Source organism: Aotus nancymaae, unplaced genomic scaffold (genome assembly GCF_030222135.1).
Source record: "Aotus nancymaae isolate 86718 unplaced genomic scaffold, 86718_ANA_hifiasm-v0.15.2.pri h1tg000062l, whole genome shotgun sequence".
Classification (NCBI taxonomy): Eukaryota; Metazoa; Chordata; class Mammalia; order Primates; family Aotidae; genus Aotus; species Aotus nancymaae.
In genome coordinates, this window is record NW_026988476.1 from 16,908,443 (window position 1) to 18,061,875 (window position 1,153,433).

The 1,153,433-nt window shown below is 35.4% G+C and overlaps 1 protein-coding gene and 3 pseudogenes across 4 annotated transcripts; 3 read left to right on the forward strand and 1 right to left on the reverse strand.

The window, feature by feature from the left end:
- Nucleotides 1-34,415: 34,415 nt before the first annotated feature.
- On the reverse strand, nt 34,416-903,213 carry MDGA2 (MAM domain containing glycosylphosphatidylinositol anchor 2). Of its 4 annotated transcripts, XM_021668181.2 has the most exons (17): nt 902,100-903,213; nt 512,843-512,982; nt 433,141-433,315; nt 364,398-364,594; nt 349,798-349,930; nt 320,146-320,415; nt 277,188-277,517; nt 252,135-252,428; nt 166,102-166,371; nt 122,457-122,605; nt 79,766-79,943; nt 75,577-75,597; nt 71,153-71,308; nt 70,530-70,688; nt 55,447-55,577; nt 43,217-43,322; nt 34,416-39,920 (listed from the first exon to the last, which is right to left on the reverse strand). In XM_021668181.2, exons 1-17 carry the CDS (start codon nt 902,377-902,379, stop codon nt 39,832-39,834), a joined length of 3,078 nt encoding a protein of 1,025 aa, XP_021523856.1. In that variant the 5' UTR covers nt 902,380-903,213; the 3' UTR covers nt 34,416-39,831. The 4 variants fall into 4 exon arrangements, with proteins under 4 accessions (XP_021523856.1, XP_064221909.1, XP_021523857.1 ...); XM_064365839.1 differs by lacking the exon at nt 70,530-70,688 and having other exon boundaries at nt 902,100-902,173; XM_021668182.2 differs by lacking the exon at nt 902,100-903,213 and having other exon boundaries at nt 433,141-433,310.
- On the forward strand, nt 166,710-191,682 carry LOC105719903 (small ribosomal subunit protein eS8-like; annotated as a pseudogene).
- Nucleotides 903,214-1,032,645: 129,432 nt separating the features above from the next.
- LOC110567769 (large ribosomal subunit protein eL6-like) lies at nt 1,032,646-1,033,512 on the forward strand (annotated as a pseudogene).
- A 20,500-nt stretch (nt 1,033,513-1,054,012) lies between these two features.
- Nucleotides 1,054,013-1,081,188, forward strand: LOC105719912 (mitochondrial import receptor subunit TOM40 homolog; annotated as a pseudogene).
- Nucleotides 1,081,189-1,153,433: the final 72,245 nt, after the last annotated feature.

The window sequence follows — 1,153,433 nt, forward strand, 5'->3', positions numbered from 1 at the left end:
GTAAACACAAGTCATGGAGTTTGATTGTACATATTATTTAATCACCCAGGTATTAAGCCCATTAGCAAATAATTATCTTTTCTGCTGCTCTCCCCGCTCCCACCATTCACCCTCATGTAGACCTCATTGTCTGTCATTTACTTCTTTGTGTCTATAAGAGCTTATCAATTAGGTCCCACTTGTGAGTACATGAGGTTTTCTGTTTCTACATTAGTTTGCTAAGGATAATAGCCTCCAGCTTGATCCATGTTCCTAGGAAAGATGTGATCTCATTTTTTTAAATAGCTGTACCATATTCCATGTTATATATGGACCACGTTTTCTTTATGAAATCTGTCATCGATGGGTATTTAGGTTGATTTCATGTCTTTGCTATTGTGAATGGTGCTTCAGTGAACATTTACATTCATGTGTCTTCGTGGTAGAATGATTTATATTCCTCTGGGTATATACTCAGTAATGGGATTCGTGGGTTGAAGGGTAATTCTGCTTTTAGCTCTTTGAAGAATCTCCATACTATTTTTAACAATGGCTGAACAAATTTACACTCCTACCAACAGTGCATATGGGTTCCCTTTTCTCCACAACCTTGCCAGCATCTGCTAGTTTTTGACTTTTTACTAATAGCCATTCTGACTAGTGTGACATAGTATCTCATTGTGTTTTGGAGTTATATTTTTCTAATGATCAGTGATATTGAACTTTTTTGTTCATATGATTTTTGGCCACATGTATATTGTCTTTGGAGAAGTGTGTATGTCCTTTGCCCACTATTTAATGGATTTTTTTCTTGTAAATTTGTTTAAGTTCCTTATTGATGATGGATATTAGACCTCCATCAGATGCACGGTTTGCAAAAATTTTCTCCCATTATCTAGGTTGTCTGGTTTTTCTGTTGAGAGTTTATTTTGCTGTGCAGAAGCTCGTAAGTTTAATTAGATACCACTTGTCAATTTTTGCTTTTGTAGTGATTGCTTTTGGTGTCTTCATCGTGAAATCTTTGCCTGTTCCTATATCCAGAATGGTATTCCTTAGGTTGTTTTTCAGGATTTTTATAGTTTTAGGTTTTACATTTAAGTCTTTAATCTATTTTGAGTTAATTTTTATGTATGGTTTAAGGAAAGTGTCCAGCTTCAATCTTCTGCATATGTCTAGCCGGTTATCCCAGCATAATTTATTGAATAGAGAGTCTTTTCTCCATGGCTTGTTTTTGTCAGCTTGATGGTCTCAAATGTGCAACCTTATTTCTGGTCTCTCTATTCTGTTCCATTGGTCTTTGTACTTGGTTTTGTACCATGTTGTTTTTGATTACTTTAGCTTTGTAGTGTAGTTTGAAGTTAGGTAAGGTTATACTTACCACTTTGTTCTTTTGCTTAGGATGGCTTTGGCTATTTGGGCTCTTTATTGGTCCCATATGAATTTTAAAATAGTTTTTTCCAGTTCTGTGAAGAATGTCCTTAATAGTTTGATAGGCATAGCATTGAGTCTGTAAGTTGCTTTGAGCAGTATAGCCATTTTAATGATAATTGATTCTTCCTGTTCATAGCATGGGATGTTTTCCATTTGTCTGTGTCTTTTCTAATTTCTTTGAGCAGTGTTTGGTAATTCTCATTGTAGCAATCTTTCACCTCCCTGGTTAGCTGCATTCCCAGGTATTTTATTCTTTTTGTGGCAATTGCGAATGGGATTGCCTCTCTGTTTTGGCTCTTGGTTTGGCTGTTGTTGTGTATAAGAATGCTAGTCATTTTTGTACATTGATTTTGTATCCTGCAATTTTGCTGAAGTTGTTTATCAGCTGAAGGAGCTTTTGGGCCAAGATTATGGTGTTTTCTCTATGTAGAATCCGGTCATCTGCAAACAGAGAAAGTTTTACTTTTTCTCTTCCTATTTGGATGCCATTTCTTTCTTTCTCTTGCCTGATTGCTCTGGCTAGGATTTCGATACTATGTTGAATAGAAGTTGTGAGAGAGGGCATTCTTGTCTTGTGCCAGTTTTCAAGTGGAATACTTCCAGGTTTTGCTCACTCAGTATAATGTTGGCTGTGATTTTGTCATGGAAGGCTCTTATTTTGAGGTGTAGTCCTTGAATACCTACTGTATTGAGAGCTTTTAACATGAAGCAGTGTTGAAATTTATCAAAATTTACATTATTATTGAATCAGATTATTCGTAGAAGTATCTACAATACATGGCCTAACAATCCATTGTAAAAATAGTCATTGCTTTTGTTTATTTCTTGACAGAGTATATTGAGGAAGTTTTCAGCCTTGTAAATTAGTAGTTTCTGAGTTATTGTTTTATTGTTATTAAGCACCTATCAAGTTCTAGAAGTAATACGCATTAGAGTTGCAAAGATTTAAACAAAAGAGAGAGGGAAAGAGACAAATTCCTGCCTCACAAGCAGCTCACAGTCAGACACAGTAAAATCATGTAAAGTAAATTATAAAACAATATGACAAATATGAGATAAAAATATAAATAAGTATAAAGAGTACTATTCACTTTTGCTTTCAAGAGTGTCAAAAAACTTTGGAAGTTTTTAGATTAATAAAGCATTTTAAAAAATAAATTTATTTAAGTTAATGTGTGAGTCTACTTAAAATTAAGGAAAGAGAACAACTGAAAATTTAGAAACACTGTAAAGAGCAAAAGCAAATATAAAAGCCCATGCTTTAATACACAGCAATTAACTTAAGATTAATCCATTGGAATTCCCTCAGACTTGAGATGGCCTTCTTCAGTCTTCCTTCTTGAGTGTAAATCTTAATGTGCTATTTAAGGTCTCTAAACTCTGCACCTGTTACTTTCTTTCTAGTACTACTTTTACTGCAATACATTTTCAAGACTCTTAAAGCACTGGCTTTGTTCATCATCCTCTTTCTGTATTATTGCCATCGCAAACTTTTTATTCTTAAATCTGTGTTTGCTGATCTTTGGGGGAAAAATAAATGTTATGTTTATTTTAGAAATGTGCTGTAATATGTCTGACATTCCTACATAGTTTTCTGTTTTCTTTTTTTCAGTTTCATGAGGAACAACCTTAAAGATGCTATCTCTTCAGGGCCCAGCGCTTCCTTTAGTTTGGCTCCTTTCAACTCAGAGACAACAACAACAACAGAAACCCAAAAACAAAACAAAACAACTGTAAGTTATGTTTTCTTTTGTGTATATTTTATCTACACTTCTAATATTATCTTCTGGTTATGTAACAATGTTAATTTACATTGTCATGATGATTAATTGTTACTTGTCTTTTTTTTTCAGTTTCCTATTCTGTCCCTATTTTCTGTAGATTCATTATTAAAACTTAAGATTAAAATTGGAAGAGGCTCATAGGAAAGAATGAGTTTTGTTTGCAAGTGCAAAGACTTGACCTGAGATGTCTTTGATGAAAAACAAAATGAAGGAAATAGTATATTGTTGCACATAAGAAAATTAAGGGAAAGATAATGGTTATGAGAACTTCAGATTAAAATGGATTCAGGTTTTGCTTTCTAATTCTTATTTCGATATTAATCTGTATTCTCTTTAACTGTATTTCTTGAAAAAATGAGAAGCATTTACTTTTGTATCACTAGGATTGCATGCTAGGCAACTCTGATCTGTGATAAAATCCTGCTTTTCTCCAGGCTATCATTCAACAAAAACCATGGAGGTCTTCTTACATCTCTTGCTTTTACCTGCTTTTATTCTACTTATCTTTCTCTTCCAGTACTTTGCCAAAGGTGAAACAGTTTCCATGTTCCATGTTTCCCAATGAAAATATGTCACCCTTTGGAATTCAAAATACTTATTGCTACATGACGTCATATCTCTGATTACTTTAAAACAAGCAACACTGTTTTGTATGTTGTTTAGCTATTTTTTTACTGCTACTGGAATGATGACATTTTCTTGGGGCTATCCATGTCCTAAACAGAGAGGAACTATTATCTTTACCACTGATGGATCTTTTTGCTAGATGTAGAATTTTCCTTTGACAGATTATTTTTCCCTTTGAAAATTCTAAGAATAGCTTTTCATATTTACCTTAATTGCATCATTGTGATAAGCAAGATTTTTAAAGTTTTACCTCTTTTAAATATATCATATCTCTTTTTGGCTGACTTTAAGATTTGCCTTTTTACTTCAGTTTTCAATGGTTGATTATTATGTACCTTGTTATAATTTGGGTGGGGGGCTTATCATGCTTTAAATTTGCTGAACTCCTTGGACATATGAGTTGATATTCTTGAAAAAATTGATATGAGGAATTTATTTCTTTAAATATTCTTCTAACCCAATTTTTTATCTTCTTTAGTTTTCTTCTTTTCATTATAATCTGTTAGATTTTTTGATATAATCTATTTTTTAATGGATTGGTCTTACATGTGTATTTATGTGAAACACATGAAAAAGGAAAAAGTGATTATGAAATCTAAATAAGTTTAGAATGATTTAGACTAACTGTCTGCACACAAGCTTTCTCTGTGCTTCAATTAGGATTATTTCTATATATTTATCATTTCCTCTGCAGTACCTAATATACTGTTAAGCATATTCACTAATTCTTTTATAGATAATAATTTTATTATATAATTTCTAGTTCTTTTTTATATTATTTCATTTCTCTGCTGAGATTCCTATGTCTTAACTTACCATATTCATCTTTTTTTTCATTAAATCATCAACCTCATTTATAGTTGGCTTCAAATTCCTTGTTGGCTACTTTTGACATGTGTGTAAACTATTATATGCTATAAGTTGTCAATGCTATGTTCTGACAGCCTAGAATTTATTTATTTATTTATTTATTTTATGTTAAAGGGTATTAACTTCTGTTCTACGAAGATGTTTAAAATAGTAAATAAGCTGGTTGTCCCCATACTCTGTTTCGAGATTTTGAAGGAAGTTCAAGAATAGTCAATTAATAGCTTTATTTTTAAAATATAGTTGAGTTTTAATTTATAATAACTTCAGGCTGACACCTCTTTCAAAGAAACTTTTGCGTTTCTTTCTCTAGCCTTGCTTTACTGTAAAATAAAACAAATATTTTTCCATGATTGGCTGAGTCATGGTGTCATAGAATCAGAGGGTTTTGTTTATGCTGTTTTCCGTTTATTCTATTTTGTACTAATGACAATTGGTGTAGAAGAGTAATAATGTGAAGAACACTGGTCTAGTGCTTACTTTTATCCAATACTCTTTCATATGAGTCTTATAAAACTAATCAATTTGCAAACCATTATTACTTTTGGAATTGCTCCCAGTTGAGAAAAAAGTAACAATTTTCTTATTTCATCTTCTTAAGAGTCACTCTTTCTTTATCATTACCCTCATTTTTGCGATAAAATTAATTTTTTTCTTTCATAGTAACAAAATTTATGGCATCAGTTTATTAAAAGGTGTGAAGAAGTCAGCTACATAACCAGTGCTGACAGCTATAATTCATTTCCTCAGCAATCAATATGCTCTAAAATGAAATCATTTATAAAAGCATCTCAGAAAGCAATTTATAGGAATCAGTTACTACCACATGATTGAGAGGTATTATAAGCTGTTATCTAATAATAAAGAGAACAATCTATCAAATATAACTGACCCAGAAATGATAAATTAATGGAATGATGATCAAAAGAATAGCAAAAGGCATTACAACAGGGACTGTAACTGTATTCCATGTTTTCAAGAACCTAGAGAAAGATTGAACGTGTTAAGTTGTATTAGTCCATTTTCATGCTGCTGACAAAGACATACCTGAGACTGGGCAATTTACAAAACAAAGAGGTTTAATTGGACTTACAGTTCCACATGGCAGGGGAAACCTCACAAGCATGACAGAGGGCAAGGAGGAGCAAGTCACCTCTTAAGTGGATGGCAGCAGGCAAAGAGAGAGTCTGGGCAGAGAAACTCCCCCTTATGATACCATCAGATCTCATGAGACTTAATTGCTATCATGAGAGCAGTATGGGAAAGACCTGGACCCATGATTCAACTACCTCCCACCAGGTCCCTCTCACAACACGTGGGAATTCAAGATAAGATTTGGATGGGGACACAGCCAGACCATACATAAGTGGAAACATAGAAGAATCAAAAAGACACAAATCAATTTCTAGAAATGAAACTATGTTTAAGATTAAACAGTACACTTGATGGAACTAACAGAGGTTATGTTTTGTAGAAAAAAAGTAATGAATTTAAAGACATAGCAATAGAAAGTATCCAAAAGGAAATGCGTAGAAAAATGATCAGATTATCATTGAGCTATGGGACAACTTCAAGCAGCCTAATATGTGTATTATTAAAATAACTGAAGTCTCCACAAGAGCTGTGTATGGTGGTTTTAAAATATAACCACAAATTCATTGATATTCCTTCTTTAATATATGGAGCCTTGTATTAATGCTCTTGAATGTGGAGATGGACTTATGACTTGGTTCTAAAGGATAGAATAAAGTGACAGTGATGGAGTGTGACTTTGGAAAGTAGGTCATAAAAGGTACCATAGCTTTCTTTTCAGTCCCTCACATTTGAGAAGAAATTAGCTGCCATGTTGTACAAATAGGCCTATGTGGTAAAAAACTAACACCTTTTGCCAACAAGAATTGAGGAACTGAGGCATCCTGCCAACAGCCATGTGAGTGAGCTACCTTTTAACACATTCTTTAGTCCAGACAAGCCATTAGATGACAGCAGCCCTGTCCAACAAATGACTATAACCGCATCAGAGACTCTGGTTCAGAACTATCCAGTAAGCTTCTTCCGAATTCCTGCTCACAGAAACGATGTCGTAATATTCAGTTATTAAAGCTGCTAGTTTTTAGAATAACATGTTATACAGCAATAGATTACTAATACACATTTTTGTGCCTAAAAGATGAGGAGCTGCCAAAAAATAATCCTATCCTGTGAGAATGACTATTAAACTGAACAGTAGGAAGAAGCTGGGAACACTTGAGAGGGTTTATAAAAGCTGAAAAAGCCTTGGATAAAGTGTTTGTAGAAGCACCATGGACTTTTGGTAGGCTGTAAGTGAGGACTTAAAAGAAAGTGAGAAAAATGTAAAATTGGAGGAGAGTAGATACTTGTTATGTAGTGGGAGTTAGAAATACTGTCCCCTCTGATAAAGTTTGAAATAAAAAATACACCTAATGAACTGGATTATCTAGCTAAGGATATTCCCACCCTCTGTGTTGAACATGCTGTCTGGTGGCTTCTCACTGCCTACAGTAAAATGTGAGAGGAAAGAGATGAACAATGGAAATGCTCTAAAACATTAATAATTAGAGGTTTTATAGCATTGAAAATTATCAGAATTTCCAAAAAGCAAACCATGTTAAAAATCAGGTAGTGGCTTCCAAGAAATGGTCAAATAAAGTTCACTGTAAGAAAATCATTGTCTTCATATGAAACCAAAGGCATGAATGTAAAATCCTTTGTTAAGATCTCAGAAATATCAATGGGCTTACCTCAGACAAAAGATCTGTTCAAGAATTTAATTAATCATCTCCTGGATCCTCCCAACCAAATGATAGGTTTTCAAAGAAGTTTAAGGCATTGTCCTTGCTGTCACAGTAGAGGTCCTATGTAGAGAAGTCTCATCTTGATGAAATTCATGAATATAACTTTTGAGAATGGGCATGCTTGGATCTGTCATGGCGCTGGTAGGTGTGATTTAGTATGGTAATAAGCACGTAATTAAGTCTGGGATATGGCATGGGTCAAACCCAACACTATGTTGGACCAATTTTAACCAGCTTATGCCCCACCCTGTTTTGTTAGGATCTTGTCAGCCCAGCCTCATCCTTGTCCTTGTAGCTAATGTTAAGAACTCCTTTCTTGCTGTTATGTGAAATTATTGCTTGATGTTTTCCCCAATTCTCCTGTGACCACCCAGCATTCCTATTTTATAGATGTTTCTTTAATTAGGGGGTGGAATAGTCATTAGATACTCTGAAAAAGGAAGGATTTCAGGAACCATCAGTTACTGACCCCTTTCCCCCTTCTTTGGGTTTGCCTGAGCCATGGACATGTCACCCCAATTGGGATTTTAGCCATTATGTCTCCCTTATGTTGGGTTTTCTGTTATCCTGTGATTTCTTTGCCTAGTTCTTGTTTTAACTGTTGGATTTTTCCATCATACTGTTACCACATAGTGCTATTCCTACATCATATCCATCTCTCCTCCACCAGTTAACCCACTTTGGAAGAAGCTGATCCCACCATAACCTATGTGACTGGACTTTTTTATTTAAGACTTTAGATTTCATTTCTTTAACTTCAGTGGTTATTTCTGCGGTAGATATATGACATACAACTAGTAATTAGGATGAATGTTAGATATTTAATATTCTGTAAGAATAGCTCCCTCTTCTCTTTTGGATGATGGTATATGTGATGTGAAGCCGTAAAGTGCTGCAGTAATTTGGTTATCATGAAGGAAAGGAGTCTTATGCAAAAGCGAACCATACAGTGAAGAAAATAAATAGAATTCTTTAGTGACCATTTAGGCACTAAATTAAACAATTCCAGAAGCTCACTCTGTATCTGCACTTTCAATGATGTAAGCCAACTTTATTTAGGTTTCTTGTTACTTCTAAGTATTTGCATCCTGAAAGAATAATGTTTATGAAATTATTTTATGAATTTGGTTATGACATTTTCCTCGATAAAGCCATTTTATAATTTCCAATTGTTTAGGGGGTAAAGATACAGTTTATAACATAGCCGGTCACTGCCTAAAGTAAACTAGGAAGGCCACCCTCCCCTTCACTTTCTAAACTTCAGCCCACAGTTCTTTCATTCTTTCAAATACACCACATCCTGTCCTGCTTGAAGATTTTGTATATGCTATTTTCTCCACCTGGAATGCCTCCACTTGCCTATTCATTGAGCATATCTCACCCTGACCAATAATTCTTCTGAGACTCCTTTACTTATGACCACCCAACCAGATTACATATTCTGAATATTATTCCTTTTTTTTGGCTCAGTTGATAAATGTCTGCCTCCCCAAAGGATTTCAAGGCATCTTCTTTACAGCTATTTTACATTCAGTGCTTATATTAAGGATGTAACATAATAAATCTTCAATAAATATCAATAAAATTATATTTCATATAATTACATATAATTGAAAATTATATATTAACAAAATTATTAATATTATTGTGCCATGTCCTATGGCATTGTTTTACTTACAGCACTACTAACATCAAATGCATGGATTTTTTCCATACCAACCTCTTCAATTTTCTGGACCACCAACTGGATGGACCACAATTCAATTCAATTCTCACATCAACTACCCAGAGTAATTGCCAAACTCTACCAGTTTAAGGGATCCATGCCACAAGATTGTTCTCATTACAGATACAAGTTACAAGTATTGTGAGCCTAGGGTACCCACACTTCTGTCTAAGCCGGTTACAATGATGAGGATCCCTACAACCTCCTCCTTCAGGTTTGATCGTTTCTAGAATGGATCATAGAACTCAGAAAGACATTTTACTTAGCTGTCATTGGTTTATTATAAAGAATACAATAAAAACCAGCCAGATTAAGAGGTACATTGGGCTAGGTCTGGAAGGATCCTGAACACAGGAGTTTCGGTGTGCCGCCCTCTCAGCATGTGAATGTGTTTGCCAACTCTGAAGTTCTGCAAATATCCTTGTTTAGGGTTTTCTTGGCTTTTTTTTTTTTTTTTTGGAGTTTTTATTATAGACAAGGGGTCCTGATCCAGATCCCAAGACAGAGTTCTGAGATCTTGCACAAGAAACACTTCAGGGCAAGTCCGGAGAGCAAAGTGAAAGCAAATTTATTAGGAAAGTGAAGCAATAAAAGAATGGCTCCATAGACAGAGCAGCCCTGAGGGCTGCTGGTTGCCTATTTTTATGATTATTTCTTGATGATATGCTAAACAAGGGGTGATTATTCATGGCTCTCCTGTTTAGACTATATAGAGTAACTTCCTGACATTGACATGACATTTGTAACCTGTCATGGCACTGATAGGAGTATAGCAGTGAGGGCTACCAGAGGTCACTCTCATGGCCATCTTGGTTTTAGTGGGCTTTCTCCGGCTTCTTCTATGCAACCTGTTTTATCAGCAAGGTCTTTAAGACCTGTATCTGGTGCTAACCTCCTATCTCATCCTGTGACTTAGAATGCCTTAACCATCTGGGAATGCAGCCCAATAGGTTTCAGCCTCATTTTACCCAGCTCCTATTCAAGATGTGGTTGTTCTGATGCACAGGCCAGTACAGTTTCAATACATAAGCATGATTGATCACATTAATGGCCATTAGCTATTAACTCAATCTTCAGCCCCTCTCCTCTCTTTGGTAGTTATAGGATGTGGCTAAAATATTTAAGCTTCAAGTCAAGACTTGGTCTTTCTGGCATCCAGACTCCATCCTGAAGCTATCTAGAAGAACCTCAGTCAAAAGTCATACATTAGCATATGAAAGGCACTCAGCACTCAGGAGCTTCCAAGGTTTTAAGAAGCTGCCTGCTTGCCAGTAAACAGCAACTAAGCCCAAATATACATTTTTTAAAATTTTACCACAGGCATGGAATTTTTTAATGTGGTTAGAATGGTTTATAATAAATGCCAATTACTAGGAAAGATGTTTTTATTTTATAATATGGTCATAAATGAGGGAAAGTTCGAATAATAAATTTGTCTTTAAATATTGAACTATACCAGTTTTTGGAGGTAATAAAACAAGAAAAAAAACTCCAGTACTTGTTTCCTAAAACAGAGTTGACTCACTTCCTAAAATATCTGTTGACTATTATATATGTGAAATAAGCAAACTTCCAAAATGATTCTAAAATTATATTTTAAGATACATATGACTTTAGCTTGCTTAATTTGTTTTTGTTAGTTTGAGTCTTGGCAGAAGAGATATTTTGGGTTTCTTTTTCTCAATTTCCAGATAGTGAAAAATTTATAATTAAGTAAAGCATTACTATTATTAATGAAATAATTTATACTTGTATATTATTATAAGGTTTTTCAATCAATTATGTGGTACATGGTAACTGTTACATATGTGGCTGTGATTTTTTTTACAGCTGTGAATGCTGGATTTATGTAATATTCTTCTGTATCCCATTTTCTCCTTGGAAATCTGCAATGTTGAAAAATGCATGGAATTTAAGACTGGACTGTTTTAGCCTGGGAGATGTTGAAGGCACAACATCAGTTTTCATGGCAGTTGTCTTATTCTTCAACTGCTGGGGAAAACAAAAATAATGAATAATGAAATAAACAAAAAAATTAGGTTCTAATCAGGCGTCCAAGAAATCTGTTTTGTCTCCCATTTCAGAAGATTGAGAAGAAAATGGATAAAATAAAATGATTTTACAAATGTCTTATGATATTAATATTTCTTAGGCAACAAGCTGTTGAAATGCTAAAAGCTGCTAAAAGAAGGGGATATATTTGGGAGCAGATTACGTTGCCAGTTTTTCCATTGCACATTTTATAGCCCTCCCTAAAGAACATGGTGTGATAACGCTAACAAATATAATCTGACATGGGCCAAAGAGTAGAAAATAATTTCTGCTAGGATACAGTACAATTATTAAATATAATCAAAGTAATGCCCTGATCATGTTCAGTGATTTGGGAATGCATCAGAGATATTGATAATGAATGGCCTAAATACCTAATTTGTCTGAAATGAAAGAAAAAGTGACTCACAATAAGAGTCTTGGATATGCCCCTGGCTGAACAGAGATGATGTGTGCGTCCCTTGGAGAAGCAATGAATCCTCATTGAAAATGGGTTAGGATATCAAGATTACTGATACTACACACATACCAAAATGAATCAATAGATTTACCCATAACACAATGAGGCTTTTGAGAGAAGCAGAGAAGGCTCCCAAGCATGTTCTAAAATGGCTTGATATAGCAAGGAGAAATGACTAGTCTAGGCTTTCATTGGAGTTAAGTGTGGGGCTGATGTGATGGTTTCCTCATGAAATCCAGGTACCATGTGATTTGAACTTCTTGCCAGTGCCACAGGAGACAGCATATAATTTTCTGACTGGTTTGCCCAAATGTGGGACAAGAAGAGAAGAGGGAGAGGGGGAGATTGAAATTGTCTGCAGTTTAACATTTAAAATTGAGTCAGCCCTTCTATTACAATAGGTTTATTTGACAAGTCTTGTACAACAGAGTCCTGCTTAGGTATGCAGTATACCTTATCCCCAAGGGAAGGGTCCTTTTGTACTGACCCCACCCTGTGTACCGCCACCACCATAGCCACTAATGTTCCGGTCTGGAAGAGGAGTTTTGCTACTGGTAAAAGGAGAGGAGACCTAACTGAATCTTAAGGCTCAGATGCACATATTTTTAAGAGAAATAAATAATTGTAGGGCTCTTGCTTGTAGTGCTTTTGCTTCCTTGTGGGATATAGTGAAGGCCTCAGTGAGACATCTCTTTTAGCCGTTTTAATTTTTTCTCCTTTTAAGCCTTTTTTTAAAAATCATATTCTCTTTTCTGGCCTTTTTGCCCATGTCCTCCTTCTAGATATCTTCCTCTGCTTCCTCTTTTTATTTTGGGGAATATTTCTTTGTCTAGACTCACGTAGCTGTTTGTAATCTTATTACTAGTGGTACCTCTGTTTATAAAGTGAAGTGAAAATTTAAATAAGGCCTTGGAGAAAGTATATATACAGTATGTTGGAATGCCTATTGTTGCTAACATATTGTCCTGCTCAGTTCATATGATAAACTCTCATCATAACTAGCACAGTAAACAAGACTGAATAATTCTCAGTCACATATATTTGATAATATTCTAAATGAGTCATTGGATGTAACTTAGCACAGTGCCAGACATATAGCAAACCTCAGGAAATGATAGCTATTATTATTACTATTATTATTGAGGGACTGTGTTAAGGGAAAAAAAAAAACTTCTTGAGTCCACAAGGGGCGTGAGTTCAAAGGCAGGAGCTTCCCAGCACCACGTCTCCATCCACACCCTCATCCGGGAACCTAGAGTTCTGTCTGACTTTCCCTAGCTCGGACTAGGTAGAGGAATCCAGGTGGGCCTCTTTGTTCAAAAAGCCCTGGGAAAGTTCTGGGAGGAGGGACCTCTGTTGGGCACCAAGTAGCCAAACTGGTATCAAAGTCAAAGATCAATCACTATAGCAGAAGTCTGAAAGAACTCATCTCATTGGATGAGAATATGAATGGGGCAGGAATAACTTCAGAGTTAAAATCCCACAGCTCCTTACCTATACAGATACCTAACTTGGATCCCCTCCCATGGCAGCGTGGGAGCTCTCTTCTCTCTTTCTCTCTTCGCCTAATAAATTGTACTCTGCTAAACTCTTTGTTCCATGATATTTATTCGAATGGTAAGCTCATCACGCCTCCAGGGCCCTTTTCCCCATTCCTGGGGTAAGAGAGGCCAAGGAGCTGGGCACATCGGAGAAGGGAACTGGGGAAATCTTTGGGATATCCCCCACTCCCTCCCCAGGTTACATTATTATAACATAACTAGCATATATTGTGTTCTTGATTTCATGGTTATGAGAATAGAATTAGGAAAATCTTGGTTTGCTATCAAGGGAAGATATATATGTATCCTTTCCATATGTGTATCCACATGATTGATAGGGTTTTGTGACATGTTATGCTATAAACCTTTTGAAGAAGCCGTGATAATCTCTCAAACTCTCAGAATGTTAATGTGGACTTGGGAATTATGGCAAGAATTTATTTTTTTCCTCATAACATATATCACCATCTAACATAATCTACTTTCAAAATTATATTGATTGTTTATCATCAGTCTCTCCACAACTAAGATAAACATGCAGGAAATCTGGCTATGTATCTGTTTTGTTCAGTGACATTCAAGTTCCAAATGCCAGGAACAGAATCTGGCACATAATAGGCACTCAGTAAATATTTACTGCATGCACAAGAAAGCCAATTGGTAACAGAAAGAGGAAAATAGATTCAAATAGAAATAGACATACAGAGACAGCTGAGGCACTGTAAATGGGGAGATATATCGTGCACATTCTTAATGTTCTGTTGCTTATACAAACCTTAGATTTGAAAATAATTCTGTTCCCCAGCCAAGTAAAAGTTCCTCCTCACTGACGTTGTTACAGTCAGGGTCTCTTAGACCGAGGCACTTCCTTACTTCTACCATACACTGCCTGAAATAACCTCTTCCTGAGATCAACAGTGACTAGCAAAAACACAAACAAAAAATATCCTAGACTATGAAATGAAGCATCTACAAAATGCATTTCAAAATCATTTTGCCTCTCAATATACCATGGGCTTTTTAGTATCTATAACTGAGTAGTAGTCATATAAGAGACTTGATTATTAAATCCATTCATTAATATTTATCAATTATAAAAGCATTTTAAAGTAGACCGGCATAAGATAGCTAGTTGCAAGATTCAGAATCAATAATTCTTAGAGTAAGCTTATTTTTATTTAAAAAAGCAAACTCGGGGGCTGCTGTATGTGGTGTTTCTTTTGAAGCCAGAGCTGAAATATGAAAATAAAATGAACCAATTGATTAAAACTTCTTTAACCTTTAAATATATATACCACATTTATACCCTTTTGTTCTTCATGTCCTTATGTAATTTAACATTATATCTATAAGGTCAGATATATTTTTCGCTTCTTAATTGAATAACCTTGAATAATTAGCTCTCTATTCAAGAATGGGCGTATTTTCCCCTTTTTCCTTTGAACAGCTTCACATTACAGTGTTTAGCATTTGCAGTAAGATTTCAGGATAGTTCTTACTTTGAATCTCAAGTATTGAGAGAAAGCTAACTTTGTAGACTACAATTTGTCACATCAAACTTAATCCATTTAATATTCCGAAAAGGCTCTTAAAATTTCTAACTTCTTAAGAACCTGCAATTCTTAAACTGCTTATGTTATGGTGTATTTTTCCTTTTTTCATTTGTAATGATAACTTTTCATTCCTGCAATCCTGCTCTTATTGAATATACAGATGATCCAAATGGTAATGAAGTGATTGAGTGCTTACCTTTGTGGGGTGCATTAGCTCTTTCAGACCACTTAAGTCCATTTAGTAAATTGCTACTCCAGTGCATTAAGTGGAACTCCAGTAGCCTAAAATTGTTAATGCACTTAATAATTTGGCACTTGTAATTGCCAGTGATGGTCGTACATTTGCTTTCAGATTCTCATAGTAATGATTATAAAAAAAGAATTTGTGCCCAAAGAATTACATGGTTGGCCATTAGAATTATATAGGCTCTTTAAAATGTGTAATAAACCCTTTGCCATCTAATATTAAATAATGGATACTTCAGAAGATGCTGCCAAAGATTTTTTTCTTCTCAAAATGCAGAACTTGTTCCTCCGTGCAGTAAAAGAAGCCACATGCCTATCCTCCAGTATTTCAGTGCTATATTTTCATTTTGTCCTTATATTTAACTGCATCGCCACTGTAAAGAACCTCATGTTAAAGTAACATAATATATGTTATGGAGGGAAACAGAAATGTCAGGATACAATGTTTCAGTTATGTAGCATGAAAGAGTTCTGGACACCTAATTGGCAGCATGATGACTATAGTTAATAATACTGTGTATACCTGAAAGTTGCTAAGATGGTAGATCTTAAATCTTCTCAACACACACACACACACAAAGGTGATGAATAGGTTAATTAGCTTGATAGTGGCAATTGTTTCGCAATGTATATGTATATCAAAAAGTCACAGTGTTCACCTTAAATATATACAATTTTTATTTGTCAATTATAAGTCATTAAAGGTTAGAGAGAATGATATCACAGAATGACAGGGAATTTGGCAGATTCTGATAGCTGAAAGACTATACCTTCCCATCTACAATGCAGAATCTCACATTTAAAATGCTACAGGGATTTCTTTTCTTGTAAGCATAATTTTTTTTGTATAAAAAAAATGGTTAGTTTTTATCCAAATTGAAGGCATAATCGCATATTTCTAATTTTCTATGTTGCACAAAATGACTACTCAGTTATTAAAGGCAACCATGGGTAACAAGTAATTAGTTTTAGTCAATAGACTTCCTTTATGGCTCATTTAAAGCCACCCATTATCTCTCACTGCAGTGTGGCTCACCTTTGTCAATGTAACAATCAGAGAAGCAGCATCTTTAAAGTGATGCGCTTTCCAAAACATAAGCAAATGTTATGGAAGATCTAATTCACCCTCCATGTTTCAATTCTAAAAGTTCAGCAGAATTCACCATGTGTTTTCAGGCTTCTTAATGTCTTGGTATTCACTTCTTAATTAGTTGGTGGGAGGTAAACCAAGCTCTATAATCCTAAGAGGAATCCATGTAAGGGCAGTGTTTAATTGGAGGTTTAAAATCATTCGGAAATTGTTATCCTTAAATATATGGTGTCTCTCCATCAGGTTGGTGTCATTAAATGTAGCTGATATAGATCATGAGTCAGCTTATAAGCCAGAAAATGAAACTACTTTGTTTATGGTTTGCTTCTGTAAATTTTTTTGCCGTACTCTGTGAAGAGTTTAGTCTCAGTCAAGTATAAACATAAAATGGCTTTATTTTACCTGTAACTCTTACCCACTCTGTTCTGTTACCATTTTTTTTTTTTTTTTTTTTTGCTGAGTATCAAAATCACTTTTGAATATTTTAGTCTGATTCCATGACTTGATATTCACCTTGGGTTATTACAACCATGTGATTAGTTACCGAGATTCTATCCTACAGACTTAAAAATGTAGATTCATGTTTACTTAATGTTCTTCCCCTTCCCCCATACAGGGTCAGTAAACTTGTAGGGGGTGTAAACTTGCTCTGTTTCTCTGAAACTGGCCTTTCCACTGTCCTTGCTCTCAAGGGGTGGGATAAAAAGGAAGAGGGAAAGATGACTGTTTTTTAATGCCTGTGGCAATTTATATGATTCCTATGATCAGTCACACATAACATAAGCAGCCACACAATGGAGATGATAAAGTTATGGTCCTTTCTATGTCGGTCATCATCTTGAGACAGTCAAGTATAAAGGGGTCCATGGGGAACCTCCCACGGGCCTGCACACTGGGAGAACGGGGTGGAGCCCTGGGAAATTTGCGCCCTTTGCAGTGGGGAGGAGCCTGGCCGCTCCTGTTTCACGATGGGAACCTGGGATTCAATCTGTGAGATGAGGGCCTGTTAACAGGAACCCCTCTCTGGCTTGCTGTGTTTTTTCCATTTTTCTTTTCACCCAGTAAATTCTGTTTCTCCCACCCTTCTCTGTGTCCGTGGGCCTAATCTCTCCTGGTTGTGGGACAAACGCCCAGCTTTTAGCTGAAGTGTGGAGGAAGGCATCCTACGACAACCTCTTGTGTAGTTTATAGGAACAATAAGAAAGGCAAAAGTTTCACTGAGAAGACGCTTCATTTTAAATAGTCTCTCTAGGCATGGGGAATTTATTTTGGCTTGGGCTACATCTTTCAGTTGCCTCCCCAGCTTGGGGGCTTTACTCTGCATTCCTCTGTGTGGATCCCCTTGCTCTATGTTGCAGTAAGTGAGGCAAACTGGCTCTAGAAACTTCACCAACTTCTTATGTCCCAGATCTGGGGAGCTAGAAACACCAGAGATCTGTCTTCACTACCTTTCAGGAACCTACAGTGGAGAGATGGTCTTTAGTCAGTCAGTATTACTAAGTTATCCTGGCTGAAATGGCACCTGTAAGGTATATTGCTGAGTTAAAATGAGGAAACTGAGGCCAGTGTAAAAAAATGAGAATCCAATTTATTCAGCTCCCGGGCGAGGTTCTGTGGTCCGGGAAGGGGCCAGAGAAGTCGCAATGGGCTTCTCAGGGCGTGGGGTTTTATAAGAAGTGGAGGTAGTTGATTGGTCATTGGGAAACAAAGAGCAGACAATTTCATTGGTAAGAAGATTTGATTGATTGTTAGGGAAACAAAGAGCAGACAGTTTCATTGGTAGGCTGACTGGCTGGGGAGGTTAATGTTAAACTGCCATTGGACAAATCTTCCGCGGCCTTTTTAAATTTTGAAAGGGTTGAGTGAGGAATGCAGGAGTGGGCGTGTGGAGCCTGCATGGAGAAACCAGATAGGAGCAGGTGTGGGGAGCCAGCACAGAGAGATAAGTGTGTCCATTTGGCTCTTCAGCAAGGCAGCCAGCCTTACAGCACCTTCCAGCCCTCAGGTGTGTGCTGCTCTGGTTGACTGGATGCTTCTGAACTTTTTAAGTATTCACTCAAACTATTTTGTTTGTTTGTTTGTTTGTTTTTTAAGAGACAGAGTTTTGCTCTGTCCCCTGGCTGGAGTGCAGTGGCCCAATTGTGGCTCACTGCAGCCTCAAACTCCTGGACCCAAGCAATTCTCTCATCTCAGCCTCTCTATTTCCTGAATTACAGGTATAACCCATATACCTGGCCCTATTTATACGTCAACAAGAGCTGTGGACGATACCTTCATGTTATGGTTCTCAAACTATGATGTTCATGTTTCACTTGGGGAGCTTTTAAAAATGTAGATGATGGTTTATTTTAAGAATATGTACTGAGTTAAGGACAATTTATAAATATGGGCCTCACTTGGATGAACATACAGTGAAAAACAAAAAACTTGAAAATACAGACTGCCTCAAAGCAGACCTCCTAGTTCTGGTTGAGATTCCAATGTAGCTTAGCAGAAATCTGTGGGGTTCTATGATCTATATGAGACAGCATGTCTGCACATGTCTTCTCTTCTCTGAGACATTATGAACTACTTTTTCTTTACCATCAGTATTTTCCCCAACTTATAGTTTTTAGAATACTTGCTTCTTATATTTTTTAGAATACCTGCTCTAGATTGTCCCTTTTTCTACAATAGAAAACAACCAATTGTAAACAGCCCCATCAGAAGCTAATATTAGACCAAAGGATTTAAGGAACCCTGCCTCAAAATTTTGGGGCTCAGCCCCAAGTTAACATTCTTGGCATTTGGATCTTTGTTTTTGCTGTAATTTAGTGAAATTTAATTTAATAACCAATTAATTGGTAAATGCTTTGTACTTGACACTGTTTATGTCCCAGGAATAAATTTGAATAAGGGATTCATAGTGTGAGAGAGAAGACTAAAGAATACTTATAAACAAATTAGGTACTCACAGTATATTTTGGGAAAATTGAGGAAGCCAAAATTAACTCAACTGAGAAGGTGTATCATGGAAGAGGGAATACATAAATTGGGTCTGACAGGGTGATTAAATTTTTAGTTGCTAGATTGAACTTTGACTCTTTCAATAATAGCTGTCTCCCCCAATGCCCACTCATCTTAGAGGACAGGAAGAATTCTAGGGCTTTATTTGTCTAATATTGAATTAGAGCAAGACAATATAATATAAACCATGCTAATAAATGATGAGGGAACAAGCCCAAGTGAACATAAAATAATAAAGAAATTTTAGTGGAAAACAGCAAAAGATAGCTAATTGAAAAACTAGAACTTGAGAAAACACTGAGTAAAGTATGCATGAGGCCATTTTGTGCAGAAATAAAAGAAGGTATCTTGGAAAGGAAGATGTCATGAGCAAAATTATATTGTCAGAGAACAAAGGATATATTAATAAAATCAGTAATGCAAAGGGATGGGAAGAAGAATGTATTGGTAGAATTTACTGACTGATCAGATTCTAAAAAGATATTGAAACAAAGAAAGATAGGAGTTGGATTCTAAAATTTTGGATGTTTTCTCTGGAAATATAGATTGGAGAAAAGTTTAAAGATAAAGACAACTGACTTCTCTATTTAGAAGTCAATTAGAGTTAAAATTATGAAACTTCTTTTTCATATGTTTGTGTCTTTTAGAGAGAGAGAGAGAAAGAGACAAGAAGTCAAAGTCAGAAAACACTAGTCAGATTAAATAAATAATCAGAACACCCAGCTTTGAATTGGTAAACAATGTAAAACAAAAACTGAGTTAATTTGGAAGTAACCTACACAGAAATATAAAGATCTAAATATTCTAAATGTAATTATTTGAATATTAACTATAATGTTCAAGCTACTTATTGTAGATAGACAGCAATTCAATTTTCGATTTAATGATTTTCTTCTTTCTAAAGGTATTCGACATATCAGAAGTTGTAAATGATAATAAATATATCTCTAATTTTTTAATGTCCAAAATATGAGAGCTTACCTGAAAATAGCCCCTTTCATCCATCTTCTAAAACAAAATGTGGTGCACAGGAGAAGACAGATGTGTATAATAATCAACACACCTCTTAGAAATTTTAATATCATAATTTTTATATTTAAAAATTCTATTAAAAATCAATTCTAGCTTTCAATCCTAGCAGAATTGTTTGACAGATATCTAATGTCTAATTAATTCTATACATGTGTGATTCTTGGTTTTTATTTTTTCTATTCCCCATATTAGGGAAGAAAGAAAGAGAAAAGATGAATTTTTAGGTAATTTTCATTACTAGTTTGATACAAATGAATGCTTTTTTCTCTCTATTTATTTATCATATAGATAAATACACCTTTTTAAATTTATTTCCTTAGCTGTTCTTAAACCTATGAAGAGCAAATGATCTTACAACATCCTACAATTCCAATGCTTCCCTTCTCCCTGTCTTTATTTTTAATTTTTATTTATAGTACTTGTCACAATTCAGTGTATAATGAAGTTTTTTTTTGTTTGTTTATTTGTGGTCACAGTGGTGGTGGTTGTGTTTATACGCCTATTAGAACATAAGCTACATAAATGTAGTTATTTTTGTCATTTATGCTGTTGTGTTCTTAATACGTAGAACAATGCCTGGCTCATAGATGTCACTGATGTGTTGTAGTTCTTATTATCAAATGAATAGGGAGGTAGATAGATACATTTATGAACCCATCACCTTAAAAAAGCCCATCACATTTGTGAATAGAAACATTTTATTACAACTTAGAAACCGATTAAACAAAAATGAAACAACTTTGACTATAATATCACTATGAAAGTTGTCACTTTACAGAACCATTCAATCTGCAGAAATTTCTATAGATTGGGGACAGAATATGGTTAAAATAAAATACAGGTAGTCCTCTAAATCCAGTGATTTTATTTCTAGGTTATTCTTCTTTTATACTTACAACGCAGCTCTGGAAGGTTTGCTTACAATAGCTAATCAGGTAAGTACTAATTTACTTGAGGATAAAGAAAGTCAGGCTTGTAACAGCTTCTTTAGAAATGGGCATATTTACCCAAAGACTCTTAAATATAGCTTGTTTCTCAATTGACTGCGTAGATCACAGATTTTGATAAGCTCCAGATAAGGATATATCTTTTTTTAAATTAAATTTAGGTTTTAGGTCAGAGTTAACCTCACACAAGACAGTTTGCTTGTGTTATACCTCCAGAATTTTTAATTCACTTGCTTTATAGCTGTAACTAATAATTTTGCAAAATATCAGATCTAAGAGAAGTCAGGGCTCTGAGCAACTGACCTTGACAGAGCCTCACAGCATCCTTTCTCTAGAGCGTCTGCATTCCCTCCATTCACGATCACCATATTTTGGTCGCTATAGCAGTTTCACAAAACAAAGGGATACTGTGTTCATGCACTAAGAGTAGTTTGTAGAGATAGAGTATTGTCTTATTTTAAAGGTGATTCTCCTTAATTTTTCGATGCAAAACCAAGAGTGGAACCAATATTCGCAAATACTGGGTGGGATATATTTAAGAAACATTTACTGAGAACTGAATAGAGCTACTGCAAGTATGCACGTAAATATTTCACTCAAGATTTATTACTGTTTCCTACCAAGAAGACTGAGACTAGATTGCCTTAAATATAAAAAAGCAAAAGGTCACTTAAATTGATGATATTAACTTGAGAACGGGCAGTGTTGTACATCTTGTTCACATTGCATTCCCAGTTCTAAGCAGTATGCCTAGCTTGTAACAGCATACTATATAGTTCTGTGGAATTCATGCATGCTTCAAGAAATGAATTCAGAAGTAAAAAGAAAGCAGAATAGTCTAATTCTAGGAAGACTGAGTTGTAAGGCCTATTTCTAAGAGCAGGCAACCCATCTGCCTTTCCCTCAATACTAAGCACTTAACCAACTCACAATTAAAAGGAATATAAATCCAAATGTAGAAAAACAGACACAAAAAAAACCCCAGAGAAATTGGACACAACAAATATTATCATTTAAACTGTTTTTAAAAGTTTTAAATATTCTTATGCCAGCAAATATTTCCTAGAACAAATTATTCCTTTCTAACAGAAGACATTATATTTCATATAGGACACTGCTCTTATACTATCAAGTTTCAAAATTAATATTTTTCTAAGCTTATTCTTTGAAACAGAAAATAAATTGATTGAAAGAAATTAGCAGTAGCAGTACTAGGAAATCTTTTCAGAAAAGGCATGACTTTCTTCTTTGTGTCTTCATTATAAATATAAACATTAATCCTATTTCTTTGATTTACTTATTTGAATTCTGCCTTTATGAAGTTTATCTCTACTCAGTTTCAACATAGAATTAACAGTCTAGAAATTCCTATTTGATATGTATAGCCAAGTAGAAATAGTCATAGTACTTCTTAACAAACTCTTGTCCGTGAGTGAAGGGGAAATTACAAATAGATTTTCCTTACAACTAAGTCATGTCATTTCTTTAGCAATATCAGTGCACTTGCACTTAAACCTCTTAGTCACACCAAGTACTCAGTGTGTCAGAAAAGTCTTTTATATATTTTTGATATCAAAACATTTCATATCATTACCATGAAAATTTCAGTTCTTCTCTTGAGCCTGCATTCAGTGCTAAGGATGAATGAAGGAGACTATTGAAGTTTAAACACCATGTCTTCCTTGTACAATTTTCAACGTGACTCTGAATCCAAAATGCAGAGTATCACAAGGGATCTGAATTTGGCTTATTCATGTGAAGACTGCTGTGTACAAATAACACTAAAATAATTGAAGTGGCTGCAGTTATATGAACCTGAGTTTATGCTGATACGTTACAGATAATGTCAAACTAGGATGAACATGATCAAATTTTGATAAGAATGTAAATCTTTTTTAATATTTTATCCTTTAAACTTTTATATTATGTACAGATTCATGATTCCTTGTCAAAAGATTAGTTTAGCTTCTGAAAGATCATCCCCATAACATTTATTCTTATAAGATGTTTGGGAGAAATAATTCTCTACTTAGAATTTTCAATCATATGCTATATACGTATATGTGCTTATCTATCTGTGTATCTACACATATAACAATTGTGTGTGCATATATATTTATATACACATACATATACATATATGTATATGTATAAACATGTATTCATAATTTTATGCATGTGTGTCTGTAATTATAAATAACTAATAAATTCTAATTATTGACATTTCTTATTTTTGCATTAAATAGTTTTGTCAGTCTTCCCAACATCGTTAAGAATATCCATAATATGTTCTACATATATTATGCCTTTAAATTTAAAAATTAAACTATCAAACACCATTAATACATTAATTCACTTTATATCTACAAATATTGGGATTATGAGACAGTATATTATAGTGATGAGCGTTAAAAGACCCTGGTTTTAGTTCTAGGTGTGTTATGTTATGGGGCCTGAGTGGGTCAATTATAAAATCTCTGCACTCCAGTTTACTTATCCTTAGAATGAATATTCTATTATTTATTCTATCTCACAGAACATTTGGAATATCGCATTAAGATTTTATTAGATCATTTCAAGACAGTTAATTCCTATAAGCATTAATAATATTAAATCTTATAATAAAACAAATGATACAACAGGAACAATAAAGTCTTTATTCTATACATTCTGATGTACAAATTTTAATGATTTTTTGAATTTTTTCTATATACATACATTGTTATTAGTTTGATTTTCTACATATTTAGTTTAATTCAACGAATATTAATTGAGCACCTGGTATATGCCAATTTTTGAAATTGCATGAAAGGGAACATAAAACTAATAAGAAATAATGCCTGCTCTTAAGGAGCTTACAGTCTCCATTAAGGAAATAAGACAAGGACCTAATAGTTTGATATAAAGCAAAATATCATAAAAGAGGTGCCAAAACATGTTATGAAGTTCAAGAAGGTTATCAGAATAATAAGTAGCATTTGACATGAATGTTCAAGAATGAGTAGGACTCCTACCTTAAGACCGTAAGCTAGAAGTCACTTAAGTCAAGGGGAATAGTAAGATAAAGCTTGAAGAATTTAGAAAGTGTGAGTATGTTCTAGGGAGAGTATGCTTTTCAGTGAAATTGCAATGCATAGTAATCTGGCAAGATATATTATAAACATTTAAGAAAAATTGTGGGTACATACTCCTTAGTCAGCATACAATACGTAGATACTAAGGATCCCTGAGCAGGGGACCAAAATATTTGAGGCTCCACATTCTTGTGAAGAAGTACAACTATCTTTAGGAAGACAAATTTGACAGGGTTATGATGATGAATCTTGGGTACAAGAGTAATGACATGAGTTAGTATGCTATTACAATGTCAAGAAAGATGAAACTGTCTGAATTTCTGTGAAAGCAGAATGAAATTTTAAAAGGGTTAGATTTGACAGAAAAAGGAAGCAATACTGATTAAATTCTGGATACAACAGATGGAGACAAATATGATTCTATGGGTTTTGAATATACTTGAACATAGTTGATTGGAAAAATGGGAGCATAATACTGACCAAATTAACGAAGATAGAGAATTCAGAAGAATTTCATAATTTAGGAGAAAAAACATTTTTTTAGGGATGAAGAGGAAGCTGATTTCTGATTTGGTCTGTAGAGTATATGATTCATCATAAATTTTGAATCTATATAACAAATATAGTCTGGGAGATTGAAGTCACTTTGGATATCATCCATTGAGATGTAATTCTTGTAATGGGTAGGATGAACATAGACCTATGGAAAACAACTACTGTTAAAGATAAAAGAAGAAATAAGTGGTATGTGAAGCAATAGATAGTACTCAAATCAATTAGGAGAAACCAGCAAACACAGTAACACCAACATGTTTTACTTTCAGAATTAAAAATTGTTATGAACAGTAGCAAAAAGAATAAAATGACTGAAGAAAATAAATATTTGGGGAAATCTTTGGACTTGGCTTTTAAGGGATCAATAGATAGGAAATACAGTCATTTATTGTCATTTAACAAATACTTGAGACCCTCCTATGAAGTTTTTTAAAGGTAAGCAAAACAAGCCTATTTCCTCTGGCTTCCTAGAGCTCACAGTGTGATAAGCTGATAATTAACTGACAATAATAAAACACACAAATATTCAATTAAAGTTTTGAGGAATGTTCTAAGGGAAAGGGTAAATAATAGAAAAAAACTTATTTGGCCTAAATGATAAAGAAAGGACTTTCAGAGGATTGCATGCATAAGCTGAGACCAGGAATGAACTGGATGAAGGAAGAGGGGGTTAGAGCATTAGAGACAAAACAGAAGCAGACACAACCTTAGTATAGCGGTGGCACTGGGGAAACTAAAAAAAAAAAAAATTCTGAAGCAATGAAGTTCTGAGTGAGGGTGGTAGGATAATCACTCATTTCTTTATTTAAGTCTGATGATAGATTACATTATGTGATACGTCCTGGGAATACCAATGTCCATCAAACAGGAGATATAAGGCTGGATTGGTGAGAAGGAACTAGGTCATGCAGGCTTTATGTCCTACTTTAAGGGATTCTGTCTGTATTTGGTGAGCAGTGGGAAACTATTGAAAGGCTTTAAGAGGGAGACTGCATATAGTATTTGCATTTTAAGACAATCACATAAGCTATAACATAGAGAATGACTGGAGATGGCAGGATTGGATGTAAATGTCTACAAGAAGAAGTTATTGCAGTATCCTAGCAAGAGTACATGGTAACCTAGTCTAGGGTAGTGACATTTGAGATGACAGGAAAGATTTGAAATATATTCAGGAGGCAAAACAAATAGATGTGGTGATTGATTGAATAGAGGAATGAAGAATGTGGAGGTATCAAGGTTGATTCCCAGGTTTCTGGCTTAAATTGTAGTCTGTTGTTGTCATTCTAGACAAGAGGAGTACTGGAGAAGCATAGGGTATTAATACACCAGTGAAAAATACAAATTTTAACATTTTTATTCAACAATGATAATGAAACTGTCAATTTAGCTGCACAATCTTAGTCCCATTTCTGACCGATAATAAGCATTGGTCCAGTGTTTTGCTGAGAGTAGCAGGTTTGTCCATGGAGCTCCTCTCTCCATGTACAGCTAATTAGGATCGGGTTTGAATCTACACCACCGGCCTCGTTACCACATGCCCAAATCAACAGAGCTAACTAGGCCAGAGAGATGAAAAGAAATGCACTCACTGTGATGGAGATTACTTTCATATGCAGTGTACTATTTTCCAGAACAAATAAATACAGTTGAGAGACTATAATTGAGATCAACAAATAATTAGTGTACTGGAAAGAAGAGATCAAAGTGGGAAAATAGTCTTAAAGCACATGTCCATTATATTCTAACACAGAAATTCTGCTTCTTCCAGTTTTTAAACTTGTCATTGTTACCCATCATTGATGCACATATTATAGTTTTCATGAACTCACAATCAAGATTTTTTTTTCTTCCAACTAATATTCCCAACTTAAACTTTGAATTAAGTATGCTTCACCGAGTAGAGCATATTTGGACTCTTCAACCCACTTGATTTCCTCTGCCAATGTGCACCATTAAGTGATATTTGCCTTTGATAAGTATCCTGTTTTCAGTATCCCAGCATATCCCTAGGACTTCACTAGGCAGACTTGTGGTTATCCTTACTGTATGATACTTCCAAATAGAATGCCTAAAGCTTTATTTTCTAGGCCAAATCTAGAAAAGATCCACTTTTGAAATATAAAAACACCAAATAAAACCTTTCCTTGCACTGAACCATTTTCTTCCTTTTCTCTCATCAGGTGTTTTCTTTTTTCTTTTTTTAAGACAACAAAATTGACATATGTTCAATGTAAAAATATACCCAGAAAGAAAACAGTAAATGAATAAAAAATGAAACTGCTTAGCTATATCTACCAGACAGGAAGAATCCTAGCAGTTTGGGGTATTCATATTTTTATAAATATGTCAGATGACATAAAACTTTATGTATTTTTTTAGCCAAGCAATATATAGTGGACATATTTATATGTTAATACGTATATCCTATGTTACGTTTGCACCCATTGTCTTAAACAAATTCTTGCTTCTCGCCTCTATAAATGAATCATTGTCTTAGTTCAGTTCTTTCATAACTAGTGTTTGAAACAAGGGTTTCAATGCAGTATTTTATCTGGATGGTGATGCCAGTCAATTCTAAGAAAGATATGAGGAAGTGAGAAAGGGAAGTTAAGGGAACCAACAGAGGATTGCTCTTAATCCAGGGACCTTGGTGAGTAATAAATTTGGTCCCACTGGAGAACTCTCTGTGTCTATAAAACAGGCTCCTCAGAGCTATTCTCCCTCAGGGATGGAAAGCTGAGGAGTTGATCCAAGGCTGCTAGTGTGCAGGGTGGGGAAACAGGTTAGTGTCTGGTTGTGGTGGTGTTAAATGTCTGACACCTTTGAATTACAATCATGGATAGGCCCTGGCTCCCGAAAAAATCTCTCATGTAATCAGCTGTCTTCAGGATGCACTGTGCTATTAAACCTGACGTAGAATTAAGAGCACAAATGCTTTATGTCATGCTCCCTTTCTGATGGGCATTTAGATCGTTTCCATTTCTTTCACCATTATAAACTACCACAATATCCTTATACATGATTATTTGTATGGTTGTCTGATTTTTTACATGATATAATTCCTATTAGTGATGTTAAAGAGTAATTCAAAAAAATCAAGGTTGTAAGTTGTGGGTATGTTTTGGGATAAAGAGATGCAACTTTCTTCTGCTTAAATGAATGTTTCTGTGGAATGTCAGATAATATATAATTAATTTTACATTTTACATTCTAAATTTAGATTTAATACTTAAAATAGCTTTTAACCACATTTATTTGATAATTTTACATATTTCATCGTTGTTATGAAAAAAGCCAGTAATTTGAGCTAAAATAAATATACCTAACATAATAGCAAGTCTAAAAATTTGTTTTATTTTCTATTTTAAGATAAGGTCAACATTGATTTGAAAAGAACAATGAGGAGAAAATATTTAGTAGTTAAGCCTAGACTTAGACTTTACATCAAAAAAGCACAATCTATAAAAGAAAAAAAATAAATTGAAGTTTATCAAAACTGAAAACTTTTTCTCTGCAAAATACCATGTGAAAAAAAAAATGATAAGACAAGGTGAAGTCCAGGAGAAAATATTTGAAAGCCACATATCTGACCGATGAATTTGATGTCAAATATAAAAAGAGCTCTCAAAACTAAATGACTTAAAAATGCAGTTATAAAACAGGCAAAGGACATGGCTAGACATTTCACAGAAGAGGATATTCAGATGGCAAATGAAAAGATGTTCAACTTTATTAGCCTTTAGAAAATGCAAACTGAAACCGCAATGAGATATCACTACACACCTATCAGAATAGTTAAAACAAAAACAAAACAGTGACAATAACATATGTTGGTGAGAATGTACAGAAATCGGATCACTCATACATTATTGGCAGAAATGCAAAGTGAAATACTCACTCTGAAAGCAATTTGGCAATTTCTTATACAACTAAACATGCAACTACTATGTTGCATGCCGTTACATTCCTGAACATTTATCTCAGAGTAATGGAAATCTAAGTTCACACAAAAATGTGTACAGGAATCTTCATAGCAGCTTTATTTATAATAGCCCTGCACTGGAAACAATCCAGATGTCCTTTAATGGATAAATGGTTATACAAAATGTATGTGCATACTACACAATATTACTCAGCAATAAAAAGACACCATCTATTGATACATACCACAACTTGGATTAATCTCCAGGAAATTAGGCTGAAAAAAGCAACTCCCCAATATTTATGTATCCTATGATACCATTTATGTAACATTCTTTAACTGACAAAACTGTAGGAATGGAGAATAGACTAATTGTTGCCACTAGTATACGATTGGCTGGCCTAAGGGAGATGTATTGTCAAAAGGCAGCACTAAAGGGATCCTTGTGGTGATTGAACTGTTGTATGTTGACTATGGTGATGGATACATGAACCCAGAGATGTGTTTAAAATACATAGAATTAAATACACACATACACACAAACAAATAAAATAGGGAACAGTATTAGTGGACTGTATCAATGTCAATGTGTTTATGATATTGTACTACAGTTTTAAAGGTTATCATTGAGGGAAAATGGGTAAACTGTGTATGAAACCTTTGTATTATCTCTTACAACTGCATGTAAATCTAATTATGTCAAAATAAAAGGTTAAATTTTTACAAATTAGCAATATTTCTCTCTAGAATATATGTACATATATAAATATTAATGGTTAACTTTTGAAGAATGCCAAACGTGCTTATTCACTAAAAATGTCTAATTTTTCTATTTTTTTATATTCTAAAATAAGCATAATTATTCAAAATCATTTTTATTAGAAAGTAATACCAGAGGACTTACTTCATTTGAGAGCTAATATAATTTATGTCAGTTAAATAAGAATATTAAAATATTTTAATCATTAAAGTATTGTAGAAAATTCTTACTTGTCTGTCCTCAAGATAAAACAAGATTTAAAAAAACACAAGGGTTTTTCATGAAAAAATTAAAAATTATTTAAGAAGATAGATTACTACATTAAGTCATTATTTTGAAAAAAAAAAAAAAAAAAGATTTCTTTGCTAAATATTATACCTGATATATGCATTACCTCATTTAATCATCATTGTGTTTTGAGATAGGTAGTATTATTGCTGCCCCCCCCTTTTTTTTACGGGTGAGTAAACACTTATGTAGCACTTCTTATTTACTAGTAATGTTACAAGCGTTTTACTTATACTAGCTCATAAATTAGGCAATGTACTACCCGCTATTACACATGAAGGAACTGAAGGAAATTGTATAAGGAAGAACCCAGGTAGTCTGGCTCCAGGCCACTCTACGGTGTATCCAGGGAAGACTGAGGAACAGAGAATTTAAACCATCTACATAAGGTCACACAGCTACTAATGATAAAATTAGAATTTGAATGTATGTTCTTTCCACTACATCAATGTTTACCAAATTATGTTGCTTTGATCACATGCATCAGAATTATTTAAGCAGCTTGTTTAAAACCCAGGCCCCATCTCTATTGAATCTAAACCTCTGGTGCCAAAACCTTGGAATCTGAATTGTCAACAACTATCCTAGGAGATTTTGATTAACATTAAAATCTGCATCTGGCTGCATTCTAATACACAAAACAGATTTCCTGTGAGGTTCAAATAAAATATCTGGAATAATTATAAGTGATGTCATATTTTATCAATTTTAATGTTTATTTTTATTTTTTTGAGACAGAGTTTTTGCTCTGTTGCCCAGGCTGGAGTGCAATGGTGCGATCTTGGCTCACTACAATCTCCACCTCTTAGGTTCAAGTGATTCTTCTGCCTCATGTCCTGAGTAGCTGGGATTACAGGCACCTGCCACCACACCCAGCTAATTTTTGTATTTTTAGTAGAGATGGGGTTTCACCGTGTTGGCCAGGCTGGTCTTGAACTCCTGACCTCAGGTGATCCACCCACCTCAGCCTTCCAAAGTCCTGGGATTACAGGCGAGAGCCACCATGCCTGGCCAGTTAATGTTTATTTTTTTAAAAAAACACTTTAACATCTCTGAAATAGGACTGACTGTTAAAACTGGTGGTTCTTATAATCACAATAAAAACAGATTTTTTTTCTTCTTCATGCTATGTAAAATAATGTTGCCTTAGATTTGTTAATGTATGCGGGTTTACTGGATATTAAAATACAAGAGAGATTGCTTATTAAGCACTATTTTTTTTTTCCTCCTGGGTCACATGTGAAAGGGTGCCCTTCTACATGCTCTGAGAGTCAGGGATCTGGAGAAAAAATCTTAAGTCTTCCGTAATATGTAGAGTCACATATACTATGCATAAATCACTAACTCATGAGCAGATAAAATAATGAGTTTGAGAACAATTTGAAAATGATAAATCATTATGTAAATGTTGTGTGTGTGTATGAATGTAAGTGTAAGCATGGGTTTGAAGTAGGATTATTAGAGAAAGTAGAAATAACTTGATAATGCTCATTTTCAAACTTGGCATATGTGCATTGAAACAGACATCATGATTTTCAACATTCTTCTTTTTCTTTCTCTAATAATAGGAAGCATATCAATAATGAGTTAGTGCTCCAATGCTTGCTGTGCTCTAGGAAATTATTTAAATGCTTTTCTCAGATTATCTCATATGAGCATCCCATCAATCCTATGAAATACCATATTATTACTATTGCTGTTATCCCTACTTTACAGGAGAAAAAAAAAATGGGTTGTAGGAACATTGAATAAGTTGAATAAAATTACTTAATGAGAAAGTGCTAGAGTAAGAGTGTGAGCAGAAGCACTTTGAGACAGGAACTTCCTTGTTGAAATACATCTTAAAGTAAAATTTACTCTAAACTAACCTACATAATGTGACTTCACGTATCACGGGAAGAAGAAAGTAGGCAGAGAAGCCAAGTTCTAAATAGTCACTGAAAAGGACAGAAAGCAAGAAGAACATGTGGTAAAATATTTGCAAATGTGTTTATTGCAACCTCTTTTCAAACTTACTTGATTTGAATACTTTATTTTCACTTTCTAGATTTTATGTCGCTACCAAATGCATTTGACTATGAAATTTGCCTTTCATCTCTCTTGTACTGATGTGAGCACTCATTTAAATAATTTCATTTTAAACTACATTATCCATACCTATTCATATCGTCCCCATCTCTGTGACCTCATTGTCTATGTTTCTGTTTTATAAACTCTACCACTCTGCTCTTTGAGCCACTGCATATATCTGACAGCTGGACATTCTTCTCAATCTATCTACCTTTTCAGTATTGGGTAGGCAATCTGAACCTATTCTCAGAGAAATTATAAATTTAGTCTTTCAAGTCCTATACTCAGAGAAATTATAAATGTAGTCTTTTATTCTCAGAGAAATTATAAATGTAGTCTTTCAAGTCCTATACATCTGAACCTATTCTCTGAGAAATTATATATTTAGTCTTTCAAGTCCTATACTCAGAGAAATTATAAATGTAGTCTTTTATTCTCAGAGAAATTATAAATGTAGTCTTTCAAGTCCTATACATCTTCTTTTAGCATGCTTCTCCTTCTTCTTCCTAGTCCTTTCTGGTAAGTTTTCTCAGCCTATTATTCTAGTTATTGGAAGATTTTGATCTGATACAATGTACCCCATAATATTAGGGACTAATATCTTTCTCTCATGTGAAAGTATTTGTAGTTTAAAGGAAGACTGAATGGAAAAAGTAGTGCTAAGGAGGAAGGAATGGATAACTGAGTAAGAAATTGCAGAATGATTGGATCATATTCTATAGTGGGGGATTGATTCAGAATGGATACCCTTCCAGTGCCCCCAGATACAACTGCATTGGAAAAGCTTTTTGGATACATTCAAAATCTCAGTCTTGTACATGATATTGTCAAAATCTGAAAAACATAAAGATGTATGTTTATGTCATTAAAAATTACAATATACATTGTAGTACTTATTTTTCATTTACTTAATTATTATTTGCCTGGCGTATGTTAACACCATATCATCCTTATATTTTGGACTAATTGGCCTGTTGAATTGTGTTAGTTTTGAAAATTAAAACATGCAATTCAAAGCAGAAACAAGTTAAAATAATAAAAATTGATAGTCTCCTCTATTCAACGCTGTTTCCAATTTTGAAAATTAATTTGTTTCTTATTATTTTGTTCCGTTTGTAAGAATGTAGTTTTTGCTACATAAACTATTACCCACAAATAGTCTTAACTTAAAAATTTTGTTTTACAATTCAAATTATCATACAACTCTGAAAAATACTTGCATGACTAAATATACTACACTTCAATTTTAAATTCCAAGAAATACATTCTGCAACAAACTCTAGAAAGGAGCTAAGAGTTTGAATTTAACTGGAGCTTATATGATCCTACTGATGTAAAATGAAGCATAATATTCTATAATTAGTACATTTTAGTTATCTAGATTCCCTAAAGTATTATTATCATGTATAATTCTGATATCTAACATAAAATATGCAGTATCCATCTAATTTTACTTAAACATATAATGATTTTGTTTGCAGAAACATTAACAGTTGCTCTTTTATTAAGAAATACAGTTGTTTTCTGTTAAAGTAAGAAATGCTAGAAAATTCTGTTGCAAATGGTTTAAATTGTTGCTTCAGTCGGCTTCTCATTTTTCTCAATATAAAGGAGATCTCTTCCGGCTATGATAATTTTCATTGATTTCCTTAGTGAAAGATAAAGTTGCTGCTTATTTCTAGGTTCACTGAATAAGTTCTGGTCTAAATATGGCTCTAAATCATAAATTATTTCAATAATCATTAATTCAGTAGTCTCCATAGAAGCATGACTTACAATTTACCTAGGTTCAATAGAGACTACTAAAGATGTAAAAGGCACATCCTTGCAATGGAAGAGGTTACAGTTTCATTTGGGATGTATATATGTAGACCACTAAAGACTACAGAAAAATAGGTAAGATCCTTAATTCAACTATTGTACTAAAACAGCATATGAAAAATAAATAGTAATTAACACATAGTTAGAAAGCAGTTGGGGAGCTGACCTTTGAATACTGTTATGGTTCTGTTAATGTTAATTGTCACTGCATTTCCAAAATTTCGTAGATTTGTTTAGCGATATAATACTAAAAATAAAAACAAAATTACGCTAAAATGTCAGTAGGGAAACAATGATAAACAAGTTTATTTTCTGAACTCCCTTTATACTTAGGTTCATTTAATCATTGTCAAGCAATATTATTTGTTTCTCCCAGAAAACTCACATTTAGCCAAGTGTCCCCATGAACTATCTTCCTGAATAACATTAGCACCATTAAGCCACAATTATTTCACATATCATACAGAAGCCTAGAGTTACTAAATTGAGTTATAATTCTTAAATCACATTCATTCAGGAAGATTTTAGTGCCTGCTTGTTTAACACAATCTTATAAATGATCCCTTAGAAAGGATGTAAAAATCAACACATATCTTAATGGGCTAATTGTGCTCACTGCAGTGTTGAGTCTATAAAAGCTTTTCAGTAGTGAGAGAAATGATGGCATTTTCATCTTAAATTGCAAACATAATTGGTGTTCTAAATATCTTTTTGTTTCTAACTTAAGTGCTTATTGACAGCAGAAATTTCCCCAAAACACTAATACAGTATTTAACATAATTTCATTTATTGAAAAAGAAATCCAAGGGAAAATAACATACAGCTATCTGAAACTATTTAGCAGGAGGAAAATATCAAAAGGAAAATGTAATTAAATCTAAACTTCAAAATTTCAAATGTAACTAATATTCAATATAAATTTAACACAATGTATATTTGATTAAACTTACACATTTAAATATATTGATGAGACTAAAGAAATAAAAATGATATCCTGGAAATCCAGGACAACAATTAAGAGCCATACAAAAACAAATTAAAACTAACAAGCTAATCCCTATTTTATAGAATTTCCCATTTTTTATTGAAAAATAAGAATACATTTTAGCTCAGCTCATGGAAAATTAGTACAATTGAAATTAAATTCAATCAGTTGTAAATATTTCCTTGAGAAAACTATTTCAGTTTTTACCCAGAGTTTAACCTCTGGCCTACTCAACATTTTGAATTCCAGTTCCCTAATTTCAATATATTCAATGTAGATTCAGGGTAGTGATATCACCATTCGTAATTTATTAAGCTTTAATTTAATATATGTTAATAAAGTCATCCATATACAAATATATGTAATATTTCTCCCTCTCTAAACCTTGCTTCTTTTTCTAAGCAGACATGAATGTATGGATTGATTCAGAACTGACATAGTTGACATTAAGATTTCAAGTCTTTAGTCTTTCTTTTTCTACGTAATAACAATATACATGTTTATTGATAAATATTATGGATATTCAGCAAAGAACATGTTATATTAGATTTGAAAAAAGTTCTGATCATTCTGTGGTAGCTTTTCTCCTAAGCAGAAGTAGAAAATGCCAGACATTGCTTTTTAAAAATAAGCACTAAGAAAACTAATAAACTGATTAGTCACAAAGGGAACATTGTAGGAAAGGAAAGAGCTTGGGATTGAACCCTATGGTTTTATTGTTTTCACAGAAAATGCAATAACTCCTCATTGACATCAACTACCCAGTTGCAAGAAGAGTGTACCTTCTGCTTTGGTGAGACACAGATGAAGCAATTAGTAATAAGTAGTCATCAACCAAGAAGCAAATTAATTTGGGGTAAAGTTTTTCCAGTTTCAATGCCTGTTGATTGGCCCTGATCTTTGAAAGGCACATTAAAAAAGAAAAGGTTTCTGGTAAATAATACGCATTATAAGAATACTTGAAAATCAGCCTATAAAAATCAGATTATTCCGTCACCATCTTTCAAATCACTAATCAGAGCAAAGAAAATCAGTCATGAAAAACACCACAGCCAGGTTCATACAGTCTTAATTACATAACTAAATGAATTAATTGTTCTTCAGGTTACACATTTTATTGACATATATGTTTATTATAAAGTCTTTAAAATAAAAATGCATGTTTGGTGAAAAGTTAATACAGTTGTAATTTGTATTTCATCATATTTTAAAATACAAAAGAATGGAATTATTTTTACTCTATTACATGATGTAACTGACTAGCTGGGTTGTAATTCTCAATATTATAATATCATAATTCATTGCCATGCCAAAGTCAATTCTGTGATATTTGTGAAATGAAATACCTTTAGGTTAGCCTATTGCATGACATTGTGGTATACCATGCATCTTTCAAATCTTTTAAAGAAAAGTTAATGGCAGGCCAAACTTGTGGCAAAATATTGTCAATAACATGAAGGTGGAAACATTTTAAACACGTATATATAGCATACTGTGATTTGTGGTGGAACTGAAAAACAAGTAGCAGGAAAAAGAAAAAAAAAAAGTGAACCTAGGTATGTGTATCATGTATTTCAGAGAAGACTCAGATTTTTAAAATGGACAAAATAAAAGTTACATTATTTTTAAATACTGCATAGTCAATGAGCATTTGATGTAAATCTTACAAATATGGTTGGGTGTTTTTTCTCACTTTAGAGTTTGTTGAAAAGTAGTCATATTAGGCATTGTTTGGCACTTCTGGCAATGTTAGTGACTTTAGTGAATTTCATTATATCTATAATGCATTTTATATATCACTACAAAGAAATGCTGCCAATTGCAATTAAAATAGGCCCGATTGCAGAGATGTGAACATGTAGAGAGACAAGCATTCTTGAACTGATGAAATAGAATAATACTCCTAATTAATTGGGATGAATTACTGGCAATAAGAGATTACATGGTATATTCATTCTCCCAGAACATTAAAAACTCCATTGCCTGGTTCCTTTCCTTAAAAGAACAAAAAATATTGATATCAATTACACTTTAAATATGTCATCGAAATGGAAAAGGAAAAATATGTTGGTGAGTCCAGTTCATAATAAATACAAAAAATATTAGGAAAAGGAAGGTAGTTGCTAAGGGTGTTTTGAAAGTTTCATTATTTTTACTAATATTAAAGAAGAGGCTACTTAACAAAATTTACATTTCACTTATCCCAATCTTTTAAAATTTCTACATTTTTATCCATTTACTTTCAATTAAAGCAACTGAACATAAGATCTGAAGTGAAAAACGTTGATTCAAATTGTTTGTTGGTTTACATGAATAATCCAGAACCCACTTGAGATATACATTTTATTACCATCTCAATAAGTCTGATTGCTTCGCACTTCTGATTGCCCCTTTGTTCTTCACATTCATCTACAGCTTTTAAAAAATTTAAGCAAAATTAATTTGTGAAGTACCAGCCAGTTCTCATCAATTTCTGAAGCATTGTGTATTCTTACTGTTTGAGAGGGTAGGAAAGATTTTAGTATTTTATAAATGCTTAGTAGTAGGATCGAAACTTTTTCTTACAGTAGTTTCTTTGTGCATAATTATTTAGGGTAATAGGACATTTGACTCTTTACCTGAAAATGATACATGTGTATTCAAATATTCTGAATATAGACTTTTTAAATTTAATTTTTATGTTTTATTGCAAAAGCCTCACTGAAATCAACTTAAAGATCAAGGAAGAGGGCATTATGTTAAGATCTAAAACATTTTCATGGCCATTATTGGAATGAAAGTGAAGAAAATCAATTAAAAAAGGTGATCTACTGATAAGAGAAAGTGGAGAAAAGGGTCTAGTTGCCACAAAATAGAAATTAAGGTGAAGGGAAATTTTGTAAATAGTAAAATAAATGCTCCAGATATCGTTTACTTGAATCTCTTTGGTCTGATAAAGTATATGGGTGACTGTGAAACTCTGAAAAAAATTTAATATGCCTAATATATTCAAATAAGTTATGAAACTCATTTGTTTATCATGTTTAATTTAAAGGACTTGATTCAGATCAATTCCAACACTACCTAAATTCAAGCAGGTCCCCTTTTGAACTGACTTAAAATAGGCATTAAATTCCAGGTTCATATATATTTCATATTTTACCTTCAAGGGTTTAACTGTTTTGTTGTTTTCTTTTTTTCATGTATTACAAATATAGGAGAGTGCATTAGGGAGTTCCTATTAAAATTTCTTTCTGCAGACATTAAGGTATGTGGAGCACTGAAGATTTATCCCATGGTAACCAATAAATTGTATAACTAATTTCATTTTAGTGATAAGTGAACATTGCTCAACAAACACACATACTGCTTGTCATACCTTACCTGGAAAGAGGCTTTATTGAACATAGCTGTAAAATTATACTTTAAATTGAATTACTGAATTTGCACAAACATTTCTACAGAATTGTTTTAAAAAAATCAAGCTTTGTCATTTTCTACTACATTTTGTTGTGCTTTTATATTAATATTTGCAAATGTTATAATTTAATACTTATATTCCAATTACTTGCATAATCAGTTTTTTTTTAATCCTGGGGTGTTGAAAGAACATATAATAGTAATACTCTTCTTAGACAAAAGTCTTTTTAAATGCAGTTAAAAGCTGAGATAATTTAAGGAAAAGGATCTTCAAATTTTCATAACCAACAGGTTTAAGTGAAATTTACAATGCATTGGAAAACTGGCTGGTTAAAGATATGATTTGTCCTCAGGTAGCTCAAAATCATTTTTACAGGTTTTTGTTTTTTTGTAAAAGTGTTTTTTAATCTTGGTAAAATAATAAAATAATATTTCACAATTTGCACAGAGTCTGACTATAGGGCAGAGGCATATTACCCTCAGAGTTTAGAATAAAGCCAGATTTTTCAGGCCCAGTTCCACTGTAGAGTTAGTAATGCACTGCAATCCCAAACATTTCCTTGTTCCCTCTAAAGCTAGGGCCAATTTCATTTCAAATAGAGGTTAGAGTAAAAAAAATCATTTTTGTGTTTTACCACCTTCTGCACTAAGTATTCTTAATAAGCTTTTGCTCTGGTTGACCCATTTAATAACCTGGAAGAAAAAAAGTGTTGCTCCATGTCTGGTCTCAATGGAAGTAATTTTCTAATGGACAATAAGCCGAAAGGCCATGGCTGTCTAGGAGGTTAAACAACAAATATCTTGTCTGCATGGGCTTACGCAGCAGCTTCGGTCCTGTTTTCTTCAGAAGCGGCTTTGTTGTCTTGCCTGTAATTTGCACATTTAGGCTCTGTAGTTTGTTTATAAAATAGTTTTACACAAACCACTGTTAGCAGTGCAAGCTTCTGAGTTGAAAATTATTCAGGCTTGTTTCATTGAAGGCACTTGGTTTCCATGGCAATTTATAAAAGATGGTGGTTTGGTTTCTTCATTGGAACAGATGACGTAGTTTGGGTGTTCAAGTGGCCGCAAGCAAACTCCGATAAGCCTGTGTAATATGTAAGCCCAGGTTTACCGTCCTGGATAGTAGTGCATGCAAAAAGAGACAGCATACAGTTATCTAGCTTAGCCATGGGAGAAAAATAATAATAATAATAAAGGTGGGATGGGGTTAAGGTGGGGAGGAACGTGAATGCTTTAAATAATTATGAGTTCGGGTTATTTTCAAGGAAGGGTAACAGCCAAAGGTAAAAGGGCCTACATTTATTTAATTCTCTGTGAAAACCTTCTTGAAAGGAAAATAAATGCCAGCTCTTCACGTACCCTGTTTACAGTGAGGTTTTTGTTGGCAGGCCATTAGGTTTCCATGGTAACAAGCAAACTATTCATTTGAAACAAAACCAGCCATGACTTTGTGCTTTGACAAGGATTTCTGTAGCTCTTTTTTTTTTTCTTATTTTCTTTTTTTTCCAGAGTTCAACCAGATGACGCTGTAATCTTTTTAGCCACAAAAGCACCTGAAGGTCTCTTCTCTACTCAGGTCAAGATTATCTTTTACATTTAGGTTGGAATAAGTTATACTTCCATGATGTCTTTTTATCCCCAGTGCTTAAAAAAATTTTGTTTTTATTGTTTTATTTTTGAGTCAGTAGTCAGTGGAGGAATCTTTGGTAGTTTGTTTGTTCAATGTCCATTTACAAAGACTCTTTCTTCGTGCCAGTGCCTGGTGAATCTTTTATAGCCTCTGCCAGGATAAGGTCACCTTCGAGGACTTAAGATAGAGACGAGGACGATAATGGGAAAAAGCCATATATGAACCAAAATCCCAACAGCACCATCAACAGAATCTAAAAATAAGGAAAATAAAGGCAAAAAAAAAAAAAAAGAAGAAAAGGAATAAGCATTTCACATAGCTACTAATGCAACCTTGGTGAATAATAAAACAAGTATATGACAACATTTCAGAAAGATATTTATTTTTATTTTGTTTTATCAGCTTCATTGCTAAGGGAAGTGAACAGGAAAATGAATATATGGTAAGGCACTTGATAAAAAGATTACAGATTTTGAATTGATATAATATGCTATGAAAACTCCTTCATAAGATATTCACTTAGGTTTGAGGTTGAGCTCAATCTTAGAGTTCTGCTAGGCATAGGAAAGCAGAAACATGGTGAAAATTCTCAGAAATCTTCAAAAAGTGAGGGTTTTTTTTTTTTTAAACTTCCAGAAGTGGATAAACTTGAATACTGACAGAAAATCTCTCTTAATGAAAACTAGAAAGGGATGGTTATGTGTACAGAAAGTAACAATTGCAACTAGTAGATTATCCATGTTTAGATCAGTCTGTTATCTATAAATTGTGCACATCATTTTTTCTTTAGTTTAACTTTTAGAGGTACTATGAAGACTATTCTAACTAAAAAAAATTCCTTCCACCTATCTGCCTGGAAAGTCCTACTGTAATTGGGATTTCTGTTAAAGCCTGGTGTCCAGGTGATGCCTCTTAGAATGCATGCCTTACCGAGGAGGGATAACACAGGCATAATTCATTAACCTAGCTAAAATTGCAAAACGGCTTGCATCTAGGGGAGAGTTGAGTTTGAAAAATAAAGACATACAATCATATCTGGATGGTGTGGGACATGGTACCATTTATTGCCTGGAAGGAACTGGTAGCCTGAGGAATCAGGAAGAGGCTTTCAGACTTCAGGCTGGTCTATACTTAGAATATAACATTCATTTAATAATCATTAATCAAATGCCAGTCATCAGAATGAACTTAATAAATGGTAATTAAATGACACAAATGTAATAGAAAAATTTCTCATGCCAAATAGATTATTTTTATTCAATTAATATTATTTATTTCCCCTGATTTATAGATTTTAAAGAAAAATACTCCCAGTATATATAGGGGATATTTTCGTATTTAAAACTGCCACACATTTCTTAAACTTGCTAGTTTAACAGAAAAAGAACTAATTATAAAAATGTTCTATTATAATAGGCCTTGTACAGTAATGAAATCCCTATGGGCTTTCACAGCATTTAACTGTGGCTACTTTTATCGGTTACGATTTCTTTCTGCTCGAGGGAGTAAATAATTCCCTTTGCTTTCCTCCTTTGAAAAGTTTAAATCAATTACTTGAATATATTTATAATATTTGTGCTTACATTATGAAAATGTTAAATTTCTGTATAAAGTTGTAACTACCTTCAGTTAATAAAATGTTACTGTCACTCAGTCACACTATGAAATTCAAAAGAAATCCCATTCTCCTTTGAGGAGAATGCACGTTTTCCTGTGCATTAGAAAAACTTTGTTCTTTTGAGCATAGCTACTGGCTTTCTAAAGCAGAACTAGACAGATACAGAGATACATTTTTACTAAATATGTTCTTTGAAATACTAAATTTAATGACAAGATACTATGAGCAAAATGGCTCATTGTTATATGCAATTTTAGTTTTTGTTTTTTGACAATACTTAAGAATTGAGGCAATTCAGTTCATACGAGCAATCAGTGAATAGTTGTATAAATTTGACTTTCAACATCTATACTGATACAGTTTCTCACCAAATACAGTAACAAAGACTGATTTGCTCTACACTTACACAACATAGATTTTCATGCTTTTGTACGTGCTAAATAATTGATGAGTAATTTGTGTAAATTTAGTTTGATTGCTTTCTCTATACATGATGACAAAATGAAAGATTCCAGATGAGTATAAGATAATCCTTCAATTGCAGTCATTTTAACAGGAATGATTTTTATTTCATAGCTTCAAATGTGAAATATGGAGATGAGGATTTTAAGAAGCAGCTAAACATCCAATTCTAAATCTTTTGTATTATTTATCATGTTTTATTTATATCCCTTCTATTATAAAATGAGACTGTGATCAAAAAATAAAATTAAAGATATCATTAAGCCATAATATTCAAAAAAAGGGTATAAAGTGAAAAATTATTAAACAAGCTTGTGGTGCAGATAGGAGAGTTTACCAGAAATATTAGGGCTACTTCATTACTTAATATATACATTGAAGCTCTTTACAATGCTGAATTTGTTAAAATGGTTAGCAAAAGGACGGGCACGGTGGCTCATGCCTATAATCGCCTGAGGTCAGGAGTTCCAGACCAGCCCGGACAACGTGGTGAAACCCAGTCTCTACTAAAAATACAAAAAATTAGCCGGGTGTGGTGGCAGGTGCCTGTAATCCCAGCTACTCAGGAGGCTGAGGCAGGAGAATCGCTTGAACCTGGGAGGCAGAGATTGCTGAGTGAGCAGAGATTGTGCCTTGCACTCCAGCCTGGGCAACAAGAGCAAAATTCCATCTCAAAAAAAAAAAAAAAAAACGTGGCAAAGTTAGATTTAGAAAATATATTCACAAACTGAAGGAATAAAAACATCTATGCTGATATGGTAGGCTTTGTGTCCTCACACAAATCTCATCTTGAAATATAATTCCCATAAGCCCCCTGTGCCAAGGGAGAGACCAGGTGGAGGTAATTGAATCATCAGGGCGATTCCTCCAGGCTGTTCTCATGATAGTGAATTTTCACGAGATCTGACGGTTTTATAAGCGGTTCTTCCCTCTTCTCTCAGCAATTCTCATTGCCGCTCTTGGGACGGAGGTATCTTGCTTCCCTTTCACCTTCCGTCATGATTGTGAGTTGCCTGAAAGCTTCCCAGCCATGCAGGAACTGTGAGTCAAATAATCTCTTTCCTTTATAAACTACTGGTCTTGGGCGGTTCTTTATAGCAGAATGAAGATGGACTAATTCAATTTACAGTGTAAATATGTGCGCCGTATATAGATTTATCACATATTTTAATAAAAGTTTTTAAATCTTCTAGAACAAATAATATCAAAGTGTTTTAAAATCATAATTAAATATCAAAGTGTACTTGCTTTACATAGCTCTAAATTAAAATCTCACTTCTGTTTTATCTCAGGCAAAATATGTCTACAATTGAATTTAATACTTTAAAAATAACTGAAAAAACCTAAGAGTGTTAGATATAAGAAATTTTTAAATAAGCCAACTAAAAATAACTTAAAAATTAATTAAATGTTAATTTAACAGTAATATTACTTTAACATTACATTAAACCAATCTCAAAGATACTTACTCTTAGTTGCTAGGTCTTGTTTTGCACATTCTCCTTCTGCAATTGATACATCATCAATAGCAATGTCACCTTCTATTCCAGGACCTCTGATACCTTCAAAAATGAGCTACAAATATGAATGAAACAAACCTAAATGTGGAGCTTTGATTTTCAGATTAATTTCTTTTGAGAAATCAAAGTGACAAAAGTAAACTTGTCAGTAATCCTGGCATCTTTTATATTTGATGGCTTTCAAAATTAAAACTTGCAAAAACATAAACTTTTATCCCCAAACCAATAATTGAATCTTCCTTGCATAGTATTAGTTTTTCACATCAAAAGCTCTGTGTTGTTTTTAAATCAAAACTAAATTTAATTAAATAATACAATAAAAAAATGACTACACATCCTCTTTTAATTTTTAAGGATAAGGAAAAATGTATTATTTGAAAAGTCTTTCTCTGAAATAGATTATTTCCAGTTTTATATAAACATAACTCATAACATTAGTTTCATAGAAATACTTTAAAAAATGAATCAATTCTGGATTCTTTACAACAGTAATATGTTTATTGAAGCCCAGAACAAAGTTGTACCATCTCTGAAATTGATTTCTCACAAATAGGTTGAATATTTTCCTCATATTCCCTTGTTGACTTTATAATTTACCTCCAGCATTTCACTGCTGATAATCTATTTTTTAAACTTGAAGATACTTATCGGTCTATTTATGTGGAATATCTCATGGTATACCTTTGAGTTTATGGTGTCTATAACAATGGTGGTCACTGAGGCTCAGTGCATGAATATTGAAAGAATAAATGAATAAAATCAGAATCATTTATTACTAAATCCTCAATACAATGACAATAGAATGACAATTAGCAAATTTATATTTTTTATTTTTACAGAAACAAGACTTTATGAGAATTTTCTCTATAACTCCCAAATTATTCCTTGCTTTCAGCAAAATTGTTTAATCCCTTTGAATACTATGAGGCAATTCATGCATTTAGTGGTGGGTTTATAGTTCTAGAAAAATACATGTTAAAAGGAAATACCTACTTTGGTCTTTCCAAAGAATAGTTTAATAAAGAGCTGTTTCTAACATTAAACTGGTAATGTGCACTATTAATGACATTTCTAGACTTATTTTGTCACAACAAAATTGACAAAGTTTATTTTTATCAATGCCAAAGTTTTTGTTTTTATTTTAAAACATATCCTCAAAGGCAAATCAGAGTCATTCCTGAACTTTTCAAGGCTGCTGTCCTGGGAAAGCCATAGTTTAATTACCATGATTTTGAGAGAAGTTGGGCTACTTTTTAGAAATTGATCCAGTGTTCTTTGATATGCTCTCATAATTTTATCAGTGGATATCTCCAGGTGGTAAGCAGAGGCATCAGCTGTCAACTTTTGTATAGAGACCTGTCCCTCATTAAATGTAGTTCATCAAACAAAGAATAATTTTCATGATTTGATAGCACAGAAAAATTTGAGGAGTTCTTACTGATAAATTAATATGATAAATGTGGAGTTTCCTGCTTAACTATGTTAAGATAAGCATGTTCATAAAGATTATCTAAAGCCATCTCTTTGAAAAACATTTAAAATGGTCTGTGCCACTGAAGCCAAAACAGAATGTCAGCTGGAGTTCAAATATTTAGAACCAAGTTAGCAATTTAGCAGATTCTCAGTCCTCGGATAGAGGTCTGCTTGCAAATGATGACTTGCATTTGAGATAGGATGGCATCTGGAAAGGTAACTGGGAAGTGGCTTAAAAAAGTCTCAAGACTTTTAAACAGTACTTTATTTAAAAGGTCTATGAGAAAAGATTTAGGAAAAACATTTGAGAGAATTGAATATAGAGAAAGGGAAGTCATTTTAATGGTGCAGAATATTCCACGTTATGGATATAATTTAACTAGTACCTTATAGTCGTTGTTAGACATTAAAACTATTTTCTCCTATTATGAACATGGCCAAGGTGACTACATTTCAAATAATTATTATTCATACTTATTTAGAGCACAGTGTTCTTTGAGGTCTTTATAAGTTGTCCCTCTGAGCAAACTACCTGTGAGAAAATATTTCCGATTTTCCAAACAGTAGGTTTTTAAGTCTTGGGGTATATTTTCCTCCTTTGATATGTGTTCCTTACCTGATAGAGAGTCAGTGTTAGAGCACATTAATAGTTAATATTAAATACTGCGTGTAGCATACAATACAGGCTTTACAATGTAGAAATGGGAAACATCAGGGGTTTGCATTCTCATGTGCTTTATGTGGGGAAGTGAGATGTGGGGAAGAGTCTAATAAAGGTGGGTTAAAATGCTCCGCACCTGCTCGCACTTGAAATTTACACAGATGAAGGTGAAGTCAAAATCCTTTTATTAGGAAGGATGTTTGAAAAACATTCAAAATGTTCTGTATCACTGAAGCCAAAACAAAATGGCAGTGTATGGATTTCCTATCTTAGCGATGTAAAGGTACAAAGTTTAAAAAACTATCTATACTTATTCAAAGTACACAGGTGCTTTCACTTAGTAAGTTGTTGTTACTTCCAGGCAGGGGTCACATAAAATGGTGAGATTTCATTAAAAATCAAAACCACATGTCATCAAAGTCATTCCTGAATTTTTCAAAGCTGCTGTTCTGGGAAACCGAAAGTTTAATTACAATGATCCTGCCATTACTCAAAGCATTTCAAAACTTACTCTGCTACTGCCTTTAAAGGATTAAACAATCCTTTTTTCATTTCTTTTTTCATTCTTTCTTCCTGCCTCCCTGTGCAGCTTGATCAAAATCAAAAGATTGGACCTAGGCTTGTGCTAAAAAGAAAAAAAAGCCCCAGAGCAGTGAAATTGTGAAAGACAGACCTTTCTGTAGTCAGATTGAGAGAATGTGTGGGGAAACAATCTGTAGTAAACATCAGGAAGCAGATTGACTAATGCAATTTAATATGTGTGCTACCTACCTACTGGCAATATGTTGACTCTAAGTCTGTGGTCTACTGAACAGCAAAATTAGAAATCAACAAAAATCAAAGTGTCATGTGTCCAGAGGGCTTCCTATACCTAGAACATTACCTTATATGAATATTTCATCCCTTGGTGATAACAAATAAATGAAGTGGTACAGTAAAAACAAGTAGGCTGATTTGCAAATATATTTACATTTACTATTATTGATAATACATTTTGTCATTGATAAAGGAAGGTAATTTCTTTAAGCACAGCAGGAATTTTAGAGATTGTGTGTAAATAAAGTAAGAAATTAGTAGTTATTGGTATAAAATTCTAGCAGTAAAACTCAGTAGAGTAATAATTTGTATTTTTAATATTTATTTATAATCTTGTGATGATAAAGAATCTACTTCAATAGGCCAGATAAATATTGCAGTCTTCCACAGGGTCGTTTTTGAACAGAAAGAAAGAGAAAGGTCCTGTGTAGTATATTTGTTTCCTTTTAATTTCTACAGTTTTGCTATTAGGAAGATACAGATTATTTTTTAACTGGTTGACTTTCACAAAGAAATATTTACTGCATTTTTTTTTATTATATTTTAATTTCTGGGGTGCCTGTGCAGAATGTGAGCTGTCATCTATATTAGGTATTTGTCCTAATGCTATCCATCTTTTAGTCCTCCACCCCTCTTCTAGCCCTCTCCTAGTCCCCCACCCCCCCGACAGGCCCCAGTATATATTGTTCCCCTCCCTGTGTCCATGTGTTCTCACTGTTCAACACCCACTTATGAGTGAGAACATGTGGTGTTTGGTTTTCTGTTCTTGGATCATTTTACTGAGAATGATGGTTTCCAGCTTCATTCACGTCCCTGCAAAGGACATGAATTCATCTGATTTTATGGCTGTATAGTATTCCATGGTGTGTATTGCCACATTTTCTTTGTGCAGTCTGTCATTGATAGGCATTTGGGTTGGTTCCAAGTCTTTGCTATTGTGAACGGTGCCACAGCAAACATATGTGTGCATGTCTTTTTATAATAGAATGATTTATAATCCTTTGGGTATATATGATATATAATCCTTTGGGCATTGTTTTTATGCTCTGAGCTCTTGACTACACTTATATTGCCAAATTATTGAATTAAGTTTTATAAATTTGAACAGATTCATAAATGACTTCTAGACTAAGATCTTGACAGCATGTTTTACTTGACAGTGTTTTTGTGTGAGTTAGATTACACAAATATAATGTGTAGATATTAAATAAGTGCCTTACCCAAACTTTTAAGCATTTGTAAAAATCTTTGCTTTTTCTAGAATATAAAGATGAGAAATTTTAATAACAGTCCATTAAAATGTGATATTCTTTGCCAAAGAGGATACACAATAACAAAAATGTTAATTATATTTATTTGGAGAATGAAGACTCCCAAGTTAAAAAAGTTAAATTGTCATATTTTTATGAATTTCTGTCATTATTTTGACTACTGTTACATTATAGAGATAAAATCATTTTCCTTTCATCTTCAGTACTGCTGAAATGCATTTGGTTTAACCGACTTGAATAAGGAATTAACAGTATCTAGGTACCCCTGGAGAAAATGTTAAACTTTAAGTCTACTAAAAGAGAGATAAAATTATGTAAAACTTGTTCCCTCACACAATAGGAATATTATTTTAACTTATTTTCCTTAATTGAAATGATGAGTTTAAAATGGAAATGTTTTCACAGTGTGTTCATGCAACTCAGCAAACTTAACATATAAAAAATACCGTGTAATCAGAAAATTAACTTTTGGTGAGTAAATTTAAAAGAGAATTTTTAAAAAGTATGTGGATTTATGTATTAGAATTATACCTGACAAAATTGTTTCAATTCATCAGTGACAGTTTCTTACACGCATAATGCTTTAAAGCATATGAATATAAATGTCAAAATAAAGATACAGATGATGCTATAAAAGTGTGTGTTCAAATGTAATTTCTCATCAAGAAAAGAGTTACATGGATCAGTAATGAGTAAAAGTAGATAGGGGAATTAAAGAATATAATGCACTTCTGATGATTAGCCTTCATTGTTAATAGTGACTTCTGCAAATATTTACAACGTATTTTCTTTCTGACAAAAGACACATCAGTTCTAATCATTAATGCTAAGGCAAATGCAAAACTCTAAGACTGCATTTTGAAAATTGACAGTATATATCACTTTGAAAAACTTCAGTATATAAATACATTTAAAATAACCATTAGTGTTAATAATGTTGCCTTTATTTTATTACTTGTTTAGCAAACAATTGAAGTATCCTCAACTATTATAAAACAAACTTGGAGACAACATAACAGACCTAGTGGGTAGCGTTGGCTTTTTCCCTGGGGGAACTTCCCAAATAACTTCACAAAACTCTGCCAATTCAACTTGTGGGAAAAATGTCAATTGGTTGTCAAAATTTCTAGTGTTAAATAGTACCATGAGATTTGACTGTTGGGAAAGACAAAGAAATGCATCAGCTTGTGAGCTGCAACTGGTAAATATTTTCAGTGGTTAACTCAGGAGCCTCCATTGTGTCTGTATAATTGCCCTGGAATTTGGCTTAGAATGGCAGATATGCTATATGAGCATATAATGTCTACTAATGAGGACAATATTTTCTAGTTTATTATTAGTTGGAACATAAGGCAGCATGATGTAAGGAGAACACTATAGTCTCTTTTCCAGTCCCTGTTATAGTATTATTTGTATTTCAGTATTCTCAAAAATTATGTCAAAACCTATTTCTAAGTCTTTAAATGAATATGTAAAAGTAGGAGATTTCCAGAATCCCTTTCACTGAATCTAAGAAAATGTAAAGAGCATTTTGTGTCTTACAATGTATTTATATACTTTACCCCTAGAAAACATTTGAAATATACTATGAAAGAAGTAAAGCATTAAAAGAGGATTTTTAAATATTTTCCTTGGTATGGGATGTGAAATTAATTGACATTATAAGAATATATTCATTTTACTTTGTCAGAATTGTTGCCCTAATTTTTCTAAATATGGCAAAATGTATTTTCATCTCAAGCACTGAACATGCTAAGTTAGTTCTAGTAAATGAACCCCAAAATAAATTTCAGTAGAATAAAACTTCTATTTGGCTTAAAAAGTACTAAACTATAATTGTATTTTCAGCTAAGCAAACTAGTTGGACACAAAGGGACTGTGCAAGTAATTTTGTAAAGGATTTATGGATCAATTTAAAGTCATGCAGCTCAAAACAAATAAAACAACATAAATGTTAGTGAAAGAGACTCAAAGTCACTTATATTCCATTTAAAATTTCAAGAGGTAAAAGTTGTGCCTTCCACTTGAAGTAAATACATCTTCAAAGGCTGGAAAGTTAAATTTGAGTAATATTAAAATTTCTCACAACTTAATTTATATGGTAATATATTGATAGCATTGTTATCATGCACTCCTAGAAGATGTTACCTGCTGAAGAAAGTATTTTTGAGAAGCTTGACAAGTTATAAAAGATTTTTGGGTTAAACAATTCAAAATAAATCATCTCTAAAATGAAACAAGACAAGAACAACAAAAGTGGCATGGGATTATTTAGTTGTGTTTCACATTTCCTTGAACAATCAAGATTAATGAAATAAAGTGCTTTGCAAATAGACCTGGAAATGTGTTGGGAAATGAGAGAACATAGATCAAAATAGAAAGATTACTTTATCTTTATTTTCCACTGGTAATTCAAATAGCTTAAAAAAGTATCAATTCAAACTATTTACTTTTTTTTTCTTTTACCAAGACAGAGCCTTGCTCTGTCACCCAGGCTGGAGTACAGTGGTGCAATCTTGGCTCACTGTAGCCTCTGCCTCCCAGGTTCAAGCAGTTCTCCTGCTTTAGCCTCTCCAGTAGCTGAGATTACAGGCATGCTCCACACACAGCTAATTTTTGTATTTTTAGTAGAGATGGGGTTTCCACATATTGGCCAGGCTGGTCTCAAACTCCTGACCTCAGGTGATCCGCCCGTCTCAGCCTCCCAAAGTGCTGGGATTACAGGCGTGAGCCACCGTGCCCAGCCTATTCACTTTTTCAATTTGTTTCCACCAAAAATAGAGTCACAGGAACCAGATCTATCCTTCTACTTCAAACAACCACATAACTGGGCCACATATATGAAACCACAGTATTCAGGATACTGGATATCAGATAATGAAGAAGTGTGATCCCTGAGAAATGAGAATCAAATAAGGTGAATTCTATTATTGACCAATACCAAGTTTATAGGCCATGGTGCAAGTAGAAGAAAAAAGGGTGAAGCCTTGTAGAAAATCTGAGTTAAGGAGATGAGAGTTCAAAATAACAAGGGAAGCTAGGATGTTCAGAGCAGAATACCAGAGAAAAGGGTGGCAATAGTAAAATGAGAGAGAAACAGAGAACACTGCAGGGAGTCCCCCTTGAGTATTTAGCAGAGTACTGACCAGGAAATGAAATGAGGAATCTACCCAATACCTGGGCAAGAACCAGAGGGATGATTTTGAGTTAATAGTGCCCAGCCTTCACAGGACTGGGAATGGTGACTGTTCCCATCCACCATATGGAAAACCCTCATAATACATGGGACATTGGGTGGAGGACTCAGAATATTCTTGCCTCAGTCATGAGAAATAGCCCCATATAAAATATTATTTTAACCTAACAAATCTTAAAAGCAAGCCCTAAAATAATCAAACCGTTTCAAAGTAACTTAACTACCTTCCCTGAAAAAGCTCAAGAATATTTATAAGAATACAAAAATATGCAGTAGAAGATTTATTCTTATAAAAATATTTATAAGAATATAAAAATATCAAGGTAGAAGTCACAATGTCTGGTACCCAATCTAATTACCAGACTTGTAAAAAAAAAAATCAAGAAAACAACAATCCATTATGAGAAGAAAAATCAATCAACTGAAACCAACCAAGAACTTAAATAGATGTTAGCAGCAGCAGATAATGATTTAAAATTGTTATTCTAACTAGATTTCATACATTCAAAATAATAACTAAAGCCATAAAAATATTTTCTAAAGAGATTCAAATTGAACTTAAAGATGTAAAATCCACTGACTTAGACAAAAAACAGGCTGAATAAAAGTAGATTAGACATTGCACAAGAAACTATTGTTGAATGCGAAGACAGAATAAAAATTATCACAAATTAAACATAAATAGAAAATAATGAAAATGCCTTAATGAGCTGTGTGACACCTTCAAGGGACTTTGTGTATGTGTGACTGAAATCTTCAAAGGAGAAGAGGACTTAGCAGAAATACCTCAAGAAACATTAGTGAGAAAAGCCTCAAAATTTATGAAAGCTCTAAATCTACAGATCCAAGAAATTCAATGAACACAAAGCACATGTAGGAGGAAGAAAAATATACCAAAGCACACCACAATACAATTTATAAAAACAAATGATAAGGAAAATCTTAAAAGCAACCTGAGAAAAAAGTCGCATTATATACAGTAGGATAAATTTAAGGCTATCCACAGATTTATTCCTGGAAACAATGCAAACAAGAAGACATTGGTAAAATACCTGTAAAGTTCTAAAAGGAAAAAGTAGGATGCTATAATCAGAGGAAATCTTGCAAAAAATGAAGGTGAAACAGACATTTCTCAGAAGTACAGAATGTGGAAATAATTCAACTGACTCACACTACGAGAAATGTTAAAGAAAATCCCTCAGGTAAAATAACACTCATAAATGAAAATATAGACCTATAAAATAACACAAGAACACCAGAAATGCTAACAACATTGTGCATCAATTATACAAACCCAGTCTGATTTCTCAGTTGCAATGGGTAGAAGAGCTGAGTACAGCAGGGACATTCTCCAAGGTTTAGACCATTATGAATAAACTTTTACTCATTTGAACACTCTTGAGCATCTCCTTCAAACAGTATGGTACATGTCCTTTTGTGAATTTAATATGTCAACCCCAGAGTCTGTCAATTGTAGTGAACTGTAAAAGCTTACTGCTCTGAAGGTACAATGACTTCATTCTTCCAGGTAACAAAAGATAATTCACTTCTTGAAGTTCCTTCCTCTAATCAACAATTCTGGGGCCAGGATTCTATGGCTAAGATGGGCCAAATCACAAAGAAAAGCTCCTTTCTATAAGATTGCAATGTATATTTAGAGCTGGCAAATTTGGGTTCTTTCTTTTTGCCTATGAAATCCCTTTCATTCCTTATATTTAGGGGGACACTCTCTTCAGGATTCTCCCTGTCACAACATCCTGAATAAGGAAGCTGATTCCCTTGCGTAACCAATATAATTCAAAATAAGGAAAATCTGTACTTTTGTGAATGTGAAAAAAGACATAAAAGAACTATTCGAATAAATCACATAATAATTTAATATCTGTCTATATGTCATTCTGTTCTGAAATGTGAAACAATTTTAGTTAAGATGGTGATTTTTTTCAGTTGCCTTACTGGCTTATTCAAATTTCTCAAGAGTAGACACTCTGTATCCACATATGAAATGTAGTTTCTGCTTCTGTGACTCAACTGAAACCATTCTGTTTACCAGTTCCCTTATAGTGACTATTCCCTTGCACTCAACCTTCTTTGTAATTTGAATTTCACTGTCTTCTTTAAATTCCATGAACATCTAGATCTCTCTCCTTCTAACTTTAAAATATATTACCTAGGACTGGGCTCACCTTCCAGAGTTCTTTTTCTTAATTTATTTTTTATTTTTAGACGGAGTCTGGCTCTGTTGCCCAGGCTAGAGTGTAATAGCATGGTCTCAGCTCACTGCAACCTCTGCCTCGTGAGTTCAAGCAATTCTCCTGCCTCAGCCTCCTGACTAGCTGGGATTATAGGCATGCACCACCATGCCCGGTATATTTTTGTGTTTTTAGTAGAAACGGGGTTTTTCACTATGTTGGCCAGGCTGGTCTTGAACTCCTAACCTCATGATCTGCCCACCTTGGCCTCCCAAAGTGCTGGGATACAGGCGTGAGCCACCACGCCTGGCCTTAATGATTGGTTAATGTTCTGTATGGTACCATCCTTTAATCGACACTTATTCATGTATACTTTTCTTGTTAATAACAACTACCCTTACAGTTTTAGGTAGCATATATAATCTGACTCATAAATATACCTGTCCCCAAAACTTTGGATGAACATATACAACAACCTTCTGCACATCTTTAAAAAGATATTCCAGAGACATTTTATATTAACAAGTCTAAAATAGAAGTAACTATATTCATCCCTGAAATTCATATATTTTCTTCTTTTGTTATTTAATGTAATGTGTAGTATAAGCATTATTCAAGTCTTCCTAGTTCATGGCATTCATGGCTACTCCCCAAACTAAAATGTTCTGCTAAATTTTACAGTGAAGCATATCTTGAAATCATTCTGTTTTCTTTACACCACTTCCCTGGTTTGTTCCTTCATCTTTCATGTGAATTTTGCAAAGATGTCCTAACACATTTGCAGAGCCCATTTTCCTTCTTGAACTTGTCTTCTATATAACAACCTGAGTGATGTACCATTTCCTCCTGAGTAAAATATTTTGATGTTGTCCCATTGGCAAAGGTCCTTAGGGTCCTTAGGGAACCAATCTTTGACTTATTTTTGTGTGCCAAATTTCACATTAACATCTGTTTTCCTAGAAAATTCTGTATATGACTTGATGTTTTTGTTCATTGGGAACTTTGGTGGATTTGTGTTGTAGAGGCAGTTATGTGGGAAGTGAAAGTATATCTAGAATAATACCAACTTTTAGGAAAAAAATGACTTTTAAATGCCAATATCAGTATATGCATTTTAACACTAAGGTTACTTCTATCAGTATTGCTTTGGAATTCTGTCTTCCCAGTTTAATTTAGTTTGATGATATGTTGCCATTCATTTTCACAATTGTATTGTACTTCATAGAAACCAAATGATTCTTTTATTTTTTAGAATCATATGGGAATAACTTTTATGTATTTGCATATAATTGGCTGGTCTTACTCTTTTATTCTTTATCATTGTGAATGACTATGTATTTTTATCATCCTGGTTTGATTTAGATTAGATTACAAAAAAGGTCATTCCACCAATTAAAAATTGGCATGATTTTTATACCCTTACAACATACGCCATGAAATGCATCCAAAAAAATCACTAGTAGAAGGAACATTCAATGCTCTAAATAAAATTTCATGAAATACATCTGAATTCTTTGAAATAAGGCAGAGCACTATAGAAGATATATGTCATAGACTTTGAAGATATTTTATTATTTTAAAATATAAAAATATTTGGATATGTAGATATATATTTATATATGTATATGTGTTTGCACACATTAAAATCATGAAAAAGTATATTAACTCCATTGAAATAATTTCATGATCTGTTGTCTCTAGCTATGATGGCCAGTGTTACAGTCTTCAAGGTTCTGTATCTTTACTTGTAGCTCTCTTAGCTAACCCTCTAAGCTTTACTTTTCTATATAAAAACAAAGAAAAGGCCGGGCGTGGTGGCTCACTCCTGTAATCCCAGCACTTTGGGAGGTCAAAGCGGGTGGATCACGAGGTCAAGAGATCAAGACCATCCTGGTCAACATGGTGAAACCCCGTCTCTACTAAAAATACAAAAAACTAGCCGGGCATGGTGGTGCGTGCCTGTAATCCCAGCTACTCAGGAGGCTGAGGCAGGAGAATTGCCTGAACCCAGGAGGTGGAGGTTGCAGTGAGCTGAGATCGTGCCATTGCACTCCAGCCTGGGTAACAAGAGCGAAACTCCGTCTCAAAAAAAAAAAAAACTTATTTAAAGTCATCTTAATTTTAATTACCAGTGATCAATTACTGATATGGTATTAAAGAGGCACATTTTGCTAAACTATATAAAATTTCATCAAGAAAAATTCACATAGATTGAGAACTGATTACCAAGATCCATTATGGTAGAAACTTATCTATATTTTTTTTTTCAGGAAATAAAATATAAGCATGTTATTTTATAGAAATGGATTATATTTTTTTCCAGGTGAATCATTTAAATTTTAATAGACTATTATTTAAATCTATTACTTAATGAGTATTAACGGATAAAGGAAAAGGGCATTTCTCTTTACAAAACAGGTTTCAGAACTAAAGCACAACTTAATCATGTAATTTTTGTGATGCTTATATAATGGAATTTCTGAATATTCATATTTTACTATTTGCTCAAGATCCACCTTTAATGTTATGCTCATATACAGCAATTAATTAGCCGAAATTACTTTTCTTACCTGAAATGAAGTAATTGGGTATATATTAACATGAGCCTCATTCCATCTTTGTCCTTTATTCCCACTTGAAGACCACAGTGGATTCTCTATTGTTGTTTGCCCTTTCAAACGTAGATAAACATTTAAGACACCTAAAAATGACAATGACATTTTATTTTGCATATTCATTTTCACCTCAAATTTGTTTTTCCTTTACCAAACACTTGTAAACTTTTTAAACTGAAATTTTACAGAACACTCTAGTGACTTGTCCTCTCATCTCCTCTCATTTCCTATCTTGCTCTTACGACATTTGACATTTGATCCAAAAATAACCATGTCCTAAAACCCTAGAACATGTGAATGTTGCCTGATATTGGAAAAGGGATTTAAGGATTTTGCAATGGGGATATTATTCTAGATTACCAGGGTGAGTCTTAAATGCAATTATATGTATCCTTATAAAACAGAGGCCGAGGGATATTTGATATAGGAAAGAAGGCAGTGAGAGAAAGACATGTTACATGGCTGGTTTTGAAGATGGAGGGAGGGGTCAGTCACAAGGACTACTGGCAGCCTCTTGAAGCTAGTAAAGGCAAAGAAAAGGTCTTCTCACCTAGTGCTTCAGAAGAAGCCTGTCCTGCTGACATCCTGATTTTAGACCCAGAATACTTTTATAGATTTCTGTTCTCCAGAATGATAAGAGAATAAATTTGTATTGTTTTAGGTCACAAAGTTGGTGATCATTTCTTATTTGTTACAGTGGCAATAGGAAATTAATATAGCATGTAATCATGTACTAACTTTGTCAGAATTTGACTCTAATTCTATTGTCTTTTATTATCACTTAGCATCTCATTTTTTCAGTTTGGTTTATACCCGTCTCATTTTTCTTCCAAAAGAGGTATTAGAAAATAAAATGAAGATAGCTTTTATCTCATCATTTGATACCTCCCTTTCAATAGTGTGCTGTACACAGTAGTGATACTAATGATGATAATGATATTGATACAATAAAATATATTGTCAACACTTATTCCAGATGAAGAATTAATCCTCTCAACAATCCTATTAAGTACTTATTATTCCCACATTATAGATGAGAAAACTTAGAGGGGTTAGATAATTTGCTCTATGTCATACAGTAAGAAAATAGCACACACAGGATTTGAAATCAGAGTTTCAGAGTCTTGCATCTTAATCATTAGGCAATCAGTATTTTAATAGATAATTTTTTAAAAAAATCAATTTCATTGAGGTATAATTTCCATGCAATAAAATTCATTTCTGTGTGTACAGGCCAATAATTTTAGACTAATATGTACTACAATGTAAATACTTGATCAAGATACAACTAGTGTGTCTTGATTGTATCAATGTTCAAGATACAGAACATTTCCATTTCCTCAAACAATTCTCTCACTTTCCTCTGTAGTTTATCTTCCCAGCAACTCTCACTTTGGTAGCTAACTAGTGATCAGTCTTCTATCACTAATCAATGATTTCTTTTATAGAGTGTCATATAAATGGAATTAGGCAGTGTATAATTTTTGTGTGTTTGGTGAGTTTCCCTCAGCATAATGATGATGATATTTATGTTATTGCTTGTATTAGTCATTTTAAATTCAGTGCTTAATTTACTTATATTTAATGTAGTTATTGATGTGTTTATACTTAAATATACCATCTTGTTGGTTTGCATTTCTTTCTTCTGCTTTTCCTTCTCCCTGTCTTCTTCTATTCCTGTTTTTCAGGAAAGGCTTTTTTTCAGGATTTATAAACAAATAAAAAAATTTTAAGATTTCAATTTATTTATTGACTTCTTAACTATATCTCCTTTTACTATGCATTAGGGATGGTTCTACCAATAACAAGATAAAACTTTTCAGAGTCTAATTAGAGTCAATATTTTACTCCTTCATACTTACAACTTGTAATTCAAACTCCCTTCACATGTTCCACTATTACCTTATCCCGTTCATTTGACATTCAATATCTCCACAAATGTAACAACTTTATACAACATTGTAATTCATTTATCTGTCCCATTTATTTAGTAAAATATATCTTTTACTTTTGTTTATATTATAAACTTTACCTTACAGTAATATTTTTTAAGATCCAGATATTAATATATTTTCTATAAATTACAAGAAGAAAGGAAATACTGCATTTTAATTTCCACTTATTCCCATTTCTGGTGGTTTACATTTCTACTTGTAGATCTGAGATACTATCTGGCACCTGTGGCCCAAAGGGCATCCCTTAGCATTTTTGGCAGTGGTGAGCTTCTCGTTCTCTAGACAAAATTTCTCTGATTCACATAAGTAAAAATATTCTCATTTCTCTCATGTTTCTCATAAGGTTTAGAATTGAGGCAGGGTTTTGTTTTTGAGCACATTAAAGATGTTTCATTATCTTCTGCATGCTATTTCTGATGTGGGGTAAACCATCATTCATGTTTGTCCATTTTCATAGTATGCTCTTCTTTCTCTCTCAGGTCACTTTGGAGAATTTTCCTTTGTCTTTGGTTTGCAGTAGTTGATTGTGATGAACGTAAATATGGTTTTCTTTATATTCATCTTCCTCAGGGTTATGCTAATTTCTTCTAAGTCTTTTCCATTAAATGTTTTTAAAATTTATTTTATATTCTTTTTTTTTTAAGAGATGGGGTCTTGCTCTGTCACCCAGACTGGTGTGCAGTTGTGCCATCGCAACTCACTGCAGCCTCAACCTCCTGGGCTCAAGGAATCTTCCCACCTCAACTTCCAAAGTAGCTAGTACTACAGGGGCACCCACCATACCTAGCTAATTTAATTTTTTTTGTATGGATGGAGTCTTTCCATCTTACCCAGGTAGATCTCCAACTGACTTCAAGGAATCCTCCTGCCTTGGCATCCCAAAGTGTTTGGGATTACAGATGTGAGTTACCATGCCTGGCCCTATTATTTCTAACAGTATTTTCTGCCATGGGTCTCTTTCCTCTCTTTTGCACAATTGATTTATATATAAGTACATAAATATATATATGGAAAAATATGAAAGCACATATATATATAATGCTACTTATTATTCTTTTATAGGTCACTATGGCTCTGTTTATTTTTCTTGAATATTTTCCCCTATTTTCTCAGATTGGAAAATTTTATCTGTCTTGAAGTTCATTAACTTTTTTTTTCTGTCAACTCCAGTCTTCTGTTAAGCCCATCCAGTGAATTTTTTTTATTTATTGCAGTTTGTAGTATAATTCTTACTTAGACCTTTTGTATAGTTTCTTTTCCTCTGCTGAACTTCTTTATTCACTCATTGTATTTCCTTTGATTCTTTTAGCACATTCTCTCTTATTTCATTGAACACATTTATAATACCTTATTTAAAGCCTCTATCTGCTAAGTCCAAAGTCTAACTTTCTTAAGTTTGGTTTCTATGGACTGATGTTAACATTTTATGGCTGTAAATCATATTTTCTATCTCTTTGTACATCTAGTGACTTTCAATGAGTAATGGGCATTGTACATAGAACATTATAGAGACTCTTCAGCTGTCATCTTTCTCACAGGGCTATTGGCTCTTGTTATAGCATCTTGTTAAATTATAAATTGGCCATGCTGAACTTGTATAGCATTGGTTTTACACTACTAATGCAGATCTATGAAAAGCCAAAATTGTTTCCTGAAATCCTCTAACTTTATGGGACTCAATCTCTAAATCTGTCTTACCTATGGATCTTATTGGTGCTGGCATTTAGGCTTTTTTATAGAATGTCTAGAGACGACCTTTCTCCCAGGTGTGATTCTAGCTCCTAAAGGAAAGCCTCTCTAGTTTTCATTGTGTTGCCAGGAGTTTTATGAGATCCCTACACTCTCATCAAGTTTCATAGTTGAAACTTCAATATTCCATGCTGCTCTCCTCCCAGGTCTCCTTGCCCTCACCATCTTTGTGCCGTCAATCCCACAAAGGTTGCTATATTATAAGTCTTGGTTTTTCTAGTCTTCTTCATGTACAGTCTACCCTTCAGCAAAGACTCATGAGGAAACCCCATACAGATTTCTGGATTCAACCCTGCATATCTCTTTTCTTTCTGTTATCTTGACCCACAGATTCCAATGACTTCAATTGTACGGTACGCTAATCTTTGTTCCCTGACTGAGTGCGATCTTCACATTCTGCTTGAATGTTTCGGATCTGTGGCAAGGTCAGGAAATTGTCCTCAGGCAGATAACTTGACTATCATGGAGATCACTCCATTAGTTTCTCTTTTCTCATGCATTGCAGTCTTACCCTGTTTTTTGGTCTATTCTCTACAAATGGTTTCTAATATATTTTGCCCATTTTTTATACTTGTTTAGGGCAATAGGACTTATCTGGTATCATTTACTACTCCTTGGCTTTAAGACTATCTCCTTTTGATAACAGAGAATCATATAAATTATTAGTAATATGTTAATATGTAACACTTTACAATATACATATACATTTTCCATATAATGTAGTATATAAACTTATATGAATATTGGACATAAATACTAATGAACAGAAAAGACAGTATAACATTATCATTGAATCACTCAGAGAGTAGCCTTCTTAACATTTTGGTGTATGTTGCCTTAGCTTTTAAAAAAAATTTACCTACATATGTGTAGTTACATGATGTAGTTTATCCTTCAAATTTTTAGAGAAATTTTCTTTAATTCTTTACACATAAGATCACATGTATGCATATAAGTATATAAATATGTGTGTCCACATTTTAAGCAAAAACTGCATTCTTTGTATCACAATTGGATGACTCTGGCTTCATTTCTAAATCCCTCATTCCCTCAACTTCCTCATCAGGTAACTGATGATAACTAAATGACGATATCTAGCATAAGTTTTTAGTGAGAATTAAAGTATGTAAACCATATATTATTTCTCATATAATCAGCACTACATTTATCATTATATATAAAGATATTCAACTAAGATTTTTCTATTTCTCTATTGATGTGTTAGACTATATCAAAGCTATTCCATAATACTGAATGAATATTACATTACAGGAATAAAATATACTTTATAATAGACCATTGACTTTTTATTATAAGGTAGAATCAATTTGCTAGTTTTTTATTTTGGAATAAAGCACGCATATTTATCCATATGGTTCTCAGTTTTCTTTTTTGGTTTTATCTTTCAGTGTTGTATTTTCGCTTTCTGCTTCAAAATTACCTTCTATCATTTTTCCTCTTCAGGGTAAGAAAGAATGTCAAACCTGTCTTCCACAGAACTGACTTTAATTTTCACAGCATATTGTTTTTTCTGTTGTTTTGCTTCTAGTGTCATCTTTATCTGCTATTATACTATTTAAGGTGCATCACTCTTTTGTGACCTCATAGAATTCTCCTTTATATCTAGACTTTATCCAGTTCCATCTTTTTCTTGGTCCACTGTTCTCTTACATTCTTTCATAAAGTTCATATTCTTATGTGTTTTATTAAAGATGGAAAGCACATGCTGTACACATTTTACTTTCACCTGAAGTAAGTCAGTAAGTCTTTTTCACCAGTTTATGCTGCTTCTGCTATATGCCATGTGAGCCTCATTTTATTCTATGGAATCTACATTAGAACCTCATGTTTTTCTCTCTTCATTTTCTTCCTCTTTATTCATTCTTGAATAATAAGTAATCCTTTGGCATTTTTCACCAAACCGTTTTTGAGGCTTCTCTTATGCCCTTTCATATAGAGTTTTATTTCTCTTGGGTTGCATGACCTTTTATTTTGATTTAATTGACAGAAAATACATCCAATCAAGAAATTGACTTTTTAATAAAACATTAATAGAATATTTATAAGACCTATTGTAGTTTGCTAACAAAACAGTGCATACTATATGTCTTTCAGAATTCATGTATTTTAATAAATATATAATTTAACAACATATTAATATGTATGACTTATCTCTCTTATATCAATAATGATAGGGTATTGTGTCAGTACTGAATATTGTTTCTCACTAAGGGGATTCAGTTTGCCTGTGATTATGTTTACATTTCTTAACATTTTCTTTTTACATATGTAATATAAATTCAAACTTGAGTTATTTCTATTTGTTTGTTGAATTCATAATATGTAAAAACTATTTTGCCTAGGTTTAAAAAAGTCAGGTCTGAATTATCCCAGAGTTCTTATTAGGTTTGGGAATAGGCTAAATAAGGTGCATTGAATTGTGGCTAGATTTTATTTAAAAAGGCAAATTTTACTGGTTTTATAAGAAAAAGACACAGGAACTACAACTTATTGAAATAAATCTTTCAAATATAATTTCAATGTCTTACATATAGAGTAATAATTATGTTATCCCAGTTAGTGAATGCAAACTACTTATTTACTTGTATATTTTAGAGGGGATGATAAAAGCAGTGTTAATCAACAAATAATTGTGAAACTTTTCTCCCAGTAAGTTAACAGTTCTTAAGTTTATACATGATAAATAAATGCCAAAAGATATTTAAACTTATGTCAAATCATTTTGGTCAACAAAACTAGAACTTGTGAAATAGAATAAAGCTATTCAAGAGAAGTTAGAGTCAGCATGCTGATTCAGCACATTATAGTATTACAGTAAAAAAATTCTGAAGTGAATATGATGGATTGTGTTAATACTCCTTAAAAGTAAATTTAAATCCTCAGAGACACTGTGTTCTTGCTTTAGTAGACATCAGATACCAAAATGCATGAATTTAATCATCCCCAAGGATTTTCAATTTTATAGGATTTTTCAAATTCTATTTTTCTAAAATACAAGTTTGAAGAAGCTAAGCGAAACTCAAACTTTCTCTTTTCCTTAGTTTCTTAATTCCCATCTTTTGGTCACCACTCTTAAAAAATCAGGTGCTAGAACTTAGAGGACTTGGTCATCTCTTATGTTGAAAGATTGCAGGCAAACGGCTAAATGTCGTAACACAAGTGCTGTATTATCTCAAGAGTAATGGCCAAAACTTTGAGGTTATTCATGGAATCATGCAATAGCATGATTATTATTTTAATATTATTTAATATATATTATAATGTAAACTATAATTTGCATAAATATCACTATTACCTAGTTCTTAAGTTAACATAATTTTACTTTTATTAATTTTACTATAAATATGTATTATATATAGTTTAGATAAATAAATATATGTCCTAAAATGTACATATATATTCCCAGTGGATTCTTGAAATTGCCAAGTTCACATGAATTAATTTGTAATTTGGTTTATTCTGAGTTCTGGAGATCACTTGCATACAAATCACATTGTTATTATAATCAATAACACAGACTTATTAATTTGAGTTTCATATTTCACGAAAGATGAGGATGTGCCAAAATCATCCAGCTCTAGGCAAGATCTATGTATATTGATAGGTAATTGCTAGTATCATTTGTTTTATACAAACATAAATGAGAAATTATAAAATCTTTATTTTCTGCTTGAATAGAAACAGCTGCACAAAGTCCATTGATATTATTTTTTCAAAATATGATTGCAGTGCTATCCTAAATGAAAAATGTCAGTTAATTTTCTACAGCTATTACCATTCCTTCTGGTACACAGGTGAATTTGTACATTAGAGTCCAAAATGTTTCTAAATTGTAGCTTTCCTTTCTGTTTCTGAGGTGAGTCAATCTCTTATGCAGACCTTTTTCTTCTTTGGTTCTGTCACTGTCTCTACTCTCCCATAAGCACAGTATTCTCCATTGTCATACCTTGGCTCTGTCTATTTCTCATATTCTTTGACCTTTGTTCTCCACCTCCTATATAATTACCTCTTTTGGAAGATGCTTTATATTTCTTCTCTTTCATAGATACTTTTATTTTAATCCTGTTGTATTCCTCAGCGTTCGCTTCCTTGTTCACCCATGCCATGGGCTTGTCCTACATTTTGATATATATTACTTTCTGATCTTTATTTTATTCAGAAATGTATTACCTCAAAAAGGCGATGAACTATTTGATGAATACGAAATTTTTATCATATTTGTCTTTCATCCTCTATAGAACCCTAAACACTGTTAGATACACAGCATGTGCAGTTCATCCTACTGAACAGAAATGAGCGAATTCAGAACCGAAGGGTGAAAAATACCCATTACAATAAATCCTTAATGTCAATAAAATTTGTTTGAAAAGTTTGGTACACTAGATGAGAAACAGAAGTTAATTACCATCAATTCAATTGATGAAATATTTTCTATTATATTGAAAATGAGACTCAGCTTTCTGAGATAGTTCATTAATTTTGATTAAACACACTAGATTTTAATATAGATTGTCTAAGGAACCATCATCAATGAAGAATTAAATAGAAAAAAAATGAGTTTAGAAGTAGTTAGTGGTTCATACCTGGATTCTAAAAAGATAAATGTATTAGAGATTACATATAGTTACTATATATATATATACACACACACACACACACACACACACATACACACATATATGTACAGTAACAAGTATCTGTAAAAAGAGTTTTACTATACACTGTAATAAAGTCATGGCTAGATTCTATCCACCTCCTCCATTTTAAAATGCATCTCATTTAACAAAGCAGTTTACTGAATGAATGTCTTCCACCTATAACATTATTTTCCTTTTGAAAGCATCGGCATTATAAATATGAAACACAGACAGGACTTCACTGAGAGCATTGACTAATTCTTAACAGAAAGCGTGACTTAATATTAACTATTATCAAACAGCTCACAGTTTGATAGCTACTCCCTAATATCTAAATGGAGAACGCTAAGTAGCCTTATCTATCCCCTCAGTCACCTAAGAGTTGTCTTCTGCAAGGAACTTAATTCTGAGAATTTATCATAATGCAAGTATCTTAAAATTTATATTTATTCCACCGAGATTCTCCTAGAGTCAGTATAATCAAGGTTCTAAAATAATGGCTACTTTTTGTAAGATTCTTTCTCATATGGTGTTTAACTCCAAGGGGAAAAAAAATCCGAGTATATGAGCTGATTTCCTATTTGAGAATATATTTGATATGTAAGCAAGAATCTTGACATTTTAAATTCTAATCAGAAGAAATATGGTCTTTGACCAAAGTAAGAATAAAAACCAAACTCATAAAATCATGCAAAATATCATCACCTTTGCTTTCTCAATATTTTGTATAAAAACATTTTAAGTTCTGAGTTTAAAACCCTTGAATGTTAGCATATGTGTTAGAAAGCATTAATCTATTCTTGCCAAACTTTTGCTTAATCTAATCTATCTTAAGAGAAACTTAATGAGTAGTTAATTTCAGGTTCTTTACATTCTATCTCTACATTGTTAGATGATCATAAAGTGACATACCTGGTCCTTAATATTTCAGCTCAAAACAAAAATTTGATTTTATCCTGTGTTATGGTTTATCAATATATTAAAATTTTATTTGAACAAGTTTTATATCTTTATATGAATATCTTACTAAGTAAAGATACTGCTGATTACATTATTCAAATGTACTTTTATAACATGCATTTCTCTTCACATTGTTAAAAATATGTGATGCTTTTGCTTTTCTTTTTGCTTTAGTTGCCAGAGCATGTAGATGAAAAATCAAGTTAAGTCAATAATAAATGTATTCTTCTCTCTTTTTTTTTTTGACAGTCTATAATGTCTTAATGAAACTACCTTCTGTTTCCAAACTAAAGTCCACACTTTCAATTCCTTTGTATCGTTATTCTAGTATATCCAGAAGCAAAAGTATCTAGTTTGGATCATTCTTTAAATCTCTTGTGTAAATTTTGTTTCAGATAATTCAATATAAATAAATCATGGTTACTGTTCTCAAGGAGTTTACAATTTTACAGGGGTCAGTGTGATAAACGTTATGATAGGTATGCATATCAGGAGTTTTGGGAACAAACGGAGCAGAGAAAATAGAGAAGAACTTTAGCAGATGTCTTTGAATTGCCTCTTTAAGGAAGATTATGCATGATTTAAATGATTAAATAGGAGAAAAAGTACTTAATTAGGTAATTAAACAAATATTTATTAATTTTTGGGGGGAGTACTTGACTATTTACATGCAGAAGAGACATCATTTCTACTCCCATCAAGGCTACAGTTCAGCAGGACAAGAGAAGGAGCCTGTGAAGAGGCTCCAGGCACAAGAGAGCTTGACCTAAAAAACTCCAAGTATGATTGGAATAGACTATGTAGCTACCCCAAGGAGAAGCCAGAGGGGCATATACCCTTGAGGTCCTTACTGCTTTTAGAGAAAGATCTTTACCCTGGAAGCTATGGACTAAAAAGATGGCAAGGAAATTACTTAGCAAGCAAATCCTGTACTATACAGAGATGGGGACTCAAACTGACCATTATTTTCCAAAATGCATTTCAGAACCCTAAAGACTGATGTCCTCATCTCCAACCTCTTCAACTGTCTCTATATTGTCAATTACTTTGTGCTCCCATTTACTACTCTCCTAAAGCTATCTCTTTGAACATGTAACTATTTATTTTGCGGAGAAAATAGAGACAGGGAGGCAACTTTCATGTTAGCTTGCTGTTTTTGCAGGTAGAAATCTATCAGAAGCCATGTTACTATTAATACTTAATTTTTTTCCCACTTTAGTGTAAATGGAATCAGTTTCTCTCTTCAAGTCTCACTTCCCAACCAGAGCTCTAAATTTATTGATTAAAAAATCATCCCTATGATTTATCTCTAAGCTAACCCTTTTTATTACCTTTTTTTCTCTTAAAATAAGCCCTTCTACAATCCCACATCTCTCTACTTTATCAGTTGTTTTACACTTTCCTGTTTCTTCATTAATGAGCTACTTTTCCTTTCCTCCTGTTTACATCATAGTGGAATTAGGTTTCTAGAAACACAACTTTATTGAAGCATTCTTATCAAGTACAATGAATGTATTCATAAGTGCCTTAATTTCCTGGTATGATATGATGCTTACATTGCACATCCTTTTTTAAAGAAATGAATGATGTAATTAACTTGTATTTAATAAGCTTTTTTCATTTCTAGTGATCTCATATGAGATCCCCCCCCCTTCTTTTTTTGCAAGAACATTAGAAATTCAGTGAATTCATTGATAATTGAAACGTCCATCAGTAGTCACAGGAATGCTGAAAAAAATCTTTTATTATTATCAGTGGCTGGATTTTGTATCACATATAAGTCAGCAGGTACTTTAAGGATAACATTATAGTTTTCATTTAAAAACATTTTTTTTATTCAATCAGTTTTGATGAAACATTTAACTCACAAGAAATTGTACCAGTGTGACAGGGCCAACTCAGCCTTCTAGCATGAACTCTCTTGTGCAATTCTCTCCCCTTGGGTATGGGCTTGAATTACCAACTCAGTCACATTAAATGGAACAAGATAGACATGACGGGATATCACATCAGGGTTAGGTTACGAAAAATCCCGGGCATGCATTCGCTCTCTCTTCTTAATGGATTACTTCCTTTAAAGAAAGCCTGCTGCCATGTCATGGGACAGCCCTGTAGAGATGTCCAAATGGTGAGGAACTGAGGGAGGCCTCCAATCAACAGCCAGCAAGAAATCAATAGCTAGTCCAATCTCTTGAGGGAGCAAAGCCTGCCAAAAAATCAAGCAAGTGGGCTTGGAAGTATATCCTCCCCAAACTGAGTCTTCAAATTATACTGAGGTCCTTTTACGGAAGTTTGACTACAACCTTAGGAGAGACCTTGAGCCAAAGGCACTCAGCTGAGCTATACCTGTATTGACCCACAGAAACTGTGTAATAATAAATATTTGTTTTAAGTCCCAAAAGTTTGGAGAAAATTGTTACACTGCAATAGAAAAGTAATACAACATATCTGACTTTAGTTCAAAGAGGAGTCTTTCTCTGTAGCAATGTATTGCTCATTTCTGTATTAGATAATTATGACCCTTTGGTATACCATCCTTTAGTCACAGTTAAAAGTGCAAGATGTATTTACAATTACTCAAGAAGTTACAAATTTAATTAGGCTATTAGAAATTCAGGACAGTCCTCTTTGAATCTAGATTTTCAAAAGAATGACTAAAACAGTTTGTAAAACCAGTGACTATAAATGCCTCCTGAGTTTACAGATGAATGAAAGTCTGAGAATCATACATGCAAAGAAGGAAGGTTTTAACTACTGGCAGATCTGTCTAATGAACTGTCTTATCTAGTTCTAACTGATTACACAATACCTGAAACAGGTATTTTCTCCTAGATTTTAGCAAGCAGCATGCTTGCATCTTGCTGAGAGGAACCCAAGTAATAAACCTGGTACCCAGCCTGCAACCTTCAGTCTGATGAAGCAAAGAAATGACACAGGGGTCAAAATGTAAATGTTTGCCAAGAAATAGAGAACTTTCCTCCCAATTTCCCCTGACTCCAAAATACTCAGGATAAAACTAGCAGAAAGTCAACTGGACATCCATTGACAATAAAGAAGCATAACAGCTATTCAGCTAAAAGTGTATTACAGAGTATTACAATGACATGTTAAAAGTGTTTTTAAAGTATTTTAAAAATAAAGCCCTAAAAAACTAGTCTCTTAAATAAGGTGAACATATTTTATGCCTTAAACTAATTCAAAATATTGGTCTTAGAAATATTTATTTAAAAATCAATTAGAATATGTGTTCCAATGTAAATTGGAAAAAGAGAAAAAAGTCCATGAAATATATTCAAAATAAAAGTAAATAGAATGCACATTATTGACCAAAAGGAAGAATTAGAGTTGAGCTAATCCTACATTAGTAATAATATAGTAATCTCACAATAAATAAAATGGTTTAGCAATTGTTAGATTTAGATTTGTTTCCTTTCATGGCTTTTTAGGTACTTTTCCAGTCTAGATTGTTTCTGAATGATTTTACCTACTTTTTAATGTTTATTTTCTTAAGTCACATCTCATTATGCTTCTTGTTTGCACAAAATCTGTAATAACTTACACCACTAATAAATAAATGTCACATAGTTAGCTAGGCTTGCAAAACCTTCCAAGAGGTGTTCTTGCAGAGTAATAAAACAAGCAGAATCTGTGTCCAGCTTCCCATGTTTGTATGATGGCTTCACTACTTAGCCGTATGACGGGCATGGGAACTAAAGTTCTTTATATTTCAATTTTGTTATCTATAAAACAGGATAATGATTTTAATAAGCACAAATGTGTATTGTGAAGATTAAGAGAAATAATCCACAAAATATCTTGGTCTATGATGAGTACTTCATAAATGTCAACTATTACTTTATTATTGGTAGTATTATTGCTATTTGAGATTCAAAGTAACTTAAGATTATGAATGTCTGCCTTCTGGTTGAAGATACTATGTATGTTGCCTAATTTAACCCAAACTACAGTTTTCTGAAATGAGAATTACTATTCTCATTTTACAGATAAGGAAACTAAGTTTCAGACATTTTAAATGACTTCTCGAAAGTATTACAGCGATTAAGTGCTACAGCCAAGTTCCAGCCCAGGTCCCCTGACTTCATGTTTATAGTAGTTTAACTTTGCAGGAGCTTTCTGGCTGGGCACGACGGCTTATGCCTGTAATCCCAGCACTCTAAGAGGTGGAGGTGGGAAGATTGCTTGAGACCAGCCTGGGCAACATAGCAAGAGCTTGTCTGTATAAAAAATAAAAACAAATTATAAAACAAAACAAAAAACCCAAATGCTATCCTTTTAGGCTTGTCACATATTGCTCTAATGTGAAGAATACTAGTTAATCGTGTTGGGTATGAGTTTGAATCCCAACACAACCATTTACTTGGCAGTTCATACAAACTTCTTGAGGTTCAGTTTTCTCCATGTACAAGACGGACAGTGACATTCACTTTTTACAAACTTAATTGAGATTCAGTTGAGACTCTTGTAAAGTGATTGACATTCACTTTTACAAACTTGATTATTTAACTTAAATAATATGGTGGCTGGCATATACTATGTGCCCAATTGTACCAGTTTATATCATATATATTTATACTATTATTTTATTAACTTATATAAAGACACTAATGTAATCCTAACTTCTCACATTTTACTTCCTTATTACCAGTGGCTTAACCCTCCCTGTGCTAATCTCGGCTTATTGAAAACATACCCTTTTTGCATACCCAGAGAAATGTTTTCTTTTGTATTGATGCATTGACTCATTCTTTACCTAGATTCAGATCCACAATCCCTGGTTCAAGCTCATTATTCAGACTTTTGTATTATGTTAGAAAGGTGAGAGAATATATCACTTGTATTATATTATGTGATATCTCCTGGAATGGTCTGGAATAGAATCCTATTAATAAGCACAGTAATATTTTTGCAGCAAATGGTATAAATGCTCACACTCTTTTGGATAGAGACTATAAATAGGTTCATATTGGTTCAGGTTATATATCAGGTTAACATGAAATTCCAAATTATTTAAAAAAATTGATAAGCAGTTCAGGATTTTAGAATTGCACATAAAATGGTAGACCTGCATGATCTTTTCCCTCACAGAGTTCACTGGGTCTACCCTCAGTGTAACGTAGTTCTTTGTAGAGCACAGTTATGCATCTACTCATCTTATCCTCTGTTGCTATACAAGGTCTGCAAGGGAAGGAAATGTATCTTTATCTTTGTATACTCTGCAGGATCTAGAATGTTCTTAAATCTTGTCAGGTGTGTTTGGCATACTTTAAAAACATGAAAAAAATCAGTATTTCAAATATGTGGATGGTGCTAAAAATAACTACAACATGGCAATGTTACTTTTCATCATGATTAATCTGCATTGAGTCATTTTTGAAGCAAATTTTTTGGAAAGAAGCAGCCTAAGTTATGCTGTGTCAATTCCATGAGATCTTGTAAAGAATTTAATTCACTGAGGGTCTGCCTAATTTTGAATTTCAAAAGAAAGTTGGTGATGCTCTAAAATGTCAAATTCTAATCTAAATTAGATGGTGGGGAAAAATTCTTAGTATCTCATTTTGCAATTTGCAGATAAGTCATTGAAAAAGTAAATTGTAGCATTCTTTGACAAAAATTATTTTAATGCTGTGTGTTTATGAACTTTTTTCTTCTTAGTTATCGTTAACTTTATAAGAATCAGTAATTATTGCTATCTCACCTATATGTTGTCCATACATGTGATAAAAGAAGCTGAAACAATATGCAGTGTTTGTGGGTCCATAAGGGTTTTTGGGAGCTATGCTGAAAACAGGGCTGAGAAGTCGAGCCTTTTCGCCTTCCAATCTGGGTCGTGATGTCTCAATGTACATATAAAAACCTTAAAACAGACAAAATAAAGTGTTTAAACACATTAGTCTTAGGCAAAATTAAATTTCAAATCACTGAGAAGTCTTATAGTTTTCATACAAAATAAAGATGGATAGGAAGATTTGCATCTCATTTATAAAATCTGTATGTGTATATATAGCTAATAGTAGTGTTAACATAAAGAATAAATGATCTACCAAATTACAGATAAAATGTATAAAAACTTGAGACCAAATTCAAAATTTAGACTTGAGTTATCAAAAAATTCCTATTCTCTCTGCTATACACATCAGTGAGTTCTGAAAAAAAATCATGTCTAATAAGTTTTGTAAATATCTACATTGATACTGTATAGGAAATTTAATATTTTATGCCATAATCTTCAAATACGTGGCTAAATATTAGTATTTCATATTTGTAACAGTTTTTAAAATTCTCTGATTGCCACGAACACAACAGTTCATACCCTCATACCTTCTTTGGAGCCACTGCGGTCAGCATTAGGTCCTGTATTAGGAGTATATTTTGTATTTCTTGTTGCAGTACTTTGTTTGGTCCAGTCAAAATTATCTGTATCATCTTGAGTGAACAAACAAATATTGCCATCTTCAAATCCACAATGAAATTCTCCTGTTGATAAATTTTAATTAAATTAATACTGAATAAATTAATACAAATACTGCAATATTTTCATAAGAAAAATGTAAACTATTATGCAGCAAAATAATGCAAGATTGTGATAATGGCATGACAGCCATAATAATGCAACTGTTGCACTATATGCACTATCTATATACAACTGTATAGATTACAACTAAACATAAAAACAATCCAATTTTAATGAAAAACTAAAATAATTTTACATATAAATTAATATCTTACTGAATAATTAAGACCCAAACAATTTTTCTCTAAAACATCCAGATAACTGAAATTAAAGAATACAATTCATGCTTGAATTATAGCTGAATAATTTCCCCAACTTTCATTTTGTTAGTATACAATCAATCAAAACAAAACTGTCAATTGGAAAATTACCTTTATCAATTTACCCGATGGGAGTTTTAAATAGGTATACTTTAAATTTATAATTTTTCATGCATGTCTACAGATGCTTTCTAATACCCACTTGCATAAATGGAAGTGTGCTTAGGGCAAGCTAATAGCAAACTATTTTGAAAAGTACTCATCTTTCATATTTTATCTGAATGTGGGTTTCCCGGATACTTGAAATTCATTTGAAACGAAGTAATTATAAGATATTTTAAAGATTTTTTAAGAAGGACTGTGATTTCTTGGATGCCTAATGTATGTTGAGTTCAGACCCAACACAAGTTGAGACAAAGACTTTTCATCTATCTCTGAAATGTGGGTGGTAGTAATATTTCCAGGTATCAAAGGTTTTCTTACTGGGATGTACCCGGCTTGAAAAATAGGTGTAAATAAAAAAGTTGATAAGGTCTGCTAGATACATTATTAAAGAGTGTGTTGTTTCCTTAAGAAAAAAAATAAACATAATGTATATTATTTCACTCAGCCTCATAACAACTCTATGAAATCACAATAATCCTTAGGCAAGAGGCTTACAGAGGAGAAAACTTTGGCAAAGGTCAGCTATTAAATGATAAAGTCAAATGGAAACCAAATTCCCTGGAATTCATGGAGATACAAACACCTAAAGAACAAAGACTTCCATTTTAGTCTCTCTCCAACCTACCCAAATGGGGTTAAATTTATTCGATATCCTTGGAAATGGAGCCTTGGTTGAGATTATGTACCTGAATTAATTAAAAATTATTGGTACTTACAAATAAAACAGAAGCCTTTCCCTTTAAATTTAGGGATTGAGTTTATGTTTTCTTTTTTGTTTTTTAGACTAAACACTTGCTTTATCTCTTTGTCTTTCTTTATATTCTATATTCTGGGTTGGTAAAGTTATAGGAAATATATGTATTTAAGGGAGTCTAATCAATAAATTAATTTCTGAATAAACAATATTCTACATAAAATATTTATTAGACACATTTATGTCACAGACCTTGTATTAAACAAGACATGACCTTTTGATGCTATCAACTGGAAAAATAAGGTTGGTGACAGCAGTGTAGCAGTGTATGCATTTATATACGTGCATGTATTTCTTTAAACATATTTTAGATATGATAGGAGATTTCAAACTGCTTTGGAGTTTTGAATCCCATAAAAGCAAAGTTTGGGCCGGGCGCGGTGGCGGCTCACGCCTGTAATCCCAGCACTTTGGGAGGCCGAGGCGGGTGGATCACGAGGTCAAGAGATCGAGACCATCTGGTCAACATGGTGAAACCCCGTCTCTACTAAAAATACAAAAAAATTAGCTGGGCATGGTGGCGTGTGCCTGTAATCCCAGCTACTCAGGGGGTTGAGGCAGGAGAATTGCCTGAACCCAGGAGGCGGAGGTTGCGGTGAGCCGAGATTGCGCCATTGCACTCTAGCCTGGGTAACAAGAGCGAAACTCCGTCTCAAAAAAAAAAAAAAAAGCAAAGTTTGATTTTGAATGTTCTCAGTTATTTAGTTACATATTACATATGCACAAAAAGATGTCACAGAACAAATGTGAAGACTAAGGATTTCAGTTTATACATCTACTGCCAAGTCTTACTTTTTATGTTATTTAAGACTATGTATAATGAATTTTTATAACACTGTTAAACCACATTTTTTTGTGATTTAAAGTTGTTTAAAAAGATAAAATACCTTGTCTTCAAAAATCAACAAAATAATTTTTGAAACAAAAATACTTGTCTTTCATAGTAAAATTAAGCAATAATGCAGCTTCTGAAAACTACAAAAAATGACAGTTGTGCCTAAAACTTCATAGTTTAGGTTATTATATATGGTGTAAGTTGTTTACAATATTATAACTAGTGTAACAATTCAAATCAAACAAAGATACTTAAGCAAGATCAATAGTTCTTCATTCCTTCTAAGGACATATATCTTTACAATAAATAAACCTATTACTGAAGAAAATTTATAAAAAGTTGGCAGGTAAAATGAAAATAAAACTCACCGGTTAAAACCCAATAATTTTAATTTTTTTTATTGTTATACTTAAGTCCTAGGGTACATGTGCAGAACGTGCGGGTTTGTTACATAGGTATACACATGCCATGGTGGTTTGCTGCATCCATCACTCTGTCATCTACATTAGGTATTTCTCCCAGTGCTATCCCTCCCCTATTCCCCCAACCCCTGCTGTCCCTCTCCTAGCCTCCCACCCCCACCCTGAGACACACCCCAGTGTGTGATGTTCCCCTCCCTGTGTTCATGTATTCTCATTGTTCAACAACCACTTATGAGTGAGAACATGTGGTGTTTGGTTTTCTGTTCTTCATGACTAAAACACCAAAAGTAATGGCAACAAAAGCCAAAATAGAAAAATGGGATCTAATTAAACTAAAGAGCTTCCGCACAGCAAAAGAAACTATCATTAGAGTGAACCAGCAATCATTTAAAAAGTTTATTAGAATACAGGATATCTGATAAAGAAAATGCAATGAGCTGTACAAACTTTTCAAAAGTCAATGTAATATTAAATAGTAAAAGAGCTTATAAAATAGGAAAGTAATAAAGTCCAGGATTTTTACAAAGATAATAGAACTGAGAATTGAATGAATCTTGAATTTTCTACTTCTTTTTTTTTTTTTTTTTTTTTTTTTTGAGACGGAGTTTCGCTCTTGTTACCCAGGCTGGAGTGCAATGGCACGATCTCGGCTCACCGCAACCTCCGCCTCCTGGGTTCAGGCAATTCTCCTGCCTCAGCCTCCGGAGTAGCTGGGACTACAGGCACGCGCCACCATGCCCAGCTAATTTTTTGTATTTTTAGTAGAGAGGGGGTTTCACCATGTTGACCAGGATGGTATCGATCTCTTGACCTCGTGATCCACCCGCCTCGGCCTCCCAAAGTGCTGGGATTACAGGCGTGAGCCACCGCGCCCAGCCTTTCTACTTCTTTTCTAATTACAACATGATTTTGGCAGAGTTTCAAGAGCTACACAGAAATGACTAAAGATGTTTTAAATATTCTCCATTATATGGTCTTCAAAATTTTGCTTTTTTGGTCTGCAGAAATTTCCCTGAATACTTCTCAATATGATGAAAAAATGAAAATAAAAACTCAGGAATAAGAAACCTGATACCCAGTGGTCCTTTTGCACCCACAGACGCTCTTTAGTCCTTCTTTAAGCTTTTAAAAATCTACTCTTAAAAATAAATAGCTCTGATTTAAAATATTTCTTCACGGTAAATCCTCTGTTGATTTAAAATTATTTTCCAGGGACAGGGAAGTTTTCATATATGGGAATATTTTTAAGGTAGATACATATCATCTTATAATGTTTAAATAACTTTTCAGAAGTCCCCAAATTTAACAATTTTACAGAATTCATAACCTAAATTAGACCAAATACATTGGAGTGGTACAGTAGTGTTCTATAAAAGAAAGTCTAAATTAAACCCATCCAATACCAACTTTCTAAGTAATCATACTCATATAAGTGGAATATAGAAATTCAAAGAAGGAAAATCAGGAAATGCATAACAACAATAAAAATAATACGCAATCCCACACAAAATCCCACAGCTGCAGAAAAAGCAAATATTGAGAAGGTTGGCAAATGGCTCCATATTTCAATATTTAGGAAAATCTATAAACCTCAATTATCAGTATTAAAAGATGTGTTTTTGTATCCCTATCCTTTGTATTTTAAAATCTACGTTTAATGCCGATTTTACTGATTCTGAACAATTGTGTTTTAAACCAATCTTTTATACAAAGATTTCTAAACAATCTTTGCATAAATGTTCTATTTTCATATTTATTAAATATAGTGCCATTTTGTAAGTGAAAATATACTTACTCAAATGAGGATTTACAGGAGCTACAAGAAAAGGAAAAGGAACAAACAAAAAAACAATGTTAGCATGGCTTGAATGTCTTTTATTTATTAAAGTCTAATCTGTGTCTCATAGTTCCTTACCAAAAGTTAATGATCTTTCCCACTGTGACCATTCAGATTTATTTCTGCAATCCATTTTGTTTTAGAGGATTGAATACAATCTGCTTTGGAGCTCAGCAATGACAACTTCAAATTACCAAAAAGACCAATTCTCAATAGCATGGGAAATTTTCCTTTTTCAAGGTATAGAGTTTCTCACCTCTTAAATATTTTAACCAGTACTAAACAAATATACTCAGATATCAAAACTGAGACTGACAGTAGGCCAAGCTATAATCTAGATGATTTAACAATGAAAACAATTATCTGGCAGAATTTTGGCTTTTGGTTTTGTTGATTTCTGCTTCTGCTGAGAGTAAAGTAGAGAGCTCATGACATATATGAAAATAAAGCCATCCTGATACCATGTTGTAATATGTGTACTAAAACTAATAGCAACATCAATGCCTTTTTGTTTAATTACATTCAAATACGCTCATACACACACATGTGTGCATGCATACAGAGTTAAAATGATGAGCAACACATTTTGTGTTTTGGAGTACCAAAAGAATTTTTTTCCAAAAAAGTAATTATATCTGCAACACAAGTACCAATGAATTTCCACCCAAAGAGTAATGAATACTTGAAATATTACTAACACTTCAACAAAAATATCTCTCATCTAAGAGACAAATTTATATCTGTATGTATGAATTAACCACTTATTACTCTGTGAGAAAATTCTATTCTGGATGATGGAGAGCATTGATGTAATTCCCCAAGATTACAATGGGCAGAATGTAGTTTCCCAGGAGTACAATGGGCAGTTAATCTATAGTGCAGAACTTGTCTAATTTGTCATTTTCTTAGTGTTTGTCATTAACTGCCTTTATTATACTTGTGCAATACTAATAAAGTATTATGGACAAAAATGTTCATAATTGTAACATTAGTATAAAAATGATGAATTTTACCAGAGTAAGTTTTTCAATTATTTTCACTATTCCTACATACAGAAGACAATTCTCATTACTGTAGTTGTTTTTCTGATTCTACAATCCACATTGCAAATTATGAAAAGAATAACATAGAAAAGGAACTGAAAGTGAACTTAAAATAACAATTTTATTTTATGGCAAGATATCAATGTATTTTAATTTTAAAATTAGTAAAAATTAAAATTATTCCATAGGTAATATAAAATTAAAACAATTATGTGCTATCTTTCAAAGATGTAAGCATTCTTGAATTATAACTTAGTTCTAAGATAGGTTGTATGTACATGTAAAGCTCTTACTAGACTGAGTTTTAATGGAGTCTTCTCCTCCAACATTTTAGTCATCAAATTCACTGTACATAATGCAGTTAACTTTGTGGAAATTTGCAAGTCTAACTTCTAAATATTGCAGCGAGTTCATTTTCTTCTTTCATTTGAACTTGCCTGAATAATTTTTTGTACATGCATATTATAGACTGTGTCCCCACAAAATTCGTATGTCAATGCCTAGTCCCCAGTATAATTGTATTTGGAGATAAAGCCTTTAGGGAAGTAATTAAGATTAAATTAATCTTGGCCCTAATCCAATGGGATTAGTGTCCTTAAAAGAGGAAGAGGAGACACCAGAGAGCCCTCTCTGCCATGTGAAGAAGACAGGGTGAAATGGTGACCATTTATAAGTTAGGAAGAGAGCTCTCACTAGAAGCTAACTATGCCAGTGCTTTGATCTTGGACTTCTCAGCCTCTACAAGTGTGAGAAATAAACTTGTGTTGTTTTAGCCTCCTATGGTATTTCATTATGGCAGCCCGAACGGACTAATACAATGCCTCTAAACCATTAAAGTATAGGTTGCCCAAACCTGTATTACATAAAAATAATTCTAATACAAATGTTGGAGGTCTTAATATGTATACCTGAGTATGTAAAAACAATTTGGAAAACTTAGTATTAAAAGTAATACCATTTTCCACATCTATTTTTCATTTTATTTTGTTGCCTCAGAGTTTTCAGTAACAACTACTGAGCTTATTAACTTTCTAAAATCTCTTTAAGTAAAGTCATAATGATCAACTCACCTTAGCAAGAAAGTAAAGATCTCTAACGGAGCGGGGAACCCTAAATCTAGTTAGTTCTGTCATTTCACAATTATTTAACTATGCAGGACACTGAAACTTTCTGAGTCCCAACATCTTCATCTTTTAAAGATACTGATATTAATGCACTCTATATTATACATCTTATTTTTTTTTTGGTATAAATTGTAAGTATAAACAACTTTAATGAGTTTTTAATAGTTTTACTTAATTTTTCACATTTTACAATATTCACTACTTCCCCCTTTAGCAGGAAACATGTATTTAAGGGTAAACACAATGGAGAACTTCAGCTGCAAACAAAGCATTCTATTATCTTTTAAACTCAAGCTCTGATAATCAGTGATAAAAAGAATCACATTCGACTGGGATCTGTGGCTCATGTCGGTAATCCCAGCACTTTGAGAGGCCGAAGTATGTGGATCACCTGAGGTCAGGAGTTTGAGACTAGCCTCGCCCTGAAGAAACCCCCTCTCTATTAAAAACATTAGCTGGGTGTGGTGGCAGGTGCCTGTAATCCCAGCTACTAGGGAGGCTAAGGCAGGAGATTCACTTGAACTAGAGAAGCAGAGGTTGCAGTGAGACGAGATCATGCCACTACACTCCAGCCTGGAAGATAGTGAGACTCCATCTCAAAAAATATTTATAATAATAATAATATTTCACTGAAGCAATACAACAAATAGGAACTGTTTTAACAATGATTTATTCAAACTCGAAAAATACATTGAAAAATCTAGAGCTAACGCTGAATATTAAAATTATAAAATGCACAAAAATTTCAATTTTTAAAATATGGATCTCTTTAGTATACGTAAAATAACATATCTAATTGCCATTGTTTCTCTTTGAGATATTAATTCTAGATAAAGGTTTTAGATCCACTTTTAACTTTTTGAAAATTCTACACTCATTTCTATTTTTGTCCAAATAGGACATTTAAGTAGTGAAGAAATATTTTATGCATATAGTGATTAAAAATAAAACTATCACTAACACACAAATGTTTAGCATTTTTTAACGTTAGCAATATGAAAAATGAATGGCCACCAACAATCAAAACCAAAATCCAGCAACTAAGATGTCTTTTGATATGTAAACAAATATACAAACTGTGGTACATTTATGCAATGGAGATTATTCAATGATTAAATGCGCTATGAAGTCCCAAAAAGGCACACAGAAGTCTTCTGTATTTTAAGTGAAATAAGGCAGTCTAAAAAAGCTAAAAGTGCTACATGCTGTATGATTCCAAATTTATAACATTCCCGAAAAGAAGAAAACATACAGAGAGTAAATGTGTCATTGGCTGCCTGGACTGGAGAAGGGAGAGATGAATGGGTAGAGCGTGGGGATTTTTTGGGCAGTGAAACTATTCTGGGTGATATTGTAATGGTAGAGAAATGATACATACCTGTCTAAATCCATATAAATGAACAACACAAATAACTGTAATGTAAACTATTGATTTTAATAATAATGTCTCTGTATTAATCAGTTTTTATAAACGTACCACAGTAATGTAAGATGTTAATAATGGGGCTATTGTTTCAGGGAAAGGGGGCTCTCCATACTTCCTGCCAATTTTCTGTAAACCTTAAACTACTCTAAACCTGAAGTCTATTAATTTTATTTAAAAAAAAAAAAACCAGAAAAAAACATTTTGATAATTTTTTTTTTACTTTTTAATAACAAGTTCTAAAGTCATCAAGAATTTGAAAAGATAAAATGCAGACAAATATAGTATCATAACTTGTAGGATCAAAAATAAAGAAACGTTGCTTATATCACATAGGTTCAGAGTTAACTAAATTAGTCTATATATCTACATTTGTAATCAAAATGTCACATTTATCGTGATTACGGTTTTGGCTTTTGTTTGTTTAGTTAACAGGCTAATGATCCAGAAAGTCAATACACTAAATTTTACTTTGTGTCTAAATTTGTTAGATAGCAGCAACCAAAATTTTCCATATAGTTTGACATATAAATAATTTTAAATAAAAGACTACTTACCACTATATTTGATCACACGAATTGTTGAATCTCCTTCACCAAATTTGGTGAGAGGAGTCAATCGGACTTCATAAGCTTCTGGCTTAATTAGCTCTGTCAAGTTATATGTAATTAATTCTCCCTTTTGAATATTCCCATTTATTTTAATCTCCTGCTCCCACCAACGCTGCTGCCCAGCCTGAAATCAAAACAATTATATAATAATGTTCACAGACTGTTCTTCAGAGGTACCAAGAAAATTGAAAACAAATTCTGAAATTTTATTAAATGAAAAAATATATTAATACATATTATTAAAGATCAGTTGTCTATAATGAGAAACAAATTTTGAAGATGTTTACATGCAGATGTTTGCAGGTAATTGCCAAATGATCAGAGGTTCATTAAACAGATTTAACAGATTTAACATATCATCTAATATTTAGTAAGAGTCAGAAATTTCAAAAGTGTCTCTGATTTGCTAGTTGGGAGATATTAAGTTTAGCTACTTCTTATACTTAGAACTCTTTATCACATTAGTAAACATATGCATTCCATATATAACAGTTCCTATATCTTCTGGGCATTAGAAACATAAAACAAAGTCTAAATCCTTAACTTTTTCAAGTCTATTAAAAAGACAGGCACAAAAAAATGTATAATATAAAATTTCAGTTATATGTCCAATAAAGAAAAATAAAAAATCACAAGGGAATTGAGTCATAGTGGGAAGGTTGGAGAGAGGACTCTTTCATCTAGTTAATCCGAGGACATCTCCATAAGAAGAATGTTGGGAACTTAAGATGAAGGCTAGGAATTTTCCATTGATTGGGCAAGAGGGAGCAATGGTCACCTTGAAATAATGGTGTCACAGTAATGAAGATGAAAATGTGATTGTAATATATTAGAAGAAGAATGAGTTTCACAGTGCTTTTCCCACACTAAAAAATCACAATGCTCAGATAATTTTATAGTACAGTTATCAAAATGTTCAGGAAACAATTCTAATCTTTTATAAAATCTTGCAGGGATTTTTAAAAAGAAAAACACTCTCCAGCTATATTACTTAATTTAAACCAAAAAATAGGATGGTATGAGAAAGAAAAATTATATGTATACAAAGTAAATTCATTAAGTTTTAATGGTCATTTTATATCCAGTATTGTTTCTCTTGCAAGGATGCAAAGATTGCTTAACATTAGAAAGTATATTAACATAGTTAACTGGTAAAAGAAGAAGAAAAAACATATTTCTACTAGATGGAGAAAAATTTGGGAAACATCCACTCATATTTATAATAAAACTATTAACAAGCTAGAAATAGAAGGGAACTTGATAAAGAAGATTCAACAAAAAGGTAGATGATGTTTTATTTTTAATGTTTATATATTAGAATTTGTTTAGAGTTACAATTGAGAAAATGTTCAACATAATCTATTTAAAATTGTACTTCAGTAACAATAAAGTATATATAATACTTGGGAAAACAAAACCAAAATAGATCTATAGAGTTGTCTGTGTAGGAATCTCTCTCTGTTTCTCTCTCTCTCTCCTTTTCTCTCGCTCTATCCTTCCATATACATATAACACTTGAGTGTCTTTTACAAGCACTCTGAAGCTTTCTTTATTAAATTTGTGCATCTAATTTATTAGATGAGATAATAGGTAGCCCACAGCTTTGTTTACTATTATAAATTGTGATTTTAAAACTATTAATATTTTAATGACTTATACAATAGTGATTTTTAAATTGTCCTTACATTCATATATATATTTATATATAACAAATACAGTCCTCTTTCTATATATATATATATATATATATATATGCATAATACTCCTTTGCCTTGTAATATGTGCCTGATATTTTTCATACCTGAAATCTATGGTGTCCTTTTTCATGGGGCTTTTCTCCTTTTATTTGCTTGGTTATTTTTCACTGGGTGCTGATAATGTGGCTTAAAATTCTATTATTGGGGGTTCTCTAAGGCCTGTGACAAACACATATTCTATAGATATACTGTTGTTTCTGACATGCTCCTAAGGGCATCAACCATATGGTCTGCTTTTACTTTGATTGTGAAACTCTTTGTTGTCACAAATTAGAGTGGAGAAGATCCATTGGTTGGAGAAGGCCTTGAGTTTGCATTGTTCTCTGCCTCAGTGCTGCCATACACATCAACATGGATAAATTTCCCAAAATGAATATTGAACTAAAATGAATTTTGAAGTAGAAATGTTATAAAATTTAGTTTTAAACTATGTATTTTAAAGAGGATGTATAGATATATATGTATTAAAGTATAAAGAAATGAAGAGAAATAATAAACAGTGAGTTCAAGATAGAGTTTAAGTAGGTTAGGAGAGTGTCAAGGGAAAATGATGCAATTGTGAGTGGTAAAGAAAGGACTTCAACTCTACTGGGTGATTTTTGTTTTGTTTTAGATTAATGGTAGATATAAAAATTATGATTACATTATTTTGTGTAGGCCTGAAATGTTTCTCTGTTTTTAATAAAGAGACTTAGAGAATAAGAGAGAGAAGTAATTTTGAATTTTCTTAAATCTCTTTCTCCCTTGAATTCCATGATGGTGCTGTCTCATATTGCTTCCCACATCTGCATCTTTGGCTACTCCTTATTTTCTTTTCCTTTGTTCTAAATGTTGATGTTCTCTACACTTTTAAATTTGGTGTTTTTGGTACTTTGCATTAGTGGTTCTCATATTTCTGCAAGCATGAGAAGCACTGGATGTCACTGTTAACCAAAATTCTAGGTGCCAAGCATCAGTAAATATGGTTCAGTGAGATCTATAAATATAATCTTTGAAAAGCATCTCCTCTCCCACATAGTCATTTGGATACAGATAATCCAGAGGCTACCTTTGGTGAGGCACAGATTAGTCCTGCTAAACCACCTCATCACTAGTAGTAGCTTCCTCTAATATCTCTATGTTGATAACTCCCTAACTTGTATATTAAGCTCAGAAAATTAAGAAAAAATACATCTACTAGTCTACCATGTGCTACTATTTTAACTGTGTTATGCTTATCCTTATATTTAATATACCACAAACCCTAGTAGTAACTATCTTAGCCCTATTTCATGAATGAAAAACTGAGGCAGAGAGAGATAAGGTAACTCTTTTAAGTGGCAGCTTCAGAATGTGATTAGACCCAAAATGACTCTTTTAGGCATCATTTTCTCCTTTGTTTTCCCCGAATTTATTGCTCTTTTAATTGTTTTTAGCAGAGTTCTTAAATATTTCGTTAAAATACACTATGTCTGGTCATTAATTTGATAGAAATGTGATGCGATTAAGTGCCAGCATACAATGTATATTTAACTGGCCTCCAAGGAGTACAGCAGAAAATCCAAGTTATTTCAGTGAAAACTGCATACAGTCACTGAATTTACCTACAGTGGTGAATGATAAAAAACCTAATTTCACAGAGAGTACTTATCTTTCATAAATAAGCAATGCATAGTTAATACTGGTTATTATGAAGCTTCTTTCAGTTACATAGGCTAAAATTCTATAACATAATATAAATGACAGTACTTTGACTGTTTTAAAATTTTAGATATTTATATATATGGATAATAGACAAAGTGCTATGATTTTTAAAGATAGATAAAAGCAATTTAAACACACAAAAATGTTACAGAATAATTTATTTGACATTTTACTGTTACCTAAAGACACACAAGTTTAATCAAGGTGTACTTTTCTGGGTGTTAATATAAGTTTAAATAAGAGTTTACTGCCACTGAAAATTTGAAGTACATCATAAAGGAGACACTGCAGGTATTCTCTTCTTATAATGAGTGTTCTAGTCAAGTAATTTTAGTCAGCAGATACACTGATGTTGTTACTTATTACAAACTCCAATGTCCATAACTCGATATGTGTATTAAAAAGCAATAACTTTGGTTCCAAGTCTCTAATATAAGTTGTAATGAAAACATATACTTCAGCAGTTGGCGGAATAAGCAATTAAATACTTCACATTGTATCTCAGTGAGCTGTGCAAAATGTAAAAATGGAAAACTAAATGCAATGTTTGCACATACACAAAAGGAAATGCAATATTATTCCACTTACTGAAAGTAATACCAGAAAATCCTCAGAGAAGATAGATTCTAAACCATACTGCAGATAACAGCCCCAGATCATACTTATAAGCATGATGATATGTAAGTGTGAAACTATTTTCTTCATGTCAATTTAAAAAATCCATTTAATTTGTCTTGTTTCCCCAGAAGATCTATTCCATTCATATGATTTAGAGGTTAGCCTAAAAATCCCCAAGTGCCCTAAAGTGAGGCTTTTTATTAAATGCTGTAATTTGTTATTTTTACTACAGAGGATAATTAAAAAGCTATCGCTGAAAAGATCTCAGGAGGAAAAACCATGTTAATTTTTTCTCCTAATTATCTCTTTTCTAAGAAACAAAATTAGCTCATTTAAAAGCAGAAGTATGCAACAGATTCTGAAATGTGAAGGGAATCAAAGTGACCCTGTTTTCCTTTTTTTTTTTTCTTGGACTGTAAATCTTTTTAACCACTAGAATGAGCTCCATTGAAAAGTACCAGGTAAGTGAAAACTAAAACAGAAGAAGAAATACACCTGAATACAAGGCATATATGTGTATTTATTTCATTTATTTTTATGTAACTCTGTAAGAGAGAGATTGAGATATCCATTTTATAGGAAACTTCCATTCATGTTTAGCAACCATACTGATAATAAAAATAATAGCTGACATTAAAAATCCAGGTACTACAGACCCTAAATCATACACATGAATGATTATCCAACAGAATATGAACTCATTAAGATGACATTTTCGTGGATTAAAATCAAATTGTCTTATAATTCCAATGTAACACTGATTTTAAGATAAACTACTGTTTTAATAACCCCTTTTAGGGGAAAGGAGATAGTAAGTAACATGGCATTAAATGAATCTTATTTTTCTTCTAACAATAGCAAACATTTATTCAACTAATTATATGTCTTTTCTTCTTTCATTACCACAAATTTGACTGTTACCTTCTTTACATTCAGCAAGAATTCTTCTGAGTAGGAACTTTGCACATCATGGAAATATTTTGCTTATCATACTTTGCTTATGCTATTAACACCTTTAGAAGTGAAGGTGTATCTTTTAGATATCGAGATGTTTACAAATTTTTATTTGCCATTGGTCTTTAGAATCTTGTATTGTTTTTCTTAATTGAATTATGTCTACATTAAAGTGAAGAGCTTTCCTTGAAAGCATCCTGGCATGGTAGAGGAGAGAATACTTATTGTTTGAACTGAGTCAACTTCATCTGGTCTTTCTAGTTGTGTTGTAGTGTCTAGCATCTATAGCATTTATTGTTTATGTCCTTGGAAGTGTCTTGGCCTTTAGTCACTAGTTCTATTCAGTCTGCATTTTTCTTGGGCAAATCACGAGTTCCTGAGTTTAACAGTATTATCTTTGCCTTTTCTTTTGAAGAGTTGTGGGATTGGTGAATCCTGACAGCTTCCCCAGAACTACAGTAAGCAAAGAATTAGCCTAAAGAACTAACCAGGCCCCATTCCTTGGAAATCTGACTCAGTCTACCTTACTATGCTACTTGAGGGGTCCTCCAAGTGGGACTCGGATCTCAGATCTTCTAGGCAAGTCTTGCAATCTTCCTCAGCTACATATTGGGAAGTGAGCATACATCCTTTCCTATTCTGGTGGGTTGTAGGTGCCTTTTATCAGGGAATCTCTAGGACTGACTCTATTGCTATTCTCTTACTAATGCTAAAATAATCCTCTTTATCATGCCTGGAACTCTGTATTTGCATAGGGAATTGCTCCTGATATTTTTATTCCTGACATAAAGCATTTCAGAATGCTACGCTGTTTCTCCCCAGCACCTCCCACATACTTCCACCACCATGATCTCTATTTGATTTAAATACTAGGCTTTCAAGGCTTGTTTTTGCTTGGGCTTTATAAAATCTACTAAAAGTTCACTTATCACCTTTCTTGTTTTGTGCAGGTGTGGGTTGGTCTTCCCATTTTGTGCCATAAACCTTAGCCTTCTCTGTTGTAATTTTAAGTAATGAGAGAGGCTTTATAAAGAAAATTACAAGAATAGGAAAATTCATTTGTTAATTTGTCAAATTCTCAACTGACCTTTTCCACCAAAGTTTTTAATAGCAAACTACTATAAACTTGCATTTAGCTTTGAGTATTTTGAAAATCATTCCCTATAGTATTTGTTGTTTATATGTCTTTTAGCATCAGTTACTGATTCTAAAAACAAACACAAGCAGCCCTCAGGTAAAGACAGCACTGAATGTGTCCACAGCATTGGTGGTCTCTGTCTTTCATGCAGTTTAGCAAGCTTTCTTCTTTCACCTATCTTAGTGAGTTGCTGCTGTCTGAAGAGATGTGAACTGGCTATGCAAGCAGAGTCTCTGGTAAAGCTCACCAGTAAATAAATGAAAGGCCTTGCAAATATATTTCAAGGAATTTTTTTTTAAAGAAAACTAAGCATTAAGCAGAGAGAACAAAGTCTTTAGTGACAACCAAGGGAAATACTCTTGCTCAGTGATCACAGAAATAGAAGAAATAGAAAAAGTAGAACTGGAAGTTGAGAAAACATGGAGTCTAAAACTTCCTCCATGTATTAAGTGTGTTATGACAAAGGGAAAAATGTAGTTCCAAAAAAACTATGACAAATATTAAAACAGAACTTTGAACAAAAGTAAGTTCTTTTAGTACCTTGAAAAAAATTACTGCTCACACAGTAGCTAAAATTGAAGTGAAGATTAAAACAAAGACTGGCATTTTACATAGTGTTTAATATGTAGTACATGTTTTATGTGCCTCTGCATTCCTAATGTGACAGTTTAAAGTATATTAAAGGGATATGATGATACTTAGAACATAGCCTATATTTATTGAGCGATTGCTATATTCTTTTAGTTAATTTAATCCCAAGCAAATCAGTGAGACAGCAAATTAAATTGTTTCTATATTTTTATCTTTTAACCCTTTATATTAAAGTGTATAGAATTATTGTTTCTAAATATAATTCTAGAAAAATAAAATGCTAAAAATGAAAAAAGAATAAACATGGTATCTCAGAAGACATACAGAATAATGTTCAGATGAATCTCGTTAGCCTTTCTTATTCCTGTCCCTTCGTAGTATTTGAAAGGTAATTGCTGACACTTACCTTAGAGAATGATTAATTTTTTTAACTTGCAAAGCAGATTTATGTTATATTAATATAATTTGTTGTTTTATATAGTTAGCAATAAGTTTAATGAATTATAATCATGATTAAATAATTATATTGAATAATACTGTTTAAATTCATGATTTGGTAAAGTCTTGACATTTGATGAATAGGACATAAGGTGAAATTTAGATAAATGTGGTTTTTTTGTTTTAGTTTCTAAAAGAATAGGTTATTAAAAGATAGCAGATATATAAGAGTCTAGTAACTACAACTTCATCACCAAAGCATTCCCTTATTGGACTTTTTAAATTATGAGATTTACTTTATAATAATTATAATAAATATCGTAATAAATATTTTTTTGTTTCCTATCTAAACTTAGAAAAGTAAATGTGTTATGTAGTAGAAGTTAATATGAGACATTCTGGCTCATGATGTCACTTTGGTGACAGTCATGTTAACATAGCCCCATCTGTGGGGAAATGAGCCTCTTATGGAAGACATTAATCCTTAAGATACAATTGACAACTTTATTAAAAATGCTTTTTTAAATAAGCTTACTTAAGAAAAATGATATAAAAATGTATTTACAAAGCAAAACAATATTGAATTAGCATAAAAGCAGACATATAGACAAGTGGAACAGAGTAGGGCCTAGAAATAAACTTAAGCATCTACAGTCAACAAATTTTTGACAAGTCCACCACAAAGACCCAATGAAGAGAGAGAATAGACTCTTCAGAAAATAGTGTGGGAAAATGAATATCCACATGCGAAAGAATGAAACTGGCTCTTATACCATACACAAATTAATTCAAAATAGATTAAAGATCTATGCATAAGACCTGAAGCTATGCAGTCCTAGAAGAAAATGGGTGAAAGCTCCTTGATACTGGCTCCAAGAAGAAATTTTTGGATATTTAACCAAAAGCATAAGCAGCAAAATAAAAAATAAACAATTGGGACTACATCAAACTAAAAGGCTTCAGTACAACAAAGGAAGCAATTAAGAAAATGCAAAGCCGCAGTGAATTGTAAAAATCATGTGTGAAACGTATTATCAGATAAGGGTTAATATCCAAATTATATAATGAACTCACACAACTCAACAACAAAAAAACAATCCAGCCCCGCCAAAATGAGCAAAAGACAATAGATATTTCTTTAAGGAAGAAGTAAAACTGGTCAACAGGTAGATGAAAAGGTGCTCGATATCACTAATCATCATGAAAATGAAAAACCCATAATGAAATACCATCTTACATCTGTTGGCATGACTATTATAAAAAAAGACGAGATAACAAGTATTGGCAAGGGTGTGGAGATAAAGGAAAATTCTACACTATTAGTAGGTATAGAGATTGGTTCAGCCATTGTGAAAACCAGTATGAAGCTTCTTTAAAAATTTAAAAATCAAACTACCATATGACCCAGAAATCTCTTTTCTAGATATATATCCAGAGGAGATCACCAACTTATAAAGACAACTGCACACCCATGTTTATTTCAGCATATTCACAATAGCCAAAATATGGAAACAATCTAAATGTCTATAAATGAATAAATGGATAAAGAAATTGCAAGGTACACAGTTGAAGAGCACCCAGCTTTAAAAAAACAAGATACTACTATTTGCAATAGCAGATGGACCTAGAAGAATTATGCTAAGTAAAATAAAGCAGACCCAGAAAGAAATATAGTCCATGATACCACCTATATGTGGAATCGAAAACAAAACAAAACTCAAATACACAGAAATAGAACATGGAAAGGTGGCTGCCAGGGGTAGAAATGTGAGGAAAATGGAGAGATGGAGGTCAAAGGGTACAATGTTCAGTTATGTAGGATAAATAGGATAGAGACTTATCACAGAACATAGGCCCACAGTTAACAGTATTATAAAATAGAAACTTGCTAAGAGAGCCAATTTTAGGTACTTGTACCACATACAGCCACATACAGACAAAAGAGAACTATATAAGATAAATAAGTTAATTTGCTAGACTGTAGTAATGATTGTATGTGTATTTATATAAAAACATGTTGTATACCTTAAAAATATACAGTAAAAATAATTTAAAAACATACTAACAGTACATTGACATTTTAATACTATAATTTCTAGAAACAACTTTGACAACTACATTATTCTTTACATAGGAATTAAAAATGTAATCAGAGACTAAGCTATTTTAAAAATTATCTTCTGTGTTTTTAGTACAAATTGTACTGTCAGTCTGCCTTAACTGTGATTTCAGCCAGTAGTGTGCTTAAATATGAAATTTATAATGTCACCACTGATATTTTACAAGATTTTTAGACTTCTATGTATTATGTCCCTTAATTCCACCACCAGACATCAGAGAGGCTGACCCTTTAATGGCACATTTGATTCATTTTCACAATTTTTAGAATTGCAGTTTGGGGTGATAGTTGAGAATACACAACAAGAGTATTTTTGTTTACTAAGAAAAATAAAAAAATGTAAAATTTTTTGTGGACTCACTATTGCCAGATATTTTGCTAAATATTTCACACATTATTTTAATTTAAATCTTATAAAAATGTCTATTGAGGTTAGTATTCTTATCTTTATTTCCTCAGTTGAAGTAAGAGATAAACCAATGAACTTTCTCAGGTCATACAGTTGGTAAGAAGCAGAAGATAATACAGAAACCCAATATTGTCCAATTTCAAGGCTACTCTCATAATCTTAATCACTATTCTCCATTTCTTCTTCTTATATTAAATTTGTTGCTTTCACAGGCTTTCCTGACAGACTTTCCTGTATTCACATTCCCGTAGAAATTTACAAATAATTTTTTTCACCATTGGGAAGGCCTGATTATGTTGAACTTAATTATATAGCAAGGGGTGACAGAGGAGGAAAATAAATCTAGCTTTTATCCGTAAGACAAAGGTCAGTCATACAAAAAGCTTTTGATTTTGTGAGACCTGACAGTTAAAGTGAATTCAGATTCTGCTTTCAATTTTATTTAGAGACTCCACTGGATGTGTGCTTTGGTTGTGCTGAGTTTGTGCTCGTAACTGTTACATAAATCATTAAATGACAGGGTATTTCATGCTGCCTCAGGAAAGAATTTATATATATTACTGACATATCCCCTCTACTATGTATTTATTACTTCCATCTGTTAAAACAACAACACTGAAATCCACCTAAGAGACCATGTGTAACAGTAAAAATAATCATTCTGTAGCAGGTGCTGATAAATTACTATGAAAGAATAACTTGCTTCTATCAAGTTTGAAAATGACACTTTCTAATTATTTTCTTGTCATGCTTGGATCAGCAGGTGAAAGGACACCTCAACCTAAAAATTAATTTGTTATAGATTCCAACCCTGATAAATTGGAATTAAGCAATTCAGTCACTATCTTTTGTTAAGTAGGTTTTTTAAGGAATACTAACAATTTCTCCAGGAAGTAGAAATAAATTAGGGGTTGAGTTTTTAGTTTTTATTCATCTTGGCATCTGATATGGTTTGGCTGTGTCCCCACCCAAATCTTATCTTGAATTGTAGTTCCACTAATCTTCACATGCTTTGGCAGGAACCCAGTGGGAGGCAATTGAATCATGGGGGTGGTTACCCAAATACTGCTGTTCTTGTGACAGTGAGTTCTCACAAGATCTGATGGCTTCATAAAACGCTTTTACGCCTTTGCTCAGCACTTTTCTCCCTTGTAAATAAATACCTAGTCTCAGGTATTTCTTCATAGAAGCATAAGAATGGACTAAAAGTATCTATTTTATATAAGGGGAATCATAATCACTTCCTTCAACTATTTGTAAGAATAGCTAGGTACACTTCTATAAATCTACAGGATTTTTTTACTATTGCTATGTTCTGAATTTATTACTAATAGTCTTATATTTTGATTATGCAATGCCACCTGTCCCTTCCATGTATCACTGACAACTTCCTTTAACAGTCTTTCAACTGAAGTTCTTGCTTCTGTTGAGTACCGATTACTGTCTAGGTTACATATTGGTACTAAAGTTCAATCTTGTTCTCCTGCTTAAATTATTTGAGTCATGACTCTTTTGTAAAGTTATTTATAATAATAGTTAACATTATTGAACACCTACCGTATACTTTGATGAATTCAATTTAACATGGTTAAAATGTATAATGTCACTATGGATATTTTCTAAGTTTTGTTAGGCTATTTTAGCTTGATGTCACTTAAATATTAATTTAGGCAGTCATTTTGGTTAATATATTTTCATAGACTTTATACCATAGAGCATATTGAAATATAAATTTAAACATACTGCCATACTGTAGCTTTAATTCAATTATTGACAATGATAAAAAAATTAATTCTCAAAGTGTCCTAAAATTGTACACATAGAAGAACAAAGGTTAAAAAGGACAGGCAATGCTTATGGTTGTGAATACTTACATAAATGTTTAGAGATTAGCATTGCTTACTACACTTTGGATTCAAAATGTCAATAATATTTTCTTCTCATCGAAATCACAAAACATTGACTGATACATATATTCATTCATTTAAAATCATCTAATTTTTGTTGACATGATAAACAAAAGTAATGAGGAACCAAGCAGAGTGAACTCTTTTTATATTATGCATTACATTATAAATGTTATAATCCAAAGTTTAAACATTAAAATTGGGAGTGTAAGGGAGAACAGACAAGAGCATGAGCATGTTATCTACAACATATTCACACATAATTTAATATAATTTCAAGCTCTGTGTACCTTCCCTTTGAGCATTAGAAAATTCAGAATTAAATTACCTGAATTACAGTGTTGTTTTTTAGTGATTTTATGGCCAACGAAACTCAATAACTTTTTCTTAATGAGTATATAGGACAGTATGACAAGAAATGCTACTTGCTAATCTTTTCCCAGTCCACATACTCATTAACAAGAGAACCCAATTTTTAGCAGTGCTGCATTTCTGAGCATCCCTCTAATAGATGTGGTCATATGACCTAGCCTTGGCCAATGACATGTAAGTGGTGGTGCTGTGTGAGGCTTCTGGGAATGCCTACAACTTTTCAGTAGTAACTACTGAAATAGAGATTTATCAGTAGGGTTCTTTGTTTAAAGAAATACCATAAACGTGCCTCCCAAATGGCACAAAGTAAATTGATAATTGAACCAACCAATGACAATTTAGAATACATATTTTAAATGTTTTTCAGAAAACCTTAATGTGATATCTATATTTATTCATATATGAAATCTATATTGAGATTATTGTTCTCTACTAACATTTATATTTACTAAGCATCTAATCTAATATCACTTGCCACTGAAGTATGCCTATGTTTACATATTATTTAACTTAATATCATCCTCATATCTGTACTATATATTCCTGTCAGTTTCTAGAAACATATTTTTTAATAATCAAAGATTTCTTAATGCATTGCTTTAGGAAATTAACAGAGAAACACACAATGTCTTATACAAAGATGTATATTAAGGTCATTTGATATTTTGAAGGGCAGATATCCACAACATTCTATTTTAATGGGAAATGTTGCACAATATCATAGATTAATTCAGACATTGAAAGCCATCTGTTGAGAGCCTATTACTTAAACAAATTAGACAGAGTCTTTGTTCTCCTTAGAGGTTGAAGTCTAACCTAGTACCTTTCTCATTGTGTTATTCTGAGGATTAAAAGAATTAATACATATAAAGCACTTAAAAATGTTTAACAGAAAGTAAACATTATATAAGTGTTAGCTAACACAATAATATATTCTTTAAGACTCTTTTAAACCCTTTAAAAAATACTGGGTACTGCAATACTAATTGCAGTAAAGAATCCAACAGTTAGGCTGAATTGAATTGCAAAATGGATATAACTTAAGAGAAGGTTTTGAACCAGATGATGTCAAACAGTTCTCTCAGAAGGCATTAGTAAAGTATGATTTAAAAATTACAAAAGGAGGTCAAGAAATACGTAGGAAATGAATGTGTCAATATCCACATGTACTTAGGTAAGAAAAAAAGTAGTCACTACTTGAAAATACAATGGTAGAATTTTCTAGAATATTACCTCATATTTTTCACATTGGGCAAAAGACATGCATAGACATTTGTCTGAAGAAGATATACAGATGGCAAATAAACATCTGAAATATTAGCCATTAGAGAAATACAAATTAAAACCAAATAAGATATAACTACACATATATCAGGATGGCTGAGATAAAAATAGTGATAACAACCCCTGAGAAGCATATATAGAAAGTCACTCATTTATATATTTCTGAGGGGAATGTAAACAATAAAACCACCTCAGAAAATAGTTTGGCAGTTTCTTTTAAAACTAAAAATTGACTTATACACCACTCAGCCTGCACTGCTGAGCATTTATCCCAGAGAAATAAATATTATTTTTCACAAAGGACTTGTACATGAATACTTATAGCACCTTAGTTGTTAACAGCCAAAAATCTTGAACAGCCCAAATGTATTTTAAAAGAAGAATTATTAATCAAACTGTAGGACATTCATACCATTAGAATACTACTCAACCATGAAAAGAATGAACTGTTGATACGGGCAACAACTTGGATAAATCTCAAGGAAATGATACTGAATATAAAAGTTAATTTCAAACAGATATTACATGATTCAATTTATTTAACAACTGTGAAATAATGTAATTATAGGAATGAGGATGAAATTAGTGATTTCTAGGGATAAGTGTAGATAGAAGAGTAACATAAGGGATTCTCTGGTGATGATACAATTGAATATCTTGTTTGCATTATGGTTACACAAAGCTATGCATATGCAAACACACACAAACAAATGAGTGCATGTACAATGAGTGAATTCTGATAAAACTCATGGATTGTACCAATGTAAGTTTCTTGGTTTTCATAATGTATTTGTGTTTGTGTAGGATTGTGGCTTGGAGGGAGCATAGTGGGGGAGGGTTTCATGAAACTTTCCTGTAAATTTGTATGCAACTTACTATGAATCTATAATTATTCAGAATAAGTGTTTTTAAAAAGAAAAAAAACCTCCATATTGAAAGGCTTTTAAAGAACTGAAGGGGATATGTAAGGGTAAGAAAAAGATACAAACATGACACACATGAATACTTACACACAAACTTGTTATAGTAAATTTTAAGAATATCAAAGAAATAGAAAATACTGGAAAATCTAATAAGCATGAATATTCAAAACCAAAGGATGGAAAATCAGATTTGGCATGCTCCTTGAGGGCATCTGTGCATACAAGAGACAATGAAGCACTATTTTCAAACTATTAAAGGAGAAGACAATCAAACCTAGAATGTTCAGCTAAACCATCCCACATGTACTTATTCATTTACTCAGCAGATATTTACTGTACAACCACTATGTGCCAAACAGTACCAGACATCGAGGATAATGCAGAAAATACAAGAGAGAAAAATCTCTTACTCCATGCTACTGTAAAAGCAATTCAATTAACCTGTAATGCTCACCACATGTCTCAACCACTCTGGAAAGCCTTGTTCATACCTTTTCCTTTCCCTTAATAACCGAGGCTCACTGCTAGGGCTTCACGATGGTGAGCTGAGCCTGTGACCAAAACAGCTTTCTCTGAACCATATGGGCATCGCAATCTTAATTGAAGAGCTATGGGCAAATCTGAAAGTAAACTCAAAAAGGAGAACTGTGGTTTGTGTGGAGATCTTAATTATTCATCACCATGAGCAATGTTGCTTGGGAATGAGGATGACTTTTAAGCAATTACTTCATAAGGCATATCCAGATGCCACTAGGTTTAAATGCAGTTGTCACTGATGAACCCCTCTTTCTTGTTCCATCTCTTTTAGGGATATAAAAGCATGACTTACTATTTGCCCTCATTTTCCCCTTGTTTTTCAAGAAAGAGTTTTATGTAAACCATATGCCACTGTAGAATAGGTGTGGTGTCTTCATATAAATAAACATAACTATTTTTAGTTTTTTTTAACAGTACTACCATGACCTCAATTTTGAAAGTGTTTGCATTTGAATTATTACTATTTTTGTTTACTTCCCAATGTCAACATAAGCGATAATTAGTGGAATTATATATTTGCCTCAGAGCTCTTTTCAAAATAAATAAAACTTTGCAGATGTTGTAAACCCACATTTTATCTTTCCTCAGACCTATTCCCTTCCTCCCTCACTACAGGGAAGAACTATATACAGTAGGTACTTTTCTCTTTTCCCAAATACGGTTTTATAACTTTCTGGCATATATCTGAATACATAGAAATTATACTATTTGAAGAATAAAAATCTTATATCCTTCCAAAATCTTTGCTTTTTTTTTTCTATGCTAACAAATTTTTCTACAACTAAGATTTTGTTTTGTTTTTTGAGCAACCAAAATAAGATAAGCATGGCATTGTATTGATGCAGAATGTATATAACACAAGGACTACAATGAGTTCCTTCCCACTATTCGTCTACTTTTATTGCTTTGTATACAGCCATGATATTTTCATGCTTTCAGCTAGTAATGACTAAGAATTTGCTTTATGTTCAAGGTACTGCTATCTAGAATTTTGTGGTAGAGAAAATAAGCATTTTCTCAAGAGTTACACTACTTAATGTTGCAATACTTCATTTGCTGTAATTTCTAAGGTACCAGGAATACACAGACCTAGTTAAATATACAGATTAATCAGTATTTCTTTTCTTTATTTTACAACCTAATGATAGCTGCAGGAGGCAAATAAGGGGGAGGGGCCCAGAGAATCTCCCACGGGTGCACACTGAAAGAATGGGTTGGAGCCAGGGGAAGTTTGCTCTATTTGTAGCAGGGAGGAGCCTTGCTTCTTCAGTTCCTGTGTTGTGGCCTGGCATTTAATCCATGAGATGGGAGTACTGGCAGGAACCCCTCTCATTTTGCTAAGAGTTGTTCTTTTTTATTTTTTTTCACCCAATAAATTCTGTTCCTGTTACCCTTCAATGTGTCTGCATGCCTAACTTTTCCTGATTGTGACACAAGAACCCAGATTTAGCTGCACTAAGGAGCAGAAATTCTGCAACATTAATCTCCCTTTTAGCGTATATTTTAACAGACAATGAAGGGCATGGGGTTTTTTCACTTCAAGAAACACATTCTTTTAATTTTAGTGTTAGGGCAGAGTTAGCCTTGTGTAACCTTTATAGGTAAGAATGACAATTACTTATATACCTTGACTTTTTACTACCTAAAAACAATGAATTTTATTTGAATGATTCAAAAGTTTTATGTTAGAATCTTAACCAAAATGTCTAATCCTATACTTGACTTGGGAGAATGTCATTCTGTTTCCAATAGATGAAAGCATTTCCCCTCCTCACCTTGATTATAGAGCCATTGTATCAGATCATCAATATATTTGGATTTTTCTCCTAAAATCCCAGTTGAAGTTACTATTAGTCTAATATATGTGCCAGTTACATTATTTTTAATATGTGGCATAATGGTAAACCTGTTTTACTCCATGGCAAAAAGTTCCTACTTTATTTTGGTTTGTGGCTTTGCCCATTTACTAAACATGACTATGTGATTATTACGATAGCCTGATTTCTAAGCAACAGTTTTTTGAAGTTGAAATAAAATTGAATACTTAATATATAACAATTTCTTCACACGTTCTCTGTGTTCATCAAATACGAATTGTCAAATCCAGATCATGTTATTATAAAATTATCAACCAAAAAGATTTTTAAATAATGTTGAGTCAGTTAGAATTGCTTTATAAACAAGGGTGTTTTCAATGTATCCATTTGTTATTGAAAGGAAGATATATAAAAATAGCCGAGTTTGAGCCAGGCATGGTGGCTCATGCCTGTAATCCCAGCACTTTGGGAGGCCGAGGCAGGTGGATCATTTGAGGTCAGGAGTTCAAGACCAGCCTGCCCAATATGGTGAAATTCCAAGTCTACTAAAAATACAAAATATTAGCTGGCGTGTTGCCACATGCCTGTAATCCCAGCTACTCAAGAGGCTAAGTCAGGAGAATTGCTGGAAACTAGAAGGTGGAGGTTGCAGTGAGCAAAGATCATGCCTGGGAGAGAGAGGGAGACTCTGTCTCAAAAAAAAAAAAAAAAAAAAACCAACAACAACGGCGGGGACGGGTGGCAATTTTATTTTATTTGAAATATTTTGTTAAGGAATGATATTTCATATGGCTATTACTATTGATATTAGCATTAATAGCAGAAGTGCTAATTAGGAAAACTGGTTCAAAATTGGGTCTAATCTACAAAAGAATATGTAGCTATCCAGAGCTTTGATAAGGCTAAGTACTTTTATGTGCCCAATACAATCCACCCGTAAGCAACCCCAAAACAGCTGCTAATTATTCATGATTGTTCAAATGTACTAAGAATATTTAAGAAAATTCATACCAAAGCCATTTTTCATCAAACATTTTTATGTCTGTATTACACAAGCTAATGTGTTCAGTGTTCATATCCATGTTTTCTTTAAAGAAATAGAGGTCTATAAATAATGAAAACATATATGGTTCTTAATCCTTAAACTCCTAAGATGAAACTTGACTAGAAACTCCAAACTCAGGTGGGTTCTCTTTGACATATCCACCTTAAGGTTCTCAACATCCTTGTTTCTTAGAAAATTCACACTTATACCGTTAGAAGACTACCTCCAGTTTCTGAAGTTGTATTACCAGGATAGCTATGTGGACCCACTGGAAATAAATGGGAATCTCTGTAACTATAAGAAGGGATGTGGAAGTCACACTCTATTAAAACAAAAGTAATGCAACATGCAGAGACAGCCCTATTCAAACCAGACAACCAGGCAAATTTCTAATGTTGCACAAGACTCTTTTATATACCTACATGATTATCTTTTATTTATTTCTTTTTTCTTTTTTTATTGTACTTCAAGTTCTGGGGTACATGTGCAGAACATGCAGGTTTGTTACATAGGTATACATGTGCCATGGTGGTTGGCTGCATCATCACCCCATCAGCTACATTAGGTATTTCTCCTAATGCTATCCCTCCCCTGGCCCCTCAGCCCCTGAGAGGCCCTGGTGTGTGATATTCCCCTCCTGTGTTCATGTGTTCTCATTCTTCAACTCCCACTTAGGAAAGAGAAAATGAGATATTTGGTTTTCTATTCTTGTGTTAGTTTGCTGAGAATGATGGTACCCAGCTTTATTCATATCCCTGCAAATGACATGGACTCATCCTTTTTATTGCTGCATAGTATTCCATGGTGTGTATGTGCCACATTTTCTTTATTCAGTCTCTCGTTGATGGGCATTTGTGTTGGTTCCAAGTCTTTGCTATTGTGAACAGTGCTGCAATGAACATACCTGTGCATGCGTCTTTATAATAGAATGATTTATAATTCTTTGAGTATATACCCAGCAATCGGATTACTGGGTCAAATGGTATTTCTAGTTCTAGATCCTTGAGGAATTGCCACACTGTCCTCCACAATGGTTGAACTAATTTACACTCCCACCAACAATGTAAAAGCATTCCTAGTTCCTATTTCTCCACATTCTCCCCAGCAACTGTTGTCTCCTGACTTTTTAATGATCACCATTCTAACTGGCATGAGTGGTATCTCGATGTAGTTCTAATTTGCATTCTCTGATGACCAGTGATGATGAGCTTTTTTCATATGTTTGTTGGCCTCATAAATGTCTCCTTTGGAGATGTATCTGTTCATATCCTTCACCCAATTTTGATGGTTTTTTTTTCCTGTAATTTTGTTTAAATTCTTTGTAGATTCTGGATATTAGCCCTGTGTCAGATGTGTAGACTGCAAAAATTTTCTCCCATTCTGTAGGTTGCCTGTTGACTCTGATGATAGTTTCTCTTGCTGTGCAGAAGCTCTTTAGTTGAGTTACATCCCATCTGTTAATTTTGGCTGTTATTGCCATTGCTTTTGGTGTTTTAGTCATGAAGTCTTTGCCCATGCACATGTACTGAATAGTATTGCCTAGGTTTTCTTCTAGGGTTTTTATGATTTTAGGTCTTACTTTTAAATCCTTAATCCATCTGGAGTTAATTTTTGTATAAGGTGTAAGGAAGGGATCCAATTTCACCTTTCTACACATGGCTAGCCAGTTTTCCCAACATCATTTATTAAAAAGGGAATCCTTTTCTGTCAGGTTTGTCAAAGATCAGATGGTTGCAGATGTGTGGCATTATTTCTGAGGCCTTGTTCTGTTCTATTGGTCTATATATCTGTTTTGGTACCGTGCTATTTTAGTACTGTAGGCTTGTAGTATTTGAAGCCAGGTAGCATGATGCCTCCAGCTTTGTTTTTTTCTTTGTTTTTTTTTTGTTTTTGTTTATTTTTGTTTAGAATTGTCTTGGCTATTCAGGCTCTTTTTTGGTTATATATGAAATTTAAGGGTTTTTTTCCAATTCTGTGAAGAAAGTCAATGATAGCTTGATGCGGATGGCATTGAATCTACAGATTACTTTGGGTAGTATGGCCATTTTCACAATATTGATTCTTCCTAACCATGAGCATGGAATTTTTTTCCTTTTGTTTATGTCTTCTCTTATTTCCTTGAGCAGTGGTTTGTAGTTCTCCTTGAAGAGGTCTTTCACATTCCTTGTTAGTTGTATTCCTAGTTATTTAATTCTCTTAATAGCAATTGTGAATGGGAGTTCACTCATGATTTGGCTCTCTGTTTGTCTGTTATTGGTGTATAGGAATGCCCGTGATTTTTGTATACTGATTTTGTATCCTGAGACTTTGCTGAAGTTGCTTATCAGATTAAGGAGATTTTGGGCTTAGATGATGAGGTCTTCTAAATATACAGTCATGTCGTCTGCAAATGGAGATAATTTGACTTCCTCTTTACCTATTTGAATACTCTTTATTTCTTTTCCTTGCCTGATTGCCCTCGCCAGAACTTCTAATATTATGTTGAATAGGAGTGGTGAGAGAAGGCATCCTTATCTTGTGCTAGTTTTCAAGGGGAATGCTTCCAGGTTTTGCTCATTCAGTATGATATTGGCTGTGGGTTTGTCATAAGCAGCTCTTATTATTTTGAGATACACTCCATCAAAACCTAGTTTATTCAGAGTTTTAAGCATGAAGGGTTGTTGGATTTTATTGAAGGCTTTCTATTGGCACACATCTGTTGAGATAATCATGTGTTTTTTGTCTTTGGTTCTGTTTATGTGATGAATTACCTTTATTGATTTGCCTATGTTGAATCAGCCTTGCATCTCAGGGATGAAGCCAATTTGATTGTCATGGATAAACTTCTTGATGTGTGGCTTGATTTGGTTCACTGGTATTTTACTGAGGATTGTGGCACTAATGTTCATCAGGGATATTGGCCTGAAATTTTCTTTTTTAGTTATGTCTCTGCCAGGTTTTGGTATCAGGATAATGTTGGCCTCATAAAGTGATTTAGGGAGGATTACCCCTTTTTCTGTTGTTTGGAATAGTTTCAGAAGGAATGGTACCAGCTCCTCTTTGTACCTCTGATACAATTCAGCTGTGAAACCATCTGGTCCTGGATTTCTTCTGGTTGGTTAGTTATTAATTGCTGCCTCAAATTCAGACCTTGCTATTGATCTATTCAGGGATTTGACTTCTTCCTGGTTTAGTCTTGGGAGGGTGTAAGTGTCCAGCAATTTATCCATTTCTTCTAGATTTTCTAGTTTATTTGTGTAGTGGTGTTTATAGTATTCTCTGATGGTAGTTTGTGTTTCTGTGGGATCAGTGAAAATATGGTCTTTATCATTTTTTAGTGCATCTATTTGATTTTTCTCTTTTCTTCTTTATTAATCTGGCTAGTGGTCTCTCTATATTGTTGATCTTTTCAAAAAACCAGCTCCTGGATTCATTGATTTTTTTTTTTAAGGGTTTTTTTATGTCTCTATCTCCTTCAGTTCTGCTCTGATCTTAGTAATTTCTTGTCTTCTGTTAGCTTTTGAATTTGTTTGTTCTTGCTTTTCTAGTTTTTAATTGTGATGTTAGGATGTCGATTTTAGATATTTCCTGTGTTCTCTGTTAGTGCTATAAATTTCCTTCTACACACTGCTTTAAATGTGTCCCAGAGATTCTGGTACATTGTATCTTTGTTCTCATTGGTTTCGAAGAACATCTTTATTTCTGCCTTCATTTCATTGTTTATCCAGTAGTCATTTAGGAGCAGGTTGTTCAGTTTCCATGTAGTTGTGTGGTTTTGAGTGAGTTTCTTAATCCTGAGTTGTAATTTATTGCACTGTGGTCTGAGCGACTGTTATGACTTCCATTCTTTTGCATTTGCTGAGGAGTGATTTACTTCCAATTATGTGATCAATTTTAGAATTGATGTGATGTGGTGCTGAGAAGAAGGTATATTCTGTTGATTTGGGGTGGAGAGTTCTGTAGATGTCTGTTAGGTCTGCTTGGTCTAGAGCTGAGTTCAGGTCCTGGATATCCTTGTTAATTCTCTGTCTTGTTGATCTAATATTGACAGTAGAGTGTTAAAGTCTTCTAATATTATTGTGTGGGAGTCCAAGTCTCTTTGTAGGTCTCTAAGAACTTGCTTTATGAATATGGGTGTTCCTGCATTGGGTGCATATATATTTAGGATAGTTAGCTCTTCTTGTTGCATTGATCCCTTTACCATTATGTAATGCCTTCTTTGTATCTTTTGATCTTTGATGGTTTAAAGTCTGTTTTATCAGAAACTAGGAATGCAACCTTGCTTTTTATTTATTTATTTATTTTTGGTTTCCCTTTGCTTGGTAAATATTCCTGCATCCCTTTATTTTGAGGCTATGTGTGTCTTTGCATGTGAGATGGGTCTCCTGAATACAGCACACACATGGGTCTTGACTCGTTATCCAATTTGCCTGTCTGTGTCTTTGATCCACTCTTTGGTAGTGGATCTTAGCTTGCTGGTCTTCATGGGGGTAGGACCCACCGAGCCAGACCGCTTGGCTCTCTGGCTTCAGCCCCCTCTCCAGGGAAGTGAACAGTTCTATCTTGCTGGCTTTCCAGGTGCCACTGGGGTATGAAAAAAAAATCAAACAACAACAACAAAAAAAAACTGCAACTAGCTCAGTTTCTGCCCAAACAGTGGCCCACTTTTGTGTTGGAAGCCCAGGGCCCTGGTGGTTGTGTAAGTACCAGAGGGAATATCCTGGTCTGTGGGTTGTAAAGACCATGGGAAAAATGCAGTGTCTGGGCCAGAGAGCACAGTACAGTCCCTAATGGCTTCCCTTGGCTAGGGGAGGGAGTTCTCCTGCCCCTTGCACTTCCCAGGTTAGGCAACCTGCTTCAGCTCACCCTCCTTGGGCTGAACTAGCTGTCCAAACCATCCCAGTGAGATGATCCAGGTACCTCAGTTGGAAATGTAGAAATCACCCATCTTCCACATCAGTCTTGCTGGGGGCTGTGCACCAGAGCTGTTCCTATTCTGCCATCTTGCCTGGGGACCCACAGTCCTCTTTTATTTCATTTCATTCTCACAATGTCATTAGTAATTAAGTTCCCATGATATAAGTTCTTAAGTCCTTAAAAACTCGCTTTATACAAGAAGAGGTATGGACAGAAATTATTTCAGATATTCAGTGAAATTTGCAATGGTGTAATTTTAAGATTAGAAAGGCTATTTTCAAGCAGTTGGGATTTCTTGAAATCTATGACAAATATAATTGCAGGAGCACAAATAAAACAGTTTCTTTCTTTGTTATTTGTACTTGGCAAGTGTATTTATTCTGCTTCCAAATTCCATTTTACAATTTTATTTATGTTGTTTTGAGATTGCATGCAGATTATCTCATACATAATTATTGTACCAATTTGTGGTATTATGCATATGCTCACTAAACAATGAACATATTGAAATACATGCAAATGCAAGTAGAATGAAAAAGACTATGTAGTATTTCTTAAATCTTAAAATTTATCAAGTTATCTGGGTATCCAATATATTACTAAAGTCTTGAAAATTGGTACTTTATTGCTAGATGCTTTGAGCATCAATATGACTGATGATCTACATGACAGAAAAAAAATTAAATACTCATAAGCGTAAAGTTCAATTCATGATGACAAAAAGAAAAAAAGTCATATTTGTTGAATTTTTTGAAAATTAGATAACAGAAACAAACAAACAAACCCCACAAATCTCCTCTTTGGTGAGCAGTCATAGTTAATCATTGTTGGAAGTATTAAAAGTAACCAAATTAAACATAAATCCCTGAGGGTCAACAGGTATATAGTGGGGACTGAAAACATGCATAGTTGTATAGATAAAATTGTTGAAAATTTAAATAAAAATATTTTATTCACTGGGCATGGTGGCTTACACCTGTAATCCCAGTACTTTGGGAAGCCAAGGTAGGCAGATCACGAGGTCAAGAGATCAAGACCATCCTGGCCAACATGGTGAAAACCCATCTCTGCTAAAAACACACAAAAAATTAGCCAGGTGTGGCGGTGCACATCTGTAGTCCCGGCTACTCAGAAGGCTGAAGCAAGAGAATTGCTTGAACCTGGGAGGCTGAGGCTGCAGTAAGCTGAGATTGTGCCACTGCACCCCAGCCTGGGCAACAGAGCGAGACTCTGTCTCAAACAAAATTTTTTTTTGTATTAATAAAATTCATAAAATGTTCAAAATTTACAATGGCACATTGTCATTCTATAAAACAGTCATCAATAATTTATTAATATTATATAATTAGTACTATACAATTAGTATGGATATTGCATATTAAGCCACTCTGTGCTGGATACTGTACTACAAAATAAGCAAGGAGAGAGGGTGATGTATTTCAGAAAGGAGTGACATTTTTCTTGCTTTTGAAATGATTTCATTTATCTGTACAATGTATACCCCCAAAATGAGTGCATAGGCATACTTAAAATGAGATTAGTCCTTAAAATAAAAATAAATAATTTTACTGAGAGTTTACTATGTGCTACTAAATTCATAGTCTTAAAATATTTAAAATATGAAGTAATAGTTGGGACTAGAATTACTTTACTTTCTTTTTATGAGTAGAAAGGTGCTTAAGAAATGCTGAATAAACCTGGATATTGATAGAAACACTGAGCTTTGTCATTGTCTTGTTTTATAAAATAAAATATCATGGTCCTTTATAGTAAAACCGTTAATAAAAAAAAGATAATTACTTTTAAGGAACATGTTCTGTTTAAAATTTTGTAAGATTTCACTATTCTATCACTGATGTAAACCAGAACAAATATTTACTTGCCATCTGTTAGCTAGAACTCTGCACTCTAGAACAGTCTAACAGTGGGTTAATTTATCCTTTATAATGCAACTCTATGAAGGGAGATAATTTTCTTTGTTTGAATCACTGTAATCCACAGTCTAGATTAGTATTTATTGAAATGATGTATAGTCATAGTAGTCAGTTACTCAGTAGAGAGATGTCTTTCTAGATCAGAAGGAAGTCATTTTGCCCACCGTGACAAAATGTGCCATTATTTAAATTTAGTGACACATTAAAAATGCATCCCTAATATGCAGACTAATTACCAACTGATTCCCATTAAGCAATTCCAATTACAACACTGCATTCTTTGCTTCTCTCGCTTTTTTTTTTCTTGGAGATGGAGTCTTGCTCCGTTGCCCAGGCTTGAGTGCAGTGGCACAAACTCGGCTCACTGCAACCTCTGCCTCCCAGGTTCAAGCACTTATCCTGCCTCAGCCTCCTGAGTAGCTGGGATTACAGGTGCACGCCACCATGCCCGGCTAATTTTTGTATTTTTAGTAGAGAAGGGATTTCACCACGTTGACCAGGCTGGTCTCAAACTCCTGACCTTAGGTGATCCGCCTGGTTCCGCCTCCCAAAGTGCTGGAATTATAGGTGTGAGCCACTGCTCCTGGCCTGCTTGTCTTACTTTCTCGCAAATCAGTTATGGATTTTGCATTTTCATCTCTTACTAACAAGTGTTCTTCAGTCCTCTCATTCTAAAAATTTGAGAATACCTGCTGATCACTCTTCTAATTTGCAAAATGCTAATTCTCTTCTGTTGACATTTATTTTATTCTAATGATTAGATTCACCCTACATTTTTGAATGTAGACCTCTGTTGTTCTCATAATATACCACTATAAATTTTGTCCAAGAGTCTTTTGATGATATAATGCCTACAGAAATAGGTATTATGCATATTTGATTTACATGTATATCATTTACATAGGCTTTTATTTTCCTATGATGTGTGTTGCTCTTCTTTCTTAGCTGAATTATTTTGTGACACTTTTTTTTTTATATCATTCATGTCTCTACTCAATGCTGACTTCTTCGAGAGGCATTCCTTGACCATACTATCTTGTACAATAGCAATGTCACTCTTTCTCCATTATCTGACTGTATTCTACCCCCCCAAAAATTATTAGTACCTGGTATTACAGTCACTGTTTATTTGTGTACAGTATTTGTATTTCTTTCTAAATAAAAAGGAAAGTTTCACAAAGTAGGAGTTTTTCCTAAGTATATTAGTAAGGTTGTTTCTGTCTTTTCATTATATCAGAGTGAAAGGCACATCTTTGTCCTAGGAATTAGAATATTATGTACCAATTTAGAGGCAACAAAAAGAGTTTCAGGCACCATCATGATACATTGATATAAGTCCTCACGAAGAAACAGTAACTCACACATAACATCACACCACTATCATAAATAAAGAAAAAACCAAAATGATCCTTAAAATTATAATTTCTGGTGCCTATTATAAAATATGAACTAAAAATTTGAAGTGGTATGAACCTCTTTCAAAATTTCAGAAGCTAAAAATATAAAACAAAAGCTATGTGCAGTGCCTAGAGCAGGCTGACTGAAAGGGGATGGAAATCGCTAAGGCTCTGTCTCTTGATTTCTAGCACTGCATATGCTGACTGGACCACCTCTTCCCTTCAAAGTTTTATGTTCTGTCACCTGCCTCTTAGCTCTTGTGGCACTAAAACCCCAATCAATTCTTTGGAGCTATTTGGGATTATTCTATCCTATTTACAAATTGTGATTATTGAGATAGAAAATTCAAAATAATTATGTAAGTAAGCATGAAAATGTAGTGTTGATTGAAACATTTAGGAGTCTTAACCACTTTTAAAGCAGAATTAATTGCCTCCATGGCAATGCCTCCTAGATACACTCGTAAGTTCTTATTCATCAAGAGTTTGTTGTGCAAGTGATCTGTCTTGTAAATTCTCCATAGGTTTTTACATATCCAGACATAATACATCCTTAAAATACATAGATCTAAACTGTATTCCAACTCTGAAGATTTTTAATTTCTTATTCCTGAAGATAACTTAGGGTTATAAATGTAGCCACTAAATTTTTAGGTAATTTAGCTTACCTCATATAATTTTTAAGAATAAGTAAAATGTCAAATGAACATGAGAATTCACTGCTTCATTTTAATTAATTTTCTTGATTATTCGAAATTAGATTCCTTCTTTCCCCAGATTGAAGCATAAGTCCACTCTTCATCAAGATGTTTGAAAATTGTCCCAAAATAATGAACATGTGGGAAAAGTAAATATCAGCCTCTGCTACCTTCTCAAATTTTCAGTCATTTGGCATCCAGCATGAATATTAACAATGCCAGTTTTCCCTCTATCTCTGTTTTATTTGTTGGATAGCATTAATTGCTTTCTGAAATAATTCCATTAATTTTTTGTCTGCTCTCTACCAAACTAGAAGCTTCATGAAATCATGGATATTTTCTGTCTGGTGTACTTTTTATCCCATGTACACATAATAGAATATAATGCATCTAATTGCAAAGGAGAAATCAAAGAACATTATGGCTTTGGCGGATTATTTACAGGAGCTCCTGTCATATTTTATTGTTCTCTTCTATACTTACATAAGGGCATGTATTTAAAAATTTATTCATTAACTCAGTCACTCATGAAACATTTATTGAGTCCTTGGAGCTCTTTGTAAATACTTTCATTATTTAAAATAAATGGGTCAACTTCATAATGCAATCTTTACTCTTATTACTGTAGTATTCTACAAAAAACTTTAAAAGTCGATCTTTTTGAGGTTATATTTTTAGAAAATCAAATGTATTAATACATTCAGTCAAATATTGCTAATAGAAAGGCAAGACTTAGTAGTATTTAGAGCTCTTCACAAGTACTTGGTTCTTTTATTTCTCGCAAGTTCAAAGAGGAGCACTTTTTTTCTTTTTTCCATTTTAGCCTCAGTCAAGTGGCTGCTTTGGTGAAGAAAGTGTAAGCAGAAGCACTGCATGTCCCTTTCAAAAGCAGGAATTAAGACCTGGTGTATGTGTCAACATGCTCCCTCCAAAATACAAGTGACATTGCAAGGATCATTTTCTATCAATACACAGAAGCACTTAACCTAGTTCACTAACATTAATGGGATACTAAGATACCTTCTAATTTGAGGAAAGGATAATCTAAAAATTACAGAGAAGATATCGCAAAGAAAAAAATACATCTAAATTGAAAGTATTTTAAAAAATTCTTCCTTTTTAAAAAATTTAGGAAGAAAAAATTTATGACCTATCATTACAGTACCTTATGTTATAGCATAAACAAATATATCTTCAAAATTAGCTTAACTAAGCAGAGAAGCTGCTTATTAACTATTAGGAAATTACCTATGAATTTTGTATTGTGTCATTTTGCTAAGATATGGATCTCTAAAGGAAAGATTTTAGTTTAAGATCTTTAGAACACAAAAACAAAAGAACTGCATGGATATATTAGAATATTGCAGATATTTTTATATTTTAACTTAAAGTCTTCCCCAGATTTTTATAAATGTGACAATTTTTCATTTCCTTGAAAACATTCCATTAAACCTGTGTCTAACACCCATCTCAATGACAGTTAATTTTCATTTTTATTGTAGACAATCATGTCAATAATATGTTCTTCATATATAGAATTGAGGCAAATATTTACATGAATTGACATAAGGTTCTCTAAAGACAGCAAGCATGTAAGTAGTGAACATTGTCTTCATCCCTGCCCTTTTGCTTTTTCCCTTCCCCCAGCCTCCATTCAATCATCAAATCCTCCAGATTTTGCCACATATATTTCTCTCAAATTTGAGGCCTTTCATGCCTCAAAATAATAAGAACCATCTATGACAAAACCACAGCCAACATTATACTGAATGGGCAAAAGCTGGAGGCATTTCCCTTGAAAACCAGTACAAGGCAGGGATTCCCTCTCTCACCACTCTTATTCAACATAATAATGTAAATCCTGGCCAGAGCAATCAGGCAAGAGAAAGAAAGAAAAGACATTCAAATAGGTAGGAAGGAAGTCAAACTATCAGACTTCATGACATGATTCTGTATCTAGAAAACCCATGGTCTCAGCCATCAATGCTCATCAGTGGTAGACTAGATAAAGAAAATATGGCACATATGCATCAAGGAACACTATACAGCCATAAAACAGAATGCAATTATTTCCTTTGTGGGGACATGGATGGAGCTGGAGGCCATTATCTTTAGCCCACAAATGCAGGAATAGAAAACCAAATACAGCATGTTCTCATTTTATAAGTGGTAGCCAGATGATAAGAATACATGGACACATAGAGGGGAACACCACACACTGGGGCCTATTGAAGGATGGAGGTTGGGAGAAGGAAGAGAATGCGGAAAATAACTAGTGGGTACTAGGCTTAATACCTGGGTGATGAAATAATCTGCACAACAAACCCCCATGACACAAGTTTACTCAGATAACAAACTGTAAGTGTACACTTAAAAGTTAAATAAAAAAGATAAGCAATGTCTATGATGTCTAAACTATTACCTTCAAATTTCTACTCAAATTCTTGTTTCCATCTTTTTATAATGGTTTCTAAAACTTGAAATATGTTAAAGCAATTAAAACACTCTATGATCTTTTACATTTCTTTCTTGAACATTTTAAAACAAAATGGAAGCTTGGAAAACAGCAATCCATTATTCAGTAGTTGTACAGCAGGAGTTATGTAGTTTTATTGACATCTGTCATGTCAAGCATATATTATTCAAAGATAAATATTGTTTCAACTATTTTAGTTAAATCTTTTAAATGCTGTAAAAGAAATCAGGTTTTTGGTATAAAAGCTGTGTAAAAATATGGATGACTCCATACTTCAAGATAACTTAAGAAACTTGAAATATAACTGAAAATGATGACGCTAAACTAATAGTCATTTATCAGAAAAGGAGCAATTGATAATAATGATTCAAGTTTAAGTAAACGACATGTAACAAAACCAATTTTACCTTAAGCTAATTGATATCTAAACAAGAGTTAAGATCCCATGGCATATTCCTGGTCATAAAAAATCACTAAACTTCTAAATAAAGTCCCCAAAACTTCTAATGTTAGACATAAAATAAATGTGAGCTATACATACATTTTAAAAATATTAATAAAAACAAGGAAGATAATTTTTACCCAATTATTCCAGTCGAGGGTCATGGAGTGGGGGCAGGGCTTATCCCAGCAGCCAGGATGCAAGACAGGAACGGATACTAGACAGGACTCCATTGTATTGCAGGGCACACTCAGACACGCACTCACTCTCACTCAGACTGGGAGTCACTCATTTAGACATGCCTATTCACCTAATGTGCACATCTTTGGGATGAGAAAGGAAACTGGAGAAAATCCACAGACAAGGAAGAACATGGAGTCTCTAAACAGACAGTGGTCCCAGCCTGGAACTGGATTTTTTTTTCTCATCATCATTATAACCATATGACCTTAAACAAATGGTGTTATTCAAGGACCTCCAGTACTTTACTCATAAGCAAATTTGCGTTTTCATCTTTTAAAATTTTGTTTGTAAATACAAGCTCACAGATGCCCATTCACACATTCTTCATAGTTTCCATACAAATATCAGATTTCTCTACCTTGCAGTTCTTTTTTGCTGGAAATTCTATGACTAGTGTCTTCAGATGAGAAATTTATGCCTAAATTTCTGCCACCTTCAGTTCTCATTTCTAATGCTTCTGACTTGTAAATTAACATATTGAAGGAAAAGTGTTCACCTAAATTCTAGTAGCATGTTTCTAACTAGGATAACTGTTTTATGCTCCCCTATGAATCCAACCTAACAAGTGTATATCTAAAAATATGGGAATACTTGTAAACATGGATTTAAAATATTATTTATGTCAATAATTTAACCCTCTTTCACTTTTTAAAGTATTTTTGAGGTGGCTTGTTTCCCCACATTTCTAATTAATTTTTTCAAACAGTGTTTCTGAACAGAATTAAATCTATACAAAGGCAGTAGACTCAGAGAAAATCATCAGGAAGTATTTGGCATTTTCCAAGACAAGGTACCTTTATTTTACAGATCCTTCTATATCCATCAAGGGTCCATCCCTCACCCAGGCCTTTCAAATATATCATTTATATATTCCTTGTAATAAATACATTGTAAAATTGGTATTTGCAGGAATTAACCAGATATATATATATATATATATATATATATATGTATAAAATATCCTTCATTTGGAAGAGGAAGATAACTTCACTTTTTACAAATGACATATGGCTTATTTCTTTTCCAGAGCCACAGAGACCATTTACAAAATGGTTTCTCTATATTTCTCTGAGTCCCTGATTCTCTCTCATCTCTATATGTTTAATGGTTTCCAGAGCAGTCACTAAAGAAATTGAAGTGAATGACAGAGAAATAAGATCACTATCTTTTGCAAAATTATTCCTCAAAACAAAGTCAACATTCAAGTTCTGCCTATTTCAGCATTTTTAATCCAATTTTTCTTCTCCCCTTTTAATATTCTAATCTAAATCATCAGTATATAACCCAAATATGTGCCTAACTATTTTATCTTTCTCTATTGTAATAATATACAGTATACTCAGTATGGTATTATAAGATTAGTCTATGGAAGATGTCATTTTATTCATGATATAAGAACATACAAAGAATCCAGATTATCTATCAAATCTCCATAGATTTTCCTGGGCTGGCATGAAATGGTTTCTCTATTTCATGGAGCTGTTGCAATAAAAATCTATCTAAATGGTGTAAGTCAAGCACACAGATTATCCCAATTTCATTCTCTTTTAGCGTCTGTAGACTGTACAATCTATTATGCCTTTAAGAAGCAACAATAAGCAAATGTTCACTAAAATAATTTTTGAAAATGTTTTAACTGGAAGGAGAAATAAGCAATAGCTCAACCATTATAGTCACATCTGCTGAAGACCAAAATTTAATTGGTAAAGAAAGTTATCCAACAATCAATTGTATCAAAAATATCTTTTTTGCTTGGTAATTTTTGATTAGTAATTAGTGATTACTAGTGGTCATCGTTTAAGAAGAAAGTTTGGGGATAAACCTATAGAACTAACACATAAGTGAAGTTTGCACATCAGTGATGGGACAAACCTACAGAACTAACACATAAGTGAAGTTTGCACATCAGTGATGGGATAAACCTATAGAACTAACACATAAGTGAAGTTGGCACATCAGTGGTTACGTCTCTTGGCCTGCGACCTGGCAGCGCTAACTGCCCCCATCAGTTTCTGTAGCACTTTGCGTTTATTTCTATTATACTTACTTTTATAAGACATTGAGGATAAAAATTCTTTGTTTTTAAATTCCTGGAAGTTACCCCATATAATTTAATTAAAATTATATTGCTTGGGAGAGCAAACAAGTATGATAATTCTAAATATTTTAATACATCATGACTTAAGACAGGAATGGGTCAATTAAGGGTTTTTTAAAGATAAAATCTCCTACTTTGCAAAGATAGTCAAAAAGTCACATCATTGTGTATTTCTGTGGCTGAATATAAAAAGAAAACTGTATAAAATCACTTATTTAAAACTGTAATTGTGTACATTTCAAATGAAGTCAAATGATGTTTACATTGCTTGGTATATTTAGATAACTTAGAAATATTTTTCTTGTTTTTTTAATTCCTTAGATACCAAGGAAAGTAGACATTCAAATAACCTTTTTCTCTTTCCTGTTAAGCAACAAATGAAGCAAATAATTGGAGGTTAGTAGCTGTCTAAGGAGATTAAACAATTGCTTAGCTGAGCCCAAAAAGTACAACTTCGTTAGAGCATAACAATTCTGAGAAAACTTTTATCCACAAATTAATTTTTTAGCTTCTCATTATGTATTGGTTCTCTTTTTAAGTTTATTAAAGCAGTGATTCCAGAATTTCAGTGCTTTTTGTTACTAGATATAATGCATTATTTTATAAAAAAAAAATGTGTAAGTCAATACTAAAATCTGAGACAATTTTCCTAATCATATTTTAGTATAGACCATACAGCTTAAACACAAGAGTCAAGGTAATGTTACCAGAAAGCTAAAAGGAATGCTGGGTTCAGTTTATCAACACCATACATATATGAGTTTAATAACACAGCAATGGTTTTCACAATCCTATTTAAGAATCAGTAATAAGGTTTCTAAAGATTTCTGGATTAAAAACAAGGTCAAGTCTTAAGAACTGAATTCACTATTAGCATTAAAGAATCTAATTTGTTTTCAGACTTCATCTCATATACAAATGCATTATGTAATTAAGGCAATGTTTGATATTAGGAGGTGAGATATTTTCTACTAAGCAACCCAGGTATTTTATGGATAGAAGAAATTATTTACATCTATAGGCTAAAAATAGAAATATTACTTAAAATAATAAGACTTTAAAATAACGAAGATGGCCACTTAAGAGGAAGTCGGGATTGCAGCTCCGAGAGAAGGCGCAGAGGGTGAGTGGACGCCGCATTTCCAGACGGACTTTTACTGCCCACAGACCAGGAGATTCACAGCAGGAAAAGCCCCACGGGTCTCCAGCGCCGCTGGTTTGAGCGGAGTGGCCGCTCAGCCTACGCCCTGGAGCGGGGGGCAGTGGCTTCTTGCGCAGAGCGAGAGAGACAGAGTTCCCTCTGAGCCAGAAAGGGGAGCTGAAGCAGGGAGCCAAGCCAGGAGACCCCTGGGCAAGGGAGTGCCACGAATCTCAGAGCCGCTGCTTCGGCTGACGCAGCGGCACACAGGGCAGTGGATTTTAATTGCGTGGAGAAGCTCCCCGCATTCCCAGCGCCGCTGGTTGGCCCGGAGCAGCCGCTCGGCCTGCACGGGGGGCGGGGAGCAGCGGCTCCTTGAACAAAGTGAACGAGACTGTGTCCCCTCTGGGCCAGCAAGGGGAACTGTGGCAAGGAGGCAAGCCAAGAGATTACAGGACAAAGAGGGCCCCTCTAGAAACACGGCTGAACCCGGGACGGTTCAGCTCTGTGGGGGAGGGGCGTCCTCCATCGGGAAACACCCTGCAGTTCCCGGGGAAATTTTCCGTAACCAAGACAACCCGCCACTACAGAGACTCCGTCACTACAGGGGCGGGCCAGCATAGCGGAAGCAGTTCTAACTACACCCACAGGACTGCTGGGAAGCTCACACGGAAGCTGGGCGGAGCCCACAGCAGCTCAGCGAAGCCTCTGCAGGCTGAGTGTGACTAGACTGCCACCTTGTGGGCAGGGAAAACGGTAGCAACACAGCTGAAAAATATAAAGTGCTAAACCCCTGGGCCAGAACACCTGGGGAGAAGAAAAGGGGGTTTATGAGTTCAGCTGCTGCAGACTTAAAATTACCAAAATCAGAAAGACAGCAACTACAAAGTCAATAGGCGGATAAATCCACAAAGATGGGAAGAAACCAGCGCAAAAAGGATGAAAACACCCAAAACCAGAACACCTCTCCCCCTACAAGGCAGCATAACTCCTCACCAGCACGGGAACAAGACTGGACGGAGAATGAGTGTGATGAAATGACAGAATCAGCTTTCAGAAAATGGATAATAAGAAACTTCTGTGAGCTAAAAGAACATGTTCTAACCCAATGCAAAGAAACTAAGAACCTTGAAAAAAGACTTGACGAAATGCTAACGAGAATGGACAACTTAGAGAGGAATATGAATGAATTGATGGAGCTGAAAAACACAACACGAGAACTTCGCGAAGCATGTACAAGTTTCAACAGCAGAATTGACCAAGCAGAAGAAAGGATATCAGAAGTTGAAGATCAACTCAATGAAATAAAACGAGAAGGGAAGATTAGAGAAAACAAGGTAAAAAGGAATGAACAGAGTCAACAAGAAATATGGGACTACGTGAAAAGACCTAATCTACGTGTGATAGGTGTACCTGAATGTGACGAAGAGAATGCATCCAAGCTGGAAAATACTCTTCAGGATATTATCCAGGAAAACTTCCCCAACCTAGCAAGGCAGGCCAAGATTCAAGTCCAAGAAATACAGAGAACACCACAAAGATATTCCTCTAGAAGAGCAACCCCAAGGCACATAATCATCAGATTCACCAGGGTTGAAATGAAGGAGAAAATACTAAGGGCAGCCAGAGAGAAAGGTCGGGTTACCCACAAAGGGAAACCCATCAGACTCACAGCAGATCTCTCAGCAGAAACCCTACAGGCCAGAAGAGAGTGGGGGCCGATATTCAACATCCTTAAAGAAAAGAACTTTCAACCCAGAATTTCATATCCAGCCAAACTAAGCTTCATAAGTGAAGGAAAAATAAAATCCTTTGTGAACAAGCAAGTACTCACAGATTTCATCACCACCAGACCAGCTTTACAAGAGCTCCTGAAGGAGACACTACACATAGAAAAAAACAACCAGCACCAGCCACTCCAAAAACGCACGAAATGGTAAAGAGCAGCAACACAATGAAGAATCTCCATCAACCAATGGGCAAAACAGCCAGCTAGCATCAAAATGACAGGACCAAACTCACACATAACAATATTAACCCTAAATGTAAATGGACTAAATGCCCCAATCAAAAGACATAGACTGGCAAATTGGATAAAAAGCCAAAACCCATCAGTGTGCTGTATCCAGGAAACCCACCTCACATGCAAGGATACACAAAGGCTCAAAATAAAGGGATGGAGGAAGATTTACCAAGCAAATGGAGACCAGAAAAAAGCAGGAGTTGCAATTCTCATCTCTGATAAAATAGATTTTAAAGCAACAAAGATCAAAAGAGACAAAGAAGGACATTACATAATGGTAAAAGGATCAATGCAACAAGAAGAGCTAACGATCCTAAATATATATGCACCTAATACAGGAGCACCCAGATACATAAGGCAAGTTCTTAAAGACTTACAAAGAGACATAGACTCCCACACATTAATACTGGGAGACTTCAACACACCGTTGTCAATATTAGACAGATCAACGAGACAGAAAATTAATAAGGATATCCAGGACTTGAACTCAGACCTGGAACAAGCAAACCTAATAGATATTTACAGAACTCTCCAGCCCAAATCCACAGAATATACATTCTTCTCAGCACCACATCACACCTACTCTAAAATTGACCACATAATTGGAAGTAAATCACTCCTCAGCAAATGCAAAAGAACAGAAACCATAACAAACAGTCTCTCAGACCACAGTGCAATCAAGTTAGAACTCAGAATTCAGAAGCCCACCCAGAACCGCACATCCTCATGGAAATTGAACAACTTTCTCCTGAATGTTGACTGGATAAACACTGAAATGAAGGCAGAAATAAAGATGTTCTTCGAAACCAACGAGAATGAAGACACCACATACCAGAATCTCTGGGACACATTTAAAGCAGTCTCTAGAGGAAAATATATAGCAATAAGTGCCCACATGAGAAGAAAGGAGAGAACTAAAATTGACACCCTATCATCAAAATTGAAAGAGCTAGAGGAGCAAGATCAAAAAAACTCAAAACCTAGCAGAAGACAAGAAATAACTAAGATCAAAGCAGAAATGAAGGAGATAGAGACACGAAAAACCCTACAAAAAATCAATAAATCCAGGAGCTGGTTTTTTGAAAAGATCAACAAAATAGACAGACCACTAGCCAAACTAATAAAAAAGAAAAGAGAGAATAACCAAATAGATGCAATAAAAAATGATAAAGGGGATATCACCACAGATGCCACAGAAATTCAAACCATCATCAGAGATTATTACAAACAACTCTATGCACATAAATTAGAAAACCTGGAAGAAATGGATAAATTCCTGGACAGTAGTCTCCTCCCATGCCTAAACCAGGAAGAAGTCGAAACCCTGAATAGACCAATAACAAGGTCTGAAGTCGAGGCAGCAATTAAGAGCCTACCACCCAAAAAAAGCCCAGGCCCAGATGGTCTCACAGCCGAATTCTACCAGACATACAAAGAGGAACTGGTACCATTCCTACTGAAACTATTCCAAATAATCCAAAAAGAGGGAATCCTTCCCAAATCATTTTATGAGACCAACATCATCCTAATACCAAAACCCGGCAGAGACTCAACAAGAAAAGAAAACTACAGGCCAATATCCATGATGAACATAGATGCAAAAATCTTCAATAAAATACTGGCAAGCCGATTACAACAGCACATCAAAAAGCTTATCCACCATGATCAAGTAGGATTCATCCCGGGGATGCAAGGCTGGTTCAATATACGCAAGTCTATAAATGTAATTCACCACATAAACAGAACCAAAGACAAAAACCACATGATTATCTCAATTGATGCAGAGAAGGCCTTCGACAAAATTCAACAGCCCTTTATGCTAAAAACCCTCAATAAACTAGGTATCGATGGAACGTATCTCAAAATAATAAAAGCTATTTATGACAAACCGACAGCCAATATCATACTGAATGGGCAAAAACTGGAAGCATTCCCTTTGAAATCCGGCACTAGACAAGGATGCCCTCTCTCACCACTCCTCTTCAATATAGTACTGGAAGTTCTAGCCAGAGCAATCAGGCAAGAAAAAGAAATAAAGGGTATTCAATTAGGAAAGGAGGAAGTCAAATTGTCTCTATTTGCAGACGACATGATTGTATATCTAGAAGACCCTATCACCTCAGCCCAAAATCTCCTGAAACTGATAAGCAACTTCAGCAAAGTATCAGGATACAAAATCAATGTGCAAAAATCACAAGCATTCCTATACACCAATAACAGACTTAAAGAGAGCCAAATCAAGAACGAACTGCCATTCACAATTGCTACAAAGAGAATAAAATACCTAGGAACACAACTAACAAGGAACGTAAAGGACCTCTTCAAGGAGAACTACAAATCACTGCTCAACGAAATAAGAGAGGACACAAACAGATGGAGAAACATTCCATGTTCATGGTTAGGAAGAATTAATATTGTGAAAATGGCCATACTGCCCAAAGTAATTTACAGATTCAACGCTATCCCCATCAAGCTACCAATGACCTTCCTCACAGAACTGGAAAAAATCACCTTAAACTTCATATGGAACCAAAAGAGAGCCCGCATAGCCAAGTCAATTCTAAGCAAAAAGAACAAAGCAGGAGGCATCACACTACCGGACTTCAAACTCTACTACAAGGCTACAGTAATCAAAACAGCATGGTACTGGTACCAAAACAGAGATATAGACCAATGGAACAGAACAGAGACGACGGAGGCGACACAGCATATCTACAACCACCTGATCTTTGACAAACCTGAAAAAAACAATCAATGGGGAAAGGATTCCATGTTCAATAAGTGGTGTTGGGAAAACTGGCTAGCCATATGCAGAAAGCAGAAACTGGACCCCTTCCTGACACCTTACACTAAAATTGACTCCAGATGGATTAAAGACTTAAACATAAGACGTAACACCATAAAAACACTAGAAGGAAACCTAGGCAAAACCATTCAGGACATAGGCGTAGGCAAGGACTTTATGACCAAAACACCAAAAGCATTGGCAACAAAAGCCAAAATAGACAAATGGGACCTAATCAAACTCCACAGCTTTTGCACGGCAAAAGAAACAGTCAATAGAGTGAATCGGCAACCAACAGAATGGGAAAAAATTTTTGCAGCCTACCCGTCTGACAAAGGGCTGATATCCAGAATTTACAATGAACTAAAAAAGATTTACAAGAAAAAAACAAACAAGCCCATTCAAAAATGGGCGAAGGATATGAACAGATACTTTACAAAAGAAGACATACATGAGGCCAACAAACATATGAAAAAATGCTCATCATCACTGGTCATTAGAGAAATGCAAATCAAAACTACATTGAGATACCATCTCACACCAGTTAGAATGGCGATCATTAAAAAATCTGGAGAAAACAGATGCTGGAGAGGATGTGGAGACATAGGAACACTTTTACACTGTTGGTGGGAGTGTAAATTAGTTCAACCACTGTGGAAAACAGTGTGGCGATTCCTCAAGGACCTAGAAATAGAAATTCCATTTGACCCAGCAATCCCATTACTGGGCATATATCCAAAGGATTATAAATCGTTCTACTATAAGGACACATGCACACGAATGTTCATTGCAGCACAGTTTACAATAGCAAAGACCTGGAACCAGCCCAAATGCCCATCGATGATAGACTGGACAGGAAAAATGTGGCACATATATACCATGGAATATTATGCAGCCATTAAAAAGGAGGAGTTCACATCCTTCGTAGGGACATGGATGAACCTGGAAAACATCATTCTCAGCAAACTGACACAAGAACACAAAATCAAACACCACATGTTCTCACTCATAGGTGGGTGTTGAACAAGGAGAACACATGGACACAGGGAGGGGAGCACTATACGCGGGGGTCTGTTGGGGGAGGGGGGATAGTGGGGGGGTGGGGAGTTGGGGAGGGATAGCATGGGGAAAAATGCCAGATATAGGTGAAGGGGAGGGAGGCAGCAAATCATACTGCCAGGTGTGCACCTGTGCAACAACCTTGCATGTTCTTCACATGTACCCCAAAACCTAAAATGCAATAAAAAAAAAAAAAAAAAAAAAAAAAATAACAAAATATGTAACATAAATTAATCCTTCAAATAAAATTTGACCTTATAGTAAAAGACATGAACCACAGCTATTAGGACAGAAATCCATGTATTTAAAATGTATATTGAAGGCTACATGCCTAACTCATTTAATTTAAACCATCCAAGTTACGTTTACTGTGTTCAAAAGCTCATTGATTTAGCATTCTGAAATAGTTTGGGAGACAAAAAAGGCTACATATGTGTAATATAAAAATCTTCATGAAAATAATAAACAGTTCTGAATTCAAGAGTGATATCTTTATCCAAAGGTGATTTTTAAAAGTTAGTATCCGATTGTGTCCTAAGATAATATTGATATTTAAATGTAAAGGAGAAATTTAAATTTTCTGAGATAATATAAAAATGCACCTGTTTACATTAATGCCTTTGCTTCCTGTTACTGAAAGGGGATTCTTTAAAAAATTACATCAATTTTATCGTATCTAGAATACTTTTGCCCTATCATCCTAAACTTTTATGTGTAAGTGAATCTTCAAAGGCAGTGTTGCTCACTGGGGCCATTTTGCATGTAGAGATGTTTTATGCAGGAGTTCAGTGCAGAGGATATAGTTGTGAAAAAAAACGAAATGTGTATACATGGCTCCTTCTCTTCTTACACTCCATCTACAAACAGCAACACCTTATTCACATTGGCAGAATGGCACAAAGTCATTACTCTTTATTGAAACTTCCCTGAAAGATATATCAAAGTTTTCTCTCCTATGGAAAGAGTAAAATTACCAATTAGAATATAGCATCATGAAAAGCCCCCTAGAAAAATATATTTATTTCTAAACATAAAAGAAAATCCTAAGAACAAAGGAGCCCAGAAAAGAATATATACAGTTGCAGGTAAAAAGTTACCTTCAAAAATTGAGTAAGGGAAAGATTTGTTTTCCAGACCATAGTTTATTACACCAGAAATATGTTTTTTTCTCTAGTGGATAGCATGCATATTATAAAACCTGGAAATCACAGTATTAGCAGCAGATTTACTGCTCCGATCAAGAAGGCTTTAAATGAAGACTCAAAGGGGGAGAGAAAAATGTGAATCAATAAAACAGATCTTACCGAAGACAATAGGTTTCAAATGAGAATAAGACTTAGTAAAACATCTAGAAATTATTTTGTGAAAACTATGACTTGAAATAATGCTTAGGCCTAGGATATAGAGTATCCTAAATAAAACTAAAATAATAAAAATATTAGATATGTTCAACTCAAAATGTACTCTAAAAAAATCCATATACGACACTGACAGATGAGTACAAGAATTGCCATAACTGTTTGTACAAGGAGTGCCCTGCACAAGAGTACCTGGCCTGTGGAACAAGAGGGGGACATATTCCACTTCACACTCCAATTGCCTGACAGGTGTGATCTTCAATTTACAGGATAAAAACCCAGGCTTAGATATGTTCAGAAACATGCTCAAGGTTATGTAGCTATAAAAGTGTCAGGCTATATTGGCTAGAATTGGAAGCCAGGTATGTCTGGAATTCATTACTAAAAAAACACACAGAAAAGGAAAATTTATACATACCTATGGACACATAGATAATTTATTCTAAAGAAGGAGAGTAGGAGAAAATTTACTAATTTGTTCAAAAGGAACAATACAATGACTGAGAAATGTGTGTCACTGCATATCGGAGTTACACACTAGTTTCATGATTAAAAATATAAAAAATAAATTTGGAGATATTCACATTAGGAAAGGAAAACAGAAGAAGAATGTATCACTGGAAAATGGTATAGCAATTCTAGCCAAAAAATATTACAGAGGATAGTTTGTGAATGATTACAAGATATGGATGACAAAGAGAATTTTTTGAAGGTGGGATCTCTCTTGGGAGGAATTCTAACTCACTAAAACTTGGCTTTTAGATAAGGATTTTGATTTGCATCCATAACACAGATATTGAGTGGAAACAAAGGTTTGAGATGCATAAGAGTACAGGAAGAAGATGATGAGCAGGGTTGGGTAAATTCTATGGACTTAAAACACGCAGCTAGTAATGGGAAGTTACTCAGACTCCAAGAAAATAAATATAACTGAGGAAGAAAGTGAGAAACTGAAGATATGCTTATGACTCTATCTTGCAAATAAACCTATAACCAGAAAATAGCACAAAAATCACCTAAAGAAAATAATTAATTTTACAAATGAAAGTTTAGTCATAGATTTAGATTTTTTACAAAGCATGTACAAAGAAAAAAATGAATGTGAATGATTAAACAATGTAGTAAGGAGTTTTTTTTTAAAAAGTAGGGATGTAAAGTCAAGAATGCTTATAGATACTCCAAATATGAAAGTTTATAAAATATTAGCTGTGTAAAGAAAAAAAGAAATAACCCACAAACAGAGAGAAAGAACTGCTAATTTGTTTTGTTGCTGTTGCTTTATATATTCTCTGTTAAAGAAAATTACCAACTTAGAACAAGTAGAACAATATTAATATAGATTTTGGTTTTGCTCCAATTTACCTGCAGACCTTTTTCAATGAGGGATAACCAGAGAAACATCATGAATGAGGCACTATGGTCTGCTGTATCTGTAACCTGTGAGCACTTAGTCAAGAATCCAGTAATTATCAAAGGCCAGGATGTTTTCGCTAGGAAAAGCTCTTTCATTTTGTTGACATTCTTAAACAGCCATACTAAGAAGATGCAATTTACAATGTATCTTAATGTGAGTAATATATCATACAGGTATTTTATTGTAACCTTGTGAGCAAGATAAAAAAAAAAAAACAATGGTTTTATGATAGAATAGCTGAATGAATTGTTGGAGGTTGATCGGTCTTAGTCCGTGCAAATTTTATCCTTTCTACCATCCCAACTCAAAAGATTATTCTGTGATTTAGTTAAGAAAGTGGAACATACACTGCCAATCTAGGGATAATACAAAGTTTTGGGGAGAGCTAATAGATTATGTAGTGATCAAATCTTCAAAAATGTTTTGTTATGCTGAAATTCATTCAGATAATATGCTAACAAGAAAAAATGTAAAGACCTACATTTAAGTTTCAAAAGCATCATTTATACAAAGTTTACATGAATTTAATATTTAACTCATTGAAAAAGATAGAATGTTTTCCACAAAACCCTTGATCTTTAGCCCCCTTAAGAAACTATCATGCTTTAATTTCTTCTCATTTTACTAAAGTATTTCTATTTCTCAGACATATTAAATTAGCTTATGCAGCATTCTGTATATACCTTGAACTCCTAAAGTAAAAATACATCTGACTTCTCACTTCTTAGGAACCAAGACAAATGATTACACATTATAGGTGAGTAGGAACACATCTGATTTAAGTTCCTTTTATAAAGTTATACCATGTAATTTATCTTGCATATCTAGTGATGAAGGATTTTAGAAGGCCCAAACGCTGTCACTTCAGTATGTCTACTGTCATAGTGAAAATTGTGTAAATTAATTTCAAAGATGACGTAACTCAGAACAGTTTGTGTAGACTAATATACACATGATGAAAACATATATATACATACATATACATAAAATATGTTTTGGAATTCATGCAAAACTATTAGAAAAATGACAACAAGGTCTTCACAGAGGTGTACAAAGAAAAAAGGACATCGATTAGGTTTCTCACCTGCCTGATACCCAACCGATATGCAACAATCCGATCCACTGCATCAGGATTCATCTGTGTCCACTGTAGACTGTAAGAATAAACACGGTGTCTGTTCTGCCATACAGGATTGTAGGTATCATAATAGAATTCTGGAGCATAGGCCTTTCCTGAAAACAGAAAGTGTGCTTAAATTTGAATGATGACATATTGTAGTGTAAGCATATTTAATCCCTTTAGCCCTTTTACCATTTCTACTATATCTTCCATTAGTAATTATTCTATGAGAAAAGTCCTATTCTTAAAATCCATTCACTTCTCTGGGTATGTTTTGAGAACAGATGTGAGAATTCCTGGTTGATTGAATGAGCAGTGTGAGAACAGAAGAAAGATGAACACAAAAGTATTTGGCCTAGGTGATGGGAGAAATGGGATTTTCATCAAGTAAAATGGAAATCTATGGGAGGATGAAATCTGGAGAGAGAAGATCAAAGTCATTTTTAAATAATTTGAGTGATCTAAATGGATCACCTAATGCATACATCCAGTATGCAGTAGGATATAACTAGTCTGGAATATAAGAGAGATCAAAACTGGAGATATAATCTCGCTAACCATAGGCATGCAGATAGAATTTAAATTTAAAGCCATGAGACTGATAATATTACCAAGGGAGTGCGAGTAGACAGAGAAGACAAAAGTCTAACCACTGGGGCAATCCAAGGTTAAGAGTTATGAGAGGAGATAAAAACCACACAGAAGCCTGAGAGGGAGCAACTCTAAATTTTGGGAAAACTAAAAATGTGGTATCCTAAAGGTCAAAAGAGGTATTTCAGGAAGTGAGTGATCCACTGTGTGGAAAACAATTAGTGGACATGAAAATTTGTGTTTGTATTACCTGTAGCTTTCATCAATAAAGTGAACTTAATAAAACTTAAAACAATTACTTAATAACAAAAGATGTGGTCAATATTTAGCTTATATTTAGATTTTTAAAGAAATGTGAATTACATATATATATAGCACATATAAACCATCTCATTTTTTTTAATTGCCCAACTGAAAAGTTTACATACCATTTGGAGTTATAGATCCAACTTCCCAATATTCTGAAGTATACTTTTTCTATTACAAATATCATATTTAATAATACAACAATATTCAATGAGAACCTATTCAATGCAAAGTATTGTCCTAGGTAGTAGGGACATAATGAATGAGGAGGTATGGACTCCTCATTAGTTGAAATTAATAAAAAATTTTTTCCAGACTTTTCACGCAGCTTTGCGATTCTTAATAAGTTGAAAAGCTGTATTTTTATCATCACTTAACATCTTTAACATCATTTAACATCTTTTTTTTTTTTTTTTTAAATTAGATTAGGCCGGCTGTGGTGGCTGATGCCTATAATCCCAGCACTTTGGGCAGCAGAGGTGCTTAGATCTCTTGAGCCCAGTTGTTAAAGACCCACCAACCTGAGCAGTATAGCGATATCCTGTCTCTACCAAAAAAAAAAAAAAGAGCCTGGCATGGTGTAGTGCGCCTGTGGTCCCAGCTTCTCAGGAGGACCTACTTGCTGAGGTGGGAGATTCACCTGAACCTGAGCCTGGGGAGGTGGAAGCTGCAGTGAGCCAAGATTATGCCACTACACTCCAGCCTGAGGGACAGAGCCAGACCCTCTTCAAAAAAAAAAAAAAAAAAAAGTTCCAGATTAGAGGAAAATAACATATGCAGTGAAGGAATCAATAATCAAAACATTCTTGATAATTTGTATTTGAAACAAAATTTTTCAAAATGAAATTAAGGAGGTGAATTTAGTAATAGGTGAATCAGACAGCTAGAGGTTTTAACTAAATATACACATCCATTTTTAACTAAATATACACCGGGCGCGGTGGCTTACGCCTGTAATCCCAGCACTTTGAGAGGCCGAGGTGGGTGGATCATGAGGTCAAGAGATCCAGACCATCCTGGCCAACATGGTGAAACCCCTTCTCTACTAAAAATATAGAAATTAGCTGGGCGTAGTGGCATGTGCCTGTAGTCCCAGCTACTCGGGAGGCTGAGGCAGGAGAATTGTTTGAACCCGGGAGGTGGAAGTGGCAGTGAGCTGAGATCGTGCCACTGCACTCCAGCCTGGTGACAGAACAGGACTCTGTCTCAAAAAAAAAAATACACATCCAATACCTACAAACTTACTAAAGAAGTAATGAGCTGCTTAGATAAGTAATATAAACCTGGAGTATTATCATTACAAAGTAGTTATCTAGATGGAACTGCAGAAGTAAAAGTCTAGTGTTTATTTTCTATGAGGATTGGGGGGTTCCTTTTGTTATTTAACCAAGGAGGAAACCTAAGGGTAATTAGATTCAGTTCTAAGTAGCACATTCTTAATAAAATGAACAACTCATTCAAAGAGAATCAAGAAGAGATTACAGGCACAACTAAGGGTTATTTAGCATGGAAAACAACAGGAATATCTCTCAAAAATGGGCAAATGATTTTCTAAAAGTCGAAATCAATCACAGATAAAATCAGACTGAATGTTAACAAATCTATGAAATAAGATGAATACCAGTGATTGCCTATTAAAAGGGTACATGTTTTGACTTAGAAATGTTATACCAGTGGTCTTTGAATATGGAATGGCCTACCTCAGTAGACTATAAATTTCCCTTTACTTGAGGTATTTAGTCAACACTTGAACAGCCATGTAGCAGGGCTGAGATGGGTAGCTGCCCACCAGATGGTCATTTAAAATAATTTTCAGTCCCAAAACTGAACTGTAGGCTGCTATAAAATGTTTGCCTGTCAAACTAGATTTGATATGTTAACTAATTTTAGATTAAATCTGGCTTAAATATGGAGGAATTGGCACTTCAAAATTATCTCATAACATTTAAAAAATATTCCTCTTGAAAGGCCATATATTTATTGTAAAGAATAATGTCTTTCCAAATATAGTATTCATAAGGATGAATTCATCTCTAAGGTGGTGACCAGGAATCCAGACATTCTCAAATACCCTAGGTTATTCTGGTGCAAGGAAATACAGACCTTACAATTTGGAATGCTTTAAAGAGGCTGAAATTTGTCTCCTGAAATTACCTCCAAATCTATATAACAAAAAATGTATCCGAAATTGTAAGAAACGTCTCTTTGGTCTTCTGCCTCCTCTGAGACTGGCAGCAGCATGCCTGATCCAACAGCCAGAATCTCTCTGGGGCAAGACTGAGAGACATCAGATAATGGGGATGGGGCGAAGTAGGATAGAATAATGACAGGAAATAATCAAAGCATTTCAGGAAGTAACTATCCTAGTGTAGTTGACTTTTGTTGACTACCACAAGGATAACTGGCTGCATGCCATGAATGCAAATTGTCATTATTCTAGGAACATTATTTATCTAAATGAACACCTTAGAGGTTATTGAAATAGTTTTACCCTGAAGTTAAAAAACAGATTCTCCTGATCTTGTAAGTAATATGAATTTGTTTGTCATGATCTATATTCAAGGTAGTAAAAAATTAAGCTCCAATGTAACCCACTTAAATTGCAAATAGATTAAATTTCACTATAAAATTCCACCATCATCTTTATATTTAATTGCAGACTGTTACAAAAACTTTCCAATGTACTTTGTTTAATGCTTTTTCTGCATTGGGTAAATCACAGGCAATATTTTTTCATGGAGCATTAGATTAGAAAATACTTGAGAGATTATTTCAGTGCCTCATAGATAAAGAAATTAAGGTACAGGGTGGAGATGGGAATAACATGTGGAAGACCCTGTAAATAATCAAATACAATAAGATCCATTACATTTTTTTTTACTTTGAATCATGAGATTAAAAAAATTAGAGAAAGTTTTATTTAGTTGAATAATCATATTACCTTGGAAACAAAAGTAAAAAGGCATTTTTAGATAGTGCATAAATAGTAGTGATTGGTAATAAGTAATGGCTAATCAGAAATAATTTTGAGTTGTTATGATTAAACATAGGCATGCTTGCTTATGTCTCAGAGCATAGTTTCCACTTTTCCTAGAGAAAAGCTTTAAAAAGAAAAGTTCTCTGATTTTGTTGAAAAAGGGCATCTTAAGAATTTTTGAAACCAAAGACACTTAATTTTCTCCTCTAATTTCAGAGCCAATTATACTTTATGCTTATATACTCATTTGTAAGAAAGACAGTGAAACCAAGGAAATATCCGTATAATAATCTTGGGCTTTGACATCCAAACATGACATCTACTGGTTAAACAGGGAAAGAATTCATAAGTTTTTTTTTTTTTTTTTATACCTCAGGCATTTTGATTCTTCCAGTAAGTGTATCAATAAAATTTTCTGGGAGGTAATTTTTGGAATCATTAGGTATGATTCTATATAAAACTTGGATTAAAAAAAAAATCCCTAAAATATCTATATGGAAAAAATTGTTTTTGAAAATATTTTATGGATTTGTATAAAAATACAGATATTTTATTTTGCAAAAAAGGTTTTGAAAAATGATTATATTGAGATTGAAAAATACAATTTTATGCATAAAGTTCAAACATAAATTAAAAACAACTATTCCCATTATGAACACTTAAAATGTACTTGGATAAAGGAACTGATTTTAGTAAAGTCAATACTGTTTTTGAAATAAAAACAAAAGAAAGTATATAATAGTGATAAAGACCACACATATCTTGCTTTTGAAAATAATTCACATTTTGGAAAATAGGCTGTAGGAAGATAAAAGAACTACACAGGTTTATAGGACATGTTTGCAAATTTAGGGGTATCTATTAATTTTTCACTTTGTAAAGGAGACATTATATAGCTAATTTTGCTTTCCTACGAAGCGCTGACAAATCTGGATAAATAAAATGAGCTCATTTTATATCAGATTGCACAATCTCAGAAAAAAACTCGTACAAAACAAATTCTAATACGGTTGTTGGCATAATTGACTGAAAACAACAAATTTATAGCTTTCATCTAAAAATGCCAGATGAAATTATACCAGACATCTTTTTAGATGTATGTTTGCAAGCAAGAAAAGGAAGTCTCTAGGGATCAAAAAACACTGCTGAAAACAAAACACTGAATAAGAGTTTGGGGAGAAAAATAGAGTGCTGTTGGTCTTTTGTACCCTTGGGAGATGGATTTTCAGGCCCATGGGAGATAAGGTTAATACGCTACTGCTAGATGAGAAGTTGGTAATGGGCCACCACGTATAACCAAAATCTATAAAAGTTATCATTTCAGACACAGGGTATACTAGAAAAAAAAACTGACTCTCACCAGTATAGGAAGATGAGAAAAAATATTTACATTGCCATAAAAGAATGTTTCTGACTAGTGATACTGCTGAAGTGCTTGAAAAGAGCCAATACCAAATTGATCTTGAAAGACATGCTGTCAATTTAAAGTGCATTGAATTCCTCTAAATCCCAATGATTATAAATTCATAAGTATTTTGAATACACAAATACAAGAAAACATTCCATTGTGAGAGATTAACATGGTGAATAAATAGAAAGAGTAGACTTCAGATAATAGAAAAAATAAAATAGAATTTAGGGCCGGGTGCGGTGTTTCATGCCTATAATCTCAACACTTTGGGGGGCCAAGGTGGGTCGATCATCTGAGGTCAGGATTCTGAGACCAGCCTGACCGACATGCTGAAGCCCCGTCCCTACTGGGGAAAAAAAAAAAATACAAAATTAGCCAGGCATGTTGGTATGTGCCTGTAATCTCAGCTACTCAGGAGGCTGAGGCAGGAGAATCACTTGAACCCGGGAGGCAGAGGTTGCAGTGAGCCGAGATCATGACAAAAAAAAAATAGAATTTAGGCTGGGCTCAGTGGCTTACTCCTGTAATCCCAGAACTTTGGGAGGATCACATGTGGTTAGGTGTTCAAGACCTGCCTGGCCAGCATGGTGAAACCCTATCTATACTAAAAATACAAAAATCAACTGGGAGTGGTGGCCGGCACCCTTAATCCCAGCTACTCTGGAGGCTGAGGCAGGGGAATTGCTTGAATACGGGAGGCAAAGGTTGCAGGGAGCCGAGATTGCCCACTGCACTCCAAATTGGGTGACAAAGCAAGACCGCCTAAAAAAAAAAAAAAAAAGAAAAAGAGAATTTATGAGTATAATTCATGATATTGAAACCATACAATAGAAAAATATAAACACCATGGAACATTTCATGAAAGAATAATTGATATTCTCTATTGGGACCAATGAAAGGCTTTGTCTGGCATTTTAATTGATTTTAAAGAAGAAAAACATCAAATACCTCAGACAAAGTTGGTTCATGAAGGAATAATAAAAGAAATGAAACATGACCTTAGAAGGAGAAAAATGAATATATTATCAACACTTTAGAAACGACTATAGGATATGGTACTGTTGAAACATACAGTGGCCATCTTTCCTACCAAACTCCGCACTTCTCAAGAACAAGGATGATATCAGCTCTTACTACAATGGCTGACATAAGACAGGAAAAATATGTCAGTGCTAACTTGTGAAGTATCTTAGTGATACATTAAGATGTTGAATATTTACTTTAAAGTCCAATTATTCTGAAATGATTTTAACCAGTCCTCATGTAACTAGGAGAAAAGATTTTACAGTGAATTCACTGATACTCATTTTTTAGTATGAAAAGAATTCAGTGATGGCAAAGAATTAAATAGGAACCAAATCAAAATGGTGGTAAGGAAAGAATTTCACAAAAAACACACTTGTAAAGTATCAGAAATAATAAAACCTAATTTAAAACTTCTCAAATGTATAATGAAACCGAAGGTAAACTTAAACACCGATGATACACTGATGTGGAAAAAAAAAAAGCCTTCTAAAAATCATAGAAATCACAGCTCTAAAAGCTAATCAGTATAGTCAAATGATTTGAGAGTCAAAGTCATATTGTGTTTACATACACAGACTGGCTAAGGCAGTAGGTTATGTATTCAAATGTTAGGAATATATACAATAAAAATATATGCAGCTCTCTGTCATTCCTCCATAGGGCAAAACACAGAACATGCAATCATTGGAACCAGAATTACATTCTCTTCAAATTAATGAATCTTGAGTCATGTTAATTAGAAAAGAAGAGATAAAACAGAAAATGTTTCTACAGAAGTAGTGATTTTTCTAAATTTTTAATCAGGGAAATGATACGCATTTATATTTTACAACAGTAACTGCTGGGAAAGAAGCTAATGGATTGAATGGGTGAGAAACCTGAGGCAGGAAACTAGTAAAAAAAAAAGATACTGCCTACAAAAAAGAGATACATGATTTGAGAAATGAAGAAAAGCTGATTAATTCAAAAGTGATTGCACATAAACTACTGATCAACATGTGTCTTCTGACTGGATCCTGGGCACAGACTCCTAAATTTTCGATCTTGAGGGGCTGAATGGGCACTAGCATCTCTAACTGAGATGGAAAATGACTGTGAGCTTCTCATCCTGGAAAAGGGAGTGAAAAATTTCATTACCTCTTGAAATTCTGTCCTTCTGAAGGCTTATTGTTTAGATTCAAAGCCATATAAAAGTACGTCATGAAATTGAGAGCATAAAGAGTAATTGAGGACAGTAAGATTTAATTCTGTCAAGTCAAAATACAATTTTTAAAAACAGCAATATATTCATCTCTTATCTATATTTGGCATTTAGTTGTATGGTATTTAATATTAGGTCTTACCATATTAAAAGTAAGCAATACAGGAATTATTACTCATTTGATGGTTTCTACCTATTTCTTTAGCTTGAAAGATACTAAGTTAATAAGAAGGAATTTAAAAATGCTAAACATGCCAGTACTACTTAACAAAATAATTGTATCTGATTTTAAAACAATATCTTGGAATTAAGATGAATGTCACAGCAGCAATAAAACTGAATGTCATTAATAGTTTGTTCAACAGTGATAACTTGTCAATATGTGTGCAGGAAATAAAAACATAACTAATACAACTGTGAAGTCAATGATCACATCTCTCAGTTAAAGATTCATTTTTAAAATGAATGCAAGATGTGTGTAACAATTTATAATCCAACTAAATAATTTACATCAAGTGCTTTTGTACTTGAGACAGAGATGTGTTTATCAATACTGTGTCTCCCATTTAGTAACAGCGAATATATTTTTCAGTGATGAGTCATTATCATGACGTTATTTTTAAATTGCAGTATAGCTGGTTTATTTATCCCTTACTTGAATTCATTTTCTTCTGCTGGAAGCAGAGCTGTACATATCACACTAAGGCAGACTACACTGTGACTACACTTTAGCACTCAAGAACTTCCTAAGAATTTATAGCTCTGGAAATCAGGTTTACTGATTAGTTAAATAATAAAACTACTGATTACAGTGTCAGTCTTTACAAATCACTGGGATCTTTATAGAAAGCCTTTAAATCTGCTCAGGCATAAGGTACAATTGCTTTAGTTACAATATTATGATTTCTCTTGTAGGTCGTGTCTCTTCAAAATAAAACTGCTGAAATAATACATTTCTCATTTCCCAGAAATGATTTTATTTAAAACATTCCGTGTGAAGTTAGTATTCCTATTATTAATCTGGACGACTTGTTTATAAAAATCAGTTTTAGCATAATTAAAAAAATTTCATTCACAAAGACAATACTTTCAGCCAATATATGAATTTATGAACTGATAAATTCATACTAATATATCTAAAGCATTGTTATGAAGAACATATACCAGGGGAAAGTGGGAACAAGCTTTATGGAATTTATGGATAAATTCACTTATAAAAGGAAGTCTTGCCTACTCATCTTTTTCTGTTTCCTCTCTTGCATTTACAGATTGATCTTTTAGACTGTGTCTTCTTTGTAACTATTAGAGTTTACTGTAATAACATTGAATCTCACTCATCACTTCACACCAACAAAAGCTTTGTAACTGAGTATTTTATTGAATAAATCAATCAGCAAACTTTCCACATGATTTCACTTCTACTCACTTTCTAGTGACTCAGCATGCCAATAACTGAATGTTTCTAAAGCCCCAGTTTTTATCTTCACACACCTTGATCCCATAAACCAAAATACTTTCCTCCTGCAGTTTGTCTCTGCTTTTCAATTATCTATCTTTAAATACCCAAATCATGACTATGCTTCCTTCCTTTAGTAACTCTTTGTTCTATAATAATTATCTACATCATAGGACTTAGAATTTAATTAGGAAAACATATCATAATGTTTTCCAAAACGTAAGAATTCCAGAAAATGTTTTCTATAAAATTATTTTTATTTCTTTTTGAGGCCCTTTCCCAGATTTAGACATAATATAATTAAGGCCAGTAAAGGGTACTGAACAATGCAAGGCAACCACACCATTTCACATGTAAAAATAATTCTTAGTTCATGGGACATATAAAAACAGTTGGCTGGCTGAATTTACCTCTGGGGTCACATTTGTGACCCACAGTTTCTAAACTCTGTTCTAAATCATTTCAGGGATGTGACATTTGCAATTTATTAACTACTAAGTTCTTATCTGAGAGTTTAGAATATACTACGTTTGCATCTAAAAACTGCCTTTCTCAGGCTTGACTTGTCTACCAAATTGCTTATTTTAAACAAACATGCCATTTATGTATGTAGGAACCATAGCTTTGGTGAAGAGTGAAAGTTATCCACATAGAATCTCTAACTATATAGCTAGCAAAGTATAAAAACTGAAAGACTCCAAGCCTAGATTCCCGGTGCTAATTTGAATGATGTATATTTAACATTACATCAAATCCCTAAAAAGGGAAAATGAAACATCAGTAAGTTGCATCTGATGGATTTGGGACCATTCCTAGATAGGAATGCTGGGTCTTTGGAATTACTTGCTTGGAAACTTAGCTAATTATTCCTCAAGGTGAAGGTTACAAAAGACCTATGATTTACGTGATCTAATTTTGACAATATAGTTTTCTTGGTAGGGCAAATGTCTAATTGAGTTATAGAATGCCTGAGAATACACAAATGACATTTTAATTTAGCAAGTTAACTTGGTAATTGAGTATAATAAAGGCAATGATACAAGTATTTTTAACTTTCAATCGATATATATTTTAAATAATGTAAATATATAAATAGTATTTCACCTGATCCATGCTTAAGACACATATTTTTAATAAATTCATATAGTCCATGATTCATATAGTCCATGATTTTTTTTGAGGGAGTCTCTGTTTCCCAGGCTGGAATACAATGGTGCTATCTAGGCTCACTGTAACTTTCACCTCCCAGGTTCAAGTGATTCTCCTACCTCAGCCTCCCAAGTAGCTAGGATTACACACCCAGCTAATTTTTGTATTTTTACAGAGAGGGGGTTTTGCCATGTTGGCTAGACTGGTCTAGAACTCCTGACTTGAGGAAATTTGTCCACCTCAGCCTCCCAAAATGTTAGGATTACAGACATGAGCCATTGTACTCAGCCCGAGATTATATAATTTGAGAGGATAACAAATGCAAAATTCACCTAATTATGCAATGAGTTGACAGGTTATTTGTGCTCCTATTTTTATTTTCAGAATTGACCATGTCATTCCAATTCTGAGTATTCATTTACAACTGACAACTACTTCATGACTATACAGCACCCAAAGAAGAAAAAAAAAAATTAAAAAACCTGAGAGGTTCAATATTTCTAACATGTAATACTCAAATGTTAACAAAACAAAGTCTAACAGAATTTGTCTCCCACAGATAACTAAAACTTAGTATCAATTGCACTTTGTAGATGCAGTACAAGCAATACTTTTTAAAAGTTCTCTAGAACAAATTGAAAGAGATTTAACATGTCATCAGTGTATTTATTATTATATTTTAAGTTCTGGGGTACATGTCAGAACGTGAAGGTTTATTACATAGGTATACACGTGCCATGGTGGTTTGCTGCATCCATCACCCCATCATCTACATTAGGAAATTAGGTATTTCTCCTAATACTATCCCTCCCCTAGTCCCCCAGACCCCTACTATCCCTTCCCTAGACCCACCCACAACAGGACCCTGTGTGTGATGTTCCCCTCCCTGTATCCATGTGTTCTTGTTGTTGAAAACCCACTTATGAGTGAGAACATGCGGTGTTTGGTTATCTGTTCTGTGCCAGTTTGCTGAGAAAGATGATTTCCAGCTTCATCTGTGTCCCTGCAAAGGACATGAACTCATACTTTTTGATGGCTGCATAGTATTCCATGGTATATGTGTGTCACATTTTCTTTATCCAGTCTATCATTGATGGGCATTTGGGTTGGTTCCAGGTCTTTGCTATTGTAAACAGTGCTGCAATAAACGTATGTGTGCATGTGTCTTTATAATAGAATGATTTATAATCCTTTGGGTATATATCCAGTAATGGGATTGCTGGAACAAATGGAATTTCTAGTTCTACATCCTTGAGGAATCACCACACTGTCTTCCACAATGGTTGAACTGACTTACACTCCCACCAACACTGTAAAAGTGTTCCTATTTCTCCACATCCTCTCCAGCATCTGTTGTCTCCTGATTTTTTAATGATTGCCATTCTAACTGGTGTGAGGTGCTATCTCAATGTGGTTTTGATTTGCATTTCTCTAATAACCAGTGATGATGAGCTTTTTTTCATATGCTTGTTGGCTGCATAAATGTCTTGTATTGAGAAGTGTGTGTTCATATCCTTCACCCACTTTTTGATGGGGTTTTTTCTTCTTGTAAATTTGTTTAAATTCATGTAGATTCTGGACATTAGCCCTTTGTCAGATGCATAGATTGCAAAATTATTTTCCCATTCTCTTAGTTGCTGGTTCACTCTAATGATAGTTTCTTTTGCTGTACAGAAGCTCTTTAGTTTAATTAGATCCCATTTGTCTATTTTGGCTTTTGCTGCCATTGCTTTTAGTGTTTTAGTCATGAAGTCCTTGCCTATGCCTATGTCCTGAATGGTATTGCCTAGGTTTTCTTCTAAGGTTTTTATGGTGTTAGCTCTTATGTTTAAATCTTCAATCCATCTTGAGTTAATTTTTGTATGAGGTGTGAGGAAGGGTTCCTGTTTCCACTTTCTGCATATGGCTAGCCAGTTTCCCAACACCATTTATTAAATAGGGAATTCTTTCCCCATTGCTTGTTCTTGTCAGGTTTGCCAAAGATCAGATGGTTATAGATGGGTGGCATTACTTCTGAGACCTCTGTTCTGTTCAATTGGTCTATATTTCTGTTTTGGTACCAGTGCTGTATGGTTTTGATCACTATAGCCTTGTAGTATAGTTTGATGTTATGTAGTATGATGCCTCCAGCTTTTTTTTTCTTTTTGCTTAGTATTGTCTTAGCTATGTAGGCTCATTTTTAGTTCCATATGAAATTTAAGGTGTTTTTTTCAATTATGTGAAGAAAGTCAATGGTAGCTTGATGGAGATAGCATTGAATCTATGAATTACTTTGGGCAGTGTGGCCATTTTCATGGTCTTGATTCTTCCTAACCATGAGCATGGAATGGTTTTTCATCTGTTTGTGTAGTCTCTGATTTCCTTCAGCAGTAGTTTGTAGTTCTCCTTGAAGAGGTCCTTCACATCCCTTGTTAGTTGTATTCGTAGGTATTTTATTCTCTTTGTAGCAACTGTGAATGGGAGTTCACTCATTATTTGGTTCTCTGTTTGTCTATTATTAGTGTATAGGAATGCTTGTGATTTTTGCACATTGATTTTGTATCTTAAGACTTTGCTGAAGTTGCTTATCAGCTTAAGGAGATTTTGGGCTGAGATGATGGGGTCTTCTAAATATACAATCATGTTGTCTACAAATAGACAATTTGACTTCTCCTTTTCTGATTGAATACCCTTTATTTCTTTTTCTTGCCTGATTGCCCTGGACAGAACTTCTAATACTATCTTGAATAGGAGTGGTGAGAGAGGGCATCCTTGTCTTGTGCCAGTTTTCAAAGGGAATGTTTCCAGTTTTTGCTCATTCAGTATGATATTGGCTGTGGGTTTGTCATAAATAGCACTTATTATTTTGAGGTATCTTCCATGGATACATAGTTTATTGAGAGTTTTTAGCATAAAGAGCTGCTGAATTATGTCAAAGGTCTTCTCTGCATCTATTGAGATAATCATGTGTTTTTTGTCTTTGGTTCTGTTTATGTGATGGATTATGTTTATTGATTTGCCTATGTTGAACCAGCTTTGCATCCCAGGGATGAAGCTGATTTGACGGTGATGGATAAGCTTTTTGATGTGCTGTTGGATTTGGTTTGCCAGTATTTTATAGAGGATTTTCACTTTGATGTTCATCAGGGATATTGGCCTGAAATTTTCTTTTATAGTTGTATCTCTGCCAGGTTTTGGTATCAGGATGATGTTGGTCTCATAAAAATGAGTTAGGGAGAGTCTTTCTTTTTCTATTGTTTGGAATAATTTCAGAAGTAATGGTACCAGCTCCTCTTTGTACCTCTGGTAGAATTTGGCTATGAACCCGTCTTGTCCTGGACTTTTTTTTGGTTTGTAGGCTATTAATTGCTGCTTCATTTTCAGACCTTGTTATTGGTTTATTCAGGGTTTTGACTTCTTCCTGGTTTATTCTTGGGAGGGTGTAAGTGTCCAGGAATTTATCCATGTCTTCTAGTTTTCTAGTTTATTTTCATAGAGTTGTTTGTAGTATTATCTGATGGTAATTTGTATTTCTGTGGGATCGGTGGTGATATCCCCTTTATTATTTTTTATTACATCTATTTGATTCTTCTCTCTTTTCTTCTTCATTAATCTGGCTAGTGATCTATTTTGTTGATCTTTTTGAAACAACCAGCTCTTGATATTTTGGAGGTTTTTTTGTGTGTCTCTATCTCCTTCAGTTCTGCTCTGATCTTAGTTTTTTCTTGTCTTCTGCTAGCTTTTGAATTTATTTGATCTTGCTCCTCTAGTTCTTTTAATTGTGACATTAGGGTATCAATTTTAGATCTTTTCTTGTTTCTCTTGTGGTTATTTAGTGCTATAAATTTCCCTCTACACACTGCTTTAAATGTGTCCCAGAGATTCTGGTACATTGTGTCTTTGTGCTCATTGGTTTCAAAGAACATCTTTGTTCCTGCCTTCATTTCATTGTTTATCCGTAGTCATTCATAAGCAGATTGTTCAGTTTCCATGTAGTTGTGAGGTTTTGTGTGAGTTTCTTAATCCTGCATTCTAATTTGATTTCACTATGATCTGAGAGACTGTTATGTATTTTTTTTTTTTTTTTTTTTTTTTAAAGCCAAATTATGGCCAGGCATGGTGGCTCACACTTGTTATCCCAGCACATTGGGAGGCCAAAGGTGGGTGGATCACGAGGTCAGGTGATTGAGACCATCCTGGCCAACAGGGTAAAACCCCGTCTCTACTAAAAATACAAAAAATTAGCTGGGCGTATTGGTATTTGCCTGTAATCCCAGCTACTAGAGAGGCTGAGGCAGGAGAATTGCTTTAACCTGGAAGGCGGAGATTGCAGTAAGCCAAGATTGGGCCACTGCACTCCAGCCTGGGTGACCAAGGGAGACTCCCTCTCAAAAAAAAAAAAAAAGAAAAAAAAAGAAAAAAAAAAAAGCAAATTACTCTCGTATTCCTTTTGGTATTCTATGCATTATTATTTATTATTCTTTTGTATACCAACATCAGTAAACAAGCAAACTTCGGTAAACAAAAACAGTAATATTTAGAATATTTAATGTACTTTTTAAAAGTCACAAACTTAAAAACCCTTAGAAGAAAACTTCAACTAAAATAAGCACTTATTTTTCTTGCTTAAATAATTTTATATAATACCTGCTTTAATGACAAACAATGACTAAGAAGATTCAATTTATCACATATACTTGAAATGAGACAGAGTTAATCACACTGTCAAGTAATCACTCTGGCAAATCTTTTCGTTCTTTAGGATTATTCATAAAATGCCTATTCTTATAACTACCTTCATTTTGGTAAAGTAACTGCTGTTGTAAACTATATTACCTCCATGCACTCCCCACATTATATTTTATCACCCTTTCTATCATTGTCTTAATTTATCTTCTTGTTTTTTAAATAAACTATAAGCTCCCTATGGCAGATATGTCTTCTTTATATATTGTCCCATCAGCTGAGGATCTGAAGGGAATCAATTGACCTTAGACTAAAACTCTCTTTAAAAATTTCAAAATCGTTTTATTGAGATAGTCATTTCCAGATGGTATGGAAGAGGGAGTAATTCAGGTACTGACTTCTTACAGAATTGTCATCAAAATTATGCTAATTTAAATTTTGTCAATTGAAAGGATATTTTTAAATTTGTTAATAATATTAGGAAAAATATCTCCCCTGAATAAAGCATTCAAATACGTACACGTTCTACATGTATTTCAGTAGAACCTTGGAGAACAATCTATTTTATAATTTTCAGTTATAATTTAGAAAAAAAAAAACATGTTTCATTCTAATTTGTTTTAGTTTATTTTACTTTTTTTTTTTTGAGATGGAGCCTTGCTCTGTCACCCAAGCTGGAGTGCAGTGGTGCAATCTCTTGGCTCATTGCAACCTCCACCTCCCAGGTGAATAATACATGTCATTTTTTTTTTTCCAAAGTAAGCTTAGTTAAGCTTAGTTAAGAACCTTGTCCAAAAATTCAAAAAGATGATTGAAATTTGATGAAACAATAGTGTCTACACTTGGCATGTAAGTAAGATATTGCCAAGGACTTAAAAATGGTTGGGAAAGAAAAGCTCTAATTTCATTTATATTATAGTTAGAATCTTCAGATTCTCTATCTTCTTGTTTGTCTATTATACAGCTTTCCAAGGGGACTTCATTCATGACTACTGTAGCAAGTATTTAAGACACATACCAGAATTATGGTCCTGCACTGCTGTTTATAAGTTATTCTTTTATAATTTACCACTAAAAACATGGACTTATGAAGCAAGAAAAACCTTGATAAATGAAAATGGTATCTCAAATTTATATAGGAATTTACAGTTCACAAAGAACTTGCACAAATATTAACTTAGTTCAGGCTTCACAGAGCTGAGGAAGGTCAAATACACAGAGGCATATTTCTTGGCTTGAACTGCAAATCTTAAAAGTTAATAAGAGCATCCTAATTACTGAACTGACATGTAGTACTGTCCTGGTCTGCTCTGCAGATCTTATCTCAAAAAGATGCAATTGGATTTTTTTTTTTTTCAGAAGAAAGAGAAGTTGCATAATTCACCTAAACAAACAAAGGAAGTTGGCATTCAAACTGAGAGCTTCTGAGTCCTACCTTCCTTAAAGTATATCAGGAATGTTATGGTAAAATGAAATTATCAGAAATCCCTCCTTATGGAAATATTACATAAATGCTGTAAGAATGCAGAAAGATTACAAATCTACTTTTGCTTAATTTTATATTTTAAAAAATCATTGCATTAATACACGGTGTCTGTCAATTGTCATTACTATTTTTTTGTCAGTGGGTGAGGAAAGCACAAGGTCAGAATAGCTATGGCATGCTGCATTTGGCTTTTGTCACAGTTATGGCTCTGGGTCAGTTTTGTGATTCTCTTTTGCTTGTACATAATGCTCTGCAAACTACTGATTTAAGAGTTATGCCACTTTATCTCCAGCTGGATAGTGTCAGAATTAAAAAAAAAACAAAACGACTTATGCCACTTCTTTCACATATCACAACCATATGTTTTACTGAACCCGCTGTGGAGTATATATATGAATTGGTGGCATGGAGAGCACAGACATTATCAGGATTGCAGAAGAAATTCCACAGATGTTAATTTCACAAGATGGAAGCAGAAATGGAAGTAGAAAATGATTAATGTGCATTGTGTTCAATTCCTGAGATCAGCACAAATCATCCATTTTGTAGTGACTGCACCCTTGTTACAGATCTCACACGTTAAGAGTCACCGTGAGCACACTTTTGTTCTCTTACCAATCTAGCTCACCCTGTATATCCTGCACCTAAGAAATACTACTTGATTCTCTGCTGAAAATCCCTAAAGTATCTAGCAACCATACAGAAACTCAATTGCTTATTTGCATGTGGGCCATAAAAGAAACATAAACATTATTTGTACTCCTTCTAAATACACAAGATATACAAGAGCATTTATAAGCCAATATGGAAAACAACCCAAAACGCTGTTTATTTAGTAGAACCCATATTCATAGAAGCCCTAAACCTTTTCCTGGCTCTCTGGGAATCCCCAAGAGATTTTCCCATGTAATCACAAAGCCAATTACATCAGGCTTTCCTGTCCTTCATTTCTTGCTCCATCTTCCACCAGTCCATGGTAAATGCCCACAGAACCAGCTAGACAAAGCTAACCACTGCCTTCACCTTTATGATCACCATCACTACCAAGTATTTTATGTCCAGAGGCTTCCAACACTTCCTTGAGTGTAGAACGCAGGGAGGAGCTTGGCAGAAAGTGTCTGGGTTGACATGGAGAGTTGAGAGAAATTGTGACACTTCCATTTTACTTGATAGAACTGATTTATTCATTAGGCACAGGAATCACTGTGCCTAGGACCTATGATAATTTAGAGGTCCAAGAAAATGTTTTAAATTTAACTCATTTTAAAATTGGAAGAAAAACGAGCAAAATAATAATAAATAATAACAATAACAACTGGGATTGTAGATCCTATTTATATAAATGCAGTCATAAATATATAATTTTAAATTTTGATGTATTACTTTATTTTTTAATAAAGGAAGTGGTCCACAAAGATGAAAGTGCCTGTAATTAAAAGTCATAATTTGGCCCTGCCAGTCAGTCACTTGAGCTCCTCCTGTTCATGTCTACAATTTTTTTCTTGAAAAGTTCTGTAAACTTCTGACACAAGCCTATAAGATAGGGGCAAATCAGAAGCAAAGGGACAATGAAAGAACAGATACACACCTTACCCTTACATCATCTTTACTCTTCTGCTCGGCCTTCTCTCCTTCGAACAGGAGCTGTTATTTTTCACCTCCCATTATTAAAGAAAAAATCTTGATTGATGGGAATGGAGGCTCATGTATATTGGTACATGTAGGGAAATGTTATACGAATCTGAATTATGTAACTAAAAGAGTATGTGAAAAATACCAACATACAAAATTTGAAGTAGAGTTTATATCCAAACAAGGGGAAAATCTCACAGATAATATATTAGAAATTTATTTTGTTCATCTTTGTAATATCAGATATTGAAGGACTTTTATCTCCATATACTGTGGTATGGATAACTTCTCATATATCACATTAACAGGATAAAGGACCAGAAACATATGATTACCTTAAAAGACACAGAACCAGCATTTGATTAAATTGAACATTCCTTCATGGAAAAAAAAAAGCTCTCAATAAATTAGGTGTAGAAGGCACACAATACAAAAAGGCTCAACACAATAATGTCTATATATGACAAACCCACAGCTAATATCATACTGAATGGAGAAAAGCTAAAAGTGTTTTTTTTCAAAGAACTGGAACAAGACAAGGATGCTAACTCTCACCATTCTTGCTCAACACTGTACTAGATTTCCTAACCAGAGCAATTAGGCAAGAGAAAGAATGAAAGGCATCCAAATTGGAAAAGAAGAAGTCAAATTGTCTCTGTTTGCAGAAGACATACTTTTATATGCAGAAAAACCTCAAGATTCTACCAAAAATCTCTTAGAAATGAATTCAATAAAGTTGGAGGACACAATATCAGCATACAAAAATTAGTAGCATTGACATATGCCAGCAGTGAACAGTCTGAAAAAGAAATCAAGCAAGCAATGCCATTTACAACACATACACACAGCCCTGAAACAAATGTAACCAAGGAGGTAAAAGATTTTTATAGGGAAAACTATAAAATATATATTAAAAACTTGAAGAAGATACCAAAAAATGGAAATACATCCCATGTTAATGTGCTGTAAGAATACTGTTACAATGACCATACACAAAAGCAATCTATAGATTCAATGCAATTACTAATCAAAGTACATTCTTCACTGAAATAGAAAAAAATCCTAAAATTTGTATGGAACCACAAAAGACTCTAAATAGCCAAAACAATCTTGAGCAAAAGAAACAAAGCTGAATGCATTACATTACCAGATTTTAAAATATACTACAAAGCTATAATAACAAAAGCAGTATGGTGCTGGCACATAGACAAATCGAAAACAATAGAGAACCCTGAAATTAAGTGATATTTCTACAGCCAATTGATTTTTGACAAAGGTGCCAAGAACATTCTTTTGGGAAAGGACAGTCTGTTCAATAATGATACTAGGAAAACTAGATATCCATATGCAGAAGAATGAAATTAAACCTCTATTTCTCACTCTATCTAAAATTAATTCCAAACATATTAAAGAGTTAAATGTAATATCTGGAACTATAAAACTACTAGAAGACAACATAGGGGAAATGCTTCAAAACATTGGATTGGATTTTATGAATGACTTCAAAAACAAAGGCAACAAAAGCAAAAATAAATGGGATTACATTAAACTAAAAGGCTTGTGCACATCAAAAGAAGCAATCAAGAAACTGAAAAGACAATGGAAAATGGCAGAAAATATTTGCAAACTATTCATATTACAGGGAATTACTATCCAGAACATACAATAATCTCAAACATCCCTAGCACAAAAATAAACAATCCGATTTAAAAAATGGGCTAATAATCTGAATAGACATTTCTCAAAAGAAGACATATAAATGGCCAAAAAATATATGAAAATATGCTCAACATGGCTAATCATCAGGGAAATGTAAAGCAAAACCACGATAAGATATCATCCGGCTGGGCATGGTGGCTGATGTCTGTAATCCCAGCACTTCCGGAAGCCAAGGTGGGTGGAATCACCCGAGGTCAGGAGTTCGAGACCAGTCTGGCCAACATGGTGAAACCCCATCTCTACTAAAAATACAAAAATTAGCTGAGTGTGGTAGCGGGAGCCTGTAATCTCAGCTACTTGGGAAGCTGAGATAGGAGAATCACCTAAACCTGAGAGATGGAAGTTGCAGTGAACTGAGGTCATGCCATTGGACTCCAGCCTGGGTGACAAGAGTGAAACTCTATCTCAAAAAGAAAAAAAACAACAAAAGATATCATCCCACCCCAGTTAGAACAGCTATTATGAAAAAGCCAAAAAATGACAAATGCTGGTGATGATGGGAAGAAAGAGGAACTCATACATTGTTGGAAGGAATATATATTAGTATAGCCACTAAAGAGAACAGTATGGAGGTTCCTCAAAAAACTACAAATAAAAGCACCATATGATTCAATAATCCCTCTTCTGATACTTATCCATAGGGAAGGAACTCAATACAGTACAGAGATGTTTGCACTCCCATATTTATTGCAACACTGTTCACAATAGTCAGGATATGAAATCAACCTTAGTATCCATTAAGAGATGAATCAAAAGATAAAATGTAGTATATATACACAATGAAATACCATTTGGCCATTTAAAAAAAAATGAAATCCTGTCATTTGCAGCAACATGAATGAGCCTGGAGGGCATTATGTTAAGTGAAATAAGCAAGGTGCAGGAAGTTAAACATTTCATGATCTCATGCATTTATGAAAGCTAAAAAGGTTGATCTCATAAATGTAAAGGGTAGAACAGAGGTTACTAGAGCCTTGGAGGGTTAATTGAGAAGGAGAGAATAGGGAGAGATTTGTGAGAGAATACAAAATTACAGGTGGGAGGGAAAAATTGTAGTGTTCTACAGCACTATAGTTTATAATATATATTTTCTAATAGCTAATAGAGGGGATATTGAATGTTCCCAAGACAAATAATAAATGTTTGAAATGGCATATATGCTAATTGCTGTGATCTGATCACTACATATTGCATGTATCAAAACATTGCTTTGTACCCCATAAATATGTAAAATTATTATATGTCACTTAAAAAATTTATAACAAGGTTCACATGAAATGCTTTCCACTGAGCTCTTTCTATTCATGACTTTGTAAACCTGCTTCCAGTGTTCTACCACAGAACACTGTTCACAGAAAATACTAAAAATAGCAGTTTCTAAGGCATTACTTGGAAGCTTAATCTTGGATAAAACAATTATTTCTAGGCCTAAGGAAGAATTGGTGCTTAATGTCTCCCAGGCAGAAAAGATGTTTTAAGGCACTTTTGTTGTTCGTTGCTGTATTTGTCAGGCACCATGCTAATCAACTTGGATACATATGTTTTTTAAATATTCATAGTCTCATGCAAGATGGCAGTATTCTTATTTTGTCCTTTCAAAAGACAAAAGTGAAGATTAGAGATCTTAAGCCACTTGTCCTATAGTAAGCAGCCATCGAGTAACAAAGCTACATTTTGAACTCAGGCTGTCCAAAGTCTGTTTTACACTAAACTCCAATACCTTTGGGTATGGTTGCTCACAACCAAGTCCATCCCTGGCTGAAAGCATGAGTGAGGCTGAAATCCAGGCTGTATTACTCTTGCTACCACTTGTGCCCTGGTATAGGAACTACATCTACTTAAACAAAGGAGCTTGTTCTCTCCTCCTAGTTTACACAGTTACTGTATAGGCCAGTGGACTTTCTGATAGGGTGGAGCGCTTGTTGCAAAAGATCTCCACTTTGCTTCTGTGAGTATAGAAACTTACAAGTTTATCCCTAGGACTCATCCATATTTGCCATGTTATATCATTATTTGAAAGTATTGTCGACTCAGGAATTTATAAAGATAAGGATTGACTAAATCTCTAGAATAAGAACTACAAGTACTTTGTTAAATATTTAACTCAGGAACAATAGATAGAGTACAAGCTGCAAATAAATATATTTATTCTTCACTAAAGCTATATATTTCCTTAAAACTTAATAGTTCCGGCAGGATGCAGTGGCTCACACCTGTAATCCCAGAACTTTGGGAGGCCAAAGCGGGTAGATCAGCTAAAGTCAGGAGTTCAAGATTAGCCTAGCCAACATGGTAAAACTCCATCTCTACAAAACTACAAAAATTAGCCAGGCATGATGGCAGGTTCTGGTAATCCCAGCACTTTGGGAGGCTGAGGCAGGAGAATCACTTGAGCCCGGGAGGCGGAGGTTGCAGTGAGTCAAGATTGGGCTATTATACTCCAGTGACAGAGCAGGATGCCATCACAAAAAAAAAAAAAAAAAAAAAAAAAAAAAAAAAAAAAAAAAAAACAGTTCCGAAAATATCTAAAAGCCTTGTATTCATTTAAAGGACCATTGGTTGAGTGTGTGCATGGAGGGAAACAGATGGATGAACTGACCCAGCGACTCTCAGGCTGAAAGAACTGAATGTTCAATGGTATACTTATAGACCACATTAACTTCTTGGCAAGCGCTGCCGCTGCACTTGTAGGTGGTCCATGGCTGAATATGAATGTGCTGAATATCATTTGGGCAGGGAGCAAGAGGTGTTCAAGTGAGTTGGAGAGAAGCCCAGAAGGTATGCTGTTTATCTTCTAGGAACATTTATTTTCTCCAAAACATATAACTTGAGTTAATAAAGTAGATTTAGATGTGAATAAAGGGAACTGGCTATTGAACCTGCATCACTGTGACTCTGTAGGAATAACTAAAAGTCTTGAATATGAATCCTAGAACTGGAAAAAGATTAGACCACAAATAACTGTTCTTATCACCTTGCAAGGAGGCACTGGACTGGATCTGACTGCAAAGCAGGTATCTATCTGCCTGTAGTCGGATCCCGAGCTCCTAGTAACTGTCATTGTGATACATTCTTTTAAAATAGACAGTCATTAGAATGATAAGAGAAGGAGATTTCTTAAGTAATGAGTGCTTAAGTAATGTGAAATTACAAGACTTTGGTCATATCCTCTGGTCTGAATCCTTGAAAGAATTTATAAAAAGTAAACCTCTATTGACTTTCTCAACTTAGAGCCCTGTCACAAAATCTTTCTTGTGAAAAGATGCCAGATCAGAATGTGGGCTATCATCTGTGGAATCTCTCCTGGCCACTTTAAGTCTGGTTTCTGGCATGCCCTTGGAACACACTCTGTACTGTTCTCATCCATTCATCATTCCTTCAGGGTGATGGACAGAGGCCAGGTGTTTAAACAGACACCGGGATGTTTGAGAGATGGCTTTGATTCCACTGAACTAAACAGTTCTGTGATTCTTTCACAGATTGGTTTTATTACCATTCAATATCTACTGAAAAATCCAAAGGTGCTAAGAGCTAAATAGGCCCTTAAGAATAACAATACTAAACATAGGATACCAATATACATATTTGTGCTTTTCTATATTCAGTTATGTTTTATTCTTCTCTAGTGTAAATAAATATAAAGTTTCTTTTCTCTTAAAGGAAACTGTTTGAAACTTTAGACTGTTTCTTATTCTTTACAAATTAGATCTAGTGCAGACTCCATAATAATGTGAGGCAGCTGTAAGATACAGTTTTGCAACCCTATACGCTAGCTTGTTTGATATTGATATCACTGTCTTTCCATTATTTTACCCAGCAGTGACTGTCTCTGCTTACAAAATGGTAATACTCCAAAACCTGATTGATATCTTTCTGATTTAACGTTTATATATAACTTTGCTACCAACAAATTGGATCATTCTATATTTTTGTTGTAACATTCGCTGTCTCTTAAGCAAGAAATATAGTAGAGAAACAATGATATGGAGAGGGGAAACACTGTGAATAATAACCATTTTAGCTTCCCCAACTAAAAGAAGTTAGAAAGCTAGTGGAGAAGGAAAAGGAACAAATCATTCTTGAGGAAAACTAATTTTGCTAAACTACTTAGCATATGCTAACAAGAAAAAATAAATATACATTAGAAAAATTACATATATTTTAACATGGAACAAATGCCATTCACATTATGAAATACTTCCTATTCCCAAGCCTACCTTAGCTGGCAGATGTTTTATCCATTTGCACAATAGTACCTTATTAAGATATAATTTACATATAATAAAATTCATACATCATAAGTGTGACTATTGATGCGTTTGGAAAAATATATATTGCTATGTAATCCCACCATAATCAAGAGATGGAATCCCATCTCTGCAAAAAGTTACCTCCTGACCCTTCATAATTAATCACCTCCACCCTTGGCTCAGGCAAACAAAAATCCACTTTTTATTACTGAAGATTAGTTTTGCCTATTCAGGAAACTCATAAAAATGAAATCATAAAGTATGTACTTTCTGTGTTTGGTTCTTTTCACTCTACGTTGTTTTTGAAATCCATCCATTTGCATGTATCAATAGTTCTTTCCATTTGTAACACTGAGTAAAATTCCATTTCATGAATAGATGACAAGTTGTTTACCTGTTGATGGATGTTTGGGTGGTTTCGAGATTGAGGCTATTACAATTGAAGCTGATATTAAAGTTTGTTCATAAGTCTGGTGTATACGTATGCTTTCATTTCTGTTGGGTAAATTAATTTACTTATTAGTATGCTTAAAATCTTCTAAAACATAAGTGATTTTTTTGTCTCCATATTTTATCAATCACTGATAAATGGGTATTAAAATCTTGAACTGTAATTATGGAATAATGTGTTATTCCTGGTATTATTTTTATTTAAGAATTTTGAAGCTCTACTATAGATGTTCACATAGTTCAAACCATTACGTCTTTCCTAAAACTTCCTGTTATGTTATTATTGTGTCCATCTTTAACTCTTGTAATTATTCTGTTTTGAAGTCTACTTTTACTGATAATAGTATAGCCATGCCAGCTTTTTTATGTCTTCCATTTGAATGCTGTGTATACCCCCATTTCCTTGCAGTCTTTTTGTGTCTTTGTATTTGAAGTGCTTTTCTGGTAGAAAGCAGTGTGTCTTTTAGAAAGACACATAGAAAGCAATGTAGCTAGTTTGCATTTTTTTTCAATCCAGTCCTACCATTTCTGACAGCTAACTTCATTTGCATTTAATATAATTATTAACATGACTGAGTTAAAGTCTACCATCTTGCTCTTTGTCTCTTCAATATTTCATTCATCTGTTGCTCATTTTCTGAGGTATTTTGACTAAATTCAAATATGTTGTAGTTCTTTTGATGCACCACTTAGAAACTTTTTAAAGGTTTTTCTATGGCTTATAGTATGCAACATTCACTTATCGATTCTACTAGAGCCAATATTGTACTACCAGTGAAAATATACTTTAAAATGTCTATTTTAAAATGTGCATGAAATGTGATACTTTCATTTCATACTTCATGTTTCTCTGAGGTCCCTATTTACTTCTCACTTCCCGCATCACAAATGTTATACATTTACAACAGTATGATTCAAATTAATCCCATTACTTGTGCTATGGGCATGTTTTAGCTCTAAATATGCTGTGACCCCTAACTTACAATGTTATTATTTTTATTTCAAACCAGAGATTGATTGGCAGACTTGTTTGTAAAGGGCCAGACAGTAAATATTGCAGGCTTGAGCCATTTGGTCACTGTTGCAACTACTCACCTCTGTGGTGGTACTGTGAAAGCAGCCATAGACAATATATAAACAAATCAGGAAGACTGTGTTCCAATTAAACTTTATTTATGAAAACAGTTTGCTGACCTCAGGCTGCTATTTGTTGACCATCATTTACATAGATGTTCATTAGGGAAATTGAAAGATAAAAGAAACATAGTCTTTAATCTTTACCCACGTGTTTACTATATCTAATCCTCTTCATTTATTTTTATAGATCCTGGTTTTCACTGATAGCCTTTCCCTTAAATATAAAGGGTACTCTTTCACATGTTTTTGTACTGCAGTTTTGCAGACTACCAATTCTCTAGCTTTTGTTTTCCAGGAAAAAAAAAAAAGTGTGTGTGTGTGTGTGTGTGTGTGTGTGTATGTATGTATATATATTTGACCCTAAATTTTAAAGTATATTTTCACTAGACATGAAATATAAATTGACAGTATTTTCAAAAGATATTTAAACATTTAAAGATGTTCCATTGTCTTCTAGGCTGTATTGTTTCTAATGAGAAAGTAGTTGTCATGTGTATAATCAGAGTATCATTTTTTTTTCTGACTGCTTTGAAAATGTTCTCTTTATGACTAGTTTTCCACAATTGGACTATGGTGTACTTATGTGTGGTTTTCTTGTATTTTTCTTGCTTTGTGTACCATGATATGCTTGGGTCTGTGGGTTTGCTTCATACATTTGTTTTCTGCCCCATTCTCACTCTGTTTTAGAACTTCAAGTGCAGTTGTTCTCAACTATTTTATATTGCCCCCCATGGCCTTAGGTCTCTTCAGTCCCTCTAGTTTTTAATCTATCAGGTTGCATCAGCTCTTTCAATTTGTTTTCAGTTTTACCATTCCTCTTGCCTTTTCAATATACTATTAAGCCCATCCGTAGAATTTTTCATTTCAATTATTGTGCAGTTTTAGTTGTTCAATTTGCATTTAGTTCTCTTTCAGTGTTTTTGTATGCTAAAATTTCTTATTCATTTGCTCATAAAATCTGCCTTTTTCTTTAATTCGTTGAGCATATTTTCCCGCAATACTTTCAAAATATTTATAATAGCTATATAAAGGTTTTTACTAAATCCAGTATCTGGGCTACCTTAAGGTTGGTTTTTAATACGCTACTATTATTCTTGACCGTAAGTAACATTTTCCTATTTTCTTTGGATGTCAGGTAATTTTTTGTTGTTTAATGAACATCATGATAATATAAACAACTGAACCGTGCTCTCTTTCACCCTGTAAAGAGTGTCGAGTTTATTTTAGTAGACAGTTAAATTATCTGCTGTCCCTTTTAAACTTTGTTTGCCGGCTTTTTACGTTTTATTAAATATAACCAGTGGTAAATCTGTGGAAGTCCAAGGATGTTCCTAAACTCTTCTAAGTTGGTGGGACTCACCATGAAATTCTGTCTTCCTCTAAATTTTAGCAGAGCTTGGTGTTAGTCTTTGTTAAGTAGTACTTAGAATAGGTCTTTACTCTGACATCATTTTTATTCCTATGACTTAATCCTTTTGGAGTCTCATCAGGATGTTTAGAAGTTGAGGTATAATCTATCCTGATGAACTGAAATTCTGGCTTCCTTTAGCATTGCTTGAACTCTATTATCAATTTTCTGCTTGCAAAAATCCCATAGAAAAGAAAATGGTAAGGAGGCTGAGGCAGGAGAATTGCCTGAAACCAGGAGGCAGAGGTTGCGGTGAGCCGAGATCGCGCCATTGCACTCCAGCCTGGGTAACAAGAGTGAAACTCCGTCTCAAAAAAAGAAAAAGAAAAGAAAAGAAAATGGTAAATCATAAGTAGTTTCATCTCATCCTTGCAGAGTCTGATCTTTAGGGAAGGATCCACACTATCTCCTATAACCCTTCTTCCACAGAGTTCTTTACTATACAGTATTTTGTCCTGCAGATAGATACTTTTGCTGCTTTGAATTTTAATATATGTTTCTTCAGCTCAGCCATAAATCCATGCTCTGCTTGGACTCTACCTCACTATGCTGATATATGGCAAATTCCCCAAAAAGGAGAGCTGGAATATCATGGGGCTCACTTCATGGGTTTCCCTCTCACAGGAAATGCAGTCTTGCACTGTCTGTTTTTATTCCTTAAAATTTTAACCTCATATAGTTTGCCCAATTTAATGGTTTTTTGTAATAGAAAGGTTGGCTTCATGAGTATTAGCCAGATGACTTTCCAGATTTTGGCAAAGCTATAACACAATATTCAAATGCTTTTTAAGGAAGACATGAGTTATATAACACGTGTCTTTTTTTTTTTTTTTTTTTTTTTTTTTTTTTTTTTTTTGAGACAGTCTTGCTTTGTCGCCAGGTGCCAGGCTGGAGTGCAGTGGCACAATCTCAGCTCACTGCAACCTCTGCCTCCCGGGTTCAAGCAATTCTCCTGCCTCAGCCTCCCAAGTAGCTGGGACTACAGGCGCACGCCACCATGCCCAGCTAATTTTTGTCTTTTTCGTAGAGATGGGGTTTCACCATGTTGGCCAAGATGGTCTCGATTTCTTGACCTCGCTATCCGCCCGCCTTGGCCTCCCAAAGTGCTGGGATTACAGGCGTGAGCCACCGCGTCTGGCCAATGCGTGTGTCTTAAAGATATGGTTAAATAGATAATGTTGCTTAAATTAGAAATAAAAAAATAGCATAAAGAAAAAGTATGCTATAACACAGATAATCTGAGTCAAAGTGAACAAAAATCTTTAAAACTATAAATGATGTTTCAGTTTAATTTGAATAAGAATGCAGCTATGAGACCTAAATTTCTACATTTTCTTTCTCTTCCTATAGCTTCACTCATTGAACGAGTATTCGTTAGTAGTGTTCTATGTATGAGGAGTTCCTACAGATATTGGAGGGGAAATTGTAGGCAGTGAGCTCAATATGATATAATCTTACTGTTTGATTTTGCATCTGTGCTGCCAGTTTATATAATAAGTATTGAAACTTGGTACATTCTCCCTTGTTTACTCACTGAAAACAATCTATTAATGTGCCTGCAAAAAAATTACGTTTTAAAAGGTTTCTATACTTTGAAATGAATTACTGTATTTTCTTGTGAATTGATATTGGAGTTGTATTGCCAATATAGCAGTAAATCAAAGGCTAATAAGCAGGTGTAAGTGCTTGTTAAGAGAAATCTTAATGGCCTGAAATATTCATTCAATAAATGGACTGATGTTTGCTCCCATGGAACATACATTATGATGTCGAAGTAGTGCACAGTTACATAATTTCTGGGTTTGACAATATTAGGAAGACAATCTCTGAGAGAAGACATAAATTAAAACTTGTATGACAAGAAAGAGTTAGTCATACTCATAGCAAAACTAGAGAATAGGTTTCCAAAACTAGAATTTTCTCTTTTACCCCTAAGTTCCTCCAGCCACCTTACTTACACTACAGGCCCAGGGATAACTGTCAGTACAGTGAAGCACTGATTTTTCAGCGTCAAGGACTCCCTACCATGACTGATAGGTCATAGGAGGGATGCCAAGTCCTTCCCCTTTCATCCTTATAAGACCTGTCCCCTTATGTCATTGGCATGGACTCAAGTCTTAATACTGAATTATTATGAATAAAGTATTTTAAGCATTACTAGTTTACAAAAAACAGACTTGATTAGGTTTTTACTCATCCTTTCTTCTTCCTCATATTTCATTCTTTTCCCCCAAGATTCATCTCTTTCTTGCTTAATTTTAACAATCAAAAATTATTTTTAAAATAATATTTGTACGATCAACTTTGAGAATAGGAATATTTTTATTGTGTTCTCACAATTAATTAAATTTACATTTATTTGGATGCAAAATTCTTTGTTCTAGATACTTTTTATTTACTATTTTGAAGACATAACTCCATTATCTCTCTGCATGTCAGGTCGCATGAAGTTTAATGTCTATATAATTCTAAATCCTGTATAAATGATCTGCTTTATCTCTATAAGCAGCATTTTAAACATTTTTGTACTTGATATTTTAAAATTCATTTAAATTTATCAGAGCATGTAAATTGTTCCCCCAACCTATTGTTGCTGTCATTCCATGAACCACTTCACTCAGAAGTCTAGCTGATACTGTTTGGCTGCGTCCTCACCCAAATCTCATCTTGAAATCCCATGTGTTGTATGAGGGACCAGGTGGGAGGCAACTGAATCATGAGGGCAAGTCTTTCCCATGCTGTTCTTGTGACAGTGAATAAGTCTCATGAGATCTGATGGTTTTAACGAAAGAGGAGTTTCTCTGCACAAGCTCCCTCTTTCTCTTTGCCTGCTGTCATCCATCTAAGACATGACTTGCTCCTCCTTGCCTCTCGCCCTGATTGTGGAGCTTTCCAAGCCACATGGAACTGTAAGTCCAGTGAAATGTCTTTCTTTTGTAAATTTCCTAGTTTCCTGTATGTGTTTATCAGCAGTGTGAAGATGGACTAATACACTAGCCTTTTTTACTTTTAATTAAAAAAAAAACTTAGTTATTATGTTTTCATTTAATTTTATTTCTGCATTTGGTCTTTTATTTCTTTATGGGTTTTCTGTTAAGCAGATACTTAACTTTTGTCTACAGATCTCTTAAGACTTTACTTATCTTTTTGTCCTCTACTGGGAGAGTTCCTCAACGATATCTTTCAATCTACTTATTCTTGCCTGTGCTTATTTCACAATTTAATTTAGTAATTTAGTATTTCAGCTGTTATATTTTATATCCATTGTCATCAGTTTCTTTTCTGCAATGCTTTTTTTTATTCATGTTTCTTATATCCTCCCTACTTTGAGGAAGACATTTTGTGTATTTAAAAATCTTATTTATTAGTGCTACTTAATGTGAAATAGATTATTTCATTTGTCTTATTTCTCTCATAATTGTTTTGCTCCTGATTGATTTTGCATATTTTATTCCTATGAGAGCCCTAAGTGCCTTGTCTAGCATTGTCATGAGAGTAAGGATGACCTAGGCTCTTGCTTGTGTTCCTTAGATAAAGAGAAGGAGGGCTTCGGGACAGAGAAATCTGGCTGCAGTATCAGTTTTATCATTCTCTCTCTTCCCTTCCCTCTACTCTTCAGTTTTCTCCTCTCAATTGTCCCAATTTCAAATACTCTAGCTCCAGGCACTGCTCTTATCCTAGGTTGGCCCGCCTCATGGGTCTGGTCTAGCTTGAGGGAGTGTGGATGGAGATGTGAGGAGAGGAAGAACAGTAGGAACTCCCAGAACCAACCACCCCAGCTGCCCTCATTTCTATACACTGTCCATTCCAGCTCTGGTTCTCTCTGTTTTTCTTCTAATATTTCAAGTTAGAATTGCTGCTTTCCTACTCCTTGGTAATGTCATGCAATAAGCCACCCAGAATAATATAGAGAGGGGAAAAAGCTGACCTAAAATGCAAAATTCTCTCTCCAACTGGCCACAGAATATTGTCACTGACCTCAATGGCTTCGGCCTAATAATCTTACCACACTTATCTTCCAACCAAAGCTCGATTGTGCATTGATTACTTACTTTATCTCAAAAATCAGTCATCCTCCGCATTTCTGCCTTTTTGGAGGGGCATTTTCAATGCTGTGTTACTGAGGAAGAAAGTAGCTTACCTATGGCTAAATCTGGAAATCTTCCCATCTTGCTTTTATATGATAATACTGCTTTGCTTTTAAAACGCTTTCACGTTGATTAACTTATTTGATATTCCTAAAATTATGTGAGTCATGGGAAGCAGATTTATCATCTCCCATTCTACAGATAAAGAAACCAAGACCACAAATAATTAAATGGCTTGCACAGAGCTAAACTGTTAGAAGACGTTAAAATCTTTCATTCATGGGAGAACATCTTTATATACTGACCAAGAATAAAAAACATCCATACCCACAATACATTATCCAGAAGAATTCCATGTGGACTACAGGAATTCACGTAATTTGCTTCATAATTTGATACTGTGACTTCTTTTTAAATTTTTTAAAAGATGTTTTGGGGCCCACGTGTAGGTTTGTTACACGGGTATACTGCATAATGGTGAGGTTTGGGCTTCTAGTGTACCTATCATCCAAATAGTGAGCATTGAAATGTTTACTAATGTGTAATTGTTTAACCCCCACCTGCCTTTCTCTTCTCCAATTTTGGAACCCCCAGAGTCTATTATTTCCATCTTTATGTCCATGTGTATCTATTGTTTTGGCTCCATTTATAAATGAGAACATTAGTATTTGATTTTCTGTTTCTGAGTTATTTCACTTAGAATAATGGCCTCTAGCTCCATCCATGTTACTGCAAAGGACATGATTTCATTATTCTTTATGACTGTATAGTATTTCTCATATATATACCACGTTTTTTTAATGAAGTCACCTGCTAATGGATACATAGTTGGATTCCATAACTTTGCTATTGTAAATAATGCTGCGATAAACATACAAGTTCAGTTGTCTATTTTATATAATGATTTCTTTTTCTTTAAGTAAATACTCAGTAATGGGACTGCAGGGTTGAATGGTAGTTGCACTTTAACTTGATCTTTAGCATTGCAATGGTTTAGTTTTAAGAGAATCCAATAGTAGATTTTTGATAGTAACATTGCTCTGAATCTTTTATTGGAGAAATTACATGATTATTTTATTTTATTTTATTTATTTATTTTTTGAGACGGAGTTTCCTCTTGTTACCCAGGCTGGAGTGCAATGGCGCGATCTCGGCTCACCGCAACCTCTGCCTCCTGGGTTCAGGCAATTCTGCCTCAGCCTCCTGAGTAGCTGGGATTACAGGCACGCGCCACCATGCCCAGCTAATTTTTTGTATTTTTAGTAGAGACGGGGTTTCACCATGTTGACCAGGATGGCCTCGATCTCTTGACCTCGTGAGAAATTACATGATTTTATAATGAAGAAAATGAATAATGCAAATAATTTAAGGAGCCACCAAACTGTTGTAAAAATAACAAAAAATTTAATGGACGTGTTTAAGTATGATATGAAATACAGATTCCTTATTATATGTTTAGTTGAGAAAAATAAATTGAAAAAACTATATGAATTTAAGTCCAATATTAAGGTATATATTTAGTAATAACTGATAGCACTAACTTCATTAAGTGATACTTACATTTTTATTCCTAATTTTCAATATTTTGCATGGACTCCCCTATATTTCAACTAGCTTGATTATTCTAATACTCCTTTATCATCACTAATAAAAGAGTTACTGAGGTGTGTCAAAAACAGTTTGAACTTGGTTATTCTTGGCTTCTTGAACCTGTTAGTTTATCCATCAGAGGAGGGTGATAACCAGCCTTTCTGCACATGTAGTAGGGTTATTGGAGATAAGGATATGTGTGGAATCACTCTGTATACTACAGAAGGCTATACATTGAATTGTTAGGACGTATTATGTGCTTTCTGCTTAAGGTTATTTTTCAGCATAACCGTAATTCATAAACTGGCTAAAATATTGGGATCCACTAGTCCATCTGCTATCATCTATAAATAAAATTCTAATAAATTTAGCAAAATTCTGGTCTTGAAAAACTTGGATTTGACGTGGCAACTTCTTGCCTTTTAGAGTTATCACAGGCAATTTTACTGGCAATTATTTTTCATTTGCAAAGTATGTGTAGATTGCTCTTTTTTCTGATATTAATGAGTTTTCAGCAATATTATGTTGTTTATTTTTAGACATTAAGAAGGGAGTACCTAGCTGAATAGCAAATAAATAAATAAAATACTGCCAGAGACTAAAATATATTTTCTATCTGGTCACTATTAATTCAATCCAAAATTACAAAAAAAGGGTAAAATACTTTATTTTGATGTAGAGTCAAATCTGCTTTAGTAGTTGTTTCTTCCTATTTGTTCTTCAGGACTAAGAAATTCTAGATTCCTTCAACATCTTATCTTAGGTGATATTAAAATCCTCAGTCATTTTCAATTTCTTTATGTACTGAACATAGAGAAATTGGTAATTCCAATATGTCAGTATGAATACGGTAATACGCCAAAAGGAAAATTCAGGATGTGAAATCCTAACTCAAATATTTCCAAACTAGAGGTGAGAGTAGTAGTTAGTTACAGGCAAAATTTTGCTTTGTAAAACCCTATTTGGCAGGATTAAGGAAAGGGATTAAACTATGAAGGATTTCTTTCGTTAATATTTCCGTAGATATAGCAGTTTCATTTCTATGTAGACTACGTTTAAAAAGGACTCCTAGTGGCAGGAAATGCTGGTACTTGTGGCAGAAAGGCCCTAAGATGACTCCCAATGAATCCTGTCTCTTGGTTTTTACATCTTTGTGTAATTCCTTCAGTGTTAGGGGAAAACTGTGACTTCTTTCTGATTAACAGAACCTAAAAAATGTGACAGAATGTCACTTCTGTGATTGTGTTATTTTATACAAGATTCTATTTAAGCAGACTGGAGCTAGAAATTCTTGTGGATTTGAAATAAGTAGCCATTTTTGAGAAGCCCTTGGGACAAAGTAGTGCAGGTCGCTTCTAGGACATGCAGGCATATTCTAGAGTGTCAGGGTAGCCCCAGCAAATAACCAGCAAATATCAAGGCCTCTATCATACAACACAAGGAAATTAATTATTCCTATAACTTGAATAAGCTTGGAAGGGATTTTTCCTTGTGTTTGCTAGATAAGAACACAGCCCAACCAACAGTCTGATTGTAGCCATGTGAGACCCAGAACAGAGGATCTAGCCAAGCCATGCTTAGAATCCTGACACATAGAAACTGTGAGACAGTAAACACGTTATTTAAAGCTTTTGACTTCTTTATGCAGAAATAATAACACAGCACCATCAATTTTATTATGTTTGGCATTAAAATATCTTGTCAATAATTAAATCCCATATTATCTATATTTTAAAATTACTTTGAGACTTTAAATGTCCATGGCTCCTGAAAAAGGGGTATAATAGTAATGGTGCAAGGTTTACAGAGACAAAACCATAGTTTAAGGATTTTCCTTGGCAATCTCATTTTAATTTCATTGCAATATTTTCAATAAAGGCAATTTATATATACATAAAATACAATGTAATCTTCTTAAAATCTATACCCACAACATTTATTGACAGGGAAGCAACATGATTAAGTTATTTCCAATGAAATCCAAGCAGAGAAAAATAATGTCTAAAATTACTGGGAAGTGTCCTCAAAAAGAAGAAGCATGCTTTATTTTTGGATGAAATGTGGAATAGCTGAAATTTAAGTAGTCAGAGTTATAAGATGTGCCTTTTATTGATGGTGGTTGGGGATTAGAATAGAAGAAGCCTGAATTCCCAAGGACTTTGTGGAACAGAACCATTGTGTTACTTTCTGAAACGATACATCGCTTAACCTGAGTGAAATAATTTTGTAGACTGTTTAAATCATGGTTATATGGGGTTTACTTACACTTTCAGAGAGAAGTGGTTACAGCAGTAATCATTAATTTGTGAATCATAAAATATTATCACAGCCTGCACTTATCTATTTGGCTGAAGAACAATGATCAACATAACCCTTCCAACTGCAAGACTGCCTCTTGCAGTTGTAAGCTTGTTCCAATTAGCTCTTTAGGTGGCAAAACAATCCCTTCTTACAACTTTGCTGAGTGGTAAGACAAGTGTACCCATGTCTCCAGGGTCTAGCCTGCTTCACATGATAAAAATCATCATAACTGTAGCATAGAGATACACAAAAGGCTAGTATTTCAGATTAAAGTAACATGTGAAGGAAGGAAGATTCTGACAAATGTGTGATGATTTGGGGGAAGGCAGCATAATCCAATTTGAATTGAATTTGGAATAACTGGTAGAACTGAAGTGGAGATGATGCTATATGTTTTATTTAAGATATTAATGAATGCTTTGATGATGAATTATGACAATGAAGAATTTGCATATCATCCTATAGGCAATGAACAGAATCAACCTTTCTCACTTAAGATAAGCTAGGTTTTCTAGAAAAATAAAGCCCAACAATATGAAAATTTCAGAGATCAGGTAAAAGACAACTGCAGTGTCCCAGAAGAGAATATAAGGCTTAACAAGAGCAATAGAAATAAGAACAAAATTACTTCAAGACACTATGCAAATGTAAAACTGGCAAGGTTTCTGAGAGAAAGGTTTTATTGTTCTCTTTCTGGTGTTTAATCTTGTACCTCATATTTAGTAAGTAGACAGTGAACAGTTGTTACATACATTCCTGATTGTGAAAAATAAATCAGAGTACCTATTGGTGGTTTTATACTCAATTACAATTTATAGTTATGCAATAAAAAATCTAGTGTGTGTATGTATATACACACTTATCATTTGGGGAAAAAAACCATACACACTGTTATCATTTGAGGAAAAAAACACACACACTGTTATCATTGGGAAAAAAAACACTCCTTTAGTATCTTTCACTTAAAAGAATCTTAAAACGTCTCCACTGACAAAATTCCTGAATGTTGTACAAGTCTAAGTATATGTAACTGAGTAAATGCACTTTCAGGAACTTAGGAAGGGCATTCTACTTTTATCTCCTGGATTATATAGGGAACGTCAATTATTTTATTTTGCTCTTATTTTTTACATAAAACCATGTAATAATACATATGCTTAGACTATTACATGAGAACTTTCACATTTTATGTAAGCAACTAGATGAAAAAGCTAAATAGAAAAATTATGCTTTTTTTCACATGATTTATTTCCTTGCCTGACTTGTCAAGAAATCTTAGTCTCTTGACACCCATAAACATTTCGATGAAAACATAATGTCAGAAGCAAGTCTATTAAAGGGAAGAAATATGAAGAAAGTGTATTTAGTGGGAACATACTTACAATAGCTTAGAACTAACATGTTGATTGCTAAATATTTAGGAATATCAATTAGAACAATTTGAAAGACATAGATGATAATTTAAAACTTTATAAATAGATGCTGCATTTTACTGCAGATTTCTTGAGTCCTAATGCTCAAAAAAAAAAAAAGAAAAAGAATAAAGTTGGATCTTTATTCATCTCTGGTACTGTCAACAGAGATTGCCAGTAGATCCTGTCATCTGGTTTCCTGTACAATGAAGCTGCTGGAAACATCTTTTTTTTGGCTATATCGTATAATGGGTATAACATTTCAATGTTGAAGCATCCCTTGGGGTTGGTTTAAGCCAATGTGTAGCTTAAACCTACAAAGCCTACTGATGTAGGGGACCTGAGACCTCCCAGGTTGATTCTCCTTACTGACTGCCTCTTGCAGTTGTAAGCTTGTTCCAGTTAGCTTTTAAGGTGGCAAAAACAACCCCTTCTTACAACTTTGCTGAGTTGTAAGACAAGTGCACCCTGTCTCCAGGAGCCTGCTTCATGTGATAAAAGTGAGAACAGCTGACAGAACAGTTCTATTCATCAATTTTTAAGAGAGGGCTTCTTTGAAATAGTTGTAATGTGTATTTGTTATCTAAGACTGTCATAACCGCCACAAACTGGGTGGCTTAAACAAACAAACAAAACTATCTGCTCACAGGTCTGAAGGCGAGGAGTCTGAAACCAAGGTCTTGGAAGACCCCTACTTCCTACTTCTGTAGAGACTCTGGGGGAGAATGTATTCCTTGCCTCTTACAGCTTCTGGTTGCTCCGGGGTTCTTCAGATTGTGGATACATTACTGCATACTCACGTTGCATCCTCTTCTCTCTCAGAACTCCGCTGATTCTCTAAGAATACATGTTTTTGCATATAAGGCCCACTCAGATGATCCAGGATAAGCTCCTTCTCTCAAAATCCTTAACTTAATTACATATTTTGTCATGTAAGTTAATATCCACAGGTTCCGGGGATTAGGACATAGACATATCTTTATTGGGGTTACTAGCTAGCTTCCTAAAATATATATGATGTATTTTCAACCTAAGCCATCCTTTGCCTCTCTCTGTATTCACTTTTTTTCTCATTCAAAAATTTTCAAAAATTTTCTTTCATTGAATCATTAACTCTTTTTCATCCTCCATCTATTTAATCACTCTAGATTTACTAGGTTTCTTTTCTAGATCAAGCAATGTGATGGGACATTCTGCTCAAAGCAGAATGATATTCAGTCATGCCATGAATAAAATAAGCCTAGATATTTTGAAGTATTGAAGAATATGCTTTTCCAGAGTTAAATATTGATCCTTTTTGAATCTTTGATAAACTGAAATGCATGCTCTAGTTAAATCCTTTTCTATAATATTACAGAACTATTAAAATAGAAATACATATGTCTACATATTAATATATAAATACATCTAGATAATGCTTGGAATTTCAAATTTACAAATGGGTTTATTCCAATAAATCAATGTGCTACATTAACCTTTAGAACTTGTAAAAAATAACCCACAGAAGATGAAAAATGGCATCTGGGTTCCTACTAAAGCTCATGAAGCTCATTTAAACCTCATCGAAGTGCTATGACTTCACCATTAAAATATCAGTATAAAATATATGCAAATGCACGGTATTTTTTAGTATTATAGTTAATTTATTTTATTTTTCATTATACTTTCAGTTCTGGGGTACATGTGCAAAACATGCAGGTTTGTTACATAGGTATACACGTGCCATGGTGGTTTGCTGCATCCATCACCCTATCATCTACATTAGGTATTTCTCCTAATGCTATCCCTCCCCTAATCCCACCCTGGCTATCCCTGCTCCCCACTGCCCAACAGGCCCCAGTGTGTGATGTTCCCCTCCCTGTGTCCATGTGTTCTCATTGTTCAACACCCACTTATGAGTGAGAACATATGGTGTTTGGTTTTGTGTTCTTATGTCTGTTTGCTGAATGATGGTTTCCAGTTTCATCCATGTCCCTGCAAAGGACATAAACTCATCGCTTTTTATGGCTGCAGAGTATTCCATGGTGTATATGTGCCACATTTTCTTTATTCAGTCTATAATTGATGGGCATTTGGGTTGGTTCCAAGTCTTTGCTATTGTAAAGAGTGCCTCAATAAACATACGTGTGCATGTGTCCTCATAATAGAATGATTTATAATCCTTTGGTTATATACACTTTAATGGGATTGGCGGGTCAAATGGTATTTCTAGTTCTAGAGCTGTGAGGAATCGCCACACTGTCTTCCACAATGGTTGAATTAATTTTCAGTCGTACCAACAGTGTAAAAGCGTTTCTATTTCTCCACATCCTCTCCAGCATCTGTTGTCTCTAGATTTTTTAATGATCGCCATTCTAGCTGGTGTGAGATGGTATCTCAGTGTGCTTTTGATATGCATTTCTCTAATGACCAGTGATGATGAGCTTTTTTTCACGTTTGTTGGCTGCAAAAATGTCTCCTTTTGAAAAGTATGTATTCATATCCTTTGCCCACTTTTTGATGGGGTTGTTTTTTTCTTGTAAATTTGTTTAAGTTCTTTATAGATTCTGGATATTGGCCATTTGTCAGATGGGTAGATTGCAAAAAATTTTTTCCCAGTCTGTTGGCTGCTGGTTCACTCTAACGATAGTTTCTTTTGCTGTGCAGAAGCTCTTAAGTTTAATTAGATCCCATTTGTCTATTTTGGCTTTTGTTGCCACTGCTTTTGGTGTTTTAGTGATGAAGTCCTTGCCTATGCTTATGTCCTGAATGGCATTATCTAGGTTTTCTTCTAAGGTTTTTATGGTGTTAGGTCTTATGTTTGTTAGGTCTTATGTTTAACTCATCATGAGTTAGTTAATTTTTGTGTAATGTGTAAGGAAGGGATCCAGTTTCAGCTTTCTGCATATGGCTATCCAGTTTTCCCAACACAATTTATTAAATAGAGACTCCTTTCCCCATTGCTAGTTTTTGTCAGGTTTGTTAAATATCAAATGGTTGAATATGTGTGGCATTATTTCTGAGGCCTCTGTTCTGTTCAGTTGGTCTATATCTCCATTTTGGTACCAGTACCATGCTGTTTTGATTACTATAGACCTCTAGTATAGTTTGAAATCAGGTAGTATGATGCCTCTAGCTTTGGTTTTTTTCACTTAGGATTGTCTTGGCTATGCAGGCTCTGTTTTCATTCCATATGAAATTAAGGTGTTTTTTTTCCAATTCTGTGAAGAAAGTCAATGGTAGCTTGATGGGGATAGCATTGAATCTATAAATTACTTTGGGTAGTTTGGCCATTTTCAAGATATTGATTTTTCCTAACCATGAGTATGGAATGGTTTTCCATCTGTTTGCATCCTCTCTTATTTCCTTAAGCAGTGGTTTGTAGTTCTCCTTGAAGAGCTCCTTCACATCCCTTGTTAGTTGTATTCGTAGGTATTTTATTCTCTTTGTAGCAATTGTGAATGGGAGTTCACTCATGATTTTGCTGTTTGTCTGCCATTGGTGTATAGGAATGCTTGTGATTTTTGCACATTGATTTTGTATCCTGAGACTTTGCTGAAGTTGCTTATCAACTTAAGGAAATTTGGGGCTGAAACAATGGGGTCTTTTAGATACACAATCATGTCATCTGCAAATAGAGACAATCTGGCTTCCTTTTTTCCTAATTGAATACCCCTTTTTTTTTCTTGCCTGATTGCCCTGGCCATAACTACCAATACAATGTTGACTGGGAGTGGTGAGTGAGGGCATCTTTGTCTTGTGTCAGTTTGCAAGGGAATGTTTCCAGTTTTTGCCCATTCCATATGCTGTTGGCTATGGTCTTGTCATAAATAGCTCTTACTATTTTGAGGTACGTTCCATTGATAGTTTAGAGTTTTTAGCATAAAGCGCTGATGAATTTTGTTGAAGGCCTTCTCTGAATCTATTGAGATAATCATGTGGTTTTTGTCTTTGGTTCTCTTTATGTGATGAACCTATGTTTATTGATTTGCATATGTTGAACCGGCCTTGCATCCTAGGATGAAACCTATTTGATCATGATGGATAAGGTTTTTGATGTGCTGTTGGATTCAGTTTGCCAGTATTTTACAGAGGATTTTCACATCAATGTTCATCATGGATATTGGCCTGAAATTTTCTTTTTAGTTGTGTCTCTGCCAGGTTTTATTATCATAATGATGTTGGTCTCATAAAATGAGTTAGGGAGGATTCCCTCTTTTTCTATTGTTTGGAATAGTTTCAGAGGGATGATACCAGCTCCTCTGTACTTCTAGTAGAATTTGGCTGTGAACCCCTCTGGTCCTGGACTTTTTTTTTTGGTTGGTAGGTTAAATCTTCCTCCATCTCTTCATTTTAAGCCTATGTGTGTCTTTGCACATGAGATGGGTCTCTTCAACACAGCACATTGATGGTTCTTTACTTTTTATTCAATTTGCCATTCTGTGTCTTTTTATTGGGGCATTTAGCACATTTACATTTAAAGTTAATACTGTTATGTGTGAATTTGGTCAGGCCATTTTGATGCTAGCTGGTAGTTTTGCCTGTTTGTTAGTTGATGCAGTTTCTTCACAGTCTTGATGGTCTTTACAGTTTGCTATGTATGTTTTTGCAGTGGCTGGTACCAGTTGTTCCTTTCCATGTTTAGTACTTCCTTTAGGAGCTCTTGTAAGGCAGGCCTGGTGGTGACAAAATCTTTCAGCATTTGCTTGTCTGTAAAGGACTGTATTTCCCCTTCACTCATGAAGTTTAGTTTACTGGATAAATTCTGGGTTGAAAATTCTTTCCTTTAAGGATCTTGAATATTGACTCCTCACTCTCTTCTGGCTTGTAGGGTTTCTGCTGAGAGATCCACTGTGAGTCTGATCATGCTTCCCTTTGTTGGTAACCCAACCTTTCTCTCTGGCTGTCCTTAGCAATTTTTCATTCATTTCAACCCTGGTGAATCTGATGATTATGTGTCTTGGGTTTGCTCTTCTTAAGGAGTATCTTTGTGATGTTCTCTCTATTTCCTGAATTTGAAAGTTGGCCTGCCTTGCTAGATTGGGGAAGTTCTACTGGATAATATCCTGAAGAATGTTGTTTTCCAAATTGTTTTCATTCTCCCTGTCACTTTCAGGTATACCAATCAAATGTAGATTAAGTCTTTTCACAAAATCCCGTATTTCTTGGAGGCTTTGTTCATTTCTTTTCACTCTGTTTTCTCTTATCTTGCCTTCTTGCTTTATGTCATTGAGTTGATCTTCAGTCGCTGATATCCTTTCTTCTGCTTGATTGATTTGGCTATTGAAACTTGTGTATGTTTCATGAAGTTCTCATGCTGTGTGTTTTAGGTCCATCAGGTCGTTTATGTTTTTCTCTATGCTGGTTATTCTACTTAGCATTTCATCTAACCTTTTATTAGCTTCCTTGCATTGGGTTAGAACATGCTGCTTTAGCTTGGAGAAGTTTGTTATTACCCACATTCTGAAGCCTGCTTCTGTTAATTCATCAAACTCATTATCCATCCAGTTTTGTTCCCTTGCTAGTGAGGAGTTGTGATCCTTTGGAGGAGAAGAGGCATTCTGGTTTTTGGAATTTTCAGCCTTTTGGTACTGTTCCTTCCAATCTTTGTAGATTTATCTCCCTTTGGTCTTTGACATTGGTGATCTTTGGATGGAGTCTCTCCGTGGATGTCCTTTCTGTTAGTTTTCCTTCTAACAGTCAGATCCCCATGCTGCAGGTATGCTGGATTTTACTGGAGGTCCACTCCAGACCCTGCTTGCCTGGGAATCACCAGTGGGAGTTGCAGAACAGCAAAGATTGCTGCCTGTTCCTTCCTCTGGTAGCTTCATCCCAGAAAGGTACCCACCAGATGCCAGTCAGAGCTCTCGTGTATGAGTTGTCTGTCAGCCCCTGCTGGGTCCTCCTAGTAAGGATATGCAAGGGTCAGGGAGTTACTTGAAGAGGCAGTCTCTCCCTTGAAGGCAGTGCTGGGAGATCTGCTGCTCCCTTTAGAGCTGCCAAGCAGGGACATTTAAATCTGCTGAAGCTGGAACCACAATCACCCCTTTTCCCAAGTGCTCTGTCCCAGGAAGGTGGGGGCTTTATTTATAAGTCTCTGATGGGCTGCTGCCTTTCTTCAGAGATGCCCTGCCCAGCAAGGTGGGAATCTAGTGACACAGTCGTCTGTTGCAGAGGCCTTGCTGAGCTGTCATGGGCTCTGCCCAGTCTCTGTGTAAACTTCCTGTCAACTTTGTTTACATTGGTGAGGTTAAAACAGCCTACATGAGCCTTGGCAATGGCAGATGCGCCTTCCCCCACTGAGCCTGAATGTCCCAGGTGAAGCTCAGACTGTTGTGCTGGCTGGGAGAATTTCAAGCCAGTGGATCTTAGCTTGCTGGTCTTTGTAGCGGTGGTTCTGGGCCAGTGACAGAGTGCCAGGAAAAGTCCCTAATGGCTTCCCTTGGCTAAGAGAGGGAGTTCCCGACACCTTGTGCTTCCTGGATGAGGCAACACCCCACCCTGCTTTGGCTCCCCCTCCTTGGACTGTACCCACTGTCTAACCAGTCCCAGTGAGATGAACCAGGTACCTCAGTTGGAAATGTTGAGATCACCCGCCTTCTGTGTTGCTCTTGCTGGGAGTTGCATGCCAGAGCTGTTGCTATTTGGCCATCTTGCAAGCAATCCAGTTAATTATCTTTAACTTCGATAGTATACTATAATTTAGGTTCATCACAGTTTCCAAAATACCTTGACTTACTTTCTTCTTTTTCCTAGCAGGAAACTATTCTCACACACCTTCTGACATCTAAATAAACACAACCTTACTCTTTTAGCCCCTTACTCTAACATACATCATAAACATATTTTTTTAATAAAGAGGAATAATCATTTCTGTACATTTTGGTGTATAGTTAAATGAAGTATACTTTGGGATGACTATACAAAATTTACAGTAAGTGGAAGAGTGAAATAATTGTAAAAGTTAAAATTTAAAATGCTTTAAATTAAATTTAAGTCTCAGCAGTAAACAGCGTTATTTTGAAAGATTTGTTCTGTGCATTACAAATATATGGATCTTTGTATACTTCTGTTCCCTGGCTGTCTCCTGTTAGATTCAAAGTTTCGAGTTATGAGAAATTCATACAGTAACCAACCTCCTAATTCTACTAGAATTCAGATAAACTTCTATGTAATTTTATAGGCCCATGCACTATTTTAACTATTAAAATAAACTTGCCTTGAAAATAAATGTGTAGGAGCTCAAACTCGAGGACTCAATCTGTTCTATGCTCCATTAATTTATAAAATGTTTTCAATCTTATATTGACATAGGTCTAAAATCTTTTGGTCTAAAAAAACAAAATATATAAAAAGATAATATCTCGAATCCTACCTGTAACAAGAAAGCTGCATCTCCCAGCTCCAGCTTCATTTATGATGCTACAGTTATAAACCCCATAGTTTTCATTGGAAAGACTCTTCACAGGGTACTCTGTGTACTCCTGAGAGTCAAACTGACCGGTCCGTAATAATTTATTGCCCAAGCGCCACTCATAGGTCAGCACCCGTATTGGATAGGCTCTCAGTACTCTGCAGCTCATAGTGACACCTCGGTCTTGTCCTTGCCGGATTTCCAAGAATGCTGGTTCCACTGCAGGGGGATCTGTAGAAAAGATATGTAAAAACAGACGAAAGATGTGACTTGCAATAAGCCAACAGCTATTCTTAGAAGAAGTCATTTTTAATAATAACACATGCTGCAATAGAGGAGGAGTGTAAGAGGTGAATGAAGAACATAGTTAAGCCCAGAAATTTTAGCTTGGGTTGGGAAATGTGATTTCCAGAGGGTAGAAAGTAAATGAGCCTCACTGCTTTACAAATGTATTTGCAGGTGAAACTAGTGGAGCTGACTAATCCTTCTTACTACTTTCAGAAAATATTTTTAAACTATCCTATTAATTCTAGTATTATCAATATATTTCTTTTTTAGAGTGAAGAGACAAGCTGTAAAGAAAATTGCATCATTGGTGAAAGCCTGAACTAAGGTGAGGTCAGTAGGACCAAAAATAATGCCTTAGGCAATGAAGTGGATAATAGTGCCAGTCATGAAGACAGGAAAAGGAGAAATAGATTGGAATATGTTGAGTGTGTCAATTTCATGCACCTTTCAGTCCCCATCCAGAAGCAGTGTTTCTTCATTTCCAAACGTATGGGTAATGTTTTATTTTATTTTCTCTTTGCTTTTGATTGTTTTTCTTAGATGAATTATAGTCAGAGAAAATAGTCACGTGTTTTCAATCCTCTGAATTTGTTAACACATGCTGTATAGCAGAATATATAATAGATTTCTGTCCTGGGTAAACCCACTAATAAGGAATAATGTGTGCTTGTGAAGTATGATATGTATCTATGGGGTCAAGTCTAATACCTAGGAATTGTCCAAATCATCTATATAGTTGTGTATTCATTTTTTACTTTTGCCTAGTTATTCCAGTTGAATTAATTCAGAAGAGTATGTTAAACTCCTCTAAGAACGTTATTAGTTTTAGATCCTAATTTAAAAAATACTCCTTGTAGTTCTACCTCCTTTTTGCCTTGCCTATTTTGAGGCTATGCTACTCAGTACATATGAATTTAGAATTCTTTCATGTTGTCTATGAATTGAATATTGAGTATTTTATCACTACAATCTCTATCACCAGCAATGCTTTAATATATATATGAAATATATATGTGCATATATAGTCTAACATCATTATTATAGCTACATTGGCATTTGTTACTAGTTGCATGTGATATTTTTGCCATCATTTTATTCTTAAACTTTCAGTATCTTTATATTTTACAAGCATCTCTTTTAAACATCATGAGCTTATTTTTTATTAAGATTTTTTAAGAGTCTGTCAATTTCTTTTTTTTTACCCAGAGCACTTAGCACTTTATTCATTGACAGACATTTACTCTATCTACTTATTATATTAGATTTCTGCCTTAAATTTACTGTAACTTACTTTGTACTATTTGTTTTCTACTATTTGTTATTGCCTTCTTTTAGATGGATGGATTATATTATCATTCTGATCTTTTTATGCTACTAGTTGACAACTTATTTACTCTGTTTCTATCACTCTGATTGTCCTAAAGCTTGCAACATGCCTACTTAACGTATCTATCAATACCCTTACATATCACTGAAGAAAACAGTAATCTAAGGATAATTTATTTGTTCCTTTTATTCTCATTTTAACATGTGTTATTGAGTCATGAATTTCAATTCTCTTTTTTTTTAATAAAATGTCTATTGTGCATTATAGTCAAGCGTGGTGGCTCACGCCTCTAATCCCAGTACTTTGGGAGGCTGAGGCGGGCAGATCACAAGGTCAGGAGTTCAAGACCAGCCTGGCCAACAGAGTGAAAAGTCTTCTCTACTAAAAATACAAAAATTAGCCAGCATGCCTGTTGTTCCAGCTACTTGGAAGGCTGAGGCAGAAGAATCACTTAAACCTGGGAGCCAGAGGTTGTGATGAGCCTAGATCGTGCCACTGCACTCCAGCCTGGGCAACAGAGCAAGACTCTGTCTCACAAAAAAAAGAAAAAAAAAAGTCTATTGTACATTATATTATTATAGTATAATATTGTATATCTATAGTATTTTAAAAACCCAGATATTTGCTAGCTTATTTGCCCTTCATTCCTTCTTTCATTATAGACTTTCCATCTGTGACCACTTTGCTTGTGTCTTATCCTTTAGATCTATCATGCCTTTAGTGAATTCTCTGATCATGATTTTCTAAAAATTGTATTTTAGTTTGTGGGGCTATGAAAGCAAGCGCTCTTAATGCTATGGCCAGAGACGACTGAAGTTCTCTATAGGACACCATACACAATAGTGCTATGTTTTCCTGAGGCGGTCCAACACTTAGCTACTCATAAGCATGCGAAAATAATTCATAATTAGAGATGTGGGGAAGTAAATAGAGGGCCCACAGTATATGTATGTATATATGTGTGTATATACATGTATATATTTTTATATACACACATATGTATGTGTGTATATAAATGTACATGAAAATTTTTCATTTTTCATGTGTATATGTACATATACACATAAATGGACATATCTGCATATGCATATGTGTATATATGTGCATATACACACTTAGAATTTATGTCCTATATAAAAGACATGTATATATCTTTTAATATTTTATATATACACATATATCTGTCATCTACATGTATAGATATTTAATGTTTTATAGATAGATATATAAAACATTAAAAGGAATTTTTCTTATGGGTTGGCAGGCTTTGTTCTTTCAGCGCATCATTATATAATTAATTCCACTGTCTTCACATGGCCATTGTTGGTGTAAAGAGATCAACTTAAAGTCTTACACTTTGATGTCAATGTCTTTTTTTTTTCCCTCCAGCTACTATTAAAATACCTTTGTCAGTCATTGCTGTCCTGCAGTTTCAATATATGGTACTTAGGGATGGGTTTCTTTTCACTTACGGGTTTGAAGTTTGTTGGACTTCTTAACAACTGTGGTGTCCTTCATCTAAGGAAATTTTGGAAAATTCTCATCATTAGCTGTTTAACACCTGTATTTCCTTCTTTATATCCTCATTAGATGACCCTGTTCATTCTGGTTTTGGTGTCTTTTAACACCTCTTCCAAATTTTCTACTTGTTGTTGGTGTTTCTGCACTACATTATGAATAAATTCTTCTGAGTAAATTCAGTTCATTAATTCTTTCTCCAATCCAGCTTAATCTGCAAAATATATACTATGTTTTTAATTCAATTTCTGTGTAGCTTTTTGTATACCTGCAACACCACATTCTTTTGTATGTTTTCACTACCTGAAAAGGTAAACTTGTCTTACATTTCTTTAAACAAAGTAATTGTTTTATACTGCCTGATAATTTCAATTGAAGTTTTGAGGAAGTTTTCCTGTTGGTTTTCATTCACAGTACTGTCTTCCTGTATGTTCTTGATTAATTTTGACAAATTCTGTACTATTTATTGCCCTTTAAAAATATTTATAGGCTATTTTGATGCCTAAAATGATGGTTTCTCTCTCCAGAGAAAATTTGTGTCCACATGCAACTATGGACATCACTGTCTAGGAGCACATTAAATAAAGTGTATGACTTAAGGCTTATTTGAATGATCAATTGAGTTAAAAAGCCAAATCAGGAGTGAACTCCCATTCACAATTGCTACAAAGAGAATAAAATACCTAGGAATACAACTAACAAGGGATGTGAAGGACGTCTTCAAGGAGAACTACAAACCACTGCTCAAGTAAATAAGAGAGGACACAAACAGGTGGAAAAACATTCCATGCTCATGGGTAAGAAAAATCAGTATCATGAAAATGGCCATACTACCCAAAGTAATTTATAGATTCAATGCTATCCCAATCAAGTTAGTTACCATTGACTTTCTTCACAGAATTGGAATAAACCACCTTAAATTTCATATGGAACCAAAAATGAGCCCACACAGACAAAACAATTCTAAGCCAAAAAAAAAAAAAAAAGAAAAAAGCTGGGGGCATCATGCTACCTGACTTCAAACCGTATTACAAGGCTATAGTAATCCAAACAGCATGGTACTGGTGCCAAAACAGAGATATAGACCAATGTAACAGAACAAAGGCCTTAGAAGTAATTCCACACATCTACAACCATCTTATCTTTGACAAGCCTGACAAAAGCAACAGGGAAAGGATTCCCTAGTTAATAAATTGTATTGGGAAATTTGGCTAGCAACATGCAAAAAGCTGAATCCGGATTCATTCCTTATACCTTATACAAAAATTAACTCCAAATGGATTAAAGATTTAAACAGAAGACCTAACACCATAAAAACCCTAGAAGAAAACCTAGGCAATACCATTCAGGATATAAGAATGGTCAAAAACTTCATGTCTAACACACCAAAAGCAATGGCAACAGAAGCCAAGACAAATGGGATCTAATTAAATTTAAGAGCTTCTGCACAGCAAAGAAACTATCATTAGAGTGACCTTGCGACCAACAGAATAGGAAAAAATTTTTGCAATCTACCCATCTAAGGGCTAATATCCAGCATCTACAAAGAGCTTAAACAAATTTACAAGAAAAATAAAAACTCATGAGCAAAGGATATGAACATACACTACTCAATAGAGGACATTTATGCAGCCAACAAACATGAAAAAAGCTCGTCATTACTGTTCATTAGAGAAATGCAAATCAAAACCATATTGAGATACCATCTCACACCAGTTAGTTAGAATGGCAATAAGGAGACAACAGATGCTGGAGAAATAGGAATGCTTTTCAACTGTTGGTGGGAGCGTAAATTACTTCAACCATTGTGGAAGACAGTGTGGCAATTCCTCAAGGATCTAAAACTAGAAATATCATTTGACCCAGCAATCCCATTACTGGGTATATACCCAAAGGATTATAAATCATTTTATTATAAAGACACAGGCACATGTATGTTTATTGTGGCACTCTTCATAATAGCAAAGACTTGGAACCAACCCAAATGCCCATCAATTATAGACCAGATAAAATGTGGCACATATATACCATGGAACACTATGCAGCCATGAAAAATAATAAGTTCATGTCCTTTGCAGGAATATGGATGAAGCTGGAAACCATCATTCTCAGTAAACTGACACAAGAACAGAAAACCAAACACCACGTTCTCACTCATAAGTGGGTGCTGAACAATGAGAATACATGGACACAGGGAGTGGAATATCACACACCAGGGCCTGTTGGGGGCTAGGGGAGGGACAGCATTAGGAGAAATACCTAATGTATATGACAGGGGGGATGTATGTAGCAAACCACCTTGGCACATGTATACCTCTGTAATAAACCTGCAGGTTCTGCACATGTATCCCAGAACTTAAAGTATAATAAGAAAAAAAATCTATAAAAAGGTCAGCTTGTGACTATAATTTCAAGAATGGATTACCACAACATCCCATCCTGTTCATTTCAAAGTCACACATTTCTTGCACTTCCTTGGGAGTGGGAATGTGTAGGTTGGGTTTAATTCTGCTTCACTCCTACCCTACAGATATAATCATTTGGGTTCCTAAATCTTGGGAGAAAGTTCTACCAACAGATCTCTCCCCCAGTGAATACTCTGGGTTTTAAGATCTGCACCTCTTGCCTAAAGATGCCATTGGAATTGAAGCTCAAACTTGCGCATGTTCAGCAAATACCCTCAAGGCAAAAGTAACCTCACTGTACTTCTTTCATTAAATTTGATAAAGTATTTTTCAAATAAATATTTTAAATTTTTAATATTAATTTTACAATATTGTCTAGAATTTTTAGTTGTTTAAATTGGATAAGTTTTACATAGTATTTTGTCTGTTACATGCCCAGAAACATTTGGCTGATTGTCAAGGGAAAATATGGATCTAAAACTCAGAAGAAAGGCCTGATTGCAGGTTATAGTTATTGAGCTATCTCAGAGTGAATATAGACAAAAAATAAGTACCAAATATGGACTTTACTCTTGAATATAATCACTTATGGGGTTAGAGAAAATTAAAGAAGCTTTTAAGGAGAATAATCATAAATAATGAGATGTGGGGATCCTTTCTGGGACACGGACACAAGTCTGGCAGTTCCACTTCCTATCTTTTGAAATGCCTACTCTGGAAGCTCTGAACCCCATGTAAAACTTCAGCTACTCCTCTGCAGAAACCATGTGAAGAGGCCGGGAGACAATATGGAGAAGGAGAGGGCAGAGTTTAGCTTAGACTTCCCATTGTCCGCTAACATGGTTCCAGACATATGAAACCATCTTGGACACTGGAGACTAGATCAGCCATCCACTAATTAGAATTACTATAATTGGATATAATAAAATGTGGTTATTTTAATCTCTGAAGTATCGGAGTAGTTTGTTATACATCAAGAAGTAACTGAAACAATGCCTTATATCCTTAAAAAGTCAAGAGTCTGACACTATGAGTAGAGTCAAAAGGACAAAGAGGAAAAACATTGAGCAGGCGCAGTGTAAGGGACAGTCTAAGCTGGTTCAGGAAGAAAACGATTCAGAAGGAAACTCGTGGGAGAAGACAGCCAACAGATTGATTTGCTAGGACAACTTGAAACTTGAAAAGCAAATACATTGAGAACCAAGGCATCTGGGAGCCAGGACGTTGCAGTCAATGAACAGGATATTGTTGGAATTTAATAGTTCACAGGTAGACAGGTTTGGAATGTAATCCTAAAGTGGAGTGAAGATTCCAAACAATACAAAAAGAGGGAATCCTTCTGTAAGGCCGGCTGCCTCGCTGAAGAGCCAAATGGACACACTTATCTCTCTGTGCTGGCTCCCCACACCTGCTCCTATCTGGTTTCTCCATTCAGGCTCCACACGCCCACTCCTGCATTCCTCACTCAACCCTTTCAAAATTTAAAAAGGCCGCGGAAGATTTGTCCAATGGCAGTTTAACATTAACCTCCCCAGCCAGTCAGCCTACCAATGAAACTGTCTGCTCTTTGTTTCCCTAACAATCAATCAAATCTCCTTACCAATGAAATTGTCTGCTCTTTGTTTCCCAATGACCAATCAACTACCTCCACTTCTTATAAAACCCCACACCCTGAGAAGCCCATTGCGACTTCTCTGGCCCCTTCCTGGACCACAGAACCTCGCCCGGGAGCTGAATAAATTGGATTCTCATTTTTTCTCACTGGCCTCAGTTTCCTCATTTTAACTCGGCAATATACCTTACACCTTCTTAACTCATTTTAGAAGACCAACATCATCCTGATACCAAAACCAGGCAGAGACTCAGCAGAAAAAGAAAACTTCAGGAAAAAAACACCTTAAACTTCATATGGAACTAAAAGAGAGTCCACATAGCCAAGTCAATTCTAAGCAAAAAGAACAAAGCTGGAGGTATCACGCTACCTGACTTCAAACTAGTACTGCAAGCTACCGTAATCAAACAACATGGTACTGGTACGAAAACAGAGATATAGACCAGTGGAACAGAACAGATGCCTTGGAAGCAATGCCACACATCTACAACCATCTGATCATCTTTGACAAACCTGACAAAAATAAGCCATGGGGAAAGGATTCCCTGTTTAATAAATGGTGTTGGGAAAACTGCCTAGCCATGTGCAGAAAGCTGAAGCTGGACCCTTTCCTTACACCTTAAACTAAAATTAACTCCAGATGGATTAAACATGTAAACGTAAGACCTAACACTATAAAAACCCTAGAAGAAAACCTAGGCAAAAGCATTCAGGACTTAGGCATAGGCAAGGACTTCGTGACTAAACCACCGGAAAGCATTGGCAACAAAAGCCAAAATAGACAAATGGGATTTAATTAGACTTAAGAGTTTTTGCATAGCAAAAGATGCAATCATTAGAGTGAACCAGCAAGCAACAGAATGGGGAAAAAATTTTGTAATCTACCCATCTGACAAAGGGCTAATATTGAGCATCTACAAAGAACTAAAGAAGATTTACAAGAAGAAAACATAAAAAGCCATACAAAAGTGGGTGAAGGATATGAACATACACTTTTCAAAAGAAGACATTTATGAGGCCAGCAAACATGAAAAAACGCTCATCATCACTGGTTGTTTAAGAAATGCAAATGAAAACCACATTGAGATACTATCTCACACTAGTTAGAATGGTGATCGTTAAACACTTTTACACTGTTGGTGGGAGTGTAAATTAGTTCAACCATTGTGGAAGACAGTGTGGTGATTCCTCAAGGACCCAGAAATAGAAATTCCATTTGACCCAGCAATCCCATTACTAGCTATATATCCAAAGGATTATAAATTATTCTATTATAAAGACACATGCACATGTATGTTCACTGCGGCACTGTTTACAATAGCAAAGACCTGGAAGCAACCCAAATGCCCATCGACGATAGACTGGAAAATGTGGCACATATACACCATGGAATACTATGCAGCCATAAAAAATGATGAGTTCGTGCCCTTTGTAGGGACATGGATGAATCTGGAAACCATCATTCTCAGCAAACTGACACAAGAACAGAGAACCAAACACCACATGTTCTCACTCATAGGAGGTGTTCAACAATGAGAACACATGGGCACAGGGAGACGAACATCACACACCCGGGTCTATTGTGGGGTGAGGGGCTAGGGGAGGGATAGCAGGGGGTGGGGAGAGAGAATACTGGGAGAAATGCCTGATATAGGTGACGGGGGAAGGAGACAGCATATGTGCATACTTATGCAACAATTCTGTAAGATCTGTACATGTACCCCAGAATTTAAAGTACAATTTAAAAAATAAAACTTAAAAAAAAAAGATTAATGATACTGGAGTCAAATGCTAAAAAGTGAAAACACATTTGGTCTCAGGTTATATTTGTATTTTCCTAAGAAAGCTAAATGTGTTTGCAGCTACTTTTTTTCTTCCTATGAAAGAAGAAACTTCGCTTTAAGTGGAAGAGTTTATCAGTGTAATAAATTATGCCTAATGGTAAAATCTCCCAAAATACATATTTACTTTTTTATAAATGATTTTTGTGAGAATTTTTGAAACTATTTAAGTCAATGAATTGTTACCAAATATGGGGTTTTTCTAGACTCTCTCTCTATATGAATGTCATTTGTCCACACCTGAAAGATTCAGCCTATCCAATTTTCAATGGCCTGAAAGGAAGAATGACAATGTTGGGTTAAAATTCTTCAAACACAGTATATTTTCATAAAGTTTAAGAGTCTGAGTTGGGAAGCATCCCTAAATTAAAGGCTATTTAAAAGGCCTTTTGTTTAAAAGACTTCCCACACTACTTTGATTCCAGGGTAGTTTCTTCACCTCAAAAAAGCTAAATTATTTGAAACCAAGCACACTCATTATAGTGCACTCAAGTCTGCCAGTGGAAAACATCTCCTGATAAGAAAGTTCATTTTAAGCATACTAGCTATTAACAGTTTGACATTTCATTCTTTGCAATATCCAGTGAGAAGGATAGGCCTTTGCAGTTATGATTAAATGTATAGTGTGAAAACTTCGAATATGATGAAAGAAAGCTTCAGGTGTAAAAAAAAAAAAAAAAAAGCTCACTATTCTGATAGAATCAGTTTTTTATGGTATAAAATTTATTCTGAATGTGTTATGAAATATTTAACATGAAGGAAATGAATTACATGAGGTTTTTCACTTATACTAAAATATCTGGTTCAAAAGTCTATTTATCAAACTACCACACTGCATGTATACTAAAGGAAGAAGAATATAAAAATAAAAATAAAATTATATTTCTTGACACTGTTTACTAAATGCTAGATAACTGTGTTAAGATATTCACACAGATTATGTTTTTGTAACAACAATAACCCATTTATAGAAGAAAAAAAAGAACAGAAAAATTAAGCAAAGTCGTCCAGCTAAAAAGTAGCAGACTAAAAATTCAAATGAGGCAATCTGATTCCAGAATGTATGTTCTTTAAAACAACCTATGTCACATCATTTCCAATTGCAAATACTACCAGTGGTTCATGACTAAAAGATGACTTTGAAAATCTTGCCTTACTGGTTATTTAAAGTTATCAATTAATTAAAATAGAGGTTGACCTACTCACACCACCATTTAGAATTCACAAACTTGCAATGGTAATAAGTAAGAGTCATGCTTTACGGAAAGCATCAAAGTATTAGAATAAAAATAGTAACTTGAAGAAAAATGTTACAGAATTTTAAATCAAATTCAAATTCCAGTTTACATGGCAATGTACTTCATGTACATTAATTTTGGCATTACCCATGTATTATTCTAATATATATAAGTGTCAGTAGTAATAAAGCCATTAAGTAACAAATGCTCAAAATAAATTCTGATTTTGGCATTTTCTTTTTGTATCTACTGGCTCAAGATGTCCGGCAAGGTTTCCAAATACTTAGTCCTAATATTTAAATCCATATACAGATGTCTACCTTATTTGGGAAGAATAATGCATGAAAATACAAGATTATAGGAAAATGTATATTTGTGTCTATTTCTTATTAAGGGGATCAGAGAGTAGTTCATGTATTTTTTGGCACTATGATAAAATTTTGCCTTTATTTCGTGAAAACCAATCACCAGTTTCAATGAGTTGCCAAAACTGTAGGCAAAGCAATATTTTTAATTTTAAAAATAATAAAAGATGTTTAAATAATAAAACCTTCAAATGACTATTAAGGAATATTAGTATAGCCTGTTTTTAAATATGGGGAGTGTGTGATCATGGATGTTAAATATGCATCGGGCTGTCTTCAATCACTTACAGTTGAAAGAGGAGTTGAAACAGTCTTGTCTATTTGGAGGACTTCATGTAAGTACATTCTTAATTATTTAACCATTACAGGGGCACTGAGAAATATATACTCATTAGAGTGATTTCCTCTTGAGCCTTGTCTTCCCAAGTCACAAGCATGCCCAACCAAATACACAGGTTTCTGAGGCCTGGGCAGGTGCAACCAAATACTTGTTATCTGTTTCTTTGCTGGGATTAAAGTCATTTAAGGAAAAACTGTGCTCTAGATTATTTACAAATGCAGTATTTATAAAAGAAAATCTAGGAGTTAGAGTATCAGGTCAGTGAATCTAATTCTTCCATTGTCCATTAAAAAAGGTTAAATTGCTACACTTAGTGTATGACAACCTCTCTCTCCATGAACACATAGAAATGTTGGCAGGGTGGTGTGCCTGAAGAGTGCGTGTAAGATCTAAACCTCACCTACGTCAGTCCTTACCCACTGCGTCTTTTCTATTTGGCTGTTCCTGAGTTTTATTCATTACTGCTGTTCCCCCTTATCCATGCAGGGTACATTTCAAGACCCCCAGCTGATGACAGAACTTGCAGATAGTACTGAACACTATATTTACTATTTTTTTCTTATACATACACACCTATGATAAATTTTCATTTAATTAGGCATAGTAGGAGATGGACAACAATAACTAATAAAATTTAACAATTATAATAATATACAGTAATAAAAGTGATGTAAATGTAGTCCCTCTTCCTCTCCCTCAAAATACTGCAATAAAGGAAGAAGCTGCAGATGCAGGAAAAGTGTGAGCGACTGACCCCCCAGGGCTTCACAACCACACCAATGACTTCAATAATCCTAGGCATGAGAAAACCCCTTGACTCTCTAGGGGCCTTAAGACTAACACAGAAAGCTGCCTTGATATTATGTAGAGGAATTGCTCCAGAGAAGAAACTCATTCTGGGTTCCACAGGTTTCTGAGATCTAGGCAGGTGCAACATGGTGCCATTCTGAAAGCTCAGTTCCCAAAGAACTGCAACCTGCCCTGGGGCTAACACCACCTCTGGCACAGCTGGCCAAGGTGGGAGGCTTTTCATACACCCTGAGGAGAAATCTCTCTGCTGCTGCTGCTGCTGGTGCAGACTATTATGGGACCAAGACAAGGGGAGATCACCTGCCCCACAGGTGCCTGCCTAAGTTCCTCCCACTGACAGTGGTTCCACCATCCCCAGAGTCAGGCTCACAGTACAGCAGGCCAAAATCCCTGAAGGTAGATGAAAAAATCTCCAACAAAATCCTACCAAATTGAATTCAGCAGTATACCAACATAGTACTGGAACTCCTAGCCAGAGCAATTAGGCAAGAAAAAGAAAAGGCATCTACATTGAAAAAACAGGAAGTCAAAGTCCCTCTTTGTTGATGATATGATCTTAGGTCTAGAAAAATAGAAAGACTTCATAAAAGATTCCTAGATTTGATTAATGAATTCAGTAACGTTGCAGGAAACAAAATCAACACATAAAAATCAGTAGTGTTTCTATATACCAATAGTGAACCAGCTGAGAAGAAATCAAGATAACAATCCCACTTACAATAGCTACAAAAAATAGGAATAAATTTAACAAAGGAGGTAAAGATCTCTGCAAGGGCAACTACAGGACTAATGAAATAAAGAGGACACAAACAATTGGAAAGACAATCTGTGTTCATGAATCAGAATTATGTCATTAAAATGATTCTACTGCTCAAAGCTACCTAAGGATTCACTATAATCTCTATCAAAATGTTAATATCATCTTTCACAGAATTAGAAAAAAATCCTAAAATTTATATGAAACCCAAAAAGAGCTAGAATAGCCAAAGCAATCCTAAGCAAAAAGAACAAAGATAGAGACATTAAATTACCCAACTTTAAAATATAATACAAGGCCATGGTAACAACAGTATAGTATTCATATAAAAACAGATATAGACCAATGGAATGGAATAATGAGTCCAGAAATGAATCCACATATTTACAGCCAACTGACTTTCTGTATAGGTTCCAAGAACAGACACTGGGGAAAAGATACTATCTTCAATAAATAGTGCTGGGAAAACTGAATAGTCATATGCAGAAGAAGAAAACTGCACTCCTGTCTCTACCCAGGTCCAAACCCAAGATGGATTAAAGACTTAAATGTAAAATTTAAAACTATAAAGCCAGTTAGAAAACAACATAGGAGAAACACTTTAAGACATCAGTCTAGACAAAGATTTCATGGCTAAGACATTGAAATCACAACCAAAACAAAAATAGACAAATGGGACTATATTAAAGTAAAAAGCACCTGCACAGCAAGGGAAACTACAGAATGCACTGACAAGCTGTTGAATGGGAGAAAATACTTTCACACCATTAATCTGACAAAAGATAATACCTAGAATATACAAGGAACCCAAATAACAAATTTTTTAAAATCTCATTAAAAGTGGCCTAAGGACATGAATAGACATTTCTCAAAAGAAGACATACAAATGGCCAACAGGCATCTGAGAAGCTGCTCAACATCACTAGGATGTTAATCATTAGGGAAATGCAAATCAAAACCACAATGAGATGTCACCTTACCCCAGTTAGAATGGCTATTAAAAAGACCAAAACCAAAAAAAAAAAAAAAAAAAAACAGAAACAGAAAAACAAAACAAAACAAAAAACAGATTCTGGTGAAGACGCTGAAAAAAGGTAATTCCTGCACTACTGGTGGGAATGTAAATTAGTACACCAACATCATGGCAGTTTCTCAAAAAACTAAAAATAGAACTATTACAATCCACCAATCCCACTGGATATTTATCCAAAGGAAAAGAAATCGATATATCAAAGTGATATGTACCCGAATTTGCACATTTATCACAGCATGATTCACAATAGCAAAGATATAGAATCAACCTATGTGTCCATCAATGGATGAATAAAGAAAATGTAGCATATATACACAATGGGGTGATATTCAGCAATAAAAGTGACTGATATCTTGTCAGACAGTAACATGGATTAAACTGGCAGACTTTATCTTAATATGACATAAGACAGTCACAGAAAGAAAAATACCACGTTCTTTTTCATATGTAAGTGATAAAAATTAGATCTAATGGAGGTAGAGGATACCAGATATGTTAATTAGTGGATACAGGTAGATAGAAGACATAAACCCTAATACTTGGTAGCAGATTAGGGAGACCATAGTTATCAACAATGTATTATATAATAAAAATAGCTAAAAAGAGAAGATTTGAAATGATAAATATTCATGGTAATGGTTACCGCAGATATCCTGACTTAATCATTACACCTTCTATCCATGTAACATGTCCTCACATGTACCTCACAAGTATGTAAAATATATTATCAATAATTTTTTTTAATCCTGTAGTATTTTTGGACCACTGTTGACTTTGGGTTGTTAAAACAATGGAAAGTAAAACCTCCTTAAGTTAATTTACTCAGTATGATTGTGCTATCATATTTCACATACTTATTACTTCATTTAATCCTTACAACAAATTTGTAAAGTATTGTCATTATCTACTTTTTATAGATAAGGAAATTAAATCTGAGAAGTTAAATTTTCAAGCAACCCACACATTTCAGATAACAGGTTTAGATCCAAATCCAAATCACATGACATCAAAGTCCAAAACTACACAACTACTACAAAATAACGTAGAAAAAAGCTAGATGACCTTGGGCTTGTTGATAGCTTTTTAGATATGACACCAATGGCATAATTACTGAAATAAATAATTTTGAAGCTGAATAAAGACCACTGTCAAGAAAATAAAAACTATGGACTGGGAGAAAATATTTGCTAAGACACATCTAATAAATGATTGTTATTGAAAATATACAAACACTCTACAAACGCAATAACAAGAAAATAAATGACCTGATTTTCAAAATGGGCCAAAGACCTTCACAGATACCTCACCAAAGAGGACAAACAGATGGAAATTAAGTATTTCAAGAGATGCTGTGCATCATGGCATCAAGGCAATGCAAATTAAAACAATAAAATACCACTATACTGCTATTAGAATGGCCAAAATCCACTACACTTGCACCACCAAATGCTGGTCAGGATGCATAGCAGTGTGAATTTTCATTCATTGCTGTTGGAATGCAAAACGGCACACCGACTTTGGAAAACAGTCTGGCAGTTTCTTACAAAAGAATACATACTCTTACCATATGATGCAGTAATCATAGACCTTAGTATTTACTCAAAGGAGTTGAAAACTTATGTTTACAAAAAATCGACCAACATCACAGTGAAGTTCAGCTGGTAATTTTTTTGAGAAAGTCTTTTTCAATAAAGGAAGTTGTGCATCAACTTATATTTTAATAGAAACAATGTAATCCTATCGTGTAGCTTGTACAAAAAGTTTGCAGATCAGCCGCTTTCCGAAACACTGACCCGGACTCCATGCCTAAATCAAATAATTGGTCAATGTCTAACAGACAATGCAGGAAGCTCTATATGGAAGGCAAGACTGTCATGACAGGACTCAGATTACTTTGAAATAAAATAAAAAAGCAACAAAGATTTAGAATATATGCATTCAAAAATGCAGCTATCAGTGAAAAGTAGGCACCTTATTCTAAAAGCCAAAAGATTGTTTCAGCTAAAGGTGTTTCAGGTACAATGAAACAAACCCCAAACTAATGGCATCCAAATTGTAAAGGACAAACTAAAATTACCTCTGTTTGCAGATGATAGAAAACCATGTAGAAAACTCTAAAGATCCCATGTTAAAAAGCTGTTGGAATAAATGAAATCAGAAAAGTAAGCAAGCAACAGAGTCAACACACTAAATCAGTTTCTTTCTTTTCTTTCTCACTATCTTTCTCTCTTTCTCTCTCCTCTTCCTTTCTTTCTTTCTCTCTCTCTTCCTCTTTCTCCTTCCTTGCTTCCTTTCTCCCTTCCTCCCCTTCTCCTTTTCTCTCTTTCTTCAGTTTTCTTCTGTCACCCAGGCTGGAGTACAGTGGCATGATCATAGCTCACTGCAACCTCAGATTTCTGGACTTCAGTGACCCACCTCAGTCTCCCAAAATGCTGGAATGAGAGGCATATGCCACCACACCCAGCTAATTAGTTGCATTTCTATACACCAACAATGAACATTTTGAAAAATAAATTACAAAAAAAAATCCATTTATAATAGTATCAACAGTAATAAAATAAATAAGAATTCATTTAAATACTTAGGAGCTAATTTAACCAAGGAATTAAAGGACTTGTGCAATGGAAACTATAGAATTTCTGAAAGAAACAAAGAAGACATAAATAAATGAAAATACATGCTATGTTCATTAATTAGAAGACCTAATATTTTTACTACATCAAAACTACCCCAAAACACATGCAGATTCAATGCAATCCCTATCAAAATCCCAATGGCATTTGTTTTTTTTTACAGAAACAGAAAACCCATTCTAAAATTCACATGAAACTCAAGGGACCCTAAATAGCCACAACAAATCTTGAAAAAGAAAAAGAACAAAGTTGGAAGACTCACACGTCTTGATTTCAAAAGTCACTACAAAGCTCTAGCAATCAAAATAGTGTGGTACTGGTATAAAAATAGACATATGAATCAATGGAAGAGGATAGAGAACCCAGAAATATCCCTTGCATACAGGTAAAAACATTTTGTAAAAGGAGGCAAGCCGATTCAATGGGGAATAATCTTTTCTATTGGTGGTGCTGTGAAAACTGGATATTTTCACGCAAAAGAATAAAGTTAGATCATTACCTTATACTGTATACAGAAGTTAATTTAAAATGGGTCAAAGATCTAAATGTAAGATTTAAAAATATAAAACTCTTAGAAGAAAACATGGGACAAAACTTTATGACATTGAATTTGGCAGTAATTTTTTGGGTATGAGACTAAAGGCATGGATGACAACAGAAAACAAATGGAATTCATAAATTTTTTTCAAACTGTGCATTAAAATAGCAACAGAGTAAAACTATAACCCACAAAATGAAAGAAAATATTTGTAGCTCACATTGCTGATAAGCAATCAGTATGGAGAATGTATAAAAACTCCTAAAACTCAACAAAAAAGCAATAACTCAATTCAAAAATGGGCAAAGAACTTGAATAGATATTTCTCCAAAAATATTCAAATTGCCAATAAGCAAATAAAACTGCTCAACATCACTAGTCATTAGTAAAATGCTAATTAAAATTACAATGGGATAACATTTAATACCCATTAGAAAAGCTACTACTTAAAAAAAAAAAAACAAGTGTTGGTGAGAATGTGGAGAAATTAGAACCCTTAAGCATTGTTGGAGGGAATGCAAAATGGCACAGTCACTGTGGTAAACAGTATAGTTGGTTCCTCAGAATTAAAAAAAATAAAATTACTACATGATTTAGGGATTCTACTTCTAAGTGTATACCTAATTGCAGCAGAGTCTCTGATATATTTGTCCATCCATGTTCATATCAGCATTATTCACAACAGCTAAAATATGGAATCAAAGCAAGTATTCACCAACAGATGAATGGATAAGCAAAATGAGGTCTATACATACAATAGAATCAGTCAGCTTTTAAGGGGAATGAAATTCTGACATATGCTACAACATGGATGAATTTGGAGGACATTATGCTAGCTGACATAAAACTAGTCACAAAAGGACAAATACTTTATGTTTTCATTCATATAGAGTACTTAGAGAAGTTAAACTTTTAGAGACAAAAATAAAACAGTGGTTGTCAGAGACTGGGGGAGGAGATTTCTTAGTCCAATTGACTTGCTATAACAAATACTATAAATTGAGTGGATTATAAACATTTATTTCTCACAGTTCTAAAAGCAGGGAAGTTCAAGGTCAAGGTACCAGCAGATTCAGTGTCTGAGGAAGGCCAGTTTCTTGCTTCAGACATCAGGCTCCTAGCTATGTCCTCACAACCAGAAGGAGCAAGACAAAAATCCTGAACTTCTCTTACACAGGCTCTAATCCCATTCTTTAGAGCTCTGCCCTCATGGCCTAACCACCTCCCAAAAGGACCAACCCTCTAATACCTAACCACATTGGTGATTAGGTTTCAACACATAAATATTCAGGGAAAATGGAGAGTGATTTTCTAATATATTGAGAGTTGCTGTTTTACAAGATGGAAAGTGTTATGAAGACAGATAGTGTTGGATACACAACATTATGAATGTATTAATACCACTAACCTATATGCTTAAAAATATTTGAGATGGTAAATTTTATATTATGTATATATATATATATTTTTTTTTTTTTTTTTTTTTTTTGAGGCGGAGTTTCGCTCTTGTTACCCAGGCTGGAGCGCAATGGCGCGATCTCGGCTCACTGCAACCTCCGCCTCCTGGGTTCAGGCAATTCTCCTGCCTCAGCCTCTTGAGTAGCTGGGATTACAGGCACGCGCCACCATGCCCAGCTAATTTTTTGTATTAGTAGAGACGGGGTTTCACCATGTTGACCAGGATGGTCTCGATCTCTTGACCTTGTGATCCACCCGCCTCGGCCTCCCAAAGTGCTGGGATTACAGGCTTGAGCCACCGTGCCCGGCCTATATTATGTATATTTAACCACAATAAAGAAAAATGAACTCAATGGCTTTAAATAAAAAGCATAAAAACACAGTGGCTTAAAACAAAACAAAAAAGAACAAAACAGAACGTCAATGAACCACTGTTACAGAAATTGAACGAAGATTACCGCAAAATTTAAAAAACAGAACTGAAAAAGGACAGCGACATCATTCTTTACTTCTAGAACCAATGATACCATTTAATGTGACTTCATACTTGTGAATCAGAAAGTAAAAAAAACCAGCTTGGTTAGAGCAGTTTTCTCTAACAGGTGGTTAGACATTCAGGCAGAAATTTGCTTTTGTTTTATATTATGTAGCATGCATAAAAACCAATCTATGAATAATTCTTTGAAAATATAAAAAACGATCCCAAAACAAAGCTATCATATCAGTTATTGGTACATATAATGCTATTAATTGATATTGAATTGAGTGTGTTGTCTTCACTGTTTTACTTAATGACTGTAAAGACCTTTCATTCTTTCACACATTTCTTCAGTTATTTAACATATTTTTCTCCTATTTTGCTAAAAGTAATTCTTCCAGAATTGAGTTTTCAGGAATATAACTTCACAGACAGAAACTATGCTTTTCTTATTCATCTTCTCTCAGTTTATATGCACCATTATTGAAACTAATGACTAGATAATTGAATAGTAATTGTAATTTTAGCAAGTTTATGCCTTAGAATGGAAACATACCATTTCATATTATTCAAACTTCATCATTCTCTTGGAATTTAAGACCGAAGTCAAAAAATACTGTCTATGCAAATTATGTCACTAATAACATGGAGACCAAATTCTCATTTACATTTTTGTTTTATAAAATAGATACAGAATATTAGAGTATACACGACTATATGCCATATGTATCATCAAGCTCCAAGAATAAAAATTAACTCTAGGAATTTCATATCAGAAAAAAAGCCAATTTTCAAATTTCTTCTTCTTCTTTTTTTTTTTTTTTTTTTTTTTAACACTTTTACTAGTCACTCTAGAATTCAAGGCCCTCACTTTTCTTAAAGGATTATATGAATGGAATGGGTTGAAATAAGAACAAGTTAAATTTCTAATTTTTTTTTCTGTCACAATGGTTGACAAACATTAATGCAAAAAACAAAAAAGATGAAAACAGAGACTTCATTTTCTAGAATAAGTAATCCTAACTATATTAGTAAGTAATCATAATTAGATAATCTATTTTATTTTTGGCCACATGACAGCCATAATTAGGTAAATATTGGCCTCCCAGAAATGTAGTTAAAATGCTGCCTTTTACACTAGGAAGCCTATTATTACTAACAATTTTATAAGCTGATAGTTCTAATTAAGTCAGAATTTTACTTAAGAAGACAGATGCTTAGTTTGACAAATGCAATATAAATTGATCATCCTTTACAAACCAGCTACAGATATAATATTGATCAATAATATGGCAGTAAACTAAGTAGGTATAAAACTTTTCAGAAATAAAGGATTCTTTCACAACCATAGAAGTTGGGGATATAATGTAGGGGGGCGCTCAGCAAAAGAAATATCCTTGAAAATCTTGCTGGTGAAATTGTGAAGGCTCATCATAGGCCAAAAAGGTAGATAATGTGTTGCTTTAGTCTCAGTAGTTAGGAACTATAAAAATAAATTTCATTACCAAAAATGTGAGTGAGTAGAGGTGGTTTGGTTTCCAGTTCTTGCTTATGGCTTACAATTTTTTTCAGAGTGTTTTTATATTTAACAAGTATGTTATTTTATTTTTCTTAAGCATTAAAAACACTTTTTTGTGTTCTAGGTATAATAGTTTCAACAAAACAACAAACAAAACAAGAAAATAAAACAAAAATGATTATAATTCCAGTAGCTGTAAAACTGTATCTTAACAGCTGGGCATGGTGGCTCACGCCTGTAATCCCAGCACTTTGGGAGGCTGAGGTGGGTGGATCATGAGGTCAGGGGTGCGAGACAAGCCTGACCAACATGTTGAAACCCAGTCTGTACTTAAAAATACAAAAAAAAGCTGGGCGTGGTGGCACACTCTTGTAATCCCAGCTACGTGGGAGGCTGAGGCAGGAGAATTGCTTGAACCCAGGAAGCGGAGGTTGCAGTGAGCTGAGAGCGTGCCATTGCACTCCAGCCTGGGTGACAGAGCAAAACTGTCTCAAAAAAAAAAAAAAAAGATTGTGTCTTAACAAATATAGTGATCACATTGTCTTAATTTACTCTATTATAAAAAAAATTCTGATGAAAAATATGTTAGGAACCATTCATATATAGAAAATATTTTAATATATCACTGTCATTAGGTTTCATAATTGGCTTCTTTTATAATTTAAGGAAGATATTTAACATATATGCTAATATTGAAGTGATACATTAAATGAAGAAATGAAGAATATGGGCAGTAATTTAGACAGCAATGTGTTTTGCTGCTGATATTAATTACCATTACCAGACATTATAGTGGAGGCTCTCATGATATACTTCAAAATAATAACTATAAAAATATTTTTTTCACTGTATTTCACATACAGGTACTGACAGAAAAAGCAATGAATTTTTAATGTGCCATAAATCCCTTTATATCAAGCAACTGTAAATACGAAGTTTCTGCTTTTGGAGATTATTGTTGGTAGCAGGAAAAAACTGTTATCATTGGCTCTGCCAAGTCATAGTTGCTGCATTTAGAAACATTGAGAGAATACTACAGAATCCCTATTATAAAAAATGCTATATCTTTCCTGAATGACTCAGAGAGGCAAGATAATATTTATATCTCCATTCACATTGAGTATTTTGGTAACTACATTTTTCTTAAATACTGAGTTTGCAAAACAGGTCATTTTATAGGCTTTCAACATATAGATGAATTGACTGCTCATGTAAACACAGGTTGCTATTCAACATTGTAACTATGTAAAAATACACCTTGTTGTATTGTGCTACACTTTACTGTTTCATCAATGAATTTTCTACAAATTGAAGATTTGTGCCAAACCTGCATTGAGCAAATTTATTAGTGCCGTTTTTCCAACAGCATATTGCTCACTTTCTGTCTCTGTGTGACACTTTGATAATTCTTAAAGTATTTCAAACTTTTTCATTATTATTATATCCAAAATGTGAAGGTTTTATCGGTGATCTTACTATTGTTATTGTTGTAATTGTTTTGGAGTGCCAGGAACTGTGCACATTTGACAAACTGTGTGTGTGTGTGTATGTGTGTGTGTGTTCTGACTGCTCCACAACCAGCTGTTCCCCATCTCTCATCTTCTCCTTCTCCTTAAGCCTTCCTCTTCCCTGAGATACAACAATATTGAAATTAGGCCAATTAATAACCCTACAATGGCCTTTAAGTGTTCACATGAAAGGAAAAGTTTCATATCTCTCACTTTAAATCAAAAGCTTAAAATGATTAAACTTAGTAAGGAAAGCACAGTGAAAGCTGAGATTGGCCAGAAGTTATGTCTTTTGCTCCAAATAGCCCACTTGTAAAAGCAAAGAAAAAGTTTATGAAGAAAATTAAAAGTGCTATTCCAGTGAACACAGAAATAAGAAAGCAAAACAACGTCATTGCTGATATGGAGAGTTTTAGTGGTGTGAATAAAAGATCAAACCAGCAACAACATGCCCTTCACCCAAACCGTGATTTAGAGCTGGGTCCTAACTTTCTTTAATGGTATCAAAACTGAAAGATGTGAGGAAGCTGCAGAAGAAACGTTTGAAGCTAGCAAAGGTTGATTCATGCAATTAAAGGTAAGAAGCCGTCACGGTAACTTAAAAGTGCAAGATGGAGCAGCACGTGCTGATGTAGAAGCTGCAGCAAGTTATCCAGAAGATCTAGGTAAGGTTATTGATAAAGGTGGCTACACTCAACAACAGATTTTCAATGTAGCTGAAACAGCCTACTATTGGAAGTAGATGCCATTTAAACCTTTCATAGCTAAAGAGGAGAAGTCAATGCATGGCTTCAAACCTTCAAATTACAGATTGATTATATTGTTAGGTGCTAATGTAGCTACTGACTTTAAGTATAAGTCAATGCTCAAATACCATTCCAAAGTCCTAGGGCCCTTAAGAATTATGCTAAATCGACATTGTGAATCATGCTACAATCTACATTTGTGATTAACAGGAGGAGGTCAAAATATCAACACTAACAGGAGTTTGGAAAAAGTTGATTCCAACATTCATGGAAGACTTTGAGAGGATCAAGACTTCAGTTGAGGGAATAACTGCAGATGTGCTGGAAACACCAAGATAACTAAAATTAGAAGTTGAGCCTGAAGATGTGACTGAATTGCTGCAATCTCACAAAATAATTTCAGCGGATAAAGCGTTGTTTTATACGGATGAGCAGAGAAAGTGGTTTCTTGAGATGGAATCTACTCCTAGTGAAGACACTGTGAACATTGTTGAATTACCACAAAGGATTTAGATAGTACATAAAGTTCATTGATAAAGCAGTGGCAGGGTTTGAGAGGATTGACTTAAATTTGGAGAGAATTTTTACTGTGGGTGAAATGCTGCCGAACGTCAAGACATGCTACAGGTAAATCTTTCCTGAAATGAAATGACGAGTTAATCTATGTGGCAAAATTCATTATTGTTTTATTTTAAGAAATTGCCACAGCCTTCAGCAACCAGCACCTCATTGAGTCAGCAGCCATAAACATCAAAGCAAGAACCTCCACCAGCAAAAACATTATGACTCGCTAAAGGTTCAGATGATTGCACATATTTTTTAGCAATAAAGTATTTTTAGTAAAGCTATGTATACTTTTTAGACATAATGCTATTGCATACTTAATAAACAACAGTATAATGTAACTATAAATTTAACATGTACTAGGAAACTAAAAGACTGTGTGACTTGCCTCATTCCAGTATTTGCTTTATTGTAGTAATCTGGAACTGAACTCCAAATACCTTTGACTTACGCCTATGTTTCAAATTCTGACTTTTGACCATCTTTGATTTTCAAGAGCATTTACTGTTTGTCTTCGGATAACAACATATATTTATGACAATAAATCTCTATTGAGATTGAAGACTACCATCTAAGACATTTTTTTACCCTTTAAGAGGCTTTTTCAGAGTCTATACCAGGATATAATAAATTAAAATATGAATTTATGCTCTCAGTACTACGGTAGGCAAGTAAGCATTTCAGGCACTGTGAGAAATAATACAAGGTCCCTCTTTTCATAGGGCTTATGGTTAAGTTAAAAAGATAGGGCATAAATATATAAACATTTAAGTAACATAATGGATAAGTTTAATAGTTTAAAAATGTCAAGTGGTAGCTGTAAGTTTTCACAAAAAGAGCACATCACTGTAGGATGGAGTGATCTAGGTTATCGTGACTTGGTTTGTAAATAATCTTTTGATAACACAGAGAGAAGGAAGTCAAGAAAATTGTGAGAAGGTAGCATTCACAGTAAAGAGGGCTGGGACTAAAAATCAGAACATTGTACAGTTTCTGAATGTGCATTTTTACTTACTATATTTGGGTCTTAGTTAACTAAAAGATATGGACTGACCACAGAGGTGAATGATTCTATAAACAAAATCACAGAAGTGACAAACCAAAAAGCATATTTGCAGAAGTGATGGAGGGGAGGACGCCATCAGTGCAACTTAGAGCTTCAGAAGTTGAGCAATATGTGTGTGATATGCATAGAATCCAATTTATGAGTCCAGTCATTCATTCAAAAATATTTGAGCATCACCTAAATATTAAATACTCTTTCAGACATAGTATTTCGGAGTGATGTCAGACCCACGTGCTATAACAAGAACTTTTCAATTACCCTCAGCAGTTCAGCTGTATACACAAGTTATTGCAATAAAAGACACCGTATGACATACGGACTAACATGAAAAGACCAGTAGAGTAACCATATAATTTATCTTCCAAACCATGTAAAGGAGGTCCCTAAATTATTAAAATGGTATTATACTATGATTAAAATGGTGTAATAGTATTAAAATGGTATATAATCATTAAAATATTTACATATTGACAAATAAGTTTTAATATATTGGTATAACCAAAAATTAGTTCCTCTAAAAAACTAATGCAAAAATATTTTTAAAAAGTAAAATACATCATGTATCTATGCATACTCCTAAAGAAATATTTTTAATTATATTGGTTAAAGGAGCATTACAAATAAAATAAAATTGTTTTTGGAAAACAATCATGTACCTTGTTCAGTTGCTTAGCTGAATCCAATATTCTCATTAATATTTTTCTGATAAATATATTTTCTAGTGTGGTCATATTACTTTTAACTTTTAAATAAAATTTTCTGAAATTTTCTTCACAGTTATATTTTAGGACTTATAAATTTGAAATTAACAGAATCTTGTAATTTTCTATTAAGAATATAATATGTTTGCTCTTTCCAGCCAGTGCCGAGCGATGGGCATCTCCCAGGACAACTGGCGCAAGCGCTGCAAGACCCGGAGCAAGAGAGAGCCCTACCACAAGAAGCGGAAGTACGAGTTGGGGCGCCCGGCTGCCAACACCAAGATTGGCACCCGCCGCATCCACACAGTCCATGTGCGGGAAGGTAACAAGAAATACCATGCCCTGAGACTGGATGTGGGGAATTTCTCTTGGGGCTCAGAGTGTTGTAATCGAAAAACTAGGATCACTGATGTTGCCTACAATGTGTCTAATAATGAGCTGGTCGCACCAAGACCGTGGTGAACTGCATCGTGCTCATTGACAGCACACCGTACGAACAGTGGCACAAGTCCCACTATGCGCTGCCCCTGGGCCGCAAGAAGGGAGTCAAGCTGACTCCTGAGGAAGAAGAGATTTTAAACAAAAAATGATCTAAAAAAATTTTTAGAAGAAATACGATGAAAGGAAAGAGAATGCCAAAATCAGTAGTCTCTTGGAGGAGCAGTTCCAGCAGGGCAAGCTTTCTTGCCTGCATTGCCTCAAGGCCGGGACAGTGTGGCCGAGGAGGTGGCTATGTGCTAGAGGGCAAAGAGCTGGAGTTCTAGATTAGGAAAACCAAGGCCCAGAAAGGCATATAAATCCTCGTTTTCTGTCTTCACCCATGTAATAAAGGTGTTTATTGTTCTGTTCCCCCACCCCCGAAAAAAGAATGTAATTTCTTTAAGTATGCTTCCAGCAAAGCATCATCAAAAAATTTATACCAAAAGTTGAGATATCCCAAGTGCCACTGGAGAATTAAAAATTAAATGTCATACATTTGAGAACTTGTTTAATTTGTTCAGTCTCCTTGCTCTGTAGGGATGACTTTCAATATTTTCCTGGTTGCAGGCCTGGTTTTCAGTAATATCAAGGTGCTGAAGGTGTCAAAACTTAAAGTTTTTGACACTCCACACGTTAAAGGAGAATAATTTCAGTTATTTGGTAACTTTTCACTAACATATTTCTTGTTTTTGCCATTCAAAACAGATGGGAGAGGGTAAGAATTTTGATTAATTCTCTTCCGCATCCAACAAACTGCTAACTTCATAATATTTACTGGGACCCTCAATAAAATTAGTTTGAATATTAATTTATGTAAATGTATAGAATATAACTACCATTAATAGAATTCATATTAGAATTACATTTATATATTAATATGTAACAATATAGTATATATTCATTATATTATAAATAATATGAATGTAAGTGCAAATATAGTGCTGTAAGTATATTAGTAATAAAACATAGTTATATTACTTAAAGATATGTCAAATATTTTATATGATTCCACTGGATATCTCAGAACTCTAGATTCTAACACCCAGGGCATAGCTACTGGTCCCTATATCTGCATCATCAGTCTTTTTTCTTTACTTATGTTATTAAACACAGAAAATAATACTCAGTATTTCATTTTCCTGGTATTCCAGATGAGTATCTGGTGTAAATTTCAACTTCCTCAAACTGGGCTACTTCGTCTTTCTCAATAATGTTTAGTAAAAGTGTTCCAATTTGTCATACAAATATGGAAGCATTTATTTTTATTTGTGTGTGAGCAGAAAGTATTTTCTAATTGGAAATATGAGTGTTTCAATTATTTTTGAATATTTTATATAATTCTATTTTTGATTATATTTTATATAATCAAGGCACCCATAATATTTCCAATGAGAAAATAGATGCTTTCTGTTCACACATCTCTAACTGGAAAATCAATATAATTATATCAAGATCATAATAGTGGTTTCCAATGGATTCTTGTATTCAGCTGTTCCCATTAAATTTTTCAAGAATACTTACCTTGTCCATCAGTTCACCAGTTATAATCTTACATGGTGGATTTATAGTACTAAAGTCTGTCCTTAACTGTTTAACTAGATGTGTTCTGGCAACCATATCAAAGTACTGATAGATTAACAGTTAGTTGCAATTGCCAATTTGCAAAAGAATTAACAATTACTTCCATGTTCTAATTTTCTGTTAAGAAAAATGCAAAAATTATACTTAAGTTTCCATTTTGCCCTTTCATACTTAGCACCCAGTTTTGCTAACACTGGCAAAACTTAAGCTTAGACCTAATAACAGTCAATCTGAATTGTACTTAATCCTGAAATTTCTAAGTAGGCATTTGCTGAATTTCCCTTAAAATACCTTTAACTAGTAATTGTTCTTCAAATATCAGTAGTGTACATTTTTTTCCATAATCATATTCTCCCTTAAATCATCAGAAGATAGTTATACAGCAATAAGAAAAGAAAAGAGTAGAGCTACAGACATGGAAAGAGAAGTCTCTTTCAGTTCCTCAAGCTGATAGCTTCAGTTACTGGAACCAACCTACTGACCTTCCCTGTGATTTGATTTCCTAGTTTGCATTTTGTGAATATTAGATATAGATTTCTCCTGTCTTTATCAATGATTTCTTATAAAGATTAACTGAAACAACATGTGAAATTGGCTAGAAAAAATAAAAATGTAAAATAATACCTTGACAAGGAATAAACTAGTAGTATCAATTTTGTTTTCTACTACTAATTTGCTTGATTTATGTAAGGAATCCAGTGCAAGAACTTAAGTATAAGTGTTTCTCAGTAGAAATCTGTTGAAAAGAACTGAACCGACTCTAGAGGATTATGTATTTTTATATAATCATACATTTAATTTTTTATGTACCATGGGATGTTGAATTGCTTTATCCTGTTTAAACTCCTGCTAACACTTTCCTTCTTTTAATATTTATGGGTATATGGTATCATGATTTATAATATGATTAGAACAAATAATTTTTGGGAGAAGAGTCAGTTTCATGAGGGCATACTTATTTCTCACCTGAGTTACTGCTACCCAAAATACTGTGCTGTCAAACAGCTATTATACACTTAAAAAGAATCCAAACAATAGTAGAAAAATCTTCTCTCAAAATTAAGCAATAGAATACGGCACTTATCCTGACAAGTGAACCAACCTTTGCCTGAATGGTTTACTGTGGAGCTGTTAAAGAGTTGAGCATCAGTGAGTTGCACATTCGAGATGGTAACATATATTGATCATGAAAATAACACAAAGCAAAGTCAAAGAACACCTTCATGGAACGTACATAATTTCAATGAACAGGTTAATCAGCTGAAAAGAGTGTTAAGAATCACAGATCTCTTCTACTTATCCTACTTCATTAACAATGCTCTTATTCACCTTACTGATAGTCACCATTGGCTAGTAACGACTGAGTCATTTTTTCCAGGAAAAGGACACAAAACTTTGAGCATTCTAGGATTTCAAAGGTTGCTGCATGAATATGATTCAGCAAGAGGCAAACATTAGGGGTGTTATCTTTGCCTACACAAAAAGTGTCATTGTAGTTTGTTAGCCTTAACAGCCTGAAGAATCTTGCTAAAATATCAAATTCCAAGTGAATGCTAGTAGCTAATACACTATAGTGCTCACAGACCACTGTTTTTTGCTGGTATTGTTGGCACTTGGCACAGACACAACATAACAGATGGCACAAAGATATCCATTGTTCTCAATTCAAGAACAGTGTCACACACAGAGCTCAATTATGCACAAATGGACACAGAAGCCCTTTGTACAAGAAGTTTTATCAGCTACCTCTACATCTGTGCTTTATTATTTATACCAACAAAGCTTCCTCAGGGATTCTTTCTGAGGTAAAGCTACTCCCTTTAATTATAAAGCACCAAGGTGCTTTGCTCAACACTAATAACCACATAAAATGGGAAAACAATATTGAAGGCTGACAACATGAGCATCTGCCAACCCTGATCCCAGAATATCCCAACCATATTCCCCCCAAATATTGATGTTAGATCTTCTTTCTGATTCTCATCTACAGGCTGATTAAATTCATAATTAACTTTGCTGGGTTCCAGATAGTCTCAAGCAGGCTATTGATGAAATTTCCAAAAGATAAACATCTTAAGGAAATTAGTTTCAACAAAAATCATCTACCCAAAAGCCACAACTAGATGTTTAGCATGCTGTCTTAGTCTTCTTAAAAACATATTGGCAAATCGTTTGTCCCAGAGCATCAAGAGTAAGCTATATTTTATTGCCTTGGACTGATTTAATTATTGAAGTCAGTTGAACTGACTTATTCTACACTTTTTAGCATAACCTTTCAAGTGTGTCTGATTTTCTATCAGAAATTACTTAGAAAGCTTGGTTAAGAATGCTTATTGATTTTCATGACCATTCTGAGAGGGACTTTCTAACTCATGAAGGTGACTTTTCACATTTACTCATAGTGGTCCTGGCTCAGTTTCATGTCATTACAGCAACATTCACAACTCTGTCCCCGTTTTATGTAGGGAGGCATGTAGGTATGCATGTGTGTATGTATGTTTCTACATATCTGTAGTAATAATAGTTCATGACAGTGACACTAAGACACCTGACATAGAAAGTGCATTTACCTCAACTTATTTTAATAAATTGATTGACAGAAAGCTTGTTTTCAAATGATAGTTCTCTCAAGTAGATGATGAGCACTAATATGACTACAGTGAATCTTTGGGATAAGGTTGGTCAAGCAAACAGGGCAGGGATTTTCATCACTGATTTGTTAGTCCATGTGGTGAGTGAGTCCTCTTGATTACTACTGAAGCACTGTCACAGAATATTTTTGTGATTTGCCCTCCCAATTAGACACAAAAATGTCTAATATGCAAAATGTTGTTATTCTCTATTTATTCAATATCCACAAGTGCTACTCTTTATCAGAAATCATAGAGCAGCTTAACAGATATTCTCTCCTTTACACAGGGGGGTAGAAGGCCTGTGTTTCAAGTGTTCTCAAAGTCAGATGCAGCCACGTGTCACTCACCACACTGAAAAACTGAGAAGGAATTTACCTTGGTCATATGGAAACAGAAAATCATGTTAAGGAGCAACACTCATGCATCTAACCATTTTTGTTTTATTAAACTCCTAAGGATGCATAAGACTAACAAAAAGTTAGAACAATGCCTCCCTGATCTTGAAGAACAAGAAATGACAGTGAAACTTACAACTATGTGAAAGGCAACTACTATGTTGCTTCTATGTGCCAAGCAATTTAACCTGGATTAAGTGAATTGAAAATACAGTAATATAACACTGTTACGGGCCTCAGAAGAGGACCTCTTCCTTACTAATAAACTGTTATATCTAGTAAGGTAAGGGGACTATATATGGTGATGGTGAAATAAACAATGAGTAATATTGAAATAAATACTATTAAAGTAAATGGTAATACAAGTGGAGAACATGGCTTCTTAGGATAGTCCTAGCTAGCAGTGCCACATATGAGTGTATGAGAAGGGTTGTATTTTTTTCCTCTCTCTGGTTTATTATTGTGCCCTCAGATTCATAATGGGAGAATCATGCTGATTATTCTATAAATTATGAAGAAGGAAATGGGAAACTAGGGTCAAATAAAAAGAAGCAGAGCGGTCTATCCAAGATGGCTGATTAGGAGGAACTCGGGATTGCAGCTCCGAGAGAAGGCACAGAGGATGAGTGGACGCCGCATTTCCAGACGGATTTTTACTGCCCACAGACCAGGAGATTCACAGGAGGAGGAGCCCCATGGGTCGCCAGCTCCGCTGGTATGACCAGTGAGGCTGCTCGGCCTACGCCCTGGGGCGGGGGGCAGCAGCTCGTTGAGCAGAGTGAGAAAGACTGAGTCCCCTCTGAGCCAGCAAGGGGAGCTGAAGCAGGAAGTCAAGCCAGGAGATTCCTGGACAAGGGTGCACCACGAATCTCAGAGCTGCTGCTTCGACTGACGCAGTGGCTCACAGGGCAGCAGATTTTTACTGCCCACGGACCAGGAGATTCACAGATGGAGGAGCTCCACGGGTTGCCAGCGCCACTGGTTGGACTGGCGCGGCCGCTCGGCCAACACCTGGGGCAGAGGGCAGCGGCTCCTTGTGCAGAGTGAACAAGACTGGGTCCCCTCTGGGCCAGCAAGGGGAGCTGAGGCAGGGAGTCAAGCCAAGAGATTCCCGGGCAAAGAGGGTGCCACAGGAAGCACGGCTGAACCTGGGACGGTCCAGCTCAGTGGGGGAGGGGCGTCCCGCACCGGGAAACACCCTGCAGTTCCCAGGGCAATTTGCCGTAACCAAGGTAACCCACCACTACAGAGACTCCGTCACTACAGGGGCGGGCCAACATAGCGGAAGCAGTTCTAACTACACCCATATAAACAGGACTGCAGGGAAGTTCACACGGAAGCTGGGCGGAGCCCACAGCAGCTCAGCGAAGCCTCTGCAGGCTGAGTGTGACTAGGCTGCCACCTTGTGGGCAGGGAAAATGATAGCAAGACAGCAGGAAATCATAAAGCCCTAACTCTCTGGGACAGAACACCTGGGGGGAAGAAAAGGGGGTTTATGAGTTCAGCTGCTGCAGACTTAAAATTACCAAAATCAGAAAGACAGCAACTACAAAGTCGAAAGGTGGATAAATCCACAAAGATGGGAAGAAACCAGCGCAAAAAGGATGAAAACACCCAAAACCAGAACACCTCTCCTCCTACAAGGGAGCGCAACTCCTCACCAGCAAGGGAACAAGACTGGATGGAGAATGAGTGTGATGAAATGACAGAATCAGCTTTCAGAAAATGGATAATAAGAAACTTCCGTGAGCTAAAAGAACATGTTCTAACCCAATGCAAAGAAACCAAGAACCTTGAAAAAAGACTTGACGAAATGCTAACGAGAATGGACAACTTAGAGAGGAATATGAGTGAATTGATGGAGCTGAAAAACACAACACGAGAACTTCGTGAAGCATGCACAAGTTTCAACAGCTGAATTGACCAAGCAGAAGAAAGGATATCAGAGGTCGAAGATCAACTCAATGAAATAAAACGAGAAGGCAAGATTAGAGAAAACAGGGCAAAAAGGAATGAACAAAGTCAACAAGAATTATGGGACTATGTGAAAAGACCTAATCTACGTTTGATAGGTATACCTGAATGTGACGAAGAGAATGCATCCAAGTTGGAAAATACTCTTCAGGATATTATCCAGGAAAACTTCCCCAACCTAGCAAGGCAGGCCAATATTCAAGTCCAGGAAATACAGAGAACACCACAAAGATATTCCTCTAGAAGAGCAACCCCAAGGCACATAATCATCAGATTCACCAGGGTCGAAATGAAGGAGAAAATACTAAGGGCAGCCAGAGAGAAAGGTCGGGTTACCCATAAAGGGAAGCCCATCAGACTCACAGCAGATCTCTCAGCAGAAACCCTACATGCCAGAAGAGAGTGGGGGCCAATATTCAACATCCTTAAAGAAAAGAACTTTCAACCCAGAATTTCATATCCAGCCAAACTAAGCTTCATAAGTGAAGGAAAAATAAAATCCTTTGAGAACAAGCAAGTACTCAGAGATTTCATCACCACCAGACCAGCTTTACAAGAGCTCCTGAAGGAGGCACTACACATAGAAAAGAACAACCAGTACCAGCCACTCCAAAAACACACGAAATGGTAAAGAGCATCAACACAGTGAAGAATCTGCATCAACCAATGGGCAAAACAGCCAGCTAGCATCAAAATGACAGGATCGAATTCACACTTAACAATATTAACCCTAAATGTAAACGGACTAAATGCCCCAATCAAAAGACACAGACTGGCAAATTGGATAAAAAGCCAAAACCCATCAGAGTGCTGTATCCAGGAAACCCACCTCACATGCAAGGATACACAAAGGCTCAAAATAAAGGGATGGAGGAAGATTTACCAAGCAAATGGAGAGCAAAAAAAAGCAGGAGTTGCAATTCTCATCTCTGATAAAATAGACTTTAAAGCAACAAAGTTCAAAAGAGACAAAGAAGGACATTACATAATGGTAAAAGGATCAATGCAACAAGAAGAGCTAACGATCCTAAATATATATGCACCTAATACAGGAGCACCCAGATACATAAGGCAAGTTCTTAAAGACTTACAAAGAGACCTAGACTCCCACACAATAATAGTGGGAGACTTCAACACACCATTGTCAATATTAGACAGATCAACGAGACAGAAAATTAACAAGGATATTCAGGATTTGAACTCAGACCTGGACCAAGCAAACCTAATAGACATATACAGAACTCTCCGCCCCAAATCCACAGAATATACATTCTTCTCAGCACCACATCACACCTACTCTAAAATTGACCACATAATTGGAAGTAAATCACTCCTCAGCAAATGCAAAAGAACGGAAACCATAACAAACAGTCTCTCAGACCACAGTGCAATCAAGTTAGAACTCAGAATTCAGAATCCAACCAAGAACCGCACAGCCTCATGGAAAATGAACAACTTTCTCCTGAATGTTGACTGGATAAACAATGAAATGAAGGCAGAAATAAAGATGTTCTTCGAAACCAACGAGAATGAAGACACCACATACCAGAATCTCTGGGACACATTTAAAGCAGTCTCTAGAGGAAAATATATAGCAATAAGTGCCCACATGAGAAGAAAGGAGAGATCTAAAATTGACACCCTATCATCAAAATTGAAAGAGCTAGAGGAGCAAGATCAAAAAAACTCAAAACCTAGCAGAAGACAAGAAATAACTAAGATCAAAGCAGAATTGAAGGAGATAGAGACACGAAAAACCCTACAAAAAATCAATAAATCCAGGAGCTGGTTTTTTGAAAAGATCAACAAAATAGACAGACCACTATCCAGATTAATAAAAAAGAAAAGAGAGAATAACCAAATAGATGCAATAAAAAACAATAAAGGGGATATCACCACAGATTCCACAGAAATTCAAACCATCATCAGAGATTATTACAAACAACTCTATGCACATAAACTAGAAAACCTGAAAGAAATGGATAAATTCCTGGACAGTTGCCTCCTCCCAAGCCTAAACCAGGAAGAAGTCGAAACCCTGAATAGACCAATAACAAGGTCTGAAGTCGAGGCAGCAATTAAGAGCCTACCACCCAAAAAAAGCCCAGGTCCAGATGGGTTCACAGCCGAATTCTACCAGACATACAAAGAGGAACTGGTACCATTCCTACTGAAACTATTCCAAATAATCCAAAAAGAGGGAATCCTTCCCAAATCATTTTATGAGACCAACATCATCCTCATACCAAAACCTGGCAGAGACACAACAAGAAAAGAAAACTACAGGCCAATATCCATGATGAACATAGATGCAAAAATCTTCAATAAAATACTGGCAAGCCGATTGCAACAGCACATCAAAAAGCTTATCCACCATGATCAAGTAGGATTCATCCCGGGGATGCAAGGCTGGTTCAATATACGCAAGTCTATAAATGTAATTCACCACATAAACAGAACCAAAGACAAAACCACATGATTATCTCAATTGATGCAGAGAAGGCCTTCGACAAAATTCAGCAGCCCTTTATGCTAAAAACTCTCAATAAACTAGGTATCGACGGGATGTATCTCAAAATAATAAAAGCTATTTATGACAAACTGACAGCCAATATCATACTGAATGGGCAAAAACTGGAAGCATTCCCTTTGAAATCGGGCACTAGATATGTATGCCCTCTCTCACCACTCCTATTCAATATAGTACTGGAAGTTCTAGCCAGAGCAATCAGACAAGAAAAAGAAATAAAGGGTATTCAATTAGGAAAGGAGGAAGTCAAATTGTCTCTATTTGCAGACGACATGATTGTATATCTAGAAGATCTCATCATCTCAGCCCAAAATCTCCTGAAACTGATAAGCAACTTCAGCAAAGTCTCATGATACAAAATCAATGTGCAAAAATCACAAGCATTCCTATACACCAATAACAGACTTAAAGAGAACCAAATTAAGAACGAACTGCCATTCACAATTGCTACAAAGAGAATAAAATACCTAAGAATACAACTAACAAGGAACGTAAAGGACCTCTTCAAGGAGAACTACAAACCACTGCTCAATGAAATAAGAGAGGACACAAACAGATGGAGAAACATTCCATGTTCATGGTTAGGAAGAATCAATATTGTGAAAATGGCCATACTGCCCAAAGTAATTTACAGATTCAATGCTATCCCCATCAAACTACCAATGACCTTCTTCACAGAACTGGAAAAAACCACCTTAAACTTCATATGGAACCAAAAGAGAGCCCGCATAGCCAAGTCAATTCTAAGCAAAAAGAACAAAGTGGGAGGCATCACACTACCAGACATCAAACTCTACTACAAGGCTACAGTAATCAAAACAGCATGGTACTGGTACCAAAACAGAGATATAGACAAATGGAACAGAACAGAGGCGTCGGAGGTGACACAACATATCTACAACCACTCGATCTTTGACAAACCTGATAAAAACAAGCAATGGGGAAAGGATTCCCTGTTCAATAAGTGGTGTTGGGAAAACTGGCTAGCCATATGCAGAAAGCAGAAACTTGACCCCTTCCTGACACCTTACACTAAAATTGACTCCAGATGGATTAAATACTTAAACATAAGACCTAACACCATAAAAACACTAGAAGGAAAGCTAGGGAAAACCATTCAGGACATAGGCATAGGCAAGGACTTTATGACCAAAACACCAAAAGCATTGGCAACAAAAGCCAAAATAGACAAATGGGACCTAATCAAACTCCACAGCTTCTGCACGGCAAAAGAAACAGTCAATAGAGTGAATCGGCAACCAACAGAATGGGAAAAAAATTTTGCAGCCTACCTGTCTGACAAAGGGCTGATATCCAGAATTTACAATGAGCTAAAACAGATTTACAAGAAAAAAACAAACAAGATATCCAGAATTTACAATGAGCTTAAACAGATTTACAAGAAAAAAACAAACAAGCCCATTCAAAAATGGGCAAAGGATATGAACAGATACTTTACAAAAGAAGACATACATGAGGCCAACAAACATATGAAAAAATGCTCATCATCACTGGTCATTAGAGAAATGCAAATCAAAACTACATTGAGATACCATCTCACGCCAGTTAGAATGGCAATCATTAAAAAATCTGGAGACAACAGATGCTGGAGAGGATGTGGAGAAATAGGAACACTTTTACACTGTTGGTGGGCGTGTAAATTAGTTCAACCACTGTGGAAGACAGTGTGGTGATTCCTCAAGGACCTAGAAATAGAAATTCCATTTGACCCAGCAATCACATTACTGGGCATATATCCAAAGGATTATAAATCGTTCTACTATAAGGACACATGCACACGAATGTTCATTGCAGCACAGTTTACAATAGCAAAGACCTGGAACCAACCCAAATGCCCATTGATGATAGACTGGACAGGAAAAATGTGGCACATATACACCATGGAATATTATGCAGCCATCCAAAACGATGAGTTTGCGTCCTTTGTAGGGACATGGATGAACCTGGAAACCATCATTCTCAGCAAACTGACACAAGAACACAAAATCAAACACTGCATGTTCTCACTCATAGGAGGGTGTTGAACAATGAGAACACATGGACACAGGGAGGGGAGCACTATACACTGGGGTCTGTTGGGGGGAGTGGAGGGGACAGCGGGGGGTTGGGGAGGGATAGCATGGGGAGAAATGCCAGATATAGGTGAAGGGGAGGAAGGCAGCAAATCACACTGCCACGTATGCACCTATGCAACAACCTTGCATGTTTTTCACATGTACCCCAAAACCTAAAATGCAATAAAGAAAATAAATAAATAGGCCGGGCGCGGTGGTCAAGCCTGTAATCCCAGCACTTTGGGAGGTCGAGGCGGGTGGATCACGAGGTCAAGAGATCGAGACCATCCTGGTCAACATGGTGAAACCCCGTCTCTACTAATACAAAAAATTAGCTGGGCATGGTGGCACATGCCTGTAATCCCAGCTACTTAGGAGGCTGAGGCAGGAGAATTGCCTGAACCCAGGAGGCAGAGGTTGCGGTGAGCCGAGATCACGCCATTGCACTCCAGCCTGGGTAAGGAGCGAAACTCCGTCTCAAAAATAAATAAATAAATAAATAAATAAAAATAAAAAGAAGCAGAGTTAGAGAATTTATATTTACCTTATAGAATGCACAGAAACAAGAAGGGTTGTTGGAAAAAAATCAAGTTAAGAGTAGCATAATTTTGATTCGACGACTGAGACAGCCATTGCCATGAAGTTTAATATGAACATAAGCAACTTAATAAAAACTGAAACACCAGGGAAGCAAAGATTAGATTCTGCCATGTTGGCTGAGAGGAAGCTGCTGATGTGGTGCATGCTGACAGCTGTGTTTCAGCTTTCAAGATTTAGTGTAGCAGTTTGACACTGGGGTAGGGGTATTATGGTCAGGAAGAAGCTAACGAGTGGCAGAAGGACTCGCAGAAAACCAAATATTAATGAAGAGAATAAATAAGTGCCACTGTCATATGCATCACTGATGATGCCCTTTGTGAGCTGGAAAGAGGGGTGGATGGAGTAGAGCTTTAAGGAATCTTAGGGAGATGCCATTTATCTATCTCTTCTCAGGTACAATTGAAATTCATGTTCTATAATGATTCTACGAGTAGGAATGAGACATATTTCAGAATATATTCTTTTAGAAGGGTAATTTTCAACTGTTTCTCCACTATAACACTTGGAAAATAGTCCTGTGCACAACAGAATCCTATGTGTTCTCAGATTAGAGGGAAGGATTATAAAAACCTATGTGTCAGGTACAGTTTCTGGACTGCTAGAGAAAACTACATCCTTCATTTTAAAGAAAGCATATACATGGCATAAGCTCAAATGTGTACTAATCTCTTTTCATTTATACTTACATAAACAAACCCAGTCACAGATTTTAGTACCTAACATGAATAGAAAATTACTCATTACATGCACCTATAATTCTCTGCTCAGTTATCACTTTTCTTTGTATCTGTCCACACAACTCTGAGTTCTAATGCCATTTCAAACTTCCACTTTCTGTGTCTATGTAGTTTTTCCCAATTCCACTAGTAGCTCCTAGTGGCTTGTTCCATCTATACGGGCTAGGAATACTTGCCGTATAGTGGAGGGAAAATGGAACTCTCCCCACACATATCAGAAAAGGATAGCTGCACTGGGAAAAAAAAAAGTACCCTTGTGAAGACAATAAAAAAGACAGACTTGCCTTGGGGAACATGATTTCTTATCAGAGAATGAACTCAGGGTGCATTTAAACACAGAGTGGAAAGCTCATGATTTTTCACCGTGGCAGGCGACGGTAGGTGACTAATCCATCTTTTTCTTCATGGCTAGAATCACATAATGCTAGTGCTGTCATAGGAAAGACTAAATATTACATCAACTTGAATCTTCTGTTGGCAGTTGCGACTCAAAAAGATCCAGTAAACAACTGAGTAACTTGCCAATGGGAAAATAAAATACATAGGTAATATGAGATAATGGATTGTTTCTACTTCTAAAATAACTTCCACATAGATTGCATTTTTTGTTTTTTTTTCAGATAGAACTATATACAGGCACTTATATATATTCTACATAATTAGCTATCAAGGCAGGACAACAGCAGATGGCAGAAGAGACAGCTGGCAGGGACCACCAAGTAAATCATGAATATTTCATAAAATCCAAAAGAATTCTCAGAATTTGAAGGAACAATAGAGGAGGCTAGCACTTCAATAGCCCATTTAGTTGAACTGAAATTTCTGCTACTAGTATCCCAGCATTCTATTTGTCCATATTATGAAATTAAAATAACAGCTCCAATTTTTACGCACATGACAAAATATTTGCTGTTGTCTTTCATGGGACCGACTGTTACCAAACAATAGTCTTCTATATATTATAGTGTTCCTAAGAGTTCACAGGTTCAAATCCAGACTTTATCACTTGTTAGACATGTGACCTTGAAATGTGTTAACTTAATTTCCCTTAGGTTTCACTTTCCATATTTGTAAAATGAGGATAACAGGGCTTAAGTCCTAGGTTTGTCTTGAAAATTAAATGAGAGAGCACATGCAAAGCACTTAATTATAGTCCCTTACTCCCTTCTCAGTTATTATAAAGTTTTGATGGAATATTAGTCATAAGAGACACTATAGTTTACTGTGAGAGTAGGATTTGTTAAGCTTTGTTTTTATAGTTATTCAAGTACTCATTTAATATTTCTTAAATTACTAGGTATAAATCATGAACATTTCATGAAAACCAAAACCTTCATAATAAAATTTGTTTGAAAATGCTGCTACAGTTTTTATTCTCCTCTTGAAAATCCATGATATTCTTTAACAAAAAAAAGTTCTGAGAAGTATTGCAAATAGACACAAGAAACATGTAAAGAAAAATGTTGAAATTTGTTATGCATTTTTCAAAAAAAAAGTTAACCACTTCTTTTATCTCCTTTTATTTTTGAGGTTCTGCTAATGTCTAGTTATACATTAGAAAATAGGAGTTTTTGAAACATTGTGTAATTTATAAAAAAGCAAGATCAAAGATTAAAATAACTTATAGTAAGGCTCCTACATCTGGATAATAATAAATACAAATTTTGCTTGGATATGTCGAACTTCACTTTGTTGGTTATAGTAATATGCTTACTAATCTGATTAAGTACAAAAAGTTACAAACATCAAGATTCTAGTTACTGAATAATCATATATGGAATCAAACACACACACCACACACACACACACACGCGCGCACACACACACGCGACAGAGCTAGAAAGTACAGGAGCAAGAGATTGTGTTGATTGCTTCTTTAAAGAATTATGGGCTTATAGTGCAAGCATCACTCTGAATTAGGCTTTATCCTCAATGATTTTTTTCTGACTACCATCTGGTCCTTCAATATGAAATAAATAGCGGTAATACATTTAACTTGTCTTATTGGGGTCATATAGCCAGACATTTTTTATTATTATGAATGTACTTCCTGTTCTGTCCTTTCATATTTCTATTTAAAGTTCTGTGGAAATGTCACGTAGTTTGACAGGAGCATCAAGATACAGAATAATAAGAGGGAAGACATCCTCTGCTTTAGAAAGGTCATTTCCTGAGGATTATTTAAATCTTTTATAGAATGTAAAGAAGATCTTATAGTTTTCAGAAAGAAAGAAATATGCTCATCTTGAGACTTAGAAAACAACTTCTATTTTTAAGTACTGACTTGTCCATTCTATTTATCAGTGAGAACACTTATTGAAAAGCAATACCAGGCCAGGCGTGGTGGCTCACGCCTGTAAACCCAGCACTTTGGGAGGCCGAGGTGGGCGGATCACAAGGTCAAGAGATCGAGACCATCCTGGCTAACATAGTGAAACCCCGTCTCTACTAAAAATATAAAAATTAGCTGGGCATGGTGGTGGGCGCCTGCATTCCCAGCTACTCAGGAGGCTGAGGCAGGAGAATTGCTTGAACTTGGGAGGTGGAGATTGCAGTGGGCCGAGATCGCGCCACTGCACTACAGCCTGGTGCCTGGTGACAGAGCAAGACTCTGTCTCAAAAAAAAAAAAAAAGCAATACCAGCTGTCACTTGATAATATGCCTTAATAGTCCCTAATACTATCTTTTTTTCATTTGTGTCCTAAGAGTCAAAGCAGCAAAGTTTAGTCATCTATGGCTTGGACATTAAAATTATTTGGAAATTTTTTATCCACTAAATGATACATATGAAAACAATACTTTTTATGGAAAAAGTTAATGCTGTCTGTGAGAACATTTCCAAATGTAAAGCAATAGTTACTCAGTTTTTCTCTACTCAGACTTGAATGTTTTTATGGGAAAAATATGAAGTTTCTTCATGCCTTGAAACTAAGTTGGTCATTTTCCTTAATGTTTGCAAGAGAAACAAAATAGTTAACACAACTGTGTTTTATAATAAACTCCTAAAATTAAAAGTAAATGTTTAAATATTTTTGTTCATTCAATACACTAGCTAGATCACTTGGCTGGAACTTGGCTAGATCACTATCTGTAATAACATAGAATTCAGGATAAGACTCTTTGGATCCCATCCAAAGGTTGAAATACAACAAGAGACTTGTTTATAGGTTAGCATTTTGTCATGGACTCAAAAAATTGTATAGTTATATGATCTCAACAGGAGGAGAATAATTGCTTCCAACTCATAATTTCATGATTTACTAAGAAAAGCTGGTCCTAATAATATACTTTCTGTCAAAAGATCAAAACTAGCAGGTACTTTTAACAGTTGAGGTATACAACACGACAATCAAACTGCTTCCACTGAAAATGCCTAAGAAATTCTCAATTAAAATCCATCCACAATGTGAACATAAACAAAAGAAAGTTTGATAATAGTCTATAGCAAATGTAATTTGGAATTTTAAATTTGGAGGTGGCCAACACTGTTAAAATGTCCACAGTAAAATTAAATCTGTATTTGTATTCAAAGGAAAAAATAAAATGTAGATTAAAATCTACCAATGTTACCAGAAGAAGTTCAGGACTATTTCCCATTTAAGTGATAAAAGTTTTGAATAAAATTTTTAAACGTCACAGTTTTCTTCTTCCCATGAGGGGACAATTATCACAGCTCCATATTTGTTGCAATGAAATGCTTCAGAACAATTTACTAGTAATTTATATACTATAGCAATTGGTAGAAATCATTTATGCTTAAATTTATTATGCATTAGAATAGTACAGTTTAGTGACTTTTATTTGTATAATGTTTTCCATTCAAGAATAGAAGATTCTATCATATCACTCAGATCATTTGTTGGTTTTTTTCATAGTAATTTGACAGAGACCAGAGTTCTCCAGGAAGCATATACTTATTTGTACTTTGCCAAAAGATACTATAAAATGAGCATAGCTATGTAAATTATTTCACTTTGATATGTAGGAAATTAAATTTTGAGCTCAGTGCTACAGAAGGAATTGTGAGCAAAAATAGCATCCATGTCTGTCCCAATGATTCCTGAGCCATGCATGAAGTCGATTAATAGCATAGCAATATGCCTTGACTAAAACTGATCACTTACATATCATTTAAGATTGACAAGCAGAAATGAGTGATGTGAAAACATTTTCAACCTAAAGTACTGAAATTGTGTACTTCTATCCCCAATAACTATAACTTATTCAATCTTGAGCTTTACTTGGCTTTTTATTCATTGTAAATAGTTATCCTTAAAAATTTCTTCTCATATACTAATAACCTCTGATGAAAAAATATGTTAACAGATTATTAGAAATAAATTAATATATTTTAGTATTCTAGCATTATGATTTGAGGCATGCTTTTAATAAAATAGCATTTTTTATTAAGCAGATTTTATCCCAGTTATTCATAATTGAATAGGGATTGCTTGAAAACACCTGGAAACAATTTACCTTCTCTATCAACATTTTACTTCCAGGAAGTTTATTTACTTCCTAGATTGGTTTTCAAATATAGTTTGGTTCTCAATACTTCATAATTAATAACTATTTCTAAATCCTGAACATTCACACCACTGATGAGAAATAATATTTATCATACATCTGACACAATTTGTCACTTTTTTCTTACGATTTTTATTTTTTATTTTTTTGAGACAGAGTATTGCGCCGTGGCCCAGGCTGGAGTGCAGTGGCGCAATCTCAGTTCACTGCAACCTCTGCCTCCATGGTTCAGGCAATTCTCCTGCATCAGCCTGCCCAGTGTCTGGGATTACAGGTGCATGCCACCGTGCTCAGTTAATTTTTGTATTTTCAGTAGAGCCAGGTTTGGCCAGGGTGTCTCAAACTCCTGGTCTCAACCGATCCACCCACCTCAGCCTCCCAACGTGTTGGGATTACAGGCGTGAGCCAACGCACCTGGCCCCTATGTTGTTCTTATATACTAAGGTCCATACTGTCTATCTTTTTATTTAATCTTTTTTTGCTTTAAAAAACTATGTAGTATAAAATGTTGTCTTGCCCAAAGAAAGGTATTGCCTTTGTATTCACTTTCTGGGAGGTATCTATGTTATACTTGATACAAGTATCTTTGCTTAGGTTGGGAACTGGCCATACCCAACATGCCAGAAGGACCAATCATGTGTTTTAGGGAGGATGGTTTTGGTCCGACCATATCAGGTGACCTGAAAACTAAGTTCAACCATGGGGCAATCAATCAATCATGCCTATATAATAGACCTTCAAAAAAATATCTGAACACAGAGGCTTGGATAAGTTTCTCTTGTTGGCAATACTCTGTGCATATGGTCACAAATCAATGCTGGGAAGGTAATGCATCCTGCTTCCACTGGGAAAATGATGGAAGCCTCACACTTGGAATCCTTCCAAGCTCTGCCCTGTATGACTCTTCCTTTGGCTGATTTTTGTCTGTATTTTTTTCCCTATAATAATCCCTAATTTTAAATACTGTTGCTTTCAATGAGCTCTGAATCCTTCTAACAAGTTATCAAACCTAACAGTGACTTTCAGAACTTGCAGTTGGTGTCAGAAGTGAGAGCAGTCTGCAAAGGACCATGCCCTCAAGCTTTGCAGTTGGACAAACTCCTGGGCAGAAGTACTTGGATGACAAATTAACTGAAAGACAAACATGCACACATACAAACACACACACACTCACACACTCAAAACATTCAAATACATAAACACAGAAACTTAGTCCACACATAAAAATGAACATCAACAGACCGAACTGTAGATTAATAAATATATTTTAATAACTTACTGTCAGTGCCACGTTACTTCCTCTCATGCCTCTTGCACTATAAATGGAATTTAATAGTCAATTCAAGTGTTGATGCAAAACAGCCTTAAATATAAGAGCAAAACACCCTTAAGTATAAAGCTTCTAAAATTGAAAGTATTAAATCATCAATTGTTTGTCTTGATGGAAAGGATATAACATAGGATACTAAAAATGCAATTAAATATAACTCCCTATAATGTGTTCCTTTTTTAAACACAAAGGATAGCTCATTTAATCGGTTTTCTGAAGAGATCATTTTCAGACCTTGCTTCATTACTTTATCCACAATTATCACTCTTGTGGATACACCCATATTGGTCAATCTTTAGTACAGAGTAAATCATTTTTGATCAGAGAAATGCTATTTTACTCTTATTAAGTACATAAAAAAACTTAATAAGAGTAAAATAGCATCTCTCTGATCAGAGACAGCAGACCATTATATGGTGATAAATATTTTATGAAAAGGATTTGAGGCATCAAAAAATAATTTAAGTAAAAAAAAAAAAAGAAAAATTATTTCTATTTACCTTAATTTCAATTATACTATATTACTACTACTGGGTATCAAATCAATGTCCATTAGAACCAACTAGGGAGTTTGGTGATTCTTGGATCCTAATTAATGACATCCCAAATTGACAGACTGGGCAGAATCCTGAGTTTCTCCATTTTAACAAGCTCCCAGATAGTACTGTTTCATAACAAAGTTGAAGAACTACTGGTAATATACAAGTTTAAGGATTGGACCTAGCACACTGCTTTGCATTAAATAAATATGGCAGAATTTAAATTAATTACATTTTAGAAATTTAATGAACTATACCTTTTTAATTAATTTGAGATTTTTGTCAGGCAATCAATGTGTTTAAACTATTTCATAGATATTGCTTTTTTTTTTGACTACACGTTTTGCTTAATCCATTATAAGAAATTATGCCCGTTGTTACTAAATGTTTCAATGTTTCGTTAGACAAAATTTAAATCAAATTGTTTTTCAGCAGAAACTTCTTCAATATATTTTTATAAATATGAAAATTCAGTTCTTCACATATTTAAAATAAGGAAAATATTAGTATAAGAAAATTTTCAAATGTTTTTAATAGAATAATAAACATTTATATTTCTTTAAAATTATTATTCATCTAACAGAATAAAAGTATTTACAATTAAAGTGAGTTCACAGATTTCTTAAATTCTGTATATTAAATAATATATTTTGTGTAAAGGTGACATGTTTAATTCAGTAGGTTGGAAAAAAAATGAAGACCCCATTTCATTTTTTACATAAAAAAAATAATAAGTGGTCTATATCCGTCCAGTGTCTATTCAATTCTAAGCCTGTGGTCATAAGAGGAGGAAAACCGTTAAATGTATGCTAAGAGTTTTGTAAAGTCCTTAAGCAGCATCCTGGGAGATCTGAGATAAGCATCATTATTTTCATAGGTTTTAGGAAAAGCTTCTTATTGTCTAAGTTTGCCATTGCTTTCAAAGAGCACCAAATTTCTGCTGATAGGGAATTAAATTCTTACATACTTGAATTATCTTTCTAAATCTCTGTTGACTCAACATTATTTGTATGCAAATTGCCAAGGAAAACCAGTGAAAGGTAGACTGCTGCAGGAGCAACAGGATTCTGAAGTGTCTTGGAAACCCACCAGACCTGAGCCTTCTGGGCCTCTTTCCTGAGGGAACCACAACCAAGATGTAGAACAGTGGCTCTGAAATCCACAGCTACTCCAGCTTTGGAGGAGCCAGTGGTCGTGCAGAGTCCTTGGGGCTTTGGAATGCTGATGTTGTCTCAGAAAAAAAAATCAAGAGCCCAAGCCCAGAATATTGTACTCTGTACCATATCTCAGCTGCTTGTTGCCATTCTGGTTGGTGAAATATTAGAAATTTGGAATGTTGAGATTTCTCAGGTCACTATTGTGGAGATCAATTAGATACTGCAGACAGGACTGCAGCCAATATTGTTGATGAAATGGATGACACGACAGTTGTACCAATGGATGCTCACCCATGATTTGATGCAGAGGATATCAGTGATGAACACACTGCGGTTCCTTCAAAAACATGGGAAAGTGATGGCCATCTGAGATCTTTTCAGAGCAAAAACGAGCCTGGTAGCTCTGAACATCATGCCTCTCAAGGATATGAATGAGTTTACACACACATTCTAGAAGTAGCCAATGCATATGACGCTGAGCAAATCTAACAGCAAGAGAGAGAGCACTTAGCAGCAACCCGGGAATGGGTGAAGTAGGAAACTTTGGTGGGAATAGCTTCATGCCAGGAAATGGCTTCACTGTGGCCAAAAACCAGATGCTGGATTTGATTAAGTTTTGCCTAAGATTTGAAAGATTGAGCTTTCAGGGTCTTAAGAAACAGCTGCAACACGTCTATAGCCTCAATCAAGGAAGCTGTGAATTGTCTTGAATACAGGGATACGTTTATTCCACTGTGAATTATGATCATTTAAAATCTATAGACACCCAATAACTGAATTGGGTACTAGAGATATTTTTCCAGCAGGACCTGTTTTCAGACTCCATTGGCTACAGCTGTGTACATGTTTGACCAGCTGACTTCTAAGAAGTAAGTCTCATAAAAGTTTCAATTGACATCCCTTTGAAAATTCTTCTGTCTTCTGTTTTTGCTTTGTTGTTGCTGATTTTTTTAAGCTCAAAGGGAGATGGACAATTGATAGAGATGTACATGCTAGGGTGGAATTTCCCGAAGAAATTACAAATAAGCTAGTTCTAACATCAGGTTAGATGGAAGGTAAGTATTACCAGCAGAAGTAAGTGGTATTACTTAAGTAACACTTGGGAGTTTGAATTCTTAAAATGTTTCCTGTTGAGAGAAAATGGGTAGGACTAAGGCCTGTGGTTAGAGAGCTAGCTAAGAAACCCACTAACCCCTGCCTGTTTGTGTTTCCCTCTTTGATCATTTAGCATTACAGTCAGAATGGGATTTTCCTTCACTTTTTTGTTGTTACTGCTGCCAAAAATGAGTTTATTGGAACATGAGGTTCTGGAATAATGGCCTCAAGGGGTAGAGGAAAGAAAGAAATGTGACTACATTCTGTACCAAATAAATGCATCTATATGCTTAATAAAACTGTTCTATTATAAAAAATGCAAAAGAATATGAAATGTGTGTTATATTTAAGAGGATTACTAATGAAATTCTATTAAAATGGGAAGGAAGTAGAGTGAACAAGTTTTGGGTGTGACAGATTTCAGTATCATAAACAATCAAATCTTCTGTAGACATTTCAAGTTTAAAAGCCCATGAATACAAGTATTTATGTATATTATGTATATTGCTGCTTTATCAGGAAAGTGGTGGTTTTGTTATTTAGAGATTTTTGAGTAATAGGGATTCCTATCGAATATCATCAGAAAAAATAAGAACCAAGAGTCAGAAATTTAGACCAAGAAATAAATGGAAGAGAAGGAAAAAAGAGTTATTTTTGAAGAGCCCTGAAGGAGAAAAGGGAAATGAAGTGAAATATCATGAGGCTTAGAAAATAATTTATCTAGACCAGGCATGGTGCCTCACACCTAAAATTCCAGAACTTTGGGAGGCCAAGGCAGGAGGATTTCTTTAGCCCAGGAGTTTCAGACTAGCCTGGGCAACACAGTGAGATCCAGTCTCTATAAAAATGAATGAAAAGAAAAAAAAAAAAAAGAAAATGCATATGTATGTTTATTGTGGTACTCTTCACGATAGCAAAGACTTAAAACCAACCCAAATGCCCATCAATGATAGACTGAATAAAGAAAATGTGGCACATATACACCATGGAATAATATGCAGCCATAAAAAAGGATCTAGCACCAGAAACATCATTTGACCCAGGAATCCCATTACTGGATATATACCCAAAGGATTATAAAGACACATGCACACGTGTTTATTGTAGCACTGTTCACAATAGCAAAGGCTTGGAACCAATCCAAATGCCCATCAAAGACAGACTAGATGGCATATATACACCATGGAATACTATGCAGCCATAAAAAGGATGCGTTCATGTCCTTTGCAGGGACATGGATGAAACTGGAAACCAACATTCTCAGCAAACTGACATAAGAACAGACACCCAAACACCGAATGTTCTCACTCATAAGTGGATGTTGAACAATGAGAACACATGGACACAGGGAGGGGAACATCACACACCAGGGCCTGTCAGAGGGTCGGGGGTAGGGGAGGGATAGCAGTGGGTGGGGAGTTTGGGGAGGGTTAGCATTAGGAGAAATACCTCATGTAGATGATGAGGTGATGGATGCGGCAAACCACCACGGCACGTGTATACCTATGTAACAAACCTGCACATTCTGCCCATGTACCCCAGAACTTAAAGTATAATAATAAAGAAAAATAAATAAATAAATAATCTGTCTATGAAAAATGAGGAAACCAAGCCAAATGTAAGAAGGGTGGAGCTAATGAAGCTATCTTGAGAAACCTAGGGTTATATAAACATACGTATTAGAGAAAAGTTTAGAAATATATTATCTGGACGTGTTTGATAAAGCTAAGTAGGCTAAATATAGGTTACATAAACTTCTTTATTCAATCTTAAAACTCCAATATCAAGCTCTACTGCATTTCTGAATCCAATAAGAAGTTGAAAGTCAGTAAGACTGAGCTACAAAAGGAGAAAAGCTCATGGAAAGTCAGATAGTTGGACAAACATCTCTTTAGTTTAGCTACTCTTTGTAAAATAAAAATAATGAAAATCATTTTTCAAACCTCCCAGAGAATTTTTAAGTATATTTTGCTAATTGTGAATAAACACTAATTATTCACCACCCATCATTATTAACTAAACATGTGTATGACATTATGTAATCTTAATTAGTGGGTCAACTTTTATTTGAGGTACTTATCAATTGGACAAGGAACTTGGTGCCTTCATTTCTAACCTTGACGTCCCTTGCTCTGTTTTATCCATACAATGTTAAGTTGTTCAACTACAAATTGTTCTGTCAAAAGAAATGTCAGCAACCTAACCTTCCCAGTAGGAAACAGTCCACTGTATACTAAATTACCTGTCAATAAAATGATGAAGTTGATTGAAATGCAGAATGGAATTCAGTAGATGAAAAATATTACATCTGGCATATACTGGTTATTATTATTATTTTTAGTCCCCAATTGAAAGTGTTGATTTCTTTGTCAAATTAAAAATACAGCATCTTAAGAGATGATTTAAGTATAAATTACAGAATCAGAAGGCAAACATTCTGCTGTTGTCACAGCTGCAATGCAATACAGTCCTATTTTGAAATACAATGCTAATACAAGTAATTAAGGTAATAAATGTTATCTTCAGTATTTAAAAAAACTTTTTTCCAATTATTGAGATCATAAGCATCAGTGAAACTTTTTAAATAAGGTCAAGTATTTGGAAAGGTTTTGCAAAACTAGATTGATCATTACTAGCCCAAATAGGCACAAAATTACTTAATTCTAAATGTGGCATAATATCTCAAAAAGAAAATATATTTTTGCACTGTAATTGACGAGTAAAAAAAAAATTTCCCCTGATATTCCTCTTTGCAATTTATTGATAGATGTATTCACAGTGAGGTAAACTTATTCTCATAAGTATTAACTGAATAAACATGAATCTATCATTACTTAAATATTTAAAATATTGTCAAAGAAAGAAAGGGGCTGTCAGGGAAATAAGGGCAGCCATATCTTCCATCTTCTGACAGCTTGGAAATCAAAAAAGAAGGCACCTCTCCACTCTTTTTTCTCTGGATTATCTTTGTGGCTATCAAATCTCTCTTCTGAAATTTTGAATCACTGTGACTACTATTTCAATTGTTGAAGGAACAGCCTGGAAGGGCACACGTACCTAACAAATTAGGACATGTAAGGTCACCTGCTCCGTCTACATGCACACATTTCTAAGTGGTTGGGTTTCATAAGAATGATACATGCCCATTAGATATAACACATAGCATTTAATCTTGGTGACGTTTGAAGGGAATCACCTGGACTGAAATACCAGCACTGCCCCACTGCACAAATTTTACAATTCATTTCCCCTTTGCAGCTTTTAGTTATCTTGCCTAAAAAAATAACTGCAATCATATGTATAAAAACAGCAAAGATACTATAGCTTAAAAGTTAGACAAATATTAGTGGTTGCCATTTATCTGATACTTACTATATGCCAGGCATATTTAATTCTCACAACACTGTGAGTTAGATATAATTATATCCATTTAATACACAAGGAAGTTAAAGGGTAGAAAGCCTGATTTCGAAGCACGTAACTGCTCTAAGGATAGATAATAATAGCTTTCTTGCTTAGGTTCCAGACAGTTGTGAGTATATAATAATAAAAAAACAATGTGCAAGATCTTTGCAATTTAAATTGCTAACTGTGCATCGTTAGCTATTATAGCATAATACTTAAATATAAGAGGAGGTTTAACTCCCAAATTCATAAGAAAATAGTATAGAATGATTATAAAGTTTTAAGATCCAATATAAAACAAAATCTTTCAAGATCTTTTAGGCCTCTGTAATCCGTAAGTTCAAATATTAGATATAGGGCAGTTAAGTAAATTCCCTAAGTTCATGCAGTGAGGTTGCAGCAGACCTGGGAAGAGAACTGAATAGCTTAGATTCCTAATCCCATGGTGTTTTAGCCTCCAAAAGGAAGCCTTGCTTTGAATATTTGACTTTTCACAGATAATGTTCCTTCAAGTACCAACATATAGAAGAAAATAGTATTTAAAATCTAAGTAATCCTTGATTGTTAAAGTAAGCATAGTTGGATTTTAAAACTAAGAAAACTACATATTATTTCAATATGACACATAAAGAAAATAGGTTAGCTTATCAAAGTATTTTAGGTGAGAAAAAAGTACTACATCATCAGCCCATGATGTGGACAGAACATAAAATGCTCAGACTTTGAACACTAAACTAGGGGAGGAAACAGTGGAACTACAGATAGGAAGTCAATTGCTTTATATCAGAGCAAGTAAAGTGTCTCTTTTAACCTGCCAAATCAGGAACAAGATGGAAAAAATTTCAAGCCATTTATGCAGCCAGATCAGGAATACTAAATATAAGCAAAAAATTTAAAAGGAAAGGAATAAGAGGTACAAATGTGGACAAGCAATCCAGCTGAGTAAAAAAGAAATAATAACAATTGCAGGAAGAGAAGAAAATTTTACATAAGTGCTCTATGAAATGGGATATCTTAATAAGAAATTGAGTTCTGTAAAATAGATGTTCAAAAATGAGGAGATAAAGCAACAAAACAGATGAAAAGAAACACTGAGAACTATGAAAACAATTTGAGGACCAAAACAACCTCAAAGAAGATCAAATAGAAAGAAAAGGGAACAAGAGTTATGTGGCTAAAAGTTGCTACTAACATGGTAAAAAGACCTGATGTAACCAGGGTACAAGCATATAGAAAAAGAAAGAGACTTTTCAAATGAGAAAGGACTAATAAATAGAGAAATCAAACACTATTGAATATAAAAATAAAGTATTTCTGAGGTAGTAACTTGAAGAAATGAAACTGCAAACCCAAAATGTAAATTTTTTTCTTTCTTAAAATAAAGAATACACATTATCCCAAGAGAAAAACAAAATGATATATAATACTCAACACTGGTACATATCCTGGTTAGGTTATTGAACTGCAAGGATAAAGACATAGTTCTTCAGCAATTCACAGGGACAGAATAAATTGCCTGGGAGAAGTATTGGCGGCAGCAGTGCAGGTGTATACATTCTAGACATTTTCACAGCAATAATCAATGGAGTGGGGGGAGAGAGGGAGAGCACAAGCGAGAGAGATCTTCAGCCAAAATGCTGCTAAGCTATAAAAGCAAGGATTCAGATTTTAGACTGTATATTTTTAAAGGCAAAATATATTGTATCTGTTATCTCCATGTTGTGGAGTGAGGCAACTGAACTGAAGATGCTGGGAGTACAGAAGTGCTGAGTAAACAGAACTGGTGGTGGACACTAAATTAATGTAATGCAAATATTAGGCCGATACTAAATTTAAACAATAATTATAAAACGATGTAAACTTCATAAACCTTCCAATGTAAAACTAATGACAAAGCTTACAAACACAAGGCTAGTAAAATCAGTTTGAAGAAAGATTAAGAAGGCTTAAATTCATGAATATGGTCTGAAGTTTTTATATAGTTATGAAATACATAATGGTTTCAGTGCTTTAATTTTTCTCATAATTTTTTAATTTAGAGAAATGTTTTAGAAGAAAATATCTATTGTGGTGAATAAATAATCCTGATGGATTAAGCAACTCAATAACTTATTTCTTACATTAAATTTTTTTAGGCTGGACACAGTGGTTCACACCTATAATGCCAGAACTTTGGGAGGCCAAGGCAGGTGGATCACGTGAGGTTAGGAGCTCCAGAACAGCCTAATATGACAAAACCCTGTATCTACTAAATACAAAAAAAAAAAAAAAAAACTTAGCCAGGTGTGGTAATGCATATCTGTAATCACAGCTACTTGGGAGGTTGAGGTAGGAGGTGGAGGTTGCAGTGAGCTGAAACTGTGCCATTGCACTCCAGCCTTGGCAACAGAGCAAGACTCCATCTAAAAAAAATTATATTTGAATTTAAAATATTTGATAAAGCATATCTAATGATATTTTTAGATAAATATATGCATTTTGTATAAGCCTGTCTTAGCTTTGAAGTATAATTGACAAAAAATAAAGTACACATGTGCGTAATTTGATAATTATTGACATATATTTTGACAAACCTGTGAAATCATCACCACAATCAAGTGAGAGAACATGTCCATCACCCCCAAGTTTCTTCATGCTCCTTGGTAATTCATTCCCTTCAACCCTTCCTCCTCACCTTGTCTCCAGACAAGAATTGATCTACTCTCTCTCACTATATATTAGTTCGCATTTTCTAGAATTAATGCAACTGGAATAAAGCAATATGTTATTTTCTTTAAAAAAATCTGTCTTCTTCCATGAAAGAATAACTGTTTTGAGATTCACCTATGTTTTCTTGTGTCTATGATTCATTCCTTATATGGACATACTGCAGTTTCTTTCCTTCACCTATTTGTGGATATTTGAGTTGTTGCCAGCTTTTGATTATCACGACCAAAGATGCTATGTACATTTGTGTACAATTTGTTAAGTAGACTTATGGCTTCATTTTTCACTGGTAAATACCTAGATGTGGATTACAGTAAGTGAATGTTTAATATCAAAAAAAAGAAACTACCACACTGTTTGCCACAGTGGTTTGTACCCTTTTACATTCCTCAATAGCCAGAGTATGTTAAGTTCTTTCACCTATTCATAACCTCCAGCACTTAGTACAGCTAGTCTTTTTAATATGAGCGATCCTAATAAGTGAGTAGTGCTATCTCACTGTGGTTTGAATTGCATTTCTCTGATGAGTAATGATTTTGAGTACTCATTCTGCTGATTATGTGTCATCCATATATCCTCTATGGCAAAGTATCTATTTAAATATTGCTCATTTTTTATCATCTTCTCAATGAGTTTTGAAAATTCTTTACATATTCTAAATTTGCAAGTATTTTCTTCCTAACTGTGGCTTGTCTTTTCATTCTTTTATCAGTATCTTTCAAACAGCAGAAGTTTATGGAGTTTATTCTGTAGTGTCTAATTTATTATTTATTTCTTTTGTGGATTGTATTTTGGATACTACATTTGAGACATCATGAAACCATAAAACTTGTAGAAGAAAACATTTGTGACCTTAGATTAGGCAAAGATTTCTTAGATACAATGTCCAAAATAAAATTTATAACAGAAAGAAATGATAAATTAGACTTTATCAAAATTAAAAATAACATAACTTCTGGTGAAAGATACTTAAGAGAATGAAAATACAAGCTACAGACTGTGAGAAAACATTTGCAAATTATATATTTAATACAAAGTATACATTCAGAATATGTAAAGGTGTTTCAGAACTAAAAATGAGGAAATGGCTTAAAAATAGAAAAAATTTGAATGACACCTCACCAATAAAGATATATGGATAGCTAATAATCATGTGAGAAAACACTCAACAATATCAGTCCTCTGAGAAATAAAAATTAATGATAAATTTTTGTTAATTTTTGTATATAGATCAACAATTGGATCAAAGTTACTTTTTGGTATATGGAAATCCAATGGTTATGGTATAATTTGTTTAAAACACTATCCTTTACCAGCTAAACTGCCTTAGCATTTTTTGTAATAACCAGTTGTCCACATAAATGTGGGTTTATCTATGGATCCCTATTCTTTTCCACTAATCCAAGTCCATCTATTCCAATACCACATTCTATTTTTGTAATAAGCCATCAGACAGTATTAGTCACCCAACTTTGTCGTTCCTTTCCAAAGTTACCCTGGCCATAGCTCCTTTATATGTCCATCTAAATTTCAGATCAACTTTATTGTCAACTTGTGACAATTTTTGCCACGCCAAAATCCAAAAACACAAAGAAAACTTCTAGAATTTCAAATGAGCTTGTTTTGAAAATATAGATTCAATTGAGGAGAGTTGAAACCAATATTCAATATCACAATTTATGGATACCATATATCTCTCCATTTATTTAGGTCGTTGTTAATTTTTTTCTCTCAGCAATATTTTATAGCCTTTAGTGTGCAGGTCTTTTCACAGATTTTTCCCTGATAATCATATAGTATCACATTTTAAATGTTTTTAAAATGGCATTCTTTCTTTTTTTTTTTTTTTTTTTTTTTTGAGACGGAGTTTCGCTCTTGTTACCCAGGCTGGAGTGCAATGGCGCGATCTCGGCTCACCGCAACCTCTGCCTCCTGGGTTCAGGCAATTCTCCTGCCTCAGCCTCCTGAGTAGCTGGGATTACAGGCACGCGCCACCATGCCCAGCTAATTTTTTATATTTTTAGTAGAGACGGGGTTTCACCATGTTGACCAGGATGGTCTCGATCTCTTGACCTTGTGATCCACCCGTGTCGGCCTCCCAAAGTGCTGGGATTACAGGCGTGAGCCACCGCGCCCGGCCCGGCATTCTTTCTTAATTCTAACTTCTGTTTATTCTTTGGTCATATATAGAAGATAAACAGAATATATCTGGTGAATTACAATTAAGTTTTGTATGTTAATATCTTATTCTGCAACCTTGTTAAACTCATTTATTAGGTCTAGTATCTTTTGTAGATTCCATCAGATTCTTTACATAGATGATAAAGATCATCTACGAATAAAGACAGTTTGATTTCTTTCTTTGCAATATAGATGCTATTTATGTTTTTTCCTTGTCTTATTGTAGTAGCTAGAACCTCTAGTAGATTAGTGAATAGAAATAACAAGGGAGACATCCTTGCCTTTTCCTAACTTAGGTGGAAATCATTTAGTCTTTTATCATAGAATATGATGTTAACTAGGATTTTGGTATTTAGTTTTATCAGACTTAGCAAGTTCCCTTCTATGTCTAGTTATTTAACAGGGTTTTTGTTCTCTAAGAACTGTTGTTGGATTTCAACAATTTTTTTTGCACTTACTGAAAGAAGTATATGAATTTTCTTCTACAGTTTCTTAACATGATGAATTATACTACTTGACTGTTTAGTGTTAAACCAACTTCGTATTTCTCAGGATAAACTCCACATCATAATGTATTATTATTTTTATATATTGCTTGATTCAGTTACTAAAGTTTTATTTAAAACCTTTATGTCCATGTTCATGAGGGATTTTCATTGGTAAGGTATTTTTTTCTTGTAATGTTATTGCATTTCTTGAATATATCTGGGAATGTTGACCTAATAGAATGCTCGGGAAGTATTATTTACATTTTGGTTTTCTGAAAAAATGTGTGTAACATGATCTAATTTTGATATGAAAATTTTATACAGATATTTTTCTATTTTTCCATCTCCAGATAGATAGATAGATAGATACCAGTCTAATACTACTGATACTAACTGCTAGGTGGTAGTAATTATGGTGCTTTGTCTATATTTTTATTTATATACTTATACATGGATTGTACGTTTTATAAGTCACATGTAGTAGTTTTAAAACTATGTGAATCTATGTGTTAAAATTTTTTTAATTAAAAACTGTATTATACATCCTGGTCAACATGGTGAAACCCCGTCTCTACTAATACAAAAAATTAGCTGGGCATGGTGGCGCGTGCCTGTAATCCCAGCTACTCAGGAGGCTGAGGCAGGAGAATTGCCTGAACCCAGGAGGCGGAGGTTGCAGTGAGCCGAGATCGCGCCATTGCACTCCAGCCTGGGTAACAAGGGCGAAACTCCGTCTCAAAAAAAAAAAAAAAAAAAAAAAAAAAAAAAAAAAACTGTATTATAATAATTTGCAATTATAAATGGATGCTGTCAGCACCTTAAGCTGACTGCCAGAGGATCATGCTTCTCAAAATGTTTTCTGAGAATCACTGGTTTATATGGTTAATCTCATTATCTTTCAGCTGTCAAGATGCAATTCATCTCATGTTATTTTCAGAATACTGAGGTATTAACGTTTACAGTAGCTAAATTTGAAATAATGTTCAGTCTCCACTTCACACAAAAAAATGAAGATCCAAAAGTGGTTCATTATGACATATATTAAAAATAATGGTATAAATGCTTGAAAAACAGAAAATACCATTAATAACATAAAGAGTGAACAGAATTCCAGTTTGAATATAAAATGTGAATTTGTGAGCACACAGTCAACTATTCTATCATATCAGACAACTTAAATAATATAAATCAAGTATACAATAAGAAAATAAAAATTCCTTTAATTCCCCATTGTTAGGGAAGCTGATGTCTAATATTTAGTTTTTTCTCAGAAATGACTTGCTTGGATTATCACCTGATGAGGAAATGGAAATGGACCTTTTATTTTCTATTATTTTTTAAGCTATAAGAATTCCATTTAAAATTTGCTAACTTTTTTCCTTTAAAAGGCAAGATGCAAACTTATCTTTAAACGGAGTTCCTGTGTCAGAAAATAACCCCCATGGTACCTCATTTTAGCTAGGTAGATGTAAAATAGGAAAATATGCATTACTCTGGGAGAATAGTATACAGACTATTATTGTCCTGGAGCAGTTTAGAACTTAGATGAACTTTTTGAAGGCTAATTTAAGCAATGTTCATTCTCATTGCAACTCATTGCCTCCACAAATTTATATATATATATATATTCCATAAAACTTTAAGGAAAGAATATATCCTTTTAAAAGTTCCAAGTTTACTCCCACCAACAGGGGAAGACAGTGTGGTGATTCCTCAAGGATCTAGAAATAGAAATCCTATTTGACCCAATAATCCCATTACTGGGTATATAGTCAAAGGATTATAAATTGTTCTATTATAAAGACACATGCACATGTATGTTCACTGTGGCACTGTTTACAATAGCAAAGACCTGTAACCAACCCAAATGCCCATCGATGATAGACTGGACAGGGAAAATGTGGCACATATACACCATGGAATACTATGCAGCCATCAAAAATGATGAGTTTGTGTCCTTTGTAGGGAGATGGATGAATCTGGAAACCATCATTCTCAGCAAACTGACACAAGAACATAAAAATCAAACACCCCATGTTCTCACTCAGAGGCGGGTATTGAACAATGAGAACACATGGGCACAGGGAGGGGAGCATCACACACTGGGGTCTGTTGCGGGGGGGCGTAGGGGAGGGACAATGGGGGCGTGGGGGTTGAGGAGGGATAATATGGGGAGAAATTCCAGATACAGGTGACAGGGGGATGGAGGGAGGAAACCACCTTGCCATGTAAGTACCTATGCAACAACCCTGCGTGATCTGCACATGTACCCCAGAACCTGAAGTACAATTGAAAAAAAAAGTTCCAAGTTCTGGGTAACTGATAAACTGTGGTAACATCCATGGAGGATACATCAAGGACTTTTATATAGAATTTGTAACATATAAGAGTGATAAACTGATTTTACAGTGTAATCCCAACTTCTGGGTTAAGATTTTTAGAGAAAGGATGGACTAATGAACAGAGATACCTGATAGTGGATAATATTATATATTGAACAAGCAGATTAATAAATATCAAATACAAATGCTTAAGAAAAAAATTCAAACATCCAGTCATAAATTGCTGCCCTAGAATTTTTCACATTGATTCTACTTAATGAATTGAAGTTTGAGAGTTTATTTTGGGTGTCCACCATGGTTTAATATGTTTGCTGTAGGGTTACATGAATCTGGTAAGTGACTGTAACAAGAATGAGTCTGGTTGTTGGAAAATGCCCACTGTACACCTATTCATATAGGCTATTTTGGTATACATTAAAATTGCATGGTATCTTCTTAGGTGGGAAAGGAATACAGATCACTTAATGAAGACACTGTAATCCTGACCCTGCTACTCTGAGAACTAAGGAATAAAACTTTATGTAGCCTGTTTAGAATGTAACCATCATTGTAGAAGTCAATTTGAATTTCCTCTAAGATTATAAAACTATAGAATACAGGTAGGAAAATTAAATACATTGCAAAGGTACTGATACTTTTCTTTTCTTTTCTTTCTTTCTTTTTTTTTTTTTTTTTGAGACGGAGTTTCACTCTTGTTGCCCAGGCTGGAGTGCAATGGCATGCATGATCTTGGCTCGTCGCAACCTCCGCCTCCCGTGTTCAAGCCATTCTCCTGCCTCAGCCTCCTAAGAAGCTGGGATTAAAGGCATGCGCCACCATACCTGGATAATTTTTTATTTTTTAGTAGAGACAGGGTTTCTCCATGTTGGTCAGGCTGGTCTTGAACCCCCAACCTCAGGTGACCTGCCTGTGTCCAGCCTCCCAAAGTGCTGGAATTACAGGCATGAGCCACCATGCCCGGCCGGTACCAATACTTTTCAATGATCACTTAGTCATTGCTCTTGTTCCTCAATTATCTTTTTACTATATAACATACATAAATATTATATATATTATAATATATAAATGTGTATCAGATTTGTTTGACTATCATGTAAATGATACTCATTTTAATGCCATGTGTTGTTTCCCTTGCTAGCATCATATTAAATTTGAATGGAACAAATTCTAAAAGTACTCAATTATATTCATTTCCAATTATGATCTAAGCAAATAAAATGAGCACAGAGTATACAGTAATGATAAAAATTATTTTGGAAAGCATGAAATTTCCAAATGCATTTCTTTTATTTGTGACCTTTATTTGTTTCTACAATTCTAATTTCGAGTTTACTAAGCATCAAATGGCAACTAGTAGTCAACTACTGGATAACCATGAGTTTGAATATCCCATAATGGATAAATATGTTCTGAGTCTCAATCTATATATAAATTATGTGTGTCAGGGGACCTGTGTTTTAGAAATGTGTATGTTAGAGAAACAAAAACATTTCAGATGTCCTCTGAATAAACATGAAGAAGGGCAAAGGTACTACGAGAAAAACAAAAACATAAAGGGTAAATGCAATCTCAAAGCTAAAGGTGGATAAAAAGACACATAACAGGGAGTGCTGGCAGAACAAGCCAATGCCTAATGTTATTGTTCTCCTAGTTGGCTCATGAAAGCAGCTAAACGATATATCTGGCATGTGGAAGTAAGTCTTTGAAACCAAATATTCCCTGGACCACCTTGCTAAGCAAGCTGGAATTTCTAAGACTCATATCCCTTGGTTTCTACAGTTAAGAAGCATGGTGTATTTTACATTTCTGCCTAGCAAAGCTATTTTACACAGACTTAAATATTTAAATCTTTTATAGGATCTGACAGCATGAGTGAAAAATGGCACTGGTCTAGGAATTTTGGCCCCAATTCTGTCATTAATCAGGTGTGTGATTTAGTTAAGTCCCTTAACCTCTTACGCTATCATGTCATTATCTATAAAATATCTGCCCTGGAAGTACAGATAAAATAATGTGCTTGGAGGGGTTTTTAAAAATTAAAACACTATACAAATATAATTAATGATCATTCTATCAGATCTCACACTCCAGTACTTTATTTTTGCAATAATATTTATGCAATTTAAAAATAGGTAAGATCCTTATTAAAAATTCATTCAAATGTTTATTTCTCCCTGAGCACATCTTAGCTGTTCAATCATTAACTCTTACTCAGCAAATTAGTGATTATCCTTTCTTTCTATTTTTAAAATAACAGCATGGAAGTATAAGAAAATATTCCCATTGCCCAACTCATAAATAAAATAGTGTGTATTTGTTCCTAGTGAGTAGCACCAGGTTGACAAAATTTAATTAGCCAATGCAATTTAACATAGCTCTATTTGATAGATAAATAAAATGGTACAGTATAGCACTCCAAATAGTCCTATAGTATAGTTTACATTTTTCACATAAATCAAATTGGTACTACAATCATTTTTTGCTTATATATAAATTTATTCTATTCTCTGGAATAAACAGTAAAGCAATAATACATGATAGAAATATTCAAATAGATATGGTCTAAAAGTTAGCCAATTTAATATGCTATAGTTCCTCCTAAGATAACTATTATGAGAATAAAACATAAATACAGCTGATTTCCATTTGACTACTCTTTATTAATCAGATTACCTGAACCTTTTTTTACCTCTTTACATAATTATGGAATATTGACATGCTGTCTGGCCTCTATATCCCATTGGTTCCCAATTGTTAAAATCTAATCAATATCCACTTTTCTCTAACCAAGCACATTTTAAGTTCTATGAGCAATATAAACTCAATGGGGAAAAGAGGCAGACTATAGCAACTAGGATGTGAGAATTACTTATTTATGGTCAATGTAATACAATGAATGAGCACTATGTATACAACATTAAATTGTGATTCCGTCTTCTCCCAGTGAGGCAGTGCACTTAATTTCCTCAGTTGGACATACTTACTGAATCAGATTAGGTGTAAGTAAGAATTTTGAACTTTCAGTCTCTCAGAGAAAGAGGGCAGCAGTAGGAAGAGACAGCAACACTTTCGCATTCTGTGACTTGACCCCTACGTACCTCTTCCATCCCAGTTGTGCCTTTTCTGCCTTTAATTTTCACTCTAGAAATGCTGAGCCTATCTCTTTCATCCATATACATCATGCTATTTCTAGCCCTCTGAATCCTCATGCATGCTGGTTTCTCTGCCCCTTACCCACGTTTCCTAACCTATTAAGTCCTAATCATCTTTCACAACTCAGTTTAGACATCACCTTAAGGAAGAATTCTGATTACTCCTTCTGCTATGTAGGATTGAATCTGCCTCCACTAATGATCTTGTGAGATCAAGTCCCTGGGGCATCTTTGCCTTTACTGACTGGCATGGAAATGATCCATGGCTATTTCTGACTTCCTGGCCAGTTGGAAATTTTGTATTGATGGAAATTAGATAGTAATAATCTTTGTATCCTCAGCACTTAGTCCAATTGCTGGCATGCAAATAGTCAATATATGCTTTTTGAACTGATCCAAATAAATCTTAGAGATAATGTAAGTGGTAGCTTAGAGATAATGATAAGGATTTAAGATCTTAGGAAAAAATTAAATTAGACATGAAAAAATAACATGAAATTCTAGTTTATTAAAGTTGAATGTATACATGCTGAGGAAAATTTGGGAAACTTACCTGGTTAAAATATGGGTACCTCATTCACCTTTCTGACATATTCCAATAAACAAAACATTTTGTCTTTAATGATGCCTATTATAAAATGGATTATTTCAATTCATAACTATATCTTTATTTTCCAGTTTTGTCTCCTGCCCCACTTCAAATATTTGGTGGGAACGCTTAAGGGAGTCATTAACACGATGCAAAAAACTTAAATTTTGCATTGTATTGATGACTCCCCTAAGTGTCCCCACAAAATCTCATTAAGATTTTGCACTGTATGTCCCCATGTATGTCATTAATACAATGTGCAATTTAAGTTTTCTTAGTCATTGAATATAAACAATTGCATAGAAATGTCTTCATCTAACTCACCCAATGCTTTGAATGTCTAACTTCTTTTTGTTAACCAACTAAATACTGTATTAAACTTGGTACCTCATTATAATTAAGTAAATATAAATCATGGACAGATGGACATGAATTAATTAAAAGAGATTTTCTATTAATATCCATTTGCAGTAAGAGAATGGAGTTTTGTTAACTCATAATTCATATTATGTTTATGTACATAGAGTATTTGAGGTTAATGATTAGAAGTTTACTTTGGAGAATAAAGAACGTAGGTAACTTTTTAGCATCATAGGGAAAAAGTGAATTTGGAGCTGAGTAAAGATAATCAGAAGAAAGGCAGAACAACTGCAAACAAACATGCTATGTTTACTTAATCTATTGTGCAATTAGAGCTCAGAGAAAAAAAATTATTTCCCACATAACATGAAATTACAGCTATGACCTTGGAATAACATTGTTCTTGCTATAATTCATGAATATTACATAAATCTGTGGTATGCCATAAGAATGTACATACCATTCATCGCATTATTTATTTTCTATGTGAATGCATGTTCTAAAGTTTAAAAAACTGCCTTATAAGTGAACTTTCATAAGATAATCTAATGAATTTCTTTTCTGCTCATATGACGGGGGAAGCAAAAGTAACAAGTTCAGTTGGGTGGTTCCATTGAACCTATAAATTCTACAGATACAATGTTTCATCAAAACATATTTCATAGTTGTACACTGGGAGTTCTAGAAATAAATCTTTCATAAATTTCACTATTTGTATAGAGTCTATTAGTTTCACACTCTAGCATATTTTTAAATTTATTTAATGTCATACTGACAAAAAATGACACTTTGTTAAACGAATATTTGTAATAAGCTGCTTCATATATACACAGGTTATTTTACAGCTTATTTCTGATACTGTGTAACAATTAGGACAATCTATATTAAGAGATCCAAAGGAGAGTAGAGAATATTAGCATGTAGATAGCTCTGATATCCACTATGGAAAACAAAGCAAAACAAAAAGCCAAACCTAGATAATAATAACATTTACTAGCTTTAATTATGATAATTTCATTATAGGATAAATTACAATTAATTATAATTCAATGTTTATAGATATGGGATATAGTTTGCAGGTCATTTAAAGGGAGAAACAATGAAATTATATACAATTTTTCTCAGCTTATTTCTCTGCTATTTTTCTCAATTTTAGTCTTCACTGGTAAAGAAGAGTTATAAAGTCAGGGTATTCATTTGAATATATGCTATTTTAATCAGCAAAAATGTCATTAAGTTTTCAGTGTCAGCCCTTTCCTGAATTGTGTTATCATTAGCTTTTAGGCATTTGTATTTTTTTCATTAAGATTTTGATAATTTCCTTAATCTCCATGTATGCCAGGACTATCTTAATTAATAGTGTATGATAAGATCAGAGAAAAAAATGCAAAAGTAAATTAATTTAAAAATGAAAGATTGGAGTTTACAGGAATCAAAACAGCATGGTACTGGTACCAAAACAGAGATATAGATCAATTGAACACAACAGAGATCTCAGAAATAATGCCACACAGCCACGACCATCTGGTCTTTGACAAAGCTGACAAAAGCAAGCAATGGGGAAAGGATTCCCTATTTAATAAATGGTGTTGGGAAAGCTGGCTAGCCATATGCAAAAAGATGAAATTGAATCCCTTCCTTACACCTTACACAAAAATTAACTCAGGATGGATTAAAGATTTAAACGTAAGACCTAAAATCATAAAAACCCTAGAAGAAAACCTAGGCAATACCATTCAGGACATAGGCATGGGCAAGGACTTCATGACTAAGACACCAAAAGCAATGGCAACAAAAGCCAAAATAGACAAATGGGATCTAATTAAACAAAAGAGCTTCTAGATAGCAAAAGAAACTATCATTGGAGTTAACAAGCAACCTATAGAATGGCAGAAACTTTTTGTAATCTACCCATCTGACAAAGGGCTAATATCCAGAATCTGTAAAGAACTTAAACAAATTTACAAGAAAAAAAAAAAAAACCATCAAAAAGTGGGTGAAGTATATGAACAGACACTTCTCAAAAGGAGACATTTTTTTTAGCCAACAAACATATGCAAAAAAGCTCATCATCACTGGTCATCAGAGAAATGCAAATCAAAACCACATTGAGATGCCATCATATGCCAGTTAGAATGGCGATCATTACAGGAGACAACAGACGCTGGAGAGGATGTCAAGAAATAGAACCACTTTTACACTGTTGGTGGGAGTGAAAATTAGTTCAACCATTGTGGAAGACAGTGTGGCAATTCCTCAAGGACCTAGAAATAGAAATTCCATTTGACCCAGCAATCCCATTACTGTGTATATACCCAAAGGATCATAAATCATTCTATTATAAAGACACATGTACCTGTATGTTTATTAGGACACCATTCACAATAGCAAAGATTTGGAACCAACCCAAATGTCAGACTGGATATGAAAATGACATCAATGCCATCAATGACAGACTGGATAAAGAAAATGTGGCACATATACACCATGGAATACTATGCAGTCATAAAAAAGAATGAGTTTGTGTCCTTTGTAGGGATGTGGATGAAGCTGGAAACCATCATTCTCAGCAAACTAACACAGGAACAGAAAACCAAACACCACATGTTCTCACTCGTTAAGTGGGAGTTGAACAATGAGAATACATGGACACAAGGAGGGAACATCACACACCAGTGCCTGTCAGGGGGTGAGAGGCTAGGGGAGAGACAGCATTAAGAGCAAAACCTAATGTAGATGACGGGATGATGGATGCAGCAAACCACCATGGCAAGTGTATACCTATGTAACAAACCTGCACGTTCTGCACATGTACCCCAGAAATTAAAGTATAATAAATTTTTTTTTTAAAAAATCAAAGATTGGTATAAAGGATGGAGATTCATTCAAATGTCTCTTGAAAAATACCTTCTCTATAAGCTGAATATACTTGTTTGCATAAAATGATTTGATTTGTCCATAAAATAGTCAATTGAATCAACTTTCATGATGCAAATGATAAATAAGTTCAAACACACACTTCAGGTGCTGCATTCTCAGAGTGAACATTTTCCATTGATTTATTACACTGTTTAGTAATTTTATATTAATATGTGATTTTCAAATACCAATTTAGTGTCAACTACTAAACTGTCTATAGCAGAAAATACCAAGATAAATCAATCACAACTTTAGCTTTAACAAACTTAATAAGCTTAGCTACTCAGTTAGAAAAGATAGAAGGCTTAAATAAACACAAAACCAAATGAAAGTACATTTGGAGAGTTACTTAAAGCTTAAAGCAAATAGTGCATATAAAGCATTTACTATAGGGTTTAGCATATAGCGAGTGTTCTACAAATATTGCTTCCATTGTTACTGACGTTAGGTTTGTTAACCTGGGTGTAGAGACAGGAAGTCATATTTCAGTGGGAAGGTTCAGTACAGATATTTTGACAGAGTTGAGATGTACACCATACCTCAGAGATATTGCAGTTCATTTCCAGACCACTGCAATAAGCAAATGTTGCAGAAGAGCAAGCCACCAAATTTTTTGGTGTCCCTGTGCATATAAAAATTACATTTACACTATAGTCTATGAAGCATGCAATAGCATTGAGTCTAAAAAAACAATGTACTTGCTTTTTAAGGCCAAAAAGAAAAAAAGCTAGTGATTATCTAAGCCTTCACTGACTTTTAATTTCCTTCAAAATTTTCCTTTGCATCTCCAACTTGGCTGTTTGGTGCAAGAGGCCTACCTTTCACCTTCTCATCTTTTGACATGCTTTTCACACTAAGCTTAATTATTTCTAGCATTTGATTTAACATGAGAGATGTGAGACTCTTCCTTTCACTTGAACACTTAAAAGACATTGTAGGGTTATTAATTGGCCTAATTTTAATATTGTTGTGTCTCAGAGAACAGGGAGACTCATGGAGGAGAGGAAGATAGACATGACAACAGCTGGTCAGTAAAGCAGTCAGAACACAATGTTTAACAGTTAAGTTTGCTGTCTTTTATGGGTGTGGTTCATGGCACCTCAGAACAACTAAAATAACATCAAAGCTCACTGATCACAGATCACCATTACAGATATAATGAGAAAAAGTTTCAAATATTGTAAGAATTACCAAAATGTGACACAGAGACATAAAGTGAGTGCATGCTGTTAATAAAATGGCATCACAGACTTGCTGGACACAAACCTTCAATGTATGAAGAACGCAGTATGTACAAAGGGCAAAGAAGTAAAGGGCAGTAAAACAAAGTATGCCTGTCTTCAGATTTAAAAAGCTATGGAGAAAGGTAAACCAAATAGACATGAAAAGAAGGCAGAAATATGAAAACATGGGGAAGTGAAAACTGAGCTATCCAATGTGACTGCAATGTAGAATACATGTGGACAAGTCATGGCTGGGAAGACTTGAGGCCAACTAAGTGGGGCCAATAATCCCAGGCTATAGGATTTGCAATTAATTTGTAAGAGGATGAGAATCACAGAATCCCAAGAGAAGAGAATGTCAGAAAACGAATCCAGGAATCAAGAAAGGGTGGGCAAGAGCCAAGGAGGGTCTGAACTAGGACTATGGAAGTGAAAACAAGAATGTAACAAATGCTTCCAAGATAAGGAGTCTGAGAAAGATACTGATAAAATTAGAGAAAAAATAAACCCTCAAAATGCAGAATTACAGAAAGTCAAGGAGCCCAGATGTAAATAACAAAAACAAACAATGTAATAAATAAGATTTTGGAGCATTTTAATGCCCCTCAGAAAAGGTAAACCACTTGGAAGTAGTTTCCCGTACTAACCACTAAAGCCTTAAATGATCCTGCTTGTTTATTTGGTAGGGACATAACATTTTTAGTGGAATAAATGCAAAAATACATTTTACATTTTTAAAATGTATTTCTTTAATTCTGTGTTTTTACAAGTCTGCAAAGTGTCCTTTGGATTCCATCTCTTTTAGTTGCTTCAATTGCCACCACTCAGTTACAACATTTGCATGGCTTTTAATGGCTTACTCATTTAAAAAATGGTGAGTAGGTACGTGTTCTTCCTAAGATTACTCTGCAGAATAATAGTAAGTCCTTCATAACATAAAGCCCAAATTATATTAAATCATTAATAGCACTTCAAATATTTTCCTAAATAATGTAGTATTCTTTATTGTATTGCATCCTTAGATCTGCTAGATTTTTTAAGATTTACAAAGAAAACTAGCTGAGATCATTTATCATTCACAATGTGTTCTTTATATTTCACTTTGTATAATAAACATAAAGTTATAACTTTATATAATTTCTAAATAAAGTGAAAAAATAAATTCACTGGAAAAGCTATGGTAATATGAATTTCCATGACTCACTCTGAATATCTATATATGAGGAGGAAAGAGCTCAAAACCTTCATTACTAACTTGGAGCCTATGATGATACAATTTGACCACAGCTTTCGGAACTGTGAAAATGTTTTACCAAACAACTTCAGAGCAAGTATAGCTAACATGAGTATGTTTTAAAGCAAGGTTTATTATTTATTATAAACACTTATTCATAATCAGAAAATTAAAGAAACAAAATTAATATTCTAAACTATTTTCTTTGTTAATCCACCTCATATAGATCCAAGTTAATAGGAAATTACCGAGAGTTTATACAACTCAACTGCAAAAGCCTCTAAAACATTTGCTCAAATTATTTCTGCATCTCTTATTCATAGTCATTTTTATTATTTTCTTCCACATTCTATCTTATTTTCTTTTTCGTTGTTGTGTTTCCAGCTTGCAAAATACTTGCATTTTATGTGTAACCTCCTTGTCCATTTAGAAAAAGTATATGATATTGCATATCTATTTATGCCTCTATTTCTCCTGGTTTCCACTTCTGTTTATCTGGTCTGATTGACTTTTATCAAGGTGCTCTATCCTTGAAATTGACTTTTCAAGCTTATCAAAGGAAAGCATTTTCCTGACTTCATGTTCCTTTGCTGTCCAGAGAGACAGGTTTTATTTTAGATCTAGAAAGGGAAGCTTTGCTCCATAAGAATCTCTGACCCAGAGGATCAAAAACAATTCATCAAGGTGCACATTTAAAAAAAAAAAAAAGAAAATTTAAAATTAGTTTTATTTTGTATTGCCTTTGGTAAGAGGTATAAAACATTCCACTGATTGACATTTAAACTGCATAATACATATAATAAGAAATAAAATACATTCCAATTCTATATTATATCCAGTTACAAAGAGATAGAGCCATAAAAAGGGAAATGAGAAGTCCAGAGGAAAAAAAAATATATGACATAGTCTCAGGATTTAACCAACGTTGAAATCAGAGCAGGAACATTTATATAAATATATGCAATCTTCACCATTTGGGGGAAAAAATACAAGAAAATATTCGCATAATTTCTTAAGAAAATTGCTTTAAAATTCCACATAGGCCAGGCACCATAGCTCATGCCTGTAATCCCAGCACTTTAGGAGGCTGAGGCTGGTGGATCATGAGGTCAAGAGATCAAGGCCAGCCTGACCAACATGGAGAAACTCCGTCTCTACTAAAAATACAAAATTAGCCGGGCATGGTGGTGCACACCTGTGATCCCAGCTACTCAGGAGGCTGAGACAGGAGAATTGCTTGGTGGAGGTGGAGGTTGCGGTGAGCCAAGATCGTGCCACTGCACTCCAGCTTGGGCAACAAGAGTGAAACTCTGTCTCAAAAAAAAAAAAAAAAATTCCACATAAAACTGAAAAATACCAATTAAAAAAATTTTTGCCCTCATTTACTAGAGAGATAAGCCCTGTCTTCCTGCTCTAGTGGGTGAAAAATGTATGTTCTAAAATTTCAGAGTTCCCATATAAATGGATCTATGCTACCATCTAATGTTTTGAATATTGCCCAATGATCTAAAACACGTTACATAAAATGAGACTTAAATGATGTCAAACTCTTAAGAGGACTTCATGCACAATGTCTGTTTGCTTAGGTATTTTTCTTTTATCACTATGCTGAATTTTAGACTCAATATTTATGGTATTTACTGCTCTCTGTTCTTTGTCCCAGTGCATTCTGCCTGTTTTATCTTTGATATTCCTTCCTACAGATGCAAGAGCACTAGTACATGGAGAGACATATATATTCACACACTATACAGAGAAGTAAAAAATGTACTTTTTTAAAGTCCAAGCTGACTCTGTGTTGTGGAAATATCATAATTTTTTTTTTTTTTTTGGCTGGAGTAATTGACTTTTGTTTTCCCTGTTCTTTCTTTCTTTTTTTTTTTTTTTTAAAGAAACACCTTTAGTAGTCCATTAGATTTAGATTATGACAGGGGTCTAAATAGGAGAACATTACCATGAAAAATCTAAATTGCTATATATGGTAAGATGTTTATAAATTGTTCCTCCTGTTAGTGGCTCGGGATAAAGAGTTGTAAAGATCTCACTCAGATGGGAATTAACAAGAGACTTACCAAAGAAAAGTTGCTTATGCAGAAAAATACTAATGATGGCTATCTGGGAATATCGATAATCATTCAGAGTATCTCTTTCCTTTATTTACCTCCTGTCTTAGTTTCTAGAAATCGTCAATAATCTGTTCTGCCTCTCAGCCTTAGATTAAAACTGCTTTGAAAAAAATTATAAAAAGAGTTTAAAAGAGTCTAATAAGTAAAGTAATGTGAGGGGAAAATTATAATTACTAAGGGATTATAGCAAAGTAGATACTGAGAACACAGAAAGATTTCAGAGTAAGAGATTCACAGGAGACTTCAGGTTTCCAGAAATTCTCAGAAATATTAGGAAGGCAGGCCAAGCAACTTCCCAAATTGACTGTGGGGCACACACACACACAAAGTTTCAATTAAGAAAATCAGAACAAAGTGAGAAAATTGGGGGAAATCTTTTTACACATTCACATCTATATCTATTGATACTGGTGAACTCAAATGTAAAAATATACACCAGACACACATGGCTCTCAGGACAAAGCATAATTAGCCTCCACTACCCCTCACCTGTGCTCACATGGCACCTCTGACACCTAAAGGTTTTGCCTGCTTCTACATTAGATTATAACCTTACCTAGTGCACAGATAACCTTTCGTTCTTATTTGAATTTCCTTTAATCTAGCAGAGAAATTGGCCAAATTGTATTGACTGAATTAATATTTATTGAATGAGTTAACTGAAATATTTATTGACTAAATTCCTTAAAGCTTTCCAATTTGAATACTGATTAAAGTGAAAAAATACAAAAAAAAGTTTCATTATCTTGAAAAGAATGAAGTGTTTAAAAATAAACATCTCTCACCCAAGAATCAAAACAATGCCGATGTCTTGAATCTAATGTAGGAAGAATCGTCATTATTTTGACCAAATTAAAGGAATATGTAAGTACACAAAACAATCATGAGACACAGAGGATACACTATAAGTAGATGTTCTTTTATAATCTAGTTTAAGTCAGTTCATTGTTGTTATTTTTGTTGTTGTTGTTTTATTAGATTGGTACAAAAGTTACTGTGGTTTTTGACATTAAAAGTAATAACCCAAACCGCAATTACTTTCACACCAACCTAATAACAACATGTAAAGGGATTTGGAACAATCAACATTTTAAGTCAAAATATTATCTACCTGGTAAAAAGAGAGAAAACTTTAAAACTCAGTATTATATTTAAGCAAATTTGTGTAGCATTACTATAGCTAAAAGGAAAATAGTATGCATTTATATTCTATTAGTTTTAGTGTAATTGGATGGATGCAGAAACTTTACTTTCAGCAAGATCATACAAACATTTTATAGACATATTGTGCACAACTTTACAGGTCCCTACTCAAAACTAAAGCTGAGAATTCAAGGCAGATATTTTGAGATCAAGTATCAACAAAGAGAATGTAAATGCAGATCCTCAATCTTTTTCCACCTATTTCCTCAATCTCTTTCCAACCTCTATCTAACAATGAAGGTGCATCAGTATTAAGGAATTCTATGGATGAGCTAATTAAAATATAAAAATGTGAAATTACTGGAGCCTACATTTAAGATCAGATGGGATTCTTGGTTAAATACTAGAATATATTTATTTAGTCATCAATGTCAAAACTCTAGAATTATGGTCAAGCTACAATTTTGGACCAAACATATTTCATAGGATGGTGCCCCCAACCTATGCACAAAAATTGAAAAAGATCAAAAATTTCTTATGTAGAATTCTAGAGAAAACCCAGTCTAATTGTTTAAAACAAATAAGTGACTGATATGTTCCATCTTCACACAAGAAGCAATAGATTCAAATTACAATCCCCTAAAAGTAGGTATGAACGTATGTGTGTGTGTAGTAAGAAAGAGGGAGAGAGGAAAGAGAGAAAAAAACTTTCTGAAGCTAAGAATATTCAAAAGTAGCCTAAGAAAATAATCATATTTTCCTAAGACTATCGAAGGAAACCTAACACGCCTACTGTAGCATTCTCACATGACTTATTAAAAGTTACTTTGTGTGTTGCTGAAGATCAAAATGGCTATTCTGATTCAAACGTCTTTCTACTCCAGACAAATGTATTTGTGTGTGCCGAACAAATTAGTTTTTCTTATCGAATGAACTAATATATGAAAACATTGGAAGAAAACCTTTGTGACAGAGTACTTTGAGGAAAACAAAAATTAGAAGGTTTTTTTAAAAAGTCACTAAAAGAAAAAGGAAATAATTTTTAAATTAGGCATTTGACATAAAGTAACTTTTGAGAGAGAAATATAAATTTTCAGGCTACTATGTTTTTCCATTGCTTTGTAAAACTTATCTTCTTTACACACAAACTGCAAAGAGTATCTACAAAGAAACAGACATGCAGATAAAAATAAAATAACTTAAGCTGATTTATCAAGCATTATGATTTTTTTTCTTTGTATTTATGTAAATGTTTGGCTGTATCAAGAGGAAAACATATAGTAGCATCCTTCATAAGACAGCAGATCCACAGTCTCTAAAAATAGGGAATTGTAAAATAACGTATGTTTAGATGCATGATACATGGACTACTAATATATGGATCCAGTAGTGTATCTAGCAACCATCCTCATTCTAAACAGAAGGTAACCACAAAACAAAGAAAGGGAAAGATTAAGGTAAAAATCACAAGAGATCATGCTTTATAAACTTTGAAAATTTTAATTCATTAGGCAATGAAATTTTGTCATTACATATAGCAAGAATTTTTTTTAATAAGATTGCAAATGCACTGTATTTTCTCTAGATGCAACAAAGCCAACTATAAATAATTATGTATGTCTCTTGCCTTCAATCTCTTTATTCTTTTCTTTCATTATAACACATATCTGAATTGTTTTAACACAGATATCTTGTTGCAATGACATATCGTCATCTATGCATCCTTTATTTAATTCAAGCATGTAGTTTCTAGGAGATTCCTGAAACAATTAATAGAGTATGTGATTTCTGTTACATATGCATTAAATATAAATCAGAAAATTTTGTTGGTAGCTATTTTCAAACTCAAAGATTACTTAGAGATCATCATACTAAGTCCTTTATTTGCATAGAAAATTTGGTGGTAGAAACAGACACAAGTCACACAATTAAAATTCTAGCACTGCTAGAATTAGAATCCAGAGGCAGACTTAGAATCTATCCATAGGGAGGGGAACATCACACACCAGGGCCTGTTGGGGGGTGGGGGTGCTAGGGGAGAGATAGCAGGGGGTGGGGGAACAGGAGAGGTATAACATTAGGTGAAATATCTAATGTAGGTGACTGGGGGCCGGTCATCTATATTAGATATTTCTAATGTATGCATTAGAATGCATACATTAGAAATGTATGGGATGGATGCAGCAAACCACCATGGAATGTGTATACCTATGTAACAATCCTGCATGATCTGCACATGGGAGCGGCGGCTCATGCCTATAATTCCAGCACTTTGGGAGGCCGAGGTGGGCGGATCAGGAGGTAAGGAGATCCAGACCAGCCTGGCTAACACAGTGAAACCCTGTCTCTACTAAAAATACAAATAATTAGCCAGGCATAGTGGCACGTGCCTGTAGTCCCAGCTACTCAGGAGGGTGAGGCAAGAGAATCGTTGAATCCAGGACGGAGGTTGCAGTAAGCCAAGATCATACCACTGCACTCCAGCCTAGGCAACAGGATAAGACTCCATCTTGAAAAAAAAAGTTTTGCATTTTATTATTATTTTAGAGACAGGGTCTTACTATGTCACCTAGGTTGAATGCAGTTCAAAAAACTGTATGTGTAGAGTTACGTCTTCACTGACAACACTATAGCTGAAAAATATAATCAAAGTTCAAACGATTCACTAATTTGAATTATTTAAAAATAAAACAATTGAATCTAAAATAATTTATTTTTTGAGACAGGGTGGAGTGGAGTGATGTAATCATGGCTCACGGCAGCCCCGACCTCCCCGGGCTCAGGTGATCCTTCCACCTCCACCTCCCTAGGAGCTGGAACTATAGGTGTGCATCACCATGTCTGGCTAATTTTTGTAGGTTTTTTTTTTTTTTTTGTATCGATAGGGTGTTTCCCAAGCTTGTCTTGAACTCCTGGACTGAAGCGATCGGCCCACCTTGGCCTTCCAAAGTGCTGGGATTACAGTTTTGAGCCACCACACCCAGCCTAAATTGGCTGAAATAAATTGAAAAAGAAATAAATGAAAAACATAATCATATTTCAAATAATTCACCAATTTATGTATTTATTGATCTAGGCATTTTTTGGAGGATGCAATTATGTCATGAAGAAAAGAGTTTATAATCTCTTATGAAAGAGACAGAAAGAAAAAAAGAAACAGGGAAAATGCCTCTGTATATCACTTAGGAATAGAACTGAAATTGCTAAGTTCAGAAATTTAAAAAAAGGTACAGATTTAGAACTTAGAAAAATTACACATAGCTAGAGATTTCAGGGGATAGCATGGGAGAAATGATATTTGAGTAATGTGTTGAAGATTGTTAAGAGTGGGCTCATGATTATTTTAAGAATATTCATGACACTGGATATGAAATGACAAAAAGCACTGAGTTCAAATGTGCATAAGCGAATGAACTGTTCACCTTGACTGGAACATGAAATGTGATCTCACAAAGGGTAGAGAATGCTATTTGCCAGTTTAGGATAGCAAACTTTTAATCACAGGTAATGAGTAGCCATAGAGAATTTCCAAATAGAGAGATCAATGCTTGTATTTCTGCCTCTGCTATGGAGTGCGGTTACCCAAGCCAAACCAATCACGTCTTTCTAATCAATCTCTGGGTGAGAGACAAAGGGGCAAGCTTTTCAGGTGGACTGGAAATGAGAACCACTAAGTGAAGCAAACACGGGAAGAACTGTGTTGATAGTTGAGAAGATGCTAATGCTTACTGGAACATTAACTACACTTTCCTGCTTACAACAGTTAGACAAGAGTTTTCCATCAATGCAACAGAAAGTATTCCTACTCATAAAAAAAAAGAAAAAAAAATGTTCATCTGACAGCAATGTTGCCAAGGGAAAGAGATCAAAGTTTGGAAAAATAGTAGAAATTTCTTGCAGGAGGTAAAAGGGTCTTACCTTTGAAAAAAAGTTGGAATGGAAAAGCAGGAATGAATTCAGAGGATTCTGTACCCTTAAGGAGTACTATCAGCATGTCAAACACTAGGCTAAATGCTTTATAGGCATCATCTAATTTAATCCTCACAGAAATCCATGATAATAAGATTTCTTTTTATCATGGCAAATAAGAAAGTGAATAGAGAAATTATGAATAAATAACAAAGCTGGAATTCAAACAGGTCTTTAATTCAGAATACAATATACTAATTTGAAATTCATGATGGGAAAAAGGAAAGACAGAATGACTTTGCTCTTGGTAGAGAGGAGAGGTATCTTTTGGTAGAACAGGAAATTCAAGAGGAGAAAACGTTAATTAAAAGGAATTACTATATTTTTAATTTTAATCACATTAGATTTTAGAATTCATACAGAAGCTAAGTTGACATTTTGTAGTAGCTGACTTTCTCTGATACAAATTTGGGGAAGATATGCTTAGCAATGACAGTTTAAGTTATTATATTGCCAAGCAAGAGAGTGTAGAGTAAGGTAACAATAGGATCAAAATCTGATTTACAGATAGGAAGAATAAATACCAGCCAAAACAAGACTGAAAAGCTGTTGGGAGAAGCAGCAATGGAGGAAGGGTTCACTGTGGCTACATAAACACAAACTGGTTATATGTATAAAAGAAATCTGGAACAATAAACTGCAGAAGGCTGCAGGAGGCCTCTGGGGAGGAAGGCCTCTCCGTGCTTCATGTTCCGATGCAGGGTGACCTCGGCTCTGTTACCATAAACATTGTGCTCAAGGACTAAAACCCCTTCATAGCACTATGACAAAGCCAGACTTGTAGGCTCCTTGTAAGACCCTGGTTCCACCAGCTGCACATAGATAATAGGCTAAAGATAACCACGTGTTCTTGTTTTGTGAAACTCCCAAACTGCCACTGTTATCAACTTTTAGAATGACACACCAGTTCTGGCTCACCGATTCAGTTCCGGCTCACTGATTCACTCCACCATCATGTCACCCTCTCCCCACCATCGCTCCACCCTTACCGTATAGATCAAAGTGATTGTAACCAATAAATACAGTGAGAGATCAGAGCACAGGGCCTTCACTGCCTCCAATAATAAGTGATGGCTCCCCGGTCCCGCTTTCACTCTTAATCTTTTTCTTAAACCTTTGTCACCACCAAACTCAGGGTACCCAGGGGTGATGTGGGGGCTAGTTCCCTACAAAAAGTAAAAACAGAACAAGCATGTACAATATCATAAAAGACAAGGACGAAAACTGCATTAACAGGAATGAGTGTTCACTCAATAAATATGCCCTCTGCATGGAGCCAACATAGACATAGACAGATACAGATAGGCAGGTGGATAGACAGATAAGTAGACAGAGATACATCCCTGCATTCATACATATCTCTCTAATTATCCACATCATCTGCATCTATATCTATGTGTATCTGTGACTGAATGATTGATTGTACCTTAGAGCTTCAAGTGAGCACTTAAAGTGAAAACTCTTCGTACTCAAATTACTTACATCTTTTAACTGAGCTATAAAGCACTATATTCATCATTTTATGTTGTACACAAAGCAGTCATGTTGTGTTTATGAAAATATGGCTTCAAATACTGGATAAACTATTGACACCGATGGGCACAAAGAAACAGAACACTCAAGAAACATCTGATTGCTTCTGCAATTTCATCCATATGTTTCAATGCAAATAATGTAAATTATAAAAATTAATACTTCCTATTTTTCTTAAATACATTTCAGTTTCCTGCTTAGCTTTTAATAGTTTCCTCCCTTGATTAATTTAGTATAATTATCTTCTTAAAAAGGAATGCTACTCAAATTAAATAATCTTTTTCCAAGAAAAACATTATAAAACTTTTATTTCCTTGAATGAGAAACAGTATAAAAGAAAACAGTACACATATTAAATTTCAAGAAAAGTATTTGACTTCTTTTTGAAAATAGTTTGAATTAAAAAGAAAGAGTAATTTCCACATTTAAAATAAGTCTTGATGGTATATAATCAATGAGAATTTATTTTAATGTTATAATGCATGGTCAGTTTAAGTCCTGAGGTATCCTTCTGAAGAAACTTTATTTTTGCTTTCTAGAATTTTCAACGCTTCAAGAAAATATTCATTGGCTAGAAGAAAGGAACTCACAAGGTAGACTGAAATGATTTGATGGAACAGCATAAAATACAGCTACTCCCTGCCAAACCCAGACGCAAAGCCAAAAGGCCTATGAAGGAAGAATATAGGCACAGCAGTTCATAGAAGATAAATCAAAAGGCAAGTCACAAAACAAAAACATATACTGGAAACACACTTGCTTAATATATGAAACTCTAACTATTATTATCAAATGCAGAAAAATATAGGACTAAAAGAATTGCTAAGATTCTTAGTATGGCAGACGAAAAGAGTAGGTACAATTAGAGGAATAAAGCTTTTCCCTACTATATGAGAATTTGGCCTTCTTTTAAAGTTCTAGCTCTGATCCTCTGATAAACCGACAAGGGAAGAATGTCAACTATAATTTTAGGTGACATTTCTACATTAAATTGCTTCTGGATTTGAGAGGAATGCTAACAGGAAGCCATGGCTTTGAGCTTAGTGCGGTGACTCTTGTAACTGGCACGTCTCTTCAGGGACCCTGGAGATTATGCCTAGAGATTTGTAAAAAGAGACATTGGCTCCTGTGGGGCAGAGGATTCTGGCAGAGTTCTCATCTCCAAATTGTGTAGACCTTGTCTCCTTGTCTATTAGTCCTCATCTAGGCAGTGGTTCCTAACCTGGGGTGATTTTTGCCAGTCAGGGACATTTGGCAATGTCTGGAGAGTTTTTATTGTCATGATGTTGGAGAGAAGGACATATTACTGTAATCTAAAAATCACAGACCTAAGATCCCTCTAAACACCATAAAATAAACAGGCTAGAGCCTCCTACTCCACCATAAAGAATTACAGAATTATATTTTGAGCAAGAAAACTCTGTGTTGGAAGACTGCCATATGTGTTTCAGACAATTAGCAATAGCCATGGTCTCTACTCTCTAGATGCCAGGAGCACTCCTTTTCCTCCACTGATTCAATAAAACCATGTTTTTAGACATTTTCAAAGGTTCCCAGGAGACAGGAGTGGAAGGACATGCTGGCAAGCTATTGGGTATAAATTTCGTCTTATATCCTTGCATGTGAATTTGATACCAGATATGCTTCTAGCAGTTCATAAGTTTAAAAGTAGTGGAAAGACCCTTGGTAGATTATACAATAGAGGAATTTGCTGCAAAGTTATTAGCATCATATAATATAACCCAACATAATATACGCAAAACCAAAAAATGTGTGGCTGGTAGTAAATATTAAAATATGATATAAATTAAACAATTAATAATAAAGATAAAATTGCAAACAACAACATATAAACTAAAATTCTACATGAATAGTGCCTGGAGGTGGATTAACCCCTCTAGTAAATGTATATCTCTTTCTCTCAAATAGTGTTTTTGATTTCTCACTTTCTGATTGGCTTTGTCATGCATTAATGAAAGTACTTTTTGAAAATCAGTTTTTTACATTGTTACCTAACTTTCTGAAGTTCTTTGAATATTTATTTTTTTTCTAATCAAAGACCTAAAGACATTATACCCTTGTAAATTAATTTGATAGCACTTTATATTTCCCTATGCACCAAGCATACTATTGCTGGTATATTTAAAATAAACTGATAATATCACAGGAATGTTCATAGGATTTATTATTGTTCATCTTTATGTTTGGTTTATTATAATGATTTATTATTATTACCTTTGTGTTACAGGGGAGATGATCATAGTATGTATGAAATGCCCGAATTCTGTATTTCAGAAGAATGAATTTAGTTTTTGGAAGAAAGAGAAATTCCTTTTTAATTAAGAAAAATTATGAAAGCACCAAACTTTTTGGTCACATACATATATTTACATATGTGTTTAAGTTCATTTTTCTTAGAAGAAACTGTATTTCCAAAAAGCAAAAAAGGGAGGAAAGAAAAAAGCCCCCAGGAAAAGAGGCATGTAAACTTTTTTATCAAAAATTTAACTCAGTGCATAGTGGCTCACACCTTTGATTCCAGCACTTTGGAAAGCCGAGATGGGTGAGACGCTTGAGGCCAGGAGTTTGATTCCAGGCTGGGCAACATAACAAGACTCTGTCTCTAGAAAAAAATGTAAAAATTAGCGCAGCATGGTGGCTCACACCTGTAATCCCAGCTATTCGGGAGGTTGAGGATCCCTTGGGCCAAGGAGTTGAGGCTATAGTAAGCTACGATTGTGCTACTGCACTCCAGCTTGGGCAAGAGAGACCCTGTCTCCAAAAATTGAAAAAAAAAAAACAAACAAAAACCTGTATGATACATTTAACTTAATCACACATCTGAAGGGTTTCAAGGTGGGGAAATATCCTTACAGTATTATGGAAATGATATTATCTAGTTGAATTCACTTTTGCACAGTTGGGATGGAGAGAAGTATCTAGCTGACAATACCAATAAAAATGAGTTTTGCTTGGCTTAATTTGCACACTTAATCATGCTGTTAAAACTAGCTGGTTACTCTCTCACTTCTTTGCAGAGATGCTGAAAAATAAAACTTTTAATACATATGCTTTGTCTAAACATTAAATTATGGTTGTACTTACATTAAGGCACCAGCAGAAAAGAAACCAGAAAAATAAACTATACACTTAACTTTCCTTACATGAGCCACATATTTGATAAACTGATCTTCTTTACAGGTAATGTGTAGTCAGTCGCTCTATCTGAAGATATTATATATGTGCCATGTACTTAGTCCTCAAGAGAGGGAGAGTTTCTTTCTATTTTCTTGGACAATTTCTTAGATGGTTATTTGCCCCTTTATTATCTATCATGCTGTGCTCTCTTGAAGATACAGAGAGCAAAGAAAATGCCGAGGATGGCAGGAGTTGTTCAACTAAAGTATATCCATCCTAGAAACATTTTGAAAAATAAGATTTATTCTTGGGAAGTTCAATTTTCAAATATTCAAGAGTAATGTAAGTCCATGGAAAGATAAAATAAGATGCATGTTGACTTGAAATAATAATCCTAGAGCTTATTTTGTACAGAGTTTAAATTGGACACTATCTTACAATACATTGTTTCTATATATATTGTTTCTTCTAAGATAAGAACTACAGGCAGGAAGAAGATAATAGAATAGGATAAAACAGAAATATTAATGTAAATAAATGATAAAACTAACATTTGATAAGTCAAAGAAAACCCTCCAAATGAAGGTTGTCTTTGAAGTCATTATCCTTATAGTGGCAGTGGATATATAGTCTTGATGCAGTCATCACCAGAAACATTTTGAAAATAACTTTGAAGTTACCATTAATGTTTCTAATAAAGTATTTTGAATAATCTCAAAGATAAGTCTTCAAACATTGAGTATAAATTTATTTTATGGAAGGAAACCAAAGGCTGTTAGAATCAAGTCACTTTGGTATAAGAAATAAATCCAATTAGAGAACAATAGTTCAGTGTAAACCTACACAACCAATAGAATTATTTATTAAACGATATGTATAGCCAATGTTACAGGAGAGCTCTGAGAAAGGCAATTGTAAAATAAAACCTAGTGGCTTTGAAAGCAATATATCATCTAATGCACGTCATCAAAATGAAGTTTTACTTTGAAGCTCTGAATTGTCTTCTACATGCTAATGCTAGTGTCCATGGAACTATCAATAAAGATCCTTTGACATCACCAAGAGGCAGTATAGAGAGGTATGACTTAGCCAGGACTTAAATGGTAAAAGCGGTTGGAAGAATTGGTATAAACAGAAGAGGAGCATAAAAGCCTAGCCAGAGAGGCAACGCTGAATTACCATGCTCGTGGAAAAGAGAAGAGATACACTGAATTATTATAGAAAATAAGAAACAGACCTGGACATGTAAAGCTTGTTCAGGCTACTGAGCTGAAAGTCATTATTACCCTCCTAATAAATTTTGTTTACTCATTTATAAAATTTTTGGATAGCCTTTTGGCCTGGCCTAGAGCCTCTGGTATTTCCTCTTTTATCAATAATTACCTTGTCTTTGATATCAGTTTTAGATAAATCCCTAGTCATACTGATATTTCCATAATTTTGCTTTTAAAAAAATCAAAAAATAGTTACATTACCTCAGTACACTAATTCTATCTATCTCAAAACTACAAAATATTACTCAGTAACTTGTCTAACAATAGGGAGCATATGTGTTATAGCACTTTCCAATCTATCTTTAATTTTCTTTTTCTTTGTAAGTAAGGTTCATGAAATTTTGCTTTTTGTTGAACATTCATTTTGATTAAAAGTAAGTGGCATACTCTCTTCACTAGGTTTCTTGAGAAAAGGAGTCATATTAAATAAAACCCTGATCTCTGGCTCTCTCTCCTTTACCTAATTTGGTCTTGCTTTGGAAACTGAAACAGGTGAGGAACACGCGTTTATCAACAGCCCTGATTATTTTTCTCATAATTTTTCTTTGCTTGGAAAATACAAATTATAAGGGTTGTATTAATTAGATTTGGAGTTAGGTAAAAGGCAGTTACTTAATACAATCTAACACTATTATCTGTCTTCAGTTTTTAGTATATATTTTATACTTCTTTTTTTTTTATCGTCAATTCTCTTTATTGTAAATGCCATACAATTATAACGTCAGGGTGACTTGCTATTTCTTGCAAAATCCAGTACCAGTTTTTATTTCATTTTTTAGTTTTTATGTTTTTTTGATTGCATTTTAGGTTTTGCGGTACATGTGAAGAACAGGCAAGATTGTTGCATAGGTACACACATGGCAGTGTGATTTGCTGCCTTCCTCCCCATCACCTGTATCTGGCATTTCTCCCCATGCTATCTCTCCCCAACTCCCCACCCCGCACTGTCCCTCCCCTATTTCCCCCCGACAGACCTGTACTTCTTAACAGAAATATCATCTCATTAGTTGTAGGTACAACAAATGAGCATACACATGGTGGAGCCTTAACAGCAGAAGTGACACTCAATGCAATATATATATTCTCCAGTTAATTTTCAAGGAATTATACTTGGAAATATATTCAAGTTACTAAAAGACTTTAATAGTGCTTTGAGATGAAACTAAAGAACAGCTTACATTAAAAATAAAATGTTATAGTTTATCAAATAAAATTATAGCATATAGTTTTGTAAGTATACTTACATAATACAGATATAAAAATACTTTCTTTTAGGGAGACAGTAAGCATATCCTAGTTTCTTATTAATATATATTTGAAAAAATATATAATAATATATATTTGAAAATCCAATGGAACTTTTATTTAATCAATATTCAAGCAATCAGGTACTTTGTTTAGAAAGTTGTTTTAGTTTTGTTCAGTAGCTCAATATATACTACGATAATACTATGAATAAATTAATATATATAATATCTTTATTTTAAATTATGCTATTCTAATGCTGCTTCAAATAAAAATGAGCCAAATATTCAAAAAATAATTGTTTTACCATTCAAAAAAATGGAAATAAATTAAGCAATGGATAAAATATTTAAAATATTATTAAAACTTTACATTATATTTTGAAGTTTTATCTGGAGAAACATTTTAGATTTAATTTAAGGATACTTTTTTTTCAAAAAACTTGTACTTTCAATTTCATATTCTGGTCCATACTTTGTGTGGTAACTAGCAATTGTAGAAGTTAAAAGTCATTAAAAAAACCTTTTGCTTTCTAAAAATAAGCAATGTGAACAAGAATTAATCTAACTATTTCATTATAGTGATTATGTTACTCTTAACAGGATATAGGATGTACTAAAGTATCTCTAGGCTTCTGTCCCTCCTATGTACAAATTTTTACAAGAGGCAAATTAATTAGTGATAGTAATAATTCAAAAAGTTTTTATAAAGCTTACAGTTTTATAAATTATAATGCTTCCTTTTAAAGATAACATTAGCTATGAATAAATCTCATTTGGATATTTAGAACCCTAAGTGGAGGGTTTCATTATTTATACTACTTGAAAATACATACATATACTATTTTCTTTTAGGGATAGATGACCTACACTCATCAATGTCCTACATACAATTCATTCTGTGTTCCTTTAGTTTTTCTGAGTGGTTATTGTTTAACTGGACACAAGTAAAACTAAGAAAGTAAAAAATGTCTTGAAAATACTGTTTTTCTTATTTATTATGACCTCTTTTTCATTCTTTTGTCTTAAAACAGATAAAATTATACATGTGTGTGTGCTTGTGTATAAAATAGGCAGTTTCAGAATTTGTCAATGTAGTAAACATCTTAAGGAAGAAATCTGTATGCAGCAAATCCTCAGATATCCCTGAAACTTAAGTAATTAAAAAAAAACAGGTGATATAGTTTGGATCTATGTCCCTGACCAAATATCATATTGAAATGTAATCCTCGGTGTTGGAAGTGAGGCCTGGTAAAAGGTGATTGGATCTTGGTGGGGTTTCTCGTGAATGGGTTAAGCACCACTCCCCCTTGGTACTGTCATCCGACAGGATAGTGTGAGTTCTCATGAGATCTATTCATCTAAAAACGTGCAGCACCTCCCAGCTCTCTCTCTTGCTCCTACTCTGACCATGTGATGTGCAAGCTCCCGCTTCGCCTTCTGCCATGGTTGTAAGCTTCCAGAAGCCTCCCCAGAAGCAGATATCAGCATCATGCTTCCTGTACAGCCTGCTAAACTGTAAGCCAATTAAACCTCTTTTCTTTATAAATCAGCCAGTCTCAGGTACTTCTTTATAGCAATGCGACAATAGACTAGCAAACCAGGCATGCTTCTTTTTGTGTGTTATTGTGTCTTATATTTACTCAACAAGTTTACTGAATAGCTATAATATAAAATATATTATGCTTGGAATACAAAATATATAAAGCATAGCTTGTTAGCTGCAATGATGGACTTAATTGCTAAGGATGATATAAAATATGTACATTGATGTATACATATGTATGTCTACATATGTATGAGATAACTTAGTTTTTTATATTCCATATTATTTCTTACATGTAGCACAGGCATCCAAGATAAGCAAAAAATAAATTATTTTCAAATTTTAAAAAATCGAGATGAACATGGTGGCTCATGTGTAGTCTCAACACTTTGGGAGAGGAGGGTAGGAAGATTGCTTGAAGTCAGGTGTTTGAGACAAGCCTGAGCAACATAGCAAGATCCCATCACTACACAAAATTTAAAAATTAGCCATATATTGTGGTACACACTTGTAGTCCCAGATACTTGGGAAGCTAAGCGGGGAGAATCGGTTGAGCCTGATTTTACTGAGCAAGACTGCAGTAAGCTATGATCATACCACTGTACTTCAGCCTGGACAACAGAATAAAACCTTGTCTCTTAAAAAAAAAATCACTATAAAAGTTAGAATGTTTATCAATTTAAAAACATTATTAGATATCCTGTATTATTATTTTTGCAAGAATAAGCCTTAGATAGTCATGTAGGTAAGATCTGGCAGGGATTATATGCCTGGAAAATGAACCTTTGATGTACTCAGGGATATTCTGGAGTTGATACGAGTTATTTGTACCTGGAAAATAGTATATATAACCAGGTTCTCCAGAAGAGTTGGAAATATATGGAAGGGACGTCCTTGAAAGCCATGATAACATGATACTCACCAGGAACTAGCAAGACTGCCTACATCCATTTGCCTTCCAGGGCAGGCCAGGGAAGCTTGCATCTGAGAGGAAATACTGTTGTATTACATCCCCCACTCTGGGAAGTCACCTTGGGATGCACATAAATTTCATCTTTTTACCTACCTTAAAATAACTAAACTTTGCCTTTGTCTATAGGTATTTTTTCCTCAATTATGTTCATCCCTGTCACACTAGAGACAACTATGCAACTGTTTATTGTCATTCACTATTTTAGAATTGAATTCTAAAATCTTATGCTGAATTTATATGTTCTAGGGGACTAATTAAGAAGAAGAAAAAAAGAAAAAAATATTAAGTGTAGTTAATCAAGAGAATTCTGGATTTAAGTATATTCTATGGAGAATGGAGATTCTGATTTCTTAAAACTTTAATTTGAAGTTCTCTAGAGCCACTGGATCTGTAGCTTTTATTAGTATCAGAACTTCTGCAGAAAGGAGTGAGCAGAGTGAAAACTAATTGCACTAATAAGTGCAGGAACACCGAAGCTTTGTGCATAACTCGAAGCAGCTCAGAATCCTGTGCTTACCAGCAAGATTGAAGTGTTCCAAATTATATCAAATTCCTTTGTGGTCACTTGAGGGTATCTCACTTTTTTTTTTAGAAAATGAGAAGCAGTTTCCCTTTCTTTTTTTTTTTTTTCTGAAACTTGTTTTCACATGATCCTCATGCCCATGAACATACTGTCATGAGGATAGAGGCCAGTGAGAAAAAGGCAATATTAAACTGCCGAATGCAACTTGACATCTAAAACCTACCTTATTTGGAGAAAAAGAAAAACAACTCATAATCAATCAGAAATCAGCCAAGTTATTTAGCATTTGTTTGCAAATATCAGTTTGCATATTTACAGGACAAATAGCAAATCTGGAATCTGAGATTCTATAGATGAGGGGTAGGGAATAGTTAAGCAGCACCCAGAACCCTGTGTCTCACCCTACACTCATACCTCATGTATAAATACATTTGTAGCTAAATAGTCCCATACATATTTTCATATTTTAATTATTCACTCAAATATAAAATAGTTAATTCACTCTGCCAACAACTTTAAGTCTAATATAAAAATAGACATTTTTGGATTAAATTCTATTTTCAATTTCCTGAGTTACGAAATAGACAAAAATGACATAGTTTTACTGAAGTGCATGGTTTCACCTAATTCATCTGTTTAATGAAAACTTTGTACCATGTACTTAACAAACAGTATATCAATTAAAATTTACAGTAGCCCTATTAGAGACTGAATAGATTGTGTTAGTTTTCTTCTCTTTCAGCAATGTCTTTACCATTGGGCAGTTCAGTTACCAGGGCATTCTGTAATAACCCAACAATAGTAACACTGGTACATTTTTACTGACCCCTAAGTGTGTGGATTTTGATATTTTTTAATATGGAAAGCCGATATAAACTCCATAATAGCTATGGTTTTAATCAGTACCATAACTAATTTCAGTAAAAAAGTAGTTAAAATGTATCTTATTCAATTTTCAGTAAAACAATTATATACTATGACAAATCCAGCAAAAAATCAGCATCTTAGACTTCCCTGAATTATCAGTATATTACTAGATAATTATGTAATTCACTGTTACAACTTCAGGTATGCAAACATCGCATTTCAATGATTAGAGCTCCATAATTTAAGCAAAGAGATGCTTGAAATAGGTAGATAATTTGGAAAAAGGACATGCAATTGCCTGAAGTAAAAACATGGACCGTGAAAACAAACATGTATAACAACCCGAATTAGCAATTACTTCCAGTCTCCACTTTGCTTATTGCACATGAACAGTTTCTCACCATTAGGTTTGTTGATTCTTTGGCATTAACCAATCAGTAACACCATCATAATTATTACACACACACACAACTCTATTAGTGTGTATAAGCTCATGTAAAAAGCAGATTTAGGGTAAATTATACTTTAAATTGGGTAGCATTAATGTAGAAATAGTTTTCCTAATCCAATTCCAAAAATCACCTCATTTGACTGGTAGAATAATGGTAACCCTTCCTCCCTTGTCCCCACACGGAAATGCACGAAAAGGGAATTTACTTACACTGAACGATGAGCTGCACCAAGGCCTCCCTTGGTTTCACGTTGAATCCATTGTATTGGCTGGTCTGACATCTGTACATTCCTGACATTTCCCTAGATACATTCACAATCCTCAGTGTTCCATCATAACTCTCCATTTGCATGGATCCATCAGGCATTGCAACTTCTTTATCCGCTCTAGACCAAAGGATGATTGGTTTAGGTTTGCCAGTTACTTGACATTGCAGTTCTATTGTGTCTCCTTCTCTGGTGACCAATGGTGATTTTTCCTGTGGAACAGTCAGATTGGGTGGAACTTGAAATGGGAAAAAGAAAATTTTTCAAGGTTAGTATAAACTGGTAGAGCATATTCAGATACAGTAAATCATAAGGAAACAATTTCTGCTGGTTGAAGAAATGTGACAATTCAGATGACCAAAAACCTTGGGAATAAATGGAACATAATCTCACTTAAAATCATGTTTAATTGTTTTCACTGTATATTTTTAAATCAGGACTTCAAACATCAGCAAAGTAATTAAGGCATTGAATTGAAAAGTGAATGGTCAACATAAGAATAATCTTCTCAGTGACCTGTCATTATTAGCCATTAACTGGGGCTTTAACATCTCCATTTCATAGAAGAGTAGCATTCAGCTGTGTAGACTTAGTAGTCACAATAAGTGCAAGTAGTCAGAAAGGGAAAAAGAGAAACCTCTGATAAAAAATCAGTTTTAACTGGTTTAAAAACTTGCCAAATTCTAAGATTTAGGGTTTGTTTCTCCCCGGTGGGAGTGAAATCAAGCAATGTGACAATCCATTCTATTCTCCTTTTTTGGACTTTTTTTTTGTGAATTTGAATTTCTTATTATTTCATTTCAAAATATTTTGAAGTCATTGTAAATAGTTTGCCATAATGTTGCCAATTTTTCTAAAAAATATTAAATAACTACAAAATACATTTCAACTAATATAAGAATTATAATTTTTCTCAAGTAAAGCTAATTTCTGATTTACAGAGAATATTTATAAGAAAGTTAGATTGATTTTACTGTAACTTACTTTATTGTGCTGAAATATATTTATGTTAGGATTTAGTGAACAGTATTAAGTGATATGAGGGAAGTACTATACAATGATTTTTCTTATAAACATTATCATTAGTTCCATTGGAAGATTCTTATTTCTTATACAATTGTATATGAATTCAAATGCATTTGTGCAGTAGAACATCTATCAAAAAAGCACAAGCTAAATAGAATGCTGTAAATAAAAATAACCAGAAACATGAATAATTCTATCCTTCTGATAAATGTTATATGTTCCCTTTGGAAGCAGTACTGCACATGAATGAAAAACGAAAGGTTTTATTCTTCCTTTCAGTTTTATTATGCACCAGTGCCCAGGTACAAAACTCAATATAATTACGTTTAAAATTATTTTTCAACTAATTTTGAAATGTTCCCTTATTACTTATAGAACAAATAAATTCAAGTTCAAAGTGATATGAGAATTATCTTCCTATTCAGATATCTTCAATTCACTTTTTCATTTAATTCTTTCGCTTACTTATTGTTAAAAAACTGATCACACAATGCTTAACTTCTTAGAATTTAAATAATAGGAAATACTAACCACCATCATTTTGAAGTAGATATACACATCCTAGAAAGTGACATTAACAAAATAGATGTTTAAAATGGCTGCATTTTAAAAACCTAAATGGCTAAATAATTTGTTCTTGTATAAAGAAACAAAAAAATTTGTCAAAGTATTTGTTCTTTTTGAAGTGAACGATGCAATTAAAATCTAAGTAGCATCATGTAACAATAAGATTGGAATGGAACTGTGATACTTATCACCCTCCATGAGAAAGGGTGAAGAATAACCTCAGCACTTAACATTTATTATCCCCCTACTCTGTGACAGGCACAATTAGGGATTTCATGTTTTCATCTAAATCCCCTTGATAATCACCAGGGCCAAATACTTAATATTAAAATATAACAACTGAGAACATTAAGAATAAGAGATAATAAATACTTCAATTTGAACAGAATACAAACAAAAACTAATTTATAGCAGGTAGCCAATGTAAGACATGAAGACTGAAGGAGGGTCAATAAAATGGTATCTGGAATTAATAACTTTTGAGTGTTAGCACTAGACTCCTCTCTTTCTGCTCATGACAAATTGGACACAAATTCCTGCGTGTCACTTGGTCACTGTTTCAGGGACAATATAAAAGAGTCGAGATGAATGTGAGGGAGTATATAAGAAATATTTTGTAAATTATCTTTTATTTTTTCAATCATCATTGTTATCACAGTGGATAAGGCCAACATCTATATTCCTTAAATAACCGTATCAATTATCAATCTATATCTGAACATTTTTCATGTATGTCAAAACTCCTTATAAGATATACCAACCCCAAAATAAATATCCAGATTTTGATAAATCTGTGTAAAATAAATGAAAAAAGTTTATACTTTAAAGACTAATAGTGTGCTATTACTTGAAATATTCAATCCATATCTATTCCAAAAACAAGCTACATGACCTTAGCCAACCACAACCACTGTCTGTATTAATTTTATTTTCAGTCATTGTTTTGAGATGGAGACTTGCTCTGTTGCCCAGGCTGGGGTGCAGTGGCAGGATCTCGGCTCAGTGCAACCTCCGCCTCCCGGGTTCAAAAGATTGTTCTGCCTTAGCCTCCTGGGTAGCTAGGATTACAGGTGCGCACCACCACACCCAGCTAATTTTTTCATATTGTTAGTGGAGAAGGTTTCACCATGTTGGCCAGGCTGGTCTCAAACTCCCAACCATAGGTGATCCACCCTCCTCGGCCTCCCACAGTGCTTGGATTACAGGCATGAACCACTGTGCCCAGCCTTATCATTTCTAAAACGAAGAATTTGTACTTTATTAGTCCCAACGTTACTGATGTTCTGATTATAAGAATGAATAGTAAAAAGTTAAAAAGAGAAGTGGTGTCAAAATCGTGTTTATTTCCTAACTTAATAAAATGGATATTTAAAGATCTTTTTACATTAGAGCATTCAAATTACAATAGATTCTTGATGAGCTATATTTTTTAAATGTTGCCATGCTAAATAGTTCACATATCCCTTTTAAAATTTATTTTATTCATGTATTTAGATAAATTTCCCTCCCTGCCAAAGTTACAGAAATATAAACCTCAATTTTAATCTTGATAACATAAAAATTGATTTTCAGATAAATTATCCCAGGTTTTAGAAAATAGCAAAACCTAGCTAGAAAATTAATATCTATCTCTTCCTAGGCCAAGCGCGGTGGCTCACACCTGTAATCTCGGCACTTTAGGAGGCCAAAGCGGACATATCACGAGGTAAGGAGATCAAGTGCATCCTGGCCAACATAGTGAAACTTCATCTCTACTAAAAAAAATTAGCTGTGCATGGTGGCTTGCACCTGTAGTCCAAGCTACTCAGGAGGCTGAGGTAGGAGAATTGTTTGAACCCGGGAGGCGGAGGTTACAGTGAGCTGAGATGGAGCCACTGCACTCCAGGCAACAGAAAAAAAAAAGGAAGATTTTAAATCAGGGTCAATCTTTCCCTAAAAGTCTCTTGGCCAAAATAATTGTATAATTTCTCAAAGCTGTTATATGCGTCTCTATCTTTCTGTCCCCACTAAATTTTCTATCCATAAGAATTACTCAACTCTCAATTGTTTTTTATAAATTTTTCTGTTTAGAGATCTCATTTGTTCTCATAGACTTCTCTCTGTTTTATGTGTTGATAACAAATTATAACTTTATTCCAAAGGCTCATGATTGCAGCCTATCTTTATATTCCAAAAGCTTTTCAAACCTCCAAACCTAAGCACCATTTTATCGCTTGACTTGGTTAATTTCAATGGATTCCATCTGCTAATTGAAAACCATACAGCATTATTTGTTTCACCATTTCCTCTCATCCACCATTTCAAAACAGCAATCAAATCTGGTTATTTTTTTATTTGAAACTATGTTTCATATCTGCCTACTTCTTGTCCTGGCCATAGGCAGTTTTCTCAGAAGTCATCTTTTTATTTTCTTGTGACAGCATCCTAAGTGGCCTCTCTGTCACTAGCCTCATTCTTCCAGGCTTTCTGCTACCCTGTCTAAGCTTTATCATAATAAACAGTTTTGTTCATGTCAGTATAAAGACTACAAGCCTCAATGAGAGTGCTCGACACAACACTGCTTTAATTTAAAAAACAACAACCTGAAAACAGCCTAATGGAGTTGTTAAATAAATCATAAAACCGGTGAACAATAGAATATGACATGGACTTTTTAAATGATGATGCAATAGACTTATATTTATTGATAAGACATTTATATTATTAAGTGAGAAAAGCATGTTGGCAAGTAGTATAAATAGCTGTGACTACTATTATTCGGTCTGTAAAACATGTTACTGTACAGTATAGACAGCTGCATCTAATTATATTTTAAATAAGTAGACATTAGCTGCTTTTTTCGCTCACACACACACACACACACAAAAGTAACTGTGAGATGACGAATACGTTAACTTACTTCACTATAGTAACCATTTTACTATCCGTATGTATCCTGTAATATTATGTTATAATCCTCTAATGTATACAATAAAATTTATTTTTTTAAATGCCAATGAATGTTAATAGGAAGCTTCTTGAAGGGTAGACTATACATGCTCTGTCATTATACTGTTACCAGCCAGCACACTGTCTCTCACATATAGAAACACAGTACAAAATTTTACACCTAATGTATACATTAAGTAGCAAGGTAATTGGGCACTAATTCAGGGAAGAGGAGACTTTCATGGGCAAAAGCCTAGAGGAAAAGAAATCCTAGAAAGAACTGTACCAAAACACGAAAAGTGGTTCTCTCTGGGATTACTGATAAATTCTTATTTTCTTTAATTCACTTTTTTTTTTTTTTTACTATTTAAAAAATATACTTAACACACATGAACATATTACAGAGCCTAAGAAGCCCAGAGAAATTTAAAATGTTAATTCAATCTATTTCCCAAAACTCATTCATTGAAAACTTCACATTTTAGTAACACAAATGTATCACTCTGGAAGTGATGGTCTGAAAACATAGACTGAGAAATGCTCTTCTGAAATCATGAACTCCTGTTAACACTCTTAGTGAAGTTTCACCAACTAGTTAACCTCTGCACCCTTCAACAAGCTGTTCTTTTCCATGCTCAGAGTGTCTGGCGCTTGCTGTCTTCTAGCACCCCCTGTCTGCCCCATGTGTTGAAACTCAGTTCAAATGTTATTTCTTTTGTGACCCCAGGCTGACCTGGTTACTTATTCTTCGCCACTACATACCACATTGCATGTTTTACCCATTTAACCTGTCCTTGTGACTTTGTCCTGTATTCTCTTCTATGTTTATATCCCTGACCAGGCAGCTCCTTAAGGGCACAGAGTCTTAATCTGCCTCTAAAGCCTAGTATCTTGCTTTCCTGCTTGGCACAGATAAGACAGTTGTTAAATAATTGAGAAAGAAAGAAAGGCAGAGCTGAAGATGATGGAGGAACATAGGAAAATAAAAAGCTATCAAAATAATCGATAATAAACATAAGAGATATGAATCATGCATATTTTGGAAAAAAAAAGATAAATTAAAAAATATAATAATTCTATAATTAGTAGCCTATACAAGCAGCATAATCTTATGCAAAATATATTGTTAGAATATATTTCTGTGCAGATCTTGAGATGTGTGGGTGTGTGAAAAGTTAAGGAAGTCAAAGAAAAGACTCTTCCAGGTTTCTTTTTTCTTTCATTTAAATATTTGAACAGGTAAGTTATGAATTACTTTGAAATTTAATTTTATCATTTGGTTTTTAGGTCTTTAATCAAATTATTTCTTAAAAAAATAGTCTCATGCTGAAAACATAAAATTTAGCACAAATATTTGAAATTTCTACACCTTGTGAGATCCACATTCATTCAACGTACCTGCTAGAAAAAGTCATTCCTAATAAAAATGCAGATACATTCTCTATTGTATAGTCTATACATAGGCTTTGATTTTTTTTTTTTTTGCCTGAAATGCTACTGTAGGAGATGTTATAATTAGAAAAATTTGGAAAACATGGTATGACACCAAAGTTTCTCATTCCAAATGTAAATAAATAGACAAACAATTTGAACAAATTGCTTTTTGTCAACTTTTCCACTGATCACAGACTGTAAAATAAAGCAAGTATAGAAAAAGAAAGTATTTTCATTTCTCCATTGGGATGGCAGCTGAGAAAATTTAGTCTTCACTTAGAAAATGGCTTTAAAAATGCGGAAGTTCCATTCATTTGAACTATGCGAAAAAAATATCACGTCTGAAACCAAGACATTTGATTGTGCTTTTCATGGAATTATTGGTTTAAAATATATTACTGTAGTAAACTTTAATAGCAGATATTGCAACAAAAGCTATTATTTCTTTCAATATAAGAATCATAAGAAGCTCAGTAATAGAATTTTCTTCTGAAAGAGAATCAGACTCATATTTTCAAGAATCCTAAAATAAGCATGGTACTAACTGAATTAACCTGAATTTTGGAGGGAAGTACTTTATAAAAGATATGTATGTTCTAGAGTAGAATGTATAATCTATATTTAACATATAAATAAAAACTTCACAGATATTCTATTTAGGAAAGTTACCCATAGAGAACAGATTTCAATAATTCTTATTCTGACCAGATATAAACAAATGTAAAAGAAAGAAAAACTAAAGTAAGCAGTAAATTTGTAGATGCAAATAATCCAAATGAACCAAATATTGTGTGTGTGTGCGCGCGCGCGCACCTGCACGCACACGCACGCGCACACGCCAACAGATGGGTTAAAAATAGTTGCTGTAAACTTGATGAGTTTCATCTTTGGTGATCCGATTGAGACTCCAAGGTAAGCAACAACTTTATTTCAGAGCACAATTTTAAAGGCAAGATATTCTATCATACTTAATTGCTGTTTCAGTGTTTAAGTCAGCAGTCCTCCATCTCTTCTTTGCTAGCACATTTACAGATTGGCTCCATAAGCATGGGACATGCACATGGATATACTTAGATTTTGAGGTTTTGAGAAGTCGCAAAGTAGTTTTACATACAAGCAAAGAACTAAATAATTTGCGATTGCACCAACTGTCAATGGCACATCAATAATGCTAGCTCATGATAGGATAAGTAAAATAAGCCTCTGGTTAACTGAAATTGTCAGTATGCTTGTTTTAACTCCACTCATTTCTTCTCCATTCAAGAAAGTATATTCAGTGTAAGTGAGAATAATGCCAGGATTGTAATCTGTATTTTAAAACCTCCAAACATTAATATTTGAAATATTCTAATTACCATATACCTCACAGCTGATGTGAACACACCACTAAAATTTAGAAGAGTTGTTTTAAAATATAAAATTTATAAGAATGTCAATTTTCAGTGGCCACTGGAAAGCATTCATATAATTATACAAGGCAAATTTGTGAATTTCATTCAGTTTAAAAATAATTCTATTCCAAGTCTGAATAATACCTTGTAAACTAATATGCCTGACCCATTTCTAGTATAATTATAACTGTGTGTCAATTTTTAAAATACAGTAGGGTGTGCTTGAGAGATGTTCAGGGTGACCAAAAAAAAATCCAATGTGCTAGACATTCTTCACTTATTAATAAACCTGCTGATATTTGCTTCCTTTAGAGATCATGATTGATGAAAGGTAGCTAATTTCTTATTAAAGGAATAAAGTCTGCTATTAGATACTTCCTAGAGATAATTCCTAGTATATACAAATGTGAAATTAACATAGTGACTTATATAATATAAAGCACCTAATTTGTGTGTGTGTGTGGTGGTTGTTTGAACATATGCAGAACTTCCCTGAGCCGTAGGATAATATGTTATATTGTTACACTTCCTTCTGGGTTGTTGTATTTCGCTTATAAATGAATACTAAGATCTGATTGACTAATGTCTCTTCTTCATCTAAAAATGTATTATTTGCCATTTCTGAATTCATCTTTCTTAAAAATCACGTCACCATATTATTTAAATATCTACAGTAGTTTCTGATTTTCCAGAACAGAAGCTCTAAATCCCACTGCTTACTTTCCATTTTATTTGTCAAACCTTAGTAAGCCACAGTGCTTCTGTGAAAAGCTCTCTATTCAGTTGAGGCTGGGCTTTTCATCTGCTTAACATACTTGACTTATTCCCAACCCCTCACCTTCCTTCCTTCTCTTCAGGAATGAGTCTGACGACCCATCCAATGATTGTTACATTCCTTAAGGTCCAATTTAAGTTTCCTGTTCTGTTTAGTCTTTCCTGATTTCTGCATCTTTTATTCATCTTCTATGTCTCTGAATTAGAGCATGTCCAATTTATTCTATATGGCATAACAAAATGTGCACTTACATATGTAATTAAAGTGTTCTGATGTCATTATCAGGGTTTTCCTATTTCTTCAGTAGCTGCCACATCATGTAACATTTTAAAGTTTTTTTTTTGAGGTGTTTAATAAGTTCTTGATCGATTGATGGAGCACCAATCAAGGTTACTAAGCAACCAAGTGATTATCCAAGGCTTAATTATAAAGCATATAAATTTCAGCATCATTTTTCATATATGAACTTTTTCTATTCTTAATTTTAAACATCCACCAAAAATAGATTTTTATAATGTTAGCACTTCTACTAGATTTTGATTTTGATACAGTAATTTCTAGGGAGGTAGAAGTAATACACTAAAATAGTGGAAGCACTTGGTAACATTGGGTAATCTGTCCATTCCATGACTTTCTTCAATCAGCAGTAAAGGAAAGGCTAGTTGGCTCTACGATAGAATGTCCATGTGGATCTATAGTCTAAGACTTGTATTACTTGCAGTTCTGTGTGTAAATCATATATGAAACATGCAGTTATTTATAAATATGTCTTCACACCAGATGGTATGCCTACCGTTTTTGTCCACAATATGAATAAGCATAATACATCTCTTATCACACTCTGTAAATAAAAACTGCCTTTTTCCACACTGACGCACACTTTTAAGCACTTCACCCGTAGTAAATCAGAAGATGCTAACAAAACAGGATTGACAATGTTTACAAATCTAGCAACAGAACGGAAAGCAAGCCCACATTAAAAACAAACATGAGGTTAAAATACCACAGCATGTGCATTTGGAAGTTCTAAGGGGAAATGTCCATGCATACACACACATGCACAATGATTATTTTTGAAAGAAATGGGGAAATCTTATTAGAATGGCATTGTTAAGTATTTGAAACATATGGAGAGAACTAGGTTCCTGGAGGGTAGCAACTCTAAAAGGTTTGGTATTGGAGATGGAGCGCATGCAGTGCCATTCAATCAGGAAAACAGGGTTGGCAGGCAACAGTTGTGGCTGTTCCAACTTCCCTTACCCAGCAGGTGTTGCTATGGCATAAGAATAGTCTCTGAGGGATTCAAGAGAACACAAAGTGTAAGATGAAAGGACAAAATAGAAAATCATTCTCTGCGTGGCATTCATATTTTCCTTGCTACTCAAGCGACAAGACCAGCTGCAAATAAACACAGGTTCTATTCTTGCTGCCTCACAAACAGATAAGTGAATGGGACTTCAGCTAAAGTTGCTAAGGTAGTATTTGGTTAAGATTTCAAGTATCTTGAATTGTTATGATTTCCATATAATTTGGTTTTCTAACTTGAGCTTATATTAAAATATTTTTTAGAATAAAACAAATCTCTTATGAGAATGTCCTAACCTCTTTGGAAATAAATATAAAAGCATATTTCTTCATTTTTTTAACTTCCCTTCCCTGACTTGTATCTGTTTCTCATACACTAATATACATAAAGAAATAATGGTCACTGATTAAGTATGTAAAGTCTCATTTGCAGAAAACATTTTTTTTCCTGAAACAACTAAGTAAACAGGAGCAAGATATTTCAGCTTGTTAAAGATTCAAATTAAGTCAAAATTTTAGTAAGCAACAAATATGTATTAGATTGAGAATGTTGGAAGGAATAGGGAGTATGTAAAAGAAACACTTGACTTTTTTGCTACAATAAGAAAGGGGGACCAGGTACGGTGGCTCATGCCAGTAATCCCACCACTTGGGAAGGCCAAGGCAGGTGCATCACCTGAGGCCAGGAGCTTGAGACTATCCTGGTCAACATGGTGAAACTCCATCTCTACTAAAAATACAAAAATTAGCCTGACGTGGTGGTGGGCACCTGTATTCACAACTACCTGGGAGGCTAAGGCAGGAGAATCACTAGAACCTGGGAGGCAGAGGTTGCAGTGAGCCAAGATTGTGCCACTGCACCACAGCCTGGGCAACAGAGTGAGACTGAGTCTCAAAAAAAGAAAAAAGTAAAGAAAAGAAAGGCGATATGGTAAGATGCAAAACATCAAGTAAAGTGCTGAGACATTTATTTACTAAGAAATGATTAGGTCATTCGACAAAGAACTAGTCAACTTATAAACATTTCTGAGAACTAGAAACCAATTCCTCAAATTAACTCTCTTAATCAAGTTTTAGTTCATGTTTGTTATTTTTTAAATAATGCAGAGTAAATCTAGAAAACTATAGTTATTCATGTATAAGCAGTCAATAAAGAATTTTTTTTTTTTTGAGACGGAGTTTCGCTCTTGTTACCCAGGCTGGAGTGCAATGGCGCGATCTCGGCTCACCGCAACCTCCACCTCCTGGGTTCAGGCAATTCTCCTGCCTCAGCCTCCTGAGTAGCTGGGATTACAGGCACGCGCCACCGTGCCCAGCTAATTTTTTGTATTTATAGTAGAGACGGGGTTTCACCATGTTGACCAGGATGGTCTCGATCTCTTGACCTCATGATTCACCCGCCTTGGCCTCCCAAAGTGCTGGGATTACAGGCTTGAGCCACCGCGCCCGGCTCAATAAAGAATTTTAACATTAAAAGTTGAATGCTGTACTCCAAACGGTTTATTATACAAACTACAAATAATAGGCAGGAGAGAGTCCTATAGCTAAAAAGCCAACTAAGATTTCCAAATTCCTACAGTTCTTATAGTTCATAACATATTTGCACCCTTGCCTACTTGCTCTTGAAAACACATTTATGTACATGTATACAAAAGCATTATCCTTTAAATTAACAGTAAGCACTCTGGGAGTAACAAAAGCAGAGCCACATATATTACAATTTGTACCCAGTGTTAGGGATAAAACCAATGTATTTTAATGCACATTTTTTATCCCCTTCAATAGACAAATACACCTAGGACTAAGGGCAAGACTAATAATAAATTTGGCTCTTCACTATCTTCAAGAATTACACTATGTATTATGAAAATATGTATTTCCATTTATATGTCATAAGAATTACACTTCACAAGAAGTAAGTCTTCCTGTAACTGGTAATTGCTAACAATTATTTCTAAATCAGAGGATGTTTCTAAATAAATTTGGAGAGTTTGGAAGACTTGTCAATATGTAAGATTAAAAATTTTGACTTCGGCTCAGGTTCTCATCCACATACTGGCCATGTAACCTTGGCAAACAGATGTCTTAGTTTTAGTTTTCTTATCTGCAAATTAAGCTGATTCAAAGAAGAATTTAATGAGTAATGATAAAATGGAACAATATTCACTAAAGTGTCCTCTAAACACCTTGAATTTTGTCATATATTTGTAAAGAGCAAGGCTCAGGTCTGGCTGCCTAGATTCAGTTCCTAGCTCTATCATCTACTAGCTGGGTGACCTCGGGAAAGTTGGCTCGTCTGTACCTTTCAGTTTACACTAAGTGAGCATAATTGTAACTACTTCACATTTTTTAACACTCATAACCTCTTAAGCCAAGGTATAGCATAAACTCACTATATTAATATGTTAGTTATGTTTTATTAGCACTGTACTTTGAATAGTATCAATAACCATACTTTATTATTATGCACACATTTCTAGAGGGCATAGATTTTTTTATTCATACTTATGATGTTTCAAGTACTGAGCATAGGTATATACAGGGTCAAAGATTTATATAATTAAAATACATAAATATATTTATACATATATAAATAAATTTCATTGCCACTGTCTGTTGTCCAGGGGACATATATGCATTTTAAATGAGGATATGATTTGAAGAAAATGACATTTTAGGAAAGACAGGAGTAAACCTTTTCTAATCTGAATAGTCAGAGGCATTTCCCCAAAAGTATCCAGGGAAAGAAGATTGCATTTGTCTCCCATTAGACATAATAATATTATCTATTTGTTTGGCTATTAAAACAAAATGGCTCATAATACACATATCTCAGCTCTCATGGCATTTGTATAAAATAATGAGTTTTGGACATCCCTATATACATCTACTCCTCCCTTACAAGGATAACAAAATGTCAGTGCTGTCCATTTTTACAAAGGTCAGGGTGTTGCCATGAAAACCAGGGACTAGTAAGTTATAAGGAGCTGTCTGATCATGTTAATTATGTTATTGCTTTCTGGTAGATAAAGGAATTCTAAATTAAAAAGGAAGATAAGCTATAAATTATATATCAAAGGCATTTTATGAAAGCATTGAAAAGAAAGATGCCTTAAAGTAATTCACAATTTATTTTACTTTGTAGAGCAACTGTTGCTCACAGTGGTAAACTCTACATTGCAGAATGGCCAGAAAAAAATCAATTTTTTATTACTTCTGCAATAAAAAAGGCCACTTGTCTCCTTGTAGAACCCAGGTGACATTGTTATCCCTCTTATAAATGATCACTCTGGACAATGCCTGTTTTACAAATTCCCTAATTATACCACTGATTGTATACAACTGAATATGCCTTATCCAGTGGAAATAGACACTACTGCCACCTTAATAAACATTTTGACATAAAACAAAGCTGGCTCTCTCATTCTTTGTCAAAAGCAAAATGAAACAACCAGTGAACACAATCTTCCATCAACTGATCAGGGTCACAGGTTCTTTAGAGCAAATGAGGTTTAATTAACAGATAATTAAAAAGGAAGTGGAGTGTTTTCTTATAGCTGCATGAAGCCCTTATTAACAAATATTCTACTGAGGCAAGATTGCATTTTATAAACCATTCTGCTAGTCTATATAAGTATATAGAAATCTACAATAAACATATGGACCTAATTTTAAAACCACATAAAAACTTATATAATATGATTCATTGGAATGATAGATAACTAATTCTGTGCTAATATGTGAGTGTGAATAGAGTTTAACACAATTTTAAAAATATGCTTTTACATTGCATTTCATTCCAAAGAACAGACATTTCTGTTTAAATGTCAAACTACATCTGTTTTGTTTACAAGTATTATTTAGATAGCTTTGGTAAAAGTGAACTACTTATGTTTCATTTATATGGACTGTCATTCATGTTAAATGCATTTTAGACACAGACATTTAAGCTGCTTGTCATTTTACTGTTTCTACTTCACATATTTAAATTACCAGCATACAGATAGAATTCTTCCTTGATATTCATGGGACACGAGAATTCTTCCTTGATATTCATGGGACACAGACATGGAGGTGGGGGAGATACTGGTTCCAGACCACCTCAGATACCAAAATCTGTAGATTTTCAAATCCCTCATACAAAATAGTACAGTATTTGCATAAAACTTATCTCATCTTCCCATACACTTTAAATAATCTGTAGATTACTTATAATATAATAATACAATGTAAATGCTATTTAATAGTTGTTAAACTATATGAGTTTTTATTTGTCTAAGTTTTATTGTTGTATTTAAATTCTTTTTCTTCTGAATACTTTTTTATAATTTCAACTTTCATTTTAGATTCAAGGGGCACGTATGCAGTTTTGTTACATGGGTATATTTGGTGATTCCCACCTTTGGGGTAGGAATAATTCTGTCACAAAGTGAGCAGTTCAAGATTAGCTGAATGCATGGATGTAGAAACTCTATATATGGAGAGCTGACTGTACTTCCTTTCATATTCTGCATAGAATCTTCTCATTTCACATATTTTCAATCCAGTCATTATTGCTAACAGAATATCTATAAAATTTGGGAAATTCTGATTTCTTTACCCATCATATACGTGGAGAGGAGTTTACTGTTCTCAACTCTTCCCCTCCCCTGCAAATCATCATTCTGCAACCTTTTCTAAAGCTTTCAGTCCTGATTCTTAGTGTTCTCTTGGGCTAAATTTCACCCAACAGAACTTTTCAGGCTCCAATTCCCTAGTCTAAGAGGTCAGAAGGCAGACACAATGTGATTTGAGGTTTCTAAAATGGATTCCCTCATCAAAAACACATTTCTCACATGTATCTCCAGAGCCTAAAATCTCATTACTTGAGCCCATTCCATTGAAAGACTGTGTGTTCTGTGTAAAGAATTCAGGTTCTTCAGCCAGAATTGACCTATGTTCAACATTTTATGTCACTACTTAGTAACTGTGATGTCTATAAAAGTCAGGCCTAAGCTTTCTACAGCTTAAGCTTCTCATCTGTAAAATAAATATAATCACAATGTCTGTTTTAAATGGTGCCCTGAGGAGTCAATGAAGTACCAACTGTAAAGTGTTTAACCCAGAAACTAGACTATAATAAGCACTCCACACACCTCAGTTTTTCTGTGTATTTGTAACTTTAATACTTCAGCATACGGTAACACTTTGTATCTTAAATTGGGTGTTGACACATGTGTTCACTCAACTGCATGCTTTCAATGTAGGCACTTTTCTGTATTTCTGTTATACTGCAGTAAGAGTTCAAAAAATAAGTTACCATTAACAACGTACTCTTCATTTTTGTGCTGTAAGTTTTATTGTATATTCTAGGGATGCTATTGATATTTAAATTATGCTACTCATGATAATGCAATCCGGTTGCAGCTAGATAGCAATTTAGAAAGCTAAACCATGGGTCCTGTATTTTCAGGCAGCTAGGAGAAGACAAGTATCTTCTTGAGCTGAACTAAAGAAATGTTAACGTAGAATGATGTCGAATATGATCTTCCGTGATGAAATAATGCTATTAAAGATATTTGCATTGGCTGGAATAAATAAGCTCTCTCCCAACTTTTGCAAGCCGGATGTGGGACTGGCAAGCAGAACCTAACGTCCTGACACTCTTCGGAGTGGCATCCTTGGAATATGGCTCTGACAATCTTGTGCCCCACGATCAAAAGAATATGTAGACACTTGTTCCAACTAGAATGTTACCTGAATCACCTCTAGAATATTGCAACACCTGTCTACAATGACAATTTCTTGCAAGGCCTTTGTCAAAGGGGTACAACTGAATATTTGAATTACCTGAGATAATAAAGGGAAATATTCATTTAATCTAAGATTTTAATGCATGCTGCAAGCTTTCACACTGGATTTGAAATCTGAGATTTCAAGCTCAAGTCAGAATAAAGCTTTAGGAAATAAACACAGTATCTACACTTCTGGGCCCTATTTCCTTCTCTATAAAATGAAAGGCATTAGGTCAACAGCAAGCCCTCAGTATTTTAAATCTACGCCAATAATTAAGACATTTAGGGATCTTTTAAAATTGTTTTATGAAACAAATATGTGGGGACCTGTGCAGTAATCTTTTCTTTTTTTTAATTAATTATAGATATTCAGAACACACAACATATTCCATAAAGGTACCATCAAAACTCAAATTCAATGATTTTCTAAATTTTTCTAATCCCTTTCCAAACCTCACTGATATCTAACAATGTTGAATTAAAAATTAAAAGATTATGAAAATTAATTAGGTTCTCTTTAAAACTAAAAATATATGTATCGGCAAGCAGATTTGAGGGGAGAAGTTCTTTGTATTAATCATAGTTCTAGTTTCGATTTGGAACCCTTCAAAGAAAGAGCTTCAAGACATTCTGAACTGTAAAATGAAACTTAAACATGCCACATACAAATTAAGTCACTTTAATAACTGTTGCTGCTAGGAAGTGTAGAGTTCTAGAGCTTTTACTACCATATAGAAGAAAACGGTGATGAAACTGTTAGCCTATGGATCCAATCACCATAAATATTTCTATTTATTTTTCTTTTCGCCAGTTGTCAATGGCAGGTTGGGAGTGTCATTCGTGAACATAAAAATCTGAAGTGTGATCATAACTACATTACTAGTGAACATATCATTTCCTATACCTCTATCTTCTCCTCTAGTAAAAAATGTTACAGTTGGTCTTGGTATTATAGCCTTAAAATAATATGCTGTAATTTACATTCCATTCTTAACTATAAATCTGATGGAGGCATTTATTCTTTATCAGTGAATGGAGACATTTGTCACAAGTGTTTTTTTTTTTTAACTCAATTATTACTATTATCATTTTAAATGCAAATTTTAAAACTAAAAAATGATTTTCAGTCCTCACTGGGTTGAAGAATTCTATATCCAGTCATTTAAAATGGAAATAGTTTCTATGTCCCCATTGCTTGCATTAGAAAAGAATGAAGGGTATAGGAAGCATAAACTATATATACTTTCTTATTTCTCATTGATTTGCTCTTATTTTCATATCACCTGAGAATTTGAAAAAGTATTTAATTTTATCAAATGAAGAAAGTCTCCAACACATGGGACAGTAATTAGACAAAAACTAATTAACCATCACTGTTAAACTGTAACTTGTAAAGTCAAACCTTTGTTCTGATAATTGGGGCAAAAAATTGAAATATTTTCAGATGATAATTGGAAGGAAATTATAAATCCAATGTTCTTTCCATAGTAATACAGATTCAATTTTATATAAAACATTCTAAAAACATATATTTACTGAACAATTATAGGAAACAGAATACTTCCCATTTTTGTATTTATGTCCCTCAAAATATAATAAAATATTGATATAACTTATGCTTCTCAAATCAACTTGCAACTAACTATGCCTTAAATAGTCCTTTTCACTCCTTTAAATGGTATTCTTGAAAAGAGGATTCATGTAATTGTCACCTTCTATAAGTGTCTATAATGCTACCTGTGGCTTAAGAAGATGCCACATAATCTGAGGATAGATGTTATTCATACCAAAATTCTCTGTTTAAACTCACCTCTTATCTTGACCTTCCCCTTCTCTCATCTCCTCTCTTCCTCTTACTTCTCTGTCTCATTCTGTCTCTCTCTTTCATACTTCCTCACTCTTTCCATATTGAATCCCTTCACTTAAAGGAAAATAAGAGCTCACTTCCATTATCAAAATCCATGCATCAGTATTATGGTTTCTGGGACAAATATAATCATTCACATTTTTTTCATGTGGAAGTGAAGGCTGTGAAGATGCTCTAAGTACAAACGGGTTTTCACTAGGTGGATATTCTATTTTTCTACACATATTAGGGAGCTTATTTTCCTTGATTTCCATTGCACTCATTCTCATTTGCTTCAGTTTCTTCTTTTTTCCATCATCTCCTTGGACAGTTTTCAGTTTTGCTTCTTATTCGCGTCTTGGGTGAGCTCATCTGTTTCAAATTAATGCAATTACTTGTAAAGTCTATGTTTTAGTTTTGACCTTTTCCTGATCGTCAGAACTGATTTTCTAATTGCTCACCAGAAACATGAGGGTTGTTTCACCATCCCTACAGCTACAACTAATCTCAAACCACTTTGCTCTCTCAAACTCTTCTCAAGAACATAAATCCTTTATGTGACATTACTGTATTCTAAATGACCAAGGCATAACATTTTGGGATCCTAGAAGCATAACAACATATTCAAAAGGGATGGAAGAACTCATCTAAGCCAATGGTTTTCAACTATGAGTATTTAATACTCCTAGTGTGTGTATGTGTGTGTATATATAAATGGGAATCAGAATCCTTTGTCCAAATATAATCTTACGTACAAGTCCTATGTATACAAGAGAAACATATTTTGCTCTGACTGAAGTTGGAAAGGGAAGAAATGAGTAAAATTCTCTGTTGCTATTTCCCTTCTCTCTGCGGTTAAAAAGCACTTGCAAATATTCCAAAAGATTTTTTTGTTCCCATTGAAACACTATTTGGAAATCAGTTCTCCAGCTGATCCCCTTAGTCTATAGATGAAAACTTTTGAGGCTCAGCCAGACCAAGGTCATAAAGCTACTAGGAAATAAATTTGGGCCTGGACTCTGCACTACATTAATCTGCCTGATGTCAATCAGCCTCTTTTTTAAATTGCCCTTAGAACATTGGTCATTGACTTAACTGTCCCTTAATGAGAGAGGTTGTGAGTAATCCCCAGCACCCTATCTGATTCCTATCTATCTGTCCACCTAAGTGGTACCCTTCACACACACTCCAATCTGCAGAATTTTTTCTTATGCTCCCTTTCATTTATTCTGTTTCCTCAAACTTGCCCTTGTAAATATTCCAAACCTGTGAAGAGATAAGAAATCTAACATGCAAAGAAGTGAACTGAATTATCAGATGTTGTTCCTGAGTCTCAAAGCGTTTTTTTAAGCTTTTTGTATCTTTTCCTGTGTTACTGAGCCACTATTCATAAAATATTACTTGTCCCCATTGCCCAGTTTTTTTTTCCAACAGGGTCTCACTCTGTCACCCAGGCAATTTTGCTCTTAATAAAAGTGTTTTGCCTCTCTGTTACATTATCTCCAAATAATTCACTGAATACTGGGTCACAATGCAAATGTAGTCTGTTTGGGAAACAGGAAAAGCTATCTTTGTCTGATTGCTAAGCCTTAAGAATGTCTTTTGAAACTCTCTTATTTCTCCACCACCATTTCTCTAATTGTCTCTTTCTGAACCCTGCAGATTCACCAACTGAATAGGTCCCCAAAGCACAAATCAGATCATAATGCTCCCCTGATAAATGCTCTGGTCATTTTTGATTGTGTGAATGTGAGTTAATAAGATCTAATGAGATTCATTTCCTTCTAAGATTTAGTGCCTCATTCTTAACCCAGCTCAGATGCTACCTGCTCTATGGAACTCTTGCTGACCAGATGAAATAACATTACCCTGTGTGCTTCCCTATAACTTTTATGGTTTATTGAAGCACATGCTAGATTATATCTGTTAGTAAGATTTTGCCTCAATCTTTATAAAATGTATAATTAATATTTGTATAGACAAGTAACAGTTATATGTGAGTTTAATTTTCTAGTAAGCCCATGAGGTTCAGCTTTGTTCAGCTTTGTTATTATTTTATTTCTGAATTAATAGGATATCAAAAGTGTAGGTTTGAGGTCAATGCATTATAGCCTGTGGGCAAAATATGGCTACCACCTGTTTTTGTAAATAAAGTATTATTGGAACACAGCTGTGCCTATTCATTTATTGCCTATGGCAGCTTGCCCATTATCATAGCAGAGTGGAATAGTTGTGACAGAAACCATATGGCCAGGAAAAGCTGAAAATATTTACTATACAGCCCTTTACAAAAAGTTTGCCAGCCTCTGATGTTCATTATTAATTGAGAGGTTATGGATTGTACTTCACAATTTTGGATTCAAGTTTGAAAGAAATTAATGTTTCTCTATCCAGTAACTCACATGCTAATTTCATGTAGCTTCCTCAGATCAAAGGTTTGTCAGGGTATTTTATGTTTTAGTCTTATGACTTCTACTTACATAAAATAACCTATTCCTTACTATAGCCATCTGTAGAACTTCAGTTTTAAACTGCAGAATTTCTTGAGTTTCTATTTCTCCTTAACTAGAAAAGGACAAGGAAGCAAATTCAGGTAAGTGGACTTAGTCATTTTTTTTCTGTTGCCCTCCTGTTTATTAACTGTTCTTTCTTATGCACTATAGTCCTGTGTTATCAATAACTTTCATTTTGCAGATGTGAATACTTGTACAGGCACTGGTTAAGATAATTGTAGTAACTAGATGAGTGGCACAAAACTAAAATTTTGAACATATTTTCTCAGTTGGTCACCACTGTGCACCTATGCTTACATTTCAGCATCTCGTTTAAACCTCTAAATTTGGCTCCACTTTCCATCTATAAAATATCCATGTACTCTAACGAGGTAGAAAAAAAATCATCAAAATCTGTATTGAGTCTTCTGCTATATCTGCCCACCAGATGTCTCATCATGGGAATTCCACAGATCAGCAGTCTCACTGTTTAGGTTTTTGAGGTTGAGTTTACTACAAACCTACAAGTTTGTCAAGTCATGCAAAGAAATAAATGCAAGTTAATAAGCATCCAAGGATGCTACTGTGGAATAATCCTGGAAAAAGCAATGAAATAACTTGCAAAAATGGCACTGAACATTAAGGCTACTGCTGTATAATGATTATATTTTTTCAAACGAATGACAATCAAGTGACAATAATTAAAAATTTGATTTTAAGTTTTGCCAAAATTTTAGGCTAAAATTCACATGCATTTTTCAGCAAGTATGTGAAGAGTTTTATTGTATAAAATTGAATTATAGCAGATAAAGTTTCAGTATATTTAATTTTTTAATTGAAACAACTTTAAGTTACCTCCAGTTTAGCCAGATAAAATATAGCTTCAGGAATAAAAAAACTGTAAAATGTAATAAACCAATATAATTTGCTTATATTCATGTCAATAAATATCAATCCTACAATAAAAATAAGAATTATCACTTTAATATTCCTGGGGCTTTCTTCATCCTATATATTCTGCCAAATATGTCCTCCTTCCACTGTCACTAGCACAATGCTACTTTTGTCAACATTTAACTCAAATGTCATTTCTCTGTTAAAGTTTCTTATACTCCCATGAACAAAAAATTCACAAGTTCTACAGAAGTACCATCAAACTTTAAGCATAGTGTGCATCCACTATATACTGCCTAGTTTCTATGTAATCTGTCTTGACGGTTTAGATTGTAAGCACCTTAAGAGAAAGGCCCATTTGTACTATCATCATATAACACAGAGTGTGTATGTAGCAATAACACAGAAAATAAATCTAAAAGAAACAATAATTTCAAATAAAAAAAAACCACACAAATACTCCCAATGAAACAATTTGCATGTTTAAAGAATTAGGAGAAAAAAAGTATCTAATATTCAATTAATGTGAAAGACAACCTATAATTATACATCATAGTTTTTATCATTCAATCAACTTCAAACTCCAAAATATATGAGGTCTCTTTTCTTTTTATTTGCCTTTCCTTTCCTCCTTTCTGTCCTCCTCTCCTCTTGTCTCTTCCTTTCTTTTCTTTTTTGAGATAGAGTCTTGGTCTGTCTCCCAGGCTGAAGTGCAGTGGTGCCATGATAGCTCACTGCAGCCTCAAACTCCTGGCCTCAATGATCCTCCTGAGTCAGCCTCCTAGAGTGCTCGGATTACAGGTTTAAGCCACCATGCCTGGCCCTAAACTGTCTTCTAAAATCAACTCATTGTCTTTAAAATACATGAGTAATTCTGTAAACTAAAATTTACTTCCCTGTAATATTTTATATTTCAATTTTAAAAATCACCAAAAACGTATGTTGAAATGTGGCTCTATCATTTAAGAAAAATGATTTTCTGTCTTAGGTAAAAATGCCTTGTGGTATACATTAGCCTTAAAAAATATCACTATATGTCTCTTAAAACACAGTAACATTCAAATTGAATGATGAAGAATTAAAGAGAGAGGAAAAACTAACAACACAGTAACAATTGAGATTCAGTGTAAGATTTTTGTACGAACTCTAAAATGCCCTACATTTAACATGAAGAAAATGCTTAGTACATAAGCAAACTACTGACCATTTGGTCAATGCTCAACTTCCTATAATAGAAATAATATAACTAGTAAAACCAAGAATCTAACAGATCACCACATATATATTTATGTTTTAGTTGTTGCTTCCTTTTCTTTGACTCACCCAACTTGTGTAAGTTTCCTCAGTATCCTCCAGGGTTCATAAAATTGATATAGTTCAATAATTCCCTTCATGCTATAGCTTATTCATTTTCGTTGTTGAAACTATATCCTAGAATACATCTATTTTCATATTAAAGCACTTTTGTCTTCAATAATGTTGGGATAAAAATCGCTTTTAATGATGTCAGTTGAATGATACAATCTCAGATTTATAGAACTTTATATTGCACTCTAGTATTTTACTCTATGGTAAGCAAATTGGAACATCAAAGGTCAGTTTCAGCATAAAGACAGAATATGTAATCCTCTTCAGTAACTCATTCTTTAGGTTGAGCATCATCTTCTCTAGGCCTTCTATCAGTATAATCTCCTGGGCCATCCAGCCTCAAGAGCCTGCATCTGTGTAGCCACACTTAGAAGAGCCCCAAATTTTCTTTAATGCTCTGATGTTGCCATAGTGAATTTATTAATTTTTGAAGAAGGGGCATGCATTTTTATTTACACTGGACCCCACAAATTGAGGAGCTGCTCCTGTCTTTGGGAGTGATAGAACGTTAAGTCACTATAAATTTGTCTATCAAATGACTTGAAGTCAGTATGGAATTACAACAAGGATAGTAAGAGGCACAGCAAATGTTTGTATTACAGGGACAATGGGAAAAAAGAAAACCTAAAATGAAAGGTGTATGCATAAATTAGCCATTTTGTCAGCTAATAATTATCTGTTGAGTACCTCCTATGTGCCATGTATTGTTTCGGCCATTGAGATTATAGCAATGAGTGATGCAGACAAAGTCTCAGATTTCGTGGAGCTTCAACTCTGGAGAAACCACATCTATCCGTAGTAAGCAGGGGCTTTCCAGGGGTAGTGTTTTGCAAGAAGACCATATATTTATTTTATCCCCAATACTGTTACTTTTGGTAGCCAGGCAAATTATTGATAGTTAAGAAAATTTAACAATTACAACCAATCTCTTATTACTAATGTTGAATTTTCCCTAAAGGATTGTTGGAAATTTCATAAATCAATGTTAGTCATCTTAACTATTTTGTCATTTATAACACATAGTTTCAAACAGGCAATATAACTAACACCTTGGGAGGCTCAGGCGGGTGGATCACAAGGTCAAGAGATTGAGACCATCCTGGCCAACATAGTGAAACCCCATCTCTAGTAAAAATACAATTAGCTGGGTGTGGTGGTGCACGCCTGTAGTCCCAGCTACTTGGCAGGCTGAACCTGGGAGACGGAGGTTGCAGTGAGCCAAGATCACGCCACTGCACTCCAGCCTGGTGACAGAGCGAGACTCTGTCTCAAAAAAAAAAAAAAAAAAAAAATTTACGGCTCATTTTGTATTTCTTCTTTCTATTCTGTGCTCTATCTTTTGTATAAGTTTAATGGTTTATGAACTGTTCTCCCATCAAAGGAGATCTTTTAGATAAAAGCATTGATTTGTTGGATCTGGGCTTTGTGTCACTGGCTCTGTAAAGGAAACAAGCAAAAAAACAAACCAAATAAAACAAAGCAAAAACATCCCTCAGAAAATAAGGACAAATGATCTTGAATCTTGAAAAATCGCTCTTACTCTCTTACAGGAAATATCATATGTGTAATGTCATATAGTACAGTGTCACCTAACACAATGAGGCAGGCAGACAATGGATATTTGTTGATTGAATACATAAATAACTGTGTTTATCAACATCTTTCCCTCAGTTACCCTAAATAAATCCATCTCTTAACGCTAGCACCAATGTTTAAATATCAGTTAGATTTAAAAAATACGTTTTCATTGCTTCTAGCTTGTTTTTAAGCTAGAAAAGAAATAATATCCAAACACGAGTACTTTTCTTCACCCTAATTTCCTTTTGTTTTAGTTGTAGATGATGGAAATTGAGTATCTTTTAGGAACAAAGTACAACTGTGCAAAGTTAGCACATTTTTGTCAGCCTGAATCATGAACTTCTATTCTTAAGGAGTAAAATCAATCCAGTGTGCACTGCAATTTGGAACCATGAGAAGGCACAAAATTATAGGTGAATACCTCAACGTACAAGAGACAAAATGATGCCTGATCATGTGTCTACCACATTCATCTCTATGTTTTCAACACATATTATTTATCTCGCATGATGTAAGAATCTTCCATTAAATTCATTTTGGTGACAAGTTGGCAAAACAAATACAGCTACTCTGGAACTCTGGATGCGTGCTGATTGTGCCTCATAGAATCACAGGGCTTTAAAGCATCTGAACGGACCCTCCGCTACCAAATCCCTGTAATTTTCCTTGCCGACAGATGTATTTTTAATCAAGAAAAAAACTAATAACATGTTTTCTTTTTTTTTTTTTTTTTTTTTTTGAGACGGAGTTTCGCTCTTGTTACCCAGGCTGGAGTGCAATGGCGCGATCTCGGCTCACTGCAACCTCCGCCTCCTGGGTTCTGGCAATTCTCCTGCCTCAGCCTCCTGAGTAGCTGGGATTACAGGCACGCACCACCATGCCCAGCTAATTTTTTGTATTGTTAGTAGAGACGGGGTTTCACCATGTTGACCGGGATGGTCTCGATCTCTTGAGCTCGTGATCCACCCGCCTCAGCCTCCCAAAGTGCTGGGATTACAGGCATGAGCCACCGCGCCCGGCCACATGTTTTCATTTTTAACTTTAAAAGAAAGAATTTCACTCCAATATATTTTCGTACTTAACTATTTTCATTATGAAGAGATTTCACCATATGATTCTGCAAAAAAATCACACCTAACTACAACTTTCACATATCAGTTTTTGTTAGTAAAGGGTACATTTCTTATATATTTTGTATTTGAAGACTCCTAAACTCTCTCTATTTTCTTCTTAGCACTATATAGTTATGCTTTAAAATTTCTGATAATTGTCTTAACTCTAGACATTTGTTGTTTAACTTGTTTAATATAATTTTAGACCCTTCAGAGTATTTTCATGAAATATTAGGATTATTTAACCTAGAAGCCTATATCTATCTTAGTCAATGCTATTAATTTTATTTGGATGATTTCTGTAAAAATCTCATGTAACTCTAAATCAAAACAGATGAAACAGTGTTTCAGAACCTAGTATTCATTGAGCATTCAGAACATTAAAATTTTGTTTTTAAGAAACTTAAAAGGAAAAAAAAATATTTTTAACCAAAAACTATTAGATCTCCTAAACTTCAATTATTCTAAATGTGCACATCTTTTACAACATAAATATATGCCTCTTACCTGTGCTGCTGGATATATTAACATCAATACTGATATCAGATATTCCTCCTCCCTTCAGAGATGCTACACATGTGTACGTCCCAAAATCCGTGAATTTTAAATCAATGATGTCCAAGTTTGTTGTTCCAGGAGAGACATCAGGATCAGTCTGTGTAATAACCATCCGCTCAGAACTTCTTAATGGACGACCATTTTTAAACCAACTAAATGTTAGCTCCTCAGAAGGAACAGCTTCTACTTGGCAAGATATTTTCACCTCACGGCCAATCTGGATGTTGTCATCTTTGTGATAAGGATCTGGTGTGATCCAAAACCGTCCTTTTTTTAACGCTACAACATAAAAATTCCATAAGGAGTTAGTGCTACTTTCATAACTTTAGGGGTTCATTCTAGATCATTCTAGATCATTCATTCTAGATCTTCATCTCTGAGCTGAAATAAAGTAAAACCAAACGAAGTGTACATATGTTTCTTTGTTATATCCAAGTAGTGTGCATACCAGTAACTCTCATTCAGGTAATCCAGAAGTAATCTAAAAAACCTAAGTCACTTAAAGACTCTAAACACTGATTTTTTTAAATTTGGTAATATTTTCCAGTGATATCAAAAGTAATACCTTAAGTCTATGTACAATTAAACACTGACATTGAATTTTGAACAAATGACGGGCTCTATGTAGTCATAGGGTATTAAAAGTAAGACTATGGGTCTCATTTAGCCTAACTCTTTCCCTATGTCACTACTTATCATATAGTTTTTCAAACAACTCAAATATTACACAAAGGACATATGAACATTCTCCTAAGGTTATATCTACATGTTGACCAACACTAGTTTGGCAATATTTGAGTCCATTCACATTCATGAGACACTGTCATATACTGAAATAATCTGAACTTAAAAAGAAAACCTGGGGCAAAAAGCATTTTCAAAACATTTACCGTGATCTTTTCTATTTTACCATACATAGATGTTTCCAGTTAAAACTGTTTGTTGGCTCTCTAATGCAGATGTCCAAAAGAACCTCTCCACAGATAGCTTACAAAACATGTGAGGTTTGTACACTAACAGCAGTGTTTTCCAGGTCTAAGAGCAGTGCTGTTTTCACAGAGTGTCATTCGTAATGACTACCAGAAGCCTGCCAAGGGAGCATCTATAGGCCTTCTGCAAAGGGCCTGAACTCTGAATGATGCCACGGTGCTCACTATGGAATAGCATTTGCTCTCTTTTGTGACAGTGATTCTCTTATATACACATTTTTCTTTCTTTTTAATCATCTTCCCCATTTCCCTCTTCTTTAACATAACTATCTCTTCATGATGAAACACATACAGTGAAACACAATTATCAGGATAAGATATTCATCATTCACTTTTACCATTAAGCCTAAATATGTAATAATATTGTCAAAACTGCCATGAATTTAGTGGACCTGCAGACACTAGAAGGCTGATAACAGCATTCTGGATAACCTCTCCATCATTATATCAGTTAGTCCAATAAAAACCAGCAAGCATTGAAAATCTATAGAATCATGCAGAATGAACTAGAGCTGAATAGACTTTTAAATCTTAAAAACTTTTCTAAGTTTTTTCTCTTTAGCCTCAAATATTTTCATCTGCTTTCTTGTTGGCATCTTAAGAAGAAGATACAAATGAATATTAAAAAACAATGTTTGTGTCATTCTTTTTCATTTAAGATATATTTGTAGGGATCCTCCTCAAAACTAGCCATGCGGCTAGGTTTTCTGATTACATGAGGAACCAAACAGACATAACCATGGTCCTCATGTACTGCAGCTGGCGTATTCATAGATTAGAGGCCAACTTAGGCACAAAACACTTATGACACTTACGTCTAGAGAAACCACAGACATTTACAGCTATGAAATGTTTTATATGCTTGAAGAAGTTTCAATCTCAGAGGAGAGCCTCCCTAAATTATTTAGAAAATGCACTAAGTTTTAATCTTAATACAAACATGAGAAGACAAATACTTAAATCACATTCTCATATTGTCATTTGTTCCATTTTTCCATAGTAAAATGCAATTTATGACTCTTATTTATCTCTAATCATATCTTTATCAGTAAGTTACTCTAGGGTGAAATTAGGATACATTTTGGTATTCTGTTACCAAGAATCATATATTTATATTTACACAGGCACTGAAGTATGACTTTACATTGTACTTGGGAAGGGAAATGTGATGAAAATGTCCATATCTGGCTACCACATTTGTTATATAATAATTGTGCTCACACAATGCCAATGTAATTGAAGTTTTACAGTACAAAGCAAATTATATGAGTATAAAATATCCTTTTCTTTTAAAAACAGATCTAAAAATATGTGGAGAGCATTTACTTTTGTTAGCACTATAACTTAAATGAGAGTTTCCCTTCACTTGCTAACAATTTTCTTTAGCCTGTTTTTAAAGAGAAATAACAGAATTTTTGTCATAATTTTGAAAATGTTAATATTGCATATATTAATTTATTAATAACTATATGATTAATATCAGGGTTCAGATGGGATACTTTTTGGAATAGTTTTCATTACAAAGATATATGTTGGTTGTATATATAAACACACATACACAAAACTGAGATGTTTAAGTGGTTGTCATTTATTTACCATGCAGCTATGGTTTTCTACTTCTGTGCTCTGCGTAGCGACATATTAAAGAGACACTGAGAGAACTGCAAACTCACCAGCCAAATTAGATTTAAAATACTAAACTCAAAAAACAACAATAAAAATATGAAATCAGTATCTGTATTATGTGTTATAGACTATTTATTCATAAAAAACAACTTTAAAACCCAAAGTAAAAATATTAGAGATTGTAAACCCATAATCGAGTAATAAAATTATATAATATACAATTATACAAATTAGTAGAAAGAAATATAATCAAGTATGCCTTTAAGAATGAATTGACAGCGAAAAACATTAGTTAATCTTAGTATCATATAATTCTATGATTTGTCGTAAGTCAATTGTACTAGTGTTTTGAATGACACAGAATCTAAAGGGAAAAAGTGAAACAAGTAAGTCTGCTAAGTGAGCTCAAGTTAAGGAATATCAGAGTAAGTAACACAGATTATTTAACAGAGAGTCATTTCTCTGTTTATGTTGTCCCTATAACAAAATAACATGACTAGTTTTGCAAAAAAGAAATGTTCAGACACAAGTGTGTATGTGAACTCACATATAATAACACAGGACAGATAGATTTTGTTTTCTTACTCAGTTGGAAAAACTAAGAGCGTACTTCTGTAAACTAGCTCTGGGTACACTGAGAACTTGCAACCTAATTCCAGCTTTTCCTGTCTACATGTCCAAGATGGGCAAACTAATTTTTATGAGTCAAGTGCATCATTTATAAAAATAGAAGGTGATAGAGTTAGGCTCCCTTAGAGACACATTGTGAGAAATAGCTTATTAACAATTGTGCCTGAGTTTTGAAAATATAAAGTGTTTAATATAGTTAATCAACTGGGCAGCAGGTCCCTTCGTTTATAATTAAACACTCTCTTTTTCAATGAACAATTTATAGTAGTTCATGTAATGTTAATTTAAAGTCATTTCCTGCTACCAGTTAAGATTTCAAACTTTTAAAACAAATCAGCGATTAGGACTGGAGTATATAACAGAGGTCCAACAGACTTAACGAGGCTCTATAGAACTAAAGAAATTCTATGGAAAAAGGAGAGGAGAAAGCCCTTTCCCCAAATGCAATTTCTCAGTCTGAATATTGAAAATCCCCTAACACCAGCCTGAGAGAAGAACAGATTTGGCTTAATGTGTCATAAATCGTGATGGATGAACCTTAAAGAGTACTTGTTTAGTCTGGCAGTGCATGTAAAAGATTGGCATCAAGCTGAGCCTCTGTTCTGGATAATCTCTTTGGAAGCATTGCAACGTAACTATATCCTCCCTTTTTTTAATATTGTGAATTGAATGCAGGCATGGCCTGTGTTTATTTTTTTAACAGTTTATGTGCAAGGATATTCTAATTGCACTTACTGAAGTCCCTCTACTTCAGGCTATACAGAAGTGCTCTGCAAATGGAATGAAATCCATGTATTGAAGCAGAGGCTACTCACTGCAAAAATTTGGGTAGGGTTTGCTGCTGACCTTTCCCTAGATATAAGAGTCCATACCTGTGAATGTGAATGTCAGTGGTTCAATGGAAGACTTCTGTTATGTAAAACTAGATTACATCTTGAGCTTATGCTTTAAAGGGGGAACACTGCCTTCAAAGAACTCTAGGCTTGTGGCTTCCACAAAGAGGAGGCTGTGAGATTGTATCTTGACTGTAGTTGTAGATTTAAAGTCACAACATACATTGTTTTGTCGGTCAAATGTTCCCTGAATTATGCAATACACAGTCATTCAATAATAAACTAAAATTTATTGACAGAACAGAAAAAGACAATAATCTTAAACTTTAATGTAAAAGCATCTCTTTGGAGATAATAAATATGAGGTGTCAGCTTTTAAACTTCCGTTAAGCGTCTGTTTCAGAAGAATAAGACACAGAGTGACCACTGATCACCATTTCTGGTTGATAAACTAATGAAAAGACTCTAAATAGATCATGTCTTATAATCAGGTTGTAGGATTCTGGAAAACCTGAAGAAATGACAAAACCTTGTTGAGATCTGGATATAGAAACCATTAATAGTGTAATCAGATAAAAATCAATTTCCTATATACTTATTATTTAGTGAAGAAAATAAAAATATCAGTGTGAAAGATGAAGTATTTTCCTGACCCACCAAAAGCCAGTTAGATAAGCAGTTGGAAATAAGTTGCATCAGCAAAGCAACTTAAACGATAGTAAATGACAGTATGTATGCTCTGTGCTACTATAATTAGGCACCTATCTTTCTCCTCAATAGGACTGTGAACACCTGCAGTTGGAGGGGGCACACCTTAATCCTCTTTATTATCTCCAAATCCTGACCATGGTGCACTGATATAGTTGGTACTCAATACTCTTTATTGAATTTAATTATAATTGACATTTCAAAGCATTAACTTTACAGATGCCAACTGTTTCTGTTCAGTATAAGTTCTTGTTAATTTTGATTTTGTCTTGCAGTCTTGTGTTCTGAGATGTGTCTAGGGAAATAGAATGGGAAAAGAAACTGATTTGATGTCCTCTAGGATTCAGTGATTTTGTTGTGGGAACAGAATAATACTTGGTGAACAAACAGCATCAATATGGGAATATATGTGAGGAAGAGAATTCTGCACAGAACGCAAGAAACCTCCTTCTAGCACATCCACTAACTAGAAGTTATGTGTATGGAACACCAGCTATCAAACGACTCTCTTTGTAAAGGAGGATTTCATCCAAAACGGCTTGTTTATATGCTTCAGATAATAATCATTTCTGAGGAAATACAGATAATTTCTCAACTGATATAGTTGATAATCATTTCTGAGGAAAGACGGAAGAAGGAAGACAACCGACATCTAAGGATGCTGACAGTGTCTGAAGTAGGATTTGCCAAAACCTGTTCCAGAAAAAGGTGAATAGAGGTTACATTAAAACAAAGTGTAACAAATAAACTTTGAAGATTGACTATATGAATAAAAGTTTGCATTTCTCCAGAACTTTTAAGAACTTTGAAGGTGCTAACATGTACATTGTCACATTACCAGAGAGGCTGATTGTATCTACCAAGGGATCCTGTATTTTTGAACATGTCTGAGAACTAGCATCCCAGAGAATAAAGTTTGGGAAACAATGACCCGAGAAAAATCCATCAGTTAAAGAGAATAATTGAAAAGACTCTAAAATTAGGATCCATTCTTAATACTGTAAGCATTTTCCTTATGAGCATCACAAAATAATCAAGATGTGACTCTCCAGTGAAAATAATATTTATTATTTAAAGAGCCAAAGGGCTTGGGAATGACCTTAATTTTTTAAGTTAGTAAGTAATGGTACGTTGAAGTTATAAAACTATATTTCAGAGTCATCTAATAAACTCACCTAAACTAGGGCAGCATGCCTCTTTCCCAACCAACAATTTGAAAAACAAAATTAACTTATCAGTTCGTTCCTGTCTCTGAAATGTACATTTTGCAATATGCAAATAGCATCAAAAAGCAGTTAAATGCATCAGCTTTTGTACAACTCCAACCACTGATAAAAACAAGACTTAATCTCATTTGCTTGAAGAAATAATTTGAGTTAATTTATTTATAACTTATGTTATTATAAAAAGTATATGCAATGTTATTATTAAAAGTATAAAAGGATTAAAGTTTCTAGAAAATGGATATAAAAAGGGAGGTCTTTTAAATTTTCTTTCTCTGATACGCTATTATACTCACTTCTCTGTATCTAACAACTGCAATTGCCAATGGAGTCTGAATGGAAGTTCACTAATAATGCAAGAACAAAAATACAATACACCCTTTCCTGAAAGTGGTTTAATATAGCACCACTGATAATCTAAATGCAGAATCAGATGATGAAATGAAGTTGTGTTTCTATTTAGTCATAAACTATCAAAGCTCTATTTATTTTGTGAATTTACTCAAAGCTAATTAATACAGTTAATCATTCAAATTGTTTAAGCATAGGATGGCTGAATTGTAATTGTCTTTTTATATCCTTTCTCAATAGAACATCAGCAGGTAAGTATCTTGACTAAGAATTAAAGAAGGAAAGCATGCTTTAGGCAGGCACAAATGCTTTTTGGGGTAAATTCTTCTTTAAGAAGCGGGGACAGTGGACTAAAATAATAATACAATGATTATCATTATTATTTAGCCATTCCTACTATTTTAGCCCCATTTTAAGTAAGGAGATAAATATATATTGCTGATAAATTACCAAAATGTCTATACAGATGTCATAAATAAAATCATTTACATGTGGCTGCCATGTAAATGGTATTTTACTTAGCATGATATCTTAGCACCAGTTATTTGAATAGAGAATTATTACTTTGTTGGTCCTATAATGTTAAAAATTAGTGGGTATTTTGAGCTCACCTTTTCCATCAAATTTAATAATACTTTTCACTATGAGAAATGAGAATGTGTTCTAGTATATTATATTTTTTATTAGTTGCTAAAGACCTAGGACTAGAAACAGCTATCAGATGAGCCACAGCTTAGAAACATTGGTGCTACAAATAATTCATCTGAAATCCTTTTGAACATAGTACATCCTCAATATTTATGAAATTGATCATGCACTAGTGAAAATTGGATGAGATAATGAGACTAACTTAATCTAAAATCTTTCATCACCTTTCTTGAGCTTTTTTATTTTCTGTCTCATAAGCTGTGCCCTTTCCCTTTCCAAAATGATTCTGCCCCTCTGCCAACCTCTCTCAAGGTACCTTGATGTCCAACATTCACTTAGCCACCTCTTTGGAAATACCAATATTTCCTCTTTGATATTCTATTCCCTCTGACTGGAAATTTGTTTAGGTCATATCTAAACTTATAACACTCCTCTTAGCCCCAATAATCCCTCAAACCATTAGTGGCATATTTCTTGATAAAATAGCGAAATACCAGTTGCACTCACTCACTAGGACACTTTATATACTGCCTCTCACTGGTGCTACTCTGGCAGTGAGGGCTGAATGCTTAGGAATGATCTCTTAACCAATTATGGCAATATTTTCTAGTTCTCATTCTTTTTTTGTATTATTCACATTTTCTACTTCATGACACTTTACATTATTGGCTCGTCCTTCTTGAACCTCTCTTTTATACTGGCCTCTATGACTGGCAGGATATAACATTTAAGAAAATAAATTAATGGACTGTTTTCATTCACATCACAATTGTCATGACATTCTCCCTTGTTCATCTGAGTTCTATCATTGGAACAGTAGTTGTAAAGTTAGTCTTGTCAAGAAAGGGAGGATTTTTCTAAATTATTTTGCCACAACTGGAAACCATGTAATTTTCCCTTGATGTTCTCTCTTCCTTTTTGCTGCCTATGTTGGAACATGAGATAGTTGTTTGTTTTGTTTGAGATGTAGAATGTTGCAACCAGATCCATGCATATCTCAATTTAAAAGAAAAATGTGTTAAAATCATTTATGTATTATGTTTTCATTTTAACATTACAGGGCAAATAAAATAACAGATATACTGAATGACTAAGTGAGGAATATCTTTAATTATTAAGAATTTGTGTAAATTCTCTAAATTACCTTATCTGATAAGAAAATGAAGAGTCTGAGGATGATCCAAGATGATCAAATAGGAACAGCTCTGGATTGCAGTTCTCAGCGAAAACACAGAGGGTGAGTGATCACTGCATTTCCAAATGAATTTTTACTGCTTATAGACCAGGAGATTCCCAGGAGGAAAAGTGCCATGAGTCTCCAGCATGGCTGTTTCAGCCAGCACAGCGGGTCTCCACACAAAAACTCACACAAATCCAGGAGCCATTTCAACTGGCAACTGGGACACCTGGGAGACAGTGTCGCCCATTCATCTGAAAAAAAAGGGAGCTGAAACAGGCAGCCAGGTGATCTGGCTTGGCTGGTCCCACCGTCACAAAGACCAGCAATCTGAAACGCTCTGAACTGAGAGTTTTACGCAAGCACAGCCGGACCAGAGACATCCAGCTCTGTGGGGGGAAAGGCATCTGCCAATACTGAGGCAGTCCACAATTACTGAGGCAGTCCGCCATTACCGAGGCAGTTCTAACTATACCCCTATAAACAAAACTGCAAGGAAGTTCACAGAGCAGCTGGGGAGAGCCCACGGCAGCTCAGCAATGCCTCTGCTGGCAGACTGTGACTAGACTACCTCCTTGCAGGGCAGGGCATCTCTAAAAAAGGCAGCGGAATGACAGGAACTTATAAATAAAGCCCCACTGTCCCAAGACAAAGCACTTGGTTAAAAAAAGGCGGTTATGACTTCTGCTGCAGCAGACTTAAATGTACCTGCCCAGCAGCTCTGAACAGAACAACAGAGCTCACATCTCAGCACCTGAGCTCCTATAAGGGACAGACTGTGTCCTCAAGCAGCTCCCTGATCCCCATATAACCAAAGAGATACCTCATAAAGGAGAGCTCAGGCTGACATCTGGTGGGTATCCTTCTGGGACAAAGATAACAGAAGAAGAAACTGGCAGCAACCCCTACTGTTCTACAGCTGCTGCAAGTGATCCCCAGGCAAGCAGGGTCTGGAGTGGACCTCCAGGAGTCTTACAGCAGGGGGGCCTGACTGTTAGAAGGAAAACTGAGAAACAGAAAGAAATAACTTCATCAGCAACAAAAAGGACGTCCACTCAGAAACTCCAACCGAAAGTCACCAACCACAAAGACCACAGGCAGATAAATCCACAAAGATGGGAAGAAACCAGCACAAAAGATGAAACTACCCAAAACCAGAACATTTCTCCTCCTCCAAGGGATCACAGCGCCTCACCAGCAAAGGAACAAGGCTGGATGGAGAATTAGTCTGATCAATTGACAGAAACAGGCTTCAGAAGGTGGGTAATAACAAACTTCTCTGAGCTAAAAGATCATGTTCTAACCCAATGCAAAGAAACTAAGAACCTTGAAAAAAGGTTTGACAAAATGCTAACGAGAATAAACAGCTTAGAGAGGAATATAAATGAAGTGATGGAGGTAAAAAACACAACACGAGAACTTTGCGAAGCACACACAAGTTTCAATAGCCAAATTGACCAAGCAGAAGAAAGGATGTCAGAGATTGAAGATCAACTCAATGAAATAAAATGAGAAGGCAAGATTAGAGAAAAAAGAGTAAAAAGAAATGAACAAAGCCTCCAAGAAATATGGGATTATGTGAAAAGACCTAATCTACGTTTGACAGGTGTATCTAAATGTGATGGAGAAAATAAATCCGAGCTGGAAAACACTCTTCAGGATATTATCCAGGAGAACTTCCCCAAACTAACAAGACAGGCCAACATTCAAGTTGAGGATCTAGAACACGACAAAGGTACTCCTCAAGAAGAGCAACCACAAGGCACATAATCATCAGATTCACCAGGGTTGAAATGAAGGAAAAAATCCTAAGGGCAGCCAGAGAGAAAGGTAAAGTTACCCACAAAGGGAAGCCCATCAGATTCACAGAAGATCTCTCTACAGAAACCCTAAAAGCCAGAAGAGAGTGGGGACCAATATTCAACATCCTTAAAGAAAAGAACTTTAAACCCAGAATTTCATATCCAGCCAAACTATGTTTCATAAGCAAAGGAGAAATAAAATCCTTTATGAACAAGCAATTGCTCAGAGATTTCATCGCCACCAGGCTTGCTTTACAAGAGCTCCTGAAAGAAGCACTGAACATAGAAAGGAACAACCAGTACCAGCTACCCCAAAAATGTACCAAATGGTAAAGAGCATCAACACAATGAAGAAACCATGTCAACTAATGGGCAAAACAACAAGCTAGCATCAAAATGGCAGGATCAAATTCACACATAACACTATTAACCTTAATTGTAAATGGACTAAATGCCCCAATCAAAAGACATAGACTGGCAAATTGGATAAAAAGTCAAAACCCATCAGTGTGCTGTATCCAGGAGACCCATCTCACATGCAAGGATACATAAAGTCTCAAAATAAAGGGATGGAGGAAGATCTACCAAGCAAATGGAGAGCAAAAAAAGCAGGAGTTGCAATTCTAGTCCCTGATAAAATAGACTTTAAACCAACAAAGTTCAAAAGAGACAAAAAAGGGCATTACATAATGGTAAAAGGATCAATGCAACAAGAAGAGCTAACTATCCTAAATATATATGCACCCAATACAGGAGCACCCAGATACATAAAGCAAGTTCTTAATGACCTACAAAGAGACTTAGATTCCCACACAATAATAGTGGGATACTTTAACACTCTACTGTCAATATTAGACAGATCAACGAGACAGAAAATTAACAAGGATATCTAGGACTTGAACCCAGACCTGGACCAAGCAAACCTAATAAACATTTACAGAACTCTCCACCCCAAATCCATAGAACATACATTCTTCTCAGCACCGCATTGCACCTACTCTAAAATTGACCACATAATTAGAAGTAAATCACTCCTCAGCAAATGCAAAAGAATGGAAAACATAACAAACAGTCCCTCAGACCACAGGGCAATCAAATTAGAACTCAGAATTCAGAAACTAACTCAGAACTGCACAACTTCATGGAAACTGAACAACTGGCTCTTGAATGCTGACTGGACAGACAATGAAATGAAGGCAGAAATAAAGATATTCTTCGAAACCAATGAGAACAAAGACACAACATACCAGAATCTCTGGAACACATTTAAAGCAGTGTCTAGAGGAAAATTTATAGCAATAAATGCCCACATAAGAAGCAAGGAAAGATCTAAAATCGACACTCTATCCTCAAAATTGAAAGAGCTAGAGAAGCAAGATCAAAAAAACTCAAAACCTAGCAGAAGACAAGAAATAACTAAGATAAGAGCAGAACTGAAGGAGATAGAGACACAAAAAAATCTTCAAAAAATCAATAAATCCAGGCACTGGTTTTTTGAAAAGATCAACAAAATAGACTGCTAGCCAGATTAATAAAAAAGAAAAGAGAGAAGAATCAAATAGAGGTAATAAAAAATGATAAAGGGGATATCATCACAGATTCCACAGCAATACAAACCATCATCAGAGATTACTACAAACAACTCTATGCACCAAAACCAGTAAATATGGAAGAAACGGATGAATTCCCGGACACTTACACCCTCCCAAGCCTAAACCAGGAAGACGTCAAAACCCTGAATAGACCAATAACAAGGGCTGGAGTTGGGGCAGCAATTAATAGCCTACCAATCAAAAAAAGCCTGGGTCCAGATGGGTTCACAGTCAAATTCTATCAGATATACAAAGAGGAGCTGGTACCACTCCTTCTGAAATTACTCCAAACAATACAAAAAGAGGGAATCCTCCGCAAATCATTTTATGAGACCAACATCATCCTGACCAAAACCCAGCAGAGACTCAACAAGAAAAGAAAACTTCAGGCCAATATCCATGATGAACATAGATGCAAAAATCTTCAATAAAATACTGGCAAACCAATTGCAACAGCACATCAAAAAGCTTATCCATCATGACCAAGAAGGCTTCATCCTAGGGATGCAAGGCTGGTTCAACATACCCAGGTCTATAAACATAATTCACCTCATAAACAGAACCAAAGACAAAAACCATATGATTATCTCAATAGATGCAGAGAAGGCCTTTGACAAAATTCAATAGCCCTTTATGCTAAAAACTCTGAATAAACTAGGTGTTGACAGAACGTATCTTAAAATAATAAAAGCTATTTATGACAAACCCACAGGCAATATCATACTGAATGGGCAAAAACTGGAAGCATTTCCTTTGAAATCTGGCACTAGACAAGGATGCCCTCTCTCACCACTCCTATTCAACGTAGTAATGGAAGTTCTAGCCAGAGCAACCAGGCAAGAAAAAGAAATAAAGGGTATTCAATTAGGAAAGGAGGAAATCAAACTGATTATATTTGCAGATGACATGATTGTATATTTAGAAGACCCTATGGTCTTAGCCCCAAATCTCCTTAAACTGATAAGCAACTTCAGCAAAGTCTCAGGATACAAAAATCAATGTGCAAAAATCACAAGCATTCCTATATGCCAATAACAGACTTAAAGAGAGCAAAATTGAGAACGAACTGCCATTCACAATTGCTACAAAGAGAAAAAAATACCTAGGAATACAACTAACAAGGAACGTAAAGGACCTCTTCAAGGAGAACTACAAACCACTGCTCAATGAAATAAGAGAGGGCACAAACAGATGGAGAAACATTCCATGCTCATGGTTAGGATGAATCAATATCGTGAAAATGGCCATACTGCCCAAAGCAATTTACAGATTCAATGCTATCCCCATCAAGCTACCATGACCTTCTTCACAGAACTGGAAAAAACCACCTTAAACTTCATATGGAACCAAAAGAGAGCCCGCATAGCCAAGTCAGTTCTAAGTAAAAAGAACAAAGCTGGAGGCATCACACTACCTGACTTCAAACTATACTACAAGGCTACAGTAATCAAAACAGCATCGTACTGGTACCAAAACAGAGATATAGACCAATGGAACAAAACAGAGGCCTTAGAGGCAACTCCACACATCTACAACCAAGTGGTCTTTGACAAACCTGACAAAAACAAGCAATGGGGAAAGGATTCCCTGTTTAATAAATGGTGTTAGGAGAACTGGCTGGCCATGTGCAGAAGGCAGAAACTGGACCCCTTCCTGATAACTTACACTAAAATTAACTCCAGATGGATTAAAGCCTTCAACTATAAGACCTAACACCATAAAAACCTTAGAAGAAATCCTATGCAAAACCATTCAGGACATAGGCATAGGCAAGCACTTCATGACTAAAACACCAAAAGCATTGGCAACAAAAGCCAAAATAGACAAATGGGATCTAATTAAACTCCAGAGCCTCTGTACAGCAAAAGAAACAATCATTAGTCAACCGGCAACCAACAGAATGGGAAAAATTTTTTTGCAATCTACCCATCTGAAAAAGGACTTATATCCAAAATCTACAAAGAAATAAAACAGATTTACAAGAAACAAACCCATTCAAAAGTGGGCAAAGTCCATGAGCCATTGCCCCTATCTCCCATTCTCTGTGGAGGGTAAGAGCCTAAGTTTGAAATGTGAAAAGAGACAAGTAGCAAAGACAGATGTCTTAATCACGTTGACCAACCTCTCCCACAAAGTCTTCCAGTACTTGCCTTTTTCTTTTCTCTTTTTTCCCCCCCACACATAGTCTCATTCTGTCACCCAGGCTAGAGTGCAGTGGTGCAATCTCGGCTTACTGCAACTTCCGCCTCCCAGGTTCAAGCGATACTCCTGCCTCAGCTTCCTGAGTAGCTGAGACTACAGGCATGTACCACCAAGCCCAGATAATTTTTGTTTTTTAGTAGAGACTGCATTTCACCATGTTGGCCAGACTGGTCTCAAACTCCTGACCTCAAGTGATCTGCCCACCTTGGCCTCCCAAAGTGCTGGGATTACAGGCATGAACCACCCCACCCAGTCTCTTCCAGTACTTTCTATTAGTTCACCCCAGCATTTAAAAGTCCTCCTGTTTTTATTTCATCTGAGTTAAATCTCTGTCCCCCATTGGAATGGTTTTAAATATTCCTTGCCATTTTTAACAAGCATCCAATGAAATTTTTCTTTTACAACATTAAATTTAGTCATGTGCATGATTAAAACAGATGAAAGTAGGATTAGTCTAGGAAATTCATTGCCACAAAATTTCAAATGTCAAAGAAACACTGATGGTTATAACACATATACACACACACACACACACACACACCCACCCACCCCAATATGTTGCTCAAAGATGGAATGTCATACATGTACAAGGGTATTTGAGAGTTAAAGAGGTTAATTTAATCCCTTTATAAAGCTATCTTCTCCATTGCGGCAAGCTCTATATCTTCTTTAATGCCCTGTAAGTATAGAGTTTCTGATAATAAACCACAAAACAAAGATCTGGATGGTTACTTAAAAGATGGTAGGGCTGCTGAGGTGTGAATAGACTCAAAACTAAATAAATTTAATATGCTACAGCATGTTACATGCATTATGAATACATTTCCTTTTTTAAAAAGTATACCCTACCTTTCTTTACGTGTGTTTAAAGTAGATTTCAAAAATACAGACTATACTCTGTGTGTGTGTGTGTGTGTGTGTGTGTGTGTGTTTTTCTTTTTAAGGAGAAAATTCTATCAAATAATCAAATAAGGTAAGGTCAAAATGATGGTGGTATATACACAGTTTTCCATCCTGTACAATTGTTAGTTGAGCCATAAATTTGCTTTACTCTTTACAGGAAGAAAGGCAAAGAGGGAAATACTAATTTCACAAATCACAGTATCTGGGACTTTAAAATACTCTAATTTCTCAAATAAACAATAAACAAAAATTACTATTCCTGTTTCACAGATCTGAACGGAATTTATCTCCTGTAGCTGCATAAAGGGGACATGTGACAAACAGCGTTTTTACCCTCTTCTTTATAGTGATCATAACAATGAAATTCAGAATCCTATTTGGCAATCTATACCTCAAGGTAGAGAGCTAACTACTGTAACTTAATACAGGAACCAAAGGAGTATGTTACCACTGTAGAGTTGTTTAGGATCAATTTAAGAAAAAATCCAAAGACACTGTCTTGGTAAATATTAAAGAAGAGTGAATACAAGTTTACATTCTATGAAAATGATCCAGGAAGGTTTCTGGTTGTTGTTGTTGGGGAGGGGGTTTGCAGATATATGTTTCGGGTACATGAAAATATATTCATTAATAGTTAACTGATAAGAAATATGAGTCACATATTCTTAGAAAGGAGAAAAGACAACCTAGGACCTCTTAGTGAGGTAGATAGAAGAACACGTGGATAGAGACATTATAGAAAGCTTATATTGTACCTATACACAGTAAAAATACAATTTTTAAATGCAAAACTGTGAGCACCTCAAGAAAATATTTTGCATTCAATTGTCTGTATTTCTTAGAGACTTGTTGGACATAAGCCAGTCTAATATTAAGACACATCTACCAAAAACAATGACTATTGTGTTAGAGGAGTTGATCTAAACTTATTCTTAAAGAAAATGAGTTGATGGTAAGACCGGTAATCCATTAAAGTTATTCTGACTTTTTGTAATTAAAACTATGATACAGATAGTTTAAAGCAGTGGTTCTGCAAGTATAAACCCTAGTTCAACAGCAACAGCATCACCTGAGAATTTGTTAGGAAGGCAAGTTCTTGGATGACACCCCAGATCAAATCCTCAGTTTTTGGGATAGAGCCTGGCCATCTGCATTTTAACAACCTCTCCGAGTGATTCTGATGTACTCTCAGGTTTGAGAACCTCTGTTGTTGAAAACATTTATGCTGCCATCCTTTAGAAATACAGGACCAGAAAAGAGAAGGCAGGTCACTGGCTCACCTAGAGGATTACTGAGATATTATAAGGCACAAACTAAAAAATGCCATAGGATATTTTTTACTTTACAGGGTCCTCAAAAGCCAGGTCTTCCTAATTATAACATTTGGATTGCTATTAAAAACAGCTCCCATAAGCATCAATAACAAGAGTCACATAGATTAACATGGAACTACTTTCTTTCCACATAGCCAAAGCTTGAGAGAAGTTTCACAAAACACTATTTCCAGATTTCTTCAGAAGATGATAAAAATGTTAAGTGCTCAATATTAAGCACCTTAAAGTCCCTCTTCTTTACCTATGAATTTCTAACACTGAGTATTAAGATGTAACCAACCCTCATTAGGGAATATCTAAATAGCTGATATAATTTAGGAATAAGCGATTCATTGCCTATTAACCTTTTTCTGAGTGGCAATGGTTTCTGGGAGAGTCAATATAGAAAACAGTGAAGAGCAAGCATTCTGGGGTCAAACTGCTTGGTTCTAATATGATTTCATCACTTATTGGCAGTGTAATGTTGTACAGTTAGCTCTACAGAACTTCAATTTCCCAAATTTATAAAATGGTAGTGATTATGAAACATACAACTGATCCATGAAGCGCTGAGTATGGTAATTCCAATGCAGAATAAGCAAATACTAGATGTGAGCTGCCTTTTATTCCGTGTTTTTGAGCACTCACAACTTGTCTATCACTATTCTTGCTGCCAAGAGTGCACAGGTGAAGAGCCTAGTGGTGGGGAAAAGCGTGGAAACCAACAATTTTATAAAGGCAAGGACTGAGAGTACTTTATTATAAGACAACTCATTACGGTGAAAGGGTAAGAGAAGCCTTCATGTATTTGGTGGTGCCCGAGAATTCAGGGATAAAAGGAAGACAGACAGTTAAAGATGCTGATAGGTCATTCCAGAAAGTGGAAGCTTCATGGGTATTGGAATAGCAATTTTTACTATACCAACGGTTGGTTTTAGTTCAGCTTTCAATAACTAGACAATCCTCTCATGTTCCTTCAAAATGTGTTTCTCTATGATTTCAAACATTCACTTTCATTTCCCTCCTGTCTCTGAGGATGCAGGGTTGATCTTCTTTCTAAAGCTGACCTCTTAAATTGTGCTTCTGAACTCAGCTCCAGCTTTTCACTGAACATCACTCACACATCATCAATTTTCTCTTAAACCTTTTCCTCACTATAAGGTCTTCCCATGTACTTATGAAATGATCAGAAGCTCCTCATTAAGTAAACCAAAGCAATAACAACTATGTAATACAGAAAGCCTTTCCTCTATGCCTTTATCTTCTGAAGCTACTTCTTATTTACTCTCTGTTTATCTCTTACTGTCAAAATAGTAATAGATAAACCACTCACTGTTAACCTCTTTCAATAGTTTTGATTCTACCCAGTAACAGAGTTTTAACAATTGCCAGCGAGAATATGTCCCAAGGAGCGGCAGCTCAGTCCAAACTCCTGCTACATTTGCTGTATACAACCTATTCTGACCTTTTGTTTATAGCTCTCAGACCAGTCAGACTTTTCTTTCCTTTGTCCTGAATCTGGGCACCTCTTGTGTCCTCTCTGTCTACACTATCACTCCTTTATAGCTTGCTTTTACATCAATAGTTTCTATCTCAGCACAGAGGCCACTTTAGTAAAACCCTCTGGTCTCAACTCTCTGAGATACAGTTGCTTATTTCCCATTGCCTGCTTGATTTTTATGTGATGCAGCACTTCAGACTCAATGTTCCTCAATTAATTGTCTTGTGCCATTACTTTAAGGTATGCCTGATTTTTTTCCTTCTTACTCTTTCATTGATGACACCTTTTCCATATAGTCAATCCTTTCCCCACCTTTTCCTTTCCTGTTTTCAGTCTCCCAGAATTTGCCGTTAGTGTTAGATTCACCTTGTGTGACACCTTGTCCGTGTTCTCTGTCCACATTATCCCATCACTAAAGCCCAGATCCAACGTCATCTTTTCTATAATGCTTTCCCCAACTCGGGTGATGAGTCTGAAGAAGTGCCACTATGTTTTGTCTATAAGAAAACCCTCTTTGGCCAGATGCGGTAGCTCGCGCCTGTAATCCCAGAACATTGGGAGGCTGAGGCAGGCAGATCACGAGGTCAGAAGATTGAGACCATCCTGGCTAATATAGTGAAACCCTGTCTCTACTAAAAAAAAAAAAAAATTAGCTGGGCATGGTGGCACTTGCCTATAGTCCCAGCTACTCAGGAGGCTGAGGCTGGCAGATCACGAGGTTAGGAGATTGAGACCATCCTAGCTAATCCAGTGAAACCCTGTCTCTTCTAAAAATACAAAAAATTAGCTGAGCATGGTGGCACGTGCCTGTAGTCCCAGCTACTCAGGAGGCTGAGGCAGGAGAATCACTTGAATCTGGGAGGTGGAGAATGCAGTGAGCCGAGATGGCATCACTGCATTCCAGCCCGGTGACACAGAGAGACTCTGTCTCCAAAAAAAAGAAAGAAAGAAAGAAAGAAAGAAAGAAAGACCTTCTTCCAGTTATTTTGTATTCTCTGTACTGTCAATGAGGCTTCTTGAAAACAGAGGTACTTATGTTGCTGTCTTCCTGAGCACCCTCTCTTCCACATAGTAATCTGTCATAGCACTTAGGTTGGTAACGTGGAAGATACAACACATGTAAAGTTTTTCACACAGAGGAGACACATCTGAGGCTATTACCTTATCAGACAACTGACAAATTTGAATAATGGGCTATCGATGAAATAGTATATTGTCAAGGTAAAATTTCCACATTTTAATAACTATACTGTGGTTATACAGGAAATGCTCACTGAAGTATCTTATGTAAAGGAGCACTATATCTCCAAGCTACTCTCAAATGACTAATAAAAAATTTATATGCCTATCTATAAAAAGAATCATAAAGTTAATAGATAAACTCTTAACTAACAGTGAAGCTGGGTAAAGGTTGTATATAGGATTTTTCTGTACAATTCTTGATATTTAAAAATATTTTTTCTTAACAAGTTGAGAAATTAATAATAAAAATCAGCTGGTTTATTGTTATTTATATCTGCAGATACAAAATCTGTACTACCCAGTGATAAGAGTGGAGTATGCATTTTGCATTTCTAGACTATATTCCTCCTATTAAACTATTCTTCTTGAATTAAGCTTAACTTTTATGACTCTTTGAAAATTATCATCAATATAAATATTAGTATCAAATGCTGACAAAAACCCAAAGAATAACAAATAAAACTAGTGAAGAAAACTGACTTTTTCTCAATAAAATATTTGTCAAGCAAATAAATTGATCCTTCTTATACAAATGGATACAATTAGTGAAGGTGCCTGATAAATACTATATGCTTTGTGTAAACTACTTCTCATTATCTCATAGAAACTTGTACAGTATTTTTTAGTTTAATTAAAACAAATAAATTGTCATTCTGAAAAATATGCAGAGGAAAAAAAACCTAATACTCTCTAACAGTAACTTTCTAAATATTTTGAAAAAAAAATCAATAAAAATATAAAATTTGTAGCCATCCAACATATACTATATGTAGTATTTTTCATTAATAGTCATAATTTCTTTTGGTTAAAAATCAAAATGATACATTTTTCTCATGTTTTCCCACACATATGCAGCCACATATGACTCTGTGAAAGCTCAGTTAAGCCAAATGAAGATGTATAAATGGGGCTGCTGAAAGTAAAATCCCATGTTGCATCACATTTTATCAGGGTAGGATGTACTGCAACATATGTGTATGAGTATGTGTATGTGTGTATGTGTGTGTGTGTGTATGTGTGCATTACCCAATCAGCATTATTCTTTTAAACATCTTTAATTATTCTGACTCTCCTTTTTCACTATTTTATCTACATATTTGATATTATACTGTATGAACCATGCACCTTTATTTGCAAGTCCACATGAAACTTGGGAATAAACTAATGAGAATCTTATAAAACTATTATTCTGAAGATCATATCAAAATTAATTATCTTGACTCAACCCCCTTGACCTGGGCAATGGTGCAATACATTAGCTTCATATGTTTTATTTCATCATTATTATTCATGGTAACAAAATAGAGTCATAACTGAAATTTATCTGACCTAGAAAACATTTCCTTACATGAACATCCTGCACATTTCTACTCATCCATTTTTTTTAAAGATAATCATTTCTAATTTAATAGGGCTTTGCAGTAAAGTCAAAACTTACCCGCTTGGCAACTCATACTGAACTTATAAAAAGATTCTTTTTAGTATACTTGAAAACATCACTCTAAAACCACAACTTTAAACATTAAGCACTTTGAGGCAATAGCGTCATAAATTTACACTACTGAACAGCACAGTTAGGCGCTGGATTCCTTCTGATTATGACAAAAACACTTTCTTTTCTTCACTAGCTGGCTACAGGCAGTCATGCATTTTTTAGTTTGTGCCAGTTGCTTTTGGTTTTGGTCACTTTCTCGACTAATAACTATCAGCTCTATTCCTTACAATCAACATAGGGTTAGTACAAAAACTTGATTCCTTTCCTAATTTGCTACGCTGCCTCTTTTGTGAGAGATGTATATGAACTTTATCACATGCAGTTGCTGTCTCCCTTTTCATAGTTATATTACTGTTATTTTTTGTTTTCTTTTGTTGTTTTCCAATTCTTAGTTGTGCTCTACTGGGCTCAGTATGACTGTTATATATGAGTGATGGTATTTTACATTTTCCACATAATGGGAGCTAACCCAAGTTAGAAGCTGTAACTAATTTACTTATACCTAACCATGTTCTAAGAACATTTTACCAAGCTTTCATATTTATTGTTAATACAGCGCATCCTCCAGAATAAAAAACACAAAGAAACAATGATAATATCCAGATAAGAAAATAAGACAAAGCCACAACTGATACTGATGAAAAAAAAGCACAATAATTTCTATATATTTGACAGTGGTAAGTCATACATTACACACTAAACGTTACAGCAACCAAAATAATAAGGAAAACATGGTCAATTATAAAACTGACAGTTTTTGCAGATAAAAAAAAAGTTGTACAAGAGAAGTACAACTGTATTTTATGGTCCTCAGAAAAACGGTGTAAGACAGAGTATTGAACAGTATCTTTAAACACTTTCTTACAACAAACGAAAAAAATTTGGAGGACTATTTATTTAAAAATTGCTTGGTGTAAGCTTAAAACATCAGGCCAAGAGAAATTCAGCAAAAATAATTTTAAATATATGAGGGATGAGGAAATATGATATAATATGATAGGATACGTCAGGGACAGATTTTAGTGCAATGAGGCCAGTTATTAACAAAAGGTAAGCATCAGACCACAATGTCTGAATTATAGTGATGCCAACTATGTTATTTTAGAGTAGAGAGTGGGAATCTAGATTTTTCAGGTATATTGAAGATTCTGATTCATGTTTCAGAATGAGATCTACTGACCTAGAAGCATAGTTGAAAACATATAGTACATGCTCTCCTCCACATATACTGATATTCTGAATTACGGCTTTGAAAGATATTTGTAGCAATAACTGAGTTTATGCTCCCTGACAAGTAACTATAGGGAAACTAATCTGAAATGACAATTAACTGCAGAACCATATGCTTCAACAGTCAGTCAAGCTGAGACAGCCTCCCATAAAAACCACGAAGCTAAAATCTCTCACAACCTCATTAGAATGGCAACATGTCAAAGAAAACATCCATATCCAATTTTTGAAATATAAATCCAATTTAGACATCAGGACAGCACAACCCACCAACCCATGTACCTGTTTTTTCCTTCACAAATTTAGGGAAAAATTATTAAGAAAAAACTGAAATAACTTCATTAACACATTTTTCTCTAGAAAAGTAAAATAATCTTTCAAAAATAAATTCTTGGAAAAAAATGTTGTTGACTACTCACCACAGCAAATATATAACATTTCCATTTCTACTTTCTATACCTATAACCACTACTGAAAAATGATCCTAACAGTCCTTCCTATCCAGGCTTGATAACACCTAGAATTTATTTTGGACATAGTTCTCCAGGAAGCTACTTGTATTTGACCAGCACTCGACATGCCAGAGACCTCTCTGGGCTTATTCCTCCAATCTAACTGAAATTTTATATCCTTTGACCAACATCTCCCCCGTATTCTCCATGCCCCCTTCTATTGTAACCATCATTCTACCTTCTACTTTTACAAGCACAGCGTTTTGGGATTCCACATGTAAGTGAGAAGAAAAAAAAAAAGTAAACAAGGATGGAAGAAAGAAAGGAAGGGAGGAAGAAAGGGACAAAGGAAAAAAAGCTCTCTGAACATCAACAGTTAATAATCTTCACTTGACATAAATATTCCTTAATAAAATACCCTTAATCATTGACAGATTGCTTAGGTGATATTATTAGTCATTTAAAGAAGACATAAATTGGGGTAATTTATCATGTGGATAATTTCTCATTAATAGATTGAGAGATCCACAACTACTTACTTCTCAAAACACGGAGCCATACATTTAATTTTGTCCTCCATTTCAACATTTCTGTTTACAAAATTGAGCAAAACCCAAGCATTGCAGAAATGTCATTACTTCAATCTTTTACATATCAGAGAAATTCAGAATGGAATTATATTTTTATTAAGTATTTCCTCATTCTGAACATTACTTGAGGTACAAGCTAGGAAGAAATAATATTGAAATGCAGGCAAATCAAATATAAAAAATTCAGATAACTTCTGATAGCATTGTTTAAAATCTGGCAATAAATTTTAGTGATAAGAACAGCCAAATTATCCCTTTGCACTTACTTTTACTTTAGAAAGACATTTATTGAATCCAAATGTCAGTAGTTATATGGTAATAAATAGTTATAAGCTGTGTTGACAAAAATATGAATGTTGTCAAATAAACTGTGTTACTGGGTTCGGCTGTTTTTCTCCTAATTTCTATTTGCAGCCCACCTGAAATTCAGTAAAATAGAATGAGGAAAGTATAGGGAGGTGAAAGGTAACACTTTGTCTAATTCAATTTAACAGATACTGAATGTCAACTACATAATTCAGGCATTAGTGGGCTATAGTCCTGTCTTTACAGATAGAGAAAAAATGATTCTAAAATAAAGTTGGACATGTTAGAGACTAAGACTAGTAAAAATAAGTTTATATTTCATTTATGTTTAATTCACTTATTTCTGGACGACATGTCTATTCAATTTATAACACAAAATCAAGCTAATTTTCTTCCATAGAGACTTCGGAAAGGTTTTACTTCAATGAGAAAATATAATTTTTGGCTGTCAATTAAAGGTACTTTCTATAAAAGAAATCTTAAGATATATATGAGGTAGTTTTGAGTTATTTTGTTATTACTGAGTATTAGTTAAGAACATGGTCACTTAATATGCAACAATCTCTCTGTTGCTCTGTGATGCTTTGTGTATCCTCCCTTACATGCCTTTATCTTTTCTTCCAGAATCTGTTCTTCTCATCCTCAAATCTATACCTGAGCCTACTGGTCACACTCAGTAAAAGCTATGGCCTCTGACTTCACTAAAACAGCATCAAGAATAAACGCCCAAAGTGAATTCCAAACCAAGTCACAGCTCATTCAGAGTTTTCCCTCTTTCTAACCTTGCCATCATGTCTCAGAATGAGCCATTCTTTGTCCTATTGCTATTGTACCTGCGCCTGGATCTATCATGATCCAGCACTCTGCCCATTTCCACTCTGATTTTCAATCTCCATCTTGTTGCTGATTACTTAACTCAAGCTTTTGCAAGTGCTCATGTCTCTGTCATACCAAAAACCATTCTTTCACATATCCTACTTTTACTTTTATTCAGGGTTGAATTCTTCAAATCGTCCATCTTCAGTCTTTATTTCTCAAATACTAGTTTCTTCCACAGTCTGCTAAAATGTGGCTTCTTACTCACCTCTCTATGTGAATGTTCTCTATGAGAACATTCTGGTTCTCATTTTACTTCATAAACACCTCTTTCTCAATTAAAAATAAAATTGTTGTAGCTCTTAAATGTATACATTTTTCAAAAGTTCATTTCCAGGTCATTTATACCATATTATCTTTAGCCTACAGATGATGAAACAGAAACACAGAACAACTTAATGAAAAGATGTTTCTAAACATCAAAAGTATCAAGCTTATAAAAATCAACTATTTTCCAATTAAGTAATATTTTAAATATGAGGTCATACAACTATTTTTGTAAACCTATATATTACCAACTTCTAAACTTCTGACTTCTAAACATATGACATCTATGCCTTTTTTTTTTCCTCCAAGGTCAGGGAAACTAGGCAGAGAATTTGGACACAAATGCTTTTAGAAAAACAAAAGAAAAACACTAGAGTTTATTCATCTAAGAAATACTACTATGAGCTTATTTTTGGAAACGACATGTTTCCTAAATAAAATGGCTGAATTACACACAACCATATATCATATATTAACTGGTAAGTATGAATGGTTCCTAAATTATCACTGGAAAAATACATATCCATTATCATATTATTTTTAGTGTGCAGTGACTGCAATTAAGAAACAACCAATTAGGGAAGAAAGAATTGTGAATTTATTGCTCAATTTAAATTTCTTCATCATTTTCTGATTGAGTCATTTGTCAATTATGGTTTCAGTGCTGTTGATCATTATGTTGTAAAATTATGCTACTGTTAGCACCTTTACCATGTAAATATATCAGATTATAAGTCTTTTCATATTTTGTTACTTTTTTGCTCCTCAAAATTAAGAGATAGCAAAAGCTCCTTTAACTATAGGAGCTCAAGGGAGTATCAAATTTAGATTGGAAAAACAAACTAACCTAAGCTATTCAGTTATGTTTTATTTTACTCACTTATGAAATTTGAGTTCTCTGTATTCTATCATCATTGTTCTTCAAATACTCATACAAAGCTAGTCTATCTTAGTATAAAAACATTCTGTTCAAAGTATAATGAACTGCATTTCCATTTCTGACTTTTCTGGGGTCACTGGCAGCTGATCAACATTCCCATAGAGAGAAAAGAAAAACCAATGAGATCTTTTTAAGTCCTTTTTGAAAGTGTCAGATATCAGTTCAGGCACCCTGAATTTGAGAGATCAAATTCCAGGGAAAGAAAAAAAAAAAGCTTCACATATTATAGCTACTTTTCTTTCAAGTCATTGCCTATTTCAGGTATACTGAAAATCCAAGCAAAAATCTGCAGTGAATGGCCCAGAGTATTTGACTGGAAACACTGTACGGTTATGTCCTAGGAATAGGGCAAATAGCAGACAAATACAGCATTACCACGCCAGTCTTCAATATGCTTAGCCCCTGATTGGAATGAAACAATTAGACTGTATTTTGTCTGCCTAAAATAAAATAAAATAATATAAAAAAAAGAAAAAATTTCTGAAGAAACATAACCTAATCCTGAGCCAGTTTTTTCATACAAAATAATGGCAGTCAGTAAAAAATTAGACTCGTCTAGAGAGAAGGCAAGGAAAAATACAGCAAAACCAGCAGACCACAGATGATCAAAACAGGAGTTCTCAGATAAAAATAGTAAAATAGCTATCAACAGAAATGCTTAAGAACATAAGATACAAACCTGGGAAATACTAAATGAAAAATGAAAAAATTTGCCAGATAATTAGAACCTATAAAACTAAATCAAATGTGAAGTTTACAATGAAAAAAAATTAAATAAGTGAAATAAAGAATTCAATAAATATGTCTAGTAGCAGATTAGAAGCAACAGAATACAAGACTGGTGAACAAGATGATGGGACAATGAGCAATACGTAGACTGAAGCACAGATAGTGGAGAACAAGGAGGAAAAATTAGGAAAGAGCTTAAAATATATAAAACTCAGTGAAAGGTCTAACATAAGTAAAAATTGAATTATTGAAGGAGACAGGAAAAAGAATGAGAAAACGTTAATATCCTCAGAAATCCCAGCCAAAGATTTTCTAAAACTTACACAACTGTAATCCACAGATTCAAGAAGCTCATAAATATCCAAGCACAATAAACACACAAAAAACCCACATCTAACCCCTTACTATAAAATGTCTAAAGATACAAAGAAACTCTTAGAGAAGCAGCTAGGGCCTAGCTGGGTGGTGTGGAGGATATAAAGCTATATAAAAATATACACTTAAAAATACTATAAATAAATCAAAATGTAAACCTGAAAAATGCAGTTATACTTAGTGAAAGGAAAAGAGAAAGCACACTACACCATATTCTAGGAAGAAGTTCATGTTCAACTAATCCACAGGAAGTCAAGATAAAGAAAACAGAATAAAAAACAGAGAATATAAAACAAAAGGAAAGTTGCAGACAAGCTCTAATATTTCAGTAATTATACTCAGTGTAAATGATCTAAAGACACCAATTGAAACACGGATTGGCAGAATGGATTTTAAAAACATGACTCACCTATATACTATCTATAAGAAATTCATTTGAAATATAATGATATATGTAGGTTAAAAGTTAATATATATATAAAACATGCAAACAACCATCAAAAGTAAGCAGGGTGGATAGATAATGTAGACTTTAGAGCAAAGAAAAGTGCCAGATTCAAAGAGGGACATATAAAATGACAAAAGATCCAGCCATTAAAAAGTCACAGCAATTCTAAATCTGTATATACCCTCCCCACTCCAAAAAAAAAAAAGTAGAAAATATTGAAGCAGAAACAGAACTGAAAGGAAAAATAGACAAATCCAAAATTATACTTGGAGATTTTGGCATCCTCTCTCTTTTTTTAAAATACTTTAAGTTCTGAGGTACATGTGCAGATTGTGCAGGTTTGTTCCATAGGTATACATGTGCCATGGTGGTGGTTTGGTGCATCCATTGTCCCGTCATCTATATTAGGTATTTCTCCTAATGCTATCCCTCACCAATGCCCCAATCCCCTGCTATCCCTCCCCTAGTCCCAGAACCCCCAGGCCCCAGTGTGTGATGTTCCCCTCTCTGTGTCTGTGTGTTCTCAATGTTCAACACTCACTTATGAGTGAGAACATGCGGTGTTTGGTTTTCTGTTCTTGTGAGAATGGTGGTTTCCAGTTTCATCCAGGTCCTTGCAAAGGACATTAACTCATCCTTTCTGATGGCTGCATAGTATTCCGTGGTGTATATGTGCCATATGTTCTTTATTCAGTCTATCATTGATGGGCATTTGGGTTGGTTCTAAGTCTTTGCTATTGTAAACAGTGCCGCAATAAACATATGTGTGCATGTGTCTGATTTATAATCCTTTGGATATATATCTAGTAATGGGATTGCTGAGTCAAATGGAATTTCTATTTCTAGGTCCTTGAGGAATCGCCACACTGTCTTCCCCAATGGTTGAACTAATTTGCACTCCTACCAACAGTGTAAAAGCATTCCTATTTCTCCACATCCTCTCCAGTATCTGTTGTCTCCTGATTTTTTAATGATCACCATTCTAACTGGTGTGATGTGGTATCTCAATGCGGTTTTGATTTGCATTTCTCTAATGACCAGTGATCTCTTTTTCATATGTTTGTTGGCTGCAAAAATGTCTTCTTTTGAAAAGTGTCTGTTCATATCCTTTGCCCACTTTTTGATGGGGTTGTTTTTTTCTTGTAAATTTGTTTAAGTTCTCCATAGATTCTAGATAGTAGCCCTTTGTCTGATGGGTAGACTGCAAACATTTTTTCCCATGCTGTTGGTTGCTGGTTCACTCTATTGATAGTTTCTTTGGCTGTGCAAAAGCTCTTAAGTTTAATTAGATCCCATTTGCCTATTTTGGCTTTTGTTGCCTTTGCTTTTTGTGCTTTAGTCATGAAGTCTTCGCCCATAGGCAAAGTACTTTGCCTAGGTTTACTTCTAGAGTTTTTATGGTGTTAGGCTGCATGTTTAAATCTTTAATCCATCTAGAGTTAACTTTTGTATAAGCTGTAAGGAAGGGATCCAGTTTCAGATTTCTGCACATGGCTAGCCAGTTTTCCCAGCACCAATTTCCCTTTCCCTATTGCTTGTTTTTATCAGGTTTGTGGAAGATCAGATGGTGGTAGCTGTGTGGTGTTCTCTCTGACGTCTCTGTTATGTTCTATTGGTCTATATCTCTGTTTTGGTACCACTACCATGCATTTTTGATTAAAGTAGCCTTGTAATATAGTTTGAAGTCAGGTAGCATGATGCTTCAAACTTGTTTTCTTTTTTTTTTTTGCTTAGGATTCTCTTGGCTATGCAGGCTCTTTTTTGGTTTCATATGAAGTTTTAGGTGGTTTCTTCCAATTCTGTGAAGAAAGTCATTGGTAGCTTGGTGGGGATAGCATTGAATATATAAATTACTTTGGGCAGTATGGCCATTTTCACAATATTGATTCTTCCTAACCCAATACAAGAGCACCCAGAGACATAAAGCAAGTTCTTGATGACATTCAAAGAGACTTAGACTCTCACACAATTATAGTGGGAGAATTTAACAACCCACTCTCGATACTAGACAGATCAACGAAAACAGAAAATTAACAAGGATATCCAGGACTTGAACTCAGATCTGGACCGAGTGGACCTAATAGACATTTACAGAACTCTCCACCCCAAAAACAGAGTACATACATCCTTCTCAGTACCACATTGCACTTATTCTAAAATTGACCACATAATTGGAAGTAAAACACTCCTCAGCAAATGCAAAAGAATGGAAATCAAAACAAACAGTCTGTCAGACGACAGTGCAATCAAATTAGAGCTCAGGATTCAGAAACTTACTGAAAACCGCACAACTACATGGAAACTAAATAACCTGTTCCCGAACGACTACTGGATAACTAATGAAATGAAGGCAGAAATAAAGATGTTCTTTGAAACCAATGAGAATGAAAACACAACATACCAGAATCTCTGGGACACATTTAAAGCAGTGTCTAGAGGGAAATTTATAGCACTAAATGCCCACATGACAAGCGAGGAAAGATCTAAAATCAATACCCTAATGTCACAATTAAAAGAACTAGAAAAGCAAGATTAAACAAATTCAAAACCTAGCAGAAGACAAGAAATAACTAAGATCAGAGAAGAACTGAAGGAGACAAAGACACACAAAAAAAAACCCTGCAAAAAATCAATAAATCCAGGAGCTCATTTTTAAAAAAGATCAACAAAACAGATAGACTGCTAGCCAGACTAATAAAAAAGAAAAGAGAGAAGATTCACATAGATGCAATAAAAAAAGATAAAGGGGATATCACCACCAATCCCACAGAAAGACAAACTACCATCAGAGATTACTACAAACACTTCTATGCAGAGAAACCAGTAAATCTAGAAGAAGTGGATAAATTCCTGGACACTTGCACCCTCCCAAGACTAAACCAGGAAGATGTTGAATTCCTGAATAGACCAATAACAAAGTCTGAAGTTGAGGCAGCAATTAATAGCCTACCAACCAAAAAAAGTCCAAGACTAGATGGGTTCACAGCCAAATTCTACCAGAGGTACCAAGAGGAGCTGGTACCACTCCTTCTGAAACTATTCCAAACAATACAAAAAGAGGGAATCCTCCCTAACTTATTTTATGAGACCAACATCATCCTGATACCAAAACCTGGCAGAAAGGCAACGAAAAAAGAAACTTTCAGGCCAATATACATGATGAATATTGAGCAAAAATCTTCAATAAAATACCAGCAAACTGAATCCAACAGCACATCAAAGAGCTTATCCATCACCATCAACTCGGCTTCATCCCATGGATGCAAGGCTGGTTTAACATCCACAAATCTGTAAACGTAATGTATCACATAAACAGAACCAAAGAAAAAACCACATGATTATCTCAATAGATGCGGAGAAGGCCTTTGACAAAATTCAACAGCTATTTATGCTAAATTCTCTCAAACTAGGCATCAATGGATCATATCTCAAAATATAAGAGCTATTTATGACAAACCCACAGCCAATATCATACTGAATGGGTAAAAATTGGAAGCATTCCCTTTCAAAACTGGCACAAGACAAGGATGTTCTCTCTCACCACCCCAATTCAACATAGTATTGGAAGTTCTGGTTAGGGCCATCAGGCAAGAGAAAGAAATAAAGGTATTCAAATAGGAAGGGAGGACATCAAATTGTCCCTGTTAGCAGATGACATGATTGTATATTTAGAAGACCCCACTGTCTCAGCCCAAAATCTCCTAAGCTGATAAGCAACTTCAGCAAAGTCTCAGGATACAAAATTAATATGCAAATATTACAAGCATTCCTGTACACCAGTTATAGACAAACAGAGAGCCAAATCATGAGTGAACTCCCATTCACAATTGCTACTAAGAAAATAAAATACCTAGGATTACAACTAACAGGGGATGTGAAGGAACTCTTCAAGGAGAACTACAAACCACTGCTGAGGGAAATAAGAGAGGACACAAACAGATGGAAAAACATTCTATTCTCATGGTTTGGAAGCACCCTCTCTTTAAATAGATGTAAAAACTAGATAGTCAATCAACAAAGATATTATAGAACTCAACTAATAGTACCAAATCAACATTTATAGACCATTATCCCCAAAACAGAAGAAAGCTTACTCTTCTCAAGTGGCCATGGAACATAAAAAAGACCATATGCTGCTTAAAGCCAAATATTGAACATATTTTTTAAAAACTGAAATTGTACAGCATGAGTTCTCTAACCACAATAGAATTAAAAGAGAAATAAGTGACAGAAAGATTACAGGAAAATCTCCAAACACTTGGAAACTGAACAACACTCTTCTAAATAATCTATGGGTCAAAGAAGAAGTACCAAAGGAAATTAAAAAACAAACACACTGAACTGAATGAAAATAGAATATATCAAAATTTGTATGACAGCTAAAGAAATGCTGAGAGGGAAATTTGTACTACTAAATGCATACAGCAGAAAAGATGAAAAGTCTCAAGTAAATTATCGAATTCCCACTTCAAGAAGCTAAAGAACAGCAAAATAAAACTGCGCTGAGTCATAAAGTAAAAATAAAAGTAATTCAGTGTTATGGACTGAACACATGGGTTCTTCCAACATTTCTTTTGTTGTGACCCTGCTTCCCCACCCCAACCCATTTGTGATAGTATCAGGACATGGGGCTTTTCAGAGGGAATTAGGACTAGACAAAATTATCAGAGTGGAGAACTTGCGAGTGGGATTAGCACCCATCAAAGTGTAACAGAGAGAGCTTGCTTTCCCTCTCTGCTTTCTTGCATGAGAGGATATGAAACGTTTGCAGTATGCAGCCCAGAAGTGTGTCCTAAGCAGAACCCAGCCATGCCAATGCACTGATCTTAGACTTCCAGGATCTAGAACTGTGAGACATAACTTTTTGTTGTTTATAAATACCCAGTCTCTGGTATTTTTGTTATATGAACATGTGCTAAGACATTCAGAATCTAAATTCTGATCCAAATGAAATTAAGACACAGCCAATAACAAAAATATCATTGGAAAACCCATGTGTTTGAAACTTAATAAAATTCTAAGTAATCCTTGGGTCAAAGAAAAAAATTACAGTGAAAATAACAAAGTATTTCGAACTAAATAATAAACATTACATATCAAAAGTTTTGGGATATAGTTAACAGTCTATCTAAAGGAACATTTATAGTCTTAAAAATCTACATTAGGAAAAATAGAAAAGAATGAAATCAATAATCAAATCAGTGCTTTAAGAATAATCAGCATTTGAAATCTAATGATAGGGAGGGAAGGAAATAAGGACTGAAATCATAATAGAAAACACATGTACAACAAGAGGAAATCAAGAAAACCTAGAATTATGTTGGTTCTTTAAAATAACTAAGGAATTTGAATGACCTCTAGCAATATTAATAGAGAAAAACTGAATGATATTGACACAGATGATCAATATCACGGTCTGGTCTCACTACAGATTACAACAGTGGTTTGCTGGAACCACCTCATTCTTGCTCATGACAGCAGATTACATGCATGTCTTTCCAATGACAAAAATTGGATGTTGACCACCATCTAATTATACACACCATGAAAATTGGTAAATACACTAAATCAAGTCTTCCCCCCTGCAGAAAGCTGGTTTACCAGAACACCCTGGACCTCCTTTCCCCAAAAATTAAAAAGATAATTACAGGAATTATAACAACTTTATATTAATAAACTTGACAACTTAATTGGCATATTCAGATTCCTAGAAAAACAAAACTTAGATGTAAAAATGTTTATTTCTAAACATTTGACTAGTATTTATTATAAAAAGGAAATCTAAAATTGCCAATCTTTGTACAAAGCAATCTGTAAGCCCAGATGGCTTCTCCTGAGAGTTATTTAAAACAGTTAGAGAAAATAACACTAATTTACATAAACTTCAAGATAGCAGAAAAAAATATATCCCGATGTTTTTAAATTAATTACCCTTTTAATACTAAAATATAGTTTGTATACATTGAAATGTTCAATGTACTTAAATTCATAGTTTAATCAGTTTTAACCATTATGATTATAAACTTTCAATGTGTAAGTTTTTTTTAAGCAATCACTAATTCATAGTTAATCTTAACGGATTATTTTGGCTAAGATGTATTTGAATTACTGGGTTGATGATTTTCATTCTCATACAGTTTTCAGATAAGTATATTTGTTGAGTCAACAAGGTAAAAAGAAGAGAAGATTCTTTGATAACTAAAATAAGAAATTATCCTATGGAATCCAGAAGATAAACAATTTAAGAATTATATTTGATTAAATCTATTTAGAAATAATTGGAAGCATTCAGAATGAGCACTGACATTGGAAGAGTTTGGACAGAATTCAAAGAGAAACAAAAATACGGCAAACAGAAAATTTGTCAGGTTGCTAATTCAATTAAAAATTTTATGTAAAATGTCATGCAACTCAAAATTGCAAAAATAACTTCTAAGCTTATATTTAAACCATAGAACAAAATGTATACTTATTTTTTGAAAAGATTCTATTATTAAAGACAGAAGTTAAACATAGATTTTTTTACTTTAAAGCATTAGCAACAGTTTCTAATACTTCATAAATAGGAAAATGAAGTAAGTTGAAAAAAACTAATTAATATCACCATTTGGGGCAGCAAATGAAAGAGGCACTTTATCTCTGAAGACATAGAGACCCATTTTTCAAAGCCCAGCAAATTGGCACCTTCCTCTGAGGAATTTTCTCTATCTCCCTAATCAGAATTAATTGTTTCCTCATCTGAGATTTGAACAACACATTGCCTGTGATTCTACTGTGAGCTTAGTTTATGTTTTTGTATGCCATATGGAGAGAGTTGCCCTGATTGTTTGCCACATAAGTGTTATGAACTCTGTGGCCTCAGGGACATTACCCTTGTAGCAACTGACACAAATCTAGCATAGAGTAGAAATTTTAAAAATACCTATTTTAGCATCACTCACATTTATTTTCCTGGTTTAATATCCTGAGGTAAATAACCAATACATAATTTTTTAGAATACAACTTCATTTGGAAATTAGTGTTCTTCAATAATTATATGTTAATACATATAAATCTGTAAAGATATATGTTCTCTTGTATTTGTAATGGGCATGGATCAAGGAGCATTTTGCTCTTACAGAATTATAGATGGTTGGCTGGGCGTGGTGGCTCATGCCTGTAATCCTAGCAGTTTGGGAGACTGAGGTGGGTGGATCACTTGAGGTCAGGAGTTTGAGACCAGCCTGGCTAACATGGTGAAAACCTATCTCTACAAAAAATACAAAAAATTAGACAGGCATAGTGGCACATACCTGTAATCCCAGCTACTTGGGAGGCTGAGGCATGAGAATAACTTGAACCCAGGAGGCAGAGGTTGCAGTGAGCCAAGATCATGCCACTGCACTCCAGCCTAGGCGACAGAGTAAGACTCCATCTCACAAAAAAAAAAAAAAAAAAAAAAAAAAATTATAGATGATTACAGCAAATCTGTCTCACAGTTTATGTACTGCAGTTTCTTAGTATTAGAGAGAAGTAAGCAGAGGCCTATTTACATATCCATGATGTGAGAACTAATTTAAAGCAAAACCAGAACCAGATCACAGATATCTTACCCTATAGATCATTTAGCCCAAATTAAATGTGGTAAGCCTGTGAATCTTGGAATTACATACCTGCTATAACAACTGTAAAAATTTTTAATTATGCATTTTCATATTAGAATCCATTATCTTGGTACTATTTTACAACTGTAGGATATGCCAAAAAAAAAAAAAAAAGACTACGGACTGTCTCAAACTAAAGAATTTAGAAATGTTAATATTTGAATAAAATCCCTTTTTTCTGGACACTAACCAGTATTGACTTTCAGAGAACTACTATAATTTTCAAAATAAAATAGAAACATTTCCTTTGGCTAGAGTAAATATGACATGGGAGACTCCATTTACTACGTACGAAAATTTGAAAGTTTTAATAAAAGAACCATATATAACTAAGCTGCCTGAATATCACTGCATAAAATTAAAAGATTTTTCAGTATCTAGATAAAATTTTTCATTTGAAATTGTATTGATAATTCTTCAGATTATTTTAATGAACAAAGATAAATTAGATGTATATACAAAAGGGAACTGAGCTACCGAAATTCAGATGAGAACTACTGAATTTGATAATTTTTAGATTTTAAAAGATAATAATGAAACCATTTTTGAGCTACAAAATAATATAATAAAATTCTCTCTGGTGCTTTGGGGAGGTGTAATTACTACAGAATATTAAATTAGGAAAAGAGAAATAGAGCACTTAATCTGCATGAATAATTGGGACACCTGCACACAGCAGACAGTTCTGCTTTTGGGGAATGTGAAGACACTGGTTTTCTACAATTTTAGCTATCATCATTATAATTTTAATAATGAAAGATTATGTAATGAAACTACTGATGACTAAAAATTAAATGTGATAAATCTAAATTCTTGGGAAAAACTACACTGGCCCAGTAACTGAAAATTCACCACTAATTTATATTCAGAAATGCATCATGGGCTAAATTTGATCAATTCATTCCAGGAAATTGCCAATTAACTCTGATTGACAGTCTAATAGCTTAAGATACACACTTTTCAACAAAAACAGTGAACACACATTTATAAGTATAGATTGTTTTTTCTTGCTTATACTGAATGTTTTAGTTTTACAAATGTTTTGTATCTCTGTCTTTAGCGATACCAATGCTCTCTTCCAGTAACTATGAATTCTTTAAAAGTTTTATACACTCATTTTTTAGAAAGCCAATGAAAGCCAGTCTTATCAAGTCCTTCATAATATAATGATATTTAGAAAATAATAAGCTGTAAATACTGTATTAGTTAGAACTTGACATTAAGATATGTCCACCATTATTAGAGGAAAAATACTGATTAAAAAAACAGAATTTCCTCCAATTAAAAGATACTGTGTATTAGGGATAGAAAACAACGTTACTAAGAAAAATGTCTGAAGACTCAGTATTGTTGAGATTCCTTTTCATGAGTATAAAAAGAAGGGATTCACAATCTAAAAAGAATCCCTAGTAAGTCTTTGGCAATGCAGGAATAGAGGAAATAGTCAAGGACCATTATTAGTTCAAATATTTGGGAGAAAATTAAATATTTGTAAAAATTTGGCTAAAATTTGAATGGCTCCTTGCCTAAGAAAATGGCCCTGGAAACTTACTGTGTGGTCTTTGAATCCCAACTCTGTTATTCAAATAAGGCTTGCTTTTGGGAAATTACTTAATGCTCTCTCTTCTGCTTTACTTTTAAAAAATGGGAATAGTAATTTTTTACCTCATAACTATTGAGATTATTAAAAAGTTAATGCATATAGTGTTCCCAGTAGCCTGGTACACAGTAAGAGTTCAATCAATGTTAGTTATTACTGCTGGTACACTCAAAAGCTTTTAATCATAAAACATAGGAATTGTAAGTTGTTTTGTAATAAGCATGAAGATCACTTATAAATATTAGCAGTGCTAATATTTGATGTTTCAGTCAAATAAGTTCAGAAAAAATACTAAAATTCATATTTTAAAAATACAGTCCTTTCACATTGATAAACTAGAGTTAGTTAAATCATCACTTTTTGGAACAGAGTTATGATGTTCCTGGAGCATATTTCTGCAGTTTGGAAAGTGTAAATTCATGCTTCACTGAATACATATTGACTTCTTCCACAAAGGTTAACTGTATTTCAATATTGACATACTTCTTTACTTCTTTATATTAGAACTCTTAGATCATAGCCAAGAAAAAAATATGCTGAAATAATGCTAAAATTAAAAAAGAGCACATTTCATTGATTCTAAAATCATTTCCAGTGTCATTTTGCAGAGGCCACGGGTTCAAAAAAGGAAAAAGTAAAGGCCTAAATGAGTACCAAGGCATCATGGGAGCATGATGTGAAGAATATAATTTAATGAAGTATACTGCACACTACAGTGGCTTTAAAACGTGTCTGTAAATTATGTGACGCTTCTTCCATCACAGGGTAGAGACATTTGACCCTTCCTGGGACTGGGCCAGGTTTTGTCACTGCATTGAAGAATGGACTACAATGACGATACTGCATTTCTTCAGGAGCCACATTAGAAAAGCCCATGCATGCAGTTCTTGGAAGACCTGGTCTGGTAGCCTTGAGAAGCCTGACTACCTTGAAGCTGCCATGTGAAGAAATCATAAGACAAGAATGAAAGAGAGACAAAGAGAAGCGACAGACTGACCTGAGGATCCCAGCTGTAAGAGCTTCTTAGTCCAGAGACTAGATAATCTGAATAAAAAAGCATTGAAGATTATTGCAGAACTAGCCACCCTCTAGCTGCAATTATATGGGACAGCCTGAATTTTTTAGCTGAGCCTCTCAACTTCCAGATTTGTGAGGAAAACAAATGATTGTTATTGTTATAAGCTATTCTTTTGGGGTGGTTCCTTACATAGCAATGAATTATCAGAGTAATGTGGCCTTTCAAACAAGTTGACCACATCACACACATTAATGATTGAATATGAACATAGAATTTTCTAATTTTCCTTAACATCTTTTAATACATACGTACACTATCAAAGAGTCATATCCAGAAAATAATCTAATATGAACTGATGAACTTAAAAAAGAGACTCTCATACTAAATATGTTTATTGAGCATCTACTATATGCCAGATAATATTCTTGGCTCTAAGACTACATCACTAAATAAGAAAACAAACAGACAAATTCTTTACCCCTGTAGTCCTATTAAAAACATAGACAATAAGTTAGGAACTATGGATAAAATAATTCCAGGAAGTTATGTGATAAGAAGCAATAAATCATGGTATGGAAATTAGAGGTAGACTATTTAAGATAGGTTAGTCAGAGAAGGTGTTTACCAGAGGGTAGTGTTTGAAAATTAACATTCAAGGCAGAAAGACCAATCTGTCTAAAGTAGAGTGAGTAAAAATGGGAGGCATATGAAATGATAAGGAATTTAAATCCATTTTGGGTGAGATGAAAAGCCAAGGGAGTAATTTGATCAGGAAAATGAATTTTGTTTTATTATTTCTGAGTGCATAGTAAGAATTTTCCAGTCTTCAAGTCATTGGGTATGGGTATGTGTCTGAGTTCTAGTCAATAGACTGTGACTGACAGGCAGATAATGTGTATCTGCACATAAAAATCTCATGTGTGCCCTTTCAAGCTCCATCCCATTTCCCGATGACAGGGATGGAGGCAACACTCATAGTAATCTTAGCAGTCACAGACTGAAGATGGCAGAGACATGATCAGCCTTGATGCCTGAATGACCACATGGAGCAACATAAATACGCACGCACGCACACGCACACACACACACACACACACACACAGAGTACACCCAGCAGCATTAACAACTAGTAAACACTCCATACTCTTTCATCAACAAAATCCGAAGTTTTTTTTCTTTTGAGTAATTATGTGTACAGGTTTATTTATTAACTTAGCCCAGGCTCCTTTATCTAATTTAGCAGATGAATTTCTAAAAGCAGGGCTGCAGTGGAAATAATAAAAATAAAAAGACTATTTTAATCAATTAGGAGTGATGTATCGATGATTTGGTCATGTGTGGTAGCAGTGAACATGGAAAGATGGATCAGATTAAAAGTGTATTTTGAAGACAGAAGCAGAAGGACTTGCTGATATGTCACCTTCAAGAATGCCAGCTAGAAAATTTGAAAATTCCTCTAATCCTTCTACATTTTTGTAAAACTAGATGATAGAATAGACTTTTCCTGTCTCACTTTTGTCTGAAAATAGAACACACAAAATTCCACAGTAAGTGGAAAAGAGACCTCGTTTTTATGCATAATTTTTGGAGAAAGTGGAAGAAATTTCATTCCATGATTCTTAGACTTTGTAGACAATTAATGGTAAAAGAAGAGTGAGAAACCAAATTTAATTAGAAGGATATCTTTAAAACTGTGAGAAAACTGTGAGATGCAACTTCTTCCAAACCCAAGGTGGAGAAAGAGAACCTGTCTGTTTCATCTCAGTCTTACTGGGGAGCTTTCCATGGGACCTGTCAGCTGTGAAATATTTTCCCCGCAATGTTGCCTGACTCATATCTGAAGAAACTAAAACCTGTGTGGCAAGAGAACAGAGGGAATACACTGAAATTTATGAGCTCTCATAGGTTACTGGTAAGCATTTCCACCAGACAGATGTGAGTCTCACAGGGCACATGGCCATGTCTTGGGCTCTGTTTAGTTGGCTGCTTAGAAGAAAAAGAGAGAAGCCATCAGCAGAAAGGGTGTGGGGTACAGCAAAAGATGCTCAGGAAATGTGGCAAATTCATGAACTCAGGGAAACACCCATCACTGGACACCTCTCTTTGATCTGTGTAGATGTATATATTTTCTAGGTAGAGAAACTTTCTAAGGGTCCATTAACATGCCACCAAGGAATTGGAAAAGCTTTATATAAAGAAGATCTTCATAGCTCGCTCTGAGCCAGGGTGCTCAGAACCTAGCTATCAGGCTGGGATTGGGTTAAGTGGAAAGGTAGGTGGAGAACTCGCAGGCAAAAAAGGCAACTATGCTTCATCTCTCATCCTTCCTTCAGGTCTCCAGCCCAAAGTGAACCCAAGTTGGGGAGGGGAGAAAATTTTGCATTAAATCAGGTTTAGAGTTATTACTATTTTGGACCATGCATCCAAAACACTGAATAAATATGTGTTTGTGGTTTGAATATACTAAAGAACATTCAAGGAGGCCACAGTACACTAAAATACAGTAATGTCTTGATCATATTTTGAACAATACATGTGCAACACAGTGGTTTAATTCATGACAGAAGAGAAATGTAGGTATTTCTGAATAGAGTGAATTATGAAAACAGAGACCTTTAAATGGAAGTGACATATCAAACAGGAGTTTGAAAAGCATTGACCTCAGGGCATAAAACATGTGGCTAGGAAATCAACATAACATTCCTTTCAGGTGTATTAGGCAACTGCTTCTTTCCTAACTTAGAAGAAATGTAGCTCAGTCACTGCAAGTTCTTAAAGAAACGTAAGAAAAGGCTTTGATGCTACATTTATAAATATTCTCCCAAAGTAGTAAAACATGTGAGATTTATATTCAATTTTGTACTTCTTATCTACGTAGGGTGTTATCTCCATTATTTACTCTACACTGTTCTCTGTTTTTTAAACAGTAAAGAATTCAGAAATGTTTCTTGAATTTTATTTCTATCAGCACCCTACACTCTTATTCTGTGCATGGATATTCTTAAATGAGGATGGCAATTCCATACACAAAATATCTTTGTGCTTACTCAGAAACCTGGTCCATGGATCCTGATTTAATTACAGAGAAGAATGAGAAAAGATAAACCTAGATTTCTATTTCTACTGTATCCATGACACAGTTAATTTAAGACTCACAGAGGTCTACACATTCAGAAGGCTTGAAAATAATTTCTTTGATGTAATAAAAAGAAAACTGTTCTTCTTAACTGAATTTCTTGACTTCTGTGGACCAGAAATCAGATGCCTCATATTATTATAGTAGCTTTTCTCCTCCCAGTTTAATCTAGGACCCTTTTAAACCACGACTATTTCTACATTCAGTAAGACTACATACAAACTTGATTTTATGAATTATATGAATGCCACTGCTGAGAAGTCCCACTGGCAATATAATATGATTATGCAAATGTACACTTCAGATAAATTAAAGCCATAAAAAGAAATCATAAGATTGAATAAATAAATTTTTAAGGCTTTATTTCAGGTCTTTCATGTCAAAGTTGGAAACTTTCTTTCGTAAGGATACGGATGAAACCTGTTAAGGAGAGAGGAGCAGATCATTCTCTAAGCTTTTATTTGCTGTAAGGGTTAGTCCCTTACAAAGGGTGCACAAGCAACACAGATATCTTATACTGGACATTTTGACAGTTGTACATGGATTCATATAGTGGCAAATGATCCCATTATGAAAATTAAATTTAATGCATCATTTTTCTTTAACAAGTTATTGTTCTTGATAAAATAATGGAATAAAAGATTCTGCATTTTATCCATGGTACTTAAGGATAGATGTTGCAATACTTTAATATTATACTTTAATCATTTTACTTCAATACTGGAATCATACTTCACTACTTTAATCATTACAGCAAGATTTGGTAGATTATTTTATGCCTACTTAGAAAAGCAATCATTTTTAAAAGCAAACAAACAAAAAACAGAAATAAAACAAACATCGATGACGATACAATTTTTCTATGTCTTTTTTTTTTTTTTAATTTGGGTAGAGAGAGAACAGAATCCAGTTGCTTATTTACACAAGGCTTAACATGAGCTCCATTTCTCAATACTAGTATTTTTTAAATCAAAGTTGGATACTTTCATTGTGAATCTTTGTTTTCTAAATATTTCCATGTATAATTCCTTTCTATTTCTATATTCCATGAGGAACTGTAAACTCCTTTTACGGCAGGCATTTAGTGACCTTTGCAGTCACACTCACGCATTCCTTACATTTGCTGAGCCCCTAGCATATGGTAGGTGTGCAGAGAAGATTGTTAAACTACTGAAATAAAGAGCACTTTTCATTGATTCTAAAATCCATCTTTATTTCTACATTTTAACAATTCTGAGATTAGAATGCATCCTATATTAAATAGTCTATCATGGTTGCTATTAATAATCATGACGACACAAAAGAAAATCTCAGACAGTATTTTTCTATAATTCAGAATTATTAATGTTCTTAATGACACAAGAACAGTATTGTGTAGCAAACTATGATCATCAATGACTCTGTAATAAAAGCTAATTTAGAAGTTGAGTTCTCAGTGTGAAGTATTAGGAATGACTTAATTAGTTTGTTTTGCTTTTATTGTCTTTTTATGTAGGCTAATGATTGACATGTTTTAAAAGAAAATATAAGTATAAACAAACTTAGAAGAGCTTTTTCAATAATGTTCTATCTTATAAGACATTATGGTAGTTTAATTGGAAGTATGTTTTATTTTGTAATTATACATGTTATAATTACTAAATATTATGTGATCTACACTTTTGTGGCAGATAGTACACTATTCATAGTGTTTTGATTTAAACTATACCTTGAAATATTTTGAATAGAGTGTACTTTTGTCAAATAGAATATTTCTAATAATTTGTATAACAGATAACTAAAACCACCACAATCTATATTCACAAAATCACAAATGTTTACTTCTATGGACTTGATTATGTTTTGCTTCCATCCTAAGTAATTTTCATTGGTGTGTTCAAAAGGTCATCTTCAGCATACGGATGTCTATTTTAACTTCAGAGGCATCAGTGTCCACCCTCCACATCCAACCCAGGACCATACCAGGTGAAGTGAGAAGTGAAGAAATATGGCCTCTTTGTACATTTGCCTAGGAACTTCCATCTTCCAAAATGGAAGGAAACCTGCCTGTGTAGTGCCAGCACACTAGCTGGTAATGGCCACACTAGAACAGCATTGGTACTTTGACTTAGTGACTAACATTTTGCTTCTGTTCCTCAAATAAGTATTGCGTGTTCTATCTTTGACTTCTCTTTCTCTTCCCAATTTCAATCTGTCAAAACACTACTCAATCTATAAGACCCAGTTCAAATGTTATCAGAGATTCCCTAATAACCTCAGCCAGAAATGGCTATGTAATTTTTAAATTTCTTTGTTTTTTTCAATGAAAATATCCCCAGGATATTTTCATTATACTACACCCCAGGAATCATGACTACATGCATACGCTTTTTGACTTTTCTGGATGTAAACTTAAACAAATTTTTCTTTTCTTTTTTTGAGACTGAGTCTTGCTTTGTCACCCAGGCTGGAGGGCAGTGGGTGATCTTGGCTCACTGCAACCTTTGTTTCTGGGTTTGATTCTCCTGACTCAGCCTCCTGAATAGCTGGGACTATATTTTTAAAATTTCTATATATTTTGTTTATTCTTTTCAAACACCATATCATATGACTATTGATATATACATTTTTTCACTATATGACAATAGAATCCTGAGTACAGGGATTCTATATAACCTCACAGTATGGTTGTAATAGGGGCTCAATAAAAGTTTATTAAATTGATAAATTTACTGAATTCCTAAATTAATATACAATCAGTGTGTATTTCACACAGTGAATGTTTTATGCTATATGCCACATTGTCTTTCAATCTTTTTTTTAACTAAAAATATACTATAAAAAGCATTCAATGGTATCACTAAGAATATGTTCTGAAAACTACTCAATGCAAATATAAAGCAATGTTATTAAGCTTTAAGCTGTTTAAGTTCCACTTATAATTACACATATTATTTATACATGATTTTCTCTGTATTTTACAGATATATGCAATATTTGAGGAGGTAATGTTATATCAACCATTATTTGCTTAAAAAGAGCCTGAATAACCTATGTTGTAACGTTCTCTCAGCAAACTTACCTCTCACAATGATGTTGGTGGACTTTTTTGCAGGGTTTCCCACATTATTATTGGCAATGCAGCTGTAAGTACCAGCATCATCTGAGGTGATGGCAGGTATGGTCAAAGTTCCTCCATTCAAAACAGTCTTTTCAGGCAGAGTCCCAAAGGACCTGACCCAGGTGAGAGAAGGTGCAGGCTCTCCTCCTGTTGTAACACATACTAATGTTATGGCCTCTCCAGGATTTACAACTATAGGGTCATCCACCAAGAGTTTAATTGACGGTGATGCTAAAAGACATAAACAAAGAACATGCACCTATTTAGATATGCTACAACTAGAAGTCAACAGCATGCATTATATTGGTTCATTCAAAAAATTAAAATAAAATATTGTCCTCGTTTGCCAAAATCATACTGTATTACTCAAATTTAAACAATGTTTTATTAAATGGCATAAACATATAGAATGGTATTGAAACTCTTACACATAGAAAGGGGAATTAAAATCCATGGTTCCCGGGCTATTGTTCTGAAATTGGAATGAGAGTGATAAAAGTTTTAAAACGAAATATCCCTTTCTTTTTAATGCTGACAATCATCTTCTGTTCTTGTCATTCCCAGTACAGATAGTGCAGCTATTCCGTCCTTGTATTTTGATGATGAAGATGGTTAATTATTTATTTTTTGGATCATTCTGAGATGAAATAATAAATTTTTGCAATCTGAATCCAACCAAGTGACAGATAAAGGCATAGATCATCCAGTCTTTTATCATTCAGTGAGTCTGATTCTTGTTTTTGAAATAAATAATAAAATCTAATTCTAATGCAGTGCCATACTTCATCTCTAAACTCTTCACTTACAAAGGTCTAGGCAGTGAACTCCTATAAACACGGCTTTAAACCTTAGAAACATTTGAGAGCTCAAACAGCCACCAAACTATGCTTGTTATTACTGTTTGTGTTACAATAATCCCTTACTGAAAACAAGTCTTTTGTAATCTTTTAGGTTAAAAAATACAAAGATTTGTATTGGTACTAAAATTCATTCATTAGAAAAAGCTGTGTCACAGCCTTTTCATCAAACAATCGAAACAGAAACTGTACAAAAATTATATTCACATATAGCACTTTTTTTTTGCTTACACCGCAGTGCTAGCCTAAATAATGCACCCCTAAATAAAAACAGGGGAAATACATTATAATGACATTTCAAGTCACACATTCAGAAATATTTTGTCAAAGTTAGAGCTGTATTGTATGAAATCAATCTACATTAGAAATAAACTGTTCAATTGTACTGTATGACTCTTTTATATATTCAGCTTAGACTTGAGAAGTGTTTTACTCAGAATAAAAGCTTGACTGCTTGTGTCATTCAAAATTGTCTGCCTTGTTTGAAAAAAAAAAAAAACAGCCAGAAGAAACAAGAAATTAATTCCACATTATAGTTCTATGGGAAAGACATGAAGTGGCTGTATGACCTTTTTAAACATCAATGTTACATGTTGACTCTTCTAACACCACTTTAAATAACATGGGAATTTTTTAAACATCATACTATTAGCCCATTTGAAGAGTTAATGTGAAATGATAAAGATTTATGATTGAAAATCTGTTGGGAAACGTACTTCATGAAAGCAATAGGCAAAAGTTGCCATACTTTGGTGGAAAAGAAATTTCAAAGAGTTATTTAATGTTGTTAAACTGATGGAAGACATTACTAATTAAATATTCTGAAAACAGATATTATACTTAATTATTAATATGTCATCATCAAGAGGTAAAGGATATCTTGATAGCCTGACTTAAGGTAAATGGCATAATCATATAAAAGTATATGAGTAAAATATAAGTATAGAGATCCCAACATTTATTTCATATTAACAAAGTTTAATTTTGTTCACATCACATTTTAGTAAAATTAAAAGGCCCAAGGGCTAAAGGCTATTAATAGCATATATTTGGACTATGGACACACACAATGGTGACAGTAAGTCAAGGAATATTTGCCCCTGACATTGATTTATATAAGATGAGTTGTTTTCTATTAGACATTATTTAAAGAAAAAAGCTTGAGATAATTTCAAAGTGCAAAAATAATGCCTACATAACAAGATCACTGTTTAAACTATAATACATTTTAGAATCACATTCACAACATTATTAAAAACGTTTTCTTCCCAATTTAACTTGAAAACACAGCGTTGCTCAAGTTACTTTTATTGATGGTGGCACTTATTTTATCTGATTTTACCTGAAACTAAAAATAACCCAGGTAGACTACAAAACAGCTAACAATTTCAAGACTTTAAAAATATTCATATATATTTTAATGCTAAAATTTGTTAGCTATAAATTTTGAAACAGAAAAAAGTTGAGATCATTGTATTTTGTTCTAGTCTCTTACTTTTTTTTCATAAGTATCAGTATTTTAAAACTATTAGGCTTTGCTTAAGAAACCAAGACATTAGGATTATTCAAGCTTCAATGTAAATCACGTCCTTTGTTAAAACCTAATATGGGAAAAACATAAAAAGGTTTTTGTCTATTAACGTATTTTAAGGAAAATATTTTATATTGGATGAATCATTTGCTAATTTGGGGGTATACAAAGAGTAACTTAAAACATTCTGGGTCATTCTCTGTTTATAGGTTTCCATAGCTACCCCTGCCAATTTTTCTTTCATATTACCTTCTATATTAGACAGGCCATCACTATGGCTCTTCAGCCAGATGAAAAGTATCATAATTGCATTCTCTGAAGTATTATATAAAGTGACAGTTAAGTGATAAGAGTACGAATTCCAGAGAAAGGTACCTGGGTTCAAGTCTTGACTCTGTCATTTAATACCTGTGTGAACTTGAGCAAGTTCTTTCTCTTCAATTGAGGGCATCAATTTCCCATTTTTGAAATAGGAGAAAATAATTGTAACTATCTTGTAGCATTGAGATAATTTAGCATGTGTAATCTAAAACCCTTACAATGGTACTTAGCATGAAGAATGCACAAAATAAGTGTTTTGTCATTTTTTTTACCCTCCATACCCTGGACCAGTACTTGCGAGTCAGTTAATAACTATTAGCAACACAAGGCAGCAAATGAAACAATTAATAAATGAGTGACTACTATAAAATATGTGGTCACTACCAAATGCAATTATTCTGTTGGATACTGCAGAAGTATCTTGACCATTTTGATTTTTGAAAGTCCTATACCATGCATCATCAAGACAATCCTAAGCATAAAGAACAAAACTGGAAGCATCATGCTACCTGATTTCAAACTATACTACAATGCTACAGTAATCAAAACAACATGGTACTGGTACCAAAATAGAGATATAAACCAATGGAACAGAATAGAGGCCTCGGAAGCAACACCACACATCTACAACCATCTGATCTTTGACAAACCTGACAAAAACAAGCAATGGAGAAAGAATTCTCTGTTTAATAAATGGTGTTGGGAAAACTGGCTAAATGGAGAAAGAAATCTCTGTTTAATAAATGGTGTTGGGAAAACTGGCTAGCCATGTGCAGAAAGCAGAAACTGGACCCCTTCCTGACACTGACACCTTACACTAAAATTAACTCCAGATGGATTAAAGACTTAAACATAAGACCTAACACCATAAAAACCCTAGAAGAAAACCTAGGCAAAACCATTCAGGACATAGGCATAGGCAAGGACGTCATGACTAAAACACCAAAAGCACTGGCAACAGAAGCCAAAGTAGACAAATGAGATCTAACTAAAATGAATAAAGCTTCTGTACAGCAAAAGAAACAATTGTTAGAGTGAACCAACAACCAACAGAACGGGAAAAAATTTTTTGCAATTTGCCCATCAGACAAACGGCTAATACTCAGAATCTACAAAGAACTTAAACAGATTTACAAGAAAAAAAACAAACAAACCCATTCAAAAGTGGGCGAAGGATATGAACAGCCACTTTTCAAAAGAAGATATATATGAGGACAACAAACATATGAAGAAACGCTCATCATCACTGGTCATTAGAGAAATGCAAATCAAAACCACATTGAGATACCATCACACGCCAGTTAGAATGGCGATCATTAAAAAATCTGTAGACAATAGATGCTGGAGAGGATGTGGAGAAAAAGGAACACTTTTACACTATTGGAGGGAGTGTAAATTAGTTCAACCATTATGGAAGACAGTGTCGCGATTCCTCAATGACCTAGAAATAGAAATTCCATTTGACCCAGCAATCCCATTACTGGATATATACCCAAAGGATTGTAAATCATTTTATTATAAAGACACATGCATATGTATGTTCACTGAGGCACTGTTTACAATAGCAAAGACCTAGGACCAACTCAAGTGCCCATCAATGATAGACAAGACAAGGAAAATATGGCACATATATACTATGTAACACTATGCACCATAAAACACGATGAGTTCAAGTCCTTTGTAGGGACGTGGATGAATCTGGAAACCATCATTCTCAGCAAACTGACCCAAGAACAAAAAATCAAACACCGCATGTTATCACTCACAGGCGGGTGTTGAACAATGAGAACACATAGACACAGGGAGGGGAGCATCACACACTGGGGTCTGTTTTGGGAGGCTAGGGGAGAGACAGTAGGGGGCAGGAAGGTTGGGGAGGGATAACATGGGGAGAAATGGCAGATATAGGTGATGGGGGATGGAGGCAGCAAACCACATTGCCATGTATGTACCTATGCAACAATCCTGTATGATCTGCACATGTACCCCAGAACCTAAAGTATAATAAAATTTAATGAAAAAATAAAAAAAGAAAGTCCTATACTATATGTATATAACATTTTAAATAAAAATATAAAACAAAATTAATAATTATAAACTGTTGTATTTCAAGATTCAACATTTCCCCAGGACCTTTAAAAGCTCATGAGCAGAAGGTACTATACCTATGTTAACACTTGTTGTGTAGGTAAATGCTATTTTTCACAATATTCTAAAACTGCACAACCACTCTGGGTCTACTTATTATAAGCTTCTTCTTCTGCACTTATATGAGTATAGAAGACATAAAGAAAGATAACATTCATTTCATTAAATCATGTACATAGCTGCATGTTTAGTGTACGTCTACAGCATGTGTTAATTGAATATTCTCATTACTATGTAAGGATAAACATGGAAGGTCATAGAGGTCACAAATTCCCTTATTACTGAAAAAAGTGCACTGTTCTAAAACAATTACAGAATCTAAATGTCCATTGATTCATCACAGCCACATGGGAGATAAATTATTAGTTTATGCTCATTGTTAAGTAATAAAAAGTTAAACATGAAGGCTAAAATGGGATAAGAGAAACACTGGATGAGACAGTATAAAATATTTATTAGAGATCTTTGTCAAACCAAAATGAAAAGGTGCAATACATAAAAAAAAAAAAAGGAAATCTTTCAGATTAAGCATAGCATTTATATTCTAAATCATAGATTATTTTAAACATTTTATAGTTATTTTCAAAACATGGCTCCAATTACATAAAAATAATTCCAACTACACCACCAGCTATAAGCATTCTCTGTGTATGCAGTGCTGAAAAATGACAACGGTGCCAGAGGATCGACCCGAATGGTGGTCTTCCAATATGTAATAATGGACGGCACAGATCACAATAGTCATTGTCACAGAGATTTTAGTCTCCTCATCAAGATCAGCATGCCAATGTTCTAGCATGCTTGATGTGCTCTGCAGTGGAAATACTTGATAAATGGAGGAAGGAAAGAAAGAAGGAGAGAGAGAGAAAGAAAAAGAAAAGGAAAGAAAGAAAAGAAAAATTCTTAAATCCAAAATCATAAATTCTTAATAGAGCTTCAATAACTGCAACAAATAAAGTATATTTTAGAAAATACATTTGAGAAAAAGGAAATCTTCCTATGTCTCCTTAAGCATCTCTTCTCTTGGCCAACAAAGTTTTCTTGGACTGAGCAACAGATACTTGAGTGGGTCCAAGAGAGGAATAACTGGCCTTTTGATTCCCACACCAAATCCCATTTGGATATTCAAAATCATAGGAGATCAGTTTGCCCCTTCCAATTTGAGGTCACTGAGTATGACTGCCCATACAGACAATGACATAGTCATCTCATAGAAAAGACTCCATGTCCCAGGGAAACAGCTCCCAGCCCTGCAATGGTGGAATGGAGGGAGCAGAGAGACAAGCTAGCATTAAAAAGTGCCAAAACAACAGGAATGAGAGCAGCCTCAAGAAATGTATGCCGGTCAAAGGGTTCAGATCTCATGCTCCAGGTCTTGGTACAATAGCATCTCCTAGAATTTAAACTAGATGGTAATTCCAAATTGATAACATTTTTTTTGAGGTTATGGCAGAATAGGAAGTTGAAAGAAAAAATAATATTGAATTATGAAATAGTAGAGACAGACATATATTTTTCAACCCCAAGTCTGTATACTGGGGTTCATGCCCACTAAAAATTGTAGTAACTCAATTCCTCATGAGGTATTTGGGTGAGTGTTGCAAAGATTTAATTTGGCGTTAACTAAGAATACATTCTATAGGAAGAAAATACTATTTTAACCGAAGTCATTTACTTCTTTGTTTTTGCTGCTACCTAAAATAATAGGTAAATATGAAGATAAGCACATTTTTTTTTAATCTGAAAGCAGAATACAGTGTTCATCATCTTTACATTCTTACAGACTTTGACTCTCTGTAGATCTGGAGCATTTAATTATGAAAAAGGAGCCCAGCTTTCCATCTAGACTCTGAGTAAACTGGTATGAAGTAGTTAACTACTATAAAAACCTGCCAGTTGCCTTGAATTAGAGATATTCTAACTTAAGCTGGAGACTTTTTTTTTGAAGGGAAATAATCTGAGTATTAGAAAGTAACCTGATTCACAGAGAACACTGTGAGGAAGCAGAAACACACACAAACGCGCGCGCGCGCGCACACACACACACACACACACACACAGAATAAACTCCAATTTTAAAATGCTCAGAGAGGAAGTAACTGCTTAGTTTGAATCCCCTTAAAAGCAGGTCCTTGCACAGCAGTTCATTTGGGCTGGAATCATAGGAAACATACTGAAGAACCATAAAAGGGCAAAACAAGGAAGGAAGAAAAGCCAGTAAAGGGGCACTAATGAGCAGGTTATCACTGTGAGAAACCTGGCTCCCTGCTGCTAGAAACCCTCTGAGAGATCAAGCCAAGGACACCTCAAAGCTCTCTAAAGAACAAGGAGCCTGGCTCAGGTGTGTATCCATCAACTGCTGTCCCTCATTAATTGGGAATTATTCTCTGGGCCTTAACTTTCCAATCTAATGCTCTGGCTGAGCACATTCTTGCATTCAGTGCAAGTTCTCAGACCGAAGAATAAATATGCTATCTGTCCAAAGAAACTTCAGTAACCTTCAGCCAGGACAGGAGAAAAAGCAAGACACCCATGGTGTCTGCTATGACTTTGTTTCTATGTAAATCTGGTGATCAACGCGTGGCTACATGGAGACAATGTGTAAAGGGTAAAGAAAGAACAAGAAGGGGTAGGTGGTAAGTGAAAGCACCACTATCAATCAAGATATAGGTGCAAAATGAAATAACGAGAACACAGTATGAATCTAAGAGAGAGGAGGTAAAAATACACAATTCACTTTCTGCTTCTGTTCGATGAACCTACATTACTGAAACCACAGAACATATACAGATGATTAAAAAAATTAAATCAAGGATTTATGTAGAGAAACATGTTTAAACTGTGCTTACAGTTTCAAAGAATAAAACATTTCTCTTGGAAGAACGAGTCATTTCACTGAGATGAAGATATCACTGTATTTTCATGTATTTCATTGAAATTCATTTTCAACATGTATTTCATTGAAATATAAGTAGCAGTAAATATTTCACAAAATAAAGATGAGATATTGTAAGTTGATATGAAAACTCAAAATAATCTACCCATTTATTTGGAGTTATTATTCAAAAATACTATCATCCACATATGGATTGATTCTCATGAAGACCAAGATTGGTATCTTGCTGGGAAGTTCTATTTAAAATGATGCTCCAGGAAATGACAATATTTGAAATACCATTCATAAATAGTTTTTAATGTAGGAATAAACTTTTGCTGCAAATATTGAAGCCAACATGTCTTTCTCATTACTTCGATACTCACAGGACAGACATTCATGGAAATGACTGAGAAGGCAGAGTAACTGTTACTTCTTGGAAAATTGCGTAAGTTTTTAGGAAGGGACGTGATTCCCATGACCATGGGTCCTAAATCAGAGATTTCCCAGATGAGTTTTGTTTGCCTGGTACAGTATCTGTTGTTGTTATCAGCAGTGAATGAATGCCTTTAGGTATTGCTTGTTCTCCCTAGTACAATAGGTTCCCTATCCATTCATTTATAAGTATTTCTACAGCATCTACTATGTATCAAGCTCTGTGATAGTAAGCTGTGATGTATCAGTGAAAAAAAATAGTCAAAGAATCCCTGCAGTCAGAAGCTTACAACTTAACAAAAAGAGAAACAGCACCCTCAGCATGACTCTCATTGTCTTAACTGACTTTGTATGTTTACTTCACCTGCCTGTTCTCTGAAGTCATGGGCATTTATCATGCTTGACTGGGATGTTTATGTCATCAGAGCACAGCGATCAAAGAAAACTGCCAAAAGGTCCATTTTTCAGTAAACTAAGACTTTACAAAATACAATTAAGTGACACTTACACTGAAGTCTTGTCACTGAACAATACAAATATAAAAGCTAGAGAAACAGAACTTGTGCTCTAAGGTAAGCAAAAGTCAATGAAGCAAAATAAGATGATCCCAGTGCATAAGCCATACCAATAGTTGGGGTATTAATACCTAGCAGCTTGTAAGGCTTTATAAAGATTGACAAGGTATCATGAAATAAAAATTTAGCACTACACCTATCTCCTTCCCTTGATCAACAATTCCCTACTGTTCCTTCCAACAGGTGAGGTCCTGGCAAACTTGGTCTCATTCAAGTTTACAGGAAGCTGAGCATTCACTTGCTACAGAATCCCAGAGGGTCATCTCTCTTAGAAAGAAAAATCCAAGCAATGCATTTCCAACGGAGGCATGTGTTGTCCACAAAATTTTCTTTTCTTTTCTTTTCTTTCTTTTTTTTTTTTTTTTTATTGAGACGGAGTTTCGCTCTTGTTACCCAGGCTGGAGTGCAATGGCCTGATCTCGGCTCACCGCAACCTCCGCCTCCTGGGTTCAGGCAATTCTCCTGCCTCAGCCTCCTGAGTAGCTGGGATTACAGGTGCGCACCACCATGCCCAGCTAATTTTTTGTATTTTTAGTAGAGACGGGGTTTCACCATGTTGACCAGGATGGTCTCGATCTCTTGACCTCATGATCCACCCGCCTCGGCCTCCCAAAGTGCTGGGATTACAGGCGTGAGCCGCTGCGCCCGGCCTAATTTTCTTGTTATTAATGGAAAACACCAGAATTTTAAGCACAGTAATAGATTATAAAGACGCTTTCATCACAAGATCAGCAGAGCATGAACTTTCTATTTCGCCTGCCTGGAATTCTCTTTCAGTGCTTGTCCACTCATTAAACCAGTCATCAGGCAATTTAACATGCTCAAGTAACAATAACAGTTCTTCACCAAAATTTCCAGCTTTTGTCCAGATCGAGTTGCTTCTTTCTTTGTGTGAGAATAGCTGTTTATAATACCCCCTCATTAGAACGTTTGTCCGTACGCTTTCACTGAGATTCTTAGGAACAGGACATCAGACTGGAAAGGGTGGTGTTTTTCATCTTTGTGCTACCAGCACGGAGAGAAGATCTGAGAAAGAATAGGTGCTCAATAAAGTCTAACTGAATAAAAGAAAGTTGAGTTTAGAAACTAGTAAACCAAAACTCCACCTAAGCTCTGACTATTCATCATAAACTTAATTTAAAATGATACAAAGGCCAGGCTCATGCTTGTAATACAGGCACTTAGGGAGGCCGAGGCAGGCACATCACTTGAGGACAGGAGTTTGAGACCAGCCTGGCCAACGTGGCAAAAATACATCTCTACTAAAAATACAAAAATTAGCTGGGTGTCGTGGCACAGGCCTGTAGTCCCAGCTAATTGGGAAGCTGAGGCATGAGAATTGTTAGAACCTGGGAGGTGGAGGCTGCAGTGAGCAGAGATTGCGCCACTGCATGCCAGCCCAGGGCAACAGAGTGAGACTTTGTCTTAAAAATAAAATAAAATAACACACCAACAGTGTGAAATAATGTGGCGGATGATAAGAATTTCTTGAGCCATTTATTGACAAATTCTAGTTATGAAAACCTGCAAGTTCTTTCATTGTTGTACCTGTTTGGAGTCACCTATGTTTTATATTACTAACAAAGAGATGAATAAGCATTAGCTATCAAAGTGTGATACACCACTCACAAAAAGATAAATACAGCATATTATTTGCACTCCTTTGTACTTACTTGTTCAGTTATACCAATGGACATTATTTTTAATGAGCTATATAACTCAGCCAAATCTTGACTCTGAAACCTAAATAAAGGGTACATGGCCCTTCTCAGAACAGGGCCAATATGTATGTACTTCAACGGGAATTTAGCAAATTAGTCAAGATTTAAAGCTCTTTTCTGTGTGTGAAATATCAACAGCAGAAGAGATAAAAACATCACCTCTAAGACCATCTGGTGTTGATCTCATAGCGATACTTTTTTTCATTTTGTACCATATGGAAAGGTACTTTCCTATGAGAAAGATTTTTGTCTAATAAAGATTAGTTTTCTTTTTCATAACCCATTCTGGGGACCCTTTATTGCAGTGTAATATTTTGAACACCTTTATGACTCCATAACTTTATTTAATAGACATTTTGGCTAACATTTATTTATAGCCAATCTTAAAGAATAATGTTGAATAAATTTAATTCTGCTGGGCCTCTGTTTGCTCTTCTAAAACATGAGAAAATTCTGTTAAATAGTTTCTAAAGGATTGCTTAGAGCAAGTTTTTATCATGATTAGGAAAACACCTGGGAACATAGCCTCTTAATCTATGATATATCTATGTGTGGTTACTCAAATGTCTATATTGGTTCCACGATATAGCAAAGATTAAAAGTCACATCAGGAACTTAATTAGCTAGGCCAATGATTACTACCAAATAAACTGATTGCAAATTTAGGAATGTACCTATGTTCTATTTTAAGAAAAATTGCTAATTCAACATATATTTATTAAATACCAATTGCATACCAGGCATTGGAGATAAATGCCAGTTAGAAATAAACAGGCCAAAATCCTGCCCATGTGGAGTTTGCAATTAGATGGAGACAATTATAGCCCTTAATATGTTCTAGACATTCTCTAAAAGCTTTACACATATTAACTTATTTAATTTTAGGAGGTAGGTACTATTATTACTTTATTTTACTTTTTACCAAACTGAGAAACCATTCAGAAACAGTTTGGGTAACCCCTAAGTCACACAGCTAGTGAAAGGTGAAGCTAGAATTCTATTCTAAGGACTCTGGCTTGAGACGAATGTAAAGGGCTGTAGATAAACTCTAATGCAAAATAAACAAAGTTCATAATTTCCAAGTTTGATTAAATATCTGATGATATTTAGGCCAGGAGAAGAATTAGTGCTGCCTGTTTCACAGAAAGAAGGAAGAGCATTGATGCCACCTAGTATATTATGAAAAAATTGGGTAAAGTAAAAACAAACTTGGTTTGCTAGTCAGAATTCTGGAAATACTCACCATCCAAAATAGAAGTTGAAAAGGATTTGTGAACCACCTAAGTCATAATTACAAAGCCTAAATTCTGAAACATCCATGGAAGAGGTTCTTAAGCCTTTGCTCAGGATGTGTTCACATCTCACACATACAAAACTTTTTAATTGGCTCAGTGATTTAAATTCTCAGGATCTAAGAGGTAATGAGGAGAAATTTAAAAGAGAAAGACTTCTTGAGGCAGGAAAATGGAAAGCAACAGTGGCAGTTGGTAATCTGCCAGCAAGAAAAGGGTAAAAGAAACAACTATGTAATATAGAACAGCAAATGGGGTCACAAAGAACAATATTAACCTACCTTCCATCTGTTTCAACTATCACCCCCAAAATGCCAGATTAAAAAAGGTAAGAGGTAATATACTTGAACAGCTAGATGTTGGTAATATGAAGATTTTTGAGACACAGAAATTACATAATTCTCCAAGGAAGATCCAAACAAGGATGTAGATTGTCCGACTCCAGAGCTCATGCTCTTACTCTCTGCCTAGGCTAACTCTGTGGCATGGACCTAAAATATGAACAATGAATGGACTACATTGAAAGGACTGAGATAAAAAACGTGGAAGGCAGAACAATGGCAAAGTTCATTCAACACTTGAAAAAACAAGGAAGGAAAATGACAGAAATCAGGAGAGAAAAGAGAGAGAGTGATGAGCAAAAGAGAGACAGAATGAGAAAACTTTTTGCTTATGCTTCTTTTAAAAAATATTATTTTAAGTTCTGGGATACATATGCAGGACATGCAGGTTTATTACACAGGTAAACACGTGCTATGATGGTTTTCTGCATCTATCAACCCATCACCTAGGTATTAAGCTTGGCATGCATTAGCTATTTATCATGATGCTCTCCCTCCACCTGTCCCTCCATGATAGACACTAGTGTGTGTTGTTCTCCTCCTGTGTCCCTTGGTCCTTCTTGTTAAGCTCCCATTTATAAGTGAGAATATGTAGTGTTTGGTTTTCTGTTCCTAGAATTGTTTACTGAGGACAATGGGCTTTGAACTTCATCCATGTCCTGCAACAAACATGATCTTGTTCCTTTTTATGGCTGCATAGTACTCCATGGTATATATGTACCACATTTGCTTTATCCAGTAATCACTGATAGGCATTTGGGTTGATTCCATGTCTTTGCTATTTTAAATAGTGCTACAATGAACATATGCATGCATGTATCTTTATAAGAGAATGATTTATATTCCTCTGGGTATATATCCAGTAATGGGATTGCTGGCTCAAATGGTATTTCTGGTTCTAGGTCTTTGAGGAATTGCCACACTGTCTTCCACAATGGTTTAACTAATTTACACTCCCATCAACAGTGTAAAAACATTGATACTTCTCCACAGTCCCATCAGCATCTGTTGTTGACTTTTTAATAATAAGCATTCTGACTGGCATGAGGTGGTAGCTCATTGTGGTTTTGATTTGCATTTCTCTAATAATCAGGGATGTTGAGCTTTTTTCATATGCTTGTTGGTTGCATATGTATCTTCTTTTGAGAAGTGTCTGTTCATGTCATTTGACCACTTTTTAATGGGGTTATTTTTTCCTTGTAAAATTGCTTAAGTTCCTTGTAGATTCTGGATATCCACTGACCCCACAGAAATACAAAAATTAAATATATGGGACTAAGCTTAACTATGGAAGCAAAAGGCTTGTATACTAAAAACTACAAAACACTGGTGAAGGAAGTGAAACAAGACACTAACAAATGAAAAGGCATCCCATTTTATGAATTGGAACACTCAATAACGTTAAAATGTCCACACTGCCCATCAGAGAATACTATAAACACCACCACTCAAATAAACTAGAAAATCTAGAATAAATGAATAAATTCCTGGACACATACACCCTACAGGTTGAATGCTTGAATACAGTAATAACAGGTTCTGAAATTGAGGTAGTAATAAATAGCCTACCAACAACAATAACAACAAAAAAGCCCATGACCAGACAGATTTATAGCTGAATTCTACTAGAGGTACAAAGAGGAGATGGTAGCATTTCTTCTGAAACTATTACAAACAACTGAAAAAGAGGGACTCCTCCCTAAATCACTTTGTGAGACCAGCATGATCCTAGTACCAAAACCTGGCAGAGATACAATTAAAAAAAAAAAAAGAAAAGAAAACTTCAGGCCAGTATCTCTGATGAACATCCATGTGAAAATTCTCAATAAAATATTGGCAAACTGAATCCAGCAGTACATCAAAAAGCTTATCCACTGCAATCAAGTCGGCTTCAACTTACAAGGTGGGTTCAACATACAGAAATCAATAAACATAATTCATCGCATAAATAGAACTAAAAACAAAAAACACTTGATTATCTCAGTAGACACTAAAAAGGCCTTTGATAAAATTTAACATCCCTTCATGTTAAAATCTCTCAATAAATGAGGTATCCATGGGACATACCTCAAAATAACAAGAGCCATTTGTGACAAACCAACAGCCAATATCATACTGAATGGGCAAAAGCTGGAAGCGTTCCCCTTGAAAACCAGCACAAGACAAAGATGCCATTTCTCACCACTCCTAATCAACATAGTATTAGAAGTTCTGGCAAGGGGAATCAGGCAAAAGAAAGAAATAAAGCATATTCAAATAGGAAGAGAAGAAGTCAAACTGTATCTATTTGTAGATGACATGATCCTGTATCTACAAAATCCCATCATCCCAGCCCAAAAGCTTCTTAGGCTGATAAGCAACTTCACCAAAGTCTCAGGATACAAAATCAATGTGCAAAAATCACAAGCATACCCATACAAAAACAGTGGACAAGCAGAGAGCCAAATCATTTATGAACTCCCATTCACAGCTGCTATAAAGAGAATTAAATACCAAAAGAATACAGCTAACAAGGGAAGTGAATGACCTCTTCAAGGAGAACTACAAACCACTGCTCAAGGAAATCAGAGAGGACACAAACAAATGGAAAAACATTCCATGTTTATGGATAGGCAGAATCAGTATCATGAAAATGCTCAGTGTAATTTATAGATTCAATGCTATTCTCATTAAACTACCATTGACATTCCTCACAGAATTAGACAAAAAACTACTTTAAAATTCATATGGTACCAAAAAAGATCCCATATAGCCAAGATAGCACTAAAAAAAGAACAAAGCTGGAGGCATCACACTATCCAACTTCAAACTATACTACAAGATTACAGTAACCAAAACAGCATGGCATCGGTACAAAAACAGACACATAGACCAATGGACCAGAATAGAGATCTCAGAAATAAAACTGCACATCTACAACCATCTGATCTTTGGCAAACCTGACAACACAAGCAATGGGGAAAGAATTCCCTATTTAATATATAGTGCTAGGAGAATGGGCTAACCATATACAGAAAATAGAAACTAGACTCATTCCTTATACCTTATACAAAAATTAACTCAAGATGGATTAAAGACTTATATGTAAAACCCCAAACTATAAAAATGCTAGAAAAAAAAATCTAGGCAATATCATTTAGAACATAGGCATGGGCAAAGATTTCATGACAAAAACATCAAAAGCAATTGCAACAAAAGCAAAAATTGACAAATGGGACCTAATTAAACTAAAGACCTTATGCACAGCAAACAAACAACAACAACAAAAAAACTATCATCAGAGTCAACAGACAGTCTACAAAATGAAAGAAAATGTTTGGTTATGCTTTTAACGTGTGCTATAAAATACAAGAAGTGGACAAAAGAACAACAGTGATCAACATGTTGCTGAGTACACTCTAAATGGCAGATAAAAGAAATAAAAGCATTCAAATTACATATAAATTCATACTTAACACATTCAAGCATTACAATTATCAATTACTTTCAATTCCAGAAGCAATTTTATTAAAAAATACAATAAGAATATCATATCTTGATTGCTTCAGTCGGGTCACAATTCAGGTACAATGTCATGTATACCTTAAATCTTATCAAATACTCTTTACTAGCTCAAGTCTGGGATTGCTGGTCTACCCTCTGATGGATCTGTGTGCATTGAAGATGCTGGGATGAGGTATCTAATTCTAGAAGGTGAAGGTGTCTCAATAAATTAAGTCTTTCCCTAAGAAATCCAAGAAATATATAGATTTGTCTTATATGTTTGTGTGAGACATTGTCTTTTCAGGCACAGATCTATCAAGTTTTTTTTATTTTTATGCTTATATTATATGCCTTCCCCATGGTTAGTTAAATAAAAACAGAAAAAAGAAGAAAGACAAAGATTCAGGGCATCATTTGTTAAAAAGAAATGTATTATTCAACATAAGAAAATCAATAATGTGATATATTACAATAATAAAGGATTAAAAAAATCACATGATTATCTTAACAGAAGGTAGAAAAAGCATTTGACACAATTCAGCACCCTTTCATAACACTCTCAACAGACTAATAATAGTAGGGAATTACCTTAAATTAATAAACATCTATATATAATTCCCACAGATAATATATTCAGTGTGAAAATCAAAAAGGTTTTCCTCTAAGATCCGGAATATTAAAAAATGCCTGCTTTCACCACTTCTTCTCAATATAGTACTGTTAGTCCCAGCCAGAGTAAGTAGGCAAGAAAAAGAATAGGAAGCATTCAAACTGGAAAGGAACAAGTGAAACTGTCCCTGTTTGCAGAACATATGATCTTATTTATAGAAAGCCCTAAAAACTCTATGAAAAAAAACACTTCAGAAAAACTGCAGGATACAAAATAAATGTACAAAAACCAATTCTGTTTGTACTATTAACAACAGTTTTCTTTCTAAAAAGAAAATTTGGACAACAATCACATTTACAGTAACACAAAAAAATTAAATATATGGGACTAAGCTTAATTATGGAAGCAAAAGACTTGTATACTAAAAACTACAAAACATTGGGGAAGGAAGTGAAACAAGACACCAACAAATGGAAAGACGTCCCATTTTATGAACTGAAATACTTAATATTGTTAAAATGTACACACTGACCAAAGTGGTCCACAGATTCAATGCAATCTCATTTAATATTCCAATGGTTTTTTAAAGAAATAGAAAAAAAATTCTAAAATTCATATGAAACCACAAAACCCTAAATAGCCAAATCAATCCTGAGAAAGGAAAACAAAGCAGGAAGCAGCACACTTGCTGATTTCCAATTATATTACAAAGTTACAGTAATCGAAGCAGTACAGTGCTGGCATAAAGACAGACATACAGACAAATGCAGCAGAACAGAGAGCCCAGAAACCAATCCACAAATATATGTTTGACAAGTGGATCAAGAAAACACAGTGGGAAAAAGATAATCTCTTAGACAAAGACAAGTTATCTTGGAGATACTGGGTATTCATGTGCGTGCATAAATGAATAAATAAATTGGATCCCTAATTTATACCATACCCCAAAAGCAACTCAAAATAGATTAAAGGCTTAAATATAAGACCTGAAATTATAAAACTCCTTTAAGAAAACATAGGGAAAAAGATTCATTACACTGATCTTGGTAATGATTTGATAGATGTAACACAACAATCACAGACAACAACAACAAAAATAAACCAGCAGGACTACTCAAACTAAAAACTTTCTGCACACACACAGACACACAAAAATCAGTAGAGTGAAAAGACAGCCTATTAAGTGGGAGAAAAAATTGCAAACCATATACCCAATTGAGTTTAGTCTCAAAACATTTACAGAAATCCCAAAACTCAATAGCAAAGAAACAAACAAAAAACAAATAACCTGATTCAAAAATGGGATAAAGATTTGAACAGACATTCTCCAAAGAAGACATGAAAATGGATAAGTATATGAACAAGTGCTCAGTGTTACAAGTCATCAGGGAAATGAAAATCAAAATCACAGTAAGACACCAACTCTCACCTGTCAGGATGACTCCTACTTTTAAAGAAAGACAGTAATTGGCAGCAAGGATGTGAAGAAATTGGAAGTTTTGTACATGGCAAAATGGTGCAGCTGCAATGGAAAACAGTATAGAGGTTCCTCAAAATATTAAAACTGTGTCTACCATATAAGCCGGTAATCCTAATTTCAGGACAGCTTATTTTTCCAAAAGAAATGAAATCAGGATCTCAAAGATATATTAGGATTTCTATATTCACTGCAGCTCTGTTCACTATAGTCAAGAGGTACACACAACCTAAACGTGCATCAACTGATGAATATAGAAAATGTCGTATGTACATATAAGGGAATATTATTCAGCCTTAAAAAAATAAGCAAAATCTGCAATATGTGACAAAGCAGATGAGCCTTCAGAACATTATGCTAAGTGAAATGAGCCAAAAACACAAATACTGCACAATTCCATTCATATAAGGTACCTAAAGTAGTCAAATTCATAGACTCAAAGGGTGGAAATGTGGCTACCAGGGGCTGGGGGAGGAGGGAAATGGGGAGTTACTAAGCAACAGGCATAAAACTTAAATGAAGCAAGAAGAATAAGCTCTAGAGATCTAAGGTACAACATTGTAATTGTAGTTAACAATAATGTACTGTATACTTAAAACTTTAGGAGTATGTATTTCATGTTGAGTTCTTACTGTAATTAATAAAATAAATTTTTAAAACCATATTTTAAAAAATAAATGTGCCAAGGAGAGGGATTTGGTCCAAGTTTTGCATGCCGTTAGAAGCCCATTTACTGAACTGAATTACAAAGCCATATAAAAGTGTTTTACCTGAAGTAGACGACAATTTTAAACTACAGACCGTGTAGTAGGTGTCACCACTTATTGACTTACCATAAATACTTAGTTCTGCTTGATACTGTTATTACAGATCTAATTTCAACAAGAGCCAATTCAAGTCTAATTGTTTAGCTACATTTCTCATCAGGGATTTCAGACATTAAGAGCAGATTGTTGCTACATGATAAAGGAGGTATTTAGTTTTTGAATAAGATAATAGTATAATGGAATACATGTAGAAGAACTAAATAAGTTACTAAACAAAATGCAATATTGTTTAAGGAAAGATTAAAAGGCAATAAAACCTTTTTAATGCTATTTTTAAATGAAAGATAAAACATTGAATCACCTCTGAATTCACTTCCTATCAATATTTCATTTCTCAAAGCTACTGAAAATACAGCTTTCCAACTCTAGTTCTGGTATTTTCAATATAGATTTTGGTAATATTACATTTCTCCTTTTTAATCTGATTAATAAGCTACTGAAATACCCTTGCAGAGCAAAAACAAAACCATTTATCAATTATTTGTTTTCAATATAGAATTAATTTATGTTTTCCAAGTTCTTAATGTGCATATTGATTTGCTTACTTAAATCTCCAATGAATTGAAAGTTAGATACATATTATATACACTTTTTTTTTTTTGAAACAAGGTCTCTCACTCTGTCGCTAAGTCTGGAGTGCAGTGGCATAACCACAGCTGACTGCAGCCTCCACCTGCCAGGCTCGTGATTCTCCCATCTCAGCCTCCCAAGTAGCTAAGTATGCACCACCATACTTGGATAATTTATTATTTGTAGAAATTGGGTCTCACTATGTTGCCCAGGCTGGTATCAAAATCCTGGCCTTGAGCAATCCTCCTGCCTGAGCCACCATGCCCAGCCTACATATTCTTTAACTATGGATCTGTATGCATACAATAATGCTCTATTAAACTTATATTCATATGTAACATTTTACTTAAACATGCAATGTTTAGCATGCGGACCATGCATATTCACTGAATATTTAGGTTCTTGAAAATGTAGTATCTTTGTACAGTTCACAGTATCATAAGTTTATATGGCTATCACATCAGATTACTTTTTGCTGATGTTTCCAAAATGAAAAACAAAGCCACAAACATTACAGTTTTCATCACATTGAACAAAGTTTAAATTTGAAAGACAATATGCAGTAAAGCAGGACTTTATTAAATATTCCTGATCAAGAGAATTAGAAAGACATACAAAGAATTGAAGTAATTTAGTCTCTTTTCCTTTCTTTTTTCTCTTCAAGAGAATTGTCTTAGCAGATTAAATCCCCAGAGAAATAAAAAACCCATATTATCCTGCTTGCTTTTCCAATAGTTTTGTTTATGACTTTTCTGTGGTGACTAATGCTTTTTCTCTTCACCCTGGACATAGCTATTTTAATTTGCACTTAATATGTGACAATCATTTTCAAGGACTCTCATCTACTGTTACCTGTTAAATCAAGCTACATAAAATTACTTCTATTTGGTCATTTCAGAATGACAAACATTTGCCAGTAAAACAAAAAAATTGGTTTTGCTGTTTTTTCTAAAAAGACACAACACTACCCAGTGATGCTTCACCGGGAAGACCACAAATCCTGCCTTTTGCTTGGTTGAATACAATGTCATACTGCTAAATCACAGTAAAGAACTTTAAGAGTAGCTTCTTTTTTTTTTTTTTTTTTTTTTTTTTGAGACGGAGTTTCGCTCGTTACCCAGGCTGGAGTGCAATGGCGCGATCTCGGCTCACCGCAACCTCCGCCTCCTGGGTTCAGGCAATTCTCCTGCCTCAGCCTCCTGAGTAGCTGGGATTACAGGCACGCGCCACCATGCCCAGCTAGTTTTTTTTTTTTGTATTAGTAGAGACGGGGTTTCACCATGTTGACCAGGATGGTCTCGATCTCTTGACCTCATGATCCACCCGCCTCGGCCTCCCAAAGTGCTGGGATTACAGGCTTGAGCCACCGCGCCCGGCCAAGAGTAGCTTCTTAAAGTAAAAACTTGAAGAGGAAAAACTTTCATCCAACTGTCACACCTATTTATGCCAAAAATCCAGTGTCTGGTTTCTTGATAATTTCCATACTTGTGAAACCAAGGCAACAGGTACTGAGAACATGTGGGCAAGGTTACAATAAAAACTTCCTGTGACAGGGTGCCTATCAAAAATCAACACAGCCAACTAACTGCAGATTTACTGGATAGAATGTGATTGAAAATGCAGTCCGTAAATGATTAAAGAGTAGAATACAGCAACAAAAGCAGAATGAGTAAAAGGAGCTAGAAGAAAGAAATGTCTGTGAAAATACGAACTAAAGCATATTATAAACAACTGCATATATCTGTTTTCTACAGCAACAGAACATTAGCAAGAAGAGCATGCTGTTATCAAGAGAAAAAATAAATAAAAAGGCAGCTCTTAGCAGAGACTTTGCAGAAGCTGGAAATTGAAGGAACAGCTGAAATTACTGTGATGCTTTGGAAATAGTTGCCACAACTGCAGACCAAAAGTACATGCTGCATCCAGACGTACAGTCAAAGGCTGATGCTAATATATCTCTGAGACTCTGCCTGTTCACTATTTCCCAGCCTACCAATCTTCTGCTCTCCTGTTAGTCCCATAGTAATGGACTGAATACACTATCCCTGCAATATGGGCTACCACATAGAGTCCTTTTCTGCCGAGCTAATTAAATGCTCCACATAAACAGATGTGGATGTTTTACATCATGCCCAGTTGTGGTACACATGCCTCTGTAATATTAACAGTGGCCTCAAGGCTACATTGAGCTATACCACATTATTAAATCCTATGAGTGTAGCTAAAGTCAGAAAATGTTTTGAAAACACAAATATTTTAGCATGAAGATTTAACAAAAATGTGTGTTTCATCATAGCAGAGTATCAGGGGGAAAAGCCCACTCATTTATGACTGAGCCAAAGGAAAGCTGTTTGCATTTTGCCTTGTCTATAACTTGGAGAACATATCATGTGAGTGTTCTTTAGTGAGATAAAAATCGATTTCTATTTTCCTACTGAAACATTTTTAAAATTGTATTTACCTGGCACTAATTAGTATGCTTGATCTTCAGACTCTGTAAGAACATGTTTAGGTTTCTTCATTATGGAAGTAAATAAAGAATATTCCAAAAGGCTTTAGAAAATTCAGCAGAACTAATGTAATAAAACTACTCACTCTAATATGCATAATAACAATATAAATTACATTTAATGGATATACAATATTTTATATTTACTTATTTTGCCAACTATTGACAAAATTTTGAAATTTAGCTATGATTTAATATTACTTCTGAAACATAAATTAGTAGATAGATTCTATCATTGATACTTTTCACTAAATAAGAAAAAGAAAAATTGATGAGCTAGATGAGATTTTAGAAAGCCTCATCACTTTCTTCACAAAGGATATTTTCAGTACACCCACTATCACCACCATAAATAAGAGCCTACTGTTTGCCAGGCACTATATACATATAATTTAATTTTATCTTCACAATACCTGTAGTGAGGTGAGAACCTGGGAAAACTGGTACGCTAAATGCTTTACAGCTTGGAGAAGAACAGTGGCTAGGTATGCATCTTCTCTTAAGTTAGGATAAAGTTTTCCTGACAGTGACTTTTTCTATCATAAATATTGGTAGCACAAATATTTGCAAAGATTCCCTCAAATATGTGCATTAGGTCCAGAAATAACTTGTCAGTTAATTTTTAAGAACTACTTGTGTAAGCCCCATGTATAAAAGGACAACAGCATAATCAGGTATTAATCTTCTCAAATTCTGTAAGCATGAACTTTGCTTGTATGGACCTTGGGGCTCAAGGGCAGCTGTGTACTTATGGGCTGCATCTGCTCCTTTGTAGCAACCTCATTTCCTCTATGTTTCGTTATTGTCATTATTTTGCAAAATAAATATGGTATTTTATAGTAAACCTTCTCTTCCCATCAATATGTTACCCACCTTAGAGCACATCATAAACATGATTTAGCAGAAAGCAAATTCAAAGAGCTGAAGGAATTGATCAAACTACTCTACTGTAGAGAGAACCAGAATCCACACCCAGCTCTTGTTCAATAATGCTGCTTTAGGTACAGTTGATTAAGGCTCCATATGGACCAACATTAACAATTGACAATTAAGACTTGAATTTTATATGGAGGTAGGCTGGAGAGTAGATTAGATCACTGAGTGATCAATTGTTTTGTTTTGGGGGGACTACTGGGTTTCCCAGGATGTGGGACTTCCACTGAGTCCAAGGCAAATTGGGATGGTTGCTCTGCCTAAAGATGACACTTTGACATAATTTACCCTAGGATTTGGAGTGAATAAGTAATGTGACTGGCTACATGCACTTAAGAAAATTATTGCATTTCCTTCATTAGAGCCAGTAATCTCTAACAGCAAACTGTCAGTAAATAATCATGAAAATATTCTAAGCCACAAATTATATGTGGCTAGCTCAAAAACCACGAAGAAATTGTAAAATGAATTTCTACCGACTGAATTATTGCCTATGATAATGCAGTTCTTAGCAATTGCACTAGACCGGTAAAACTCTGAAAAGAACCAAGCTGTGGTGTACAAATCCATAATCTAGGAGCAGTTTGAAAATTAAAAATTAATTGTTCTTAAGAGTATAAAAAAATTCTATTACTTTATTTTAGCATATCCTCAACCCAATCTACTGAAATATAAAATACATGGTCTGAACTTCTGTAAGATTTTCTCAATAACTATTCTACATTTTGCAATTATAATTAAAATCTAACAGCATATTAAATATAATAAATACTTAAAGTTGGAAATATATAATCAATGAATATCCTAGATGTTTGCTAAAACACAGTTATTTGACACAGTCCAAAGTATTTGTATTGTGAGACAGCTTTTCAATAATTTGCATCATTTTCAGTAAGTATAATAGTTTTACCTTTCATTTGACTAAGGCTGTTATTTCATCTTGTGTTTTTAGCTATTCATTGTATCTGGATCATGATCTCTTCTGGGAGAGTTAATAGTTTTGGGGCATATTTATGTAAGAACTCATAGTCTCAACATACATTTGAATAAAGAAATTTGAAAATTTCATTGCTAGGACAACAAAATGCACAGATGTAGGCAGCTGTCGGCAACACACAAACTTCCTTTTATGATAGTAATAGAATTTTGAAAAATCTGGATCATATTGCTCTGGATACTGCTTTAGGAAAACCGAAATTGAAATTTCATAATAATCATTGCTTCTGTTGACAGAATTGCTGCCTCTTCATCATCTATATTTTTACATTTCTGAAGTTACATTAGTTAAAATAGGTCATATATATGCTTCATTACTTTAGAAAATGACAGAACACTGAAATGAAGAATCTGTTGAATATCAACAACCTTGCAAGTGAGGAAAGGTGTTCTCCTTCCGGGTCCACAAGGGGGCGTAGTTTTAAGGACAAGAACTTCCCCGTGCCATGCCCCCCTCCCATCTCTTTCCATCCAGGAGATTTAACGGTTTTTGTTTAAATTTGGCGGGCACGAAAGAAACTAAGAGTCAATCACCCCGAATGGAAATTTAAAGGAACTCCTTTCATTGCCCAGAGGAACTTGGAGAGGTGGGAATTTCTCCCAGGATAAATGCCCCTGCACCTTCACCCACACTAGATTTCCAGCTCTCTGGAATCCCCTCCCACACAGTGGGAGCTCTCTTTCCCCTCCTAGATTTCCCCTCTGGAGTCTCCTTCCACATTCTTCGTGGAAGTTTTCTCTCTTCTCCTTTTTCTCTTTCTCTACCTCAATAAAATCACTTTCTGTAAACTCTGTTTGGGGTACAGTATTTTACTTTACAAGAGCACCTGCTATGGTCCCCTCTCTCATTCTTGAGAGAGCAGGAGACAAAGAACCTTGGAGAAACGTCCTCTCAGGGGAAATGAGGACTCCCCTGAACCCCAACACAAGTCTCTTCTATTTCCTAACAAACCATTATCAATTTCATCAAGCATATTTTGTATTTATGTTAAACATTTTTTCTCCTAATAGGTTAAATATACCTAGAATATAAATCACTTCTACAGATTTTAGTGGGAAATAAAAATATATAATATTCGCAATGACAAAAGCAATACATAAAATGATCATGAACTTATTTCCAGATTAGTCATTCATGATTGAAACTATACACTGTATACTAGCAAAAATCTGAGATTCTTTCAACTTACCATGATTGCTGATAATACAAACTTTATTCCTTATTTATATTATCTAGCTTTACAACCCAATTATAACTATTTACTGAGTGTTTACTGTGTGCTACTTTTTAAAGCTGTACACTGAATAGCATTTACTGCCTACAAAATGAAATAATGTGGGTCTTTTGTTTTCTTCATTTTTAAGAAGGTGAAAAATAAGTTGAGAGAGGCTGACATCCTAAAAGATTTCAGAACCAAAATTTAAACCTTAGACTTCTGAATGTTAATGACTTTCGTTGTATTCCATTATTGGCTGTAGTAGTAAACACTGTTGTTTGGATAACCTGATTATCTATGATAAAAAATTATTAAAGCACTCATATTTCCAGTATTTCAGTGCATGAAAGGTAAAAAGTCCAATTTCTTTTCTTCCATTTCACATACTAGTTGTGCCCTCAGTGAAAAATATATACAAATACATATATACGTATATATACGTACATAAACACATATATACAAATATATACACATACATATATACATATATACATATATAAACACATATATACTTATATATATACACACATATATGTGTATATATATCTTTATATACACACATATATATACATCTTTATATACACATATGTGTGTATATATACATATATACACATATATGTATATATACACATATATGTATATTTGAAAAATAAATGTAAAAGAATTTACCAATCAAGAGTTGATATCCCTTTTCATCCAAATACCAGTAGGGAAACAACCAAAACCACTTCTAGACCCTCCTAAGCACTGTGTCAATTCATCAGCATGCATGGCAAGAAATAAACATGTCACTTCATCTTTTATAAAATTCTATGAACTGTCCTGATAAGTTTTAAGACAGCCAGATTAGGTATGATGCATAATGACACTTCTGTGGCAGGAGACATTTTCAGAGCACGCCAAACAAGAAATGGGAGCCAACAAATTAATTAACACTTCCCATGGCGGATATACAATTATGAGCTCTACCACAATGCCATTTCATAGTAGGAAAGTTAAAAAATCACATCACTGGTAATGCTACAGATGACACTGACTTTTACAATGACACCTAGACACTGCCTTTCGAAGCAGTTCTAGTAAATGTATTTCTATTAACAAAAGTTCCTATTCACAAAATGGAATGGGCTCAAGAAAAACAGTATAATAACAAGAACTATATATTATCTTCTGAAGCAATTATTTAAACTGGTTTAAAGTGTATACATTTCCAAGCCATCTGTGAAAGTCTAATTCAGCAGGTATGGGATGGAGCCAGAAAACTTACTCCATGGTGCAACTGTTCCGCAAGATCTTTATAGAAATTTTTACTTCTAGTACACATTGTTTCCATCTTTACACCTATATCATTTGCGCATTGTGCAAATCAGGTCCATAGACTGACTGCAATTAAAAAGTTGATGTTACTGTGGAGATGTTCCAGTGGTAATCTGTCTCTATCAAAAGTACATTTACTAGCCAATTATTTGACATTCATTACAAGAATAATTTCTAAAGTTAAGTAAGACTTTAATAAACATATTGGTTTACAGAGAGGATTAACAAATCATATTACAATATTTGTAATTTTCTCCTCTCAATAGGCACACATTTTCCTTGACATTTTGCAAACCAAGAGCTTAAAATACGGTAATTTTACGTATATCACTTAGAGATGCAAAACAGTAAGAATCACTAGGAGCAACTGACTTTCACATTGATTATGGCAATGGTAACTTACGTTCCTCTTCCACTATTAAAAGAGCAATGAAATATCTTGCATGAAATCATTTGTAGTTTATAGACCTATTTGCATGAGAATGCACTCAGCTTAATTTATACCCTATGTACTTTGAAAGCCACCTCAATGATTTCACCTATTTGAAATTTACAAACCCTTCCAACTAAAAGCACCACCAGATGGAAAAATTTCTGAAGTGAACCCAGTTTAAATGTGTAAAGTATCAGGTCTATGACATGTCTGATTACAGTTACTGAAGAGTCGAATATGCACTAGCTTATATTTTTAAACTCAGTAATTTACCATAATTCTGATACTCATTTTGTAGTAAACATCAATCAAAAATTTTTTGTGAGATAATTTATAAAGGAAAGTAACAGGTTTTTATGTTTGCTGGGTCTAGATATACATTAGCTGAAAACTAAAGAATGCAACATAAAGCTGAAAGGTTAAAAAAAGTATCTCTGGTTACAGCACTCCTGTGCCCTCCATAGGACAGGTACTCAAAGACTGCTTTCTGGCCATGCGTGGTGGCTCACGATTGAAATCCCAGCACTTTGGGAGGCCAAGACGAGGCGGGTGGATCACGAGGGCAGGAGATGGAGATCATCCTGTCCAACATGGTGAAACCCTGTCTCTAGTAAAAATACAAAAATTAGCCAGGCACAGTTGCACATGCCTGTAATCCCAGCTACTTGGGAGGCTGAGGCAGGAGTATCACTTGAACCCAGGAGGCAGAGGTTGCAGTGAGCAGAGATTGTACCACTGCACTCCAACCTGGTCGACACAGTGAGACTCTGTCTCAAAAAAAAGACCGTTTCCTGAGCCAAAAATTGTTCAAAAATAATCACAGAAATAAAGTCATCCAGCTACTTTAAAAGATTTCAGGAATTCTATCGCTTTTCATAGAAGTGATTTCAAGATTCACTTTTTTCAAGATTTTCAAGTAACCTTCCCCTTTTGGCTTTAAGGTATGAAGTCCTTCTTCCCAACAAAACACCCTGGCTGAGATTTCAGTTCATTTTCTCCATCTCTATGAAAACTAAGAAGAGGTGTCAGTCTCCTATTTAGACTAACTCTTCAAACACTGGAGTCAATCTCGTCCCCATTCCAAGGATACAGGCTTGTTGGTCACATTTATGAATGCAATATTTAAAGGAGCTATAATTTTGTATGTTATACACGCAAATATATTACATGGAGTTTATTACAATGACATCTTATTGTGAGCTATGGAACCTTGGAAAATGATAAAATCATATTTACAACATAAAAATATTAAATCATAAAAATATTAAATCTAATTTTAGTGTTTCTCTGTGTCTTTAAAGAATTTTTGCATACGCCAATTTTGTTCATTCTCAAAACAATCCAATGAGGATGCTTTAACTGCTGCAGGATAGTTCGTTACCTGTCAGATGATAGAAAAAGACAGGACAAGAAAAATCTACCTGTTTAAGTTCCTGTAGTTATAAAGATAAACTGAGATTTAAAAACAAACACTAAAGACTTTAAAAATTAATAAGGCACTGCTAAAGTGCCAGGTGGTAATTTAAGTAATAATATTCCTAGTGGTTTTTCTTCCTCGTTCCATAGTAATGCTTTTATTCATCCCATAGCCTTGTGTTCATTTTAGTTTTCTCTCTTAATCATATGTATTTCAAAAATATATTAAATAAGCTAAGAAAAACAAAATTAGTTGTAAGTCACAATACATTTCATGCCAAGAAGAGTAACATACTTATAGCCAGTTCTTACATGTTAACCTCTTTACTTCTGTTTCTCAATATCCGATTTCCCCTTTTTTAAAGTCAGATAAGATTAACTTTTATAAGACCAAAGTCCACTAAGATTTTATATTTCTGTTTTTTTCTCAACATAATTTCCATCAACTATTTCTTATGCTTATTGATAAAGTTTACTTTTCTCTCATTGTTCTTGTACTTTCCTCTACTTACTTTTAACTTATACATCCTAACACATTCTCTAGTTTAAGACAATTTAAATCTTAGCCAAAATCCGTGTTCCTATCATTGCTGACCCCTAATAGGAGGGTCTCCATAAGTTTCTGATGAATAGAAAAATAAACATATAAAACAATGAGCATTTCAAAATCTTGGCAACTCAATGGAACATATGTTGATGAACCAATGCAGTAGCAGACATTTTAAAATACATTTTACAATAAGGTCCTAGGTTTAATCTTTTTACCAATTGACTTGGTTGGACTTTGCTGACCAGCTCTTTGTTGGAATAACTAATGAAGTGTGTTCCACATGCTTTATACATATCCACTCATTAATTCTTCCTACAACTCTATGAGTTTATGAGGAAATCAGGCAAGGAAGAGTGAAGTGATTTGCTCAACAAGGCACAAAAGCTAGTAAGTGACACAAGCAGAATCTAGAGCCAGACACAAAAAAGTCCATACTTTTAGAGATTTTTGCTAATGGGAAAAGGGTCTTTAAAACTCTTTAGCTTAATATAGTTACTTAAAAGTAAAAATTCCCATTAACTGTCATGAAAAATTGGAGCACCTCAAAACCAGTTCAAATGTTAATTTATTAAGGTGATTCTTTATGCACAATCATAGAAAATATGTTTTCCTCACATGCTCTCTCTTTGCTGTTTCATTTATCAATTTCTTCTTAATATGTTTACCATTATTTTGAGGTCTGCATTACTCAACACAAGTGAACTTAAGTTTCAATCTTACTAATGTTTTGACATTTTCTACAAAAAATACTGTTCTAAAAACATCTATCTGAAATTACCTATTAGTGTTCTTGACGTAAAGTAAAAGGTTCTTTTACTTAAATTTGAAAGCACAAAACTCATTTAGCAACTTAAATTTATATTTTATATAATCTAGTATTTCACAAGAATATTTATGAACAGGATATAGGCTTGTTGGTGACATTTATGAGTGCAATACTTTAAGGAGCTATAATTTTGTATGCTATACACGCAAACATATTACATAGAGTATATTACAATGACATTTTACTGTGTCCATGTACGAAGCTTTTCAGATATCCCAGAATTTTCTAGGAATAAATGTGCTTATTCCTACATACATCATAGAAACCATTTGGTATTTAAAATAATTAAAAGGAATTTTTTAAACATTAGTTGTAGATAAGAGACACGTAACATAACAGAGATAATTCCATACCTGTTTTATTGGACAGTCTAAATGACACCATCTTATCAGGAATATTACATACATTCCTCACTGAAGCAATGCAGCTATAATTAGCATAGTCCTGAGGTCGAAGATTCTTTAGTTTTAAGATCTTTGTTTCACCCTGAAAATGTTAAAAAAAAAAAAAAAATCATAAGAAAAAGCCAACACAACCAGAATGAATAAATGAAACATCACATTACATTGTACTAAATCCTATTATCAGAATATGCCAGACTGCTTTTTTTTAAGGAAAATGCCCCAACTTTAAAATAAGTTATAAATGCACTAACTTTAAAATAACACTGGATTTTAAAATAATACTGTAATATTAAGTATGCCTGGAGATAAAAACTAACAGACTACAATGAAAATTCATAACATTTTCTTTGCAAACTAGCTTCCTAAGGGGAAAAAATCTATTTCTGGTGGTAGTTATGCAAATTATTATGCAAAGATCAGAACAGTGTACTTAATAATAGAGTGCATTCAACAAACACTGCAATCTATTCAGACATGGATGTGAGAAGATAAAAGAATCTGAAGAAAGCCAACAAATGAAATACAGTTGTTAGACCAAAGTTAATTATGTAAATCTAATGATAGATAATTAAATTTATAAACATAAATATTTTGTATATGGAGCCATGACAGGTGACAGATCTAAAACCTGAAGGAAAGCAGCATTCATGAGTCTTTTTTTACTATTATTATTTCATGTTCAAGTGTTTAAGAGCTAAGGGCTAGGTCTCTAGGTAAATCTACACAAGTGTAGATAGATCCAAATCAGGCAAGTGGCCAGAAGTATCTAACAAACTCTTGATCAGCCTGGAAAGATTTTGTAAAAACAATAGATTGAAATTGTTGAAAGGACAAAAAAAAGAACAAAGAACAAAAATTAAATTCTCCTGCCCAATTCAAATTGGGTCCCCTGGACTTTCTTTGCTTTCTAAAGTCATTAATGCATCTTTTCAAAATAATTCTTATAAGTAGCTTACTTATTTTGATGGCAAAACAGTGATCCAATGATTTTTATAGTATTAGGGATATATAAAAAAATCAAAATGTTAATTTTTTCCAGATAATCTGTATATGGAACAATGTGTTTCACCACGTTATCGGGGTAACATTCGTTGAATTTTAAAAATTGCAATAATTTCATATGTTATTGAGGAGGACTGAAATACTTAGTGCCTTACTACATAAAAACAATGCTGTTCATTTGCAAGAAAGCTCGCCCAGACAGAGGCATACAGTTTTGCAAATGTGTCAAATTAATCTCTATTCCAGTGTGCACGCACATTGTGGCCGAATTTTCATTCACTGTCCAAATTCAGTCTTAAATCATTCACACCCTTAGCATTTTCATCAGTGGAATAAAAAAAATCTACCTTTAATTTTTCTTTAGAAAACACACTGAATTTTTAATATACAAGCAAATATAAATGTATCCCATACAAATATACAAAGAAATCTATGAGTTTCCAGAGTTTATATATAAAAGTATTCTCTTGTGTTACAGAATTCCCATGTTACATAAAATACCTAGAAAATGTGCTTAGTTAGAACAGCTGAAAGAAAATGATATACTAGAATTAGTCAACTCAAAATTTTTGAGTAAAGTGATACCTCTTACCCGTCCTACCTTTGTGACACTTATTGCTCAAATTTCTTTGCATTTCTTTCTCCTCTCAACCTAATTAGTGTTACTCGCTGGGATTCTACTTATCCCATAGTTAACCTCACTTTATAAAATGTCATTAGGTGGCATTATCCTTGCTGACGAACTTCTACTATAAGCTCTATTTTCTTGCCCCCCTCCCAAGTCTGAGCCCCTATTCCAGAATTCTCCCTTAAGTTTCAGATGCACTATATGTATATATACACATATATATGTATATTTGTGTGTGTGTGTGTGTGTGTGTGTGTAGATATATATATACAATTACTCCAAAATGTACCAACCTCTAATCATTCTGAAAGATTTACTATATGTAGTCAGTATTCTAAAAGCATATTGTGTGTATATATACAGACATAAATATGCAGTTGCATGTATTATATATTATTTCATATTATCCTATATATGTAACTGCATGTATCTGTAGCTATTGTCATTGATATCTACATCCATGTCTTTCTTTCAGTTGCATTTCTACTGATTTTCATCTATCTACCTATATTTGAACTGAAGACAAATTATCAAATTATGTATAAATATAATGTGTGTGTGTGTGTGTGTGTGTATACACAATTGCTCCAAAAAGTACCAACCTCTCATCATTCTGAAAAATGATATGTAGTCCATACTCTAAAAGCAACCATGGAGTGATACGGATTCTCAAATATAAACAAATAATGAACACTGTCATTTAGATGTATATTTAATAATAAAGTCTCTTTATTCACAGAGAGTTAATTAAACTCTGTCAGTACTTCTTGTTTCTGTTTCTACCAACAAATTCTTTTTTAATTTGCATTTTCTGAATAATACGTTTCTAACATTCCACTGAAATAGTATCCACTAATTTCATTAATGGTGATCTCTTGTTAAAATTCAATAAACCTTTCGTTTGTATGCTTCCATACTTCTCTGCTTATTTCTAAGACTTTAGATCACGTTTACTCCTTTGACAGCCCCTCATATATAGGCAATTAATTACAGATATAATAATTTAGTCATTGCTTGGTTGCTTTACCATTGAATATTCTAGCTACTGAAGTCTGCAACTTTGTACTAATATATACCTAGTGAAATCTGATCTTTTATCACAGTTTCAATTAGCACTTATGTATTGATAACTGACAAATGTCTAGACAAAAAGAAAAAAAAAAGCACACTTGCTGAAAATCACCAATAGTATTATAATGAATAAATTCTCGGTTTTCCTAATGTTTCTTGTCCTTTGAGTTGCAATGTTTACTGGCACACTTAATAGGACATACTTAATTTTAGTCTCTCCCACCCAGCATTTTTCCCAAGAAGAAATGTAGTCTTTTATCCTTTTGGTCTCTTAAGATAATCTATCCTGCATTTCTAATTCTCTTTTCTTTTTTCTTTTTTTGGGGGGCAGGATTAAGGTTTAAGGTCCTGAAAAACTTAAATTGCTCTCCTTCACTGAAAAAAAAAAAACAATTAAAAAAACCCTTAATTCATCATTTGAGACTCTATGCAGTCTCAGCAAAACTACTTTTTCATTATTCCTCACACGAACTCTTCATTCTCATCAAATTAGTTATGTCACTATCTTGAGGTATCTCTTTATGAATTACTGATGCTCCCCATCCCTTGCTATGAGTCATTTTTTGTTCCTATCTGAACAGATGTATAGTTCAAAAAATACATGTACTTACTTTTTGAAACCTTTTCAGACCTTACCAGTTATAACTAAATTATCTTTCTTTGGAATATCCATTGCATCTTATATTATGATATCTATTTGTAACTCACTATTTAATGTTTGCTTATGAGTTATGATTTAGGGTGTTGAGCTGTGTTCTTCAACTGAATCATAAGCCCCCTAGGGGCAGAGGTATACTTCATGTCCCACAACAGCTAACAGAAAGCATTTTCTATCCATTGCTTTATAAATATTTGGATTAACAAGACATACTTAAATTTTGGTCTTTCTGACAGAAATACCACTTGACCCAGCAATCCTATTATTACTGGGTATATACACAAAAGAATATAAATAATTCTATTATAATGACACATGCACACATATGTTTATTGCAGCGCTATTGACAATAGCAAAGACATGGAATCAACCTAAATGGCCATCATGTTAGACTCGATAAAGAAAATGTGGTGTGTGTATATATATATATATATATATGTATATATATATATATATACACCATTAAAACTATGTAGCCACCAAAAAAAAAAAAAAGAATGAAATCATGTCCTTTGCAGGAACATTGATGGAGCTGGAGACCATTATCCTTAGCAAACTAATGCGGGTAAAAAAAACCAAATACCACATGTTCTCACTTACAAGTGGGAGCTAAATGATGAGAAAACATAAACACACACTGGGGCTTATTGGAGGGTAAAGGCTGGGAGAAGGGAGAGGATCAAGAAAAATAATGGATGCTAGACTTAATACCTGGGTGATTAAATAATCCATACAACAAACCCCCCCATGAACATGTTTACCTACGTAACAAACCTGCACATGTACCCCTGAACTTAAAATAAAAGTTAAAAAAAGAGTTGGTCTTTCCCACTCAACATATCCCCCAAGAAGAAATGTAGTCATAATATATAAACACAATGACTTTATTTATTTATTGTTTTTGAGATGGAGTCTTGCTCTTGTCACCCAGGCTCGAGTGCAATGGTGTGATCTCGGCAGAGGTTCAAGCAATTCTCCTGCCTCAGCTTCCCAAGTAGCTGGGATTACAGGCATGCGCCATCACACCCAGCTAATTTTTGTATTTTTAGTAGAAATGGAGTTTTACCATGTTGGCCAGGCTGGTTTGGAACTCCTGACCTCAAGGGATCCGCCTGCCTTGGCTGTCCAAAGTGCTGAGATTACAGGCATGAGCCTCTGTGCCCAGCCCAGGATGATTCTATGATAATACAAGTTACAAAACATAGTATCTATCTTTACAAATTAGACATCTTCATTCTTCCTCATTAAACAACTGTCTCTTGCTTACATCTGCTGTACTTCTGATATTATCCTCATTACTTTATCATTTTTTGCCCCTTCTGTAAATTTTGTCATACTAATAATCAACTAGACACTGTTCGATTTTTTCACTGTAATGTTTCTATAATTAAATATTTTTACTTGAACTACTAAAACCTGTACATGGCCAGGCTGTCTCCATGTTCCCCGTAAAACATAAAAATTATATCAAGGATTCTCAATTATTTTAAATGTTATCTTGCCACGGCATGTCCTATCTTAAATAGTCAGTTGATTACTTAAAATTTACTAAAAACATGGAGGGGATGAACTTCTCCAGTGTTCTGTTTCTTGATCTTCAAGCTACTAGAAGGGGTATGATCGCTCTAAAAACTCATCAAGCTGCACACTTAGGTTTCATGTGCTTTTCTGCACATACATTTCAAAAAAATGTTCATGTAAAATTAACTATAGCCTTATTTCAAAAAACAATCATTTAGTACATACTCTGTGCCAATCACCTTTTGAATGCTGGGAACACCATGGGAAAAACATGAAACATATGTGTGAAACAATGAATATCTAGACAAATGCAAAAGATGATTTCAGAGAGTATTAAATGCTACCAAGTAAATCAAACAAGAGAATACATAGAGATAGAGAGAAATGACAATGTAGTAAGCTACTTAAATGGAACAGACTGGAAAGTAGCTCTCAGGAGGTCTTGAGTTAAAAGTTGGAGAACTAGAAATACACTGGAGGGATGAGTGATACAGAATGACACTGGAACCCACAACCACAGAGACCCTGACACAGCAGTAAGGCTGGCATGTTGGAGAGCGAGAAAGAAAATTAATGTGACTTGAGTGCAGTGCAATAAACAGCATAAAATAAGATTTCAAAGCTTGGAAAGATTCTATTAGATGGGTTATGGTCACGGATTTGTATTTATTCTAAATTTACTTATTACGTGTTTAATGCTACCAATCTCCTCTACTTTTTTCCAACAAGGCTTGCCTTCTCCTTTTGGAAAATATTTTAAACTTGATTTTCACCAACCCTAATTCTCCATTTTAGCAAACAACTCTACTCCACTCTCCAGTCCTTTTGAATATTATCTGACAGCCAGTTTAAGAGTTTTCTTTTTCTATTTTTTTTTTTTTTTTTTTTTTTTGAGACATGGTCTCACTCTGTCACCCAGGCAAGAGTGCAGTCATGTGATTTCGGCCAACTGCAACTCGCCTCCAGGTTTAAAAAGATTCTCATGCTTCAGCCTCCCAAGTAGCTGGGACTATAGGCACGTGCCCTTACGGCCGGCTGATTTTTGTATCTTCAGTAGAGACAGGGTTTCACCGTATTGACCAGGCTGGTCTGGAACTCCTGGCCTCAAGTGATCTGCCTGCCTTGGCCTCCCAAAGTGCTGGGACTTTGGTAGTCATTAAAGTGGCATGAGCCACTGCACCAGCCTCAAAAAGAAGAGATTTCAACCTAAAAGCTGTTACTTCTGATACATCCTCTAGAAGTGTATTCTTCCCACATGTATTCTCCTTTACTTTTTAATACCTTTTGTCTATTTATATCAATCACATTTGTTTACATATTAACTTATGTTTTTATCATTTACATTATGTATATGTATTGATCCTGCCTTTCCATTTAATGAGATCACTTCAAATTCTCTTCCCTACCATTTGGGCAGTGTTGTGCATGTTGTCAACTCAGAAAAGATTGCTACTAGAAAAGAATAGAGGCAGCTCATCATCTTGCATACAGTAAGTTTTTAGTAAGCTTCCTGAACCAAGTTGACTCTAATGGTAGTAATAGGAATTTTAAAAATCTTTACATTAGGGTAGCCTGCAAGACAGATTTATACAGCTGTATTTGGGGCCATTCATAGGAGAACTGAACAGTCATTATAGACAAAAGAATGTAAAACAAAGGTAAGCCCCAAGGGAAATACATACAATAATCAAGTACACAGAACCAACATGAATGCAGCTCTGGCCATTAAAATACAGAGGTGACTTTTGTAAAGGATGCATTCTTAAAACATTTTGTATACCTTTTTATGGTCAGGGACACTGCTGGTATTTATGTTATCTAAAGGTAAAAAATATTAATTTTGTGGTAATATTGAGATTACAAAAGAGAATTCATACTACTGTTTGAGATGATTTCTATTCCTTAAAGCCCTATAAATATAATGGTATGTACATGCATATCCTAATTAATTCTTATTCAGAGCACAGCAGCAAAATAGGCATATGAGAAGGTGCTATAGTTTGGATGATTGTCCCCTAATCCTCATGTTGAAATTTAATCCTAATGTTGGAGGTAGGCCCTAATGAAAGGTATCTGGGTCATGGGGGCAGACCCCTCATGAATAATGTCCTGAGGGGGACTGTGAGTGAGTTCTAACTATTAGTTCCCGTGAGAGTTGGTTGTTAAAAACAATCTGGTACCCACCCCTCAACTTCCTCTCTTATCATGTGATCTCTGCATATACCAGCTCCCCTTTGCCATGAGTGAAAGCAGCATAAAGCCCTCACCAGATGCAGATGCAGTATCATGCTTCTTGTATAGTCTGCAAAACTGAGAACCAAATAAATCTCTTTTCTTTATACATTACCTAATTTCAGGTGTTCCTTTATGGCAACACAAATGGACTATAAAGGATAGACAAAAAAGAAAGAAAAGCCTCTAGATCCACGATTTCCCAATGGTTCAGCTATCATGGGATTGGAGAGTTGTTCTGCGTGAGCTAAAATGATAACTTCTTGCAGGCAGAAAACAAGATACCAAAACATGTGAACCTAGAGGACACAGGTTACATGGTCTCTAAGTTAATATGTAAGATTAATGTATATATCATGTCAATGGGTAGAGTGGGTTATATAGATGAAGTCTGTTAAAAGAATATTTTTTAAAATAACAGAATTATGGAAAATTTTGAGCCTTACACCTTCTTAATTCATGACAATAAGGATATAATATTTTAAAACAATACAGCAGAGCGTATAAGAAAGTAGAGACTATATGCACACACACATTAATGTTATCAAATGGCACATATATATACATATGATAATGAATATAATTTAGAGTTTATTTATAACTACTTTATCACATGATGTTAATTTTATTTTGTTGATCATTTGAATTTGATATTTTGGGTGTTGGGAGGCTTTTTGCATGTGAATTTTCATGATTTGCAAAAAGGAATTTTGAGTTGATTATTGTCTAATTGTAGAATTAGTCTAATTAGACTAATTATAACTAATTATGTAATTGATGTAAATATGTTCAGTCTTGTAATTAGATGGTATAATTACAATACACAAGATGATGTCATAAACATCTTTACAAAAGTTCCAGATAAAGGGAAAGTGAATTTTCAATCTGTAAGATTTAAAAAATTATTTAATACTTCTTAAACAATTACCAAATTATCTACAATACATATATTTAACTTTTGACATTATTTTTTAATAGAGGAAATAAAAGGAAACCATATGATGTATATTAGCTAGTAGCCCTTACCAATGCTGACATTTCTCACCTGAAGAAATACATACAGCCTCAAGCAGTATTTTCTCTATTTCTTATAAAATAAACTAGAACATTAAAACATTTATATTCATTCATTAGGATCCTTAGATATCAGTAAAACACTAAGCCTGTCAATTTAGATTGATTTTATGAAGCTCTAGTGACTAATTTATTACAAACTTATAAATAGAAAATGATATATGCTAGTCTACATCTTTTAGTAGTGAGTAGAAGTATAAAAAGCATAATTATTCCTCTTAGAAGTAGTGCATTATATGCTTATGAATTCATATCAGCTTTAGGAACACAGACCAACTTTTTTTCTGGAAACACTGTCTATAAAAAGACATAAACAAGATTTTTGTCACTCAACAGATTTTTGGAATAAATACTCAACTCAAATTGCTGTAGTTACTAACATATTATGAATGAGCATACAAAGTAGATACATTTCATTATCTTAGAAATTCTATTTTATTAAAAACAAGATAGTATTATTAAATAAATTATTGAAAACATATCCTTAAAAGAAATGCCATTTTCTAACATTAAAACTTAAGCAGACATATGATCTCTTATCGGAATCCTTTCACCATATATTCCCAGTATGCCTTCCCTGCTTCACAATCCCCTGTTCTCCACACATACTAACTACTGTTCTAACTAACTAGAGACATGGTTAATCTTTGAAGACACTGTCTTTGTTCTGCATTACTTGCAGGTGCAAAATGGAGCATGCATTTTGAATGCTCCCTCCATAGCAGTGTTGTGTACCTCTATTCTGACAATGATTTTTATTTTATATTATAATTACTGTTCACCTTACCTTTTCCTTTATATATCAATAAACATTAGAGGAAGAGCTTTGCCTAGTGACCTCTGTATCTTTGGCAAAGGTATGCCTATATCTTGAATATAGTAGATCTTAGTTATTTTAATTGAATCTTGTTTAGTTCATGAAGCCACAAAGGCCAATGACTATCAAACTAGGGAGATACATTTAAAAATTAGAATAGGCCAGGCGTGGTGGCTCAGGCCTATAATCCCAGCACTTTAGGAGGCTGAGGCAGGTGGATCATGAGGTCAAGACATCGAGACCATACTGGTCAACATGGTGAAACTCCGTCTCTACTAAAAATACAAAAAAATTAGCTGGGCATGGTGGCGCATGCCTGTAGTCCCAGCTACTCGGGAGGCTGAGGCAGGAGAATTGCTTGAACCCAGAAGGTGGAGGTTGCAGTGAGCCAAGATAGTGCCATTGCACTCAAGCCTGGGTAACAAGAGCGAAACTCCGTCTCAAAAAAAAAAAAAAAAAAAAAAATTAAAATATTATTGAGGTGCTCCAATACAAACAATGCTAACAGAAAAGTGTTTTCATTATGAAGTACACATGACAGTAAGGAAAACAGTTCAAGAAATCAATAGCATTTAAGAAATATATATGTTTATATAAAGTTATATATATACACACACATGTATATACACACAAACACATATGTTTTGTCTATATAGACATAGAAACACTAGCATAATAAGCAAAAGATAGAGTAAACAAGGCAAGAGTAACCCAATATGGAGGCATAAAAAGGAAGGAAAGACAGCTTCTCTGAGATGATGAATCCTCAGTGTTAAGAAGGCCTCTGCCATATTATCTAACTAAAGAACACTTAGAAATACATTTAACCAAGGAGGGGAAAGATTGATACAATGCAAACCATAAAATATTGATGAGAAAAACTGAAGAGGATACAAATAAATTGGAAGATATTCCAGGTTAGTGGATTGGAAGAATTAACATTGTTAAAGTGTCTGTACTATCCAAAGTGACCCACAGATTCAATCCAATCCTGTTAAAATACCAATGAAATTCTTCACAGATACAGGAAAACGCAATCCTAAATTTGTATGAAACCACCAAAGACCCCAAACAGCCAAAGCAATTTTGAGCAAAAGCAACAAAGTTGGCATAATTATCTGACTTCAAAATATTCTGCAATGCATAGTAACCAAAACAGCATAGTACTGAGGGAATCGGTTCTCTTTCCAGGTCGTAGCTTTAAGGGCAAGAATTTCCCGGTGCCACGCCCCTCTCCCATCTCTCTCCATTCAGGAGATTCAACGGTTTATGTTTGAATTTCGCAGGCGCAGGAAGAAACTATAAGTCAATCACTCCAGCGGAAGTTCTAAGGAACTCCTTTCATTGGCCCAGGGTCTTGGAGAAGGTGGGGGTTCCTCCCAGGATAAATGTCCATGCCCACACACCTGGCCGGATTTCCCATCGGCAATCCCCTTCCACACTCTTACTGGAAGACTTTCTCTTCTTCTCCTTTCCTTCTCTTTTCTCTACCTAAATAAAATCGCCTTTCTGCAACACTTTTTGTGTTCGATATTGGTTTTACGAGCATACGGTCCACCTGCAGTGGCCCCACCCCTTATTCCTTAAAAGGTTGGAGGCCAAGAACGTATAACGATCACCAGCATTCAAGAAAAAACCCGGTTACGGTACTGAGATAAAAATAGACGTATAGCAAATGGAAAACAATAGACAATACAACCAAATCCACACACTTAACAGACAATGAATTTTCAGCAAAAGTGCCAAAATCTCACATTAGGGAAAGGACAATGTGTCTTCAGTAGATAGTGCTGGGAATCTTGAATATTCACATGCAGAAAAGTAAAGCTAGATTTCTATCTCTGCTCGTATACAAACATCAACTCAAAAGGGATTCAAGACCTAAATATAAGACCTGAAATAAGAAAACCACTAGAATAAAACATAGGGGAAATGCTTCATGACATTTGTCTGGGTACAGACAAATGAAACAGAAAGAGAAAAACAGAATTATATTGAACTAAAAAGCTTGGGCACAGGAACGGAAACAATCAACGCAGTGAAGAAACAACCTACAGAACAGGAGAAAATATTTGTAAACTATGAATTTGATAAGAGGTTGATATCTAGAAAATACACAAACTCAAAGAACTCAACAGCAAAAGAAAAAAAAAGTCTCATTTAAAAATGGGCAAAAGACCTCAAAAGACATTACTCAAAAGAATACATACAAATGACCAACAGCTATGTGAAAAAAATGATCAACATCACTAATTATTAGGGAAATGCAAAACAGAACCACAGAGCTATCACCTCCCTCCCATTAGAATGGCTATTATCAAAAAGACAAAAAATAACAAATTCTGCTGTAGATGCAGAGAAAGAGGAACACTTAATACACTGTTGGTGGGAATGTAAATTATTACAGCCATTATGGAAAACAGTATGGGGGTTCCTCAAAAAATTAAAAATCGAGCTATAATATGATCCAGCAATCCTACTGTTGAATAGATCCACAAGAATTTCAATCAGTTTGTTGAAGAGATACCTGCACTTCCATATTTATTAGGACTATTCACAATAGACAAAACATGGAATAAATCTAAGTGGCCATCAACAGATGAATGAATACAATGTGGAATATGTGCATAATGGAATACTACTCAATATGAAATAACAAAAGCAGCTATAAAATAATGAATGCTTATTTTACTTAACATGATGTCCTCCAGATCCATCCATCTTGCTGCAGACGATAGGTCTGTCCCAGAGCCAGCAGCATGGATGGATCTAAAGGACATTATGTCAAGTAAAATAATCAGTGCACAGAAAGACAAACGCTATATTATCTACTCATGTGTGGAATCTGAAGATGATCCATAGAATTAGAGAGCATAATAATGGTTAGTAGTGGCCAGAGGGAGGGAGGTAGAAGGGAGACTAGAAAGAGATTGGTCAATAGGTGCAAAGTTAAACGGAGGAGGAATAAATTCTAGCGTTCTACTGCACAATAAGTTGACTATTACTAACAATATTGTATCATATGTTTCAATATAGCTAGAAGAGAATATTTTGAATGTTCTCACTGTGAAGAAATGATAAATGTATGAGGTAATGGATATGCTAAATATCCTGATTTGATTATGATACAACGTGTAGACATGTATCAAAACATCACACCATACCAGATAAATATGTACAATTATTATGTATCAATTTTTTAGAAGTTTGATTGTGCTTGTTTAGTAAATTTAAAAGAAATTCCTAAATATTTTGACACTATAAAAGATTTTCCAAAATTTGGCCAAGGTCCATGTGTTCATTTCCAAGTGACTAGACCCATTTGCAGGTTAGAAATAGCCATATAGCCAGGTGCGGTGGCTCACACCTGCAATCCCAGCACTTTGGGAGGTGGAGGCAGGTGGATTGCTTGAGATCAGGAGTTTGAGATCGGCCTAACTAACATGGTGAAACTCCATCTCTACTAAAAATAGAAAAATTAGCCCAACACAGTGGTGGGCACCTGTAAGCCCAGCTACTCAGGAAGCTGAAGCACAAGAATCACTTAAACCTGGAAACGGAGGTTGCAGGAGCCGAGATTGCGCCACTGCACTCCAGCCCAGGTGACAGAGCAAGACTCCATCTCAAAAACAAACAAAGTAAAAGTAATAGCCCTAGAGTGAAAGGATGTTTACATTTACCTCACTGTCTGTAAATGTTACCATGTTTGACGACATTCTACAGGAAAACATTTTCTAAATCTTAATGTATATATTTTGAAAATAAATTGACAATAGAAAAATATGTCACAGATGATCATTTATCTGGATATTTTTAACTAAAAAATTCATTTTAGTAATAATTGAAGAATGACTTAAAGTACTGCAGAATGTATGGGGGGAAATTCAGTCCTGCCTGCTAGCAGAGAATACTTAATATCACCGTGGCCTAAATAAAGAGACAATTAGATTAGAACAGGCTTCAATACTATGTTATGGTAAACTGACTAGTAAAACATGTATGATGCTGATTTTTAGACATTTGTATTTTGGCAATTTAAAATTGTTCTTTTGAAAAAATAAAGCATACATATTTTTATTTATAATCTATTTGCAAAACAGGAATATATATGATGTGACAGGATGTTATCATATTATCACTGCATTATTCCACAGTTAATGTCTAAATATCCAAAATTATATTAATCTGAAAGAGGTCAGGCCTAGTTTACCATATAAGGAAATATATTCAATGGTGAAAATTGGGATGCTGGGATATTCGCACAGTCAGAATAACCTTATGTTATTAGAGTTTAGATGTTGAAAGCTGTATTAATCTTTAAAACTATGAAGTGAAATATTTATAATAATTAAAGATTAGTTTTACATTTCCCTCATTAGAGATATATAGATATCTCAAATGTATATACGATGTGTTAAATTCCTGACTATCTTGTGATCTATATAATTTTTTTTTTTTTTTGAGATGGAGTCTCGCTCTGTCACCAAGGCTGGAGTGCAGTGGCGACATCTTGGCTCACTGCAACCACCACCTTCCAGGTTCAAGCAGTTGTCCTGTCTCACCCTCCCAAGTAACTGGGACTACAGGCATGTGCCACCATACCTGGATAATTTTTTGTATTTTTAGTAGAGCCAGAGTTTCACCATGTTATCTAGGATGGTCTGGATCTCCTGACCTCATGATCCACCTGCCTCAGCCTCCCAAAGTGCTGGGATTACAGAAGTCAGCCACCGCACCCAGCCAATTTATGTAATTTTAAAAATTATTTTTCATGGTCACAACACTTTTGAACATTTGTCCACAAATGTTTTTTAAATTTAAAACTTTTTCATTGTTAATTTAGGTTTGTGCTTCTTTCCAGTCATGAAAAAACCTTTATAATAACAGCATATAAATATTCCTACAAATTTCAATATCTTCCTCAAGACTTACTAATGCCTTACTCTTCATGTATTACACAAGAATATTTCATATTACATTTACTCTATGTAAAATGAATTCAACTTTTATTAAATCCATTTTTAATGACTGACACATTTTCATTTTTAACGTAATTAAAGCTCTATGTCTAAACCAAGTCAAAAACAATTATGACTGAAGGAAACTAAAGACATCTCTCTCCTAAAACTAAAGCCAAATAAATTTCAAATAGGTTTCTTCACTTCTTTAATAGTTATTTACCACTTGCAAATAGGGAAATCAAAATCTCTCCTTTTGAGAAATATTTTCCACTAAACCCAAATCAGTCAGCAAAATGTCTAACTATGCACATTATAGTGAAACACAGGAACACTGACAGGTTAAAAAAGTATGTTAGAACATATTAAGTTAAAAAAATGTTTTCAAGATTTAACATTTTAAATTTAACTACCACATTAAGTTTTCCTTTATATTTAAGTTCTCTAAAGCTTTAAGTCAACCACATACTGGGTTTTGAAAGGCCAAAATAGAGAAATTATCTTTTCAAATAGCTACAAATTCATGCTGCCTGAATTAGGGAAGTATCCTAGCAGAATAGGGTGGAAATACTGTACCTTAATTCATACCTGGGTAAAGAATGGTTCATAAATCTCAACTCCTTTATCAGATCCCTGCAGCAAGACCTCCTGGCCACGTCTCCAGCTGTACCGAACAGGTGGATTGGAATTGGCAACACACCGGAGGAACACTGTTCTCTCATAGTAAAATTGTTCTTTAGCTTCGCCTATACTTTGATGAACAGTTACTACTGGGTCATCCAAATCTAGAAGAAGTAAAAACAACCAAATGGCAATGTTATTAGATGACTTTTTTAAAAAATATATATTTTATTGCATTTTAGGTTTTGGGGTACATATGAAGAACACGCAAGATTGTTGCATAGGTACATACATGGCAATGTGGTTTGCTGCCTTCCTCCCCATGACCTATATCTGGTATTTCTCCCCATGTTATCCCTCCCCAACTCCCCACCCACCACTGTCCCTCCCCTAGTTCCTCACCACAGACCCCAGTGTGATGCTTCTCTCCCTGGGTCCACATGTTCTCATTGTTCAACACCTGCCTATGAGTGAGAACATGCAGTGTTTGATTTTCTGCTCTTGTGTCAAGGCTACAGTAATCAAAACAGCATGGTACTGGTACCAAAACAGAGGTATAGACCAATGGAACAGAACAGAGGCCTCAGAAGTAACACCACACATCTACAACCATCTGATCTTTGACAAATCTGACGAAAACAAGCAATGGGGAAAGGATTCCCTGTTTAATAAATGGTGTTGGGAAAACTGGCTAGCAATGTGTAGAAAGCAGAACTGGACCCCTTCCTGACACCTTACACTCAAATTAACTCTAGATGGATTAAAGACTTAAACATAAGACCTAACATCATAAAAACCATAGAAGAAAACCTAGGCAAAACCATTCAGGACATAGGCATAGGCAAGGACTTCATGACTAAAACACCAAAAGCCTTGGCAACAATAGATAGATGACTTTTAAAGTATTGTGCATATGCAACCCAACCAAAAATGTGTATTCCTCAATGATTGTATTACTTAGCACTAGGTTCTTTTTTTTTCACTCAGCTTATTGAGTTCATTTGCAAAGACGTTTCTAGTAAGAAGTATATTAGTATCTTCTATTTGTTGATATAGTACAAATAATCTTGTGTATTTCCAACTCTTTGTCAATAGCCACATAAAACAGAGTTCCATGAGACAGATAAAAATTTAAAACACTCAAATTCAAGAGTTTAACCAAAACAATGGACCTCAGTGACAAAAAAATTAGTATCAAGCTGCCCAACTAACTCTTTCTCTTTTTTCTTTTTTGAAACAGGGTGTGCTCTGTCATCCAGGCTGAAGTCCAGTGGTGCAATCAGAGCTTACTGCAGCTTCAACCTCCTGGACCCAAACCATCCCCTCACCTCAGCCTCCTGAGTAGCTGAGACTCAGGCATGTGCCACCATGCCCGACTAATTTTTTTGTTGTACAAACAGGGTCTGGCTATGTTGCTTAGGCTGATCTTAAACTCCTAGCTTCAAGTGATCCTCCCACCTCCGGTCTCCCAAACTGCTAGGATTACAGGCGTGAACTACTGTACTGGACCTCTTTGTCTTAACATACTTCTTTTTCCAATTATTTATAACATATATTAAAAACAATTAAAAATTGTTTGTAAATTATTAGAATATTTATAGTACCAAAATATGACCTTGCACAGGATTAAATATCTCAAATTTTATATTCCAGATTATATCTGTTAATTTGAAGAGTGCTAAAAGAAGGCATTATTGGCATTATTAAAAGGCATTCCAATTTCTATTACTGTATATTGGAACTAAATATGTGTCCTTTTGCATGTATCCTAAAGAAAGACTACACAGTAGAGGCTCAGCATTTTCTGAAAAATTCATAAATACCTTGGGCTTTGTGTGTCAAATGATTACTGTCTCAACTACTCATTGCTACCATTGCAGTGTGAAAGCAGCCAAAGACAATAGGTAACTTAATGATGAATGTTGCTGAGTTCCAGTAAAACTCCATTTATAAACGCAGGCACTCCTCAACCAGGTTTGGCTAATGGACCATAATATGCCAACTCCTAATATGGCATATTCCAGGTTCTTAAGAGAAAAATAAATTTTAACAGTGTACTTGCCTTAAAGCAACAAGCTCTTAGTTCCATGTGCTAGTATAAACTTAGTATATACTTTAAGTATGATGCAAAACCTGCTGTGTTCATTGCCACCTTTTAATTATAACCAAGAAGGGTTACTTAACTTTGGGGTCTTCAATTTCCTTGTCAGCAAATCAGAATAATAATGATACCATATTATTTAGGCTGTCGAAGGATTAAATGAGATAGTCCATCAAGCCCTGGACACATAGCACTAAGTGGTGCAAAAGTAATTTCAGTTTTTGCTATTACTTTTAATGAATGCTTAATAAAAGTTACCTATTACTATTATTAATATTATCACCATCATTATTCATTACTGGAGTCTCATTTAAACTCCTATTGATTCTATGCTGTTTTGTTTTTATTTCACCAATTCATAATACACTCAACTATTACTATAAATAGGTAAAATGCCACTTGCCCATTGTTCAGACTATCAAATGCTTCTACATGACAAAAACTTTTACAAAGGCCTGAAAATAACCTACAGTATTTATATGGGCATAAGAATACTGAACTCTGTGAGCATATGCTACCCTGAATATTTAAAAGGCATTGTTCTTTAGAAAAGACTCTTTCTGATGTGTTAACATAACAAAAAGCCAACAAAAGTAGTGAAGTAATACCTACCCTAGAGAATCAAAGTAAAGAACAGAATCCAAAATTTTCCCATTTTTTTAAAAAGTTTTTTTTCTTTCAAATGTGAATCGCTTGACAGCCCTACTTTGATTTCTAGTTTTGCAACATTCTGAGGATTCTTTTCTCTTCCAACATTAGAATACTTTCACAGCTACCTCAAAGGCCTCTAATTTTAGTAGTGTAAATTTACAGAACAACTGCTGCTTTTTGGTAAAGTTTAAAGGAACTTTCCATTTAAATTCACTCTATTAGCTGCAGTGATATATGCTGTCTGGTTTTATTAAGTTGCGATATTTAGGGACACCAGCATCATTACTATGAAATGTTTGGAGGTTTTAAAAATCTATCAAACTTGGTAATTAGCCTTTCACATATATCATATATATATTTATTGAATTTAGCCTTAGTGACTTGAAAAAAGATACTCTAATTCAACTGTAAACCATTTGTTTTCTTGTTCAAAACATAAGTTCTTTTAGTCACAGGCTCATTTTTGGAAGTTATGAGCTGTATATGTTATAAAAATTAAATTCTGAATTCAGAAAGGTCAGGAACAAAACAGAATTGGATAGTAAACAGTGTAACAATGGTGAGTTCCAAACTGTTAATAGGGCTGCACTTTCCAACATCCACTTATTGATGTATCCCTAGCTCTTTTCTTGTTACGTGGTGGTGTCAACAGACTCAGTCTGGAATAGATCAGACCTGCTTTTCCCTGGTCTGAATGACTTTTGGGTAATTGGTTTTCAAGATTCTAATTTTGTGACAATGGCTTAGAGTATTGGCTATCTGTTGAATTCATTCACGTTTAGAAATTTTGAAGTGTTTCCTTGCATTTCAGATTTTAAAACAACATGCCAAAACAAGATTTGTTTTAGACAAGTAAAACGATAGCACAGCTAAAAATCTATAATTTTAAGGGAGATTATACATGTGTGTGTGCCCACGTGTATGCACATGTGTATACACAGAATAATTTAATTTACACACACATATCACTTAAATCTATTTTAATATATATTCCTTATATTACTAAATACATACTGAATATTTGCGTTTGATTTAGGACAGGTTTCTGAGAAAACAGATTCAGAGATGTGTGTGCACAAATGGTTCTGGGAAGTACCTTATAGATCAACACATGTGAGAGAGTAAAAGAAGTAGGATTGATCAAGGGAGGGTTGAACTACAGTACAGTTGTAGGACTCAGTAGCTTTGTAGAACGTTCTGAGCTGTTATATCCCCTCAAAGCTGCCTGCCCTGAGGCTAAGTGGCTAAGACTTTATACACCCTCCCCTCCCCTATCAACGGGTCATTCAATTTCTGCTACTCCTCACTAGGAGACATAACCTTGGTAAGGCCTGATCCGTTTGGCTTATTTCTAGACAGGGTAATTTTAGCTGATAGCAGTTATCTGCTAATACTCTCAGCAGCGGGAGGAATGAGTGCTTCAGCCCTGAGGAAGGCATCTGACTGGTGCACTGCAGTATCCACTCAGATCTACTTGCTAGGTGTGGGTAAGTGCGACAAATCCATCCAGGAAAAGCTACTCCAAGACTCCAGTTAGTTTCTTTCTGGGAAAACATTCAAAAGGAACAATAGTAGGACTATATCCATCATCTCCTTCTACTATTGCCATTCAAGAATCCGCTCACTCTGGGCTAGCACATCTTTTGGTGTAGGTAGCTTACCTAGTTGCATTACTAAAATTCTGTCAAATTTAAGTCCTTGATCATCATATCCTTCGCAAACGGAGACTATTGTACTTGTCTGTTTACGACCAAAAATTGAACAAGCATTCATGTTTAGAAATGTCTAAACATGAATGAATTCAACAGAAATGACTCACTGCCCGAACTGGGTATCACACATAACATTCACTGCCTCACTATGTAACAACAGTCCTACCAAAAGCCTCATATAGGCTGCTCACTCCCAACAGGATAGTGACTCCTCTTCTCTGTTGTTTGCTGACACTGAAGCCACAAGCAACTGAGTTGCTGCCATGGCTTAAAGATTAATGGGACTCTTGCTGTGTCATTTAATAGAAGCTTTTTCTCTTTCTGGGAACTGGGGCCTCTCAACTGGCAGAGCCCAGAGTTGCGGGAAAGAAATCATTCCCCCAGAGGGTCATTGGATGTGATGATAGTGAGGTCACTTCTTAGTTCTTGGACCTATGTATTCTATATGGAGAAAAAGAAGCATATAATAATGGTCACTGACTTAGAATTTAACTGCTTCCTGGAGGGTAGCACCCACTCCTTACTGGATATTTTCTCTACGAGACTCAATTGTCCTCTCTAAAACGCCATTCTCTCACTCTATTAAGTTAGTAATTTTAGCTGATGTAGTACATGATATGACCAGATAATCCATGGCAATGTGCCCACTCCAGAATGCCAGATATCCAGGTCAATTTGTATCCTATGTAGGACATTTCTCAAAGTATCAAATTATCTCAGGAGTCCCTTTTCCTTAATGTATGTCCAAGTAAATGGATGTAGGTTTTTTGTAGAAAGAACTGAGAGAATAATTACCATATACATTTGCTATGGTGTTTTGGGTTCCTTTCTGGTGATTCAGTCTTTAGTCAATGAGGTCAAAGTCTGAAAACTGCCTCAGGTACAGATATTGGACAGGAAATCATGGCTTTTTATTAGGTGTCCATATGTAGACTCTTATTCACCTATTTTTAATTTATTTTAATTGTATAGATTGTGCAACTGTTTGTTCACAGTCCACTTATTTTCCCCTAGAGATGCTGCATTCTGTTAACCATCTCCATAGCTGTGAATCTGGAGTCTTAGATATATTTGAACTAGCCATTCATTAAGATATGTGTGCCTGGCCGGGCATGGTGGCTCATGCCTGCAATCTCAGCACTTTGGGAGGCTGAGGTAGGTGAATCATTTGAGGTCAGGAGTTCAAGACCAGCCTGGCCAACATGGTGACACCCACCTCTACCAAAAATACAAATTAGCTGGGCATCGTGGCAGGTGCCTGTAGTCCCAGGTACTTGGGAGGCTGAGGCAAGAGAATTGCTTCAACCCAGGAGGTGGAGGGTGCAGTGAGCCAATACCTACTTTTCTTGTGGCAACTAAGAACTACCACCTAGCCTCTATTATTTTGAAGACCTGTCATCCTCACCGTTATGAGAGAGGCCACTTCTATAATAGCATCTACTGTTATCAACATTTGCCTACAGAGGACAGTCACCACTGAGCTTCTTAATGATGCTTGTGTCTCAGTCATCAGCACATTCTTATTGCTTTAGTCAATGAGGTGTCTTCCAAGCCTTTATAAAGAGTGAGCTGATGATATTTCTGGACCTTAGCTGACATATTCACTTTAGCATTCCCCCATCTTTGAGTCATTTGGTCCTTTTTTCACTGTCTGTACAGCAGTTTTGGCATTTATACTTTATTTAGTGGAGACCATTCTTTTCCACAAGCTTCCAAGAGCCATCCTAGCAGTGTCTAACACTATTTCCTGCCGTCCTTGTCTAAGTGTTAAATCTTGTATCAGAATGTTCCCATATCAATAATCTGTGTCACTATCTTCACTTGACCTTATTTTATGCCCCCAATTTTATTCAGTGTCATATTCTCCAACCCATCTCAGCCAGCAGCCTCAGAATCTAGCTCCATACATACTTCCCTAACTGCTGGCTGGGGTCTACAGTTAATTTGAAGCATAATCATTTTCCTCTCTTAGAAGCCCAACATTTCCATAGCCAAGTAATATTATCTATTGGCCTCATACGAATCTGGTGACCAAAATGTAGGTGGGGTCATATCCTAAGAGTGGGTGTGTGTTACCTCCAAGGGAAGAAGTTTCTGTATCATCTTCAAGCAAGATGGAAATCACTGCCTCTAACAGGGAAGAACAGGTGACTTCTGTAGGTCCAGATGGTTTAGGAAAATTTGAGGCTTCAAGGTTATGGAGTCCATAAACCCAGAAGTAACACCCCCTACAAGATCCTCCTTGTTCCCAACCAGGGTTCAAGACTCTGGTGTAGCTGAGGATGCAGGCCTATTGAAATTCTGTTATACTTTTAAGTAAGTCCTAAGCCTTATTATCAGATTTTATGACATCTGACTGCAGAAGAATCTCTGCATTTTGCCAAAGAGGTCTTATGCTCTCATATCACTATCAAGTGATGATTAATTACACTCAACCTGTCATTTTTTTTCTCCATTGCATAAAGGAACCCAGCAGAACCTAACTGATTCCATTGTCCTTATAATTATTACTTTCCTCTGAATTCCTTAGAAGTCTGAAATATTGAACTCACAGGTAACACATATTACCTTTCATCAATACGTATCCTTGTTTCTCACAGGCGATGTTTTTAACAAGTTCCCACTATAGTGATCAACAGCTATCAATGGTTGACCAGACGCAGTGGCTCATGCTTGTAATCTCAGCACTTTGGAAGGCCAAGGTGGGTGGATCATCTGAGGTAGGGAATTCAAGACCAGCCTCGCCAACGTGGTGAAACCCCATCTCAACTAAAAATTCAAAAAGTAGCTGGGCATAGTGGCACATGCCTGTAATCCCAGCTACTCAGAAGGCTGAGGCATGAGGATCCCTTGAACTGGGGAGGTGGAGGTTGCAGTGAGCCGTGACAATCTGAGGTAGAGAATTCAAGACCAGGCTCACCAACATGGTGAAATCCCATCTCTACTAAAAATGCATCATTTTCTCTAGTTTATAAATGTAGTTCAGGGAGTATAAAATCTGTCTCTATATTTATTCAACAGTCAATTTTCATACTTTATGCCTCTGATGATATTACATAACCACACTTAACTATTTTCTATTATTTTATTTATATTTATTTATTCTCTTTAAAATAAACATTTTAATTTTATAGACTATGTGTGAAATTCAAATATGATATTATATGAAATAATTACAAAATGTTATTTTAAGAGCATATGATTTTTATTATTAAACAGGGTCCAAATTTCTTCAGATGTATACAGTAATGTAAATAGTTGAGTACATTATTTGATATATGAATATTTTAAATATATTTCCATAACACAACTAATATGGTTTCCTAAAAAATATATTTATATGTGTATAGGACTCATACCTTAGTTAGAGTCTTGAAAACCAATATAATGGACACACTCAATAATAATCTAATAAATTAACATAAAAGAAGATTAATCTGTCATGAATATAGTCATTGTCAGTTTTCAGCAATACAACTGATATATATCATAATAATAATCTAAGAAAATCTTGTTTTTTCACTTAAATGTGGTAGGTACCCCTTTATAACTAATTTTCTTTAAACTTTTTTTTTGGCTGATTAAATATGCCAAACACTGGTAGATTAAATTCAGTTTAAGAAAATTAATATATAATAATATATGCTGTTTTTCTTAACTCTAGAAGCAATTGTATACCTAAAGAATTTGTGCTATGAAAAAATTTGACATAGGTTTTGATGTAATGGTAAGAGAAATGTTCCAAGACAATCTGAATTTTTCCGCAGTTTTTCTTTGTACACCTACAAGAATTATCTACTTGCCCAGTTTTACCTTACAATGTTTTTTTGAGTTGCTATTAATCTTAACATATAGGCGTTCAGGATGCACTGTACAAATAATCAAATGAGTGATATACCGAATATTTATTGAATATCTATTTTGGGCCGAGATTTTTTGGAAGAAACCTCACATATGCCAAGTAATTTCATTTTTAAAGAAACCTCATCTCTTTTCATGTCCTAAGAAGTCAAGTTTCAGAGAGATTAAGTAATTTGCCAGCATATATGTAACAGGATGAGTATTATCATCAAATATGTCTTAATCTAAAATGTTTATATTCATTTTCATTCATATCTTACATGTCTGCAATATGCTAAGCATTATATAAATCATTCAGTTAACAAGCAGCCTACAAGTCATGAGCCAAAATAAATAAGATGAAAAAAACACAAATAAAAGATCCTACAGAGATGTAAGCCAAATACAGACAACTATTTCTTTCTGCAAAGAATAGTAAAACCTTCCTGAAAAGATGATGCCTGAAATAAATCCTAAATTATGAAGAGAGTATGTCAAGTAATATATTAAATAATTACAAAATGTTATTTTAAGTAAACAGCATGTGATTTTTATTAAACAGGTCAAAATTCTTCACATGTATATAGTAATGTATACATGTGAAGAGTAGGAAGGAGCACATATAAAGTTCTGAGATATCAGAGCCAATATCAGATATCCAGCAAAGCTAGTAAAGATTTCTGGATGTTGGGGAATCATAATTTGGTATGATGTTTGAGACACAAAAATGCACCAAATCCTTAGTAGCACCATCTATGCTAAAGAAAATCAATTTCATTATATTACTTTTTTGGCCAAGCTTTCGCTTTAGAAAGATCATCCTGGCTCTTTCTGGAGAAGAGATTTGGAGGTGGCAAAAAGAATGGTAATGCGGTGAGCCGAGATCGCGCCATTGCACTCCAGCCGGGGTAACAAGAGCGAAACTCCGTCTCAAAAAAAAAAAAAAAAGAATGGTAAGAAGATCAGCAAGAAGGTGGCGGTAACAACTGAGATGAACAATGACACGGGCTTTGAAATAAGGGTTCTAATAGGCATGGAGAGGAGGCTTAATAAACTGAACTGGGTGAGTGATTAGAAACAGGGCTGGGCAAAAGGTGGGAGTTAAAAAAGGTCTCTAAGGACCTGGCTTTGGCAGTTGGGTAGACAGTGCACTAACTGAAACACGAAATGTAGAGAGAGAACTTTACCAGGCTGTGGGTGGGGTGGGATGGGAGTTGTAAAAGGTAAGAAAGTTGATGAGTTCTGTTTGGATCATGTGACTCGCTCCTCTAGTTGCAATGCACACGACCTAGAGCCAGAATAAATCTGGGCTACAGATATGGATTTGGGAGTCAGCAGTATGCTACGGAGGGGAATGGAGCACTTGAGGATGGAGAATGGAAAAAGGGAAGGATCAGTGAGAGAGGCCTGGGCAGTGCGTGTGCACATGCACGCTTACACACAGAAAGTTGGGCAAGAGGGATTTGTAAAAGACTAAGGAAAAAGTGATGAAAGAGGAGGAGAGGTAGAGTCGAAACAAATCAATAGCAAATAAATAGCACTTCCACACATGGAGAGGTTGGAGAGCAGAGTAAGTGGTGAAAAGACAACAAAACTAAAAATTGACTTTAAATTTGACTAGTGATAGATCACTGGCGACCTTTGCTAGGGTTGTGTCAGTGGAGTGATGGGTCTAGCATTTTCCTGTACTTTACAGAGTCAAGTAAAACACGGAGAAAGTCAAGTAAAACATGGAGAGATTAATGGGTATACTCCTTTCAAGAAATTTGACTCTGACCAAAAAAAAAAAAAAAAAAGAGAGAGAGAGTAGAGGACACCATGTGATCAAGAGAGTCTTGTTTTGTTTTGTTACTGGTTTGTTTTTCATTAAGCTGAGAGAACTTGTTTTTCCTTAGGCTGAGTACATCTAAATTCCTAGGATAAAATAAAACATAAGGAGCTTTAGGAAAATGCCCAATGTTTGAAATAACTATTTTTAGTAAACTATTATTTTAGTGGTATACTTTTGATGGCAGCAGCGGCCCATCTGGAGTGGCTGCTGCAAAGACATGGCTGCAGTGGGGGAGATGTGGCAAGGGCTGTGCACTCTGTGGAGCCTGTGGGAGCCGGGAACAAGCAGGAGTCTCACCCTCTTTCAAGTTGGTTGGGTGGGAGCCCTGCGATCCCAGGTGCAGCTGCAGCCACCCAGCCACAGCAAGGGACCCAGACATCCCTGTGCCCTCCGCCCATGAAGCCCCCTAAGCCTGCATGCTTGGAAGTACCTGCTTCCACTGCCTGGCCTCTCCTGGCTCCCACCTCCCAATTTTGGAACAAAGTTGTGGCCCAACCCAGGCGCTGTCATGACCAGGCCTGGTGTGTGCGTGCTAGGAGTGGCACTGACACACCAGCCTCCTACTGCTTCACCCACCTCTGGACTTTGGGTGCTGACAAGTACAGTAGAGAGGCCAAGATGGGGCTGAAGGCCACTTGGCACCAGCCTGCAGGCACCCCTTAGCGTGAACAGCCTGGGCTCCATGAAGAGAGCAGAAGGCAGATAGGCTCCTGGACAGACGGGGGCAGGACCCCTGTAAAACCCCACCTTAAAACCAGGGACTCTGTAGAATGGGAACCAGGCTGCCAATTCCCTCTACCGGAGTGAGAACTTATGGTGCTTTTCCCAGTCTTGCCCATGGCTGCGCATGGACCAATTAGCGCCTACTTCCTCCCCTTTGAAGCCCATTAAAATTCCAGACTTGGCCAGACTTGGACAGAAAATGGGATGACCTAATTGGGGAAAAGAGCTATGCACTCTGGGGGTCTCCTCTCCACTGACAACTGTACACTCATCATGACAACCTGCCTGCAGACAGGAGCTACCCATTCTGAGTCTCTGAGGGCTGTACAGACCCTGGGATGACCTGCCTGCAAAAGGAGCCACCCACTTCAGGTCTCCTGAGACCTGTACTATAGCTCAGTAAAGCTGTAGTTTTATTGTGTAGCTCACACCTGTAGTTGTCCATGTACCTCATTCTTCCTGGATGTGGGACAAGAACTTGGAACCTTCTAAATGGTAGAACTGAAAAAGCTCTAACACAAACAGGGCTGAAACATGCCTCCTTGCTTGCCACATTGCTGGTGATGAAAAGGAGAGAAGACAGAAACAGAGATGAGCCATGGTCCTTTGGGGAACCCAGACCTAGGAGCTCCCCAAGCCAGAGCTGTGACATTCTCTTTAGGACTCTGCAGTTCCTTGAGTCTCCAAGATTCTGGGCACCACGATGTTCCCCAGTGTCTGCAGTGAAAGCCGCTTGGAGGATGCCTGGTCCAGCTGCGGCCTAGCAGGGAGCCAATGGAGCTGCCCACCCCACCACAGCCGGCGTGCCTGGCTGTGCACAGTGGCCAGACCCTGTGGTCACTCACATACCCCTCACCACTCCATGCTTGGCTCACCCTTGGCAGGTGTGAGATCCAGGCTGGTAGCACAAGCTGAGTGCAGCCTGCCAAGCCAAGTGGGCAAAACAAACTCAATGAGCCTGAGCAAAACTTGGGTAAAGGTGCCACTGGCCACAGAGGTTTCCAGCTGGCAAAGTGATACTCCAAGGGTCTTGTGACATTTTTAATATGATTTTTTACAACTAAACATTAAGATTTCTCTTTTTTTGTTGTTGTTTTTTGAGACAGAGTCTCTGTCACCCAGGCTGGAGTACAGTGGCATGATCTTGGCTCATGGCAACCTCTGTGTCCCAGGTTCAAGTGATTCCTGTGTGTCAGCCACCTTAGTAGCTGGGATTACAGATGCACGCCACCACGCTCAGCTAATTTTTACTTTTAGTAGAGGTGGGGTTTCACCATGCTGGCCAGGCTGTTCACAAACTCCTAACCTCAGGAGATCTGCCTGCCTCAGCCTCCTAAAGTGCTGGGATTCTAGGCGTGAGCCACTGTGCCCCACCAAGATTTAGTTTATCAGTTGCGTGTACCTATTTTTCAGAAGGTTTTCATTTAAGCTCCTAGGATTCTAAGCTAGAAAACTTAAAATTATTTTTGACTCCTCCCAATGTTTACATTAAAGCACACACTTTCTTAGCCTTAAAAAATCCAAAGTCAGTTACTACACACTAAATAGCTTCGTTTGAGTTTAGTTCACTGAATTATGGAAGCATTTGTTTGGTCTACTCTCCACTTCCACTTGAGTTTCTCCAGTTACATAAGCAAGCGAACCCACCCCCCAACATGCACTGGTACAATTAATCCATATGCTTATGATTAATCAGTTATTAACTGTGACTAAAGTCACAGGGTGTAGTTACAAGTTAAAGAATCAATTAATCTCAAAAATAATCACATTAGAAGCATGTCTTCCACAGGGGTTTATTCCACCATTTGGTCCAATTTTTCTGTCTTTAATCTTTGAATTAAACCAAATGAATCTGAAAACCCAGATGGCAAAGACACACTAAAAACTATATTGGATGTCATCTTTTTCTCTGAAAACTTCCAGAAATCTTAAAAATCCTATACAGAAGATATAAAATGTGGTTCCTTAAAGAAAATAACTACTCAATACACCTAGAGGCACAAAAGCTAGAAAAGTATATTTTTTCATTTTATGGACAAGAATTTATATGACCAATATAACTACAGTATGAATGCACTATGTGATAGCTCATAACAATAGATAATGCTAATTATATGCATATGTGTGTCAACTGCCACAGCCTGAATGAAATTGTTACTGTGAAGCTATACAAAAGAGAATCAAATCATTGCTAGACATCAATAATTAAGAACAAAGCATCAATATCAACGATCTATAGTTTTTTTTCTTCAGACAGCAATTCAAAAGCATTGTTTTCTTTGATAAATCAACAGGAAATTTTACGCAAATATTGTAACAAGAAATGTTTCTTATCTTTCCTACATAGCAATTTTCGAACAATGGGTAATCTTATTTGAACATACAAAATAAAAGACAAAACAAATACTTATAGCCAACTTGCCCAAATGTGACATTTCTAAGAGTGAGGCTATCTATAAAACATAGATTTATTCATTCTAATGTGAAATTTTGCTTTTACTCATTTACTCAAACAAATTAAAATCCATTGCATCTTCAATACGTTTTTTAAAATATATGCAACTACATGTTGTATATCTCTTTGCTAATATTATCCTGGTGGTTTTGCATATCATTCTAGAGAAAAGTGTGTTTTTTTTTTTTTTTTTTTGAGATGGAGAGTCCCACTCTGAGGCCCAGGCTGGAAGTGCAGTGGTGCAATCTCGGCTCACTGCAAACTCCACCTCCCGGGTTCAAGGGATTCTCCTGCCTCAGCCTCCCAAATAGCTGGGACTACAGTTACCCAGCTAATTTTTTTTATTTTTAGTAGAGATGGAGTTTCACCATGTTGGCCAGGCTGGTCTCAAACTCCTGACCTCAGGTGATCCACCTGCTTCAGCCTCCCAAAGTGCTGGGATTACATGTGTGAGCCACAACACCCCGCCAGCAGCTCTATTTCTAATGTCAAACTTGGAGGCAACCAAGATGTCCTTCAGTGGATGAACTGATAAACAAAAGGTAGTACATACAGACAATGGAATACTATTCAGTGCTGAAAAGAGGTGAGCTCTCAAGCCATGTGTACACATGGAGGAATCTTAAATGCACCTCAGTAGGTAAAAGAAGTCAATCTGTAAAAGCAACAGGATATGATTCCAAATACATGACATTCTGGAAAAGACAAGCAATGGAGACAGCAAAAAGGCCAATGGTTGCCAATGTTTGTGGGGAAGGAGGGATAAATAGGCAGAGCACAGAGGGCCTTTAGGGCACTGGAACTACTCTGTGTGATACTAAAATGGTGGATATGTGTCATGATACATTGTCCAAACTTGTAGAATTTATAACACTAAGAACGAAGCCTAATGTAAACTATGGACTTGGGTGATAATGATGTGTCAATGCAGGTTCATCAATTGTAATGTCCCACTCTGGTATTGGAAGTTGATAGTGGGAGGGGTTGTGCATACGTCGGGGAGGAAGTACATGGGAATTTTAAAGTAACACATAAAAATAAATCTTACTTTTCTCACTAAACCTACGTCATGGAAATTCCCCCAAGGTAGGGTTCTAATCCTTCCCCACCTTTTAAAAATAGTTGTATAATATCCCTGGCCATGAATGTTTTCTAATTTAGTCAATCATTCCCATTAATTGTCTCTAAACATCTATCTTCAAACTGCTGGCTTTATTTTGATAGGGGAAATTATTGTAAGTGGGAACCTGAATTGTAACTAGTTATATCAGACTGTGCCTGAATGCTTTCCAAAAGGAATGTACATTTCACCCAAGCACATGAGTATTCGTCCTGAATTTCAGCCATAACAGGCTTTTTATCTTCTAAATGTTTATGCAATCTGACTGTGTGAAGTGATAGTTCATTGTTCCTCTATATTTACACTTCCCTGATGACTGGGGAACTTGAGTGGTTTTTCATTTGATGGTTTTCTAGACTTCTGCTTCCTTGAACTGCCTACTCAGACCCTTTGTCTATTTTTATCCAGGTTAATTATCTTTTTCTTTAAAATCAAAAAAAATCTTTGTATATCATAGATAATAATATTTTGATTATCTATTAATTTTGTTTAGTAAATCTCACTTCATAGACACATAACTCAATTTTTATATAATAAAAATAAAGCTATACAATTTCTTGTATAGCTTTTATTGGTAAAGTATAATAAAATATGGCTAGTTTTCCCCTAGATTGTAGATGAAGTCTTTACTCCATCCAGAACTGAATTTTGAATGCTGTGTCACTTAGAGGTCTAATATTATTTTCTTTTGATGGAGATATAGTAGCCACACCACCACTGAACATCATTCTACCACAAGTTAACCTGAAATTTATCATGTATTAAAGTTTCACGTTAGGATCTACTTCAGGTTTATCTTCTCTGTTATAAGAATTTATTTTTCTTTTCTTGTATAAAACCACATAATGTGACATCGAAGTTTTTAGCTACCGAATTCTACTAACAAAACTTCACCCTGTCCCAGTACCTCACTGCTATTCTATTTCATGCTTTTTTGGTTATTCTCAGGTGTCTATCTTGCAGTTAATGTCCAGATTATTTTAACAAAAAACAAACAAACAAAAAAGCAGCTGAGAAGAGGCTTATGCCTATAATCCTAGCACTTTGGCTAGGAACTCAACACCAGCCTGAGCAATGTATCTACACCCTGCCTCTACAAAACCTTTAAAAATTAGCTGGGCATGGTGCATCCTGTAATCCTTGCTACTGAGGAGGCTGAGGCAGGAGAATTGCTTGAGCTCAGGAGGTCGAGGCTGCAGTGATGAGCCATAACTGCATGCCATTCCACTCCATTTTGGGCCACAGAGCAAGACCCTGTCCCTAAAATAAATGAATAAACACATACACATACACATACAAACATAAAATTCTGCTAGGATTGTTCATTGGAAATCAATTAAATTTACATATAAATTTTAATTTTAGGTAAGTGAAAATTCAGAGACTCGTGTGACCTGGTGCCATCACCAAATATAGGTATTTTAATTTTGAAATCACATTTCTAATACTATCTTTAAAAGCGTATTTTTTACTTGGCACTACTATGTGGACAACATTTAGCAATTTAAATTTTGCTACAAAATAATCAATTTCCATAAGAGGTGAATGAAGCATCTCTTAATTTTGTGATCTCTCCTTTACATAAGGTTATATCTCTTTCCTTGTTCTGAATCAGGAATATTTTTACTTCCTTTCTTTCCTCTTTTATTAGAATTGCAAGAGGTCTGTCATTTTTATTTTTATTTTTAAATAACCAGATTTGCATTTTCAAAAATTTCTAGGTGTATTTGCTTGCTGTTATGCTATTTTTAGCTTTTACTTTACTAATGCCGTATTAATTTACTTAATTTAATTATACTTTTCTGATTCATTAGAATGAGAATTTCTACTGTTCCATTTCTTTTTTTAATAATGAAGGCATTTTGAGCTGATTTTCCACTGAATTTTGCATTTGTTTTATTCAAAGATTTTATCATGAATTATCTGTTTAGGTTCCCTCTAGATTGTATATAATTTACCTATTAATTTTCCTTTGATATAAAGATTATCAAAGGTATGTTTTAAATGTTCAAGAAGAAATAATTTGACAATCATGTTTTATCATTTATTTCTATTATGGTTAGAACTTATGCCATACAAATCTTTACATATTAGAATTTAAGGTTTTATACATAAATGTTTAGTCAAATACATTTTTGAGAAAATACCCAAGATGATGTAATTTTTTTCATTTCCAAGGTGATCAATTTCTCCCTTTTCTCTTCATTTCAATAAAGCAAAAATTTTAGATGCCCTTCAGGGCATACTCTCACCCCACCTCTGCTGCCCACATCCTTGCCCCTGATAAGGAACCTTAAAACACTTTTTATTTCTTTTCTCTCACCCCAACCCCAACTCTTACATTTTGTTTTTATTGAATTTAGATTTCCCTTAAATTCACAGCTTTCGATTTCAAGAATCTAATGGGGTCTTATTCCATACATTGCAGACTCTTTATTCATATCCATTAGATTTAAACACCCCACCCCTCCGCAACACACACACACACACACACGCGCGCGCACACTCTTGCCCCATTAGACGTCACTATTTTTTTCCTCCAATCTTTTCTAGAGTATATACCTTAGACTGTATAATGTAAAGGAATCCTCACTGGATTCCCATACAACAGTATTTTTTCACTATGGTCAATGGCATGGTCACTGGCTACAGGATTCCTGAGTTGCAGTCTTCTCTTTAATAATCAATAGATATTATTCTGCTGCCTTCTATCTTTTGAAATCAAAGATAAGAACTCTGATATAAATCCTTTTTTAAAAATTTGTCCTTTTTTGCTTTGTGATTTCTTCTTTCTCCTCAGATATCACAATTTTTGTAATAGCTCAGGCAGTTATCTTTTCTCCAAATTCCATATGAGTTTAGTAATTTCAGGATTTTCAGTAAGCACAGCTACAAACTCAAGCCTTTTCAACCTAATTATTTTTCTAAAATTTCCAGTATTAGTATATTACTTCCATAGGCCCTATCCTCCAAGTCTTTCTCCCTCTTCCTCCTCATCATTTATATATCTACATACTTCATGCTCTGTATTTTAAGATATTTCTAGCAATTCCTGTCTTAGGCCACTAATTTATCCTCATTTTCACTTTATTTACTCAACTATTAAGAAATTCTGATTTTCAGTCTCACCAAATCTAGCATGCATATATGTATGTATGTGCACATGCACTCAAATGTATGTACCTGGCAAATAAATCTCTTTAAATATTAGCCTTCTTTTTATTTTTATTTGTTAACACTTTAGCTGTTCTGTGTTCCACTGGGTATATGTTCTATTTAATTTTTACTGATCTTTGCTTCTGACACAGGACACTATTGATAGGTTGTTATTTTTCTTTGTCACATCTTTGGGGCTCTAATCTGGTTGTTCATGACTTCTAATTGTAGGCAATCATAAAAGTGTGGGATGACAAAATCATCCCTGATCCATGGACCAGTGGTGAAGAGGCAGGTTAGCCTCTTCTGAAGCATGGGAGAAAAATCTTCCTGCCTTCTTTGTCACTATAGTCTTTCCGCCTCAGGACAGAGAACACTTTCCCAACCTATCTCTACTATGTGCATGATACGGTTTGGCTCTGTATCTCCATCCAAACCTCATCTTGTAGCTCCCATAATTCCCACATGTTATGGGAGGGACCCAGTGGGAGATGACTGAATCATGGTAGTGGGGTGGGGGCAGGTCTTTCTCATGCTGTTCTGGAGATAGTGAATGGGTCTTGCAAGATCTGATGCTTTTAAAAATGGGTGTTTCTTTGCACAAGCTCTCTTTTTGCCTGCTGCCATCCATGTAAGATGTGACATACTCCTCCTTGCCTTCTATCATGATAGTGAAGCCTCCCCAATCATGCGGAACTTTAAGTCCAATAAACCTCTTTCTTTTGTAAATTGCCCCATCACCGGTAGTCTTCATTAGCTGCATAAAAACAGACTAATACAGTGCACTTTTCTGTTTCAGCATGAGGAGGAAAACATATTTAGCCAAACTTCCACTCAGATACATCTAGTCCCTTAATATTCTGTTGGTGAAGAACTGGAAAGACCCATTCCAGTGGCATATGGTGGGAGTAGTGGCAACAGTGTTGCTCCCTGGGAAGCAAGAGCAATTGTGCTAATTACAGCACCCTGAATTTAACGTAAGCAACAATAGCACACATTGGGAAATTCAGCACACACTGGCTGCAAAAGAGGCAGCCATGTCCCCAGTGGCTTGTGGAGGGATTGAAGGCTGTGCTCCCCCGTGTTATCTAGCTCACAGACTGTTTTCTAAATTTCATTCTATGACCTTAAAGCAATTCCATAAAGTTCACTTTTATTTCTTTATTTGTTTAGTTAGTAGGTCAGTCAGTAAGTTAGTTGGTTAATTTAAATCAGCCAGTTTTGAAATCTGCTGCTTGTACAGAACAGTTTATTAAATGAGTTTTAATCAACAGATATAGCTATAACTTAACTCTATTCTCTCTCCCACTGGCTCTGACAGCCTATGTGATAGGCTATTTCTTATCCTGCTATTGGATGAAACTTTAGGCACATTCCACAGTTTCCCCTGTTCCCTGAGTCAATCACAAGGACAGTCCCATTTCTGTAATTAAAATGTCCAGTTCAATAATTTTGTAACAGACCTGTGAAGTTTCTGATTTAAAATCTCTATACCTCCCAGCTGTCTTCTAGTTCAGGCTTGATAATCCTGAAAGTCTAAAGGGAAAGAGTGGACATTGGTGTTACTTAACCTTTCTTCCCTCTTTCCCTACGTTGCTCTTTGACCCTTCTCTTCCGTTGTCACTAGCCATAGAGTATGACTCCTTCAGGACTGTACAGGTGATGATGGGAGGAGGAGAGGTAAGGGAGAAAGGTACCCTATCCTTTGTGGGGGAAAAAGTCTACAGATCTCAGGGTGGAACTGTTGAATAACCCCTCAATTGCTTCCATCTCTAGGTTCCACACTCAGCTGCTCATATAAACCAAAGTGGAAGGGTCTCCAAAGCTGGTATAGATGGTCTAAGCAGCCCACTTTGCCAGGTGTACTTGACAATTTTTAAAATGATTTTACCTTTTAGGCCTTTGCCAAAACTGATATACAAACAGACTTAGTACAAAATAATATTTTCGAAACAAATCAGGAATAATAATGGAACTATGAGCCCTCATTCATAGAAATTTTTGGATCTTGTAATAAACCCTGTCCCAAACTTATATACTTATCTAATCACTTATATACTGATAGGCAGAATAAAAACACACATTTTTGTTCTACTTTGATTTGCATAAATAAGAAATGGTGGCTAAATATGAGATAATTTCATTTTTTGAAGGCCCATACACACCTTTTGCTCTGTTTTGATTTCTCCAATTTTATAAGCAGCACTGTTTATTATTTTAGCCTTTAATTCATTCTTTAAATCTTTCAAAAGATTTAATACAAATACCATATATAGAATGTATTTCATTAGTTCAAAAATATTTATAGTATATAATTTCCTAAATTTTCTATTTTCTCAAAGGAAATGTAATTGCATTTTCTTGCTTTTAACAACATTGGCTCTCTCATCCATAATGCAGTCATCGCACTGTCTGATCTTAGGCAACAAATCTTTAGTAGCACCTCTTCTAAGAATAGGTCTTTAGCATGGTACTCAAAAAGAGATACACCTAAGAGAGAACTTTAGCTCTAGACCTCTAGTCTACAAAGCTTGAGGGCATAAGAGGAATAAAACTTGAAACAAATGACTTTCAAAATGAAAAATCAAAAGCCAAAACAAAAATAAATATCAACCACCACAACAAAAACTTCACCTAAGAGCGTATTATACACGACTCCAGTTGTAGCCTGATAGTACTAAGAGCATAACCAACTCTGTACCTTTCACTGATGACCAAATGCTCTTCATTCTAATTATTAATTTAAAAACATATCAACAAGGCCTCCCAGAAGACAAGACAGTTTGTGTCAGCCAGAAGAATCAGACAATCCAGCCAAGTATCCAGCACATAAGATTGTGCTCTCAGCTGCCATCTCTGGTCTGGCCTTAGCTCTCAGAAAATTGGGAAAAATTAACAATACTCGCAAATGTAGACTCTGACCAGTCACCACTGGTACGCCTAACTGACAAGAATCCACTCACTTTATATATACTTTTAACACTGCTCTAGGATTAGCTTTCCAAATGCAGATGTGACCATCCATATTTTGTTTTGTCCAGACTACTATTTCTGAAGTTGATACTTACTTTTTAAAAGTAACTGGATGAAACAAATTCTCATTAAAGTTGAATACAAATCAGTTGTAAACACCTTGTAACCAGTAGAAACTGAGTAATCACCAAGATCTTTGGTCTTCTAGTAAAACTAATATTGCAAATGAAGACAAGATACTTAACCTCTCTGTGTACTTATGTCTTCTTATAAAGGCTCTGCTGTGGGAAGCATCTCTAAGCCAGTTGATTGTGAGAAACACAGCACGTTCTGAGTGCATAGGAGAAAGGCAATAGAGATTTTCCAGGAAGAAAAAATCAGTAGCAGTAAATGTACTTCTCACCAGAGACAAAGCTACAGAGGCCAACAGGAGCAAGAGGGAGGCAAGAATAGCAAACGTAAGGGATTTCCAAGCATCAGGGAGTGCTCTGATTGACACTCCTCCGAGGGATATTAGATTACAAGAGTTAATGCACATTTCAGCTATACATGGGAAACATCTCGGACTTACTGGAAATATTCGGGAAGGTCAATCCTAGAAGATTTCAATTTCTGATTTGATAAGTGAGTGGTAAATATGAACAAATATTTGATATTTTACTCTAAATACAATTATTTCATTTATAGTCTCAATCAGTTAAAACTTGATAAACTTGGTAGACCAGCTTTGCAATAATAGGTGACTGCTGCCTGTGTAATGTCCCAAACATATAACTTAATTGCATTTAAACCACAGCAGCATCTCTTTTGTTGTGTATTTCCATTAGATAAAATGTACAACTATTGCATTTGGCCATATATGCATCGTTTATAAATAAATATCTCTATTCCTCTAGGCTCACTGCAACCTCCGCCTCCCAGGTTCAGGCAATTCTCCTGTCTCAGCCTCCTGAGTAGCTGGGATTACAGGCGTGTGCCACCACGCCCAGCTAATTTTTTTTGCATTTTTAGTAGAGACAAAGTTTCACCACGTTGGTCAGGCTGGTCTCTATCTACCCACCTCGGCCTCCCAAAATGCTAGGATTACAGGCGTGAGCCACCTGCCCGGCCCCCATTTTTTGTTTTTAAACAGAGTCTTGCTCTGCTGCCCAGGCTGGAGTGCAGTGGCATGATCTTGGCTCATTGCAACCTCTGCCTCCCGGGTTCAGGTGATTCTCCTGCCTCAACCTCCTGAGTAGCTGGGACAACAGGCACATGCCACCACACCCAGCTAGTTTTTTGTATTTTTAGTAGAGATGGGGTTTCACCGTATTAGCCAGGATGGTCTCCATCTCCTCACCTGGTGCTCCACCCACCTAAGCCTCCCAAAGTGCCAGGACTACAGGCATGAGCCATCACACCCTGCCTATTTCCCTATTTTTAACTGACCATTGTCAATATATTAGACACTGTTACAGAAACCCTGTGTATCTGTAACTGGCCTGGATGCGATGAGAGTAGGTTTACATCTCTTTATTTGACAACTGCCTTCCCTTCTCTGCCACAAGTTTGCTTTTCTTCTTATGGAGTTCCTAAGAATATTTTTTAAAAAGAAAAAAAAAGCTTAAAAGCAACTCTTGCTAATATATATTTATATAAACAATATATAGAATACATATATATATAAACAATATATAGAAATCTCAAACTAATGGGAATTTTAGCAAGAATACCATAAGAATACGATACACAAGAGAAAAGTGGGACCAGCTTGGGGTGACCTCATGTCAGTGTCCTGCTTTATGACATATTATCTGCTGTGATTGTCTTTGAATCCAGCATTCAAACTCCCCACCCCACCACCACCAAAAAGCAAAGAAAAGGGAGTAAGAAACTGGTTTTCTGCTGTGGAGAATGCTCAAAGATTCTAAGGTTTGTGACAAGAACCCACACAATTGATTCAGGTCAGATTTATCATTTCTGAAGAACTAGGGGCTCTCAATCAAAATGATCAATGGCCACTTATTCATGATTGTTAAAATGTACTCGGATTCCTCCATACTAGTTTCTAAATAAATTTCTAGCATGGAAGCAATAATAAGGTCAGCTATTGGCCAGACTTCGGGCAACAACTCAGTATCTGAGATTCAGTACCTTCACTTTCAACACTGAGTGACATCATCATAAGCAGACATAGAAGACCTTAAGTTACAAAAAAAAAAAAAAAAAAAAGTTATTTTTATGTCTTATGTTAAAAAAAAAAAAAAAAACTCTTTTCTTATTCTTTTTGAGAGACATTTTACAAAACTGCTTCAGATTAGAAACCACAGCCATGAATACCATGATTCTGCTTAAAAAGGCAAGATGGACATGCTTAAGTTGTCAGATGAAATTGTCAAGCTTGTCAGTGTGCAGTTATGTAAAGAAGGTCTTATGGTCCACCCATTACATTATGTTAGCAAAATGTCTCACCATAAAAGCTTAACATCTTGACCACAATTAAATGTCAGTTTAGTTTAGTTCTTAGTAACGTCTATACTCTATATAATTTTTCATAATTTCATTACCATGATTAGAGTAAAATGCTGCCAAATTAATGCACAACTCTTCCAATTCTTTTAAGTTGGGTATTCTCAATTGATATAAGCTATTGTTTTTCTTTTGCTTGAGTTCTTTTCCCCTAATGACCTGTCTCTCAATGGACAATTGATGAAAAGTTATTACTAAAGGGATTGTTAAAACTAACAATATATTACATAATTCAGAATATAAAGCAGTTAAATAGCATGTACTGAGTCCTAGAGACAAAGATAAGCTGAATAAATGTGTGCTAAGTTTTATATTCTGATATTGAGCTATCAACCAACTTCATTTTAAGGAACTGCCTTAAATTAAAAGTAATTTAAGTTAAATCACCTTAAATTACTTTTATATATTAAATTAAAGAAGCTGAAATTTCACAGCAAAGTAATAAAATGCTAATAAGGCTAATGGAAGAAATTCTGCCTTCAAGACACTAATTCAACGATTTTTCTTTTGACTGAGAACTGAATCACCTAAAGTGTTTCAATCTGTTAAACCTTAGCAACATTTATACCTGATATTTCTGGATATAAGTAAAATAATATGAGACTTTAAATAGTACTCTCTTATTGTCTCGTTATTGATAAAATAAAGTGGCTAATTCAAATATATATAGAAATTTAATTAGTTTTATTTAGTTGGTTTTTCTCAGGCATTAAGGAGTTCTATATAAACTTACCAAAATTCCCCTTCCAAATGGGCAAGGTAAGGTGACACAAAACAAGAGCCACTTTGCTTTATTTACACACATCCTTCAAAGCAGGCATGCTGAGCATATTGAATCTCAGCTTACTTATGAGTTCAATATGACCAAATACAATGCTTGACAACTTTAACAACTAATTTCCTTTCATAATATTTCCTTTCATTTCTTGTTCTTAAAATATTCATAGATATTTCTACAATTAATTACTACAAGGAGTTGTGAGCCAATGGCTTATATGTTATTTTTCATATATATCTGAATTAAGCTACATGCATTAAGCCAATATTTAGTGTGTCAGAATCAGTTAGATATAATTGTACCTGTAATTTTTCAAAATCTATCCTGTTGCCTTCACTTATCTATAGATACTAATAAAAAGATTCATATCTATTGGTAACAAGTAATTTTACTGAGAATTTCCAAAAATTGTCAACATGGAAATAAACTATTACTTAAATATGACAAAAAGTTGAATACTAAGGCATGAAATTATGAATCTAATTAGAACAAAAGTAAGCATAGTATTAGCTTTAAAACTGAGACATTTTATATTTACTAATACATAATTAGTTTTTCCACTTGAAAGTTATGATAAAATAACAATGGTATAAGAAACAAACTTTTCTATAGTTTATTAAAACTGAAAATTTTTGTAGTTTTGTTTCTCAGCTTATTAACTAGATGCTACTTGATTAAAGGTTTTTAAACGAAAATTTTCTCTAAAATATGAATAATTATAAATCAAGTATATTTCAATGAGAAACTCATCCAGAGATTGAAAAAAAATTACATAAACTGTTAAAAAAAAATCACCCACTCTCCTTCCACATTCACAACTTTCTAGTCAGGCCAAGACAACACAATGAATTATTAAGTAAATACAAAATGTTAAATATAATACTGCAACTACCCTCAGTTAATCTGTCTATACTGTCAACCACAATAATAAATCCTAGTGTTCATACATGAACAAAGAGTTCTTCTGACAAGACAAAAAGAAGTTCATGCCCTTTATTCACAGGGGTTGACATCTTGCCTTTGGCTTCTAGTCTCATTCTAAAATTTTAGAAACATTAATAAATTGCTTATTCATTTAACTGCTCAACTCTCACTTAACCAGAGGCAAAAGAGAAGAGGGAAAGTAAGCAACAGCAATAAGAAATTGTTTGAAAATTTGAAATGCTTATTTGAAACAATTGACAATGAGGAAATAAATCATAATAACAAATAATACTAAATTATTTGTTATCCTTTGTCAGAGCAAACTCTATGTATAAAACTGTACAGGAATTTGAAATTTCATACAACTTTTACAAGAATGCTTTGGCAAAGATGCATCATTGTCATCTTATAGGTTAGAAACTACTCACCTACTAGTTTCTCAGAGATGTTGAGTCACTTAAAAAGTCAAACAAAGATTCAAGGACTAGTCTATTGAACCTCAAAGCTCTTTCTGCAAGAACTAAAAAGTTGAGCCACTATGAACATTTTAGTTTAGGGGGAAATAGTTCTACAAATGTCATTAAAACTTTAATGCATTATTACAAGTTTATGCAAAATAAAGAGTTATATTAAAATGACAAATGGATAAAACATTCTAGAAAGTTTCATATAAAAACTTCCGACAAGTCTATGTAGGAAACACGTTTCTATAAACTAATTTCAAAACCAATTTTGGTTGAGTTGTATTTTTATTTTCCTAGATGAAAAGTGGCTACCAGTTCATTTCCTTTGCAGGTACATGGATGAATCTGGAAACCATCATTCTCAGCAAAGGGACGCAAGAACAGAAAACCAAACACCACGTGTTCTCACTCATAGGTGAGTGTTGAACAATAAGAACACATGGACATAGGGAGGGGAATACACAAAATGTGGAGTGTTGGGGGGTGGGGGGCTATGGAAGGGGTAGTGGGGAGTGGGGAGATTGGGGAGGGATAATGGTGGGAGAAATAACTAATGTAGGGGACGAGGGGATGGAGGCAGCAAACCACCATGGCAAGCGTATACCTATGTAACAATCCTGCAAGACCTGTGCATGTACCCCAGAAATTAAAGAATAATAAAGAATATTTTAAAGTTAACCACTGAAACAAAAGGATGTGATATTTTAACTGTGTGAACTTAAAATGTTTCACTTTGTGGTTTACTGAGCATCTTTACATATACCTAAATCGAATATCAAAAGATAGGATGTCTGAGATATTAGATACTGGCTTAATGAATATAGCTTAATTCAAATATACATATGAAAAAGTACAGTCATATACTTACAAGCCATTGGCTCACAACCCCTTGTTTAATTAAGGCAATTTTCTACAAATCATAATGTGTTTTTAAAAATTGCTTATTTTTATTAGAAATATTATATTCCAGAAATTTTATACTCCAGAAAGCCATAATCTCTGAAGAGATCGTGAGAAAAGTACTGGAGGAACTAAACATGGAATGTACGATGAGAGAACTCTAAGTGTATATAAGGTAGGTTTTTGTTTAGTAATACTAAGGCCCAAACACAATGAATATTTTATAAAATCTTAATTTAATACACTATAAAACAAGTAAAAATAAAAAATATCAAACAATTTCACATCACTTCCTTGGGATTAACTGGAAGAAAAACTAACTAAGGAAAAGGCAATTTATATGAAAAGTGTAACTACTTTTCTAGGATTCTCCTCAATTACTCATTACTAACAAGTAACACAGATGTAGGTGATTTCTTATTGTTCAAAGGGAAGTAATTTCTTTACTGAAAACATACATTTCAGATGTGTGCTGCTAATCATTTCAGAAGCTAGTCAACTTTAAAAATTTTATGTCAATTTATGATATGTGCATATATGTATACACACACACGCATTAAACCTGCTTTACTAGTTTTGCATTTGTGAATTCTTGAGGAACAAAGGTTAATAGAAATGCTGAGCAGATTAACTGCAAATATACATAGCAATATTTCATCATAATCAATTTTGCTCCATGGCTAATAGTATCACACAGGAGATTCCCCTTGGAATGCATCTCAGGGATATATTACTTCATATACACATTGAGGGGGTTGAGTGTTGTAGATTTAAAATCCAAAAACATAGTCAAAGACTGCTCCATTTTGATTGAAAAAAAAATGTTAAAGCATTAAGTAATATTAAAATTCATTTGAAAAGTACCATGGTGTTTTAAAGTAACTGACATGGTGCTGTCATTTTGGGTTTAAAACAGGAAATGCACACTTGGCAACTCATCGAACTCCCAGGCATTTTCTAGGGGCATTGTTTCTTTCCATACCTAAAAAGCATTCAAAAGTATCTCTAGTTGGTTGAGAGCTACGAGGCTGAAATCAATCTTTTTTCCCGATTCATAATAGATATTTAAACCTGAGACTATGCCCGGAAACCTTTGACTATATTGCCTTTTGTTTGTTTCTAACTTTGGGCTCTTGGAGATACAAAATACCTTTATCTCAGTCAATTTTCTTTAAAAGTTTTACAGAATGCATTGTTCAGTTAATTCACTTACTATATAAAAGTGTTTCATGTTTACCATTTATGTACCAGGCATTGACCTAGGTATAGGAATTAGTAACAGAACATTTCTACTTTGGAAGCACTCACAATTCAATGAGGCAGAAAGAAGCAGAAATATAAACCATCATCATCTTGCATCGTGGGTACTACGGGAACTGTGGGTAACACCCGCTATGGGCACCGAGGAAGGAGAACTGTCCAGACCCCAGGCACAATTAGTGCCTGAAGAATATCTTAGTTTATAGTGTTATTACTCAGCTATTTCCTTTATATAATCCTTTATATATAATCATATATTAGTTTATAGAATTAGTGCCTAAAGTATAACTTACTGCTTACGTATATCTAGCTTATATAATCATACTTAATCTTATATCTAGCATACTTAGTTCTATATAATCTTTCTATCTAATCATATAGGTATTGTAGTCGGAGTTGTACTGACACATTTAGTGCTGATTTATAGAATCCTTCCATATAATCATACAGTAGTTCGTAATAGGAGGAATGCCTAGAACAGTCACAGAACAGAAGCAGTACATGGGAAAATAGCCAGACTAGGACAAGAACCAAAGACCCAGGCGGTGGCGACCCTGCCTCAAAGGGCATACGCTGTATGGCAGGCTTGAAGCAAGGGCCTCTCCTCCTGATAAAGGAGTTGGAGTACCTTGCATCCAGTTCCTGTGGAAATTAGGCCTCAGGCCTGAGATCCTGGAAATAACCGAGGGAGAAGAACCCTTCTGGTGTGACCAGTCACGGTGGCTGTACACACTGCCAGTCTTTTCTCGCTTCTGTGCTAGCTCAAATCATCCTCCCATAAATATCTTAAGAGAAGTGCACGAGTCTGTCAGCTCCCACTGCATTATCCTTCTATTAGAAATCCTTTGAAGTCTCCAACCCCAAGATAAGAAGTGCTGCGCATGACACGAGTTGCACAGAGCCCATCTCCTTGCCTCCATGATCTAATGGGGGTGGACCCCTTTTCTCTACACGACTCTCTATGACTTCACACAGCACAGCTCCCTACTGTGCGCGGCCCACCTCTCTAAGTGACATAATGAGGTGGCCCCCTCACTTATGACTCACGTGATTACGTATGCCCTTTTACTAAGCCTAGAGATGATGACCTCACTCACAACCCTGCCCTCTGCTTGTACCAAATAAATACAGATGCTTCTGGGCATTTGGGGCTCTTGCTGATCTCTGCTCACAGGTTGCATGCCCCCCCCCACCACAGTCCAGCTGCTCTTCACCAGTTTTTCAGTGTCCTGCCTCTTTACTTCTCAAATCCTGCAGCTCAGTACAGCATAAAGGACACCCTATGACCCTGTGGGGCCCAACAGCTCTACAGGAACTATCAGAAACAATTATGTTATAGAAGTGTGATTAACTATACAACCTATCCAAAGGCATATAGAGACTCAGGCAGAAATAGCAACATGTTTGCCTGAAGGAATGTAGAAGAGGACACTATCTGAGTTTAGAAAGTGAGTACGTGTTCTAGGCAAAGGGAACAGCAAATATTTGTAGGCATAAGAAAACAAGGTATATTCAGGAAACTGCAAAGAGTCATCTATTAGAATGACATATGGGAGTACTGGTCTTAAAAGCCATGAAGATCCACCAGGGACTTTGGTAGATAACAGGTCTATATATTATTAGAATGTTAACTTGTTTGGTAACAATTTTAATTGACAACCTACTCTACCCAGCCTTTTGTTAGAACAGAAATAATTGGTTGTGACTAAAGCACAGTGATTATCCTTATAGGGGAGACAAATATTAAACAAGCAATAATAATTAAATAATAATAACATGGGCATAATATTACATGGGGAGCCAAATCAACAGGAACCAAAAGGTTTTCATATGTAATAAAAAATATTAGGGCAGCCACGGTGGCTCATGACAGTAATTCCAGCATTTTAGGAGGCCAAGGCAGGTGAATCACTTGAGGTCAGGGGTTCAAGACTAGCCTCGCCAACATGGTGAAAACCCATCTCTACTAAAAGTACAAAAATTAGCTGGGTGTGATGGCAGGCACCTGTAATCCCAGCTACTTGGGAGGCTGAGGGAGGGGAATCGCTTGAACCAGGGAGGCAGAAGTTGCAGTGAGCTGAGGTGACACCACTGCATTCTACCCTGGGCAACAGAGCAAGACTCAGTCTCAAAATAATAAAAATAAAAATAAAAAATAGGCCGGGCGCGGTGTATCACGCCTGTAATTCTAGCACTTTGGGAGGCCAAGGCAGGTGGATCACAAGGTCAGGCATTCGAGACCAACCTGACCAACATGGTAAAACCCCATCTCTACTAAAAACACAAAAATTAGCCAGTCATGGTGCCTGGTGCCTTTTGTCCTAGCTACTCCGGAGGCTGAAGCAGGAGAATCGCTTGAACCCAGGAGGCGGAGAATGCAGCGAGCTGAGGTCGCACCTCTGCACTCCAGTCTGGGCAACAGAGCAAGACTCCATCACAAAAATTTATAATAAAAAATTAAATTAAAATAAATTAAAGTATTTATACTTATGGTTTCTACTTTTGGTAGAATCATTACTTGAAACTAACTATTTTTCTTCTATTTATATCTATACTACATAGTTCTTTCTGCTGTAGCTTGATAACATTTCAGGTCAAACATCCTCATTTTTTTCATAACACTTTGATTTTTAAATACTTTTATTATTGCAAGTTAACCATTATATATTTGTGAAGATCTGATATCATCATTCTATTTGACTACAAAAATCATGTTCACGACACATCCCTATATTAATTAAAGTCACAATTATACATAATTAAAGGTTCAGGGTTTTCTTTGTAATATCATTTTTTATTATATATTTTAATAAGGTACTCTGATATTGGAGATTTAATTATGCACATATCACATAGAAACATGTAAAGCACAAAATTAAAAGGTTCTATGGTTCACAGAGGCAGGTGAAAAATGTGAAATAATTATAAAAAAATTTTAATAATCAAGTTGAAATATTTCACTCAAATATTTCTTCTTACCAAAATATTCTATTGGAGTACTCACAGATTCATAATATTGAATTATTCTATTTTTATCCTATCTTAACCAGATCATCTTTTTTAGAACTAAATTTGGGTATTTCCTTAATTTGTCAATATCTTCTTAGTGACTGTTTTGGGATTGTTAGACATACTTTTATCAGTTATGTTAATATATTTAAATGTGTTCTAATAAATTGTCCTCTTTATCCATTATTTTATTCTTATTCTATTCTTTAACTTTTTATTTTAATCTTTATTTTAAGTTCAGGGGTACATGTGCAGGTGTGTTACATAGGTAAAAACTGTGTCATGGGGTTTTTTGTGATTATTGCATCACTCACTTATACAGCCTAGTACCTATTAGTTACTTTTCCTGATCCTCTCCTTCCTCCCACCCTCTGGCCTCTGATAGGCCCAGTGTATGTTGTCCCCCTCTATACATCCATGTGTTCTCATCCTTTAGCTCCCACTTGCAAGTGAAAGGACATAGGCACAGGCAAAGCTTTCGTAACAGAGATACCAAAAGCAATTGCGACAAAAGCAAAAATTGACAAGTGGGATTTCATTAAACTAAGGAGCTTCTGCACAGCAAAAGAAACTAATCAACAGAGGAAGCAGACAACCTACAGAATGGGAGAAAATTCTGCAAATTATTCGTCTAACAAAGGTCTACTATCTAGCATCTATAAGGAATCCAAACAAATTTACAAGAGAAAAACAACCCCATAAAAAGTGGGCAAAGGACACGAACAGAAAATTTTCAAAAGACATACATGCAGCCAATAAGCACATGAAAAGCAGTTCAACATCACCGATCAGTAGAGAAATGCAAATCAAAATCACAATGAAATACCATCTCATAGCAGTCAGAATGGCTATTAAACTCGTGCCTGTAATCTAGCACTTTGGGAGGCCAAGGCAGGCGGATCACAAGGTCAGGAATTCGAGACCAGTCTGGCCAACATAGTGAAACCCTGTCTCTACTAAAAATATAAAAATTAGTCGTGCATGGTGGCATGCACCTATAGGCTGAGGCCAGAGAAATGTTTGCACCCAGGAAGCAAAGGTTGCAGTGAGCCAAGATCACATCACTGCACTCCAGTTTGGGTGACAGAGTTAGACTTCATCACAAAACAAAACACAGCAGATGCTGGCGAGGTTGCAGAGAAAAAAAGATTGTTTATATATTTAGCAGTAGTGTAAATTAGTTCAAGCATTGTGGAAGACAGTGTAGTGATTCCTTTTATTCTATTATTTTTAAAAATATATTTATTTTACTTTAAATTCCAAGATAGATGTGCAGGTTTGTTACATAGGTATACATGTGTCATGGTGGTTTGCTGTACCTATCAACCCATCATATAGGTTTTAAGCCCTGCATGCATTAGGTATTTGTCCTAATGCTCTCCCTTCTCCTTTCCCCCATTCCCCAATAGGCCCCAGGGTCTGTTGTTCCCCTTCCTGTGTCCATGTGTTTTCATTGCTCAACTTCCACTTATCAGTGAAAATATGTGGTGTTTGGTTTTCTTGTGTGTTTCATTGTAGCACTATTTACAATAGCAAAGCCATGGAACCAACCCAAATAACCAACAATGATAGACTGGATAAAGAAAATGTGGCACGTATATACCATGGAATACTATGCAGCCATAAAAAAGGATGAGTTCATGTCCTTTGCAGGGACATGGATGTAGCAGGAAGCCATCATCCTCAGCAAATTATTCTATTCTGAATCCTTTCATTTATATCACTATGCTTTTTACTTCATCGTAAATATATTAATATAATTTTAACTTGTGATTTTTAGAAACAAGAGTTTACTACTTCTCACTTCAAATTCATAGATGACAGCTATGAATTTCCATTTAGTTGAAACTTAGATTTGTCTTTTCAATTATTTTTTCTATGAAATAAGTGAACATCATGCATCTTGATCATTTTTCTCTCCTGATTTCTATTTTCATACTTTGCTTTGCAAGTCATATTATACTGTTGATCCTGTCAACCAATATACATAATGAACTAGCGTGGATGAAGTAAAAATTACGAAGACTACGTCCTAAACACAATTTTTCTGTTAAATAACTGTGTGACACTGAAAAGGTATTTAGACTGATCTTTAATTTTATTCATATTTGTATTAAAAAGTTGAAACTGAATTATTTCTTAGTTCCTGTATATAAACTTCTAATTGTCTACATTTATTTGCTGATGAACTAATCAAACAGTAACTTTTTCATTCAGTGTTCATTCAAAACTTAATAGTTTAATGCCTTAATCTAATGATAGGAATTGTTCCAAGTATGTGTGGGAGCAGGCACCCTCCTTAATATTTTATTCTTTGGTTTATCTATGATATCAGGATATTCTCCTCTCTTTACATAGAATACTCTTAAGGGCTAGATTTTTTCTTGTAATAGTTATTTCATTGAGGCAGTTTTAATTCTACAGCAGATTTTCAACTCATTTTGATATTGTAACAGTTAAAGACTAAGTTATCCCAAATTAATATGTTGAAGCCCTAACCCCCAATGTGGCTTTATTTGGAAATAGGACCTTTAAGGATGTAAATAAAGTTAAATAAGGTCATAAAGGTGGGGTCTTAGTCCAGTAGGACTGGGGTCCTCATAAGAAGAGGCACTAGGCATACATGCACACAGTGGAAAGGCCAGCAGAAGAGGACCCAGAAAGAAGCCATCCATCTGCAAGCCAGGAAGAGAGGTTCACTAGAAACTCACAGGGCAGATATTTTAATCTTGAACTTCCCACCTCTAGAACTGGGAGATAACAAAATTCTGTTGTTTACACCCAGTCTGCAGTATGATACAGCAGACTGAGCAGACTAAGACAGTAACCAAAGATGTATACTTTAAGGCCAAATTGGTCTTCATAGTTGACATTTTCAATTAGTTGAAAATGACACCAACATATTACAAGAACTATAACTCATACAGTTTTATATATTCCTCTTTCTTAATGAAATTCACATATAAATCTGCTCTCAAATTAAACTTTTTTGGAATTTTTTGTGTGAATTCTATTCCATTTGATATTTTAAAATAGCCGGGTATTTTTCAGGGGTGTTCTCACTCTTTAAAGAACTTTAATTCAATTTAATTCACTTCATGATTTTAGCTTTCATCTAAATGTTGATAATGCCTAATTCTTCATCTTCAGTTGACATATCTCCTAAACTGAAATCCAATTCAAAATACTGCTTGCTTAGACACATATATTTGGTTGTTTTTGGAACCTTTATATCTACACATGTACAGAATTAGACTCATTATCTTCCCCTGCATATCTTCCCCTGCATTTGTTTTTCCAGGGAACTGTGTCCTCATCTATTTAATTTACTATGTTTGAGACATCTTCATCAGCCTTGATTTATTCCAGTTCAACCACTATATCTAATAACTAAGCCCAGCACAGTTGAACCCCTAAGTATCTTTCCAATTTTACCACCCTCTACTGCATCTGCCATGATTTAGGCCCACACCATCTCTTGTTACAAGCATTTCTTCTTTCTGTTTCATTCCACCTGCCCCTACATTCATTCATCACACTATAGCAAGAGAGAGCTTTCTATATTCCAATTTTGACATTTCAATAGCTCCCTACTGCCTCAAAGTCATTTTAGTATGTTTTAATAAGGATGATGAGGTGTTTCATTATCTGCCCTAGTTTACCTTTTTCTCCTACTTTAATTCTTACTACTCTTTCATTTTAGATGTGCTCTAATTATGTTGAAATAATTCTAGTACCTTAAATAAGCAACAGTAATAACTATAGCAAACACTGCAACAATAATTATAATAGCATATTTACTGGTCACTTACTTTGGGCTAGGAATTGCACAAAACACACACACACAAACACACATACATATAGAGCAAATACCTAAAACATAAATTTGAGATAGATATTATTATTAGAGATTATATAGGTATTTGAAATAAAATGACTTCTACAAAATAGTTCAGAAACAAATTTTGAATCAAGGTCTTCCTGACATCAAAATCCCATGGGTTCTCTTGCTTCTGTGCCTTATATATTATACTTTCCTCTACCTAGAAATCTCCACTTCCATTTTGCATTCCTAACTCTTACATAGTTCTTACGGTCTCAACTTAGACATCAATTCCAGGAATATACCTTCCATGATAATTTCTCCTCTTAACAAATACTGGCTTAAATCCTCTTTCTATGCAATTTAGAGGAAAGACTCTATTTCCTCTTTTATATTTTCACTGTATATTTAATATAAATAAATTTTGAAATCTATGTGGGTATGTGTACATGTGTGTATGAATGAAAATGGAACAAAAACATTTCTTTTCATAAATTTTATAATTGTTTACTGCTTAAACTTCACTCTGTTTTAACACTGTCTTGTTGATTTAAACTCTTTTGCTTTGATATTCCTTAATTAAAATATATCTGTGGTCAATATTTCCTTGAAAGCTAGTCAAGATGTTTTTATTCATGAATAATTGCTTTGTAGATAATAGTAGGGTAAAACAATCAACCAGCTACAAATGAGAACTCTACTGGGATATTTTAGAACATTTTGTTGTCCATGTAGTTAATTGGAAATCAATCCAGATAATAACAAATTTTATAAATTGATACTGGTATAACTTTGTGTTTTTTTATTAAATAGCCATGCAGGCCAGATGCATTTCTATATTCTCTTTCTCCCCAAAGTTCTTATACTATTTCATAACCTGTAAGACTAGCAACATTTGCGTTTTTCAAAGGAAGTTTTGCTACTTGATACCAATATGGCTATATAAAACAAATATCATTCTATGATGATATCTTCCCACTTCTTTAAAAATACAACTAATTAGATGACACTTAAGGTGAAATAATTGTTTTATAAAGGTAGAGCATAATATTCTCTTCAATTTTCAGTAGTAATACTATATTAAAAGTTTTAAATTCTACTAATAGACTTGTAGCACATAGAAGACTGAGTTGAATGTAGATACCTAAAACATATATATCATGAAGGGAACTGAGACACTGATCAGTGTTTAACATAGAAGCTTGATACATATGCTCAAACTTTACTTGTTAAAATATAAAAATAGAATGTGTGAATTTAAAACCCATCAAAACAAGTAAAACTAAAACAGTCAAATAAATGGTATGAAAGAAGTAAAATGAAGCAAACCACATAAAATAGAAATTAATAATATTCTAGAAATATGTCAAATACATGTTAGTCTCAATAACGTAACTTGACAATAAAAGACAAACACTTGCTTTTCAAAGAGACTAATGATCTTTTACAGGAGACATACATAAAACATAATGTTAACATTATTTTATAAAGTTTTTGAATAAAAAAGATAAATAGGAGAAAGAAAATATTAACCAGAATAATGGTATGGTAGCACTATTAGTGTAGAAAAACAAGGCAATAGTGATAAAGTGTGTCATTACTTTATAACACAGAATAGTTATTCTGGAAACAATGACAAACTATATGTCAGTGGTATTTTTAAATCACTTTACATGTATTATCTTAATTCTAAAAGCACTCCTATGTTTTAGGTACTAGTAATTTTCCATTTTGTAGTTAGTGAAGCTAAAGGTCAGAAAGTTGAAGCAATTTGCCTATTACTATACATTATCACGTGATGGCAATATATATATTATAAACATTTGTACGCATAATCAAAATTGACTCAAGAGGAAAAGACATGAATAGAATTAAAACTAAATAAAACTGCATGAGAGTCAAAACTGTAAAAAGAAACATGGAGACAGTTTACAGAGAATGTTTACCAAATTACCTAGGAAAGAAAAATCTGTTTCATGTGGCTAACATAATCCTAACAGTAAAACTGGTTAACACCGTAGGAGAAAGAACATTTAGCTAATCTCATTTATGATTATAAATCTTATTTATAAACATATTCAAAAATCTTAAGTATTAGCAAGCATCATTGTTAATTGTATTTATCAAAGAAATATCAGTAAAATTTGACATTTGGAAATTGAGTACTATAATTAGCAGCCTTAAGATAAAAGATACAAAATAAAACCCCACAAATATAGATGACAAATCAATGCAGACATAAAAAAACATTTAAACATCTCAATACGTATTTATAATTAGGATGAAAGGCTTTCCAAAATAGGAAATGAGATTACTTTCTTACTGTGATTGAAAATAATCTACCATCTAAAAACATACAGCTAACATCACACTGAAAGGAAAAATCTAAAGAACTTTCAGAAAATATTTTGCTTCACTTTTTAAACCAATAAATTCCACAAGAAAAATATATAGGAGACATAGTCACTGGAAGGGAAGAAATGAGTCTAATCTGCTATCATTATCAGAATTTTTGATAATAAAATAAATTATCTATCAGTTTAGAAATAATAAAGTTCATTAAACTTGCTATAAGCAGGCTTAATACATAAAATTCAGCATGTGTACATATATGTTCATGCCACCAACACTCATTTAGAAAAATGTTAAAAAATTCCATTCATGAAAACAACAGGTTCCAGAAAAATTCAGGGCCAAATTAAACAAAATAAATTCAAAACTATTAAGAACATAATTAGAATATTTTATTAAAGTTTTTGAGAAAAAGACCTAAATAACTGAAACAATCTCTATGGTCATAGACAAAAATATTCACTATTGTAAAGGAGAAACTCCTACCCCATTTCAATTTATAAATGTAATGCAATGATTACATAAAGATTATTTTATGGAATTAGGTTTATTAATTTTATTAATTTAAAAATTCATGTGAAGAATAAATTACCAAAATTATAAGACAAACTTGCAAAAGGGGAGAAGGACTTGCCCTATTAAATATCAAATTTCTTATAAACCTGTATTACCGAATTATTTTCCAAATAATCGAAATCTACACATACATGCTTCACTAATAAAAGCTAACATGTATAGGGTGCTTACTATAGCCTAATTACTTTTCTACATGTTTTGTGAAAATTGACTCAATATTCCGAGAAATCCTATGACGCATATAAGGATTACAAGCAAGGAAATACAACTGAAGCGTTTAGGAAATTGTCAAGATTCCATGGTTATTAAGTAATTGGGCTGATTTTCAAACCCAGACAGTCTAGCTCATGCTATTAACCAATGTGCCTTAAACACTAGTTGACTTTTAACTATCATTGAAACGTCTACTAATTTAATCCTTCTCAAATTGCTCAGCATTTGTAAATCAACAGATGGAATCTAATCCTCTCCAAACAAATATATCTGCTGGATTACTTCGATTTTCTAGGATTATTATGTATTATTGATTATCATTATTACCACCTTCTTTTGATAATCTGTTCTCTTGTTCTGCTGTGAGTTTATAATCATTTGTTTTATCTCATTCTGAATGTGGCTCTGTTTCTACAATGAGCCTGGGCCAATATTCCCATTTATTTCTGCTGCCAATAATGAAGAGTTAGAAAGATGCTATTTACACATGTTATTATTTAAAATGTAAATAGTTAGCCACAGCTGCTGCAATTTTCCCAATTGTAAGAAAGAGAAATGAGGTAGGGAAATGGGGGCACAACTACATCTATCAATTCTCTAGGCATTCAGAATAAAATATGAAAGAAAAAAAAACAAGAATAATTTGCTCTCAACTTTGAATTGAATAAACCTATATAAATCCCAGCTACGCTTAACATATACAATGACCAAAATCATAAGATAGGCTTGGAATTAGTAATTTAAAAGTTTACACTTTCGTAAGAGTTTGCAGAAACATTCTGTTTAATTTCCCCATGTAAACAGTTCCCCATGTAAACAGTTGGCAAACCAAAGAAACATAAAGTGTAAGATATAATTTCTTCAGTTTCAGGAAAGGTGACATATGCATTTTTAGCAAGTAACTTTGAATTGAACTACTTAAAAATTAGTTGAGTAAAATTATGTATTAAACATATTTTCTTCAATTTAATGCTTGTGAGACAAATCAATGTTAATATGTGACTCTAGCTCATTCATTTTCACTGTGCGCAATATTCAACTTTATGATACACCAAAATTTATATATCCATTTTGCTATTAATAGATATGTTGATTGTTTCCTTTTTAAAAGTTTTAGACTTTTTGACTTATGAACAATGCCTTTTCCAACAATCCTTAACATTTATTAATGGGAGCACATAAAGATATCATTAAAGTTTTAAAACAATATAATAATATACTGTTAATAGTACATATATGTAGCAAAATTACAAGTAAATATATTGGAAAGAAAATCACCAAAGTCAGGATGTCAATCATCCCTAGGAAATGAAGAGTACAGAGGGGATTTTAACTACACTGTTCATGTCTTATTATTAAAGTAAGGTGTGCGTCTGTGGGTGTGTGTGTATGTGTGTGTGTGTCCTTCTATTGCTCTATATTTTTTATGTTTAAAATACGCCAAATTACAAAAAGTAAATTATTTTTACAAATGTAAAAATAATCTAAAGGAAAAAATATTTTCCCATTAGAGATTTTGTAAAAATGACTCAGGAAACTCTTTTTTATTTGCTTGTTTGGTAACATCGTTGGTTGCAAGTCACTATTTGTGATAAGCAGCTCCTAAAAGGACCCCTCAATGATTGCGTCTATCTGACAGTCATGTCTTTGTAAAAGCTTTTTCCTTTGAATGTGGGCTGGACCTACTGACTCGCTTCTAACAAACAGAATACAGTAGAAGTGACAGAATTTCACCTCAAAAATTATGTTACAAAGGCAATGTGGCTTCCTTCTTGGGTGTCCGTTATTGCTCTCTTGCTTGATGCTCTAAAGGAAGCTGGTTACTATGTTGTGAGCTGCCACATGGCAAGGATCTGATATCTCTGGCAAACAGGCTGTGAGGGAACAGCACTTGAAGCTCACCAACAATCATGTGAGTAAGCTTGAAAGTGAATCTGCCCCAAGTCGAACTTCTCCTAGATGATACATTGATGAGAGCTTTTTGTGAGGCTCTAAACAGGAGACCTAGCTAAGCAATGAAGGGATTCCTGACCCATATAAATTGCGAGATAATAAATGTTGGTTATTTTAAGCCGTAAAGTTTTGGGGTAATTTATTCCACAGTAACAAATACGACTCTTTTCTTAGGAAAACACTATAAACTGGGCTATGAAGTATAAACATGTTTCTAGCAGTAAAATTACAAAGAACAAAAAAATACATATTCAAAAAGATGATTAGAGGAGATTCATTTCTAGCATGACAGAGCAGATCAACAAAATCCTAAAATACTCTCCTCAAAAGAAAACAAGCATTCCAACATGCTGGAGAATGACCATGAACATACAACAAACTAAATGTTTTGTGAACATTTATTCATAACATTCACCGAACTTCAGGTAAAATCAGGAAAAGTTTGCTGTGTTTATGCTTGTGGCTACTCCCCTACCCCAACCAAATCTGTCTGTATAGTAGTCTAAGCAGCCCTTAGAAGCAAGAGACAGCTTTGCTGTTATTCGAGACAGCTCACTTCATTTGAGGTATTTTTCAGTTAAAGACAAGGAGACAGGAGAGCCAGCGGCTCTGGTATTCTGAGATTGCAACCCTGATATCACTCTATCCTGCTGCACGCATTCTCTCTCTTCCCGCTACCCCTTTCTCACCCCAATATCCCCTCCCATCCCCGCCTCTCTCTCATACATAGAAAGACCCATATAAGCTCAGCCACAAACACACACTAAAGTAAATTAACAATTCTGTCAGTGCTACTACTGCAATCACTCATGCTACAGGGACAATTCGGAGCCATCATGTTGCTCTTTTGTGAAAAGACTCCTCCGAGAGTGTCTTGACAAGAAACCATAGACATTATTGCCCCACAGCCACGGAATATACCTGGTTTAAGTACCTCTGCTTAAGAATCATAAGATAAAGGTGAAAATATGATTTATGACAACCACAGCTGCTGATATCGAGTCACCTGTCATTTCTATTCTTCCTAACAACAAATTGAGATATTCTGAATCCATTTACTTTTCTTCCTCCCCATCACCTTTTAAACAAAAATGCTGTCATTGATTTGCAGGTTTTATGATGACCGAAAGCATGTCTTTGCTGTTAGACAATCCCACCATTTAAGTTTAATTTGTTTTTAAATCATAAAAACAAATCTTACATCTCAACGTATATTTACATTAATGTGACAGACTGAGATACATGATTTTTGAAGCGTACAGACTTAAAGAGGTATTTAATCACTCTGTCAGGTAGGAGATGGACTTAATATATCTAAAATCATTTTTGGTGGCCTTTCTCACTGAGATGGTGATAATTAACACCTAAAAGACACCTTCGGGTAGCAACGAAAAGAAATAATGAGGCTGTGTTCCAACACTCTAGTAAAGTGTCACTTTTTCGATTACTTCTCCAGAATTTGTCTACCAAGTTCCATCATTTCTCTCATTTATCTGTCGCTTTGGCTGTAGGGGAGTGGCAGCATCTTACAGCAGTGCTCAGGTTCCTGGCTGTTTACTAAACAGTACATGATAAATTCAAATCAAATCTGTACTACACCCAAAATGAGGCTAGAATTAATTTACTTGTGCAAACTGAAACATGCCAGATCTCCATTTTGTTTCCATATAGTTCCTAGACATGGCCACTTTACTGATCTAGGAGTTGGAACCTAATTACCCTTTGCAACGCTGCTGTGGTAAAATAGCACAAATGTGTAACCAGCCTCACTGACAGCAATATACACAGCCTCCCAGGACAGCAAGCCTGATTAAAATCAATGACTTGGGTCGAAGGACCTTCTTGTCCTTTGGGCTGAAATATTGGAAAGTCAGGACATGTTGTACTATATAAACACATCGACCTTCAAGGTATGTGTCCTTTGGAATTTTTCTTATAATCTCCGGTGGAAATATAAAAACAGGAAATTCAATTAAGTTGCTTCACAGATTGACTTGACTGTAAGGTCAAAGTTCCCAGAAAGAGCCCTTAAAAAATTATCTTTGGCTATGTAAACATAACAACAACAACGAAATAAAAGCAAAAGTGCATCTCTACAAAGTTGCCATACCCATAACATTATGTAACATTTAGTCTCCTAATGTTCAGAAAAGCATGATCCTACATATTTTTCTTTCCTTTCCTGTCTTAATAAAATGAATTTTATCAACAGAAATATTTTCAGGGGAAAAAAAAGAGAAAGTAGCTCACAATGGAACTATCTAAATCAATTTTCATTTCACAACCATAGTTGAATACAGCTATAACTGGCTGGGTAATACAGTGGAAAATCCAATGTGGAGACGTGTATGTGTATTGGATTTTCAATCTTATTACACTGTCTTCTTTGATACAATATAGTTAGAGGTCAGTTAGTGCGGCTTTTTTTCCTCTATATAAGCTCAGTTTTTCAGGAGACATTCATTCACTCAACTGTCTGAAAATGCACCAAGTTGAGACTTGCCCTATGGTTGTTAGATTTAGGGAAGGATAATGTTTCCACTGAATGTTAGAACTGTTTTAAGTTCAAAAAATACTTGTTGCAGATTTTGCCACTCTAACAATATATATACATATCTGCATGTGTGTGTGCGCATGCGTGCACGTGTACAAGCATGTGTCTATTTTTTCTCGTTAGGACTATAACCTCATGCATGTTAGCACTTCAAAAATTTGAAAGCAATATGGAAACCCTAGAAACCTAGCATCATGTTCTTACATTTACTTCGATACATCTATATTTTTAAAGACTCAATAAAATAAACTAATATTTATTTCATTTTAAGAAAGCAAAAATTTCTTCCTACAAAAATGCATTAACTTCTGAATATATAAAGTTAGGAAATATATATATTTCATATATATTTATTTGTATATGAAAATTCTAGAAATGTTATCACGAATTCTTATAGCATCCATTATTAGAAAAGGCTATCTTAGGGCTACCTGTTATAGTCTCGAAATGTTTCGGTTGTCATATCTGTTGTTTTAACATCTTCATTTGATTAAGGTGTTGTTTAACTACTTTTTCAAATGAAATTGTTTACTAGAAAAATGACACTATGTCCATGAAAACAAGATTACCAAAGTAAGAAGAACACAAATGCTCCCACTATTATTATGAGTTGCTATTTTTCTACCCAGTTTTTCATCTGCTGATCAGCCTTTGTGATTAATGAATACATGATTTAAATAATAAATTTAAATAATAAATCTCCTGATGTTCCACAGTCAGAAAAAAGTAATATTCCATATCTATTTTTTAGGTTTTCTTCTCAGAGTCAGAACAGAGTAAAATGAACCACCCGTGATGAGCACATAGGAAGGGAATACCAAGGCAGAAAAACTGGATGCTAATCAAGTACAGAATACTACAGCTCACGTAAATGAGAAAAACCATCCCAGATAGTGAGTAATGGACTGCTTGTATCTTAGCAAGCATGCTGGAGAAAAACAACCATCCTAGCCAGGCAATTGATGAAGCCTCTGCATTTAAAATCTAAACTGTGCTCAAGTGCAGACTTTAAGAATTTTCTGCAATCAGTAGTTGATAATAAGGGCAAGGCAATGACAACTGCAGTGGAGAAAGTGTGAGATGGACTAAGAGAAATTTGTGACAGGCCAGAAGAGAAACAATTGTTTTTCTAATTATTTGAAAAGAGGTATGGGGTCAAATGAGGTGGCTCATGACTGTAAGCCCAGAACTTTGGGAGGCCAAGGTGAGTGGATCACTTGAATTCAGGAGTTGGAGGCCAGCCTGGGCAACATGGCAAAATCCCATCTCTACAGAAAATACAAAAATTAGCCTGGTATGGTGGCACGCATTTGTAGTCCCAGCTACTTGGGAGGCTGAGGCATGGGAACTGCTTGAACCCAGGAGTCAGAGGCTGCAGTGAGCCAAGATAAGCCCATTGCACTCCAGCCTGGGTGACAGAGGGAGACCCTGTCTCAAAAATAAATAAGTACAAAAAAGATATGGAAATTAATAATAGTATATCTTCAGAATATATTGTTTATTGTACAAAACTATTGAATTTAGCTTTAACAAGTTGTACAAAATTATTATTTTATAGAATATGTCCAATCATTCTCAGTTAGCTATTGAATGTCTTAGCTAACTAGGCCAACCATGTAGGCTTATTAAATTTAGCAAAGATGTCTTGTAACCAGCCATGTATAAAAACACATTGATATTCACTGCTATAGACTCCTTCCCCAAAACTCACCAGCGGTGCAGTGCTATGTTCAAAGGCAGGTGCTGTAAATACAGTTTTCACATAAACCTCCCGTTAGAGCTATCTGAATCCCATTGGAAGCCTATCATTGTATTGTTTAAAAATCCCAAGTTCAGGAAATCTTTTTATTCTTAAGTTATTTGGGGAAATTCCTATTCACACTTTAAGACTTAAGTATTAACTTGCTTATATTGTGTAATACTTATCATCACATTGTATGGTAGCCACCATACCATTATCAACTATTTTAATATCTGGAATCTTACATATTGTCTCACAGATAGAGTGGATTAAGAATCAGACTCATTTGTCCCAGAGTCTAGAATCTTAACCATGTGACTATGTAATATTCCTCATTATTCTGAATTCTTTTGCAGTATCCTGTGAACTTTCTGAAGATGCAGAATATGTCATCCTGTTTATCTTTGGTCTCTCAATGTGTAAGTTAAGATGGGGAAATGGTGCTTCTCATAATACCTATCATGGGGGAATGTGTCAAACTGAAAAATGCATATGAAGGACTCAGCACACTAGCTTTCCCATATTAGCAGACAGAAAGCTACTAATTAGTTTTGGTGAAGTCAGTGAATTATGGCATTATTTAAGGTGTCCAAGCCTGGATTCACAGCATATCTAGAGCTCAGAAAATGATAAAATTGTACTCCTTTCTTGGGGTGCTTTTCAGTGGCTCCCTTCAGATTGCCACTGAAAATGCCATTTTTTACTTGTAATTTGTTAGAAAATTACATTAAACATGATATAACAATAAAAGACCATAGGAAAAAGACTTCCTGTAGTGGTCTCCAATAATTTAGTCTTATGGTCTAGTTACTAAATGGTCAGACTTATCTCTTTAGCCACTAAGGTCAAAAACAATAAATTTTATGAAGTCTCTTTAGCACAAGTAACTCAAAAATCACTTCTCCGGCACTCTATCTCAAGGAAGTGCATAAGAAATGTTTTCACATATTTCCCATAATTATATTTCTATTTTACTATACTGTATCCTAAATAGCAAAATGGTGTTCTGGTAATAGTGTTGAAACTTAACTGAAAGAGATTTTCTAGACACAGCAACAATGCTTTTAAATATTTTGAGAGACATCACTGATTTAATTAAATAATAACAGATCCAGAAGGTTCAGGCTTAAGCTCATCCAGAAGAATGTGGGTCATTCATTTTCCATTTTCTGCTGACTCACCAATAATAAAGGCTTTTTTCAAAAAGTATTTTCAAAGTAGCTTCATTTTATATGCATGTATAACAGACAAATTTAATCAGTAGGTTTTCAATGAAGAATTGCAGTTAATTCACCCAATTTTATATATATATATAAATATATATATATATTTTATAGTATCCACACTTGAAAGTTGTTGAGCCTTTTAGAAATAGGAATTACCCTTTGCATAAGAGGAATAGTAAATAATTCTCATTCAACTAGGTTAACTGAACCCTTGGGCCCTCTCTAGGAGGCACAGTCTCAAGATAAGCCCTTGGATCTGACAAAATAAAGCAATCAGCTAATAATAAACTGGAAACTCACAATAAAACTATAGTACTGAACTGAAGATGCACATGAAGGAATGTCACAGAGATAATGATGCTTTAAGTTATCCTAGAATTACAATTAGGAGGTTAGGTGAATCTCTCTTTCTCTCTCGCTCTGTCTCTCTCTCTCTCCCCGTCACAACTTTCCAAGATCATTACTGTTATACTAGTTTTTAACAATAGGAAATCTGAGTTTAAAAATACTTCATGCCTTTCCCACAGTCATTTAGCTATAAAATGTAGAGACAGGACCAAATGCATTGTTTATGCTTTCTGTTACAATGTATCATTTTCTTACTTATTTTATATATTCTGGAATGAATGTGGTTGATATAAAACCCAAGTTCTCACTTTTTCTCTCCTGTGCGTTAAACAGTTCTCACGGTTAGGCATAAAATCCGGTGTATCTGTTAAATAATGATAGTATATATTCTATTTAAAACCAGTGGCATAAAAATTTTTCTTCATTCAACTTCAAATTATATTCTTTTCATGTGCACTTTACTTCTATTTCAAGTTGCAATGATTGTATTTTGTTCTTTGAGTTTCTATCAAGGTTGGCAATAGCCTTTAAATTACTTTAAAGTTTGAAAATACCTCTTATTAAAATGTGAAGACATTAAGGCCTACCAGCTACTACATCTCAATGCAGGATGTGTTTGATTAACTGGTTTTGTTGGGCCATGTGAAAAAGATAAAAAAGTTTAACCATTTTTATATTAAAGTTTATTTTGATATTCAAATCAAGAAATAACCTGGAGATTTGAAAACTGGAGATTTGAAACCATATAAAAAGAAGTAAGTTCAAACAATTCATTGACTTTTGTTGTATATCTTAAATAGAAATTTAAAATGCTGTTGCAACAGAGATTTAAAATTTGCTTAAGTCTGTAACTGACAATTGAAAGTCAGAAAGGCAGCTGAGGAATTCATAAATATATTACACATTCCCTTCAATCTGTGGATAACATCTTAAGTGTCTGAGAACTGCATTTAGAGAAAGTCATCCAAAAACCATGCCTAGTAAAAAATAATAATAATTAAAAGCCACATTTGAAATAAAGTTAAAACTGACAAAAAGAGAAAATGGAGCAAATTATGATTTTTGAGCATTCTAGTATCAAGACTAATTTTAATTTAATTAATTTTAAATATATCCTATTTTGGCACTTTGTCTAGGCATTTAGTCATATATACATACATATCACTAAATAGTAAGCTTCTAAGGAAGAGTTTTCAAAACATTTATATAATGACTTTGTAAGCTACTTAATTTCTAAGAATATTGAAGTCATTATAAAAAAAGTATTTTCTGCTTTTAGTTACTAGTTTTCAGGAAAAAGGGAGCTAGAATACCTTAGAATAAGCTAAATAATTTTCCCTTTAATTGGGAAATTTATGTTAAGCACCAAACACATTGTGTGAATCAGTTGGTACTCATTAAACATATTATAGCAGAGTATAAGTAGCTGTAGTAGTAACAGTATGCAGGTTTCAGTGACAAGTACCCTGGGATAAAGAAATCATTCTTTCCATTTATTATTTAAGAGAATGATGCAGAAGTTTTAAACACTTTAAAATTAAACAACGTCTGAGCATTGGAGCCAGAATTTTAAGTATTAGCTGCTTCCTAAGCTCATACTTTTTGCAGTGATTTAACACAGCCCGCTAACTTTATATAACATCAGGCCTTATAAGCTACATTATAATATAAACAGATGAATAGTGTCATAACCCCAAAAGGCTGGTTTATAAGAGTGTTTCACATTTTCAGAAGTTTAAACTTATTTTCATTATTTAAAAGTAACTTGTCAACTTAAGATTCATGTATCATCATTTACAACATAGGCACCATTTATTTTTGTTTAATTTTAGGTTCAAAGGTATATGTGTACTTTTGTTACGTGAGTAAATTGTGTGTTGCTGAGGCTTGATATATGAATGAGCCTATCACTAAGTAGTGAGCATAGTACCCAATAGGTAGCCTTCCAATGCACACCCTCCTCCCCTCTAGCAGTCTGCAGTCTATCATTCCCTTCTTTGTGTCCATGTGTATTCAATATTTAGCTGCCATTTACAAGTGAAAGCATGCAGTATTTGGTTTTCTGTTCCTGTGTTAGTTCACTGAAGATAATGGCCTTCTGTTGCATGCATGTTGATGCAAAGGACACAATTTCATTATTTTTTATGACTGCATAGTACTGCATGGTATATATGTATGACATTTTCCTTATATAGTCCACCATTGATGGGCATCTGAGTCTATCCCATGTCTTTGCTATTGTGAATAGTTCCGTGATAAACACAAGAGTACATGTGCCTATTTTTATAATACATGATACATATTAATAAAGGTCCATTGCTGTTATTGATTGAATGTTTATGTTCCCTCAAAATTTATACGTTGAAATCTTAACCCCCAGTGATATGGTATCTGGAGGTGGGGCCCTTGGTCAACAATTAGGTAATGAGGGTAGAAGCCTCATGAATGGAATTAGCATCCTTTTAAAAGATAGATCCTTGCTGTCACTCTGTTCTCCACCATGTGAAGACAAAGCAAGAAGAGAGCTGTCTGCAAAGTAGAAAGTGGGCCATGGTTCACCAGATACCATATCTGCCAGCACTTTGATCTTGGACATTTTAGCCTCCAGAACTGCAAGAAATAAATGTTTGATATTTAAGCTGCCCAGTCATCTATGGTATTCTGTTATAGTAGCTTGATTGACTAAGGTAACTGCCCTTCAATAATTATCATATATTCTATACTACCTGATTCTAGGATAAAGAATATTACTGTCAGTCTCTTTATTTTTAAGTAAACATGAGTCCTTTTGAATTTAAGTACTTTTTAGTATTTGCACACACAAGCAAGCAATCTTTACCATGACAATTGCCATGACTTAATAATGAATGATTTCTAGAATTCTTTTTAAGGAATACATGAGATATAGTGGAGTCAGCCAAGAAATTCAATGAGTGGAAGTGAGGAGAAAATTATTTTTTAATAAAATCTTGGGAAACTGTTGTTACTGCATTTACAAATAGGAAAAAGACATGTGTAGGCGAGAAAACAACTGTGAAAAGTGCTAGTAAGAACCATTCCTATTTAGAATCAATCTGCCATGTTGTCCAAGCTAGAATATATATATATATATAATATAATGTTGAAAAGTTGATATCATATAGTGGAATCATACTAATCACTTGAGTTTATTTTTAGTCTAAAATAAAAACCATCACATACTAATGTGTTGTCAATGACGTGCTTTAAAGCAACAATTACTAGTTTTTTAACTCAAGCATGTTTGTCAGAAATGTTTTGTTGATGAATCTGAAACAAGATTAGAAAAAATACCTTACCAGCCAACAAAGGCTATATTATTTTAACACTATGGAGTTATAGTGATGGTAACATATTCAGTCCTTCACTTCCCTGAAAAATGATACCATTTGTATGCACTTCTGTAGCAATCCTGTTTAAGTAAAACATCATCTATTAGTAGCCATATAATTATATCTCTAGCTACAGATACGTGCATATGTGCAATATATACACTGACTTCATATGTGCATTGATTGGTTATGTGACTTAGTCCAAAACAAACTGGTCAAAACAGCAATTTGTTAAAAATAGATCAAATGGTTAGTCTTTACTTTTTAAACTTCAGCTGGTGATATCTACTTTAACTTGTTTTAGATTTACATGAATACAATTACAATGAAAAGATTGCAATAATGCTATGAATGTTCTGTTGAAGTTTTTAACCAGATTCATTTACTTTATTTAGCAATGTTTTTAAACTTTCATATGTCTTTTATTTTTAAAGAGAATTGATTAGACATTTAGATGAAGAATAAAACCTCAAAATAATGGAAAGAGATGTGATAAGTAATTTTATACGTCAACTTGCCTAGGTTATTATGGTGCCCATTTGCCTGGCCAAACATCAGTACTTGGAAGTTGCTGTTTAGATGTGACTAATATTTTAATCAATAAATGTTGAATAAAATATATTATTCTTCATAATGTAAACAAGCTTAAAGTTGAAAACTTTAAGAACAGAGACTGAGGCTTCTGGAAAAGAAGGAATTCTCTCCAAGACTGCAACATAAAAACTCTGAGTTTCCATCTGGCTGCTTTGTGAAATTAGGATTCAAGACTGAAACATTAATTCTTACCTAAATTTCCATCCTACTGGCCTGCCTTACAAATTTCAAACTTGTCAGCTCCCACAATTGTGGGAGCCAATTTCTTAAAATACATCTCTTCTCTCTCTCTCCGCCTCTCTCTCTATACATATATATGTCATATATATAATTTTAAATAGTGATTTTCACACCTGAGTTTTAAATAAAGACACATAAAACTTGATGTCTAGGTAACTTCCCATTTTCTAATTCAACATTCCAACAATTTTGGCTATTTATCCTAGGAACACTGTTTCTTTAACTCAACAAATCACTATGACACAGTTAAAATAAGCATCTCTGAAAGAATAATAATAGAATAAGTTTTTAACATATCCACTTCCTACTAACTTTTTGGTTTTACTAATTTGTTGCCTTGAAACCATAAACTGTTATCAGAAATGAAGATTGTAGTAAAATGTCAGTGCTAGAGTAGACCTGAGAAAAATGTCTACCACCTCCCTCATCTCAACGTGATTGCTGCTCTGAGGTCATACAAATAACAGTCTCCCAGTAAGGTGCTACACTGATATCACACTCAAAGAAAAACAATCATATATTATGTGGAATAAATATTAATAATAAGCACACAGGTATTTGTTAAATAATTGAAGAAGAGGATAAATAAACAGTTTCTTCCTCCACTATTTTTTCAACTTAACAGAATAGTAATTCAGATCAACTTGCAAAGAATATAAAGGAGAATTTGATATTCAGAAATTTTAGAAAAACATAATGTATGACATTTGCATTTCATTGAAAATTTTGGCTTAAATGGCTGAACAACATAAAAATCATCCTTAAGTAAATTTAAAAATATAAAACCATATGGATCTCAGTAATATACAGATAATATTTATAAGAACCTAGAAATAATATGTAAACCAAATGCAATGAATAAGGGTAAATGAAAGAGAAAATTAGGAGATTGGAACAGGAAGAGAAGTGATAATAGGAAAAAAATGGGAAAACAGAATGGATGCTTTATACATATATTTATATTTATTTACTTATATGTTTTGTATATGTGTTTATTATGTATAGTCTATACAGTAAAATAAGGATGACCAAAGAATGAAAAAGGAAGAAGAAAGAACATAATGGTGGAGAGAACTTAGCTTAGCACAAAGAAACCACCATCACCACCCTATATGGCATTTTCATGTTTTTCTAAAGTAAAACACAATCAAATACAATAATAGAGCTAACATAATTAGAAATGTTTATTGAAGACAGAATGAATAGAACAATTTAAAAGGATATCCTATTTCTGAAACTATTCTCTTTTCATAGAATGGATTTGTTTCATTGAAGGCAATAGAGTAAGATTTTAATGCCATAATATATCACATTAGTTTTTAATCACTCATATATGCAACAACTTCCCTTTTTCTATTTTTATTGCATTACTGCTAGTTTACCTACTCCATCAATTTCTTGAGGAACACTTGTCACCTGGTTTATAACCCCTCTCTCTTACATGATTCCTGCTACCAAATGCTACGATTTCAATATGCTCATCAATACTACATCCATCCTCACTGGCTCCATAATCCCTAATACCTTCTACTGAAAGGACAGTCACTTTCATTCCACCTCGGCAACACTCTCACAAGATTATTACCTCGACCTTAGGATCACACAAACACATCCTAGCTCTGAAATTATAAACCCAGATGGTTCTCCCTCCTACCTCGGCCTCCCATCTCCTATTCCTTCTCCGTCCTGCCTGGTGCACCTACTCATCAAACTGACTGAAGCCTTAGTGTGTTTCATAAGCCTCTCTCCTCCAAGTAAATGGCATGTCCTATGTTTCACAATAATTGTCTCAAATACATAGAATTCGCTTCAGACCTCCAACCCAGCTGTTGCTCATATTCTTAGCAAAATAACTTGCTTTCTATTTTAGTATCAAAATGGACAACAGATATCAACTCCAACTTTCTAGCCACTGCCAGCCTTCTTTATCTGTTTCTTTTTCTATTTCCTTCTTTTCTGTCTTTGTATTACAAAGTAAGATAGTTTTTCCTAAAGTTATGAGTTTTTATTCCAGTCCCTCCAGATTCTCAATTCCATCTAATATCCTCTCTGCTTTATGTCATTTATCTTTCTTTCCACTCATCATCTGTAAAATGGGACTTGTACACATTTAATTATGTGAAATCCTGTATGTAAAGCACTTGACACAACGTACAGTACATATTAAATGCTATGAAATGTTATCCTTTATTAGAATAGCAATAGTATTAATAGTGATATAATTTTTATATATGTGAAGTATTTTACACCTAAATATAAACAAATTAAATAAATATGACATATCCCACTGCCTCTTCCTTTCACTCTTACTCTTTTTCTTCTTAGCATCCTTTATTGAGTTCTTACCATGTCATTCATCATTCTAAACTTTTTATAGTTGTAAAACTTAAAATCCTTACAATGGGCTTAACAATTTTGGGGGCAAATAGCAAGCACTTGATTAATGTTAGTAAAAGTAGTTGTAGTAATGATTAGGTAACAACTGTATAGCTATCATAATGGCCCTTTGATAAAGAGCTAAGGAAATTGCCCAAGGTTATAAACCTAGTAAAAGGTAGAGAAGTATGCTTACAATTAGATTAACTCATTGACACATCTGCTTAACAATCCCTACCCTTGGAAGGTTTAGGCTAACTTCCTGATTTTAAAAAAAAAAATAGCCTGTTATCAGGCACCAACCTGTAAAGGTCACAATGCTGTCAATGACAACCATCCTTCTTGGAGCTTTTCCCTCCTCTCCTATAACCCTACCATGCCACTTATCAACGGGAATTAAAAGCTGACCTTCCTGAGCTCCGACTTTGTGTCAGCCACTGAACCAGTAACTATACAGGCCCTGACTAATTTTATCCTTACAGCAATCCTATGAGGGAGGAATTGTTATTATCTCCATTTTACAAATGAGCAGCATTAAGTTGCATGAGGTTCAGAAAGTGAAAATATCTGGATTATATGGTGACACAATTTATACAAGTGACAAAATATAAATCTAGGATGAGAAGCCAGCAGGCTGGCTCATGTTTGTACTCATAGTGATGCTCTAATGACCTTACTGTCCAAGTTAGTAGCATATAACTGATACTGAATACATGCTTGTGGGACAAATGTTTATACTAGAGAATTATTATGATAGCTAAATGCAAAGTTAAGGAAGATCTCTGAAATACTGGAAAATAACTTTTCTTTCCAATTTTGGTGTTTTAAATGCCTAAAAAGAGTTTCCAGTTCTTCAATTTGAAGCAAAAGGACTTGTACTGATGGTCTTAACATTTACCTAGACATTTAAAAAGGAGAAGAAGAGGCTAAGCAATTACAGATCCTATCACGAACACCGCCTGGGCACTCTGCATTTACAGGAATGCAGGTATTTCTTATGTAGCTATAACAAGATAGAGGCATTTCATTAATCTAATATTGGGCACTAGTTTCCCCAAAGAGATCACTCTCTAAAAATACATTTATAGGTGTCAGGGTGAAGGTAAAGCTGGGAGGTCGAGAGGGAGGGCCTATCGGAGATAACAGAATGGGGGTGCTATTTGTCTTGACATGGGAGCTGATGACAGATGGGGAAAGAGATTTGCTGCATGGGTCCTGAAAGGAAGAAAGAAGGAGAAGTATGCAGGGATGAAAGGTGCCAGGAAGGCATAGAACGTTTGAATACACTGAGGGAACACAGAAAACTAGGATCAATGATTCCATCAGACCCAAGTAAAGCTTTTGGTATTGCTGGGAGCCTCAATCATATCTGGGCAATTTTCATTTAAGTTTGCTGGGTTCATGGTGGTAGAGGAGTTTTGGTGTAAAATCAAATGGCACCACGTTTTATGATTGGTCCAAGCAAGACTGCACAGTGACAGAGAAGGAGAAGTAGGAGTGTTAAAATGACATACCTAGTTTTGATTCAGGAGATCTGGGCTTAGACCAAAAAATCTTCAAATTTTTTAAATCACAAGAGATTAGGATATATAACCAGAGATAAAACCCACAATATAGTTTCAGAACTATGAGAAGGAAACTTCTCCAAAAATAATTCCTGAGGATACACTCTAATTGCAACAGAGCAGATACATGTCTTTGGGGCCTTTAGGCAAGGTAAGAGAAGTCGTGAGATCTGACAGGTGTCAATAAGAAAAATTAGAATTGGCACAGAATAATATTTAGAAAAGTACAAAGATGAAAAATCCAAACAGAATTAGAAATGAGCACATACACAGTGAATATTTTGAAAGAACTATTAAATCTTAATTGAAAGACTTATTAATTAACATTTTAGGTATATTAAGACTGGAGTCATTCTACCTGGTTTTATCCAAGTTACAGTTAGTATTACCAATATTACCATTCTTGTCTTAGAACACGGCTATGTGTTTACCTTGCAAGACAAGATACATGGTAGACAAAGCTGAATGGAAATGGACTTACTGTGGGGGAGAAAAGTAAGCAGCAACAATTTAGTAAAATGATTTTTACTACAAAGTTATGTAGGAAATGTGTAATATACACATATATGTATTTCTTTTTTTTTTTTTTTTTTTTTAAGAGACGGGGTTTCACCATGTTGGCCAGGATGATCTCCATCTCTTGACCTCGTGATCCGCCCGCATCGGACTCCCAAAGTGCTGGGATTACAGGCATGAGCCACCGCGCCCAGCCAAACATATATGTATTTCAAGTAAAATAAAACATAAATTCAATGGGAAAGAGAATCCTGAATTGGAAGTGAAAAACTATAATCTTATCTCTAAAAAGGTTAATGCACTTACTGAAAAAGTATATAATAATCAGTTACCTCATTTTAGGTATACTTTTGCATTCTCTTCTAAGCTAGAATACAGAAACTGTATTTATGGTTTTTTGTTTTTTTACAAAAATGTATTATCTCATTCCTCTAATTCTCATGAGTTGCAACACCTTCATACCTAGTATTATTTTATTAAGACTGGAACTTCAAAAAGGTGTGCTCACTGAATGAATTAGCTTGTTGACAATAGTTTACAACAGTTCAGACTCACAGGGAATTTATTATTCACTATATTATTAATAAAACATGTTATTTGCTAAATAACATGCTAAAAAGGAAAATGTACTAGTTTTCTATTTCTGATGTTGAGTTTTTCTACTACTGACATTATATATTCTAAAACAATTTCACTATGTACCAATTGTGGGTACATAGTTACAAGACTTAATTTATAATTCCTATTTTTTGCCAACAACATGCTGTGAAGATTTGAACAACTTATTTAAAATTGGAGTGGCCTAAGTCAAAAATGTAGAAAAGAAGGCTTCTATTGATTGCTCTCTCTCTCAGCTCCCTCCTCACATATATACAAGCAAATTTTTGTCAAATGACAAACCATATATATACATATGTAGTTTCTCTCTGTATATTTGTGTGTATGTATGCATATACATGTAGCCCCATTCTGTCAGAAAAATACCTCCCTCTTACCTAGAATTTCTAACTCAACTCTTTCTTGACAACTTCAACACTTCCTTTGATCATGATCATCTTTAATGACTATGTCTTCCCCTCAACTTCTGTAATACATCTTCTTTGTGCTTATGACCTTATGTCTATTCTTACATCTCAAAGAGTCTATAATTTATTATTGGGTAGATAATATGCTGTATACATTTTAATATCTCCAAGCCTAATGGGTACTTAGAAAATTTTTATTGGTATATTATTAGCATTATTCAGAACTTTCTTAGAAAAATAAATATGTTTATTAAAGATTTTTTCTTCCATACAAAACACACTTAAAAATCTTTATTCTAGATAATTTCTGCTTAATGTGAAATATCCTTTCAATAGAAAAGAATTCATCATTAAAGAAGCTAAAACTTTTAAAGATAATTTAGGATGTTTCATCCAATTTTTTCATTCAGAAAAAACAACAACAACAAACTTAGACCTATGAAAGTCAAGTCTCTTTTGTTAAATTCACAATTTTGCAAGTCTCTGGGCTAACACAAGAAGAAATGGAACCATGATCTCTTAATCCTAGCTCAGCATTTCAGCTACTACAGCAAGTATCTTAACTCTGCTATGCTGGATTCTACTCTGTCATGATATAACCGAGCTGGTTTTGTTTACCACTGTGTTCGCAGCACTGAGTCACACAAAATCTGCCACACAGAAGTCATTTGATAATTGTTTGCTGAATGAATACTGAAATGCTTCACTATATACTACACCATATGAAGTAGAATTTTACTCCCACAAAGGGCACTATTCAAAAGCATTGTTTTCCAGATCTCACTCTTACACTGAAAACACTGCTGTTCATAGACAGAAAAAAGAAAAGACAGAGTTAATTTTCTAACTCTGGGTTTTCCAACCAAAACATACTGCCCCCTCAGAGAACTGCCATTAAGATTACTAGTCACTTGCTCTCTTTTTCCCAATATACATATGGACACATGCCATCATATCTTTGCCTGAATGCTTGCTTTGAGGAAATTTATGAGAACACATTTTTTAAGCAGTAAGTTGTTATCATTGGGAATGAATGATCACAGACTTTAACTTAAAATATATAGGGAGGCCAGGCCTTGTGGCTCATGCCTGTAATCACAGTACTTTGGGAGGCTGAGGCAGCAGGATCTCGAGTCCAAGAGTTTGAGACTAGCCTGGTCAACATAGTGAGATCTCACCTCTACAAAAAAAAAAAATTAGCCAGGCATGTTGGCAGCTGCCTGTAGTCCTAGCTACTGAAGAAGCCGAGGTGGGAAAACTGCTTGAGCCCAGGAGATCAAGGTTGTAGTAAGCTAGGATCATTTCATTGCACTCTGGCTCTGTCTCAAAAATAAATATAAAAGGAAATAAAATAAATATATAGGTAGGGCTGGGTGCGTGGTGGCTTACACCTGTAATCCCAGTACTTTGGGAGGTGGAGCTGGGAGACTTGCTTGAGGCCAGGAGTTCAAGACCAAACTGGGCAACATGGCAAGACTCAGTCTCTACAAAAAAACAGAAAATTAGCCAGCCATGGCAATGTGCAGCTGGAGTCCTAGCTACACAGGAGGCGGAGGTAAGAGGATCACTCGAGCCCAGAACTTCAAGAACACAGTGAGCTATAATCACACCATTGTACTCCAGCCTGGGCAACATGGGGAGAACTCGTCTCTAAAAAATGAACAGACGATAGATGATAGATGGTGGATGATTGTTAGACTATTTCTTAGAATTCAGAGATCATAAAAAAGGGTCCAAAGGTCTAAAGGAGGAGGAAGATAGAAAAATCAAATGCACATGTTAAAAGAGATAACATCAAACAGTTTGATTTTATCTCCGGTGCTCTTTAGTAATTAAGCCACACGTATTTCACATACCTTATTATAAGTTTGTCACTGAGTTGTTCATTTGGTTAGAGTTATAGTAAATAAGGACATAAGGTGATCTCTATTCTGTAGGCGTTTACAAGACCTTCGGGAGAACAAAGTGTATAGCTATGAATATGGGGGTCAAGAAGCATGACAGAGAAGTTGTTGTTAAGCAGTAAGTTGTTATTGGGGGCAGGGAGGTGAGGTCGAAGGATGTTGCTTTAGGAGGATGAGTAATTAAATTTCAACATAACAGGAGAAAAAATGAGCAGAGGGGCTTGGATTTTTATTAATCAAAAACAGAATAAATTTTTAGCGAGAAGTACTGTGATGAGCATTAAATTTAAGGAAGATTGATCTGGCAAAGATATGCAGAATAAATTTAAGGAGAGAATTATTACTGAGGGAGAGGTCTGCGGGGAGGCCTTCTGCAGGAACCAGGTGTGAAGTGATGAGAGACTGGAATAAGATAGTGAAAGTGGGATTAGAAAATAGAATTTGTTCCCCTTTCTCTATTTTAGCTCATTCTGAAAACTGGAAAATATTTCTAAAAGTTTTTTTTTCCCACATGTTCCCTTCTACATTTAGAATATAGCGCTTAGGGATGGACACCTGAAAACGTTTGAAACAACTCCTTTATTTCATTCACAGCCATCTGGATGTATTGATTGCATATCTGCCTCAGCGTTGCCTCATGAAACACGGAGTTTTATATTCTAAGCCTGGTGACAAACTCAAATGATCATGAATAAAAACACTGCACTGCCCTCTAGTAGGGTGCAGATATTTTCACTTCACTTTCAGTTTAAGGGATTGAAAGTAGGCTGCTTTTCAGATATTTCAGTATTTCATGGATCAATCACAGCGGTATGTTTCAGAAGTGAAGACATATTAAATTTTTCCCTCTATCAAGAGAGAACAGAGCTAAGATTTTTGAAAATATGACATATCGAAGCAAGGTCAGATGTACTCTCTGATACCCTTTTTAAAAATCATTTCCTTCAATTGTCAAAGGGAAAAAATAAATTCTTGCCTTGAAGTTCGAAGTAGAAATCATTTTAATTTTAAAGGGATTCTTATTTTGTATAAATCTCATGGCATTTTTATTCTCTGAGAATCCTTCTACCTTATCCTATAATACCAGTCAACAACAGATATTTCAAATTACTTGACCTGACTCACGGTATAGACCAAACTGCAGAAGCAAAGGTCGCCAGATTTTCTTGACAGTGTTATTTGATAGTATAATATATTCTGAGAAAATTCAGACAAAGTTTGGCCTCAAGTGCTAAATAAGTAAGCAATAATTTACCATTCAATCTCTTACTTATCTTCTGTGTGACTCAGAATTTGCTATATTTTTAAATAAGTGGGAAAAAAACATATTAAGCATCCTCCGTTTTTATATTCAAACCATTTTATCAGCTCACCTTACTTGTACAAATTATATTCCTTCTCCAAACATGTTTGAAATGAAATGCATATGCCATACAGAATTGACAGTGGCAGACTTTGCCCTCAGGGAGAAAGCCAGATTCAGAGGGCTCATGAACTGACTGAAGGTCAGAACGCTGGATGCCAGTCTGCATTCTTTGGCTGACTCAGCAGGAGCCTCTGCCTGCCACTTAAACTTTGGCTAGGGAATCCCACCCAGATCATGGTCTGTGTTCTTAAGGGCCTTTTATTCAGTTTAACCAATAGATTTACCTCTTTTAAATGACAGACAAAATTTATAAATAATTTTTAGATGAGGAGAACCTTTACTGAATTTAAATGTGAACACTTATAAAAATATATTGGCAACAAGAAGAGCAGAAGTATAAACACAGCTGTACATTTCAATAGCCTTCTATCTTTATGAAAAACACTACAAGCTTTCAGTTAATACTTTTGGTCAGGAATGGTTATTACCAGAGTAACAACCTAGAAATTAAACACACACCAATGTAATGATTATATCCATTTTATTGAATTCCTTAACATATTTAGGGAGAGGACTTTCTATTTAACGTCATGCATCGCTTTTCCCTTAGTATTATTAATATGTCAACAAACTTTTTAGACTTACCTAATTTTTACCCAAGATATTTTTACATCTAGTTTTCACATATCCAGCTGATTATAAGGTTCTACAGGGCAAAGGCCTTGTATTTTTGTTTTATCTCTCACCGGTAGTCCATGTAGAGTGTTTTTCACATTGTAGGTTGTCAGTTAACATTGCAAACTAACAGACAATTGAAGTGGCCTTCCCAGCCCTCCAGCTCAGTAGGCTCACACAATGTCTGAGACTTTCAGAATCAGATCGAAAGACCTAAAGGCAATAGGAACAGGTGCAGAGCAACTGAGGGAAAGCTGCCAGTTGCCATTCTGATTGTGTATTTGTGAATTTCAGGAAGACTCCAGTAGCTGCTCTGTGAATGCATCTTAAGAGGGCGCAATTGACCAGTACTGAATGGATAATAATTGAGACAGGACTAAACTGATTTAAAAGTAATTCTTCTCTAATGTCCTCTGAACAAGAATCAGTAAACAGGTATGTAATAGGATTTTCGACAAAGCTCTTTTATTAGGAACTCTAATACTATTTGGAAATTAGATTGGTTGTGCATCCCACTAGTAAATAACACTGATGATAAGCAAGCACTCTTCATCTGTATCATTGATAAAACTGCAAAATCCTGTCTCAAATTTTATTAATAGGGCAATTAGCATGACAGCAACTCATTTTAATAAACATTCTAATTGCTGCATCAAACATTATTAAGACCTTCCAAACCCAAGGCTGATGCTTTGGGAGGATGGGTGGTGGGTGAGAAAATTATGCTTAATAGGATTTACATGAAGGATTAGTTTTTTCCCTGGGTTTGTCATGTTTCTAGAATTCCCATTAGTCATTCTAGCCCTTTTCCTAAACTATTCTGTCCAAAAATCATGTTGATGTTTCCAGTAAAAATATACTCAATGTCAACAATTTTTAGCTGTATGGTTTATAATTCTTTCTAACACAGGTAAATTGTAGAATAAAATGATAATATGTTATACTAATCTCCCAGGTGAAAATGTAATAAATAAATCTAGCAGACAAGGACCAAAAATATCACTGCTTGTTCTGAACATAATGAAATGCAGCAATCTACCTAAGTGAAATTGAAGTAGAGGATATGCTTCAGAAATAAGAATGCTTACAACATGTTTAATGGATATTGGAAAAGATTTGTCTCGTGTGAACAGTGTCTGCACACATAAAAACTTATTAAGCTAATGCCTCTGAATCTAATTTCTTTTTGAATTAAAAATAAGTTTTAATCGAACCCTAACCTTTAAAGTTATATGACCTCTATTACCCTATGAGTCACACAGTTATGGCTAGGAATAAGTGAAATAAAATAGATGAACACACTTTTAGAAAGCTGTTTAAATATCCTCAAGAACCTTAAGGTAACAAATATATTTGGGAATAAGCACATCAAAATTCTATGAAACCACTTTTTTCCTACTTAGGATATACTCTTTTCTTCCTCCAAAGATAGATCTTAGGGTTCTCAGTAAGTGGCCATTGCTTTTTAGAGAGGACAAATGAAGCAGTATCGAAATTGGGAGAATGCTGACTCTTATCGGTAGTTCTACAGTTATAAAATTACAATTCCAGGGGCTGGGGACAAGTGGCTCATGCCTGTAATCCCAGCACTTTGGGAGGCTGAGGCCAGAGGATTGCTTGAGGCCAAGCATTTGAGACCAGCTTGAGCAACACAGCAAGACCCCACCATGCATGCCTGTAGTTCTAGCTACTCAGGAGGCTAAGGCAGGAAGATTCCTTGAATCCAGGAGTTCAAGGCTACAGTGAACTATGATTGCACTGCTGCACTGGAGCCTAGGCAACAGAGCAAGACCCTGTCTCTAAAAAAAGAAAAAAAATACAATTTATTTATTTTGCATTTTACATAAATGGCAGATCATCATTCATGTGGTAAAAACACTGGCAGTAAAAATTCAACATAATCATGATATAATTAACAGTCTTTCAAATTAAGCTGTCATTTCTCCTCCAAAACCACTATCTTAACCACTAGTCCCTATACTCTGAGGGTTTATTCTCCCTTATTTTGTGCCTTTAATCAAATTTCTCACCCATTAAAAGATAGCTTTGGCTTTCCTCACTACTCTGTTAAGAACAGTGAGGGGTCTGATATTTTTCCCTACTTGCTGGCTAATAGGTCAGCCTGCCAAAGTTTCATGGATTTCACGGATGCAACCAAAAACACAAGACTCCTGGGTCTGAGAGAAAAAATCTCATTACTGAAGCTTCAAAAATATGTGCTTCCTGTTTTTATAAGTCCCCCGCCCCACCTTAATTTTCATAAGGACAATGTGTGGGGCAGCCCAAGTGAATGCCATGCACACCACTGGTTTTTGACACAGCTAAGGGACCCTAAGCTCAGGAAGCTCCCCATCTTATAAAGGTCCTGCAAGAAAGCCTGCCCAATCTTTGCCCCTGAGGTCAACATTATCTTTGCTATCTTGGTCAAGAAACAAATCTGCCCCCTTTCCTAAAGGCAGACACTATCTCTATTGTCCAAGGCTGTTGGTTATGCAAACATTCTTGAAAAAGACAATTCAGGACACAGCTGTCAAAAGACTTGTAGAAATGTCAGAGAGAATTCTCTTTTAAAACCCATTCTTAGGGACCTAATCAAACTCCACAGCTTCTGCACAGCAAAAGAAACAGTCACTAGAGTGAATCGGCAACCAACAGAATGGGAGAAAATTTTTGCAGCTTACCCATCTGACAAAGGGCTGATATCCAGAATTTACAAAGAACCAAAACAGATTTACAAGAAAAAAACAAACAAGCCCATTCAAAGTGGGCAAAGGATATGAACAGATACTTTACATAAGAAGACATACACGAGGCCAACAAACATATGAAAAAATGCTCATCATCACTGGTTATTAGAGAAATGCAAATCAAAACTACATTGAGATACCATCTCACGCCAGTTAGAATGGCGATCATTAAAAAATCTGGAGGCAACAGATGCTGGAGAGGATGTGGAGAAATAGGAACACTTTTGCACTGTTGGTGGGAGTGTAAATTAGTTCAACCACTGTGGAAAACAGTGTGGCGATTCCTCAAGGACCTAGAAATAGAAATTCCATTTGACCCAGCAATCCCATTACTGGGTATATATCCAAAGGATTATAAATCGTTCTACTATAAGGACACATGCACACGAATGTTCATTGCAGCACAGTTTACAATAGCAAAGACCTGGAACCAACCCAAATGCCCATCGATGATAGACTGGACAGGGAAAATGTGGCACATATACACCATGGAATATTATGCAGCCATCAAAAACGATGAGTTTGCGTCCTTTGTAGGGACATGGATGAACCTGGAAACCATCATTCTCAGCAAACTGACACAAGAACACAAAATCAAACATCACATGTTCTCACTCATAGGCGGGTGTTGAACAATGAGAACACATGGACACAGGGAGGGGCGCACTACACACTGGGGTCTGTTGGGGGGAAATAGGGGAGGGACAGCAGGGGGTGGGGAGTTGGGGAGAGATAGCATGGAGAGAAATGCCAGATATAGGTGATGGGGAGGAAGGCAGCAAATCACATTGCCATATATGCACCTATGCAACAATCTTGCACGTTCTTCACATGTACCCCAATACCTAAAATACAATAAAAAAAATAAAAAAATAAAAAAATTTAAAAAGTGGCAATAACCACTTTGGGAAGCTGAAAAAAAAAAAAAACCCATTCTTAAAACTGCAATGTAAATCCTACTTCTTTCATAAGAGGCCACAATAACCTTTTATTTCCAGCACTATATTTTGTGCCATTAGCATATCATTCATTGTTGTTTGGCATAATTTATATTATTAACCTTACTGCTTAACATTTGTATTCCATTTAAATGAATTAAATTTTCACTTTGTCTCATTAAGTAGTTAAAACTAATTGAAGGTACAAATTATTTAGTAAGTTCCCTTTCAGCTTCACAGAATTTAGTGGAGCTGTATTTTGAATAGGCACTCAATGAATGACAATAAAAGTCAAAGTTATTTTTTAAAATATTTAATTCTAAACAACATGTAAGAAAATTGTAGTAGAAATTAACCTGAAGAATTTTATTCTAAAAAGTTTAGTAGAAAAATTGTTATCAGAATGTAGTACCAACATTCCCTGCGCTATTGCCTATCTTTCATATAGGAGATAATATGTTTTTAGTCAACTTTATTTGGTGTCAAATATCAAGGAATACCGATTCTTATGAATAAATAAAGTGTGAGTATAAATCTAGTTTTAAGTTTTAGAATTAATAATGATCTTCTGCTAAAATTTGGAATAAAATCAGTTTTGACTTCAGGGAGCTTAATAACAAGAACCTCCAAGGTAAAAATCTTCAATCTATATTTTATTAATTTTTTAAAAATTAATTTTTTAATGCAAGTGCACAGTTTTAAAAGCCAAGTAATTATACATCAAACAATTTTAAGTATTTCCAATACCCGGAGGCAACCTTTTCTAATGCATCTCTTAACTATTTATAAATGGTATTGCCTTCATATTCGGAGGTGTTTAACTTCTATTTATAGACTTAATTTACATTTTCACATTGTCTTACTGAATTCTTGCACAAAGGAAGCATTTAACTCTTATACTAACCCTCTCCTATCCCCTCTCTCTCCCTATAACAAGCTTTAGTTAAGCGTTGTTATCATGACTAGGCAAGCAATCTTTACAGCTGAACCTTGTAGTATATTGATTACTTTTCATTTCATACAGCTTTTTACATTCCCTTAATAACTCACATATTTTGTATGCTCAATTTTGTATCCACCTATCATTGCCCTATTACTAACCTTTCCATGAGAATTTGTCCCTAAAATATCAGGTAAGCATCATTATTCCAGCTAGGTATAACTATTGTCGTGCTGTCCTGCCTTCTTATTCTGAAATTAACTTCAATATTTTCCTCTACATAGTCTCCTATTTTGGGGATAATATTTCTTCCTCTTTTTTTTTTTTTTGCTTCTTAAGTTTGGAGGAAAACAGATCAAAGTCGTATCCTCAGCAGCAAGGGTGTATTAGCCAAAAATCACTGAAATCTTGTAGGTTTAAAACGTCTTTCTTCTTCTTTGATATTTGAAATAAATAGCCTGACTTTATAGAAGATTCTAGTTGAAATAATTTTCCTTCAGAATTTCAAAAGCTTTACTCAGTTGCCTTCTAAACCCAGATTTCAACTGTGCATACCTGTGCCATTTTGATTTCTAATTTTTTATATGTGACCACTTTGGAAAAAATAAAAACTCTGGACATTTTTAAGATCTTCATTTTGTTCCTAATGTTTTGAAGTTGCAAGCTGACACATGTATTGGTGAAGATTTTATTTATTCCATTGTGTTAAGGATCCAGTGGCAGCTTTCTAATTAAAAACACATGTCCAACTCTAAGAAATTCTTTAAAAAAACCACTTTGACTTTATCTGTGTGGAACCATTATTATTCAAATGTTAGGACAGCTAGATTAACACTCTAATTTTCTTACCTTCTTTCTAATGTAGGACCCACTTGATTGTAAAATTTTTACTGTTTTATTTTTCAGCCCTTCTACTTATTTTTATGTTATCACTTTTAATAATGTAAGAGCTGCTATTTTATATTCTGTGAAAGTCTCTTGTTTGTATTTTCCTGTTCCTGTTACATGAAAGCATTGTTTTCCCTTTTTCTCTGAGAATACTAATTGTATTAGTTCATTTTCATACTGCTATGAAAAAATGCCCAAGACTGGGTAATTCATAAAATAAAGAGGATTAATTGACTCACAGTTCAGCATGGTTGGTGAGACCTCAGTAAACTCACAATCATGGCAACGGCAAAGAGGAAGAAAGGCACCTTCTTGGCAAGGCAGCAGTGCTAACCAAGGAGGGAAAGAGCCCTTTCTTCACAAGTAGTAGGCGCCTTCTTCACAAGGAAAAGTGCCGAGCAAATGAAGAGCCCCTCAAAAAACCATCGGATCTCGTGAGAACTCAATCACTATCACAAGAACAGCATGACTCAATTACCTCCACCTGGTCTCTCCCTTGACACGTGGAGATTATGGAGATTACGATTCAAGATGAGATTTACGTGGGCATGGGGGAAACCATATTCAGACACTCAGAAGACACTCAGAAGTGATTTTCCCAAACCCAAAAAAAGAATTGTAATTGGTTAGCTTTTGATTAGACATATTTGCATAAATAACCACATCAGATTTGGGAAATTTAGATCACTGTGTGCTTATAAAATCTACCAGGCTAAAAATATATTTTATCAATAAATTATATTTCCTTAAAATCTCTTGGAATGCTTTTACAATTCTTAAATGATAAAGGTCCCACAAATTGAGGAACATGATTATAATAATTTTTCAAACTGTATTCTTGATTAACACAGTAAAAAATGCATTTCGTAGATCCTTTATAAAATCTATGTAGCTTAATATTTTCTACTAAATTGTAGAAAATTATGTGGGAAAAAGTTGCCAGTGAAGATACATAAACTTTCTCAAAGTGATCAAAATGTTAACATAGCTATTACAAAGATTTCAAAGTATCTATCTAAAGAAAGTCATCTCATTTTATATTATTCACTATTGTGTCAAGTTCCTTTCCTGAAACTAAATTTCCTCATCAAAATAATGATTGATTAGCAGGTAATTTTATTTCAGGAAGGTTTTAGCTCTAAAGGTAGAAACTTGTATCAGAACATGGGATTTAATGAGAGATATCCATTTTCACTATTATAAAAACTCTCTAAGACTACTGATACATTACATTAATGCATTATGTGTTAATTATACATCAGTAGCTTACGGGGCAGATTTTAGAGACAATCTATAACAAGGGATTCAACAATAAATTATAACATTATTAATTATTATTTTTGTTAAATCCAAGTCATAGTCTGCCTCAGCCTGGTGTTTTAAATATATTTTTTACTGCCAATTTTGCATGAGTGTATTTTGTTTTTATGCATATCCTGTTTCCACAGTCTACTGATGTTGAAAGTTCCACATGTGAAATCAGTTTAGAAAAAGAAACAGAAACCGACAATGCAGGGGATGATTTTAAAGGCATGATTCCAAACACAAAAAAAGATCCTATTTTTGTTTTAGCATTTCCTAGAATAATTAAAGCAAAAGTACCTGAAATATATTAAGTCATTCACTTGCTTATAGTTTATATAAATGAATATCTATTCAATTAAACTGTCCAACATCTAATCAAAATTAGAGCACAAATAAATCTTAGAGACTGTAATTCAATTTTAGACACCAACATTGCCAAATTTAAACAAAACATGAATATGCTAGTCATGTCCTTAACAACAATGATAAAGCATGTTTTAAATTATAGAAATTCAGGTAGAGAAAAGGTACTTGAACCTAAAAACTCTGGTCTTCAATCAAGGTTATATTTGGAGCACATGGATTTCTTTGATAGGTCTAGTGGTCTCTATTGTTAAGTATTCATACCACTCAAAGCATTTTTGAAAATTTACTATCTAAAGGAATTTATTCAAACCCTCAAAAATAGGCATAACTACTTTAAATGTATGTTTACATCTGCATAGTAGAAAGATCAATGGAGCTAAAGGTAAGGCATTCTCTGGGGATTTTATATTAGAGATATGTCATGTTTATTTATATAGTCTAGAACTTAACATCATGTTATTTTCTCAAATGGCATAATTTTAGACAGCTTGTTAATAAATCCTAGTCACCAAACAAGAACTGAAAACAGCACTTCAACATGGTATGCATCACAATGATACTTCACTGAAATAACATAAAACAAGATGCTTGTCAAGTCCAAGTTGCATGAGAAAAACCCCAAAGGAAGTCAAAGAGGAGGAAGGTAACAAACAAGTATCTTTAGGCATGGCTGAATGGAAGATGAGTCAAGTCTTAGAAGGCTAGCAGGGTTTGGGAAACCTGGAGAGAGCAGTGCTATTGTTTCCAGTAAGGTGTGCCATATGAATGAGATACTTAGGTACAACCCAGTCTACACAGCAAGAGATATGAGCAGGTAGAAAGGAGAAGGGATAATGCAGACTAGCAACGAAAAGGCTCTCTAGTAAAAGAAAAAGAGAAAAATATTTTTTAAGTCTCTAAAAATGTGAATTTCCCCCTTTATATTTAACTTGCTAAACCAGTAATACTTTTTTTTTTTTTAATTATCAGACCTATTATTGTAGAAATGCAAGTCAAAATCCCACATTCAAAACCTTTGGAGTATGTGTTTCAGAAATTTTCAGATTTTAGAAAGATAATATACTACACATGCTATCTACTATATAACACACTCAGCTGCTGGATCTTTGGCTGTATTGTGTAATGCAACACATTTCCTGGGCAAAACGTGATTATTCAAAGTATGGTAAATAGTGTAAAGCTTTTTTTCTATCGTTCTTTTTTCTTTTTTTCCATTTTATTCAAGTCATTTCATATCAAATCTTGGCACCACACTAGTTCACATCAAGTTTTGCTTGCAAAAGTTACAAACAAATCATACTCACTGACTTTCAGAACTTTTTTAGATTTTATAATTGTGTTTAAAGTATTGAAGAGGTGTATTTAAAATTTGATGACCTAAACTGCAATAACTAAAAAAACAGAAGTATGTACTCTAGACTATTATATTACAAAAGTATTTAATTCATGTAAATTAAACAATCTAATTTAAAGTTATATATGAACAAAAACACTGAAAATATCAAGTCAGGAAAAGGGAAACCAGGAGCTCTATTATTTTGGGAAGTATACAGGTATGGTCAACCTGTGCACCCATAATAATAATGAAACGGTGACACGGGATGAAAATTTCTAAATTATGTCAAGGGATAAGGGGCAGGGTGTCTCAGGAGACAGAAGATACTGGAGAGGATGAAACAAGGTGGAGGAAAAGCAGGAGGAAAGCAGGTATCTGAATGTGGAAAGCAGATTACAAATGCTGCTTTATCACCCACTTCCCAGTCACCTGAACAACTAAATGAGATTCAGCAGAGCATCCGACAAATAGACCATGTGTAATTTCAAGCCCTTTCTTAACTATGTAACACTCTGTCCTGCACTGAAAGAAAGGGGAAAGAAAGAAAGATAGGAAGAAAAACAACATCTTCTCACTTGTTACTTATGTCTAAATTACTTTAAGAAAAGTAATTACCTTACAATGTAAGAGACTTACATAAAATGTAAATTCTTGTGAAAACATAATGAAACGATTAAAAAAAAAAAAAAAACCTGGGCAAAAGACCAAACTAAATGTAGGCCTTTGCTTTGTTTTTGTGGAGAAAGCAGCAAGGAAACCAAAAAGATTTAAAAAGTTACTGTCAAGAGCAAAATGTAGGAAAATGAGACTATCAACAAAAGTAAATCAACAAACACTTCTCAGGTAGCAAAGCACTGTTCAGGGTTGGTGCTGATTACTTTTAACAGAGTTGGACCATAAGCAGACTATACATAGAGATTTTTGGTCATTTAGAGGCCAATTCATAATGCTTTGTTTGTATGATGTGCATTTGAAAAAAAAAAAAAAGAATAGCTGTACTTACATGTAGTTAAAATTAACAGACATAAGTTAAAAAATATACAGCATGACCCTACTTTAATAAAAATATAAAATGCATGTATATATTTATATATAAAGATAAAGAACATATACGTGAAGACACTAGCAGTTATTGGTGGGATTACCAATGTGTATTGTCTTGTTAATGTTGTTCCTAAGTGTTCTATAATGGATATATATCATAAAAGTTATGAAAGTTTCTAGAGAAGATTCTTTCTTCAGAAATGTTTTAAGGGAGCTATCATTATTTTATAGCATTTTCATTCTCAACTAAACAGAACTCTATGGTTTTTGAGAAAACCATAGATTTGTAGGACAAAAGAAATCCATACTAGGCTTAATGACAGTTTTCTAGAAAATTTACTTACAGTATACATCCACTCTGATTGACTTTATCGCTGGGGACCCCAAGCCATTCTCTGCTTTACAGTAATACCGGCCTCCTTGGTGTCGTTGAATATTTGTAATCCTCAAAGTCTCATTGAAGACACTTGAGTCTTGGAATCTGTCAGAGGCACTTCCTGCTGTTTTGGTCCACCTGATCTGAGCAAGCATCAACAAAGATTGTTACTTTAGCTTGGTTTTCCCACAGAGAAATCAAATAGCAATTACTCATTTGAAGAGTTTGCATTTAGAGCTTCTACATTGCCTCTCCTATCAAACTACTGACAAAAAGTTTAAGGTTGATGGACATGATTGAATCCAAAAAATGTTAAAAGTAATGTCATCATTGAACAGTGTGTGTAATTTGAAATCGATTGCATAGAATTCATCAACTGCCTAGTTAGTGTGGAGGACAATATAAATTATAAATGGCGTTAAATATCAGTAGTACATTGAAACTATAGATTAATTTTTCTTTTCATTGGACATTTAAATTTGTTTTTCATATTTTCCAAACCTTGTAAGATAATTTTACTTATTTAGTCCAAGTAGATTCTCATTTTATTTTTGGACATGCCTCATTCTTTTATTTGAAATTTCCTATTTGATTTGAATATGTTAGACATAATACCATAATGGCTTATTGAGATTATACATAATTTTAAACACCTGGTTGTTTAAGAGTTTTTTTTCTTAATGGCTTTGCTGCAATAAGTCCACAAATGATTTGCCCATTTTGATAATTAGTATTCACTTTCATCAATAATTATTTTCAAAAAACTATGTAAACTTTTCAAGGAGAACATTTCTAGTAAACTGCCAAAACACTTTATATATCTAAAACATTTCATTATAAACAATACCATTCTTTTAAACACAGCTGTGTACAACAGACTTCATTTCTGCTAGCAATAATGACTGGTATTCAACTCAACTTTTGTGTATTTTAGTGTATAAAACCTGAATAAAAAGCCACATGCTCATACTGTAAAGTGTTACAAAATGGAAAGTAAAAATAATTTGGTTTTATTTCTCTTCATGTTCCTGCTATATATTTAGTTTGTTTTAATTTTAAGGCTGAGAAACAGCTGATAGAAATCCTCTGGTCAAACACATGTGCTGAGACATGGAAAATGAAACCAAATACTGAATCATCAAAACAGAAATCCTATAATATTGCCAATATATACCTATTTTCATACAAAGTTAATTAAAATGTATGATCTAATGGCATAAAAAGTATCTTTAGAAAGTTATCCATATAATTAAAATATCTGTATAAATATAATCATGTTTGTTTGCCCTTGTGAATGGAATCAAATGTTAAGGGATTAATTTTAAAAATCAGTAAATCACAAAAAGAAATATCAAATGTTTATCAAAACCTTCTATATATATGAAATACACAAAGAAGCAAATGGCATAATTTCTGATTTTCAGTAGTTTATAAATGCATTACTAAATGCCTATAAGAAGAAAAGGAAAATTTTGTAAATTATGTCAAAAATGAAAGCATATTCATACTTTCACTTGGCAATTATCTGGTTAAAATTTACAGTACTAACATATTTGCAGAATAATGCATAGAAATTATCCTACTGTGTGTGTAAAACTATAATATTGGAAATGACATAAATGCTAAAAGATAGAGGTGGTTATATATTGATTGACTCTAAAATTGTACTGAATACAGTCATTAGAAAAATTAAAATACAAAGTGTATTAATAAGTTTAAAAAGACAAGCAAGAAACAGAAGAGAATATTCTCATCTGTGTAAAATAGCATATGTTTGTATTCATATGTGTACCTATTACTAACATATTTATTAAAATTACACAAGGAAACATACAAAACTCTGTAGATGGGACTGGGAGTAAAAAGAGGATAGTGAAATGTGTTCTTTTCTTAAGTTTTATTTTAAATTCTTATTTATACTTAATTTAGTTTACCAGAAGCAAATGCTGTTTTTATTATAAAGAAGTTTAAAAAATGAAACACCTTTGGGAGGCCAAGGAGGGTGGATCACTTGAGGTCAGGAGTTTGAGATCAGCATGATCAACATGGAGAAACCCCATCTCTACGAGAAATACAAAATTAGCCAGGCGTGGTGGCACATGCCTGTAATCCCAGCTACTTGGGAGGCTGAGGCAAGAGAATCGCTTGAACTCAGGAGGCGGAGATTGTGGTAAGCCAAGATCCTGCCATTGCACTCCAGCCTGAGCAACAAGAGCGAAATTCTATCTCAAAAAAAAAAAGAGAAAAAAAAGAAACAAAATTCTCAAATGCAACATAGGAAATAGAAAAGTAAACAATAGAAGTAGAAAGCAATGCACATAATCACTTAGACAATTTTTCCTCCCTTTTTATTCTCTACTTTTAAGAAATACTGAAAGAAAATATTCCTGAATGGTAGAAAGACATAAATCTTCTCATTGGGAGAGTTTACCAAGTCATATGCCTAACTGATGAGAAAAGAAACCTCCATATATACTTCAATAAAAGTTGTGACCTCAAAGTCTACAAAGAAAATTGTTCAGGCTTCTGAGCAAAAGGGACAAGCTTGTAATATCACAGGGCTCACTCACTCCCTAATGTTAACTCTTTCCTTCTTCTTAAACCCAAATTATTAATCACCACATGGCTGCCTGGGATAAAGACATTTCCCAGCCATCCATTTAGCCACATTCTTGCCAGTATGTTTCAAGCAGAAATGTCCTTACAGGGAAGCAGCACTTCATGTTTTGAATATTTTTGGCAGCTTCCATTTGAACAGTGAGCCGATTTGAAATGAAAATTAAGCACAGAGTAGTAAAATTAAAGAAATCTGAAATCCTGACACCATGGAGTTATACCTACCTAACCTAAACTATTTATAACCCTGGACTTCTATATGAAGAAAAATAAAATTCTTGCTTACTTCTTTTTCAGGTTTTTCTCTGATAGCAAAACTGAATTCTAATTGATATTTCTGGAGTGGTATGGAGGTCAGTTTGTCTTCAGGATTCTCATCTCCAACACTGAAAGCTCAAAAACAGTGGAAGAGCATCCACACTTACTGAAAAAGGTCAGGGAAAGGGATATCTCCCAATATTCCATACCCATTCAAGATCTCATTCATCTTTATGTGAAATAAAAATATTCAGTGATATGCAAACATTCATTAACTTCAGGGTTCAAACTAACAAAAATACTTGAAACAAGACTCTAACTCCCAAGAAATGAACTGTATCTGAGGTCTGGGATTGTGAGATGTAGAAAAGCATATTGTGATGAGAAGTTAATAGATACGCATTTAATGAATAAGGAGGATTTCCTTGGGTTAACATACAATTTAAATACTAAGTAAAATTTCTTTAAACCAAAGGACATAGAATAAGAAGATTTGCAATAACCTAGCAAAACCTAGAAGTTCGGCATAGGAATGTAATGCAAAGCAGAGGAACACTGTAGGGACGGAAGGAAAGGAGAGGAGAGAAAAAAGTTACTCTGGAATCTTAAACTTTGGGATAGTTGAAAGGGGAAAACGTGTTTCTGTAGGAGAAACAGTTAGGTGTCTTGTTTATACTTTTAAAAAGCATAAATGTCAATTAAAGTAACAAAATCACAGTTTCATTAATGGAAGAAAGAATGAGATAAAGGAAAGAGAGTGGAAAAAATAGAAACTTGATAAAATGAACAGAGAAATAGGGCAGAGGTAAAAGAAAAATGTATTACATGAAATAAATATACATTTAATTTTAATTTTATTTTTAATTGGCTATATATATATATATATATATGCATATATTTTTGAGCAATAGATGGACCTTAAAGAAAACAAATTAGGTTTTCTGATCCTTCTTTGTTTTTGTCTTTTCTTTGAAGTTAACCTTTGAGGAATTTATTCACCTCCTGTGTGAATAAATAATGAGGAAAACCAGATAAACTTAGTACTTCTTTTAAATAGCATCAGACTTCTTATATGCATATGGAGCACTATGACAGGACCTGCTGGCATTATTTCACACCATAAATGACACAGGAGGGTACATCTTGGTGCAAACGCGTATAAATACAAAATGCTGGAGATTAATGCAATCATCATAGAGAAGTTTGATTTTGTAGCACTGCCATGACATTACTCCTGGGCCCCAAACCACCACTATCATAATTCGATTTCTTTAAAAGTTAACAAAACGCTATTGTTCCATCCTCTGATTTTATTTATTTTTTATTCTTTTAATTGCATTTTAGGTTTTGGGGTACATGTGAAGAACATGCAAGATTGTTGCATAGGTGCATAAGTCATCCTCTGATTTTAATGCCACGACAAAATTAGAAGGCAAGAAAACTTTTCTCCCCATTTTACAGCTCCAGTTCTTCCATGACCATGAAAGTATGTGCCATTATATACTGGGATTCTGACTTGAAAGTTCTCCCTTTTTCCTTCATTTAGTATCTAGTTAATATCCTCTGGTCCCTGAGATATTATTTTATTAGAAAGCCTTCCGTCTATCAAAAAGCTCTATTACGTCCTGCCCGCTTTGTTGCCATGGCAGTCTGAAATTCCCTCTGTGAGAGTGCTTATCACATGCTTTTGAAATCAGCTGTTTACATATTGTAGGAGATAATTGGTATTCTGTCTGATTCCCTTAGAGCCCTTTACCCTTCCTATGTTACCTCACTGGGTCTCTTCTTTTCTCATGAAATAAGGTACTAGGAATACAGATTTAATTTGCAGTCAGATTTAAGCCTGGGAAATCTTGGGAGTTTATTCCCTACCCCTGTGACTCTCAGTCGATGAATGATTATTGTGGGATGTGAAAGCCCTTCTTCCATGCCTCCGGATGGGACAGATTCTTCAGCACAACTTACATCCCAGTTTTTTTGCAGCGTCAGGCTGATGCTAACCTCGTGAAACCACATCCTGGTCCAGCTTCCTCCCTTTCCTCTCTTTCTTTCTTGCTCCATTATCAGTTTCTCCTAAAGGCATTTCCTTAATAAATCACTTGCACATAAATCCTCATCTCAAGCTCCATTTGTAAAGAATCAGATCTAAAACATAATAATTTGGCCTAACCAATGGTAAGTTCACTAAGGCAAGGACTATTCTTTTTTTTTTTTTTTTTTTTTTTGAGACGGAGTTTCGCTCTTGTTACCCAGGCTGGAGTGCAATCGCGCGATCTCGACTCACCGCAACCTCCGCCTCCTGGGTTCAATCAATTCTCCTGCCTCAGCCTCCTGAGTAGCTGGGATTACAGGCACGCACCACCGTGCCCAGCTAATTTTTTGTATTTTTAGTAGAGACGGGGTTTCTCCATGTTGACCAGGATGGTCTCGATCTCTTGACCTCGTGATCCACCCGCCTCAGCCTCCCAAAGTGCTGGGATTACAGCCCTGAGCCACCGCGCCCGGCTGGCAAGGACTATTCTTAAACTTGGTGTCTCTGGCCCAAATAACTGAGCCTCGAACACAGTAATCATTGAAAAAATCTTTGTTGCTTGAATTGATTCTTGATACTATAATTCTGCTGACAATACAATTATGAATTAGACAAAATCCCACTTCACAATGCATCCAAAATAGAATGAGTTTAGTCTCTTTTGGTGGTTTTTACTTATCTCCCTGACTTCTGAAGAATTGACTGTCTTAAAGCCTTGTGATTTTCTATGTACATTCACTTCTTCAGTCACTTCCTGGAGTCCTTTAAATATCATTTATGTAATGCTGACTCCTACATTACTCTCCTTGACGCCCAGACTTCTAGTCACCAAGTACCTGTTCTCTATCTCCCACATAACATATCCAAAATGAACTCTTGATCTCCCCTGCAAACCAACTCTCCAAGTCTTTCCCATCTTGATCACTGGAAACTCCATCCTTCCAGTTATTCAGACCAAAACTTTACAGTCTCCCTTGATGAAAAGAGAATGTTAATAAAACCACAACATACTAGTATTAATCTTAGTTATTAAAAAAAAACTATACTATATACTGGATCTATGATAGACTTTAAAACATGTTTTATAACTTGAAAAGTAATAAAACAGTCATTTACTAAATTTTCCTGTTTGTCAAAGATCCCCAAGACCCCACCCAGGTTCAATGATTTACAAAGGACTTTGTGGGACTCATTATACAGTCTCTGACTGATGGTTTCATGTATGTTTTTTTTTTACTTAATGATTTTTCTACTTGATTTTTGATTTTATGATGGTGTGAAAGCAATACATGTTCAGTAGAAACTATACTTCAAATTTTGATCTTTTCAATAAATTATAGGAGATATTCAACACTTTGTTAAAGAATAGGCTTTGTGTTGGGTGGTTTTTGCCCAGTTGTACAATAATGTTACTGTTCTGAGCATGTTTAGGTAGCATGTAAAGGCAGGCTAAGCTAAGTTGTGATGTTCAGTAGGTCAGGTAAATCAAATGCATTTTTTCTACTTACAATGGGTTTATTGGGATGTAACCTTATTGTAAGTCAAGGAGCATATGTATAGTCATACTCATGACGACGATATATTGTAGTAAAAGAAGGCAAAGCACAATTAGCAAAAGGAAAAGGTGTATTGGTTGAAGTTTGGTGAAGAAAGGACACAAGCTCCTTAGTCCTCTTCCAATGAAGTCACACAGGATATATTTAATGTTGAATTATGACAACTCTTGTGAAGTGCTGTCTACCGGGGAAGTTATTAGAGACTCAGTGCCCAAGATTTTTGCCGGGGGCTGGCCACTTAGGCACCCTCCGCCCAATATATATCAAAATTCCAGTCTCCCAAAAGTAAAGCAAATTTCCAGCATGAACTATATTGTTTGCCAAAAAAAAAAAAAAAAAAAAAAAAACAGACATAGTGAAACACTCATCAGTTGAAGAATGATGGGACCTCTCTTGAAATCCAAACTCACAGATGCCAGCTAAAGGCCAACCTTGCAAGCAGGCCTGGTATTTTCAAGCTTGCTAGATTAACTATTCTCTTTCTTTACACATATGTATACTGTGTAAGCAGAAGTGTCACGTGGGAACTCTGAAGAAACTCCTTAAAAGGGGCTTATCTTTCTAGCTTTTCTTTCTTGTTACCTGAAATTCAAATGTGATACCTGGAAATCCAGGATCCAATTTAAGTTGTGGGCCAACCTCAAGATAAAAGTCATGTGCTAAGAATGGGTCCCTGATGAGACCATGAAGCCACTATACCCTCTCAGTAATCCCTATTAACAGACCTTTTTTTTCTGTGAGATAGAATTGATGTGTACCTTGTTTGCGCTATTATTTCTGAATTCAGTCATTAGCAGCCAAACGATTTATAATGAAAAAATCAATTAATAAAAATGTAACAAATACATTTTTTAAATGTGAAGGTCCTGTAAATAAAAGATCTGCTCTGTTTATCAAATGCAAAATAATGCAAATAATACCCTTGAAGAAACGACTAAAAGTGTCTAAACAAATAAAGGAAACTGCATTCATTAGAAATGCTATATTTAAAAATCTAAAAATAATTGAGAAGCAGCTCGTGAGAGAAAGAACTATTCATTTAAAAACAATTAAACTGGGCCTTTAATAGCCTAAAACAGAAAATCACAACACAATCATCAATATGTCATTTTTATGGAGGTAAAGATACTATAATGACATACAGTATATTTCAAGCCCTTTTTTTGTAATGAGAGTTAATAAATACAGCAGGCTATTCCGGTTGGCTGTAATGTTTCTTCCATAACTTCAGAAGGTTTCCCTGATCTAACTTGAGCACTTTTACACTTAATAATCAATACTGAATTTACCACAAATTTTACAAATGGAAGATTTTTTTAAGTGTTGCTGTGTAACACCATTTCCATCTTTTCCTTCTGAGTTTCTTATGGGAATTTTTTTCACCATTATTCTCAATCTTGTTGAAAATGAAGCAGGAATTCCTTTAATGATTTTTTTATAATAGAATATACTCTAAATTAACAGCATTGCAGACACTGCAGAGTATTAGAAATGTAATAAAAAGTAAATTGCTCTGTTCCACCGTGCTCTACTACAGTCATATTTACATCTATTCATAATGTAACCAAATGAACTCCTGCCATTTAAGGGATTAAACACCAGCACAATTATACACTAGCATAATTATAGAAAAATGGGATGCTTCCAAGGCCTGTAGGTTTGACAGAGATGTTTGTAATTACAGTATTCATGTATTCTCCTAGCAGCTAAATTTAGCCAGACTACACCAAATACATAACACAGTGCAATTCTAATAGTGTTTTCTAATAATTCATCTAAAATTCCCCCCAAAAAAGTTACATTAAAATGGCTTAAGGGATATCATAGAGTGAATAATCTGCCCCTGTGCCTTTTTCCAGGCACCTGAAACTGGAAAGAGAAAATTAACACCTCCTATTCCTTTGGGTACATTTTCAATCTTATGGACACATTTTTACCTCACATTTTGCCACTAAAATATTTAACAACTTTTAGAAAAATAAGAATGAGAACAACAACAACAAATTTTATGGGTACCTTGCAAAACTTGGAGATGTAAATGATCCTTACATCTAAATGTCAGTTTACAATTTAAAGTCATTCAACATCCAGGTGATTAAAAGCTATCAATAAGACATGAAAAACTAAAATGAGGCATAAGAAATAACATATATTAAAGACGACCATTTTTAAATGTTCATGTAAGTAGCCCAATTTTAGTACCAATGAATCAGAGAGCATTAACAATACACTATTCCTACACACATTTGAAATATTTCAACCCACTAGATTAATGTCAGGGTTAAATATTGCAAGAATTACATTTAACCTCTTTGGATTCTGAATAAAGCTTAAAAAGAGAAGAAATGTGAACGAATTTTGTGCTGGATTTTCTACTGGGCACTTTTGAATTGTTGTCTTCATGTAAAACCCACTAGCAAATATATTGCAGTCTTCAATTTGCAGATGACTAAATTGAGATTCAGAAATATTAACTAACTTTCCTAGTACTGCACAATTAGTAAATAGTGGTTCCAGGATTCCAACACGCATCTGCATAACTGTTTTTCTACTGAAAGTCACACATATTTATTAAGGACTTACTCTGGCAAATTATTAATGTACCTCATTTAATCCTCCTAAGAATCACATCAATTAAGTAGTAGCTCCTCACTTTACAGATGAGGAAACTGGTGTTTCAGACAGGAAAATGATTTTCCCAGATCCCACAAGTACTATATGAGCAAGCTATGATGGAAGTCCCATGCCATCTGAGTCTAAAGTCTATGCTCAATCTCACTTTGATGTTAAGAGACATTGACTCCAGTAGCTTTAATTTAGGTAAAACAGGAAACCTTTCTCCAAGAACACGTGAAAATGGCAGGCTGCTGTAACTCTTGGTAAAGTGAGCATATCCATTATTAAATTTTACTCACCCATTGTAAAGTTTCCTGTACATATTTATATTTCTACCAGATATTTTTTCCTAATTGAAATGGCAGTGAAGAATAAAACACAAAGTTATCCTACAGTAACACTACCTGGGTTTCATGGGACATAAAAAAAATAGAAGAGGAAAAAAATTTGAGCCTGCATGTTGGAAAAAAAGAAGGGAGAGGATAGAGAATTCAAAAGTGAAAAGAAAAAAGGTCTGAGAACCTTCTTAAAATAAAGTGCTGTTTTCCACAAACAGCAAGGAAATGATAGGATGTAATCATCAACATATTGGCAGATTCCATACATGTGTCTTGAGTAGTAAGTTAGATATTTTGACTTTTGTTCAAAAATGGTAAGATCAAATGGGTTATGGGGATAGATGAATAGGAAAGTTCTCCATATGACTGCCCCATATGACCAGAGGATACAGTTTATTGGACACTCATTATCTCTTTCAACTTTTGACTAGAAAGACTTATTTACTTCTTGCAATTCAGGGGCCAGAAAGCTAAAATCTCCTTTACCAGACTCCCTTGGTCTAAGCTTGCAGACAGAGTTTGGGTTATATCAATAACAATTCAGAATCAGATTAAGTGGGAAGAGACATGCTTTGCAAAGAATCAGTTTTTGTGGGTGCAAATCACAGTATACATGGTTAAGAAACAGATCCAATAGTTCTAGGGCAGGATTCTCCATCCTTTGTTCATAATTAAGGTCCATTTTTCTTGAACTATTAGTAGGGAGAATTACTTTTGATTCTAATTGGAGAAGCAGTTCTTTTGGTGGGCAAGCGGTGTGATATTATTCTGTATGTTATTCTTGTAGGCATAGCCTTTGGTTTCTCTGCAGACTTTACATTATGCTTTGTTAGGAATTAATTACCTAGAGCCATCCATTTATGCTTAAACAAGCTAAATGAATGTTATTATCTGCAATTGAACTCTGACTGATAAACCTTTTTTTCCCTTTGCTCTCCCCTGCCCTCAATGAGGTTTATCCTTAAAGCCAGGCCAAGGAAAGTGAGATGTGAAGTCAATACTACTATGCCACCTCTACAGCCCCCACTCTCCAAAAGTATGGTCCCTCCAGGGAATTACCTGTGGTACTCATGGATGAAAACTGCAGCTTTATTCCAAAATTATAAATAAACACCATAAAATCTAACTGCCGAGTGAAATTTATACATTGACACATACTCTTAGCTACCTAAGTATTATCTGTAGTCCCACGAGTTTAAATGATGGTTTTCAATTCTATAATGAGAGAAAGAGGAATGATGGAAAACAGGGAGGCATTGGTAACTAAAGAGAGAAGTGGCACCATCAACAGAGTGTGAAAAATCAGAAGTTAGGTTCTGCTAAATAAAAACGTCACTTGGTACTACTTGAAACATAGAGAAGCTACTCTATGTTCGTAGACTTTAGTGTGTCTTTAACTGAAAGTAAGCACTATTATAAAAGAGTTTCACACTCAGTATTTAAATTATCAGTATAGTTACATTTTAATAAACAACTCTGTAAAGTTTAAAACAAGTTTGCTGTTTGATAGTAACTTATGTCACAAGTTCATCTATCCATGTAAAGATAACACCAATATCTGCAAAAACCCATGAATACTTAGTTTCATCCTGACATAAATGAAGATATATTTCACAATACTTATAATCATTAGACCTTACAACTGTGAGAGAATTGCATATGAAATACTAAATTCTATGTTAGGTAAAATATAAACAAAATTATTATTGCAAAGCTGATAAAATGTCAAAATTACAATGTGTATGATAAAGATTTGTTCATCTCTCCTTACACACTTAGTTTTCAAGCCAGCAGGAATGTGAACATATACTCAATTTGCATCAGTGTACTGTCCTTATTCCTAAAAAAGTCCAACTTTAACCTTGGTTGTCACTTTCTTAAGGATATCTCATTGTTTAGAATACTCTTCATGTGATATACAGTATGAGTAAGATGGGTCATTAAAGCAAGATGGCAGAGGGAGAAAAAAATGAGGAATTACTGGTCCTAAAATTCAAAGAAAAAGATACTGCTATAGAACATGTTATGCAAAGGGCAGGACAATGACATTTTGTTAAAGTTTATAAAAGAAATCATGTTATGTGGTTAACTAAAAGGCAGAGTATTGACCTAATAGTCTATTAGACTGTTTTAATTCAAACCTACATTTAGACATTTCCGAGAACATTGCACTCCCACCACAAGAATTAGGGAGAGATAACTCAAACCTTTAAGAATTATGAATTAGAGCCCCAACTAATGGATCTGTCTATTAGCCCCACAACTTGCACTCAGGTCCTCTAAGAAAATAGATGACACAATTGAAACTCGTCAGCCTGTTTCTTGCCTCCTAAACTATTAAGGGTAACCCTTAAAATGTTTTCATCTACCTGGCTAGTTCAAATTAAAACCAACAAAATACCTTTTTAAAATATTTCTTTTTCTCGTCGATAAACTTATTTTTTTGCATTCAGATAATAAAAACCAAAATCACATAGCAATAAAAATAGCCAGAAACAGTAACTTAATATTGTCCCAACAATATATGTATGTCCATATATGATATAAATACTTATATCATTAAATTATGAATAGTAAATATAAATATTTGTATTATATATTATATAAATGCATATGTGTAGATATCTGTGAAAAAACTATAATCATGAGTCATCTAGTAAAATAATAAACCCTCTAGTATATAAAATACCATGAGGTAAATTACAGATGCCATTTATCTATTATTAATTAAGGTTTGGACTTATCTGAAATTTTGGTTTATCATGGCAATTTTCATATATTGCTTTCCTTAAGTAAGGAAATTATAACAACCTAGGTCTCAGTATTCTGAATGCGCATCTACCAATGCCACTTCTATACCTGATGTCCATGAAGCCCCGGGATATTAAGTATGTGCAAATATCAATACCTCTGGCAAGAGTACATGTTCAAAATACAACACCAAGAGAAAATAAGTGTGTATTGAACTTATCAGGCAATAGGAAATGACACAAAATCCAAGATGCTACTATGGCACTTCATGAAAAGGATTTTTGCCTCACCTAATAAATTAATATATCCACTATTTTAGGTAAGAGTCTCATTGCAACTCTCATTGCAAAATGAATACAATACACATAAGACTTCTAATAAATAGCAAATGCTAGAGTCCATGGAAAGGCATTGTATTATAGAAGTGCATTTTTATTCTTCCCTAATATTCTTTGATGGAAGTATTTATTAATTTTGTCACTTCAGTAAATTACTGTATATTTACCAAGTTGCCTTGTCTTTAATTAAGAAATTAGTATTCATATGTTAACAATTTGGACATGTAATTATGACATCTAATTACATAATTATAGAGTATATTGAAATGATCAAAATCTTCATTATCGTATTGATTTTAAAACAGTGCAGGATATTTATTAAGCATCTCAACCATCACTTACAATATTGTCTTCCAAATTGCTTACTTTCCAAAGTTAACAAGACTTGAAAGACAAATAAAGAGAAGACAATGACAGAAGTCATGTATCCTACTGGGCCATGAAACAATTTTTGCTTATCACATCCTAAACATATCAAAATGACTATTAGTAATAGCTCATGATTCTTTGGTTCAATCAATTTATTAATTTATAATACATTTATTAAAAGTTTTGACTAAGAAGAAATTTTTCTTAGTCCTGGAATTATGAGAGAAAAAAGTTTTGATGTCTTTTGAAAGAGGAGGTTTTATTGTTTTCACTTTTTTAGAAACTCATCTTCAAAAGAATAATGTGAACAACTAATAGCAATTCAGACAGTGTAGGCAGAGGGGATCTTATAAACCTTTCTGTTCCTCACAATCTTTGCTAAATGAGTAGATTAGTAACAGTTATCTTAGTCTGAATCCTTTAAAAAGACCAGAGCTTGAAGCAAGGATTAGAGTATTGACATTTTCTTGGAGAAGTGCAAGCTCAGGAAATGATGAGGGAAGAAAAGGGGATGGATAATCTTGGGCAAGGAAAAATGTGAGAAAATGCAAAGAATGTGTTGTTCGTGATATACCTTTCTTCTGCATGCAAGATTATCTGGACGGTCTGCAAAGGTTAATATACTTCCATCACCATTCCCTGAGCGAGGAATTGATAATAATAAATTATCTGTCTTATCCCTTCATGTTCCTGTTTCCCACATACCTAGACTCATGCCAAGATGAACTCACTTTCCCATATGGCTGAGCTTCATTAGCTGACCTGAGCGGCTGCTCAGGAAGCCATATCTGAAGGCTGAAACTGGCCGTGAGAATTAAACACTTTACCAATGCCCCTGCCTGGGTCCAAGGGCCAAGAAGTGCAGAGTCAAAGGTATGGTTAGAGAAAATGGGTTATAAAGGAAGAAATACTGTAGGGAGGGGCAAGAGTGTTGTTACAAGATCTTTTCCAAGACCAAAGCTGAAGGATACAATTAACCCTGCTAGGAAATGTGCAGGAGCAGTTAGTGTTTGAGGAAAGTCCTGAGAGGTAACAAGGATAAAGGAGACCGAGATTCACATGCTATTTCAGGGATAAAGAAATGCTAAGTAGGCTTTCTTCCAATGGCCTTTTTCAAAAACAGAACAAAACAAAAAACCCAACACCTCATTTTGCTAGTGATGTCTTTTCAAATGCCTCCCTAGTTTCTGGGCAAAGATAGATGAAGCAATGATAGCATCCCATAAGTGATTGATAAATAACTAAAGAGCAATTTCAGTGCCTTCTGGGAGCAGATAAAAGGATATCATGTCTTTATATATTAGCAAAATATTAAAGTACCCAATAACCAACTAGTTTGAAAATGTTCAAAATAAGTTAACACAAAATACTGGCTTTTCGATTTTGGAAAAGTTTATTTTCAAGAAGCTTTTTCCTGAGCTGGGCCATAAAATATAAAGAAGAGTCTCCATGAAAATCCACTTTAACTTTGCTTGCAAAATAAGCCAAGCTGTTAAAAACCTTGTAAGGCACCAATTTAATATCTCCCTCTGACCCAGTTCTTAGAAATGTGTTATCAAGTTACCTATTAATATAACTTACTAGTGCAAATACCCTGAATATGGAGTACTTATAATATTCAGGTTCCTATAAAAATAGCTATTGCCTCCCCTAGAGTAGAGCAAGTTTTCCTTTTCCCACAACCTAAATCTAATTTCGACAGGCTTATTATTAATTCAGAATGCTAGAGAATCTAGTGCATTAAAAAAAGGAAAGCCTTGCAAAGGAAAAAAAAAATCATTCATTTCTTAGGCATGAACCAAGAAGATAAGGTCCTAAAATCTAAAACACCTTAGTGCTCTGATTAAAAAACAAAAAAATTAAAATCACGTCAAGCAAATTGGAGAACTCTAACTTCTAACATAATCAAATGATTTACAACACTTATGAGCTGCATTTCACACCCAGGTCTCCCAAGCCTTCCCCTTAATGCCAGCTTTTCTTTATACCTCTGAGTTCACCTGACACAATGTAGTAAAAATGATTCTAAATAATGAGTAGGACTTGTAAACATGGTTTTACAGGTAAAAATGATGGCATATTTCTCCTCAGTCATTGAAATGGGGCAAAATGGAAACAAGAATCAAGATATTGCTTCTGGAATGATCACAGATTATCACTTAGCTGCCCAATAATATTAGAAATAAAATCTTGGTTATACAAATATATCTGTTCGTAATGAATGTCAAACTTTACTGTCAGAAAGTAGCAAATTAGAACTCCGTATCCATGTATATGGCATCCACCATTCACCCAGTTTCTCATATCAAAATTGTTGAATCATCTTAGACTGCTCTTCTTCTCTCACCTCCATATCCAGTCCCTCAGCAAAATTCTCCAATCAAAATATATTTGACCTACTTTCTTCTACTACCTCTGAATACTCATCTGTTTGTCCATGTCACCACCATCTCTCCCTGGACACAAGGTCCAGCTTCCATTCTTGACCCCTCTAATCTATGTCCCAAATTGCAACCAGAGTGACCCTGTTAAAACAAGTCACATTCTAAATGCTTAAACCCTCTTTTGGCTTCCTATTGCCCAGAAAATGGAACTCACTCCTGTTCATCAGGCTGTATATCCGTCTTCATGTCTTGTCACTCACCCCTAGTCACTGAACTCAAGGCAAACCTACCTTCCTGAAAAGACACCAAGAGTCCTCCTGCTTCAGAGCCTGCACCCTTTGCTGTCCCACTTCTTTTAATTTCATGCAAGCCTCTGCCTAAATGTCATTTCATCAGAGTAGGTTTCCTTGACCACTCTATTAAAAATAGCAGTTCCTATTATTCCCAGTCACCATATCTTCTAATTTTCTTCAGCACACTTACTGATATCAGATTTCAGAAATACAAATTCATATACGAATTTGTATATTACCTGTTTTTCCCTAAAAATATAATATTCGGGCCAGGCATGGTGGCTCACACTTGTAATCCCAGCACTTTGGGAGGTCCAGGCGGATGCATCACAAGGTAAGGAGTTCGGGACCAGCCTGGCCAACATAGTAAAACCCTGTCTCAACTGAAAATAGAAAAAATGAGCCAGGCGTGGTGGCGGACACCTGTCATCCCAGCTACTTGGGAGGCTGAGGCAGGAAAATCACTTGAACCCAGAAGGCGGAGGTTGCAGTGAGCTGAGATCACACCATTGCACTCCAGCCCAGGCAACTACAGGCAACAGTGTGAGACTCTATCTCAAAAAAAAAAAAAATACACACACACACACACACACACACACACACATATATATATATATATATATATCTCGTGAGGGCTAAGATTGTGAGGACTTGATTGCTTTATCCCAGCACAGTGCTTCATACTTAGTAGGTGCTTAATACTCACCTCCCTTCTATAACATGCTGCTGTCTTTCTTTATAATATTCTGAGTAAACATTAACAAGCAGAAATTATCTCCGTAATGCCCCCATGTAATTCTAAGGGAAATCTGTACTCCACAAAATTCAAGGTCTTATGAGCTTACAAAAAAACCCAGATTACCCATTTAGTAATAATAAAAACATCAACATTACTAATTAAAATGTTTGTGTTATAAATTACCCTGTGGACCTCTCCAAATAAATGTGGAAATGCCATGTTCCCAGATGGGTATTCATTCAGAGAAGAGATTTTATGAAAAGACTTTAAAGCTTATTAATGTTAGGAAGAATAGAAAGTAAAAGTTCAGGGATTAAAAAGGTGATATATTCAATTTCTCCACAACTAATGATGTAAAAACAAAATAAAACAAAAGACACTGTTTTTTAGTAAAAATATGACTAACACGGAGGACAGCAAATAATACAAAATGATTTATAATAATATTTTTTAAATTAATAGAAAGTAAGGATGAGCTAAGAGGTAGAAAGTTTAAAATGGGAAGAAATATCTTAATGTTTTGTTGTAAATAAACTGTGATCAGCTCTGCAATAATCAGTTTATTATTTACCCAAAACTTTATTATTGGTATTTATGTAGCTGGGTTTAGTTGTTCTTGGATAGCTATCAAACATAAATTATCTTCTGCAAATTTGAGTGCTACTATTGCCATCATAAAGTTTTACTGAGGGCCTAATATGAACCTCATGCTAGCTTGGAGGAAACAAAACATATCCTGTGACCCTGATGACCATAACCTTTATGAAAGTCAAAATTTATAAGAAAATGGCTCTGATAAGTGCTTAATTAAATTATGGACAAATTCTGTCACACTGCATTCGTTTCCTGGACTAGTATCACTGAGTTATGGAAACATACCATTATTTTAATCACAAATATTTCACTATAAGCTTCTACTTTAACATGTCTAATATAAATTACTGTACATTGTGTAAAATAATTTATAAACTTTCCAACGGACAAGAAAATCGGCCTTCTCAAAAGGATGTGTTTGCATAGCAAAAGGCAAGTAATATGCTTTGATCAATTTGATATGAAACATAAAAAGCTTCTTTCATATAAAACAGATACCAGGCATACAATTTTAATTGAAGAGAATTTTTGTTACTTCTTAATATTTCAAGGGAACACATACCAAAAGGAGCTGTCAGTTATTTTATTATTACCTTTGGCTATTTTACCATTACCTTTACAATAAGATAATGAATTTTCCTTTGGGGGGGAAAAAGTCTTCAATGCTTAACAAATGAGATCATTCTAAATTAAATTATCCCTGAAAAGACACTATTTTAATAAATATTTGATTGAATAAAAGTTTTTTCCTCCATATACACGAATGTTATTGCATCCTTGCTTTTGGAAACAGCAGGCTTTATATAAAAATTTTACATCTTTCTCTTTTGGGCATATTTTTTTTTTCCAGAGTGTAGTAGTGATCTTTTTCTCTATACATTTCAGTCCTTGAAACATATTGGGCACATTCAGTGTTATAACCTTGTCACTCAAATATCTGATAAAACACAAAGTGATTTCACCAAAAATAATGGAAGGAGAGACAGTGTCTCGCTCTGTCACCCAGGCCGGAGTGCAGTGGCTCAATCTTGGTTCACTGCAACCTCCGCCTCCCGTGCTCACAAGGTTCTCCTGTCTCAGCCTCCTCAGCAGCTAGGATTACAGGTGTGAGCTATCACACCCAGCTAATTTTTATATTTTTAGTAGAAACGGGATTTCATCACGTTCGTCGGGCTGGTCTTGAACTCCTGGCCTTGTGATCCTCCCGCCTCAATCTCCCAAACTGCTGGAATTACAGGCGTGAGCCATCACGCCCGGCCCGAAACATTTTTTTAAGAATATTGTGCTGGTCATGTTTAGTTTCTTGAATCAGACTGCAGGATTGTTAAGTTATGAACATTCAATAAAATAGCAATCATCATAATAAAGAATAACTAGATAATTAAAAAATTCAAGAAGCATTGTATTCTGTATCTGGGAAAATACCACCAAATGTGCCTTTCTCTGTGGATATTCCATTTAGGAAAAGGTACAAATTAGAAATGGAAAGGAATGCCGTATGGAGTAGAGAGATAAAGAAGTATTTGAAAAGAATCTCAGAAATCATGGAAAGAAAAGAATGATTATTACCATGGAGGTAGTGCATGTTTTAGAATATTGCACAAACAACTGAGAGGTTTTAGAAAAAAATATATTACCCTGAAAGGAAAATGTGAAGCGAAAGCAGTGTGCAAAATTGCTGTTTCTCTCTCCTGAACTCCCAATTAGTGAGCTCTTAGCCAACTCTCTTGAAAGCAAATACCTCTAAGGAGGGTGGCGTCACTTAATTATTCATATTTTATTGCCAATTACTTTAATCAGATGCTTTCTTCATAACATTCGGCTGAATCAGCTGAATTTGGAAATGTTATGCATACCATCCGAGAGTATAAAGAGGCACATGTGTGGTTTTAGAAAATGGGTTATTTGAAGGAAACTTGCCCCAGATATGTTTGTTGAAATCATTAAGGGTTTTCCGAGTTCTAGTTGAAATCTTAACCCCAGTGGCTTTCAGAGTAACTTGATGTTGCAAAGTTGATCATTTAAATGGTTATTTAAGTACTTCCTTAAAAGAGGTGTAATTCAACTCTTAGGAACCTTAGGATGGCCTGGGGGGAAAGGAAATACTTTAAGAGTCTTAACAAAAGCTAAGGTCTGTGCTTTAAGGTTGGAGCCACATGCAGGCAAAATGGTGAAACCACTACTCTCCAGGCTCCCATTCAGGTTTAGACAAACATCCAAACATCCTCATATTGACTCAGGCTATTTTCACAGGGCCAACTCTCTGCGCCTTAGAAAAATCACATCTTTTTCATTAACATGTCAATTCCTTCACGGGACAGAAGAAATTTAAAAAATATTGTCTCTCTGTGTGTGTGTGTGTGTGTGTGTGTGTGTGTGTGTGTGTCTTTTCCTTGTAAAAATGTGTTAATGTTAGAAATGTTTTAGTTGTGTGCTTTAGCAAAGGTGTTTTAATTTAAGATCACTCCTTGAACCAAAAGGTTAAGTCACCAGTGAATTATTTGCGGCCCAAATTATTTGTATGAATAATATGTGAAAAGAGTAGAAATGTTGCCCAAAACACCTACATCTCCCAATTATTTTCCTCTGACTCACTGACTGTCCTGCATTCCAGAATGTTTCATTGTCTCCTAAAACCCTAGCACATATTTTATGATTTCTCCACTGAGGTTAAAAATAATGTTTAATATTCAATTGACAAAGTGATGTTTACCTACTGATAATATTTTTACGTAGGGGAACAAATGAGGCAAAACAAAATAGCTACACTGATATCCATTCTTTACCATGAAATTGCTTTGTGATCCTGAAGAAGGTGCTCTTTTTTCTAGAACTTCATTTCCACATCAGTAAAATAGAGACAATTTTACCCTACATAGAAATCCATTGTGAAGAAAAAAATGAGATGGTGCATAGAAAATGAGAATAGGTGTTGTTTTTATTTTCCTTAGTATCTTTTCTGTTTCCCCGGCACTAAATAAAACCTACTAAGTGTCTTATCCTAATAATCTATGAAGATTATTTCATTTAGAATAATTGTTCATACAGACTGTAATACCCCGCACCCTACATACACACTGGCAGTTCTGCTTTTCAATAATTATATAGTTATTCAATGGTTTGATTAAAACATTGCCTTGCATAGAGGGTATTAAACTCATGAAACCAAACACTCCAACAATTTCAAGTGGTGACTGGAGACCAATAGTGGTAGGACATACATGTGATTGTTTCGCCTCTGCCTATAGCTACACCATCATTCTCTCTGGGTCTTAGTTTATGGGTGTGTAAAAAATTAGATGACCACTGCAATTTTTCTAACTTAATAATTCTAAAATTTATGATCTATAAAGAATCTATTCCTACCTCTGATGATTTCCCCTTGATGGAATTTAGCAGGCTTGATAATTGCTTCTTTATTTAGCTCTCTCTTGCAGGAGATTCTGCTTTTGAGGGGACAAATTTATCTGTTTTGCTGATTATTTTATCTCCAACAGTTAGCAGAGTGCCTGACACATAGTAGGCTCTCAAACACTTCCTGCAAAACTGTAATATATTGGCTTAACAAATGAATAATACCCAAAGTATTTATTACAGAGAAGATAGAAGTCAATTAATTTTAATGTATTTAAATAAAATTCTATTTTCCCTAAAGCAATGTATTTTCAGTATAAGTTACGTACCCTCTGGAATTAAGTTATTAAGGCCCTATGTATCCAATTTTACACTCTTGCAATTCTTATTTATATACCTGTCTTTTCTACTAGAACTTCTTAGCTATTTGAAGGCCTACCTCTGGCCTCCAGTGTCTAGCATATTTTTTTGGCCACATCTACTAGAATACTCTGTAATTTTCCACAGGAAGAATCTCATTTATATACTTACAAATATACTTGTCTTAATTCTTTAAAATTAATTTTGCTTATATCCTTTTCATTTGACTCTTGTATCTATGTCAATACTGATTTCTAAAACTTTCACAAAAGTGAGTCAGCCTTTATGGCAAACATTTTGTTGTCTAGGTTATAGCACTCAGACCAGCTGCTATTTTTCAATGACATGACATCTTGATTGAAGGTGTAGAAGATGCTATCCTGTGAAAAGGTTATTGAAAATGTGGGTTCTGTGTCTGTATATTTTTATATACATATCCCAAAACGGTATTTTGTTCCCTTGGTCTCTTAGAAATCATATTACATAATGATAAAAATGGAATAAACAAAAATATTCTCTCTCATTAAGGTGAGGATAGGGAACAGAAGAAAAAATAACTGCAAGATATCAATTAATATTTTGCTGGGAATACTGACAAAGCATTTTTTATTGGCAGTCTCAGATTTATTGATGTATTTAATAGACAACTTCATTGTGCTTATTTAAACAAATGTTAAAATTAATATAATTGTATTTACTTTCCATACTTCCCTCCTCGTTTGCATTTCAAAGTGAAATTAGGTTGCTAGGTAAACTATTACCTCACTGGTGCCAGGTCCCTTCCTACCCATTATAAAAACATATTTGAGACCCTCAGCCTCACTTCTTAAAGAAATCACTACTGGGCATACAGGGGTAAAGTTAATGATACAGAATTCTCATAGTCTTTTCTAATGGCATTTTCTTTTAAAATTCCTGAATAATATATTAGAAAATAAGGCTGTTTTTTACAAATAAAACAGATTTTTTGAAATTTGTTTTCTCTAGAATTTTATTTTTAAAATCTGGTTATGAGGAAACCACAAGTATAAAGTTGTAAAAAACCTCCACCGTTCCCCTTTATATTAGTTCATTTTCATACTGCTATAAAAAACTGCTCCAAACTGAGTAATTCATAAAGGAAAGAGGCTTGATTGACTCACAGTCCCACAGGGCTGGGGAGGCCTCAGGAAAATTACAATCATGTTGGAAGGCAAAGGAGAAGCAAGCACCTTCTTCACAAGGCGGTGGGAAGGATAGTGAAAGCAGGAGGAACTACCAAACACTTATAAAACCATGAGATCTCACGAGAACTCACTCACTATCACAAGAACAGCATGGGGGAAACTGCTCCCAAGATTCTATTATTTGCACTTGGTCTTTCCCTTGATACATGAGGATTACAGGGATTACAATGCAAGATGAGATTTGGGTGGGGATACAAAACTTAACCTTATCACCCCTGTAATTTGTAAATCAAAATTATACACTAGACATTAGCATCCGACAGTTTTAAGGGATTTGTTTCTAAAATTTAAACACCACGCAAAGCCCTGTGAACAGATTTTCTCCTTCCTGAGGGAATAACTTCAACTTTTAGCATATACATATGTGTGTGTGTGTGTGTGTGTGTGTGTGTGTGTACTTCCACAAATTGGAATAATATATTTAATTATTTCTTCTATGCTTTTTGGTTTGGGGCATTATGAGTTGGCTCTCTATTCTGGAAGATGAATAATGAGCTCGCCTACATTACTCAGCCTCTCCACTTCCACCACAAAGACACACAGATTCACACATACAACACACTTCATATCAACCTCTATTCTCAAATATAGTATATCATAGTTTTTGTTTAATCAATACTCACTGTTTATAGTATCACAATTCTTTGAATACTATTCACTGCTGAGCCATAGCTACATAGAATACTGTGTAATTTTTCTATTCTTTAAGCATTTTTGGTTTTCCTTGAAGTAAATAATGGTGCTTTTAATTGTCTGATCCCTTTTGTCTATTTAAAAAATTTTTTTAGACATGAGGTCTCACTCTGTTGCCCAGACTGGAGGGCAGTGGCACAATCACAGATGACTGCAGCCTCAAACTCCTGGCCTAAAGTGATCCTCCCGCCTCAACCTCCTGAGTAGTTAGGACCACAGACATGAGCCACCATCTCAACCTGATCCCTTTTTATACAGTTATCATTAATGCATTTTTACCTGTCTGAGAGATCACCCGTCTCCGTTTACATAAATGCATTACGTATTTCTTCCACTTCCTCTTATTGAAGAAATGCTGCCCACAGCTTCTACCTTTTCAAGCTGGGTAGGCTGCCTTCTGACTCTGCCCTGCAGCTGTCATCTCAGAACACCCCTTCGCCATCATCACAGAGACTCCTTTCCATGTTCTTCCCTTCTGCACTTACTCCTTGTTTTCTGAGAATTTTCTTAATTCTTTGATAATTACTTTCCATTTTTCACTCTCTGGGTTTTTCTAGGACTCATATTATTTAAATGATGGACCTCCTGGAATATTTATTTTGGTCTTCTAATTTCTATTTCATTATCTGTTGGTTCTCTTTTCTGAAAGATTTTTTTAAATTTTCAAACCTCCTATTGAGATATCTCTCATAACTATCCAATCTTTAACTTTTAAAGCTCATTTCAGTTTGATAATTATTTTTAATAGCAAACTATTTGTTTCATGAATTTAATTTTTTATATAAGAGATTACTAATAAACAGTTTTGCAGAAATCCTCACCCCCTACTTAGTGTCTGTTTCTTTCAATATGGTTTTGTTATTTTTCCTTCCATCTTTTATTTAAGATGTTATCCACAAATATGTTGTGATCCATAGCTGTTTACTAATATTTAAGAATAAAATGCTGAAAAGCTGGTTGGAAATTCATGCTGGTGGGTGGGATTTGTTAACTGTAGTCTTCATTATATGATCATCTACTGGGCCAGTTGATTGGGGATCTCTGGTATCAGTATACTCAGGATTCCTCTTCCCATGCATTCCTGAAAAAGCATCTTCCAGTTTTATGCCTGGAGGATGTATGCATTGTTTTCAGCATCCTAAGTATGAGGTGACAGGAGGTCAGGGCAGAGTACAGAGCACCTCAATTCCACTATGTAAATCTTCACTCTCTCAATGTATTTTAACTTAGTATCTTGGCAGAGAACATCTCACTTAACTCTTTCCAGAATATCAAAATTTCATTTTCTGTCAAGGTATAAAAGAGAAAGGATCAGATCTAACTGCTTCTTAAGCATCTTAAATGCTGTTTAAACAGGCTTTCAACCATTTCTTCCTGTTATGTAGTCCTGCCGCCATCTTCTCCACTTCCAGAGATTATCTGATGTGTCAAGTTACTAAATACTTGTTGGTGGAAAGGCGGGATTCTATGATGTAAATTATATTTCTCCTCTGTTTTAACAATGCTGGCTTTAAATTCAGTCTCATTTCCCCCTTTCCGCTGACAAGCTGCTGTTTATCTTCCAACAGTTTGTTTGCTAATGTCTCCTTCCCCATTCTGGTTGTCATTTTCACAACTTTATAACATCATGGTCTTAATGAATGTGTTCAATCCATTATTTTTAACTGGATTTTAAGAGATTATTTGCTGATCTATGTGCAGTATTTCAGGAGATTGCATAGATTTAGGCTTGGAGTATTATTAATAACAAGAAGTATTTTCTCTTTTTCTAGGGTTGGGGGATAGTCACTTTAAACAACAGCAAAAGAACCAGATACTAATTATGGAACATGCTATAGAATTGCATATTATTAGAAATAATTAGAAAAAAGCTTAAGTCCTTTAAAGTTGACCCTTGAACAACATGATATGAAATGAACGGGACCATTTATATGCGAATTTTCTTCTCTCTCTTCCATCCCTGAGACAGCAAGACCAAGCCCTCCTCTTCTCTTCCTCCTCAGTCTACTCAATGATAAAACAAGGATAAAGACCATTATGATTATTCACTCGCACTTAATAAATAGTAAACATGTTTTCTCTTCTGCATAACTTACTTTCCATTTCTTTTTCTTTTTTCTTTTTTTTTTTTGTGAGATGAAGTCTTGCTCTGTCCTTCAGGCAGGAGTGTAGTGGTGCGATCTCGGCTCACTGCAACCTCCACCAGCCTAGTTCAAGCGATTATCCTGCCTCAGCTTCCCGAGTAGCTGGGATTACAGGTTCACCACCACACCCAGCTAATGTTTGTATTTTTAGTATAGACAGGATTTCACCATGTTGGCCAGGATGATCTCAAACTCCTGACCTTGTGATCCACCCACCTTGGCCTCCCAAAGTGCTGAGATTGTAGGTGTGAGCCATCACACCCGGCCTCATTTCTTTTTCATTCGTTTGTTTTTGAGACAGAGATTCATTCTGCCACCCAGGGTGGAGTGCAGTGATGCAAACACGGCTTACTGCAGCCTCGACCTCCCAGGCTTAAGGAATCCTCCCAACTCAAGTCTCCTGAGTAGCTGAGACTACAGACATATGCCATCATGTCTCACTAATTTAAATTTTTTTTTAATATATAGAGATTAGGTGTCCCTCTGATGAGCCCAGGCTGGTTTCGAACTCCTGAGCTCAAACAATCCTCCTGCCTTGGCCTTATGGTTTTCTTAATAACAGTTTCTTTTCTTTAGCTTACTTTATTGGATATAACACGTACAACATACAAAATATGTGTTAACTGACAATTTATGTTACTGGTAAGGCTTCTGATCAACAGTAAGCTATAAGTAGGTAAGTTTTGGTGAAGTCAAAAATTGTACATGGATTTTCAACTGTGTAGGGTTCAGTGCCCCTACCCACTGGATTCTTCAAAGGTCAACTGCACAATTAATTCACGATATGGAGGTAGAAGGACAGAATAAAAGACTTCAAAGTTCCTTTCTAACTCTAAACAACTATGAAAGAAGATAAAATTTTATATGTCCTGACATAGAAAATTATGCAAGACATATTTTAAGTGAAAAAAATAAGTTGTAAAACTGTAGATCCATGGTACACAGCTGTAGTATTTTTTGTAAGCATACAGGATTTCAAATTTATTCTTATTTCTAATATTTAAAAATACATAAAATGTTAAAATCATTCTTAACCTAGTTGAAAGTTCACTCAAATATGGCAATATCCTATTCGTATTTGCAACCATTTGCTTAAGGAAATAATGGTAATCACTTATAGAGCTCTCCATTCAAGCATTTTAAAAAACAGTTTTATGAACATTAACTCATTTAATACTCACAACAACTCTATGAAATGGTTGTCATCACCACCTCTATTTTGCAGATATAGAAATTGAGGTAAGGAAACAAAGTTGCTCAAAGTCACACAGCTAATGATTAGTGAAGCTCAGCTTCACAGAGAGTTTCTTTGGCTGAGAGGCCCGTTTTCTCCAAGTTCACTTCCTACACTACGCTGCCTGATGCTCTTCACTTGACAGTCCACTCGAAACATTAACTTGATGTTTATGCTAATCAACAATTTGATTTTATATTTACTTTCTGTCCATTTACTTTACAAATATGCTTTGAGCACCAATTATGTGCAAAGCACAGCTTTATCTCCAGTAACTGCTTAAGTCCAACTCCTTAGTTTGTTCCCATTAACAGCTAGCCCAAAATGTATCAGTCCTTCCCAAGATCCTGATCTAGTCCTTTCACACCCATTTCTAACATCACAAACATTGGTAGAAAAAAAGGCATTTGAAGGCCGCTATGAAAGATATATAGAAACCAATACCCTCCAGAAGGCTGAAATTTCACAAACTCCTCTCGTGCAACTCAAATGCTAATATATTAGAACAGGTACTGTATGCATACCTACAGTGGATTGTTAGAAGAAACTGCTGACAGGTATAGGAGATTGAGTTAGGTGACTCCTGAGGTTCATCCAGATAAGTATGGAAAGAGTCAGTTACTTACTATCTCTTACCCTGAAAGGAAAAGCACTTTCCCTGGAAATGACGACTAGTAACAAGGTCAACGAACTGCAAGAACCATGACTTCTCCCATTATTTTTAAAATAAAAGGTGTATTTAAAGATGTATTAAGGTTTCCAAAGGAAATAAGAAGAAATGTAACAGGAAAGAACTAAAACCCATGATTCCTGAAGCAGGTAATGAAACACAAACACACACACACACACACACACACACACACACACACACACGCGTACATACATATCAACAAAAAGCCAGATGACGATCATAGGAGTATAATAGGTAGCACAGAGGGTGAGGCTGCAGTCCTGGGTTTGAAGAATAGGAAGAATCCCCATAATCTACCCGATGCCTATGACCAAAACAAGAAGTTACTGCTATATTGTGGCATCGTCAGTTATCAAATGGGCATTGTACACATTTTTCTGTTGCTGATGCGTTTTTCTTGACTAAAAGTTACTTTCTACCATGTAATGTTAAGGCTATACTTCAGGCTGTATCTTTTTTTTTTTTTTTGAGACGGAGTTTTGCTCTTGTTACCCAGGCTGGAGTGCAATCGCGCGATCTCGGCTCACCGCAACCTCCGCCTCCTGGGTTCAGGCAATTCTCCTGCCTCAGCCTCCTGAGTAGCTGGGATTACAGGCACGCGCCACCATGCCCAGCTAATTTTTTGTATTTTTAGTAGAGGTGGGGTTTCACCATATTGACCAGGATGGTCTCGATCTCTTGACCTCGTGATCCACCCGCCTCGGCCTCCCAAAGTGCTGGGATTACAGGCGTGAGCCACCGCGCCCGGCCAGGCTGTATCTTAACCAGTGTTTTTAGCATCAGGACCATTTTGGAAATAAGGAAAATTTAAACCTTCCAAGGACCTTGCTGCATCTGCTGACCTCGCATCTTTGGGATAAGGGTAGTATTGAAACCAAGGAGCCAGCTGTGGGACTCCTCCAGGCATGGAGACAGAACTAAACAGGTGTGTATTTCCCATAGTGCTGGTATAGTTTCAGATTTTTTTTTTTTTCAAGACAGGATCTCACTCTGTCACCCTGGCTGGAGTGCAGTGGTGCGATCTTGGCTCACTGTAACCTCCACCTCCTAGGTTCAAGCAATTCTCCTGCCTCAGCCTCCTCAGTAGCTGGAACTACAGGCACCTGTCACCATGGCTGTTAATTTTGTAATTTTAGTAGAGATAGAGTTTCACCATGTTGGCCAGGCTGGTCTAGAACTCCTGACTTCAAATGATCTACCCACCTCAGCCTCCCAAAGTGCTGAGATTACAGGCGTGAGCCACGCACCCGAACTAGTTTCAGATTTTTAACACCAGTACATATTTGTTTTGTTTTTTGTTTTATTATTATTATACTTTAAGTTCTGGGGTACATGTGCAGAACGTGCAGGTTTGTTACATAAGTATATACATGCCGTGGTAGTTTGCTGCACCCAGCAACCCGTCATCTACACTAGGTATTTCTCCTAATGCTATCCCTCCCCTTGTTCCCCACCCCCTAACAGGCCATGGTGTGTGATGTTCCCTCCCTGTGTCCATGTGTTCTCATTGTTCAACTCCCATTTATGAGTGAGAACATGTGGTATTTGGTTTTCTGTTTCTGTGTTAGCTTGCTGAGAATGATGGTTTTCCAGCTTCATCCATCTCCCTGCAAAGGACATGAACTCATCCATTTTTATAGCTGCATAGTATTCCATGGTATATATGTGCCACATTTTCTTTATCCAGTCTATTATTGATGGGCATTTGGGTTGGTTCCAAGTCTTTGCTATTATGAATAGTGCTGCAATAAACATACATGTGCATATGTCTTTATAGTAGAATGATTTATAATCCTTTGGTTATATACCCTGTAATGGGATTGGTGGGTCAAATGGTATTTTTAAATAAGTGAAAAAAATATATATATATTATACAAGGAGTAGGAGAGTAAAAAGGGTGAATTTATTTTACAAAAAATAGAGAAACATCAGATGGAATAATAGGAAAATAAAATTAAAATGTAAAAAGCACACCTCTTTTCACATCTTATATAATGTTACAAAGTTTAGGAAAATAGATTAATGAAAGAATATTTTTTTTTCTGTGAATTTGCAGAAAATTATAGCTAGATAGTAGCCACAAGGTAATGATTCAGACACAATAAAGAAGCTAAATATAAAATTATAGTTTTTAAAGTTATATGACAAATCTGAACTTACAGTGTTATGGTAATAAAAGAGGTCTTAAGATTGGCAGATGGCTGGCATCATGCAAACTATTTTTGTTTTATTTTGTTTTTTGAAACAGAGTCTCGCTCTGTGGCCAGGCGCCAGGCTGGAGTGCAGTGGTACAATTTGGGCTCATTGCAACCTCCGCCTCCTGGGTTCAAGCAACTCTCCTGTCTCAACCTCCCGAGTAGCTGGGACTACAGGCACGTGCCACCACGCCCAGCTAATTTTTGTATTTTTTAGTAGAGAGGGGGTTTCACCATGTTGGCCAGGATGGTCTCAATCTCTTGACCTTGCGATCCACCTGCCTCGGCCTCCCAAAGTGCTGAGATTACAGGCATGAGCCATTGTACCTGGCCCATGCAAACTACATTGTCTGGGTTTTATTTTTGTTCAGCTTGGTTTACTTTATTTTTTAATATAATTTCTGAGCATCCGATAATTGTAAATCTTATTAGTGTCTAGAAAACAAAAAGTTTGCTTAAAGGCTATACAGTATTAGGTTTATCAAAGTAATTTTAAAATTTTTGTTTTATTTCTCTAATAGATTGATTTGGAAAAATATTTTCAATTAATGCTGCTATAAGAACTGAGAAATAATTAGTATATTTGATGATATTACCATTGCCTGAAAACCAAAAGTAAATTTATGTTTCAGTTAATTTTTTCTTTCTTTTCTTTTCCTTCCCTCCCTCCCTCCCTTTCTTTCTTCCTTCTTTCCTTCCTTCCCTTTTATTTTCTTTTATTTTCTTTTTCTCTCTCCTTCCTTCCTTCCTTACTTCCTCTCTCCTTCCCTCCCTTCCTCTTTGTCTCTCTCTTTCTCTATTTCAACAAAATCTTGCTCTGTCATCCAGGCTGAAATACAATGGTATAATCACAGCTCACTACAGCCTCCACCATGGGGCTCAAGCAGTCCTCCTACCTCAGTCTCCTGAGTAGCTGAGACTATACCCAGCTAAATTTCGTATTTTTTTAAAGAGATGCAGTTTTGCCATGTGGCTGATCTTGAACTCCTGGGCTTAAGCAATCCACCCACCTCAACCTCCCAAAGTGCTGGGATTACAGGCACGAACCCCATGCCCAGACTCATGTTTGATGACAATTCTTATGGTCTCTTTACCTTCTTCAGAGTTTATTAAGACAAGACAGAGAGTACCTTTAGGCTACCTTATTTTTTAGATAAACAGATTTAGATTTTTCTGTAAACAGTAATGCAAGAATAAGTTTAAGTCCTGAGGAGTAACACACTTATTTCACTTATTTACTGAAACAAAAAAGTTCACAAGATTCTTCTTTGTAATTCTTTTGTGTAGCAGATCCTGTCTATAAAGAGTTGATAACTAGAAAAGGTAAAGGGAGACCATGCATCTATAACCTGTCACTTCCATGACAGGGAAACAGACCTTCACACTATTGAAAAGCTAAAAGAGGACACTCAGAGCCTATTATGATTGTATGCAGAAGTCCTAAAGAAATGCTTTTAAAAGCATCAGAATAATATGGGTAGAGATATGGGATTATGAAGGAAATTCTGGGGTGTGGGAAAGGTCTTAATTCATTGTATCTGTAGTGTAACTTGACATTAGATTAGACACTGAGTCAATGTATTCCTACCCTTGGACTGTAGAAAAGGATGCAACACCAGCAAGGGGGCCCTCTATGGGAACACTTTACTACTGAAGCCAGAACAGTTTACGGGAACTTTCAGGGAGCAGAATACTAAACTTGCAACAGACCACATGGGGCAATCCAAGCTGGCTTCAGGGAGCAAGACTGCCATTGGTGAATTCTGGATTACACTGTATTTTTTAAGTTGTTTTATTTACTTATTTGTCTACTTACTCATTTACAATTCAATGAATTAATACACTCTTTACTATGGACTGAATGTGTATGTGCCCCCAAAGGTCATATGTATAAATGTAATTCCCAATGTGATAGAATTAGAAGGTGAGGCGTTTGAGAGATTCATTGGGTCATGAGGGTAGAGCCCTCATGAATGGGATTAGAGTTCACAGAAGGGACTGAAGGGACCAGAGTTCTCTTCTTTCGCCATGTGAGAGGACAGTGGGGCCTCACCAGACACCAGGTCTTCTAGCACTGTGAGAAATAAATTTCTGTTGTTTATAAACCACCTAGTTTATGGTTTTTGTTGTAGCAGCCTAAAGAGACTAAGTTTTCTACACACATTTGAGACATTTGTTAAAAAAAAAAAAAAGAAGAAGAAGAAGAAGAATTTAAGACATTGTGTCAATTTTAAAGCATAGGCACAAAGTCCTTTGCCCTTTTTCCACTGAAAGATGGGGTCTATGTCTTCACCATCTGAATCTGGGAAGGGCTGCATCTCAATGGTACCACTATAATCTAGGCCATTATTATTATTTCACCTGAAATATATCAGTCACTTCTTACTGGATTGATTTGCTTTCATTCTTTCTTCTCCTGTGATCTAGTTTTCTTACAAAATAAAAGATAATGTGTAAATATAAGTCAAAATACACTAATCATATCCTTGCTTAAAAGTCTCTAATAGCTTCCCACTACTCTTGTCTGTTGTGGAGGTTTAAAATGCCTACAGAAACTTTGATTTTCATATGTTTGGTTTTCTATCCTAGAATTCTTCATTCCAGTCCTTGCTTCAGGGCTTTTCCACCTACTTTTCCATCTACCTGGAAAATTTCCCTGTTACCTCCTGCCTCATAAATCTCATGAAAATCTTCACATGGATAAGTTCTTTCTCATCATTCAGATCTCAGAAAGATAACAGTGTCTGTATTCATTGTGTTCTCCACCAAAATGTAAGCCTCATAAGAAGTTAGACCTATCTAGCCCATGCCCTGTAATATCCTCAAAAGTTAGAACTGTCCTACTACAGTGTAAGCACTTTATTATATTTAGTACATAAATGAAAGGAACACTTGATTTTGTCTACTATAACTCACTACCCCTGAAGTATATATACCACATCCTGAACATTGATATACTGGAGATGAAGAAACCATTATACAAGTCTTAGATTGTTCTTATTGTCATTAAAAGTACAGCTACCAGCCAGGCATGGTGGCTCACGCCTGTAATCCCAGCATTTTGGGAGGCCGAAGTGGTTGGATCACAAGGTCAGGAAATCAAGACCATCCTGACTAACACAGTGAAACCTCATCTCTACTAAAAATACAAAAAATTAGCTGGGCGTGGTGGCACATGCCTGTAGTCCCAGCTACTCAGGAAGCTGAGGCAGGAGAATCACTTGAACTCAGGAGGTGGAGGTTGCAGTGAGCTGAGATCATGCCATGGCACTCCAGTCTGGCCAACAGAGCGAGACTCCATCTCAAAAAAAAAAAAAAAAAAAAAGAGTACAGCTACCACAAATAAATATCACTTGTTGTTTCACAAAAAGCACACCCAAATGTTCAGATTTCCCATACACCATTAACACTCGCCCTTGGATAGATACCAAATTGTAAGTAAAACAATCTCACTCAAGACAAAAGAATATTTCTTTAATCTTCAGGTTAAAAAACACAATCAACATAAAGAAAAGACCGTCTCTGATTATTAGTTAGGTGCCCTTGACAAGAACTTTAACCTTTCTTTGGGTTAGTTCCAACTAAAAAATAGGGAAGTTAATGTTATTTAACTCAGAACAAGGTTGGTTTCTCTTTATATTTATTTATTATTTATTATTTATCATTATTATTATTGGTGGTGGTTTGCAGGAAAGGGGCTGTTGGAAATAAGGGAAGGGGCTATAGTTTCCCAGAGTGACCTATCCCTCACCCCAGCTATTCTTCCTTCTTCCTCTACTGCCATAATCTGCACAACCTCATTTTCAATCCATACTTGTAAGATGGTAAAATAGTGGTCACTTTTTACTTTATCAGGCCATTTTACAGCTAAAGGGAAAGTGGACAAGGAGGATACTTTGATGAAAAGGAAGGATAAAACACAGAAAATCTAGAATTTCTAAATACTAGATTCTCATGAAGCACACAATCATTAACAATTAAGATATTCTTATAATAAATAGGAAATAAATTATTAATCTTATTGAAGCAAACCACTTTCAGAAAAGAATAGGTTTGTGATATATTTAATTGTGACAGCATCACATCTTTTCACATAAAATATAATCATAATACACACACACAGGTCCCTTCTCAAAAATAACAAAAGAATAATCACAGCTTTGCGTGTTTCTGTTAATGTAAACTGGCTATTTCATTTTTCATAATCTAGTAAGCTACTGAGAATAGTAAAGGTATACCACTACGCAAGAAACATGTAGAATTTTTGAATCTGTTAATGTACTATGTTTTACTGCAAATTGAGACATATTGAGTTTATATCATTTTGGTGATGAAACACAAGCATTTACAGGAACATGGTATGGGAGTGACAACCTGAATTCAAAGCTTGACAGATATGAAAATGCTACATAGATCTGTATGTTAGAATACAGCAAGTATTGGCAAAGGACTGAGAAGAAGGAAAAGGTGAGAGTGATTTCTCAATAAAGTAGGAAAATAAGAAAATAACATCTACATGTGTATTAGTCAGTTATCATGCTGCTATAAAGAACTCTCTGACACTGGGTAATTTAGAGAGGAAAGTGGTTTAATTGACTCACAGTTCGGCATAACTGGGAGGTGTCAGGAAACTTACAATTGTGGCAGAAGGGAAAGCAAACATGTCCTTCTTCACATGGTGGCAGGAGAGAGGAGAATGAGAATCGAACGAAAGGAGAAGTCCTTATAAAGCCATCAGATCTCATGAGAACTTACTATCATGACAACAGCATGGAGGACACTCCCTCCATATCAGTCACCTTCCACTGGGTTGCTCTCATGACATGTGAGAACTATGGAAACCACAATTCCAGATGAGATTTGAGTGAGGACACAGCCAAACCATATCATTCCACTCCTGGCCCCTCTCAAATCTCATGTCCTCACATTTCAAAACACAATCATGACTTCCCAACAGTTCCTTAAAGTTTTAGCACATTCCAGCATTAACCCAAAAGTCCAAGTCCAAAGTCTTATCTGAGATAAGGCAAATCCCTTCCTCCTATTAGCCTGTAAAATCAAAGCAAGTTAATTACTTCCTAGATACAATGGGGGTACGGACATTGGGTAAATATTCTAGTTCCAAATAAAAGAAATTGACCAAGACAAAGGGGCTACATGCCCAATGCAAGTCTGAAATCCAATAGGGCAGTCATTAAACCTTAAAGTTCCAAAATGATCTCCTTTGATGCCATGTCTCACATCCAGGGCATGCTGATGAAAGAGGTGGGTTCCCATGGCCTTGGACAGTTCAGCCCATGTGGCCTTGCAGAGAACAGCCCCCTTCCAGCTGCTTTCATGGGCTGGTGTTGAGTGTCTGTGGCTCTTCCAGGAGCACAGTGCAAGCTGTTGGTGGATTTACCATTTCGGGGTCTGAAGGATGGTGGCCATGTTCTCATAGCTCCACTAGGCAGTGCCCCCATGAAGGCTCTATGTGGGGGCTCCAACCCATTTCCCTTCCACACTGGCCTAGCCGAGGTTCTCCATGAGGGTTCTGCCTCTGCAGCAAACTTTTCCCTGGACATCCAGGCATTTCCATACATCCTCTGAAATCTAGGCAGAGGTTACCAAACTTCAATTATTTTCCTCTATACACTACAGGTTAAACATCACATGTAGGCTGCCAAGTCTTGGGGCTTGCACCATGTGAAACAATGGACCAAGTTGTACCTTGGCCCCTTTTAGCCATGGCTGGAGCTGAAGCAGCAGGGATTCAGGGCACCATGTCCTGAGGCTACATAGAGCAGGGGGTCCTGGGCCTGGCCCACAAAGCCATTTTTCCCTCCTAGACCTCCAGGCCTGTAATGAGAGGGCCTGATATGAAGGTCTCTGACATGCCCTCAATGAGGACAATGAGACATTTTCCTCATTGTCTTGGTGATTAACATTCTGCTCCTTGTTACTTATGCAAATTTCTGTAGCTGTCTTGAACTTCTCCTCAGAAAATTAGTTTTTTTTTTCTACCACATCATAAGGGTGCAAATTTTCCAAAATTTTATGCTCTGCTTCCTCTTGAATGCTTTGTTGTCTAGAAATTTCTTCTACCAGATACCCTGAATCATCTCTCTCAAGTTCAAAGTTTCACAGATCCGTAGGGCAGGAGGAAAATGCCACCAATCTCTTTGCTAAAGCATAGCAAGAGCTGCCTTTGCTCCAGTTCCCAACAAGTTCCTCATCTCCATCTGTGACCGCCTTAGCCTGGACTTCGTTGTTCTTATCACTATCAGCATTTTGGTCAAAGCCATTCAAGAAGTCCCTAGGATGTCCCAAACTTTACTACATCTTCCTGTCTTCTGAGCCCTCCAAGTTTCTAGAAAGTTCCAAACTTTCCCACATTTTCCTATCTTATTCTGAATCCTCCAAACAACTCCAATCTCTGCCTGTTAACTAGTTCCAAAGTCACTTCCCCATTTTCGGGTATTCTTATAGCAGAGCCCCATTATCAGTACCAATTTACTGTATTAGTCCATTCTCATCCTGCTATAAAGAACTGCCAAAGACTGGGTAATTTATAAAGTAAGAGGTTTAATTGACTCACAGTTTGGCATGGCTGAGAGGCCTCAGGAAACTTACAATCATGATGGAAGGGAAAGCAAACACATTCTTCTCCACATGGCAGCAACAGAGAGAAGAATGAGAGCTGAGCAAAGGAAGAAGCTCCTCACAAAGCCATCAGATCTCATAAAAACTTACTATCAGTAAAATAGCATGGGGGAAACCTCTCCTGTGATTCAATTACCTCCCATGGGTCCCTCCCACCACATGTGGGGATTACAGGAACTACAATTCAAGATGAAATTTGGGTGGGGACATAGCCAAACCATATCAACATGTGACATATTACCCATTTTAATTTTGCAAGAAAACAGAAAACAGAATTCTGAATGGTTGAAGTATCTAAGACATTAAAGAGATTGTAAATTAACAAAGGGGAAAAGGATATACCAAATTCTAGGCAAAGCACAGTAATAGGAAGGAAAACAGTATGTCAGAGGAAGAGCCTGGAATAGGTCTGACTAGAACACAAACAACCCTCCAGGGAGTCACAGCAGATGAGAGTGGTGGCGGGGGACTGATTATGTACCTTACAGGTAGTGCAATCCAACAGGTACTTTTATGTAAGGCATAACATGATCAGATTTGTGTGTTCGTTGTAGGTGTCCAGACTCAGGTTCTTAACAGTTTTGTCTGTCGGACCTATGCCTGCATCTTCAGAAGCTTTTCAAAATTTATGTGCAGCTACTTTCTTCACAGGAAAATTTCCCAGGCCCTACCCTCTCCTTCCTCTTTTTAATCCTTACTTTCTTTTCAGTTCCCCCAATTTCCACATGATGACATTTCACTGAAACGAAATCTTTTATCTTTGTGTTGTTACTTAAAAATGGCAAATTGTTTTAATAGCTGTGTTGGCTATTATTTTGTCATCCACTTGTCATACCACCTCATATTTTCACATTTCTTGATCCTACCCAGTATGGTTCTAACATAAAATAAGCTTCCAGGACATTATTCTTATATCTGAGCAGTATAAGCATGTTAGTCCTATTTGTCTGGTAGATGAGATCATAGAATAAGTATTACTGGAAACAAGTATTGAGCATATTTGTATAGTCCAGGTGTTAACTGATATTATCTCATCTTTTGAGACTTTTACATAAAATTAAACTGACCCCTTTCCTGTTTCTTCCCTTCCCTTACCCCACTGTCTACATTAAGCAGGAAGTTTGATGCCCACATTCAGATTCCTACAAATTCCTCAAAGCTTGGGTTATTTCAATGGGCTTTTTTTTTTGTATGTTTTAAATCAAATTTCCGTGGTTTTTTTTTTCTGAAACCCTGATCTTATATGTCACTCCAATGGTTATTTTATTCAAGCCCCACAGCAATCTATAATACTTTCCCTTTAAACTGATGTGGCCAGGGTATGATTAACATGGAGTATGTGTAGGAGACTACTGAATTTTGGGATGGTTTGAGGGAGCATCTATGTTACATCATAGGAATATCAATATTACCAATCAAAAAATAAAATATTCAATATACATGCCCCTAAAAGATTTTCAGCCACTTTCCTTCTACTCCAGTCAGGAATTTATCCATGAGTGACACTCACCAACTGTACCCTCTGCTCCTATGACCCTTTTTTTTCCTCCTGTCTTACCTTATTTTTCCACCTATGTTTCTCTGGTCCTCCTTCTTTGTAATATCAGTACATTCATCCAGTAGAACAGTTTATCATTTCCTTCTTTCTTTCCAAGCACAGCATTCACTGAAGTATGCACCTTGCACACTTAAAGAAGATATGCTTAACAAAAAGTCATTTCTCTGGAAGGAAATTCTGATGCTCCATTAGGGGAAGAAGTGGTTTTACGTAGTTGTAGTTTTAAATAGAACTTTTCCCTTCTTTATTATAGTTTGAATTGGTTTGTAATTTGGGAGGAAATGAAATAAAATTTTTATTAAATATAACAAATCATAAAATTGAAATTTAATTATAATTAGAGCCAGGAAGAAGGAGAGAGAGACAGAGAGAGAAAGAAGGAAAGAGGGAAGGAGAGAAGGAGGGAAGGGAGGGAGGGAGGGAAGGAAGGGATGGAGGGGAGGAGGGAGGGACAGAGGGGAGGAAGGGGGAGGGAGGAGGGGAGGGAGGGGGAAGGGAGGGAGAGAGAGAAAGAGAGAAAGAGAAAGAAGAAAGAAAGAAAAAAGAAAGAAAGGAAAGAAAGAAAGAAAGGAAGGAAGGAAGGAAGGGAGGAAGGAAGGAAAAAAGAAAAGAAAAGAGAGGGAAGAAAAAACAGAAAAGCACGGGGGACAAGATGAAAATGTAAGGGGAGCGGAATTGGGAAAAAAATAACAACACTACTTGGATGTGGCTTGCAGTGTGTATACTCTGTTCAAAACATGCCAAATAGCTTCCCGGCTTAGAATAAAAGCTAATGTCATTTCAACAGACAACATGGCTCTGTGCTTCTGCTCCCCTTGCTTCTCAGGTCTTACCTCCTACACTGTCATGGTCCACTCACAATGACACTTTCCTCAGTAATATTTGCGTGATCTTAACTCAGAGACCTTTCCCTTGCTGTTTTCTCTTCCAAAAATGTTTTGCCTTGGATATTTACATGGCTCGCTCCTTTGCCTCCTTTAGATTTTTGCTCAAATATCAGCTTCTTACAAAGGTTTTCCTAAACATTTAATTGCAAATTATTTACCCCTGGACAACCTCTTCCAGCTCTCCTCACCTATCACTCTGATATTTTATTATGTACGTTTATTGTCTGCATCCCCTCAGTAAAATGTTCATGAGGACAGGAATTGGTGACATTTTATTCATGAGTAGTTCGCCTAGAACTGTGCCTGGCCTATAGAGTCGCTTTAATACAATTTTTGTGTAATTATTGAACACAAAAGCTATTATCAGTTTTCTAAACTGACTACATACTTTGATTGGTTAGCGAATTGCTTTTCATAGTTCAGGACTCTACCCAGAAAGTGTCACTTGGCCTGAAATGACAGGAAGAACGGAGGAGTCTGGGCATTGGAAGGAGAACCCGAAGCCTTAGGTCAGTGCCTTCCAGAGTGCTCGGTAGCACTGGTCTCCACATACTTTTTGTTCATATCTATCCTAGACGACTTTTGAAAAAACAGACACTTCCCATATATTTTTGGATTGACATCTAATTCTATTCTCCTAAGTTTACTTGCAAAGATGCATTTCAGCTATCGAGATTTGAAAGCAAAATGGTTACATCACCTTTTTAAAAAGGTTCATGGAGTATACAATCTGATAATATCTTTCATTGAAAAATATGAAAGCACTGCCTTCTTTAATAGAAATGTTACATTTTTTTTCTCCTTGAATCACGTTCTGTTATATTTTTCTCCACAGAATTTTATCTTCATGTACTATGTTCATATGCTTGAAAATCATTAACTAATTATAATTTCAAATTACATGGTGCATGAGTCTGTCCTCACTTTGCTATAAAGAACTGCCTGAGATTGGGTAATTTATAAAGAAAATAGGTTTAATTGGCTAACAGTTCCGCAGGCTGTACAGGAAGCACGACTGCAGAGGCTCAGGAAACTTACAATCATGGTGGAAGGTGGTGAGGGAGGAGGCACATCTTACACAGCCGGAGCAAAAGAGAGAGAGGGAAGGGGGAGGTGCTACATGTTTTTAAACAACCAGATCTCCTGAGAACTCACTCACTAACGTGAGAACAGCAAGGGAGAAACTCGCTCCATGATCCAATTACCTCCCACCAGGCCCTTCTTCCAACACTGGGGATTATAGTTCCATCTCATTATATTATACATTTTATATAATATATATTACATATATATTATATAAATCTCTTTATAATTATAATGAGATTTGGATGGAGACACAAATCCAAATCATAATCACATGGGAAGTGGGAAAATAAAGGTTTTTTGAGACTGAGAATCCTATTAATTTGATTTAAACAATATAAATATATTACATAATATAATGTGAAAAGTATTTATTGGAAATTAATTGGATTTTTTTTCCAATTAATTCATGTACTTGGAAGATCATCACTTGTTGCTGGAATGGAACAGAGGGTTCAGTGTCCTGCTTATTTTATTCGTTTTCCTAATTAATAACTGAGAAATTTGCTCACATGATAAGAATATGAATATTTTAATTCCTGGGAATTCTTCCAGGCTACAAAAAGAATATACAGTGCCATACTATATCATCAAAAATTGTTTCCCATAACCCGTCAGCTGAAACTCTAGAGGTTAGGTATATCTTCAATTATGTTAAAAACAAAAAGAATTGAAAACCACTTTAGTCGGAGAAGAATCTGTTACTCAAATCTAAAAGCTATTCACTGTTTTCTATACCAAGATCAATTTCCATTTGTTTAGTGCTCTGAAGCGTTTTTGTTTGTTTGTTTGTTTTTAAATAATGGAGTAATGTACCAATAATATGATTAAGGTTGCTAAGTATGTGAATTTTTTCTCTTTTATAAAGGGATAAGAGTGATTATAATGGGTGGGTGAGGAGAACTTAAATCACACCAACACTTTCTGAAGCAGATCAATTTTAGGAAACTATACACATAGAAGTTATAGATATTCAGGTTGATTCCTTAAAAATATCCTCCTATTTGCATACCCTTGTTTGAAGCTTGTTGCTTTAAAACAAGCAAATCAAAATAACCAATCCTATAAATAAGTGTCCTAAAATGTGTACCAAAAAGACATGTTTGAGAAATGCTGCTTTTGCTTTTCCCCTTAAAAAATTCACAATGTTCACTGTTGGCATATAATGAACATATGGGTTTTCTCTGGTAAAGAAACCTGTTTGGCTTGTTTAACACAGGCTTCCTAAATCATATTTGAACACAGGACACTCTTCTCTTGTGACTTTATTTGACAACCCCCAGTACTAATATTCCACTGATACAAATATAGCACTATACTAGATGTGGCTACTGAAAAGAATGGCTATATTTAAATAGAAATTCAGAATGAAAGTGGTTTTAGAAAGTAAGTGCTCAACGACACCGATTGCTGAAGTCATAGGAGAGTGAACTTTGATAACTCTGGAATCTGACGGAGTAGAGAGGGACCCAGGGGCTAAGCAGGATGTTGCATATTTAGAACAGAAAAAGGACTAGTTCGAGAAACATGGGGGAAGGGAGAGGACTCAATGTTGCCACCAAGCTATTATATAAGAGACTTTGACAAGACGATCTAACATCTAGGATATTTCATACATATTTAACAGATAAGCTGCTGCTGAGAATATTCTTTCATTTTGAAGCTGGGGGCGGATGGGGAGCCTAGACAAAAAATAACTCTGCATCTCCAGAGATCAAGGGAGTTAAGAAAATTCATTCAGTCTCAAATGGTGCTAGATGGAAAAATGGTAATTTAGAGGAGGAGAAAAAGGATAGCCTGGCCCAAAATATAAGAATACGCAAAAAACTGACCTGCCTGGAGAAAATGAGTACAAAGTCCAGATGAAAGCAATGAATCTTTAAATTGATGCAAGATGAATTAATATATGACATGAGGGACATTTAACTTTTGTTTTTTTTTTTTTTTTTTTTTTTTTTTTTTGGATATAGTCAGCTTTCTCTCTGAGATTCCCTACCACTATAATCAAATTTTGTGTGCTCAATGCAGTGCATTTATTTTGGGGGAAAAAAGTGACATAAGAGAAGTGAAAGACGACAGTCAAGCTTTAAGCAGGAGGTGGAATTTTTTACTGAGCCTCTAAAGGACACAGAAGTCACCTAAGATACAGAGCTGATAATAAGATGTGTCCAGAAGGTGTCTCTCTTAAAAGGCATCCTATAATAAACCTGTTCTCTTCTCAGTACCCACAGTGTAATTTTTAAAGGTTTAGAAACAGTATAAAAAAGATTACAGAGATAAATAAAGGCGAAAAACTGACCAGCATAGAAAACACCCACAGTGAAAAATACAATTTTTGTCTATATCATCCCTGTAACATTTAGATCAGCATCCTTCTTAGAGTTCTCTGAACATACATTTGATGGGACTGGACTGGGCCTGAACACATTGTAAACTGGGAGCTGATACTGGATGTCACTGAATTGACTCCTCAAGCCAACCTACATTTTCAGGTACCTTTGTACTATGTATCCCCTTTGTACATAGTACCTTGTACTATGGTCAGTCCATAGCATTACTGAAGAATGCAACTACCAGCAAAGATTTAAATGTGAAATCCAAGGGACTGATTATATTTGGCTTTAATATCAGTTACCATGACAACAAATGGGCTATTTGAAGTTGTTAGCTTTCTAGCCCACTGAGTTAATAATATGGACAAGAATGGCATAAAAGTTGAGCAAAAGCAAATTACCTCAATGTCATCTCACATAACAATGACAATGAAAGCTGTGTAGGCTTAAGAGGGTTCAAAGGATCTGAAAAACATAGTTAAGAAGGACAAACCCATCAAAAAATATAAATAGTCTTATTTATAACTAGGAGCACATTTTAATGCCTCCTCAATATCATGTTCTTCAGGCTTTTTAAAATTCAAGGCTTCAGATTTAAAACAAAACAAAACAGAAAGTCAAATTGGAACAGACAAATTGGCATTTAGCTAGAATCTTTCACTACTGCACGATCTCCATCCTATTAATTATCCCCTTTCCATCCCGAGCACATGGTTAAGAGTGAAATGTGAAATTAGATCGTGGATATCCAGAAGATTTTAACAAGGAAAAAGGTGATGCAATAAGTAAGGATCAAGTTTTATAAGCTGTTGTTTGAAAGATTCATCTGCTAAAAGCAGCAAAGAATGGCATAAGATGTAAAAGCAGATGGCCTAAGTGACAGTGCTACATTACACAAGTATGAAGACTAGCACTGAAATAGCCCAAGTAATATTTTTATTAACAAGATGCCAAGTACGGCAGCAAAAATACCTTTAGGAAGAAATCTCACTTCAAAAAAGGTTTTTCCTCTTTACACTTGATGCTATTTTCTGAATTACTCTTGGTCTGTTGCATATGTTTAAGCATCTGGGTGCTCACCATGCCCAGATGAAAGAAACTAACCCTCTTTCCTTAAATGAGGGCCTCCTTGTCTTATGAGCCCACCTGTGTGATGGAGACACATGAGAGTAAACTAAACCAGCAACCTAGGAAGGAGAGCCCTATACTGCATAGTCTTGCAGAGAATTTTTTGCACAGTAAACAAGCAGAGTGGGGAACTCACTGGTCTTTGAGTTAGTTATAAAGAAACCAACACTCATTAAGTCTATGGTGACACTAAATGTTGCTGGAGTGATCTTAACATTATTAAAGGTGATGCCAGGGGGTCACTTCCCAAATGCAGACACACAGTAGTGGGTGTAAACAGGGAGCTGTGATTATCTACAGACATTTCAACTACAAAAGCAGGCTACAACAGGCGGATCAGAGCATCAACACTCAGACATGCAAAACACTTTTTCAAATCAGAAATAATAGGCTAAGGCTGGCAAATGGATTCACCTATATAGCCCTATCCATACATAATGTTTACTAATATATGTGTATTCATTCATCTATGGATTATACTTAGGGACCACCGTGAGAATGGTGAAGTAGTTAAAAGCATGGAATTTCAAGTCAGACAACTGGATTTTGAATTTTCAGCTCCTCCTCTCTGGACAAGTTAACATGACTTAATCTTGGCTTTATTGGTATATTTCCTCAGAGGCTATCCTAAATATCAAATGTGTTTAAAGCCCTTAGAACAGTGACTGACACAAAATTTACACCATATACTGATTGATAATATTATTAAATAGTATGTGCATTGTAAAATATATATAAAGTAGAAAAATGATACAAATAGGCACAAATGGATATTGTGATGTTCTTCTCTCTTGCACCATGAATTTGCTTGAACAGCACCACCTAGGCCATCAATCTGAAGAACAGAAGTTCAATAGGGAAAGTTCTGAGCAAAGTAGTCAAAAGACAAAGATGGCAGACCTTATTCAAATACACAACCGGGAAGTTAAGACCAAAAGGTCATGATATTTGGCTTGTTGGGCCCTGGTATCTTGGACTGCACTTTCATGGAGATGAAGACAATAGATTTGCAAAGCCTAATGTCATTATATGTTGAATCCTATATCTATCTCTCTTTATTAAAACTTGGCTTTCCTTACAGCTTTCTAGCAAGGAAAAAAATGTCATAGCCAAAGAACAATACTTCCTATTTGTCAGGTAAATTTATAATCTATAAATTAATCATCACTCTGCTTATAAACTTAAAATTGTTGTGAGTTTTTTCAGCATGAGTCAGCCTCCCAAGTTCATTGAAAACTTTGAGTTTTAGGGCCTATCAGGCTATAGGGTATATCCTGGACAAAGGCAAATTTAGCAGGATAATTCTTGCCTTTGCCCACCTGCCAGTCTGACTGGATTGTCCTGGTGACATTCAACTTCTAAGATGCTATCACATTAAGTTTTCTAGGTTCAATCACATACAATTGGTACTGCATAGCTGGGCCAATAAATTGGAAACTCCTCCTTTATGGTTTCATGTCTCACAGTCTCAAGAACTTAGATTTCCTTAGGTATGTGGATTCAAATTATAAATTGTTATTTTGTTTCTACCGCCCCCACCACTGCCACCCATCCTCCATCCCCAAAATAAATAGTAATATGAAGCAATATTTTTCAAGCTCCTCTTAGAAAATATCTGATTTATATTTTCCGGCTGAAGGATTATCCTTTGAATTAGAAAAGCCTTTGATTTACTACTGGCTTTTTAGTGTTTCAGTAAAGTTCTCATTAAAAAGCTCTTATAGGGAGGACAGCTGATGAAGTTCTTTATTTTATGACCATTACTGTGATTATCATACATGCAAAGAGCTAGAAAGCTCCAACAAATTAATCTGCATTGGACTTTCGTAGGCCAACTTTCAGACTTCATTTCATGGTGGTGACTACATTTAAAGCGTAAAAACATCACGTTTGCTTTGCAGTTGTCAGAAGATGATTTGCTTTGACGAATATTCACTTATAAGTCAATATTTTTAGCCATTATTAATATCGAAATGAAAAATTAATGTATTCATTTTGTCCTAATTGTTACCATTTGTCATTTATCATTATCATTTTCATAAAGAAAAATACAATTCAACTCAGTTTGAATACCACAACAAGCACCAACCTATGGCCAAGCTTACATCTATGGAGCAGTACAAGCTTTCAAAGTCATATTTCATTTTGTAACAGGTTTAGCTAAAATGATATTCAAACCAGTTTTTATATCACAGAATTTATCCCATTACCATTTCTCAAACCCATGAAGAAAATTAAGGCTATTTAAGTCAGCATGTCGTTGTGGAATAATTTAATAACTGTAATTGTTTTCAAGAAGCAGAGAGGCATTATTTCTGAAATCTGTTCTGTATTTGTACTTCTGGGACCCATTTATAATGAGATCACTAACAAATCACATGCCACTGAAAATTTCTTCATGAGTTTTTCTGCTCTCAAATCTTTGACAAATGAACATGTCATTATAGACATCATCAGCAAAAGATAGGAAATGAAAATTAATAAAAGAGCCAAACTATTAAAATTCATAATTGTTTCCTCCAGGTAGGCTAAAAATACTGGGTTGACTAAAGTTTTTCAACCATTTCTTAAACCCGATTTTTGGAAGACAGTAAAATTGGTCTTCCATGGCATTGCTCACAAAGGATACCTTGAAAAAACCTTTGACATCCAATGCACTCTCAGCCTTTTCTACAGCACAGGGCTGAACTAAGTTCCCTACATTCCAGGTTTTACCTTCTAAGGAAGCTTCAAATACTTTAAAATATCTTCTTAGTAATTAGGGTTTTTCATTGTCTTGACTCTAATCAATATTTTCACTTTAACTTCAAAAAATATTTGATTTTTTTCTCTAAAAATTTTATGATTTTTTATTATACTTTAATTTCTGGGATACATGTGAAGAATATGCAGGTTTGTCATATAGGTATACACATGCCACGGTGGTTTGCTGCACCCATCAAACCATCATCTACATTAGGTATTTCTCCTAATGCTATCCCTCCCCTAGCCTCCCACCCCATGACAGGCACCAGTGTGTGATGTTCCCCTCCCTGTGTCCATGTGTTCTCATTGTTCAACTCCCACTTATGAGTAAGAACATGATTTTATTTTGTAATGTTGCTGTAAGAGGGTACCTATGTTCAGTGGTATGCTTGTAAATGTTTAACAACTAGCTCTCTGAACAAATCAAACCAAGCAAAACAAAAAGCTTTGATTTGTAGCATTTGCCAATTTCTATGATGAAATATACTTAACAGGGTAGTTTTCAAATTATCACTATCATGGCATTGAATGCAGAGTTAGGAAGAGATGCTCAGTACATCACTACATAGCATTTCCACCATATGGATTCAGTAGACATAAATAATAACAAGAGCATTGGTAATAGACACAGTAAAAGAATTATGAAGTGATTAGTTTTGAATACATATTACATTTGGTTTTAATATACTATTTAATTGTAACATCATATAATTTAATTTGTAATAATCATTGTATTTAACAATAATCTTTCACAGGCCATTAAGAGATGGCTCTAGCACATCATTCCCTATGTTTCAGAAAGTTAATCAAGATTTAATATTATATGTGTCTCCATGATAGCAAAATTCATATTATAAATATCCATGTAAAAACGTTCTAGAGAGTTTTCATTGGTTGCTCTATTTTCTACTCATGACAGTTTGACTATGCTACTATTTTCCTTGCTTTTGAGTTCATGGAGAATACCCTAAATGTAATGGCATAAACTTGACATTATTGTGGAAGCCAGTGTTTAAATTAGTTTTAGGAATTGCATTCTTTTTGAAAAAAAACAAAACTCATTAGTTTATGACTAGGCAGATCTGAAAACTCTAGAGAAATCACAACTCCACTGTGAGGACCCGTGACCTTACCATAATCTTATCTCACATTAGAGGCCTTCTATGTTAAATCCAATTAAACAAATGCACCCAAGTTCCCAATAACACAGAAGTTTAAAGTTTTCTAATCAAGCAGTCTTCAGACCTTTAAAAAGCAAATCACAAATCACAATGCCTACCACATTAAGATATACAGAAATCATAATCTCTAGCCTCCACAAATCTTTGCTACTATTATTAGAACTAATGATATCAACAGCAAACATGATGAGCAACGCACCCATTTAGGATTAAATGAATGAGGTTATATAATCCTCATATGTTATCTCATTTAATCCTCACAGCCAAATAGGGAGGTGCCGCTTATCTTCAACGTATAGGTGGACAAACAGATGTAGTTTAAATAGACTAGGTAATTAGCCCAAATTATTGTAGGTATAAAACTGGAACCCAAACCCAGGTCTGCCTAACTCCCAAGCCTATTCCTTACTCCAGAACATTTATTATACTTACTGCCTCTACTCAACCTGCCCTCCATCTACCCAGTGTTCAAATCAGAAACCTCAGACTTATTTAATTTTGTCTAGTCCTTCACTCCCTACACATACTCAATCACTAAATCCCATAGGCTACACTTTCAAAATAAGTCTCACACATGTTCATCTCCACTGCCACTATCCTGGTCAGGCCACCGTCATATCTGACCAAAGTAACTATGAATCTTCTACTTGGTCTCCTTCCCTGCCATCTTGCCACTCTTCCCTACTTCCTCATGCTCAACCATTCTTTACTATGTAGCTAGAAGAATCTTTCTACAATTAAAATCTGATTCCGTCAATATCTTAAGTAAAATATTTCAGAGAGGACTCAACTCCAAAGTCCTTATGTAGGAGATTTTCCTCGGTGCTTCAGATCTGTTCTCTATAATCTCTTCGGTCTCTGGAATTGTATTTTCCCCTCTTATAATGATGGATTTCTGGTTTTCTGAAGGTGTCAAGCTCTCACCACCTAGCTTCTGAACAAGTAATTTTCTCTGCCTGAAGTGCTAATCTTCTGCACCTACTCTTCTCTAACACTTCCACCGTAATTTGATTAATTATTCAACTTTCAACTTCAGTCTCTCTGGATAGCCTTTTTGGACTCTCAAAGCCTAGGAGAGGTGCTCTGCCTTCTTGTCTTCCAGGACACCCCCATTCCAAACACTGAGCACACTAACTCATAATCTTCCTGTTCGCTGAAGTCAGAAACAATGTCTATCTCATTTTTGTCTGTATACCTAACCTTGAATATAGTGGCTTACATAGTAATGGTAATCAATAAATAGTTGTTAAATGAATTGATGAGTTTATTCTGAGAATTAAAAAGGAATGATTATATGAAGTACCTGGTAACACTGTCCTTGTTAAGAATCTAAACAAGCAAGACTAGCACAAAGGTGGGATAGAGAAATGACACAGTAAAAGCTATTTTGACCTCTACACTTTGATCTCAAAATATAATCCCTTTTTGATAAATACGCAGTTTTTAATCATAATTATATGAATGTGGAAATTTTTTTTTTTTTGAGATGGAGTTTTGCTTTTGTTTCCCAGGCTGGAGTGCAATGGCGCGATCTCAGCTCACAGCAACCTCTGCCTCCTGGGTTCAAGCGATTCTCCTGCCTCAGCCTCCCAAGTAGCTGGGCAATTTAATTACTTGGGAAGGGAATTAAATGATTTTAAATTCAATTACAATTCATTTTGTTGAAAATTTTCATTTGCATCCATCATAATTAATGTTAATGACATAAAAAATTTGATTCACTGATTTAATTTTGTCCATATCCAATTTTAATTGCTATTTATGTCATTTTTTTTCTTTTGTGCTCACTGTGCCTATTTATTTCTAATTTTTCAGGTCACAGATGGCAAATAGAAACTTTGTCATAGTAATTTTTCCATTATTTTCTGGAAATAATGTTTTAAGTGGATGCATATCTGAATATGTTTTTTAAATTATTTCTAATGAACACACACATACAATTTTGAAAATCCTACAGAAAGCCATCTCGATTGTTTTTCTTCTACAAATTTTGAACTTAAAATGTGTCCACTGTTGACTTTATTTTGTGTTATTTTTACTGTTATTTATTATGAATAATATAAATGATTAATAGTTTATTTTTCTGAACAAAATGTAAAGCACTTAAAATAATTTTCAGTCCTTTAGTAGGTCAAAGATATACTTTCTAGGTGCTCGATATTAGGGTCAAAATGTTATGGTTGGATTAACAAACATTTATTGAAAGTATTGAGCAACATTCTTTCTGCCCTTTTCTTGAGTTTTAAATATTATTTTGCTTATGTGCTTAAGCACCTGACACAGCATGACAAAGGCTATACCTACTCATGCAGCCTCAAAACATCTTATTTCCTTTTTATATACAGGCAATATCATTTTAAAAATAATTTTGAGGCCAGATGCGGTGGCTCACGCCTGTAATCCCAGCACTTTGAAAGGCCGAGGCAGGCAGATCACGAGGTCAGGAGTTTGAGACCAGCCTGTCCAATATGGTGAAACCTCATCTCTACTAAATAATACAAAAATTAGCTGGGCGTGGTGGCCCACACCTATAGCCCCAGCTACTTGGGAAGCTGAAGCAGGAGAATCATTTGAACCTGGGAGGGAGAGGTTGCAGAGAGCTGAGATCATGCCACTGCACTCCAGCCTGGGTGACAGAGAGAGACTCCATCTTAAAAAAAAATTAAAAAAAATTGAAAAATTTATTTGAAAAAGAATGATACTAAAAGAACAAATAGCTGGATTCTATCAAATATTTAAAAAACAGAAAAGACAGGAATACAGATAATAAGACTAAAATTCAGACACATTCCATCCTGAAACCCTATAATAATAAGGCAAGATGTCAAATGCTTCTAAACCCTCTATTTCTGAAAACACGAACTGTTTTACTGTCATATGTCTAGATGCAATTCTGATCTCCTTGGTGCCAAAACTTTATAATTACATATCCTTTAGAAACAAAGCTGCAGTTCTGGTTGCACAGTTATGCCTAACCTGGGATTGATCTGATGATACTATAATAACTCTACTCCAAACTATGTCCAAAACATTCTCAGCACTCATGAAGCGTGAACTCTATGAGTAGATAAGCGGTTTTCTTGGCATTCATGAAGCATGACTTCTATGAGTAGATAATTTATTGGCAATGTTAATGGAAATCAGTGTTTAAGCATAAGTGCTGCCATATGCAATAGAATAATAGCAAAATATGATTTAAATAAATACACTTTAATTTTTCTAAAAACATATTAACACTTTTGGGACTATAAAGTTTTCACAGAATAATGAAGTAAGACTCACTGTGAACTAAGTCCTACTTGTGAATACCCAGATAAAACAGAGGAAGAGAAAAATCTCTGTAGGTTAAGGAAGCCTCCAATGGTAGGACTTGGTAATTAAGTATAGTAGTTGGGGTTAGCTGAGGGATATAATTTAGGAAAATATTCTGTCATCCTTAAGATTAGTGCCTAGTACTACAGGTAGTAGGACTTCATGGGCCCTTCCCTAAACATTTTCTTTGGTGAAGCTATGTCATTATTTGTTCTTATAAAAGAGAAGCTATAGGCCCTTTGAAATGATCCATTATCATCATTGACTATATTCATTTACACCATTCTATATGTAAAGAACATAAAAAAAGTCAGTGACTTTCTCAGGAACCAGTTTCCTTATCCAAAAAGTAAAAAAGACAAAACAGTTTTCATGGAATGAGTGTATAATTTGTACTACTAAAGCAGAGGACTTTGTATCTTCATTGAAAATTTAGGAGACCATAAGTAACAAAAGAAGCAGTAGTAATAAATCATTCAAACCAGCGAGTAGTATTTTTTTATGAAAATTCCTGGATCATTAAAAATCAGCTTTTGAAAAAATTCAAGTAATTGCAAGCTGCAGAACGTAAATATTCTTTGTTGATCTTTGCTTCATTAATTAAAATTAAATCTTAATTAAAATATTTCAGAGAGGACTCAACTCCAAAGTTCTTATGTAGGAGATTTTCCTCAGCACTTCAGGATCTGTTCTCTAAAACCTCTCAGTCCCTGGAATTATATTTCCCCTCTTGTAGGGAGCGATTTCTGGTTCTCTGAAGGTGTCAAGCTCTCACCAACTAGCTTCTGAACAAGTAAAGTATCAGTAAAGTATGTGACAGACTCTAGAATTAGGAAAGCTCTGGACTCTTACTCAGAACATAATGCTTTTTCAGATTTTAACATAAAAATTTCAAGTCTGTGACTTCTTTGTGAGTACTGAGATGAGAAAAATTCAGTAGAAAAAAGCAAGTGATATGGCATTATCTGTACAAGGCACCTTTGAGAGGCTGTTTTCACCTATACGCTTAGATTCTTTCAACATACGACAAAAAAGACTGATGAAATAAAGTCTGGAAAAACACCAATATTTTTTCCCCTTGCAAGCCATTACATCAGCCAGCATTTCCCTGTAGTTGTGATTATTACATTATGACTTGATTACTAACTATTACTGCCACAGTTGGAAAAGTGAAAGCACAGCGTGGAGCCATTTCCATTAAAAGAATATGAAATTCCATAACAAGCTCTGAGGCTGCATGGTTGCTGTGGGGTTGAACTCAGAAGTGCATAACTATCTACTCAAGTTGCTGTTTGAAGGAGCACCCTAACTTACATCATTATTTCATTTAGTTTGAACTGTACCATGGATTTTTCCATTAAGCAATATCAGACACTCAACACTGTTATTTGTACTCCAAAAAAGGTAATGTGTTTTTTTTCCTACTTACTTTCCAGAGTACCAGAATTTTCTATTGCATGTATATGCAATCCTGATTGTCCCTAATAGAACAGGATCAAGTGCTTCCATAAACTAGAGACTGCCAGTCATCTTGAAGTGGCATAACTGAGAAAAACAGCATTAATATTCATGTGGGTAATATTTGTATATGCCATTTAAGAATTCAGGGAGAAAGTAGTTTCAATTGCTGTGATTTAACAGGACCAGAGAACATACAATGAAAAGACCCAAATATATGCAAAATACGTAGATTAATGTTAATGGGGAAAAGGAATGGGGTACCACTTTACATCTCTTGTTGATTTCTGTGTGGCTCAAATGACAAGGTGGCATGCAATGAAGACTGCAATGTGAGGAAGTTCTTTTACAGTGTTTTTAGGACAAAATATAGTGATGGAAAAATACTAAATCTTCTTAAATATTTTATAGGGGAATGATCATCACTGTAAGAAAACTATAAATACATTTTAATTTATGCTTGGAATAGGCTAATGTAAGCTTGCACTGTTGTGTTTGTGTGTGGGCACGTGAGCACACGTGTGAATATGCTCTCAAAATAATAGAAACACCTAGAAATACAGGTCTTGATTTGACTTTCAAAACAAAAGAGTCTTGTTTACTTACATGATTTCCTCTAAACGCAATCCTGCAGGGAAACTCTATATTGAGCAGGATTGAAGCTGTCCTTAGAAGCTTTTCAGTAAAAGTTAAAAGGAAGTTAGTCCTTCTCTTCTGTTTGCCATTTTCTTTCCTGTGTGGGATTACTAACTTTAGTCTTGAATGCATATGCTCTGGCAGTAGCCAATGCAAGGTTTTAGGGTCTTATTATCAGAGAGAGGAATTTAAAAATGGTTCCAAACATTGGTATCTGCACCCCAATCCTTTACTGTCCCCAAAGTCTTAGCTCTACATGCTTTTGCATTAGTGCTGCTCCAATACTAGCAACACTTTCACCTTCAAATTTTTTATTTTTAATCTTTTAAACACAATTAATTGAAAATCCCTAATGCAATTCTGTCCTATTTCCCCACTAGTAATTTTGAAGAGAAAATACCTATAAAAGCACAGTGCAAGCAAGTTTGTTAACAATCTAAAATTTGTGTGTGTGTTTTCTTTTTGAAAAAGATGAAAATAAAGTTGAAACGTAAAAGTCTAAAACGCGATTCCAGGTTCTTTTGCAAATATTCACTCTGCAGCAGAGAAGGAGAAATGCATAAAAGTAGAATCCTGGGAAAAACAGACTGATGTGAAAGGTGCTGGGAGCACTCATTGCCCTGGAAGGAGTCATCAAACAGCAGTAGGAATGATAAGAGTCAGCGTTCCCATCCCATCCCTGTGGCTGACTCTGCAACTCCTGATCTTGAATAAGTCAATTAAGCTACAGAGACCATTCTTTTCCTCCTTTAGACATAAAACATCAATAATATTAGAAAATAACTAAAAAACTTTTAAAATGTATGAATAATTTTATCAAAATTTTGTTTATAAGTGATTGCTCAAATGTCAAATATTCATTCCTTATTATCTTCTGGATTTCTAAAATTTTCTTTCTCAATTGTGGTGATCAACTTCCATAAAAACTCTTTAAATGTAGGACTTCACCATTGATAAGTCACAGTACGCTGAAAATCACTTTTAAGTTGATAGTCTGCTATTGTGTACATCCCAGTTTTTACATTCTAGATATTCATAAACAACATTTTGTTTTTCCCTTACATGCTATTATTTCATGAAAGTACCTTCAAGCCAAAACCTTGAAAAAGTCAAAGAAAAGGCTGGGCGCGGTGGCTCACGCCTGTAATCCCAGCACTTTGGGAGGCTGAGGCGGGTGGATCACTAGGTCAAGAGATCGAGACCATCCTGGTCAACATGGTGAAACCCCGTCTCTACTAAAAATACAAAAAAATTAGCTGGGCACGGTGGCGCGTGCCTGTAATCCCAGCTACTCAGGAGGCTGAGGCAGGAGAATTGCCTGAACCCGGAGGCAGAGGTTGCGGTGAGCTGAGATCGCGCCATTGCACTCCAGCCTGGGTAACAAGAGCGAAACCCCGTCTCAAAAAACAAAACAAAACAAAAAAAAAAACTTCAAACTTTTTTTCAAGGGAGCCATTTGCAAAAATTGACACTTTAAATATTACTGGTAACAACTCTCATGCAATTCATTCCATAGCTATTTTCATCACACCAGTGTGTTTTCACAGGGTTAACCTATTAACATCTTTCTATTTTTAAAAAGTCTATAGAACAATACACATATGAGGTAGGTGTTTGCTAATCAGTTAGCAAAATGCCATTAAATTAGCTTAGCTGAAGGTAATTGGTTACTATAAAAAAATACAACTCCTCAGATGCAGGGAATTGCATAGGCCTACTTTCCACTAAGGGAAAGATTATTTGCTCTAAGGAGCCTGAAGCAATCTTTGGAGGTGTCCCCTGGGATGGTGGCCATGGGTTGGATCTCTTGACCCCCTTTTCAGTCCCTAATAGACAGAACAACTCTGTTCTTCTGACTTATACACTGGATTTTGAATAAGATTTTGATTGAAGAAAGAGTTCAGTTTAAAAAATCTTGCAAATCACTGAGGTAAGGGATTTTCTATTTTTCTCAAGAGTAATTTTGAACATAAAATCAGCTCATAATTGTTACTTAAAGCTGTCTTTAAATTCTTTTCAAATTATATTCTGGTATTAATGAAACCAGGATGACAGTGGAATCTTTCAGTAAAACCATCTGATAATATTTGAATAACAAGATTTTAGTGGTGCAATCCAGCTCTTTTGCTCAAGTATACGGAGGCAAGGAAAACTCAGAGCAAACTCACAATGTTTGAAAAGCTTAATGGTGCATTAACGAAAGATAAAATAGTCATAAGAGTTTTTTTTTTTAATTCTAAGATCCTTATAACAAAAAGAAAGTAAAGTGAGGCTGATCTAATTTGTCCTTCATAAAAGCATATTAAAGGCCTAGTACATTTTGTCCCTTTCTGTATGTAAATATCATCTTTTCTTATAATTTATTTTTATTATTCACTCTTTCAAGGCAAAATCTTTGCCTTATTAAAATGTATATTTATTTTCAAACATTTAGGGAGAGATTTTTTCCTATCCACAACAACTTCTAATATTAAATTTTTGAAATAATTTCAAAAACGTGTTTAAATGTAAAGAATAATATAGTGAAGTCCAGTTGTATGCTTCCTATACATGAAGACCTATGCCAGATTCTGGAAAAAATTAAAAATAATAATAATAATAAGGAAGACTTTGTCTCAATCATGAGGAACTTTGAGTTTAGCTGTAAAGATGGACATATGAGGAAATTTTATATCAACATAAATGTAAGCACAAGGAACCAAAAGAAAGGAAAATGAGCTCAAATTGAGTTTCAGAGAACTTATTCTAGAGGCTATACTAAGAGTAGGGCTTTTTTTAATGGCTTCACTGCAATCACTACTGAGATTTCATTCATACCATCCAACCTACCCATTTATAGTTTTACAATTCAGTGTTTAATATATTCACATATTTCTGTAACCATCACCAAAATCAGATTTTAGCACATTTTGGTTCCCTCCGAAAGAAACCCTGAAGCCATTAGTTGTCACTCATCATCTTTTGCCACTGCCTCTTTCCCCAACCCCACCAGCCCTAAACGACCACTATTTACTTTATGTCTGTATGATTTCACCTATTCCGGACATTCCACATAAGCGGAAGTATGCACTATACATGTTTTCTTTCATAATTACTTTCTTTACATAGGATGTTTTCAAGGATCATCCTTCTTGCAGCATGTATTATTAGTTAATTTATTTTTATTGCTGATAACATTTCATTGTATAGATGGGACAAATTTTATTAATCCATTCATCAATTGATGGATATTTGGGTTGCTTCCACTTTTTGGTATTACGAGCACTGTTGTATGAACATTTGTGTATACAAGTTTTTGTGTGAAGGTATGGTTTTATTTCTGAAGTGTACACTAAGGAGTAAAATTGCTGGGTCATATTGTAACTCTGTGTTTAGCTTCTTGAGGAATTCTCAGTTTTTCAAGGTGGCTGCATCACTTTATATCCCTACTGGCAATGTATAAGGGTTCCAATTCCTTAACACTTGTTACTGACCTTATTTTTGTCGATAGGCATCTTAGTGAATATGAAGTGATATCTCTTTGTAGTTTTCATGTGCCTTTCCCTAATGACTAAAGATGTTGAGGCATCTATTTCATGCCCTTATTGAAAATTTGCATATATTCTTTGAGGAAATGTCTATTCAGATCCTTTGATCCATTTTTCAAGTGCATTATTTTTCTATTATAGAGTTGTAAGAGTTCTTTATAAACTCTGTATACAAGTTCCTGATCAGATAATACGATTTGAAAATATCTTCTTCCTTTCTATGAGGTGTTGCTTCACTTTCTTGATGGTCTCATTTGTAGCACAAACATTTTAAATTTTGATTTAGTATAATTTATCTATTTTTTGTTGTGATTATTGCTTGTGCTTCTGGTGCCATATTAAGAAATCATCTCAGCCGGGCATGGTGGCTCACGCCTGTAATCCCAGCACTTTGGGAGGCCGAGGCGGGTGGATCACGAGGTCAAGAGATCGAGACCATCCTGGTCAACATGGTGAAACCTCGTCTCTACTAAAAATACAAAAAATTAGCTGGGCACGGTGGCGCGTGCCTGTAATCCCAGCTACTCAGGAGGCTGAGGCAGGAGAATTGCCTGAATCCAGGAGGTGGAGGTTGCGGTGAGCAGAGATCACGCCATTGCACTCCAGCCTGGGTAACAAGAGTGAAACTCCGTCTCAAAAAAAAAAAAAAGAAATCATCTCAGCTTAGGTTTGAGTGATGACTAAGAAGGAACAAATTAAGAATAGTGGAGCCTTATTCCAGACAGAGGTGTCTGTCATACAACCATGATACACTGTAAACTCCTCTTTTGTTTGCTTAGAACAGGGTAGAGCCCCACAGAGCCATACCTAACAACTTTGGCTTACCATTACACAGATTTTGTAATGCATGATATGGTTCCCAGATGGATATTATTCACACTATCCTATTGCTAGCTAGAGGTTAAGCTCAGTTGAAGGAGCGCATGTGCTAAAAGAAGGCCAATGTAATGTAAACATTTAAAAATATTTATATTCCTTTAAATAATTAAAAGAACAATTACACAATTAAAATACTTACGCCCTCTTACATGGAGGCCCTCAGGCAAAGTCCAGTTTACATGTTTTAGTTACTATCCTAGATTTAAACCAGATCTAGGTAACTGTGAAATATACCTGAAGAGCTTTATGTAATACCATAATTCTATGAAAAAAGGCGGAAAATTTTAATAATATTGCTAAATACAGCACTCATATTAAGGCTTTTTGCTTTAGACAAATCTGTATTTCCAGTATCATTTTTAAACATGAAGTGTTTTGCTTAGTTTTGTTAAAGTTTAGTACATTGAACTGAAGCAGACAAGGGCCTTACCATCTTATCTTACAGCAGAGAAATACCTCACTTTTGCATGAGAACAGCCTGTGTAACGTAATGAGCCAAGGTCTAAGAGTTGACACACAATTCCTATTCTTCCCAGCATTAACTTTGTGTCATCCAATACAACACTTGTCATCTCTACATTCCTATCATCTCAAGTGAAAAATTCAAGGGCTTGACTAGACAATCTTTTCAACTGTGACTTCCTTGGATGAAGTGGCCAAACAGGAACTACTGGTGAAGGCAGTGATAAATACCTCCATCAAGACAGTGTAGACATGCAGGAGTCTAGTTTATCACCTATGTGATTTCACTTGAGGGTGCCAGTTCAATTTATCAGAAGTATCTTCCAGTTATTCATCTCTTAATTAAACATAACCAGGCATTGGTTTAAAAATGGATAACACTACTGGAGTCCAAATTATAAGTTCTAATCCAGTCTATGAGGTAAAAGGGAACGTCTTTAGATGAATGAGGAAACCAAGTCTTGGAAATGATAAATTGATTTAAAAACATGTTACTATTTAGTCACAGACCCTGATATCTCTTCAGATTACTTATCAGAAAGGATATAAATACTTGTGCAATTACTTTATTCTTAAATCTAAAATCCAGAAAAGAATGTATAAGGCAATAACAGATTAATATCTTAAGGTAGTCAGGCAAATCACCAAATGTTGATGGAAGTGTTTTGGTTAATGGAGTAAACCACCTTTATAAAAATGGATCATTTATTCTAAGTAAAAAGGGAGAATGGGTCATACTATAATGCCATTTTGTCTCCAATGAAAGTATCTCTGATTTAAAAAAAAAAAAATCCCTTTAAAAAGACACTAGCACAAAGACAAATTGTAGTTCTGCAGCTGCCAAAGTCTCTGCCAATTAATACGTGATGACCATTCTGTGCCCCAGCAATGTGTTATTTGGAGTGGTCAATGAGTTTGGTCAACTTGGTCCAAAGTACACATCTTTTGTTCTTCCTCTAAATTACAACAGCAACTTTTTTTTTTGGCTTGCATCACACTCCTCATTATCTACTTTTGACTAGAGTCTAAGCTCCTTGATATTTCCTACTAGTTTACTTGCCATTCATTTCTTTCACAAATATATATTTAGCAGTCCTAGGTCACTGTGTGGAGTACACGTTCAGAACTTCAAGACTAAAATACCATTACCACACCACTGCAGCCTGGGAATTCTCTTTTCTAGGGACAGGGCTTGAACATGACTGACAGTGCAGTGGACTCCAAGCTACAAGAGACAGGGAAGCTCTCAGGTATAAAGCTCTTATAAAGGATCAGGCCGAAGCCATCCTCTGGGTGCCTTTGCCTGAGATCACACCCTTGTTTTGCTTCCTTGCCTGCTCTGTCCTGCTTCCCTCAGTCCCTGCCAGTCTCCTATAAGCACTTCCCTTAATAAATCTTTCTGCATGTCAATCCTCATCTCAGGAGCTGTTTCCAGGAAACCTGACCTAAGACACTGTTATAGAAGATAATTTTTAAAAATATGCAGCGTGGATAAACAACGAACAAGACGTACTTATATTTTTCAGGGGAGCCAGGCTTAAATAATTAATTGCACATTTAGACCAATTTTATCACCTTGATTAACTAGCAATGCTCTACTAGCAATGCTCTAGTAGATACTCCCTAAATATGTGTTGAGTGAACAATTATAATTAAATTAACCAACAAATATACAATACATATATTCATCATCTAATTCCTATGCATCTGATTGGGCAATACTGACCAGAGAAGGACTCTGGAGAAGAAAATTAGGCAACTGAAAATGGAAAGTAAAACAGGGTTAATATTAACTAGGAGAAATTGAAAGCATCAATTGGGGAAAAGCATATAGGTCACTTGGACCTAATCTACCAAAACTATGAAATGTTTCTCCAACCAAAAATAATAGGACTAAGAAACACAGTGGGAGTTGGACTGCAATGAATGAAAATCTCAGGAAGGCTAAATTGTTCATGCACTTCTCTTGAACGTCTTGGTAACAGGACTGAGCATTGAACACGCTTACTGAAAACTGCTCGACCCTGCCAGTTTCCTGGAAGTGTTGATGGCTAGGAACCTCACCCTAAGTAAATAATTTCTTTACTGTCATTCTGGTCTATGACAAAGTGAGCAGAAGGAGCCCAGGATTGGCCAACAGATGGAGAGGAAGCAAAAAACAGGCAGGGGATTCCAGGCATCAGCCAGCAGAGGGGAAAAACAGTTAGAGAGGGAAAGCCCAAGTAGCTATAGTGGGGAGTAAAGGATGGAAAAGAGAAAAAAAAAAAAACTCTGAGGTTTAAAACTTTCATGGCTGCAAAAATGGACAAACAATTCAAGTTGAATGATGAAGAATCAAGATAAATAAATTAATTAAATAAAAATCAAAGAAGGAACACACAAAGAAATCAGAAAAGTTACTGCAATAACAGGGATCAAATTCAATACGTAAAGTAATAGTAAAAAGGTTATGCTTGGAGAATATTTTTAATTTTTTAAATTTTATTTTTAAATTGACAAATAATAATCTTACATAGTTATAGAGTACACAATGATATTCTGATACATACACACAACGTATGGTGATCAGATCAGGGTAATGAGACCAGAACTGAGACTGTGAAGCTGGCTATAGCTCTAGGAAACACTGCCCCCTAAAGGTCCAGATTGTGTTTTCAGGGAGACCAGATTTCACAACTGTCTGGAGCCAAGCCACAGACTCAGGCACCCGGGATTCCCAGGCACAGATCTCAAACCAGGTCCAAAATTATGGTTCAGCCATCTAAAGACCTGTGTTAAGTATCAGGGCTTAGTGAAGGATGTCAAATTAGAATGAGATTATTTTTCTTTTTCTAGTCCTCACCAACCTTTCAGTAATACTGTTCAGTTTTTAAATTTGAGCAAATATATGTATACGATACACAATTCAAAAGAAACAAGAAATGCATATAATACAAATGAAGTATCTTTCCCCCTCATCACCTGTCCCCTAAATTATTATTAGCTTTTTCTATGTTCTTTCAGGAATTTTTCATACACACGACAGCACTGTGTTTCCACTTGCCTTGTCATTTTCCCTCCTAATTTAACAATATATCTTGGGGAAAGTTTCACATCAGAATGTATAGGAAGGCTTTATTATTTTTAATAACAGCATAGTATTCTATGGATTTATGTATCTAATTCCCTAAAGTTTGACAATTAAGTTGCTAGTATATAATGTTGCAATGATAACCCTTGTTAAATATATATGTATGTAGTATAAATGACAGTATACACACCCAAACATTATGCAAGTATGAATACACTGAAATGAAATTGTGGTCAGAATCTAGGTGCATTAGTCCTAATTGATATCTCCAAATTGACAACAAATTTAAAAATGTGTGCTTTCATCAGCAAATTTTGTGTTTATGTATTCCCTTACATACTTTCTGATAGAATATATTATCAATTACTTTTTATCTCTGCAATGTGACATTTTTTTAAGACTCTATTTTCCATTTTTATCAAGCTTATTAATAAGTGTCAGATTAAGCTAGTTTCGGTCTAAGAGACATTTGAGTGTGTGTATTGCTGCCTATTCACATTCTTAGACCATGTTTCTCTTGCACTGTACTTTTTCTTGTAATACACTGTGCTTTTCTTTTGTTGAAAACATTACCTCTTTTACTTGGATATAAGCTGTAAATATTTTACATATTATTTTCCGTTTGACATTTGCCTTTAATGTAAATCAGGATTTTCCCTAGACTTATTTTGCATTATTATTATTACTTATTCAAACATACTAGTTTTTTATTTATGGCTTCAGAGTTTCCTGTCATCCTTCAAAAGGCTTCCCTCCCCTGTTATTTTTTTTTTAAATCATGTTTTCCTCTAGTATTTTCATTTCCTTTTTTATGCTTAACTTTAGATCTCTTCCAAATAGACAAACACAACCCTACACACACCCATCCCTGCTACACACACACTTTTTCTTTTTTAAAATTTCAAATGACATGGCCTCCCTACCCAGAGCCCCTAAATATGGCTTTATTAGACAACTGGCCCTGGTATTTAATTGCTCACAATTAAAAGGACTAGGGAATAGTTACTCTAAATGAAAAGACTTACTTTTTTATTGCTTTTAGAGATGGAATCTTGGTTTATTTCCCAGGCTGGAGTGCAGTGGCACAAGCACAGCTCTCTAACACCTTGAATTCCTGAGCTCAGGAGATCATCCTGCCTCAGCCTCCTACTTTTGTTCTTTTTTTTTTTTTAATAAGATATTGTCAGACACTGATCTATCTCATTACACAAAAAAGCAAGTTAATTCTTCTGCACAATTCATTAAATATTGTATAATCCATGTTAGAGTGGATGTAGCAGGAAGTTACATTCAAGGTTAAACTTTGTATATGTGTTTTACTATGATGAAAAATAGCATTTTCTAGATATTTAGCTTGCAATATTTTAAAATATTTTCCAGACTAAATCTCCAACTGTGGAGATTTGTGGAGAGCTCTACTGGACAGAATTCTGGAGGCTCTATCACCTGTTCATCTGCACGCTACAGTCAATTCAATGTTACTTTTTCATGTTCATCATATTATCCTGAAAAATTGTAAACCTCCTCTAAAGGAAGGGGAATGGCTTTGTAAGCCCATACACACTTATCACACAGCTTCAACAAATGATAATTTGCCATTCATAGTTCCCCTATCCTCCCTCTCACCTTTAAATAATTTATTTTTATTTTATTAAAGTGTATTAAATCCCAGACATAGTCTCTGTAAATACTTCAGTATGAATCTCTAACAAATAAGCACATTTTTTAAAACCACCATAATACCAATTTTAAACCTTGTAAAATTAACAAAAAATAATATATTATATAAGGTATATATAATAAAATATATGATATATAAGGTATATTTGATATTATAAAATATATAATATAATGTAAAATCACCAAGTTGTTTTCAATTAATATAAAATAAAATATACTATGAAATATTAATAATTTAATGTAATATAAAATAATCAATATACTTTAATATAATACAACCAAGTTTTATTCCTCTATTGTCTCAAAATATCTTTTTAAGTGTTTTCTTTCCCTAGAACCTGGAAAAGGTGTATCCATTGCACAAGGATGACATGACCGTAAGTATCTTAATTAATCTATAAAATTCACCCCTCTCTCACCACCCTATGTTAGCTACTAGGAGATCTGTCCTATAGATTTTCCTACATTATGTATTTTAGTGATTTTATTCTAATGACCAATTAATACATTTCTCTAGCCAGATATTTTCCAGAATTTGTAATTCATTCTAGAGTCTTAATTGTATTTATTTCTATTTTTAAAACGTAAACAGAGCATGCATAAATCATGGATAGGTAGTACTGTAGTGTTTAGTGCTTATTAAGAGGAACGTAGAGGAATGTACTATTTTGTTGTACCAGTCTAAGTTAGGTTAGGACTTATCAGAGGATTTAGGTATTGTCATACTGATACATCCGTTTTTAATTTCTTCAAAATATTTCAACAAATGATTTTAGCAATCATTGATGATCACTGCGTAAGTCTATTGTTTTTTAGGTGTAAAATGCTGATTTTTGAATTCTATAATTTCTTCAGTCTGTATTAATTGAAATTCATCTCTAAAGAAGACACTTTCGGCTGGGCACAGTGACTCACATCTGTAATCCCAGCACTTTGGAAGGCCTAGTCAAGTGGATCACCTGAGGTCAGGAGCTTGAGACCAGCCTGGCCAACATGGCAAAACCCTGTTGCTAAAAATGCTAAAATTAGCTGGGCATGGTGGCGGGCACCTGTAGTCCCAGCTACTCGGGAGGCTGAGGCACAAGAATCACTTGAACCCGGGAGGCGGAGGTTGCAGAGCTGAGATGGCACCACTGCACTCTAGCCTCGGTGACAGAGCAAGACTCCATTTAAAAAAAAAAAAAAAAAAAAAAAAAAAAGACGTTTTCTTCAAGTATTTGCATACTTTGAAATGTGTGTTTAGAAAAGCCAGGGAAATGCTAGATTCTTTAATATAATTTTTCAGAAAATTAAAGATATGCAGAAGCAAATTCTAAAGATGGCCATTCATTCTTTTTGTTGTTGTTTTCATGGGCTGGTGTCATCATATACTAACAGATACTGATATATTTGACATTAATGCAGTCACTTGAGGTACAGGCAACTTTCCATGAAATAATACTAAATAAATATTTGACCTGAAGAACTAGAAATTCCCAGTTAAATGTTCATTGACAGATGTTTATAGAAATTCAAAGATATTCTGTTCTATACAACCTATCGTCTTTTTAAAAATGTAAAATATATGTGAATATTAAGAATGGACTTGCTGTGTAGTGGCTTGTGCCTGTAATCCCAGCTACTCAGGAGGCTAAGGTAGAAGGATTGCTTGAGCCCAGGAGTTCAGGCTGCTATGAGCTATGATCATGGACTGCACTCCAGCCTGAGCAAGAGATAAAAGATCCTGTCTTTAAAAAATAAATATACATTTTTTTAAAATGGAAAGGCAGTGAAAATGTCTATTGTTCAAATGTACATTCCAAAAATCCCTTTAGTGATGAAGTCATCACATATCAAAGGTCTTTGTTCCATTATTATGCTTCTGGCTATCAGTTTTGGGCAAAATTGAATGCTTCTTTTAAATGTACAGATTGTGGTAACAGAGAAAGGAAGGAGAAGTGAGGGTTATGGAAAGAAACAGAAAGTAAAAGAGGAAAATATATTGAGGGAAAAGGCAGTAAGCTGGTAGACGAGGGCAGAAGTTCACAAAGAATGAATGGAATTTAAATCAGTCCTCTATTTTCAAGAAACGTAAACTGAGATTTGGAAAGGGAAAACATGAATATCAGCAGGTTATTCTGATAAGATGCTTCACTCAGCTGTATTTTTTGCTATTTAATGAAATAAAAGTTTTTAATATTTTGTTGATAGGGCATACTTTGTGTGTATTTTGCATGTCACCTAGAACATTATACATGTATATTCTTCATGCGTCTGCAGTGAATTTAGGAGTAAGCATTACATGAATGCCATACTGTTACATTCGATGCAAGTTACAAAAGCAAGCAGGTAAACTGTACATAAAATTCCAAAGACAGAAATAATTTTGCATTATGGCATGAATTTAAATCTTTTTGATGCTAGGTACTTGTCATTGTCAAATTCTCAAACCCCATTTTCAGGTAAATATACTTTTGTTTTTGCTGTCTCTTAAGAAATGATGAGAATCCTGTAGTGCTATTTTTAAAAAATAATAATATAAATTAACCATCAGCTTTGCTTTCTATAGCTGTCATTTTAATAAATAAATAGCAAGACAGTAAAAAAATCTTATAGTTACTTGGCTGTGCTTTTGATGGGTGACAATAGTAAACTCTGAACAAGTCAAGTAAGATCATTTCAGTCCACAGAGCTGAAAAGTATGCAAGTCCTAAAAAGGGGACAGAATGTGTATAAATGTGTGAAGACACACAGCAGCAGAGTGGCAGCAGTGTGAGGTCAGCACTTTGGTAGCCACCTGGCGATCTAGTCTCTGTCTCCAACAATCTAGGTGGCCTTGGTCTCTTCACTTAACTTTTCTAGCCTTCATTTGCATATTCATGAAATGCAGAGGAATAAATAAGATAAAATCAAAGTTTCATCAAAATTTTGTTTTTCTAATAAAATATAACAAGGAGCACCCATCCTAAAGAACTTAAAGGAGCCAAGACTATCCTCAGAGAGGGCACTTATGATTAATTAAGTACAACAATTTGGAATAGAGACATGCAAAGTCAGCTTAATGAAGCCAAATTGTTAATGCATCTCTGGAACTTGAGTGTAATGTGACTGAATGTATTAATATTAATATGGCTAAAGAAAGAATGTGTCAATCAAAACAGTAATTGGTCAGCACTGGGAATGGAAAAACACGCTTGTGGGAGGACAACTTGGCAAGTAGTACCTATCTGAGAACTGTCCGAGAGAGAAACTCGTTGCTATTGGACTCAAGCCTGTGCTTTCCTATTCAATAGTAGGTACGATGGCCTTCAGGCATCCCAGTTGAAAGTTTTGCTTGTCAACCTGATTACTATTTGGCTACCTGATTGACTTGCATGCTTAAGAGTGATCCTGTTGGACAGGAACCATGTCCAATCTATTTGCCATTCAAAGATAAAAAATTGGCATTTTAACTATATTTTAGCTTTATTTGTAGCTTGCCTACACAGATTTATAAGTGAAAAAAATATGCTGTAATCAACAGTTACATTTCTCATTGTTTTGCATGCAACCTGATTTTTGGATCGTTCATACATATGTCAGGGTTTATGAGTTTGGAAAATGCCAACCCATCCCTAATCTGCTTCCATTATACTAACAAAACCATATTTATGAACGTGTAAAATGAATATTAGAACCTGTAGCGGCCTTATTTTGCCAAGGTTAATGCCCTCCTGTGGATAACTGCCTAAGAAGCAAGTCAGCATTACGAAGATGGTATCTCTTTGACTGTCTGCCTGTACTTCGGCAGCTACTGACTTAGCTTATCTATATGTCTAAAAGTATATTAAAATGTAGTTTTTAGTTTAATCCACGAATGCACCAAATTACTGCAGAGGTGGACTAGAATGCTTAGCAATGTTCAGACTGATAAACATAATGTTACAGTGTGTCATCACAATATTGGGACATTTACTAATTCTGTTAACTAACATATTGCCAAGTTGATATGTCGGTCTCCAGAGAGCAGATCTAAAGATGTGTTACAGAAGTTTATACTTCATAGAATACACAACTGATGGATCACCTATGCATCCTATTTCATGCATTCAAATTCTCTCTGCCTATAAAGGAATTAAATTTACCCTTGGGCTTTCTGGGTTGTGCCAGAGACAATGTCCCCCCAACGCTTCTAGCAAAATTAACTATGGCTAGTTGTCAGTATGAAGTTGAATGTTTTAGCATTCACTTTTTGTAACTCTGTTCTATTTTCTACTAAATTGATTTTTTTTTCCTTTTTCTGACAAAAACAAAGGTTTCATCATCTCTGCATTATTAAGACATATGATTCTAACTTTTTAGTTTGGTGTAAGCAATACATTTATAAGCAGTAAATTTAGAGATATTTGTCTAAAAGTTTAGTATTTTGTGAGTATGTTCCAATGGCTTGAAATCCCAATGTTTCACCATTATATCTGTACTTAAAACTGTGTGCTGTTGTCAAAAGTGATGCAGAGGGCTTAAAGGTAGAATTTTCTCTCACTGAATGGTTTTAATCACTTCATATTATTGAGTTCCATTTCCCAGTGTCTTTAAGTCCTAGCTGGGTAGTAAAATAAGAAGACAAATGAAATCTTCTAAGCCATCAAGGGAGCATTTAATACATTCCCACAGGCATTGAGGTATACGGCTTCCAACAGTGCATCGTGGACATAAATGATTCGGAAGATTTCCTTATTAAACGCTTAATTCTTAGAAGTAAATAGCATAAGCACAGGCAAATACAATTTAGTATTTTCCAAAATCAGCATAATTAATTAAAATACTAAAATAACCAAATTCACAGGGCTAGAGAGTAAAGACAGTAGAATTTAAAAGCATGCCGTTTGACTCCAAAGTAATAATACCTGTCATATTCACTCATTAAATAAATATTTGAGACCTTCTGCATGTGAAGTTTTTATGTTTAGGGTCTTATATGTGTCTGCTTGTGTGTTGCGGGGGAGAGGGAGGAAGGGAGGGAGGGAGGGAGGAGGAGAGAGAGAAAGAGAGAGACAGAGAGAGAGATCTCCTAATTTTTATAGAGAGTTTTACATATTTGTGGAGTACATGTGATGTTTTGATACAAGCATACAGTGTGTACTAATAAAATCTGGGTAATTGGAAGTACCTATCACTTCATTTATCATTTCTTTAAGTTAGGAACATTCCAAATCTACTGTCTGAATTGCTTTGAAATGTACAATAGATTATTGTGAACCAGTTATCCTGTTGTGCTACCAAACACTAGATCTTATTCCTGCTATCAAACTGTATTTTTTACACACTAACCAAACCCTCTTTATCCCGCCTCCCCCATTACCCTTTCTGGCCTTTGGTAACCTCCATTCTATTCACTGCCTCCATGAGATTAGCTTTTTTCTTTTTTTTTTAGCTCCCAGATGTGAGGACATGTAACATCTGTCTGTCTGTGCCTGGTTTATTTCACTTCAACATAATGACCTCCAGTCCCATCCATGGTGCAGCAAATGATGTGACTTCATTCTTTTTTGTGTGGTGGAATGACACTCCGTTGTATGTTTATATACCACATGTTCATTATCTATTCATCCACCAGTGGACACTTCGGTTGACTCTACATCTTGGCTATTGTGAATGGTGCTGCAATAGGTCTCATATATTTTATCCTCCAGAGCAGGACACTTTGTGAAATAGAAAGAGGATGCTATTGAAAAGTATAGTAGAACAACAGCCACAAACCAGGACTAGATCAGCATATCATGATGTATATATATTTACACTCTACTATCATCGAAAAGGAGAATGCAAAATGAAGTCCCTGTTATCTAGGAACTTATAGTTCCCTAAAAAACAGAAAATTTGAAGATAATTTGATTATTCTATTTTATAATTCTACCATCATCATTATTATCCAGAGTTTTAAGTCTTTCCTTGTATGGCTTTATTTGATCATTAAAGAACTTTACTATATAATTACAATAACTATTCTCATGTTATATATGAGGAAAACAAGTAAATAATTAACCAAATTCACAGGGCTAGAAAGTGGAGACAGCAGAATTAAAAACCATGCCGTTTGACTCCAAAGCCTAAAATCTCATTCACTCTCCAAAGCAGCATCCTATGATACATTATAGTAGGGAAGTGGCCAGGTATTCTGTGACCACATGGAAGAAGTACTTAGCCAGGCCTCTTAAACCAACCAAAGCTTTTGGGAAGAGGTAACAAATAAGGTATTTACTTAGCCAAGAGGAAGGGCTGGGAACAAGTGGAAGGGACAACAAATATAGTCAGTAGGAAAAGCACTGTCACTTCCTTCAATATTAATCATGCACAGCAGTCATACTTATGGTCCCTTTATTAATATTTTTATCAACAAATAGTTGAAATATGTAAATTATATGTTTATGGCATACAATGTGATGTTTTGATATGTGTACACCTTGTAAAGTGGTTAAATCAAGTTAATACATCCATCACTTCACACAGTTTTCACATAAGATCTATCCCCTGCTGGGCATGGTGGCTCAGGCCTGTAATCCTAGCACTTTGGGAGGCCGAGGTGGGTGGATCACCTGAGGTCAGGAGTTCAAAACCAGCCTGGCCATGACGGTGAAACCCCATCTTTTAAAAAAATAATAAAAATAAAAATCAATCCTCTTAGCAATTTTCAAGTATATACCATATTATTATTAATTGTAGTCACAATACTGTACAATAAACCCATTAAAGGTAGCCCCGGAATTTGTTTAGTAAGAGTATGGATTATCTAATTTAATTGAATAAATAACATAAGTTACAGGTTGATTATGTGCCCCCAAAAGATACAATGAAGTCCTAATACCTAGTTACCACAGAATGTGATATTATTTGGAAACAGAGTGTTGCAGGTATAACTAGTCAAAATGAAGATATCAGAATAGGGTGAACCCTTAATCCAATCCACCGGTGTCATTACAAGAAGAGGAAAACCCCATGTGAAGATAGGCATGAGTCAACAGAGGCAGAAATTGAGGTGACGCAGCTGAAAGCCACGAGATACCCAGGATTGCCAGCTACCACCAGAAGCTAGGAAGAGGCAAGAAAAGTTTCTACCCAGAATCTCAGAGGAACAATGGCTCTCCTGACACTGTAATTTTAGAATTCTAGCCTCCAAATGGTAAAGGAATAAATTTCTGTTTTAAGCACTTTCTTTGTGATCCTTTCTTTGTGTAGTCCAAGGAAAGTAATACAATGCAGTATCATGCAGTTCAGGCACTTGCCCAATTTTGAAATTCGAGAACCATTTACATTCATACTGGATGTTAGCTGATATAAAATTTAAATATCTCATGTGTTTACATTCATTCTGCATAGTAACAGACATCATGCTTTTGTGCTATTTCAGAAAATTCTTTTCAAAATGATCTGTAAGTTCGATTATCTACAGTACATTTTCTTGAAGACACCACAGAGTTATTCAAAATGGTGAGTTGTTCTGATTGTATATCATAACAACACAAAAAATCAAGTAAATTTGATACCATATTGCAGACCCAGATGCACAAAATTTTTAAAAATACAGAATTTCTATGAAACCTATCAGCAAAGGCACTAATTAACTAAGGATTGTGTTCTGCTCAAGCTTACCCAACATCACTTAATGATTTCTGCCAAAGACACTAAGTAAACAAGAAGGGGCCAGGTTGTAGAGGATAATGTTTTCTCATGTACCACAAGAAGCAGAAAAAGGAAAAAATCAATGTTTGCTGATGGAAAAGAATAAAACTGCCAGGAAAATAAATGTTATTTTTAGTTTTTTGTTAAGACCTTGGCATTAAAAGGAAGTCAAAATAAAAGAGTAACAATTCCTTAAAAAAGAATTGATTGAATCAGTCTTAATAACTTTTTTTTTATTTTTTGGTTCTGGAAATACATTTTATAAGTACTTTCCTTGTGTAGTATGAGATAACTTTTTCAGATCATGGAAAGATTGTTATTCCTTATTGATTTTGTTTAAAGCATCTGCAGCTTTTCAGAAAATGGCTGTGATGAGCCTTATTTAAAATAAATGTATCATATTTACAACCAGCACTTGTATAGATTATTAATTACCATTGATGGCATATTCCTTAGCATAGAAGTAGATAGGCAGTATTTTCTGTAATTGTAAGTGAAATTACTAAACTTAAGTCTGAAACTGCCTTTGAAGCCATTTTAATGAGAGTTTTATTGGATTACAGATTTGAAAACTCAAGTAAATTAATTGTCTTAATTGGCATCTTTAATGTGCTAACCAAAAGTGAAAAGGATGAATTGTATACAACAGGATCACACGGAGTTTGCTACTATATTTATTTCATGCTCATGCTACCTTTTAAAAATAGTAGGGGTGGATATTACAAATAATTCATACTTTCTGGACTCACACACACATACACACACACACAAACACACACTTATACTTAAAGTATATACATTCATACTTAAAGCATATACATAATATAGACTCAGAAACTGGATCAATTAATTTGATTATTATTTTATGGTTTAAAAAAAACTCTCTTCTGCTTATGCTAAATTTGGTTAATCTGAGGGAAAAAATATATTGTGAAATATCTACCATTTAGTGATCTTCCTACTTAAATAATAGATTTCTGAATTATGTCAATAATCTTCTAATAATAAAAACACAAAATCCAATTCATCAGTGTTCATGTAATTGTCCAGAATTTCCACATTAAAGAAATTGCAACTGCTTTCCTTAAAATGATATATTTTTAACTATGGACAATGCAATCAATAGATTCTCAATTCTATGTTGACAGATAGTATTTCTATCTTCTCGAAATGGCCTGATAATCTTCAAATATTTATTTCATATCAACTCTGGTGGTAAAACAATGGTTCTGATCTTATCCTTCTACCTATATTTTTCATTAAAATATATAGATTTCACAAGGAGACACCTAATTTCAAAATTTCACATTTTGTATACCTAATTATTTCGATTCTGAGTTTTGAGATCCATGTTCTGAGCTCCCATATGATCCAATTTTGACCATCAGAGAATGTGAGTGGCAAACTTGTTAGGACCAAACAAATCCTTATTCTGTATTTATATCATAAACCTCTATCACACAAAATTCCTTATTCATGAACTTGCAAATTTAAAATACTTAGATTTAGTTCAAGTAAAAGACATTTCTTTTTAAGAGATGAGAAGAACAAACAAAGAAAATACAGCCTATACTGCTATGCTCTGAATGTCTATGTCCCTCCCCAGATTCATTCATATTTTGGAATCCTATTCCCCAGTAGGATGGTGTTAGTAGATCTGGCCTTTGGGAGGTGATTAGGTTATAAGGGTAAAGACCTCATGAATGGGATTAGTACCTTTATAAAGGAGACCCCAGAGGGCTTGTGCACCCTCTCTGCCATATGAGATTACAATATAAAGGAGAACAAGTATGAGAAAGCGAGCCCTCACCATACATGGAATCTGCAGGTGCCTCAATCTTGGATTTTTCAACCCCCAGAACTGTGACAAATAAATTTCTACTTTTTATAAGCCACCCAGTTTATGTTATTTTGTTATAGCAGTCTAAACAGACTTAGAAATATATTCATTCTAATTACGTTACATAAAATTCTTAGAAATAAAAATGAAATTTCACTAAACATTATACCCTAGCTAATGACTTATGGCTTTTCTTTACAAGTCTTTAAGAAAAATAAAAGTGCAATAATTCTGAATCACAAGGAACGCAGGTTGGCACCAAGGAAGAAGATACCAGGGTTACATGTATAGCTACACCTCTCATTGAGCTTGAGTCCAGAAGATTTGCAGTGTCTTATTCTTTTGGCTCAGAAAAGGAAATGTGAGATAAAATTCTATAAAAATGTAGTTTATTTTAGAAGATAATCCCAGGGAAACCAAGTAGGGGATTTAGAACAGGAACACAAAGAATGAGGAAAAACCAGTATAAGAAAGTGTGGTTCTTTTGGTCACTGCTGAAAGTAACAGGCTCCATTCTACTGTGAATCTCTGAGGAGGCATGTAGAACGTGTCCCAGAACTGCTGGACCAAGGGACAACAAAGGGAGCATGTATCAACTAAAGTCTACTTTTAATTAACCAAACAGATGCTTTCCAAATAGCAACTAGTATTTTGCTGCAGGAAGTTTAGACTTGCTCTAAAATCTAAAGTTCTATGCTGTGATTCTCTTCTTAAATTTAATGAAGAATCTACACAGCACCTTATTATCATTATTATTATACTTTAAGTTCTGGGGTACATGTGCAGAATGTGCAGGTTTATTACATAGTTATACAGTGCCATGGTGGTTTGCTGCATCCATCACCTGGTCATCTACATTAGGTATTTCTCCTAATGCTACCCTCTCCTAGCGCCCCCACCCCAGACAGGCCCCAGTGTGTGATATTCCCCTCCCTGTGTCCACGTGTTCGCATTGTTCAACTTCCACTAATGAGTGAGAACATGCAGTGTTTGGTTTTCTGTTCTTGTGTTAGTGTGCTGAGAAATATGGTTTCCAGTTTCATCCATGTCCCAGCCATCATCCTTTTTGATGGCTGCATAGTATTCCATGGTGTATAGGTGCCATATTTTCTTTATCCAGTCTATCATTGATGGGCATTTGGGTTGCTTCCAAGTCTTTGCTATTGTGAACAACACTGCAATAAACGTGCATGTGTCTTTATAATAGAGTATTTATAATCCTTCAGTGTACACCCAGTAATGGGATTGCTGGGTCAAATGGTATTTCTATTTCTATATCCTTGAGGAATTGCCACTGTCTTCCACAATGGTTGAACTAATTTACATTCCCACCAACAGTGTAAAAGTGTTATCTATATTGAGTCTGTTAGTGAAGTGTTACTACTAAACTTCTGCCATTTCTGAAAATAGCAGAATCAGACCATTGATTTTAGAGATCCTTCTTCTATGGTAGCATCTCCTGCTATACCCTGGGCTACAGAGGATAGTCACGCTGAGCTTCTCAAAGATGCCAGTGTCCATAAGACTAGTGTATTTCTCACAGTGAATGTCTTTTGGGAACTCTCTAAAAACAAGTCTCATATAGTAGATATGTGCTAACATTCCGACCTCCCTGAGCCTCCTAAGTTTTAATATTCTGTGAAGTTAGCTCCTATATCTCTATCTCACTTACTCTAAGCCCTCATGATGTCTAAATTTCAAGAACTATCATAACAGCATATTAGACCTAGCTCCAGATATTCTTACTCATAATTAACCCAAGTCATGGAAGAGTGCTTTCTCCTTAAATTCTTCTTAGCCCAGTATCATTACAATCCAGACCCACATTACAGCTAACCCAAAGCCCAGCAGTCAAATCCAGGTATATAGAGAAGACAATTTCAATGGGACAGGAACGAATACTCTACCCTACTTTCTTGAGTTAAAAGTAAGTATACAGTGATAATAGTAACAGCTTAGAATTATTAAGTTTATAGAATAAATTATTAGTTGGTATCAACAACAATCACAAATACGATTATGATTTACTAAGCATTTACATTGTGCTAGGCACTCCGTTAAATGATCTACGTGTATTATTAACTACACTGACTAATGTTTTTTGAGATAGTATCTGGAATGAATGAGATGTTCTAGATTGTTCATAAAATTAAACAAAAGATGAATTCTGAGAGAATAGTAGACAGGTAAATCTTCTGATGAAAAATAGCTGTTTTCCTGAGAATTTTAATAAAATTTCTAAAAATCATTGGTTGATGCTGATACACTGAGAGAAAAATATATTAGCAATTTAGAAGTATGTTAAAGGGTTGACTCCAGAAAGCCTTTCTTGTTCTATATAAAAATCAATGGAAACAAAACTATTTGAAGACTATAAGAAAGACTGTAAGTGCCTCCTCCTAAACAAGCTATGCTAAATACATTTACTCATGTAACCATGAACTTTATAAAGATGTACAACACCTGGAGATGGGAGTAGGTGTATAGGGCAGGAGCAGAGATTGTGAAAGCAGCCATTGATATGGTATTTTTTTTTTTGAAACGGGCTTTTGCTCTTTCGCCCAGGCAAGATCAGGGCTCAGTGCAGCCTTGACCTCCCCAGGCTCAAGCAATCCTCCCATCTCAGCAGCCCTCCCAAGTAGCTGGAACTACAGGCAAATATCAGCACATCTGGCTAATTTCTTTATTTATTTGTAAACACGAGGTTTTGTCATATTGCCCAGGCTGGTCTCGAACACTTGAGCTCAAGCAATCGGCCTGCCTTGGCCTCCCAAAGTTCTGGGATTACAGTCCTAAGCCACCACGCCCAGATGATGTGGAATTTTTTAAAAATAAACGTTTGGATGCTTATCCTAAACATTTTCCACATCTTATGCAAAAAATATGTGAAAAAATATTAGTCCTTTTAGTTGGAAACTCTCTAACATGCCTTAGCAAACAGATTCAGTCTAGATATGTTTATCACAGATGAAAAAAAGCAAATTATATTAATTTTATAAAACACAAGAAAGAATTAATGTAATATTGGATTATAGCAGAAACTAAACCTGCCCACATTAATTGGACATAAATCCAAAAACCTAGTATGTCTCTTATTCTAGAGTATGCATTCACATTTTGTAAAAAATTTAATAGACTAAATCAGAAAAAAGTATAGAAATATGAATCAAGATATATAAAATATCTTCAAAGAATAATATACATACAATGGTTTCAAACTGAAGAACTGAGTACTAACGTTTGCTAAGATTTTTATCAGGGTAAGATTACCATTTCAGAATCTGCACAGAAGATTAACAAGGACAAAAGCATCAATAACTCTGCAACAGCCTTGGTAGTTAAAAATGCATTTATATAACAATCAAATGACTGAATACATTCCATTATAAAATTGAAAAATGGCCCAGCCTAATATTTTATGCAAAAAGCAAATGCTCATTAAGGTTAAGGTGTAATAAACTAGTAGACAATTTTAATGCTTCCTAGTGTTTGGGATTTACATAATTATTTTTAAAGAGTGGCTTTCGAAAATATTTTAGTGATGAAAAATATTATTCAAATGAAATCTTATCCAGAAAGCCAGCATATAAAAAGAAGCAAAGCAGAGCTGCTTTGATTGATGCACATTGTTATTCTTTGTTTTGTTTTTGAAAGGAGAAGGTATCCTCCAACCTTGCAATATGCATATCTATGCTTATTATTAAAAGAAATTCAAAGACCCACATAGTATACTGGTTACAGTTTTACTGTATTGCTACCTGAGAAGTCTGACATAGTAAAAGTTCAAATGTTCAATATTCCTACTGAGAACTTCCTTTTAAAAGCCGGTAATGCTTTCTACATATGACTTCATTGCAAGAATAATGCAATGTAACTAAAATCTCAACGCTGTAGAATGGAATTGGTACAGAAATGAGTAACAGAAATGAATAACAGAAAGGCACAGACTAATATAATTTTGTTAATGCTAAAAATAGCATTTCGAAGCTGGCCAGTGGAATATTGACCATACTGTTTGTATAAGGGCAAGAGGGAGAAGAAAGAGACAGAGAGAACATTAGACTAACGCTTCATACTAAGGACAAAACAATTTCCTGATGATTAAATTGTAAAACATAAAAATGACTATCAGCTGTCAGAAAAAAAAATATCTTAAATAGATAAAAGGAAATCTTGCTAAAGTAGCTACAAAATTCAGAAGCCAAAAACGAATCATCTTAAAAAAAAAAAAAAAAACCTGGGAACAAAAGTATCTTAAACAGTCTTAAAACACAAGTAACACCATGGGAGTTGCAATTGGCAACATGTTTATCAGCAATTGAATTAATTTATGTAGTATATTTGTCTTCAGAAGTCTACAAGATGATCAGCAAACTAGTAAGAAAAGAGAAGATAACAGCAACCAGTAAATAGAGATGTACAAATGACTGACAAACGTGGGAAAATGTTCAAACTGGCTAGTGATTTAAAATGCAAATTGAAACTGCCATCGAGTGTAATTTACTTTCTTAAATCAAATTGACAAAAAAAAAAAAAAATACACTCTCATTAAGAAAGCAAGTAACAGGTCCCTTTCAACTTCGGCTAAATAATTCTATTTTGAGGAAGGAAACTATGCTACAGCAATGCTACCATACATTTCCCAAAGATGTACATCAGACAACACAAACATATACCCTACAAGTATTTATTGGATTGTTTGTAACAGTGACTATCTGTAAGTAATTCCATGATGAACAACACAGCAGCAATTATACACATTTGAGAGGGCTCACAGCAAAATTCAGTGCACCCATACAAAGAACTATTCGGCCCGAGTGAAGACAATGATCCAAGCCATTGGTGCTCACACTTCATCATACATCAGATTCACTTGGAGGGGTTGCTCAAACATGAACTGCTGTCACCAATAAAGGGGTTTCTAATGTGAAGGCATCTGAGAAAATAATTACATCTAAGGAAATACATTGAAAAAGTATTCAAAGGTGATATGCCAAACTATTTAATATCTGCTTCTGGGAAGCAGGGCAGGTAGCAGGGAGAAGAGAAACATTTATGTTAAATATTCCTACTGTTTAAATCATTTACAAGACAACTATATTTATAATGTATTTAAATTATTGATGTGACAATTTTGAGAGAGAAAGGAAGAAGAGGAAGGTAGGAAGGGAGGAAGGAAGAGAGGGAAGGAAGGAGGGAAGGGAAGGGGAAGGGGGAGGGGAGGGAAAGGGAGGGGGAAGGGGAGGGGGAAGGGAGGGGGAGGGGAGGGAAGGGGAGGGAGGGAGGGGATGGAAAGGGGAGAAGGGAATGGGGGAAGGGAAAACGGGGAGGGGGAAGGGAAAGGAAGAGAGGGAAAGCGGGGAAGGAAGGAAGGGAGGGAAAGAAAGAGGGTAGCAGAATCCTGAAGCTGTAGACATCTAGAGCTTGTACTAGACTGTTAGATTTACTGAGGAACTCTTTCTTTCTTTCTCACTTCTTCATGTATCTTGTTAATAAACCCTCATTAAATGAGGTACTCTGAACATAGTTCTATTCCTTGCAAGCTAAGAAAGCTAATTAACAGAGATGTATAGGTTGTGCAGAGCATTAAAACACAACAAATGCCGAAATTGATTTAAATGCATCTAATTTAAAGCAGGATATAGGAATGCTTTTATAAAACCTATTTATTTTCATACCTACACACTCAACTCTAGATCTTAGAGTTGATGCTCCCAAATTACTGAAAAATAATAAAGCCAACATGTTTCTATTATATGCTGACATAATGCTTATGTACCAAGACTGTGTATGTATATTTGTATGTTTGTACACACACAGAATATATGTGTATATACATATCCATAATATAAATTTAAGTCTCAAAAGGATTCTATAAGATAATTATCTCTAATATATAAAAAAAAGGAAACTGAGGCACAGAAAGCTGGGAGATTAAGGAACTTTTCCAAGGTCACACTGTTAGTCCTGGTGGAGCCAGGGTTTTATCCAGACAATCTGGTTCTAGCATCATGCTCTTAACCATTACATCATACTGACCTCTCCTTCACTTGTTTTATTTTCTCTGAATACATAAATACTCTCGGGCCACTACCCATCACTAAACAATGTATCATTAAAAAAAAATTAAAGAGGCTAGAAAAAATACTCTTTAGAATACTTTTGGAAACAAACAATCTTTATGACTCTTACTGCTTCAGGAAAAGACAACAGATTAAGAAATGTGCTGATGAGTGAATGAAGAACCTCTCTCTTCCTGCCCACTGCATTTCCAGCTATCATTATACGCAGATTAGACAACCGAGAAAGTCATTCCAGCTTTCTGATATCAGCCAAGAAAAATCATCCTCAGGACCAGCTGCCAACAGCATGCCCTTTAGTCTTTGGCCTGGATGCCAAGCCCCAGCTGTTCTGTCAGCCTTCCTTATATACTTTGTTGACAATGAAGAGGCCCAGTTAATTTTTCAACAGGCAATATAAGCTGAAACTGATTCAACTGTAAACACCTTAATTAATTCTACAAATAAAAAAATATTGATACCAAAACAATACATTTTTCTTAGGATCAAAACACACTGAAATGGTTCCAAAAAAATGGAATTGCTTAAGGAAAAAAAAAATGAATGATCTACTCTTTTATTTCAGAACTTAGTCTGGTTTGCCTAGAGGTCAAAGATTGTGCTACTGATTGTGAATGATAAAAGGGAAAATATATGGAGAAAATGGAAAATTTCCAATATTAAAGAGACAGGAGGATGGAGAGAGAGGCAGCAGAGCAACACCTGGGGTGAGTTAGAAACAGGGATAAGAAGTTGCATTTTAAAATATAATTTGGAGTTCAGAAAGTATCAGTTTAGTACACTCAGTGCGGGACTAATGGGAGCCTTGATGAGTCTTCTCTTGTTATAAATTGCCTCTCATAAAGCTCTTTAAGCCTTCTTTTACATGTGTTTAGACCCTCTTGTTTAGATTCAAACTTTTGATTCTGAAATTTCTATTCCACGTCTACAAAATAAAAATTATAACAACACTGTATTTTGAGTTAATATTCTCTTAAGTCTATCATTGTTTAAATTTTTGGTAACATGATTTTCACTGGACTTCATTGTTTTCTGTATAAATTTTAAAATGAAAATGCTTTACATATCCATTTCCGTGTTTGAAATTTTAATAATTATCAGTCATCAGTCTGTCCTTGTATGTTGTCTTTTGGAATCATTTTTTTCTGTCAAGCCTAATTATCCTGGTTCAAATTGTATATATCTAAATTTCATGAATAGAATTTTATTAATCTATTTTCAGTTAATAGCAAATGTTATAATTTGAAATTTTAGTTATGAGTTTTCCTTTTTCAACAATTTTTAATAATTATTCTTTCTAGATTACTTTTTTTTTTCATTTTACCAACAGCACGAGTTTTATTAAACATACTTTACCATTTTTGTTTTAGCCAAGGTCTTATCTATTTAATGCTTCATTCTGTGATTCTTCATATTCCCATTTTTTTCATATCAGGGTCAAAATGCTAAATCAAAAGATCCTTGAGTTAAGGATCCTTCAGTAAAAGTTAAGAATTACAGAAGTAAAAAACAGGGTTAAAATGGTGAGTTCATAAAGTCTCCGCATTACTCTTTACTTTTTCCTCTGTAGCTTTGTTAGCTGGATTTTTTTTCCCTCTAAGACCAATACTTAAAATATCTAACTTTGTCTACTAAATAAGACTTCTTTTCCTACCATAGTGCTTGTGTTGATTACAAATGTGAATTTTGAGGTAGTCAGGTTACTGACAATAAGAATGATCAATTACTGAGTAAAACATTCCAATATTCTGCATCCAAATTAGATTTTTGCATCATATATATGTAAAACCTAAATATCTTTCTTCTATCTAACTGTTTCTTTTGTTTCTTCAAGGTTTTTGTCCTGTTTTGGGGATTTGTTTTGCTGTTGTTTATCTGTTTGAGACAGGGTCTCTCTCTGTTGCCCAGACTGGAATGTGCTGGTGCAAATATAACTCGCTGCAGCCTTAACCTTCTGGGCTTAAGGGATTCTCCCATGTCAGCCTCCAGAGCAGCTGAGACTAAGCCTGGCTAATTAAAAAAATTTTTTTTGTAGAGACATTGTCTTCCTTTTACCCAGGTTGGTCTCCAATTCCTGGCCTCAAGATATCTCCACGCCTCAGCCTCGCAAAGTGCTGAGGTTATAAGTGTAAGCCACCCTACCTGGGCTTTCTTTATATATCATTGTAATTTTAGTGCCCTTTAAAAGTCTCCATTTTTATTGTTTCATTAAATTAGCTGAAGAAAGCTGTAGCTGATGATTCTGAAGGCCCGAGTGCATACACAATCTGCAACTGTTTGTTTTTCAAGGTTTTCTATGAATAAAATGACTAGGAGTAAGAAAAGTACCTGTGACCTCATGCATCACATTCTTCAGAACAAACACCTCTCAGTTGCAATTATGTCATCATGAAATCATGTTCCACGTTTTAAAATAAACTCATTGCCATATGAATTGTTATCCTACTGAGATATTTTTGTAGCTGCCTGTTTAACAGCTTCCTTAGAAGTGTCTTCTACATTTCTCATAATATCAAAACAAAAATTTCTTTTTTCATGTTATACACAGGAATAGCTCAAGTTTGAATGTTCTGAATTCCCCATTCTCGTCCGGCATTGCACATATATTTGCACTTGAGTTACACAGACAGGTAGACACACACACACACACACACACACACACAGTTTTAGCTAAATAATCTAAAATATACACTTGTTGACTTCCGAGAAAAGTCAGGATGTTTTCTCCAGTGTCACAGTTCAGGACTCACCTGTGGACGTGGATGTCCTGTGACTAGACAAGTCAACTCTAGGGTTTCTCCTTCCCGGATAGTGTAGACCCTTTCAGAGTAGCGCTCCTCTTCAATGTTACAGGCCAAGCCTGAGTGCACAATACGAACTGTGGGAGGCGCTGTCGAGTCAGGAAGAAGAGAGACAAGATACATGAAAACGTAAGTAAATGATCTTCTCATGAACCATCTTGACTATAGAAGCAATTCTTATTAGACTTCACCATAGTCAGATTAGTCAGATTCATCAGTCTTAACACCTCACCAAGGCATTAAAGATTTTTCTGGAAGAAATCTTCAAATTTATATAGCAGTGACCAATATATTTGCAGGAGAACAAGGTAGTGGGAGAACATTGGTGTTTCAGGAAATTACCATCAATACAAGACCACATGATAAAATTTGATTGTTAAAATGTGAGAAGATCTCTTCCTTTCTGAGTTCAAACTTTAATAAGGAATATTGTAACAAAAATATGTAGTGCAAAAGAAAGAAGACAACTGGAAGAGAAAAAGGAATTTGAATTGAAGGCATTGACATTTATCTATTAATTATTTAAGTCATGTAGCCCAAAAGTTAAACTCACAAATAAGATGATCTGGTTTTCAGGAAGTGAACACCAACTTAACTTACAATACTTATAGACAGCTGTATTGATGTAAACAAAGTATGATTCTTGATTAAGTCACTGAAGAAGACAATAAACCAGCGTTGCCTGGGTCTAAAATTCTGATTCGAAAGAAACTTCATTAACATAAAGCTGCCCAAATTTCAAAATATAATTTTCTCCTACTTCAGTGCCATAGGGCCAATTAAATTTAACTAAAACTCCTTGACTTACATAGCCTAGGAAGCAACTGCATGGAAACTTTGTGAGTCATGAGAAGTACTTAGCTAATAAGATATGGTATTTGCTATCAAGTAAATTATTGACAGCTACTAGCTTCAAATTGGAGATAATCTCCTTTTGTGAACTCAGCGTTTTTGTTTGTAATACATTTGGGAGTGAAAGAGAAATGATTATTTCAGTTAAAGGCAAGTGGAAAGGCTATATCTATACGTAAATGACAGTGATCTCAAGAATTTCCTGATAGATATCTTCAACCTAAACAGTAGTGTTACCAGCAGAGGTTGTGATTGCTTAAAAATTAATGTCAGTGCCAACATATTAGGAATGTTTTATTTAATATTAAAAAGTTGATGAATATTACAGAATTTTAAAACAAATTTGCTGTCTCTATTGTTGAAAAAAGAATCATAAGGCCAACTCATGAAAAAATTCATTCTGGGGAAAATCTGTGTTTTGGAGGCAAAATAGAATAATTTTCAATATTACTATTTTGGTTTATATAACATAAATGCACAGTCTACCCACAGAGATTAATAACTGACATCAGGGCATATTTCGTTATCTTTTTCAATTACAGGCAGAAAATGGAAGATGGAAAGGTCCACTTATGATTAATAAAACAACCGGTTAAGTCCAGCTCTTTCTGGATACCAAAGCATAATCCTGTTACTCAACCTTGAAACTCAGAACCCTGCTTTCCAACATCCATAATCAAAATGACAGGCAAAAGTTTCAAATAGTAGAATAAGAACAAAAGAATACTTCTAGAAAAGTGGCCTTTACATTAAATATGCATAATAAACACCCCTCAAGAACTTGTTAAAAATACACATTTCAGAGGTGTTCAGAGACCTGGTGTATCTGCAGGAAACCTCAGGAATTTCCATTTTTGCCAAACACCCAAATAGCTACAATGACGCAGCTACTTAGACTAGATTCTGGGTGTTGTATTTGTTGGCTAAAGAAAATTACTCCAAGGAATAAAACATTATTTTCCTTCGTCTTTTAAAAGTAAACTTTCTGCTATGTATCATTTCACTGATTTGAAAAATTAAATGATGCTTACGTCAAATGTCCAGTTTGGTCTATAAAACCAATTTATTAAAAATTTTCCACCATGTCTCTAGACTGTGTCTAGACATTGTAATAATTTGTTTGGTTTTATGACATTAGAAATCCCTATCTTTAGTGTTTCTCTGGGTGCTCTGATGTTTCACACCATGTTTCCTACAAATCATTTCAGGCAGTGATCAAATTTGGACTTCAATTCAGATAAGTAATACTAGTGAGGTACTTATTTTTAGACATCTGTCTAATATAGTCATATCTATATTATAGAGGTTAACAAGCTGATAAAAATTTATAAATTCTTGCAAAATAAAATAAATGTTCAATAGAAAATAGAAAGCCATTCTCTTAAAATATATTTCCACGCTAAATTTAGCTTCGTGATAGCCCACATGCTTATTAATATATCTAATAATATAGTGACATGACATCTTTTCCAGACTAATTTACACTTTTTATTTTTAATTTCAAATCAATGCATAGTATTGTTATTTTTAAGATATATCTTTCAAAAACATCATTATGCAAATAAGTAGCTTTATTTAAACCACTTAAATTATACAGTAAGCACACTGTGACATTTACAAGGGTTAATTTTCTGCTATTTTCTTCTATATTATAACACATTCTTGGAAAAGGTAATTGCCTGCATACTGCAGTCATCATGAACCTACCACCGATCCTGTAGGAGGATGGAATATTCCATCAAATTTTAAGTGTGGAAGTTGTCTTCCTCTTAGTATTCACTAAAATATGTGCTCAATATTTTAGTTGCTTAATGATAAGGAGAGTATTTTGGAAGCTTCCCTTAATTCTTTTGTTTGCACAAAGCTCACTTGAAGGGCCTTAGAGTTCATAAAGATCAGTGGTCTTATTTCCAGATTAGGAAAGAAAAGCCTGAGGACCTCAAATGGCTTTGTCACAATCCTGTGCTGGATGTGGCTAAATGAGACCAAAGTCACTGGCCTACTGTTCTTTTCACTGCTTCATTCTCTCTATTAAAACTATGTCTGCCATAAATTAGTGTTCTACAAAACCCCCAACAAGACCCAGACCTAGACCAGGGTAGGAATATAAAAAACGATTGAGAAACTGTTCATAAAGCAGTTAGAGCACCATAACTAGATTAAGAATGTAAGTAGTAGAATCGCTCCAAACTTAACCAAGCTTAACAAGAGAATGTTGTTCCAGCTTATCACCCTACCTCCAGCACCTGCCAAATCCATAACATCTCACAATGGTGAAAATAGTATTCTGAAATTTCCATTTACATTCTGTTGTTTTTCTGCTTAAGAACCTACAGTGTCTCCCTATGACATTTCATAGAGTCCTAATCGCTGTACATGGGTAGCATTTAGGCCCTCTGTCAAGGGTCCTCATGCTTACCATCCAACCAGAAGTCCCATTTCTCTGTAATATCAGGCTATCCTCAGTGAGAATGTAAAGAACCCTGAGATTTTAAGTGTCATTGATTATGATGTTGTCCCATCTAAGATTCCCATACTGACAACTGGACCCATGTTCCTGATACCATCTTGGCAATGATTCTCTTCTCTTTTTTTTCAGGAGATATGTATTTATTGCTGAGTGATTTTCCTTTCTCTTAACATTCAAACATGATATTAAGCATCTTAGTGCCAGAATGAGCATCATATTTGGCATCATCCTCATAACACATAATTCACAGCACAGAGTAGTTATTTGTTTACTAATCGATTTTTAGTTTCTATTTTAGCAACTATCACTATAATGATATCAACTTCTTACTTTGGTAAAATATCAACTATTATGGCAGTGAATTTGCTTACTTTAAATGTAAATACAATTTGCAGTTTTCTATCTGAAACAAGACCTCTCTGATCCTCTGCCTTGTTGGTAAAAAAAAAAAAAACAACCTCAATTCATCATCCTTAAATTGGACTAAGGGTTATGATCTCCCTTGCCCTGTAGAGTCAGCGACGAATTACAATGTTAAAATATTGCATGAGACTCATATTCATCCAAATTTTCTTGAAGTAAACCAAATCTCATTATGTGAAATCTTTCCTAACACTAATCCTATCAACTGTCTTAATCCGAGGACATTTTGGCTTTGGGTTGAAGAGGTCAGCCTAAAAGGGCAAAAGAGAAGCATCCTTTTATCTTGTTAGAATATACTTTTGAAAGTTAAACCAAATTCACTCTGGAGAAAGAATACAAATAAACAATTCTACAATGACAACAACCAGGGTCATTTTAATCCTTTCATCTCATATATAGACTTTTAAGAATATATTTATTGAGCAGCTGCTATAGTATGCATGAGACTATGTGCTGGAGATATGATGATTAATGCCATGAGCTGCACCTGCTAAAGGTTTACAGCCTACTGGGTTTGTCTAATTTATTTAAAATTATATTATAGTTGAACAGGATAGATACTTTAATAGAAGAAAATGAAAAGTACTAAACAAAGACAAAGCAGAGGATGGCTAAATCTGCCTGGGGAAGTCTAACAGGTTTCACAAAGTCAGAGATATTTAACCTAAGTTTGGAAGACGCTCTTGGGAGCAAAGGAGGAAGGAGATTTCAGAGAGAGAAAACAGTTTCTTCAAAGGCATATCTGTAATATGCCTTTGTAATATGCCAGTGTCTATTTGTGCTTCTGAAATAACCGTGTTAAAATGTGTCCCCTGTAGTTTATAATTTACTCCATACCTTGACACTGCACAGCCTTATCAGCTTGCCATTATGTCTCAGACATAAGAGAGACACTGGATAGGCCTGGGAATGGACATCGGAGGAGAGATGCAATTTAGAGGTTTTGTTAGATAGGACATGATGATTAACTGAATCGAAGGGTGAGGGAAAAAGTAAAGATGACACTGAAGTTTATACCCTGACTAGGTGAAAGATGACAATTGTTTAATAGAAGATAGTTTCTTGTGGCCATGGAACTCAAGTTATCTACAGCTGGGAGAAGCTTGAGATGAAGGGCTCTGAGCCCAAATCATGGGGAGTGGAGTGTTGTTGGCATGAGGGCTTAGATAAGAAATGTTTTTGATGAGGAAGCTTTTTCTCAGTAATGGGGATGGTTCCTGAAAAACGTGCTGCTATTAGACATTTATGGTTTTGGTATTAGGAGCTTTCTCTCTTCTAAGAGCTCCAAGTAAGAGCCTGGTTCTTAAGTTAAATCACTGAAATCCTTCATGCAGCTCTTCTCTGGGAATTCAAGTTGCCACTAGCATGTTGCTACTCTTCTATACTAGATCAATGTAACTTAAGTTCTTGGTTCAGGTAACATATCTGTTTAGGTAAGCAGCGTGGAGAGAAGGATGTTCACTGGTCCCTCTCCTAGAAGCTCTAGTGAACAGCTCAGGAAACCATTCTGTGCCAGCATTATTCATGCACTATAGATTCTATGGAGACAGACACAGAGAGACAGAGAAAGAGGGAGAGAGAGACAGATACACAGATAGAGACAGACAGTCTATACCTTACTGTTCTCACAGAGTTAGTATGTATTACTTACACCATTCTCTTAGCTATCCTTCAATTTTGCTTATAAGGCAAACATCGCAATAATCAAAGTTTCCTCCCAGCTTTCCATGAAGTGATCATTTCCTTTCATGAAACACTCCTCAGTTTTCCACAACATGTTACATGTAGCTAACCTGCATTGCCCATCAATGGTTTCTTCTGCTTATTTCAAAATGTTCAGTGTAGCACATGTATAGTACTTCTAGCAGGGTGGCTTCCATTCTTCTTTTCTTTCCAACCTGAGTTTCTGGTTTAAGATATTACATGAGATCTCCTCCTGGTTGGAGGAGACCTTTTTCACAATGATATTCTAAACTGGTTTTTATATATTTTTTGTGCATACAGTCCTAGTCCATAATCACTCCTATTGTTGACAATGCAATTGCCTATCATCTTCCTCATTAGCCTAGTTACATTACATGTTTTATTATTAAAAAAAATTAGACAGGGCTGGCTGCGATGGCTCATGCCTGTAATCCCAGCACTTTGGGAGGCCGAGGCAGGCAGAACACCTGAGGTTAGGAGTTTGAGACCACCCTTGCCAACCATCTCTACCGAAAATACAAAAATTAGCCAGGGGTGGTGATAGGCGCCTGCAGTCTCAGCTACTTGGAAGACCAAGGCAGGAGAATCACTTGAACCTGGGAGGCAGAGTTTGCAGTGAGCTGAGATCATGCCTCTGCACTCCAGCCTAGGTGACAGAGAGAGATTCTGTCTAAAAAAAAAAAAAAAAAAAAAATTAGAAAAAAATATGAAAATTTGAAGATGAAGATGAAGAATTCAGTTTTGGATGCTGATGGTGAGCTCACCGATAGTAGACAATTTGTTGCTAAACATTAAATTTTGGAGCTTTCAATGGTAGCTGATGGCTGACAGCATAGAATAGAGGAGAGTTCTATAGAAGAGCATGTAGAGTGAGCAATTAAGTCATAATAGAACTATGATAAATACGTATTCTTAACTAGAGAAGCTAAAGAGAGAAACTGAGTGTGATTATAAAGTCAGAGAGGTAGAAGGAGAACAAAGAAAATGAGGTGCTTTAGAAGTTACATGAGGAGACAGCTGAGCACAGTGGACTGTCCAAAAATATTACTTACCAAGGAGTTGTCAGTTACGAGCAGCACAGACAAAAGGTCAATGCCTTTGGGAATTAAGACAGCACTAGCGAATTTTGACTGAGCTATGGCTGCAGAGAGTTGGAGTCAAAAGATGAATGAGGTATGGTTTGACTTAGGGAAAAAAATCTTAGTAGGTCAAACCAAGCTTAAAGCCAATAGTAAAAGTGCTATTGAGGCTTACTCATTTGTAAAAAGGAGAGATAAATGAAAACTTCAATATTTCAACAATATCGTACCAGGATTTTAGGACTGCAAAGAATAATTACTTTCATCATAAGAAACAACAAACCATCATGTGTGCACTTCTAACACAACTGCAACTTCTTGCCACTACAATATTATTTCTAGTATCCTTCCACATTCTTGAAAAATAAATTTTCTAAAAGCCCACTTTCTTTTCTTCCCCCTCCCCACCGCTCACTTTCTGTTAGTTTATTCTTTTACAAGTTCAACTTTGTCAACTTCAGGACCACATATGAAGGAATCTCTCAAAGTTGTTTAATCTTTTCTGTAAAACAATCAAGGCTAATCCTCCCAGCATTTAAATACGCTACAGCATATTAATCAGCTTAATGTGTCCCATAAAAAAAAGAAAAACCAGAGACAAAGCAGCAGCATTTATCCTCCCATCAACAGGCCTCCTCTCATCTCTCCTTTACCGTCTAGTGATTAGAAATAACAACACACGCGTACAGCCACCCTCAGCATGTGCTTTGCCCTCCTCAGTCCCCTGCAGTCTGGCTCTGCCCTAACATTTGTATTTCTAAAATAATAGGGCAGGAAAATAGAAGACGACTTTGGTAAGTTGCTATTTCTTTTTTTGGTCATTATTGTGATCTCTTGCCTCTCCTTCAGTCCTCGCTTACCTGCTTTTACTTCTATGCAAAGATCTTTGAAGTTACATACTTGCCCTATACTACAACACATTAAAGACTGTTCTTTCATCGCACTGCCATACTCACTGAAACCAGGAACATAAACACATATCCAAACAGGCACACAAGCTAAAAGTTCAACTTGTATATCTAGTCCAATAATTTCCTCAAAAAATAGTTAAAATCTTCCTGTAATTTGCATTTATGTAATCCCAAATAGAAAAATACTCTGATACATAAACAACATATAGATTATTTTAAGTCAGGCTGCAGATTATTTTATCTGTTTGACTCCATTGGTTATTTTGAACTAACTACAATGTCCACATCAATGTGAACTTATTTCTCTACTACCTCTACCAAGTTCTCACCACCATGTTTGGTTAACATTGTATTCCTGTCCACTGGAGGTAAATATTTTTTTCATCCTTAATTTGATGAGTTGTAAAGTGAAAATAGTGAGATCCTATTGATATATTGGATTTAATCAAGAGAAGGTCGTATCTTTCTCCTATGACTTTAGTGAAAGGCTAAATAAATCAAGGCTAAACTTTAATTATGAAAGGTTTTTAATATTTTTATTACTTCCTTAGTACATGTTGGGCAGCATTGCTATAAAGTAACTGAACCACTCTAAGGCTTTACAAAACCCAAAGTAAGGCTAGAAAATTAAATCCAGAAACCTCTGGCTTTAGAAGGCAATTATTAAGGTTTGCTAAATAACATAACTTGGCATAGTCTTTTAGGTTGATGTTAACCAATAATTTAAGGAAAAAAACTTTAAACTTTGAATTTAAGTTAAATTTTAATTTGATTTGTTATTTAAAGTCAAATTACTTGCTTATGTGCAGTATATGGTATACTATTTTGAAAAACAGGTGAAAGTTTGTCATCAAAAGAGAGCAATGACATTCAATAACAATTTAATTTTAAACTGTTACATTAAATTTTAATGGTAAAAAAGGAACTGTTTAAATTCTAATGGTAAAACAATGATAAAAAGCAATCATATTTTCTGTATAAAAACTATCTTGTTTGACAAGTATTAACTTCATAAAAAAACTGAATACAAAATTGCAAAATATTATTCTGAATTATGTTCCAGAAAATGACCTCTGTCCTATTGTTTAAAAGAAAGCACTATAAATTCTAAAACTGTTATTTTGTGAAGAGTTTCACATTTACAGCTTCAGACTGCATAAGGAATACCTTTCTTTATCTAGAAGAGTTGCCCATTAGCATCTAAGTCTAAAACTTCAAAAACCCTTGCATGTTTTACTGATGAAAAGAAAAAATGTTTCACTGAATCTAAGGTTCACAACACTCTTTTCAAACACAGCATTTGACAACTTCTGACAAGTATGCCAGAGAAGAACCATGGGCCATCAAGTCTAGGCAGTCACGTATAGCCATTGACCATCCATGTTCCCTGTCTCTAGATGGCTGTTCCCATCCTAGGCCCCTCACTATGTTCTTCCCAGTAATTCCCAGCAGAAATATTTGACCTGAACCTGGAAGATATTTGAAAGTCCATCAAATATTTAACTAATCTCATATTTTGCTCAAAGGACTTGTATAAACTAAGTGGAATACCCCAACTTGAGGATAATTGTTGTGGGGAACTAAGCTTTCCTCTTCTTTGGTATGAATGTGATATTCTATATATATAAGTTCCTATTTTTATATTGGATCCTATGCCATATCCTGAATTGTCTCCAATTAAAGGTTAAATTAGATATTTACCTAATCAGTAAATTTCAGACAAAATATTCCACAACTATTCCGAAAATCTTGGCAACTAGGTCATAGACTATAAAACAAACAAACAAAAAAGCTGAAATAAAAACAAGGGAGCTTTCCTCTTGCTTTTATGGTACCATTTTTTATAGGTTTTGAAATGTATACAAGAACATAGTAAAGGAGGGAGAGAAACTATTATAACACTGCAGGAAGGGACCACATTTAATCCTTAAAATCTTTGATCAGGTCTTTCCCTCTAAATCAAACTTGTGAAAGGGCATCCTGTTAATAGTGTTAGAAGCCATACATCATATGGTCGATGAACTCATCAAGGTTCCTTGAACCAAATCTTCCTTGCCTCTTATAAATTATCACAGCACGTTAAGAGATTAGGACTCCTAAAGGCAGAGGTGCTAATGACATCATTTTTTAATCTCTCTGGACTGAAATGTATGCTTAAATCCTCCTCTAAAATTAAGGGCTCTTCAGTTTTCTTGGATACATCCACAAAGCCCCAGAAAATACTAACCAAAATGAAATTAGTCTTATCATTGTGTTCCAACCTTAAGCATAAATTGGGTATTTAGAGAGAGCCATTATTTCTTCCAGCCTAACTCATCAAGAAAACAAATGAAATTTACTATGAAATATGACAAAAACGAAAACTTCAATTTGCTTTTCCAAAAGTAGGAACAGTAGGCGGATAATTTTGAGGATCTGGTCTGCCAATGTCCCCAGTGTTTCTCTCCATTGAGAAATCACTGCCACTGCCTGTGACTAGCCCCAACGACAAATTTCTTAGCATGTCAAAAAACCATCTTGGATCCCAGGAGGGAGGGATCAGTGAGATAATGGCACACACCCCAAGTCTGGCTCTTTTCTCCTTCTACACAAGGCAGAAGAGCAGTTACCACAGGTCGGAATGATTCAGATTCCACTGGGGAAATACTCTCGTGGACTGCAAACTTAGTAAATACCAAGCACCTGTGTAATGCATATTATTTTTGATGATATATAGTCCTCTCTAAAATCCTGAAAATCATGTATTTTTTATTTCCATTTGAACAAAATTAATATCCTCAGTGAAGGTTAGTGAATTGCCAAAGCTTACTTTTTATGCCAATTCTGCCTTATGCTAGAAACACATTTTGTGATTTTTATATATATATAATTTTATTTTACCCTGCTGCATTCCCATTTTTAAAAGTCTAGACATTCCTTTGTGTCTTTGGGGATTTGGGGAGAAAGAATAGAATATAGAAAAAGAATTATATATCATTTATATGCTGATAAAAAAAAAGATACTCTTATTAAGCTAATTGGTACCACAAAAGTCCAAAGTAAAAACATTTGTCTAAACCATACAATGTGATACATAAGCAATTATTAGTACATATTACCATTCAGCTCCTAATTTTTAAAATATTAGGCTTTGACAATCTCATAGAAATATATATAAGGGCAGAATTATTCAAAATTTCTGCTCAAACAATTCAATTTGCATTTATTTGAGGATGGAGTTCTGAAATTGGCTTTGTAAGTATGTATCTCAGTGATTCACATATGTAGCAATGTGGCATGTCATTTCTTAGGAACCTTCTCATATCTGCCATCCTCAAGATTACCTGTAACCTTAGGCTCCCAGGGCTGAGTCTCTCACTCTGGTCTCTCCACAGCACTTGTACCATTTTGGCTTGCCACAGAGCAAGACCTCGCTCTCAGTGCTAAAGAGAATATACTTCATTCTCTTAAGTAAATTCATAAACACCTCTTCTAAGAACTGTCATGATTGTCATTAATAATGTAAGAGTTTGTTAATCAAATAAACAATATAGGAAATTTGTATTGTCATGACAGTCCTTTTTGTTTTTTAAGGCAGGATCTCACTCTGTCACCCAGGCTGGAGTGCAGTGGCACCATCACAAATCACTGTAACCTCTAAACTTCTGGGCTCAAGGGATCTTCCCATCTCAGTCTCCAGAATCCCTAGGAGTACAAGGTCATGCCACCATGCCCAGCTAATTTTTAAAGGTTTTTTTGGCAGAGATATGTTATTTCTATGTTGCCCAGGCTGGTCTTAAATTCCCAGCCTCACATAATCCTCCCACCTCTGCCTCCCAAAATGCTGAAATTCCAGGCATGAGCCATCCCGGCCTATCACAGAACCTTAGATTCTTAATAATAGTAAAAAATCAAATAGGTGATTCACAACACTGAAATGTACTAGATTTTAAAATTTGATTATATATATATATATATGAAATCTATTTTCTCTAATACAAACTGCTAATTAATATTTCTCTGCAGTTTTTAAACAAATGAAGAAATATTGATACATAAAAAGCATTACTTGTAGCCATACTCCCTCATTGTTCAATGTAAAATTGTTTTGCTTAGATTCTCACAACACAATTTGCACAACTTTAATTTTAAATGTTATCTTGGAAATTATTCTATTTTAACCCTGGAGAAGTGATGAGATCAAGATTTTTTTCGAGGTCAAACCAAATAATCTATTTAGACTTTTACTGATCTGAGCTGGAAAACACATGGATCAGTACCATTCAAAATGTACTCCTTTTTATTTTTTAAAATAAGATAGGGTCTGGCTCTGTAACCCAGGCTGGAGTGGAGTGGTACTTTCTAGGCTCACTGCAGCCTTAACCTCCCAGGCTCAAGCCATCCTCCCACCTTAGCCTCCCAAATAGCTGAGAACACAGGCAGAAGCCACTGAGACAGGCTAATTTCTTTCTTTTTCTTTTGCATTTTTTTTTTTTTTTTTTGTAGAGATGAGGTCTCATTGTTATTACCCAGGCCAGTCTCAAACACTTGAGCTCAAGCAACTCTCCTGCCTCTGCCTCCTTGTATCCTGAGATTACAGGCATGAGCCACCATGAACCCAGCTCAAAATGTACTTTCAAAATCAAGTGACCTATAGATGTTCAATGTTGTTCTACTGAAATAATTTTTAAAGAAATTTACATAATTCAATAATTTGTTTTTGCCTTAGATATTAGTAAATGTAATAAGTAAAATAATTAATTGATGACTCTTAATGCTGGAGTAACTGTGAGGAAACATTTACCTCCATACTTACTGGATGGAGTGGGTGCAGCCGTGGGGGGAAGCAGTTTGTCAATGTTGATCCAAATGTGAAATATACTTAACTTTTGGCCCATTTCTAAAAAAATTACTGTAAGGAGACAAATTGCCAAAAGATACATAAACAAGTATTCCCACTGCAATATTTATATTGGGAAAAACTGTCAATAACAGGATATATGGAAAGTCATGTATTTGTAACTCCAAATATTGCATTGGCATAGAAAAATATTGACATCATTTGATGTTTAAAATATAGTTTGAGAAGAGTGTGGATTATATAGAGATTGAGTAATTAGTATGGCTTTCAGCAAGCCCTCTAAACCCAGGTGTCCAGGTTCAAGTACTCACTCTGACATTAACTATGTCACACTGGGCAAATGGTTTGACCTTTCTGTTGACCTCTGTTTCTGTATCTGTAAAATTGATTAATAATTTAATCTTCCATAAAGGATTTTATGAGGATGTGATCATTAATTCTTAACGGAACCATGTTCCACCCATAGTGAGCTGGCAGCAAGTGTACACCATTAATAATTTCTAATTTACATGTAAACTACATACATGTACAGATAGTATGTACACATAGGAGTTCTCTAAAAAGATGCTCTCAAAATTTTTTTCTTATAATTGTTCAGGCACAGTGGCTCATGCCTGTAATCTTGGACTTTTGAAAATTGAGGCAGGAATATAACTTAAAGCCAGGAGTTTGAGACCACCCTGAACAACATAGCATCATCTCTACAAAAGAAAAAAAAAATAGCTGGGCATGGTGGCATGAGCCTGTATGCAGCCCTTGCTACTTGGGAGGCTTAGGTGGGAGGGTCCCTTGAGCCCAGAAGGTTGAGGCAGCATTAAGCTATAATTGCACCATTGCACTCCAACTTGGGTGACAGCAAGATTCTGTCTCAAAAAAAAAAAGTCGTAATAGAGATAATCATACAAGAGGGAAAAGGTATGAACAAGTATAATCATTAAAGTGGTTTTAGTTTTTAAATGATTGCTAAAATTATAATTATCAAGCAACAAAGTACTGGATGAATAAAATGTGAAAAATCCATAAATAGATGACAATACCACCAATACAAAAATGGTATAGAACATTGACATGACGAGAAATCCACAATATATTGCTAAGAATAATGTGCACGGTATGACCCCATTTATGTCCTACTGCACACTGTGTGTCTACAGACCTGTCTAGAGGGGTGTTAACTAGAATGTTAGCAATGATGACGTCTTGGAGCAGTTCATTTTCTGATATCTTTGCTTTTTGCTTAATATGGTTCTGTATTTTTCAGTTTTTTTGTATAATGAGCACATTTTTTTCCAGAACGAACAAAATGACTTTGTAGTTTATTTCTAAGTTTTGGAACAAGCTCTATCTCCCAGACTATGACACTTTTTCTACTTCTACTTCACAGTTACCCCAATTCCCTTAATCCATATAGATAAAGGAAACACTTATCTATCTGGATCCACTATATTTTTCTTTGTGACTTCAGGACATTTTGTATAGACTTAGAATTTTCTGCCTCGTCTCAAATTTTGTTTCTGGCCTTCAGAACACTCACCCTCTTCTTTTCCCTAACAAGTCTGCCTGAAGCAAAGCCAACACCTATATTTATAACTTTGAAAAAGTTTGACTTTTTCACTAATTGTGTTACTGAAAGTGACTGTCTTGGCAGGGTCTCAGTAAGCATCACATGGTATAAATCTTGGGCCAAGAATGGAACATAACAAGTATTGTCATTTTCCAAAATGCCAACGTAGATTTTTGCTTTTCCTGCTCCCTCATTCCTTAATGAAACTCAACAGCATCTTGCACTCTTCCAATCTCATTTTAATTCTTTCCAGTTCATTTGTATAGCAAATAAGACAACACATAAACATCCAAAGAATGACCAAGATCATTATGGTTTAGGTCACTATCTCTGTCAACTTGGCAAGGCCACTTTGACTGGCCTCCTGTCCTAAGGATTTGTCTCCCAAATGCCAACATTACAATTTTACAATATCAACATAAATTAGAGCAGTAACTAAAACAGTCAAAATTTAAAGCAAAAGAAAAAAGCAATGTTATTCTTTCAATAATAATTTTCTGTCGCAGGTAATTTTTTTCACATCTGCTTAATGGTATTGGCATAAAATGTATTTATATTTGTTCAAATGAATACATATATATTCATATATAAGTAGTGTATATATGTATCTTCCTCTAATTACAGAGTCTCCAATGATAAAAGAGTTAAATCTTCCCAATGCTGTTAATTTACCGTGATGTGTTTGAAGTTGGATTTGCTGAGTTGGAAATGCTAGCATAATCTAAGGTAATCTCCTTTTCCTCACTTATAAAATGGGGATGATATGGCTTTCTACCTCATACTGTTGTAGCACTCATGTTATATAATTCATATCTAGGACTTACCATACTTTCTGGCTTATGGCATTAATCATTCAAATATTTAGTTTTTGTTGAGAGTCTGAAATCTCCATGTATAGAGCAAACATGGGAAAAGTAGTATTATTGCTCATCACTAAAAAACATTACATTTTCTCAATAATTTCTATAAAACAAAAAAAACTAAAAATAAAGTATATTTGCAGAAATAAACCCCAAGTTTATATTGCCCATGTAAAGAAATGATCAAAATTGTCAACAAATCTAAAGTTCTCTTTTTGAAGTCAGTTCATCAAATAAATGAAGGAAAATTATTGCTGAACATTTCAACGGAAACTGGGTTTTTCAAATACAAACATGGAAAGTAACTTCTTTAATTAAATACTATCTCATTTACTTAATTTCACAAACAACTTTTAAATATATAAAAATAAGGAAATACCTAATAACTAAGTAAAAGGCTTATCAACAGAGATCAATTCTAATAGGCTTTTGCCTAACCAATCACTAGAATCAGCATTCTTAGAAATAACATTTTAATCCTCAGAATGCAAAGTATGTATTTGATTCCCTATTATAACTTCAAAAGGAACCAAATATTTGTAGAAAATAAAATAAATATCCAAACAAGCTATTATAAAAAGGCATTTTCCATAGTGAAATTTCAGTACCTAAAATAAATAGTCAAGAAATGACATAAACCAGAAACGTTATTATGCAGATGAAGCCTCTATTTTAATTAATGGTTGAGAATGAGAGCCCTGAAGGTCTAATTCCAGAGCCATTCTGACATATATCAAATGTTCCTTAATTTATACCGAAAGGCCTTTTGACAAGTTCTCATGTCCACAAGTTCCTATTAGCTACCAGTACCTTAATGTGGTATTTTGTCACTGACCTGCATTAGTATATCAAACTATGACAGCAAATTAATGGTTACACATAATCATAATTCAGATTAGAGTCTCCAACCAAACATTTAGAGGAGCACCTGAATAACAATGAAATATAAATATTTCTGCTTCTACATTACTCATTTGATGAGAGACACTAAAGAAAAGTTAAATACAATGATAAATAGCTTTATAGCTTCTCAAAATGTTTTTTACTTAGAATTTAGTACAAAGATTGCATAATTCAATTCTGGAAATAAACCTCCTCTTTAAATAAACAGACAAGTAATCATTAATTTTCAGAAACCTATGGATTGTCTTGCACATGATATATGTGTATATATTTATGAAAACCCCAAATCAAAAATATTTAACTCATGTTGTCATGATATTTGTTTTGAATTATTTTGTAAGATTCTTGAATGTAGACTGCTAATGAAGTGCTGTGAAGCTAAGGGCTTTTATACTGCCTTTTTTTTTGGAAGAGTTTGCCTAAAGCTCTGATTATATCTTTTCAAGAAAAGCTTCTTGTAATAGTCAACACGAAGTCTTCCTCTAGAAAGATCATGTTCTCCCATTAGTGATTTATATACGGAGAGGACCTAGGGCTCAACTCAATTTGGTTGTACAGAGAAAAAGACTCAAAAACTGTAAGACCGCTCCATGCTGCTCCAGCTTTTTCTCATCCATTGTTACCTAGAGAACATATACATTATGTTTGGAATGCCCCAGTTACCATCTTTATGGTTCACAAATTTTTATTTCCCACAAAGACCTCACCCTGTCTTCTAGGCCCCTCTGCCCATCTGTCTACTTGACAGCTTCTCTTGATGTCTTAATATATCCCAATATATCCAAACTGAACTCATGTTCAACATCTCTCTTCTGTCAAAAAAGGTGTCTTTTTTCAGCCTTTCCTACATCATTGAATGGCAATGCTGTTGGAAATGTTTCATATACCACAAACATAAGAACTCACCTTTAACACCATTACTGAGTACGTATTGTTGATTTTACCCTTTTAATCTATCCATTTCCTCCACCTTCACCATTCTCATGCCATGGCAAGCTGCTATCATCTATCACTCCAGCTACTGCAAAAGCAGTCTGATGATCCCTATCCCATTGAATCTCCACACTAGTGATCCTAACAAAATGACCATATTAATCCCTTACTCAAGAATCTTCAGTGGTTCTCTAACACTTTAAAAGTAAACCTGTCATTAACATGACCTTAAAAACCCTGGAAACTCTTCCTCTGCTTCCTCAGGGCATTCAGACTCCTTTCTCTTTCCTGCCAGTCTTTCTAACTTTCTCTGTTTAATCCCGGTCCAAGGCCTTTTCATGTGTGTTGCTCTTCCTAGTTTTAAAGTCGTTTCCACTAACCTAATCATCTAGTATTGCTTACTCAGAACTCAGCTCCAGTGTCCCCTCCTCAGGGACATATTCCTTGACCTCTGTGAATAAATCAAATCATTCATTTATGGGTACTCGGAGCTCCATAAACCAATTCTTCATACTACTTAAGGTAGATACAGTTTTACACACACACATCTGTGATTGTTAAAGTCAGCCTCCTTCTGTTAAAAATAAACTCCTTACAAGCAAGAATCGTGCCTGATTTTATTGGCATTTTATCCCAAGGACCAAGCAGTGTGACTAGCACATTGCCTTGTTCATTCAATGCTTACTGAATTAATTAATTAAGACAGCAGAAAAAAACGTAGTCTACCTTGATCTATAGTAGAATGAAAAGAAAGGAGGGAGGGAGGGAGGGCGATAGAAAGAGAGGCTAAACATAATTCTTGAATATGTGAAAACACTAGAACTCTATTTTTACAAATTACTTGCAGTTCTATTTCCAAATTCTATCTTTTCCTAACTGATTGTGACTTGATCAAATGAAACTAATTCAGATCAATATCTCTTATGGTAAGATAAGTTATATCATACTTTCCTTTAACCTGAGGAATAAAGACTAATTGCCTTTTTCATGGTCTATTTATTATGTGGTACTTCTACATATAAAAATGTCTCAAAATGTGCTGCTCAAAATGCATATTATGATTGTGTTACAATATTTTCCTGAGGTGTCATATTATAATATTCTTACTCATTGGTGGATCATCAGTCACCTCCTATTATTCTGGACTGGAACAACAGACTATCTACTTTATGTAGGCAAGTCACAGATACTGACATTTGTAAATAACATCCTTGAGATTCAACGAATTCAAACAAATCATCTCTTCTGTGAGTGTACATTTCTGACTTGCAGGCAAATTGTAAAACATCTACTAAAATCTGCAAAATTGTATTTGTTTTTCAAATAATGAAATTGTTTTTACTGATTTCTAGACCTTTATTCACCTTAAAGTATTAAATATATGTTCCTCATATGACATGAACACCGTGTAAACTAAATGATTAAAAGCATACTCCAATTTCAGGTAACACATGCTACTAAACTCCAACCTATAGAAAGAACATGTCAAGGGTATTTTCTCTCTCCAGGCTCATCTCTATATTGAAATATCTATTATGAAATATCTATATACTTTATAATAGATATTTCCCCTATATTTTTATGGGAAAAAAAGTACATTATGCTCTACTACTTTGCATTTTTTGTTTGTCTTGCAGTAGCAATAGGAGAAACATACCTTAAAGACTTTACAACTTTTTTCTGTAATATTGCCCACAAAGGACATGTTATTTGTTACGGATGGAATGTGTTCCCCTAAAAGAGAAATGTTGGAGTCCCAACCTCCATTAATTCAGAATGTGACCTTATTTAGAGTAAGGATCTTGACAAGGGTAATCAAGTTGAAGTCTTTAGAGTGGGCCTTGATACATATACAGATGTTCTAGTGTAAGGAGGAAATCTGGACACAGACAAGCATGCAAGCAGAATGCCATGTAAGCATCAAAGCAGAGACTGATGTGTTGCATCTGACCAAGCCAGAGGGAACACCAAAAGCTAGGGAATAGGTTTGAAACAGATTCTTCCTCACAGCCCTCAGAAGAAACCAACTCTGTGGACACCTTGATCTTGGACTTAGTCTCTAGAACTGTGAGACAATGAATTTCTGTTAAAGCCATCCAGTTTGTGGTACTTTGTTCCAGCTGCCCTAACAAACAAATACACTAATAAACAATTTGTGGTTGGGTGTGGTGGCTTATGCCTGTAATCTTAACCCATTGGGAAACCAAGGCAGGAGGATCGGTTGAGCCCAGAAGTTCAAGGCTGCAGTGAGCTACGATTGTGCCGATGCAACTCTAGTTTGGGTGGCAGAGATAGTGTCTCAAAAACAAAAACAAAAAAAATGTGAGGAAGATGGGATGCTTACCGTTTGGCATTTCTCCCTCATTACATGAGGATATAGCTACAAAACCAGTATATGAGTAGGAATGATAGCATCAGATATATCTACCTATCCTTCCTTCTTTCATGCTCCCTTCCATCTTGCTCTCTCTACTTCTCTTCCTTCAAAAATTTTCCCTTTTCTTTTCCTCCATCCCTCCATCCCTTCTCTCCTCCCTTCCTTTCTTCCTTTGGATAGCGTGATGAATAATGATGGTCTCAACCTTCCAAATGCTAATAAAAAGAAACTTAGTTTTCCAAGTGAAGAAGTCCAATTTTACTGTAACTTAAACTTAGATACAGTAACATTAAATTAGGGATGGTTATAAAATCTGAACTCATATCAAAAACATAAATCCTCATTTATTTTTCCTGGAGGAGAGGAGCCTGGGTTAAAGAGATTTAAGGGTACTTTGAGTATTTGCGTTTGCCCTAAAGTTAGGTGAAAGCTATCAATCTCTGCCATTTACCCAGGAAACACTATACCCCAGATTAAACTGAACCAAAACTTTATAAGAGATCATGGGTAGAGAAGACATGAGCAAGGGTTTCACTGGCAGAGGAGTTTCAAGGACACCCTGGGGTATAATGTGATAAGGATGTTGCCTTTCTAGGAAACACATGTAAAGCATATAGGTGGCTACACAGGACCTATTTGAAGGTGAATGAAGGCAGACAGAGTAAACTGTGGTTCCTGAGTGATTAGCTGGCTGCTCTGTCTTAGCTTGAGAGCAGAAACACACGCACACAAGAAAGTAACACTGTACTCAGTTCTGGGTAACCCTATATATTTGCTCTTGAGATTCTTATATGTGACAGACCTGACCTTGGTCACTGCATTAAGAAAAGAGCTTTGTTGGTATTTTTCCTTGCCTTTCAATTAATAGCTTTTTGACACATCTAGTATTTAATAGAGCATTAACATCACAAAAAAAATAGTTCCTGCAGATTTTATCAAATGGAATGTCTTGACTAAAAGATGCATTCTATTTCTGGCTATCAAATATTGATTGCCCTAAAGGCTGGTAATTGAAACCCAACCTCTACCTGCTCAGCTTGTCAATATTCAATGCCAGTTGTCTCCCACCAGAGAATGAGATTACCATCTGCTATTCTGTGGTTTCTTCTGTGCTACAAACAGATTTAGTAAGAACTATTAAAACTAATTAACAGTCACAGGCTACTCTGTGATACTCAACTTACTACATTTTTATCTGAACCAGAGAAAAAAGAAACACTGCAACACTGTTCATAAGTGAGTGTTTAGTTATACAAGTTAAAGATCAAGAGCAGTGCAATGACTTTAATAAGAATGTAGTCACATTGCATTACTAAACTAAAGTTCCATAATCGTTTCATCTGGAAAATTGCTATGCCTTTACTTCTATCTTCTCTCTCCTTAATAACTATTGATCAGTAACATTCAGAACAATAATAGCAATTCTTTAATAATTTGTTTTTAGTAATTTATTGAGAAAGTCCCTTCCAGTTCTGGAACTTACTATTTTACAACTGTATGAAACCTTCCACTTAGAAATAAACAGCTAGTTTATTTGCCATTAAAATGCTAAGAATGGCTCTCTAAAAATACTCAACCTCAAATGTAAGAGTAAACTGAGTGGAGAGAGAGACAGAGAGACAGGCAGAGACAGAGATATTCCATAGAAAAAGTACTTCTCCTTAACAATGTTATATTTGGATTTGATTTCCTGTCAGTGGAGAAACAGACTCTGACAGACATGGGCCATATGTCACAGAACATACATTTTTAAACCTTAGCAGGAATAACTTCAACAGCAGAGTAAACACTTGTAAAGGGGGGAAGCTACGGATTTCTACATGTAAAACAGCTTTTTCTCTTCCTTAATAGGTATTCTACTGACAAGCTTTAAAGTGTGAAATTGGGTTATCCTCTGACAGCAGTCTTGGGAAGTAGTTTTGTGCTATATTCCATTTTATGCTTTATTGTTATTCTTATTTTAATATTAGTGCTTTCTAGCAAGAAAATAAGGAAGCCTGAAAAATAAAAATTACTGCTAAATTTTCTGACCTCAAACAATCTGACGAGGAGATACAGATCCTGGAGGAAGAGAGCTCAATCGGATTTTATCCTTCAGGGACAGTTCTAGATAGGGCAGGCAGGGCTTTTTAATATGGCAGGACCCAGAAAATACAACCTGCAGGTAAGTAAGGTAACTTCTGTGGTATATCCACATCTCAGATTTTATTTATCATGCATGGATATTCAGATTCACAGTTTGGGTTGAGATTGTATAATAATTCTAGCTTCTATGAAGAGAAGCCTATTGTTCTTAATATCCTTTAAAGTTTATTTACCTGAATTCTGAATATTTTTTTCAAAATCATAAAGCCAGTTTGTAAATACAGGAAATATTTTATCAGCATTGGATTGCATCTGCTAACGTAAACCTCCCTCTTCCTTCCCACCATAACTCGGATTGCCACTACTATATTCTCTTACAAATAAATTCATCCCCTACCTTTGGACAGCTGCAGGGTATTAACAGAAATTCTGTAGTTGCCATACATAATGAAGGAGAGATGGTGCCTAAGGCTGTTTCAGAGAAGCAGAGGCACAAATTCTGAAATGGGAGAACTTCCTTCCCCCTTTTAAAAACTAACATCGGGAGAGAGATCCAAGATGGCTGATCACTAGCAGCTCGGGCACCTAGCTCCTAGTGAAAGCGCAGAGAACGAGAGGACGCCACATTTTCAGACGAATATTTGTTGCTCACGGACCAAGAGATTCCCAGCGGAGGAGCCCCACGGGTAGCCAGGGCGACTCTTGTGGCCGGTGTGGCGGTTTAGCTGGTGCCTTAGAGAGGCAGTTCTTGGTGCAGAGTCCGGAGATTCCCAGGCAGAAAAGCACCATCAATCTTAACACCGCTATTTTGGCCAGCGCAGTGGATTGCTCAGATTTCGGCGCTGGGAATCAAAAAGTTGGACGTCCGCTCAGAGACCTAGTTAGAAAGTCGGTAATTACAAAGACGACAGAGGGATAAATATATAATGAAGGGAAGAAAGCAGCCTAAAAAGGCAGAGAATACTCAAAATCAGAGTGCCTCTGCTTCTAGAGGGGATCGCAATTCCTCATCAGTAACGGAACGAGGCTTAATGGAGAACGAGTGTGTTCCAATAACAGAAGCAGGTTTCAAAATGTGGGTGATAAGAAACTTACGTGAATTAAAAGAACTTGTTCTAACCCAATGCAAAGAAACTAAGAACCTTGAAAAAAGGTTTGATGAAATGCTAACGAGAATGGACAATTTAGAGAGGAACATAAGTGAATTGATGGAGCCGAAAAACACAACACGAGAACTTCGAGAAGTATGCACAAGTTTAAACAGTCAAATTGATCAAGCAGAAGAAAGGATATCAGAAGTCGAGGACCAGCTCAGTGAAATGAAATGAGAAGACAAGATTGGAGAAAAAAGGATAAAAAGGAATGAGCAAAGCCTCCAGGAAATATGGGACTATGTGAAAAGACCTAATTTACGTTTGATAGGTGTACCTGAATGTAATGAAGAGAATGAATCCAAGTTGGAAAATACTCTTCAGGATATCATTCAGGAAAACTTTCCCAAGCTAGCAAGGCAGGGTAATATTCAACTTCAGGTAATACAGAGAACACCACAAAGATATTCTTCAAGAAGACCAACCCCAAGGCACATAATCGCCAGATTTATTAGGGTTGAAATGAAGGAGAAAATACTAAGGGCAGCCAGAGAGAAAGGTCAGGTTACCCATAAAGGGAAACCTATCAGACTTACAGCAGATCTCTCAGCAGAAACCCTACAAGCTAGAAAAGAGTGGGGACCAATATTTAACATCCTTAAAGAAAAGAACTTTCAACGCAGAATTTCCTATCCAGCCAAACTAAGCTTTATGAGCGAAGGAAAAATTAAATCTTTTGTGAACAAACAAGTACTTAGAGACTTCACCACCACCAGGCCTGCTTTACAAGAGCTTCTGAAAGAAGCACTATACATATAAAGGAACAACCAATATCAGCCTTTCCAAAAATATATCAAAAAGCAAGAACATTAACACAATGAAAAATTTACATCAACTAATGGGCAAAACAGCCAGCTAGCATCAAATACCAGTATTAAACTTATATATATTCTAATTGGATAAAAAGCCAAAACCCATTGGTATGCTGCATCCAGACTCATCTTACATGCAACAATACACAAAGACTCAAAACAAAGAGAAGGAGGAAGATTTACCAACCAACCAGAGAGTAAAAATAAATAAACAAAAAGCAGGAAATGCAATTCTCGCCTCTGATAAAGTAGACTTTAAAGTAACAAAGATCAAAAGAGGCAAAGAAGGACATTACATAATGGCAAAAGGATTAATGTAACAAGAAGAGCTAACGATTCTGTAGATCAACGAGACAGAAAATTAACAAGGACATTCAGGACTTGAACTCAGACCCAGAACAAGTAAACTTAATAAACATTTATAGAACTCTCCACCTCAAATACACAAAACATACATTATCACCTCACACCTATTCCAAAAGTGACTATATAATTGGAAGTAAATCACTCCTCAGTAATCGCATAGCATTTCATAGGTTTAAATGAAATATTGGTTGGCTGTATGTTATTTTCTTCCCTTATTTTTTCCTGACTACATCATTAAGTATAATTATCGGTATAAAAGAGGTTTTCAAAACTCATTACTAAATTGCATTCTAGCCTGGGCAATAAAGCAATACTCCCATTCTCTCTCTCTTTTTCTCTTTCTTTTTCCTCCTCTTCTTCATTCTTTTTTTTCTTTCTTTCTAAAAAAAAAAAAAAAACTAACATCACCCATTTTCCTGGAATGAACTTTGTTAAGTGTTGGGTAAGCCCCAGAGAAAGAGTCATGCATATAAATATATATGGTATATAGTTAAAGATGACACTTTGGTGACTGGATATAAAAACTGCTAATAAAAGGCTCAAGTACAAGTATTTTTTAAATGACTTGTGGCTAGATTGATTAGTAGACGTGATGAAATTAATGGTTAATTTCCTACATAAAAGAAAAACAGACTAGGTTCAGTGGTTTACACCTGTAATCCCAGCACTTTGGGAGGCCAAGGCAGCAAATCACTTGAGGTCAGGAGTTTGAGACTAGCCTGGCCAACATGGAGAAACCCTGTCTCTACTAAAAAATTAGCCAGGCATAGTGGTGCAGGCCTGTAATGCCAGATACTCAGGAGGCTGAGGCATGAGAAGAATCACTTGAGCCTGAGAGGTAGAGGTTGCAGTGTGCCAAGATCATGCTACTACATTCTGGGCTGGGCAACAGAGTGAGACTCTGTTTCAAAAAACAAAACAAAAGACAACAAGACAGAGAAAATAAAACTGTCTTTACAGAATAGTTACTAAACATTTTCAACTGGAATGAGATCTTCAGTTAGAATTAGTTTGCAATGGAACTGTGAAACTGGAAGCTGTCAAAAACACAAGAGGGAAAAGAACTTACACTAGAAAGGAAATTGGTAAGTATGAAAGCCTGAAATAGCATGAAGGAAATCGGTATGAGAAAAAACAAATCTTGAGTAATTCAATTCAATTTGATGAATATTTAATTGAGTAGACACTCTATACAAAATGTTGTATTAAGATCTCTGAGTGATAGAAAAGTATAAAAAACATTTTTTCTTTCTTCCAAAAGCACAAAGTATAATTAGGAGAGTCAGATACACTGGTGTTACCTATGGGCCAACTGTACCAGAATCACTGGAAATATAGATGTCAAAAATGCACATTTGATTAATCAGGCTGAAAATGTCAAAGTTACCTTCCATTACAGAAACTCAGAACTTTTTTCTTTGGTCAAAATTCATCTAGACTCTAGAGTTCTCTGTGGATCTTTCTAGTCACAGAACCATTGAGCCAACTCATTGTTTCATCAATATTATCACAAGTATTCTTTTCATATTTATTTCCCATTTAGTTTCCTAGAAAAATGTGATGAAAATGCAAAGATCACAAATTCATGTATGTTTTCTTATTGACTATGAACCTTTGTCTACATATTAATCATTCACGTTCTAATGTTAGTTGTTTTATCTTTTATAAATTGTTTTGAAATTCAAACATGCAAGAGGTTTTCTTGATTTCTATTGAGTGTTGTAAATGTTGCAGTTCAGTACTGTATTCAGAGAGAGAGAGAGAGAGAGAGAGAGGAGGCAGTTTTCAGAGCAATTTAATCAAAAAGGTGTAGGCTCTGTACATGGTATAGCAAAGTGGGGAAAGATAGATCAAGGGAAAATAGGGTCATATATCTGAATAAAAAGTAGAAGAACAGTGCTATAATAAAAGTAAAAAAACAGGGCATGATTATTGTGTTGTGGCACAACTTTAGGAGTAAAAGTTGGTAAGAGTAGGAGAAAGAAGAAAACTAGAAGAACTAGAATGTAATAGAGAAGTAGGAAATGACATGGAAGATATAAGTATGAGAGGTGGCATAGCCTCACTGTTTTGTTGGATATTCAATACCTGACTGATTTCTCAACTATGAAACTGAAATAGAAAATTCAGCAACATTCAAGTCATGCATCAAATGTAACGGGGATGATTGTATCCATCCACTCATTCCATGGGAGATATCCCAGTCATGAGGGAATAATAGCTTCATACCAAGAGGAGACACCATAGGCATGTAGACAAGTAGTGTCAATCCTTTTCTCTTTGACTACTGATTGCCAGAAAATAAGCCTCTGCATTAAAACCTGCAGACCTAATGGAGCAGAATCTCTTGGGTCAGGGCACCCAAGGAGCTGCATTAACGACATTCACAATACAATCTGAGGATCTCTTTTTTAATACAAAAATACTTTGAAAAGTACTATCATAGATCATCACTTAATATGACATGAGGACATGAGGGATCGATAGAATAGGCAGCAAGAAGGACTCAAAAACTGAATCTGATCTGGTATTTGCAAGATGATTAGAAGCTTACTAAGGACGTGCAGGAGAGAAATAAATATGCCAGACACGGGGAATAAGCTTTATCAAGGCTCAGAAATATCTGATAATGGAGTACAGTGAGGAAATAAAGCAATATATAATAGGTAGACCACAAGAGCAAGAGCTTTGAATTCTAGATTATTCCGGAAATATCAGAGAGCCACAGATGGTTTTGGGTAGAGTTAAAGAGAGGACATGAACTGAAAGAAAGATGCACTGATCATTATGGAGGACTCTACTAGGGATAACGGGACCCAATTAAGACAATTATAGTGGAAGATGCCCAGAATTCACTTGAGATTCTGGGCAAGGGGGTTTATTTGAGCACGTTAAGGATGACAGTATTAATATAAGATGACAGTAATGTAAATTTGAGGAAAAATGTGCATGGAATTAATAAAAAAAATGGAAGATCTGAACTTCCTACTAAATTACCTACTTCAGTGAATGGCACCAAAACATCACACACTCAGATCCTATATCTGCAAGTCAACCTAGACATGTTCTCTCTGCCCACGTCTTTCCAGATTCATAAATGTACTGCTAATAATATTTGAAATATATATCACGCTTAAAATGTGCCAGAAACCATTCTATGCACTTTAGTCATACCAATGTAATCCATACAAACACTCCACGAGATAGGTACTATTCCCCCCACTTTGAAGAGGTGAAGAGTGAGACCCAGAAAGGTTAAATAACTTACCCAGGGTTACAAAGGGAGTAAGACTCTGAGGATTGTTAAGCAATGTACTATAATACCCCTCAAAGAGCTTTCAAATTATTCCTCTCTAGTACAACTTTAATCTAGTTACTTTCATCTCTTATCTAAATTCCAAAAGTCTCCAAATGAATGTTTCTGCCTTCAGTTTTATTCCTTCTCAAGTCACTCTGCTTTATGCTGTTGCCCCAGTCATTCTAAAATGCAAGTCACGGCATCTCTCTACCCTTAAGCCAGTAAGATAGTACACACACACACACACACACACACACACACACACGTATCATTTTTATAAACTCTTAATCACGCACACAGAGAGAAATTCAGGCAATTTGTTACAGCTTGTCTTGGTTTTAGAAATAGAGACATTAATTGCTATTGATTCCTGGAGTTAATCTATTGTTCCTTCCTCTCTACAGAAAAACCATTAATTTTATTTCATTGAAAATATTTTCATCAAAGTCCTGTCAGGAATCAGATAACACACTCAAAATCATGATTGAAGAGATATTAACGCAGAGGCTGCTTACCAAGGAGAGGATGGAGTTAAGAGAAACAGCAAGGAGTGTGAAAGACTCAGGAACTAGTGAGGGCTAGAAGCCACTTCCCACCTGGGCCTGAACAGACAAGAAGTCTGGATCTGGCGAGACCGTCAGCTGAAGAGGGCCTCCAGGCAGGAGCCATTACTTGGACAGAGGAACCCAGCTATTGACAAACTGTGGCCCCCTAAAAGAGGAAGTTAGAAGAACAAACCCTCTAACCTCTTCTCCTCCTAGAAATCAACTTCTTTCCCCTTTGTTCCATTGGCCTAATCCAATGAGAGCTCAGCCACGTCAGCCTGCCAAGGAACAAAACCAGGTAGGCTGGGTTAGAGAGTGAATCTGGAAGCACAAATGGGAAATATTCAGCACATTTATGTGCCTTTAGATAAAACAGTCTTGTCTTTGACATTAAATTGTATTAAATCAGGCCTATATGAGTGCAAGAAACAAGGATATCATCTGATTCTCCACAACAAGAAGGCTTGCTGGGCTTGCATTTCCCACTGCCTTATTGCAAGGATTTTGACAGGTGGAGACATGTATAAATCCTTACTATTGACAGATAAATCCCAATAGAAAGCTCAGATTATTGCGCTCATCTTCCAGAAATATCAGTTTCTTTACTCTTCCAGGCTCTTAGACTTGCTTCTCATCATGATTTATTCACAATGTATAATGTAAATTACTACACAAATTATAAATATGACATACACACATTTTATGCATATACAGCACAAACATTTATATGTGTGTGAGTGTTTCCATGATTTTAAATGTACTGGGCTCTTTGTTATGTGTTTCAATTAAAGTTACTCATTTAAAGTTCACAAAACCTGGGATACTGTGCCTCATGATCATTTACATAGAAGAATCCTAAAGCTTAGAGAAAGTAAGTGAATATCAAGAGTTCACATATTAAGGAATACGTAGAAGCTACATTGCAAATTACAGGAATCTGAAAGTGTCTCACTCTTAATGACAAAGTTTTCCTGCCCACAATTGCTGAATTATACAGAGTAATGGACTCTTACACATTTTGTTTGTGTAACGTTGAATAACATACTATTATACATTGTTTGTGAAAAACAAACAGAAACGCTATCCTTCCTGTGATAATCTTAACAACTCACTCTCTTTCTGAAGCTCTTTCATGATCAAACGATTGAAGTGATTTTTTAACCATCACTTGACATCATATAATTTTATGGTCTGAGCACTTCACATTGGGCAGAGAGAAATAAATTAAATCACGTGAAGACAATGTGGATTTAGACATAAATTCCTGAGGAAATAGAAAGGGAAAGATTTTCTCCGCACAGTATTTGTCAACTGCTGTGAAATCCTGTATTTCACTAACTCAGGGAAACTTTAATGATCAGCTGGGGCAAGTATAAAAAGAAGTGTTCAGAGAAGAAAACTACATATTAAAGGATCTATTGTTCTTCTTGCAGGGCGTACAACAAACATATAAGCTAATATCATGCTACATTTTAAAGATCCTAAGTAATACAAGCCTATTTTTACAATGTGCACATTTTATGCATTCTTGGAAGAAACTTCATTCACACTGTACGTGCTCACAGCCTGTACTCTTGGAACTAATTGGCAAGTGTGAATTCATAAGTCTGTCTGAAAGAACTGTGCCCCTGTGTACATATCCAACTATTCTGAATTTTTAAAAATTTATTTCTGTTTTTACTTTTCCAGGTATCGAATATGAAAGCTAACCAACAACCTTCAGAGAAAAAGCCTTCCCCTGAAGGAAATTAACATAAATATGAGACAAAAAAGACAAGCAAGCAAACTGAATCATTTTAAAATATAAGTTGTGGATCCTTTTTAGGATCTGCTACTCAATAAGCCAATTAAGATTGTGGAGAATATAAGTGTTTTGGAAGACACTGCATCCCCAAATAAAAAAGTTGAGAATCATAGCAACATTTGGTTCCTCTCACATTGTGGATTCCGTAAACAGAGCAGGAGTCACAAAATTATTAACAAGTTCTTGTTTTTAATCTAAATTGCCTATTTGATAAATATCATATATGTGAAAGTAAATAAAGCTAATATATATTTTAAAACAATGTGTTTGTTATAAACTGCGGCGGGGGGGGGGTGGATTTAAATATGTATATAGTAGAGATGGGGTTTCACCATGTTGACCAGCTTGGTCTTGAACTCTGGACTGAAGTGATCCTCCTGCCTTGGGCCCTCAAAGTATTGGGATTACAGATATGAGCCACCATGCTCAGCCTGTAGTTTCTAATATGTTGAAGAATTGCCTAAAGGCAAAAAATATAGCTCAGTTTGTCAGACTAGGTATTTATTTTCTTAAACATGTCTTATTTGTAAAAAGAAAGAAAAATAAGGGAAGAAAGGGAAGAGAAGGAAAAAAAGAAAGAAAAGAAAAGAATATGAGAGGGTATCAATCTAATAGGGAGGGACCAAGTGAACAGTAGGAGTTCCTAGCATAGAAAAATAAGTGCTTCTGCCTAACTTCCTCCAAGTTGATGTTCTTCAAAAGTTTCTCACTTCCCACTAATGAGCACATTACTCTTTTGTAAGATTCAAGTGGTTTATTTTCTTCCAGAAACAAAAGTAAATTTGTTTATGATCATTTAATACATTGTTTTTTTCTTTATCTTCTGTTCTCCAAGAAATTTTTAAAAACTATATATCTGGAATATTTGAAAAGTCTCTAATTTTTATAATAAAAATGCCAGGTGTTAACTATTGTAAACTAATTATTGCTAGTTAATATATACGATTTGACATGAAGGAATACTCAAAAATACATGTTAAAATCAATAATCACAGAACTCTAGGTAATCTAGCAATCATTTTATAATAAGAAAACTAAAGAAAAATTAAGTGATTTACCCATAGCGACACCTTTAGACTTCAACTTTAAAATTTAGCCCAAAACATGTAATAGAAAGTGAGGGGAAAAAATCCTCTGTATTTAGGAAGAGAGAAGAAAGCAAAAAATTTCAACGAATCAATCAGATGTTTCAATAATATTCAAACTGATGTTTATTTTCTTGAAACGGTTGCAGGCAAACCACTTGGCCTGAAAATACTGAGGCATAACAATTTAAAGGCCAGAACTTCAAAATCACTTGTATCTACACCTATCTGTATAGTTCACAAACAGCAATTTTAAGTGTTACATTTCTCTAACTTTTATGAGTGAGTTACAGGTTACTTAATATAAATTTTAATTTATATCAGGTATTTTGTATGTCAATTTATTTGTACATACCTAGATCTAAAGCTGATACATATTTTGAGAATTATTATTACTTTATTTTAGATGCATTAATCTATAACACAATTTCTAATTGAGATATATCAAATGCCATAGTTTGGGCTATGTGTCTGTGCTTTGAATAACTGGGATATAGAAAGAAATTCAGAAAAAGAAGGACATTTATTTAGAACAGTATTTACGTGACATGGCTCATGATTCAATGCACCATTAGAGGAAATATTCTACAAACGTGGTAAATTTTAAGCCAGGAAGTCAGAACTCTGATAGTGAAATGAAACTGTGTCTTTGAAAAGAGAAGTTTAAATGTACAGAGGATATTTCCAGTATAACTTGTATTCCCATGTCAATTTTAATCATGACATTAGGTAGTATACTACAGTAACTATTACAGTAAAGCTATATCATAATGATTCTCATCTTTCTGCAGCCACCAAAAAAAGAAAAAGAAATCAAAGATATGAGATATTTATACTTAAAAACCTATGCAAATGGTTTCTCAAAAAACAACAGAAGCCATTTCCTTTTTAACAGTTAAAATTCATGAGTAAAATGAAGAATCAATTTAAACGGTTGAATTACACAATATTTTTCAGATTCTTTGTCTATCTAAATTTATGTGTTTTAATCAAGTCAAAAGACAGATTCTACTAAAAAAATTAGACTAAGACTGTGTTATCTCTGGTTTCTGTCATGTCTAGAGCTGTAGGACCTGGACATTATTAATGAAATTCAAACTGAGTTGAGTGTTTTTATTGGTATTTAAAAATCCAGTCCTTCTTAAGATAAGTTTACTAAACCAGAAACTTTTTTATAATGAAAGTTTTGTAAATTGCTGTACCATTCCATGAAGGATTTCATTAGAAATCAATGAAAAAACAGTTAAGTTTAAAGATGAATACATATATCTACATAAACGTATATAAATTCTCCCCCAAAATATTTAAGAAAAACACTACTTCCAATGTTAGGGAAAAACATACTTTCATGACAAAATACTTTTTCTATAAAAGAGTAGGTGACATAAGTCTTCAATAAAATGCTGAGATTAGAAAGAAAAATAGAATTTCCTATATTTAGCCTTGAACACTTCGGTGTGATGTAAGAAAGAAAAACCAACAGAAAAGATATTATACATGTCATTATGCCAATAGGAAGGTAGTAAAATAAAATTTACACTATAGAAACTAGCATTTTGATCTCTATGTAGTTAGTTTAGCTTATAAACAAAGACATCTGAAAAAGTTCCTTTCACAAAGCTTCTCTTGACACAGATTCTTTAGTAACTCTACCACTCTTTCATACCATACTTCATGCAGACATATTTCCTCTCTTTTTCTCAAATAACCTGATATTTTTCCTGGTTATTTTAACATTTGTCTGGAAACCTACTTAGCGTTGCTTGTTTTTTGCCTCCAAATTAGCCTATCAGGACTAAAGGAAAGAGAAGCTTATTAGATTATATAATAAGATTAATAAAGACCAATTGCCTTATTTTGTACTCACTTACTAGTTTAACTAGATCAGGGACACCTTTGCTATCTGTGATTAAATTTGTGTATCAGTGAATTTTCATTTCTAAATCTCAAACATTTCAAAAATTGTCCTTTTTAATAATTGACCACTTGCATGTTTTTCTAAAAGAAAATCTAATAAAACTCATTTAGCACTTACAAACATTTTGGCATAAAGAAGTCAAACAATTTAATCAAGGAAACAGAAAAATGAAATAATAGGAAATTATATCCAGTTATTCTCATGTCTAGTCATAATAAAAATTTGCAAGTGACTTAGGATAGGTGTATGCACATAAAATAAATAACAATAGTGAGTTTTACTAGCTGAACCGTTATTTTTATCCCATTAAGTCCTGGATCAAATCTAAACTTCTTTAACTCTGTGTAACTCCATACAAAGTGATCATATTCATTGTCTCGGTTTTCTCAGCTTGAGATCTGAAAGACAGTCATTTTTGAAGTTTCCCTCAGGCTCTCAAATTCTGTTAACCACCAACTGGTTTGCATTCAGATACTGGTCAAGCGACCACACTGGCCTTACTCCAGTCACTTTTGGCAATAGCACGTCAGCACAACATTGGCAAAATTCAGACATGCTGTTGAATCCAAACTACAATAAAACAATGGCAACAAGAAAAAAATTAAACAGCCAATTTGAGTTAATACACAAAACTATAACCCTGTCAGAAAAAAAAGAATAGCACATGTCTGCCTATGCAGCTGAGAGGGAACTTTGGTCATCGCCAAGTCCTGTTCAAAGAAAAAGATGTACAGTCCTTAAAAAGAATTCAAAACTAAGCACTAAGTTCGCTCATGATTAACGTAAAATATCTTTCCTAAAAGAATGCTTGTTTTAGATTTTAAAATGAAAAATACTTTTTTTAATGTGTAAAATGTAAGGGGTACAAAGTGCGGTTTTGTTACATGGGTATACTGCTAATGGTGAAGTCTGGGCTTTTAATGTAACCATCACCAAAATCGTGTACATTGTACTCATTAAGTAATTTCTCATCTCTCACCCCTTCCCAGCCTCCTACCATTTGAGTTTCCAGTAACTATTATTTTATACTCTATGTCCATGTGTACACATTATTTAGCTCCCATGAATAAGTGAGAACATGTACTATCTGTTTCTGAGTTGTTTCACTTAAGATAACGCCCTCTAGTTCCATCCATGTTGCTGCAAAAGACATGATCTGATTCTTTTTAAAGCTGAATGGTATTCCATTGTATCTCTATGCCACATTTTCTTCATTCAGACATCTGTTGATGGGCATTTAGGTTGATGCCATCTTTGCTACTGTGAATAGTGCTGCGATAAGCATATCAAATGAAGGTTAACTTTTTGATACAATGATTTATTTTCCTTTATATATATACCCACTAGTGGGATTGCTGGATTAAATAGAAGTTCTATTTTTAGTTATTTGAGAAATCTCCATACTGTTTTTCATAGAGGCTGTACTAATTTACATTTCCCACCAACAACATAAAAGTGTTCCCTTTCTTTGCAGCTTCACTGACCTCTGTCATTTTTTTGTCTTTTTAATAATGGTCAATCTGACAGGTGTATGATGATTTTCCACAAACTATTACAGTAGTGGAAAATCAATGTTTCCAATTATTTTGAATGCAGTTACATTCAAATATGTAGTCATTGGAGATGAACAGTATAAGATTAATATTTTATCCCAAATTACGAAAAATATCAAAAATCTTTATTTTGGTTATGAAGTCTTGATCTCTATAATCCAAATGATTGGACAATGTTTATTTGTTTCAAAATATTTTTTAACATTGATAATATAATACTTACAGAAATAATTTTTAAAGTTATAAATTTACTCATAGGCCACAAGACATAAATAAGCCTTTATCCCTTATTTCTCCCATTCTTCACTCTCAATCTTCATACTCAAATTTAGTAAGTCATCAATTAACAAAATAAGAAAATAATTTCACTGATAAAAATGACTCCAAATGTACTTTAACAATATGTGTTAATATTAAATTATATTTTGACTTGACAGATGAGAAACAAAAATACTCTGAGCTTACATTTCAAAATATACATTATGTTAGTAGTAGTAGTTTTTATTTAAGATGATTTTTTAGTTTCAAGTAATAAACAATAACATTTCTGGATCCCTATATATTGTAAATATGGTTCAGATATTTCCTCTAGCAAAATGTTGGCATTCAGAATTTGGAGAAAGTACAGCTCTCAACAGAGATGATAATGACAAACTAAAAATAAGTCTATAATGGAATTATGACTCATCACACTCAAAAGGTGATATGTAGAACTGTTTGAAATCTTCAAATGACATATAAAAACAAAGCACAAAGCTTCCTGGCTTTTTTTGTGGTGCTCTACAGCACAGACTTACTATACAAAAAGCAAAAATTAAAAATATATGTATATCTAGAGTTGAGATATATCAGACCTGTTTTCAAACCTTATGTCATGTGATTTTGACTCACCATAATGAAACACAATTATAAATTCATTTAAAAAAATCCTTTTAGTAGGAAATTTGCATTTTCAGTAGATCAAGTCTATTTTGTATGGTGTTATTTTTTAAAAGCAAGTTTCTGAAGTAAAGTAGCATAACTTTGAGTTAATATTTTATTTACTACTTATACCATCACAGGCAAGTCAGTGACCTCCACAAGTATCAGTTTTCTCATTTGTAATGGGGGATTATAATACATCATAGGATTGTTCAGACCATTAGTGAGATAATTTCTGTAAACCACTTGCAGTGAACAAATAGTGGTTATTTAAAAACTTTTATTTAAATACATTGCTCTTAATATCTTTAATTATTACAAATTATACACAAATGAAAATTAGGTTATGTGAGTTGTTAATCTTTTCCTGACAATTCCGTAAGAAAATTAAAGATGTTATTGATATCTCTCTGGCCAGATTTTCAATATTGTAAAAAGGCAGGCTGTGGCATGACTGATAATTGAAATAGAATAAAATACAAGGAACTGTGACTGCTCAGAAAGTTTATCTAATGTGGTGGAAGGATCCCTGAGGTGGTGGTCAAGGTCAGATCTGTCTTTACAGTGAATGGGCAATATCTACTGAATTAGCACTTAAAGTCTTTGAGCTTTGGCTTTCCAGATAAAACAATGGGGAGCTGAACTGTATAATTGCTAAGGTATTTTGGTGTAGCTTTGAAATTGGGTGGTTTTTAAGATAGTAGTAAAATTATTATTTGTTGCAGACTTTCCATGAACCAAACAGCATGCGCTTTATATATATTTCCTTATTTATTTTCATTAATTTAAATCTATGTTAAATGCTAGCTCTTTACTCTTTAAAATGATAAGTTTCAGCAGTGAAAAAGCAAACAAAATTCCTGCCTTTGTAATTCCTATATTGTAGTAGCCAAGACAGATGCAACTTAAATATAATGTAAGCAACATTATTTGGTGATCAGTACTATGTAGGCAAAAAAAAAAAAAAAAAAAAAAAAAAAAGTATATGGTTAAAAAAAAAAGTTTCCGGAGATTAAAGGGTTGCAATTTTAAGTAGATTAGGTCAGGGAATACATTCCTGAAAAGAAGATATTGGAGCAAAGCCTTGATGTAGACGAGGGAATGAGCCATATGGATACGTAGACGAAAATCTTTCCAAGTGGAGGAAGCAATAATGCTTCCTGAGCAGATCCTGAGAGGGAGGAATCCTGAGATGGAGCTGGTAGAATGATGCAGACTGAGGGGCAGTCACGGCAACTAAGGTCAACAGTTACAGGAGATCAGATTGTGTAGGGCTTTTGATCTCTGTATTCACTCTGAGTAAGGTAGGAAGTCCTCAGACACATCAGATAATTTTAAACAATAAAATAATATAATCTTACATAAATACATATATGTATGTGTTTATGGTAGATTACATATATGTACACATATATATGTGTATATATATATATAAATACATATACCTGCACACACATAGATTATATATACACACATACAGGATCACTCTGGCTGTTGTGTTGGAAATACACTAAAGAGAGACAAAATTTGAAGCAGGAAGGTCAGTTAGGATGCTTTCAGTTTAACTCAGGAGAGCTACATTTGCGGGTCCTAGTGAAAAAATAAAAACGATGTAGGACATCTTGTTCAAATTTCAATACAAATTTAGGAATTTCAATACAGTGATCGTGGAGCAATAAAGCAAGCACAGAACTTTTCTGAGTGTGAAGCCCTGGAAAGAATTCAACAATGACTTTTTTTACCTGAACAAGGAAGTAACAGAGCTGCCACTAACTCATATAAGAAAACGTGTAGGAATGAAAGGTCTGAGGCTCAGAAAAAGGTCAGGAATTGTAATATCAACATTTAAGATATGTCTTGTAGACTTCATGTATTTTTACCTCTAACAACACACAAGTCATCACTGGCCTCAACAGAAAAGTTTTGGTGGACAGAGTCACGGGAGGCAGGGCAGGGAGAGGACTCTCCTAGTCTTGAGGAAGAATGGCATAAGAGATTAGCCTCAGCAAGTACATAGCCACTTCAGTAATTTAGTTGAGAAAGGAAATAAGGAATGGAGACTAGCATTAAGGAGAAAATGGAACAAAGAAGACACGTTTAAGAGGAAGAAATAATTGCATCCTCCTAATTCTTTGAAGTTAGCATGATTTTTCTTAAATTATAAGTAACTTGCTCTAGATCACAACACTAGTAAGTTGCAATAGTATGTAACCACAAATTATTTTGTTTATATTAAGGTACCCACTTTGAGTCGCTACATTAGATTAATTAGAGTCTTAGCATCTTAAGGGTTGAGGAAAGAACTTTTACATTAATAATGCAGTAAGATCTCAGCTTAAACGTTATCTCCCTCAAAGAAAGGTAGCCCCCTCAAGATCTCCACTGTATCACATGGTATGCTTCTTTAAGAGTGCTCAAAAAATGTAGTTATTACATTTATTTGTTTATTCACTTATTTACTTTGTTTCACAAGTGTAAATGAGTTCAGGGATCTTTTCTTACTTGTTCATCATTTTTTCCACAGCACACAGCATGGTGCCCATTGTAGTAAATATACAGCCTATGCTTAATAAATATCTGTTGAATGAATGACTACCATTCTTTCATTTCTTCTTTTCACATTCATGCCAACGTGGAAAACATAAATATGTTTCTTGGATATTGTTACATCGTGCCAACAACAGAAGTGCAAATATTCACTAGTTTTCTTTTCAAGTATGATTACACTTACATTTCACCCTAATATTAACTATAAATGTAATTTACATTAAATTATAGTGATATTTTAATACAAATTATGTTCTTTACTCAGTTTCTCATAAAAATCACCAATGACATAAAGTAATAAATTCAAGCAAGGTAAAATCTGTAAGTATGTTAAATTAAAAATTCTATATGTTCAAAATTGTTTGTGAAGACTCTTCAGTTACAGCACAGCTGTCAGAGGTGAAATGGGTGCCAGTGACAGATCAAAGGCCTAAGATTAGGAGAAAAGTGGGCACCAACTTGCCTTATTGGCTATTTTTCTGAGAAATGTTGACACAAATCTGTTTATAAATTAGAGCTCCCATCTATCTGACTAATTTGGCAAGAACAACAAGGCTTTCGTGCCAGTTGAATTAAAAGAGATAAAAGTAGATATAAGGTAAAGAATGAGAAAGAGGAGAGGCACTTTAAAATTTCTCAGATATAAATACTCCTGGAGACCGACAGCACAGCTATGTTTATTAGAAATATAGTTGTAGAAATAAAATCAAAAGAAATCAGCCATTTGATAAAGCAGGAGAAAGAGATAATAAAAAGAAAAGGGGGAATAAGTTGTTCAAAAGATGGCTGTTAATTTTTACTCTTAGTTTCATAATGTATTACATTAAACACTAGATTTAGGATTATACAGTATTCAATATCACATGGTCAGACTGTTTATAAAACGTATGGTTATATTAGAAGAAACATCAGGAAAAAAACTGCATGTCAAGACTACATTGCCACACTTTGTTTAACGTAAGTTAGTCTATAAATAACCCTTATTTTGAAAATATCTTGTTTTCCACGATACATTTTTTTAATTACACACATACCAAAACATTGCACTGTAGTTTCTACTACACAGTCTGAATTTTCCTTTGAGAGTTTTTAATAATTGTACTTGCAACAGAGCAATTTTGTGCTGAAAGTATCTTAAAATAATCTGTATGTTTACTTTATTCTTTCAACTAATCTAGGTGAGACAAGCCTGGTTTTCAATAGCTGTTATACCCTAATTGTGTATTTGTTCTTTTTAATTAGCATGCCATCAAACTAGATCATGAGGATTAGAGTGAATGAGATTTCATTGTATTTGATATGGTCTGCTTTAAACAGCTTGTGCATGTTTATGGAAATCACTTTACTGTCTAGATAGGATATATTAAATATGGAGATTCTGAAGAACTCTATTATGGCATCAGAGATAAGAAATATGCTAAAAACACAACAGGTCTATCTGGATAGACTACATATCTTGCTAATATCACGGGCTATAATGTCCTCATATATATATGAAATACATATATCTGTTTATTTTTGAGAGACATGAATAATAGTCTCTTTTAAAAGGCACATTATCAACCCAGTTGCATGTCTGGAATTATAACCAAAGGCAGAGTTCACATAATACCTAAATAAGCACTTCTAGGAAACAGTTGTTCAAGTAGGTTGGTGAACAGTGGTAGCCATTTTAGTCAATCAGTCAAGTTAAAAATTCTGTGGACATGTAGTCGTAGGTTCATGCACATTTCAACATTCTACTCACAACAATTTCTTTTTTTAGAAATAAAAGGTATCTATACCTGTGAAATAAGGCTATTTCACAGAAACATGCAATTCAAAAGGCATGTTTTCGAGCTATGAGATATTATGATCCATTTCCTCGACTCTGAACTATTTGCAAGTATGTGAAACCCAGCAGTGAATATTTACACTTCTGAAACTTGGTGTTAAGGAACATTAAGGACATGTATTGTTGTTCATATGATGTACAGTCCTTTCTGACTGGCTCACAAAATTCTAATTTAATTACCACAGTGCAATTAGCCATTACCTTCATTAGGAGCTGCTCATTTTGAAATTTTCTATGGGCCTATTATGCATTTAGAAAGAAAAAAAATTGTGCCTATTTTAAACTAATTGAAATTAATCACTAATAAATTTGTATCTTTTACAGGGAATTTAAAATGGACTATCATGTCTTCATTTATAATCATATACTCTTCAAAGTACAAGGGTATGTGTATCATATTTAGGGACATAAAAGAATGAAGGAATTGGCATTAGCATTTAGAAAATGAAACACTATTTTTTGCATAGCTTTATTTAATATTAGTAATTTTTTATTTGCAATTACAAATAATACAAAAAGAGATTTTATGTTTCTCAAGAAAAAAGAACATTAATAAAAGTCTAAAAATAGTATTCTGTAAATATTCTGTAAATTATACTGCTGTAGTTTGGATATGGTTGGTTTGACCCCTCCAAATCTCAGGTTGGAATTGAATCCCCAGTGTGGTGGTGTTGGTCAGTGAGATCTAGTGGGAGGTGTTTGGGGCATGAGGGCAGGTTCCTTCATGAATGGCTTAGTGTCTTCGTTGAGGTAATGAGTGAGTCTGCTCTGTGTTCTTGTAAAAGCTGCTTGTTATAATAAAAAGAACCAGGCACCACCCCAACTTTCTCTTGCTTCCTCTCTCACCATGTGATCACTGCACATGCTGGCTCCCCATTCCCTTTCGCCATGAGTGGAAACAGCCTGAAGACCTCACCAGATGCAACTGCTGGCACCACGTTTCTTGCACAATGTGCAGAACAATGAGCCAAACAAACCTCTTTGCTTTATGAATTATAGAGCCTGAGGGATTCCTGTATAGCAACATAAACAGACTAAGATACACACCTTAAAACTTTTATAACAGAAAGCATTTCTGAGGCTAACTTACATTTATATAAGCATAAGTATACATATACACATAATCATGAGTTTGCATCCAGAGGTGTTTTCCCTAGTAATGCCAGTACTATTCTGAATTTTCAACAAATTCAGACTTACATAGTCTCAAAAAATAACAGAATTTATCAAACATGTATACTATAAAAATGGATATATGAGCAAGATATTGCTTTTATCTTAGACTTATATTAGAATTAGAAGAAGAAAGATAGCAGTGCTGTTGGCTGGCTACTCAGAGAGGCCTTCCAGAGACAATCTTGATCATCATAATTTACGGGTCCTCAGTTTCATAGGTAATCGTTTAATTTTGTCAGCACAAACAGAGATCACAGCAGGATATACTCAATTGGAACGATTCTGGCTAGCTAAACTCTCAAGACATCAATGCATAAACCAATTTATAAACAGTATTCCTACTTGTCAATTTATAATGAGAAATAGGAGGGCCAAATAAACCAAACATCCTTTAACGCTGTGGTCTTTCCCAGTCAGTAAACCAAAATGAAAAACAAAAAAATAGCCAAAATACTAATTTTTACTCCTAATTTCCAAATCTAGGGTAATTATATAGATGACATCAATAACAAATCCCATCTAGTTATCCTACTCTGGAGAATGTATCTCAATCACAGAGATATAACTTCCAGATGGGCCTCTGATACTGGTGGCACTGTCACTTGCTAACGCCAAAACAAAACCAACAATTCATTTGAAAATTGTCTTATAAAAATTCTTACTAACTTCCTATGGTTTGTAAATGTAGCCTTTTACAAGATGGAGAAACAAGAGCAAATAGTTTGCTGCCGTTTCTTAATGCAATAGTATGGCAAATGTCAATTAAATCTTTTCTCATAAATCTGGACTCAGTCTTCATCTCGTTCTCAGACCAGGCAATCACTACCAATTGATTACAATTGTCATTTTAAATGAAATTTGTTTGTCATCTCAGCGTTAGAATTGAGTCTCAGTCATGTTATATATTCAAACACTCAAGATTCAATGTCATAAAATTCATCCCGCTTTGTTACGCTGTTTCTGTGATTTTAGTATCAACATTTAGAGAATATTGATTCAGGTAGGTTGCTTGTACTGATGATTGATCCCACTCTCTAGATTTAATTTTCATAATTTCATTCTCAATGAAGGCCTTATCTTCACATTTTAACAGCAGCTTGTTGTTGCTTTCTATATAGTAAACTGCATTTAGTTTCATCTGCTATCTTGTAATGTGGCTGACTTACATTTCCATAAGCTAACTTACATTTCCCTCCATGTTGATCTTACCCTAAACAGTCATTTTAAGCAACATTGCAGTTAATGACATGCAAAAAAAGAGTTGAACTTCACATAATAGTGTTGGTTAGAAAACTATTTCGTAAGAAAATGCAAATAAAATAGAATTTGCCATAACAAAATCCAAGGATTCTGGGCTTCCTGATGCAATGGTATGTGGCCAAATAAACCAATTTTACATACGTCATAGAGTGAAGTGACTAAACCTGGATTACTTTTCAACACTGATGACAATAAAATGTAAAATAAAAAATAGTAAAAGTGTAAAAATATCTGCTCTTCGGTACATAATTTCTTAATCTGGAGTAAATTCTAAGTCCAGGTTTTGTTCTTTAATGCAAAAATAAAATAAATACACTCAGTTCTTCAGGAAAATCTGAAAAAAGGAAGTTACTTCAATGCAAATAGTATTTGCTTTCATAATACATATTTCATTAAGACAAATCCATCTTAAAGTTTAAAAATGATTTCTATATATTTTGATGTTTCTTGGAAGAAAAGCTTTATGTGCTTTCCTTTCCCGAGAAGTAACTCAAATATTTTTGTACAGTTATCTGTGTTATTTTGCGGGCAGCTATTTGCAAAAGAGCTGAAAACAGCAGCATGGTTCTGTGAGAGAGGGTGTGACTAGAATCTGGACCTGGCTTCTTTCTTCTTTTTGAGATAGTCTCACTCTGTGGCCTAGGCTGGAGTGCAGTGGTCTCATTTTACCTCATGGCAACCTCTGCCTCCCAAGTTCAAGCAATTCTCCCACCTCAGCTTCCCCAGTCGCTAGGATTATAGGCCAGCGCCACCAGGCCTGACTAATTTTTGTATTTTAGTAGAGACAGATGCACCACGTTGGCTAGGCTGTTCTCAAACTCCTAACCTCAAGCGATCCGCGTGCCTCAACCTTCCACAGTGCTGGGGTTACAGGCTTGAGCCACCACACCTGGCCTGGCTTATTTCAGTTCATAAGCTAGGCCTGTGAGTTCCTACATTGGGATTTTATTCACTTAAACTTGCTAAGTTACTGAAAATTTATGCCCAGCACAGACAGACAAAATGTTTATTTTATATATATAACATATATAAATATGTGTATATACATTCTTAATTTCTATATGAAATGGACAATAATTATTCCCATTGTACAGATGAAAAAACACAGGTTCATAGCTAGTGAATGATGGAGATTCAAACCTTAGTATCTCTTATTCCACAACCCAGGTTCTTACATTCTTTACTACCTTCCACTTAAAAACCTAGACCTTGGAAAATTTTCTCCTTTCAGAATATTGTTTTATCTGTGAAGCAGTAGTTTTCTCTGATAGGAGTAGAAAATGCAGCTATCTATTTTACTAAGAAGAATTCCAGCACAGCCCCATAGAAAAATGTATAGTCTCATGAAGATACTGACCCGAGAAAATGGAGACATGTTTTTCAGGTAGGCCTACAGTCTGCAGAATGCGTGCTCAATTGAGGGTATTCTTAGAGGAGATAAATTTTCCTAGACTTAGGCAGACAAGCTACTTACAAAGTAGCAGCAAATTGTTCTCCATGTTGTACTTCTAGTAAACAAAGAAAGCTTCCTTAAACACTTAAAAGCTCGGTTTTGTATGGGGAAAAAGGAGGAAATAAGCTCATTTCATATCTGGGATAAATTAGAGAAAACCATACCTTCTGAAGTCAGAGTAGTGGGAGCAAGGAAAGGGAGCTGTGTCTGGCAGAACACGACCTCAGGGGCGTCAGCCACCAAGTGGGGAAAGCAGACAGCACGACCCTGAGTCCTGCAGGAGATCCCAAAGATCCACACCTGAACATTAAAGCCTCGCCTCAGATAACCAGATGCTCCAGGCACACTTAATAATGAATGAAACAGCTGAGGTTACTTTGAGAAAGTTTGATAACACTCATCTTGCTAGTAGACTCTCAAGCTATTGAAAGGAATGGTGATCCTTTTTTTTAGGAACAGATTATCAAATTCTGGCCATTGCCTTACTTCAAGAAGGCATTGTGAACTAAGTTCTAAGAAGTAATGAGATGCTGTGAATCTGTTATGAAGTGAATACTCACAGAGCTCAAAGGAGGACAGAAAGTAGCGTGAAAGCCTAACATTGAACCAAAAATAAATATATGTCTGTGTTCTTTGCATCATTTTACTAAGTTTCACTTAGCAGTCTCATGAATAGGCAGTCATCCTGTTTTTCCATTCTTTTTGTCATTTTTCCCTCAATGGTTTTCACAATGGCTTTTTAGCTTTGTTTTCAGTTGATACAGCATAATTAACTGCCACAAAGTAAAAATATTTTCTCTAACAAAAAGGAAAAGCCAAAGGAACAAAAATGCCATTTTTGTTAATTATCTAAACAAAACGACATAAAGATACAAAAGAAAAGTTATTTATCTCCTTAAAAAGTTTTCATTCAGGTAATTATAACTTCATATTGCTCTGTTAATTGATTTCCTATAGCTTTCCCTAGTGCTCTAGGTCTTAATTTTTTTCTTGTGTATTCAAACATTACACAGTTATACGAGCTCTATCATTTTAAAATGCATTAAAAAAGAAAAGTTAAGGTAATATGCATTAATTCAGAGCAAAATAGCCATATGTCTCTGAAAACCAAGGAAGTTATTCACTATTCAATTCAACAATGGCATCTACTACTTTAAGGCTCACTGATTTACCCTGACTCTCAGAAAACAAGTGTATACCTCTGCACATCTAGAAATAACTGAACTGTCATTCTTGCCCCTGTGAGTGCAAACAGCTGATCACTGTTTACTACACAAGCACGCTCAACTACTCAGTTGTTTCCCTCATTTTCTTTCCCTCAATTTCCTTCTGCCTTCTTTATCCTTGGCATTTATCAAAAACATTTCTTTTAAGAGTGAAGAGATTTCTTCATTTCCTAAAAAGGAAAGAATCTTTAGTTTTGGCATGTGTGTAAACCAAGTATTTTTGATACTGTTATATTGTCAGGACAAATGTTTTGCCTCTCATCCTGTTGTTAAAGATTGGCCTGGGTGGGGCCTATTGACATTCTTTTGCATTAAAACCTCCCTCCCATAATTCAAGAACAAGCAGTTTTGATGTAATGTTGTGCCAGGCAAACCAGAGGCGATTATGAAACTAGTTGAGCATTCCCTTAAACACTGGTTTGCTGTCCCACAAAGATTATTATTAAGGAGTGTGAACCTCTCACATTTTTTACAAGATGTATGATGGCTAATGACAATAAGCTGTAAATCGAGTCTGGTATTTGGGTAGGTTCTAAATAAAGAGAAATGTAACAAATCTCTGTTGTTATTTTCCTGGTTTTTGTTTGTTTGTTTTGTATTAGGTATACTGGTCCCTTGGCTCCATGAGAGAAGCTATTAATATCTGTGGATAGAATATTAACATTTATTAACCTATATAAAAATGTAATTTTGTTTCTTTTTATGCATGTAAATGATGATGAGTTACATGCAAAAAAATACTTTTCCAAGATCTGGCAAAATAGTATAAGTTGGCATTTTTATTACATTATCATAGAGTTGCAACTTAATATGTGACTACAGACCAGGGGTGTTTCTCTCTCTCTCTGTCTCCCTGTGTGTGTGGGGGGGGCATACACAAAATCAATGAATTGGTAATCATTATTTAATGTAAGTTCTAAAAAGACTTACAGGAGAGACGTAGAAATGAAAGTAGAAATGTCTGGGCATATTTGATCTTAATATTCAACCGAACGTTTCGTGAATGAAAATGAAAAATAAATGTCTACATTTCTTTTTCTCACACTTCTCTCCTTAGGGAATATACAACCTCTTCCAGGAGAGTTCAAAACCTATGAAAAAAGGAAGCAAACCCCATTTAATATTTATTTTTAGCTAGGACTTGGCAAAATCAGACGCCAGGAGTAGTTCTACAGTTCTGAATACTAAATATTCAACAGATGGCTCTCCTTCGATTTTATCCAATCTGGAAATGCCCCAACAGGAAACAAAGATGGTCTTCAGCCTGTCCCCTTTATAATAAAATATACTTCCCACACATGCTATAAATAGGATGGTAAGAATTACAATCTGGTTCTATAAAATAATGAAAGTTAAAGGACTGTCCCAATATTCCTTATGCAAATAAGTATCTCCCCAAATAAGTTTTCATATCCATTTGCAAGTGAAGTATCAAGAGAATAAAAGATGAAAAAAAAAAAACTTAAAGATGTTCTTAAATTCCTACTTTTAGCAATTTCTGGGTGACAATTCTCAACTATCTAGTGTCTCTACAATTTGAAAATGTATGTCCACACCCCCACACCTACTTCCAACTCTCAAGAAAAGCTACTTGGTTAGACAATAAGACCACAGAAATCTGACAATTTCCACAGCATGAGGATTTCTCCACTGTGTAAGACTGAAGATGAATCACAATGAAGCTTAAAGAATAGTCATAAATTAGCTTACCCAAATACTAGACATTTCATATTCATAGAAGTGTAGCATGTGTTGACTGTTTTCATTATAAACAAAATACATTTGTGGATGGTATCTAAGTGAATTGAGTCAAAAGTAGCTCTTTTCAAATAGTCAAGTTTTTTTTTAGCTAAAGAAGTTGATCTCATAGAAGTAAAAAGTAGAGCAGAGGATACTAAAGGCTGGGAAGGGAAGAGGGGAGAGAGGGGTGGGGAGAGATTTCTTAAAGGATGCAAAATTACAGCTAGATAGGAATGCATTTTAGTGCTCTATACCACTGTAAAATGACCACAGTTAACAACACTATATTATATATTTTCTAATAGCTAGAAGGATGATATTGAATGCTCCCACCACAAAGAAATGATTAATGTAGGAGAGGATTAATGCATGAGATGATGGATATGCTAATTATCCTGATCTGATCTCTGTTATATGCATTGAAACCACTATGTGCCCCATAAATATGTACAATTATGTCAATTTGAAAATTAAAAATTTAAAAACACAACAGTCAAGCTAACATCAATTGAAGGACAGCTAGTAAATGACATAGCAAACATCTAATAAGCGGTAACTACTATTCTTATTTTATTGTTAGTTGTAATCGACTAGGCATCATATAATCTTGTGCCTGATGAAAAAACATATGCAAATTTTATATTTTTACCACTTTAAAATTTTAGCCAGTGTGGGACAGAAAAAGCAAAACTGAACCCGAGGTTAGAGGTTATCCTAATTGCATTTTTAAAAATCCTTTTCTTTCTGACCTTGGACAAATCCCAAACTTTCTGTTTCAGTTCTCTCATGCATAAAACAACAGTCTTTCCTACTCAGAGAGTTGTTCTTAATATTGCATAACATGTTTATGAAACTCCTTTACATATTAGGTATTAATATTCCCTCCAACTGGAGTAAATATTCTTAATTGTGGTTTTCTTATAGCACATATCCTGCTTTTATTAATTCATTCAAGAAATATTTATTTAGCATTTATTGTGCCTGCCACTATTCTAAGTATTGGGAATACAGTGATAGACAAAATTGATATGAATTCTGTCTTTGCAAAGCATATAATCTATGAACAATATTATTCATGGCAGATAAATGAAAAGCAGGCAATTATAAAGCAGTAAGAGTTTAGATGGTGCAGTTCACAGAGTGGGAGCAGTTCAGTGTGTCCTTTTCAGAAAGGCTGAGAAAAGCCTGGTACCCATCTGAAAATGGAAAGATGAGACTAAGGGAAGGAAAACTGGGATAAGGAGTGCACCACCAACACAACCACTGTGTTCAAGGAAGTGAAACTCCTGCATGGCTGGTTCTAAGGTATAGAGAAAGGATTGAGAAATGATCAGACATAAATAGGAGACCAACGAAACAGAGCTCTGCAGCCATGCTAAAAAGTCTGAACTTTGTTTTATGAACAATAAATTTTAAGCAGGTAAGTGACATGGCCAGATTTTCATTTTTAAAAGTCATTCTAAAAGCAATCACACATAATGGGCTCAACAGGGAAGGACATGTTAAGAATGGGCACCTTGAGGAGGCTGAAGCAATAATGCCAGTATCCGAGAGTGGTATGTACTCGAGAAAAAGGTAGAAAACATGGCAACGAGAATGGATAAAGGTGATAAATGTAACATATGTTTTGATGGTAGAATGTTAAAAACATGGCATTTTATTAGCTCGTGAGTCGTAACAGTCATAAGGGAATGGAAAGAATTGGTTACTAGTCCAATAGACAAGATGACGCTAAGGTATCTGTTGGAAACAGATGCTTGGTGCTGCAAAGAAAAATTAGCACTGAGACAAAGGATCTTTCAGCAAGGCAACTTTACTTTTTGCAGAAAGGGCAGTACATGCTAGCAGTCTTGACACAGAATGCAATGAACAAAGGAAATGCAGGCATATTTATTCTTTATGCATTGGGTCTTTACTGCTGTGTCTGATCTCTGTTGGTTGGAGCTGGACTTCACAATCTAAACTAAAACTTGATTAGCAAACAATTTAAAATGTTCTTAAATCAGTAAAAGCAATGGAGAACAAAAGAAAAAGAGGAAGTTGCTTGGGAAAGAACTTAGAAAAGCATAACTTAAATATCAGTTAAAGTACAAGGACAGAGAATGTACTACGTGCTTATGAGCATTTCCAGCACAAAGGTCTTGGTTAAAGTACAAGGACATAAAATGTACTTATTCTGTTATATCTAACAGCTACATAAAATAAAGCTTAATAGAGGGTTACTAGAAAAAAGTAACAAAGCTTTGAAGAAAGTTAGTCTTTAAAAGAAACTATTATTTCTAATGTTCATTATTATTATTTTTTAACAAGAAAAAAAACTTTGAAGAAGAACTTTTTACTTTCTACAGTATCTGTCTCCAACTTCCAGGCGGTTGCTATTGTCATTCACTGTGCTAGAGAAGACAAGAGGAAACATGGGTTTTGGAAAATTCTGCATTCAGATTTTAACATGTTAAGTTTAAAATGATTGTAGTAGCTAAGCGCGGTAGCTCACGCCTGTAATCCCAGCACTTTGGGAGGAAGAGGCGGGTGGATCACGAGGTCAGGAGTTCAAGACCAGTCTGACCAACATGGTGAAACCCTGTCTCTACTAAAAATACAAAAGTTAGCCAGATGTGGTGGTGTGCGCCTGTAAATCCAGCTACTCGGGAGGCTGAGGCAGGGGAATTGCTTGAACCCGGGAAGCAGAGGTTGCATTTTGCTGAGACCGTACCACTGCACTCCAGCCTGGGCAAGCCTCTGTCTCAAAATAAATAAATAAATATATAAATAAATAAAATTTTTGCAGCACTGCGACATGAAACACAGGATAGAAATATGGAATGGAGATAAATATTTGGGAATGATCAGCATACAGTGGAAATTAGTCATGGGAATTTTGATGGTTCAATGAAAGTGTAGGGAGCAGCAGAAGAAAGTGTGAAGGACATCATTATGATGCCCAATATGTAAAAATGAACAAATTCCACGAAAATGATTGACATGAAGTGATCTGACATATTGGTATATGATGGGAAAAGTGCAATGCTATAAAAGCCAAGATGTAAGATGTTCAATAACATCAAATGCTAGGAAAAGGTCAAGTAAAATCAGAATTGAGAAAGGTCCCTAAAAAGAAGGCAAGAGTGAAGTTTTATGTGGAGAAAGCAGACTGAATTCAGATATGAGAAAATAAAGTTACGAATATAAACTTTTTCATAAGAAATATGTCTATAAAGAGAAAACTTTAGCTGCAGTAGCTATAGGAATACTTAGAATTGAAGAAAATAATTACATTGTGCTCTGTGTGTGTGTGTGTGTGCGCGTGTGCATGCGCGCTTAAAATAGGAAAATCCTTAACCTTTTTTTTTTTTTTGAGATACAATCTCACTCAGTACCCCAGGCTGGAATACACTGATGTAATCTCACTGCAACCCCTATCTCCCACGTTCAAGCGATTCTCCGGCTTAGCCTCCCGAGTAGCTGTGATTACAGGCATCCGCCACCACGGCCTGGCTAATTTTTGTATTTTAGTAGAGATGGAGTTTCAACATGTTGGCCAGGCTGGTCTTGAACTCCTGACCTCAGGTGATCTACACACCTCAGCCTCCCAAAATGCTGGGATTATAGGCTTGAGTTACTGCACAGGGTCCCTTAACATATTTAAATGCTCATTTGTAAATTCATGAGAATTAGAAGTTAAATATAATTGCTTGAGAAAGTGATAGTTTCTTGAGAAGGCAAAAAGGGACAAAGTCCTTTGCACAATAGAGGGAGTTAGCTTAGAATGGAACAGAACACCTCCTTAACTGTAACAGAAAGAGACAGAGAGACAAAGGCAGAGTAGAAAGAAATGAGTGCAGAAGCAAAAATCTTTGAGGAAATGGTGGCAAGAACTTAAGAAAATTCTATTTTGAAGACTTCTGTTATCCTAAGTCACTGCTGAATTTTTTAGTAGAAGAGGGAGCTAGTTTGCAAGTGGAGAAAAGCTGAAGTTTAAGACATCTTTCAAGAAGAAATGGAGAGAGAATTACTGAGAAATATGAATGATTTCCTATGTACTGAGAATCCAGTGGAGATTGAAAGGATGGAGAAAATAAACTTATAGTGAAATCAATCTTTTTGGTTATTTGGCCTTCTGTGGCAGTGTATAGAATTTGTAGTGCAGGAGTAAAGAGAATAAACAGTCGAATTGATACAAATATTGACAAGTGACTGTAACAGAGAGACAAAAGGGAACTGGAATTGAAAGTATTCCCTAGAGCCTTCTTGAAGTGATGAACGAAGAAATAGAACATGATAGGGAGAAAAGTGCTAATAAAAATGGGCTGCCTGGCAGGGCACGGTAGCTCACGCCTATAATCCCAGCACTAGGGAGACTGAGGCAGGTGGATTACCTGAGCTCAGAAGTTCAAGACCAGCCTGGGCAACACAGTGAAATCCCATCTCTACTAAAATACAAAAAAAAAAAAAAAAAAAAAAATTAGCCAGCCAAGGTGGTGGGAGCCTGTAATCCCAGCTACTCGGGAGGCTGAGGAAGGAGAATTCCTTGAACCCAGGAGGTGGAGGTTGCAGTGAGCCGAGATCACGCCACTGTACACCAGCCTGGGTGACAGAGCAAGACTCTGTGCCCCCTCCCCCACAAAAGTAAAGAAAAAAAGAAAGAAAAGGGCTGTCAGAGGGCAGTAAAGTTTACTGACACTGGATTGCCCTAGACACGAGTCCCAATGCCTCCTTTTCGTTTCTTAAATGGTTAACCTGGGATAAGTCATTTAAAGAGATTAAATTAGTTTAACCTCTTTAAGTAACAGTTTTGTGGTGGTCATATAATAAATACTCAACAAATGATAATCATCATTACTGCCATTGACAAAGCCAAATTTTTATAGTTAAGATAAAATGTTTAACAGAAACCACATAATAAAAATCTTCAAACGCAACTTGGTTAAGTTGAAATAGGCTTCCCTACTTACAAAATCAGATACTACTTTTCAAAGCAACTATACTATCACCTTAAAATAATAAACTTTTCTTGCTTTGGCACAAAGGTATTTTTAGGAGTATGTTAGTATTTTTGTTTTCATTTTAAATTTTCTTTGAAAACATTTATTTTTTAAAAAATAACATAAATTATGTGTCCAAAAATAAAAGATCTTACCTTCTAATAATAGATTCTGAAATGTTTTGAGATAAAAAGCAATCAATACTGGAGTCAGCCCTTGGTGTTTTTCCCTGAGCTGCAAATTAACTGGTGACCTTTCCAGGTCCATCTCTCTTCTTCTCATTCTTCTCCCCCGCAGAAGGTTGATGCTTAAAGTCATGCATTAACCCGGCCTTCCTTTTCCCACTGCCTTCCACTTGGCCCCAGCCAGTGAGAGGCACTGGCAGGAGTTGAGAGGGGAAGAGCTATTACATCAGATATATTCATTTCTTGAAGGCAGGACCTGCCCTGGCGTAAACTTCATTTCAGGAAATAGGACTGGGACTTTATAACTCTGAAGTCAGCATATGGCTGACTGTGTCCATTCAGATCTCTGTCTATTTGCTTTGAATTAGATTTCCTATTATGCTCTGACAACGTTCCGGAAATCTTTTTGTGAATGTTACTACTTTCCCAGGACAGAAGCTGCCTTCTTTTAAACAATCACCTGTAACTAACCCTTCTTTATACCATGATCTACAACCGTACTGTGTGTACATTCACCCAAGGGCACTAGTGCATTTCCTGGCCCAGTGGAAAAATAAGAGTTCTTTATGCTGCTCTCATTTTCTGAATGGAGTAATATTCAAGTAAAATAATAAAGGGCATTTTCAAGGGAGGAGAACTGTCCTGTTACGCTAAAGCATAGATAAGGGTATGGAAATAGCAGGTAGAAAGATTTGACTCTAAGTGGCAGCCAAAACATTGAGAGAGTGTTTGAATTATACTGTTACATATTTAAACATTAATGTCATATATTAAATTCTAAATATACAAAATACAGCATGTTCAAAATGAATTGGTCATTTTTATAACAGACGTGTGTGTGTGTGTGTGTGTGCATGTGTGTACGTGTGTCCATAAGACAATATAAATCATTAAAGCCTTCATTCAAAAAACTTTTGAAAGAATTTCTAAAATCTGGAATCCCACTGGGAGAATGTATCTTAGAGGTAAAGACACATAACTCTACCAGTTTAATAAATTTCCATTTCAATAGCTCTCAAGTACCTAAGTGGTTTTGGTAGCTAGATCCAGGGAGCTTGACGAGATTTCAACAGAAGGTTTCAATAAAGACAAGGGAATTCTGAGTGTACTGAGAAAAGGATAGTCAAAAGAAGAAGAATAGTTGCAGGTGCAGGTGGATTTCTATTATATGATCAAGTCGTTTCATTATTATTTATTTATTTTGAGAAGGAATCTCTCTGCGACACCCACGCTGGAGTGCAATGGCACGATCTCTGCTCACTGCAACCTCGGCGTCTGGTTTCAAACGATTCTCCTGCCTCAGCCTCCCAGGTAGCTGGAACTACAGGGCAGTGACACCAGGCCTGGCTAATTTTGGTATTTTTAGTAGAGACAGGGTTTTACCATGTTGGCCAGGCTGGTCTCGAGCTCCTGACCTCAAGTGATCTACACACCTCAGCCTCACAAAGTGCTGGGATTACTGGCATGAGCCACCGTGCCTGGACTGATGAAATCTTCTTAAATTTCATGCTGGGCACCAAACTAACAGGTACCAAAAATATAAATCATTATAACTATATTTTTATCCTTTACTCCTGAGCAAACTGCAAATTCAAGGACCATTTTCAACATCTTTAAGATTATAACTATTCTTGGTTAAGGCTCTAAAAACACTTGCTAAATGAGATACGGAGTCTGAAAATCATCTACCTGGACTCTTAGCCTTTAATGAGTTTCTTGTATATCCATTACCCCATCATATTTACTGAAAAGATCTGCATCAATTATGCCATTCCATCACAAGTTTCCTGTTAATACCTGAGAAAATAAGCCAATCATCCTTTTAATTATTATGAATTGCTAATGGATATAGAGCAGAAATGGTTTCACAGATGATTTCAGGGAAACCAGAAGAAGTACCTCAAATACTTGAAGTTACAAATCATAAGAATAATTAGTAAAGCTTCATCATGTCTTCAGCAGAATCTCATTCTAGGTGTTATAGATGTTATATGGTCTCTAAATTTAAAAAGATGCACACACCTACACAAACACACAAACACACACACACAAACACAAACACACACACACACACACACACATACACACACGACATGGTAATTGCCCCATAAACTGCATACCTCAACCATACTTTGGCTTTCCGTTGAAACTGCTCTCTGTAACCCTAATGTGACAGGCAAGCAGTCCAAACCAACGCATTTGGCCCCTACGCCATTTTAAGACTCGTAATAAGTAACTAAGGTCTGTAACTTCCACCCTACCCAGACAATGTGTTAACTAAGGCTTATCTTGACTTCTGTTAACCACTTTAGTAACAATTGGAATGTCCAAAGTACCTTGGCCCTCAGAATGTCCAAAGCCCCTCACCCTCACCCCCACCCAGGAGGTGGTTTACGGAATGTCCAAAGCCCCTCACCCCCACCCCTGCCCAGGAGGTGGTTTACAGGCATAAAAGGTCTTGACAACCTCCTTTCCGGGCCACGGGTTAGAGAGACGTGCGTCCTCCATGGCCACCGGCAATAAAGACCCTGTAATTAGGCCTAGTCTTTGTCTCAGTGGTGACTTCACGCTTGCTCAGTTACAACATATATATACATAGGCATATATAATTCCATAAGACTTATCATCAAAGGATCTTTTAAGAAAGAAATTTGTTTCCTATTCTATCCTGAGTTTTGGTTTCCTCTTATATAAAGTAGGGATAAGGAATTACCAGGATTCATTGAAATAACATAAAATACCTGACACATGATTATTTCAAAAAAAATTAATGCAATTTGTTCCTACATTTATTGTGACTTGCTCACCTAATCTCATTTTTTCCTCATAAGATTATTGTGAGAAAAAACATGGCATAGTATTTCTAAAAGCTTTTCGTAAATTATAAGTTACTCAACAGATATTAATGAGTATTTTCAGTAAAGTTACAATACTATTCCCTACATTTTTTTACAATGCTTAATGCTTTAGTGAATAGTCTGGAAATGCTGATGGCTGTTGTGATACCTCGGTTCTTGTCTTTCTGGCTTAAGAGAATTTAAATGAGACACACAGCAAAGGAGATGCACATAGAATAATTTACTGCAAAAGAAAAAGAATATTTTGAAAGTTAGGTGCAAAATAGACAGCACACCCTGAAAGAGAGGATCCCGGGTGAGCTGCCTGTAAGAGTGAGGCAGCACTGATTATTGCTGGAGAAACTCCCTTTATAGGAGTTTTACATTATTCATGAGCGGGTGGAAAGAGGTGTTACTAGTAAGCATGTTCTGGGTGGTCTTCTGGGTGCACATGTGCAGTAGCTGTACATGCTTGTTCATATGTCACATGTTTCATTAGCATCTTAAATCTCCACCCAGGGGTGTTTCTTTTACTATTACAGTAAGCAAAAGGTTAGTTTGAGGATGGGTGAAATGAACATGCATATGCCCTCTAGAAGGGGAAAGTCCCTACTGAGGATAGCTTTGCTTGAATGAGCTCAATTACAATGAGAATCCTAAGGTTTATTGTGTTGGATATGTCACTACAGTTGCTGTCCCCAGAAAACATGGTCGTTCCCTTAACTACTTCTCCTGACTCAGTAAGTCACGTGTGTGTTACAAGCTAGATTGTGTTCTCTCAAAATTTGTATTTTGAAGTCCTCACCCCTAGTTCCTCAAAATATAATCATATTTTGAGAAAAGATCTTTTAGGAGGTGATTAAGTTAAAATGAAATTGTAAGAATGACTCTTAATCCAATTTATCCAGCTGAATTCTACCAAACATTTAAATAACTAGGATCAATCCTTTTCAAACTCTTCCAAAAAACTGAAGAGGTGGGAATACTACTTCCAAACTTATTTTACAAGGCCATTATTACCATGATACCAAAGCCGGAAAAAAAAACACTACAAGAAAAGAAGACTACAGGACAATATTACTAATGAATAAAGGTGCAAAAATCCTCAACAGAATACTAGCAAATTATTTTCAACTGTAAATTAAAAAGATCATTCACCACAATTAAGTGGAATTTATCCCTGGAACGTGATTCACCACATTAATGGAATAAAGGACAAAAACTATATGATCATCTCAATACATATAGAAAAAGCATTTAACAAAATTCAACATCCTATCATGAGAAAAATTCTCAACAAAATAGTTATAGAAGGAAAATTTCCTCATTGGCCATTTAAGAAAAGCCCACAGCTAACATCATAATCAATAGTGCATATTTGAAAATTTTTCTCCTAAGATTCAGTGCAAGACAGGGATGCCCATTCTCACCTCTGCTATTCAAAATGTAACCAGAGTCTGTGGGTTTTTGGGTACACACTGTGAAAACATACCTACCTGCAACCATTGCCCATTAAATTCTTGTTGTTTCAAAAAGTTCCAGGAAGCGGCTCAGCCCCAGAACAATAAAAACCAGTCAGATCCAGAAAGGCCTGAGTTGGAGATGAAATTTGGCAAATTCTCACCACCAACCATGCTAAAATTCCCACCCAGGGAGGAGTTTATTCTCCATTTTTATACATGTGACATATGAAAAGCATGACCAGCAACTGTGCCTCTGCTGCCGCTACCCCACCTCTGCAGGCAATGACTCTGATAACCAGCCTTATAAAAGGCTCTTTTCACCTCTCTTTGCAGGGGCACCACTTTGGGAACCCTCCCCAACATTTTCTTTACTTGTTGCAAATAATGAAACCTCTTGTTAAATCCACCTTGGTTTGTGGTCATTAGACTGTCACCCAAGCAATCAAACAAACTCTGTCTTTGGCTGATTGGTGCCCTGGGGGATTGAGAGACATACCCCTTCTGGTAAATGGTAATCTAGATCTGGCTAACAGTGAAATTAACTGTGAAGATCAATTTTTCTCAAAAAGGTGGGTTTAAGGTCCTTAGATGTGTGTGGTGGATAAGACATTTCCCAAAGCCAGAAAGGACCCAAGGATGCCCAGAAGCCCTCAACCTTGACAGGCTGGGGAAATTTTAACTTAGAAGAAGAGGCTCATACCACCTGGGTACATTTTCAGATGTATGTTTTTAAAAGAAGGGGCAGCTATTTTGCTCTATGCATGAATAGGTAGTTAGGCAGCACAGCTGGAGTTTGTGGGGAGCACAAGGGCTTCATTAGGAGCCAAACAGCTTATCCTCACACATCTGCTTACTTGTGTTTTACACATCAGAGAAGTTTGCCTCTTTGGGAGAGGAAAAAATAATGATCGGATATCAGCATAGCCCATACGTCATTACCTAAACCCTTTGGGACCTAGGATTAGCCCTGAATGAGGACCCAAAGTATCAGGAACCCAACCTGTCTCCTAGAGAAAGGCCCATTAGGGCACATTTGCTAACACTGGAAGATCTTTGGGTATTCCCCAATGACTGAAAAGCAGATGATTTTCTTCAGCAATATAGCCTGACTGCAGTGTGCCCTATCCAGGAACCTGGTGGAAGATCAGGTCATTTAATTACCACATCATTCTAAGCTAGATCTTTTCTGTAAGGGATAAGAGAAATTAGATGTGATACACTATGGCCAGTGTTTTATGGCCCTGTAACCAGAAGAGGACCCTACAGATACAGTGCAGGCTTTGCACTGTCTAAGTGGGACCACCCAGATCTCCTACTAAAGTGCCGGAGAAAGAGCTCCCAATCCTGGAGAACCCTCCAGATGAGAAGGACCTCCTCTGCTCCATAAAACTCAGGAACAAAGAGGACAGAGAGAGGAAGGCTGTCATCCCAACCACCTGGGCCTTCCCCACTGCTACAAGGGAAGTTCCTTCCCCAACCAAAGTAACAAGGGCTTCCTATTCCCCCTCCCAGCACCAATCCTCCTCTCCCAATTAGCGCAACACTGAGTAGGAGCTCCTAGAAGCCAGGAGGCAGATGCTGCTCTTTCAACAGGTTCTGAATGGGGATGGACATTTAATCTGAGTGCATGTGTGTTTTCTGCTCTTAGCCATTAAGGCAACCTCAGTCTTCCAGTACCCTCTGAGGTAAAACTTGACCTGTACAAACCAAGAGACTGGGTACACATCAACAACTGAAAGACTGGCCCCACCCTGGACCAGCTCAGCCTGCATGGATGAGGCCTGACCAAATGCTTCTAGGTACTCATTCTTCTCTTAAACTCCAAAGGACAACATCTTGAATTCACCATTCAAGAGAGAAGAAAGCCCAGGAGCCCCTAGAGGACCCTTCCCCAGCATACACTTGTGAACCTGTCAGGGACATCAAATTGGTTTTCAGAAGAAAAGGCTCAGATAAGTAAAATGTGCCCTTGCCATTCTCTCGACATACTAGGCATCCTTCTCATCCTTGTAGGAATCCCTATGCTTATCACCCTCTTTTACTTTGTTAGGTGGTTAACTGGTGGTAAAGCCATATGATACCTTAAAATGAACCCCCTCTTTTCCTTATGTTTCTTGGTCCTCTTAGTTCCCATAGCCAGTGGTCTCTGGGAGGCCAGTGCAATAGGAAGCTTCTCCCATGTTATAACCAGTAGAGATAATTTGTCTGAATGTTGAATATGCCATGCATATCCCCAGACTCAGACAAGGTGTCCTGTTGCTTACCCTTTGCAGGGAGACATTAACATCACTGTGAAAAGAAGGGGATCCAAAACCCCACCTGAACCTATCTAAGTACAAATGGGTCCTTCCCAGTCTGTGGGTTGTGTGGACCTCACCCTGAAGGGCAATGTCACCATGAAAATAGACCTCATTTATTTAAATCATTCAGACAAAGGAGAAAACAATAAATGCATTCCGAACAAGAGGGTGGTAGAGGCAAGTCTGATGTCTACCCCCTTAACCTCATTAACACTTGCATTCCAAACACCACCCATGGGTGTCCCCTCACAGACGGCTATGGGGACTTGATAGACCCTAACACAAAATGTCACAATCAACGTAAAATTTGGTAAGAGATAAACAACCCCCTGCATATTGGAGACTATCATATAGCACTCCTGAAGCTGTGGCAAGAGCTCCACTGGAAAAGCAAATCTTAGTGGAGATTTTACTTTTACTTAGTGGAGATTTACCAAGAACGCTTATCGTCTCAGTATTATGAGACTACCTCTGCCCTTTGGGGTCCCTGATCACTTGGTTGGTTAAACCGCCTCCTCCTCTCCACAACTTGCAGTGGCTTAGTCTGTTGTAGATAATATAATATACCTAAGACAGTGCACTGTGAGCCTACAGGGGCTCATCTGGACAATAGTCCATAATGAAACCAACCACCATAATAGACCAAAAAAGACTGTTGGACTAATCTTGTCAGGCACCAGACTTGCTGCAGGGTTAGCTGCCTCTTGAGGGATTTGCATGTCATGAGATCACCCTAAAAAAATTTTCACCTTATTATCCAATACTGTGGCAGCTAATACAGACAGGCTCTCCAAAATGTGCATATTTTTGTAAATTCACTAGCCAATGTAGGGTTGGATAATCAATTGACCTTAGACTATTTACTAGTAGAACAGGGACGGGTATGTGCAGTCACCAATACCTTCTGTTGCACCTGGATAAACACTCCCAGGAAACAGAGGTTAACATAAAAGAAATATTCAGACACTCAGAATGGCCGCATTCCTTCAACCAGAAGGGTAGCTCATCCAGCAAGGTTTGCAAGAGAGTCAAGTCCACTATACCTCAACTCACCTGGTTTCTTCCTCTCTTGGGGCCCCTAGTGAGCATTGTTCTCTGTTACCTTTTGGTCTTCATATATTTAAAGTAATAGTAAACTTTGTGTCCTCTAGACTTTAATACTTTTATCTCTACCTTTTATTACAACAAAAAATGTCAGCCCCTTTGAACAACTCCAAAAACTTACTTGAACTCAGGAGCCCAAGAGTTTCACTCTTCTAACTTTAGGAGGACTCAATGCCCCTGGTCTACATGAAGTAGTTAAAGAACGATGACCTCCAGCTCTAATAATGAGGAGTAGAATGTCTCAGGGGGGGATTTGTAACCCACAGTCCCTGGGTTTTCTGGTACACACTGTTAAAAAGTGCCTACTTGTAACTGTTGCACCTTGAGTTCTTGTTTCAAAAAGTTCCAGGAAGAAGCTCTGCCTCAGAAAACCAGTTGGATCCAGACATGCCTGAATTGGAGATGAACTTTGGTGACCTCTTCTCATTACTATACTAAAAACCTCATCCAGAGAGGTGTTTATTCAGCATTTTCTACGCTTAGATGTGGAAGCGTCATCAGCAACTGCTCCGGTGCTGCCTTTACTCCACCTCTACATGCAATGACTCAGCTAAACAGCCTAATGAAAGCCCTGTTTTCTCTTTCTTTGGAGAGGCACTGCTTTGGGAACTTCCCTAGTGTTCTCCGTACTTGTTAAAAGTAATAAAATCCCCTTGTTAAATCTTTCTTGGCAGTGGTCATTAGACTGTCACCCGCCAAGCAATCAAACCCACTAGTTGTGCGGTTATTAAATATAGGACTGAAAGTACTAGCAAGACTGACAGACGGTAAAAAGAAATAAAGGGGTATTCAAAGTAGAAAGTAAGTAAAATTATCCCTATTTGCAGAGGACATGATCCTATACATACATAACCCTAAAGACTGCACCAAAACCTTAAGAATGAATTAATGAGTTCAGTCAAGTTGCAGGATGCAAAATCAACATACAAAAACCAGTTGCATTTCTTTACGCCAATAAAGAGATATACAAAAAGTAAATCAAGAAAACAATCTCATTCATGATAGCGTTAGAAAGAATAAAATACTTAGGAATAAATTTAATCAAGGAGCTGAAGAATCAGTATACTGAAAACTATAAAACAATGATGAAAGAAATTGGAGAAGACACAAATAAGTGGAAGATAGTCCATGTCCATGGACTGGAAAAACCAATATTGTTATAATGTCCATACTACCCAAAGTGGTATACAGATTCCATGCAATCTCTTTAAAAATTCCAATGGCCTTTTTCACTTAAATAGAAAAAACCTCCAAAATTTGTAGGAAACCACGGAAGACCTCAAGTAGCCAAAGCAATACTGAGAAAGAAAACAAAGTTAGAGACATTACATCTGATTTTAAATTATATTACTGGCCAGGCATGGTGGCTCACACCTATAATCCCAGCACTTTGGGAGGCCAAGGTGGGTGGATCATGAGGTCAGGAGATTGAGGCCATCTTGTCCAACATGGTGAAACCCTGTCTCTACTAAAAATACAAAAATTAGCTGGGTATGGTGCAGTGTGCCTATAGTTCCAGCTACTTGAGAGGCTGAGACAGGAGAGTCGCTTGGACCCAGGAGGTGGAGATTGCAGTGAGCCGAGATTGCGCCACTGCACTCCAGTCTGGTGACAGAGTGAGACTCCATCTCAAAAAAGAAATATACTTATATATTACAAAGATATAGTAATCAACACAGTATTGTACTGGCATAAAAACCAACACACATAGACTAACAAAACCAAATAAAGGGCCCAGAAACAAACTCAAGCTTATATTGTCAACTAATTTTCAACAAGGGCACCAACAATGCATAATGAGAAAAGGGTAGTTTCTCCAGTGCTGTTGGGAAAACTGAATATCCACAGGCAAAAGAATGAATTTAGACCTTTATCTTTCACCACACACAAACATTAAGATAAAATGAATTAAAGACATAAACATGAGACCTGAAACCATATAACTAACTAAAGAAAACATGGAAGAGGCTGGGCGTGGTGGCTCACGCCCGTAATCCCAGCACTTCGTGGGGCCAAAGTAGGTGGATCACTTGAGGTCAGGAGTTGGAGACCAGCCCGGCCAACATGGTGAAACCCCGTCTCCACTAAAAATAAAAAATTAGCCAGGCATGGTGGCAGGCACCTGTAATCTCAGCTACTCAGGAGGCTGAAGCAGAGAATTGCTTGAACCCAGGAGGCAGAGTTTGCAAAGAGACGAGATTGCACCACTACACTCCAGCCTGGGTCACAGAGCAAGACTCTGTTTCAAAAAAAAAAAAAAAGAAGAAGAAGAAAACATGGAAGAAAAGTCTCTGAATATTGGCCTTAGCAATGGTGTTTTGGGTATCACACCAAAATTTCATGCAAGAAGAGCAAAAATAAACATGTAGGACTATATCAAACTAAAAAACTTCTGCACATCAAAGGAAACAATAAAATGAAAACTCAGTTTATACAGAAAAAATATTTGTCAACCATATAGCTGATAAAGGGTTAATAACCAAAATATATAAGAAACTCACACAACTTAGTAGAAAAAATAAAACACAAATAACATGATTAAAAGATGTGCAAAGTATCTGAATAGTCATTTCTCCAAGGAAGACATAAAAATGGGCAACAGGTATATGAAAAGGTGCTTGATATCACTTATCAGGGAAATGCAAATTAAAACAACAATGAAATTCCACTTTACATCTATTAGGACTACTATCAAAAAGACAAGTGTTGGCCGGGCGCGGTGGCTCAAGCCTGTAATCCCAGCACTTTGGGAGGCCAAGGCGGGTGGATCACGAGGTCAAGAGATCGAGACCATCCCGGTCAACATGGTGAAACCCTGTCTCTACTAATACAAAAAATTAGCTGGGCATGGTGGCGCATGCCTGTAATCCCAGCTACTCAGGAGGCTGAGGCAGGAGAATTGCCTGAACCCAGGAGGCGGAGGTTGCGGTGAGCCGAGATCGCGCCATTGCACTCCAGCCTGGGTAACAAGAGCGAAACTCCATCTCAAAAAAAAAAAAAAAAAAAAAAAAAAAAAAGACACGTGTTGGCAAGGGTTTTGAGAAAAGGAAGCCTTTGCATACTGTTGGTGGGAATGAAAATTAGTACATTCATTATGGAAAACAGTGTGGAGGTTTTTCAAAACTTTAAAAGTAGGATTATCATTAGACTCAGCAATCCCTCTCTAGGTATATACCCAAAGGAAATGAAATCAGCACCTTCGAGAGATATCTGTGCTCCCATGTTCATTGCAGCATTACTCACAATAGCACAGAAATAAAAACTTAAGTGTCAGGCGAATGAACCTGAAAGACATGAGGCTAAGTGAAATAAATCAGAGACAGAAAGGAAAAGAGTACATAAAAACAGAGTAACAAGTGGTTCCCAGGGATGATAGGGGAAATAGGAAGATGTTGGTCGAAGCCTGCAAAGTTGTAGCTATGTGGGATTAATAAGTCTAGGGATCTAATGTGCAACATAAAATCTATAGTCAATCATTGTATAATGAAAATTTGCTAGGGGGGCAGATTTTAGGTGCTCTTACCACAAAAAAAGTGTATAATAACTATGTGAATAAATATGCTAATTTGCTGGCCAGTAGTAATCATTTCACTATGAATATTTATTTCAAAGCATCATGTTGTACAGCTTAAATATATACATAAAGTTATAAAATACAGTGGTAATTACAACACACACAAAAAAATGTGTGCTTGAGTGCACAGAGAAACAACCATGTGAAGAGTCATCAGGAGGGCGGCCATCTGTAAGCCAAGGAGAGAGGCCTCAGAAGAAACTAACCCTTCTAGCACCTTGATCCTGGACTTCCAGCCCCAGAATGGTGAGAAAATAAATTTCTGTTGTTTAAGCCATCCAGTCTGTGTTATTTTATCCTGGCAGCTCTAGCAAACTAGTATACCATGCCTAAATGCAAAGAAAACTCTAAGGTTATTTAAAACTCTTTTTTTTTCTTTTTTTGAGATGGAGTCTCACTCTGTTGCCCAGGCTAGAGTACACTGGTGCAATCTTGGCTCACTGCAACCTCTGCCTCCCGAGTTCAAGCGATTCTCCTGCCTCAGCCTCCCGAGCAGCTGGGACTACAGGCATGCATCACCACACCCAGCTAATTTTTGTATTTTTAGTAGAGATGGGGTTTCTCCATGATGGCGAGGATGACCCTGATCTCTTGACCTAGTGATCCGCCAGCCTCAGCCTCCTAAAGTGCTGGGATTACAGGCATGAGCCACCACGCCTGGCCACGTTATTTAAAACTCTTAGTGCTGTCTCTAATCTCAGGGATTTTTTTTTTTTTTAGTGTTGCTTTTACCTACGAATAACTAATTCTGCTGCTCCCCTGTGCCTTCAGATTTAAAGCATGATTGTTATCCAGTGCCTTTTAATGGGCTTCAGAATATGGGTTTCCTCACCCATAAAAATAAGAGATTGGACCAGATGAGTTCTTGGACTGCTTACATAGAATTCCATTCTTGATTCCTCTGGTTTTGACTGGGGACTCAATTGTTTGGTTGATGATTGATCTGCATACCTGGGCAGATTATGAGAAAGTATTCACCAGAATACAGGAAAAACAGAATGCCATAGGGATATCAGAGTATGTTTTTCAAAAAGCTGGAATTACCTAATTTGAAGCATTCTTCTTCATTCTGCGTTACTATACTTCACTTTTTATTTTGGTTTTCTGGTGGTAAAATACCTCCTTTCTTTAAATGGAAATGATAGTGGGGTTTTGTTTTAACATTATACTTTGCAAAATAGAAAGTCTGTAACCTCTGATGAGACAGCATGCATCTATTTGCATATATATCACTCTTCCATTAGCCTTAGCAGTCCTCAGACTTGAAGTAGAAGCCTGGCTTGGCCTTCATTCCCAAGTGGCTTTGGATTTAATTCTTTCTCGCTCAAATGAATTTGCATTACTGACTGAATCTCATAAAGGGAATATAGACATCTTCATGGATTTTGAAGTACCTTCATTTTCCCTTTGTTTCAAAGAGGTCTCCTTTCCACATACATATTAAAATGATGTTATAAATAATCAGACTTAAAAAATAAAAAACAAATAATTTTGAAGGTACTGAGTGTGTACATCTACAATAATACATCAATTTACTCAATTTTCAATTAATCAGGCCATCATTTATATAATGTTTATTGGCTTTAAAATGCATAGATTTGCTATACTAAGTAATCTGCAAAATAAATGAAAATTTGAGATATGGATTTTTTAATGTGCTTAATATTATCCAGCTATTTGCTGCATTGGTTGCATGTACTTTTCTTTCTTTTGTCTCTTACATATATTTTCACTACATTGCATTTTTTTCTAAAATGATTACTCTGAATATATATAAGATTATATAATTATTAGGTTAAAAATTAAAAGTCATCAGCTTCTGTTTTCCCAATAATTTTGAAGAAATATTTCACCATATTTAACACAACATTTCAAATTTTGCTATGTTCTTATCAGTCTGACATTTCGCTTGCTATTACTATACTCAAGATGGAAGCTTTCTCACCAGTTTCTCAATAGGCATTATTTTATTGTACTTATCCTGAATTAATTCAAAATAAATTCATCAAAACAGCCACATTAGTGTTTTGAATGCTATCAGTAAAGTCTCATTCTGTAGGAGCACTTAGAACTAGAAACGCCTGATAGCTTTTATTTTGAATTGAATATATGCATCCCTAATGCAAAAGCAATTAGTAAAGCTTTTGAAAAGAGTCAATAATTTGATCATAGTAACAGAATTTTCTATCCTTGCAAAAGCAGCCTGTTTTCTTTCCCTTATGAATAGCTGAAGATATTAGAGTCAGAGCTTATTATCTTGGTAATGATATAACATAAAGTGAGGATGTCTGCCTTCACTTTTATATACCTTATTTTAATATATTTTATATATATTATCAGACTTCCTAATTTATTAAAAAATGCTTGACTATCTGTTTTGTATCAAATTAATTAATTAATTTAATGTATTTATTTTTATTTTTATTTTTTGAGATGGAGGCTTGTTCTGTCATCTTGGAGTAAAGTGGCACGATCTTGGCTCACTGCAACCTCTGCCTCCCAGTTTCAAGAGATTCTCCTGCCTCAGCCTCCTAGGTAGCTGGGATAACCGGCTAATTTTTGTATTTTTAGTAGAGATGGGGTTTCACCATGTTGGCCAGGCTGATCGTGAGCTCCTGACCTTGTGATCTGCCAACCTTGGCCTCCCAAAGTACTGGGATTATAGGCATGAGCCACCACCCCCAGTCTGTATCAAATTTATATGCATACCAAATACTGAGGCAAGTTTCAGACAGCTCCTGAAGAATGAGAATGAATTATAATAAAAAGTCACACGGCATGGTAAATGGATTGGTAAACATTTACATTCTTTTATACACAAAGGCTGAAAGAAGAAAGAGACAAAGAGGGAGAGGAAGGAACAGGAGGAAGAGAAAGCAAATACTTAAGGAAGGGAAGAGAATGCAGCAAGAACAAAGGAAAGGAGGGAGAAAAGGGGAGAAAGGTGGAAAGAGAGAGAGACAAAGCCAAAATAGATGAGTACAAAGCCTATTTCTAGATAGCATCTAATTTACTCTAGAATGTATATATTTTAATGCATATTGCATGTGTAACATGTATGCTTTATTTGCTTTGCATTTTTAAAAATTTAATCTATATATCTTAAAGTGTTCATAAATGTATAGTGACTGTCTAAATGAAAATCAGATTATTAAAAGTTCTGTGTTAAATGAAAAAAATAAAAGAGGGCCTACACAAAATTACACGATTATAGATGAACTACAGATAGAATCTGGAGAGTCTCACATGTGACTTTGCCATCTTTATTTCAGGTAATCATTGTCATGATTTCCTCTGAGTTTATTGGTCCTACTTTTAATAATATATATTATTAGTCATGTCTAAAGGGCAAGTATATATGTAATGACTCAATATTGAACATGCTAATTTGTTCATCCTGAATGATATTAAATGATAGAGCACAGCTCTCCTGTTGAATGACAACCAAATAAGGCCCTTTCTTTAAAGCAAATGCAGATATATTCACTTTGTTTTGTTGTTGTTACTTTAAATAAAAATTGTATATGTTTAAAAATAACGAACTGAAAAAAAGCAAATACAGATAGTTAAAAGTGAGTGATGCCAATCTGTATTGTACAGATTTCCATTGGAATTTGTCCTCCGGGAAGATGGCCTCTTGATATTTTAAGTTGAACCTTATAGTTCATTTTATCCCGTAAACAACATGAGGAGAGTTGCCTAGTAAAGCTGAGATGGAATTATTAGTAGTTTATAGGTAAAATAGAGTTTCATGGTCTCATCTAAAATTGAATTACCCAGTATAACACTGCCTTCATGATATAGTATGTATGAATTCCAAGAAACAATTTAAGTCAATTTGAAGAAAACCCATCAGTACAAAATAAAGTTCCTGTGGGGAAATTTGTAGTTTGTTTTCTACACCATTCAATGGGATTGGGGAACTAAACAGTTGCCCAAGTCTATTATTATATAAATCAAATAAAACTCAGTACTTTCCTCTCCATCCGACTCTCGATAGTGCTTATTTCTGAAAGACTTAAGATGGGGTTCATTTTTCTTCCCCTTCTGGATTAGAAGGAAGACATGCCTTTCTGAGCACAGCTGGAAAATGTGCATCTTGGTGGCCCACCCCTGCCTTTCCCTTCTGTTAAGGCTCACCCATGGAAGCTGAAGCTTGCAGAATGCACAGCTGCTAAGGCAGAGTTAACTCTGCCCATAATAAATGAAGGGAGCTCTTCACTGCATAGAACACAAAGAGTTGATTGTACTGGGATGGGCAGAATTACTGCAGCTCAACCCATTGCGATCCGTAAGCTACTCAGTGACCATGAGCAGTATTGGTAGACAGAAACCTAGGAAAGACCTAGACAGCTCAGAAACATTGCACGGTATTTCTCAAACTGATAAGAAAATAATATTCTCATTTGATTCTCCTCTTTTACCCACATTAAGCCATATGAGGCATTCAGGTGTTCTAGATAGAAAATTATAACTATTTCTGTTTCCAAGTAAAGGTGTGGCCAGAATATTTGGAAAGAAAATCCAGAAAGAAGGACATTAATACACACTCTTAACCTTATCTTTCTTGCATAACATATTGCTTCATTGGACCATTTACATAATTTTTCCTCCTCCTTCTGTTTACAAATATTTATAGCTATAGTATGGCAACACATCCTAATTTGATGCTATGCCAAGGCATATTCATTCTTTTAATCTTTCCTCATAAATCAATACTTCTAACTCTTTCATCATTTTTGTGGCTTTTCTCGGAAGCTCTTTTAATTTATCTAAATCTTTTTTAGAGCTAAAGTGCCAAGAACTCAATCAGAAAGACAATCTCAATAACCATGCATGAAGGGGAAAAGAAAAGGCGGAAAATCCTAGCTCCAAAGCACTTTTATAAGTTGTACTTCCAGTAACTGCAGTTCTGACTACAGGGTCTATTCTTCCCACAGCACAAGGAGAATTCAAGGGTTCTTTCACATAGCTCAAACTTCCCCAGATTAAGGACTTCGGACTCTTGGTGTTGGAGGGAGGTCAGGAAGACTACTGGAAGAGTGCTGAATTAGAGAGTCCCAAATGCCAATACCCTCTTACATATTAGTGTCTTTTCTGCAGAAAGGGTAGGAAGAATTTTAAAATGTAAATCACCTAAGGACATCTGGCTCTGATGTGTTAGTCTGAAAAAAAATCCAAGAAGAGGGAGGGTTGTTCTAGAATTTCCTTAGAGAGCTGAGGATTCTTTCTAGTCCTTTTGGGATGAGCCAGGGTGAACTAGGTCTCTTTTCGGTGGTCTCTATTAGCAAGAGCCAGAATAAAAGCCAAATGAGGATTACTTCCTAATTATTTTCTTCACCTTTCACCTGGCTACTTTTACCAGGAAGTTATAGTTTATTAAGTGCTCTACTTATCAGTCAATAAAATGGACAATACAACTTCTTCATCTGTTACAAAAAATATGTACTATATTTTTAAAGTATATAATATTTAAATTTTGCCTCTGGCTCTTTATCATTAATCAGTACAGATTAAGTACAGTTTTTCTTTATTATTGTTATTATTTACATTTTCTCAAGTGAATATATTATTTTTTTAGAAACAGTTAAAAATATTACAGGTACTTCAAGTTGTTTAACAGTACTCATTTCCAAGCAGATGTAAACTCCTTAAAGATTATGTGTGATACTATGTTTTACTAAAAGTTAGATATAATACAATTACTTTTAGTCAGACTTTGGCCTACTAGTTTTGCATACAACAAAAATAATCAATTATATGTGAAAATAAGAAGTAATGAGCAGAAACCTTAATCTACATTGTTAGAACTGTTACATATAAATGTGTCTAATGGACTAATCATCTGTCATCAAGTAAAAGACTGACATCAGTGAATAAAATCTCAGAGTTTATTAGTCAATTACTGTTAACATTGGCAGAGTAATTCAAATATAATTGAGCTATCTTAATTGTTCTTTATTTTATAGTAAACAGTTAAAGTAAACTGGGATTACGTAATCCATTAAATCTTATGAGTAATTTCACAGGAAGTTATATGCTTTGTCTTTGCAAGAGTATCCATCCATCTTGTTTCAGGGTATGATAATTTGGGGGGATTTTCAAAACAATTTAAATCTTTCCTGTAGATTGCTATCTCTAAAAATGTTTGTCTTTGGCTATACCAAAAAAGAGTATGAAACCAATTAAGAGTTCATGTAACCAAAATGCCCAAAAAAGACTAATATATAACAGACCCTTCAATAGCATCCAAGAAATATCTTTAAAGTTATAATTTGTTTCTATCTTCAGACAAAATAATGAATTTGATGCTAGAACTACCAAAAATACTGTTTTGCAGGTAACCAAATGCTAATGTTCTAGTTTTGAGTAACACCATCACAAAATAAAACTATAGAATGATAAGCCATAAACTACCAGAGATTTCTATGGCCAAGCCATTCTAAAAGGTATGCTACTCTTTTTCTTTCACAATTTGCTAAAATCAAAACAAATATCATCTAAGCAAGAGCAACAATTACGAACATATGTTTCTTGACCTCCTACCTCCCTTTTGAAATTCAGTTTTCTCTGCTTTAGTTAATTCCCTTCCTTGGCTAATACCTCTTCTGGCCTTTCTCCAAACCTTACTTCAGGTGACTCTAAATGAGATTGTCTATTACTAAAGCAATGTTCTTAGCATCTATCTGGTGAAGTAAAAAATGTATCTTTCCAAAGGCGAAGTGTTCTTGAAGTATAAATTTTATTATTTTTCCCTAAAAATATCAAAGTAAATTACCCTATGTTAGCCACACACTTTCTAAAAGGAAAGATACGACTGGGCATGGTGGCTCTCGCCTATAATCCCAGCTACTCGGGAGGCTGAGGCAGAAGGATTGCTTGAACCCAGGAGGCAGAGGTTGCAGTAAGCTGAGACTGCACCATTGCACTCCAGCCTGAACAACAAGAACCAAACTCTGTCTCAAAAAAAAAATACACACACACATACACACACACACACACACACACACACACACACATTGATCTAGAACTGAAATAAATGATGGTATAGACCCACTAAATGCTACCATTAACAAAATACATATACAAATTAAATATTTTTTACCACCATCTGGATTAGGTAGAGAATAGAATTGAATAATCATATAGTGTAATAAAAATTGGATCACTTCTGGAAGTCTGTAGTTGAAAGCAAGAGAGAGTTAAAATTCTGCCTTGGACTTGGGCTTGTGAGGTTATGCTTTGGGGGGAAAAACATGAAAGACTGCTAGTCAATGGCAATTTTATGTCACTCGCTATTAGGATCTAAGATATATAACGCCATTTATTCTATCTCATTTTCATAAATAGTATCTAAATGACACCATCTATTCTAAAGAATACCATCACATTTTATATTTATTCAAGTTTTACATTGTCATTAGTGTAAAACTTTGAGTTCAGAATTAAAGAGTTTTATTAGAAAGTACACAGAGAATTAATGTAATAATAACATATGCTTGGAAAAAAGTCATGTTAACTTGCTTTCTGACTTTAAAAATTAAACCTAAATTTATACCTAAAAAAATCAGCAAGTGACTTCCATCATTTTATGCCATACATGCACTCCTAGACACATTATATGAATTTTAAATAGTACATATTACTTCTTTTCTACATTATGAGCATAATAATATCCAATGTAAAACAATTTTGATACTATAAAAATTATAAAAATAAATGTAAAAAATAATGTATAATATTATTAGAGCTAAACACTACTATACATATATGTATAGTAGTTTTATGCATAGATATATACATATATATTTACATAGGTAGATGGATAACATGCTGGATATACAGTTTTGTAATACAATTTTTCCTCTTTAATCCCTTAATGATATATCATGGAATATTTCCAATGACAGTAAAAGTCCTCTGATAATTTCAATTTAAACAATGGCATGTTTACCTATTATGTTGATATAATTTATCTAATTGCTCTCCTAATTTTAAGCATTTTTTAAAACCATAGAAACAAATAACAATAATAATACAGAGTTAAAGATATTTGTACATACAATTTTGTCCACTTCTCTGAAAACTTCCTTAAAAAAGATTCTGGAGGCCGGGTGCAGTGGCTCACGCCTGTAATCCCAGCACTTTGGGAGGCCGAGGCAGGTGGATCATGAGGTTAAGAGATGGAGACCATCCTGGTCAACACGGTGAAACCTCGTCTCTACTAAAAATACAAAAAATTAGCTGGGCATGGTGGCGCGTGCCTGTAGTCCCAGATACTCAGGGGGCTGAGGCAGGAGAATTGCCTGAACCCAGGAGGTGGAGGTTGCAGTGAGCCGAGATCACGCCATTGCACTCCAGCCTGGGTAACAAGAGCGAAACTACGTCTCAAAAAAAAAAAAAAAAAAGATTCTGGAAATGGAAGTACTTGGTTAAAGAGAAAGAATATATATATTTTTAAGATCGACACCATTCTCTAATTGATTTTTAAAATGGGTAATCGTTATCACTCCTTCTCACAGCAAAGTAAGACAGCTCAGTGTCTTCATCCTCTTATCACCACCCTCAACCCTGCAGTCCCCCAATGCCCTGGCCCCAGCACCATCAGACAACAAAAAGATGTCATCTTTTTGATAGGGAAAAATGATGCTCACTGGCATTTTATTTTGCATTTCATTTAATTGTAAATAGATAGGATATTTTTTCCATCAATATAGTAGAAATATATTTCTTTTAGGACGTTTAATAAATTTTTGCCTAGTTTTTAGATTAATCACTTAGATAAGTTGAATATTTTTCATGATTTGTAAGAACTAATTTTGTATTAAGAACATTATCCCATTTATGTATTTGTAGCACATATTTCTACCTGCTAGGCATATCTTTCAATAGGTTTGCAATATTTTTGTATGTCCAGGCTTTTAGATATCTAAGTAATCATTTCACTAGAACTTTCTTTATGATATTTTGTATTAATGACTAAAATGTTGTTCCTTATTCAGTCATATTTTTAAAAAATAACTCTTTAATAATTCTGACATGTATTTTAAAATATGAAGGTAAAAGACAGATTCTTTTCTACATTTTTTCTCAAATGATGACCTTACATTCTCAACATCATTCAATAAATAATGAATTCAATCATTTAATAATGCATTTAACAGTTACTCATTCTTACCAGGAGCTTAATAATATTATAAGTGATAGAATCCAGTGAAATAACAAAGCCTTTACTCTTACAGAATTTACATTCCAGGGGAAGAGAAAATAAATAATTACCTAATATATTGCGTATTGAAGAAAAACAATGCTTTGAATTTAAGAAAAATGCAAAGTAAGAGAAACAGAGCACTAAATATCTGTGAATGGAGGGGAAGGATTTAACATAGGTGACAAAATCCTCTCTTATGAAAGGAGAGTTTGTCAGAGACCTGTATCTGAATTAGAATTTTCTAAGTCTACTTATTACTTGTGTGTGTGTGTGTGTGTAAGATTTTTGTATTTGGGCATTCAAAGAGAGATTTGGAAAGTTACTCTTTTCTATTTTAAACAGTATCCACATATTACTTTAAAGAATGTGTTGTTTACAGAAATAGTTTTGTTTATATTGTGTATAATTCAAACCGATTAAACTTACTCTAGCATAGCTTATATTTATTTCTGCTTTTCTCCTTTTGCTCTGTCAATATGCTCTCTAAACCACCCTTTATGTAAACAAATAAATAATACAATTCATATACTTGCTTTAGGTTTCCAATGACTTTTAAACTTCAAATAATATATCCTCTTCTATATTCCCACTTTGCTTAGTTGATAATGCACTACCTGACCACTTATTAAATTTTGTCTTATATTTTTCCGGTTAATACTGTCCTAAATGTACATTTTATATCTCAAACTTTATTACAAATTCATCAAAAGTAGAGAATATATTCTACACCTAGTTAACAGCACAAAAGGAATTTTAAAATATCCTTTGACTTGAAAAAGTTCTTTAAAAACATACTAATAAAACAGGGGGTGAAAAAGGAGGTCTATAAAATAATAATAATTTTACAATTTGAAATATACTTGAAAAATAAATGATACTTTTACTTTTCTCTCAAACAAAATTGTAAACCAGGATTCCCTGCTAGAACATGAGATTGTGTTACAGGAAGTTTTGTTGATGATAGTTCATTATTAAGCAACAATTATGATACTTTAAAAATTAAACATAAGCAATATTCAAATACTGATCATTCAAATGCACTGAAAGAAAGAATTTTTAAATTTTAGTGCAAAATTTTAAAACTTAAAGTACTACTTAAAGTCTCAAATACAGACCCACGTTATTTGGAAGTATCAGTCTCTTTTAGTCATCTAAATTAATGTACTGATCCTCTCCAGGAATGAATTATATTCAAGACAAGATTTAATATATTTTCTCATAAAATATTGACATTATAGTAATTAATCTCCTTACCCCAGGCACATTTTTATATTCCAAATAGAAGTAAGGGAAGCACAGAACCAGTCAAATAATTTGAGAATGGTAAGACAAAAAGTAGATTCTTACATGGAAATATCTCTGAAATTCTCTCATCCCCAAAATGTACTAATTAGAAGTTATTATATAAATTTTAAATTTTCCATAGTTATAACGATTTTCCAACTGTAAGAATAATAGATTCTCATTGTTACTGAAAGGGAATTAGAAAATAATAAACACTAAGATAGTTTCTATAATGGCTTATAAATTCTAGGTTTCTAGGTTTATAAACTGAGATGTTTTATGCTATAGCATCAGATGAACCAGTATTTCTACCTTTTGAGTAAAAATATCTATTAGCATTATTTTTCATTTCATATCTGATAACATTCTAAGTAACTTTTTTTGAATTAAACATTTACGATGTATACTGTAATCTTTCAATGTTTATTTTGAAACATAATTACAAAAATAAAATGTATATAATTTCATTTTATAAAATATTCTCAAATTATATAAAGCATCTGATATTTAGAAAATGAACTAAGCAAAAAAATGTTGGATATTGCATTAGCATCAGGAGTATAATTGAATATCTTAGAAATATTGTGTTATTTGTTTAAACATAATATTAATTGAAATGCACTTAAGAAATGCTTTAAAAAGCATATGAAAATATTCTATCACTAGCAGGCAGAAAAGTGTTCCTGAGCAAACCACAATGACTGGGGGAAAAAAAATAGATATATTTGAGTACATTATAAACAATAATGGCAAAAGACAAAAAAAAAAGTCAAAAATCAAGTGATAAAATAGTTGCAACACAAATGATAAGCAACTGTTAATATCCCTAATATGTAAAGAACACCAATAAATTGTAAGAAGAAAACAAACAAACTTGATAGAAAAAGGGCAAAAGAAAAGAATTAGCAATTCACAGAAGAGAAAATTTAAATTGCTAATCAACATATGAAAAGAAGTTTCTTCTCATTTGTAGTCAGAGAAATGCAAATTAAATCAAGAATGAAATACACATAAAATTGGCAAACTTAAAAAGATTTACTATGTCCAGTGCTGGTGGAGAAACGGAAACAGTTACTCTCATGAGTTATTGGCTAGAGTATGAATTGCTACCCACCATTTTGAAAATGAATTTAGCAATATATAGTAAAATTAAGGATTACCATTGATTCAGTTATCCTAATTTGGGGAATCTAGCCTATAGAAATTGTTGTATTACTTATAATAACATATGTAAAGAATGATTATTGTAGTTTTGTAGCTGCAAAAAACTGGAGGGAAAATAATTAAATTTGAATTTCCAATGATAGGCAAATGTTAATATACATTTTATTATTATTATTATTATTATTTTTTTTTTTATTGCATTTTAGGTTTTGGGGTACATGTGAAAAACATGCAAGGTTGTTGCTTAGGTGCATACGTGGCAGTGTGATTTGCTGCCTTCCTCCCCTTCACCCATATCTGGCATTTCTCCCCATGCTATCCCTCCCCAATTCCCCACCCCCCCCGCTGTCCCCCCCACTCCCCCACAACAGACCCCCATGTATAGTGCTCCCCTCCCTGTGTCCATGTGTTCTCCTTGTTCAACACCCGCCTATGAGTGAGAACATGTGGTGTTTGATTTTGTGTTCTTGTGTCAGTTTGCTGAGAATGATGTTTTCCAGGTTCATCCATGTCCCTACAAAGGACGCGAACTCCTCGTTTTTAATGGCTGCATAATATTCCATGGTGTATATGTGCCACATTTTTCCTGTCCAGTCTATCATCGATGGGCATTTGGGTTGGTTCCAGGTCTTTGCTATTGTAAACTGTGCTGCAATGAACATTCGTGTGCATGTGTCCTTATAGTAGAACGATTTATAATCCTTTGGATATATGCCCAGTAATGGGATTGCTGGGTCAAATGGAATTTCTATTTCTAGGTCCTTGAGGAATCGCCACACTGTTTTCCACAGTGGTTGAACTAATTTACACTCCCACCAACAGTGTAAAAGTGTTCCTATTTCTCCACATCCTCTCCAGCATCTGTTGTCTCCAGATTTTTTAATGATTGCCATTCTAACTGGTGTGAGATGGTATCTCAATGTAGTTTTGATTTGCATTTCTCTAATGGCCAGTGATGATGAGCATTTTTTCATATGCTTGTTGGCCTCATGTATGTCTTCTTTTGTAAAGTATCTGTTCATGTCCTTCGCCCACTTTTGAATGGGCTTGTTTGTTTTTTTCTTGTAAATCTTTTTTAGCTCGTTTTAAATTCTGGATATCAGCCCTTTGTCAGATGGGTAGGCTGCAAAAATTTTTTCCCATTCTGTTGGTTGCCGATTCACTCTATTGACTGTTTCTTTTGCTGTGCAGAAGCTGTGGAGTTTGATTAGGTCCCATTTGTCTATTTTGGCTTTTGTTGCCAATGCTTTTGGTGTTTTGGTCATGAAGTCCTTGCCTACTCCTATGTCCTGAATGGTTTTGCCTAGGTTTCCTTCTAGTGTTTTTATGGTGTTAGGTCTTACGTTTAAGTCTTTAATCCATCTGGAGTCAATTTTAGTGTAAGGTGTCAGGAAGGGGTCCATTTTCTGCTTTCTGCATATGGCTAGCCAGTTTTCCCAGCACCACTTATTGAACAGGGAATCCTTTCCCCATTGCTTGTTTTTATCAGGTTTGTCAAAGATCAGGTGGTTGTAGATATGTTGTGTTGCCTCCGATGCCTCTGTTCTGTTCCATTGGTCTATATCTCTGTTTTGGTACCAGTACCATGCTGTTTTGATTACTGTAGCCTTGTAGTAGAGTTTGATGTCTGGTAGTGTGATGCCTCCTGCTTTGTTCTTTTTGCTTAGAATTGACTTGGCTATGCGGGCTCTCTTTTGGTTCCATATGAAGTTTAAGGTGGTTTTTTCCAGTTCTGTGAAGAAGGTCATTGGTAGCTTGATGGGGATAGCATTGAATCTGTATATTACTTTGGGCAGTATGGCCATTTTCACGATATTAATTCTTCCTAACCATGAACATGGAATGTTTCTCCATCTGTTTGTGTCCTCTCTTATTTCGTTGAGCAGTGATTTGTAGTTCTCCTTGAAGAGGTCCTTTACATTCCTTGTTAGTTGTATTCCTAGGTATTTTATTCTCTTTGTAGCGATTGTGAATGGCAGTTCGTTCTTGATTTGGCTCTCTTTAAGTCTGTTATTGGTGTATAGGAACGCTTGTGATTTTTGCACATTGATTTTGTATCCTGAGACTTTGCTGAAGTTGCTTATCAGTTTCAGGAGCTTTTGGGCTGAGATGAGGGGGTCTTCTAGATATACAATCATGTCGTCTGCAAATAGAGACAATTTGACTTCCTCCTTTCCTAATTGAATACCCTTTATTTCTTTTTCTTGCCTGATTGCTCTGGCTAGAACTTCCAGTACTATATTGAATAGGAGTGGTGAGAGAGGGCATCCTTGTCTAGTGCCAGATTTCAAAGGGAATGCTTCCAGTTTTTGCCCGTTCAGTATGATATTGGCTGTCGGTTTGTCGTAAATAGCTTTTATTATTTTGAGATACGTTCCATCGATACCTAGTTTATTGAGGGTTTTTAGCATAAAGGGCTGTTGAATTTTGTCGAAGGCCTTCTCTGCATCAATTGAGATAATCATGTGGTTTTTGTCTTTGGTTCTGTTTATGTGGTGAATTACATTTATAGACTTGCGTATATTGAACCAGCCTTGCATCCCCGGGATGAATCCTACTTGATCATGGTGGATAAGCTTTTTGATGTGCTGTTGTAATCGGCTTGCCATTATTTTATTGAAGATTTTTGCATCTATGTTCATCATGGATATTGGCCTGTAGTTTTCTTTTCTTGTTGAGTCTCTGCCAGGTTTTGGTATTAGGATGATGTTGGTCTCATAAAATGATTTGGGAAGGATTCCCTCTTTTTGGATTATTTGGAATAGTTTCAGTAGGAATGGTATCAGTTCCTCTTTGTATGTCTGGTAGAATTCGGCTGTGAACCCATCTGGGCCTGGGCTTTTTTTGGGTGGTAGGCTCTTAATTGCTGCCTCGACTTCAGACCTTGTTATTGGTCTATTCAGGGTTTCGACTTCTTCCTGGTTTAGGCTTGGCAGGAGGCAGCTGTCCAGGAATTTATCCATTTCCTCCAGGTTTTCTAATTTATGTGCATAGAGTTGTTTGTAATAATCTCTGATGATGGTTTGAATTTCTGTAGAATCTGTGGTGATATCCCCTTTGTCATTTTTTATTGCATCTATTTGGTTATTCTCTCTTTTCTTTTTTATTAGTCTGGCTAGTGGTCTGTCTACTTTGTTGATCTTTTCAAAAAACCAGCTCCTGGATTTATTGATTTTTTGAAGGGTTTTTCGTGTCTCTATCTCCTTCAATTCTGCTTTGATCTTAGTTATTTCTTGTCTTCTGCTAGGTTTTGAGTTTTTTTGATCTTGCTCCTCTAGCTCTTTCAATTTTGACGATAGGGTGTCAATTTTAGATCTCTCCTTTCTTCTCATGTGGGCACTTATTGCTATATATTTTCCTCTAGAGACTGCTTTAAATGTGTCCCAGAGATTCTGGTATGTGGTGTCTTCATTCTCGTTGGTTTCGAAGAACGTCTTTATTTCTGCCTTCATTTCATTGTTTATCCAGTCAACATTCAGGAGAAAGTTGTTCATTTTCCATGAGGCTGTGCGGTTCTGGGTTGGTTTCTGAATTCTGAGTTCTAACTTGATTGCACTGTGGTCTGAGAGACTGTTTGTTATGGTTTCCGTTCTTTTGCATTTGCTGAGGAGTGATTTACTTCCAATTATGTGGTCAATTTTAGAGTAGGTGTGATGTGGTGCTGAGAAGAATGTATATTCTGTGGATTTGGGGTGGAGAGTTCTGTAAATGTCTATTAGGTTTGCTTGTTCCAGGTCTGAGTTCAAGTCCTGGATATCCTTGTTAATTTTCTGTCTCGTTGATCTGTCTAATATTGACAGTGGTGTGTTGAAGTCTCCCACTATTATTGTGTGGGAGTCTAAGTCTCTTTGTAAGTCTTTAAGAACTTGCCTTATGTATCTGGGTGCTCCTGTATTAGGTGCATATATATTTAGGATCGTTAGCTCTTCTTGCTGCATTGATCCTTTTACCATTATGTAATGTCCTTCTTTGTCTCTTTTGATCTTTGTTGCTTTAAAGTCTATTTTATCAGAGATGAGAATTGCAACTCCTGCTTTTTTTTGCTCTCCATTTGCTTGGTAAATCTTCCTCCATCCCTTTATTTTGAGCCTTTGTGTATCCTTGCATGCGAGATGGGTTTCCTGGATACAGCACACTGATGGGTTTTGGCTTTTTATCCAATTTGCCAGTCTGTGTCTTTTGATTGGGGCATTTAGTCCGTTTACATTTAGGGTTAATATTGTTATGTGTGAATTCAATCCTGTCATTTTGGTGCTAGGTGGCTGTTTTGCCCTTTGGTTGATGCAGATTCTTCATTGTGTTGATGCTCTTTACCTTTTCGTGTGTTTTTGGAGTGGCTGGTACTGGTTGTTCTTTTCTATGTGTAGTGCCTCCTTCAGGAGCTCTTGTAGAGCTGGTCTGGTGGTGATGAACTCTCTGAGTTCTTGCTTGTTCACAAAGGATTTTATTTTTCCTTCACTTATGAAGCTTAGTTTGGCTGGATACGAAATTCTGGGTTGAAAGTTCTTTTCCTTAAGGATGTTGAATATCGGCCCCCACTCTCTTCTGGCCTGTAGGGTTTCTGCTGAGAGATCTGCAGTGAGTCTGATGGGCTTCCCTTTGTGGGTAACCCGACCTTTCTCTCTGGCTGCCCTTAGTATTTTCTCCTTCATTTCAACCCTGGTGAATCTGATGATTATGTGTCTTGGGGTTGCTCTTCTAGAGGAGTATCTTTGTGGTGTTCTCTGTATTTCCTGGACTTGAATCTCAGCCTGCCTTGTTAGGTTGGGGAAGTTTTCTTGGATAATATCCTGAAGAGTATTTTCCAGCTTGGATGCATTCTCTTCGTCACATTCAGGTACACCTATCAAACGTAGATTAGGTCTTTTCACATAGTCCCATATTTCTTGTTGACTTTGTTCATTCCTTTTTACCCTGTTTTCTCTAATCTTGCCTTCTCGTTTTATTTCATTGAGTTGATCTTCGACCTCTGATATCCTTTCTTCTGCTTGGTCAATTCGGCTGTTGAAACTTGTGCATGCTTCACGAAGTTCTCGTGTTGTGTTTTTCAGCTCCATCAATTCGCTCATATTCCTCTCTAAGTTGTCCATTCTTGTTAGCATTTCGTCAAGTCTTTTTTCAAGGTTCTTAGTTTCTTTGCATTGGGTTAGAACATGTTCTTTTAGCTCACGGAAGTTTCTTATTATCCACTTTCTGAAAGCTGATTCTGTCATTTCATCACACTCATTCTCCGTCCAGTCTTGTTCCCTTGCTGGTGGGGAGTTGTGATCCCTTGTAGGAGGAGAAGTGTTCTGGTTTTGGGTGTTTTCATCCTTTTTGCGCTGGTTTCTTCCCATCTTTGTGGATTTTTCCACCTGCTGACTTTGTAGTTGTTGTCTTTCTGCTTTTGGTAATTTTAAGTCTGCTGTGGCAGAACTCATAAACCCCCTGCTCTTCCCCCGAGGTGTTCTGTCCCAGGGAGTTACTGTTTTATGATGTTCCCCTGTGCGGTTGCTGTTTTCCCTGCCCACAAGGTGGCAGCCTAGTCACACTCAGGTTGCAGAGGCTTCGCTAAGCTGCTGTGGGCTCCACCCAGCTTCCGTGTGAACTTCTGGGTGTAGTTAGAACTGCTTCCGCTATGTTGGCCCGCCCCTGTAGTGACGGAGTCTCTGTAGTGGCGGATTGCCTTGGTACAGAACAGCAGGGTGCCTATGGAGAACGCCCCTCCTCCACAGAGCTGGACCGTCCCGGTTTCAGTTGTGTTTCAGGTCTTCTTGCTGGGTAAGAGGGGACACCGTCTCATCTGATCTGCCTCCGGAGCCGCTGCGTTGGCTAAAGCCGCGGCTCTGAGATTCGTGGCGCTGGCCTGGCTCCCGGTTTCAGCTCCCCTTGCTGGCTTATAGGGGACTCAGACTCTCTCACTTTATACAGTGAGCCGTTGCCTCAGGGTGCCGGCCCTGCGGCTGCGCCGTTCAAGCCAGCGGCGCCAGCGGCGCTGGCGACCCGTGTGGCTTCTCTGCGTGTGAATCTCCTGGTCTGTGGGCAGTAAAAATCAGTCTGGAAATACGGCGTCCACTCACCCTCTGTGCTTTCTCTCGGAGCTGCATTCCCGAGTTCCTCCTAAGCGGCCATCTTGGATCTCCTCACACATTTTATTATACTAATTTTATGGAATGCTGTGTCACTAGGAATAATATGTCAGAGCTACCTCGTTTGGCCTAAAGGAAAACTCATGGTATGTTTTTGAATAAGAAAAACAATCTGTATTACAGACCAATGGAAATGCCAGTATTATCCCATTTTTACAAATCATACAACAAATCTCATATGCGTATACATTACATTTTGTACTTGTATAAGTTTGTAGATGTGTTTTATATGTTTATAAGCATGCAAGAACAGTGTAGAATATGGAGTGATATAAACTAGGCTATTATCTCTGATTATTTGGAGAGTTTGGAAAGAAGAAAGGGAGAGAGAGATTTTTAATTGTTTTCTTTAAATGTAACAACACTAATTCATTCGGTTACTTTTGGGAAAAATTATGACAATAAAAACTAGTAAAGGATAAAGTATATAAATCCCAACATATCAATTCAAAAATATCTGTGATCCTAGGTATATATCCAAGAGAAATGAAAGCATATAAATGAGTTTTTAAAATATGGCATATCTATACAATGAAATATTTTTAGAAATAAAAAGGAATGAACTACTAATACACGATACAGCATCAATGAACCTTGAAAGTATTAAGCTAAATGAAAGAAATCAGTCAGGAAAGACCACAGAGTACATGATTACATTTCTATAAATCATCTAGAAAAAGGAGGTCTATAGACATAGTAAGTCAGTGGTTGGCTAGGGTTGGGCTATGGGGCTGGCAAGAGGAAGATGGTGAGTGACTGCTAACAGGTAGGGGGTTTCTTTTTGGAGGGGACAGGAGGTGAAAATGCTCTATAATTAGATTCTGGTCATAGCTGCACAGCTTTATGAATCTACTAAAACATATTCAATGTGGGCCTAAAATGGGTGAATTCTATGGCGTAAGAATAATATATTTCAATACAGCCGAAAGAAAACCTATGACTAATTTTTTGAACATGTAAACTGTTTCTTAACAAATTCTTTTATAAATATTATACTCATTAGACTAAAAACCTTATAATAATCCATCAAAGGAGAATAAGGTATTCCATATAAGTAAATTTTACTGTTGGTGAAAAATTTCCCACTTCAAATGTCAATACTTTCTCTTAATTTTAAATATTTAGGATGGGAAAATATCTTTGTTATAAACCTATTTGAGTTTTTAAGCAGTGTCTAATAATGATATGCCATACTTTTCTTGAAAATAGGTGTCAATAACAGGAACATCATCTTTAAAGTTATGACAATGTAGTTTAAATATAATTCACCAAAAGTTCGTCCATGATTTCTCACTAATTATCTTTGATGGTAAAGATCATTAAATATACATCTAAATAAGAGTAAAAGAACAAATCTCATTTAAGAGAAGGCCTACCAGACCAAATGCTTACATATTGTGAGATCGAATTTGACTGTCTGGATCTTTTTCTTTGATTTTTCGTTATTCACTCTGTTCTATATAAGCAAAATTGCCAGACCATAAGACATATGTGATATTAATATCTCAATTTTCAATCTGGGCAGGGCTCCTGATATTCTCAGATGCTCAAATGATTAAAATTTTCATATCTATTTTTATTCTGTTGGAGATTTAAATCACAGCATGAATATCTATTTTTCAGTATACAGTTTGCCAAATGTGGCTGTCATCAATGAAGGCAGCCACTAACATTTTGAAATGAAACATCAAAATGGTTTCAAATTCTGTGACAGATCAATTTAGGAGTAATATACAAGAGCAAGAAAAACACAGACTGGATGTGCTTCTAGGGTTTTCTGTACATTTCTTTCTCAAACAGATGAATGTTATCATTAAGAATTAGAAATATGTGATATTTTTCTGTTCCAATCTTGTATTTGTAATCGTGTGCCTTCTAAAATTTATAACCAAACTAAATTATTAGATGTTAAGATAGATTAAATATAAAACTTATTACTTATCCAAGTGTGAGCTTTGACTCTATTTTCTTTAAATCTGACCTTACCCCTATAATTAATCATTTACCTACATTTCAAAGATTTTTTTTTTCAGTGTATTATAGTGGTTAAGAACTGTAATTTTGAAGTCAAATATATAGCTTATCTTAAATTCTGGCTTCACTGACTTCTAAGCGTTTACTTGGTTGCTTACTTAACCTTTCAAAGCCTGTTTTTTGTTTTGTTTTGTTTTGTTTTAATTTATAAAATGAGGAAAACAGTACCTACTTCCTAGTTCTTCAGAGGGTTTAACTAGTCGTCATTAATAAAAAGTCTTTCATATATAATGACTCTTAGGAAAAAGAAATCACTCAATAACAGTTAATTTTCCTCTTCCTAACTGCTTAGCCTACAACTTCCACCTTAATCAAAATCCTATCACTTTGTTTCATCTTTATACAGAATACTGCTGCCAGCTTTATCTTCCTAAAATCCACTTCACATCTTCACTCTTCAAAAATTTTCAATGGCAGGTGATGGGAATAACTTGCCAAATAAACTGAAAATGCTTTGGCTTGACCTTTAAAATCCTCCTTAATCTGGCCTCATCTTTTTTCTATTCCAAACTGATATACTCATGATATTTTAAATAACTTGTTCTCCCTGAATCTGCCATTTTCTAATGTCAGTCTTTTTTAAAAAAGAGAATATTAACTTTTAACTTGTTTTTCTGATTCTATAACTACATTTTACGGTTTCCTTTTCCATTAAACCATCTAATGACACCTTACTTGTCCAATCCTCACAACTATCCAGATCTCAATTGTTATTTACCTCATAAAACTTTTCCTAATTACTCTAATTAGAATTCACAGCTACCATTTTCTAACCTCTAAAACAACAGATTTAGAGTTTATAAAGTAATTGATTTTGTGTTTCTATGAAATGTTCAGCAATTATTTCCTGTGATTTATCATTGATATGTGATTTATGTGTACAACCTTAGTAAAGTTGCGTTTTTCCCACAGTCACCCCTCCCAAAGGAACCTGGCCCACAATGGATAATCTATTACCATGTGGAAAACTTGATTTGCTCTTATTTAGTTTCCATTCAATTTAATCAACCAATGATACTCTACTTATCTATATTTATAAGATTATTCAATATAATGCATGTTTCTGAAACATCAAGAAGATTAACTTCCACTGTATTTACTTTAGAAGATATTTCTCTCAAATCTCTTCAAAACAATAAATGGTATTTTGCAGCATTTTCCTTTAAACAGAAAACACTATTTATTCTAGTACCTCTGCCCCAAAGCATGTTCATCAATCTTTATTTCATATCTATTGCATTTTAATCAGCCTGGGATTTTTGATTATTTAATTTCGCAAACCTGTCTGACTAGTTCTAAGAGTTATGCAAAAAAGTGTGTCTGCTGCTGGACCTCATCTTTTTTAAATTAGCCAAATATTTTATACCTATTCATTCTGTACTTGTTTTTCTGGAAAATATCATTATTGTCTATATTTACATGTCCAGTTTATATATAAGCCAATATATCTAACAAAAAGAAAAATTAAATTGTATAATCCAACTATTATTGGTCAATCTCAGACCTAGGTTTGTTGTCTTATTCAAGTTGTGAAAAGAATTAAACAATATAAATTTCTACAAGCCCATAACTTTATTTTTAGAACAGTTTTAATTTAATGCTAACTTTACACCTTATCTTCGCTGCCTTTAGTTCTTGTTACCTCAGTAGGGAATTAAAATTTGATAAATACCTGCTGTTTTCCTTCAACCCCTTTGTTTCTGAGTTATTGCTCTTGCTGTTCATTTTCCTGTCTTCATTTTATATCTAAAAACTGCCATACAGCCTCATGCCTCATAGGTATCATACCATTTCAGCAAAACAATGTAATTAGTTACATTGCAAACGTTTACTGAGCAGTCATTTTGTACAGGGAACTAAGGCACTGCAGAAAAAAAATGCAGGAAAAAATTCATAGCCTTGAGGGGTTTCAAATTCTGCTGGAGGTAGGAAAGAGGGGAACATAAAAGATTTCCAGAAGATTAATTATAATCATTTGAAAAGATCAACATGCTATCTACTCAGCATGTAAACTAACAATAAGAGTGCTGGTGGAAATGGTTAAAGAAAAGGCTAACTTTCTGGATTTGAAGTAGGCAAGTTTTAGAGTAGTGAGGCTTAGATATCATAAAATGAAATTAACATGACAAAAAAGCTGTGGTTTTCTGTGGAGAGGGGGAGATGGGTATTTAGAGGGAGATGATACATAAAAAGACAAAAAGATATTAAAAATTGAAATTTATGATATAATCCATTGATATAGTTGAAGCAGAGGAGTCATAAGATTAAATGTGATAAAGCTGAAGAAAAACATACTGGATTACTTAGTAGTGCATATCAAATGCTTGCCTAATAAGATCCATGTATTAAATCACTACTGTATGTAATATTGATTAATTGAAGAAATACTAATAAAATTCTGTGTGAAAAGTAAATTACACAGATCACACCATTCTTCTGAATGGAGACTCATTAGAATTTCTAATGCACAAAGCACTCTAATTAGGAATATATTATATGATGATTTTGACCATGCCTGAGACAAAAAATTGTCATCTATGGACTGCATGGTACTTAAGGCAGCCTAGCATAAAGTCTCTGTGTATGGAAATAGATGCATAGATAGATAGATAGATAGATAGATAAAGATAAAGAGATAAATAGAACATAATGATATTCCCTATCAGTAACAATTAATGCCATTTATTACTCTGTCCTATACTTGAATATGAGAAATTTATTCAGAGGCTTACAAAGTATTGTAAAATAGAACATGATAACCATATAGACATAATATTAAAAAGTCCAGGAGGCAGTGAGGAAGGTAGAGAGTCAATACTTGGCAGCATTGATGGAGGCAAAAGGACTGAGTCAGAGAATGGATCATTAGGGCAAGTCGCTGCTGAGCCACATGAGGAGCTCTAGCATCCAGGTGACTCCAATGTTCTGCATAATATATAACCTCATATTGATACTAAAGCTCATATTAATCTTGAAGTCTAGAACAAAATCTAATGTACAGATTCTATTTTATTTTTCCTCAAGCATTAATTTTCCAGGATCATCCCCCACAGAATTGTTTTCTTGTATCATTCTTCCTTTCCTTCTCTCTTTTATTTTCTTCTTGGTATTCTATTGACTGCACTTGGAACTACAGAGATTTACCATTATTTGCATTCCCTCCTTTCCAACCTAGTGTATTTCATACTTTTATGTTTTGCAGTATGGCTTTAGAGGGCAACTTTACCACATACTGCCATCCAAATCACTGCTCCTGATTGCTTGGGTTGGTGCCACAGTACTTCCACACAGCTCCCAGTGGCTCCATCCCACCTGATATACCCACTTAGAGACTCTCCAATGGAGAACAAAATATTGCAAAAACAAACTGAAAGTCACTGAACAAATGAGTGTGTTAAGCCCAGTAGGGTGGCCCAGATGAACAGAACACTGCAGAGCTAATCAGGAAACCATGCAACCAGAGAATACAAAGATAGCTGAGCCTATAACAATGGAGGAACCATACAATGAATACTTCTGATGCCTTCAGCTATTTCAAATTTGTCTTGCGAGGGTTTCATAAGAGGGAGCAAATATTTTTCTTGATGTGAGCAGAAATGATTTCAAGTTCCAACTGTGTTACTACCTACCTATATAATCCTGGGTGAAGCAGCCAGTCTATAGCACCCTAGTCAAGATAATACTGATCAATTTCACATATATGATGCATATCTAATAGCAATACCAATTAGAATTATAAAATTATTCTTTTCTAAAAAGGTTTTCTAAATGATTTAAACAAATTGCATGTTAAACTCTAATGATTGTAACTCTATAGATATAAAATCTACTATGACACTGGTAGTTTCTGGATCCAAACAAAATTCATTATGAAGGCTCACATTTACCGAGATTAGAAACTGATAGAAACATTATGAAGGCTCACATTATCAAGATTAGGAACTGATTTTACTGTACCTGTCACTTAGGTACAGTAAAATGCTTTTAGTAAAAATTGAAAAAAATATTGAAATAAGTGATAAATATAATTTATTAAGAGCCAGGTTAGCTAGCATACATTTTGCATATGAAATTGCCTATCAAAATAAAAATTCAAACACAATCATAAATATTTTCAAGAATGGCATATAGGACATTGTTTTAAAGATGGAGTAATAATATTATTATTCAAGAGAAGAACACTGATAATTGGACACTGATAATTAAGAAGCTATTTTTTTCTTTCCAAGTTGTAGACAGTTCAAAAGAAAGATGAGTGAGCATCAATGATCCTGCTTTCCATCTTCCTTCCTCCCCAGCCGTTAGCAATTCTGTCACTGTTTCTTTCTAAATGTCAGGAGCAAAGAAGTCACACATTTGCTCTCTGTGGAGGAAAAAATGGAAATGGGTAGATTTTGTGTGACCACAATGAACAAATTTTCTCTAAGATGTTCTAAGAAAAGTCAGTGATGACAGCAACTGAGGCAGTTGCTTACCTATTTTATAATGTTGATAAATCCCAGAACTGTAATCACTAACATACATGATAGAGGGAAAAAATAATAAATGCAAGTTGTAATTCAGAATGATTTAATGAATTAAGGGCACCTATCTCGTATCTATTATTTTTCAAATTTATGAAAGTATAGATTTAGGCCGGGCATGGTGGCTCACACCTGTAATCTCAACACCTTGGGAGGCCAAGGTGGGTGGATCACCTGAGGTCAGGAGTTTGAGACCAGCCTGGCCAACATGGTAAAACCCATCTCTACTAAAAACACAAAAATTAACTGGGCGTGGTGGCGTGCACCTGTAATCTCAGCTACTTGGGAGGCTGAGGCAGGAGAATTGTTTGAACCAGGATGTTGAGCTTGCAGTGAACCCAGATCGCATCATTGCACTCCAGCCTGGGCAATAAGAGCAAAACTCCATCTCAGGGAAAAAAAAGAAATAAAGAAAAAAGAAAGTACAGATTTCATTTAAAATCTTTTCAATGATTTTGATTTCACAACAACTGATTACGGTGAATTTTAACAGAAAAAATTCAACCACTGACTGAAAATACACAGTTAGCAAAGACATAATCATCACCATCAGTTTCACAATACAATGGCTACCACTCCTCAAAGATGTGAACATGGTAATCATTTCAGAAGAAATATTAACAAAAGTGACAATTACAAGGTAAAAGTGTTCTCAGGAAATGGTAATCTAAAATGTGAGCCTTGCTGAAAAGTACTGATTAGCTAAGAATCAGAGTGAAAACATGTGAAGAGAAAAAGGAAAAATGGAGACAAGTACCAGGACTATCAATACCTGTTGAAGCTAGCCTCTGGCAGTTTGTCAAATTAATAATAAATAATAATAATAAAAGGAATCCATCTCCACAACTGTGGTATTTATATCATTCAGGGATTATACATGGTCTGCAGCATGACTGAGTGTAACAGAGTATCTGTGAGCATAAACTCCCAAGGCAGACTGCCTGGCTTCAGATTCTGCTCTGCATTTACTAGCTGTGTGATCTTAGAAAGTGTCTTATTTTCCTCATCTGCAAAATGAGAGTATTAATATCTACTTCACTGGGTTTTTATGAGGATAATGTGAAGGATTTAAAATAGTATATATGGCACATGGTACACATTCAACAAATGGCAGCTCTTGATACATAATGAATTTAAAATAGCACCAAAGCAAATATGATCAGACTGTACAGCCCCATGACTGTTATTCTTCAAGGTTATCTTCATAGGGTATGACTCGTGAGTGTTCCTGCTACTGTTTTTAGAATACTAGGAGCTGGTTGTTTTACAATCTCAGGAAACGTTAAGAATTTCTGTAATGTTGTTTCCAAATTTATAGGCCAAATTGGTTCTACAATCCAACATCCTTTCTTTACATGTGGTATAACAAATTCTAATTCTCCATTTTCTTTTTGACATATCTTCTGTTTCTGTTGTAAGATATGTGTTCCTCAAGGACATTTCTAGACCCCTGATTCCTCATGCTCTGTATTCTCTCACACATACTGCATATTTTATTGTTCTTCATGATTTCAATTCCCTTCTCTGTGCTGTTGACACCCAAATCTATTGAACAGTCAGAACTATCAACTGTCAGGAACTACCCTGTGTTTCATCCCTTCACTTTTCCTTTTCTAGCCAAGTAAACCATGGGCCAATGATCCACTCATGCAAGTGAGTGAATAAATATTGCCTCCTTCTCTTCACAGAGACCACTTAAGAGGCTGCTTAATCCTGACCTGGATTCTTTCCGTTTACAGACAAAGCACTTCAAATGGGTTACTGATTATAGTAGCCTGAAATCCCTTATTTTCACCCACAGTGACTGACCTGATTCACTGAGCTCACTTCTATTTTTCAAGACTTGTTGATCTGCCTGGATTCATGACAGTCTCTGTCATTGCTTTGATACTCAGTAGAGGCCTATTTTCAGACTTCTGGCAACTAGACTCATGCTCAAAACAATCCAGTATGTGTCTGCTATTGAACAGAAACTAGAAGTAGTATTCAGTGGCTCACAAAAATTGGAAATAAAGGGAAGGATATGTACCACCCTTGTTCAAATCTTTCAACAAGACATTTTTCTCTAAAATAAATTTATCCTTTATAGAATGACACATTCGATTCTGAAACCAGCCCAATTGTCCAATATATCTTATGGTTATGGTTCCTTTTCAGGATGTAAGTTGACCCTCCCAGTTTTAAAAATTAAGGAAGTTATGGTATTAAGATACTGAAACTTACCAGGTCACCACATCTAGACAATAAAATGTCGGACCCCTCACCCATCATGATTGCCTATTTGACCACCTGCTTCCTGTTAACGAACTCTTATCCCTTATCCTTCCTCAATTTCTGTTTGCCCTAATATAGTTGTTATACATTTCTGCCGTACTATATAAACCCTCAATTTTAGTTGGTGAGGGATATGGATTTGAGATTGATCTCCCATCTCATCAACTGCAGGACTAATTAAAGCCTTCTTTTCTGGCAACACTTGTTGTAACAGTGATTGTCTTTCTGTGCAGTGAGTAATGGGATATAGACCAATCCCTTGGCATTTTGGTAACAGATTTTGGCTCCCTGACCAGGAACATGTTGGTATTGATTGGGCTGCCACGGGTCAGGAAAGTCTCAAAAACCCTCCTAAGCAGTTTGACCCTTTTTGGCTCTCTCTTTTGTCCTACCACTGCTGGTCTCAACTGTGTTCCTGACTGCCTAGGAAGAACTATCTTTGAAATTTGACATCTGCATCCAAATAGGTGAGGGTCCTTTGTAGGCCTAGACAACAGCATCTGCTCTTCTCAATTTGGGAAATTTTTAAAAGAAATTCGATTTGCATTTTGAATAAGCCAAACTGACTGAGAGAGGGAAGCACCCTGACTTTTTTTGTTTGGACAGCCTTGGGGGCATGTTTGTAACTGTTATGTGGGTGTCTGGACAAAGGAGTGTCTTTTGTGGGTGCTGGACAGCAGGATCTGCTCTTCTTGATATGGGAAATTCTAATGGAATTTCCATTTGCAGGTTGAACAAGCCCAGCTCATTGAAAGATGAAAGCATCCAGACTGTTTCAGTGTGGACACTATTGGGGCTTGTTGTTTGCTGCAGGAGTTGGCTTGTGTTTGGTGATTATGTGTTTGTGTGTCAATGTAGTGATAGGAAATCAGAATTAAATAAACTGATATTTTCTTGTAATACTGTAATATTTGACCCCAATATTCTTTGGAATCTGATGGTTGGCATCCCCATAGGTCATGCTGGTTAATGAGAAAGTGGGTTGAAATTCTGTGTATCCATGTTTTTATGCTGCTTCTCTAAGCAGGGGCAGACCTGGTTAGTATGTGATGTTCATCTGTTGTACTATTTGATCCCAGTGTTCTTTAGAGTCTGAGGAGGTTTGACTTTTCCAAGTCAAACTGCCATGGAAATGACTTTACCCAAAACTCTGGATCACAGCCTTCACTGAATTACCTATTGAGACAAACAAAGTAGCCATGTGAACATGTTTCTAGACTGGTGAATATCTCACCAGTGTATCACAGCCTTCAATGAATTACCTGTTGAGACAAACAACGTAGCCATGTGAACATGTTTCTACACTGGTGAGTATCTCATGGCTGGAGTTCTAAATTAAAAGCTATTGAATCTTTGTGTGTGTGTGTGTGTGTGTGTATACATGTTTAGATGTGTTTATGTGTATGTATACTTATTACATGATACATTTTGTCTACCAAGTTGGCTTATTAATAAGAGTGCTCATAAATTAAATATGACTAAATATTTTTCAAGTTCACATGACTTACGTAAACCTTTAATGAACAAGCTGGCTTTAAAATTATTAAGATAAAATAGAAATGCCTTCAGAAAAGTGAGAAGACATTTTTGCCTAGGTTTTATATTTGTGTCTTACAGATATTTTGAGGTGTCATGGTTTGGCACAGAAGGTTATAAAATTATAAACCCAGCAAAACCAGAATGATCTTTATGTGACTTCTTTGACAAATAAGACTAATTAGTTTAGTAAAAACAGCTGAATTTTCTGAGTTATTGACAAAAATACCTATGTATTTAACTTTAAGGTTTTTTACTTGGGTGTGCACCTGCATTCATAGGCTATAAAAATGATGACTAACTTTGTCTAATATCTTAGTTTTCAGAAATAATCTAGATCAACAAATTAAAAAATGAAAGAACTGAGCACATGTAAAAGGGATGAATGTTTATAGGTAAACTTTTTGTGTAATTTGAAGTCTTAAAATTATTTTTGATGCTCATTGGATGTCTGGGTCACTTCCAGTTAAGAAAAGGTTATGATATGCATCTGGAAACATGTTTTTAAAACTAGTGGAATGGTTTATCATCTATAAAATCCTAATATCTGATAAAGAATTCAAGATTTCCTGTTTCCTAGGTTTTCATTAAAATTTAAGGTTACAGGCCGGGCACGGTGGCTCAAGCCTGTAATCCCAGCACTTTGGGAGTCCGAGGCGGGTGGATCACGAGGTCAAGAGATCGAGACCATCCTGGTCCACATGGTGAAACCCCGTCTCTACTAAAAATACAAAAAAAAAAAATTAGCTGGGCATAGTGGCACATGCCTGTAATCCCAGCTACTCAGGAGGCTGAGGCAGGAGAATTGCCTGAACCCAGGAGGCAGAGGTTGCGGTGAGCCGAGATCGCGCCATTGCACTCCAGCCTGGGTAACAAGAGCAAAACTCCGTCTCAAAAAAAAAAAAAAATTTAAGGTTACTAGGAATGAGAATTGTAGTTAATATACAATTCTGTATATAAAATTTGCCAAAGAAGATGTGTATTTATTCAAAAAAAGGATAATTTTGTCTGATTCAGAAGTCATCTAAAGGTTAATTCAAATTACAGACATGGAAGGGTTATTTATGAAACAAGGCAGAAAGGAATCAGTAAGTAAGTAAGAAAGATGTCAATAACATTATGAATATGAAGGTGTATTTGAGGTAAGAGAAGTTATTTTAAGAAAGAGAAAATATAGGACAAAATAGAAAGCCCAAGCATGTCATACATGGTCTGTATAAGTTGTATGCAGTTGGGTATTTTTGTTTTTTGTTTTTGTTTTTTTCTGTTTCTCTGTGTCCATCTTCATGGACACACAGAGAAAACAGAAAGCTGAAAAAGGTTAGATAGCAAAATGCTCTTTAAAACCTGATAGAAAATTGGAAACACTTACTGTTCATAGTTAAAGCTTTTAGTTTTGATGAAGATAAAATAAGAAGTATTATAAAGAAATACATTGGCAGTTTGGCAATTCTTTTTTAATATAGTTCATCATGAAAATAGATTTAACATGGAGCCAAATTTCACCTTAATGCTTGTGTTTCCTTTTTTACACAGTGTATCTGCTATCCTGCACAGATAGTAGTAGCACTAAAGTACTTACTGGCCACTCACCTAAACTGAATTTCTTTATTGCACAAAATAGATAGTGGTATTAGTGGACTTAATGACATTCATCTGTGTATCAGGAGAAAAATTGGGGGTTGGTTTCCTGTTTATTTGTTTTTGCTTTTAATTTTATTTGCTGTTTGTTCTCCACTGGGTTTTACATATATATATCTCCACTGATTTTTTAAGTTTCTAATTTAATGCTTATATTTTGTTTTATGAATAGCCATTTTGATTCCTATGCATTTCAAACAGTTCATCGTTTGCTATATTTAACTAAAATTCATAAGCTACCCTGCCAAGACAAAAAAACAAAAACAAAAGCAAAAACATGATAGAGCATATAAGCCATTTAAACCTGGATTGGTTTTGTTTACCTCTGATGATCTAGAGAGTTACAAGAGCTTTAGGTTTCCTGGCAAAAATAGAAAGACTTATTTTTATAAGTTCTAAAAAGAAATAGTACATAATGTATTTTGTTATTTGGAAAGGTAGGTGAGAGTAGAAAGTAGAAATGTAAGTGTTTCTTTCTAAAGTAATTCAATTCCATGAGTAATTTGAGTTGGTTTCATATTTTTTCCTTTAGATACGAGAAAAAATTATGCTATGGGTACAAAGTTTTAATGTTTAGGAAAAATCAGCCTTGTCATTAGGAAACTCATATTTCTCTCCAATTGCTTTAGTTGTGTTTACCATTTTTAAAATTAAATAACATTCATCTGGATTAGGTAGCAATTTTTTTAAAATGTGAGACGTTTTCTGTGTGTTTTTTTCCACCTCAAGCCTTTTATCACTGTTGGGCCTTCATGTATGTACTTGAAAACAAAATATACGCAAGTATTGAGCTGCTTTGAAGATTTTAGTGATGAAAATTAGTTAACCAGTTTTCAGTACCGTATCTATAATCCAATCTTGGAAATGTGTGATAATACTCTTTTAAAATAGCAGAAAATAAATTATGTTGTGCTTGTGTTTACTTTGTCCCTCTTTTATTGTACAGTATTTACATGAAAGGAGATTATTTACCAGTTTTTTAAATGATGGAGAGAAAAGTTAAATGTCTTTTATAAGTTTGGCATAGGATCATCACATTTTTTATGCTTCTGGTCACAGGCCTGTCACTATTTGCTAGTAATTAGAAATATGCAAGAAGTAACCTAATCACTTTAATATGGTAGTTTCAAGCACTGCAGGCAGTAACTACTATCTACCAAATCACAGTGTTTTAGACTGTGATATGTTAGAGAGAATGATAGGAATTTCTTCAGTGTAAATTGTCCCATTAACTAATCCTTGTGCTCTTAAATTACAGGGCTTTAGCTCCTAGCTCTTAAAAAGGCATCTGCTAAATCTTGAACATTGATACCAGTCAAAGCCTCATCTTCAGACCCCAGAGAAGGTAACAATCAAAATGAACTGCTTTTGTGAGACACAGGTCCAGAAATTAAAACTATTCAATCCCTCTAGGCCCAGAGACTATCATGGAAGAGGTTACATGTAAGATAGTAAGGGTCCATTTTTAGGGGTAAAATTAATTCAGAGTTTTATATAAATTATATGTTAATATCAAAAGCATACACTGCAAGGGCAGTGTTTGGACCCCTGTGTCAGAATAACTGGGTTTTCTTGGAGCATTTCCCTACTCTTTAAAAAGAAAACTTGTGAAAGATTATAAAATATTTATGAAAATTTTACCGTATGTTCAAACTGATTAAAATTAGAATGCTTTGTTTGTAAAGCTTTATTAAAATTAGATTTAACATTAATAATATGCCATACAAAGCTAAAATTTGGTTTTCTCTTTTGAACAAAGTTTTTGTGTAATATTAATGAGATAATAAAATATTTTTAACTTTTGAGTGAACTGCAGGAAAAAATGGAGGGGTAAAGACATATTTAGTTGGCCACATGCTGTCTTTATTAGGTCTTTGGGAAACTGAGTCTCCTTTCTATCAAAGAGTAAATGTTTTTATTTTTTCATTTTGGCAAAGTGAAGTACTACTTTATAGTAATCTTTGATCCTATTTTGTGGTTTCAAGTGTCTCAAATCTCTGATATTTGACAAACTTCTAAAAGCAAAATTTCCATTTCTACATTCCATCTTTTTGACTTCAAGGTTTTTTTTAATATTGTGTTCCTTGAAGAAGTTCAAGAGAAACATACTAGGCTTATTTGGTATTATAAAATTATATAGGAAATATGTCAAATGTGAGGTGGTGTTTAACTTCTCTGGGTTATATTTATATAAACGTGTGCTTTTTAATTTTTTTATTTCCATAGGTTTTAGGGGAACAGATGGTATTTGGTTGGATGTGTAAGTTCTCTGGTGGTGACCTGTGAGATTTTGGTGCACCTATCACCCAAGATGTTTTGTTAATATGTGTTCAGGATTATATAAGATTCTTAAAATTCTGATATGTCTTAATATATGTTGTCAGTAATAATTATGACTATGATGTTAAATTTTTGTATGCCAAAAAATAATCAAATGTCCTCCTCGATTATTTCTGTTCTGATACTTTTGACATCCACAATTGCTTTGCTTTGGCAAAGAATTAGAAAGCAGCTTATAGTTAGCTATAGTCCAGGGCTTACTTCTTTGGGAGAGTTCATAAAAAAGACTCTTAAATGCAGGTTTCTGATAACTTTGGACCACAGAAGTAAGTTCCTGGACTCTATTTAAAGGGCTGATGTGTTAATAAAAATTAATAATCCACTCAAAAGAGCAGGAATTGATTGCATAGACTTAACTAGTAGAGGACTAAAATAATTTTTCTGGCTTTTTTTGTTTGAAACATGGCTGATTTTTTTGTTTTGGTTTTTAGAGTCAGGATAACTTTTTATTCTATTGAGCTATCTATAGACTTTAATAATTGAGTAGAGTATACAGGATTTGGGATATATTTCTCTCTCTGCCTAATCTCTCTAGAATTTGTAAATTATTTACAAATGTTCTTAATTCTGGCAATGTGATTATTTGCATAAGTTCAGTAAGAATCTATTTTCTTTTATGATGAGACACAGATGGAGAAAGTGGTTTTCCTAAGGTTTGACTGAAATAGCCTTGTGGAAGTTTCCATGAAGCCAACTTAGGATAGCCTATATGTACAGTGACTATTTCTGCACTTTGTATCGATAATCATGACAAGTATAGTGGGACTGAAGCTTATTTTGCAGATGGGTTGGTCCTGCTGTGATTTGTCTTTGGTGAAAGTAGACTGGAGAGAAAAAAGATTGTGTTTCAGAAAAAAAAAAGAAAAAAAAAACACATATTCGATAATGTTAGATTCCTGGGTGATCACATGGTCCTGTATGGTATGGAATACCCCACAATGCCCCTCCTCAGCATGAAGCAGCCAGAAAGATCGACAACAAGATTCCTCATGATTGAGGAACTGATAAATAGAAAGGTAAGAACTGAAATCATCTCATTTGTCCTATGGAACTGACGTTTATGGTTTCTTTTTAATAAACATGGAACTTGACCCTCCCAGCCTTAAAGCTTAAGAAAGTTACATTTGCCTTATCTGAGTTCCTTTCTTGGGAAACCAACCATCAGGCCTCAGAGAGAATCAAGGAACTGAAAATTTACCAGATCATTTCATCTGAAAAATGAGATGCGAGACCCCTCACCCATCATAACAGCCTATCTGATCACTTTCATTGTGTTGACCAACTTCTCTTCCTTATTCTTCTGTAATTCCTGTTTACACACAGGTGGTTAACATTCCTTCCCCGTTATATAAACTCCCAATTTTCACTGGTCAGGGAGATGGATTTGAGACCAACCTCCCATATCCTCTGCTGTTGTAACCAATTAAAAGTCTTCTTCCTTGGTAATACTTGTTGTCTCAGTGATTAGCTTTCTGCATGGTGAGCAACAGAACCTAGATGAAAGCCCTGGCATTTCAGTAACAATTCTACAGTGTTATCTTCCCTTTCATAAACCAATGCTTCCTCCTGCTTTTGTGCATTCCTAAAATCTGTTCTATCTTCACCCGAATGCTGTGTCTTCTGCCTACCTTACTCTCTAGGAAGTGATTATCAGTTAATCTATCTTCACTGGCTGCCCTTTTGACTCAAGATTTGTGACCTTACTTGATCAAGTCAGATTCTCCTTTTCTTAGGATGTTGAAATCAGGACTCTGAGATGCCAAGTAGCATCTTGAACAGATGTAGAAAATTGGGGGTTTGGAATGTGAGTTGTTTTGTTCTATCATGCTTAGAAAGGTACACAAAGCTGGTCTCAGGGAAAAAGAGGAAAGCAATGCAGGCACACATATGGAAGCCTAGGTAGCAGGATGAGTGACCCAGAGAAAAAGAGAAAGACAAAGCAAAGCCACTGTGGTTCTTAACAGCTCTTGAAGCCTGAGTCTAACTCCTGAGCATATGATGACCTACTCAGCCTCCTTGCAGTATAAAGTGCTTTCTACCTCTGTTAGTTACAACCAGGTGTCCTGATGGATACACTATCATTCAAACTAAAGGTCATATTTTACCTTCTGCATTACATCTTCCCTGGCTGTTTTTTATTGATGTCTAAATCTTAAAATTTCCATTGCAATAGAGGCTTTGTGCCATAAAATTCTGTTCTAATTATATAAAGTGATATGTTATCTATATCTGTTAGTTATATTTCACCACAAAGACTGTGAACTCCTATGATCAGCACCAAGTCTTTGCTTTTTAAAACATTTTCAAATACATCCAGCACAGTACTAGCAAATAGCTGGTGCTTCATAATAGCTTTGATTAACACAGTGTATACTTTTAATCTATGAAATGAAAAAATAAATGTTATACAAATGTTGTATAGTCAAAATAAAGGTGTGAACACATAAACATGTTGACTCCTAAAATAGATGATGTATCATGAAATTAAATAACAAAAAGTCCCCAAACTGACATATAAGTACTAAAAACATATGTAATATATTGTGCATGTTTCTTAGACTGACCTTACTAATTTTTGCAATTTTAAATGGCATACATATAGAAATACTTATTTTTAACTTATAGGGTCTTTTTTTGAAAATTGCTTTCTAGGAATGTCTTTAGACAATAAATAAATGAAAAATCAAAAGCTATTTGAACAATTACAAAGAACCTGTCAATTACTTTTTGTAGGGGGAAACATACACACACACACACACGCGCGCGCGCGCGCGCACACACACACACACACACAAACTTTAGAAAGTAGCCTCACTTTTCCCCTGCAGCTGCATAAGTGAGAAGGCAAAACACTGCCCTACTTCGCAGTTCTTGGGCTTCAGGGTAAAAAAAGAGGGGCGGGATTTCCCAGAGAGCTGTGAATAAAAGCTGTTGCCACAGTCAAGTACTTTAAAATGCCTAAGGGTAGAGGATTCTAATAAACATTGAGCCAAAGGACTTTAAAAGGATAGTAAGAGAGAAGCCATTTAACTATTTAGTAGTGAATGTCCTGACTCCCAGACAGAAACAATGTAGGCTGGCTCCTTCAATGTGCTCATACTAGTAGAGAGGCTACCCAGGGAAGTAGAGGACTGGTCTGTTTGGGCTGGAAATATGACCTTCCTTAGACGCGCCCCTTCTTTAATCCCGAGAACTTCAGTATTTGAGGTGTTGATCACTCTCGATTTAAAACTGTCCCTAAAGGCAAATACAGATTAAATATGAAAGGCTTAATTCTCCCTGTTGAAAATAAGGAAAGAAACTTTCTCTGTCCTTTTCTTAAAGCATTTTCTTTACAAAAGTTTTAAGTTCTTCCTCTTCTCTTTGAAATACATGTAACTTTAAAAAAGATAATAAGCCAGCTTTACAACCCCAGAATGTCCTTCTCAAAGAATAGGGAAGTAACTTTCTGAAATGGAATCATCAAGGAAGATAGATAGTGTCTCCTACTAGTTTCTAAGGAAGAGTAGGACCCTAGCTTTGGCTGGTGCTTCTCTCCAAAACAATTTTCCATCATAAAGATGCATTTGTTTTTCCTTTAGATAAGGCCAACTAGCTAATATGCTAATATGCATGGTCACCTCAATTATCATATGAAGTTAGGATGAATTATATATGACAAACGATGCTGTCAAGTTCTCTTACTTAAAAACTAGTTCTTGTTTATCTTGGGAACATGCAGGCAAAGAGTTGTACCTGCTTGGACACATAAAAGGGTGATTTCTTTCTATCTTTGCAATCTCTTTAGTGGATTACCATGACGCAGGTTATATTCCAATTTAATGCTTATTCAATAATTAAACTGGTTTCTTTCCCTTTTACTTTTGTTGGAGAGGCTTTCCGGTTTGGGAGATTTTGTTTCTAATTTTATTTCCCCAACATCTGCTCCTGGTTTCCGGGACACCAGTATCTCCTGGATTTTTTCCTATTTCTCTGTCTGTTTCGTCTTGATCTCCTTGGCTGAGTTCTTTTCCTACCATAGAATGGAACACATTTTTCAAGGTCTGGTCTTTTTTCTATTTTTCCAACCCTTATCCTGGCTGTTTCCACTCCTACCATCTCCTGTCTAGCCAGCCCCTGCATACTCTACAATGTAACACACTAGACTAGAGACAGCATGTTACTTTTGATTCTATGCTTTTAAGGTACTGTTCTCTCTGGCTGGAATCATATTCTCCATTCTCTTGGCAGACACATAATAACCCTCCTCCGGTATGATATCCTCTGTGAAGCGTTTCTGGACCAAACTCTGGTAACACTTCTTCCTTCCTTTCAGTGCAAACTCTGCTCTGATTTCACGCTGCCCTAGCAATCTTTTGACTGTAACTGCCTATACTGCAGATTTGCTGAAGGGAGAAAATGCACAAATCTGCTCCAGAATTCCAGATTATGTGACAGTGATTTCACATTATAAATAGGATGGCATTGTTTTTTCATATTTTTATGAATCGATTTCTGTTAATAGACAAGGGTAGAACTGCCTCTAAGAAAAGGGATGATCCATTCAGAGGTATTTATGAGGCTTGAGGCCATGAAAGTCAGACCCAATATAATGGCAGCCATTAGCACTCTGTGGATGCCAGCTAGTCTGCCTTCTCTGGTTATATGTCAACCCCATCTCACTTTAGACATCTATTTAAATTGTATTTTTTCTTGTCACAGCTATGCATATAAATATAACACACTAATCAAGACAACTCATTTCTCTGATCTTGGTTTTGTCAATTATTAAATGTCAGGTTTGCTCTTGATTATCTCTAAAAGTCATTTTCATGGTAAAGTACATGAATTTGAAAATGTTTTTCTAATTTTCAATGTCAACACCAGCTAATAATAGAAACACATAACTATATCTGATTAGTGTCAGACATTCCACTTTCTCTTTGGTGAGCTTTGGTGTCTATAAACCCCCTTCAACATAAGTATCTAAAAGATTTGATCTAAGCAACTTAGGAGCATTAATTAAAAGTTAGTTTAAACTGACATCTCTTTTTGTTAGTTATTCTCATATGCATCACTCAAACAAATAGAGGGCTAAAGGAAACTACTTTTGGCATGCTGTGAGGCAAAGCTGTGCACATCCCTGTGCTTCTGTCTGTAAGAGGGTGACCTTAATTAAGTTCCTCTTTATCTTACCAAACTTTCAGAATTTCAAACATTTAACACTTAGATCTCCTGCGGGGTGCATCATATGGAGGGTATATGTAAATAAGTGAGGGAATAATGAATGTGTAAGTAAGTAAATGAATAAATACATCGTTTAAGGTGAAATTGAGGAGAGGAAAAAGACATAGTTAATTATTGAAGTCAGACAAAGAAAAAAATGAAGCTTAGAAATCATTAACTTGTATCATTTCATGAAGCAAATGATCCAACATATAAAGTGATGGGAAATTGTAGCCATAGTATATTGAAATAAAAGATCTAGTTTTGCTGATATCTCATGAAATCAAATTTTTGACCCACATAAAAATTTGGACACACATAAAAATGTTTATTATAATACAGACTCATGCAAGTAGGCCTTTGAGTCCTAGCCAGATTTCAAGAAAATCTATGTTCAACAAATATCTCCGAGTGGAAGATACAATGATGAAAAAAAATAAATACAGACTCTGCCTTCCACAAGCAAGAGGACTCTCAGGGTAAACAGTCCAGAGAGACCTTACTGAGCTGCACATATCTTGTGATGTTTCTGGAACCTCGTCAGGAAGCAAGGCTTTGCTAACATCTGCTAGGAACAGATGAGGAGCTGCTTTACATGGCAATGTGGCTCAGCCTACATTCCCACTTACACTTGCTGCCCGGAGGTAGACATATTAAAAAAAAAAAAGAAAAAATATCTGTTGAATGAGGTTTCTTAACTTAAACGTAAAACACATGAGTCTGTTATTGTCTGAATGGAAATAAGGATCACATTTAGGAAAAAGAAAAGTCTCAGGAGCATGGGATAATGTAAATTTGAGCATCTCATTACTCTTATTTCTTCATGAGCCAAGGACATTCTGGAGGGGAATATCAGATCAGACCAGTATTTTCTCATAAGCTTTGCCGCTAAAAAAGAAAGTAGTCTTCCAATGTCTTAAAAAATAAAGTATTTGTTAGATGAACCTTGAATTGCTGCTAACCAAAGAGGCCAGATAATTTTTTTTTTTTAAATCTCAAGAAGGGATACAAATAGGTGGCTGTGTCAAAAGTCTTTGCTCTCTGGAGCGTGACAAGCTTGAGAAATTAAACAACTTTATAGTTGCTTTAACTGAGGAATCTAAAGCATTCATTTCTTTTACATCCATGAGAATCTGTGTACTTACAGAGGCAAAGTAACTTACTTCTAAATATAATGCTGTATGTTACCAGAATCCCTATTTCTTTTTATTTTTTTCAAACTTTTCTTCAATTTTTGGAAATTTTTAAAGTTTTTAAATTTCAGTTATTTTTAAAATATATATATAATTACACATATAATGCATGAATATGTTTGCCATATCAAAATTAAAATACCACAATAACAGCTATTTCTTTTAAATTGTGGATATAGTGGAAGAGAAAAGTGGATTTATAATCAGCAGAAACTAATTTCCCATCACATTAAGCTTAAGGTCCCTTATTTGCTGTCTGTTTCCAAGGACCTACCTCTAGTTTTTGATTTGTTATTTCATATTATATTTATTTAGAAGCCCTTCCTCCTTCCCTCAAAATTTTATAAGCTTCAAAGACCAATGAAATCTGAATGTGATATTGATAATCAGTTAACATTCTACCTCTATATGATCACCTGCTATTTTTCCATTTTTCAATAGTAAGAAAATCTTGTGACTTATGCTTGTACAAGAAATGAGAAAATGAATTTGTGACTCAGCTTATCATACTGGTTTACCAGGAGCTGAAGGAAAACCTTGTATTTTGACCACAATTATAAAGGAACATTTGCACCAAAACCAGGACAACTGATCACTGGAACTTTGGGTTGGACAGTGGCTTAGTCAGAAGAAGGAGGACAATTAAGTTTGTTTAATCATGTTCTGCAAGTACAAAATTGCTTGTGAACCTGCATTTTCTGCCCACCCCTTCGCTGCCCGTTTTCCCTCTATGAAATGAAAATGCAAGTTCATCACTTCCACTATCATGAAGATAAACAACATCAAAATAAAAAAATATTTTATAATAAAAATGCAATGCATTTGTTAGCATCTGGCATTCTTCTAATTGCTTTTTTATCTGTTCATTCATTTGAACTTTTAAACTATCCACAAAAGAATAACATTTTCACTTAAAAAAATAACTAAGCCACTGAGGTTTTGCATAAACAACTGAAGGAGATGTAGTTTTAAAAGCCAGAACCAGAACCAAAGCTTCTTGACTTAGAACAAGGTAGATCAGCAAGCAGGCCTCTGTAACCTACTGTAAAAGGTCCTAGCTTCCAAATATTTACCAGTAAGAAACCATGTTAAAGTTAACCACAACTATGACAGAAATTTAACCACATCATAAAGAGTAACATATAGGAGTGGCTGTTTGATTATATCTGCAAAAAATGGTATTAAATTTAAACAAGCCAGAGGCTACTGTATTGATTTTTGAATGAATGTATCTAAAACAGAATACAAAGAATGCTTAATGTTTCTCTTCACATGTGCTAGTATGCATGCCTTTCTATTTTTAGTTACCAGGTCTCTTTAAAATTATAATAGTTTAATTTGAGAATTTCATAACCATATGTCTATTAAAATTTGTGGATTTATTCACATGATTAAAATGCAAAGTGTCAAACTAGAACAAAAATATATTATAATCATGCATTATTCTTTAAACCACAATTGTTAGAAAGTTTTTAAGTGAATAATTTTTGAGAACAAATATAAAGTTATGTATTAATGATTTAAAACTATGTCTAGTCAGGAGTGGTGACTCACGCCTGTAATCCCAGCAATCTGGGAGTCTGAGGTGGGAAGATTACTTGAGGCCAGGAGTTCAAGACCAACTTGGTCAACGTAGTGAGACCCCAGCTCTACAAAAAAAATTTAAATTAGCTGCAAGTGGTGCCTCATGCCTATGGTCCCAGTTACTCAGGAGGCTGAGGCAGGAGGATTGTTTGAAGCCCAGGAGTTCCAGGCTGAAGTAAGCTATAATTGTGCCACTTCACACGAGCCTGAGTGACAGAGTGAAAACCAATCTCAAAAAACAGAAACAAAAAAACTATTTCTGATAGGCTTAGACTTTCATTAATTGCAACATAAATATCAGACCTAAAGAAACTAGAGTCCTAATTTAAAAAAGAAAAAAGTTTGAGGCAGAATAAAAAGAACACTTTTAATAGTTTACACCAGTTTTGAAAATAAGTTCACAATGTGTAGTTATATCCCAGAGTGTCGCTATTTCTCTATTTCACCATAGTGTTCTTCTCTGCATAAAAAGTATGATGAGTCAAATTATAATATATATCTACATATAATATTTTGTCTGTAATATATTTAAATTTCTGACTTTGTGGCAAGTGACAAACATAACATTAAACATTTTGGAAAGCAATAATTTTAAAAATGTTAGCCTAAAGTAAATAGTGATTGGAAAATAACATTATTCAATATGACCTTGATTTTTGAGTTACAGTGAAATCTGTAAGTCAATTAAAAATGTACATGATCATTCCCACAAAAGAAACATAACTGAATTATAGATGATGAACATATTAATAATTATTATATATTATTAGGGAAAAAAATAATCATTTAGTAGATTTTTCTTAATAGAAGTTGAGAATGAATTCACACATAATTATGACTTTCAAATCATGTTCCTATATAAAACCAGTATAGTCACCATTTTGTTTAAGTTCATTTAAACTCAGAATGTTTAAATATGTGTTACATTAGAAAATAAGTAAAGGGCCTTTTTTCTTTTAACCGGGAGGTAACTAGAAATGTATGCCACAGGTTCTCACATTTACTTTCATGTGTAGTAAGCATGAAAAACAAAACCAAACCGAAAGTCTGGGTATTTTCTGACTAGTAATAGAAATGACGTGTTTCATAAGTGTTGGAATGGGTAACACTGAGGAGAAATAGTAGACTGTGCACTAATAGTCAGAAGGTGAGTGCACAAACCAATTTCCAGTAACAAACTTAGCCTGTAACATTAAGTGAACAGACTTTTCCGAATTAATGTATTTTCAAAGTTGAGAATTTTTTTTTCTGTTCTACTTTATGTAATGCAGAAGGCTTTCATTATTATAGTCACATTTGTACTCCTGGACTCTCATATGTATTCTCTGATAAAACTAAGACCTAACATTGAATTATGATGAAAGAATTACCTACGAAATCTTCAAAAGCCAAAATAAAAGAAAGTGTAGGCAAATCTGGAAGATTTCTTTTCTTTATAGATCAATAGATATGTATCTTTATACATAGAATCTCTTTATAAATATAAATTACATGAGTACATCTACAAATACAGGCAAATGTAGAGATATTTATACATAAATACATGTAAACACACACACATAGGTATTTTTTTTAAATGCCATATAATTGTATTCTGGATAAAAGGGGGTAACTTTAGGAGCTGGTTGAAGAGATCCAGATTAAGAGAGGTAAAATATAGAGAATGTAAAGTTCTCATTATCAAGTGCCTTTGCCTCAACTTTTTAGATACCTCAAGAATTAGAAACATCTGGTGACTAACAACTTTATAGCACTTACTGTGTACCAGGCACTGTCTTAAGCACTTTCATATATTTTCATTTCATCCTCACAACTCCCCTTTGAGAATGGAACCATTATCATCTTCAGTTTACAGAAGATAAATTGAGGCACCATAAAGTTAGGTGACACTACTGAGGTCACACCATTGGTGTCTGGTCTGGGTATCAAACCCACAGTGCTTTGGCTTCAGAGTCCCTCCACCATGACACTATATGACTCTTGAATTAACTGTCTGAGCCCACATTTTCCATGATATAGAACTATAGCTTAAATATAGTATGCCAAGCTTACTTATAACTCAAAAACTACTGAAGTATAGAAATCAATATTATTTTGAGAGTTACAATTTCATCTGCATTAATTCTCTCAAGAGTCTTGTAAGAAGCAGCATTGAGCCAGGCAGACCTGGGTCCTAGTCCAACTCTACTAACTTTTGCCTATGAGAGTTTAGGTAAACGGTTTGATCATCTTCCATCTCAGTTTATACTTTATAAGGAAAAAACAATTTTTTGGAAAGGTTGTTATGGAGATTATATAAACGATATATACATTTTCTGGTACTTGATGAAGGCTTTATAAATGATAGCTATTATTGAACTATCATCATTATTTCCATCTACATATGAGAAAACCAAGGAAGAAAGAGTGAAAAGGATTTTTCTACGGGCACACAACGTCTAAGTAGTAGAGGTGTGATTTGAACTCAGGTTCTGTGGTGCTGTATTTCATGCAATTCCATGTACTTCAGGGCACCACCCTGCTTCAAAATTTCCCTAATATGCAGCACAAACTTCATCTTTTCAGTTATTTCCCTTAGTTATTTATATTCATATTACCTTTTCTTGATTTTGAGTCTCTAAGTAGTACACAGTTTGTAAGATACAATTTCGCATTTAACTATTTCTAGAATTGTATTTGGTGCCTCTTCAAAAACATTACAGACTGCCAGAGGGCAGAATAATTGACATATACACAACTCTATCTACCTGTACCTGTGTACTCATTAAGTATCTTTACTTGATTTCATTATAGAACAAACCTTACTCATTCAACAAATACTTAGGGTCTATTTGTTTTCATTTGAGGGGCCCTCTGCCTCTCTAGGAATGATTTCCTCTCTAACCAAGAAAGAAAACCAGGTTTTTGGTAGAAATTTTGCTATTGAAAGATAATTGCAAATGCCATAGGCAACAAATAAAGGAATATACAGGATACACATGTCAAAGATAAGGCAAAAGCAAAAAAGGAAGCATCCGTCTTAAAGAAGCATTAAAATAAAGGACCACACCACCACAACAAAAGAAACAGGAGGAGGAATCGGTCTGACATTGAAATTCATTGTGGCCAAACACTTGAAGATAAGAAGATAAAGGAACCACAGAGACTGCAAAACAAGAAAAGCAGGTACAGAAATTGGAGATAGGAAATTTCTATTTGCATAGTTGGAAGAGAAAGAATGAGGAATAATTGTCCAACATCTGCTTCTGTATTCTCAAAATAACTAGCTACTGCTGCTTCATTGTCTTAGAAGAAGATTTATTTCAATCTCTTCAGAAACCTCAGAAAACCTTTAGTATGATTGAATTAGATTCTAAAACACCCTGCATAGCATGGCATGGCATCCTGATCTAACTCTAAGGAGCACACATAACACATTAATAGGTGTTAAGCAGACTGCACAAATGCATAAAGTGAAGTGCCCAGCAAAAACTAAATGCTCAATGATTGACTTTTTAAAGCTTTCATAAGGAGTCTGCCAAAAAACCAGGAAACAAATAATGTCTGATGTTTTTTGGTAAAAAAAAAAAAAATGCTGTATAACAAGCATGGTAATTATCAAATTGATATATAAAAATAACAAGCTTTAGGATTTTAGAGGAAAGAAAAGTCACCATGGGTCAGCTGAAGTGGTGACAGAAGGTATCCGTAAAGAGGTGGATCTGGCTATCATCCAAGTCTACACTGAGAGTGTAGTACCAAGAATATATAATTAAGCAGTGACGCCTAAAAGCCTTACCTATGGCATAAGAATAGAACTTACCTCCAGTTTACTTCCCTTATTACCCCTGACAGTGTTCTTCCAGTTTGAATGCATAATGTTCTGGTAAAAAAAACCTTGCTGACAGAGCAATCATAAACAGAAAAATAAAATTCAAGGTGCAGAACATTTAAGAATATATATTTATTATGAGAAAATATACTGCAGCACTGATATTCCTGTACTATGATTTTTCTTGTTTCCTTCACAATTTAACATCAAAATCTTTATTCTTCAATGTGTATACTCATGGTCCCAAGCTAAGGTAACATTTAATCTGAATTCTCCCTCAAACTCACACAACTGTACATTCAATGTTTAATTCTCTTCTTTTTATGACTATTTTTTTCTCTATTGTTTTCTGCAGCTTAACTTCCTCTACTTACTATTTACACAGAATAAACATTTTGACTGTTCTCTCTATCCCCTTATATTTATATATTTGTATATGGCTCTGAATTAAAATCTACCAGTTATATTTGTTTAGCTAATATTAAAATATACTTTGTAGGATTTATATCAGTGACACCAACAATGAACAAAATGCTAGAAGAAAAACAACATACAAGCTTTAAAACCCTTGCTGGTAAGGCAGTGTTTTTTCCTTTATGTCCCCAAGTACTGTTCTGGCTGCTTCATTTGCCTAATGAACAGTAGACTCTCAATAAAAATTCAAAAAATAAAAATAAAAAAACACGTCATATAGATAAACAGCCAAAAACAATAACCACACAGGTGCTCATTATTTTTGTTCATCTATTTAGTTCATCATTAATTCTTACCTCCCTTTACTTCAACAGGCATTATAGAGGTAAAAAATAGAATGGAATTCCAGCCTTGAAAACAGTAAAAGTCTCTTTAGGGAAGATGACAGGAACATGCATAATTAAAAGAGACATTGAAAGCTTAGAATGCCTTAAGATAAGATTCCAAGCTATTACCTGGGAGGTAAGGAGGGGGAAGAGCAAACCATGTTTTGTTCTGCTTGCCAGAAAAAGGCAATCACGCAGCCTAATTATGTACAACCAGCGCGATCGACTTTAGAACGAGGTGCTTACCAAAATGCTTACATTCTTACCAACAAATTCTGTTATAGTTTGGTTATGTTTGCACATCAACACTGAATGATTAAATGAAATCAAGCTGCGAGTTTGTGTGCTTGGTACTAGGTTACCTGGCAGCAAATCACTGGCCAACCCATAGCCCACAGTTGTGGTGTGATCCTGTCTATCCACTTACTCAGATCAATTCACTCAGAAACCTAAGCTGCATCTTCTGGGGCCGTGTATCCAGCACAATCACCTGAGAGCTCGTTTATGGAAGCCCCGTGACAGCCAATGTCATTGCACATTTTTTTTGCTGATTAGATTAAGTGATAAATTATGACGTCCACTGAGTGGTAAGACTGCTTCACTGTCAAGTAGAGTTAATACAGTCATTCACAAGGGGGTGACAGATGAGGGACAGTAAATAATCAATATTCAAATGCCTCATAACAAGTAAAGCTCTGGCTTTAAGGAGATAGGGTCTAAAAGTGCGAAAATCCAAATCCATTTTGTGGTCAAGAGTTAACACAAGCAAGTAGTTTATTGGTCTCTATCTTACATGGGCTAGGAGAAATACCTAAGACCTTGATGGTTTGTTGCTCATTCAGCAAATTAAATTTTGCTCAATGCCTGTATTTGTAGCGCTGAGTAGGCAGTATTAGCACATTTTTAAAAGCATTAAAAGTGGAATTTTGATCTCAAGGAACTTTGGGAGAATGTTAACGTAATGGGTATATTTTTAATGTTATAAATTAAGCATTAAAAATGAGAGAACGTTACATTGGCAAACTAAGGGGTATTGTTACTACTATGTTTCCACAAACCTGATTTAGGAAACTCAAAAGCTAATGACTGGTTTATGCTAGGGTAGAAACCCCAGAGACCGAAAAAAAAGAGAGAGAAAAGAAAACCCTGATTCTCTGACAGACTTATTTGCTACCAGCAGAGGGATAAACTTGTCCTCAGGTGCCACATTTCCAGCTCACTAAGGAATACATTATCCTTCCAATGAAATGCTATAAATGATACAGAAGTTCCATTTCTAGCCTACAAAGCATGTGTATTTTGTAATGTTGCTGGAACAATGTAGAAAAGGTGGTGGAAGAGGAAAATCTAAAAGAAGAAAAGAGACGACAGAGCATAAACTGTTTTCCTTTAAAAATGTGTTTTTTTAAATTTTTACATTTGTATAGCATTATGTAGTTTACAAAATATCTTATGCATCTATGTTTCATCTTTGCCCTAAAATTCGCATGGAATAGGGAAATTACAACTGAGGAGAGTGGAACACACACATACAAACATTAAAAATGTACCCATTAAGAATTATAGTTAAATTTTCAAAATCCTTCTCTTCTGTTCCATTCACAAAGAGTCTATAGTCCTGTAGAGGACTATTCTCTCCTCACCTATGCTGTGAATTCTCCACCTTTCGTTTCTTTAGGCATTTGGCAGCATCATTTAACTCTCTTCAGTATATAATTTCTCCCTCTTGACTTGTCTTGTTTCCCTCAACACAAAAACATTCTTAAGATCTTTCCCATGTTAAAAAATAGCAGTCTCTCCACACTGCCTCTCTCTAGCACCCATGCGGCGTGGCCTTCTTTTTCTCTTATTCCTAGTCACTGCTTTCCATTTCCAACAGCATTCACTAGCAACGTAGCAACTTAATTTAATTTTCCTCAATCCTATAAAAGCACTCTGTTAAGTCCCAGATTTCCTATCTGCTCATTCAACTGGGCATTTTCTTTTCTTAATCAAATTAACATCTCTGCTGCATTTGACATTGTCATCCTCCTTAAACATCTATTTTATTTGCCATTCTGGAATCTGGAAATCAGATTTTTTTCCTCTTGTCCATTCCTTATCAGTCTTCTTTGTAAACTCCCCTTTTTATGTTGTCTAAATTAATGTTAGATGATCACATTCATGGTCAATATTGCAGTCTTCTTGGATTTTTTCCCTCTCTTTTTCCCTCCTGCAATCAACTGATCACCAGTCACTGTCTATTTAACTGACTAATCACATGCAAATGCCAGTCTACCCTCTTCATTTCCACAGCCATTGTCTCAATGCATATCCTCAGCCTCTATTACTTGAATGACTCTTAGTTTGCTAACATTTCCTCCTGCTATTTCTCATCATTTCCAGGACTATCACCATCACCAGTTCAAATTGAGTTTGAATTTGGGTCCTCTAGCTTTCCATAATGATGGTGTTCAGACATGCTATGCCAAATTACAGCACCTTGGCATTTGAGAAAATAGCAAAGAAAAAGGAAGGTCTCCTGAACTTTCTTCTTTTCTCCCCTGGAACAAGCCATAAAAAAAATTATCTGATTTTCCTCTGAAGCCCACTCTACACCCAGAGAAAAGGGATGTCTTTATCTCTGAAGACACAAGGACTCAGAGATGTATCTAAAAAGTGGGCTTTGCCAAGGCCCCCCTATTAGAACATACTCTGCTTGTCTCATCATACATCTGCATAATTGTCCACTCTTCATCCATCTCAGCATAAAAATACACCTTTCCCTGTTTCTTTGGGTCTTTGAAGGCTCCTGTGTCATGTAAAATTTATATTCAATAAATTTGTATGTTTTTCTCCTGTTAAATCTTTATTTTTTTATAGAGAGTTTTCAGCCACGAACACAGCAATGGGTGAGAAAAAAATTTCTTCTATAATACCAACCTTTTTTTTTGAGATAGGGTCTTGCTCTGTCACCCAGGTTGGAGTGCAGTGGTGCAATCTCAGCTCACTGCAACCTCCACCTCCTAGGCTCAAGTGATTCTTGTGCCTCAGCCTCCTGAGTAGCTGGGATTATAGGCCACCATGCCCAGCTACTTTTGTATTTTTGGTAGAGATGGGTTTTCACGATGTTGGCTAGGCTGGTCTTGAACTCCTGATCTGCCTGCCTCAAGCTCCCAAAGTGCTGGGACTATAGACATGAGTCACAGCACCAGGCCAATACCAACCTTAAAAAAAAAGTTGAGAAAGTGTCTCACTCTGTTGCCCATGCTGGAGTGCAGTGATGATCCTGGGCTGCAGTGATCCTTTCGTCTCAGTCTTCTGAGAAGCTGAGACTACAGATGTGCACCATCACACCTGGCTAATTTTTTATTTTTTGTAGAGATGGGTTCTCACTATGTTGCCCAGGCTGGTCTCAAACTCCTGGGCTCAAGCAATTCTCCCATCTTGGCCTCCCAAACTGCTGGGATTATGGGTATGAGCTACCATGCCCAGCCTACCTATATTTTTAAGCTATGATAGGATTGTTGGTTTATTTGCTTTATTTTGAGGGAGTGATTGTGACATATATCTTTTAAGTATTTGAAGCCAATTTCTCATCTTACCCTTAAATGAATCTTAGATTGTCTAGCTATGTCATAAATCCTTTACCCATGAAAGCAATAATGATAAACTGCAGCTAAGTTTCTGTAAATATCAAAAATAATTAATAAGTTTTGGAGTCTGAAATAATGAATGATATTTATAGCAATAATTAATCAGGGCTTTCTAAGCAATATCTCAGAAAGTACTTTATGTATTTCTTATCTAATAAATATATGTATTATGCTTATGTAAAAATGATTAATAACAAGAGTGGCTCAATGTGGTTTTATCAAAAGTATAAATTAATTAATTAAAATGCTTTTTAAATCAAGAAACTATAATGTGCCCTTCATCTTACAGTTCTTAATTGAATTTCTAAATAAAATTTAAGCCATACCCTCGTTTTGTGTTTTTCACTTGGCTCTCTTCTGATGAATATAAACTCTGATGTATTACTGCTAGCATATACCATTCTGTCATATATATAAATTCCATAATGTCTTAAGCCATGAAAAAGATGGTTACGTGCTGCTTTTTAAAACGTCTGATAATTAATCATTCATTTATCTTTCTTGGCGTATCTTTTATGTTTTGCCTGTTTCTAAAAGATAAGGGAAGTAGTAATGTTAAGCAATGCTACTATTCCTCACTGGTGGAAGAAAATGAAACTATCAGTCCCCAAACAAAGCTATGCACTTGACTTTGAAGGTGCAATAGTTTGTCCAATTTCAGAGTCTTTCTCAAATACCTTTCTTGAATTATGAAATGCAAAATCACTTTGACAGTTATAGCTTCTATTTTTAGAATCTGTGCCTTTGTCACATAATTTTGCATAATCTTCCAAGCACTTGGAGCATGAAGGCAATAAGAGGGATATTTAAAGTGCTTGAATTGCTACAGTATAAATGACACATGAACCAGTTATATAAATTTAATCAAAAGATTTACCTCTACAAAGAACATTTCTAAAACTTTATTTATGTTCATGCATGACTCAACATTGTTAGCAGCACCTGTACAGTTAATATTTGAATAAAAGAGAAACAATTGGAAACCTTAATGATTATTTGAGTTGAAGCTTTTCAAAAGTTTTCAGTATAACTAAAATTTTCCTATGAAGTATAAATGTTTAAACCTAGGTAATGGTCCACAGAAACTAAAATTCATTGATCTCTTTATGTGGAAATTCTATGCAAGTGGTTTAATTCAAGAAAGGAGTTGTTCCTAGTTGCAAGAATGAACAAGTGTAAAAGGTTATATTCTCACACTGCTGGTAGAAGTGAAAAGTAGATTTCACTTTGGAAAAACAGTTGGAAATAAGTTTCAATAAAACTAATAAAATTTATCAGTTAAGTCAGAAATCTATCTCAGGGAGATAATCACAAACTAATCTATATAATTAAGTAGTTCATTCCAGCACCTTTAAAATGACAAAATTATGAAAATAATACAAATTTCTGAAATTATGACAAGTGTTTATCAAATATAGTATAGGCCGGACACAGTGGCTCACACCTGTAATCCCAGCACTTTGGGAGGCAGAGGTGGGCGGATTACGAGGTCATGAGATCAAGACCATCTAGGCTAAAATGGTGAAACACTGTCTCTCCTAAAAATACAAAAAAATTAGCTGGGCATGGTGGCACATGCCTGTAGTCCCAGCTACTTGGGAGGCTGAAGCAGGAGAATTGATAGAACCCGGAGGCAGAGATTGCAATGAGCCAAGATTGTGCCACTGCACTGCGGCCTGGGTGACAGTGTGAGACTTGGTCTCAAAAAAAAAAAAAAAAAGTACAAATCATTGACAATACGGTAACTATTTACTTAATTACTTTACAAATTTAGCACGCTTTTTTAAGCAGACACTTAAATAGCGGTAAGTTTGGAAATAAAATAAAAGTCTGAAGTGTAGAATTTACCAGAGAAGGGTTGGGATACAGAGAGAAAACATGGCATATCCTGGTATTCACATCCTATTAATTTTCTCTTCTTCCAGAGATAAATGCAAAGGAATAGATAGAAATAGCCATGAAATATTTGAATTAGTAATTGGCTTATTTACTATTCATTTATTCTATTATTTAGACTTAATGGCTATTAGTAGAAATAGGTATGGTCCAATGAGTCACCCTTTCATCCTATGTTGAACATAATATTTATTCTCCCATAATAATTTCAATGATTTCCTCCTCAATATTAAAGCAATGCATCCTTACTACAGATAATTATAAAGTTTTATAAAGTTAGAAAGAACATAAAAATTATATACAATCTTGGGCTGGGCGCAGTGACTCATGCCTGTAATCCCAGCACTTTGGGAGGCTGAGGCAGGTGGATCACCTGAGGTCAAGAGTTTGAGACCAGCCTGGCCAACATGGTGTAACCTCATCTCTACTAAAAATGCAAAAATTAGCCGGGTTTGGTGGCAGGCGTCTGTAATCCCAGCTATGCAGGAGACTGAGGCAGGAGAATCACTTGAACCCAGGAGGCAAAGGTTGCAGTGAGCCAAAATCGCGCCACTGCACTCCAACCTGGGCGACAGAGTGAGACAAAGGAAGACCATATACAACCTCACTCTCTAGGGACTGTCACTCACTGACATTTTGATGTTTTTTCTTATTTATGTATGATGTACAAATATAGAAATATATACTATGCTATGTACAGTATGAACTTTTATTCATTTTTTCACTTAATATATTGTGAACATTTTCTCATTTCTTAAAATTTATTGTATTATTTGTAAAATATGATCCATTCTCTCACCAGAACATTATATAGGCTGTTTCCAATTTCTTCTAAGATCACAACGAATGCATGTGCATATTAATTTCGGTCCAAATTTCTGTTTCTTTGGGCATGATTTCTCCATTATGCGTTGTAGACTAAAACCTAAGAACTAATTTGAGGTTCTAGTGCATTTGGTTTTGTTTTTTGTTTTGTTTCACTTTCCAAATGCAGCAGTTTATACTCCCACTGGTTGTACATGTTTACCCATTTCATTGCACCCTAATCAATATTTAGTATAATCATGTACAAATTGTTCACTACTTTTCAAGCTTAAAATGGACTCTTTTGTTTTATTTTCAATCATTTTATTAATAATGCAGTAATCATTATTTTTATTAGATATCTTACTTTTTATTCTGTTTGCTTATTCATATATATACATATTTTTTTCAACTGGAATTTTTGTGAGTTCTTTAAAAATTCCAGGATATCTTCAAATATCACCAACAATGACAGTTTATATCCATAAAAATATTGTTCTTAATTTGTCCTTTGGCTTTTAGTAGATTTTCTCATATTGTATATTCTTAGAGAAGGTTATGGGAATGTATTAATGTAATCAGATTTAACCTAAGATATACATTCAAGGTAAGGTTAGAATTTCCACATGTTAATTAATTCTTTCTGATTCATCCTTAAGCAATAGTGCAATACCTTAATATTAGTGAAAATGAGAGTTATTTGTTTATTCATTCTTGTCTTTTTTTTCTTTTATATATATATATATTTATTTATTTATTTTTATTTATTTATTTTTTTAAAGACGGGGTTTCACCATGTTGGTCAGGCTGGTCTTGAACTCCCGACCTCAGGTGATCCACCTGCCTTGGCCTCCAAAGTGCTTGGATCACAGGCGTGAGCCACTGTGCCCGGCCCATTCCTGTCTTTAATACTGTGTATTGAGCAGCCACTGGCTAAAAAGTCCTCCCTTCAGACACCGAATACATTACTTAAGCAAAACAGATGCAGATTCTTGACTGCAGGAATTTTTTTTTTACAGTCTAATAGGGGAAGATAGATAAGAAATAACACATGTAGTAGGCAGAATAATGATTCTCCAGAAATGTCCCTACCCTAATCCCTAAAACCTGTGACTATTGTCTTCCATGGCACAAGGGAATTTATAGATATAATTAAGGTCATGAGCCTTAAAATAGAGAGGTTATTCTTACATGCATGGTAGACTCAATCTAATCACATGATCTTTTAAAAGTAAACAACTGTCTGTCCCTGGAAGTGTAAAGGAGGTAGAGGCAGAGGGGGAAATCAGAGCTAGTCTATGCCTAAGGAGGATTTAATGAGCAATTGCTGGCTCTCAGATGTAGGGATCTATATGCAATAACTGGAGAAAGGACTCTAGGTGCTAAGGGTGGCTGCAGCTGGAAGTCAGCAAGAACAATGAAATCTCCACAAAGTTTTACCAACACTCTGAATAAGCTTTGAAGTCTATTCTTCTCCATGCTGCCTCTATATTTTTGTAATTTGTCTGCCTATCAATAGAAACCTAATACAAAAAATATAAAATAATTAAATTAGATAACATTAGAAGATTTTTTTAAGTGCTATTTTTTAAAAAGTAAAATTAGTGTAAGGTTAGAGGGGTCAGGAATGCCCGGTTGAGGAGACAGGGCAGATGGAGGATTAAACAGGATGGCCAGATAGGGACTCTTATCAAGAAGGTCATATTTGAGAAAAGACACGATGGAGGTAAGAATGTTGGCCAAGTGGACACATGAAAGAAGTCTTTCCAGGCAAAGGGACCTGCAAGAGGAAAGACATCAAAACAGACTGGCATCTCTGAAGAATGACAAGAAGACTTCTGTGTCTGGAGTGAATTGGTGGAAGAGGGCATATGGAGATGGAAAGGTGGAGAGACAGAATCACAGTCCTTGGAAACTGTAACTTTTACTATGAGTGAATGGGAAGACACTAAAAGATTTTGAGAACACAAATAATATTATATGATTTAAAAGTTTCAAGGGCCAATGTGGCTGCTGTATAGAACATAGTCTGAGATATCATCTCATTCCAGTTAGAATGGCGATCATTAAAAAATCTGGAGACAACAGATGCTGGAGAGGATGTGGAGAAATAGGAACACTTTTACACTGTTGGTAGGAGTGTAAATTAGTTCAACCATTGTGGAAGACAGTGTGGTGATTCCTCAAGGACCTAGAAATAGAAATTCCATTTGACCCAGCAATCCCATTACTGGGTATATATCCAAAGGATTATAAATCATTCTATTATAAGGACACATGCACACGAATGTTCATTGCAGCACAGTTTACAATAGCAAAGACCTGGAACCAACCCAAATGCCCATCAATGATAGACTGGACAGGGAAAATGTGGCACATATATACCATGGAATATTATGCAGCCATCAAAAACGATGAGTTCGTGTCCTTTGTAGGGACATGGATGAACCTGGAAACCATCATTCTCAGCAAACTGACACAAGAACAGAAAATCAAACACTGCATGTTCTCACTCATAGGTGGGTGCTGAACAATGAAAACACATGGACACAGGGAGGGGAGCACTACACACTGGAGTCTGTTGGGGGGAAATAGGGGAGGGAGCGGGGGGTGGGGAGTTGGGGAGAGATAGCATGGGGAGAAATGCCAGATACAGGTGAAGGGGAGGAAGGCAGCAAATCACACTGCCACGTGTGTACCTATGCAACAATCTTGCATGTTCTTCACGTGTACCCCAAAACCTAAAATGCAATTAAAACAAAAAAAAGAACATAGCTTGCTATGAGAAGAAGCCAAGAGATTTGTTCTGAAGTTACTTCGCTAAACCACATAAAAGATAATGAGAGCTTAACTAAGGTATTAAAGATGGAGGCGATGGGAAGGGATGGAGGCGATGGGAAGGGACTCTGCTCTCTAAATAATTTTTTAAATGTACATATAAAATTTAAGAGATTTTTTTTCCAGGTAGCCACCATGGCGTTCCTAGATGGCTTCACTTAATTATTATAAATATATTGCACTATTATCAAAGCATTCATCACACTGATCTGAAATCACCTGTTACTCTTTCTCTCCTAGATTGCAAATTGAACTCTAAGAAAAGCAACTGTGTATTTTCAGGTGAGCCTAATAAAAAGCTACATGCTGCCATCCCTACTCCTCATCTGTACTGTAGGTACAGTTCAGTTTTCCGAGAAGAGTTATCTTTTATGACACAGCAGAGGTCCTCCAGGCCACTTCCTTCAGAAGCTATATCACTTCAAAACACCCAGATGACAAGTAGAGGTGAAAGTCAAGTTCGTATTATTTTGATTTTTTTTAAGAAAGAAAACCTCACAAATATGCTATAATCATCAGTAGAAAGACAGTCAATTTGGAATATTGCTGCTTGGATTTTAATTTAATTTTCCCCCGCTTTGTGTCTAAAGACACAGCGTAGACCAATCCAATAAGAAAAAATCGTGAGCAGTGACACCATGTTCACGAAGTAAAGTGTAAAAACCTTCAAAGAATGTGAAGTATATGTGATAACTGATTTCTGCTCAATAATAAGCACCACAATCTTACAGGCTATGAGATTCATTTTGTTTTAAAAACTTTTTTTAATTGGTCCATATATCAACAGTAACAAGAACCAAGTAACATTTGTTGTCTTCAGACAGGAAGCTTGCCAGGATCATAGCAAAGATCATTTTGCATTATAATCACTGGTTAGAAGACATGCCTATAAATTAATCCTTGGCACTAAAGGCTTTAACCATTTAGTACCAAGAGAAGCATAATTAACCTGGAGTGAGCCGTGTGTCTTGTAGTTTACTTAAGAGGCTGCTAAAATATGGGAGAGTGTGAGAAAAAGGAAGTAGTGGTAACTTCGTTTTTCTAGTCTTAGAAAATTTTACAAACAAGCATGTTAATGGTCATTTAAGGAAACCAAGAAATCATTTATACCCTTTCCTTTCAGTTGTATTGTACTAATTTGATGCTGGTATTTGCCAGTTTTCTTTTTGTTTTTATATACTTGTGTTTTACTTCCTCACTCTTCTTAAAGTTTGTCTTTGTAACAAACATAACAAGTGATTTCAGATAACAATGACATAGCAACTATAATCACTCACGTAAAAGAAGCATTTGATATATACTTCTCTTTTTGAACATGTAAATGAATCAAATGCACAGATGAAGAGAGAGAAAATATACCATTTCACAGAACAAGAACTTTCGAAAGCTTATTATTCTAAAAATAATTGCAAAATGTCCACATTCCTATTTTTTTCTGTGTAAATCAGCCTATTGCTTTTACCATAAGCTGTCTCTAAAGTAAACTTGGTAAGTATTTTATGCTTGACAAAATTGGTCTAATATTAAACGTACTTTTTAACTAATTGAATCAACAAGTATTTATACAGTATCTACTATTCATCAAACACTCTGCTATCTATTAGAAATAAAAGATGTCCAAGACACAGGTCTTGTCTTTGAGACTCTCAAATACTTTCCTAATTCAATTTTAGTCTATTGACTAGGCTTTCAACTCTGGATTAAACCCGTATCTTCCAGGGCTTGAAAGTTCACTGTAATGTATTTGGCAGATCACTGGCTTAATGTAGGAGAATTAATCTGTTTCCTATAGACAGAGGTATATCACAGTTTATGAGGGAAAAGTATATCTTTTCTGCAAATGGAAGTAATCAGTAAAGGATGATTTGTAGGCCCCCCCAAAAAAGGCAAGATAATATGAATTGATCCCTCTATAATTATAATAGGAATACCATAAACGTACTTTTTTTTCTATCCAGTGGGAAAGGGTTAGTGGTTAGACAGCAGTAAAAAAAAAATCTCCCAAGCTTTGACAGTACACGACAGACTAATATTAAAAGGGAAAAAGAAAACAAAGGCATGTATAAAAGTGGCCAATGTGGTGGGGTTGGAACATTCTAGAATGTGCTAAAACTCTGGACAAATTATCATGACTAGAACTAAGGCCATTTATTTCACCGTCCAGATAGGAAGACTGTAGCCAAACTTTGCATTCCCTTAAATAATTAAGTACAAGTTTACCCACACTTTTGCTCTCAATTGTTTACATTTTATTACATCACGGAGACCGTAACAGTTGGTCTTGGGAAACAAAAAACTACAACTATAAGCAAAAAAGTTATATAGGTCCAGAAGATAGGAAAATGAAGCATATGGAAATGAAAGCATATGGCAACTGGCAGTAGGCACATGAAGGAGCACATAAGGAAAATGTTAGCATTAACCTATGTATAAAGCAGGCAGATCACAGCCATCTGCTCCACTGGTCTGTCAAATTCACAAATTCTGCTTATCAATGCATATTCTAGAATGGATCATCAGGCATCCATTCCTATCTTGGAAAAAGGGCCCTGGCCATATTAGGTCATTTGATATAAACCCAAAGGCCTGTAAGATTTCCTATGGAATGCTGTGTGCCAGATACTGTTGCAAATAATTAACTATTTACAAAGACATTGAAAAGTAGACACTCTTACTAGGAGTATTACCATCTTATTGAGAAACAAACTCACAGTTAAGTTAAAAAGTTTGTCTAAAGTCTCACAGTCAGTAACCCAGTGCAGTCTAACACCCGTTGGGTTTGGTAATATTTTCTGGAAAAGGAAAGTGTAGTCATCAAAACACTCACAACTGTCCTCGGTTTTCCTAATATGAAATGTCTGTCAATCTTCATGGGGAAAAGGAAGAATAAATAATGTGAGGCAAAAACAAAAATACTTTGAGACAGGAAGCTCTACAGACAATTATTTAGAAGAAAAACAAAATAAAACTTTTGTTTCCTTTTATCATTTCCTTTTATTATTTTTTTCAAGAGATAGGGTGTCATTGGTCACCAGGCTAGAGTGCAGTCGTGATCACAGCTCCAACTCCTCCTGGACTCAAGCAATCTTCCCTCCTCAGCATCCCTAAGTAGATGGGAATACAGGTGCATGCCACAACACCCAAGTAATGTTTTTAATTTTTGTAGAGATGAGGTCTCACTATTTTGCCCAGGTGGGTCTTGAAATCTTGGCTTCAAGCAATCCTCTAGCCTTGGCCTCCCAAAGTGTTAGGATTAAAGACATGAGCTACCGTGTCCTCCTAAAAATATCTCAAGTTGCAAAAATACTTTTGAAATGTTCTAGAGTGAAGATACTATATAAATTCTGTGGCAAAATAAATTCCTTTGAGAGTAGATTTACAGAGGGAGAGAGAGGCTGGATGGAAAGGAATGCTCTAGGCTATCACCAACATCAGTCCCATTTCCTCAGGAAAGAGCCTCAAGGTTTTCAGATGCTATTGATGTACACACACAAGCCACATGTTGCCCATGCAATTTGAAGGTGTGATTCTGAGAAAAGGCCCTTTGAGCTAAACAGTTTTGCATTCATCCTTAATGAGAAGTCAAAGATTTTAATCCACGCTCTGACTGAAAGCTGAATATATTACAAATAAAGGAAACTGATGTATTTCAGAGATTTATCAATGTGCTTTTGAAAACTATCAACATCTCACCAAAATTTCACTTTATGTTTTCAGAACTATTTTTGCTTTAGTCAAGAAAGCTGTATAGTGCTAAACCTTTTAATTCCATGTGAATAAAATCATTCCATCAGGCTAACATTTGAGCCATATTTCAGTATTTCAAACTGATATTAAATCTGGCCTATTGCTATTAAATATCTATAAAATGACAAAAGTTTTGGCTGCAAAATATTTGACTGGAAGTAAACATTAGACACCAAGGAAAGCACATGCTTTAATCACTGGTCCATAGGCTGGAAACTGTGCATGGTTAATTGCCGTGGTTAAGAGCACGTCCTTTAATAAAATGAAGCCAAGAAAATCACTAAGTCTTACTATGTCTCATGCATTGCATTAGGTGTTTGAGTTTCTAAAAATGGATCTCTGTTTTCTTTTTTTTTTTTTTTTTTTTTTTTTTTTTTGAGACGGAGTTTCGCTCTTGTTACCCAGGCTGGAGTGCAATGGCGCTATCTCGGCTCACCGCGACCTCCGCCTCCTGGGTTCAGGCAATTCTCCTGCCTCAGCCTCCTGAGTAGCTGGGATTACAGGCACGCGCCACCGTGCCCAGCTAATTTTTTGTATTTTTAGTAGAGACGGGGTTTCACCATGTTGACCAGGATGGTCTCGATCTCCTGACCTCGTGATCCACCCGCCTCGGCCTCCCAAAGTGCTGGGATTACAGGCTTGAGCCACCGCGCCCGGCCTGGATCTCTGTTTTCAAGGGGAAGGACAGTAAGAAAGAAGTAATATGAAACACGGGAATAAAAAAGTAACTAAAGGCATTGCCTATGTCTTCAATAATCCTGTAAGGGAAAAATTTCAAAAATTTTTTTGCTAAATAATTGGAAAAAGTCAAACACAGATTACTATTCTGGTTAAAACATCTGAAATGGACATTTACAAGGTAAATATCTATATAACAAAAAGACTAGCCATCCCTCTTGATGCTGTATTTATTATAAGTAACATACACACTCACACACACACACTCACACATATACATATATATATATATTTTTTTACACTGTGAAAACAAAGACACTTATCAGCTTTTTGGGACTGGACTAAACACCAAGTAACATGTTCTATATACAATGAAACATAAATTACAAAAGGACATTATGAAAACAAGGGAATAGAATGAGTTAATCAGCCATGCAAACAGCATGGTTAGAGATTTATTAGAATTAGAGGAACAGAAATCAACCTTCAGTTCTGTTAAGAATATCATTAAAACTACACAGTGCCTATAACTCAGGCTCTTTTAAGTTCCAAGGAAAGAAGAGTACTAGATGCAGACTTTCGAGGATGTGAGAGTCTATTCAGAAGAAGGTTGCATTTATAAAATGATAAGCAGCTTTTCTTAAGAGCCAAGAGAATGAAAGAGATACAATGTCACTTAGGAATTAAGAGACATATGAAGTCTTACTGGGATACAGTAGCGTGGAAAGACTCTGCTATGAAATTGAGTTATAGTCCTAGGCTATGATCCAGCTACTTATCCCAAATAAAACTGTTTCATTTCCATAATGTCCATGAACATTGTAGATAAGTCCACTGACTAGAAACAAGCAGCACCTTGTTAAACCCAGGATCCATGCTTACCAGTTGCATCACTTTTGCCTAATAACTTAATCCTTCTAAGATTGAGTGTTTTATTAAAGTATGAGAATAACAAATTACCACGCCATCAACTAGTTATAAAAAATAAATTATATAATTCATAAAATACAGCTAGTATATACCAAAGTGTTCAGTAAATGTTGACTACTAATGGCAAGAATAATAACATGTGCTAAATTACAAATAAGTATCTAAAACTAAATTTCTCATTATATAAATAGATAGATAAGAAAAGGGAAATAGTATGAGATTAAGCACTTGCTGATTCATTAATTTAAGTAAAAACTAAAAATTTATGTTGAGTTTCCAGAGCGCTACAAAAATGCTAAAATACATTGTACTTGTGGATCTAAAACCTGCCAAGGTTGAGGTCTGAACTTACTTTCCTTGATTCATATTTTACTTTATATATCACTACTATGTTGAACATTTGATCATTATTAAGGTTTGTGATGTTTTCTCCTAATTTAAATTTATACCATGTAACCAAGCACCCAATAAAAATTCAGATGTAATAAAGTAGATATTTAAAAAGAGAGAAAAGCAAGTAAAAAGTCCTTAAAATTAATGTAATCATCATTTTTTACTAATATTGTAAAAATTTATATACAATTCTATTGCAAATAAAAACACAAAGAAAGTATTTGTTTCCATTCAAATAATCTCAATAGTGAAAATGTAAATGGTTATATATAAATATAAATTTGAGTATTTTCCATCATCAGGTTGTTTAGTTCACCCATTTCCTTTAACGCAAAATAAACTAATGTTACTATTCTGACATGATGAAGACTATTTTGTAAAATCTTAATTGGATAAACCAAACTGGATCCAGATGCAGAGTGATTTCCATACTAATAACCCTTTTAGATCATAGCAATAACTCTTTTAGACCAGATATAATTTTGGTTGCTCACATACAAAGAAGAAACATGGATTAAGCAATATGGATGTTTCCTGAATGACAAACTCAGCAACCTATCTTTGCCTCATAGTCTCAGATAATAAACCCTAACAGTATTTTATAATTTAAGCAACTTTAGTCATCCTACCTTGTTTGAAATATGTTTTATATATAGTTTGGATATCTACACATATTCACTAGTCACCCCCCTTCTATGTTGTTTCACTTTCTGTGGCTTCAGAAGCCCATGATACAGTACAATAAGATATTAAGAGAGGGAAAGATCACATTCACACATGCTTTATTACAGTATAAGTTATAATTGTTCTATTTTATTATTAACCATTATTGTTAATCTCTTACTGTGCCTGATTCATAAATTCAACTTTATTATGGGTATGTATATATAGAAAAAAAAACATAATAGGTATAGGATTAGGTACTATCTGTAGTCCTGCAAATCCCAAGAGAATTTTTGCCTTAACAGAACACACTCAAGTTATATAATCAAATATCCACAGACTGGGTTATTTATAAACAACAATTTCTTTCTCACAGTTCTGGAGGCTGGAAGTTTGAGATCAAGGTGGTAGCATGGTTTTTGGTGAGGATCTTCCTCCAGGCTGCAGACTGCCATCTTCTTGCTGCATCCTCACATGGCAGGAGGATTAAGGAAACCCTCTGGGGCCTCTTTTTTTAATTTATATATTTTACTGCACTTTAGGTTCTGGGGTACATGTGAAGAACATGCAGGATTGTTGCATAAGTACATACTTGGCCATGTGGCTTGCTGCCTCAATCCACATCACCTATATCTGGCATTATTCCCCATGTTATCCCTCCCCAACACTCTATCCCCCACTGTCCCTCCCCTAGTCTCCCTCAACAGATCTCAGTGTGTGATGCTCCTCTCCCTGTGTCCATGTGTTCTCAATGTTCAACACCTGCCTATGAGTGAGAACATGTGGTGTTTGATTTTCTGTTCTTGAGTCAGTTTGCTGAGAATGATGGTGTCCAGGTTCATACATGTCCCTACAAAGGACATGAAGTCATTGTTTTTTATGGATGCATAGTATTCCATGCTGTATATGTGCCACATTGTCCCTGTCCAGTCTATCATCAATGGGCATTTGGGTTGGTTCCAAGTCTTTGCTATTGTAAACAGTGCTGCAGTGAACATACGTGTGTGTATGTCTTTATAATAGAATGATTTATAAGCCTTTGGATATATACCCAATAACGGGATTGCTGAGTCAAATGGAATTTCTATTTCTAGGTCCTTGAGGAATCGCCACACTGTTATCCACAATGGTTGAACTAAATTACACTCCCACCAACAATGTAAAAGTGTTCCTATTTCTCCACATCCTCTCCAGCATCTGTTGTCTCCAGATTTTTTAATGATCGCCATTTTAACTGGCATGAGACAATATCTCAGTGTGGTTTTGATTTGCATTTCTCTAATGACCAGTGATGATGAGCATTTTTGCATATGTTTGTTGGCTTCAGATATGTCTTCTTTTGAAAAGTGTCTGTTCATCTCCTTCACCCAATTTTGAATGGGTTTGTTTTTTCTCTTGTAAATCTATTTTAGTTCTTTGTACATTCTGGATATAAGTTGCTTGTCAAATGGGTAGATTGCAAAAATTTCCTCCCATTCTCTTGGTTGCTGGTTCACTCTAATGACTGTTTCTTTAGCTGTGCAGAAGCTCTGGAGTTTAATTAGATCCCGTTTGTCTATTTTGGCATTTGTTGCCAATACTTTTGGTATTTTAGTCATGAAGTCCTTGCCTATGCTTATGTCCTGTATGGTTTTGCCTAGGTTTTCATCTAGAGTTTTTATGGTGTTAGGTCTTATGTTTAAGTCTTTAATCCATCTGGAGTTAATTTTAGTGTAAGGTGTCAGGAAGGGGTCCAGTTTCTTCTTTCTGCACATGGCTAGCCAGTTTTCCCAACAACATTAAACAGGGAATCCTTTCCCCATTGCTTGTTTTTGTCAGGTTTGTCAAAGATCAGATTGTTGTAGATGTGTGGCGTTGCCTCTGAGGCCTCTGTTCTGTTCCATTGGTCTATATCTCTGTTTTGGTACCAGTACCTTGCTGTTTTGATTACTGTAGCCTTGTAGTATAGTTTGAAGTCAGGTAGCCTGATGCCTCCAGCTTTGTTCTTTTTGCTTAGAATTGACTTGGCTATGTGGGCTCTGTTTTGGTTCCATATGAAGTTTAAGGTGGTTTTTTCCAGTTCTATGAAGAAGGTCATTTGTAGCTTGATGGGGATAGTGCTGAATCCATAAATTACTTTGGGCAGTATGGCCATTTTGATGATGTTGATTCTTCCTAACCATGAGCATGGAATGTTTCTTCATCTGTTTGTGTCCTCTCTTATTTCGTTGAGCAGTGGTTTGTAGTTCTCCTTGAAGAGGTCCTTTACATCCTTTTTTAGTTGTATTCCTAGGTATTTTATTCTCTTTGTAGCAATTATGAATGGCAGTCCGTTCTTGATTTTGCTCTCTTTAAGTCTGTTATTGGTATATAGGAATGCCTGTGATTTTTGCACACTGATTTTGTATCTTGAGACTTTGCTGAAGTTGCTTTCAGTTTCAGGAGATTTTGGGCTGAGACAATGGGGTCTTCTAAATATACAATCATGTCATCTGCAAATAGAGACAATTTGACTTCCTCTTTTCCTAATTGAATACGCTTTATTTCTTTTTCTTGCCTGATTGCTCTGGCTAGAACTTCCAATATATATTGAATAGGAGTGGTGAGAGAGGGCATCCTTGTCTAGTGCCAGATTTCAAAGGGAATGCTTCCAGTTTTTGCCCATTCAGTATGATATTGGCTGTGGATTTGTCATAAATAGCTTTATTATTTTAAGGTATGTTCCATCGATACCTAGTTTATTCAGAGTTTTTAGCATAAAGGGCTGTTGAGTTTTGTCAAAGGACTTCTCTGCATCTATTGAGATAATCATGTGGTTATTGTCTTTGGTTCTGTTTATGTGGTGAATTATGTTTATAGACTTGCGTATGTTGAACCAGCCTTGAATCCCCCAGATGAAGCCTACTTGATCGTGATGGATAAGCTTTTTGATGTGCTGTTATAATCAGTTTGCCAGTATTTTATTGAAGATTTCTGCCTCTATGTTCATCATGGATATTGGCCTAAAGATTTTTTTTCTTGTTGAGTCTCTGCCGGGTTTTGGTATCAGGATGATGTTGGTCTCATGAAATGATGTGGGAAGGATTCCCTCTTTTTCGATTGTTTGGAATAGTTTCAGAAGGAGTGCTACCAGCTCCTCTTTGTATGTCTGGTAGAATTCAGCTGTGAACCCATCTGAACCTAGGCTTTTTCTAGTTGGTAAGCTATTAATTGCTGCCTCAACTTCAGCCCTTATTATTGGTCTATTCAGGGTTTCAACTTCTTCTTGGTTTAGGCTTGGGAGGGTACAAGTGTCCAGGAATTTATCCATTTCTTCCAGGTTTACTGGTTTATGTGCATAGAGTTGTTTGTAGTAATCTCTGATGGTGGTTTACATTTCTGTGGTGATTTGTGGTGATATCTCCTTTATCATTTTTTATTGCATCTATTTGATTCTTCTCTCTTTTCTTTTATATTAATATGGCTAGCGGTCTATTTTGTTGATCTTTTTAACAAACCAGTTTCTGGATTTATTGATTTTTTGAAGGTTTTTTTTGTCTCTACCGCCTTCAGTTCTCCTCTGATCTTAGTTATTCTTGTCTTCTGCTAGCTTTTGAGTTTTTTAAATTTTGCTCCTCTAGCTCTTCCAATTTTGATGATAGGGTGCCAATTTTAGACATTTCCTTGCTTTTCATGTGGGCATTTATTGCTATAAATTTTCCTCTAGACACTGCTTTAAATGTGTCCCAGAGATTCTGGTACGATGTGTCCTCGTTCTTGTTGGTTTTGAAGAACATCTTTATTTCTGCCTTCATTTCATCATTTATCCAGTAAACATTCAAGAGCCAGTTGTTCAGTTTCCATGAAGTTATGCGGTTCTGAGTTAGTTTCTGAATTCTGAGTTCTAATTTGATTGCACTGTGGTCTAAGAGACTGTTTGTTATGATTTCCGTTCTTTTGCATTTGCTGAGGAGTGATTTACTTCCCATTATGTGGTCAATGTTAGAGTAGGTGTGATGTGGTGCTGAGAAGAATGTATATTCTGTGGATTTGGGGTGAAGAGTTCTGTAAATGTCTATTAGGTTTGCTTGGTCCAGATCTGAGTTTGAGTTCTGGATATCCTTGTTAATTTTCTGTCTCGTTGATCTGTCTAATATTGACAGTGGAGTGCTAAAGTCTCCCACTATTATTGTGTGGGAGTCTAAGTCTCTTTGTAGGTCATTAAGAACTTGCTTTATGTATCTGGGTGCTCCTGTATTGGGTGTGTTTATATTTGGGATCATTAGCTCTTCTTGTTGCATTGATCCTTTTACCATTATGTATTGCCCTTCTTTGTCTCCTTTGATCATTGTTGTTTTAAAGTCTATTTTATCAGAGACTAGGATTGCAGCTCCTTTTTTTTTCCCTCTCCATTTGCTTGGTAAATCTTCCTCTATCTGTTTATTTTGAGCCTATATGTATCCTTGCATGTGAGATTGATTTCCTGCATACAGCACACCAATGTGTTTTGACTTTTTATCCAATTTGCCAGTCTGTGTCCTTTGATTTGGGCATTTAGCCCATTTACATTTAAGGTTAATATTGCTATGTGTGAATTTGATCCTGCCATTTTGATGCTAGCTGGTTGTTTTGTCCACTAGTTGATGCAGTTTCTTCATTGTGTCAATGCTCTTTATCATTTGGTACGTTTTTGGAGTGGCTGGTACTGGTTGTTCCTTTCTATGTTTAGTGCTTCTTTCAGGAGCTCTTGTAAAGCAGGCCTGGTGGTGATGACATCTCTGAGCAATTGCTTGTTTGTAAAGGATTTTATTTCTCCTTTGTGTATGAAGCTTAGTTTGGCTGGATATGAAATTCTAGGTTGAAAGTTCTTCTCTTTAAGGATGCTGAATATTGGGCCCCACTCTCTTCTGGCTTGTAGGGTTTCTGCTGAGAGATCTACTGTGAGTCTGATGGACTTCCCTTTGTGGGTAACCCGACCTTTCTCTCTGGCTGACCTTAGGATTTTTTCCTTCATTTCAACCCTGGTGAATCTGATGATTATGTGCCTTGGGGTTGCTCTGCTTGATGAATATCTTTGTGGTGGTCTCTGTATTTCCTGGACTTGAATATTGGTCTGCCTTGCTAGGCTGGGGAAGTTCTCCTGGATAATACCCTGAAGAGTGTTTTCCAGCTTGGATTCATTCTCCCCATCACATTCAGGTACACCTATCAAACGTAGATTAGGTCTTTTCACATAGTCTCATGTTTCTTGGAGGCTTTGTTCATTTCTTTTCACTCTTTTTTCTGTAATCTTGCCTTCTCATTGTATTTCATTGAGTTGATCTTCAATCTCTGATATCCTTTCTTCTGCTTCCTTGATTCAGAGTTTCTTAATTGTGTCAATGCTCGTAAAGTTCTTGTGTTTTGTTTTTCACCTCAATCAATTTATTAATATTCCTCTCTAAGCTGTTTATTCTCATTAGCATTTCGTCAAACCTTTTTTCAAGGTTCTTAGTTTCTTTGTATTGTGTTAGAACATGTTCTTTTAGCTGAGAGAAGTTTGTTATTACCCACCTTCTGAAGCCTGTTTCTGTCAATTCATCAGACTAATTCTCCATCCAGCCTTGTTCCTTTGCTGGTGAGGAGTTGTGATCCCTTGGAGGAGGAGAGGCATTCTGGTTTTGGGTGTTTTCATTCTTTTTGCATTGGTTTCTTCCCATCTTTGTGGATACCTACCTGTGGTCTTTGTAGTTGGTGGCTTTCAGATGGGGTCTCTGGGCGTCCTTTTTGTTGATGATGAAAGTATTTCTTTCTGTTTCTTAGTTTTCCTTCTAACAGTCAGGCCCCTCTGCTGCAGGACTCCTGGAGGTCCACTCCAGACCCTGCTTGTCTGGGAACCACCTGCAGTGGCTGAAGAAAAGTAAGGGTTGCTGCCAGTTTCTTCTTCTGTTATCTTTGTCCCAGAAGGGTACCTGCCAGATGTCAGCCTGAGCTTTCCTTTATGAGGTGTCTCTGGATTTATGAGGGTCAGGCAGCTGCTTGAGGAGACAGTCTGTCCCTAATAGGAGCTCAGGTGCTGAGGTGTAAGCTCTGTTGTTCTCTTCATAGCTGCTGGGCAGGTACATTTAAGTCTGCTGCAGCAGAACTCATAACCGCCTTTTTTTTTTTTTAACCAAGTGCTCAGTCTTGGGAAGGTGGGGCTTTATTTTTAAGTTCCTGTCATTCTGCTACCTTTTTTCAGAGATGCCCTGCCCAGCAAGGAGAGAGTCTAGTCACATTCTGCCAGCAGAGTCGTTGCTGAGCTGCCATGGGCTCTGCCCAGCTGCTCTGTGCCTCGGCAATGGCAGTCTGCCTCAGTAATGGCGGACTGTCTCTGTAATGGCAGACTGCCCAGTAATGGCGGATTACCTTGGTAATGGTGGACTGCCTCAGCAATGGCAGACTGCCTTGGTAATGGCAGAGTGCCTCAGTAATGGTGGATGCCCTTCCCCCAAGAGCTGGACTGTCCCAGGTCCAGCTGGGCTTACTGTGAAACTCTCAATCCAGAGTGTTTCAGATTGTTGGTCTCTGTGCAGGTGGGACCGGCTGAGCCAGATCACCTGGCTCCCTGTTTCAGTCCCCTTTTTTTTCAGTTGAACGGGCAACTCTGTCTTCCAGGCGTTCCAGTCACCAGTTGAAACAGTGCCTGGGTTTGTGTGAGATTTTGTTTGGAGACCCGCTGTGCTGGCTGAAACAGCCATGCTGGAGACTCATGGTGCTTTTTTGCCTGGGAATCTCCCGGTCTATGGGCAGCAAAAATTCATTTGGAAATGCAGTGATCACTCACCCTCTGTGTGTTCACTGGGAACTGCAATCCAGAGCTGTTCCTATACAGCCATCTTGGATCGTCCTCCTCTGGGGCCTCTTTTATACAGGTGCTATCCCAATCATGAAGACTCCACCTAATTCTTAAAGGGCCAATCTCTAAATACCATCACTTTCATGTTTAGGATTTCAACATACAAATTTTGAGGGCTATACAAATATTCAGATCATATAATTCCATCTCCCACCTGCCCAGATTTGTGACTTTTTCACATGCAAAAATACAGTAATTCCATCTCAGTAGCCCCCAAAGTCTTCATTTTATCTAGTATCAACTCACAAATCTAAAGTTTAGAGTCTCATCTAAATATCATTTTAATTAGATATGGATGAGACTAAAGGTATATTTCTTCCTGAGGGAAACTCCTCTGTAGCTGTGAATGTGTGAAATTAAACATGTTATGCATTTCCATAATACAATAATGAAACAGAAATAGCATAGATAGTCCTCTTCCAAAAAAGAAAAAGAGATAGGAAAGATTAAGGGATTACAGGTCCTGAGCAAGTACAAAACCTTAATATTCAGGAATAGTCTTCTTTGACCTGATATCCAGCCTCCTAGACACACTAAAGGAAGGAGAACCTCCAACATTGCTTGTAGTTCTGCCCACATGGCTTTGCTAGGCACAGCCCATTCTGAAGCTCTCATGGATTGTAGTTAGGGACATGTGGCTCTTCCAGGACAGAATCACATGAAGGCTGTCCTGCTGGTCCAGAGCCACAAAAGTACCCCATTCCCATGACTCCACTAGTCACTGCCCTAGTGGGGACTCTCTGAAGTGGCCTTGCCCTTGGGATGGCCCTCTGAATGAAGCTCCAAGTGACTCCATCCTTTGAAATCTTGGTGGAGGTAGGCACACTGCTACAGCTCATGATGTGTACCAACAGAGATGGAACTATGCAAGTTTTACCACCTTTGCCTTCTGCAGAGAGCTCCTGAATCCTGTGCCCCACTTGGGCCTACTGGAGCAAAAACTGTGCAGTGAACAAAGCCGTGAAATCATTCTGCTCCCACCCTTTCCAGGTTCTTGCATTTTAGCTTTGTAATGGAAGCGGCATAATCTCTGAAATACCCTTTGGAGGTCAGAAAGAATAGAGGAGAGCTGTAGAGAAAGCTGCCGTCATCTCAGAGAACATATATAGGTAATCCAGAAGAGAATGCTGGTAGAAACATGGATGGTAAAAGCTACTGTGACAAGGTCTCATTGTCTTGATGAGTAACTCCTGGTTTTTGTTGAGATGGCACATCTATATTAATCTTATCTGCAGTTTCTCATTTCTTTCTATATAAATAAGCTGAGAATTTTCCTAATTTTACAGTTCTGTTTCCTTTTCGATTACAAATTTTGCCTTTAAACGATTTCTCTTTTTTTCACATTTTGCTAGAAGCATTCAAGAGAAGCCAAACCACACACTCAACACTTTGCTAGAAATTTCCTCCGTCAAACTTCTACTTTGTCATTCACAAAGTCTACCTTCCATAAAACACTAGAACACAAACACAGTTCAGCCAAATTATTTGCCACTTTATGACAAGAATCACCTTTCCTTCAGTTTCCAATAATATATTCTTTATTTCCACCTGAGACCTCATAACAGTAGCTTTTACCATTTATATGTCTACCAACATTCTTTCCAGGATTATTCATATGTTCTTTGACATGATGGTGGCTTTCTCTACTACAGGTCTCCCCTTTTCTTTCTGAACTCTAACCAGAATCACCCTTAATAGTCCTTTCATAGCAATGTAGGCTTTTTCTAGCATGTACCTCAAAACTTTTTCAGCCTGTGCTATTTACCCAATTCTGAAGCTGCTTCCACATTTTCAGTTGTTTGTTACAATATCACCTCACTCCTGGTACCAGTTTTCTTTCTTTTTATTTTTGAGACAGGGTCTTTCTCTGCCATCCAGGATAGACCGAAGTGGCACCATCACTCACTGCAGCCTGTACCTCCTTGGAGCTCAAGCAATCCTCTCACCTCTGCCTCCTGAGTAGCTGGGACTACAGGTGCACACCACCATGCCAGGCTAATTTCTAAATTTTTTGTAGCGACGAGGTCTTGCTATATTTCCCAGGCTGGCCTCAAACTCCTGGGCTTATGTAGTCCTCCTGTTGGACCTCCCAAACTGCTTGGATTAAAGGTGTGAGCCACTGCATCTGGACAAGTACACATTTTCTGTCTTAGATTGATTTGCTATAAAAATTAGGGTACTTTTAAATTTTTTAATTTTTGGAGATGGAGTATCTCTCTGTTGCCCAGGCTGGGGTGTAGTGGCATGACCTTGACTCACTGCAACCTCTGCCTCCCAAGTCCTAGCAATTCTCCTGCCTCAGCCTCCCAAGTAGCTGAGATTACAGGTGTGCACCACCAAACCAGGCTATTTTTTTTATTTTGAGTGCAGACATGGCTTTACCATGTTGGCTGGGCTGGTCTCGAACTCCTGACCTCAAGTGACCTTCCCGCCATGGCCTCCCTTAAATGCTGGGATTGCAGGTGTGAGCCACCGCACTCTGCCTAAATTTATTTCTTAAAGTTCTGGAGGCTGAGAAGTCTAAGATCAAGGTTCTGAAAGATCAGGTTGTGCTGAGTACTCACTTTCTGATTCCTAGATGATGCCTTCTTACTATGTCCTCACTTACTGGAAGTAGCAAACAAGATAACTTGAGCCTATTTTCTGATGGTCCTAATTCCATTTATGAGGGATCCACTCTCACGACCTAATCACCTAACAAAGGCCCCACTGCTTATCACACTAACAGTTAAAATTTTGACACATGAATTTTGGGGGAACTCAAACATCCAGATCATAGCACTTAGTTTTAATGAGAATAACATATTCAGATATCACTTGCTAGCATCTAATTGCAATTTACTTTCTTACTTCACTTTCCAAGCATTATATCTAGCGGATATGAGAGAAACAGAACCTAGGTCTGAGGGAACAAGAAGAACATTAGGTCAGAAAATCTGTTAAGAAGGTTAGTTCATTGGAAAGGGTTTATTTGTTCAATAAACATTGTTGATACTACTCTAAGCACTCTATAAATTCTGGTGACCAAAAGTGGAATCATACTCAGTTCTTGCCCCATAGAGAGATTGTAGATTAGAAAAGGATTAAAGAGAGATTAAATGGAGGTTAAATTAAAAGAGTATTCAGGCACAAAAGTAAATAATTTCAATTTATTTTTAAGAAGTACAACTCTGAGTAAGTCATTCACTTTATACCAATATATTAGTTATCAATCTGCCAGTGGTTGAACTAGATTTTAAGCTGATACTTATAAACTATAAATGAATATTTGTAAAGGGAATGGCAACAAACTATCAAGAAGAAAGGAGGATTATAGACTGAAGTGATATTAAATGCAGAGGCACAGGGACATAATCATGCTGTCTCATGTTATCATTACTGCACACTTGAGAGAAGAATTTAGCAAAAGGAAGCTCTTTTCTTTGGTTCTATGAGAGATTTAGTTACTAAAATACAAAATGGTGTTTATTGTAGGCTGATTGACCCATAGGAAGTCACAGGCCATGCATGACCTGAAGAAAGTAAGATGCTCAAAATCCTTAAACATGTGTTAAGTAATCGTGAGAAAAATGTATAAAATATTTCTTACAACAGCCTTCCTTTCCAGAACACATATTAGCAGATAATAAACTTGATTTATTATATTTTGTGCTCTTGTATTTTTAACTATACTCGTAATGGCCTTTCCTTACATATTTCTTACACAGGTTTGCTGCTTATTTATATATGCCAGCTATAATTCTAGCATTAGCTAAATTTGTTTAGTTAATTTGTGTTGAAATCATGTAAAGAAAATATACTATATCTCAGAATATATACAGTATATTATTATTGTTATAAATATACTGCATATTCATATTTAAGTTGATAACTGTGGAGCTGGTTTGATAATTCAGTGGGGGATAAAAATATTTTTCCAAGCAGACCATTTTTCTTGGGAGCTAATTGGGAAGGTCTTTTTATGAATGTAGACATACTTATCAAAGGTTGAAATTTCTTAAAGGAAATACATGGTACACACAAATACAAAGAAAAATAATCAAAAAATTAAAAAGTAATGACATATAAACCTTGTAGTGTGAATAAAAGCTAGTAGTAAAAATGATCCAAGGAATTAAAAAGATTGTCAATTTTATAATAAGGGCTACTGGGTAAATTACGCAAGTGTGGGGTTTGGATGGGAGGAATATGCACAGTAAATGCATGCATACTTACATACAATGCATATGGTAGCTTAATATTTATAACCAATTTTTAAAATATTACTGTCAGAATAATGATTGTAAATTGAAAGTTACTCAGACAATTTAGGCATAATAACTGACAAGATATCAACTGACATGAATCTCTTCAGAAATAATTCTGACATAGTAACATGCTCACGTAACAAGATAAAGATGAATGATAAAGAATTCACACGTGGAAGGAATGAAATAGACTAGGTTTAAGACAGTTCCTGGTCTTCTATTTTAGAAATGGCAGTATATGTTATAATTCCAATGAATTCTGTATTTGGGAATAATTTCTCTGTTAAGTTAGTATAAAAGGTCTTTTAATTAACTTGAAGATAGTAAAAGCAAAAAGAAAAGGGAAGGAAGAAGAGAAGAAAGGCATTATCTAAATATATTTTGTCATTTACTTCTTGGTGCTATAAATCACAAATTCTAAAATTTGGAGATGATGAAAATGGTCACATGTGGCCAGATGAGCTCAACTGCATGCAAAGCTCTGAGTACCGTAGGACTCCTTTTCTCACTGTAATCAATTTCTCGTGAAGCCATGGGTATCACAGGCCTTGACTGGTGGAAAAGGCCCTTATTGTTGTTAATATCACTAATTTTTAATATTTTATAATTTTTATAAGGACTCCCATTTTCCTTAGATTCAAAAGTAATATATCTAAAAGAAAGCAAGATAGAAAGTTAATAATAGTAATAATAATAAAAACATCATAGAACAAACTGTATTTCCTCTATCAAAAAGAACAAACACAAATGGTGCACCCTTTCAGAGGACTATTTTGATTCTTATTGTTTCACAATCATTTATAATGCAAAGAAAACATGTCTGTTTCAAGCATAAAACCTAACTGAGAAATGTAGTAGAGCAAACAGACTGCAGAGCTGAGAATAAGATAGGAAGAGTGTTGCTGTTCTTTCCAGAGAGTAGAACACACATATTATGTTAAAATGTTACATTTTACCCGGTCAGTCAATAACCCCTAATATAATCTAAGCACCTATCTTCTGGATCAGTTTGATGTAACATATCTGGAGAATTTCCTTCTGGGGTCTCTACTTATGTCTATTTGAAATGTTTACATTTTCAAGTTACTTTACTCAAAGGGAGTCAAAGATTAAAAGTTTATTTCATCAGGCATTTAAATTACGTAAGTCAATAAGCCAAGGAAAAACAAAATAGAACAAACCTAATTGCAAATTGTGGGGAAGAATCCTGCCTTCTCTGGCTGGCATCAGAGATAGTCAAACAAAACAAAGTTTGAACACTATGATTCATGTTTTCAGAAAAAGATGGACAGTAGGACACATTTCATCAACTTCCATCCTTTAATATGTGGACCAGCTGAAAAGCAAAACAAAAACAAAAGAAAAACTGTGCTGCAAATGCTTCTAATCTGTTACGTAAGGACAAAAAAGTACAACTATATTGTATTAATGTTCAGGGAAAATATTTATTTTGTATAATCGTGCATAAATAGAGTTATAATTACCCCTAGTAGATCACTGAACTACTAGTGAACACCAAATATATAACGGATGCATGTAAGGAAATAAAATCAAATTTAAAAGAAACCTCTCATGACTACCAAAGCTGTTAAATATTAACAGACAAATAGTAATAGAATTAGAAAACTAGATTATATTCCTTAATTTTTTTAAATGCTTACAAGAATGCATTCTTCTTGGGTTTGTTTAGTTCGTTTTGGTGTTAGATAATCTGCTAATTGTGTTGACTTTTAAATTCATTTTTTCAAGTTAAAAAAATCATGTCCTTGATAATTTCGAGTTTGTGGTGATTGTAATAAAGTATTGTACAAATTTAACAATATACTTAGAAGTTTTAGTGTCACTAAAAAGACAATTTTATGAAATATAGAAGTGTGCCATGGCATAGACATTTATGCTCTGTTTTATTTAATAAATTGCCAGACCAGCATATTCTAATTTTTATTTACAAACTCATAAATTTTCTGCTCTCTTCCTTAGTAAAGCATTCTCAGTAGTTTGTAACAGCAATAAATTAAATATTTGAGTTTATTCATGAGCAAACTCTCCATAGACTAAAAAGGAAATATGAGTGCTAGTGTTGACTTCCCAATTACTTTCCTTCCTAGTAAGTCCTAAGTTTTTCTTCAGGTTTTAATTAGCAAGGCAAATGTGAATAAGAGTAGCAGACCTATGTTGTCTCCAAAAAGGAGTGGCAGACCTCTCTTAATCTCTCTGGACCCCCTCTTGCCTCCTCCAGCTTCCACGTTAACAAAAGGAAAATTAGTTAACCAAACATGTCTTCCAAAGAATGAGAGAACTGCCAGGATATTTCTGAAATTCAAGTTAAGAACCATTTAAAAGCATGGCTCAAGTGTAAAAGCTTAAATTTAAGGTATATTTACATTGAATCAAGTTTTGTTTCCATCACTCAAATATTAGGTCTGAAGGTTTCTAACTTTTTACATTCTAATATTCATGATATATAATTTTTGCCATTCCTCTTTCTATAACTCCTTTCTTATTCATTGGTATCCACTGCGCTGGTGACAAGGCAAAAATAAAGTTATAAATAATCGGCTAAAATTTTGCATAAAAAATATGTTTGTCCCTTTTTTCAAATGCCATCAACAAGAAAGCCACAATACACGTCTCTTCTGTGTGACCTCATTTATAAGAAGTATAGAATTAACATTTGGATTCTATACACTAGAAACCCTACAAAGATATGATATATAAATAGATGGGTTTTAAATAGATAGATATTCAGACAGATAGATTTTACCTGTACTTAATCTCAGGTGATTATGGTATCTCCTTTTTCCTACCCATAATTAAATAACCAGTTGTTCTCTTTCTTATGTATGTGGAAGATATTTTTATGCTTAAGCAAATTATTTTTCAGTGTTTAGATACACAGTCCTTGCTTTCTCTACTTGTTTTCATTCTAATGACTCTAAACATGTCACACATCTTTATCTAAAACTATATATTAAATTTTCTCTCCACTGTTATTACCATGAGCTAAATTTGAAATTCCTCACTCTTCTTATTGGTCGTAAAAAAAGTGGAAAAGTCAAAGGATTTGCAAAATGTTTTAATTTCATAAGTCACTTCTATGAGTCAACTTTCTTCCACTTCCAGACTAAGAAACGAAACCCAATACTTATTAGTAAAAGCTGGGAAACTAACCTTTATTAATGCAGATATTCATCTACCAGACACTAGGTGCTTTATGTGTACTGTTTGTCTAATTTAATCATCAAAGCAGCTCATTTGACAAATGAGGAAAGTGAAGTTCAGAAGTGTTAACTTGCTCAAGGTGACACAGCTACTAATTGTCAGTATTTATTTGAACTCAGTTTCCCCTGCCACCATGCCTATGTGTGTATGGGGGGTGGGGTGTGATCCAACTTCAATATGGTAATTGGACAGAAACTGAAATTTTGTATGTATTCTTCATGTATTAGAATGCTTTATTTCCTTACGTAGCTTTTTAAGAATCATGTGATAGAACTCAATATATTATTTCCTACTTAGTATTTCTAGTAACTAAGATTGTTAATGTCAAAAGATACATCAGTATTCTGAGAACTAACACACTGTTTATTTTATTTAATCTTCTTTTTTTTTTTTTTTTTTTTTTTGAGATGTAGTCTCACTTTGTCACCCAGGCTGCAGTGCAGTGGCATGATCTTGGCTCAATGCAACCTCCACCTCCTGGGTTCAAGTGATTCTCCTGCCTCAGCCTCCCAAGTAGCTAAGATTATAGGCATGCACCACCACACCTGGCTAATTTTTGTATTTTTAGTGGACACAGGGTTTCACCAAATTGGCCAGGCTGGTCTTGAACTTCTGACCTCAGGTAGTCTACCCGCCTCAGCCTCTCAAAGTGCTAGGATTACAGGCATGAACCACCACCATATTCAGCCTTAATCCTCATTTAATTTTTAAGAGCAGCCGGCTTGGTGGCTCATACCTATAATCCTAGCACTGTGGGAGGCCCAGGCATGTGGACTGCTTGATCAAAGGAGTTTAATACCAGTTTGGGCAACATGGAGAAACCATGTCTCTACAAAAAGTTTTAAAAATTAGCTGATGTGGTAGCTTGTGCCTGTGGTTCCAGCCACTTGGGAAGGCTGAGGCAGAAGGATGACTTGAGCCTGGGAGATGCAGGTTGCAGTGAGCCATGATCACACCACTGCACTCAATGTGAGTGACAGAGTGAGATCCTGTCTCAAAAAAAAAATAGATTTCAAGAACAAATGTCATTGAGGTTCAGAGTGACTATCCACTTTTCCATAATTCACCCAATAACTGAATGATATAGGGGGATATAGGAACCAAAGTCTCTTGAATTCAGTGCTTTTTGTAACACTCCACCAACATCTTCCCACGTGTGTCAGAACTTTATCGCTCATACTCATTTGTATATTAGAAGTACATCATTCCTCTGCACATACAATTATGAGGGTGGTGATTCTGATTATTATTTAAGTAAACAGTGAAATTCTAGATGTGACATGGACTCTATATTATTTAGTTAATTCAGAATGGAGCTAGAGATTCTTACACAGGAGCAGTACATATCTATGTGACATAGGTAACTGATGTCTTAATGTTTTTTTTTTTTTTTCATAAGAAAAATTCTAATTCCATGGACTAAGATAGATGCTTACATGCTCCATCTTACCCTCGCATTGCCTAGTTATGGATAATCCAAAGCAAACAATTATCCATAATCTTAGAGTTAATTTTTATTTTTGTAACTCTAAAGGAAAGAGATACAGAAAAGGCATCTTGTGTTGGTATGCTGTAGGGGAAGGCAATCGGAAGTGTGGAGAGAAAGGTGGAGCATGATAAAAAAGAAGGTAGATAAGGGAAATCCAGCAAAGAAGTAGCCCAAGTGGGATGGGAATTGGAGCAGCTCCCAAGGTAGACCTTCAAACAGAATTTCTCATTTAAAGTTATCAGGCAAATTAAATTTAGCTTATCTGATAAGTCTCCATAATCCCTGGTGTATTTCTGTAAATTTGTGAAATCCTTGTCCTTGAAAAATATGGTTCAATGTTACTGCCTTATTGGGAGAGGCTGCACCAAGTTTGATATTCACATTACAACCTTCAGATTTGGGGATATCCATTTTTAGCATTACCTGGTAAAACAGGTTTTAAATATTAGTGCACACATCGATCCAGACAATAAAATGAAATCAGGTAAATACGCCCTCATTTAACTTCAGTATGAGATACATGTACAAAGAGTTACCTAAAAGTATACAATAACAAGCATCCATTACCATCAAATCCTAAGAACACTTTCTAACGGAAGACCTTTGGGAACTAGTGAATATGACGCCAGTTAAATGCCTAGGAGTAAAGGAAACGAACATTAAGCACACACACATGCACACACAGAGAAAAGCCACTGAGGCTACAATCTTCCAGGAACAGGAAGTAAATTGTTTTCTGTTCAGGAATGTCAATGAGTGTTAGGATATTTTTCACTGAAGCGTAATTTAAAGTCTACTTTGTCCAGAGAGTTTAAGAAAGTAATGTTCATTTTAGTTCAATTTTGATATACTATTCCTGAGACATTTTATATCTGTGTGTATAAATATATACATGTGTGTATTTTGACATAATGTTAGACTTTTAAAAGACTTGCAAAAGAATAGAGTGCCTGTATGCCCTCTACCCAGCTTCCCTTTATGTTAAAATCTTACATAGCCACAGAATATTTATCAAAGCTATGAAATTAACTATTATACAATACTAAATTCACAAACGTATTTTTTTTGTTCAGATTTCACTGGATTTTTAGTGAATGTCCCTTTTCTGTTCCAGAATCCATCCCAGGATCCTATATTGAACTTAGTTTTTATGTCTTCTCTGTGTCCTCCAGTCTGTGAGAGTTCTCTGACTTACATAGCCCGGATGCTTTCAAAGAGTACGGGTTGTTTATTTTCTACAGTATATAAAATAACATAGAGTTTTGGCAGATGAGAACATGGACATTTTGGCAGGGGGACATTATTCTTTATTCTTCACAAAGTATTTGCTGGAGGATAACCTAGCAAATTTCTTCCCAGTCAATATCTGGGCATATCTGCCCAGATAACCTAGCAAGTTTCTGCCCAGTCATTCTACCTCCTAAATTTCTGCTCACTAATTTGACTTCCATGAGAGCATCTAGCCAATGGCAGTTATTACAGTGGTGATCTTACAGTAATTTTTAAACTTCTATTATTATTTATCTTGTTGATCAAATTATTCCAAATTTGGTCATTGGGATCTTTTTTAGAGGTTCCCTATATGTCTGCAGTGTGCCTTCACTTTTTTGACCCCTTTCTTTTCTTTTAAGCACATTTTTACTTTTTTGACACAACAAGATGTTCTGGGTATAACTGTTGAACAGAAAGATAGCAACCATTTTAACAATGAAATTCACAAAATATGGAAATTATATTACTAAAGTTAGATAAAACAATTAAAAAAATAGAACCTAAAATTATTTTCTAGAAAGCAGATTAATATTTTGAAAAAAAAACAAATCTTTTGAAAAAGCATCTCTATGTGTGTAAAATACAAATATATCATACTATATATATATATGTATATGTATATATCTCACACAGTGAACAACATAGTTATCTAACAATAGGGGATTAACTAAATTATAGTTATTTGATATAAAGACTTTAACATATAATATAAATTCATATTTTCAGAGGAGGAAGAACATTTGTAATATACTGTTTGGTGAAGAACAAGCTTCTGATTTCTCTACATATTGTGAATTGTGAGTTACTTTCTTAAATCATAGGAAAAACGTCTGGAAGGTAACACACCGAAGTAATAATAGTTAGCAAGGGGTAATTAATTTCAGGTGATTTTTACAACTATGTGATAGTTTAAATAAAAATGTTAGTGGTTATTAGATTGTTTCTAGATTGACAATATTTAAATAAAACTCAGTCTAAACAGTTACAAACTTCCCGTAAACTGTCATCATGCCATTATTGTCAATAAAATAAAATGGTATACAAATACATTACTTTTCTTTGATATTTACAAAATGGCTTTAATGTGTTGTCTGAGGCAAAAAGAAAACACCACGCTCCTGCTCCCTTCCCCCAACACCCATCTCCAAAGCCTGAAAATGCAGAGAAAGATTTAAGGAAAATGATAACTCCTTTTTGGCTATGGAAAAGCGAGAGAGAACTGAGAAGGGTCAGGTAAAACAGAGAGAAGAATGGTTATGATTTTCAAATGCTATGGTTTGCAGATACTATGATTTCAATACTAATCTAAATATTCAGAGTACGCACCAACTGGATCAATAGTAACAAGAAAAAAGATTTGGACCAGGTTCTCCATGTCATTTTGTCATTATTTATTCAAATATAAATACAAACACAATCTCTGCATTCTCTGTAGCCCTACTCTCTTTTTGCAACATTCTCAGTAGAAGCAAGAATTAATTGCAACTGAGTAATTGTCACTAGGTTATGTGGTGGGAGACAAAGAGACAGGGTCAAAAAAGAATGAATTTTTTCTTTCCTAGGATGTCATGTAATGCCAGATACTTCCTCAAGTGGTGAATTTGTTTCAATTGTCTAGCAAATCTTTTTCCCCTAGAAAGTGCCAACGAGCAGTGAGTTAGGGGAAGCCTCACATGGATCTGCTAAACATTTGATTCAGTGCAGATTGTGTGAGAGATGTGCTTCTCATTATTGAGAGATCTATCGTTGGAACATGCCAGGATTAAAATTTATCATGCAGTTAGTCCAGATCTATGGATTGGCTGCAACCTGAGAAATAAATAAACTGCTGCTAAATTCCTAAGAAAGATAAATTATTCCTTGATTTCACTAAAGCACATTTATTGATCTTGCCAGATTTTTCTTTTCTTTTTTTGAGTAGCTATTTTAATTTCATGATCTGTTTGCAAGGAAACTTTCCTAGGGATGCACTGCATTAAAAATATATCATTATATTCTTTATCCCACTTCAAACCTGATATAGAACTAGAAAACAGGAAAAAAACTCTTTTCTCACTTTTTTGTATGTATTATAAGTAAGGATAATTACTCTGAAGAATACCACATTAGTATCATTCAGTCATTCTCCTAGTTGAATAGATTAATGTGCAGTTCTAAAGTTCAATTGTGTTTTACTGCAATTGTTGCTGTGGCTTGCTTTCAAGATTTTAATTAGGCATTTTCTCTTTACATTACAGTGCTACAGATGTTTTTATAGTGAGTTATCATTCAATCTCACCATAAAGTAAGGAAACGTTGATTAGTCTACATAAAGATTAATTTTTGAAATCAAGTATACATTTGATTTTCAATATTTGAAATGTGCTGCTGTTTCAAAATAAAAATGTCACCTTAAAAGATTAATTTTCAAGACTCTGTATTCAGAATTCTCATACATACATGTTTTGTATTCTGCTAATTATCATGTCAACCCAAATAATAAACCCTGGTGGGATAGTCTTTTCTAACTAGAGCTTTTTCCTATCATTTCCCTCTCTCTCTCTCTACACATACATACACCTATTTATGTATATGTACACACACATACATATGTACACATATATATTTATGTATACATACAGACATATATATGTATATATGTAAAATATATACATATATATAAACACACATACACACACATACTAAGTTCTTGACCTTAAGAAACACATTTTTGTAAAATACTACATGGAATAGTTATTTATGCAAAATAATAAAAGCTTTGTTGAATAGAATCAAATCACAAACTGATAATAGGACCATCCATGAGTTACTGTATTAAAAAAAATAAGAGGAGGCCAAGGCAGGTGAATTGCTTGAGTTCAGGAGTTCGAGGCCAGCCTGGCCAACATGGTGAAACCCTGTCTCTACTAAAAAACAAAAAGTAGCCAGGCGTGGTGGAGGGCGCCTGTAATCCCAGCAACTTGGGAAGCTGAGGCATGAGAATCACTTGAACCTGCGGGGGCAGAGGTTGCAGTGAGCCAAGATTGTGCCACCGTACTCCAGCCTGGGCAACAGAGCAAGACTCCATCTAAAAAAAGAAAAGAAAAGAAAAGAAAAAAAACTATGGCACAACATAAAAGTCTATTTAATGCCAGAGTTAAAAGATATTACTGAATTAATGTCCATTTCCGATGATTAAGGGAATCTCACACTTATATGCAGGGCCACAGCTCTTGTCCAGCAGTTGAAATGTGTCATATTGTGTTATCTCATATATATATCTGCCAAATTAGATTTATAAGTCCTTGGGATAACAATCTGTATATTAAAGTTAATAACTTATATGTACTTTCTGGCTCCTGTTTTATCTCCATCACATGTCGAAGAAATTTCTCCATGGAACATTTAGCTGAAATTTCTCCATGGTATATTTAGTTGACAACAGGATAGGATCTCTGTCCACCAGCATATTTATATTTTCACTTATAAGAACAAAGGCTTTATGAACTACCTTATACTCTCTGTGTCCTTTGAACAAAAGTATGCTTGTCTCAAATATAAAATTTGAAGAAAAAGAAAATTTTAAATATGAGTGTTACAAGAATTGATCTTCCAATCCTGATATTACTAATTTGTGCAATGTAGTCTAAATATATTCTAAGCAATGAATTTTTGAAGGCTGACATTTTGGAAACCCTACTTTGAAGCAATCATCTTTATTTTATTTTGTTGGATGATGTAGGTAGATGCAAATTAGAGTTTTAAAGAGGAATCATTAGAGGTTGGTTGCATGTCAAAACCCAAGCATTAATATAATTTCATTAATTATTTTCCTATTTATTGAATACTGAGTACCTACCCTGTGCCAGGAATTGTGTCAAATATTCGGACACAAAGATGAAGAGGAATGACTCTCCAGGAGCTGTCCATGTGGTCGCCTGAGGAAGGCATGCAATGAGCCAGTAATCATAGATATAACTACCTTTTTAAGAGAGAAAGGCATAATCCCAGCACTTTGGGAGGCCGAGGCAGGTGGATCACGAGGTCAAGAGATTGAGACCATCCTGGTCAACATGCTGAAACCCCGTCTCTACTGAAAATGCGAAAAATTAGCTGGGCATGGTGGCGCGTGCCTGTAATCCCAGCTACTCAGAAGGCTGAGGCAGGAGACTTGCCTGAACCCAGGAGGCGGAGGTTGCAGTGAGCCGAGATCGCGCCATTGCACTCCAGCCTGGGTAACAAGGGCGAAACACTGTCTCAAAAGAAAAAAAAAAAGAGAAAGGGCAGGGTGTAAACAGAGCATAGGAAGTTTTAGAAAAACATGTTCGAGGGGTAGTTATAAGATGGTCACAATTACAATCAATAGTTTTTTTATTAAAAGCATTTTAATGCGATTAGACATAGAAACCTTAAAACCAGCAGAATTGTCCTTCTGGGAAATAGAGGCCTCTCTTCCTTTTACTTGGTTTCTTGGCTAGGATTGTCTTCTGGAAATGCTAAGTATTGATTAAGAAAAAAGTTATATTCCTTCATCCATCTGAATTTTTGAAGAAACTACTTTTTTATTCCCAAAACTAAATGCATAGAAAAATAGAGAAGACAAGAGAACTAAAATAATGTGAAATCACTGTGAAAAATATTTTTTACCCTATAAAATAATCAAGATGACTACTGCCAGTTTTAAAGCAAGTAGCCTGATATCTTAATGGAGATATTCCCTAAAGCTTTATAAAATCTCATTCAGGACTAAGAAGGCATTTGAAAAACTATTCAGTATGGGAAATTAGAAATTCTGGATTCAGGACATCAGGGAATTGAAGTATTGTGGGGCTGATGCTGCCATTTACATTGTTATTCCATGAAAATGGAATAAAGCTATAGACTTCAATTGTAAGCATACTGAGAAAAATGAAATCATCTCTTTGTTATTCAAAGCAGACAAAGCATTATCTGCTATTTAAATATCTCATCTATTTGTGCAAGAAACTAATGCATGTGCTAATTCAGGAATGTGTTGAAGCTGCACAGAGTAAAATCTGAGATATGGTCAGCGAAACAATTAACAGTCATTGCTAAAGTTTTGCATGTGTTTGAAAATTTAATCACGTGGTGGACATATCTGATATCAGTAAATGTATTCATAATTATTATTCTCAAATTAATTTTAAACCACTGCTAAATAATAAGAGAACATATCTCTTAAAAGATAAAAGCTTTTCATATCTGAAAAAAAGTTATTTTGATATCAAAAACAAGACTTTTGGTGACAAAAATACACATTAAGATTCTTTATTTTAGGAAATTATCATTTAAGAATAGTTTATGAATTATTGAATAGGTGTCCTTTGTTATTCTTGCCATATGAATGTTTTTTCTGTGATACTTTCAATTTTGACAAAAACTCAACTGTTACAATAATACTCAGATAAGACCCCCTTGAAAATGTTACTTAAATACTATCCAATAATTTTTTACTTATAGATGTTTTATGCTATTGAGATTATTAATGTTACCCTTTAATTTATTTCAAAACAGTAAACGAATGTCCTATCTCACAGAACTAGGTTAATTTGTAGCTTTGTGAAACTTTGTCTTTTGAGTTCATAGCTTATTGAGTGACTTTTCTGTTGGAAAGCTAACATGGTTTACACTTTGATCAAGTGGTTCTTACTAATTCTAGACTATTTCTCTGAGGTCGAAGAAGGTAGAATATCATTCTCAGTGTGCATATGAAACCAATGTGGACTTTCATATTTATTGCCTAAAATATTTTACAGGTAAGATACCCTAAGGAAGGCTAAGATGTTAAGTACATCACAAAGATATATGGGAAGTAGTAAATATAGCTTGTGTCGAATAGGCTAATATCATTTCCACCTTGTAGTTACTTTCTAGTTTTATTTAGTTATAGTTAGAATCAACATTTAAGTGTGGGGTACATACATTTTGATTTGGTTACTCTGAACCCTACTATTTCAAAATGGTGGTTTATAATGTTTTAATTAAAACCAACATTGAGGCCAGGCGCAGTGACTCACGCCTATAATCCCAGAACTCTGGGAGGCCCAGACAGGTGGATCACTTGAGGTCGGGAGTTTGAGACCAGCCTGGCTAACATGGCAAAATCCCATATCTACTAAAAATACAAAAATTAGCCAGGTGTGGTGGTGCTCACCTGTAATCCCAGCTACTAAGGAGGCTAGGGCAGGAGAATTGCTTGAACCCAGGAGGTGGAGGTTACAGTAAGCCAAGATCGCACCACTGCACTCCAGCCTGGCCACAGAGCAAGACTCTGTCTCAAAAACAAAACAAAACAAAAACCAACATTGCAATACACAATTGCACTTTATGTAGCCAAATAGAGTCAGTTACTATACTTAGCTCTAGTGAAAGTATCACTCATGAGGAAGAGCTGCTGCACCCTCCTAAAAATACCCAATTCCCTTAATTTTTAACTAAACCAATTTTTTCTTTGTGTTCTGCCAGACATTTAAATGCATTTCTGCAATGCAAATATTTTTGGCTGCTGTATATTTTTTCCAAAATTACCCATCATTTCCTAAATAGGGAATTGTGCACATTTTCACCTGGATCAACATATCAGTCAGGGTTTGGGGTCTGAAGTGTGGATCAGAGCAGAATGTCTAAGCATAACCTAGAAAGGGACATTCTTAAGCATCAGTAGTTTTCACTCAGTAAACCCTGAACCATTTTAACCACTTGGCTAAGCATTGTCTAGGACTTATGCCATGTGACTACTGTGGCCTTCATAATAATGTTTAATTTGTTTTCTAAAACTTTCTAGAGTCATCATAAATGGCCATTTGTATTCATGGTAAACAACTCACAAGTATTAAAGGCTTATTGAAAAATGCTAGTCCTGCCAAACCTCTCTTGTATTGAGAAGCTCAGGGCTTTATGTTCCTGCCAACAATACTGTGATGGATGATTCCACTCCCTTATGACCAGGTTACTGAAAAAGTGCCCCCTGGACTTTATGCTTCTGGGCTCAGCTCTCTCAAATCCATTCCCTATGAATCTGGCCGAACGCGGCCATCAAACAGTTTGCATCATTCAATTGCTTTCTAGAAAATCTACAGTGTTTCCAACTGACCTAAAACCATGAGCTTTTTTTCCATGGCTCTTTTTCTTTCTGTGTCTCTCTCTCAAGCTGCTCACTTCTAATCAGAGGCCATCCTTATAAGCAAATGCCTTCTCAAGCTTGACTCCTGCATTCTGTGCACCCAAAACTTCAATAGATTATAGTTGTCTACAAACTCGGACATCTCAGGAAAAATTCATCCACAAAGACACCTCCGATACTCCCAGTATTTTCATTTCTCAATTTGAGAAGTTGTTCTTCTCACAGAAATAAATGAAAACTATAAGAAATTCAAGGTTTTTTTTTTTTTTTTTAAATGGCTAAACTTTATATAATAGTTTAGGCATTTTAGCATAGCAAGGGTCAGAAATAGGTTTCAAGCTGTTATACAGAATCACCTTTATGTATAAACTGAGTTTCATAATTACATGTAGCCAATCTCTAGTAGTATAGATAAGCAGAACAAATGGCATTTTTGTTTTAAGATGTACTGTGGAAGATCGTGTGGTGATTCCCCAAGGACCTAGAAATAGAAATTCCATTTGACCCAGCAATCCCATTACTGGGTATATATCCAAAGGATTATAAATTGTTCTATTATAAAGACACATGCACACGTATGTTCACTGCAGCACTGTTTACAATAGCAAAGACCTGGAACCAACCCAAATGCCCATCCGTGATAGACTGGACAGGGAAAATGTGGCATATATACACCATGGAATACTAAGCAGCCATAAAAAATGATGAGTCATATCCTTTGTAGGGACATAGATGAACCTGGAAACCATCATTCTCAGCGAACTGACACAAGAACAGAAAATCAAACACCACATGTTCTCACTCATAGGCGGGTGTTGAGCAATGAGAACATGTGGACACAGGGAGGGGAGCATCACACACTGAGGTCTGTTGCGGGGGACTAGAGGAGGGACAGTGGGGGGTATGTAGTTGGGGAGGGATAACATGGGGAGAAATGCCAGATATAGGTGATGGGGATGAAGGCAGCAAACCACATTGTTATGTATGTACCTATGCAACAATCCTGCATATTCTTCACATGTACCCCAGAACCTAAAGTGCAATAAAAAGAGGGATCCCAGCTTGAGTTCATAGCTAAATTAGGAGAATGGCAGGAAAATGAACTTCGCCTGATGCAGTATACCATACTCTCTGGGTGAACACACTGTATTTCTTTATAATACCCAAGCTTCTAGGGAAACCGTAGAAAGTATTGTCTATCTGAGGAGTATCCAATCTTTTGGCTTTCCTGGGCCACGTTAGACGAATAAGAATTGCCTTGAGTCACACATAAAATACTCTAGCACTAAAGATAGCTGATGAGCTAAAATAAGATACAAAAGAAAAGTTTTAAGAGAGTTTATGAATTCATGTTGGGCCTCATTCAAAGCCATACTGGGCCACATGCAGCTCGTTGGCCACAGGTTGGACAAGCTTGCAGTCTAGCGAGTTCATTTCTTGAGGAAAGCGTTAGCTCAGGATCCAAGTTCTTGATACGTGCTCACTGCATCTGTATCTTGCGGAAAAAAGAATAAGATCTAGCTGCTCTTGAGTTTTCCTGTGTGTTCATCATAGTTGTATGCACGTACACCTACCAAAGTACTTCTCATTCTGCAATGCAGTTTTTGGTTGATTTGTCTCTAACACCATGCAGAAAGCTACTTAAAGAGCAGGCACATTATTTCATTCTCTTTAGCATAGAATTTAGCCTTTTTTGGTGGGGGCAATTCCTCTAAATTCACCTCTGTGAGAAATTAAGTCAGATTAACTCCTCTCCATCCCAAAGTAGTTAAATAATGGCTAACTATACGGGCTGCTAGCATTCAGATTTTAAAGCAAAATATTCAACTATTTTGTGCCTCGTATCTCAACTGGAGGATAAGGATGATAAGGCTCCCTACTCCAGGTGTGAGAGGTTTAATTAAATGTGATAATGCGCTTTCTTGGCCTAGTCAAGGGCATATTGTTAATCTCAGTAAATAACAGCTATTATTTGTATTCCATTTCATATCTTCGATATGTTTCCAGTTGTTCCATGTTGCTTATATGTTGCAACTCGGGAAAGACTGCAAATTGCTAGAGGACAATGTCTGTGCCTCCATTTCTTTAGTGGCTATAGTATATCCTCATGTCTTGTACTCAAATCCACCCACAGTCTGTAAATGGAATGGGTTGCCAAATTTCAAACGAAGTACAGAGTAGAGTGGAGGCAACAAATGATAGGAAGTTCCTGTGTGAAACAAATCAGCCTTCAAATGTGATCAGGGAACTGGGGCCATCTCCTAATTTAAGAATATGATCAGAATTTCATCTGCAGCTGATCATTTAAATTAAACAAACAAGCACAGCTGGAAAAACACATGCAAATTTTGGTATTTCAGTCCAGCAATATGCAAGCATATCCACAGTAGGGGTAATTTGCTGAAGAAGTCTCATTAATGAGCTCTAGCACCAGTTTATTCTGAGTAGTGATGCTACACTCTAATGAAGGCAACATTTTTCTGAGCAGTACGTAAGGTCAACTCTTACGTGTGGTATCTTTCCTCATAAAGCACAGTTCCAACCTTTTTAGTCAAGAATTTCTCCCATTAAAGGTAGCTTGTCAAATACACATGGAGCCATGTATTTCTCAAGATCTCATTCTGAAGTACCTTTAGACTTAATTGTTATAATCCATTCTACATTAGGGTATGATTCAGAAACACCAGTGGATGGATTGGGTACAACCTATCCATTACTGAATTGTTCTCTGTTATTAACTGTCTGTGCACTGATTTAGCTTCCTTGCAAACTTGAGGTCTAGAAATAGAATAATCTAAAGGTAAAGATGTTAGCTCATCTTCAATACAAGAGTAAGGTAAGGTTTTGCAATTTTGCAATGGGAAGCTACTCAGCAGCATACTGAAAGTTACTGTCCTTTCCAGAAAGGAGTGGCACAAATAGCTAATCATCCCACAGCCTTCAAAGAAATATAGCTATAACTTGATAGGCAAACACTGTGTTCTGACCTTGCAGCCGAGAACCGGTTTACATATATGAGAAATGGGGGCTGTTTAGAGCCCCAATCTTTATTCAAATTATTTCAAATATTCCTGATCAGGTTCTAAACAGCTCCTATTTCTCATATGCGTAAACCAGTATAGCTACTTCTCTCTCTAGTTCCATGATGACATTTTCAAGAGACAGGAGCCAGAAATATGCTGCAGCTCTATCCCTGCAGCTGCAACTCCCAAGCTGGAAGGAGGAAATGTCAGCAATGCAAAAAGCAAAAGAAGAACCAGACCAATTGGTGCTGTTAGAGCCTGATTCATTAGCATGGGCCAGAGTTTATTTTCCAGTGTAGAAAAACTGGCACAAATGCTTGGCAATGTGCTCCAAGCTCTATCAGGGAAAGGAATTGATCATTTGGATAAGAAAAAAAAAGTCTCTCGCTGCTTCACTGTGTCTCTTATGTGTGGTGCTACTGTACTGCCTTAGGAACAAGCATAGTGTGTCTATTTTTAGGGTAAATGTGCCTACTCTATCTTCGCCAACTAAATCTTTCTACATGACTAATTTGCAAGTTGAATTATCTTGGTAAATAGGCTGACTCACTAGCAAATAATCTGCAGAATTTATGCATTAGGCTTCTGTAGTGAATTAGGTCCTTTTGTCTTGCTCAGGATGCTGTAATAAACTGCAGTAGTGCTCTGGTTAATAATAATAAAAAAAGACAGACAAGGAAGAGAAGTTTTTCCAAACACATCAAGAGTCTTTCTTTAGAATAGTTAGTTATGATCAAGATATATATAGCAGGTTATATTGAGAGATATGGCAATGACTTAAGTCAAATAAGGAAACGAACCATGGTATAAATAGATATATGCACAGTTGATGTATATGTAAGATATGTTGTGTGTGTGTGTGTGTGTGTGTGTGTATCTCCTAAATGCATTAATGGAATAATTTATACTTATATAATCATTTATCACAAAATGTGCATAGCCATCAGTATCCAACAGCTAGTAGTCATTCAAGAAACATTTGTAAAATAGATGAATTGCAATGTTCACATTCTCTATTATCAATGGTCTTGCCCTTCTGCTGTCCCCACTCCCTCTATGCCTATGGTGATTCAGTAGCAGAAAGACTCATCTATACTTTATAGCTGTAGAAAAACATTTTCCTTTTTTGTAGTTGATTTCATGTGGTTTAAAAAGAATGCCAACTTATTTGTACCTACAGGGATAATGACTGACTAAAACATTTTTATGTGTGTCTGTGTGTGTGTGTGTGTGTGTGTGTGTGTGTGTATGTGCATAGTCAAAATATTATTGTCCAATCATGGCAGGGATTATGGTTGTATGTACTTTAGCACCTAAGAGTGGTCCAGGATAGTTATGTACTAAGGGAGTCTGTGTGTGTGTGTGCACACGACTAAGGGAGTGTGAGTGTGTGTGTGTGTGCATGTGACTAAGGGAGTGTGTGTGTATGAGTGTGTATGCACATGAAGGCAAGAAGTATTTTATTAGTCAGTTTCCACAACAGCTGGTGCATGAACATAATAAAAAGCAGACTGACTTTTAGCTTTTTTTTTTTTTTGGTTTGTAAATTCTTTACTGAAAATGTACCTTCTTATTGCCTGCACCCAGGGTACAGTGTTCCTACCACCTCTCTTGCTAGTGCCAGGATTCTCAGCAGATACCTGCAGGAATATAGGCAGCACAGTGCAGACAATGTCACTGCTCCGTCCATACCTCAAGGATCGCTTCCCCATCACGTGTACTGGCTCCAGTGTCTCACTCCCTACAGCATATCCCTGAGGATCCCTGGAGGAAAGCAGCCCTTCAGCTGCTGCAGTCCTCTTTCCCTGCACACAGGAACAAATGCACATTTGGGGCAGACTTTAATTAGGACATATAAATATCTGGCCCCTGATCTGACATCTCTGAAGTGTGATCTCCACTATTACCAGAGTTCCCCTGAGGGACTATGTCCACGGGACTTTGTTCATCTCACATCCTTACTTGCTGCCCTTCCCTTCCCTGTGCCATTTCCTTACTCATGGGAATGCTTTCTAGTACATCACTGTCTCATGAAACCTTGTCTTATAAGCTGCTTATTGGGAGAGTGAGGGCAACATAAGTCACAGGTAATTGTTAAACCTAGAACTGGCAAAACTGAGAATCACTGGTCAATTTTATATACCCACTTTTCCAGAGAAGAGTAAAATAAATTCTTCTAGTTGGTGTCTCTGGTAGATACCATAAAATAATAAAGAAAAGCTAAAATAAACCCCCGAGTCTTACTCAGCATGATTCTACCCTTTCTGTAGGCTTCTAGAGATTCCCTGGAAAGGGAAGTGTCCGACATCTTCCTCTCACTCTAGGGGTGCCCTTTGTCCCCATGATTTTTATGAGGAAAGATGTGATTATTTTCCCTGGAACCCAAGGTATCATTATGGAAAAAATTCAATTCTCTTATCTCTTCCTTTCACCCTTTCCAGAGATAGAATTAAATTCAAGGGTACAGCTAATAACTGAATATATGGTAAGTACTGATTTCATTTGGAGACTGCAAATAGTCAAACAAACATTCCCTACCTTCAGCTGTATTACAACACAGTAGTAAGAATGACAGATCTGTGCAAAGCAACTAGAAAACAAGGAAGGAAACACATGCCACAAAGAGAATAATACAAGTTTATGGGAACCAAAAGGTGAGACTGATGAACTCTGAAATGAGTGGTCAGGCAAAGTAGCACAGCCAAGAAAGCTCTTGATGAGATCCTTTAATATGCAAGATTTGATCAAGCAGAGTCAAGGATTTCCAAACCGAGAACAACACAACAAGGGAACAGGCTGTGATGTGTAGACTAGGGCAGCAGGTTGCGGAAAGCAATTTGTGGAGAGCAGAAATAGAATGGGTTCATGATGCAGGTAGCACTGAGAGGGACGGGAGAGGTAGAAGGAAGGCTAGTGAGCTTTCAGGAACACAATGAATAGCCACAGCTGGATTTCATTTACTGAAATTCCACGGACCAACAGAGGTTGTTCAAAATGCACATGGCTGCAAAAGTGCAAGTTTTTAAAAAGTCAAATAAGTGACTGATGCAAAACATTTAAAAAAAAATTCTAAAGGACATAGTAGGAAAATTAAAACATAATCTGACTCCAATTACCAAAATAAGTATATAAATATGTTGTCAATAAACTTATATTAAGCATCAATAAGTACTAAGGTTACATTGTTAGGCCATGTAGACTCTCTTTCCTAGTGGAATTTACAGTTTTTTGAAAATCAGATTAAAGATGGGTACATTCCTTCTGAAACTATTCCAAACAATTCAAAAAGAGGGAATCCTTCCCAAATCATTTTATGAGACCAACATCATCCTGATACCAACACCTGGCAGAGACTCAACAAAAAAAGAAAACTTCAGACCAATATCCATGATAAACATAGATGCTAAAATCTTGAATAAAAGCCAAAGTGATTGCAACAGAACATCAAAAAGCTTATTCATCACGATCAAGTAGGCTTCATCCCGGGGATGCAAGGCTGGTTCAACCTACTCAAGTCTATAAATGTAATCCGCCACATAAACAGAACCAAAGACAAAAACCACATGATTATCTCAATAGATACAGAGAAGGCCTTCAAAAAAATTCAATAGCCCTTTATGCTAAAAACTCTGAATAAACTAGGTATCAAAGGAAAATATCTCAAGACAATAAAAGCTATTTACCACAAACCTACAGCCAATATCATACTGAATGGGCAAAAACTGGAAGCATTCTCTTTGAAATCTGGCACTAGACAAGGATGCCCTCTCTCCCCACTCCTATTCAATATAGTACTGGAAGTTCTAGCCAGAGCAATCAGGCAAGAAAAAAAAAATAAAGGGTATCCACTTAGGAAAGGAGGAAGTAATATTGTCTCTATTTGTAGACAACATCTTTGTATATTTAGAAGACCCTATCATCTCAGCCCAAAATCTCCTTAAACTGATAATCAACTTCAGCTAAGTGTCAGGATACAAAATCAATGTGCAGAAATCACAAGCATTTCTATACACCAATAACACACAAACAGAGAGCCAATCATGAGTGAACTCCCATTTACAATTGCTACAAAGAGAATAAAATATCTAGGAATACAACTAACAAAGGAGGTAAAGGACTTCTTCAAGGAGAACTACAAACCACTGCTCAACGAAATAAGAGAGGATGCAAACATATGGAAAAACATTCCATGTTCATGGTTAGGAAGAATCAATATCATGAAAATGTCCATACTGCCCAAAGTAATTTATAGATTCAATGCTATCCCCATCAAGCTACCAATGACCTTCTTCACAGAACTGGAAAAAAACACCTTAAACATTATATGGAACCAAAAGAGAGCCCACATAGTCAAGGCAATCCTAAGCAAAAAGAACAAAGCTGGAGGCATCAGGCTACCTGACTTCAAACTATACTACAAGGCAACAGTAATTAAAACAGCTTTGTACTGGTACCAAAACAGAGATATAGACCAATGGAACAGAATAGAGGCCTCAGAGGCAATGTCACACATCTACAACCATCTGATCTTTGACAAACCTCACAAAAACAAGCAATGGGGAAACAATTCCCTGTTTAATAAATGGTGTTGAGAAAACTGGCTAGCCATGTGCAGAAAGCAGAAACTGGACCCCTTCCTGACACCTTACACTAAAATTAACTCCAGATGGATAAAGACTTAAACATAAGACCTAACACCATAAAAACCCTAGAAGAAAATCTAGGCAAAACCATTCAGGACATAGGCATAGGCAAGGACTTCATGACTAAAACACCAAAAGCATTGGCAACAAACTGCAAAATATACAAATGGGACCTAATTAAACTCCAGAGCTTCTGTACAGCAAAGGAAACAATCATCAGAGTGAACTGGCACCCAACAGAATGGGAAAATTTTTTTGCAATCTACCCATCTGACAAAGGACTTATATCCAGAATCTACAAAGAACTAAAACAGATTTACAAGAAAAAAACAAAACAAAAAAAATCCAAAAGTGGGAGAAGGATATGAACAGACACTTTTCAAAAGAAGACATATATGAGGGCAACAAACATATGAAAACATGCTCATCATCACTGATTATTAGATAAGTGCAAATCAAAACCATATTGAGATACCACGTCACGCCAGTTAGAATGGTGATCATTAAAAAATCTGGAGACAACAGATGCTGGAGAGGATGTGGAGAAATAGGAACACTTTTGCACTGTTGGTGGGAGTGTAAACTAGTTCAACCATTGTGGAAGACAATGTGGTGATTCCTCAAGGACCTAAAATAGAAATTCCATTTGACCCAGCAATCCCATTACTGGGTATACACCGAAAGGATTATAAATCATTCTATTATAAAGACAAATGCACATGTATGTTCATAGTGGCACTGTTTACAATAGCAAAGACCTGAAACCAACCCAAATGCCCATTGATGATAGACTAGACAAGGAAAATGTGGCACATACACACCATGGAATACTATGCAGCCATAAAAAGCGATGATTTCATGTCCTTTGTAGGGAGATGGATGAACCTGGAAACCATCATTCTCAGCAAACTGACACAAGGAAAGAAAATCAAATACCGTATGTTCTCACTCATAGGTGAGTGTTGAACAATGAGAACACATGGACACAGGGAGGGGAGCATCACATGCTGGGGTCTGTTGAGAGGGGCCAAGGGAGGGACAGTGCGGGGATGGAGAGGTTGGGGAGGGACAACACGGGGAGAAATGCCAGATGTAAGTGACAGGGGGATGGAGGCAGCAAACCACATTGCCATGTGTGTAGCTATGCAACAATCCCGCATGGTCTGCACATGTACCTCAGAACCGAAAGTACAATTTAAAAAAAGTGAAATAAAAATAAAGATGGGTATAAACAACATGTGAAAACTAGCAGAGTAGCAAAATATATACTTGATAGATAAACTACAGAGGTGAAATATGCTATTATGCCAATTGGTAGAATACTAGTAATAGAAATATAAACCAGTACTTGAAGTTTCAGTGAAACTTATTAATTAGACCAATATCATGAGTACAAAGCTGAGAATGATTAGAAACAGCTGCCACAGTGTATCTTGGGATAGAATAACAGTGTCAGATGCAGACATACTGTGCAACAGAACAAATATTTTCCTCTTTGATTTCAGAAAATAGATAACCCAGTCAAATATATTGATTTAAGGTTCTATTTTGGAAAAGAAAAAACCCCTCCACTGCAGTCTAGTGAAGAAAAGATAAACAGGTTTGTGGTGTAGAAAATGTGAGGGCTCAAACAAACACTACCTGTCATGTGATTTATCATAGGTTAAGATGAATTTTTAACAATATAATTGATAATAGAGGCAATGGAGAGGATAGTTTGAGTTCTTGTTTTGTGACAAGTAGTAGGTTAAGGTATGCATACACATACCTTATGAATGTATGTATTTATTTCTTCATTGAACTTACATTTGTTGAGTGTCTGTTTAGTATCAGGTATTGTCCCAGATGGTAAAAACATAATGGTGAATAAACAGCAAGAAAGGCTTCTCTGATGATTTGAAGAGAGACCTAAATGACAGAGTAAGGCAAGCAGCTGTCGGTAGACTTAGTGTTTCTGCCACAGGGAGACAGCCAGGAGTCAGGGGCACACATGACCTGGTCAGGGACTTAGTTGGAGGAGGCAGGTGCACAGAGGTGATGTGAGTGGGAAATCTCACTGGAGATGAGGTCAACAGTGAAGGCAGGAACAGTGTATTAACAAATTTATCCTGACAATGATTCTACCTTGTAGGTATTATTATACCCCTCATTTCCTATATGGGCAAACAAAACTTTAAAGGCACTAAAAAAGTGAGGCACAACAAACGGAATACAGGCACCATGAAGCTGAGCATCTACTCTAATCCCCAGATTCATCGCTTTCCTGAGGATACCACATCTGTGTGTTCAAGTCCCTGCTTATCTAAAATCTTGCTTTCTGCAATTTCATTTACTCTTGGTCAACTGTGGTCTGAAAATATTAAAAGGAAAATTCCAGAAATAATTCCTAATTTCTAAATCACATGCTGTTTTGAGTAGCGTGATAAAATCTTGCACTGTCCTGTTCTGTCCCACTGGAATACGAATCATCCCTTTGTTTGGTATACCCATGCTGTCTACGCTCCCCAGCCTTTAGTCACATAACCACCTCAGTTATCAGATGGACTGTCACTGCATTGCAGTTCTTGTATTCAAGTACCCGGATTTTACTTAATCATGGTCCCAATGTGCAAAAGTAGTGATGCTGGCAATTCAGATAGGCCAAGGAGAAGCCACAAAGTGCTTCCTGAAATAAAAATGTGCACGTTCTTAAGCTAAGGAAAGAAAAAAAAATCATATGCTCAACTTGCTAAGATCTATGGTGAGAACAAATCTTCAGATTATGGAATTGTAAAGAAGCAAAAAGAAATTCATGAGTTTTGCTGTTGAACCTGTACCTAGGCTTGTCCCTGAAGGTTGTACTTTTCCTTCCTATATAGGCTCTGGGGATACGCTTTTTGCTGTAACACAATCACTAGACTATAACTTCACTGAGGGTATGTATCTATCTGCCTTTTCCATAGCACAGGCTCTTGCACATAAGAAACACTGAAGAAGTACATGTTTATTTTACTTTTATTTTTGTTTATTGTCTATTGAGCATTTTATTTGTAAGCATTGCCTCCTTAGAAAAATAATCCCCAGAATTTTCCTTGCTGTGCACTTTCACCTTTCTCTTTTATGGTCCATCATGCCAGCTGAGGCTGTCAACACAACTAAACTGACTGGATAAGAGCAGACTACTTTGCCATTTTTCTAGATCTTTGAGTTGTACATCAAAGTTGAGGCTAATCATGCCACATCTGTTTAACCTGCCTGAGGGGTTCACAACAATTTTCCCAGCTCTGTGATCATCAACGATTTCAAATTTGACAACATAACCATGCTTCATCATCACAGTGAGAAACCAGATGATGGCTCTGGAGCATGGCCCAGTAAGAACCTGATGTTTGCCTCTCTTTTTGGCATTGTTGATGCTCTTGAGAGCATCAGCCAGGACAATCATGAGCCCCATTATGGTGGCATGGAAAGACGGCAGAAAAAGGACAGAAGTACATGTTTAAAAGAGAGATCATCTTGCTTCTAGATGTTGATTTCCCTGCCTGTAGGACACCTGATAAAGAGTAAAACTTTTTACCTTTTGTTAATAAAGCAGGCATGTAAGACTTCTGGGTTTTCAAAAGGGTCATCTATTATTAAAACCTTGATTATTCACCACACCTTTAAAAAATGGAAAGGCTAACTTGATGATGGTAGGTAATTAGATGTAATGGGCACTAAGCCTCATAGTATTAGCTTGTAACAGTAGTGAATCATGCACTACCTGCGTGCTCACTAAGACTGGGCTTACCAGCTAAACCTCAGTTTTCTCAAGTTTAAAGGGGAGAGTTGTACATTAAAACCTTTATATACCATAACTTAATTAAACGGTGACATACTTCTAAGGTCTACATGTTCAAAGTATTATAAAATGTACAATGATGCCTTTGGGAAAATTAATAAGTCAGAGATTAAGCCTTTATCACAGTATCTGCTCTGAGGTGAGACTCTGTAGGGTAGACATGGAGAGAGAAATTGAAAAAGATGGTTGGTGAAAAGGTAAGTGCTAAACTGGGGTGTGAGTGAACACAAGTGAGGACACAAAACGTCAGTCCTGGTTGTCTCGTCTCCTGGTATGCTTTCTCCTTTTTTGAATATAAGTGAGGCTCGTTGGTAGAGCATTTGATTCCCATGCAGAAGATCATTGTTGACTATGAGGAGGAAGAGGAAAGAAAGAAGGAAGGAAGAGATAAAACACACTTGAAATAGCAGTAAGGTCATGGGAAAAGATCCGCTTTCGGCCACCTTCATCACCTGGCTGTACTACCTTTTCTGTTTACACACATTGTTCAGGGAATAAGCATCTATAGCTTCTGAAAGTAAATCTTTTCCCCCCACATATCCCCTGAATTCAAAACAGTCAATACAACTTTTAAGTTGCAAATCACATTTTGCATACTCTATTTAAATTGTAACAAGAGAGTATTTTTTGCTTTTTAATTTGTTAGTTCATGTTCACCAACTCTCTTTATTATAGGTGATAAGGAAAAACTTCATTAAAAAAATTGAAAAAACCCAAGTGTAACTAATTTCTTAGTTTGTAGTCTTACCCACTCTTACTCATAAGACAAAATAAAATCCAGAGAGAGACAACAATAAGAAATAGTGACAATAAGAAAATGAAGAATTCTTTGAGGGATATACAGAAGGGGAGGGAACAAACAGAAAATTGCTCCGCACCAATTTCAATGGATGTCATGTGATCCCTTTGTAAATTTTCTGGGACAAGATAAGCACAAACAGAAAAAGCAAAGCAATGAGTCAGAAATGGAATTCAGTTTCTTGATACCACAATAGTAGAGGTATGATGGCTGAAAAATAGAAACAATGGAACAAAATATAATTTATTCCCATAACTCTTGCAGGGACACACAAAGCAGTCTGGGTCAATACTTTAGGTGACAAGCACATAGATTTGTAGTCTTAGCCGGCAAAATCATGTAGCTATTATTTTTTCAAGAGACTCTCACAAACCCACGCCTACCTACAACATTTTACTCATTTCCTTAAAAAAAAATAAATAAAGTACTTCTGTCAGAGAGTCATCCCTGTATGTAATTATTAAAGAGGAAATTTTACATGAAGATGTGCATGAGTACTTGGTTGGAGGTAACAAAGCAAAAACATCTTGGGAATTTCGTCTTCTTACCTACTCACAAAGAAGCAAGTGAAAATGTTATATTCACACGCTGGGAATTACGTGTGAGAAGATTATACAAGAAATCTGAGTGAAAAATTACAGAATCAGTCATTATTAGCAAGAATGATTATGACCCAGAATTTATACTGGTTTCATTACAGCTCATAAAGACCTAAACAGAGGGCTACAGCTTAAACAGTTACATTACAGGGTTCCCCTTCCTTTGAGGTATGGTTCATTGTGAAAGAAACGAAAATAGTAGAGAAGTTTTGGTTGGTGGTTTTCTTTTTTCTTTTTAAGAAAATTCTTTGTGAAAACGAAAGTGGAGAGTGTTGCTGAGGGCTAAGGATAAAAAGAGAAAAAGAACATTATTGCATGATGAAGACTTGCAAGACTGAAGTTTACATAATGTTCAAAAAGACAGTTCTCCCACTTGTCAGTGAGATCATCCACTCTCCTATTCTGCATCTCCTTAGTTAGATCCCAGAAGTAAGTAAAATTTAAAAAAGCCTCAGCCAGGGTATGTGGGTGTAGGAAAGAAAAAAAGCAAAAGGGTAGGGGGAGATCAGAGAGCACCCACTTTCTAAAGTCAAATTTAAATTGGTGATATTAATATCCGTGATATTTATTTTAGCCCCCCCTCTATTGCAGACTTAAGTGTAGCACAACAGAATTCTATTCACATACTATGAATGAATCTCATGCATTCTTGAAGCAACTCTAATCATTATATTGAATGGGGTGAACACAATGGTATGTAATCAGAAAACAATTTATTTTTTCTCACACTATTCTCTTAAACCTGACCTATGGACTCATTCTTCCTTAACCCCTGGATGAAATATTTTCCTATTACTTCCATATAACAAAATAGCTTCATGTTGCTGCCACGTGCTAAATATCACCATTTTAGTAATAAAAACGTCTAGTCCAGGGAGCTACTGACTTCACAGAATGTGATGCTTTCCCACATACCCAACTCTGGCTTCCCTTGGTACTGCTAGCCTGGGAAGTTTCTTGCTGAAGACAAGAGACAGGTCAGGCTCTTATCTCATGCCTACCCCACTGTCTCCCTCTGCTTCCTGGCCAGTTTCTGAATCCATTTAGGGAGTTAGTGCAGGGAAGAAAGGGGACAAAGAAAGAAAAGGGAGAAGGTTTCTTTGGTTGCCTCAGGTGCCACTGGGTTATTGGGCTGCCTTATATGGTAGTTTTTCTGCATTAACGCTGTATTTTCCATTGTTGGATGCTTATGTGGGTTATATGGAAATTCTCCACAGTGACAGGAGACACAGCAATGAACTTCTCTGGCTGGTCACCTATGATGGCAATTTTTAACATTCTACTGGGGCATATAGTAGTCAATTCTACAGAGATTTGGTGCCTCCAGACAGCATTTCTCATTAAGTACACTGTAGGTGGTTCCCAGTCCTGTGATCCGTTATCGTACATGGGAAATGAAGACTTTTGCTCTTACCATCATAGAAATGATTTCATTCCTAATGCAGTGAGCTCTTTCGTAGATGAGGACACAGCTCCAGTCAAAGCGTATTATATCTAAATTTCTCAGGCAGAAACAAAATATCAGGGCTCTAGGTTCCTCTAAAATTCTCTCATTTGACTTGAGGAGATGGGGTAAAATAAGAAATAGGTATTTGATGTTGGTTCCTTATTCTGACAGAAGAATCCTAAAACCCTCGTTATTTTCCTGAGTGATTGGGGCGATGAGAGTGTCTTTCAGAGTGACACAGAGCTCCTGAATCCCTTGGAATTTTCTAAGTAATAGCAATACCCTTATTCTAATGAGATGAATCTTGGTGACTAGATAGCTTTTGGTTTCCAGAAAGACGAAGCTTTATTTGAAGCCTACTTTTTTTTGTTTGTTTGTTTTCAGATAGTATTGCTCTGTTCCCCAGGTTGGAGAGTAGTGACAAGATCTCAGTTCACTGTAACATCCACCTCCCGGGTGCAACCAATTCTTGTGCCTCAGTTGGGATTACAAGCATGTGCCGCTATACCCAACTAATTTTTGAATTTTTAGTAGAGACGGGGTTTTCATTATGTTGGCCAGGCTGGTCTCGAACTCATATCCTCGAGTGATCTCCCAAAGTGCTGGGAATACAGGCACGAGACACTGAGCCCAGCCCAAAGCCTACTTTCAATCCTCCCAGCCCCCAACAACCTCTTGATCCCACTCCCCACAACTTCTTAGAAGAGAAGTGGAGCTGAGGCTTAGTAATGAGGTTTGGGGAACTTCCAGTCAGGTGATGCTTCCATGTGTTGAAAGGGTGGTGTACCCTAAGTTGGCACAGGGGACGCCTTTGGACTTCTATTTATGAACCTCTTTAACAGGCTATTCATTTGTATGCTTAAAATAAACCAGTAATAATAAATTAAGTATCTTCCTGAGTTCTGTGAACTGTGCAGCAAATTATCAAGCATAAGAAAGAGCGTGGGGAACCGTGAATTTGTTGTCAGTTGGTCAAAAGTCCCAGTGGTCCAGGATTTGCAACTGGCATCTGAAGTGGAGGCAGTCACATGGAACAAAGCCCTTAACTTGCAGATGTGATATTAATTCCAGATAGTTAGTGTCAGAATTTATTGAAATTGTAGGACGTCCAGTTGGTATCTAGAGAGTTTGAGAAGTGGTTGTTGGTATGAGGAAAAATCCTACACATTTGGTGCCACAAGTATTGTGTTGGTAGAAGCAGATGATAATAGGTGAAAAGAAAGTATTTCTTCAATTCTTTCCAGAGGAATCTTAACTCCATTTGATTCTTCAACCTTAAAATTAGATGAACAGCCAGGACTCATTAAACTAGCATTTGTCTTTGCCTGTCCTGCAACAGAAGTCAGCACCATTCCTAAAAATAAGGAGGCATGTTACAATGGTTTTATTCTTTACTTTTGGAAACTTCTCAACCCTATTTATGGCTTGAAGAGTATAGATTCATTTAAACACTATTATACCCACAAAAGCATATTTCTTTTTCTTTTTTTTTTTTTTTCTGAGACAGAGTTTTGCTCTTGTTACCCAGGCTGGAGTGCAATGGCGCGATCTCGGCTCACCGCAACCTCCGCCTCCTGGGTTCAGGCAATTCTCCTGCCTCAGCCTCCTGAGTAGCTGGGATTACAGGCACATGCCACCATGCCCAGCTAATTTTTTGTATTTTTAGTAGAGACGGGGTTTCACCATGTTGACCAGGATGGTCTCGATCTCTTGACCTCGTGATCCACCCGCCTCGGCCTCCCAAAGTGCTGGGATTACAGGCATGAGCCACTGCGCCCGGCTAAAAGCATATTTCATATTTTAAATTCAAGTTGCATACTGGTCTTAAGCAGAAATAAATGAGGACTTTGCTACAGAAGTAGCAAAGTAGACTATTAGACTCACTTTTACTATAAATCAATTTAGAACATATTCTTAACTATTTTTTGTGCCTACTACAGTCTTTTCATGAGAGGGACTGATGAGAATTGGCCACAGTGACTGTTTTATTTCAAAGGAGAATAACTTTTTGTTTGTAAATAAAAGTCAACTTAGAAATCATTTAGTTTACCTTCTTAAATTATGTAGATTTAACAAAGACAGTTAAATATACTTAAGAAGTTACTAATATTAAATCTATAGCTAGAGAGCCATATAATACTAGAGTCTGATTTTGCAACTAACTACATACCAAAACGTAATATGAAAGATAGAAAGAAAAATAGTTTCAGGTTTTCTAAATATACATAATCATGCAAAGCAAAAGCAAAACTACCTAGGCCGACATTGACCAACTTCTTTATGCTTTGTGAAAATAAAAACCCCATGGTTTAAAAACAGTTGCTAACTAAAAATGTGAAAAAATTTTTACATAGTCCAAACAAGACTCCATACATTCAAACTGTTTCATGTATTTTTTGCAGTCATCATTGACAGATAGACAACCTATACATTCTTTTGCTCAAATTTAGTCACTACTTTTTAAAAACTGACATAAAATAGATGCATTGATTGCATACAATATGCATTCGGCAATGTTTCAATATAATTAACATATACATTACCGCACATATTCTTTTTCTTAATATCTATCTTCATTTGGAGGGTTTTATTTTGGAGAACAGATAGCTTTTTCTATGGGAAATGGATTTGAGGCTTACTCCCTTCTTTCTTAAAAATGGTAATTATGTGGTAGCTAATATCAGATCCCCCCGATACACTTAAATATTAAACTTTGTAGAATTGTCACTTTTCTCTCTTTAACTCAGCAAAATCCTTGGAAACATAAGGTAGTAGCCCCCAAGGCAAAGCAATCAGAAGAAAGGTATATCTCACAGATCAGACTTAAATGAGCATCATCTATTTCCAGCCTAAATTGAGTTGCAGACAAGCTGCTTGTCAGAAATTGGGAAATAACTTCTAAGCAGTGCTATATTGACACTGACATCATTAATATTAGTAAAGATATCGAACAGACTCTCAAAACCAAATGTAAGGATAAAATTTAAAAATCTCAGTGTCATAGGATAATATCTGTTTTTCATCAACTGTCATTTCGAATTATTCTTATTGCATCTATGAGAATTTTTTAAGACATTTTCGAGAACAAACTACAATGATCCATTAGGATCTTCAGAAAAGTTACATATAGCCAGTATAATAATGGAAAAAATGTTGTATTAATGAATAGGAATAAGGACTGCTTCTTGTCAAGCTGAAGGGAAGTGCAATTGTTGCACAAAATTGTGAATAGTTTAATCTTTTCAAGTGATTGTAATTGGAATTTGTAATAAAGGTTAATGGAATAGAGAACTGAAGGACTTGCTCTTCAAATAACTTTAAGGATTCAAATTCAAAATTCTTATTTAACTGAGGCACTATTAAATTAACATTTGTATAGGGCAGGTGCTCTCAACTTCTATTCTCCAACTCATCTGAGAGAAATGGCATATGCCAGTAACCACGGTTCACCACGAAAGGAATTCTAAACTGGCAGCTACTCCCTAGAAAGGCACCTCAGTGGATTCTTCCCTGTCTGTCTCCACTACTACAACCCTCCGAATCCTCCTTCATAATCACTAAAATAAGGCTTACTACCTGTAGATTTTAAAGACTTGCTGAGCATCATGCATTATAACCTTAGGGAGTAACTGGAGGTCATCCTCTCCTACTCAGGGAAGAAGATCTCTAACTTGAACCAAGTCTATCCAGAGTTCTTTAAGAATACCCAGAGGAGGCCACTGGGATAAGGGAAAAACTTCAGCGAATGTGTGGAAGGAAAGAAGTGATCATAAATAGATTTGAACTGAAAAGAATTTTGTTTGTTATTGATTTTTTTTCCTGATCACTTTGCTCATTTCCAACATATATACCTGGTGTATTAAAACTGAATCTGAGGAACTTGGATTTCCTGGTCTTTGGAAGCCACAAAGATAACAAGATATGGTTCTGGGAAAAGAGAATGTGGAACTCACTGCTAAAGCTTCCTTCTAATCTTAACATAAACTAAAGGAATCTTTGAGGGTAACGTATACGTGACAGTCTACCAAGATGAGAAAACAGATGCATTTAATGGTCCAAAAATCTCCATAGTAATAAAGATAGTTTTAGTCACAAGATTTATCTGTGCATCTTTGTTAACTGCATAGTGCTAACAGTGAATACATTAGGAAGCTAGCTGTTCAATGTAATGAGATTTCCGTCCTGGCCAGTGGATTTTTTTTATCCTCCTCTATGTAAATGAAAATGCAGTAATACATGTTATAATAAAGTGTTTGCCATTTCCTCACACTGACACAAAATTAAGCAAATGGAAATATGTACAGGCAAAGAAGAGAAATCCTTGGAAAGACTCAGCATTGTTTAGAGGAGAATGATGAGAATAGTCAGAAAGTATATCTTGTACTGGTTTGAGGGGACTAAAGATAGACAACTCTTTGGGTACATTTTGAGGGATGCCATTACGGAGAGGCACTGGATTTGCTCAATATGGAGCATATTTTCAAGGGCAAAATCTTCAAGACATGCTTTCAATAGCTAAAAAGAAATATTTTGAACAGAATTTTTTTTTAAAAAAATTATACTTTAAGTTCTGGGATACATGTGCAGAATGTGTAGATTTGTTACATAGGTAATACATGTGCCATGGTGGTTTACTGCATCCATCACCCTGTCATCTACATTAAGTATTTCTCCTAATGCTATCCCTCCCCTGGGCCCCCACCTCCTACTCTCCCTCCCCTAGGCCCCACATTCCCTGACAAGACCCCGTGTGTGATGTTCCCCTCCCTGTGTCCATGTGCTTTTATTGTTCAACACCCACTTGCGAGTGAGAACGTGCAGTGTTTGGTTTTCTTGAAAGGAATTCTTTAAAGATGGAAAAAGCAGTGTTGAGTGGCAATAAGCAGGCTATCACACATATACAGGCAGGTCAAAAATTTCTCAATGCCCCCGGTCCCACAAACTTACACACATTGATGCATGATGTGCACATTCAAAACATGCTCACAAGATTCCCCAGATTCTGATGACAGGATCCAGTGAACTGATTAGATGGCCTATAGATTATGTAATATTTTGCCATATTACTTGAATACAGAAGAAACTTGAATGTGAATAAAGGTAACAATGAATGAAATCAGCTGTTTCATGACACAAGTAAATCCTATGAAAACTTTAAAAACTTATTATTTTTTAGTTACTTTTTAAATTTCAACTTATCTCTTAAATGGTGGGTATATACCAGTATGTTCTGACACATTGAGACTTTCTGAGCTGGGCGGCCACTGTATTAATTTTTATAAAAAAGGACTCAACTATCAGACATATAGTTCTATCAGATGACCTTTAGAAAGTCTTTCAAAACACAGATTTTTATCATACTGCAGCAGAAATGACCAGTGGTCCACCAAAGATTTGTGCTCTTCTTTAGAAACAGAATTGTTGCTCCTTAACACTAGTCCTATGGCACTCTAGATGCGGTCATTTAACTAATTCTCAAATAGAATGTTAACAGAAGTGATATTTATTAGTTCTAAGACAAAATGGCTAAGAAATTGGTATATCTTTACCATGCTCTCATTTCTTGTGCTCTGGTTAAAAGGCAAAAACTACATTGTTCTAGAAGAAGGACCATGAGTGACACTGTGGAAGGCCACCAACTTTAGGTACACATTAAAGTAACCGCTGTATTGCTGGGAAATACAGTTTTACTATATTATGTCACTAATAATTTGAGGTTAATTATAAGGGTGTAACTAAGTTATAAAAATTACGTTAAATTCTCCTTTTCTAATAAAGTTTAAAGTACTTCATATGGTCTGACTCTGTAATAATATTATAATTTATTACATGCTCTATGAATATGTACATTTACAGAAATGGAAGAAATGTCAAAAGAGTATCTTTAAGTAAGGGCTGTCTTTTCAAGTATGATCAACTGTTGATTAGGCCTGAGTTTTACTTTTGATTATTCCAGCTTTGTCATATTTCTTACATTTTTTTGACTTCTCGTGTTTAAATATAAAAATTTTCCTTACAAAGGGGTGCTGTAGAGTTTCAAAGCATATTAAGGTCTTTTGTCTTTGAACAATTCAAAACCCTAATTGCAGACTTGAGAAAAATAATAAATTTGTGTCATTATAAGACACTAAAACCGGGATTGATTTGTTACTCAGTGAAAGAAAACTGAAATAAGTATTATAATTATCTCTCTCATGTAGTACGTTCTGAGTAAATCTTGAACTGTCTAGAAGTTTGTTTTACTCATTTCTCACCCTACTTGGTAATTTCTTCCCGCCTGATCAGACCACTGTCTAACTCTAATCCTCATCTGTGAGCCAAATTGAAAAGTACAAGGTTTGCAACCCAAATGCCCATCGATGATAGACTGGACAGGGAAAATGTGGCACATATACACCATGGAATACTATGCAGCCATAAAAAACGATGAGTTCATGTCCTTTGTAGGGACATGGATGAACCTGGAAACCATCATTCTCAGCAAACTGACACAAGAACACAAAATCAAACACCACATGTTCTCACTCATAGGTGGGTGTTGAACAATGAGAGCACATGAACACAGGGAGGGGAGCATCATACACTGGGGTCTGTGGGGGGGACCAGAGGAGGGACAGTGGGGGGTAGAGAGTTGGGGAGGGATAACATGGAGAGAAATGCCAGATATAGGTGATGGGGAGGAAGGCAGCAAACCACATTGCCATCTATGTACCTATGCAACAATCTTGCATGTTTTTCACATGTACCCCAAAACCTAAAATGCAATAAAATATGTATTTAAAAAAAAAGAAGTCCACTTTATTAAATATGCTCTTTGGGTGCAAAAAAAATGTATAAGGTTTGAATTTCATAATTTCAAGCCAAAAAAGATCTTATGAGTATTAGTTAATTAAATTTTAGAGCAGCTATCATGATAAGAGTTGTTTTAATTATAGAATTATCTGAAATTCTTTGTTAAGCTCTGAATAACTGGCTATCATATAGCCAGTTTATAAAAGGAGCTAAAGAGGAGGAAGCAGTTGGAAACATCTGATGAGATCTGATTTTGGGCGAGCACTGACACCTATCAAGTGCAGTAAGTTCCATGAACTAGAGTTAGCTGATGAAATAGGAAACGGTATTTTTGCTCCCGTGAGTCTTCTAATCTCATAGAATATTAAGCCACATGGATGAACATTTTAAAAGACGAGGTAGCAGATGTTAAATGTCATGCTAAAATTACAGCATACGGTACTTTGAAATCTTTGATTTGTCATAATATAGATTATGTACTCCCTCTGCTACTAGAATTGTGAAAACAGCCCCCAATAGGGAGATTTAGCTTAATAAATGTAGCCTCTTTGTTCTTTAGGTTGCTGATCCATGTGATTGATTGACACTTCTATTTCATCCAGGGAGGTGAGAGAGTGTCGTAGGCAGCAGACTCTAATTTTTGATGTCTGACAGAGCAAATGACATTCATGTGACAGACTTTCTCTTTTCCACTGAACTGCATCAACATTTATTTACGATGAAGGGCAAACTGAGTGAAAAAACGGCAGCATTGTTTATCATAAATCATAATGTTTTACGTTCTGCCTTTTAGGAAGAGGAATGACTGATCCATGGTATATTTATAATCTCAATATATCTTTAATACTTTAAATATATAAAATGTAGGACCAAAATCATCTATAAGCTAATTCTATAGTACTACTTAATGTCCTTAAGGTATCAATGAAAGATTATTATTCATTCCCTGTTTGTTTTGTTTTTAAAACTATGTATATGGTTTTCACATTCTGTAAGAATAAACTTTTACACATGTACCTGATTCTCTAAGCTTATAATAATTTCTCAAGTTCAGTAGTGGTGATGTCTTGATAGATACCACCTTGTCTTGAATCTTGTCTGGAAGATTCTGTTTGAGATGTTAGCTTGTGGGCACCTATTATGATGGTGGGAATTAAAGACCTGAAAGCGTGTTGAATGATTATCTGAAGTAATGAATGATAAAAAGATTTCTTTCAGGATCTCTGCAGATCCGGAATTCATTCATCTGAGTGAGATAATTGCAGATAATTACAAGCAAAGATGACTTTGAGGAAAGAGTAAATATGAATAACCAGGAGACATTCACTCCTGGAAATGGGGACTGTTAGGAAGATAGCACTCACAAATGAACACTAATAACCACAGTGGAGAAGTGGATATAACAGTGTGATTGAAAGGCATTTATACACACACACACACACACACACACACACACACACATATAATCACTTCATTCAGCTTTGCTGAATAATCTGGAAAGATGAGAAAACAATATCATGCAATAGTTTTTAAAAATATGGACATTAGATTGTATAAAGCATGACCATTATATAGAGAATAATGAAGAAAGTTGTAACATTTCTGTTGTACAAAGTAATAAGCCAAAATGAACAGGAAGGTGTGTATGAATATATATTATCTATCTTTTAAGAATGCATTGGGGCCACGTGCGGTGGCTCATGCCTGTAATCCCAGCACTTTGGGAGGCCAAGATGGGCAGATACCTGAGGTCAGGGGTTTTAGACCAGCCTGGCCTATATGGTAAAACACTGTGTCTACTAAAAATACAAAAATTAGCCAGGCGTGGCGGCACACACCTGTAATACCAGGTACTCAGGAGGCTGAGGCATGAGAATTGCCTGAACCCAGGAGGCGGAGGTTGCAGTGAGCTGAGATTGCACCACTTCACTCCAGCCTGGGTGACAGGGTGAGAGTCTCTTTAAGAAAAAAAAAAGAATGCATGAATGTCTAGGGGTAGAAAGAAGCATGTTAAAGAGGGGCACATCAAAGAGATTAACCTAAAAAGAGCATTAGTAAATATTAGATAATAAAAAGTGACTTGCCAAGGAATCTTGAATATAAGACAAAGAAACATAGTAGTTTTGTTTTCAATACTTATGAGTCAATATAAATTGAAGGTTAAATATTAGAATATGAGAGGCTGGGTGCGGTGGCTCACGCCTGTAATCCTAGCACTTTGGGAGACCGAGCTGGGTGGATCACTTGAGGTTAGAAGTTGCAGACCAACCAGGCCAACATGGTGAAACATTTTCTCTACTAAAGATACAAAAATTAGCCGGGCATAGTGGTGAGCACCTGTAAGCGCAGCTACTCGGTACGCTAAGAAAGGAAAATTGCTTGAACCTGGGAAGCAGAGGCTACGGTGAGAAAAGATCATGCCACTACACTCCAGCCTGGGCAACAGAGTGAGACTGTAGAAAACAAACAAACAAACAAAAAAATAGTTTGAGTGAGAATGGGCTGTGAAAAATCACTGAGACTAGTTTCTATTGCCCTTTATATGGCTTTAGGGGATATAATATTTTAGATTATTAAGAGATAATAGAAAAGTTGTCAAGAAAGAATTATTAAGCTTATCCCAAAACAGACAATTGAGTCAGTGTGAGCAGGAAAATTGTTTATGTTTTAAAAGAGTTATATAGATGTGAAACCGTAAGATAGGGGACAAATCAGAAGACAAGTCACATGTTAGAATGCCCCTATGTGATAAATAAATAAATGCACATGATTAAATGGAATAAAGTCTTTGAAGAAAGATATACGACCTTTGAAATTAAAGGGCTTTTGTTCTCAAAGGTTGCTGATAAAGGAACAACAGAAATATAATAAGTCTCTGTGAATATGGTCTGGCTAAAAGTAGCATTAGGTCTTACTGAATAAATTTACTTAAGAGGGGCACTTAAAAAATACTAAAAAAGAAAACAAAAACACTCATGTTGTATGTAGACTCTGGTCAGTACCTCAAATATTCTGCATGAGTCAGTATAATAAGATCTTTAGAACCAAAGGTGACATTTACAACAACTGGCTGAACTTGATGTTGGAGAGATTAAGGAATAAAACTCATAAAACACATGTGAACCAACACACACAGTCAAAAGGTCTAAATGAGTTAGTGAAGTTAGATAATGGTACTGATGGTAAATATTTTAACATATATATATTATACTACCAATTTCAAATGAGAAGATTTAGTGTTTCTTCTTGGAATGTGTTCTCTCATAAAAGGAAATATTAGTCACACGTTATCAAACAACATGCATTTAAAAAAATAATTTCAACTTCTATTTTAGATTTGGCAATATATGTGCAGGTTTGTTAGACAGGTATATTGCTTGACAGCATGCATTTTAGAAGGCATTCTTTCTGTAAATATTTAATGAACACAATGAGAAATACAGTAGTACAAACTCATTACCCTTCTTAAATTAAAATACAGTTGAGGATGAAGACATGAAGAAATTTGAATTCAAGATGCTATGTGGTAAGTGGTTTTGGAATGGTATAAACAATAATTTAACCCCAAAACCTAAAATGCAATAAAAAAAAACAATAATTTAGAAAACAAAAATGTTTAGAGAGAGAGAAGATAATATACTGCCTGCAAAGAAGATATTCTAAGAGAACTTCCAACAGGATTCCTCAATATTATTTATGTTCTGCAATGGTAACTCGACTGTTCTCTGCCTGGAATTTGGAGTTAATTAAGCCATTTTTGTTTTTTCAGCTCCTTAAAAATTCAGTTTATTTCCTTTTTTTTAAATCTTAGTCTGAGTCTGCCTATGTGCTTTAAACATAATTTTAATCTTTTATTAATGATTTCCCTTCTCAGGCCACAGGGTTACTTTTTGCTGTTTTATTTTGTTTCATTTTTTTATTTTTCAAATAATAAAAAAATAATAATTTTTATTATTAGAAAGAATTTATTTATCTACAACAGCAGATATTTTGTAAAATCATCCACTGTTATTAATTTTCACAAGTTCATTCTTGTTCCAAGTGGTTCAGAGGATATTGCTTATTTTTATGCAATTAATTTATGTTTTTTATCTTTTCCATAAGATGACTTCCCTCTCTTTTTATCATGTCATGATATCCTGGTTAATGACACATAGAGATTAAGCTTTTCATATACCTGTTGGCCATTTGTATGTCTTCTCTGGGAAAATGTCTATTCAGGCACTTTTGTTGCTATTGAGTTACATGTGTTTCTTATATATATATTGGATATGAATTCCTGATCAGACATATGGTTTGTAAATATTTTCTCCTATTCAGTTGTCTTTTTCACTTTGTTGGTTGTATCCCTTGCTGAGCAGAAGCTTTTTAGCTAGATGTCATTCTACTTATATTTTTGCTTTTGTTGGCTGTGCTTTTGGCATCAAATGCAAAAAATCATTGCCAAGACCAATATCAAGCAGCTTTCCCCTTATGTTTCCTTCTAGAAGTTTTATTGTTTCAGGTCTTATGCTTAAGTCTTCAATCCATTTTGAGTTGACTTTTGTGTACAGTGAGAGCAGAGGGCAAACTGGTGGTTACAAAGGACTGGAGGGAGGTGGAAATGGAGAGATGTTGTGAAGGGGTACGAAGTTTCAGTTATACTGGATGAGTAAGTTCTAGAGATCTAACATGTAGCATTATGATTATAGGTAACAACTCTCTGCTGTACTTGGAATGTGCTAAGAAGACAGATCCTAAGTGCTGTCAGCACACAATGAGAGGTAACTATGAGAGGTTATGAATCTGTTAATCAGCTAGGTTGTGGTGACTATTTCACAACATTAACACGTATCAAATCATCAAGGTGCACCTTTAATATATACAATAAACAAACCAGAAAAAATTTTCTAACTGAAGAAAGGAATGTGTGAATTAATCTTTGCACTCCTGTTGCCCTCTGGGACTGAGAGAATATACCACTTTTTAGCAGCGTTGAGACGCAGCACTTCCAGTTCAATTTCCAGTAATGGCCAGAAATTTATCTGTATGGTTCTGTGGGATGAAGGTATATTTTCTTCTGCCCTTCAATAATTCTTTAACTAGGGAGAGAAGTATTTATGTCCCAGTGAAATTGAGGCAGTCTATAATTCTTTGACCAGAAAAATCTCTAAATCCCTATGGCTCAGCCTATTTCTACTGTTCTGCAGAACATTTTATGCTAGAAATACACCTCCAGAAGGAAGTGTGATGCCATCAATTCCCCTTCCATTATTCTTGATGTCTTTGAATTGTTGACTTACTGATGATGGGTGAAAGGAAAACGACTCTTACTTTCTCCAGAAGGGTTACCTCAGAAGGCTGGCATAGGTCCTGGATGTTGGGGGTATAAGACAGTGGCCTGGTTTTCTCCACAGTACAGGTCCTGCATCCCTAAGAATAGAGGGGGTTGGGCTGTACTATTTTAAAGCATGAAGAATTCCCTCTTATACTGTGGTTAGTGTTTAACCATTAGTTTCATTCTTTTTCAGAATGTGAGACAGATTTATGAATCAGTCATCTTCCTTCCATCTTTTCCCTTCATCTTCCATCCTTCTTTCCGTTCTCTCTTTTCTTCTCTCCCTCCCTCCCTTCCTTCATTCCCTTCCTTCCTTTGCTCTCTCTTTCTTTCCTATTTTCTTTCTTTTCTGCTTTCTCCTTTGTGTATATGTGGGTTTTTTTTAATCAGTAGGAGAAAGTTGTGCAGAATATATTAAACTCTTGAAGTGAAATTATATATTGAAAGGAAAATTTCAAATTAACTGCATTTTCTTTCACAATTCTCTGTCTTAAACACTATTATTTTTTTATCAAAATTGTTATGGAATTAATACCAAAATGAACTGATTTATGTGTTATGGTAGCTACTTCTCCCAAGTTCTGTAAAAATGCTATGGAGTAGAATTATTTTCATATTAGTTACCAGAAGTAGAAATAGAAGAATAGATTTAAATTTTGCAAACTAGGTAATTAATTTTTTATGATCAAGAGTGGATTTTTCAATACAGTGGTGGCTGTATACCTTATTTTGCACCTGTTATTTTTAACTTCAAAATTTCAAAATAAATATTTTCATTTGATCTGATTCTAATATTTTATGACATATGATATCATTTCTTCATTCTCACTCATCATCATTATTAAATTGACTCCTAGGAGATTTAATACTCTTTTTAAATATGCCTAATACAGAAAATATTCTGAGGATATCTTGTTCCTGTTTTAGGCATTACAAACTTTGATTCTTTAAATCCTCATAAATCATAAGTAAATAATTTTCCTGTTCCGCCTGCAAACACGGATTCATGAAGAAAAAAAAGAGTAAATGAAGGTTTGAAGTGATTTCAAAATAGTCTGAGGATTAAGTAGGAACAAAAGAAAGGTTATACCTGGAAGAAGAAATGTAAAATATAAGCACTGTATTATAATGTTTACAATTTGGTGTACTTTTGCCTTTCTATTTTTAGAAAAGCATTAGACATTCAGATAAGACACAAAGAGAAGAGAAAGAATTACTATTACAAAAGGGAAAAGCTATACAAATTTATGCAAAATTCATAAAGATGAAAAAGAAAGTTGTTTTAACTGTTGGAAAATAATAAGCAAAATTTTATACTGTAATATTTTCAACTCAGGTCTCACCATGAAGCTCATCCAAGGATGTGTCCTTTTTAGAAGATGGGATATTACATAATGGCATGGGTCATGGCATACTGAAAACTGAACCCAGGAGGCCCTGGTTCTAGGTGGTAATTGTCAAATAGACTATGACAAAGGATAATATAAGTATTCCTGATCCATTGCTCACCTTGGAATGACTCCAACCACAGAGGTCAACAAGTCCCATCATCAGAAATGCAGACAGTCCCAAGACTGAGAGCATATATTAATTTTATGCATTGTTGTCTGAACATTAATTATAAACCTTTTAATAAGAAAGGTATAGAATGCTATTCATTTCACAGAGTTTTAAATCATATAAAGGAACTTTTTTCAGTTTGACTTTTTTAAAAGAATATCTTCAAATATTGCTTTTTGAAATCTGAGGGAACAAATTTTGTACACGCAAGTGTAATTTTGTACACACAAGTGTAAAACTGCTTATCAGTAACAACTCTGTTTTAAGAACTCACCTTACACAAATGGAAATCATCCACAGCTAAGAGGATAGGAGTGGTGAAGCTAAATACGGAGTCAAATCAGAATAACCCTAAAGTTTCCTAATTACTTCAATGAAAGAGTCAAAATTAAACACTTTCATTGTTCCACGTAGCCCAAGTTAAAAATAATACATATGTGTGCATGTGTGTGTGTATATATACATATATATATATATCTCTACTGTGAGATTGAAGCACAAAGCTAAAACAGCAGGGTCTAGGCGACTGTATCAGGAAGAACATTTGGTCAAACTCCTTACTCAAAATAGAAATAAGAAAGAGAATTGTAAAGCTCTTAGAACAGAGGGGATTCAAACCTAGAAATAACAACGAAGAACATGTTTTAGTTTTATAAACAGAATAGCACTGTGAAAAAATTGAAGCAATTTAAATTTTCTGTAGTCCATTTATTTCTCAGGAAAATGGTTTCCCACTGTGAGCATCCTCTCCTTTACAGGCTCTGTGCTCAGCCGTCCAACTATATTCAAGCCCCAAGAATACCTGTAATGATTGTGGATTACAGACTGAACTACAAATAGGCATCAAAAATGAAAAAAAAAAAAAAGATAAAAAATACCAGAGGTAGGTATGTATTGAAAAGAACTGAGGAAAATAAGATCCCCGTTTTCTTATTTTCATGTGAAATGAACGTGAATGATACTACTGAAGTTCAAAGCTATCCACTTTTCCCGGAAACCCAATTTCAAATTATTTCAAAGAAAGGACGGAAATAACAACAATAACAAAAGAAACCCATAGATGAGTAATGTGTTTTCACTACAGTCCCTGAAATAAAATCTGCAGGATCCCTACATAATTGATGGAGGACAGTAAATTGTTCTAATTCGAAATATCTTATAAGCAATGAAGACAATTCAACAGCTAACAATGCTTTTTAGGTGAGTGATTTTCTTTGCCATTAAAAGAAGCTTAATAAACTCTAATTGCTTTGTTGCCTTTAAATCCAACTTGCAAGAGATGTTCTCAATAAAACTAGTGGTTGTATTAGGTGATGCCCACAAAGATTTATAACTAGGAATGATGGAAACAGACTAGAAGGGTAACTTCTTCATACAGATGTTTCTCCAAATTTCCTGGATGTTAAGAATTGCCTGAGGTACTTTTAAAAAATATAAAATTCTGCCAGAATATAAGTTACATTTAAAAATACAAGCTGTTGGAAAAATTACAACTTCCACCTGTCGCTGATTCAGAATCTCCCAGGGAGGGACACGAAGCTCAGTGTTCCAAATGATTACTATCATTTGTAGAAGTTTTGGAAACACTGATATGATATGAACAATGAAGCAATTTTTTAAAAAATGGAGCAGAAAAAATCAAATGACTAAAATAAGCTACATTTTTACCTAGAAGATTTCAAAACTAAATAATTATTTGGAATTTTTTCATCCATCTCTCTTGTGGAAATGATTGCTCATGTTAGCAACATATAAACATCAGATGATCAAAGCACATAAAGTTTCAAAATTGAACTTTACTTGCAAAATTGAGGTATTTATGTATAGTTATGGTTTGCCACAAAAATTTTGGAGTTAACAATCATTTTAGAAAGGAAATCTGGTGTGTATGTGTGCACGTGTGTGTGTGTTGCAGAAATAAACTAAATTCTAAGACATAGAAAAGAACAAGGGTATTCGGTTATTCAGTAGTCCTACAATTCCTAAAAACCTAGTTATATAAACGAGGGCAACAAACATTATGTCATAGAAAATAGTTTTTAGCAAACTGGAATCTCAAATTAAATTTTTATTAAAATTATTTTATTTCGTTGTCCCATTCCACTGAAGAAATTCCTTTTAAAATTAGTTATCTACAAATTCCTGCTAGAAATTATATGAATGCTTGCCCCCAAACATATGATGCAATGATGAATATTGTGTGGACTATATGTCTTAGGCCTTGTTTTCAGGATATTGACAATTTAGGTACAGAATGGGGGGTTATAGACAGACAAAAAATAAAATAACAAATAATAAAGGTAAATAATATGCAAGATTACAAATAATTGTACATCGTCCAACATATATTGTATATCATCCAAATGAGGCACCTGATGAAAAACAAAGTGAATTGGGTTTCATGTGTGAGCCTTGATTGATAAGCTGTATCTTCATATAGGATGTAGTAATTGAGGTGAACATTGAAAAATGGGAAAATTCAGATATGTAGAGAGGGGTGGGGAATTATCTGGATGTAAGAGTTCTTAATTTCCAAACAAACTTCAGGGAACAGGATCATATATTTAGTGTTATTAAAATAATAGCTATCATTTTTAATCTCTAGTTATATGTCAAACTTTGTAACAGGCACCTTTCATCTCATTTAATCTTCAGATCATCACTTTTGTTTTTTGTTATTGTTTTGATTCCTTTCATATAATAATACAGAGGCTCAAAAGTTCTTCTGATTACTCCTTATATAATGACATTACTTAAGTTTGTAATGGATGTAACCTAAAATATAGTACTGTACATCATCACAGTGTAATTTAATGGCCAAATGCTCATTGAGAGGACAGATTAGGATGGATTACCAATGCGTATAATCTAAGAATATTATAACAATACTCACAAAACCTCTCTAGAAGAATTACTGAAAGAAGAACTTGGTAGTTTAGTTTTAAAATTCATTTCTCATTTATTATGTACACACACACACACACACACACACACACACACACACACACACACACACAGAGCCTCTGATGCTTCGTCGGTACCAGCAGACATGAACCAGAGCTGACTCGACCTGAGATGAACCAAAGACGAATGTGAGATCCAGGAGAAAATAACAAAAGGGTAGGAAAACTTAATCAAATTCTCTTTCTCATAAGTATTTAAATTAAATATATAAATTAAGGAATACTCGTATTAAGGGAAATCCTAACTAAAGCAATTAGGCAAGAGAAAGAAATAAAGGATATACAAGTAGGAAGAGAAGGAGTCAAACTCTCTCTCTTTGCAAATGACATGATTCTGTATCCAGAAAACCCCATAGTCTTGGCCCCAAAGCTCCTTCACTTGAAAAGCATCAAAGTTTCAGAATATAAAATCAATGTACAAAAATCACCAGCATGCCTATACATCAGCAACAGGCAAATGAGAGCCAAATCATAAAAGCAATCTCATTTATAATTGCCAGAAAAAAGAATAAAGTACCCAAGAAAACAGGTCATCAGGTAGGTGAAAGATCTCTACAATGAGAATTACAAAACATTGCTCAAAGAAATCAGAGATGACACAAGAAAATAGAAAAACATTCCATGCTCATTGATAGGAAGAGTCAATATCATTAAAATTGCCATACTGCCCAAAGAAATTTATAGACTCAATGCTATTCCTATTAAAATAATCAAAGGCATTCTTCACAGAACTATAAAAAAACTATTTTAAAATTTATATGGAACCAAAAAAGCTAAAGCAATCCTAAGCAAAAAGAACAAAGCCGGAGTCATCACATTACCCAACTTCAAACTATACTTCAGGGCTACAGTAACCAAAACAACAAGGTACTGGTACAAAAACAGGCACCTAGACCAATGTAACAGAATAGAGAGCCCAGAAATAACTCCACACACTTGGTCTTTGACAAAACTGACAGAAACAAAATGGGGAATAAATGGTGCTGGGATAACTGGCTGAAGCTGGACCCCATCCTTACACATACAGAAAATTAAATCAAGAGGGATTAAAGACTTAAGTGTAAAACCCTAAATCATAAAAACCCTGGAAGACAACCTAGGCAATACCATCCTAAACATAGAAACAGGCAAAGATTTCATGAAAAAGATACCAAAAGCAATCGCAACAAAAGCAAGAATTCACAAGTGGGATCTAATTGAACTTAAGAGCTTCTGAACGGCAAAAGAAATTATCAACAGAGTAAACAGACAACCTGCAGTATGAAAGAACATTTTTACAATCTGTCCATCTGACAAAGGTCTAATATCCGGAGTCTTCAAGGTAACTTAAATTTACAAGAAAAAAACAACCCCATTAAAAAGTGGGCAAAGGTCATCAACACACATGTTCCAGAAGAATACATACATGTGGCCAATGAGCATATGAAAAAAGCTCAATATTACCCTTCATCAGAGAAATGCAAATCAAACCACAATGTGATACCATCTCACACCAGTCAGAATGGCTATTATTAAAAAGTCAAAATAATAACAGATGCTGGCAAGATAGCAGAGAAAAGGGGACACTTATCCACTGTTACTGGGAGTGTAAAATAATTCAAGCATTGTGTAAAGCATTATGGCGATTCCTCCAAAGAACTAAAAGCAGAATTACCATTTGATCCAGCAATTCCATTACTTGGTATATACGTAGAGGAATATAAATCATTCTACCATAAAGACACATGCAGGTGAACGTTCACTGCAGCAATATTCACGATAGCAAAGACATGGAATCAACTTAAATGCTCATCAATGACAGATTGGATAAGGTACATATACACCATGGAATACTATGTAGTCATAAAAAAGAACAAGAGCATATCTTTTATGGGAACATGGATGGAGCTGAAGGCTATAATGCTCAGCAAACTAATGCAAGAACAGAAAACCAAATATTGCATGTTCTTACCTGTAAGTGGGAGCTAAATTATGAGACCTTATAAACACAAAGAAGGGAACAACAGACACTGGGGTATATGTGAGGGTGGAGGGTGGGAGGAGGGAAAGGAGCAGAAAATATAACTATTAGGTATTGGGCTTAATTCCTGGGTGTAAAATAATCTGTACAACAAACCCCTGTGACATGAGTTTACCTATTTAGCAAACCTTCACAGTAGCCCCACACCTAAATAAAAGTAAAAAACATTTGGAATTAGGAACAATTAAGTTATTCTTGTTATATAACAGAGGCTGGGATTTACATCCTTATTTGGGATTATGTGAAAACAGAATTGACGGATGGAGAGAAATAAAGTAGAGATAAGCAGATGACACAGACAGAGAGAGAACACACACCAGGTTTATCCTCAAGAAACAGAGAAGTATCTGCTTTTCCAGTTTTCCAATTTTAATTCCAGCCTCTGTGACAAAGCTGTGCCTCATTTATAGCACAGGGCTGTCCATGGGATAACTTGATGCCACCTTTCAACTCACGTTGTAATGAATAGGTTCTTGTTCTTTGAATTACAAGGATACCTTTCAAGAGGACTGTGATTTCAAAGTGAAGTCTACAAAAATCCTCCTTTGAAATATACGTGTGGAGCGGCACAGTGAGTGAGTGCTTATATACATACACATACACAAGATATACTAGATATATTAATAATATATTACTATCATATTAATAACATATTATATATACATTCCTTCATTCTGCAGGTACCTTCAATTTCACTTTCTGACCCTTGTGCTTTACTGTGCACAATGTAAGTAATAGAAAGAGTTGAAGAGAAGAGAAAGGTAATTGAATTACTTCTAGAATAAACAAAGCCAAGTGTTTGAGACAGACCACCAACTTAGAGGCAGTGAACTGAACTAATTGTAACTAAGGAAGATAGTGAAGGTGCCACTAAGGAAGTAACTCTATTCTTTAAAATGGAACCAGAATAATAAATTATTACGTTCTCAACAAAAGTCACAAAGATTTATGACAAATGCCTGCCAAAACACTAAAGAGGAGAAGCCAAAATAAGGCTGGCAGTTAGAGGAGGAAAAATAGAGCCTCTTAGTATGTGAGAAAGGTTTCCTTTACCCTCATCAAAGACTAAGCATTATTATGTTCCAGTGGCTGACTATGGGTAGCTGAGATGGAAATAATAGAATGCAAACTACATGTGCTGCAGGAATGAAAAAGTAACAATAAACGTTTCAAGCAAAAGGAAATCTGAAAGTGGAGAGACACAAATCTTGCAGCGTGATATCCAATAAAGGTTCTGCATAAGGCCTCTGGGGAAGGAGACTGTCACCTTTCATCCTCCTCCTTTCATTAATATGCCCTACAACTGCATGAATGAGGACACTCTTTAAAGGTTTTGATAGCCTGGCATAATTTTTAACACCCAGAAGTAGCTAATGAGGCAGCAGAATGCAGTGGGTAAATTGAAAGTCTCTCAGAGCCATGTTGCTTGGGTATGAGTCCTCACCCAGCTCTTTGACCTTGGGAAAATCATTCAGCTTTCTGTGCCTCAGTTTCCTTCTCTGTAAAATGAGGGATACATGAAGTCGTTCTGATGATTCAGTAGGTATGTGTGTGTGTGTGTATGTGTGTGTTTAAAACAGAGCCTAGTGTATATTTAATGCCAATATATCATTTTGTATTATTTAATATTTTAACCTTGTTGACTGGTCTTATACAAAACGACCCATAACGTTAACTCTGTACTTAAAACAACTGTAAAATGAAAACTCAATGAACACAGTGGCATCACTTAATGAAATGTCTGTATACAGATGGGGCAGAAAGTGGGAAACACTGGATAACAGTTAAAGAAACCAGACCGGTCCTATAATAAGGGGTAATTATGGAAAGAAGTAGCTTACAGAAGTGGCACATTGAGAGCAACGCGGTTTTGCAATTCTGCAAGGTAAGTACAGGAGAGAGACAGCTGAGGAGTGGAAGGCGATCGGTAGAGTGTTGCAATCTTCTAACAATACAAGTATTTCTAGGTGGGTAACAGTAAGAAAGACAGTCTTAGGATAGCCTCAAACCAACTTCATAAGCCCTGTTCCAGTTATCTAAGATCCTGCCTATCTGTAATCTTAAAAAATGTCTCAAAGAAAGAAAAGAGTAATGAATAGATTTGTTCTTTATGGGAGTTAAAAACTTAATATTATTATGGCAGCTTCAAAGTAGATGGACACATGTTGGCTTTGTTGCCCTTCATCCTGTACTACAGTTGAAAAGTCCGAACCCAATGATTTGTCCCTGTGTGCTATAAAATTCTTAATCAGAGCTGAGTAGAATAAGTAGTCTTTGTTTCTGAAGCCTATTCAAAGAAAGTCTTATGTGAATAGCAGCTCTGATTGTGAAGAGGACTTAGAGTTGAGACCAAAATTAATCCAATTCTAAATGACACTTAATAAGTCAGCGAAACAAAGGCAGACTGGAATCGTTAGTTGTGCCCAGCAAAACTTCTTGGAACCTCATAAATTCAATTTCTTATGGTTATTTTTTTTGTTTAACTAAGGAGTTAAATGGTATTAAAATCAAGCTGAAACCAGTGAGGAAATTTTTAAAAGTATATTTTAGTTAAACTTGACACCTCTTTTGGATATAAATGCCAGGTGCATTGCTTCTCACATGATTTCAGCTCATTGCAAAGTGTGTGAGCATACAAGGAGTCTTGAGAATTTACTAGGCAAATAATAATCATTTAAATTGCCTTTAAAATGTCAAATCTGCTCCATACTGAGGGCTGAAAATTTGAAACAAATATTTTTGCTGGTTTTACAAGAATGCTAAAACTCTAGAAATAAGTATGATTCTGTTCTATTTGATTGCTATATACATGTTATACTCCAAAGAAATATGAAAATTATATACAATGACCTACACAATAGCATAATATAAATATTCAAAAACTCCTACGTCAACAGGCTATTTAACATAACCTTGGATTAGTTTTGGAAAGAAATCATCACTTTCACGTTGTATTAGAAGAGCAGCCTGAAAGCTAAAATCTATAAAGATATAGAAACTGGGTATTTCCTATCCCCTCCCCACATCTCTCCTCTGTATCAAAGAAAGGTAAAATGTCCAAGGAGTTAAAACAGTCAGTGACACCACACGCAGGCTCACTGTAAGGTCAGCTGCATCACAGTGGCAGCTAGGTGATTTTATGAGACTTCCTGTGGGATAGGTTTAATGGGACTTGCTCTAAAGGATTACCTACCATTTCTGTCAAAATGGAAAATGAAAAATTCTCCCAGGAGTAGCTATTTCCAGTGGCCAAATTGTAATCAGTTAATGAAAGCATGGAAGTGGGGCTGATTTTATACTCCAGACTGCTTTCTCCTCAAGTTTATAGGAAATTTTCAGGGAGTGAATTTACATATATGATTTACCAGAAACAGTGGATTGACTTATAAGTGTCATCTCAAGGTTGGTGGCAATGGGGAGAAATGAGGGAAGATTACTGACTTCTCTACTTGGGGTGGTGCTGGAGGTGAGGTTGTCAATTATATTCACCACTGTTTTAGTATCCCAAAATATTGTGAGTTGACAGTGTAAGAAACATGTGTGTGATTATTTTTTTCTTTTGTATCATACCAGGTAAGTGCTAGATGGCTACTAGAATAAAAATTAATGAGGAAGGGGAGATATTTTCGAGTATTCTTCTGTTCCTTTGATTAATGATATTAATGGAGTTTTTTTTTTTTCACTGACAGACTCTGGATGTTGTCACCTTACCATTTTTACATAGACTATGCTAAATCACTTAGTAGTGAGAAAGTTGTAAAATTGTCTTAACATTTAAAAAATAGCATTTTGTGTCTACTCTAGATTAAAGTAGTTAGCCACGTTTTAAAATAAAGTAGATCAAAATGGGGAAGAAAAATTATTATATGAACCAGTCTAAGTAATACAATTTTAGCAAATTGCTTATTTATACAAAGAACAATTATATATCCTCAGGTTTTCCCCCCCAGTTTTAGAATTGGTCTTCTCTGTTTAAATGCTATTTTTAATTTAAAAACATCGAGTATTGCTTACATGGATTTATTCAATCCAAATAAAATAACTGATATTAGATGTTATTTGGTTAGTGTGCAAATAATTCTAAATTTTAAAATTGCCTCAATATTCTTAGTGGGATATTTACTCATTGGGAATTAATTTAGTAATAAATGCTATGAAAGCAAAAAAAAAAAAAAGGAAGGATTGGAAAGTAAAATAATTCTTGTGTTCTATAAGAGTACCAATTTTATATTATAATAATAATTTACTAAATTGGAAGTTAAAAGCTGAAAAATCATTTATATCACTTTCCAAATAATTTTAGGCCTGTTACAAGACCAGGCTTCTACAAATAGAATGTTTATGGTGTTACTATATTTTCAGTGAATACCAGATAAAATGATTTTCATTCAAGGCACTGTAATACAGTGGGGAACAGGAAATTAATAGAAAACAACAATGTAAACAATGTGATTCTTTTTCTTCCTTTTAATTGTAAAAGTGACATATCAAAATAAATGATAATCCAGAAAAGGGGAGAAAAAAGTATACACAATCCACTACCCAGCACAATTAATTCATTATTAATTACTGCATTTTGAGGTATGCCTATATACATATTTTAGCTATAAAATAAATGGCCATATTCATAGTATATAGTTATATGTTGATTAATGACAGGGACACATTCTGAGAAATGCATCACTAGGCAATTCTGTCATTGTGCAAACATCATGGACTATAATTATAATTACACAAACCTAGATGGTCTGGCCTACTACACACCTAGGCTATATAGCATAGCCTATCATGTCTAGGGTACAAACCTGTGCAGCAAGTTACTGTACTGAACACTCTGTTACTCTACAGTAATGTATTAGTGTATCTGAACATATCTAAACATAGAAAAGGTATACTAAGATATTGCATTTTAATCTTATGAGACCACTATCTAATGAGACCACAAGCAGACGTTGTCTGTTTCCATGACAAGGTAATGTAGGTTTAGTTAATGCCAGTGGAGGTTAGGATGAAATGGCTGGAGTGGATTTAGTATATTAGCCAGCCATGACCTAGACATGGTAGCAACAAAGAAAGAGAAAGATAAGTTTTGGGGAACTTGACTATCATGAAGTACAGAGAGAGGGGGTGAAGATGTTTAGTACAAGAAGCTGGGGAGAGGGCTTCTTCTCTCACCAGCTGGATAACTTTAAAAGCCTGAATCTACAATTCCTCAGCTGTTGAATTGAGAAAATTATAATAATGTCTACTTCATGGAATGGTTGTAAGATTTAACGAGTTTATACATGAAGGGTGATTACAGGAGTCTCTGGCATGTTTTTTAAAAAATCTCAGAAATGTTACTTGTTGTTGATAGTATTCTTCAACGAATTTAAAAGACAATTCTACAGTTGTATAACTGAGGGTCAGAACACAGGAGGTTGATTTTGGGAAATGCAAGGAGATGCATATGAATGCCCAATGGGAGGAAAGACCTACATGATCCAGGTTATTCATAATAGAGGACACCTGGGAACAATGTGTGCCACAAGTTTATCAGGATACATAGAAGTATATGATCTCACACAGGGGCAAAGGCCCAGTTGGCTCTGTCCATAGGCAACCCTGCTGTGTGCTTGCAATTCCACTCAGTTTCAGTTGTTAGGGCAACAGATCTCTCTCCAAATCACAGAGTATGACTGGTTCCTGCAATACCTCATGATGTAACGACTCTCACTTGTTACATAAACAATTACAATAATAAACAAACAGCTTGGAATTATCATAGCCTTAGCAGTGCCTAAGAGAATATATTGTACTCTAAAACAATTTTTGAGAAAGCAAGCCCTTTCATGTTTTAAAATAAAATTTTTTAAAACCAAAGGCAGATATAAAAAAGAGAAGCACCAATAAACTTCAATAAATTAATATTAACCTCTTTTAAATCTAAAAAGCACTATGAAGAAAATTAAAAAGCAAAAGAAGGGGATTGCAAAATAGAGAGTGAAAAGGATAATATTATGATATATAAAAAAGGCTTACGAAGAAAATTTCCAAAATGAATACTCCAGTAAAAAAATGAATATGCTCATCATTTAAATGGAACTAAAGACAAAATTCACATGATTATCTCAATAGTCACAGAAAAGGCCTTCAACATCCCTTCAGGTTAAAAACGCTCAATAAACTAGGTATTGAAGGAACATACCTCAAAATAATAAGAGCCATATATGACAAACCCACAGTCAGTATCATACTGAATGGATAAAACTTGGAGGCATTCCCCTTGAAAACTTTCAAAAGACAAGGATGCCCTCTCTCACAACTATTCAACATTTGGAAGTTCTGGCCAGGGCAGTCAGGCAAGATTTAAAAATAAAGGAGTATTCAAATAGGAAGAGAGGAAGTCAAATTATCTTTGTTTGCAAATGACATGATCCTATATCTAGAAAACCCCACTGTCTGAGCCCTAAAGCTTCTTGAACTGTTGAACAACTTCAGGGAACTCTAAGCATACAAAATGCAATGTGTAAAAATCGCTACTATTCCTACATATCAATGAAAGGCAAGATGAGAGCCAAATCATGAATGAACTCCCATTCACAACTGCTACAAAGAGAATAAAATACCTAGGAATACAGCTAACATGGGAACTGAAGGACATCTTCAAGAAGAACTCAAACCACTTCTTAAGGAAATCAGAGAGGACACAAACAAACGGAAAACTTTCTATCCATGTGCATGGATAGAAAGAATCAATATAATGAAAATTGCCCTGTTTCCCAAAGCAATTTATAGATTCAATGATATTCTCATTAAACTAATATTGACATTCCTTGCAGAATTAGAAAAAAAAGCTACTTTAAAATTCATATTGAACCAAAGATGAGCCTGTACAGCCAAGACAATTCTAAGTAAAAAGAACAAAGCTGGAGGCATCATACTACCTGACTTCAAACTATACTACAATGCTGTAGTAACTAAAACAACACAGTAGTAGTCCAAAAACAGACACAGACCAATGGAACAGAATACTCAGAAATAAGACCACACACCTACAACTATCTGATCTTTGACAACGCTGAAAAAAACAAGCAATGAGGAAAGAATTCTCTACTTAATATATGGTGCTGGGATAACCAGCTAGCAGAAAATTGAAACTGGGCCCCTTCCTTACACCTTATACAAAAAATTAACTCAAGATGGATTTAAGACTTAAATGTAAAACCCAAAACTATAAAAACTCTAGAAGAAAATCTAGTCAATACCATCAGGACATAGGCACTGTCAAAGATTTCATGATGAAAATGCCAAAAGTGATTGCAAAAAAAGCAAAAATTGACAAATGGAATCTAATTAAACTAAAGAGCTCCTGCATATCAAAAAGAAACTATCAACAGAGTGAACAGACAACCTACAGAATGGGAGAAGATTTTTGCAATCTATCCATCTGGCAAAGGCTTAATATCCAGAGTCTATAAGGAACATAAACAAATTTAAAGAAGAAAACGAATCTTTAAAAAGTGGGCAAAAGACATGCACAGATATTTCTCAAAAGAAGACATTCATGTGTCCAACAAACATACTAAAATTCTGGCTGATCATTAGAGAAATGCAAATCAGAACCACAACGAGATAACATCTCGCACCGGTCAGGATGGCGATTATTAAAAAGTCAAGAAAAAACAGTTGCTGACGAGGTTGGAGAGAAAAAGGAATGCTTTTACACTCTTGGTGGGAATTTAAATAGTTCAACCATTATGGAAGACAATGTGGCAATTCCTCAGGAATGTAGATAGCAGAAATACCATTTGACCCAGCAATCTCATCACTGGCTATGTACCCAAAAGAATATAGCCATTATAAGGATACATGCATGTGTATGTTATTTGTAGCACTACTCACAATAACAAAGACATGGAATCAATACAAATGCTCATCAATGATAGACTGGATAAAGAAAATGTGGTACATAGACACCATGGAATACTATGCAGCTATGAAAAGGAATGAGATCGTGTCCTTTGCAAGGACATAAATGGAGCTCAAAGCCATTATCCTCAGCAAACTAATGCAGCAACAGGAAATCAAACACTGCATGTTCTCACTTATAAGTGGGAGCTGAACTATAAGAACACATGAACACAGTAGTAGAGGGAACAAAAAACACCGAGGTCTGTCAGGGATTGGGGAGGTATAGCATCAGAAAGAATAGAAAAGGCATACTGGGCTTAATACCTAAGTGATGGGTTGATCTCATGCAGCAAATCACCATGACATATATTTACCTGTGTAACAAACCTGCACATCCTGCATATGTACCCTGGAACTTAAAAATTCAAGGATGAAATAAAAGAATAAGCTTAAAGTAAAAAATTAATTCAATGAATTTTAATGGCTAAAAGGCATACATAAAAATGTTCAAGCTAAATATTAGGCAGAGATCTATGAATATAAACAAGTTGCCAAATTATCAAAAGTATAACAATATGCACATCTATGTGAAATCTAGTGTTGGACATGAGAAAAAGGATAGTCAAACTTGTTAGGAGTATAAAATGTCAAAAAAATTCAGGCGCATAATTCAACAAATGTAACAAAACTCTCACAAATGTTTATAAATTTAATCTAGAACATCCTAAAAAATAAAATGATGTTAAATAAGTTTTAGAGACACAGATAAACAACTTAGATTTTTTTTTTTTTGCCAAATAAAGACTGAGACAAAATAAACGCTTACTGATAAAAGATTTGTTAAGGAAATGCATATATTTGTAAATCAAATAGCACATGAAGTCATTGAATATGATCTCAAAAATATTTTCTGGCCTATAAAGATATTCCTGAGTGAAGGAAAAAAAAAGAGAGAAAACATACACTGTAAAACTTATTTTTTTAATTTTATATAAATGTGTGCTTATAAAGAATCTGAAGGACACAGAGTTTATCACTTAGCATGAGATTACATATGTTTAAATTAGTCTTCTTTCCCCTAATTCATGTCTTTAAAATTTTTAATAACAAATGTGGACATATGCATATGGGTCTGTGATGGAGAAAATAAAACTGAAGATATAAAAACATGATCTTTGGACACAGTCAAATCTGGCCAGTTTTATCATCAATGATCTCTAAATCTCTTTAACATTCAATGTTTTTAACTAATAGTAACATCCACATTTCAAAATTATTATATTAAATGAAATAATTCACGTAATGTGTTTGAGACAAGGATTGGCATTCGATCAGTATTCAATAAATACATTTTTTTCAGTTTTTAGTCATTTTATTTGTAAGAGCTTTAAGATTATAGATGTTAATCTATAATTAACATTAGATGTTAATTATATTGTTATATATAATTATATTGTTAAAATTAAAATATAATATATGTTAATTATATTGTTATATATAATTATATTGTTAAAATTAAAACATGTATTTTAATTTTAATATCTTTGGAACCTAAAGTAGCATCAAGTAGAAAGTAATTCATTGTGAAATGGAAGGAAGACTGCACGCCCGATATGGAAAGCAAGCTCCCACTCCATTAATGTCTCAACCAGAGCCCGTATTGATGATTCTTCTGATTTTGCCAAGTCCTTACCCACGTTTTCACTGGTGACTCTAACTCTGCTTTTTGTTTTATGGAGCTGTGTCTTTACCTGATTTAAGTAATTAGTGGTTCTCAACTTTGATTTCTATCTCGGGCTTTAGTTATTCTTGAATGCCAAATTATATGTCATATTTGACCAAAGTCCCTCCAGCATGGCAACTTCAGTTTCTTTGTGCAAACCCTCTATCTGAGATATAAGAATAATATTCATTCATTCATAAATAAAGAGAGAGAAATTCTAATAAAATAAATGTGTGAGAAGGATCTTGCCTAGCTTTAATCAAGAGAGAAAAAAAGATTGGGCAGGGTGCGGTGGCTCATGCCTGTAATCCCAGCACTTTGGGAGGCCAAGGCGGGCAGACTATGAGGTCAGGAGTTCGAGACAAGCCTGACCAACATGGTGAAACCTTGTCTCTACTAAAAATACAAAAATTAGCCAGGCGTGGTGGAGCGCGCCTGTAATCCCAGCTACACAGGAGGCTGAGGTAGGAGAATTGCTTGAACCCGGGAGGCGGAGGTTGCAGTGAGCCGAGACTGCACCACTGCACTCCAGTCTGGCGACAGAGCAAGACTCTGTCTCCAGAAAAAAAAAAAAGAAAAGAAAAGAAAAAGAAAAAAAAAGTGACACTCCAGAGAGATTCTCACTTACATGTAGTGCCAAAGTGCCAAGAACCCTGTCAGATCATCGAGCACAACCTCTTTTTATAGAGAAGAAAACTTTGCCCTTGAAGGTTAAGGCACCTGTCCATGGCAAAACAGCTAATTAGTAAAAGAACTCAGTTCAGATCTTCTTATTCCCAGGCTACTGCCCTTCCTACCATATCTTGCTGCTTTTAAGGTACTTAAAAATAGACTCAATGTGACTGGAATATATTATTTTTGTTTTTAAAATGGACAAGATTTCTTGTATTCTAGTTCACAATGCCAAAGGCAAAACTCAGCCTTACATAAAAGGCTGAGTTTTTTTCTAAAGAAAATAAAAGTTTAGCCTCAAAAAGTTTCCATTGACTAGTAGAAATTTAGTCTTCAGTATGATTTATTAACCAAACTCAGTGCAGAGCTTTCTCATGTTTCTTGCAGGAGACATATTTTCAACATGCAGACATATGGCGTGTATTCTAAATGAATACATTGATGTCCAAAACAAACAGTTATTCAATATCAAATGTTGTATTCCATGATATTTTTATTAGAAATTCAATTGTATTTCCAAATATTAATATTTTTTAGAGACAGGATATTGCTCTGTCACCCAGGCTAGAATGTTGTGTCACTATCACAGCTCACGGTAGCCTTCACCTCCTGGCTCAAGTCATCCTCACACCTCAGCATCCTGAGATTTAGGACTACAAGTGCCCAATATCATGACTGGCTAATTTTTGTATTTTTTTGTAGAGATGGGGGTTTCACCATGTTGCCCAGGCTAGTCTCAAACTCCTGGGCTCAAGCGATCTGCCTGCCTCAGTCTGCCAAAGTGCTGGGACTACAGACATGAGCCACTGCACCTGGCTGCAAATAATATTTTGTATATGTTTTAAAATATAAGATCAGTGTCTCTCATAGTGACCCTTCTCTGATGAACTAGAACACATTGAGGAATTCTCCTGTGAGTCAGAGATTAAGTGGAGAATGTTTCCCCAATGGATGACAGATCATGCTAAATAGATGAGTGAAAGACACCGCTTTGAAGAGTTAGGAATCTTTTGACATCTTGAAGCCTTTGAAATGGTAGCAAGTTTATGAGGAGCCTCACTTTTGGCGTTTTAGAAGCAAGTCAGATTTTGCAGTAGTTCCCCATCAAAAGGAAATATCCACAATGCTTATTTTAAAATACTTAATTTTGAGAGCAACAGTAGCAGACTCTTTCTGGCAACGATCTTATAAACATGTTGAATTTTTTTCTCAAGTAAACTTAATTTGCAAGTTTTTTTTATATTGCTTAATTTGCAAGCAATATAATTACTAAATCCTGATATAAAGTCAGAAATAATTTGAAATAGATAACATCTTCCCTTTTGAGATGTAGGGTGAAATAATGATGATTTAAACAATAATATTCAATCTGGACATAACTGCCTAATTTTCAAATAAGGCTTAAATCACTTCAAAAGCAAGGACTTACTGTGAAGACTACTTACACACTTTTAATGCTACAGTCCAGAAACCCAAAGGTGCAAACCGTGCAATCTAATGAAGGATCTCTTGTCTTCTCTTGGCATCTAACCTTAATTACAGGGATATTTCATAGAGGCACTTACTGATCTACACATTTTTTTATTACTTTTGGTGAAATGTTTTTCTAAATAACCATTAGCTATTTTACTAAACTTTACTTACTAGATATTGAATGTTTATTCAATATTTACTAAATAAAAAGAAGAAGTTTTTCCAGATAGTAATTACTTATAACATGCCCTATATCTATTCCCTTAGTGATGGTAGCTAAGCACAGGAAAACCCTCCCAGCTAACCACACAGAAACCTCAGCCATGCCTACATCAACAATTTATGGCTTCCAGTTCCTGCAATACCTCTCAAGTCAATCACGTCCATTCCATTTTTACTTTCATTGCCACTGTACAGTTTCACATCATATACTAAACTGGGCATATCATAAATAATGTGGTTCCTTTACAAAAAAAATTCTATGTTTTGATTATTTAGAAATTATTTCACACCTGATTTTTTCCTTAATATTTATAGCTCAAACTTTTGCATGTGTAAAATTAACTCATAAACACACAAAATCAAACATTTTCAGAGAAAAGAATTAAACATATCAAGGTTTACAAGTTCTTAGCTTACAGTTAAGCTAAGAACGGCATAACATTAAAATAGTTTGTAGTGGCATTTTACATAAGCATTGGATGACTATGTTAGTATGTAAAAGAAATTGTTCCTAGCGTGTCTTTTATTCCTAAGAAACAATAATACTATAAAAACAATACTTATGATTTATGTACAATAAAGGGATTTCACCAACAGCAGTAACATTTATGCTTTTATTACTTGGCCAAAATAATGACAAGAATTAAAACTTCAAGCAACGAGTACCAATAATTCCATATCTTTTCAATCATATCAAAATAGAATTTAGATTGTTTACTAGACATTAAAAAATACTATTTTCAAGGATTTTTGCCTTTTTTTTTTTAAGTGATGAAGATGCTCTTCATTTTCTAACTATGGTTAACAGAAGAAGAAAGAATAAGATTAGCCTACTAGAAGCGGTCCTTAAATACCTCTAATGGCTTCTGAAACCTAGCATTGAAGATAAACTAAGCAAAATATTTTTGTGTGTGTGCCCAAATAGGAATCTCTAAGACGAATGAGATATTGTACATTCTTCTGTAATAGTTAGAACAACGTGCTTTGTAAAAATTCTCAAATTATAGAATGATTATGAGATTCATTTTTACACTGATAGGGAGAAGCACCCTAGAGAATTGTTCGATAGTAATAATTATCTTGCTATTATAATGGTAATCTTTGTCTTGTATAAGAGTAGAAATGGAGAAAGGAGGGGGGAAAAAACTTGAGAAATTATGTCTTTATATAAGAACATCCTAACACTTAAGTACAAGTAATATCGCTAAACAGTACATAAATAATGACATTGCCACTGCAAATATGAGTTAACCAGATCCAATTCTTGCCTAAGTTAGTGTGATGCTAAGAAAAGATACTAGCCTTATTCCTCCTACGCTTTTACTCGATTTTCCACATACAAGTGATAAGTGTAGGAGGAAATCTGACTTGGCAAAGAACCAGTACTATTTCCAGAGCAGGGGGGAAGAAACAGTTTCAACTTAGAAACTTTTAAACCAACATCTAACTGAGTAGACTATCAGAGTTTTGCTTGACAACATTTACATGATGCACAGGTTGACAGGAAATGAAATTTGCAAATGATATGGTCTCCTTGTAATGGAAAATAAGTTTTATAGATGCAAAGTATTTTGTCCAACATATTAATAGCCAAGAGGAATGAGTCCTTACAGACACTAATATCCTGAACTGCTAATGTATTGTTTCTCTGTGCCTTGATAGAGTTAAAATAGCTCTGCTTCAAAAATATCCAATCTTTGCCTACAGACAAAAATGATCTAATTATTCCATAGTCATATAATCACTTATCAGTGACCAAAAGGCTCGTTCTTTTTATTATCCAATAAATTAAATCACGTACAGGAAATGATGTTTTGCTTAGTTTCTCCATCCTAGGTAGAAGGCATTCAAAGACAAAAACAGTTATGGGCCAGAAATGATTTATATTTGACTTGGAAATTAAAATACTACAAAAAATGCAGTTTTCAGTAGAAGTACCATAGATTATTTTTGAAAAATTAAAGAACCCCAAGTATCCAAAGTGTCCTATATATGAGGTACTATTTAAATAGTCAGAAGCAAAGAAACAGCTAAAAGTTTAAAATGAAGATACTGTTAGCCCAAATTCACTAATGTTACAGGTACACAGGCACTATGATATAGAAGTCTCATTGGACATATTAGTAAGATATTGTAATTAATCAGCAGGCTGAAGTTTGAAGTTAGATTTGCCAGTTAGAATTTATCATGGGTTGACAACAATGAGTGAAAGTTAGTTCTTAAAGACATTATAATTTCCAGGAGAAAAGAAAACCAAAAAGGAGGTTTTAGCTCGCTATGCTTAGACTCCCAGGTATGGAAGAAAATTATATGATCCCAGGAATGACAGATATTTAGGAAAAGAAGAATGGAGGGAAGCTTCCCTAAGATAAAAAAAAAAGTTGCAAAGAATTAATTACAAAGTTTCTGCTACAGGACCATTCACAAGGCAGCACTTTGCATGACTCTGGACATCAATCAGTTTCTTCCCAACAGCTTTCATCTATATACTGGAAGAAACACCAAACTGAAAATTGGTTCCAGTCTAAGTAAAACTATGATGTAGAACATATTACATCTATCTTTTACTAGCCTTCAGCTTCCTCAGTCAGCAGAGAGAGCAATGGACTAGAGTTCATTCTGACTGAAAAATGCATATGTATCTAGCTTTAAAATCTAATGTTCATTTTATAAAACTTAATCTGAATCTAAGTTTCTAGATTGTGCTACCAGGAAACTTGTATCAAAGACATGATGTCTCTCTCTTCCTTCTTCATTCATTCATTTATTCACTCAGTATTTTCGACCACCTTCTAATGATCATTCTAACTCCTATGTTGATAAGCTATAGTGAGTAAGATAAGATCAGAAGGACTTATTAGGAAATTTGGCTTGTACTAAGATGTTACTAGCAGAAGTGATAAGAATTCTAGATGTATTCTAGAGGTCAGATTCTAGATTTAGTCTAAAAATATAGACAAGAGGATTTTCTGAAGGATCGGATGGTGGAATAATGAAAAAGAAAAAGGAGTTTTACAGTTTTTCTTTCTACATTTTCATAGTTTCCCCTTCTAAAGATACTTATTTTTCCTTTTCACATTTAAAATACTACAGTGAAGGCCAGGCGCAGTGGCTCATGTCTGTAATCCCAGCATTTTGGGAGGCCGAGGCGGGTGGATCACAAGGTCAAGAGATCGAGACCATCCTGGCCAACATGGTGAAACCCTGTCTCTACTAAAAAATACAAAAATTAGCTGGGCATGGTGGTGCATGCCTGTAGTCCCAGCTACTTGGGAGGCTGAGGCAGGAGAATTGCTTGAACCCAGGAGGTGGAGGTTGCAGTGAGCCAGGATCGTGCCACTGCACTCCAGTCTGGCGCCTGGTGACAGAGCAAGACTCTGTCTCCAAAAAAAAATACTACAGTGAAAACATTTTAGAATACTGAACTGACATTTTGTGATACACTTTCAAGTATTTTTTTTAGAGTAATGTTTTTAAAAAAAGTTTTAATTCATATTTTTTCAGATCATGGCACTCACAACTTAGAAATATCAGCTTGAGTGTCCTTATTGACCCTAGTTTTTCTTCTCCACCATTCCAAATGTTTAGTATCTTTTTAAAAACTTGCTAACTTTTATTTGCTGGTATTCTACATTTCTTTTACTTTAAATGATCATATATTTCAGATATTCCATGTTGTTCTTCTTCCTCCTTTTCCACTAACTGCCCTGCCTTTGTCAAACTTTCAGTCAGAAACATTGATGAGCAAGAGCCTGCTTCAAAGAGACACACACAATCATCATAGTCACGATCACTGCACCTGCCTTTTTAATTTCTTTTCAGTCTTCCTTCCATCATTCTCAAAGCTGACCTTGAACTTCAAGAGGCTTCAATTTTAAGACTCATTCTAATTATTTATCTGAGACCTTACATTTCCAACAGTTGCAATAGAAAACTGCTCTAAATCTTGTCTCACACAGTATCAAGGTCCACCATGTATGTACAGAGAAGTACAGATGGTGACAGACAAAGCTGAAAGCCCATGAGTACATCACAGAAGTCAAAATAACAGTGGATTTCCATCTGTTAACATATTCATATTTACCTCATTTTCCCACAAGTACTCCTCTCTACTTTCCACTCACACTGGCAAATCTCAGCAGGCAGTGAGTGGTTGGCATCTATTTTCATCTTGTAGTAGTTCTTGAGTCTCCATTTTCTAAACAGCATGAATATTACAAAGACAAGAGCTGAAGACATATTCTAGTCCCCAAGAAGTCCTGGAGTATTCCCACTCCTTAGCAATTTTTACTTTATCTACACAATATTGGTAAAAAGTGTACCTGCTCTCTGTTGGTGTCAAAACTCTTGATATACAAATTTTCTCTAACCAGAAGCTGTTTCATCCTCATTTTCATAGTTTTAAAAATAAGTTTTGTCTAATTAATTTAGTAAAATATATTCAAGGGTAAATGAGTGGGAGAAACTTCAAAATTAATAGTAGGTATATGGCTACATGCATATTCCTATTTCTTTCACAGATTTATCACCTTTTGATATTTTTTGAGATAGCTATTTTTTTTTTTTTACAAAGTTTTGGCTTTATACTACAAAGCCATATCAGAATTATGATATAAAAATTATAAGCTAGAAATTAAATATCTATATATTTTCACAGGATTTACTTTCACAGACACAACTAGATATGAAACAATACAACTGGTCTTCAGTTTTCATAAAATTATAGAGCGATATTTTACGAGGTTGCAAAATAAAGTCAAGTCCATCCAATAGAGCAGCCCTTGATGACAATGGGAAAATCAAAATGAGTGATTCCTAAATTAGTGCTTTAAAAGCAGGGAAAACACTCATCAAAAGTGCAGAGATGTTTGTTAATTTTAGGGAGGAATCACTAACAGAAAATTTATCTGTTAATTTTCTTAAAACTGATAATGAATTCAATATGATCTGTTAATTTTGCTCTCCTGCTTGGTGCAAAATTCATGGAGATTTATGCAGTCCAAAACAGCTACTCAGATTTCACACAGTGATACGGCTTGGCTCTGTGTCCCCACCCAAATCTCATCTTGTAGCTCCCATAATTCCCACATGTTGTGGGAGAGACCCCGTGGGAGATGACCGAATCATGGCGATGGGTCTTTCACATGCTGTTCTCGTGCTGGTGAATGGATCTCACGAGAGCTGATGGTTTTAAAAACAGCAGTTTCTCTGCACAAGCTCTCTTTCTTTGCCTGCCACCATCCATGCAAGATGTGGTATCTCCTCCTTGCCTTCTATTATGATTGCGAGGCCTCTCCAGCCACGTGGAAATGTAAGTCCAATTAAACTCTTATTTATTTTTTTTGTAAATTACCCAGGTTCAGGTATGTCTTTATCAGCAATATGAAAACAGACTAATACAGTAAATTGGTAGCAGCACAGTAGGGCACTGCTGAATAGACACCCAAAAATGTGGAAGCTATTTTGGAACCGGGTAACAGGTAGAGGTTGGAAAAGTTAGGAGGTCTCAGAAGACAGGAAAATGCAGGAAGTTTGGAACTTTCTAGAGACTTGTTGAATGGCTCTGACAATAATGCTGATAGTGATAAGAACAATAAAGTCCAGGCTGAGGTGGTCTCAGATGCAGATGAGAAACTTGTTGGGAACTAGAGCAAAGGTGACTATTCTTATGTTTTAGCAAGGAGACTGGTGGCATTTTGCCTCTGCCCTAGAGATTTGTGGAACTTTGAACTTGAGAGAGTGATTTAGGGCGTATGGTGGAAGGAATTTCTAAACAGCAAAGAATTCAAAATGTAACTTGAGTACTGTTAAAGGCATTCATTTTTGTAAGGGAAGCAGAGCACAAAAGTTTGAAAAATTTGCAGCCTAACAATGCAATAGAAAAGAAAACTCCATTTTCTGAAGAGAAATTCAATCCAGCTGCAGAAATTTGCATAAATAAGGAGGATCCAAATGTTAATCCCCAAGACAATGGTGGAAATGTCTCCAAGGCCTGTCAAAGGTCTTCACAGCAGCCCCTCCCATCACAGGCCCAAAGGCCTAAGAGGAAAAAGTGGTTTCTTGGACTGGGATCAGGGCGCCTATGCTGTGTACAGCCTAGAGACTAGAGACTTGGTTCCCCATGTCCCAGCTGATCCAGCTGTACCTGAAAGGGGAAAACATATAGTTTGTCCCATGGCTTGAAGGGTGCAAGCCTCAGCCTTGGCAGCTTCCATTTGGTGTTGAGCCTACCAGGGCACAGAAATCAAGATTGGGGCTTGGGAACCTCTAGCTAGGTTTCAGAAGATGTATGAAAACCCCTGGATGTTCAGGCAGAAGTTTGCTGCAGGGGCAGGGCTCTCATGGAGAACCTCTACTAGGGCAGTGTGGAAGGAAAATGTAAGGTTGGAGCCCCCACACAGAGTTCTCAGTGGGGCACTGCCTAGTGGAGCTGTGAGAAGAAGGCCACCATCCTCCAGCCCCCAGAATGGTAGAGCCACTGACAGTTTGCACCATGTGCCTGGGCAGTACATGAAAGCAGCCAAGGGGCAGGGTATACCCTGCAAAGCCACAGGGACAGAGCTGACCAAGACCATGGGAACCCTCCTTTTATATCACCAGGACTTATACCCGAGACAGGGAATCAAAGGAGATCACTTTGCAACTTTAAGATTTGACTGCCCTGCTGGATTTTGGACTTGCATGGGGCCTGTAGCCCCTTTGTTTTGGCCAATTTCTCCCATTTGGAATCGCTGTATTTACCCAATGCTGGTACCTCCACTGTATCTAGGAAGTAACTAACTTGCTTTTGATTTTACAGGCTCATAGGTAGAAGGGACTTGCCTTGTCTTGGATGACTTTTGGACTCTGGACTCTTGAGTTAATGCTGAAATGATTTGAGACTTTGGGGGACTGTGGGGAAGACATAATTGGCTTTGAAATGTGAAGGTAAGAGATTTGGGAGGGGCCAGGGGCAGAATTATATGGTTTGGCTCTGGGTCCCACCCCAAGACTCAACTTATAGCCCCATAAATCCCAAGTGTTGTGGGAGGGACCCGCTGGGAGATTATTGAATCATGGGGCAGATCTTTCCCATGCTGTTCTCATAATAGTGAATGGGTCTCACGAGATCTAATGGTTTTAAAAAGGGGAGTTTCTCTTCATAAGCTCTCTTCCTTTGCTCACCACCATCCATAAAAGATGTGACTTGCTCTGCCTAGGCTTCCACCATGATTGTGAGGCCTCCCCAGACATGTGGAACTGTTAAGTCCAATTAAACCTCTTTCTTTTATAGATTATCCCATCTCAGATATGTGTTTATCAGAAGTGTGAAAACAGACTAATACACACGGGAACACCAAATTAATGCTGTGGGTTATTTTCTCCCTTTATTACTCTTACGAGTAAATGAGCTTCAGAAAGTTTATGCATTTATCATCAATATACAATATCAAAAATACAAAAGCCTCTTCCCTTAGCTATGAAAAATAACTCCCCAATTTGAATGATTTCTAATTTTATCACAATCACTTTTCCTTAGCCAAACCTTGAGAAAACAAGCAGTATCTCAAAGGCCCTGTTTAAAACAAGGGTCATAAGTATTTTATGCAAGACTGCTTTATTCAAATCTTCCTGATGTACGTTCAGGTATATCAACATTACTGTGGATAACCCCAATGGAGAGTTAGTAGACCATTCAACCAGATAAAAAACTACGATCCATCTTGGTCTGACTTAAAGATTTAGTATTTTTCCATAAGAAGGAACAGAAATAATTTCTTGGAATGCAGGCTGTCTTGTAGGAACTATTTAATATACTATATAAAACTCACAACTTGGGCAGATTATCAAATATTTCTACACCTTATTTGTAAAGTTAAAAATTATAAAACATAAGCAACAGAGTTGTATGAGTTGAATGAAATAAAGTAAGTGAAAGAGTGTGGCACAGAGAAGGCTCACAGCAGATGAAAACTTTTATTATCACTATCTTCATTGATATTCATAATTATTAATATTCAATATTCCTAGCACTTTGGCTTCATTATTATGTCTTCTAAATGACCTCTTTACAGAATGGAAGAATGGAAAAGAAAATCATGTAATTTTCTGAGCCTGACATCTCTTAATGTTACTTTTTAAGTTTATCGGTTGCCTATTTCTAAATTTGGAAGCAGTATCACAAATAGAAAATGCATAATATCTCCTTGTTACTTCATAAATAGCAATTATTTGACAATTAACTTTTCTTTTTAGATTTTCAAAGAATTATTCCTTTGCTTAGTTTTGGTAATAATCCCCAAAATGTCCATTATAACAAGTCTATATTTATGCTGCTTTTTAGGAAATGATTTAGATTTTAAATTATCATTTATTTGTATATGCCATACCAGAATTTTCTTGCCTATGAAGCATTGCTACAGTAGGAAAATTGGTAGGTTAGGAATGGTTTCTTGGAATGCAGTCTGTCTTGTAGGAAGTATTTAATGCCACACAGCCCTGGGGCTCTCTGTACTATCTCAATGCTTCAAGCCACTTGTTTTCTACCCTAGTTAGATTATTGGGCATTTTAAGCTTAAATGAATATTTTCTTGAATCGAGTAGGTCACACTATGAGGAATATCGTCAGTTACATGTATCAATGGACATATGAGATTTCAAACCAAAATGATGCACTTAGGCTAGAGAAGGAATAGAACTCCTTAAATATCCAAACTTTAAAAAATCTCTTTACAAAGTCAATTATTTTGCAAAGCAAGAGACATGATCTGACTAGTTACCTTTCCCAAGGAAGCAAATGGTTTGTGCATTCTGTTCATGGACCAGATTCAAGAAAATTATTATACTCTTCAACATCCCACCTCTTATATTTCTACTACTTAGTGTGCTTTCTGACTGATTTAGTATTAAAAATGTATCATAGAAATGAATGTCACTCCTTTTATAAAGTTAATAATTAGCATAATAGATTTTAAGAGATATATATTGATGAATTAAAATTACATAAAAAAGAACAATTGAAAAATGAGCATAAGCAAGGAATGGATGAAGAAAGACCAAATAAATGCAAGATTTAGTCATTTAGATCATTTTTAATGTGGTTAGTGATTATTAGAGATTTATAAGTAATTCCAAAAGTCAGTGAATAATAAATAAATAAATAAAATCAGACTATGCAAGGAACTTTTGAGAGTGTAATAAATCACAAAATCAAGGATCGTAATTAATAATACCCTGCATAACAGAGGTTTACTAGATAAGTAAAGAAAAATGTGCCATGGGAAACATGTTTGTCATAATCAGCTGAAACAGAAAAGTGACTATAGTTTTCCTCGTAGGTAAGAGGAAATGTCCCTCATATAATGGTAAGACTAAATTATAATCTGATAATTGACCAAACAACATAATTAAAAAATGTAGCTCTTGTATACCATTCTGAGGACTCTCTCAGTTATGCATATTAGTCCTGGTATTTATTGCGATGTAGGTTTTTCTAAAAAAAAAAATGTGGCTTTAAGTTCCTTGTTAGGCTATAATAATTTTGATGACCGACAAGATTTAATAAAAATATAAGTGAATGAAGAGAAATTAGTGCTTGTCTGACACTAAAAATATTTGAACAACTAGCACTCTCAAAACACTTTATAAATGTTTTTCTCTCCAAATTTATAAATGAAATTCATTAAGTTATGGTTATATACTGAATTCATGGTAACTTCTTCTTGGCACTCATTTGTTTACTAGAGGAAATAGGCTTCTTAGTTTATGTTTTATCCCTGAATATCGTACTCAAGTAATTCACAGCTAATTAAACTAATTGAAAGGAACAAACAAGATATTTCCTAAATGCTACTTTTTTTTTTGTTGCCAGTTTTACTTTCTGTTCCCCATTTATTTGGCAGAGATCACAGTGATCTGTGAAATGCCTAAACCAGGCAGTCAAAAGAAGAGAAGCAAATGACACTAATAATCCAAACAGTATACGGACTATATAACATTTGCGTAATATAATTCTAAATTGTTCAAGGTTTTTAAAATTCTATTTATCTGATAGAAATTCTGTAAGCATTCAGAACAGTTGCCATCACCATCTTACAAAGAGAAAACAGAGGCAGCAAATGGAATGCTGCCAATGTCAGGCAAGTACTCAGTGAAAGAGCTGGGTAGCACTTGGTTATCTTCACGGCTTAATACGTTTCAATATATCTTCAGTTTACTTTTTCCCCATGAGTGTTTTTTTTTTTTTTTCTTACATAGCTCAAACTAATCATCAGCATTCCTTTGCATCTTAGTGAATCACTTTCTGAAAACAATGTCACTTTCAAGATCAGAAGTTACTTGGTAATCTTCATACTGGTATATGCTTTTGTAGGAAGCCTGTTTTCTACAGGATTCTAACAAAGAATAACAAATGACTATATGCATCTACTTTTAATTTAAACAACAAAAATGAGACAGTGATGGCTGCCTTAATGAGATATATAGTGTGTCAGCAGTAGGATAAAATTTATTCCCCAAGTGAATGCCTATAACAGTGAGATTAGTCAGCCTTTTTGCTAATAAACTGTAAAATTCCAACTCGTGGGGTTAGCTCATATAAAATATTTTTGAATTCCAGTTTTCTGTGCTTGTTACTGTTATTTATTCAAAATTAATTTTTACTTGCAGAAAAATTGAACTCTACTGACTACCCCAACACTAGTGTGCATATATAGAGGAATCACCTTTCTTAATGTGAAAACATTTTATTTAAAGCAAATACTATCAAAGGCTAATGAAATGAAAAATTTGAGAAAAAGAATCTTATTCTGAATACATTTCAAGAAAATAAGCCACTGTTCAATAACTAGTGACTGACAGCATCACATAATAACTCTTTGAGCACTAAATGAAGATTCATTTTGAAACCAAATCAGATGGTGTAGTCTGTCTCCTCTACACACATCACATTAACTCAATAATTGCCAAGTCTCACTTTCACAATCTTATACATATTGGTTAGCATAAAAGCAGGTGCTAAAAAGCTATAATAGAAGTAATATTAGAGGTGTTAAATTGTAGAGTTTTAAGAGAAGAGGAATATGATATAAGAATTTACAAAGGAGAAACTTTGAAAATCTAAAAACATAAGTGATAATGAAAAATATTATATTGACTGTAATAAGTGAAATGTCACCTAGTTACAGGGAACTCTGAAGAATCCCCTCCAAGGGTTGTATGTTTCACTGATCCTCCAACAGAATGAATTCACCCTGTTATGGGAATCAGTTGGCTAGGCCTAGTATAGATAACTCTTTCAATGATGAGCTATGTGAATGCAATAAGAGAGAAGAACATTTCATAGAACCTGTAACAAGATTGTCTTCAAGAGTCCTCTTTTTTATCTGTCGAAGATACGGAAGTATTGGCTTTTGATACTTGACAGTGGGTGGACAGACAGATAGAGGGTTAGATAAACAAATCTAATCACATTCCAAGGACAAATGGATTTTTATGAAATAAATATAACAAAATGTTAAGTAGAATTTTTTTGTTATCCCAGAATTATCACTAAGGCTCATAGCTAAACATGAAAATTATTAATAAGTCTACATCCTAAAGCAATGTGCAAGACCCTCAAGTTGTGACCAAATGCCTTCTACAGAAATTATTAAGTAGGGCACAGCTGGCCCTAAAACCACAGAACACCAATAAACCAACCCCTCTTGAGAGCTTCTCTGAAGGTCTTAGGAATATGGATTTTGCTGTAAAATCTCAAACATTTTAAAGATTTCATTTCCTCTGTGAGAAGAAGGGAAGAGGTGAATTTTCCCCTATTTGAAATCATGTGAAAGAGGCACCAAGAAATCAACAATAAAGATTAAGAGTGCCTATAGGAAGGAGAGACTAGATAATACTTTATCTCCCAGCATCTCTGCTTAAGCAAAACACTTACTCATTAGCCTAAGTAAGGAGAACTCATAATAAAAGCCATGGAGATAAAAATGGAGGTCTGAGAAGGTGTAGTTGTTTTTGTTCTTGCTTTTTTAAGCTGAACTGGTATCCCAGATATACAGCCATGATTAAGAAATAATATCTACTTTCTCCCCGAGAATACCACCAGGATAATAAATACCTGTCAACAGTAAATACTAATTTTGGACAATTGTTATTTTATGTATATGCCATGGTAGTTATGTGACAAATCAATCAAATCAAAGAAAAGATATTATTAGTTTTCAAAGTACCCAATAGTTATTCCTAAAAAAATTTCTAACATAATGTTATCACATTTGACCACAGTATTGGGGTAGCATTTTCATACATTCTTGGTAATACATACTTTTCATTAAATAATTAAATAAGTTATTATTCTATTTGGCAATGACATTTTGTCTAGAATCTGAGTTTGACCAGCAAATATATTTGTCTACAGAGCTTCCAGCAACCTGTGACCATTCGAGAACATTTATTCTCTTTAAACTATGAATCTCAAATATAATTTCTTCTTTTCTTTCAATGCTTCCTTGTTCCAAGAACCCTCAAATGAATCTAATTGTGCATTTGCTTACAACTTTCATTAATCTTTAATTTTCCATTATTAATATATTCACAATGTTAATTTTGATGCAGAATGAACCCAAAATGCTTATCAAATTTACATGGTTTTTGGTGTCAACAACTAATACAATGGACATGAACAGAAGGTAGAAATGATATAGTCACTCAATCATCCATTTAACAAACAGTATTTTTTTTTGAGTCAGAGTCTCACTCTATTGCCCAGGCTGGAGTGCAATGGTGCAATCTTGGCTCACAGCAACCTCCGTCTCCCAGGTTCAAGCGATTCTCCTGCCTCAACCTCCCGAGTAGCTGGGACTACAGACACCTGCCACCAGGCCCGGCTAATTTTTGTATTTTTAGTAGAGATGGAGTTTCACTATATTGGCCAGGCTGGTCTCAAACTTCTGACCTCGTGATCTGCCTGCCTCAACATCCCAAAGTGCTGGGATTACAGATGTGAGCCACTGCACCCAGCAACAAACATTTATTAAGTCTCTATTTAAGTACAATGTTCAGTCTTGGTTCTGCAGACAATGAAAATATATATATATCCATACATATATATGTGTGGATATATATACATATAAATATATATCCAAAATTTTGATTCAGAACAGAAAATGAGAAAAATGACAAAAGAAATTCAGAGAAATTGTTTTGTACTTTAGTGGAGGAAAAGATCATAAGTCTTATAAGTCAATTTTTATCACCATAGGTAAGTTAAATTATGATCAACTTCAGATCACATTATCTGTGGTTATTTTTACTTTGACAGGACAGTTAAATATTTTAAAGCACTGCATTAAATATAGTTTTGTTTATAATAACACTATCAAAAACATATGAGAAATTCCTTTACTGTTGCAAACCCCACCCATGACCTTGCTAAATTATATGAGCAACAATAAAAGTACTATTTCCATGACAGAGTGGGCAATATATAGTCTTTTAGTTCACAATTCAAGGTGAGACACTTATATCTTCAAAGTATCAAGCCAAAAACCAGAATAATACTTACTTTACATGCATTTAGAGAAATTTTATTTCATTTTGTTATTTTCTCTAATACTGCATTTATCTTTTAATTTATATTCTTGAAAAAAACTAAAATAATTCTAATAATATTTATTACCAGAATCAAAACAATAGAGTGCATAGGTATCATAATTGTGGCTTTCTATCATTTGTTAATTCTACATTTTAAACTATCTTTAAAATCTTTAATATGATTATTTCAATATTTTCAGGTAAGACCTCTAATAATAAACAGATATATAGTACTTAAGCCATCCAATTATTTCCCCATCTCTGAAAGAATTTAATAGACATGTACAATACTATTAAATTAAAATACATCTGGAACTGCTATAATCAAATCACCTAAAAATTATATATATATATATATATATATAAATTTTGAGACAGGGTCTCACTCTGTGGCCCAGACTGGAGCGCAATGGTGTGATCTTGACTCACAGCAACCTCGACCTCCCAGGCTCAAGTGATTCTCCTGCAATCAGTCTCCTGAGTAGCTGGGATAACAGGTGTGCACCACTACTGCCTGGGTTAATTTTCATATTTTTAGGAGAGACAGTGTTCACCATGTTGGCCAGACTGATCTTGAACTCCTGACCTCAAATAATCCACCCACTTCGGCCTCCCAAAGTGCTGGGATTCCAGACATGAGCCACCACAACCATCCTAAATCATCTAAAATGGTTTTTAAGTATCTGTTTGAATAATATCATTTCCTAAAAAGTAACTATCAAATATTTTTAAAATTCCACTTTGGAATATTTTTCTCTCCCATAGATAAGTATAATATTTAAATATTTAGCTTCTTTTTGTCATTATCACTGCATATAATGTATCCAATGGAACTTTTAATTTATAATTTTTAAATATAATATGAATTATAGAAAGTCATTCAATCAGTCATTCAAGAGATACATATAGATATAAGATTGCTGTGTCATATGGTGTGGCTGTGTTCCCACCCAAAATTTCATCTTGAATTATAATCTGAATTGTAATCCCCATGTGTTGGAGAAGACAGCTTGTAGGATGTGATTAGATGATCTGCTTGGTTTCCTCATGCTGTTCTTGTGATAGTGAGTGAGTTCCATGAGATCCAATGATTTTATAAGGGGCTTTTACCCCTCTTTACTCTGCACTTCTCCATCCTGCCACCATGTGAAGAAGGACATGTTTGCTTTCACTTCCATTATGTTTGTAAGTTTCCTGAGGCTTCCGCAGCCATGCTGAACTGTGAATCAATTAAACCTCTTTCCTTTATAAATTGCCCGGTCTCTAAAAGTACGTTATAGCAGCATGAGAAGAGATTAATATACTGTGCAACATATGAAATAGAGTTTCATAGAAATCTTTGTGCAGGGAGTTGTACATAAACTTAGTTTTCCTGAAACACATCGCATAATCATCACGTTGGCTGCCATCCTACTATTTTAAATTAATGCTAACGGCCAAATCTACATTCCCTCAAAGCATCCAGAACAAAGCCTTTAGAAACACATTTTCATTGTTTGTAAATATTTTCTTCCATTCTGTAGGTTGTCTGTTTACTCTGATGATTATTTCTTTTGCTGTGCAGATGCTTTTTAGTTTAATTAAGTCCCATTTGTTTATTTTTGTTTTTGTTGCATTTTCTTTTGAGGGCTTAGCCATAAATTATTTGTCTAGACCAATGCCCAGAAAAGGATTTCCTAGGTTTTCTTCTGAAATTTTAATATTTTCAGGTTTTACATTTAATTATTTAATCCAACTTGAGTTAATGTTTGTATATGGTGAGAGAGAGGGGTCTAGGTTCATTTGTCTGCATACGGTTATCCAATTTTCCCAGCACCATTTATTGAAAATAGGGTGTCCTTTCCCCAGTGTATATTTTTGACTTTGTCAAAAAGATCAGTTGGCTGTAGGTATGGGGCATTCATCAACAGTTAACTGGATTTTAAATGTGATTATATATATATACACACACACACACACATATACATACACATATATATCACACACACACATCACATTTTCACATTTATTTCACACACACATCACATTTTCACATTTATTTCACATTTATATACACGTACATACACTATAGAATACTACTCAGCCATAAAAAGAATAAAATTGTCTCTTTTGCAGCAATATGGATGGAACTAGAAGCAATTATCCTTAGTGAAATGACTCAGAAGCAGAAAGCAAAAACCACCTGTTCTCACTTATAAGTGGGAGCTAAATAATGCATACACATGGACATACAGAGCGTAAGATAGACCCTGGCAACTGCAAAAGGTGGGTGCTTGGGTGGGATGAGGGAAACAATATTACTTATTTGGTGCAATGTAATTATTTGTGTGATGGAGACACTAAAAGCTCAGATTTTACTACTACACAACATATCCACGTAACACAACTGCACTTCTATCTCTAAATCCAGAAAAAAATTAAAAAGAAAAGAAAAAAATGTGGCAATATTGCCATGGAGAGTTAGAAACCATGCTGCTTTTACTTTATATATAAATTCCCCACAGGTAGTTGTCTAATAAATCAAATCAACCACTTTGGCCTCAGACAACTCTATTTTCTAATTATATATCCCCTGTTTGCCATCTTCACAGTTTTGAGCAATTTTGTTTACTCCTCATAGCCTCAATATTCTATCTGCAAAATACGATAGAACTACCTTCAAGGAATGTTGTGGTGATGAAATGATATTGTATGTCTAATGCAGTTGAATAACTATTCAAGTGTTTCTCACAGTGCATGTGTATTGCGGACAGTGATCATTCAATAGAAGGACAGAAATTATCATTGCTTCACACAGATATTTTCAAGTTGCCTTTCAGAAAAGGACAAATTTTCACTCTCAGTGGCAGTGTATATAAATACCCATTTCACTGTTCTTTCAAAATCATTGGGTTATCTCTCATTTAAAAATATTTCTTAATTTGATGTTTGAAAAATTATTTCACCCTAATTTTAATTTCTTTGAAAATAGTGAGATTTAAACTTTTCTCAAAGGCTGTTAGATAGTTGCATTTTTGGGTAAATCATCTCTTCACACACTTAGTACATTTAATAATTAAAATAGGTGTTTTTCATTCTATACACTGAATATATTAATAATTAGTTTGTCATATTCTTATAACTGGACCAAAAATTCTTGAACCAAATGACTAACTGACTGAGTGAATGAATGCTGTGAGAAATTTTCCACAAGCAGGTAGAAGAAGGAAAAATATATCCTTTGTATCTATTCACATTTTAACCAAATTTTGTTTATTTTTAGAGACAGGGTTTCATGCTTTTGTCCAGCCTGGAGTGCAGTGGTGCAATCATGGTTCACTGTAATGTCTAACTCCTAGGCTCAGGCAATCCTCCCACCTCAGCCTTCAAAGTAGGTGAGTCTACAAGCATGCACCACCAAGCCTGGCTAATTTTTAAACATTTTTGTAGAGATAGGGTCAGGTGATGTTGCCCAGACTGGTCTCAAACTACTGGTCTTAAGCAATCTCCCTGCCTCTGTCTCCCAAACTGTTGAAATTACAGGCATTAGCCATCAGCCCCCAATTCCACCCCTATTTTTTTAATAGAAAATTTTAACTTTTAGTTGTGGAAAAATGAACATAGAGAATTTACCTAAGAAATTTTTAAAGAATGATATTGGTTTGTGTTGGAATCTGAGATTAAGTACATTGATATAATCTCTTTAATTAATTAGAATATATATATACATATTACTGAGCATATATATGTTACTATATTTTATGTAATATGCTCATTAATATATACATATTTTACTATAATATATGCAATATATTATACATATATGCTCAGTAAAATAAAACAGTGGTCCCCAAACTTTCTGGCACCAGGAACTGGTTTTCTGCAAGACAATTTTTTCCATGGACCATTGTTGGTTGGGGGACGGTTTGGGGATGAAACTGTTCCACCTCAGACATCAGGAACTAGATTCTCATAAGGAGCAGGCAACCTAGATCCCTCTCATTCATGTGCAGTTTAAAATAAGGTTTAAACTTAAGAGCTTCTGCACAGTAAAAGAAACTATCATAAGAGTGAACCAGCAACCAACAGAATGGGAAAAAATTTTGGCAATCTACCCATCTGACAAAGGGCTAATAACAAATTTACAAGAAAAAACCAAACAACCCTTTCAAAAAGTAGGCAAAGGATATGAACAGACACTTCTCAAAAGAAGACATTTATGCAACCAACAAACATATGAAAAAATGCTCATCATCACTGGTCTTTAGAGAAATACAAATCAAAACCACACTGAGATACCATCTCATGACAGTTAGATTGGCGATCATTAAAAAATCTGGAGACAACAGATGCTGGAGAGGATGTGGAGAAATAGGAACACTTTCACACTGTTGGTGGGAGTGTAAATTAGTTCAACCATTGTGGAAGACAGTGTGGCAATTTCTCAAGGATCTAGAAATAGAAATACCATTTGACCCAGCAATCCCATTACTGGGTATATACCCAAAGGATTATAAATCGTTCTGTTATAAAGACACATGCAGATGTATGTTCATCGTGGCACTGTTTACAATAGCAAAGACATGGAACCAATCCAAATGCCCATCAATGACAGACTGGATAAAGAAAATGTGGTACATATACACTATGGAATACTATGCAGCCATAAAGAAGGATGAGTTCATTTCCTTTGCAGGGACATGGATAAAGCTGGAAACCATCATTCTCAGCAAATTCACACAAGAACAGAAATTCAAACACTGCATGTTCTCACTCCTAAGTGGGTGTTGAACAATGAGAACACATGGACACAGGGAGGGGAACATCACACACCAAAGCCTGTTGTGGGGTGAGGAGCTAGGGGAGGGATAGCAGGTGGTGAGGGGATTGGGGAGGGATAACATTAGGAGGAATACCTAATGTAGATGACGGTCAGTGGGGGGAGTGGATGGATACAGCAAACCACCATGGTATGTGTATACCTATGTAAGAATTCTGCACGATCTGCACATGTACCCTAAAACTTAAAATATAATTTTAAAAAATTTTTAAGGCCGGGCGTGGTGGCTCAAGCCTGTAATCCCAGCACTTTGGGAGGCCGAGGCAGGTGGATCATGAGGTCAAGAGATCGAGACCATCCTGGTCAACATGGTGAAGCCCCGTCTCTACTAATACAAAAAATTAGCTGGGCATGGTGGCGCGTGCCTGTAATCCCAGCCACTCAGGAGGCTGAGGCAGGAGAATTGCCTGAATCCAGGAGGTGGAGGTTGCGGTGAGCCGAGATCGCGCCATTGCACTCCAGCCTGGGTAACAAGAGCGAAACTCCGTCTCAAAAAAAAAAAAATTAAAAAAATAAATAAAAATAAAATAAGGTTTGTGCTGATCTGACAGTAGGTGGAGCTAAGGTGGTAATGCTAACTCACCCGCTGCTCACCTCCTGCTCTGTAGGGCCCAGTTCCTAACAGGCCATGGACTGGTGCCAGTCCGTGACCTTGCGGGTTGGGACCCCTGAAAAAGTGTTAAAGTTCACATCAGTTATTTTTTTCACAAGTCATTTATGTTTAATAAATTTAGAAACCACTAAAAATGTTCGTTGAGAATGAGATTTAACTAATCTTAAGATTTTCAATTTTGACTCTTTTTTTATTTTTGAGACAGATTCACTGTGTTGCCCAGGTTGGAGGGCACTGGCTCAATCTCAGTTCACTGCAACCATCATCTATCTCTCTGGCCTAAAGTAACTGGGATTACAGGTATGCACCACCAGGCCCAGCTAATTTTTGTATTTTTTAGTAGAGAAGTGGCCTCACCATGTTGACCAGGCTGGTCTCAAACTTCTGACCTCAAGTGATCTGACCTCAAGTGATCTGTCCGTCTCAGTCTCCTAAAGTGTTGGCATCACAGGCATGAGTCACCACACCTGGGCAATATTGAGTCTTTTAATACACAAATTCAGTTAAGAGACTAGTTACACATTACCCCTGCTTGGTTTGGTGAGAGATCCTGGATAATTTACTGAATCTGCTTGTGCGTCAATTTAATAAAGGGTTTAACAATTGAACATTACATGAATATACTATGCTCTAGTTAAAGCAACATAATATTAAAATTAAAAATAAACATATTAATTTGTAATTATTAGTGTCATTGGGGTCTTTTCCTTTTATAACTACTTTATCTGAACATTCCCTTTAAATTATGATTATCTATAATCTAAGAAATATCTGTTACCCAATCAGTAACTCCTGATGTATACAAATTTGTAAGGCAATAAAATTTGCACTCTCAGAGGCTACTGAACTTTAAAAATAAATCACAAACACTATATCTGAACTGTTAGCATAAGTCAAGGGAAAAATACAATGTAATTCACAATCATTCACTTTGTATGTTACTTTCTGATAAATATTCCTTTAAGTAAGGAATAGGTATAATATTCTATTTGGGGTACTTTCTCTGAAAGTTAAGTAATCATCTAACAGGCTTCATATGGGAGGCAGAAAGCAAACAGCAGAAGGAGCAGAGATGAAAATAGGTCCACTGGACATAAAACCTGGCATGTTAGTTATAAATCTCTGCCTTTTCTCTCAATATCCAGATACCAGAATCTTCCTCATGTACCTTCCTTCGCTTTTCATTTCTGTAGAATATTCTGAGGCAGCTACCCTCTCTTAATTAACTCCAATTATATGTATTGCAGCTTATTCACTGAGCTAATATCCCTACAACAAAATGGTGAGCAAAGGATAAATAATTTTTTTCATGAACCTGTTACTGGAACAAGACAGGTATAGAAGACCTTGATTTTTGCAGTTAGACTGTACTATTATGAAGGCATCTTCATCCTAATCTATTGTTAGTAAACACATGTGCTCACAGTGCCTTTCCCATCATTAAAGGTACCAGAGAAATGATAGGTTGAGGCAACACAAGGAAACGTTCCTTCAGGAATTCACCAACAAAGGATATATTTCTAACATTCTCAAGTCAGGAAAAAAATAATGGCATTACTTAAATTGTTATCAAATGTGCTGGGACAAGTATTTCCACATTAGCAATGTATGTGAAATAAAGGGGCTCAATGTTTAGCAAAATAAAAATAATAGGAAAAACTATTTTAATTCTTGCACTGAAAGAAGGAAAAGCATACAGTTCTAATGAAAAGGATTTTGGCATAGCAGTTTTTGGCATATACATACCCTGTTTATTATTACATATTTTGGTCTGAAAACTTTTTTAAAAAGCAGTTTCTTTATTTACTGCTCTGATATCACCATTTATAGTTTATGAAACTACACTTTATAAATCATGTAGCAGAGAAGTAGTCACTCAATATTTTAATACTTAGCTGTTCAGGCACTTTTTCTATTCTATAAGATTTCTTTTCTTTGTATTATGTGCCAATATGTTCATATCACTCCAGGATAGCTACTCCTAGTCCATATTTGAAACCAAAGGTGTGTGTTCATTTTTTAGGCATATTTCTTCCAAATTATTTCAGCTGGAACTAGTCCATAATATAATGGCACAAAGTTTGCATAAAATGTATCTGGCTGTCTTCCCACTGACTGGTTTTGTTAGCCTGAGATATCTTAAATCCATAACAAATCCTAGCATATTGGGGATATCAGTACTCCAGGATTTGCTATAAAGGTGAGCTTTATCCTTTATTGTGGATCTTACATACATATTTGTTAATGTTGGAAAATCATTTAAAACTAGTTTACATGTCTTGTTCAATGTGCAAATATAGTTCTTTCTTCTCCCATTTATACAGAATTACAATTTAACCAGATCAATGCCCTTCTACCAATAGTCAAAATATGCATACACATTGTTATTCCCTATTCTTCTAGATCAAGAAAGCATTTTATAAATTGTAAATAGCCATTTAATTTATTTTTATTTGCATTGCTAGAATCTGAACTGTGCGGTTGTCCTATAGCTTCCTACTACTATCAGTTTATATACCTATAGCTTCCAGCAATAGAGACGAACAGAGACTGGCTATTCCAAATATAACAAGAGGAATAAAAGGCACAACAGAAGCAGAACTTATCTTTTGATGAGTTTCTGTATTTACTAAATCAGGACATCCAGGCTTTGTCTTCCGAGAAGGGGCGGTTCATAGGCATTGCAATTCCATGCTTGAGAATTTACAAATAGGTTTTCATTTTCAATCAGATCTAATTTATTCTACTAAAACTATGCATTCTCTCATTTTGTGTCCATGCATTTAACTTTGTCCAGATAACCAAAGAGATATATGTGTCTATATTTAATTTGAAGATGAAAGAAAATGTGAAATTTAGTAGTAGACGTTGTTGGAAAATACACCAACACTAAAAGTGTTTAAAGCGATTTTTAAAAATCTGCAAGTCTACTTCCACTGAAAAATCATTTGCATATTTCACAAAACAGTATGACAAAGTATACTTAAAAACATGTATAACCCCCACACAAAAATCTGTGTGGCTTATACCCCTTCAATTCAGTCAAAACGATGTTGAACACATTTCCTCATATGCTTCTGGTGACTAAACTCCTTGGTTATTTAAAAGTCATTCAAAAGGTAAATCAATCCTGTGACTGAACAACCGGCCATTTAGAGGCCTCAACCAGTAATAGGAATTGGTAATAAGAAAATTAAGACTAAAAAAGAATATAAAAAAATCTGGTCAAGAAAAATAATACTGATTTAGATAGCTGAGCCAAAAAATCTGAAATGAGATTTCATTAAAAGTCAAAATTTAACACCTAGTACCAAGTTTTTTGTGGTACTAAATACTAATTATCACTTAAAGGAACCAGAGCTTCCCAGAGAAATGCTGACTTTTGGACTCAGGGAGGACACATAAAAGATGAGCCTGGGGCATGTGCTGACAAGCTTGGAAGTTATCAAAACCAAGTAGAAGGGGTTCCAATGGGTCCAAAATGCAACAATTTTAGCACCAAAAATAATCAAGACTACAATTGATCAAAACACGTCATCAGATATTTTAAAATCCATACATTCACAAGGAGACTAATGAAAGTTAAGAGAACCAATTCATTGCAACTGTAGTCAGAAGCAACCTATATTCAAAGTTAGTTAAAAAAAGAAAAAATCTCAAACATTCATCCTGCTTTTTCTGAATAATTTGGGAAAGTTCTTCTCTATTAAATATTGTAGCTAAAAATACAAAAAGAGTTAAAAAATTGCTATTTTGCAACCCCAGTGAAATAATAGATCTAGGTAATGATCATCAGTGAATTTTATTAGATTAAAATTAATGGATATTTATAATGCAAAAATAAGGGTAACAACCCCTGAAACCACTGATGAATTTTATCCTCACTGAAAGTGGAATAGTCAGATATCACGTGCTTCATGATATGATGTAACATTTTCAAAATAAATATGATCAAGCCTCTGAATATTACTACCAGTTTTCAGGCAAGAGATGATAGCAGAATGAGTTACATGACTTCATAAGAAATGATTCAGTCAAATTCAAAATGCTGAGCATTCTACAGGACAAGTAAATCAGTTTCTTGACAACTCAATGGCATTTCCAAAAACGAGGATGGGATAGGGTCCTTTACAGAAGGAAAAGGACATCACAAATAAATACAATGAGCAGATATTGTTTGGCTCCAATATTTCAGATATCTACTAAGATATTTTAGAGAAAATCAAGGAAACCTGAATAAGAACTGGTATTAGATACTATTAAGGATTTTGTAAATAATTGTGTTAGACAGATTAATGTTTATTATGAGTTGAGTTGTGTCACCCAAAGATGATATATTTGAGTCCTAATGCCTAATACCTCAAATGTGACCTTATTTAGATAGAAAGTCTTTAGAGAGGTAAAGTTAAATGAGGTCAATTAACCTCAAGTTAAAATTAGGTCATTAGGGTGGGTCTTCATCCGTATGACTGATGTCATATAGGGAAAGATCTAGATACAAAGATTGACACAAGTAAAAGTAATATGATGTGGAGAGACACCAGAAGAAAGCTATCTACAAGCCAAGGAACAGCTCTTTCCCCAGAACCTTCAGAAGTGGCATGGCCTTGCTGAACCCTTGATTTCACATTTGTAACCTCCAGTACCGTGAGGTAATACATTTCTGCTGTTAAGCCATCTAGGTTACAGTACTTTTTGATGGCAGCTCTAGCAAACTAATGCACCAATTAATTGTCTCTATTAGTTGGAAATACATTATGTAAGTATTTATACATGAAACAACATGTGCGAGATTTCTGGTAAAATTATCCAGCAAAAAAGTGAAAAGGAAGAAATAAGATGAGAGACTTCCTAATTACTGGAGTTATGGATACATAGAATTAATTATGCCATATTACCTTTTTTTAGAAGGTCCATTGGAAAGGTTTAAAAAAGACAAAATAGCTGGGCCTGTAGCCTCGGCTACTGAGGAAGCTGAGGAACTTTTTCTGAAGCATCCAGGAATGTTTTTAATTACATAATATATATTAAAAAGTATCCCTTTCTTTCAGGAGGATCCCTTAAAAGCCAGGAGTTTGATATTGCAGTGAGCTATGATTGTGTCACTGCATTCCAGACTAGGTGACAGAGTGAGATCCCCATATCTAAAAATAATGAAAGAAAGAGAGAAAGAGAGAGGAAGGAAGGAAGGGAGGGAGGCAGGGAGGGAGGGAAGGAGAGAATAAATGCCTATACTCGATGACCACACTGATGAAATTAAGCCTCCCTCACAGAATTATATTCTGTCTCATGTGTATAACACCAAAGCACAAACCAAAGAACCTAGCCAGAGAAATGCCACCTATCAGTTTTATCATGAAGATTTGTTTCTCAATCTGTACTTTTTAGAATGTTGATAAGCCTCCTCTAATAACTAACTTTCTGAGAAGGTTTTTATTAAATACCACACAAAGAACTGAAATAGTTTGTGAATTCAATATAAAATTTTAAATATCAAAGATACTCTTTCAGGTTGTTTTTTTATTTTTATGTTTTAAGGGACAGAGTCTCACTGTGTCACCCAGGCTGTAGTTGAAGTGCAGTTGCATGATCACAGATCACTGCAGCTTCCAAATTCCTGGGCTCAAGCAATCTTTCTGTCTCAGCCTCCCAAACAGCTGGGATTGCAGATGCTTGTCACCACGCCTGGCTAATTTACTTTAATTATTATTTTTAGAGAAGGGGTCTGGCTTTGTTGCCCAGGCTGATCTCAAACTCCTGGCTTTACATGATCTTTCTCCTGCCTCCCAAAGTGCTGGAATTACAGGCTTGAGCCACTGCATCCAGCTAAAAGAAACTTTAATATATATTATGTTATTAAAAACATCCTGCTTCAGAAAAAGCTTAAACACATGCACAGAAAAGCCTCCTTTAACATTTAAAAATTCAAATTCATTCTTCAAAGTAGCATTTAGATATCTAATGTTTCTCCATTATAGTATGGGCTACAATGAGACACATTAGACCATTTTACTTTTTAAAAAAATATACACTTGATATATAAAGCTGTTTTAAAATCTGTTGATAATCAATACAGTGGATATAGCTGGGTTCCATGTCCAAAATTACTTATAGGAAAAGCCAAGAGGTCAGAGAGTAAAACATGCTTTAGTATCATAAAAAAGGCATATTTAGATGTAGATGGCTTGGTAAAAGCAGTCCTAGATAAGTGATTTGATTAGCAAAGTTAATTAATTCACCAGTCTCTCACTACATTACCCTCTACTATCTCAGCACTATCCTTGTTTCTTATCCCTTTACTTTGTTGCCAATTCCAGTACATTTTTCCTGTTGCCAATACCAATACATAGTTTCTGAAATATGGTTGAGTGATACTGATGTTCAAGATGACATTCACCTTCTCCTTTTGCACTATGTACCTGTGACACTCTTTTAAAATGTGGTTAACCTGTATCTAGTTCATGAATGCTTAGTTCTAGCTTCCCTCTCTAAATAAGAGTTCTCATCCTTTATAGAGCCTAGTACCAAAAAGAGATGTATAAATTGTGTAACCCTAAGATCTTCTTAATAACTTAGAATACATGGCAACTCTATGATGCTTTTCATACAGGTAGGTGATACAAAATTTATTGATTACTTTGTAATAAAACTAATATTTCTGGGCTTAAAAGCTATGGGAGATCAAGGATCAAAATGCTCTAAAAAATCTAAATGAACTATTTCAAAACCTTGGTGTTTTAATTGCTCAGTAATGCATTTTGTCATATTTTCATTCTGAAAATTGTTTTTTAAACAGGTAGCTCCATAATGTTATTTTTGAATACTGAGCTATGAACTAGGAAACTGCTATAGGTAACCAGTTTTGATAACATTTACAACAGTTGGTGGGTAATTTTACATATATATATATATATATATATATATATATATATATATATATTTCAATGCTTTTTCTCCATCACATTATATTAAATTCTATTGTAATATTACGAGAGAGTGCAAAGATGATGTCTGCCTTCTTCATGCTGTATCTGAAGTCTCAAGAATGCTGGCTGCAGAAAAATCTTAATAGAAATTTCCAAAAAGAAGACATACAAATGGCTAACAGGTATATTAAAAAGTGCCCATTACTAATCCTCAGGGAAATGCAAATCACAGCCACAATGAGATACTGCTTCCTTCCATTTAGAAGAGCTAGTATAAAAAAGAAAACAAGTGCAGGTGAGGAATGTGAAAAGGGAGCACTTACAAACTGTTCACACTGTTGGTGGGACAGTAAACTAGTACAGCCACTATGGAAAACAGTATGAAAGTTCCTCCAAAACCATATGATCCAGCAATCTTAGTAGTGGCTACACATACAAAGTAAATGAAATTGATATGCCGAAGAGATAACTGCACTCCGATGCTTCATGCAGTAGTATTTGTAATATAGCCAAGACATGGAAGTAACCTAGCTGTCTACCAACAGATACATGGATTTAAAAAAAGTGGGATATACACAATGGACTTACTATTCAGCCATGAAGAAGAATGAAATTCTGTCATTTGCCATAACATGGATGAACCTGCAGGACATGATGTTAAGTGAAATAGTGAAATAAGCCAGACACAGAAAGCAAATACCATGTAATCGCACTCATATGTGGAATCTAAAAAAAAAAAAGAGGATATCATAGAAACAGAGAGTAGAAGAGTGGTTGTCAGACAGGGGAGAGGGAAGGGGAAAGATGGACAAAGTTTGGTCAACAGGTGCAAACTTACAATTAGGAGGAAAACTTTCTGGTGTTTTATTGCAAGGTGATAAAACTAAGGTTAACAGTAAAATGTTGTATATTACAAAATGAGGCTTCTGAATGTTCTCACCACAAAAAAAAAATGGTAACAGCATGAGGTCACGTAGGCACTAACTACCCTGATTGACTCATCATACAACACATATCTGCATGAAAACATCAAACTGGACCCATAAATAAGTACAATTAAAATGTGTCAAAATCATTTTTTTTAAGTGCCTGTTGCATCACTAAGTACTCAAGTGTTTGTCAAATGAAGGAATGAATTATGTGTGATTAATCGTTTTAATAATCCATCCTAGTAAAAAAAGTACTAAATATTTTATGTCATTATTTTCAAAGTGCATACTAATTCTCCCTTAGTTTTCAATTAACCCCCCAATTTCAACTTACATTGCCATTTCTTGCAACAGTAATACAAAATAAATGGAAAATATAATTTGAATTGAAATTCAGAGTTAATTTATCTATGGAATAATTTCTAATCTATGATAAGACCTTCATGTAGTCGGCATATGTCCACTATGAGTCTTGCCTACTGATTTTTTACTCGATTGGACCTAAATTTAGAAAAATAGTATCAATTTACTGATGCATTCACTGAATGAGTACCAAGAATAAATGATGCTGAAAGCACATTCTTCACAATGAAGTGGAAGAAAATTATGAATAAGACACAGGTCCTGTTCTCTGTGGACAAAAATTTGTAGGAAAGATAAGACATGCACATAAATAACTACTAAAATGCAGAGTTATTAGTGATGAGAGGAGTGTGGATAATAAAAACGATGAGAGTTCAGTAGGTTCCTATTTTCTGGAATGATCAGCATCTTCTGTATAGGGAAAGTAACTTTTGAGCACAAAGTGTTTGGGCAAATGGAGTTTGGGTGTCAGAGAAGACATACGAATGGGCTAACCTGTTTGAGCAAAGACACATAACTAAGGCTGATGCATAAGATAAAATAAAATAAATATGAAAAGAATTGATTAAAAATAACAGGTAATTTTCCTCTCAAAAATTTTTCTTTCCTACAAATCCCCATTTAGAAACTTTATTTCCCAACCTTGCTTACAGTCAGATACGGCCACATAAATGACTTCTTGTCATGACACACAAACACAAGTGTTGTGTGCCAATTTCTTCTCACTGTTGTAAACTAAATTGCTTGCCCTGGACTTCCTTTGTTTCTCTCTCTTTTCCCTTATAGGCTAAAAGTTTCTGACACTTTACTAGGCTTCAGTACATATGTGACAACAATGCTTTAAGGTCACTGTCCCTGCAACAGTGGCCACCATTCCAGACCTGTCTTGTGCTGTCCAGTATGGTAGTCACTAGCCACGCAGGTGGCTACTGAAGACAAGTTCTAATTGAGATGTGTTGAAAATACAAAATATACACAGGGATTTCTAAGACTTAGTATGAAAAAAAGAATTCAGGCTGGGCAGGGCGGCTCATGCCTGTAATTCCAGCACTTTGGGAGGGCAAGGGAGGAGGATCATTTGAGGTCAGGCGGTATAAAGTCAAACAAAGGATGGAACTGAGGTCCCTGGATGTTTTCCCACAGCAGAGCCAGCCTAGATATCTGACATCCAGAGTTTATTTTATGGCTCTGAATGCCAGTGTGAGTTTAGACATTTTTCCATTTTTATGGTCATTAGGAAGTGAAGGAAGAAGAGATAAAAGGACTGCTAACTTTTTTTTTGTAGAACACTTACCATGTGCCATCATGTGCTCTTCCAAGTTATTTCACTAGAAATTGATAGAAGCACTTGTTGGCAGTTGAGCATATAATGGATTGACATGAGGATACATGATAATATCAAATCTACTTAATATCATCCGTGAAAATATAAAGGAGAGAACAGAGAGATAAATTGCAGAGAATGTAGAATCATGGTTATAACAAAGGACTATCCAGCTGCCACCGTAGCCTAGGAGATAATGGAGACTGGCTACTTTCAAATTAGGTAATGAAATAAGAAAGAGGATTTAGAAGACAGAATTATGAGTATGGTTTGTGAAAAAAATACATTCAATGGTGATCTAAACATTCAGAAGAGGAACAGCCAGAGGAGCAGGACTGACACTTTGTTTTAGAAAGACATTTACATAAAAATAAATTGAGAAAATAAGCTTAGTGTAATATCAGTTGTAACGAGTGTACAAAACAGGCCTGATCTGAAAAGGAGAGAGAACAGAATTTCACATAGTTATGTTTGATCCTAACTAAAAAAGAGCTGATAAACCTCTCACTTTCAGTCCCTTTCAAGTAGCTATAACATGCTAGCTATAAATTATCAGACACTAGAAAGGTTTTGAACAGTGATTTCAACTTGTCCCTAGTGATACAAGTAATGCATTATTCTCTTAGCATTTTTCCTTATACTTAAAGAATTCCTCCCAGATAATGCTTCCATGGATCTTATCTTCAGTGTCAGAACTGCCTAAATAATTCATAGAAAATTTCATTTCTGCTGAGATTAAGTCAATAACTGAAGAAAATTAAAATTGGGCTTAAGATCTCTAAGTTGATTGCTTGGGTTGCTGCTTACTCTATTGCAAGACAGAATCTGAGAACTGAAGCAGGGACTGAAAAAGTGACTGCAACTTTAGTGCACTCCAGCTCATCCTCATACATGAATCCCACTACGCCTCTCTTGACAAGTCTTGCCTCTATCTAAATATCACTGGGTACTTCCTGACATCAGTGAAAAAGGATTCTATTTTTGAATGGCTCTATTTGTTAGGAAGTCTTCCTGATATAGTAGTGTAATCATTTCAATTCTCTATGGAAGACTTCCAACATAAGGAGAGCTACTTTTCAAAGAGGCTACAATTCAAATATTCAAAGAGAGTCGTGTCTCCTATAAATCTTATTTCCAGACTAAATATTTTCAGTTCCTTAAACTATCTCTTATATAGCTGTTTGCTCTATTTTTACTATCCTGATCATTCTTTAAGGAGCATGTTTCCTGTAAAACTTTGAGTAATGTAGAGTTAATTAGTGGCAGCCACGTATTTCCGAATTTGTTGATTGACGCAATAGTTTTTTTTTCTACCAGTAGATTTTTCTGATTTTTAAAAATATGAATGAGAAACAGAAGGGAAAACAAGAATAACACTCCCATTGTTGTTATAAAAACAAAGTCTCCACATATGAGTGAAGTAAGAAAGCTTATTTGTTGCTGTTGTATTGTTTTAGGTGGTTATTTCTATATGGATATGAAATCTAGTGGGTAGCTTAAATATTGTGACTTGCATGATTTAGGAAGAAATAAGATAAACACGGATATAAAAATAAGTCTTGGGCATAAAGAAAGACAACTTCTTATGAGAATGCAGGCAAAGAGTTAAGATGATTGTAGATGTGGATAGGTTCTATGAAGAAAGTTGGGTTACTCAACTTTCACGCACTTTACACGCACAAGAGAACATCAGAAAGTAGCTGCCATTTGTACCAGAATGCCGTGAAAAACAGACATGTCTACATGACAGAATTTAGTCTACATTGAGTAATTAGGTAAACTATAATACATAAAAGAATACTAAAAGCAGTTTTGCTGGAATGGGATGGGATGGGATAACATTGTGTGTGGGTATATTTTGTAAAACCCTTGAAATATTTATTCTGGAACTAAGGAGAATGAGTTAAAAAAATTGGTTTGGAGATCATAAGCAGTTATCCATGAAAGTGAATCAGATCATTCAAGGAAAGTGGTATGAAAGCCCAGAAGGGGGAAGTGTGGGAACTCTTTTATTTGAAATACGTAGGCAACACAAGCTGTGCCCTGCAGAGCTTTGGGGGCATGGCTGCCTCCACCCAGCTTTCAAAGGATGTGGCCACCTGGCACAGCCACAGATGTGGGACTTCAGCCCAGGAAAGCTGTGGGACCTAGGCAGAGAGCCACTGGGGGGCCTTCCCACCAAGCCATGTGAGTGACATTTTCACCCCAGTGGGCCTAGAAGGCAGAGCATCAAATCAAGAGGATTATTCCTGAGCATTAAGATCTCATGAAATTTGTCTTGCGGTCTGGAGTTAGAATCCATTACGCCTTCTTTTCTATCTCTCCCTTTTGGACAGGAAGTGACTATCTTATGCCTGCCTCCTATGCTTGTATTTTGGAAACATAACATGTTGAATTTCAGATTCACAGCTAGATAGCCATTGGCTTTGGGATGAATCATACCTTGAGTTACATCCACATCTGATCAAATGATGTTTAGATGAAACTTCAGTGTTGATGCTGGAATGAGTTAAAACTTTTAGGGTGGTGGGGATGTAATTAATTTATTTTGCATGTGTGAATGATATACTTTGTATGTGTGAATGATTACTCAGCCAAGAATGTGAGTGCTTTGCTCCCATTTGGGGGGCCAGCTATGTAATGCTATATCCTGAAATTTTTTGTCTCATGAAAATTCACATATTGAATTCCTAATTCTGAATTGTGATGGTATCAGGAGGTGGGACCTTTGGGAGGTGATTAAGCCATGCAGGCAGAGCCCTCCTGAATGGGTTTAGCATCCTCATAAAAGGAGCCCCAGAGAGCTCCCTCACCCTTTCCCCCACATAAGTACGAAGCAAGAAGACAGCATCTGCAGCCTAGAAGAGGGCCCTCACCAGAAACCATGCTATAACCTCCATTTCAAGGCTGCAGCCTCCAGAACTGTGAGAAATAAATTTCTGTTGTTTATAAGCCACCGAGTCTACAGAAATTTATTATAGCACCCTGAACTAAGACAGAAATATGCAGTGAGAACTAAAGAAGAGATAAGAGTTCTCCTTGTTTAACATGTTCTAAATAAGATATGAAAAGGCCTTTTAAGCAATTTTACAAATCTCAACTTATTTTGGCCTTTAGCCTTTGGATATTAGCTTGAGAGTTCTGCCTAATTTTATTTATTTTGTGATTGTTTTATGTCTTTTTAAAAATAAATCTGAGATAATCAGCACATCCTTGAATAGTCATGTTACTCTTTTTAGTTATTCCTTCCCTTTTCTTCCTGAAATGGAAGACTGATATCACCTGGGTGATACAAGGATAAATGGGAAGCCTTCCAGTGATTTTCCACCGTGATTACGATAAAATCCAAACTGCTTCTGGTTGTTGATAAGTCCTTACAGGAGCTGGCTCTTGTCTCTCTGATCTCATCACAGTTAGCCTGAAAGAATCAATAGTGATTCTTTCAGTCCTGCTCCAACATATCCCTGCCTGAGAGACTCTGCTGTTGTCATTTACTCAGCCCAGAATTTGAATGCTTTGCTCCCATAGTTTGGATCTCAGCTCAAATGTTTTTCCGTGGCACAGACCTCATTAACTACCTTGACGAAAAAAAACTCCCCCTACAAGTGGTTATTCTCTATTCTGTTGCTGTCTCAACTTAATTATGTCAGATACTGTAATCCACTGTTTTCTTATTTTCATTGGTTTGTGTTGTGCCTATCAACCTACCTACACATGTTAACTCCATGAAGGCAAGGACTATGTTTCATTCATTAGTGTTCCTTGAGATCCTGGAACAGTACCTATCAGGAAAAAGACCCTCAGTAAACCAATCTAACTATAATGAATCAGTGAATGAAGGAAGACAACTTACACTTTGACCGAAAAGAAACCTTAATACTGGTGGAAATGAAATTGAATTTTGAAAGACTGTCATAAGCTCAGCATTAAGTATGTTTATAGAAAATATAAAACTACTTATAATACAGAACATAGCTATTAAATAAACATTTAAACATTTATATGATGCGGAAACAGCTAATATATGAGGTTGTTGTATTTGCATACAGAAAGTATCTATTAAACATTTTAAAATATTTTATGTTTAGTATACATGGAAGAGATTGTCTTGTTTATAATACAGAAAGTATTAAATAACTAAACTATTTTAAAGTTTCTCTTTTGTGGAAACAGTTAACATGTAAGAGGTTTATTTTGCTTGTTTTGGTCCTTTTTCTATTGTTTCAATTCTAATGGACTTAAAACAGGTCTTACATTTTCCTGAGTATAAAAATTGTTTCTTTCAAGTTATTATTTAAAATTTTTGTATATTGTACACACGGAAGAAAGGAAAGGTAGCAAATGAAGACAGATACACAGACAAACACAATTTTAAACTGGAACTATCAACGCAACTGGTAAAGTAACCAGTTCAGCAGGAAGTCTGTCTGCATTGAACTGAGTAGAAAGGAAGAGCAGGAAGACAGTGAAAAAGGAGTGCTGAAGGTGAACAACTTATGACAACACAGAGTCAGGTCTACCCCTCAAAGAAACAGTGGGGTGAGTGTGTGTGTGTGTGTGTGTGTGTGTGTGTGTGTGTGTAATGATAAACACTTGCAGGCCTACATATTCCAAATTGCTCTAGCCATTTTGGATATGTAAGTACAATAACCCACAATTAATAAACTTTGGTTCAATAAAGTCCTTGCCAAGAATCACAGAGCTGGCATGTACTACTGTCTGATGGGGCACCATGAGAATTACTGAAAACTGCCCAGTGAACACCATGCATATCAACTGACTTAGTATTTTATTTTCTTTCTAAGTTCAGGTGACATATGTGGATATATAAAAACATTAGACTGTAAAATGCTGTCTGTTTATATCCAATTTTGATCCCCAACAATTAATTAAAATTAAATAAGTGTCAGAATTTTTTAAAAGGTGACCTTGAAACTACCCATTGTAGCTTTTTCTTCTGATTTTTCTGCATTAGGAAATTTTTGGTATATATGTTAATTTTCTGATTATAAACATTTAATATGATCTCAATTCAACTATAGTTCAAACTCACTCATAAAGACTCAAGTAGACCCCAGAATTGGGGGACTATAAAGTGATAAATCTAATTCTCCATTTTACTTACTGAAATGGTATCACCTTTCAAGTGCAAAAGATTTGAATGACTTATTAAGAGATGCCTTGTTCTATCGATACCATAAATCTATCATAGTCCATGCCAAGGTCCATAGCTAATAGTATTTCAACTGTGAAATACTAATTTAAATCCACAGTTCAATGATTTTCTTAAGAGATGACAGCATAATGTTGAATTTATTGATGTCAGTCTCTTATAACGTAGATTCCCTGTAGAGCCACTCAAAATCCATGGTTTTTTCTCACTGTGAGGGTGTCAGCCATCTTTGAGCTAAATGAAAGAATAGGAAGAAAATAGGTCCCATGTTTTATCATTCTCATTTAACACAAGTTCTTTTCTAGCTCTCAACCACAATTCAGAGGTGAACTTCAAAACTCTGCTAGGTTTCTACATAATGCCATAAAAAAATTGACTAAATAGTATTCAAGGAAATTTTTAATAATATCCTTATATTCCCAGAGTTCCTTATTGTATCATTTATTTGATGTACATTTCATGTACCTCATCTTCAAGATCGGAACTGTTTCACCTTTTACTATTATAAATAGTCATTCCATGGAAATAGCTTATGCCTTTTTTTCCCTAACAAATCTAAAACACTGATGACTTTTACAGAAACAATGTTTCTTATACAGCAGTGTTACTGAAGTAAAACTCATGATGAAAGAAACCATCACCTTAATAAAATAGGAAATATAACAAATTATATAGGAGAAGTATTCACTCAAATTACTCAGATTTGTATTGAAGACTTTCTATATGCCTGATACAGCAGGGAACAAAACAGTAAGAGTTTATGTACTAATGGAGGTTACTACAAAAGAAATATTCTAAAAAATCACTTTAGTATATACATGGGACAATTTAATATTTTGTGGAAGAGCTCCTGATGTGGAAAATGTTGAATCATTTAATTCTTTCCCACCAGTATTTTTAGTGACTTTTCCTACCATAGAGAAAAATAGACTGATAATTTTATTTACCCATTCTGGAAAAATGAATGGGTAAATTAGGATTTCACCAGTAACAGCAGAATCAATCACAATGTAAATATTTCTTAGGATATAAATTCTGACACATATTGTTCCTAAGACTAAGAACCATATATAAATGATAGCTGGAGAGTGAAATTTAAGAAACTCAAAGTACATTAACCTGGTATTCCCTATCATATGTTCTGAGTTAAAAATTAATTGATCTATTTCTAATGCTGTAAAAATTAATATTAACTGGTTTCTCAAAATTCAGTCAGTAACTTACATATAAATCAATTCAACATTTATTAGGTACCTTCCCTCTTTTTCTAAAAACTCAGATATATTGCAATAGTCTAAGATAAATGTGTAACATCTGAAATAAAATAAAAGCTCAACAGAACTTGTTGATTTCTGGGAATAGTCTAATAGGGTAAAACACTATGTAGGAGGTAGTGACACTAGAATGGGGAGTTGAAACTCAGAAGCTGACAACAAAGCCACCAACAGCTGACTTAACAAGGAGTTCTGATTTTAACAAGGTGACCACCTTGACAGCCTTTTATGTTTTCAATTCGTTTGTTTTGTTTTGAGAGAGGTGGGGACAAGACTTGCTACAATTACTAGCTGCAGTTGAACAGAAAATTCCACTTGGCACATTTTTTTTCCTCCTTTAAACAACATGCTTCATTTTTAAAGTCTAAAAGAGAGCTGGGCAATGCCCCCAAGTTCCTGAGAAATGTGGCAGTGACTAGCCATCTTTCATTTGTAAGCGCCTAGTTGGGCTTAAGAAGCAAGTAAAATTAAATCAGAAAGCCACTCTAGACTAAAATTAACTCCTGGAATTCTGCCCTTCTGGATTTTCTATGGTAATAATAGGAGAAGAACAAATATTTAGATATCTCTAATCCTTGTTTTACAAACAAGAACATTAGAAACTCTTGAGATGTTTTTCCATAAAATCACAAACCTGTTGACACCAGCCGTGGGTCTAGAATGGTGTCTTGTAATTTTATCATCAGTATACTTCTATTGTATCTCATGCCTTGCCGTCCAATTTATACAGGTGGGTCCTAATTTATACACGTACAAAGTAAATTGTCCCTTATACCTGAATGATCACAGGAATAATAGTCCTAAATAAGGGCACCTCCTATCTTTCCCCTTACTTTCTCTCTCCTCTCCAATGATTCGCAGAAGACAACTCATTTATTTCTTTGATACTTTTAGAGCCCCTTGTCAACCAAAACAGTTGATTACAAGGGGGTCACATCAAGACAGTGCTACGTTCTTTCTTCTTTACCACCTCTCCAGTTATTCTTATGCCAGCAGGAGACTAGTGGCCCCATCCCATCTCCTGTGATAAAAAGCTCTGTATCATTTAAGCCTACTCTTCTCTAAAATATTGATTAATTATATTTTGTCTCTTCATATACACAAAGTTCCACCTTTGTACCTATGCTCACTTTGTATTTTCTTATAAAGTTTACTGACTAAACAAAAGTTTTAAGAATAAAGTAGAAAAGTGGCTCTGCCAATCATAGTTAGAAAGTAATGGTAGCTTTTGCAGAAAAGGAATTTCTTTCAGCATTTAGAGAGACTCCTAGACTTGCACAGCGGACTAGAGAATTAGGCCAGGATGAGGGGTTGGCTAGTTGATTACAAAGGTGATACTACAGCAATGAATATTTAAGATGCTGCCCCTGGCATCATCATAGTAATTTTCAGCAATGCTGCTGGACTCTCCATTTGGTTACCACTACTGTGAATAACCTGTGAATACCTTGCACGCATCAAGATGTCAAATTCACATCTGATAGGCCAAGCTTGTGTCACATGTGACACCACTCAGTCAGTGAGCAGAGTGTCTGCTATCTTTGTATAGGGGTCAGTGGGGTATTGTTTCCTGATTATTTTGGAATCTTCACATGCTGAAAATAGAATGACTATCCAGTAGGTGGGTGTCCAACATCAACAAGTACTTAAGAGAGGGACAAGAGGGGAACCTAATCTAACCTCCTAGTTAAAACTAAGGGGGTTAGTTTCAACTCTCTGAATAATATGCTCAGCATTATGAAAAGATAAATAGGCCACAGTGGGCAAGTCTAGAAACGTTATCAAGTACCACAATATTTTTTCAGGAATAAAAAAAGGGCTAACTTTGAAGGACATTTACTGTATGCAGCACTTAAGAACACAGACTGAACAGGTGTAAATACCATTTCTGTCACTTACTAGCTGCGTGGCCCTGGTCAAATTCACTCAGTTTTCTCATCTGTAAAGGGTACAGAACCAATAGGTACATGTTTATTTCAAATTCTGAAACACCAAATAAATGTTTGAATCATAATCAGTTATTAAGTTGAAGACTGCCTGTATTCCATTGTCAGGAAATTAAATCAAAGAAAATGAGACTCTTTATTTCTAGAGCCAGTGGAAAAATAACCATAACTCAATCTTTAGCCCCAGTTCAAAGACTTAGTACATTTTCTTACACAAAAAGTCCATTTATGCAGTTTTCTGGAAATAAGACCTGATTTGCAGGTGATGCTTATGTCTCCTGTTTGCATATTAATCAGTCCTTTATAGCACCTATCATGGAACCATATCCTTCCTCTGCATTTATTTTATGAAGTAAAACCATGAACTTACAGGAAATTAAAAACACATTCAGTGATCATTTTTCATAAGGAGTGTTGTAAAATTGTCTTATACAAATGACTTGTAGCAGACATTTATTGGTTGCCTCCTTAGCATCTAATCCCCATTTCTTTTACCAGTAGCACCCAGATATTCCTCTGCCAAATTCCTTTGAACTCATTCTTAGCCTGTGGAGCCTTAGGCTCAAAGGGACACATGTTTAAACCAGGTAGTAAATTACTCCTGAGCAACAGACTTGAAGACATTCTTGTTTAAAGGGACACATGTTTAAACCAGGTACTAAATTATTCCCAAGTAATAGTCTTGAAGACATTCTTGAATGCAGATTTTGATTCAGGGATGAGTATATATCTCAGATGAAGTCAATGAGCCATAAGAAGACATTTGTTGGGTTTTGCAGGAGAGTAATTTCACCATCTTTTTAAGGACAAGTACCAGAAGAAACGCTAATCTTCCTCTGAACTTCAGCTGCCATGTGGGAAGCTGACCTGGACACTGTCCCTGTACATAGGGTCGGGCATAGCTGAAGCACTGAAGATAAGCAAAGCTGAACTTCAAAGATGACATCAGGAACCTTTAGATGAAGCTGTACATCAAGTTAGAAAAATCTTACCTTGCAGATACACAAGGAAAATTATGATCTTTTAATATTTTTAAGTCCATTTTGGCTTTCTATCACTTGTAACTGAAAGATTCCTAATTCAAAAGTAAACTAGAAAATGATTAGAAAATATACTGTTACCCATAAGAACAAAAAAAGTGGACACTTTATTGATAATTTAAAAATTTTCCCCATGCACTGTATATACATTCATCAGAGAAACGATCATTAGAAACGATCGGAAGGAATCACAGATTGAGGCTCAGGACAGTTGTATTACTAACAAATAGTTTATAAATATCAATACATGTTTTCACATATGGTTATTTAGTCTCCTTTTAGACTGGAAATACTGGTCAGATAAAATGAATCTTAGATTGAATTTTTAAAATTAAGTACAAGGAAAATATCAAGCCTGCAAAAAATGCATTCAGCTGACTTTTATAGTTTAACTCGCAATGTGGGAGTCTTTCGATAACTAAAATCAAAAGAAGTCAAGCTAAGAACACCCAGAGTTCTGAAGGAAAATTATGATGTTAAAATATATTCTTCAGCAAAAGTTAACACAGAGATGGCATGCCATCATGTGTACACTCATCACAAAATGGCAGAAGAAAACAGAAGCTATTTAGAGCTAAATATTTAGAAAGTAAGTTATGACTTTCAAAGATATTGACTATTTTTTAATCTTCATTTTAAAAAAGCAATATGCAAATCACAGAGAAAATTTGGGAAAAAAATCACATTTATGTAAATTTATATTAAATGTAAAATGTGATTTTAAATGACTCAGTATAAAGTTAGCCTATTCTAGAAAGATAGAGGCAATATATTCTTAGATTCTCCCAGGCAATCAGCTCACAAACCTGGGCAGTATATAGCCACCTTCTGTCCTTCAGTTAGACATATTTGTGCATAAGGCTACTGAGGGATCTGACATTACTCAAACATTATGAAGAATAACTTATACTTGAATACATGAAACTGACAAAAAATGCTTAATAACCTAATTACATGAGTTCCTTTGTCCCTATTTATGAAATTGCTTTTAACTAAAAAAGTGAAAATTTTAATATGAAGAAAAAGTGTGTCTTAAATGTTGTGTGTCTTAAATTTCATCACTTTTAAATTGTTCTTTCTTTAAAAACATCAATAGTGTAGAAAATTAAAGTAACGAATGCCCATCATGAGGAGAGAAAAATGTATATGCTTTATTGTGTGTGGTCATGGGGGTGGTTATGTAGTAAAAATAAAGAGATTTATTTTGTAGGTGGCTAGAGCAGTAAAGAGTGAAGGGGTATGGGTGTGTTAAGTGGGCATGTATATGTATATTACTAAGATAGGCAAACAAATAATTCTTTCCCAGCAACTGACTGATGCCACTCTAGATTTCTAGAAGCAGAATATTGTACCCACAAAAACTTACTAACTTTGTGGGGGTGGAGGATGGGCAGGTGGTAGTGAGTTCAACAGGCTTCATGGATACAGTGGCAGAATAAATTTGCTAAATTTATTCTTAATAAGAAAACAATGCAATTTGCAATTTAAAAATATCTATATAGAGATTAATAATTTCCGAAGAAAACATATGCTAATGTTATATATGCATAGGTGTGTGTTGATAGATACATAAAACTTGACATAAACTGTTATAAGATACTAATTGTTTAGAATAAAACAAAACATCAAACTTTTTATTATTGATCTACACATCACATCACACTCAAAAACAGATAAGAATATGCTCATAATTTGCAACAATATACAAAAAAATTTGCCAAAAAAAATTTTATTATTTTATGCCCACATTTATGGTTTTCCTCCTTATCTAATATTCTGTAACATTAGATATCTTTGTAGGGAAACCTTTTAAAAAGAAAGTTTGATGACTAACATGTTTAAACCTCTTACAGGAATCTGACAATAAAGCTACTTAACAGCCATAAGCCATCTATAGCACCAGTCTGCTTTATATAAAGTCTGGTGACACTAGAAGCTGTCAAACACACATACAGGAGATATAGAGAATTAGCTAAGTGCTAGGCTATCATAACGCTTACTGTTTTCACCTTCTAACTTTCTCCTCTTTGGGAGGACATATGCCTTTGGTTGTTAAAAACCAAGTTACAGGCCAGGAACAGTGGCTCATGCCTGTATCTCAACATGTTGGGAGGCCAAGGCAGGAGGATCATCTGAGGTCAGGAGTTTGAGACCAGCCTGGCCAACATGGTGAAACCACATGTATACTAAAAATACAAAAATCAGCTGGGCATGATGGTGTGTGCCTGTAATCCCAGCTACTTGGGAGGCTGAGGCAGGGAGAATCACTTGAACCCGGGAGGCGGGTTGCATGAGCTGAGATTGTGCCATTGCACTCCAGCCTGGGCAACAGAGTGAGATTTGGTCTCAAAAAAGATAAAAGCAAGTTATTAAACCCACAAATTTTATCAGTGCTATTTTGCTTCATATTTCAGCAAGTACTGATGAGTATCTTTATGGAAATTCATTTTGATTTTTACGTAGAATATTCAAAAACAGAGAAGAATAAATAAGAACTAATATAGTAGTTTTAAGATCCCTATTGGCCTGGTGTGGTGGGTCATGCCTGTAATTCCAGCACTTTGGGAAGCCAAGGCAGGTGGATCACCTGAGGTCAGGAGTTTGAGACTCACCTGGCCAACATGGTGTGACCTCGTCTCTACTAAAAATAAAGAAATCACGGCCGGGCGCGGTGGCTCACGCCTGTAAGCCAAGCACTTTGGAGGCCAAGGCGGGCGGATCACCTGAGGTCGGGAGTTCAAGACCAGCCTGACCAACACGGTGAAACCCCGTCTTAAAAAAAAATAAAAATAAATAAAAATAAAAATAAAGAAATTACCCAGGCATGGTGTTGTGTGCATGTAATCCCAGCTACTTGGGAGGCTGAGGCAGGAGAATCACTTGAACCTGGGAGGTGGAGGTTGCAGTGAGCAGAGATTGTGCCATTGCACTCCAGCCTGGGTGACAGAGCAAGACTCTGTCTCAAAAAAAAAGAAATACAAAACAAAACAAAACCCTGCCAATTAAAACATTTTTTATTTTGCATTTAGTTCTTATTCTATTTTGTATTTCATAAATACCTACATTCTAATTTAAGCAGCAGATTGTTTTTTGTTTTTCCATATTTCCCTTCATAGGATGGAAGGTCCACATGTCTTAGACCACTTGTTTTGTTTTCCCCTACATGCGGTTATTTTAAATTGCAATTTTGTATACAGTATATAATTTAAAAATACACCTCATGTGGTCAGTAACATTGTTACTCTATCTGAGAGAGTTTGAATTTACATGTAATGCTTAATGGAAATAGTTGATGGTTTTCTTTTAAAAATGAGGAGTAAAGGCAAGTATACAAATGGCAAAGGTTAAATTCTCCCAAGTTTTCATTTGATTATTTGGTCAGAAGTAAGTGGAAAGATTTTATCCCTCCTTACTCTCCCTAATTGCTTCCCAAGTCACATTGTTTCAGTCTTCTGGAGTCATCCTATCATTTGGAAAAAAAAAATCATGGGTTTATACCCTATATGGGCATTCTTACCTAAATAAGCTATAATTTGAGAGAGAATGATTTCCAACTGAGTAAGGACTATTTTATTTCCTCTTTTCCAGAATTAAGAGAGAAACCAAGAGTCCAAAGACTTCTATCCCCATCTCAGTAAACTTCAGGTAAATCAGGTGCACTGAACCAGAAGGTCATTATGCTTCTTGATAATAAACTCTCTCCTCTCCATGAAGCCAGATAATAAATCAGTAGAGCCCACTGCTTGAGAACAAGGGGAACTACATTGGAACAACCTCATGTTTTTTAAAGTCATTTCTTATTCGGCAAATGCCTTGTCTATACACCTGGCTTAACAAACTAATTCCAGATCTCAGATATTATGAAGTGCAGACCTCTGAGCCCTATTTCCTAGGAAGCATCACATCATTAAATCACCCTACTTCACTTATTCTCGGTAGCAACTATGAGCTCTCTAAAAATTTGCATTCACAGTGGATTATTCTCTTTAATGATGTTTTCCTTTCTTTTTTAAAGTCATTCTATCCTTCTGACTCAACGAATATACACTTTCCGAAATCAAGCTAAATGCAATGCACTCAAGATAACTGCAAAAAAAAAAAAAAAAAAAAAAAAAAACGCTGCCTAAAATCAAAAAAACACTGAAAATGATCATCTGAAAGCATAGTTGCTGCTATTATCTCACTACAAGCAACTCATGAGATTAATTTCCCAGAAGAGGCTGATGTCAATGATAAGTAAAACTGCATATTATGAACCCATGTGAACTTTCTAATGTAAAAATCTATAATATGGACATTAAAGTGTAAGTACTTTTCAGGGTCTGAGAAATTATATTAGTCATTTTTTTTTCCTATGACACATCATAAGTAAGTGTAGTCAGAAAATAGATACAGAACACAGAACAGGAGAAAGTTGACATTTTATTAACAATTCCATTAAAATAAATGAGCTCACAACCAAGCAAAAATCAAGAATCAATAAGTGTTTTAAATTAAGCACCTGACATGTTGGAAATGAATGCACACTTTGGAACACTGAAGGAACCAGTGACCATTCCTTGAAATATGATTCCAATCTATTAGATTTGTTACATGAAAAACTAAATAAATTTCCCTTGAGTTAAAGATAAATTCAAATATAAACTAATATTGACCTTCCTCAAAGTATAGGAATAGTGTCATTCAGAATTAAGGAACAATAATTTGTCAAACAATATCAGTACACGATGAAATTCAACTTACATGAGAATTTTCTTTCTTAACGCTTATTGAAGACATTGATATTTTGCCATTGATTTAAATTCAAGGATAGGAAAACCCATCATGGATAAAATAATTAGTGAAAAATAACTTCCACTTTGAAGGCACACACATACACAGAAATTAAAATTGATTTCCCACGTTCCCTGAACTCAGTCTTTTCAAGGAAAGACTTGCTTCCTTCTTCCACAGCATCTTACTCATTGGTTCAGTGACTGTCATTTTTTATATTCAATTACTGAATAAAGAACTAGAAACTGGATGTAGATGATTATTTTTCAGATGGCATCACATGTGCTCCTTCAGTCTTCCTCAGGGTACTTTGCAAAGTTCCCTGACTCATCATTCATGCGTTAAGAGCAGTTTTAACAAGAACATCTACCAGGTGCAGTGAGGCAGTGCTAAATTATTTACATATATCTTATTAAATCCTGACCTTGTTATTGCCCCCTCCAAAAAGCAAACAAACAAATGAACAAAAAATCCTATAGAGCAGTAGTAATTACACTCATTTTATAAATGGAAAAAAATGAGGCTAGGAGAGTTTAATAATTTGTGCAAGGCAACAAAGGTAGTCATGGGAGGAGCTCAATATGAGATGGGATCATACAAACTCCAAAATGCTATGACCACTCTTCAGAATATTTTCATGTTATTAAAAATTGTGACTTTAATCTCCAAAGGCACGTTTATTTATTTATTTTTATTTTTGAGATGGAGTCTCACTCTGTCACCTAGACTGGAGTAGAATGGCGTGAGCTTGGCTCACCACAACCTCCGCCTCCTGGGTTGAAGTGATTTTCCTGCCTCAGTCTCCCGAGTAGCTGGGATAACAAGTGCCCACCACCATGCCCGGCTAATTTTAGTATTTTTAGTAGAGACAGGGTTTCACCATATTGGGCAGGCTGGTCTTGAACTCCTGACCTCAGGTAATCCACCTGCCTCAGTCTCCCAAAGTGCTGGCATTACAAGCGTGATGCATTCCACCCAGCCCATGAGCATGTTTATATTTACTTTTTGGACAAAACAAACAAAAACAAAACAAAACAAAAACCTATCCTTCTAGGTCTTAATATCTTAAGCCCCCAAATGACTCTAATAGGAACACACTTGCCTTTTCTATTCCCTCCTTATTTTAAATATTCCACTGACCTAAAATTACATGCATTAACTAATATAAACCAATGGTCAGAAGCCTTTGTATTTCAGTTTCTTTATATAGGCATGCCAATGATTTTCTCTTGCAATATAAAGGCAAGTTAACATGTGAAATAGATTAATCAAAGCAGCATAATATCTTTTATTTAAATATCTAGAATATATTTATATATGTTTATATATATATTTTATATATATACATATAATTAAATATCAGTAGAAATGCTATGTCCATTTGGAAATGTTCACTGAAGGAACTGTCTTCTATATCTGATATAAATAATTTTATACATGCAATTCTGAGTAGTTTTACTACTATCTGACCAGAGAGAATATTTTAATCTGTAAAGTTTGAACAATCCAGAAGAAGTGAATGAAGTAGCTAATAACTAGTGAATGATATTTCTAAGTTTCAATTTCTATCAATTAGAAAGAATAGAATCAGCAATAATAGCAGAGGCATTTCCCTCAAATGTAATAGTTCGATAAAATAATTCTAGTGCTAAATTAATTTAAAAGTACGTATTAGATTCAGAAGTTTATCCTTACTTTTTAGTATTTTGAAAACCCATTATTCTCATATAGTACTTCCATAACTAGGCTGCATTCATTAAGATGCCAAAATTTCAATTTCCCAAAGAGATTGACACTTTTGGGTAATCTCCACAATTTTAGAGGCAATTCAATCTATTTTGATTTAAAATTGATTAGCATCTTTGGAAATAATGTGTCTCGAATTGCTGAGCTAATCAAGGTAAATGGGGCCATGCGTTAAACATTGAAGAACGTTATTCAATCACAAAATAACCCATATTTCCAAGCTCCAAATCAACAAATTAAAGCTGCCCTTTGCAAAGCTTAATTTCTTTGGCTCATCAGTATTGTTGTGTACATTTATATAGTTATCAAACATTAACAGCATGTTCTTGAAATAGGAAACAGCCTGTCCTCTCTATCTAGGCATGCCAAATAAGCAAAGGCCAAGAAGGACAAAAGAGAAATAATGAAAATACGACCAACAAGTCCACATTTCTTGCTTATTTAGGTTTCACATGACAAAACACCCAGTAAGTACACAAAGTCATTACAGTAAAGCCTACATTAATCAGAATCACAAAACAGTTTTGGGTATACAGTATAAGTTCAACACAACAAGTAGAAGTTAAACATAATTGAATTGGGCTGGGCACAGTGGCTCATGCCTATAATCCCAGCACTTTGGGAGGCCATGGCAGGTGGATCACAAGGTCAGGAGTGCAAGACTAGCCTGGCCAACATACTGAAACCCCATCTCTACTAAAAATACAAAAATTAGCCACGCATGGTGTAGTCCCAACTACTCAGGAGGGTGAGGCAGGAGAATCACTTGAACCCAGGAGGTGGAAGTTGCAGTGAGCCGAGATTGTGCACTGCACTCCAGCTTGGGCAACAGAATGAGAGTTTGTTTAAAAAAAAAAAAAAAGTGTGTATCTATCTATCTATCTATCTATCTATATAATTTAATTGATATTGACCCTGAATTATTATCTATTATGTTGATTTTAATTTTTTAGAATGTTAAAGCAGTGTAGAGAACGCCCTTACTTTGAACTATTAGTATGTTTTTAGTAAAATCTATTTGAAGTGGAAAAAGTGATGACAAAGAGACTGAAATTCAGAATACTTACAGGTTACGTCTGTAATCAGTCCATAGAATCTTCAGGTTGTCTCAATATAAATTCAAATGAAACTGTGAGGGATGACAACAGGGAAGGACCATTCAGGGAAACAGACGAAGCAAAGGCTCCTGCACTTTGCTCTAATCACTAGGTGGGCTCAGTCTCCAGGTGATTCCAGGCCTGTGTGCCTGCCTATATGTGGGCTTATAGCTAGACTACGTATCGGTTCATTAAAACTTCAGCACACGATCACAGCAGAGATATCTGTTTTTATTTTGCTATCCATCATATTAGAAGCTGCTTTTGCCTTAGTTTGTCACTGAAACAAAATGTCCCTATTTCTTCCTTCAGCAGCTTGCAAGTTGAAAGGTGTATCAAATGGGAACACAGTGTCACAATTGAAACATTTATTTTCCTCCAAAAGACGATCTTCAGGCAGTGGAACTGACAATACTTTTCAATAATGCTTGAGGGCAAATCAAGGACAGATAGAACAGAACTGAGATATATGGTATTTCTTTTTTTTCCTCCTCCAGTTTAAAGGTGCTTTTAAATGTATCTCCTCTACTAGATGATAGTTTTTAAAATAAACGTTAGTATGAAAAACGTTAGTATGAAAAGTATATTTTTGAAGATTTGTCTCCTTTTAATTTCAAACTACGATTTAAGCCAACCCCTCAGCCTAGGTTATTAAAATGATGGGATCAAGGAGTGTTAAACTTATTAGACTGAGTAGGAGAAAGTGTTTGGGGCAAGAATAAGTGCAGAGGATTTTACTTTAATGGCACAAAAAATGCATTTAAAAATTACTATTAATAACATCTTTCTTCTGCCATCACATAAAGACTTATTTGATCACTTCATGCCAGAAAATTGGAATCATTACATTGACAACCGAAACAGAAAGTAGAAATCATTGAAGAAATGAAAGATAATTTAAGACAAGAACATTGAGGCTCCTAGTATGGCTTCTATAGAATTAAGTTACACTATGCTAAGATCATCTGAGTGTCCTGAAAAGGGTTATATTTCCAGCAGTTTTGTTCAATATATGACAAACAGCACATAATCTCCTCTGTAAAAAGGAATAAAACACCTATTTAGAGGAGATGAATTATTCTTTTACACTATTCAGCTCCATTTTAATAATATATGTCCTGTCTTCTCTTGTACTAAATTACATTATAGTGACCTGAATAAGTTATAAACTCTCCAGAATAGGCTTTCTCATGTGCACAATCAAGACAATGTCAGGGACTGTGTGTTATGCCTCTTGGTAACTCCGCCTGTGAGGGGACCTTCCATGAGGTAGGTCTTCAATAACACTTGCTGAATTAATGACTAAATGAATGGTTTCTTAAGTGAGTTGTGGCCATGAAAATACAACCATCAGTCACTAGAATGCACATTACAGAATTATTTAACCTTGGAGTTACAAGGAGTCTTACAGGAGAGCTCATTAAACTCACATTCAATTTAAGAATACCTTCTACATTTGTGAAGCTTCGTCCTCTAAATCCCAGTTTAAAAATCTCCATGATCGGGAGTTCACTGTTCCATTTTCATTCAGCTTCATTTGTTAAACTTGCCTATGTTGAGTCACAAATTGCTTCCTTGCAGCTTGCATCCTAACTCTGTCCTCCAGATAACATAGAACAAGAAAATTGCCTTTTCATCCTGACAACACTCGACATTTTTTAAGACTACCGTAATTGTCTCACTTACTCGTTTCTGGTTTAACGTTCCCACATCTCTTACCTTTTTATGGTTTTCTGGTTTCCAGGTACAGTCTCTCGGTCTTTTATGATCTTTGGACACTTGCCACTGGATATGCTGTAGTTTTTCAATCACCTTCTATAAATGTGGAACTCAAAATGAACAAAATTAAAACAGCCTGGCTGGTCAGGCACGGTGGCTCAGCCTGTAATTCCCAACACTCTGAGAGGCTAAGGCAGGCAGATCACCTGAGGTCAGGAGTTTCAGACCAGCCTAGTCAACATGGTAAAACCTGGCCTCTACTAAAAATACAAAAATTAGCCAGTCGTGGTGGCTCACACATGTGGTCCCAGCTACTCAGGAGGCTAAGACAGGAGAATCACTTGAACCTCGGAGGCGGAGGTTGCAGTGAGCCAAGATTGCACCACTGCATTTCACCCTGAGCGATAGTGAGACTCTGTCTCAAAAAATAAAATAAAATATAAATAAATAAAACACAGTCTGATTGCTTTTTTTTTCTCTCCCTCTTATTTGCAGCAGTTTTATTATGGTGTGTCCAGATGTATTTTTTTCATTATATTTACCTTCCTAGAATGTATAGATTTTGGAGCTGTGGTTTAATCATCAGTTTAAATTTTTTATTGATTCTGTCCCATTCTCTTGCTCTTCACTTTCTAGAACTCTAAATTATATATATGTAGGCACATGTCATCAGTTTTTAAATATTCTTCTTCATTTTCCAGGCTTTTCCCTCTTTAAGCTTTAATCTGTATATTTCTAGGCACTGATCTTTCAGTTCATTAACCCTCTCCTTCCTTTGACTTGCCAAATCTGTTTTGAATCCAGTTCTTTAAGAAAATTCTCTACTTTTTTCTCTATTTCTTGAAAATATTAATCATAGTTATTTAGGGGTTCCTGATAACTCCAAAATCTAAATAATCTATTAAATATCTATTTCTTTTTCTTTGTGGTCATCCAAAACTGTTTATCAGCATGCTAGGTAATTTTAAGTGAATATTATATATAGTATACAAGATATTGCACAAAATCTCTGGTTGGTCTGATTTTTCCCCAAATAGAATTTTATTTTATTCTGAAGGCAGGTAAGATACTGATATCTTCAGTTAAGTGTGGGTTTGGGGATTTGTTAGGGATGGTATTTTCTTCTAGTTTGCTCTTATTCTTGGATCATAGTACTTTTGGGATCAAAAGTGTAAGCTAGTGGAGTTTAAAAGGGCCACTCCACTTTCCTAGGCACTAAACTCTAACTTCTCTCTCCACTAGGACGACTGGACTCCTGATACCTTTGCTTAGCTCTTTGGTCTCCTGGGAACAGGTTTCTGCTTGATTTCTAGGAGTTTCACCCAACACTTGTGTAGTGTAAGAACTGGCAAATCACTTCAGAGGAAATCACCTACTGTATATCATTTCTGGTTGAGTTCTCTGAGACTTCTTCCTCACCCTCAAGTCCTAATCCTGGCAGGATTTGGCAGCCCTGGCTGTGAAAGTCCCCCTCTCCAACCCAGCAAGTCTGTTGTAAGCATCTGACTTTATACTTCCTCCTCAAGCTCTCTTGTTTTTGCTGAAAATAGACAGATTTTTGTGAGAAAAAAGTAGAACAATTACTGTGATCACCATGGTGCACTCTCCTTTCCAGAATGTTGGCCCAAGCCCCATCTGCTTTGAGTTTTCACTCACGTCTCCCAAGATTTTAGTATGTCATTTTGATGGTAAAGAGTGTGGTGAGCTTACCACCATATCAAGCATGCTTACTGAGTATTTACTAAGTCCCAAGCACTGTCCTAAACAACCTACAAAGATGAGTAAGACATGGTTTCTGCCCTTCACTTCACTTAACACAGAGGGTAAGGTCAAGTGTGTGAGAGGATTACAGGAGAGTTAAACAGGGTGTTTATTCTTGAGAAGAGTCACTTTTTCTATTTGTTCATAGGTGGATATAATTTTGTTTTTTACTTCTGACTTTAAAACTAATTCACATTCATTGTAAAATAAATCAGTAAATAAAACTATGAAAAGAAACTAGACACAATCTCATGGTTCCCACTAGGAAACAGCTATTGTTTTGTTGTGTATCTGTCAAGATTTGTATGGATGGATTCTTGGAAGGAACAGAAGAGAAGAGGATGGAAGGAATAGAAAAAGGAAAGGTGGGAGGTAGGAAAGAAAGGAAAAGACAGTTATTATACAGGTTGTGTTAAAAAAATACTTGCAGTGGGAAGGATTATCTGTGAAACGTGTGTACAAGAAAAGAAGTGAGCTGAAAACGGGGCAGAACCTTGGGGAGAGCTAAAGTATAAAGCAGGAGTGATGTGGCATGAGGTTGGGTAGTCAGAAAAGAGGAAACTCTGAAGTCTCCTGCAGCAATAGAATAGAATTTCAAGAGGTGGATGTGAGGAGAACGCTCAAGTGCAGCCAGGATTTCTTACAAATACCCTCTGCATTTGACTCTCACAATATCAGCCTCGGAGGCTTCTACGGAACTATTTTGAGTGCAGCAGTGGTGGCAATGCCAGACTGCAGAGAGGTTAAGCAGAAATGAGAAAGGAGAAATTGAAGACATCCACTACCAATTATCCTCCTTAATAATCTGGACATAAGAGAAAATAAAGAGATAAAAGCAGTGGGTAAAAGCCAAATAAATTCTTTAGTTTTAATGCTGGAGAAACTTGAGCATGTTTACACACTAAGGGCAAGGAGTAAAGAGATGCAACACTTTGGATCTGATATTCCTTTTTTAGAAAAACTTCAAATATGCTCACTCTCAAAATGAGGCTACAGATGTATGATCACGTAAAATGTGTATGTGTTTTATTGTTCTTCAAAAGACAATACTAGCACAATGACTCATATTAAAAGGGAAAGGAAGTATTTGACCTATTTTAGGCAGTCATTAGAAAATGTAATATTACTATATGTGTAACTTAACCTATCTGAACTTCAATCCCTTGCTTGTCAAATGTGGATAATAATAACATCAGCACATAGGATTGTTCTGAGAATTAAATGAATTAATCTCTAGGAGCATGGCATGTTCATGGTTGTCATTCTATAGCATTAAACTAAGCAGTATTCTTTCATCTTAGTGGGGAAGACTCCTCCTTAAACCTAAGACATATTGGTAAAGACTTGTCAAATGTTGACTACAACAATGAATGCACTTACCCTTTGAAATTAAGGAAATAATGGCTTCTTATTTGAAGCGCTTATTTATATCTAGGTAAAAACCATATAAATTTTAAAGCATATATCCTATTTGGTACAGGGAATTGTGCGCATTTATACTCAGAAGTCTGCAAAAGCAAGGGAGAAACATCCTGAAAATGATCCAATGAGGAAAAGACCAACAAACATATTACCTTGATCAAAGCAAATGTTGCAGAAAATTGACCACTATAAGGGTTACTCAACAGAAACCACCACATCTGGAGTCTCTAGTCCACTGGAAGAGGAGCTCCTCACAAGGGTGCTAAGCCTTTCACATATTTTGAGGCTAACAGTGCACAGTGAGGGGAGATGACCTACAGAATCTTTTTGTTGTTGTTGTTGTTGTTGTTGCTGTTTTGAGATGAAATCTCGCTCTGTCACCAGGCTGGAGTGCAGTGGAACGATCTCGGCTCACTGCAACCTACGACTCCCTGATTCAAGCAATTCTCCTGCCTCAGCCTCTCCAGTAGCTGAGATTACAGACGCCTGCCACAACACCAAGCTAATTTTTGTGTTTTTAGTAAAGACAGGGTTTCACCATGCTGGCCAGGATGGTCTCGATCTCCTGACCTTGTGATCCACCCACCTCAGCCTCCCAAAGTGCTGGGATTACAGGAGTGAGTGCGGCCGAGATACACACTCTTATAACTGCATCAAACAGCGGTCTTCGCCTCTACATATTTATGATTAATTATCAAGCCCTTTAAAGGCAGAGAAAAATTTCCAGTTTTCATCTTGCAAGTCAATTACTATTATAGTCATTAGTATTAAAGAAATGCATCAGACCGATCCATTTTAATTGGCATTATAAATGTTTCTCTTTCTTTGGTTTTTCTAACCTTGACAGTTCCTGACTTAGTCTTTCCTTCTTTATTATTGCCTTCATGATCTTTTCACCCACCAATTTTGCTCTAGCAGTAAAGTTTCCTTTTTGAGTCCACTGTATTTTTCTGTTTATTATTTATAAAAGTTCATTTCTAATGAATTTAACTGTCATCTTAATAGTTAACCACAGGTCCATACCTCTAGCCCTGCCCTCACTTTTATTCCAGTCCAATATTTCCAGCGACCAACAGAGCAAATCAGCTTCAGTATGTTTCCACTACATCGTATTCACCTCCTTTGCACTATTGCATTAAAATTAATCTGTGCATTTCAGTGATACTATTTTCTTCTATTTTCTTGCTATTGAGCTCTTTCCCACAAGTCATGCCACTGAATATTGTTTTCTTTGTATCAGTTAAAATGTTTTTGATGCCAGTAACAGTAGAACCAACCCAAAGTCATTTTAAAGGGAATAATTAGCTTAAGCAAATTAATCAGATGTAGTACTGATTTGATTCGATTTGAGGTTTTATCTAGGCCTCAAACAATGTTACCAGTGATCTGATTTTGCTATGCTTTCCTGTTCTTCCTTCCATGGAATCAGCTACATGTTAGGCTCCATCCTATGGCCTCCAAAACAACACCATGGCTTCCGTCATGGTAGCAACATGGCTGCATCAGCCCTAGTTCTCCAATCCCCGTATTACACCTCCATTGAGGTCAACATCTTTTCTGACAGCATCCACCTAATCCTGGGATTATTTATTTCTTGAACTGATTTATGTCATATTCGATCATTAAGTTAATCACTAAGACCAGAGATGGTTCCACTGAGTCAGTGGTATCCTCAAATCTTCCCACTACACATAGATTAGAATGGGGGTAGGATGAATCATTCGAAGGAATATCAGGGTGCTGAAGGAGGGAGAAATAAGTACTAGGAAAGAAAGCAACATATGTCTGAGACATGCGCCAATTAGATTACAAACTCTGAGCACACATCATGTTGTATATATTCCAGTCTTCCTTCCTTTCATCCATCCTTCCATTCCTATAATATTCAGCACTGTGGAAAACCCACCAGCTGATTCTTAGTATATACATTGGGATTTACTGATTGATCAATAAGTACAATTCCAACCTGAAAGACACATATCGGATCAAATGTTTTACATAAATTCATCTAGGACTAAGAGGCTTGGAAGATGTAGTAATAGAAGATGATGTCTCTTTCCACATGTATTGTCTGCCTCCACACACACATGGTGAAGGCTCAAAACACTACCACATACTAGAATATAATTTGAAATCAGCATATGCTATCATGCCTATGTCCTAATTTGGATTTTTGAGAATAGTGACCTCATTACACTGGCTGTGTGTCATGATATCCTCCTATCACTCATGTGTATTTTTAATGGATATGTCTGTCGTTAGTTGACTAGACACTTATTTAGAAAAATAAATACTTCTTACTGATCATTTTTATTAGCTCCAGAGTTTAGCAAAAGACATGGTACACAGTAGGTCCCAAATATCTACTAGTTAAATAGCATTAATTATTACACTGTTATTTGATTAATAAAGAAAGCAAAAAGTGCAAATATGACATTCCCTTATCATGATGAATGCAGCTTAAAAGGTCAAATTCATCACTTTGAAATATTCTTTATAATTTACAGGAGGTCCTAGTTTAAGCAGGCTAAACTTTTCCATCATAGTAATTAATTGGGTCTGGATATGTGTAGGGAGCCTCATATAACTTAGAAAACTACTGAGAAAAAGAAAAAGTATCCAATGGGTGAAACATGGGGCTCAATAGAAATTCAAAGACAGTGAGCTAGTGTTGGTTACGTAAGAGTGCTTTAAAATAGGGGAAACATCTATTACTTGGGTTGATTTATAGCCCAGTCTTCATCAACTTATAATATTTAAACCCCAGAGTAGAGGTGTGACTGAGGAAGCTGGTAGCTTCAATAAAAGATCAAGTAACTGTGAAAAGGGCTGGCTTTAGATCCAATAGCATTGGTACCAACAACAACCGTAGTTGTAAGTCTGTCCTCACACGGCTATAAAGATACTACCCGAGACTGGGTAATTTTGGAAGAAAAGAGGTTTAATTGACTCACAGTTCTGCACGGCTGAGAAGGCCTCAGAAAACTTAAAATGAAGTTTTAAGAGGCCATCCCCATGTATTCTGTCTTACCTAGCAGCAAGTGGGAAACAGCCAGGGGAAACCGTCACTTATGAAACCATCAGATCTTATGTGAACTCACTCATTACAGGAACAGCATGGGAGAAACCATCTTCATGTTCCAGTCATCACCCACCAGGTCCCTCCTCCACAAATGGGGTTACGATTTGAGATGAGATTTGGGTGTGGACGCAGAGCCCAACCGTATCAGCAGCTTCAAAAGCACAGGTTGTCCTGGCTCTCCGAACCAAGTGTGGAGACTTGTGGAGAGTAGATTGCGGCAACAATAGCAGAAAAGGTAGACAGTATCAGATAATATGTGACAAATTTTATAACTACAATGAAACGTACCATGGAAAAGCTCCCCAGTGACTCCCAGACTATCTGGAGAGAAAGGGAAGCACCTAAACGTCTCGCAGATCCACGTGGACAGAGCTGAGAGGACACAGTACTGCTGCCCCTGTTGTAGCCCTTTGTGAATGCCACTCAGCTAAATCCTAGGAAAACCCAGATTGTGTCTCAAAACTAGAAACTGAATTGTGAAAAGTTTTGTGCCAGATCATTATTTTAATATGTCAACATGTTTTTTACTTCTGTTTCTTCAGAACCTATTTGTCATCATTAGGATTGCCAGGTGTTGGGTATTCAATCTACATTTTAACTCATGTCTAATAAAATGAAAACAAATTAAAAAGCAGCTATGTACATTCCATTTATATACCTTGTACAATTTCTTTCATATAACAGGACAATTACTTGCTTTTGATGGTTCTAATAGCAGAAACAAAATTTCCTTTATAGGGGAAATTCATTGTTCTGGAAGGAGCCATTTTGTTTTCCTCTCTTGGGCATGCGGATATAAGTCAGGTACTCATTTATTTAGGTTAATACCTAACTTTGGGAACTTAAGTCAAACACAAACAGTTTAAATGGATTGGAAGTAATGCCATGTCTTACAATAGCAGTCAGGGGAAGGGGCTGCTTTTGTGGAGGACCTTGAGAGGGAACTGGCAGTCACTGTGAGGAGTTTTCCATTTTTCCCCTGAGACTACAGGCCAAGGTTTAGTTGGCTCTGTGTCAGAAAGGACGTGGAAGAAGTGGCTCTGAGTTGGGAAGGAGTGGATTTCAATAATATAGTGACAGGCTGAAAATAGGAGCAGATAATGGATCTTACAAGTGGTGATGTTTGATATAAATAAATTTAGACAAAAAAGAGGACAAAAATAAACATGAAATAGGTGCAGACTAAAATTTTTCATCTTCTTTAACTTCCAGTACAATAGTTCTAAACGCAATGTTCTTCAAAATAAAAGCCACTGAATCAATCAAAATTTTAGACACAAATATGATACATAACAAACCACCCACAAACTCAGTGGTTTAAAACAACATTCGTTTATCCTCACTCCCATGCCTGCAGGTTGGCTGGGGATTGGCTGGTCTAGGCTGCTCTAGGCTAGTCTTGTCTTCCAAGTGGTCTTCACAGGTCTCTTACACTTCTTGGAAGAGCAGGTTAACTGGGCCTTCATCGCAATGGCAGAGCACAGGAGGGCAAGCCCAGACGTACTTTGAAAGCCATTAAGTGTGTCCACATCTGTTAACATCTTATTGATCCAACTAAGTAACATGGCTGAACTCAAATCAAGAAATGGATCCCTCCCTCTAGGTGGAGAAACTACAAAGACCCAAAACAATGGGTGTGGATGTAGGGTAGGGTGAAGAATTAGGGTGGATAATTTAATCCATCACAAAGACACAGTCAAGCAAATACAAATCCCAAAATGAAATATGTATAAATGCATTATTAAAAACAAACGTAAAGGTATATATCTCTTTCCAGATTGTGGTTGTGTATTTATATAGCACATCTGTGACCTTGGGCACTGTATGTACAAAGGTGATGTAAACATTAGCACAAAGAAGTGAATAAGTAATAATTGTCCTATGTTCTGTCTATTCTGAAGTATGGAGGTATTGTGAGTCTTACATTGCTGTAGCAGATGGGAGTTTCCAAGTATTTTGTCACTTAAGAGTTAAGAGTTTACAAGTCCTCTACTGACTAGTTAATCATACTAGTTAACCATCGTACCAGTTGGAACAATGGAGAAGAATAAGTACCAGAATATATGTATACCACTGTAAGAGATAATTCGGAGATTGTAATAAAGTGAAAATCATCCAGCAAGACAATCCAGAGCTACTACTAATTTCTATGTAAGTAGTAAAACGATTTTATTTAACCCATTTCCCATTTGCTCTGAGAAATGAGCACTGGCAGCAGGCTGCATTGTTTTTTTCTAAACGGAAAATGGGTTAAATCACCAACAGTATTAATAATTAAGCATACACATTCCATATAGCCTTGCCATCAAGAGATTTCCCCAAATATATGATCTTCCCCTAAAGTTAGTCACGTAACAAAAGAAGTAGACATCTTGCTGTCTGTTCAAAAGTAAAATATGATGCTCACTTCAAGCATGTAATTAAAGCTTATAGACTACTTCATGGAAGAATGGCAGACTTAACTGGTTAATCCATGAAGAGAAAAAAAAGACTTTGAAAAGATGTCAAGTGACTGTGGAAGAATTTAAGAACTGTAGCATCTACAAATGGAAGTTCCTTCAAACGTGCTACCGTTACAAATTCTGCCAACTGCTGTACATGAAAGAAAGATGCTACTATGCAGCTCAAGAATTAATCTAAAGAGGAAACCTGGGGGCTGCTATTATCCACTGTTACCTTCTCTCTGTTAAAACAAAATTAAAAATAAGCAAAAGCTTGTTACAGTACTAAATGTGTCACATTACTGTTTAAATTCATCAGAGACAGATGGCTAATTTGACTAAACCAACCTTTGTTTACACTGGAACTGATCCATTGATCTTGTGCAAAAGAATTGTGGTTTAAACTTCCCCCTACTTCAGCTACCACATTAATTCCAGGGTTCACTACATTTCAAAAGAACAAGATTAAGATTTCAACATATTCCTCATGGATTAAAGCAACTGGATGAGTTCATAATAATAAATATTTAGGAACCAAACAGGTGGGCAGTTTTATATCCTAATGTATTATTTATATAAGGAAAAATATTGTTAAATGAAAAGTAATGTTACCAGCACTGATGTTTAAGACAATACAGATTCAGATAAATAGAAACCCTATGTTTTTCCATTTGCAATTTAAATTATAATTGCTAGACTCTTTTAAGTCCTTATTATTTAAAAGAATCAGTAGTTAAACAAATGTATGATGTTTGAATCTGGGCTAGCACATTTCAACCATATGCAAATATATGCCCTGGATATGTATGGCTTAGTGATGAAATAAAATTGAGAACTTTTCCTGCCCCAATATTTTATTAAAGTGTGGCTCAATAACTGACATAAGCTTTTAAATCTGTGAATTAATTTTTCTCCTACAATTAGTAGAATCTGGCCAGTGCGTAATTTCATGAGTGTTAAGTAAGCATCTAAAAAATTGACTTCATTATTCAACTACCATGTGACTCCCAGTAAATTATAGTTCTGGAACCATAATGGGTAAGTCAAAATGTTTCAGTCTGTAACAAGACTAAGCGTTCTTAGAAATTATCTTTCGTGTTGAGATGTAGTGTTATATACAAAGATAACAACACAACAACTCTTGACTGGTGATTCTTAAAGGCAGGGTTTTCTCACACTCAAAACACCTCTAACTCTCCCTGACAGATGTACTTGACCTTTCTATTACATTTTACTCTGCCACTTCCATCATAGGCCTTACTATATGATGCAATTGTGTGTATATGTTTCTTTCTTTTTCTCTCTCTCTCCCACTGAACTCTAAGATATTTGAAAGGTAAAAATTCACTTGCCTAGTCCACCCTATGTGATTAGCATAGCAATTATACAGCATGTATCTGGGTGGCAGCACTTAATTTAGTGAAACACACACATGCATATACATATTCTCTCTCTCCCATTTACATGTACATATATCTTTCTCTATCTATCTATCTGTCTGTCTGTATCAGGGCTCATTATATATCTCAGGGCTAAGGAAGTACCCAAGAAACAACTTGGATAAGTGGGAGACCTCCCCAAGTCTAGAATTCAGATCACTGGAGAATGTATGGTGGCAGCCCAGTAGATACTAGAGAATTTCGCTGAATTGTTCAGGCCAGAACTGATTCACATTTGCTAGACAAGCAGGAAACATCCCTCAGGGCACAGGCAGGTGATGGCTGGTTGGTGTACACACAAATGGGAGTCAAAGCATTGAAGGCTGCTCACTCGCAGAGCTGCAGGAGACCAACTATACATGGTATAAAACAGGGACAGCCACAGCAAGGACCTAGAGCCCTGGACTGCATGTGCTGGGTGTGTGGCTAAAGCAGAGTACCACTGGATGTTCCCATGCAGGCATTCTTGCACTAGAAGCAAAAAGCAAAACCAAATCATACCAGAACCAGGAAGAGAAACCCTTTTCCTTCTGCAATGTTGCTTTAGTGCCCTCTACTGACAAACCTTAATTTTAAGATTACAAAGGAGAAACTCCAGGAGGGTCTAACTCCACTACAGCCAAGCAGATAATGAAGGGTGGCCACGGAGTTGAAAGGCAATAAATAGATAACTAGAACATCACTCAACAATCAGAAGAGGAATCTGTGCTGAGGAGGACCCCATATTAAGACCTGATCATTTCTATTGTTATCTTTGGGACCCACATGCATCCCTTCTTCCAAACAATCGATCGCAGTGAACTATACAGATTGTTTTAAGTGCACAGCTTAGCCTTACTTGCATCTGAGAGAATTGGAGGCTAGTCATATAAGTTAAATCATACCCAGCTTCATGGTGTAGCTTCGAGTAGATTTGGCATAAACTCACTTCCTTTACAGCCTAATATTTATGGTTATACAGGGTTCCTACCATATTCAATGAAAGCTGAGGTAGTAGCAATCATCTGTAAGGTATTCCAAATCTGGACCCTTGTTACTGCTACCACTGGTTCACTCCATACTCACCTCATCAAGGTTCCTATAACACACTAGCAAATCCATTCAGGGCATCTGCCCTTCGTTTTTCCCTCTGCTCAGAACACTTTTCCTTAAAAGAGCCACAGGAATCATCCATTCATTTTCAAGTGACTCAAGTGGTACTTCCACAATAACACTTTTCCTAACTATCCTATTTAATATAGCAACCCACTTCCTGTCCCCTTTCCTGCTTTTTCTTCTTAACATTTATCACCAACACTCACTCCCTCCCCCTACTTTTTCTGTGTGTGTGTATATGTATGTGTATATATATGTATTTATGTGTGTGTATATATGTATATATACACTCCCTCCCCCTACCTTTTCTTTCTCTCTCTGTGTGTATATGTGTGTATGTGTGTATTTATGTGTGTGTGGGCATATATGTACATATATACATATATATATATATATATGTACTTAGAGAAAGAGTCTTGCTCTTTCACCCAAGCTGGAGTGCAGTGTGTGCTCATAGCTCACTGTAATCTCAAACTCCTGAGGTCAAGCTATCCTCCTGGCTTAGCCTCTCACGTAGCTAGGACCACAGGTATGCACCACCGTTCTTGGCTAATTAAAAAAATGTATTTTTTTAGATACAGGGTCTCGCTATGTTGCGCAGGTTGGTCTCGAACTCCCGGCCTCAAATAATCCTCCCAGCTTGGCCTCCCAAAGTTCAGGGATTACAGGCATGAGCTACTTCATCCAACCACACTACCTATTTTATTTGATTATTTGGTAATTATCTGCCACTCACATTAAAGTACAATCACCATGAATGAATTTTTTTTCTGGTTTCTTCATTGTATTATATTTTGTCATAGATTACTGTCTGATCAATAAATAAATGAAGAATGACTTTTCCTACAACCTAAAATTAGATTAGTGCTTGCTCTTTACTTCAGATTTAAAAAATTTCAAATCCACCTAGATACCAAGCAGGTAATACAAATGACTAAAGGAGGCTGTGGTGAGTCCTTGAGTGAAGTGATGAATGTATGCCTGAAAAGAGTAATTATTTATGATCTTTATTGCAAATTGTGGCCATATAGGAATAAGAATCGAGTATTGTATTTTTGGACTTTTCAAAAGGGGAAGAAAATAAGGACTTTGGGGTATAATTTCCTAGTCTGTAAATGTAGGCCCTAATTCAATTTAAGAACAAGAAGTATCCAAAAATAAAACCAAAACACTTTGCAAGACAAACAAAATGTCTAGAGGCAGAAAGCAGTCACAGCAGTTAGGAGGCCACGTAACTGGCCCTCACTTGGTGTATGAGGGAAATTCCTTGGGTGGTTTATAAATTTACTCTTTCTGCACTGATGCTCAAACTCTTAATGTTGCAGTTCTCTCTCTCACCAATAAGCTCTTGTCCCCATAAAGACATCATTGTCTCTTCCCCTTGCCCTCTTTATGTTCTTTATTCTTTCATTCTTTCCTGCCAGCAGCCCACACATAGTCAGTTTTCAGAAGGAGCATCTGCTTTGGAATCAGAAAAAAAAGGAGAGAGAGGAGAGTTGAGTATAGTTTTACCTCTTAATGGCTCTGAGAGCTTGGATAAATTTCTTCATCTCTAATCCCTTATTTTCTTACAGAGTTTGAGTTCCCCTGGAAATCACTCCATTTTATTCTCTTCTTAAGCCTTGCAATCACTTCCCAATACTGTTCTTAGGTTGTCCTCCAGGGCTCTGGCTGCTCCTCCCCTCAGCAGCCTGAATCTGTCTCTGCTTAATAGGGAAAATCACACAAGGCTCCTTTGTCTTCTTAAGACAGTAAAATACTGGTGCTGTCACTCATTTTACCATATACTTTTCTAGATTACTGAACTCTCTCAATGCATTATCATCTACTTTCCCTACTCTGGCTAACACAAAAGAGAGAGAAGGAGAAACAGATAGGAAAACAGAGAGAGTCAGGAAAAGAGAAAGACACAGAGATAGGAAAAAAAATTAAGGAAGAGGATAAGAAATAAGAAGTAATTATTTTGTTACAAATTATTCCTCATTCAAGGCAAAAGAATGCATTATGTAGCCTTAAAGCATAATCTTAAAGCACCACTTATGTTCCATGGTCCTGTGACTACATGGTCATAATAAATAATTAAGATTAGCCGAACTTGGTGGCTCACACCTGTAATCCAGCACTTTGGGAGGCCCACGTGGGTGGATCATGAGGTCAAGGGTTCAAGATCAGCCTGACCAAGATGGTAAACCCATCTCTACTAAAAATACAAAAATTAGCCAGGTATGGTGGTGGGAGCCTGTAATCCCAGCTACTAGGGAGGCTGAGGCAGATAATTGTTTGAACCTGGGAGGCAGAGGTTGCAGTGAGTTATTGCACCACTGCACTCCAGCCTGGGTGAAAGAGTGAGACTCCGTCTAAAAACATAAATAAATAAATAAAAATAATAATAAAATAATTAAGATTGTATTTTATAGAGAGCCAAAATATTTAGTTTTTGAAAAGTACTTGTTTCTCTTTAGCAAATTCTACTCACAATATCTTCTCTTATTATTATCTTTAACAGACATTTAAAAACTCATCTTTATTTCTGAAAAGATTAGTACTTAGACAACTTCCTGTGAGCTTTGTAAAAACCCCTGAGAAGCACATTCAATGAATCAGTTAGCACATAATAGAAGTCAGAGGTTGATTATGAATAGTGTAGTTGATGTTATTTCAGTTTTTCTCTAATTTTAGTGATATTTATATCCTTAATGGTAAATTTAGAGTTAGGATTGTTACTATATCCTTTACATTTTAGTATAGTTAAGAGAGAGACAGTATTTAAAATCATTACATTACTAGGCTGAAGACAGAATAATATCATTTAGGTTTTGTTTAACAACAATAAATTTATGTTGATAAAAAAGGTTTAAGAAAAATTACTATGTACCTACAAGTCAACTGGAGTAAAAATCAACCAGTTAAATCAGATTTAAAAAAAATTTTGAGACAACAATTCTAAAATGCTATTATAAAAATGTTACTTTATATCTTTATATACATCATTAGTATTATTTTAATAAGCAATAATTGCTTCTTATATTTGGTATTAACTAATTTGTGAATATTGACAATTGATTAATACGAACATGTGTCAGGCATTGTGTTGAATTAGAAAATAGATATATAGGCTGGGTGCACTGGCTCACATCTATAATCCTAACACTTTGGAGGCCAAGGTGGGTGAATTGCTTGAACCCAGAAGTTTGAGACCATCCTGGGAAACATGGCAAAAACCCACCTTTGTAAAAAATAGAAAAATTAGCTGGGTGTGGTGGTGCACACCTGTAGTCCCAACTACTTGGGAGGCTGAGATGGGTGAATCACTTGAACCTTGGATGCTGAGGCTGCAGTAAGCCATGAGTGTACCACTGTACTCCAGCCTGGGTGACACAGTAAGACCCTGTCCCAACAATGACAACAAAGAAAATAGATCTATAAAAGTATTTTATTGGCCGGGCGTGGTGGCTCATACCTATAGTCCCAGCACTTTGGGAGGCTGAGGCAGGCAGATCATGAGGTCAGGAGACAGAGATCATCCTGATCATGTTGAACACTGTCTCTACTTAAAATACAAAAATACAAAAATTAGCTGGTCATGGTGGTGCATGCCTATAATCCCAGCTACTCAGGAGGCTGAGAAAGGAGAATCGCTTGAACCAGTGAGTTGGAGGTTGCAGTGAGCAGAGATCATGCCACTGCATTCCAGACTGGTGACAGCGAGACTCTGACTCAAAAAAAAAAAAAATTAAAAAATATTTTAGTATTTTATCCTTTAGGTTATAGAGAAATGCATGCACTCTTAAAAAAAAAAAGCATGGGAAGTAGAAAAATATAAAAAGATGCAGAAAATAATCATCGCAATTATGAAAGTGTGACAAACCACATCAGGCACAGAGGTCACTGTCTCCTGGATTATTATAATTTGCCTTATTGTTTTAAGATGTTCAAGCAGAAAGTAAACACTAACCTTGAAATAAGGACATAGCTGGTTAAATTGTTAACACTTCAATATAAAAAAGTTTAGGACATAGGCATGATCTAAAGCAACAAACTGAATATAACTTCTGAGCAGGTGACACCATCAATTTTCTAGTTTTTCCCCATGGTTAATAAGTTAATGACCCTTGTTCTTGCCACTTCAAAAGAATTTACTCAGATAATTCAAAAATATCTTGTGCTCACTCATGCACCCTGCTAGAGTTATAGTCATAAATCATCTAATCTAGTCACCAGACTTCATAAAAATCTATAAATCATCAAGGGAGATGTTTTGAAAGATGCTATCTAAGAGATTAAGCACTAAAATATCATTTGGCAAAGTGCACACTACAGAGCATTAGTCCAGTGAGCTCTCTAAGTATAAAAAAGCGTAGGGGTTGGTTTTTTAACCTTCTCTGTGAGAGTCCAGAGTCCCAAAATATGTAACATAGACAGGCTTGGAGGAAATGTGTGGTAAAAAACCTGATTAACTTTGCTGAATCCAGTGACTTTCCACTATATTTACCAGGAAACATTTAGCCAAACTTCTTTGGTCCTCCTCAGGCATATCTCAAAGCTTTGAGAATGGGTCTCATAAAGTTCTAATACTAAGTATAATCAAAAGAATTAAAGATAATGTCCACACATTTGAAATATAAAGATTATAGGAAGTATGTCAGGGACTAAATGCCAGAATTAATATCACCAGTGAGAAAATAACAGTTATTAAAAGTCAAATTGTATTCAGACCTAGCCAGTCATAAGACTACATGTGTAAGCTCCTTTTACTTTTAAAAAACCATTAGCAGGTTAAAGTGTACTTTACGAACTTGCTTTCCTAAGGTAAACTGTATAATTTCCATATTTAAATCTTATAGTCATGGGCTAACAGCTATAATAAAATATATGCTTCCTAAATTGCATATATTTTTTAATTGCCAGGAAAGCTCAATGTGAGGTAGTCATTGCCTCTTCAAATCCAATTCTGAATGAATGGGTGGATAGTATATGTCAGTCATGGGTTTGCCAAGCCTGATATCCCCCCTCCAGCTAAGATGCTTGCTTGTAAGATAGTGCTATGCTGTTTGTTTTTATTGTGTGTTTGCTTTATTGTTAATGCTGTTGGTTGATTAATTTTTTTGTACAGGAGATAGTCACTGATGGGTCTGGAGGAGTATACGGAATACCAGGTCAATTGGTTAATGATCTAGGAAGTACTGGGCTGTGAGGACTCTGTCTTCCCACCAGAGGTGAGGCTAATTAGCAAAGTCAATCACACAAGTTCTCCCATCCAGTCTGTACTAGATAATACAAAGAAGACTGTCTAATAGGCTAAAATTTATAGATACCACGATATAGGGCCAATATGAAATAGCTTATTCCCAGAACCACTTTAGATCACCAAGGATGCTGCAGTTTCAGAATGGATTTATTGTTAAAAGTAAAACAACCTTTCCTAAATTTCATCTAATTTACTAACAGAATGATACTAAGAGAAGTGAGTATAACATTATTATCTAAATTCTGTACCAACTAAAATTGATTTTAATTGATTAAGAAAAAAGAATCATTTTCATTATTCAGCTGTGCAACACCAAGTTCAATATTTAAATGAAAAATCCTGGCCTTCTATTGGTATTGTAAAAATCTGTCAGGTTCTGTGACAAATGAGTTTAATATCCATGAATTAGTTCTAAGTCACTGTTGGCTGTGTTTAATATTTGTGAATCAAAAGAGAACAAAATAGGAAGGCTGATGCCACTGAAAGCTGATGGCTAAACCCTAAATGCATTTAAGTGTCCACATTTAATGGTTGAGAAGCAGTTTAAATTGCACACCATAAAATCCATCAACACACACTTGTATTAAAAAGGAAATCTCCATTTTGTGGTCAGATAGACTCAACATTTGGTTTGAAAATATCTCATGTTTCTACAGATCAGAAAAGATTAGAAAGAGGGTAGGGATCATGTGAGAGGTGAGGAATACACTTTATTTTTCAAAAAGGAATATGTTCATGATTTAATATACATTGTAAAGAAGAATGAAAGCTATAGATTAAAGGTCTGCATATACCAAAAGCAAAGGAAAACGATGCAGGGTTCTACTTATAATGTATTATTTACAAAGGTGACTTTCTGCCAACAAAGCTTTTTTCCCTAAAACACATTTCAACTCTGTGGTTTCTATCAGTGACATTTAAGAACTTTGTCACGGTCAAAGGGAAAAAGAAGCTGCTTCGATTCTAACATCGAGTATTTAATAATGATAATAAGAATAAAAAACAGCAGCATTCTCATGTACAGCAGTGGGCTACAAAAAGAAATAAAGAAGGAGATAGTGTGGGGGCTTGAAAGCAATGCCCATCAAGTGCATCTGATCAATTTAAAAATAGTGTTTATTGAGATGCCTATCTGAAATTAATGTAGCCCACTTTATGAACAGGCTGTATTTTAAGTGTTCATCTCAGTATGCAGTGCTGTGCTAAGCACTTTTGGGAGATATTTAGATGCTTTAGGCAGAATTCTCGCCATTTAAATGACTGGTTTAATGGTGGAAGGGAGAAGAAAGTACTGTATTTAGGAGAAAAACAAAACTATTAGGCCAAATGGTATATTCATATGCTAAAATAAATACAAACATAACTTTCTGATAATTCAGAAGAAGTTAAAGATAGGGGATAAAATACTTTATATAGAAGCTTCATTTTAACATGAACTTGGAAAACATGATTTACACAGAATGATATAGCTTAAAAGGCATGAGAATCTAGTAAAGATAGGAAATGGAGACTAATAAGATACAGTGTGAGAGCAGCATGTAACTAGGTATGGTAGGAAGAAAGGAGTCCTGCTGGAAAACACCTAAGGGGGTCAGGTGTTTGCTCTGGAGAAAGATTAGAAGACACAGTTACTAATCAACTAATAATGGGGACTGATTTTGTGTAATATTCACTTGCACACACATATATGTTTACCCACAGAATCTACTCATCATAGCATTATTGAAGCAGCCTCAATATTCACTGAATATTGAATATGAAGAGAACCATCGTATTTCTATGGGAAAACAAATTCACGGACAGTATTTGGACCATCAGGAACTAATTCCATACAAATGTCAAAGTTCTCCTTTGCCACCAACTCTATCCAAAGAACATTAGAAATGGAAAGCCTCCAAAATAAGCCACACAGAAAAACCCCTTTGGTTTTGACCAGGGATCTGGCCATCAAAGTTGTGGGAGCTCCAGAAATGGGGGCTGAGTGTCTGGGATTTCATATTAATTCTAAACCTTGAGAATGTTTCTTGGTCTCTCTAATTCCTGAGTTATTCCCTTTCTTTCCTTCGGTGGATCTCCAGAAAGTCAGGAAGTTGAATCCTGTTCACTTTAGAGCTTGATGCCCAGAAGAGTACCTAGTTCATTTTGGGCACACAGTAAATTGAATGAATTAATGTTAAAGTTGTCATTAACTTATTTTAACCAAGTTTATTTATCCTCTGTGATTCACCAAGGAACAAAACAGTTTATTTAAAAAAAATTATCCCCAATATATATTTTCCTCAAGCATGTTATTTAGGTCCATTCAGTTTTTAATGAGGGTGTCTCACACAAATTAATGAAAGGAAATCTAGACTGAAACAGCTCTATTTTAGTCCTAACTTAATTTTTTCTTTATCGATAAGACAATGAAGGCAAAAGAAGATTGAATTAAGACTCTGCTATACATGAAAGAAAGAATGCATCCAGAATATACAGAAGAGAGCCAGGGCAATAATAAAAGACAGAAGGTAGCAGGTGGAATTGCAGTCATCAGTTGCCACATGTGTTCATTACAGAATGTGAAATCTTTGAACACCAGCCCCTTGGTTTTTCATCCTTGCATCTCAACGGAATCAAAACCTGAAGGGGGAGATTTTAAGAATGTGATTTCTCCAACTTCCTCATCTTCCTGTTTTTCTTTCCGTGGTTTTATGTGTTTCCATTCAGGGTTTGGTCTGAACAGAATACAAAGTGGGGAGGATAGGAGTTGGGAATCAGTCATACCAAATAAGGGTGACAGTCGGAGAAACTGGCTGCAGCTGAGAGAGAAATGGCATTTTTCACAGCTGCTTGACATTCCCAGGTTTATCCAGGTAAAAGCATAAAAGTTGCTTACTGCTTTATAAAATTCTTTCAGAGCCTAAAATATGTTAAACACAGATATTCTCAAGTAAGAAGTCTTGGATTTAAAATCTGACTTTGTACTTACTCTCGGTATGACCATGAACAAATTAGTTAAATTATGTAACTGTAAATTCTGTAAAGCATCAATTGAGCGTTTGTAAACTGACAAAAATTGTATCCCTCAGTTTAGGGCTGTTATCATTAAATATGTTTAATCTAAAATACTTAGCTCTAAGGAAAGGATGTTCTAACCACACTGAGGGTTAAATATTGTGGTTATTACTGCCCATTAATACAAATTTGTAATCATTCTGTGTTTTAAAATGAGAAAACACATTAACTTAATGCTTTATAGATGAAAACCCATGTCCAAGAGTGACAGTTTAGCCTTGTATTTCATAATATCTGATGTATGGCAGAATCAAAATATATTTACATATTCACTAAAAATAATGGTTTAAAAACTGGTGAAAATTAGATGGAGCAATAATCTTTGTTCCAATTCTTGGTTACAAATCACATCCTTAGTTCCAAGTTCAAAAATTTTTGCCATAGGGCAAGTATAATCAAAGCAAATGAACTGGATTTAAAAGGAAACAAAACATTCACTTGCTTTACTTATATGTATCAGTGATATCAATAGCTCTAAAGCTCCAAGGTCTAAAAGAATGTTTATATTTTTAGAAAATTCTGCTTAATTCTCATTCTGGATATATAGAATACAAACTGTTAATAGTAGTATACATTTTCTAAAGTTACATTACATATTTTTAATGATAGCAGTAATATAAAACAATTTATATTCTATTAATAGTATTTAATTTCTAAATAAAGGTCATGTTATATAAATTGAAATCGTCTGTTCTCATGCTGCTCTAAATAACTGCTTTAGACAAAGTAATTTATAAAGGAAAGAGGTTTAATTGACTTACAGTCTAGCACGGCTTGCGAGGCCTCAGAAAATCCACAATCATGGCAGAAGGTAAAGGGAAAGCAAGACACCACCTTTACAAACGGCAGGAAGTGCAAGTACTGAAGTAAGAGGGAAGAGCGCCTTATAAAACCAACAGATCTTGTGAGAACTCGCTCACTATCAGGAGAACAGCTTGGGGGAAACCACCCGCATGATTCAAGTATCTCCACCTGACGCCTCCCTTCACAGTGGGGATTACAATTCAAGATGAGATTTCAAAATGGGATAATAATGTAGTGCCAAAAATATGTCCTCGTTTCCTTGAATAACGATGTCTTTAGTCTCAAATAAGCAAGTTAATTTGTTTTTTGTTTGTTTGTTTTGTTTTGAGACAAGGTCTCATTCTGTCACCCAAGCTGGAGTTCAGTGTTGCAATCTCAGCCCACTGCAACCTCTGCTTCCCCAGTTCAAGTGGTTCTCGTGCCTCAGCCTCTTGAGTAGTTGGGACTACAGGTGTGTGCCATCATGCCCAATTTTTGTATGTACGGCAGAGACAGAGTTTCACCAAGTTGGCCAGGCTAGGCTTGAACTCCTGATCCCAAGTGATCCGGCCATCTCAGCCTCCCAAAGTTCCAGGATTATAAGCGTGAGCCACTGTGCCCTCTTCATTTTTAATTTGTTTAATGGTATCCTTTTTAGCATAAAAGTGTTTATATTTAATATATATTTAAACGTATCTAGTTGTTATTTTATTGTTTGTGCTATTTGCATCACATACAAGAAATGAACAGGAAGGTTTACTTCTTTAAGAGTTTTATGACTTAAACTCTTAAATTTAAGCCTATGATCCATTGAGATAGTTTTTTTTAAGTGGTATGAAGTAACGGTCAATTTTTGCATATGGACATTTGAATGTTTCAGCATCATTTCTTGAAAAGTCTACTGTTTTCCCTATGAAATTGTCTTTGCATCTTTGCTCAAAATTAATTTACCATAAAGGTAGGGGTTAATTTCTGAACTCTCAATACTATTTCACTATCTATAAGCTTATTCTTATTCCAGTAAAATATAGTAATTAATGTAGCTTAGTTGTTAAGTTTAAAAAATAACGTGAGTCCTTCAACTTTATATTTTTTGATATTGTTTTGACAACTCTGAATCACTTGTATTTCCACATGAATTTTAGAATCAGCTTGTCTTTTTCTACAAAAATAAGATCTTGAGATTTTGAAAGAGATTGCATTAAACTTGTAGATTGATTTGGAGAAACTACCATCTTAACAAAAATAAGTCTTCTTATCTATGAATATGGAATGTCTTTCTGTGTATTTAAGCTTTGAACTACTTTCAAATATATTTTGTTGTTTTGGGTGTACAGATTTTGTACTTGTTTTAAGTTTATTAATAAGTATTTTATTTTATGCTATATGTAGAAATATTTTCTTAAATTCATTTTTTGGCTTTTTCATTGGTAGTTTGCAGAGATATAACTGATTTTTGTAAAGTTATATCTGAAATCTTACTAAACTTATTAGTCCTAATTTTTTTAAGGATTCCTTTGGATTTTCCATAAACAAAATCAATTTGTCTGCAAACAAAGATAGTTTTTACTTCTTTTTTCCAATATAGCTGAATTGTATTTCTTTTTCTTGCTGTGTTTCCCTATCTACAACCTTTACTATAAAGTTGAATAAAAGTGGTGAAAGCAGACATTCTTGTCTTCTGCCTGATCACAGGGGAAAAGTATAAGTCTGATAACTAAATATAATATTAACTGTGGAGTTTAATTGTTTTGATTTTTTTTAGATGTTCTTTGTAAGGTTGAGGAAGCTCACTTCTAATTTATTGGAATTTATCAAATGCTCTTCTATATCTATTAAAATCATCATGTGATTTCATCATTGATTTTTTGGAGGTTGAATCAATCTTGAACACTGATAGATCCCACTTGGTCATGCTGTTTTGTGTACGTTGCTAGATTGGATTTACTATCATTTTGTTGATGATTTCTTATGTATAGTCATAAAGGATATTGGCCTTTACATTTATGGGCATATCCTTGGTATTAAGGTAGTGTTGACCTCAAAAAATGAGTTGGAAAGTATTCCCAACTCTTTTTTCAGGGAAGACAGGAGAATTTGTAAACAGATATTACTGGTTCTTATTTATAAGTTTGATAGAAGTCATCAGTGTAGCAATATACGCTTGTGTTGTTCTCTGTGAGAAATTAAAGAATATACAAGGAAAAAAAATTGTTGACTAACACATCTATTCCTACTTTTTCTATTTCTTCTTGAGTCAGTCTCAGTAGTTTGTGTCTTTCTGGGGATTTTTCTATTTCCCCTAATTTATCTAATTTGTTGGCATATACTGTTCATGGTTTTGGTAAGTAGAATGGTCTTCCAAAGATATCAGTATCCTGATTCATGGAACTTGTAGGTATCTTACTTTATGGCAAAAGAGAATTAAAGCAGATGAAATTAAGTTTGCTAATCAGCTTACCTTAAAAGAGAGAGAGCACCCTGGATTATGGATGGTCCTTATGGAGATGTGAGAACTCCATTAAGGCTGCTAATCAGCTGGGCTTAAAATAGGGAGAGTATCTTTTACTATCCCGGTTGGCCCCTTAAAATAAGAAGAGTCCTTAAATGTGGAAGACAAAGACAGAAAAAGAGGTGAGTCTAATGTCATGTGTGAACTCCACCAGCTGTTGTTGGCTTTGAATATGGAGGAAGAGGGTCACAAGCAATGGAATATGGACACTTCTAGAAGCTGCAAAGAGCAAAGAAACTGATATCTTCTAGAGCCTAAGAGAGAAATGTAGCCCGGATGATACCTTGATTTTAATACAGTAGGTCCCATTTTAGAACTCTGAACTAAAACACTCTAAGATCATAAATTTGTGCTGTTTTTATTTTTTATAGGTTTGAATTTTTTTTTTAAGACAGGTCTTTCTCTGTCACCCAGTCTGAAGTGCAGTGGCATAATCACAACTCAATGCAGCCTCAGCTTCCTGGGCTCAAACAATCCTCCACCCTCAGCCTCCCAAGTAACTGGGACCACAGGCATGTGTCAACATGCCCAGCTAAAGTTTTATATTTTTTGTAGAGTTTAAGTCTCCCTATATTGCCCTGACTAATCTCAAACTCCTGGGCTCAAGTGATCCTCTCTCCTCAGTCTCCAAAAGTGCTGGGATTTCAAGCATAAGCCACTGCACCTGGTTGGTATTTTCAGTCTCCAAATTTGTAGTAATTTCTTAGAGCAGCCAAAGATATCTAATACAATAATACTCCCTTATAATCCTTTTCATTTCTATGAAGCTATAGTGATGCCTCTTTTGTCATTTTTCAGTTTAGTAATTTAGGTCTCCTTTTTTTAATTAGTCAGTTGAGATAAAGATTTGTCAATGTTGTCTTTTCAAAGAACCAATTTTTGGTTTTGTTGATTTTTTCCTATTATTTCATTTATTTTCATTCTAATCTTTACTTCCTTCTGCTTTCTTTAGGTTAGGTTTATTCTAGACTTGTTTTTCTGATTTCTTATGGTGAAATGTTAGGTTATTGTTTGAGAAATTTTCTCTTATGATAGGTATTTGTAGCTATATGCTTTTTATAAGTACTGTTTTAGCAGCATTCAAAAAGTTCTGGTATGTTGTATCTTCATTTCATTAATCTTATAGTATTTTCTAGGTTCCTTTGTTACTTTCTTGATTTTTAGTTTTAATTGGAATTTTTAATCAATTTGTACTTAATATAATTACTTATAAGCTAAAAGTTACAACTGCTATTTGGCTATTTTTTATATCTGCTTTATGTCTGTTTTATTCCTTTATTCTTTCATTACTCCCTTATATCATCTTAAATAGTTACTATCTAGTATAACATTTTAATTTCCTTAATGTTTTTTAACTATATTTTTTAATAATTTTATTGGTGGCTGCCTTGAGGTATGTAATCAACACCTTAAAGCCATCTAGTTAAGATTAATGACAACTTAATCTCAATGCTAAAACTTTGATCCAATATAACTATGTTCACCCCTCCCCTGCTTTGTGCTATTATTGACAAACAAATTACATTCTTTTATGTGATAAATCCACCAACCCAATTTTTAAAACTATGTTGTTGCCTTTTAAATCAGATAAAAGAAATAAGTTACAAACTAAAATATATTTGTACTCTTTTTTATATGCATGTGCATAGTAACTTTTATTTGTGTTCTTTATTTCTTCATGTGGCCTCAGGTTACTGTCTAGAACCTTCTCATTCAGTTTATTACATTGTTTCCTTTAGTTTGGTGAACATATTTAAAACAACTAACTTGAAGTCTTTCTCAAGTGAACCCATCATCTGAACTTCCTCAAGAATAGTTTGTTTTGACTTTTTTTAACCTCTGAATGAGTCATACTTTCCTGTTTATTTGCATCTTTGTTGTTGTTGTTGTTTGGTTAAAAGAGGGACAATTTAAGAACTAGTTTCCTCCATCCTCATAATTTGTTGTTGCTATTTGCTTAATGACTCTCCAGGTCTAATTCCGAAAGTCTGTGTACTTTGTTACCTGCATCCATCGAAGTCTCTGCTTAGTTGGCACATGAGCAGTAAATGATTGCACAGAGATTTCTTTTTTTTTTTTGAGACGGAGTTTCGCTCTTGTTACCCAGGCTGGAGTGCAATGGCATGATCTCGGCTCACCGCAACCTCCGCCTCCTGGGTTCAAGCAATTCTCCTGCCTCAGCCTCCTGAGTAGCTGGGATTACAGGCCTGCGCCACCGTGCCCAGCTAATTTTTTGTATTTTTAGTAGAGACGGGGTTTCACCATGTTGACCAGGATGGTCTCGATCTCTTGACCTCGTGATCCACCCGCCTCGGCCTCCCAAAGTGCTGGGATTACAGGCTTGAGCCACCGCGCCCGGCCTCAGAGATTTCTTAAATGCATTGAACCAGTAAGTATTTTAGTTTTTGAATAGGAGCTCTCTGTGTGTACTGGAGGTGTTTTTGTTTTTGTTTTCAAAATTCTAGCATTTAAAAGTCGTTTTAGACTTCACTTCTTGTTCATGCAAAGCCTCGCGATCAGTCAGTGGTGAGTTAAATTAAGGTCTTCTGAATTCCTTTCTGGGTATGCATACAACCTTGAATGTGGCCGGGGCACACATGCCTGCAGGCTTCTAGATCTCCAGGAAAATGGAAGAGACTTTCATGTCGCCTATCGTCTTCTCATTCCTTAAATTTTCCTTTTAAGTTGTCCTGACTAATTTCAAACTCCTGGGCTCAGTCTGTTGCTCAGTCTAGTGTTTAGTCTATTGTTTGGCCCAATTGGTATCACTACTTCAGACAGCAGCAATGTTCACAACTGCAGCTGAGGGTTTTTTGTTTTTTTTTTTTCTTTCAACAAACTCCTAAATGATATAGGCCTTCCCTCATTGAGTGAGCTCTACGTGAGGTCAGAAAAGATAGAACTTACGAATGGGGCTTTTCCAGGGCTCTGCCAGACAGGTCAAAAAGTGACACATCAGTGAGGACAGAGTTTTTTGAGGGGCTCCAAATCTGTTGTCTCCCACCAATGGATGATAGCCTGCTGGTTATCATAGCTACTGCATTCAGAAAGCTACTGAGTGGTTAGGGAGAGGGGGATGAACATAGAGAAAGCAAAACTGCCACAGAGTTCTTTCCTCTTATTGAAATTCAATGATTTTTCTCAAATAAATACTCTGGATTGTTGCAGCTTTTTGAGTTATTTCTAGAATTCTAAGAAAGTTTATGTTGATGGGTTTTGTCAGTATTCTCTTATTCTCTCTCCCTATCTCTCTCTCTCTCTGTGTGTGTGTGTGTGTGTGTGTGTGTCTGTCTGTCTGTCTGTGTCTCTCTTTTTAATGGAAAAACAGGCTTTTTGGAGGTTTTTTTACCCACCATTCCAGAGTGGTTCTCTCATGATGGTACTTTACTATCCAGAGTCAGTGATTTCCCTTAGTCTTCATCATTCTTTACTATCAGACTTTTCCTTTGGCTGTAATTTTTTTTTATATGCAAAGCATCAGTAATTCTAATTAATCCTTGGCTTTGCTGATTGTTATGGACTGAATTAAGTTTCTTCCAAATTTCGTATGTTGAAGCCCTAATCCCCAATGTGACTATATTTGGAGATAGGGCCTATAAGAATCTAATTGAGCTTAAATGAGAGAGTAAGGGTAAAGAGCCCTGATCTGATAGGACTGGCATCCTTATAAATAGAGACACCGAAGAGCACTCTTTTGCTCTCATACTGCCACCCCCTCCCCATATGCATGCAGCAAGGAAAGGCCATATGAGCACACAGCAAGAAGATGGCTGTCTATAATCCAAGAAGAGAGCCCTCACCAGAAAGCAACCATGCTGCACCCTGATCTGCGACTTACGACCTCCAGTACTGTGAGACAATAATTATGCTGTTGTTTAAGCCATTTAATCTGTGGTATTTTGTTATGGCAGCCCAAGCTGACAAATACAGCTAGTATCCCCAAATCTCCTCAACTCCTAAGCTCACTTGTGAATTATTAGCCTACTTTAAAACTTGCTGCTGGGTATTGCTTCCTTGATGTTCTTTCGTCCTCATAATTTCAACGAGTACCAAAAAGAACTCATAACTAAATCAGTGACTCCCCTGTCTTTCCTAATTTGACCTGATGATTCACACTCCCAGGTACTGAGGTTCATATACTCTAGTAAAGTTAATTTTATAAAATGTCTTTCAAAGGTAGATGCTGACAATTTCTAAACTAGAGATTACAGGCTAAATAATGTTTTATATTCTTTTCTAGTGACTTCTTTGTGAATAAAATGATTATAATCCTACTGTGACTGTGGATATAGGACACAGTACAATATGTTTGGCAAGCCACTTCAATATGTTAATATTCCTTCCCTTATTTCAGAATCAACAGTATATAAAAGCCATGCTCTATAAATATAAAACCACTATCACAGACACTGATATTGCAGAGAATGTGTATGTGATACTAAATGAGTCTACAGTTCTGCTGAACAACTTACCAGTAGAGTAGATGATTTGGTGAAGAAAATCACAGTAATTCTTAGGTATTACTTAAGTCAATATATGATTCATTCATTGTTTTTTTTTTTTCACTTTTAAATTCACTATTATGGAAAAAAACAAAAGACCAAATTATTGTCTCACTGTATGAGACTGTGTCTTTGTAAAAACTGCCTCTGCATTTAATAATATAGCAGAATTCCTGGAATTACATGTCACCAGATGGGAAAATGGTTTTGCCTCTGTTACGAGTTATAATCAGTTCTGTTTAGGGGAATCTTAGTTTTGATAACCAGATAATATACAGGAAAACACTCCCTTGTTGAGTTTAAAGTGCAGAGGTTGGCCCATCATTCACACTGAGAGAATGGCAGTCTCTCTCGGAATCTACCCTGTCCAAGCCAAGTTGTGGCCACCTGGCTTAACTGATCTGCAAACCAACCTAGCCTTTCTTAAAGCACAACTAGAGTCTCATATATTTATACATTTGAAGTGTATTCATAAAGGCAAAATTACTTACTAAAATGAGAAAGATATGTTTAATATTAATGTCTTAGTATATATATATAAATATTAAGTTAAAATACAAATCAACTTTAATAATTGTTTAATATAATTAAGAGGATAAATGCATAGTTCTAAATTCTGCCTCCAGACTGCTTAGGTAGGTGGTTTTCCTTTTGCCTTTTATCACAGACCGGCCTTTAACTTATTAGAGTGATTTCTGATGACTGGCTCAGAAATAACCGAGCCTGTTCTTTGCCTGGGGATAAACACTTTTGCTTTCTATGCTTTTCTGTTCTATCAAAACATCTTTACTGCATGCAGCTGCACTTCAGGCTAAGTATCATGATGTTCTCACTTCTTCACACCACACCTCAATATGTACATATTGTTCCTCTGGGTTTCCATTAAACACCCTGACATTCTATTTAAATAAAGGATGCCCATGCCATTCTATGTTAATAATTTCAACCTTTCCCCCAATCTGACCCCTTATTAATCCCCGATAGACATCTCTGCATTATCAGACATTTTATATATCACACAATCTTGCATCTCCCAAGAATTAACACAAAATAAAAAATTAACACAAAATAAAAAGTAATAGAAATATTAATAGACTCAAAGCCAGGACTCCTAAGACCTTAGTATTACATGTTGTATTACTATTACTATTCCTTGACATATTGGAACACAAAACAAACAAGTTCCAAAGAATTTGTAGCCGTATTTTAATTTTTTTTCATGTAATACTTACGAGGTACAAATCAATTCCCATTTGTCCTTTCTCGGTAGATCTTATCTTTATTATTTCTGGAGCAGTAAGAGGAAATTGTGTATGTGAAAAACGAAAGTGAAAAACAGTAGGAGAAATAACATCAACAACAGTATTTACAAAAGGACTCGATTTATTTTTCTGTTTTCCAATGAGAAAGAATACTTTATTTCTGAAAGATTTATGATCATTTCGGGCTCTTTTTAAACCTAGACTAAAAATAATATTCAAGACATCGACTTTCCTAGTTTTAGTTCCTCCTCCCCTGTTGTTTCATATTAGCCTGCTTTTATCTCAATTCAATGACCCTATATATTGTGGTGATCCCAGGATTAGCCCTTGACCTTCATTTCTACTGTATAAACACAGATTCTGCCAGAGATCTTATCTAGGTCCATAGACTTAAATACCAACTTTGACTGACTACTGTGGCATGTATCCCTCTAGCCTAAAACTTTCTTCTGAATTCCAGACCTGACTATCCAACTGTCTACTCAGTGACTCCACCTGGATGTTAAATGGATGTTTCCAAATCAGTATGTCTAAAACTGGCCTTGAGCTAAAGCTCCTCCATAGTTTAACCCTCCTTAGGAAATTGTAACTACGTCCTTTCCATTGTTCACGTCAAAAATATTGAGGAAATTAGTGAATTCTCTCTTTGTCTTACACCACAGTATCCAATCTTGCAGCAAATCTTATTTATTATTATGTCAAAATACAGTTAGAATCTGATCACACCTCATAATTTCCACTACTTTTATACTGGTCCAAACTATCATCATCTTTTCCCCCCTGAGCTACAGTAGCCTTTTAACTGGTCTTTTTCTTTCCCCCCTCCATTAAAAAAAAAAAAAAGTAAGAGAAAAATACAGATCATGTCACTCCTCTGGTAAAAAAAAAAAATGGCTATTTTTTTTTAATTTGAAACTCAGAGTAATAGTCAAATTCTTTATTTCATACTAAAATCACTATAGCATCTCTTCCTATCCCTACTCTTGCCTTTTTTCAATCTCCATGGGTATCCTTTATATACCCCAAACACATCAAGCAAGCTTTGCCATGGCATCTTTGTACTTAACTTTCCTTCCTCATGGATTGCTCTTCCCTCAGCTATCTGCTGGCTGGTTCCCTGACCTTGTTCAGGTATTTAGTCAAATATTACCCTCTCAGGAAGATGTTCCCTAATCAACCTACTTTAAAATTCAGCCCTAACCTCTGCTTTGGCACTCTATGCCACTTCATTGATTTATTTTATCTATACATTCATTATCATCTGATGTACTGCATATTTACTGATGGTTTCTATCTCATTATCTCACTCTCCCCACTAGAAGGTAAACTTTCTGATAGCAAAGAATTTTGTGTACTTTTTCACCGTTTCTAGCAACAAGAAAATTGGTTGGCACAGAGTAGATGTCTAAAAAACATTGTAACTATGGCTATGAGATGTGATGTCTGGAAATCAACTAGTATATTATTATCAGCCCCTTGGAACCCCTGCTAGGCATTCAATAATTTCTATCATTATGTAACATGAGTAGATAATTAACATATTAAGTATTATCTGAAGTGAACTATACCTTTATTATTTATTTAATGTTTAAATAGCTCCTTTTTTCAAATAATAGTGTGAACATCTGAAAGCTTTTGGAAAACACTGAAAGGTAAAAGAAAATGTCACCTCTATTTTAATATTACTGATATTTTGAAATATTTATTCCTGATATTTTCCTACACATACATTGCATACATACAAGTATGTGTATACATATGTGTGTGAGTGTAATGTGTTTATATATGTATATATGTGTATACATATTTATAAAAACAATACTATAGGATATAATTCATAAGAAAAAATATAGCATAAAAGGATATATGTCTTACACTTTAGTGTTTCTCTGAAACTTGCCAATGTTTTGCACATATTGTATTTAATAAATATTTGTCAGTAATGAAGATAATACATAACTTTCCTATAGCTTCCTAATAGCTAAGTCACAGATGAAATGAAATCAAGCATTCTGTTTAATTTTCATGTAGGAAAATAGCAGTTCCATGTATTTTCATCTGGGTTTTGTTGTTTTAACCCCTCTTCCTTTCCCCCTCCACCCCTGTTATCATTTAAGAAATCCATTTTCTTTCAATGACTGTTCAGTTGCTGAAATCACTCTCCATTATGGAAGAGCATTTGATTCTCTGGATGCCTATGTCCTGGGTTTTGGCGTGGGAGTTCCATTACAGGTGATATTGATTTGGGCTGTGTTCCTTTCTCTGAGCTGCAGTCTGCATTTGCCATCTGACTGTCTCTGATGATGAGTATATCACATACCTAGTAGTTTGTCTCTATTCTATTTCCCAGAAAAGCAAATATATGAATGGAAATTTTGCTGCTAGGAAAAATAACTTTGAAGATTATTTTTTTGAAATGCATGTTTGTTTGTTTTTTATTATGGTTGTGTGTGATGCTCTCAAATAATGGCAAAACTTTGAAAGATTATCTTGTCTTCAGAGACTACCCTGGCAACATAAGAACTAACTTATCCTGGATGAATGAGGATCTGCATGGATAGGTATACTAAACAGCTGAGAAGTTGATAATAATACTTGGTAAAGTTTCCAAGGAGCAGGGTAATTTCATTACTAGCACATTTTAATAAATCTGTTTCCATAATTGTATTAATAATAAATAATTTTTAATGTTAGGTGTCTTGTTTGAATAATGAGTTGATCCAATTTCCTGATTTTAATGACAAAAAACAGTTTTCCATTTCACCTAAGAGACTGTGGTTGAGACTGGACTCTTTCTATTGTAATCCACTACCTCTACACTTCGGTTACATTCGAATATAGAGCTTTAGAAGACTTACAATACAGAGTCTTTACATTTTAAGAGGCTTTAGCAATCACCTTCAAATGTTTTATTTTATTGATGTGGAAACTGAGACCAAAAATTATTTACCACAAGCTGTTATGGACCTTTTTGACCTCTCTTTTCCTTATTCTCATATTTCTCATTTCCAATTTTCCCCAGTGGAGTTACAGAATAAGGCAAAATCCAGACAAGCAAATAAGTTCAATTAAGCCAAAATGACATTCTGAATCCTGAGTTGTGGCCTACAAATGTTATGGGAAAGGAGATTATTAGAACAGAATGGCTATCCTTGTCAAAGTACAAGCTGGCAACAAGAGATATGATTACTATTGTGTGTGTTCTCACTGACCAAAAAAAAAAAAAATATTACCAATGCTTTCTCTGGCTTTTTTCTGCAAGTTGAAGGCAAACATGTCTCCAATATTTTTAACCAAGGCCATACAACTATCTAGCAGTAGCACTAGAACTCAGAGACTTTGACTTTTCATTGCTTTATGTTCACCAATGTTGCAACTTTCTCAGTTACTGGAGTCTCATTCTTAGGAGAACTGGGAGTGTGTGGCTGTGGAGAGTTTGTCAGTTGTCAGTTGTGTATAAGAGAGACTGATGAAATTAGACATAGAATGGAACTAAGAATACATACTCCTGAGTCCGGGAAAGACACAGCATTTTAATCTGACCAATATGTGTGCTGGGGACATTTAGTGATGCCATACTCAATGTTGTTATAAAGTTGCCACATATGTTCAACTTAGTCATAAACATCCCATATCCTCAGGAGGAAGACTCAAGAGGCAGAAATATAAGTAACAATCCACCAGAATCATATTTTTAAAAGTTAAAAAAATTCACATTGCAAGACACATTTTCCCAGAAAAATGAGCAATAAAAAATAGAGGAACAGTGAGTCAGTGAAAATTAGAATCACTAGATCTTCTCCACTTCCCACAATGAAATAATTAAGTTGACAAAAAACTCCACTAGGTTTCATTTAAACTGCTCCTTCTACCTTCAGTCTCTTCTATCCAACTCAACCGTTTGGTAATTTTTTTTTTCCACAAACAAAACTCTATCACTTACCTTCCTTTCCATGTAAGCCCTGTTTGTAAACACTGAGAAAGCCCCTCCATCCCCCTAGCCATCAGTGAGAGCAAACTGCTTCTTAAAACATGCTGCAACCAAACAAAATTGCTATTTGGGCTCAAAAGTTTCCTTTGCTTAAAATTTTTGACATTTCTGAATTTAGGGCCTATCTTAAGCTAGGTTCTTACAATAACTCTTACTTGGTGACTCCCTTCCAGACACCTGACCCCAGTTCTTTTGCTCAGAGCTTTTCTGGCTGCATTCGGGTGGGTAGGCTCACTCAGCTTTCCCAGAATCAGACCTTAGGTTGTGCCTGGCTTCTAAGTTGGTTCTGTCATTGCAAATGACACATAGCCCAGGTTACAGGACCCCGTTGCCCACTTAATCAAACACAAACTCCATATAGTGACATTTAAGACTCCACAATCTAATCTAACCCAACTATCAGAACCTATAATTAATTGTCACTTCACTTCTCTCCAGACATCTGCAGAAGTCATTCCAAATCCTGCCCAATACATTCCCACCCCTGATCCTTCCTTCACACAATCCCCTGGGTCAGGAAGGATCTTCTTAGAATTCCATCTGCACTGGTTAGAATTCTATGCATTTTCCAAGGCTGCATTTTAAAGATGATTTTTCCAGATTACAGCCAGAAGCAAACAGTAAACTCAGTTTCCAAAATTTCCTCACCTTGAGCAGAACAACAGAGAAACTAGATTACCTAGGTTTGGATCCCTAATACTGCAGCTGGAACATCCTGGTCAAGTTAAATTTCTTTAATCTCTGCATCCTAGTCTGCAAAATGGAGATAATAACAGTTGCAACTTCATACATTTACTGGGAAAATTATCTGAGTTTAAAATGGAAAGTGCCTGGCATATAATACATGCCCAGTAAATAGTTGCTGTTACAATATAGCTCTGTGGTACTTTTACTACTAAAACATTTAATTGGTACAGTTCCTCTCTCCTTTCGTAAGCTTTTCTGGGATGTTTAGTATCGTTATGTGGTGTTCGATTATTTGCTAAAATTTCTACATTAAAAAAATTATCCACACATAAGTCTGTGATCTAAGATTTCTCCCCAGTTTGCTAATAAAGAAAACTGAGAGACAAAGTGACTGACCCAAAGACACATGTACCTAGTGACTGCCACACTCTTGGACACTAGCCTCAGCAAACTCCGCAATGGCACAGCATCTTTGGGAGAGAACACCCATGTGTTTGGATTCTTTCCATTCCCCAGGTCGCATAGCTTTTTCTTTTTTTGTACAAAGTAGGTACATAATACACATTTCACAAATTATTATTCAGTAGTGAAATTGAACTTTCCCCAGAATGCCTATGTTACCTGGAAATTTAACCAAGGAAGAAAAATGGCACTGTAAGGGAGGCAAGATTTACAAATCGAATAGTAAAATTTACAGAACTTTGAGGATGAGCACATTTTAGTATTTGAATGATTTAAAAGATCCTGATAAAATCAGGAACATTTCAGATATTGGTGTGTCATTTTATCTCTGGGAAAATTTAAGGTTGTAATTTGCAATTATAAAATAAATACGTTTGGTTCTACAGTTCCTTAGATCTGTAGATTTGGGTTGTGTTCCAATAGTCTAGGCTGACAAATCAATTATGAGAAAAGACCCTTCCATGACAAGTCTTTACCAATCAGAAAAAGTGAGAGATTTCTAACACCTGGCAGAAAAAGGAGGGAAGGCAGATACAATGTTTAAAAGCTTGAGTCAGCATTTAACAGTTCAAAATAGATAAAAATTTTCACAAAGAGTTACATTGCATCAAACTAAATCCATTTCTTAATTCAAGAACCTTTTACTAAGTATCTACTATGTGCCTCATGTTCTGTATCAGGCACTATAGGGATAATGTGAATTAAAGATTTGTTTGTTAGGAATAGTATGTTTAGCCCTGGGTCTTAACTTGTGTTATAACTGTGTATGACTGGCTTATGAGTCATCCTTAACAAGCGTTTGATTTGGCCTCCCTTTATTAATTTGTACATTCAAACTCACCTCTCCACATTATTATATAAAAGACTTTCAAACAGATCCATGAGATGAGTAAACAGATTTTTGGATTATACACATTTGTCATTATAAACATTTCACTTATCTTACATAGTTGAGATATCAGTGTGAATAGTCTACTTTCTAATAAATGTGAGTCATCATGACTTTAAAAAGTAGAGTCCTGTGGAATAGCTGACAGTAAAGATGAAGGCAAGTGGGGAGCGTGACAGAAAGAAGGTATGACTGATACCATGATGCTGCCCCCAGAAAGACTATGGTTGGGTGAAGACTATTTCCATCTATGCCTATGGATACAAATGTAATGTTTTCTAAAAATAACTACTCTTCAAAGAATATCCAATCCTGGTTTAAAATCATCTGTGATAGTGTTGGGCAGGGGTAAGAAAAAAATAAGTCTACTTTGATATCCTGGAGAAATTTTAGGTCTAGTCTAATATAATGCTAGTTTTGATTTTAACCCAGCACCTGGAAGAAGTCATATTTTCAATATAAAAGTAATGTTTATTAAAAATGACTGACTCACTCTGCAGTTTTCTGGAGGAGGTACATTATTTGTACCTCAACAAATGAAGAACAACTGTTAAATTTCCAAAAATAATAAGCAAATATCTCTGGATTTCAGAAATAAATAAGTGATGTAAATTGACAACAGAAAACAGGCTCTTAGATAGTGGATTTTATAATTAAACTCTGTTTGCAGGGACAGCACTTGTGCACATCCTCTTTGTCCATTTTTACAAGTTTTCTGCCTTTATTACAGTAACTGTTTCCTGCCAGTCAATGATAATATGCTTATCCTTTTTTAAGTGCATATAAATTTAACTCTTTCACCAAGGGCAGAGAAGAAATATAGATTAAATAATGACGATTATAATAAAAGCTTAGGGGTGTACTTATGATGAGAAATGATTTTTAATAATAGAGTTTCTCATGGAATTCTGATTAGAGAATTTTCTATCATTCATTTGTTTAAAGGAAGTAAAATAGGCAGTTATAATCTGTAAATTTTATTTTATTTTCTAAAAATTTGATACATACATATGATACACACATGATTTTGCAAAAGAGCTTTATATTAAATTATTTGAGATTTAATGCAGGAGTCTTAAATAATAAAGCACTATAAAACATTAAGACCATAGGTGAAAAGTTGAGATAAAGTTGTTATCTTTTTTTAAATTTTATTTCAGTTTCAAGGGTACAAGTGCAGATTTATTACATAAGTAAATTATGTGTTGCAAGAGTTTGGTGAACAGATTATTTTGTCACCCAGGTAATGAGCATAGTACCCGACAGGCAGTTTTTCAATCCTCACCCTCCTCCCTCCCTCTACCCTCAAGTAGGTTCCAGTGTTTGTTGTTCCCTTCTTTGTGTCCAAATGTATTCGATGTTTAGCTGCCATTTACAAGTGAGAACATGTGGTATTTGTTTTGTTTTTTGTTTGTTCCTGTGTTAGTTCGTTTAGGATAATGGCTTGCAGCTCCATCCATGTGCCTGCAAAGTGCAAAGGACATGATCTTGTTCTTTTTTATGCCTTCATAGTTATTCTATCATATGTATGCATCACATTTTCTATATCCAGTTTACTTTCATGGGCATTTAGTTTAATTTCATGTCTTTGCTATTGTGAATGGTACTGTGATTAACATATGATTGCAAGTGTTTTTTAGGGTAGAATGGGTTATATTCCTTTGGGTATATATGCAGTAATGGAATTGCTGGGTCCAATGGTACATCTGTTTTAAGTTATTTGAAAAAATTGCATTATTTGCATTCCACAATGGCTGAACTAATTTACACTTCTGCCAACAGTAAGTGTTTCTTTTCTCTACAACCTCACTGGCATCAGTTATCTTTGGATTTTTTTAATAATATCCATTCTGACTGCTGTGAGGTGGTATCTCATTGTTTTGATTTGCATTTCTCTAATAATTAGTGATGTTGAGCATTTTTTCATGTTTCTTGTCCATGTATATGTCTTCTTTTGCAAAGTGTCTGTTCATGTCCTTAGCCCACTTTTTAATGGGTTTTTTTTTTCTTGTAAATCTGCTTTGCAAAGTTGCTTATAGCCTCTGGATACTAGACCTTTGTCAGATGCACAGTTTGCAAATATTTTGTCTTATTCTGTAGGTTGTCTGTTTACTCTGTTGATAGTTTCTTGTGCTGTGCAGAAGCTCTTTTAGTTTAATTAGATCCCATTTGTCAATTTTCGTTTTTGTTGAAATTGCTTTTGGCATCTTCATCATGAAATCTTTGCCAGGTCCTATATTCTACGTAATCCTCCAAGGTTTTTATAGTTTTAGGTTTTACATTTAAGCTGTTAGTATATCCTGAATTGATTTTTGTATATGGTGTACAGAAGGGGTCGTTTCAGTCTCCTGCATTTGGCTACCCAATTATCCCAGCATCATTTATTGAATACTGAATCCTTTCCCCATTGCTTGTTTTTATCAATTTTGTTGAATATTTGATGGTTATATGTGTGCAGCATTATTTCTCTATTCTGTTCCATTGGTCTGCATGTCTGTTTCTGTATTGTTCCATGCTGTTTTGGTTACTTTAGTCCTGTGGTATAGTTTGAAGTAGGCTAGCATGATTCCTCCATATTTGTTTTTTTTTTTTTGCTTAGGATTGCCTTGGCTAATCTGGCTCTTTTTTGCTTCCATATGAATTTTAAAATAGCTTTTCTAGTTTTGTGAAGAATGTCATTGGTACTTTGATAGAAATTGCATTGAATCTGTAAATTGCTTTGGGCAGCATAGCCATTTTAAGGATATAGATTCTTCCTATCAAAGAGCATGGAATGTTTTCCTATTCATGTCATCTGACTCCTTTCAGCAGTGTTTTGTAATTGTCACTATAGAGATCCCTCACCTCCATAGTTAGCTGTATTCTTTGGTATTTTATTCTTTTTCTAAGTATTGTGAGCAGGATTATATTCTTGATTTGGCTCTCAGCTTGCATGTTGTTGGTGTATAGGAATGCTACTGATTTATGTATTGATTTTGTCCTGAAATTTTGCTGAAGTTGTTTATCCAGTCAAGAAGCTTTTGGGCAGAGACTATGGGGTTTTCTAGGTATAGAATCATATAGTCTGCAAACAGGAATACTTTAACTTCCTCTCTTCCTATTTTGAGGCCTTTTATTTCTTTCTCTTGCTTGATTGCTTTGTCCAGGACTTCCAGCACTATGTTGAATAGGAGTGGTGGGAGAGGGCATCTTTGTCTTGTTCCAGTTTTCAAGGGGAATACTTCTAGCTTTTGCGTGTATAGTATGATGTTGGCTATAAATTTGCCATAGAAGGCTATTATTATTTTGAAGTATGTTCCTTCAATGCCTAGTTTATTGAGGGTTTTTAACATGAAGAGATGTTGAGAGTTATCAAAAGCCTTTTCTGCATCTATTAAGATGATCATGTGTTGCTGGATTCAGTTTGCTAGGATTTTGTTGAAGGTTTTGGCATCAAGTTCTTCAAGGATATCAGCTGAAGCTGTCTTTTTTGTTGTTGTTGCGTCTGCCAGGTTTTAATATCAGCATGATGCTGGTCTCATAGAGTGAGTTAGGGAGGAAGGGAGGACCCCCTCCTTGTCAATATTTTGGAATAGTTTCAGTGGGAATAGTACTAGCTATTCTTTATACAGCTGGCAGAATTTGGCTGTAAATCCATCTGGTCCAGAGGATTTTTTTTTTTTTGGTTGGAAGGCTTTTTGTTACTGATTCAATATCATAACTCATTATTGGTATTCAGGGATTCTATTTCTTCCTGGTTCAGTCTTGGAAGGTTGTATTTGTCCAGGAATTAATCAATTTCTTCTAGGTTTTCTAGCTTGTATGCATTGATCATTGTAGTCTCTGAGGGTTTTTGTATTTCTGGGGGATCAGTGGTAATGTACCATTTTTCATTTCTGATTGTGTTTAGTTGAATCTTTTCTCTTTATTTGTCTAGCTACTGTTCTGTTTATCTTAATTTTCTCAAAATGCAAAATCTTGCATTTGTTGATCTTTGGTGTGGTATTTTTCCATTTCAATTTCCTTCATTTCAACTTTGTTTTGGTTGTTCCTTTTCTTCTGCTAGCTTTGGGGTTGGTTTGCTCTTGTTTCTCCAATCCCTCTAATTGTGATTTTAGGTTGCTAATTTGAGATTTTGCTATCTTTTTTGGTGGGAGTTTAGTGCTATAAATGTCCCTCTTACCACTGCCTTAGCTATGTTCCAGTAATTCTGGTATGTTGTATCTTATCTTTGTTGTCATTAATTTTAAAGAATTTCTTGATTTCTGCCTTAATTTCATTATTTACCCAAAAGTTATTCAGGAACAGGCTGCTGAATTTCCATATAGTTATACAATTTTGAGTGATTTTTTTTTTAGTATTGATTTCTATTTTCATTGTATTATGGTCTGAAAGCATGGTTGGTATGGTTTCAGTTTTAAAAAAAATATTCTGAGGATTACTTGATGTCTGATTCTTCGATCAATTTTAGAGTATGTGCTATGTGAAGATAAGAAGAATATATAGTCTGTTGATTTTGGGTGGAGTGTTCTTTAGATTTCTATTAGGTCCATTTGGTCAAATGTCAAATTGAAGTGTTGAATATTTTTGTTAGTTTTCTGCCTCAATTATCTGTCTAATACTGACAATGGGCATGCTGAAGTCTCCTACTATTATTCTGAGGTTACCTAAGTATCTTCATAGGTCTCTAAGAACTTGCTTTATGAATCTGGCTTCTCCTGTGTTAGCTGCATATATATTTAAGATGGTTAGGTCTTCCTGTTGAATTGAGTCCTTTACCATTAACTAATGCCCTTCTTTACCTTTTAAAAAATCTTTGTTTAAAGTTTATTTTGTCTGAAATTAGAATAGCAACCCCTGATTTTTTCTGTTTTCCATTTGCTTGGTAGATTTTTTTCCCATCTCTTTACTTTGAGCCTATGGAGTCACCACACGTGAGATGAGTCTCACATACCATTGGATCTTGCTTTTTTATCCAACTTGCCAATCTATGCCTTTTAGTTGGGCCATTTAGTCCCTTTACATTCAAAGTTAGTATTGATATATACAGATTTGTTCCTGTCATCATGTTTTTAGCTGGTTATTATGCAGACTTGTTTGTGTGGTTGCTCTATGGTATTACTGGTTTATGTATTATACGTGTTTTTGTAGTGACAAGCAATGGTCTTTCCTTTCCATGTTTAGTACTCCCCTCAGGATCTCTTATAAGACAATTCTAGTGGTATTGAAATCCTTTAGCACTTGCTTGTCTGAAAAGAATCTCATTTCTCTTCCACTTATGAAGCTTACTTCCACTGTTTGTGAAATTCTTGGTTGGAAACTGTTTTCTTCAAGAATGCTGAATATAGGCCCTGATTCTCTTCTGGCTTGTAGGATTTCTGTTAAAAAGTCCACTGTTAGCCTGATAGGGTTCCCTTTGTAGGTGGCCTGCCCCTTCTCTCTAGCTGTCTGTAACATTTTTTTAACTTTTATTTTATTTATTTATTTATTTTGAGGTGGAGTCTCAACTCTGTCGCCCAGGCTGGAGTGCAGTGGTGTGATCTTGGCTCACTGCAACCTCCACTCCCCAGGTTCAAGATTCTTCTGCCTCAGCCTCCTGAGTAGCTGGGATTACTGTGTCTGCCACCGTGCCTGGCTACTTTTTGTATTTTTAGTAGAGACAGGATTTCAACATCTTGGCCAGGCTGGTCTTGAACTCCTGACCTCATGATCCACCTGCCTCAGCTTCCCAAAGGGCTGGGATTACAGTCATGAGCCACCATGCCCAGCCTTCATTTTTTCTTTCATTCCAACTTTGGAGACTCTGATGACTATATGTCTTGGGAATGGTCTTTTGTAGTATTTCACTCAGGTTCTCTGCATTTCTTGAATTTGAATCTTGGTGTATTAGTCTGTTTCCACACTGCTGAAAAAGGCATACCTGACACTGGGAAATTTACAAAAGAAAGAGGCTTAATCGACTTACAGTTCCACATGGCTGGGGAAGCCTCACAATCATGGTGGAAGGCAAAGAAGAGCAAGTCACATCTTTCATAGATGGCAGCAGGCAAAGAGAGCCAAGCAAAAGGGATTTCTCCTTATATAATCCTCTAATCTCAGGAGAATTATTCACTACCATGAGAACAGTATGGAAGAACAGTATGATTCAATTATCTCCCACTGGTCCCTCCCACAACATGTGAGAATTATGGAAGTTGAATTAAAGATGAGATTTGGATGAGGACACAGAGCCACCATATCATCTGGCCTCTGTAGTGAGGTTGGGGACATTTTCATGAACAAAATACTGAAATATGTTGTCCACATAGCTTGTGTTTTCAGGGATGTCTTTCAGGGATGTCAATGAGTCATAGATTTTGTCTCTTAATATCATCCAATATTTCGCAGAGGTTTTGTTCATTCTTCTTTATTCTGTTTTCTTTGTTTTGGTCTGACTGAGTTATTGAGGAGAGCTGGTCTTCGAGCTCTGAGATTCTTTCCTCAGGTTGGTTGATTCTGCTGTTAATCCTTCTGATTTTATTTTGAAATTCTTGTTGAGTTTTTCAGCTCCATCAGCTCAGTTTGTTTCTTAAACTTAAAATGGCCATTTTTTTTCATCTTCTGTATAGTTTTATTGTATTCCTTAGAATCCTTGCACTGGGTTTCGATTTTTTCCTGAATGTTGATTATCTTTGCTCCTATCCATATTCTGAATTCTATTTTGGTCATTTCAGCCATTTCAGTTCAGAACGACTGCTGGGGAACTAGTGCAATCATCAGGAGATGAGAAGACTCTTTCTTTTTGAGTTGCCAGAGTTCTTGTGCGGGTTCCTTCTCATTTGTGTGGGCTGATGATCCTTCAGTCCTTCAAGTTGCTGTCTTTTAGATTGTTGCTGTTATTTTGTTTTGTTTTGTATGTTTGCTTTTCTATCTTCATTGATGTCCTTGGCAGTTTGAATGTGGCATAAGGTGGGTTCAGTTGTCTGGCTTTGTATTTTGTAGATTTTGAGGAGCCAAGGTTCAGCTCAGTACTACTGAGCTGTATACTTTAAGTTTGAGAGACTGTTATCAGGCCCCCACTTTTGTTCTCTGGCTGGAAGTTGGAAACCTGCTGAGCTAGAGGGGACAAGGCATTCCCAAACTGTTGGTCACAATGGCCTGAGGGTGGTGCCAGCCAAAGTTCATTGTTGGGTGGCGGCAGCAGGATCTGCGCTTGCTTGCTTGTGCCAGAAGTAGTAGCCATATGATGGGGTGCATGCTTGTTGGATTGGGTGAGGTGCTGGTGGGCCCTGGATGCCAGTCTCAATAAGGGTGTTGGCAGCGGTAGTATATGTGGCCCTGGGGGCTGAAGCCACTGGGATTTGTGTACATGCATTTGTACCCATGACAGTGTTGGCATGGGGACAGGGCACTGGCAGGTATAGGGCTGGCAATTTCTGTGCATGCATTTGTGCCAGCAGCAATGACATTATGGGGCAGGGAATGAGGCTGTGGATGTCCTTGTGTGTATTCATTCTGGTAGCAATGGCAGTTTGGTGTGGGGTTGGTGCTGCTGGTGTCTGTGCATGTGTTTGCACCAGCAATGACAGCGCCTTGATGCAGTGGCAGGGGAGGCGGTGCACTCACAACAGCAGCAACAGCATGGTGGGTATCCATGCATCCACATCCCATTAGGGAAAAAGAGGGAAGGTCTGCCTGTACACATGCACACCAGCAAAGTGATGGGGGGTGACTGTGGATGTGTGTGTGCCTGTGAAGCGGCATGGGGTGGCTGTGGTGGAGCAAGAACATGGGTAGGCTGGTATGTGTCAGAAGGGCCTGCCCTACTACAGCTCTCTGATGGTAAAGTGTGGTCTGCTAGCACAGGAGCTATGATATGGGCCCTTGAAAGGCACCTCGTTTGGGCATCCAAACTGCTTGCAGCTGTATTGCAAGTAGGCATATGCAGGCTGGGGTTCCAGGAGAGGTTTGCAGACAGAAATGTGCTCAGTTCAGACTGGCCATGTCTCCCAGGAAAGGTCACCCTGGTCTCTTCAGGTCTGACAGTTCACCTAAAGCTAGAATATCTTAGGGGAGCAAGGCTATCCTGGGGGATGAATGTCCCTGGCTGTGCTGCCCACCACATGTTCCCACACCAAACTCTCTGGGCTTCAGACAGGCTGGAGTCTTGCACCTATCACTTCTCTGAGCAGACCTTACTGCCAGTTTTCCTCAAGTTTCCATGGGGGTTTGGGGGACGTCTGCTGCCAGGGTTCCAGAAGTCTGTGGCATTACCAGGTTGCACCATGTTTGCTTAACACACTCATTCCCCAGGAGTCACTGGGGGCCAGGAATAAGTCCCAGCAAGTGGTAGCCCCTTGCAGAGTTCCCAGCCTCCTCCCTCTTCAGCCCAGCATCTGTGTTCTCCCTCTGTCCACTCTCAGTGCCTTCCCTCTGCATATCTGCTTTGAGTGTGCCAGTCTTCCTGGTGTCCCAGTCCCTTGGTGGTAGAATCTCCTACTTGTTGCATCTAGTCGGCCATCTTCATTTTTTCTTTTTCTTCTTTCTTTCTTTTTTTTTTTTTTTTTTTTTTTTTTTTTTTTGAGAGAGAGTCTTGCTCTGTTGCACAGACTGAAATGCAGTGGCATGTTCACAGCTCACTGGAGTGGAATCAAGTGATCTTCCTGCCTCAGCATCCTGAGTCAATGCGACTGCAGGCATGTGCCACTGCCTGGCTATTTCTAAAAACATTTTTGTAGAGATGGGGCTCTCACTATATTGCCCAGGTTGGAACTCCTGGGCTCAAGTGATCCTCCTACCTCAGCCTCCCAAAGTGCTGGGACTATAGGCCTGAGCCACCGCGCCCAGTCCAATAAAGTATTGTTTAAAAATATTTTAAAAGATATCCATCCAAACATTCACATTAATTATTTGCAATTCATTTTTTAATTCTAGAACCTGTGACAAAAATCATCTGTAACAGAATGAGATGGTAAGCTTCTCTTATGACTAGCTAAAATGAGGAACGTAACAACTAAAGGAAAAACACTTATCATTCATTATCCTAGATATGCCACATGTTGAATGACACACTCTAGCAACCACTCAACATTTGCTTGCCCAAGCAAGCAGCAATACTGTTTGTATAGAAGCTAAATTTCATCTTTCTGAGCTCATTGCAACTATGACAGAGAATGCCTTCATATGCAAAACACTGGTAGGTAAGGTAAAATTAAGAGCCTTCCGTCAGAAGATCCAGTTTCTACAGCATTTGTGGGAGGGCTGAACACATGCTCCTTTGGGATAGCTGCTACCGTCTGCATTTGCTTGACTCAGAAAATACCCAGACTTCCAATTCCACTTTCCTAACACCACTGTTTCTTATTAGGCCAGGGAACCTGATCCAAGAGTGTTCCACTAAACTACGGCCTTAACACTATGTACAGTTTTTGTTTGTTTTTTACATACGCCTCATCAACAAAAAGTACAAAATGTTATTTGTTGTACTGTCAGGCATGGCTGAAATTCACTTTGAATTGTCAAAATGTCTAAAACCTCATGTTCCTCTGCTTGCTGGCACGTTCCAAACACCTGGATATGTTTGTGGACTTTCCTGGCTACTCCCATGCTAGCTCCCAATAAGCATCTAGCCCTGCAAGTTTCCTGGGCTCACTCCCATGTTTCCACAGAATCCCATTTTCCTTCTTTTCTTCATTAGTAACTGCTGGGGCCCTAATAGTATGGATTATGCTCCAACTTGCCTGAATTATGACACAGCAAGGTTATTAAAAGTTTTAAAATCACATGTGGATTTTATGGAACTCATGCTGTCTATATAGACTAAAGTCATCAACCAACTGCTGTTCTGGGGGATTTTACTCCAGGATCGCAAATAAGAATGTTAAAGCTCTTCGGCATCCCTTATTCCTGTCCACTTAAAGCATTCGCCAGCAGTCATTTTTTAAAATGTAACTTATAAATCTTAATGAATCATACCAGTTTAACAAAACGCAGTTATTTTGGAATCTGTTTTTTGACAAATACATTTAAACACTGAATACAACTGCATGGAATATGGATTAATAATCAATTTTTAGCAAAAATGCATCACCAAGAAAAAAGACCATTTTCTTCACAGTAAAGAGAAACTTCAAATATGTCTTTAGAGAAGGTAGCATGGACGATTTAGACCACTGAAAGTCTGTTTAATTGATCATTTGATCCAGTTTAAATTTCATAGATATTGTCCCAAACACTATGAAGCTTATATTTTCTAAGGATAATAAAGTTAAAGAGGGTTTAAATAACTGCTGTTAAGAAATATTTGTAGATTGGTAAAATTATCTTTCTGCCAATGGTTACAATATTTTAAAAGTAATCCTGTTATGTTGTAAGTTGTTGCTGGGGTCAGAATATTTTTTAATGCAGAATTTTCTCAAGATCAATTTTTGATGGCATTTACTCTGCTGGCTATAAAATATATACTTCCTTTTTTTTAAGTTAGCACTGATGTTTATGAACTAAGCTTCTATTTGGAGAGTTTTTAACTTTCTTTTGGCAGGGTAATTTCTTCCCTCACATCTAACTAAAACATAAAATTACTGTCTTTTTTATTATACTTTAATTTCTGGGGTACATGTGCAGATCATGCAGGATTGTTACATAGGTATACATGTGCCATGGTGGTTTGCTGCATTTATCCCCCCATCATCTACATTAGGTATTTCTCCTAATGTTATCCCTCCCCATTCCCCTCGCCCCATGTTATCCCTCCCCATCACCCCCAACCCCCAACAGGCCCTGGTGTGTGATGTTCCCCTCCCTGTGTGCATGTATTCTCATTGTTCAACACCCACTTATGAGTGAGAACATGCAGTGTTTGGTTTTCTGTTCTTGTGTCAGTTTGCTGAGAATGATGGTTTCCAGCTTCATCCATGTCCCTGCAAAGGACATGAACTCATTCTTTTTTATGGCTACATAGTATTCCATGGTGCATATCTGCCACATTTTGTTTATCCAGTCTATCACTGATGAGCAATTATTGTCTTTTTTTTAAAACAGGGTCTCACCATGTTGCCCAGGCTGGTTTTGAACTTACTATTACACTTATTGTCATTCTTGATATAAACTTGGCTGATTACTGAAATAAATAATATATCTAACCTTGTGGAGTTTTTTGTTTTTAATACCTTGATTTGCTTTTCAAAATAACACCCTCTGCCAGCACCATAAGACAGGATGAGAAAAAACAAAACAAAAATAACACTCTGATAATCAAAAATCTTATACAAAACTAAGGTTGAAACTAACATTAATACTGGATTATAAAATAACACATATGTATAGTGTTTAGGTCCAAACTCTAATAATCATTCTCCTCATTTTAATCCACAATTTTGTTCATGTATCTTCCCCACAACTGCCTTCCGGGGATGGATCTTGAGTACTGCTGGCTTACCCGTGTATGGCATTAACATGGCAACTGCAGGTAATCTGGTCCAGTCAGGTTAAAAAAAGGATTTATATTTTGTGATTGGGGAATAGATTATCTGTCTCATTGACTATGAAGGAAAACCCAACACAGTCCCAGGTCATGTTCTCAGCCATCCTGCAACCACAATGGAAACCAGCCAAAGGAAGAGACTAATATACTAAGGACGGCAGAGCAGTGAGTAGAGAAGTGCTGATGCTATGGCTCAGTCAACAATCAATTCTCGAGCACTGAGAAATTCTGGAGAGAAGAAATTATCTTCTTGTTTAGGCCAGTTCTGTCAGAATTTCCATTACTACAGCTCACAGTGTCCTAATTCATTCAATTTACTGAAAGAGTAATCCAGTTGATAAATCAAACAGGCATATTTCAGGTTCGGATTATTCTCTTGTTGTCTTGTATTCCACTTATGCACAATTAATAACTTCTAATGTCTTAATTTCAAAAATGTCACTTTTAAAGGAAGGTTCATCATAAGCATGAGGAACTGTAAATGTGCTTTTAAAGATCTATGGTTACATTCACAAAACCAAAACTTAAAAAGTATTGAATAAAATGTTTAGGTAAAATAAATCTTATATTGTTAAAGATAGGACAATATTTAAACTGGAATGAAGTTTAACCTCATACATTGATCAAATTTAATGAAAAAAGGAAAAAGTTTTTTTAAATCAATGTATGTTATTAGAATGTGTCCAGTTAAGATGCCATAAAATATTAACCTTAGCCGGGCGCGGTGGCTCACGCCTGTAATCCCAGCACTTTGGGAGGCTGAGGCGGGTGGATCACGAGGTCAAGAGATCGAGACCATCCTGGTCAACATGGTGAAACCCCGTCTCTACTAAAAATACAAAAAATTAGCTGGGCACGGTGGCGCATGCCTGTAATCCCAGCTACTCGGGAGGCTGAGGCAGGAGAATTGCCTGAACCCAGGAGGTGGAGGTCGCGGTGAGCGGAGATCGCGCCATTGCACTCCAGCCTGGGTAACGAGAGCGAAACTCCGTCTCAAAAAAAAAAAAAAAAAAAAAAAAAATTAACCTTAAAATCTTGTCTTCTTTCTCAAATATGCCACAGAATTAAAAAACTAAAATTAAAAGAAAGAATGCTTTTCTACTTCAGGAAATAACAGACACTAGAACCGACATAGTATTCTGAATATATTATATTCAAATATAATTTGGCACAAGCGTAATTGTGGTTTTTGCCATTACTTTCAATGGCAAAACCAACATATGAACCAGCCTAATATGAACATTCTCTAGACCCAAGCTACTACTATGATATTCAAATAAGCACAGATTTTGCAGTTCGAGATATATGTTCAACTTAGACAAGTTCTTTAAGTCAGTATACTCATGTGCAAAATGAGGATAATAATTTTCCTTTCATGGAGTTGTTAGATGATTAAATGACATAAGATATTACTGTGTAAGTGATAGTTTTTTTCTGTATTTCCATTTCAAATTTTGAACCAAAGCTTATTTTCTTTTAAAAAATATACAGCATACATTAACACACACACACACACACACACACCCCTGAACAGTACACTGTTATGCACACACATATACACTTGGCTCATTTGTTAAATAAAAGTAAATGCAGTGAGAATACAGGATCTGGTTTTTGGTCACCACCATTTATCGTTGTTACTCCTTCCACATAGCATGTCTTCCATGTCTATTTTACTGCAGAAAGAAGTTCCAAATAGAATCTGAGGCTATTCAATCCCATCCCTTGCTCTTCCAGATTCTTGTACTGCCTGTGGCATTTATGATTTATTACATTGCTGATTTTTCTTCCCTACAAAATACACAAGGTATGTGTGTGTACAGTGACCAGAAACAATAATTTTGACTTCTCTGTGCTCTCTTATTACTTTATAAAAGTCACTCATATATTTTTAATGTCTCCACACAAACTTTATATAAATCATGGGCTGTATTTTATATACTAGAATAACTGCTATCTGTACATCCTGTTTAAATCAGAAATATTTGGGATGATGTTATTAATTACAACAATTGCTTGACTATGATTAAGGTTATTAAAGTTTGGTTGCATAATTTTAAACAAATTCTGAACTGATTCAAACACAAGATTCAATCATCAAAAATGTTTAAGTGACGAACTGGTAGTATCCCATAGGTGAATACTCAGGCTTTTGCAGAGATGGCTTACCAAGGACCAAATCTTTCAGGTAGAAATCCCACCAAAGCCTACAATAGGCATCATATCTTCTCTAGGTTCTCTGGGAGAAACTGTCCACCTCCATTTGTACTACCTAAGAGAGGCAGCTCAGTTTCTGGAAACGCAACTAGCAGAAACAGAATTATCTCTTTTCTCAGTGAAAAATTAACTGGCCCATATATAAATGGAACCAGAAATTCTGGCCTCAGCAACAAAATCCCATAGTGAAAACCAATCAGACCAGCAGACTCATTAAACTTCATATATAAAACAAATTTACCCAACTTTGATTAGCATTTTAATATAAATGTTCTTTATTTTATGGTTATTTTAATATTTTCTTTCTAGTTCAATAATTAAAGGCAGAAATTATGCTAAGAATCAAACAATCTAATTCATTTACCATGATCTTCTCTTTTTTTGAGCATATTCCTCTGAAATAATACCAGTGACCAATCCCTCTGTAACTGATTATTTCTCTAATTTAATGCATAATTCTGTAACCAAATATATCCATTAAGGAATTTGCTTCTCTGACTCATTTTGCACCTCTGGAAACATTAATAGACATAAGTTCCATCAAAATATCAATGAAAAGATGAGACTTGATTAAGATAACAACACTGAAGAAATGAGCATTATTCTTTTGGGGAGTGTTTTCCAAGCAGTTGAGCATGAACTGTTGGTTAGAGAATCCAGCATAATATACATAGACTATTTCTAGCTCTGAAAAAATAGCTTGCTATCAGTCACATTTTAATCATTTGGATAATACTCGCAGAAGTGTTATTACACTTGTCATTTCCAGAGCCTTGAGGACTTGCCTTATCACTAGATAACACGTTTTTTCTCAAACCCAATGTTCATCTTACACACGTCTTTAACCATTAGCAGCTAGTAGAAAACAAATCTTTCTTATGCTCAGTTTCCTTATCTGTGAAATGGGGAAAAGTAATAATTACCTAATGTGCTCGGGTGTTCTGTGGTTTAACTAATTAGAGGTTGTAAAGCCTGATAAAGCACCAAGTGGTATTAAATGTCTATATAGCATGCATTTACTGGCCAACTTGTGCTCCAGCTGCTTAAACACAGCTGCTCTTAATAAGCAAGAGACAATCAGCTAAAAGCATATGAAGAGCTGATTGGAAGAAATGACATGGAAGGAGTGTTTTACAACTCATGAATTTGTTAACCTTATTTTAAAAATTAAGAAGTGATTTCATTGTAAAATGCTGCTGTTTTCAGAAATTCCAGAAAGGTGAAACAGTAGAGAGTAAAACTTTGAAGTTGATAGGAAAAAAAAATATTTTCAATTCTATGGACTGCATCAAAAGTGCTTTGAATCAAAATGAATGTATTTTTTGTCTTAATTCACTATTCTCTTTTTTCTTTGTTATGCTGATAATAAAATTCACATGATGTATATAAGTACAGGCAAAAATATTAGGTTATAAGTGGCAAGTTCTTATGGGAAGAAAATGGGTTCTGTGCATAGTGGCTTTTTTAACATGCTGGAGTCAGACCAAGGAAGAGAGCAGATTAAACCCAAGTAGCTATTAGGCTATTCAAACACTATTATCCTTGCTGAAGATCAGCAACTGTGGCCCTATCCATATCATGAGACTAAGCAAAGATACTTTACTACTCTTCATGGTCTTACTTCCTGGGCTTCTTGCTAAGTTCTCCATGCCAGAATCCTATACGTCAGCCAGTTTTGCATGTCCACTTCTCCTCTCCTGGGCGCCTGGGCTTGGCCCAGCAACAGAACTGTCATCTGCTTTGTCCCTGGTCTCTAAGCCTACTTCAGCCACCCTTATAATCCAACTCTGTATTTCTTACTCCAATTTGATGAACCAATACAATTTTCCAATATTCTTTTTGCTTTCATATTCTTAACTATGAATCGTACCCTAATTCTAGTTAATCCAGTCATAATGGGTTTCAATTGTAATATCCGATTTCTGCCTTTAAAATGAAGAATGTTCTTTGCCTTCATGTCTAGTACCACTACTATTATTACTAAAAGTAAAAATAGTAGTTAAAATTTATTCAGTGCTTATTATGAAAAAGAAAAACTTCTTAATGGTTTACATATACTAGTTATTTAACCTGGACACCAACTCTAAGGTAGTTATTACTGTTATCTCCTTTTATAGATGATAAAACTGAGGCATGAAGAGTAAATAATCTGCACAAAGTTATGGAGCCAGTCACTAGAGCTGGAATTTGAGGCCAGCAAGTCTGGTCCCAGAGTTGGTGCTCATCACTGCTCTATTCCAGCCGCTATGTGGCCCTGGGCTACCCACACCCTCTATCTTCTATCATTATGGGGCACAAGAGCATGAGTATATGTGGGTCTATGTGTATAAAGTGCATGTAGGTAGGTGTCTTCTATTGTTGGAACAGTCATGCTTAGTTTAGTATGAGTGACTTCTGGGTTTACAATTCCACATTACTTTTCTGAGTGAGTAGGTAATTTCTAATCATTATGTCCATTTTACAAAATGCAATCAATATATTAACTTTGCAGATGAACCACTATAGTACATGAAATGATGGAGAGGACATTTTATTAGATAATTGAAAAATAGGAGAAGTCAAACCCCAGTACTACAGTTAAGAATAATTTCCTTTTAAATACTGATATGATTTTCATCATTTTAATAAATAGCTTTCATATAAAATTGCAAGCAAAAAAATCTGGTCCCGTTATGTAATAATTTGAAGAAATGAGTCACACATTAATTCCTTCAAAAGCATAAGCATCCTTTCTGGCAAATACCCAAAATCATCTGGTCTGTATTTAAAACTATGTAGACTCAAAGAGAGATTCTGCCATGTCACTTGGAACTACTGATTGGCTGGCTGAACATGGTGACTATTAATACAAGTTTTAAAGTATTTCCAGACAAAAATTACTTCTGTCATGCCAATCTCATAGGTGATCATTAGAAAATAAAACTTTGGAAGTTTTGTCATCTACGATCCATGAAGGACAAGAAGTAATATTTAGGGAACATGTGTGTGAGCCACCGTTTCCCTTGATACTTTAAATTTTATCAGAGATCAAGATCAGCTACTGTAAGAATTTGAATTTCAATTTACATTAATTTTGCCCCTCACAGAATCAACTTTACTAAAAGACAATTTAATATTGTGCTCACAATTTTCAAGGTCACATTATATATATAATATACATATATATATAATTTAATACTGATGTTATGTAAAAATATAATTTGGGACTTTTTTATCAATTTATATCTAGCACATAAAAACCCACATGATGTATTTTGGAATTCAGTGCTAAAGAAATCTGGGCTACCTCTGAAGAACTATTATATATATATTCCTTTATCAGTGTTATAAATTACACAATTATATCATGTTTGCCTTTTCCTTTACCCCAACTCCAGTTTTCTAGAAGCTGAGAGACAAATCTGAATGTCAATCACAGAGACTGTTTATATGTATGCTTATAACTTGGCTTTTATATATTTGAAACAAATTTTCTAACTTAATTTATATCTTCCTATTTCATTTTAGATACTATTTTTAAACCAGTATTAAAAAGTTTTTATGAAATAGTTAAGCTATAAAAATATAAATAAAAAATGTAAAAATCAGCTTAGTCAAAAAATAATTTAATATATATTTCTATTGTATAGACCAGTATTGTCAAAACCACTTTCATAATGGAGTTTTAATGTAGATTATTGGTATGATTTTAAGAACAACTAAAAATACAGAGATTCTTTCCATATGATTTTGGCTCTTCAGTTCCTTGCTATTGTCATATCTCAAAATCAAGTTATGCTTGATGGTGCAAATGTCAAATCAATCATTATAAAAACTAAAAGCCATATTTCCTCAGTGTTCAATCTCCAAAGTCAATCTGGCAATATTGGAAGAGTACAAATTAAAAAGAGCCAATGAGGAGCATACATGAGAAGACAGCCTTGCAAAAACATACTAGTTGATTATTGTGGGTGAAGACAAATGTTAGTATTGATAAAAATAAAAATGGTATAAACGGCTACTATGGGCCAAACACTCATTTAACTGATAACTTCTTTAGCTCATCCCAAAAACGCAAGGTATATTTTCTACCTCTAGGCTGTGCATCAGTGTATTTCCTCTTTAGCTTTGTCATTTTAAAAAGTGTATGTACGTCACACAGATTCTGTACCCCACAAGCTGTATCTATTGCAATTGGAGGTTGGTAAGCATTATTAAATCTGGTAGGAAAAGGGAGCTAGGATTTAATAAAGTCAGGAAGAAATCCAAGCACACTAACTTGAGAACCATGTTTCCGGATCTTCAGTTGATTTCAATGGCATGTGTAGTTTTTCCTTTCCTTATAAATAAAATTCCATAAATGCACTCCCCAAGGCCCACTGCAAAATCAGTGTCTTATAACCCTGTGGTTGGTATATCTGGAGTTCAGACTGTAAAAATATTAGCATAAACACATGAAATGCTATATCTTTTCTAGTAATAATGTAAGAAAAAAAATCCTAAGACATCTGTCACAGTAACCTAGTTACAACTCTATTTTCATTCTAAGTTATTTAAAATTTATCACAGGGTCACATATGCCAATGGAGCTGCTATACCTAACCCAACATCTTCAGGTATTAACAAGGTAGTTTATTGTAAAGACATCACATTGGGATGTATGTGCCTATGTCTTGCATGTTTAATAAAGTCAAACAGTTGATTTCATAGGACACAAAACTGAGAATCGAAACCATACCAAAGTTCATTCTTTACCCAGTAGACTATTACAACCTTGGACTAGTCAAATAATCACATATTTTGTACATTTCACCGTTTGTAAAAGATGGCAGCCAACTTTACAGATAATTGGATAACTATCCCCAATCTTAGACAATAGCTTATGTAGTAGGCATTTTTTTTTCTGTTTCTTTACTTTATCACAGTATAGAGTATTGTATAGGAAACACACTGTGAAGCATGTAGGCCAGTGTTGGAATTCTGGCTCAGAAAATTACCAGCACTGTGACTTTGAACATAAAATATTTTGAACCAAAATTTTATCATCTATTAAAAATGCAGAAATTCATATGTACTTTAGAGATCTTAGTGAAAATTATTATAAGGTGGAAATTTTATGTCCAAAATGACATTTCAGATACTCAAAAAAATCTATTTTTCCTTTTTCAATCTCTTCCCTTTGTCTCAAAACGTGTTCTTCTGATTGCACTCACTGTACCTGGTTTGTTCTCACAGAAGCATTTAAATTCATTCAATCTAAGAATTTTTTTTTATGTTTATGATAGATAATATGTGAACTCAGAAGCCATCTCTGTCTTCAGGAAGCTAATAACCCATTTAAAAATGAGAAAAACCACTGAATACAATAATCAGGAATCAAATACAAATATTTTTGGTTCTCAAATTTACAACAAATGTCTTGATGATCTTTGAAAGCATACTTTCCTGTCTAGTCAAAGTATTTGTTTGGTTGGTTGGTTGGTTTTTTTGAGGCAGAGTCTCATTCTGTCATTCAGGCTGTGATTTCAGCTCACTGCACACGCAACCTCCCAGGCCCAAGCAATCCTCCTGCCTCAGCTTCCCAAGCAGCTGGGACCATGGGCATGTGCCACTATGCTCAGCTAACTTTGTTTATTTTCTAAAGAGATGAAGTCTCACTACATTGTCCAGGCTGGTCTCAAATGCCTGTGTTCAAGCAACCCTCTTGCCTCTGCCTTCCAAAATTCTGGGATTATAGGCATAAGCCACCATGCCCGTCTAGAGTATTCTTAAAGAAAGATGGTAAAGTTAATCATGTTATTGTGCATATTTCTGAAAAGGAGGAAGATAAATGAAACAGGAGACAAAAGTAAAGTAAAGAGTAGAAATAAGTTGCTTGACAATGGGGAAAGGATTGACTATTTAATAAATGGTGCTGAGAAAACTGGCTAGCAATATACAGAAAATTAAAGCTGGACCCCTTCCTTACACCCTATACACCTTACCCAAAAATTAACTCAAGATGGATTAAAGACTTAAATGTAAAACCCAAAACCATAAAAACTCTAGAAGAAAACCTAGGCAATACCATTCAGGACATACACATGGGCAAAGACTTCATGATGAAAAGACCAAAAGCAATTGCAACAAAAGCCAAAATTCACAAATGGGATCTAATTAAACTAAAGAGCTTCTGCACAGCAAAAGAAACTATCATCAGAGGGAACAGACAACCTACAGAATGGGAGAAAATTTGTGCAATCTACCCATCAGACAAAGGTCTACCATCCAGAATCTATAAGGATCTTGAACAAATTTAAGAGAAGAAAATAACTCCAACAAATTGGGCAAAATGTATGAACAGACAATTCTCAAAAGAAGACATTTATGTGGACAACAAACATATGGAAAAAAGCTCAACATCACTGATCATTAGAGAAATGCAAATCAAAACCGCATGCTAGTCAGAATGATGATTATTAAAAATTCAAGAAACAATAGATGCTGGTGAGGCTGTTTAGAAACAGGAATTCTTTAACTCTGTTGGTGGGAATGTAAATTAGTTCAACCATTGTGGAAGACAGTGTGGCAATTCCTCAAAGATCTAGAACCAGAAATACCATTTGACTTAGCAATCCCATTACTGGGTATATACCCAAAGGAATATAAATCATTCTACTGTAAAGACACATGCATACTTATGTTTATTGCAGCACCATTTACAATGGTAAAGACATGGAAACCACCCAAATGTACATCCATGATAGACTGGATAAAGAAAATGCAGTACATATACACCATGGAATACTATGCAGCCATAAAAAGGAATGAGATCATGTCCTTTGCAGGGACATTGATGAAGCTGGAAGCCATTATCCTCAGTGAACTAATACAGGAACAGAAAACCAAGTACCACATGTTCTCAACCGTAAGCACGAATTGAACAATGAGAACACATGGACACAGAGAGGGGGAAAAACACACACCAGGGTCGGTCAGTGGGTGGGGTTGAGAGGAGAGAGAGCATTAGGACAAATAGCTACTGCATGAGGGGCTTAAAACCTAGATGACAGGTGGATAGGTGCAGCAAACCACCATGGCACATGTATACCTATGTAACAAACCTACGTATTCTGCGCTTGTGTCCTGGAACTTAAAGTAAAATAAAAATCTTTAAAAAAAAATGTGGCTTGAGAAAAATGATGCCCCAATACACAATGTCCCAAAACTATGGTGAATTTCCACCTTGCTCTGTGGAAATTATAAAAATCTGAATTAAGTTTCCCAACCAAGCAAGGATGACAGTAAGACAACACCAAAATAGGACAAAATTAAGCTTTGCTAATTTTATTAATTTTCTTTCTTCTCTACTAATGAAAAAACACAGTTAATATTTTTCTTTTTAATTCATCCACTATCATAATACTTACAAAAACTGCTTACTTATTAAGTTCTTATGGATTCTTTAATATGTTGTTTTTAGTCAACATCAGAAATGTTTTTCTAAGTTTCCATGATCTTCATAATTATCATTGTTAGAGGCTACATGATGTGCTATGTTGTTGATAAACAATTTATCAAAGCATTCCATATGTTACGCAGTTAGCTTGTTTCCACTTTGTACTGCAATGAATTTACTCTTGCTTGAGTTGAAACATTTTCTTAAAGATAAATTTCTGGGAGTACAATGTTAGGCCAAAGCATATGAATATTTTACCTTTAACAGACCAGGAAAAATAATCATCACTATTTGCTACTTGGGTCCAATTTTTAAATATAAATATTTTAAATATGTTTTTAAGTTTTATGAATAATTTACAGAACAGGAAAGACAATGAAAATGTATTATAATTTTTTTTAAAATTTAAATATATTTAAACTCTTTAAATTTAAAAAATTTAAACTCTTTTCCAAATGAATTCTTGGATAAATATATTACAAAAGATAAACGTTTATCAAAATAGAATGCATCAAGTTTTTGTAGTAAAGTATGACATGATAATGTCCTTCCAGTTAAATGACTAATGAAGTGAGAATGTCATACTTATTTTTGTCCTTAAAAAGATATTATTCATCTGCTTATTCTTGATTTTGAGAAAATTCATCTAGGATATGGTAACCTGAAGACTCATGGTTTGAGATTTTGCTTAGAAATTTCAGCAATATTTTCAAAGTCTGCAGTGCTGGTATTTCTTTTTATTCATTTAATAATTGCAGACTATCTTCCCTTTTAATTGTATTTTTTAGTATTTTTATGATAGTTGAACATTTATGGTGAATAAGGAAGTAATCCCTAGGAATGATAAAACAGCAATGTGTTTCAAGATACAGGAAAGAATGATACCACTAAAATCCCATAATATATCTTAAACTTATAATAAGGACCAACAGACCAATATGATAATTAAAAGATAGGGTACATTTTACTCTCACTTTTAAAATGAAGTATGTGTTCTCCTTGTCCTTTGGAAGATGTCTAAAAATAATAAAAGTCATGATATATCAATCTTTACAAAAAGTTAGGACTGCTCTCAAAAGACACTAAAATCTAAAATTGGATCCAATAGACTCTTACGGTATACAGAGGCAGATAGTCCTTGCTACATATCTATTTTCCAGGTAAAAACTTTTTTAAAAAAAATATAGCAATCATTAAAACTATTGGACACCTATTAATATCATTACTATTACATGTTATGCTATGTTAATATATATATTTATATCTAATTTACATATTAGGTTCAAAGAGGGAGGAATTATTATTCTTTTATTACAAATGAGAAAGCAGATCCAAAGAGATTATTTTTCTCTGTCAAATTCACATCCCAATTAAATGGTAGAGCAAAAACTTGAACCCAGCTGTATTGAACATTCTCCAAAGCTCAAGTTTTTACATGTAAATTAATGTCTTAGTCTGTTCCTACTACTATAATAAAAGATCTTAAACTGGGTAATTTATATACAAAAGAAATTCATTGCTCACATTTCTGAGGCAGGGAAGTCCAAGATCAAGACCCAGCAGATTCAGTGTCTTGTGAGGGTCCAATCCTCATAGATTTTTGCCTTCTATGTGTCCTCACATGGTGAAGGAGCAAAGAAGCCCCCGCAGACCTCTTTTATGAGGGCACCAATCCCATTCATGAGGGCTTTCCCCTTATGATCTAATCTCCTCCTAATGGCTCCACCTCTTCATCCTATGGCGTTTGGTAGTAGGCTTCAACATACCAATTTTGAGAGTGCACAAATATCTAGACCACAGCAGTGAGTCTTTACAAAATGTCACCACATAAACAAGATTCCATTCAAGCCACTATTTTAAGCTCTATTAACAGAAGATTTGAGATTGTGGAAACAGAAATTTGAAGGGGAAATATTCCACCTGCCAGCAATCTCTGAAAAGAGGAAACTATATGTAGTCTCTATATATTTGAAAGCACAAAGAAAAAAAAGACAGTATGTCCCTTGGAAGTCATTTTTTTTCTTTGAAACAGTATGTATTTACCATTTCATGAAGCTTTACATCAGAACAAGGCACTGGTTTTCTTACCCCACGGTTTGCAATTATGGGAAATAATGCTTGCACTACATAACATGCTGCCTGTTTCCTTTAGCCAACTTAGTGACAATGGCCATCTCCACAGGTTATACATCAACGGGGCATATCAAGAGTAGTTGGCTGGCTTACCAGACTTCTCTAACTTTTGTCATTTTGAAAAAGAAAAATGATTGCTAATAAGTTTGAATGGCTTAACCACACTGGGTAAAGCAAAATTTTAATCACATGAAATCCGGAATGCACTTCCAAGTTACCATAATGCCTCAACTTTCTTCAACAATTTGCTTTAAAAGCTTTTAACCCTTCATTTAGCTTTCAAGGTCATGGAAGCCCTAAACATGTATTTTCATGAACATACAGGAAAGAGAAGTCTCTCTCCAACCTTTCCTATATTACTTTCTGCATCTGAGCTCACTTACTGACTGGAGGAAAGCAGTATTTTTAGAAAGTAGTTCTCAACAGGATTTGGGAATAAGAGTCAGATACAAAAGCATCATTTCTACATTACCTCTGCCTGCTAACTTCACTCACTCCTCATTTTCAATAATCCAAGCTCTGGTGAAGAATGACTATTTTGATTATTTGAGGATATAAGAATTGGGAATTGTGAACAAGTTTTTATGGAAATACGTTCAAATACAGTCTTTTAAAAAGAATCAAATAATCCATGGGATACACTTTAGAATGAACTTAGCTGAGTAACATGGAAAGAACATAGAAAGCTCTACCATAGGAACCACGTACAGTGCATATTCCCACTCTAAATCCTCCTATTTTGTTGTCCCGTTGATTTTGGACTTGGTCACATGACTTATGTTGATCACCAGAATCTGAGTCAAAGTGACAGTTTGCCAATTCAGAGTAAAGGCTTCTTTAAGAGTAGCTATAAAACTCTTTTTCTCTTTTGCTTCTTCATGGGAAGAACATGCCCCAGTGGCCACTGGTCCCAAAATGAAAACACAGGTGAAACAACCTGAATTTATGCATGAAAGTAAATGTTTACCATTATGTCTCTGAAATTTTGTTGTTAGTGCGTTCTCAGATATGAACCTGACTAATACACTCTGCGTTTCAAAAATTATTTTCCATACCTGTTCCCCTCATTCTACCCAGTGCTACATTCATTATTGTAGGGAAAGCAGTAGCAGTTAAGCATGAAAGTTCTGAAATAAAATGGACCTTCAGTAAATTAACTTCTGCAAGTTTATTCAACTGTAAAACTGACGTTATAATATTATCTATCTCATATTGCTATTGTTAGGGCTAAATAAGATTAACAGACTTAAAATCCTTAGTACAGTGTTTGATATACACTAAAGATTCACTAAACATTAGCTATGGTATGGTGTTATTTTTTCATTACTTATGTCTTAATTCCTCACACAGTATCATGGCACACACTGCTGTTAAAGGTCTAAGTAGGACATGAGTCATAAATATGGGAGGAAGAAAGGAATGGTCTTCCAATTAACAGGACTCCATGATAGTGTCATGAAAATGGAAGTCTATATTTCATTTGAAATTTTTCATAAAACATGCAACAGCAAAGATGGAACCACAATAAAGTCATGTTTTAAAAATGTGATGAGAATGGCTTTAATGGCTTTTTCATCCAATATTTACACTAAAATTATTTTCAGTACTTTTGATGGAAATGTTTCTAATTTATATGTTAAACCTTGTTTGCTCAGTGTATTGACTTTTTAGAAACCTAGCCATCTTTGATGACGCCATGTCTTAGTTTCTTGTTCATTTATAGTAATTATAATATTTTGTATTTTCAATATAGAGTATCAGTACTGATTCTAGAGCAAACATTATGGCTTATATTTCTAAATCCAATCATATACAATTTTTTCCTTTGTTCAGCTTAAATATTAGAGCAGAATGTATGGTCACTAGGCTTGTGCTACATGATCATTATTCCACCCAGATGAGTAAATCAAAGGAGGGAGTAGTTTTCTCTAGGGTTTGTTTATATTCTCAATAAAATCGTACTTTATTCATCAGTATCCTTTGATACTATAGCATTATTCAAAACATCTTCTGTTAATCCAGAATTAATAACAACTTCAATCTCTTTGTCAGGTTCAACTCAGTCTCTCACTGCATAAACTTCAAATTATGGCAAGTGAGCAAGTGCACATCTTACTGTGATGCCACAGCACTCTCTTTGATGGATAAATAACAGCATTTTGTGAAAAGATGTTTATTATAGAGACAATCCAAATTATGATTTTTATTTGTAACTCATAATTCAATCAAACTTTGCTGAGAACCCACAGTGTATGTGGTTCTTGACGCTGGAAAGAGAGAAGTAAGCAAGACAGACAAGGTCTCTACTCTCATAGAGCTTGGGGTGAAATAGACAATGTGCAAGTAAATAAATAAGTGTAGTGTAACGCAGAGACTTAAGATAGAATGATGTGAGAGAGAATGGCTAGATTAGATTGTATGGTCAGGAAAGACATGTCTATCAGGAGATGAGATTAAAGCTGAGCTCTGAATGACAAGAAGCAGCTAGCCAGTGAGAACAGAGAGCTTCACAACTCCTGTTTTAAATGGCAATATGAGCCTTTGATTCACCTTGACAATTCTCATTAAAACCATGTAATTGACTTCTCATTTATTTTGAGAGACTTTCAGCTGTCAGGCCTTGGGATGTTGAATAATCAAGATTTTCTTGAAATATACATATAGTTCAAATATGTATGTTGAGCCCACTCAACTTGAAAAATTGATAAATACCTTAGGACTCAGCAGTAAAACCAACTGTGTGCCTTTAACTTCTAAGAGGATGGAGAAAACGATACATTTTATATTATGCCTGTTTATTAATAACTACCTTTTCTTTATGTAAATTTCTGTATTTGGATCTTGGATTAAAATCATCTAAAGCTGCATCTGTCTTCAGGCTGGAATATGGTCCCCAGATGTCATGTGATTACTTTTAAAGACAACTTCTTTATTAGCTGTCTTTAGAATTTGAAATGATTACCTTATGTGTAAACAGCATTTTCTCTGAAGAGCTTAGTCGTCCCTTTAGTCTTTTATTTTTAATTACTTTAAATCCACATAATCCTCAACACATTTTAGTGATGTAAAAGGAAGACGGTCTTATCCCCACTGTGCTAATGAGTAAACTGAGGCACTAGACAATTAAGTTACTTATTTTTTATTACTCTATCATGCATTTTCACAGTCACAAAGTACCTGGTAAAAAGTAACCACCTTTGCTGGTTATCTCTCTGATGCCAAGATATTTGAGAAACATATGGATATTTATTTAAATAATAGAGTCATCCATATTTTATAAAACCCTTTAATTTTTAATCCAGTGAGTTAATGAAATTTGTTAATATTTCACTCACCCATTGAACAAGCATTTACTATGTACCTTCTATTATCTGCACATTGTGCTTGGAACTAAGGCTACAATTGTGAATCAAATGTCTTCTCTTCTGGCAGTCAAGTCACTGCCAGACTTTTTTAATGTAATATGTTATACAATGAAAAACATGATCAAAATTGTGAATAACTATCTGCTTCAGATTAAGCTTTAATCTAAGAACATGATGGCTGTTCAATACTTGATCACTAATAATATTTTGTTATGTAGATATAGTTTAAGTAGCAGAACCATAAATAAGACAGAGCTTTGCTTACAGGTTTTATGTGGAGAAAAGCACTGTTCTATTGTTGTAGTATAGATAACCAAGTTTCATTTCATATTTCCTATGTATCTTAAAAACTCTTAAAGCAATCCTCCTTTCCATTCCTCCTGCTATGGTGTTGGTTTAGAAATTTAGAGTCTCTTGCTTGGATTATCACAAAATCTCCTAAATCTCCCCTATTGCATAAATCAAAATCATCTTCCATTTTTAAAGGTTTATCTTCTTATGCCATCTTTGTGAATACAAATCTTTAGTGATTTCTTTTTTCCTAGTGATAAAATTAAAACTTCTTAGAATCTCATAGCAATTCCTCCATGAATTAATCCTTGCCTACATCCCATTAATACCCCACAACTCAGCCAAGCTGTTACGGTTTCCATAACACTCATATTCTGTTTCACAGCTTCATGTCCTTGCCACTTGCTCCCTGTCCTTAAAATGTCCTCTTCTTCAATCTGAAAGGCACACATTTATTCACATCAAGATGCCAATCAATAAAGCTTTTTCTGAATCCCACTTCCCCATTCAAGGAAAACCTTATTTTCTACTTAATGCTCCTTATAACTGTTAATATCAACTTAAATTATAATGCCCAGACTCTAACATACTTTTAGAAATGTATATGCATACAGGAGTATCTTTTCCTGGCTGCATACAGTCTGCTGAGGTTTACAACCTTAACTTTTTTGTTCCAAATGGGAAATTTGGCACTAAATGAAAATATGTTGAGTGACTATTTGAAAGACAGTATAGAGGTCCTGTAAAAGACAAAAATATGTGTAAAATCGGAAGACTGCCTTTTCTCCAACTCTCCAGATGTTGGTTCACCCAGTAGCCTCTCTGCAACATTAGCACCACTCATCTTCCAGAACAATGAAGGGTTACCACAGAACTTGTACTTTATGTTTAAGATCTTGCTTCTACTGATAACAACAATCTGAACTTGAGCAACTTACTGATCACTAAGCACAGTTTTCTTATCTATAAAATTGGGATAATAACAATACACATCTCAGAAGCTGCTATAAGGATTAAATGAGAATCCATCACAGGGCTTATAAGAGAGTATGGCATAAAGTAATGCTCAGGAAAGAGAGATGTTGACAGTTAAGAGTCTCGCAGGTGCAACTGATTACCCAAGGTAAGCCAACAGAAGCCAAAACAAGAGTGATTCACCAGCTCCCATAACTAGGAAATGTAAGATGTCTAATAGGCTGCCATAATTTCTTAATTCTCTTTCACTTTCACACTGGATCTATCAATCTATCTCTCTCTACCTACTCCCCTTTCATCCTTCCCTTATGTATAAAATACATTTTTCATTATATTCCTATGTACATTTTTTCCAGTTGTCTTCCACTGTGTATCACCTTCCTCAGTCCAGAAGCTTCCAGCTTACACATCATTCAATCTTAGCAAACCACTTAGCAAAACAAGAGACAAGAAACATTTCCTTCCTTTGTCTCAGTACATACAGTTTCTGGGAAGGCCTCTGACTGGTCAACTTGGAACCAATTATTGCAGTTTGGAGGAGAAGTAACTACAACTTGTTCAACCTGGGTCATGTGTTTACTCCTGAGTTCTGGAGGGTGATGTCTGTTACCAGAATGGGAAAGGGGATATATTGGACAGATGTAAACAGTAGTTATTATTTTATTCTTCTTAATAACATCTCCATTTCTCACTTTGTCTTAGGTAAATTAAGCTTGTTTCAATTATTCCTTTTAATTGACTATTCCCTAAAGAATTGGTGTACAGCATTAACCATTAGCATGAGACTGCACGTAATACTACTACTACCATAACCCTGACCAACAACACAATGTCTTCATGCTGTACCTGACCACCTATATTAGTCAATGAGATTTCGTTTGTCATTCTGATTGTTCCATAATGTCTTCATTCATAGTTCCTGTTTCAGTGGTATCTAAAACTATTTTTTTTTTCGGACGCAGACCCAAACTACCAAGATTTGAGTATAGCTGAGTCTTTGCCAGGATGATCTTAGAAAGCTTAGTATAAAACAGAAAAGCAAGACAATCAATGCAAATAAGCCAACATGATAGGCATCAAAGAACAGGTTATATCTGAAGACATCAGGGATTCAAGTCTACTGAGCACATCTGGGAAATGGTTTACCACTCATCCTAGAGTTGCTGTTTCTAAAGAATTAAAAATCAGGAGATATTTATTCTCCAACATTCATTTGGCAGTGGTTGAGTGCAGCTCTAGGGTAATGTCTATCCCCAAGCATTTCCTCACACCCACCCTCCATGAGGGTTGAAAGAAAACCCTTCCAGTCAAAGTCACAGAAACTCGCAGGAGGACATCAACATAAGGAAGTTCAGCACCTAGCGGACACGGGCTGAACTGCACCAAATCATCTGCAAGTGGTCTCCACATGCTTTAAAGAACTCTTTCATCATGAACATCTATCCCTGTTTCCAGTCATGTGTAAACTTCCTTAGTAGTCATTGTTCACTGCATTGTCTTTCTTTCAGAGGTCAGTACCTTAATCTTACCTACAAATAGCTATTAATTATTGGGTTTTTTTTTTCAGGCTTTGGCCATGCAGCTGAATTTAGGCTATGTGCTCCTACAATAATGAAGGCATCAGGGCCATAAACAAACACTGCATGTTCTCACTTATAAATGGAAGCTAAATGATGAGAACACGCAAACACATAGAGGGGAACAAAACACAATGGGGTCTATTGGAGGTTGGAGGGGATCAGGAAAAATAGCAAATGGGTACTAGGCTTAACACCTGGGTGAGAAAATAATCTGTACAAAAACTACCCATGACACAAGTTCACCTATGAAAAGAACCTGCACATGCACCCCTGAACTTAAAACTTAAAATAAAATCCTGAGATATTTTTGATATATATATATTTATTACTTTAAAAACCCTATTTATGTTAAAATTGAAAAATATATAACGAGGACATCTAGCTATTCCTGTTGGCTTCACTGTGCCATTTATGCACCCTTGGACCACTTATTCTGTCTGATACTGTCAAATACAGTTCTTGATCTCAGGGAAGTCACTGGCTACAAGAGAATATGAGTAAACAAATTATTATATGTTCCTACTTAGATATCTCTTCTATAAAGAAGTCTTTCATAACAACCTAAGTCATGTTGAGGTAGCACCCCTAAGTTACGGAAATACCTGCATATTTCTATTCAAAGTACTCTTTGCCTTGAATTTTATTTTTTACATTTTTAATAACTCTATTCAGATATAATCCACAAACCATAAAAAGTCCAATATGTTATTTATCTGTTCATAGGTGGATGAACATTTAGTTGTTTCTACATTTGAAGTGTTATGAATAATGCTGTCATGAACACACATATACAAATTTTTGTGTAAAACCCTGTTTTTAAATCTCTTGGATAACTGTCTATCTATCTATCTATCTACCAAGAAACAAATTGGTGGCTCATAAGTAATTCTATGATTAACATTTTGAAGAACCACTAACTGTTTTCCAAAATAGCCAAATCATTTTACATTTCTACCAACAACGTATAACAGTTTCAATTTGTAACATCCTTGTCAACATTGCTATTGTTCATCATTTTCATTATACTCATCCTAGTGATTGTGAATTGCATTTCCTTAGTGACCAATAATATTGGGCATCTTTCCATATGCTTATTAACAATCTGTATATCTTTCTTAAATCAATGTCTATTCAAATTCTTTGACCATTTTTTAATTAGGTAATTTATCCTTTTCTTGTTGAGTTTTAAAGTTCTTTGTATTTTCTACATGTAAGTCCCTCATCATATACACGATTTTCAAATATTTCCTCCTATTTTTGAAGTTGTCCTTTCACTTGTTTGATGTTGTCCATTGAAGCATAAAAGGTTAAATTCTAATGAAGTCCAATTTATCTATATATTTGGTATCTATCTATTGTTGCTGTAATAAATTACTACAACCTAATGGCTGAAACTAATACAAAATTATTATATTACAGTTCTACCCAAAATGGATCTCACTAGATTTTGGCAGGACTGCATGACTTCTGGAGGCTCTAGGGAAGTATCTGTGTCCTTGCTCATTCAGCTCTTGAGGCTGCATGTATTGGCTTTTGGCCCTGCATCATTCCGCCCTCTAGTTCCATCTTTCTATCTCCTCCTCTAATTACAACTTTCCTGCCTTGTTTCTTCTCTTGTAAGTACTCTTGTGATTATATTGGGATCACCTAGATAACCAAGGATTATCTACTCAGGTTGAGATCCTTAAATTAATCACATCCACAAACTTCTTTTACCATGTAAAATAATTACAGGCTACAAAATTTGAAGATTCAAATGTGGACATCTTTGTGGGGCAGTTATTTTAACCATCACACTCTATTTTCTGTTTTGTCACTTATGCTTTTGATATCATTTCTAAGAAATCATTGACTAATCCCCAATCATGAAGATTTAGGCCTACATTTTCTTCTAAAAGTTGTATAGTTTTAGCTCTTACATTTAGGTCTGTAATATATTTGGCATTGGTTTCTGTGTATGGTATGAAGGACAGGTCCAGTGTGATTCTTTTGCATGTGCATATCCATTTGTCCCAGTACCATTATTAGTTCAGAAGATTCCTATTCCCATAGAATTGTCTTAGCACCCTTATCAAAAATCAACTTGCCACAAATACATGAGTTTATTGCCAGACTCTAATCCATTGTTCTATGCTATAGATCATATCACATTGTCTTGATTACTGCAGCTTTGTGGTAAGTTTTTATATCAGGTCACGTGAATTCTCCAACTTTGTTAGTCTTTTTCAAGATTGTTTTAGCTATTCTGGGTCCTTCAAATTTTGATTTGAGTTTTTGAATCAGCTTGTTAATTTCTGCAAAAAAGGCAGTGGGGGTTTTGATGAAGATTGTATTGAAGTGGTAGATTAATTTGAGGATTATTGTCATCTTAACAAGAGTAAGTCTTCCAATCCATGAACATGAGATATTTTTCTATTTATTTAGGTATTCTTTAACTTCCTTCACTAATGTTTTGTAGTTTTCATGTACAAATCTTGCACTTTTGTGAGATTTACTCTTAAGTACTTTATTCTTTTCTCATAGTATTATAAATGCAATTGTTTTCTTAATATCATGTTTGGATTGTTCATTTGCTGGTATATAAAAACATGAATGATTTTTCTGTATTGATCTCATACCCTACAAACTTAATGAACCAGTTTATTAGTTCTAATTGTGTGTGTGTGTGTGTGTGTGTGTGTGAGTGGGTGTGGGTTCCTTGGGGTTTTCTATACACAAAAACATGTTGTCTGTAAATACAGAAAGCTTTACTTCTTTCTTTCCAATCTAGATGCCATTTCTTTCCTTTCTTTGCTTAACTGCTCTAGCTAGACCCTACAGTATAATGTTAACTAGAAGTGGTGGGAGCAGATATCAGTCTTTATTTTAATTGTAAAAAGCAAAACATAAAAAATGCCAAGAAAAGATGCAAATAGACATTTCAGGAGATGCAGTTATCACTTAGTAGTAGAAATAAAAGACAATGGCCTTGATCTTGAAGGGTAAGTTGGAGTTTGACAAAGTAAGATACGTTCTAGGCAGAGTGAACGATGTAAAAAAATACATTTAGAAAGAAAAGATAGAGCATGATTATGAATGTTAGATATAATTTTTACAGATCAGAGAAATTGAAGGTCTGTCCTCATTAAATGTAATTATTAAAATGCCAAGAATATAATATAGCAGTTAAATCGAGATATTTGATAGCATGACAGGGTACCTATGGTGAACAATAATTTATTGCACATTTTAAAATAACTAAAAGACTATTATAACTGGATTGTTTGTAACAAAAACAAAGGATAAATGTTTGAGATGATAGCTGATGTGATTATTATACATTACATGTCTGTATTGAAATATCTCATGCACCCCATAAATATATACACCTACTATGTAACCACAAACATTTTTCTTAATAGAATAAAATAAAGAAATTTTCATAAGCAGTGTTTCAGAACAATTATATTATCATTGCATTAAATAATATTTTCTAATATGTTCAATGACCAACCACAATTAGGAGAAGGATAATTTTCCATTGACTTCACAAAGTAATATTTTTGAAATTTGATGACTAATCAACAAATAATGATGAACTGTTAGAAAAAAATGTCAATTTAACCCAATTACAGCCTAACTTTGGAACAGGACAGGACATTTCATCTTTATACTGGCAATGAATAGTGAAAAGAAATGACTCTACTCTATGGAATCTTATAGAAGTTTAGTACTAGCTTTACAAAGGAGAATTTCTCTCTCTACTCATCCTTATGGCAAAAGAAAACTGCTTATGTCTGATGTGAAAATTCCCAGGTTTAAATTTTGGGATTGGGCATCTGCCATTCATGCTCTCACACTTATTTGTCAAAGTTTGGCAGAAATTCAAATAAGCTGAAAAGCTCAGTGCCATGCAAAGGCAGCAGTTTAGTTAAGACAGCCTGTCATTTACAGCTGAATTCTACTAGGGGTACAAAGAGGAGCTGGTACCATTTCTTCTGAAACTATTCCAAACAATTGAAAAGAAGGGACTTCTCCCTAACTCATTTTATGAAGCCAGCATCATTCTGATACCAAACTCTGGCAAAAAATACACCAAAAATAAAAGGAGACCTTCAGGCCAATATCCCTGATAAACACTGATGTAAAGCACTGGCAAACTGAATCCAGCAGTACATCAAAAAGCTTCTACCATGATCAAGTCAGCTTCATCCCCAGGATGCAAGGCTGGTTCACAAATCAATAAATGTAATATTCAAATCAATATGCAATCAATAAATATACAAATCAATACATGTATATGCAAATCAATAAATGTAATTCATCATAAAAACAGAAATAAAGACAGTATCTCTAGACTGAGAAAAGGCCTTTGATAAAATTCAACATCCTTTCACGTTAAAAGCTCTCAATAAACTAGACATTGATGGAACATACGTCAAAATAATACGAGCCATATATGACAAATCCACAGCCAGTATCATACTGAATGGGCAAAAGCTAGAAACATTCCTTCTGAAAACTGGCATAAGACAAAGATGCCCTCTCTCACTCCTATTCAACATAGTATTGGAAATTCTGGCCAGGGCAATCAGGCAAGCAAAAGAAATAAAGGATATTCAAATAGAAAGGGGGAAGTCAAAGTGCCTCTGTCTGTAGATAACATGATCCTATATCTAGAAAACCCCATAATCCTACTCCAAAAGCTTCTTAAACTGATGAGCAACTTCAACAAAGTCTCAGGATACAAAATCGCTGTGCAAAAATCACAAGTACTCCTATATACCAACAACAGACAAGCAGAGAGTCCAATCATGAATGAACTCCCATTCATTATTGCTGTAAAGAGAATAAAATACCTAGGAATACAGTAAATAAGGGAAGGGAAGGACCTCTTTAAGGAGAACTACAACCCACTGCTCAAGGAAATCAGATAGCATACAAACAAATGGAAAAACATTCCATGCTCATGGATAGGAAGAATCAATATCATGAAAATGGCCATATTTGCCAAGCACTTTATAGATTCAATGCTATTCCCATTAAACTACCATTGCCATTATTCACAGAATTAGAAAAAAACAAGTTTAAAATTCATATGCAACCAAAAAAGAGCCTGTATAGCCAAGACAATCCTAAGCAAAAAGAACAAAGCTGGAGACATCCTGCTACCTGACTTCCAACTATACTATAAGGCTACAGTAACCAAAGCAGCATGGTATTGATATGAAAACAGACACATAGACCAATGGAATGGAATAGAGATCTCAAAAATAAGACTACACATCTTCAACAATCTGATCTTTAACAAACACAAACAATGGGGAAAGGATTCCCTATTTAATAAATGGCGCTGGGAAAACTGGCTAGCCATACACAGAAAATTGAAACTGAACTCTTTCTTTATACCTTATAAAAAATTAACTCAAGATGGATTAAAAACTTAAAAGTAAAACCAAAAACTATAAAAACCCTAGAAAAGTAATCTAGGCAATACAATTTGGGACATAGGCATGGGCAAAGATTTCATGATGCAAATGTCAAAAGTAATTGCAACCAAAGCAAAAACTGGCAAATGGTATCTAATTAAAATAAAGAGCTTCTGCACAGCAAAAGAACTGTCATTGGAGTGAAGAGACAATCTATAAAATGGGAGAAAATGTTTGCAATTTATCCATCTGACAAAGTCTAATTTCCAGAATCTACAAGGAACTCAAATTTACAAGAAAACAAACAAACAACTCAATTAAAAGTGGGCAAAGGACATGAATAGACACTTCTCAAAAGAAGACATTTATACAGCCAACAAACACATGGATAAAAGTTCAATATGACTAATCATTAGAGAAATGCAAATCAAAACCACAATGAGATGCCATTTCACACCAGTCAGAATGGCAATTACTAAAAAGTCAAGAAACAACAGATGCTGACGAGGCTATGGAGAAATAGGAATGGTTTTACACTGTTGGTGGAAATGTAAATTAGTTCAAACATTGTGGAAGACAGTGTGGTGGTTCCTCAAAAACCTAGAACCAGAAATACCATTTGACCCATCAATCCCATTACTGGGTATATGCCCAAAGGAATATATGATCCTATTTTAAAGACAAATGCATGTGTTTATTCATTGTAGCACTATTTACATTAACAAAGACATGGAATGAACATGTCCATCAATGATAGACTGTATAAAGAAACTGTAGTACACAGACACCATGAAATACTATGGAGCCATAACAAGGAACAAAGTCATGTCCTTTGCAGGGACATGGATGTAGTTGGAAGCCATTATCCTCAGCAAACTAACACAGAACAGAAAACCAAACACCGTATGTTCTCATTCATAAACGGGAGCTGAACAATGAGAACACATGGACACAGGGAGGGGAACAACACATACTGGGGCCTGTTGGGGGGTTGGGGGAAGAAGAACAGCAGGATAAATAGGTGATGGGATGATCTGTGCAGCAAACCACTACGACATACCATTTATCTGTGTAACAAACCTGCATGTCCTACACATGTATCCCAGAATTTAAAATTAAATTAAATTAAATTTTAAAAACAAGAGTCTGCCTATTTGTGAACTTAATTATTGCAAATAGTTTCTTAAGAGGAGAAATGTTTGTCAGTGACTTTCACATTTTAAATAATATTTAAAACATAACTGACTCACCAGCAAAATTGTAGAAGTGCTAGGACTTTTCATGATAAAACTTACAAATTTTTCAAAATAAATCAATCAGTGTACTTTTCTCCCCCATCAAAGAATTCAGATTGAGTGTGGAGTGAAGCAATATAAAATATAATTAATATTGCTTCATACAAAATATTGCCTCATACAAAATACAATTAATTCCAAAATTAAGGCTTGCTCCCTTCTAAGAATTTGTGATTTTGTATAGGACAAACATTAGAGTAGGTGGTCATACTGCTAAAGACTCAGTTTGTTGGAACATGGTGAAGAGATAGAGATGAATATTTTCCTCTATTTTAACATATTTTCTCCCATATATTTGTAATAGCTACTGCTGGTGATAACTAATCCTATTCTGATTTTCACCATAAAGTGTTAACATAATGTCTTCAGAGCATGTGCATACATACATTCAGCAGTCCCATGACAGCAAAGATTCACGGACAGATTTCTCTGAAGGACCCACAGAGTTGTTTTCAATGGAAAGGTGTAATAAATTAATAGACACATTAAGTTTCAGTTTGAGAAAAAGAGGACTGTTTCATTTTATGGAACACTCTTTAGGTCTAGTGTACCTCAAAACTTAGAGGAGGAAATACTTCCCCCTCAGTGGTGTTTGTACTCTCAGGAGTCAGACACAATTGTGCTAGTTATTTAAGGACTTGGTCATGGTTCTTAACCAAGCAGGTATTGTAGATCCAGAGCCATTCCCACTAGGCCCAGTACCATGGGGTTCCATGCACTCTTTCACTTGTAAATCAGTATTTATTGAGTGCTGACTGTGCAACTATAACTGTACTGGATGCTGGAGCCAAACAGCATCTTAGTTCTCAAGTTGCTTGTGGTTCAATGGGTAAGCAATACTGCATGGTGTAGATCACAAATTATCTATCATCGCCCTAATTTCCTCCATCTCCCTCCAACCTTCTGGCCTTTATTAGTACTCATTCTCCTCACCAGAGAATGCCTTCCCGCTCCTCAAAATTAAAACCTTCCCCACTTTTCAAGGTCTAGCTAACTTCAACTTTTTTCATAAATCCCAGCCTGATATATACATGCTTATCTAGAACAAAGCCTATGACAAGCTCCTCTCTCATCCCTGAAAGTGGCTAACAAAAAGTTTGCATACTGTAAAGGCCTGTTGAATTTGGACATGGCAAATGACTAATGTAATAATCGGGAAGAGATTTTCAGTCATATTTCTTGCGGATCTACAGCATTAGAAAAAAAATAGAAAAACTGATATACTTTAGGGAATTTTAAAAAAAAGAACAACCCTCAGAAACTCATTCCACTATGTTTTTAGTTGAATCCAAGTGAAGGATTCACTCAAGGACATGACAGCATAATGAAGGGAGAGGCATGAATTATATTCTTTGAAGGAGCCACCTTTAGCTATGCATCTTAAATGTTTATTTTCTGGAATGAGTCACTGGGGCAGTCCCCACTCTAGGCAAACGGATATAACGACATATGGTGATCTCTGCCCCATAAGTCAATGTTCTTATATGATTAGGTAGTTTTCAAAGCCCCAAATAAAGAAAACATCTGCATAAGGTATAATGCCTTTTCTATAGGAACAAATCTGACATTAATGAGATACCCATATGGAGTGAAATAAGCCAAATATGAAAGATTATATTGTATTTAATTCCATTTGTATAAAATTCTAGAACACATAAAACTAATCTATAATTCCAGAAAGTAGATAAGTTGCTTCCTGAGGCTAGGGTGGGGAAACTGGCTGCAAAGGAAATCTAGATAATTTGGGGACACAATGGAAGTATTCTACATTTTCATGGTAAAAGTGGTTATACAGGTGTTCTTACTTGTCAAAACTCATGGGCCTGCACACTTAAAATAAGTGCATTTTATTAAATGCTAAATATATCTGAATCAAATTTATGTAAAAGTTAAATAAAAAGGAAGCCAAAACACATACAGTTTTGTGCTAGTAATTCTAGAGTCAAGAAGTGGGACTTTCATGAGAATTAACTAACTTTAAGCATTTGACTCAAACTAAGAACTGAAACCTGAAAACAGATAAGGATTTAGCTCTTCATCATCTTCAGAAAGCATTTCTGACTCATTCTGGAAGGTCCATTTTAGCGGCTTATTTCCATATTTATGTTTTACTTTGATGTTTCATATATTCAAGACTACGGTAAAATTATTATGCAGGTGACATTTGCATTTGACCATTATCCAGCTTCACTTTCAGCATCATCTTCCCTACTCTGTCTCCTCCCAGAAAGCCCATTCTGTCCTTGGCTGTTCTGAAGGGCTCCTTCACACATAAACAAACAGCAAGTGCCTAGAAATTGCACTTTTCTGTTTTTCTCCTATCCTCATAACGCTACCAAAAATTACTACCAATATTATTCACAGCTAATATTACCTAACATGTAACATCTCCCAGGCATTCTGCTAAGTGGAATAGTTTATTTAATTTTTAAAATATCCCTCTGAGCTTAGTATTCTGTTATTCCCCTTTTTACAGATGAAGAAACTAGTCCTGTAGAAGTTAGGAAGATTTCTAACTTTTAAAAAATAGTAAGTCATGGAGTCTTGATTCAAGTCAAAATCGAGAGCCTATATCCATAACTAATACGTTCTGGTAGATAAGCCCATTCTATAAGAGCCCTGTTCTGCCTTAATCAGTCACTAAATAAAATAAAGGATTCATGCTAATACGTTAGTGACTCACTGTGTTACTACACTGAGACCATACATTTAAAATCCCTTCAAGGCCTGCTTACTATAGATGACTGAGAATTTCCGTGAGAGACAGGGTTATGTTCAAGCAGTTATGAGACACTTTCATTTCAAAACTATGGCCATAAAAATTTATCCTTAAAGGTTAAATTTTCTTGGTAATCAGTTTAAAAAAATCTAAGGGATTTGTTAAAATAAATTCAAGATTATTTATCACAGATTTATCAAGATTGTCTGTTTGGGCAATCAAGAAACGATATCTACGAAGTAATCTGTCCATCTTTTAAACAAAATAAATATTTTAATTAAATAAATTTTTTTTTTTCTTCAGTAAAACCAAAGTCAATTGGGAAAAATATTCTAGGTGAAACTTTCCTGCATTCTTTTTTTCTTTCTAGCAAATGGACCAAAATTCTTTTTCAGTAATGAATATAAGTTAATAATGTTGGTAAAATATTCCAAATATAATATGACTAGCCCTTGGGGTGTCATGGAATGCATTAAGTCCTTTAACTTTGTATTTTTATATCTCAGAAATTGGAAAACTTAAAAAATAACTATAATATCTTTCTTTTATATTCATTGCTTATGAATATAAATATGACAAGTTATAGTCATTTAAATGAAAGTAGACCCTTGCTAAACATTCTTCTAATTATTATTATTATAACAGCTTTAAAACACTTTCACACATCTTTGGTTAGATTTAATAGCTGCTACGAGGGCTTCCTTTAAAAAATATAGTCAATTAGAGTTTATTTTAGAGAGGGTTAAATACATGGAAAATTTTTTAAACACACACACACACACACAGCACAACACAGAGTCTAGACTTGCCACTTCCAGATATAATTATCCAAGAAAAAAAATATTGATTAAGACATTGAGTGTTTGTATAAACCTTTACAAGTAAAGTATCTATAAGACATAGTCAAAAAGTGTCCTTTAGTATACATGCTGGAAAAACAAGCTGCCATAACCATTCAGAAAGGCACTCAACATCATTATTCATGAAGGCAAAGCAAACCAAAACCACAAAGCCAAGACTTCACAAATTCACACCTATTATGATGGTTATAATTTAAAAAATAATAGAAAATAACACATGTTGGAAAGGATATTGAAAAAGTCCAATCCTTATGCATTGTTGGTGAAAATGTAAACATTACAGCTGCTGTGGAAAACAGTTTGATGCTTCCTCAGAAGGTTAAACATAGAAATACTACATAACCTGTCAATTCTACTCCTAGGTATATATTCAAAATAATTGAAAGCAGGAATTCGAACAAATATTTGTACACTGGTGTTCATAGCTGCATTATTCATAATAGCCAAATGGTGAAAACACCTCAAGTATCCATCCACAGATAAATGGATAAATAGAAAGTGGTATAAACATGCCATCGAATATTGTTCAGCCATAAAAAATAAAATTTTGATACATGTGACAACATGGATAGACCCTGAAAACATGTTTGGTGAACAATTCAGACACAAAAGGACAAATATGTGTGATTTCACTCACATGAAGTATCGAGAATAGGCAAATTCGCAGAAAGTGGCATAGAGATAACCAAAGGCTAGAGGAAAAGGGGAAGGGGAAGTTATTGTTTAATGGGTACAGAGCTTTTCTTAACATGATTTGTGAATTGTTTTGGGTATAGATAGTGGTGATGGTTGCACAGCACTGTGAGTGCATTTAATGCTACCGAATTTGTATACTTACAAAAAATTAAAATGATAAACAGTATGTTCTATATGTTTCACGCTACAATTGTCTCTGTAGTCTTCTCCACCTAAATAAGGTTCAAAGATACTCTCCACAGAAACATTAACTAGAACTAGCCACTCTTAGATACATTATAAGGAAGTGTTATTTTTAAAATCTAGACACAATAAAGTTTCGTAGAAAGTATCTGAGTTCAAATCGCGAGTCTCGGGTGCTACACCAACCATATGTCATTCTCTATTTGTTTCCCATCAGTTTATTTCACCTCCTAAACTGGATAATAAGACCATTTGGGAAGACATTATGCCTGTCCTCTTCTAGTATGCCTCAAAATATCTTTATTAACAAAGAAGATATTCTATAATTGAGTCAATGATTTTAACTTAAAACAAATCTGTCAAGCCATTCCATCTGAAATGTAACTAGACAGAAAATCTTCTAGCAGGAAGAATGAAGTCAGTTGGAAACTAAGACAAATGGGCAGTATATGGAACTCAAAGCACTTACACCAGCTGTTTACTGCATTCAATATTTTATTTCTTCCACGAAGTAGTAAATAGTAGCATGTGCTTGGAATAAGGAGTCATGAGAGTTTCATTTAACCCCACCAATGAATTTGACCCTGTACCAAAGAATAGGCCTTAAATAAGTTACTGACTTTGTTTGCCTCCATTTTTCCATTTCGAAAACACAACATTTCATCCATACATTTTGCAAGTCTGTGGTCTAAAATTATACTAATGTAGAACTAGAATGGATTTTTAAAAATAAGCATGTCCCCATCTCTTCCTTTCACAGATAAATAAGGACAAGACAGTGTAAATTATATTCTCAACGTTGCTTTGCTGGTCAGTGGGTCAGTGTTAGAGCCAGGGCTTGGCATCAAGTCTACTGATGGATTATTCTGTGTCATCATCACCTCAACTCAGTGTGTTTTAAAATAAAGAAGAGGTCTTTTTGGAATGTATAAAATATATACAAATGAAAGTAAAGATTTAATATATATTTATGTAGATAACCTACTGTATATTTTGTATATCCTCAATAACGTCACTCTACAGAGAGAAACGAAGAGTTTATTTGGTTATTAGTTTACACTATACAGAATAAATGGAAACTTTCAAGGAAATGAGACATACATCATTTGCAGCCATATGGAGGACATGGCTATGTTGAATTTTCTCTCTTCTGTAATATTGTATATGGGCTAGGCGCGGTGACTCATGCTTATAATCCCAGCACTTTGGAAGGCTGAGATAGGTGGATTGCTTGAGTTCAGGAGTTTGAGACCAGCCTGGCCACATGTGAAACCCTGGCTGTACTAAAAATACAAAAGAGTACCTGTGCATGGTGGTATGCACCTGCAATCCCAGCTACTAGAAAGGCTGAGGCATGAGAATCATTTGAATCCTGGAGGCAGAGTTTGCAGTGAGCTGCAGTCACAGCACTGTACTCCAGCATGGATGACACAGCAAGATACTGTCTCAAAAAAATTTTTTTTAAAAATCGTATATGATTGTTCCAGGAAAATAGTTGAATACTTTACTTACTTCTTATTGAATTAATTACTACAGGGTTTTTTTGAAAGGGAGTAAGAATTGTGTCCAAACTTTTTCCTGGGCTCTCTATAGTCTTCATTAATTGGAGTTCCAGGCTGTTGGGATAAAAGGAATGCTTCTAAACCCACAGGTGAGGATGCTTATGTTTTACAACTCTAACCTCAGTCATCCTTGCCCTGGCAAACTACATGAGTTGTGTCTCTTCTCATCGGATCAAAAAAATAAATAAATAAACAGGGAAATGAGCACTTCAATTACCAATCCCTCACTGCTGCCAAAAGGCAGCTCTCAATTGTCTATCTGATAGCTGATAAGTCATTTCCGAGTAAGGAAAAAAGTCGTGTTAGCCAGTAAGTTTCCCATGACTGAACGAGCAACTTTAACAAGAATTTTAAATTTAGTGATACCAAAGTTATGCTGTTAATACGGCATTTTCTTACAACATGCAGAGACATGTGGCACAAAACATCTACTGTCTATGAGACTGTACAGCTATCTAGAGTAACAGTATGTTTTCAGAAGTTTTTCAGAGTACAGGCTGACAAAATATTTTATATCAAGTCAAACAGAAATCCTAAGCATCTTAATTTAACAAATATTTTTTGAGCACTATGTTGTATATTGGCAACCTCCTATTTCTCTATGGAATAAATACTAGTCTATGGCATCAGCTAAATAGAGATGAGGAGTGAGATAGGAGGCACCAAGAAAGTGGTGAAGGTCTCTAATATTTACAGAGAATAATGAAGTGGCTGTTTGGAACAGTTGTGGCTACCAGGCAAGATCAAGGACTCAAGGACTCATTTAAGGTGACAAGGCATGGAGTCAACACTTTTGTGACTTCATCAGTCTGTACATCCTAGGTTTAGAAGCAAAATTTTTTAAAAAATCTGTATTGATCAAAGGCAGTTATTTTTCTGGAAGATGAAAAAGTGTTAAAAAGAAATAGTTTAAGGTCTGACCCTTAAACTATAAAGGATGCTTACATATAAAGCTATTTTCTATTACTTGTGTAGGATAACACAGCTCTATTCATTTCCTTTTCCATTATTCAATAGTGAAATTCAATGGTTTTATTTAAAACATTTCTTATTTTAAATAAGAAAGACAATAGCCTGTCAGAGTTATATACATAGTTGAGACAAAACTCAAATTTTGTTCCTAAAAAATGTGGGTAAAATATTTTTTCATTCCCGTTTCAGTGGCAACTGAGACAAGGTCAAAGGGTCATGTTTTAGCTACATCAGTGAATAGTGTTTAGATCTGTTAGCCCAGTGCATATGAAAGCAAGTCTGTGTATGCATGGGCCCATGCTAAAAGACATTCTTTAATGCAAGTTGAACTTGATCTAACTACAAGGACATCTATTGAGTCCGTAAAAGTACAAAAATTATATTCTTTCCCCAGCTTCGGGGTTTTGATTTAGCCTTATTTTCTGGGAGTTGCTATGCACTGTCTTATGTATGGCTACTATGGGAAATTTACTCATTCAGAAAGGGAAAGAAGGATACATTTATGATGCCTAATAAATGATAAAATCCATGCTACTTAATTAACCTAACAAAGCTCCTCTCAGGACTGAAAACTTGTGAATATTTTGAATGCTAAAAAACTTTTTTTTTAAGTAAGTGACACATATTTTGCTTCAATCTTGTACCAGCACTATAATGTTTCTACGAAATAACCATGTTAACCAACCAACAGACCCAATCACAAAAGCGCCTTATGAGTGCGGCATTCTAAAATCCAAAATTACAGATAAGACCTAGAGTCCAAGCACGGCGCGAGTGCACTAAAAGAACTAACTAATGCCTGCTTTGAGATCATAGTGAGCCAAGAGAAACGAACGGCATTAACTTTAACCAGAAGAATCACTCATTAAAACAGTAGAATTCAACTTTATCTTAGAGGGTGTTTACAGAGTTCTGAAGCTCTTTATATAGAAAAAAATAAATCACAATTTTTTTTAAAGGCAGCAGGAAAAAAAATCACCTATATTTTTTCTCTTTCTAGGTTGAAATGTGCATATTTTTAGTTTCCTACAATGTCTCTATAAAAAACTATTTCCAGTAAAGAAGAGTTTGGACAGGAATTTCTTTTTGCTCCCTTGGGGGATAAAAGCAACAGAGAGAAAATTGTTAAGACTTTTTCCCTGAGGTCTCCAATGGCAGGAAAACTTACCACCAGTTTGTCTGTAGCATGCAAACCAGATGAAAGAGAGAGGCTGGCAAAAAGTATCCCAACATTCAGGGCTCAAGGACTGTGAAATATGTTGTACTATACAGAAATGGCTCCACAGTGCAGAAGGTTAACATTAGTCCTGTATAGCACTTTCGAACTTTGTTCTGATTGAATATATCACGGGAGTCCAAGTGAAGTATTTGCTAAGTCCGAATGCCTAAAGTTATCAATAGAAGGAAACAAGATGGACCATAAGTCCTGCATTAAGTAGAGCCTACACAGGACTTCCAGTTATTACCCACACAAAGTCACAGGAGCCTGCTCCCCCTTACAAGTTCATCTAGTCAATTTAGGGGTTTAAATGGATGAGTCTATATACAATCTATCCCAGTAAGAATTGAGACCACAGCTCTCTAAACAACAACATAGTCTGTCTGCCAAGATGCAGAGACATAAAATATTTTCACTCTTTTCACCTTCAAAGATTTAAATCAAGGAATTCTAATTTTTCCTGTCTCACTACTAATTAACTTTGCTTTTACAATCGTTTCTCAGCCATTAATAAAACTATCAGATTTCATTTGAATGCTTTATAACACTAATATATCAGTCTGCACTACTTCCACATAATGATGTATAAGTCCAAAGCATCAGAGTACATCCTCAAATTGTGTACCATAGACATAAAATCACTGTTAAAAGAGAAGTTTCTTCAAAGGAGGTCATATTTGATGTCACACTGCAAAGTGCTATGCCAGATCATTCCACTGAACTAACAAGATACCCATATTCTGCATTATGCTGATTAGCAAATGCTTTTGTTTTGTCCTATGATTAAGCTGAAATTAAAATGTGGATTTGTTTCCAGTTTCTCCACTCATCCCTTATAGTCTTTCTCTCTCTGTTTCTCTTGTTCTCTCTTTCTGCCAGTTTCCCTTCCTCGTTTCCTTCTCCTACCCAGCGCCCGTAGTCTCTGATGTGATCTGGATGTGTCCCCTCTAAATCTTACGTTGAAATGTAATCTCCAATTTTGGGGGCGGGGCCTGGTGAGGGGTGATTGGATCATTAGGGCAGATCCAGTGGATGGCTTAGCACTATCCCCTTGGTAATCAGTGCTTTCTATCTGTGAGTTCGCACAAGACCTGGTTGTTTAAAAGTGTGTGGTACCTTCTCTGCTCTCTTTCTTGCTTCTGCTCTTGCCAGGTGAAGTGTCTGCTCCCTCTTCACCTTCCACCTTGGGTAAAAGCTTCCTTGAGGCTTCCCCAGATGCTGAGCAGGTGCCGGTGTCATGCTTGTATGCAGCCTGCATAACCATAAGTCAACTAAATGTCTTTTCTTTCTTTACAAATTACCCAGTTGCAGGTATTCCTTTATAGCAATATGAGAACAGCCAAACACAGTTTCCAAACCTTTGGAAGACTTTTCTTAACATACATGTAGCTGACTGAAAAACAGAATAAAACTTGGAAGGAATATTTGTGACCTTCATGTTGGCATTTCAAATATCACTTTCTCCTTTTCTTCCCACCTCTGTCCCCCTCTCTCCCCTCCACCACTCTCATCTCATGTTTATTCTTTTTCTTTAGTTTTTATTTTTATTTTTTAAGAGATGGGTCTTGCTCTGTCACCCAGGCTGGAGTGCAGTCGCAAAATCATAGCTCCTGGGCTCAAGCTATCCTCACACCTCAGTCTACCAAGTAGCTGGAACTACAGTCGTGTTCCACCATCAACAGCTCCCTCTCCCCACCATAAATACAAGGTCTTACTTTGTTGCCATGGCTGGTCTTGAACTCATGGCTTTAAGTGATCCTCTCAGCCTCCCAAAAATGCTAGGATTAGAGGTGTGACTCATCACACCCAACCTAGCCTTTAATCTTGATTTTACTCTCTCTCAAATTTAAAAAGACCACATATTCTTTTGTCAAGAATGGGAATTTGTGGAATCCCTTTAGTCTGGGCTGGTTCTATGATTTTCAGTGGAAATGATCTTGCAATTTCCAAAAGGATTTCATTGTGACCCTTTTGGTACTCTGAGATTACCTGTTCTCAAGAACCCTGCTCTGGCATTTTTTTTTTTTTTTTTTGAGGCTGAAATGCCACATAGAGAGAAGCCCAGTCATCCCAGCTGACCTACCTGTACAGGACTCCTCATTAGAGAGTACAAACAAGACCAGCAGAAGAACCTCCACACCATTTACAAATTCACGTTTTTTAAAACCTGTGAAGGCATACATAACTGATAGACTCCATTTTCAGTCTCTCATTTTCTTTCACTCTTCTTTTTTTTCCCCACAGTTTAAAATGCTATCTGCTACAGACATTTATCTGGTCATAAGAGTTTTCTTAGGTTTATTTGCCTTTGGTAAATCATTTTTGTTTAAAAAAATAACACAGCAGTTGACCATGAACCCATTAAGTCATTTAAATTTTCAATGAGAAAGATGAAGGCAATCATTATTTTTCACTTATAGATAAGAAGAAAAACAGTTAAGTGGCAATACATGTGTGTGTATATGTGTGCCTATGGATGCATGCATACACACTTTTTATTATAGCAACAAGGACTTTATGTACTAAACCACAGAAGTTCTAACTACAAGAGAGATGTACGGACACACGGGAATGGATGACTCAGCTGGTAAACAGAAAATCAGAAACTGCTGTATCTTTCATATTTTTCTATAAACATTACAGATAGAATAACATCACTTGCCAGAATGGAGAAAACCACATCAAATCAGCCCAGCAAATATTCAAGGCAGGAAAATGAAGGCAATCCTTGATGTTGCTATAGTGCTATAGGTAAGCTTTATAATGGTTACAATGAAAAAAAGATTAATCAGAATTCCTCAAAATCACTTTAATATAAGTTCTGAAGGATGTTCGTGCAATACCTTTCCAAAAATTGAGGGTCAGTGATCCATCACAAAAGGCAAATTTGATTTTACAGTAGGTTTTCAAAAATCTCTATTGCCATTTGATCATAACATAATCCCCTCAGTAATCCAGCTCCTTCCCTATCCCCCCTTACCTCCTATCACATTCTTTAGTGTGGCCTTGGTTTATCTCAAATATGCTCAGCCCACACAAAGGGCCATCTCCTGGTTATTATCCAAGTCTCCTCCTTCACGATGCTGTCTCAAAGAGGCCGTCTTCAAACACTATATCTAATGGTACTTGTTGCCCAAGTTAGTGTTTTAAATATTAATCTGATATACTATTTCACATAACACAAGTCATTAGCTGAAATTACCTTATATTTTAATTTGCTAACTTATTATTTATTTCCCTCCAACTAAATTAATAGTTTATGAGATCAAGAACCTCCCTTTCCATACCATCATGTCCTTAGTATCTAGAACACATGCGTTTGTTGGATGAACTGGACAAATGAACTAGATATAGGAAGTGCAAAGCTGATTGATCAGCCAGGCTAAAATATTTAATCCCATGTAGTTTTTTGCTGCCACATAATTTGGAATCTCTTCCTTTTCTATCAACTCTAGTACTCCAGAAAGAAAGCTACATTTTGATAGGGGCCTATCAAAATGTAGGAAACTTTTTAAATTGTATCTATTGTACGGAACACAATTTAACTCAAAAGCTAAATATATATATTCTATATGTTTAAATGTATTTATTATATTAATCACATATCAGAGCATGAGATACCTGCACTTCTCCATCAATAGAGGTAATTGAGACCTGGCTGTGTATAGCAATCTTGGAATCACGGTCTCCAGCTAAAAACTTACATCTGAGGATACATACTAAAGGTACTGTTTGCCTTGTGTCAGCAGATCCACACATCACTTTGAAAATGCACCACCCTTCCCTACAGTGCACAGTACACTTATAAAGATGTATGATATGATTTGTTTCCCACTGGGAAGAAATGGTTTGTAGGACAAAAAGAGCTGCTGTGAGTGAGTCAGAAAGCATGCATCTTGTGCAAAACTGAAACGCCTCGCTCCAAGAAGCACAGAGAATTTTTAAAATAATGCACCAGTTTTCCCTACTGCTTAAGTTTTGGTATTTTATTAGCAGCTTAATGAATAATACAAAAAAATGTCATGTATAGGTAAAAGTTGTAACATTAGGATGCCTGAATAAAGAAAAACATGTGCACTGGTATAACTAATTTTTTCAAAATTTTAAATGGTAGAGGAAAATTTTTAAATAGCTTAATTTTAAAACTTTGCATTATTGTTTGCTAAAGATTATTTGGTCAATGACTAGCAAGAGTGAAATTGCTTTGAATGTTAATATTTGTTATAAGATATAAATACTCAAGGAAACAAACCTATACGTCTCTATTATATTGCATACTTTAGCAGAACACAAGTTGCCTGACATTTGTCTCCAGATATATGCTGCTTCCAAATCTGTGTAACTTCTTTACTGTCCTATGAAAGAGATCAGTGTGGGAAAAAGAAGAAAATAAAGTACATATTTATAAAGATAGTATTTCAATTTCATTTATAGATTGAGGACATTATAACTAGTGATATATGAACCTTGTTCATCCACTTATTTTTCAACTTTCTTGAGTTTTACTGCAGCTAAGAAGGAAAATATAAGGTTATTTTAGTTGCTATATATCAACAGAACTATTGCTTAGGCAAAATAAAAACTTAAATACAATCTTCTGTGCCTTTAATTTTAAAATAAACATTTTAAACCAGGAAATGGTTCAAATTGTATTGTTGGGCAGCAAAATCAATGGCAGCAGTTTTGGTTCATAACACAGATACCTCAATGAGCTGAATTTTGAGGGCATAGAGGGCAAGGGATCAGGGAGTCCTTGCAACCAATAGGATAGTGAGTTCATCAGATCAATGGACAAAGCAGGAAGTCCTTTGCTTCCAGAGTAAATGGTTTTGACTTCATCATGTATGTAGGCCAGAGGGGATATGTGATTTGTATTTTATAGAACTGGTAAATAAGCAAACTTAATTCAGTATGTTTGAATAAGTAGTCAATAGCTATGTGAATACTTAAAGCAGGTTAATATTCTTGTGTATATTAGAAATGGCCTAATGAACCCCATAGGAAAAGTGTTCATAATATGATAAAAACAAGTATTGTGGCAAGACTTTGAATTGCATCACAGCCATGTTTTTTTTTTTTTTCTGATAAACTTATATTTACTGATTGTTTTTTTCCTAATGGGGAAAAAAATACAAAGCTCTAAAAGACTTGTCATTATTTAAATTACTATGATTTTCTTTTACATTTCCATGACTACAATGTCACTGGTAATGGTTTGAAAGATTTAATGTAAGCCCAATAAAGTAATAGTTTAATCTTCATTGAGTAATATCTATAACTCATAGTGGGGAAGGCATCACTGAACGGTGCACAGAATGTATGACTGCTCATAGACACTGGCTTAGGAATAAGGACTAGAAGTTCCTAGTGAGTTGGGGTCTTTTATTAAGACTTTTCCACTTATTTCTGGACAGAAAAAATAATCCTAATTGCATAACATAATCCTCAGATGACATCAGTAAAGCAACTTATATCTCAACTTTTGTGTAAAAGTTGTAACTAAATCCATACATTCTTGCAAAAATATGAGAGCATATGATGTTCAAGAAAAAATTTTAAGTGCTGTAGAGAGTGAACAGAAATATCTTCTTTTGTGGAGCTTAGAAAAGTTGGGAATGGAGAGAGCATACAGGCTAATATATAATATATCAGACCATGATCAATAAAACAAGGCAAGAGGTATAGGAAATGTTACGTTGGTAAGAGTAAAGGAAATTTCCCTTTAAAACAGAGTGTTCAGGAAATACCTTGGCATGCAGACTTGAAGAGATGAGTAAGTAAGATATGAGGTTGTTAGGGAAGAACAGTCAAACAAAGGGAATAACAAATACAAAGGCTGTGAAGTGGGTGAATGCACGTCTACATATGAAGAACAATGAGCAGAAAGTCCATTTGGCTAGAGTAATGGGGGATAGGCATTGTAAGAAGGAAATTCAAAGAGGCAACAAGCGCCTGATCATGTGGAACTGATAGTAAATGCCATTGTAAAGATCCTTGACTTTTCCCCTGAATGAAACAGGAAGTTACTGGAAAGTTCCAAGCAGGTGAAAGATGTCATATGTAAGTTTTAAAAGAATCACTCTGGCTATTGTACTGAAAACAGACTGCAGGGGCAAAAGGGAAGAAGCAGGAGACGAGTTAGGAGTTTGTCTGTGATTCAGGTGACTGTTGACATTTGACTTGGATGAGGGTAGTAGCAGGAAAACTAGCTGGATTCTGGATATTTGTTGAATCAGAACTATGCTGACAGGTTGGAATTTGGTCTGGAGAGAAAAATAGGAGTCAAGGATTTTGCCCTGAGCAACTAGAATGAAGTTACCACTTACTGAGAAAAAAAAAAAAGTCTAGAAGAGCAGGTCCAGTGAGAAAAAATCAGGCATTCAGTTCTTTTATTATTATTACTACTTTTTTTTCCACAGGTTATTGAGGTACGGATGATATTTGGTTACATGAGTAAGTTCTTTAGTGGTCATTTGTGAGATTGTGGTGCACCCATTACCTGAGCAGTATACACTGCATAGTACTTGTTGTCTTTTATCCCTAACCCCCCTCCCACCCTTCTTTCCAAGTCCCCAAAGTCCATTGTATCATTATGTTTTTGCGTCCTCATAGCTTAGCTCTCACATCTCTGTGAGAACATACAATGTTTGGTTTTCCATTCCTGAGTTACTTCACTTAGAATAACAGCCTCCAGTCTCAACCTGGTCACTGTGAATGCCATCAATTCATTCCTTTTTATGACTGAATAGTATTTCATCATATATGTGTATATACATATATATGTATGTGTGTAAGTATATATAACATTTTTTTATCCATTTGTTGATTGATGGGCATTTGTATGGGTTCCATGATTTTGCAATTGTGAATTATGATACTATAAAAATGTATGTGCAAGTATCCTTTTTGGATAATAACTTATTTTCCTCCAGGTACATACCCAGTAGCGGGATTGTTATATCAAATGGTAATTATACTTTTAGCTCCTTAAGGAATATACACACTGTTTTCCATAGTGACTGTAGTAGTTTATATATTCACCACCAGTGTAGAAGTGTTCCCTGATCACCACATTCATGCCACATCTGGGACCAAATGGATTCACAGCAGAATTCTACCAGGCATTCAAAGAAGAATTGGTGCCAGTCCTATTGACACTATTCCACATGATAGAGACAGAGGGAACCTCCCTAATTCATTCTATGAAGCCAGCATCACCATAATACCAAAACCAGGAAAGGATATAACTAAAAAAGAAAACTACAGACTGATATCCCTGATGAACATAGATACTAAAATCCGTTACGACTAACTAAAGTAATCCAAAAACATATCAAAAAGATAATCCACCATGATCAAGTGAGTTTCATACCAGGGAAGTCAGTAAGTGTGATACACCACCACACAAACAGAATTAAAGACAAAAATCACAGGATCGTCTCAATAGATGCAGAAAGAGTATTAGACAAAATCCAGCATCCCTCCATGATTAAAACTTTCAGCAAATCCGCATACAAGAGACATACCGCAATGTAATAAAAGCCATCTATGACAAACCCACAGCCAACATAATACTGAATGGGGAAAACTTGAAAGCATTCCCTCTGAGAACTAGAACAAGATAAGGATGCTCACTCTCACCACTCCTCTTCAACATAGTACTAGAAGTCCTAGCTGGAGTAATTAGACAAGAGAAAGAAAGAAAGGGCATCCAAATCAGTAAAGAGGAACTCAAACTCTCACTGTTTGCTGACAATATGATCACTTACCTTGAAAACCCTAAAAACTCCCCCAGAAAGCTCCTAGAACTGATAAAAGAGTTCAGCAAAGTTTCTGGATACAAGATTAAAGTACACAAGTCAGTAGCTCTCCTATACACCAACAGTGACCAACTGGAGAATCAAATCAAGAACTCAACCCCTTTTACAATAGCTGCAACAAACAAACAAACAAACAAACACAGGAATATATCTAACCAAGAAGGCATAAGACCTCTACAAGGAAAACCACAAAACACTGCTGAAAGAAATCATAGATGACACAAATGGAAACCTACCCCATGCTCATGAATGAGTAGAATCACTACTGTGAAATAACCGTACCGCCAAGCAATCTACAAATTCAACACAATGCCCATCAAAGAAACACCATCATTTTTCACAGATTTAGGAAAAAAAAATTCTAAAATTCATATGGAACCAAAAAAGGGCCCACATAGGCAAAGCAAGACAAAGCAAAATGGACAAATTTGGGGACATCACATTACCTGATTTCAAACTATAAGATCACAGTCACCAAAACAACATGATACTGGAATAAAAACAGGCACATAGACCAATGCAACAGAATAGAAAACGCAGAAATAAACCCAAATACTTAGAGCCAACTGATCTTTGAGAAAGCAAACAAAAACATAAAGTGGAGAAAGGACAACCTATTCAACAAATGGTGCTGGGAAAATTGGCTAGCCACATGTAGGAGGATGAAACTGGATCTTCATCTCTTGCTTTATCCAAAAATTAATTCAAGATGGATTAAGGACTTAAACCTAAGACCTGAAACTATAAAAATTCTAGAAGGTAACATTGTAACAACCCTTCTAGGCATTGGTTTAGGCAAGAAATTCATGACCAAGAATCCAAAAACAAACGCAGTAAAAACAAGGATAAGTAGCTGGGACTTAATTAAACTAAAGAGCTTTTGCATGGCAAAAAGAACAGTTAGCAGAGTAAACAGACAACCCACAGACTGGGAGAAAATCTTCATAATCTATACATTTGACAAAGGACTAACATGCAGAATCAACAACAAACTCAAACAAATCAGCAAACAAACAAACAATCCCATCAAGAGTGGGCTAAGGACACAAAGAGACAATTCTCAAAAGAAGAGATGCAAATGGCCAAAAAACGTGAAAAAATGCTCAACATCATTAATGGGCAGGGAAATGCAAATCAAAACCACAGCGTGATATCATTTTACTCCTGCATAAATGGCCATAATCAAAAAATCAAAAAACAGTAAGCAATCAGTTCTGATGTTAAGTTTAAGATGTTCCCAATCTTAGGTGCTTGGAAAGCCACATGCCAAACAAAGCACAGTAGAGCCAATGAAAACAAAAGGATTATATGGGATGTAGTGCATATTGATCAAGCATTTTATTGGCCAACAGCAGGACCTAATATTTCCCCTTCCTCAGCTCTGCAACAATGTAGCATCCTCTGGAGATCTACTGACACCATATTTTCTTTCCCTTATTGCCTAGTACTGAAACCTGAAGTTAGGAAAGAATTTCAGAAAGCTGTTCACATTTAGTTTTATGCACTTTCCATAACCAGCTATTGTGATCACTGTTACAGTTTTCTCATTTCTTTTTCACACCAACTCTGAAGTAACTACCATTACCTTATTTTCCTGCAGAGATAATTAAAGAGACCTTAGAGTATAAATAATGTGCCTATGGCCACTCAGCCAGCCACTGGCAAGGGTCAACTCCAGCTCTGTCTGATGCCAAAAGCCTTGTTTTTCATTAGACCGCAAACTGCGAAAAGCATCTCCTATTTAAAAGAATTCTGTAGCTTAACACATTAGCAAAGTTTTAACAAAGAAATAAAACCAGCTGCAAGGTAGACTTCAGTCATTCACCAAAAGATGAGAATGCATATTTTGGGGAGAAGGTTCTGAAGCTACTCTTTGCAGGCTACTTTACTTCATTTATCACACACACACCACACAACAAAAGAACACATCCTTAACTTGGAGAAATATTATTTATTGTGAAAGAGAGATTCATTTCATATTGTGAGGGCTAAAAACACCCAAACAACCTAGGATATGGACTTAATATGTTATCTGCACATACATTTATTTATATATAGCTCTCCTGATTTCCTTTGTGAATGATATACATCTGTCCTATCAGCATTCATCACATGCAATGACAATGTAATTTTCTTTACTGGTAAAAGATCTCATGTGGTTAACTTTTTATGTCACACTAAAAATAAACCCACATGCACTTATTAAACATTGTACTTATGCTTTCATATGAAATATTTTAAATTTCCTTCATCAGTTATAAACACATTTAAAACATCTTTGCAACATTTGGACTTTCGGAGTTGTGTTAAATATGGCTACTATGTAGCTCTATTGAGGTTGACAACAGAACTTGTGCCATATTTACATATATTATTTAGAAGTTAGGATAAACTTTTCCATGATAAAAATCAATTTTTCCCATAAAAAGTTTTGTTTAAATTTGCCCAGAGATTGGTTATTCTTTTTTTTCTTTTCTGTTTCTGGTTTTTTTTTTTTTTTTTTGAGACAGTGTCTCAAAAAATAGTAGTACAGCGGTGTGATCTTAGCTCACTGCAATGTCTGCCTCCTTGGATCTAGTGATTCTTTCGCCTCAGCCTCCCGAGGAGCTGGGATTACAAGCACCTACCATCACACCCAGCTAATTTTTGCACTTTTTGTAGAGACAGGGTTTCACCATGTTGGTCAGGCTGGTCTTAAATTCCTGACCTCCAGTGATCCACCCACCTCTGGACCCCAAAGTGCTGGGATTACAGGCATGAGCCACCACACTCAGCTCTTTTTTCACTTTTTAAAGCAATGATTTCTCGCAGATGCATTTGACTCCGTTTTATAGAGTAGAAGCCTACCTATCTTACATCTAATACTGGCCTTGTATTCATCTTATTTCCATACTCATTGTACTAACTTACAGAAAAATTATAGATTAATTTTAATCCAATATTCTTTCATGAAGCCATATAAATTAGAAGTGCTCACCAACGAGTTATCCTTAAAAATGGCTATAGATGATAAAAAAAAAAAAGGCCAAATTTCCTCCCTCCAGTGGGACAAGGATCTAAACTGCTATCTGATAAGATAAAACCTCTACTGAAGAAAAGTGAAAATGAGAAGTGTAGCAATTTGTTTAAACCAATTCCACATTATAAGATGTTAAGGTGCATGTTTCCAGGGCCTAATAATTATATAACTTATCTATCTCTTACTTTTCTCTTCTATAGTAAAGTGCCAATAATAGTACCCACTTCAGGTAGGGTTTGGATTTTTAGATTATTGTATCTACTAAGACTTTAGCCCTATATCTGCTACATAGTAAATGTTCCATAAGTTTAACTTTATTATTAGTATTTGGTAGTCACAAAGTAGATTCTATAATTGGTGGGCTTATTAAGCAAGTATTTGCTTTATTTTTTTCTTGGGAAAAATTCATTATTTAATTTAAAAAATATATCCTATAGCAAATTTGATTCATATACCTGATGTGGTATTATTATGATTATTTGCTTTTATATTCTTTCTCATAGATGTATGGCCATAAAAAAGACAAATACATTTATTTTATTTGCTTTGACTTCCTGAGCAAGATAAGTCAAATTAATTTAAAATGATTCAGAAAATTTAAAATAACATTTGATTTAGTCATGCTTTTAGTTTCTACAAAATAATGATTTTAGCCATTCCATAATAAAGTATACTTACTAAAAATTAATATAAAATTTGAAATTCATGAACATTTTAAGAGTAATTCCAGTTATACAGATTAATGGCTATGTTAAGCATTGAGGGGTGACCAAAATAAATGTAACGTGTATGATTCTAGCCCAAGCCCACATACACAACAATGCTTCATGGTATAGTAGCCTGGTGTAGTTAAAGTCTGAAATGTGGGATGTGCAAATCTACACTAAGTAGAATAGTAACTGGCCTTTCCAAAATCCTAAGACAGTTCCCAGTGGAGGTATTTACAGAGGTTGCAGTTGAGTGAGGTCAGTTACACAGAGGATAGAAGGAAGAGGACAAATGCACTTTGAAACAGCTCCCCCAGAGATTCTAAATGATGAGCCTGAAGGCTCAATCTCATTTCTCACCAGCTTAGGTGAGAACTATTAGATTGAAAAGGGGTCTAATAAATAACAAACCTCTTCCCTACCTGAGTTCTGAACTAATAAAATAAAACCAGAACCTCACCTTTATTATTAATAAGGCTCAAATTGTAAAGTATGATTGAAATCTATGGGTAAATGGGATTCCTGATACTGATCCCAGAACTGAACAGACTGACCATGCCGATTCAGCACTGAGACACTGGGACAATCTGAGTCTGAGCCCTTCAATGGGGTCTTTGGCATTAGCATGGGTGGGGCTGGAAACACTAAATGGCAGGCCTTGTTTCTCCTTCCAATCTCTCCAAGCACAAAAGTTACTCCACTGCCCCTGGGAGAAATGAGTAGGAGTGACAGAAAGTGAGGAAGGGTGATCAGGACCACTAAAATCTCAGCATAAGACCAATAAGCACTTTCTATAACTAAAATCCATTTGACTCTTAATTTTGAAGGAGACGGCAAAAATGAAGGGCATTACTGTCAAATTGGACAGGAGAATCAAAGTGAATGTCTGTACACTGTCTTTTCCTACTCTGGTCCACTGCGAAAATTTCCAGACTACTTTGTTCCTGGCAATAAATTCTGAATTAGCCAGTTATTAGCTAGTTACTGGCTCTGAACTAGCCAGTAAACACGGAATTAGCCACTGTTATTAACAGTGTCTGCTTATGTATTTGTGCTACTCATATAATTTGTAAGATAAGAGTTGTTTTATTATTGTTCTAGGTATTGGGTTAACATGACAAAGAAAAAAAAAGACCTTAATTTTATAATGCTGCTAACTTCTCCTTCCTCATTACTTACATGCCAGTACAGTTTTGGAGCAGGTACTTCTTTATGTCAGTACCCTTTTGCTTGAGGCCTGTCTTGAGTTTCCAAATGCTCTTCTATATGCTTCTCTTGTGAATTACTGGGTCTGCTTTAAGCCCAAAGTAATGAGCCAAATGGTTACTTAGGCTACTTTAAAGGTTGTCATACACAAATAAGACAACTGAAATCTCACTAGTTTCTAAAGTTTGCACCTAAGAAAACATATCATAAAAATAAACCTTTTTTTAGATAATGGAGTATAAATACATTTTCCATATTTGTATGAGCTCATATATAAAATATTCATGACACATTTGTCCAAAAACATTAGAAATATGACATTAATAAGTTAAAACTGAGCTATATCCTAGGTGTTCACTAATCACATGGGATTATTTAAATTAAAATTAAACAAAAGGAAAAATTTACTTCTTTATTCTTCCTAGCCTCATTCCAAGTACTCAAAAACCAAATGTGGTTAGCAACTGCCATATTGGACAGCACAAATACAGAACACCTCCATCATTCAAGTATGTTCTACTGGATAGCAATGATTTTAGAGTCTACTGTTGGAATGATCTTGTTATTAAATAATTTTAAGGGATTCAACTCATATTCCTCCAAAATATCTAACATTCTCATATATAGTGAAGAGTAGATATTGTCTGGTAAACTAGGTGAATAATAAAGCATTTCTAAGATTATTTAAATTTCATTAGTCCTTTTTTTCTTGAGATAGAGACTTGCTCTGTTGCTCAGGCTGGAATGCAGTGGCAGATTTTGGCTCACTACCTCTGCCTCTCAGGTTCAAGCAATTTTCTTCCTCATCCTCCTGAGTAGCTGGGATTGCAGGTGCCCACCACCACACCTGGCTAACTTTTGTATTTTTAGTAGAGACAGGGTTTCACCATCTTGGCCAGGCTGGTCTTGAACTCCTGGCCGTGATCCACCCACCTCGGCCTCCCAAAGTGCTGGGATTACAGGCATGAGCCATGGCACCTCGCCTATTAGTCCTTTTAAATGAGGAACTGGTGAGCTTGCATGCCACTATCAAGTCAGTACAGTCTTAAAAACAATTTCTGCACTAAACCTACCAGCTTGCTACAGTTCTTAGTTCTCATATAGAGTTTCTTTATTAACTGTCTCCTAAGACAATTTCTCCACAGGTGACTTACAAAACCATAACTGAGTTGCTTGGTAAACTAATTTGTATTTATTGCTTTTTCCTTTGGTTGCATGCATATTATTTATATATTTGCATATAGCATATTATGTGCAAATTAAATACTATACATAGACCAAGACAGCTTGAAGAACAATGTAATTGAGGGATGGTGGGTAAATTCATGTTCATTGTACATAAATGAGTGGATTAATAAAAGACTTTTATTAAAAAAATGCCAGTAATTAGAAAAAACCCAAAGGGCTTCTTAATATATAACTTTTTAATAAAAAAGTTTTTAATGTAAGCTGAATCTGAGAGTCTGAATTCAGCTAAGAATTCACTGGTTTTGCATTTTTTAGCTACATCCTATCAGTGTTCAATAGGGGTGAAAATGGCAAAACTCAGAGCAATTTTGAGAAACATAATTATTATCATTATGGCCAAAAGGGAGACAAGGACAAACATACGCATAAATACAAATAACCATACTAGCTTGAGATGCTGCTTCTAATCAAGCAAAATGCTCCTCTCATAAACTGTATCACAGTCATTCTTAAATATTATTCTGATGCATATAAAGTAGTGAGAACCTACTTTTGTGTACTTTTTGCAGATGCAAAATTCAGAATGAAAGATAAGTGAATTCTACAAAAGTTAGTAGGCGTTGTACCTCCATTTGTGTTGATCTGTTACTTTTGCCAAGTGTCCATTTGTATGCTCCTCATTATCAAAAGCCTACCTGTCCATCAAGTCTGTGTGGATGTCTATCTAGATGTTTCATTCATTCCCTACTCCCTGAATGTGACCATCCTTTCTCAAGACTGTCTAAAACTCTCCATTTCTACTTTTCTTACTGCAATACATGTTAAGTTCTCTAAATGTATTACAAGAAGGCACTCTATGTTGCTCATTTTTGCAATCTTTCTGAATGCCACATCTAATATTTTATTTTATCTACCTTCTATTTCTTCTTTCCATTTACGCTGGAAATGGAACTGGCCAAAAAATTAACTGGCCAGTTAACTAGCCAAAAAATTACAATTGGAGCATGAATGAAATTAGATTGACTACAAGAACAAAAACAAAATCTAAGCCATGATGAGGCAAAATAATACAGCTTTGGATTCATACAGACTTGAGTTGAAATTCCAGTACCACAACTTAGTAGGCTTTAGAGTATTACAAATCTTCTCTTCAAGGCAATCATAGAGAAGAGCCACATATATAAGGCACACTGGAGGAAATGACAAGCCTTTCATGGTCAGAGATGACCCACCCAAGGACTCTAGTTTCCCCAGGTCTCTCTCTCTTTCTTTTTTTATAGGTTGAAAGAATGGAAGAATCAAGGTTTTGGTAAAAACCTGAAGTAAAAATCTCTAGGTTATACTGATTTTGATACATTGATATAATAGCATCTTTGAGCCTCAGTTTAATTATACACACACATACACATACACACACACAGAGAGAGAGAGAGAGAGAGAGAGAGAGAGAGAGAGAGAGAGAAATACATTATCTACAAAACTGCTAATATGATAGGAGACAATGTCTACACAGTACCTAGCGTTGTGTTAGATACTAAGTAGACACACATAGCACCTAATAAATTTAATGCCTAATAATAATATTCCAAATATAAGTCACATGAATAAAACCTGTACTCTTTATGGTATAGTGATTAGCTGCATCGTCATCACAATGAGGTGGGCTGCTAACAAAGAAATAGATGAGTGATTTTTTTGAATGAATTAGCAAACAGCTTTAAGTATATTAAAACTAATACTAATAATTTCATAGGTAAGTCAAAGTCTTCACACATCAAGTGAAGGGTGGAAGTAGTCATGACTCAGAAATGTGTATTCAGTCAGAAAGCATCTGAGGAGGCAGATAAAGGGCACAGTGACACATCATTCCAGCTTTCAGATGGCAAACATGGAATCTCAGAATGACCAAGTCTTAAAGGCTTTCAAGGGAGCATGTAGCACAACTCACAGACGAGTAAGTAATTCCTTGTACTCACGGCTCAGGCATAAGAAGCTCTATTGCTCTTTTTGATCCTGATACTGACGTTTTAAAAGGCTATGAATTTTGTTTCCTTTGACAAATTCAGTCATCCAGTTGGACACTTTTCACCACACACAATATCTGAACAGGTTATTCACAGATTCTAATTGCGATCAAAATTTAACTTATCACTTGGGATTTCCATAGCTGCTCTACTCTTGACAGTGGAGCCTGACTGACTCATAGATTGATCTGTTATTATCCTCATCCCAGCACATAGCCATCCACTTGATTCTGATGGCCCAAACCTTTTTTCACATTTGGTCACCAAAGAGGCTCCAATGAAATGTTCACAGGAAGCTCTGGGCTAGGAGTACACATAGTCCTTGCCTTAACACTGGCATACATGAAATCTAAAGTTAAATATTGAAGGATGGATATCAGGACCTAACTGTGCATGTAATATGAGAACCAAGGCTCTGAATTGAGGCCACATTTTAGAAATAAAGGAATCATCAAGCAGCTAATGGCAACAGAATATTTTATCGAACTATGAATCACTGTTTCTGATTCAAGAAGAAATTAATAACTGAGTTTTTGAATGAATGACAGCAATAACTAGCAGTCATGATACTGTGGCCTATGCCAGGATACATGGAAAAATGATATACAGTGGACACCACAGTGATGTTGTTAACATATATACAGATACTCTAAGAAAATTGTTGTTTAGAGGAAGTATTTGGCAAATGCGAGTTAAAACTTTCTTCAATTTGAATTCCAAACTTTTAAGTCATAAACATCTGATTACATGTGAATACATTCCATTTAATGATAGATGTATATTGTAGATGCTTATAAATATACTTCTTTAAATAATGATGAGAGGGCAGAAGAATCTAATTGTTTCCTAATTGGGCCATACACTTTGCCTCCAAATTTTTTCCATTCCAATTTCTACATTATAAGATTAGCTTATACACTGCTCTTCAGTATCAAAAGTTTTTAAATAAGATTAATAATCTGGTTGCCATTGTATGTCTCAAGTACAGGATAAAGCTTTAAGAATGGAAAAATTGAAAGTACGGGCTTCCAGTCTTTTGGAATAGCAAACCTGAATTTTCCCCAGCAGTAAATGATTGGGTATTTGTGTTCACTGTGACTGGGTCAGGCTGGCTGGGGCACAACATCACTTTAATTAAGACAAGGTAAAGCATGAGTTGGCAAAATGGCCTACTATTTGTCACCTGAAGCCCAATTATGACTGTAATCATTGAGCATATCCAATACTGAAAATTAGATCCAGCCATTTACCTGTAATATACTTTCACATAACAAATATTTGGAGATTACTTAAACAGAGCAAATCCTTTGAAATGTCGGTCATCCTTCCTCTACTGGTCAAATTAATGATCTTTATGCCTGAAGACATGCATTTGGCATTACTGAGCACTCTCATTAACTCCCACCACTCACATCCTTGGATATTAGAACTTGATTTTCCTTTCATTTATAATTCCAATTCCCTTCAAAAATTCCTAAACTCTATATTAAATATAATTAAGATCTAGTCCTTTGGAATTATTATTCTCCCTTCTTTCCATATCACTTTTCTTAATACTCAAACATACATGGGAGATCCTGACCAACCTCCCCCATCTTTTTAAAACTATTATTTCTTTAGAGTCAGGGACTTACTGTATTGTTCAGGCTGGACTTGAGATCTTGGGTTCAAATGATCCTCCCATGTCAGCCTCCTAAGTAGTTAGGACTACAGGAGCTCACCACTGTGGCTGGCTTCTCACCCCTTATTAATAAATTCTTGCCTCTTCTCATGTAATTCACTTTATCATGCCCCCAGAGCAAACAGCATCTCTTCATAAGTATAACACATCAAAACATGGGCAATAGAAGTGGCCAAGTGATTTCCTCTGGCCAGCAAAATGTGAGCAGGAACGACGTTAAGCGTTTCTGCCACTTCTTTTCTTTTCCTTCTGACACGAGAATGTCAAGTCCTACTGTGGTCTGAATGTTGGTATCCCCCAAGAAGGACTAAGACATGTCTTGAATAGGGCATGTTCATTCATTTTTAGTTCCCAAAGTGAAGAGGACACAGAGCAGAATCATAGCTGAACCACAGCCAACATATGCTGTAAGCGAAAAATAAGCTTTTATTGTTCTAAACAGCTGAAATTCTGGGATTATGTCACCAGAGCATAACCTAGAGAAAACTAATACATTATTATATGGGAATTAACATGTAATGATGGGTAAACATGGTGATGATTGTATGATTAATTGAGATAATGGGCATAGTGATAAGCACTGTGCTTGTAACACAGTAAATATTCAAGGCATATAAGCTATTACAAAGTATTCCACAGGTATCTGTTTCATTTTCTAACATCCTTTGAAGAACAAAACTGTGTTTTATAAATTCCTGATATGCCTAGAAGAGTGACAGGTACTTAATGAATACATATTACATAAAGTCAAAGTTAAAGGTAACAAAAAGGTAACCTGAAGAGAGCCACAAAAGAGAGAATAAGATTTGAGGGGGATGGGAGAATGAATGAGTTAGAGAAATATGAAACGTAAGCAGCATTTATAGCATATGTGTCCTCCAGTGTGAAAAAACACAGTGACTTGGAAACACAGAGAAGGGGTCAAGGACATTTTCCTCAGGTTATGACCTCAAGAATAAACAGAAGTATGTAAATTAAGTAGACAAAGTTGTTATGGAAACAATGTTTCAGGCAGAGCAGACAGCTGCTGATTATTTCCCACTGAAAACAAACAACACTATCTGTTGTCAGCTAACGGTGGTGGGAGGCGAAAGCTGATCTTTAGGAAGTTGCATGAGGTCTGATGCAGGCATTACAGAAAATAAGTAGGGAAACTGACCCATGGATGGAGAAGTCTTCTAGGTGTTGTTGCTAGCCTGTAAAACGGCATCAGAATGGCGTGGATTTTCAGAGTTGGGTGATTCTCTGTGGTGCCACTAGGATTGGTCATAGTCATAGAGAAGTAGATAGGTGGCTTGTGCCAGAGTAGCTTCTGATGCCAGATGGTTGCACTGAAGCCAACAAGGAAATGAGCTGTGGATGCTGACCAGGGTGTAGCTGTCATTGTGGACTATGCTATCTAAGTCAGGAAAATTAAAGGATGGTGGTGAGGGTGTGTTATGGTTTGAATGTGTCCCTAACGTTCATGTACTGGAAAAAAATTCCCAATGCCGTAGTGTTGAGAAGTGGGACTACTGAGAGGTAATTAGTTCAAGAGGTCTCTGCCTTCATGAATGGATTAATGCCAATATCTCAGGCATGGGTTTATTACTGCAGGAGTGGGTTCCTGACAAAATGATGAGTTCAGTCCCTTTCCACCCTCTCCCACACATGCTTTTTTGCCTGTTCACCCTTCCACCATGGAATTATGCAACAAGAAGGCACTCACTAGATGCCATCAACTTGATACTGGACTTCTCAGCCTCCAAAATTGTGAGACATAAATTCCTTTTCTACGTAAATTAACGAGTCTGTGATATTCCACTGTAGCAACAAAAACTGAACTAAGGCAGATGTTTCTACTGACAGATACTATAAAAGCAGAAGTTTCAAGGGACTGGTGGTCTCAATGAAGCTAATGCATAGATTTTTTTTTTAATTAGGTCACATACAATATCTAATCCAGTACTCTCTGCCTATATCATCAGGAGATATTAAATACTTCTCTCTGTGATCCAGGAAACGCAGGCATGTCTTAAGTGATCTATGGGACTATTACTACTTTATTTGCATAGCACTTCCCTTTATTTCAAATGCTTTCCAATTAATCATAAACACCTCATTTAATTGCCATTACAATTTTGTGAGTTACAGAAAACCAGTATTAATATCCTCATTTTATAACTGAAAAAAATATTGAGGCTTGAGCAAATTTTAACACTTGCCTAATATCCCAATGTGAGTTTGTAATGGATTATACTAAAACACACACTATTACTCCTTTGATGTGTGCCTGTTAAACAGTCTACGCAGAAAAGTCAGAAGCATTAGCTAGTTATCTATATGGCAAAACCCAAGTATACACTAAAACTATCCATCATTTCAAACAGATGCTTTTGCTTGATTCCCAAAGTAAAGACCAATGGCTGACTTCTGGTCATTTCAGGGGGAAATATGTTCAGTCACATTGTATGCTCAGAAGGTTATGAATCTATGTTAGCTTTACCATCTCCTTTTTAAAGACACTGACTTTCCTTTAATGTCTACCCATATGATATAAGTATTGTTTTAATTTAATCATTGTGATTTGTAAATGCGGTGTTCACAGTGTAGGAAGGTTGAAGGTCCTTGCTCCTTTTGTTTCATAAATCTTTTTCTAGGTCGGGCGCAGTGTTCACACCTGTAATCCCAACACTTTGGGAGGCTGAGGCGGGTGGATCACCTGAGGTCAGGAGTTTAAGACCAGCCTGGCCAACATAGTGAAACCCTGTCGCTACTGAAAACACAAAAATTAGCCAGGCGTGGTGGCAGGCACTGTAATTCCAGCTATTCAGGAGGCTGAGACCGAAGAATCACTTGAACCCAGGAGGCAGAGGTTGCAATCAGTCAAGATTACACCACTGCACTCCAGCCTGGGCAAGACAGCGAGACTCCATCTCAAAATAAATACATTAATAAAAGATAAATCTCTATTTACCCTTGAGAAAAAAATCTATACATTTTTATCAAACTATAAGGATATAAATAGAGCCAAAGGGTTGGCTCCAGAGCCTGAATATAAATGAATATTCTTATATCTAATGAGTTTTTTTAAGCTCCAGGCTATAAGATAGATGGTAAATAATTTCTCTATGTGCTTCTAATTTTAAATTAAAATTGAGGTCACATTGAAATGGTGGAAGTCAAAACCAATTTAGTTCCTTTGATCTCAACCTAGGGAAACATACACTTTTGCTTATCTTCTTCATAACAAAAATGCTTCTCAGATAAAAACTGTAGTATATAAAAATAAAGAGACTGTATGTCTGGCACCCCATAAAACTCTGCAAATGCAGGATAAGTGAATTTTGAACATAAGATTTTTATCTTTGCCCATATAGACATTTCTATTAGCATCATAATTAAATGAAACCTTCATTTAGGCCTGGTTCCACCATTAACCTGACATGTAAAATTTTAAAAAATCACTATAACTGTCACTTGTAAAGTTTTATGTTGGTAGAATGGGTGAAATATATATGCCATGACCAACTTATATGCCTAAAATTTAAGCAGTTTGTCCAAGATCGTGTAGGTACTAAGTGACAAATCTAAGGCTTTTATGATAGGTTACAATACAGCTGTTTTTGTGACCAGTTTTTATTTATTTTGGAATGCTTTTCTTAGCGTACTATAATGGCCTCTATTAAAATTTGGTCAAACTTCTTAGCTCTTCAGTGAGAGTAATGATAAAGAATGCAGATGATCCTAAACAATGTTTATGCATAAACAAAAAAAATATGTATTTCATGTAACTTCAGAGTACAAGATTCTTTACTAAACTAAAAGATTTGTTTAACAATGTTTACTTAGTTTCCTATTAAAACTTACATTCAACTGTACCTGCTACTCATGTACCAATGCTGATGCTCATAATATCCTAACAGCAACGTTACACAAAATTTATGTTTGTATTTTCAGTTCTTAAATAGGGTAACTGTGGTTTCCAACTATCAAAATTGTCCTATGACTTCTGGTTATCAAATAAAATTGGTAAATAAAAATAGACATATGTAGATTTACATGAAACACTTTTGGATTCTCTTCCTTAATCTTCATTTTCAATGTCTCAAAATAAGCCTTCTTTATTTATTAATGTCTCTCTAACCACATCTCTATATCTAGTCTTAACAATCACTCTCCAATCTTTATTTCACAGGACTAACAAAGTTATCTTTCTAATATCATCATTAGGCTGATGGTCATTTTTCTGCTTTAAAGCCTTCATTAGTGCTTTAGTTTTCAAAATAAAAGAAAAATTATTAACCTTAATCTCAGGAGCCCTGTGACTTACCTTTGACCTCTTTTTTGCCCAATGCCCCTTTGCAATCTTTATAAAACTAATTATCCTAAGTGGAACTTCAGGACGGGAGGCAGAGTTTCCAGTCTCTATAAATTCCAATATACTGTTTCCCTGGCCCTATAATCCTCTGCTTCCCATCATTGGTACAGTGAGGCTCACTCATACTTAAGTCTTTGCCCAGCATGGCTCTGACCCTCAGTTTGATTAGATGCCCTTCTGGGTGGTCTTACTGCATCCTCTGAATATTTGCATTCTATCCATTAACAATCTGTGTTGAAATCCATTTTCCATATGGCAGCTAGGGTGTTTTTGTTTGAGGTTTCTTTCTTTCTTTCTTTCTTTTTTGTTTTTTTAGTACACTAATCGTATCATTAAAAACAGTCAAGACGTGCCTCCTGAATTCTGGAAAACGGCCTCCTTAGGCTCTACCTGAGCTAGTCCAGCCCAAGGCTTTAGCCTTACCTGTCTGGTAATAGTCTTCCTGTCCACTAAACTGTCTGCCATAGTTTTGGGGTTTTTGGGGAGTGGGTAGAAAAGGAGCAAACCTGAACTCTTTGCTAGCTTTAACATATGCTCTTCCCTCTGTCTCAAGTTCTCTTCTCCCCACTCTTGCCCTCACTTATCTCCAGGTCTCATCTTACCTGACACTTTCTCAATAATTCCCCTCATCCATTTTTATGCAAATTGCTCTTGCATGACATATTTTGCTTTTCTTTCACAGCTCCTATCAAAATGTATAAATATGTGCCTATTTCACGACTATTTGTTTCATGCCTGCCTCTACATCCTCCATAAGTTCCATGAGGTCTGAGAACACATTGGTTTTGTTCACCACCCTAAACTTAGGGCCTGGCACAGTGACTGGTACCATGTGGTGCTTAGAAATACTTGTTGAATGAATTTAAAGTCTCTTTCACTAAGCTTCACTATTCTTGATGAATTGTGATTCTACGTAAGTTCTATGTAATTCTGTATGTACAATACAGAATTGCCCATAGAGGGTTCTCACTAAGTATTAGATTAGCAAATGGGCAATTTTCAAAGACTAACTGAAACTCCTAAGATTAAAACTATGGTGAACAGTACTAACCTCTTTTTGAATATCTAGATATACTGAAGGACCTTATATTTTTTTAGACTTAACATCTCAAGGGGAAATATGATGGATGCTATGATGCACCAGCCAGACTCCCCTTCAAGAATGAAGATTTATTCCCCCCAGCTGGTGTGGGAGTTACAGCTCACTTTGTGCTACACTTAAGCATAGCTTTAGAAAGTCTCAGGGGAAGGAAACTGCTGTGTTTGAGGACCTGCCTCCCTGCAGAGACATTCATACTTCAGATATATAAAGGTCAGCCCCATATGCCTACTTGAGACAAGGCTGAAGAGCCATCCCACCTCCAGAGCTCCCCATGAGGTCCACAGAGGCTGTCATAGGCACTGTAGCCTCACTCAACTCCTCCTTCTACCCACTCCTGCTTTCCTTTTCTTGCACTTCTCTTGATTTCAGTAACCATCCCTAGGAAACATCCTGCATGCTAACCTTCATCTCAGGGCCTGCCTCACATCCAGAATATCTTCCCATCTCTGACAAGGAAAAAATGTTAGGGTTTATGTGAATTACAATGGCTGATGAATAATCCATGTCATGTCTGTGTTGTGGAAATGTATACATTGTTATTAAATAAATAACTAAGCTACTAGAAGGATACCATATGGCATTCTATTAATAGCAATTCTGATTAACTGGAGCTGAGTGGAGGTTTACATATATACTGGTATTATCGTCCTGGTTTTTAAAAATGTATTAACTATTACAGACTGCATTTGCCTGACAAACACAGGGCAAATGACACAATATTGAAGATAGTTTCATGCCAAAAAAGGAAATAGTGGAGGGCAGGCATGCCCTATTTGTGCCATACTGCAGTGGTTTCTGTTTATCTCCCCTGAAAATGGGAGATCTTCCACATAAAGGCATTGGTTCAGAGAGTAAGTACTGCAGGTTGAAGATGTAACTAGTTCAGGGTAAGAAGGGATGCCTTATACAAAAGGAAGGAGATACAACTGTTTGTTATGAAAATAAAGGAATTATTATTTTTCGGCAGGCTAGCTAAAGTGTAACCCTTATTCCTTTCTCCCTTATACATTAATTATGCACATTTTATAGCTAAGCAATTAAAATCAGGTGCATCCTTTCTTCCTAAAGGAATAAACATTCTCCTTCCTCTGCAGCTCATTAGAAAATGTCTACTAGAGAAGAAAAGGCTTCCCTTGAGGCACTTGGGCTTCTCAAACATTACTGTAAACACAAATCACCCAAAGGATCTCATTAAAATGCAGATTCTAATTCTAGGGGTCTGTGGTGAGCCCTGAGCTTCTGTATTTCCAATAAGCACTAGGTGATACTGATACTGCTTGTCTATGCACCACACTGTGAATAGCGAGGTATAAAAGAAAAACACAACTTGTGGGTAGGGCTCACAGAATATGATTTTAGATATAAGGCAGCAATTCTGATACTACAAAAAGGATATATGACATTTTTGTGAAGGAAAAAATACACACACACATACACACACACACGTGTAAGTTGAAGAAAAGTCACTCAGGCACTTGATTGTACTTATAAAATGAACACATAGACAAAAGCCGAGTTAGCAATCACTTCTGTAATATATACCTCAAAATGTTATATGTTTTTACAAGTATGGGTTACATGGCACAATATAAGTTTCAATAGGTTATCTTTATACTACAGAAACTAAATTTTCAGCTTGTAATTTGAGTATATATGTATGTCATATGTGTCTATGTATATGTATAATTGTGTGTATGTGCATCATACACAGATTAAAATTTTGTATGTCGAAATTATGTAATGCATTTCAATGACAGATAATACAAGTTGATGATCCAAACACTTTGGTTTCACGTCTGTTTCTTCAGTAAAAATGTTACCTTGTTTGTGCTTATGGAATTATCCATACAATACAGAGACTTTCTTTCTGGAAAGAATCCTATATTTTCAGTTGTCTAATTATTAAAAACAAAGGCAATCATCAAAATAAGCCATATGGAGATGTGCATCCTATAAGTCTGAAAATGAATTATTATGATAGTACAAAAGGAAATAAGGACATCCAGAGTATCTATTCCCTACCTGTTCCATTCCAATGAAGTCCATGCAACTATCCCAATGTCCTGAGTACATAGAACAGCCAGATATTAGAAATGAACATTTCTAAGATTCTTTTCTATTTGGATACAAAGAACACAATTGATAGTGTGTACTTCCTATATTCCAGAGACTATGGTAGTTCCTCTACATCTCTTTGCTCAGCCATTCTTCACAGTAGCCTAATGAGGTAAGCCCTATTAGCCTCATTCTGCAAGCAAAACAGAAATGCTAAGAAATCTGTCCTTGGTCACAGAACAAGATAGCTCCTTTTTCCCTCTGAAAAGATAGTTAAAAATCCTCTTAATAGTTCTCAACCATGGATATATGTGATCCCCTGGAAAGCTTTTGCAGTACTAATTCCTAGATGGTACCTCTTAGAGATTCTTGATGTTTGGTCTTCATAGCCAGAAAGTAGAAGTCCCTCAGGTGATTCTCATGTGCACCAGAGCTGACAACCACTATTCTGGAGCATTTAAATAATACTGTTCTCTTCTACTCCCTTCAGTGTAACCAGATGACCTCATTTCTCATTTCTCAAAGACAGTAGATGCTACGAAATGGACACTTTCTATCCATATCCCCTTCCTCTGGTTTACACTAGAGAGTCATTTTTGAATTCCCTCTTCCCTCAGCCCAAACTCCTTTTCAGGAACCTTCCTGAATATATTTCTGTTACTATTTTCAAATGATTTAATTTCTCTTATTTTTTAAAGTAAAAAACAACTAGCTTTCTTTGTCATCACATACCCTTTTAGCCAATGCCAAAGAAAGCCAATTTCTTATCCAAATTATCCATAATGGATGACAATATTTCCCACCATTCATATGTTAGCATGTTAGCCTGATTTCTACCTAAACTCTCAATAGAATCTATTCACACCAAAATCACAGATATTACTTTTCAACCAATACCTCTCCTACCAGTAGCTGACTCTTAATATTTTCCTTTCCCAATTGTTTCTTTTCATTGCTGCAACACTGCACTTTCCTGGCTTTTTTTCCTACGATTTGTGAGGTCCTTCTCAGTCACTTTGCAGGCTTCTTGTCTTAAATGTATTGATGCAAGACAAGGGTTTTTCACACTATCTAATGTAAGCTTGTCCAACCCGCACCCTGTGGGCCACATGTGGTCCAGGACAGTTTTGAAGGCTGCTCAACACAAATTCATAAACTTTCTTAAAACATTGAGATTTTTTGTGTGATATTTTTTAGCTCATTAGCTATTGTTAGTATTAGTGTTTTTTATGTATGACCCAAAATGCTTCTTCTTCTTCCAATGTGTCTCAGGGAAGCCAAAACATTGGACACCTCTAATGCATGGACATGAAACTCACATGAATTCTGTTATGGGATATAAATCACAAATCCTCATGTCCTGTTTAATCTTTCTTGAACTGTGTATTCGTATGTTCTACTATAAGTTAGATGTCTCTGCAGTCACTTAATATGTCCGAGGGAAAACACATAATCTTTCCCCACAAAATTTTATCAACCATTTTCCCTATAGAAATGAATGGTGCCATGAATTCACTTCCATCCCAGAAACATACCTGCATTCCTGAAACCTCTCTCCTTCTACACAAACAATCATTGAGTCCAAACCAATCATTAAGTCTTTTTAATCCTCAGATATGTCCTCTTGATATCATCCTCACTTTCCCAGCCGGCTGCTATTATCTAGTACCTACATTACTATTCCTAACTGCTCCCAGTTTTCTTCCCTCTATTTCAATCCACACATAGTCATGGGGACATTGTAAAAAGCAAATTGTAAAAGGTCACATTTCTTAATAAAACTTCCATGGTCCTATAGTTCTCTCAGAGTAAAGTTCAAACTTATTATCTTAAAAGATCCTTCATGAACTGATCACTCTTTTCCTTTATGGCCTTATAGCATGTGATTTTGTCTTTCACATTCAAAGAAGCATTCATAATGACCTTCTTAAATTTCCTTGAGTCTGTCATGCTGTTTCTAGCTTCTAAGGCTCAGCATAGTTTCCTTTTTTTTCTCGTTCTTTCCTTCCTTCCCCAAACTCTCTCTCCTTCTAAGTAACACTTCACCTTACAGGTTTTTGTTCAACAGTAAATGCTTATACTTTTAACTCTGTCTGTGTTTAAACTGGGACTCTGTCATTTCTTACAGTGTGAACCTAAAAGAGTTGTTTAACTTCTCTAATTTGCAATCACCTCCTCTTTAAAATGAGGATAATGGAAATATGTTATCTCATAGAACTATATAAATGTTAAATGAGATAATGCTTGGAAAGTGGCTGACACGCTGCCTGGCAAATGTTATCAATAAATGTTACTATTTTCACGCTCCTGGGATGCCTTTGTTGACCCTAGAAATGTTTTTGGTCAGTATCCTAACTGCTCTCACCATGCCCCCTACTGCTCCTGTCATTGTCCCATTACATGGAACCACGATGTCTTTTTTATTGTTCCACATCTTCCACTATGTTGAAGTTCTTAACGGTCAGGACTATGCCCATTTTATTTGCTGCGGAATTCCTAACACCCGACACAGAGATGAGCCCATAACGACACCAGTTAAGCATTAGTTGAATAAAGAGCAGCGGGCTTCAGAATTCCAAAGAACTCTCCAACTGCACAGGCTGTGCACTTTTAAAATTTGCTCCTGGAAGGAGTAATCATAGTATTTGTGCATGTGTAAGTGTGCAAATTAAACCATTCAGGAATAATCTTTAACACTGTTTACTTTTTAAAAATGTGAGATGTTAGTTTATGTTGTAAACATTTTAGTAAACATGCAATATAAATAAATTCATAAACATGACAAAACTAAGTGAGCATATAAGAAAAAAAAAACAAATTTTAATTTCAAGAATTCGGATACTCCCCAAAATATTGGTGTCACATCAGTAATTTCCAGTGAGCGACACTGCAGATTTTTCTTATTTTACAAATGCTGTGTGAAAGTTGCAGAATTCTACTGACGCTGCTATAAAGACAACACAAATTTTAGTTTGCTGTCCACTTAAAATACATGATAGACTATTTTCCCTGGGTCTAACTCTTGCTCAAATCACCTTCAAAAATGCTTTCTGTAGGTTGGCTATAGCATCCTGAGTTTTTGTAATATGAGGATTGGTGCAAACTCTATTAACTGGGTCGGAGTGTTTTAGATGAGAAACTCTCTATGTTGAAATACTATAAAGGTGAACGGTTTGAAAAATAGATTGTTTGTCCTTTCCCAGGATGAAGTACAGACCAAAATGTATCTAACCAGTAAGTGGATCCTTTAAGAAAGAAAACAAGGTACATGTCTTTTGGGAGGTAATTTGGAAAATTGTATAGTTTGACCCAATAATCCTGTCAGGGAATTCACCTTAAATATATTTTGTAAAAAGAAAAAAGCCAAATGCATCATTTGTTGTAGTTTTTTTGTTTATTGTAGTATTTCTCAAAATAGAGGGCAAAAACTAAAATCTATCTAGATTCAAAATGAATTTTGTAAATTATGACAAATCAAATGCAGCCCTTAAAATTAAAGTTATAGCATAAGCATTTTTCATGCTGTCATAAAATATCTAATAAAATATTTGACATAAATTGATTTAAATCATGTGAAAATTATATAATCATATCAAGACACAGACAAGAAAATGATTAATTTATTAGAATTGTATAATTGTGTATGTCCACTTAATAAATTCTGTGTAATATGCATATTTTTATAATATGTGTCTATTTTTAAAAAATTCCTCAAATGTAAAAACACAATGTTAGAACTTTATTAATATTGCCTGTTCTAAAAGAAAAATTGCTTGTAAATCTGGCCTCCAGTAGACAAAGCTTTTTCTTTTTTAGCTTTTCTAAGCTATATTTTGTACTACATATTTTAAAGATAAAATGATCATCTTTGTATTTCATATGCCTAAACCATAAGCTTTAGTTGGACTGATTGATCTTAGTAGCAGTTAATCTGACTTCATGAGTTCTTGAACCACAGTTCATATAGGAAAAAGGGTACTTTTGTTCTATTTATTTGTAATAAATGAAGAATCTATAGGATGCTAGGTTAATGGTTTATTGCTCTTAAGAGTCTTCCATCTAAATCATTATCATGTTCAGGTTCATTAACTGAATCACTTTCAAAAGAGCCCATTAATATGAAATAAAATGATTTCAATGACAGGCTATGAAATAATAGTTCAGCTCTTCCTTACTAAACTGTGTGACCTCAGGCAAGTGACTTAACACCCCTGTGCTTCAAATTGTTCATCTGATTATTATCATCGGTAATAATAATACTATCTACCCAATAGAGTGGTGGTGAATGTTAAATGTGTTTATAGACAGAAAACATTTAGAACAGTAAATGGCAGGTGGTAAAAAAGTATTTCTTATTTGTATCATCCTCACTCATTTTTAACAACAGCTAGGTTTTGTATTAAAGTCCTCTACAGAGCATGGCAAGAAATAAATTTTATGTTGTTTTTCTAAGAGAAAGTTAAAGCATTTTGTATTTTGAAGTTTTGACCTTAAGCAGGTCACTTATTTATCTGAGTATCAGGTTCCTCACTAATAAAATCAGATAAATACCTATATTATGATTTAGATATGATTAAATGAGACATACAACAGAATGGAAGATTCAATTTATTCACTCCTAAATTTTATATGACCTGACATAGTATCTAACACAGAGCAGATGGTTTACACATAATACTTTTAAAAACTAGGGATAATTGTGCAAAAAAAAAGTTGCTCCAGGAGACATGAATTTAATTTATAAAAAATAACCTAAATGAACCAAATGTCACGAGTTGTCATCATCCCTTACATATTAAATGTACTTTGATGCCAAAGTGCAAATACTTTTCTATAAGACTGGAAAAATATCAATTTCCAGGTAGCAAGGACTGTGGCCATTATCTGATTTAAATCTATCTTCGCAGAAAACAATTAACCCCCCAAATTCAATGGTCCTTGAAATCAGAAGTGTTAATGCATTGTAATCTTGCAACTCAAACTTTCAGGAACGATAATGCCTCTAAGTGCCGATTTGCTGTCAGGAAAATTATCCGTGTCTTGTTATTGTCCAGTGAGTGTAACTTTAATACAAGCAGTGTGTGAATATCCAAGAATAAGGTGGAAAAGTATTAAATTATAAAACATAAAAATAGACACACCTTATGTAAGACATCATCTGAGAGAATAATGGTGACACAATAAACTTATTGACAAAAAATACAGACATTTGCAAATATTCATTCATGAAGTTGCCTATTTTAAAATACTCAAGTAACTAAGAAGCAGCAAGATAAATCAGAAATTTGTTTCAAAAAGCTACTCAGGGAATAAGGCTGCCAGTAAAGGACAAATAATTTCTTACAACATAGATATCATATTACTACATATGATCTTTTGATGGTTATATAATACTTTCAAACACTTTTATCTCCCCCAGACTCAAAAACTCCTAAAACAAACATATCCTCATACAGTATAAATTGAATTTAAGCAAAAAAAAAAAAGAATATTAATTTTACTATCAAAAGCAACAACTTCTCATTATAACTGGAAATAAAATATATGAAACCACAAAGCTGTCTAATTGTGCCTTCAGTTTTTGTTGGTTTCTAGGTTTGAATTAATCATCGGAGCAAAATCCACTAAAATTGCTGTAGCTACAGAAAGCTACATCAACTGAAAATATCTAGCATCCAGAAGCCAGCATTAATAAATGCATGCATGGGCCGGGTGCAGTGGCTCACACTTGTAATCCCAGCACTTTGGGAGGCCAAGAGGGGTGGATCACCTGAGGTCAGGAGTTTGAGATCAGCCTGGACAACATGGTGAAACCCCATCTCTATTAAAAATACAAAACTTAGCTGGGCATGGTGGCACACACCTGTAATCCCAGCTATCCCAGCTACCTGGGAGCCTGAGGCAGAAGAATCTCTTGAACCTGGGAGAGGGAGGCTGCAGTGAGCCAAGATCATACCACTGCACTCCAGACTGGGTGACAGAGGGAGACTCTGACTCAAAAAATAAAAATTAAAAAAAAAAAACTTATGCGTAATGACTTGAAGCAGTTTAAAAAGCATATAAGTATTTACAATGTTTTAAGCATCATGTACTTGCCTTTTCACATTTCAATCTACAAAACAACCTTATGAGAACTGGTATTTTATCTGCAATTTTGAAAAAGGACACAGGTCTCATAAAACATACTTATCCATATGGGTGTGTATATAAGGTTGAATGATGACCAAGATCACCCAGTTGGCTAGGGGTACAACAGGATGAAAATTCAAGTAGAATAACTAAGGAGCCTCTAACTCTAATCACTATGAGATACTGGTTTATGAGATACTGGTTTTCTTGGTTGTTAAGATGCCAAAAGTTAATTTTTAATTTTATGGATAAACAATTTAACTTTGGCAGGAAATTACTTAAAATAACTAAATTCAGCATAAATATTAATATAAGAAAATAAATTTCAGAGTAAAACCACTCTCCTAATGGCTGAGTTCCTCCTGAGATAATATAGCCAAAGGGTCACTTAAAATTACTAGTACAAAATTTAGTTTTAAACAATTTTCCAAGAAAAATATCCTGGTGAAACTTTAAGGAAATAATTTTTGGAGGTTAAAAAGATCCCCCCAAAAGGTTGTACCACTCCTACCTCTAAAATGTCTAAATTCTATATATTGTAAATGCATGTGGCTCCACATAAAAATGCCCTCATGTAGAATATTATAAGAAATATAAACCCATGTGAATTCATCATAGAAAATGTTATCCAAATTGTAACTGCAAGACAGTTTTTAGATAGTGTCAAGGGTCAGATTTCAGATATGATATATGTAATACTAAACTTCAGCTGGTCTCATTTTATTGTTCTTCCTGGATCAACTATCATGCTAACTGTGCAGCTCTGTTCCTACACTGGCTTTGGTGAGGCAAACTACAACACGCTTAGATTAAATGTCCATGCGGTTACCCAAAGAGATGAGATGACACAACTCTGATTCATTTGCTTACTGTCTCCTTTGTCCTTTTCATTCTCAATCAAATCCTGTCAGGCTTTGAACATGTGATTATAGTCTTCAAAGCTACAACAGAGTCACAGAAGATGGTTTAATGATGCCTAAAGCAAATAATTTAGATGAACCCCCTGACATCCAGAGTCAGAAATACTCAGTAGTAAAGAGGTCCATGCTGACAATTCTGTACATGTCCACAGAATACACATGTGCGTATGGGTGTGTGTGCAGACATACACATTTTTAGATGTAAATGTCCAACCCATTTTGCAGTTGAAATCAATCAAAATAAATTTAATTTGAGCAGTAGGAGTAACGGGCAGAGAGAATTCATGGGAAGATAGCAAATTAGAAATCCAGTTTTGCTATAAGAGAACTTAGCAACAACAGTAGCTAGAGTGATTTTTGCACATCAAACAAAAGCTGCCTCTCCATCCTTACTTTAGGCTGGAATGAAGGCCAACATTCATTAAATGTATACCATATACGGGCTCTTTGGTACATGCACTTGCCAATGTTAGGTAAGAAGTATGAATTACAGATCTCCCAAAATATTTTACCCTCATATTTATTTAGCCTAATCCTGTACTATTACTCCAGCTAAAATTCTTGAGATGGTTCTGGTCTCCTCTGTTCTCCCACACCACTCACCCAGTCCAATACTCAAAACTGTTAGCCTCTACTTTCAAAATGCATCATAAATCTTGCACCATCTCCTCCCTAGCTCAAACCACGTGACCTTTCTCCTGAACTATGGCAAATGCCTTCTAACGGGCCTCTCTCATCCAGGTTTAACCCTTTACAGTCTAGTCTTTACCCAGCCACCAAAGTGATCCCTTTAAAACCTGTGATAGATTATTTCACATCACCATTCAGACCCTACAGTTCATTATTAAAATGGTCAAGCTGGCCAGGTGCAATGGCTCATGCCTATAATCCTAGCCTTTTGGGAGGCCAAGGCGGGTGGATCACCTGAGGTCAGGAGTTCGAGACCAGCCTGGCCAACATGGTGAAACCCCGTCCCTACTAAAAATACCAAAAATCAGCTGGGCATAGTGGTGGGCTCCTGTAATCCCAGCTACTGAAGAGGCTGAGACAGGAGACTCACTTGAACCCAGAAGGCAGAGCCTGAGGTGAGCCGAGATCTCACCATTGCACTCCAACCTGAGCAACAAGAGTGAAACGCCATCTCAGGAATAAAATAAGAAGAAGAAATAAATAGTCAAAGCTCACATGACTGGCCCCTGGTTACTACCTCTCTGGTCTGATCTTCTATAACTTTCTCTAGTTCTGTGCAGTTTCTTGGCATTCCTTGGAGATACCAGACACACACGTACAACAGTCAGCATTTCCTAACCCTGCAATGTTCTAACCTAACTTCACATAATTTAGGTCTTTGATGAAATATCACCACAAAAAGTCTTCCCTGGCTACTTTAATTAGAAACCTCCTGCCATTGTTCTTCATCTTCTCATCTTATTCTATATTCTTTATAGCACTTATTACCACCTGATATGTGTGCACATAAAGGTGTGTATAGAGGTATAGATATAAATGTGTTGTCTATTTCACCCTCTTCAAATGTAAGCTCCATGTAAACAGCCATTTACATCTTTTGAAGATGTCATTCAATTACAAATTTGATGAGCAAACATATTCACTAGACACCACTGCTGCCTTACCATGCATCATCCTCTGTGAAATTCACACTCTGACAAACTCTGTCCCAGACATAGATAAATCCTTTCCCTTTCCTCCACCTTCTTCACTTTTGAATACAACAGGGACAGTAATTTTTAAAAAATAATTTTGTCCAAGAAATGAGCCGTCCTTGCTTTCACAATTACTCAGGGGCTCCAGTGTACGTTGCTTTGCATTTTTGCCTCAAACCACTACAGACTGAATTCCGCTCAGAAGTACATCATGACTCCTTACAACAGAGTCACCGATAACCTCTTAGATTTTAAATAAAAATGCTATTTTTTATTCTTATTCAAGACTTTTCTGGCATTTCATATTGTATACTGTTCTCTAAGTCTTTCCCAGTTCAGCTCCTATTAGAGGCTGCTGCTTCCCAGTCTCATTCAAGGACCTCTCCTCCAACACCAATCCATCAAAATGTTAACACTCTATAGGACTCCACATGTGCCTTTCTGCACAGTAGAAACACTTCCTGGACAATCTCAAATATCTATATAGCTTCAACTCTCAAATACCCTTTATTCATTTTTCCGTTCTTAGCTCCTTGAGAAAAGGGGTCATAACCTACTCATTACTGCATCACTAGCTTTAAGCCCAGTACTTGGCAAAGAATGGAAGGTAAGTAAATATCTGCCGAATGAATGAGAACTCTCAAGTAAATGTATAACTCTAAGTAACATCTCTCCTTTGTTTCGGAACTATAGCACTTTCCAACTACTAGATATGCTCACTTGACTGGGAGTGTCTTCACACATTTAATGCACAACCTGTTGACAACGTAAGTCATATATTTCTCCATCTCCTCTTTCCTCACTCTCAAGTTTAATGCCAAATAGTCCCCTTCTTCTATGTTCACATCTTGAGCCAAGCATTTGAGAATCATTTCTCCTCCCTAATGGTGCATATCCAGTTTTCAACTTCTGAAGGCTTTTTCTTCTAAATGTCTCTTCAGTGAGTCTCCCCTCATTTAACATCGACACAATTATGTCAATTCATGTCCTCATTATTTCCTACCAGATTTACTGCAATGACTTCTTAATTGTCCTACCTGCCTCCAATTTTACCCCACTAGTCTTCCATATGGTTGGTCTTTATCATTATGCTTTTTGTTTTTTAAGGAAAAATCACCATATCATATTACTTTCTAAAAATTTGTGGAGGGATTTCTGTATCCTTCTAGAATGCATATAAATGGAATTTTTAGCATATTATAAAATCCCCACATGAGAAGAACCCCACCTCGTCTTTGCACATCTTCCCTGACCCTTGACTGTTCTCTCACCTTCCAACATCCATCTACTCTTAACTAGTTGTCCCATTCTGGTCATCCAAGGGTCAGAAGGTGTGGCTTACTGCACATGCTTATCCCTCTACAGAAAATATTTTCACCTCCCACAATATTTCTGATGCTTTTACAAAGACTTAAACGTAATTTCTTTTAAGAAGCCTGCCTTTAATTATGCCATCATCCAGCCCTTTCTGCTTTCTCTCATACACAAGATCCCAGTGTAAGCCTGATAAACGCAGGAGCACTTGCCTCTGGTTCATAGCTACTACTATTGAGCTTAGTATGACTTGCATCAGGAAAGTAACCTATCAACCATTACCTGAATAAACAAGTTTGCAATCATTTCTTTGCTTTTGTTTGTTTTCTATACTCAAGTAGCTCCTCAATGGCAAGAAGCAATGCTCATCTCATTACCAGTGAATGAAACACTGTAGGCATTCCATTTTTCGCTTTACTCATTTAATTAAAAAATACATAAATATTTATATGTACACCTACACATATATATGTATTCAATGCAAATTAAGTATTTCTCAACTTGTTACACTTGAAGTCAACCCAAGAAGCACATAGACTTGCCAGGGATACAGATGGTTACCTTGATTCCTAAATGACCACATCTGGTCTAAAGAAAAAACAGGTTCCTTAGTCAAGTATATGCAAGTCTGATTCCAAAGCACTATCAGTTATTTCACTGATATTGTCAACTCTGCCCACTTTGGACAAGTGTAATCCCTGATTCAATGAATGTCTCTAGAAACATCTCACCATTTCTGTTTACCTGAGTCGAAGTGCAAATGTGATCATAAAAAGTAGACTAAGCCAGGCACAGTGGCTCACTCCTGTAATCCCAGCACTTTGGGAGGCCGAGGCAGATGGATTACCCGAGGTCAGGAGTTCAAGACCAGCCTGGCCAACATGGTGAAACCTCGTCTCTATTAAAAATACAAAAATTAGCTAGGTGTGGTGGCACATGCCTGTAATTCCAGCTACTTGGTAGGCTGAAGCAGGAGAATCACCTGAACCCCAGAAGGCAGAGGTTGCAGTGAGCAGAGATCACACCAGTGCACTCCAGCCTGGGTGACAAGAGTGAAACTCCATCTCGAAAGAAAAGAAATAAAGAGAGAAAGAGAGAGAGGAAGAAAGAAAGAAAAGAAAAGAAAGAAAGAAAAAGTAGACTAATGAAAATACTATAATGAGGATCCAAGTATTAGAGAAAAAGGGAAAGCAGAGAGAAAATCCAGTAGAAGAGAGGATATCAAAATAAATAGCACTTGAATAGAGAGTTGAATGATGGCTAGGAGTTTAAAAGTCCAGAAGAGAGTCAATAAGAGATTACCAGAAAGATTGATAAGTAATGGCTATCTTCTAACAAATTGCTATTTATCATAATGAGGATATCAGCCTCTTACAATACATTTTAGGTTGAATGTTTATGATAACACAATTTGATATGAAATAACTAGACAGTTTTGCTGTAATACCTCATCTTCATGTAATAGCTTTAGCTAAGGTTGTCAGGTTCTACATATAAAATACCATTTTAGAAGTGTATTAATTTATTTACCAGTTCATTAGTCAACTGAACTCATTTGAAAGAGAGGAGATGCAATGATAGAAATGGAGAAGAGAGGAGAGCAGAGGAGAGTGAAGAGGAAGGAAGAGAATCAGTACAATCTGCAGATGAAAACAAGCTAGAACCCAAGTGGTGAAGAATGGGAATAGGGTGTTATACTGCTTAATTACCTCATTCCAATTGTGTAACATAGGAAAAATTGTAAAGTGGGGTAAAATAAGAAGCGGAGAAGATTGTCTCCCAAGGCGAACTTGCTCATACAGATTTAACTACTTTATTTGTGAACAGGGAATGGACTCTGGAGACAGACTGCCTAGATTGAAATCCTCACTCTGCCACTTGTTATCTCAGTAGCCTTCAGCCATTTGCTCGTTTCTTACTACTGAGCTCCGTCACCAGTAAAATGGGAATTATTTTGATACTTATCTCATTGGAGTCTTATGAGAATTAATTGAATCAGTATTCCCAAGGCACTTAGAAAAGAACCTGATACATAAATCAGCACTACATAACTCTGTGCTAAACAACTATATATGTATTTTAAGATAACAAAATGAGCTCAAAATATGACTTTGCAGCAAACTAAAAATAGAAAACAACATACATCCAGTGACCATTCCAAAAGAGGCCTTGGAGAGAGCTTTAGTTTCCACACATTATCTATCAGATACATCTGGATCAAAAATTTACATTTCTTAGCCTCACACATATTGCTTGGCAAACACTGCTTTGTATCCTACGAAACAAACAGTGATCCTAAACCCATACTGTATAGAAGTACTGGAGTCCTCAATCTACCAGTCCTATGTACATATGTATGTATGTATGTATGTATCTATCTATCTATCTATTGATCTAACTATTTATTGTCTATACATCTCTAGATAATAACAACTATATTATATCATAAACACTGTACATTCCATACCCCAACTTCTGTTAACTTAAAAAAGGTTAACTTTGTAAATTTAATCTCTAGAAGATTAATAAGTGGATTGGTTTATTCACATTTCATCAAGACTACTTCTTAATATTTTAAACAATACAATATAATTTATTTTACAATGAGTTCAGACTCTGGAGACAGATTGGGTTCAAACTCCAGCTGTTATTTACGACTAATAGGACTTGGGCTTAATGTGTCTTTGCCAAATTTCCTCATATGACAATTAAGGATAACAACAGAGTGTTTTGTATCTATGTATGTAAGGCACTTAGAATATCACCTGGCAAATATTAACCACTATGTAAGCATTTGCTATTATCATTATTGTTATTATTCTGGATAAAGCACAATGATTATATTCCTTCCTTATACTGATGAGAAATCACATTCTACTCTTAAAGGAAAACCAAATATATAACAGTTTCTGTAAATAATTTATTTTCAATTCTATTCATAAGCAAAAAAAAACCTTTTAAGGGAAAATATTTTAAAGTATTTCATTATACCATTTTTAATAAAATGTTATCAAAAGTCAAAAAGATATTTAATGATCAGCCTGTTTTAGTATCTATGGTACTTCTTGTCAATCGTATTTTAAATGATGCAGAAATCACTAACATTCATCATTTTGGGACATGCACATGTAAATTAATGATTTCTCTACCCCATCAGGTTTGCTGAATGGAAGTTACGTATGTAAATAGCATATGGCAATTTCTTCCTATTAATTCCTAGATACTCATCCCTTAGACGTAGTTTAATGTGCAAGAGAATAGCATCCTAGTTCCTGAAATAAAAACTTGAATTTTTCTATCAACAGTCATTCACAAGTAGGAAAGCAAGGAGGAACCAAATGTTAACTGACCTAACAGTTGTTAATCTCTCCTTAAAAGTTCTTCTGTGCACATAAAAAATATCGAGAAGTAATAATTTGACTGACACATTCCTTATGTAATAATAATCTTCATTTGAATGGATAACAACATGTTTTTACTTTTTCATTTTACCTGCAAAGATAAATTTAGGAACAAGCAGGGCTAGGATTTTAAAATGGCATAGATTCTCCACTTTTCTTTATTTAAATAGAAAAGAAAAATTTTGGTGAGGGTTACTGATTAAATCAGTTTTTAAAAATACAGTAGCAGCTAAAAGCTCATTACTGAACACTCTCCTTGTTTGATATAATTTATATGGTGAAAAGGAGGAAATAAGTCATGAAAAAGTCATTCAGTGGATCAGAGTGGAGACCAGGTGAGTTTTTCCACAGCTAATTTGAAATTAGCTTATTAGAGCATCTACATACATATAGTAAGATTTATAAAGATATCTTTTTATAGGAAAAGAGTCATTTCATTCTATATACTAGAATCTGGCTGTGGTAGGCAGAGTAATGGTCCCCAAAGATTTCCACACTCTAATCCCTAAAAGCTGTGAATATGTTGCCTTACAGGGCAAAGAGGACTTTGCAAACGTGATTACATTAAAGATCCTGAGACTTAAAGAGTATCCTAGATCATTCAGTTGGGCTCAATGGAACCACAAAGTTTCTTATAAAATCAACCTAAGTGTCCATCAATGGACAAAATGGATAAAGAAAATGTGATATGTATACAAAACAGAATCTCAATAATAAAAAATTACAATATTGTCATTTTTGCATGAGGATGAATCTGTAGGACATTAAGCAAAATAGGCTAGACACAGAAAGACAAATACCACATTATCTCACTCATAGGTGGGATCTTAAAAAGCTGCAGAATTAATGAGCATAAGAGAAGTTATCAGATGCTAGAGAGGGTAAGAAGGAGAGGGGTAAGAGAAGAGATTGATTCATGGGTATAAAATTACAGTTGGATAGGAGAAATAAATTATGGTGTTCTATTGCACAACAGGGTGAAGACAGTTAAAAATATTGTATTGCATATTTGAAAAAAAACTAGAAGAGAGGATTTTGAATGTTCTTATCACAAACAAATGATAAATGTATGAGGTGACAGACAGGCTAAGTGCCCAGATTTGATCACTACACAATGTATACATGTATGGAAACATTACACTGTACTCCATAAATTTATGAAATTATTGTATGTCAATTAAAACTAAAAATAAAACTTAAAAACATATATTTGTCTTAAAATAATAATTAGGTGGGAGTTTCAGAGTAGGAAAAAGATGTGAAAATGTTACCATGCTGGTTTTAGAAAAGGAGGAAGGGGCCATGAGCTAAGGAATGCACACAGACCCTAGAAGTTGGAAGAGGCAAGGAAACTGATTTTCCTCTAGAGCCTGCAGAAAAAAATCATAGCCCTACAGACAAGACTTATTTTAGCCCTATAAGATTCATTTCATATTTCTGACTTCTAGAACTTAACATAACATATTTGAATGGCTTTAATCCACTGAATTTGTGGGAATTCATTACAGCAGCAATAAGAAACTAAGACACTGTTTCTCTAAAAATAATGCAGATACCATCTTCACACAATTCTTACAATTCAATTCTTATGATTCAAAAACTATAAGAATTCTTACAATTCTTATAAATCTCATAAAAATAATTTGTATAATTCTTATAAAAACAAGAATTCTTATAATTACAATTATTATAATTATGGACTGTTTGTTCTATTATAACACACTGTTTTAAGATTTAATATTTAGAAGATCACATTGTCTCAGCCCAACACCTCTTTAAGCTGATAAGCAACTTTGGCAAAGTCTTAGGATACAAAGTTAATGTGCAGAAATCACAAGCATTCCTATACACCAATAACAGACAAACAGAGAGTCAAATCATGACTGAACTCCCATTTATGATTGCTACAAAGAGAATAAAATACCTAGAAATATAACTAACAAAGGAGGTAAAAGATCTCTTCAAGGAGAACTACAAACCACTGATCAAGGAAATAAGTGAGGACACAAACAGATGGAAAAGCATTCCATGCTAGTGGTTAGGAAGAATCAATATTGTGAAAATGGCCATACTGCCCAAAGTAATTTATAGATTCAATGTTATCCCCATCAAGCTACCATTGACCTTCTTCATAGAACTGGAAGCAAACACTTTAAACTTCATATGGAACCAGAAGAGAGCCCACAGAGCCAAGACAATCCTAAGCAAAAAGAATAAAGCTGGATGCATTGTGCTACCTGACTTCAAACTATACTACAAGGCTACAGTAATCAAAACAGCATGGTACTGGTAAAAAACAGAGCTATAGACCAAAGGGAACAGAACAGAGGCCTCGGAAGCAACACCACACATCTATAACCATCTGATCTTTGACAAACTGGACAAAAGCAAGCAATGGGGAAAGGATTCCCTGTTTAATAAATGGCGTTGGGAAAACTGGCTAGCCATAGGCAGGAAGCTGAAACTGGACCCCTTCCTTACACCTTATACAAAAATTAACTCCAGATGGATTAAAGACTTAAACATAAGAACTAACACCATACAAACCCTAGAAGAAAACCTAGGCAAAACCACTCAGGATATAGGCACAGCCAAGGACTTCATGACTAAAACACCAAAAGCATTGGCAACAAAAGCCAAAATAGACAAATGGGACCTGATTAAACTTAAGAGCTTCTGCACAGCAAAAGAAACAATCATTAGAAAGAACCGGCAACCAACAGAATGGGAAAAAAATTTCGCAATCTACCCATCAGACAAAGGGTTAATATCCAGAATCTAAAAAGAACTAAAACAGATTTACCAGAAAAAAACAAACAAACCTATTTAAAAGTGGGTGAAGGAGATAAACAGACACTTTTCAAAAGAAGACAAATATATGGCCAAGAAACATATGAAAATGCTCAAAACCACATTGAGATACCATCTCACACCAGTTAGAATGGCGATCATTAAAAAACCAGGAGACAACAGATGCTGGAGAGGATGTGGAGAAAAAGGAACACCTTTACACTGTTGGAGGGAGTGTAAATTAGTTCAACCATTGTGGAAGACAGTGTGGCAATTCCTCAAGGATCTAGAAATACAATTCCATTTGACCCAGCAATCCCATTACTGGGTATATACCCAAAGGATTATAAATCGTTCTATCATAAAGACACAAGCACACGTATGTTCACTGCAGTGCTGTTTATGATAGCAAAGACCTGGAACCAGCCCAAATGCCCATTGATGATAGACTAGACAAAAAAAAGTGGCACATATACACCATGGAATACTATACAGCCATAAAAACGATGAGTTCGTGTCCTTTGTAGAGATATGGATGAACCTGGAAACCATCATTCTCAGCAAACTGACACAAGAACAGAAAACCAAACACCATATGTTTTCACTCATAGGCAGATGATGAACAATGAGAACACCTGGGCACAGGGACGGGAACATCACTCACAGGGCTAGGTGTGGGGGTGGAGGGGAAGGGAGGCGGGGGACAGCGGGTGGTGGGGTGGGGAGGATGGGGAGTGCCTGATGTAGGCAATGGCAGGGCGAGGGGATAGAGACAGCAAACCACCATGGCATGTGTGTACCTATGCAACAATCCTGCAGGATGCAGGATGAGCACATGTACCCCACAGCCCAAATACAATAAATAAAAAAATTTCATAAATCCAGTCTCAGCACCAACAAAAATGTTTACAACTGATCAAAATAAGATCTAACCAAAACGTAACTATTTAACAAAACAGATTAACAATAACAGCCAACATTAAAGAGGAAGAAAATTTTTCTCAGTTTTATTACTTTACATAAACTTTCATTTTTAAAATATACTTATTGTTAAATACCAAGATATAAATATATACAACATACCAATAGGTTTTTTTTTTTACTTACTAATGCTGTGTCTAGGATAGATTACCAAACTAGTTTCTTAAAGCATACTTCCAGAATGTATACAATTACTTCATTAAGCTTTTCATTTATATATGTGTGTATATATATATGCATGCATATACATACATATATACACACGTGCATAACATATGTAATACTCATATATATAATACATATAGATGCATATATATTATGCATATAATGTTCTTTCTAGATTTTCAGTTTAAATTTTATTTCTGAAGCCAAAATAGTGGAAAAGTAATTAACAATGCATACTTCAGAGTTTTTCTTCTTGAGTCTGGATCCTTGGATCCTTGGTCTGCTACCTATTAATTGGGTAAACGTGGACATGCTATTTATCCTCCCTAAGCTTGGTATAATAGGTAGTGAAGTGGGGATAACAATAGTGCATTATTCTTTATGGTGTGCAACCAAGAATGCATATAAAGTACTTGCCCAATCATGAGCATAATTTCTATGAATAACGGTTTTTCTTGTACATCATTTAATGCTCTACAACCCTTAGCATATGGTACATTCTGAACAAATATTAGATGACAATTCGATTTTAGGGTGAATTTGGATCAAAGAGTCATTTTATGTAAAATGAAATTGTTTGTGAATCTGTAATTTGAAAGTGAGATTTACTTGCTCCTTCAATCCACACTCTTCAGTGTGTGTAAGTAGTGCTTTGTGTGATGTTTAACTTCTCTGCTTCCCTTGGACCAAGTTTCACTCAACTGTTTAGAAGCATTCTACTGCACCATAATTTACATGAATATCCAAGAGATAGCTTATTAATGAAACACATTGCCCTGTATTATGAATTGTGACTGTCTATAGTAAATACTGTAGGATTAATCTTTAGCTCTATCGTCATATATGGTGTTTTAATATGTCAAATGTACATAAAAATAAGCATATCTATTTGCCAAAATACATGTCACGCAGATTAAGTTCAGGAAGATTAAAAATACCGTAAGATTTTAATTATTCAAGTGTATTTTAAATCTGTTCAAACATTTTGAAGCCTCACCTATGAAATCCACTTCAAAAGTTTTCTATTAATTGCAACATGTTATATTAGATTATAAGTAGTAACACACATGGCCTATTTCAATGAATTATTCATTTTATTGCACTGTATGAATCTTTGTAATGTCATCCTTGGAATGACTTTTACTTAAATAGTAGGCATTAACATTAGATACAAGCTTTAAAAAGGTAAAAATAAAATATGATAATTTCTGTGAAACACAATTCCACTTCTCCATTTGGCTCAGGGACTGAATGTCATAAGATTTTTCATTCTAGATGATCAAAACCCAACCATAACCTTTTATAAATACTGTAGACATTATTGATCTCCTTTTGCAGACAAAAGTAGTCACACTGCCCATGTTGATACTTAACTCATTCTGTGCAGTACAGTAATATTAGGATGGGCAAGTTGCTTGCCGCTTCTCATCTACCACAAAATAACAAGGAAATATTAATACCCTTATGTCCAAAATATATGTGTTTTGTAACTGTTTTAAATGTTTTAGTAGATTAAACATGAAATATTACAAAACATGAAGTCAGCTATATACATTGTAGTATCTTTGTCATTTTATTTTCTCACTTCTATAAAATTATTGTTATAATTAATATAGACCCATTTTTGAAAAGACAAATATTTAAGGTGATGGCCATCCCAAATACACTGATTTGATCTTTACAAATTATGTTAATGTATTAAATTATTACAGGTACCACCAAAATATGTGTATCTCTTATGCATCAATAATAAATAAACAATAAATACACAAATAACTGCCTACAAAACAATAAAATATGACTAACCACTTCAAATAGTGTAGGCAAATATCTACTCACATACACACAACCTCAAACTTTGTTTCCTGTGAATCTTCCAATTGTGTGCCTATGTCATGCTGTGCCATTTTATATTGTTAAGAGACATAAACACAGATTTTCAAGTGAGACACTTCTGTTTCTAATCTAGGCTTTCACATTTATTAGGTACATAACTTTTCACAACTTATGCAGTCTGTCTGAGACTTAACCTCTTCCTCTGAATTTTGGAATACTATTAGAGAAGTATGTGAAGAATTTTTGAAACCAAGTTCCTGCTATATAGTATATTCTCAGTAAATGGTATTATTATGGGCTTGATTATAAATTCCCATATCTTTTCAGTGAGAGTATATGCCATTTGAAGACAAAAAAACATTTTTATAGTTCTTGGTTTTTCTCAATGTCTAGGAACTAGCATGCTGTATACATAATATCTAATAATGATTTGCTCAAAGAAAAATTATAATAAAAAAAATAGAGAGCAATTAAATACTAGAACACAAAGCACTGAAATATAAGCACAAGCAAAGTTCAGCTTCAAAGAATATCTGAGTGGCCTGGTATAGTCAGAGAAAGATCTGTGGCAGATAGGGGACCAGGACTGGGAAGTAAAAGGATTTCATGGGTAGGATAAGGCTGGATAAATAAAATCACACAATGTTCTCTGCAGAATACATTTCAGAAGTATATTTTGACCTAATTGAAGTGTCCTTAAAATATTAAGTTCATAAGAAAGTGTTCATAAAAACACTTAATTTTGGAATTTCTTCATGTGTGTTCAACACTTCTTTCTTAAACCATATTTAAACAGATCTTTAGAATACAAACAGAAATGGAGAAGAGATAATGCATTTTTACCTAAAATTATATTAACATCAATTTTTCCTGCAGCTATCACATTAACACTTAAAAATGATAGTTTATAGGTGTATTCTGATCTCATGTCTGGTACCTAGAGGAAATAATTATTTAGCAATATCAACACATTTTTAAATGTCTAAAATTTATCATAGAAAACATTTGTACACTCATTGAATGTTTTATTCATTATTTCCATAGTCATCGTGATTCAAAGTAACTTTAGATTTTAGCAAAAAAAAAAAAATCTGTTGGGTATTTTGTTCTTAATAAATGAGGAAGTAAATTGTAACTTACTACTGTAAAATTTCTTATTGTCCTATTGTTTTGATACTTTAATAACTGCTTCAAAAGTTATCTATAGATAATATTAAACTAAAGAGTTTGTTTATGGATCTACCCATTAATTCTCTGGCCCTATTAAAATAAATGTGTTGTCAGGAAAACTGTCAAGTGCTTTACGTATAAATGGCAAACAAGTCACAGTAGATCCTGTCCTTCTTGGTCATCAATTTTACACATTAAACAAATCATTTCACAAATTTACACAGCATAGGCTGGGCACGATGGCTCATGCCTGTAATCCCAACACTTTGGGAGGCTGGGGCGGGCAAATCACTTGAGGTCAGGAGTTCCAAGACCAGCCTGGCCAACATGGTAAAACTCCATCTCTACTAAAAATACAAAAAGTAGCTAGGCATGGCTAATTTAACACAAAAATTAGTGCATGCCTGTAATTCCAGCTACTCAGGAGGCTAAGACACAAGAATTGCTTGAACCTGGGAGGTGGAGGTTACAGTAAACTGAGATCATGCCACTGCCCTCCAGCCTGGGCAACAGAGTAAGACTCCATCTCAAAAAAAAAACAAAAAACAAAACAAAACAAAAAAACACACACACAAATATACAGAGCATAATAAATAATAATAAGTACTCAGAGAGAAAATGCATAATGCGATAAAAGACCTAACAGTGGATTTAAATTTAATTTGGGGGAATGGTGATTACTGAGGCTGCTCTATTTTTAATCTGAATATTGGAAAACCAGGATGAACTGGGCTAAAAAAATTGGGAGAGAGGAAGAGAATATAATGGTTAATTTTATGTGTTAACTTGACTGGGTAATAGGATAACAAATATTTGGTCAAACTTTAGTCCAAGTGCTTATGTGAGGATGCTTTAGATGAGTTTAACATTTAAATAAACAGACTGATGACAGTAGATGGTCTCTCTAATGTGAGTGGGCTTCATCCAATCAATGGAAGACCTGAAAACAACAAAAGGCAGACCCTTTCCCTAATAAAAGGGAATTCCTCCTGCCTGACTGCCTTCAAGCTGAGACATCATGTTTTTTTCATCCTCTGGGAGTCATGCTTAAACATCTCTTTTTGGGTCTAAAGCATGTTAGTCTTTAGACTGGAACTACATCCTCAGCTGTCCTGGGTCTCCACCTTGCCAACTGCAGATCTTGGGACTTGTCAGCCACCATAATCACGTGAGCCAATTCCTTATTTTATACATGCAGCTGGTCCTTGAATAACATGGTTTCTTTCAACATCTTTTCATTATAATTTTGATGGGAAAAAAAATCAATTCCCAGCAGAAGCCATTGCCTGTGTGGAGTTTGCAGGTTCTCCGTATCTGTATGGGCTTTTTCTGGTTACTCTGGTTTCCTCCCACATCCCAAAGTTATGCACATTAGGCAAACTGACGTGTCTAAATTATCCCAGCCTGAGTAAGTGTGGGTAGGTGTGAGTGCACCTTGTGATGAAATGGCAACTCGTCCAGGGTTGCTTCCCAACGTGCACCCTGGGCTGCTAAGATAGAGTCTGGCCACCTGCAACCTTGAACTGGAATAAGCAGGTTGGAAAAATGCATAAATAAACAATTTCACACAAATTATTGTAAAATAAAAATCTGTAAAGCAGATGATAAACATACAAATGCACAATAAGCAATGTGGCACGAACACACTCAGCAAGCCCATATTTGTTATTGTTTTGAATTGCATGTTGGTAGGTAGTGACAATTTTCACCTGGCAAATATTTATTCCTTGATTTGACCGACTACCAGTATGACTACTGTCACTCAGTGATTCACCAAAAATTGGGTAATGATTTTACTTGATGTTATTATTTCTTAAAAGTATGTATAACTAATGTTTATTTCAATGTTTAATATTAGAAGCTTTCGGGGTCTTTATTTAGAAATTTTTAGTGGTATTTTCATGACCAAAAATATACCACAAGAACTTAACTCTTGTTTATGTTAACTAGCCTATGGTAAAATTTGTTTCATTATATGTCATTTTACTTAAAGTCACAGTTTTCAAGAACCTGTACATGGCCTTAAGGGAGAACTCTGTGTGTGTGATATGTGCATGTGTGTCTGTGTCTATACCCACAAATACCTATACACACACATCGTATTGGTTCTGTTTCTGTGGAGAACTCTAATACAGGGCAGAAATTTTCAGAGCAACGGATAAGCACATACAAAGACTCTGAGGCAGTAAAGAGCTTAGAGCTTTTGTGGGATGAAACAAAAATCACTGTATCTCCACCACAATACTTAAAGGGAAGCAATTCAAAATGAGGCAGCAGAGTGGGCAGGGCCATATCTGGAGGGTGTGAGAATGATAGAAGAGGTTCAAAATTATCTTCAGAGGAATGAGAAACCACTGAACGGTTTTCAAAGCAGAAGAGTGATGTAATCTGCTTTGTTTTTTTTAACCATCATGCAGCCTTGATGTATAGATGCATGTAAGGAGGTGTGTGAAGCATGAGGAAGGGGTACTCACACGGCAAAAGAGAATACTGCATTCGATGAGACAAAATAGAAACTGGAAGGGACTACGGTGGTGGCAGTGGTACAGGTGAGATCTATTTTGCAGAACTGGTACTCAAATAAAGGTGATGGTCTGCTTTTAGGGAAGAAAAATGAAAGGTCACGGTCAAGCATGACCTCCAAGTGAATGATATGTGGATCTGGATGACTGAAAGAGCAGGGGAAGGATGAGGAGAAAGAGTTGGGTAGACCAAGAGTCCAGCTTTTGACATATTAATTTTGATGCCTTTGAGTACTCTGAGTAAAAATGTAAAAGAGGCAGTTACACATACAGACCTGGAGCTCAGAACAAAGATCTGATATGAAGTATAAGTTTAAAACTTGGCAGGCCAGGCACAGTGGCTCACGCCTGTAATCCCAGCACTTTGGGAGGCCAAGGCAGGCGGATCATCAGGTCAGGAGATCGAGACCATCCTGGTCAACATGGTGAAACCCCATCTCTACTAAAAATACAAAAAATTAGCCAGGTGTGGTGGTGTGCACCTGTAGTCCTAGCTACTCAGGAGACTGAGGCAGGAGAATTGCTTGAACCTGGGAGGTGGAAATTACAGTGAGCCGAAATCACACCACTCTACTCCAGCCTGGGCAACAGAGCGAGACTCCATCTCAAAAAAAAAAAAAAAAAAAAAAGTTGGCATAAAGGGATGGTATTTAAACTGCCTAAAGCAAGAGGGTGCATGATGAAAAAAGAAAGAGGAACAAGGACAGAAATACAAAGATCTTGATTACCTGCTGATTGAGAAGAAGAAAAAGAACTAGCAAAGGACATAGGGAAGCATTAGCTGTCAACTATATTTCTGCTAGAAAGTATTTTTATTTTCTTTTGCTATAAATTACTATCAGAACACCTGAAATTAGTTTGGAATAAAGAAGATTATTTACACAAAATTTAAATACAGCCCATATTCCTCTCATCTATTATTCCTGAGAACAAAATTTTATATAGGCATTATAAATTATTCACAGAGAAACCTGAACTTTTATTATACATACATAACAAACAATAAAAGTATCAGAAACATATGAATATTCCTAAATTTTATATAAATAAGACCAACTCCAATGATGGAAAAAGTATAAAGCAAGTTTCCTTTACCTGAAAAAACCAATTTATTCATGTTATAATAGTTATATGTGTTGAAATAGAATTAAACTTTGATTCACAAGTAACAAACTTATAAAGATGATATTAAAGTTTCCAGATTATAAATTATTTCTGAGGCAAAACAAGTACTGTAAAACATCAGCAAACCAGGCAAAAGGATACTGCATAAAATATTAGTACCTTATAACTGTAGTAATTTTTAAAATTGCAGATTATTTCAAGGCTTCTCCCCTCCCCCCAGGCACACACAAATATTTATCCAGCAACTGATAATTAATAGTGAAAAGAAAACATATTACTTTTAATTTTTTCAAAAAAGTAAAAATGAATAAGAAGAACTATAACTCTGAGTCAGAAATCGAGATTTCAAAATCCCTAAAGAATTGACCTGTGTGACCCAGATTCCTATCACACCACAGGGAAGTAATTTAAAGTCTGAGCCAGATTCAGGCTGAGGCACTGTCTGACAAACTATCTTCTCTCCATTTTTATCCAGCTAACTTCCAATTCATGGAGCCACTGGTGGATATGAATGCTATCCCAGTAGAACTTCAATATCCCATAAGAATCTTAGATGGACAAGAAATAATTCTCACTATAAGAAGATCTGAAATTGCCACAGTTAAGGTCTTTTAAAATAGAAAAATCAATTTTCTATGGAACACAAAAAACTCAGGAAATAAGAACAAGACAATAGCAATGATTTTTCCAGGAGAATAGATTTCATTCATCAAGGGAATACTGTGGAAGCAATGGTTCTTTGCTGAGATTTGCTGAGATCTATGACTGAGATTGCTCTTGAGCTTTATGTAATTCTGTCTTCCCTAGGTGAACAGGGATAATATACCAGAGGAAGGTATGTGCAATGTCACTGGTGTTTGAAGAGTTGGGGGAAGTAATAATTACAAGGACTACAAAATTAGATGGTTATCTCTGGAGGCTATTCACTTATTTGAGAAAGGCAATGGAAAGTGGAATAAATAACACTGATTTATTACTGTGGTAAGCAGTAATAAACAAGTAATAAACCAAATCTTGCCAAAAAAATGCATGTCCTAATTTCGGGAAACTGTGGATATGTTAGGCTGCATGACAAAGAGGAATTAAGATTGTAGATGCAATTAAGGTTGCTAATCAGCTGACCTTAAAATAGAGAGGACATTCTGAATTATCAGGGTGTAACCAATGTACTCAAGGGTCTCAGAAAGTGCAAGACAGAAGAAGAAAAGAGTCAGAGGGAGACAGGACTATGGAAGAAAGGCACAGAGAGATGTGATATTGCCAGCTTTGGAGGCAGAACAAATAGGCCACGAGCCAAGACATATAAGGAGGCTACAGAAGTTTGGAAGAGCAAGGACATTGATTCTCCCTTAGAGCTTCCAAAAAGAAACACAGCTCTGCTGACCCCTTGATTTTTGCTCAAGGAGACCCATGTCAGGTTTCTGACCTACACAGAGAATTAATATTACTTACAACCACTAAGTTTATAGTAATTTGTTATAAAAACAAAAGAAAACTAATACAACCCTCTGTTTAAGGCCAAAGAGCTTCTGAGAGTAAATAAAAAGAATTTCACCACTACAAATATTGTAAAAATTCCTTAGGTTCAGATACAGAACTTAATAATTAGAGCAAAGCTCTAGATATGGTTGAATTCACCTGCAAAGTTAGCTACATGAAGTAAGGGTGCAAACCGGGAAGATAAAGAAACCTGGGGATAACAAAATCTGGTTTGATGTAGTCAATAATCTTGATCATCAGTTCCATGGACTAGGTGCCTACAGAAATCTCCTCCCTGTTAGAGACTAGTACTTCCTGCTTCCTCCCTGGTTGAAGACAATGAAGATGATTCCCTGCAAAAGAACATCAGTCCCACCCAGGATTTTCCACCACCTCCTCTCCTGGCCAACTGGCCAATAACTAAGGGTAAGTCACAACTGGCTGATGTGCTAACCCTGCAAAAGGAGGACGGGGACGATAGCCTAAAAGAGCCACAGGACCTAGCTAGCATGTTCCAGTAGAATCAGTAGACTAACTTTGGAACCAATTCTGAAGATGCTGGGTCAACAGAGAATGGAACATAAAGTTGAATAACTGATAGTTTCAGTTATGAAGAGATCTTTACCTATCAAGACACTATATTTCTCCCTTAGAATATATCCCCAACTTCCCTACTGGCAGCCAAACTCATCACTAGGGTTAAGTTACAAGTTAACCCAGCCATGAAGGTACTGAGATTATCAAGGAAGAAAAAGAAGAAGAAAAGACTATGTTCTGAAAGAGGCAGATTTAGCCAGGAAGTACTGACAGAAGCTAGAAGAATATGTTGGTGAATTGATTCTAAGGATGCTAGATTAAGATGGGAAGGAATATAAAGTTGGATAAGAGGGATTTTTGATGTGGGAGGACCCTAGGATACAGGATTTAATTACAGCCTGGTGAGGACTTCAGAAAGTGGTGTGATAATGTTGCTAGGATAACCTGACAAACTTTGTTTATTTCACGCCTCACTAAGTGAAATTAAAATGCCAGAAATGTGACATGTAGCAGAAAGGGGATTAAAAATATGTATTTTGTCCCAAGTAAGGGGAATGGAGCTGTGCTATATACTCATTTTTCCCTTCCTTCCTTCCTTCCTTTTTTTCTCTCTCCCCCTCCCTCCCTCCTTTTCTCTCCTTCCTTCCTTCCTCCCTCCTTCCTTCCTTTCCTTTTTCCTTCCTTCCTTTCCTTTCCTTCCTTCCTTCCTGCCTTATCTCACTCTGTCTCCAAGGGTGGAGTGCAGTGGTACAATCATAGCTTCACAGCTCACTGCAACCTTGACCTCGCAGGCTGAAGACATCCTCCTGACTCTGCCTCCTGAGTAGCTGACTCCAGAGGCATGTAACACCATGACTGGCTAACTTCTGTATTTTATTTGTAGAAACAGGGTCCTGCTATGTTACCCAGGCTGGTCTAGTACTTCTGGGCTCAAAAAATTCCTTTACTTCAGCCTCCCAAAATGCTGAGATTACAGGCATGACTCACCAATTCAGGCCTGTACATACTCACTTTCTTTTATTGACTAATGTATTAGTCTGCTAAGGGCTGCCATAACAAAATACTACAGAACAAGTGGCTTAATTAAGAGAAATGTATTTTCTTTGGAAGTCCAAGATCAAGGTGCCAGGAGGATTGGTTTCTCTGAAGGCCTCTATCTTTGGTTTTCAGATGTCGGTTTTCCCCTTTTTACTGTGTGCACACACTGTTGGTGTCTCTTTCTCTTTTTATAACACCAGTCCTATTGGATTAGGGTCCAACCCTTATAAACTCATTTAACCTTAACTACTTTCTTAAATGCCCTATTTCCAAATATAGTCACACTGGGGGCAGGGGGGTGGTCAGGGACTCATGAATTATGAAGAATGAACACAATATAATTCATAACAACCCTTTTGGAAACCAAACACAAGATTGGCAAGATATAGAAATACAGTGTATGACAATGGGACATTTTAAAATCTTTACCAAGACTAATGGTTATTTGGGGGATGGAGTCTGAATATTGTTTCATTATCAATTGGCGCCTTAGAAAATGGAGCTAACCATACCACACAACATACTGTTATCATAGACTAACACAAAATATTTTTTAAAAATTAAGTGAGGAAGTTTGCAAATATATACTACAAAGGCCAGAAAACTCATCAGCTGACTATGTCTGCACTAGTAAAAGGGGTCTGTCCCCACACTGCCGAAGCCAGGACTGACAACAGGGGATGTCACTACAGAATTGTGTTCCCTAATAGCAGTGGGAATGATAAGATTCTAAAAAGGGGCCAAGTGTGGTGGTTCACGTCTGTAATCCCAGCACTTTGGGAGGCCGAGGCGGGTGGATCACGAGGTCAAGAGATCGAGACCATCCCGGTCAACATGGTGAAACCCCGTCTCTACTAAAAATACAAAAAATTAGCTGGGCACGGTGGCGCATGCCTGTAATCCCAGCTACTCAGGAGGCTGAGGCAGGAGAATTGCCTGAACCCAGGAGGCGGAGGTTGCGGTGAGCCGAGATCGCGCCATTGCACTCCAGCCTGGGTAACAAGAGAGAAACTCCGTCTCAAAAAAAGAGGAAAAAAAAAAAAAAGATTCTAAAAAAGTAGCGCATATTCAAGTCACTGAACTATTAGAAGTAATATTGTCACAACTGTCATAACAAATGGCATAGCTGGAGTAGTAGCCAGAGTTAGGGGGTTCTCTAAAAAAATTTGTATTATCCCCAACCCAAGCCAAGAGAGCAACTCAAAGACAGTACTGCATTCTAGAAGGAATGTAAGATATCAGTACCACTCTTAAAGATCTAAAGGAGGCACATTTTATAGCCCCCGTTGTGTCCTCCATTTTATTCACCAATCTTGTTGCTATAACAAGCAGATAGATGCTGGAAGGTGGAATTGAACTACACAAATTCAACCGAGTGGAAGCCCCAGTTGCAGGTGCTTGGCCAGTTGCAGTCTCTTTGCTACAGCAGATTAATGCAACTTTAGGTCATGGTACCCAGCAATTGATCTAGCAAAAAACACTGTTGTCCATCTCCACTAAGAAAGTGAACCAGAAGAAGTTCTCATTCATGTGGACATAACAGCCGTATGCATCTGCTATCCTGACCCAGGGTTATAATAACTTTTCTGTCATCTTCCATAATATACTCTGAAAGAATTTGAATTTATTAGATATTAGGAAGAACATTATGCTTGTCCATTATATAATATCAATGACATCCTGTAAGTGAACCAAATAAACAAAAAGTGGTGAGTACTTTGGAAGTCTGGGTAAGACATGTGCTCAGAGGATGGAAAACAGACACCTCCTCAGTGAGTTGTAGGAGTCTAAGGCCTGAGTCATGGAAAGACAATCTTTCCAAAGAAAAAAAAAATTGATGTACATTCCAAAATAAAGGACAAACCTTCTAAAAAAAGGACAAATTAGCTCACTTTCCCCATCAATAAAAAGGAAGCACAATCCCTAACAGAACATCATAGATTTAAGAGAGAACACAGTCCATTCTGGAAATACTGTTCTGATCTATTTACCAGTGCCACAGAAGGATGCTAGCCTGGACTCGGGCTTAGGGTGTTAAAGACCTTGGAGGAGGTATAGGTTCAACTGAAGAATTAATTCTTCAAGCTGAGATCATATAACCCCACACACCCCATGATATTAGAAATACCTTTAGTGTGACAAGCCACATGTAAAGTTTACGGCAAGTCCCTGTAGGAGAATCACAGCTTTAGCCACTGAAGGTTTTTCAGCACACCTGTGTCATCTGCAATATAGAATTCAAATCATTTGACAAATTTTATGGTGTATTACTGGGAACTTACTTAGCCAGAATGCCTTAAAATAGGCAATTAAGACACCATGGTACCAACAATGTCCATTATAACTAGGTTCTGTCAGCCAAGTTGTAAGATCAAGTAGGTTCTGTAGCAATTCATTATTAAATAAAAATGATACATGTGAGACTGATCACAAGTAGACAGAGAAAGCCCAAGTAAGCTATATGTAGAAGTGGCAGACCCCTACATCTTTCCTGTTGCACTGCCTCATTTCCCTCAACTCATCCCTATGACTGCATGGAAAGTCCTTTCTAACCATCAAGTTCAAGACAGGTTCACATATAGGTTAGCTCCACATGTAGTGTAAACCAATAAGGTACTTCACCTGTCCTGCAACCCCACTAACAGGTGTGCTCAGAGTGCAATGAGAGAAAATATTCCCAATGGGGTAGACCTTCAGGAACCATATACTTTGTATGGAAAGAGAAGTGGCTGAGGTAAAAATATACATAGCCTTATTGGCAGCAGTGAATAACTTGGCTGATTGTTGGCTGGAGGCCTGCAAAGAGAAGTGACAATCAGCAGCAATAACTCAGAAAAACAGGCATGCAATGGACCTCCTGTGGGAGTGGGCACAAAGTAGAGAGATCTTTATAGATCACGTTACTGTCCCCAGGACAGCATCCACCGCAGAAGAGGCGTGTGGCAGACTGTATGCTTTTAAAAAGGCCACAACAATTTCTCCAATTCTGCAAGTCCTCCATTAAACGTAAACTTGACACTATTCCCATAAAAAGGTGGGATCTATAATCGCTTTCTTTCAAACTGTGTGGACCTTTGTCTCTGCTTCAAAAAATAGAGTGACACAGAATTGATACAAATAACTTCCACGGCAAAATTCCAAGTGATTCTTTGTACATTTTCAGGATATTTATTCTTAGAATCCTGACACCATGCTGTAAGAAAGCCCACACTATGCGAGAGTTCATATAGAGAGGTAACATGTAAGTGTTCCACCTTCCAGTTCAGCCAAAGTCCCAGCTATCAGTCAGAGTCTCAACTACCACATATGTCAGTGAAGATGCCTGCAGATGATTCCAGCCTCCAGATACCAAGTCATCCTCCACTTCTGAGTCTTCCCAGGTAAGGGCTCAGAAATTATAGGGCAAAGATATGTCATTCTGAATATCCCTCATATAAATTCTTGGCCCACAGAACCTATGAATATAATAAAGGGAGTGTTTTATACCACGAAGTTGGGGTGGCTTGTTACAGAGCAATAATAATTGGAATAAGAATACAGAATGACTTGATTCATTGAAAATAGTTGGCTTGCCATCAGCTACTCCAATGTTGTGTCAATAGGCACAAGAAGGAAGAAACCATAGTGAAAAGTATGGACATTATCTGTGTACTTAATAGCAAAACTCCCATTCGGCATTGATCTAGCTAATGCTGCTGCCTAATGTCCAACCTACCAGCAGGAGGAACCCTGATATACACCATTCCTCAAGGAAACTAAGTAGACAATTGGCAGAAATTGAGTACAAGGGACTCCATTCACAAGTGAAAGATTAAAAATTCATCTTGATTGGAACTGACACTTATGCCCACAGTGTCCATAAAACATGTCAATATAAAGGATTTCAGAATATGTGATGTACCCAAAACAGGATCTCTCCTAACACTGTACTAAACAAAGGGATCCACTGAGCAGAAAAGAAGGTGTTGCAACGACCATGGAGTCTACTGGTTCTATCACATCATCTGATAGAACACTCTTTTCAAGGAGCAGCTAATACAGCAGCTTGGAGATGATACTCTTAAAGAACTGGACCCCACACTTACAGGATATGACAGAGTCCTAAACTAATGTCTATTGTATAGAGCTGTGTCCCCAGTAGGTAGAATACATAGGTCCAAGAGCCAACAGGAGGCAGTGTGGTATCCTTAGTTACCTTCACTTCCATGACATGTGTAGGGAATCTGTGCCTCCTGTCCCCAGAATTATAGGGCCTGTGTGGCTAAGGTGTATTGGTTCCCAGAGAAAGAACACTTTTCTTAGAGACAATAGCAAAAGTCTCAAACTTCTGTGACAGTTGTCACCTGTTTATTTGGTCTCCTTATGAAAAGACAAGCAGGCAAAGAACAGTCTCTTTTCAGGCAGGGATAATAAATCCTGATTGACTGGAGGAGGCAAGGCTGTTGTTATGCAACATGAGCAGGGGAGAAGAACTCTGGCACCCCAGTTACCCATTTAGGTATGTGTTGATGCTCCCTACTCAGTTCTGGCAGAAAACTGATAAATGCATCAGCTGTGACCTGAGAAGATCTTGGTGACTAGGATCTCAGGCCCTTCAGGTGACTTCTCCAAGTTCACAGTCTAGTCCACTAGAATTGCTAGCTGAGGGTAATGGGTATCTAGAAGAAGTAGCAGAATAGGGGAATGATGAATATCAGTCATGGTTCTGAGACAAGACATACTGGCAAGGGCTGAGGTTTGTCTCACTAACCATTCTCTTGTAAGTTTCCCTGAAAGGCCGGCTCCTGGAGGACCAGTTCTCAAATAGGATGAACTCCTATAAGCAAGCAGATATGAGCGACACAAGTGGTCTAAGATGGGATGTAACATCCAGAACTCCTTCTGCATGAAGACATCCACTCTCTCACCTTCCTAGAGTATTACCTGATGACTGCTCACAGCTGAGTTCTTCCCAGAACTTACCTTCCACCAAAGGGAGCTGCCTAACCCAAATATATTGCCTCTGCCCTAGGGTCAACCCATGCATAAGGATAGGTAGAAAAGAGAGTAAACAAAATTCTTTCTCTATTTGGGAAATCTCTGAAGGTGCATCCCAACTCCACAGTTTCTCATGCACTCAGCCTGGGACTCTGTGTAAGTGAATCAGAGTTCACCTTCCCTGTCTGCTCTACCCAGGCGCCTTGCTTCCCTTACAGGTGTTCTTCCCAATACCACTCTCTAATAAACCACCTGGATGTAAATCTTCCACTGGGGGTCAGTTTCCTGGAGAAGTCAACCTATGACATGCACACACTGCATTCTGCCTTAATCTATTCTATTAATCCCCATTACATGAAAGCTTCCTATCACCCTGTGATATCAATAACCTTATTCCTTCTGGTTCTGCCTATCCTCTAGGCTAAGATTATGACCAGGCTAACACATCTACTCCTCCCCAAGTCTAATCCCCAGAGCATGGTACAATAGTAGGTTGAAATTCTGCTTTACTATTTTCATTATTTGCTTTATAAATAACTTTCCATCTGTAGACATGCTGAATCTTTCAATAATAATGTGAAAATCTCTGAAATGTCATAATTATTGGGAGGATGACAGCTATGTAAAATGAATGAGAAGCAGTCAATAGTTAAGCCACTGAAAATATTCTTAGAACAAACTTACAAATATCTTAAGAAAGTCTAGATTAGCTTTCATCACAGCCAAAGACATTTAAATGGCATTTTTAGGTTCATAAGATATTTTATTTCATTTAAGAAACTTTATTCCAGCTTTCATAGATATTAAACTACTGTTGGTAAAATTAAATGATAAACCACAACATATAGATGTACTTAAATCTTAGGTGTGTAAGTGTATACCTCAATTATTAAGTCACTAACCACCCTCACTCAAAATAGAGCATGCATCTAATGTATCATAAAAATGCAAAAATTGGAAGAGAAACACTTAAAAAAAGGAGTACTATATTCTATGAGTATTTTCAAATATAGAATTAAATGTATAAATTGTAAAAACACAAAACCTATTAAACTCTCATGAAGTTGGATTTGACTCATCTTTTACTCTACCCTTTACGGAGGTTTCCAGTTTAATTTGAAATTTTTAGTTACAAAATACAGGATGGCTCTACCATTTAACATTATCACTATTTCCAGTGTGCAAAAAGCCATATCCCATTAGTTTCAAGCATTTGATCAGATATTAAGAAGTCACTGTTTAAAGAAGGAATTCACAAAATCAGTGCTCTCCATGCTTTTTTTTTTTTTTAAAGAAGAGATCTGGCTTTGAATTACAATAACAACAGTTATACTACAGAATTAATGAATTCCCAATTGTAAAACGTGAATGTATAAAGAATTTCAGGGCAGTGCTCTTACAGCTAGACTGAATTAAGAGTTAAAGTTCTAAAGACTCAATTGCCTCTGAAAATTTGAGGGGGGATGTTTATCAGTTAAAGAAAACATCAGCTGCTTAGAAATGCATGGCGCTACAGCTGAATATAATACCTTTCCTGTTCTCTCTTGAAATGGTTTCCTATTGAAGCAGTTTCTGTATCAATCACACAATAGCCACAATGATACAGGGTTATGCTATAGGACACAATAACAGCATTCAAAAAGCATAGGAAAAATGACTTTTATAGTGTCAAATACTGTAGCTAAAAGTCTAAAACAAATCACTAAACTGCACTAATTTGTAAGCTTTGAGGTTTGAGGAACTCACTGGCAGCTAAGAGAAGGGCAGAGCTCGCAATCAACTGTCCTCTTGAACACAACAAGATTTTCAAGAAAAGAAATCTACTGATAGAATCTCCTCAATTAACTCTGTGCGAAAAATGCCCAAGCAATACCCGGAGGGAATTCAACAAAAATCAGGCCAAATATGACATTTAACTGTCAGTCTTTCCAAGGCCAGTGATTGTTAATCAGCCCAGGGAGAGATAAAGTAGTACACCTGACAGTGGTTATGTTTTATAAGCACATGCCTACTATTTTACATGGAGGAATATAACTACTTCTGCAGAATACGTAGTAGAGCCATTTCTTCATTTTTAGATGTTACTAATAATGAATAAGCTTAAAATATCCTCTCATTTCAAAAATAAATTATATGAGAGTCCTCAGTATGGTCATTTCAATGCTGAAAAGAAAAAAGAATTATAAATCATATCTTTCTTTTCTAAGAAAGAAAATCGTATGGTATAAAGTGCTGACATTAGCTACCTATATATGCTTCTCATGCAAAAAGCTAAAATGTATTACCCAAGTTGCATTTCAAGTATATACTGTTTGAGATAATTTTCATGCATAGCACAATGTGAGCTACCTAACTTTATGTTTTAATTAGAATGAGTACAAGCACACACATATCTGAATATAATTTTAAAATTACATAAATAAGTATATACACAAGTATTTATTTTTATATACACTTCATATTTGATTCCAAATTCAGCCACCAGCAATATATGGTGGTTATTTAAACCTCATGAATTTCAGATTTTGCATCTATCTCAAAGATTAGAGTAAGGTACAATGTGTATAAAACTTCTAATACAAGGTGTGGGATGCAGTAGGCACTTGATAAATGGCAATTATTTTATGAAAAATTACTATATACCATCTTTAATTATTTTTCAATTGTAGATGAAAACAGATGAAAGATAATCCAAGTTAATTAAGTTTTGTTTGTACATGTATTTTAGAATACAGACATGAATACAGATATGCTTGGTGCACAAAAAGCTCACTTATAAAGAAGAAAATACAATTTAAAGGTCTGATTAATAGAACAGCAGGGATGGTCTTCTGAATATACAAGTGATGCTAAGCTCCAAATGTACACATTACTGTAATGCAGGTAAAATAAACTGCACATGTTTTGCTGTTATGCAGCTAAGAAATATTTCTCTTTTGTCAACTGCAAGAAAAGTAATCAAAGTTTCTTTATTTTATTTTTTTAAACGGAGTTTCACTTTTGTCACCCAGGCTGGAGTGCAGTAGCTTAATCTCAGCTCACTGTAACCTCCACCTCCCGGGTTCAAGCAATTCTCCTCCCTCAGTCTCCCAAGTAGCTGGGATTACAGGTGCCCGCCAGCCTCCTGAGTAGCTAGGATTACAGGTGCCTGCCACCATGCCTCGCTAATTTTTTTTATTTTTTTTTTAGTAGACATGGGGTTTTGCCATGCTGGGCAGGCTGGTCTCAAACTCCTGACCTCAGGTGATCTGCCCGCCTCAGCTTCCCAAAGTTCTGGGATAATGGGCATGAGCCACTGCACCTGGCCAATAATCAGAGTTTCTAAAGGTAATTTTGTAAACTCAACAATAGAAACATGAATGTATCACAAATATTCAAACACAAACTGAGTATTAGGTGAGAGACTGCATATTCTGCTGCCAACACTGAATCAGAGTCAATTTTGCAAGGGAAGTGGAAAACCACCCAGTTTCTTGGAATTAGCCTAAATAAAGTTTAGCTACTACTCCATGCACCTCTTGAATACACACACAAACTCTTATATACTCTTAACATAGTTAATAGACTTCTATTTGAATATGTATTCTTACAGTATATATTATATACAAATGTATATTTGTATTATGAATGTGTGTATATATATGCACGTGTGTGTGTGTGTGTGTGTGTGTGTGTGTGTATCTTCTTAGCCCTCTCTGGAAGAGGAGAGGTGGATAAACATATGGGTGTCAAAGTACTTCTCTGCATTAGTAAGCTTAGAGAGTTGAGGCATTAACAAATTAGTATCAATGATGACAGAAAATAAAAAACTTAAATACTTTTTGAAATATTAATCAAAAAGATGTAATGATCATAGAGTTCAACTGCAAATCACAGGAAGCAAGAAGAAGGCCACTTTCCACCCCAGCTGCTGCAATTGGAGGGATATTTGATAGTGAGGCACAGGAAATAATCAGAGAATAAGCAGCCTCTGAGTAATAAGAGAGATTATTTCAGGCTGTAGTCCACTGGGAGTTATTCTTGTCTTGAGGAAAGACTGGGGGGTTTCTAAACCCCGATTTTCACAGTAATGATGTCATTATGTAGTTTATAATATCGTTGGGAATGGTCATAATGGAAAAGAGTTGCACTTCCTTAGACAACTATATTTAGATGAATCTATGCACAACAAAGGAAGAGCAAAATTAGTCAAAGGTTGAGCTTTGATTAATTGTGGACTAAGACCTAAAACTCTAAAACAAATCTAGCATCTCTGTTGTACAGGTGGTACAAACCAATGTGAAACATGAACCAAATGAAAAATGTAAGTTACTCAAAGGATGAGGGAGAATCACAAGAATGGCATAGAGTAACCCATGAAAACATGGAACAAGTTCAGAACTAAAATAAAAACATTAACTCTGCCAATTCTTGATAATAATTCATTCTAAGATACCAAGTGAAATTACTTGGCAGTTATATCTGTCCATATTACAGAGTACTGTGTGTCTTTGCTTAAGGTGATTTGTTTAGCAAAGTCAATATTGCTCATTTTCCATAATGGGAAAAATCTTCTCAACTAACAATTTTTGTTGTCTTTCATAGATATGAGTAAAGATTGCCTTCTATTTGTTTAAAGAGATACTTGACCAATATACTCAACTAATACTGAGTTAATATTCAGATATGGAGAAGAATAATTGAGTTAAGCAAATACAGACATTTAGCTAATTATATAAATAGAGAATATGGAAATTAACTACCTTTCACCCTCCAAAAATAAAAAGTGTTTGCCAAAGAAAACAAAAACGCATTATGTATAAAATACTTTCTTATGTATGTGGCTGTTACAGTTTAATGATGAATAAAGTCCCACTCAGCCGTTTCAGTTAATTCTAATTTAAAGAGGTTTTAAATGATTAGGTGATTGGGTGAAAAACACCAATTTTGTTTACTTCTGGATTAAATTTAGAAGATGTTACACAGTAATTGTGTGTTAACACCCTTTAATGGTTTATCCTCATTTTCTGTTTTTATTTATTAACTACTAATTATAAGTATGTTTATAAATATATCCCTAGGTTATTCTTTTTTCCAATTGGATGGCTGATTTTATATATTTTTCAGTTAGTCTTGAAATGAAGAATATTAAGAATATTCTTACTCCTTGATTCAAAAACAAGATTGATACATGTATTTGAACACACTTACAGATTTATATAAGCATAAATTTACCCATAACCATAAGGTATACTATACACTAATGTTCTTTGGAGCTCTTAAATGAGGGGGGATGCCAGCTCCTTGCTAACTACCACCATTAAGGAGAAGGAGAAACTCCTGGGTTATGTGGATCGAGAAAAAGAGACTAGCATAAGGAACAGAATCAACTGCACATGCCTCAAAATACAATATCAAATTGCATTTTCATGCACATATTTATATTACTTTCAGTGCTTAAAAATACTCAGTTTCTGTCATTTTCTTCTAGGCTGACACATTCAGAATATTTTTTTCCAGGAAAAAAATGACTTGGTCTCTGTTACCTCCTAGCTTCTTATCGTTCTAAAAACTAAATGAAAGTCTTATTATGAGGTACAGTTGCTAGAGCACCTGACGTAGCTTTTTAAGAAGAGAAAGGAAACTCTCCATGCTCCCTCCCCTTTCTACTCCAGATACAAAAATGTAGCCATACTTTTTTTATTCGTGCTGATATCTATATTTTTTCTATGTATCAGCCCACTCCCCTAAGAGTTTCCTAGATGTGGAAACTGAGGGATAGAGATTAAGATCTCTGCCTGAGGTAACACAGTAAAACAGCAGCTGAACAGGAAGAAAGTCCAAGTTATCCAACAGTTTTCAACTACATCATGCTGTCTTACACAGTAATAAAAAACAATAATGAAAGCACATACCTCTCTTTTCACAAGGGCAATGCCTTCATCTCAGTGGCTGTACATTCGTAAAGAACAAAGTGATTTTTTAAGTCGTTCTGGACCCGTAGACCGCTGCTGCTAAACAGCACTTCTTTTTAGCACTCGGAGAAGACTTTGAAAAGTCTTTGAGTTTACCTCCAAAAGGAGCTGCCCCCACAGGAACTTTAGAGATAACTGTCCTGTCTTCGGAAGCAATGGTCAGTTAGCTTCATGCCTTTAACACACACCACCTCAGAATCTTGATGGACATATATATCTGAGCAAGTTCCAGAGTATCATACAATAACATTTATTTCACAGACCTGCAGGCTTTGGAGGGAGATGACGTAGGTTAAAGGACAGATATATCTTCCTAGTTGAGGTAAACTTCAAAGAAACTGCTGAGGCCTTACTACACATCCATTCCTGGATTCTTTTTCTCTCTGCATTACTATTCCTCCACCTAGAATCCACGCTATAGCGATGCCCTTTCTTCCTTCGTCTATATAATACCAGCCCACTTTCAAGGCTTAACTGTTACCAGCTTTTTCGAGTTTTCTCCAACCACAATAGCAAGTGTAATTCCTCTCTCTTGTCTAGGTACACACACGTGTGTAGTTCTCATAGCCTTGTTTTGTTTCTCCATTTGTTTTTATCTCCTGAATTAATACAGAACCTCTTTGCGTTTACAGCCCTTACTACATAAATATACATGCATCATCCACAGCAGTTATACATTAATTAGTTGACTGAATTTACAAGAACGTCACCTAAATCTGCCTAGAACTTGTGTGGGGAATTCTCATTGGTCACCACTTCTGAAAAGTAGCATATCTTCCTCAAGTATTTTCTAGCCTTCCTAGTAAGGAGTCTAGCAGAGGTGAGGCAAAAACCCAACTCAGTTATACTCAGGAGTAACAGACGGCATGCCCCAATGCTTAATCTGTGCCAAGTCTTTCTATGTGTTCCCAAATCCCACAATTCATCAGCAAGAATAATAATCTGGCTCAGAGTGACCATAGGCTCTATTAAGGGCCCTTATCCCCTCATCCTTTCCTTTCAGGACACCAGAAAAATCTCCCTCAAGATGATCTTTCGTCAGGAAGACAGCAGATATTTTTCTTTCTCACCCTGATGCACTAGAACAAAGTTCTAGTGACTTCAGATAAAAATATATGCTTTTGCTGTTTTGCCATTATTTAAAGGGCAGATACATTTTTCTAATAGCCTTTACTTCCTACTCACCTCCTTCAGATCTCGGCTGTCTTTTATGCTGTCCATTAAGACTTTGAGATGCCTAGCTGTGAAGAAACCCTTCCTCTTTCAGGAAGATGCATTTCCCCTTTCACAGGATCACTTGATTATTTTTATTTCCACCATTCGCATTACAACAAAACAAGACAAAAAATATACTGCTTGAAGATAGTGTAATATGTCATATACATGACCCCAAATGTCAGTCACACAACAGTCCTTAATTAGATTTGAGCAGGAACAGCAATAGACTGAGGTTCCTGTATGTGCAAAGTTGTAGAGACAAAAGGAGTAAGTTACATCACAATTTCTATTGCCTTTCATCATATCATAATAAGTATTTAAATAACTTTATAGTAAATGTGTGATAGCCAAAAATATGTTTATAATAGTTGAAATCCTCTTCTGTAACTCCTAGGAAATATATGATTTGGATGCTGAAACAGAAATCATAGTTCTTATGCAATTCAATCAATGAAATCAAAAGGGAAAGAAATAAGTTGTTTAAAAACATAAGATTAGAAATGGCATAGTGTCTTGGAAGAGTAGCAAGAAACTGGTATTAAAAATAGCTGAAGTGGGATTAGGGCAAAGTGGTATAGTTAGAAATGAACATGGAACCGCACTGGTATAAAATGGAAATAACTAAGTGCATGGCCTAATAATGGAGCATGAGAAATTTCAGTCATTTATTAAAAAAAAATCCATCTAATGAATATGCCTGCACCCTGGAAACAAAAAGTTCCACAAACAATGTAGGACCTCCATCTGCCTGACATAATAGTCAAATCACTGTGACTTAGTGAGATGATTTAATGATATCTTAAAGTCTATTGTCACTTATAGCTTTATGATTTTATAGGACCAAAAAATTATGAATTGGATTTGAAAATAAAGATAGGATATACTTTTCTACAAATGCAATATTTTATTGTCTGCTCTAAGTAATATAGTATTTACACTGACAGTCACTGAAGCAAAGAAATAAAAGTTATTTTGTGGACCATTCAGTTAATGTCAATTACAAGGAAGCTAAAAATGTTCACTCTATTCATACTTGAAATGTATGCAATATACTTTGCATATCCTTCCAAAATAGCTGAAAGGGAGCCTAAGGAAGACCTTCTCCTACTTAACTCTGAGATGACAGTACATTCCCTTAGTTAATTTGAGCCACCAAAGAGCACAAGCTCTAGAGCTCAATTCCCAGAGTAGGCCGGTGTATCTGGCTGTTTGCTGTTGCCTTTGTAGGTTACGAACCTTAAGCCCAACCCTTGCAAGACTCTTCTCAAAGCATGAAGACCAAGTCACAAAATATGAGTGATGAATCACCACTATACCCGGAACATAACCCAAAACCACGGTTCCTGACAAAGTCTTAATAAAATACAATTGAACTCACAAGGCTTATGCTATAATACCATCCCCATGAGCCCTACTGCAGTTACATTAAAATAGTAAGTTAAAAAAAAAATACAGAGCACATCCTTTCAGAAAAGTTTATTTGAACCCTGCTTCTCAAGCAGGCTTTAAGGTGTTTCACAACTATAAAACAAAAATAAAAATATTGGTAAAATATAAATATGAAGAATCAGAGATAATAAAATTAAGCATAGAAATCAAGATAATAAAAAATGCCTTTCTAGAATTCCTTTTGTGACAACTAATCACCTGAATTATTTCATCTCTAAACTTTTATCTCTGACTCTTAAGTGTCTAAACCTGGCACCCTCACTGACTTATTCCTTGTAAAATAAGTTAGGCTCAACCTGCTCAATCTAAAATACTTATTAGCCCACTTAGGGGCTTCCCCAGGGAAATACAGGACATGAGCAAGTAACACCATATAAAATAATCTGCCCATTTTGCATGGGAAATCTCAGTAATATGACCAACAAGGAAATTTTGAATGGGCAAAAAAAAATCCCAAGATACAGTGAGCAGTCCAGCCACTTTTCATTTGTGATCGTGGCCAAGGTGGCAACAGTTTAAGAATGTGTATGAGTGTGTAGGGACAACAGAGTGAGAAGTGGGAAAAGAGGCTGGAGCTAATGGTATATTAATAGAGCTTCATATTGATATTTTTAGCAGCATTTATTAAAATCATCCTTCCTCTTTTCCTACAGACTAACACCCTAAATATGGTTTAGTCAAAGGCAGTATCTCATCACAGGACCTCTCCAAATGAACAAAAATCACAATCAATGTACCTTGGGATAACTCTGCTATGAGAATGGAAACATCCTGGGACTGAATGTAATGGACAACTGATGGTCCCTTCTCATCCCTCCAGATTCAACCCATTAACAGTCTGAAATGTCTTCCAGAGCCTTCTTGTATCACTTACGCCCTTGTTCTTAATTTCACCAAGTCATTTCTTCCCAGCTACTACCTGGGGTGTCATTGTTAAATTGTTTGAGATTTACTGATATGATCCGAATTGAGTTCATATAGCTTGCTAATTTGTCATACCCACGTGTTTCATAAGCTGACTCTATTTATTAATTCTAATGCATTCTGGAAGCAATTTTTGGGCAGTGAATTAACCATTTCAGGACACTAAATCATCATTTGATTTGGTTCCCAGTAACTATGCAGACATGGAGTTTTACTTTGTTTTTTGTTTGTAGCGGGGATTTTTCTGTGCTAATGCATTCAAAACATTTAACAACCTCCTTGGAAATTAAGGGCATGATGACCAGAAGTAAAATTACAGAATATGCCAATAGAGTCCTTTTTCTTTGTTTAGGAAGCCAACTGATAAGTTTACAGGAGATACAATTCTTAATATGATGTCATTATCAATAGGATCTCTTGAAAACACAGTTAACCCAAATGACTTACTACCATGGAACAACTTACAAAGAAAACTTTGAAAACTAGGAAAATGCGTTGGATCACTTAGCTCTAGGTATTTCAATAAGCATACAGATAGCCAGGTTTTACATTCCAATTCTCCAGGCCATGTTGAATTAGTTATTCTAAACCTAATGAAACGTGAGTGCACAAAATTAATAATGTGAAAAATAGATACCAGTTCATTGAATGACTTTTGTTATCCAGTTGTGTTTAATTAAGCAAAAAGGAAAACTCAAAAAATCTTTAACATTCCAAGAGTATTTGGGGAAATAATTTTAATATAAATAACTTTTTAAAATCCAATATGCAAACATCTATAGCTTAAGAAAGTAAAATTTTTGAAATGCACAGATGTATATTGCCAAATATATGTCAAATGGGTATTATCCATTAAATTTGCCTTGGTTAGTCTATATGATTTTATTGTGCTATTCTATTATGAAGAGGTTTTTTTTTAAATAAGCTTTATTATTATTATTATGCTTTAAGTTCTGAGGTGCAGAACGTGCAGGTTTGTTATATAGGTATACATGTGCCATGGTGGTTTGCTGCACCCATCAACCAGTCATCTACATTAGGAATTTCTCCTAATGCTATTCCTCCCCTAGCCACCTCCGCTTCCCTGAAAGGCCCTGGTGTGAGGATTTTTTGCAATTTTTCTTTCAGAAATATTTTCAAATAATTCATATTACTGTAATCTTACATCTGATATTAAAAATGTAAGAAATATAAAGTACAAATCCCACTTACAAAACAAATTTATACGACAATTATTGGTGGAAGGTAGGCAGTTAAAAGATTATCTCCCTTATTCAACTATGATACCATACATCAATCTTAGCTATTGTGCAGTTAGTTTGCTAAGCAATATTCCAAGATAAATGACAGTAAGTTCCTAGGTCTATAGCAGAAACTTTCATACTTAAGTATTGCGCATGGTTGTCAAACAGATTGGGCATAACAAGAAGAAGATTAAAATACTCAAGACAATATAATCCATGCATTACCACAAATATTCTCAATTCACTAAAAAACGGAATCTGATTTTCATGCTCAGAGTTTTTCAGTGAGGAAGTAGAGGAGTAAAGGGATTCTCTAGCTATTTCAGGGAAGAAAGGTTATAATGACATAGTTCTAAATCATGTAAACAATTTTAGACTCCAATGAAGTGATTTTGTCTGAGTAACCTAGAAAATCATTTGTATTTCCTCTTGAACCAAGCTACTAGAAAACACTATTGAGAAATAATACTTTGTGTGTAGTATGAATGGCTTTACATGTAGCAAATATAGGCAAATAAAGGAATACAGATTTTTATGCTAGCAAAGTTCCTATCTTTAGGTGTTTAAAGTTTCTTTTTATAATAACCCTGCCTTTTAAATTAATCATTCTTAAAGATATTCATATAAAATGTTCAAAACACACTTTATAACCTTACACTAAATCTTATGTCTATGTCCCTTGCGATTGATTCTTTCTTTTAGATAAGTTTTTAAAATGTTCTCTTCCTTAGAAATGCTTCCACAAATAAAAATAAAACCACTTTAGGTTAAGAAAGTTCATGATTTACAAAATCAAAGCAATGAAACTGTAAGTTTATTTTAGGGCTTCTCAACTTCAGTGTGCACTGCAATCATCACTTGAGGTGATGAACACAAATCACTGGGCCCTACACTCTGAGTTTCTAATTTAGAAAGTCTCAGAGGGGCCCGAAAATGTGCACTTCAAACAAGTTCCAGGGTCATGCTAATGCTGAAGATTAGGGGTCACACTTTGAGAACCTAACTTCTGTGACATGTAAGACATATCTGAAAAGTAATACATGATTTTTAACCCACCTCATAGCTGCGACATTTATAATGGCCAGGAATACTGATTAATATTTTCTACACAAAGGCAATTCTATTCCTAGCTAAATGACTAACAATCGCATCAATATAAAAACAAAACGAAATGAAAAAGACCCCCACCTTCATCACAATCATCAGCTCAACAGCGGAACTGCCTCCTTGTTTATTGTTAACAGATATAAACACAGGGATATTCTAACGCAATTGTTTCCTATTTGTCTTCACTATTCAAGCTTACCCTTTTCCACTACCCAACCTGATACTTGCCAGGACAAATAATCTGACAAAAGTTGACAGGAAAATTGAACCATGCCCTTCTGATCCAGATAGTTCCAGCAACGTCCCCGTCTCCTCATGCTCCCAATCTTTCTCACTTCTCATCACCCCACTACACACACATACATTCACACACGCACACACAAAAATATAAAAAAACAAAACAGAATAAAAAATGTTTACCTAAGACAATCTGAACCAATGAGACAGAAATAGAGTCGGACATGGGATGAGAAGAACCAGACACTCCCATCCTAAGGAACAGTCCGTTGAGAAGGCTTTATTTCCAGCATTCCTACATCCTAGAATCCCTGTTTTCCTTAGCTGTTTAGAGGATACCAGGGTCCAGCACAGTCATAGGAGCACTAAGTTAATTCCTACTCTTTTCATAACCCACCTCCAGTTGTCAGTCAAACCTTGAGGTCTGCCAGGAGACTCAGCATCTCTCTCAAACACATGTTCCCCCATCACCACCACCATCACCACCACCAGATAATTGTCTTTTATTTGGGAAGGAGGGGTTGGGAGAGGAGACATTCCCATCTTTAGAGGCGGGAGAAAGTGAAGATTTCATGGGAGCCAAGAAAGGAGCTAGAAAGACAGGAAAGGGGAGGAGCAGATGGAGTGCAGTGGGTACCAGGGACAGAACCTCAGCACTGTTCAGCCCTGGACAGAACACAGTGGACAGAGTAAAGGTTGGGTCTCTGGCATTCATCCCCAAACACCCACCCACTGTGCACTCCATTCCCAGAGAGTCTGAGGACTCAGGATTCACTCGTACCTGTGTTCACTCTGCAGTCAGTTCTAGGGTCTGCAGGAAAAGCTCTGACTCTTTGCCCTGGGTCAGTCATTGACCTAGCTCTGCAGCACTCAGGTCTAAACTCCTAAGTGAGATCAAGGGCAAGTGGACTGGATTGTTAGCACACTTTCTGTGGACACTGACCCAGGTGCAAAGGGTGGGACTGGCTGTGGGCGGGTCTTGGCCTGATGTCCCCTCAAGGGGTGCACCTCTAACCTCCCACCATACCTCAAAAACACAGAAGTTATTTTTTGGGCACCACTGGCTTGTCCCAAGGGAAGACTTACATTTCAGTCCACTATTAACCAGGACCTGGATGTGTGTGTGTGTGTGTCTGTGTGTGTTTCATTCCCGAAAGCTAAGGGTGCCAACTGCTGACAGGTAAAAGAACCTGGCTTTGCTTTTGAGGACTTCAAAACCTCCTAATTAACAAGCTTGCCCTTCTCTAGTTCCTAAACCTAAATCTGGGTTTTCCAGAGAGGAGATGAGATTGTGTTCCCACTGCAGCGAGCTGGTGTCCTGCCCTGGAACCCAGACGCGCGGACTTAGCAGTCCGTTCATTCATGCATTTGCTCATCCATTCACACAAACATATCCCTTAATTGTGTCTGGCACCGAGAATCTTGCCTGCTATTTTCCCCTCCCCAAGTCAGTGCTCATGGCAACGGCTGGTACAGAACGCAACTCAACTGTCACCCCACTTCCTGAGCCGGAAAATCAAGGCATGTAGGCATTCACAGAAAAAGGAAAAGGTAGAGAGGAGGAGGAGGTGGGGGGCGGAGAGGGGTGGGGAGACTCATGGGGTCACACTGGAAGCTTCCCTGGGGGGTTGGGGGGAAACCGCGGCACTGACACCGGGGCATGCAAGGAGCCAAACCATTATTAAATCAAAGACTGCTGGAGCTCGGATTCCCGCGGGGATAAATCAAGTGCAAAGCCACTCGTTCGCACGAGTGCCTTGCTGCCGGCTAGACCCAACTCCGAGCCGGAGCCCAGGCGCCGGGGGAGCGGCTCGCAGCCCAATCCGCAGCGCGCTCGCTGCCTCCTTATCGCTCCCAATAACGTGATGAAGTGTAAATCAAATGCCACGCCGGGAGGGGCCCCAGAACGGCGCGAGTCGTGCATTTTCGCTCACCAGCCTATCTTGCCTAAGAATCACAAGGTCACGATAGTGTCGCGATTCCACTCACCGTACACTCCTTGGCCAGAGATCCCCTCCAGGAGGACTGTCAGCAGCCACACGAGACCGTACAGTAAATCCATCTTCACGTGAACATGAACATATCCAGCCCAGGGGGGACGCAGCGGGACCTTCCGGAGGCCGGCAGCCAGCCAGGCGCGCTCCACTCGCGCCCGGGCCGAGCCGAGGTGCCCGGGAACCGCTCGCCGAAGGAGGAAGCGCTGTCCGTCTGTCCTTCCCCGGCGGCGGCCGCGAGCGGAGCGCAGGAGCCCCGCACTCCACACACTCATGCACACACACACTCACACACACTCACACACTCTCCCACCACACAATACCCTGACACACACACACACGCACGCCGCACTCACACTGGGTGCCTGGGAAAATCGCAGACGCCTGGGAGGAGCAGGGGGCGGTGATGGGAAGGGGAGCTGCGAGGCGAAGTGTTCTTCAGGGAAGCGGGCTCCAATCTCCGCAGCGGCGGCGGCGGCGGCGGCGGCGGCGCGCTGGGCTGGCGGCGGGCGCGGGCAGGGGGCCGGGGTGCCCGCGGTGGGAGCCTGGCTTAGACAGCCGAGGAGCAGGAAGTGGCCTCTGACCCGGGACGCCGAGGAGGGCTCTCTCGCCTGGGTTCGCCTTTACAAAGTAACTCGCGAAGGTCCCCGGAGGAGCGTCAAGCGGCGACAGCGGCCCGCCCGCCCGCAGTCCGAAGCCCCCAGCCCTGCTGTCTTGCCTTCCCCCATTCCATCAGTTGCCATTGCAACGCCAATCCTGCTACACGATACAGACTCGCATCGCCGAACTGGGAGAGGAGGAAGAGGAGGAGGAGGAAGAGGAGGAGTGGGGCTAGGGGAACGGGGGTGGGGAAGAGGGAAGGGAGGAGGGGGAAGACGGAGGAGGAAAGGGTCCAACAGGGAGCGGAGTGTGCCTCTGGAGCTCGCTTGGGCACACCAGCCACTGCCGCCGCCAACACCGCCACCGCTCTCCAAAATAGCCTTTAGCGCCCTGCCAGCGTAGAGGTGCTCTGGCCGACCGCACCGATTCCCGGAGCCGAAAGCAGAGTCCAGGCACCGCCACTTGCAAGAGAGGGAGAATGCCAAGCAGATACCCGATCCGCACACACGTCTACGCGTGCCCACCGGCACTGCGCGCGTCCTCTTCGCTTCCGCGCCGCCCCCGCCAGGTGGAGGGGGTGGGGGCGGTCGGGACAGGCGGGAGTTTAGAGGAGAGAGCCGCAGAAGGGGGTTCCCCGCTGGAGCTAACGTAGTGGTGGCATCCAGAGGTGAACGCGGGAGCGGCCGCCTGCGGAGGGCACCCGGCTGCGTGGCGTCCGCTCGGGCCGCTGCTGCGGCAGAGGTGCCTTGGCTGGGCGGCCCGGCGCCCGGGGCTCGACGCCGGCCGGGATCCCTGGGTGTGCGCGGAGATGCGCGCCCCGGAGGCGAAAGGAGGGAGGAGGTGGAGGAGGAGGAGGGCGCAGCGGCCAGCGCGGAGCGCAGGCGGACCGGCGGCCGGGCTGTGGGGCGGCTGGGCTGCTGGGGAGGAAGGCTGTGTGTGGTCACGTTGTGCGCTACGTGCTGAGAGCGCGAGCTGCTAGCCGCAGCCGGGCGACGTCAAAGCCGGGTGCGCGGCTGTGCCGCCGGCCTCCGCGCCTCCTCTGCCCCTCCTTTGCTCTGCTTTCCTGTGTCAGCCGAGCTCATCAGTATGGACAACGCCGAAAGGCTCCGCGAGGCCGGCGGCATCCGGCCTCCAACCTCCCCCGCCGAAGCGCTCCCTCGCCTCTCCGGGAGCTCCGCTGCGGCGAGTGCCCGTTATTTATTTCTGATGCTGCCGTCTGCGTTTGCACGCCGAAAGGCCAGCTACCACCTTAGACCCAGGGTAATTACATGACACACTATCTCCTCTCCGCCACCCAAGGTCTTCCAGGATCCGTTATGCTTGGTTAGAGGGCAGAACAGGCCACAGCATTTGGAAGTGGCAACGCTTATTCTCTGTTTCTGTCTTCTTTAAAGGAAATGTAGTCATCACGGTAGATGCAGGCACTGGGGGAATAAACACCAGGAGTTCAGAGATCAGTTTATTTTATATGCAATGTCTCCTGCTAAAGTTAACTGTTTGGAAAATCTTTTCCTTATGTGAAAGACGGGCTCTTTTATTGGGGCAGAGTAATGTTATGGGACTTTAAAAACTTACAGGTACACAAAAGATTAGAAAATTCAAACCATCTTTAATTTACATTGCAACAAGTGTGGAAATATTCACTAAACATTAATAGGGAAAAATCTGTGAATATAATAGTGGTTGACTTTTTTCTGTAACAGAGATAATAATGTTTCCTGTAGGCAGTCCACTTTGTTGAATATATTCTTCACTATTCAAGCAGCATATGGGTAGGAAGTGATTGGAATGGTTTAAAATACGCATTTATACATGTGTTACAAAACTAATTGCTATGGGAAATCTGGAGCACAGTATTTATTTATCTGTTCCCATAATAGACTAGTATAACACTCTGCAGGTCCCTCTCCCCATGCTGTACTTCTGCTGGGGGTGGGGGACCCTAAGCACTAGAAAATGTATAGTCCTCAGTTTTTCCCCCAAGGTCCTTTTCCTCACTTAAATGAATTGTGAATATTAATTTTTATAGGGTGTGATTTAGTGCTTACCCTCTGGGTTTACAAGATAGGAGGAACCAAACTTTTGAAGAGAGTCCCACAGAGGATCACTCACACTGTTGAGAACCCGTTATTTATGAAATTCCACTTCCACTAGATGGAAAAGCATCGTACTATAAGCAAACTCAATGTGTGGGATTTCTGAAGAAAAATGAGTGACACTCACTTACTGGTCACCTGTGGGGTAAAAATTGTCTTCTGATTTTAAATCTACCTTTTATGAGTAGATCATTCCTGCACACTTGCAGCACAGTAGCGTCATGGGGCAATAAACTGCAACTCCTCTCTCACATCAAAGCTCATAATGTATCTTGACCATGAGGCTCTTCCCAATTTCAGCTTATCATATTCTGAAATAGTACTTCATCCCCATATTTGTACTGTTCTTTTTAACTTAGTTATGGAATCATAGGATCTTTGAGTGTGTGAAGGACTCTAGATTGGAATACTTTGTCATCCCCAAGCATCAGTGTATCATTTTAAAGTAGCCCAGACTGAGTATGGAGATTACTCTCTTAACCCTCAACATCAGAACAGAGCCTCAGGAGCCCAGAACCTTTCTTTTCTATGTAATTGTCATCTCTGCAGAGGCAGGAACATGAACTCAATGAGCCCTCAGCAATACCTGAGTGAAATAGTTGGAGCTTGGAGAGAACTTAGAGAACCCAGTCACTTTACAATTTATTCCAATTGTAGTTTAAATTAAAAATGAGGAAATAGTTAGATACAGCTACTGTTTGCTGGGCCTTATCCTAGACTGTTGTACACTTAAATATTTTATAAGACATTCCCTTACTTCAAGAAGCACACAATCTAGTGGGCAGAGTGTGTTGGTCAACATATGCACCATTACTTCTATTGACACTATAAGTGCTATAAATAAAGTCCTAGGGCACAAAGTTGCAAATTTTACATGCAATCATTAATTGGTTTACATAACAGTGAGATCTTTTTAAAAGCACTGGATTTAATATGGGATTTTTGTTCCTATAAAAATACTACATAGATTACTTATGGAAATAATTGCCAGTTCAATCAAAGGACGTTTTTTCGTCTTGAAATTTAGCATTCTTCAGGCTGCACCAACCAACCAGGCATAATGTATATAACCACACCTTAGCACTGGCTAATGAAGACCTCCAGGTGGTGAGCCTGAGCTGAAGCTTAAGGACAGACAAGAGATGGTTTATCAGAGAGAAGGGAAAAGCTATAGAAGGCAGACCCTGAGACTACTATGAAACCTGGCCCAGCACAGTTTGTATCACCCATTAGAGCAGCTTCCTACAGGAGCAGTGTAAATAACTTCAGAGATCACCAGTTTCTTGGATTTTTCAAGTGAATATGGATGTTGCATAGAGCATAGAAACTCTTACACTGGATTACTACCAGGATCCAATTAAGAGTAATCTTGTGTTTTTAACAGGAGCAATAATCGGCATTCTATCATTTGTGATAACAGTGTAATGAAAATTTGGGGGCTTTCCTCTGACAAAGTTATCATTTTATAGACTATAGTTTTATTTAAAATTTCTGTCTCCGTTCTCCAGTATGATCTTGGTGTTCCCACCTCTATAGCATGGGAAAGGCACTGTCATGGAAAGAGTCACAAGTTGGCACAAGATCCAACCAAGGTAGTGGGACAGAAGTGAGAAAAACTGCTATCTCCAGAGATACAGCTGAGTAAGGCAAATTCAGAACACTAGTGGCAAATCTGTCCTTTCTTTCCAATTTAACCTCTTCCCAGAACACAAATATCAGGCCCTGTGTGTCGTTTACATCAACTTCCATTTTCACTCCTGACACACTAAGTCATACAAACTCCCATACACACTACTGCTAAACAAGGATGTGAAAATCATCAGTAATGATGGTAAATTATTTCTAGCCAAATCCCTGTTCACCCGTTTTCTTTCTTTCTACTTAGTAATAGTTTCCAGCATGCAAGCTGAGAAGTCTAAGAAGATCGCAAAGAAATGGATGTTTCAGATGACAGTGAAAGCCACAAGGCACGGAATAGCATTGGAGATTCCAGGTGCTGGTTACTTCCAGGAGGCAGATAGCGGGCAGTTGCTCCTAAGCAGTGGGACCCAGACACTGCTGTTATGGATGAGGCAATGATTTCATTTAGGGAAACAGAGGAATAAGAATGGTTAATTACTAACATTAGAAATAAGGAGGCAGGTCAAATCCCAAATCCCTACTGTATGGACTGAGAAAGGTCCAGGAGAGATGTTCAACCTGAGGAAGCAACAAAATGCCAAAGAACAATCTCTGGAAATAGCAGATCTAGGGAGCAAATAGAAAAGAAGGTACCCAGGAAAGGCTGTATATTTGGATACTATTTGAGAGGATGCCAAGGTAATTTGCAACCAGATGATGGGGCTGAGGTCTCAGATATATTGTAGCTGCCAGTGAAGAGTATCTAGCTGAGAAAAGAAGAGGGAGAGGCAAAAAGCATGAGGCAAGGGTCTTGGTATTCTTGATATTCTATCTTCAGCTTAAAAGTAGCAGCACATTTCTGAGAGTTTTTACTTGTTTGGTAAATGCCATCCCTTTTTCAAGGCAGATGTGCTAGTCCCTAATTTGAGCTTCCAGGATTTTGTGTACCACTCTTGATTTCTATACAATTTGTATCTTGAACTTATAATTATTTTTTTTAAAGGCTACTCTTAGATACCGTATCCTGGGTAATTTTAGTAGCCCTGCCCTAGATTTATTCTTATTCTGGCATGTCTCCCTTGAACTCTTATTATAATTCTGACACTATTTCAGGAACAGACACAAGGCTGATTTGTTCCAGAGTAGAAGATGTTCAGTGCAGGGCAGTGTGACATAGTAGGTAAATGTCTGAGCTTTGACATCAGACTGCCCTGGGCTGGATCGTTGACGTCAGTGTGACCTTGACATTCCCCTTATCCCATAAAAGGAGAAGAGCAAAAGAATAGTAGAATTTTAAATAAATAATACATGTAAGATACACTGATCACCTGGCACATAGTGGTCAAGTAATACATTATTATTGCTCAATATTTTTATTGATAATATTTTTAGTTAAAGGGCATTAATATATAGGGGTAATAACTTGAATAATTTCCATTTGAAGATGAACTGACAGCTTAGAACCTTTAGTTTTATAAGTATGATGACATGTTTATCTCTAAAAGCATAACTTGACTTTCTTTCATTCAAATTTCATCTGCCCTATTTCTGTCCAGTCACATCGAATTCTGAAGTCTTTCCACAGTTTAGCTGTAATGGTTTGGCAGTTCAGTACTTAGGCATCACTAAATATCTTCTGGAAACTTGAAAATTTGAGAGTGCAATTCTGCTTCAAGATTATTTTTGAAAGTGCCACATGCCTGGATGTATCCTTGGAGAGCTCGATAGCTTAAATATTAATGTGAAGAAGTTCCTGTTTATCACTATGCTTGGTTTACTGTCTTTTAAAAACATGTTTGTATGAAGCAATTCATATGCTTCTAGATTGCCAATAGACCAGATTAAAGATCAACATCAAAGTTAGATTAGAAAGTTTGTGATATAAATATTAAAAAATCTAGTGTTTCTGACAAAAAATGATCTGATTAACCCACAGATAAAATATAAAGGACTAGAAGAAAGTTGAAGAAAAATTTTTTCCAAGATTCTTTATTTGGAACAATTTACAGATGTGCATGCATTAGGAAATAAAAGAAAGAACATATGTATCTTAACCAGGTGATAGGCTTGAAATTTGCCATCACAACAGATATTTATAGAACTGTAACTTTTAACATCCTCCATAATTAAACTCAATCTGCTAATGAGCAACTCATATCAGCTAATGTTTGGAGGTCGGGGAACAATTATCTTTTGGGTTTACTACTTAGTATCCTTTATGTAATTACCCAGTTTTTCTGGGTTACTCTCACACACTCTTCTTGTCCTCTCTCCCCTTGTCCTGATGATGGGGAAGGATGTCCTTTTTTGCCCAGCATTGCTGGCCTCCACTTGATCTGTGAGTGTCTGCCACTTACCCTGCTACGCCCAGAACTCACATCTTCCCTCACTGGCTTTGGGTAAGAAGGACTTAGCTCCCTCCTCTTCCAAATGTCAGGCTTTTCCCAGCCCTCCAGCCATGGAGGCACTGCCCATTCTCCTCTAAGGCTATCAAGAAGTTCTGGATCTCTTGCACATCACTCACACTGGGAAACCAAACGGCCCCACTTTTAATTCTCTGTACCTGGATATACCATGTTGACATTCCTACTCCTTTGCTTATTTTCTCATTTATATTCTGTGATGCATTTTCGTCAGAGAGGTAAGGCAAGATTTAAAAAAAAGACTTCCTAAACCACAGTATGTTTAAAGTGTAAGGGTCATGCATATACCTATTTCCAACTCTGCTATCTCTTTTGTCTCTGTCCCTCCACTGTCCCCCAAGCCTCCCACCAGGGAGTTTTTTACCTTCCTTCTATAGAGAAAAATGGACCTTATTTCAATCTTGCATCCTCCCTACTCTCTGGTTTACAAAGATGGCCATGGTCTGAATCCTGCGAACCAGAACTTAATAATTCAAAGCTTGGGTCTGGGAGATCCCCTAAAAACCCTTTTTCTCTCAAATATCTGCTCTGACACATTTTTTTCTTCCCTTAGTTTTTGCCCTTTCCCTGAAGGGATGCTCAGCTTCAATAAATGTGAAACCATAGAGCAGCAAGAATTACATGGAATCAGAAATAAATTGAATATAAGGTATTTTTCAATTTAACCCTCTATAAATAAGTTAGTAAGGTGGTAGGACCAGAACCTATGTATTTGCAGTGGCCTAGGCAGGCAAAACATCTTTTTGTAAGCTCAGAGGGAGATCCACAGGAATGAAGGGCTGGATTAGAAGGATTTCAGAGGAATCCATGAAAAAAAGTACCTTGAAGAAGGGAAAAAAGAAACCTGTAGGCAGGAAATTGATTATTAGGAGGTTGGGGGGGCAAGTATCCCAGTGTGCGTCATCAAACTGAAATAGCAAAGAAAATAAGACCAGCCAAATGAACCTATGTGGTGGAGCTGCTTGATGCAGGTCAACAAGTGAGAACATGACAAGATAGATATGGGAAGAAGAAATGTGGCAAGGGAGCTGTACTAGACTGTATGGTGTCCCCCGCAAATTCACATCCTTCTCAGAATCTCCGAATATAATCTTATCTGGAAAAGGGTCATAGCAGATGCAATTGGTTAAGATGAGGTCACACTGGAGTAGCATGGGCCCTTAATCCAATATGACTGATGTCTTTTTAAATTTTCATTTTCAAGGTTTATTGCTTAGCAGAGCAAGGAAACAGATGGGCATCAACATGCTCTAGTAAGGCACAGTGAGAGACACACGCACAGGGGAGGACATACCATGTGACGGTGGAGTGAGTGATTGAAGTATCGACAAGTACAGGAATGTCAAGGATTGCACAAGAGGCTAAGAGAAAGGCATAGAACGCAGTCTCCCTAGATCCTCCAGAGACAGCATGGTCCTGCTGGTATTTTGACTGCATACTTCTGGCATCCAGAACTCTATGATACAAAATTTCTGTTTTAAGCCACCCAGTTTGAAGTACTTGTTACAGCATTCGTAGGAAATGAATATAAGAGCTCATTTTGTACCTTAGGTGAGTCTACACAGAAGTTATTTGGCTGAGACTGAATAACTAGGGTCTTCATCCCAGTTCTTTGCCTTTAGGAAATTTTCTTCTAAATCATTATGGAATCACACTTTCCTAGCTTAGACAAATTGGTAGCACTTGAGTTTCTGCATCTGTAAAACATACTTTGGGAAAATATCTTAAGAGCTCAGTGGAATACTGCTTTTTAACACATAAATGACATATTATTCCCTTTCTTGGGAAACCAGAAAGAACCAGGAAAACTAGACTTGAAGGACTCCTATGCTCAAGTTAACTTCAAGGAGGTTCCTCTCCAGATGGGGGTGAAGTACCCTGAGATTTCCTAGAGAAGAATCAAGGCAGCAGTGCCTCCATCCTCAGCATTCTCCTGCATGTATCTGATGAGCACCACTTAGAAAAAGTATGAGGAAATCTCACCAGCCCTCTCCTCTTTTCTCTTACTTTCCTTTGACCAGAAGACGGGAACTTCCTTCTTCTTCCTGTCTCCCTTGAATATAATTTATGTATAGTATAAGCTTTCAAACTATCTTTTCTTGCCATTTATATATCTCTCTATACAGATATATATATATCAGATATATGTATATATCTCTCCCTATATATAGCTATATATGTATATATCTCCATATACATACATGACTCTCTCTCTATAGCTCTATATATCTCTCTATATACATACATAGATATATATACATATATACATAGATATATATGTATGTATATAGAGAGATACATAGAGCTATATAGAGAGATATATGTATGTATATAGAGAGATATATATGTATGTATATAGAGAGATATAGAGAACTGTAGAGATATATATGTATGTATATATAGAGAGATATACATGAATAGCTATAGAGATATATGTAGATATATATCTACATATATCTAGATATATGTATATATGTAGATATATATGTAGTTATAGAGCTATATATGTATATATATAGCTATATATCAGACATATGTATATTTATTTCTATATATAGAGATATATATCAGATATATGTATATCTCTATATATCTCTCTATATGTGTGTGTATATATATAGAGATACATATCTATATACATGCAGATATATATATATAGAGAGAGATGACTGTCTATATTATATACATATATATTATATACATATAAATATATGTATTTCTCTAATATATATGTATATATTAGACACAAAGTCTCACTATGTTTCCAGCTTGGCTTCAAACTCCTGGATTTAAGTGATCCTCCCACCTCAGCCTCCCTAGTAGCTGGCACTAAAGGCGTGCAACACCAAACCCAACTTTAAAGATAAATGTTGAATGACATCCCTTTTTTCTTACACATTTTATACCCATTTTTTCATTTAATACGGAATGACATCTTTCTATTGCAACATTTCCAGCAACATTTTCAGTGACTGAATAGTGTTCCAATGTGTAAACACAATGTAATCATTTAACCAACCTCCCTTTTTAGCATTTGGCTTATTTCAAAAAGATTACATTCTAGTGGGAGGAAACAAATAACAATACAGCGGATAAGAAATACATATTCTTTTATTGATACTTAATATTCATACGTGTTTATGGGATATGTACATACATAGAATATGTATTTATAAAGTCAGGGTATTTAAGAATACATCACCGCATGAATGTATCATTTCTATGTGTTGAGAACATTTGAAGTCCTCTTTTCTAGCTATTTTGAAGTATACAATACATTGTTGTTAACTGTAGTCACTCTACTCTGCTATTGTTCAACATGTGCTATTCTTTTATCTAACAGTACGTTGTACCCATTAACCAACCTCTCTCATTCCACCCTCCTACCTGCTGCTGACACACATCTTTCTCCACTTCTGTACTATCTTTTACATATCAATTGTAATGTCTAAGTTTTTGTTTCTGACTTTATTTACTTGAGTCTCTCTTTTTTCCTTGGTTAGTCTAGCTAGTGGTTTATTGATTTTAATTATCTTTTCAAAAAAACAACTTTTATTTTATTGATCCTTTGTAATTTTTGGCCTATTTTGTTTAGTTCTACTCTGATCTTTATTATTTCTTTCTTTCTATTAATTTTGTTTTGCTTTTTTCTTCCTTTTCTAGTTTCCTGAGGTGTCTTGTTATGTTGTTTCTTTGAAATCTTTCCACTATTTCGATATAGGTGTTTATTGCTATAAGTTTCCCTCTTATCACTGCTTCTACTGTATCCCATAAGTTTTGGTATATTGTGCTTCTGTTTTCATTTTCTTCCAAAAATTTTTAAATTTCCTTCTTAACTTATTCATTGAACCAGTGTTTGTTCAGAAATATGTTGTTTAAATTCCATGTATTTTTACAGTTTTCAAAGTTCTTCTTGTTATTAATTTCTAGTTTTATTCCTTCATGGTCTGAGAAGATACTTGATATGAATTTGATTTTTTTAATTTGTTGAGATTTCTTCTGTGGCCTAACATATAGTAGTATATCCCAGAGAATGTTCTGTGTGCTGATGAAAAGAATGTGCCTTCTGCAGCTGTTGGATAAAATGTTCTGTAAATGTCTGTTAGGATTATTTGGTCTAAAGTCCAGTTTAAATCTGGTGTTTCTTTGCTGATTTTCTAGACTGCTGAGAGTGTCGTGTTTATTATATACTATGATTATACTGGAGTCTATCTCAACCTTTATATCTAATAACGTTTGCTTTATATATCTGGGTACCCCTGTGTTGGGTGCCTATATGTTTAGAATTGTTTTATCTTCTAGATGAATTGATCTCTTTGTCTTTATATAATGTCCATCTTTATGTTCTACTCTTTTTCACTTAAAGTCCTTTATTGGATATAAATTTAGCTACCTTTGCTTGCTTTGGTTTCCATTTACATGGAATATCTTTTTCCATCTTTTGCTTTTAGACATATGTGTCTTTGCAAGTGAAGTGAGTTTTCTGCAGGCAGCATATAGTTGGTTCATGTTTATACTTTCATGTGTTTTCATGATGGTAGACAATGTCTTTTCACTTCCGAGTTTAGGATTTCCTTAAGTATTTCATATACGTCTGGTCTAGTAGTGATGAATTACTTCATTTTTTGCTCGTGTGAGAAAAGCTTTATTTCTCCTTCATTTATGAAGGGTAACTTTGCTGAATATAGTATTTTTGAATGGCAGGTGTTTTTTTTCCTTTTAGCACGTTGTATGTATCATCTCATTCTCTCCTTAACCTGTAAGGCTTCTGCTAAGAATCCCCCATTATCTAATGGGAAAGCTCCCTTACATATGAGTAGATGTTTTTCTCTTGCTTTTTAAATAATTATCTCTTTCTCTTTGACTTCTGGCTGACCATAGTGTGCCATGGAGAAGACCATTTTGGGTTATATCTATTTAGGGATTCATGAGCTTCTTTCCTGTATCTGATGTATAAATCCTTTGCTAGATTTGGAGAGTTTTTAGCTATTATTTTGTTAATTAGTTTTCTGTTGTTATTGTTGTTTGTTTGTTTGCCTTTGGCCTTCTCTTCATGTTCTGCAACACCCAAAATTCAAATACTGGTCTCTTTCTGGTGTTCCATTCATCATGTATGCTGCTTTGTTCTTATTCTTTCCTTCTCTTTCTTTCTTTCTTTTTCATTCATTCTTTCTGTGTTTTGACTATGTTTCAAAAGATCTTTCTTCAAATTATAAAATTTTTCCTCTGTTTGAGCTAGTCTATTTTTTAGGCCTTCAAATATATTTTTCATTTCATATATTGAATTCTTCAGTCCAGGAGGATTTTTAAAAAAATATCTACCTTAGTGAATGTCTCATTTATACCCTGAATTGGTTTCCTGATGTCTTTGTATTGTTTATCTGTGTTCTGTTATATCTCACTGAGCTCCTTTACTATCTTTATTTTTAATTCTTTTTCCAGAATTTAATATTTTTCATTGGAATCTGTTGCTAGATAATTGTTCTGTTCCTTCAGAGGTGTAACATTTCCTTGCTTTTTCATGTGCATAAACCAATGTAGTCTCTGTATGATTTCCTTGGCTACAAACAGCATTGGTGATGTCAGTGATTTACTTTGTAGGTTGGCTGCAGTTTTTAGTGTAGGCTTTGGTGAGGCTTTGCTAGGGACTGGGCTTAGTCCCCAGGCCCCGCAGCAGCTGGCCAAGTGTGTGTTTCCTTGAGCCCCCAGGCAGTTTAAGTTGGCATCATTGTTAGTGGGTGGCGGTGGGTCTATTCTTTGGCCTCTAGATGATTTGTCCAAGTGCTGGCAGTGGCAGCAATGGGCAACAGTGAGATGGGGCAGGCCTGTCATCAGTTCCCACAGTGATGCAGAGGGGCAGAGACCATGATGGGTGGAGCAGTGCAACCTATGGTGGTGGGTGGAGAGAGCATGAACTCAGGACACATGAATGTATACAATGGCCCTGCTGCTTGTGGGGGTTGGAGGAATTCTGTCAATGGGAGAATTCCCAGGTAGTTGGGAGGCTTTCAGTCTCTGGAGAGAATGTGTTTGGGCCACTAGTGGCAGCTGCAGCAGTGTACAAAGAGCCTATTTTCAGGGTGCATGTTTGTTTTACAGGCTGCAGAGCAGCCCTAGTATTTGACAGAGAGTGGGGTTGCTATTAGTGGGAATGACCCCAGGCAGACACATATGTCACTTTCAGGCACTGGTGAGGACACACTTGGGCCCTGGCAGCAGCAGTGGCAGTGGTGGTAGAAGAAGGAACCTGTCCTAAGAGTATGTGATAGAGCTCTGTGGCCCTGCTGCTGGTGGGAGTGGGGTTGGTGTCATCAACCCCAAGCAGGCAGCTCTCAGGCTCTGGAAAGCAGGTGCTTTAGCTCCTTTAGTCCCAGGCAGCAGTCTCCCTTTAATCCCAGGCTTCAGCTCCTTTAGTCCCAGGCAGCAGTCTCCCTTTAGTCCCAGGCTTCAGCTCCTTTAGTCCCAGGCAGCAGTCTCCCTTTAGTCCCAGGCTTCAGCTCCTTTAGTCCCAGGCAGCTGCACTGCCTCTTGCCTGGGGTGTAGGACTCTGTGTGAGCTGGAGTGCCTGGGACCCTGCCGCACTGCTGAGTCCAGCCAGTGTAGCACTGCAACAGCCCCCTGGGTGGATGCTGGAGGATGTCACTGAAGCTCTGGGATATGAAGATGCAGGAGCCCCAGGGCAAGATGCATTGTGGTGAGAGCTGAGCTCTCCAAATGGCCCTGTGCTTAGCTGTTTTGTCTGTAGGTCTCAGGATATGTGTGGGACCCAGTATGAGCTTCGTCTCTAGGGCAATGTTGTCGTACATTCTGCAGGCAGCTCTGTATAACAGCCTCAGGACCCACAAGGATCAAGGGGCTGTCCTGTAGTTTGGGTTGCAGGAGTTTGTGGTGAGAATTCTGATATTTGGGGATCTCTTACTTATCTTTCTCCAGCATTGGGGAGCCTCTCAGGGCTCTCAACTGATTTTGGTGAAGCTGGCTGCTTCATTTCCCTCTTCTTCTGTGTCTGAGGTTTCCTACCATTTCTCTGCTGAATTCCAGTGCTCTCTCTTAAGTGTTTATTCACAGTGATTATCTATTAGCTATTTTGGTTCTTTTTTTTTGTGGAGGAGGCAATATTTAATGCCTCTAGTCCGCCATTATAAACCCTCCTCACATTAAGGATAATGTAATACTTTTATAAGTATTACATAAAAGTGAGGTGATAGAGTATGAAAAGGTTTGGAATTAGATTGACAATATCAAAAGGAAAGTGCTATTGCCAGAGACCTGAAGGATAAAATGTCCACCATTTGAAAAGGTGGCGCGAGATCTGTAGACAAAGGAAAGAAAACAGAAGTTCTTGGAGCTTACTGCATTAAAGGAACAGAAAGAAGGTTTATTTCTGTCAGGTAAAAAATAAATAAATAAAACAGGAAGAAGGTTTTGCAAGAAGTAGTTAGGGACCAAAGCATGAAGGACTCCATTGGCCAGTGTAAAGAAAGGACCTTATCCTCGGCGTAAAGAAAAGCCCTAGACAATTCAAAGGGATAGAAATAGAAAATAGAGATATATAAAGATACAAAGAGTAGAAACAGGAGAGAAACTATCCCAGAAGAAAAGAGACAGAAAGTATCTCAGGAGAGGACACAGCCTATAATCAGTAGGTATATTGGATATGGATATGAATGAATTGATTTGGGAACTCAGCATATGATACTTACAGTCAATTTCAGGGTTTAGAAAACAAGCAGTTTACATACACCTAGGAATGTGGATGATTTTCAAATTCACGTAAGTTTTATAAGTTTCTAGATATTATTTTGTACTTTTATTTTTACATACTTTGTACATTTTTATAAAATTATACCTTAGTTCTATGAATAATAAATAATAAACTTCTAAATTATATTTTCTAATTAATTATTATTGGTATGTAGGTGTTTTAGTTAGCTCGGGCTGCCATAACCAAATATCATAAACTAGGTGGCTGAAACAATAGAAATTTATTTTCTTACATTTATGAGTCCAGAAGTCCAAGAGAAAGGTGTCAGTATGATCAGTTTCTGGTGAGGGCTTTTTTCCTTGCTGGTGGACAGCCATCTTCTTGCTGAGTCCTCACATGATCTAGAACTACAGACAAAGAGAGAGAAAGAGGGAAAGCGAAAGAGAGACAGTGCCGAGGGCAAGGTGGGAGAGGGAGAGAGAGACAACGTCCTCTCTGCAGTCTCTTCTCATAGATAGGCACTAATGCCATCATAGGGCCAAATGCCCATAACCTCATCTAAACCTTATGATATCCCAAAGGCCCCATCTCCAAATACCACCATATTGGAGGTTAGAGCTTCAACATATAAATTTTAAGGGGACACAGCTCAGTTCATAGCAGTAGCAAAGTTATCTGATTTTTGTATAGTTATTTGTTAATTAGACAAAATTTTTTGAAAAGTCTCTTTTTCTTCTTCATTGATTATCTTGAGTTTATAAGTTAGGGAGACCATCATATAATCTGCTGATAATGATAATTGTGTTTGCTTCTTTCTGGTAGTAATGAGTCTCCACCCTCCCGTTTTTGCAAAATTTTATTGTTAAAAACTTCTGTTATATAATAGAAAATGGTATTGATAACATATTTCAGATTATCATTGGACTGCTTCTAGTGTTTCACAGATCAGAACAACACTGACAGTTTGAAATGGATGTACAGTTCCTAGTTTAATAGAAGAGTGGTCTCACTGTGCGTGGGGGCTCACGTCTGTAATCCCAGCACTTTGAAAGGCAGAAGTCTGTGAATCTCCTGAGCTCAGTAGTTTGAGACCAGCCTGGGCAACATGGTGAAATGCACTGTCTACCAAAAATACAAAAAATTAGCCAGTCATTGTGTTGTATGCCTGAAGTCCCTGGTAGTTGGGAGGCTTAGGTGGGAGGATTGCTTGAACCTAGGAGACAGAGATTGCAGTGAGCCCTCCAACCTAGGTGATAGAGTGAGACCTTATCTAAAAAAAAAAAAAAAGATTTGTTGTTTGTGTTTTTTGTTGCAGTCATTTTTTGTGTTCTCCCATCTAGCTCACCCAATCTGCGTAGCTAATTAATGTAACCAATGCCTTTTTGGTATGAATTATAATCATTTCACAATGATTTTAAACTTAAGTTCATTGTAACAACAATGAAAATTACCATGAAAACTTATAATGTACTAATCACAATAAATCTAGAAGAAAAATATAATTGTAAATTTGCATCTATAAAAAGCTGATATTTAAAGAGGTTAAATTCATTGTTAGAATTCTAAATACAAATCCATCTGATCCAAAACCACATTGATGAATTTTAATGTAATTAATCAATGTTCATTATTATTATGTTAGTATGGATAGACACTGTTACTTAAGATGTTATGTAACAAAATTTCTAGGACATTTAAACTTAATACATTCAGTTCTCCTAATCAACATATAAGGTAGAGTTTATCATTATTCAGTTTGTACATGAGGAACTGGTGTACAAAGCATCTTCATATTTCTGAAAAGAACCCACACATAATAATATATTGGGACTTAGTAAAGTGCTGAATTTACTAGTAATTTTATTTAGAATTTTCTTGTGTTTATATTTCTATTAGAAATTTATCTCAAATATTTTATGCCATATTCATTAGGTTAATTAGAAAGCTTCTAATTTTTATGAGATTCAAAATATTATAGAAATAATTACATAATTTCAAAAAGCTCACCTGTTCAAAAGGTTCAAAAGAGCTTACCTGTTAGTTATCTGGATTTGAATCTTTTTGAAGGGAATTCTCTATTAGTCTACTTAATTTATAGTATCATAGCCATGTATTTCTCCATACTTACTAAATCAAATTTTATAAGTAATGTAGATTTAACTTTTAATAAACATCTCAAAATATGTTTATATCACTTATCTCATTTTCAAAACTTAGTACTTCTATTTTCTTTGTGTATATGTATATTAATATGTATATTTGTGAATTAACAAGTTTAATGTATTTTTTGGCCTATTCAATCAACTAGCTTTCAAATATTTATTTGTTGATTATACTGTTTACTGTTTTCTTTTTTTTTTTTTTTTTTGAGACGAATTCTTGCTCTTTTTGCCCAGGTCAGAGTGCAATGGCGTGATCTCGACTCACCAACCTCTGCTTCCCGGGTTCAAATGATTCTCTTCCCTCAGCCTCCAGAGTGGCTGGGCATGTGCTGAGCCACCACCGCCGGCTCGGTTTCTTGCTAATTAATTAGTCTTGCTTTTGTTTTCAACTCTAATTACTCCTATCTCTTCGTTTCCTTGGGATAAGTTTGGCATTCCAATTATAGTTTTTTACATTAAGGAGTTAGTTTTATTATTTTTATCCTTATCTATTTACTTATGAAAGTATTTAGATTTATACCTCTGATTTTGAGTGCAGAATTTGCTGTTTCATTCTATTTTACACATATTCTGTTGTCTCTTTTGTTAGTTCCCACGTAGACTGTACAGTTGTTGCTTTGAATTTTTGGTTACCTAGGGATGCCAGGAAGAATTTTTTAAAATTACTTTTTGGGGCCGGGTGCGGTAGCTCACACCTGTAATCCCAGCACTTTGGGAGGTCGAGGCTGGTGGATCATTTGAGGTCAGGAGTTCGAGACCAGCTTGGCCAACATGGTGAGACCTCGTCACTATTAAAAATACAAAAATTAGCTGGGCTTGGTGGCTCAGGCCTGTAATCCCGGCTACTCGGGAGGCTGCAGTAGGAGAATCGCTTGAACCTGGGAGGCAGAGGTTGTGATGAACCAAGATCATGCCACTGCACTCAAGCCTGGGCAACTGAATGAGACTCTGTCTCCCTCACAAAAAAAAATACCTTCTGATTAGATAACTGCTCCCTTAAATATAGCATACTGACAAAAATGAAGACTGTATCTTTTCTGCTCTTTTAAGTTCATTGAAATATGTACTGTGGCCTTTTAGGGTTCTTCTAGGTAAATATTTTCTAGAGTCTAAAAGTACTGTGTAATTTTAAGTGTAAGATTAAAACTTTTATATGTAAATGTAAATATTAAAAAACCAACCTTAATTATATTATTTATATGTATTATATCTTGATATAATTTGATGCTTGCTGCACCAATGTAATTTGTCATTTATTATTGTAGAGAAGAGTTCTGAGGCCAGCTTGATTTTTTATCCTCTATAGGTATCTGCTTTTTCTCCCTAGATTCTTTCAGTATTTTTATTTCCTAAGGATATATGTATATATATCTTAGTTATATATATACACAGACACACATATATATACTTTATAGCAAATTATACTTTAAATGTAATAAGCCCTTTCTCATCTCTGAAATATTGTCTCTTAATTATGTCTTCCTGTTTATTCTAGTCATACTCTTTTGGGAAAAACTAGTATTTACTTTATGCTAAAGCCTCTTTCCTATATATATGAGTGTGTGCGTGTGTGTGTGTGTCTACCCTATATATACAAATGAACACACATATATTTATATCTCATACAGATGAGGAGATATGTATAATATTATACATGTATAATATATATAATGTATTTTGTTGCAGTCATTATATATATTCTGCATATTATATATGCAGAATATATATAATATATACATAAATATATATAATATATTATATATTATATATTTATATATATAATATATATAATATAATTATATTATATAATATATTATATAATATAATTATATTATATTATATATATAATTATATATTATATAATATATATATTATATATATAATATATAATTATATATATGCAGTTATATATATAAAATTATATATCATATATGAGGAGATATGTAATATATAATATGATTATATAATTATATATGTAATATTATATATAATTATATATATCTCCTCATATATGGAGAGATATATATTATACATATATAATGTATAATATATAATACACATATAACATATATATTTTTACTTATATATCTCTTGTATTATGTATACATATATAACATACATATACACATATATTACACATGTATATTTTATATATATATACCTATTATATATTATATACACAAATGAATACACACACACACACACATATATATATGAAGGAGGCTTTAATGTAAAGCAAATACTTAAAAAAAATCTTATCATGATTCTGGTCTATATATTGCTGTGATTTTCTCAACAGTGAATAACTGCTCTAGAGTCAAATGGAGATTTGATCATTGATTTATAATTTTTCTTGAAGATTTTTGATAACTCACTTATTGCTTTCTTTACTTCATCCTGTTTTCATCTTATATCCTCCCTGACACTCAGGAGATCCTAAGCCTCATTAAATAAGTAACTATAATTTTCTTCTAGATTCTGAAGTAAATTATTGTCAGAGATGTACTCTGTTCAGTGTTGCTCCCTTACTCTTTTGCTGCAGAATTTGGTATTAGCCTGATGCTAATTACTTTTCTTTTAAAAGATAATTTAGATCTATGAGGATTTATCTTTTGTTAGCAGAACAAATGGATTGTCTCAGGTCCTGTTTTCTTATTATTTGTACGATGGTGAAATTTCCTTCTGAGAGTGATTGCTGACGGTAGGTTGCTTTAGCTTTAGCAAGGAGCAAGCCATGCAATTTTCTATTATTTTCAGACTTTTGTTTCTACTAGATGCATAATCTGATTTTCTGGTTCTAAACCAATATAGTCGACAAATATTATAATTTCCAGCATGCTCCAACAGGGTTTTTAAAATATCTATCACTTCTTCACTGCTCATTTTGTAGTAACTATTCTTCCCAGAAAGTATGCATGGTGCCACTTCCTTTGCAAACTGCACCTGAAAGTTAAAGAAGAGTGCTTGCCTAATATTTGGTTAGTATAGATTCTGAGTTAGGGGATGCATAAAGCATCTTTCATGTTTTTTGCAGTCAATCTCTTGACTTTAGTGGAGGGCTAATGCCAGAATTATATAGGTCATCCTTCCCTCCCTCCCTCCCTCCCTTCCTTCCTTCTTTCATTTCTTTCTCTCTCTCTTTTCTTTTCTTCTTTCTTTCTGCACCCTTTCCTTATTCCCTCCCTCTCCTCTTCCTTTCCTTCCTTCTTTTCTTTTTGTTATCCCTCCAACTACTTCTGTGTATTTATTAAGTATGTCAATTGCGTCCCAATTATTAGCCTAAGGTTAAGGAACTATTTTTTCTTAATAGTTTTTCTCTTTTTCTCTGCTTTATGTTTTTTCCTGTGGGGAGAAGGCTGTATTAGGGATCTCATAGCCATCTATCATTAAAATGGGAATTATCACATTAAATTTGCTAAACTTTTAATTTAAGTCATCATCTCTACTTCCATTGTTGTGAACAATTCAGATTGTGAGTTACCATTCTGCATATTGTTACCTGGTAGCCATAATAAATTCTGCTTTGCTTGTATTCTTTAGGTTATTTTGAATTTTGTTAAATTCTCCTTATTGCTTACAAAATACCCATGAAAAGAATGATAGAATCATGAAGTATCATTGTAAGATTTTATTATAAACAAATCTTACTCTAGAGCAACAGAAATGAAACAAATCGATTTAACACAGGTCACCTTTTTTGAAAGTGGAAGAACTCTTGCTTCAGAATGTCAGAGAAAATTCTTACAACTCTGAACCCATGCAAAACATCTGAACCAAATATATTGTGCATCTTCCTATTACTTTTGTTATCAACTTCATATAAAATAAAAAGAAGCAAAACCACAAAGTATGAATTAAAAGTTATTAGATGATTAATAATATTAATGCATTTCAAACATTGGTTAAATACATTCAGGAACATATAGCATTTTTATAATGCACTGACCTTACTCTTTTGGTCCACCCTGGAGGTCACCTGCAGTTTCAGTAAAGAATTTCATACAAGCCAATGGCTTCCTAACTCAGACACCTCAACCTGAGGGCTTTCTGAAACTGTGGAAGCACATGAGATCTGCTTAGGGAGCAGGCCAGAGGTGTGGAAAAATTAATGCCCATAGGACCAACTTTCAAACAATAAGGAATATTGATTGTTAGATAAATCCTCAGCTTTCTCACTCATTGGTGAGAAATTCTCTCAGTATGAAATCAGCAAATCTGAGCCTCTAGTTGGTCACAGCAATGCTCATTTATTTGCACATGGTTTATTGACTTTACCTCCTTTTTGATCTTTCTTCCCTAACCGTGACTTGTAGAGAAACCTCACCTAAGAAGTGCCCTTCTTTCTTAGAGGGCATTTCTCTTTCTTAGAGGTGATTCTTAGACTCAGATTCACCTCCCAGCTTTGTATACATGATACCAAATAATTACTGGAGGTGTCTATCAATGCATATATGTCCAAGTTGTGATTTCTTAGAAATTTATTCTGTTCAATTAAACTTGTCACCAAAACGTTTGTTCCAAGCCATTGTTTTATATAATTATAATAGTGCTAGTTTCCCATGTAAAAGCTTCATGTCAGAAAGTCAGTAATTGTTGCCAACCCAGCTATCCATCTTGCATCATCTTACTTTATTTTAAAAATGTTTTTATTTTTAAAATTTCAAAATCTATCAAAAATCTAAAAGCAGACCATAAAACCCCATTTATCCTGCCATTCAATTTCAATAAATATTAACATTTGCTATACTTTTTAATGTGTCCTATCCCACTTAGTTTTTGATATCTTCATAGAATTGTAATATACACAGAGAAGTGCATATGTGGTAAGTGTACGTTAAAATAAATTTTCTCAAACTGAACACACTGATGTAACGAGCACACAGATAAAACAAATAGAATATTGTCGGCACTTCCAAATTCCTTCCCCATTCACATTCCTTTCAGTTAACACACAAACACAGGAAAATATTATATTATTCTATTTTTCAAGAGCCTTTTAAAGCAAATAACACTAATCCTATCATTTTATTATTAAGTCTAATATAAAGACAAACCACTCTCTAGCCATACCAGACTTTACATTCCAAACAAGCATATGGTTTTTTCAAAGATTTTGTTGAAAAAATGCCTTAATTAGAAATGAACAAAACCTAGATTTAGTTAATTGAAGAAAAATGTATAATGAAAGAGTAAAATACATGCTTTCGCTCTATGGGTTTGGAATCAGGCAGAAAAACAGTGTCCCAGGTTCAAAGATTGTAAAAGGCACACACTGACTTTTCGAGACTTGCTGTCTCTTCAAACCTTGAATTGGATTACTTTGCTAAGAAACTGCAATTTTATTAATAATATTCTTAGATTGTAGCATTACATTTCAACTTTAACCCAAATTTTCAAGTAATTACTTTATTTGGGCTTAAGTCATAATCTATGTTGAAAAGTCTTATTTTAGGATGACTAGAGGCGTTTCAGAATAATTTTCTTTTCCTTGGGATGTATTTGTTAATTTAAAATCCAGCTTTGAATTTGCAAATGTTCAAAATAATTAATTTTGATGATGACATAATGCAATATATTGTAAAAATATGTTGTCTTTCCCCACAATACAGAGTAATTCCATATTTATTCAAGAGTTCTTTATTTGATAAACAAATGCCCAAAGGATACAATTATTGCTGTTTCTGACTCAGTGTCCTGCCTTTTCTGCTGGAATGTAACCCTTCCCCTTTTTAGCATAAAAATAAAGAACTGATAGTGAATTTCAAGTTACTTATTTACATTTCAAAATAATGTGAGTTTCATGTTCATTTTCCATATTGAATTAATAATGTTAGAAAGAGTTGTAAACAGGAAATTGTGAAAACTTACCTAGGTAATTATCACTTTTGAGAAAGTCTAGGTTTGTAATAAAATTTGTATGTTTTTCCTCCTTCAATGATATGGTGCAAATACCATCACTATTCAAATAATATCATCACAATCAGTTAATAAAACATTCAAGTAAACACAAAATATTGATTTCTCGCACCATGTTGAAAACTAGTAAGTATAAAGTAAAATTGCATACAAGAAATATAACGTCATGACAAATTATTTAAAATAATTATGGTGACTATTACTGTTATTACTAATTTTTAGAGTCCAGGTTTCTTTCTGTTGGCCAGGCTGGAGTGCACGGTATAATAATAGCTCACCACAGCCTCAAACTCCTGAGCTCGTGATATGCTTTCATCTTAACCTCCAGAATATCTAGGACTGTAGGGATGCACCATCACTTCTGGTTAATTATATATATACTGGCTGGCTAAATGTGTGTATTGTAGAGACTTGCTCTCACTTTGTTTCCCAGACTGGTCTTGAACTCCTGGCCTCAAGGAATTCTCCCACTTTAGCCTTCCAAAGTGCTGTGATTACAGGCATAATCGCATATGGCTTAGAATGACTGTTATTTTTAATCTTGATTTTTAAACTACCTATAGAATTCACACTCTGAAACAATGACTTCCAGCATGCAAAATTGAAAATTATCTATCTTGTTTATTTTGCAGATAGTATATAATTGCCATTTATTTTTCTAATATAGTATTTAAAATATACACATTTCTTAAAATTCTTTGACTCAAAGACGTTTGTTTTATCTGTCTAAATGAAATTTTGAAGAAAATACTTTAGTTTCCAGGGATGCTTGCAAAAAGAAAGAGGGAAGTAATATAGTAAATGTCTCTAGCATTAATGGTTTACCTCTCAAATAATAATTACTGCAAGCCCTTGAAATATGTATCAATAAAAAATACCCTCATTTTAAATTTATTCTTTCTCCAGTATCCTTGCTGTCATAGCTAATTTGAGCTCATTAAGAAGTATCAGTGAGGTGGAGCTTTTTTCCTGGTAATGACAGTCTAGGTAATTTGGATCAAAATTGCCACTGAAAAATCAGTAATTTGTAATGAGAATTTCTGTATAGCTATATATCTACCTCAGTCTATGTGTCTGTTTGTCTGTGTGTCTATGTAAACAACAGAGAACTAACAAGGCAGTGAGAATTGTGTGGCCAAGATCTAAGAGATAAAAAACCTAGAATAGAACCCAAGCATTGAGATCACTTTCCCTTCTCTCTCAACACAAAGAATTAGCATGTTCCTGAAAAAGTAGCCGAGAAGCTGAAAAGCAAAGCAAAATATTTCAACAATTTCAAGGGCCTAGCAGGGTAAAGTTGTGATTTAGTACTCACTAAAAAAAGCATGATAAAATACCAAGTTTAATTTGAAACCTCAGAGATCTGCAATTTAAGAGTAAAGAGGAGACTGAAATAGACCAGCTCTCACTGGGTCTGAATCACAGCTTTGAATCAATTCCAGCACTTACTTGATTAAGGTAATCCAAGTAACATCATATTGCCTTAAGTCTCAAATAAGTTCTATAATTTATTTATATATTTTTCAGTTATTGCTTAATTTTTTATATTTTAGAGATGGGGTTTTGCTATGTTTCCAAGGCCGAACTTGAACTCCTGGGCTCAAGCCATCCTCCCATCTCAACCTGCAGAGTAGCTGAGACTACAGGCTCATTCCACTGAAGCTGGAATTTCTACAATTCATTTTCAAATAAACAATACTGATCACTCAATCCAATATCTCCAACTGTATGAAGAAATAAGGCAAATGTATTGCCATTGTCTGAATTGTGCCATCTCTACCCCCAAATTCATATGTTGAAGTTTTAACTTCCAGTACTTCAGAATGTGACTCTGTTTGAAGATAGGGCCTGTAAAGTAGTAACTTAGATAAAATGAGGACATATGGATGGGCTATGATCTAATATTTGATGTTGTTATGAGAGGAGGAGATTAAAACACAGACAAAGGGAAAACTATGTGAAAACATTAGATGAAGATGGCTGTCTATAAGCCAAAATTGTGAAAAAATGTATTTCTGTTATGTTAGCCACCTGACTGGTACTTTCTTATAGCAGTACTGTTATAGTAATATAGTGATAAAAGCCCAAAGAAACATAAAATAGAAATATCTATAGGGAACTCAGATAGTTGTGAGATATATATATTATATATACATATAAAATAAAGGCTATACCTAAAATATTCCAGGAACTAAAAGAAATAATTTACACAGAAATGGAAACTATTATAATGATCTGAGAAACTTTATAACTGGAAAATTCAGAAACTGAAATCAAGAACTCAGAGATGGATTTAGTAATAGATTTTATACAGATAGGGACAGAATATTGAACTGTATGATAGATCAGAAGGCAATTTCCCAAATATAGAAAAACGCAAAGGAATAGAAAATACAGAACAGAGCATATGAGGCAAGAGATTAATAAAAATAGTCTATGTATACATTATTGAATTCCAAGGAGAAAAAAAATTAAAATTTTAAAGAAGTAATAATTTAAAAATTTTAAAACTGATGATAATATAAAGCCTGAGATTAAGAAGCAAATGTGTAATGACACCCATAGACTCAAAGTAAAGGGTTGGAGAAAGATCTGTCACACAAAAGGAAAACAAAAAAAGGAGTCACTATTTTTACATCAGGTGCAGTAGAATTTAAACCAACAACAGCAAAAAAAGACAAAGATGGACATTACATATGATAAAGGATTTGATTTAACAGGAAGAAATTAACTACCCTAAATGTATATACACCCAACATAGGAGCAGCCAGATACATAAGACTACTACATTTAGAGCTATGAAGAGACTTCCACAGTCACACAATAAAAGTGGGAGACTCCAAAACCACACTGACAACATTAGCTAGATCATTGCAGCAGAAAACTAATGCATTCTAGATTTAAATTAAACACTTGACCAATTGGACCTAATAAACATGTACAGATTACTCCACCCATCAACCACAGAATATACATTCTTCTCATCTACACACAGAACACACTCCAGGATTAACCACATACTCATTAATAAAGAAAAGTCTTAATAAATTCAAAAAATTCAAAATAATAACCATACTCTCAGATCACAGTAGAATAAAAATTGAAATAAATATCAAGATCTCCACGAATCACACAATTACATGGAAATTAAACAACTTGTTCCTAAATAACTTGGGTAAACAACAAAAGGCAGAAATTTTAAAAAAAGATTATTTGATATAAATGAAGAACAGACACACAAAATACCAAAATCCCAGGGATGCAAGAAAAGCGGTGTTCAAAGGAAAGTTTATAATGCTAAATGCCTGCATCAAGAAGTTAGAAAGATCTCAAATTAATGATGTAACATCACACCTAGAGGAACTAGAAAAGTAAGAACAAACTAATCACAAAGATAGCAGAAGAAAAGAAACTAAAATAAGAGCAGTACTGAATGCAGTTGAAATCCCAAAACCCATACAAAGAATCAGCAAATTCAAAGCTTGGTTTTTGGAAAAGATTACTAAGATTGATAGACCTCTAGCTAGAATAACAAAGAGAAAATCCAAATAAGCACAATCAGCAATGACAAAGGGGACATTGGAACTGATCCCACGAAAACACAAAAAATTCTCAGAGACTATTATGAGCACCTCTATGCATACAAACTAGAAATTCTGGAAAAAATGGATAAATTCCTGGAAGCACTCAGCTTCCAGGATTAAATTAGGAAGAAATTGAAAACTGGAATAAACCAATATCCAGTTCCAAAACTGAATCAATAATAAAAACCTAACAACTAAAAAAAAAAGCCCCAGACCAGAAAAATTCAGAGGCAAATTTTATCAGACATACAAAGAACAGGTAGGACAAAATCTACTGAAACTATTCTAAAAAATTAAGGAGGGACTCCTCCCTAATTAATTCTAAGAAACCAGAATCCCCCTTATACCAAACCTAGCAAAGACACAATGAAAAAAAAAAACTACAGGCCAGTTCAAAAATCGTCAACACAATACTAGCAAATCTAGTCCAGCATTACATCAAAAAGTTAATTCTTCATGATCAAGTAGGCTTCATTCCTGGGATGCAAGTTTGGTTCAACCTATGCAAATCAATAAATATGATTCACCACACAAACAGAAATAAAATAAAAACCATATGATCATTTCAATAGACAGAAAAAGCCTTTGATAAAATCCAAAATCCCTTCATGATGAAAGCCCCCCAGTAAATGAGGCATTGAAGGAACATACTTCAAACTAGTAAGAGCCATCTATGAAAAAAAAACCTCACAGCAAACATACTGAAAGGGCAAAAGTTGGAAGCTTCCCCTTGAGAACAGGAACAAGACAAGGATGCCCACACTCACTATTCCTAATCAAAATAGTACTGGAATTCTTAGCCAGAGTGATCGGACATCCAAGAAAGAAATAAAAGGGATCCAAATAGGAAAAGAAGTAAAACTATCTTTCTTCACTGATGATATGATTCTATACCTAGAAAACCTTAAAGACCCTGCCAAAAAGTTCCTAACACTAATAAAACAACTTGAGTTAAGCTTTGGTGTACAAAATCAATGTACAAAATTCAGTAGCATTTCTATATGCCAATAATGTTCAAGCTGAGAGCCAAATCAAAAACACAATAGCTACAAAGAATATAACACATCTAGGAATACATCTAAGCAAGGAGGTGAAAGATCTCTACAAGAAGAACTATAAAACACTGCTAAAAGAATTCATAGATGACACAAACAAATGGGAAAACATTCAGGTTTACAGATTGGAAGAATCAGTATTGTTAAAATGGCCATACTGCCCAAAGCAATCTATAGATTCAATGCTATTTCTCTCACACTAGCAATGTCATTTTCCACAGAACTAGAAAAAAAATATTCTGAAATTTATATAGAACCCCAACCCCATCCCCTCAAAAAAGAAAACTGAAAGCCAGAGCAATCCTAAGCAAAAGGAATGCAGCTGGAGGCACCACATTACCCAACTTTGAACTGTACCGTAAGGCTGCAGTAACCAAAATAGCATGGCACTGGTACAAAAAAAAGACACATAGACCAGTGGAACAGAATAGAGAATCCAGATGTAAAGCTGCACACTTACAGTCATCTGATCGTTGACAAAGTTGAAGAAAATAATCAATGAGGAAAGGACTCCCTTTTCAATAAATGGTGCTGGAACAGCTTACTAATCATATGCAGAAGAATGCAACTTGACTCCTACTTTTCACCATATGCAAAAATAAATGAACTCAAGATGGATTAAAGATTTAAATATAAGATTTTGAACTTTAAGAATCCTAGAAGAAAACCTAGGAAACACCATTCTGAACATTGGCCTTGGGAAAGAATTTATGACTAAGTCCTGAAAAGCAATTGCAACAAAAACAAAAGTTGACAAGTGGGACCTAACTAAACTAAAGGGCTTCTGCACAGCAAAAAAACCTATTAACAGAGGTAACAGACAGCCTACATAATGGGAGAGAATATTCACAGACCATGCATCTAAAAAAGAATTTTTAAGGAACTTAAAGAATAAAACAAGCGAAAAACTAATAACCACATTAAAAAGTAGGCGAAAGAAATGAACAGTCACTTCTTCGGAGAAGACATACAAGCAGCCACAAGTACATAAAAAAATGCTCAGCATCAGTAATCATCAGAGATATGCAAATCAAAAAACTCAATGAGAAACCATCTCACTACCAGTCAGAACGGTCATTATTAATTAACAACTTAAAAAACAATAAATAGTGGCAAGGCTGTGGAGAAAAAGACATCCTTACACAGTGTTTGTGATAATTTACATTAGTTCAGCCACTATGGAAAGTAGTTTTAGATTTCTCAAAGAACTTTAAACAGAACTCTCATTTGACCCAGCAATCCCATTACTGGGTATATATTCAAAAGTAAATAAATGGTTCTACCCAAAAGACATATGCACTTGTATGTTCATTATAGCACTATTCATAATAGTGAAGACAAGGAATCAACCTAGTTGTCAATCAACGGCGGAAAAAGAAAATATGGTACATATACACCATGGAATACTATATAGCCATAAAATGAATGAAATTATACTCTTTGAGGCAATATAGATATAGCTGGAAGCCATTATCCTAAGCACAGGATGAACACAGAATTAATGCAGGAACAGAAAACCAAATGCTGCATGTTCTCACTTATAAGTGAGAATTAGACATGAGTGTTCATGGATGTAAAGATGACAACAATAGACACTGGGGACTACTAAGTGGGAAGGGAACTTGAGGGCTCTGGGTTGAAAAACTAACTATTGGGTACTATGGTCACTACCTGGGTGACCAGTATTTGTATTTGTATTTATTTGTATCCCACACATCAGAATCACGCAATATACCCAGGTAATAAACTCGCACATGCACCCCCTGAATGTGAAATAAAAGTTGAAATTATATTTTGGCAATATATTTATCGGAAAAAAAGTCAAATGAAGAAAACGTACTTCCACATAATAAGATAAATACGTTACTAAAACTAAACAAAACAAACAAAGAGCAATCAGTAAAGCACCTAGGAAAAAAGAGGGATTACCTGCAAAGAAGTTAAAATAGGATCGAAGCCAGATTCCTCAACAGAAAAAAATTAAAGCCAGATGGCAATGAAATAATACCTTCAAAATATTAAAAGTATTCTATACACAGAGAAAATAGTCTTTCATCATAAATGAAGTGAACAAAAGGAAAAGGTGCCCATTCTTAATCACAATATGATATGGTTTGGATGTTTGTCCCCTCCAAATCTCATGTTGTAATGTGACCTCCAAAGTTGATAGTGAGCCCAGTAGGAGGTCTGTGGGTCATGGGGGAAGATCCCTCATGAATGGCTTGGCATTGTCCTCATGGTCATAAGTGAGCTCTCACTCTATATGTTCACGTGAGATCAGCCTGTTAAAAGAATATGGCATCCTTCCTCTTGCTCTCTCGTCATGTGATACACCTGCTTCCTTGTTATCTTCTGCCATGATTGTAAACTTCCTGAGGCCCCCACAAGAAACTGAGCAGATGTTGGTGCCATGCTTGTATAGCCTGTAGGACCATGAGCCAAAATAAGCCTCTTTTCTTTATAAATTACCCCAGTTGCTATTCCTTTATAGCAATGCAACCAGACTGACTCACAGTAGCAAAAAATGCAAAATGAATGTGCACTAAATGTCATTTCTCATCTATTGTAGTGGAAAACATTTTAAAAGTTTGAAACTATTATGTTAGTAATACTTCAGGAATAGGCACTCTCATTTAGTACAAGATAATGCCAGAAGTATGGAAAGAAGTTAGGCAACTTGACAATATCACATACACATTTTCCCTTGTATTTAGAAATTCTTTCCTATCCCAAACATATACTGGCAAAAATATACAAAAAGACATGTGTATAAGAAACAAAATGTAGTACTATTTATAAAAGCAGAAGAATAGAATACAATGCAAATAAACATTAATAGGAATTGATTCAATGAACTATGGTATGATAGTTAAGGAGTTTTCCAACTTAACTTTTGAAGTTATGACCTGATTTACTGTTGGTAGGGATGGTAAAATTTGAGAAGAGAGAGATAAATTAGAGAAGAATTATTATACAAAAACGAAAAAGGACTGATGATTTTTGAAAATTCTCAGCCAACCCACATTGCAAGTATGCTAAGATAAAAGAAATTTACAATCAGGAAAGTGTTACATATAGAGAATGCTGGGCATGTGACCTTTAAACTCTTTCCTGAAACTTCATAAAGATCAAAAGATATGTTTTTGGTCACACTAAAAGGCTTTTTTCTTAAAAAAAAAAAAAAAGATTAAGGGTGTGAACCACAGATCTTTCAATTAAACTGTAGGACCTCTAGAAAACTTAGGGTCAATGTTCCTCAACTACATCAATAGAAGCAAAAATCAAGAAGGGATTATTTAGGTAAGATCTCTCAATAAATCTCTTGTATAATGGAGCAAATTCCTGAGATATATACAAGAGACTCAGAAAGTTCTTGAAATGTTTATGTCTAGAGTAAAACTGTCTGGTTGGACTAAAAGTGACAGGGAGTAAAAAAATGAAAGAAGAGTATTTCATCCCAAAAACTCTAGTGGTAAAAACTAGGCTGATCAAAGTATTCATCTGTAGGATTTGGAGCAAAATGGCAGAATAAGAAGCTCTCTCCCCATTTTCCTCCCATGGACATACTGATACAACAGTAATACATGAACTAACTTCCTTGGTGAGAAATCAAGAAACCAGCTGGGTGGCTCCAGTGCTCCAGAAAAGAATGAAACTAGTTAGATTAAAGCTTTAGTAAAATTTGAGGTTCCTTCTTACTGTAATCTCACTGGCATAATGGAATACAATCCAGAGGAAACCCCCAGCTCCCAGCTTCTTCCTGGAGAGAAAAATGAAAGAGCTGGATTGTATATCCAACATTGTCTCCTTTGCGTGCTGCATGAGGGACTGATTTCTGCCTTTCCTGAATCTAAACACAGAGAGGAAAGGACTCATATTGGAAACTTCTGAGAACAAAGACAGCAGATGGACTAAAACAAAGGCACTTGTCATAGCCCAGGGGTGTCCAATCTTTTGGCTTCACTGGGACACACTGGAAGAAGAAGAACTGTCATGGGTCACATATAAAATACACTAACAATAGCTGATGAGCTAAAAAAAAAAGTGACAAAAAATTTCATGTTTTAAGAAAGTTTACAAATTTGTGTTGGACGTTATTCAAGGCTGTCTTGGGCAGCATGTGGCCCATAGCTATGGGTTGGACAACCTTGCCATAGCTCCTACCCTGGCTCAGTACAGAGAAGGCACAAGAGACCCCCCAAAGTTAGCCTCTCCCTGGAGAGGAAAAGAGTTGAAGTATTTGTCCAATGTTCCAACTTTTCAAGAGGTTGCCCAAGAAACTGACCTCTGTCTGCCTCTCACAGGGTACCTGACAGTACCTGGCAAATTTAGATGCCTGAGGGCCTCTGAGAACAAAGGTGTAGACTTATTCTAGTACATGATCACATGCCAAAGTCCAGCTCAGTGTGGCATGATTGGAAAGTCTTTCAGCCTCTGGCTTATTGTAAGGGAGAGAAATAAACAGTTGGAACATCTGTCCAGTGTTTAGACTTTTCAGATGACTGCCCAAAGGACTAGTTTTATTTTCATCTGTATTAGAATGTGGACAAGACCTGGCATAATCTAGATGCCTAGAGGCTACTGATAATGAAATAACAGAGCCGAGGGATTGCTTCAGCTCCAGAAACCACGGTACAGCAGAGGCATACCAAAGGGAGCAAGCCATTACAATCTTCTGAAAAAGGAAACAGGAAAATCCGTCTAATGGAGAATTTACATGAACAAGTCTAGAGAAGATGCATACACAGTTTTAGAGGCCCCAAGAACATCTGATAGTTCAGGATCTCTTCCCTCCTAGGTTTTCCCTAAAATTTAAGGTTACTAAAGATAAGAATTCTAGTTAAGATATAATTCTGTATATGAGATGTGCCAAAGAAGATGTGTTTTATTGAAAAAAAAGAATAATTTTGTCTAATTCAGTAGTTATCTAAAGATTAATTCACATTAAAGACCTGAAAATGTTATTTATTAAAACAGTAGGGAAGAGGAGAGAGATATGAAGAAAGTTAGGAATATGAAGATGTATTTTTGGTATGGAAGGTTGTAAAGAAAAACAGTTATGACAAAACAAAGTCTAAGCATGTTATAGATAGTCTGTGAAGTCATATGAATTTTTCTCCTGTTTGTCTATATGTCTATCTTTGCATTTTCAGAGAAAATAAAAGTTGAAAAAGTTTGGGGAGTAAATTATTATTTAAAACCTGATAGAAAATTGGAGACATGTCTAACTAACACTGCTCATAAAGTTCTTAGTCTTGATGAAGGTAAATTAAGAAATACTGTAATAAAATACATTGGCAGTTTGGCAATTCTTTTTAAACATAGTTAAGCATGAAGCCAGATTTAACATGGAGGCAAGTTTCAAATAAATGTCTGCATTGCATTGTTTAATATGATATTTGCTTGTCTGCATAGGTAAAATTCTTTGGGTTTTATTTACATCTACATATACCATTGATGTTTTTTAGGTTCTAATGGAAGGCTTTCATTTGATTCTATTTATGAATAGCCATTTTGTTTCCTTTTCATTTCCATCAACTTATCAGTTGTTCTATTTATCTAAAATTTCTGAGCTACTTTTGTCAGCCTGCATAAAAATTGATAGAGGCTACCAGCCATTTAAAATTTGATTGTTTTTGTTTACCTCTGGTGATCTAGAGGGCTATATGAGCTTTAAGGTTCCCGGCAAAATGTAAAATAAAAATAAAAGACTTGTGTTTATAAGTTCTAAGCCAAAATAGTACATTATTTTGATATTTGATAGATAAGAATGAAAATGTTTAAGCCATATTTATTTCCAAGATAATTCCATTTAATCAACAATTTGAGTTGGTTTCAGGTCTTTTCCTTTAAGTAATGAAGAAAATCTACGATATAAGTACAAAGTGTTAGTGTTCTGGAAAGATTGGCCTTGTCTATGAGGAAATTAAATTCATTGAAATTTCTCTCAAACTAATTTTGTTTTTACCAATATTAAAATTAAATGGTGTTCACTTGGATTAAGTAGTAATAAAATATGTGAAACCTTCTAGTGATTTTTTTTATCCTAAGTCATTCATCACTTATGTGCCTTCATGTATGTACTTCAAAACCAAATATATACAAGTGTTGCACTAGTTTGAAGATTTTAGTGGTGAAAATTGCCTAATCAGTTGTCAGTACTCTATCTAGAAACTAATCTTGGTAATGTGTGATGATGCTCTTTCAAAATAGCTGAAAAGAAATTACTGTGTGCTTGTTTCTTCATCCCTGTTTTGTTACATGGTATTTAAATGAAAGAAGATTATTTATCCTTTTACTGAATTTACAAAACTGGTGTTTGCATTTGCCAGGTTTTAATGATGGATAAAAACCTTAGTTGTCTTACTTTGCTAAGTTTGACATAGGACCTATCCTATTTTTGATGCTTTTGGTCACAGTCCTATTACTAGAATGCCAGCAATTAGACATATGCAATGAATAACCTAACTACTTTAATACAGTGGTTTGAAGTGCTGCAGGCAGTAACTCCTATACACTGAATCACAATGTTTTAACTTGTAACATGCTACAGAGAATTATGGGCTTTCTATGGTACAAATATTGTAATAACTAATTCTTGTGCTATTAAGTTAACAAGCTTTGAGTCCTGGGTCTGAAAGTCACCTACTTCAGCTAAATCTTGAGCACTGATACAAGTCAAGGTGTTGTCTTCAAACCTGGGAGAAGATGACAAAAAAAATAAACTGCTTTTGTGAGACACAGGACCAGAAATTGCAACCATTCAATTCATCTAAGCTCAGGGACTATCACAGAAGACGTAGGCATATGAAATTGTGAGGGTCAATTTTGAGGGGTAAAATTAGTTCAGAGTTTTTCTATAAATTAAATATTAATATCAAAAGCACACTGATTCAAGGCCATATGTCAGAGTACCAGGGTTTTCCTGAAGCACTGATCTGCTCTTTTTTTTTTTTTTTTTTGAGATGAAGTTTCACTCTTGTTGCCCAAGCTAGATTGTAATGGCATGATCTCGGCTTACCACAACCTCCGCCTCCTGGGTTCAAGCAATTCTCCTGCCTCAGACTCCCTAGTAGCTGAGATTACAGGCATGCGCCACCACACCTAGCTAATTTTGTATTTTTGTAGAGATGAGTTTTCTCCACGTTGGTCAGGCTGGTCTCAAACTCCCAACCTCAGGTGATCCTCCCACTTCAGCCTCCCAAAGTGCTGGGATTACAGGCATGAGCCACCACACCTAGCCTTATCAGCTCTTTAATAGCAAGTTGTAAAAGTTTATAAAAGGTTTATGGAAGTCTTACCTCATAGTCAAACTGATTAAAATTAGATAATTTGTTTATAAGGGTTTATTAAAATTAGCTTTAACATTAAAACACTATACAAAGGTAAAATTTGGTTTTCTTTTCTAAAAAAAATTTTATGCCAGGGATAACGAGATTTTTGTTTACCTTATGAGTAAAATGCAGGGGAAAAAATGAAGGATGGGGAGATACAGATTTATTTGGTCTCATGCTATCTTTATTAGATCTTATTGTTTGGGAAATTGAGTCTACTCACTATCAAAGGATAAATGTCTTCATATTATCATCTTGGCTAAATGAATGACTATTTTAGAGTAACTTGTGATTCTATTTTGTGATATCAAGTATCTTAAAACTTTAATATTTGACGTATTTTCCAGCAGCAAAATTTTAACTTTTTAATTCAGTCTTTTTGAACTCAAGGTAACTGTTTTTGGATATTGGGTTCCCTGAAGTCTGAGAGAAACATATGAGGCTATTTGGCATGTAAAAATTTTAGAGGAGAAAGAGAGATCCAAGATGGCAGATTAGGAGGAACTCGCGATTGCAGCTCCGAGAGAAAGCGCAGAGGGTGAGTGGACGCCGCATTTCCAGACGGATATTTACTGCCCACAGACCAGGAGATCCACAGGGGGAAGAGCACCACAGGTCGCCAGTGCTGTTGGCTTGAGTGGCGCGGCCACTAGGCCTGCACCCTGAGGCAGGGAGCAGCAGCTCCTTCTGCAGAGTGAGTGCGACCGAGTCCCCTGTAAGCCAGCAAGGGGAACTGAAACAGGGAGTCAAGCCAGGAGATTCCCCGGGCAAAAATGCGCCACGAATCTCAGAGCCACGGCTTCAGCTGATGCCAACGGCTCACTGGGCAGCGGATTTTTACTGCCCACAGTCCAGGAGATTCACAGGCAGAAGATCCCCACGGGTCTCCAGTGCAGCCGGTTTGACTGGCGCAGCTGCTCAGCCTGTGCCCTGAGGCAGGGGCAGTGGCTCCTCCTGCAGAGTGAGTGAGACCGAGTCCCCTGTAAGCCAGCAAGGGGAGCTGAAACAGGGAGTCAAGCCAGGAGACTCCTGGGCAAAAAAAGCGCCACGGGAAACACAACTGAACCCGGGTCGGTCCAGCTCTGTGGGGGAGGGGCGTCCTCCATTAGGACACACCCTGCAGTTCCCAGGGCAATTTGCCATAAACAAGGTAACCCGCCACTACAGAGACTCCATCACTACAGGGGCGGGCCAACATAGCAGAAGCAGTTCTAACGACACCCATATAAACAGGACTGCAGGGAAGTTCACAAGGAAGCTGGGCTGAGCCCAAAGCAGCTCAGTGAAGCCTCTGCAGACTGAGTGCGACTAGGCTGCCACCTTGTGGGCAGGGAAAGCAACAACAAGACAGCGGAAAATCATAAAGCCTTAAATCCCTGGGACAGAACACCGGGAGGGAAGAAAAAGGGGGTTTATGAGTTCTGCTGCTGCAGACTTAAAATTACCAAAATCAGAAAGACAGCAACTACAAAGTCGATAGGTGGATAAATCCACAAAGACGGGAAGAAACCAGCGCAAAAAGGATGAAAACACCCAAAATCAGAACACTTCTCCTCCTACAAGGGAGCACAACTCCCCACCAGCAAGGGAACAAGATTGGATGGAGAATGAGTGTGATGAAATGACAGAATCAGCTTTCAGAAAGTGGATAATAAGAAACTTTCGTGAGCTAAAAGAACATGTTCTAACCCAATGCAAAGAAACCAAGAACCTTGAAAAAAGACTTGACGAAATGCTAACGAGAATGGACAACTTAGAGAGGAATATGAGTGAATTGATGGAGCTGAAAAACACAACACGAGAACTTCGCGAAGCATGCACAAGTTTCAACAGCCGAATTGACCAAGCAGAAGAAAGGATATCAGAGGTAGAAGATCAACTCAATGAAATAAAACGAGAAGGCAAGATTAGAGAAAACAGGGTAAAAAGGAATGAACAAAGCCAACAAGAAATATGGGACTATGTGAAAAGACCTAATCTACATTTGATAGGGATACCTGAATGTGACGAAGAGAATGCATACAAGCTGGAAAATACTCTCCAGGATATTATCCAGGAAAACGTCCCCAACCTAGCAAGGCAGGCCAATATTCAAGTCCAGGAAATACAGAGAACACCACAAAGATATTCCCCTAGAAGAGCAACACCGAGGCACATAATCATCAGATTCACCAGGGTTGAAATGAAGGAGAAAATACTAAGGGCAGCCAGAGAGAAAGGTCGGGTTACCCACAAAGGGAAGCCCATCAGACTCACTGCAGATCTCACAGCAGAAACCCTACAGGCCAGAAGAGAGTGGGGCCGATATTCAACATCCTTAAAGAAAAGAACTTTCAACCCAGAATTTCATATCCAGCCAAACTAAGCTTCATAAGTGAAGGAAAAATAAAATCCTTTGTGAACAAGCAAGAACTCAGAGATTTCATCACCACCAGACCAGCTTTACAAGAGGTCCTGAAGGAGGCACTACACATAGAAAAGAACAATCAGAACCAGTCACTCCAAAAACACACGAAATGGTAAAGGGCATCAACACAATGAAGAATCTGCATCAACCAATGGGCAAAACAGCCAACTAGCATGAAAATGACAGGATCAAATTCACACATAACAATATTAACCCTAAATGTAAACGGACTAAATGCCCCAATCAAAAGACACAGACTGGCAAATTGGATAAAGAGCCAAAACCCATCAGTGTGCTGTATCCAGGAAACCCACCTCACATGCAAGGATACACAAAGACTCACAATAAAGGGATGGAGGAAGATTTACCAAGCAAACGGAGAGCAAAGAAAAGCAGGAGTTGCAATTCTCATCTCTGATAAAATAGACTTTAAAGCAACAAAGATCAAAAGAGACAAAGAAGGACATTACATAATGGTAAAGGGATCAATGCAACAGGAAAAGCTAACGATCCTAAATATATATGCACCTAATACAGGAGCACCCAAATACATAAGGAAAGTTCTTAAAGAATTACAAAGAGACCTAGACTCCCACACAATAATAGTGGGAGACTTCAACACCCCATTGTCAATATTAGACAGATCAACGAGACAGAAAATTAACAAGGATATCCAGGACTTGAACTCGGACCTGGAACAAGCAAACCTAATAGACATTTACAGAACTCTCCACCCCCAATCCACAGAATATACATTCTTCTCAGCACCACATCACACCTACTCTAAAATTGACCACATAATTGGAAGTAAATCACTCCCCAGCAAATGCAAAAGAACGGAAACCATAACAAACAGTCTCTCAGACCACAGTGCAATCAAGTTAGAACTCAGAATTCAGAAACCAACTCAGAACCGCACAGCTTCATGGAAAATGAACAACTTTCTCCTGAATGTAGACTGGATAAACACTGAAATGAAGGTAGAAATAAAGATGTTCTTTGAAACCAACAAGAACAAAGACACCACATACCAGAATCACTGGGACACATTTAAAGCAGTCTCTAGAGGAAAATATATAGCAATAAGTGCACACATGAGAAGAAAGGAGAGATTTAAAATTGACACCCTATCGTCAAAATTGAAAGAGCTAGAGGAGCAAGATCAAAAAAACTCAAAATCTAGCAGAAGACAAGAAATAACTAAGATCAAAGCAGAATTGAAGGAGATAGAGACACGAAAAACCCTACAAAAAATCAATAAATCCAGGAGCTGGTTTTTTGAAAAGATCAACAAAATAGACAGACCACTAGCCAGACTAATAAAAAAAAAAAGAGAGAGAATAACCAAATAGATGCAATAAAAAATGATAAAGGGGATATCACCACAGATGCCACAGAAATTCAAACCATCATCAGAGATTATCACAAGCAACTCTATGCACATAAACTAGAAAACCGGGAAGAAATGGATAAATTCCTGGACAATTGCCTCCTCCCAAGCCTAAACCAGGAAGAAGTCAAAACACTGAATAGACCAATAACAAGGGCTGAAGTTGAGGCAGCAATTAAGAGCCTACCACCCAAAAAAAGCCCAGGTCCAGATGGTTCACAGCCAAATTCTACCAGACATACAAAGAGGAACTGGTACCATTCCTACTGAAACTATTCCAAATAATCCAAAAAGAGGGAATCCTTTCCAAATCATTTTATGAGACCAACATCATCCTAATACCAAAACCCGGCAGAGACTCAACAAGAAAAGAAAACTACAGGCCAATATCCATGATGAACATAGATGCAAAAATCTTCAATAAAATACTGGCAAGCCGATTGCAACAGCACATCAAAAAGCTTATCCACCATGATCAAGTAGGATTCAACCCGGGGATGCAAGGAAGGTTCAATATACACAAGTCTTTAAATGTAATTCACCACATAAACAGAACCAAAGACAAAAACCACATGATTATCTCAATTGATGCAGAGAAGGCCTTCGACAAAATTCAACAGCCCTTTATGCTAAAAACTCTCAATAAACTAGGTATCGATGGAACGTATCTCAAAATAATAAAAGCTATTTATGACAAACCAACAGCCAATATCACACTGAATGGGCAAAAACTGGAAGCATTCCCTTTGAAATCTGGCACTAGACAAGGATGCCCCCTCACACCACTCCTGTTCAATATAGTACTGGAAGTTCTAGCCAAAGCAATCAGGCAAGAAAAGGAAATAAAGGGTATTCAATTAGGAAACGAGGAAGTCAAATTGTCTCTATTTGCAGACGACATGATTGTATATCTAGAAGACCCCATCGTCTCAGCCTAAAATCTCCTGAGACTAATAAGCAACTTCAGCAAAGTCTCAGAATACAAAATCAATGTGCAAAAATCACAAGCATTCCTATACACCAATAACAGACTTAAAGAGAGCCAAATCAAGAACGAACTGCCATTCACAATTGCTACAAAGAGAATAAAATACCTAGGAATACAACTAACAAGGAACGTAAAGGACCTGTTCAAGGAGAACTACAAACCACTGCTCAACGAAATAAGAGAGGACACAAACAGATGGAGAAACATTCCATGTTCATGGTTAGGAAGAATCAATATCGTGAAAATGGCCATACTGCTCAAAGTAATTTACAGATTCAATGCTATCCCCATCAAGCTACCAATGACCTTCTTCACAGAACTAGAAAAAACCACCTTAAACTTCATATGGAACCAAAAGAGAGTCCGCATAGCCAAGTCAATTCTAAGCAAAAAGAACAAAGCAGGAGGCATCACACTACCGGACATCAAACTATACTACAAGGCTACAGTAATCAAAACAGCATGGTACTGGTACCAAAACAGAGATATAGACCAATGGAACAGAACAGAGGCCTCGGAGGTGACACAACATATCTACAACCACCCGATCTTTGACAAACCCGACAAAAACAAGCAATGGGGAAAGGAATCCCTGTTCAATAAGTGGTGTTGGGAAAACTGGCTAGCCATACACAGAAAGCAGAAACTCCACCCCTTCCTGACACCTTACACTAAAATTGACTCCAGATGAATTAAAGACTTAAACATAAGACCTAACACCATAAAAACCCTAGAAGAAAACCTAGGCAAAACCATTAAGGACATAGGCGTAGGCAAGGACTTTATGACCAAAACACCAAAAGCATTGGCAACAAAAGCCAAAATAGACAAATGGGACCTGATCAAACTCCACAGCTTCTGCACGGTGAAAGAAACAGTCAATAGAGTGAATCGGCAACCAACAGAATGGGAAAAAATTTTTGCAGCCTACCCATCTGACAAAGGACTGATATCCAGAATTTACAATGAGCTAAAATAGATTTACAAGAAAAAAACAAACAAGCCCATTCAAAAATGGGCAAAGGATATGAACAGGTACTTTACAAAAGAAGACATACATGAGGCCAACAAGCATATGAAAAAATGCTCATCATCACTGGTCATTAGGGAAATGCAAATCAAAACTACATTGAGATACCATCTCACACCAGTTAGAATGGCGATCATTAAAAAATCTGGAGACAACAGATGCTGGAGAGGATGTGGAGAAATAGGAACACTTTTACACTGTTGGTGGGAGTGTAAATTAGTTCAACCATTGTGGAAGACAGTGTGGCGATTCCTCAAGGACCTAGAAATAGAAATTCCATTTGACTCAGCAATCCCATTACTGGGTATATATCCAAAGGATTATAAATCGTTCTACTACAAGGACACATGCACACGAATGTTCATTGCAGCACAGTTTACAATAGCAAAGACCTAGAACCAACCCAAATGCCCATCGATGATAGACTGGACAGGAAAAATGTGGCACATATACACCATGGAATATTATGCAGCCATCAAAAACGATGAGTTTGCATCCTTTGTAGGGACATGGATGAACCTGGAAACCATCATTCTCAGCAAACTGACACAAGAACACAAAATCAAACACCGCATGTTCTCACTTATAGGTGGGTGTTGAACAATGAGAACACATGGACACAGGGAGGGGAGCACTATACACTGGGGTCTGTTGGGGGGGAGTGGGGGGGACAGAGGGAGGGTGGGGAGTTGGGGAGGGATAGCATGGGGAGAAATGCCAGATATAGGTGAAGGGGAGGAAGGCAGCAAATCACACTGCCATGTATGCACCTGTGCAACAACCTTGCATGATTTTCACATGTACCCCAAAACCTAAAATGCAATAAATAAATAAATAAATAAAAATAAAAATTATAGAGGAAGCATTGTCAAATGTGAGGTGCTATTTAGCTTTATTCAGGTTATATTTATACAGATGTGTTATTAATATGTGTTCCAGGATTGTGTAGCATTCCAGAAATTCTAACATGTCTTAATTTATCTTGTCAGTAGCGATTACAATTATTATATTAAATTGTTGTATGCCGATAGAAATAACCAAATTTCCTTTTTAACTGTGTCTTTAATTGTGGCTGCCCTAAGACTTTTGTCATCCACAATTGTTTTGTATTGATTCTTCTCAAAAATGACTTATAATCAGCTACAGTACAGAGCTTGCTTCTTTGCGGGAGCTCATGGAAAGGACTCTTGAAAGCAAGTTTCTTATAACTTTGGAGATTGTGCCACTGGATTAGAGAGAAAACTTCCAGGACTCTAATCAAAAGGCTAATGTGTTTAAAAAGACTATTAACCCAATATGAACCAGAGCAGGAGTTGGTTGTACAGACTGAACTAATGGAGAACTGAAATAATTTTTATGGTTTTTTAAATTTGAAATATTTCTGATTATTTTTGTTTTGTTTTTCCGAGTCTGGAGAACTTTTTTCAGTTATTTATAGCTTTAAAATATACTTTAAACTGAGTAGAGTATACAGAATTTGAGGCATATTTATCTCTCTTTGCCTAATTCCTCTGGAATTTGTAAACTATTTGTAATTCTTAATTTATGGCAATGTGTTTGTTTGCATACATTTAATAAGAACCTGTTTTAAATGGAACACAGAGAAACTGATTATTTTCCCATGGTTTTGACTGAAATGACCTCATGAGAGATTCCAGCAAATCCAATTTAGAAGAGCCTAAGTGGACAATGATTCTTGCTCCACTTTGTGTAGGTAAACAGGTCACGTATATGGGACTGAAGCTTATTTTGTAGGTAAGTTGGTCCTGCTGTGATTAGTCTTTGATAGAAGTGGAGGACTAGAGAGGAAAAGATATGTTTCAGAAGAAAACTACAGTATTAGATTAACCTTTGATTCCTGGGTGGTCACGTCATCACCCATGGTATGGAGCTGCCCAGAACACCCCTTCTCAGCATAAAGCCACCAGAAAGATCGACAACCAGATTCCACATTACTAAGGAACTGATCAATACAAAGTGGGGGAGGGGACTGAAACCAACCCAGTAGTCCCATAGACAGCTTTGTTTGTTTTGTTTTTGTTAAACATAGAAATTGACCCTTCTGGTTTTAAAGCTTGAAACTTAACATATCCTGACAATGAGAAACCAGACCTCTCAAAAGGTATCAAAGACTGAAAGATTGCATCTAGACAATGAGAACCAGCCCCTCATTCATTATGATTGCCTTCTTACCCCTCCTGAGTTCCTGTTTTCCCATACATAGTTACATTTCTTCCCTGCCATATAAACTCCGAATTTTAGTTGATCAGGGAAATGGATCTGAGACTGATCTCGCATTTCCTTGGCTGTGCACTCAATTAAAGCCTTCTTCCTTGGCAACAATCATTGTCTCTGATTGGCTTTCTGTGCAGGAGCAGTAGGACCTAGACCAAACCCCTTATGTTTTGGTAACATACAGTCTTTATTGGGAAACAGTATAGTGGCTTCTCAATGTATTAAAAATAGAATCATCATATGATCCAGCAATCCTACTTCTGGGTATTTATTAAAAGAATTGAAGTCAGAATCTCAAAAATATATTTATATTCATCTCAGTATTATTCACGATAGCCAAGATGTAAAAACAACCTAAATATCCATCAATGGATGAATATATAGATACAATGTGGTATATGCACTCAATGGGATATTATTTGACAACTAATAAATAAAAATCTGCCATATGTGACAACATGGGTGAACCTGCAGGACATTATGTTAAATAAAATAAGCCTGTCACATAAGGACAAATACCGTATGATTCCACTTATTTAAGTATCTAAAATAGTGAAATTCATTGAAACGGAGTAGAATGGTCATTGTCAGGGGCTGGGGATAGGGTGAAGTGGGGAGTTGCTGTTCAAGTTGTATAAAATTTCAGTTATACAAGATGAGTAAGTCCTAGAGATCTGCTGCACAAGATTTTGCTCATACTTAACAATACTATACTATATATTTAAAGATTTGTTAAGATAATAGATCTCGCATTACCTGTTCTTACCAGAGTAAAAAATATTAAAAGCAAAATAAAAAGTTGGTGTTGGCAAGTCAGGTTTGGTCAATGGAGCCCTAGTGTGCTAATCTTTAATTTTTCCTGACTGATATAGCCTCATAATGGAGTTATGGAAAACACATGAAATGTGAACTTCAAATCACATATTTTGATTGATTCCCCTGATGTTTTATGTCTTGAAATTAAGACTTACAAAGCAGTTTTGACACTCTGTGGTTTTCTTTTTCCATATATTTTCTAAATAATATTAGGACTGTGTTTAATTAAATAAATAAATAAATTTCTACACTCTTGAATTAAAACAACAACAACAACAAAGAAACAAAACAAACAAACAAAAAACTAGTCACCTGCAAATCCTGCTAACTATCATTGGAAAGGAAGGATAATTTGTGAGGTCAGCAAAGAGACCAGAGGATAGAGTCAAGAGCCACAAATAATTACTCCAGGTCATGAAACATATGGAGATTGCTGGGCTTGATTTTGAAACTATTTAAGAACGGTTACTGCATTTTATATTCCATTTCCTCCCTGTTTGAACCATAATGTCTATAACTGTTATGCTATGCTTGTCCCACCACTGTGGTTGGGCAGAGAAAATGTCTTTTTAATGTCAGTTATTCACAGATGGAGAGAAATTGTTCCCAGGTGCTATTCCTAATGTACTACTTAACAGATTCAGATAATGCAATTTGGGGGGACCATTGAGCTGACTGGATTTAAGATTTAGTCTTTGATTTGATGCTGCAAATGGGCACTAGAAGGTCACTGCAAGATCAGAGCAGGAGGAAAGAACTTTCCTTTTACCTGTATGCTTTGTCCCACATGGAAGTTAGTGGATTGTTATGTAAGGAGCCTAGTATTATTTATCACAGCATCAACTTTTACAGGTTACGAATCCTTGCCTTGCAGCAAGTTTCTCTATTACCATAGTATCAGCTTTTTGACTCCATTGTGCCCAGAACCTTTCAAAAATTTTTGCTATTGTTCACCCAACAAAGCAGAAGGTAATGATATTTAGGGGAAAGCTGAACTCTCAGCCCCAATTTGTCACAGTGGGGCTCCAGTTGGTCTACAGATCAACTTTCTTAGCTATTTTTCCAGTTTCTGAATATGTATTAGAAAAGACACATTTGGCAACTGGCAAAATCTACACTAGCTTTGTGGCCCATGCATAAAGGCCACAATAGTAGCAAGGTCTAACTGAACCTGGGCCTTTTTCCCCCTCCTCAGGTATTAAACAAGAAACAGTGCTGTATTCTTGAAGGCTTTGAAAACATTTGTATTGTCATCATAAGACTGTAAAAATGCAGGGTGCTGATACTTATCACATCTTCATTTAACTTGACTATTTGACCTACACGAAAGTTGGATGGATCTTAGAGAATGATTGATGACTCTGTTTGTGGCCAATAATCCAGATATAATATTTTTACTAGAAAAATCAGTATAATCCTTGGGACTTGGTTTTCAGATATTTACTTAACCAATCCTTTTTTCTCCATGTAAAAATTGCAAAAACTACCAGAAGTTTGTCTCATCTAGCACGATCAACAGTACATGCTCACAATCATACCTTGGTTACGTCTCTTGCTCCTCCTCTACACATAATACAGTCTTCAGAGGTCTTGATCACCACATTCCACAAAATATCACATTATTTCTAGAAATTGATGATATTGTTCAAATTAGATTGGATGTGCTGGAAGTAGTAAATTCTTTAGATATCTTAGCAATACATATATGAGCTAGAGAGACAAAGATAAATCCCACAAAATTTTAGGGGCTTATCATGACAGTATAGTTTCTGGAAGTCAAATGGTCTGGGACACAAAATATATTCTTCAAGTTGAAATACCAGTTACTTTACTTCGCATTGCCTAACTGCCCCCGGCCCCCACCCCCCACCCTGCCAACACGCATACACAAGGCAGTGTTTGGTAGGGTTGTTTTTAAAAAAAAAATTGCAAGGAATGTATGCCACATTTCTGAGTTTCTATACCAAATTACCTGTACTTTTGGTCTCCCAGAGAAAAAGAAAGCTCTGTTGTAAGTCTAGGCTTCAGTACAATCTGACTTTTCTGTTGGGCCTTACAATCAAGGAGATCCAATGATGCTCTAATCATCTGTAGCAAATAGGAATACTGTATGCAGAACCTGGCAACAGACTATTGGAGAACTGCAGTACAAAGAATTAAAAATCCCTTAAGGATTTTGGATGAAACTCATGGTCTTTGGCAGATAACTATTTTCCTCTTGAGAAGGAGCTTCTGGCTTGCTAGTTGGCATGGGTAAAGACTCAGTGCTAACTGTGGAATATCAGATACCATGAGGTCTGCTCTTTCAATCATGAACTAGTCATTTTCCGATCTACCAGACTAAAGGTTGGGCAAGAGAAAAAGCAATGCATCATCAAGTGGACATAGTATATTAGAAACTGGGCTCAGGCAGGTCTCATAGGTACTAATAAGGTAGTTCAGACTTACTTGGAACCAACTCTTGCTGCATTGCCTTCTTTCAACCCACATTTCTGGCATCATGAGGAGTTCATTATGATCCATGGACGGAGGTGTTAAAAGAAAGAAAACAATGTTTTTTTGGATGGTTCTGGATGATATTCTTATGGCACCTAAAACTGACCAGCAGCAGATTTTCAGTTCCACAATGACCCTGGATGGCAGCAATGAAGTGTGACCTCCCACTAGACATAAATTCAAGCAGTATGTTTTGCTGTCTGCTTTGGGTGGAATGAGAGATATCTAGACCTATGGACTACGTTGATTGATATATAGCTGTTAAGAGTTTGATTGGATGATTGGGGATATGAAAGAATAGGAGTGACAAATTGGTTAGAAGAAATACTTGGGAAGAGGTATGTGGACAGATATCTCTGAGTGGGATCATACTGTGAAGATATTTTTGCTTTTTGTGAATGCCTATCAAAAGGCATGCACTTTGGAAAATATCTTAAATTACAAAGTAGGCAAATAACTCCATGGTTACCAGTAGCTTCCTTCCCCAGCCATCCCAGTGCTTACTCAATGGGCCCATGAACAAAGAGATCATAGCAGTAGGGATGAAATATGGACTTCAATAAGAGGACTTCCTTTTCACCAAAGCTGACATGAATAATGTCACTGCTAAGGGCTTACTCTACTGGTAACATAGACCAACAATGAGTTCTCTCTATAGCACCTTTTCTCGTGTGGACCAGCATGCTATTTGGAAGCAGATAGATTACATTTTTACATGAGGAAGTAGGTAGAAATTTAACTTCACCATAATAACAAATATTTTCTGGATATGGCTTTGCCCTTAGTGCCCATTATGTTTCTCCTAACACCACTATCTGCAGTCTCATAATACATTAATCAGTGTTTGAGATTTTCAGGGCATTGATTCTAATCAAGGCACTAATTTCTCAATATGAACTACAATGGTCTTACAGAGTTCCTTGGCCTTGTTATATACTCTCTCACTCAGAAGCAGTTGGCCAAATACAAAGGTAGAATGCTTTACTGAAGAGTCATTTATAGCGGTAATGTGTGACACTATCCTGACATAATGTGGTCTCAGAATGAAATATATACTTTAGATCAGAGAAAATATTACATATTTCTGTTTCCCCTAGTGCCAGAAACATAGGCTGGCAAATCAAAGCTAGGGATTGGTGTCTCTCACAATTTTACCTAATTATGCCGACAGAGAATGTTTGCTTCTTATTCTGGAAACCTTGAGGTCTTAATTCTCAAAAAGGGAATGCTTCCATCAGAAGACACAATAATGCTTTCAATTCCCCATGAAGCATAGAGTGTTGCCTCCATTTTGGGGGCTTTTCATGCTGCTGAGTGAATGGACAAACAAAGTTGTTATTCTACTAGATGAAGTGATAGATCCTAATAATTAAAGGGAGGTGAATTTGTTGCTGCACAATAGGCCAATGAGGATTATGTCCAGAACCGAGAGGATTCTCGCAGGTGCCTTTAAGTACTTCGATGACCAATGGTAAGTGCTAATAGAAAATGACAACAATAAAATCAAGAAACCAAAACCATTAAGGATTCAAACCTTTCAGAAATGATGGTTCACCCACTAGATAAAGCACCACAACCAGCAGAGGTTGGAAAGGAAACCTAACCTAATACGTGTAATAGTATTAATATAAAGAAGTGATAGGTACCTCTTCATGACCAATTACAAAAACGAGGACTGTTTTAGATTTGCAAATTTTCTCCTTGCTTGATATACACATAACCAATGTGAAATAAGGTCAGGAGTTTGAGACCAGCCTAGCCACCATGGCAAAAACCTATCTCTACTAAAAATACAAAAATTAGCCGAGCATGGTGGCAGGCGCCTGTAATCCCAGCTACTTGGGAGGCCGAGGCAGGAGAATCACTTGAACCCAGGAGGCAGAGGTTGCAGTGAGCCGAGATTGTGCCACTGCACTCTAGCCTGGGTGACAAGAGCAAAACTCCATCTCAATAAAATAAAATTAAAAATCAGAATATTGACTGTCTAGCCTTTCCATATTTTAACTTTATAAAACTTTAAGGTAAATATAATGAGACTAAGTGAATTTGATGATTAATTAATATAACTGATAATTCATATAATGATGATTAAGAGTGTGTGTCTCCTAATTTTAAGGAGAGGATGAGAACTTCTTTACTTGAATGAGGGATGGCTGCATCTAGTCATATGGAAATATTGAGTTGTTATATTCACCTTCCCCCATCCTTGGAATAGAAACAGCTTTCTGTAGTTGTTGTTTCTATACAAGTTTACATTTACTTTCTGGAGGTTAACCACTTTTTACTAATGAACAGATCTTTATATTACATTTTCCAAGTTCAAATTTCTGTTGTGATTTCTGTCTCCTGCTGGACACTAACTGATATGTCACTTCTATGTATCTATTTCTGTATAGCAAAATACCCCCGAAGTTCATGGCTTAACTCAGAAGTGTATTAGTATTTGTCATGGTTCCATGGTTTGACAGCATCAGCTGGATGTTTCTCTCTTGGAGTGTCACTTTTTCCTTTGTGGCTACAGTGATGTGAATGCTTTACTGTGGCTGAATGTCCAAGATGGCTCCCTCACAGGGGTGGTAGTTGATGCCGGGAGTTCATTTAGGACTCTCAACTATAGAACCTACATGTGACCTTCTGAGGCTCCAGTATGGAAAGTGTGTTCCCAGAGGTATCATCTTAAGAGCAAACTTTCCAAAGGAAGGAAAATGAGAGATCTCAAACCAGTCAAGAGCTATGCCTACAGACAGTCTTGTTTCTGCCATATTTTTACTTTTATCCAGTCAAATAACTATTCCAAGATGCTCTCACTTTCCTGGGATTCTGCTGCATGCATCACTTTAGGTACCAAGTTATCAGTTGGGTCTCTTATATGCAACCATCATAATCTGATTTTGGCAACTTAATAACAATAAAAAAAAAACTTTACTGAAAGGATGTCAAGGATCTCACATTATACCAGAAAAAAAGAAGCCTAGCTTCTTAAAATTGATAAGAATAAAGAGCCTAAATTCTTTCCTAACAAAATTCCTACTTTCATTGATAAAAATACCATTCCACAATTTATCTTGCCAAAAATGAAAGGACACCAAATGCTATTGCCCTTAAAACCTTACACTTACTGCCTCTGCTATAAAGAAGTCTCTATGATGCCCAAGTCTGTGTATTAGCTGAAGATTCACAAGCTAAGGAGCTTCATAAGCTTGGCCAAATCTAGATTAACATTCTGGAATCCTATCTATTAGCAAAAATGGGTAAGTTAGAATCTTATGCTTTCAGCTTTTATAATTGTGGTAGAAATTTGCTTCCAATCAAGATTTATACAATGGAGACTTCTCCAAAGATAGGAAAGGCACAGGTACTGGATAGGCCCTCCAAATACAAAAATGTCTGTTATGCATATATTTATTTTCAAAAAGCTTTATAGAAATATTGAGTGAATTTTATTTAAATCTCTAAGATATAGCCTTAGTCAAATAACTGTGAATAAATCTTTAGACACTTATTATTAACATGGGTGCAGCTTAATCACTGCACGATACAGTTCCTGTACACCTGTTTCGATTACCAAAGAGGGTAATTAAATAAACAATTAACTGAGTAATATCATTGTGAATGATTTAGAGTGATATGTAGTAACACATTTTCCTTCCAGGGATATCAGTGTGTGTAACAGTGTAATTTTCAAGGTAGGGGGCAATATAAAACGCTGGCTTGTACTCCTCATACTTTTGATATCCATAACTATTTATTTACCTGATGTTACCAATATAAAATACATTAGGGTTAGAAATAATTTAGAGGTTTTATGGTATTAGAGAAAATAATAATCACAGCAATGATAATGTGTTCTATGAGGACAATGAGAGTATTTCCAATGAAGCACGATTTTAAACTTAGATTCCATTCTTTGCAACTTAAGATTTAGAGATTAAGAAAAAAGGCCTTGGAGGAAACAGCTACTTCTTTAAATCTGAGGAAAATATTGACTTGCTGGAGGAAGGTTAAAAGCACTACCTGATGTATAAATATATTCACTGTACATGGCTTTAGAGGGGTGGCTAGAGGGAAAGAAAGAGGGCTCTATTGAGCAGGAGACCACAGCGCCATACACCACGTAAACCTGTATACAAATAACAACTTACAGCATGGCTAGAGAAACATGGTTACCTGTAGATACAACACAAAAATATCAGTTAGTTACTAGGGACCCAGGTAAAAATCTGAAATTAAATATTCTTTGAATAGTTAACAGGGAATTTATCATTCATGCAATTTCATTCCATCTACCCATAAATCTATTCATTTTCTTTGCAAATTTGCCAGATAGATATTGAAGGCTTTCTATTTGGCAGCAAAGGAAACACTGATGAAGCAAAATGTCATTTTTAAATGTATATTTAGTCAACTATGGAAGAAGATAAAAATTTAATTAATGACTACATAAATAAAGTCATGAACACAGAAGTAACCAAGGATTACACCTAGAATATTTTATGGAGAATTTACTGATCGGTGTAGTGGTCCATGGACAGTTATGGTCTGTAAACTGTTTATTACTGGCTCACAATGATGTGAATACAGAAATTGATAGTATGTATTTAGAAAACTACATACTATTTTGACAGAATAATTTTATACCTGTTGAATCAATAATATATACATAGGCTCATGTTTAATTAGTTTTCATTTTTTTTAGTATCTTATTTTATTTTTTATTTTACAAAACTATCAGTCCATGAAGATTTGGGGGAAAATAAAAACCTATTCCATATTGAATATTATGGGAAAGACCCTGAGCTTGAGAGTAAGCCGTCTGCCTTCTTATCCATCTCATAAGCCCAGGGCCTGTCTTTATAGGCCAATTGTAAATATTCAGTTAACTCTGTTTGAAATGAGTCGACATGACTTTCATTAAGTTCAAAATTCTTATTTCCCAAATCCTAACAGATAAAAGAGAGAAGTAACTGGGAAAAAATAAGTAAAGGTAGAATATGAAAATAGAGAGGATGACTCAGTCTTTAAATCAGAAGAAAACATGGGTGAAGAGCCAAAATCCCTGCACTACCTCAGTGTTCTTAAAAGCATATGCCACACAGGAGAGTAACTGATCTTCATAATTAGGAACCTGCAGCAAGAAGAAAATACTCCAAGTATATGTTATTTATAATGAATGATAAACAACGTGATGCATTTTTTAGAGAAATCCAAAGTTTAAAATAATATAATGTCACACAATGAACTACATAAAAGTTGTAAGAATGAAGTAATTACTACTAGTAGTAATATGAGTGAATCTCATAAGCATGCAAAAAATAATGCAGAAACCAAAAGGTACATAATAAATGATTACATTTATATAAAGTACAAAATAGGCAAAGCTAATCTCTGCTATTGAAAGTCAAATAATGCTTTTCTTTTTGAGACATATTAATTTGGAAGAGGAATGAAGGGTATTGTGTAGGTGTAAAACTAGTTCTTTTGTTTTCAGTACTGGTTACACAAATCTGATCATTTTGTGAAAACTATTTATTGTAGTTTTAAGTAAACTTGAAAACATTTTTTTGTGTTTTGAAATAATGAATATTCAGCTTTCTATAAAGTTCTAACTTGAATGACTATTTTCCTAAATCTCTGGATAAATGATGATTTGTATTGTTTTTGAGTTTATGTCTTGCTAACATAGGTATATGTGTAACCTAGGTATATGTGTGCTATGGTGGTTTGCTGCACCTACCAACCTGTAATCTAGGTTTTAAGCCCCACATGCATTCGCTATTTGTCCTAATGCTCTCCCTCCCCTCTCCCCCAACCCCTGACTAGCGCTGGTGTGTGTTGTTCCGTTCTCTGTGTCCATGTGTTCTCAATGTTCAACTCCCACTTATGTGTGTGAGAACACGCAGTGTTTGGTTTTCTTTTCCTGTGTTAGTTTGCTGAGGATGATGGCTTCCGGCTTCATCCATGTCCCTGCAAAGAACAGGATCTCATTTATTTTTATGACTGCATAGTACTCCATGGTGTACATGTACCACATTTTCTTTATCCAGTCTATCATTGATGGACATTTGGGTTGGTTTCATGTCTTTGCTATTGTAAATAGTGCTGCAATACACACACATGTACATGTGTCTTTATAGCAGAATGATTTATTTTTTTGGTGGGGTTACATACCCAGTAATGGTATTGCTGGGTCAAATGGTATTTCTGGTTCTAGATCTTTCTGGTTCTAGATCTTTGAAGAATCACCACACTGTCTTCCACAATGGCTGAACTAATTTACATTCCCACCAACAGTATGAAAGTTCCTATTTCTCCACAGCCTCACCAACATTTATTATTTCTTGACTTTTTAATTATCGCCATTCTGACTGGTATGAGATGGTATCTCATTCTGGTTTTGATTTGCATGTATCTAATGATCAGTGCAGTTGAGGTTTTTTTCATATGTTTGTTGGCCACATAAATGTCTTTTATTGAGAAGCATCTGTTCATATTCTTTGTTCACATTTCAATAGGGTTGTTTGTTTTTTTCATGTACATTTGCTTAAGTTCCTTGTAGATTCTGGAAATTAGACCTTTGTCAAATGGGTAGATTGCATAAATTTTCTCCTATTCTGTAGGTTGTCTTTCCACTCTGATGATAGTTTCTTTACTGTGAAGAAGCTCTTTAGTTTAATTAGATCCCATTGATCAATTCTGGCTTTGGTTGCAACTGCTTTTTGTGTTTCCATCATGAATGCTTTGCCCATGCCTATGTCCTGAATGGTATTGCCTAGGTTTTCTTCTAGGGCTTTTATGGTTTGGGGTTTTAAATTTAGGTCTTTAATCCATCTTATCCATCTTGAGTTAATTTTTGCATAAGGTGTAAGGAAGGGGTCCAGTTTCAGTTTTCTGCATATGGCTAGTCCATTTCCCCAGCACCACTATTGAATAGGAGACCCTTTCCTTTTTCCATTGCTTGTTTTTGTCAGGTTGATTGAAAATTAGATATTTGTAGATGTGTGATGTTACTTCTGAGGTCTCTATTCTGTTCCATTGATCTATATGTCTGTTTTGGTATTAGTACCATGCTGTTTTGGTTATTGTAGCCTTGTAGTATAGTTTGAAGTCAGGTAGTGTGATTCCTCCAGCTTTGTCCTTTTTGCTTAGGATTGTCTTGGTCATACTGGATCTTCTTTGATTCCGTATGAAATTTAAAGTAGTTTTTTCTAATTTTGTGAAGAATGTCAATGGTAGTTTGATAGGAATAGCATTGAATCTATAAATTACTTTGGGCAATACGGCCATTTTCATGATATTGATTCTTCCTAACCATGAGGATGGAATGTTTTTGCATTTGTTTGTATCCTCTCTTATTTCTTTGATCAGTGGTTTGGTGTTCTCCTTGGGGAGGTACTTCACATCCCTCATTAGCTGTATTCCTAGGTATTCTATTTTCTTTGTAGCAATTGTGAATGGGAGTTCATTCATGATTTAGCTCTCTGCTCTCTATTGTTGGAGTAAAGGAATGCTTGTGATTTTTGCACATTGGTTGTATTTTGAGACTTTGCTGAAGTTGCATATCAGCTTAAAGAGTTTTGGGGCTGAGATAATGGGGTTTTCTAAATATGTAATCATGTCATCTGTAAACAGAGACAATATGACTTCTTCTCTTCCTGTCTGAATAGTCTTTATTTCTTTCTCTTGCCTGATTGTTTTTGTCAGAACTTCCAATATTATGTTGAATAGGAGTGGTGAGAGAGGGATTCCTTGCCTTGTACTGGTTTTCAAAGGGAATGCTTCCAGATTTTGCCCATTCAGTATGATATTGGCTGTGGTTTTGTCATAAACTGCTCTTATTATTTTGAGATATGATGCATCAATACCTAGTTTTTGGAAAGTTTTAAAATGAAGGGATTTTGAATTTTATCAAAGGCCTTTTCTGCATTTATTGAGATAATCATGTTGTTTTTGTCTTTGGTTCTGTTTATGTGATGGATTACATTTATTGATTTGTGCATTTTGAACCAGCCTTGCATTCCAGGGATGAAATCAACCTGATTATGGTGGATAAGTTTTTTGATGTACTGCTGGATTCCATTTGCCGGTATTTTATTGAGGACTTTTGCATTGCTACTCAACAGAGATATTGGCCTGAAGTTTTTTCTTTTTTTGTTGTGTCTCTGACAGGTTTTGGTATCAGGATGATGTTGGCCTCATAAAAAGAGTTAGGGAGGAGTCCCTCTTTTTCTATTGTTTGGAATAGTGTCAGAAAAAATGGTATCAGCTCCTCATTGTACCTCTGTTAGAATTCAGCTGCGAATTCATCTGATCCTCAGATTTTTATGGTTGGTAGGCTATTAATTACTGTCTCAATTTTAGAAATTTTTATTGGTCTATTCAGGGATTCGACTTCTTCAGGGTTAGTCTTGAGAGGGTGTACATGTCCAAGAATTTATCGTTTTCTTCTAGATTTTCTAGTTTGTTTGCATAGAGATGTTTATAGTATTCTCTGAAGGTAGATTGCATTTTTGTAGGGTGAGTGGTGATATCCTTTTATCATTTGATTCTTCTCTCCTTTCTTCTTTATTAGTCTAGCTAGCAGTTTATCTATTTTGTTTGTTTTTGTTTTTGTTTTTGTTTTTTTAAAAAAAACCAGTTCCTGTTGAAGAAATCCCTCAGTATTTGCTTGCCTGGTTTCACTGATTTTTTGAAGAATTTTTAGTGTCTCTATCTCCTTCAATTCTGCTCTGATCTTAGTTATTTCTTGTCTTCTGATAGCTCTTGGCTCTTGCTTCTCTAGCTCTTTTAATTGTGATGTTAGGGTGTCAATCTGAGATCTTTCTAGCTTTCTGATGTGGACTTTGAGCGCTACAAATTTCCCTCTTAACACTGATTTAGTTGTGTCTCAGAGATTCTGGTAGATTGTCTCTTTGTTCTCATTGGTTTCAAAGAACTTCTTGATTTCTGCCTTAATTTTGTTATTTCCCAGGAGTCACTCAGGAGCAGGTTGTTCAGTTTCCATGTAATAGTATAGTTTTGAGTGAGTTTCTTAATCCTTAGTTTTAATTTGATTTCACTGTGGTCTGAAAGACTGTTGTGATTTCTGCTCTTTTGCATTTTCTGAGCAGTGTTTTACTTTCAATTATGTGGTCAATTTAAGAATAATGGCCATGTGGTACTGAGAAGAATATAGTCTGTTGATTTGGAGTGAAAAGTTCTATAGATGTCTATTAGGTTCACTTGATTCAGAGCTGAGTTCAAATCCTGAATATCCTCATTAATTTTGTCTCATTGACCTGTCTAATATTGACAATGGAGTGTTAAAGTCTCCCACTATTATTGTGTGGGACTCTAAGTCTCTTTGTAGGTCTCTAAGAACTTGTTTTATGAATCTGGAGTACATATATTTTGGATAGTTAGCTCTTCTTATTGAATCAATCCCTTTAGCATTATGTAATGCTCTTTTTGTATTTTTTGATATTTGTTGCTTTAAAGTCTGTTTTGTCAGACTAGAATTGCAACCCTTGCTTTTTTTTTTCCTTTCCATTTGCTTGGTAAAATTTCCTCCATCTCTTTATTTTGAACTTCTGTGTGTCTTTGCACATGAGATGGGTCTCCTGAATACAGCACACCAATGAGTCTTGACTCTTCATCCAAGTTGCCAGTGTGTGTCTTTTAATTGGGGCATTTAGCACATTCACATTTAAGGTTAATATTGTTATGTGTGAATTTGATGCTGTCACTATGATGCTATCTGGTTATTTTGCACACTAGTTGATGCAGTTTCTTCATAGTGTCATTGGTCTTCATATTTTGATGTTTTGTTTCTGGTGGCTGTTACCAGTTTTTCTTTTCCATGTTTAGTACTCCTTTTAGGAGCTCTTATAAAGCAGCTCTGGTGAAGAAGTCCCTCAGCAATTGCTTATCTGGAAAGGATTTTGTTTCTTCACTTGTGAAGCTTAGTTTGGCTTGATAAGAAATTCCGAGTTGAAAATTCTTTTATTTAAGAATGTTGAATGTTGACCCCCACTCTCTTTTGGCTTATAGTGTTTCTGCTGAGAGGTCTGCTGCTAGTCTGATGGGCTTCCCTTTGTAGGTGACCTGGCCTTTCTCTCTGGCTGCCCTTAACATTTTTTCCTTCATTTTGACCTTAGAGAACCTGTTGAGTATGTCTCTTGGGATTGATCTTCTTGTGGAGTATCTTAGTGGTGTTCTCTGTCTTTCCTGAATTTGAATGTCGGCCTGTCTTGCTAAGTTGTAGAAGTTCTCCTGGATAATATCCTGAAATGTGTTGTCCAGCTTGACTCCTTTCTCCCTGTCTCTTTCAGTTACTCCAATCAATCGTAGGTTTGGTCTTTTTATATTGTCTCATATATCTCAGGGGTTTTTGTTGTTGTTGTTCCTTTTCATTCTTTTTTCTCTGATCTTGTCTGCATGCCTTATTTCAGCAAAGCAGTCTTCAAACTCTGATATCCTTTCTGCTGCTTGGTCGATTCAGCTATTGATACTTGTGTACGCTTCATTAAGTTCTTGTGCTGTGTTTTTCAGCTCCATCCGGTCATTTATATTCCTCTCTAAACTGGTTATTCTAGTTAGCCACTCCTGTAAACTTTTATCAAGGTTCTTAGCTTCTTTGCATTGTGTTAGAACATGCTCCCTTAGCTGAGCGGATTTTATTATTACCCCTTTCTGAAGCTTACTTTTGTCAAGTCTTCCATCTCGTCCTCCACCCAGTTCTGTGCCCTTGCTGGAGAGGTACTGCGATCATTTGGAAAAGAGGCATTCTGGCCTTTTAGGTTTTTGGCATCTTTTTGCTGATTCTTTCTCATATTCATGAGTTTGTCTAGCATTAATCTTTGAGGCTGCTGGTTCTTGGATGGGGTTTTTGTGGGGACTTTTTTCTGTTGTCAATGCTGCTGTTGTTGCTTGCTGTTGTTTTGTTTTTCTTGCAATGGTCATGCCCTTCTTCTGTAAGACTGCTGCAGTTTGCTGGGGGTTTACTTCAGGCCCTATTCATCTGATTCACTCCTGTGTCTGGAGATGTCACTCAAGAAGACTGGATTTAAAACCATCAGATCTTTGAGAGAAAAAAAGAAGAAGAAGGCTGAAAAACAGCAAAGATAGGTTGCCTGCTCCTTCCTCTGGGATCTCTGACCTTGAGGGGCACTGAGCTGATGCCAGTAGGAATGTTGCTGAATAGGGTGTCTGACAATCCCTTTTGGAGGTTCTCACCAAGTTGGGTGGCACAGGGAGCAGGACCCATTTAACAAAGCACTCTGACTGTTGCTTGGTGGAGGGGGTGTGCTTCATTTGGGGGAAACCTACTCATGTGAGCTGCCAGGATTCCTCAGAACTAGCAGGAGGAAAGTCTGAGTCTGCGGTCTGCAGAGACTGTGGCCATCCATCACCCTAGGGGATCAAGCCCAGGGAGATCAGAGTTCTCTCCCTGAACCCCTGTCTGGAGCTGTCATAGTTCCTTCAGGGAGGGTTGCCCAGTGAGGAGGGATGGGTTAAAGTCAGGCCTGAAGAAGCACTCTGTCTGCACTCTGCCACAGCCGGTGTGTTGGGCTATTGGAGATACCTCTTGGGACCAAGCCATCCAGACTCCCAAGCTTTAGCAGGGGGAAAGCGTGGCCTGGAGCTATAGGGATGGCTGCTGCACTTTCCTAGCCCTGGGAGCTTAGTGTGTTAGGTGGCTATCAGTCCAAGTGTTGGCTGTCACTCCTCTTTCAAGGAGTTAAAAAGGCTTAGACAGCAGGGAGCTGCAGCTGTGGTGCTGGTTGTATCTTTTCCTGGGAGCTCAGCAGGCTTAAGCAGATTCTAGCTTAGGGGCTGTTGAGAATCTGCATAGCTTTGTGGTTGGGACCCTAGGCCCAGGTGGTGTGGGCTCATGAATGGGATCTTTCGATCTCTGTGTTGCCCAGTTCCATGGAAAAAGCACGTTTTTCCCAGGCTGGGTAGCATGCTCACTCAATCACTTCTTTTGGCTGGGTCGGGGATGGGGAGACTCTCCTGCACCATATGGTTCTCAGGTGGGCCAGCGCACTGCATTGCTCTTCCTTATTCTCTGTGGGTTATGCCATCTGCCTAGTCCTGATGACAGAATGTGGATATCTCCGTTGCTAGTGAGGGATTCGCATGCTGTTATGGTTCTTTTGGAGGAGAGCTGCTTTCGGATCACTGAGTTCTTTCGGATCACTGCTGCTTCTAGTTAGCCATCTTGGTGCCACCCCTTCTGTATTTAATTTATAAATTGAACTTTACCATAGGTATACACACATAGGAAAAACATAGTATATATGAGGCTCTGTAGGTACTAGCCATGGTTTCATGTATTCTTTCAGGGGTCTTCAAATGTATCCCCCTGTGGAAAATTGGGTTAAAGTGTGATTAAGCATCTGCATTCATCAAGGTTTCTTGATTGAAAGCTATAAAAACTGATCCTGTAGCCCAAGCAGAAAATCAATTTTTTGGAAAATTATTGGATTATCAATAAATTTTTTTAAAACTAGAAGAGTTAAAGGAAACAGGTCAAAACGAACGGAGACTAGGTAGAAGAGGACACAGTAAATGCCTTGTCACAAAAATAATTTAGTTAGACATCCTCCAGCACTAACACCTTTATACATATCATGCTGCCCTTTGAATTGCCATCATAATGGCCACCACCTTGAGAATTTATCCTTTCCATCTCTGAGACTTTGGTTTACTATTTCAAGATTCAAATTCCCAGGTAGAAATATCTGGTTGGTCATAGTCCCTACTTCTTGTAAAGACTTACTTAAAATAAGAAGAGGGCCTAGATGTTGCTTAGCTTAAAAAAAAATCAACCAACTTACACTACAAAAAAAAATAAAAATAAAAACAACTTCCCAGTTTTATTTCCAACATTTGTGACCTCTGTATTCCAGAACTATAGCCAAATAAAAGATACTATCTGGTAGCTATTAAAGTAATCTAAATCAATTATGTAAAACACAGAGCATGATGACAAAAAGAAATTCCCTTTTAAAAAAACCTTTGATTACAATCAATCAGTAGATTGGATTTGGGCGTTACTTTTTGGTTTTGGTCACATATATATTTGAAATATATCATATATGTGATACATATTTAACATGTCATATATATAATCTTTTGTATTTTTGCTCATAAATATGAACAAAACAGAAAAGTCTGTATATGCATATATAGACTTTATATTAAAGTCTGAAAAATAGAAGCTATGGAAGCTAGATGATTATATATTCTATATCCTCCTATAATAAAAGTTACTTATTAATATATTAAAAAATATATTTTGATGTAATATGATTTTATGTTTTATTACAAATTAAAAATCTAACGGCTAGCCAGAAGCTTTGTAGAGTCAAATGATTTTAGATATAAATTATAACTTGAAAATGTTAAACATTGAAAAAAATTACTACCACAATTCAAAACTGTGATGATTTTAAGTACTTTGCATGAGGAAATTGCAATGATAATGGGCAAACTATAAAGAAATACGCAGTTTTCAATGATTACAATCATCAGTTTCATCCCTCCCTATATGCTCACGATGTACCTGACATTAAGAAGCTTAGTCTAGTTCTTGTATCTAGGCTAGCCTTGTGAGTTGTTTGAAGAATCAAATGAATTGGATAGGATGCCGTGAAAATTTGGACCAAGCTTTTAAGAATATTGGCTGCTTTAACTTCTGCCCTCTTGGAAGTCAATCATCAGATGAGAAGTCTGACTCCTCTAAAGTCACCATACTATTAGATATAAGGAAGCATAAGTTAGCCAGGAGAAGGGTCTAGATGGAAACAGAAAACTGACTGGTCAACCATAAACTGTACATCCTTTCTAGTTGAAGCTTCCTTGTGTGATCCAGGCCAAGACGGTACCATGCGGAAGAGAATAGCTGCACAACTGAGTCTAACCAAGATTGCAGAATCATGAAAAATAATAACTTGTGCTTTAGAAAAAATAAACTAACTTCGGGTTTGTTTCTTACCTGGCAGTAGGGAACTGAAATAGAAATTAATACTTACAAGTCGGATACTGTCATGACAAGTACCTAAAACATATAATATTATCTTTGGGACCAAACTGAGCCCTGAAGGGCAGCAAATAGGTTGTTTACATAGATTGAAAAGGAGGACATTACTGGAGCACAGGTAGCTTCTGTTATGCATTGTTGAAACAATTAATAAGACTGTCACTTTCAGTGACACAGCAGATAAAAAATGAAACTAATAGAGTATGGATCTGGACAAGTAAGTGTCTATGCAGCATTGTGAAAGTAATGTTGGCTTATTTTAGCTATCTATGATAACATATTGGAAGAAAGAGAAAATAAATAATACTTGAGTTTTCAAAAAGACTTTAGAAGAAACCTTCCTGACCAAGTATTTTCTGGGTTACATTATCAGCTCCACCAAACAGCAAGAGATTTTCAAAATAAAAATGGCCTTAGGGAAGACAAAATTCAGGGTACTGTGGACAAAATATGCTCAGAGTAGGTTTCAAATTGAGGGCTAAAACTTCAGGAAAATTTAAGTCAATACTTTGAATTACAGCTTCTCATCTACACAAAAGCACTTCTAGTCATCTTACGGGCATGAATCTTAAGAGCATAGTCCCATAACACCCCATCTTCCCATCTTGTCAAATGAACTAGATAGAGTTCTGCCTCAAAAAGACTTGTGAGTGTGGTTTTGAGCTAATGAAAATAAACCCAGTAAGACTCATAGAAAACTCATGATATTTTCAAGATAATTTTATTGGCAAAGTCTTCATAAATGTCGACTAAAAGAGAAAGGAAAAAAATGTAAAAGGCCTTTGGGCACCCAAATTTCTATGAGCAGGAAGCAGACTGAGAAAGGCACTCAGTTGCAAACACTAGCCATTTCTTATGGAAAACAAAGAATAACTCAGAGGTTAGAGCTAAAAGCCTGAAGAAAAGACTTAAGAGCCATGTAAAATTATTCCCAAAAAGCACATGTATTTTTGCCAAGGAATATACATTGTACCTTGGCTCTGTAGCAGAGAAGACTTCAGAAATATTCCCTTCTGTATTTCAGAATTGCTATGGAATAATGAATGTTATGTGTCATTTGTTTTTTCTTTTTCTGAATAAGAAAGTGTTTTAACAAAATGTGATTTTATTGAAGTCAAATCTCCTGTTTTAGCAGACAATCCCATAGTATACTTGCTTCTACAGAGACAGATTAGATTAGATTTGCCATTGTCACAAGATCTTTGGGGTGTTGCTTCACCAGCCAGAAACCTGTGCTGGCAGCAACTTCTGCCTGTGTATTGCTTGTGCCTGCTGGCCTTGTTTTTGCCACTTGGCCCAGCATGCTGTGCTCAGCTTGCGCCACTGGCCTGGATCTCATGCCTGCCAGAGGTGAGCCAGGCGCAGAACAGTGAGGGGTGTGTAGGCGAGTGAGTGCAGGGTCTGGACACTGCACACAGCCAGGCACACGGGTTTCTGCATCAGGGCAGGCAGCTTCAGGCACTGACACAGGTGGTGGCTCCATGCGAAGCTGTGGCTGGACCAGGTGCATTGCACATGGCTGCTACAGCAGGCACCCATGTATGGACAAGGGGAATGCAGTGGTACCTGGAAGCTTGGAGATGCCAGGAAACGCAAAGCTCGAAAGAGGGTGTCACAGCCCTGGCTCAGGAATCCCCTAGGTCTGGGTTCCCCAAAGGGCTTCAGCTCTTTTCTCCTCACCTCCAGCAATGTGGTGAGTGGGAAGAGGGGTTGCATTTCAGCCTTGTTTGTGTTACAGCTCTTTCTGTCCAGCCATTCTGTGGGTCCCAAGTTCTTGTCTCGTGTCCTGGAAGAATGAAGTAAGTGGACAACTCAAAGGTAAGCAAGACAGAGAGAAACTTCACTGAGCAACAGAAACAGCTCTCAGGAGATCTGAAGTAGATAGCTCCTTTCTGCAGTCAGGTCATCCAAGTGTTCAGCTCTCAGCAGAGAGTAGTCCCACACTGGGTAACTCCTTTCCTTGGGTCCCGACATCTGTCCTAATCTGTCTGCATCTGGGGTTTTTATGGGCTCAGAAGTGAGGAAGCATGTGCGGATTGGTCCATGGGTGGCCATGGGCAGGCCTGGAAAAAGCACTATAGGTTCTCACTATGGGCAGCAGACTCCATCTAGAACTGGCAGCTGGATCCCCAGGCTTCAGGTCGTCCCTGGCTTGAAGGTGAGATTTCACTGGGGACCCACCCCTTTCTATCAGGAGCCTGTTTTCCTCCTGCCTCTGTCCACATGCCGTCCACAGTGACCAGACCATGCTGAGGGGCACTTGTAGGCCTGCATGAGCCACCATTACCCCCATCCCCCAGTCTCCCTCCCTGAGCTCATCAGTGCCCAAAGTTGCACTGAAAAGTGAAGGGAGGGAGGCTCAGGGTGGGCAGGGGGTGGGGAGCGTGCTGAGGGTGGCTCAGTACAGGCCTGCAGGTGCCCATCAGTGCCCTAAGTTTCTGTCAGTGCCACCCCTAGTGCACGCACACGTGGCCAGGTCAAGACAGTGCCCAGACTTGGCTTCAACTTTCCTTCAAAATCAGAGCAGGTGCTGGGAACAGGGAGAGGTCAGGGAGCAGGAGCAGGTACTTCCAAGCCTGCAAGGGTAGGGGGGTTTCCTCAGTCCCCTAGAGTGTAGGGGTGCCTGAGTTCAGAGCCATGACCAGGCAGCTGCAGCTGCACCCGCTAACTTGGTAGGGGGTGGGGTTCCCACATGTTCCCAGCCCCCACTGGCTCTGTGAGCACACAACCCTGATGCACCTTCCCGGCTGCAGCTGGTATCTTTGCAGTGGTCACTCCAGATGGACCATCACTGCCATCACCATATGATTTTGTTGTTGTTGTTTTGTTTGTTTTTAACTACTTTATTTTCTTTGCCTGAGATTGTATCTTATTGTTTTACCACTCAATACCATACAGTATCATTATTATAGAATAAATAGCACATTAAGAAATAAATTCTTTAAGACAGAATTGGTCATGTAAAATAAGTTGTACCCATTTTAAGCCCAATAATCTCAATTGTTAATATTTAAGTGGGGTTCATTTAGTCCCATTTCTCAATAGATAAATAGATCAATGGAAAGATAGATGGATGAATGGATAGACAACTAGTTAGATAGATAAGCACATATATAATGCCTTTTAACTTGGGACTTTATTGCAAAAAAAAGCAAAGTATATATTAATAATGATTTAAACTACTGTTTGATATAAGTACTTTTTAACAATACTCACACATTATGAATTGCAGACGCTGCAAATGGATTCTGATATCAGTCTTCAAGTCCTTTTTTATTTATCAACTACTATACCCAAATAAATAGTTCCTGTTTAGTTTATATTTGCATTAGTTATCTATTGCTGTCTAACAAATTACCCCAAAACTTAGCAGCTTAATGTATTTACTATCTCACATCGTTTCTGAAGATCCATTATCCTAGAGCAGCCTGGCTGAGTGATTTAGGCTAAGAGTCCGTCAAGGAGTTAAGATTTCTAGGCATCTTGAAGCTTAACTAGGACTGAAGGATCAGCTCACTTGATTATTAGCAAGCCTCAATTCCCTTAAACTACTATCCATCATTGCCATTATTAACATAGAGAAAATTATATTTGAATATATAACAAGAAAATATCATTATAGGAAAACAAAAAAAATTTTGATTGAGTTGTCAATAAAATTTTTAATGTTTATGACAGAGAAGTTAATATAACATTTTATTTTATATTACAGGATATCATGTGCCTTCAGGGATTTTATAGTATTCCATGGATATGGTTTGTGAAGAGTTTTGAGTGGAGAGAAGGTCTACCATTTTCATACAGTGAGAAAGTGTCCAAATTCTTATGCATTTCTAATTTGTAACACTATATTATTAAGTACTTATGTTAAAAAATAACAGTTTTATTTAACTTCTGAGTGCAGGTACACTTCAAATCTGCACTGCATGTCTGAGCTTATGTGTCTGTGTATACCCAGTTCTGTTTGAGAATCTTGTGACATCAACCTCTTAGGCGGCAAGAAGAGTCTTTTTGGCTTCTGAATGTTTTCTCTTGTTCTTTCTATTATCTTTAAAAGGAATTTCAACGATGGTACAGATGAGTGGGGTCTAGTGTGGACTGATTCTATGATGATAAGCTGAAAATTTTGGAAAGTGTTTCAGGGATAATAAGCACCAGGGAAAGCATCAGCAACAGCATCAACCAAAAGTTTACAACCAACCAAAATCCTAATAAATACACTGCACTGAACATATATTGTGCTACAATTTTTAAATTTAGAGTGAATTCTTATATCACTAATGGTGAAACAATACAAACAAAAATTAATTATATTTTAGCAAAACAAGCACTTACAATGAGGGCAAGAGGTATTTCTTCTTTTGCATTTTTTTGGCTCTGTATTGATCTAAATATGGAAAATGGCAATTGTTTTATGGGGAATATACACATAATTAGAGCTGCATGTAAAATCTTCATATCATCTGTGAAATTATTTTTGCTAGAATTTTTCATTTTTTGCCAAGGGCCTTTTTGTTAATTTAGTCATACATAAAAATAATTTTTGTGTAAGAACAGCTTTCTATATTCTCTATCTTAAAATTATTATCTATTTTTTCCTCAGGGAAAAAATAGTAATCTTGTATGTATACTAGAGAAAAAATAAATCAATATAAGGAATTGTCACAGTTAACTCACATTTGATTATTCAAGGTTTTTACACAGTGAATTGGAACTTGGATCATTCAGGGAGGCTTTTGGCTTTCAGTAAGAGAAAACTCAATTAAACAAGGCTTAAGCAATATGGATGATTAATTCAAAAATTATAACCTGAAGCTCTAATGTAGTTCCAGAGCTGTTGAATCCGACACCTCTGAGAGGCTATTAGCTCTATTGTCATGATGACAAAATCAGTCCTATTGCTCCAGGCATCCTCTCTTTCCACATCAGTGACCAGCACAGGCATGAAGACAGGGAATGGGGTACCTTCTAGTAGCCATCTCTTTATCAAAGTAAAAGTTCTGCTTTGCAAAGTGAACAATGAAGACAGTTCCCAGGCCCACATCTATCAAGTGAAAGGGACTACAGATGAGCCCCTTTCTTCCATTTATGTTCAAAGTTAACTTGTTTACTTTGTACTTTACTTTATAAAATAAAATGCAAGAGAACACATTTGACCTTATATTTGGTTGAGATTTGCAATAAATAGGTAATTTTAATATATTTTAAGCTTAAATATATTAAAGAATTTAGTTAACGTACTTCAATTAGCTTCTCCAGAAACAATCTGAATACTAACCACAATTGACAAAAAGTATGCTGGGCAAAAATTTTGTTTCTAGAATTATAAATATCTAAGTTAAAGGTAAATGCATGACATTGGAAAAATTTGTTTGTTTCATTTGCAAAATGTGGATAATAATAGGGTGTGTGTGTGTGTGTGTGTGTGTGTAGCATTAAATAAGATCATGCTTGTAAAATGTCTCATGTATTGTTTCACTAAGTTAGCATTCAGCAAATATGAACTATCAAAAGGTTGCTGATGAAGAAGAAGAAAAAGATGATGATTTCATCTTATCTTTCTGGCTCTGACCTGGAAACTAAGCATGTGCTACATGAATCACATATACATAACCCTATACTGATATAAGTAAGTTGACTATTTTAGCGCTCAGTTTGATATATATCCTTCTTCTTTTTTGTGTCATTTATTGAATATTGAGTGTTCTCTAGACATAGTGCAAAGCTCTTTGCTTACCTTGTTTTAATCCCCAATTAATACTTGTTTTACTGAAGAAAAAACAGGTTCAGAAAGTTAAATAAGTTACTCAAATTACAGTTAGGGAAGACATAGGTCTGCTTTGCTTCTAGCTTCTGTTTTTGACCACTTCAGAATTCTGTTTCTCTTTTACAGTGCTTTTATGATTTTTTTCTTTCTTTTTCTTTTTTTTTTTTTTAACAAAACCCATCTATATAATTAAATTTTAAACGACAGATGTTGCCTTTGGGTTTAGATACTCTAGAGTTCTGTTTTCATTTTTCTTCTTTTCTCTTGTACTCTTCATTCACCACACATTCTCTTTACTTATTTAATTTAATACACATGTGAAGGGATTGCATGAGAACAGTTGCAACTTGTTAACTAGTTTCCCTGTACAAACATTGGCATTGTGTGTTACTCTAGAGGGGCAGAACTAATAGGACATATGTATATATGAAAGGGAGTTTATTAAGGAGAATTGACTCACATGATCACAAGATAAAGTCCCACAATAAGCCCTCTGCAAGCTAAGGAGCAAGGAAGCCAGTGCTGGATCAGTCTGAGTCCCAAAACCTCAAAAGTAGAGAAGTCAACAGTGCAGCTTTCAGTCTGCAGCCAAAGTCCTGAGAGCTCCTGGCAAACCACTAGTGTAAGTCCAAGAGTTGAAACCTGAAGAACTTGGAGTCCGATGTTTGAGGGCAGCAGAAAGCATCCAGCAAGGGAGAAAGATGAAGTCCAGAAGACTCAGCAAATCTGCTTCTTGCAATTTCTCCTGCCTGCTTTATTCTAGCTGTGCTGGCAGCTGATTAGATGGTGCCCACCCTGACTGAAGGTGGATCTGTCTGTCTCTCCCACTCCACTGACTCAAATGTTAATCTCCTTTGGCAACACCTTCACAGACACGACCGGGAACAAAAGTTCGCATCCTTCAATCCAATGAAGTTGACACTCGGTATTAACCATCACACACTGCAAATAGTTTCTTGATGTTTTTCCTATTAAAATTTATTATTTTCACTGAATTTCTTCTCTGTCAATAAACTATTTTTAATTTCTTATAGGAAATGAATACTTACTGACTAAACAGGTAACAATGAGGTTTTCACATAAATTGGCATTTGTCTGTCTTATTGTAATACTGAATTTTGACTGGATGATGTATTTATAGATATTTATAGCTCATGAGATGAATTGAATTGTGTTCCCCTAAAATTCATGTGTTGAATCCCTAATTACCAGTACTTCATATGTGGCTATATTTGAAGTTAGGGCCTTGAAAATGTTATGATTAAGTTAAAACGAGGTCTTTAGAGTGGGAACTAATGTAATCTGAATGGTGTTCTTATAAGAAGAGGATATCTGGACACATCTAGAGACAGTTGACATGACCATGCAGAAATAAGAGACCATGTCAGGACACAGTGAGGTGGCAGCCATCACAAGCGAAGGAGACAGGCCCCAGGAGAACCAAACCCTGCCAGTACCTTGATTTTACACTTCCAGCCTCCTCTTTGAGAAAACAAATTTGTTGTTTAAGCCACTCAGTACACAGTATTTTGTCATGACAGCCCAAGCTGACTAATTTATTTATTCAGCGAATATGCACCACAATTCTCCACTTCAAATATGTTCCTAGTGCCTTAGCATGGAATGTTGGATAAAGGGAAGCATCCTGGCAATTATGAAATGTTGTAGAATGTTACTACCATGGATGAAAAGAACAGAGTATAAAGCGAGGCTGAGAAATTGTGATACTTATTGTTGTTGGAGATGATGATCATAATCATGATCATGATAATGCACCATGAAAATCAAAATTTTCAGGTGAATTTTTGTGAAAGAAATTTTCTTTGTGGGAGATTATGAAAGTGTATATCTAACAATATGGATGCTATTAAACTGATGTCACTCAATTGTTGGTAATTATCTGTACACTGTAGCAACTAAGTCGTTTTATACTGGGGAGTTCAATGCAATGAACAGCTTATAGAAATAGGTAACACCATTCTCTTTCCCATTCCCAGGCTCCTACTATATATATATGATTATATAATTATATATCATATATAAATATATATATTATAAATATAAATTTATAATATATTGTAAATTTATAATTATATATAGAGAGTGAGTGAGTGGGGGCATATATATATATATATATAGTAGGAGCCAAGAACTATATTTACACACCACATATAGTATCTAAATAAACATAAATGAATTATATCTCTATCTATATATACCTTCTGATTTACATGAAATTGAAATGCCTCATAGGTGGATGACATGTTTAGACATACTAGGTATATAGATTGACATATAAAAATGGAGACAATTGGCAGTTGAGCTATCACAGAAGATGTCACCAAGGAATTTGTGAAGTGTGGCATGATGAGGCAGCTTTAACCATAGGCCCTGAGGTTCCTAGTACTGTGTGACAGCTTTGACCTAGATTTTCTAGAAGCAGATATGTGCTGTGGGGATAAAAAGCTGCGTGAAATGCTGAAAGAGTCATGTATTTAAAGTCTGTATTAATTTGAGAAGCAGAATAAAGACAAAAGAGACATTTGACTATTCTTTTCAGAGAATTCAAATAACACCTTTGTTTGCAGGCAATGCAACAACAGCGTAAGTGTAAGCCTAGATGGCATTCTGATAGTTGTCTAAGTGGAAAACAGAGGGCTTGGAGGAGAGGACTAGGCAGTATATGGAGAGCAATGTGAGTGAAGCTGGCCTTGGTCCTGAGGATTCTTAGGTCCATTTGGTATTTAATCCAAGGCCATATACATTCTCAAATTTTCAGCCTGGGTGACAGAGTGAAAAAACCAAATTTCTGTTTTATCTTCTTTGTCTTCCTACCCTCCATCCCCAACTAGGCTTCAGTATCTGTTGTTTTCCCCTTTGTGTCCATGTGTTATTATTATTTAGCTCTTACTTACAAATGAGAACCTGCTGCAGGGTGTGGTGGCTCCCGCCTGTAATCCCAGCACTTTGGGAGGCTGAGGCAGGCAGATCATGAGGTCAGGAGTTTGAGACCAGCCTGATCAACATAGTGAAACCCCATGCTCAATGAAGAGAGCCTCTTGGAAGGAGAATGAAGTTTTGCAGTTGTGGAGGTTCAAAATGTGGAGCCACCAGCAACCTGATTTGCTTGTTTTTCACAGGTGGATCAGGTTTTGGGATCATTTTTGATAGCACTGTGACATATCCCCCAAACAAAGGGGAGATAATCAAACTAACTGCTGAATGTCCTTATTGGAAACATTTATTATATGTAAGGCTTGAAACTAAAATATAATTCTCATGTTATGCATTTTCTACTATGATTTAAAGCTCTTTAAATTTTTTTTAACACATGATTTTGTGGGAGTTCATGCATCACAGTTATTCTTTGTTGTATTCCAGATTTTATAATTCAGAACAAAATAATGGTTTTATACTGTAATTAAATTGGACAATTTCCAAAATTTGACTCTTTTTAGGAACAATTGAAAAGACATGCCAAGAGTGGAATTAACATTCATGCCCGTAATCCCAGCACTTTGGAAGTCTGAGGCAGGCAGACTGTGTGAGCCCAGGAGTTCGGAACCAGCCTGGGAAAATGGCAAAACCATTAGCCAGGTGTGGGGATGTGCACCTGTAGCCTCATCCTACTTGGAAGGCTGAGGTGGGAGGATGGCTTGACCTTAGGAGGTGGAATTTGCAGTGATCTGAATGCAGTTCAGCCTGGGTGACAGAGTGAAACACTTTCTCAAAAATAAAATACATTTTGTCAGGTTTGTCAAAGATCAGATGGTTATAGGTGTGTGGTGTTGCCTCCGAGGCCTCTGTTCTGTTCCATTGGTCTATATCTCTGTTTTGGTACCAGTACCATGCTGTTTTGATTACTGTAGCCATGTAGCATAGTTTGAAGTCAGGTAGCGTGATGCCTCCAGCTTTGTTCTTTTTGCTTAGAATTGACTTGGCTATGCGGGCTCACTTTTCATTCCATATGAAGTTTAAGGTGGTTTTTTCCAGTTCTGTGAAGAGGGTCATAGGTAGCTTGATGGGGATAGCATTGAATCTATCAATTACGTTGGGTGGTATGGCCATTTTCACAATATTGATTCTTCCTAACCATGAGCATGGAATGTTTTTCCATCTGTTTGCATCCTCCTTTATTTTCTTGAGCAGTGGTTTGTAGTTCTCCTTGAAGAGGTCCTTTACATCCTTTGTTAGTCGTATTCCTAGGTATTTTATTCTCTTCATAGCAATTGTGAATGGAAGTTCACTCTCCATTTGGCTCTCTTTTAGTCTGTTATTGGTGTATAGGAATGCTTGTGATTTCTGCACATTGATTTTGTATCCTGAGACTTTGCTGAAGTTGCTTATCAGTTTAAGGAGATTTTGGGCTCAGATGATGAGGTCTTCTAAATATATAATCATGTCATTTGCACATAGAGACAATTTGACTTCCTCCTTTCCTAATTGAATACCCTTTTTTCTTTTTCTTGCCTGATTGCTCTGGCTAGAACTTCCAATAGTATATTGAATAGGAGTGGTGAGAGAGGTCATCCTTGACTACTGCCAGGTTTCAAAGGGAATGCTGCCAGGTTTCAAAGGGAATGCCCATTCAGTATGATATTGGCTGTTGGTTTGTCATAAATAGCTTTTATTATTTTGAGATATGTTCCATCAATACCTAGTTTACTGAGAGTTTTTAGCATAAAGCACTGTTGAATTTTGTCCAAGGACTTCTCTGCATCTATTGAGATAATCATGTGGTTTGTGTCTTTGGTTCTGTTTACGTAGTGAATTATGTTTGTAGACTTGCATATGTTGAACCAGCCTTGCATCCCCAGGAAGAAGCCTACTTGATCATGGTGGATAAGCTTTTTGATGTGCTCTTGCAATTGGTTTGCCAGTATTTTACTGAAGATTTTTGCATCTATGTTCATCATGGATATTGGCCTGAAGTTTTCTTTTTTTGTTGGGTATCTGCTGGGTTTTGGTATCAGGATGATGTTGGTCTCATAAAATGATTGGGAAAGATTCCCTCTTTTTGTATTGTTTGGAATAGTTTCAACAGGAGTAGTACCAGCTCCTCTTTGTACATATGGTAGAATTCGGCTGTGAACCTGTCTGGACCTGGACTTTTTTTGTTTGGTAGGCTATTTATTGCTGCCTTAACTACAGCCCTTGTTATTGGTCTATTCAGGGTTTCAACTTCATCCTGGTTTAGGCTTGGGAGGGTGCAAGTGTCCATGAATTTATCCATTCCCTTCAGGTTTACTGGTTTATGTGCATGGAGTTATATGTAGTAATCTCTGATGGTAGTTTGCATTTCTGTGGAATCACTGGTGAAAATAAGCAATGGGGGAAGGATTCCTTGTTTAATAAATGGTGTTGGGAAAACTGGCTAGCCATGTGCAGAAAGCAGAAACTGGACCCCTTTCTGACATCTTACACTAAAATTAACTCCAGATGGATTAAGGATTTAAACATAAGACCTAATACCATAAAAACCCTAGAAGAAAACCCAGGCAAAACCATTCAGGACATAAGCATAGGCAAGAACTTCATGACTAAACACCAAAAGCATTGGCAACAAAAGCCAAAATAGACGAATGGGATCTAATTAAACTCCAGAGCTTCTGTACAGCAAAAGAAACAATCATTAGAGTGAACCAGCAACTAACAAAATGGGAAAACATTTTTGCAATGTACCTGTCTGACAAAGGGCTTATATCCAGAATCTACAAAGAACTAAAACAGATTTACAAGAAAAAAAAAAAAAACATTCAAAAGTGGGCAAAGGATATAAACAGACACTGTTCAAAAGAAGACATATGTAAGGGCAAGAAACATATCAAAAAATACTCATCATCACTGGTCATTAGAGAAATGCAAACCAAAACCACATTGAGATACTATCTCACACCAGTTAGAATGGCGATCATTAAAAAATCTGGATTCAACAGATGCTGGAGAGGATGTGGAGAAATAGGAACACTTTTACACTGTTGGTGGGAGTGTAAATTAGTTCAACCATTGTGGAAGACAGTGTGGTGATTCCTCAAGGGTCTAGAAATAGAAATTCTATTTGACCCAGCAATCCCATTACTAGACATATATACCAAGGATTATAAATCATTCCATTATAAAGACACATGTGCAGGTATGTTCATTGTGGCACTTTACAATAGCAAAGAACTGGAACCAACCCAAATGCCCATTGATGATGGACTGGACAAGGAAAATGTGGCACATATACACCATGAAATACTATGCAACCATAAAAAAAGATGATTTTGTGTCCTTTGTAGGGACATGGATGAACTTGGAAACCACCATTCTCAGCTAACTGACACAAGAACAGAAAATCAAACACTGCATGTTCTCACTCATAGGGGGATGTTGAACAATGAGAACACATGGACACAGGGAGGGTAGCATCACACACTGGGGTCTGTTGGAGGGTTAGGGGAGGGACAGCAGGGAGTGGGAAGGTTGTGGGGGATAACATGGGGGGAAACGCCAGGTATAGGTGACAGGGTGATGGAGGCAGCAAACCACCTTGCCATGTATGTACCTATGCAACAACCCTATATGATCTGCGCATGTACCCTAGAACCTAAAGTACAATAAAAAAAGTACATTCCAACCATAAAGTCTATTCTATTTTTAGTTCTTTTACTGAATTTCCAAACGACCTAATTTTGCTCAATCATTTCCCTCAGTTTTACAAACAAAAGCAAAATAAGCAAAGAACAATGGTGAATAAAGCTGACAATTCCTTGAAAGATCATTTCAGTAATAAGCAGTCTACATAATATAGCAGTATTACACAAGTATACTATATGCAGTGCTATTATCTGATCTTCCTGAATTTATAATTACTATTCCCTTACACTTTCTTTTTTTGGAGGGTTATTCATTTTGCTTTCAGGTGGATTATTTTCTGAATGCCATTTCTTGCTCTCTTCCTATACAATTTGTGTTTTTCATTTCTTAATCTCTCTTATAGTCTAAATTGAAAATCTTAAGAGAGTTCACGTTTACATTACCATTTGCAGTCTTTAAGTGAAGGACTCAAGTCATCCAGGGTTTATGAACCCATTGTAATTGCCAGATACTAAATTCCAACTACAATGTATTTTCAGTCTATTTAAGAAAGGAAGATAAACATGTCAGATAATTGTTACCTCTTCTGTCAATTCACATAAACATAAAAGTTATTAAAAAATTTTATACCCTACTTGTCTAAATAAATCAAGTAAATGTAAAGCCAGGTTTTCCCCCATTTGCCCTGTGTTTTATGAAATCCTGGATCTCTACTAACAGCCATTTCTGTAGGCACCCCAAACAAATGTAGTTACAAATAGAACAGTCTTTGTGATGGTAAAATATTTAAAATGATATTGCATTAGGGGTGGATATTAAAATATAGACTAAAGGATGTGATCACATTTAACTGTGCACAATAAAACCCTAGGCTTGAGAAATCAAGCCTAGTTTCAGCACTTACTAGTTTATAGGCATTAGTAGCTAGAATAGACTTTAGCTCAGTATTTCTAGTAACTTAAAAGGCATGTAATTAAATCAAGATTTGGGGAAAACTTTCAAATATACTATATAGGTAGTGCTATTATTACAATTATACATTTAATTTGATTCTGTAATGGCTTAAATTGCTACAGTTTTCATTGGTAATACACATCTGAGAATGTTCTCACAGCTTAAGATTATGCTTCTGTCTGTGTCTGGTAGTAAATGCACTTGTATGGGCAGATAACTTGGTGTTTATCAAGAGTTAAGAACAGATTTTCAAATTTTTATTGTCTTGAAAAAATTATAGATTCCCTGGGCCTCACATTAAAATTCTGATTAATAAGACCGGAGATGAGTCACAAAATAGCACAGAGTATTCATGTGTGTGTGCTTTCTTGTTGTTGTGAAGGTGCTGGTGGTTGGAAAGAAAGAGAATAAATACATTGATATTAAGCAATATAGAAATGATACTCTTTAAAAAAAAGCTCCTTTTGTACTTCACCATTAGGCTTTTTCAATACTAAAAGAAGAGAATGATTTTGGTCAATTAAAGAAGGTTGTGTGTTATTAAATCTTTATATTATGGAAGTAAACATTAATGTTTCCATGAGTATAAGCCGCCCTCCAGGCCTAGCAGTTGTGAAAGGAGTGGATATGCACCAGTTGTTCTTTTAGAGACTTGATTGCACTCTGTTGTCTGGGAGGCTGAGAAATGAAGTAACCCAGAGAATGAGAAATTAAGCACCTCCTTTATTTGACTCTGCCTCTTCCCTAGGGAAGAGAATGGAGATTTGACTTCACAGAGAAGACTCTGGCCAGTTGTTAATTCATAATACAGCCTTTAGGAACATTATAAGATTTATCTTCTTGAATGAGTCACATCATCAATTGATTTCCCTAGTGTCTTTTAAATTCAATAACCAATGAAATAACAAAAACTGAATATTACTAAACACATAGAAAATCAATTATCCAATGAAAATCATTTTTGCTTAATATTTTTGGCAAACTGTTTTTCTTCAAAATAGTTAGGAAGTTATTATTCATTAAGTGGAATTGAAAGTTTATACTGTACCATGAAAAAGTCAAAAAGTAAGTGTGATAAGAAAATAGATCATCCTGGCCAGGCACAGTGACTCATGAGTGTAATTCCAGCACTTTGGAAGGCTGAGACAAGCAGATTGCTTTAGTCCAGGAGTTTGAAACCACCTGGGCAACATGGAAAATCCCCCTGGTATCTACAAAAATTAGCCAGGGATAGTGGTGTGTGCCTATAGTCCCAGCTACTCAGGAGGCTGAGGCAGGAGAATCATGAGCCCATGAGGCAGAGGCTGCAGTGGCCAAGAACACACTACTGCACTCTAGCCAGGGCAACACAGTGAGACCCTGTCTCAAAAAAAGAATAAAGGAAAGAAAAGAAACTAGATCATAAATCCCAACTGAGGTTATTGTTCCTGTGGACTGTTCCTATAGATATTTGGGCAGAATAAAATGTGGATTCTCTGTAAAGAAGGATAACATAGTTGGTCTGTTGTTTCAATAGCTCAAGAAAAATTGCCTCTTGATATTTTTTCCCTGGCATAAGATATTTAAACATCTAGGTACAGTCTCTCCTTTATATACATTGTGTTAGAATTATAGGATGGCCAGGTGCTGTGACTCACACCTGTAATCCCAGCATTTAAGGAGGCAGAGGCAGAAGGATAGTTGAGCCTGCCTGGGCAATATAGTGAGATCTCATTCTCAAAAAAAAAAAAGAACTATAAGATGAACTTCAGGTTTTATTTCCTAGGAAGTTCCTAGGCATTCTACAAACATTTTTATCAATGAATTTGATTTTGACAAGTGAAATCAATGATGTATAAGATAAATAAATAAAGATTAATTGCCTGTTAGGATATTCTAATAAGATCTTCCTTTTGACATAGACATCAAAAGTGCACAGTCATAGCATTTTAATGCCCTATTGTCTCTTTTTAGCTTAAGGAATGTAGATTTCAATTTTATGGGTCATATGAGTGTAAATAAATAAATTAATAAGCGTCTCTAGTTAGCAGAAAATTTCTATCACTTAAAAGCTGTTAAAATATTATTTTCTTAAACCTATTTTCAGTTTTATCCTGTTTTAGATTGGCAGTTCACATTTTACTTTTTATTACTTGCTACTTCACATTTTCTTACTAATTTATTTAAATGTTTTTTTATTTGAATTTTTGTTGGTTTTGAATCACATTTAAAGACTTCTGGATTTTTAGGAGACAATGAGACACATATATAAATACACAGATACAGCTTAATTAGGTATCAATTCATACAAGATGTTCATAGAAAGAACTTTAGATTTGTAGCGCAAAATAAACGTTTTTGAATAAAGTTGTCTTTGAGAGACACATTTATTTATCCTTCATCTGATAAAATCCAGAAGACAAAGAGAGATGAAGAAAAATCAAGCCTAGTTTCAGACTAACCCAAAGTTTATGCACAAGTACTGTGTTTTCAAATCTAAGCTCTGCTGCAGGCATGCAATGAAATTCTGGTTAGGTCACTATATGTATGTGGTACATACATGGTCTCCTAAAGAGAAATTACTGATGAGAGTCTTTATACTTTTCTATTAATGATCATCTAGATATTCAAAAATTGATAAACTTTCAGGAAATCTATCATTATTTTAATACTGAATGTTGCAATGCATATAGTATTAAGTAAACTATGTAACTAAAATGTCTTGTCTATCAGACTTCGTAAGGCATCATTGCTTTTATCTGAAACCATTAAACCAGTTTCCAAATTTATCTAAATATTACTAAGTTGGAAGCATTTAAAAAATTGGTTGAGGTGCACTATGGAAAGGCAGCATATTCATTTTTTTATCTCCCTTGTTAAATTAATATTTCCCCAGTGGCAGGTAAATACAACCTTATTTGCAACATATTTTGTAAGATTCTATGGTATTCACCTTTTTTAAAATTTCAAGTAAAATCTCAAAATCTGAATAAAGGAAGGCAACTAATGTTAAATATTTTTACATGAATAAGGTTCTGAGAAAATAAGTTTTCTTCTAATATGTCCTCATAGTATAATTATAAATCAGATTCATTTTTAAAACATTCTTTTAATGTCCAAGAAAAGGAGCATTTGGACACAAATGTAAAAGCAACAATATAAACTTTATAAGGCCAAATAAACAGAGAGGGCCCTTGTGGAGAATATCTTTTGATAGCATTATCTTTCTTATGTCAGTATATTTAATCCCTATTACAGAGATTGAATAACATAGATGGTTGCTATAGACTTATTTCTCAGACTTGCTATATTTTTATCCCTTTGATTCATTGTGACATTGCATCTGGGACACCTGTATTATTTAAAAACGTTCTCATGATGTCACTCCCAATTTTGAAACCATTCATTTGCTGATATTGCCCCCAGAGAAAAATCTAAATTCCTTAATGAGGTTTAAAGAGTCCTTCAGCATTTGGCTTCTGATTTATCTCCTCAACCCAGTCTCTTACTGCTCTCCACCCTGCATTCAATTATTTAGTCAATCAACATCTGTCTTTAGAGTATCTATTGCGTGTCAAGAACTGACCTAAACTGTGAGGATACAAAGGTAAATATGACCTATTATCCATGTTCTCTTGAAATATAAGAGTGAACAGAAGGGAAATATTCATTCACTTGTTTAACGCATATTTGTTCAGACTCTATATGCCAGGCACTGATCTAGATGCTGATGAAATAACATTCAAATAACAAAAACTATATCCTGAAACAGAGATAGGAATGCTCAAATATCAGCAGTGAACAAGTACAGTAGTACCCCCTTATCTGTTGTTTCACTTGCACATGCTTCAGTCACAAGCAATCAACTGTGGTCAAGAGTATTATATTACAGAGAAAGAGAGAGTGAGCATAACATTCACTTAACTTTTATTACAGTATACTATTACAGTTTTTCTATTTTATTATTACATGTTATTATTAATCTCTTACTGTATCTAATTTACAAATTATACTTTTCCCTTGGTATGTACATGTAGGAAAAAAAAAGTGTTTTTAGGGTTTTGTAGGTTTCAGGCACACACTGGGGGTCTTGGAACATACCTCTCGCAGATAAGAGGGGACTACTGTAATGATGAAAGTAAGTGATTATAAATGGCTGCAACTATTAATACTGAGATCTATAAGTTTTCATGATGGTAATATAAGGGAGATGTGGTCACTTAAATATGTCCTCGATATTTAAGCTGAGCAAAAGGATAAGATTGATCCAATTGTGGCAGAACCAAATGGGCAAAGAGTATATAAACAAGGAAAGAGATTAGAGTGTTGGAGATGTGAACCAATGCATGCGAAACTGAAGAACAGTGAACATTTAAAGAATGCTAAAAAAATAAGAAGCAGGTAAATAATCCAGAGTATTAAGAACCATGAGAATGAGCATGCACTCTATATTCTAAATATTTTGATTTCCAAGAAGATGCCATGTTTTCCATTTACAATCTGTTTTCCACTGATAACGTTTTCTTTTACATCTGCTATTATTTTCTAGTCACCCCTAGCAGTGATTCTTTTTCCTCAAAACCTTCCTCCTTTTCCTTTATAACCCATTTTACACTCCTACTTTGCCTGAGTTGTGGCATTCATCATACTATATTGTAAATCACATATCTGTCTGAATCCACAGGCTGTAGTTTCCTTGGGCTGGTGCTATTTAATTTTAACCTTTCTGTCTTTAGCACCTAGCACAATGGCTGGCACATAGCAAATGCCTGGAAAATATTTGTAAAACAAATGTGTTCATTTCCTAGTGTCAGCTCTGCCTCAATACATTTCATTCAATGTTAAGCTTGTTCAGCTCTTAAAATGTCAATTATCCCTAAAGCCAAGCAGCAGTATTAGACATGGTGATTGCTCTCCTAAGTGTCTTCACTTCCAGCTGGGATCCTGGACCTGGCACTGAAGCCAAGCTACAAGTGACCTAATTAGTCCTTTGGTTATTTCCAAAAAAAAAAAAAAAAAAAATGGGAATAATCATGAAAGGGTATGGCCAAAAACTAGGACATGCAGAGTTTGATGAAAGCTGAAATGCCCAGGGTGCCAGATGCAAGTCTTTTGGACAGTATAATAGTTCCCAAAACAAAGTAGTTTGCATTTTAACTGTTTTCTGGAGCTTTTATCAACAAAATATGTTCATTGGCTAATCAGACCTTTGTACCAGATTAGAAATTAACAGTGTGCTGGCCACAGAAATAATATACAAAATCTTTCTCTTTCTGGCCTTGCTATAAAAGAATTTCTGACAGCAAATTCAGTCAGATGATATGTATCTTTCCAGAGTGTAATTTTGGGCTAAGAGTGAGCTGCCTTCAGATCCCATGCTTCTAAACAATGTCAGGGAATGGATGTTAAGAAGGAAACTCCCCCTGAAGAAATCAGTAGTTAACAGATCTTTGACAGGCTTTTAATGTTTTTGGTTTTTTCCTGAAAGCTCATCTCTTGCTTCATAGTCACAGTTTGCTGGTGAGTCCAATGGCTGATGTCATAGATAAGTGTAACTAATACCCTGTTGGTGTGGTATTAACTCAGGGGAAAAGCCAGGGACAAGATATTCTTTAAACAAGACAACATTCATGGAGTGGCTGATGAGTTTAAAGTTAAGTGCCATGTATTTAAGATGATGGTAACTGTTACCAAGAAATTATGCTGAATCTTTTGAACACTCCTGCAGATGGCTAGCACACATATCTTGTAAGAATTTGCTTTGGGGACTATATGTCATTCTGAATCACTGAAGTGACATCTGACACTCAAAATATTTACTTACTTGGATGGAACACAGATGTCTATGTACAAATATACAATTGAATAAACTCTATACAACTTATATTTATGGATTTTATACTATGTGGCTCGTGATTCTGGAAATGAATAAGCATGTCTAGTTTTGAGAACAACAGCATCAATGTCCAGCTTGAGAAACCAAACAGTCAAAAAATATTGAGCAATAGTGGAACCAAAATGGTTAAAGACTATGTATGATGATTTTAAAGAAATAGCTAAGATTTGAAAGCCAGGTCTGCTTCTTTCAAATACTTTTATAAAAAGGGGAAGCTGATAGTCATATTCATTGATGGGAACTTTTAAGATTTTTAAACATTAGGTGACTAAACCCTTGTATTAGGGCCAGTTTGTGTAGATGTGCACATTGACATCACAGAATCAGCTAATAACAGATGAACAGGATGAAAAAGGAGCCTAGAGAATTACATGCAAATATCTAGAGTAATCCGGCTTTAAAGTTCTTCATTTTTAACTCCAGCATTTCTTAAATTAGTTCTTTTTCACAGTTTAAACATTCCAATAGAGTTCTACAGATTCATTCTGTTTCAGTGGAAATGCCAGTCTTTCTGCAAAATCACTTTCTGATCATAATAATAAAGATGGGCTTTTGTTGTGCACATAAATCTATTGTACACATTAATTGATCATTTTAATATTGAGTATAAATCTTAAATATTAGAATCTAAATGTATCCATCAAAAGTGGTCTGAGATCACTTCAACCAGAAGATAACCACACATTTCAGGTGAATAGTCCAAATTCTTTTCTTTACTATAGCACAGGCTTACTCTATAAAAAATTTTTTTCCCATTTTTCTTTCAGTTCTGAGTATAAATTCTCCCTCTGCTCCTAGGATAAAATTCAGGGCTTTGTGGGACTTGAAATACATACAATTTTAAGGGCCCCATAAAAAAAGAAATTGCATTATTTTTTCTATTATTATACTATACATTATATAACATTACAAACAAAAAAGCATGACAGTCAATATTTATTAAGAAATAAAAAGTCATACAAATTACAAGTTTTTAAAGGTTTAAAGATGCATTATCATACAATCTTTAAAAATATCATTATTTTAATTCAACTTCCTTTATCACACTCTGATACTATTAGCTGTCATGTTTCTTTAGTCTCTTCAAATCTGGAACTGTTCCCTAGTCTATCTTTCATGATTATAAAATTTTGAAGAATCCATGCCAATTGTTTTGGAGACCCTCAGCCTTGCCTGTCTGAAATCTCTTGTGAAATGATTAAATCCCTTCTTGGGGGAAGATCCAAGATGGCTGGTTAGGAGCAACTCAGGATTGCAGCTCCCAGTGAAAGCGCAGAGGGTGAGTGGACGCTGCATTTCCAGATGGATTTTTATTGCCCACAGACCAGGAGATTCCCAGGCAGAGGAGCCCCAAGGGTCAACAGCGAGGCTGTTTTGGCTGGTGCGGCTGTTTTGCCGGCACCCTGGTGTGGCGGTGCGGCAGTTCCCAGTGCAGAGTAAACGGGACTGTGTCCCCACTTAGCCAGCAAGGGGAGCTGAAACAGGCAGCCAGGCCAGGAGATTCCTGGGCAAAAAAGTGCCACAAATCTCAGAGCCATGGTTTCAGCCGGTGCAGTGGGTCACCGCACGGGAAATCACACAGATCCCGGTGCCTTTTTCAACAGGCGACCAGGACACCTGGGAGAGAGCCGACCGTTCAATTAAAAAACAAAAGGCTCTGTGGCAGGGAGCCAGGTGATCAGGTGCAGCTGGTCCCACCCCCACAAAAACAAAAACAAAAACAAAAAAACAGCAATTGGAAACGCTCTGGGTTGAGAGTTTCGCAGCAAGCACAGCTGAACCTGGGATGGTCCAGCTCTGTGGGGGAGGGGCATCTGCCATTACTGAGGCACTCCACCACTATGGAGGCAGTCCACCATTCCAGAGGCAGGCTGCTGTTGCCGAAGCAACCCGCCATTACAGAGAGAGTCCGTCATTACAGAGGTGGGCCACCATTGCCGAGGCAGTTCTAACTACACCTATATAAACAGGACTGCAGGGAAGTTCACACGGCAGCTGGGTGGAGCCCACAGCAGCTCAGCGAAGCCTCTGCAGGCAGAGAGTGACTAGGCTGCCTCCTTGTGGGCAGGGCAGCCCTGAAGAAAAAAAATAAAAAGGCAGCAGCACAGTGGAAACTCAAAAAGCCCTAACTTCCTGGGAAAGAACACCTAGGAAAAAAAAGGGGTTTATGAGTTCTGCTGCTGCAGACTTAAACTTACCTGCCCAGCAGCTTGGAATGAACAACGGAGCTCACAGCTCAGCACTTGAGCTACTATAAAAGAGAGACTGTTTCCTCAAGCAGCTCCCTGACCCCCATATATCCAAAGAGTCACCACATAAAGGAGAGCTCAGAATGACATTTGGCAGGTATTCTTCTGGGACAAAGCAGAAGAAGAAACTAGTAGCAACCTTTACTGTTCGGCAGCTGCTGCAAGTAATCCCCAGGCAAGCAGGGCCTGGAGTGGACGTCAGCAGTCCTACAGCAGAGAGGCCAGACAGTTAAAAGGAAAACTAAGAAACAGAAATAACTTCATCATCAACAAACAGGATGTCCACTCAGAGACCCAATCAGAAAGTCAGCAACTACAAAGTCGACAGGCGGATAAATCCACAAAAATGGGAAGAAACCAGCACAAAAAGGATGAAAACACCCGAAACCACAACACCTCTCCTCCTACAAGGGATCACAACTCCTCACCAGCAAGGGAACAAGACTGGATGGAGAATGAGTGTGATGAAATGATACAATCAGGCTTCAAAAAGTGGGTAATAAGAAACTTCCGTGAGCTAAAAGAACATGTTCTAACCCAATGCAAAGAAACTAAGAACCTTGAAAAAAGATTTGACAAAATGCTAATGAGAATGGACAACTTAGAGAGGAATATAAGTGAATTGATGGAGCTGAAAAACACAACACGAGAACTTCACGAAGCATGCACAAGTTTCAACAGCCGAATTGACCAAGCAGAAGAAAGGATATCAGAGATTGAAGATCAACTCAATGAAATAAAATGAGAAGGCAAGATTAGAGAAAACAGGGTAAAAAGGAATGAACAAAGTCAACAAGAAATATGGGACTATGTGAAAAGACCTAATCTACGTTTGATAGGTGTACCTGAATGTGACGAAGAGAATGCATCCAAGCTGGAAAACACTCTTCAGGATATTATCCAGGAAAACTTTCCCAACCTAGTAAGGTAGGCCAATATTCAAGTCCAGGAAATACAGAGAACACGACAAAGATATTCTTCAAGAAGAGCAACCCCAAGGCACATAATCGTCAGATTCACCAGGGTTGAAATGAAGGAGAAAATGCTAAGGGCAGCCAGAGAGAAAGGTCGGGTTACCCACAAAAGGAAGTCTGTCAGACTCACAGCAGACCTCTCAGCAGAAACCCTACAAGCCAGAAGAGACTGGGGGCTGATATGCAACATCCTTAAAGAAAAGAACTTTCAACCCAGAATTTCATATCCAGCCAAACTAAGCTTCATAAGTGAAGGAAAAATAAAATCCTTTGTGAACAAGCAAGTACTCAGAGATTTCATCACCACCAGACTAGCTTTACAAGAGCTCCTGAAAGAGGCACTACACATAGAAAAGAACAACCAGTACCAGCCATGCCAAAAACATACCAAATGGTAAGGAGAATCAACACAATGAAGAATCTGCATCAACTAACGGGCAAAACAGCTGGCTAGCATCAAAATGGCAGTATCAAATTCACACAGAACAATATTAACCCTAAACGTAAATGGACTAAATGCCCCAATCAGAAGACACAGACTGGCAAATTGGATAAAAAGCCAAAATCCATCAGTGTGCTGTATCCAGGAAACCCGTCTTACATGCAAGGATACACAAAGGCTCAAAATAAAGGGATGGAGGAAGATTTACCAAGCAAATGGAGAGCAAAAAAAAGCAGGAGTTGCAATTCTCATCTCTGATAAAATAGACTTTAAAGCAACAAAGATCAAAAGAGACAAAGAAGGACATTACATAATGGTAAAAGGATCAATGCAACAAGAAGAGCTAACGATCCAAAATATATATGCACCTAATACAGGAGCACCCAGATACATAAGGCAAGTTCTTAATGACTTACAAAGAGACTTAGACTCCCACACAATAATAGTGGGAGACTTTAACATACCATTGTCAATATTAGACAGATCAACGAGACAGAAAATTAACAAGGATATCCAGGACTTGAACTCAGACCTGGACCAAGCAAACCTAATAGACATTTACAGAACTTTCCACCCCCAATCCACAGAATATACATTCTTCTCAGCACCACATCACACCTACTCTAAAATCGACCACATAATTGGAAGTAAATCACTCCTCAGCAAATGCAAGAGAACAGAAATCATAACAGTCTCTCAGACCACAGTGCAATCAAGTTAGAACTCAGAATTCAGAAACCAACCCAGAACTGCACAGTTTCATGGAAACTGAACAACTTTCTCTTGAATTTTGACTGGATAAACAATGAAATGAAGGCAGAAATAAAGATGTTCTTTGAAACCAACAAGAATGAAGACACCACATACCAGAATCTCTGGGACACATTTAAAGCAGTCTCTAGAGGAAAATATATAGCAATAAATGCCCACATGAGAAGAAAGGAGAGATCTAAAATTGACACCCTATCATCAAAATTGAAAGAGCTAGAGGAGGAAGATCAAAAAAACTCAAAACCTAGCAGAAGACAAGAAATAACTAAGATCAGAGCAGAACTGAAGGAGATAGACAAACGAAAAACCCTTCAATAACTCAATAAATCCAGGAGCTGGTTTTTTGAAAAGATCAACAAAGTAGACAGACCACTATCCAGATTAATAAAAAAGAAAAGAGAGAATAACCAAATAGATGCAATAAAAAATGATAAAAGGGATATCACCACAGATTCCACAGAAATTCAAACCATCATCAGAGATTATTACGAACAACTCTATGCACATAAACTAGAAAACCTGGAAGAAATGGATAAATTCCTGGACAGTTGCCTCCTCCCAAGCCTAAACCAGGAAGAAGTCGAAATCCTGAATAGACAAATAACAAGGTCTGAAGTCGAGGCAGCAATTAAGAGCCTACCACCCAAAAAAAGCCCAGGTCCAGATGGGTTCACAGCTGAATTCTACCAGACATACAAAGAGGAACTGGTACCATTCCTACTGAAACTATTCCAAATAATCCAAAAAGAGGGAATCCTTCCCAAATCATTTTATGAGACCAACATCATCCTGATACCAAAACCCAGCTGAGACTCAACAAGAAAAGAAAACTACAGGCCAATATCCATGATGAACATAGATGCAAAAATCTTCAATAAAATACTGGCAAGCCGATTGCAACAGCACATCAAAAAGCTTATCCATCATGATCAAGTAGGATTCATCCCGGGGATGCAAGGCTGGTTCAACATATGCAAGTCTATAAACATAATTCACCACATAAACAGAACCAAAGACAAAAAACACATGATTATCTCAATTGATGCAGAGAAGTCCTTGGACAAAATTCAACAGCCCTTTATGCTAAAAACCCTCAATAAACTAGGTATTGACGGAATGTATCTCAAAATAATAAAAGCTATTTATGACAAACCAACAGCCAATATCACACTGAATGGGCAAAAACTGGAAGCATTCCCTTTGAAATATGGCACTAGACAAGGATGCCCTCTCACACCACTCCTATTCAATATAGTACTGGAAGTTCTAGCCAGGGCAATCAGGCAAGAAAAAGAAATAAAGGGTACTCAATTAGGAAAGGAGGAAGTCAAATTGTCTCTATCTGCAGACAACATGATTGTATATCTAGAAGACCCCATCGTCTCAGCCCAAAATCTCCTGAAACTGATAAGCAACTTCAGCAAAGTCTCAGGATACAAAATCAATGTGTAAAAATCACAAGCATTCCTATACACCAATAACAGACTTAAAGAGAACCAAATCAAGAATAAACTGCCATTCACAATTGCTACAAAGAGAATAAAATACCTAGGAATACAACTACCAAGGAACGTAAAGGACCTGTTCAAGGAGAACTACAAACCACTGCTCAACGAAATAAGAGAGGACACAGATGGAGAAACATTCCATGTTCATGGTTAGGAAGAATCAATATCGTGAAAATGGCCATAATGCCCAAAGTAATTTACAGATTCAACGTTATCCCCATCAAGCTACCAATGACTTTCTTCACAGAACTGGAAATAACCACCTTAAACTTCATATGGAACCAAAAGAGAGCCCGCATAGCCAAGTCAATTCTAAGCAAAAAGAACAAAGCGGGAGGCATCACACTACCAGACTTCAAACTGTACTACAAGGCTACAGTAATCAAAATAGCATGGTACTGGTACCAAAACAGAGATATAGACCAATGGAACAGAACAGAGGCCTCGGAGGCAACACAACATATCTACAACCATCCAAACTTTGACAAACCTGACAAAAACAAGGAATCAGGAAAGGACTCCCTGTTTAATAAGTGGTGTTGGGAAAACTGGCTAGCCATATGCAGAAAGCAGAAACTGGACCCCTTCATGACACCTTACACTAAAATTAACTCCAGATGGATTAAAGACTTAAACATAAGACCTAACACCATAAAAACCCTAGAAGAAAACCTAGGCAAAACCATTAAGGACATAGGCGTAGGCAAGGACTTCATGACCAAAACACCAAAAGCATTGGCAACAAAAGCCAAAATAGACAAATGAGACCTAATCAAACTCCACAGCTTCTGCACAGCAAAAGAAACAGTCATTAGAGTGAATTGGCAACCAACAGAATGAGAAAAAATTTTTGCAGCTTACCCATCTGACAAAGGGCTGATATCCAGAATTTACAATGAATTAAAACAGATTTACAAGAAAAAAACAAACAAGCCCATTCAAAAGTGGGTGAAGGATATGAACAGATACTTTACAAAAGAAGACATACATGAGGCCAACAAACATATGAAAAAATGCTCATCATCACTGGTCATTAGAGAAATGCAAATGAAAACTACATTGAGATACCATCTCACACCAGTTAGAATGGCGATCATTAAAAAGTCTGGAGACAACAGATGCTGGAGAGGATGTGGAGAAATAGGAACACTTTTACACTGTTGGTGGGAGTGTAAATTAGTTCAACCATTGTGGAAGACAGTGTGGTGATTCCTCAAGGACCTAGAAATAGACATTCCATTTGACCCAGCAATCCCATTACTGGGTATATATCCAAAGGATTATAAATCGTTCTACTATAAGGACACATGCACACGAATGTTTATTGCAGCACTGTTTACAATAGCAAAGACCTGGAACCAACCCAAATGCCCATCGATGATAGACTGGACAGGGAAAATGTGGCATATATACACCATGGAATATTATGCAGCCATCAAAAATGAGTTCGTGTCCTTTGTAGGGACATGGATGAACCTGGAAACCATCATACTCAGCAAACTGACACAAGAACACAAAATCAAACATTGCATGTTCTCACTCATAGGCGGGTGTTGAACAATGAGAACACATGGACACAGGGAGGGGAGTACTATACACTAGGGTCTGTTTGGGGGTGATGGGGAGGGACAGTGTGGGGTGGGGAGTTGGGGAGAGAGAGCATGGGGAGAAATGCCACATATAGGTGAAGGGGAGGAAGGCAGCAAATCACACTGCCACGTATGCACCTATGCAACAATCTTGCATGTTCTTCATATGTACCCCAAAACCTAAAATGCAATAACAAAAAATAAATAAATAAATAAATAAATCCCTTCTTTATTGATGAGTTGAAGTTTTGTAATTTGTAAATGTCTTTTTTGTTGTTTACCTGATTTGTACACATCCTTGTTTTATTCCACTGGCTGCAAATCTTCTTACTACAATATTTGGAGTGGGGAATCAGAAAGCACAAGAATAGTATCTAGCACAGAACTTGACAGATAGGTGTTACTCAATAAATAGCAGTTCCCTCCACTTTCATTTTCCTTCTTTGTGTTTCTAAATGTCTTTCAGAGTTACAATATTATTTTTTTCAGCTTGACTACATCTTGCATCACTCCAGGGAAATTATTGTTACTGAAGTAATTTTTTGATGCCTTCTGTAAGTCTAGGTTTAAAAATATTGTTCTCTTTCTTGAACTCTTTGTCAACTATAAGACCTCTCTGTGTCCTCAGGCCTTTGTTGCTATTCACACTGCTAGCATCCTGTGGTGTCTTACCCGGTTTTGCCATTTCTCCTATGCTCTGCTCTCTTTAACTGCATTCTTCTTCCATTTTATTGCAGCAATCGTTATAATATTTTCAATTATTATGAATTTTCCTTTTAAAGCTTGTGTGATATCTACACATTTGATTAAATACATAGAAATAGAGATTTAGTCTTATTTCAAGTTGTTTCTTTTTTCTCTTCTTTCTCTGATCTTTTAAATAACAGCTTCAGTCTGTGCATTCTCTTGGCCAGAAGTTTGGGAATATCATTTATTTTTTCCTGTATATTTCCTACATCAATCTCTTTCTTGTTAATTCTCTGGTATCAACATTTTCCCCCTTTTTTCATGACTTAAGCCCTCATCTAAATGGTTATATTCATAGCTACAATGCTGTCAAGTTCCCAATATGGAAACGTTTTCCCTCAACCTATTTGATGTGCTTCAGAACAGGTAAATTTGTCAACATCTGTTTTTCATGCATACTGAGATCTTGTTGAGAATACATTTTATGAAAGAACAAACAGATTATCTAGGGACAATAATCACTTCAATAAGATATGCCAAAGATTGGTTAGATTAGTGTTATACTTGGCATCCATCTGTTCCTCTACACTTAGTCAACTTTTAACTTTCCCCAAACTAACTTGCTAATTTGTCAAAGGTGTAGTTATTTAAGCACTATCTTGTCCTTAAAAGATAGAAAGAAAATCTACAATTTATAGGAATAGAGAAAATAAGCACCAATTTATGTTGTATGTTGTATACACAAGAAATTGGTGATATAGGAAAAGATATGTAAAACAAAGGAAGGAATGCAAAATGAAGTCTGAAATGTAGCTAATACAAAAAAGACCGTAAAACATACCACCTCATAATATAAATATAATGTTCTTAGTGATTATAGTTATTTCTGTTTATGGCAACTTAAATGATCTTTAGATTTCTCTTTGGAGGAATACTCTCAATGTATTCCATTTATTCATATTCTAACTGTGATTTGTAGGGCAAATGCAGGCTGGCTGCTTTTAACTTTCAAGTGATCCATATAAGTATCTCCTTGTTGACACTGTTAGTGAAGGAGGACAGACTCATTGAGAGGGAATTCCTGCAATGCAAGTCTCACTTCCCAGGCAAAGAGTAGGTATTAAGTTAATGTATTAGTTTGTTCTTGTATTGCTATAAAGAACTACCTCAGACTGGATAATTTACCAAAAAAATGGTTTAGTTGACTCACAGTTCTGCAGACTGTACAGGAAGCACGGTTGAGGAGGCCTCAGGAAACTTACAATTATGACAGAAGGTGAAGGAGAAACAGGCACATACTATGTGGCTGGAGCAGGAGGAAGAGCACAAAGGAGAAGGTGCTGCATATTTTTAAACAACTAGATCTCATAAGAACTCACTATCACAAGAACAGCAAAGGGGAAGTTCACCTGCATGATCCAATCTCTTCCCACCCAGCCCCTCCTCCAACATTGAGGATTACAGTTTGACATGAGATTTGGATGGAGACCCAGAGCCAAACCATACCAGTTAATATGTGTGTAAGAAGATGACAAACTGAAATATTTATGCACTTCCTTTACCTGTATTGTCAGAGACACCTACATCATCTGTAGAAGAAAAAGGTCATTATGGGAGAATTGCAAAGAGAAAGACCTAGTGAACTGTCTGTTTCAGAACTCCAAAATAACTTCTGAAGGCCATATCAGTACAATTATTCTGAATATCAAAGTTTTTGATTAAAAAAGTATTTGATTGAAAGAAAAATACATCTTTGAAGATTTTTTTAAAAAGTCATGTTCTTTGATTAATGGGAAATAAGAATAAAATAAGATCAGCCCAGGAAGCATAGGTAAGCAACGTCAACCTTGGAGGTGGGAAGAACTGCATGGTCTGCAGGGGTGGCAGTGAAGAAGTGGAATCTGAGTGACCATGTGGTGAGACAGGCGGCACTGATATATTTTTCTGTGCTCTTTTTCTCATTATCAGTGAGTCAAGCAGAAGTTGAGACATCTGTAGATCATCCCGTTGTAAAAGGTAGTATGGCATTTTATTTTGTTTGAGAGATGTTTGTTTAGTTTTATATTTTAGCTCACTTAGTATTCAAGATAAGACTTTTGAATAATGCCAAGGTTAATTGTTTTCTGATGTCCTCATTAAGATATTGTAAAATTTCTTTTAATTTTTAAAAGATGAACTTCTTGATCAATTATTGTTTTGATCTCTTTCAAATGTATTATAGTTTTCAGACTGCTAATGCACTAGTTTGCACCTACAGAAGCCAAAGATTATTATACTCTAATGGAAAATATAATGGTTTATTCCCAAGGAATTAAACTGATTCATATATTTTATGTCTAGCTTTATTTTTTTTCATCAGTTACCTTGTGACTTGTCTTAAGTGGGGAGGGGATATAATATAACTCCTACTGGTGCATAATTCCCTATATAGCCAAAAATCCCTTTAAAAGTTCAGGACAAACACAATGTTCAGTATTATAGAAAAAGATTGTATTTACTATTAATTATTTTGAGAGGTTTGTAATTTAGAACCTTCAGAATTCTCAGATAAATGCTACTCTTTTTCCAGAGGTTTGCAATATTGTTCTCAACTTGCCATTCTAGCATTTCTGTTTTTGATAACTTATATAGGTCTTATTTATCTTTTCTATAAAGAACAAACAAGCAGATGAATAATTTTTCACTACTGTGAACAAAATATTGAACTTTTTTCTGAGTTTTTTACATACATTAAAAAATGCACAATATGTGATAATTCTGTTATTTTCTTAAAATGTGTAAGCCAAATAGTAATGTCTAATATTAGAATAAGTATGTGAATACAATGCACTGTAGCACAGCATCATCTGTTTCAACAAATGTGTAAATAAGTTCATCTAGTGGTTTACAAATATAGAAACATATAGTTAATCGCTCTTTCAGAAAACATTTTGGTTGTTTTTAGGTGTTGCTAAGAAAAATCAGGCTCTAATGAACATTACTATAATTTCTCCTTAAACATATATATGTGCAACAATTTCTCAAGGATTTATTCCAGGAGTTGAATTATGGTGTCCTAAGATATACACATTGTTTACTTCTACTAGATAATGTTAAATCATTTTCCAAAGTATCATATCAAATTACATTATACCAGCATTTGTTCCACATCCTCACACTTAGTATTGTTAGACTTTTCAATATTTTCTATCTGGTGGATGTAAAATTGTATTATATTGTGGTTGTGAAACAGTATTTTACAATGACTAGTTAGGCTGATTGTTTTTTCATGCTTTTATTGGGCAGAAGAATTCTCTCTTCTGTGAAATATCTATTACTTTTTTCATTATCTGTTGGAGTATTTGCCTTTAATATGGTAAAAAAAAAATTTGTAGTCTCTAGTTACAGATATTTGTCAGCTCTTATTGTTGAAAATTTTTTTCAATTTGTATATTGTCTTTACGGTAACTTTTGATTATCAGGTGTCATAATTCCCTACTTTTAAAAACTAAAAGTTTTAAATTTTGCTTTTACTACTTACATATTAAGTATTCCTTGAAATGATTTGTATAAGATATGAAATAGATCTCATTCAATTTTTTAAAATAAGGTCTACTAATTTTGCTAGTACAATTTTTCTTTAACAGTACATACTTTTCCTATTGATTAGCAATGATAGTTTTATCATTTGGCATATAATGTGTAAGCCTGGGTACTCTAGTCTCTGCAGTTTATCTATTCATTACTTAGTCTTAATTACTGTATGTATATATATAATATATATGGATATGTATATAATGTGTGTGTATATGTATATGTGTGTGTGTGTGTGTGTATATATATATATATTCTTGTATGTGCTCCACATATGGTAGAGCAATTTCACTCATTCTATTTTTAGGTGTGTATTGGAGCTAGATGTTTTATATACATTTTACTGTTAAAAAAACAAAAACAACAACAACAAAACAGATGATATAGTGATGGCTGGAGTTGCTCTGATTTTATATATTAATTTGGGGAGATTTGATATTGGAAATATTGAATCTTTCTAGTTTTGTTATGATTTGCAACTAATTTAAATATTCTGTAATATCTTTTGTTTTTTTTAACTCCTGGGCTAAGGTGATCCTCTCACCTTGACTTCCTGAGTAGCTGGGGCTACAGGTGCGTGCCACCATGCCCAGCTAATTTTTGCATTTTTTGTAGAGACAGGGTTTCACCATGTTACCCAGGCTGGTCTCAAACTCCTTGGCTCAAGCGATCTGTCCTTCTGAGCCTCCCAAAATGCTGGGATTAAAGATATGAGCCACCACACCCAGCTTCTTCAATGTCTTATAATAAAGTTTTGTAATTTTAGTTTTATTCTTAGGTATTTTACTTGTTTTAGAATCATTCATAGTTATTGTATTTTTTTAATATTATAAATTATATTTTAATTTATTACTATTTTTGACATAGGGTCTCACTTTGTCACCCACACTGGAATGCATTGACACCACCATGACCCACTGCTGTCTCAACCTCCTAAGCTCAAGTGATCCTCCAACCTCAGACTTCCAAGTAGCTGGGACCACAGGGGCATGCCACCATGCCTGGCTGATATTTTTAATTTTTATTTTTAGAGACATGATCTTGCTATGTTGCCCAGTCTGGTCTCAAACTCCTGGGCTCAAACCATTCTCCTGCCTCAGACTCTCAAAGTGCTAGAATCCAAGCATAAGCCACCAAGCCTGGCCTATTTTAATTTCTGATTCATGACTTGTATGGAAATTTAATTATTTTTGTATGATAATTCTATATCTAGCTTTTGCATTTAGAAAATTTGCCCATTTCTTGTACTTATGTCACCTGGTATTTTCTGTTGTTAATGAGGCCCACACTCACCTTCAATTCTATCCCTCTACTGCTGAAGCTAGATACTTATGAATGAGAACTTCTAGAATTCCTTGAGAACTAGGTTGTGATTAGTTTGTGCCAAAGGTCAACACTCTCAGGAGATTAGAAAGGAGGAGAGAGGGAGGAAGGTGGAAGCCATTGGCCTGTGGCTTCCACAGGCAACTATTGACTTTCACAGTGTCAGCAGCCATAGCAGAGGTGATTTTAGGCAACTGATTATAGCAATTGATTATGGCAACCATGGTGCTGGTGCTGATAATAGGAAACTAATGGTGCCTTCTGTGGTGACTAGGTCGTGCTTGGGAGGAGAAGGAAGTGATTCAGAAGAGCACAGGATTTGGAGGCTGATAACCAGTAAAGGGCTGCAGTTTTCTGCAGTAGTGCCTGCCCTGGGATAGATCACCAGATCTCCCTGTAGTCTCTGATTTCTTCCCCCATTTTTCCTAATCTCTTTAGAATACTGATTATTTTCACTTTGTTTTGTTTCTCTAATCCACCTAGAAATTTTGTAGCCTAATTACTGGCATTAAATCCTTGTCTATCCTTTCCATTTACCTGATTGTACCTTGAATTATATATTAATTACGTATCTGCAGATTTTGGGAGTTTTCTATTTAGGGTATCTTGTAAGATGCTTATTATGAAATATTTGTTTCTTCCTTTTAAATCTTGCATCTTATTTCTTTATCCTCTCGTATTACACTGATTTTAGCATCCTGTAAAAGATGGAATAAAATTGCTCACAGTAGGCATAGTCTGGATTAATAATATAATCTGTATTTTAAAAGGAACACATGATTTTAATATATTTTACTATGAGTTTTGGGTAAATGTTCTTTATCACATTTTAAAAGTTTTCTTTTCTTCCTTGTGTTGAAGAATTTAACATGAAAGATTATAGAGTTTTCATTTGTATTTTCTCCCTGTGTTTATCAAAATGATCATTTAGATATTCACCTTTACTTTTTTAATGTGGCAAATTACATTAATAGTCTTTGGCATGAAACTAACTGAAATTCTGGGTTACTCTCAAATTCTTCAATAAGTTATATATTGTTTCTAGTTTTCGTCTGTGTTTTTATATCTATATTCAATAGAAAAATTGGTATGAAAAAATTCTTTTATAATGTCCTTATCTGTTTTTATATCAGTGCTATATAATCCCATAAATGAGTTGTAGGATAGTTCCTCTTTTCTATTTGTAAAAAATTTTATCATCTCTTATGTGATATTTATTACTTACTAATAAAACCATCTAGGCATGGTGTATTTTTGTGAGAAAATTTAAACTTGCTGAATTAAGTTCTTTAGCAGTTATGGACTATTCAAATTATTTATTTCTTTTCAAGGCAGTTTTGTTAGTTGGAATCTCTGTAGGAAATTGTAAATTTCATCTAAGTTTTAAAATGTTTTGGCATGAAGTTTTATAGCTTTCTTATATCCTTTTCTATGATTCTTTCTCACTGGAAGCTGTTGATAGGTGCTAACTTCTACTATTTTGTTTAAAGTCTGCTCTGACAACATTGACATCCTGGCCAAGAATGTTGTCTACTATTGCTTGCAAAATTTAAGATAGTAAGATATTAAAACAGTACACAAACACTAAGAGTTCACAATCTGCTAAGAACCTGTCATATCTATATGTATATCATATATATATGGTTGTTTTGCATAAACATGAACAACTCTACTCTCTCACTCTTCCTAACACATTTTTGCCACATCATGAAACATTAATCCCATGCTTGTATTTCAGAGTCCCTGGAAGACTGAGCTCAGATTCAGCTTTCAGGGTCTCTCTCCTTAAGATTTCAGCATGAATGAGATCTGGCGAGGAGGCTACTCTCCAAAACACACCCTGTTCTTCAGTCTCTATTTTTCCTGCCCAGGCTTGGATATTTCAAATACTCCTCCAGCTAGTGAATTTGCAAATCATCTCCTAGAGACTGCAGCCATCACTTTATGAGATGAGATGAGATATGCCAGACATATTGAGCAACAATTATTATTCATTTTGTCACAGAATAATTTTTTCACATCAATTATGAACTCTATTTAGTGATGCTCTGTTAATATTTTAAATTCTTGTCAAGTTAAATTTTATAGCATTCAATATTAAATTTTGTATATTAATTATTATGGTTTCCTGATCATAGTTTTAATGTTAGGAAAATGTTTAAATTTTTATAATAAAATTATGTTATTGATTTTTACATATAACATCATTTGATTATAATATTAGACAAATCTATATCTTCCTAATAATTAATTAATATATTCTGATGTCTTAACTGTATTGATCACTTTAACCTAGCCCATCACAGAATGAGGCATGTTTTAAAGGCTATCTGTAATACTGTGTTAGTTTATGTATATAAAGCAATAATTTCAATACTAATAATACTTTCATTTTACATTTGAAGCTGTTATTTGGTAACTAATGCTCTATTAATGTCACTATTAATCAATTAAATTATTCTATTTACCTCTTATAATGCTTGTGCCTGAACTTTACTTTGGATATAGATGGGAATGTGATCAGGAATATAATTATTATTTGAAATGATCATATTCTAAATAATAATATGGAATTCAAAGGCATGGGGTAGATCAGAAATTAAAACTGGATATTAAATACATAAAGATGGTAGATGAAGTCTTTGAAGTGAATGGTAATATTCATGGCTAAACAACAAAGGGATGAAGGAACCAGGGGACATAATTTTGGAAACATTAATATATAAAGTCTTGAAATAAGAGCTAGCAAAGGAGACTAACATTGGGTTGCTAAGAAGTGGAATTAAAATAGAACATATCAAGAAGGTGGAGTTGTCAACAGCATCAAAATATTTACTGTGTACAAAGTTGACATCCACTTTCATCACATCTATTTAAATATATATACCATAACGGAAGATGGAAGATATTTTAAAACGTTTTCTTCACTGGGCTATCTCCAGACTCTAAAACATTGCCTGGCACTTAGTAGATAGGAATAATATTTGTTTAATGAATTGAATAGATGATTTTGTTGATTATGAAATCAATTATCACAAGCATATAACATCCTTAGACAAGTGTACTCTGATACTCAAATATATTTCTATGTCCATTTTACTTTATTGTTACTTATAGAGTTAAAAAGACCACAAAGTAGAGCAATTTGTTATAAAATAATTTACTTGGAACAGTTGCATAAAAATATCATATATTCATTTCATAACTTTTTTACTTTATTCACCTTAATTTCATGAAGATATACATATTTATTAATAAAATTCAATTTATCTGACCTAATGTTGATAGTCCATCAAAATAAAATGGCTAGTTCTTATAAAATGGAATTTAGAATGAAACACCTGATGAATAATTATCATGCCGACATTTTTATTTATAGGTAAAAAATAGTTGAAACCTTACTTTACAGAAGTTTAACATAGTTAATTTCACCTGAAAATATTAAATTAATAAAAAAGCAGTTATCAAAGTCTCATAATATTTAAATGATGAACTCTTTTCAAATTGTACAACTTATAGGAGCAAGTAAATTATTGACTAAATATAAATTAATTAATATAAGAAAAATAGTAGAAATAATTAAGTCAACCTTAGAAATTCTATTGTGTTTACTTTTTTTTTCTTTTTTTGAGACGGCGTCTTGCTCTGTCACCCGGGTTGGAGTGCAGTGGCGTGGTCTCAGCTCACTGCAACCTCCGCCTCTCAGGTTCAAGCAATTCTGCCTCAGCCTCCCAAGAAGCTGGGATCACCGGCACCTTGCACCACCTCACCCAGCTAATTTTTGTATTTTTAGTAGAGATGGGCTTTCACCATGTTGGCCAGGCTGGTGTCAAACTCCTGACCTCAAGTAATCTTCCCACCTCCGTCTCCCAAAGTGCTGGGATTACAGGAGTGAGCCACCATGCCGAGCCACTGTGTTTACTTTTTTGAAATTGTAAATTAATTGATAGACTTTTATAAAATAATGCCAATAAATTTTTAAAAACTTTTCAGAAACTTGTACAATTAAAAAATAACTTTTGTCAAGATACTACTAGTTACTTTAAGAAACTACTCACTTTTCAAAATATGCTGCTTCTGCCCTTAAAGTTTATTTGGAAAAAGAAAACAAGAATGAATTAAACACAAATATTTACCATTTAAATGTTTTTATTAAAATTATATTCAGGCCCAGGTACAGTGGCTCATGCCTGTAATCCCAGTACTTTGGGAGACCAAGGTGGACAGATCACCTGAGGTCAGGAGTTTGGGACCAGCCTGGTCAATATGACAAAACCCCATCTCTACTAAAATACAAAAATTAGCCAGTCATGGTGGCACATGCCTGTAATCCCAGCTACTTGGAAGGCTGAGGCAGGAGAATCACTTGAACTGGGGGTGCAGAGGGTGCAGTGAGGGGATCACGCCATTGCACTCCAGCCTGGGAGACAGAGTGAGACACCATCTCAAAAAAAAATTATATTCAGAATCTGTGACATATTCTTTTTAAAAATAGATTTGAAAATTATAAAAGTTTCTCATTCTGAATTTTAAAAATAATATTGAATTTGTACATACTAACTTAGATTGATATTTTGATCTAGTGAAATGAATTAGGCATAAAGATAATCATTAATGTGAAGGAAATCAACCCATTGGCTTCTTACAATTTTAAAGCATATAACTTTTTGGGCATCAGACATCTTTAATTTTTCTCCTTGGTTTTTGACCTACATTTTTTTAATATGCCCAGACACCTATATCTTTTGACCTAACAACTATTTTCTGTAGAAATACTTTGCTTTACTTCTCTTAGAATAAAGAATGAATGTTTATTACTTGAAATGTGGAGCACTGTGTCCTGTAAAAGTATGCTACATACTCATGGTGTTTGAGAACTAGTCAGATATACCCAAATTCAGATTTCTGTTTGTTCTCATAGCTTGTTTTCTTACTTAAGAATTCAAATCTGAAATTTCTGATTTTTTCATCACTACGGAGCTAACCTGAAGCTATTTTGTACATCATAATGACCATGTTTTCTTTAATGTTTAATCCTTTCGTGCTGATTAAAACTTTTATTCTTGAATTTTCTTTAGCCATGTTTTTAACAAGTCAGTTGTCTCACTTGAAGTTCTTATTACAGTTGTACAAACTGTGATATTATTCCTTTACATGAAAAATAGTATACCTTTCTCATCAAAGCTATTAATATAAGAATAAATTGTTAAACTTAAAATTTGGTGTTGTAATGCAAAGTATATATTTGTACCATCATCCAGTAGTATCTTCTCAAATACTACATATTCTAAATGTTCATATTTACTTTTTATTACTGTAAATAAATGTGTTGACTGTGTACTAGTCTAAGGTATGAACCACTAACAGTAGATTTTATTTGGGCTAAACACAACCAGTTTAATACATGATTTTTTATTAACTTGTGAATGTGTCCTCCTACATTACCTTTGACAAAGAAGTAGAGACTGAATGGCATTTTTGGATTGACTAGAATAACTGTTCAAAGACACCTAAAGAATTATTCGTTGCCAGTCTGGAGAGAGGATTTCACTATGATGTTTGTATTTTCATTTCTCTGGTTCAATACTTCAAATCGACAATTTAGATTAATGATTTGTCATATCTATTAGATTACAGATTTAATAAGAGAATATCAAATGGGCTAGATTCAAAATTTTAAAAAAATAACCTCCCTATACAGAATGAGACAGTTTGATTTTAGCAGCAGACTGTATAAAAACTCTTAGAACTTTTATTTGGCTGAAATATAAATGTTAGCAATTAGTGGGATATGATTGCTTGAAAATACAGATTTAGGTTATATTTTGAGAATAAGGGAGGTCACAGTCTTTTTTTATTTTTTATTTTTTGAGACGGAGTTTGGTTTTTGTATCCCAGGCTGGAGTGCAATGGCACGATCTCATCTCATCACAATCTCCGCCTCCCAGGTTCAAGCGATTCTCCAGCCTCAGCCTCCCAAGTAGCTGGGATTACAGGCATGCACCACCACTTTTGGCTAATTTTTTTTGTATTGTTAATAGAGACAAGGTTTCTCCACGTTGGTCAGGCTGATCTCAAAGTCCTGGGAGGTCACAGTCTTATAATACTTTTCATTAGTCAGAATAACCCTTGGTGTTAGAGTAACACCATAAACATAAATAAAATATAACAATAAAATAAAAGAGTGTCAATGGATTTGGAGACATTTGAAAATGTATATGAACTGTGTTCCTTCAGACTGGGGAATTTTACCTTTGAAAAATAAAGAGAGGTAAAACTAACTTTTGTTCTCAAATGTTTAAGAATGCCTGTTGGTGACTTGTTCAGTTTGGCCGAAAATTGTTGAATCACTATCATGGAGAGGAAGTGCCAGAGAGGCAGGATTTTTTTCTATTATAAGAAAGAGCTTTCTAATAGTGTTAGATATTCAAATAAGGAAAGAGCTACCTTAAAAATACTGATGTTTATGCAGCTATGAAAATGTATTAATAACTCATGATTTTCAGGCTCAGAGGATGTTCTGGCTAAGGAGGTAAATTGGTAGGACAAGAGATTTCTACCTAAATTTAAGAAAACTCCACATTTATGTGTTTTACATATTCTGATTTTATAAGATGAAAAGATGATAATTTTATGTTTTAAAATTTTATAATCACACAGTTACAATGGCAGTAGTGCTGTAAAGAACATTTAAACATTTGAAAGAGTATTTGAACTAGATGGTCTTTGAAGTCTTATCAAACATAATTTTAATAATAACTATAATGAAATTATAACTTTTTAACAAATAAAGTGCTGAAGAACTTTACAAACTCTACTTAATCCTCAACACAGCCCTGAAAACATTATTATACCCATTTTAGATATGAGAGGAATGAGGATCGGAAAGGTTCAGTACTTTGTATGAAAGCCTAAGGCATGTGGCTGGGCTTATAACCTTAGTTACACAATATTATAAAATTGTAGAGTTGGGAGTACTCTTAGGGATCATGTTCTAAACCATTCTCGTTCTGTTATTTTAAAGCACATAACATATCACCATCCAGTGATAGGCTAATCTGGTTTTTAATATGTTCAAACTCACTCCCTTGTTCTTGGGTTATTTAATTACTTTTGGAGTAGCTCAAGCTATTAGGGAATATCTTCCTATGTGAGCTGAAAGCTGCTTTGTCATGCAATCCTATTTAAAATATAGTGCTTTTTCATGTTCTGTTACTCTGGTCTCTTCTTTGAAGGTATTTATATTTAAATTGCAGAAATACAATATGGAGACAAAGCATACAAATATATTAAGAACTTCCCCAGTAGGATTATACCCTTAAAAACTCTTTGTTCAAAATAAATTATAATTTAAATCAAAAAAGCTAACATAAACACCCATTGTCATTTGTTCTGTTCTGGCAAACATATTTGTAAGATAAGAGATGATCATAACAAGGATAATAGTAGCTCAACAACAAACTACAAACATCTTTTCTAAAAGATAGTTCAATATGCAACTGAATAAAAGAGAATCATAAGTCTAAGTCTAAGTGTCAGGGCCTGACAACAGAGAGGCATGCGTTAAACCAAGAGAGATTTTACAGCAAGTACCCATTCATAAATACAGGGCTCCAAGTCAGTGTTTAATTTCCAGGGCCAAGGCAGTATCTACTTCTAAGCATACCAGTCAAAAATAGGTATGGGCAAATGATAAGTCTGATGACTGGATTGTAATTCATCTCAATATGTGGATTAATTACTTAAAGCCAGTTATACCGTTAATTGTAGAGTGACCAAGTTGAAAAGCTGATTAGAAACTCATGTATATATATACATACATACATATGTACATACATATCATATATGTAACTATGAAATCATGCTTATTTATCTTAATAAGGAACTTTATTCATTTTTTCCCATTACTTTATGTTAGAACGTTATTATCACTCAGGAGAAAAAATTTACTTTTAAAGGTAGAACTATATCTCTGGTCTATAATGATAATTATTTAACCTCATTATATATCAAAATGTTCATAACATTGATAAGTTATATTATCTTCTGTACAAAAGAAATACATCTGAAATACAATCACTGAGCTAGACCTTATGTCCAAATGTGCCTATTATTTTGTGTATTCCCATTTGAACATCAGTGACCCCCAAAAATGCTTCCCAAATTTGGCTGTAGAATATCACTGAATACAATAAGAGTTGAATAAAAGTAACATAATATTTTAAGACAATTTAAAGTAACTACTTACTTGAGAGAATACAATGAATCTTTAGTAAATGCAGCCATGTTTGCTAAAGCTGAAATAGAGCATACATATAGACTTTCAGGAGATCAAAATAAGAGCTGCTGTTTCATCATTATGTGATGGCGCTATGGGCAATAAAGAGGAGCTAAATGTAATTCTGTTCATTTCTTTCTTATTTTTTCTAGAATCTAATTTTATGACCTCCTAGCAAACTATAGAGCCTTCTGGGAAAATACTAGTTCATTTTAATGGAAATATGCAAATAAAAAGAAAGCACTATTAGAAATTGTATATATATATATGCATATATATATATATGCATATATATATATACAGACATACATATATATATATATAAAATACACACACACACACACACACACACCCTGAGAAGTATCACATAATATGCCATTATCCAGCAATCAATTTTTGACTACTTCTTTTGTCCTGTGTAAGATTTCAGGCTTGGATCCTAAAAGGAAATGTTTCTCAATTTTATCTATATTATTTTCTTTAAAAGAATTATAACCCTGGAGGATGATTCAAGATGACCAAATAGGAACAGTTCTGGAGTGTGGTTCCCAGCAAGAACACAAAGGGTGAATGATCACCACATTTCCAAATGAATTTTTACTGCCCACAGACCAGGAGATTCCCGGGCGGAAAAGTGCCATTAGTCTCCAGTACAGCTGTTTTAGCTTGTGCAGTGGATCTCTGCACAAACTCTCATACAAATCTGGGTGCCATTTCAACTGGTGCCTGGAACGCCTGGGAGACAGTGTCACCCACTCAATTGAAAAAGAGGGGGCTGAAACAGGGAGCCAGATGATCTGGCTCAGTGGCCCCACCCCGAGAAAGACCAGCAATCTGAAATGCTCTGGATTGAGAGTTTCACAGCAAGCACAGCTGGACCCAGGATGGTCCAGCTCTGTGGGGGAAATGGCATGCACAATTACTGAGGCAGTCCACCACTACCAAGGCAGTTTGCCATTACTGAAGCAGTTGACCATTACCGAGGCAGTCCGCCATTACTGAAGCAGTCCGCCATTACTGAGGCAGTCTGCCATTACCAAGGCAGTCCACCATTACAGAGACAGTCCGCCATTACTGAGGCAGTTCTAACTCTACTTCTATAAACAAAACTGCATGAAGTTCACACAGCAGCTGGGCAGAGCCCACAGCCAGCTCAGCAATGCCTCTGCTGGCAGACTGTAACTAGGCTAGCTCCTCACTGGGCAGGGCATCTCTGAAAAAAGGCAGCAGTACGTCAGGAACTTATAAATAAAGCCCCACCTTCCCAGGACAGAGCATCTGAAAAAAAATGGTGGTTATGACTCTGCTGCAGCAGAATTAAATGTACCTGTGCAGCAGCTCTGAATGGAACAACGGAGCTCACAGTTCAGCACCTGAGCTCGTATAAGGGACAGACTGTCTCCTCAAGCAGCTCTCCAACCCTGATATATCCAACGAGACACCTCATAAAGGGGAGCTCAGGCTGACATCTGGCGGGGCATCCTTCTGGCACAAAGATAACAGAAGAAGAAACTGGCAGCTCCCCTAATGTTCTACAGCTGCTGCAGGGGATCCCCAGGGAAGTAGGGTCTGGAGTGGACCTCCAGCAGTCTTATACCAGAGGAGCCTGACTGTTAGAAGGAAAACTAAGAAACAGAAAGAAATAACTTCATCATCAACAAAAAGGATGTGCACTCAGAGACCCCATCCAAAAGTAATGAACCACAATGACCACAGATAGATAAATCCACAAAGATGGGAAGAAACCAATGCAAAAAGGATGAAAACACCCAAAACCAGAATGCCTCTCCTCCTCCAAGGGATCACAGCTCCTCACCAGCAAGGGAACAAGGCTGGATGGAGAATGAGTCTGATGAATTGACAGAAACAGGCTTCAGAAAGTGGGTTATAACAAACTTCTCTGAGCTAAAAGAACATGTTCTAACTCAATGCAAAGAAACTAAGAACTTGAAAAAAGGTTTGACAAAATGATAATGAGAATAAACAGATTAGAAAAGAATAGAAATGAATTGATGGAGCTGAAAAACACAACACGAGAACTTTGCGAAGCATACACAAGTTTCAATAGCTGAATTGAACAAGCAGAAGAAAGAATATCAGAGATTGAAGATCAATTCAATGAAATAAAATGAGAAGCAAGGTTCGAGAAAAAAGAGGAAAAAGAAATGAACAAAGCCTCCAAGACATATGAGATTATGTGAAAAGACTTAATCTACATTTGATAGGTGTACCTGAATGTGACGGGGAGAATGGATCCGAGCTGGAAAACACTCTTCAGGATATTATCCAGGAGAATTTACCCAATCTAGCAAGGCAGGCCACGATTCAAGTCCAGGAAATACAGAGAACACCACAAAGATATTCCTCAAGAAGAGCAACCCCAAGGCACATAATCATCAGATTCACTAGGATTGAAAGGAAGGAAAAAAATACAAAGGGCAGCCAGAGAGAAAGGTCAGGTTACCCACAAAGGGAAGCCCATCAGACTCACAGAGGATCTCTCAGCAGAAACCCTACAAGCCAGAAGAGAGTGGGGGCCAATATTCAACATCCTTAAAGAAAAGCATTTTAAACCTAGAATTTCACATCCAGCCAAATTAAGCTTCATAAGTGAAGGAGAAATAAACTCCTTTACTTACAAGCAATTGCTGAGAGATTTAGTCACCACCAAGCCTGCCTTACAAGAGCTCCTGAAAGAAACACTAAACAAGGGAAGGAACAACGAGTGCCAAAAATGTACCAAATGGTAATGACCATCGACACAATGAAGAAAATGCATCAGGCAAATCATCCAGCAAGCATCAAAATGGCAGGATGAAATTCACACATAACAATATTAACCCTAAATATAAATGGGTAAATGACCCATTCAAAAGACACAGACTGGAAAACTGGATAAAAAATCAAGACCCATCAGTGTGCTATATTCAGGAAACTCATCTCACATGTAAGGACATACATAGGTTCTAAATAGAGGGATGGAGGAAGATTTATCAAGCAAATAGGGAGCAAAAAAAACAGGAGTTGCAATCCTACTCTCTGATAAAATAGTCTATAAACCAACAAAGATCAAAAGAGACAAAGAAGGGCATTACATAATGGTAAAAGGATCAATGCAACAAGAAGAGCTAACCATCCTAAATATATATGCACCCAATACAGGAGCACCCAGATACATAAAGCAAGTTCTTAATGACCTACAAAGAGACTTAGACGTCCACACAATAATAGTGGGAGACTTTAACACCCCATTGTCAATATTAGACAGATCAACGAGACAGAACATTAACAAGGATATTCAGGAATTGAACTCGGATCTGGACCAAGCAAACCTAATAGACATTTACAGAACTCTCCACCCCAAATCCACAGAATATACATTCTTCTCAGCACTACATCACACCTACTCTAAAATCGACCACATAATTGGAAGTAAATCACTCCTCAGCAAATGCAAAAGAACGGAAATTATAACAAACAGTCTCTCAGACCACAGTGCAATCAAATTAGAATTTAGGATTAAGAAACTAACTCAGAAGGGCACAACTTCATGGAATGTGAACAACTGGCTCTTCAACGTTGACTGGATAAACAATGAAATGAAGGCAGAAATAAAGATGTTCTTCAAAACCAACGAGAACAAAGACGCAATGTACCATAATCTCTGGGACACATTTAAAGCAGTGTCTAAAGGAAAATTTACAGCAATAAATGCCCATATGAGAAGCAAAGAAAGATTTAAAATCGACACCCTATCATCAAAATTGAAAGAGCTAGAGGAGCAAGATCAAGAAAAAAAAACTCAAAAGCTAGCAGAAGACAAGAAATAGCTAAGATCAGAGCAGAACTGAAGGAGATAGAGACATAAAAAAACCCTTCAAAAATCAACAAATTCAGGAGCCGGTTTTTTGAAAAGATCAACAAAATAGACAGAATGCTAGCCAGATTAATAAAAAAGAAAAGAGAGAAGAATCAAATAGATGTAATTAAAAAATGATAAATGGGATATCACCACCAATTCCACAGAAATACAAACTACCGTCAGAGATTACTACAAACAACTCTATGCCCATAAACCAGTAACCTGGAAGAAATGGATAAATTCATGGACACTTGGACACTCCCAAGTCTAAACCAGGAAGAATTTGAAACCCTGAATAGACCAATAACAAGGGCTGAAGTTGAGGCAGCAATAAATAGCTCACCAACCAAAAAGAGCCCAGGTCCAGGTGGATTGACAGCTGAATTCTACCAGACATACAAAGAGGAGCTGGTACCACTCATTCTGAAACTATTTCAAACAATCCAAAAAGAGGGAATCCTTCCCAAATCTTTTTATGAGACCAACATCATGCTGATACCAAAACCCAGCAGAGACTCAACAAGAAACGAAAACTTCAGACCAATATCCATGATGAACATAGATGTAAAAATCTTCAATAAAATACTGGGAAACTGATTGCAACAGCACATCAAAAAATTTATCCATAATAATAAAATAGGTTTCACCCTGGGGATGCAAGGCTAGTTCAACATACGGAAGTTTATAAACATAATTCACCACATAAACAGAACCAAAGACAAAAACCACATGATTATCTCGATAGATGCAGAGAAGGCCTTCAACAAAATTCAACAGCTCTTTATGCTAAAACCTCTGAATAAATAGGTATCGACAGAATGCATCTCAAAATAACAAAAGCTTTTTATGAAAAACCCACAGCAAATATCATACTGAATGGGCAAAAACTAGAAGCATTCCCTTTGAAACCTGGCACTAGACAAGGATGCCCTCTCTCACCACTCCTTTCCAATATATATTGGAAGTTCTAGCCAGAGCAATGAGTCAAGAAAAAGAAATAAAGGGTATTCGATTAGGAAAGGAGGAAGTCAAATTGTCTCTATTTGCAGATGACATGATTGTGTATTTAGAAGACCCCATCCTCTCAGCCCAAAATCTTCTTAAACTGATAAGCAAATTGAGCAAATTCTCAGGATACAAAATCAGTTTACAGAAATCACATGCATTCCTTTACACCAATAACAGACTTAAGGAGAGCAAAATCAGGAACGAACTGCCATTCACAATTGCTACAAAGAGAATAAAATACCTAGGAATACAACTAACAAAGGATGTTAAAGACCTCTTCAAGGAGAACTACAAACCACTGCTCAAGGAAATAAGAGAGGACACAAAAGATGGAGAAACATTCCATACTCATGGTTAGGAAGAATCAGTATTATGAAAATGGCCACACTGCCCAAAGTAATTTATTGATTCAATGCTATCCCCATCAAGCTACCTATGACCCTCTTCACAGAACTGGAAAAAACCACCTTAAACTTTATATGGATCCAAAAGAGAGCCTTGATAGCCAAGACGATTCTAAGCAAAAAGAACAAAGCTGGAGGCATCATGCTACCTGAATTCAAACTATACTCAAGGTTACAGTAATCAAAACAGCATGATACTGGTACCAAAACAGAGACATAGACCAATGGAACAGAACAGAGGCTTCAGAAGCAACACCACACATCTACAACCATCTGATCTTTGACAAACCTGACAAAAACAAGCAATGGGGAAAGAATTCCCTGTTTAATAAATGGTGTTGGGAAAACAGGCTAGCCATGTGCAGAAAGCAGAAACTGGACCCCTTCCTGACACCTTACACTAAAATTAACTCCAGATGGATTAAAGACTTAAACATAAGACCTAACACCATACAAACCCTAGAAGAAAACCTAGGCAAAACCATTCAGGACATAGGCATAGGCAAGGACTTCATGACTAAAACACCAAAAGCATTGGCAACAAAGGCCAAAATAGACGAATGGGATCTAATTAAACTCCAGAGCTTCTGTACAGCAAAAGAAACAATTATTAGAGTGAATCAGCACCAACAGAATGGGAAAAAATTTTTGCAATCTACCCATATGACAAAGGGCTAATATTCAGAATCTACAAAGAACTAAAACAGATTTACAAGAAAAAAAACAAACTAACCCATTCAAAAGTGGGCAAAGGATATGAATACTTTTCAAAAGAAGACATATAAGAGGCCAAAACAGACATATGAAAAAATGCTCGTCATCACTGGTCATTAGAGAAATGCAAATCAAAACCACATTGAGATACCATCTCACGCCCGTTAGAATGGTGATCATTAAAAAATATGGAGACAACAGATGCTGGAGAGGATGGGGAGAAATAGGAACACTTTTACACTGTTAGTAGGAGTGTAAGTTAGTTCAACCATTGTGGACGACAGTGTGGCAATTCCTCAAGGACCTAGAAATAGAAATTCCATTTGACCCAGCAATCCCATTACTGGGTATATATCCAAAGGATTATAAATTGTTCTATTATAAATACACATGCACAGGTAACGTTCATTGCAGCACTGTTTACAATAGCAAAGTCTTGGAACCAACCCGAATGCCCATCGATGATAGACTGGACAGGGAAAATGTGTCACACATATACACCATGGAATACTATGCAGCCATAAAAAATGATGAGTTCGTGTCCTTTGTAGGGACATGGATGAACCTGGAAACCATCATTCTCAGCAAACTGACACAAGAACAGAAAATCAAACACCTCATGTTCTCACTCACAGGCAGGTGTTGAACAATGAGAACACATGGACACAGGGAGGGGAGCATCACACACTGGGGTCTGTTGTGGGGGACCAGGGGAGGGACAGTGGAGGGTAGGGAGTTGGGGAGGGATAACATAGGGAGAAATGCCAGATATAGGTGATGGGGATGGAGACAGCAAACCATATTTCCATGTCTGTACCTATGCAACAATCCTGCATGTTCTTCACATGTACTCCATAACCTAAACTGCAATAAACTATATGTATTTAGAAAAAAAGAATTATAACCTTATCATTATACTTTTACATCTTTAAAAAACAAAGAATGGTATATAGTTAAGCCATTATCATTATAAAGAAATATGCTGAACAATAATAAATGGAAAAATATGAAATATAAAAAAAGAAATATGCTAAATAACAATAAATAGAAAAAACTACTGAGAGTGTTAGAGAGCTCATATAAAGTTTATAATAGGAGGTATGGAAAGGATTGGAAAGCTGTCATAATTTGCCAATACATTCTGCAATGACTGCTTAAAATCACGTTAGTTTTTTTTTTTTTTTTTGTAATCACATTTCTATGTCACTCCTGATACATCATTTTAGCTACCCTCTTTGGTTGTTCTTATTTTATTATGATGGAATCATATTTGCTTTCATTTTGTAGAAGTATGACAGCCCTGGGAAAAATACTAAGAATTCTAACAAAATACTGATAATGCAATAGGCAAAAGAAGGAAATTAGTATTTCAACTCCATTTTGTTCTGACTCTCATATTAAAAATGGACATAGTTTCCTGCAACCTGGAAGCAATGATGCTGCAGGGCAGAATCAACTCACTTTCTACCACATATTTAGTTATTAGCCTTTCCTCTTATTTTGCAGAGATAAGGCATAATGTTGGCATTGGCTCTCTTGTTTTGAACTTAAATCTTCCAGGAAAGAAAAAAACATAATCTCTTTTCCCATCCTCTGTGATTAATTTCTGGAATGTTATATGTGAGGGAAACTGAGTGATGCTGTGCCCACCAAGCTGTGGTGGACATCTGCTTCAAAGAAGTTAGTGACTTTGCAACCAGTTCTCTGTGGGTGTCACTTGTATGCAGTGGTGCAGAGGGAAAATATCAAGAGGATAAAAAGAAAACCATTAATGCAGTTTGTGTTTCAGATTCCATGCCAATTTAATATTGTGTATTAATGATGCATTTTGGCAATAAAGCCTTTTAATAATCATTAAACAGAAATTGCCATTCCCTGTTAAGTGCAGACTGTTATAACACATTTGCTAATTTCACATTAAATTCAACATAAATTAAATAACAGATTTTATGTGTATAGCTAAGGAGAAAAATCCCTTTAATTTATTTTCCAAAGAAAATAAACATCTTTGGGGAACATTTTCCAAACCTTTCGGTTATAATGAGACAACAAAACAGAAAGCTTCTCTTTTTCTGATGTTTAAAATTAACATCCAAAGACAATGAAGATTGTTCAAATATGGTGTCTTTTGGAAGAATGCTTGTTAAATGCAAGATTCAAATTTGCAACCTACAAATGTATTTAACTCTCAGTCATTAAAAAGACTTCAAGATAATTAAAGGTAGAGATTCTCAGCAGTGAAGGGAAAAGGGGAGAAGAGGATAATGGTTCTGGTTCCTCCCTACCTCCAATTCCCAGGCATAGTTTGGAAATGCTATCTGAATAGATAGAATTCAGTAATTTTGGTCAAGCAGGGTCAAATTTGGAGGTTCATGTCTTCTTATTTGTCTATATGTATCTGGGAAGGTCAAAAGACTTCTAAACTGGGGATGTTACACTCATTTTCACCCCAGTAGACGTTGAAACATTTTAAATGATATTTGATATTTATAGCTGTAACATGTACTTGATTACAGGGCAACTTAACAAAGACCCCAAGAAGAAAAAACAAGTACAAAGGAAGACATCTTCATTTGTATCTATAGAAGTTTGCTTCTAGACAGAGTTCATATGTACAGAAAAACTTAAAAATCTTTGCTTCTGTCTTGTGAGATTTTGAATGGTTTTAACACTATTTCTTATATTTCGAGTTGGTCTTTGAACAATATTGGTTTGAACTATGTGGATGCAGTTACATAAGATTTTTTTCAATAAAAGTCACACCAGCGTACCTGTTCACCTGCCTCCCTCTCTTCCACATCTGAGACAACGAGAGTAACCCTTCTTCCTCCTCCATTTTAGCCTTCCGTAAGTGAAGATGATGAGGGTGAAGACCTTTACCATAATGTACTTACACTTAATGAATAGCAAATATATTTTCTGTTCTGTATGGTTTTCCTAACGACATTTTATTTTCTCTTGCTTACTTTTTTTGTAACAATACAGAATGACATGAATATGACGTAGAAAATAGGTGTTAATTGGCCTTATGTTATCATAAGCCTTCCAGTCAATGGTAGGCTCTTAGTAGTTAAGTTTTGGGGGAGTAAAAAGTTATACATAAGTTTCAACTGCATTGGGATGTCAGAGCCCTTAACTCCTGTGTTGTTCAAGAGCCACATGTACATATTAAACATTCTTCTTTATATTTGTCATTATTGTTGATTTTTCTATATGAGCAATTTTTCAATTGGAAAAATGTGTTCAAAAAATTATTATCGTTGAAAGGATTATATGAAATACAAAGATAAAGACAAATTAAAAACAATGAATAAATTTAATAGTATGAATCATACTAAATGTTTGTTAAATAAAAAATTTAGCTACTATTGTTGTTGGGCATGGTGGCTCACGCCTGTAATCTCATCACTTTGGGAGGCCGAGGTGGGCAGATCATTGGAGGTCAGGAGTTCAAGACCAGCCATGGTGAAACTGACCAACATGGTGAAACTCTGTTTCTACTAAAATACAAAAATTAACTGGGAGTGGTGGCAGCTGCATGTAATCCCAGCTACTCGGGAGGTTTATGCCGGAGAATTGCTTGAACCCAGGAGGCAGAGGTTGCAGTGAGCCAAGACTGTGCCACTGCACTCCAGCCTGGGCGACAGAGTGATACTCCATCTCAAAAAAAAAAAAAGTATCTGAAACAGGTCTCACTCAGTTTAGAAGTTTATTTTGCCATGATTAAGGGCATGCCCAGAAGAAATAAACATGAAATCACAGAAACAGTCTGTAGTCTGTGCCTTTCTCCAAAGATGATGCTGAAAGCTTCAAGATTTAAAGGAGAAAAAATGGGCTGGAGGAGAAATAAGGAGGGTCTGGTAATCCACGTGTTGCCAGGGAAAAGAAGCAGGTAAGGGAATATTCAATTATATATTCATCTTGTGCTCAGTAAATTGGCACTTTACATAAGATAAGGTGAGCATAGAGTAGCTACCTATGGAGACATTTAACCTTTTATCTGTAACTATCTGCTTAGGAACAAATAGAAAAGCAGCTTCTTGCATGACTCAGCTTTCAGCTTTATTTATTTTTTTGGCATAGTGAATTGGAATCCTGAGTTTTTATTTTTCTTTCACAGAATGGATCAATCATATTTTAGAGCCTTCACTGCATTCAGTGGGAAATGATGTAGTGACTAATAATTAAGCAGATGCAGAGTTTTTTTTTTTTGATGAATTTATCAACTTAAAGTTTCCTTAAATAAAAAATAGTGTTTTATTTCTAAAGTGTGTCTATGCAGAGTTGAAACATAATATCAGGTACATAATGTGACTCTCTAATAAATACCATATATGTATTTTGAATATTCATTGCTCAAAATAATCTTGTGATGCCAACCATTAAGTAAGGAAATGTTACAAAACTTTGTAAATCATTCATGGCATTGAACATATCTGTGAAGTTTGACAACAGCATAGTTTAGCACCAGACCATAAAGAACTTCTGAGACCACTTAATCCATCCTTTCTCCTTTACTAAGAAAGGACAATATCAGAAGTCTTATGTAATCCTATCAACTTTTTCAAAATACTACAATGTGCTTTCAAATCTTTGAAAATACATTTATTTAAGTCCTACTGTATTTACCTGCCTCTGCTTTCCCCAGAGATTTCTCACTGCTTACTTCAACATAGGTTTTCCTAAATTCCTATTCAATTATTAAAATTAATATCTGCCAAGGCATTAATAGGGACAATAATATTAGCCTTTCTTCTCCTGTCCTCCTTGCAAACTTTAGGCACATTGTTAAGTGAGATTTCCTGGTCTCTGGTGGTTCAGTTGCTACCTACTAGAGCTTCTTCTTTTACCTTGACTTTTCCTTCCTTGCAGTCAGGCTCTGAATCTGCTTTTCACTACCACTCCTTTCACATAACTCAGCACTATCCTCCAAAATGTTTGTTGGTTTCTAGGAATTCCTCTCTCCTTCCCCTTTATACCAGTACTTGTATTGTTCCTAATACTTTGCTTTGAGACATACATAAAAACTCTGACTAATGTCATAATATAAATATCTCAAATCCTATCCAAAATGTAATGAGTAAACTAAACTCTCTCTTCCTATATTTGATTGGCCACCTTCAAGGAAGTGAATTATGGCTCCAGACAAACTTAGAGACTCATGTCTTTCATTCCATGAACCAGACAAGTAATCAGTTAAATCCTGACTCCTAAGAATTAAATCTTAGAAAGAACCTTTCCTGGATCATTCTCTTTAGCCCACTGCTGAGAAAGACCTGAAACCTGGATTGGCTAGAAAGAGGAGATACCAGCATTAATAAGGTATTTCATATCAAACCTTAGATGCTTCACCTCCTGACCAGATATTGGCCATGCTGCCACAGACTCAGGTCTGAAATCTTTTAATTCTAAAATGTAATGTTTATGTTGTGCTCACATGTAAAACACTTTGTTCATATTAAATTGATTGGATATTAACCAAACTAAACTTTAGCCAGACAGATTAGAGAGAGAGAAGATACAAACTAACAACAGAAGGAATTAGAGAAGTGACATCACTATGAATTCTATAGATATTAAGGAAATATTAAACCAATGTTATAACAATATATCAATAAATACAACAATGTGAATAACAAAGGCACATTATTTAACAACCTCAAACTACTAAAGGTCATGGAACAAGAATAGATAACTGGAATAGCCTTATATCTACTAAAGAAATTGAATTTGCAGTTTATATCTCCCCATAGAAACACACACACACACACACACACACACACACACACACACAAAACAACAAAGAAAAAACTGACCCTATATGCCTTCACTAGTGAATCCTATTAAACATTAAGGAATAAATAATATGAATTTTACACAAACTCTTTCATATAATTGAAGAGAAGAAAATAGTTCTCAACTCATTCGATATGTCAGCTTTCTCCTAATACCAAAACGACAAAGACATTACAAGACACGTAAACCCACACAAAAACACAGACCTATATTCTTATAAACTTAAATCCATTATAAACATAGGTGTGAAAATTTTAATCAGCAAGTCAGATGAAACGATGTTTTTTAAAGTATAATATGAGCAAGTGAATTTATTTAGACTTGCATGGTTCTTTTAAATATTTGAAAATCAGCTATTGAAATCTATCATATTTGCAAACTGAAAAAGAAAAATCAGCCAGGCACAGTGGCTCACCCTGTAATCCCAGCACTTTGAGAGGCTGAGGGGGGCAGATCACGAGGTCAAAAGATCAAGACCATCCTGGCCAACATGGTGAAACCCTGTCTCTACTAAAAATATAACAATTAGTCAGGGGTGTGGCACGCTCCTGTAGTGCCAGCTACTCAGGAGGCTGAGGCGGAAGAATCGCTTGAAGCTGGGAGGTGGAGATTGCATCGAGCCAAGACTGCACCACTGCGCTCCAGTCTGGTGACAGAGCAAGACTCTGTCTCAAAAAAAAAAAAAAAAATCATAAGATCATTTCAATGGATATAGAAAAAGCATTTGGCAAAAATCTCATATTTGTTTCTGATAAAAACTCTCAGAAAAATAGGAGCTGAAAAAGACTTCCTCAAATTTATAAATGCCATCTATGAAAACCTACAGCTAATGTTATATTTGATTGTAAAATGCCAAATGATTTTCCCCTACAATCAGGAAAAAGACAAGAATGAATACCCTCACCACTTCTCCTTAATATTGTTTTGGAGGTTGTAGCCAGTGTAATATCACAAGAAAATAAAATCAAAGGCATGCAAATGAGAAAATAAGTTAAACTGTGTTTATTAGCAAATAACCTCATCATCTATATGAACAATCTGATGAAATCTAAAACAAATCTACTAAAACTAGTAAGAGAGTTTAGAAAGGCTTCCATGTAAAATATTGATTTGAAACATATCAATTGTATTACTATCTGCTGGCAATAAAAATAGAAAAATTAAAATTAAAAAATGTAATTTACAATGGCATCACAAACTGTTAAATACTTAAATAAATCTAACCTAAAACATGCAACACGTGAACACTGAATAAAAACACAACATTGCTGACAGATATTAAAGAAGACCTAAGTAAATGGAGGGACATATTTTGCTTATAAGTAATAATATTTAATATTGTTGGGATAACACTTATCTCGAAATTGATCTATAGATTCCACATGATTCCAATTAAAAAATCCTATCAGTTTTTATTTATTGGAGAAGTTAACAAGCTTATTCTAAAAATGTATATGGAAATGCAAAAAAACCTAGAATGGTCAAAATAACTGTGAAGGAAAACAAAGTAGGAACACTAACATTACTTAATTTCAAAATACAAAGCTAAAGTATTTAATAAGATTTAATGTGATATTTGCATCAAGATAGACAAACAGTTTAGTGGATCAGAACATGAGTTCTGAAATAGACAACAAATTTTTTGGCAAAAGTAAAAAGTATTTCTGCAGAAGTAGGATAAGCATCTGGTGATTGAATAATTAAAATTCAATATCCTCCCTATTTCCCCATAAAATGAACTTATGTCTAAACAAATATAAAAATTAACACAAATTGGATCTTAAAGTATAAAATATAAAACTATAAGATGTCTAAATGAGGCTGGGCATGGTGGCTCACAATTGTAATTACAGCACTTTGAGAGGCTGAGGTGGGCAATCACCTGAGATCAAGAATTCAAGACCAGCCTGGCCAACATTGTGAAACCCTGTCTCTACTAAAAATACAAAAATTAGCTGGACACAGTGGCAGGCACTTGCAGTCTTATTTACTCAAGAGGCTGAGGCAGAAGAATCACTTGAACCTGGGAGGCGAGGTTTCAGTGAGCCCAGATCATGCCACTGCACTCCAGCCTGGGCAACAGAGCAAGACTCCATCTAAAAAAAAACATTAAAATAATAAAATATCTAAAAGAAAACATAAAATCTTTGTGACTGTATTAGTCCATTCTCACACTGCTATAAAGAACTACGTGAGACTTGGTAATTTATGAAGAAAACAGGTTTAGTTAACTCATGGTTCTGCAGGCTTAACAGGAAGAATGACTGGGAGGCCTTGGGAAAATTACAATCATGGCAGAAGGTGAAGAAGAAGCAAGCACCTTCTTCACATGGCAGCAGAAGGGTGAGGGCAAGACAACAGGGAAGTGCTAGACACTTTCAAATAATGAGATTGTGAAAATTCTATCAGAAGAACAGCAAGAGGGAAGTCCACCCCCATGATTCAAAAACTGCCCACCAGCTCCCTTTTTCAACACTGGGAATTACAATTTGACATGAAGTTCAGGTGGGGACACAGAGCCAAACGGTATCAGTGACTTTGGGTCCCCTATGTTGCAAAAATGATGAAAGAAAAAATTGATAAATTTGAACTTATCAAAATTAAAATATTTAGTGTTTCAAAAGACAGGAGAATAAAAAGATAAACTCCCAACTTACTGGAAAAAATTGTAAATGGCTCATATTTAGAAGATACAGAGAAAATATAAAGAATCTCTAAAATAAATAAGAAAACAACCAAAAATAAAATAAAAAGGAATTTGAACAGACACTTTACTAAAGAAGATATATGAATAAAATATAAGCATGAAAAAAATAATCAATATCATTAGTCATTACGGGAATACAAATTAAAACCACAATGGAAGATTACTACATACTTATTCGATGGTTAAAATTAAAGACTGATCATACAAATTGTGAGAATGTGGAGGGTCTGAAATTCTCATTCACTGCTGATAAGATTAGAAAATGGTGCAATCATTCTACAAAACAGTTTAGCAGCTTAAAAAAAAAAATACCTAAAAAAAAAAGAAATACCTACCATTTGATCCAGCTATTTACTTCTAGGTATTTATGCAAGTGAAAATACAGTCTATAGTCAAGCAAAGATTTACACATAAATGTTCATAAGAATTTTATTGTAATAGCCAAAAACCGTAAATGATCCAATTGTCCATTAGCAGGTGAATTGATAAACAAATAGTAGTATATCCATACAATGGAATCCTATTCAGCAATAACAAAAGGAACTACTAACACAAACAAAAGTGTAGATAAATCTAAAAATAACTAGACAAAGTTAAAGAAGCCAGACAATAATCTTTGTATATTGCATGATTCCATTTATTTAAAATTTGAGAAAATGTAAATCAGTTAATAGAGACAGCAAGCAGATCAGAGTGATTCCCCGTGAAGGGCTGTGATGAAGTTAGAGGGAGATATTCCATAGGTGGAAGGTGGGATTACACAGAAGGAGGGAGGGATTGCATAGAAGCAGGAAGAATCTTTTGGTGGGGGGTGATGAATATGTTCCCTATACTAATTGTAGTGATGGTTCTTCAGGTGTATGGATATGTCAAAACTTTTCATATTTTAACTTTAAGTATGTGTAATTAATATACATTAATTATACCTCAATTAACAATGAAAATAAAACTATTAAACCTTTTAATTCTAAAAAATTAAATTCATATGTTGTGCTCACATATAAAATCAGTTTGATCTTACAAAAATAACTGGACATTATCCTGAAACTTTTACTCTGAGGGAGCATTTCCTTATGTTCTTGTCTAATTTAAAATAAATTCTTTCAGTGTGACTGAGGTAGAGATAAATAAAACAGCAAATTAACTCATCTGTCTAAAAATGCCCATTACTGTTTTCTTCTAAACAATTTACTTTTCATTAGTAATCAGAGCACACTTTGACAATAGTAATTTTCATTCCTTTTCTCTAAGCCATAGTTTCCTTGTTCATTCAAGGATACATTAGTTGCTAGAAGATCATGTCTAAATCCTAGAGGACAACAATTGACATATTCTAATTTAGTGATTCTCACTGCAGTCCAAGAATCGGGGCTAAGCAGAGTTTATAAGTATCACCTGGAGAAGTTTGTTAATATTATCAGTACTTGATCCACACTTTTCTAAATGCTAAATCCTACCAGGAGTGGACAATATTTCTTAAAAGTTTTCCTGTGTTGACATTTAAGGTATGGCCTGTCTTCAGAACCACTGGACATTTCTGAACAGTAGGACTTCCTAAGAAGCAGTAAGAAGTAGAAAAATTCTGGTAAGTGGATTTGCATCAATTTATAAGACCAAGGAAATACGTATACATTTCTTCAAAGGAGAAACTCAACTATGATTAATAATTTAGATCAGTTAACTTCTCAAAGAAAGTAAAAAGACCTGTTTCCTTAACTACAGAAGGAAAAGGGGAATATGGACACTTGCCAAGGAGCCCAGGCAAGTGTAAAAGGAAGTGGAGAAGAGAAAATGTTTCTTTAGTTTATATCCTGATAGAAGGATGTAAAATATAATAGTATGTTTAGAGTATAATTATAGAAATTCTGAGTGATATGACAATTTTGACCCATGCCATTCATTACGCCCTAAAAATAAATAGTGTTTTGAAATAGTTACAAAATATTGGCAAAACATACTTATGTCTCATTTTGGCATGAATTATTTAGATGATTTCTGCAATGCTCTACTTAATTTAGCTTGAAATTAAGAATGGTTTCAATCTTAGGCTAAACATTAGGGAATTACTTTTGCAGCCAAAGCTAACAGTTTTGTCTTGCATGCCAATAGCTTTTCCCCTCCCAACTACCCACCCAAAACTCATTAGTTCCAAAATAATATTTTAGTGATCCTATCAAGGATCATTGTATCCAAAATCCCTTCTGGAGAATTCACTGGAGAATGATTCGAATTTAATGACAGAAAGGCTAGCATCTCTTTCCTCAGACAATTTCCACACTGCAATCAAGCAAGAAGACCAGGGATTTCTATTTTGTTAATGTGTTTGACTAGATATGCTGAATATCTTTCTATTGTAAAACACTTAAAATTTTGGATAAAAAAATGAAAAACAAATACTACAAATGGACAGCTGAATGCTTAATGAAGTAAATAAAATATTTACGGTTCAGATTGATGATGAGACGGAAAATTAGAGTGATAAATTTAGGAGCTGATGTTGCAGCTTTTCCCTCAGGGACGAATTTTACTAGCTTGGTTCCAATGTTCACATCAGAATAGAAGATGAAGTAGAGAGTGCTGGTAGTGAATTGGAACTGAGTTTTTCAGGTAAAGCAGAAATTGCTAGATCTGCAAAAGTGCTACCTACACTGGAATGACAGAATAAGAAAACATAATTTTCCTGCTGGCACAGTAAGACAACTTAAGCCAGGCACAGTGTCTCACACCTGTAATCCCAACACTTTTGGGAGGCTGAGGCAGGGGGATTGCTTGAGGTCAGGAGTTTGAGACCAGCCTGGGCAACATGTAGAGACACAGTCTCTATAGAAATTACAAAAATGAGCCAGGTATGGTGGCAGATACCTGTGTTCCCAGCTTCCTGAAAGTCTGCGGTGGGAGAATGGCTTCAGCCTTGGACGTTGATGTGTGAGGAAGGTGTGATGGTATAGAGCCACTATTGTGCCACTGCATTCCAGCCTGGGAGACAGAGCGAGACCTTGTCACCCAGGCTGGAGTGCAGTGGCACAATAGTATTGTGCTCTCTCTCTTCCTCTCTCTCTCTCTCTCTCTCTCTCTCTATATATATATATATATATGTATATATATGTATTGCGCTCTCTCTCTATATATATATATACACATACATATACTACATATACTATATATACATACATATACTATATATACACATATACATACATACATATACTATATATATGTGTATAGAGAGACATTGTCTCTCTATTTTATATATATAATAATCAATATACTCCTTAGAATTTGTAATCAGATGATATCGACGTTCTCTATCACATGCTCTGGGTCCATTTTCAATTTCTGCTACAGCTGTGGTAGAGACTTTCCATGCATTTACTGAGTCTTCAACTCAGGTAGTTGTCTCATCCCCCAGCTTTTCTCTAAAGCCCATAACACCTCTTGGACAATCCTCAATCAATGGAGGATGGGAGTTAGGAAAATGATTTCTCAACTCCTTTCCTTCAAAGGGAAGATTCTGACAGATACCTCACATTGTTTCCGAGCACACCCCAGAAGGGTTGAGCCCCATCTGCCTCCAGCGATGACAGCTCAGTAGCATACTCTTTGTTGGTATCCTGTTCTTCCCTGGCCTACTCTCTTCACTGCTTCATTCTGACTTACTGGGACCTCCACCCAAATATGACACCTATACATATGTCACTGTATCAGGCAATGTTTTCAGGAAAATACAAATTAAGATAATGCATTTCATGTCAAGTCAATCTGGGCTACATTTTTTCTATTGTCTATAAGACTTGGGCATCCTCAAGCCACAAGTAGTGATGTCAAATTATACTTAGATGAGTGGGTTCCCTCATCCACCTCACAGAAACAAATGCAAGACATTCTTATGGTAAACACTCTAAAACCAAACCACCTAGTGTCATTCAAAAACTCTTCCAAAATGAGTTCAAAATACAAAATGGCAAACCAGTAGAAAAAATATCCCATTCAAAGCAGTAGCTAGCACTAAAGATCGTGTTATTTAACTGTTGCTTAGTGGCCTAAACAACACTAATCATGTTATCTCTCAGTTTCTAAGGGTCACACACTCAGTGCACAGAGGGGTGACTTCTTTCTGCTTCCACATTATTTGGCATATCAGCTGGAAGACTTGAGGGCTGACTGGCTGGAATTATCTAAAGAATTAATTGGGGATAGAGAATCTGCTTTTAATGTTACTTCACATGGCTGGCAAATTGGCACTTACTGTTGGCAGTCGGCCTCAGTTTTTCTCCATATGATCTTCTCTACAGGGCTACTTGAGTGTCCTCACAACACAATAGCTAACTCCTCCCAGAATGAGCAATATGGAATACTAGGGAGGAGTCTGTAAACTTCTTAATGACCTAACTTCCTACATCACATTCTTTCACTTCAACAATATTCTATTTGTCACACATGTAAGTCCTATTAGTTGTGGGAGAGCATTAGATGGAAGTGTGACTACCAGGAGCCAATGTTTATTAGTAAAATACTGAATGTCAGTTACTACAGAGACTATGGTGGATTTGTATCATGCCAAATGAACTAAACTGGAATTGTGTTCCCCATAATTCCTCTCCAAGCATAGTTCTTTTGTATTAGTCCATTTTTATGCTTATGATGAAGACATACCTGAGACTGGGCAATTTACAAAAGAAAGAAGTTTAATACAGACTAACAGTTCCATGTGGCTGGGGAAGCATCATAATCATGGCAGAAGGACCAAGTCATGTCTTACATGGATGGCAACAGGCAAAGAAAGAGAGAGCTTGTGCAGGGAAACTCCACTTTATGGTACCGTCAGATCTCGTGAGACCCACCCAACACCATGAGAACACCATGGGAAAGACCTGCCCCCACGATCTAGTTACCTCCCATCAGGTACCTTCTACAACACTTGGGAATTCCAGATGAGATTTGGATGGGGACACAGCCAAACCATATTATCTTTGTTAGTGAGAGCCATGAGAGGTATTTTGTATGAGATTTGGAGGGATGAAATGAAGAAGCATCTATATTCTTATTATTTTCATAAAGTCAGCACTAGGCACATGGCACTGTTGTAGCTCATGCAGGTGTTGTTTATCTGTGGGCTCATCTTGTTGAAGTAGGGCAGTAGCTGGGGCCTCAGAAATGCCACAGCTGCCACACACCCACTTTCAATCACTCTGACTTTCAATGAGGTATGATTTAGCTCATATCAGATCCTCCTGCAGATCACCCCAACTTTGAAGTTGGACAGGTGGAAGCAGGGTTGCAACTCTGTCTTGATAGATTCAGATTTATTCTTGCAGGTACTAGTTTGTCTTCCTTCCCTCATTTTACGTTCATTTTATCTTTCAGACTGCTTGTCCTGATTACTTTAGGCTCAGCACTAGACACAGAAACAATAGCTTCACAAAGACTTTTCAACCAGTTTCTACAAATATATGAGGCAAATCCCTATTACAAATCCCTTATTATACACAAATCTGGTGGTACTGCTTCTCAGATCAAACTCTGACTGACACAGAGACTATAAAATAAGTAGCTTTAAATTGAATGAAGCAGGAAAGAGGAAATCAATTACTATAAGAGATAAGGTGATATAAAAAGCAGATTTATTTTAAAAGAGGCCAAATAGAAGTTATACAATGAAAAATATATTAAGAAAAACCTTCCAACATATGGGTTTATTAGTTAGGTATACACTCTGAACAGGATATAGATGGCTTTGACAAAATTCCACATAAACATTAGTTCAAATAAGATAGATGTTTATTTGTCTTTCATAAATTGTAAGCATTTCAGGACTTCGATGATGGCTAAGACATTTCCACATTGTCAACAAACCAGATTCTTTATTTTAACTTCCTCAATTAGCTTTTTAGTCAGTGTTCAGCTTGGATGCTTCACATCCAGCCATCACGTCTGCACCCCTACAGTGAGTGTGTTATTAGGTTGGTGCAAAAGTAATCACAGTTTTGCCACTGAGAGTAACGAATGGCAAAGACCACGATTAGTTTTGCATTAACCTAATAGTTTAGGGCTGCTGTCACAAACTCCTACAGGCTGGTGGCTTAAACAACGAACATTTGTTTCTCATAGTTCTGGAGGCTGGTAACTTCAAGATAACGGTGCTGGAAAATTATGTGTCTGTTGAAGCTCACGTCTTTGTTTACAGACAGCCAAGATCTTCTTATTTTCATATGAGGTGAAGAGAGCTAGCTACTCTATGGCCTCTTCTTATAAGACCACTAATCCCATTCATGAGAGCATTAACAGTATGACTTAATTGACTCTCAAAGGTACCACCTCCAAACACTATTACATTGAGATTAGGTATTAGGGTTTCAACATATGAATTTGGGGGGCACAAACATAGATTCCACTATAATGAGAAAGAAGAATGGTAAGCCCTACCCTTTTCCTTTTAAAACTGTGGTCCAAAAGTTGCACATCAATTTCATGTATATACAATTTACCTAACCAAAAGTAGCTGCAGTACAGTCTGAAAAAATGTTGTATTTAGGTAAATGGACACATATTCAGCTAAAAATAACATTACTACAAGAAATATACAGATATTGAGAAAGCAAATTATAGACTCTGACACAATGATTAAGAAGCAGATAATTCTCAAGAGGCAATTAGCAACAGAAAGAGCTGAGGATTTTACAGATATAAAAGCAAGGTTGAGAGATAAATAAAATAATAGATTAACATGGGATAGATTCAATGAAATAATAAGTGGAAATGAGATAGTAATTATGATTTTTTCAAAATCAATAGCATGAACCTAATATTTGAGAAGCACACTGGATCTGGAACAAGATAAGATAAAATTACACAGATGCACACACACACACACACAGTGCTAAAACCAAACAACCAAGACATAAAGAAGATCTTCAAAATCAACATAAATAACCTATGAGAAAAACTACTACCTTCTTCATAAAATCAACATTTCAATGCATTGCTGTGTTTGCATGGAAATAAGTAAATCTCCAAGCACCCCTTAAATAAACAACCTAATAAACATGCAAAAAATGACCTGAATCCTGAGATACAATCAAAGAACAGTGTGCTGCCTGCAAGACACAAATGGGAAAGTTGGAGTTAGCCTGAGACAAATGTTGATATTAGCATTGTGTTCCAGAGACTAAGCCTGAGGGAGCTGATCGTAGAAACCTGGCATTATGTCAGCAAGCCTGGTCCCAGGTCTTACTGCAGCAAACTCCTAGCAGAGATAATTTCAAATTCCACCCTGGAGAAAAATTTGACCCTAGGATACCTAAAGACTAAGGTTAAAGAAATCAAGCCATGGTGAGTGAGACAGTGGAAACAACAAATAGCAAACATCTAATTAAGATTCCCAAGGGCTTTGGATATAGGAATTATAAGAAATTGAATGTAAAAAGACTATATATGAAATGTTTAAATAAATAATAAGTGAAACAACAAAATTGGTAAGCAAGAAATTGTTGTCAGGAATGAACAGACGCAGAGTTTTACTTCTGACCATGCTGATTAACAGAGAGCTTTCCTAACATTTTAAATATCTGGAAAACTTGGAAAATGTATGAATCAAATTCTTTCAGATAGAGAAGAATAGGCAATTTAGGATTATGGTCCAAGGGAAGTGGAAACAAAATGAGCTCTATTAACCACCAGGAATCACTTTCCAACCTGTGGTACAGAGGGGGTCACTAGCATGATCTCACTGAGTTGAGTAAAGAGAGATCAGAGTTAGGGAAGGCTGAATAACCTGGAATACTGAATGTGTAGGACACATTACCAATGAGAAGAAAAGTAGGTGAAGAAGGAACTCCAGGAATATGCATAGGGGTCTCCTTGACAATGTTGCTAGGTATAAGTTGCACATGCATGGGAAAAGTCAAAGGGCTAAGAGCTTTAAGCTGAAGGACTTCCAGAGCTCAGGTAGGGTTGGGAAATGTTTACTTCTCAACAAACCAGAATAGGTTGAACATCTAGGACATTCAGTGGAACATGAGAAGGGTCAGGCCTTAGTATAAGAACTGAAGTAGTCCTTAGGTAAAGAACTCTCTAAGTCCAGCCTAAAAAGCTTAAAAGCAAACCTCTAAAGAATCACACTATTCCACAATTACATACTTAGCAAAACGAAATTGACATTTTTAAAAGGATGACAACAAAATCCAAACACTCAACAATATAGCTCTAATAGTGTGGGCCAAATTTAAAATTACTGTATATGAGAAGAAGCAAGAAAATGTGAACTATAACCATGAGAAGAATCAATGATGAGAAACAGAAACTGAAAGAATTGGTGGATTTATATGAGAAGGGCTTCACAAAAGCTGTTTTAAATGTGCTCAAATATTTTAAAAGAAACGAATAAAAATAGATGTGGAAAGGATAAAAATGAAGCAAATATAAAACTTAGAATTAAGAAGTAAAATACATAAAATAAAAAACTCCTGATTTTTAATAGTAGCCAGACACTGAAGAAGATCAATGAACTCAAACATATGATTTAAAACTATCCAAACCGAAACACAAAGAAAAATAATAAAAAGCCACTGAACAGAGTCTCAGTGATGTGTGAAGCAATTTCAAGTGTTGTAAACATTACAAGATTGATGATATGAAAAGCAAAATGCAAACAAACATTTGCAGAAATAATTACCACAAATTTTTCCCTCTTTGATTTAAACTATAGACCACTAGGTTTTCAAAACTTAACACACCTTTGTCTTTATATAAAGACAAATAAAATCACAGTGAAGCCCATTATAATCAAATTGCTGAAAATTAGTGACAAAAGAGAACATCTTAAAAATAGCTTAAGAAAAATTACACATTACTTACTCAGGAACCAAAAGAATATTAGCACATTTTCTATCTGAAATATTACAATCAAGAAAATAATGAACCTATATTGTTTATATTTATGTGGGTAAATACATTGCTTCCCTTCATTTAAAAATATTTAGAAATTGTTAAATGCAAACAGATTATAACAAGTGGAAATAAAAGAAATGTCAACACTAACAGTTATAACAATAAAAAGGATGAGTGGTAGGAAGTAGAAGTATACAATTGTAAGATTCTTATTTTGTCAGTAGATATATAATATTGGTATGCTATTGTTCAAAGATATAATGTGGTAAGTTTTATAAACATGAGAAGAGCTACAATTAACCCTGGAACAACTTGACCCCCATGCAGTCAAAAATCCATGTATGACTTTTGACTCCCTAAAAACTTAACTGCTATTAGTCTTCTGTTAACCAGAAGCCTTATTAACAACATAAACAATTGACACATATTTTGTATATGTATTATATTCTGCATTATTAATATAAATTAAGCTAAGGAAAAGAAAATGTTATGAGGAAAATCCTTAGGAAGAGTGAATATGTTTACAATTTATTAAGCAGAAGTGGATCATCATAAAAGTCCTCATCCTCATCAGCTTCACCTTGAGTAGGCTGAGGAGAAGGAGGGGAGGGATTGTCCTTGCTGTTTTGGGGTGGGAGAGGTGGAAGAGTTGGAGGAAGTAGAAGGAGATGCAGGAGAGGCTGCTATACTCGGTGTAACTTTTACTGAAAAATATCCATTAACGAGGGGACATGCACAATTCAAACTTGTGTTGTTCAAGGGTCAACTGTACTAAGAAATCAAAAAGTGGAACATAGCTACTAAGCCAATAGTAGAAATAAAAAAAAAACTTAAAACCACAATATTAATTCAAAACAAAGCAGGAAAAGTTAAAAAAATCCTAAGTAAATAGTAATATATAACACATTAATAGATTGAAAACTTCAATACTGGTAAGATAATTTTCTTGCATTGAACTGCAGAATCCCAATTAAAATCTCAGCAGGACTTTTGTAGAAATTGGCAAGCTGATTATAAAATTTCCATGTAATATAAACAATTTTAAATAGCAAAGTGATTTGAAAAATTAAATGTTGAAGAACTCACACTACTAGATTTCGAGACTTATCATACACTGCAATAATAGATGGAGTGGAGTACTGACATAGGACGCACATTTAGATTAAAAGAATAACATACTCTGGAAGTGTTTACAACTATGTAGAGTTAGTTGGTTTCTTATCAAATTTGCCAGTGTAATTTAATGGGAAAAAGAATCGTGCTGAACAACAGAATATCAACGTACAATCACTGACAGTGATTCTAACAGTAAAATTTAGGAGTTGGGTGGTTGAGGGCATGATGGGACATCTACAAAGTAAAGGACAAAATATTTCTTACTGCACTGCAGTAAGATGGAAGCATAACATTTGGTAGTCCTTTTCGGATATGGGAGGCAGCATATTTCACATCTGAGGATGCTGTACCAGACCATGTATTAGGTAATACAAATGTTTGCATTCATCAGTGCACACTAACTATGATAGAGGTATTGAAGCACTAAAAAACCTAGCTGACAGAATTACTTGTCCAGTTGATAGCAGCCCATTTTAGTCAGGTTCTCTAGAGAGACAGAATAGGATATGAAGGGGAGTTTATTAGGAGAATTGACTCACAGGATCACAAGGTGAAGTTCCACTATAGGTTGTCTGCAAGCTGAGGAGCCAGGAAGCCAATCCGAGTCCCAAAACCTCGGAAGTTTTTGTGCAGCCTTCATTCTGTGGCTGAAGGCCCAAGAGTCTCTGGAAAATCACTGGTATGAGTCCAGGGATCCAAAAGCTGAAGAACCTGGAGTCTGATGTTCAAGGGCAGGAAGCTTCCAGCATGGAAGCAAGATTGAAGCCAGAAAACTTAGCCAGTCTGGTCTTTCCACATTTTTCTGTCTGCTTTTATTCTGGCCATGCTGACAGGTGATTAGATTGTGCCTACCCAGATTCAGGGTAGGTTTGCATTTCTCAATCCCTCGACTCAAATGTTATTCACCTTTGCCAATACCCTCACAGACACACCCAGGAACAATACTTTGTATCCTTCAATCCAATCAGGTTGACACTCAATATTAACCATCACACAACCCATGTGTGAGCACGAGGGGCATGTAAACATGGTAACCATGGTGATGTGAGGAAGGCTATGCATAAATTCAGTAGAATGGTTTCCCTTTCTCCGACACAAATTTATCTATTGTTATTGCATGATGTCCATACATGCAAGACAAACCCCAAGTGTCCCTAATAGCAGCATTCTGCATGGAGACCAATTAGCCACTGGGTGGCGGGTAGTGGAACAATGGCATGATAAGTTAAAGATTTCAATGGGATGCCTAGCTCAGACATGAGACCATACAGAGATGGGATGTCATATTTTCAGGATGTGTATTCTAAATCAACAACCATATTATGATTTTTGCCAGTAGGTAAAATACGTGAGTCTAAAATCAGGGGCTTGAAATATAAACAACTTACCTAACATGATCCCCACTTTCTCATTTACAGAGTTTGAGCTTTCCAGACCCACAGTTGGGACTGTATGGTGCAGATGTTATGGTCGACAAAGGTAGAATACATTGACTCTGGGACACTGCAAAAATTTCAATGAACTTAAGTTATGGCTTCCTCCAGTGTACTTCAGGGGACATTTTCGAAGTGACTTGAAGAGAAGTCACTATCCTGATAGGGCTAATTGATCTGAATTTCAGGAAAAGGTAGAGCTTTTGTAGAATATAAAGCAGGAGGAATATTTTTAACACTAATCCACTTTGGTATCTTTTGATATTCTCTTGTACAACTTTGAGAATCAATGTTATAATACAGCAGCCAGGACTGAGAAGGCATAGTGACTGTGACTATAGAACTCTCATGGATGAACATTGAGTCTTCCAAAGTTAGGCCACCTGACCAGCAGAGATGCTATTTAAGGGTGAAGAGGGTAAAAATGCATAACTAAGAAGTATCTTAGCTCAGGCCTCTGTAAAAATAATGGGTGGCATAGACAACAAAAATTCTATTTCTCACAGTTCTGGAGGATGCAAAGCTCAAAATCGAGATGCTGGCAGATTCAGTTCCTAGTGAGGGCACTCTTCTTGGTTATTAGATAGCTACCTTCTTGCTGTGTCCTCCCGTGGTGGGAAGAAAGTGACAGCTTTGGTCTTTCACGTCTTATAAGGACAGGCATGCCATCATGAGGCCTCCAACTCTATGACCTCATCTAAACTTAACTATGTCCCAAGGCTCTCTCCTCTAAATGCCATCACATGGAAAGTTAGGGGTTCAACATATGAATTTTGAGGGATACAACATTCAGTCCACAACAAGAATGGTAAGATTGAATATCAGTTGCAGCCCGAAAATCTACTGCAGAGTTGGAAGTTGCGTGGTTTCTCCATTTAATAAGTTTCCACAAGAGAAAGAAAAAGAAAATACAACATCCCAGAATCATGGAGAAGCTGCTCCCAACATACATCTACACATGCATTCGAGCAGCATAGATTAACTGAAGTGGACATTGTGCTTCACTATCCATTTCCTAAGATGCTTATTATATAAACTGTTGGAGTCCTGCTGCCTAATAGAACTGCCTTACTGGAAGTCCTTCACCTTTTCATCTTCTTCATACTTCATCTGAAGTATCTCACATCCAATACTGATGGATGCAGGGATAAAAAGTTCTGGTCCACTTGCAATAAATCAGAGAAATGCTAAAAATTTAACCCAGCTCCAGAACTCTAAAATAAGCTTTTGTTTCAAAGAATCAAAGCCCATCATTATTATTATTATTTTTTTTTTCATTTTGTAGCCCAGGCTGCAGTACAGTGGCATGATCTCAGCTCACTGCAACTGCAATCTTTGCCTCCCACGTTCAAGTGATTCTTGTGCCTGAGCCTCCTGAGTAGTTGGGACAATAGGCATGTGCCACCACACCCAGCTAATTTTTATATTTTTAGTAGAGGGTTTCACCATGTTGGCCAGGATGGTCTTGATCAAAGTACAACTTCTTTGTCTTTCAATTCTGCTTCCTTTCCTTCCCTTCCTGGTGTTAATTCCAAGAACACTACCCAATCAACCTCCTGTGCTATGTTTTACCTATAGTCTGCTTCCCAGGGTGCATAACTTGCAACATTAAAAACTTCAGAACAAACATGCAAAAGTGAAAAATCAACAAAGCAAGAAATTATTTGAAATGATGAATCAAAGTAACAAACTCCTAGAAAGATTGATCAACAGACACAGAAAGCATAGATTTAAAATATCCAGAATAAAAAAGGATATTATTATAGACCCTAAAGATGTTAAAATATAATGAGGATATTATAAACAATATTATCTCAATAAAATATTCAACTCATATAATGACATATTTCTTGAAGAACACAATTTACCAAAACAGACATTAGAGTAAATAGAACCATAAAAAGCTTTGCTAAAAAATTTGAAAAGAGAAAAATAAAGAACAAATACATAGATAAATATAACTTACCAAAATTTATAAAGTATGGCTTTAAGTAATCAAAAAATAATTTATAGAAAACACTAGGCTCAATAGTTTCATGGTGAAGTCTGTCAAAATTTAAAAAAAAAATTAAAAATTCTATAGACAATTTCAGAGAATAAAAGATAAATATAGGTCAGAAACTCAAATTTACATCCAGAAAGGAAGAGCATTTTTAAAAAGTGAAGCTAAAATAAAGATGTATTTTTCTTATTCTTAAGTGATCTAAGAATTATTAGTTCAAAATATTAATAGCAATAATGTACTTTATTATGCATGTGTATATATACATGTGTGCACTTATATATAAGTGAAATGAATGACAGTGATGATAAAAGAGATGAGAGAGAGGAATTGGGATTTTTAAAATTTATTATTATAAGGTACTTGCACTAACCATGAAGTGGTATAGTGTTATTTCAAAGTGGACTTGTAAATGTATATTTCAAACTCTAAGGCAACCTCCAAAAAACATTAATAAAAGTATAACCAATACTAAGAAAGGAGAGAAATGGAATTATATAAAATGTTCAGTTAAAACCACAGAAGTCCGTAAAAGAGTGAAAGACAATAGACTAAAGGACAGGGAGAGAGAAAGACGTGCCATGATCTCACGAATGAAAAAAAAGCAGGAATAGCTATATTAACTTTAGACAGAACAGACTTCAGAGCAAATAGGGGTATCAGAGGTAATTAGTAGAATCATTATGGAAAACAGTATGATGAGTCTGTTAAAAAAAAAACAACAACTAAAAATGTAACTAGTATATGATTCAGCAATCTCACTTATGAATATATATCCAAAAGAAATGACATCTATATGTCAAAGGGACATCTGCACTTTCATATTTATTGCAACATTATTTGCTAAGACACAGATTCAGCCTAAATGTCCATCAATGGATGAATGGATAATCAAAGTGTGATACACATACACAATGGAATACTCTTCAGCCTTATAAAAAGAAAACATATCTGAAACAACATAGATGAGCCTGAAGGAAGTTATGCTAAATGAATTAAGTCAGATGGCACGGTCTCACTTATATTTGGAATCTATAACAGCTGAAATCATAGAAGTAGAGACTAAAATGATAGGTACCAGAGGCTGGGGGGTGGGGGAGGAATAGAGAAAATGGGAAGTTTTAGGCAAAAGGTACAATGTTTCAGATAGAAGGAATAAGTGTTGACATTTACTGCATAGCAGTGTGACTATGGTCAGTAATGTATTTTATTTTCAAAATAACTGAGAGAGTACATTTCAAATGTCTCACCATAAAAATGTTGGAGAAAGTAGATGATGCTTATATTATTTAGCTTGGTTTAATTATTTTGCATTGTACACACATATAAAACCATCACATTTTTACCCCATAAATGTACAATTATGATTTGTCAGTTAAAAATAATATTAATTTAAAAGGAAGAGCATTGCATAATGGTAAAAGGGTTCATTCTTCCAGAAGTCATAACAACCTGTAATGTATATGTGCCTAAAAACAAAGTATCAAAATATGGGAGACAAAAACTGATGGAACTGTAAGGTGCAATTGATTAATCCACTGTTTTTGTTGAAGACTTCATCCTTCTATCATAAATGGACACATCCAACAAGCAGAAAATAAACTTAAGGACATAGTTGAACTCAATAGCATCATCTATCAACTGAATATAATTGACATCCATAGACCTACTTTATCGAACAAGAGCTCACATGGTACATTAGCTAAGATAGAACACATTCTAGGCATAAAAGAAACCTTAACAAAAATTTTAAAAAAGAATGATGCCTTGTCTGCTCTCAAGCCAAAACGTAAATAAACTAAAAACCAGTAACAGAAAGATAACTAGAAAAATCTCAAAACAACACATTTCACAATAACATATAAATCAAATAAAAATGTTAAGAGAAATGAAAAAAATTGAAATAAATGAAAATGAAAACACTATAAAATTTGTGGGATATAGTAAAATTAGTTCTTAGAATTTATTGCATTGAAGGCATAGGAAAGAAGAAAGATATAAAAGTCAATAATTTAAGCTTCTACTATAGGAAAGTAGTAAAAGAAGATAAAATTTATTTCAAAACAAGAAGAAGACACAATGAAAGATAGAGCAGAAATAAATGAATTTGAAAATAAGGATAGATTGGAAGCCAGGACCTTAGTTCTCTTTCCCATCTTGCAAGATGGCGGGTGAAAAAGTTGAGAAGCCAGATACTAAAGAGAAGAAACCTGAAGCCAAGAAGGCTGATGCTGGTAGCAAAGTGAAAAAGGGTAACCTCAAGGCTAAAAAGCCCAAGAAGGGGAAGCCCCATTGCTGCCGCAATCCTGTTCTTGTCAGAGGAATTGGCAGGTATTCCCGATCTGCCATGTATTCCAGAAAGGCCATGTACAAGAGGAAGTACTCAGCGGCTAAATCCAAGGTTGAAAAGAAAAAGAAGGAGAAGATTCTTGCAACTGTTACAAAACCAGTTGGTGGTGACAAAAACGGTGGTACCCGGGTGGTTAAACTTTGCAAAATGCCTAGGTATTATCCTACTGAAGATGTGCCTCGAAAGCTGTTGAGCCACGGCAAAAAACCCTTTAGTCAGCATGTGAGAAAAGTGCGAGCCAGCATTACCCCCGGGACCATTCTGATCATCCTCACTGGACGCCACAGGGGCAAGAAGGTGGTTTTCCCGAAGCAGCTGGCTAGTGGCTTGTTACTTGTGACTTGACCTCTGGTCCTCAATCGAGTTCCTCTGCGAAAAACGCACCAGAAATTTGTCATTGCCACCTCAACCAAAATTGATATCAGCAATGTAAAAATCCCAAAACATCTTACTGATGCTTACTTCAAGAAGCAGCAGCTGCGGAAGCCCAGACACCAGGAAGGTGAGATCTTCGACACAGAAAAAGAGAAATACGAGACTACAGAGCAGCGCAAGATTGATCAGAAAGCTGTGGACTCACAAATTTTACCAAAAATCAAAGCCATTTCTCAGCTCCAGGGCTACCTGCGATCTGTGTTTGCCCTGACAAATGGAATTTATCCTCACAAATTGGTGTTTTAAATGTCCTAATAATCTAATTAAATAACCGATTACCTTTAAAAAAAAAAAAAGAAAGAAAATAAGATATAAATAAATAAAATCAATGTAACCAGAAGCTGACTTTTGAAAAGGTAAATAAAATAGATAAACCTCTGCCAGGCTAACTTAAAAATAAAAAAAGGACACAAATTACTAATATGAGAGATGGGAGAGGGAACATCACTACGATTCCATTGAAAACAGAAAGATAGTAAAAGCATACTGTGAACAACTGCATGCACACAAATTTGATAACTTAGATGAAATGCATCAATTCCTTGAGTGACATAATCTGCCAAAACTCACACAAAAAGGAATACACAATCTAGGCCTATATCTATGAAAGAAATTGAATCAATAATTAATATCCTTCCACAACAGACAGCATCAGGCCCAAAGAGGTTTACTGGTGAATTCTAACAAAGATTGAAGGAAGAGATTATATCAATTTTCTACAATCTCTTTCAGAAAATAGAAGTAGAAGGAGTAATTCTCAACTCATTCTACGAGGCCAACATCACCCTGATATCGAAACCAGAGAGACATTATAGGAAAAGAGTACGGATGCAAAAGAAAACTTCAACAAAGTATTTGCAAATTTAATCCAACAATATATAAAAAGATTTATACATCAGAACCAAGTGGGATTTATCACAAATATGCTATGCTGGTTCAACATCAAAAATCAATTAACGCAATCCATTGCATCAACAGGCTAAAAAAGTAATGAAGTTGTATCAATAGATGCAGAAAAGGTATTCGACTAAATCCAACACTGATACATGACAAAACCTCTCAGTAAACTGGGAATAGAAGAAATCTTCCTCAAGTAGACAATGAATATCTATGAAAATCCTACAGTTAATGCATCTTTAATGGTGAAAACCTGGAAGCTGTCCCACTAAAATAGAAACAAAGCAAGAATATTTCCTGTCCCGATTGCTTTTCACCATTATACTGAAAGTCCTATTAGTGACATAAAACAGAAAAAGAAATAAAAGGTATACTGATTGGAAAGGAAAAAATAAAACTTTGTTTACAGATGACATGATCATTTTAGCAAGGTTGTGAGACAAAAGGTTAATATGCAAAAGTCAATCACTTTCCTATATACCAGCAATAAAAATTGGAATTTGGAATTAAAAACACAATGCCATTTATATTATTACCTATAAAAATTAAAACTTAGGTGTAAATTAAAAAAAATGTACAAGATCTGTACAAGGAATATTACAAAACAATGGTGAAAGGAATTCAAGAACTAGAGTGATAATTCACATCTGTGGACAGGAAGACTCAATATTGTCAAGATGTCACTTCTTCCCAACTTGATCTGTAAATTCAGTGCAATCCTTTTCAAAATCTCACTAGTCATTTGGTGATACTGACAAACTGATTCTAAAATGTATATAAAAAAGAAAAAGAACCAGAATAGCTAAGACAATATTGAAGAACTAAAATAAAATTGGAGGATTGGCAGTATTGACATAAAGACTTACTGTAAATCAACAGTAATTGAGATAGCCTAATATTTGCAAAAGAATAGATAAACAGATCAGTGGAACAGAAGAGAGCACCCAGAAATAAAGCTACATGAATGTACTCAAGTAATCTTAAACAAAGGATCAAAGACATACTATGGAGAAGATAGTCCTTTCAACAAATGATGCTGGAGTAACTGGATATGCACATGCAAAACATTAAATCTAGACACTAACCTTATACCATCACAAAAATTGATTGAAAAAGATTAAAAAGCCTATATGTAAATGCAAGGCTATAAAACTCCTAAAAGGAAACACAGGAGACATTGTAGATGACCTTGGATTTGGGGATAACTTTTTAGATATACTAGCAAAGGCACAATTCATGAAAGAAAGAATTGGTAAGCTGAACTTAATGAAAACTAAAAATGTCTAGTCTATAAAAGATACTGTGAAGAGAATGAAAAGACAAACCACAGACTGAAAATATTTGCAAAAGACGTATCTCATGAAGGACCGTTATTCAATATATACAAAGAAAAAAAACAATTTTGAAAATGGGCAAAAGACCTGACACCTTAGCAAGTAATATATACAAATAGCAATATGCATATGAAAATATGCTCCACATCCTACATCATGAGGGAAATGCAAATTAAAATAAATTCTGCTAAACATCTATTACAGTGACCAAAATCGAGAACACTGACAACACCTAATGCTGATGAAGATGTGGAGCAACAGGTACCTTCATTCATTGTTGATGGGAATACAAAATGGTAAAGCCACTTTGAAAGATGGTTTAGCAATTTCTTAACTTAACATACTCTTATCCTACAATTCAGCAGTTATGCTCCTTACAAAGTACCGAAAGGAACTATAAACATGTTCAAGCAAAAACCTGCATATGGATGTTTAAAGCAGCTTTATGGATAATTGCCAAAACATGGAAGCAACCAAGTTGTCTTTCAGTAGGCAAATGAATAAGTAAACTGTCATATATCCAGACAACATAATATTATGTATTGCTAAAAAGAAATGAGCTATCAATCCACAAAAAGACATGAAAGACACTTAAATGCATATTAAAAGAAGCCAATGTGAAAAAGGTACATACTGTATCATTTCAACTACACAACACCCTGGAAAAGGCGAAACTATTGAGACAGTAAAAAATTACAGTAGTTTCCAGAGGTTGAGGGGAGGGATGGATGAATAGGTGAAATACAGAGCAAATTCAGGGCAGTGAAAATCATTTTTCTGATACTATAAAGATAGATACATGCCATTATAAATTTGTACAAACCTATGGAATGTAAACAATAATGTAAATTTTGGCCTCTGGCTGTTAATAATGTATCCGTGTAGGTTTATCAATCATAACAAATGTACCACTCTGGTGGGGAATTTTGATAATGAGAAACGCTATGCATGTGTGGAAGTAGGAGGTACATTGGTTCTGTGTCCCTTCCTCTCACTTTTGCTGTGAATATAAAACTGTCCTTAAAAAAATCCTTTAAAAAATCCATGGTGAAGAAAATTAAAGGCAGGTTATTGTTTCTTGTTTGTTTTACAACACTGCTGAGAATATGTTGTTCCCAATGAGTCCTAGGTTCTAGTCAGGGCCACAAAACTGTCACATTCCCCATGGGGTGGTCAATGAGGGTTGACAATAGTGTAGGAACAAGTGGGGCAATGCAGGCCTTTATGTGTACTCACCATTTTTGATTTAAGAGCTTTTATTACTTTTTTTCATTTGTTTCAACAAATGAAATTTGCTCATCTTTTACATAAGTGTATATTGCAGAACACGTTTCTTCATTTTCATCAGGCTCAGACATGGCTTGTCATGGCACTGAGGAAGAGATTTATTCTTCTTGACTCTGGGGTTTCCTAGTCCTTTCTACCTCCATGAGAATGGCCTAAATGAATTGAACTTCCCCAGCACTGTCTCTGCACAGTGACCTCATGGGTCTTCTTTCCCTAATCTGACATTTAAAGGCCTTTTGAGTAAAGAAAGAAGATCCTAGGGAATTCTGAAGTAGGCAAAGATGCTTTTGTAGAGTACTTCAATTTCCAACTTCACATCATTTTACTTTCAAAGTATGCCCCCATTTTCACTCACTAACATTCATAGTATTTTACCTTTTTATCATCTCGAAACATTTGAGAAATTTGTAGAATAAATTAACTCATTCTGAGATATAAAAAATCGAAAATCAGCTGAGTGAGCTCTACACACTGCAACAGAAATAGCGTCTGTTTTACAAAAATTAAAATTTTGCTAACTAAAATAAAGCACTAGCGGTTAAACGTCAACTATTAACTCATGGGTGAACAAGTGAAACTTTTCAATAGCCCTTTAAAATTTTTAACAATTGCTTCTTAAACTATGCATAAAAACAGTTTTAATATATAACACAACAAAAACACAGAACAACTTTTTCCAAAAGGTCAAGAGTTTTATTTACAAAACAATGTCTCTAGATGTGGACATTAAAAAGACTACTTCCAAGAAAATTAAATGTTTGAAGCCTGAATTAAATCCCAAATAGGCAATGTGCACCAAAACTACAAAAGACATCAAAAGTCTCTTCATCTGCCAAATGTTACCCAATTTTAGTACAGATTTTATTTCCCTTATGAATGCCATGTCCTATTCCCTGAAATCTGAATGACTAATATTGAAAAATATAAACATAGAGTGATAGGTATTATGTGCAAATTTTATTAATAGCACAACAAATAATCTTTAGTAAACAAAATGGACAGTTTCCATGACTGAATCCCAAGAATTAGAATTAGAATGACTGGATTTGTAATTTAGATACATTGTTTTTTTTACTTGGTGACTTCTTTAGGTAGTTAAATAATTGGTATTTTTTAAGCACTTAACGTGCCAGGCATGATAATAGGTTGGTAATATAGTTTATATGTTTACTTTTCACAAGAGTCCTATTTAATCGCCTTTTGCGTTTTTTCATATGACAAAACTAAGATATATTCTAAGATGATGGGAACTTGCCCAAGTTCACACACAGATGTAGTTCAGGATATGCTACCCAAAATACGGCACCTTGACATGAGTATTTTAAGTTGAAGGAATTCATCAAACAACTGAAACAGGAAGATGTTTCTGAAGCAGGATATAGAAACAGTTAATAGGAATTCACCTTGACCTTGTCTCCTGAAGCAGGCCATAAAACCTAGCTGACCTTCTCCTGAAAACAGGTCATAAGACTCTCATTTTAGGAGATTTCTGCAATATACCCAGAGGAAAGGAATATCACACAGGAATACCAAGACAAATCCAAAGGGGAGAAAAATGTAAATATTTTTTCTCAGTCCTCATAAAATCTTTGCTAGAATACCTGTGTAAAAAAGAAAGAAAGAAAAGAAAAAAGAACGATTAACAGGAAAAAATGGTATACAAATTTTACCAACATGTATATAGATACAGGAGCCATGCACAGAGTATGAGAACCAAAGGAAGTGCCAGATAACTGACGTTTTTGTACCATACTGAGGTTAGAGAAGGAACAGGGGCAAGATAGGATATGGGAGGGAGAGAGGCGGAAAGGCATGGTGAGCAAAGCAGTCTTGGTATTGCAGATGGAATCTCACAGGTAGCAACTCTCAGAAAAAACACATGGCAGCCTGCAGTAAAATTTTTTAAAGGTGTAAGACTTTTAGTCTCTTTTTTTTTGTGAGCTAATCTTTCCTAGATCCAGATAAGAGGAGCCTCAGAAAGAGTCTGTATGCATTGGTATATATTTTTACTAATGCAGATTTTCTCTACAATGCAAATCTTTCACACAAAAGGGCAGTTTTTCTGAGCTATGTCTGTGGTTTGCAGCCCTTCTGAATAGCCATATAGAAATATGCCAGAGAAGTATATTCTGTGGTGAAATATTCTGGTTCTGTCAGAACAAACAGGTCTTGCTAAATTTCCCCACAGTTTATTCCTATTAGATCATACCTTCATGTTTCCTAATCATGTTCTTCTACAACTGTCTACTTCTTCATCAGTTTAGCACAAAATATATACAGTTTTCCCTGTTTCTTTGGATCTTCATCTCTGAAGGTTCCACATTACATAAAATTTATATTAAATACATTTGTATGCTTTTCTCTTGTAAATTGTCTTTTGTTATAGGGGTTACAGTCATGAACCTAGTGATGGGTGAGAAAAAGAAACAGCTTTTTCTCTCCCACAGTTTCACAGATAGCACATGCAGAAAAGCTGGTGAGACACACATATTCAGCTAGAGAAAAGACTTGACAATCACATTTCTTTTTTTTGAGACAGAGTCTCACTCTGTCACCAGGTTGGAGTTCAGTGGCATGATCTTGACTCTGTTAGACAAAGAGTTTCACCATGTTGCCTAGGATCTAGGACTACTGAACACATTTGATCTACCTGCTTTGGCCTTCCAAAGTGCTGGGATTACAGGTGTAAGCAACTGTATCTGGCCCATACCACATTCTTAACATATGTTACTACATTCTTTACTCACCAACTTATAGCTCTCTACTATTTTTCCTGTCCTTTTCTCATTTGTTAATTTATTAATTTTCCATGACTTGAAAGGCAGAATTTTTATATAACATAATAGCAATCTGTTTTCCTTTAAAAACACTGGCTAGTTTTACATGCCATGTAAACCTCAGTAAAATGAGTACCTAAGAGAATTATATACATCTCCCATCAATTCCAAGGGATCCAGTATCCTTTTTCTGTTGCAAATCAGAAACTTTATCAGGCTAGTTAGGTTGAAGTAAAACAGGTTGAAGTAAAACCTGTTCCTGTTTTCTATTAAGCAGAGCAAACAATAGGCAACAAACAAACAAACAAATAAATAAAAACCCAAGCTTGTTGAAGGAACAATAGCAATGGAACAAGTAATAATATAAAATTTCAGTACAGAATTCTTTCAAATTTCTTCCTTCTACTGTTTACAAAAATGGTTACCAAAACATCAGGCTTACTCACACAGGACAAATTGTGCATAATGCAGTATGTTAAATAACAAGCATTGTCCATTATAATGAAATGAAACAAGCGTCAAAGGCACAAAATTCATAAAACAGTTGGAATCCATAACCCACTAAAATTCAGGCTTCCAGCCAAATATTACAACAACTTCAAACATCAGGTAACTTAAGGTGTATGATTTGAAACTAATAATGCATAATTTCCAAAGAGCTCTGTATAGGTAAACAGTGGTGATGCAGTGAGCTATTTGTGTTGAGTATTTATTTCTTTGCTGTCTAATTGCTCCAACTCCCTAGAGGTTAGGAGTCTATCACCTGCTGTTCCTCAGCTGCTAAGATCAGAGAATATAATACAGATGGAGTGAGCTCTGTTCTCAGGGCTGCTGCTTCTCAGAGATAAGGCTACAGGTTGGAGAAGTGCTCAGTTTTGCCTTCCTCTGAAAGAGCCAGAACAGCTATCAATAATTCCCAGTTACTTCTCTACTGTTATGTTAAACAACACTGCCTTGCATACACAGGTGCAATTTGATGAAAGAGAGTCATTTAAATCACTTGAAATGCCTATAGCTTTATTATTGCAGGTCTTTGTGTTGTCTCTCGTCTTTTCTTTTTTTAAAAAATTTCTTCTTCCTGTCCACTCCCTCCCCCAGGTCCACTGCCAAACTGCAATGATTTAAGAACCTGGTTAAAATGTTGGGTCACATTTCTTCACCAGTTGCCTTGAGCCTGTTTGGTGAGCTATTCTTTAGCCACCCTTGTCATTCTGCTGTAATTCACAGCATTATATTTCTAGGAATTAGAACATTGCAAAAATCAGCTATCCTCATTCAGGAACATGTACTATGTCTGGTTATGATCTCGCAATTAAAATAAGCCAATTTCCAGCAGCCAGGATATGGTAGCTGCAATCCATTGTATCACTGAAATTTATACAGTTCTTAATTTTATCAAAAGAAAAAGATCGTTTTACTTGCAACTCCTAAATATGCAAATACAACCTCTCAATACCCTCTTCCTGCCACTGGAGAGTGGAAGAAAGAGTCATACTGTGCTACTAAATCGTGCTTCATATAATTTACCATTTTGACCAGTTATCATAATCGACATCAGCTTTTGCATCCTGTGAAGCAACACATGGAATGCACTTAGTACAGGGCCTCCTAGCCTGTATTCAGATATCAACTACTGCTGATTACCAATGCAGTTTCAGCTCTTTCCCTCCTGATATTTCCTTGAGTATCAAGTTCAGTGGCTGTTTTCGCCACTCAGCCTAGATACTCTGGGATTCTTTGAAAATAAGCTGGTATGACTTTCGTCAGTGTCTCCACACTTTAAAAACTTATCACGAACACTGGGTACAAGTCTGCTTTATTATACAGAAACAATGATAAGGCATTCATTGTCACAAGATTATTAAGTTGTGAACTGATTAAATACTCATTGCTTGGGTTAATTTTACATATTTAAAATCCATATATTTTTAGTAAGTATTTCTCATACTTAACCTCCTTTATAGTACTAGCACCTTATTCCTTTATTGTTGATACAGCATTCTGATTCCCCCTGTAAGCCCAAAGTAAGCTGCTTCTTACTAAAAATCAATCATTTTAGAAACAGTTAAACATGTCCAACCACAGACTGAGCTGCATAGTCACACTCTATTATGTCAGTGAGGTAATTTTAAAAAAAACTTTGTGTGTTTTTCTTTTATATTTAAGCTTATATTGTTTTGCCTAGACATTTACGCAACTCTGCCAAATGTACAGTTCACAGTGTATCATAAATACTATTACAAATTATTAAAATTATTTTCTGGCATTTATGTATTATATATGTGTATATTTTAAACTTTAGTTCAATTATAAGGTGTTAAATAATTTGTCAACCTTAGAAGTAAATTATTTTCCAGATGAATGAAGTTCTAATTTTATATAAAATTCAATTGGAGAACAGCACTACAGTGTTCTCTTAGCAGAGAACATCTTCTGTTTGATACCTAAGAGCTGGGCTACAACCTCAAGTCTCTATGGTTGTCTACAATTCATCCAAGTTCATCAGGCTTACTGGAGAGTCAGGTTTTCTCTGTGACACAATATTTTGTAGACTAAGCATCTTTACCCTTTTCCCCAGATGTTCATGGTTTCACACCTTGGAATGGTAGAAGCCACCAGGCTCCTCTAGCCCATAGTGTGTTTCCACGTTGACATCCACCCAGTGGATACCCCAGTCAATAAACGCCAGTAGCACAGGTTATGGCAGCAGTTTCTTTTAGTCTCCTCCATGACCCAGCACTTCTTTCCTCCAGTAACTGGTATTTCTGGGAACAACACCTCCGAGAAAACCTCCTTATCTCTTATGATCTCTTTGGTAGCTGGACAACTCATGATTACTTTCTTGACTCCATGTTAAGAATCCATGTTAGGCATGATTTTATAAGCATTCAGTGTCCCTGTAGTACAATCTCATTTTAGAAGGAGTATCTGTAAGGGGAAACGTTAGATATTTTCTGTGAAGTTAGAAGATACGGTTCATAAGACCATTCTCACTTCGAACACCAATTGTATGTTTGGGGTTTCCCAAGATCACTCTCAGATTTAACAAGTCACTAGAAAGACCCACGGAACTCACTGAAAGCTATGATATATTCATGGTTACAGTTTATAATAGAGAAAGAATACAGAATAAAATCTGCCAAGGGAAGAGATGCATAGGGCAGAGTTCAATGAAGTGGGAGAGTGTTTCAAATGTGAGGTTTCTATTATTTTCAGGATACATTACCCTCCTGACATCAGTGTGTGACAATATGCATAGAATATCGCCAACTGAGGAAGCTTTTCTGAGCTTTAGTTTCTAGAGATTTTACTGGAACTCCATGTTTGAGTGCCCACATGGCTGACTTCTAGTTTATGGACTGTTGGAGGCTGAATGGATACCATGTGGCCCAAAGCTCTCATCATAATTCACACCATTGGACATCCAGTGACTAAGGCTCCTAGTTAAACAAAAACACCTTTATCAGGAAAAACAGTCCAAGGGCCTACAGATCACCTTCCAGTAGCTCAGCACAGAGGCCAGACCTCTCTTTGGTTAAGGTTAAATCTTTTATTACATACTTTTCAAATTTAATCTGGCCAGGTAGTTTTAAGAAAATGAATTTTTAGATCTTTGAGGCTGCTTTAACCACAAAATTGCATTGTTTGATAAACCCCACACATCTAAGGAAAGAAACTTTTACCATGACTACATTAATGCATCCACAACCCACAGGGCTTATGGTATGCTCCTGCTATAAGTATGCCTCTAAAGAGTGAAGCATGCAAATATACTCATTGAAAGAGGTCATTTAACCATTTATACAATAAAATGAATGTGATATATTGTAAAGTGGGTGGAGGTATAATGATAAATTTCCTTTAATGACATCACCTCTTCCAATCCTTGGTTACCAGCAAAGTATGCGTCACACTTAAGGAAGACTTCTGTGACCACAAAAAAAGCATGAAGAAATTATTCTTAGTACTCTTCCTATAATGAAAGCAGTTTCAAATTGCAGAATCAATGTACTACAGTAATAAAGATATTTGTAAACATAACCAGGATGTTGTACATTAAAGTACTATAAAGGTAAAATGTCAGTTATCATTGTAAAACTTTCTCTCCCTCTCTCTCCCTGTGTGTGTGTGTGTGTGTGTGTGTGTGTGTGTGTGTGACAGCTATCTCTCACATTTGTAGTTTTATCACATTTAATAAGGAAGTTAAAACTTACTTTATCAAATCATATCATAAATAGTTGACTTTAATTTATGCTTATAAAAGTCTTAGGTTTTTTCTACTTCTAATTTGCAAAAATTGAATTTTATTCTGGCTCTTGAATCTATTAGTGTTAGCAGTAGATACTTGATTCTCTCATTAAATATGTAAGAAAATTTGATGGTGATATACAAAAAACTAAATGGATTTATTTCTGATTTTTATTTTTGACTTTAATAATTTGAAAACCAAAAATGTATGCAAACATACAAGTTTATTAAAGGAATATTATATCTTTTATAATATTCCTTGGTTCATAAATGACTAATTTTAGCTATACAAATTGTATAACATTATTTAAAATTAATCAGAGAAACAGCATATTGATACATTATCTAATTTTTATAACAAAATGAATAAACATATCAGATGTACAACATTTCAATATTGAGTGCATGGCATTATTAATCCATCTTGCAAATGTGTGCTACTTTTTGTTTCTCAATATTTTAGATAATATCCCTGGAAACACATAACTCAAAAATGTAAATTGATAAATGAAATAAAACTTTATGTGACAAAAATAAAGAATTAGATGTTTGGCTTAAAAATTAGAATTGGCTTTGCTAATTGAGCTGTATGGTGGAGAGTTTGCATAAATTGAAAGAGCTAAATCTGCAGTGCCAATATATCTTGAAAAAATATCTTTTAAGTTCAAGATGAGAACATTTAGTCTGGGCACAGGGGCTCACTCCTGTAATCCCAGCTCTTTGAAAGCCATGGTGGGCAGATCACCTGAGGTCAGGAGCTGGAGACCAGACTGGCCAACATGGTAAAACCCAGTCTTTACTAAAATAAGATAAAATAAAAAATAAAAATAAATAAAGAAAGAAAGAATAAAGATAAGAACATTTAAAATATTAAATTAACAAAATTATAATAGAATTTAAAAATTTAATAACTACTCCAACTCTGTATCAGTCTTGTATCAATCAAGATAGCAACAAACAGCATGGAAAACTTAGGATTTTTTAATATGGTGTGTTTACAAAGGGGCTAATAAAGGGGAATGAGTTATAGAATAACCAAAGAAATTACAATATGCACTAGGGTCAAGCAACAATGAAGCTGTCCTCACTGCTTAGCCAACAGCACCAAAGGAAAGGGAAAGCTTTTTGACATCTGGAAGAAAAGTTAATCAAACAAGGATCTTTGGAAATGAGCACTGTTGTTCGGTTGAGAGCATAGCCAATCTGAAGCTGCCTTGAAAGTGAAAGATCCAGGACAAAAAATACACTGACTTCATTTACTTCTTACTTTCAGATTATTTGCTGGACTTTGTATTAGCTACAATCAGAAAAATGAGAAGAAATGGAAGCTCACTGATTACTCCATACAAGTCAGCATAACAATGCAGAGAGTAGAGTAAAGAAAAAAGGAGAATAAATGCAGAGGAGCACATAGAACTTACTGGATATAAAACCTTTTTTTAATATATCAAGTTTAAAGAAGGTGCACTGAAGAGATGGATTAATAGTTATAATAAATTGTTATTTGCAAAGTCTTAGCAAAGTATTTTTGATACCTCTTCAAAATTAAGACAGTAAATGATACTAATAACTGGATTTTTAAAATTGTATAATTTATATTGTTTATTGTTCTTTGCTTTCAACAAATCGGAAGGAGAACCTAATCAACTTGCCAACCAATTTATAATAAACAATAATTTTCATTATAAATGATTTTGTTATTTCAGCTTGAAATTCTGAAGGAGTTTAAAGAATTAAGTGACATTGTTAACAAAAGTCACTTTTGTTCCTATCAGCTAATACATATAAACAAATTTCTTTAACACTTCAAATGATAAAATGAAAAATATGGATAGAATTGATTATATGCTATTATATTCTAATAATAACTCATTTATCTATGAATAAGTTCAATAATTGAAAATATCACCTTATTAATTAAGCTATGCATTCTGAAAAAATTTATATTAAAATTATGTATTAAATTTATAATATGCATATGTCAAGAGTAATGTGTACTGATAACAATTATAATAAAATTAAATCTCTAAGAAACATAATTTAATAGAGGTTATATGACAAAATTGAAAATTTTAGTGTATATACACATTTTGTGACAATATGGGCATAAAATGATAATATATTAGTCTGTAATTTAGCAGCGGAAGTGAAATAGAAGTTGTGAGTTCAAGAAAAAAATAAAAAACTATGAATTTTAAAGAGAACGTATTAATATGTTTAAATGGTTGATAAAGATTTCAAATTATTATGTTCCAGAAAAATAAATACAGGCATGAGATGTTTCTCCTGGATAAATTTACCTTGAGCTTTCTTACACAGTGCTGGAGTCTGATAATTTATGTCAATTTACCACAATCTCTTCGTTAAAGTTTCTGATGGAATCATGCCTAGAAGAAACTTCCACCACAATCTGTGTTATTTCTAAAAATTTACCAATGTTTTTGTATTTCTGAAATGTTTATTGTTTAGCACTTTAGTCCATTTTTAAATTTATGGTATGATAAACAGAAATAATTGACGTTGTTTTCCCCAAATTCATAGTCACTTATGCCAATATTATTTAATGAACATATGAACCTTCAATATTTCCCCAAATCCTACATTTCCTTGTAAATTTGTTTGCCTACTTTTTATTTTGTTTCTTTGATCTATTTGTCTTTTCTGTAACTCTACATTTTATTTACAAGATCTTTACAGAATACTTTTAAATTTAACTAGTAGGGAAAATTAGTCATAATTATTCTCTAAAATTTACACATTTACTTTCCCAGATTAATTTAAGAATTTTTTTCAGCTTAAAAAATTGCCTTGAGATAGCTATTGATATTACATTAAACTTTTTCTTAGTGAGTTGCTGTATTTGTCTTGGTGCAGTGCAATTATTAGCCACTACTAAAAGTAGTCCCCATAGGTACTCAACCTGGAGCTAGCTACTATGAACAGCTCTATTTCAAATTATTACATGGAATAGGTATGGATCAGTTGAACCTATGGTTTTCATTGCTCTGTGTGTGTGAGGGTGATGATAGAAACCACAAATTATTTTGCCTAATGACAGATTTTAATGCATGTCTTTTGAATTTGGCAGGTCAGCAGACTTTTTGTTGATTGTTAAATCAGCTGGTCTCCCCAGCACCTCTGATCTGAGTTTCAAAATCCTGTAAAGATAATATTCTAAGGAAGCCCATTGATTCAGGTTTTATTTGTTTATAGAGACATAATCGTATTGTATTTATGTGGATTTGAATATAAGTGAAATGTTTTCCATGGTAACTTTTTTAAGGAATATGTAATATTCAGGTCTTCTTTTGCATTTTTGAGTAGAGATTTATTATTATTTTCTTCATAACAGTCTTGCAGATTAATGTTGTTTTACCATTCTTTTATTTGTATTGTTGGAAAGATACCTGTATTAGTTTTTTTTTTTTTTTTCATGCTGCTAATAAAGACAAACCCAAGACTGGGTAATTTATAAAGGAAAGAGGTTTAATTTACTCACTGTTCCACGTGACTGGGGAGGCCTCACAATCACGGTGGAAAGCAAAGGGGAAGCAAGATATATCTTATATTGCAGCAGGCAAGAGAGCCTGTGCAGGGAAACTGCCCTTTTATAAAATCATCACGAATCTCATAAGACTTGTTCACTACCATGAGAACAGCACAGGAAAAACCTACCCCCATGAATAAATTAACTCCCACTGGGTCCCTTCCACAACATGTGGGAATTTTGGGAGCTACAATTCAAGATGAGATTTGGGTGCAGACCCAGCCAAACCATGTCAATAATTTTGCATTACTTTAAAAAAATCTGGTTATTTGTGATTTTATAGAGCTATTACAGAGCAAGGATATGGTGTAAGGTATGATATATCTTATGTTGAATCTTACTGTGCTTGCTCATGTTCATAAATTTGTATGTTAGTTAATATACCTATATTTCTATTTATTATTAATAATAAAAACTAGCACTAACATTCCATTACTAAGATGAATAAATTCTTCAATGTTCTACTATATTTCTTAAAATAATAATATGAATAATAGTTGTTCATTTGGGTATCATTTCTTTGTTCACTGTTAATAAGGGGTTTTCTATTGATTCATGGTATTCTTCAGAGGGTAAATATCTTTTGTCTTCTTATTAGTTTGTCACATGATTGTTTTTAAAAATATTAAAGATGCATACTGATTTCAAATTATTTTTTCATATCTAAAACTATCCTTGTAGAGTTTTCTCTTTTAACCTGATAATATGTATATTTATTATTTCCTACTTTCTCTAACATTTAAGACTTGAAACTTCTAAAAATAATTTTAGCTGCATTGTATAATATTTTTACATGATGTATTATCACTTTTGTTTAATTCTAGTTGATATTATACTCTAATTTCCTGTTGAATTAAATAAATATTTGGAAATGTAAAACATTTCATCTTTATTCCATTTCTTTCCTCTCTGCTTCCTTCTTTTCTTTTCCTTTTAATTTTCTAATACCACTTTCCAAAACTGAACAATTTGTGCTAAATATTTCTATTTGGGGTTTTATTATGTTGTTGAATATTTAAAAGCACATCCAAGACATTGTTATACTGGCAAACACTGTGGTTTGCTTAGCTTAGGTGTTCTCCAATTTTGCATACCAACAAAACTTTTTGTTTTGTCTCCAAAGTTCCCAGTCTAAGAGGATTAATTATCATTGGTTTAGGTCATTTAAGCCAATCTTATTCTCCTTGTACATCCTTGCTTTCATGACTGTCCTTGCAGCTAGAGCTGGGCATGTGACCTAGTTCTGTCCATTGAGTTGTAACTGGAGATATCCTGAGGGAGCAACTGGAAAAAGAATATCCTTTCAGATAATAAAGGGATATCAGGTGAAGATAAGTCCTGCTTCTTCTGTCTCCTGTCATTGAATAAAATCTAACTGCAGTAGCTGAAGCTGTGACAATCATTTGGTATCCCAGGGAAAAACAAGAAAATTGCATGGATATTATAATAAAAACAGCTATTTTGCTTTTTTGTCTAATAGCATACTTTCTGAATTTTAGCTGTGCTCATGAATGCTTGGAATACTGCATATACATACCAACTTTGCTAGATGCTAATTGCCGTCAGGTCATTAAGCTCTGACTAAAGATATGTAACTTTTGCTATGTTTCTTCTTTCTAGTTTATCTTATTGTTTTCAGGAATGAATATAATAGAGCTCTAGCTAAAGCAATTTTTCTTTACCATAAGATGAACTGGAAATGGAATTCCAAATAAAAATGGTGCAACAAGATAAGAGGATGCTAGATCTCCAATTCGGTGGAGCATCTTTTCAGTCGTGGTTCATGTATCTGAATTTTTACATCATAAATTTAATTAAATTTCCATAGTTTCAGCCAATTTTTATTTTGAGTTTTCTGTCCCTTAAATCCAAAACTAATCTTAACTAATACTGGTGTTACTCAGAAACTTGAGTTTTTTGAGATGAGTAAGGAAAAGGGTGATTGCTTAACTTTAGGTTTTCGTTAAGTGAAATATTTTCTTACCTCATGGTTAGTTTTTCTGTTGCTTGTAGGAAAAGTGTTCACTATAAAAAATAAAGATTTCATAGATATACCTATATATTTGATAATTACCCTTATTCTATTAAGTTTGCTACGTGAGGAGAAAATAAACTGCCAATAACCTACAGAATTGATATTTCTGGATTACATTTTGAAGCATCATATTTGAAAACAAACCTATTGGCCTATATTGCTGATTTTCATATGCAGAGCTGTTAAAGAAAAAAATCTCCCTTATAAGATAGATAGCATTTATACTTACGTATTTCATAGCTATATTATAATACAGATTTTTTTAGCATTATAATTTCTATTTAATTTGGTACCTGACTTAATATGTGTATATGTTTATTTATCTATGTGTTTAAATTCTAATATTCAAAATTGTTCCAAAAACACAATTTCTACCTTTGTGATATAATGAAGCCCATACAAAAAGCTCTTAATTTTTGTCACTCAAACATCTACATTTTAATAGCATAAAGAAAAGCTGTCATCCAAATATAAAGCATTCTTTGGAGATATTACATATTATAAAATCATGGCTAGTGGACTGAGTTTACTTTAAATTAATATGTAAAAAGTTAATTCTAAGTTAATTTCATAAAGAATGTCCAGGGGACAAGAAGTAGCTTGAAGAAGACAATTGTTCAGAAAAGTAGAAAGTTGTTGCTTTCTCCAGCTGGTTGATATTTCAGGGTCATTTTATATTTCAAAATTGCCAGTCTTACTACTACTTGAATATCTTGGAAGTGTGTATGTGAACAGCCAACTCTTCCATTGCCTTGAGCATTGCTGGAGGATATTCAGGCTATTTGCTGATCTCTAGCTATGTTTTAACCAAACTTTATTTTATAAAGAGTCCCTAGGCGCAACTATGAGGCATTTTTATGCCTTCTTTGATTGATTCTTTCAGCCATAGCCCTAAGTGATTTGGTAATACTTTAAATCCTTGCCTAAGTTGTCTTACTGTTAGATAACCAGTGTGTAGAGCTGCCGGAATATTTGTATTCCTTTCTCTGTGGCCAAGAACTGACTTAATACTCCCTGAGAGAATTTTATTGTTGATGGTGCTCCTCGTTCTGTTTTCTACTATCTGTGGGTTTATAGAAAACTTATTATCTTTGAAGTTAGGCCTCATCTTATCCTTCTAATCATATCACCTCCAATTTTTTTCTTACAGATGGAATTTTTTTCATTGCATTTTAGGTTTTGGGGTACATGTGAAGAACATGCAAGATTGTTGCATAGGTACATACATGACAATGTGGTTTGCTGCCTTCCTCCCCTTCACCTATATCTGGCATTTCTCCCCATGCTCTCTCTCCCCAACTCCCCACCCCCCCATCCCTTCCCTATTTCCCCCCAACAGACCCCAGTGTGTGATGCTCCCCTCCCTGTGTCCATGTGTTCTCATTGTTCAACACCCGCCTATGAGTGAGTACATGCAGTGTTTGATTTTGTGTTCTTGTGTCAGTTTGCTGAGAATGATGGTTTCCAGGTTCATCCATGTCCCTACAAAGGACACAAACTCATCGTTTTTGATGGCTGCATAATATTCCATGGTGTATATGTGCCACATTTTCCCTGTCCAGTCTATCATCAATGGGCATTTGGGTTGGTTCCAGGTCTTTGCTATTGTAAATAGTGCTGCAATGAACATTCATGTGCATGTGTCCTTATAGTAGAACAATTTATAATTCTTTGGATATATACCCAGTAATGGGATTGCTGGGTCAAATGGAATTTCTATTTCTAGGTCCTTGAGGAATCGCCACACTGTCTTCCACAATGCCCACCACTACAGATGGAATTAAAAGGCAGTCATACCTGATTTTGAAACTAAGCCCCACTAGTGTTGGACTAAGGCTAAGAAACTGACCTCTGAACCACAAGTTCCATAAACTGCACGTTATAAAAAATACACAAAGTAGTGATGTAATAGCGTGAGTCACATGGTAATTACTTAATAAACATCAGTTTCTCTCTTTCCCTTTTACTCATAGTGAAGCTATAATTTGTCCTTTTGTATTGAAGAACTTATGGACTTTTTAATAATAAATATAGTCTTACATCAACATTTATTATATACATATACCAAGATTTAGTCAATAATTTGTTTTTATTCTTTTTTTTCTTGAGCTAACTGGTTGCTAATTTGTAACTTAGAACTTTTTGGATTAATTAGACAACTATGCATTTTTTAAACGGGAAATACATGGTTGAAATAGAGCAATAGCAATTTGTTACTACATTCAGATGAGTATGCACTTTTTTGAATTTGTTGAATAATACTAATTTCATGATCAAACCATTCATTCGTACTTTAGAATATATTAATCTGGAGTTTTCAAACTTACATTCAAGGTGATTATGTGTTAAAATGTAAATAATATTTTATATTCAGATTTTGTAAAAAATATTGTTTTGCCTCTCTTAAGCTTTAAGCATTGATTTTCCTAAGGTCTAAGAAATGGATCCTTTATTAAGTGACCAATTTTTGTATTCAACATGACTTTTATGTTTCCAAAACTATGTTAATCTCACTTGGAATTTTGTATTACACTTCAGAATTCTTAATCTTGTCCTGATTCCATAGCAATATTGTTCTAGTTTTATATACAGGAACATTTTGCTTTTGACTCATGATGTAAAACCGGGATATTCTTGTAGAAGTTAACCATGTTTGTTTGTTATTTTAGCTACTATAAACTGAATTTATGCCTGGGATTTACTAAACCCAGGATCTAGAAACTGTATATCTTTCCGAGAAATCCCAATATGGTGGGCATCTCAATATTCATAGAGAAATTAAAAAGTTTTATTCCTAAATAAGCTTTTAGAAATTAAAAAAATGGCAAATTTTTAAAAAAATTAAAAACATTTTTCTTTAATCATTTTACAAAGATACTCTTGGGAGAATTAGTCCATTAAAAAATAATGGATGATATCTTCTGCTTCCACTTAGAATGTAGAAAGAGCTGCAAGAGGATGTCTCCTCTATCCTAATGACTAGAAACTTAAAGTCATAGTTTCTTAAGCTCATTAGAGATAGGAGCATGCAAAGAAACCTACTAAATTACAAACCTCACAGTGATTTGCTTAGAACAGAAGTGTTCCACAAATGTTTTAATCTGTGGCCAAACAGCTGAATAATGAACAAGCCACCAAAGCTATGACTAAGAAGAAAACAGTTATACTTTCAATTTTGTTAATGACAGAATCCCTAGGAGTCACAGACGAAAAATATCTGCAACTATCTGCCAACTCTTTTCCACAAGCTTTATTGAGCTTTCATGAGGAAGATTGTGGGAAGCACAGAAGAGCTGAGACAGATTCCATGGGAGGTTCAGGTGTGTGGGCACTGCTGAAATTTGAGAGGAAGAAGTAGGACTGAGACAAACCTCTGGACACTTCAGATTACTCATAATGTGTTAATGTGATGAGCCTGCTAAAATGTGAGGGCAGGGCAGTACAATTGTGAGAAAGCTCTTAGGCCATGGTGCCTTATACTGCATAGGGAAAAGCACCTCTCTGTGCCTAGAGGACAGGTAAGAATAACCTCTAAGGTACAAATGTACAGAGATTACTAAGGTCTGAAGAAAAAAAAATGGAGGGAATCCCTATATGCACTCTGGGTTTTACAATAAGCATGCAGCAGAGACCATTTTTAGCTGGGCGTGGGGAAAGAGAAATGAGATAAAACTATCCCAAATGCATAAGCATGAGGTCTGAGGACAGGAAAATAGAGAAATGGTTAAGACACTCATATCCTGTTTGTTAAAAGAAAGGTTCTAAAACCACCCTTAAATAAGTTGAAACTGTAGGGAACTAAATCTAACTAAAGCAACAACAGAGTTTAGACCTAGCTCAACTATAGACTAGGTTGACTCAGAAGGACAACCCTTTTATAGGAAGCCCTTTTATAGCCAAAAATATTTACTTCACAAATTGTCCATAGTTTAAGCAAAATTTATTAGACAAATGAAGAGGAAAGAAAATGAGACCCATTATCAGGAGAGAAGCAGTCAAGAGATGTGAGAATTATCAAACAGGGACTTAAAAATAACCATAATAAAAAATGTTCAAAGGTCTTAAGGAATGGCCAGCTATTTTAAAGTAACTGTGTGAAATATGTTAAACGACCTTGGGCAAAAAGCAGATGACAACAAGCAGGAACAGATGGGAACTACTAGCACAGACAGATATTATAAAGAATAACATCAAAGAAAATGCTAGAAATTAAAAATATGGTAACAGAAATGAATAATTCTTCTGATGAGCTAGCTTATTGGAAGACCGTGCACAGCAGGGGAAAGAATCAGTGAATCAGTGACCAACATGCAGGCAAGTAGAAAGTAATTTCATACCAAAAGTAAAAGACTGCGTTATTCCCTTCTCTCATTGCTATAAAGAACTACGTGAGACTGGGTAATTTATAAAGAAAAGAGGTTTAGTTGACTTAAATTTCCACAGACTGTACAGGAAGCATGGCTGGGGAGGCCTCAGGAAACTTACAATCATGGCAGAAGGTGAAGGAGAAGCTAGCATGTCCTACATGACAGGAGCAGAAGGAAGAGGGAGCAGTGGGAGGTGCTACACACTTTTAAACAACCAGATCTCATGAGAACTCATTGACTCTCATGAGAACAGCATGGGAGAAATTCATCCCCATGATCCAATCACCTCTCACCAGGCTCCTCCTCCAACACTGGGAATCATAATTCTACATGAGGTTAGGGTGGGAACACAAATACAAATCACATCAAAGAGTAAATAAAAGAGAATAGAGCTTGCAAGATTTGAGTGATGCTATAAAATGATATAGTTGGATATAAAATTAAAACATAACATGAAACACAGTAGTTGGAGCTCAAGAAGCTGAAGGAAAAATGCAACAGAAAAAAATGATTTAAATATATAATAGCAAATGTTTTTTTCAAAATTGGTATTACATCAATTCACAAGTTAAGCACAATGTGTATGCTGAAACTGTGCATGGACATATCATAGTGAAACTGCTGAGAAACAAAGGAAAAGAGGAAATAGTGAAAACTGGTGGAGAAAAAAAGACGTTACAATCTTTAAGGTAGAATAACCTTAAGAGAATTGCTATTTCTTACCAGAAATGACTGAAACCAAAAGATGTTAGAATGAAATCTTTACACTGTTGGGAAAAAATTATGCATAAAAATTTCTATAGTCAAAGACAATAATCTTTTAAAGTAAAGATATGTCTAGATAAACAAAAGCTCCAAAAATTTGTCTGTAGCAATGCATTAACAAGAAAGACTAAAATAAGTTCTTTAGGCTATGGAAAGTGAATATCCATTAATTAACCTAGTACACATAAACCTAGAACATCAGAAAGAACAAATATGTAAGTAAATATAAAGAACATATTTACAAAAAAATTTCTTAATATTTACATCTATGTTCATGACTATATTAATATTTATATCTATGTCTTTAAATATCTTTAAGATACTATTGACTGTTTAAAGCAATATAACAATGAACTGAGATATCCTGTGACATTTGTAGAATTAAATATGTGATGACAGCACGAAAATCATGAAGGTAGTAATTCAAGTTACATTTTTGTAATATTCTTATTGTTTATAAAGTAGTACATTATTTTAGAAGCTAGATTGTTATAAATTAAAGATACATAAGAAAAACGACAAAATAAATAACACAAAGAAGTATGACTAAAAATGAAGAGGAGATAAAATGAAATACTAAAAATATCAATTCACTCTAGAGATGAAAAACAAATATCAATGTAGTAGACTTAAACACAAACATACTAATTATTACATTAAAAGTAAATGTCATTTGGTTCATCTAGAAAGTTTACTCACACAAAGTGGAAGTTCAAGATGAATAACAAACACGAGGGTCATTAGGAATAGCAGGAAAGCCTTTCTATTGCCAACGTATTAATACTGGTAAAACTACAAAGAGAAGGAAAACAGATTGTATAAAAAGAGCTTTAGGTTGTAAAGTATATTTTTTATCACCTTGTAATAAGGATGTATGCTAATAGCATGACTTATTGTTGATGATATTAACTTCACCAGACCAAAGTAGTGTTGAACAACATTTTCAACTGTAAAGGCATTCTCCTCTCTTCCATAATGTATTTTTTTAAAACAAGTCACTATTTGCCACAACCCACACTCAAGAGAGAGTGTCTTGGTCTATTTGGACCACTATAACAAAATATCATGAACTGAGTGGCTTAAAAATAACAAAAATATATTTCTCGCAGTTCTGGAGTCTTAGATCTCTTAAGTTCAAGGTATTGGCAGATTCAATGTCTGCTGAGGGTCCACTTTCTGTTTCATAAATGGTGCCTTCTTGCTGTGTCCTTAGAAAGGGGTGAGGCAGCTCTCTCACTGTAACCTCTGCCTCCACATTCAAGCGATTCTTTTGCCTCAGCCTCCTGAATAGCTGGGATTACAATGACCTGCCACCACATCTGGCTAATATTTTGTATTTTTAGTAGTGATGGGGTTTCACCATGATGGCCAGGTTTGTCTCGAACTCCTGAGCTCACATGATCCTCCTGCCTCAGCCTCACAGAGTGCTATGATTACAGGGTGAGCCACTGAGTCTGGCCTAGCAGAATTTCAAGTATACAATACAGTTTGTTAACTCTAGTCTCCATGCTGTACATTAGATCCCCAGAACTTATTCATCTTATAACTGAAAGTTTATGCGCTTTCATCAATGTGTCTCCATTTGCTAACCCCCAGCCCATTGTCCATTAGCAACCAGTATTCTAATCTGTTTCCATGAGTTGGATTTTTATAAATTTCACATGTAAGTAAGATTGCATTGGTATTTATCTTTCTGTGTCTGGCTTTTTCACTTAGCATAATGCATCCAGATTTATTTATATTGTTGTAAACGGCAGGATTTCTTCTTTTCTATGGCTGAATAGTATTCCATTGTGTATATGTACTACATTTTCTTTATTTATTCATCTGTTGATAGCATTCAAGTTGTTTTCATATCTTGGCTACTGTAAATAATCCTGCAATGAATATGAGAGTGCAGATATTTCTTTGAGTTGCTGATTTTATTTACTTCAAATATATAGCCAGAAATGATAGTTCTATTTTTAATTTTTTGAGGATCCTGCAAACTGTTCTTTGTAGTGGTTGTACCAATCTACATTCCTACCAGTAGCGTACTAGGTTCTCTTTTCTCCACACCCTCACCAATGCTTGTTATTTCTTGTCTTTTTGATAGCAGTTGTACTCTAGGCTCATCTTGTCTATTCCCTGCTCATCTCTAGATTAGTCCATTTATCCAAGGAACCTTGATTTATTTTATCGGAGAATGGTTTTAGAAACCCAAAGATCTGGTAGTTCAGTGGGTCAGTTTTCCTGGTGTGTTGTCACTTCTAGGCCTTCAACTGACAGAATTAGAGAATATATATGTGTGTACTAACTCATGTTTATGAAAATACCTATAATCATTTATCTACTTATATATTTGTAGCTGTATTAAGCTAAACATAAGTTCATACAGCTGTCTCTAATTCTCAGCCTTTACCAAGTGGTTCATTCTAGTTCCCCTCTACTTGCCTATCTGAAACTGCTCTCCCCAGTAGGAATAAACCTGCCTCACAGCATTCACCATTTATTTCTACATATTCAACCCTATTCTACATATACATCTTTTTCAGAATAGTTAAAGCAGGCCTCTGTGAAAAACAACTAGAGTATAGTGTTTATGTACCGTTCCTTTTGTTTCTAGTCTTACAGTTTCCAATCAAAATACCCTTTTCCAAAACTACTTATCAGCTAGTTTTCTGCCCACCCTTTTCAGTGAGGATTTTCCATAAATTTGTGATACAGCTAAATCCTTTTCTCACCATGTTCATTGCATACAATACATTCTACTGGTTAATTCTTTTAATTTGCATAAATTAGGCTTAATCTTTTTGTTGTAAATGTTTATGGGTTTCGACAAACACATAGCATTTTATATCCACCACTACACTATAATACTGATTAGTTCCATTGAACTGAAACATCTTAGTGCCTCTCCTAGTCAAATACTCTCCCTTCCCCATTTTAAAATATCCTGATGTGTCTTTCAACCCAACAGTTTTCCCTTCTCCAACATGTCATACAAATGGACTTCAACATGTAGACTTTCAGCCTGACTTCTTATGCATAGCAACATGCACTTAAAGTTCATCTAAGTAGCTCCATGAGTTAGTAGCTTGTTAATGTTTATCACTGAATAATATTCCATTATATGGATGTACCATTGTTTGTTTATCTATTCATCTACTAAAGGTTATTATTTCAACATTGCTTGAAATGTTTTGGTGGCTATGAATAAAACTGCTAAAAACATTCCTCTGCATGTATTTTTCAGACATATATTTTCACATCAATTGTGCAAACATTCAGGAACATGCTTGATACATTGGATGATAAATCTAAGTTATATTTAGTAAGATACTGTCAAACTACCTTGCAAACTGCCGTTTGGTATTCCCACCAGTGATGAATCAGAGTTCCTGCTACTCTGAATCTTTGACAGGTTTTGGAATTGTCAGTGAAGAGTCTATTTAGATCTTTTGCCTTTTAATTAATTAAGTACAAGTTTTTCTTTTCAGATATATAATTTGCAATGCATATTCACATGGAATTATTTATTGCATTTTCTTAGTAATATAATACTGAGAAATGACGTTCAAAATCTCAATTGCAATTGGGAAATAAACGTTATTTTCAACAAATGGTGTTGAAAAAACTACATATGTATAGATATATACATACATATATACATATTCATATATATAAACTCTTGACTTACATACCACATTTGAAAATTAATAGAATATGAATAATAGACCTCACATAAGAGCTAAAAGTAAAAGCCTTCTGTGGACAAAAACAGATTATCTTCATGACATTATTTGTAAAGATTCAGAAAGTATCACTGGACATTCTGCTATGTAAATCAAATATTACATTATTTTGTAAAACAGAAACAGGAAGAGAAACCCTGAGAGGCCCTTCTGTAACAATATATTCTAAAAGACGTAATTTCTCTAAAGAAATGCTCAAAATACAATTGTAAGAAATGGTTTATAAATAAACACGAAGCCATTTATTAAAATAAAATATAAATACTGGTTTGAAAATGTATAATTACAATATATAAAAGTGTGCACTAAAATGCAATATTTAAAGTAGTAATTTAATTAAAATGTGATCTCTGAAGATACATATAAAAAATTTTAGGCCGGGCGCGGTGGCTCAAGCCTGTAATCCCAGCACTTTGGGAGGCCGAGGCGGGTGGATCACGAGGTCAAGAGATCGAGACCATCCTGGTCAACATGGTGAAACCCCGTCTCTACTAAAAATACAAAAAATTAGCTGGGCATGGTGGCGTGTGCCTGTAATCCCAGCTACTCAGGAGGCTGAGGCAGGAGAATTGCCTGAACCCAGGAGGCGGAGGTTGCGGTGAGCCGAGATCGCGCCATTGCACTCCAGCCTGGGTAACAAGAGCGAAACTCCATCTCAAAAAAAAATTTTATAAGTGAATAGAATTCATTTCTGACAGAATCTGAGGAACTATTACATGTCTAAAGTACTAGTAAAGCAAAAGAATGTTAAATTAAGGTTTTATTAACATTAAGAAAATTAGGAATAAAAAATTATTGAAATTAAATGAGATGCAGAGAATTATCAGAAAAATAGAGGATATTTAAGTAATTTTATCTGCATATACAAAATTAAAAAGAAAATAACAATGTTTCTAAAGTTGTAACATTTTCAAATATTAAGTGAAGTCAAACACAATAAATTAAATAATCAAAAAGGAAATCAAAACATATTCCAGAATCTACTATGTAAAGGCTTTGACTTGGTGTACTCTGAATGACAAAAGGCATAAAATATATCTCTGGTATCAAAAAGCTCAGATCCTAACTGAAAAGATAAAAGACACTCATGAAAGAAAGGTTTTGTAAGCAGCACATGACCAGTACTCCATGATTTGTGTGCACAAGTGCTACTGGAAATAAGATCAATCTTTTTGAACTATGGTATTTATTAGTTAGAAACAAATAGAAATAATAACAAATCTATAAGTTCACGGATTTCTTTTTCCTTTATCTTCCTTCAGTTTAGGAGTAAATCTTACTATAGTAGCGATCTTGATTTGTTATCAGTCAAAGGTAGGGCAGAGACTGCCAAACTGTAGCCCTGATACAAATCCAGGGAGCAGCATCTATGTCCAAATATTTACTCTGAAACATGGCAATGAACTGTGTTCTTAGGATCCATTCCAACAAAGCAATCTAGGAAATCAGGTAGCCAGAAAAGTCAAAATTTGTCTCACTGCACAGAAATATTTTTCTTAGAGAAGACAATGGAAATATAGGCTTTGTTTATCATAGAAATAGCTGATATATTCTTATTATGAATTAATTTTATTCTTTTCCATTTGCAATAGACATGGAATATACACTAGAATAGAAGACAGGAGAACTGTGTTATAACGTTAACTCTTTCATCAACAAGTTGTTGGAATTTCTGAAAGTCACTTAACCTCTATAAGACAGTTTATTTTCCTAAACAAATAGAAAGTAAAAATCTTAGATTGTTGTAACTAAAATTTAGATAAGACAAACAAATGAAAGCAAGTATATATTCAGAATATCCAGAATATATAAAAATATTCATTGACAAGAATTTTATTTGGGTGATTTTGTGATATTATGCATTATCATCTTGTTTGTTCTATCTGTAAAACAACCAATATTGTCCTTGTTTCTATTTCTTCTCAATGGTTTAGTAACAAACATCAAAGTGGATTAGTAACTTGAAGTATTTATATATATAAATTCAGTGATAAATAATATAGTGTTGAAAGAGCAAGTTGGTTTTTATCTTAGAACTTACTTTCTGCTGTAAACAGAGTGAAATCTATGCCTTGGCAGTTTCTATTCAACCATAATAAATATATATGCAATGCTATTTTATTAAAATGATCTTCAATATATCTTCTATCTCAATAATATCTATTTGTAAATGCTATTGATATTGGTAATATAGTTTCCATTAAAGAATTAAGAATCCTGTACTTGGGACCAAGTTATTAGGGAAGGATAATATTTTAATTTCTTCTAATTCTTACTGTACCATATTAAAATTTTTGATTTTGTGGAGATAACATCTTCAATCAAAAATAGTGTTTCTATTTGTGATAATCTTAGTCCTTATGCAGATACAAATATCGTGAGCTGATATTTGCTGAAGAGAGATGCATTTCTATAAATCATATCAAGAATGTTGTTTAGGATCACACTATAATAAGGTTAGCTACATCATTAGCAGAATTATCTTTAAATACAGAGAATTTGTTGTTTTTTAAAAAAGGTGCAGCATGTATCTTTCATTTGATATAAAAATGCAGACAAATATCCTAAGCAAACCTCACAATAACAGAATAAAAGTGGATAATAAACTTCATTTTGCTACGCAGGTCAGTTGTATCCATGTATGTAAAATCTGAGTTGAATATTTTTGGCTTGAAATGCCCAATCTCCAATTTTCATACATTACACTAAGTCACCATAAGTTAAAACCTGAATTTGCAAGTCCAATGACTCTATGATCCTGCCAGCAGTGAACAATGCTGATTAAGGAGCCATATGTCATTTAGCGATTATTTCAACACAATTACATTTCAAATTGTAATGTAACAAAAGAAGGATTTTCATAAAAATATATTTTTGGATACTATTTTATTTTCTAGACAAATGCCCATTTATTTTTTTTTCCTCCAAAATCCCATGGAACATGTCAATATGTAAATAAGTCATTAGCCAAAGGGAAGGGAAATAAATAAATCCCTGTACTCAGCCCTAGTAAGATTTCAGATGGGCTCCTACTAATAAGCATATGAAAATGATAGATCTATTTCCTACCTCCTCCAGGGAATTTCTATCTGACCTAGTTGCAATGCTACAGAGTTGAGTATGTTTTCTACATACAAGTCTTGAAAAAATGTTAAGGGAAATTTGGGAAGCTTTGTGACTTCTAAACGTATTAAAAGAGAAGTGAAATAACAGGTTGAAGTGAGTCAAACAAAATAAAACATTGGTTTTATAAAATCGGAAAAAAAAGAAAGTAAAACTTTTCTCAGTGGTTATATTCATATATAATAATTTCAATATAATGTGGACATATATATGCTTATGTGTGTGTGTGTGTGTGTGTGTGTGTGTGTTGGGTTTTTTTCAGAATTAAAAAGCAACTGGAAGATTTAAAAAAACAGACTAAAACCAGAAAAATATATAGTTCCAGAGTACCCTGCAGCTAAGGCCACTTGCAATCAAGGCCCTTCTTAAAATGACAGACAGCAGGTGAGCACTGTGAGATAGAGCAAGCCAATGGAGTGTAGCCTCCTCGGACCAGACAATGTACAAGTGATTGCCTTTTCAGAATGTTTCAGAACTGTATTCCACTACAATCACCCAACACAGCCCAGGGTGGTGTGAGGTTCTGTTGACAAAACTGTGTGATGTTAAGTTCCTTCAACATAGAACACATTTTCAAGAGAGGACACACTGTCATCTAGAACCCACATGCTTTTATAGTTAACAAAAAAATAAATAAATAAAAAGGAAAAGAAAGAAGAAACAGGACTTTTGTGACCCTTCCCTTTCAAAGACCCCATTTGAAATATGAGAAATGTTCTGTGGAAGTGAAATAAGACCATTTAGAATAATGCAATTTAAATAGCTTTGTAGGAAAAAGAGAGCACATTTGTCCTTTATAGAGTATATGATATGGATCACTGAAAATTTAATGTTAAAAATTGAAATATCAAGGGAGGAAGAAAAAAGTGAGTTGGACAGGTCCAGTTTGTTGTAAAGTAGGTCTGAGGAGGAGCTGGACTGAAGAGCAAGCTCAATGGCAAGCAATGAGAGAAGTATGTTAGGAAAAAAAGGAAAAACAATTAGAGACTAAATTCATTACTCGTGAGTTCTACAGCTACCTCTCATTTTTCCACCATCACTCCTTCTTGCCCCAACACTCATTCCTGAAGTCTGGAGTATTACTGCTTAGCTTGCTTGAGATTCTGTGTTCATGCTGAAGGATGAAAGAAAATTTTGGTCAATTTATCCAATCAATGTTAAAGTTACATGCAAAGGAAAATATTGAAGAATTTGTTACAAAATTATAAAACTACATTTTTTGAATCCTACTATGGACTAGATATAGGTATTAAGCTCAAAACCTAAATTATTATTAATTTTTATAAAAATATTTGCTAGGCCAAGTGTGGTGGCTCAGGCCTGTAATCTCAGAACTTTGGGAGACTGAGGCAGGTGGATCACGAGGCCAAGAGATTGAGACCATCCTGGCCAACATGGCGAAACCTCATCTCTACTAAAAATACAAAAAACTAGCTGGCCATGGTGGTGTGTGCCTGTAGTATCAGCTACTGAGGAGGCTGAGGCAAGAGAACTGCTTTAACCAGGGAAGTGAAGGTTGCAGTGAACCAAGATCATGCCACTGCACTCCAGCCTGGCAACAGAGTGAGACTCCATCTCAAAAAGAAAAAAAGAATTGATAAAATTTAATATTAAATCACAGATAGGTTATAATCTGGTTAAAAACATAGATATGAATTATATAAAAATGAATATTAGAATAATTTTTCAAACTGTTAAGAGAAGAAAATAGAAAAAGAAAGGAGTAGAACAATGATTCTTCACAACATATACACTATGAGTTATAGAATGATATCATTGGAGAAGGCAAGTTAATAATATTGGGAACAGATTTGATATTTCTGTTTTCCAGATAAAGTGTGGTTTCAGATACCTCAGTAACTAGTGCATACTCACAGGGCCAATAAATGATAAGTATTTGAATTCATACTTCCCTGACTCCAAAATTTATTATTTTGTCTCTAAATAATAAAAGCTATTTATGACAGACAGCCAATATCATACTGAATGGGCAAAAATTGGAAGCATTCCCTTTGAAATCTGGCACTAGACAAGAATGCCCTCTCTCACCACTCCTATTCAATATAGTATTGGACGTTCTAGCCAGAGAAATCAGGCAAGAAAAAGAAATAAAGCATATTCAAATAGGAAAGGAGGAAGTCAAATTGTCTCTATTTGCAGATGACATGATTGTATATCTAGAAGACCCCATTGTCTCAGCCCAAAATCTCCTGGAACTGATAAGCAACTTCGGTAAAGTCTCAGGATACAAAATCAATGTGCAAAAATCACAAGCATTCCTATACACCAATAACAGACTTAAAGAAACCCAAAGTCCACTGTATCATTCTTATGCATTTGCACCTCATAGCTTAGCTCCCACTTATAAGTGAGAACATACAAGGTTTGTTTTTTCATTCTGGAGTTACTTCAGTGAGAATAATGGTCTCCAGCCAAAGCCTGGTTGCTGCAAATGCCATTATTTCATTCATATTTATGGGTGAATAGCATTCCATGGGGGATATATATATATATATATATCTCACATTTTCTTTATCCACATATTGATTGATGGCCATTTGGGCTGGTTTCATATTTTTGCAATTGAAAATTGTGCTGCTATAAAGATGTGTGTGCAAGTGTCTTTTTCATATGATGATTTATTTTCCTCTGGGTAGATACCCAGTAGTGGAATTTCTGGATTAAATGGTAGATCTACTTTGAATTCTTTAAAGAATCTCCAATCCACAATGTTTTCCATAATGGTTGTACTACTTTACATTCCAACCAGCAGTGTAAGTGTTCCCTTTTCACCAAATCCACACTAATATCTATTATTTTATGATTTTTTAAAATTATGGCCATTCTTTTGGGAGTAAGGTAGTATAGCATTGTGGTTTTGATTTGCATTTCCCTGATCATTAGTGATGTTGAGCATATTTTAATGTGTTTTTTGGCCATTTATACACCTCCTTTGAAAATTGTCTATTCATGTCCTTAGTCCACTTTTCGATGGGATTATTATTATTTTTTTTCTTGCTGATTTATTTGAGTTGCTTATAGATTCTGGATATTAGTTATTTGTTGAACGCATAGTTTGTGAAGATTTTCTCCCACACTGAGGGTTGTCTGTTTACTCTGGTGTTTATTTGTCTTGTGGTGTAGAAGCTTTTTAGGTTAAGTCCCATATATTTATCTTTATTTTTGCTGCATTTGCTTTTGGGTTCTTGATCTTAAAGTCTTTGCCTAAGCCAATGTCTAGAATAATTTTTCTGATGTTATCTCTAGAATTTTTGTTTCAGGTCTCAGATTTAAGTTTTTGAGCCATATTGAGTTGATTTTTGTATAAGAGAAGGTGAGAATCCAGTTTCATTCTTCTACATGTGGCTTGCCAATTATCCCAGCACCATTTGTTGAATAGTGTGTCCTTCCCCCACTTTGTGTTTTTGTTTGATTTGCTGAAGATCACTTGCCTGTGAATATTTGGATTTCTGGGTTCTCTAGCTTGTTCCATTGGTCTATGTGCCTATTTTTATACCAGTACCACGCTATTTTAGTGTCTATAGGTTTATAGTATAGTTTGAAATTGGGTAATGTGATGCCTTGAGATTTGTCCTTTTTGCTTAGTTTTGCTTTGGTTATGTAGGCAGTTTATTAGTTCCATATGAATTTTAGATTTGTTTTTTCTAGTTCTGTGAAGAATGATGACGGCATTTTGGTGAAAATTGCATTAAATTTGTAGACTGCTTTTGGCAGTACAGTCATTTTCACAATATTGATTCTACCCATCCATGAGCATGAAATGTGTTTCCATTTGTTTGTGTCATCTATGATTTATTTCAGCAGTGTTTTGTAGTTTTCCTTGTAGAATTATTTCGCCTCCTTGGTTAAGGATATTCCTAAGTATTTTATTTTATTTTCCTTATTTCATTTTATTTTTACAGCTATTGTAAAAGTGGCCGAGTTCTTGATTTGATTCTCAGCTTGCTCACTGTTGGTGTATAGCGGTGCTCCTGATTTGTGTATATTGATTTTTCACTCTGAAACTTTACTGAATTCATTTATCAGATCTAGGAGCTTTTTTGATGAGTTTTTGGGGTTTTCTAAGTATACAATCATACCATGGGTAAACAGCAACAGTTTGTCTTCCTCTTTACCAATTTGGATGTCCTTTCTTTTTTTTCTCTTGTCTTATTAGTCTGACCATTGCTTCCAGGACTAAGTTGAAAGAAAGTGGTATAAACTTGGGCATCCTTGTCTTGTTTCAGTTCTCAGGGGGAATGCTTTCAACTTTCCACCATTCAGTGTAATGTTGGCTGTGAGTTTTTCATAGATAGCTTTTATTACCTTAAAGTATGTCCCTTTTAGGTGGATTTTGTTGAGGGTTTTAATCATAAAAGGATGTCAGATTTTTTCATATGCTTTTTCTGGATTTATTGAGATAATCATGTGACTTTTGTCTTAAATTATGTTTATGTGGCATATCACATTTATTGACTTGCATATGTTAAACTATTCTTGCATTCCTGGTATGAAAGCCACTTGATCATGGGGGCAGAGATAGTACTTAACATAATTTTGATTTTCCTAAATTTATTGAGACTTGTTTTGTGGCCTATCATATGATTTACCTTGGAGAATGTCCCATGTGCTGATGAATAGATTGTTCTGCAAATCTCTGTTGCATCCATATTTTTCTAGGGTATAGTTTAAGTCCACTGTTTAGTTCTTTTTTCATTTTTTGTAGCAATTGCCATTCACAGTTGCTACAAAGAGAATATAATACCTAGGAATACAACTAACAAAGTTCTTTCTTTTATTTGTTTAATTCTATTGTTGAAACTTTCCAGTGTATTTTCATGTCTCTTAGTGTTTCTCTCATTTCCAGAAACTGTGATTATTTTTTTATTTATGCTATCTATTTCTCTGGAGTTTTTTTTCATCTATATGCTGTATTATTTTTTAAATTCCTTTAACTCGGTTTTCACCTTTCTCTGGTACCTCCTTGAATAGCTTAATAATCAAACTTCTGAATCCTTTTTTTTTTTTCTTGAAAATAAGAGATTTCTTATTGGTTTGGATCTATTGCTCATTATCTACTGTGATCCCTTTGGGGTGTTAAAGAATCTTGTTTTGTTATATTACTAGAATTATTTTTCTGGTTTCTTCTCATTTGAGTGCACTATGTCAGAGGAAAGATTGAGGACTCAGGGGCTGCTGTTCAGATTCTTTTGTCCCAAAGGGTGATCCCTTGATATGGTGCTCTCCTCCTTTCCCTAGAGATGGGGCTTCCTGAGAGCCAGACTGCAATGATAGTTATGACTCTTCTGAGTCTAGCCACCCAGTGAAGCCAACAGGCTCCAGGCTGCTACTAGGGAGTGTCTGCAAAGACTCCTGTGATGTGATTTGTCTTCAGGTCTCTCAACTGTGAATACAGCCTCTTCTGCAGTGGCGGTAGCAGGGAAGTGATTTGGACTCTGTGATAGTTATGACTCTTCTGAGTCTAGCCACCCAGTGAAGCCAACAGGCTCCAGGCTGCTACTAGGGAGTGTCTGCAAAGACTCCTGTGATGTGATTTGTCTTCAGGTCTCTCAACTGTGAATACAACCTCTTCTGCAGTGGCGGTAGCAGGGAAGTGATTTGGACTCTGTGAAGGTCCCTGGTTTTAGTTTCATTTAGCATGCTGGTTTTCTCAAATGCTAGTTGTGCAGGCAGTGATGTTGTCATGTGGGCAGACTTCAGGACCTCAGGTTAGCCAGGATATTACATGTGGTAGAATTAGCTGTTACTTTCTCCTTTCTTGGAGCAGGGTGTTCTTTTATGAGTTGCTGTAATGGCTTGAGTTGGTTAGCTACCAGCCAGGAGGTGGTGCTTTCAAGAGAGCATAAGCTGCAGTAGTAAAGTGGGGATACAAGCTTGCACTAAGGTCACCTGGATAAGTATTTTGGTTTCTCAGGTAATGGATAGGGCCATGGAACTACCTCCCACGAGACTATGTCATTTGTCATTGGCTACCAGAATGGGCAGAGAAAGTCTGCCAGGAGGGGACAGGGTTAGATGTGTTTGAGCTCAGACTCTTCATGGATGTGGCTGAAAGAAATGGAGGTGTGGTTTCAGGCCAATGGGGTTATGTTCCCAGGGGGATTATTGTTGCCTCTCCTGAATCATACAGGTCACCAGAAAAGTGGTGGGAACACCAGCAATGACAGGCCTCACCTAGCTCCCATGCCCCCAGCAAGGTCAATTTCACTCCCTTCATGCTTCATCAACAGCACTCAGTTTATATCCAGGCGTCTAGCTGAGATCTTGCTCCAGTCTACATACCTTCCCACTGAGAAAGCAAGTAGAACTTTCTTTGAAGACTTACCTCTTCCAGCCTGCCATGGCTTTTCTGCTCTTATCTGCACTTCCTGTTCACCCCCCTGCCACCTAACCCTGGATTCTGCCCAGGAAAATTCACACTTGGGCAAAATTATTACAAAGTTCATCTGAAAGTTTCCTTCCCTCTTTCATCCTTCCCCAATTCCACTGGTATCCCACCCCTAGTACCCCATGAGATAAAGTCAAAAATGGCTTCCCAGGAGACTGGGAGTGCCTATGGGGCTCTCTATTGTTCCTCTACTTTTATACTTTGGTTAGCTCTCTAAATTCATTTCAGCTCTAGGTAAGGTTAAATCCTTCTCCCATGATCTGAATTTTCAGGTTTCCCAGTGAGGATGTGTGTTCAGAGTGGAACTTTCCCCCTCTCACACTTTGGGCATTCAGTTTTTTGGCTGTCTAACAAAGTTTGCAGCAGCAAAGTTGTTTCTTTCAAACTGAAAATTTTTTCAGTTTTCCTGGTATGTTTCTATGATAGTTTCATGGAGCAAATGTTTACAATGTGAGCTTGTCTAAGCAAACAAACAAGCAAAATAAAAACTCATAAAAACTCTACACTATAACTTTGCTTCCCCATTCTTGAACATTTTCTTGTTTCTATTTATGTCTTATTGTACTGTATATGTCTTGAAAAGTTGCTGTCATTATCTTTGATTGGTTCATCTTTTAAAATTTATACTTGAGTAGTTTACACACAATAATTATGGTATTATAATATTTTGTGGGGTTTTGTTTACTCACAAATACCAGTGAGTTTTGTACCTTTAGATGATATATTATTGATCATTAACATCCTGTTCTGATTGTAGAAATCTCTTCAGCATTTCTTATAGGACAGGTCTGGTGTTGATGAAATCCTCAGCTTTTGTTTGTCTGGGAAAATATTTCTTTTTCATGTTTGAAGAATATTTTCAGCAGATACACTATTCTAGGGTAAGGATGTTTTTTGGTTTTCATTCAAATATGTTATGCTGCTCTATTCTGCCTTATAAGGTTTCCACTGAGAAGTCTGCTGCCAGAAATATTGGAGCTCTGTTGGATGTTATCTGTTTCTTTCTCTTCCTTTTACAGTCTTTTCTTTATCAGTTACCTTTGGGAGATTAATTATTAAATGTCTTGAGGTAGTCTCCTTTGAGTGAAATCTGCTTGGTGTTCTGTAACTTCCTTGTATTTGAATACTGATATCTTTTGCTAAGTTTGGAATATTCTCTGTTACTATTCCTTTGAATGAACTTCTACTATTTCTCTCTTTAACTCTTATTTAAGGCCAATAACTTAGACTTGCTCTTTTGAGGCTATTTTCTAGATCCTCTAAGTATGCTCCATTATTTTTTATTCTTTTTTCTTTTGTGTGTATTTTCAAATGGCCTGTCTTCAAGCTTACTGATTCTTTCTTCTGCTTGATCCATTCTGCTTTTAAGAGACTGATACATTCTTCAGTATGTCACTTTCATTTTTCAACTCCAGAATTTCTGCTTGATCTTTTTAATCATTTTACTCTTTTTTAAAAAATTTATCTAATAGGATTCTGAATTCCCTCTCTGTGTTATCTTGAATTTCTTCGAGTTTTCTCAAAACACCTATTTTGAGTTCTTGATCTGAGAGGTCACATATATCTGCTTCTCTGGGATTGGTCTTTGGTGGCTTATTTATTTCATTTGGTAGGGTTATGTTTTCCTGGAGCAGCTGTTCACTGGTATCTGAGCATTGAAGAGTTAGGTATTTATTTTAGTCTTAACAGCCTGAGCTGGGTGCACTTGCTCTTTTTGGGAAGGCTTTCCAGGTATTTGAAGGGACTTGGGTGTTGTGATCTAAGCTATATCTGCATTAGGGGGCACACTAAGTTGAGTACTGCTGTGGTTCTTGTATACTCATAGATGTACTCCCTTGATGGTGTTGGATAATATCCAGAAGAATTCTCTTGATTACCAGAGACTCTTGTCCTCTTCCCTTACTTTCTCCCAAATAAATGGAATATCTCTCTCTGTGTGTGCTGAGCTCCCTGGGGTTAGGTGACATAAGTAAGCCTGTGACCACCACCAGGGGGACTGTGCTGAGTCAGACTTGATGTCAGCAAAGCACTGGGTCTCACCCAAAGCCCACAGTAACTACTACTTGGCTATTGCTTCTGTTTGCTCAAGGCCCCAGGGGTCTACAATTATCAGGCGGTGAATTCAACCATCCTTGTTTCCTTCCCTTCAGGTTGGCAACTCTCCTCAGGCAGATCCAGGGATACTGTCCAAGAACCAGGGACTGGAGTCAACAACTTTAAAATTCTACCAGATGCTCTATTCTCCTGCTGCTAATCTGGCTCTCACGCCATGAGAAAAAAGTCCTTCTATTCTTCTCACCCTTTTCCACAAGCAGAGGAGCCTCTCCCTGTGGCTACCACCATTACAGGCTCACATAGAAGGGCTCTCTGTTGGTTTGTGGTTAATGCGCCTAGGCCTGAGACTCATTTTTTGGGTAGTGGGCTCCCTTTTGGCCCAGCAGGCCCAGAAATGCCATCCAAGAACCAGTGCTTGGAATTGGGGACCCTAAAAGTGCACTTGATGCTCAATCCAACTGTGGTTGAGCTAGTACCTGAAGCCATCACAATCTAGAGTCTCATCTAAAGCCCATGATGAGTGCTACCTGGGTATTGCTGCTGGTTATTCAGGCCCAAGTGCTCTTTAGTCAGTGGGAGATAAAATCTCCCAATATTTTCTTCTTCTCTTCTAGGATGTGGGTTCCCTTCTGGCCCAGGTGTGTCTAGAAATGTTGTCCAGAAGCTAGGGCCTAGAATGGGACCCTCACAGCTCTGCCCAGTGCCCTATCCTACTGTAGCTGAGCTGGTATCCAAAATGCAAAACAAATCCTCTTTATTCTTCCCTCTCCTTTCCTCACACAGAAGGAAGGGGTAACTTTTGGGGCTGTTAGCTGTGCTTCCTGGGATTGGGGAATGAATGGCACAAGCACTCCCTTATTCACCCCAGCTTGTGTCTCACTAAGTCACATGTCCCTTATGTGCACTGGATTTGAGCCCAATACGGCACTCTGGTGTGCCTAAGAATTGTAGTCATGTGGTCTAGACTGTCCATCACATTTATTTAGGAACCCAGAGGCCTTTAACCCCCCACTGATCAGGCTTGCCACAACTCAAATTCTGATCACTGGGATGAGCAATTTCCCTCTGGCTAGGGCTGGTCTAATTGTTCCCACTATAGGCTTGCATCAGCTGAGTTCTGCCCAGTTTTCCTTTCCACTGTGTTAAATTAGCATTGAGGTCAATGCAAAGTTCAACAATTGCTGTGCTCTCCCTCACTCAAACATACAACTTCTTTGTCTGTGCCACTGGCTGCTACTAGGTGATGGGGGAAGGGTGGTGTTGGTGATTCAAGGCTGTCTTCCTACCTCTTCGGTGCCTCCTTTTAAGACATATGAAGTTAAAAACAGGTACTGAGGGCTCACCTGATTATCGGTTCTTATAAAGGTGATTTTTCTGTATAGATAGTTGTTAAAATGGGTGTTTCTGCAGAGGGAATGGTCAGTGGAGGCTTATGTTCAGTCATCTTGCTTCTCTGCTCCAGCCTCATTATTTTAATGCACATGTAGTTGTTTATTTCTGATAGTAAATATTTATATCTTTATAATTATTATTAATAAAATTGAGTTTTAAATTTTTTTAGTGAGATTAAACATTTCACGTTTGCTATTTAAGCACATTATACACTATAAGTCACTGTAATAAGGTGTACATTAACAAACAAAGGTATTAAGGTATTTCTGCTCCATAGAAATTAATGAAAACTACAGGGGACTTGAATATAAATATTGGAAATGACTTTGTAAAAGGTATTTTTGTGGAGGCTCCATCCTGAAATGTCTGTTTTCCTGTAAGTATTCCCTTATGAGCAGCTATTTGTTTACACCATAAATTGTTTTAAAATTCCTTTAGGTCATGTTTAATTATATGAAAACAAGTATCCCAATATAAATGTTTATAAATATAAAGTGAATTAGAATTTGAAGTTTTATACATTTTTTAAAGAATTTATTTCTTTTTTACAATGTGCATAACTTGTTATTTCTGGATTATTTTAGTTTCCTTACATTAGACTTCCATTTGAAATATCATTTTAATTCTCAAAATTTCTATATGGTCTCCACTCTGTATCATAATTGCAGGAGAATCCATATTCCTATTACAGAATTTGATATTTTATTTCATTTCTAAGGTCAGTGATCTGATCTTCTTTTTATTCTCTCCATTTTAACCATGCTATTTCCTTTGTATTTCTGTCAAAATAATGCAGTGCAATTTCACTTCCAAATTAATTAATTATCTCATCTCTAAAAATTATAGGTATTGCTTTTTTTCCTACAATTCCTACTTATTACTTACCTTCTTTTACCACAGCATCTCATAAAACATATACACAACATTAAATGTACAAGTATTTATTTATTTTAAGGTAGAAACTAATAGCAGCTGTTTTCAAGTTTTATCAGTAGTGGTCCTACAAGTTAATTTCTTAATACAAATCAAACATTTATGGGGCATCTACGAGTGAAAGAACCTTGTGTATGTGAAGAATCAACAAAAAGCAATGATTTGTTCCTATAACGTTCACATATTTAAATGGAAATTTAAAACATATCAATAATAAAAATGAAAAAGAGAGACACTTTTATGCAGTTTTCCCACTTAATATTTCTACGTTTATTTCTACTGTGCATTTGTGAGATCAGAAAATATTGTTTGTGGAGAAGAAAACACAAAAAGAGACAGCATGATAATGAAGATAACCAGGTATTTTGCAGACAATCTTAAACTCATATAGACGGCAAATATTTGGCTGTATGCCCAGGAAGAAAAAATTTCACTTTCTTCTTCCCCTTGTTCCACTGCTCATGAGTCTAGGTCTAGTTTTCTTTTCTTTTTTCTGAAACAGGGTCTCACTCTGTTGCAGACTAGAGTGCAGTGGCTTGATCTTGACACGCTGCAGTCTTGACCATCTGGGCTCAAGCAATCCTCCTGCCTCAGCCACCTGTGTAGCTGGCACTGCAGGTCTGTGCTGCCATAACAGGCTAATCTTTTTTTTTTTTTTTTTTTGGTAGAGACAGGGATCTCACTTTGTTGCCCAGGCTGGTTTCAAACTACCTGGCTCGAGTGATCCTCCAGTCTCCCCCTCCCAAAATTCTGGGATTACAGGCATGAGCCACTGTACCCGGCTAGGTTTAGTTTTTTAAAGTAAAAAAAAAAAAAGATGCCCAGGAAAATAATGTGGAGTATTTTAGGTACTGGGGAACCAACAGCAGAATCAGAGAAAGAATGTGCTTATTATTTTCCAGAGCTGGAAAATTACTCTTTGGTGGGAAATTCAATGGGAGATGACTAGAAACGAAGCTGTGAGAATAGGTGACTGTCCCAATTAATGACATAAAACTGTAAGAGAAACTATTTAAGTCTTCACAGGAACAAGTGCTTAAAAACCTAAGTTTATATCAAAGACTAATGAATAGCTGGTTGGGCTGAAACTGTCTCTTTAAAAGTGAGAATAAAGGCAAACACAAGTAAGACTGGGATAAAAGCCTGAGTGACCATAGAGAGATGATAAATAGCTTTCCAATCATCCCATCATAAATACTGCTTTTCAATGAGACTAATATAAGTGGAGTAGATGATTTATGGGTATTCCAAAGAAATTATGACTATGGAAAGCATCTTAGAAAAATAAAGTATTGAGAATTAAGATTCTAAAAAGAAGTAAATAGATTTATTCACACTGATAGTTCTGATGAGGATTCTGAAATGGATTTTATCGCTGTTCTAATTATAAAACCAGAAATATTCTTAGAATCCTCACATCATAGTACAACTCTTAAATTTACATGTTTAAGGAAAGTCAGTACTTTAACTCTTATATTTACCTGTTTAAGGAAAGTCAGTACTTTCAGTGTAAATATGAAACACAGTAGCATTGGCTTGTTTATTTCCAAAATCCATGTCATTGGTCTGCAAACTATAGCAAACATATCTTAGGGGAAATATGCATTTAACATTTATTCAATAACCAAAATGCTCAACATATTGAACAGCACATAATTTAAAATAGCAGTATGCTTCAATAGCCTTAAAAGTAACAGAATAATTGAGTATAATGACAATAAATAAAGGGAGCAGAGTATCAAAACAAACAAACAAAAAATAGATGCACTAAAAAACACTTCCAAAATTATTTTGACATTCTGGGAAAAAGGAACACTAAGTCATTATGGTATTTATTTCTCATTAACAAGGTGGCCTTTTAAAATGTAAAATTTGGAACACTCCATGCACATACAAGCTAAGGTGGAACGCAGGGTGACAGAATAAAAAGGCTTAACCAAACTTGACTTTGACTATGACTTTTGATAATGTCATTTAATCTGAGATTTGTTTCTTCATATTTAATAGCTTCTTGGGATTGTTATAAGGATTAAATGAGTATTTTAATATTTTGATAATATTAAATGCACACTAAGTCCTTCCTGCATTTGAAATAAGACACAAACATTGTATACAAAAGCAAGTCAATGATTCCTTTCAATTGTGTTTCAGAGGGCAAAGCTATGTAATTTTTTATTTAAAAAATATATCATGGTCACTATAACATTTACTAAATGACTGTATTTATATAAAGGATATGTAAAGATGAATATACATTATATGTTTAATGTAAAACTATGTATCTAGCAGTACAGAAACAGAAATTTCACGTCAGAAATATAAAAAAAAGATTAATTCTTGTGAACTTGCTAAGAAGCCCCCAAATATCATCTTTCTGTGATGAACCACTGGAAAGTCTCTTACAAAGGTTAAGTTTTTAATAATAGCTGCTTTTATGAAAGAGATTATGATATAGCTAAGATTACTGATTTAATATAAAAGGACACTGAATAGCAGATGAGAGGCAAATGTGGCATGAGTCTGCAATGGTTTTCAAATGGATAACAGAATTCACTATTTTATATCTGAGTCAGTATTCTCCCTGATGACAGAGCCACACCCCCACAGGTCATTTAGAAATGTATAGGAGGCATTTCTTTGATTGTTAAAATATTAGGGGAGGCTGCTGCATTAATAGATGAAGACCAAGAATATTAGACATCCTATAAACCATGGAGCTGTTGTGCAAAACAAACAAAATTTGACCATTTTTGAAGGTCAAATTTTGAAGGTCCTTCATTGCCATTTAAAATTATCTGAGCCTAGAAACTAACTTCATTATACATATAAGCAAAATATTTTCAGTTGTTGTGATATACACTGAAATTTCCTAGAATTCATCTATAAATCAAGGGAACATTTTACACTGTCTGGCTCAAATTTTGCTAAATGTTGTTCCATATTTTGGAAAATGATATTACAATGGCTAAGTTGCCTATGATATTTGAGTTGCCAATGTAACATACCTATGTATGTTGGCATTTATAATATTATATTTATGGAAATTTTAAATATAGGTATAAATTTAAAAATCTTTATTTTAAAATGTCAAATACAAAGAAAATGAATCAAGTATATTTAGCTGACTATTTAACATTGTTTTATAGCTTACCTAATAATTAAACAATTTCTCATATGATTAGTCTGCCAACATTTGTTTTGAGACAGGCTCTCACTGTGTCACCCAGACTGGAATCCAGTGGCATGATCATGGCTCAGTGCAGCCTCACCTTCTGGACTCAAGCCACTTGTCACCTCAGCCTCCTAAGTAGCTGCACTGCAGTTGCAGACCACTACGCCCAACTACATTTCTTTTTATTTTTTGTGGAGAGGAGGTTTCACCAGACTGATCTTGCACTGCTGGCCTCAACTGATCCTCCCACCTAAGCCTCCTATAGTGTAGGATTAAAACATGAGCCACCACAGAGCAACACATGAAACAATAAAATCATAAGATTGAATGTAAATTTTTCTAAGGAGAACACTGATGAAGTTATCAAGGATATAATATCATGTTTCTGGAATTTATAAGAAACGTTTGAAAACTGTGTTACTGTCATCAAACTATTTTAAATATTTCCTAATTAGAGAAATAAAGGTCTCATTATTTCTTACAGAATAGCACAATGCATTTTAAAATACATAAAGCCAAAATATTAGTGAATATTAATATTTCCAGCTGTATGAAACATTTTTTATCAGGAAGAAATTCAAATTTTAAAAATTTGTATTTCACTAAGCACTGAATTATAAGAAGGCTTGATGAAATTGTGAAAAATGTCAAAGATCATGACACTTGTATGAAAATGTTCAATGAACTTCAGCCAAGCACATTTTCACATAACAGATTAAAACATCCTCTATGAAAATGAATCAACGCTGCTTAAAAATAAGTAAGGTTGAAACAGATTAAAAAACATGAAAAACCACTGCTCAGCGAAATAAGGGAGGACACAAACAGATGGAGAAACATTCCATGCTCATGGTTAGGAAGAATCAATATCGTGAAAATGGCCATACTGCCCAGAGTAATTTACAGATTCGAGGCTATCCCCATCAAGCTACCAATGACCTTCTTCACAGAACTGGAAAAAACCACCTTAAACTTCATATGGAGCCAAAAAAGAGCCCATATAGGCAACACAATCCTAAGCAAAAAGAACAAAGTTGGAGGCATCACACTACCTGACTTCAAACTATACTACAAGGCTACAGTAATCAAAACAGCATGGTACTGGTACTCAAACAGAGATATAGACCAATGGAACAGAACAGAGGCCTCAGAGGCAATGACACACATCTACAATCATCTGATCTTTGACAAACCTGACAAAAACAAGCAATGGGGAAAGGATTCTCTGTTTAATAAATGGTGTTGGGAAAACTGCCTAGCCATGTGCAGAAAGCAGAAATGGGATCCCTTCCTGACACCTTACACTAAAATTAACTCCAGAAGGATTAAAGACTTAAACATAAGACCTAACACCATACAAACCCTAGAAGAAAACCTAGGCAAAACCATTCAGGATAGGCATAGGCAAGGACTTCATGACTAAAACACCAAAAGCATTGGCAACAAAAGCTAAAATAGACAAATGGGACCTAATTAAACTCCAGAGCTTCTGCACAGCAAAAGAAACAATCATTAGAGTGAATTGGCAACCAACAGAATGGGAAAATAATTTTTGCAATCTACCCATCTGACAAAGGGCTAATATCCAGAATCTGCAAAGAACTAAAACAGATTTACAAGAAAAAAACAAACAAGCCCCTTCAAAAGTGGGTGAAGGATATGAACAGACACTTTTCAAAAGAAGACCAAAGAAACATATGAAAAAATGCTCATCATCACTGGTCATTAGAGAAATGCAAATCAAAACCACATTGAGATACCATCTCACGCCAGTTAGAATGGCAATCATTAAAAAATCTGGAGACAACAGATGCTGGAGAGGATGTGGAGAAATAGGAACACTTTTACACTGTTGGTGGGAGTGTAAATTAGTTCAACCATTGTGGAAGACAGTGTGGCACTTCCTCAAGGACCTAGAAATATAATTCCATTTGACCCAGCAATCCCATTACTTGGTATATATACAAAGGATTATAAATCATTCTCTTATAAGGACACATGCACACGAATGTTCACTGCAGCACTATTTACAGTAGCAAAGACTTGGAACCAACCCAAATGCCCACCAATGATAGACTGGACAGGGAAAATGTGGCAGATATACACCATGGAATACTATGCAGCCATAAAAACGATGAATTTGTGTCCTTTGTAGGGACATGGATGAACCTGGAAACCATCATTCTCAGCAAACTGACACAAGAACAGAAAATCAAACACTGCATGTTCTCACTCATAGGTGGGTGTTGAACAATGAGAACACATGGACACAGGGAGGGTAGCATCACACACTGGGGTCTGTTGGGGGGTTAGGGGAGGGACGGTGGGGGGTGGGGAGTTGGGGAGGGATAACATGGGGAGAAATGTCAGATATAAGTGATGGGGAGGAAGGCAGCAAACCACATTGTCATGTATGTACCTATGCAACAATCTTGAATGTTCTTCACATGTACCCCAAAACCTAAAACACAATAAAATATATATAAAAAACATGAAAAAAATGTTACTTTCAAACGTTCTGAGTATAGACATAAAGAGACTGTCAATTTGCAAATCCCTTAAAAATATCTCATGGAAAAACATATTCACTTTCAAATACCACTATTTGGATATCAGCAATGATGGATCCACAAAGTGGATTTAGATTCAACTTCCATAGCTCTAAGTGCTTTAGCAATTCATTGCATTATTAAGCGACAATATGTAAGCAATAGGAATGTTAAAGAAATACTTCAAAATCAATGAGTATTGCATTCAGCATGTATAAGTCCATTCTCAGTCACTATGAAGAAATATCTGAGCCTGGATAATTTATAAAGAAGAGAGATTTAATTGATTCCCAGTTCTGGGGAGGCCTAAATCAACTTACAATCATAATGGAAGGGGAAGCAAACATGTCCTTCTTCACATGATGGTAGCAAGAAGAGTGGAACAAAAGGAGGGAAAAGCCCCTTACAAAACCATCTCATGATAACTCACTCACCGTCATGAGAACAGCGTGGAAGTAACCACCCCCATGATTCAATTGCATTAGTTTAAAATTGGAATTAAGATGGATTTTAATGTATATTTAGTTTTTTATTATATGAAATTATTTAAAAATTTTTTATTCATTAAATGAAAAATTAAGCCCCATAATTCAAATATCACAAAATGATATATCTCTCAGATATCTTTATATATTTGTATAGTTAAATGTTATCCTTTGTAAGCTGCTAGACAATAAGATCAATCTTAACAGTAACCAGAATTGTCATAAGATATTTAAGTAAACATATATTATTTAAAAGTAGCTTGAGCATCAAACATATTTACAGCTTTTATTTTTGCAGAAGTTAGATAAATGCAATTATATTGCTTTTCTTTGAATGGCTGCTAAAATGAGATAATGATTAATTTTTAAAATTTTTGGTTTAATTTACAAAACTGGACTGGGTAATTAATTCATTTGAAAGAGAGGAAGAACATTCTTAGCCAGAATTTTCTGAAAAATTTAATTGAGCTGAAAATCAATGTTTTCAGAAACCAAAGTACACTTTAATCAATCTAATTATGCAAGGTGTTGGATGATATTAATATTTACATACATTTCTTTGGAAGTAAGAAAATTAAATTGCTCTAGAATTTCCAAGAACATATTTGGTTGAAAGGCTGTCAGGGTTACAACTGAATTCTGGCAAAAGTAACATTACTGATGGGTCTGTGTAGCAGAGGAAAGATGAGATTCCTTTAACACACTTTAAGCAACTTCAATAGAACACATAAAATTCAGAATTCTCACTGAATTTCATGAATAAAGACTGTTTTAAAATTGTATATATATGCGCACACATATGTATGCAATTTAACTTTTTGTAACATGCATAAATCTAGGTTGCAGAAATCACATATTGAAATGATGCATCTCAGTTATAAAAATCACATATTGAAACAAATTGGAGAGATAATTTATTATTAATCAATTTTATACTGCTATTATGCTCAGAGGTCTAGCGCTTACTTTGTCAAGAGCAACACTGTGTTATGAAATTACAAATGTAAGTCACATTTATCATTTGAAATGTTTTAGTAGCCACATTACAAAAAGTAGAATGAATCAGGAAACAGTAATTTTAATTATAGATTATATTTAACACAGTGCATCTCCTAATTGTAATCCAAACCTGTAATTAATCAATGTAGACATTATTGAGATATTGTACACTTTCTTAGTTTTTAATATAAATCTAATTTTACTAAAATTAAATAACATTAAAAATTAGTAGCACTGACCACATTTTAAATGCTCCATAACCACACCAGGCTAGCAGTTATCATGTCAGACAATACTGAACTGTATTGTTATTTACTACTGTTATTAGGTATCTTACTAACAACTATTAATTAGCCTAATACAGTTTTTATTTTAGTATCTGGACACAACTCTCTTATTTTCCTGCACTTGTTATATTAAACTCCTTCTCTTATTTTCTAACTTACCTTAAGGTGAAGGAGGAAAACAGGGGCCCGGAGCCAGGCGGGGGTTTGCTGGAGCTGAGGCTAGGGCGCGCGGGCCCTGACCTCCACCTATGACCTCTCCCCTCACAGGCGACCGCGCGGAACGGGTTAGCAGCCAGCTCGCAGTCCGCAGAGCCCCCGCAGCCGCCTGCGCTGGCTCTTGTGAGGCTGCCGCCACCTCCGCCCTTGACGACGCGCTTCACGTTGCGGCCGGTGGGAGGCAGCTTGGGCGCCGGCACCAGTGCTGGTCGAGGTTCCGAACAGACCCCAGGTACTGCAACCTCCAGTACCGCAGGGGCCGCCGAGGTCGGTGCCTGCGGCTGCCTGCCCAACCCGGACACATTCGAGGAGTACCACCGGAAGTGCAAGGAACTGTTTCCCATTCAGATGGTAGCCCTCAGCACAATCCGGGAGTCCAACTACCACTTCGGGGTCACGTATTTGCGGACAAAGCAGCTGAGTCCCACAGAGGCGTTCCCTGTGCTGGTGGGTGACATGGACAACAGCGGAAGCCTTAATGCTCAGGGCATTCACTAGCTGGGCCCTGGCTTCAGGTCCAAGATGGTCATCCAGACTCAGCAGTCGAAGTTTGTGAACTGGCAGGTGGACGGGAAGTACCGGACTCTGACTTCACAGTGGTCGTCACCCTGGGGAATCCAGATGTTCTCGTGGGTTCAGGAATCCTCGTTACCTACTACCTACCTCCAGAGCATCACGCCTTGACTGGCTCTGAGCAGAGAGCTGGTCTACCACCCGCGGCCTGGGTAGGACGGCATTGTCATGTCTCTAGCTGGAAAATACACATTGAACATTTGGTTGGCAATGGTAACGTTGGGCCAGGAGGTCATGCTCGGGACATACTACCACAAAGCCAGTGACCAGCTGCAGGTGGGTGTGGAGTTGTAGGCCAGCACAAGGATGCAGGACACCAGTGTCTCCTTTAGGTACCAGCTGGACCTGCCCAAGGCCAACCTCCTCTTCAGAGGCTCTGTGGACAGCAACTGGATCGTGGGTGCCACCCTGGAGAAGAAGCTCCCGCCCTTGCCCCTGCCACTGGCCCGCCAAGCCTTCCTGAATCACCGCAAGAACAAGTTCCAGTGCAGCTTTGGCCTCACCATCCTCTGTGAGTTAGAATTTTGTGGTTCACCTATAAAGGCATTTAATAATCAGAATATTTCATTCTGGCCCCCGCCTTCCATGCCCTTCCTCCTTCAGATTCCACCTCCACCTCCCCTCCCTTCCCTCTTTCCTCGGGAGTCAGGGGCAGCGGGGACAGCAGAAAGGAGGGTCCCCGCCACCCCAGCAACTAAGGAGAGGATTCTGGAACTGAATGGCTCTTTGGGATTCTGAGTACTGAGGGCAGCGTGCCCAGGGGGGCTGAGGTCCCAGGAGGGATTCTGGGGTTGAAGGGCACGCAGGATTCTGACCACCAGGTGCAGAGGCAGCCAGATAACCTCAGGGAGAAGTGTCCTGGCTTCCTCATCCCCTAAAGGGCCTCGGTCTGCCCCAGGGGTCAGCGAGAGGAGCTTCCCCATCCCCTGTCAGTCCACCCTGCCCCTGTCCATTTCCCCATCTACTCCTCTGTATAAATTATGTTTATAAGTTATGGAAGAACTGGGACATTTTACAGAAAAAAAACAACGAAAAAAATATACGTGAAAAAACAACAAAAAAAAAAGGTGAAGGAATGTAGTGACTTCATAAGGTCTTTTATAATAGCTAATTATTTTGCAATAAGTCATGTTTGTTTCCTTTCAGTTGTATGTTATACTGAGTCTTCTGAATCAATATTTGATTTTGCATCAGTAATGTGTGTTTTGAATAATTCTAATGAGTGGTTTTAGATGATGTTTTCTATAAATGTGATTTTAAGCAGTGCAATAGACTGTGTTCCCCCAAAATTTGCATGATGAAACCTCATCCCAGTGTGATAGTATTTGGAGGTAGAGCTTTTGAGAGGTAATTAGGTCATGAGAGGGGAGCCCTTAGGAATGGAACTGGTTCCTTCATAAGAAGAGACCAGAAAGCTGGCTAGTTCTCTTCCCACTGTGGAACTATGTAATAGGTACACAGTTTGCAACCAAGAAAAGGGCACTCATCAGAACCTAACCATGCCCTGATCTTAGATTTCCAGCCTCCAGAACTGTGAGAAATGAATTTCTGTTGTTTATAACCCATCCAGTCTATGGTATTTTGCTATAGCAGGCTGAACTGATAGAGATGAACAATGAAGGAAATTTTAGAAAATATTAGAGGATTTAAGACAGACTGATCTACATGAACACAGTAATAGTTTTCTACTATCTGCAGCAGGAAGAACAAGCTGTGTTCTCTGATTGATTTCTAGACTTGTTAAACTGCTATATCAGCTCAACTCTGAGCACAGCAAAACCTTACTGGCTATCATACTGACATTCTTTTTTCAACGATTCCATCTCTCCCAACTCTTGTCATCATTTCTGTCAATCTCATATTTTCGTTAAGCACATTAGACATATGTGGCTTCAAATTAAGTGTTCTAAAATTTGAAGTTAGAAAAACAGAAAAAGCATAAGAAAATAATCAATGATAATATTGACAATAAAAAATATGACATGTACTCAGTACTTACCATGTTTTAATTACTATCTTAAGGGCTTACTGGTTTAATATATATTAGTTGACATATCTCCAGACACTCTTTGAAGCATGTACAGTGGTTTCTAAAGCTGATATTGGCTTAGTTCAGATCAGTACTAAGTAACTCAGTTGAGAATCTCACCTAGATCTGTAGTTCTGTGAACTTTTGATCCTAAGAATTATGATGTATTTCTTTACAAAGAAATACAAACTGTGAAATATAAATGTGATTTTAACAGATGGATTGATGCTTCACACTAACACACCTGCATAGAGTGTAAGGGAAGTTTATTACAGTTGCATATCGTGTAGGTTTGACTTTAGCCCTTTTGTTTAAATCTAATAAACTGTTACTGGCTGTCTTCAAATGAACAACATAGATGCATTTATGTAACAGTGCCCCATGACCAAAAGATTATGTGGTGTTTCACTATCTATCCTGTTCTGTAATATTAGGTTTGTGCTAGCCATACAGCTGTTGCCAAATAGAGACTCCCCAGAACTGTCTGAGTTAATATTCACTCCAATCATTCTGCTGCCCTGTGGAGTATTAGAGCATGACAGGGCTGTAGTCACATTTCAAAGGCAAAGGACTTCACTGTTCTTAGATCACACATACCTAATATGCTAGTCCTGCATAAATTGCTCTTTTTTCTCCTTTTCTATTACTCTCCTCTGGCTATATGCAGTCATTTACCTTTCAGGTTTTATGACTTTCTCATATATTTCAAAGTTTAATTAAATTTATGTTTTTTTAAACTTTAGATCACTTATGTCATCTTGCAATAAAGAAGAGTAAGGACTTTAGCAGTATTTATTTCCTTAAAATATGTTTTCTGTACATTAGGGGGCACTCATGTTTTTGAGGGAACCAATTTCAATAGGCTGATTTTTTTGTCTTGATTTTAAAGGTGAAGCAGTATATTCTGTGAAGTCTTTTTCTAGGAACTACTTAATGGAAACTTTACTGTTACCTTGGAAATTTTACCTATTATCACCTTGACATGTGTAGAATATTGGCTTTTAGGAAATTGGCTAAAATAGCTGGTTTATTTTTATTTTTTTTACACAGAGTCTCGATCTGTCACTCAGGCAGGAATGCAGTGGCACAATCTCAGCTCACTGCAACCTCTGCCTCCCGGGTTCAGGTGATTTTTGTGCCTCAGTCTCTGGAGTAGCTGTGATTACAGGCACATACACAGCACCACGCTGGGCTAATTTTTGTATTTTTAGCAGAGATGGGGTTTCACCATGTTGATCAGACTGATCTCAAACTCTTGACCTCAAGTGATCTGCCTGCCTTGGCCTCCCAAAGTGCTGGGATTACAGGAATGATCCACCGTGCCTGGCCATATAGCTGGTTTTAAAATGGTGAGTGAACATAATGTCATCAATTCTGAAATGTTTACATATTTGTATATTGATTAAACTTATTACAAGCATATTTTAATAGTTACCAAATAAATTTTGTTTATAAGTATTTTCAACCAGAAACTTTACCTTTGTCTTCTTATCTGTAAAAGATGAGTAATTATTAAAAAAGAATTTCTTGCTGGGTGTGGTGGCTCATGTCTATAATTCCAGCACTTTGGGAGGCCGAGGAGGGCGAATCACCTAAGGTCGGGAGTTCGAGACCAGCCTGACCAACATGGAGAAACCCCCTCTCTACTAAAAATACAAAATTAGCCCGTTGGTGGCACATACCTTTAATACCAGATACTTGGCAGGCTGAGGCAGAAGAATCACTTGAATCCAGGAGGTGGAAGTTGCAGTGAGCCGAGATTGTGCCATTGCACTCCAGTGTGGGCAACAAGAGCAAAACTCTGTCTCCAAAAAAAAAAAGAAACGAAAGAATTTCTCAACATTGTAATAGGGACCAAATGAAATCATATATGAAATTTAGTTTATACATGGAATTTATACATATTTATATTTTATAAATATTTTTCAAAATTGATGTAATTAATGAGTTCTACCTAAAGAATATTTTTAATAAAATTTATTCAAGCAAACACTGAATTTCCTTGATAGAGCTACTTCTATTAGTTTAGATTTCTCCATCTATGAATATGCTTTCAACTAGCTTTGAAACTAACAAGAAAAAGAAATATTCTACAAAAGGAAGAAAGATTTTTTCAAGGTTAAAAATATGTATTGCTAGATGTGTGCTAAAATGTTACTCTATATTTTATTTCAATTATAAAAACTATCATTTTCTAAATATTTCTTCTATAATAGTTTAACATCTTTCAAGCACATCTTGCCTAAACTATGTTATGTTAGTTTGGCTAAGCTAGATGAATCATAACAATTTATTATACATAGGAATAAAATTATATAATTAAAATATTAATATGTATCAGTCACCTATTGCTAGAGTAATGCTGTGTAACAAGTCATTCTAAAAAATCAGTGGTTTAAAATAGTAATAATTAATTTTCATACTCATAGTCATGGGGTGACTGCATTGTGGCTAGCTGAGGATGTACTATAACATCTAGGCTTGCAACTGTAGACTACAGATTGGATTCTGGTATGCTCCTTATGATGCTCAATCTTCTGAGTCAAGCAATCACCCAGTACATGTGTCCATCTCCATGCATCTTATTCTGTGATCCAGGTACAAGGTTAGTGGCTTACTGGGATCATTTTCTTCTCATGATGATTCACCAGGGTTGAAGAAGGCGAGCTGAACTCCACAAATACATTTTGAAACTCTGCTTAAGTAACTTACACTGACTTCTCATTGGCCAGAGAAATTCCATGCTCAAGTTCAGTATCAAGATGAGGACAAGCATACCTTGCCAATAATAAAGCTATACTATGGCAATAGTTGTGATTATATCAGAGACAAATGAAGAGTTGGAAAGTCCATCATTAAAGTTAAATGGTTTGTTCAATGAGATGTATGCAGTAAGATTCAATCAAAAGGCAAATAATTTTGTTCTCACTTCAGGACTTGGGCTTTCCATAAACCTCTTCTATCTCTGGGTGAAATATCATGCATATTCCCTATGTTTTAGCCAATCTGACATAATAATATAGACAACTCAAACTTTAATATAGTTCAAACTGCATATTAAACACCTCCAAGAGTGCTTGGCAAACTGAGCCCAGGAGAAAGGTGAAGGTGAATGGATACTATGTTTAGGGAGAAAGTGACAACTATTGGCATTTACTGCATAGATTGTGTTAGTGTTCTGTGCCTCAGATGTTATTATTTAGTATAAAAGGTGAACAAACTGGGAAACTTTCTTATAAACCAATGCAGTTATACATTGTGTTCTTTTAATGTCATTTATCACTCATGCATAATTTAATGCATGTAATGAAAAGATTCATTGTAGCAGAGGATACTGTAGAAGTGGCTTCTCAACTTGTCAGGCAGTCTCCTGGTCTAGATTAGAGCAACAGTTGAAGATCAAACTCTATGGGGTGGCTTTTGGTGCACTCCTACCAGCTCACACTCTATTCTTTTTCATCAGTTCCTTCAGAAATGCTTTAAGCTACTTACTACCCTGAAATAAATCCCTAAATTCCTTAGAGGGTATTATCTTTTTTTTTTTGTTACAGAACACAGACTCATAGAGTAAATATTACATGGAGATTTGGAAGGCCAGAAAATCTCCAGAAAAGACAAGGCCTAGATTGCTAAATTGACCTGGTAGAGTTTGAAAGTAATAAATATCTTTCTAGATAAATCCTAGAATGAAATATCAGAGAACAAAACAATCCCCCAGCACATAGTCTATAGTTGTGAAGGAGGTACTTATATTTTTATGTGTAGAATAAAGTGCTTATCGTGTAGCATGTAACACAAGACTGTGTGTTAGGCTATTTTCCACTTACTTAGCACTCTCGTAGAAAAAATAAAATGGTTAGATTAGAGCCTAAAGTTCTTCCTCAATGAATTGTCAGAGGATGAGAGACCTATGTTGCCTCTAAGTAGAATCTATCTCTTGAAAGAACAATGCTATCATACAAAAAATAAGGAAAATAGTCTGATTCTTTGGGTTGCCAAATAACAAAAGAAGTTGAATACATTGCTTTTGAAAATATCTTATTTAAATTTAGGACATCTATTGGAAAAGAGTGGGACTCTAAGAATTGCTATGTGGTGCTTTGCTGTAATCAGATATTTCTTAGTATCTGAAATTCCACTCAGCTTAAGTGTCCATTTAAGATGTGACTTATTTGTTTTATTGAATTTATTTATTATTTTAACTGAGTTGCAGAATTTCTTAATATACTCTAGATTTTGAATTTAATGATTAGTAATTTTTATGACCTGTCAAAGAAAATTATACTACCAAGGTCATAAAGATTTTCTCTATGTTTACTTATAAAAGTCTTATATTTAAAGACCACTTATATTATTGGTCCTTTATGATGGTTTAGCAATTATAAATAATAAACAATTCCATTAAAATAAATTTTATTTCATCTAGTGTTAAAAGTTATACTTTTGCCTTCCTTAGGTTCATTTATCTTTGCATATCTTCTTCCATTCCTTTAATATCAAGCTTTCTTTTTCTGCCACTGTCCTCTTTCAAAGTGCGATCTGGTTGTTACATAATGCTGGATCTTGTTTTTGCAAATTCTTAGGGTTTCTCTTTTGGTAAGTGAGTTTAACTCATTTACATTTATTTTGATCAGTGAATGGACACAATTTTCTTCTGTATATATAAAAATTTTACAAGTTTGACTTTTTGTGCTTCACTTAATATCTCATTTATAAAGGTTATTTAAAACATTTTTCTGTTTTACTTTCTTGACGTAATAAAAATTTCCTTCCTTTCGAAATGCCTGGCATATATTCATTTCCTGATTGTTCCCTTAATGCTCCAATCTCCAAAATGATTATTTTGGTATTGTTTTATTTAGTTATGTATTCCTTTGAATATTTTTGTTTATTGCATATTTAGATAATAGTATAATTCAGTAAGTTATTTACTCACACTTACACACAATTTATGAATTAGCATCCTCTTAGATTTATCACCATCCTTATTTGATTATTTTCTCCATTTATAATTTCAAGTAGGTTCTTTTGTTCTAAAACTTTTGAGACATTTTTGTGTGATTAAAAATATTTTTATATTATCTGCTTATTTAAAACTAATTTGGTAGTGTGAAATTTTGGCATTTATTTATTTAAGTTATTTTTCTTTAATAACTTAAAAATGATGTAACACTGTTTTCTTGCCTGCAGTGTCAGTGATTCCTCATGTCAATAGACTGCTTACTCATTTAGGGCAGAGTCACTCTTTCTCTAGAAGCTTTGGGAAATGCCATGGTATTTTAGATACTCTTGCTTGAATTTCACTATAATTTATAATTTATATAGATGTATGTGTACATAGTGATAAATATTTTTGAATTGTTTTTATCTTGTATATATATAAAAGATTGAAAATTGAATTTTTTAATCTATATATAAAATATAAAAACTATATGTAAAACTATATAAAAACTTTATATATGAAGGATCAGGAGGAGAGAGACATTTATTTAAGGCAATGGCTCATGTGGTTGTGGGATTATGAGATTGTATGGGCTGGCAAGTCCAAAATCTGTAAGGCAGTCCAATATACTGAAAATAGGTAGCAGTCTTGAGGCAAAATTTCTTCTTCTATGGGAAACCTCAAGTTTTCCTCTGAAGGCTGTCAACTGATTGGATGATCCCCACCTGCATTATTGATGATAATCTCCTTCACTTAATATCAACTGATGTAGATCTTAACAACATGTACAAAATACTTTCACAGCAATACCTAGTAGGTTAGTATTTGATTAAATAACTGGTTGCGATAACCTAGCCAAGTTGATACATAAAATTAACTATCACAGCTACCTTTCCAGTTTTAAGGCGGCATTGACCTACCTAGCAAATAGGGAAGAGAAAAGATCCTCCAAGCATTTCCCATCTAGGATGTCCAGTGAACTTACCTGAACTGCCCATTTTCACACACGTGGAGAAACAATGACTTAATTCTTTGCCCAAAGTTCATAATTTTACATTTTGTTCTTTGATCCATCAATGTCTTTTTATTTATATTATATATCTAGGACCTCCTTGAAGGCAGGAGCTAAATGCTCTTATGAGTTTTCCATAATATCTGAAAATAGACGACCTCAAGAAAGTTTGAGTACAAAGAATACATTAAACTTCCTTTAAATTTATCTGGAATAGAAAAGCATGCCATGTATATACTGTCGATGACACTTTGCTTTAAGGAAATAATGAAGAAATAATGAACTATTAGGAGACTCTTTTGTTAAAATTTTTGTCACAGAAATTTCTTCATTTACAGTGACCATTCTTTTGTACAAACATAAGCGGGCATATAGAAGATATTTTGGGGGGGATATCTTTCCATATTAAAAACTTAAAATCACCTATTTGCTAATTGATGCTCTGAATTCTAGAAGAGCTTCCCAAATAATGTCAAAGATCAACAAAGGGACTAATGTTGACAGTAAAATCTACTTATATATTATAGTGATCTATATCTTTTCATGAGATTCATTTCCAATTCTATTTGGAGGCCATGCTGAGTTTTCTGAAAGAGTCTTCTAAAAATATTTTAGACAACTACATAAAATTAGAGTTCTTCAGTAAGCTGTTATAGTGGCTAGACCTTTGGAAACTCTAAAGTCCTCAAACATTAATGTTTATATATGACTTGTCTGTTGAATACAGGCAATTCTGAAAGAGGTGGTCTATATTAAACTATACTTTATAATATAATTCTCTATTATTATATTTTTTGATGATCATTCAGATGGGAACTCTATCTGAAGCAGAAAGAGACCTTCAAGGCAAATTCAGTTTCTCAAATAAAAATTCAAACCTCAACATGATTATATGATTTCTAGAGATCTTGATCAAGTTAGAAGGTTCAGTTAATGCAATATATATTATGGAATCCAAATTTCCCAAATATTCATATACAAAAATTTGTGGCAAAATGACAACATGTAATTTGTTTTTTTTCAAATTGTTAAATATTAGGTAATGTTTTTCTACAAAACAAAATAATGTCAATGAGTTTCAAGTTCAGGCAATAATGGTATAATTCTTTCTTCAAATAATTAGTCATTTTGTTCTTTTTTAACAAAAGGAAACAAACTTACGTTGTGCTTTTCATGACTTTTCCTCTTTTATAAAAACAAAATTTGAAGCACAGTTTGAAAACTACCAAAAATGTGAAGACTAACACCAATCACATAATTCAGATGGTAAGATTATTCAGATATTATTATCATTAATATTTTGGTATATATCTTTGTTGGTTTCCTTGTTATAAATGTATAATGCCTATATCTATATCTTTCTATATATAACCATCTCTAATATCTAAGTAAATATTTTTATATAATAAAATATCTCTATATAATGTATAATTTTTAGAATACCTATTTTACTTATCCTATTTCAAGCTTTTCCTATAGCATCTTCTTCAATAACATAATTTCAATGAGTATAACTTGTGAATATATCATATTTATTTGCATTAAGTATTTCATTCTGTTTTGTTTCATAATGATAAAATTCTATAATGATTAGCTCTGCTCTTATACGATGTGTATAGATTTAGTATTTAGGCCAATCTGAGTACTTTCTCTATGATTTTATGTACTTGTCTTTTTAATATTCCTTGCATTTCTTCCCTTTGACTATATTTATAAAACCTTTTCCTATTTTATTCTCTAATTATTTGTAAGATATTCTATTAGTGGCTAGTATTATGCTATTTTAATTTTAGTTTTTTTCTTTTAACTTCTATTTTAGGTTCAAGGGATACATGTGCATGTTTGTTACATGCTAAATTGTGTGTAGCAGGAGTATGGTATACTGGTAATTTTGTCATACAGGTAATCAGCATAATACCCAACAGGTAGCTTTTAAAATCTTCACCTTCCTGTCACCTTCTACTCTCAATTAGGCCTCAGTGATGACTGTGTCTTTGGAATGTTTGTCTTGTATAGTATTTCACAGGGTTTTCTGAATTTCCTGAATTGTATGTTTACCTCTCTAGTGAGGTTTCTTGGACAATATCCTCAAATATGTTTTCCAAGTTGCTTGCTCTGTCTCCCTCTCTTTCAGGGATGCCAATGACTTTGTTCAGTTGGTCTTTACATAATTCCACATTTCTTGGAGGTTTTATTCCTTTTTTAAAATTCATTTTTCTTTTTGTCTGACTAAGTTAATTCAGAAATCTGGTCTTTGAATCTAGGATTCTTTCCTCAGCTTGGTCTATTCTATTGTTAATTCTTCCAATCGTATTATGATATTGTTGTAGTGAGTTTTTCAGCTCTATCAGCTCAGATTAGGCCTTTCTTAAAATGGCTATTTTGTCTTTCATCTCTTGAATTGTTTTCCTGGATTCCTTAGATCCTTTGAATGGGTTACAACTTTCTCCTGAATCTTAGTGCCCTTCATTGTCATCCAGATTCTAAATTCTATGTCTGTCATTTCAGCCCTTTTCTTCTATTTAAGTACCATTGCTGAGGAGCTAGTGTGATTGTCTGAATGTAAGAAGACACTCTGCCTTTTAGAGTTACCAGCATTATGTGGTGGTTCTTTCTTATCTGTGTGGGCTGATGTTTCTTTAGTTGTATCATTTGAGTTTAGTCAGTTGACTTCAGTTTTGAGATGTTTTCAGAGGACCAAGCCTTTGTGCAGGGTCTTCATTTGGGATATAATTCTTGTCCTTGGCTTCACAGGGGTGGGATATGTTAGCAAAGTATTTATGTGTTGAAATTTGGGCTGTGGTCTTGTAGAGGGTGCTTAAGTGTAATGGCTGGTAGGTAGACTTGCTCAGCTGTGCAGCTCCTCTATTTCCTCGCATTTGCAGCTGTGCTCTCTTTCAGTGCTCTGGTAGTGTGGGCTCCTCTCCCACTCAAGTGTTCACCACAGATTTTGATTTGGCACTCCTGGGCTGCATACCACAGCTGTGGGGTGAGCTAAGGCTTTTTATTTCCTCCCCAGCTTTGGGGCAGAGGGGAAGAAATCATGGGCAGTGGCAATGGCAGAGGGCCTTTCACTTGTCTTTTGGGGCTCCACTCCAGAGAAACGCAAAGCCACTGACAAGGGGAACAATCAGCACAAGGTACAGAGGCTGCTTCGTGGGTCCAAGCCAGGGGGCCCTGCCTGATGATGAATAAGCTGTGTGGGAGGCTCACAAGGAAGATAGGCTGGCTTCTTCTCCATAGGGCAGGTATGGTGTGCTGTAGGTGTGAGTAAAGCTCTCAGACTCTGTTCCTTCCCCTGTCCAAGGGCAGCAAGGGCAGTACCAATACAGTAGTAGTGGCAGAGGCCCTTTCAGTTGCTTCTGAGAGCTCCACTCCTGAGAAAGACAGAGGTGCTGCCAATGGGAATGTTCAGCCAGGGATGGGGCTGCTGCACTGCAGCCAGAGCCAGGGCCCTGCCTGGTGAAGAATAGGGGATGGGCAAACACGGGGAAGAGAGACTGGGCTCCTTTTTCTGTGGTGTCTGTGGTGTACTGGAGGTGCCAGCTAAGTGACCAGGCCCTTTGTTTCTTTCCAAGCCTGAGAGCACTAACAGTGATATCATTAAAGTGATATCAAAAAAGGGGTATCAATCCAGATCCCAGGAGAGGGTTCTTGGCTCTCACACAAGAAAGAATTCGAGGTGAGTCCATAAAGTGAAAGCAAGTTTATTAGAGAAGTAAAGAAACAAAATAATGGCTGTTCCATAGGCAGAGCAGGCCCGAAGCCTGCTGGTTGCCCCTTTTTATGGTTATTATATACTAAACAAGGGGTGGATTATTTAAGACTTCCCTTTTTAGACCATATAGGGTAACTTCTTGATGTTGCCATGGCATTTGTGAACAGTCATGGCACTGGTGAAAGTGTAGCAGTGAGGATAACCAGAGGCCACTCACATCATCATCTTGGTTTTGGTGGGTATTATCTGGCTTATTTACTACAACCTGTTTTATCAGCAAGATCTTTATGTCCTGTATCTTGTGGTGACCTTCTATCTCATCCTGTGACTTAAAATGTCTTAACTGTCTGGAATGCAGCCTAGTAGGTCTCAGCCTCATTTTACCCAGCCTCTATTCAAGATGAAGTTGATCTGATTCAAATGCCTCTGACATTTCCCTACTCCCTTTTATAAGAGAACCCTTAATCCTAACTGTTGCAGAGGGTTGAATATTCATCTTTTATAACTTCTTCAGGATGAATAGAGGTGATGGTATTCCTGCTTAACTATTAGTGTCTCTTGTGTTCAGGTGGAGAGGAACTTAATTAGAAAGCATCCGTATGATGAGGGCCTTTCATAACTCTGAGTTCTAACAAAAGGTAATATCTGAAAGACTAATAAGTATTTAAGAGAACATTTGGTAAGCTTATCCTGCATTCTTACACGAAGAGTATAACAGCAATATAGTCTACAACAGTAAAACAAAATTAGTAAAATTATCTCGAGTTAACTAAATTAGAAGGCTTTCCATGAACTGGGCAACTGTTGAAACCAAGCTGATATGGGGTTGCTAGCTGATTCCAGTACATGCTCAGAATTAGAATATTGATCCAATTGTGTCTAATGACTAAACAGTTACAAACATTATATTACTATTATTATAATAAAATGGGAACAAATTTTCTATAAACATTAAAATTTGGGGCCATTTAAAAAATTTACATAGGTAAATTTGAAACAGTAGGTTAAATTGTAAAGAAATTTGCATAGGTGAATAAGAAGTAGGTAAATAAGAAGTAACACTGTGCTTTTAGAAATTTTTTTTTAAACTCCCACATACTGCCCTTCTGAGAAATATAAACTTGTCTGGTTGTCAAGAATGTACTTACTTATTAACTATAATAAATACTGTTTTTAATCTATCTTTGTTTTTAAAGGATGTAAGTTTGCTTTGCTAAGTGTATCTTAATAAAACTTGTTAGGAACAAAGCATTTGCCACTATGATGACTGGTATCATGAAAACCCCAAATACTTAAATATGTCTGAAAAAATAACTTTGGATGGGTTTTGAAAGCAGGCATACGGGACCAAGATGAGCCATGGGGCTTTTGTAAGGCATGTGGGCTTGAGGTTGCTAGTTGTAAAGAGGTGAGGTGCCAGTTCTACAGACAAACAGAAGGTCTGAATAAAATCTTCCAGACTGCTATGGAATATTTCATGCTGCTCTACTCTCAATGCCAGAGGGTGAGGATCAGCATCTATTAGTATATAGCCCTTCCTATAGCACAGTTTTTCCTTTTTCTACAGGGAGCTCTTCAGTTTTTGGGTAAATTCCATACTTCTCCTTTTTAACAGTTATTCATTTGCTTTAGCCTGTTCCTTATTCCTAAAAGTTTGCTCATTTTTGCTTTTCTTTTTCATATTTTCACTTTCATTTTAGATAAAGAGGCCACACATGCAGATTTATTATATGAGAATATTGCATGATGCTGAGGTTTGGGGTATGGATCCTATCACCAGATGGTGAGCACAGTACCTGATAGGTGGTTTTTCAGTATATTCCCCCTCCCTTCCTGCACCCTCTAATAGTCTGCAATGTCTGTTTCTGTATTTATGTCCATGTATGCTTAGTGTTTAGCTTTCACTTACAAGTGATAACATATGGTATTTGGTTTTCTGTTTCTATGTTAATTCACTGAGGATTATGGCCTCCAGATCCATCCACATTGTTGCAAAGAACATATTTTATCCTTTTCTTTGGCTGTGTAGTATTCCATGGTGTATATCTATCACATTTTCTTTATCCAGTCTACCATTGATGGGCACCTGGGTTGATCCCATCTTATTGCTATTATGAATAGTGGAGTGATGAATATACAAGTGCATGTGTTTTTTTGGTAGAGTGATTTATTTTCATTTGGGTATATGCCCAATAATGAGATTGCAGGGTACAATAGTAACTCTGTTTTAATTTCTTTGAGAAATCTCCAAAGTTTGGTTCCCAAGCATAATGCTTTCCACAGTGGCTGTACTGCTTTACATTGTCACCAGCAGTTTATATCATTTTCTTTTCTCTGCAGCCTCACCAGCATCTGTCATCTTTTGACTATTTAATGGTTTCTCATGGTGGTTTTAATTTACATTTCTCTGATCATTAGTGATGTTGAGCATTTTTTTATATGTTTGTTGGCCACATGCATGTCTTCTCTTGAAGTGTTTGCTCATGTCCTTTGCCCATTTTTAAATGGGGGTATGTGTTTTTTGAGTGTTGATTTGTTTAAGTTTCCTATAGATTCTGGATGTCAGATTTTGTTGGATACATAGTTTGAGAATATCTTTTCCCATTCTGTAGCTTCTCTGTTTGCTCTGTTGATAGTTTCTTTTGTTGTGCAGAAGCTCTTTAGTTTAATTAGATTCCACTTGTCTATTTTTGTTTTCATTGCAATTGCTTTTGTGGACTTTGTTGAAAATCCTTTGCCAAGACTGGTGTCAAGAAGAGTATTTCCTGGGTTGTCTTCAGGATTTTTATAATTTGAGGCCTGACTTTTAAATTTTTAATACATCGTGAGATAATTTTTGTATGTGGTGAAAAATAGGGGTCCTAGCCAGTTATCTCAGCAGCATTTCTTGAATAGGAAGTTCTTTTCCCATTGCTTTTGTTAGCCTTGTCAAATATCAGATGTTTGTTGTTGTGGAGCTTTATTTCTGAATTTTCTATTCTTTTCCTTGGGTCTATGTGTCTGTTTTTATGCCTATTCTCACCATTCCATTTCAAAATAGTACTAGAAATCATAGCCAGAGCAATCAGGCAAGAGAAATAAATAAAAGGCATCGAAATAGGAAAAAAAGAGGTAAAACTATTACTCTTTGCTGATAATATGATTCTATACCTAGAAAATCCTATAGATTGTGCTAAAAGGCTCCTACATCTGTTAAACAGCTTTAGTAAAATTTCAAGATACAAAATCAATATACAAACATAAGTAGCATTTCTATACACCAACGTTTAGGCTGAGAGTGAAATCAAGAACATAATCCCATTTACAAGAGCCATAAAGAAAATGAAATACCTAGGAAATTCACCTAACCAAGGAGGAGAAAGATCTCTACAAAGAGAATTACAAAACACTGCTAAAAGAAATCAGGGACAACACTAACAAATGGAAAAACATTTGGTGGTGCCAAGATGGCCAAATAGAGGCAGTTCTGTTCTGCAGCTCCCACCAAAAGGACAAAAACTGTGACTGCACTCTGCATCTTCAACTGAGGTAACAAATTTCTCTTATTGGGACTGACTAGGTGGGTTGGTGTGACCCACTGAGAGTGAACAAAAACAGGGTGGAGCAAGACCCCATCTGGGAACTGCAGGCCGCAAAGGGAACTCTCTCTTCCAGCCAAGGGAGTTGGTGAGGAATTGTGCTTCCCCTCCCTGAAAACCAGGCTTTTCCCAGGGATCCTTTCAACCTGTGGATTAGGAAGTCCTCCCCTGAGCACGCTAGCAGAGCCTTGGTTCCCAAGCACAAAGCTGTGTAGAATCACAATGGCTACTCAGGTGGGCTGCTCATATTCATGGCCGCTTTGAGCAGGCAGTGAGACACGGAAGTATTTGCATACTCTGGCTGTGGTAATTCCCGTGAGGGAGGAGACCCATCTACTCTTGGCACCCGGAGAGTAATTGAAGGAATTAAATCAAGTAATATGTGTCTAGTGCATAGCAGAGTTAATTCTACAAAAAGGGTTAGATATTATTATTATACTGTATTATTATTATTATTATTATATCATCTCTGGATATTTGAATTTTTTATGATATAATAACACATATCATTTACATACATCATTTACATAGAACTGGTAAGTTCAAAGTGCTTAATATAATTCAACTAATTTAATAACACAACCCTACAGAGTATTTCTATCATTATACTTTACCAGAGGAACTAAGGTACAGAGATACTAAGTAACTTGCCAAAGATCCTACCTGTAGTAAGTACCAGAATTGGAATTTAACCTGCCAATCAGCCTTTGCATTATTTGCTCTTAGCAGTCTAAATTGTTACATTCATATCTTCTCTTCAGCCAGTCACTCTGAAGTCTATTTTCACTCTGACCTGTCTTTAATATCACTCTGTTCCTCTCTTCCTCTCTCTTTTATAAAAATTTATTTCCATAAAATTTATCTTGTTCCTGCCCTCATACTTGTGCATTTTGTGCTGATATAAATTTTATGTCCAACTACTAAATTATCTTGCCTCCTAAAAATCAACTGAGGTAAATGATGTACATATGCATTCAAATACTTTAAAAAATAGAAGAAAAGTTAAGAACTTCAGTGAGCATGTTTTAATGATGGAGCTTAAATATGATAAAAAAATCATATAATCATAAATAATGCTAATACAGAGACAAAATGATAAGTATGGGGTTATATTAAGCATGAGAGAGGTAACAGAAAAAAAATTTCCAGCTACAAACACTTTTTGCCATTATAAAATATGAAGCATAACATAATTTTTAATGTAATTCCAAAACCTAATTCTAATCTCTTACTGTTTTGAAAGGAGTAGCATTTAATTTTAATTGGATTTAGTTTACATAAGATATAATCATCAAATAATAGCACATGTTTATAGTACATATTCATCATGTTATTAATTTAAAAATATAATTCTTTTATTTCCTATGTCTTATACTATTTTTGTATTTCCTAACAATGGTACTTTTCATGTTTATCTCAGCAGGAAACAAAATTACATTTTAGATATGAAGTAATGCATGCTTTTATAAAATAACACTCAGAAATATAAATATCATTTACTTTTGATTTACTATTTAATGCATGTAAATATATATTATAATCTTTAATGAAAATAAACGTGTATCAAAGGCATACTATATTCCAGATACTTTGCTAGTTACTGTGATTTGGAGAAAAAATAAGATTTGGGATCTACTTGAATATTTTAACACAATAAGGTCTCTAATTTTTAACACTTAAAAATAAAAACAGTACCTCTTCCATCCCCAAATCTGCTATTTCTCTTTTTTTAAACCTAGTCTCTTAGGTCACATGGTTCTTGCAGTCATGTATTCCTCAACCCTTGTAATCAGCTGTCTTTCCCATTTGATGAATCTCTATGGCCAATCAAGTGTCAGATGGTACTGGCAGGGCTTCCACCATTTTTTTTTCTTCTTCTTTCTTCTTTCCAACTCCTCCTCCTCCTCCCTTTCTTCTCTTCTTCTTCTTCCTCTTCTTCTTCCTTCTTCCTTCTCAGTCTTCTTCTCCTTCTTCTTCTTCTTTATTTTTTATTATTATACCTTTAAGTTCTGGGATACCTGTGCAGAATGTGTAGGTTTGTTATGTATGTATACACATGCCACGGTGGTTTGCTGCACCTATCAACCTGTCATCTACATTAGGTATTTCTCCTCATGCTATCCCTCCACTAGTCCCCAGTCCCCTGACGGGACCCAGTGTGTAATGTTCCCCTCCCTGGGTCCATGTGATCTCACTGTTCAACTTCCACTGATGAGTGAGAACATGTGGTGTTCGGTTTTCTGTTCCTGTGTTAGTTTGCTGAGAATGATGGTTTCCAGCTTCATCCATGTCCTGCAAAGAACATGAACTTATACTTTTTTTTTTGAGAAAGTCTTGCTTTGTCACCGAGGCTGGAATGCAATGGCGTGATCTCTACTCATTGCAACCTCCACCTCCCAGGTTCAAGTGATTCTCCCACCTCGGTCTCCTGAGTAGCTGGGATTACAGGCTGGTACCAGTTACCATGCCTGGCTAATTTTTGTTGTTTTAGTAGAGATCATGTTTCACCATGTTGGGCAGGCTGGTCTCAAACTGCTGACCTTAGGTGATCTGCCTGCCTTGGCTGGCCTCCCAAAGTGCTGGGATTACAGGTCTGAGGCATTGTGCTCAACCAAACTCATCCTTTTTTATGGCTGCATAGTATTCCATGGTATATATGTGTCACATTTTCTTTATCTAGTCTATCATTGATGGGCATTTGGGTTTGTTCCAAGTCTTTGCTGTTGTGAATGATGCAGCAATAAACATACATGTGCATGTGTCTTTATAATAGAATAATTTATAATCCTTGGTTATATACCCAGTAATGGGATTGCTGGGTCAAATGGTATTTCTAGTTCTAGGTCCTTGAGGAATCACCACACTGTCTTCCATAATGGTTTAACTAATTTACACTCCCAACAACAGTGTAAAAGCATTCCTATTTCTCCACATCCTCTCCAGCATCTCTTGTCTCCTGACTGTTTGATGATCGCCATTCTAACTGACGTGAGATGGTATCTCATTGTGGTTTTGATTTGCATTTCTCTAATGACCAGTGATGATGAGCTTTTTATCATATGTTTGTTGGCCACATAAATGTCTCTATTTGAGAAGTATCTGTTCATATCTTTCACCCACTTTTTGATGGTTTTTTTTTTTTCTTGTAAATTTGTTTGAGTTCTTTGTAGATTCCGGATATTAGCCCTTTGTCAGATGGGTAGATTATAAAAATTTTCTCTTATTCTGTAGGTTGCCTGTTCACTCTGATGGTAGTTTCTTTTGCTGTACAGAAGCTCTTTAGTTTAATTAGATCCCATTTGTCAATTTTGTCTTTTGGTGCCATTGCTTTTGGTGTTTTAGTCATGAAGTCCTTGACCATGCCTATGTCCTGAATGGTATTACCTAGGTTTTCTTTTAGGGTTTTTATGGTTTGGGGTCTTGTGTTTAAGTATTTAATACATCTTGGGTTAATATTTGTATAAGGTGTAAGGAGCGGGTCCAGATTTAGTTTTCTGCATGTGCCTAGCCAGTTTTCCCAACACCATCTGTTAAATAGGGAATTCTTTCCCCATTGCTTGTTTTTGTCAGGTTTGTCAAACATCAGATGGTTGTAGATATGTGGCGTTATTTCTGAGGCCTCTGTTCTGCTCCATTGGTCTATATATCTTTTCTGTGTGTGTGTGACAGAGTCTTGCTGTGTCACCAGGTACCAGGCTGAGTGCAGTGGCGCAATCTTAGCTCACTGCAATCTCTGCCTCCCAGGTTCAAGCAATTCTCCTGCCTCAGCCTCCCAGGTAGCTGGGACTACAGGCATGTGCCACTACACCCAGCTAATTTTTGTATTTTTTAGTAAAGATGGGGTTTCACAATGTTGGCCAGGATGGTCTCGATCTCTTGACCTCGTGATCCACCCACCTTAGCCTCCCAAAGTGCTGGGATTACAGGTGTGAGTCACCATGCCCGTCCCATTGGTCTATATATCTTAGTTGGTACCAGCACCATGCTGTTTTGGTTACTGTAGTCTTGTAGTATATTTTGAAGTCTGGTAGCATAATGCCTCCACCTTTATTCTTTTTGCTTAGGATTCTCTTGGCTATACGGGCTCTTTTTTGGTTCCATATGAAATTTAAAGTAGTTTTTTCTAATTATGTGAAGAAAGTCAATGGTAGCTTGATGGGGATAGCATTGAATCTGTAAATTACTTTGGGCAGTATGGCCATATTAAAGATACTGATTCTTCCTATCCATGAGCATGGAATATTTTTCCATTTGTTTGTGTCCTCTCTTATTTCCTTGACCAGGTGTTTGTAGTTCTCCTTGAAGGGTTCCTTCACATCCCTTGTAAGCTGTATTCCTAGGCATTTAATTATTTTTGTAGCAATTGTGAATGGGAGTGCGTTCATGATTTGGCTCTCTGTCTGTTATTGGTGTGTAGGAATGCTTGTGATTTTTGCACATTGATTTTGTATGCTGAGACTTTGCTGAAGTTGCTTATCAGATTAAAAATTTTGAGAGATGAGACAATGGGGTTTTCTAAATATACAATCATGTCATGTACAAACAGAGAAAATCTGACTTCCTCTCTTCCTACTTGAGTGCCCTTTATTTCTTTCTCTTGCCTAATTGCCCTGGCCAGAACTTCCAATACTATGTTGAATAAGAGTGGTGAGAGAGGGCATTTTTGTCTTGTGCTAGTTTTCAAAGGGAATGCTTCCAGCTTTTGTCCATTCAGTATGATATTGGCTGTGGGTTTGTCATAAATAACTCTCATTATTTTGAGATATGTTCTATCACTACCTAGTTTATTGAGAGGTTTTAGCATGAAGAGGTGTTGAATTTTATTGAAGGCCTTTTCTGCATCTATTGAAATAATCATGTGGATTTTGTCATTGGTTCTGTTTATGTGATGGATTATGTTTATTGATTTGCATATGTTGAACTAGCCTTGCATCCCAGGATGAAGCTGACTTGATTGTGGTGGATAAGCTTTTTAAGGTGCTGCTGGATTCATTTTACCAGTATTTTGTTGAGGATTTTTGCATTGATGTTTATCAGGGTTATTGGCCTAAAATTTTCCTTTTTTGTTGTGTCTATGCCAGGTTTTGGTATCAGGATGATGCTGGCCTCATAAAATGAGTTAGGGAGGAATCCCTCTTTTTCTATTTGGAATAGTTTTAGAAGGAATGGTACCAGCTCCTCTTGTACCTCTGGTAAAATTTTGGCTGTGAATCCTTTTGTTCTTTAGCTTTTTTTGGTTGGTAGGCTATTAATTACTGCCTCAATTTCAGAACTTGTTATTGGCCTATTCAGGGATTCGACTTCTTCTTGGTTTCATCTTGGAAGGGTATGCATTTCCTGGAATTTATCAGTTTTTTCTAGATTTTCTATTTAATTTGCACAGAGGTGTTTATAGTATTCTCTGAAGGCAGTCTGTATTTCTGCGGGATCAGTGGTGATGTCCCCTGTATCATTTTTCTTTTGTCTATTTGATTCTTCTCTCTTTTTTCTTCATTAGCCTGGCTAGTGGTCTATCTATTTTGGTAATCTTTCCAAAAAGTAGCTCCTGGATTCATTGACGCTTTGAAGGGTTTTTCTTGTTTCTATCTCCTGCAGTTCTCCTCTGATCTTAGTTATTTCTTGTCTTCTGGTGGCCTTTGAATTTGTTTCCTCTTGCTTCTCTAATTCTTTTAATTATGATGTTAGGGTATTGATTTTAGATCTTTCCTGCTTTTTCCTGTGGGCATTTAGTGCTATAAATTTCCCTCTAAGCACTGCTTTAGCTGTGTCCCAAAGATTCTGGTATGTTGTGTCTTTGTTCTCATTGGTTTCAAAAACTTATTTATTTCTACCTTAATTTTATTACTTACCCAGTAGTCTTTTAGGAGCAGGTCATTCAGTTTCCATGTAGTTGTGTGATTTTGAGCAAGTTTCTTAATCCTGAGTTCTAATTTGATTGAACTGTGGTCTGAGAGACTGGTTGTTATGATTTACATTCTTTTGCATTTGCTGAGGAATGTTTTACTTCCAATTGTGTGGTTAATTTTTGAATAAGTGTGATGTGGTGCTGCAAAGAATATATATTCTATTGATTTGGGGTGGAGAGTTCTGTAGATATCTATTAGGTATGCTTGATCCAGAGCTGAGTTCAAGTCCTGAATATCCTTGTTAATTTTCTGTCTCATTGATCTGTCTACAATTGACAGTGGGGTGTTAAAGTCTCCAACTATTATTGTGTGGGAGTCTAAGTTTCTTCATAGGTGTCTAAGAACTTGCTTTATGAATCTGGGTGCTCCTGTATTGGGTGCATATATATTTAGGATAGGTTAGCTATTCTTGTCACATTGATCCCTTTACTATTATGTAATGCCCTTTTTTGTCTTTTTTGATTTTGTTGGTTTAAAGTGTGTTTTATCAGAGACTGAGATTGTAACCCCTGCTTTTTTTTTTCTTTCCATTTTCTTGGTAAATATTCTTCAATCCCTTTATTTTGAGCCTATGTGTGTCTTTGCACGTGAGATGGGTCTCCTGAATATAGCACACTGATGGGTCTTAACTCTTTATTCAATTTGCTGGTCTATGTCTTTTAATTGGAACATTCAACTAGTTTACATTTAAGGTTAATATCGTTATATGTGAAATTGGTCCTGTCATGATGACACTAGCTGGTTATTTTGTCCTTTAGGTGATGCAGTTTCTTTGTAGTGTCGATGGTCTTTACAAATTGGTATGTTATTGTAGTGGCTGGTACTGGTTTTTCCTTTCCATATATAGTGCTTCCTTCAGGAGCTCTTGTAAGACTGGCCTGATGGTAACAAAATCTCTCAGCATTTGCTTGTCTGTAAAGGATTTTATTTCTCCTTCACTTATGAAGCTTAGTTTACCTGGATATGAAAATCTGGGTTGAAAATTCTTTTCTTTAAGAATATTGAATATTGGCTCCCACTCTCTTCTGGCTCACAGAGAGATTCGCTGTTAGTCTGATGGGCTTCCCTTTGTGGGTAACCTGACCTTTCTCTGTGGCTGCCCTTAACATTTTTTCCTTTATTTCAACCTTGGTGAATGTGATGATTATGTGTCTTGGGGTTGCTCTTCTCAAGGGGTATCTTTTTAGTGTTCTCTGTGTTTCCTGAATTTGAATGTTGGCCTGTCTTGCTAGGTTGGGGAAGTTCTCCTGAATAACATCCTGAAGAGTGTTTTCCAACTTTGTTTCATTCTCCCCATCACTTTCAGGTATAACAATCAAATTTGGTTTGGTCTTTTCACATAGTCTCATATTTCTTGGAGGCTTTGTTGTACCTTTTCCTTCTATTTTTTCTAATCTTGTCTTCATGATTTATTTCATTCAGTTGATCTTCTATCTCAGATACCCTTTCTTTTGCTTGATTGATTTGGCTATTGATACTCATGTATGCTTCACGAAGTTCTCATTCTGTGTTTTTCAGCTCCATCAGGTCATTTATATTCTTGTCTAAACTGGTTTTTCTAGTTAGCAATTCCTCTAACCTTTTTTTTTTTCAAGATTTGTAGCTTCCTTACATTGGGTTAGAACATGCTCCTTTATCTCAGAGGAGGTTGTTATTATCCACCTTTTGAAGACTACTTCTGTCAATTCATCAAAGTCATTCTCTGTCCAGTTTTGTTCCCTTGCTGGCAAGGAGTTGTTATTTTTTGGAGTAGAATAGGCATTCTGGTTTTTGGAATTTTCAGCCTTTTTGTACTGGTTTTTCCTCATCTTCATGGATTTATCTACCTTTGGTCTTTGATGTTGGTGACCTTTGGATGGGGTTTCTTTGTGGATATCCTTTTTATTGTTGTTGATGCTATTCCTTTCTGTTTGCTAGTTTTCCTTCTAACAGTCAGGCCCCTCTGCTGCAGGTCTGCTGGAGTTTGCTGGAGATCCACACCAGACCCTGTTTGTCTGGGTATCACCAGTGGAGGCTGCAGAACAGCAAAGATTGCTGCCTATTCCTTCCTCTGGAAGCTTTGTCCCAAACAGATACCCACCAGATGCCAGCCAGAGCTATGCTATATGAAGTGTCTGTCAACCCCTGCTGGGAGTTGTCTCCCAGTCAGGAGGCATAGGGGTCAGGGACCCACTTTAGGAGGCAGTCTGTCCCTTAGCAGAGCTCAAGCACTGTGTTGGGTGATCCATTGCTCTTTTCAGAGCAGCCAGGCATGAATGTTTAAGTCTGCTGAAGCTACGCCCACAGCCACCCCTTCCCCCAGCTGCTATGTCCCAGGGAGAAGGGAGTTTTATCTATAAGCCCTGACTGGAGCTGTTGCCTTTCTTTCAGAGATGCCCTGCCAAGAGAGGAGGAATCTAGAGAGGTAGTCTGGCTACAGTGGCTTTGCTGAACTGTGGTGGGCTCTGCCCAGTCTGAACTTCACAGTGGCTTTGTTTACAATGTGAGGGGAAAACCATTTACTCAAACCTCAGTAGTGGTGAACGCCCCTCTCCCCACCAAGCTCGAGCATCCCATGTCAACTTCAGACTGCTGTGCTGGCAGTGAGAATTTCAACTCAGTGGATGATAGCTTGCTGGGCTCCATGGGGGTGAGATTTGCTGAGCTAGAGCACTTGGCTCCCTGGCTTCAGCCCCCTTTCCAGGGGAGTGACCAGTTCTGTCTTTCTGGTGTTCCAGGCACCACTGGTAGAGGAGAAAAAATCCTGCAGGTAGCTTAGTGTCTGCCCAAATGGCTGCCCAGTTTTGTGCTTGAAACCCAGGGCCCGGTGATGTAGACACCCAAGGAAATCTCCTGGTCTGCGGTTAGTGAAGACTGTGTGAAAACCATACTATCTGAGCCAGAGTGCACTGTTCCTCATGCCACCAGTCCTCATGGACTCCCTTGGCTAGGGGTGGGAGTTCCCTGACCTCTTTGGCTTCCCCTGGTGAGGCGATGCCCCACCCTGCTCAGCTCACCCTCTGTGTGCTGTACCCTCTGTCTAACCAGTCTCAATGAGATGAGCTGGGTACCTCAGTTGGAAATGCAGAACCTGCTTTCTGTGTTGATCTTGCTGGGAGCTACAGACTGGAGCTGTTCCTATTCAGCCATCTTGCCATCTATCACCCTCCACTGTTTGTTAAACCTCCCAGATCCTGTACAGTTTCACTTAGGTAATTCTAATTCAGTCTTTAGTTAAATTAACGCAATAACTGCTTATTGAGCATGTATTATGTACTAGGAAATATGATGAATAATATACCTCCTGTGTTATGAAATATCTGATACTTTAATCTCTTTGGATCCCAGACTATTGTAGTCACATCTTTTCTTGCCTTCTTTTACCCATTCTAGAAACAGCCTGACTTATCCTGGAGATAAGAATGCCAGAAGAATGCCACCAGTTATAATCCAAAAATAAAGATCTGATTATGTCACATCCTAATCATCTTTGCAGCCATCTCTCTTATATCACCAAAATTCCATTATGGCTGAATAAAAAGCATAAAACTTGTTCTAATGTTTCTTATTTTCTCAATGGGAAGTTCTGGGGAAAGGTGATGAATATCGAAAAGAAAAGTACTTTCTCTTGTTGGAAAATCCCTGAACTCTGAATATTCTATGCTTATAGGTGATGAGAAAAGAGAAGCTCTAAGAAACTCTTTATAAGGCTAACATTTGGTTTATGAATTTGGACAAACATATCTTTTTTAAAAAATTATTTTAAGGTTCCATGATTATAAAAGTTTTACAGAAATAAGTGGGACTATAAACTTCAAAGATTAATTATGCAACTATTTAATATTTTTATGCTCACTTGTCTTTTAAGAATACATAAAAAAGAGAAAATAAAACAGAAAATTGCTGTGTTATAGGCTAAACTATAAAAGGAATAAATGCTTAAGTAGTTTCTTCCCTAGCACTACTAAAACTGCTCTTAAATTCTATGATAAAGTTATGATTTTATAAATTTTACTACTCTAATGATATTAATGATATTAGAGCCAGCCACTTCCATCATTTCTATTTAAATTTTTTAATTTAAAAAAACAAGAGGGAAGAGGGATATACAGTGATGGACACCAGGGTATTGATTTAAAGGAAAATTATTGAGTATTTTTCTCCCAAGCAGTGCCCAGGTAAGTCATTTGTAATTATTACAGTTAATTTGGCTTAATAATTTTACTTACAACAGAATGAGACAGTTAAAATGTCTTCACAGATAAAGAAATTGAGGTTTATCTCAATAAATATCTCAAAAAAACTCTCTTGATAGAACTGAAATAAGTTGCCCAGGGTCACCTTGCTATTAAGAGCTCAAGCTAAAAGTTAAGCCCCAGCTGTTTTTTTTTGTTTTTTGGTCATATTATACATTCTAAGATCTTTTCATTTTGTACCATCCTCCTAATCAATATTTTTACTAGACTATTTATCACTGCAAATATTCCAAATCTAATTAACAGAAGCACTCAAGGGTGAGTTTAATTTTGACCTCTAATTGCTGTTCATTGAGAATGTGGTAATTGTCCCTCAAGAATTATCTTGATTTATCTTCTTTAGTCTTTCCCTTTAGCTTTTTTCAAAGTGCTAAAATGCTGCTTCCACAAATATCTCAATGTCCTATTATCACAACTATTTCCAAGAGTTTCTTAAACCAGCAACATATTCCTTCAGACTCATTTTTTCATGACTTCCATTTTTTCTGAATAATCTTTTTTCTATGTTTCTTTCATTTTCTCCACCCAGCCTATGATTCACTTTCATTCCTTGCTTTTCCATTCTACAATCATTTGCTCCTACTGTAACTTTGCTTCCTATAGTGGTATTTTATTGTCTGTTTCCAGTCATCATGTAAAGGATCATTTCTTTTCCTTTAAAGATCTCAGCGTTTAGAGTGAAACATTTTATTCTGAAGTAAGCCCCATAAGGAAAACAAATACTCTTGTAAACATCACAAATGTCCTCATGTTGCCATTTTTTTTCTCCTCAAATTTAAACCATCTTCTGTTCACAAGAACGTTTACATAAGTATTTCAAAAATTGTTAGAAATAAATGCCAACATGATGAATTAGTAAATTTGGCTTTTAATCTTCCACTGTTCACCTACATTTACATGTGTTCTCCTTACATTAAACTAAAGTATTTGGTTTACTCCAGTAATTAGGTTTAGAAAATAATACATTGCTGTTATAGTTTGAATGTGTACTCTCCAAAATTTATGTGTTGAAATTTAACCCCTATTGTGATGGTGTTAAGAGGTGGGGACTTTGGGGAAGTGATTAAATCATGTGGGTAGTAGTATTCTCATGAAAGAATTAGTGCCTTATAAAGGGGCTGGAGGCCCTTTTTGTTTTTAGACTCTCTTACCATGAGAAGATACAGCATTTGTCCTCTTTTACTCTTTGTTTCCCTTCTGCCATGTGAGAACACTTAGATAGCACCATCTATGAGCAACAGGCCTTTACCAGACATCAAACCTGTTGGTGCCTTGATCTTGGACTTCCCAGCTTCCCTAACTGTGAGGAATAAATTTCTGTTTATTATAAAGTATCCAGCATTAGATACTCTGTTCTAGCAGCACAAATGGACTAAAACAATACCATTTTTTTTCAATAACTAAAGTTAAGACTTTACTATTGATAAGCCAAGATTATTTTTTATTTTTAATTTTAATTTTTGTAAATTTTAGATTCAGAGGTTACATGTATGGTTTTGTTACATTGGTATATTGTGTGATACAGAAGTTTGGGGTTACGTTGATCCTATCACCCAAATAGTGAACATATTATCCAATGGGTAGTTTTTCAACCTTTGTCCTCTCCCTCTCCTTTTTGAGGCACTATCTATTGCCTCACATTTTTATGACCATGTATACTCATTGTTTAGCTCCCACTTATAAGTGAGAACAAGCAGTATTTCCTATGTTAATTCACTTAGAATAATGGTTTCCAGCCACATCTATGCTGCTGTAAATAACATGATTTCATTCTTTTCTATGGCTGTCTAGTATTCCATGGTATATATGTGCCACATTTTCTTTATCCAATCCACCACTGAGGGGCACCTAAGTTGATTCTGTGGCTTTGCTATTGTAAATAGTGCTGCAATAAACATCTGAATACAGGTGTCTGTTTGGTAGAACAATGTATTTTTCCTTTGAGTATACACTCATTAAAGGGATTACTAAAATCAAGAATGGTAGTTTTGTTTTCAATTATTTGAGATATCTCCAACCTGCTTTCCACAGTGGCTGAACTAATTTACATTTCCACCAATAGTGAATAGGCATTCCCTTTTCTCCACAACTTCACCAACATCTGTTATTCTTAAACCTTTTAATAATAACCATTCTGACTGGCGTGAGATGGTATTATATGGTGCTTATTATTTATATTTATCTGATGATAATTGATGTTGAGCATTTTTTCATACATTTGTTAGTCTTTTGTATGTCTTCTTTTGCTAAGAATATGTTCATGTCTTTTACCCACTCTAAAATTAACCACAAAATTAATTTTGTTGTTGTTTATGTTTTTTAAAGATTCTGGATATTAGACCTTGTGGAATGCATAATTTGTGAATATTTTCCCCCAAGGAAAAAATTTAAATAGCTAAATTTCTTAACCTGAATGTTTATATTATTTGAATTGCTTGCTCGTTTACCTTCTTTCCTCATTTGTTCTCTGAACAGACACTAGAATAAGTATTATTCTAGGGATAGAAAATAATAAATATTTCCTAACTTTTTCCTCTTTGATACAAATAATGCTTAGAACAATCTGATTCATATAGTTTCTGTGAATTTTGAGAACATATACTAGGCAAAATAAGAATCATTGGAAACTGTAGGAATTCTGAACAGTTTTCAGAAAGTTTGTTTGAATAAGAGTCCTGCTAAGTAACTCATCAGAATGAAAAGCATAGTTAGTGTACCTTAGAAAATAACATAACTGATTTGGTCTTTTGCAAGGCCCAGGTGCAATAGGTATAAGTAATTTGTTTATATATTATCAGCTTGTATCAATTCTGGAAGGCAGTTACAGATGCCCTGAAAAAAATTCTAAATTAGGAATTTAGAGGATAGCTTCTTTGGGTTACGGAAGATTTTAGTTAAATCCTACCAAGATCACAAGGTACTGAGATCTTAGGATAGGAATTAAAGTGTCTGATGGAATTTTATTGCTGTTTAGAGACAATATTTGTGTAGCTGATCCAATTCTCCTAAAATGGACAAGTAGGAGAGCAGCAGCAAGGTTAGCTACTTTATCACTTTCTAAGACTTTCACTATGGGTCTTGAGCAGCTACAATGCTAAACAGGTCCTTTGGTGGGAGTTGAAGTGGCAGGGAAGTTTGTTTGATTTAACTGAAGGGAAGCTAACAGATAAACCTAGTTATTTTGTCTAGGGGGGTAGGTCTACAGGACAAGGAGGAGCAGTCAGGCACTCAGGCATACAGAGATAAGGTGTGACATTCAGTAAACCAAGTGATGTAGAAATAAAATTCGTATAAAGTGATTAGTGAACCAACATTCCTTGTACAATCAAAGGCTAATGTGAAGTCTTGGCACTCAGCAGTTTATGACTAGGTATGAAGTGTATTATTGTTACATAGTAAATATAGCTTACTTTTGAGTGTGTGTGTGTATACATACTTTATAAATAATGATTTGTACTCTAAGGCATCATAAACATTCATTATTTCATATAATACTTAAAACCACCTAAGAAAAATGTTACTCTTATATTGAAGAGAATAACAGGAAGTCAGTACAAGAATGGAGTTGAGGCCGGGCGTGGTGGCTCAAGCCTGTAATCCCAGCACTTTGGGAGGCCGAGGCGGGTGGATCACGAGGTGAACAGATCGAGACCATCCTGGTCAACATGGTGAAACCCCATCTCTACTAATACAAAAAATTAGCTGGGCACGGTGGCGCGTGCCTGTAATCCCAGCTACTCAGGAGGCTGAGGCAGGGAATTGCCTGAACCCAGGAGGCGGAGGTTGCGGTGAGCCGAGATCGCGCCATTGCACTCCAGCCTGGGTAACAGGAGCGGAACTCCGTCTCAAAAAAAAAAAAAAAGAAAAAAAAAGAAAAAGAATGGAGTTGATATTTGGCCATGTGTTCCAAAGCAAAATACTCATACACTTTGCTCTAGTTACTTACGGGTTTCATTCTGTGGATTCAACCAATTGCAGATCAAAAATATTTGGATAAAATCCCAAATAATAATACAACAAAAGTACAAATTAAAAATACAGTATGAAAATGACTTACACAGTATTGTGTTAGGTATTATAAAAAATCTAGAGATAATTTGAAATATACGGGAACATATGTGTAGGTTATACATTTAATATAAGAGGCTTAAGCATCCATTGATTTTGGTACTTGTGGGGGAAAACATCAAATTCTAATACAAATACTGGAACAAATCCCTCATGGATATAGAGGGATGATTGTATTTGTTTTATGTCCATTGCTATAATTAAATTTATGCCTTAATTTACACATGAAGCTTAGGAATATTTATAGAACAGGAAACCACACAATTCTAACTTTGTAATTTGTTCCCAAGCAGAATAAATATGTTCTTATATCTGGATGCTCTAGGTCTGATGGGGCAGAAAATTACATGGAAATCCTGTTACGATCATATTGTGATAAGAACTTTTGTGCAAAAACGGGGCAAACTGGACCCCATATGACTGGATTGTAAAAGAAAAATGGTGTTTTGGCTGGGTGCAGTTGTTCACACCTGTAATCCCAGGACTTTGGGAGGCCAAGGCAGGTGGATTACCTGAGGTCAGGAGTTCAAGACCAGCCTGGCCAACATGGTAAAACCCCATCTCCACTAAAATACAAAAATTAGCTGGGCATGGTGGTGGGTGCCTGTAATCCCAGCTACTTGGGAGGCTGAGGTGGGAGAATTTGCTTGAACCTGGAAGGCAGAGGTTGCAGTGAGCCGAGATCATGCCACTGCACTCCAACCTGGGCAACAGAGCACGACTCCACCTCAAAAAAGAAAAGAAAAACAGTGTTTTTCACAAGTAATTACTAACCATGGATGCTGTGGTGCTGGAATTAGTGATATTTCTCTACGTGTATATTGATTTGATATTTTGTGTGAAATAAGAAAAATAATGAAATATGTTTAGTTTCTATTTGGCCAGATTTATTACATATAAAGTATTATTCTTCAGATTAATAATTTTCTGCCCTTTCAAGAAAAGTGAATTTTACTCCTCTTTTATAAAACAGGACTACAAAATATTAATATATAATAAAATTAAACTATTTTTTAAATAATAGAAACTATGTGTGCAGTACTTAGTTCTTTACAAGTACTACTCCTGAGTTAGATACCTCAAAATGGCCACAAATTATTTACTGCTTCTCCCATAAAGATGTGGAATTTATTTCTTTCATTTCCAAATCTCTGTGATTTGCTATGACCCGTCCAAAGAGAAAGAACTCACATTTTGTTACTTGTTAGTCTCAGTCTCAAGGGGTTTTGGAATGTTGCTTGCCTCAATGTAAGAAACCCCTGCAGCCCTCTCACAGGACCTCCTGGAGAGATCCAAGGCCCCCAGCTATGTGATCCAAGGCACCAGATATGTGAGTGAGGCCCTCTGGAACTAACTACCTAACTCTTGTGATACTTCCAGATGATGACAACTACATGAATGACTCCAGAGACAGAAAGCAGTAGAAGACAGGCCTGTTGATTCCAGCCCATGTTTTAGAATCCTGAGAAAATTAAATGGTTAATATTTTAAGCTACTTGGTTGGGGGCTGGTTTGTTATGCCACAAGAGATATCTGATACACTTTATTGTCTGTTACCTACTGTGCTACTATTAGAACTTTTTATTATGCTAATATTATCCCCACTTTACAGATGAAAAAACTGAGGCTCAAGATATTAACAACTTTACTAAAGTCCTAATAACTTACCTAATGTCCTAACAAGTAACATTCTTTACATCCAGATATAGGTGCAATTTTAGAACCTAGGATTGTAAGAAGATGATTATTTTGTTTTTAAATGTTCATACTTGTTAAAAAATAGTTGTCAATGCTATATTAGTCCTTTATTTTATTTTTTTTAATTTTGCCTGTTGGTGAAATAAAAAAGCCTAGAAATTAGTCTCTTAATATTTATTGTTATAAAGTATGAAACATTTATATTCAAAAAAGACTTTCAATGTATTCATTGTTGTATGTCTTATTTACTGTCTTGTCTGAGGTTCCTGAAAGCTAAGACTAAGGGAGGGTTTGGCATGCAGGTACTTAATTTGGGAAGTGATTCCAGGGAGCAGGAGTTAAGTAATAGAACAGGAAAATAAGCAAACAATCAAGTTGGCATTTATTACTAACCACCTGAGCTTTATGCAGGTGTCCCTCCTGAGGAGTTTGAGTAAGTTATCTCAGGAAACTATACAGTTGGGAGAAAGGGAAACATTGATCTCCATTAGTTAAGAGCAGTTTCATAGTTGTTAACTCCCAGTACTTCTTGGCAACCCACATATCTGAAGGCAGAAGAGAAAAAAATATAGCACACTGGCTGAGCCAAGGCATTGCCAAGTGTATCTTCACAAAGCTGGTCAAAGCTTGCAGGGACATGGTGACCAGAACAATGGCTTAGCAAATGGTGGAGCCAGAAGGATTTGAAGTGACTATAAGAGGCATCTTATGCACATAGATAAATACATACATTTCTCTCAAAATGTAAGAATATTGCTTTGTAAAGATGCTCAGTAAGGTTAAATAACCTTAGGTTGAACGCTTAAAACCAAAATTAGAAAGATTAGCACAGTGAAGAAGGCATAAACACTCTGATTTCTAGATACTTGCTTCCAGCGCAATGTCAGGAGCAAGTGAAAAGAGGCCTTAAACTGCATGTGGTATTTGACCTTCCTGAATTTTCACTAGTTTGCAGCCACATCTCATTTTTTTCCTTCTGAAAACCAACTATTAGTAATATATCCATGCAAGAGAAATGCTACAATCCTTCTAATGAGCTACCCTTGCATTCAGTTATATAAGGTCAAAGACAAGTGCACTTTATATTTGAGCCAAACCAACTACTCACAGCAATGTCAGTGCAAGAGAACCAATTCAAACTTAACATTAATTAGCTTTTTAGTGAGTTGTAAAACTTGCTTAAGGTATGAAGTACTTCCTAATTATAGGAGATTATGGTCATATTCTGAAGAACTGAGGCAGAAAGAGCCTAAATAAAGCAAACTGCATTTAGCTCTTAATTACAAGGAATTTCAATGTGTTTCGTATCTTGGGGAATGTTTGGAGATGATTTTAATATTGTGAGTTTTATAAACTTTTAAGAGACACCAAATAATTGCATTAGACATGTAATGACTAAAGTGTACATTCATATTTATAATTTATAATAAGTTACATTAAATAAGATTTCTTATCACCTGGTACTGGCTAAGTTTCTAAAGAAATTAATTTATTCACTGCAGCTATAGTTTGGTACTGACTATATTATTTAGCAAGGGCATGCTTTTACATCTATAGGCAAGTGTAATTTATGTTCTAATTTTTGAAAGGTGCAATTGCTTTGTTCTTCAAAACAAACATAACTTTGCTGTAACTAAGTGAGACTTGTAAATATTCACAAATGGCATACATTTAGTATTGCTTCCATGATAAATGCCAATTTTCTTCCTTTCAAAAACATTTCGTATTCTTATCTAGTGTCCCTGAGGTGAATTATGATCAGGAAGGTTGATGTGGAGTTGATGAAATTTAGAGATTAAGGCACATGAGAATAGATACAGCTACTGAGTGATGCAAACTTACTTCATTATATGAACCTACACCATTTCTGAAAGTGTAAATAACTTTTGTAAAATGCTTTTGAAATTATTTTCAAACTCTAATGAAGGATGCAAAAGAGATGTTGAAGTGCCATTCACAAGTGTGTTTTACTAACACTAATCTAGTTTATTTTTTTTTATTATTGTACTTTAGGTTCTGGGGTACATGTGCAGATGATGCAGGATTGTTGCATAGGTACATACATGGCAACGTGGTTTGTTGCCTCCCTTCCCCCATCACCTATATCTGGCATTTCTCCCCATGTTATCCCTCTCCAACTTCCCCATCCCCCTGTTGTGCCTCCCCTCGCCTCCCCAGTAGACCCCAGTGTGTGATGCTCCCCTCCCTGTGTCCATGTGTTCTCATTGTTCAACACTCGACTATGAGTGAGAACATGGGGTGTTTGATTTTCTGTTCTTGTGTCAGTTTGCTGAGAATGATGGTTTCCAGATTCATCCATGTCCCTACAAAGGATACAAATTAATCGTTTTTTATGGCTGCATAGTATTCCACGCTGGATATATGCCACATTTTCCTTGTTCAGTCTGTTGTCGATGGGCATTTGGGTTGGTTCCAGGTCTTTGCTTCTGTAAACAGTGCTGCAATGAACATACGTGTGCATGTATCTTTATAATAGAACGATTTGTAATCCTTTGGATATATAGCTAGTAATGGGATTGCTCGGTCAAATGGAATTTCTGTTTCTAAGTCCTTGAGGAATTGCCACACTGTCTTCCACAATGGCTGAACTAATTTACACTCTCATCAACAGTGTAAAAATGTTCCTGTTTCTCCACATCCTCTCCAGCATCTGTTGTCTCCAGATTTTTTAATGATTGCCATTCGAACTGGTGTGAGATGGTATCTCAATGTGGTTTTGATTTGCATTTCTCAAATAACGAGTGATGACAAGCATTTTTTCATATGTTTGTTGGCCTCATGTATGTCTTCTTTTGAAAAGTGCCTGTTCATATCCTTCACCCACTTTTGGATGGGTTTGTTTTTTTCTTGTAAATCTGTTTTAGTTCTTTGCAGATTCCAGATATTAGCCCTTTGTCAGATGGGTAGACTGCAAAAATTTTTTCTGGTTCTGTTGGTTGCCAGTTCACTGAAATGACTGTTTCATTTGCTGTACAGAAGCTCTGGGGTTTAATTAGGTCCCATTTGTCTATTTTGGCTTTTGTTGCCAATGCTTTTGGTGTTTTAGTCATGAAGTCCTTGCCTATGCCTATGTGCTAATGGTTTTGCCTAGGTTTTCTTCTAGGGTTTGTATGGTGTTAGGTCTTATGTTTAAGTCTTTAATCTATCTGGAGTTAATTTTATTGTAAGGTATCAGGAAGGGGTACAGTTTCTGCTTTCTGCACATGGGTAGCCAGTTTTCCCAATACTATTTATTAAACAAGGAATCCTTTCCCCATTGCTTGTTTTGGCCAGTTTTGTCAAAAGATCAGATGGTTGTAGATGTGAGGCATTGCCTCCAAGGCCTCTGTTCTGTTCATTGGTCTATATCTCTGTTTTGGTACCAGTACCATGCTGTTTTGATTACTGTAGCCTTGTATAGTTTGAAGTCAGGTAGTGTGATGCCTCCAGCTTTGTTCTTTTTGCTTAGGATTGTGTTGGCTACGTGGGCTCTTTTTTGACTCCATATGAAGTTTAAGGTGGATTTTTCCAGTTCTGTGAAGAAAGTCATTGGTAGATTGATGGGAATAGTGTTGAATCTGTAAATTACTTTGGCAGTATGGCCATTTTCATGATATTGATTCTTCCTAACTATGAGCATGGAATGTTTCTTCATCTGGTGTGTCCTCTCTTATTTCCTTGAGCAGTCGTTTGTAGTTCTCCTTCAAGACATCCTTTACATCCTTTGTTAGTTGTATTCCTAGTTATTTTATTCTCTTTGTAGCAATTGTGAATGGGAGTTCCCTCACTATTTGGCTCTCTGTTTGTCTGTTATTGGTGTATATAATTGCTTGTGATTTCTGCCCATTGATTTTGTATCCTGAGATTTTGCTGAAGTTGCTTATCAGTTTAAGGAGATTTTTGGCTGAGATAATAGGATTTTCTAAATATACAATCATGTTGTCTGCCAATAGAGACAATATGACTTCCTCCTTTCCTAATTGAATGCCCTTTATTTTTTTTCTTGCCTAATTGCTCTGGATAGAACTTCCAATACTATATTGAATAGGAGTGGTGAGAGAGGGCATCCTTGTCTAGTGCCAGATTTCAAAGGAAATGCTTCCAGCGTTTGCCCATTCAGTATGATATTGGCTGTAGGTTTGTAGTAAATAGCTTTTATTATTTTGAGATATGTTCCTTCAATATCTAGTTTATTGAGAGTTTTTAGCATAAGCGGCTGTTGAATTTTGTCCAAGGCCTTCTCTGCATCTATTGAGATAATCACGTGGTTTTTGTCTTTGGTTCTGTTTATGTGGTGAATTACATTTATAGACTTGGGTATGTTGAACCAGCCTTGCATCCCCGGGATGAAGCCTACTTGATTGTGATGGATAAGCTTTTTGATGTGCTATTGTAATCAGTTTGCCAGTATTTTACTGAAGATTTTTACATCAATGTTCATCATGGATATTGGCCTGAAGTTTTCTTTTTCTGTTGAGTCTCTGTAGGGTTTTGGTATCAGGATGATGTTGGTCTCATAAAAAGATTTGGGAAGGATTCCCTCTTTTTGGATTTTTGGATAGTTTCAGAAAGTATGGTACCAGCTCCTCTTTGTACATCTGGTAGTATTCAGCTATGAACCTGTCTGGACCTTGACTTTCTTTGGTTGGTAGAATTGCTGTCATAACTTCAGCCCTTGTTATTAGTCTGTTCAAGGTTTCGACTTCTTCCTGGTTTAGACTTGGGAGGGTGCAAGTGTCTAGGAATTGATCCATTTCTTCCAGGTTTACTGGTTTATGTGCATAGAGTTGTTTGTAATAATCTTTGATGATAGTTTGTATTTCTGTGGAATCGGTGGTGATGTCCACTTTATCGTTTTTTATTGCATCGATTTTATTCTTCTCACTTTTCTTTTTTATTAATCTAGCTAGTGATCTGTCTTTTCAAAAAACCAGCTCCTGGATTTATTGATTTTTTGAAGGGCTTTTTGTGTCTCTATCTCCTTCAGTTCTGCTCTGATCTTAGTTATTTCTTGTCTTCTGCTAGCTTTTGAGGGTTTTTTTGATCTTGCTCCTCTTGCTCTTTCAATTTTGATGATAGAGTGTCCATTTTAGGTCTTTCATCGCTTCTCATGTGGGCATTTATTGCTATAAATTTCCCTCTAGACACTGCTTTAAATGTGTCCCAGAGGTTCTGGTATATTGTATCTTTGTTCTCATTGGTTTCAAATAACATCTTTATTTCTGCCATCATTTCATTGTTTATCCAGTTGATGTTCAGGAGGCAGTTGTTCAGTTTCCGCAAAGTTGTACAGTTCTGAGTTAGTTTCTATATCCTGAGTTCTAATTTGATTGCCCTGTGGTCTGAAAAAGACTGTTTGTTATGATTTCCATTCTTTTGCATTTGCCAAGTAGTGAATTACTTCCAATTATGTGGTCAATTTTGCAGTAGATGCAATTTGGTGCTGAGAAGAATGTATATTCTGCAGCTTTAGGGTGGAGAGTTCTGTAGATGTCTATTAGATCTGCTTGGTTCAGATCTGAGTTCAAGTCCTGGATGTCCTTGTTAATTTTCTGTTTGGTTGATCTGTCTAATAGTGACAGTGGAGTGTTAAAGTCTCCCACTATTATTGTGTTGGATTGTAAATCTCTTTGTAGGTCGTTAAAAACTTGCTTTATGTATCTAGGTGCTCCTGTATTGGGTGCATATATATTTAGGATCATTAGCTCTTCTTGTTGCATTGATCCTTTTACTACTATGTAATGCCCTTCTTTGTCTCTTTTGATCTTTGTTGGTTTAAAGTCCATTTTATCAGAGACTAGGATTGCAAGCCCTGCTTTTTTTTTTGCTCCCCATTTGCTTGATAAATCTTTCTCTGTCTGTCTATTTAGAGCCTATGTGTGTCCTTGCATGTGAGATGGGTTTCTTCCCTTAGCACACAGATGAGTCTTTTTATCCAATTTTCCAGTCTGTGTCTTTTGAATGGGGCCTTTACCCATTTAAGTTTAGGGTTAATATTGTTATGTGTGAATTTCCTCCTGCCATTTTGATGCTTGCTGGATGATTTGCCTGACGCATTTTCTTCATTTTGTTGATGGTCTTTACCATTTGGTACGTTTTTGGTACTGGTTGTTCCTTTCCTTGTTTAGTGCTTCTTTCAGGAGCTCTTGTAAGTCAGGCCTGGTGGTGCCTAAATCTCTCAGCAATTGCTTGTCTGTAAAGGATTTTATTTCTCCTTTATTTATGAGGCTTAGTTTGGCTGGATGTGAAATTCTGGGTTGAAAGTTCTTTTCTTTAAGGGTGTTGAGTATTAGCCTCCACTCTCTTCTGGCTTGAGGGTGTCTACCAAGAGAACTGCTGTGAGTCTGATGGGCTTCCCTTTGTGGGTAACCTGACCTTTCTCTCGGGCTACCCTTAGCATTTTTTCCTTCATTTCAACCCTGGTGAATCTGAGGATTATGTGCCTTAGGGTTGCTCTTCTTGAAGAATATCTTTGTGGTGTTCTCTGTGTTTCCTGGACTTGAATATTGGCCTGCCTTGCTAGGTTGGGGAAGTTCTCCTGGATAATACCCTGAAGAGTGTTTTCCAGCTTGGATTCATTTTCTCCATCACATTCAGGTACACCTATCAAATGCAGATTAGGTCTTTTCACATAATGCCATATTTCTTGAAGGCTTTGTTCATGTCTTCTCACTCTTTTTTCTCTAATCTTGTCTTCTCATTTTATTTCATTGAATTGATCTTCTACCTCTGATATCCTTTCTTCTGCGTGGTCAATTCAGCTATGGAAACTTGTGTATTTCTCGTGCTGTGTTTTTCAGCCCCATCAAGTCATTTATATTAATCTCTAAGCTGTTTATCCTAGTTAGCATTTCATCTAACCTTTTTTAGAGATTCTTAGTGTCTTTGCATTGGGTCAGCACATGTTCTTTTAGCTCAGAGAAGTTTGTTATTACCCACCTTCTGAAGCCTGCTTCTGTCAGTTCATCAGATTCATTCTCCATGCAGCTTTGTTACCTAGCCGGTGTGGAGTTGTGATCCCTTGGAGGAGGAGAGGCATTCTGGTTTTTGGTGTTTTCATAATTTTTGCGCTGATTTCTTCCCATCTTCGTGGCTTTACCTACCTGTGGTCTTTGTAGTTGGTGACTTTTGCATGGGGTCTCTGGGTAGACCTCCTTTTTGTTGATGTTGAAACTATTTCTTTCTGTTTCTTAGCTTTCCTTCTAATAGTCCGGCCCCTCTGCTGTAGGACTGCTAGTGGTCCACTCCAGGCCCTGCTTGCCTGGGGATCACCTGTGGCGGCTGCAGAACTGTAAGAATTGCTGCCAGTTTTTTTTCTGTTTTCTTCATCCCAGAAGGGTACCCGCCAGATGTCGGCCTGAGCTCTCCTTTATGAGGCATCTCTTTGGGTATACGGGGGTTGGGGAGCTGCTTGAGGAGACAGTCTGTCCCTTATAGGAGTTCAAGTGCTGTGCTGGGAGCTCCATTTTTCCGTGCAGAGCTGCTAGGCAGGTACATTTATGTCTGCTGTAGTGGAACTCATAACTGCCTCTTTTCCCAGGTGCTCTGTCCTGGGAAGGTCAGGCTTTATTTATAAGTTCCTGATGTGCTACTGCCTTTTTTCATAGATGCCCTGCCCTGCAGGGAGATAGTCTAGTCACAGTCTGCCAGCAGAGGCATTGTTGAGCTGCTGTGGGAACTTCCTTGAGGCAGTTAGAAGGGCCTTGGTATTTGTGGACTGCCCGGTAGTGGCAGACACCCTTTCACCCACCGAGCTGAACCATCCTGGGTCCAGTTGTGCTTGCTGCAAAACTCAATCCAGAGCATTTCAGATAGCTTGTTTTGTGGGGGTGGTACCTGCCGAGCTAGATCACTTGGCTTCCTGTCTCAGCCCACTCCCTTTCAGTTGAATGAGCGACTCTGTCTCCCAGGGGTTCCAGGTGCCAGTTGAAATGGCCACCCAGATTTGTGTGGGTTTCTGTGTGCCAACCTACAGCACCGGCTGAAGCAGCCATGCTGGAAACTCGTGGCACTTTTCGGCCCAGGAATCTCCTGGTCTGTGTGCAGTGAAAACTTGTTTGGAAATGTGGTGAACACTCACCCTCTGCATTGTTCTTTCTGGACCTGCACTCCAGAGCTGTTCCTATTTGTCTGTCTTGGATCCTCTGCCTATAATAATCTAGTTTACATTTTTAAACTAACATGAAGAGGAACGAAGCCCAGTGTTTACCCTCCTTTGCTTTCTAAGAACTTGTACATGTTGTGATTGAAGTGGATGTGGTTTTCAGATAACATTTTCCCCAAATTACTGAATGCCATTGATTTGGAGTGATATAGCAAAGTACTCCTTGCTTTGCAAAAAAATGTTGGTAGCTTTAGTGACTGTATTAATATGTGAGATATTGAGGACTTAATCCAGGAATCTTTCAAAACTGAAAAAGATGCTGACTAATTTGTTAGTGATCAAGTATAGTTTGTAATCAGCCTTCATCTTGGGTCTACAGAGAAAAAAGAGTAGTGAAACAGGGATGAAGATAAAAAGTTAAATTTCAAGAATTCACTTGGGCTATTTACTTGAAATCTAAGTATTATAACCATGTTACGGAATTTGCAATGGTATAATTGGTTAGTCCTTCAATTTGATCTACAAATTGAGTTAAATGTTTTCTTTTAGAATCAACAGCCAAGCTTCTTTTCTTGACCCCCTCTTAATTACTACTGTGAGTGCATCTTTAGATAGAATCCATTGTCATATTTAATATCCATATTATCAGCAATTCAGCACTACTGGCTCAATAAAAAAAATATGTCAGTGGTCCCAATGTCATCTTTAACTTCTAAGCAGGACCTTTTTCCTCTGACCTTTACTTATTTATATACATAAAAGGGATCTTTCACACACAGATATGTATGTAAATACATTTCATTTTGAAAATATAAAGCAATTTCTTCTTACCTAGTGACTGATAAAAAGACACATTTGAATTTGCAAATAAATGTAAAAGGAACATTTATTTAAAAATATCAATCACTAAAAATTTAGGTCCATTTCATTTAAAAAACCACGAACAAGCAATAGATTCTGAGGACAAGTGTCAATAAGGGTATAAATATTATAGAATCTCAGCATTAGAAGACTTCAAAATTTATAGATTCACAAACTTTTATAAAATATCTTCAATAAATTGTGAAATGTCATCTACAAAATCATTAATAAAGGCATACCACCTTTCCAGATACGTTGGGATAGCATAAATATTAGAATTTTTTCTGAAAAACTCTTTTACCATCTAAAACCTAGACTTTGAAATAGTTTTAGAAACCATGGAAACGCTCCATATCATCCACTCCCTCACTTTCACCTCAGAGAACACATTGTTAAACATTTATCAACACACTACCTTGTTTTAGATTTATTGTGTTGTGTTGATTAATAGTTCATTAATTTTTATTGCTGAATAATATACCATAAATTGATATACCATGTTAATCTATCCCAGTGGGTCTCAACTAGAGATAGTTTTTGTGCCCTGATGGTACATTTGTCAGTGACTGGAGATATTTTTTTTGTTGTAACTGTGAGATTGCTAGCAACATTTAGTGTATAGAGGCCGTGGATGCTATAAAAAACATCCTATAATGCACAAGCTAATTCCCACTAAAATAATTATTTGATCCACAAGTCAATATCGCCACTCTTAAGAAGCTAGATTACCTTCTCATCTTGGTGGAAATTTGGCTTGTTTTCTGTTTATGGCTATTATAAATAATGCAGTCTGAGCATTTTTAATATCCCCCTGGGGAAATATACATTTATATTTCTTGGATAAATAACTAGGCATAGAGATACTAGCTGTCAGGATACATGTATGTTCAGTTTTAATAGATACTGACAACAGGTGTCTCAAAGAGGTTATTCCATTTTACACTTCTATCAGCAATGTATAAAAAGTATAGCTATTCTTTATCATCACCAACATTTAAACTTCTTGGACATTTTTCTTTTTGAGGTAAGATTTATATAAAGTGATACATTCATATCTTGTGTACCCTTTGATGAAATTTGGCAAGTGTTACAATGTAGAATATTTCTATCAACTCAGAAAATTTCTTTTTGTCTCTTCAGATTAATCTCTTATCTCTACACACAGTCACACTTTTGACTATACTAAAATACGTTACTTTAGTGATATATGATAATGCTTAAGATAATGCTAACATTGTGTTGAGGTTCATGCCTGTTGTTGCATAAGTCAGCAATTCATTTTTTTTCCTAAGTAATATTCCACTCTGAACATAACAGAAATTTTAAAACCCATTCTCCTGTTGATTGACATTTGGCTTTTTGGCAATTAATAATAAAGCTACTGAATATTTTATCTGTAATTATTTAACCTTATATATGTTTTATTTGGGGGAATAGCCTAACAACTGGAATTGTGGGATCATATGGTAAACATATGTTTAGCTTAATTTTTAAAAACACAATTTTCAAATATATTGTATAATTTTACACAGCCCCAGCAATGTGGGTATGTTCTAATTGCTCCATATCCTTTCTAATATTGATGTTGACATTTAATTTGAACTGTCCTAGTAGATGAGAGAAGTGGTAGGTCATTGTATGTTTAATGTCATTTCACTGATAACTAAAGATGTAGAGCACTTTTTGATATATTTATTTCCAATTTATGTCTTTCTTTATATTTTCTCAATTTTTTTGACCTAGTTTGGTTAAAATTTTTTAAATTCTTTTCTGGAATTGTTCATATATGTTGAATTAAAGAAGTACATATGTGAGTTTGCAAATTTGTTCTCCCAGTCTGTAGCTTCTATTTTTTTATCTGCTTAATGGTGACTTTTAATGAGCAGAAGATTACAATATTAATGGAATTCAATTTATTATGTTTTGTGGTTAGTGTTTTTTTCAGACATTTCTGTTTTCTGGGAAAACTTTGTTTACTATGAAGTACATACTCTACTATCTTTTCTTTTAGAAGCTTCACAGTTTTAGCTTTTATATTTGGACTTATGAATGATTTTAAATTATTTTACTTTTATGGTATGAGATCAGGGTCAAGTTTAATATATTTCCTGAATTTATGCAAGTGCTTCAGCAACACAACCTAAAAAGAGTTTTTTTACTACGCTGAATTGCCTTGGGGATTTTGTTAAAAATCTATTTATATCATATGTGTAGGTCAATTTAAGGACTCTATGTTCTCTTCCATTGACATATTTATATTTCCTCATGCCACTATCATACTATCTTGAATATTGTTGCTTCATTTAAGTTTTGAAATCAGATAGTGAGTGAAAATAATATTTTACATCTTAGTTTTGGAAGACATTTTTATCTATCCAGGTCTTTTTCATAGCCACATAAATTTTAGAATCAGCTTGTCCATAAAAATGACTGTTGATATTTTAATTGAGGTTGAATTGATACTATTGAGCTATGTGCAGAAAATTTATATATTTACAATTTAATTTTTCAATCCATGAACATACTATAACTTCTCATTCATTTATATTATTTAATTTATCTTTGCAATTGTTCATGATTTTAGTTTGGGGCTCACAAGCTTTCTGATAAATTCATTTCAATTTTGATGTTACTGTAGGTTCCACGTTTCCCCTCAATACTGTATTTTAATTTTTTATGCTAGTATAAAAATATATATTGTGATTTTGTACACTGTACCTTCCTAATTTCATGTCTTAGTCATAGAGAGTATTTTTGGGTAGACTCCTGAGATTTTATAATCAATCATGTGATCTATGAATAAGATAGTTTTTCTATTGCCTTTCCACAGTGTATATCTTTTTTTTTTATGTGCTTTATTGCACCAACTAGCGTCTCCAGTACAATGTAGAATAGAAGCAATATAGTGCATATCTCATTTGTGGAACTGTTTTTAATTATGAAATCAACGTTTTTAATTGATATATAGGTAGTACCATTTACCGATTCTTTTGAATCTTTATAGTTAACTTCTGCCTTTCAAGAAATTTCTCCAAGTCATCAAAGATATTGAATTGATTGACATAAAGTTGCACATAACGTTAAAAATGTATTACTTGATGTCTATAGAAACTATAGTAATTTATCCACACTCAGTCTTGGTGCTGGTAAACATGCTTTTTCTCTACATTATTTTTTTTTACTAGTATTTCTAGTGATTTAACAATGTTATTAGTCTTTTAAAATAAATAGCTTGTTTTCACTGTTTTTCTCATTTTTTTGGTTTACTATTTATTTAATTTGTACTTTTTAATTTTTTCTTACTTACACTTACTTATTTTACTCTTCTTTTTTAGTTGTTTAAGGCAGAAACTTGGATACTCAATTTTAGACATTTTTTATTTTTGAGTATGAACGTTCAAAGCTGTAATTTTACTAGCAGAAATCAATATCCTGAAACTTAAAGCAAGAGGGATACTGTAAGAGGTCAAAGAACTCAGCAGTCTCCATTTCCAAAAAAGTCTAGGCTGCAAGATAAGTTAACTAAGTTTATTGTGCATGTATGCATTGATGGTGTGTGGGCAGGCATGATGACTACTGATGCAGTGATTCCTAATAGTGTCAGTTTTGCAAATTACAGAAGGAAACATGTGAGCCTACAGTAAAATAAGTAATTAAACCAACAAAGAAAAAGGGATATCTTCATCATAGTTATGAAATCTCCTGCTACAAAAGAAACTTCTAGGTGTAGTTAATTCTTCTTATGTGCATGCAACTAACTTCTTAGCTAGCCACTCCAAAAAATTAAAGTAAATGAGGTCTTTCCCTTTTCTTACCTACTCAGACTTACAAGATTTTTTTGAACATATCCAAACAGATATGTTAGCATAAACCCATACACTTAGACAGAAACAATTTTACTCTCTCTAGATATTATACATACACAGGGAAAACAAATATATGAAGTTTATTGGATATGTGAAAAGACAAGGAGGAAACCAGTCTAAGGAATCAGATACAAGTTCTTCAAGTGAGCTTTAGTTTGACAAAATGTTTCCTTAATATTAAATTATTTTAAAATGAACTTCTAGACGTGTACACAATAGAACTAAATGAGAACCATTTAATTTTTTTTTTTTAGACAGAGTTTTGCTCTGTCACCTAGACTGGAGTGCAGTGACTCGATCTCAGTTCACTGCAGCCTCCACCTCCTGGGTTCAAGCAATTCTCATGCCTCAGCCTCTTGAGTAGCTGGGATTACAGGTACGTAAGACCATGCCCAGCTAATATTTTGTATTTTTAGTACAGACAGCGTTTCACTATGTTGGCCAGATTGGCCTGAACTCTTGACTTCAAGTGATTCGCCCTTCTGAGCCTCCCAAAGTCCTAGGATTACAGGCTTGAACCATGACACCCAGCCCTATTTTAAATTTTGAGGAAAAATTAAATTTTCCACTTGTCCAATGGATACTCTGTTTATTGAGAGTATACTCCCAAAACCTAGGCTGGAAGAAAAAGGTGTCATTGAATTCATTATAACAGCTAATATAATTAAGAAGAAAAGGTAGATGTCACATTACAGCCAAAAAGTTCATGGGATGTTTCTGAATCATTGGAAAGAATTTTAAGATACTCATGTTACCACTGTTCTTTGAAATATTCTCTATAATAATAAGGAAAGTAATTATTATTATGGTCAGGATTTTATCCCCAGATGATATGGATCAGTAAAATTGAAGTGAATATTTATTAATCATTATATATTTCTATATAAATTTTAGTCTTTTGCCATTTCCTTTTATCCATTTTTAGGAAATTAAGGTTTTTCTAACATGTGTAAATGCTAACATTTATATTTTTAAAACATTAATAATTTCAGATCTGCTGTAAGATTCTTGCAGGGTGGGCAAACTTAATAGTGCCTCTAGGATAAAAGTAGTAAAGTTGCAGGCAGTTATCTCTTGTTTTACAGCAAGAATAATTCATGTTTGTCCTAGAATTAGGGCTCTTTCATGAACAAAATTAGTGCCACCTAATTTGCTTTTTTGGCAAAACTCAAAACATTATACGTTTAGTAGTAGAGACAATAGGAAGTAAGAGAATGATATCATTTTTAGGGAAAGATGTGTGAGGAAATAGTAGTTAAACTGACTAGAAGAGAAATGGTTTAATGAAATAGCATGTTTTCCCAAAGAGTTTATCTGTAAAACAGGAAATGAAAGACATTCTTTTATAATTAACAAAACAGATATCTTTGAGGAGACTGACTGTTAAGGGAATATTAGAAAACATTGTATATAGGAGAGATCCAAGATGGCTGATCACTAGCAGCTCGGGATTGTAGCTCTCAGTGAAAGTGCAGAGAACGAGAGGATGCCACACTTTCAGACAAATTTTTGTTGCTCACGGACCAGGAGATTCCCAGCGGAGGAGCCCCACGGGTCACCAGCGCAACTCTTGTGGCCAGAGCAGTGGTTTTGCCAGCGCCTCGACGCAGAAGTTCTTGGTGCAGAGTGAGCGGGACTGGGTCCCCTTTTGGCTGATGTTGTTTGGAGCTCTGGGAGGACAGAGTAGCCTATTCAGCTGATTGAAGGACGGACTCAAGAAGAGAGCTAGACCAGAGATTCCTGGGCAGAAAAGCACCATCAATCTTAACACTGCTGTTTTGGCCGGTGCAGAGGATTGCTCAGATTTCAGCGCTGGGAATCAACAAGTTGGATGTCCACTCAGAGACCTAATTTGAAAGTTGGTAATCACGAAGATGACAGGTGGATAAATTTACAATGATGGGAAGAAACCAGTGTAAAAAGGCTGAGAATATCCAAAATCAGAATGCCTCTCCCTCTACAGGGGATCACAGTTCCTCATCAGCAACGGGACAAGGCCTGATGGAGAACGAGTGCATTCCATTAACAGAAGTAGGCTTCAGAAGGTGGATGATAAGAAACTTCTGTGAATTAAAAGAACTTGTTCTAACCCAATGCAAAGAAACTAAGAACTTTGAAAAAAGGTTTGACGAAATCGTAACGAGAATAGACAATTTAAAGAGGAATATAAGTGAATTAATGGAGTTGAAAAACACAACACGAGAACTTTGCGAAGTATGCACAAGTTTTAACAGTCGAATTGATCAAGCAGAAGAAAGGATATCAGAGGTCGAAGACCAACTTAATGAAATAAAACAAGAAGTCAAGATTAGAGACAAAAGGATAAAAAGGAATGAGCAAAGTCTCCAAGAAATATGGGACTATGTGAAAAGACCTAATCTACATTTGATAGGTGTACCTGAATGTGACGAAGAGAATGAATCCAAGTTGGAAAATACTCTTCAGGATATTATTCAGGAAAACTTTCCCAACATAGTAAGGCAGGACAATGTTCCACTCCAGGTAATACAGAGAACACCGTAAAGATATTCCTCAAGAAGACCAACCCCAAGGCACATAATCGTCACATTCATTAGGGTAGAAATGAAGGAGAAAATACTAAGGGCAGCCAGAAAAAAAGGTCAGGTTACCCACAAAGGGAAGCCCATCAGACTTACAGCAGATCTCTCAGCAGAAACCCTATAAGCCAGAAAAGAGTGGGGGCCAATATTCAACATCCTTAAAGAAAAGAACTTTCAACCCAGAATTTCATATTCAGCCAAACTAAGCTTCACAAGCAAAGGAAAAATAAAATCTTTTGTGAACAAGCAAGTACTTAGAGATTTCACCATCACCAGGCCTGCTTTACAAGAGCTTCTGAAAGAAGCACTACACATATAAAGGAACAACCAGTATCAGCCTTTCCAAAAATATATCAAAAAGTAAACAACATTAACATAATGAAGAACTTACATCAACTAATGGGCAAAACAGCCAGCTAGCATCAAATGGCAGTATTAAGCTCATATATATTATTAACTGGATAAAAAGCCAAAACCCATCGGTATGCTGTATCCAGACCCATCTCACATGCAACGATACACAAAGACTCAAAACAAAGGGACAGAGGAAGATTTACCAACTAAACGGAGAGCAAAAATAAATAAATAAATAAAAAGCAGGAGTTGAAATTCTCACCTCTGATAAAATAGACTTTAAAGCAACAAAGATCAAAAGAGGCAAAGAAGGACATTACATAATGGTAAAAGGATCAATGCAACAAGAAGAGCTAACAATCCTAAATATACACGCACCCAATACAGGAGCACCCAGATACATAAGACAAGTTCTTAATGACTTATAAAGAAACTTAGCCTCCCACACAATAATAGTGGGAGACAAACATCACATTGTCAATATTAGACTGATCAACGAGTTAGAAAATTAGCAAGGACATCCAGGACTTGAACTCAGACCCGGAACAAGTAAACTTAATAAACATTTATAGAACTCTCCACTTCAAATACACAAAACACACATTCTTATCAGTACCATATCACACCTATTCCAAAAGTGACTACATAATTGGAAGTAAATCACTCTTCAATAATTGCATAGCATTTCATAGGTTTAAATGAAATATTGGTTGGCTGCTTGTTTGTTATTTTCTTCCCTTATTCCTTCCTGTCTCCATTGTTAAGCACAATTATTGGCATAAAAGAGGTTTTCAATTCCCGTTTTTAGACTGCATTCTAGCCTGGGCAATAAAACAATACTCCCATTCTCTCTCCCTCTTTCTCTTCCTTTTTCTTCCTCTTCTTCATTCTTTTTTTTTCTTTCTCTCTTTCTTCCTTTTTTCTTCTTAAAAAAAAATAGAAAATAAATTGTGTCAAGGAAAAAGCGAGACATAGTAAAAAAAAGAAAACGTATAAATTTTATAAAACCTAAGGAATATTGATTGAAGACTGTAGAAAATGCTTAAAGGAAACTGTCAATGTATTCATCATTAAATTTATCTCCTATTATATACTAGCTGAGAGATACTGTGTTGTTTAAAGTCCTCTTTTTGTGAGTCTCTCTGGAATAAATGATACCATTTTTATACACGATTAGCAAACTGGCAAATATTTTAGATTTGAAGAATCATATTGAAGCAGTTGGGTCTGGTTCATAATTGGATCTCAAAAATGATCCATATTTGCATTCAAGAACAGGTACAAATGGATAGGAGCAAAGCTTTTACATATAATGGTTTAAATGGCCTGATGCAATTTATACTCACATTTTGTTACTATTTTGCTATACATATATTAAAGGAGACAATACTAAAACACATTAGATTAACAAGTATGCCTGATACATTGGCTCATGCCTGTAATCCCAGCACTTTGGCTGGCTGAGGCAGGAGGATAATTTGAACCAAGGAGTTTTGAGACCAGCCCGAGCAACACAGGAGACCCCATTTCTGCAGGAAATTTTTAAAAATAACTGGGTGTGGTGGCACATGCCTGTGATTCCAGCTACTTGGGAAGCTGAGGCAGGATGATTGTTTGAGCTGAGAAGGTAGAGGATGTAGTGAGCTGTGATGGCACCACTGCACTCCAGCCTGAGTTGCAGAGTGAGACCTTGCCTCAAAAAACAAAACAAAAACCAGAATGTGATTAACGCATATTTGGTCTCCCTATTCAGCATGAATTCCAGTTCCCATTGCCCCTCTTAGAAGTGTCTGTTTTTGGCTTCTGACCTAAGGCTGTGCTTCCCAGCCTGTTAGAATGGCCACCCTGCAGACCGAAACCCTTTATGAGAAATAAAGCTCTCCTTTCTAAATTAAAAAAATGAATTGTGATTATTATCTAATATTAATGATAAATAACTTTCATAAGAAATGGTACAGTTTTACAATTTTGCTTTAGGAGAATCCGTCATTGCAAGTCTTTTAAAATTGCTTCATATTTCTCAGATTATCTTGCTTAAAAAATTCACTCATAGTACCTGTGCCATGAGGATTGTCAGCTAGATTGACAACATGCTGAAGGACAGTAAACAAAGAATCATGAAAAGTAGTAGACTGTCAAGTTAAAGGGAGCTCATATAGGATTGATCTTAGCATAAGTTTTATTAATGATCTGGAAAGTGATTCAAATTTAAACTAATTAAATTTTCAAATAATATGTGATTTATTTAATGTTATAAAAACAGAGAAACACATGAAACACTTGAGAAGTTAAAAAAGTAAGAAAGAAGCACCACACAAGAATGGAATATCAATTGTTCTTCATATTAAGAACATAGAAATACACTTCTGTGTTTAAAATAAAATATAAGTAGGCAGTAGTAAGAGATACGGAGATCAACCACCTAAAAACTTTTAGGTTGTATTATGGTAGAAAATCTTTATGGATTTCTACTAAAGTCAGTAAAAAGTGCACCAGAAGAATGATCAAAGGCCTCTTTCTCCTTTTCTCTCCTCTCCTGATTCTCTTTCATCTTTAGCTTTGTTTCTGAAGACCTTTTGCTTCTCTTGTGGGAAACATAGGTGCTGTCTCTCCCAAGACTTATCACTTAAAATTCTAGACTCCATTCACTACATCTCAAGTTCAAGAATCCCAGTGAAAAATAGTGGTTAATTCAACTTGAGGTTAGAGTCCCTCAAATACGATCTATTAATTTTTATCTTAAAAGGCTCCAACGAGTAAACATTAGTTTTGGCAGAGATATTTTAAGATCACCGTCCTTGAGATCCAACATATTGAAAGAAACATACGTTCTGCATTGCTGTCTTAAAATTTCCCTGCATACATTAGCTCAAGTTATTTTCAGTAGGAACACAAAGACTGATTAAATCCTCCTTCTCAGTGGTTTTAAGCAAAGTTTGAAAATACAGAAAGGACTAAGTTGGTGTATTTTGGGTTTTACTCCTGATTTCAGCACTTATTTGCTGATGAACTTGACAATACTAGTTACTTTGTTTTCCCATGTGTAAGATGTGTATTCTAAATGTCCCGTATTGTTACGTGTTTCTCTGAACAAATTAATTAGGTGTCTAAATGCTTCTGGCTCTATTTCTATGCTGTGGATGCACTCACTGATATAAGATATCTGACAAATACCTGCCTTCATGTCACTTAGCTTTCATTTGGGAAAAATAAATATGGACAAAATAAGTAAAATGTATAGATTGTCAGATGATGATAAGTGCCATGGTATAAATAATATATGAAAAAAAATGGGGAGTGCTGGGTATGGTTAATGAATAGGGCCTAATGAATAGGGCCTAATGAATAAGGAGATGTCTGAGAAGAGATTTGAAGGAGGTGAAGGAGATGAAATAGAAAAGGGTGTGAATGTCTGGAAGAAGAAGATTATAGGTAGAGGAAACAGCAATTGCAACATCTCTTAGTGAGGCACAGGCTTGGAATTTTGTGAAAAAGCAGGGAAAACATGGCTAGGGCAGTGTTAGCAAAAGAGAGAGAAGTATGAGATAGATAACAGGTCAGATAGATAACAGGAGGCATATTTAGGATAGCCTTGTTTACCACTGAAAGATCTTTACTTCTATTATGAATGCAATAGAATCTACTGGATAATTTTGAACAGTGGCAAGATCTAATTGATTTAGGTTTTGAAAAGGATGTCTCTAGTTGTTTTGAGAATAATCTGTGTGGAGGGAAGGGAAAAGTAGGGATACAACTCAGGAGGCAATTGGGGTAATCCAAGTGAAACATGGATCAGAACGGTAGCAGTGGAGATGGTGTTATCTAGTTCCAGCAATAGTGTGAAGACAGAATTTGTTGCAAGTATATCTATTTATGAAAAATTACAGGAGTAAAAGTTGACTTAAAGATATTTTACCTGAGTAATTGGAAAACTAAACTTGCCATTTATAGTTCATATATTTGCATTTCATATGTTTAAGAAATTTGGGAAATGATTGAACACGTTAAGTAGAGAAAGGGGATATTTAAAACCAACCCAAGCCAGGCACAGTGGCTCACACCTGTAATCCTAGCACTTTGGGAGACCTGGACAGGAGGCTCACCTGAGCCAAGGAGTTCAATACCAGCTTGAGCAACATAGTGAGACTCCATCTCTATAAAATATTTAAAAATTGGCCAGGCCTGGTGGGTGTGCTACTTGCAAGACTGAGGAGGAAGGATTGTTTGAACCCGGAGGTTGTGGTTACAGCGAGCTGTTTGCCTCTGCACTGCAGCCTGGGCCACAGAGCAATATTCTGTCTCTAAATAAATTAATAAATAAATTAAGTAAATAAAAGCAACCCAAACTGAACTTTTAAAGATTAAAAACTACAATGGAAGAGGTAAAATATATGCTGGACATATAAATGGCAAATTAGACATTGCAGAAGTAAATGTTAATGAAATTGAAAATAACAATATAACCAATATAAAATGAAACAGAGAAAGGGAACTTTTTTATTTTATTTTATTTTGAGACGGAGTCTCTCTGTGTCACCCAGGCTGGAGTGCAATGATGTGGTCTCACCTCACTGCAACCTCTGCCTCCCAGGTTCAAGCAATTCTCCTATCTCAGCCTACTGAGTAACTGGGATTATAGGCACCCACCACCACACCCGGCAAATTTTTGTATTTTTAGTGAAGACAGGGTTTCACCATGTTGGCCAGGCTGGTATTGAACTCCTGACCTGTGATCTACCTGCTTCGACATTCCAAAGTGCTGGGATTACAGGCGTGAGCCACCACACCCAGCCAGGGACTTTTAAAAAATTAGCTGGGCAAGGTGTGGTGGCAGGCATGTCCCTGTAGTCCTAGATATTCAGGGGACCAAGACGTGAGGATTGCTTGAGACCAGAAGTTCCAGATTGCATTGAGCTAGGATTGCACCACTGCACTCTGTCCTTCAGCTTGGGAAACAGAGCCATACTCTGTACCTTTTAAAAAACAGAAACAGATGCAAAAACAAAAAGAACACAGCAAGAACAGAGCATCAGAGAGTGCTGTGGAACAAACTGAAAACAGTGTTTCATAGTTAAGCTCTGAGAGATGGTGCTTTCAGGAAGGGAGCTGGTGTGAAATTTATAAAGTTAAAAAAAATTGCAAATGGTCCATAGTCTATAAGAGGCATGGCACATTTGCTGATGGTGCAGCTGAGTTAGAGGCAACAATCACAAGTTTGCTTGCATGTGGTTTTTGTGTTGGTTTCTGTAGTTACCCTATTTGTGTTGTTCCTGCTTCTGGCATGCTGACAAAACTTCTAATTTCTCATACCCTTTGAATTTAGGGTTCTGCATATACTCATTTCTATTTTGCTCATAATTTTTCTTAATATTGTGAAATCCGTAGAGCAGTGTTTGGCACATGCTTAAATATTTGATGAATACTATTTTATTTCTTTAGTGCCATCGTCCAGGAAATAATCAAGTTGTTAGGTATATTGCATTCCAGCACAACAATTTACAACAAATGACTGGAACTCCTGTTTTATTATACATAATTCAAGGACACATATGTGTTTGGCAGACTTCTGCTCTGGGACATAATCATAGCTAGTGGAACTGTTTCAATTGGTGCAGAATGCTTCTTCATTTTTGGCAAATCATTTTAATGGGCTTGGGACGTAGTCAGTTGTCAGAGAAGCAGTTAACCTGAAGTTAATATGTATACTAGAAAGTAACATATATTGATTGGTATAGATGTGCTGGAGTTATATGCCTGAAGAAGTTTGCTTTATTTGTTTGTGGGTGGGAGTGAGGAAGCAGGATAAATACGTTTTTGTGTGTGCTTGAATAAGGGAGGTTATTTTTGTAATGCGGTAGTTTTCATTGTTAATTTTTACTTTTGAGGGTTACTTGCAAGATTTGAGCAGCTAAGGGGAGAGGCAGGAAAAGTTACATTCATGAGAAACTTTTTGAAACTTTGGGCCTAAGTATCGTTGATTTGAGGAATGGATAAACAATTTTAGCTCAGAGTTGAGAAGACAGCCATTCTCCCTGTTTACACTTAGAATGGGGCACTGCACAGACAGTGGGAATATTGGAGTATCAGGGAGAATATCCATGGCAAGCACATTGTAAATCTCTTAAGAAATTCCACTGCCAGGTGGAAATAGGCCATCCCTTTCAAGAGACTGAAGGAACACACTGGGCAGGGGGAGCTGGAGTAGCAACAAAGGAAGACCCTGTGTTGCAGCTATAGAGGGCACACTACATTGTAAGAACAAGTGACACTCTCTTTCGTGAACTCTCAGTAATAACTTGGGAGCATTCTGTTTTGCTGAGAAGTTTAAGATGCAGAAATCATGAGGAAGGAACACAAGCTTCTGTAATATGGAAACGTGACTTTATACGTACTTACAGATTGGTGAGGCCTGAACATGTGGGCTACTAATAATTTGCACAGCCCAGTAAAAGAACTGGGTTCAACCAGCATATTCACATTCTTGATGTGTATGATCAATAGATAACCTTTATAAAATATGGATTATCATTGAGAGTATAAACAATTGTAGCCCAATGATCTGCCAATTGCATTTTGCTAAAGGCATTTATGCTTTGAAGAAAACTTGATTAATATCAATATTAACAAAATAAATAAAGAACAAAACAGTATTGAAAATCTATCTGACAGTGAACGTCATCCTAAGTACAGCCCATTGACATGTTATATACATGAATGTCCACAAAGAGAAGAAAATGGCAGAACTGGCTGCAGTTGAGATCAGCTCTAAAATTATTTGGCTCTCATGTACACAAATGCTAAGGATTTTTTTTTAAAAAATAAGGGTATAACATTATAGATTTTGAAGAGAGAAAAACTTGTAGAAACAATGATTTTGCAAAATGAGAAGTGCTATCCAAACTGTAGATTAATTAACCAGGAAATGTGAGTGGACATTAAGTTTGAGGCTTTTAAAAAACTCAGACTTAATCTAGAAAGCAAAACCTTGAGAATTAATGGGCATTTAACTAAATCCCCACAGTAATAAGAAAATTGAAGTTACTCAACAATTCAACATTTCTTACTGATGTAAATGTTGCATTCAGCATTTCAAGCACTTTCTAAATGTTGTAACCTCTGAGGACAAAGGATATATGTTGTAGTATCAGTTTTCTTTCATACACAGGTTTAGTTAAAATCATAGTTCACCACTACCTTTGCCTCTCATAGCAGCTCTGCACTTAGCATGCTCCCCAGTGTAACAGGCATTTTTTAAAGTGAGTTTTAAAAGACATTGGATAGCAAACACATTTCCTTGACAGAATTTGACCTCTTATTATTTGAGGTTAGTCCCTGTTGCTTTCCCAAGTGGCTCATTTAAGTAGTCAATTTGTAATTTCCCCTACCTTTCAGAAAAATATACAAAGGCCAGTAGCACATTTAAGAATACAGATTTTTTTGTGTATGTGATTCTTTCTTTTTTTTTAACACCATAAGATAAAAAGATGGCAGTAACAGAGCTATAAATAGGCCTGATAATCTAAAAATATGTAAGATTTAATGTGACTTTTTAAAGGCAGAATTTCCTGAAGAGAGATAGCTTATAAAATTATTAGCTACATTTCAATTTAAATTGGGGAAATACCACCATATTAATTGTGGTCCATAATATTAATTAAGCATAAAAGGGAGTATAGATTTTAGATTTTATTTTCCAAATATTAATGGTAATTGATTAAAAGTATGTCTTAAGAAGTGTTGAATATGTTTGTCTTATCCTGGAAACAAATGGGTCACTTGAATATATTCAAAACACAAACTATTTAATAATATATTTAGAAGGTAATAATAATAATAGTAAATGTGTAAACTTAGTTCATTAACATTTACTCATAAATTTATAGAAAACTAATTTTATGACTACTGTGAATAAACTCGTGTATTCTGACAGAAATTCAATAAAGTTGAGGGATAAAAAAATCAATATACAAAAATTTGTTGCATTTATACATGCCAACAGTTTACAATCTGAAAACAAAACTGAGAAAGTAATCCCATTTATAATAGCTAAAAATAAAATGAAATTCCTAAAAATAAGCTTTTTCAAAGCAGAGAAAGATCTCTACAATGAAAACTCTAAAATACTCATAAAAGAAATTGAAGAGACCAAATGGTAAGATATTTCATGTTCATGGACTGAAAGAATCAATATTGTTAAAATGTGCACACTATCTGAAAACAAGTACACATTATTAAAAAAATTCTACAGATTCATTGCAGTTCCTATCAAAATAACAATGAAATTCATCACAGAAATGGAAAAACTTATCCTAAAATTTATGTGGAACTACAAAAGATCCAGAATAGCCAAAGTAATCCTGAGCAGAATAACCAGAGGCATCACATTACCTGACTTAAAATTATACTGCAAAGTTATGTAAATTATACTACAAAATTATGTACACAAACAGCTAGGCATAAAAGCAGTCACATATACCAATGGAGCAGAATAGAGAAGTCAGAAATAAATCCATCCATCTACAGTGAAATCATTTTTGACAAAAGCACCAAGAACATGCATTGAGAAAAAGACAGTCTTTTTAATAAAGAGTGCTGGGAAAACTGGATTTGCATATGCAGAAGAATGAAACTAGACTCCTATGTCTCACCATATACAAAAATCTAACCAGAATGGATCAAAGGCTGAAATCTAAGACTTTAAATTATGAAATAACTAAAAGAAATCATTGGAGAAACTCTCCAGAACATTGGTCTGGGCAAAGTATTTCTTAAGTAAGACCTCAAAAACAGGGAACCAAAGCAAAAATGGTCAAATAGGATCATATCAAGTTAAAAAGTTTCTGCTTTTTGGCAAACCAAAGAATCCACAAAAGAATGAGACAATTTACAGAATGGGAGTAAATATTTGCAAACTACCCAGGTGACAAGAAATTAATAACCAGAATGTATAGAAGCTCAAACAACTCAATAAGAAACAAAAACCCAAATAATCCACTTTGTAAATGGGCAAAAGAACTGAATAGATATTTCTCAAAATAAGACATACAGCTAACAAGTATATAAAAAAATACTCGACATTACTAGTCATCAGAGAAATTCTAATAAAAACTGCAATGAAGTATCATCTTACTCCAGTTAAAATGGCTTTTATCCAAAAAACAAGCAATAACAATTTCTGGCAAGAATGTGGTGAAAAGGGAACCCTTGTACGCTGTTGGTGGGAATGTAAATCAGTATAACCACTATGGAGAACAGCATGGCGCTTCCTCAGTAAACTAAAAATAGAACTACAATTTGATTCAGTTATCCCACTTCTGGGTATATATCCAAAAGAAAGAAAATCAGTATGTATAGAAATATATATCTACACTTCCATGTATATTGCAACACTATTACAATAGTCAAGATATGAAAGCAACCTAAGTGTCCATCAACAGATTAATAAATTTTAAAACATGTGTCCAGACGCTTTGACTCACTGCTATAATCCCAGTACTTTGGGAGGCTGAGGTGGGAGGATCACAAAGTCAGAAGTTTCAGACCAGCCTGGTTAGCATAGTGAAACCCCATCTCTACTAAAAATACAAAAAATAAGCTGGGCGTGGTCGTGGACGCCTGTAATTCCAGCTACTTGAGAGGCTGAGGCAGGAGAATCACTTAAACCCGGGAGACTGAGGTTGCAGTGAGCCGAGATTATACCATTGCACTCCAGCCTGGGTGACAGTGTGAGACTCCATCTCAAAACGAAACAAAACAAAACAGAACACAAAAAACAAATGTGGTAAACACATGTTCTCACGTATAAGTGGGAGTTAAACATTGGGTACTCAGGGATATAAAAACAGCAACAATAGAAACTAGGGACTATTCGATGGGGGAGGAAGGAAAAGGGGCAAGGGTTGAAAAATCAGCTGTTGAGTACTATGCTCAGTACCTGGGTGACGGTACTCATTCATTCTCAAACTTCAGCCTCATGCATTATACCCAGGTAACTAACCTGCATATGTAAACCCTGAATCTAAAATAAAAGTTGAAAAAAAATGTGGTACATAGACCCAATGAAATATTATTTGGCCGTAAGAAAATGAAATCCTGTCATTTGCAACGAGATAGATGGAACTGGAGGACATTATTCTAAGTGAAGTAACTTAGGAATGGAAAACCAAACACTGTCGTTCTCAGTTATAAGTGGGAGCTGAGCTATGAGGATGCAAAAACATACAGAATGATATAATGGACTGTGAGGACTCAGTTGAGAGGAGGTGGAGAAGAGAGTGAGGAATGAAAGACATATTGGGTACAGGGTACACTACTCAGGTGACAGGTGCACTAAATTCTCAGAATTACTCATCCATGTAACCAAAATCACCTGTGCCACTGAAAATACTAAAATAATAAAAGAAAGAAAAAAACAAAAAACATGATACATATACACAATTAAATATATTCAGCCATAAAGAAAGAATGAAATGCTGTAATTTTCAACAACATGGATGGAACTGAAGAGCATTATGTTAAGTGAAATAAGCCAGGCATAGAAAGGCAAATTTTGCATGTTCTCATTCATATGCAAGAGCTAACAAAAAAATGAACTCATGGAGATAGACAGTAAAATGATGGTTGCCAAAAACCCAGAACAGTAATTAGGAGAGGGAGATAAAGAGGAGATGGTTAATGGTTAAAAAAATACAATTGGATAGAAGAAATAAGATCTAGTGTTTCATAGCACAATAGGTGACTATAGTTACCAATAATTTATTGTATATTTCAAAATAACTAAAAGAATGGAATTGGAATGTTCCTATCACAATACAATTGATGAATGCATGAGGTGATGGATAAACCCAATTACTCTGATTTGATTGTTACACATTATATATTTGTATCAAAATACTATGTATACCCCATAAATATGCACAACTATTATGTATTCATAACAATTAAAATTTTAAAAAATTAAAGAATATACCTTAAAAGGAAATCATCAAAAATATATTCATTCTTTGAAGTATTTTTTCTTAAAATGCTATTCATGTTAAAGATACATTTGAGTTGTGAGCAAAGAATTGGCAGAGTATTAAGGGAAATAAAGATAATGACTAAAAACCTCTGATAAATAGTTCTGGGTATTCAGACTTTTGAATTGTTTTTCAACTATTCAATTAGTTATGCAAAAGAATGACAGATAATTGGGGTATATTTTACTTGCTTGGATGTAAATGCAGTCTCAATGCTGTTTGTTTTTGCTTAAAAAGAGGTATCATTTGGTTATCTTTTTCTTTTATTTTCATCCAAGAATATTTTTGGAGATCTTCAGAGCATTTTATCATTATATCAGTCTTTCAGTATGTCTGCAGAATCCCCAGGGATTTCATTCCCAGCTGGCAAGCAAACTTTCCAAAAATTTGCACTGAATTTAAATCTGATTTAGTAGACTTACAAAGCTTTCACAGAAATGCAAAAATAAAATATTATTTTTGTTACATTATTTTTGCTCAAATAAATTAATAAACATATATATGGTATTAATTATTATCAGGCAATAGGAAAATATAATAATGATTCTTGAATGTATTTCATAGGTTATTTGGCATAGCCTTTTGAATAATTAATAAAAATGCATTAGATATAGATAATAAAAATTTAAAATGTTATTTTATTCCATGGATTGAAGAACAATACTGAATGTGATTCAGATATATGTGATATTATCACTTCTAATATTTTTTCTCAGTAATTATACATGAGTATTATAGTTTTAAATTTAGAAAATAAAATGAATAATTTTCAAACAAATGGTCTTGGACTACTGATTGAAAATTAAGGAATGGCATAGAAAATATAGCCCTTAGCAGTTCTCTAAAAGAAATCTATAAATGTCTAACAGCACTATTATCTAACTGGTGATATTTTGGAATAATTCAGTCTACCTATAAGCAGTAAACATTAGACAGAAATTACGTATATATTCAAGTTTCCCTAATAATGTTGTTTACTTTTTATTTGTATAACACAAAGAACCTACAGCTTTTGGACTAACATGATGAAAATGAAAATGTTGAAATACATATACATATATATGAAATACATATGTATATGTATATGTATATATATGTATATACATATATGATATACATATATATACATCCGTATATGGACCTTAATAAGTGCTCACATATGGGTATTAGATAGGGTTATAAGAGTACCAAGAGGACCCTTACCCAGAAGAAAAGCAGGAAGGCACCAGTGAAAGTTTCTAGAAAGAAGAGGCATCAAAACTGAGATGTAAGCAAAATCGAAGGTAAAATTCCATGTATAGAAAAGGGCCTAAGGGAAGACCCAGATGTGAAAGAGAGCATAGAGAGTTTTAGAAATGAAAACAGAAAACCAAACACACAAAAAATCACAGTGGGAATGGATTATAGAGTTATGAGTGAGAGGATGAAGGCTTTAAGGAGATGAATCTGAAAAGATAAACAGTTCAAAAGGAGTCTTTGTATATTTTGACTTCTGTAGTATCTTTAGATATTTATTCCCCTATCTTTTCTCTGTTTTATAATTTTTCTGGAATTGATATGATGGGCTTTAAAAAGTAATCATATGTGTTTTTAACTATTTATTTTATATTTTCAAATGTTTATTCTGTTGGGAGATTTTTGAGATTTTCTCTCTTATCTTTTATTCTGTTAATAATATTGTCATCTTTTTAATTTCTGAGAGTTTAAACATTCTTTGTATGTCTGTTTTTTTGCATAGACTATAAATTTGTATAGCTTTACTTTACTTTTATCAAAGCAATATATGAACAGCATTTTCTAAATAACAGAAATAAAAGATTTAAAACAAAAATCAAGAATCCTTTATTGACATCTTGTCACTATTCTGCAGGCCCACCTCTCATCTGCAGCATAGTTTCAACTTCTTATTTTCATCATTCCATATATCTGAGTAACATATACTGTTATCTTTTGATTCATCAATTTTAGAAAAGAATATTGACTTTCTGAGATGGTAGATAGTATTTAGATCTTTGATAATGTCATTCTTTCTACCTTTATTTTCACGTTATCCTGCTACAGTTATATTAAATTTTAGTAAAATCAATATTGAATGCCTATATTATTATTCTTACTCAAATATTACTCATAGCAGAACACTTTAGGGTACTGAAATTATGTCTCTTTAATACTTTTTGGTATAGCAAATAATCGCCTTGTTTTATAATTTAGTCAATACCTTTGTACCCATGATAATTGGTGGATATATTAATTTTTTAAGTCAGCCATAACAATATTACCTCAAACTAGGTGGCTTAAAATAATAGAAATGTATTGTCTCATAGTTCTGAAGGCCAGAAATTCAAAAGCATGGTACTGGTACAAAACAGCATGGGATTGGTTCAAAAACAGACACATAGACTAATTTAACAGAATAGAGAGCCCAGAAATAAGGCCACATACCTACAACTACCTGATCTTCAACAAATCTGACAAAAACAAGCGATGGGAAAAAGATTCATCATTCAATAAATGATGCTAGGAAAACTGACGGGCCATATGCAGAAAATTTTCCACAAAATAAAGAGCTCACTAGCACAACTGGCACAAGTGAAGAGAAAATTAATTAGCAGTTGTGTCAACAGAATAAATTCTTTCCAAGTGCCAACAATGAGAAAAGTAAATAGAAAACCTGGAAGAAAAGTCAAGAGCCTGCGAGATAATTCTAGAAATGAAAACATTCAGCAAAAAGAACTTTCGGAAAGACAGACAGGAAATTAACATAAGGTAAACCCCAAAGAAACAATAGAGGGAAAGTGCTCAAAACTAAATAATGTCAAATCCTTAAACTAGAAGAATCCTCCTAAGTTACAAGTAACATTAAAAAAATCGAAGTGTGATGAGAATATCTTAAATACTTCCAAAGAGAAAGTACATGTTATAATATGTTATCAAAGTTATGAGAAAAACTAGTTTTAAAAATAAAATTATGTACTCCCTCCACTATTAAATGTGAGGTCAAAATAAAGACACTTTCAGACATTTAAATTATCAGAAAATTTACCAGACTTAATCTGGAAGAATTACAAAATGAAGATAAATGTCAATAAATATGTATTAAAGTATATTAAAATAAATATTAATATGGTATAAAATAAATAATGATAAAATTATTAATATCAATTAAATCAAGTTAAATAGTGATTAGAAAACATAACAGTTTTAACATTATAATTGTATAACATCATTATTGGAGATGAAGAAGTGGAAGATGGCAGGGAGCATGGAAAGAATGTTAAGCCTTGGTCTAGTTATGAATAGAAAAATCAGACACTCATTGATTCAGTAATGTTAGTATTTTTAAGGATAATTAGGGAAATAAATATTAAAAACACAACTTCTAAAATATTAGAAAAGAGAGTAATAGAATAAAAAGTTAACTAATGTAAGAAGACACAAGAATGAGAAAACCCATGAAAAGAAAGCCTGTGGAATAGAAAAGAATAAAATGGTAACATGTATTAAAGTACATCACAAATCATGGTATGCATAAATACCTTAAACTTACCTATTAACGGATAGACATGATTGTATCAGTAAAAACCAACAAACTTGCAACAGCAACAACAGATAAACAAATAAAGGCAATTTATGAGGGCCCCAATAAAATAAAATTATGACAAAATGTTGACTATTAAGGGATAAAAATCATACTAACTGAATGACAAAAATATAAGTATAAGAATACTGCAGACTGAGGAGAAGTCAAGGCAAAAATTAAAGAGAGAAATGAGAGACATGCAAATAAAATTTTAGTACTTACCAACAAAACTATGAGAAACATTTAAAGAAACTGTTTAAATATAAGAATTTTTAAAAAAAATTTTAGTACAGGCCAGATGTGCTGGGTCATGTCTATAATCACAGCACTTTGGGAGGCCAATATGAGAGGATCACTTGAGCCCAGGAGTTCAGTACCAGGCTGGGCAACATAATGAAGCACTATCTGTACAAAACAAAACAAATGAAACAAAAGTAGAAAAGTTTAATATACCTCCTTAGAAATCAAGAGATCAAAATGACAAAAATTAATGTATGGAGGAAGTGAGTAACACATCAATATATTCACTTGGACAATGTATAGAATTCTGTATTCCCCCTAAAAAGGCACATCTTTCTTAAAAGCATGTGGAATCTTGATAAAAAGTGACATATTGTATTGTAAAGTTAATATCAATAAATAGCAAAGTAACTTGAATAGTACAGTCCAGTTAACATTTTCATTTAAGTTCCATGGCCAGTACAATTTACCATTTGCCAAATTTTTTATTTCTTATTTTATGAATTGGTTATATTTCACAAAATACTTTTATGGTAATTTACATAAATGTTATTTAAATTTACTATCACATTGTCTTTATTTTCATACTACATTTTAATTTTTATTGTCCAATTTACCATTTTTTATCTTTACTATGTGTTTTATCCCTTTCGAACTTTCAACTTCCTCCTTCCTATTTAGTCACTAGTCAATTCAATTTCCCTCAAAATTATTTGCAGCTTTACTTAGAAAAAAATACTACAAAAAAATCTTAGATATGAGGTGAATATCTAAGTTGATATTTTCAAAAAAACTAAATAGTTAATAAAAAGATCATTCAATAAAATTTCTCTTATACTAATATATGTTTCTAGTTTATGTTTTGTTCTACTAGTCTTTCTTTTTATTACATTTTTTCTTGCAGTTTTGTGACATTTTTGGAGTTTTGGAAGACAAGAAAAACTAGATGGAATGATTACCTACACAAGTGCAACTTTCTTCATAGCTTAGGGTTAGAGAAAATTGATTTTTTCTACTTATGTACAGGAGACACACATAGCTGCCTCCTCTTCCCTCCTGAAAGAGACACCTTTCCTCTTTGAAATACAGGTTATAAAGGATTCTAGGTTTTCACTTTAACCTATTGGAATGTAAATACTTCCAAGGTATAGATAAGTCCCAGAGTCTCTGGCTTTTATATATGCCCTAGAGATATACTATATTAACAGAATGAAGGTTACAAATCACACGATGATCTCAACATATACAAAAAAGTCATTTGAGAAAATTCAACACCCTTTAATGATAAAACTTGTTATATCTGATATGTGCCACGTCCCACACTGCACAAGGGTTCAAAGACCTAAGAGGGAATGGTGGGGGATAAAGAAAGACACAAACACTGACATAGAGAAAGCTGGGCCAGGTGGTCCAGGAGGTGAGGATGTCAGTCTCTCTGGCACCTATGTGTCTCTGTACTTTATTTGTTCACAAAGCACATAGCAGATGGAGGGTGCAGTTAGTTAGAACAGCCTGTGGTTATTATTCCCATACTTCAGTTAACATACTTCATATAAAAACTATCTTGCAGCAATGTCAGCAAAAGCTGGTTATCTCTCTAGGTTCATCTGTTCTCTGAGACATACACATCCTCCTGTTATTATGGTTTCACTTCCCTGAAGTTCAACCAAAGTTCACAGCAGGCTTGCTGCTGATCCCCCAGAGGGAGTGTGCTACTCTGGCTCCCTACAGATATAAAAGAATTTTGCTCAGCGTAATAAAGGTCATATATGTAAAGCTTACATATATGTAAAGCTTTACATATATGTAAAGCTTTATTATTTACATAATAAATGTCATATATATAAAGCTGACTTTATACTTATGGGTGAAAAAACAAAAAATTTTTCCTTCTAAGCTAAGGAACAAGACAAGAATGCCCATTTCCACCACTTCTATTCAACATAGTACTGGAAGTCCTACACAGAGGTTAGGCAAGTAAAGAAAATAACAGACATCCAAATTGGAAAGATGGAAGTAAAATGATATGTGTTTGCAGATGGAATGATCTTATATGTAGAAAACTCTAAAAACTACGTGTATGGGGACAAGCACATACGCATTTCCCCTGCCCCCCTCAAACACACACACTGTTAGAACTAAGAAACAAATTCAGTAGACTTGCAGGATCCAATACTACATATAAAAGTTGGTTTCATTTCTATACATGAATAATAAATTATCTGAAAATGAAACTAAAGAAACAATCCCATTTGCAGTTGCTTCAAAAAGAATAAAATATTTAGAAATAAACTTAACCAAGAAGGTAAAAGACTTGTATACTAAAACCAACAGACATTTATAAAATAAATTAAATACAGTCAGCTGTTTGTATTTGTAGGTTTCACATGGGCAGATTCAGCCAGCCTCAGATCAAAAAAATTTGAAAAGAAAAATAATTTTAAAATAACACAATAAGGAACAATAGGGTACAACTAGTTGCATAGCATTTACATTGCATTAGGAATTATAAGTGGTCTAGAGGTTATTTGAAATATATAAGAGGTTGTACATAGGTTTCATGTAAATACTTTATCATTTTATATAAGAGATTTGAGTATCCACATATTTTGGCATCTTCAGAAATTCCAAAGATGTAAGACATCTTAATCCATAAATGGAACAACATCTTCTATTCAAGGATAGGTAGATTTAACATTGTTTACATGTTTATACTAACCAAAACTGTCTATAGATTTAATGCAATTCCTATCAGAATCTTAATGGAATTTTTAACTAAAAAGCAAATCTAAAATTTATATACAATAACAAAAGATTGCAAATAACCAAAACAACCTTGAGGAAGAAAAAAAGAGGCATCACACCTCTTGATTTCAAAATAATTACAAAGCTATGGTAATCAAAAGAGTATCATATTGACATTAAAGTGAACATATAGACCAATGGAACAAAATAGAGATTCCAAAAATAAACTAATGCTTATAAGTCAATTGGTGTTCAACAAGGGTGTAAAGAATACTCAACAGAGAAATAATAGTGACACAACTGCATATTCACATGCAAAAGAATGAAATTGGACCTTATCTTACTCCAAACAAAAAATCAACTCAAAATGGATTAAATATTAAAATGTAAGACCTGGAACTATAAAACCATTACAAGAGAACATAAGGGAAAAGCTTTGTAACATTGATATTGGCAATGAACTCTTGGATGTAAACACCAAAAGCACAAACAGCAAAAGCAAAAATCAGTAAAGGGGCTACATCAAAGTCAAAAGCTTCTGCATAGCAAAAGAAACAATTAACTAAGTATGAAAACAATCTACAGAATGGAAAACAATCTACAGAAAATATTTGTGAACCATATAACTGATATGGTGTTAATAGCTGAAATATGTAAGAAATGTCTAACACTCAATAGCAGAGAAACAAAACAAAACCAAATATTAAAAAATGAGCGAAGGACTTGAATGGACATTTCTCCAAAGAAGACATTAGAACTGCCAAGAGGTATATGAAAAGATCTTTAACATCACTAATCCTCAGGGAAAGGCAAATCAAAATCACAATGAAATATCAACGCATATCTGTTAGGAAGCCTATTACCACAAAAATAAAATATAACAAGTTTTGGCAAGGATATGGAGAAAATGGAACACTTGAAAACTGTTGGTAGGAATGTAAGTTGGTACAACTGCTATAAAAACCATATGGAAGTTCTTCAACAAGTGAAAGGGGAAACTAATGTGTCATCTAGTAATTATATTTCTGGGCATATATCTAAAAGAATTGAGATATATCTGCAATCTCATATTCATCGTAGTTTTATTAGCAATAGTCAAGATTTGGAAAAAACTTAAATGTCCAACAACTGAGGAGAAGATAGAGAAAATGTGGTATAAACATCCAAGAAATATTATTCAACCTTAAAAAGGAAGAAAATTCTGCCATATGAGTCAATATGGATAAATTCGGAAAGCATTATGCTAAGTAAAAAAAACCAATCATAGAAGGAAAAATACTTTATGAATCCAGTTATATATGGTGTTTTAGTCTGTCTTGTGATGTAACAAAATACATGAGGCTTGGTAATTCTTAATGAACACAAATTTATTGGGCCACTTTTATGGAGCTTAGGAAGTCCAAGAGCATGGCACTGGCATCTTGTGAGGATGTTTTTGCTGTGTCATCCCACGGCTGAAGGACAAAGAGACGGTGAGGTGAGAAAGAGACAAAAGAGGGCCAAACATTCTTTTATAAAAAACCCACTCCCACAATAATAGCATTAATTTATTCTTGAAAGTTGAGGCTTCATGGCCTAATCACCTCTTACAGGTTCCACCTTTTGACATTGTCACATTGGGGATTAAGTTTCCAAGGCATGCACTTTGAGGGAAACATTCAACCACAGCATGAGGTAAATAAGTAATAAGCAAACTCATGGGGGCAGAGAGTAAGTAGAGTGATGGTTGTCAGAGTGAGTGTAGGGTAAAATAAGTGGTTCCTGTTTAACAAGTGTGATTTCTTAGTTATGTAAGATAAGTAGGTTGTAGAGGTCTGCTGTAGAACATTGTGCCTATATTCAACAGTTAAAGAAAAATAAAAAAGACTCCAATCTCAACATATTCAAAAGTGGGTCCATGATCTTTCTACTAATATTATTCTTTTTCATTGTTCCCTATTTCAGAATATGTTTTCATCAGTCATTCAGTTATTAAAGCCTCAAATACACAAGTCTGTCCTAGAAGCTTCCAATACCACAACGTTGCAAAGTTGGGTATATTTCACCTGATAAATATATCTTGAATTGATCCTTTATCTCAATTTCTATTTGTCTTTTATTAATTTCTGTATGGCCTCTTAACATTACTCTTTAAAGAGTCAATCTGCATTTTATCCATTTTAATTTTTACCCTGTGGCCAGAGTGATTATTTCAAAATTTGTCTGATTATCTCACTTCTCTGCACAAAAATGTTCAATAATTCACTGTGACTTGTAGATAAATTTAAGTACTTAAAATGCTTTATTAATAATATGACTGTAAATACTACATTGCCAAGGCAGTTTCAGTTTATATCTGTTATCTTAGTGGCATAATTTTCAGTAGAAGCCCTTTCATTCATGGGGGTACAAAATTTGGCCAGTAAATTTTACGCTCACCCTAACTGTAAGGCCCTTTATTATCTGCCTTCTCCCTACCTCTTAAGCTTCATTCTGAACCTTGATCTTTCTCACGCTCACAGCTCCAGCTTTCTGCTCATTCCTTGGTCTGTGCCACACTCCCTCTCAGCTCAATGTATTTTCCTATGTATTTCCAATATATTTTCCTGTTTCCTATGCCAGAGGCTACCTCTCCTTATTCTTCAGATGACATTATGAGTGCTACATCCCTTAATTAAGAATTTCCTCATCATGTAAAATGTTCACATCCCCCTATTATGTCATGTATCTTTCCTTTGTTATACTTACCACCATAGTAATTTTAAATTATTTGTTTCTTTTGTTAAATTTGCCTTGTCTACTAGAAACTTACTAGCGTATAAGCACCATGGCATTGCTAAATAAATAAATTGGTTGATTTTAAGTTTTGATGTAAAATGATGAGCGAAAATAGAATTTCCCTATTGTGCACAGCTCAGTTTCCATGGTCCATTATTATAATCACTTCTTTGCACAGTAACAACTTCCTTGCCCTCTTCTTACTTTTTCATATGTATGTGGCAAAATCTTAACTTTGGAGGAAGCCACATACTGATTACCAGGAGGTCTTTAGTGCCATGAGATAATGTTACTATCTTACTTTCCTATTTTATAAGAAAACTGTTTTATGTCATATCCTCTCTATGTAAGTTCTTTACACATTCTTTCTATTTTATCCTCAGCTGACCAGTTTTCTTACTACTTCACTGAGAAGGGAACTTGTATAGGCTCTCCTAGTATACTAACTCATAACACACATGTATCTTCTCTCATATCCTTATACTCTGCCTTTTCTCTGACAATATTTCTACTAGTTTCCTCTCACCTACTGAAAGGGAATTCTTTATTCTAATTTTGACATCATCATCTATTTTCTCTCTACAGTAGCATTTTATCAGTAATTAGTGTTCAGTATTTTTTAAGGAAAAAATTCTCTCCTAATACTCCATGTATTCCCCAGCTACAGGCCTATTATTATCCACCACTGTACAGAAAGACCTCCTCCAAAGTCATGCCTGGACTTTCTTTCTCACAAACTATTTAAATTAGACCTTTTTTCCCCACTGCTCTATGAAAAATACTCTTCATCACTAATTATTTCCATACTGGTAAATCCAATGGTAATTTTTATTGTTATCTTGCTTGACCTATCAGAGGACTTAAAAGAAGTGATCACTCTTTGTTCTTTGATAAATGTTCTTCACTTGTATTCTGAAGCTCCACGTTTGTCTAGTTTTCCTCTTATCATATTGGTTGCTCCTTTGTCAATCTCCTTTGCTGGTTCCTTCTTATTCCCCAACCTTTTAATATTTTCATTGTTAGAGCCCCGTCTTCAGGCCTTTTTTCCTCTTTAGCCATACTAAGTCCCTCAGCAATTTCACTTAGTTAGATGGCTTTTAATACCAACTGTACTCTAATGACTTTCTGATTTACATCTCCATATAAACGCTGTGACGTGAACTTCACACTTTCATATCCAAAAGTACACACAGCATCTCTACTGAAGATTTAAGGGCTGTCTCAAAATTAACATGTCCAAAGTGAAACTCCTGTTCCCAAAGCTTGTACTTCTTACAGTAAATCCAGTGCTAAATTTATTTTTCCAGTTTTCTCATATCAAAAGCATCTTTCACTTATTTGTATTTCCTACTTAATATCCATTCCAGTTCCAAGTTTTTTGATCCAACATTCAAAAGGCATCCATCTGAACACTTCACATCATTTCCACCACTGTCTCATGGTTTAAGCCACTATCATCTCTCAATGGAAATTTGCAAAACTTCTTAACTGGGCTTTTGGTTCCACCCTTATCTTTCTACATTCTCTTCTCATACAGACTTTAGAGTGATCCTTTTAAAAACATGTTATATTGTGTTACTGTTCTGCTTAGAGTCCCCATAACTTCTCATCTCACTCAAAAGAAAAGCTAAAGTCCCCTTAACACCCTATAAGGTTTTATAAAATCTCTCCTTCATTATTTTCTTTCTGGTGATGCCTTTTATTACTCTCCTTGCTCAATCTACTCTAGACTCACCAACCTCAATGGTATTCCTGAACACCCTAAAATGTCCACAGCTTGCCTGTGTTTTGCTGACCAGGATGTTTTCTCTATTTAATGACATCACTTGTCCCCTTTATTCTTCACATTCCTATTCGAATATAAACTTATTAATGAGAAATGTGTTAATCAACCATTTAAGAATAGACACTTCTGACCGTTCTTCCTTGTGTTTCCTCAAAACAGTCATTCCAGTTTGCATACTCCATGTTACAGTTATTTACATTTTTTTCATCTGTACCTTTCCTCTAGAAATTAGGGATGTTTCATCTCTTTTTACTTTCATTTTCACTGCTGCATTCCTCAAATTTAGCAAGGATTTTGGTCCATAGTAGAACTTGACATTCAAATTGTAAGTGAATGAATAAATAATTAATTAATTAAACTAACATAGAGGCTTAGAGCCACTGATTGATATGGCTGGCTTAATTGATCCCAGCCCACTTCCTGTAGCTGCTATAGATTTTCCAAACAACAGGTATGTATTTTAAGTCAGGCAATTGGAGAGGCCAGTGAACTAATTGCTGACAGCACAGGAAAAGGCTTATGTCATTTGAATATTGCAGCAACTTCTCTCCCAGGGATTAGCGAGAACTAGGATAAATTTGGAGACAGAAAGGAGCGGGTGTTTGATGGACCTGCATAGTAAGTCACAAAGAATAAACATTCAAATTTGTTTTATAAATGATAAATTACTTACTTAATAAATAATTGTTTATTCTAAATAAATAATTATTACTTATGTTATTTGTGTAATTATTAGGGAAATTTACCCAGAACTCAGTGTGTGACTTAAAACCAGCCATTTTCTGATAATGATGTGAGAGTTCAGGATCAGGCTGACACAGATAAAGTTATATGTCAGGACCCAGGCAGGGATGAAGGGGTGACTGGATTAAGTACCAGATTTAATCTACTTAAAACGTTGGCCCAATACTATGCAAAATTCTGTGTGTGTTTGTGTGTGGCAGAGGCGGGATTCTTCATGTCCTTTACATTCACATTTGATATACACTAGCTTACTATAGAAATACAGGTTTAAAAGAGCAGGCTTGCTAAGGTTAATTCAGAAAGGTTTAATCTGGGATATTTATAGTTTGCAGAAATACATCTGCTTTATAAATAAAGCATTCTACCAGGAAGAGATGTATGCTATATACAGAACTTACAACTCTGTATATAGGTATATATGACTAGGTAGGAATTTAAAAGATCTGATACATAATTATTTTAGAGATTGCCTAAATATCTAAGTTCCATAAACTATATGTATTCCTTCAAAGTAGAAGTGAAAAAATAAAGAGACAGAGAGAGAGAGAGCAAATTTAAATGCATGTGGGTCAGCATACCATAAATACGTTAACTACAACCACATCTCACAGGGAACAGTTAATACTTTTTGCATTTTGAAAAAAGACACGCGTCACTCCCTCCTTTTTAAAATGCAAAGAAGATAGAGTAGAAATACAAATGGATGCAGGAAGACCAGTGAAGGGGTTATTGCATTTGTCCTGATGAGAGGTACTTATATGAAGATTGCATTAATATATACAGATACAATTAGACGCCTATGAGATACATTAAAATGTAGACTTGATTGGACTTGCTACTGCTTACCTTTGGTGAAGTGGAAAGAAAAGGAGATGCTGTGAATGGCAGACTTTGGATTTTAGCACTTGGATTAATGGTTGCGCCATTCATTAAGGAGAGGAGCTAATGAGGGCAAGTTCATCTGTGTGTGTGTGTGTGTGTGTGTGTGTGTGTGTGTGTGTGTGTGTAATTCAAAATTATAAATTTTGAATCTGACTTTGAAATATCTGTGAGACATCCCAATAGAACTAGTGAAAGTGCAGGCGGATATATAGATTTAAAATTTTGAATTGTCATCTAGACTTAGTAAATAAATTTGAAAGTCATCTGTTTACAGATACAAATTGAAGGTGGAGAAGTTTTTGAAATTTATATTAAAAACTATTAGAAAAATGAGAAACTGACCTAATATTTAATACTATAAATGGAGTCAATATTTTTTTCTATAAAGGGCCAGATAGTGAATATTTTAGGCTTTGTAGGTCAAATGGTCTCTGTTGCTACTACATATTTGCCATTGTAGTGCAAAATTGGCCACAGACAAAATGCAAATGAATGAGCATTACTGTGTTCCAATAAATCTTTATTAAAGATATTAGGAAGCAAATAGGACTTGACCCATGGGCTCTAGTTTGCTGACCTGTGAACTAGGATCCTGAATCTAAATATCAGATAAGTGAAAATGAATTGGTAAAGATGTGGGAGAAGGCAGAAAAAGATCAATTGAGAGTTGTGTTAGAGACACACATAGAAGAGAGAATTCAAAAAAGATGAAAGTTTTATAAATTTAAAAATCCTATTGGAGTTAGCCACGTAATAGTCACTGATCACCTTGTTAAGAATCTGTTTTGAAGATACAGTAAAAAGTGAATGATTGCAATGGGTTTAAGAAAGAGTGGAAAGGGGGTAAATGGCCACAGTAAATACAGATAACTCTTTTATGAAAATTAGACATGAAGAGGACAGGGATAAAATGTACTGGAGGCTGGGCGCGGTGGCTCATGCCTGTAATCCCAGCACATTTGGAGGCCGAGGCGGGTGGATCACAAGGTCAGGAGATCGAGACCATCCTGGTCAACATGGTGAAACCTCGTCTGTACTAAAAATACAAAAAATTAGCTGGGCATGGTGGCTCATGCCTGTAATCCCAGCTACTCAGGAGGCTGAGGCAGGAGAATTGCCTGAACCCAGGAGGCGGAGGTTGCGGTGAGCCGAGATCGTGCCATTGCACTCCAGTCTGGGTAACAAGAGCGAAACTCCGTCTCAAAAAAAAAAAAAATGTGCCTGGAAAGAGAAGGGTTTTTTTCAACGTGAATGTAAGTGGATATAAAGTAGACAGTCATTTACATCAAGATTGTATTTAGTCACATGTTTGTGCACCCTATTTTGAGCTTCTTACTTCATTTTGTTCTCACTACTTTAAGCTAGAGTCTTTGAGACTTGGTGCAGCAACTGTAGATTACAAAGTCAAAGCTCAAGAAAAGATCTTGTTTCCAAGCCCTACTCATCTGCAAGGGAGTTAAGTCCATTTTAGGAATAGGCTTCTTTAGGACATGAACTGGGGAAACTATTTGTTTCAGCGATTATATCTTGAACAAGTGACAGTGGTGCATAAGAAAACAACAAAACTGAATGAGTTTTATTAAATGTAGAAGTTTTATGTTAATTAGTAAACCAGTTGTATGCTGACACCCCTGCCAATTCAGAAACCTAGTTAAATTTGATTTGTAATCTTTGAGAATCAGGAGGACTCCTTGTAACTTCTGAAGATCAGCCTGTAGTTAACATTTCTATGTTATCCTCTGTCTCCACCTTGTTCTCTATCAATCTGGAACAAATAAGCAGCTGCTTCACCATTTTCCACAAAAGATTCCTTGCATCTTGATGTAGTTTAGCTCACCCAAATCTCATTTGAATTGTAACTCCCACAAATCCTACATGTCGTGAGAGGAACCCCAGTGTTAGGTGATTGAATTATGGGGGTGTTTCTTTCCTTTGCTGTTCTCAGGATTGTGAATGAGTCTCAAGAGATCCGATGGTTTAATAAGGGGAAACACGTTTCGCCTGACTCTCATTCTCTCTTTGCCTGCTGCCCTTCATGTAAAACGTAACTTGCTCCTCCTTGCCTTCTGTCATGATTATGAGGCTTCCCCAACCACATGGATTGGTAAGTCCAATTAAACCTCTTTCTTTTGTAAATTGCCCAGTCTAGGGTATGTCTTTATCAGCAGTGTGAAAACAGACTAATAAACACCTATAATTTATTGTATTCATTTTCTGGAAATAACTACTTTCCATGACTTCTCTTTATTTGGCCTCAATCTGCTTCACTTTCCTCTGCATATGCTCCCTGGTTTTCTGG

Coding starts and splice junctions, on each gene's coding strand:
- MDGA2 (XM_021668181.2), bottom strand. CDS start 902,379: ATGAGTGTGTGGAGTGCGGGGCTCCTGCGCTCCGCTCGCGGCCGCCGC. Junction 512,983..902,099: donor CTCTGGCCAAGGAGTGTACG/GTGAGTGGAATC, acceptor CTGACTCGACAG/CGCCTCCCACAGTTCGTATT. Junction 166,372..252,134: donor GGTGCAGCTCATCGTTCAGT/GTAAGTAAATTC, acceptor TCTTTTCTACAG/ATCCCCCTGCAGTGGAACCA.